The sequence below is a fragment of the Morchella sextelata genome (assembly GCF_020137385.1).
Source record: "Morchella sextelata strain SCLS chromosome Unknown scls_1, whole genome shotgun sequence".
NCBI lineage: Eukaryota > Fungi > Ascomycota > Pezizomycetes > Pezizales > Morchellaceae > Morchella > Morchella sextelata.
In genome coordinates, this window is record NW_025408616.1 from 224,449 (window position 1) to 1,200,320 (window position 975,872).

Sequence of the window (975,872 nt, forward strand, 5' to 3'; positions counted from 1 at the left end):
TCAGAAAGAAAATGCCCCAGGAAATACCTGGCTATTCCCACTCCCATGGTACAAAACACTTTGGAATTTGACATCCTCCCTCAACGTATGTGCAGTGCCGCCCGCCCTTCCTTGATTGCCTGCCAGCGCCGTCACAGGATGGAGAAACACGTAGGGTCCCTATTGTTGACCGACCTACCGTGTCCCAGGACCACCTTGCCGCTTGTTCTTCGGACTCGTAAGCTCAGCTTCCCATGCGGGACTGCGTACTTTACTTCTGCGGACGGGTAGATCTGTCATACAAAAAATCAAAACCATCTTTAAAGTTGCAGATGAATCCGCCCGCCGCCCGACCGATACGTAGGCCCCATTTCATTCATTCCGTGGAGTTTATTTACTGGCCCAATAAAAGCAACGGTGGAGACCGGCCCTGGCCGTGGTTGATAGGGTAGGATACTTCGGCCCGTATGCAAATCAAGTTGATCCCTGGCGGGGGGAGCTGTCTATCGGAAGATTTGTGGTTCGAGCGATGGCCTGCACGGACCAATGGATGGGTTTCTGTTCTTGGCTGGGGGCAGGCAGATCGAGACGGAGATCGGAGGTTTCCAGGTGGGAATTCCCTGTGCCTAGGTTGCATATGATGTAGTTTTGCTTTCATAGCATCGGGCTACACGCCGCCCGCCGCTGGAGGTCGGCCACGAGTGATAGTGTGTGATCGCTGAAAGCTGGTGTTGGTGTGTTGTCCCTGTGAGTGTAAAACTTGTTTCGTTTGGACAGGAAACATTACGCAGATGTTTTCAGGGTTGGGAGTCGGTATGAGACCCAAGCTCCCGGCTACAGGCCTACGGGAAGCATATGTGGATATAGTTACGGCACCGGGAAGACGGGCGAGCTCACAACCCTACACCGCCAGACTGCGGTTAAGTATCATACGGCAACTATATCTTTTAGTTTAACTCAACATTCGCACACGTGGAGGTCTCCCCCCGTAATGTAATGTGGCTGCAAACACCCGCGAGAGCTAGCTAGCTGAGGGGTTCTGGCTGATGGATGATACGCATATGGCTCGAAAGTCCATGAATCGTCATGACACCGATACGGGTTTGATACACTGCGCCTGAGACAGGTTGCAACACCCCGAAACGTCACTTTGCCTGCGAGTTCTGGCTGACGCGTTGTCGCCTTCAGAAAGTGGTAGGAAGCGTGCTCAAGTGTATGTATGTACATATAGCCAGCCATGTGAGTCATCATGAGTTTTCGAGACATGCAGTACGAGTGCTCTAAATATAAGCAGAGAAATCCTGTAGTTTGCAATCTCGCGGAAAATGTGTTAGTCTACGACTACATGTGCTTGTATGTCAATTTGGTTGATTAGGACACATAGTATGGATCAGCTACCATAGTATGGAATGAACAACAGTAGACTAAACCCACACGAAAGCTAAAAAGTCAAAAAGAGAGCTCGATCCCGGATTCGAACCGGGGTTGCCGGAATTTTCTTTTACATCAAAATCCGGAGTGATAACCTCTACACTAACCAAGCGTAATATTATCCATCAAACACGGGGTTTTGAAGGTCCCACAGGGAGGTTTCGCACTAGGGTATCCGTCTAAAGCTCCAGAGTAAAGAAATTTCTGATCCCGAGATGTCTTAGATTGCAGCAGGCCGTATATACATATTTAGCACGCCGTAGTTCGATTCTTTTTGGTGTGCTTCATGTCCCGTCACTCGTGCCCCGCCCCAGGTTCCAAATCCCACAATCATAGACCCAACTTTTATTATCTACCATTTCCGTGACGCGCATGAACGCAACCACAACCGCATAACATCACACTCTACCAACCCTCTGGGACCCGCCACTCCATCGGGTACTGCTTCCCCAGCCACTTACTCCAGCTTAGAGTGTTAGGTAGCAGTCGGGCGTGTTGATTATCTTTCTGCATGTACTCTACTTCTCTGGATGAGCGTATATCTCAATCGGGCTGCAGGTATAGCATAGAGTAAGTACTCTGCTAGTATATACATACGCCCACAAAGTGCAAGATACCCGCCGACGTTTGGTTGGGTGACCCTGCATGCTTGCTTTTTCCCCTCTCTTCTCAATACGTCGACTGTGGTTATGGCTGTCTCTAAGCGCTCGCTCGGTGCAGTGCAGTGCAGCGCAGTGCAGAGAGCAGACGGGGGGGGGGGCAAAGTATGGTGTTGCGGTGGGTCGCTGGAAGTAGGGTTAGGGGGAGCGGGGGGGATGATCTGCGTGAGGGTAGGTGGTGGCGGGTGCGCAGGGAGATGCGCGCGCGATCGGGGAGGGCTTTGAGCTTATCGCTGGGTGGTATGAGTCGAGGAGGGGCAGCATACTAATAACATGTGTTCTGAAAAATAGTTTCGTTCCCCCCGCGGCTGAGGGGATCGCTCAAATTGAAACATCACTTTGTGCATGTTATGCAGCTGTATTTTTGATATGAATTAACTCTTTTTTTTTTTGGAATAATAGTAATAATTGGAATAATAATATTTTTTGTCCACCCATAGCTACAGTCGGTGTTCTGATATTTGGTGATATTTGCATAACTACTGCGTGCTCTACGTGCTTGCCCAGCCAGCCAGTCTGGATGTTCATGGACGGGTTGGTATGCTGTTCCGGCCTGCATCGTTAGCCAGTTTGATATCATTGACTAGTATCTTGTTATGAGAGAAATAGACCGCATCTACCCCGCCTCCCCCCACGATATAGGTCTAGAGATATGAGACCTTTAGCTACTTTATCATGCAAATTCCCTAACGACCATAACATGATAAGAGCAGAGAACGACCAAGCATCTTATTAGCTTGATCCTAATATACCATGTCTAAATAATGAAGCTAGGGCCGGGGTTGCATCGGACTAGCTACTGTTAATACATATTATGTACAAACGATCACAAGGCTGATGTTCAGGAGAAACTACAATAGCAGCAGGGAGAAAACACTCTCCGGGAAACTGACGCGGGTTGTCCAAGAGTTACGACACAGGGTCGGCCAAGGATCTACATGTAGGCATAAAAATTATTCGACCAGCAGCTGTCCGCGCCTGTAAAGACATTCCTCAAATTTTCAATCTGACTTTAAGCAAACCTCACAGCCCGATGCGGATTTGGAAGCTAAATGTTGAAGGCGCAGGTACCTATATGGGCGAGGACTACGCACATTGAAATATGTACCATTAGACTTCTAGAGGCGGGGTTTATCGTGCTGTAGACTTTTGAGTACATGTACACATAAAATTTGAGAAATTTCATTCGCTTTTTCTGTTGCTCCCGCTTGAATTTCACCTTTTTCGATGTGGAAGGAGGTGGGGAATCTTTATCTGTTTTATTGCGTATAAGCGCTGGGCTGATTGAATCCTGTTCCACATTTGTTGTTGAAACGTATGGCTCCCGAGCCTAGGATCAAACGTTTAGTTGTCACTATAAATCGCCGTATGTCACTATGGTGTCAAGAGTAGACGGTGGAAACAATGGAATAGTTCAGTGTATTAAGAGTTATATGGGTATATGAGGTCACTTATTTGTACTGTAGTCAAGCATATAAGAAATACAAGCAACATATCTTTCCTATCAATCTATCCAGTCAAGAAAGCAGCCAACACCCACCTATATTTCTAACATTTGTGATTCGGCGGTTGGCCGAGTGATAATCTATGACACGACAGGTTTTTTTTTTTAACACACGACAGGGGTGTAAGTTTACATAGGCAGCTTAAGCTTACAAGGTAAGAAAGAGATGATAACATGATTGATAGTCGGCACTAATCAAGGCAGGAGTTTCTCCGTATATGTAGAATAGACAGTTTTAAGGTTGAGAAATGGTAGTTCCGTCTATTGAGGTACTTACCTTTCCAAAAGGAGTTGTTTTTTTACGTACAAAAAGATCTAACTAGACTCTGTACGTCTATCAACAGACTTGACACATTTGGTACTCTCGAAAAGAGAAAGGAGGTAAGAGAAAACGGCCCCTGCATTTGAATCCAAAGAGAAATGATTGGTTATTGAGGGTATTGCGTGTAATGATCAGGGGAAGAGATGAGGCGTCACGAGAGGGAAATGATACGAGATAGAGGATGCGGGATGCAGAGAAGACGAAAATTGTATCAATAGGAAGACGGGTACATGACGAAACTTAGAATTTCAGGAGGAGGGGAAGAAAAGAGCAATGTTAGAGGTTTCGATCGTCCAACATCCTCTACTTCTTGCGACCATAACTGGCCCATGGGCTTTCTTCCTCCGGCACATTATTCTCGGGTTGACCCCATTGTGGAGCCTTAGAAACCTTTGCCCATCCGTTCTTCCTAGTGGCTGGCTGCTGTGATGAATAACCGGAGCGCGAGGCAGTAGATGAGGCTCTACTCGAGCCCCCAATGGGCCTCGTTCTATCCATAGTTTCCCATTGATCATCGTCGTCTTCGACAGGAGGAGCACGACTGGCGCCGGAGTTAGAGGGCTGGTTAGCACGGGGATTAAACACAACCGGAGCACGCTGTGCGGCGCCGGGACGTGCCGGAAGGTTGTATCCCTGCTGTCTGGGAGGACCACCATGATGGGATGTAGTAGAAGATGAGACATCTCCAAATTCATCTTCATCGTCCTCACCGGTAGCTGATGCCCAATCATTCTTCTTATTCTGAGATATATAAGGCCTGACCTTGTTGACATTCGACCTTGACGCGCCAACATCCCACTAAGAAATTGTTAGCAAAGAAAACCAACCATGGAAAGTACAAGACGTAGATTCAAACACATACATCGTACTCTTCTTCTTCTTCCTCATCGTCGCTGCTGCTTGAATCAGTGGCATCATCAGGACGAAGATCGGGCTCGATTTTAATATCAGTGTCGACACAATTGATGCACCTGGCGTTATCTGGGTTCTTTCGCTGGTTTTTGGCGAACTCATGCAAACCCTTCACTTTGTCGCAAACATAGCATTTGAGCTCGCAAGTTTGGTTCGCGGTGCACAGGGTGCAAGCGACATGCACTGAATCCACATCTTTCTTGGCTGGCTGGAATCAGCACCAAAGTCTACTTTGAAGCAATTACAGTTGAGCTATGGTGCTCGGTGGCTTGTACTTACTTGTTCGACTGCCCCTCTTGTACGAACTGAACTTGAGGAGCTGGCGGTTAGAGAACTCATCCTTACTCTTCGTTTTTTTACAGATCGCACACCTAATCTGCGAAGGTGCCCCACCATCCCTATCAGGTGTATGAGTTAGCAGCTGTATCCATGTCTCCTAAATAGTGAACCAGAAAACGCAGCGAAAATAAAATTTGATGAAAACAAACCTGTTCGCGCCAGCAGCCGCTCCCGGTTTCTTGTCAGAAGTGCTCCATCTCGCACCTTTGGGCGCAGATGGTATACCTCTACCGGCCATGCCTGGGGTTCCTGTTGTAGGAGCTAAAAGGTCAGTCTCAATTGATGAATTGCAAAAGACAATGCGCAGAAAAGATACTTTTGGATTTGACGAGCTATCTGCCAATTGGTGAAATCGGCAAGGTCCTGTTGATGGTGATGAGGGAGCTTTTTGTGATGAGGAAGGGAGAGGGAGCTGTAGTGGGGTGGAGGAGTAGTGGGGTGTGGATAGTGGGATAGTGGATGCCTGAATTGCAGGGGTTACGTGAAGACGTGTTGCTGTTGCTGCTGTTGCGGTTGCACGGCTCACGTGAAACAGAACTCAACCAGTTAGCTCGTCGAGCGGTCAATGATCGTTGTACAGTCAGTCAATTGAATAATCTGCGTTTCCTTTGAGAGTCCTCGTCCAGGACCTCACTCTATGTGTTATTCTTAATTACTAGCAGTTTATCATGAAGAGAAATCAAGTGAAATTTGGTCGCAAAACCCACCACGGAACTTTTCACATACATACATACATACATTAAATTCAAATTACATTTATTAAGATTCGTATGACACATCTCGATCTCAACATAAATACATAACTATTAACATGGCCCGTGAGATTACACAGAAACTCCGCTTTATAAACGCACGACCGCAAACAACCCAATAATCATCAATCCAAACACCACCGGGACTCTTACGCCAGACCCACCATTCCCAGCAATTACCTGAGCCACTGTGCTCGTAGGCACCGTTGACCGTGTGGTTGACGCCCTCGTGGAAGTAGTTGACCCCTCAGTAGAAAAAGGAGTCTCCTCTGAGAAGATAAAATCACCTGTCTCAGTCGGTGTCGGAGCTGCGAACGAAGTCGTCGACGAAGTACGTCTCACTCTACTAGATGTAGATGCCTGCACAGTGCTTTCACCAAGCCCACCACCTCCGCCTCCGCCATTTCTGATGCAGCTCTCCCGTACAGCGTCGCATGCGTATCCTGAAGGGCAGCACCCGCCGGCACACTCCGTCTCCCCACGATCACAATCTTTCTGGCAGTAGTTCTCGCCTGACACACATGTAGTCCCGTTCGGACAGCACCCAGACAGATCTGCACAAGGAAAGTACCCCGACCTCGAACATGATCCACTACCACTGCTACCGCCACTGCTACCACCGCTGCTACCGCCACTACTGCCACCACTACCTTTCTCCAAACATCCATACCGGCTCGTGCTACTCTGGTAGTAGCAAGTCGAGGTAGCAGTAGGACAGCATCCATCCCCACCGTTAATGGGCCCACAATCAGTATGCCCAGCGGGACAATATTGCAATGATCCCGAGCAGAGCTGGCCAGTAGGACAACACCAATTCTGCACGCCATCCGACTCGCAGTCATAGCCAGCGGGACAGCAGGAGAAAGTATTGGCGCACATGTACGTACCGGCCGTGGCACATGTTTGTCGTTTGTGCATTGCGGCGGCGGGAACTCGGTCGGCAAAGGCGGTGAATTTACCATCGGAAGGAGCTGGGGACCCCATGGAGCCCATTGGGAGGACCCCTTTGGGGACAGGGGAGATACCGAGATTGGAGGGTTCTTGTTCTGCGCATACTGAGGTTGCGAGAGAAAGCAGGGCAAGAATGGGGGCGTGATATTTCATGATTGAAGGTACGTATGTGGCCAGGAGACGGATGACTGCACAATGGTCTGAAAGATGAAATGGAGGGGGGACGATATATATACTGACATACCTACTGAATTCAGATTTCAACCCACACCCCCAACTCCGTCCTACCAAAAGCAAAGAAATAAGTCCATTACCAACACAAATCGCCAGTCAATGCCAAGGCCGACCCTCGTATCGTGTTAATTGCAATTCATCCTTTGTACAACGTCGATAGTTCTTGGTTAGGTAACTCTGCAGCTTCGGCGGTGACACCGGCTGTACTCCTACACATCAACTATGTATGCATTCGTCCAAGGATCCAGCCACTGAGAAGTTTTAATGATAAGTGCCTACATGCCTACATGAGCTGTGTAAGTTCACAGTGTTACACATACATTAGGATCCGTCGGCATGGCCGCAAACATGGAGTTTTTTATGTTCAACTCCTCACGCTACATATCAGTCATTTGGTTTCGGAACTCTCTGGGCTTCCCAGATAGTGCGAAGATATTTGCAGAAGCGTAGCTATCGTTTACCTTAAGACTGATCTATGAAAGCTTGTTAATTGCCTAGTGAGTCACGTCAAGGAACTCGAGCCTTTTCGTATTTTTCCCTGTCAATAGAAAACCTCGACTAATATTACCTAAAATGGAATAACTAGACCAGACAGTTTAAGCTTAACCGCAGATCATCCAATGAACTCATATGATCTCGTATGTTACACGAGTATTACACAGAGCCTTAAGGCAGAGAAAGGGGCTGAATCGATTGGACAGAAACCAGTGGAGTGCGCCCGTCGTTAAGTTAGCTTTAGGGTTTCTGGGTCGGGGTATCATAGATATGGAAAGAGTACCGGGGGTTATGGGTTAGTCTGAAGAACCCTTTTTTGGCGTATGATTGGTTGAAGCTGCAGAAAGTGATACTTGGCGCCAGAAAAAGTACTTGAATAGGCTGCCCCCCATCTTTTGCAACGCAACCTCCGAGACCGCAATTTGAGTGCTGTTTGCACCCAGCTTCATCAGAAAACACTCCCCACAAGGGCTTATGAGCTCAAAATATTGTCTAGGGGAAGCTGGGAGCCAGCGCTATTCTGCAGTTATTTTTTTGTATTTTTAGCAAAATATTTAGATTTTTGAGTGAATATATATGAAAGTTCTTCAGACTTTTTTCCCCCCATACAAATTTGGTGCGCTAAGGCCGGTGTGATTGATGATAATTGGTTGCTCTCTATAAAATCCCTGCATGTTCAACCAACGAAGCAGAGTTCTTCAGACTAAAGGTGAACACCCGGTACAGCGATTCACAGGCATTTGGCGAATACACCCATTTGACGAACAGGGGTCACGGCCAATAAGAATCAGGATATCTTAGTCAAACTCGCAGTTTGACTGGTTGCTGGCTGGTTGCTACATACAAATTCGCCAAATGGGTGTATTCGCCAAATGCCTGTGAATCGCTGTAGGCATGGGCGTGGACACTAGAGTACCTACTCTAGTGTGGTGACTCCACCAGCATCTGGTAAACCCGTTGTGATAAACGTTTAAAACACCACTGGCTAATATATTTAGACATATCATCTCGTAATTTTGGTTGTCATTAGGCCCTTTAGCTACATGAAAGATCGACCGAGAACGAGAGATGGAGGGCGGGGCATTACATAGGCTATCAAAAACCAACAGCACTCAACAGCACGTGCAGTTAACGGTATGTGGTACGGGAGAAACGTTACACAGGGCGCAATCTTCTTCAGCCCCAGCCTTCCGGAGCCCTATGTACGATACTCGGCTCCATCCTAGAAGTGCAATTATAGCCAGCCGAGACGTGACATGTCATGAGAGAGGGCTGTTTTGTGCATTAAACTGCACCTTTGCGGCTGAAAGTGGCATAATATTTTGTGCACTCGCGTGGTAGCGGTGGCAGCGAGCGTTTTTGCGGAGACTTGCTACATCTGGAGCAGGTGAGAGCGATCATTAATAAAGCTTGATAGACAAGAAGTTCTTATTAGCGACACATTAGAGAGTTTAAGCCATCCGAGTTTTGGCAACAACAAAAAAGATCGTCGGACAAAAAAGATCAGCGGTCCAGGGTCAAAGGAGAAACTAACCTAGGGCTGGTAATTTCTGCTGTTGATACTGCTGTATCGAGCACTAGTAAGAGCCTCAAGACTACTAGTTTGGGGGTGAGCTACGAAGGTTGATCTTTTTTGCTTGTTCTTGCTAGAAATCTTTGGTGGCTTAAACTCTCTAATATTATTTGAAGGAGTGGGTCGATGAGCACTAGCAAGGACTGCGCCGCAGACTTGTAATTTCAAGTATCTCCTAAGGAGGTCTAGTTTCGCCTCTATCTATCTTACCGCCAAAACTCGAAAAAAATTGGCTATCTCCCGCTAGGGATTATTGCTCGAGTGATTGGTTGAATGGCATCGATCTGCATCAGAAGTTTCCCATACAAGTAATTTTGATCTCTGGAAGCAGCCAATTTTTCGAGTTATGGCGGTATTATCGCCAACACCAATACGAGTCATGCAGTCATGAGGATAAAACTATTCGCCCTGACTGGAGATCGCTCCCACTAAGTCTTCTTGGATCCGCGGATCTTCTGGCTGTCTATTCTTGTTCATCTAAGAGACTAACAGGATGTCCCGAGACTTACCTTAGGTCTCGAGATTATTAAGGCTGCGATATAATGAGACAATGAGACAAGATATACTCGCCAAAAAATAAAGTCTGTGGATGAACTAAGTACCGTTGCAACGCAACCATTAGGCCAGGTACTTAATTCATCCACAGACTTTATTTTTTGGCGAGTAGAGATACAGGTTCAAAATAGTCTCGTTTTGTCTTATGTGCATCATTAGAACTTGGGTTTGGGAAAGAGGGTGGTGTTCAGGAAGGAAAGCTATTAATGGGGGATCAAAAGAAGCTGAGAGTGCTCTTTATCTAATGACCCAAATTTGGGTAAATTCCCCAAGACTAGATAATGATGTTTCGACAGATTATCATTTCACCCCGAATTTGGCCAAAGCAGTGCCACTGCATCTCGTACTTCGGGGAAGTGGTACCCAAACAAAAAGAATTCAAGTCAAAGAAAAACGATGTTTTCTTCACCAAATATCGCTGTTCGATGGGTTCCTGTTACGTCAAAATGACAGTCACCGTTATATATCGAGCCCTTTGATCATAACACGTGCGCTTGGAGTTTTATTCTAGCCCTCTGGCCTCGGCAAACATATAGATAGACTGATATATACCTGTTAAAAAGCCTGGATTAACGTGCATATACAGTATTCAGCTTTGAATCAAGTAAACTGCGCGCACGTCCGGATCAGGCTGTAGTTTGGGTCGTTTACTTGTTGTAGTCTTCTTTACTGATATTTCCTATGTGTAGGCCAGTCTGTTAGCCTAGTCTTTAGCTATAATTATACTTATTGGTTATGGTATATGCCTGCGAAATAAAATATATATCCGTGACCGCAGAGCGAGCCTGAAATCGTGGCCACAAACATACTAAGGTTCGATGATACCTGGTATACCAGGGGAAAATTTCTTTTGTTTGAGGTGCCGGCCACGGTGCATATAGGACAAAAATGATGTTGTGTCCTGGAAAACATCGTTTCTGTTGGCCTAATCGCTTGCTTATCTGCCATTTTGGTGGATATTGTTTATATAAACGGGACTCATACCTTCTTTCCCAGCTGTGGTTCTTCTCCATTGGAGAATCAGACGATTGTATACATGTAGTTAATCTTATCCCGATTTGTGGTTGCCCTGGCCAGTTTCGATTCAGGCTGAACACAATTAATGAATTATTAATTAATTATCCTGGTTTGGTATTGATGCCCAACTCGCTCAAGAAGAGATTCAGAACTCAACGATATGTGAACTTGAACTTTCAGGCACACAGAAATCGCATGACCAGCAAAGACGCGAGATATCCTGGCGTTTACGGTATCAGTTTGGCACTCTACGCGCCTACCGAGTGATATTCAGTGATACTCACAGACCATCACTCGGTATCCACAATAGTGTGAAACGTTACACAGACTCTTCCATGGCTGCATATGCAGGCAGGCAAGATGTCCCGCCCGTATCTCCACTCCATGATGCCTCATCTCCCCCACCAAATACATAGACCGCGCCATGTCCACCCCGCCGCCTCCTCTGGAGCTTAAGGAAGCTGAAGGTGAGAGTTACCACCCAAGAAACCCCCAGGAGGAGACCAGGCCGCAAGTCAGGGAGCTGAAAAGTCCAGATAAAACCCACGAGGAGACCGCAGAGGCCAAGGCGGACGAAGTTCCAGAACTAGAAACAGCGAAAGAGTCAAGCCAGACTACCTCCGGCGCAAATGATGAAGATGAGGTACTTACCCCGCTGACGTTGCTTCCTCCGAGCTAATACCCCTATAGACAGTCAAGAAGTCTAGTCGTGTATCCCGCACACGTATAAAAGACCTCGAGGCTGCGCTCACAGCTCTCTACAAGGAGCGCCGTGATATGTTCACAGACATCGACCTCTACAAGCGCGACATCGTAGGCTTCAAGAAAGACATCTCGCGCCGCGACGCCCAGATCCTAGAGCTACAGCAGCACACCGCAACACCGTCACTTGAGCTCGACAGTCTTCGTGCCGCGAATGCCCGCATCGCTGAGGAGCTACGTGTGCACAAAACCGCTGCAAACGCCGTTATTGCTGCGCGCGATGCCGAGATTGCACGGTTAGAAGAGGTGGTGGGCGGGTTGAAGATGTGCATTAGTACTAGCACGCGAGTTGAAGAGGCAGTCGGGGATGAAGTATTTAGAGATGCGTGGGGGAGGATCGGGTATGATGTCGTTAACTGGTGCTTGACTAACGGAGCCGTGAAGGGGGGACGGGTAGATGTAGGATCTTTGGACGCGGAAGTGAGAGTAGTGTTGGAAAGGGCGGTACCCGGGCATGACGGACTGGTAGGTGATGGGAGGAGGGTGCATGTAGTACAGGCAGTGATGGCAGATGTCTTAGTGAGGGAAGTGTTTAAGGGCTGGTTTTTAGGACTGGAGGAGGACCGAGATGTGGCTTTGAAGGGATTGGAGGGGATGTTTGCCGACACAGGTACTTAGCTTAATACCCTCAGATATGTGTTTGAGCTGACTCTAATATGTACAGCTTTACCAGCATCTTTAAACTCTTGGCGCGCCTCGACGCTCACCCTCCTCCGCACACACCTCCTCGCCACACCCGCTGTCCTCACTGAGCTCTCGACTCGTATCACCAACGCTCTCCTAACATATACCACACCCCTTCTCCCGATGCCGCCCAGTGCATCCCGCGAAAAATCACTCACAGCGATCGTGGATGCCACGATCCGTATCGCAACACTGATGCGATGCCAGCGCGCACGCTTCCAAATACAGGACATACCTGTTGGCGTCAAGTGGGATGCGGAGACTATGGAAGACCTGACGGGAGAGGAGGAAGACGGAAGTGTGGTCGGGTGCGTGGCATGGCCTGGGGTGGAAAAATGTGGTGATGAGATGGGAGAGGGAAAAGAGGTCAGATGTGTAGTAAGGGCTAAGGTGGTGTGTGTTGAGCCCAGAGAGGGTGCGTAATTATCAAAGTTAGATAGGATAGATACGTGGGGTTATTGGGTGGAAGTAGATACTAGCATGGTTTTGAACATAAAGAATTGTAGTGTTGTATCAATGAGAATTTAAGTGTTCAGGAATAAGAGAAAGAAAGAAATAGGTTTGCTTATCCTGTTTAATAATGTTGAATCTTGTATTAGTATAACAATTCTCCCGAGACGTTGATAAGAGAAAAGCCAGGAGTCGATCAAGGCGTAGCTTAGAGCTTACAGGCAGAAGTACGATAAAGATCCTCGAAAGCCTGTGAGGATATATTTCGGGGCAGCTAAAGATCTGGTCGTGGGAGGGAGAAAATCTCAGCTTTCTTATCTTTGAACCTGATTCACCTCAGCCGTCTTGTGATTACTTACAGATCATGGAGCGCACGTACTCGATTTAGCCAATCGTAAAGAAAACCTTTACTGTAGCAGAGATCATTGGTCCGCCATTAACGGCCAATAATATTTCAGGTTACAAATGTGATCAAGAAGGGAAGCGATGCCTAGGCCATGGACTTTTGCTTGTTCTGTACTATTTACACTACGTGTGATGATCTTCCTGTCCGCATGGATGAGATGATATTTTTCCCATACTCCAGGTCTGGGCCTCAGCACCTACAAGAATTGACCATCACACCCAGATCAGCTTCTACTGATCGCTCTGCTCTCGCACTATTTACAGAATTCATAATTCCACACTTGGTCTCCGAGGTTTCATTCCCAGTATGATTTAACTCCCATTATTTAGTGGGCCATGGGCCAATGACGATAAAATCTAACATATGTAGGTACAGGATACCACCAGATATAGATATAATCTTTTGAACTAATTACTTGCCTATCTCCCCGGTCCGCTTTCCGACTTTAATTACATGCATATGATAATGATAGTGTCTAGCCAATTCCCCTCATTTGCAAGGGTGTGAGATGATCCCTTCCACTCCACTCCATGACTAGTCCCAGTCCACGAAATCCGTAAGCATTTTATTAATATTGAGGTGCGAGCTGTAATGCTTCCACTATGTTAGTCGTCTTTGCAGCCAGGCATTCCTTAAGACCTGAAGCCTATGATTCATCCAGCACGAAAATTGAGCTGAAGATTTCAGTATCCAGGCCGACAAAAGGTAAGAAATAATCGTGGCATGGGCCATGAATAATTCTTCTGATATGATCGACCCCCCACAGACCCCCATGATCTTCTAAAGTTCCTACGTATCGGGATCTAAGGTTAGCCGTGTAGTTTTTCGCCAAGCTCGCCTTCCTGTAGACTTTGTTCCTGAAGAGAACGCAGTATAATCCTCTAGTCCTTTCCCCGGCCCAGATGTAACCCAACCAGAGTCCAAAGAGCTGCGAGAACTACCTGAGTTTGAACCAGCAGTGGCATGAGGTAGCGGAACTGGATTTTCGTGCGCCGTTTCGGGACCACTAGTTACTCCATCAGCCGGCAGCTTTACAGCTAGCTTCCATCGATTTCCAGGATAATAGTTTTGAAATCCAGTGAATATCTCCACAACCCATTCCCTCCCCATTCTATCAAATACCCAACAATTTGACTGCCCGCAATCTAACTTACAGCCTGAAAACCGCCACGATGCGCAACTAAAAAAGTGCATAAAAGAAATAAATAAAAGAAGAAAAACTCCAAAAAGGTCCAGCCCGGTCCTGTCCAACATGAAAATAATAATAATAATAATTCAACCTCGATCGTTTCCTAAGCTAGATTCCCGCTCACTTATTTGGTATTATCATTGATTTCGCTTTCCTCTCCCTACAAATTGTCAACGCTCCGTACCCCGAAACCGGAAAAAAGGAGTACTTACACCAATGTATGAAATCCTGCCTCTGCAGCCCTCACCCTCGCCACCGCCCTACTACTCCCGCCCTCAATCTTTACCAAAGTCTTCTGATTAATCTGCACCGTACATGTATGCTTCCCTCCTCTAGCCAAACTAGGCAGATACGTGACTGTCCCTTGCCCGTCCGCCGCCACAAGCTCACCAAGCTTCTTGACTGGATGGGTAACGTCCACCCCATCTCTCACCAACCTGCGCATCGTCCTTAATATCCCCAGCCGCTCCGCAAACTCCGTCACTGGCCCAAAGTCTCCACCCGAGTCTACGAAGATTGCACCGAGAAGCGCCTCAACAATGTCAGAAAAGAACTTATCCGCCTCGAGCCCGCACAGCGCCGTCCACGGGTAATTTTTGCTCTTGTCGAGAGCCTCCTGAATAATATCTCGGAAGCCCTCTGCATCATAGCTGTGCCAGACCTTGGTCTGCGCAGACGCCATCTCCGGGTGCTGGTGGCGGACAAACTTCCATAACTGGATTTTACGGTCCTTTGGCACGAGCTCGAAAGTTGATTGGCGGCGGCCGCGGCGGGCAGACTCAACGACGGTTGCATCTCCAACATTTGTGGCGAAGCCGAGGGAGAGGAAGGCGAGGAAGTCGGCGTTGACGACCGAAGCCTTGAAGAGATGCATGTTGATGTGGGAGAGCTCATCCTCGTGGTGGAAAAGCCATGGAACCACAAGCATGTCGAGAAGGGCGTCGCCAAGGAACTCGAGACGCTGGTAGGAGATAGAGCTCATGTCGGAGGTATAGGAGGGGTGCGTGATAGCTTCGACGAGGAGCGCTTTGTGGCGGAAGGTGTAGCCTAGGAGCTTCTCAAGGTCACGGAGGTTCGAGGTGCTGGGCTGAAGCATTGCGGCGCGAGAGACCATAGAGTTGATGCGTAGAGGGAGGGGCTTGAGTTCGTTTTCGGGTACAAAAAGGTTTATACACTTCAGCGCCTTTTCGTAACTTCCTTCGAGGAAAGATGCACCGATGAGGGATTCGACAACGTCAGCGAGGATCTTGGTCGATAGCTCATTCTTGCCGCTAGGGGTTTCAACATCGTCGGCGTCTTTGAGTATTTCGGGGTTCCGGATGTAGTGCGGCGCCCATTTCATCCCCGTGAAGATCGAGGTGATGATCCACCTCGATAGTCGCTTGTCCTGCGCTGCTTTGGCTAGCCGGGCGTTTGAAACTAGCTGGTCCTTTTTCCGGGCGAGGTAGCCTTCGTGCCAAAGCGGGTGCTCATCGACAAGGTTGACGCTGGTGAGGAATTTAAGCACTGAATCACCGAGGAACTCAAATCTTTGGTAGTCAATTGCCTCACGGGCAGCAGATGCGCATATTGAGGTGACAATGAGAGAAATATCATGGATACCAACCGGTGCTAGTAGCGTCCGCTGTAGATCCGCCGCAATAAGGTGTATCTCAATCCGGCGAATGATGCCCGGAAGAAATAGTCCCAGTTGATAAAAGCGCCATGGGACTCTCTCAAGAGTACAGTACTGTGGGAGCAGAAGTATTGTAGATTCAGAGCTGGGTTGATTTGCTTCCTCGTGAAGGAAATCTCGGCGTTTAGTGATTTTGACTGCTTCGATGATTGGCTGGTCCTTTTTTATGTGCTTTTTGCCGTATCTTTCAACAAGTGCAGGTACATCCAGGGGCGACAGATCTGTTCGCCAATTTTTGACGACAAGTCGTAAGTTACTCTGTAAAATGTCGTTAATCACAATATCACAGCTTGGACCAAATTGATTATAGCCGTCTAAAGCGTTCGTAATTCGTCCAAGATTGGAGCAGTCCCATTCGCCTGGCTGAAGAGGAACAAACAAATATGGGAATTCCATGACCCCGGGCTTCATCCTGTTTCCAAATATATAAGAAAGCAACTCAAAGGTCTGCTGTCTCCCCCACTCCACGATTCCCGGGTTCACACCGAGACAGATTGTATTCCCAACCGTGACCTTTCCGACCTCATCATTAGTCCAGAAGACCCGAATGTCAGCCACAGGAGGGCACTCGACGGACGTCAGCATATTGATTTCCACATTTTTATCTGACCTTGGCATGCGCAGACTGATAGTTGTGGAGTAAACGAGAGCATCATCATCCCACTTCATATTAGCCCAAGGGTTCATGGTAGTCTCGACTGGAACCTTAGAAGGTCTCTTCTCGACATCCTTCATGGCATCGATATCCGCATCTGTCCGCAACAGGGGCATTAAATGATCATCAACAAGTTTGAGACGATATAGGGCGATGTATGCCTCGAGCGCAGCATCCCGCTTCGCCCATTTTTCGGTAGGCCATGATAGCTTGCTCTTTGTATGACGTGCCTTTGGAGGGATACAATTGGGGAGCAAGACCTCGGCCCTGAAGAGTTGAGCTGAGGTCCTGGTTCCGTCTTCATTGCGGGGGTCTGGATCAATTTCGCATGTAAATGTTGGGTTGATGTTCATATACTGGCCCTGTGGTAAGCAGTCGCAGAAATGATAGAGATGTGTGATTGCCGATTCTAGGTTTAAACAAGCCCTAATGATGACTGTTAGTACTGGTGTTAATGATCAGCATGGAGGGTAATGATGGATATTTTTTTTGTTTCGACCCTTATATAAGTAGTGCCGGCCGGGAGCAGGAAAAACACATGACACGACAGGCCTATGCTAATTGGTGTATACTCTGCATGGATAAAGAAGGGAGGGAAAAAATACCCGGTACTCTCAATAAGAAACTTTCGTTTTGTGCCCACGCCCCGGATTCCTTTATTTTCGTCTTCCTCCGAATCTTCCTCCTGGGCCGCCGCCGTAGCCAACTCTCTGGTCTCGTCCAGATACTCTTCGATCATATCCCTTTCCCTCTTCTCAAAGTATTCCACACTCCCATCCTTATCCCCCTCCTCGAACATCAACACATAGGTACTCTTGGCCCTTCGAGCACGCCCTCGACGTTGTATAAAGCTCTTCAGGTTCTGCGGCAGCGAGAAGCACACGACAAGATGGCAAGCCGGAATATCAAGCCCTTCCTCCACTACGCTCGTAGATATTAATAGATTCACTTTTCCTGCTCTGAATAGCTCAATGACTCCAACTTGATCCTTTGGAGAAACCAGTTCGTAAATCCCCTTTCCTGTTCTTGCCGAATGCTGTGCTCCACCAACTATCGTACCGCACCGGAAGAGGTCTTTTGTGCTCCTGTGTGTCCTGATAATCTGCTGCATAAGTGTTACTTCAACTCTTTGCTCAACAAATACAAGCCCGGCAAAAGCTTCTCTATCTTCCTCGCTGTGATACTCCTCCAACAGGACCTGAATCAACTTCTCCATCTTATCTGTGAGCCCTCCCTCGACAGGCCCGACGTCTCTGGGCACTGCGACATTTCTTAGAACCGATTTTAGATATGTTTTCTCGTCGCCATTCCACTCTATCAATGTTCCCTCTCCGTCAATTTCCTCGGCGCCTCGCAGGGTCCTTGATAATGCTTCTTTGATGTACCATTCCGTGGCCCATACTCCGTATTCTTTCCGGATGTGAGACGCTTTGGTGACAAGCCCTTTCATTTGAGTTTGACAGTAGGTACCCCTACTCGATATCAAGCTCTGAATCTTACGCTCATTAGGGACAGGTGATTGGCGTAGAGAATCAATATACGGATCCTTCTCAATATCCATCCTCATATACGCATTTTTGAGAGACTCAAACGCCAAAGAGGTTCCTTGAGAAATTATTACCGGTGAAGGATTTGAGGATGGTACTGATAGTCGATGCGGGCTTATTGATGTAGCTGCCGGTGGTGTTGACGATCGTGAACGTGAAGGTGACTCGCGTCGAGAGGAAGGCGTGTAAACCTCTCCGGTTCTAGGGTCGATCACCTCGTAGGTATCTGATTTAACAGAAACGGCATCTGGTGAAGGTGGTCTTCCGGGTATAAGGACCTCCCCTGTTCTTGGGTCTATAATCTCGAACTCCTGTTCCTGTTCCTGTTCCTGTTCCTTCGCAAAAGGCTCGCCTGTTCTTGGATCTATGCTTTCGAACTGACCCTCAGGTATCTCAGTATCTACTCCGTTTGAAGGTCCGTCCGTCTCATGGGTATCCTCATCAGAGTAGTAAATGCTATCCCCGCTGCAGCTATCACCATCACAACCTTGATGTATATTACTTATTGCCTGTTCAAGCGCTTTCATATTAAAAGTATCATTTGTGCTCCCGTTAGAGTAGTCCGAGTCAATATCCAAGACTTTTTCCGTACTAGGGAAGGAAATATCCTCTGGTAATCTGGCTAATGGTGTGAAGGATTGAAATTGTGAAGAGCTGTATATAACTCTTTTGAGCTGTGGCGGGTAAACATGTTTGAGAAGTTCGATTCGGTTTATTACTGGCGTCCGAGCAATTGCGTTTAGATTTGCTTCAATTAATCTATGGAGACAGTTCAGTATGCGGAGAGAAAGCATTAACATGGGCTAATTAATATATACCGAAGTTGATCGGGCCTTGCTCTTACCACAGGACTTGCCGTAAGTCCAAGAATGGCGGGAACATATAACGACTTTTTGAGCCGTTCATGGTAGAAATCCTGCATGATTCGGTTTGCTGGGTGAGAGCTAACGCAATGATGTGCTGCGAGGGGATATACATTAGTAAATTCCAAGGCAACTATATATCATACTCCCTTATTTCATGAAGTTTCCTCGTAAATCCACTCCTTTTGAGGCCGATTTAACGATATTTGGGCTACAAACCTTCGTCAAAAATTAGCAACCCGATTTTTTCGAGCTTCACGAAACCATGGGTCAAGGCATCCAGCAGCACCTACCCGTTAACTATCAGTACCCGGGTCCGTATTACTTCTTGTCTAGTAAAGTGATATTTGTTCTTTATTAGGGATATATTGGTGAGTATATACTTACCTGATGAGTACTGATAATCACTGCGCTTTGTTCACTATTTAACCCTAGAACGCCATCCCAAATCTCTTGGTCGCTCCATTTATCCACTTTATCGTTCCCACTCAAAAATTCTATTTTCACAGGTGGTAACGAGCCTTTCAGAACATCATGTTGTTGTGTTCCTAGCGCGACGTTTGGTACCAGAAACCAACACAGCTAAAACATATTAGCACACGATTTCAGGCTTGATACATGTATATAGGGTTATTATCTTGCTATACCTTTCCGTTTCCTTTCTCTAACTCCGCCTTAATTCGAAGCACAGCGCTGTAGAAAAAACCATTTAGTCAAAATCAATTCTCCTAAATAATTTTATACAGAAGTCAAGGACTTTATGGTATTGCGGGGAATGTTGAAAGGAAACAATTCTGCTCGTTACATATGCGTCTTTCCAGATCCGGTATCCATCTGCATCATGTTAGTACCCTAGATAAATCTGGGACCTTTTATACTCCGTACCGCGACAATGATATTCCTTCTCAAGCTCTCTTGAAACATTTCCATCTGGTAGCCTCTCGTCTGCTCTAGACTACTCACCAAATCGGCTCCTCGTCCAACCCCATCGGCACTCCCATCTCTGAAAGCGCCGAGGTCGCCATTCTCACTTGCCATGTAAAACTTGGTATTTGGTGTGAAGCACGGGGGTGATATAGACCTTCGATTACGAGGAAACGAATATTGCGTTGATGATATCAATGAAAGCACGGAGAAGTCGTTCTTTTTATCCCTAACTAGGAATGACCACGTGCGGGGTAACACATGCCTAATGCGACGCGGAATTCTAGAAAACCACCCCATTTAGTGAATACAACTCTTGTGAATGCCATTCACCTGGATTCGAATTCAGGCATCCACGATCAATCTTTCAGGCAACCCACTGGAAAACTATCGGGAGAGAAAATTCTCATTTTGCGTGAAGATTGTGTCACCTTGGATGCCTGACTCACGAAGCGAGATCACCATTCGACTATTACGGCACCCACTTTCGCCTACAAAAGTTAGCGGTTAACTATCCATTTACATAAAGACAGGAAGATTTCATAATCCATATTACAGACTTACCTTTATCTAATATCTTTGAGTAGGAGACATCGAACCAATCACCATTCTCCCACGTAGGGTATATGTGTGTTTCTGCGAGTAGATATCGAAGCCAATTTATTCAGTAACTAATTGATAGCTCGCAAGTCTCTAATAATTAGTTTCAATGTGCGAATTGGTATAATTATATACATTATTAGAGACAGACTACATGCAGTTAGCTGCCATGGGTCAAACCTAGAAAAAGTGCATAAGCTGCTAGTTAGTACAGCCCATAGCCAGGCCACACCAATAATTTATCATTTGAATGCTGCCAGATTTGATTATATATGCATATTATATGAGATATGCAAATCAATGCGTTTTATCACATCCATAGATCTGATATCCAGAGACAGAACGCTTGATACCCAGGATTTATTGAAGCCGCAAGTTCGTTTTAAAATAAAGGCATCGGCACAGAGTAGAATATTCTCAAAAAGGTCTTGAATTTAGGGTCATGATTACTATGCGCATGCACACATGCGAGTAAACAGTGATTATCGTGCTGCAGAGCCAGATGAAAACGCCGTATTCAATTTGTATTTGGGAAACTAATTTACACCTGCCGTTGATAGGATCAAGATTCCTAGGTGCATTGAATACATATTACCAGAGACGCGGAGTTAAAAACTTTAAAGAATTATGAAGTATATGTGCACTTTTATTCCTGGTCTGCCTCGGGCTGGTAAAATAATTCTTGTGCAAAGGATGTTCCTTGAAGTATTGGAATGGTAGAATAAATGCCCCGATTTTTCGATCCAAACAACTTAGGTTCCCTATCATAAAAGGCTGCAAATGATTGAAGGATTTTTCTGTTCAGCGGATAAACTTAAGCGCGTGATGATCGAAGTAGGTACTCTAGATGCATATTTACGCTAAAGCAAGGGCCTTTTTGAGTCGGGGCCCGTCGGGTCTTTAACGTTTATTATATTGTTCTACCTCAAGCTCTGTTTTTACTCACCGTGTGCATTTAGCCAGTAACGTAGCGCATTGGTGCTCATAACTTCTTATAACTCATAGTATTTTAACCTCTTGAGTGTTGAATGGCGATCCCCGCAGTTTGAAATTCATAGCACTTGTCTCGACCCATTCGTCTTGGGATTCCCGAGACTCACCTACCTATCTTATGATGGCGGCGTTGTCAGTGTCGTCGGCGACGCGGCGACAAAGACGGATGAATTCGAGTGGTAAACAGCCTGATTACCCCATTAAAGGTACGAAGTCTTATTCCCTATTTAGGTATCGCGCCTTCGCTTTTATATACGTCGGTGGCTTTGAATAAAGCTTCACCATCTCATATTTCTGTCAACAATACAGCATTTCACTTCTCCACTGTATCTAACGGTCCACGCTTTAAACCGATGAAGCGGTAGTCCAATGATTAGTTTGTAACTACATCTCCGGCACCGGCAGGTTGGGAGTAAATGGGCCTCGTGATATTAATTTTTCTGAACACTTTTTTTATTTGTTCCAAGCACTTCTGTAGGTATCATAAAAGTGATTATGAGGATCCCATGTTGATTTGTCCGCTCGCCCCTTGCTTCATGTATATCCTAACATATTATTCCCATTAAATATTGCAATATAGTTTATTTTTACTGTTTCCCACCGGAAAACCGTTCGATCGAGCTGGTGGAGTTACCTTGTAGGTACATAACCTGTAATAGCGATTGATTGACAAAAAAACATGCGTCAAGTTCCAATACCCCGCAGATTGAAGTTGATCGGCAGGTGTAAGGTATTCGAATCTCACTACATATGTGTAAGTTCTTCGCAACTACTAGGCAATTAACTAATCAAGCTTACTAGCAGGCTAGCTAGTAAGCGTTCCTAGTTGTGCGGAGAAACTCCGGGGAGGCAGGGTCGAGGTTTCTCCACAGGTCGTTAGGGATTCCAACGCCAGTTGTTGGCCCCAGCAGGGAGCACAGCTAAATCTATTGCGGATACGGTGATGTCTCCGGTGCATTCGGTCCTAAATCGGACGGCGCCGAAAATTTGAAACGGTCGGGGGATCCTCGGCTGTATTTTGAAATTCTTGGCTAGGCGTCGTTAATTGTGAGGCTTGGAGATTAAGCCTTTGAACACAGGGCACGATAAGGTATTTCGCGCAACGCTCACCTTTCTCTCTCTGCCTTGAGCAGTTTCACTTAATACGAAGTGGTGCTGCTCACTATAATATCACCGAATCATATACGTCATTCGTTAAATGCCGATATGTGCAGACATGAAAAAAAAAAAACTACCTTGTCAAGTTGTGTGTCTCCGGGTTAGTAAAAGCAAGCAACCTTAACAAGTGACTATCATGGTTAGTGGGCACATACAAGCATTGCCACGGCTCAACACTAATGCGGGTATTCCCAAAGTCTTGTTTGTCGTCGACCCATATGTGATGATTTGACCGTGGAAACGCAGGCTAGCTCCTGGCAGAGGAATGTGACGAGCTACCCCTATTAGCTGGCATGATCAATAAAACTGCGAGTTCAGAGAAGAGATAGAGATATATTAATTACATGTACTCAAGGCATATCGAGGTTTTTGGAGACGAGGCCTTGGTAGGGTTGCTGTCTGCAAGGGAGAGGCCAGGAAAAAGAAAAAACAAGGAATGGCGCCCGCATGGTCTCCGGGAGGCGTTTGCAGCGCAGATCCCTCCCGAGACTTGCATCCACATCCACATTGAGAAATAATTGTTAGTTACACTTAGCCTTGGCGTTAATATGGGATTGCCATGGGGCGCGCAAGGCTAAACCAAACCACCATTGTTTTTTGGTATCTGGACTTGTGTTGTCTGACGTATTATAAACGGTTGTAGGTGCTAGATGAAGAGTATTTACTGGAATAGGAAGCCATATGTAATGGCGGGATGTCGGAAAAACAGGCAGAAGTTGGGGGTGAAGCAACAGCATGTGGGGGAATGGAGGGCGGATCGCGGATATTGTCGTTCCTCGCAAGAAATCGAGGTGAATACCTGTTAGTAGGCGCAGGGCTCATTAGATTTTAAGCTGGAAAGGGAGATTCAAGTGTAGCTCAATGGTTAGTCAGTTACTGGGCTGTCCATAATGCACCTGTCCTGTGCTACTGTCGAATAACCGAAAACGAACGGGCGTTATTTAATAATGCGGGGTGTTCAGAGGCTCTGGGTTACATAGTAAGGAACGGAAGGGGCACGGAGAAGTATTTAGTCCCTGTTGTCCCCCGCGTTTTTGTGGAGAAGTATTTCATCATTCTGAAAATCACTACACTTTTCTTTACACTCTAGCTCTTGCTTTTCCTTCCATCCATCTGAGTGATATTTTTTTGAACTCAGGATGGCTATCACTACCGTGCCAACGGGCTCAAGCACCGAGAAGCCTGTTTCCATCCACGAGAATGAACACGAAACCCTTGAATATTCACAGGCAATTCATAAGGTCAACTCACGCCTGGCACATCCTTTGGCTGGCTACTCTCATGAACGCTTGATTGAGATGGGAGCGACCTATGCTCGCAACCATGGGATGGAAGAATACCAGGAAGAATTCAGCAAAGGAGCCATGCTAGCTCAAGACCCAGGAGCATTTGAGACAATCCCACTCTTGACGGACGAGGACAGAAACATGTTGAGGCGTGAAGTCACACACAAATGGAGTCATCCAAAAGAGCTTTACCACATGGTTATCATGTGTTCTCTTGCTGCTGCTACGCAGGGAATGGGTATGTTGCCAGCCTCAACAATATCGTTAGTTTCGTAGTAATACTAATATACCATTGATCATAGATGAGACTGTCATCAACGGCGCAAATCTCTTCTTCTTACCACAATTTGGAATTGAGGACCGTGAATGGATTGCTGGTCTTGTCAACTCGGCACCTTACCTGTGTTGCTTTACCATTGGTTGTTGGTTGACGCATCCGCTGAATAAAACGTTTGGCCGTCGGCACACAATTTTCATCACCTGTCTCGTATCCTTCTTGACTTGTCTTTGGCAAGGGTTTACAAACTCATGGCAACACCTCTTCGTGGCTCGTTTCTTTCTGGGATTTGGTATTGGCCCGAAGAGTTCCACTGTTCCGGTTTATGCTGCTGAATGCTCCCCCCCCGGGATTCGTGGTGCTTTGGTCATGATGTGGCAAATGTAAGACATTCGTTCGGCATCTTTCCTTGCGGACATTCACTAACGGAATCAATTATTATAGGTGGACTGCTTTCGGTATCATGGTTGGTTACATTGCTGATGTTGCTTTTTACAAAGTTCCTGACCCACCTCATGTAAGTAATTCTTCAAGGAAATTGCAAGTGTATATCAAAACTGATGTTCTGGTCATCACAGATTACGGGCTTAAACTGGCGCCTTATGTTGGCTTCAGCGTGTGTTCCCCCATTGCTTGTTTGCGCACAGGTTTACTTCTGTGTAAGTCAACTCCTTGGCCTATCAATTTATAGCGTAATTTCTAACACCCAATAATAGCCTGAGTCTCCACGTTATGAAATGATGAAGGGCAACCACCAAAGAGCGTTCAACTCTCTCGCCCGTCTGCGTTGGACCAAGGTTCAAGCTGCTCGTGATCTATTCTACATGCACACTCTCCTCGAAATTGAGAAGGAATTGGAACATACCAAGAAGAACAAAGTTGTGGAAATGTTCACCATCGGCCGCAACAGGAGAGCTATGATTGGTTCCGAAATCGTCATGTTCATGCAACAGGTAGTTCCAAACGATCATAAGATAGCTACCCCGATGCTAACTTGTTTCCCAATAGTTCTGTGGAGTTAATGTCATCGCCTACTATTCTTCAGTTATTTTTGTTAATTCCGGCTTCTCGCACATATCTGCTCTCCTTGCATCAATGGGTTTTGGAATAATCAACTTTTTGTTTGCTATTCCAGCGGTCTACACCATTGATACCTTTGGCCGTCGCAACCTCCTTCTTACAACATTCCCATTCATGGCTCTGTTCCTTCTATTCACGGGCTTTTCATTCTGGATTGAGGATCAGACTGCTAGAGTTGGCTGTGTCGCCCTCGGAATCTATCTTTTTGGGATTGTTTACTCCCCTGGAGAAGGTCCGGTCCCGTTCACTTACTCCGCCGAAGCCTACCCGCTTTATATCAGAGATCTCGGCATGTCCCTCGCAACTGCAACAACTTGGGGATTCAACTGGGTACTGTCTATGACATGGTTACCACTCGTTCGAGCTTTCAAACCACAGGGTGCCTTTGGATACTATGCAGCCTGGAACATGATCGGTTTTCTTTTAGTTCTCTTTTTCTTACCTGAAACAAAGGGCCGAACATTAGAAGAGCTGGATCGCGTATTCGAAGTCCCCACACACGTTCACGCAAAATGGGGTCTTGCACAAGTCCCTTACTTTATCAAGCGTTACATCTTCCGCCAGGATGTCCCCGCACCGATATTGTTGGATTTATCCGATACTCCTCACCACGCAGATAGCCACGGTGGCGATTACAAAGAGGCCACTGAGAAGGTTTAGATTAGATGGGTCGGTTTTTTTTTCCCTAATGATATCACGATTTGGAATTTCTTTTCCTTTTTGTAAATTTGTCTGTAATTCTTTTTATTATGTGAAATGATATTCAGATAATAGCAAGAAGAGATTACGATTACAAGTCTACAATATAATAAAAAAGCAATAAATGAATTAACAAATGTTAATCGTGGTATTGCGGCGGTAGATCATGGATGTTAACAATTGCATTATTGAAGGTTTTAATATGTAGTTTGGCTGTACTTTTTGTATTAGAGGTAGTTTGGCCTCTAAACTGTAACTATAAAGACAGAGCCTTCACTCTCCTTGTTTCTAATCATCAGTTCATATAATACCTTCTCTGGGTTCTCGGTTCTTCACCTTTCTTCACAAAAATCATCCCTGAAAACAACAAGTCTACATATAGTATAATGTGAACACATGCGAGTGACCTAACATGACGCCAATTGATGACCTAAGCTTTGCCAGGATCACTATCACGGCCTTGATCCGAAATTCTCCACTAAATAATCGTATCTACATGCTATGTTATTGTAACAACGCACATGTGTACAGCCGCATTCGAAAAGTTTTGGCGCCTCCGGGCTAAACTCACGAGGCAGTCCTTTCTACTTTGCAATTCTCATATTCGAGACCGTTATCAGAGAGAGCCGCAATGTCTCTATTGCGGTCATACTTGTCAATAAGTTGAGTATACGCGAGTGCCATGGTTGTTGGTGGGCTACAATTCATGAACGACTCAATATAGTAGGGTGCCAGTACTTTTCGAATGCGGCTGTACATGCCCCCCCCCCAAATAGGGATACCCTACACCGTGCTTTATATTTGGATATCTATGTGCAACAGGTACATACATGTAGACATATTATATTCGATTCGCGGGTTTTGGTTGATTGGTGTATTTGAATACCGGGTTCCCAATAGAGATCCAGAGTTTATATTCCATGTGGAATAAACATAATTACCGATAATCTGCTGGATTAGAGGAGTTTTGCTGGGAAGTATGCACTATCGCTGACTCTCGCAAACAAGCTAGATTGAGTTGGGGGTGTGATAAAATAAAAATGATGTTTTGCTACAAGTCCAAACTACATGATCTCATTTTAATCCACTAAAGTATAGTGTAATGAGTGACATCAATAATATCGACAAAAATACGCTCTAGTGTGGATGGTGGTTGAAACAGACCAATAAGAACATTTGTTTACATTGTTTAGCCGCCAGATAGTTCGAATTATGTTGTCCGTAACATAGTGCAATTTATAATTTGAGCTATAGAGGGTGACAGCTGGAAAGGTGCATACTCTGGTTTCAACATTTTTGCCACAGAAATTACGTCCCACTATATATTCCTAAAACTACCTAACAACCCATCTTTTTGGTGTTCAAACGAGAGTACCTTTCCAGCTGTCACCCACCATATCTCCTTATTTTATTCTAACCCGTTACAAAAGTGAGGTTATGCCTGCTATGGACCGTTGCTGTGGAAACAAATACAAATTAATTATAATGCGAGCTTCGTAGCAAAACTCCTCCTATAGATAAGTAATTATACAATTCCTACCAAGAAGTCTTCGTGGTTGATGGTTAATCACACACCCCTCGAGGCTGCCGGTTGTGAGGAGTGTGTCTCTATCCTAATTTTAAACGTCCCAATTAACTCTCAATGTCTTCCCAAGAGTACGTAATTCCCCAATAAGTTGCGTAGAATCAAAGGGGAACATAAAATTGGAGAACTGTCCAGGTGCTGTGGAACCTTTCGTGGGAGAATAGAAAGTTGTCAGAAATTGCGGGGCTAGCAGTACTACAGCGGACATAACACAAAGTGGTGGCGCGCACGGCCGCGGCGGAAACTTATTCTCGCGGGAAGTACTACATGTAATATCTAGAGTTATTTATCCATATATATTTCCTTAGGTGTACACATAACGAATCATTTCCTGAGACTACTACGTTAGGATTAAAGCCAAAGCGATGCTAGATCGCCCCCGATAGTAGTTGAAATTTTCATGGGTGTTTTTACTCAGGCACTCATGATATTAAATTAATATATTTTCTTCGGTATTGCGTGATTTCTAGTTCAATATGATGGTACTAATCTTAGGCTAGGGGTTTTGTAGTGGGAATCATAACTTATCACTCGCTAATACGATCTCATCTGTTAAGGGATGGCATAAGCTTTCGAGCCTAGGAGAATATGGGTGTCGATCTGGTAGGAGGGTCCGGTGGGGCAACGCAACGAAAAGGAGCCTCACCAGTCCACTACCACACCCTGCAGCCTCTACTTGATGGGACAAATGGACGAAAAATCAATTCTGGGCCCTCACCAAGGCTATCTGAGCTTTAGGAAGATTTGAAGTTTATCGGTGTATCGAATACCATATATGGTTGCCACTAGTGTAGTGCATGTCATTAGTAAATGATCATCTGGATATATAAGGCTCCTCTATTCTAGTACTCGATTAAGAGAGTCTCTCTTTATCTTTATTTTCACACCCCCGTACCTATCAGTCCTATGAATCATGTGCAAGTCAATTCTGTTAAATTACGGAGATTCCGAAGTTGCGAGAATTTCCAGCGTTATATGGGTATGCAAATACATATAAGTACTACTAGTCAGTACTCACCTATTAATTAAGTCCTGAGAATTCTTGGTAGCAACGACCTCACAGAATTTCTCAGGACTTAATTAACGCGCGAGTATATCGTACTGTTATCAACCAGAATCCTTATTTCTACGTACATTCCCGCTCCTATATTCAACGTCATTCAAGATAGGTCTATACATACGGATTAATATCCGTATACAGATTTACCATGAATTAATAGTAAGTCGATTTTATAGTACTAACTATATATATAGTACATTACGGTGACATAAATCATCGCATTCGCGCCAATGCAATGAAGCAACTAAGTATCTGATATCACAGTGATAGATAGATATACATATAAGTAGCTTGAATTTAAAAATAGATAGCTATGTGACAATTATTGAAGGAGTTATACCTATGGCTTCGAATTGGAGTAGTGGGTTTGCCATACACAGGCTGATGATGCTCGCCCATTATTCATTATTTGCAATTTTTGATGTTTGCAGTCTATTGTCAGTTAAGTGATAATTCTAAGATCGCGAGAACTTACACTACATGTAGTTGTTGCGGTTGTGTGTGGTAGGCCAGGGGGGGGCTAACAATAGTGTCTCGAATTGGACTAGTGGGACTACAATTGCCGAGTGAGATTCCGTGAAGGTATCAACTAATTTTTAGAAAATAAGGTTTAAATGGAAGTGTTATTTTCGGCTAGGCCTAGCTTTTATTTTTGACAATACATGTATGTATAGCTGCTGTTAGTATGACATGAGACACATGTGTCAAGATGGCGGTAAACACGCTAGCGAGGTACTATTTCCCCTTATTTTCTGTACGTTTCCCTGATATATAACGGACACCATTTATACCATTATTAGATATGCCTAGCTCACTAATAACCTCCACAATATTACAGTATGGCTTCTCAGAAAAATTTGGAGTGTCCGAGTCTCTTCAATCATAGAACGTACTACACAGATTTATCAAATTCTCAACGCTTAAGCACTCATACTAATAACTAAGTGGCCATATTTGATTTACTTCTTCAGCGATTCTGTGTGTCCCACACTGATCACTAGGGATTTTGGAACTAAGACGGCGGCCCCAAGCTGGATTATTTGGATAAATGCTTGAAAATATCACTAAGAATTGATTTTGATAATACTATATCTCTATACAGCGGTTGGGCACGCAGTAATTGCACAGGTATTCTCTTCCCAAAAGATGGACCACAGATGTTTTTGGCATAAAACTTCGATTCTAATAATACAAGCAACACACACAAAGTCTCCCACAGATTCCCATCAAAGAATTAAATTAAAAAGGGCTCAAACTCACCATCATTTCGAAAATACACCAAACCCCCTCCCCCAACAACAGTTCTCAATAGTGCATGCAAAAGCTCCGTCCGCCCCCAACCCTCTTCGTCCAGACCCTCTCCTTCAGCGACAACAATCCAAACACCCCCTCAAATAAACAACAATAAAACAGGCGCTCGATCTGCCAAAGGAAGAGATTTTATTCAACGCTCGAGCTTCGGTCACATGTAGCGCGCAAATACAATCTTGCCCGGCCGGAGCAAGAGATTCGCGTCAAACAAAACACGGTCGAAACGATCAGAGGCGAAACAATGCTGCGATTCAGTTGTGATCAAGCTGGCTCGATTTCCGTATTTTTTTTGTGGGTGGTCCAAAAAGGCGCTAATGGGAGTTTCGCAGACGTGAGTAGATCAGTGGATGGTGAAACTCGCTGCTCAGATGGAATAGCCGATGGCTTACTATTATCAGCAACTCAAGCTTAGTAAAGGATCAATGGAGAGGTGGCTTACTTGATGAGATCAAAGCAGTAAAGCAGTAAACAAGTCAGATGGTTCAAAGTGTCGTCTCCGACGCGCTCCAGTCGAGTCATTAACGATGGTGTTATAGCATAACAATTTTAATTGCCCTTAACCAGAATCAGCAAAAGGTCATCTCCCCTTCTCCTCTCAAACCATGGAGACTTTGTGTGGTTAGACTACGGGCTACGGAAAATCTGGAAAGGTGAGAATTCGACGTTTATATCTCCTACTCTCTTTGCCAAGAATTCACGACGTCATGACACTAGTTACTGTAGGTACACACATTCCCAGCACTGATCCCTGACAAGCTGACGTAGAGCGACAAGCAAGGGTAGGAGAGCTAAAAATCAAGTCTTGATGGAAACACCAAAATAACTTCAGAGCTACAGCCTCCGGTAGAATTATTGCGGAAATGTGGCGTTGGAGAATCGCTCTGTTCTCGGCGTGATCGTTGTCCCTGTTTTCCACAATAATTCTACCGGAGGCTGTAAAGTAGACCCTATCTGCATGACGTTCTTGTTCAGGGAGTCTCACGAAGATGACTTCATCGCATCCAAAGGAGGTCGGCCAACAGCAGCATCGGAATTGAACCGGATTTTCGCTGTCAAAATGAAGGAAACCAACCTTAGATTTGGCATCCAAGAGATAGATCGATCTCGCTGACACGGGATTCAGCTTGGCGTAGGGTCTGGCGATGAATTTCCTGATTGGTACATATATTGCGATTTTCAGGGTAGCTTTCGCTGAACGTCGAGCGATAAAGGCCCTTTCTTCCGTTGGGTTCCGGCAGGCGAGAGTACGAGGGCCATTCTTGCTAGAAAAACATCGGCCTAGAATGATGACACCGCGGCCGGCTAAAGTAAAGAGACAATCAATTTGTTTAATACCGCGCGCCGTCCATACTGGTGCCAATTCATAGGCTCGGGTCGGGTCTTAAGTTACCTATCATACTAGAGGGCCGAGCTCAGCTGATACGGCACCGGCCGGACTGCCTCTCAGCAGTAGTTCTAATAATGTGTGTTACATACCAGGCACCACATACCGATAGGAGCACAGGAAAAAAGAATTATGGTTACCCCGCCAGGAACGTACCCCACTTAGAGGAGCAGTTTGCTCACACAAGAGAACATTTGATGATAGATTTGGTCCATGAACCATCAAGTAATATTTATTTTACTTTTGCATTCTCCAAAAACCTTTGGGCATGCAAGCTACCAAAAAAACTTCCCAAAACATAAAAGATATCGCACAGAAATATTTATACCAGAAACCCAATAAAAACTCCCATTTTGTCCCTTTCCCTTAGTCGAAAACAATGGCCGCCTTGATCGCACTCTTGTTTTTCATCGCCTCCAAGCACTCGCCCCATTGCTCGAGTCTGTAGGTCTTGTTTACAATGCCCTCAACCTTGACCTTTCCAGTGTCGAGGTATCCGATGGTGGCGGGGAACATGTAGGTCTCAGAGAAGGATCCAATGATAGTGATTTCGTCACCAAAGATCTTGCTCGGGGGCCATGAGACGCGGGCAGAGTCACTGTAGACACCGTAAACGACGAGCTTTCCACCACGGCGGACGTAGTGAATAGCATCCTCAAGAATCTTGGGGGAACCAGTGGCCTCAACGACAATGTCGAATCCGTACGGGTTGTCCTTCTTGATCTGCTCAAACTGGGCCTCTGGGTTTGATCGCGAAAGCTCAACGTAGACATCGGCAGCGTCCAACTTCTTGGCCAAGTCCATCTTCAGACCCTCTGGGGCAGCAACGACGACGTGGGAAGCACCGTTGTGGCGGAGGAGCTGTGCAAGACAGAGACCGGTGGGACCAGCACCGAACATAAGGACTGATGAACCGAACTTTGGTGCGATCTTCTCAAGACCGTGGGCAGCACATGAGGCCGGCTCAAGGAGGGTGGCATCAACGTCAGAGAGGTTGTGGATCTTGAAGACCTTTCCGGCAGGGTATGCGCAGTACTCAGCGAAACCACCGTCCACTTGGTTCAAGTTAGTATGAAGACAGAAGCGTATTGTTTAAATGAGTTACTTACTGGTCACACCGTGAGCCTCAAACTTCTCGCAAAGCAACAGCTGTCCACGGCGGCAGTAGAAGCACTCGTTGCAAAGCTCGGAGTTATCTGCGCAGACACGCTCGCCAACCTCGAATCCCTTGACATCCTTTCCAATAGCAGCAACGACACCGACAGTCTCGTGGCCTTGAAAATTAATGTTAGATAAATGATCGATTGAGTCGTTTAACAATTGCTGTTGATGTATAGCTTACCAGGAATGAGTGGGAACTGCGGGGGGCGAGCACGTCAGCGACTGATCAAATAACCACAGAGGTGTCTGCAGGGGGCGGCTATCCAGAAAGGTGTGCACCAGTTCTGGCAGCGTATATAATTGGGGTTCTCCCAGGTAACCGACATAGAAAGGGTATGATAATTACCTTCGCAATGAATTCTCCTTCGTGAATGTGCAAGTCCTACAATCAATCAGTTTTGCTTCTTCCGAATCTAATCCTTATCACCACTACGTACGGTTCCGCAAACACCACAGGCCTTGACTTTGATCTATGTTTACATTAGTTGGAGCCCTTGATTTTAATACTAGTGAGCTAAGAGACTTACCAAGACATCGTTATCACGAACAACCGGTAGAGGAACCTCGACAACGGCATACGACAAAGGTTTGTCGTAGCTAATAAAGTATGGTATCAGCTACTATACTCCGCTCATAGAAGAATTATCTATCAACGATAAGGACTTACCGGAGAGCCTTCATGGTCTGTGGGAGTCCTGACATCTTGAACTGAGTTTGGGCTTGGTTTTTCTCAAGAGAAAGAGAGATAGGTAGAGTCTTTTGATTGAGAATGGGGGATGGTGATATTGAAAGGAAGGCTCAATGACCGCGGGGAGGGTGGGACTTTATAGGTTATGTGAGAAATCAGTCAAGAACTTTTATACCCACCAACTCTCCCATCCCTTACTAACAATTAAAGACCAAACAAGGTCACAGCTTCATCATCATTAGATCCGGTGTGGTTGCTCTACTTCCTCAGGGAACCCCCATTCACCGTCTTTCGGTCGCCCCCCCCCCCCCCTTTTCCCCAGTCAGCCTCTCCAGTTTAATGCGTTGAATTCAATTCGGACGCTAATTGACGCTGTTGCGTTGTCCTAGCCTCGATAGCTTGCTGCTTGCCCGCATCCTTCCTCGTCCTTCTCACCCGCGGGGGACATGAGGCAAGCCAGCCGTTCGAGTTGACCCCACTAACCCCACCAAGCGATCGACTAACCCCTCTTTCGTACAACCCTTACCTCCTCGCCGCGCCGCACCCACCATCCCTGTTCACCCGGGATAACCAGCGGCTTCCGTGAATATCCCCGTTTTTGCCTGACGCGATAAGTTCTGCGAACTTCCAGTACGTACCATACTGCGCTTGTCCCGAAACCCCTAGTCAATTCAGTTCTACAAGGAAACTCGTATATCAGAATAAACAACACATAAAAACCAAGAACCGGCCGGAGTTCGGAAAATCTATCTTACCTAGCTGGTTGTGTTTACCATCTCCAATTCCCGCAGCTGTCGGCACATTTCCTGCCGGGAAAACTAGATGTAGGCAGGTGTTCTTGTACGGTCTCTATAAACCAACTTTCATGGATTTGAGCTGAGGAATATCCCTCAATCATGCGATAATCTGTATAAACTGAGTTGTTACCGCCCTTTGTGCAATGCTAAGCACAGCTATTTCAAACAAAGGTAATATACGTAAAACGAAAAAAGGGAACGGGTATCTTTCTTTACGAAAAACTGAGATATTATATGATTTCTAGTTAGGCTACATTGGCATGCTTGGTATCTCCTAAGAAATGTGGGTTGATTTACTTAGATATTCACCCGTGCATGCACGAGATATTCCAGGTTGCACCTACTAGTACTCTTGGCCGTTTTAACCAAGGTGCAACTTGATTGTGATCAGCTATCAATGGCCCATAGATAGGCACTGGTAGCGGCATTAACGGCAGCTATCGAAGCTTGAGACGAACTGTACGCGTACTCAGAAGTCGTCCAATACTTTCAAAACAGTTGAAACATTTGCCTTCTACATATACCCCGAGAGCTTCATTGAAACCCCACAAGGCCCCTTATCAGAATCAGAGAGATGACCCGTCAGCCTTGCACATTTCGCAGGGTTAAAGTACTCTGCATACTCTCCACTAGGTAGCCTGCATTGCATACATACACGCTGCTGCTGCTGCACTTCAATAAGTGATGAGTGAAGTGAGGTGGGGTAAATTATTTAGATGATGCACACAAAGAATGCGTGTAGGGCTTAGCTTCTTTTCTTTTTCAAGACTAGACTATAGCTAGCAAATACAGCGTATCTGGGGAAGGGTAGTTTAAGTAACAGCGAATAGAAACATCCTACGTAGAACCAGAAACCGGAATTCCCTCCGGGTGGAAAGGACTGTAACCCGGTGCGCCGCTCCATGCCGGTCAATGGGGTGGATGGGATGCTTCAGTAGAACTCTACTGGCGGCCGGTGTTACTAATTCGTTTTTTTCTTGATGGGTTTATTGGTGATGTCTACCAACTCACGTGATTGGCCATAACTGATCTTAACAATGTCATCTTAAAGGGAGTACCAGTAGGATAATCACCACCATATAGCTACTAAATAATATAACTTCAGTAATTTACTATTCCTTTATATACACCTATGATATAGCATTTGTATGAATATCAGAAGCTCTTATAACCTACGTTTCATAATAGGAAGGAAGTCGAACCAGATTTTAAAGTCTTTCCTTATATACAAAACTATCAAGGCCATACCTACATGTACATATACATTAGTAAGAAAGTAGCCCGTACCACGACGTCCAGTCTGGGACCTGGGACCTGGGCCCTGCATCCAAGCCCTAGAACCAAGGGCCGGGAACGCCCCCTCTCCATGGATCGGATATCAACAAATCACTCGCAGCTGGAGTGCCAGCGAACCTCCAACCTCTCACAAAGCGGCAGAAAAGGGAACGCAAGCTACTATAAGTTAAAGAAAGCCCTCTCCTTCCTGATCCCGACCCTAATTGCCAAGCGGTGTATCTCCCGCTGCCAGGAAACAATAAAATACACAAACCACAATATGATAATTGATCCCATCACCTGCCATTGCCAATATTCAGAAGTATGCAATATACATGATATAGAAAAGAGTAATGAAAGTGATAAAAGGAAATCCTCAGATCGAGTAAAACCCCTGCTGCTACTTCTAATATTAAGGGCAAATCTTGTCATCATTATTGAAATTCGGACAAGAATTGCCTCTAACTATTCCTACGCCAGAGTTTGACAGTCCACCACCCCTACCAAGTTCCCCTGTACCCCACCTCGCATGCATATCAATTGTGCCAGCCGGCCAGTTCATCGATCATTATCGTCTGTATGCTAAAGGTGCATAAGCTGATTGCGCACATGTATCCCACCCCGCTTTCCATAATTTGGTTAGTGGTATGACGACGATGATCCCCAATCATCTTCATACCCACATCCGAAATCCGAACCCGGTTGTTGTTGCACTAGCTGTTTGACCCTTTGGCCCAGTTCATAAAAAGTTCAAGCCCACACACACGCACACACGCACGCACATCTCATCATCCATCTCATCTGCCATTAAAGGCCACCTCGGACTCCACACATCGAAAGAGAACAATAAAAAAAAGAAAGAAAGGAAGAAAACACCAATGTCCGCCATTCCGAAATCCCAAGCACATAATCATTTCAGTCCAAAGCCTTCGCTTTCTGTGACGGCACGCCAAAGCATGCTCTCAAGCTTCTCCCTCCGTTTATATCTCCAGAGGCAAATCTGGTTAAAACAAGTCCTAGCCACAGGGAATCTATTGCAATCTTGCCCTAGACAGCCCACTTTGATAATCAAGCTCGTTGCTCCCATTGCTGGTATTCTGTCACTGCCAGTGATAAAGTGCAGTAGCATCCTCTGTTCCTTTGGTGAGATTCTCTCAAAGAAGCTCCAGAACCATCTGACTACAGGATCATTATCTGCTGGCGTCGCGTTTCCCCAGCCATCATATACGGCAACGGCCTTCATCGCAGAGACATCGAGCGCCTCATCAGAGCCTCGTATAAGGAGCTCAATCTCCTCTGGTCGGAAAAGAGATAATGCATTACCCCCGCAAACCGTGTAAAATCCACGCTTGAAAGGTTCGAATTGCCTCGCTACAGAGGTATCCAGGATCCATCTCAGATAGAGATCGACAAACTCTTTCCGATTTGCATTGGTAACTGGTCTATTCTCCCCGCCAGGGCAAAGAGGTGTAACGATCACTTCGCCGTATCGCTCAGACTCTGCAACAAAATCCCGGCAGAAGGTTGCCTCGACATCACCCTCGAACTCCAGCAGCTTACCCAACCCGCTTGCCAAAGCCGGTCGGAAGACTGCCAGGTCTTCCAAAGTCTGAACTAAAGGAGGTCGAACAGAGGAGGTTGCCAGTTGGTGCTTGTTTGTCAGGTGCAGAAGCTTCTTAAAGACGTATGGCGGCAAAGCAACGTCCAATATTGTGGAATTATAGATTGCAAGTCCCAAGAGCATACCAACCAGATAATACTCCTCAGAGGATTCCAAAGAGTGTGGGTTGAAATAACAGTACTCAGAGTCCTCGTCGTAGATAAACATACCTGGCCACTTTGAGTGTCTCGCGCCGGGAGAATGTTAGAGAATGGCATTGACTTACCGTAGTTAGGATCGAAAACATCCCGGGCAACCATCAAGAACCACTCTTTCTTTAATCCACCCGCATCTACACCGTCCTCCCCAATAAATTCAATTCTTAACCCTTTCTTGATATCATCTATGCCACCTGCACCCTCACTTATTCCTCTCAAACTATCTTCAACCAAGCACTCTCTCCGGACCTTCAATACGAGATATTGATTTACTGCTCTTCTGGTAGATATACTATTGAAAAACGCCTGCCGAGCTTGAACTTCCATTTGTCGCTTGGCGTCGTGCTCAAGGATCTGTATCTTGGATCCCATAGACAACAAAAACGAGTACTGACAAAAGCAAAACTTTGAAGAACGTGACTCCCAGACATCGAAATCAGCTATCAAGTCGTGGTAATCAAGAAGCATGTTGTAGAACTCGCTAGTAAGAATAATTTGGCCTCTCCGTCTCGCTTCACGCCTTGCCATGACTGCAGAATTCATGTTTTCTTCGTCATCTTTGATGTTCTGGACCATGCCACGACGGCCAGCAGTGTTATTATTTGCCGAGAAAAATAATGCCATGACTTTTGCTGCTGACTTTATCTGCCAATCGTCGTTATATGGCAACTGCTTGATTCTTTGTCCCATCATTCCGGTTGCCTGTTGTGTTTTTTTTCTCGCGGGCTGTCTCGTGAGTCGGTAAGTGATGAAGCTTCCTACTAACTCCACTAATCGCCGAAACTGAACCTCCGGCATTCGGGTGAACCATGAGACAAGATAGTGATGGATTGTATTATCAAGGTTTCCGATCAATCCCATGATACGTTTAATAATTCCGGAATGATGACCAGGACCACCTGAATTGCCACTCCGGTTGGACGAAGTGGAAGCTTGCCTTTTTAGCTTGGCCGGCGAAAGAGCGGGTTCCTCCTTACTATTTAGGGGGGATCTTAGATCTGAGGAAGAAGACATACCATGGACCTTGGAGACCGGACGAGAAGACTCCGGATATAAAAGAGGGTTTGCTAAGATTATAAGTAGAAACCTAACATCTTCAGGCTTCTTCAATGGCCTTCCGGGCCGTTTCAAAAGACTTTCTGTAGCTTTCAACAGGGATCTGCCAATGTGAGCCCTAGCATCTTCCATATCTTTTCTAAGCTCGCTATCCCAGCTCCTAGAGTCGGTTTTTTCATCTCTGTAATCCGCACCAACATTTATTACCATGTCGTAAAGCTCATCCACACTTTCCCAATCAATTCCAGGACTTCTCACGGTGGTCTTGGTTTCGGGTACGCTTTTTGTCTTTTCTTTTTCTTTTTTACTGGAATTTAACTCTTTACCTAGGAATCTACCTCGTTGCAATAAAATTGTTTCTTTCTCTCCAATTTTATTCGTAACAGGTATATCGATCTCCTTTGACGATTTCGCTGGGGATTTAGACCTTCTAGGTGAGGTAGATCTGATATCTTGAGCCTTTGGCTCCAGGCCTTCGCTGCGCCTTTTCAGAAAGCTCGCATTTAGACAGTCACAACTTCCAAAGGTGGTGGTCAAATAATTCTCTAATGGTCTAAACGATTTCTTCACAAGTTCCTCGTGAGGAGTGCTTTCTGGATTTTGCCGACTCCCGGTTTCAGGTCTATCGGCGCCATTTGACCCTGGAGACAGTGAACCCTTCCCCATGGGTACATGCATTGAGCGACGGTCCCTAGGTGGAGGTGTAGTTGTAGAAGAAAAACTCTCTGAAAGACTTAGTATAGGTAGCGAAGGCCTCCGCGGCGGCGCCGCATCCGAAAGGTCTCTATGTGCTGGAAATGCCATCATTGCAGCCGCTGTGTTAGGTGAGAATTTAGAAAAGGCCGGAGGTGTCTGCACTGGGCCCCCCGGTCCGCCAGATTCATCCGATGACCTCCCCGGAATCGGAATCGGCGGAGGAGGTGGTGGGTGCTCCGGCATATTGTGTAGCCATTCTCTTTGCTCCAGAAATCCTTTTATACAGAAATTTATGATTGATCTCGTTCTCTCGGCAGAGATTGGCGGTATACCTGCAGCAGTATTATCAGCCTCAAAAGTTCAACACTTCCTTTGCCTTGATGTATCACACCCTTGGTACACTGCTCAGCCGGAGCGAGGTCGTTGATAGTTGTGCATGTCGTGCATCGAAAAACCGACAAATGAGTTGGCCACCGAACGCAGGAATCGCAACATGAGCACCGACCCGTTGTCTAAAATGCACCGAGCATCCTTGTAAGCACGAAGTGCACATCCAAGCAGAATTACGACTGTGTACGTAGTGTAACTTGTAGAGCCGCAAAAAACACCAAAGGTAAACACGTACAAAATTTGTCTGCAAGTTTCCTCCATTTCCCGCCATTCCAGAAACCATGTCTGTAGGAACTGTTGAGTGTCTCCTATTATTCCCGCTATGCACAGTGTGCCCGCCATCTCTTTCTAAAGATCCCAACATATCTCCTTCGTTTGCTCTACTGATATGGTGTCTCCCAGGCTCTAGATGTGCGCCAGGCGGGTTAGAGTTTCCGGAAGGTATGTAATGTGACTGTGACCTCCCGTGAGATCTGGAGGTGGATGGTCGGGACGGAGGTTGTTCGGGAACCGAAAGCTGGTCCTGGTTATGGGGAGGAGGGAGTAGACGAGATGGCCAGGACGGCATTTTATCGGAACTGAGGAAAGACACTCCTTTTGAACGATCGTTTCGTCGACAGAACCTGGGGGAGGGGTTACGGGAATGAGGCCAAATCTAGAGGCGAGGGTCCTAGCAGTGAAAAATGGAAGGCAGGAAAAAGTGACACCAAAGGAAATCTGCTCGTGACCGCAAACCTCCAGATGATGCACGGAATTGAGAAAGAATATCTGGGAGGGTGTGTGAGACTGGTTGAGCGAATGGGCACAGCAAAGTACTACAAAAACGCTGGGCTAGTTGTCGTACGTTACCTTCCTTACACGCAGTATTAATAAATACCAGAGTAGTCTACACAGTTGGAAATTTCTAGTCCACGAACGTCATCCCGCGCCGTTGTATCTACTTCACCTGCCTTATTGCACTTTATAAATTATCACTCTATGTAAATAGACAGAGGGATATTCGGACTCTTATGCGGACCTCGTGCAAAGATATTCTACATGCCAGGTACCTGTGTACCGCGCTAACTGTTCTCAGCAGAGCCCAGCCTAGTCTGGTTATCTTCATCCAATAAATACGTCTAAGTCAAGTGGAAAAAACTGTATCGGGTGGTTGTGGTGAGCTCCAAGAGCTCCAAGCTCCCTGTGCCCTGCTCCGCGTATTTCCGGCCCCCACTGCATCCCCGCTTAACCCCCTGAAAAAGGCGCGTAAATAGAAACGCACAAATCATGATCTACAGGGTTTTCTCCAGATTCTGTAGTGGTATGTCCATACAAAGTAGGTACTCTGCAACCTCGTACCGAGTCTACAAAAGAACTCAAGTTCATCTCCATGATATTAATCCAGCTATGACGGCGGTAATAATTGCAATCTTATATGATAAAAAATATTTGCTTCCCTCTGGCTCATTCCAGTAGTCAGCCTATCAGAAGACACAAATTGATCGGCCCAGTAAACTCATAATTACAGTGAAAAATTAAACTTGGTTATTTGTTTTACAGTCGTACAAATTCTAGAAAGATACTAACCACGAGTTAGACAGCATCCAATCAGAGGCTCATGATACCTTTCCCTTTTCCATACCACTACTCGTAGTTTTTTGGCGTTTCCGGACGCAACTGCTATTGCATGCCATACAAAAGATAGCCTTGGCGAGTTTTTTCTGTGTATGCAATAGCAGTTGCGTCCGGAAACGCCAAAAAACTACGAGTACATGTAGTATGTACCGCGGGTACATGTATGCACTATTACATACCCTTCACTTCAGGGAAAGAACTTCAACCCTGCAAGAATTCAAGGGCCCAAAACATGCCCAGAGTGTATGTACATACGTACGCAAACATTTAAAGGGGAAGCCTTGGAACAGTAGCCATACCCACCAAACAGCCTCGCACATTGCCTGACCAGCGATTCGAAACAGCATATAGGTACTTGAATATTTACTTCTTCGTTTCTCATCTCCTCGGGAAATTATTCACCGCAGATCGAAAAACAAAAGCATCAACATGCCCAAACTCACCGAGAATTGTGGCGATCGATGTTTGGCCATAGTACTAAAACTGTTTCTGTGGTGCAAAAGTCGAGAAAAAATGCTTTTACTGTAAGACCCATAATTACAGTGGAAACCATACCCAAATCGGACATTATCGTCATTAACGCTTCTAAGAAATTAGTAGGCCTAGCTGAGCCGGATTGAGAAGATGTGGTTGCATCAATAATGGTGGAGGAAATACGCCAAGCATATCGTCATAAGCAATCACTCGCCAATCGCTCTGCAGCCATGGACTTTTGATATTTCGTGCCCACGCGTCCGCTGATAAAAGAAGTAAGAAGCGACCAAATCAAATTCAAAAGACTGGCCACAGAAGCGCATAAAAAAGGCCTCACATTAAACTCCACTAGAGCGTAACTACATGTACTAACTCTCCTAGTTTCCGGCCATGAACCCGAAAAGATCTGAGAAACCACAGCACAGCACACCACCACTGTCATGACTAAAAGCTATAATAAGTGCGTAACAAAAGAATAAACATTCTAAAGACCATCATACAAAGAAATCGTCCAAGACATACCAATACGAGCGTGAGTGCATTCATGTTATGGATATCAATGCATTGCTCACCACTCGTACCAAAGAAAAACATAAAAAAAGAACATGAAGAAGCCGTTTACAGAATTAGCTAACGTACACTACTTACCTCTACAGCTCTCACTCTGATATGAGGGATTGTTACTTTGGATGCCGTGCTAGACATGCAGGCGAAACCCTAACCAAAGTTCTCCCCGAGAAGTAAATGAGGCCAAACAATCGTAGGTAAAAGAAAAGGAAAGAGCTACACGTGAAGCAAAAAGGGTGGATATAGAAAAGAAAGAAGAAGAAAACGGAAAGGTAAAAAGGCAGATGTCCCAAGCCAACTCCACTGTAATGATGACAGTACAAAGTGCACGCTCACAATACACAAGACAAAACATGATACGAAAAACTAGCAGGCCTCTCTGCACAACTTCCCTCCCCTCAATAGGCTATACACAGAAATGAACCCATAAAGTAATCCCACCAAAATAAAGCGAAAAAAAAAAAGATGAAAGAATTGAATTATACCTTTTTGGTTGTCTATCGGTTCCCCAAAATGACAAAGGAAATTACTGCGAAAAAGCGCGAAATAGTGAGATGGCTAGAATCAAGCACTGCAGCCATCAACTAGCGTGTTTTGGGGCCAGCCATAACCAGTAGCAGCCCAATTCGTCAAGTTGGGGTTCATATAGGCGTCGATGTGGTCTTCGATGTACTGAGTGGTTGGATATCCTGGGGGATCGCATGTAACGGAGCAGTCCTCGCAGTCTTCATCTTGCCAAACACGAATCCTATTGCTGAAGTTAGTATTTCCAATAAAAACAGCCTTATGCTTTGAAGGATTCTAAAACTAACCAATCAATCCTCATCTTTGCTGGCAAAAGTTTCGCAAGCTCTGCCCAGTTGATATATGCAAATGTGCTACTCATACCGACGTTTACAATAATCGTCATAGGTTCCTGTGGGATAGGTCTTTGCCCAATATTTCCGTTGGGGCCCGTGGCCCCGGCTAACATTTCCCATGTCTTAACCTCGCCAATATTCCATACAATCTTTCCATCATTACCAGGTTCATACTCAAATCCGTAAGTCTGGTATTGTTTTCCGTCGTACCAGTCGTTGTTCAAAGTTGAGTATCCAGAAATAGCCTCCTGATAGTATCCTCCTCGGTATGAGTTCATGACCGTGATATCCGGGTTGTAAACGGCAATCTGTTCGTAATCAGGCTGATACCAAATATCGAAAGGTGCGACCTGTGCAGATTGAGATACAGCCCCGACGATATTTCCATCAGTATCGATTACTGAAACTGTAGCCTCGAGAATATCGAGTTCGGGTGATGATCGAGCCTTTCCTGCATTGGGGTGGTCCTCCCCGCTGCATGTGCAGCCAGGAAGCTTCATTCCGGGAAGCCAGCTGAGACCGTCGGGACTTGACTGATTTGCAGTGATTCCGGCATCACATTCATCGTGGTATGAATACGGCCACATGCCTTCGGTGGTTGAAAGATACCCCGGGCGACCTAAATTACCCATGGTCCAAAAACCCGGCCACAACCCAGAAACGTTCCCAGCACCGGGCAATGAGATACTCGCTAGTTAAATGTTAGAAAAGTTAAACCCCATTATTAGATGTGGGGTCCATCTCACCTTCGATAATCCCGCCCTTGAAGCACAGCTTGTTCCAACTTTGAAGCATTCCTGATCTGAAGTCCAAATCATGGTTCCTGAATGCAGCAAACTCTATTTCAAGAACACCATCTTTTGTAGTCAATGCATCAGGATCATACCATTCCGAATCTTGGGTTGCTGCGCTGTAAAGAAAAAAGCCGTTAGCCGAGATAAGGTACCAAAATAAATCTCGTATTCGATTGCTTACTAGTGGATGTCAACCCCTTCCCTGTGTAACAGTTAGCATCAAAAAAGTAAGCACAGTGAATTAAAATGCACTCACCAGTATGGGTCATCATTTGGATAAAACGTCCTTCCATCCTGATTAAATTCGTCTGAAAACTGTATTTCGCGATTTATCTCAGCAACCACGAACTCGAACTCATTAGGTTATTAGTTATCGGGATTTTACTGACCACTAGTCTAAAGGTTTTTCCATCCGCCGAAGTCTTTGTTAATGCGCTGTCTGGAGTATCAGGATCGATCAACGAATGCCTAACATTCTGTAGAAGCGCAATAGGGCCAACGTCAAGGCAAAGAGGCCCTTCGCAAAGGCTCTTTGTAATCTTGACAGCATCGCGAACAAAAGTCCTGCAAACGAAGTTCACCACTTAGCAACCGCCAACTGATTGTAAGAGGGAATCAATTGGCACGTACAGGACGGGATATCCAATAAATAATACGAGGACGCCCAACACGATCAATCCCAATCCTCCAACATTCACTAAGCCACGCTTTGTGAAAATATCGCATTCTCTCATATCGTCCAACTCTGTGGGATCATGCAAAGCATCGTCATCCTCCTTATCTATCGGAAACAGCAGCAGACCAGCTGATGGTGTTATATTGTACTTTTCACTGATGGTCTGCGAGTTAAGCGCATCACCAATATCAGGAGAGGCGGTTCCTGAATTATCGTCAAATGGCGACACGAATGGGCCATATCGATCTGTACTCCAACTGGATCTCCGTGACGATGTTGGACTATCCTGATATGGGGTAAACTGTCCAGGCCTTCGTTGCGGCGGAATTAATAGTTCTGAGGATTCTATCGGAGTGTCACCCTGGTAGAATGGACTCTGACTTCGCGATACCGTGGGCGAGGGAGCCTGGGGGGTCAGATTTCGACTGACAACACTGGCACGTCGCGCAGGAGCGCCATTCAGCAGGTCCTGTGAGCCGGAATTCAGCGTTAACGTAGGTGGTGGGGAAGGACGCGCCGACATTATTGTCGGATTATTGCTGGCAACTTGTTCTCGACTTTAAGGTTGTGCTTTACTTGCTTCCCAGTAGAAAAGAGCTTATTCGGAATAAGAATTAGGTTAGGGGGAAAATTAGTGCAGTAACCAGAAGCCAAGTCGTGGTGTGTGTTGTTGTTGTTGACAGGTGCTATGCGTCTAGTGTATCCCTTCTATGTCGTCCTCCTTATTCCTGTCTGTTAAGGAGCCACAGGATGATTCTATCTATGCAAGATAGAAACCGAGCAAGTTGCGAAGAGTAACGAGAGAATAAAGGGGAACACGTTCGTGAGAAGGGGTGGACGTATTTCGTCAGAGCGGAAAAACTCGATGCAACTGTTTTGATCCGGACGGGAAGTAACAGGGAGGATTTCAAGAATCTCTAACGTTGACTACCTATCCTGGTCAAAGCAGGACTATGTCGAGAAACGAGTGGATCTCAATTGTCCCCGAGAAGGAAAGAATGAAGGACAGCGGGATGCCGATCTCAGAGCGGATCCAAATTTGAACAGCAGCGGAAAAATGTGGCTACTGTCTCTCTTTTTGAGCGGCTTGGGGGGGGGGGGGGGGGGGGGTGAATTGGAGGAATAATATTACAGCGCACGGCACACACAGACAAAAGGTGGGAGGAAGAGGAGGAGGAAAGATTGTGTGTATGTACCTATGGGGATGGGCGTTTAACAAAGTGAAAGACAGGGGCAGTAAAAATGAATGACGAAAGGCTAGATTCGGAGATTCAAGCGATTGACTTCAAAGAGACGAAGAATAGTAATTCAAACATCTAGTACCGCGTAGGGAAGAGTGTTTAGGAGGAAGAAGAACGTCCCTGAAGTGAAGAATCGCAAAGTTGAGTTGAAAGTTGCCCTTCACGCAAGGGGCAACCAGGGGCAACATAGAAACCATCAAGCCTGCCGTGATATGATTAGCGGGATCACAACGCCATCAAGGCGGCGGCATCAAGGCAGGCAGGTGAAAAATCCCGGCGAGCCTATCAGGCAGCGGAACAAAGCCCGCTTGTAGATGCGCCCAATCGCAACAGGGGGTTCTCCAAACATATTCACAAGCTGCGAGATCTCACAAGCTTCGGGAATTCTCCCTCGAATTCTCCCCAGGAGTAAGCTTCTATTTGAAATTTTTAGAGTAAAGCAGCTAAAAATGCCTAAAGTAGCTTCAGACTTAACTAATTAATGCTACACAGAGACAAGCATAGATATTATCTAAAGGGTCCGTGAAAAAAGCCTCTCTCCTTCGCAACATCCATCCATCCATTCATCCATGAGCGTCCTGGGGTCTGGAGAGCCTGGAGTAAAACTATCATTTCTCTGGACCTGGGGTGTAGATTACTGCTATATTGAGCAGGTTGAAGTCTCAGGTTAAATGTTATGATGTCTATTACTTTACCTTGCTAGTCCTGATCGGGTGGTAAACGAGACCTTCCCGCCATGCTCCGCGTAAGCATCTTTACAAAAGTAGTAACAGATTCGCGATCCTATCTGCTTTTACCGAAGATGGAGAGAAGAGAGCCTCAAGATAAAGCAAGAAAAGCGAAGAAGGTCCCATTCCCCCTATGATAAGTAGAGCTATTATTATTGATAGGTGCGGCGGTACCTGCCGCGCCGCCCTACAGCACAGCACAGCAGGGCCTTCACTCTCAACCGCCTGGCTGACTCTGGTGGTGCTTGTTGCTTGGCCCTGACTGGGCTGGCTGGGTTTTCTATCAACGGACAACAGCTGAAGTCTCTTAGGGACAGCTAACTAGAACCTTCGCTGTCTAAGTAGGTATTACCTATCTACGATGTACTTACCTGTCCTACAAGCTGAAGGCATGGGAAAGTCGGAAATCGCGATCTGTTGTCTCGTATGTGAGTTGAAACGTCAAACAACTGCACTTTCCGCTCTCGAAACCTGCTAAAGTTGCATACTGGTATTGTTGTAGTATAGTCTACAGAACCCTGGGTCTTTCCCCGGTCTGGCATCTCAACCCCCTTGCCACTTTCGAACCTTCTCAAGATTCGATGGAAAGTACCTTGACACCCACAACTTTCCCTTCACCGCTGTCCACGCCGACAACAAAATATTCGACTCTGCTTCCAGCACCTTCAACACGATAAACCTTAACCGCGGCACCGCTAGAGGCCTTGGTGACAGCTTCAATGACATCCTGGTACTCTCCGTGGGCGTCCCACTTGTTCGGTTCCAGTAGTTTAATCTCTCGGCCGCTCTGGACTCCGATCAAATCCCCGAACTCGTCTAGTTTGCAGCGGAGGAGACAGGTGTCAGTGAAGATCAAGACACTTGAAGATCAAAGACATACGCAACCAAAGAGAATTGGTGGGCCGGAGAAGTCTCCAGAAATAAACCCATCGGAGAATCAGAAGAAGAAAAAAATGAAATAAGAGGCGGGCCAAAAGCGGTTTAAAAATAAAAATAAAAAAATTTACAAAAAAATACAGATAAGGGTAAAAAAAAAAAGTGGTTCACAGACCTTCAGTAGGAAGCGTTCCCTTGTCCCAAGCAAACGAAACTCCCTCGAAAGGCTCGTCCGCATCAGAGATGTAGAATCTTTCTCCAAGCGCTCGAACCGCCGGGTGCACCTCCGACTGCGCTGTCGACGCTGTAGTGGTGGTTGCCTGCTTAGACGAATCCTCCTCATATGATTGTGAGTAATCCTTCTGCGACTTCTTCAAGAACGCAGTGTAATCCGCGTCAGACGACATTATTATTCTGGAAGATGAAAATGCCCTTATGCTTCTGTATCCCACAGGTTTTGTCCTCCATGGAGTCAGTTGAAGAGCCTTTGGCACAAAAGGAACAGCGAGCGGTCTGCTGATCGTCCCCAAGATTCCACGTGGATTCTTGAGAACGCTCGGCGGGGTAAATGTTATTTTACAGAACAGCATGTCGTCATGTGCCGACGACCACAATGAACGACAAAAGATGTGAAAGTGTAAGAAAAAGAAAAGGGAAACCCGAGATCAGGAAATTTCAGGGCAGTCGAAAAAGTAGGAGCGAGGCAGACCTATATTACAGCAGCAGATATAGGCAGCCAGCAGGCGGTAGTTAGTCAGACAGTAGATGGCTAGGCCAACCGCAAGACAATGTTCTAAATCTCCGCGGCGCAAGTAAGATGAGGGTGTAGACTCGTAGAGTACGCGTTCGTATCCTTAGGATCGAAACTTGAGAGGTAGGTAGTGAAGCTATCAAACTAAGGGTTCAGGCCTGCGCGAAGAGAAAGAGGTTCGTTTGAGAATTGTTGAAGTAAAAAGTACCGATAGGTAGAGGTGCAATGATGCAGCAGCAAGGACTTCAGGGCAGGCAAGCATCCCCCGCTTGTTGCGGTTCGGTTCTCAAGATTCGCTTTCATTCGATCCCAATCCGTAGCCCTGTGAAGTGACGCAATTGAACATCAAGATCCAGTTCCCTGAAAAAACAACCACAACCAATCTGGAGGTATTTAAAGCTCAAGTCCCAATCATAGCAATTTCAAATAATGCGGCCAGCAAAATTCACCCCTCGAAACATGTCACCTGATATAAGGATTCGTTTAAGCGCTACTAACTAACCTAACTATGAATCCTACATGTATAATTCCCAAAATGGTTATTAGTACATGTAAGGTACTGGACTGTATCATGCCATTGCTCCAAAGGTTCGAAAAGCCTTCAACGACGCCGTGTCGTTCAGGTACTGGAAGTTGCCGCAAGGGTTGGTGTAGTTGGGTATCTGTAATCGACACGCAAAAGAACATGCCTTAGCTGGTACGATTTCTCATTCCCCTCATCTAACCACACCGGCGGATCAATTGGTGAATCTAGTACCCCCTGTTTTACGGACCACGATTAATCCTCCTTTGCCTCAGTATATACTCATGTAGTAGTGAAAAGAGACATGTAGTATGTAGGAGGGAATTGTTAGAGAAATATGTAGGGACTGTAAATAATTCCGCGATGATCTACTCGGTTGTTTACCTCTCTCATGCCCTGATTGGTTGATTGGTAAGGGGAGAGATTCTTTCTACTAGGGTTGAAGAATAGTCCGGGCTACTACACGATCCAGATCACACACCACCTTCAAACCCCCACACTACTAGGAGATCATTGTTGCGGGGGATATTCTCCCTTGTAGTATAGTGGTCTCTTCTCTTCGCACGTTCACAGCACCTTCACCACACGATCCGTCAGTGTTCTGAGGGAGTAGAGTGTGAGGATTGTTTGCGATGCGCAATTGTCTACATATGTAGACAGACTCTCCCCTTCTCTTTGTTCAGCTCAAACTCACAACCGCCACCACCATCTTCTTCCTCCTCGGAACATTCACATCACATCATCTCATTCTTCTATTGCAATTCGCAAAAAAACAAAACTCACCGCTTCTCCCTTCTTATTCATACAATAAAAAGAAAAACCAAAATGTCGAGCACCGTCTCTGACGCCGACAGCAGGGCCGCCGACTACGAGACAGTCGAGCGCCGCTACAACATTGCTGTTAATCTCGAGTCCTGGGAGCTTCTGGCGATGCACTCGATTGCTAGCGACGAGGTTTGTCAATTCGTCCGCTCGTCTTTACTATCCTTACAGTTCTTGTGAATCAAGACAGGGGATGAAAAAAAAAAAAAAAAAGAGTTGGAGTCAGCATTGCATATGCTGGGGTGGTCAAACATAAAGTGGCTTTGAGGATATAAAAAAAGAAACAGAAAACTGATCAAAACGAAATGCAAAAATTCATTGTTTTTAATCAATAGAGCATCCCTCGTGTCCGTCTTCGCATGTTGAAGTCCCTCGCTGGTTTAGTCGGAACCGATACTCCTCCGGCGTCGCCGTCGTCCTCTACTTCTCGCCGTGCGCCACAGTGACTGTACGACGATAAAAGAGAGACAAAGTTCCAGAAAAACGAAAGAAAGGTGGCAAGGGAAGTTTCACGGATAACGGCAGCTTCTTGTTCTGGGGAGCTTTGATGCGAGTGTAGGGAATGTGCCAGGTAGGCGGGATATGTTCTGAATGGTGCGACTTGGGATTTGCTTTTTCTGTTAAGCCAAGGTTTGAAACTGGGATTGGTGGAACTTGAGTAGAAATCATTATCATTATAACCTGAGCTGGACTTTAAAGCTGTGATTTTACCTAGAGGATCAATTCGCAATCTCCTGATTTTCTACGAGATTTTGACGAGGAATGCGTACAAAGAAAAGTTCAATGTGGTTAAAGAAGAATGTGATATAACTGTGTGTATATAGCATTGTGCTTGGGTTTATGCGTAATTGCGGATCTCTGTGCGCGTGAGGACAAATTGTTCTTCTTCGTAGGAGACCTCCCGAGTCTCTCAACGGATAACCGCCTTGAATTGCCATTCCTATCGTACCCTTCTGATCGATCCTAACAAAAACCCAACCCATTTCTCCCCGATCCCACGATACGTCTCCAATCCCGAATAATAGAAGCGTCGTAAATACGTTACAAAGGACGTGCAAAAAACAAATGAAAAGACCACCTTAGTAACCTATACAAGACCGCCGGTTCACTAGAAATGCAACAAATAAAAACCATAACAAATCAGAAACTACAAGCCCAATGTGGCAGTTATTGCAGGGGCTCCGAAGAACTACTCAAGCGGTTTAGATGTAAATAAACATCGGTGCCATATCTGAAAATTGAAATATATTAGTATCAATTCCTTCTTACAGGCTGAAGAAATGGCTCACCCTTCCATGCTTATCAACTTTAAGTCTCCTCCAAAGTATCGAGCGTACAGTCGTGATATCGGAAGTCCGTAGCCAAACCCAGCCATAGGAGCCTTGAAGTCGCTCTTATTGAAGTCGGGGTCGATTGGCGGTGTTGACTCAACGGTGGTGTACATGTATGTCCATACCAAGGGTATAGCACTCCGTGGTATCCCGCCACCTTCGTCAGAAATCTTTATAGTGATATCCTACACCGACGTTAACAACAATGTGAAACCTAAATGCGGATGAAACGACATCTGAACTAGCCCCGGCAATTGAATAGGGCAGGACGGCAATTAGAAATCGTGGGGTATTTACCTCTTTACCCTCTGCTACGATCAACTTTACCGGCGGGAACTCCTCGGAATCACTTCCATGTGTCTCCACCACAGCTCGTAGGGAGTTCTTTAAAGTCTCGAAGAGCATGTGACTCAAGTGACCTGGCACATACATAAAGTTCAGATCAGGCTTGCATACTAGTTGCACTTTCGGGGCGTCGAATAGGCCGTAGTAATCTTCGCACACAAATCTCGCATTTTCAATGGCTTCTTGAGCCAAGTCCCGGACGTTTGTCTTTGTGCAGATTATTCCCACGTAGTCTTCCTGTTCAGGAGCCGAGTTCAGGGCCACATGTTGACCAATAAGCATACGGATACCAATCCGGGACATGTAAAACCGGTCCAAGAAGGATTGGATCGAGTTATCGATTTGCATTCTTTGCCTCTTGCGCTTATACTCGTTAATTCCCATTGCTACCAAAGATCATCGCGATCAGTCAGTTTCATAATTCACCAAGGCGGCCAATAAAAACGAGTTGGGAAGTTCTACCCATTGTAGTGACAACGGGGTCATGACGATGTTTAATGTTTTGGAGGGTCTTTGTAAAGCGTCTGTTGTAGTCCACAATTTCTGGGGGCCACCGCACATCGTCGTCTACAGTTGCATAATACCGCCTGCATAATGTGATATTAGAAAAAAAAAATCTAATGCACTGAATTCAGAACCAACCTCTGGGCTTTTCTTCCATTCCGGATACCATTCCCATTACCGTTTGTCGGCTGCCATGGCGAGCTTCTATATGTTCCCGGCTCGATGTCTGGGTTTTCTATAACCTCCAATGGAATCGGTGGAACACCATTATCCCGCGAACCTTTTATTAATTTATCCCTTATATCCTTTGATAAACTTGGCTTTTGTAAAGTGGTAATTTCCTAATAATTTAATATGAGGTGATTAGTCAAGCCACCACCACCACCACCACCACCACCACCAATTAGGCAAATCATAGATGAGTCACCAACCTCAAACGACTGCATGTACCAATTCGCGACTCTTCGGATAGAAGGCATATCACTTAGACCATCCGGCAGTTGATTCAACTCTTTTACTCGATGTGCCAATCGAATTGGCAGCTCTTCGCTGAGAAATTGGGAAGCCCGAAATAAGGTCCCTGCTCGGTGTCCTGTCAACCGGCAGATTCATTGGCACAACTTCTACTTTTTTTACGTCGTTCAGGACTGAATAACCCACCTGGTGAAGGATTTCGCCCAAACTGGACCATTTGCCGTAAGCTCACACCGGTTGCTGGGAATTGGCTGTAGTGGGTGATGGTCTCCATCAACGATTGCGTTGGTTTCCACATTGCGGCACTCGCACACCGCCGGCGGTGGTGATACTGGGGGAAATATTCAAGAGCTACTAAGGTCTGTAAATGGAAGTTGATAACGGAGCTCTGATAGCTATGCTAGATAGATGGAAAGCAAGCAATTGATGCGAGGAATGAGGGGCTGTCGTTTGTTGCAACGGGAAGGAAGCAGAAAAGTAGGAAGTGGGAGGACTTGAGTAAATGACGAACGGGGGAGTACGAGCAAGTAAGTAAGTGACTGGAGTTCATGTGAGAAACCAGTTCGCGTAAGCCTAGTGTGAGAAGGTTGTGGGGTAGCAGCAAGCGCACGTGCGGATGATCCGAGAACAGCCCGCACGTCTCAGTTCTTTGTCGGCACTCACCTTTTTTTTTTCACCCCTGCCTACCCTGAGAATTGCCTCACAGCCGAGGGGCAGCGTGACTTTTACCGGCAACGTTCCTCGGAAAATCTCGTAGTAGTGCGACGGAGGAACGGAGGATTCAGGGACAGGAACTGCGTATAAAACGGAACATTTTGATAGATATGAATTATCCTTCAGTTGACCTTTTTTTTCCTTCACATTCGGTCCTTCGGGCTATTAAAGTCCTTTACTGTATGTACATACGCTGACTCCGTCGTGATATGGCTCTGGGGGGTTTCAAATCCATTCTGGAGGGGTAAATCTCACCAGCAAAAGATGTGTGAATATCATTTGCATGCGGGATGATGGTGAAATCTGTACTACAAACCTAACCCCAAGGATCAAAAGCAAAACGACCCTTCTCGGGTAGTGCAACCGGACTGTAATTGCGGTAAGTTCCTAGAATCACCAATAGAACATCACCAGCTTGAGCCCGCGGCAATGTTATTTGGACTGGGCTGTCATCATCTGAGGTTTGCTCTGCCTTATTCGCCTGGTCCGTGCACCGGTCATCCCATGTTTCCCTGGATGGCGACGGGTAGCAGGCCCACCTAAATTCCTTTTTCTCTTTTTGCTCACGTGCCATCGACTTATCAACCGCGTGGGAACAGCTTTTTGTCAATAGAGCATCGTAACAGCTTGTATTTGTACCTAGGTGATTTCCCTCAATCAGTGGTCAATTCCCGCACCTAGATGGAGCAGAGCAAGGAACCTATCATCCTACATTTCGTGAGTACTCATACTACTACATAGATAATACCTTCCTCTCGCCTCATGTCATACTATTGTTTACTTTACTTTGGTCTGAGACCCTAACATCCCGCATACATACACCCCCCCTAGGACTTCGATTGTTTTTACGCGTCAGTCGTCGAGAATGAAAACCCCGCCCTGAAGACTGTCCCTCTAGGAATTCAGCAAAAGAATATCGTATGTTGGCAGTTCCAGTTCTTCAGAGATCATCCCTGTTGTCGTGCCATCTGTGCATCGGGCAGAAGGGTTTCATAAATACGATATTACTGAGCTGAGAGTGGAAAAAAAGCTGGCCACCTGTAACTATGTTGCCAGGGCTCAAGGCGTCAAGAAGCTACAGCTCATTACTGCCGCAAAAAAGCAATGCAAAAATCTGGTAATTGTTAATGGAGAGGATTTGACGAGGTTAGCCGCTGCAAGCCGCTCTTGGTTATCGATAACTAATAGTTACAACGTCAACTTGTCTTACCCAGGTTTCGTATCGTTTCCAAAAATATATGGCTTTTCGTGAGGGAGTTTGTCTGGCACAATCTTACGGAGCGCCTAGGTCTTGACGAGGTATTTTTTTTTTTCTTCAAACCTACAGAAAAACAATTATCTGGTTGTGTTTTGGTTTGGACTAAGAGTGGGCAAAAACAAAAACAAAAACAAAAAATAGATTTTTATTGACGCAACGGAAATGATTGATTTCAATATGTCACAATCAAAATACCAACCCGGTTCAAAGGACCCCTCATTCTTCCGCCTTTCTCGTAACGATCCCTCTGCGGGTTTTCCGTTCGTCTGGGACGTGCTACCTGGTTACACATACCCGCCCGCCGCATCATCCGGACCCCACTCGCTACTCCACCAGCGCCTCTTTCTCGCTTCACATCTAGCATGCTTCATAAGAACCCAGATCCTCACAAATTTCGACCACACCTGTTCCGCAGGCATTTCCACCACCAAGCTCACAGCCAAACTCGCAGGCAGCGTTAACAAACCCGATGCACAAACTCTCCTTTTGCCCGGCTTCGAAGCAGCGTTTTTAGCCGGACACGAGATTGGAAAAGTCCCAGGAGTTGGGTTCAAAAGTGCGCAGAAGATCAGAGACAAGGTTCTGGGAAGAACCACTAAAGACGACGAGATTGAATTCACAGAGATATCAGAAAAGGTTACAGTAGGTACCGTAATATCTGTAATAACCACACCCGCACAGCTAGAGCCGCTCACAGGCGGTAACGGGCAAAAAATATGGCGACTACTCCACGGGATTGACCCTTCCAGGGTTGCCGCAGCACCAATAGTCCCAACTCAGATCAGTATCGAGGATACCTTCCGCCCCGGAAAGATCACGTGCCTCAACCAACTAACCCCCGTGCTGCACCAGCTAACACTGAAGCTCCTCCAACGTATGCATGCCGATCTGATCGGCCCTGGCGGTGAGAAATGGCTTGCGCACCCGAAGAATTTTAGACTCTCCATCCGATTCCATACGAGGAACAGGGACTTTACGAGGATGAGCAGGAGCGGGCGAATGCCGGGATATGTGTTTTCGTTGTCGACACCATTGGATGTGGTAGCGGAGAGGCTGGTGAAGGAGGTGGTTGTGGGGTTGTTTAGAGGGTTGTGCGCGGAGAGGAAGTGGGAGTTGCAGCTGGTTAATGTGGCGGCGGTTAATATGGCGGATGGGGGTGGAGGGGTCGATATTAGGGATATGTTCAGCACGCTCAGGCCAAGGAACGAAACCTGGGAGAATAAGGAGGAGCCCACTGAATATCTGGATGGGATAGTGAACAACAGTCAACAGTACAACAGCCCACCGGAGAACGAGCCAGAACCAATAAAGGAAGTCGAAGAGGACGAAGACGAGGGAGGGGAGCAGGAGGGGGAGGAGGGGGAGGAGGTGGTGGAGCTCGAATGGGGTGACGGCCTTTCCGACTCCTCGGTCGAGTACGGCGGTATCGGGTCCCGGGGTTTCTCACACAACGACCCGTGCCCCAGCTGCGGCGAGCGGTTCCCAGTCTTTGCGCTCGAGGCCCATCGGCGGTTTCATCAAAGTGAGACTGAGATTGGGAGTCTGGATTAATTGGGCTTCTAGAAATACTGTATTTTTTTTTATTACTTCTCGTTGCATTGAGATTTGTTTTTGCAGATCCCTCATTGAGGCGGCTGTACTTTAAAAGTAAAATAAATAAAAAAAAAAAAGTAGATCGTGCCTTATTGTTATTATATGTATATGTTAGTTATTTATTATAGATTAACCCTAATTTCATTCTGGTGCCGTTTCAAGTACCATCTTCACATGTATGTACCTACAGGCCAGTTGCATCTAACTACCGAGTATAGTCGGAGTGGAGGAGACACATGCATTGTGTGCCATGGTACTGGCAAGGTATATCAACACATTTAGCCTGTACTGTTTTTCATAAATAAAAAATCTCTGTTATGGCCTGGGATGCATTTAACCACCAGATATTGTTTGGCAGGTGCTACTGGATGTGGTAATGTGGTATTTACTATGGGGCTAGTGCCTATAGATGTAAGATAGAGTAGTAGAACCAGAGCCCTTCTAGAACGATTCCCGAAAGCGGGTGATCCCTGGACCCTGTTCTTAATTATTAGGGTGGACCCGGGCCCGGGCCCGCAGGGTTCTCGGTGGATTAGTTATGTAAATAGTTAGGGTTAACAATTTGATTCTTGTAAAGTGGTTGTGGCGATCATTGGTACCATCCACTCACTAGCTCCGCTGAAAAGTCAGTTTTCCATATGGGGTTTAAAAAAAAAGTAGACTATCGATCATTGACATAGACATTGAAAATCCGAGATCAATTTTTTGGGAGTATCTATATACATTTACATAGCCTATTATACACGCCCACTCACTCACGCCTCACCACCACCACCAGGACCCTTCCTCTTCTCCGCCTTCTTCTTCTTCTTCTTATCCCCCTTCTTGCTCTCCCTCTGCCTCACCACCTTCTTCGGCCCCGCACCCACCTTCCGCGCCGCCTTCTCGCGCATCATGTATGCGCCCATCGTATTCCTCTGCCCCACGCCCTCGCCGTTGGGCGTAAACACCTCGACGGCCACCTTAAGCACGCCCTCCTCCTCGCGCCGCTTCCGCACCTGCGCAACGAGCTCGATCCAGCCGAGGCCGGAGAGGAGGATGTCGGTGGACAGAATGCGGTAGGGGAGCGCAGCGAGGGCCTCCGGGGAGCGCGAGTCGAGGTGCAGGTCGCGCGCGCCGGTCACATCGTTGGAGAGCGGGTAGACGCCGGCGGACTTGATATGTGGGGGGAGGACGGCGGGGGGGAGATTTTCGTCGTCGGTGGTGTCGGGGTCTTCGGTGGAGATGGAGGTGGGGATGCCGTCTTCGGAGCGGTATTCTTCGTCGAGGGCTGCTTCTTCGATGTCGTCTGTTTTCTCGGTGGTTTCTCCCGAAAGGCTGTCGTCGACGGCCTGGGTATCAATGACCGGTTCCGCCGGATCCGCGGCCATCCCATCCACGGTGTCCGAGGTCCTCGTAGTCCCCTCAACCATAATCTCGTCCAAAACAGGCTTCTGGTACAGCTTCAGCCCCTTCCTCCCCTCCGGATCGCGCTCACCCAATATCCTGATCGCCTTCTGCGTCGACGTGAGGTGCACCGGCAGACTGAGGAACGGATACGCCAGCACCACCAACTCGTCGTCTCCCTCGATCCTGGGCGTCACCATGATCACGCCCGCAATCACCAGGCTCTGTCCGGGCTTGATGGTGATCTGGTGCGGCTTGATGTAGCTCTCCATGTGGAAGAGCTTCTGCTTGTCCTGGCGGATGTACGGGAGGAGCCCCGTGGGGCCGTATCCGACCCATCGTGCGAGTCCGGGGAGGTCGATCAGCTCGCTGGTGGTGTTTCGGCCGGCCGTCTTGTAGACGATACGGATGGGGGCCGCTGTGGTGCCGGGGATGTGTGAGATTGTGGGGGCGATGTGCGAAGACTCTGAGGCTGGGGGTCCTGCAGGTTCCTTCCCCTTCTTCTTCTTCTTCTTCGGGGCAGGCGGGGCGTCGGGATCGTTCTCAAGCCCTTCTGCACCTGCGGCGGTGGCGGGGGGCAGGATATCGAACTCCCCGGCCTCCTCCATGCTGCCCATGACGGCTCTACCGGCCTCCGGCCACACCTCCTTCACCAGCCTTGATTTACCCACATTGACCGCACCAACGACCCATATCCCGCCCTCACGGTGCTTCGCATCACTCTTGATGTCTCCAACCCCCCACCCGCGCTTCGACGACACCGCCCAGAACTTCTCGTTTTCGCCGCCATGTCGGCCCTCCACCCGCTCGCCCTCCGGCAGCGCATCCTTCACCGTCTTCTTCATCCACGTCATCAGGCTCGACACCTGCGGCCACGTCCGCAGCAGCAGGTCCACCCGCGTCACCACATACGATATCGTCAGCTCCTTGGTCACGCTCCGTGGCAGATTGCTCCACAGGTGGTTGCGCAGGTCCGGCTGCAGCGACATGGGCAGGTCTGCCGCGTCAACGAGGTGGTAGATGTGGTTGCGGCGGTGCTTCGATGCCGCCAGCAGGCCCGTCAGCGTCTCGAGCGTCGGGTACGAGGGCAGAGGCGGCGCCGTGCTGTGGTGCTGCATCATGTGGCATCGTGCGCAGCGGGGGATTCTCGGGGGCGGCGGCGGCGGGGGGAGCGTGTCGAGGATGGGTGGGGTCTGGTGGAGGTCGGCGTTTGTGGAGTCGAGGGCTGCGGCGAGGCGGTCGAGGGCGGCGCGGTAGATTTCTTCTTCGCGGTGCTTGCGCTGGGTTTTGATTTTGGGACTGGTGAAGCGCTCGGATTTGGGGCGGCGGGGGTGGTAGTAGCCCGGGAGGTTGGGGGCTGTTTGTTGCGAGGGGGCGCCGCAGCCGGGACAGAATGGCGGTGGGACGAAGGGGGGAGGGTCAGTGGGACTGGTAGCAGTAGCAGTGCTAGGAGGAGAAGGAGCGGATTCTTCTGCTGCGACAGTACTGGTAGCAGTAGATTCTTCCGTGGTGGGTATAGTGACGGTAGCAGGATCACCGGTAGCAGTATTAATAGCTGTAATTGTCGGCGGTAAGTTCTCGGGGGTGATATCTGACTTCTCAGGCGCAATGTGGAGGTTCTCGGGGGTGGTGTCTGAGTTCCCAGTCTCGATATCGATATCCAACTTCTCAGAGTTTCCGTGAGCGACATCCGAGCTCCCAACACCGACTGCAGCACTCAATGCAGAATCATCAGTAGACGTAGAATCACCAGTAGACGCAGCAGCAGCAGCACTGCCATTGGCAGCATCGCCAGCATCAGGAGCAGTCCTATCGGTAGTAAGTAGCCGTCGCCGCCCACTCAAACACAGCATCGGTGTCCGTGGCGGCGGCCTGACCAGCAGCGGGAGCAGCAGCTGCCTCGGCCGACTGCATCTGAGTGCTATGCGCGTAACTGCAAACATTGCAATTGTGCTTTGTGGGGGGGAGGGGAATCCAAGCAATTTCTTCACTCGCTCGCGAGATCTTTTTTTTTCTTGTTTATAGTGGGGTTATGAGGTAATACGGGGAATATTTTTTCCATGACCGGGGGAGTGCGACATGGTGGGATGGAGAGCGGCTAACCAGATGGAGCACACCCACAACGGGCCTTGGCTGGGGTCAATGATCGGCGTGATGCTGGCGTGGGCATATTCTGGTTCGTGCTTTATGAAGAACGATCTGTAATTATTGGATAGCATCTTGTAAGCTGAGTAGAGTGTCTTTAAGGATTTGGGCTGGGATTGTACCAAATGTAAATTCAAATCCATAAGATCCCCAATTAACCCCACAGAAGAGCAGCCATTGTTAATCCTCGATATCAAATTTCCAGTATCATGGCCCCATATATCCCGAGGTTTATGTTTAGCTACCCGTTCATCCACATCCGAAAGAGCTATTAGAACCAGTCCTAAACGGTTCAGCTCAGTTGCACAACTGTAAACGATCTTCTATACACATCAATCATAAATACTGATCTGAGCGCTCCCTATAAGTGGTGAAGTAAAGACAGATTTGGTATCGGGGCACCGCGGAATTCAGACCGTCATTATAGAGGGTTTCCTGATACTACTTCGGATAGCATCAACCCGAGTAAGAGGGGCGTTTATCTCAAAACGAGATTATTTTTCCTCAAGCACACATCTAATATCTCACCTTGAGCCCCACAACCCGTTTACAACAGGGTCCGATACCTGGATTCGGCGCCTGGCGTCTGTGGTTGGCGGAATGGCTCGCTGTGGTTGTGATAAATGACAGACTGAGTGCCATAACTCTAGATACTATTTATGCATGCTCAACGTGGAACGAACAGTCCAAAAAGACAATGGCATGCGAGAATACCAGTGGTGCGAGAACTCTTGAGGGACCGCCGCTGTTGAACTATTGGTCATTAGCTCATCATAAGTCGGGACCGAGCGGTTTGGTGGAAAGGGGGCTCACATGAGTGTGCGGTCAAGTCTTCTTGTTTGTCTTCATCTTTCTTATCTTCTCTTGCAACTCAATTGAGATGCAACGTACTGTCGCCCTGTCTTTCATCAACGACTAGTTTTTGTTTTTAAAGATGCGGGTAAATTGGAGGCCTATATCATCACACGTTTTGGAGCTAATAGACTTTGGTCCTACGTGAATCACGGAAGCTCAGATCATGCATGGAAGTGAAACCAGCTCGAATGATAGTGTTGTATTATGATGGTGATCAGAATAGAAGAAGAAAGCAAGCAAGACACAAAAGAAATAGCCGAAGACACAGACTAGCTAATGTGGACATAGTGTTTCGTTCTCACCCTCTGTTCTGAAGCCCCCCCAAAAACCAAAAAAAAAAAAAAAAAGAATTGATGATGTCGTCGGTTGGGATTCGAACCCAAGATCTCCTCACAGCACTAACACCTACTAGCTGAGTTTTGGCGTGTTAACCACTACACTACCAGACGATTGGTTTACAGGCGTTATGTATCGAATTTAAACCCACCTGGCCGCTATTTACTAACCCATATGAGGTAGCCAGAAACGGGCCGCGTCAGTCTAGCTGTACGTGCCGCTACCGTAGTATGTACGCGTACATGTAGCAAGCAGGCTCGTTGTATCCAACTGGCCTTCATATGGCAAGCAGCCAGACGGCCGATGCAGGCATTTACATGGTGCTTTCCATGTCCAACCTGTGATAACCATTGCAAGGTGTTTGCTCGTTCTTCGACTGTTCCCACACTCCCTACTAGCCTATATGAGTGAGTGGATGAAGTGCACGTATAGGAAAACGTCTCTGTCACGTAAAGGGTTTTTCACTGCCTGGCTTTATACGTTGCAACATATAAGCTAGTACTTCTCATCTCCCATATGCATGCATCGACGGCAGCTAATCATATGAATTGAATTCTAGGGGCAGTTTACACATGGAGAATAAAAGCTCACCAGGTAGCCAAAGCAAGGCTAGCCAGATCCTGAAGAAGGAGAGGTACGAAGCGTTTGGGAACTGATATGTGTTGAATATCGTATCTATGGGGTACTCCTCTCTGAGCAGCGCTATCGCTGTATAGATCTAATGACTAGTGGCTGGAGTATGCTAGATAATAGCCAGCTTCCGGTATCTATTAAGATGGGTATACGTATTTTTGGGTGGTGGTGGTGGTGGCTGTTGCCCAAAAAGTTTGTATCAGTCCTTTTGGGGGGGGGGGTTTGGTTGCTATGCCAAAAAGCTCCACGGCTTGTATGCCCAAAACCCAAAACCCAAAACCCCCTGCCGAACAACCCCGTTGCTATGCCAAACCGCCGACGTGTAGACGAGGGGCGTAAGAACAAATTGAAGGGCTTGGTTCGTGGCATAGTTGATCTAGCCTTGAGAAGTGTTTGGGCCCCAAGGTAGCAGTTGGTAACAGGGCAACTCGCTGGCTGGCTTTGTTGTGTGTGGCAGCTATATTCGACACTCACTTGGTCAATGGCAAGCGGAATCGACACTATACCGCAGTTTGAACGGAGTAACTCGAAAATGTTGTTGCAGATATGAGCTCCCCCGACAAGCCCTGTGTCGCGTTGGGCTACATGGCATTGCCTCGAATTCAGTAACGATAGACACTGCTGCAGTCCGCGCTTCCCATTCCACATGGATCTCCCCTCCAGCGACAAACCCCCGAGTCACAGCCTCTCACTCACCCGCGCCCCGCCCACTCACCGCGCATCACTCGCATCCTTCCCGCGCAAACCCTGGCCCCTAGCGGCTCTTGGCATGTCCCATCTCGTCAACAAGCTTCCCTTCTTCTTTCCTTCCTTCTTTCCTTCCTTCCTTCCTTCCATCCACACGGTCGATCCCCACAACCTTTCCGCGAATCCTCACAACTTCTCCCTCTCCCTCTCCCTCTCCCTTTCCCTCCCCCCCTCTCTCCCCTTCCCTTCCCTTCTCCTCCCTTCCCTTCCCTTCTCCTCCCTTCCCTTCCCTTCCCTTCCCTTCCCTTCCCTTCCCCTCCCTCTTCCACAGACACACCACAGAGAGAGACAATGTCACGGCCCACGCCACGCGGTTACCCACAGGACTACATCGTCCGCATCCGCTACCAGAACACGCTCCCGCCGCCGCAATGCCCGCCCAAGCTGCTCGACATCCCAAACAGCGCGGCCGCGCAGTTCACCGACACGTCGTTTGCGAGCAAGCTGGCGCGCACCGAGTCGCTGTGCGTGGACGTGGACTCGGAGCTGGGCATGCCGCTGGACATGGTGCATGTGCCGCGGGTGTTTGATGGCGATGACGCCGGTACTGCTCTCTCTCCCTCCCCACTTCATCTGTGTGGTCTCTCCCTATTTCTGGTAGTAGCTGATTGACCCTCTCCATGGCATGCAGCAATCCGCCCGCTCGACCCCACCCCCGCCGTCGACCCCCGCGACCGCCTGCTCCTCCGCTCCGCTTCCTCCCTCGGCCAGACAGCACTCACAAAGACCGGCTCCGCGTCCGCAATCTCCTTCCTGCGCCGCACCGAGTACATCTCCGCCGAGCAGTCGCGCTCCACCTTCAAGGGCAGCGGCTCCACCACCTCCGACCGCATGCTGCAAGCCTCGCGCGCGAAACGCACCGCCACAAAAGACCAAGACAACGACCCGCTGCGCATCCTGCAGGCCATCCTGAAGGGCTTCGACGTCGCGAACCCGGAGACCGCGGGCCAGGGCACAATCGGGCTCAAGAACCTCGCGGCCGGCGACAAAGCGGCTGCCAACGCGGAGCGCAACTGGAAGGAGCTGCGACACCCAAACAAGCCGCAGCTGCGCGCCGTCGAGACGTTCCCGCTGCTGCCGGACTTCAACGCCACGAGCGACAGCGGCGGGTACATGCTGTTCAAGTTCTCTGCGAACCCGGTTGTGGCGGGGGCGCGGCGCGATGCGCGGCTGGACGTGGGGCTGCTGAAGCCGCATGAGAAGCCCGTGGACGAGGAGGGGAACGTGGATGCCGTGGGGCAGGACGTGTTTGACTACTACCTGCCTGCGAGCAGCGGCGTGGCCGGCGGGATAAAGCGCAAGTTCGCCGCGTACAAGGATGATCCGACGAGCGGCGACGAGGCCGTGGAGGATGAGGACGAGTTCAGATACGAGTATGTGCGCTCGTATGAGACGAAGTCGCATAAGCAGCACTCGGACGAGCTGGAGGAGGCGGCGCTGATCTTCCATGCGGGGGATGAGGAGAAGGCGCGCGGGGCGTACTTTTATCCCGTGTTGACGAGGTATGTGTTGAGGCCTAAGAGGAAGAGTCGCTTTCCGCCGGGGATGCCGATGAGGCATGAGGATGTGGAGGAGGAGGAGGAGGCCGAGAAGCCGCCGGAGGTCATGAATGTGAAGGTGAGGAGCCTCAATGGCGAGGAGAGGAGGAGGAGGGATGAGCAGAAGGCCAGGATGGACAATCCGAAGGCGGCGGTGGAGGAGTGAGTGGACTTGGGGGGAGGGGGATTGGGGGATGGACCTTTTTTTTTTTTTTTTTGCTTTTTTGTTTTATTGTGGCCTGTATGTGGGTCTGGAAACCGCTTTTTTATATTTATTATTATTGAAGAAAAGTCACTTGGCTTGGTTAATTAAGCTTGTTATATTAGAAAAACTGATCACGAAACACTGAACTGAAAGAGAAAGAGAGAAAATAAAATTGGATAATTAATGTGTTTAGGAGAGCCAGAGCAGATGGTTGGGCGTTGTGTTTCTGGTTTCTATTTATATATATCCCGCTGACGTGACTACATGTATTCTGCTTTGTTCAGCTTAAAGGGAGAGATGGGAGAGCTAGAGATGTTTGTATGATTGAAGTAAATCAAGTTGGATTATCATGAGCCGGCTCTTTGATGCAAATCAGTCCTCTGCTAGAGTGACATTAGAGCGTATTTGCCAACCGTCAATTTCAAGAATTTACAAATTGTGGGGCCCCGAAATGGCAACCGGGGCTGTTAATTTTGAATTTCGGTGGGGCGGCGTGCTGTGAGATATACCAGGAGGATCACAAGCACCCAGTTTTGTTACTACCGAAGCTAGTATCATGGGGTATGAATTTTCAGTTCCAACAGCGTATTTCACAGGTGGCGTGATGGATTGTCTGGTTTTCGGGGTTTATTCTGTCACACCGTTAACCAGATCGATTTTGGTCACTGAGGGGAACTGTCAGTTTTACCTCCCGAAACTGTCAAGTTTGAAGTGTCAATAGTTGAAATTGACGGTTGGCAAATACGCTCTATTGTGCTTGCAATTGATCCTGTGGCTAGAACACAGTATCAAGCGCCGGTGCACGTAAGGTTATAGCTACATGTATATAGCTAACTGCTTTCTCCAATCTTTAGGCTGTGATGGGGGCTATGGCGTTCTCAAGCCTCAATTGATTGAACCCTGATTGCCAAGAGACCATATATACCTAGATCGAGGATCTAAGGCTCGGAGGTTCTGGTTGTGATGTCACGGTGAGCATGGGGGCAACCGCAACTCGTGAGAATTCGAATTCGATATCTATCTCTGCATTTGACACGTTGGTATAAAATTAAGGCTGGTTTTATTCCAAGTTATTCAAATTGGTGGGTTTGGGTTGCAATGGGAGTCAAATATCACCGACCCCTCCGCCCATGCAAGTCGATCGAGTTTGGGGCGAGTCCCTCTGCGACGTAAATGGTCGGTCTCTTGTGAACCTCTTAACTACCTATCCCTTCCGCTGTTTTCAGGTACTGTGGGGTGGGGGGGGGGGGGGGGGGTCGTTGTGGAGACAGCGTTTATAGCTGCTCCATTAAAATTAAAAGTGGATCCGATGAATGTGGGGACAGACGGAGGGAAGGGATCCTTTAGACTATAGCTAGTGTTAGATTTATAAAACGTCAAAATATCTTGTTAATACAGTACTACCTACGACACGGACAGTGTCTGCGAATGAAAACGGCAGTGGAATCACTACCCGGTATTACAAGAAGAATACCGTATTCTTACTACATTGACTTGCTAGCGTATTGAGGATTCGAAGTCGTGATAGCTGGGCCTATTATTAGGTACGATATGGAACCTCGAACCAGGTTGGATCGAACGGCCTCGTGTCCATCACTATTCTGATTCCTAACAATCCAAGGTTTAATTACGGGTGATCTTTGGATGGGTGTTGTGGCTGGACAGTCGGAGGCGGCGAATATAACAAGGTGAAATAACGATTCTATAGAGCCTCCCACTGCAGGCTTGATGGTGGGGGGAGAAGATACTTGTCGGACTATGGCAACAGTCAGGAACACCCAATGAAATAAAATAACTTCCGGCTCGAAGATCTCAATTCACCGAGCCCCAAGAATGTGGGCGCTCAACACCACGTGCATATTGACCTGTTGTCAAAATCATAATCTGTCACTCGACATCGTAGGCACAGAAAACGTCAGACCTCGGAGTCTAGGAGCAGAGGAGCATATATATGGTTGTCACTATGTGGTCATCTAGAATTCAGATGATTCTATTAATGTCTGACACGCCAAGAGCTATACGCATGGCTATATATAAGACCTCATTAATTATATAATGGTTGAGAGCAACCAAGTTTCGTTCACCTTTCATGATATACAACAAATTCTGTTCTATATTATTGTCTCCTAAACATCGAGAAACCGTCTTTAACCTTGCCTCATACGTGTCATTTTGACCATTCCTCGACCTCTTACGAGCCCCTCCTCTCATATTCGATACAACTCACCGACACCGAGTCGAACTCAGACATCCACTGAATCCTCGAGATGAAGCACCCAGAACATGACGTCTCCGTATCAATATCAACCAAGGAGTTCACCTGCCCCGAGTTCAATGTCAAAGTCAGAAACAGTGCAGTACACTGCATAATCCCCGGCTACCCAACCAAACGCTGGTTCGTCACCCTCAAACTCGCCCCCATCTGCGAATCCGAGGAAAAATGCACGCATTACCTCGTGATCCTACCAAACAATGAGTCGCAAGTAGTTGCCAGGCCCAAATGGTGGCCTGCTTTTGTAACATTTTTTGATCACGGCCCACCTGTGGGCGAGGACAGCTACCTCCACTTGGATAGTACCCCGAGATTTTTTTGTCCACCTCCGGGCGCGGATACAATTCTACCCATACATTGGATGATACAGCTGAGGATCTTCAGAGCGACGATGGTGTATTATCCGCGTCCAGCAGCAGAAAGGCCGCTATCTGGGGCTAGAACCATCATGGCTTGGAGGTACGGCAAGATTACAAGGCGCACGTATAGCATCGACTACTCCAACGAGATTTTGTATAGGTTTGAGTATCGTTGCCCTGCTTCGATACGGGACTGCCCGGCGTGGAACGATATCCCTATGTGGTTCGAGGAGGGAAACGATGAGTGGGGAAGGGACAGCTCAGCTAATCAGGCCCCTCACCACGAATCCGAAAAGCAACAAGTTGTGGATATATCGTATCAAATGGACGAAGAAGTTGATCCTCCACCTGCATATTATCGAGGACCCAGACCAAAGAATCCTCCACGGAGTGATCTTCGGATCAGAGATCTATACCATAACCTTGAAAAAAACCATATTGCGTGGAGGAAAGTGAGAAGCCCTTTGGCTGGTCCCGCTGACAAGAGGTGCTCCACGGATCTGAGAGGGCGGGCGACGCGGCCCATGGTGAGTCCAAGGTTGCGCGCGCGCGGGACGCACATTTTACCCACAGGGTGGGAAATACGATATACCGATACTTACAGGATATATTTTGTGAATCATAACAATAGGTATACTACATGGCAAGATCCCCGTATACCAACACCAAAGGTACTCGAGCCAATTTTCGAGGACGATACCTTAACGACGGGATTTCCTGCTTTCAACAACCCTCAACGGAGGCTTAAGTCATTAGAAAGCAGCAGCCTGGCGAGGGTACAACGCAGACTTCGCACAGCGCTAGCATATCTGGAAGCCGATATCCAAACTTGTTGGATGGAGGATCGGGGAGTCATGGTCGGTGGTCGCCTGGATGCCTATTTCGACCATTGGTTTCCGGATCCTCACGAGTTCGTAGAACGAGTCGCCCCCAGCCCCTACGAGGAGGCCTCGACCCCCCTCTATCGTCTTATAAGAAGACATAATATAACCGTGGAAACGCTGAACTTCTTCCTGAGGGGAGAGAAGGATATCAGTCGGGTACGCCCCCACAAACGCCCCCGGTTTGGATGTATACCCAAATTCTTCCTCCGAGCATTGCCTGATATTTTGTCGCTAGGCGGACATGTTTGGCAAAGAACGTTGGCTCGATATCCCTGGACTACCTCCTTCGCCCGTGTGTGAGTACTTGACAGACCCGGAGCTATTTTATACACATAGCATGCTAGAATTTCACGAGATGAATGAAAGGGATAGATTTAGAACCCTCCCTCGTGTTCTTACGACCGAAGAGGCGGAGGAACTCGAAAAATACAGGTACCGTGTTCTGAGTTGTTGTTGCTTTGCTCGATACTGGAAAAGAGTGGATTTTAATATAAGAGTCTGAGATCCAAAAGGATGTGGCAGTTTCTTATGAGAAAGAGGGTAGCTATCTACTAGACTAATCCCCATCCAACTCTCTAGGAAAGCCGTACGATGCTCTCTTGAGAACCCTGTATCATGTCTATTGATCCTGTCTTGGAAGGACGGTGATGCGAAGAGCAAGGGAAAGGGGCACAGTTTGTAAGGTTATGAACATATTTTTTTATTGTATTGTCTGGGGGGGAGGGCCAGGAGTTGGTTTTTTGTATGGTAACTGGCGCTTGATATTTTAGGAGTATGAGCAAATCATAGGGTTCATCAGTCAGTCTATCAGCACATGAACACCTTTCGCAATGAATATCGGGACCGATCTCGTTATTGATCGTCCAATAAAGATCAATCAATCAAGATTGTTACATTGAATCAGCCGAGTGATATTTGGTGCTTGAATAACACTGGCCGGGTTTACAGGGTTACTCGAGAACCAAGCGAACCGTAGTACCATATAGGAAAAAGAATGGGAAAGTGAGTAAGACAATTAAAGACTGGTTTGATCTGAGGTATCCGACTATACAAAATAACGAAGGGGCAAAACACATCCCAAAACTAAGCAGACAACCTCATGCGCGCCAAAGAGCAAAAAATATAATTGAGTGGTGTCTGTATTCCAATCCGCCTCTAAAAAAAAAGAAAAAAGTACTAAATAATATACAAGAAACGAAGATATGTACTGTAAAGCCATTTATAATCGGGAGCGCCAGCTCCGTTCCCTTCTAACCATCCCTTTTATACAAGCACCTACTAGTATGTACGGTTACTCCCCAGCCCAACTCTACCCCATCTACAACCCCTCCGCCTTCACAACGTTCGGCTTAACCGGGAGCTTCAACCCCTTCGCACCGGCACTCAACATCTCAATCCTCTTACTCGCCACCCTCGCCGCATATCTCGGCAGCCAGACCCGACTTCCAAGCACAATCGTTCCCGTCAGCAGCGCCAAACTACCCGCCTGATGCGTCGCCGCCAAGTGCGTTGGCACCATATGTATGAGTGTCGTGATGCCCAGAAGCACCTGAAGGATCGCCAGATGGAGCACTCCCATGGTGCCGACCTTTGCGCGCTTTGTCAGCGCAGCCGCAACCTTGGGGTTGTAGCGGCTGTAGGCGAACAGCGCGACGATCAGCGAGAAGGTGGTCATGGCGAGAACACGGTGGTCGAACTGCACGGTCGTGGGGTTCTCAAGCATATTGCGCCACCAGAGGTCGGTCTGGTCGGGAGTGTGGGAGTAGAAGGGGTCGAACATCTCCTTAGTTGGCGGCATGAAACCGGTTCCCATCTTCGGGAACTCGTTGTAGATGAGTCCCGCATCTAGGCCGGCGACAAGACCTCCAGACATGGCGGTAAGGAAGACCATGGCCATGACGACGGCGACGCTGCCGCGGAATATGCGCAGGTTGGGATTTGCAAGTGCTTTGTACTCGGCGAGTGCGGCCTTGGGGTCTGGGTTCAGGAGGCGGTTTTCACGGAGGACGGAGAGACCGTTCCAGAGCATGGCAGCGTATACAGCGAACGCGGCGCCCAAGTGTGCGGTGAGACGGTACTGGCTGACGCGTGGGTGGGAGCCAGGTTTCTGGAAGAGGTCGTCTTGGATACCGCTCTTAACCATCCACCAGCCAATGAAGCCTTGGAAGCCGATGAGAGCGGAGATTCCGGCGATGCGCGCTGCCATGCGTGCGGAGACGCGGCGGCGGGCAACAAAGTAGAGACCAGGGAGGACGAAGGAGAGACCGATGAAACGGCCAAGGAGGCGGTGTGACCATTCCATGTAGTAGATGAATTTGTATTCATCAAGGGTCATGTTGGGATTTAAGATACGGTACTCGGGCGAGTTGCGATATTTCGAGAAGTTTTCTTCCCAGTCCGCCGCTGTCAGCGGGGGAAGAGTGCCGGTGACCGGCTTCCATTCTGTAATTGAAAGACTATGCGCCGAATATGAGAGATAGTTTCTTTGAAAATGTATGGGCGATGTGTGACGGAGGTGACATACCCGGACTCAGTAAGACGAGTCAAACCGCCAAGAACCACAATACCAAAAACCAAACCCGCAGATCCAATGAGCCAGTAACCAGCTGCCTTACTGCTCGTCTCCGGGAAGAAAGAGCGTCTTTTCACATGGGCGGCGTCCTTGATCGCCTGCTTGCCCGCCGCAAATCCATCTGCAAGCCCGCCCAATGGCGACTCGGCCACCTTCGTACCTGCGCCCGCCGTCTCAAGGATCGGATTCTTGGAAGTAAAGGTGAACTGCCTACGAGCAAGCAGAGTTGGGGCTTTAGGGAATTTCCTAGTGAAAAACGCGCCGTTTGAGAAGCATCTCTGCGAGAGGTGTTGCTTAGGAATACATTGTCGACCAAAGGTTGAACCGGCTAGCCGCAGCCCTGCGAACGCAGCAGACATTGTTTAGAGTGATTTGGAGACTAGATGACCACAGTTATTGAGTAACAGATGTTGTATTTTTCTGTCAGTCTCTTGAACCAGATGTCTGATGTTTTGTGAATGGGTTGAGAGGTGCGCGCGGGGGAGTTTTGGGCGGCGAAGTGGGGCGACGTTGAGACGTGAAATCGCGTGATGAGCTGTGCATGGAGTGGTACGAGAATAACGGCTACCCGACACAATCTTCCGTCTAGAATTGTGGAGATTTGGAAGCACAATTGTACAAACGGCTATCGGTTCAACATCATTGGAGGACTTGAAGCTGCTGAATCGCAACTGATCCGTCGATGGATGCCTTCTCCCTTTCTGCAGAGTCGGTGGTCGTTCCGGATGCTGCCAAGAATACATACGTCCCAGACTTGTAAATTTTCAGGATGTATTTATGTAGGTATCTGGAGGGTTTGTAGTCTACACTCTTTAAGAGTACTTCGTAGGAGTTGGAGAAGTTGAGCATCCTCACCAAGAGCCAATCAACTAAGGTATGCAAATTCTAGGCCAGTTCCGGTGCTGCCGGGAGTGGCCGTTCGTTGATAAATTCCAGAGCCGAGGTTCGCTCGTCAGCGCACTGGGCCTATACCCCATTGGGATACGACATAGAGGACCTTCTACTTCTTCATTGATCTTCAAGTCTCGTTTAACCTCAATGGCCCCCAATGACTTCTAAAAGTCGAAGGTCATGAATAACCTCACAGTTTGGTCCTGTATTGTTTTTGGGCAAAAGACATTCATCGGCGTGTGGATGAATATGTCTCCAGCTTGTACTCGCGGTGCCTACATGCCCTCCTTGTCGATGAGATTACAATTAGCAGAAGATTCCTGCACCCAGGACTCCAAGATAAACGCTGCACGTTGTTTCTGACTTGTCCCAAGATGCAAAGTCCCCGAATCAATTAGCACACGACTACGGAATTATAGGGTCGATGGTGTGCAATGTTCAGTTCGAATTCCCCTACGCGGTGCCTAAATTACCATAGATCCAGACTTTCAAAGCCCCGTTTGCAGTACCCAACACCTTCCTGAGACAGGTCGAGCAGCAAGGTGTTGGGAACAAACTTGAGAGATAGAGGCAAAATTGCAGGGCTTCTAGGATGCTTGTGAAAATCTTAGGTGATGGAAATCGTTAGCGATACAGGTCAAAGATTAGTATCGACTCGAAAAACATCAGTGAAATGACCTTGAATCCATAAAGCTCGTTGAATTGGATTTATAGAAAAATACCAAGGTTCACTTGGTGATGCCAATATCTTGTCCTTGACTTGGCTTGACTCAAGCTTTCACCAAGACGCGGCTTGATGTCGCCTAGGCGAGCTAAAGAAGCTTATTTTGGGGGCCGTTGTTGACATCAGTGTTCCCGACCGAATATTAGTAAATTAACTATAAATGACATGTATATGCTTCTCATGACTCACTCGCTTCTTCTTCTCGCCGTAGATAATGCCCCAGATGGAATGGTAGAAGCACTTTTCAGCTTACTCAAATACAACATTGTTTGACTTCAAACGACGTCGATACCAAGCTTCTCTAAGTCGCGGAAGAACGGCATAAGCTGTCAGCAACCGTCCATTTACTACTCCACAGGCTCGATAAGTCCGGCCCTTTATCTTCTTGGCTTTGGAGTAGAAATAAATCCGCGTTCAACACCTGCCAATGTTGACGACTGACCCCTCACCTCGGATCAGGACGGTTTTCCGCGGGCGTTAACTATAAGAGGGCTCCTTGTTAATCCAAGTGTATGGATAACAGCAGCGGCATCACGCGAAACAACACGGGAACGTGGTACATACATACCTATGTATAACCTAAATACGGACCAAACCTTTTGAAATGAAATCCGGTGCCAAAAGAATGCAAAGGGATTATCAAATTACGATCCCCTTTGCTCTGGTTGGACCATTTCTGGGCCACATTGCACAATTTTTTCCCGGGAAGGCCTTCAAATCGTATCCCTTTGAAATAGCTTGATTTACGCCTCCCACAAGGATGCCTATCATCATGTGCTAGGCGGCTACACCACAGATATCGCCGCTGATACGATTAAAACACAAAATCCCAGAGGAGAGGGCAGAGCACTGTTTAGGCAGGCGGTCCGGCCAATTGTATCTTTTAGCAGGTGTTCTCGAGGGGCCTGCCTCTTAAAGTATTCTGGGCGAAGACAACGATCTTTCGTTTTAATTGAAAGAAACCGCTGGACAAATCACAGAGGATTATCTGTTTTGTCTGAGCTGTTGCTGCTGCTGCTTTTGTTATTATTTTGTGATACATACCCTGAAGATCGATGGTAGGCCCTGATAGCTGTAGCGCCGTTATGACCTTCGACAGAAACGGAATGTGCTATGCTATGTGGGCTCGGAGGAAATACTATGATAGAATACTTGCCTATATCTGAGTATAAAGAGGCCGGCTAAGGATCCGTTTCAGTGGGCCATCTCTTGTATTGCAAGGTGAACTTCGAAAGCCAGCTTAATCCCACACCATAAGTGACCAAGACGAGCGGTTTCAATCATGAGTGGTCTTGCCATTGACGATGCCGTTGTTGGCGAGAAGCACAACCCAGCTTTGGCGGAGACGATTCCTGAGAAGCATGAGAGCGAAGTCCCAACTTATACTAAGGAAGCAGAGACAACGGCGGAGGAAGATGACGATTACCCAACTGCCGAGGAGCTGGACTCGTTACAGAGGATTCCTGACAAGGTCCCATGGAAGGCTTTCCCAGTTGTATTCGTGGAGCTTTGCGAACGATTCTCCTACTATGGCACGACTGTTGTCTGTAAGTCATACTAGTAGCCCGACAGACTTTTAGCAGGATTTTTGTAAAACTAATGCACCAGTTGTAATGAATTACAGTTACGAATTTCATCCAGCAGCCGCTTCCACCTGGATCTAGAACCGGTGCTGGCCATGGGGGCCAGTCCGGAGCTCTTGATCTTGGACAAAGAGCCTCAACTGGTCTCGGTACTTGTAAGTGTTATTTGTTATGATCAATCGCGAAATACATTCACGACAAAATTTACTGATTTTATTTAGTCAACCAATTTTGGGTTTACTTGATGCCGCTTGTTGGTGCCTACGTAGCAGATACCTACTGGGGTCGCTACAAGACCATTTGTGTCGCCATTGGAATCACACTTATCGGCCATATTCTCCTCATCGTTTCAGCCCTTCCCGATGTTATCGAAAACCCCAAGGGATCGGTTGGATGTTTTTCAATCGCAATCATCATCATGGGTCTCGGAACCGGTGCTTTCAAGGCTAATATCTCTCCACTTGTCGCTGAGCAATACACTCAAACCAGGATGAGAGTAACGACTCTGCCGTCTGGAGAAAGAGTGATTCTAGACCCCGCACTCACCACTAACAAAATCTACAACTGGTTCTATCTCATGATCAACGTTGGTGCGCTCGTTGGACAGATTTCGATGGTTTACGCCGAGAAATATGTTGGGTTCTGGCTTTCATACACTCTCCCAACTGTCGTGTTCATGTTCTGCCCGCTCGTCATGTTTTGGGGAAGAAATAAGTACGTTACGCATCCGCCAGCTGGAAGCGTTCTTTCTAAGGCAATGCGCATTTGGTTTTTCGGAATGAAGGGGAGGTGGTCAATCAACCCCTTTATCGTATACAAAAACATGAACGATGGAAGCTTCTGGGAGAGGGTTAAGCCAAGCAACTTTACTCCTGAGTCCAAGCCGAGCTGGATGACCTTTGATGACTTGTGGGTTGATGAGGTCAGGAGAGGGTTCAAGGCATGCACTGTATTTTTGTATTTCCCACTTTACTGTGAGTTAAACTACTTAATAGTCTAAAAGTAATTATATCTAAATACTGACATTTCACTACCAATCAGGGCTCACATACAATCAGATTAACAACAACCTAACTTCTCAGGCCGCTGTTATGAACACTCATGGTCTGCCTAACGACATCATGTCCAATCTCGACCCCTTCGCGCTTATCATCCTTATTCCACTATTCGATCTGGTGATTTATCCGGCACTCCGAAAAGCTGGGATCAGGTTCACTCCTATTAAGAGGATTACCGCTGGTTTCCTGACAGGTTCCATGGCGATGATCTGGGCTGCTGTCATTCAGGCTTATCTCTACAAGCATAGTGATTGTGGAAGCCATGCTGCAGAATGCAAAACTACGGTTAATATAAATGTGTGGGCACAGACTGGATCATATATTCTCATTGCCATTTCTGAAATCTTTGCCAGTATTACTGGCTTGGAGTATGCGTTCACCAAAGCACCAAGGAACATGAGGAGTTTGGTTATGTCATGCTTTTTGGTTATGACTGCTATTGCTGCTGCTATTGGTGAAGCATTCATTACAGTTTCAGAGGACCCGTTGCTTGTCTGGTAAGTTTCTTCTTTGTTCCATGCCTCCCATTGCCAGAACAACACCTAACATCATACAGGAACTATGGCTCAATGGCTGTTATTGCTTTCATCTCTATGCTCGTATTCTGGATTCAGTTCAGAAATCTCGATAAACAGGAGGATGAGCTCAACAAACTCCCGGAAGGTCATCACGTTGGTGGAGCAAGGGACACTGAAGAACATGCGATACCCCAGGCGGCATCCCAGGACGCATCTTAGATGAACCCATATTTATCTTTATCCATTGTACTACTTTTTTTTGTAGCGGTTGATGAATTTATTTATTCATAACGATTGTAAATATTTAATGGCCTAGAAGCAAATAATCAAACTGATTTATTCTGAGTGCCAATATGAAGATCAATAGCAGGTTCCAGTCGATACTTTGCATTCATCTGTCCATATTACAGGATAGTCAGGCGCCGCGTGAGACATGGGGTGGCGCCGAATCCAAGCCTTGAACAGGCAGTATCTGCGTTCCTGCAGTTGTTATCAAGCTCAGCTTGAGAGTTTCAGTTTAAGATACCCGGCCGGCACTAGATCCGTGCCATGATTACATGTATTGACCGGAGGTTGTTTACTAACCAATCAAGTCTTGCTAGGATTAGCGTTGAAGGATGTACTCTATTAAGGATGCATGATGCAGATATTCTGATTAGATCAAGATAAGATCAATTAATAACCTTCATGCCCTGCTATTACGTCACTGTCAATGATCAATTGTATGAGATCGAAAACTATCACTGTCTAATATGTTTTCCTCTAAAGATATATCGATCTTATGAATTTATATCGCTTATACTATATTGCATATTTTCCTCTATGCATCTACAACACCACCGCCAAAGCCCACAGGTCTCCTTCCCCCACTCTCTGGAACGACAGCCATGGCCTTATAGATCCTGCCCATTCCACTCACACCTCTATCTACCAATCTCTTGTATCCACTTTCCAAAAGCCTCTTTGTCTCATCATCCCCCTTCATAGCCCCCGTAAGAGCTTCCATTCTCTCCTTCATACCCATCATGCCCAAGAATGTACCCTGTTCTATAGGCCCATGCACCTCTACATCGGGGCTAGCATCCAGCGCCCTCTCAGCCAATGCCATAAAGTCCACATCAGCAGACAGATCAACCTCTCCGGGGTTGATAAACGGAGATACAGTCCTGTGCGCTCTGATCCCCCTAAGTGAATTCACGGGGATGGTGGACTCCGTGCCATAATCTATAACCAGTGCTGCCCCACTCTTTGAGTCTCCAATACGGGTAGAGATGGATTCCATTATTGTTAGTGATTCGGGCGAGATTTCGATCGTGGAGTTGACATGCTTCTTGAGGGCCTTGTAACGGGGGGAGAGCTCTGGGAGGATGGCCGAGTGTGGTGTCTGGGATTTGGCCGTTGTGAGAGCAAACTCGGGAACTGGTTCGAGGGATTGGGAACGTGGGGTGTGTAGGGTGACATGGGTTGTGCGCGGGGGGAGGTGGTGGACGAGGAGTTCGCGCCAGCCCCCGGTTGTCGAGGTGAATGCGTGGATGGGAAGCGCATCGAAGAATTCGTGGGCTAGTATGAAGGGAGTTGTCAAAGTAGGGGGAGTCGCGGTGGTTTTAGTTGGGACGAAGCTGAGGTCTTCATACCAGACTATAGGGATGGCGTATTTGCTCATGCAGCGCTCGCCCTTTCCGATAGATTCGAAAGACGTGGCTTCGCCGCAGAGGAGCTTCCGCTGGGTCTCACGAAGAGACGCAGATGCCTCGATAAGGTATATCTCACTCACTGCATCACGGAGGGGTTTGAATAAGTTCAATGTCTACAGTCACTTATTCAGTCAACTCATCGTTCCCACCCTCGGGGGTGAGTGAAAGTAGGTAGGGCCACATACACGAAGAACATCATCCATCAACGTGCCTCTCCCTGGACCTAGTTCCACTATCTGCACACCGTCCTTTTTCTTTCCCTGGGCCATCCACTCGGCGACAATCCAGATCCCAATCATTTCACCAAACATCTGGGATATCTCTGGGCTCGTGATGAAGTCTCCGCGTCGGCCAAACGGATCACGGCCTTCGGTACGGGTGGTTGTGTAGTAGCCGCCTTCGGGGTTCGTAAGACATTGCCGCATGTATACTGCGAGGGAGATTGGGCCATTAGCCTTGATAGCGTCAGCGAGGTGCTTCGCAAGTGGGGTTGAGTAAGTTGTTGAAGTCGAAGAATGTCGGACACGAGCGCAACGTCGCGATGGAGCCAGGGTCTGTCGCAAGGGATTTGGGAACACCCACAGCTGTGAGCGAAGGCTAGGTCGCATGGTTGTTCGAAATAATTATTGCTGTGGAGGTAGATAGGCCGTGGTGGGAGGAGTTGTGACGTATGATAGCACATGAAGCAGAGCCCCTCCATTGTTTATGGTAGCCGCATTACACTACTCTATGTAGTTACTGGATACCACCCATGCAGACCGTGACATTTTCTTTTTTCACTCACCAAGTAACCATTGGTAAGATACATCTAGCTGCTTTTAGAACCCACAACTACCCTATGTATGAAGCTTCGAACTCTCGATAAATCCTCCACGCTGCATGCATGACTGCCAACACTGCGTGGCCGCTGTGGAACGCATAATTATATAAACGCACTTCGTATATGGCTTTCGACTTCAGGACTTGCCCCCGAAACAAAACATGCCTACTCAGATTTATAGGTGCAACGGCTACTCTTCTTGGGTTTTCAATGCTGCCTGTCCCTTGCCCCTTCCCCCCTCTCATGCGGGTACAGAAAATCTACAGCAGAGATTGATTCAAATCAAATGATTGACACTATCAGCTATATCTGTGCTAGGTATGAGACGGGGAAGGGGAAAGGGGCGGCGTTTATCGACGGACTAAGAGATAGGCGTAGGTATTGGTATAGCTCCGTTCGAGGTGTTTCTTGTATGCCGATGCTTTCGGATCTTTCTCACGCAGACCACCTGATTGAAACGGCATCTGACCTCGTTATCCAGTTCTCACGGACTATTCCTTTTTTTTATGGTGTAGCGTGTTTTTATCAACTGGTGGACTAAATCAACGTGCTCACGCGCGCAGAAACCATCCAATCCATGGGTTCATCTTATCGGTCACATTATCCAATCTCTTCCACGACAAAACTGAGTGTTAAACGCCTTCCCTAGCCACCCGAACACCCCCCTCACCCGAAAAGTCAACTTCAAAAGAGAGAATCTTCGTTGCAACCGGTTCTGTACCAATCATACTCAACTATTCGGGTGAGGGGGGTGTTCGGATGGATGGCTAGGGAAGGCGTCGATATATAAGTAGTAATCACACAGTGTAAACGGGTTTACTGTGGGTCCATCTATATTGCCAGCAATACATACATCTCTATAGATGAGCTGGTAGAAAAGGCTTCGGATTCGCAGAGGTTCGTCTCATACCTCGTGAGACATGTGTTTAGCAATTGAATGAGTTCATGAGCTATCACTCGCCTCCACCCATCGCCTTCCCCCTCTTTTTTTTTTTTTTTTTTTTAATTCATATCGCTTATCCCTTAAGCTATTAGTATGATACTGGCCTATGGAGCGGTAAATGTGTCAAAAGTAATTTTACCAACAGTAGTAAATTATTTACCACCGGTGGTATAAGCACTGAATTTCAGTCATTGTATCTGCACGCTATCCTACATTAGTACATTTCCACCGGTATAAACACTGAGTTTCGGTCTTTATGCTGCGCTATACTAAATAAGTAAATGTTCAATCATTAATGCCAAAACTTATGAAAATTTCCCACCGGTGGTGAAATACCGCCACCGATGGTGAGATTCCCCACCGGTGGACAATTTTCATATATATTGGCATTATATGGCCCCTTTTGGCCAAAAGGTCTGTGCTTTTATCATAAAAATTAGCATTATAGGGTATCCATACTGGTATTATTTTCACCACCGGTGGTAAAATAATTTACTACCGTTGGTAAAATTACTTTTGACACATTTACCGCCCCATACTGGCCCCCCAAAATCGGGGCCAATTTCCTTGCAAGGGCATGGCTCATGCTAGCAGATTTCATTATCTCTCTTGTCAATCAATTGATCTTACACCTGAATTCTAGCCTCTATACCTATGTAGATTATAGGGTGTCAGTAATGTTGCCAGGTTAAGGTATGACAGTCGAGTCATCCCGTATTGACAGTTGTGTCATCCCGCATTGACAAGCGGATGAGTATATACCAGTCCAATACTCTGGATCTAGATATTTCTCTCCCCTCCAAATCACATATGTGCCTCATTTTAAGCGATTTGGGGGGATGTCAATTATATTTAAATGTAGATAGAAGTACGCTAGCAAAGAGGCTTGATATATCGATGCACATGACAGCTGTTCTGCTAGTACTAGTTGAATTTGGCATTACAAAGATATGACCGACGTTAAAATACGTGGCAGTTCCCATGTTTTCAACACTTCAAGAGTTGGCGATAGGCAATCTTGAATAGTGGAAACCATAGTTGTACTGGACGCCTGATAGCGTGCAGCCGTTAGAATTAGTGAATCAAGGTATCCTAATAGCTAGCCAGCACAATTACTAAGCTGGTACCCTAAAATTACTTCACTACAATGTATCCATGTATATGCACCAAGACTTTTAACGAGGAGGAAAAAAAAATCGGCAATAGGAGCGGAGGTGGCCATGGGTTGATATGAATTGATAGTATCAAACTGAAATAGGGTAAGTGAACCTGTCTACATGACATGTAGTCTATCTACTATATCGCCCCGGTTGCTTGATTGATCATGATTGGTTGTAATAGAACGTACAAAATCCAATATTGTGCAAGCCATGTAGTATACAATTGCAACTGACACCGGGCATATGTTTAATGAATAGGATGTATCGATGCCCGGATGGATGAGATATATATATATGTGCTGTGGTGTATAATATCATGACGGGGGGGTGTTTTTGATATTCAGAGCTAGGTGTTTAGGGCGCGTTTGGCAACGGCCTAAACGGAGTTAAAAAGTCCAAAAACTCCGTTAAAACTGAAAATCTCGTTATGAGAAAAGTTGATGTGTTTGGCATGCCACTTTTAAGTGCAGTTTTGATGATTTTAACGGAGTTTTGAAAACGTAGGTCTGACTTGCTTTTCCATGAAAATACATGCGTTAAACCCACCAAACGGTATCCATGTTTGGCAAACCAAAACTCCGTTGAAGGATTTCTCAGTTTGCCGGTTGCTAACGGGATTGTTGCTTAACGCAGTTTCTAAACTTTACTTCCTCCAAACGGGCCCTTAATTGCAGTTACTTATAGTACATGTGATGCATTGGTGATGTAATAAAGTCTAGTCCTAAGAATGCGGTGATAATTTGTCCTGGTGCTAAGAAATAACCAAGATCACCATGGCTGGTGTTATATATAGGGCTCATGATAATTCATCGGTATTAAATATGCCTAAACATGTTATGTATTGCCACTAGGTAATTATCTCATCTGCCTGTACTATACTAGTACTGAACTTGATCCGTATAAATGTATATTAGGAGAAAATGAGGCTATATTGTTTATCATAATCTACAAGACCTACGACCGTTAAGTAGTTACGGTATATAATCTCTTAAAAGAAAAACAAATGAACTCGGGGAAAGTACGGAAACTAAAGACCTTGAAGCACTAAAAGCTTTGAAGATTGCAATTGGCGCCGGATGGAATAATGCTTCTTGTAACTGATCTCGACTTGAAATCCCAAATAACACTACGAACCCTAGATTCCGAGCTCGATCCAAGATAACCAAAATTTGAAATGAGCAAGAGAGATCTCGAGAATCCATACCCGGACTTAACTACGCTGAGACATGTAATAAACTTCACCGTAAGACATCAAAGTGCTCGATCTCAGGGGCTTTCTCCCGCACAAAATCCACGCCTACTTGAGATATGGCGGACTTGTGGGACTGGGCTTAAAATGTACACTCAACTATAAAAGTTAGCATTTGATAATACAATCGAAAGAGATAAAGAGACTGAAGGGAGCCAACGGATTTAAGCTAACCTCTCTCTTCTCATGATTCTCTTGTTATTTGCTGGGCAGTGAGGCTGCGTACCCACTATAGTTGCTTGGATACATGGGAGGATGGGGACGCTGAGAAATAAATTGAATAGTGACGTTCGTATGCGTGTTGGGCGCTCCGCTAATCCTCATGTCATTTGAGGTCCCTGTGATTCTGAATGAATCTTCGGCATGCGCATCAGATTCTACATCCTTGTGATTTTTCTAATGAATACAGAGTGATTAGTCTTAGCCCGGTAATTTCCAGATGAAATTTGCTGATAATCCACTCACGGCGACCTTTCCTTTCCTCCAAACCTTCCAGCCTTTGAACAAAGCAAGAACGCCAGCAACAGCCGAAACTACCGCAGCTGCCAACCCGGCAGTATTCATCCCGCTCGGGCTTCCGCTTGAAAAATTCGGAGATTCGGATGTCATAGTGATGGTGTTTCTGTAGGCAAAGCGGTAGCTGCTAAGTTTTATTGTGATTATCTGAAGAATTGTTTAAGGATGTGCAGAGCTGGCCGCTGGGTATCGGGTATTTAAAGATAAAACCGTTGCTAGAATTGACAAAAGACTGACTAGCTTTCACGAGAAACGAAATATGGCAAGTCTACTATCATCATTACTCGTGGCAGTTGTCGACAAGTGCTGAAAACCAGTGTTCTAACCTTGATATATGATGCGGTGATGCTTTCATGCAGGAGTTGAAGGAATCTGTGGAACATGTAGTTATTTTTTCTAGAATATGTCACCCACGGTTTTGACAGGAGCACCATTGCATCCATCCATAACTAACCCGTTCAGTACTGCAGTACGTACCAAGAGTACAGCCCGGCCTCGGTGGTAAGAACAATATTTGTAACTACATGCAGCACAATATATCTATGCTCCTTCCTATCCGACCATAAAAACCGGTGCTTTCGGCTTCAGAGAGGGCTGGCTCATTTTAGGCTCAAGTTTCATATGTGTGCTTGGTCCCCGGAATTCTTCTCGACATGCGCCATGTCATTGGGAGCGTTCCTAGAAACTCATTATAATACGAGCCACTATTCAGGCTCTGTTGGGCGTTTGGCGTCCGCCCATAGACTCTCTCTCCAATGTCTGCCACATTTATACGGAGCTAGTCTATTTAATCCAATGCAGCTTCGAGGAATTCTAGAACACTCAGGATTATTTTACATACATGTACATGTGCATGGCTACCATAACGCGATCTTCGAACATAATTAGCTAAAATTATTTTAAAAAATACTCACTCAGGGTGGGGAGAAAGCTGGGGAGAAAAGAGGGGGGGGGGGGGGTATTGCTACCGTAAACCATATATTGGACTAATAGGTACGTTTGAACCAGCTGATTTTAAGCTACGATCAATTAAAAGTCTAGTGGGTGTATAGAAATATTATGCAGGTGATGTTTAGTAATATGTGTTCTTAGTTGACGGTTTACCGTACGTTGTACTGAGTGTAGATCTATATATGATCTTGATATACGATGTAAATATCCTAATCTTGGTTGTGTTCGATGGATTCATGGATTTACGAGACTCGAATCCGATTGTACAATTGTATAAATTGTAGTAGCTGTATACCTGTTACATATTTTGTTTTCTGCGTTTATAATTAGCTAATTATATTTAGGTCAGACTCGGGTGTTGGTACCAATACATAGAGCATCGATCTTCGGTACTCACGATCCAAATTGTTTATATGCAGTCTGTTTCTTAAGATCGAAGCTTGAAGGTTTTAGGCAGGATGAATAAAATTCCTTGAACTCAGTCGTAGGCTTAAGAGATTTCGACTCTACGTACTAATTAGAAGTCAAAGAGTGACGACGTTGATTGTGTAACGATCGATTAATTTCACAATGTGCAATCACGTGCATTCGTTCATCGGTGTACATATATCTGCCGCCCGAGCCCTGGATGTCGAAGATTCGATTTGGCAGGCAGGCAGTCTGTAGAGTATGTAGGTACGTACTTCACATCCGATTAGGGAGTACTGAGGACCGTTAGCATGCCTAAGAAGCCCTAGAGCGACTCAAGCCGCAATTATATAAGCTGCAAGAAAACTTAATTTCGCTCATTATCAACCGCGACGTACGCCATGGCTAATTGACTAGTAATCGATTCATTCCACATTTTCACATAGTCACTAGATATGGCCGATTAATACACCGTTTCCTACGGAGAGTGAGCTCTTACAGTAAAAATGTGTGTGACCAATTAAGTGGTAGCTGGCTGCTATCTTTAAGATCATCTGAGCTCATTGCACCGAATCGCCGGCACCGGCTTCATTTATTAGTTATGCGCACACGCGAAGGCATCAAATGCGAAATGAACAGCAATACTGAGCCCTTGGGGGATCCAAACACGCGGGCGAGGACTGGGATATGATTCAACAGATATTGTCAGCAGGTATCTAATCAAGTTTGGATTGATTTCGATACGTACATAACATACTATCGAATGATATCCGTTTCGAATTCGAGCTTACGTTTTGGGGGTAGTTAGGGGCATGACAGTTGGGAAAGTTCTCTTATCCAAATTTTGCGGCACTATGTATATATATCAATATTTACACATAGTGGTTTTCGTCAAAAAACTAAAGCCTACGTGTCTTGCGCAATTGCGGGCGTATTCAACATCCTGTATACCGTAGCACCGGTATCACAGCTCGTCCGTACTCCAAATCATGAATCCAACCTCAAAACATCATGCACTTTATATGTACTTATAATCGATCGCAATCATTGTTCTTTAACCTTCAGTACATACATGTAGGTACCATCAATACATAATTATAGTGCATCTGTATACTAAAATACATGCAAACCACTAGTTGTGCGTACGTGTTAACGTTAGCTACATGTAAGTTGACCTAAAGTTGAATGCATGTATCAAATTACAAACTTCTAAAACCCACTTTGGGTAGCCGGAACAATATGAGTACGTGGCGGAATGTTGCCGTGTAGGTACATGTATATATATATCTAATAGACTATATCATTCAGACTTGAATCTGAATTAATGAAGGACTTCTCCCGTAGGTAAAACAGGTAGAGAATGACCATATACATATGTATTATATCGATCTTGAGGCGCTAAGTTAGTAGGGTACTAGTAGAGTACTCTACATAAGCAATGTACTAATATTGCTTAAGTACTCATATCTGTACTTTTTGAATTACGTATATACCTGCTGCAGGGTTAAAATTTATTTTATCGAATGACCGGTGCAAGGGGAGTTCTACTCGGTGGCATTGAGATTGTTATTCTGCCTGGTCCTATTTGAATGCCCAGGGGAAGTCTGTCACAACCTTAAGCTAGTCTAGCTTAAAATTTGTCTATTATCAAACGTAACCGGACGGTACAAAGGATCTACTGATCGGATCGAAATTCGAAACCGGGTTCTAACAAATCTTCTCGCGTCTCTAGAGTAAACTTCCGATGGAAAACGTTGACTGGCACGTGCCCGTAGTGATAAAGTTAGAGAAAGTGCACTTTCTAAAGTGGCGCCTAGCTAGGCCTGCGCAACCTAGACCTACTGCAACACCAAGATTTATACTATTGCAGACCTTTCTAGCCTTAGATACATGTACATATTAATTGAAAAAGAAAGAAAACCCTCTTTTTAAATCTTGCGCCGAAAACGAAGCCTCTGAAATTTCATTAAGATCTGTCTGAGGAGAACTTAGGGCCCGTTTGGCAGTTTTCGTGGTTATGAAACTCCGTTATGCAACGACTCCGTTAGATGGGTGCAAACAGAGATTTTTGAAAACGGAGTTTTGGTTTCCCAAACAGCAGTGTAGTTTGGTTGTCAAGATGGATATTTATTTGGTGGGTTTTTGAGCGTTGCAACGAAAACGGAGCTGAAAAGTAGGTAGTACCTACTTTTCAAAAACTCCCTAACGGAGGTTCAAAATTGGCATGCCAAACACAAACTTTTCTTGCAAAACGCAGTTATGAAAAAAATGAAACGGAGTTTTCCCGTTGCCATACAAATTTGCCCACAAAACTCCGTTTGGGCCTGCTCCCAAACGAGCCCTTAAGCTTGGGTACATGTGAGTATTAATCAATGTTTGGTTGATCCAGACTTGTTCATGATATTACACACTAGGCAAAAGCGCATCGACCCCTTTTACCTTAGCTGGTTCGCCCATATTGACCTGGAAATGGCTGCAATGTCAGATAGAAGAAGGCTGCAAATTTAAATGCAGTTGTATCTTCAACCAATGTAGGCAGTTAACCACGTACCAGCTGTCACACAATTACAATTACCCCCCGAAAGATTGGTATTGGATTCTAATCGATTAAAATTTATTCATCACCGGCACCGTGCCCGTGTCATACATGAATGACCACGATCTATGAATGACGCGGACAAATAAAGGGTTTGGTTGTAGTTATCTGTTTAACCAAGAGCTGCGGCCGTAGATATGGTTATCTTGTTAGAACACAAATACACGACTCATGAATTGGTGGCATAACCATGCATATGAGCAAGATTAAGTCGGCGGTCGATCTGACTGTTGTCCCGATCTATCTTCATAGTCAGGTCATAACGGTTTACGGGTCAAAGATAAGGACACTGCTCTACGCATCCTCCTAGTACTCTACCAGCTAGTGGTCAAGATAGATGATAGGATTCTGAAATATATATGGTACCTTGCGTGAATTACACTCAACTGAAGAAAACAAGCCCACGTGGCCACACATGCGTGCAATTGGATTATTGACCATATATCCGTAGATAGTAGCTGAGGTGTAATAAGCAGAGCTGTCAAGGATCGACTGGGCAGCATTACATGTAGGCAGTCGTGTTTTCCTAGTGTTTTTGGACTGGACTGCTATCGCATCCCATGCAAAACGCGCCGAGTCCATGATTTTGTATGGTGTTCAATAACGGTCCAGTTTACAAACAAGATGTAGTTATGCGTGGGTATGCTTCACTGATTAGTTGATCTAACGTTACACACACATGTATGTTTGTAGGTGTAACCATGATTGATTTGAGCCTTCGCTGGTGATGATGAAATGTATACCGCAGTAATTTGTCTCAGCGGACGATTACACAGACGTCGAAGTTGCCTTTTACAGCGCATATGAGGGAAGATGAGGGGGGCGTTTTCAAGACAAATGACCAGATCAAAGAATTTCAACGTCAATGTGAGCGTCTGCTGAGACGAATTACTGCGGTAGATCAAAAAAGACAATTGGATTTTCGAATGTTTGAATGTGAGGCTTGTATATATGATTCGTGGCGTGATGAAGTCTATACATGTATGTTATGCAGTCATATACTCCGGCCTCAGCCGCAAGGTATTCATGATGACTTTATAAAAGATTTAAAACCAGACACATGGTATAGACACCAAGTATACGCAAGCTTAGTTATGTCCTATAACTGGTAACGGCTCGTACAGTTCCTCCAAATACTTGACCTCCTCCTCATCTAACAACTTCGAACCCGCCTCTAATCCTTCTAAAACCCTCTCCACACTCCCCATCCCTATAATCGGCGCTGTGACCTTTCCATTGATCCACGCCAACGCTACCGTAGCCATGCTCCACCCTCTCTTCTTTGCAATTTCTTCAACCCGCCCTATGATCTTTGCATCCGTCTCTGTTGCCCCTATCATGTACAGTCCATTTAAAGCCGATTTCGATCTATTCTCTTCCATCCCACCCCGTAAACTCTTACCCCCGGTTCCAGCGGGTCGTGCAAGATGGCCGCGAGCGAGGGGTGACCAGGGGATGAGACCAACCCCGGTGGCTTTGCAGTAGGGTATCATTTCTCGCTCTTCTTCACGGTAGAGGAGACTGTAGTGGTTTTGCATGGAGATGAATTTAGTCCACTTGTTGATGACGGCAATATGTTGGTATTCGCTGAATTGCCACGTCCACATGGAGGATGCACCAATATAGCGGACTCTGATGGGCTGTTAGTAGATCGAATCAGAGGGAGAGTAGGAGGAACTTACTTGCCGCTTTTCACGAGGTCGTGGAGAGCTTCCATGGTTTCTTCAAAGGGCGTGTTGCTATCACAACGGTGGATCTAGAGGAGATCGATGTAATCTGTTTCAAGACGCTTTAATGACGCATCTACGGCAGAGAAGATAGCTTTTCGAGAGAGCCCTAGATGTTTATAATTAGTTTTGGACGTTATTGATCTTTGGATTAACGAATATGACATACCTTGCTGATTTACATATTCCTTCGTGTACGCAATGTTTGGAATCTTGAGCATATCCGTCATGCTAGTACCAGGGTCTATAAAACAATTACCATTATATCAGTTCTACTCTAATTTGCATTGACAGTACAAAGGTGCTGTTGGGGCTGAGGCTTTGTCTTCAGAGGACAGTCATTTTGATGATAATGATCTCCATTAAGACATGAACCCGTACTATAGTATAGGACAGTCCTATGGCAAGGATTCAATATATTAGAAAATCTTCCAATTACCTCCTACTGTTCCATTGCACTTAGTCATAATGACCAATCTCTCTCGTGGGATTTTATAGTTCCTAATAGCCTTCGCAATGATCCTCTCCGAGTCACCATAACCGTAAACATTCGCCGTGTCCCAGCTGTTGATGCCATTATCGTATGCGGCTTTCAGAATTGGAAGAGCTTCATCCTCGCCCAGGATCCATGGTCCCAACCAGTTGGAGTTGCCAAAAGACATAGCACCGAGGACAGGGTTCGAGATCTTCAGCCCAGAATTGCCAAGGCGTGTGTAAGTAACAGTTGGTTTTGCGTCGGAGGCCATCTTCACGAATAGCAATATAAGGTTTTTTTTAGGTGACAATTTATGTGAAATGCTTTGAGATGAACTCTTCAGTTAATTGGGGAGCTCGAAAGCTTTGAGATTATATACGCAATCCCTCGGAGAAGAATGGTCCCGTCCGAGTGCCGTCGATCCGTTGGGTCAGTAGATACGGAGAAAAGTTATCCGTAAAGTCCATCTTAGTTCCGAAAAGATTCCTGTCCTCGGTGTTCCGTTGCAATCGGTGTTCCGTTGCAATCGATGTCGTTGTACTTGGAAGCTAGATACATTCTAATCCATGATGTCCGTATGCAGTGTAGTTGTTGCACATCATGTATGATGTACTCAACAGGGGTATCCTAATCGCTCAAAGAGGCTAGTATCAAAAAGATTGAACTAAGAGCGATAATCAACTAAATAATTAAGCATTGGCTCAATTGATCAATTAAATCAATCAAATATCCAATCAATTGCATGCAATTGGATATGGTTGACGAGTGAGATATTGTGAATAACTTGCTTATACTTCGGAAAATGCCGACCTACGTGTGGGGGTAAAAATTGTGGCTTAATGGATTCTTAATGCTTCAACGGCCGGCTGATTAGTACAATAAATCAACTTCTGCAGTCGACGTCTCAAGAGGACATCCCAGATTTGGCCTCGTGTCCATCCCCACCTACCCTACGTCTCATACCGTCCCAGGTCAACCTCCTAGTTGATGTGAACCGCATATATATGCGCATGTCTATATGCAATGGGACTTGTACGACAGGCGAAAGCTGAAGTTACCACGGTCGATCGAGAAAGGATCACACGATTGGATACCCCACTGCTCTAAAGCAGTACATTGAGGTAAGTCCTACAGCTCGAGATCTTCCCTTGCATGTCCAATACATCATTGTTCCCCACACACAACACAAGCCTACTCGATTACATATAGGTGCAGTCATATTATCCATTACGGCCGTTGGGATCTTTATTGGCGTCTTCAGCTTACCAGGATTCACCCGGCTCCAGATACCCTTGCCATGCGAAAGAGACCACAGTCCAGACTCACTCAAAATATCATACTGGTCACAGCACTCTATCCGAATAGAGGTTATAGGATGATATTAACGACTGACCTATATAGAAAATCCACCTATACCCCCTGTGCATACGAAGAGTGGTTATTACTCGCAACCGACAACAAAGAGAGCTTCCCCGGTATTGTGGAGTTACCTTGATTGGCGAACGGTTAGTTTACGTCTAAAAAGTTTCCGAATGGTTACATATAAGCATCTACCTATTTTTTTGTGCTCTAACCCTCCTGGGTATCATCTAGAGTACATAAAATAATAGGTTGCACACGAGAACTCGCATTATAGACCATTCAGAGATCGTTCCGAACGGATGACACTCCACAAGAGGGAAAAAGGATGGAGTATTCTGTTCGGCGAAGTAGGAATCTTCCGGATAAGGCTTGACTCGGTAGGTCTTCGATGATCAAGCACCACCCTCCAATGATCCAGGGTTCCCTCGGACAATTTAGTTGGGCTAAACCAACAAAACACTACAAGCTTGCATCTGATTAGGCTAGAATAAATTTTTCCAGGTCACTAATATCATAGGCTACATGATATAAGCCCTACTTTTACCAAATATATACTTTTTTATTATAAACACTCGGGTCCGAACTAAAAGAAATAACTCTGAAAGCTGTACTATCTGGTTAAACAAATATAAAACTACCGAGAACCGCCGACCCCCATTCCTCTCGTTATAATCTACCTCCTGAATTTATAATCAACACCATATATTACCATCACCCCTCCTCTTAGTCCTCCTCCTCCTCTTCAACGAGTACCACTCTTGGTCCTACAAACATCCCTCTCCCTTCCACCCACCACGCAACCGTTGATACAATAACAACACCCAAAAATACTACCGGTGACCAATTTACATCCTCCCACGTCTTTGGTACATTTGGCGGCAGCATAAACAGCGCCGTCACTCCGGCCGCAAACGCCAAACCGACCCCATTCACCGCCCAACCTACCCATCCGGTCATCTTGAAGCCCTCTTTGGTCCCAACCAACCTCGTCCTACCGGTAAACACATTGATTGCTACAGGAAAACCGTAGGAAAGACTAAGAGCAATCACACTAGCGGACAGAAATGCATTCAGGGTGTCTGTGGAGATTAGATACAACCCACCCATGAGCAGTACTGGAACCGCGGTGAGGAGAAGCGCATTAACCGGAACGTGGAGCTTAGGATGTATTATCGAGAAGGTCGAAGAACAGGGAAGACCTCGATCTCGTGAGAATGCATAGAGCATACGGGACGAGGTAGTCATGATCGTGGTTGTACCAAAAAGAAGGCAGACCAACGGGAAGCTACATAACCTATTAGAAGCAGAAGGTATAGGAGAGTAGTAACACATACATCAAGAGACATATAGAAACGGTTTTACTCCCAGTTGAGTGGTAGAATATCGCTAAGATAGGCCTGTGGGATGTGGTTAGCTCATTATGGTCATGGAATCTCACTCGGAGAATCTTACCCGCACGGCGCACTAATAACCTCCTCGATAGACCCCATACAGAACAATAGTACCAGAAGGAATCCAAATCCCGTTACCATACCGATAAGGACAGCATAGATCATGATTTTAGGGCCCTCACGCGAGGCGTGTGGGATCTCTTCAATCATATGCGCGACAGCATCATATCCTGTTAGCGCCAACGAGCCTTGAAGGAGCCCTAGGGACCAGGCTATGCCATTAGGCCAGCCGGTGTGATTGACAAATTTGGTGAAGACAAAGCTGGGGCTTTGATATCCGGTCCCTGCGGAGGCAAATAACAGCGTAGCAGAGATTATGGTGACCCCCGAGACGGACCAGATGACTACAAGACTGGTAAGTAAACAGAGTTTCGAGCTAAGGGAGGGGAGGTAAGTAGGTACATGCAAATCTGCTGAATATCGGCAGCACACGGTTCCCAAAGACATTTATCGCGAAAGCTGTGACCGTGAAGGCAACATACACGGACAGCATCTGCCCTGGGGTAGCTACATATTCCTATCGATCCATATATCAGCATCCGCATATGTATCCCCTACCATTAACTACCAAGTACTAAAGATTATTACTACTAACTGCCACCCTACTAATATCAATATCAACACTAACCGGGTCCAACAAACTCGCTATGCCTACAACCATCTGGCTCGCTAAGCTCCCACCTGTCGCGACCAAAAACACCCAGCCAGAACAATTAATCCAGCCACACATCCAGCTCAGCAGCGGCATCCATTCTGGAGGTGATACGACTGCAACCCAATGATATTGCCCCTGTCACGAAAAAATTTAAAAATCAAAGTTAAACTTCTCCCTGTAAGCTTTCCCATGTGTAAGGGAATGGACTTACACCAGCACTGCATCGCACCACATCACATGTCAGCCAACTTCAACTACACCACACCACGCACAACCTAACCCAACAAAAAACTAACTCACGTAGGATACTCAGCTAAAAACTCGGCTAGCGATGCTGCTAGGCACAGATTACAAACCCCGGACACAACAAGACCCCACACGACAGCCGAAGGCCCACCGGACGGGAGCGCGATTGAGAGCGAGGCCGAGAGCGCAGTCCACGAGTTAAGGATCGCGAATGCGAGACCGAGCATTGACAGCTTTGTGTGATTCCGCTCCAGCGCCGGTTTGTGGAGTAGGGGCGCGTCTTCGGCGGTCGCGGGCGACCGCGAGAAGAAGGAAGATAGCATGGTAGGTGGTGTATTGTGTGTTGTAGTCAACTAGAGTATGTGGTATGGTGGTGTATGAGAGCGCGTAGTTGGCTATCTGCACGTACTTATCGTTGGGCTATCTAGCTAGCTGCCGTTGACATCTACGTAGTAGCCGGTGCATCTAAAGAAAGAACTTGTGAAATGGTGTTGATTATTTAGATTTCCCCAAGCGGTTACCTCTAACAAGTGTCTTTACATTTAACCAATTCGATTTTGGCAAGTATTATTTGCACCGTTGATATCCATCCTATTTTGAAACAGGCGACACGGTCATTGGTCAGGCCTTGACACACATCACTGCATGGTTGGCCTCCTACCACTTCCAGAATCGCATTCCAGCGATGAGGCTATCACGATGTTGATTCCTCAGGGAAGGCAAGCAATACAGCTGCCGTAGTTTAATTAGAGTTTGGCCTATCACGGATTTTCCCGAACAATGTGATATGGCGGAATAACAATTTTCCGCGGCACGATAATGATATGTAGCATGTAACTACAGTACTTACCCCACAGTAGATGATATCACAGCTAGCTGTCCCCCCCAGCCCAGGACACAGCTTAACTTCACTTCATATCTCAGGATAGCATAGGAGAACTCACCTCCACCAAACTCGACAACCCCCAAACCCTCCATAGTATTCGAAATAAACACAGACACATTCATTACAATGGCCTCAATCTCCTCTCGAATCTCCATCCGCTGGGTAAACCCCTCCCCCCACCCCTAGCTCCCTCTCCCTACAGCCAAATCAAAAAATCTAACCTCTATCTATACCTTCCCTCCTAGCCCAACACCAAACCCCACGAACACACAAACACCCTCGTCCTCACAACCCCCAAACGCTTCTTCGTCGACCTCCGCGTCATGCGCCAGGCCCCCCAGAACCTCTACTGGGGCTTCGCCGGCATCTCGCACAAGTCCGAAAGCGGCGACGTCGGCCGCTGGGTGCACACCGTCGACTCGCGCTACGACGACGTTGTCGAAGACTCTGGCACGTTCACGCAGCTGGCCAACGGCGACTGGCTGGAGCGCGGGACAATGCTCGACTTTGACACGGGCCTCGTCGGCGACTATGAGGAGGTTTGGCGCGACACCGAGCCGGAGCCGAGGGCGGCGGCGGTGCTGGTGCTCGGCGAGCATGCGCAGAGGAGGGTTGGGCCCGAGAGCGATGCGTCGGCGAGGGGCTGTGTGGTGAGGTTGGGGAGGTGGTGTCAGGGGGTGATGAAGGTGGATGGGAAGGTGACGGCGGAGAGGTGGGTGTTGGGCGTCGGGGAGACGGAGTGGTCGAGGGTGTGGAAGTGTGGGGAGGGGGTGATGCCGTGTATGGTTGCGTGTGTGGAGCAGCGGGCTGAAGAGGTGCAGGGCAGGAGAGTGGCGAATACGAATGGAGCGTCGCAGATTGAGGTTAGGACGGAGATTCGTGAGGGGGACGAGATCGAGTTGGCGGATTATAAGTGGAGGGTTGTTGAGAAGGCGACTTGGTAGATCGTTTGTTGAGGGGCTGTGCAGATTTGTAACTTGCTGACCTGGACTTCCTTCTTCTTTTTCTTTTTTAGCTTTGAATGATTGGCTACTAACTGAAGAGAATAGCTTGTGGGATATATACCCTTCGAGTGACAATAGATGAACTTTGCTAGACGCATATTCGAGTTCTTATCGTAGAGACACTAATTCGCAATAGTGAAGAAGCTCAAAAGCTAAAATGAGATATATAGGCTAGCCATTAAGGTGGGTAACTCGATCGACTCAGGATTTCCCATGGCTTCAATATGTCCTTCCCACTAGTACCCTAAATTATATCTTTGTGTGCACGCATGTACCTACGTTAAATCGTCCTAGAAACACCTCTATATCAACAACAGATGCGGAGGGTGGTTAGAGCCAGTGGTTGTAATAGCTATCCTGTGTTGCCCTAGCCCTGATTGACCACCAATCCCCCAATCCCAATCCCCTGCACCGAGTGATAATGGATGACCTCTACTTATCGCGGCCACGAGTTAGGGCAATCCACCAACTCGAGTGATAAAACATGACCTACACCGCATTATCAAAGCCCATATCGTAGTCGCAATCCGGGGTGCAGATAATTAAGGTTGGAATATAAATTACTAGGTATCGGGGCGGGGTAGTTTGGCTGAGTGTCTAGCTTTGTTATGTCCAGCTTATATGCATGCTCCTCTGTTGTATATATGTGTGGTTCTTGATTGGCATTCTCGCTCTGCCGATGATCCACTGCCCTTATTTATGGGTGTGGTGTGGTTTGTAGGTAGGTATAGGCTAGATTGAGTACAGTGGAGTGGGATGAGGTGGCCATATATAGGGCAGGGAAATGATTGCGATGGAACAGCTAGTCTGGACGGGCCAAGATCACAGCCAAAGCAGAAATCACAACAAGATTCTCTGAAGCCCTCCCCGCTACTCCCCTCCTCCTAGATAACAGAACCTGCACATAACCAAACCGTTACCAGGAAGCAACAAAGGGCCCAGTGCTCGAGTAGGAGCCAATCCGGCTTGCATGCGCAGGGGTGGGTGACTTTACGGTGAGCGTTGCAGTAGGCTAGCTATATCGATTCCGCTAATTTCGGATCTACACGGTGGAGGAATACAATATATGCACTTGTCTACCTACCTATGATCTATCTACGCACATGTAGTAGATATGCAAAGATATCTTACTTGCCCAATGACATGGCCATTGACATTTCTGGAACCAACGCTATTGGTCTGGTGTGACGTAGCCATGGGTGACAATATCTGTTGATAACCTGCCCCTCAAACCTCCAGTCAGTGAACACCTGCAAACGTTCTCCATCACCAGCCATCACTCGACTCTTACCAAACCGCCAAGCCACGCGCAAGCCATGTCACACAGACGGAGGTTACACAGCCAGGGGCCCAACCACCGCACACCCCTAACCCCTAACCCACACACCACCGCACCGCAGCTCTTGCTCTCGATCCACAGCTCACAGCCCACACTCGCCCCCCCCCCCCAACCAGCAGACCCGCAATTCCACACACAATGTCCACAATGTCCACAAAACCCAAATCCCGCTGGGAATCCTCCGACCCCGCCGACCCCGCCGACGACGCCGACGCCGCCACCCGCCGCGCCGAAAAAGAGGCCCGTCGCGCCGCAAAGGCCGCAAAGGCCGCTGCCAAAGCCGCCTCAGCAAGCACCTCCACACCCACTACCACCGCCACCGCCACCGCCACATCCCCGCCCACGAAACGGCGGCGCATCGACGAGGACGAGGCGGCAGCAGCAGACCCGAACGCGCCATTGAAGCTGCTGCGGTACGCGGCGCCGGAGCTGGCGCCGTGCGCGCACGTCGACAAGTATGAGGCGCTCAACAGGATCGAGGAGGGGAGCTATGGGGTTGTGACGCGGGCAAAGGACCGGGCGACCGGGGAGGTGGTGGCGCTGAAGCGGCTGAAGCTGGAGAGGGAGACGGATGGGTTTCCGATTACGAGCCTGCGGGAGATTACGACGTTGCTGGCGAGTCGGCATCCGAATGTGGTGAATATTAGGGAGATTGTGATGGGGGATACGTTGAAGGAGTGAGTCTCTTCTCCCTCTCTCTCTCTCTTCTTCTTCTCTACTCTGCGATATCTTGAATGCCTCTTTTAGAGAGGTTCTAGGATGGTAGATGAGACTGACAAACACCCCCCCCCCGGCGGATAGCGTCTTCATAGTCATGGACTTCATCGAACACGACCTCAAGATCCTGAGCGAAGACATGCAAGAGCCCTTCCTGCAGTCCGAAGTCAAAACGCTCCTGCACCAGCTCGTCTCCGCCACCGCGCACATGCACTCGCAGTGGATCGTGCACCGCGACCTCAAGACCTCCAACCTGCTGATGAACAACCGCGGCCAGCTCAAGATCGCCGACTTTGGGCTCGCGCGCCACCTCGGTGAGCCGCTCACGCAGCTGGTGGTCACGCTGTGGTACCGCGCGCCCGAGCTGCTGCTGGGCGCCGTCACGTATGGCGCCGAGGTCGATATGTGGAGTATTGGGTGCATCTTTGGCGAGCTGCTGCTGAAGGAGCCGTTGCTGCAGGGGAAGAATGAAGTGGATCAGTTGGCGAAGGTGCGTATTTTCCCCTCCCGCTCAACCTCAACTAGGGGGGGTGGGAGATCTATGAACGGTACTGACATGGAGAGATAAGATATTCGACCTCTGCGGCATCCCCACGGAAGAAACATGGCCCACCTTCCGCAAGCTCCCCAACGCCAAGGCCCTCAACCTGCCCAAAAAACCCGGCTTCACGGGCCCCCGGCTGCGCACGAAGTTCCCGCTGCTGACCGCGGCCGGCGTCGACCTGCTCTCGCGGCTGCTGACGCTCGACCCCGCGCAGCGCATCAGTGCCGAGGACGTGCTGAAGCACCCCTACTTCAAGGAGGACCCGAAGCCGAAGAGCGCCGAGATGTTCCCGACGTTCCCGAGTAAGGCGGGACAGGAGAAGAGGAGGAGGCATATGAGCCCCAGTGCCCCCGTGAGGGGGGAGGCGCCGGCGCTGGTGGGCGATTTGGGCGGCTTGTTTGGCGGACGGGATGAGGAGGAGGTGGGGGCGGGGTTTGTGTTGAGGATGGGGAGGTAGTCGCGTTGGGGAGGAGGGTTGAGTGGGTGGTTGTGGGTTTTATATCAACTAAAAGTGTTTCGAGCCGTGTTTGTACGTTGCAGATACAGGTGGTATTGGTACTAGGACGCGGGAGATGGAGGTCTGTTTACGTGTAGACGTGGACCTCGGAAAGTGTATTCAAGAAATAATGATAATCGGTTTATGCCTGTGTTTGTGGCCTCTCGCAGGGCGAGCGGGTCTTTAATATACACTGATTCTCAAGAACTAAATCACTGTCTGTGCTCTATCTGGCGGGGGGGCGCTGGTTGGGTGAGTTGGTGCATGCCCGGGTGAGCTTGATTTATATGTGGGCGGTGACACTATACGAGTGATGGTTCGTGATCCCGAGGCCGGTCCGTTCCGTTATTGCTAACTTATTCGGCGGTTACATGATTCCTGGGGTTTTGTGCTGGCTCATGCGAGCTATACCATCGGTCAAACACCACTGGCTTGTAGTAATGGCCAATGATCTAGTCAGATTATGATGGGACCCGATGACTCTTCTTCCGCCCTCGAGGCTGAAGGGCTCGAGAGTGGTGTTGATGAGAGGGAGGTTGTGACGTTCTGCGGCTAGATAGATAAATATAACCCGACTCAACGCACCGTCCGCGGCTTATCATTTCCAAAGTTACCCGCTCAACTGCGACAAGAGATGGCTAGAAGCCTCTACAACGTTTTTTTACCCCGCTTCCCTTGTTTCTTCCGCACTACACTCCACCGTTTTGCCACAGGCCCGCTGCCATTAGAACGACGAGCTCTCTCTCTCTCTCCCCAGGTCCGCCCCCGATGCCGCGAGGGGATAACATACTTAGCAGCAAGACTTAACTTACAGGGAGCGAGGCTCGCCAGCTGCATCACGGCTTCGCCGGTAAATATAAAGGCGATTTATTATCACGCCGAGATCGAAGGCCACCGCTATTACTCGTCATATATGCCAAAGGACGTGGCTGAGATGTTACATCTGTTGATAGAAACAGATTGTGACATGGACACTTGTTCCACCACTGGAAGAGACCCCTCGATATGGACAAGCACACGGCCCATGCCCAGAGTAGCGGCTCATCCTTAAAAGTGCAGCACAATTCCGAGACCAGCAAGATGCAGCGATAGCCGCGCTAGAAACATCAAGCTTGAACTTACGGCAGAAGAAGCCCTCAGGACCCAGGCTAACTTACTCCCGGTCATAGTAGCTTACAGCTCAGACTTCCGTGCCGGGTTCTTTCACCACGTTGACCTATCTCGCGGGAAGCTCTAATGTGGCTTTTTTTTTTTTTTTGCCCATTTCTGGAATGTCCGGTGCCGCTGCGGAGAGGCGTGGACTTGAGCTCGTCAGCCTTTCTTACAGAAGGTAGTTGGAATATGTTCAGAGCCAGCACAGCCCACTGACCAAGGAAGACACGGTCCGGGTATTATTTGCAGAGTCTAGAAATAGGCATACCAGATCGATGCAGCAGTACTACAGACACGGGATAAAGATTCCCCGAAACCGAGAGAACTTTGGTCATGATATATATATCAGCCTAATGCATCAATAACCGTGCCAAAGGTGCATAGCCGCGCATATCATCAACTGTCAAGGGATTTCTCTGTTGATGTTGCTGGATACTGTTTTTTTAACGGAAAGTAATACCTTCAGAAGCTCTTCGCAGAAGATGTTGCGAACTTGGCAGAACAAGAGGGGGATAAGTCTGCGAACTAAACATACAGATCCAGGAATAGTTTTGTGTGCTCTTTCCGCTGTACGTTGATAGAAACGGAGTGAATATAGTCACGGGCTGTCACTCGAGATGTCGAGTGATATTTCATGATTGTCTGCTTAGGCCCTTTCTATGCTAGGTAGTGTGGCTTATGAGACCGAGCCTTGTCATGAGATAGACAATAGCTTTACCTAAGCGTCTGACCTGGAGAGGGGGATCTACTAATTTACCCTATTAGCTTTCCGGAGTCAAAGTATTAAGACGATCGAGGGCTGGCCGAACAGCCTATTGCAGCCAGCTTATGGTATCGTACAGATATACTCATGAATTAAGGGATATAGGTGTCCCAAAACCATGATGCTAGCACCTCTCTGGCAAGACAAAAGATCACAGCAAAATTGGGCAAGATATTAACAAAAACAATAGAGACTATTGAATCTAGTCATCTTTTGGCCTTTAAAAGAGTCAGCACTGTCCCGACGGCATATGATGCTTAATTCCTGTCGGAATGCGTGTTTGGCGATTATCTTAGACAGCGCCTCCAGAAACGAGTCCAAACTCAAAATTCTGTTTGGTATAAGGAGCCGACGGTGATTCTACGCGTAAGGCTCTCATGGTCATGAGTCGGCCATGAAAGTATTGTGAGCTCGCGCTCTCAAAAAGGCGGCCCCACGAATGTGGTCCGTTATTTGTGAGGCTACACTTGCCGCTGCCAACGCGCCGTGGGAAACCTATAAGCGCGAAGTAGTAGTCGAAAAACAATAAAGGGAGGCGGAAGTCTATAAGGAATTTCACGCGGCAAACAGCTTCTCTTGAGAGAGTTTCCACGGTGTTGAGCTTATATAACGTCGACATTCTTAGTTTGAAAAACGACCTGAAGTGTACAGATATTGTTGTGATAACAACACATACGAATTCTGGGTATAAAACCACCCCGCAAGCCAAATATAAAAGTTATTAACTGCGCAGGTAATACGTCTCACGATCACTGGTTTACACATACTAATCCTACCAGGCCCTTTGCTATAGCGTTTGGTGACTACATGTATGGCCTATATGTACGTAGGTAGGAGGCTGACCGGGTGGGTTGAAAGATCCGCAGGATTAGCTAATCAGAGGGGGACATGGCCGCACTAGTTGTCGGGTAATGATAAATTTGCGCAGGAATCTAACAATATTTAGGCGTTTACTTTAACGTGTAGACGAACATTTAATTGCATGAATAAAGTTGAACAATATATACGATCTCTAGATTTGTCAACACGGCGGGCCCCAGGATGGTATTCAACAGCAGTCTGTTTCACAGACATCAGAACTTTATGAGTACACCATTCGTCATCAGCACCCCAAGCGCTAGGCCAAAGTAGGTCGAATTTATTAGAAATGGTCCTATTATATAAATCCGCTTATACGCATAAGGACATAACCACCATCCGAGTCATACTACAATTAAAACTACAGCTCGATGACCTAACAACCTGTTGGCTTTAGCCATATGGGGTGTCAACTTTAAGAAAATTTGCACATGGAAGAGCATTGTTACAACGACTAGCGGGATTTTATCGTGAGAAGATACCTACATCATGTATTACTGTAATACGCATATCATGTACGATCGCGTATTCGTAGGCCTCCCCGTTGACCTCATTGCACAGACTCAGGTATATATATCCTGGTTTCCCCCAAAAGCTTTTTTCCTCCTTCTCGCCCAGGTTTCTATTTTATAACCCACAACATATCCCACTCGACGCACAAATACCCATCTACCTCGTCTTCCTGAATATACCAAAAAACTCTGAAAATGAAGCTTCCAACATTTTTATCCGTCTTTTTTTATTTGGCACTTTTACTGTCAATCGCAGAAGCGGCCCCCATTTTTGGTCTTTGGGGTAGCGAACCTGTACTAGATGTTTATGACAATGGAGTTGAGCATGCTACGTTCACTCTTGCCGGTATTTCCACTTTTCCAGCATTTTTTCCTTTTTTTTTTTCTTTTCATGTACGTCTGCTAACCAAGATACACTAGATGCGCCAAAATCGGAGCAGAATACCGGCTCTTTGTTGTCTCGATTCCCGATTTTCGACACGCTCCTCCCGTGGGGAATTACCAAAACAGAGACCGACGACATGATGAGCATTTATACTGCGCTTTCCGAACCTGGTAAGTTCTTTCCCCTTTTGCTCGGTTATATCTCCATGATATGAGAAAGTTTACTCACATGAATGTTTCGTTCGACAGAAAAGGAAATATTCGTCAATACTGTTCATGAGCAAGTCGAGAAGTCAGGCGGGAAGGCTAAGTTTAGTTGGAAAAGTTTCTTCAAGCGCTTCTGGAGTTGGGCAAGTGGGCTGTTCAGCTCGTGGGGTAAGAAAAAAGATAAGGTTGTTTGATATACTTTCTTCGAGTGAAAGGTGTATAAAATGAATTTTTAAGATCATACATGTACTTCTTGTAACTTTCCCTATATCGTACATCATGATCACTTGGTTATAGAGGAGGTCTGTCGACCACCAAGCGCCCGTTAGAGGTTTCTTTCTCACAGAACCTCTGGGTGGTCATATGAGGATCATGACTATAGGTAATGTTGTAATTTCACAGCGTTTGTGAACACGACCGCTATTACATACAGACAAAAAAAACCGTCAAGACAACTTTTTTATATGGCATGCAATAGTGGTCGTGTCCACAAACGCTGTGAAATTACGAGTAGCAATCGATATGAACCCGGCCTACTTTGCTTCATTACTAATCCTTTTTTAGTAAGCTGGAAGTAACCCAAAGAAAGTATGAGTAATTCCGTTCAGCAGACCAAATCTGTTCACAACGAAATTTGTATTCCAGACACCAGCTGGACTTATATCTAGGTCGTCAATCACTCTTCGTGGTGGTAACACCGGGCCAACCCCTAGTCTATAAATGTACAAATAGCGTAGACATTTTGTAGAACATGTCCTGATTCGGACACAAAACGTAAATAAATAATTTTTCCGGTCTGTACCGTTATATGCATAACCTACTAAGTGCAACGAGCCAATCGATAAGCCTCGGCTGTTTTACATCCGTAACATTCTCTGCCCCGCACCTCAGCAGTTATCATCACGCTTGGTCGATAAGGAGGATAAGCACGAGCACAACCGGCGGCACAACATCACGACAGCCTCCTCAAGCTGGCCGGAAACCCTGGGCCACCTGAATACGTGGAAACTTTCACCGTTAGCATCAGCCTCTGCCCACCATGTCTGTACGAGGTATTTGAATTCATTTATCTACTTATCACTCTCTTTTGCGCACTTTGGCAGTCTCCCGCATTTATACCCCCATTCATATCCTTTGTTTTCTCGTAGTCGTTGTTATTGTTATTGTTGCCTGCACTTGATTCCCCCGCCATTATGATCGCTGCTCACAGAATGTTGTTCACCCCAGTTCCCGACCAACAATCTGCTTCGGCTACCTCCTCTATAAGATCCGCTTCCCCGGACCGACCTTCGCTGCGCGGCGCCCGTTCGTTCTCTCGTCTCGAACCGTCGACAACTAATCCTCTCTCCCGGCTCGGAGGTGAACTCACAATCCCCGAGATATCAAAAACAGTTTCCGAGACTCCGTCTCCCATCGAAGAACATGACGAAGAAGATCCCGGGAAAGAGCCGTCATCCACCAGCTTTCCTGAAGGATTTGACGAGCTCCCCATTGAACTACTTAGTTTGACGGACCGGTTTGCACCTCTTATCGTTTTCTGGGAAATAGGTTTTAGGTCTAATAGAACATCAGCTTTATCGAGTCTTTGTCTGCCAAAGTCCACCCCAACCCATTGTCAGTAGCCCAACTTATAGAGCTATTTCAGCAATTTTACATCAGTGCATTCCAGCAAGTCGATACCCATGTTTCGCACTCCTACTTGTCACTTGCGTCCAAGAAACCCCGGTCTTCTCCATCATCGTCGAAAAACCCGACGCAAATGTTGTCAAGGGAGGAAATAGCCCAGAAGAAACGTGACAGGAAGATGCTTGATATTAAGCGGTTAGCCCTGGAAGAAGCCGTCGAGAAGCGGATTACGGAAGGTGTCTATGATCGCTTGTGGAGGCATAAAAGCACGGATGACGAAGCCAGGGATGAGAGTTTGAGAAGCAAGATGGCAGCTCTGAATGTAGTTGGTGTGAAGCTGGGGCACCTGGGAGTTGAGTTGGAAGGGGTGCAGGGTGATATTGAGGAGGAGCTCCGGCCAGCGGTAGAGGCACTAGTAGCGATGAATGATCCGAAAAATCCTGTAGGGAAGCTGCAATCACTGAAGCAGGCACACAAAGCGATCGTTGGTATGATAAAATATTTCTATACTTTTAGTAAGGTTTACTGACTGAAAATATTCAGACTGGTTGTCAACGCACAATTCATCTTCTTCCGCGGATTTCATACTTCCCACTCTCATTTACACGCTCATAATATCACCCCCTACACAAAGCTTCAATATTATCTCAAACCTCTTCTTTATCCAACGTTTTCGGGCCAAGAAAGCGATCGATGGGGAGGCTGCCTATTGTCTAACAAACCTTGAAGCTGCAATCTCATTCCTTGAGACTGTCGACCTGGCCACTCTTAAAGTAGAAGACCCAGACGAAGGCCGTCCAAGAAGCAGGAGCAGAAGTCCTCTTCCGAAAGAAGAGTCTGAAGCAGGAACGCCTGAAATCCCTTGGGCACCAGTTGGCGATCCTTTAGGCAATCTCACTGATAAACTCGCGGCAGCTCATGCTAATGCTGACGCTGCAGCCGCTGAGAATGCGAACAAACCGCATGTGAAGGTCATTGGGGCAAACCCATCTGCATCATCATCTACATTGTCACTCCAGCCTCCTTCTGCTGCTAATGCGGCCAATGTGGGCGGGATGCCAAGGAGACTTTCATACCTCACTCCAATCGACATTGCTTCTGGTGCTATTTCTACTGCGGATCAGGGGATTCGTGGTATTGGTAGCACATTAGAAAGTAGCTATAAGTTTCTTTTCGGGAAGATGGAGAAGCGCGGAGAGGAGCTCCCTAAAACACTTGAGGATGCTCGCAAACTAGTGGACTCCCCAATCATCGGATCCTTTGACGATGAAAAGTTTGCGGAGAACGATGGAGGTTTAAAACGAGTGGCAAGTGAGGCCAGCATCAAAAGCACCCAGAGCCATAAGACCGAAAAGGAGACCACATTCGGTACACCCCCGAGATCGTCAACGACGCCTGCAGCAGTGGCGGCAGAGAAGCTGGGAAATCTAGGAACCTCATTAGGTCGCTTCGCGGTACGAGGATTCACAAGAAGTACCACGCCCGCTGCATCAGCAACAACCTTGTCACAGACGGATGTTCTCACGGGAGCTGCAAAAGGGCTGGGTATTGTAGGTGCGGCGGATAAGGGACATACCCATAAAAGAGACGACAGCGCGCCTGTTGTGGATCTACTATCTGTATGTTGCCCCCCAATCTTCGATCAGTGCCTTGAGAAAATGCTAACATCGATTACTAGACATTCCCCGATCTTGCGAATTCCTTACCCAAAGTCAAAATGGGAGTTCCACCAATCGCGAGGTTTCTTGATGTCGAAGATCCTGGGGAGCTACGAATCTCCGAAGTGGGCGAGTTGCTGAAGGATTATAAGCGGCTAGTTGAAGAGCTCCGAGTGAGGGGTGCGTTGGACTAGCTTCCGCGTGGGCTAGTAATTAAATATTGGTTTCTGTCAGTACGTTAGGGAATGGCGTTTATACGTATAGTTATGCATCTTTTTTCGTGTCTTTTTTTTTGCCGAGCCCTAGAGGAGTTTTTTTTTGGGTTTCCTTTTAAATTTTCTTTCCTTTTCTCCCTTGCTTCCTTTAGCCTTAAAGACGGTAGTTAGTGTGTATTCTTTATGCGATCAAAATGATTCCTTCTTACATTTTATTTCTATGGTTTTTTTGCAAATATATTATGATGGAGAAGAGAGGTGGTCAAGATTTTGCTGCACGTGTAAACTATATAGGTGGCGGTCTCGATACAAAGTTGACGGCCGAATGGATACCATATCGCCAATGCGATCGATGGCGCATCCAGCCTATACCGTGGCGGAATATTCGGAACGCGGATACCAAGGACCTACTAGCCATGTATCGAGTGATAACTTGTGATTCAGTCTGCCCCCGACTCCTTGATCCTGTGATCCTTGAGTACATAACTTCGCTCCCTATCTACACTCGGTCCTTACATCTCGACGCCCCCAATCCAAGCCCTGTTGCGGCGGTATCACCTATCCTCGTATCATAGCTATAGGTTGACCGTGTAGCCAATTTGGGCATCTACTATACTATAAAAGAATATGGTCTGAAAAAGTTTCGCTAAGCCGGCCTAATTTCCTACATCCGGCCCTGACCATGTGGGAGACTAATTGGCCAAATAATGAGCGAGAAGCTAAGATAGTTCGATCTGCGATTGTAGGCCGGCCAGAAAGAGCTCGGATCGATATCACACATACCCCACTAAGGCCCTCAGGCCCCTCAAAAAAAAAAAAAAAAAGTAATGCTGTGTGACCATACGCCCCTCACGGGCTATAGGCCCTAATTCGCGGAAGGATCTGAGATCAACTATCCCGGTATATCGGACTCTACTCCCCGTTACATGCCGTACACCCCAGAGCATTACTCCCACCCCCGGAGTTGAGCCCATGACATGACCCCCGGACGGTCATGGTGGCTCAACCCACACGGTGTAGCAAGACGAGGCGTCTATCACTAGACTACTTCGCCCACACAACTGTCAAAGGCCGGGAAGTAATATTTAAGGGAGTGAGGGCAGAGCGGGCTAGGGAACACCTAACCCTGCAATAACAATCTACCACGAAAACACTGGCCACCCTCTTGTAGGTGATAAAACCTCATTTTAAGCCTCCCATATCAACAAATGGTACTTGTAGGGTTTCCGACTGCTTAGTATTCTGATGCGTGGTGCGTGCAAAACCACCCACCCCTGTAGTAAAAATTTACCAAGCCACGAGTGATCTCTCATGACCAAGCCCTTCCAAATCATCCTTCTCATCATCCCACCACCTCACCTCACCTCACCTCATCTCACTTCACTTCACCACACCGCACCACCATGAACAATAGCGAAAGATAATATAGAGAGTCTCAAACTCGCCAAGATGATATTTTAGCTATAAACAAAAAACTAAAACCCCTTTTCCACCCCAAAATATACACTTTTTTTTATATAACTATAAACAACTAGTTACCTTCCCCTACCACCACCACCACTCCCACCACTATTTGGTTGCTCTTAACTTATCCAGAGTAGACATCCGGGCCAGGAGGAGTGTAGCTGGTGAGGGGGGGGTAGTAGATGTTGAGGGTGATCCCGGGGTCGGAGCCAACGTACGCACCCGGGAAGGACACGCCCGCAGGGGTCGCACTCCCGCCACCGGTGACATTAATCTGCACGCAAGACCTATCCAGAAAATTAGTCTCTCTAGCTCCCAACTCTCCACAAACAAACTAAACCTAGCCAAGCGGAGTAAACCTACATATAAAACTGCGCCCCCGGATACGTGCTCGCCACATGCAATCCAATCGTCTCTCCCCTGAGTAGGTACTGTCCACTCTCGATACTCGCGGGAATGGTGAACTCCAATAGTCCTCCTGCTGCGTTCACGTCTGCAGACGCCCAGTGGTAGTCACTGCCCTCCAAGCCGGCCTGGTAGATCTTGAACCATGACAGGCCCGTGATTTTCGTTGTCTTAGCGTCGTCGACTTTGGCGAGGTAGGCGAGCTCGGGGCCCGGGTGAGCACCGGTGTCCCATGTTACGGTTACGTTGGAGCCCGCGACGACGTCGAGGACTGAGGCGGCAGGAGTGGCACCGTCGACGTTGCAGATCTGGTTAGAAGGATGGTTAGTACGGTGTTTAATTGGTAATGACTGAATGGGTGGGTAGATGGACTTACGATATCGTCTGAGGTGACATCTGTGACGGGGCTATTATTGGGGGGGAGGCGGACGCAGCCAGTATCACCGTTGAGGGCGGTGAGGCGCACATGGGCCTGGACGGAGCCCGCGAGGAGTGCGGCAGAGGCGAGAAGTTGGAGAATTTGCATTTTGCGGATTGAAAATAGTATGTAGATGTGAATGAATGTATTGAATATAGTATAGTAGCTCTTTGAATGAATGAATGAAAGTAAGAAGTGGAAGCTGAGCTGTTTGATGAGTCCAACGAACGAGAGCTCGAGGCAGGCTTATATACAAAACCTCCCTCCAGAAGAAAGTTTGCTTTGGCCTTGTAAAGCTAGCTTGATAAATTAATATCAAAACTCAACTCCGCTAAACTAACAGCCGACCTGTACCCTGGGGCCCGGGGGCGGGGAACGAGGGGAGAGAATTCATATTGATGATTGATTGATTGAGTGTTTCTCCGAAAGTCGAACAGGGAACAAAAGAAACCCTTGAGTGCTGTCGTAAGCTTCTTAATCTATCAGATGTATGTAATCTATACCGGGGAAACTTAAGAATAAACCATTAGTGCACTGGTTCAACACACAAACCCTCAGGCGCCAAACCCCATGTCATGAAGGCTTCTTCTTCATTAGATATGCATATATGGAACAAGGTAAGGCAAGGGAGGGTGTAGACGTTAGTACCGCTACAACGGTAGGGCGTTTCTACAGACGCCCAAGCGGAGAACAGCGGTGGAAGCAGCTCTCGAGCCCCAGCTAGCCCAGCACGTACCTTTGTCTCAGGAAGCCCTTCCCGTCGGACCCAAACGTCGGTAGATCCGGGTCGGAGATATAGCCCTGCATTCCGACCTTCAATGGACTATCAATCATACACTACTACTAGCTCCCTCAGAGCGGTGACTACTCGGGGCAGGTAAGCATTATTATTTGGAATTTAGTTTTGAGAATTGTATTATATGATTATTATCACAAGCGTAGAAGGAACATGCAAGCTCATTTTATAGTGAACAAAAAGACTATGATAAACACGTATCTATCAGATAATTAACTCGTTGTCTTGACACAGTAGTAATAACAAGTAGAAAAGAAGGACCTTTGATGGTAACGAATAGCTACTACTCTCCTTTTCTTTCCTCCACCCCCTCCCCCCTGGCCTATCCTGACAGCAGACGGCATGGAATGTAGCACATATAAGCTTCTACACAGCTCCACCCCTGGACAGACCTCTGCTCTACTTACCTGAAGCGCGCTAATGGGGAGGTCCGTGATGGGCAGGATTAGCCTGATATGGCCTGGACCGATGATCTGCAACAAATAAACGTTATTAGGGCAGAGAGAAAGCGTTAACGTTGTGAACAAGCTTCATTCAACTTCCGGTCTTGCTTTGCTCAGGTGTTTTGCGATGTATGTGCCGTCGGAGGAGCTGCGGAGAGAGCCGTCGGCAGACACAGACAGACACAGACAGACAGCCGGACAGACAGGCATGCAATACACTCTATGGAGATGAGCACCACGTCGTTCTCCGTTTTCTTTCATTTCGAAGGCTTGTTTCGCCCGGATTCTTTTCCTTGGTAGTGCCTGCAGGAGACGGATATTAAAAACGTGGAAAGTACTGAGGAGAGGGAGGGATGGGAACGTCATGTACGACTCCGGATATCGGATGTGTATATTGGGACCTACAACTATTGGATTTGATTTTTATAGCTGTAGAGACATTCTACGATAAACCATAGAGCGCTATTTACAGCCAAACAAAAAGATTTAACACGCATAGGAGCCACTCCCCCGAGTGACATACCGTGATTCGCTCCATCAAGGCCTTGGCTGACAACCAATATGCATTTACTGCTATATACATGTTAAAGCGAAAAACAAAAGCTACAAGTACAACATCAGGTGACAAAAGACGATGGAAAGAAAAGAAAATATAATAAACTTGGGATCCATGGTCTCGCGGGCTCAATTCAGGCTCAATACACCCATTCCCCTGAATGCCGAGACAGCCATGCGGCCAGAACTTCCGTTACTATTAGATTGCATCAGTAAGTTCGGCGATATATGAGAAACGTACCTGCTATATGTGCTACATCAACACGCATCCCGCCGCGCTAGCAACCGTAATCGCGGGCGCTGCCTTTACTAGCCCTTGACCAAGACTTCGCCCAACGCTCGCCGCCGTTCGCGGTTGTTTCTTCAGCGCATATTGCAGCGATCCATACTCAGTGATGGCCCTGTTCCAATGCGCCGGCACCTGAAAGTGAGTACTGCCATCACTATACTCAATCCACCAGCAATCTATTTGTACTGTTGAGAGCCTGACATTCTACGCAATATAAACCGGTCAATACTTCTCTCGCTCGCCAGGAGAAAAAAAGAATAGACAGACCACAGCACTGACGCTCTCGTCTACCTCCTGAAGTGCCGCCAAGAGTCCGGGATCTATCCCTTCTGACCAGATCCATCCTTTGCTTTCCAATATCCAGGAGTTATCCTTCCCCATTGCCAAGAACCCAATGTCCGAGTATTCAGTAAGCAACCCTTGACTACTCAGCTCCGTGATCTGATTGATCAACCCCAGGGGCAGATTGTTGTAATGAATGCTCTGGTTCAACACCTGTTCCTCTCCCTCCCCCTCTCCAGCCCAACAATAAGTACTCCAATATGTCTGCAATTGACCAAACTCAAGTCGATCAATCGTCGGTCCAGTGTTATCGTCGCATTTTAGATACTTCCAAAGACCAGGCGCGGTTACTGTGATAAATAGATATGAGCTTTGGAAGGCGCTCCAATATTCGATATAGTCACTCTCCATACATACCTATTGAAATTTCACCGTTTTCATTGGCATACTGAACCCAGTAAAGGCCGTTAGGACCAAGCGCGTAGGCCTCTACGGCTTCTGCCATGCCTTCTAAAGTTACCAGCTCTAGTAACGACGGAGGTAAGTTGTTCCTAGTACAGAGAAGCGCTACAGTTAGACATTACAGAATCACCGGTAGAGAGACAAGACCCGGTTAAACATACCAACAGAAGCCTTTCTTGGAGCGCATGAGATAATTTGGCTTCCCTCTGAAGGAGCCGATATCGAAGTCGAACGACGTTGACATCTTTGGACGGTAGTAATCTAATAGTTAGGTAGGCGGTCTAAGATGGAAGATCTCTTGGAATCTAGGGAATGATGATCAGGGAGGTTTGAAGCCGACGCTGGCTGAATAAATAACACTGGATGCCGAATAAGGCAGAGTCGCGAATTATGTCCCAATGAAGTTGTATGTGTACAACCTTTGTGTCACGATCGGCTTTTGTGGCGGTGATCCGTCAGTTGACTTGGATACCGGCACTGGAATTATAGGTACACATGTACTCGCGGCGAGAATAAGTTTCCGCCAAATTTGTACGTGAAAATGCGGTTGCAACACAAAAGTGGTGGCGGAAACTTATTTAAGGTGCCAAACAAACTCATGGTAGGCCACGGAAGCTATGAACACATTGCAAACTAATTGGCATAGATATATAGTATGTGAAGTGGATGTATGAAACCTTCCAACTGAGAGTAAAATCGGTATAAATTGCGTAGGTACGGACCAACCGAATATGAAGAAGGAAAGAAAGGTGATATTATCAAGCGAGACAAGTGTGTTTTATAGAGCTAATATGTAGGTACATGTAATTGATAAGTGACTAGCGTGTTCTCGGATCATCTTGATACGTTTTCCTACCCGGAGCTTTATATGTCATACGTGTTGTTGTCTCCATTTCCCAAAAACCGACTTGCTGGTTTGTTGACTCCTTGGCATATCGTCGCTGGTTTGGACAACGTTTTCAGCCCACTCCTCATATCATCTGAATCCTCTCTATCATCAGAAAGGCTCTCTCTTTGCCGAGTCGATATAGTAGGCTTTGTCTGGATAGGGGACGACTGGAATCACTCACGAGAGGAGTCGAATCATAAACAATCACTCACCCGCTTGGAACTTTCGGTCGATGCCGAGCCTGTCCGAGTGATGGAAAATGATCCAATACATTCCACATTTATCCTCAAATTCTTCTATACCGTTACATAATGCAAGTGACCCCCCAGCCTACATATACACATACTAACGGTTTTTTGGGGGGAGATACGAGCCGCCCCAAAACAGTCCTCGAGGATTGTGGGATAAAGCTGGGCAACTGCAGCTCTGAGAAGCTCAGTACATCTATGCAAGTAGTCCCCTTATGGTGTACCGAAAGATACATATATCTAGGCTTAGAAGAGCTGATTATTGAAGAAAAGTTGGTGTCGAATCATAAAACGGTTAATACTAAATTACGAAATTTCTAGGACTTAACATACCTCGATTGTGGGCTACAAGGCGACATTTTTGTATAAATATCCTACGTGTATGTACTCGTTGTGTGACTAATTAGAATGCGGTCAGCCCCATTTGATTCTGACAACTAACTTGAACAATTGACCAAGCCCATATCCTCGAAGACAGTCCACGCGAGCATATATAGAATCAAACGGAACAGCTTTGATCAGGTTCTGTGGGGCTTGACCAACATGTCGAATCAAAACTCTCGTTCGAAGGCCTTGGGTACAAGCAGCAAAACGGGAGAGGATAGATGCGTGAGGAGATCAGGTTGCTCGCACTTTATTTTTTTTTTTATATATCTCCCGGAGATGTAAAAATGAGATCTCCCCTCTGCGGAGATGTTACAATTGGAGGGCTTGAAAAAAAAAGCTCGCCCTACGGCACTTGAGATTTTGGCACGTAACTAATCAGGCAGTCCACTGTGGGAGCCTGGAAAGATGACGATGCCGCAACTTTGTGCCAAAGATAACTCTATCCACATATTCAATTGGGTTGCATAGAGTTTGAGATGTTATATCCTGGTTGGGCGTTGGAAGTTGTAGTGCGATGCGCATTGGGACCATCACCTGGGCGTAAGAACCGCCTTGAAATCTTGGTACACCTTGACCAATCAATCAGCTATGTACGTACTACAGCCAAAGGGACGACAAGAGGATCCATAAATATCAGGATTCAGGATAACTGCCGAATTAAAGTTATAGTGGCTCGGTGATACCAAAACCAAGTGCGTAAATTGCTGGTTTATCTTCAGACAGGGCCCTGTCTTGAGTTCGGTGTTGAGCACTCGTCTATCATTTCCAATGTCTCTGTCCACCAATCAATTGCAAGGGACAAATGGGCCAAGCCAGAAGCCCCCCAGTCCAGGAGCCAAGAAACCGGGCAACTCTACTATTCAAAGCCCTATCGGAGCCCAATTGCCTTTTCAGCACACTTATCTATTGGCAAAACACTCTTTACAGTACTCTTCTCCGAGCCTCCGTTACACATATGTTTGAATGGTTACCTACTCTTACTCTTACTACTACTAGTAGAGTAGAGTAACTACGATTATTAAGGTAGCAGAGGGGGGGGGGGGGGGGTTGTGGATATAGGGCGTGTAATTGAACCAGTCGGTCATACTCCGGGCTAATTAGCCCACCTACTATCCTCTTGAGGGAACCCCGCCTTCTTGGCCCTCTATGTATCCCCCCATAGACTTTCCTCGTGAATCTCATCATATCCAGGGTAAAGCCAGCCTGGTCTTTTCGGCAATGCTTGTTCGACCCTCCAATTCTGGTTGTTGTTGCAAAGGGGAAAAAATGAGACGATGCTCTCCCCAACAATCCAGATAACGTTAGCAACGGCGATACCTGCTACGACCGCGGCATCCCAAAGCTACGGAATCAGGCGGCTGCGGCCATGGGCCGATGGATAGGCTCACTTGTGTCGTAACGAAGAACAAAGTGTCAGTTCTGACAAAACTGGCCAGAAATTCAGGTTAGATCTTGGCATTAAATAGATCATCCTGAAGTGGGGGCGTCTTTGTCCTCCCAACGGCTTTCTTAGGTCAGACAACCAATAAGGCCAGATAGATAGACGCCTGTGCATAAACGACTTGATAACCACCTTTCCAAAGAATCGAGAGAGGGAGAAATCGTATGTAGCCTTGAAATCCGGTTGATATTGTTGCTGCTACATACCGCAGTACTTCCTCACTACCTACCTGCGATCAATCGCGGGGGAGGGGAGTTTGCAGCTGGAAGGTCGATACGCCGCACGCGTCACTGGCCACGTGCCTGGCTCATTCGTACGATGCATGGTCTTATGTCTGGTCTGTAAAACTGTCTCGACTCTCGAGTGGTACTACTACTCGGCAGGTCTTAAAGGGAAAACAACGTCGTTAAGTACCTTGTCCAAGGTATCTAATATGTCACGACCTTCCAAGATTGCTCTTGCGGCGCAGGCAGATTAGCGGTGGGATGTATCTATCCCATCTAACGGTACCTATCACCCCGTAAAGTATGTAGGCTTAGGTCGCTAGGATGTACTCAGAATAGCTACCCGTGACGTAAAAGCAAGCTCAAGTGCAAATCTGCAGATTATCATCCCAGCTACTGTGTCCCATCTGGCTTTCCGCTTTAGCTCAACAAATTTTTTTGTTTCAAAGGGTAATCGATACATAGATAAGGAAATCACATTACCAGTCATCCCCAGCGTGGGATAACAAAGCCTGCTGATTTGATGGTGTAGGAGGCAGTCTAACTGTCGGAGAGATTCCGATCCTTCGATTCATTAACCAACAGCCACCCTCTGTACTCCCCAACCGAACCTGGAACAAACAAAAATTTCCGACCTGGCTGGGCATTTATGTTTGACAATTTGAATGCGGGTACATATAACAAACTTGGTGGGGTTGGTGCATTTCCAAATTGCGGGGTGGGTGTGTGTGCATGACGGCCGCTCTGGAAATCAGACTGCTTGGTGCGTTGATCGTTCACTTTCTTTTTACTCTATGATGCCCATTGTTTACCCTAGGGACCCCGCATTTCTTTACTTTTTTCCCCTTTACTGAAATGATAGGGTAGATAGAATTAAAATATGTAGGTACGCGGGTCTCCCACCCAGCGCCGCAACATCTCGATTTCAGATTAAAGCTTGGCACAGTCGTGGGTGCGGTTTCCTGAAATCGATGAGGCGAACGAACTGATAACCAGCTAGACCACAAGTAGATAGAGAGGGAAAGGAATTGAAACGCAGGGTGAGCTCACTCGCAGCGTAGCTACTCCGGGTAAACACCCGAGAGGTTCGAGATAAGGCCTGGCATTACTGCTTTAGTGGCTTACGAAACTTGAACTCTAAACCTCCATGAAGTTTGAACTGCCCAAGCCCTCTTTCTTTTCCTGTTGGCGCGATGGGATCATGGGAGGGTGTGGGTTCATCTTTTTACTTACATACTAATCTGCTCTAGATAGCTAGCTGGACTTGCCGTTATTTCGATCTACACCAGGTGGGTAGGTACAGACATACCTACTTAATGTACCTACTCCACCAGTCCCGGGGAGCGAGTGGTTGATAGTGACAGGAATCTTGGGCGTAATAAAATATAGAGATCCAAACCAGATATATTGGGCCCTCTCCCGCCCCTCCCTCACTAAGAAAAGCACAAAAAGAAGGATAAGAAGAAGGAAGATTTGCCCGCCTTCTTGCTGCTCATCGATTGACCTTTTTCAATTAATATATATACACTCAATATCTACCCTAGATATATATAAAACACCCAGCACTTAGCTGTACCTTCTGAGATATCATTCCCTCCCAATGGCCGACCAACACCCCACCACCCTCCTCACGATCCTCACTAACCAGCTCCTCCTCCTCTCGACGGCGCCCTACCTTTCAGTGCACGACATCCACTCCCTAACGCTCACCTCCCGCGCCCTCTACAACTCAATCACCTCCTCCCCCAGCGTCCACCGCTACCTCGACCTCTCCGCACGCCCCATCACCCGCTCCCATAAACACCCCAAGCTCCCCCGCCTCCTCGCAACAACTCCGCACCACCGCATCCTCCATGCAACACGAACCCTCGTCCTCGACAACACCCCAATCACAGACACTGATCTCCGCACCCTCATCGCTCCCCAGGGCCGCCCAAGCTCAATCCAGCTCCTCAGCCTCCGCGGCTGCGAAAACATCAACGGCCACAGTCTCATAGCCCTCCTCACCTCCCTCGTCACCTCATACTCGGCGAGTGAATTGAGCCTAAAGGGCGTCTACTGGTTCACCTCACCCACCTTCTCCTCATCCACCGGCCGCATCGTGCGGAACAACCGCCTGCGGCTCACCCGCGAGTGGGTGCCAGTCCTACAAGCGTGCGCCGGGCGCATCACATTCGACACCGTCGTCTGCGACGGCCACAGGCATTCCGGCGAACACGCGGCGCCCGCGCAGCTTGCGAACATTCGGCTAGGCGGCAGCGGCAGCGGGTGTGGAGGGTGCGGAGCGGTCCCGGCGCGGAGTAAGGCGCTTGTTGCGCCGGCGCCGCGGTTTGGTGGGTTTGAGGCGGCGTGCAGAGGCGCGGAGGGGGTGCTGCAGTGCGAGGGGTGCGTGAAGGAGCGGTGGTGCGAGTGCTGCGGGGTGTGGTGGTGTGAGGCGTGTGCAGAGACGGAGAAGAAGAAGAAGGTGGAGAGGACGTGCTTTGAGTGCGGGAGTCAGTGCGCGGAGTGCACGACGAAGCATAGCAGGGTATGCTTGTCGTGCAAGGGCGGGTATTGCATCACACAGTATGTTCTCCCCCGCCTACTTTCTCTTACAAAATGATCATTGGCACTGTACTGACCGCAAACACAGCAATGACGGTGCCGAAGAGTCCTACTGCGAATGGTGCGTCGCCGCAAACGTCCCCCGCCGCGGGTCCGCATCAAGCTCAAGCTCAAGCTCAAACGCATTCCTGACCTCGCCGGCAAAAGCATACTACCTCTCTCTCGGGCCCGCACAGCACAGCACGGCAAAGCCGAGGACCGTCTCGTCGGGGACGCCGTTCAGAGCGGCTACGAATGTACCAGTTGGCGGGCGCCAGTTCCAGAAGGAGATTGCGGCAACGACTAGAAGGGTGGGCATGCTTTAGTTACTCAGAACGCGGCCCTTTTTTAAGTTTCTGTGAAAAGTTTGTGGCGGCTTTTAATTGCGGCTTTTATTTATTTATTTATTTATTTATTTTGGTATTGTCTTATTTTTATGGGATGGTGTTCGGGTCGGGTTTGGTTAATCAATTGATTGATACGCGGGATTGATTGTGTGTGGGGCGTATATTTTGTTGTGTTCGTCATTTCATTCTGGGTGTTTCTGTTTCTCGGTTTTCGTGGTCATCACATCACTCCTCTCTCGTTTTTACTTTCCCGTGGAGTTACTAGTTATTATTCTGTGTATATAGAACCTCTCTCCCGCTCTGCAAATAAAACCAGTAATTAAGGAAAGCTGCTGTACACAGTACTAGCTACATATAGCCGGCAGTAAACTTCAAGGCAGCTTACTCTCACTTAGGCTACATGACGATGTTCAGTAATCGCTGTTTAATTTGACGCTTTTGGTAGTTGTTCGAGAGGTAACAGGTAGGGGTTTAAATAAAGACAAGACACCGGCGGCGACGACCAACCTTCTAATCGATAATTCTGGCACTGGTCTGTCTGAGACTGCACACCTCCAAAGACAAGCAAAGAGGGCATTGAACGCGCCAAACCCTCCCTCTCCTCCCATCATCATCATCATCATCATCATCATCACCACCCCGTCAGCGCCCAGCTACACAGCTGCCCAGCCCGCCCAGCTCTGCTCCCAAGCATCGTCCCTCGCCCCCCACCAGTGAACCACCACCACAACCACTACCCCAGATCTTGGCACCCCACCACCACCGCCAATCCACACGCACCATGATCCCCCTCCCCCTCCTCTTCCCCCTCCTAACGCTCCTCCTGCTCCTCCTCCCCGCCCTCGCCTCCGCCGCCGCCGGCACAACCTCCACCTCCAATTCGCTCTTCTGCAAATGCACGTGCCTCACAAACTCAACGCTCATCCCCATCCCGTCATGCACCGACTGCAACCGCTCCTTCTGTCGCGACTACAACCTCCCGTTCTGTAAGGGCGTCGAGGACGATGATGTTGTTACTACTTGTTTCCGTATGTTGCTCTCTTTCCCGCTGTTGCGCGGACGGAGACTGGATGGCTGACTGACTGGGCGGGTGGATGGCAGAACGCGACTCAGCGAAAGACCAGGCCGTGGTCGTGATCTTCATCGTGGCGACGGTCGGGCTGCTGGTGTATGCGCTTGTGCGCCCGTGGGTCGCGCGATGGGTCGAGGTTAGTTTCACCCCCCCCCCCCCCCCCGGGCCCCCCAAAGGCCTCTCTCTCTGGTTTCCGGTGGTTTCGGCGTTGACTGACGGCGGCGGCGGTTGGATGGGGATGCATAGGCGGCGAGACAGCGGCGAATGTACATGCCGTTACAGGGCGAATAGACGCCGCGCGACCGACGACGACGATATGGCCGCCGGGGTACGGGTGCACGGCTGTGATGTATGGGTGGTAATTCATGGAGCGCGTCCCCCCACCCGCGCGAATTACGGCTCTTTCCTTTTTTTTTTTTTTTTTTTTTTTTGCTTGTGCTGCGGCTGTTTTGGGGGTTATGTGTGTTGTATATCGAGCCTACCACCTACCCGCCCGCCCGCCCTATCTAGTCGCCCGGCGGGGTCGGGGGTGGAAGGGTGTAGGGGGGGTTGTAATGTACAGACGTCGCTTTCCTTTCCTTTTCATGTCCCATGCTCAATGCCCCATTTCCATCTTTCTACATAACCATCTTCCTGCCAATGTATGTAGGAATCTATTTCTCCCTCAATCAGCCAGCGCGCGATGGGGCCAGCTACCTACCTACCTACCTACCTACCTAGCTAGCTAGCTAGGCAGATGACTGGTTCTGTAGTTACATGTCGTTACCTGAGTACTTCCCGTGGTGGTATATCTCCATTATATTGACGTTTAGGAATCGTAGGCACGTGGGCGAACTACATACCCGTTTTTGTGCACAAGGATGAGAGGACGAGTGACTGTTTATGAAGAAGCCAAAAGGCTCCTTTTAAATTTTGCTCTGCCCAGCTAGATTAGCTATCTCAATTACATAAGATAGAAGGTGCGATAGCCATGGTAATGCTAACAGGTAGCTATGCAGTCAACTCCAGCAATATCTATATCTATTAGCCAGCCAGCCATGCAGCTAGCTCCCGAAACCCCCAGTCGGTGCTATAACACAGTGTATACCGGCCGGCCCTTCAAGTAGAAACGAATGTTATTCCAGACGCGGTTATATAAGAGACTGAACTAAGAGAATCGTATTGTATAATTGGACGAGAACAGAAGGAACAGGTAACTAGTGGATAAAGACGTGCGATAGCTACATGTAGTTAAACACGTATTACCAAGACAGCCAAACTCATTGTCTTGACACAGTACAAATCACAGATAGCAAATAAACACTCGATAGGAACTACATGGTACATAGTACAGTGGAAATGATAGCTCTCGCCAGTAATTAGCTATGTAGCTAGATGTAGTGAGCTAGCTAGCTAGGCTTGGTAGCTACATGTCCTAGTGGGCCTTGGCAATTAACACACGTACACGACTGTGCAATAAGGAGTATCACTCGTCCTCCAAATTAATCCACATCATGTCATTTACTTTGTATGAATATGAACTAATTGCAAACCGCATTATTTCCCATACCCGTAATACAGATTTGCTTTTTTCTCTCCAAGGCTGAACCAGAGATGGTGATCACCCGCCCGGCCGCGGCCGCATACAGTTCTGATGCAGAACCTACGTAAGTGCTAACGTAACTTGTTATCTGGCTACGTCCTAAAGAGCTTCTACATAAAGTGCGATAAGAGCCCATGATGGCTCTGTTGATTCGATTTAGTTTCTTCTTGGCTCCTCTGTTGTTTGTATATACATATGAAAAGCACAACCCTTCTCATTCGAGGGCTCATTATATTATCGGTAAAGAGGATACGTACAGTACCCATACATGTACATATCGATAGTCAGTATACGTATGCACCGCCTGTAATATATTCCAGTACATACGTGCATATATAGAAGGCCTGAAAATATCGACCAAAAAGGCTACCGACATACTCTAGATGAAAGATCAATGATAAAAAGTCCATTAAAAGTTGGATGCCTGAAAACATGCAGGAAGGCTCCAGTCGAGTCGACAACCATCTGCCTGATAGCGGGGAATGAAAACACAAGCTGTTACCATTCCAACAATAAATTAGTTTGTACTTAACCCACTGTGTTCCTTCCTTCCCCAGATCACACATCCAGAGTTCCTCCATATATCGGATTCAACATGTCGTGGTTCAGGCGTGCGAGCGCGAGTTCTTCCAACGCCCGAGCAACTCCCCCGCCCCCTCCTCCGAAGCCGCCTGCAGACCCGCACAAGCTGGATACTCTTAACCAATCCTTCGCCTCGATCTCCGCAGTGACCGCACCAACCCTGCGCATAGGCCGCATCGATAAAACCCTTGCTCTAGCCACCACCCTCCTCTCAGACCAGACAATCAGCACAAACCAGCGCCTTCTCGTTAATATCACCGCCTCCAAAGTTGCCCGATTTGCAGTCACAACAATAATCTCCGATTCCGGCATATTCACGCAGCAATGGCATCTCCAACAGTACCTCCAACGCTGTATCGACGCCGACGAAGCCGTCTACACCCCCAACGGGTCTCCAAAATCCTCTCCTAAGACCACACAACTCCGCTCTGCTGCTGCTGCGCGGGATATTGTGGACTTGTTCCATACAAATTGGGAAAAGACGCGGAGCATGCGATGGGACATATGGCTTGAGCGTGCTACCGGGCGAACGTCATTGCGCCAGTTCTCCGTCTTTCGTAAGCCACGCCATGAGGTATACTGCTCCCTGGCCTCGCGGTATCATCACGATGCGCTGCGCGCGAGCGAGAGCGGCGACTTCAAGGGTGCGCTGTCGATACTTGCTGAGGGCGATGGCGCATGCCGGATGGCACTGGAGCTCGAGGAGGCCATGAATGCGGACCGGCAGGCGCATACAGCTGAAGAAGATATTTTCGAAGAAGCCGCGGATATCACTGCTAGTTATGAGATACTGGTATCGACTTGTACGGCGACCCGAGCGTTAGAATCCGGACATGGACGTTTTGCCGCAGCGGTGGCAGATAGTGCGGAAAAACTTATGGATTATGCATTACTCGCACTAGACGATTATCGACATGCGCTATCGTGCGCAACGAGTAAGGATATTGAGCTGGAGGCAGAGTCGGTCTACTATGTGGCCAAGACCTATCAAATTCTACTCAAAAACGAGACGAAAGCTCATGAACTTTATCTCCGCGCTATATCACTCGTTACAACGCTCTCCCCGAAATTACCTGGTGGTACATGGTTCACGGAGGCTAAAAAGGCGGTCGAGGCCCGCCGAACAAAGTTGAAGGCGCAAGAGGATAGTGAATGGCATACGAGACGCGGACCGATTTATGAAAAGGTGAAGGACAAGGTGGAAGAAATCCACAAAAAGAGCGATGAAGATGCTAGGCAACTAGTCGAGTGGCTCATGAAAACATATCCACCAAAGACGGAAGGCGATGCACCGGATTTGACGAAAAGTAAGGCGGACCTGCCAGATAAGAGAGCAGTTCTTGAGGCGGTGAGGAGATACCACCCGGATAAAAATATGGCGTTTGGAGACGAGTGGCATGTACTCGCAGAGGAGATAACAAAGTGCTTGAATAATTGTTTTGGGAGGCTGAAGTCTCTTTAGTTAGCATGGTTTTGTGTGTCAAGATTCTATATTGTGCAGTGAATTAGCGAGTGGTTTTAGTTATTCTGATTTTATTGATACACACCCTTATACTCACTTATGAGTGATGTACACTAGTACTACTGGTGTCGATGATAATGCCGTCGAATCAAGTTTCATACCACTAAAGGCATATTGCACATAGGTAACACGTGAAACCAGAAAATTACCAAAGCCTATCAACATTCTAAGATCTGCAGAGGGCGGTGGTAATGGTTGTGTTAGAGGTGGACGAGATCGAGAGAGTTGAAATAGTTTCTCAAAAAGCCAGCTTGACTAGTTATGACCAGCTTGGCATTTGCATCCTTTGGAGGCACGGTTAAACATAGTCTCGTACCCATCCCCTACTTAGCAGCAAGCTACTCTCGCCACTAGAAAGATAAAAGCAGGCAGGTTAGGGACGAGCCTAAGTTAAACACAACATACCCCCCTCGCATGTCCGTTAAGGCTTATATAACCATTCCGGTCACCTGAAATCACTCACCGTCGCATGTGCCAAGAATTGTTTACTCAACCAACTCACCAACATCAATATAAGGTTTTTTTTTGGCTTGCTACTATTCTTTTAGACCTTTTTTCTTTCCCTTGGTGGTGGTGATTGGCTATATCATGGTTGACATAATTACTATAAATCAATAGCACTAGCTCTACATGTAGATGATATTGAAATTTCTGAAGTGCCGGAAATGAAAATTTCCATAATTAGCTCAGTAACAGTCTACTATAACACCGTATCAAACCTGAATAAAACAGCAGTAGTAGTGCAGTAAACATCACAGTTCAACTGCATCTCCATTCAATATTGTCCCACTGTAGACATATAGACTATATATTCCTCTCCTTTTCATCCCTCTTTTATTCTCTCCTCGTCAAACGTTCTCTTCACATCAAAAAAGCGATTTCAACCTTGGCCCACACTCCTTATGTCCTACGAAATTCACATACCACGTTCTGGATAATATAACCTCGAAACCTTCAAATCACCCCTCCTTATCATATAGACTTTCTTGACCTCAATATCTCCATCAAATAAGCACCCTACTTATCAGCAACATCATAACATTCACTACTTTTTGCGAAATCCTCACCAAAATCGGAGTTCATCTCTAGGAAGGACACCATCTGTATTTATTCGACTAGTAAGAAGATGCGTCTAATATACGCATCCATTCTTGATACCCATGGGCATATTCTTTTGGAGATATATATGCCTCAAAACAACCAGAGCTCGACAGCATCGCCCACAACTAGTTAGAAATCCTAACTTTAACAATTACCGAATCTTTTAACAAGGCATCGGCCTCTTAAATCGCCGCCGCTGATGAATGGGGATATTGGTGAATGGCATGGGGCTACTATCCATGCGGCCACTCGTGCTGGCGACGTGGGTATATTCCGAAATATAATAAATAGAGGAGCCAACGTTAATATGTATGCTGGCGCATATTATAATGGTGGCACTACTATGCATATTTCAGCGCGGTATGGTCATGTAGATATAATTGAATATCACATATCATTAAGCCGAAAGGTGCATACTGGAGAAGGACAGCAAGGGCCGTATGCCAATTGACGTAACCCATAATGCAAGGATATACATCCACTTGGAGCACCTGGGAAGTTCATAGACGTCTGGAGCCCTTTATGAACGCTAGAGGTAATTCACCTAACTTATTTTGGTTACCGCTTAGGGAGTTTATACTGACTATCGTGATATAGATTGGCACTTAGCCAATCCGCGTTCGGGTTACCCGAAAGACGAAGAAATGATATTATGGACACTAATTGGATAGAATCAATTTATTGTGACAGTGGTGTCGAGGGCCTGCCTGACGTTGGGAGGGTGAGTCAGGCCATGGTTTTTGTCGATTTTCAAGTCCATTTATCCTCTTATGTGTAGACGTTTCCAATCGATAATTTTTGTCCCGGGAAAACCGCAAGACCCTTCACTGTTCCTCTTTTCCTTGTAGGTTCGTAGCTTATGTGTTCAGATATGAGAATTTCTTTTGGCTTTGTGGCCGCTTCGAAAGGCGGAATGAAAGCCAAACTTGAAGTCATGAAGCAGTGATGTAAGGAGATTCTCTGGTTCTTCTATAGACGTTTTGAGTGTGATTGAATGGTCATAGATCCTTTGAGTTAGATACTGAGTGGCTCGTTCATCCACAGATCTTCATTAGTGTAATTCCAACCCCGTACTGGCAGTGAACAAGCTCCAACCGAGGTCCTTGTGCTGAGGGTGTCGCCGCCGGCAAAGTAAGTTAAGAGAGAATTAACAAAATTCCGCCCCCTCCCTGACATTAAAACTTGTATGAGGTGGAGTAGCAATCGCCAGACGAAGGAATAGATGAAGTTGCAGCCACATGCACATCTCAGCCTGGTACCGGGTCACAGAAACGACATTGGGAACGCCTTGTCAGAAGGGTTAGGTGATACATAGTATGTCTTTCCCCTTCTTTAACTGTTCTGGGGCCATGGTAATTCGTATCGGATATGGGTGTCGATCTAGATCTGGTGAAACAATCCGTACAGCCAAATCCTTGTTCCGAAGAAACACACAATCGATAAATCCCAAATCTTCCTAAAGTTCAGAGAACCTTAGAAAGTATCCAGAATGACCTTGCGACTGTTTGTCCCATCAATTGGAGGCTATGCAGTGGGTGGTTGTTTCTCGTAGGCTCTACATACATACATACATGGAGCTAATGCATATACCAAGCGCGTCTGCGCGTACAGCGCTCCACGTAAACGCCAACCGCGGCCCAATCAACGCGCCATCACGTGTTTCATCCCTGCACAATTAACACCACACCAGTAACACAACCACCAGCCGTCAAAACCAATTGGGAGGATCAAGAAGATCAAACCTCCGTTCATTCACTCAGGCTTATGTACATACGTTCTTGGAAGGAGGAGAAAAAAACCAAAAACCAAAAAAAAAAATACAGGAACAGCCTCCCACCCGCCAAACTCTCCGAAATCCCTTCTAGATCTTTCATGCGCAGCTAGTGCCACATCTGGAGAGCATCTGCTAGTGTTCAGTTCCTAACTCACCTTCATCGTGACGTCGTCGGTTGAATACAAAATCCAAACATAACATTTTTTGCTCTACTAGCTCCTATGTTTTGCACACGACCACAACAATATATGTTCGCCAACGGGGGTAATATCAACACGGGGCCCTTTCTTCAGGCCTCCCCCTCGCCAGTTCAAACAACTCTCAAGCGACGCCGCCGTTCAGGGTCCAACGCAGAAGATCCCTCGCACGCAGAAAGCCAACCGCAGATTCCTACAGCCGATGCTAGGTCTACTATCAAGGTATGAAAGAGAGAGAAGGCGGGTGGAGCTAAAGATATTGACTACATGCTACAGAGACCACGACGAGATCTACAGCCTGCATTCCAGCTCTCCTTTGTTGCCCCACAGAACTCACAAAACTCCTACAATACATACCAGCCGTCCCCACCCATCGGCGACAGTGAGAGCGACTCTTCAACCGATAGATTCGCGGTGCACTTTGGCGATGAAGATGTCGTGATGGATGGGCAGCATGAGCAGCAAAAACAGCAAAACGCAATGCCAAGCGTGGTTACAAGCCCGCCGACGGAGGTGATGGGACGGCTGGAGGTGAGTGGAGATGTTGATATGGACCAGACAGTTACAAAGAAGAAGGCGACTGGGTTCAGAATGGGATTTAGAGGGGATTGTGAGAAGTGCAGGCTAAGAGTTCCGGGACATTATAGTCATTACTGATGATTTTTTTCTTCTAATTTATTTTTGCCATTTCTTGCTTACTTCGTCTACGGCCATGAGGTTTGTTTTTCTGGAATAGGGGAGGTTTGCGGCTATTATTAGACTGCTGTTTTTCTCCTCTTTACTACAGTGCTGCATTTTTACCACTCGTTTTTATTCCTCTTTTTCTCATTCTTTCTTTACCCCCGGTACACTATCGCTGCATTATACCCCGGAGTCTTTGGAACTGGATTTTATTAACAATTAATGCTTGTAATTGTAGAATTACGTATAGTTAGTAATTGTGTAATTACTAGCCACAGCAAGACCAGCTGAAGCATTATTATTATTACTCTTATTATTACTATTGATATTACTATTACCATTTGTTCCTTGGCCGCGGTGGCTGTTCTGTTTTGTTGTGCTTCTCGTGTGAATATCTTCCGGCTAAAGATTTACCCGCAACCACCCTCCAGCGAGGCCACCCCCCAGCGAGGCCACCACCGACAGTACCCGACATCCGGCACTTACCCCACGGCCGCCACCGCAAGCAGGCGAGAATCCTCTCTCTCTTGTCTCCCGTCCCCGCAATTTGCAGCAGGGCTCTCACCGACAATGCGATGCCATATAAGAGTCCCTGGGTCCCTGAGAAAGGAGGAGGGTGTCCTGGCCGTTGGAACAAGAGACAGAAGCAGAGGAAGGAAGCACTGGCAGCTCGCAATCACTTCATCCATCTAATATCACTCACCTAATCATCGCCTAATATCACCCCGCAAAAATGGCACTCTTCCAGAAAGGTCTCAAGAATATCCTGAAGAAGTCTGCCAACGATGTCGTTTTCGTGTCAGCCCTTCGCACGCCCGTCACACGAGCACACAAGGGAGGCTTCAAAGACACGCATCCCGAAGAACTCCTTGCCCACGTTAGTCTCAATGCCTCCTTGGTCTCGCTCTATATTCATAACTGACATTCTCATCCACAGGTCCTGAAATCTACCCTCGACCGCACCAAGATCGACCCCCGCCTCATTGAGGATGTCACTATCGGTTCCGTCCTCCAGGAGCTCGGCGGTGCTAAAGCCGGTCGCATGTCAATGATCCACGCTGGCTATCCATACACTACAACATTTAACACTGTAAACCGGCAATGCTCGTCAGGCCTCCAAGCCATCACAAACACTGCCTATGCCATCCAAGCCGGCGCCATCAACATCGGTATCGGTGGAGGTATGGAGAGCATGACCCGGAACTACGGATCTCGGGCCATCCCTGTAGACCTTTCCCCCGAGCTCCGTGACAGCCCCAACCAGGACGCAAAGGATTGTATCATGCCTATGGGTATCACTGCCGAGAACGTGAGTGCGCGATACGGCGTGAATAGGGGCGATATGGACGCATTTGCGGCGGAGAGTCACAAGAAGGCGAGCGCTGCGCAGGCAGCGGGGAAGTTTGATGGGGAGATTGTGCCAATGGTGACGAGGTGGATTGATGCCACTGATCCGGCGAACCCGGTTACGACACAGAAGATGGTGTCGCAGGATGATGGTATCAGACACAACGCGAGTCTGGAGATGATGGCGAAGTTGAAGCCAGCGTTCAAGGCAGATGGGATGAGCACGGCAGGGAACTCATCACAAGTGTCAGATGGAGCGGCAGTGGCGCTGATGATGAGGAGAGATATGGCTGAGAGGTTGGGATACGAGGTTATCGGGAAGTTCGTAGCGACAAAGACTGCCGGATGCAAGCCCGATGAGATGGGCATTGGACCAGCCGTGGCAATCCCAAAGTTGTTGGAGGAGACGGGTGTCAGTGTAGATGAGGTCGATGTGTGGGAGCTCAATGAAGGTTTGTTAAATTTCTCTCTAATTGCCGGTGGTTTATACAGCATACTGATTAAATTGTTAGCATTCGCATCACAAGCATTGTACTGTATCAGGAAGCTCAGTCTTGATATGGCAAAGGTAAACCCTAACGGAGGAGCCATTGCGCTAGGACACCCATTGGGTGCTACTGGTGCTAGACAGCTCGCAACACTGCTGCCCGAGTTGAGAAGAAGTGGAAAAGATGTTGGTGTTATCAGTATGTGCATTGGAACTGGTCAAGGTTTGGCCAGTTTGATCGTCAGGGAATAGACAGCGTACTTCTGGGGATTTTCTTTATTTTTCGGTTTCTTACGGGTCTGGATTTTTTGTAAAAATATTTTAGAAGCGAATGGGTACGGTAATGAAGTTTCATGTTTGCCTTGATTGTGGTTGTGTTGCGTGGTGGGGAAAAATCGTAATATTATGTAGTTCAAGTAGCTGAGCTCAATCACTTAAAACTTGAAGCATCAAATTTCATGTTTTTAGTCTCATGCCCAGCCCCCACAATGATCAGCAAACAGGATAGTGTTAGAAACCATTCCTATTCCACGTTCGGGTGATATGCTGTGATGGAGCTGCATAAGCTTATCGAGTGATCCTGCACCGCAATCATTGACCTGACTACGATACCCAACCTCATGATACCCAGTACGTACCTGTACTCACCTGCACACACCCTATGATTCTTCACGAGTCGCATCAGTGCTACCATCCCTCTTTATTCTTTGCGCTTTAACTCCTCGGATTACTGATAGACAAGACGGGCACCCCATCCATATATCTATGTTAAACCAAATTGATCTGTTTCACAACGATGATATGATCATCCCTTCTCCACCACGATCCTACCGCGCAATGGAGATTTATCTATTTCTTCCATACATCCATGAAGTGCACGCACTCACATAACATACATATACACAAACATGTAGATAATATATGCGTACATCAAAGGGAAAGGTTGAATTCGAAGGGGAAATGCTTGCACTGTACGTGCCCTAGATAATTTCACGGATGTGTAGTTCAATCGCCCTAAAAACTAAGTTCTATATCTGGCATGTAGAGAACTGCATCTGTTTGTCAAATACCCAACCGCCCGGTCATCCGCCACGGTGTGCCGATTTCTCACCTCGGCCATGTCGAAAGAAAAAAAAGGATCCAGACCCAAACAACAGGTAAGTGATTATGCTACTTACGTAAGCGCAACCTTAAACTTCGTCAGTGGAACACCAACTGGGAGCATTACGAGTGTGGGAGAGGAGAAATATGGCTGTTGTGATAGGTAGATGAGATGCATTTAGAGTACTCTGGAGTACGTGCTTCTTTTCCCAGGGTTGGGCAGGAGTTCCAAGGATTTCAAAATTGCCGTTTCGCTACTAGCTACATGCAGTTTTATATTGCGAGAATGCTAGGAACACCGGCCGCAGACATGAGAGGAGCCGACAATTATTTATTACACATGTAAAAAAGCAACGTGGAGAGAATTAAGAGACGAATGGTGTTAATATGCTTTTGATCAGGGTGCAGCCCTTGAATGCAGTGGTGGTAAGAGGGGAAATATGGAGTACTTGACTCATGCCCCTCCTTCTTCTCATCCTCTTAAGTTCTTCCCCATCTCCTCCTCTTCCTCTTCACTCTTCCTCATCTGTCCATTGAACATTCGCATTAACCTTGTGGAATTTTTAAAGCTTGCGATTTGCTTGTGGTGAGTGGCTCCTGCATACAAAAGGCTCGGGTTGCGGCTGCTCGGGCTCGGCGAGGGGTCCTGGTTGGGTTTTGAACTAACATTTTTTTTTCCTTTGATGCGATAGATACCCACTCTATTAAACTCTCTTCGCCCCGCTTTTTTCAAGCAATTCCTTTCGCCATTGTAATTGATTCGCCAATAAACACCACAGCGCCAGCAGCTATGACTCCCTCGGTTGACGAAGTTGAAGATTCCCGCGGTAAGTCACCTTCTCAAGCTATGCAGCTGCTATTTCCACTCAAAACATTGTCGCCTACTATAAAATAACTGCAACCACCGAGATTGGTACAATTGAGCAACCGTAGCTAATAGAAAACCACAATAGTCATTGGACAGGATCCTCTGATTCCTCCCAGTCTTCTCCAGCACGAAATTCCTGCAGTAGGAGCTCCCATCCTCACTCTTGATGAAAGAAATATTAGTATGACTCACACACCATCATGTAGACCGCTGCCTCCAAAGCTGCCGTTCTCCAAGGCCGTAAGGACTCCATTGCTGTCATCACCGGCCAGACCGACAAACTCCTCGTCATTGTCGGACCCTGCTCCATCCACGACCCTGAAACCGCCCTCGAGTACGCAGGCCGTCTCAAGGCTGTCTCAGAAAAACTTCAAGATGACTTGGTCATCGTCATGAGAGCCTACCTTGAGAAGCCCCGTACAACCGTCGGCTGGAAGGGTCTCATCAACGACCCGGACATTGACGAGAGCTTCCAGATCAACAAGGGTTTGAGAGTGAGCCGACAATTGTTCGTTGATCTTACCTCAATGGGAATGCCTATTGCCTCCGAGATGCTGGACACTGTTTCCCCCCAGTTCCTCGCTGATCTGCTGTCACTTGCTGCCATTGGTGCAAGGACCACCGAGTCCCAGCTCCACAGAGAGTTGGCTAGTGGTGTCTCCTTCCCCGTCGGATTCAAGAACGGTACTGACGGGAGCTTGACGGTCGCCATTGATGCTGTGTTGTCTGCGAGCCATCCTCACCACTTCATGGGTGTGACGAAGCAAGGTCTTGCTGCAATCACCAGGACTACCGGAAACGAGCACGGTTTCGTCATCCTGCGTGGAGGTGCGAAGGGCCCTAACTACAAGGCAGATGATGTCAAGGCCACAAAGGAGGCTTTGAAGAAGAAGGGCCAGAGGGAGATCATGATGATCGACTGCTCCCACGGGAACAGCTCCAAGAACCACAGGGTAAATCACACCTAAAACATCATGTCTATGCTTTAATACTAACAGTATTTACTCAGAATCAACCTCTTGTCGCTGCCGACATCGCCGCTCAGATCCGCGCCGGAGAAGACGGTATTGTTGGTGTCATGATTGAGTCCAACATCAACGAGGGCCGCCAGGATGTTCCTTCTGCTGAGCAAGGAGGTGTCAGTGCGCTCAAGAAGGGTGTCTCAATCACTGATGCCTGTGTGGATTGGCCATCTACCGTTGAAATGCTCGAGGGGCTTGCTGAGGCTGTGAGGGCAAGGAGAACCGGCAGAGATAGCAGTGCGGGAACCAAGAGAAAGGCTGAAGAGTAAACGGTTGCAATGGGTTTAGGGTTTCCTTTTATTACGGTTGAGAGAAAGAAAAAAAAGGTGCGGTCTGTATTTTGATATCAATAAAAAAAACTGTTTCATTTTCCCCGTGGTTTTTTGCAAAGTATCCGAGAGTATATAATGTCCTTGTTGTTGCCAATAATATCTAGGAAAGAAGACCTATTAGCAATTTGATATGCTATAGTCAGATAAGTTGATATATGTATGGTGTGAAAGAAATTTAGCATATGGTGTGCCGTATGTAGGATTACAAATTATAGGTGAGTGAGAGCCCATGAGGCATCGCCCACCGGGTCTAAATCCCAGACCCTACATGCCTACTTCATGTAATGCGAGCAGGCGCGCATAACTATGTTTTGCATTGTAATCCTCGCCCTAGTTAGCAACCAACCGGCCAATATCATGCATGGTGGTGGTACAGCTAATGCAAGTCTTTTAATCACATCCAAAGGGTTTGACACCCGAAGCCCTAAAGTGTTCGATTTACCTCAGCTTTAAAATTTACGCATATTTGACTCGAGAAGATGATCTTATGACGCTATATCAAAGAAAAGAGAGAACATTGTGCATGGCCAACGAAGATACGGGCAGAACCACAACCATGAGCCCACTTTCACAGTCTGTAATCATTCCCATACCAATACTTGAGCCACCGGCACCCGTACCCGCACCTGTGCCTGCACATGAGCATAGAAACGGTACTACCGGCAATTTCCGAAATAATAGTGGATATAGTGCAGCTCTTTATACTGGACATTAGCGCGAGGTGGACACGAAGCCATAGACCGATTGTTGCTTGAGGAAGATGCCAGAACCTCACTAAAATTGATACACAGCTCCACAGATAGCAGCAAGGCACGACACTACTCCTTATTACTTACTATGCAAACAGAGAAATAGGCGGCGTGGGAAGGGTAGAGACTGAGAGCTGAGAGTTTCCTTATGTATCTCACGCTTCATGTTTCTTCTCCTCGACTATTCTCCGATATTTACTGCTTGGTTAGACTAGAACCTGATAAATATCATACCCAAATTGTAAAGTAAAGCTGATTTTACTCCGACCCATACATACGCAACAACATCCATATTTGATATGACAGACCTCTGCCGACTGAGCACCAAAAGCATCTAGCAGCTACCAAATATGTCCCGTCTATATCTCACTATACTGAGGCGCCCTTCAGGCTCTATAGCTACAAAATAAACAGCACACCTCTAAAGTAACCGAGTGATATTTTATGACGGCACATATCTCTTGACTCAAGCTTAACAAATTCGAGTAGGTCAAATCCTTTAAATTCCAAGCCATTTTTGTAGATGCATCCGTAAAAAGTCATATAATTCTGTTAAGTTAGATGGACTCCCTCATTGTGTCGTATCTCTCCCTAGACAGTAATTTTTGCTAAGGAATCTGATCTATTTATGGTAAGATCTGACCCATTAAGCTCTTCGTTAGGACCTTATAGAGTCTGACTCAATACTACAACTTACAACCCTGGATATATGTAGTGTTAAAACCAACCGGAAAGTTAATCAAATTTGGATGGGGGGACTAGAAGCGGCCCGGATCCAGCGCCGCCGATAAAGTCACTACTGCTCCTCCTACAAAAGGATCATGGGGTAACACACCACCTGGTATAGATAATAGATACGTCGGAAAAATAAATCGTAAAGAAACGAAGGATATGGGAAGCGGTGGTACGATCTACACTAGCTACACCGTGGTGTTGTGGCATTGTGTGGCATTGTGTGGTATTTTGTGACCACGATTTAACTTTGAATTCTGCTCAATAATATCATGATGTACTACTAGATGTGCTGTGTTGGGACCACATAGTGTGAAATATGAGAACAGCTTCATTATTGTTTTCATCAGATATGGGTTCCGTAAGTGATCATGAGCGAGTGATCACCTATGACGCACGGTAAGTTCTTGCACAGCCACACATTAAAAATCAGAACAGAGCCTGGGTATATGTACAGAATTTTCTGGGTCAATATATCCTGCATGGTTATTTCTTTAGTTTGTAAACCAGCTAGTGCGGTTTGGTTTTATTCGCCTTTAAACCGAGCTCGCCATTACCTAGAGAAAACTTATACAACTATGCTCCGTTACTGATCATACAGAGTACCGATACGTTCAAGGAGAGTATGAATACGTATACTAACTACGTTTAACAGAGTATAGTTATCGTATCACGTTCGGTCACAGGTTGTGATTTGGGTTGCCGGGTTCAGTGATTCGGCGTATCATCATCAGCCACTGATTGTGATTCGGACTGACCGTCTAAGGCACAGCCAATTTATTCACAGCCAAATTTGTTGCCAATGACCGATTTTCCAGTTTCACGGTGCCAGATTAAAATGTAGGTACTTATGTATCTATGTAGATCATTAATCATTCTCTACGGTAGTAACACCGGGCTATGTCATTTTGTATGGAAATGTCTCGTACCTTCTTTTTAAGCCTCATTCCGTAAGCCACCTCTTCAACTCCCCACTACTAAAGAAGCGGCGTCCCTTGCCTACCTCAACTTCTCATCTAAGTAAATAGCTACATGCCTCCTGATATTTCCGATGGTAGCTCCTACTCCATCCCTCAACTGGTCCAGCCAGCTATCGGTAACAGCCTCTACAGACACCCCGGTCTCACTAACAGGCGATAAAATCCTACTACCACAGTCTGCCCTCGAACAGCTTCTCGCCGCATCAGCATCTGCACCGCAGCCCCCGCCAGCCGTTGTAGATCTTGAATCATGGGATACACCGCAGGAGCCACAACAGCGAAATCAACAGCTGCCCCATCCGTTAATATTTAGGCTTTATAATCCTGCAAATAACCGCTTCTCGCATGCGGTACCACGGGAGTTCTCAGCGGCCGAGGGGGAGGTCGGAATATCCCCATTTCTAAGAGAGGCGCTAGGTCTTGAGGAGAAACACGAGGAGGCGTTACGAGAAGGCGAGACGGGGAGCACGAGGGAGAAAGCAAAGATCACTATTGTTTCAAAATCTTTGCCCAAAGGAACGCACGTACGGCTTAGACCTCTAGAAGCTGGTTACGATGACGAAGACTGGAAGGCGCTTTTAGAGCGGCATCTGAGGATGCATTTTACAACCTTGACGGTAGGTGAGATTTTGTCAGTTGCTGGAAGGACAAACAGCCGGGGGAAGGGGGACCGCGGAGAGTTTAGATTCTTGATCGACAAACTAGAACCTGAGGAGGCGGTCTGCATCGTCGATACTGGTAAGTCTTTGCCTGTGGTTGATTGCTTCAGACTTTAAATCGGCCCTCTGACATCTAAGTAGATCTGGAGGTCGACATCGAACCTTTATCAGAAGAGCAAGCAAGAGAAACATTGAAACAGCGAATAGCACGTAAGACAGGCGGGGCTAGCACAGGCGGGGTAGTCAAAATCGACGAGCCTGTTCAAGGCCAAGTTTTACCAGGAGGCTACCATTTCTATGAGCTCAAGGAGTGGAAGCGGGATCTGCCTCTCATAATAGATGTCGATGGAGTGGAAGACGGTGATGAAGTAGATATCTTTGTTTCAACGTCGAAGCAGCATCGCAAACCCCACGATGACGAACATGTATGGGGAGATTTTGGGAGCTCGTATCCAAAACGCATAAAAATTGCTCCCACAAATATTGAGCTCGTTGATCTAACTACACTATCTTTCGGCATCCATGGTTACAGAACCCTTGATGCGGGCGATGACGAGGAATCAGAAGATGAATCCACAAGACCATATGTTCTCAGAATCACACAGCTCGGGTCCTCCGAGGATATGGAAACTGACACACCCACAAATGATGGACTCCCCCCAGGACCAGATTACAAAAAATGCAACAACTGCACTCAGTGGATACCCGCACGCACCTTTATGCTACACGAAAACTTTTGCCTACGCAACAATCACGTTTGCAAAAAGTGCAACCAAGTTTTTAAACGCGGCACTGAATCGCAGCATTGGCACTGCCCGCAATGCAGCGCACATGGGATTAATGCCCCCTCAGCATTGGAAAAACACGCATCAATCTTTCATCACCCACGGCACTGTACTTCATGTCCTTATGAAGCTGCAAATCTTCCCGACCTTGCTGTTCACAGAACCACGACTTGCCCCGGTAAAATAATCCTTTGCAAATTCTGCCATCTTCTCGTCCCTCAGGATGGAGAAGGCGATGGGTCACAACCAAATGCAGAGATAATCATGACGGGACTCTCGAAACACGAACTGGAATGCGGATCACGAACAACCGAGTGCCATCTCTGTTCAAGAATCATAAAACTGCGTGATATGGAAAATCACCTCAAAAACCACGACCTCCAGCGTTTATCAAAAAGTCTTCCAAGGGTCTGTAGAAATCCCAACTGTGCGCGCACACCTAAAAATGCAAGGAACGACCTCGGACTTTGCGGGTTCTGTTTCGGCCCCCTTTATGCACAAGGGTATGACCCAACAGGCTCGCAGCTAAAGCGTCGTGTCGAGCGGAAGCTTCTCCAACAGCTACTCTCTGGTTGTGGGAAGTCCTGGTGTCAGAACGATATGTGTAAGACAGGCCTTGAGAACAGTGGGGTGAAGCCGGATGGGGTTATGAGCACTGCGAAAGCGTTCCCAATCATTAGACCCATCACGGATAAACTTCTGGATACAAGTGTCCCATTGAGTTTGTGTGTAGATGAAACCACGAAGAAAAGGAGGGAAATGGCCGAGTGGATGAGCGCGGAAAGCGCATTGCATGAGGGCGGGGGTTATGATTTAGCCTTTACTATTGCTGCGGTAGAGGAGGCAGCAGGTGATAGGGATGGCGCCTGGAAGTGGCTGGAGAGAGAAGGGGTTAGAAGCGGTGAGAGAAGAGAATAGATTTCAGTAATTTTTTCAAACCTCTTTTTATTTCATAAACATTTCCTATTGGCGTGAGTGGTGTCTGGGATGTAGAGCGGAATTACGGCAAAGTAATATTAGAAGAGACTGGTCTGTCCGGTGTAAACTTATGGCATAAACTGCATCGTTGGAAAATTTACTTTGAAATAGTATGTTTTGATGTGCGGTCAATGATTTGTTTGCCGATCTGTCATCCATCCGTCTTTAGACATATTCATAACGTATCACTCGTGAAACATACATGTCATTAAACTCTTACATGTATCCTTGATAACTTTCAGCGGATATATATCTTGTCCCAGTCTTATTCGTTTCTGTAGACGTTGTCTTGTATTTAATTTGAAGGTCTCAATATGCTGGGTTTGCTCGGCTAGCCTTAATTCCTGTCTTTCGAACATTTGTTTTCTTCAGAGGGCTTTTCTGTAAGCCGCACCCGAGTCAGATCTTAAGACTGTCTTGTCATTTTTTGCTTTTGGCCAGATCGACTAATATATCAGATATTTTATCTATACGCACATTCTCCCCTACAATAACAAAACCAAAGATTTTATAGTCAAGCTCATCAATATCCTCTTGGATCTAGTCTCATATTAGATTTAGCTCAGATTGCCTAGCTTTTGACTAACCTGGAAGTATGTATTTCTCATTAACCCAACTAGTGATTACGGTGTATACCCAAGAGGGCTTCTTAAAATTGATGCAAGGAGTCTAAAATCCGTAAAAAAGAAAATATTTGACGCTGTTGAAGTCAGATATGTAGGTAGTAGGTATGAAGACTGTCTCATAGGCTCATGCGACTGAGTTGGGCGCGTGCTTTGATGACCACATCTACATACAGCGCACTATTTTGATCGGCAGGTACATACGCCGAGACGTCAAAACAAGCGTGCATAGCGCAACGTGGCGCTGGTGTCATTTTTACCCGCAGCCTTAGCTTTGTGGGCATGGACAGGCACAATAATACTTGAAATCAACATCATGGTGAGAACGATCTACAACGTAACTTACGATACAACCTCCTCCTCCTCCTCCTCCTCCTCACACCTACTGAAACAGATTCAAATACTAACTCGAAAAAGGTATAAAACTATCCGTAACAAAAGCTATGGAGGTTGATGACAACTTTGAAAGCATCAAGAAACAGACTCAAAGGAGAGACCTGACCTGAAGTGAGGGGAATGCTAGAATACGATGAATTCCGCCAACAAACAAACAAAAAAATCCAAATCCAAAGCCAGTCCAGATGAATACAAAGGAATATGAAATAAAAAGGGAAAGAAAATGAATACCCGCTATCACTGGCGCCCGTGAAAAATACGCCTGTCGTTTCTCGTTGGTTTCTCAAGTATCATTGTACTATCGTCCGTAGACCTCTGCTTCCTCTCTCCGCCTCCCGTGTTCCGTATCTCTTCTTAAGCCCCTTCCTTCTTTTATATACGCTCCGAAATGCGCTTCATATATACTTGAGTGTAAGAAAATATAGGCCGAAACCGAAATAGGGCGTAATCGCTTTCGTCAATTGTCTAATAAAGTACTCAGACCACATACTTGTGGAGTTTCCTCTCCGGATTCGTCAGTTAATCGTTTTCGCATTCCTCATTACACATGATGTTGATTGTAGTCCATTAAGCTTCGGTTGCTCTCTCAGTAACATTCTTCCCATTTGCCCTCAAATCATGGGCAACATCTTCGACGTGTTCAGCAGTCTCGGCGTCTTCTTTACCCTCTCTCTCCTCGTCCCTCGACACCCCTACAAATTCGCCCTGTCCATCGACGTCAACCCTCCCTCCTTCTTCCTCGACAATCATCTCCGCCAAACTGCGAAAGTTGAACATTGTCTCTGTTCCACTCCCCGCATTCTCGGAGGTCATCCCTTCATCGTCGCTCCCCGGGAGGCTCCTAAAGCTACTTGTGTCGCTAGCTCCGGATCCGGATCCTGACCCCCCACTTGTAAGTTGCGGGCGAGAGTTGGTAGTTACTGCTGAAGAAGATGAAGCGCCGGCAGCGCTGGCCTGCGGATATAAAGATCGGTCGACACTTTTACCCTTACCTTCGACACTACCACTGCTACTGGCGAGAGAAATATTTGACCCATTTCTAGTAGAAATGCTAGGGGCGGCAAGACGTTTTTTCTGCTCTTCCAGTTCGACTTTCCGCTTCCGTTCTTCCTCCTCCGCAAGAGAAAGACGGATAGCCTCCATCAACATCATTTCCTCCAGATCGATCACACGACTTCTTCGCTCATTGAACAAGCTGCTATCACGATGGGCACTTGAGGGCCCTAATGTGGATCCATCTCGGAAATTTCCCGAGCCTGTTAATCTTTCCGTGAAGCTTGTCAGACTAGTTAATCCCCCGGCACCATGGTGGCCATCTCTAGGAGTGCCAGTTCCACTTTGAGCCGGCGAAGGGGTATCACTTTCTGCGCCCGGATTGTTATTACCTCCACCATCACGCACCGCTCTTCGGATCAATCGCCGCGATGAGAACCCACCGCTGGTACTGCTTGAGCTGGCTGGTGGATTGTGAGGGCCCATAAGATATGCTGCTGTATGTAAAGCAGTTGCTGCTGCTGCTCGTCTAGCAGCATGAGAGCGTGCTGTGGCAAGCTTTTGGGACCAGTCGGGTCGGATGCGGTCAGTTGTGACAACTTCAGGGTTATTTACACCCAATGCCAAGCGTCGCTTTCCTGTGGGTGTAATTGGACTTGACGGAAAAGATGGTGGCGTCCCCGAACAATGACCCGGTAGAGACGAAGAGGATCCATCAGCGAACCCAAAATTCATTGGAGATGGTATTTGGTTTTGAGATTGAGAATTGGCAAACATCAAACCCCGCCTAAATGGCGGTGGGGTATATATAACACCGAACTCGGGCTCTACGCAGAAGGGACAAGTTGCCGGTTCGGAAATGAGTTGATCTGCCGTACCTGTTAAAGCGTTTTCATCAGACGCGGTTGGCTGATCCCCTTCATGGTGTTCTGGATGGTGGGGATCTGGTCGCTTGATTTGGACAAAACATTCTGAGCAAATGTCCTGGTCGCAACACCTTGTTTTATTTAAATATGGCGGGTAATATAAAAAGCAAATTGGACATTCTGTTGCATTTTTGTAGAGCACGGCCTCTATAGGGCGACCATCGACAGTTCTAGAAGGCTCGTTAATCTCAGCAGGACCAGTTGTATTTGCCAATGTAGGATTGCGCGGGGCCGATATTGATAAAGTTTTGGCCCTGGCCCTGGAGGAGAACCCAAATGATGATGGCGTGGAGGTAGCAGACCTGTTGGAGCCTTCAGAGGTGTAGGATTGCGAACGCGAACGAGAAGCTATGGGGACGGTCAGGTTGTTTGCCGAATCCGAGGGGCCGGGAGTCCTACTGGGAGATCGAGATTTTGTCTCGGTGTGTATTTGTGCATCCGGTGAAGGAATGGGCAATCCTTTGACAGCAGCAACAAGCTGTGCGTCGGTCCAGTCAGGCTCGTGGTCATCGAGCCCTTTGAAGAAAGGTGCCAGCCGTCGCTCGATCTACACCAAAACGAAAAGGTCGCATTAGTAACCTGATCGCCGCATATTGAGGCTCATGTGTTAAAGATGGAAGTAAGTACCATTAAATGTCGAACAATCTTATCCTTGAAGTCCTCAACACCGGTATAAACTCCCTGCGTGACCAGGAAACCCCCTAGCAAGATCCGATAAGGTCAGCCGCCACTTTGTTGTCCCCCGCGTCCTTAAATCTAGCTGTCAAAACACCAGATGTGGAGTACTCACCATCTACGCTTTCCTCCCTGAGACTCCTCTCACGTTCTTTCAGTCGTTCCTTTTCTCGCTCTATCTTCCTCTGCTCTCTTGCCTCCTTCTCGGCCTCTCTATCCCGCTCCCTTGTCTCTCTACTTGTCAGGCCTAGTCCGAACAGTGAACTCTCTAGATTATGCCTTGACCTCCCCCTGCTTGAATAGCTCTCGCTGCTTCCCGCGCCCCCACTAGAGAGCAGAGTGCCCGAAAGGCGACCGGAAGACGATGGCCCACCATTGTTACCACCACCGTTCCTTCGCGAGGAAAGGGCTGTAGACGAGAGATGATGGTGGCCTCCGTGCGGGGGCGTCATCGAGCGTTCCTTTGTGGAAGTGTTCCCCATAGTTCACCAAGTGCAGTATAGTTGTGGTAGACTGAGAGACTTGGTGGAACTTCACACTCGTTATTCGGTCGGGATGTGAATGGGATGTGTAGGTAATGGGGGTAATAGAGTTGTTGTTCCTGGGTTAAGGGTGCGTGCTGCTTCTGTTGTTGTGGCTGATTTGAGAGTTTGGTGGGAGGCGGCTGGAGCGTGTGAACAAGGTGTCTCAGAAGATGGCTGGGTGAGGAGGGGGAGGGGGAATCGGGGATTCCTACTTTCAAATGCCTCAAGGAATGATCTCATCAAAACACCCACTACAAAACTGAAAGATAGAGGAAAACCGACCGCGGCCAAGATGACAAGCGTCAGGGTAGGGTCAGGGTAAAGATAACTCCGCGCCGAACTACCCCCTCCCCGGACCTCGTGGGGTGGAAGCTTGTACTTAGAGCAGAGGCGGCGAAACGCCTGTCAAAAAAATGAAATAAAAACACCAAGAAGTAAAAGACCAGGGACCGGTTCGAACCACCAGTGCCAACGTTCCTGGGGGGCGGCCAACGTGGACGATGTAGTCTAACTGGATACATACAGTATTGTACATTAACTACATGTATCTATTTACTCTTGGTCTACACTAAAGTTTCAACTTCCGGGAAATAATGATGCTCATCGCGCGTGGGTGTCTTTCTTCTACGATTTTTCCCTCCCACGCTCGTGGGCTGGAAACGGGCCATACTTTTGGATTGCATAACATGGATTAGCCCCATTGGATCGTAGATAAAGATAAATGAAATTAATCCCGAGGGGTGAAGCACGTTTGTATGTACCTACATGCGCTTAATAAATTTATTCGTGATGAAACGTACCATTGAGCAACATCTACTTGCTACCGAACTTTCGTGCTGTGCGCAGTTGAACAACACATGGATCACATGCCACTAATAATTTACAGACTTTTCACTGTGGCATATCTACAGACTTTCCCACACTCCCCATGTCGAAGTGTTCATACTAGGAAAGGGCCAATCAATGTACTATAACATATTAAACGATATCTCTTGTCATAATAAGGTAATATAACCGGAATGCAACGGGCTCTAAGTTATGCGTTTACTGAGCGTTGAGGGCTTAAAATCAAAAATGAGTTAACCTTGTGCTTTCTTGAGTCATGGCTTATCACTCGGTGATCCAGACCGATAGTTATCGATGGCTGTGTAAATAGGTCATTCAATATCACCATGAGGTAGGTTAGGTAAAATTTCATGTGTTCAAAGCAATTGATAGTGCTTATATATTCATTCCATCGCTAACCTCAGAAGAACGTATAACTGTTACTATTTAAGGGTCCGTTTGGATTGTCATAGCTTAAGGGCTGCATACAATTAATGAATTAAACAAAAAAAAAAAAAAAGGGGGGGCCCGTTTGGCAAACTGAGAAATTTACACGAATACCGTTTAGTGGTTTAGGTGCAATGCAAGTGATTTGGAAAAGCAGCCCAGAGCTACTTTTTCAAAACTCCGTTAAAACCATCAAGACTACACTGAAAAGTGGGATGCCAAACATCAACTTTTCTCCTAATGACGTTTTCAATTTTAACGGATTTTTACCCCTGTTAACCTTTGTTTAAGCCGTTCCCAAACGCACCCTAATAATGTTACTCCTTGAGCAGAAAGCTATTATCGTGACAATTACAGGTCTGGCGCATTCAAGATATCAATTGCAAATCTTCACAGCTTTATTTGGGTCTGAATGAGAATTGCACAGAAGATAAAGTCGCCTAAGTGCGTATCAAAGCATGATATAAACTCAGAATTCGATACAAAGAAAAAGAAATTACAAAAAGAGATAAAAAGGAAAAACATTCATCGACTCCCATCCTTTACAATCCATCCATGCTCCTTTCACCTGGCTTACTAGCCTTCAACTCAGCCTGCTTGTCCAATGGCCCCTCTGGGTTCGAGCTCAACCCGTGCTCCTTCGTTTGTTCGCTCTTGTTCTTCGAGAAGTCTTTCGACGGGGCGGCCTGCGCCTTTCCTTCGGCTGGGGGATCGTTCAACTGTCTTCCAGACTGCGACTCGGGGGGAGGTGACTGACGGCCTTCGCGGGATGACATTTTGTTTTAGAGTGTGGTTTTATGGAGGAGGCTGAAGTAGGGTATTTAGTTTTTGTTTGTGTGTTTTGGAGGAGGATTGTGTTATGTGGTTTGGAAAAACGGTAGAGATGGGTGGTTTTGGTATTTTATATACCGTTGAGTTGCAGGTCGCTGGTGCGTAGCTATGACGTCATCTATACGCAACTGGTTTCCTGACACTACAGGTACTTTTTCAGGGTCCGGGATACACCGATAGGGCTTAGAGATTTTCATAAAACAGCACAGAACTGGGACGAGGCAGGCAGGGGAAACATGACGTGAGATCAACGATGAGACCGGCGAACAAAACGGCGATACCGGCAGGTGAAACTGTTGCACTTTCAACGACAATTGAACTGACTTGCGATGAGAATTATGGCCCGTGAGGATTCGGTCTACTGTCCTGACAGGTATTAAGCTCTATTACCTATTATGACAATCTACACATGAATGCGAATCGCAGCGATAATACTAATGATTGGGAACTCAAAAGTTACAATTTTGTAAACACTGCTTCGGCTCCCTGACATCAAATTGAAATTCTTAAAAACATATAAAATGGTTCATAAGTTGAAAAGCAAACCCACCCCAACAACCAGAAAGCAAGAAAGAAGAAAGAAACCCTACTCCAAAGAAAATCTCATAGAAAAAGAGAAAAAAAGAGAAATGCTATTATAATTTGCAAAGACCCATCTTACAAATCCTTCGCGGTATTCCCGATATCGATAGCGGCCTCACTGAACTGCACTTGTGCACTCTTAGCATCCTTTTTCACTCCCTTCATGTCACAGCCCGCGCAAGCGCACTTCCCGGGTTCGCAAGAGCAAACACCCTCGTTCCCTCCACAAGCGCAGGTAGTCTTCTCAGGGCCAACGAACGGGTTTCCATCAGCGGTTGCACCAAGTTCCGCGGAACGCCTGTTCTCGCTCTTCCTCAGCTCTGCAAGTCTCCTAGCCTCGTTGTGGATATCAAGCAATGACTTTTCACCAGTTGAATAGAACGAACGGATCTTCTGCCCTGTTGGTGTACCGAGAGCCTTCTCAAAATAAGTTGTAAGGGTGTTCTTTGCGCCAAGGGCACGGTCGGTGACATGGTATTGGGAATCCATGCTCCTAGCTGTGGTGGATGCATGGGTAGTGTTATCGATTGTGCTGAGTGCTTTGTTTAAGTACCCGGTGAAGGTAGCCGAGATTCCATGCTTGGTGTCCAGTTCAATACCCTTCTGAAGTGCGGTATCACCAACTACGTACCCATGGCTCAGGTACTCTGCCAGGATTGCTGTGCGGGGCTTGTCTTCTTGCCTTAGCTGCTCCTCGGTGGTGCCGAAACTTGGTGCGTCTGCGTCGCCACTTGCAACATGCCCACCCGCAATCTCATCGAGAGAGTGTGTAGTCTCGACTTTTACAGGGTTGGGACCGAGCTTGGTGCCGTCGAGGAGGAGGGCGGTTTTTGCGGCGCTTTCACGCTCGTAGGTTACAGTTGCGGACTGGGTCGAGTTCGCGTCTGCGGAGGTAGGAGTGATGCTTAGAGAAGTGATTTTGCCACAGAAGGAGAAAAAGTCACGAATCTCCTTTTCAGGAGTCGTTGAGGCAATGTTGGAAACGTGAACAGTTTGAGCGTGAGCCATTATTGCAGTTGTGAGAGTGGTGGCGTTGATGGTAGTGGTATAGAGTCGTAGTTGAAGAAGCTGAGCTTAAGGTGATTTGTTATCGGTAAATTTTCAATTGCAAATGTATGATGATGATCGAAAGAAAGGGGTAGATTTACGCTGCGAGACTTGATGGTTTTATATCAAAAGCTCATTATGAAGGGCGGGGTAGTACGTCATACGAGTAATTGTGGCGGGATGGGTTGGCGGGGTGTTCCGGCATGTTCCAGCCACATTGGGAACAGGGCCCTTTCACATGCAATGGCCATACCGCACTTGGTTGAAAACGTCACTACATGTACTACATGTAGTACATAAAGCACTGCTCAGCCACAGAACGCGTAGTTTTCCTGGCACGTCAAAGAACGTTGCGTGTTGGAGGAATCTTGCTTTGGGGGAAGGGGGGAGGTTGCATGATGACGACTGTAAATTTAGTACTCATCAAGATGGATGATTACTGCTGCGGCGCAGATGCCCACGTACTCACCCGCCCCAGGAATAATGTCAGTCCCCAACTGCAAAAAACATGTAGCTGCGTGTAATTATCACCTCAGAGTTACATGTACTTAGGTCACCAAGACTGCTGAGGGAGTTGCTCGTCAAGTTCGTCGAGTGATGCTTTGTGATTAAAACCCTTCACCGATACATCATACCACGCCGGCTACGCTAGAAGCTACGCCCCTACTAACAAGCAAAATCCATAAGGCGTGTTAAATATCAAGAGTTCTTAAAAGGGCTTCAGTCGTAGCTACCAGAATGTATGCAGCTGATCGAGTGATAGATTGTGTTTCGACGTTTAAAGCTTTATAGCTTCAGATTTCACGGAGGTTGGAGCTTCGGGTGAGACTTTCGTCACCTTGTTTACGAATTAATATTTAAAATCCATATCTTACCCATCAAATACTCGTGCATTCGCAACTATAGTTCGAATCTAAAGGTATTGTTCTCACACATGCCCTGCTGTTGCGAAAAGCCATCCACAAGTTCTTTCCAATCTCACAATGGGACCCAGAAATGAGGAAGAGAGAGCAACAAAAAAAAGACCCCTGGAATTTTGAACAAGAGAAAAAAAAGGTAAAGAAAATATAAAAAAGAAATACTACAAAATGCACAACGCACCCATTTTCCCCAATTTTTTTTTCTCGCAAAATATGCTGCACATAGGTTGAAGAAAAAAAAAGAACATTGTTTTTATTTTGGTTCCATAACAGCATCATCCCCACAGCCCCCCGGCCATGTAAGACTTTATGTTTATTTCTTCTTGGCCGCGTTCTCATCCTCCTTAGCCTTAGCCCTCTTCTCCCTCTTACCAAGGTTCCTGGCGTCAGCACGAGCGACACGGAGCTCCCTGAACGCATTGCGGGACTTCTCAGCATCGGTGATGACGCGCTCAGCGACGGCGTGACGGCCGGGGGTGTTGTCGATAGGGAAGATAGAGGCAACACGGGCGAGCTGCTTAACCTCGGCGGTGGCCTCAGCAGAGGCCTCACCAGGCTGAACCTTCTTGGCGTTACGGGGCCACAAGATCAGCTTAGACTTGTACTCGCTGAGGCGGGCAACGTTGGCCTGGAGGGACTCGACGCTGGTGTTGCGGCGGCGGTAGTCGACTGGGATACCGATGGAGAGAGCGAGCTTGCGGGGGACCTTGGCCTCCTGTTGGGTACGTCAGCTACTGTCCCTTTTCCGTCACGAAACTTGATATCCCAGCTCTCTCTCTTTAGTGGCCATTATCCCCCACCCACTCTTCCTTGTATCCAAGTAGCCTCCGATGGGCTCTTCATTTCCGTTTCCCCAATTGATCCCCCTCTCTTTTATCGCTCCCAAGATCCCCAAAATTCCAATATCCAGAGTGAATATCTCACCTTCAGCTCCTCCAAAGTGAACCCCCTACCGGCACGGACACGACGGTTGTACTTGATGGTTGGGCATCTGACGACAGGCCTCAGGAGATCGATGGGCCTGGGAGCCATAGCAGCGATCTTGGTGAGACGAGCATTTCTACGGCGGAGCTTGCGGCCTGGCTATATTTCCCCCAAAACAAAAACCCGTCAGCTTCCCGCGCATTGATTTCCCCTTCTTCAGCACTCGCAAGCCGTCGAGATGACTAGAAATGAATGATTCGGAGGGGGGTCGGTTCGATAGATATCATTTACTGACCTGGTCGAAGTGGGTCCGCACGCGACGCTGCCAGTCCTTGCGGAAATGGTTGTTGGGGATTTGCTATAAACCTTCAATCAGCATCGATGATTCCTCCAGGTGGGCCCCGCATGGGGGGGTAAATTTTTTCGAAATAGCGGGGGTATACCTGATTGTGCTTAATGGCCATTGCTACTGTCGATGGAACTCAATGATGTTAGTTATCGTCGGTCGTCGGGTTGGGCGGTTGTTTGGACTGGCGCTGCTGGGTGAATTATTTTTTTGGTGACTCTCTAGGCTAGCTGCGTGTTGGGTGTGTGCGGGACTGCCGGGAGTGGGGCCAGGGTTTGCCCTAGCTGGTTGGTTACCCGCTTTTTTGCGTTCAAACCTCTCTCTTGAAACATGGATTCACGACGTCGACCCTGCGGGTTTATGATTTAACGATCGTCTTATTTTAGGCCAAATTACTGGATCCCCATAGCCAGAAAGATCTTTCTTTTAACGGGATTCAATATCGGGATCTTAAAGATTTTGGTCTCTGCCAAGATGGCGATTCCAATTCTCTGGGCCATGGATTACATAACAGCAGCTCAATGAACTTGAAGTGCTCCATTTTATTTGCCAATGATGAACCCCCTTTTCTTCGAGTTTTATTTCAACAATCTCCTATACTGCACCTCAACACTATAAATGCTTGCACAATCCCTGTTTCTGGGCATTGCCACAGCGTCAACTGGTGTCTATAGAATACCTGAACGAGAACTTGGGAGAGAGTACTCTAGCTAAGTACTCACTGGGTGACATCACCTACATACATGTCCGCAGGTTTATGATGTTATCCCGAGTATTTGTTAGTGGTTGAACTCAACTGCGTACTTAGGTACAATTGTAGTTTCAAGTATTCAAAAACGACTAGAGATTTGAAAGTGATAAAAGGCATTTAGTAGGCTTAGACCTCGAATTACACATACATAGACAATAACTTTGAAACAGGGACATGTACATAGAGTATGTACAATCAGGGTACAGAAGTTTTGGTAACGTTTGGTTGCCGTTGCAACACAAAATTTGTATGGGAACACCATACAAAATCAGAAACACTCAAATAATGACTTTAAAAATTAGATTGCACACGCCTGAAGAATGGACTCAAAATTCTAGAATTCTCTGGACTCCGTCGTGAGATAATTTCAACTGCCCTTGAAGAGTTGGAATTTTTTTGATGAGGTTGGGTGGTTGTTTCGGGTAGCTAAACATGGCTACTTTGGCTGTAAAAAGGGTATATTACCAAAACTTCTGTCCTAGTCTATACATACATGTACTGTAGCTTTGAAGTTTAGAAACAGCAGGGCTTGGCAGGTCAATGATCGATCTTCAAACTTTTATCTTTCCAGTAATCTCGATATAATCAGGAAGAACGTCATTGTGCTCCGATAAAGTAAAAAGATTAAACCCAACCTACACTTCTATGTCGAGCAACATAGATAGATGTAAGGTAATTAGCAAGGACTTGTATCTAGAGGACTCGTGGGTTATCTGTTGCAGATATCGAATCTTCCTATAGGGGTGTGCGCGCTCGGGGCTGGAAATTGGTACCCTTATAGAGCGTGTATCTTTATAATAAAGGCTAATTTGCACTTAAAAAGGCCCAACAAGGATCGAGAAGTCGCACGGTATCCTTATAGAGCGCTTGTTCTTAGAGCAGGTACTCTTATTGGGAGATTCGAATATATACACCCATCCTAATATCCTATCACTCCAAGAGTTGAAGCGAGGGGCTCCAGTCCGGCCAAAAGTTGATGGTCATCTGTAGGGAAAATTCCGGCTAATTAGGTCTCTTATTTACACAAGAAAAAAGAAGAAAAAGTACAAGTATGTACAATACGGTGACATAAATCACCAAAAAACGCCAAAATAGCACTTTTCAAATAACCCCAGAGCCAATCATTTTAAGATATAATGTACCAATCGGTCAAATACTTACAACTTAGCGATCAGGAGATTCACATGCACGGTGCGCCTGACAGCCCCCCCCCCCCCCCCCCCCCAACAAAAAAAAAAAAAAAAAAAAAAAAAAAAAAAAAAAAAAACCACTGCAGTATTGACGGTAGAACATTTTGTTCGGTTGTTCGAGTTTGTAATAGAGTTTGTTACAGCTCGTTCTACAATACCCGAATATTCGGCCTAAGATTGCGATAGTAGAAATTGGCTATTCAAACGTCGAATCAATGCGGCCCCCGTATGTAGCTCTTGTTAGGTATTATACTAGGCCTTCCAATCGCTCGGCAATCTTTGACCGTCTTCGAGGCCCTGTCGCTAGTACTGATGCAACTCAGCCAATCCGTCGACGCTTCGCTACCGGCGAATCCTCTTCGAATTCCAAATCATCGCAGAGTAGAACGGTCATATCAAAATCTCCAAATTCTGCTGCCGTTTCCCCATCGTTCGTTTTGGGATTTGCATCCGCTCCTTCATCTAAGAGTAGTATGAGAATTTGGGGGTGTCCAAATGTTGCTGCTAGATGTAAAGCCGTTTCCCCATCGTTCGTTTTGGAATTCACATCCGCTCCTCTGTCTAAGAGTTTTTCGATCACTCCGAGGTATCCTGATTTTGCTGCTAGATGTAAAGCCGTTTCCCCATCGTTCGTTTTGGAATTTGCATCCGCTCCTCTGCCTAAGAGTAGTGTGAGAATTTCGGGGTGTCCAAATCTTGCTGCTTGATGTAAAGCCGTTTCCCCATCGTTCATTTTGGAATTTGCATCCGCTCCTCTGTCTAAGAGTAGTGTGATTATTTCGGGGTGTTCAAATGTTGCTGCTAGATGTAAAGCCGTTTTGCCATTGTTCGTTTTGGAATTCACATCCGCTCCTCTGTCTAAGAGTTTTTCGATCACTCCGAGGTGTCCAAATCTTGCTGCTGGATGTAAAACCGTTTCCCCATCGTTCATTTTGGAATTGACATCCGCTCCTCTGCCTAAGAGTAGTGTGATTATTTCGGGGTGTCTACCTATTGCTGCTAGATGTAAAGCCGTTTCGTCATAGTTCGTTTTGGAATTGACATCCGCTCCTCTGTCTAAGAGTAGTGTGATTATTTCGGGGTGTCCAAATGTTGCTGCTAGATGTAAAGCCTTTTTCCCATTGTTCGTTTTGGAATTCACATCCGCTCCTCTGTCTAAGAGTTTTTCGATCACTCCGAGGTATCCTGATTTTGCTGCTAGATGTAAAGCCGTTTCCCCATCGTTCGTTTTGGAATTGACATCCGCTCCTCTGTCTAAGAGTAGTGTGATTATTTCGGGGTGTCCAAATGTTGCTGCTAGATGTAAAGCCGTTTTGCCATCGTTCGTTTTGGAATTTGCATCCGCTCCTCTGCCTAAGAGTAGTGTGATTATTTCGGGGTGTCCACATATTGCTGCTAGATGTAAAGCCGTTTCGTCATAGTTCGTTTTGGAATTGACATTTACCCCCCAATCCAAGAGTACCACGACCACTGCTAGGTATCCTGATTTTGCTGCTGAAAGAAAAGCTTCTTGTCGAAAAACCGTGGCGTTAACGTCATCTGGGTATGCACTTAAAAGTAGATCAACAATGGTCCGATATCCGCATCTGATAGCCTCATGTAATGTATAGGCCGAGATGTTTGTTAAACCTAACACACTCATGTCGACGTTTTGACGCACTCTGCACTGCGTCACAAACTTGCCTATGACTAACCAACTTAATTCTTGTCCCAGTCCATGGAATTGATCTTTTAGAATATTAGAAATATTCACTTGGTACAGGCTTCTTCGCATGCCATAAAACCATGTACTTATCGATAGTAAGGCCTGCGAAGCTGTAATCCTTGAAGCGGGGTTGGCGACTAATAAGCTTTTCAGGAAGTTTATTCCAATATCATCCACACCAGCTTCTTCAAGAGCTTCCACCGGGAAACCGGCTTTCCCTTCGCAGAAACGCATAACGACTACAAGGTCGACCTCTGGAGCGGGAATGGTGAAATTGGCGTCCAGTATCGTACACAAGCTAGCGCTATCATCCGTATCCTCTGACTTCCACAGAAATGGTGGTTCTGAGGTCAAGATCTCGTATATTACGCAACCCAGAGACCAGATATCCAAGGCATTGGTGTAACGATTCCGGCACGGGAAGCCGATCCCATGTAGTTCTGGAGCCATATAACCTGAGGTACCACACCTAGTTCGTAGACTCGTATCTAATGTGGATTTTGATGACCCAAAATCGGCAAGCTTGACTTGGATGGGTGAACGACGGCCGATAAGAATGTTCTAAAACCGAGTTAGTATGTACATGAAGGATAATTCTAATATGAAGTACAAACTTTTGGTTTTAGATCACGGTGGCAGATGTTATTCTCATGCAAGATTGCCAGCCCTTTTAGTAGTTGAGTGGCAATTTCCTTCACCTCTGACCGTGCTTTCAACCGGGAACCTTTGAGATATTGCCCCAAATCTCCATCCTCATGATATTCCATCATAAGAAAAACAAAATCAGCTTCCTCGTACCAGCCGAGGAATTTAACGAACAAATCCCGATGCTGTCGAGTTTTTATTAAACCCCCAGCAACTTGGAGACTGGCAAGGAGAAACTACTTACACTGCATACTTTTATCAAAGCATTAAGCTCTCGGGCATAGGGGAAATTCCGACTCTTTTCAAGGTAAATCTTCTTCACAGCCCTCAACTCTCCTGTAGAACGTTTCTTTTCAAGCCAAACACTGCCAAAACCTCCCTCTCCAATCTTCCCCACCCTCAACCAAGCCTCTACACCGTGCCTCCCTAAGGTCGTACTGTACAGGTCGTTCCTGTCTGTTGAATATAAATAAGTATCTAGTTTGTAAGTGTTGATAACCGTGATATCGGCCACCGATTTTGTCGCCTGCATATCTATACGTAGATAGCTATCTCCAGCAATCCCGGGGCCTGATTGATTTCGCCTAAAGACATGTGGGGATTTTGAGGGGATATCCGATTCTTAAATCGAACAAGGCTGTATCATATATCGCGTGGTTTGAGTGATGTGTACGTATTTGTATGACACGTAGGTATCCTTGCGACCGACCAGCCAGTTATCTTTGCATACATGCGCCTCGAATCATCAGCCGCCTCAGCTGAATTGATTCTGTAGCCGCACAACCAACTATCGCCAGATTTCACCAGCATGTAGTTAATATTCTCGTGCTCCGGAGCTGTGTACATACCAACACACTCTGGTGTAGGTGCTATACTACTCTAATACCGCTATGCATGCCTTAATTGCTGAGGCAGGTAATACCAGGCACAGGATTGGCACATGGGGGTCGAAATTACAATCTTTAATCATCCGGATCCGTTACTCTAATTAATAGAAAAGGTCAGCTAACAATCTATGTATCCTCTTTTCTCGTCAAGTCATTCGAAACAAACCTAGCTAACCTTTATATAATTCTCTTTATAAGGATACAATCGTCCCTCACCCGGCTCGATGACGAATGGGCGACTTTCAGGCTGATAGTCAGCCGAGGTAAAGGGTCGGTGCACTGTCTTTTGTTGTCTTCAATTGGTCCATTCGCCATCGAACCAGGTTCGCCGTTGTCCCGGAAACGACTGTACCTATACAAATTTCTCTCCGGGTATTTAGGATATGTAGATATCCTAATAGCCCTTGCAATTGCCATATAAGACAGCCCCTCATATATATCTATATTAGACCTCCTAGCTATAGCTAGGCCTATTAATACGATTTTCAAACCCCAAAACCAGACAACCACGACGTTAGTTCCCCAAACCCCATTATCTTGCACTACATAGGACGGATTCTAACCTTCCATTATGCACGGTATTTGGTTTGACTTATGGGGAAGAGGCGGCCTGATCATCACATCTATTATCATATCAACGAGACGTAGATCTGCAAACTATATTCCTATTATATTGTAGTCATCCAAATCGTCAACCTCTCCTTCGTTGCGGAGAGGCGGGGAGCGGGTGGGGGGAAGCGGGGAGCAAAATAAAAGCGGCCCACTTCTTTTATAACCAGGGCAGAAATTAGTCTTATATACAATTTGAGCGAGGGAGCCACAAAAAAGCGAAAGAGAGAAAAAATATACAAAAAAAAAAGCAGCCATCCATGAATTTATTTCCATGCATAATTCCCCGCCCCCCAGCAAGTCCTGTACACGACCGAACGCCCCCCCTCGCCCCATCCCGCTCTCTCTCTTTCACACACACACACACAAAGATGGGTGCACTCACTCGCCCACTTCATTCCACCAAATGCAATTGCAATTGCACTCCCTCATTTCCACCACCCCGTGATGCTACTCAACATGCCCGTGCTCCCCCCCTGCGCCTTGCCCCCCTTCACAAGATCATCAGCACCCGGTCTATCCAGCATCTCATCTCTCGGCACACCACCACCACCAACCCTCTGAGAGGCAGCACCCACAGGGGTTCCCACCGCCGTCACAACCGGCCCCCCCGCCGCCGCCGTGGCAGCAGCAATCTCGCGCCCATCCACGGCGACGGCCTCCTTCTCGGGCGGCGTGAGCCCGCTCAGCGCCCATTCCTTCAGCCGTGTGGTGACGGGCTTGCCCTTGCGGACCTCGTGGGCGAGGTCGACTTCGTGGCGGGCGGTGGCCTCGTCGGTGCCGGAGGCGACGGCGGCGAGGATTTGGGACTCTTTTTGCGTTTCTTGGAGGTGGCGTTGCTCTTCGGCCTAGGGGGGGAAGGGTTGAGAAAAGGTTAGAATTGCTCCGGGGAAGCGGGAGAGAAGGTGGGGGGGGGGGGGAAGCGGGAGAGAAGGCGGGGAAAGCTAGAGAGAAGGCGGGGGAGAAAGGGGGGGGGAGGTACATATGCCCGCTTCTTCCTCCTCGCAAACATCACCATGTCCGTAAACGCAAAGATCGTGATACCACCGCAAAGCACTACCCTCACCAATTAGCATCTTCTTCTCATCCCACTCACTCCCCCCCACCCATTCACACCCCCATCCACATCCACTCTACTGGGGACAAAAAATAGCAATGCACCTGTAGCTCCAATAAGCCCAATGGCAACAACCTTGTGAGCCCTGTCGGCCCAGATGCGGCCGCGGTCCACGATGCGGTCAAACGTGCCGACCTGGTCCATCTTTGCCCTGTTAGCGGCCTCGCGGAGGCGGGCCACGCGCTGCTGGGGCGTCTCCCCGCCGCTGGCGCTGCCGCTGCTGGGGGGTGCGCGGGTGAAGGCGTGGGGTCCGGTCGCGGTGAAGCGGGTGGCATCTGCCACGGAGCGCGGGGGTGCCATTGCGAGTTGTGGGTTTTTTTTTTTTTTGAAATTGAGCTTTTTATTTATTTATTTTTGGTGGTAGTCTGTAATCTATCGAGTTGGAGGTGTTTTTGAGGGGAAAGGTTGTTTTGTTTCGTCCCGATGGATGGAGGGGAGGAGGAGCGGTGGTGATAACTTTTTTTGGTGGGGTGAGTGGGCGATGTTGGAAATCTGACGTGACCTCTGCGTGACGCTAGTGGCGGGTGCGGGCTAGCGTGCTTGGTTGTTCGGGGCGTCGGGTGCAAGCGATAAGCGATAGGCGAGGGCGAGGGCGAGGGCGAGGGCGAGGGCGAGGGCGAGGGCAAGGGCGAGGATGGTGAAGTTGTTTGGCATTCACTCCTTTCTTAATGCGCAGACAGCCAGAGAGACACCCAGGATGAGCGGTGGATAGCAAGCAGAAGCAGTACTCCAGCAGTGCCAGGCAGGTAACTGCAGTGACAGTGTAGTTCTACCTCTCTCACCACAATTACAATCCAGTACTCTCTCCCAGTTCACCTCCACTGTTAAGCCACTCTTGCACGCTCCTTAAGCCTTCACACCTGAATCCCCCCATTCCCCCCATCCCCCTGTCCCCCAGTAGCCAATACCCCCCTCCCTCGCCCCCTTCCCTCCCCCGTCCCACACATACCATGAACGTGAACGCCGACGTAACCCGTCTCCTCAGCATCCTCGCCCAGACCAGCACTACTCACCTCCCCCCACCAGCACCACCAGCACCACCAGCACCACCAGCGCCTCACTCCAGGCCCCAATTCCCGCCAGCAGTAGACCCGCGGCTCCATGGCTCGCTTTACCAGCAGCCCCCAGCGCCTATACCAGTGACGCCGGCGACAGTGACAGTGGTGGACCCGAAGAATATCACGGACTGGCCGGCGGCGCTCAAGTATGTCATGAACACCATCTACAGGAACGAGGAGATCATGGCGCAGGTCAAGAAGGTGCGTATGTTCTACGAGTATTTGGAGGTGTTACGAGGGGCGCGCGAGTGAACGCAATGGCTTATGAGGAGGGGTGGGGGGGTGTTTGTAGATGAAGAAGCACCAGCACGACCATGAGAAGCAGTGGTGAGTGGGTTTTACACCTGGAGAGTTGGGGAGGGGATTGTATGTATGTTTTGGCTGACAGACTTACGGGGCTGGACAGGTGGGTCGCGCGAGAGGAACTCGTCAGGAAACATGAGGCCAGAGTAGAGAGTAACAAGAAGATCGCCGAACTACTGTAAGCCCTCCCTCCCTCCCTCCCTCCCTCCCATCCCAGAGTTTTGCAGTTTAAAGTACCAGCCAGCAGACAGCACTGACACCGCGGCCAGGAAAAAACTCGGTACAATGCCCACCACCACCAGCAATCTCCCCGTAAGCATCCTCACACACACATCAAATCACGAATTCTCACCCCGTCCAGCTAATTAACTAATACCTCTGCATATATACAGACCCCCGAGAGCGAGAAGGAAGAGCTCCGGGTGTTCGACCAGAAGGTGTATACCCGCAGCGAGGAGATGGTCAAGCACATGACCTCCGAGTTTGCCGCGATGGGCATCCCGTTCTTCTGCCGCGCGAGCCTGCCGGAGAAGGAGGACGCGGAGCTGCAGGCGCTGAGGAAGCGCGTTGTGGAGCTGCTGGAGGACCTCTGCGAAGGCGAGTAACCTACATACACGTGATGGGCTAAAGGGATTGGAGCAATTGGCGCACAGTGTAGGAGGGAAAATGTACGGAAATGATATCTGGGGGGAGAAGATGGAATTCTGCACTCTGTAATATAGAAATGGCAATCCTGGGTCTTGCAGTTGTTGCAAAAAAAAACCGTCCCTTTCCTTCTTTCCTCCCTTCCTTTGCCCCTGCCTGCCGCAGTCCCATGTTCCCCATCGGACCTAAACCGCAACAGGCATCAAGAGCCTCAAAAAACTTCCTCCCCAGCAACCAGCAACCAGCAACCAGCCAAACCACCCCACCAACCCAACCACCACACTCCCTCCGCCCAAACCACCACCACCACCACCACCACCACCACCACCACCACCACACCCACCCCCCCATCCACACAGAACATGTACCGCGCAGCAGCACCACGGCTAGCAGCAGCCCTCCGCGGCGCCCGCGCCGTGCCCGCAACACGCTTCTACGCCACCAAGGGCGCCGCCCCCCCTCCCCCGCCAAAACTCTCCTTCACCGAGCGCCTCCGCAACAAACTCTGGCGGCCTGGCGCGGCGCCCCAGCCCCAAGAGGCCGACGAGCAGCTCGCTGCCCCCGCTACCCCAGCCGTCCAGAAGCCCTCCGACATCCCCGGCTACGTCGAAGCGCTCGATGCCCGTGGTCTCGCTGTCGTCGGGTTGGACCCGGCGCTGGAGGAGTGGGATGTGCCTGTGTATGTCTCCCCTACCCCCCCAATTGCAATTGCTTCCCCCTGTGTGCTCATGTGGACTATTACCGCAGCTTCATCACAAACACAAAATTCACCTCCCCCTCTGCACTCGTGCGCGCCGTCCACCGCGCCGTCGTGGAAGTGCACACCCCCCTCCTCAACGGCCTCCCCGCGTCCGCCTTCAGCACGCCCTACACGGGCCCCGAGCAGCTGACCCCCAGCGTCCGCATCCAGGTGTCCGCCCGCGGCGACGCCGTGTTCGACTTCCGCTCGCCGGAGGTCGAGCAGGGCATCCTCTCTGCCCAGGGACAGGACGGCGAGATCAGGGCGTACAGCGAGGAGGAGGTGTATCCCGCGGAGCAGCAGCAGCAGCAGCAGCCAGAGGAGTGGGTGGCGGAGGGGCTGGAGAGGAGGGGGTGGGCGGCGCTGAGAGTGAAGGAGGAGGTGCGGTTTGCGCTGGTGAAGAGGGTGGCGCAGCTTACGGGGGTGAGGGTGCTGGATGCGGATGTGAGCGCGGTGAAGACGGTGGCGGAGTTGCGTATGTTGCTTGTTTCCCTTTCGTTTTGTGCTGGGGGTGGTTTTGTGGAGTGGGGAGTGGGGCTAATGTGATGATGATGGGGGTGTGGTAGTTGAGCATCTTGAGACAAAGCCGAAGCCGAAGAAGCTCTTTGAGATCATCGCCGAGACGCCCCTGCCAGAGCTCCCGAACGTGAAGGTCTATGAGACGAGGGTGAGGCCGTGGGATAAGGAGAGGATGATTGGTAGGGAGAGGCCGTTCGAGAAGGTGGTGGAGTTCAAGTACCCCTTTGAGGCGCGTGATAGGAAGTAAGTAGCAGCAGCAGCAATAGTTTTAGAAGTTGTTGACTGTGGTGACCCCGGGACTGTAAATAAAAATTGGCCTTTTTTTTTTTTATCACTTTACGTTTCGATGTTTGATATTTTGTGGGCGGTAGGTATAGATAAACTTGCTGTAGAAACTATCATTGCCCCTACTATTTATGTTGTGGAGATGGACACTCAGGTACTAGGCCTGAATGGGGTGTGTGTTTCTGGGCACCGAGTGATTGTGCATGAACGTGGCCCAAAACCTTGGCTTGGGTGTCAATCATAATCCTACCGAATCCAGCTCCGGTTCTATTTCTAGCTCTGATATTCTACTCCTCTACTACATGTACCTATCCCCACGCAAGATGCTTCAAAAATAAAGTCTATATGTATATAAAAACCAAGTCTCTATCCCACCCTTCAAAGCCTCGCCAAAGTCCCATCCGTCTTAACCCTAATCAAATGGTCCCTCGATATCTCCTTCACGCTCTTACACCCGGCCAGGCCCATGCACAGCCTAAACTCCTCATACAGCAACTTGAGCGCCAGCTCCACCCCGGCTTGTCCATCATACTACATCACACCACCACCCATGTTAGTCTCTCCGCGCCCAACAGATAAGGTAAAAAAAAAAAAAAAAAAAAAAGAGAGAAAAAAACGGAGAGAGACAGAAAACATACCGCCAACCCCCACAACGGGATCCTTCCAATCCAGCAGCAATCCGCCCCCAGTGCTAGTGCCTTGAAGATATCCGTGCCCCTCCTGATGCCGCCGTCGATATGGACGGGGATCCTACCCGCGGCGGCGGCAACGCACTCGGGCAGTGCGTCGAGAGTGGATGTGACGCCATCGAGTTGTCGGCCTGGTCGCAGTTACATGTTAGGCACCATACTAAATATACCTAGCTAGCTAGCTAGAATTAAAGTTACTCACCTCCATGGTTCGAGATTATGATTCCGTCGACGCCGTGCTGGACCGCGAGTAGCGTGTCTTCGGCTGTCAGGATACCTTTGACCCAGATTTCGAGCTTGGTGATGCTGCGGAGCCATTGGATGTCGGTTTCCCAGTTGAGGGATGCATCTACACGTAGGTTAGGGACTATCACTTTACCAGTCTTCTTATGGGGGCGGGTGGGAGGTATTTACCGGTGACGTTGCCCTGGGGGACGATAGAATCCACTCCTGCCCCCGCTGCCGGCGGCTTGCCTTTATCCCCGTCGTGCGCCTTCGTCTCAGTCTCGGAATAGACAGCCACGTCGCCCGGGTTCTCGAAGTTCAGCAGCTGCAGGTGCGGCGGCAGCTTAAAGCGGTTCCGGACCTCGTTGATGCGGCGGCCGAGGTATGGCGTGTCGACTATATGTTATGCCCGGCACTGCATGAATATCACCCGGCACCGGCCACAAAGAGTGATTTATACATACCGGTAAGGAACACCGCCTTGAATCCAGCACCTAACCAAAAATCAGCTCTCCATATTTCTACACAGGCGGGGAAAATTAAAGAAGGAAAGAAGGAAACGCACGTTCCGCCCTCCGCACCAGCGCCTCGCTCGTCTTCCGGTTCTGGAACACATACAACTGTATCGCATAGTCGACGGCGCCCGCGCCCTGTGCCACTACGTCCTCCATCGACGAGGTCGAGAAGCTACTCAAGCCCACCGCAACGCCGGCGTTTGCGGCGGCCCGCGAGATGCCGACTTCGCCGGATGGGTGGGCGAGCTTTGCCATTGCGGCGGGCGCAATGCAGAGCGGAAATGAAATCTATATATATTCATAAGTACGCAATAATTTTTAATTGTGTGTAGGTATTGGAGCCGAAGAACTAGTGGAGGCGGTTTTTTTTTTTTATATATATATACGCACTTTCTTGCCCCATAGTTGCGTGGAGGTATCGATTCGGCTGACGTCCTTGAGCACGCGGGGACGCAGCCTGTAGCGGTCGAAGGCGGCGAGGTTGTCGCGGAGACTGTAGCTATTTGTTAGCTACTTGCATATATCGGCAGCCACCCTAGATATTTCAGTCTGCTGGAAGAGCTACTAACGTTATCTCGCGATCTGAGCCCGAGTTATAGTACTCGCGGGTCATCTTGTCCATCTTCTCCATTGCAGCAGCCTCCAGCTCTGCAATTGAGAGCACCTCGAGATTCGACATTTTGGTAGTGGTAGTATCGATATCGCTGTTCCTGTTTTCCCCAGCACCGGGCTATCTTCGGTTAAGTAGAGTTGCAAAATAGATGCTTGATAGATACGTGGAGCTGTGATAGATATCTACCCGCGGCCGGGAATATTGGCTGGCTTGGCAGGCAACCGCAACTGCCTGCATTGCACTAGCTACGGGTTCATGGGGAATCACTCGGGGATCGGCGGTGGGACTTTCAAGGCATCGGCCGAGGGTGCCGAGGAGCAGCCTTGTTCACACCTGCTCGGTGATATCTACACTATATGCCCCCGGTAAACGTAAGCAAGTTAATATCTATGCATGAAACACAACAAGGTGTGGAATTAAACAAAAAAAAGAAAAAGAAAAAAAACAAGCTGTGTAATCATGGTTGATCACTCGTTTCGCGAATTGCCAAGGGTGCGCAGAGACGGGGCGGGACTCTGGCTTGGGGCTTTGGGGCTTGCTGGTACAAGTGCAGTACTTAGAAGTGCGGAAGGACTAAAGAACTGTACTTACCTCCTGTTCGCAAAGAACCTTTCGTGCAAGTACTCTCTCCACATACATACACGCCTGTCTAAATATTAATACCACACCACATGTGCAGTCCACGGGGCCGAGCTGATAGAATCTTAAACATCAAAGTCCAGGCATCCATAGGAAAAGAAAAGGGGAAAGAAGAAAAATCCTCCACGTGAACATTGAAATTTACCACCTGCCCTAAATACTAATCAAATCTCCTAGATCGGTCATCAATTGTTACACAGAGAAACAAATACCCCACTCAACGGAAGTCACGATGAACAATGTGTAAGTCAGCCTTGTCATAAAACAGTAAGTTGAGTTCTCAATGTGTACCTACGGATATCTCGAGGGGTTGATTCAGCTCAGAATACATCCCACGTGCGCACCCCAACTCTGGGGGTATGAAGTCATATGTCGGAACCTACCATTGGAAAATCATGTCCTATATGGATTGGCCCTTACATCTGGATCTCATCATTCCATACATGTATGCAGTTGGCCCATTCAGGAACCGCCTCGGCCAGCATAACAGGGTAGTACGGGCCAGTATTCAACAAAAATATATGTAGATAGAGCATGAGTATCAACATGCGTACCTAAACGCATGCCTCATGCTAGCTATACATTTGATACCGAGAAGCCTCATATATCGAAACTGCCATCATGGATATGTACGGTATGTACTTTGGAGAAGAACATTTTACAGTAGGTACCAGGTATACGTACATGTGTGTAGATCCAAGGGCCCGGTCTGGTACCTATCTACCGGATAATCGACGGCCTCTCCAAGATACAATCCTTGCCAAGCTGCTGTCACCACGTGATGTGACACATCACAAAGTTGAAAAACAATGAACTGAGCGACCCAATTGTAACGCCACCAACTTCTCTTCTCACAGGTTGACGGCACCTTTAGCCGCCTTCTCAATCTGCAGTCCTTTTTATGTAATTGTCTACCGGGGTGTAAGGACTTCGGAGATTATCTACGAATCAGACAAGTCATGAGTGATTCGCTGCCATAGCCGAACTCTCCAAAAAGTAATTGGAACAAGGAAATTTGCTGTGAGTACTTTCGTATTCGCGTCTTTGGGTACATGTAGCCAAGTAATTGTAGTCCTGATGAAAATTATGTCTATCGATTGGACGGGTTCCCGATGGGTCTTTAAGTTATATATCAATATGTAAGAAGATGCCCAATAGATAGATTAAACTCGCAACAAATATTTCCCAAAGGGTTGCTTCGTGTACTACCGGACCATTCAAACCCAACCGCGGAATCTTCATAGCAGAAGCAGACGTATTTAATATTTCAGGAGCAGCTACAGTCGCAACTCGATATGCCGGGTTGCCAGGGTTCTAAGGATTTCGTACGGAATAGCAAAAAATCCGGGATAGCAAATTGATTTTGCAGTAGAAAAATAATATTCTCAGAGGATCTCGTACGAGACAACAAGGGATTCGGTGCATTGAGTTCCGGCATATCGAGTTGCGACTGTATGCGTCTTGTCAAGACTCTCGGCCATTAAACCCCGACATAATGATAGTTAATATTGGACGGTCCTCCTGGTGGTTAACGTCCAGACAGACCACTTATTACTCTTAACCGCCGACCCTAATATTGATTATTAAATACATGTATGTACCTATATCTCACATCAGTTACGAGATCGAATTAGAACTCAGTTGTACACGGTGTTGACTAGACGATTCCAAGCCGTGATACTCAACAAATCAGGACCACAGGTTCATTGGAATCATGATGGTGGTGGTGATGATGATGATGATGTATTAGGACTCCGGCACTTTCTAGATATCATCACTCAACCCATCTGATGTGCTGGGGCCATTGTATTTACATACGGGTACGTCGAGTGTAGGCATCCGGTCCCGCTAGGATTTGGCCACTGATACCCATCCTTATCCACATCGACATCAGTGGCACTTGCGCACAGAGTATCCCCCGAAGATCGTACTCTAGATAGGTACCAGACCATTGGTTACGCAGCATTCAGTCGTATCAAAGATAACCTATATATGACAGAGGCTCGGGATATAAAATGACACAAGTGATACTCCAGATAGGAAGCCCTTGAGAATCGAATATCCTTTGTAGAATTACCTGGGATCGAGCACTCGCACACGGGGTGGAACCGACACTGGCCGTCAGCTGGTCAACTTTTCAGTGTAATCATCAAGCTTCGATATAATCGCACTAGCTCAAGCTAGGCTAAAGATTTTCCATTTGGCAGGGGGTAGATCTTGGCGCGCTATTCAACGCGAAAAACTCGCAGCCTTTGACACGAAACACAAAGTCCAGCCCCCTGATGAGTCGTGAAGAAAGGGCACAAGTAGCTCAGCGGTCTCTGAAAATCTCACATGTGCAGGGAGGCGAGGAAGCGATAAGCCTCTGTGGTACATGTACCTACTCCGTATCGAGGAGGAGGCGGGGTTTGTTGTAGAGCGGGCAGATCCAGAACGTAAAAGAAGCACAATCGACGCATCCCCGAACGGGAAATTTCGATAGTCCAGATGGGGTAGATGAAAAATAATTAGTTGGGATACTAATGTAGATCTGAGTGTGGCAAGGAAAATGTGGAGTGCTTGTGACGAAGCCCAGAGTCCGTATCGCTTCCTATCTACCAACGACCCCGCACAAAATGCTCAAGGGTAGTGTGAGTGAGGTGGACAAAGACACCACCATTTGAGCTAGTCGGGGGGGGGTAAGAGGCCATAAATAGGACCCAATTTCCCTTGAACTTTCCTTCACCAGCAACGACAAACACTTACTACCCACCATTCCATACAAAACTATTTTCCAACTTTAACCCACAAACCTTCAAACCCATAAACACAATGTCTGGCTGTGGATGCGCTTCAACTGGTGCCTGCGGATGCGGCGAGAGCTGCACTTGTGATGGATGCCCTGTAAGTTTCTTGCAAGGCTTCTCAATGAATACCAAAGCTGACCATTTCATAGCTCAAGTAAATCACCGCAGTGATACCCGGACGAATCCATACATTCCATCCCTTCCAAAGACGACAACGAGAGATAGTCGGACAAACATCGGAGGAGAAGTGAGGTATTGATATTGTTTCGGGTGCACCAGTCCTGAGGATGGATAGATTGAGCGAGAGATTGAGGGTCGGTATGCTAGCTTAGCGTTCGGTCTTCATATCGGGTTTAAGATATTCAGGCAGGCTGAATTGGGGAGGCTTTTTTGTTTCTTTGTTAGGAGTTGAATTATGCTATTCCTTTTTGATTCGCAATATTTTTTATCGCTCCTTTGATGTCTCTCGGAAACATTGTATGATTTATTTTCCTGTTCATTCGTGTATTCATTCTCGCGAGATGTTGTCTTGTTCGGTCAACCGTTACTAGACACATTGGACCGTTGAGCCAAAAATAAAAACCCACCGTCTTCCCCACTTGCAAGAGAACAACGGAGAGCCAGCCCTTGAAGAAAATGGTCTGGTCAGAGACTAAGATAGGGCGTGTATACTAGTAATGCTTAGTTCTGACGAAAGAAGCATACTCTAAGACGACGAAAAAGCTGCCTATTAGCTAGCTAGCGCACAGTAGCGAGTGCTTCTTTCTGTGATACTACTGGGTATGTAGTGTAGGGGTAATTGTCCCCAGAGAGCTGCAGTAAATGCTAATGCTGTGTTGGTGGCACACATACATCCATCCACTGACAGAGTATGCTCATCTGAACTAGAACCTAGAAAGTACTGTCCCTATTGCAATGATCAGTATATGTTGATATCGATAACATTCTATATTTCTAATCAAATAAAGGGTAAACATATTTACCTGTAAACAATTCACCAAGTAAGTACGCATGTAGCTGAACTGAGAACCACGAGATTCTTAACCCCGATAAAGGAAGCAGCGATAAAGGAAGCAGCGATAAAGGAAGCAGCGATAAAGGAAGCAGCCCCAAAGGCTTTCAGTAACGGCGATTTTGAAAACGACTGCTCCAGGTACCAGACTCATCAAAGATATCGAGTAGGTAGGTAGGGCCTCTGGGATATATATATATATTATACCGCTGTACATCCATTGCCCATCCCGAGGTAGAATTAATAAGTCGACCGGTCAAGTGGGCCGTTCGACAAAATTCAGCAGCTAGCCCATGGTGTTTTATACGTCGATTCTAGTTCTACCCCGCATACGCAGACGTGGTGAGCATTACTTTTTATACAGTCGTTGGTCTGAGTGGGCGAGTACCTTGGTGGATACCGACCCCGGGCGTATGTGCCCCTTGCAAGCAGAGCCTCGATCGGATCACACCATTTGTGTGCAGGGTGATCAAATTATATTGGAATCCTCAGACAACGTGGGCTAATTGGCATGATTGACCTGGATGAAGTGATGAAGTGGGGAGGCCGTCGAGCTCGGTCACAGCAAGAGTAGAGTTTCTTTGGACTAGTCTGGTTACCCACTAGACCGTTAATTCCCGAGCAGGAATAGTGCCGTTATTTATTTAAGCCACAATCATGCTAGTGTTCTATATTTAAGAAGGAAGATATAGAGGAAGAAGAGAAGTCGCAGATTGTGTTTGCATATATATCAACTCTAAACATACGTGTCTTCACCCCGTGAGGAATGGCCAGAACGCACAATGGTTGATAAACCTTTTATCGTACGTATGTGCCACGATGGTATTAACTAGTGCACTGCTACATGCAGGCCAGCTTTGCAATTGGCCTCAAAGGACAGAATTCGAACGCCGCATCATTATGAGACTAAGCACAGGGAAGTTTACCTTACTCATGATAGTAAGACCCTCGAGCTCCGTCATGACGAAAGCTTCAAATTGGTTGGTCTATATTATCCAACTCCCATCTACAGATCAGCAGGTAGGGCAAATACTTATTTATCCATATGGTGGTAGAGAATTAATTAAAGTATAGCTAATAAGGTTAGGAATGCTAAAAGAAAATCGGATAGGTAAGGGCACAAATTACAACTTTGTGCTCATAACTTTCCTTGCGGCTTTCCTCATGATCACACCTCTGCAAGGCCACTCCAAACCAAATGTAGGAGACCGTCCCATAAGGTGGTTGATAGTGGATGATTCGGGAGGAAAAGAAGACAATGGGAGCGCGCAGGACAAAGAGTTGTTGTTTGTAGAATAAACTGGGTAGTACCGGCACTGTTACTTTCCCAAAGTTATAAAGAGTCGATCCCTACTGTAGTTTAGAGTCGATAGAGAATTATCAGTTATCGATATCCTACACCAAAGCACCATTCTGCAATAAGAACATCTGCAAACGAGGCCTCCTCTATCTACAAGGCTGCTGGGAGTGAGACTAGCTATAAGTTAATATCCTACACCCTCTCCCCGGCCACGCACAGCTAACACCTTGGTTGACTCCAAGCACACAGTCACAACCCAAGCTGATCTAGATAACTTTAAGCTCGTACCTACAACGTTACCCGTGTGTTAGGATATCTAAGATTAAGGCTTGAGCCACGGACGGGTCTTTTAGAAAAGAAGAATAAGCCGTCGAGTCTCAATGCCGGGGACGTGGGTTCAACCAGAGATAGGGCTGCACTGCAGTCGATCGACTTCCGGAGGCACTTGTCCGATATTCTCTACCAATGACTACTAGCTACCTTTGTAGTCTTATAGTCGGATCTTGCTAGTTATAGTTATCAGGATATTGAGATATATCCTAATATCCAGAGAACGGATATCCCACGGGTGGAATGGGGCACTATAATATCAAAACATGCTACCGAAAAGTAGAGTTGGGACCAGCTGGTCACCACGTCGATTCGTTTATTACAGGCCATAGACGGTATACCATCTCCATGGCAAGGCTCGGCTGTATCTTTCATTTTCAAGGTTTGCTATGTCTTGGGGAAGGGAGAAGAAGAAGCTCTGCTGGGTACGTTTGGACTATGGCTTGATCATGTATTATCACTCGTCAATCAACGTTCGTCACATATGTGTACACAGTTAGACTAAATTTATCTGCTGCGATAACTACATGTACTTAACTTGTAAATGTGTTATAATCATCTGTATCAGTCCATGGGCCCAATTAAGTGACCATGTAATCGATGACTACTATCGAAACGATAGATGTGAGAGTGAAGGTGAGAGTGAAGGTGGCAATCCACCTTGTGTGAACTACACATAACCCAAATTCTTTGCGCCCTTGCTAGTACATGTATCGAGTCTTATATATACTTACAGTGATGTGTATAATAGAGCTGTTTAAGAGTGTCGTGGCGAAGACGACGTGGTATCAGCATGGCGCTAAGGGAAAGCTGGTAGAGCATGTAAGGAGATTTCCTCCGAGTCTTCTAGTAGAATCATCATCAAAGATACTTCTGCCGAAAATACTCCTACAGTATATACGCCGGAACAATTGCTTCTGGGACGTTACTCCGGGTCCCAGGTGGGATTCATCTTTGCTACAACGCGGTACTTGGGAGGGCGCTGGATTCCAATTTAGATGGCTCATAGACTATCACTCGGACTGGTTTCAGTAAGTCAACAAAATTTTTTTTTTAATTCATTAATTGTTCGGTAAGTCAACTAATTGGGTCTACTTTATGATTGATTGATCATGGTTGATTGGTTAAGTTGGGCCTGCTTTCTAAAACAGCACTCGAGCTCACGATGCAGCCGTCTATACCTACGATTCCACACACAGGTCTACAGCCATTTATCCCCCTATATATCTATCTATCTCGCCGCCTCTGCCAGCGCATCTGCCAGCGCCACCCCGCACTCCACCGCCATCCCCACGTTCTCCGCCCACTCCCACGGCTTCCCCACACCCCCCGGCAAGCTATTAAAATACTCCCACCCCATCACGCCCCCAAAGCCCGGAAACAACTCCACCAGCTCCATCAGCACGGTCTGCAGCGTCTCCATGCCCACCCACCCCGCGCCATTGCACCCATTCGTCACAATCCCCGCCACCACCTTCTCGGGCGGCCAGCCCCTCCTCACCACCGCCTCATACCCGCGCGTATCCTCCAGCGACCCCCACCCGCAGTAGAACTGCGTATTATACCAGCTCACGCTGGCCCCGCGCGCCGCCTCCAGCGCCTCATACGAGAAGCCGCTGATGTTCCCGCCGCCCTGCAGCGCGGCGGCGACCGGCGCCAGCGTGATGATGAAGTCCGCGCCGAAATCGGCCTTGAGGCGGTCGATCAGGCGCACGATGCCCGTCAGCGACATGGGCTCCTCGACGTCGAGGTCGATGCCGTGGGGCGCATAGATCTCGATCAGCTCCTTCAGCGGGGCGTAGTATGCCTCGAATGTGGCGGCGTCGGGGGTGTCGAGGCGCGCGAACGTGCCCTGGGCGGCGCCGCCGAGCATGAACATGACCTTGATGCCCTCGTCCTTGAGGATTATGACCTCGTCCCAGAGGGGGTCGAAGGACGGGTGCGAGAAGGGGTGGTCGTTGAGCGTGATCTCGCCGGGGAGGGCGTTGAGGTGCACGGCGGCGAGGATGAGGTGTGTTATGCGGCGGGTGGGGGTCTTGAGCAGCGGGAGGAGCGAGACGTAGGTCTTGCCGTCGATGTAGTGCGTCTGGTGGTAGAGGATTATGCGGGGGTCTGGGCGGGCGTCGAGGCGCGCGGGGGGGAGCACGGGGGCCATTCGGCGGGTGAGCAGCTTGGAGCGGGAGCGGGAGGGGGAGGGGAAGGGGAGGAGATAGCGGAGGTGGCGGGTGTGGTAGATGAGGAGCTGGCGGAGACGCTGGTAGAGGCGGTGGGCTTGGGCGCGAGTTGTGGGCAGGCGGCGGAGGAGGCGGAGCATGGGGTGGGGGGACGGGTTTGGGGGGAAGGTGAGGTGAGGGGGATGGCGCAAGTGCATGTGCAGTTATTGCTCGGCATCGCTAACGATTGGGCTAGGCATGTATATATGTATATAACTCATCAAAAGGTTGTTCTCTAGACAGATGTATTTGTAGGAAGCCTTTGATCAATCACGAACAGGAGAGGTCTCTCTGTGGAATGCGTCTACGTGTGTTGTCCGTGGTAGCCAGCTCGCCAGTCGATAAGCTCTGTCCACTTCTCCGCAGTAAATATCATCGCGAAGTGACCATGGAGACTGGAAACAGCCCAATCACGTATTTGTGTAGATATGCCATTCGCTTCACATAAATACATGTACGTACTCATATCTGCACTGGTAGTGTACAGCTGTGGCTTTTCCGGTGCCGATTAGTAGATTCTGTGATTCTGTTATGTACCTACACATTTACCTACCTACCCTTCTATCATTGACAGCGGGCCACAGCACACGAGTACCGCCTGACTAGTCTGCATCGGGCACTCACTGCGCATGCGTACTCCCCCTTTCTGCCGCTTGGCCTGCGGTGGGATTTGGCTAGAGCAGAGCAGTGCGCAAGTACCCGAGACAGCAGACAGACAGACAGACAGACAGACAGACAGCGACCCCTTACGTTCTTCTGTGCCTGGCAGCCAGGTGCCTGTTTGTACCTGCCTGTAGGGTATTTTATACTCCCTTACTCGACAGTCTCTGCCATCGTCGCGGAGCAGACACAAGATCACTCTCTCTCTCTCTCTTTCTCTCCACAGCGTCCCCCCGATGACATCATGCGGCTCTCGCCCGGGTGCTGACTCAGGCAGGCATGTCTCGCAGCTAGCATGTGACCGCGCCCAACCCAACCGGCTTCCTTCTTCTTCTTCAACCCCAGGCGTTCACATGCAAATCGCTGGTAGTTACCGTGCAAACGATGATGTCTGTCTGTCTGTCTGCACATATGTGTACTTTTCTTTTCCACAACGCATCCGTCCGCCCACGCACGCGGGGGGAGGTTTGTAAAAGAAAGCATGAGAGTGGGAGAGCGAGAAGAGAATGGGGGAATGGGGAAGGGTGAAGGGGGAAGAGAGGAGGGGAGTGTTTTTACTTAATAACTACATGTACATGTACTTTTTTTACTCTGTCCTTTTTTCTTTCTTTCTCTCTCTTTCTCCTTTGCTCTGATCACACGCTTCTTGTTGGGTTAATACACCCTCTCTCTCTGCCCATTCATTTCTCTTGCACACCGGAGTACCGGGGCAGTCAAGGGCACATTCTCTTATCCACTTCTCTCCTTTTATACATAGCCGGGGGGAGAGAGCTCAGGATACACTTTCCCTTCTGTTGTAGTCCGTTAGACGTCTATCTCCTGTCTGTCTGTCTGTCTGTCTGTCTGTCTGTCTCTCTACATCTTATCTCTTGACTATCTGCATACAAAGATCTATCTAAGGCCTCCTGTCGTCATCTCCCTGCTGCTGCTGCTGGTGCTGCCGCTATCTGCTGCTCCTGCTTCTTCCGAGGCCGTAAATAACCTGATCGATTGCCTGATTGCCTGCCTGCTTGCTTGCTCCAGTCTGCTGGGAAGCCTGCAACTCTCGAACGTGGATTGCATGGCAGCCCTTGGTACGTTCAACGGCGTCCCCCCCTCAACCCAGCCACACCGGGTCGTTCGTCATCTTCTCTTCCCCTCCCATATCTCCACTCTACTGCTAGAATTCTACTGCTGTCTATCCTATCTTCCTGGCCCCCAATATATCGAATATACATCCCAGTGTCTGCTCCAGTCTCTAAACGTTCTCTCACAGATACGCCCTGGACGTTCTACATGTCCGACGAGCCCACCCACGACGCCAATGGCAATGGCACCACGGCCAGCCACCACTCGGACTACAACATCCAACCCGCCGACCCCAACCCTCCCACCATCGCCTCCTTCGCTCCCATCTCCTCCTCCCCCGCCTCCCGCTCCCGCTTCCAGGTGCACCAGAAGTCGCCCCTCCTCGCCTCCACGCCCCCGCAGATCACCCGCGCCCTCTCACAGAGCTACCCCTACATCAAGGCCGCCAACTACGTCCTCGGCCTGCTAACATGGACCACGCCGGACCCGTGGGAGTCGTTCCTCGTCGTCGCCGCCTTCTGGGCCGCCGCCCTCTACGGCGACGTCGTGCTCCGGTTCGCGGGCAACGTGTTCATCGTGGTGGTGCTCATCCTGGGCATGTTTCTGCGGCGGTACCACGACGAGCCGACGAGCACGACGCTGGACGAGATCCTCGAGACGCTCAACACGCTCACGACACGCATGAACATCTTCTTTGAGCCGTTCCTGCAGCTGACGCGGTGGCTGTCGACCACAAAGACGGCCACCACGGCCACAACCCGCCCGGCGCTCACAACGCTGTTTGTCCGTATCCTGCTCACCACGCCGCTGTGGCTGGCGCTCAGCGTGTACCCCACGCACATCATCACCGCCCGCCGCATTGTCCTGCTGGTGGGGACGCTGATCCTCTCATGGCACTCGCGCCCCGCAAAGGTGTCCCGCACCGTGCTCTGGCGCTCGCAGCTCATCCGCAAGGTGTGCAGCCGCCTCACGGGGCTATCACTCATGCCGCCGCCCGTCCTCCCCACACTGCCCCCACGCCACGTCCCCTCCACCGAGCTCAAACACACGCCCAGCACGCAGAAATCCCACCCCTCCGCCACCTCACCCGCCACGCGCATCGCCGCCGCCCCGCGCGGAAACCCCGACAACATCCACCCGGAGGTGTCCACGCCGCTGACGGCCTCCACGACCGGCGCGTCGCCGGGCGTCAAGTTCACGTTCGCCATCTACGAGAACCAGCGGCGGTGGCTCGGGGTCGGCTGGACGGCGAGCCTGTTTGCCTATGAGCGTGCTCCGTTCACCGACGAGCATCTGCAGCCGGCGCCGGCGCCGGCGGAGTTTGTGCTGCCGGTGACGGGGCGCGGGAGCGGTGTGCGGTGGCGGTGGGTTGAGGGGGAGGACTGGCGGGTGGAGGGGGCGAATGGTGGGAGAGGCGGCGGGGGGAAGAAGCAGGAGGTGAAGGATAAGGTGGGGTTGAGTGGGGAGAGTGGCGAGGGGTGGGTGTATTATGATAATAAGGTATGTGGAATTCACCCTACAGCTATCATATGGGACAGATGGAGATGGAGATAGAGATGGACTAACCATGGTGTGATATAGTGGCGAGACGGCCGCAGAGGCGTCGACGGATGGGGCAAATACACGCGCCGCCGCAAGTGGTACCGCAACGCGGAGCTCGTCGAGGATCTTGAGGATGCTGCTGCGGCGGAGCTGCCGGCCGCCGAGGTCAAGGTGAAGCCGGAGGTGGTGGTGACGGACGAGGAGGGCGAGGTTGTGGAAAGGTAGTTTGGGAGTTTTGGCGTGTCCTTTTTTTTTCTTTTTGTGTGTGTGTGTGTGTGTGTGTGCTTTTTGTGTTTTTATGTGATATAATAGGCTTTGGTAGGAATTAAAATTGTTCTGGTTCTGGTTCTGGTTCTGTTTTTAAGGCGTGTGGTTTGGTTCGTGGTCGGAGGGCATGGTATGTAGTTTGGATTTTTTTCTGGAGGGTGTGGTTTCGTGGAGGGAGTTAGTAGGTGGTAGAGTAGGATTGCGCACGTAAAATGGCTCGGCGCGGCGTGGCGGTTTGGTAGACGACCAATCACCGCGAGTGCAAGTGTAGGCCAGAGTATGATGTGATGTGCAATGCCATGCCGCGATGTTGTTGGGTGGAGGGTGAGTGAGGGTCGAGTGATAATTTGTGATTGGGGTTTTTTTTTTTTTTCGTTCACTGGAAAAGTTGCGTTCTGGGGGCGTGGTGGATTTCATGTTTGCCTCCTGGCTGCGTGTGGGTGTGCATGTGGTTTAGGCTTGTTTTGGGGGGGAGGGAGAGGTTTGTATAGTTGTGCTACTTTGGTTTGGGTCGTAAGTTTAGAATCTAATAGTGTCTATTTTTCTATTCGAATTGGTGCATGCTGTTCCGGATCCTATATATGAACTGGAAGCCAGGTACTAGCTAGCTAGCTACTATATATGATAAAGCTCTAGAGAGCTAGAAGGCTAGAAAGGAGCCTTGATTCTATACATAGCTACTTGTATATAGTATAAATCAAGTGATGACCCTCACCCCCACCACCAGACCCCCCCGCCCTATTCTTCCCCCCACCAAACCCCCCCCCCAAAAGTAAGAACACCCATGCATCACCCACCCAGGAGGAAAACATCCCGCCCATCACGGCCACTCAGAGCGGAAGACACAGCTCTAGATCTCGAGTTCCCAGATGTAACCATATATACACAACTGCGTGCCCGCAGCGGTGCTGGGTAGGTGGTATGGTTCAGCGCTATTCGATAGTATAGTATAGTATAGTAGCTAGCAGTACTGTACTGTACTGTACTGCCTCCTATTGCAGCGTGGGGGCGGGGGGGGTGATGTGGATTGTACGTGTTTATATAGAGATAGTGTTGGCGGTATATATAGTATAGTGTGTGTGTGTGTGTGTGTGTGTGTATGTGTGTGTTTCATTCAACGACGAGTTAGGAGTGGAAACGTATGTAACTGTGATTTATAATCTAATTTAGCTGAGTATAGATATGCCGGCGCTGAGTGTAGCCAATGGTGGTCTCTTGTAAAAAACTACATGTACATAGCTAAAATTGGAATTGGTTACTTGTAACTTAGCCAACCCAGCTTATATATATAGGCAGAAGGATTCGATCTGTGTAGATTGCGTAGTAGTGGCATGGGGTGCATGGCTTGGTCTCCACCTAGATCGATCTACGTAGAAGTGCGCATATTGTGATTGCTACAACTTCTGCTACTAGGAGAGCACTTGTAAGACCAGCGGTTTTTTTCTACGTACAAATATGATCGATCGGTCCGGCTTCGAGCTTCACATACAGTGAAAATACAAGCCGGCACCCAACCATTAATTACAAGGCGTCGCGTCGCCGGAGGCCAAGGAAGAGAGGATGAGGATGGGGGGGATTTCCAGGTAGATACTTCAAACTTGATTAACAAAGTCACGGCCTGCGCTGCATAAGAGTGTTCCTGTTTGTAGTTATTGATCATTGACGCCTAGCTAGGCCCCCTAGCCTAGCTTAACCATATTGGCTTGGGATCGACAGCTCGACCGAGCCCCCCCCCCCCCCGGCCCGCGCGGTTGTAGAGGCAATGCTCTGTAGTTAATTAATTAGTTACAGCTTGGTAGTGATACGTACGTACGTACGTACTGCTGCATGTGTTCTGGATGAGATTTGGTAGGTTTGCAGTACTGTCAATCCTATAGCTATGTACTACATGTAGGGGGGGGGGGGGGGGGAAGGAAAAGGAAAAGGAAAAGGAAAAGCAAAAGCAAAAGCAAAAGCAATCCCCGCGCGCTCTATGGTACCAAGTATAACAACTACCTACATAGTGGAAGTTGTAGATATATAGATCTGGCATATATACGTGAAGCTTAGAAATTAGTGGTCTATAGCTAGCTACTTGGCGCTCCTCGTATAATCCAGGTGTACCCACCCCTGTCCTAGTGGGCGGAGGTGAGTGATATCTCATGATTAGGTAAATTTGAACATGTTGCCGCCGGTTTTTTTTTTTTTTTTTTTTTTTTTTTGTTTAATTCATTAATTATGTTAGCGCCAGTGGAAGTATATGTTTGTTTTTATGTACGGACGGCAGCTGGTCATGGTGGGAAAGGTTGCACGAACATGAAGTATAAGGTAAATTTGGGGCCCGTTCTCTTGCCCTCGAGGGAAAAAAAAAAAAAAAAAAAAAAAAAAAAAAAAAACATCACGATATTACAAACACTCTCGATTACTCACGCCAATGATGGTCAACACAGCGTATTTTTTTTTCTAATATTGCGGTGTGTGTGTTCAGCAAACAGAGAATATAGCACCTTTTTTTTTTTTACTTGGAGTAAGATGGTCGCAACACAATATTGATTACAGCCATTTTGTGTTGGCTTGTAATGCCATAATTTTCTGATGGGGATAGTAACATATTACGTCCTAGGCAGATTTGTCAAAATTGCTTCTGGTGGTTGATATCACGATATTTGGTCGCAACCGAATTCAATAGGCCCTTGGTACTAAGCTGTCATTAGCTGCAAGATGCCTCTGGTCGCTCGATCCGCGATAAGCATATACTTATCCTAATTATGCAATTAATGAATTAAACAAAATCCTAATTGAAGGTCGAGTGATATCCCATGATTAACTCAACAATCTGTCCTCCAACTAACTATGGGTTAGGGTTTCTATCGCGCCTTGGCGCGAGCCGTTCAATTATCAATTCCGGATAGTACAAAACATAGGCGAGTGGCCGAGTGGACAAAACACTTCGGCTCCTCGTCAGGCTAGACACCGCGTGTTTGGGCTCCGGGCAAAGGTCCTGGGTTCAAATCGGGGGTGGGAGTAGTACCCGCTGGGTGCAGTACTTTTTTGCAGAAAAATTAGAAAGAATATTTTGTTCATGTGGATTACATTAATCGTGATGAAATTTCGCCCAATTTTTTTTTTTTTTTTTTTTTTTTTTTTTTGAGGGCTCACAGATGGGATACGCTCCGATGTCTATCCACGTTACCGAGAGCCACACCCGGGTTAGGACCATCCTTATAGGCTGGATATCCTTACTAATATACATTTATAGCGATACTTTACTGTAATAGAGTTAATAAAATAGAGAGACCTCCTCCAAACCTTCTGCAGTTTAATTTCGTTATAGGGTATGAGAATGTGACAAATACGAATCAGTTAGTATATATTTTGATATGACATACGAAAGCGAGTGATAGTTTATGATTACGCATCATGTGTCCACATATATTTAGTAATGCCGCTCAGTTTTTCAGTCACATGTAGGCCAAAGAATGCGTGGTTGAGGGTAGATACCAGTATGCTCTTTGCCACTCTCTAGACATATTCCTACGTGACGGAGGGTGGCTAGTACATTGGCCAAACCCTAGCCCCATCACGCTACCTGATGATCGATCACGCTCTAGACTTGAAGTCTATATTTATTATTTCCAGACTGACCTACTAAACCCCTGCTCCCGAGCCCGGATGATTCTCGGAGCCTAATGAATTCATCAATTATCAATCAATCAAATATACTGATCCTCAAATCATAGACAGGCCTTAACCCTGCCTTTTTAAGGAAAAACATAAGATTATCTCAGATCAATTGTAGCAAAATACCCCGTGTAGCTACGTATACCTATCCTACCATTGAGAAAGAAAAAATACCGCCGGGACCAGGCCATATACGAGGCCTAGGGGATTCCAATTGACGGCATCCCCTATACATAGCAAGATCGCGATTGTAGTGCTGTACACATGTGATAGAATCACGTCACCACCTCTGCCGTTTTTTCTCAAAATACCCCATACATTCCTGTGAGCACTTAGTGCTTATGACTTATGATTAAGGGGTAGATATACGTACACGACGCCCTGCAGATGAAACTTAAACCCAACGCACATGTTCATCCTGCGATCATGATCAGAGAGAGGAGGGATTCTGAAACTTCGTGTATGTGTGTCACAATCATTGAATACTCACTACCCCGAGAAAATGTGATTTTCAAATTCATCTGAAACATGTCAAGACTGCGTGTACATTCGCGAAAGGCCTATCTAGCTAGACATACAATGTGAGATGATGAAGTCGAGTCATATCTGGATACCTCCTCGATCACCTCGACTGGCCTTGTAATCATGCGTATAGACTCAAAGGATTTACTCAAAAGTCCGGCCCGTAATTCCATCCATTAAGACCAGACAAATTGACAAATTTCATCGTGAAGATACTGACTCTTCCATCTATCATATAAACTACTCCACTATGTAACACCCTCTCTGCCTCGCCATAAATATTTCACCGGAATTAATCAGAATCCTCAACAGCTAATCGGAGTTAAGTCTGGAACACGCAATTATCAAATTCTGTCGTTCACTGGGGGCCCGGACGAGGAACTTGTTTTATGCGTCACCTACTAGTCATGTAGCATGTATGATGTATGTATTCACCAAGGAAGGATTAGACGACAACAGCCAAAAAAAAAAAAAAAAAAAAAAAAACGAGAAAAAATAAGGAAGGAAAGAAATACCGCCCTCATCTTCGAACGGTTGTTTACAAATACATGTATTCTCTAAACCATTACTACACGCCCAATAGGCCTTAGGATGAGGTGATATACAATGATACTGTCTCCAACTTCAGTTCGTATGGACTAGCTCGGACTCTTATATCTATCCAATGAGAGGTGTTGGCAGAATGTTTCAGGGCCCGCGGGCCGGCAATGGTAGACCGGATGTCTTCGAGTGCTCTAGCGAGAGCGGCCATATCTCGTTCCGCATACATCTTTAGACAGAAGCGACTCCCATAAGCACGGCAGTGGCTGAAAGTAAGCCTTACATAACTCTCGGGAAACAGCGGGAATATACAGCCACGATAAGAGATCGACTGGACGCACGTTGCCCAGGCATCTCTGGATCTTGGGATCATGCGCGATTGCTTTATAAATTTACTGGTTAGACACACACATGTGAATAACATCTTTTATACAGGAAGGTATATCAGGAATTAGTTATCCACTTATGTCTCAGATGAACGTGGCCAATGGCTTTGCTGCACCGCCGATAGATTCACACACACCATCATCCTTCATTGGTAATTATATATAGTTTCATTCTCAACAGTGAATATTGCAGATCCAGGTTGAGAATCGCCGAAACGGCCGGCAGATGCATCGAGTCCGGTAAGACCGAATAGATTTCCACCAGTAACATGCAGCCCTACTGATCTACAACCATAAAGCAAGCTTAATGCCACCACCTGGACCAGGAAACAAGCCTAAGGCTTATCTAAATCCACCACTGAGGTTTGATTCTAAAGTTATTGCAGTGCATGCAACGAATCCCCGTCCTGGCATCCCTGAATAATGCCATCCAAATGCTCCACGACAACAGCACCCCACAGATGCTTATTCTTGTACCCCGCCATATCCTCTGGATAAGCCTCGATCTGGGCTTTGAGTACCCTTGCAACATCCCTATCTTTAGTGATGCTTTCTACTGGAGTAATATACGTTCGAATCCCAAATAATAGGGCCTGGGTCCGTGGTAGCCGTTTCAAGGTCTGCCTCTCAACTCGAAGGTAGATATTACCAATAGTAAGTTTTTCCGAGCTCTCAGCCCCAACGCTGTGGGTCCTGAAAAGTTCATACGATATATCCAGGTTGTGATTAAATCGCTGGATTGGCGAGGTAACCTTCAGCTTCGAGAAGAACCGGTCCATGGATTTTGCGATCCTAGGTTCGTATTGTGGGACATTCCCAGCGTGAATGCGATATAAGCTATGACCAATGCGCTCCGCCAGTCGCCAGCCCGCTACATATACACATCATTGATTTGTTAGCTAATGAAAGTGCTGCTTATTTTAAGATTAAGTAATGTAAGCAAAGCATCAATCAATACTCACAAGGAAAACACACTGCACCAGCCCGCAGATGATACTCATCTCCGCCCTCTGGGTCCTTTTGCATAATGACCCAGTCCTCGGTACTCAACAACCCCATCACTTCTAACGGGTGCGTCTTCTCCTTCCACACCTTGGATTCCCTCCGTAGATCCCAGTCCTCACCGGTGACAAGATTAACGATTCCGCGCTCCGTCTTCTCGAACATCCCTGGATATCGCCGGGGCAAAAAATCCACCAGCATCTCTAGCGATTCGTAAGATGCGTCCTCCGAACCCGGTAGTGACTGTATAGTCTCCGAACGCTCTAGAGAAAATAAATGTCGTTTATAAGCCAAGCGATCGAGGTAGGTTCTGTCGAGCTCGATCCAGTTCTCGGCAGACAAAGGCTTAAGTCCTTTACCGCGTGGTCAGTGGATTCGCATGCATGCGTAGAAATTCACCATACCCATGCTTAGGAAATAGGGCCCTTCTTTGAAGGGCCTGTACGGGACCTCCTCCGTCTCGGCCCAGTTAGAGCCCATGGCATGTGGTTTGATCATGGAAAAATCCCAGCCCGTAGGCTCCGCTACAGAATCATTAAGGATCTTTTATTAAGATAGCTATCTGAGAGTATATAGTTAATATTGGCTGACCTACTCTTAATACATTCTCTGGTCGGTAACTTTTTTCCTAGTATCGTGTAGAAGAAAATGACGTATATCGATGCGGCTATGAGAAGCACCCAATATATCCAGATATCAAAAGTATAAGAGACCACTCTGATGGCACCGAGTAGGCTTTCAGAAATAGAGATAGCGGACATCTCTGATCAACGTTCCCGGTGTGGGGTAGCGGTCCATGTAGTTATGATGTGTAGCAGTGTAGCATTACAGTCAGGAACAACAAGGGTCGACGTTAGCGCTTCATAGTCAGCAGAGCACAACTACAATTATCCAACTCGATTTGCGGCTCTTTATTATTAGGAAGCTTAAGTGCCTGCGCCGAGAAATTTAGGGCCGAGAAATGTATCTACATACACCCATACAAGGTCAAACCCGGGGAGGGATTAGAATGTCATAATACTTGCTCTGCCCTACATGTATTTGTATCAACATTATAGTCTCAGGACGAGCAAGTTCTAGCGAATAGGCTCAGTTACAAAGGGTTTCAGGTACGGCATATATACTACATCGATTACATACCATATCCTAGTCGATCCACTGAATTCAATATGTGTACCTTAATTTGATTGATTATGTCACGTAATATAGGGACGCCCTGACAAAAGCCACCTGGCCAGGGGCTCATTGGGGGGGAATGATTCCGAGAAATGCACACGGTGTAACAGTCAACCCGACCTTTGATGCTTCTAGAAGCATGACGCCCGCCGCCACCATCTAGTTACTCGAGAGCGACGGAATCACATGGCTGCAACTTATTTTTCATTCTTTTGACATGGATAACTAATATAACAGTTGCTTTTTTTTTTTCTCTGTCTCATTTCCTTTGAGTAACACTCTGAATCCCAGCGAACTTGTGAGCGGTTATTTTTTAAAAAATTTAATTCATTCATAATTGAACTGGTAATTAAGTTATCGAATTTAAGAAAATAAAGCAAAAAACTCCTAGTCATGATACAGCCGTTGTCCATACAATCACTCCCATAAGTAACCCCCTTTTATCTATTCCGTTCCCTGCCCATGCCCATAAAGAAAACTAACTTTTAAAAAACCTTCCCATAGCCCGATAAATACCCTAAATAATAAGAAAGAAAGAGAAAAATGTACAGGACAGAATGTAATTCAAGGGGAAGGGAATAAATAATAAATAATAAATAATAAATAATAGAGTTAAGAAAATGAGAAGCCAGTAAATGGCAGTAAAACGACCAGGGGGGCCGAGAACCAAAGAAAGTAATGTGTAATGTAAAATGCACTGAAGGGAAAGCATAATCCGTTGACCGATTAAGGCATGTTTGGCGGGAGTGAATAAGCTCTGCTTGGTGGTCTGACATCGTTGTATGGGACCGCTGGTACCGGTGGCTGTTCAAAGGCTTGACCTTCCACGTCTACCATACTGGCAACTGCCGTGGCAGGCCTGGACTTTTTGATGATGAACGATAACTGCGGCAATAGTCCCCTCTTGGGACATTGAGTTTCGGTGATGAGCTCGTCTACATCTTCACGAAGCAAGTTCATTTCGTTGACCAGCTGTTGAGAAAGAGCGTCAGTAATGGGCCTTGAAACGATGATCTCTATAGATATGAAGGGACTTACATCTGAAAGTCTTCCTAAATCGGAGAAATTCCTCTTGATAACAACTTCTTCCGCTACAATCTTAGCCGAGAGGAACGTCTGATATTCGCTGAGAACAGAGGATGATAGAGATTGGTTTCGAGGCATGAATAGTCTAGCACTAAGCGTGTGAGATATCACGAGCAGATCGTTGCAGAGCGATGCCAACAGCTTCAGTCTCAACCCTTCACAGGTCCCAGACCTAGCCATGACCGGTATCCCATCATTCTCGCCGATAACTAGGATCATTACATCTTCCACCTTTTCAAGGATCCTTTCAAATCTTTCGTATGGCCAGTGTCCAGAAAGCGAGACTTCGTAAACAGTGGCTGGCAATAGCAACTTGGCAAAATTGACTCTACTGGAAGCTTTCTTCGCCATATCGTCGAACTTTTCTTGTAGACTTGGATATTGCGAGCTAGCCTCGATGGCAAATAAGAGATGGTGTAGCCAGTCAAGAGAATGCGAAATGCCTTTCACCAGGTGGCTTCTGGACTTGAAGGGGAACAGCATAAGATGCACCGCCATGGCAACTACGACACCTACAGGAAGTGTCAAAATTCTCCTCGCAAATGCAGCAGAGACATTTCCGTGATCGGGGAAGACAGTTGCGACACCGAGTATAATGTTGTATGCCAGTGCAAATACTGTTCCTGCTTTCATGTATTTGGGATTTGTAACGAGACATCCAACTATCAAACCAATGATTGGGGTGAGACAGATCGAGCTGTAATAATGTCCAAGTCCAATCGACATGACGGCCCAAGCCGAAAATCCACCCATCAAAGCACCAAGGAGTTTCATGCCAGCTGTCCTAAAAGTCATTCCTCGTGTGGTTTCCATGGCCACCATGGCGGAAATAAGGGCCCATTGAACCCTCAAGTCCTCGTACCAAATGTACCATCTTTGAATGAAAGCGGGGAGAGATAGAAGACCCATGACGACAGCGAACTTGATTCCGTATTTTATATGGCGAGAGTTCCTTAACGAGCTCAAAAGATCAGAAAGAAAGATGCCAAAGCGATCCAATCGAGTTGTTGCTTCACGAAGCATCAAATCCTCGTCCTCATCCGGGTCTATGGCATCTCGACTAGCCTCTTCCCCTTCCTCGTTGGCGGAATCTTCTGTTTCTACTTAAAGTTAGTGATCCTGATAGAAGAAGCTAAGGCAGGAGGAATGTTTGTGAATCTTACCTCGATAGATTTTACGAGGAAGCCAGAGGGTTAGTCTCTGTTTCTTGATACCTTCAACAATCACAGCGATATCCGTTACAATGTCAAACATTTCCAACAGAATGGTATTAACTTGATCTCGATAAGCTGCTTCTTCGAGCTCTCTTGTGCTTGATACCGAGCGTTGGCCAGATTCGGCGTCCCATCTTTCCGGGATCTCATTAATTTTAGCCCAGTACTTTTCATGATCAATCACGGAGGCGACTTCATGTCCTCGAAACATCTCTTCAATCCTTTGAGCCATCGAGTCGAAGATTTCCGATGTGCTAACAAAAGTATCATCAACTGTTTCTTTTGCAGCAGACATGTTTTCTCCTCTTGTGACCACTGTCACGGAAGAAGTGCGTGTTGAATGAATGATTGCAGGTGGAAAGAGATCTTCAAAGCGGCGTCTGAGGTTCGGATAGAGTCGGTTTCTCCTTCGCATGGCGGAGTTAAATATCCGTGCTGCAGACACCAGCTTGGCCAAGGCCACATCAAAAGGAACGAATTCTGACGATGGAATCCTCGAAACAGAGATTTCATAACCAGCCTCTCGTAGAGAAGCATGGATCTTTGAATGTGCGTTCTTGAGTGAAGTGATATCGATCTCTTGACCCGAGTCTTGCCTCAAAGCCCACCGGACTGACTCCATCATACTCTGTGCTGTCTTTACTCCACCGATCATATCATCTCGAAGGATAGAGGAATGATCTTCAGGCCAAAAAACGAAACCGACGACCATAGACACACAGGCTCCGAATACCATGACGTAGAAGAAATTCCGGAAAGTTTGTCCGAAGGTGTTGACGCCTCTAATGATAGCAAACATGTTGACAACCATGCCTAGAACTGTACCAAGATAGAGACGAGGGAACTTGGAGCGGATGTATCCGCAAAACGATGAAATTAAAATGAAGGATAGCCATAAAAACACTCGGCGGCCGAAAACAATGTTCTCATCATCGTCGTCCTGGATTAGTGCGGCAAGAAAGAGAACTAAGTTTGAATACGCAAGGGCTATTAGGACGCCTATTAGTCCGATAGCTGTAGCTACAAGCTGCCCTCCAATAGTCTTGACGGGAAACATGTAAATAGCCTGTATATTTAAAATCACCGGTTAGCATGTCTGATAAAAAGAAGAGATGGCACTTGGTATGTACTCACAACTGTCCCTAGCAAAAATGGGTTTGCCCCGTGGAAATTTGAGAATATGGGAGGTAACGTAAAAGCCACGGCCATAGTCAAGGACAAGGAAATCTTAAGAATACGTTTGTTGCGTTTTGGGGAAGCCACAAGACCCCAGAAGAGTGCTTGGAGCACATTGATGATGCCCCAAGCATGCTCTCTGAGTTGTGCTCCTTTGGATAATGGTGTATCGGTCATACTAAAATTTCAAAAACTGTTGTTAGTGATCTGTATGAAATGATAGTCGCAATATGCAGATTATATCAATCATTTACAACTCCAAAAGCTTACCGTATGTTAGATACCGAACGTGTAGAAAATGAATACCGCTATTGGCCCCAGTATGGCCTGTCGGGTGTATCTGCTGAAGCTAAAGGAAAATACTGAGGTTAATGATAATTATTAGTATCCGATGATGATGGCAGAGAATATTTGTTCACTTTTGGGGCGGCGAGGTTATGATATATGTACCGCAAGGGGGGGGGGGGGGGGGGAGAGAGAGTTTCCCTGCTTTTTAGGCATGTCTCACGGGGAAAAGAGTCAAAGAGTTACTGGCTTATGCTGGTAAGGAAATGTTTCTATCAATTTCTCTTGGTAGGGATTGATCAAGCATGTAGCGGCAGAATAATGCTGTAAGTGATATCACGGTCCTCCTGTCTCAGTCACTGGGGGAAAAAATTTGCGGCTCCTGGCGAGTTGGGATTCGGGAACTGGAACAACGATAATATCTTTCCGTTCTCAACCTATCATGATCATGCGAAAGAGTTATACCAAGACCCTATTGAATATGTGGTATATCCCTACGACGATCATACATGCCGGCAATTTTGTTTGCCTGTTGGGGGCGAGAAATATGGGCGTATTATTTTTATTTTGTATGAGCATACATACAGCCATACAGTGTCGTTATAGAAATTCTAGAAAGTAGGCGCATAGTAAGTGCTGAGTATGTTGAGGCTTTGATTTTGAATTTCCTTAGGGAGTAAAAGGAGATGGAAGTGGCGGAGTCCCAGCTTACATGACCTACGGGTTTAGCAGCCACGCGAACGCATCGGGCTCATTATCTGTAAACATTGGTACCGGAACAATCTGCTATTCGCTGAACCCTGGGCCAGATGGCTGGGATGGACCGAATCTGGCGTATCCCAGACGACGCTAGGACTTACGCGACGTACCCCCCTGTAGTCCCGACAAACCAAATCCTATGTAACACAGCTGCATATCCCTACACCCTGTACAGCTGCGAGGACCTAATCTCTCGCACCGAGTAAACTTGCAATTGGCGAAGTTTGATATAGCGGAACTTGATGATCTGGGGTGTGTGGAGGGCATGCGTGCGTCCTCTTGCTCATCCCTTTGATTGCTAGGTATGCACAGGTATGTATATACCCCAGTTAACTATTCGCAACTAGATCCATCCACAGACGTTCTGTGAGATATTACACGAACGATATTAACGTTTGTTTGTCACGGCGGATCACGCACACATACAGCACATGGTATATACCAACTTGCCTATCTACCTCCTACCATGCCCGCCTCCAGGTGGTAGTTACACCACAAAAGCAATACTATTTGAGTAGAATCTCAACGACGACATGGCACCTCGACCCCACGGACTTCTCAGACAGCCTTTTGCAACTACGTGGTTGATAATGGGGCACGTGTCAGACCTGTAAACATCTTCAGGAATGGTGCACATCCCATCCCATACGCCGTGACTGGCTGGGCTACAGATAAGTGCAAGTGCAAGCGTAGCTTCCCTAAACATGTGTATATGTGTATGTGGCTAATCGCAAATACAGCTATGAAATTCATCCGATCCCCACGAGTCCTGGAAACCCATTTTGGGTTTCAGTGACGGTTATCAAAGCATTTATCATTCTCAATTGGAGTTATCTTACTCTAGTGCGTGACGTGGAGTAGACAAGATAACCTGTAAAGGGATCCAAATTACTTCGACCATACTGAGATAGGGACTTATCCGACGCCACACCCGTTGGAAAACAACGGGCCGCCGGACGGAAAGGGTTGGATTAGGGCCAAGAAGAGCTTGGCGGGTGTTGTACTTCCACTTGATAACCCATATTTGTCTCATTGAGCCGAATGTTCGTGCCAAATAATTACTTTTTCAATTCAAATGGTAATTTACGATATCCACGTTTGAATTATCAAGCAGATTTGACAACGTGAAGTGCTTCTCAACAGATGCAAATGAGATTATGGGGTACTCCAGTCTGAGGCAAGTTGATACCCGAGTTCCACTATTCACGACGAATATCATGGGAGAGACACTGTTTTGCCTATTTAAACTTTCAGGACGGCTATGTTATCTTTCCGGGAAAGACTGCTCCCTATAATTCAATTGTTGGGTTGATAATGCTTATAAGGCTGATCATCGTTTATCTTTACTACCATTTATAGTAGTCGAGGCAGTGATGGGTTTGCAGGACTTGGCGTTGCGTGATGCCGGAAAATTATTTTCCCGTTGGTTCGTTCAAAAGCCACAGCTGGAGATAGGTACATGCATAGCAGAGGCCTACTGAGTACTGAGTGTATCTTTTTGTTATAATCTCAGCCAAGACTTGGGATACTTTAGATGCACAAAGCTTACTACCCTGAACAGACCGGATATTGAGCGGACAAATTGGTGATTGCGGTAAGCTTAAGAAGAGCCTAGAAACCCCCGTAAAGGCCATTACTAAATAGCGCCAAGTTTCCAACCTATGGAGATAGTTCCCTTGAAACTCTGGGCACTGGATTACTTGCCGGGTCTCCGAGACGATCTGCAGGCATGGGTTTGTGTGGACGACAAAGCGAATCCTTGCACGTGATCGGCATGATTCTGGTGATTATTGAGAAATATGTACTCAAATGTTTCCTATTGTTGAAGCTGAAGGAATCTTCACTTCGGCACGGAAGTCTTCTCTTGAATCAGCCTGGTGCAAATACCCTATGACGCGTGGTCCTCCCCCCCCCCCCCCACGCCTCTCTCGTGCATGCCTCACCCTCGAGACATGACCTTCCAGGTTTCAGATCGCTGTAAAATGGCTCTGGGCACGTGCTCTGACGAGTCTTTTTCCCAATTCCATTTCAATAGTCTAGACTTCGAAGCCGTTCGGAATTCTACACGAGGGGAATGCACAGTCTTGCATTTAGAAGGAGATACCTGCCTATCTTTGATTATTGTGGGATGAAATATCTACATGTGTGTAGATGCTTATATATCATTATAACAGATAAGGTTTATCTCCAGAGATATAACGCACATTGCCGACTTTTAATATAAACTCAATCCGGGTACCCTCACACATAGCCGGTGTACATGCGGTTTACGCAGCCTTACTTGTGTTCTTCCTTGTACCCACAAAGCTGAGTAACTACCCCATATATTTTACACCTTGCTCGTTCGCGATCGGTTGTTTCTTATTTCCCGAGCGAGTGAACACTAATTTGCCGAATAGGGATACCCCAGCGTTACGCGCGAGAGAAGGATCAAGGGGACGCCGTATATGTACGTATGTATATGCATCTACGCGTACGGAGTTTTTCCTTAACTTGAATAATCCTGGTATTCCTAGGATTATGCACGATACAGGTAGTTGGACTCTTGAGCGCCGAAATCGAGAGATTCTTCCCGACCATGAATTGTCTTGTTTTATTTTTGTTGACGTATGCATTGATTAATCGTCATGATCTACGGTTTAATGCCAATGACTGGTTTTCATGTTAGTAACCGAGGATATATAATGCTAGTCTGCAGCTAGACAGCGTCCTGGATATTGCGAATCTCGGAGGCAAACGGGATCGTAGAGAGAAAGGGAAAAGAATTAAGTTGGGGGGGGGGGGGGGGGGATAATAGAAGGCCAGTTACACGAGAAACCCACAGGAAGCACAGAGTATGACCAGCTGAACTTACAGTTTAGCTTTTGGGGCAAATTTTCCGTCCTAGCTTTTGAGTTTAATACAGCATTTCATGTCACCAATATGCATTACAGATATACCGTAACGAATCAAGAGGAGCATAAATGACCCAGGCTTAGCAAAGCCAAGGGTTTTCTCTCTTTGAAGGGAATAATAACTTCATAGCTCAGACTATAATTGTACTCTGTAACAATACTTTCCCCGCACAAATCAGTCTCACCGGTCCAGGGTAGTTGCCGTTCTCAAGGGAAAGCGCAGTTATCGTGTTTCCCGAGATTTCGATCTGGATGTTCGTTATTCCCGGGGGGGCGTCAAGTCGTTACGATCATATCCTGGGTGAGCGTTAAGAAACGAGAATCAAACCCCAGGTTCGAGAAAAAAGATTCCGAAAAGCGGCTGTTAGACTTTCATGGGTGAGTTTAGAACTTGATATCTCAAAAACTAAAAACTAATCAAGCTATGATACTAGCGGAGTGAAGACCGGCAGGGGGCTGTGCAGCAGCTAGAAGCTTAGGTTTCATGTTAAGGGTAGATATCGGCATAGTTGCAGTGGAGATCATTAGGCCCTATTCAAACCTACACAGGTTTTGAAATCTGCTCCCACCAGTTATACTTTTCGGCATTGAAAACTCGCTGAATTCGCTAAAGGTAGAATAATGCTTGTTTTATCTCGGCTTGCACTTACATCAAAATGACTTGAGATTCCGCGATGAGCACTAATTATTTTTGAATTAGATATCGATATATCACTAAACAGCTAGCTGCGTCATGATATATGATTCACATATTTTCTTGATGATCAGAAAAAGGGAAAACATAGCTTCGTCTCTACACCTGTGCGGGGTATGATAAACTGCGTCCGCTGACTAGGAATCATCAAGCTGACCATGGTTCATGGGTTCTTAGCTCAAACTATAGTGTTTGACAAATTTGATTTTTCCTCTATGAAATTATCTGCACCAAAACTCACTCGGGATAATGATTAGGCCCGGGTGAAGTTTATTCATGATCCCTAGTGCTTACGCGTACCTGCTAAGTCTTTTTTATTCTCTCGTGAGTCAATTCATAGAAGACTTTCGAGCCGATAAACGTATAACACTCAAGAGCCCAGTACCGAGAAACTCGGCCTCACAAGTTTCCCCGGTTTTATTATACTTTCCCCATTATTTCTCTGTTTCGACTCCAAGACAACACTAGTCCAACACCCGCTTTTTGGAATACACACACACCGCATCCTCCACTTCAATGTCACCACCCCGAATTTTCGGTTGAAGCTCCCAATCAAACGAGTGACATCCCATGATTGTTTGCTGATGTTCGTTTTCCATTTCGGCAAACTAGCCCTAATTACGGGGGCGCGGCGCGCGGTTGTCGCCCGACCGACGGCCGGCAACGGGCACTAAGAAGAATGGGGTGAGACAACACAACAAACGAAACCCCCGGCCGGCAACATCCGGAGGGAGCTGTCCGTGGCAGAATTTAAGCACGGAGATCGCAGGTTTCCCTCCCACCCCCATTCCGTGATCGCCGAATGAGGAGTACTTTACGTGATCTCCCCTTTCTTTCTTTTGTTCTATGGCCTCCTCCTCTTCTTTCGAGTGTTTTTTTCCCTTTGATGGCCCATGGGCGGTACACATTTCTAATTCTAATTCTAATCCTAATTCCAATTCTAATTCTAATTGCTGTATCTAGGCAGTGTGCCTGCGTATGCCGTCGGTTTGCGTATCTGCATCAGCTAGCTAGGGGAACTTGCACTGACATTGAAATTCGGTTGTGCGGGGCAGAGTAGCTATTCGTTATGTTCGCCAGTTTCCTTAGGCAGGGTCGGTGATGTTGAAGATTTAACCACGGCAAGCATAGGTTTCAGGGGATCAGGCTGAGGGGAGAGCCCAGTTCCAAAGCCCGTGAGCTCCTTCTACAGCCAGTTTGGAATTGTGGGGGGGAGGATCGGGATGGGGTGTGGAAGAAGAAAGAAGAAGTAAGAGGTTGGGAGAGACGGTCTGAGCTCACTCCAGGTCGACATATGTAGGCAAGAAGAGCATGTAAGTACTCTGCCAACTCTACCTGATCAGTAACCCAGAACCTCTCTATGAACTTAACATACATAAGCAGTCAAGTCATATGATTCCCCATTATTCATTCTGTCCGCCCACCACCGCCCACCCTCGGAACCTCGGAGGCTACCGTCGGCCCATGAGTGATGTACCCCGAGCCCAGGTGGTAATGCCAGGTACTCTACATACAAGCGGTGTGGGGCGGGGCGTCGAAGCGATCGAGTGCGATGCGGTGCAGCGGGCCCTTTTGTCTCTCAGTCTCTGTCTGTCTCGCCCTGGCTCGCTCCGTCACGTCTGTCTGTCTGTAAATCCACCCTCTCCTTCGCTCCGTCACTCCTCTGCGCTGCGGGGACGGACACTGCTGTGATGTATGATGCACCCCACGAATGCACGAATGCACGCATCCAAGTGGGAACCAACCAGAATATATATATATACTGCACTCACCACCAGGAGAGGGAGGCGAATCAAAAACAAAAGGAAAAAACCCCGATCAATCGGGGGGGAGGGAGGATAAAAATCGGCGTTCCTTCTCCTAACTCGCGAGACCTCAGGTCGCAGAGGAAAAGAAAAACCTCCGAGATTTCATGTCATGTGGCTACTTTCTGTAGCTAGGCAGGCAGACTAGTGCTGTTCTGGTGTACCGGCAGGTACATGATACACGACACACCAATGGGCTGCAAGGGTAACAATCGGTCCACAAGCTAAGCACGCAGGCAGTTACTCTAGTTATACGAGCGAGAGTCAGGTCAAGTCCACAATTGCACTACGGGGGGGTGGTGATGAGGAATTGATGTTGTTTCTTCTGTCTGTGTGAAATGTGTAGAGTAGACGATGTCAATTAAGTCTGTCACGGCCACTAACTCTAGCCCACCATTCCATACCCATCATCCATACCATCATACCAGACCATACCATAACGAGGGACGATTACTCTATGTATGTACGAGGAGATGCTTCCTGGAGTACTGGCAAGCGAGCGAGCGAGGGCTAGGCTAGGCTCCCCCCCGGCAGCTGACGGCTGATAATTGAGCGGCATCGGACGGAGGCTTGCCATGTCTAGCTGGCCACTCGTAAACTGCGCGCTTTTGAAACCCGACGACGGCGGGGTTCGTGCCGGTAGACATAGGTACCGCCGTAACATACGTGTGGTGTTGCGCCATGGAGTCCATTGTTCTTTCGTTCTTCCTTTCCCCCCGCCGGCTGTCAGCTTTCAGCTAAGTATTTTGCAAGTTCAATTTGGTTCAATTATTTAGACAATTCAGTTGAGTTCAATTAAAAGACTATTCACAAACTCGAGTCTCAAATCGCAAAACAAACACAATCAAATAGGCGCAAACAAAAAGATAATTGTAACAGTAATTTTTTTGATTGGAATATAACTATATTCGTGAATTGCATAACAGCAGAAAAATAAGGACTCCTTTTTTCTTTTTACCGAATAAAATGAGAGAAAAATTGAACACGCGAAAAATAAAAAGTGAAAAATAACCCATACCCCTCCCACCGAACCCTCACAACACTATCAGAAAGAGAGAAAAAAACCCATCAACTACTAAACATCTTCTCAAAAGAAGTATCATAGACCCTTGTGCACCAAACCCATCAATCTTATAAAAAAACAATGTAAAAAAAAGGCGATAAAACATATAACGTTAGAAATGGGGCGTGAAAATATAAAGTAAGGACATGAATGTTAAAAAGCCGCGCAAAAAATCAGAAACAAATGAGAATGTAAATAGGTGTTACCGAAAGGGCTGTGGCAGACGGAACATACGAACGTAAACAACTGAATCGCAAAAAGAATAGACAAAACGGTAAGAGGAGAGAGCGGATCGAATCTATTTCTTTCCGCCCTTCTTCTTTCCGCCCTTGCTCAGACGCTCCTTCTTGGAGAGCTTCTTCTTCTTCTTCTGCACCTGGGTGTTCTTTGGCTTGACGGCCTCAACAACCTCCAGTGTCTGCTCGGCCTCCTGGACTTCTACTGGTGCCTCCTCGACAGGTACTGGGACCTCCTCGATGACAACAATTGACTTCTCGACAGGTGTAGGCTCAACGATCTCCTGGATTGCGATGACCTCCTCGACCTTCTCGACAACCGGGGCGGCGATGATCTCCTCAATGGTGGGGATCTCCTCGGCCTTCTCGGCGACGATGACAGCTGGGAGCTCGGGGACGGCGATCTCGACTTCTCGGACTTCGATCTCGACGGGTGCGGCGGGAACAAACAGCTCGGTCTTCTCGGCGACCTCCATGACAAGCTCGGGAACCTCAGTCTTGACGACCTCAGGTACAACAAGCTCGATGGTGGCCTTCTCCTCGACAGCCTCGACAGCCTCAACCTCCTCGACGGCGGCCTCAATCTCCTCGACGGCCTCAACCTCGACAACGGTCTCCATCTTGTCCAAGCTCTCGACCTTGAGCTCACCGCCCCACTCGCCGTCGTTACCGCCGGCACTGCTGATTGGGCTGAGAGGTGGGCTGCGCTCGTAGTCGTAGTCGCCCTCCTCGGAGTGGCTCTCAGAGTCGGAGCTGTTGCTGGCGGAGGTCTCCTCGGTCATTCCCATGGCCTCGGACTGCTGGGCCCAGGCGCGGATGTTCTTCTGGAGGCGGGGGTCGCGGATCTCGCGGATGCTGTACTTCTGGCTGATTCCCATGGGTGGGCAAGAAACAGGTCTCTCGGGGGCCTCGAAGGTGATGGTCTCGGTCTCAGATTCGGTGGTAGGCGACATGATCTCCTCGGTATTTGACTCATTGTCGGAGGCATCATCTACAGAGTTGGAGGCGGCGTTGGAGTCACAGTACGATGAGTTCAAAGATTCGACAGAGGGGCAAGAGCAGAGCTGCTTGACGGGCATTGGCTCGGCGAACTCGGCAGGGGCAGTGCAGGATTCGATAGCAATTGGCTCGGCGACGGCGGCAACCTCCTCGACGGGGTATGTCTGGGTCATGAAGCGGGGGAGCATGGCGGCATTGAATGGAGTGTGGACAATTTCGATCTGGAGGAGGCAATTATTAGCATTACCGTTTTGGGTTGCAATAGTAGGGATTATTAGCTGCATTATGATGCTTACCTTCTCGACAGCGGCAACGGATTCGACTTCAGCAACCTCGACAGCGGCAACGATCTCCTCCTCCTCGACGGGGGCGGCGGCGACAATGACCTCTTCCTCAACCGGGAGCTCGATCTCGACAACTTCGGGTTCGGCGACAGCGACCTCTTCGACAACCATTTCGATTTCGGCAGGCTCAGGGATGGAAGCCTCTACGACTTCCTCTGGCTCGGAAACAGCGATCTCGGCAACAGCAGCAACGACGGGTTCGGGAACAGAGACGGCCTCGACAACCTCCTCGACGGGGGCAGCGACTTCCTCAACTGGGGCAGCGACTTCAACGACCTCTTCGACGGGGGCGGCGACTTCAATGACTTCCTCGACTGGGGCAGCAGCGACTTCGACAACCTCTTCGACCTCGGCAGCGACCTCTTCGACGATCTCGGGCTCGGCAACAGTGACGGTCTCGACAACGGGCTCGGCGACAACGGCAATCTCTTCGATAATCTCTTTCTCGATGACGGGAGCAGCGACAATAACCTCGGGTTCGGTGACAGTGACGGTTTCGGTGACGGGTGCATCAACTTCCTCAATGACCTTGGACGATTCGACAACAGGGGCAGCCTCGAAAACCTCTGGCTCTGGCATGGCAAACATGGCGAAGGTGGGGAAAATGGCGAGCTGAGTGGACATTGGGATACATTCTTCCTGTTCGGTGACGGCGAGGACTTCCTTCTCTGGGATTGAGACCTGTTCGACAACCTCTTCTTCGGTGGACTTGATTTCAGGAACTGAGACGACTTCGAGGACTTCCTTCTCTGGGATTGAGACCTCTTCGACTACAGGGGCAACGATGGCAGCAACGACTTCCTCAGGAACGGCAGCCTCGACGACGGGAACTGAAACAAGGACGGGGGCGGCGATGGCCTCGGCCACGACCTCCTCAACAACTTCGGGCACGACGACGGTCTCGACCACGGGCTCAACGACTGAAACCTCCTCAACAATCTCTGCTGTGGGGGCAACGATAAGCTCAGGGACGGGGGCGGCCACGATAGTCTCCACAGCAACCACGGCCTCTTCGACCTTGGGCTCTGCAACAACAATGGGAGCTGCAACAACTGGTTCGACCACCTGGGTAGGGACCTGTTCGACAGCCTTGGGTGCTTCGACCACTGGGGCTTCAGCTACAACAGCTACAACTGGTGCAGCTGGCTCGACGGCAGCGACATCCTTCGATGGCGCCGGCGCGGGTGCCGCGGCGGCGGCGGCTGCGGACGATGAGGGTTCTGAAGAGAATTTCTTTTGGACTACATCAACAACCTTTCCTTTCGTCTTCAAAACAAAAAGGGGACAGCAGTTAGTTTTCCTGAAGGGTTGTTGTTGGTATTGGGGCTGGGGAGTAAAACCTGTGAAACTTGTGCATCCTGCTGCTGAATGACTTTTGACTTTTTGAAAGAGCCTACCTTCTTCAGGCCCATGGCCATCCGGGTGAACATGCTAAAGGAACCCATGATTGATGCTAAAACTGAAAACTGAGGAGCCTGTGTGAATATATATATATACGAGTTAGCGCACTGGCCGTCACACACTCCTATAATGGTTTGAAATATGGCCACATAATAGCAACCCAACAATAACATACCAACGGGAATAAGATAATACAGCAGATCAGAAATGAGACAAAGTACGCTAGTGGTGCAGACAGGTAGGAATTCGGCGTGGTCGAGGCAGTGATCAAGGGCTGCAGTAGTGCCTTCCAAGACATAAGACTAAGAACAAAGACTACTACTAAAAGAATGGCTCGGATGAGTGCCTTAAAGAGTAATGATGCTGATGATGATATTGTGAAGAGAGTGGAAACGAGCTGGTAGTTATGAATCTTTATACCATCTGGCTGCTCAGTTACAAGACTTTTCATTATTGAAGAGGTGTGGTAGGTAGAGATCGAGTGTTGAATTCTTGGATATCGTGTATAATTTTTTTTTCCCTCTTACTGTTTCTCCGTTTTCCTTAGAGGCTTTTTTTTTTTGCTTTCCGTTCTGATCTTTCTTTTCTCTCACCCTCGGCGTATATGCAGAGTATTCTTTAAGCAGTTATGCATATTCCGAATGCATGACATGGGTGTTTATATCAGAAGGAAGAGAAGGAAGGAAAAAGGAAGAGGTAGGTACTCTAGTCAAGGTCAAACACCTCAGATCGAAGCTCGTAGGTCAAGACGATTGAGCCCATGATGTGTTGACACGCAATTGCATGATGGGGGGGGTTGCGCTTACAAGTTTACCAGGCAGGGGTTTCTAAAGATGTGAGCGAGTGAGAAAGAGCCGTATGCTGGGGTAAGGGGGGAGTGTGGTATCCATAATAGACAGAGACCCAGAGTCAGTCGCCGCTAATGCGTCTAAACATATGGTCGTGCCTGGTTGGCGGGGCCACCGGAATTACTATGGACCGCCTGTCATCAGTCGATCGATTTGTCCAACGATCAGCCATCCTTCCTACTGCTTTCTCTCTACTGCCGCTCTATCACTATTGCTCAGTTTGCCTTCTAGGCTGCCTCTTCCTTGATTTGTCTGGCCAGCGGCAGCAGAAGCAGAAGCAGAAGCAGAAGCAGCATGAGGAGATGCTGCTGCTGCTTGCTGCTGGCTGCTGCAAGAATTGCTGCTGCGGCGGCGGCCGCCAGATGGGATTTTTTCCCCTTACTGTTCCAGAGTTTCCTGAAACCGGAGAGCAGAAGGCGCTGTGAGGCCTATATTTGGAGGTAGAACCAAAAAAAGGGGAACACAGTCGAAATAGCTACACTGAAAACACACATGCGGAAGCCAGAAGCAAACTAAACGCCCAAAAGGAAAACGGTAAACACACATACGCATAGGGAGAAGCTAGAGTGGGTAGCTAGAGAACTACTCGCGACCTGTACATAGAGAAGAGCAGAGTAGTGGTACCTTAGACCTACATAGTCAGTAGAGCGCGACAAAGAGGGAAAAAAACAACGAAAACGAAAAAAAAAAAAAAAATTGAGCAGAGCCCCAGCTTAGTTAGACCAGAGAGATCACGTTAGTAGAGTACATTACGAGCCTGTTTTGCCTGCTTGCTGCTGCATCCTCCAACACATGTACCTACACCCGAATAGAGGGCCAGCGATGCCCTGCAGCGACACACAAGCGCGCACCAGGGCTCAACGAATCTCCGATTCAACGGGATCACTCGACCAATCTTCACCCGATCGAAAAATTAAACTGTGACTTTTGTGCTCTCTTGCTTAGAGCCTCTGTCGGTATGTACTCCAGAGAAACTTGTCACTCTTTAGCTTAGATAGCAGGTACGAGCGACAGGAGGTGAGCACTCGCTGAGCAGTGACCATACGGTAGCCAGTTACTCTTTTTTCTTGGGGTAGCAGTAGTAGCAGTAGTAGCAGTATAGAGAGAGAACAGAATAGTGCAACTGGTACGAGTGGTACCTCGTTACGCCTAGCCTTCAACCTTCTCCTTAGTCGGCCTACACTCCCCTACCGTACTGTTGAGTTCCCCAGGGCAGAGCCAGCCTTGTGTGTGTTTTGTCTAGGCTTGTCTTCCCTCGGCTGCACCCCGTCTGTCAAATCCTCCATTCGCCCACTCGCCCACTCATTTTCTACTTTCGCGGCCCTTTCGAACAGCGCAACATGGAATTGTGTCTCTTTTCATGGATTGAGCATCCATCATGTGCATCCCGGAGTGCAATGGGCTTTTTCGATCTAACTCAATCCAACCCACTCCAACCCACTGACCCCATCACTTCCGCATGGCAATTCCTTCTTCCTTCCTACTCTGTAGCTGTATGCCTGTAACTATGCCTCCCTCCCCCTGCCCATCCCCCAGACCAGACAGACCCTTACCCACACGACACCCCCCTCCAGTTCTCGCGTCCCCTAGTGTACCCCTACACTACCTACGTAGGTACCCCGGTAGGTTGACGTCTGTTCATCGAACTTTCTACATGCTCAATAGTTCTCGTACCGTACCACCCACCACCCACCATCACAACCAAAACCCAACCCACCAGCACGTAAGTAGGTACAACCCCAGAATTTCACCTCTGGCACCGGTCTGTAGATTTCATGCCCAACCGTTCACCACCCAGGGAACCGACCTCAAACTATTGGAATCGCACCCACTGCCCGCACAATGGCGCAAGCCATCAAGATTCAAGATCAATCTCTAGATCAAGAAGCTAGCAGTAGAAGCAACGTCTACCGTAGATTCACACCTTGGTAAAACCATCGTAGGATGAAGCAAGCTACCCTTCGGTCCGTACCTAACCTTTCTACCCCAGATCAGCAGAGATTCATCAAATAATTCACGATGCTTTTCTTTTTCCCGCTCACCACACACCCACCCAAATTGTTCCCCACTTGGTGATGGCCTACATATCTAAAGTGCTACTGTAGAGTACAGTCCTATATCCAAAGGGATGAGCCGGACCGGACTGAACTGAACTGACTCGGTACTTAATTTCAATTCGGGTCAAGTCTCAGAGTTGCAGTGTGCATGTCAGAAATTTGTACTCCCTCTCCCTTCTCTGTCCTCCGTCGTATGTAGAAAGAAACCTTCAGGCTTCGGCGTCCTCCACTGGCACTCTCATCACCCCCACACTGTGATAGGCTGGGCGTTTCTAGATTAGTCTAGATAGGAGTAGATACTCAGGAGAACGTTAACGGGCGCGGGCCCGTTTTTTGTTTTTTGGCATAACCCTTTATTATTTTTTTTATTTTATTATTTCTTTTTTCTAGTTGTCCCTTTTTTTTTTTCTAGCTGGATATATCTACTTGCGCCTACATTAGTATACAGCTGGACTGATACTCCGGGGTAAATTTCATCATCGTCTTCGTCATCAGCGAGCAGGGAGAGACGTGCCCTTCAATCAGATCTTCGTTGAAATTTGCCGCGTTCAATTGTAAAAAACACTAGACTACACATGCTGCGCTTCTCGAAACGGATGACGCCCGCTTCAAAGGAGACTGGGGGGGGTACCGGTGGCGAAGGATAGATTCGAAGGGGAAAGAAAAGAAAGGATTGCCAGTTCCAAATCTGATGCACGCATTGGATTGGATCCGTTTCTACGAGGGCCATGGTACATTACTCTACCTACTTTCTCTAGTGGTTGAATTGCAACTGATTTGGCTTGACTGCATGATAGGTAGGGCGATATCCGCGCCTACGATGAGCAGCAATCGGATTTTGTTTAAATCTAGTGGTGTATGGGATCGAGATGAGTATTCTGCTGCTGACGTTCATGCTTTTCACAAAAGTTTTGAGTTATATATGTGTTAGCATGCCTAAAACTACAAGTAAAAGAAAAAATAAAGAAAAATGAAAAATGAAAAATAGATTTCCACCAAAAAAAGAAGTAATAATGGATGACGTGACATGATATGACCTAGACTCTCTGTTCCTGTGCTGTCGTTCGTCCCTGGCCAACCAACGGATGCAACCCCAACCCACCAACTCCACAAACCAACTAAACAACGAAACCAACCAACGCAACCCGAAACAAACATGAGATACGTCGGAAATGACATTTACCCAGCGCCGCAGCAGCAGCAAGGCTGATTGTTTCCCGAAGGGCCTTCTCATACTTTCAAAGCAAACAAACATCTACAATTACAGTACCCAATCGCTCGTTCATGTGCATCTGCGAGCGAAAAAAAGTTTCCATGCAGCGCAGCGCAGCAGTTTAGTTTTTTTTTTGGGGGGGGGTCAACCAACCTTTTTCCATTCCACTAACCACCAAACCCCCGTCCGTCCGTCCATTGGAGAAGAGCGACTTGGGCGACCAATCAACGCAAAAGTGAAACATGCAGCAGGCTGCAGAGAGAGATTCTCGGGGAATTGATTGGAGACGTGGAAGGTGTGAGGTGTGGGATATATCGGTAATCGCTAAACAGCACGAATGACGGGAAGCAGTCGAGATGTGGATGCGGTGATTGGTTCCAGATCTCGACCACACATCTCGCACACTCGAAACAAAACAAAAAAAATAAAAAAGCGAAAACGAAATTTTTTTCACAAACGTTGTGTTACGAGGGGCAAGGGGGGAATTGGACGTTCTGGCCTGAGGGCGGCAGATAAGGCTTGGAAGTCTAGAGTGTCAATCTACAGCATGGTTACTAAATACAAATTAAACCTTCTTTTTTTTCATTTTTTAGATCGTTGAATTTCTTTCTTTTTTGATCTGTTACTGCTTGCCTCGGAGTACTAGTGACGTTCAAGATTGAATCGTAGGATCGCAACACAACCTCCACCTCTCTCCACCTTTCAACGTTACCATCATCACCATCAATCACAACACCACCACCACCATAATGGCCACTACTACTACTACCGGCACCGCATACATCGTTCTGCGTCCTGCCAACTGCGGAGTAATTGTGGGGTCGGGTGCTCCAATGACCCCGCTACCGGCGTACATCAGATACGAACCTATAACACCCAGTCATCTCAGGCAATGATATGCCTACTGTACATATGTACAGTGCCTCTGGGAGTAGCGGTGTGTGCGCCATATGAGATACGCGCGATCGCAAATGGACTTTTTCCTGATGTTTCTTATATCCTCACGATCACTGCAAGCAAGTGTCAGACGTTGGTCCGTGCCTGGAGCTGCCCAAGTGACTTATTTTTTTTAAACTACATACCCGGAAAGTAGAGTAGGGTCAGGGGTTTGCCTACGAGCTAACGCTAAACACATCTCTGGCCGCTCTGATATTATCTATACAGACACTCTATCGTCGATAACGGGAACCAGTCCGGCTGTGCAGCTAACAGTTGGAACTTGGGGGGAGTACAGAGCACGATCCACCGTGGAGAGGAGAGACAGCAGCTATGTATGATGTCCGGTACGCAGCGCAGGAGAGCTCAAGCGGTAATGCGGGGAGAATACCTACATCTACATGATACAGCAGTAGCTTCATATCTCAGCTCATGACTCTTGTTACTTGAATGACCTGCATGACTTGCTAGGGGAAGGGAGGGACCCTCCGATATTTTAACGATCTTTCAGTTCAGACCGATCTCGAAGCTTTTTTTGCAGCTAGGACCTCTCCCCGGTTTGTTTGGTCGCAGCGGATAAACAAAGTAGGGGGAATGGGGGATCATGGGTGGGTGGATCTTGGTTTACGGAGATATTTTTAACAGATACACACATAGGCCTTACGTCTCTCTCACGTACCACACACCCACACCCACTACTTGGCTAGGGTAGGGGTTTTGGAGGCGTGTGCCCTTTCTCCGGTATGTATCATGTACCGAATCTTCAGATCTGATAGAGTACATGCCTACGGTGCATCATCAGCTAGGTTTAGGTATGCTGATAATAATTTGGTGTGGGCCCCGCAAACTCAGCCCGAGAACGTGGATCGGAACAAATTCTTTGGGTACAGACAGATGGTGTGGTGTGGTGTGGTGTAACTTAGCCGTACCGTGCATATTAGAGAATCTAGCGAACACTTTTCTTCCGGAGCGTCATGTTTGGATATGTTTTTGCCGTTCGATAGATGATGGCCGACGCCCATTGCATGACTCCTCTGATCTCCAGACATTATTACTGCGATGAGGCCAGATATGCAGCCCTGGAAAACTGGTAAAACGAACATTACCCCAAAGATATGCCAAAGATATCCCCAAACAAGGTACTTATACCATCTTGTTATTTTTCCAACAACACCCTCTTTGTCTCTTTAAATTTCCTGATGGGCATTTTTGTTTTTCCCGTGCGCGCGCGCGATGTCTTGCCCGCAATGATCATTAACTTAGCGGATGAAACGATGAAACAAAAAATGACTATATAAATATCTCAGATGCGAAAAAAACAGGCACAATCGCCATAACCTCGGGCCCTTCTCACACACCCCTCAGGTCCAATAGCTCTTCACCATCCAGATGAGTAACTAAGACGTGCGTTGTTCGTTGTGCTTTGCTTGCGACGACGTTGAGATGTCCCGCAACAGCATGAGATCGAATTCACTGGCATATACCCGTCCATCGATCTGAAATCGCGGGCTGCCAGGCCCAAATCAAGATATGTAGCCTATGCCTTGCCTTTGCCTTTGCCTTGCCTTGCTTTCTCCCTATGAGAAAATTAAAAAAGCGAGGATGTTTTGGTCAAGTGCAAATTAAGATCCGGCTACAAACGGTATTCGTGTAGCCGAAATCGAAGATTGTTTGTAATTGCAATTGTGTCCTTTGCGAAAAACAGTGTCACATCGATACGAACAACACATAGCCCGTCAGTCCGGTGAGCAGTGATCATAGCTGAAAACCTGGGAAACGGCCCCCGGCCCTATGAAGATGCAAACAAAATCTCACCTACCGCCGGCTTTGATCAAGATGTCGATGTCTGCGATAACATTCAGGTACGGATCGTAGCCTGTACCAACGGGTTCAGTAATTCTTCCCTAGATGTGGATCAGGGCCCCACCATCACGACCACCACCCCTCCCCCCCACCATCACCGCTTATCACTATCACTCAGTAGCCCAGAGAGGAAGTGTATCGTGAGGCCTTAATCGTGAGATCGCAAGATGGGAGACATGAGAGAAATGTATTTTCCCATAGTAGAGAGACAATGACTAGACGGGTAAAATGGTGGTTTCCGGCTCCAAGCCAGGCAGGTTGGTGGAGGTTGTTATCTGCTAAGGCCGGGTATTTGGTTTTTTGCTAGAGAGGAGAAGGAGACTGTCGATCCCCCGCCATCGATGACTAGGGCTCGGGAGGGATGTTTGCCCTACGCAACCCCTTCAAACAAAAATTAGTAACTTACCGGGTTTGCCGCCGACGTTTGTATAAGATGTGGCGGGCTTAGTACGGTGAAATTATTACCTTTTGTCCCGAAATAGGTTTCTGGCAGGCAAGAGTCGTAACAACAATCGCTTAAAACGCCTAGTGCCGATCGTCTGTGGCGGAGATTACCACAGCCTCTTGGCCCGCCACATCTTAATTTAACGACGTCGTCTGTAGATACATAGATATTTGGCCGTTGAGAATTATTTCTCCCTGATAGACCCTGAAGAACGATTTTCGGGCAAAGGAAGAGTACAGGAATATCGTGGCATCCCGACGTCGTTGACAGCTGGAACATTGTAAAACGGTATCTGGCAGAAAGACAGATGTGCACTTGATCTCGCGGTTGGTTGCTGGAAGTGCAAAAACCCCGAGTTTTCCTACAAACCCTACATATGAAGATCACATGCCGGGTTTGCTTGAGCCGTATTTTAGCTTCCTTACTATCTTGCCTTGCGCACTCGTATTTGAGGGAATACTAATCAAAGGAAGAAGAACGAGTTTCATATCACCAGCTATCACTCGTTTTGATAAGGTATGAGAACAACACGCATACAGTTCATATTTTTAGCCATCCATTGTAGCTCGCTCGCCCATTAACCTATCAGGAACCAGTGCCATATGTACCTGCCTCAGTGGGGCGCCTTACGTCTAGCAGAAACAAACATAAGCCTTACGGGGCTGTACCATCTCATGGGCCTTGTCCATCTCTTTGTTCATCGGATCCTCGGGAAGAACAGATGTCCCAGATGTCTCAAGGTGTACTTAGATGTCTTGTACTATTGGCTGAGCAGACGTTCTTCGCTATCGTGAAATGCAGCCGAGTTTTCCGCAGCTGGGACAGAGGGGAAGTGTGATATCATGACAGTCTCAATGCCTGAAGGTGTGAGTTAATACCATGAGCCATAATGGTGGCTTACGAAATATACATGGTTGTTATGATAGGTGTTTAGCCTTTGAGTAGAGGCGACGAATCAGAGATCGGGTTTTATGCGGCAGTCTGAGTGATAGTTCATGAACGAGAACAAGATATCACATTCTCTCGAAATAAACAAAAGTCAAGAAAAAAAAACCACTCGGGTGAGTGAAATAAAAAAGATTTCCCGATTGGAGATTACTGGTGGTCATGAGTACTGATGTGGGCTATAACACATCATATATGATGGCTGAAACAAGGCTTGATGCGCACCGATGCGCAGTTTATACTTGTAAAGCAGTCCATATGGTGATGACACCAACGACACACCCGTCAGGGTAATTCAACTCTTTGACCTATATTTTATTATGTGGTTTAGGTTTTGGGTCTTGAACCTCCAACCACAACTGAGTGCGCGATTTAGGCGCATGTAATTAGCCGCCCGGAAAATACCCATTAAGACCGAGTGATATCTCATGGTGTTTGCGCACTTTCAAGTGAAAACGCCAAGAGATCAGTGTTGCAATGGGTAGGGTTTAGTGTATGCACTGAGGCCATAGCGTCTTATGTTTTTGGTGACAATCATAGCACACCGATTTTTAAATTCAGCATCACGAGGACTATGGACGGCCATCAAACCGCAAAGAAAGAAAACCATATTAGGAAACCTAAGGGCTTGATTAGATGCTTATATCCCTCAATCCTGCGATACCAGATAATTATCATATCTACAGCCACTCATCAAAAGTGTTCGTGATTTAGTTTTAATGTCAATGCGCAGTGTGGCGCACCCGTAACGTTGATGTTATTAATTAATGTTGAGATTTAAAACAACGAAAAATATATAATATAGTTCGTGACTATATATAAAAGAAGATAGGTCATTGATCTTATTCTTCATTGATTCCGGGCGCCATTGATCACTGGGAAAGTCTTCTCTTGGGGTTTTTTTGATGGTCCGCCACGGTTACCTATGGAGAAATGCCTCACTCCGAAATCGGAATCACGAACACTTTTGCAGCGTGGCTGTACATACATATAACCTGTTTGCTTGGCCGTCAACTCCGTACATAAGTACAAGTATACGCTACAGACTTTGCGTATATAGCGTGCTCGATATATATACGTTAATAACTTGCTAGCTCTTTGAAATTAACATTCTTAAAAATACTTGATTACTTTATAAATAGATTTTGAATGTAGATATATGACTACACAGCTAATTCATATCGAGTGATAGTGTATGACGTATGTATTCATGGTCGATCACTCGACTATGAGAAAAAGGAAAGAAATGCCACCAGTGAAGCACTGTTTGTCCATAAGAAGTCATTAAAATTAACTGTCTTCTGTGAAGGTCACACGACTCACAGATGTTACTTTTGATTTTGGAATTTCATAGATTATCGATCTTTGATCTCTTACCAAGATGACCTTAGGAATTTTTTTGTGTTAAGTAAGGTTATCTATGGGGGCTTGTGGACTGACCGGGTGTATTAATTGTGTGTACACACACGGAATGATCTAGAACATTCGTCATAGATCATCACTCGTTTGCAAAGGAGATTTCCCGTTATTAGATACGCTAGACTGGTTACGTATAGAATACATGTGGTTGTAACCTTAGCTCAAATTGCAAATTTCATTGATCGAGTGAGGGGTTGTGAGTATAAATAACTGGAACGTACATGAGTTTAAACAGACTGACGTTGGTTTAGTAACGTTAGCTAGCCCCGGCATTGATCGATTAGCTAGCCCCGGCAAAAAGGACTACCCTAGGTCAGATTCGAACTGACGGCTTTCGCATAGCATACAGATTAAACTATTTTGTATAAGAACGACACGCTAACCACTGCGTCACAAGGGTTAGTACATGTATTAATGGACCCTGAATATCCCCACATACCTAAGAGCTCGTTGTGTAACCATCGGGCGCCGGGGGGTTTTATATGAAAAATCAAGCGTGTATTTAAAGTAGCGTTGAGCCATGTATTAAAAAAGACAAGGGTACTAATTTTAAATACTAAATACATGTATTTAAGTGTATCGCTCTTACAGGAATCTTTAAATCGGAATGTCGCACTTAAAATGCAAATATAGCTAGTCCCATCCCACACTTGCAAGTGAGTGTAAGTAATCGATGTCGCAAGGTGTTATGTCGATTGAATTGTCCACATCCTCTAGATGCTCCATGGCCACATACTCCACATGCTCCATCGCCACATGCTTCACATGCTTCACATGATCCCCTGGCTCCCCTAGCCTCTCAAAACCATCACATTTCCCAGAAGTTGCCAAATCCTCCACCACCACCACAAAGTCCCCGACCTCACGGATACTCGCAGTACCACCACACTTGATTAAAAACCCGATGATCTTAATCAAGACGCCCCGTCTGGCACTGAAATCCATTTCACTATCAAGCACACGCCAAGTACAGTCCTCTTCATCGGCACCCAAAATATCCCAGGCCACGTCTACTGGCGTGCGCCCCGAACCGTCCCGAACATTCACATCCATCCCTCTTTTCAACAGGCTTTTGAAGTACTTAACTGGCATAAGCCAAACGACCGCAACGTGAAGTAGCGTCTCCCCAAAAATGTTCCCATCAAGATCTCCGGCAACCCAATCGATATTCGTACTATCCAAGAAGACAGCAACCTTTTCACGTCTAGATTTAGTTTGAGAGCCCAAACCTGGCTCATACCCGGAGGTAAGGTACGACGGTGTCACAGATGTGTCGGCCCCGTATTCAATCAATACCCGTATTACTTTGGCTGGTACATATTCATTGTCGAATGCCAGTTGGAGTGGCCATTCGCCGGCCAGGTTATCAGCTTCAATACACAGTCCCTTTGATAACGCAAACTTGGTCATTCTAACAGAATCAGAAGAAAAAATAGCCATATGAAGAAGGTTGTTTCTCCCGGCCCATAGATGATCTGGGTCAATTTCCTCGAGCGGAGTGTGAAAGAACAAAGCATTAGCTTCTGCTCGAATCACCGCCCACCGACCCCCCCGGTTCCAGTCAATGGAGTACGAGTCCGTTTCACAAGAACCGTATATAAATTCATTAACAGTTCTTGAGGTCGCAAGCTTTGTACTAGTTCCTAGCCTGATGAATCTCTCCACTCGGCGTTCATCAGTGGCTTGGAGAGCGCTGGAGAGCGCTGAGTGTGCTACCGCGTGTAGAATCAGGCCGTATTGGTCGTATGTGTGCACCATTCCCGGAGGGAGGCAGGATCCTAGAGCCTCTTCCGTTTTGATGGCCATCATAAGGTTCGGCCCGACAGTTAGGATGAGTTCCAGGGTTTCGTCATCGAGCTTCTCGCCGGTAAGACAAAAGTACCAGTAGGTTTTTTCATTTTGTTGTATTCTGAACATCTTTTCCTCGGCATATGACGGATGGGGTTGGTTGAGAAGGAGTATTTGCCCTATTGCCTTCTCGTTTTCGAAAAGCCAGCGAATCATCTTAACATCTCGTTTTGCTGCAGCTTCAAACATGGCAGATATCATGTAGCTAGTGTCATGTAAGAGGTGTTCGTCACGAATCAGCTTGTTGAGAGGGGCACCGAACTCTCGGGGATTAGCATCTCTAAGTGATCTGAGACCATTTATATAGAGGTTTCCAGCGATCTGACAAACGATTTCGTTGGGTAGGGATGAAATAATGTCTTTTCTTATGGGAGGGGCCGCTCTAGAAGCAATTTCTTGTGATGTTCGCTCCATCGTGTTCTGAATAGCATTGATGTAGTTTATGATGAGGTGAGTTGAACTTATAAATCCGGCTTGCGATTGGGGAGGATGCATATGGGTGATGTCCATGGTTCGGTACTGAATGGCTTATTTGGATGTGAGATTTTGGGGGACCGTTAGAGGTTGATGAGTTGTTTATGTAGTGTGTGGATGTAGAACTGTTTGTTGGTGCAATACAGTTGCGGATTTTTAGAGCTGAGGAGCTGATACTTAGCGAAGCGATACCTCGGTGCAATATTCTTAATTTTCTATCCAACCTGTATGCAGTCTAGCCAGATCCATCTACGACATTGAATGGAAATGCTTGAAAACAGTTACTTCAAGGTAACGTATTCATGCTGACGTAGCAGAACATAAACCTACGGAGGTCTTGAAAACTTTACAGTGCCACTAGTCGTTTACATGGCGTAAATGTCTGCAAATGTCAACTCATATAACCCTATTCAAGTTGTTTTACATATATTATCAAGCTTCAGAACCACAACAGCGAGCGTCGATCTTACATAGCCAGGTGTATGCATATATGTAATTCAATTCTATAAAGATCTGTGGCGTGTGACTTATGCAGGGGAGATATGGCTAAAAAGAAAAATTACAAAACAAAACCACTAAGTCAATGCTTCCAATGCAGTCCATGACAGCCAGAATTCTGAACTTATCGCCACTTTCGTTTGGTTGGCGGTAGGGGATATAGGACGTTCTACAAGCATACATGTATACGCTAAGCGAGGTGTTTCGTAAAGAAATGTTGCCCTGTAATTTTTTTTGTAATTTCACAGAAGTGAAAAAATCTAATATTTAGGTCACCACGCCACTATCGATCCGTGGCTGGCTGTTGACAAATACAAAATTATGGGGCGCAGTAATTATAGGAGAGCAAGCTGTAAAGTTTACGCACTACGTATCGCGACTCGCACTGTGGGTGGATCCACTAGGCCATACATGTAGATATCGATGAGACTCAGCTAGCTAATATTAGAGCTAGACCCAAGTTACGCCAATGTGACACGACGGCGGAGTTGCCAGCGGAAAACTGTTTCCCAGTCACAGACGACAACACCATTACAAATAACCGAAGGTTGACCTAAGTAACTTGGAGATAGTAAATCAAGCACAACATGCTAAAACTGATTACATATAGTACCCTAACCGGAATCTCAACATACCTAGATGGACGAGTGATATATGATGATTAGAGGTCACTGACCTTACTTTTTTTTTTTTTTTAATTCATTAATTTCACTGACCGTACTGATTCCTTGAGTTTCCCAAAATTCTGCTGCAAAAAATCAAAAGCTTTCAAGTCGTTATGAAGCTTAAACCTTAAAATATTAAAAAGTAGTACGAAGTACCGTTAAAGTACATACATATAATCCGCTCCTTCATGACATATCACTCGTTGTCATACACTATGTAAGTAGGCGAATATTTCAATCCCTTTTGTTCTTTTGAGCAGCGACTTATCAATTTTACTTTACAGTAAATGAAGAAGACACGCCATGGATGATATTTTTGAAAGCAGCTGTAGTTATCTCAAGGGGGCGTGAGGTGCGATATTCCGCAGGGCACAGTATGCAGTAATTGTACGTACGAAGTGGTGGTATGACTCCGCGACCGCACACGGTCGCAAATCTTCTCCACCTCGTTCAGCTTTGGGCCCCCCCCGGGGGGGGGGGGCTTGGCGCCCTGGACGGTGGCGAGTCACAATAAAGTCATACAAAATCGGTGTGCTGCCAATCGACTTAACAGCTCGAACTCCATCCTCTCCGCAGCCTTCGGGCCCTCCATGATCTCTCCCATCATGTCCGAACCAGGTGGAAAGTCGTGCTCGAAAATAGGCTCTTCAGCTCCCTTCATATTTGTCAACACTGCCTGCCTGAAATGCCAATGCAAAAGTTGATCAGCTGGGCGACACGGATCCTCAAGAAGTTGCTGATCGAGATGCCTTCCTGCCACACCAAGTCCATCACCGTCAAAGCTGGCAATCATGTAGTTGTCCTGAAACAGTCATCAGCCGACGCGCTGCACTTCATAGAAATAAGGCATTCATACATCAGGATTAATCGACAGAGCGTTTTCCGGCTGAACAGTGATCCAGCGGCCGTGGTTCTGTTCCACCCGGTACCCTTCATATGCCAAAGGAAAGATGTGAGCAGCTTGAAAACCCCGATAGTCACCCCACTGAGCTCTATGTGCTCTGCGTCCTGAAATAACACATCGTCGGTCTCGTTCACGGACAGCATCACGAAACACTGCAACATGAGTTCCGCTATTCACTGAGATCGTACGAAGCAAAGGAATTTCATTGCTAATAGAAATAGAGCCTGTATAAAGTTAACTGCTTGACCTGTAGCCAATAGAAACCTCGTACCTGTAGTGATAATATAGTAATTACCAGCTTGCAGAGCCTGTTCATCTCTTTGAACATCCGTACCATTCTCACGCTGTAGATGATAGTTGCCGTCAAAAAACAAGAAGACCTCTAGCATCGCGTACAAGTTCGCATTTGTGATATCGTTGCTGCGAATGAAGCCTCCGAGAACAGTAATTGGGTCGTTAGCATCGTAGATGTGGATATCGCGTCCAAGTGCGCGATTAGCAGCCATGAGTCGTCGGTATCCCGTAAACCGTCGAGACAATGCTGACACCCCTTTGTAAATGCCAAGAGGGGGCTAGAGCCAATAGGTTCTGTGGCTTTCGGTCTCACATTAGGGGTGTCAGTATCGACGGTTTATGGGATACTGGCCGGAAGCGACTTAGGGCCCGTTTGGAGGAAGTAAAGTTTAGAAATCCTTAAACGGAGTTTGGTTTGCCAAACATGGATACCGTTTGGTGGGTTTAGCGCATGTATTTTGGTGAGGATGTGCGTTGCAACATGGAAAAGCAAGTCAGACCTAATTTTTCAAAACTCCGTTAAAATCATCAAAACTGCACTTAAAAGTAGCATGCTACTCGAGCGTTCATTAAATGGTCGGATATCGTTGCAACCAAATCCCTACTAAGAATTCCGACCATTTAATAAACGCATGAGTAAACACATCAACTTTTCTCATAACGGGATTTTCAGTTTTAACGGAGTTTTTGGACTTTTTAACTCCGTTTAGGCGCGCCCTTACCCGTGCCGCCAAGCGCCGCCCATTGCGGGGTCGCTGCTTTAAAGCACAGAAGGCACAATGTCGCTCTGGGCCGGTGGGCTTGGCGTTATGGTAAGCTTGAGCTTACCAGGTGGAGAATACTGTAAAAAGTGTACTCATGCGTTCATTAAATGGTCGGAATTCTTAGTAGGGATTTGGTTGCAACGATATCCGACTATTTAATTAACGCCCGAGTATAGCCGTATTCGAAAAGTACTGGTACCCTACTATATTGAGTCGTTCATGAATTTTAGCCCACCAACAACCATGGCACTCGCGCATACTCAACTTATTGACAGGTATGACCGCAATAGAGACATTGCAGCTCTCTCTGACAACGGTCTCGAATATGAGAATTGCAAAGCAGAAAGGATTGCCTCGTGAGTTTGGCCCGGCCGGAGGTGCCAAAACTTTTCGAATGCGGCTGTACATGCATTTTTGCGGCTGCCAGGAGGGGGGAATCATACCCCGTTCTAACCATAATTAAACGGCACGTTCTCGTAATTCACGGACGACACATGCTCAGGCTCTGATAGCAGAAAGCGCAAGCTCGAATTATCTCTGATAAGTAATAATAATTAGGAAAACAGAAGAGACGAGAATAGACTACAGGAAACTAGCTACTTCCAACACAGTTGCTTTTAGTGACCTGTCCTGACCTGAGGTCACCACGTAGTTACACAACCACCTAGCCTGCGCCACAACGTTACACGACGCGCTGACTAACGTCCCTCGCCGGACGCTCGCATGAGTTAATTATGGCGGGATCTGCTTGAGGAACTTCAGAAACTATCGTCAGAGTAATTGTATGGCTGTCGTCCTGCACGTTTTTGTGACGGAGATGGAGAAAAAGACCGATAGAAGGCCCAAGCCTTTCTATTTGAGCGACCTCATGTCCAAGGCCGGGTAACCCAGCACAGGGAAAATACAGAAACAGCCGCCTGTACTTGCCTTGTGGGGAAATTTTGTGCCAACAGGCGCGGAGGCCTTTAAAAAGGACGTGAAGAAGGTAGAGATTAAGTTCTTTGAAACAGTGCATTTTGCCTTGAAGATGCATCTGAAGGAAATTCCGTTGGCTATAGTAGAATTTTTGGGGAACAATGTATAGAATCTTATCTTTAGGCCTCTCAGTCCAAACAAAGTAGTTAGGCGTAATATAATTCTTTTTGAAAAATACCCATTCAAGCGCCCGATGATTGGATCGAGCAAGAAATATAAAAATACAGAAAAAAATGCACCAAAAGAGATATAACATGACAATGGTCAAGGTATACCTTACTCCACTTACATCTCTTCAGTCCACTCCCGCGCCCCTAGAACCGACCCCGGTTCTATAATTGCTACAGCTCACTCTTATAATCCCTCTTCTCAATCCCAATATCATCAATAATTTTCCCCGCTGTATCCAGCGGAGCCTCCACATGACCTTCGAGCTCTAGCCACGCCGCAGTGAACGCAGTGGTAAGAGATGCCCAATCCTTAACGGTCTGCATGTCCAAATGTTTGCCATCATCATTCATGGTGTGCCACACATTCGGAAATGGAATTGGGATAACGTGGAAAATCTCCACACCACGCGCTTGGAACGGGATGTGATCGTCCAATATCGTGTGCCAGTCGGCACTCGCAGGTTTCATAGGTGGGTCATAGAACCATTTTCCAGGAGAAGCTCCATGTGAGAGAAAAAGGTTGGATTCGCGCATGCGAGTTTCAAGATCGGACATAAGATTGTATGCCCAATGAGTGGTTCTGAAGTAAGATGGGACTCTAGGGTTTTGAGAGCCGAGAAGATCGAGGAGAAGGAAGAGGTCAACGTTAGAAATCTCGTTATGGCGGCTGGACAGCGCAGGATGGTGCGAAGCTTCCCAGGTCTCTGCTAAACTCCTGTTTGCCAGATATATTAGTACATGTTACCGGATTTGCTGTCGGGCCAAAACACACCTAGCTCCATAAAGCGAATCATCGTCCGACCAGTTATGAAAGGCTTCCTCTCCATCTAGAAATAATAACATAATTCCCTTCCTAGCAATGTCGTCTTCATCATCGAGACCGTCCCCTGTTTCCCCATTCGCTTCAAGATCTGCCCACTTCCTAGTCAGAGCTGCATCAATGCTTTGTGCTATGTGTAGAAGCAAAGCGCACGGGACCGCTGAGTCTGTCGCGCCAATAAAGTCCTTCGGCGTCAATTTCGAGTCGTAATGAGCGACAATAACTAGCCGACCAACATCGCCCGGCTGTGCCCATGGGGGATCACGTGTTGCCATAAAGTTGACAAAGGGAACCTCTTTTCCATTTGAGGTAGGCGTTACGGAGGAGGAGTTCTGAGTGGCAAGAGTCCATGATGGAAGCTCTGAGGTGAAAAAGCTATGGAAATGATTAAGGACTTTGAGTGATCCCTCAGTACCGGGGACGCGAGGGATTAAGATCGGAGAGAGGAGCTTTCCCGTGTTAATATCAAAATCTGCATCTGAGGGGTTTGGCAGGAAGTTTAAAGTGTTATCTGATAGATCCTTCCATGCTGAGGCGAGAGAAGCTATGGTGAGCAATATGAAGGGTGAAATCATGATCATGATGGGCCCCAAATGTCGCAACCGGAGTCGCGGACCGGAGTGTAAAGAATAAATATCGTGGAGTCTTAGTGTCCTTAGCTGGTATTCGGTTGTCTAAGTCTAGGTGCTTACACGAGAGACCGTTGGTTGGTAGGTGTCCTGAGTAAAGCAGGGGCCATTTGCCGATCCACGATACGCGGTTAGGCCCAGGGACACAACGATAATAAACTTACGGCTGCATGATTAGACCCTGATCAACATCCATGGTCCAGGACAGTGTGATCCTTCAAGATTGAATTCTGAGTCTCATCATTTTTCCATTCCAATGCCATCCCGAAACTGATTCCCGTATAGTGCAGTCTGAAGCTCTCGAGCTCACTTGTATAAGGAAATTAACTGGAGTACATACATTAGTCAATGAGAAGAGAGATCTGACTGACTGGTATTCTATTGGGTTAACAGGACACTTCGATTTCGTTGGAAACTTACTTTACGTATTCAGAACTTAGATCACAACGACGGCCGCGGCCTTTCAATTTCCCAGAAATCATCTTTAATCGATTTCACTCCTGCAAAGTTAATGGCTGCATATAATAATCAAATACATAAAAGGCTATCAATAATGATCCTAAGCCTAGTCCTGAACCTAGCTATGAGCTCCACAGGGCAATGCCACCCCATCACCCTAGCCACAATTCATGAATAAGCAACTGCTAGCCAGCTTGCTGGCGGTAGTGGCCTATCAAGATTGAGGTCATGTAGGGTGGAATTGGATTGTTTGATTACTGAGAAGGATACCGTAAGGCATCATCAAAGAGCATTTTGAGAAAGTATAGGATCTAAAGATGAAACCACCCCCTTTGAGGACACTAATACATGTAGTATTAAAGATCAATGGGGTTGTAAGTTGAAATGTATTAAATGCAGAACTTGGCGCATAAGTATCCTATTGAACATCCTCCCTTTTATTTTATTACTATTTAGAATTGCCTCCTACTTTGTAACAATAGTGATGACATCCTCGTCAGCAACGACATGCCCCAGCCCTACTCTCTGTGGGACATGTCTTGCACTTGCGCCCCAAACAAGAGCATACTTGAAGCTCTCCTTCAATGTCCTATGCACCTGGTCGCAGACATCCTCGACGGTAGAATCCTGCCTCACAATGAGGGCCTCGGTAAAATCGGGGTCTACACCCTTGCGTTTGGTGTATATCCGCATCAGGTTCAGCTCCTTCCAGGCACGTTCAACAACGTCGCTGATACCAAGATCAAGCTCGCAGGACATGACGACGGTATGGTCTTCGTGAGCGAGTTGATCGAGGAATTCCATGCTGATACAGTCGATCTTGTTGTACACATAAAGGCTAAGGAAATTAATATTGGTATTTTGGAGGGTTTTAGTGGTATTACCATTTAATGTATTTTCGATTGGCCTCCATGATCACATCAATAAAGTCGTCAACAGTGGCTTTTATGCGTTAGTGGTTTTTAATATATCAGCCAGTGGTTGGTGGATGTACGTACCATCTTCATCTCTAACTAAGACCTCGCAATTGAGCATTTTATAATCCCTCAGGATATTGTAAATCATCTGTCCTTTCATGAGCAAGACTTCCCTTCTAGCGCATAAGATTCCACTCTCACCTTCTCATCCAAATTCTTTGGTGTGCTCATGAAATTAATCTTCATACCTCCAGCTTTCTTTTGCTTCAGGTAGATATTTGGTCTTTGCCTGTTAAGCCTAATACCCACCGCCTCCAGTTCGGCCTCTAACAGGGCCCTTTGCTCTGCCTTCTTCGTCGCATCCAAGACCATCATGATCAAGTCGCTCGTCTTCGCCGCCGAGATAACTTGTCGCCCTCTACCCTTGCCTTCGGAGGCCCCCTCAATGATACCCGGTAAATCCAGAATCTGGATCTCTGCACCCCCGTATTCCAAAACTCCCGGGATAGCCGTAAGGGTCGTAAAAGAGTATGCCGCAACTTCAGATTTCGTCTTCGTGATCTTCGACAGAAGGGTTGACTTTCCGACGGAAGGGAATCCAACGAGCGCAATACGTGCATCTAAACCCTCGTATATGGTAAGTTACAACTCTATCTGCACATAAAGATAAATAATACGGTAAACAGACCTCCGCTCTTAGAAACGTCGAAACCCGTTCCCGCTCCCGCACCAGCTCCGGGAGCAGGTTCGAGAAGTTGCGCACGTAGACGCGCAAGCTTTCCCTTGAGGAGACCGAGATGGTATTCGGTGGCTTTGTTTTTTCTGCAAGCGAGAAAGTGCGGGTCGTTAGCCTACCCTTTCGCAGTTTTACGATTATCGAAGTATGCAATGGTGTGTCTTAATTACTGAGTCCGCCGCATCTCCTCCTCAATTTCTTTAATCTTTTCGCTGACACCCATTGTGAATTTAAGCTCGTGGTATTATTCGGAAAGGGTGTTTCTGGGTTTTCTGGGTTTCCTGGGCCTATGGAGTGATATAGGTTTGGCGTTTGCGAATAGCAAAGTTGAGGCTCGGAATTGGTTGTTAGATTGTTAGATGCAGCGCGGGGTTGACCGTTGGAGAGTGGCCCGTGCAACTGAGGTCAGGTTCTTGATCTTGGCGATTCATGACCTCCAGCGACCGCCGAGTCAGATTCCATGATTATATATTATGAAGTAGCTCTAGTCCCGAGTCAGACTCTATAATGCTCGTGGAGAAACATCATCCCCTGGCCTAATCTCAAGCGAACCTAGTTCAATGGTGAATGCGCAGTTTACGTCAAAACTAGAAGAACCGCACTAACCCATCTGTAAAGAGTGTTTTTTCCATAGTTGGATTATATACAATTAACGTTACTAGGGGCTGGCCCGGTGTTACTACCGCGAAGAGTGATTAACGATCTAGATATACTGGTAACAGTGATGGATCCATAACTTTAGATTGTAGATTTATAGATCATAGTTCACGTTCCTTGATTTATAGTTGTCCCTGCCGAAAACTGACTATGATCATCTATTCTTTAATCGACTTTTTATCTACCACATAACCCTAGGTCTCTTAATACGAAAGTCAGGTATAGAGCCGGCAAACCAAAAAACCCTTTCCTCGTAATAGGATGCGATCTAACTTCTTTTGTAGTAAATATTATAATTCCAAGACTTGTTAAAATCTGATGCATGTAGTTGCAATATACAGGTTCGATGAGGGTTATATTACGTAGATTAATTGCCCAATCATCCTACATGTACGTAGTTACACCTATCAAGATGTGCTTCCTTACTGTAAGTAAAAATGTGATCCGGATGCGCTGGAGAAATATTTCATAATGGAAAGCATTCACCACACATATATATAGGCATGAGCAAAATATCCGGCTCGATAATCGAGAGTGTCAACCAAATAAAGGGGATATCCACGTGAATAGTGGAAGATGTAGAGACAAAGAAAGCCTGGGTTCGTGGCGTTGGAGCAATTGCAGAACGAAAAGGCAGTAAAGAAATGTATGACGGCTGGTCATCATACGAACAGGGACATGATCCATCAAATCATTTGATGTATATCCGACTAGTTTCTCTTGCGGAACATTTCTTCCTAATTACTATATTTATGTTCCCAAGTTAAAATATCTGAAGTGGATAAAAAGATATCCACAATCCTAAAGGTGGCTCCCTAGCTAGCACATGAATAGGAACACGATGTGTGTGTTCACGGTCTGACGAGCCCCAGTTCAATCGTATATTCCGCTCTGCATGGTCCCTAAACTTCTAGATTGATAGCCTTGCCGAATTTCGCATATAGCTTCACCTTTAATTCCCCCATGATTTCATCGTTCCTCTCAATTTTTTCCTCTAGAGCCTTGATCTCCTCAATGATATCCTGTGCCGACTTCTCGAGTAGCTGCTGAACGTCCTCGAGTGGGAGGTGTAGGAATGAATCGCCGATTTTGTAGCTATTTGGTTGACATTAGTATCACACGATAAAACCGGAAATCATAAAGGTAGATAGCCTACGTACGGTATCATATCATCTTCATCGGCAAGTTCAAGCTCACTGGTCACGTCGTCGATATATTCCTTCTCTTGCTATACGCAACCACACCCATTAGACACAGGGACACAAACCGAATAGCACATGGCAGGGAAGGAACTTACATTCTTCTTCTCAAGCTCCTCCTTCAATATTCCTTGTTTCTGGTGGAGAGTGGAGAACTTGTTGATGTTGTTTTGATCCTCCCGGGTCACGACTGTGTCCGTCTGGGCCTCATCTTCTCGGGAAAGCTGGCGGAGCGCGGTCATCAGCTTGGAGCGAGAAGACACGAGGTAGAGTGGGAGGGATAAGTACCATGCGTCGATCCATCGTGGCTTTATGGGGTGTTGGAGAGCGGAAATTGGGGGGGGGGGGGGTAGATGAGGCTCTTTGGTGGGGTTGTTGGTGTTAGTTGATTGGCGCGCACGGACCATCATGATTCAAAATGCTAGACTAGCGGGAGAGCTACATGACATGTACGTACATGTAGTCACCCGTTATCACTCGCTTCAAACTTCTAAAGCGACATCAGAAATGATAATCCAGGAATCGACTGTCAACTCTATTAATATCATCATTTACCTTGGGGAGAAAAATGAATACATGTGTGGATTTTGTCTAGAATCACATGTTAACGCAGATAGCGGTACGTCTCGATCTCATGTTCTCAGAACCAAGACAAATATACATCTAGTAGCTAGCAAGTGAAGGATATCTAAATCGTTACCAAGTGTTCCCCGATTCATGACTGGATGCGGCGTTCGATGCTTGAAACATCCATTTCTGAAAACGTTCTCTAGAGTTTAAATCTGATCTGCAAATTTTATCGGATGTTTTGGTATTTCTGGCTGTTGATGAACTCAGAAGGCCTAATCCAACAGGTTGCCATATTCAAATACTCCATCTCTGCGGGGATCCGTTCGTCCGATCTGGAAAGAAGCTCTGTAGTGCTTAATACAGCGCACTCAATAGTATACGTATAGTAGTTAATTGTACCTACATATAGTACGTACAAGTATACGTATAGTCTGTTGGAAAGTACCTGCAAGTATGTGTAACCGGCTAATCTTTACATGTATATCTGAAAATCAGGCCAGGATAACTTGAGACATTCTCAATGTCTGTTATCAGTTTTGACGACAGTGTCATACTTGAAATTTCTAATCACTTTCATATACGTCTCCCCAAGTGGAGCACTGTATAAAGGTCTTCCTTAATTCCAACGGCGAAAGCATCATTGACTTACTTCTTACGGACCACGACACGTGTCATTCACAGAGATTGTATGACGACGCCTAGGACTAGGAAGACGCAGTTCTCGTATCCTTACGCACACCCACATTCACAAATCCTAGTAACCGGCATTGACGCCTTGTAGACATGCTCGCTCTTTTTGACAGCCACATTTATATAATTGGGGTGGGGTGGCTTTTAGACCGTGACTCCTACCTCCGGAAGACATGCATGTACCTGTTTAAGTACATGTATGTACATGTAGTCAAGGTACTCCGGAGTGAGTGATACCTAGTGATGCGTGATGCGTGTTGTCACCACAAAAACCAATACATGAAAATACGAATGCCAAGTTTTCTTTCAACAGGATATGCCTACATGTATCTAACTGTAGTAACCTGGCTTCAGTCTTACCAGTCAGTAACAGTTCGGTTCTCCAAACAAATCACATGCTTTAAACAGAATTTCGGATTGCCTTGGGTCCGGAAGCTCGCACACCCCACTTCTTCGGAATGTTGTGTTTCCGTTTCTTCCGGCCGAGTAAGAAAAAACACATGACGCAGCGTCTGCAAGAGGATGTTAACTAATTCCACTCCACTTCCATGAGTCCACGGAGAAGTCCTTAACATTCCGATTCCGTAACTTTCCATGCTCAACAGCAAATATTCCTATGGAAAGGGATGAAGTTTATCAGAGTGGATATCTTGAGTAACAGGAGTCCTCTATTCCTTCCGACTCTAGATACATATAAAACGTAATTTTCTTGGCCGATTACCGTTAAGTCCCTAATCTTCGCATCCCACAAGAAAATTAAAGTGTATAATAATTGCCTCGATCCATTATTATGAGAGGTCGGCAATTTCTAATGTTATACTCTAAGCATTAAACTGAAAATCATATAGACAGAGAAGAAAAACAAGTACGGAAACAATTACAAAAAGCCGTGTTCGTCATTAGTAAAAAAACCACAAAAAAGCAGACGCCACAATTGCCGTCGCATGATGTCCATTACTCCAACCCTGTGCTTGACATGTCACCCGGGTGCAGGTACGCCCGAATCCCATTGAATTCTCTACTGATTTTTGAAACGCACTTTTCTACTCCTCCTTCAAAGGAGCGGGGCCACCATACATCAACTCCGTTCCGAAGACTTTGTCCCAAATCTTTGAAGTGACACCAAATCCCTTCTGGTAGTCGGCAAAGTGATGTTGGAGATGGTACTTTTTCAGTTCCTTGTAGTATGATGGGAGGCTGGGAGTGTATGTTAGCTATAGTTGTAATTATGGTATTTCCGTATGTAGACATTTACTTACGATTTGTGGTGCAAAAAGTAATGGGTCAGGTCGTAACAAACATATCCGAAGATACCACCACAGAAAACACTAACGGCCACGTTCCAGTCCCAGTAGAACACAAAGTGCGCCAAATGCCAAAATGGTGTCGCGAGTACAACAAACAATGTTGGAGGCATAACAAGACGAAGTTTGTCCATCGGAAGAAAATGATGAACTCCATGAAGCAGGAAATGAATTGTAATGCATACACGGTTATCTGGCATTTTCCTGTATGGGGAAAACCATCGTTAGTAGAGTGTTCGGTAAAGTTGGAGTTGCAAAGATTACAAGAGAAAACATACTCGTCCAAGTGAAACAGGCATCGATGTAGCACATATTCGATCAATGTCCACAGTGCAAGACCAACCGAAAAAAACGCAGCCTGGACACCATAATTTGGCAATCCCTTGTGCGCCTCAAATACTCCATAACATATACAAGGTAACCAAACCATCGGCACAACCCACCACGGAGTTTTGCTGAGTGGTTCTAACACATTTCCGAAGATAGGCGCTGACTCTCCACCTTTGTAATGACGTGGTCTATGCACCTGCTGGAGGTAAAATTCTTTAGAAAACCCACTAGACCATACTTGCATCAGCAGCGGCCGATTTAAGTCGAGGAATTTATGCTTTTTATAATCAGCAGAAATGTCGGTTGGTATTGAGAGTTCCTCTTCGCTGGACATGCCAGTTAAGGGACTTGGTGATCCAGCCCTTGGTGTTGCGCCTCTGAGAGGAGTGCCAGGGGGCGATGGGGGCATTCTGTTTATCTCTGTTGGGAGGAGACCAATAAGGTAATCATCCAATATTTCGTAGGCGGCTTCTGAATGAGTGTGGGAAACTTCGTCCGCCAGGATCGCCGCGATATCTTTGCCCGCATAACTACAATCGCAATTGTCAGTTGGGATGGACAGATTCAAAGGGGTTCTGTTGGCGAAGCCTTGTTGAGGTAGACCTACTCAATAATCAAGTCTTCACCACCTGGATGGTCGCTTAAGAATGGGGTAATGTCGTAGACCCTGTTTCCAATTGTAACGTAGCATGACTTTGAGGATTTGTGTTTCTCAAGCTCGGCGATCGAGATAACGGGAAGACTTGAGTAGGACATGGTTGGGGGAAAGTTCGGGGGTGGCGGACGACAGATAGATAGAGGGAAAGGGAAAGCTTAGAAGAGGGCTATGGTGGAGATAAAGTATTTATCGCAGCCAGCATCAACAGAGAAAGGGGTGGGTTAGGGGGAGGATTATGAAATTTGCTGTGGCGTGACCGAGCACCATAAAGCAGCTGATTCAGCCACACCACTCTCCGGATTCCCCCACAGACACGGTAAATTACAAGTATGATTCTCAACCGAAATCTCCCTTCACTGTGCTGGTTCTAATATATCGCCTGGTATATTGAGCAACAAATTGACGTGGAATTTCAATGTTAACGTATTGATAACATGTTCGGCAATGTATCCTGAGCATGAGGCTTTCCCATTCTACTTGTATTGTTCACCGGTCAGCCTCAACATTGTAAATTTCGGTATACTCCGTTAGATTTGGCAACGTTTCAAGAAGGAGGCCGTTGCCGCGGAAAGATCTTTGCTTCTTCTTTTGCTTCTGCTTTTTTTCCCCGTGCACACTACAGTAAATTATGTTCTCTCTATCTACGGTGTTCCGATCCCGACCTAACGAGAGAATATTGAAATTCCCCATGGAATTGAACTGAATGGAATAGTCCAATATCTAAGGCCACTGATCTGGTGAGATTAACTTGGCATGCCTAAACTTGGTGAGACTGGATAACTACTCTACTCTACATGTGTGTAGCAGGTACATGTACATGTAGGTACTCGAGCTCACACACAGTAATGAGCATAGACTGCAGAAGCTGTGGCCTAAGCCCACTTGTCCAATTTCGGCACAAGGAACTCGGATGTCTACAAATACCAATATTAATGTTTCCTATTGTACCCCTGCAGCTAAAATCGTATGTACCCCCCCAAAAGCCTTCCTTAAAAACATGTGCTTAGATACACCCTCACTACACGTACATCCCTTAGTACTTATTGACCATGTCCACTAAGCTGATGGGCATATGTAGCTTGGGCGGATCAAGAAACTACATGTAAATCACAAATAGATGGGTTGCTGACTATATGTATGTAGAGTATATGCACTTTCTAGGAGCTTGCCTGGAGACGATGTATACATGCACCTAGAGTCATGTAGTTGTTTATATCTACCCTAGGACTATACGTAATACGTAAGTACATGACTAGCCTACCCCACGTTAAAATCTATTTCTTCAGCCGTGTGTCTAAGTTGTATCAAAGAAAATGAGTGGAGAAATTTAACTTCACCGGAAACGATCTCATTAGGTATGTTTATCGCGAGTGCTGGCTTGTGATCTTTGTGAATATACTTGATCAAATCTGATAAGATTGTGGTTGCCTCCTGTAACTCCCTCGTTGCCATAGCAAACAAATGCGTCTTCCACATACATACAACAATTGTGTAAGGAACGACGCTGAACCTCGAGTGTCCACACGATTCAAACAGGAGTAAATTTTGGTCGATATTTTTGGAACCAGGAATCAATGGGTATTACAGGGTATGCCATAGCAATTCTTATGCATCCTCCGAAAGAAAAGTCGCATACTGATACCCCAAAACAACAGACTTTATAGCGAACTCGGACCTGGAGAACGCATTTCATTGGCAAAAGTCGCTTCAGACCACTTCGAAGCTACGGGTAGACGTTTACGGCTTGCGGTTGATGCGTCAATCTGGTCCTTTCAAGTTCAGTCTGGAAAAGGTACATTTGTTTTCGGCATGCAATGCATCTCCCCGAAAAAGCGTAAAAACTGACATAAGAGCAACCAATAAGGCGGAACAAACCCAGCTCTTAGAACACTTTACTACCGCCTCCTTCGCCTCTACCAACTGAACATAACACCTCTTTTTGTGTTCGATGGTCGCAAACGTCCCGTTTTCAAACGGAACCACAAGACAAATACACAAGTGATACCGTCCTTGCAGAAAAATACCAAATCATACTTAAAGCTATTTGGATTCCCATACCATGACGCCCCGGGAGAAGCAGAAGCAGAATGTGCACTCCTACAACGACATGGCGTTGTTGACGCCGTTATGAGCGAAGATGTGGATACTTTGATGTTTGGTTGTGGAATTACCTTCCGAAACTGGTCAGGCGAGGGAAAGGCGGGTAAGTCGACACCCACACATATCACGGTGTATAATAGTGAAACTGTCCAGTTGGAGAGCGGTCTCACGCCGAAGGGAATGATACTGGTCGCACTGATGAGCGGTGGGGATTATATACCTGAAGGCGTACCAAAATGTGGAATCAGGACCGCAGTGGAGGCCGCAAAGGCAGGGTTCGGGGAGGCGCTTTGCAACCTCGAAGTAGATGACGAAGATGGCTTCAGAGAATGGAGAGAGCGGTTATCATTCGAACTCGAGACGAATAAAAGTGGATGGTTCCGGAGGAAGAATAAAGTGATCAAAATTCCGGAGGATTTTCCGGATAAGATGGTGTTAGGTTATTACACGAATCCTGCGGTTTCAAGCGAGGAAGCTGTGGAGAAGCTAAGAAGAAAAATCGCATGGGACGGGAATGTGGATTTATTTCGACTGCGGGAGTCAGTCAGATATGCATTTGAGTGGAAAGGCAAAGGTGGTGCTGCTGCGTTTGTCAGGACGCTTGCACCAGCAATACTGTCCAGGAGACTTGCTGATGGGGAGGACGGAGCCGAGCTTAACACTATTGTAAAAGGCTTTCATGGAAAGCGGGAGCATTCTTCAACTGGTGGACTGAAGGAATTACGAATCTCTTTCATCCCAGGGGAAGTCATTAAAATCGACATGGATGCAGAAGAGGAAGATGAAGTATCAGAGCAGGAGGAAGACGAAGATCCAGATGAGGACGGTGTGAGAAAGCGAAAAGATTACGATATTTTCGCCACAGAGAGAGTATGGATTCAGGAGCTATTTATTCGGCAAAGTCTCGGTGAACGGATTGAAGAATGGGAAACGCCTAAGATTTCTAATCCAAAAGCACCTAAGAAAGCTCCGACAAAGACCAAAGCTAAACCCAAGGAGGGGACTGCATCAGGATCTATTCTGAAATATATGAGTATTTCAAAACCCAACGACATGGAAAAGTCCAGAGGAAAAAAGCCGGAAATTAGAATCTGCGAGGATTTGGATGCTCTTACATTCGCTGAATCACAAAGGTCTTGTGATGCGTCTGAACCAGAGGAACCCTTTGCTGAACGCAGGCGTAGTCGTTCAATCACTCGGAAATATGTTGTCGAAGGGCTGGGGCTGAGGGAAACGGCTGAGAGTTCTAGGCCTAAAGCTTCAAAGCTCCAAAAGAAGCCTACAAAATGCCAGCGAGAGGAGAGTTCTGAGGGATCTGATGGAGATCACTCAAATCTCCGAAGGACTTACAGTACGCCTTCCGCCCTTGAAGATGCACAACTACCTCTAGATCACCACTCTTCTATACACATACTTGAGGAGTCATTACCGGAGCCTTTGTATGATTTGCTTTGTCCGTCCCGTTCTTATTCACCACCATCATTGGGACCTCGAACCCGCCCAACATACGAGACAATAACGATTGAATCGTCACCAGCTCCTGCTCCTGACATTGATGATTTATGTACCAATAATTCACCACCCAATACACCCACTAAGAGATATAGATCATCTGGTATCACAGAGGCCCCACCGCGATCAAGCACACAAACTCAAGAATATGAAACGCCCGAAATAAGGACGCCTTCGCCAGATAGATTTCCTAACATAGAATTATCTCCGCCACATACACCAACGGCTGCGTTTGGACGTCTCCAGGTAGTGGACTTAGTTGGAGATGATGAATATGATGTCGGCGAGAAAAGCATAGACAGTACTCTCGATTTTTCGCCGTCCGCCCATTTAAGCCCAAATATCACTACAAAGCGGAAAGGAAGGAAAGTGAAAACGAAAGATCCCGAGCAGCAGTCACCAGAAATGCTCAAAGAGAAGAAGAAATACATCCTCACTTCCCCCGTTCCATTTCCGATTCCTGTCGCACGTCGTCATCGCCCTACCTCACCTTTGAGGAGGGTTTTTTCCGCTTCTGATACGGCAGGTATCGTCACTTCTCCTATAGAGACGGTGGATGACCCCCCAGTGGAAGTTCAAGATGAGATCGTAGATCATGCTAGCTTTTATCCTCCTTCTAAAGAAGTAACAACGCGAACTGGGGCGGATATTGTAAACAGGAACTCGGATATCGTCACAGGTACTGGTATTTCCATAGAAATAACGCAAGATATTCAAGTGGAAATATCAGATGACGAGTTGGACATCACCACCGCCCCCATTGCTCATAAGAAGACAACGCAAGATCAAGCCAGACGAAGCGTGGCAAGCAAAATAACATGCAGCGAAGTTGCTACTGCGTCCGCAAAGTTGGAAAAGGGGCCCATCGCGGCTAATGGCAAGACTACGAAAAGGATTGCATTGAGAGAAAGTCTGGATGGTCATTGGGAGTTCATCGAAGATGATTGGAGCATCCGTGAAGGAAAGACGCTGTGGAGGGATGTGGACGTTGTAGACCTGACGGGTGATGATTAAACTCATATTCTTATAGGCTATTTAGAGGTAGTTGGGAGTTTTGCTTTGTTTACGCTGTTTTTTTCCCCCTTTCTTTTTTCCTTTATTTTGGCAGGGTATTGTGGGATTAAATCCCTAGGTAACGTTCTGTCTTTCCCGAGGATTGATCGAGAAATCGGAAAGTGTATCAAAAGAAAACCCCCTCTCGTCTACATGTAGTCTTGAGAGATATTTTCCATGTCCTTCCACTACTGGTTGTATCCTAAAGAGGGACAAATGTATATTATGTATACATTACCGTCGAAATGGGGAAAAAAATAAGCCTCCAGTAACGATTTACTACAATCAAGGCTTAATTAAATAAGCGTTTTTTGGTAGATTTAGCATTATTTGGATTTAAAGCTCTATTTTTTCTAAGGGTCTGCCTAAAATAAGACTTGTATAAGCCCCATTTTACCTATATGCATTAAATTTAGATGATTATTATAAACCCTTATACCAGATCTCTCTTATTCATCAAACATGGTTTTTTTGTGAATAAGGCTTATATAACGCTTAAAATTCGAATTTTACTAGCATTTTATCGGCTATCTAGCCTCTATATGAGTTCCAGCACTGGAATTTCAGTTCTCCCATGGCTCAGTGGGTAGTATGAGGTATATGCTACCTGCAAGGCTCTGGGTTCAACTCCCCCTTTTTCTTTTTTCCACTATCATGGGCATAACTATTATTATCAAATAATCGTTTTTGTAGCTAATAATTATCCAATCCAAGAGCTTATTAAGCAATTATACAGGAAATAAGCGTTATCCATCAATAACGATTAAATAACAATTATATAACGATTATTTGGGCCTTTACTAACGCTTATTTCCCCCCCCATTTCGACGTTAAAGTATACACTGTAAAGAGTAAGCCATGTTCCATCATGATAATTATAGTTCACCAATCGAGTTTGCATATAGGATGTATTTCAGCGGTAGGTAATAAGTGATGGAACGGGCTGAGACAGTGATACCTGTTTTGGGTAAGACGCTAGATACCAATATACGGTGTTTACAGGTATAACCGTATCTCAGGGCGTTCCATCACTTATTACCCACCGCTGTATATTAGAATCTACCATAGTAGAACATCGATTCTACTTTAATAAATGCTTTATCTAACTCGCTCTATCTCTACGATATTTCTAGCAATAGTCTACCACTGTGAGATTGATTTATGATAGGTTTTGTGCAGCCCCATACCTACATTGGACTCCATGCGAACTCCAGCTTTTACAGGACTTGACCCCATTTATAAAGACCGAAAGTGAGATTAATGGTATCTATAATTCGGTAATCTAAATCTATGCTATAAATCTTAACGCTGAATAGATGATATGCCGAGAATCGGGTCCCGATAAAATTGATACTTCGAGTATTTTGTGCTAAAAAGCTCTCAATTAATTTCCGTGTTTATGATGATATTGAGGAAGCTGTGCCCACAGCGATTGTAATATTAACTATTACAATCACCCCCCACATCACAAACAATCTCTATTTAACCTTCTTGACCTCCTCACTGTCATTTATCCTCTCCCCCTCCCCTTCCTTCTCCTTCTCCAGTGCCTCCGCTTTTTTTATCGCCTCGACCTCTTTGATAAACCACGTAATCGCCGCCCATAGGCCCCCGCAGATGAGGCTCAAAAATACGAAATGTCCGCTTTCCGTGGCCACAAGAAGGGCAAGTAATACTACTTGAAGTAGTGCAAAGGATATATGGGTTGCGATGACAAGGGACTTATTGGTGCCGGGCTCAAATACGGAAAGCCATATATCTGAGAAGAAGCTAGCCATTACCGTTGTTATGGGTATTGATTGTTGTGAGTGAGTCGTTGAAGGTGTAAAGGGTTTAGGATAGTATTCTACTATGGAGAGCTAGATTCTACCAATTCGAGTGAATGCGAAGGTTTAGGGGAACAGATTTGGTTAGGATCGAGTTTGAGGATATCTGTCAAAGCCGGGTAATCGGAGTAGAATACTGCAGTTCAACGCCACACTAATATTATGTAATTAACGGTGCACGGTGCACGTGGGGAAAGCCTCCACACAAAAACTTCCCCTCTAGATCACCCACTAGGTAGTAGATAAGCTGATATGATAGGGTTCATCAAAGAAGACCTAGACGGATGTAAAGTAATATAAATTTTATAATTTGAACCACATGAGTCATAAACGTGCCAATACGCATCGGGATATATCTGCATATTACTAACGTTATATACAGAGAAACCTATCATAATTCCACCCTCTCGAAATTCTATCCCTACCAAACTTCCAGCGGTTGGAGGGAACGATACCTGTAGTTTGCTAACAAAGGCCTCTCTCTAAATTCCAGCGGAATTCGACCACCACGGGGGTGGAATTGTAATTATGATAGATTTTGCTGTATACATATCTAATAAGTATATAGATATACCGATATGCAATGTGTTATTTAAAGGTTTTGATTGGCCAGGTTTGAGGGGTTTTCTTTTTCTCTATCAAATATGTTTGTCAGTAAGTAGATATTCTATCAAATATGTTGGAGTTAGTAGATATTCTATCAAATATGTTTGAGTCAGCCAGTAGATATTAGTTCCAACATACCTTGAGTCAACCAAATAGTATATCAGATATGTGCACAGGGCATCTTGGGGTTTCAGTGATCTTAAGCGTTGGTAAACTGATATTGTTTAAGCCATAACAGCTCCTACTCCGGCCAAAGGCCGGAAAATGCTTGTATTGGCTATAGCTATAGGGCTGGCCTTAATAATACAACGGTATGTGTACCAGCACTTTTTCGGTTCACTATTAGATAGTACTAGTCTCTCGTATGGCTCGCGAAACAGATTGGGACCGTGTAGCGATTGGCTGAGCCTTTGCCTTTTGTAAGTAACTACTACAAACGTACTAGGCCAGTTCAAGTGATGGCCGGGGCCATACTACATCAAGATTTATTGTGTTAGCAATAGACATATATGCATCGTGTAGTTACATAATATACTAGGTTTGTTGATCTATGCTTATGTATATGCTAATTGAGTAGAGGGTCTGATTCATGCCTATTAGTAAGACTCATTGGATATTTAATCTTGACAGTCTTAACTGGGCATACCCGTGATAGTGATGGATTAGCTAGTTGACCAGAGAATGTAGATAATAAGTTCCCAATACTAGAGCTCTATTCCTTGTCAATTTTATTTTCGGCGCTTTCCTCCTCTTTCATTCTCCCTTGCCAAAACCCCTTCCCATAGCTTACGCACAGCTCAACACCTTTCTTGATATCCTTACTACCGACCCACAATGCCATCCTCAACTCCCCGTTCTCACCGCCACCAACCCGCCTGGTCTCAAATACCACATTTGGCCTTTCAAAACCTGGCACACCTCGATAGTCATTAACCATTCTTGCCTCATTTCCCACATTTTGGGCATCTACACCAACACCTAACTCCCGGTCAAGACAGAGATCATAATCAGACTTTTCGTTTGTGTCCGTTGAATCGTGGACATAGCCTAGGTAGTCGAGGATGAATGATTTTGCGGGCAGATTCGAAGCAGCAAAGAGACCAAATTGGCCATTGGCCGGGTGTGTAGGAGCATCGATCTTCTTGATTTTGACAAGTGGACTGGGCCGTGATATTGAAGTAGGTGATGTGGGGGAGAGGCTCAATTGTGAGATCGTTGATGCAGGTAAGGATCTTGATAGTTTTGGGCGATAGAGATATAATATTTCAGAGGGCCAGTTTGAGGGCACTTTTGAGGGGGAAACGGATCGGCGTTGATCCTGTTTCTGTTGTTTTGCAGATTTCTGGGGCCTTGGCTTTTGACTAGAGCCTTTAGGTGGCATTTTCGGGTCTGATATTGATTTTGCGTGGAGGTATCACGGTAATGTATCCTTGGTTTTTTTTTTTTTTTTTTTTTGGTTAGGTCCTAGTTCTGTCTTCAAAGAATCGGAACGGTCCAACACACTGCGTGACGGTGACGGTGGTTCACGAGGTATAAACTCTTGGCTATAGCTGAGATCGGAAGGCAGTCAGTCCAATGAAAGCATGTACCTGTAATAATATCTGTCCATATCTTCACAACTTACGATCGCCGACCGCAACCTCGATAAGGGTGGTACGTGCACGTCGAGATGAGGTTGAGTTTAGTTCATGCGCCACAGTACAAGTGCGCAAAGGCACAACGCGACGCTGAAAACCCAAAGGAACCTGATAGGAGGATTTGGCGCCACATTGTCCATGTATGTATGTAGTGACAAGAATCAAAAAGGTTGATTCATTAGTTAGATGTATGTTGATATGTCGATCGCTACTGTAGAATGCTACATAGTATTCCTCCCCTTTATCTTCCTTACAAGTCTCTAATTTCAAATAATATAATTTAAAGCTAGATCCAGTTGCTGTCGACGCAAGAAAAAAACATTACACACGCTGAACCACACCCTTGACACAACAAGTTACAACCCCTTGCAGTCCATTTCACTAGCCGGACAGCAGCCTGAGAGCAAGCCACAGTTGTTACCAAGTAGGAACGATTCTCACACCCACAAACCTATGCCACCAACCCCGCCGCCGACTATTGAAAGCAACACTGAGCAACATCAACAGGAGCAGCGGTTGCCCGACGTGAACTACCCCGACGCCCGCAATCTTCAACCGCTGCCCGACTCGCCCACATACCCGACAACGACGACTCAGCCACAGAAGAAAAACGACGACGTAGAAAACCCGCGCTTCAACTTCCCCTTGCCGCCACGCGCCAGGGCGACGGACACGCAACAGACGCTGGATACCCGCCAGAAAATAGACTGCAAGGCAGCGCTCGTCGACAACAACGACGAAAACAACCAAGAGCCTCTCAAGAAGGCTCCCATCTCCATCACCTTGTCTCCACAACCACATTCACTGCCACCCCAAATATCAGCAGCCTCTACTAGTGCTGCTGCTGTCGCCATCGTTAATACTGCCACAGCCGTCACCGAGCCTTCCGCAAAGATACTGCCACTATCAGAACAACCTAGTGAAGTTGTAGAGCCGCCGCTCGAAGTCGGCGAGTGCAAGGCCGACGAACCAGAGTACGATCTTGACCTACTAAAAAGCACAGTTTATAGACGTAGTGGAGTAACTGCCGCTCGCGGGCCCCTCATACATCGAGGAATTGGGATTGTCAAGAGAGATCGAACCGCGCTGCCGGGAGTAAAAGGAGAAAGTAGTCGGGCCGGCATTGCTGCTACTTCTGCTACCCCCGGTAGTGGAAGACTGAAGGAGGACGAATTGGCGGGAAGATACGGTGCGTTATCCTGGTTGCTACCCTGCTACCTAGCTGCCCCTCCTTGCCCCATCTATCCATACATATACATGTATCCTACCCCCCCTTCACCGTCCCCCACATCTCTATACCCCCCCCCCCCCCCCTTTTTTTTTTTTCTTCGCGTGTGGTTATGAGCTTTCCCGCTAGGCTTTCGCCATATCAAGGCTGACATGTATCGCCCGTGTGTGCTTATCTTAATCTGGCTGTAGCCCAACCCCGTTCCCATCCTCTCTCCTCCCAGAACCCCCCGACTTCTTCTAACGCTCCACCGCCGCCGGCCTCTCCCATACATTCTCACTCACAACACTCCTCGGATCAGTCGGCCTCCGAAGAGGAGGAAGAGCACTCCGAAGAGGAAGAAGAAGAGGAGGAAGAAGAAGACGATATGGAGGATGAAGAGTCTTGGATCAGCGGCTTTTGCAACATGGTTGGACACGAATATTTTGCTGAAGTCAGCGAAGAGTTCATCGAAGATGATTTCAATCTGACAGGACTCGGTGCTATGGTCCCTATGTGAGTTGTTCTCTATATGCATATCTCCGTGTAAAAGATCCTCCCGAAGACTCGTCTTTACTAGATCTACCCACTACATCGTTTGCCCCGACTAGTTGTTTTCATCCATTGCCTGCATCCATCCCCTTTCCCCATGAATTAAGCTAAGCTCCTGCTGCTACAGGTATAAGGAAGCTCTTGAAATGATTCTTGATGTGGAGCCTGAAGACGACTCTGACTCCGCTGCATCGGCATCTGAGTCACTGTCCGAACAGCCTGGCGCTCAGCCCACCTACCGTCGTCGCGCCGGTCATATGCGAGTCGCCTCGGATGTCTCCATGATCGAAAACTCTGCAGAACTTCTCTATGGCCTCATTCACCAAAGATTCATCACCTCGCGACAAGGTATCCAGGTCATGTACGAAAAATACCTTTCAAACCATTTCGGCTTCTGTCAGCGAGTATTCTGCAATAATGCGCGTGTCCTTCCTTGTGGATATTCCGACACTCCCGGCGTGGAAACAGTAAAGCTTTTCTGTCCGTCCTGCTGTGATATCTATGTACCACCTAATTCGCGTTTCCAAACTGTTGATGGGGCATACTTTGGCACAACATTCGCATCGCTTTTTCTAATGACCTTCCCGGAACTTGATGTATCTGGCAACGGTCGCAAGGAAATAATATCAGGCTCGTCCCTCAACTCTGTAGGTGGCAGAAAAGGCACAAGCAGTGCCAATGCCCCATTAATTAACGGGGTATTGGCATCGAACCTCGCGCCAGGTCTTGGGAAGGGCAAGCAGTATGAGATGCGAATATACGGTTTCCGGGTTTCGGAACGTGCGAGAAGCGGTCCCAGGATGGGATGGTTGCGAGCCAAACCCGAACAAATGGCCGACCTCGATGAAACCACCCGGCATGCAGAGACTACGGTAGACGCAGGATATAGCAGTGATGGTGAAGGGCCGGAAGAAAGCGATGGCGATGAGGGAAGCGTGGGCGAAGACGATATCAATGCTGTTGGTGGATGACCGACTCCGGGTAGGAAAGAAGGGGGCGCAAGCCCAAAGGGTAGAGGTGGTGCGAGATGAACGAGGAAGGAACTAAAGATATCAAGGGCGATTGCAATAGTTTGCGTGGCATTTGGATTACGCCCAGGAGACAGAGGGGAGGCATCGGATGTAGCGCATCATTCTATTCTTCTTATTTGATCCTCCTCTTTTCTCTTTCCCCTGTACTTGTTTCTTTTGTGGCTTTGTTGCGATGGTTTTAGCGTATGATGATCAACTAGAAGCGTACGCGCAGATTTATTCATCATGAGGGCTGGTAAAGAGAAGGTGAGGGTGAGCTGAGGGATAAAATGCAAAACTTCAGTAAAAAATCAATAGTGTTGATATAACGAGGTACTTAGTTAGTGTTAGAGATATGACTTTTCTTTGATCTATGTTTTTTCTTGCTTCTAATTCGGGTTGATGTATATACACTATATCTGGTTTGGTGGCTAAGTATCATTCAACATATCCATATTGTTTCTATTTTTCGGCGGTCAATATCTATCGTAATGATATAGAGTGTTCATCTGGCTTCACAATCCACAATGGTAAAGGTTTTACTGGCGCTTGGCAATATGCTAGGTAGTACTCAGCGCACATGGTAAGAGCACGTAGAAGAATCGGCAAGGGACATTTCCTCGATATCTTAGTCCAAAGGGACAAATCCAAGGGACTGGGGCTGGTACATTTACTACATTAAACTTGTCCTTATCGATATACATGTAGTCACGTTACGCCTAACGTACAAACGAGTGAGATATAATGACTTCAATGATTCAAAAAAGAGACTTGGTTTTTGAGCTGTCATCGATTTTAATTTTCTTGGAAGCGGGATTTAGCATGGTGTATCCTAAAATACCTAAATAGGTGTGTCGTATTTACCCAGATACCTGCAGAAAGCTTTTAGCGATGGGATAATGCTGATCCCAAGACTTGACAGGGAACGGATATCTAGGCGGTTGCCATAGGATGTAGGAGGTACATGTATGTCACTCCAAATCGGAAGTTAAGACACCACTCATATTCTCACGATACGGAGAATGAAGCGGATAAAAAACCAGTACCTGATAACAGCGCGCATACGATGATGATTTTGCTAAATCAAACATGATCTTGTAGTTTGATTAAGGGGTGTCCCGGTTTTCATTCACACTTTGATTTTGCCCTCTTTAATGTAAAGAAATATGCACCAGAATTTTTTTAATCATTCACTGTGTTTTTCGTTCGTTGGCAGGAATGTTTCCTGCTGTTTTTGATTTCATCGATACGAGATGACCTCCAATATTAGAAATTCGAGATCATTATATCCACTTAAGTACATATACATGTAGTTCAAGATAAGCAGCAGCGACCATATCTTGGCATTATATTTTACAGGTTTGACCACGATGACGCTCGGACCACATAAAAACCACTGGTTCGTGGGTACACGTGCTAAGAAAAAAAAAGTTATCTGTCTAGGAAACCCCTCCATAAAAAGAACCCCAATAAAATACAATAAAAAAATTCAACTTCTCAAAATATAACCTCGCAGTTTACCTCTTTGATCCAAAATGGATACAAATTCCAGATCTTCAATCCTCGACGACCCTGATTTGCTTGCTTCACAGTCACTTATCCACAAGGCTGCAGCAGCTCTCGCTCGAAATGATCTTCTCGTCGCTCGAAAAATCTATACCGAGGTCCTCTCGCACACTCCTTATAATATCCTCGCCTATGTAGATCGTTCGCAGGTACATCTTAAGCTTGGTTATCCCGACCTTGCTGCTGGTGATGCGTATCGAGCTCTACTACTCGGCGATGCTATTCGAGAAACGGTGCAAGATAGATCGATAATATCACGGAAAGAGAATGGCGAATATGACGACGAGGAAGACGATAGTGAGTGGGGAATAGGCGAGCAGGCATTCGTTACAACATATTCTCATATTCGCCTTTTATCCGAGCGGGTTCTTCCCGAAGACCAAATTAAGAAGCTTCTGAAGACCTCCGTGGACGGAATGGAGGCTACAGCTTTGTTCACTCTGGCTCGGGCATTGAAAGAGGCAAGATGTTTTATGGATGCTCTGACATATTGTAAAATGGGACTCGAACGATATCCAGATGCCGCAGCTTTGCCCGCACCAATCAATTTCCAAGCCGAAACAGATGAAATTCATCAAACGATGGAGCAAAAGAAGACAGAAGATCCTAGATTCAAACTCAATCCAGACATACTCTTTAGGCACGGCGGCTGCAGGAGGGAAGTCTACCCTTGGAACCACCACGAGCCTGACAGGTACGCCCCGGAGACAGTGGCATCGTTAAATAAAACAATGGCCGAGTGCTCCGATAAGGTGGAAATCAGGGTTGTGGACCTACCTATTTTACAAAAGAGGCAGGACCCTCTGAACAAATTAGAGCTATCGGACAAAGTGTCAGGTTCAGAGAAGCAACTCGGTGTCTATGCGAAAGAAGATATCTATATTGGAGAAACATTCTTCAGGGAAATGTCGCCTTTGACTGTGCTTTCGGATCCGGAGTATTCGAGGCTGTGCGAGTTTTGCGCGGCAGACCTTGGAGACACATATGAAACATGTGAAGACTGCTGGGAGGGCGATGAAGAAAGTGGAATCATGTGGTGTTCAGAAAAATGCAAAGAGAACGCAATGGAGAAGTGAATAAAGCTTATTCCTGAAGTTTCCAAGCTCTTTGAAATACTAACTTTAAGTTCCAAGATATCATCCTGCCCTTTGCGGTAGAGATTTCGGCTGGGTTTACCGTTCCATCAATGCTAGTATCTCCACAAGCTCTGCACACTCGCTTCTGTTGCTAAAAACTTATGCAACTGCGATAACATTGGATACACATCCTCTCGAGCTGCCCGAGGTTAAATATCTTTACGGTGTTAACCGTGTTGGAACCTTTCCAGACTACAAACCAACTGCCCTCGAGCAGCAAGCTCTCCCATTCAACTTCACGAACCAGGTCACTCGTCCAATTCAAATGCTAATGGAGATGGATGTGGACATTTTTCAGCCAAATGCAGTTGACTTTTTTGATCTATGGGTGATTCAGACCCTATGGGCAAAGTTTATCGGTGTTGCGAGTGCAAGGGTACACAAAAGGACGGGGAGGACCGAGATTGCCGCGGTTCGTCACTCGAGACGTTTTTTCTTCCCCTAGAAGTTGAAGGTGCTGATACGTTTTTATATATAGGTCCACATGCTTTACTCAATGTTCAATCATTCATGCGAACCTAATATCAGTTGGGAGTGCGGTGGTGAAGTGAATTTCACTGGGTTCTCCCGCGCACTTGGGAGAGAGGCAGAGCTCAACACACAGGTCGTGGCTGTGAAAAAGGGAGAAGAATGTTTTAGTCATTACTGCGATATTAGTCTGGACTATCGGGAGCGACAGGAACATGCTTGGGGCCCCCTAGGTGGTAGATGCAGCTGTACACGATGTACTAGAGAGGAAGAGGAGGAAGCGAAAGGGCTAGCGAAAATCTCAGAGCTCTCGATCGCAGGTAAATAAGGCGGATTAGATTTGAGGATAAAAAGTCACTTCCAGTGATCTTTACATATTAGATCGCGCAAAACCATGTGTAAGTAACCTGAACACGTACCCCTGTCCGCCCATAGATACTTATAGAAATAAACTTGATGATTCGGGGACCACAACCCCCTCTTGGGCATCCTCATGTACTCTCACTCGATGTGATTGACCATTTTAAACAATGTCTCGAGTATTGTCAATCCACAATAATGCCTACAGTCTTAATGATAAGTTTGGATTGTAAGCTGATACGCACTTATTCAAAGGTGCAATGGATACTGGAAGGAAATTTGATAAATGTGGACAATTTTACACGCTATAGAGACCCATCCCAACCCAGATTGTATCTGCATCCCTTGTCCTAACACCGAAAAAAAAAATTGAGACAAAAAGGAGGAAAATATTATTTCACACCCGGAGAAAAGCTTCATGTATATTTCGGTTCTTTGGGCGGAAAAAAAATTATCCATGCAAGCAATCCCAGTAAGGTACACCCGCCCCACAAACCGAGCATAAGATTTTATTTATTTTTACCCCGTTTTGATATCCCAGAAGAAAAGAAAAAGGATCACCGCTTACGCCTGTATCCGAAAATTAAACCGTTAGCACTCCGCTCATTCACCAAAATCGAAATCCCCACCCCCAAAACCGTTTTCACCCTCCACCCGAATATTCCCCTTATTCTCCAAAGATGATCCCGTTTATTCCCCTTCAAATTCCCTTCTTCCAAACAATCTCTTAGAGTTGACCCACCTTGATAGCGTACTTCCTCTTAGGGAAGTGCAGAGCCTTCTTGCCCTCCTTGACAGTCTTGAGTCTAGACTCGTGCTTGGTCAACCGCCTCCTGATAGCGCGGGTCTTCTTGGTGCGGAGGTCGAGAGGCAGGTACTTCTTGCCCTTGTAGAAGATGCGGAGCTGCTGGCGCTGAGTGGCATTGATGACAGTCAGGACACGGGCAACAGACTTGCGGACATCGTGGCTGTAAACCCATATATATTAGTTTACTCATGTTCCCCCATGTTCCCCTTTCCTAGTCGAATATCGGAGCTGCTTGTTGGAGGGGGTATGTACATCTTGGTGAGCTTGGAAGAAGCACCACTGGTGATTTTCTGGACACGGAGGTTGGAAAGTTCCAGCTTCAGCTCGTCGAGCTGCTTCTCCAAGTCGGGCTTGGACTTCTTCCAGAGGGTTCCTGTCTTGACACCGGGCTAAATTGCAAGGGAAAAATAAAGTTCCATTAGTACTTTTTGTTCATCCATCGAACTCCACCCTCCAAATATGCAGAATTGATCCATCGAAATGACCATCGGGAAAAGGGAGAGAGGTTCGGCGTACCATCTTGATTAGATTTTGCGGGTTCGTGGGGTCGGTGGTATTTTGGCGTCGGGATTTGTCGAGTCGTGAATTTGCGATGTCGGCGTATCCTGCGTGTTGCTATGGTGGAGTGGAATTTGGTATTGCAGAATTTGTGGGCAGCAGTCTTGTGGCCTTGGCGATTCTGCGGGGCTATTACCCTTATCTTATCGCATGAACAACCATCCTTGGGGGACGTCTTTCAAAACCTACGTTCCAGGCTCAATAATCCACTTTTGACGTTACAGCATCCTACTATTTACAGCGAGTCTACGGTACAGTAAAAAGGGATGACCCTGATTCGCTGTCGCTCATTGAAGGGAATTTAGCTAATTTTGGAGACCCAAGAGACCGAAACAAGATGTTTTTGTCTTCCTTTTGCCGAGACCTCAAAAAAGCCCTTGACATCTTCAATCATACCTTCCTTCTTTTTTTTCTTTTCTTTTTTTTTTGGGGGGGGGGTGGGGGCTTCCTCAATCTTTGAGATCAGATGTAACGAGTGATTTTCCATGATGATCCTTGTATCCGTGCTTAGGTCATTTGGTTATCGGATTTGGACAAAAGCTCAGGCTGAATTGAATCAATGTTTCTCGCCCCTTATAAACCACCTGTGAGAAAACTTCGCTCTTGGTTTCGGTTCGGCGAAAGGCACTTTAGATACGCCTCCGGCTTTACCAGTCAAAAACTACTCTATTGAAGCTAATAGATCGAACATGTAATCAAACCTTTTTAACTTTATGATCAGATTGCTTCATGGCTTTCAATATGGAATTTCTTAAACTACACACGTTGTCAACTCCAGATTGTGGCAAATTGCTATGACAGATGACAGTAATAATTTTATTAGATATATATTCCTCTACTCCCCCCCCCCCCCCCCCCCCCAAGGAGAGATATCAAATACATCTTTACCAACCATCTTTAACGATTTTATACGTGGAACTCTCGGCCGAGGTAGCTGCTCTTTGAAGACATATTTGTGAGCTTGGCGATATGTTTTTAAGATCATGAATTTGAGGATGCGATGTAGGCTATTGATATGGAATGAATGGTAACTGAATATGGGGTTTTGTTTTTGTTGTCAATTCGTTTATTGTATGAATAATAAGCGGTAATGTTAGATAGGCTTGTGCACTGACGTACTGTTACACAGGTTCACGTTGTCCGCCGAAGTTCTACAAACGACAATTCATTTGGACCTTTTCAGCAAATACATCCCAAACAATACATGTATTTACATTAGTAGAGGATCCATATGCATATTTCTCCTCCGTGTTTGCATACAGCGTACCAAATATGCATATCTGTATATGCTTTTTAAGGATACCCTCAATCATGAAGGCAGATTGATATAATTAACTGCGTAATGATAGACCACTTGACCATGTCAAATACCGATTTATTTCTCCCAATTGTAGTTATAGGGCCCGAGGATGTTATCGTGGTGGATGGTCGTTGTTCCTATCACTTACTCCCCCCACAATCACTTCCATAACACTCAAAATATTCAAGATCCTGATTTTCACAATTCCAACATTCCTCACCGGGGTCATGTTCACAATCGACGAACGGGTTTTCGTCATCTTCACCTCCGTAATCATCGCCATAACACTCAAAATATTCAAGACTCTGATGTTCACAATTCCAACAGTCCTCACCGGGGCCATGTTCACAATCATTAAATGGGTCCTCGACATAATGACAATTTTTCAGACACTCTTCATCGTATCCACAATCTAAATCATCCTCATCAAAGCCATGATTTGCACATGTAGGCATCTGGTCCTTCATACCCTTGTAGTCACCGGAGTTCCCGTCGGTTTTTTGATCCACAGAACCTCTACATTCCTGATCAATCCCTTGATCCTCATGTTTTCCAAAAGCTTCAACGCAACTCCCTCGGTCTTCGTTAATCTCACGACTAACAGAGTTAGTAACACCTGAATTGACTTGTCGCGTTTCACGGGCTTTCTGACGTTCATAGTTCTCGGGGCGGCACTGATTGTGATGTATAGGCCGCTTTTCATCGCTGGTTTCACAGTACTTTCTGTGTTCACAATCCTCCGGGTCAATGGTCTTTTCATGGTGGGTTTGTATTTTTGCATTCGGGATGACATTCGCTGAAAAAAAGAAAAAACAGCTAATTGTCAACTTGCTTCTTGAACTTTAAACGTTGTTTATGTCCTTACCTCTGTTAAACTCAGTAGAAATCACCGTTAATCCATGATAACATCGTAGATTTGAAGGTGTACTCGAGCCGTCTTGATCTTTCACAATGCCGGAATCCGATTTGTTAAAATAGAGGGTAGACACTTGAATGGCTGTATTGGAGGCGATAGTAGAGCCTTTGTTGAACTCAACCTTAGAACGAGCATAATTGACGACTGAGTTTGAGACTGAATTTTTTTCTTTCGAGGACATTTTGGGTTATAGTATGTAGCTGATTAAAGGTCCAAGTGCTCAAGCACAGGTCTTAAGATCTTAGTAAGATCAGACTGGAGTTAGCACCAAGATTCCTGAAGCGTAGAAACACATGTCTTAACAAACTGTTGGGTGCGCTTGTCAACTCAGTTCAACTGATATCTGGCGCCAGGACTGACCTCATTGTTGGGAACTTTAAGATTATAGCTCGCTCATTCTAGAGACGTAGTCTATATTCCCCGGTGAAACTTGCTCTCAGTTGGTATTAGCCATGCACCAAGTACTCATCGGTTTACGGTACATGCAGCTCTTGACACTCATGTCGGGTCCTTTTATCTCAAACGTGTACGGTGCAGAGCACATGTACTTTCTGACTTTTCCCAAATCATTTCGTGTTGGGTCTACTAGTACATGTAACCAAAACTTACACTTTAAACATGTGATAGTACATGGTTCATGTTCTCGCCCAGACACGGGTCGTCTGGGGCGTCCCGCGCTCCAATGTGGGTAAGTTTCTCGATTAGGTTGTTTTCACAAGCTGACCCCACGCTTAAGCACCCCAGAATATCGAGTCTCAGTCAGAATGGGATGAAATGCGCTGGAATGATCATATAGTATCACTCGCCGTGGTAACGGCACGAGTCAACACATATAATGATGCATGTGAACGGAAATGGTTTGCACATGTTCGACCGCAAGCAGGCACTCACTTCCCTTACAGAGCATCGCTAACGCGAAGTGCTTGATGAAGAGTGGATCATGGACCTTACATGCAGGTAGATCTATCCCATGACCTGGTAGAAATTGAAAATTCCGGGACTTCCTATTTCAGCAGGCCCTCTCAGTGGCAAAGTCACTGCTCCACACTGGTAGCGTGTGGATTAGTGTTAATAGTGCGTGGAGCAGTGACTTTGCCACTCGCTGAAATAGGAAGTCCCGGAATTTTAAATTTCTACCAGGCCATGGGGTAGAGGGACTCATGATCATATATTGTCACTCGGATTAACGTTCTCCCCCATACCAATGTATCGTTCTCTTAATCAACTTTTTCAAGTTTGATTACTTGTTGGAACGGATGTGGCACCAAGATTCTCCCGTGATGTGCGCTTACCTGAATTATCTTAGCCTTCGTGTTGTTCCAACTTTTGAGGACCTTGCCTAATGAATTAATCAACTTCTTAGGCCTGCTCAAATAAAGTGCGGGTGTCTAACTGATAAGATATCGCTAAACCAGTGGCGTATCCCATCCGGGATTGGTAAAGGATGATCAATCGGAATTTTTCAAACTAATTGCGTTATTAACGCAGGGTTTGTCGGTACCTTGTCTTTGCGCGGCCGTTATTTCCTTACGTCCGTACCGTCACGTAGTGTTCGTAGAAGGGTCTCGGGGAGCAGACTGCGGTGAAGGTGAGAAGGATAGTGAAGCTCAGGCCAAAGACATGTGAAAATAAGACAGCCACAAGCCCGATTGCAGTAGAGTACCAATCGTTGAAGTGTTGAAAGGATTCTTTTGGGACACGCGCAGTGCGCATACTATAGCATTAGGCTTTTATACGGGAATGACGACGCCCAGATTCAATTCTGTCGTCTTACATACTTCTCACTTTTGCCTTCTGGCGGGGTAAACAAGGCATATCACCTGCTGATTAGTCCCGAAACGCTCGTTACAGGCTTTCTTTAGGCCCAGAAATTTGGACAACTACATTATCATGCATGGGTAGCTATCCCAGGAAAAAACATGCAATGCAAACTTAGCTGGATAGATGGGAAAATAGTTCGGAGACATCTGTAGGTAAAGTCTTATAAGTACACAGCAGCTCCCACGTCGATGATTGACCTACTCAACCCCGCGACCTTCAGTCTAACATCAGTTCGAAAGATGGCCTCCACAGGTGTCAAGCAGGACGTCTCGTCAAATGTCTACAAACGTTCGGATGCTGAGAAACCTCCAGTGGATTCGCTTTCTTCAAGTGGAGCCAGGACTTCTGCAGATGACGGCGAGGCTGGCTCGTTGCCTCCAAGCTACGACCATACTCACCGGAAACTGAAACCCAGACACATTCAATTGATCGGTATTGGTGGCACAATCGGGACCGCACTTTATGTCAATATTGGAAGAGGGTTGATGCAGGGAGGACCTGCCAGTTTGTTTATTGCTTTCTCATTATGGTATGATACTTAATCTCTAATTGAATTAACCCCAATGGCTGAGAGCTCGAGAGAAATTCCATGCCGAGAAACACACTAAAGTGTAATCTGAAACATGGAATACTTAGTACCAAGAGCTCTGTTACAGGAGGAAGTTGAAGCCTAGGCGTTGAGATACTCATATTTGTGTAAAAACTTAGGTGTACCGTCATTTTGGCAATCAACAATAGTATGGCAGAGATGGTGACCTACCTCCCCGTATCTTCACCATTCATCCGATTCGCAGGTCGTTACGTTGATGATGCTCTTGGCTTTGCCGCCGGATACAACTTCTTCATCTTTGAAGCAGCTCTCGTACCTTTCGAAATTGTTGCCTGTAATGTCATTTTACACTATTGGACCGATAAGATTCATGTAGGTATTGTGATTGCTATAATTATCGCATGCTACGCGTAAGTTATTATGTGTTGTGTCCCTTCCCCACCTTGTTCATAACTAATGCTTTGTTTTAGACTTGTGAATCTGACTGCCGTAAAATGGTATGGGGAGAGTGAATTTTGGATGGCTCTGGGAAAGGTTATCTTGATCGTTGGCTTAATCTGCTTCACCTTTGTCACAATGTTAGGGGGAAACCCACAAGGTGATAGGTATGGATTTAGATATTGGAAAGATCCGGTAACCATCCATCCATCTCCACCGCTCATATTTTCGTGCTAGTACAATTAAGAGCTAATATATATATATCACAGGGCCCATTTGCAGAATCCACCAAAACAGGCGATGTTGGAAAGTTTATCGGGTTCATTGCGTGTCTTATTCAAGCTAGTTTTACTATTGCAGGGCCAGACTATGTCAGTATGGCAGCTGGAGAGGCAGAAAACCCACGAAGGGTCCTACCACGGGCATTCAATGCCGTCTTTTACCGTCTCACTACATTTTTTGTTTTGGGATCTCTTTGCGTGGGAATTGTCGTTCCCCACAACGACCCAACAATGGCGGCCGCCTTCTCTGAGGGACGGCCGGGTGCCGCTGCATCTCCTTATGTCGTTGCTATGGATAGGATGGGAATCCCATATCTGCCTCATATTGTGAATGCTTTGATTTTCACATCAGCGTTATCGGCTGGTAATTCATACGTCTACTGTGCAAGCAGAAGTTTATATGGTCTTGGTCAGTGCCTCTTCATATCTCTACTGAGACAAGCAATATCTAACAGCATATATGTACATCTAGCCCTTGAAGGCAAAGCTCCGAAAATATTAGCCAAGTGCACCAAGGGCGGTATCCCCCTGTACTCGATCGCCGTAGTCCTTGCAATAGCGCTTCTTTCATTCCTCCAAGTCTCCAACAACGCAGCAGTGGTTTTGCAGTGGTTCATCAACCTGGTTTGTCTCCCCCTCCACCTCCGCCACGTAAAGCTTGATGTTTCTAAACCCTTCTTAGGTGACAGCCTCACAATTGATAAACTTCTCGGTGATCACCTTCACCTACATCAAATTCAGGAAAGCTCTTGCCGCACAAGGAATCTCACGGGACACCCTACCACACAAGGGTTTTTGGCAGCCAGCTACGGCATGGTATGCCTTTACGGCCACGTCCATCATGTGCTTTGTCGGTGGCTACAGCGTCTTTGTACCCGGGAACTGGGATGTTCCTACGTTCCTTTTCTCGTGAGCCCTCTCATCCCATTCCCACCCCCCCAGAGTAAAAAAAGAGAAAGAAAAAGAAAAAAAAAGGCTAACTTCAAGGCCGGGCAAAATAGATACCTCATGATCTTCCTCTTCCCGGTCCTATTCGTCTTATGGAAGTTTATCCACAAAACCAAGTGGCGAGCACCGGAAGAGGTTGATCTTTTCTCCGACAAGGCCGATATCGATGAATACGAACGCCAATTCGTTCCTGCTCCCCCCAGGTATGCCGTTATCCGCCCCTTGATATTATCGTCGGAACCTTTCTTTATGCTGATACGACACGTTCCACAGAAATGCGTTCATGAAATACTGGGATAAAACATTCTCTTGATTTTGGGGGGGGGGGGGGGGGGCGTTTAATGACGGTGTTTGATTATTATCTCTTTATTTGTGTTTTGATCGACGGAGTTTTTTCACCGGATGAGATTGATTCGGAGTCTATAAAAGTTTTTTTATTCTTATATATAGGTAATATCTATTTGTTTCAAAGAATTTTTTTTTTTTGTACTATAGATAATTATAGCTACCAGATGCCATACCCCCCTTACAAACAAGCAGGACTGTAAGAAGAGTGAATTGTGCATGATTCACCGTGATTTACCAGCTATGTCTTATCCGACCTTTTTTTTTTTTTCCTTTTTCTAAACATTTGCGGCAGACCCTACGTACTACGGCTACATAGAGTACCCTGGCCCAGGTGTGGTTGAACAACCAACCAACTCGCAAGGTCAAAAACCTCAACAAAAGTTGCAACGCTCCTAGTGATCGGCAGCTTAGAAGGGTTCTCCACACTCCCACAAATAACGGCGTCTGTTCTCAAGATTTTCTTTTATTCTTCCTCGAAGATAGGTGATCACGTCTAGCCGCCCTCATTCCAATTCTCCCAACTAGAACAAAATGTCCCCTTTGAAAACAAAAAAAAAAAAAAAAAAAAAAAAGAACTCCACTATCAATTTTAGTTGCAGATTAACTACCAGATACCGATCCACTCCCTGCGCAGGCCTCCCTACTTCATCACAATGATTTCATGCTCAGTGCCATGCGCATCCACGGAAAAAAAAAAGAAAAAAAAAAAAGGAAAAAAACAGAATTCTTGTAACCCCAAAAAGGAAAATACAAAAAAAAAAAAAAAATCTCTCGCATAATGTTTTCATTTCAATCTAAAACCAGTCTTACATTAGCTACCATATTTTTTCATATATATGTAGAACGCCGCCGCAGGAAGGGGGTTGAAATGGAGGAGAATAATAATAATAATAAGAAGCCAATTACAAACCTTTAGCCATACAGCCCCATTTCCTCCTCACTTTTTGCCCCTTTATGCATTGTCCTTTTTTTCCCTCCCCTAGAAGCCTCCTGTAGATGGGGCTTTTTTTTTTTTCATATAAAGAAAACGAAAGAAATGTCAATTTGTCGCAAGCGTGTTTATGATAAGAGGTCGGAGACATTCATTGGCATCTCATCGATTTGTGTACCTGGAGACAGTGTTAGCGGTTAAAGCCATTGGGGGCGAAAGGGGGAGTGGGGTAGGCCTACTGTAATAAAGTTCGATATCGCGGAGGATCCTGACGTCCTCGCTGGTAACGAAGTTGATAGCGACACTACATTCTGTTAGCAACTCCACTACATAAACAACCCTAACCCGCAGGGGAAAAAAAAAGCAACATACCCCTTGCGCCCAAATCTACCACTTCGGCCAATCCTGTGAATGTAGTTCTCACGGTTATTTGGCAAATCGTAGTTGATGACCAGCGAGACCTGCTGGACATCGATACCTCTCGCCCAGACATCTGTCGAGATAAGTACCCTGCTGTTTCCGGTCCTAAACTCCTCCATGATGCTATCACGCTCCTTCTGCAGCATCTCCCCATGCATGCTTGAGACCGTGAAGTTGGCCTCCCTCATCTTATCCGCCAACCAATCGACCTTCTTCCTGGTGTTGCAGAAGATGACGGCCTGGGTGATAGTCAGAGTGTCGTACAGATCACACAGAGTGTCAAACTTCCAGTCCTCCTTGTCAACAGCAATGAAGTACTGCTTCAAGCCGTCGAGGGTCAGCTCGTCACGCTTGACAAGGATGTGCACGGGGTCCGTCATGAACTTCCGCGTCATATCAAGAACGTCGTACGGCAGGGTGGCCGACACAACGACAACCTGCGTGCTCGGGGGAAGATAGCGGTATACGTCATAGATCTGCTCGCGGAAACCCATGTTGAGGAGCTCGTCGGCCTCGTCGAGAACGAGCATCTTGATATGGCGCGTGCGAAGACACTTGCGGCGGATCATGTCTGCGACTCGCCCGGGAGTGCCAGATACGACGTGTGGGCCGCGCTCGAGCGCTTGGATGTCCATCCCGATGCTAGTTCCGCCTATGCAGGCGTGGCATTGCGCGTTCATGTATTCTCCAAGAGCCATGATGACGGATTGGATCTGGGTTGCAAGTTCGCGGGTGGGGGAAAGAACGAGCGCTATTCCGATCAGTCAGTAGGGGGGAACAATGTTTATGCACTGCCAAGACTGGGGTGACGAACCTTGTGCCTCGAGCACGGCGGTGTCGATGACCTGGAGGATGGAAATGGAGAACGTAGCGGTTTTACCGGTACCGGATTGTGCCTGCGCGATCGTATCACGACCTTTGCAGATCTGGACGATGGCACGCGATTGCACAGCGGAAGGGGATTCATAACCGTATGCATAGATTCCACGAAGAAGGGCCTCTGTGCACCAATGTCAGCACGGAGAAGCACACACTGTACGAGAAAGAAGCCGTACCCTTCAGTTGCATAGACTCGACTGGAGATCGGATGTGTTAGTATTCATGAATTGGAGTTGGAAAGGCAAGGTTCAGGGCACATACAGGTAGGCGCGCTGTTTGAATTGTTAGCACAAGCAGGACACGCGCAGTGGCGAGCAGGCAGTAGGTAGGGGAATTACACAGTGATCTCCGTAGAGGTCGTGAACTCGAGCCTGGTAGCATCCTCCTTCCTGTTGTTGTTTCTAGCTTCAGCCATGGTTTGCAATGATTGAAGGGATTGTATTGGTGGTGGTTGTTGTAGTAGTAGTAGAAGTTGTAGTTAAGATTGCAAGGTCGGGTGTTGAAGATGGTTACAATGAGGATTCGTGACAGAACGAGAAAGGCTGAAGTGAGAATCACGAGACAGGCAGGGTAATTGATACACTAGCTTAGGGTGGCTCATGCCGAGAGTTACGCATATGCTCAGTATCGCTGGGCATAGCCTTGTTAGTTCCCCTCCCCCGCCATGGTGCTCTGTGTGGACTACTTCCTCTCCCGTGTGACTCCTCTATCGAATCCCCATCCACATCTCTCTGCTGCTGCTATTCACCCAGTACACCTCCAACCAACGCAGCTACACCCAGCCCCCCAACCTCATCTTCTACCTCACTCGCCTCTGCCATCACAGACCCGCACGCACATACGTACATATAATCAACTGCTACAATTACCTACAAGCTAGCTACACTATTGCACGGTCCAACAGCTACAATACTATCAACAACATGAATCCCTTCTACTCTACCTTATCCACTCTCCGAGAGTATCTCTCAACCCCCTCCAACGCCTCAACGTTCACCAAGACCGGCCAGGTCACCCCCGAAGAGTTCGTCGCCGCCGGCGACTACCTCGTCTACAAGTTCCCCACCTGGTCCTGGGCCCCAGCGGACGCAGCCAAACGTGTCACGCATCTCCCCGACGATAAACAGTATCTCGTTCTCCGCAACGCGCCCTGTCACAGCCGTGTCGACGACAGCTTCTCATCGTGGAACCCGGGCGAAGCAAAGGACGGAGAGGACGAGTGGGAGGATAACGCACCTACATTCGCTACCACCACTGATCCTAACGGGGAAGCTCCCGAGGTGGCAAAAGTAAAGACGGTAGACGAGGCCGGGGAGGAGGAAGAGGAGGAGGACGAAGACGACATCCCCGATGAAGAGGAGGATGATGATGAGGCAATCATCAAAGAGGCCCCGAAGGCTAGAGCAGGAGGCAGAGGTGTTAAGGCGTGAGTACACCATCTGTTTGTTTATGCCCCCCCCCCGTTAAGGAGCTCCCTTGGAGCTGTATAGCCGAGGGAAAGAGCTCTAGATAGCTAGCTCTAGCTATCTGAGACATGCCTACCCCCCACTTTCAAGCTATGATAGCTTAGTTAACCCCCACCCTCCTATAGACCTCTCCGCACGTACAACCTGTACATTACCTACTCCGTCTACTACCGCGTCCCACGCTTTTACCTCTCCGGCTATGACGGTTCCACCCGCATGCCCCTCAACCCCCCTACCGTCATGTTCGAAGACATCGCGCCCGACTATCGCGAGAAGACCGTGACGATCGAGGAGTTCCCGCCCATGGATGGCAGTGTGCAGATGGCGAGCGTGCATCCATGCCGTCATGCTGAGGTCATGAAGCGCATCTTTGAAAGCATGGCCCGAAGACGCGAACGCGAAGAGTGGGAGGAGGTTCCTGCAGCGGGCGAGACCGAGGAGCAGGAGAGCGCTGATGATGGAGGCCTCAGGGTGGACCAGTACTTGGTGGTCTTTGTGAAGGTGATTGCTGGAGTTGTGCCCGGGGTTGAATTGGACTATACGATGGGTATCTAGAGAATCTAGATAGAGTTTCTCTCATGTTTTCATCCTTTCCTCTTCATTTTTTCCCTGTCTTTTTTGTCTTCCTGGTTGGTTTGGTGTAGTCGGTGTACAACTGCTTTTCTCTGGTGATGGAGACTCTTCTTCTTCTTCCTCTTCCCTTTCTAGGCTTCTCATGGGGTTTCTTCATTGTTCCCTTTTACTATTCGTACTCCTATTACTATTCTTGCTTGAGTTTATGTACTTCATATTGTGCCCCCCCCCCCCCCCAAGGTGATCTCTGTCTGCGTGTTTCTCTTAAACTTTTCTCACATAGCGAGGCTTTCTTCTCCGTTATAATCTTTCTCCTACATCTCTCTGCTTTTGTACTTCTTTCTTGTTGTATTGGTAGCTGCTGGACGTAGAGGATATATGTGCTTTGTTCGCATACCTGCATCCGAGTGATAGAGGCCTGATGTACAAACCAGACAGAGCACCTGCTGCTCCAGCCAGTGCCAGCCAGCCAGCCTTCTTCCTTCCTTCCCTCCTTCCTCGTGACATGCCATCATCGTCAGCATAGGGCAGGGTTGCCGTGATCCCTGACTCCGTATCAGCGGCTCAACAACCATTTGCCTTGCCTTGCCTTGCCGCCAAACTGCTGCAGGGCGAGATCAATCACCCCAAACCCCTCCACACCACACCACCCCACACCCCACCACCAAACCCGCCCCAAAATGTCATTACCACGCGCCCTCCTCCTGCGGCACCACCCCCTCCGCCCCCGCCCACCCGCGCACCTACTACTGCAGCGCCGCCGCCACCTCGCAACCGCCCCGCCGCCGCCGCCACCGCCACCGCCAAGCAAGAAGAAGACCGACAATGAAGAAGAGCCCTTCACAGAGCTCGACTCGAGCCTCGCGGGGGGGGGCAAGGAGCGCGACGCCGCGCCCCCGCGCCTCGCCCGCCCCATCGGCCTCGACCACCCGCCGCGCCCCGACGAGAACACGGGCATCGACACGCGCACGTGGGCCGAGCGCCGCGACGACTTCCGCAATTGGGATAAGCACCTTGAGAAGCGGGCCAAGATGTTTCTCTTCCCCCCCCCCTCTCTGCCCTCCCCCCCTCTCTGCCCTCCCCCCCTCTCTGCCCTCCCCCCCCCCCAGATGGCTAACAGGAGAAATTGCGGAGCACAGGACAAAGCAGATCTTCAAGCCCTACTTCCGCGACTTCTCGCGCCTCTCCGCAACGCACAAGGGCAAGTCCTTCACCGCGCCGCCCCTCCTCTTCCGCGCCGACAAGGCCCTCTTCTTCCCCAACCTCGTCGGCCGCACGCTGCAGCACCCCAGCGACCCGCTGCAGAGCACCACCGAAGTGCTGGAAGGGCATGTCAGCGTCGTGAGCGTGTTCAGCAGCGCGTGGGCCGAGGCGCAGGTGCGCACCTTCACCGCGGGCCTCGAGGAGGGGCCGGTGCAGAGGGTGGATGTCAATGTGGAGACGAACCCGCTGAAGGCGTGGCTGGTGAGGGTGTTTGTGCCCAGGATCCGCGCGGGCGTGGGGGAGGGGGCGTGGGGGAGGTATTTTTTGGTGCAGAGGGGGCTGGAGGAGGAGGTGCGGGAGAGGATGGCGTATGTGAATGAGAAGGTGGGGTATGTGTATCTTGTGGACTGGGACTGCCGGATCCGGTGGGCGGGGTCCGGGAGGGCGGGGGAGGAGGAGAGGGCGGCGTTGCGGAGGGGGGTGGCCAAGTTGGGGGAGGATTGGAGGCGGTTGGAGGGGGAGAGGGAGGCGGCGAGGGTGGAGAGGGAGAGGAGGGAGGGGGAGAAGAGGAGGGTGCAGGAGGAGATGGATGAGATCTGAGGGGAAAAGAGGGGGGGGGGGGGTGTGTGTGCGTGTTCTGTAGATAATTAGTAGCTGTTTTAGACGTAAATATCATTTCGAGGTTTCCGCTCATGTTTGTTCTGTACGAATATTTGATATTTTCGTATTATGAGACATCTAGAGCACGCGTGTGGCCCAACAAAGAGAAATAAGACCCGCAGCTGATGCCGAGATCTGAGCTAATCAGGCGAGTGAGTTTTGGTGAGGGATCTTATCTTTTTCACTCTGGCCGCCGAAGGATCATTGACACCACGATACGGTAACAAAAAGCAATCATCATATAGATGCTTTTACTAGTAGTTTTTGCAACTTTCATCATCGCCCGTGCAATGCTTGTATGGGGGGGGGAATAAAAGTTTCAATAAACTAAAAGCCTCTATTGATCTTTATTGATCTTTCCTAAATGTGCGTGCCCACCTCATAATAAGACCTCGCCGGTGCTACAAGGTCCATAACTGGGGGGGAATCCTGTGTTGTAGATATGCAGTTATTATAGTTAAATGATAGCTGTCTGGCGGTCCGTGAATGATAGTCTCCTCTAGAACACACCTGCAAGTGATTAGGATATTGATTCCTACGGCTCCAAGTCATGTACACAGTAGCAAAAACAACAGTAATAGCAACAGCAAAACAAGCGCCAGTGCAAGAAAAAAAAAAAGGAAACCCAGACAGAAAGGAAAAGGAAATACACTTGCAAGCAACTCAAAGCAGATTCAAACAAAGTCCCTAAGTAACCCCCGCGGGGGGGGGGGAGGGAAGACTACACAATCCAATCCAATCCGCCAACGCAAAAGCTCGCACCCAACGAAAAGCAAAAACACCCGCCAAACAGCACCACACTACCGAAACCACAACACGCCCAAAAAGCACACCGTGATCAGCGCCGCCAAGATGACACTATCCCTCTTCTTCCTCGTATTAATCTTGGCCACAATCGTATTAATCCCCGGCACCTTACTCGCGCTATTCGCAATGCGCCTATTGATATTCTGCAGCATCTGGCGCTGGCCCATAAAGTCCTCATTGACCGCATACGCCTGGCTGAGCACGCCGTCGGCCACACTGTGGCTGCGGTCGATTCGCTCTCTCTCATCCAGCATGTAGTCGGCCTCGGAGCGGCCCTCCTCGATGCGGCTCGCCGAGCGGAAGGCCGAGATGTCGTCGCGCACGGTAGAGAGCAGGTTTGCGCGGCCGCGGGCCTCGGCGATGGTGGCCTTGAGGCGGGCGTGCTCGCGGCGGTGGTCGGCGAGCGTGCTGCGGTGCAGCGAGAGGTTCTGCAGCTTGGTGGCGCTGGAGGTGAGGGCGGACTCGGAGTCGAGGAGGCGCGAGAGCGAGGCGACGGTGGTGTCGCGCTGTGGCGGGTTAGTGGGGGGTGCGGGGTGCAGGGGAGGTGGGTGGGTGGTGGTTGGGGGTGTGCATTACCTTGGACAGGATGTCCTGGAGCTTGCGCTCGGTTTGGAGCTCTTCTTCGGTGGGCTTTGCGGGCGGGGAGGAGGCGAAGGCGGAGTATGTGTGGAAGAGGCTCTCGGTCTGCGCGGGGGGGGGGGGGGGGGGGGTTAGCGGGGGAGGTTCGGGGCTTGCTCGGGGAGGTTCCTTCCTACCTGTGACTCTAGGGAGCGGGCTTGCTGCCGGAGCTGGGCCCAGCTGCTTGCGGTGGGGACGGCCATGGCGAGAGTGAGCGTGGGTGAGCGAGCGAGCGAGTGAGTGAGTGAGTGAGTGAGGGGGGAGATATATCGGGGGGAGATGGATCGTGAGAGCAGAGGTTCTGGGTATCGTGAGGGTTGGTGTTTGAGCGTTGCGTGAAGCCTTACCCGTTGCGCGGCCTGGAAATGGAAATGGTGGGCTGCGTGTGTACATACCTGTGGCGGTGTGGCGGTGCGGATGGGGCGGGTTAGGGTTGGCTTATCGATAGCGGGACAGGGACAGGAACAGGAACTTGGAAGTGCTTGTATTGGAGGGAGAGGTCTTTTCTGGGGGGCCTCGCCATGGATACATGGATACACATGCAAGTCCTTAGCCGCAGAAAGTGCATGAAGCCATTCAATGATATGCTCTATCGATGATCATTCGGCCATGACCATTATCTCTGGCAAGATACAAACCCGAGTGATATACCATGCCGCACCATCCTGACCCTCTTGCAAGCACATAGGTGGATCCAGCCATGATGCGTGTAGGATGAACATTCAGGTCGACGCACGCACAGTACACACGTATTCGTTGCCCCAGGTCAAAGGCACCAAAAGAAATGCAAGTGCGGGGGGTTGCGATGGCCTGGTGGGAAGGAGTCAGTCTAAGCCTGCTCGTATACCACGTGCACTCGTTCACTTCGACATTACGAAAGTCATTCAACATGGGGCCGTCGCCCGAACCCCCCCCCCCCCCCGGTATCGATAAATATATGCATATGTATATCGACAAAGCAGTGCCCATATCGGAGGGCACGTAAGTCTTTTGTTACGCAGAATGACTGCACATTTTTTTTAAAAGACCCTTCTGGTGGTTCCGACCACTCTTATGTCTGTTGGGGGAGGGGCATCTTAGGTCACTGCCATATAGGTATTCATATATTACCGCTAACAATTTGAAGAGTGACCACAATATATACATAATCCAAATGATACGTCGAATGGCCTGTGCAAACCAAACCAGCAGTCGTCTTGAAAGTAGAATCCCACGGGTTCGTGCAGCGGGCTAGCTCTAGTTTGAAAGCGCTATCACCAGTCTTGCGCACAATCACCCGTTCACTCACCATCACTCGACCCCCTCTTCCATCACCAACACCACCAAAGAAAGAAGAACAACCCACCAAAGCCCATCAAACCTCCTACATCCCAAGACCACCGCCCAACACAAACCACGATGCCCCTCCTCACCACCCTCCTCACCACCCTCTCCGCAACCCTCCTCACCCTCCTCTTCCTCCTCCTCCTCCCACACCTCGCGACCCTCCTCCCCCCGTCCACCCTCCTCACCATCCTCCACGCCGCCTGCCTCCTCCTGGCGGCCGCCCTCGCCGCCCTCCTGCTCCGCACGCTGCTCCTCATCCCCGTCAACGCCGTCCACGCAACGTCCCACTGGTGGTACTTCCGCAACGTCTACTTCCCGCGGTACCGCGGGCGGGCGCTGGCCGCGGCGGCGCTGGGCGGGTGGGTGCTGTTTGCGATGGCGGGGATGGAGTGGGATTTGTTCTTGGTGGTGGCTGCGCATTGGGGTGCGTTGGTGGCGGCGTGTGTTAGTGCGGAGGAGATGAAGGCGGGGGGCGAGTGGGTGGTGGCGCATTGGGGGGTGTGTGTGGGGGTGCTGGGGGTGGTGGGGTTGGTGGTGGTGTTTTAGGGGGACTATGGAGGGGGATTGGGTGATAGAGGAGGGGGTTAAAAGCAATGGAGAGAGGATAGTCATAGAGGTGGTTTGGTTCTGTTGCGTTTGTTGATCATGTCTAACTAGCATACATACATAGACTCTCAGTCTCTAGCGATAGAGGCGGTAATGATTATGGACCGTGTGCTTTTCTGGAGTTCTTATGATACTCTAGCTGATGACGTGCTTTTGCAGAGAGTGACTCTTTAGTACTGTGAATATCACTAGATAGGTAATAATAGACGTACGCACAGTATCATTCTTTAAAATCTTCAACGTATAAGCTCCGATATCGACGGCGGTTAATTGGTACCGGTGCTGGTGGGAGAGAGTTTAGCAAACCCATCCATCTGTTTATTTAAATTGACCAAAACGCATCATGATATAACTGAGGGGCCAGTATATCACGGATGGAGTAGGATTCCGCACCAAACTGGCATCAAGGTTCGTCACCTCAGCAGCCAATCACAGTATATCACTCGCTGGCCCAACCTGTGAGTGTGAGAGTTTGTGATCATGAAATCTACATACCTCCGGATAGACTTTTGCCTGCTTTGATCATAATCTTCCCCGCATTCTGAAACCCCCCCCAATCCAAGCGTTCCAGATATATTGTTCTCCCCGACATGAAATGCCTACCACACCCATGAAACTGTCAAAGAGGGACGCCTCCCCCAGCCAATCACGCCTTACCTTCCCGATTGGCCGATCACGAGACCTATGATATCCTGCTATGATCTCATGAGTGCTCTTCATCTCACAAGCCCTCCTCCGAGTTGCTTGATTACTCTCGATCGGAAAAGCGACAAAAAAAAAAAAAAAAAAGATCGAAACACAACCCCCCCCCATGCAACTCGCACCTTCTCCTCTCCGCCCTCCGCTGCGCGGCTACACAGCGACAATTGCTCCGGACCTTCCGGACCGCATGCAGTAGAATACATTGCCACCACCACCGGCTCCGCTGTTTTGCTGCTCCCACACACTCAGAATCTTACTGAGTGCAATTGTTGGGAAGAGGAGCAAGAGAGAAAAAAAAAAAAAAAAAAGAGGCGCCCAATTCTATTATCCACACTCTTCTGGCTCACGGCAGACCCTGCATCTCAGCTATATTTTCTATATTTAGCCCCCCCCCCGCTCCTACTCCCTCCACAAAAGGCAGGGTTAGGGTCGGTCTCCACAATCCCGGCCCGCGTAGGCTGGGGACCGCTTCGCAACACGTACATTTCAAAGGGCAGCTGCCCTTTGCTTTGCTCGGATGCCCCTGAAGACCGGACTGAATCTTTCCCATCCAGAATCAAGTTTTCCACATACATCATTTTACCGACCGAGCCATACCATACATAATACCAACAAGCTTCCCTTCCCCCCCAAAAAAAACTAAAACCTACAAAAAAAAAAAAGAAAGAAAGAACGAAACGAACAAATATAACCCAACAACAGCAGATTAGAATTTATACATCTTAATAATGTCTATCCAGGACCGCACCACGGAGTTCCACGCCCTGACAACGTCGGCGAGCAAGAAGCTGAGTAGGAATAATCCGAGCTCTGCGCATGCGCGGTTACTCAGCAACGGCAAGGGAGAGGAGAAACCACGGCGGCAGGGAGGAAGAGGGGAGTTTGCGAGGAGGGCCATGGATATTGGGAGGGCGATTACAGACACCATGGGGAAGTTGGAGAGGTTGGCGATGTGTATGTTTTATTCCCCCCCCACGTTGCTGTTCCTGTTGTTTCAATCATAATGTTTTTTTTTTTTTTTTTTTGGCGGTTGTGGTGATGATGCCGGAAATAAACGAGGCTATTGCAGAATTGAAGAACGACCTAGACTGACATGCAAAAACAGTGGCCAAACGCAAAGCCCTCTTCGACGATAAGCCCGTAGAGATCGCCGAACTCACCTATGTCATCAAGCAAGACCTCTCGTCCATCAACGCCCAAATCTCCTCCCTGCAAGCCCTCACCCGCTCAAAGTCCATAAACGGCAAATCCGAAGAAGGCGAGCACTCCAAGAACGTCGTCGTCATGCTCCAGGGCAAGCTCGCCGACGTCTCGGTCGGCTTCAAGGAGGTGCTCGAAGTGCGCACCAAGAACATCCAAGCCTCGCGCCACCGCACCGACCAGTTCGTCTCGAACGTGCGCTCCAACTCCGCAGATCGTAGGAACACCCCCCGAACCCCTGCTTCTGCCCCCCTCCCGTCCTCCTCGTCCAGTATGGGCTTCTCGTCTTCATCCGCTTATCATCCTGCCACAGCAAACAACATGCCGTCCTACCACTCGCCGCTCTACGCCACGCCCTCGAGCACGCCGCGGCCGGCGACGCAGCCCGACCTGCTCTCGCTCGACCCGACGCCGGCCGCGGCGTCCGCGATGAATGCGCAGCAGCTGGCGCTCATGGAGGAGGGGTCCGCGGCGAATTCGTACATCTCGGCGAGGTCGGAGGCGATCGAGGCGATTGAGAAGACGATCACGGAGCTGGGCGGTATCTTTAGTCAGTTGGCGCAGATGGTGGGCGAGCAGAGCGAGATGATCCAGAGGATTGACCATGAGACGGAGGATGTGGTGGCCAACGTGGAGGGTGGGCAGCGGGAGCTGTTGAAATACTGGGCGAGGGTTAGTAGTAATCGGTGGTTGGTGGTTAAGATGTTTGGGGGTATGTTTCTTTCTTTTTTCTTTTCTTTCTGTGCCGCTAGGTCTGGGTCTGGTGTCTGGGGCTCGGGTGAGCTAGATAGCTGGCTGGTTTGATCCCTCCCGCCCACCCACCCCCACATTAATGGTTTTTTTGGTAATGATAGTTGCTGACACAAATACGTATTTTTAGTTTTGATGATATTCTTCCTCTTATGGGTCTTGATAAGCTAGGTCTTTCAAGCCCAAAATGTTAATTTCTTGATCCTTTATTTGTTTATTTTTATTCTCGGAGCATTTACCTCTTCGTATTAACACAACCTCTTCATTTTTTTCTCTTTTTTTCTGGACTGTTTACATAAATTCTTCTTTACTCATCTTTTTTTTTTTTATTATTCACTTCATTCTTATGCTTCTTCTTCTTTCTCTTGCGTTGACTAAAACGATGCCGGTTTCTTCCTCTTTTTATTGCTTGTTTTAATATAAACCATTGTACTGGTTTTTCTGTTTCTGTTTCGGCGTTTTCTAGAAAAGAAAAAAACTAGGGTTTCTTTTTTTTGTGTTTTTTTTTGTATGTCTATGTCCTTCCTTTTATGGTCATGTACTAAGGATATGGTATGAGATGTGGGTTGCATGCAGCTGGCTCTGTCTGTCTGTCTTGGGAAGATCTGATCGGATCTGTTATGCATGTGGGATGCGGTTAATGATGGGAGGGCGGGGCGGTAGGAGTAAAATAATCTATCATAGTTATACTTATATTTATGGTCTTGTTCCTGGCTAGATAGATAGGTGTGCTCGTTTGGTATCGCTATGTGTAGTATATGGCGGGGTTGGGGTGTCTTGTACATACGCTCGTCTTTTTCAACCCTTTCCGGATGGACGGAGAGCTTATATGAGCTAGGTTTATCCAGCTAGCTGCATAGTATCCGTATATGCCCGGCGGGGGGTAAATGACGGAGACGCTGATCTAGTCGATGGTGGACCACCGCCCCCTGCGCTTCACGCCTGTCTAGCTGTGGCGGAATCGATCAAGCTAGCCGCCGATATATGCCGCTCATAGTCCACGTTATGGTTCTTTGGCTAGCTAGCCAGCTAGGTGCATGTCCCACGCTGGAAGTTGGTATTTGGGCGCCCCTCGCCGCCTTCAAGAGCTGTGGTGGTGGTGGTGGTGGTGGGAGTGTGGTGGGATGTGATGTTGGTATTTAATGCTGAAAGCAGCTCCAGCTATATAGGAGAAGTAGACTTTGGGGCTGTTTGCTGGCCAGGTCAATTCACCTGGCTGCGAAGAGCTGGCCGCCGGCTACTAAGGAGAGGTTTAATTAATCAAACCACCTATAGATGATGACGGATGAGCAGGGGCGAGTGTTGCTTTTTATATATATATATATAGATTCTGAGCTTACTGATGTTGTATGGTTGTGTTACACCGTCGCGAGTTATGTACTGTATGGAGAAGCCTGATCGATGGATACATGTATGCATACAGCGAAAGCTTGCTATAACGGTACGCTCGGGACCGGAATTTGGTACCGTTAGAGAGAGATTACCCTTATATAAGAGGTGATTGGTGCTGAAATCCGGGCAAAAAAGGACCGAGAAGTGCTACCGTTATCATAGAGAGATTACCCTTGTAGAAGGTACCGTTATAGCAAGCCTTCGCTGTATCTTGGTTTTCCTGAATTAACGGTCTGTCCCGAATGGCTAGCTCTTGGTAAAATACTAAACAAGCGGGATACCTCTGATTTCACGTTCCCTAAATTGACGGCCCGGCCCGGCCCGTTGAGGAACGTTGAGTTGACTGAATTCCTGAATGGACTAGAGCACACACACATACCCTGCAGGCATAGAGCTTGGGTTTAGCTCTTCGATACTTTCAGGCTTGTGAAATGTAGGCATATACTCATGGTTCAGGATCTTGGTCGGGTGATGGAAATAGGGAGGGACCTCAATTGATCGGCTGGATCGATCATAGGATATCACTCGCGATGAGGTTGTCGTCCCGTTTTCTTAATATTAGTCGATTCTCATTAGTTTTTAAAAAGATTTCGCCGTAGATTAAGACTTTGAAGAGATGAATATGAATATTGACTCTTTAGATAGTTATCGCTAGCTATATATTTTTGTAATATTAACACTAAAGTAATATTCTGGGCGAGCCGCGCGCGCGGGTACGTATATATATATACCGTTGCAGTCATTTCGAAATAGATTCACCATTATCCCTTCCTCTGCAGTTGATTCCAGACAGTGTGGCGTGTGGGGTTCTTGTGGCTCTCTGTGGAAGACAGTATTTTTTTTGGCCATTGTGAAGTTCTTCCGGCCGCCGAGAACCCGGGGCGGATCCGGACTCTTTTCGGTGTTTTGTTCTCTGTTAGTTTTTGCACTACACTTGGGTGAATGGCGGGAAGGTTAAAGGAGCTCGACCCGTCGCTTGTAGGCGCGGAAGCGCCAAGTTAAAGTGAAGTTCTTGGCTACAGTGTGCGGGTCCCTAGTCTATTATATCATATCGTTATATAGTGATTCATTCATGATCACTAATCACAGCAATGGCACTATCGTGACCACACATACATATAGTTATAATCTCCATATCTAAACATGTTCTTACAGATAAATAAGTAATGTTTGATTGTAAATACGCTCACCTAGGCTCAATTAGGGCACCAGTGTAAAAGACCGCGGTTTATTCTTCGCGAGTGATATTTTGTGATCCACACAAGTCGAGGTCATCTCGTAATCCTTCCTATCCTTCATCACAACTCTTACAAAGCAGAAAACAAACCGAGTCCTCTCACCAGTGGCATAGCTCACCAGTTAAGGGACCCGATTTGATGTCTTAGATTCGAAGATCGACCTCGACCTCCGGTGCGATACACGTATGCAATATTTCAAGGTCTGGTCATGATCAGCTGAAGTGCTACTACGATGCACCAATGGTTGGTATATATATGTGGTCAAGTCAAATTGCTAGAGCGTGACTCTTCTCTCTCTGTGTTGTTTTACCCCGAGTATATAGAGGTTTAAGATTCATAATATAACTATACATCTTATTTCAAGCCCATCTGAAGTTCTCTTTGATGTCTATGCAGCCTCAAAAAGCCATACATGATCGATATCGCTGGTAGAAGTACAGCAGTTACCAACATCAGCACATCTCTGAGGCTCCTTTTTATATGGTTAAGAAGTATCCTAGGTAACGACAATCACTGCTAGTAACGAACCCTGCCATTATTTCGAAGTCCTGCTTTCACAGAGAATTCCAAAGAGATCTAGAGTGAACATGAGAATGTCTGTAATTATCCTTTAAGCTGTCGCGATACTGCCCACAAAAAAAAAAAGCAAATTTGGTGTGGCTTTACTAACAGATCTCGTTATCTCTCTTATCAAATAATAGATCTCTCATACAAATGTAATTCCTCTGTTATAGGGGGGTCGGCATCGACAGCTTAAGGGATAATTATGTGCCAGTGTCATGATCATATTTGATGATTATGAGTTGCAACCCTCCCAGAACGCAGAAACATCAGCACCATGGTATCAAGCTACTATAAATCTTAAGGATTCGCTAACGAGTCCCCACCTGGGAGCCAGAGGGGTTGAACGCTCTCAGCTCCGGTACAGAGTCGGTGAGTACCGCAAAACCTCGAGAAATTCGCTAGCTCCGTCCAGGGATTATCTCTCGAGTGATTGGTTGGATGGCATCGGTCTACATCAGATGTTAGTAATTTTGATCTCTCGGAGCTAGCGAATCACTGAACCATCCAATCCACGTTCACAGTTATTGCTTTAGTACTATTGACTTCTCAGTTTACGCTAGCCTGAGAGATATCGCCGGCTCAATACCACTGGCGATGTGAGAAGTGATGGATACCAGTATACCCCGCTCCCTTGAGCACACTTTCTGTCATCACGTCGGTCACACCGCTCTGTTAATCGGTGCCGAGCACTACAGATTCTCTCTGTTAGTCAAGTGAGCCAAGATAGTTCCCCCTAGATTCCTCTCTCCACACCTCCCTCGCAGTCTTACACAGAGAACAGCTAGTAAGCTATACACCGTCACCAAGTTATAAGGGAAAAGAGAGGAAGTACTGTAGAATAGATATCAATCAATGGCCTGGGGAGTTGATAAAATATCTTCAACACAAGCTTAAGTGTTTGAAGTGAGTAGCTTCGAGCCAGAGATTTTCATGATGATTTAGGAGTTCGAGGAACTAGCTATAGAGCTGATTGTGCGACGTTGGACTTGTTCTATTTGTGACTAAAGCTCATGGCTAACGTATAAAATTGGCGGTATTGTAGTTACGCGTACGTTAAATTGACTTCTTAGAGGACCAGAGGAAATAGGAAGGGAGGTATTTACTTACATGAAGTTACGTAGAATACCTAGCGTGACCATGTATCACCAGGACCGGCCATATATCGTGAGGCATATTGTGTTTATCCTCAACTCTAAGATTATGGTGCATCCTGAGATTCAAGGGTCCCGGGAATTCCCTGATCACGCTCATCATGCATCCCATAGTTTTTCCGATACTTGCATGTGTTTTTGGTAATTTCAGCTGGTCTGTAATAAATTCACTTGTTACTGCAAACTCAGAATCCCAATCCCATGACCTCAAATCCTGTATTATTTGCACTTCCATAATCGCCTTGCTTTACTGCGTGCATTGGTATGGTGTCATTCCACGAAATCGCTGGTCACACTCCACATGCCCTTGACAACACAAACCACTGAAAACTAAATTAGTCGCTTGCGTAAGAACCTTTGACAGCGGTATCCGGTAAGCTGTTTTATGTGAAGGATGGTTCTCCGAGATGGATATACCACTTAAGTTCAGTTTAGCCAAGGTACATACTTTTTTGATGAGAATCTAAGCTTCCTTGGCTCTGCCATAGCCCCGCTGTGTTCAGTATGCTCGTCTCCTATTGTTACGTATGTCCTTATCAATCAAATCACAAGCACTATTGCTTACGTATGTCTCCTCATAATTGATGTCATTGATCGTCAAAAAGCCTTAAGTCCGGGCCGGATTTGGTATCTGAATAGGAGCCACAGATAGATATGTATTGGAGATAGAGAGGGTCGACGAGGCTGTGGAGGTGCTCGGACAGAAGTATAAAGACATATACCACGATTGGTAAAAAAAATTGGAAAATAATGTGTAGAGTATACTGTTGCTCTGCCAAGCGTTATATTTTCATATTTCGGCGTGGGGGCTTGTACAATTGTGGAAGCAAGAGAAAATACCTCTCGCCGCGAATAAGAATAAAGACCAATAAGAGGGTCTTCCGAAAAACTTGCAGGCACGATTATTGAGGGAGTAGCCACAGCGCTAGGTTCGGTATTGTATCATTTGCTTTGTGGCTGTATACAATTGCTCAGATATTGCTTAGATATTGCTGTAGGCTTTTATATATTCAAGGAGTTCAAGTTAATTCCTTGCCAAAACCAAAGTAATTTGAGCCTATGAGTACTCCAAGGTAATGATATATATTTGGATTTCGCATTTTCCTAATGATGTTTAAGGATAAAATAATCCCCAGTATAAACATATAGTTCCTATATTTGATTGTATATTGGGATATAATTGCCATACTATAATAATGGCCTTTATATTTGATGAGCAATCTCGTTTGACAAATTCTCCGATAGACTTGACTAATTGAAAATGATTGAACCCTCAGGTTCACACTTGAGTAAATTTCTTTGTTTTTGAAGTGCATGTGATTGCACACACAGTGTTTCTAGAAATCCACTTACAAGTTAAGTAGATGACGTCTCCCTACGATGCACATAGATGCGCGCGAGTAACTCCCTAAAAAGAGAAAGGAAAAAACAATATCATCCAGCGATCATCCAACGGCTGCAGTCAAAGAAGGCATAAGAAAGCATTCGAATCAGAATTGTGAATTTCAACAGGGTATAGAATAGCGATAGGTTTCTGGTTCTATATTAGCATGTACATGTACATACATATTTAAAGAATTGAGTAAACTTATTGGCCAAGGCCATGCTTTCCTTCCTTTTTTGCATTGCTTTTAGCGCCCTTAAAGTTCTCAGATTCAAATATTTATATGATCATGGCTATGCTAATATCAGTGATGTCTTCTGGTTCGCTCCTCTACTGAGTCGGGAATCTCAACGTACGTACCGAAATCGAGGATCTCTATTTCTAGAAATCCTGATTTGATCGTCTAAAATACGTACATACATGTAGATCATAAAGTTTCCTCTTGGGAGCATTTATTGTCGAATGTCGGCCGAACCTTAAGTGCGTACGCGTGTGGGGGTATGGTTGATCCCATGCTGCATGCCACAGGGAGGAGTGATGTCTCATGATGCGGACATAACTCGGCCGAAAAAAAATAATACCAGAAGGCTGTAAGGTACGCATGGAGAGTCTTGTCTTGGAATGGACGCGTTATTGTTGGGAACTTTATGTCTTTAGGTGAAAATTTGCGATCTTGTTTCAGGTACGTTGGAGATTCTGCGAGCCTATCCGCTTCGACCCGGGTGATATGCGCAGTATGTGGGCATATCTATCACACAACTGACCGCTATGCGCAAGAAATTCCTAATGACTTTTTAAATGTTTATTTGATCGTTTATGTCATTCTAGAGATTGACTACGATCATCAAGTTAGCTTTGTAGGTACATAGTCTCTGGTGAAGTTTATGACAGAAGTACCTGCGTTACCATTTGAATCAATTTGGAATGGAATATCCAAATATCGAACCGGACTTAGAGTTGGCCATGACAGAGACGTGTAAAGTCCGAAACATTTTTGATTGGCTGGGCACATGTTGCAAATCTCTCACAGTTTCTCAAATCCACAAGAGGATGGTGCCATTGTGAGCTTTCTAATAACCTTCGCAACTGAATAAAATATTCGTGCCCGGATTGAGCACACTGCCTTTGCCACGTTAGGGATTATTGTTACTTTTTGCCCCCCAACTAACTATGTAGAGACAAGCCTGGTTGCAACGTGTACATATGCCTTTATCGGCTCCGCGTGTGTCTAGACCTTTGAGGGGGCACGGCGGCTCAGAGGTACATCTATGAAACCCGCAATACCCCATATTCGAGCCAGAACAGCGAAATAGTATGTTTCTGAACTCCCGCTGGTAGATAGACATGCCTGCATTTGTAAAAATGGACAGAATAAGGATGTTAACGACCGTAGTGCATTGGGGTCTGTCCCAAAGCTTAACCAAAGTACATGCAGAGGACATTTTCGTCTCCAGTGAACTCTCAAACATAGCCGCCTTCAAGCAATTTGACGTTGCAAAGACTACTTTGGTCACTTGCCGCCAAGTTTGCCCAAGAGGGCATTGCTCAAGATTTGCCTACCACGGCGGACATATCGCATGTAGACGGGTTTCTTCAACAATGGAGTGGCGATCCTATCCGGAAGAAATGCACATACGCGTGCGCTTTGCAGGCTGCGGTCTTCCCCCATCTGCTAGGTGGCCGCACGGCTTGCTGATTTTATGATGATGGGCGTTAGGCGGTGGCCCGCAGTGGTGCCAGACCGATCTTTTACAAGACCTTTTTTGTGAGACTTTTCATGCTGAAGCTAGTGGCGCTTGATGGAATTGGTGTATAAAACCAACATCTCTCTCATGAGCTGTGGTCCTTTTAAAGTTTGCAGTTGCAAGCAGCTCTCCCAAAGCTACATAAGTTACCTAGTTACCCCTGAGCGCTAACCACGCTCAGCTCTCTCAGCATCGAACCATTGTATCACAACTATCACACACGACCCCGCTATCTTCCATAAATCGCGGCACAGTAACCAAAAATCTTTTCATCTTGCTCTTTGAATCCTCAAACATCATATGGCCATGCCTTCATATCAATTGCTTCCGGACGATGTCCTCTTCCTGATCCTCGAGGCTGATTGCAACATCAACGGAAAGTCTACATTGTCCAAATGGCGGCTCGTCAACAGCATCTACAGCAGGTTTGCCTCGGGACTTCTTTTCAAGACGCAATCCATCACCTTCGGATGTAATATAAATAGCAAAAACACGCTTTCAAAATCAGTTGAATCCCTGCGCTTCCTAGACGCGAATCCAGGAATTACACAAATGATTAGGAAATTGACTTTGAGGGGATTTATCTCAACTGGAGACGACTTTACTGAAGTGTAAGTTTAAGGTCAACCAGTAGATGGGGTTCGATTAAGTTCTGACATGTTTAGACCCGCTCTTCTGAGAAGTGTTCTTAGTAAGATGGAAAGGCTTGACTATCTCAATTGGGATCTGACTGTGGAAGGATCTCGGCTCACGAGCGAGAATTGCGTCCAAGAAGAAGTACAGGCACACACGCGACTACAACCTGAAGGTTTCTGGCTATCTCGGCCTAAGACCATCGTTGAGCTTTACAAAAACGTGGCCGCGCTCCCAAATCTCAAGAGGCTATGTTTGAATATGCCATGGTGGGAAGCTGCGATCCTTAAGCCTCTGAATACAAAGGCCGAGGTACATTTGCAAGCACCAGGTGCTGGGATCTATGAATGGGAACCAGAAACTGTGATAAGGAAGGATAATGTTTTCGGCCCATTAGCATCTTTGGATATCACTATTCAAGAGTATAATGGCAACAGCTATGTCCACGCACTTCTTGAGAAATCTCAGAACACCCTTAGACACTTGGCTTTCCGTTCGACTAATGGTCTCGATTACCCCGAAAAGTATGAAAACTTGACTTTTCCGAAACTCGACACCTTAGTTTGGGAGGTCTACAACCCAAACACATTCGACAGAAAAAATACGGGTTTAAATAGTTCGTCCCAGAACTCCCTATCAACTTTTCGCAATGGCAAGAGGTTTCTTGGCGCATTTCTCGAACGTCACCCCGGAATCCGATCTGTTAAAATTGTTTTCAAGCATTCCCTGTTTCCTGGAAACGTTCTTGAATGTGCTGCCATCAATTCTTGTGCGAGACCGTTTATTGATGCCTTAAAACAATTGCCCAAACTCGAGTTTCTTCAGTTTGTTGGGCTTCCAGTATCGTGGGAATTTGCGATATCAATTGCGAAACAGCACCCCCAGCTTCAAGGTCTCTGGCTACCAATAATGTTAGAGTCGCTCGAAGAACCCTTTTTGTACACGCCTTCGACACAAAAGGCAAGACCTTACGTGAACGAATTACGGGAATTGATTTCTTTCACACCACAACTTAAGCTCCTCTGTTTGAATACGAAGAAAACATGGCAATTCGAACTTTCAGATGCAGTTTCAACGGTAGCAAAAAGCTCGGGAACATTGGACGTAGCTATCGTTACTTGGGCTAGCCAAACAAAGTCATGGTATAGATTTGATTCTAATCTAGTTTGGGGCGACCGGATATCCAAACGGTTAGCGCAGTATTCTGCATCTATGCCGGTGTCGAATCTTCAATTCTGGCCACGACTCCCGAGGCCGAGTGGCGAGTGGCTTGATAACCCAGATTGGAATTATTCGGAGGAATTTATGAGTGGCTTGAGAGATGGTAAGTGCTATCGTATTTTCGGGAAAGATTTTTTGGGGGGTCAATCAGTATCTGACTATTTTTTTTTTCTTCCACAGATGCTATTGGAAATTCTATTTTCGATATTTCAAGGACATATCAGGAAAATCGGTTTCTTTCAATAACTCAAATTTGAGCGCGAGGGCATTTCGTTTCCAACTATTCTCGGTATTAGAGTTTCCTCTTCTAAAGCCCTACACATACATACATAGACACCATGCCGTGCCTGGCTCGAAATATTTCCTTCCACAATTTCTTGGTTATTTCTTTATCAATCATTTTACCCCCTCCATTTCTTTTGTCTTTATTTGAATTAAATATGTATATTATGAGTATGTTCAAAATGTTATATAGCTATAATATGTGTACATGTATGTACCAAGAAGTTTATTTCAGAACTAGAACATTGCTCTTGCGCTCATTGTGTAATATGTTTGCATAAACCAAAGCGAAAACTTACATGCTATTTGTATCATACGGGTGATTACATGAAGTACATGTAGCTTTACTAAACAGTACTCATGGTGAAGCAGTACTGTCGTGCTACCACCATCACTTAATTATTCATCCACAGGGGTCTCTTGAAACACATGTATATGTGGTCACAAGGCAAACATTCTCCTTGACTGCCATGGACGGCAAGTTATTGATCTTCTCCGTGTATCCCTGCTTTATGAAAACCCTAGAACCCACCAACACATACATTTTCATTGCCTCTCAAATACCCAAGTAGTAGAGTACTAAAATTTTGCATACATATATGTATCTCAATGAGGAAGGATGTTCCTCGCCGGTATGATGACTACCGGTATGTATCTCAATTGGTCACTAATCACACCACGACCCCTAGTTAGGACTGAAGTTCATATAATTACGGAATAAAACCTATAAGAATTAAGTGGTATTAAGGGGGCACAATTATTGTTTCTTCAAGACTACATAGATATGTGATTACCATCCTCCCATTTTCAACTTGGCAGTTACTATGATGTATATAGTTGAAATTGACAGTCGAGTACGCGTATAAGTGCCCTTAATTATAAAACCCCAACGAGACGGAGCAATATATTTACGTCACTCCATCCTATTCTAGCACTTACAAGGTGGTTAACCGATTCATGGGTCCACGATGCGCCGACAGTGTTAATCGGTGGGCGGCTACGAAGGCACCGGCGTTAATACAATCCTGGCCAACTTGGCCGGCCATCAGCGTGATCAACTGCTACCACAGCTAAAGAATACTACCAAGTAGCCCCCCGTCGGTTCAAAAAACAATATTCCAAATGCTAGGAGCTCCGATGCCCTGGCCTTCTGTGCCTGGCTGGCTGTTGCAAAAGTAGCTCAGCGGGATCATCTACTGTCTCGACTACCATAATATTGTAGATGTTCAAGGAAAGTAGGTTGGGGATCTCAGCCTGGAACTGTGGCACATTTGAAACTTCCGACCGAGCCCATTAATGTGGGAGACTTTTCGGCTACTTTCCGGTGAATTCTTTTTCAAACGATATGCGTCTTAAGATTGTGCACTCCCTTCCAAATGATATCCAGTTGTACGGTCAATGCATTACCTCTAAGCCGTTGGGTATCCCTTGCACAACTCTTGACGCTTTGAAGTTCTATATGGTCATGTTGGTTTTTAAGTGCATATCCATATTCTAGATCTAAGAAGAATACATGTTGCACGGAACCTAAACAGGGGAACCAACCACCACCAAAGAGTGCCCTATCTAAGAATTTGTTAAAAGATACTACCAATTGTCTAAGAGAACCCCTGATACAGATACTGCCGAGATTAGTTAACCACGTGTGGTTTATATATTACCGGCCGTTACAATGTCTATGCCGTGTGCATAGCATTTCCTACGTATACGCGTACAAGGATTATATGGTTTAAAGAATTTACCGGTCAACTCACCTCTGCGCCCCCGAACTATGGATTTGAATTCTATTGGGTTATCTACTCGACTAGGAGCGTACTAATTACTGAAGTGGGTACTCGGGGCAGGCAAGAAGAACCTGAAGATTACTTTTTATGGTAACGACCTCTGATTCGCGGCTGGCGAAAAGCTACACCAAATTGAGCCCCTACTTGCAGCTTGCATTTTCAGGTTCTTATTGCCTGCCCCGAGTAGGAGCATGCATATGTCTAGAGGCACTCTTTCCATAAAACATTGTGGTAGATCGTTGGTAGCAATTAGCCTGCGATCTCCCATGATTGACACATGCAACAATATTAATCATACTCTTACAAATGGTGTTACTGGGACAGGTTGTTCTTAGGACGGATTATTCAAATTAAAGAACGTACTGCTGTGGGTGATCCTATTCGATCACATGATATCACTCGGAGAGGTTCACCAGAATCATGCTTACCCGCAAAAATGCCACGATAGAAACTTTAGCATAAACATTGCAACTTTTTGAGAGACAACTCTTTTATGGCAGCCCAAGTCAATTTTGGGCCGGTCATGTCGGTCATTCATTATCACTCGAAATAGCCCACCAGAAATCTGCCCCTGTTTTACTATTTATATGCACCTATCGTTTACCGGGTATTCGTGCATGGTCCCCTAAGGAGTGGTGGAACCTTATACATATTTGCCACCTGATCACGTAACTCATTGGTAACGACTTCCATTAACCTTCCTGTGCTGCGCCGCTCTCGACTGGTGTTAAATCCTGCCTTATCAGGCCACTGGAATCTGCAGCCAAGGAAGACGATTGTGGGGTTGGATCAGTATGTTTTAATTAGCGAGGAGAAACAGGCGTGTGTGGGATGCTATTCGGCATATCTAATATCCTTAATATTCATGGTAATTGAGACTCGATCGAACTAAGAGGAGGATACTGAACCCCTCGAATGTTCCAGGTTCCAAAGTCTGTTATGGGGTCGGGCACCAATGTCCCACTGTGATAAGATAAATTGACTTGCGATATCGATGGGTATTGCCATTGCTCTATTGACTAGGTGAAGAATGAAAAAGCAACATATAGCAGTACGTTTTCTGCCAAACATTCACCACTAAGCATGCATTACAAAAGTGTAGAAGCTGGGAGTCCCCGAAACTAACATACAAGGCAATATTATGAACAAATTGGTTTCACATACCACTTGGGGTGTTTCACAAATTAGGTTCTCTGTCCATATGGATCTTACCAACGCACATCTCCAATTAAGAACCTGACCTCCTGAATCACTACAAGTCACTCGGTTTATGAGTCGAACCAAAATCGGAGCTTGCCCGATACCTACACAAGCCCTGTTGATCCATATCATCTCTGTAACAGGATTCCAAGGCTTCCTATGTAGGGCACACACGTACGTATGAACTATGTTAACATATGTATAATGCATAACTACAGGCATATTAATATCGTGAATTATTAAAACCGCGCGTAGATCAAAAATCGGATCCGATGTCCAGGTCTGGGGGAATCGAAATTTCCCAGCGAAAATCGCCTTCTCTGTACACCAATTATCTGGGATTTGGTCGGGATGATTATTCGCCGGGACACCCAGTAGAGTAATCAGTAACGCGAGGGCATGTGCAACAGATATGGTGTGCACGGGGAATGGGTAGGTTATGGCGATAGCCGTTTGTGGTGGTATATATGTGGGAGTCGATAATTGATACAGCACAAGCACTGGCCTTGGATGCAATTCCCGTGACTTGAAATTGATATTGCACCATATCGGCCACGACCAATCAACCGCGCACGGTATCTGCGACACACGCATCCCATCCCCACATTTCGTGCGCCATAGATAAAACATCAGCTGTAGATCCGAGCATGTGCCAGGGACTCGGATATGTGGCACCCTTTTTTTTTTTTTTTTTCTTTCTCGCACGCTGGATGTGCGCATCTGGCTCAGAAGCTCAAACAAACCCGTACTTGATGTTATGATCGATGTTAGGCGGCCACATCAACGAAACAAACTTTGTTCTTGTAGCCTTAATTAATCCCTCGGCAGCAACATCATAGATAGGTAATTGCAATGGGAGTATGTGTGTGTAGGTATGTACGGGCTGGCAGTCGAAAGTGGGTTCTGTACACTTCGATTGATTCTGCACTAACTCACTCTCAGCTATGTTATGTAGGTACATACATCGTTACGGAGGGAGGGAGCGGAGGGGGATGGATGTGCACAAACAAACCGTAAATGCCAAAAAGCCGGGAAGGACGCATAAATATCAACATCTAATCCTCTTAGAGTGTCGTTGATTGAAATCCATCCCGTTGGGCCTGTCCTGTCTGGCGGATCCTCGGCAACAGCAACGTTTGACAAATTGCTGTTGGATCTCGGATGGAAAAAATTCCCCTTCTTGAGTAACTTGTAATCATCTCGGTAGACTGGTTATGTAGTGCAAATAACTACATAGATCCTTCGCAAACTCGGTCGTATCGGTCGTGTGTGCGTGCGTACTCTATTCTAGTTGGAGCTAGCTAGAAGTCAGAGGCCGGTATTCTCGGATGTGTGTTTGTCAGTATGTAGACATGGGGAGGGTCCAGTGAATACGGTATATACGAAGGGCCTACATACATGCACACCCCATTTGCAAGCTCCCCTATGAGTCATTACCACTCACACCCCCCCCAACAGCCGCAATGATTGGGTGCACGTGGATGGTGCCCGGCGATTGGTGTAAACCCAACACGCGACTCTGATTTGAGTAACGAAACGAACCCATCCTGCATTGCGTTCTGCAGCCAGCGACGAATTGGGTGGTTACGTATATATGGATGTATGCAGGTAGGAGAGTATCGAGGGGGATGTCTAAGCCTCAATCACTTTACTGTTCTGAAAAGAGTAGAGTACCTACATCACGTAGGTATGTATGTATGTACTGGGTTCGTTGCGGCTCCCCGATAGGGCTGAGAAATTTAAGTGATGAAGTGATCTCTTTTTTCATTACTTACTCTGGGGATCCAGGGGGATAGGCCAGGTGGTTCGTTTGTGCTGCTGGGATGGGATGGAGCTCGAGGGGAGGATCGTGGTTGTGGTGCTACTCGACATACATGTGTGTACCTAATTAACATGATGCCTAGGGCTACCTACACCATGCGCACTGAGCTCTGCTGCAGATCTGTTAAAGAAGAGAGGGAAAGTGCAGGGCAGGCTATACATATGTTCTCTGCTGGACTCCGAAGCACAACTCAAGGTAATTCTGTGGAACCGAGCAGCCCCCTTCCACGAGATTCAATTCCAAATATACACACATCATGTCTGAATCAGTATAACGTACGTATCTACCTGCTAGCTACTTTCAGTCTCGTATGTGGAGAGCCTCTGGTGATCCTAATCTCATGAGCTCATGGTTTCTCCGCCCGATTAGTTATACTCTATTCGATATTCCAGATCTCTCTCTCCACATATCTGTGCCTATGGCGGGTGATCCGGAAAAACGTTACTTCACTCTACTATATGGATAACGTGGAGGTCGACAAGGAGGCTCTATCTACATACATATTTGGATATTTAGCCTGGTTGGGGTGTGTATATATATTGAAATCCAAAACGGGGCAATGTTTCCGCTACAACTATATGGTTCCATGAAATCTGGGGTTTGGCATCTGTGATCAAAAGATCAAACCCGCCAGTTGCCCATATGGGGGTGGGAGGGTATATCGATATCATATCAAATGCCCAATTATCATAACAAGCGAGCATAAAGAGCATATGGGATGGTATCGATATCCCAGCCGGGCCCATGTGTGATCCGACGACATCCGGATATCCACTTCCACCAAAGAAAAAATGAAATAAACCCAATTAGTTCAAAAAAGAAAAGAAATGATATACGTATCCCCAAATCCCATATTTGTCCATCGAAAAAATAATATAAAAAAATAAATAAGGGATGAAACGAAAACCCACCTCCCCGTGCCATCGTATCGTATCGTACGTATCGGGACCGGCCGTTCCCACCAGTTGCTTTAACTAACCAGCTCTCTGTACCACTGAACCAGGTATCACACAGTTACACTGGGGAGGGGGAAACGGAACATATCACAACACTTGCACATCCACATCCATCACCCCCCTCCCCACAATAGGCCCAAGGCAACGAAATTTTTGTTTTTTGTTTTCCAAATATAGCTTTCAAATTTCCCTTCTTTGTAAAAAGGTTTTCGCATTTTCTCCACACCTGAAATATTGTGGGTACTGATCTGATCTGCTTCTACCGTACATGCCCGCCTGCCTAGCTAGCTCCGAGCTAAGTTGAGTACATGGATAGCTACAATGTAGCTTCCAGCATCCCCCTCCCCCGCGCGTCCGAAAAAAAAGACAGAAGACGAAGAAACCATAAAGGAAGCATAAAAAAAGAAATTAACCATCATGATACAAAAAAAAGAGATGAGGTAGAGAATGATAAAAAGATCCCCAAAAAATACTCCAGTAAATAAAAATAAAAGCACACAACTCCCATCGCTGTAAAGTCGTAGTCTACCGCCATTCATACATGTCGATCATCCTTCGTTCGAGCTGGTATACAGTATCCCATCTCTCTAATGCTACCCCCACCCCCCCAAATCCCCCCCACTAGTGCCCCAAACCCAACCGACCCACAAGGAAACAAAAAAGAAAGATGAAACAAAAAGAATTCGTACTCCCCGTCCTGTATAGCGCTGCGTAATCAAAGAAAGACAAAACACCATAAAACAATAAAAATTAAGGAAAAACACCGACACCCCCTTGATAAGGAAATATTCTATAGATAAAGTTGAGTAGTAGTAAAACATGACAAAAGAAATGGCGATGATGCTAATGATATGGTTACAAATGCTCCTGCTTGATCATGAGCGGCGGCGAATTTGAGGCATGTGAGTGCGCAGGACTTGAGTGGTCATCGTAGTAGTACTGGGTAGAGAAGAATGATGGATCTGGAGATTCTGAAACATTTGTTAGCTAAAATTCATGAGCAATCGAAAACCGGAGATATGATGCTTACCAGCAAGACCCGCGTAACTGAGCGAAAACGGGCTCATGGTCGTCTCGTCAAAGCACATTGAGCTTGACTTGGGAGTCATGTAGTCGCTGAGGTAGGTGGACGGGATCTTTGTCGACGGCAACGGAAGATATGACTGATCCGCGTTGCAAGTTGAATCCACGACCGAGGACATCGCAGGGGGTGATGAGTATGAAGAGTAGATGTACTGGCTATTTGATGAGTGGTAGTCCAGTGATGATTCACTCGACATGCCAGCTGCAGAAGGGTAGTAAGGCACCGGCGACGAAGATGAGTACGAATTTGAATTGTTGCTGCTGGCGGCACTCCTGTACTGAGTTGGGTATGCGGAGGAGGAAGAGGTAGTATACGAGCTCAAGGGCGGAAGGTAGACGCCTCTGTGATCGTGCTCGCTGTTGTCCATAAGACCTGTAAGTGGAGGAGACGACACCAGCGCCTGCTCAGCTGAGGACTCGCGGGTTGAGCGGCCATCTGTGTCTTCACCGTTGGGCGAGAGGGAGCGAGAAGCAGCTCTGCGCTCAAGGTCTTCGAGACGGCGCTTCAACTTCTTGCGGTAGTTGCGCTGAGCAATGCGGTTCTGTATCCGTCTGCGCTCAGCAAGATCTGAGATCTTTGTCCAGTCCTCATCCGGGTTTGTGCTTCCTCTGAACTCGGTCGTTGAGCTGGATGATACTCTTGAGGTCTGTCTGGCGGCGGTGGGGTACTGACTTGTGTCGACTGGTGCCATCGAGGACATTATGGGAGTGGAGTACGTATAGTGGTGGGCTTGATGGTTCATAGTGGGTGGTGAAATATGGGATTCTGAGATGCTGTTGTAGAAAGGCGTGATGATGAGATCTGTAGAAGTTGTTTCCCGACTATTGTCTATTGAAGAAACTTATGTGAGATTCGAGTTAAATGTTGGCGTCCTTATTCCTTTGACTTATATATCTCTCGGGGGCGACTCTGAGTGATATGGGATGATGCTGAGGGGATGAGTAGATGCTATGCTGCTAGTTGTAGTAGTAGTAAAGCTTGGACGGGAGGAATAATGAGATATAGCCAGACCAGAATGTGAGAAGGCCACAACTTAAGTACTCACGATTGCGATTTACCACACCTAGTCTAGCAAGTATGTAGCACACCCCTCCACACACCCCATCCACTCACACCCCCCATCCAATCCAATCCACACCTCTCGCTCTCCCCTTCTGCAGTCCAGCCTTACTCTCCCGATAGAACAAGCACAGAACATTCTTTGCGGATAGGAATTCCTCAATTTTGCCAAAGCACCGGGGTGGTGACACAGCCATGCACGTCGCCACATTTGGGCATCGACTGGCCAACCCTTGCTCCTGCTCCTGACCAAGCACCTTACATCCATTGTTTTTTAATTCATTTTTAGACCTTGGTTGGGGGGGGTGGTGGGGCGCCTTCCATTGGCTGAGGCTGCTGTGTTTATTTCGCTGCAGGCCACTGGAACTAGTCGCCGTAAGGCCAGGCGGGGGTGGCATCCCATTTCTGGAGCCTGGCGGAGTTAAACGGCTGCCATGTACGTTATGTTATGTAGGGATTGTTTGACCTTGGATGAGGAGGAAAATAGTAAACGTAGGAGGCTTTTACAGCCACACGCACGTAGGGCCGCCGGCCAGAGTATCTGATGTTGCTCGACAGGCCTACTCTACATACAGTAAGTGCTTGGGTATCTTACATAGAGTACTCCCTCACTTGCATTATTATTGACAGTTGGTACTATAATGACCGTGCACGGCCGTTACATAACTCGAAAAGGGACTTGCACATCTGCCCTATAATTCACAAAGCGTGAGTCGCGCTTGGATGACGATGGGCCCTGATTATTCATGGAGAAGGCGATCGGATTATCTCTGTAACTACCTGGTAGGTAGTTTACACCCCTAGTAGCCTTTCCGATACGGACTTAAGTTGAATTCAGCTAATAGCAGGAGCTGGATAAACACATTTCCTTTACGCGCGATTAATTGAGCGCAGAATTCATGAACCCACCTTTGCCCTACGGCTCTTAACTCCGTGATGGTGATGTCCATCACATTCATCATGGCAATCGTTAGGGGAAAGCGCTCCCGAAATAAACAATTGGTTTTACCTATTTTAAATTTCTACATCTGCATCTAGTCGTAGGGCAGATTCGAACAGAATTGCACACGAGAAGCAGTTATATGCCCAAGTGTAGAAAAAAAAAGTTTCTCCAGCATGGCCGCCCCTCCGTAAATAATTTTTAGGTTATGTGTCTGTATGTAGGTTAGGTTAGGTAGGGTCCTTTCTTTACTTAGACCCGAATTTGGTTTGGGTTAAGCATTGGATGAATTTGGATCCGATCAAGCGATGGTCTGGCGTTGCTGCTACGACTCGCACGAGTACTAGCAGCGATAAGAATAGTAACAGCCACCAGGCAACTTTGAGCGAGAGCGAGTGCGCCTCCCCCATGTCAAGCATGCATCGCCTGGGCAACACTTTCCACAACCACAACCACAACCACAACGTTGCAACCACAAGCACCATCACCACAAATACTACTGCTACAAAGAGGTGGAGAGAGTTGCCGGTTGCATTTGCATTGTCGATTAGTTGTATGCCCTATCATTTTAGGAAATATCAAACGAGGGTCCGAAAAATGCCTTGCAATAGAGTACCTACTTCCTATTATGTAGGTACGGTCTAGAGTCAGGGGATTGGGGGGTTGGAGGGGCTCGTTAATGATCCACGGCGGCTCAAATGGTGTAGCACGAGGAACCGGCGGAGAAACAGTTCATCGCAAGCATTAGGGAAACGCAAGAAGTGAATGTGGCACATGGAACGGGAACGCGATATTGACTTTGGAAAGCTGTTCTTTGTGTACCTATCTTCTCTCCTGGTAGAATTGGGCTCCCTCGCTCGTATGTCACTCTGTGTTGTTGATTCTGTGCTGCTCAATGTCTGTCTACTCAACTCACCATTAGACTTTGATACGTCTGCGTGGCCACGATGGTTTCTGTTTGACCACGCTGTATTTCCCCGTGTACCGTGTGTATCTCGAATTCGATCCTCCATCCCACAGGCGCCAGAGATCCAGAAGAGCCCTCCAATCCCGACGTCATTGCAAGCGATCTCGATTGCGGCGCAAACAATCTAGTTAATGCACCTACACACACCACACTCACTGCTTTACGCAAGAGAACCCATTGTCACGGCGAGCACCATCCTTGCCGGTCCTGAGGAATGACTGTTCTCCGATTTATCCAGCAACAGCAGCATTGCATAGGGCACAGCAGTTTGGTTGGAGTAACCAATTGACCAACCATGCGCCAGCCAACCAGCATCACCGCAACCACCGCTACCACCACACTCGGGCTATCAGCCTTATGTAGCGGGAAACATCCCCTGTCAAAATAAAGATATCACCCTTCAACCCAAATCGGAAGTGTAAGCACACTCGATCCATGGTGGCCCTTTGCCGAAAGGGCGGGGAAAAAAAGAGAAGTGAATTGTTTCTGCCCCTCCCGGAACCCCCGAGGGGGAGGGGGAGAGGGAGGAAGGGTCCTCTTTCATCAGAGCTACCCTACACATACCACTCCACTAGGCGAAGCGAGTTAGAGTACCCTGCGTGCTTGAATCTCAATGGAATTGATCGCCCACAGATATCATATATTCAAACTCAAAGGGAAGTTCCCAAGAGAGCAAGCTAACCTTTACAGCAGCCCTATCCTCGCATTTATTGCGTGCATGAGACCTCGAACTCGTATGGGGGGGAAACATTTCCACGATAGTCAAGCTTGAGCTGCTTGCTGGGGGGGAACAATCAGTTGGGCAGCACTCTAGTCTACAGTGTCAGGAATGGAATGCAATTAAAAAACTCCTGCACAAATAGATCGTGCCAGCATTCTTTTCCTCGCCCATAACTCTTTTCTTGACGGCAGTTTTTCGCTTTTGATCCCTAATCAGGTCGATAATGGAAATTGCCTTATTTTCTTTCGAACCTACTTTCCTACTCTAGCTTCATTCATTCTCTCTCGCTACGCCGAACCGGTACCGGTGGATATATGTAGCACCCTCAAACTAGATTCTGGCTACCCTGATGATTTATTGCGGACCGATCCGGCACAGCCTAATGAAAGAGGCACCATAGCATCGTGTGTTTCACGGAGGAATGCGACAACAACGTGCGTGTGGTACGGCGGGGGGAGGGGGAGAGTGGTGATCAAGCTCTCTCTCAAAAGAGCCGCCACGGAGGAGGCTCCGTATATCAATGCAGAAGATGCTCAAGGGTCTATCGCGCCGCATCTCTACATCTCCATGCCATGTTCCGGCCTACTCTACTTTCAGAGTGTACTTACATCCTGAGGCTCGCTTTACCAACAGTAACCACCCCAGAGTGGCTAGCGCGGACATGATTGAGACATCGTAAGGCAGTTGTGTGATGACAAAGAGGGCTGTACCTTTATATTTGTGCCCGTTTCGGGATAGCTGGTAGTACTAGCTGCCCCGAAATATCTTCATGTTCCTCTTCAGGGTTGGACCTGGCCCTGCATTTCCGGATGAACGTCACGAGGGAGTGGGATCGTTGACCGATATGATACCGTCTGTGCGCCCCATTGACGACGGTACTGTATCCGGGGGCGAAAGGAGATTAAGTTGTAGAGGCTTGTTTGGAGAACCTTCAGAGATTATTACGGTACGAGTGCTATTTTTTGCACTTGGGTTGTCGCTAACATTAAGTTCGTCCCGTATCTCCATGTAGCTAGAGAGATATCTACAGCCCTCGCTAAGGCCACACGCAAGGCTCGGTCGGTAGGGCATAAACTCTACAGCGTTGAAAGCTTATGCAGAGGAACCAGTATTCCCTCTTTCTTTGGTTACTACTCTACGGTAGTTATTGTTGCGGTCAATTACTCTACTCTACTCTACTCTACTCTACTCTACTCTACGTTTGCATTGGCAATTGATCACTACTACACACCCGCACGCGAGATTGGAGAGGGGAAAAAAACAGACGAGACATTATAATTATATATGTTATAGGAAACACGAACACTGCTCCTAAGTCAAGGAACAGGGATAATATGAGTGATGGGTTGTGATGCGAGTACGGTCGGGTAACGAAGGAACAAGCATAGAAAGGTACCGAGGGGTGTGGGGGCACCGGGTGCAACCACACTAGTATTAGGCTGTTGTGAGGGCACGCTTACTATTGGGTGTCTCACCCGGAACGGAATAGAAGCGGGGCATATGGCTGCAGGCCATTCTACTTAGGGAAGTAGCTCTAGGACAATAACATGATACAGCTCGGTTACTGGCAATTGCGGGGTTTATGGTTACGTGTCGGAATTAGAATGGAGGAACGGAACTATGCGGGGGCGCTTTTCTACTGGGGTTATCTTCGGGTTGATTATCTTATTCTATTATCGTTATCTCTTTAGTATTAGAAAGCGGGCCTTGGCATAGGTTCCAATATGTATAAATAGGGAGGGTTCTGCCTCGTCTTAGTGGCATCATCAGTCACTCAGCGAGCGGAATCCGGTTTACAATATTACAAGTTTAAAAGCTACAGAACTATCGCTTAGCATTGGCATTTCCCCAAACACTATATTGTACCTTATCCACTACGCTATTATTTTATCGATCGCATATTATCAACGTCCCGATAAGACAACTACTTGCTTAGACCAATACTTGAGAGTATTTTGTTTGTGGCGGATAGTCACCGTGCGCTCAAGTAAAAGAATAAGAAAGTAGTCTATTAGAAGGACTCTTTGATACCGTATGCATCCCCGAGTAGCGACAACAGCTATCAACAACTTTACTTGCACCACCTCTTTTGTCGTTCGCAGAGGCAGTGCTGAACACCTCTATTGCGGATACCTTGAGTACGCCGGGTTTTTTGCCGAAGCAGGTACTACTTGCACGTTCGAAGAACACGACCCGGAGATCCTCAACTATCCCGAACTCTTCCCCATCAAAGTCACCCTCCGTCAGCAATCCTACGGATTAGCTCACTCCGTCCCTTGGTTCGTCGCTCAACCCTGGTGCAGAAGGCAGCCACAGCTCAGAATCGAGCAACTTAGCGATGTCAAGGGGTCATCAGCAACAAATGGAGGAAGACTACAACATGGAGAGCTCGATCACCGTGAGAGATCGAGGTATAGTCGAGACCCAGGCGAGACAGCGCCACAGGAGGGATCTGGACATGCCGATCAGCGACCTCTTCAGATCGACTCAGCCGGCCGCATCCTATGGCCAACCCCGCTCCCGCAGGCAAGGGAACTACCGAGATTATTCCCCGTACAAAACGCCAATCAGGGAACGATCTTCTATTCCGAGGCCCTCGGTCCCCAGGGAAACGGACGAAGACGAGGATACGGATATGGACATAGAGGAACGCCGGATCGAGCACCCCTTTGGAGAAATCATCGGGCAAGAAATCGAACGGAGAGGAGCCCCAGTGGTTCAGCAACTGAGTCGCGGACTTGGAGACCTCACTGTGAGCGTCCAAGACCTGCCCGCAATCAGGGAAATTACTCGGCAGCACGCGGCGCAGCTTACCCGGCAGCACGAAGAACAGACCAAACTCATCCGCGAATTACAGATGAAGTTCAACCAGGACCAAGAAGAACGGGAGCGCCGAGAAGGGTATATCCTCGCGCAAGTGCGGGCAGAGACAGCCGCAACCACTACGAACCTCGGCCAAGTCTTGGAGCAGATCGTCACCACTACTAGGGCCCATCAACAGCGGCAGGAAGAGCAGGCCCAGCACATAACCATGCTGGCTGACTGGATTCAAAGACTGCCGAAAGATGGTCCAGCCCAAGTCCCAGAAGGCGTAGCAGCCACACTAGCACAATTGGAAAGGACCATGCAGCAGCAGGTCTCCTTGGTAGATGGGTTCTCTGGAACAAAGACGGCCTTAGAAGAAATGGTGGAGCAGATGAAGGAAACAGCCCGTAAAGCGGCTGCGGAAAAACCACTGGCCCCAGAAACAGGTGGCGGCGGATCAGGCCCACCTCCCCAACCACCTCCCCAACAACCAGTCGTCCCTCCAGCTGGCTCCGAATCCAGTGAAGGCCTCGAAGACCAAAGCCAACAAGGGAAGCAAGGAGGTCAAGGAGCACAAGGGGGAGGTAACGGGAATGGCAATAAGGGAGGTAACGCCCCGGAAGCACCCGGATCATCCCCATCGGATTCCTCAGACTCGGAAGGCGAACGCCGCAAGCGGCTGGAACGGAAAAAACGAAGACAGGAAAGGAGGCGCCAACGAGAGCAAGAACTTTCGTACCCCCCTCGCGCCACCGTAGGCGATGCACCCAAAAAGGCCAACATTCCCTTCTCTGGAAGAGCCGATCAAGACGTAAGACTCTGGATCGACCAGATGGAGATTCTAATCAGTCTCCAGAAAAAGGTCCAATGGGATGACGGCACCAAGATTATGTGGGCATCCCTCGAGTTTACCGGTAGTGCGGCGAACTTTTGGCGGAACTTTACGGAGAGGTTGGCTGTGGATAGAAGCATCGGAACCTGGGAACGGTTCAAACAGGAACTTCGCACCCAATATGGCAATCGTACGAGTCAGGAACAGGCTAAGCAGAAGATGGACAAGCTCCGTCAAACTGGCCCAATCGACGACTACATTAACGAGATGCAGAACCTGGAATGGGATGCACGAGTTGGACCAGTTGTCATGAGGTCCATGATCCTAACAGGAATAAACTCCTCGCTGGAACAGAGGCTCTCTAACGCGATTGAGGAGCCTGAAGATTTCGTGGACTGGTTAGCCTGGGTACGAAAAGTTGGACGTAAGGACCACGAGGTGAAGGCTCGGAAGGAAATCCTGCGAGGTAAAGACACTGTGAAACCTCGCGAGGAGAAAACGGAACGGCGGAAATCGCGCAACAACGCAAATCCCCGGAAAACTTTTCCCGCATCAGCCAACAACTCCAAGACCTCGGATGACTTAGGTGTTACCAAGGAAGAGAAGGAGAAATGGCAAAAGGAAGGAAAGTGTTTCCGTTGTGGTAGAGATAACCACTTCGTAAAGGATTGCGTGGCGACGAGCAAGGTCAGGTTAACGAACCTGAAGAGAAAAGAATATCCTTCCGGGAGAAAGGACCACGGAAGGGAGGGTGATAAGAAACGAAAGTTGGGGCCACAAAATGAGGTATTTAGGGCAAGGATTACGAATTTGGAGGACTAAATTGATTGGGTATTTCTATTTATGCGGTGTTTTATTCTATGTTGTATTACGGCTTTTCTATTCTGTTTTGGAAGGAAGACTTTTCGAAGGGATCGGGTTATGTTATGTTCTATCGGTTTTGTTATTTTGCGCAATCTAAATTCTCTCTACACACATTTCGAGAAGCGGGGTCACATTCCGAAAACGCCTGGTGCATAAGTGTTGTACTATGATTTGATCAACGCTCGAATTTTCTATATAAACTCCCTCGCCCCGCGCTCGGAACAAGAACTATCAACATCAACCCACTCATACCCAAGAACAATCTACCTTACCCTACACTTTCAAAACATACGAACATGTCTTCATACAATCAAGAAACCCGCCTTGAGATTGAGATCTCTTGGAACCACCCCGCAACTAGTACCCAACATGCAGAAACAGTCAACGCACTCCTAGACAGCGGAACAGAGGACTGGGTTATGTCCTGGAACTGTGTCCACCGTCTCAAGATCCCAACTCAACCTCGACCCAAGCCCCTCATCATCAGACAGGCTGACGGTACCCCTATGCCTAACTCCGGCACTTACATCACCCAATCTCTTACCCTCCGTGTCGGCAACCATCTAGACAGAGACATCGTCTGTGAGGTTGGCTCATTCGCAGGAGAAGACCTCGTCATACCACATCGATGGCTCAAGGAGCATCAACCTACCATACATTGGGGACAGAACAAGGTCACCTTCGACAACATCAATTGTCAAGTGAAGGGATGCTTCAGGACCATGTATGATATATACGAAGAAGACCCAGAAGAGCTAGTCATCAGGCTGTTGAGGTCGTCACCCGAGACACAGATGATGATCGAGCAACACCCCTTCTGGGCAAGGGCATTGGTAGGCGAGACTCTCGCTAGTGCTATACCGATGGAGTACCAGGACTTCGTCGACGTCTTCTCTAAGGAGGGAGCAGATCGACTACCTGATCACTCTGAATGGGATCACACCATTCCCCTTATGGAAGGAAAGCAGCCCCCATGGGGACCGATCTATGCGCTCTCCCCAGTGGAACAAAAGGCACTCCGAGAGTACTTGGACGAAATGCTAGCCTCTGGCAAAATAGTCCCCTCCACCAGTCCGGCAGCAGCACCGATCCTGTTCGTGAAGAAAGCCAATGGAAAACTGAGGTTATGCGTAGACTTTCGTGGCTTAAATGCTATCACGGTCAAGAATCGCTACCCCCTTCCACTCATGACAGAGTTGGCCGATTCGACGAAAGGAGCAGAGTTCTTCACTAAGATCGACCTGAAAAATGGCTATAACTTGATTAGGATTGCTGCTGGCGAGGAATGGAAAACAGCTTTCAGAACGAAGTACGGCCACTTTGAATATAGGGTAATGCCCTTCGGTTTAACCAACGCACCGGCGTCGTTCCAGGTCATGGTCAATACCATATTCAAGGATCTTTTAGATCAAGGCGTAGTAGTCTACTTGGATGATATTCTAATATATTCAAAGACTAAGGAAGAGCATACGACTCTTGTGAGGAAGATATTGGGGCGACTGCAACAAAACCATCTATACGGGAACCTCGAGAAAACGGAATGGTACAAACAGGAGGTAGAATTCTTGGGATTTGTACTATCAGGGAAAGGGAACCAGGTTTCGCCTAAGAAGGTGAAGGCAATCACGGAATGGTTACCACCCACTAAGGTCAAGGAACTCCAATGTTTCCTCGGATTCGCCAACTTCCTACGACGGTTCATCCACAGGTACTCCGAAGTTTGCCGACCAATGACCGATCTCCTGAAGAAAGGTTCCGTATGGCGATGGAGCAGTGAACAGCAAAGTGCTTTCGACGAACTCAAGGAGAGATTTACGTCTGCCCCAATACTACGACACTATGACGAACACCGTGAAGCGATCATAGAAACTGACGCGAGTGACTGGGCAGAGGCCGCGGTACTCTCTCAGGTGTTCGAGGACGGTATTCTACACCCGGTAGCTTACCACTCTCGCAAGTTCAACGAGGCAGAGGTAAACTACGAGATCTATGACAAGGAGATGCTCGCTATAGTTTCTGCCCTCTTGACTTGGAGACATTGGCTGGAAGGAACGGACATTCCTATCCAGATACATTCGGATCATCAGAACCTACAGTACTTCACAACGACCAAGAAGTTGTCAAGAAGACAAGCCAGGTGGGCCGAAAAGATAGCACCTTTTCGCTTCAGGATTCATTACCGACCAGGCGAAAAGAATGGCAAGCCAGATGCACTCACAAGGCGCCCAGAGTTCGCTATGGAAGGGGGAGTAATGCGTGAACAACCCGTAAAACAGTTGCTCAGCGCAGAACAATTTGTCAGAAAATCACGGACCAGTGTAGAAACTGGCCCTGAAATCATTGGCAACCCCGAAGAAGGATGGATTCCGTTGGATCAGTGGTACGACATACCAGGTACTGAGCTGCCTCAGCCACTACAAGACTGGTATGAACAGGACAGACAATGGGTTCGGAGAGTGTTCCTGGATGAACCTCTCCCTGATGCAAACCTTGAAGTCTTCGGGACAGAGGAAGCTGATGCCGTAATAACGGAGCTTGCCACTGAGTGGACCCCGGGATCGAATGAGGCCACCCACGATGGTCGTTGGGTAGTGCCAGGATACGCGGTCAGACAAGTCATCGAGGATCATCATGACAGACCCGTAGCAGGGCATCTAGGAAGGGATAAAACCCTTGAGTTGATCGATAGGAACTACTGGTGGCCAGGAATGTCCACGGATGTAGCCAACTTCGTCAAGACTTGCGACGTGTGCCAGAGAGCCAAGCAACGTCGGAGACACTTGTCACTCCCTCAACCCCTAGAGTTAGCCACCACACCTTGGACTGATATCTCAATGGATTTCGTAGTAGAAATGCCAAAGGAGAAATCAGGATTCCGTAACGTATTGGTGGTCGTGGACCGTTTTACGAAAATGGCTCACTTCATTCCAATGACGGGAATCAACGCGGAACAGACCGCTAACGCCTTTGTCAAGGACATTTGGCGCTTTCACGGACTTCCTAGGAGCATTGTCTCTGACAGAGGAACCCAGTTCGTGTCGGCATTCTGGGCTGCGATCACAGAACGACTAGGGATTCGTAGGAGACTCTCGACCTCGTTCCACCCACAGACGGATGGACAAACAGAAAAGACCAACCAGCACCTCGAATCCTACATCCGGGCCTATACCGCAGGAACAGGGAAGAAATGGAAGGACCTACTACCGATCTGCGAGTACGCATATAACAATGCAAAGCACTCGTCAACTGGACAGTCACCGTTCTATTGCAACTATGGTTTCCACCCACGAACAGACTGGCCAACGGACGCGAAAATCGGACAGCTGGATGATAAGGGAAACACCTACCTGGAAGACCTTCTCCTAGCCCACGAGTCAGCGAGAGACACGCTGCAAAAGACTTTTGACAGGATGGCGTCAAGGCCAGGGCCAGCAGTTCAGCGGTTCACAATCGGTCAAAAGGTCTTGCTGGATACTCGGAACCTCGGTGGTTACAATAAATGGTCGGACAAGTTTACAGGCCCCTTCGAGGTTGCCGCGGCTGTAGGAAATAGGGCTTATAGATTGAATCTTCCGGCAGAATGGAAGGTTCATGACGTATTCCACGAGATGTTGCTGAGACCTTATCGAGAGGACCCCAACCCGGGCAGGCAGCAGAATACACGAAAACGACTAGCAACACCCGACCCTCAAGAGGCACTCTTAGATGAGAACTTCAAACCGGTCACCAACACTCGGCCCCATACGCGGAGCCAAGGGCCCGTCACCAACTCGAGACGACCTCTGAAACGACAGCGGACTAGGGAAGACTAGCTCGATACCTTTCCTACTCTATGACTTTTCCCAAAGGGTTTTTATCATAGAGAGGTTTTAACGGTCGAGGGCGACGTCTAGGAAGGGGGAGTAGTGTTATAGGAAACACGAACACTGCTCCTAAGTCAAGGAACAGGGATAATATGAGTGATGGGTTGTGATGCGAGTACGGTCGGGTAACGAAGGAACAAGCATAGAAAGGTACCGAGGGGTGTGGGGGCACCGGGTGCAACCACACTAGTATTAGGCTGTTGTGAGGGCACGCTTACTATTGGGTGTCTCACCCGGAACGGAATAGAAGCGGGGCATATGGCTGCAGGCCATTCTACTTAGGGAAGTAGCTCTAGGACAATAACATGATACAGCTCGGTTACTGGCAATTGCGGGGTTTATGGTTACGTGTCGGAATTAGAATGGAGGAACGGAACTATGCGGGGGCGCTTTTCTACTGGGGTTATCTTCGGGTTGATTATCTTATTCTATTATCGTTATCTCTTTAGTATTAGAAAGCGGGCCTTGGCATAGGTTCCAATATGTATAAATAGGGAGGGTTCTGCCTCGTCTTAGTGGCATCATCAGTCACTCAGCGAGCGGAATCCGGTTTACAATATTACAAGTTTAAAAGCTACAGAACTATCGCTTAGCATTGGCATTTCCCCAAACAATATATTACCAGGTGTTTGAATTGAGGCTCTGGCTTCCCCACGAGGCTCCGGCCCATGAGTTTGAGGCTCAATTAAGGGGGGGGACCCAAATACTTTAATGCATTGATGGGGAGATCTCTCGAGCGAGACATATCCAACCATTCGTGTCGCACAGCACAACTGCGTTGACTAATTATAGTACCCAGAGTAGAGCACTCTACCTAACCAACTCTACTCTGCGATATATGCAGGTAAATATAGCCAGGGTTAGGTAGAATGTGTGTGGCCTGTTCCTGTTTGGGTGCTATCTCCGTGCAGGACTCTGGGGCCCAGGGAATCTCAACAGAGATCGTGGCTATGTCGAAATACCCACGATGGAGATGTATGTTTGGGAGAGTAGGGACATACATTCCTTTCAGCCCTAACTCTAATAGCCCCTCGACGTCCCTTGGCCCGGGGGCATGTAGGTTAGTACCTGCATGCGGCTGCTAGAGCCGCCGGCCGCCGCCGTCGGCGTACTCTCGAGTACCTAGCCCAGTGGAGGTGGTGAACCGGCGGTACGGCGTACCTTACTCTACCCTACCTTGGCTCCCTAGGGTGCGATAGATTATGAGACAGAGACAGAGACAGAGACAGGAAGGAAGATAGACGGTGGCTTGATGGCTGAGCTGTAATCCACGGATCCAACAACTAGCGTCATTTACAATTACTCTATGTACCTTGGACAGCGACAGTGACAGCGACAGCGACAGACAGTGACAGGCCGTCTGGATAGCCACATCCACAACCGCATCGTGAGTCTTGCATTAGGGGCGTAACACTCTGGCTTCTACCTACAGCCTCCGGTAGAATTATTGCGGAAAGGTGGCGTTGGAGAATCGCTCTGTTCTCGGCGTGATCGTTGTCTCTGTTTTCCACAATAATTCTACCGGAGGCTGTACTCTACTCTGGCTCCCACTCTATCCAGATAGCCACAGTTGCAGTCTCAAGTGTAGAGTAGAAATGCGCTCCCACTGGCTACAAAAAACCGCGCAGATGCGCCTGCAGGGACCTGCACTAACGGGTGCCCATTTCTACACCTTGCACACGAGTGGGGGGTCACCTGCACCCTGTGTTCTTTCTAGAAGCTCGCCGCATGCGTGCTAGTGCTGCAGATGACGAAATGGTACAGGAGGGATTTTTGTTGATGACTCTGCGGCTGTGGGGAGGGGGGTGTAGGGTGGTAGGGCAGGGAAGGAGGGATAGGAATAGGGATAGCAACAGCCTTATGACCAAGCTGCAGGATTCGGATAGGGCTGCAGTGGGTTGGGTTCGGGGTGGTCCGGTGAGACTTGGCTTGGTGGTAGAGGTGGTAGAGGTGCTGGGGTGGTTCGCCATGGGAGTAGAGTAAGTAGTGTCGGAGAGGAGCGATAGCGAGTGAGAGGGCTGGGGGGAGGGTGAGGGGTTACGATAGTGGGATAGGGATAAGGATAGGGATAGGGATTCTGTTGCTTTAGGTGTTTTAGTGAGAGGGGGATTTACAGTAACAGCCTATCATCAAGCGTATCAGTGAGTTTGTTGTATCATGAAGTTTACTTTTTACTCTACATTGTTTAATTATGGCATGGCATTCATACACGACACCGCACGACTTTTGGCAGATTGCCCAAGTACTCTACTCTGTAACCACCTCGTGGCCCGCCACGCCTGCCCGCCGGCCACGGACATGCTTGACTGCCAGCACAACAGCCAGCTAACAGACGCCGACCAGGGCTTAATCGAAAACAAAAACACTCGGGCCCACTGTTGGATCATGCCATGCCATCCAATCCAATCCGGGAAGGGAAGGGAAGAAAGAGGGAGGGTAGGAAGGGTACATTCCCTTCCCCTGTACAATTTGTTACATGCCAATATAGTCTCGTACCCATCCCCTACTTAGCAGCAAGCTGCTCAGTAATGCCCTGGAAGCATGGAAGTAGACGGGTTGGGGACGAGCCTAATGCCAATATTACTCCAGACATTAAGGTTACGCCCCGGTCGATTCCCTCAGCCAGTAGGACCCTAGGGAGGAGCCGACAGATAGCATAGGGCTGAAGGCACTGTACCAAAACAGGCAAGGTTCGCACCGGTAGGGTAGAGTACCGTGCACGTATCGAATGATTCTACGTGTAAGGTACATGTATGTATGTAGGGTAGGTACATCAAGAGTAGGGGGACAATCGAGCTAGGGTAGGGGAATGTTCCGGAAGCCAGGTTCTTCCTGGGATACTGTAGGGCTGGCTGACTGGTACATGGTCGGATTGGGTTGGGTTGGGTTGGGTTGGGTTGAGAGTGGTGGCTGGGTATGGGGGTTTGATCTGGTCCTACGTGGAGGAGAGGAGGTAAGGTACTTGCTGGATATCCGATCCTATGGTGTGTGCAGGTACGTGGAGATGGTATTACATGTACCTTAGTACTATACTCTACTATATCTAGTTAGCTAGAGTAGACTGATAGTAGTATTGGTACTGGAGGGTAAAATTACTGTAGGTGATTGGATGGCTTTGTACATCGTCACTTACTACAACACTACACTGCTTCATACTACAGTAGATGGTTTGGCATGGCCCGTACATACATGTACATGTACGTATGCTTAGCTTGCCCTCTAGTATCATGTCAAAGTATGTATCTATTCTGCCTCGAGCTAGCTCCTACTCTGCCTTTCCGTTACTCTAGATCAAGATCTAGATCATCATCTGTCTATCTGCATACATAAATTGCTTTTTTGAACTACGTACGAGTAAATTGAGACAATATCACGAGAAACCTAACTTTTTTTCCGAGAGAGAATTAGAAAACAAGACTTGATTCATATTGTACGCACCAATTGGACACTGCAGTGGCGGTGGGTAATTCACGCAATTACTCTTATACTCTAGGCTGCTGCTAGCTGAGGATCCCATCATGTCGGTGGTGTTTTTCATGAATCAATTTGATAGACATGTATGTACGTACAGGATAGATTTCATGGAATTCAAGACACGAAATGACTCTACAAGTGCAATTGTAACTTGGAAAAAAACTAAAAAAAGCCACCACCAAAACTCGATCATCACTATTACTGCCACGTACCAGCACTTGTTTAAACTTCACGAGCTCCAGAGATGATGGTCATGATCGTGATATGATACGTATGGAGAACAATATCGATATCGAATATCCAATTGGCCATGACGGAAAAAGCCACCACCGGAAATCTGTCAGAATGATCCTGGAAATCATGAGTGTAATACTTCCAGGAATCAGATCTCGTGCCCGAAACTCTACGTAAACGAGCCAAAGAATTCGAAAAAAAAACAAAAAAAGCGAAACAGAAACAAGGCCCAGCCCAGAGACTGAGAGATCTTAGTAGTCCCGTTAAGCCTCTGTCTCTCTCTCTATCTACCATCTCCCTGTGTCTCTAGTGCATGCTCTCCATCTCCCGGGTTTAATTTTCTTCGTCTAGTGCTCTCTACAGATAATCCCGAGACCGCAGCCATAAGCCCAAACAAGCCACCGAATCCCCCCCCCCCCCCCGGGCCCAAAACCATGATCACTGACACCACCCCCCGGCACCTGACGTATGGCAAATCAATCACGATACGATACGATAAGATACGATACGATACCGCCCGCTGCCATGCCACCCACTGTAAGACCCGTGCGGAATCGGATCTCACCGACTTCCCCCCGCAATCTACTCTACGGTTGCGGCGGTGGTCTATTGGCAGCGGTGCCGGTAGGTTGAGATGGATGACACGTGCATACATACATTTACATTTACTGCACCGTACCGGCCGCCGTTGGCGAAACGAAAAACGAAACGAGCAGATCTACCCTATCGGCCGGATCGGGCTGCTCTACTCGTATGTTCTGTTTTTACTTGCTACGGTGCCGACCTACCTATCTCGATTCCAACTGCCCGCGCGCGCGCCGCCATCCCACATGCCGAGTGAGTGAGTGAGTGAGTGAGTGAGTGAGCTTTCCGACTAGAGGACAGGCTTCCGAGATGGATGGATCGGGTTGGGACGCTGGTTACAATAGGTGAATTATTAAGCTCCCCACCATCCACGCCTTGTCTGCGCTCTGCGAGCCCGCATCCTCTCTCTCCCCTCACCCCAGTAACCTCTCTCTCTCTTCTCCATGTAGTAACCTACACACTCTACCGTCTACCGTGGAGTGGTGTGTGAGCCTTGGCCAGAGCACCCTACATGACATACAACACCCACGCCCCTGCCCGTGCATGCATGTGTGCGGTAGGGCTGAACTACAGTGCGGACTAACTAGGCCCAAAGTGGGAGGGAGAGAGAGAGAGAGAGAGAAGGCACTTCAGCCCTGGAAGTAACCCGGTGCATACATGTGTGTATGCATGGGGGCGGGCTGACATATTCTATCGAGCGCTTGAGTGCTTGAGTGCTCTTGTCTAGAGCAGTACTCTAGAGAGAGTGGATAGAGTGAAGCAAGCAAGTGGCGTATTGTAGGTAGGAAAAACAAGATGCAGGGAACTCAGCTGAGCGTCATCGGCATAGGGCTGAAGATTAATCGCTGGACACCGTACTGCCGTTTATCTGCTCGGTTAGCTAGCAAACTACATAGCATTCTCGGAGACCGATATGGTGCCTGCTGGTTGGCTGGCTGGCTAGCTGCTTGGCTTGGGTTGGGTTGGCTGGCTGGCTAGCTGCTTGGCTTGGGTTGGCGGTGCTGCCTTGAGTAGCTACTCTTGGGGGAAGGAAGGGTTGTGGGTGGTGATATCAGAGATCTGGTGAGGGACTGGATCGTGACGGGATGGACATGGTTCGTGGGGTTGGGGTTTCTGTGCTTCTACATCTTGACACTCGAGAGGAACAGGATCGGGGGGGGGCTAGATGTGAGGCGAGGCGGGGTGACTAACTACTGTATCTTTACTGCAGTCGCAGTGTCTTGGATTTGAGTAGCTATCGAGAATGGAATGGATTTCATCGTTATTGCTATCGTGATCATGATCAATTCTGCCTTTAGTCCGCAGCATCAATCATTCTCCGCGAGATCTCAATAAAACAAACAACCAGTAGAGCAGAGTAGAATAAACCAAAACCCAACCACCGACCCTCTACCTAGATGCCCATCGATCCCATCCCATCCCATTACCCACCTACCTACGTTTTTTCAGCTACACCTCAGCCGTACCTCCGAGACAAGCAAAAACCGGAAATGAAACATTCTAGTTCTAGCCCCATATATGCAAACTACTTGTTTCTACCTAACCCACCTACATCTAATTACTAGCTTGTTGAATTCTGAAAATGATGCAGATACGGTTATGTAAACCAAAGCACTAGCTCGCTGCTTGACCGGACTGGCTCTTGATCGGTGTATCACTGGCTCTTTCGGCGCACACACTACCTAGCCTCCCTAGGCCCCCCTCGAATTCCTGCTAGTTAGCAGGAATCCCCGTTAGATTACGTCCTATAATTACATCTCCTCACCTATGACATTTGCGAGAACAGAAAAGAGAAAAAAAAAAAATCCGGTGACCGGTATTGGAAACTATCTTTTTTGTTCGGCGTGGCAGCTGAATTATCTATTTATGTTTCAAGTAGTTAGTTGTGATTCCAATGTTGGGAATTGCAAAACGGAAGTATTGCCGGTGAGCTGAACGTGAGCGTTTCGGCCGATTGTATGGTACCTGCTAGCTAGGTAGGAGGTGGGGGAGAGGTCGGGGGGGGGGCTTGTAGTTAGTTGTAGGTAGCAGGATGGGGAGTGTAGATGGCCGGTACATAGTGGGATATGATATGTTACAGGTGTATATCTGTATTCTGGTATAAGGAGATTATATTGTACTACTAGGGGGGACCACGGTAGTTACTTGGGTTGGCTGGATGATCGTGACCCGGTACTTAATCTTTGCATATATGTGGCTTGATATTGCGATCCGATCGTCGACGTTAATGTGGATATTGGCTTTTGTTCTCGGTATATCTGATTGCTGGATTGATTGGATAGTTGGGCTCAGCATATTGAGGGCCTGTGGGTTTATCACTCGCTGTGTATGTGCGCTAGGTAGTTATTTGCCCCGTTATCAATTGGCCAATTAGGTGGTGGTGGAGACAGCACTTCTAGCTAGCCAGAGCTAGCTGAGATGTTTAATTAGCAATAGACTGGCAGCCAGTAGTTGATTGAGGAATTGGTTCTTTCTTTGAATCCAAGTGTTTCTTGTCTGAAACATAGTCTTTGATAGATGCTTGATCTGGCGATATCCGGCTGGGGGTAGCTGGGGTTTGATATCTGTGTCTTTGACTGGATCCGAGTATTAAGTGTGGTACGGTGGTAGTGTCGATATCGTTACCCGTCAAGTGCTGCCAAGCTAGCTTGATAGAAACCGAAGCTTGGCCCGTAAGTGTGGGGTCGCGATTGATCAACTGAACGGGCCAAGCACTACGTACTGGTAGAGAAGCTTATTTAGTTTTTCGGGCTCTATGTTGTCGGCCGCTGGTGCGGTTGTTCAAGTGTAACACCCCTCCATCGTAATATAGTGCCCGAGCTAATTAATTAAGCGTTGCCTTAGGCGCACATATGGCTTTTTGTGATAATTGAAGAGTATAATTTCTTCTGATTCCTTTTTTTTATTTTATTGTTATCTCTGGGTCGGTGGTTTCCTGAATTATCCTTGAGGTGAAACATGCAATGCACAATGACGGGTCATTGATGGTATTTTTGATACTTCGAGAGGAGTTGCCTCCGATGCTTATGGTGCCCGTGCGTATGTGATCACGGATTATCACTCGATTTATATCAGTGCTAATGATGTACATGTAGCTACATGTATATATCTTATCTTATCTTCAACCCAACCAATACTCAAACTGCCTCATGGAAAAAGAGCCCTTTGAAACGCCGTTGTGGAGTATGTAGTAGACAGAATTGATACCTGGACCCTAGACTTTGCAAATTTGCCTTCTTGTGAGTATTAGATTTATGGTTTTATCAACTCGAGTACACGTACGTGTGTCCTAAAGAGACATGTTGCCGGACCACAGCATGTTGAAAGGTTGCATCGAAGGTTATCTTCCTTCGAGGAAACTGAGCCTTTGAACAAACTAACACAGCATTGAGGGGATGACTGCTGGAGAACATCGTTCCGTGAATTCACCTATTGACTTCATCATCGTCTAACCTCAGCGCCTTACCTGCTGCCAGAGATTCCTTCATCTTCATCGCTGGGGTGATCATTCACAAGGCTGGCTGCATCTTTGGCCAGTTTTCCAGCTCGAGGTCAGGATTTCTTTAGAAACCTGGATCGTTGCGGTGTTGTGCTGCGAATGATATCTCGTGATTGAGGCTCCGAAGCGACACTCACAACCCCCCACCGCCGTGCCACCCCCGCCAAACGCACCTCGCGACGTTCAAATCCGCAATTGATCACCACCATGATCTCACGACTTCCCCGACAACTGCGGAAACCCCCAAGGGTCTTCTGCCCATCCTCCTCTTTTATCAGAATCACGAGCGGGCGTCGGTGTTTCTCCTCCGAGACCAGCACCAGTACCAGCACCACCCCAACCCCCGCCGACGCAGCCTCCTCGCAACCCCCGCCGACAGCGCCCAAGCAGACGCCCCCCCTCCGCCTTATCCGCGACGCCGCCGACTACCACACCGCAAACTGCATCAACAGGAACTACGCCGGCCTCTCCGCAAACCCCGCGCGCATCGTCGCCCTCCACTCCGAACTCACCGCGCTCGAAAACAGCGCCCGCTCCGCCCGCGAGGAGAAGAATGCCGTCCTCTCCAGCATCAAATCGTACGCCAAAAAGCACCACGCCCCGCCCCCGGCGGATCTCCACGCCTCTGCAAAACATCTCAAGGCCCACATCGCGACCCTGACCGAGTCCGAATCGCGGCTGGAAGAGGAACTGCGCTCCCTAGCACTCGCCCTGCCCAACCGCACCCACGTCGAGACCCCCGTCGGCGCCGAACCGCGCCTCCTGGGCTACATCAACGAGGGCCTTGCCAAAACCACTGACTGGGCGTCCAAAAAGTCCCACACCGACATTGGCGAAGAGTTGGGCCTCCTCGACTTTGCCTCCGCCTCCACCGTCAGCGGGTGGGGATGGTACTACCTCCTCGACGACCTCGTCCTCCTCGAGCAGGCACTCATCAACTACGCGCTCACCACCGCGCGCACGTCCGGCTGGCGCCTCGTCTCACCGCCCAGCATCGTATACTTGCACATCGCCTCCGCCGCGGGCTTCCGGCCTCGCGACGCGAACGGCGAGCAGCAGGTGTACGCCCTCGAGACGGCCGACGGCAAGATCCCGCATTCGCTCGCAGGCACCGCCGAGATCCCACTGGCGGGGTTGGGCGCGGGCCGGGTATTTGAGGCCGCCGAACTCCCGCTAAAGGTCGTGGGCGCAGGGCGCGCGTACCGTGCGGAGGCGGGCGCCCGGGGCGTGGAGAGTAAGGGCCTATACCGCGTTCACGAGTTCACAAAGGTGGAGCTGTTCGCATGGACGCCTGCCGACGATGCGGCGGTTAACGACCAGGGCGGCAATGTCGTCCCCGCCCCGGACTCAGCAGCGGAGCGGGTGTTTACGGAGATGCTGGAGTTCCAGAAGAACCTCATTTCGAGCCTAGGTCTCTATGCGCGGGTGCTCGAGATGCCGACCAAGGACCTGGGCGCGAGTGCGTGTCGCAAGATCGATATCGAGGTGTACATGCCCTCGCGGTCGGGCAAGGATCCGTGGGGCGAGGTGTCGAGTTTGAGTAACTGCACGGACTATCAGGCGCGCAGATTAGATACCCGGGTCAAGGACTCCAGTGGAGGAAGAGGGTTTGTGTGGACGCTGAATGGGACGGCGGTGGCGGTGCCGAGGATGCTGATTGCGTTGTTGGAGTATGGGTATGAGGAGGGGGTGGGGGTGAGGGTGCCGGAGGTGTTGCAGCCGTTTATGGGGGGCGTGGACGTTATTAGGCGGCGGTAGTGGGGGCGCGGGGAGGTTGTATATAGGATATTTTTTTATAGACGGTTGTTAGACTTGGAAAGTGTTTGAATGTGCTGTTGTGATGTAGGGAAATGATTGACTTGCGGGGTTCTCGTAAGTGGCATGGGAGGTGAGGAGAGTGGGATCACAGCTGGATAGATAGCTAGCTGTCCATAATACAACCCGGACCGTCTCATCTCTCTCTGGATCTAAAACATCCCGGGCAGTAAGAAACACAGAAACACCACAGAAAGATCGTGAACGTACCGTTCCTACCCCATCACCGTATAACCCCCCTAGTTCTCCCACACAAACCAAGCTAGGCGGCACATCGAGCTAAACCAATCGAGTGACCGCATGTGACCGATCCCGCGACTGATTTCATGGATGATCACTCGATCGCTCGATTTTGGTTTCTCATTCCTAGGAGAAAGTGGAGTAGTAGTAGCTATAGGTGGTGTCGCGGTATACGTCGTGGCGGCGGTTTTGGTTCTAATAGTGTTGTGACGGGTGGGACTGGACCATGGAGTGATGGCGGGGTTGAAGTGGTAGGTGGGACTGGTGACTGGATGTGTTTCCTTGGTTATTCAGGGGGCTACATCTAGATAAGTAAAGGTTCGTTCTCGCCCAGAGAGTATAGTAGTATAGTGGAGGAGGTGGGGAGGGGGGTGTCTAAACCACTTAGCTAGATGGCCTAGGGACATATGCCTATAGACCCCATCCACCCCTTCTCACGCGGCCAAGTATTGCGGTGTACGCTTTTATATGAGAGGCAGGCAGGTAACCTAGTTGTCAACCGTACTCCTGTCTAAGTGATCGAGACGTGGTTGGTGTGATGAGTACACCCCGACACCCCTACCGGCGTGCTCCCAGCCTGCCTATCTAGGGAATACGCAGGTTCGAGTGATAAATTGTGGTTAACATTATGCCCTCAACCCAACACATTTTATCCGGGACTACGGCATTTCCAGTCCGGTCCTACTGGTACGTTCTCTGTGAGGGCTGAATGTAGGCATGGATAGAGGCGGGCGCGAGGGGAGAATAAATAGATGTTGCTAGCCGCTGCCGAGATGGGGCGAGTGATGGCTTGTGATTGACAAATCCCCGACTCCTGCTGGCCTAGGTGGGGGACGAGGAGTGATGGTTACCCATGTGTTAGATCTTTGAATTCCTGAAGATCGTACGTTGGTCTGTATGAGGATTATACCATTTATCTCCCCGGGCCCCTCCAAGCTGGACACAGCCCCTTCCATGCACAGCCGGCTGGTTTCTCTTCACCCCTCCCAGACAAATCCCTATAGAGACCACTTCACTTGCGGACTCTTCCTAAATCAGAAGGCGTCTTCAGGTATACCTCTCGAGACTACATGTAAATTAAAAAGAGTACCCGGCCCTTACTCGAACAACACTCACTTACCCACCAGAAATCCTCACCCGCTGTCCATGTTGCGTCCCGCAGCAGCAATGCCAATAAATTTAGTATAGCACCATCACTCAGTCCAAGGCACTACTCAAAGCGCCCTGTTTTACTCGGAAACCTGGCCTACTACAAGCAAGAGACACCTCTAGTCAGCTGGCTTGTCTCTTCACCTTGGGCGTCGCGTAACATGGAAACCAAGATGAGATGACTCTTACCAGGCGTACCCTAGCCGAATAGGGAGGCGGGAGGGGGTAAAGGGAATATAGATAGGTAAGAATCATTTTGGCGCGTACGAGTACTGTTACTACTGTAAAGTACAGTAGTAAACGCTTCCTCGGATTGAGGGTCTGCATACCCGGCTCTATTAGACTTTGACTGGCTTTATCTATAGCTTATCAGCCCCGATGATGATGAGGGACGTAGGGTCATTTCTAGCTAGCCCTAGGCTGAGATAAGGTACCACGAGGAGTTGTGAGTTTGACTCTATTTGCGTCGAACTTAATAAGTGGTTTTGAGAGGGTTCGGCTTCATGAGTGGCTCCAAGTAAGGCTTAATCTTACCGCATCATTGCATTAAAAGAAAAATAATTAGAAAAATGGGGATGGTAATTAGGGAGCGGATGGGGGTGTAGATCTGTATAGCGAATTAAGGTGAAATGGAATTGATTGATTGACAAGAGGAGTGGTCCCTCTTTCCTATATATAGTTAGCTAGTGCACCCTTGCCCCCTTCTTAGAGTTCCGTTGTCTACAGGGCACTGTAGTAGTTGGTTACATGTCCTTAACAGACCCTAACCCTTGTGTGTACATATATATACATGTATGTACATGTCTACTAGTAGTGGCCCACCTCGCGACCGCGAGGTCTCTCCCACCGCCATGCAGTATTTCCCACCTCCAGTACACGTACTTGCTCACCCATAGTAGTTGGCCAGCTCCAGTAGTTAATTACTGTTCCCTTATCCATCTATAGTAGTTTCCCATAGCCAGCGCCTCCCATATCGACGTTGGCCAGCTCCCGCTGTTGACCATAGCCAGCTCTCAGTCACTCATTGCCAGCTCCCGCAAATGTCCACCTTCTCCATAATGATCCAGTTCCTTCAGTTAATAATAAGGTACCAATTCCAATACCGCCCACAATTAATTCCACCTCCAATGCCATCCTGTTAATGAGTTCGGCATGCCAGTGTCCCGGTTTTTGGTGGGTGGTCTGGTTGCCATGGGGGTTAGGGTTTCCAGCTCTCGACCAATCATATTCCAAAGCGTTTAGAAAAACCATAATCCAGTACATAATAGACTTGAGCTACAGGAGGGGTAATGATCGTTTTGTCAACGACTACCAACGACGTCTAATCTAGGTGGACAAGCCAACACTGGAGCCGCAACAGACTGAAATATCAAGGCAAGTGAAAAAGAAAGTGCATCGGCCACTTCCATAAACTTATAATTTAAGCGCTTAAAGCCGATATGACTGCCATGAACTCCAACTCGAGGGTAGTTAGTGACAAGGGCGATGTTGCTCGACTAGTCCTAATGCCATGGAGTCTGACTCAAGACGGTACTCATGGCTATTTAAGAATCTCTGATTTTGTTTTTTTACACCCCACACAAGAAGCCCCCAAATAATACCCCCCATCACAAACAATCACCCGGAACGTCGTGAAGGAGGGGTAAATTAAACTAACGTTCGTTCAGCTGGTGCAAAATTCCAAATATAGCATAGGTAGCATAGCGAATTACGGTAGGTGCTTAGTAGTTGGGTGGCGGTGGCGCCCGCCAGTAGTGGGGTTTTTCTTTCAAATCGGGTTAGTGATCAATGATTTCTGCGACAAGTCAGCCCAACCCAACCACATGAAAGAAAAATATATATACATACATGTACATATATACCCTTCCTCCTTCCCACTCGCACAGCTGAAATTCAGTTATCGCAACCGTGCTATGATGGGGCTGACGACGTGCCCGGCCATGGACTGGTCAGCATCATGATATGGTCCAACAACAACCACAGCTGGGGAAAGGTGGTAGCGAAAAACAATTATACCGCTCTTCTGCCGGCCAGTGAAACTCCTCTCGAGCTCTCCCTAGGCCTGATGGTGGTGGTGGTGATGGTTAGTTGTCTGGCTTCACACCTCGTCGTCGGATTTCATGAAATAGCCCCCCCACTTGAATGATCTGGCCACGCGAGACTTGGCCGTATATACCGATAATGATATGCCTCTACTTTTGGATCTACTCAACGATCTTCTCCTCTATCTCTCTGAGGCAATGGCCGGCTCATATCACATATCACTTCTTTGTTCATACATACATACGTACGCGGCTTGGGCAACATCTCACATCCAGGGCCGATATTATCCCGTGCGGTGATCTACATGTGAAATGCGTGAATACAGAACTTTGGGGCTATCAATATACAACTTGGGCAATGTTTATCACTTGCTAGTTCTCGGCAATCCTATCGTCGGATACCAGGTGGACGACTACATGGAGTCCATCTCCCCTCTATCTGCGTCAATTGTTGATAAAGCTAGTAAGAATATTGGTCCATACAACACATGATTGCCTATGGAAAAGCAAAGAACGTACGTATACATGTAAGTATCGCTAACGTCACCTCTTCTCGTGATTTATTTGGCTCAGGGTGCTCAAACAGGAATCGATTCACTCAACCCCCATAAAATAAAAGCCGCGCATTCTCTTAAAAATATTTACAACGAAAAGATCGTGATAAAACATATGTATGTTTGAGTGCCTGTTACCCCCTCCTCCACTAATTCAAATCTTTACAGAAGCAAAACAAAACAAAGAAAAAGAAACAACAAGACTCGTTGTATACAATACTCAAAATACACTATAGTCGGCTCTCTTTATAGGGTTTGATTGGGACCGGAGAATCGCATCTTTACAAAGAGGGGGATCTTGCAATAAAGGGAAGGAAACCGGGACCAACAAATATCGCCCTTCTGATGGTTAATCCCCTTTGGGGAAAAATCCTCAATATAGAGAGGCCGACTATAAGATTACTCCCCTCTATCGTATAAGAAATGCCTATGACTAGGTCCTCCCATATATACCTCGAAATTTGGATCAAAAGTCAACATCTGCTGATACACATCCCAATCAATTTGATGCGGCATCGGTGATTGTTGATCTGGAAGGGATCCCTGTGGATTTTCCTCAACAGCAGTCGGTAAACCTGCGCCTCCCATGCCCGGGTCCACGAATATCAGCCCGGAATGCGTCTGGTGATGTTCCTGTGATTGTGATTGTGGAAGTTGATGTGGAAGTGGATGTGGAAGTGGATGTGGTAGTGGAGGAGGCTGGGTTACAGGTTGGCTTGAGTGCAGCAGTTGCTGGTATGTCGGGACGAGAGAGATATTGGTGGTCGGTATCCAGCGGGGTGTGTTACCTTGGAGGGTATGGTATCCGCCGTATACAGCGTTATTGTATTGTGGAGTCGCGATGGCGCTGCTGGATTCAACGTTATCCCACGGACCTTTTGGTGTTGATACACCATGAATCTCTTCAGCTTTTTCGTCGATGGTATCTTCGCTTGCTTCCGGGATTGGATGGGGAAGCTCCCCCGTGACTCCAGTCTGATAACCGAACATTTTTGCGAAATTTTGGAATAATTCCAGTAATTTCTGACCCAGAGAGTGGCTTCTTGCAGCACTCTTCAATGCTCTTGCACAAACGCCTACTTCATCAGCGGTAACATCAAGTAGAGAGCGATCATTGCAGTAATGACCAAGAAGCAGAACTGTCGCTGCACGGAACGTATGAATAAGGACGAGCTCATCGGTGCGGAGACCAAAAATACGATCAAACTCGGGGTTTTTGATCACTCGAGATAATATATGAGCTGTAATTTTGGCAACCTGAATTGACTGAGCGAGACAGAAAGTCCGGAACTCACGAAGAAGGGAGGGGGTGCCGGTAAAGTCGGTAAAATAGCGGTAAAGAATGATACGTGAGTGTTGAAGATGGAATAATGCTGTTAAAATTTAGCCATTGGTTTCTATATTCGTGGGACATCATGACGGGACTTATACGTCTTACTGCGGGAAGGTCGAGAACATCTGATCTTCTCAAATCTGTCATTTCCGATGGAAAAACCTCCCACGCCTTCTTCAACATTTCATCTATGTTCTGCAAATGTTTGACATCCTCCTCGCCACCATTTTGCTTCAATTCAATATTCAACAAATTTTCACTGGCCTTAGCGATATAGATCGTTGCTTTAAACACCTGCAAGGATGTTTCTGTTTCTTCGTCGTTGAAATCGTCTTGACGATCTATCATATTGGTTACTCCAGGGGATCTTGATGAGCCTTGATCGTCTTGGCCGCCTTGAGTGCCTTGGTTATCGTTCTCTTGGTTATTATCCCCTCTCTTGCTACCAGGAAGTCCCGGAAGACCGACATCGATATGTTGATCGAGAAATATTACGGGTCGGCCAAGTTTCATCGAAATCTTCCGGTCTTGGATATATGCAACCCAGAAAAGACGAGTTCGACATTCAATTTCAACGTCATTATAGAGCCCGGATGGAGTACGGCGGTAAATGCCAATATCCTGACACACACGAGCCATGGCACCTGTTATCATCCAGCAAGGGGATGGAAGAAAGGCTTTATCGAGGTAGAAAGCCATGAGTAAGAGATCTGTTGTTTAAATACCTGTTAGGAGATTTTCAGGATGGCCAGTATAGTAGAAAAAAGAAAGAAAGAAAGAAAGAAAAGAGGGGGGGGGGGGGATACATATGGCGTCGTCGATGGTGTAATCGGGATTGTTCAGATTCGAATATTTTCGTCCAAACTCAAAGAACATCCATCCGTTCCTACCATCTACCATTAGCTGACAATATAGGTAACATATCATTACCATGAAACCTACATACCTTTCCTGCACATGTGCCCAATCTCCACCCTCCGGCTCGTCTAGCTCTCCAGGTTCGATAAATTGATTTGCTACCGCTAGCAACATCATAATTACACAAAAAACACTTCTCACCGCCTCGTTATCCCCATCCCATATGGGAAGTTTCCATGCCCGCTCAATCTTTTTTTCCAAAGCTGGCCAATAAAATATCGGCGTGTAATTCTGCACCGTTGTCCGAAATACTTCAAACATCTGCTTTGCCAATTTAAGTGGAGGAAGTAGGGCTCGTAAGTCGAAGGGAAGATATTTATCCGGTACCGACGGGTTTGGTATCCGTGTATTCGGATTTGGGGATGGCGGCCCCCCTGTATTCATCGTGGGATTTGACGCCGGAGGCGGCCTGTAACCAAGACGAGAAAGATAGTCATTATAGGAGTGCAAAAAGCTCGGACATGAGCTCGGACCGAAGATATGATGATCCCACGAAGTTCCATCATTTTGATACAACTCGTGTCTGCTTTGATCCTTGCGTGCCCCACCATAACCTCCTGGTTCGCCATATGCATCGTTCTTCGGAGAGCTGCGGGATGGTTGGCGTTCGTGGCTTGATGTAGAGCCTCTGAAACGTGGGCTGGTGATACTAAATTCGGAGTTTATAGGTGAATGCGGAGGCTTCTCTGTAGATCCGGTCTCGCTACCAGAGAGGGCAATGTGTTGAAGTTTATTCTCGGCTTCGGCGAGTTTGCGAGTCAGCTCTTGGACCGTGCTTTCTAGAGCTCTTACACGCCTGGAAATCGGTTGAGGAAGATTGTCAACAACTATTTATCCAAAAGTTACACAAAAAAGGTACAGACCTCGCAGGTCCAGCCCGCCTTCGATCCTCACCCCCCGAGAATTTACAGACCAAGCTGGCAGATACGCACGCAGAACACGGACCATGATCAGGAGTATCACACTACAGAATACATCACATATCAGAATACGGCTCAACACTATTTTCACAAGCAAAAAGTTATCTTACCTTCGTTTTTCGAGCTCGACAAGCATCACAGGCTCTACTCCTCCTTCTTCTCTGAAATGGTCTTCTTGACCCAGCTGGCCTTCCGGTTGCTTGGACCTCTGGCAATAATGTAAGAGAATCGTCTCCTTCGAGCGGTATTAAGCTCGCGGTACCAGGACTAATTGCCGGCGGTGGTGAGGCGACGGTGCTATGTTCTGAGTGATCTGAGCCAGGAGGTTCCTGTTTAAGTTCTGGATCAATCTCCATGATGCCTACTAGGATCAGTCCCCGCAGATATTACTCAGTGGGGTAACGGTATTTCACTAAGAGAATTCGAATAGAGTGTATGGAAATACGAAAAGGCAGAAGAAGAAGCAAAATGCTGGAGAGAAGGCCGAGAGCTAGGATTATGAACGGTAGACGGAAGGTTAGGAGGGGTCTATCGATCTGTACAACTGTATAACTGTACAACTGTCCTCTGATTGTTGGTGTTGTTAAGATTAAGTTCCTGGCTACCTATTCTTTGCGGGGTTATTTTGTCCGCCTTCCACACGTGTCGAGAAAAGAAAATAGCTGGTTATCGTGGTTTTTGCTGCTTTGCTAAGTAAGAGCCACAGTGAAGCATGCCCGACGTCATTGCAGTGTGGCGGGAACACCATCATGACGCACATCATTGCCTAGTTGGACCCACCGAAGTTGAAACCCAAATTCTCAACCTCAAACTCAGAACTGCTAGGGGGAAAAGCTTATGCAAAAACCAAAAACGAACTCATGCACATAAATACCCTGAAGAGTGATCTCCAGCACTTGAGGTAATCCGGACACGCTTGCCAAGCGTAGAAGAGAGCGACGTCAATCTAATAATCCTTGCTGAATATGTTTAAATACTGCCATATGATATCATTGCTGTGGCGTAACGTCTAGTCATATTGTCCAAGATTCGATCAAAGGTGTAATTGGGGATCTGTTATTCAGTTTAGATTTGCTGTAAGTTTTTTGGTGCATGTTTCGTTGAGAACTTAAGAGGTCAATTAAGAATCCGAGTGGAAAAGAATGGAGGGGAGGAGAGGAGAGGAGAAGAGGAAGAGGAGGTAAGTGAGGGGAAACCGGTCGCAACGCTGGCAACATTTTTTTTTCCTCTGGAGAGAGAGCAAATATGTAATAATTATCTAAGTACTCAATTGGAGCTGCGCTATATATAGTTCCTTCTGGTTCAATGACGAATAGTTATATGCGCACTTATTGGCCTGGTCAAAAACTAGATCTGTTGAAGGGCCTTATATTTTTAAGTATACAAATTGCATGCAAGTGTCGGGAAAGAGTCTGTTTAATTTTCAATAGTGGGATTATGTGTCCTTAGGTCATCTCCAATAATAAACAAGTAGATAAAACAAGCAGAACTGATCAGATCATGGCTATCAGTTATATATACATTGTACATGTAGTTACAAGGAAACTTTTTGATAAGGATAAATCGCAGTAGACAAAGAATAACCAAACAAGGAAAGTTCCTAATTCCATACGGATGAGACAGCACGATCGATCCTACACTTATGTACCCGATTGGTTTGCAATTGGTCATTCGCCATTGACCCAGGCCGTTCGTCTTTAACCCTACCATTGGCAATATTAATTCCCTGAACAAAGTAGGTACAGTCACTTCTGGGGTCATGATGAAGCTAGTTCGATAGCGAATAATGAATTGCCAACCAGATGCGCGTCAACCAGCAAGAAGACGAGGCTTATACGATTTTTGCACCATGACCGTGTATATGTGTATATGTATGCATGTCTCTCTGGTTTAACTGATTAATTTACACTAGACAGACTTCTAGGTTTTCAAATGTTACTCACGCTTGTGATACCAATTCAGTTCGAGCACACCTATCCACCCACTCACTTTTCGCTGAAAACCAGCCCTCGCCCTAGGTTTGTCTCCTAACCGCCACGAGGTTCAAGAGCTCCGGAGCCGTACCCAAAACTTTGATGCAGTTTTCTCGGCGAACATTGTAATACCAAAAATGGTGTTTATTATAAACACGCCTATCATGCTATGTTATCAATATATACCAACCATCTCATGTTGTGAGAATATAGAGATCATACCTGCTCATAATCAACATTGTACTGTGGTAAGTTTCAGAGATATCTATATCAGGCCTATAGCTATGCATGTATAGATAGGCCAGATCACTCCTAGGAAGAGGAAGATACTACCACCACGAGTCGTAGTCGAAATTGTTCACCAACAAAGGTAACTGAACCGCGATTCTGCCGGTATTTCATCAGATTCTGGGAAGTTTAGATTCTGCAACTGAAGCGATAACCATACGATTCTGAAACTTATCATCAGCCAAAGGCCACTACTTCTCTAACTCTATAAAGATATCAGTTTCAACACTCATCTACAACTGTTTCCGCAGCTCCATTCATACTTGTCTCTATAATCTTAACAAACTCATCTTGTTGTGCATTCGACCATTCCTGATACAGTCTCATCTGCTCCTCTCCGCTGTGAACATTTGAAATGACGGCTACAGTACCAGGGCGGATAAAGAGCCAATAAACTAAAAGACAGGATGAAAGTGTAGTGAAAAATGATGATAGAGAAGTGGGTCGTTGCTGGATATATGATTTTGGCGACCAGGGCGATGGTTTTGAGGGCTACATATGCCTGTATGAGCGGTGAGGCCTCGAGCTGTGTATTAGTATAAATCTTGTGAGGTACTGTCCCTCCTCAATGCTGCGATTTGATGGTATCTGATAAAATATAAGAGGTATTTGTAAGTGTATTTTCTTCAAGTTCTTAGATGCGCCTTTATAATTATAGATGGTATCTCCGTACTCTAGATCGGTGTTTTTCAAGTGCGCCCAATTACTTTCGAGCGCCCCCACACAACCCCGGGCACTGCATACTCCAATAGAGTGTTTTGAAAAGAAGATGCGGATCATTAAGAAAAAAGGGAAAGACGTACATGTTTTGAAAGGCGTTGAAAAGGGAAATGCTAGACTTCCCTTTCAGGATAAGAAGTGGCGTGCGCACGTGGGATCTTCAAGATTAAAGTTTGCTAGCGTTCCCGAGCCACGAACCGATCTACAGATTCGCAAGGTACGTAGCCTTACTGGGAGGTAATACATGTAGCTTTTGCTGAGTACATGCATGGGTGACAAATGACTCTACACACCACTACATGTACATACATGTATGCACATTAATGCTAGTGTATGTACTTGAAGTATCATGCTATATCACTCGAGTTATAATATTTGAGAGAGCTAAAACGCTCTGGTTCAGAGCTACCTTTCCTCTTCTCTATCCACCCAGACATGTCTTTGTCGGACTTTGATCTACAAGTACTAGGATAAAAGACAACATAAGATCAGCCTTTAGGCAAGATAAGGTACGTACTCCCGGATCCCCCGGAGATCGATTGAATCTATCTTATACGTACGAAAGCTCTTGAATACAGGGAGAGATCGGCCAATCGTTATGAGATACTTAAGTAATTCGCTTCGCCTCTAGCGCTTTCCAGACAGACTTGTCCCTCAATTAACTTTACTACAGATAAGACGGAAGACCGATATCCTCCCCTTGGAACGAGACTGTACGGCATCGAATAAAAGCTTATCGAGGAAACTCAGGTGCATTTATAATTACATGCATAACAAATATTACATGCAGTCAAGAAAACAAAAAGTGGTAGTGGAAACATAATCTCAAAGATTAATATTGCTTGTTTCGAAAAGAAAAAGAAGAAAAAACCCAACTGACATCAAACCCAGCCTCCAAATCTTATACGCTTGTCGACAATGCGTACATGTACGGATCAAGCTACGACGAAATGGTAGTAGCTAAGTAGGGCACGCATACTTCAAATCTACACCCGTGCCCAATATATCAACATCTCCCCAGAGTCACCCGTCTAAACAAGAACAAATTTCACTTACCACATTCCATTGTACAGATACAGCTTTTCCCATAAGGACAATTTCTAATACAATCGTTCGTACATCCACAATGGCACTCGTATCTCGGATCTAAACAGATTCTCAATACTCGAGTTTCTTGAGTACGGATAGAAATACTCACCGCATTCGTAGGTGCAATTGTTGCAATACCCTCCTTCTTTTGCACACTTGATAAGACAGTCGTTAAAACACCCGCACGAAGGAAGATATATGCCATCTCGTGAAACAAGCCCACTGGCACCAGTGATATCCACGGGTGTCCCGACGCAGAGGCCGATGAACATAGCAACGAGAAATAGGGTCAATGTCTTGAAATACATCTTTGGAGTACGGATAACTTAAAGTCGGCAAGAAAATAAGCTCTTGTTGGGAGAGTATTCGATCTGGGGAGTTTGAGTAGCACGCGATTTTCTACACTCTTTATAGTACGACTCTCATTATTAATAGTTATATTGGCACCTTTCGGTAGCTATAGTAAACATCACACGGTAGTCTTTATCGAAAAAACGATACGAACTCATCATACTAAAATTAACCGGAATACGAAGCATCTTCGTATTCCTGAAGCTCTTGGAATGTCTTGGAGTTGGGAAACCTTTTACTACACCGGCATGTGTGGCCTCCCAAGAAACATCTTATACACCGCTTCAGTTGAAGCCTCGTTTCTGGATAAATAATTGGTGGCTTTATTTATCAGTTAATGCGATCGTCGCACGTGTACTACAGCTTGGCCACCGGCAGTTATTCCTTCCAATCACAGCAGGAGTAGGAGCCCAGCCTTACACAACTATAGCCACGCTCTTTTCGTATTTAGTTAAATATTAAACAATCAGATAAGTACTATTGGATGACACATCAACAATTGTGGTCGATCGAATTCCAAGGCTAACTAGACTCAAGATTTTACCTCTACTCTATTTCAGTGCCCCAGTGACATCAACATGCTGCCAAAGTATTTTTGGCATCGACTGCTGAGACATGTTCAGTACTCTAAATAACTATCACGAGGGTAATGAAGGTCACTGCATAGCATAAGGTATATATGCACTCTAAAGCACCAGCAAAGCTACATACGCTATGTAGGTGAGGAACTCATTGATTAGGAAATCAGGCTAGAATTATTCCCTGTAACCAACCCGCACACCCTAGGGCCCCCACCTATAAGGCCTCACTTATTACTTTACTCTGCTTCATCAAAGGTCACATAAGGTCCACTTTGTGGGGAATTATCTTCCCGAGGCAGGGTCGGGTACGGGTACTCTAAGTACATACCTACTCTTATGCATATGTTATGTAGGTACTATAAAGGTACTTAAACCTGGTCGCACGATACATACATGTATGTATGTACGTACCTAGCTCGCATAACTGCTTCGTCCCCGCGCGGTAAAGTACGTGACATCAACGCTAGCGCAGTTTGTCACGCATGTACATACAGTCCCAACCATCAATTTAGAGTTTTGAGGGATATTTGAGTCCGCTGGAGGGTGTGTGTTAATTGTGGGGCGACGTCGGGGAAACACGAGGAGGGAAAGGGGCGGGGTTGTGCAACGACCGCGGATGTGGATGATGGAGAGTAGAGGGTTTTCTGCAAGGGGGTGAGATGAGGCTGTGGGGGACATCTGTTGCAACAACTCATGTTCAAAGTTGAAAGTTGCCGATGGACAGTTGGTTCCACGAGAAGCTATTCCAATTGCCAATTAAACTCGACTACATATGGGTACATTATACGTATACCTGTAGAGTAGTACTTAAGCATGAATTACCCCTGAACTATGGTGTGCGGTGAACCGCCGGTGATCATCAGTCCATCGTTTAATATGAAAAAGCTCTCATAAGGCTTCATGCAGTGATGCAGTATCCATTAATGCCAGTGCAGCTAGCATCAACGTCTCGGGGAGCACCGTTTACTTTAGTTCTTGATCTACATACGTATTTTACACTGGTTACTCCACATTGTATTACTCTATTCTATAAATTTTTAAATTAGCAGCAATATATTTATGATCTCGTGAGTGAGTGACGAGGGAAAGGTGATGATCTCCATGGTTCAATTACAGTCAACAAGGGGCTGGTTATCTAGCTATATGTAGGTAAGTATATAAATTAATTGCGACATAGCCCGTTGCGGGTCACCATAACCCCACGTGTGGGGAAATAGTGTGGAGAAAAAAGACCTGGGTCAGGAATTAGGAGCGTAGACCCGACCGGTCAACTTGTGGAACGATGGAGTATTGGGCGAGTGATTTTCCGTGATTGAATACAAGTAATCACCCCATCCCCACAAATTTATCCGACTCATTTAAGTCCAACAAATAAGTGTAACCGTTCAATCTTTCATCTGTAACTAGGATAATGAATGAATACATGCAATATATGATTATGCCTGTATAAGGGTTCACAACATATATATTTGATCTACAATGAGACCGCGTGCGGCAGTGTAAATGAAATAGTACAAAAAAGGGATTATTCATTACTAAAAACCGGCTGAACGACTTCCGAACCACATTTATTTGATTCTCTATTCCAAATATTAAGATTCGAGGGATCTAGGAATCAAAGGAACAGGTTACACGATCCGGGGGCTTTTCGGCGCTACTTCTAGTATCGGAGAGTTAAGTTGTGAATTTAGAGGTTGAGACAGTTTCAAGAGCGTTGCCGTTTACCGAGTCTACTGTCGACTACTGGTAGAGATATACGTATACATAATACTTAAATAATTATACATGTATATGTACGTACATACCTGCCACCTCTGGTTTGGCACTGATTTGATGCTAATAAGGTGCCTGGACCTTGAAGCTATACGAAGGGGTATAAATAATAATTATATGAGACCGCAAAAGACCGAGGTGTGTAAGAAGTAATCATCGGCGGTCGCCGATAGCTAGAGGCCCTCCCTTGACCCCTGGCACCTACATAATATCACAACATTCAGGAAACAATGCACAAAAAAACCGGTTAAAAATTCAGGGGTGAGGGGGTCCCAGATCCCCCTGATATGCCACCACGCGCATCAGCTATTTGTAAACCTGGATAGAGGATCTGTTCGACTACCTAGATCTGTATGGACACGGATGCAGTGAGTTTATTCTACATGATTACATCTGAAAATGATATTATATGCGCACATTATTTTCTCTGGTCGGAAAATACTGGAGCTTTCAGGGTTAATGCATGCATATATACACATCAATTACCTTACTCAGCACTAGTAGCTAAGGCCCAGGATCGAACAGACGGTTGGATTTGCTAACGATCAGTAAGGCTGACATGCTTAGGAGCACGGTACTCCGAGGAGATGCAATGATAGTAGATACGGGATTTCATACATGTAGTCAAGGAGTAGGCCGAGTATGGTAAACTTAAGCTTTTCAAATCTTCTAGGCACAGCTGCGGTAGCGACCGACTGATACGCCCACTCTATACCTAACGATACGCGTACATATAGAGCGATTACCCCTAGATCATGTTCTTAAATTAGTTAGTCTTTAGAGTACAAGGTCATCTCTCCGGTGAACATATATAATATAATATTGGCAGCAAAGCAGTACTTAGGAGAAGTTACATAAATACACACCGCTTATGGGTACGTAACTTCCAGCATGTGTAGTGGCAGAATGGCGCGTCAAGGGAATGCTGCCAACATGAGACAGTCAGTAGGGTTGAAGGTGCATCACCATCCATCCTTCCATCCGAGGTCCATTAATGGTGTTAATCATCCCCTTTTTCATTACCTTGGGCATGATACTGCTTTGCTCTACAAAACATGATCGTCTTTAGAACTATAAGGTTAGTCACATATAGGCACGTTGCTCATCGATCATCCGGTAAGAAGCTCATCCTTTGTCTCTAGTTAGTATGTGCTAGCTGACCCATCCAATAAAGGCCGATTCGAGAAACATGACTTAAACAGTGGCAGGCAAACCCTCGGTGCAGGACCTCCTGTCTGACCCAGATCTGAAGAGAAGGTCACTGGTCTCACCCAGTGAAGTGAGTGATCACTGATGATTCACCCACCCACCTACCAACGTACCGGTATGTGCATCTCACATGCAGCTCCACAAAACGCCATGTTCCGAGCCATTGTTTCAACCTGAACCCTAGCACCGCCATGAGCTTAGCGACTGTCTCGCGTCCGGCACCCGACCCTAATCTACCCGGTTTCGAACGTTCTTGTCTCTGAAAAAACAACCGCGTGTCAGTTCCGGGGCCCATCTATTGCCCTGTAAGGCCATACAGTTGCCAACCACCACCACAGTTAAGCGACCCATAATAATAAGAGCGTCTATTATACCTACCTCTTTGCTGTTTAGGAGGGGATGTACTCGCAGCAGGTAACAAGTACCCGAAAATGCACGTCCTAATCTGCAATTTCCATTGGAGTAGAAGTCAAAAATACACCAAAAACTTGCAGCTGCATATTCGGGTACTTCATGCCTGTCGCGAGTATTGGGGAATGGAGGGGTCCTGACCCGGAATCCTCCCTGGGATCACATTTTGTCTGTTAACCAGATCCTCGATCATGGTGGTCACATTACCACTGCAAACGGACGAGTGATAGCCTATGACAAGTTGCATGCCATGCCCCGGGATTTTTTTTCGGTTTTCGGCCGGCACAAGTCCGGTAGTCCGGACTTGAAGTTCCCGCACCGCAACGCGCGACGCAACGGTCTTCTGTCCGTTCATCCCCTCAATTTCCGTTTCGGCTTATCTAGCCTGCCAATTGCGTGTGGTACCGATAGCGGTAATACGGAAAGCCCTATGCTATGTACTAAGTACTGTAAAGTGCCGCCCACTTGGGACCGGATTCGCGGAAAATCCTCATATGCCGCCTACTCGTTGCACACGGACTTCAGACCGCCCGCGGCCGACCGTGGCCGTGGGCGTGCATACATAATCGTCGCGTGTTCGATATATTTTTTTTTTTTACTACTAGATGGAATTACCTTCTGTATAGAGTAGCCAGTCATCAAATCAACCTGAGTCCCTGCAACAGAGAGGGCGATGATCACTGAATTTATGATGGGTACATGTATATTAAATATCGGTATATAGACGGAGGGCGTTGTGACCGGGTAGTTAGTGATATGGTAGTTGCGTGTTCGCCGCCGATAACTATCTCGATTGTCTTTTCTTTTCCTCTAGCAGCTGTTTGAATATGAGCTGATATCCACCTCCGCAAAACAAAATACAGTTCGGCTGAGAACCGATGTCTCATGTACTTTGTATGCTGAGGCGCCGAGAATGTCACCCCATTATTATCGTTGCCTGGACTGTGTCTCCGAGGCCCTGTCTAGCCATAATTGGATATCAAATATTTTATATACATATATGTAATCACCGTAGTAATGGTGGTAATATAGATAAATGGCGGATGTTATTGCATATGACTGTTATCAAACAATCAAACTGCCACGCATCTCTACAAAAATGCAGGAGTAAACCAGTTGAAACAGAAAATCAGAGATGTATCTTTTCATCCCCGTAATACTTACACTCGTGGATCAGTGCCTTCCTTAAACCTCACCGGTCACTAGGATTTCCTTGGGTGTGCGTGTCATTCCCAATAGATAGTTAGTCACAAGTATTCCCAAGTTGGTAGTACAATATAAATCTAGATTCTACTACTCTCTGGCGTAACGTCAGCCATTAGAGCTCCTGTGCCTACATAGCCGTCTCAAACTGATTGATGCTAATTATGGCGAAGAAGATCTAGAATTGAGGGGTGCGTACGCGTTTTAGGTACATTGGGAGTGCTGAGTAAATAAGTTTGGCCTAACAGGTTGTACGATCATCAACTGTAAATACCGGGGAGAAAGTTTCAACTAAGAGACATGAGGCGGTTCTTTTTGGTGTAGATATTCAGAGGACAATGATAGCTTGGCCAGGAAATTGGGAAAGGAGCTTGACTACATGTGATTAGTACATACACAACAAAATGTTTAGTAGGGAGTTCTGTCTTTTATTATTCTTCATAGAGGCCAAAGCTTATTGCTGGATCCAGTTTTACTGGTCACTGAGCTTGTACTACATGTATTTACCACCAAACATGCTCCAAGCCTACGTATGGTCTACTTACTTGACACCACTTATGTATGTCATTCTTAATAAACCTTGACCCTGGCGACGTCCAAGGTCCCTGAGGCCCAACTCCACGAGTCTCGGCGTGGGTCAGTTTCGGTCGGGTCGGCTCAGCCCGGAAGAGGGAGCATAAGCTTTTTATCTCCGTCTGTGTGACATCCTTAACTTTACTCCCTCACAGAACCTGACGGGATACTGAGTCACCGTGCTGAAGAACTAAACCAAAAAGAGAAGATACAGCAGTCAAGGTTATGCTCATATCGTTTTTCTCATTATTAGCCCAAGCCCCCACATCCCTTGTCCGTCAACAGTGCTCAGATTTAGACTCTTGAGTAAACTTGCAGGGTATGCAGTCTAGTTTGCATTCAGGACCCGGGCGTCTGTTATCAATTTGTGACCTAATTTCACTGAGTTCGGCGGTGCTTAGTGCTCCGCTGCCTGCGATTGTAGGTATCCTAGTATCTGTGTAAAAAAAAAAAAATGCGGGACAGGCGAGGTCTCTCGGAGCATGTTGTGGGAGGGATAGCCGGAAAAAAAAGTGAAACCTAGGTCTCCTGTCTCCTGTGGATGCTGAAACCATGATAACCCTCCCCCCGCGTGCTCGTTCCTGGCTAGGTCGTAGAGTTGAACTGCTCAAGGCGTAGATCTGTCAGTCTCTCGTATCGTAGGTAGTATGTACTCTATGAACTGTAGATGCATAGAGTGTCACGTATTGTACTCAGTTAGGGGCCATCCAGCTGCAGGTATCTAGAGAGGTTGAGTTGGGGGATTCATCGCTCCAATAACCATTTTTCTCTCTCCAGGCCGAGACGTGCGCAATATTTCAATTCCCGGGTTGAAGTAGAGTATGTATGTACCGAGGGCGTTTTTCTGGTTACCTACATGTAACGATAATCTTCATCGCGAGTATCGTCAATTGGGCGTCTAAAGCGGTCAATTTTTTTTTCCCCCCTTCCTTTCGGTTTGGCGATGATGTCATACGCGACAGGTACGTGTTGTGATTTTGTGGGTGAAACCAACCCCAACCACGCGAGAAGTGCCCCCATAACTTACCCGTAACTAGCCTGTCTGCATACACTACGCCAGAGTAGTTAGAGTACCATGAGTGACTGCCTGTGTGAGTCCCTCCCTGTGCTGCACATAATAGGGTCCATGACCCTTTTGGTGATTTTTTTTTCTTTCTTTTTTTAGTTCTGACCGGCCCGAAATCTTTTTGGTTGGTTTCGGGACTTGTTTCATCGGCAAAGAAAGCAGAAAGGAAAGATGAGAAAATCTAGTTCTCAAACTAGAATATGGTTCGCTACTGTTGACGTCTAGAAGTAACGTCCTTAACATGCAGCCTTACATTCTCTCCACCCTCAGTCTCCGACTACGACTGAAGTTTTGTTTTTCTATCGTGAACACCACCGACTGGACAACTTTCATCATTTCATCTTTGTTCCAATGCACCGGCGACTAATTGAGAGAAGTGGATCACCGCTAAAACACTCTTCCGGTAGCAATGGTACACCCATTACGTCTTTATGGTCAGCATTTAGCACCTCGGCTACACAGCTCTTCAAGACATGTTCCATGTCCTACTCACTGATCTACTCTAGTACTACCTATGTAACTGGGGGGTTATTAATCTCAGTGACATTCTGGTTGATGCTCTGGGCCCCTTGCTGCTGCTGCTGTTATTACACGGATTCATAATATCTTGCGAATGGCTCGCTCGAGATTGCGAGAAGCTGACTGATTGATGGGTGGTAGTTACGATTGAGTTACATACGTTGTAGCGAGTGGTAAGCGGTCAGCCACCACCGTACGACATTGAAATGTTTTCTTTTTCTCGGTGAAACCATTCCCCTGGATGACAGGCTTGAACAGCTGCGAGTCTCCCCGACAGTCGAGTGATCATACGTGACTGACCCTCGAGACAGATCAATCAAACCTCTCTCTAAATCTGGATTAGACACCCCAGGTCTTCTGTGTGAAACTTGCTCTAGTCGTAGATCATAAAGACCAAACCAAAACCCGACGCGCGGTCAATTGGAGTGCACGTGCGTCGTTGCAAGGAACAAGCAATGGAGCCAGGTTAGGGGGGCCGTGGGAAGAAAAGAGAGCCTGGGGGAAACAGACAGATAGACAAATATGCAGACTAACAACAAGATTCACATATCTTCAAGGGAAATTGAGCTCTGAATCTCTCACTCTCTTAATCATGACACCCGTTTCGGCCCGAGGGTTTACGCGATAAGCAAGTTGATATCATTTTCGGCCTTCCACGCGAGTATTCTATCTGCCGGTGGTGATGGTGTCGATGTTGACGATGCTAGGTCAATTGGCGAACGCGCCATTGGCGATGATATCTTCGTCCTCTGCTCATCACCCTCTAGTTCTTCATCTTGCTGACGTATCTCAAGCTAGGTTCTTTCCTTACTACTCTACTCAGGCACACGATATTGGAAGAAGAAAAGAAAGAAGTCAAAACTCGGGATTCAGTAGGGTTGCTGCAGCTGTCTCGGTACATTCAATCCAATCTGAAGAAGCCTTTTCCTCAGTTGTCCATTCTGAAATCATCATATGCGATACCTTCAAATGCTTGGGCAGAAATCCCAGCTAGGGTGGCCCCTTGTACTCACGAATCTGCCCTCCCCCCCTCGTGTAGATATGTCCTCTTTCTGATTGGGAAGGGAGGCGAAAGCCACACATACAGGGTGGCGTTGATTATCGGTTTTCTGACGGTTTTTGGAGTAGGCCTTTACCCGTTCATCTTCTAAAGGCCGCCGAGATCAATCTAAGGTTCTCGGGCTTATGAGGCTAGTAAGAGCTTCTCTCTGGATGGTATTTCGGCTGCAGATGTAGAAACTGCATACGATCATTAATCTCAATGTGGAATGTCATCAGTCATGTCACTGACTATGTACGTAAAGTAGACACCTGTCGATGTGGTTCAGCGGGGTACTTTTCTATCGGGCTGGCTGGCGCGGGCAAATTTCTGACACCTAATTTCTATTCTAAATACTAGTAAAGACATCGCTACTGCTAGGCCATCTCTGAAAGGAACCCAGGTGTCGTACTTCGGGGGGCATGCAGGAAATGATACAGGTCTCATGCCGATTCGATTCCGTACGGCAGGTTCCAGTGGATGCCCCACGCCGTTCCCAATTCTACTCTTGACCCGACTAGCTGTCCCGAGAGTTTAGGTAGAGTATATGTGGTACCTAGAGCACACTATTCTCATTGCTCAGCTTCCAATAAGTTGGGCCGGTTCTTAACCGCCACTGCCGTTGTTGAACTGCTCTCCAAATTAATAGAGTTTTTCGGTGGGGGCCGCCGGGGTGCTTCTGGAAAGGAAAAAAAGAGAGAGAGGGATTCCGAAAACAAAGTGACCCGGTTGGCTCACCGCCTGAACGAATGCAATTTACCGTTTCACATCTCATCGAAACTTGGAACCCAGACTCCATTCATCCACGACAGCCCAATCTACGAAAGGGAAAGGAAAGGAAAGGGAAGGGAAGGGAAGCTTAGGGTGTGCGGGCACAACGTCATGCGTCAATGCCGTCAACGCAAGAAAATCTTTTAGTGTCCGTTCCTTCTCGGTTGCGGCAACCGTTTTGATCAGGGATTCCAGATAGAGACTAACGTTTCGAGGGTCCTGGGAGAGCTAGGGAAAAGGGTAAAGAAGGTAAAAAAAAAAAAAAAAATTTCCTCCTCACCCGCCTGCGCTACGAACAGCTCACAGAAAGAAAAAGACAGCGGCTGCTGCTGGAGTGCATGTCATCACTCTACCCACATATCACTAACTGAGTTTCAATGGTTATCTTTACCGTCATATGTATAAGATCTTTGATCTATCATCAGAGCATAGAGTACCTACATATTATAACCGATCTAATCGCAACTCTCCCCCCTGGAACCCCTCATTATTTTTAGTTACTGTTTCCCATTCGTACGGTAGAACCGGTACTATCAAGGAAAGAGGGGGTGTCCTCATGATCACATCTACATAATACTATGCCTACATAGTGCAGAGAGGGAGGGATTGCTTGTTTGCCTGTGCTGCTATCATCACCACAGGGAGGAGGGGGTGGTACATGATGCCTCTAGGAAGGAAAAAGAAAGAGTCGAAAGTTGCCGTTACATTTCAGTTGAGAACGGACTCACACTAACCAAATAACCGACTAACTGGGTGATCGGAATAGGTAAAAGTACCCTATTACCGTCGCATTTAGAACAAACAGCCTCGGCTTCCGAGATGACTGGTCCATGGGCTGGTATGGTACTCTTACTGCTGCTCGTCTGCGCGCAGCTCTTCTCCAGGCATTATCCTCAAGCATTCCCTTCACCAATGGTTATAGGTTTCAGATGTTTACTCTATATACTACTCAATCTCATTCATCGTGTTATAAAACATGGAGGTGAGGTGACTATTAACCCACGGACGACGAAGAATACGTTTCTCTCAGGCACAGCTAGCGAGATCTAGCATATAGCAATAAACTAATATGTTTGAAACATACATATAATTATAATTATATCTATATATTCTGCACATATATGCTATGCTGCCTGGACAGGAATGGACAGGGAGGTTTGAATCGTGGACGCCGGACCGGCGTTATAGTATCGAATCATCATGAATCTTTATTCAAGATACAGTGCTACTACTCTATATGATAATTATGCGGTGTAGAGTTAACCCGAGCTGGCCCAGGTAAGCAAGGATTCTATTCTACAGGTATTCAGATTGTTATATACGCAGAAGCAGAAATGCCGTCCTACAGCAGCAGAAGCATAGCTGCGGATAACAAAACCTTAAAGATGCCAAGAAATTATGAGGAAAAAAGGCCACCAAAGTGCCGATGAAGGGAAGAGAAGGGCGCAGTACTGCAATCTAGCAGCAGAAGCATCCAGCTGTGGTTCCCACGTTTCCATAATTCTACTGCTGCTGCAACCCGTTCCAATATATATCAGTTCGGGAGACGTCCCCAATTCTGATTGCGCATCTCTCATTATGTAGAGTATCTTATGCTCACTGCCATGGCCATGCAACCTAACAGATCGCCGGAAATGCAACAGATCTTGATTTAAAAAACGTTTCTTCCCCTTCCAATGCCCGGTAACTGCTGCACAGGTGGGGTGGCGTGCCCAGGCCTTTTCAGAACGCACGTGCGTTGAGCTCTTCAAAGGCTTAAAGGTTTATGTTTAGTAGACTATGGCCAAGGCAATTCATGTAACCACAGCTCGCCAATGTTCACTGAATCGCCCATTCATGATCGATGTATGATTATCAATCTCCATTTCCAGTTTCTTGGCTGTAACCCCTACTCTAGATAGCATGTCAATATCAATCAATCATATCACCTGAGATATAGGAATACTTTTGCCGGCCGAATGGAACTCACAATGGGTAGTACAATACAGCATTTACATGCCCAGCTTCTGTTGCAAGCTGTGCTCTAGAGTAAATGATAGCTCATCTGCAGGCGGAAAACTGGGTATCCCTACTATAGCAACCTAGCAAGTACCCAGAAGCACCAGTGTACCGAAAAGCAAAGCTGATCGAGGTGGAAATACCTATATATGGGGGTATATCTCTACTACACCTACCTAGCTAGGCTCACGATTTATCCGCGCCATCATCATCATCTGTAACTGACAGAAGGAGCCCAGCTGGTGGAATTGACTTCATATGTCATGTAATCACAGCTCGCCTTGTACAGCCTCGTTCGACCCCCATATAATAATATATATATTTCAAGCACAGCAAACAAACGTTGTCCCGGCTAATTAACACAATCTGGAAGGACAACTAAGTATGTAGCTACAGCTAGTTTTACGTAGATGTGCGCACGAGTAGGAATGTTTCTCTTTTTATCCCCCATTTCGTTTTTAATTTTTAATTTTTTTTTAAATTATTGAATGGCTATTTTGGAAACAGATGTCAAACAAGAGGTTATGAACATCATTCCACTGGCCCCCCTTGCAAAGAGGTCCTCGCGATCTTGCACCACCCGCTGATTATCTTGCCTAATATTCGTGTAAACACGTTTGTTGCAAGGGTCTGCCTGCGTGAGACTTTGAGGCTCCCCAGTGCGAGGCTGGAGAGGTAAAAGCAAGCAACAGCTCAAGGCAGGCATAAGTATGTCACGTACAACGTCCGGGTATAATCTATGGGGTTCGGTGAAGCTTTGCATCATGTATACCAGGTACATGGCTGAGAACCCTAACCTCCCTTCTTAAAAGCAAAGAATATCGAACTAGAGTTATTCCGTGGTTACTTCATCTTTATAAACCACACACCACACACGCGCACAGGCGCCGGTAATCCTCCAAAACTCCTTCCATCCGAGCGAGACATTCCTAGGCAAAGAAATAGCGGACAGGGATCGACCTGCAGGCAAGGTAGGTTGAGTAAGTCATCGTGCTTTCTTTGCGCAGCAGCTCAGTGTCTTGACTTTAGATCTCAGGAATAAATAAAACAAAACATAAAAAGTGCAAAAAGTCAAATCCCGGAACCCTCGGATCCTCCTTAACGAAACTTCGCCTCCAAGGTATCGTATATACAGCGAATTGTTACTATAGATAACTCTTTCATCCCAAAATGTCTTGAATCCCGTAATAAATCCCAGCAACTCCGATATGCAAAGTAAAAAGACAGAAAAACAGAAATACTGAAAAATAGAAAGGCAAAAAAGACAGAAAACTAAGGAAACCAATCACCTCAGCGCAGCACAAGCCTCTGCCACCGCCGCCGTCCTCGTAATACAAAAAATGAACTCAAGAACTTCTATTTACATGAACATCATTACTAGCTGCTAGCTCCCATATAGATCACCACTCCCCCTTTCCGCTGCTGCGCGCTGATATGATGCAATTCTCCGTGAAGATGAAGGCTAAAAACTCCCAATTGTTGCGCTACTTCCGTCTATGATCGGGAGCGTAATATGGAGGGCCACCTAAGGTGATATCTTGGCCGTGGGGGTTTTCGGGAGTAGACACAGCTCAGACAGAAGTTGTGGCCGCAGTCGCAGGTCGTGCAGTGGCTATTTCGGCCACACTGGCAACAGGTCCAAATCATTTTATATTGGGTTTTGTTATTTGATTTTCGTCTGGTTAAAGGTAAGGTGGTTTGTATAGTAGGAAGGCTTGTATTTAGATCTGCGGTGCGTCGCTGTGGGTAGGTACTGTAATAATGTACTGTACTATCGAGAATGGTTAGTATGATGATTTGTAAGAATGCGATAAAGTACCCTCCCCCCCGCTATGGAAACCTACTGTAGGTGGGTAAAACGCGACAAGATCTGGTATCGAGCTTCAATTGCAATGTTGCGCCCTTCGCAGACAGACTATCTTTCAATGACCACGCAAAACTCTGGCGCTCGAAGCTTCCTTTATAAAGAAACAGAAGACGTTGAAAAACGTAAGGAGGAAGCCGATGAGGTCTTAAAATTCGAAAAGGCAGGAGGGACTATTGCCACTTTGCCACAGAAAGTTTTGCTTGAATTGGAGCTGACTATGTTCGACTCCGGGAGAGTGTCCAGTTCAGTTTTCAGTTCAATAAGCTGAGTGGTAATATCCGAGGTTTTGAGTACTTTTTAAATGGATGATGGGATAAGCAATACTAAGCTGAAGCCCTTTTCTCTTGACGGCACCGAACCCGGTGCTTATATAGTTACTTCATCGACATTTTTCACAATGGAGTAGCTTCGGATTTTGGGGGGGGGGGGGGGTGTTCATTGGAAGAAGGGGGGGGTGTAGTGGAACAGGGAAACCCTTGTCATCACGCTTCAATAGCTGCTTTTCCGTCGCGATGTTCGAGAAAGGAGGGGGAAGTGACAGGCCTTTCCAGTGCGTTTTTTTGGCGCTTGTTGGGGGGGGGGGGGGGGTGAGTGCAGGTTACAGGGACCTCCGCCGGAGAAAAGTATACATAAGTGATCGTACCCTCCTGGACCCTCCCTCCATGCTTTTTTACGAATGGAATCCGCATTTTTTTTCCCACAAGTCGGACGTCGCTAGCCGTCAAACCACACCATGAGCAGACTATTCCCTCTTTGAATTTTTTGTGGGTAGGGAATGGGTTGACCATGTGCTGGGTCACAAGATTTTAATATTGGTACTCGAGTATTGACATCGGTGTAACTTTGGTAGCGGGGTATCCTTGAATGTGTAGAGTGGTTTGGATTGTAGAGGGCCGAATTATTAGTGCCTGAGAAGGGGGTGACAGGCGTGGCAGTGGATGCCAACCTCCTTTCGTTGCTTGCTTGCTTTCTGCTTGCTTGCTTCGTTGAATGAAAGTTGATTGCTGTGACCAAGTAAGCACACTCCACCTAGGCTCCCATCACAACAACCACAACCAAACCGCAACCACAACCACAACAAAATCATAACAATATTAACAATCACCCCCCCCCCCCCCCCCCCTTTCCCTCACACCCCCAGATCTCCGCGATCCATGCAGGTCCAACTGCCCTCTTAGCTGAAGCGGGCAGAAGTACCCAAGTAAAGTAGGTCGAGTATCATGTACCTACCGCCTAGGTCGATTTACAAACCCTGGAGTCAAAGCCGGATTGCACAATTGATTTCCTTTACATGAGTTGCTTTGCATACACATACATAAGGATATACCTACTTTGTGTATGTGCACACATACAGTGACATCCTCTAGCTACGTAGAGTAGCTCCTAGCTCTACTCCACATCTACTCTACATAAATCAATCAATCAGTCAATCAACCAATCTATCTGTCAATCAATACCACACACCTTATCACGACTGTCAAATCATCCGATGAGGATTGACGTTACTCGCACTGTACTCCGATTGGGCAAGGGCACACATGTTGTCCGACTGCATAGGCCGTTCAATACCGCAATATCGGTACGCTTAAGACGATATATTGCCAGGGATATTCTTATAATATTCTCGGCGGTATGACTGCCTCGGCGGGATTAAAAATTCGACGAAAGGATGGGATGTACATAATGTATGTACATGTATCTAGGTGCTGTGTACTACGGTACCACGATGCAGCTCCACTTAATTTTTTTTTCTCCCGCTCTCCGAGGTCGGTGCATACAGGCGGTGTAGATACCGAGTGGCAACAAAACCAAAGGAATTGAGGTGCAAGGATATTTTTTTTGTTGGTTACTTATTACGTCGGTTTGCAGGAAGTTCATCGATTACTGCTGCTGCTGCTGGCCCCTAGCTAGCTGAGATAATGTGACTTTCTAGAGTACTTCGCACGTGCTCACCCCGCATTGGAGAACACACTGTCCTCTGTGCACAGTTCTAGAAACTTTCCCTTGTGGTTGTTACACAAAAAGCTGTTTGCCTAGCTGCCTTGGCTTCCCCCCACCCTTGATGATGGGTTCTAGAAGACTGTTTTCGCCCCCCGAATGTCTCTCTTTTTGCTTCGGCCGGCCATCGACATTCGTCGTGAAGATTAATTACCCTCATTCTAAAGGGGCTGGCAGGGAGAGGAGATGTTTGGTTGCAAGCTGGTTGTGTGCCTAGCAAGGGCAGTACCAAAGGGAGGGGAGATCTCATTCTAGCAAACATAATTGGTGCACATGTTCGGTCAATGTCACTCATTGGTTATCAGAAACACGAAGCCTACATACTCTACATACAACTTGGATGAGCTCTACCAATCATCATATCTACCAACATACCTACTGTATGTACATAGGTGAAGATGCGAATCAATTAATAGTATCCATCTCGCCGGGCCCGGATACCGAGCTGTCAGAACGGTCCATGTAACCAAAGACAGGATAGCTCACTCTTACGTCCTTCCTTTTAGAGATGATATTATCGTAGGGCGATGCTTGGATCTCTTTTTCGATTATCAATCGCCTAACCCGTTTCCCAGAAACCTGACTTTAAGGCAGGATGTGCTCCCGAGGCAGCGATTAGAGTAGGATACAAATGCCATATATATGGTTCCGTACCAAGAGATTGGGCGTTTTAGGAAGCCGTTACATACATGACGACAGATAATGTGCTTCAAACGACATGAGATTTCTAAGGCATAAGTTGTGACGATTATCGAGACACACATATCATCGTCCAGAAATAGCAACCGTCACAAATACCAGGTTCATGAGCTATCTACTACTGCTGCACAGTGAGCATACATACATAATGACTGCCTTCCCAAGAAATTGCATATTTTGCCACGGTGTCGCAGCTTGTCATGGCTTCAGGGACTGGTCCTATTACAGGCCAGAGAGCCGCCTTGTTGTGAACAACAAAATACCTCTTCTACCTGCAGTAGTAGGTACATGAGTTGAGAGAAAGCCTATCGGTTACAACCAGATCAAATATCTATCGATGGTACGCGTACAGTCCAAAACTAGTCAAAAAAGGGCTCTCTTGACTGAAGGCAATCAAAGGCCCCATGCGGTGACCGTATCTCAATTGGTGATCTTATTTGGATTTTGGGCACTCTCGGGCATAATCCTCACACACATATACCTATATACGTATACTATAGGCCACATCTCTCACATTTTGAATATGATGAGAATTCAAAAAAGTCGATTTAGTTTGATCACGCGTCATCACGGATTTAGGATAAAGTTGTCGGGGATTTAGACGTCTTGAGAACATTCCTGTTGTACCCACGGACGTAGATTTGCGCCTTTCTCGCATAATGAAATAAATGCTTGGTTCGACTAACGTCCCTGAATGGTGTAGGCAATACTCGGCTAGTAGCGTCAATTCACACCTGCATACTTATTTATCTAGGGCCTATGTCAAAGAAGGATACTTGTTGACTTGTTGATCTACGTTGAATTTATATAAGCCGACTGGTTGGGTTGGTCTGTCTCGTATTGACAATTAAGAGGCTGGATCCAATTGGTGGCATTTCACGCCATTGCCAGTGAAAGTCGAGTGAGGTTTCATGATCCGCGTCCGAACCCGCCGTTAATAATCCAGATGGCCGTTCAAAGACAACACGGCTTTAGAGCTATTGGAGGCGATCGTTGTTAGAAAACGGAAAATTTGGTTATACAGAAACCATCTAGGTGTACGTACGTACTGTTTAGTGCGATTTATTTAGTGATTAGCACGAGACAATTGTACAAGCTATCTCGAGACCAGGTCTCGGGACTTGGGACAAGGCAATTCAAGATCAACACTCAATGTCTCGGGGTAAGTCTGGGGACCCAGGGTGTGCCAGCAACCGTCATATTTTTGAATTATTCACCAGAAGAATGAGGTGTTTTGACTGATTTCTTCATGTTAGTTCTCCCTAATCGCTTGTTATTCCTACGCAAGGTCTAGGGCCAAAGCAACGCCTCTAAAGAAATTGGTAAAAACCTCGCGCAAAGTACTGGCAGGATTGACCTCCAGCCAATTCTAATTCTAATCTTTCTAAGTTCTAGATTGTGGTTGTCGGGACGAGACAAGACTTGTTTAAGTCTCATTTCCTTTGGTCCGTGTCCATCACTACATGTAGATTTATGGCTATTTTGTTCATCAAAACGCGGCTTTGGAAAATCACAATAGATGATAGTTCCCGTCCCTGGGAATGAATTTGAAGCTGCTATCACCTACGCTACATCGGTATTAGCGGTGAGTAATTCAGCTGAACAAGCCTTCTTCCAGACTTGAAGTGCAGGACCCTGGCTAAGCTCTCGTCTCATTTATAATTGGGCCAATCCGCATATAACTGGCTGAAGAACTCTCAAAAACAGGAAATCTTAGGATCACCATAAGAAGGCCCGTGGATGCATATGCACCCCAGACACATTTTCATGGCGGACCGGGTCGGCATGCTACCAAAATTCTAGCCCTTCGTGCGGCCTTTTGCACGTATGCAGGCCCAGTCCGTTCTCAAAGCGTCAGAATTCTACGAGTATAACACGAGGACGATCTCAATTAATCCGAACCGCTAGATGTGCCAACATGTTAACAGGGCTCAAAATGCCGGTTTTTGATACCGCACCATGTCTAAAGTGGAACTCTCAATGCCGAACCGTTCCCGATATATTTTCTAGTCACATTACTAACCCACCATGCCATAGTGGCCATATTGTGTGATAGCTCACGCACTCCATGTATGTGGTATATTGCTCGCAATACCTTTGTATGTACTTGTGTGTAGATTGATTGACGTGTGTAACGAGCAAAAACAGTTACTGGTCCTTCTTATCGGCCCACCACCTACCCTTTTACTTCCTGACCCCCACTATCCGAGCTTTCCGCTTGATATTCCGGCGCGGATCCATGCAGAAATAAATCTATTGTCGTCTGTAGCTTCTTATCCGAGTATGCCGGTTTCTTCTGGTCTTCCTCCATACTTCACTTCATATGGGTACAGCATCGGACGGAAAGCTCGCTGATTATTCAGAATATCTTGAGATGTCACTGGGTCTTATGATAACACAAATAAGTCAGGACCCTAAAACCCGACGGACGACATAACTAAAGCTTACAAATAACTCCTAACCCTAAGTAGCGTGTTAACCTGGTTGGTCATTCCCATCAATTGGTTGGGTCCCAATGATCACCCTCCGTGTTAGGCGTAACCCTAGCCCGTTCGGTCTAATTGCGCCTGTCTCAGAAGAAAGCTTGGTGACCGGAAGTTGTTTTGTGTGTAGCCATAGGAGACTTGATATGTTCGGACACCAACTCCGAAGTACAATGCTGTATGCCTTTCGGCGCTTTCACTGGGGTAACCCTGCGGTCCCTATTAACCCTCATCTATGTATGTAGGATATTCACAATTCCCCGACGCCCGTCCGACCGTAATGTAATTGTATTCCTAGGATGGGAGCATGTGATTCGAGGAAAGCGCCTGTCTGAGTGACCAACATCTCCTTCTGTCCAATTGGGGGAATACGAAATGAGCGTTTCGGAAGGTTGACTGCATAGGGGCTTTATCTCGAGGTCTGACAAGAGTTAATACATCTCTCACCACTTCAGACAGACCATCTGAAGTAGCTGGCCGTCATTCAGAGTGGCGAGACCTCAGAGAGATACCCGGCCAGGGCCTAGAGTCAACAGCATATCATCAACAAAAGAGGACGTGCAATTCCTCGCTCTTCTGCCACGTTTTGAAGCTCGGATGATAGATCCTTAGTGCGGATGAGCTATATATAAAACCATTCTAGAATGTCAGCCTTGTTTCATCCGAAGCCGTTGCGTGATGTTGGTGAAATCACGTGAAGCGCAGGAATGTGGTTAAGTGTCACGTGTGGGGGCTGGGAATGAAGACTACATGAAGTACCAAGAGTTTGAGCCTTATAGAAGATATTATCATGACTGGATGGTTTGAAAAATGCACTGAGTCATCAGTAATTTGGAGTCGACCGTACTATCCCGGCACTGGAAGCACTGACAAGTATATAACTATGGACACTGTGTTATCAAGTTCATAGGTTCTGCATGCTCCATGAGTATGGAGAAAGCCTCCGGAGAGACTCCGATGAAGAAGAGTTAATATCCTATAGTAAGCTTCCCCGGATAAATCTATCTTCCGAATATATATATATATATATTGCTAGGCTAACCGATTTCAAGGTAGATCAGTGACAAGCGTCTATGTTGACCAGCCTGAATCATAGAGAAAGATTCGCATACATTCTCAAGAACATGTTGGCCATAATGTTCAATCACGTCAAGCTTGGTTCAAAAACGTTTTAAGTCTGCGGGAAAGGCTTGTAGCACTTTACGGATGACCGGACCAGAAACTATTACGTAAATGATTTGTTCCGAGTGATATCCTATGATTGAAGCTGGTGAGGTGGGTTGCTGGCCGGATACCTGATCCAAGAGGAATGGTGGGTTTTGTACCGATTATATCCGGTTTAACCCTCACGGCCTAGTTATCGATCGGTTAAGAGGGAATGAGATGTTTTCCACATGAATACTTCGGCCCCATGGAGCTCTAAAGTTTCAAACGTCTTCTTCACTTCCCCGCCTCTAATATCTCGCTTGAGAGGGCGTGCCCCGCATCCAGATAAGGTGAAGAGCTAGATTATATATTATATCAGTGATAGACACGAACTACACGGAGGTCTCGAGGCTTTGCCCCTAGACAGGGTATATACAAAGAAAGACGAGACGGTTTATCACCGACAACGGCAAGTCTTGAAACGGAAGCTAGTTAAGTGTATCTGGCCGGTCTCGAAAATGTCTAGATATCCTGCACGGACCACCAACCAGCTGCAAGAGCGTTGAGGGGAACGCGGGGATATATTACTCCACGGAGATATATATTGGACCACCTTCCACTACTGACAAGGCTAGAGATTGTGCCAGTCGTGTCTTCTCTGGACTGGGGGGTACGGTTGCTAAGTGACGGGTTAGGGTAACCATAATCGGAGCGCACTTTTGCCTGTAAGCTTAAGTGCTGTACCCATACCCTGCGATACTGCAGGCTGTCAAGCGCCTTGCTTGAGCTGCTAAGCACTTTGGGACGAAAATATATACCAGTAAGGCAGGTTGTCTTGAGATAAATTTCGTGACTGATGGGAGCTGTTTACCACTACCGTTAATTCTCGAATAATCCACTATCCCCGTATTTGTATGTGGTAAGTCCGGACCAAGGCGAATTGGCGTATCAAACTTCATGGATTCATGTAGATATACACTTTTTCTGGCCCGGAATTAAGATTTAACGAAGCGGAGATAGTGGATTTCTCGAGAATTAACGGTAGGTTGCAGGGTCAAGGGAGCTTGCACTAGTTACTCGCGAGCGGAGGGTTGTCGAGTTGCTTGACACGTTTGTTATAGCTAGGCCACTCCAGCTGTATGCGATATGTTCGTGATCGAAATCTGGGAAGTGCATGTCGAGAGGTATGCAGTTTGACATTCCATAATAGTTAATTAAGAGTCGTAGATAGTTCTTGGTCAGAGGTCACCAGATTTAACTCAAAACACCTCAAAATAGCCATTTTCAACATTAATTTTTAAGGGATTAACTTGAAGTCTTTTATAATAGATTTATAGTAGGGCGAATCATTCTCTAAGCCCGTCCTGTAAATATACTAATTTTTCACTAGCTGTAGCAGTTTTTGTACTGGTACAATCCTGAAATCTCTGCCAAGACCTCGAATTTGTATGTGGCTTGGCATATTTTCCAAATTGCTCTCGTTCTGAGCCATGTGGGTCCTTCAATACATGTAACTGCCGCATATGGGTTGTGTCAACTCGTTCCCCACAGATCATACCTACTCTATCGGTTACCCGCGCGGTTGGGAGGCGCATATATGTACAGTAGACTCTCGCTATAAGGATACGGTCGGGACCAAGAATATGTATCCTTATAGCGAGAGTCTACTGTAGTAGCCAAACAAACTCAAGAGTGGCGTTGCGAGATACATGGGGAAGAGGGGAGAGAGGGGGGGGGGGGGGGGGGAAGAGCAGCTGGATTTAACTAACGTGGGGGGAGAACGAGTGTGGGGCTCAATTCTTTGCGGTAGCTTTCACCCCACAGTCTCTATCCCTGACTGCGGTACACATAAGTACGGCCACTCTTCAAAAATGTTTAAAGAATGCCCTACACAAATAGTTAATATTAATGACTTCATGACAGGGTTTCATTGACCATGGACTATTGGTACTGCTACCTATCTAGTTGATCAATTGAGTTAGTTGGCCATCTGTGCTCATCGACACCACGATCAATGCAGAGCGAAGCTATTATGGAGATGATCTAGCTAGGGAACAGTGTCATCCAGACAGGTGGTTGAATGCCCATCGGATTTTTCCAAGCTAGCGTAGAAACTGGAGCTTAAGCAAAATTACCAAAACAGTCACGTAGGAGATATAACCAATCGCACCTTATTGATTTAGAAAGAAACTTCCCCTTATTGGGTGGCCATTATGTCTCCTGTTACAACACTAAGAATTTTGTAGGGCGATTGTTGGAGAGATTTGTAATGTTCAATCGGAGCTATGTGTTAGTTTTCCACACGTTTTTAAATGCGGTAAAATAGTGGCTCCGAGATTCACATTCTGGCTTTATGTCCTGAAATAATAGTTGTCTGTTAGGGTATTCCGCATAGTTGGTTATTTTACGTACGAGTACAAATTCGCTCTCGAGGACGAGACATATTTAGCATCATGGAGCATCACTCGCACATCAATAAACCACTACTTGCTTATAGTATTTAAAATTTAGAATTGAGCTATCTCTACTGTAGAGGGCGATGCTCTTTAATTGTACTCAAAACTAAGGCGGCGTTCTGGGCCTTTTTCGTAAAATCAAATCAAAATTCCATTGGTATAACTAACAAAGAAAGATATAAAAAAAAAAAAACACCAGTCGAGTGACACGCCATGAACAAAATGCATCGTAAAGGTTTGAAAAAAGAAAAAAAAAATACAAAGTACATGATGATACAAAGACTAGCACATACAACACCCCTTCCTGATATCAATACACGCCTGACTATCCATACAAACACTCCTCATAGGCACCTCTCCACCCCATGCCCTCATCTTCTAGGGCCACAGCCATCCTCTCGACGCCCTCCTCCCGTCTCCTGATTCCCTTCGCCAGATCGCGCCAGAACCACCTTGCCTCCTTGTCCTCAACAAGTGTGAACGCATCACCCTCTTTCCCGGCTCTCGCAGTACGGCCGACTCGGTGTACGTATGCGCGGGTACTGGAGGGGATGTCGTAGTTCACGACGTTGTCCACATGGGGCAGATCCAGACCACGAGCTATGAGGTCGGAACAGATGAGACTATTGAAACTGTTAGCTAATGTGCAATAGATGGCAATGGATAGATTGAAGAGCTTACATTTGAACTTCGTCTTTCTTGAAGGAGCGAAGAACCTTCTCACGCCGCTTCTTCTCCATTTCTCCAGTGACTAGACCGGTAGTCCACCCAACCTCTTTTGAAATCCCGATCTTCTCAGCAACTGTATCGATGAGCTTCGTCAGTCTTGCAGCACCCTCGTTACTCTTTACGAACACGATGGTACCCCTCTTGATGTTGCGGTTGCGGAGGAGATACATCAGGTAGAGGGGCTTGTACTCCTTGTTGACGATCGGTATCGCGTATTCCCTCAACTCCATCGGAACTGAGAACACCTCCTCAGGGATGTTTTCGTCGTCCTCGTTCTCATCATTCTTCGCCGCGCCGTCCGCGCCAACAGGCTTCTCAACAACAACCATCGCCGGTCTCCTCAGCTTCAGCCCTGCAAGCTTACCCGCATCCTTCGTCATCGTCGCACTCAAAACGACCTTCCTCACCTCAATCTGCTGTGCCCGAACATTGATACCCAGGTCCTCCAGAACGTCCTCCAACCCGTTTTCCCAGTCCTGATCCTTCGCCGCGGTCTCGATAGAGCCCACAACTACGTCAACCCATTCCTGGAAACTCTGTGCGAGTAGGCGATCCGCTTCATCAATGACAAGCCACTTGACCCACTTCAGACAAAACCCGGGAGTATTTTTAATATGCTCTACCAGGCGTCCGGGGGTCGTGATGAGGATGTCAATCTTACTGCCAGTGTCGGGATCGATCAGGAGGGCCTGCTCGGCCGCGAGTGCCTTCGACCCAATTCCGGTCCCGACCTTGAGGCCAGTACCGGAAGTTAGGGAGACGGCGGTCGAGAAGACTTGGGAGACGAGTTCTCTGGTTGGGACTACCACCACTGCTCGGAGGCGGGTGACAACACGGGTAGAGAGCGATTGTACAATTGGGAGGATATAGGAGAGGGTTTTTCCGGACCCCGTGGCGGCGGAGATACAGACGTCGCCGGCTTTAGGGTCCAGGAGCAGCGGGACTACTGCAGACTGCACGGCGAATGCGTTGGGCAGGTTTAAGGTCTCGAGGCGTGTAAGGAGCTTGGGTGATATGCCAGTCATGCCATTGAAGGGAACTGTAGTTGCCGGCGTGACAACAATTGGGGCAGCGAGCCATGGGGGGAGTGAAGAGGCAAGAATAGACAGGCGTTTGGGGTCTTTGGTGGGCGCGGGTTGAGGGAGAGGTTCGAGGCCCTTTGCTTCTATCGCTTCTTCTTCAACCTCGGGGGCGGCGGGTGTGAGTGTAGCTTTGGTTTTGACTTTAACAAGCTTTTGGAGAATTGACTTGTGTTTTGATAGACCGGAAGCGTCCTCTTCAGCCTCGCCGGATGCTATTTTGGACCTTTTCTCTTTTTTTGAGTGCTTCTTGTCCTTCTTTTCCGGTTTCGGTTCTTCGTCGTTGGCAGCTGGCGGTGGTACATCTTCCGTGGTAGTGACAGTAGTAATAGTGGTGGTGATTGCATTAGTATTATCATTATTATCATTATCGACGTCCTCTGTGGTCGTATCCGCCTTTGATTTCTTTGATTTCTTGTCCTTTTTCCCTTTCTTCGAGGGAGTCTGCTCAGCATCCTCCTTCGCTTTCTCCTCCGTTTCTATACCAACGTCTGATCGCCGCTGCTTTCTCTTCTCCCGTTTCTCCTCTTTCTTCTTTCTCTTCTCTTCTTCGGCAGTGAGTTCGGCCCCGGCGTCCTTCATGTCGATATCCTCATCGTTTCTTTTTCGTTTCTTTAGTTTCGCGATTATGCTGGCCACCTCTGCATCATTCGTACTCATCATTGCTGTTATATTTTCTGTTGTTTTATGTGGTGAATATTTGTAATTTGGATATATCGCCGATGTAGGGTAGTGGTAGTAGTAGTAGTGAAATTGATAGTAAATATTAAAAAGAACGTATCGTATCGAGCAAAGAGAAAAAAAGTCAACGAATCGCAAATGCCAAGCAATTGAGGCTCCTAGCGGGCCATGCCAAGCTTTTGGGCTACACGGAATATGATCCCACGTTTCTGGTTGGGCGACGAGTGGGACGAGTAGGCCGAGACAGCGCGGGCAGGCAGTATCGATAAGGGGCGAGAGAAGGTAATGCTGGACATGAGGAGGTAGAAGAGAGTTCCAGTAGGGAGGGAGGCAAGGATGCGGAGAGAACGGAAAATGAGCATTTTGTCTATGGTGGGGGGTTTATTAAAGGTTATAGATTTGAGTATTTGGTTATTTGAATGCTTAATTAGAGGTTGCAATTGCTGTTGCTATTGTTTGCTTATTGGTCGTACCGGGATACAGCGAGTGTGAATATATCGAATAGCCACAGAGCACAGAGGAAGAGAGCTTGAGAAGTGAATAGTGAATGGAATTGGTCCTCCCCCAACGTCCTCTCGAGCTCTCTTTAAAAAGAAGCCCTTCCCCACTCGCTAGCTATCCTCCATTTCAGGGGGAACGTGCGTGTGGTCGAGAGAGCTGTCATTCCACCGCTTAACTCGCTTTACTCATACCGAATCAGTATTACCGCCAGGGTTAGGGTTCTCAACAATTTCTGTAACGAGGAAAGAGAATGCGAAGGTGTCATTCCCAGATGTCCTTAGCGCGGTCTCAATTCTACACGTGAGGCGTAAGCTCTTGCTCGAGCCAGCTTGCTACATGTCGAGGAGTGTAAACGAACCCAACGCACCTTTTTTATTTCTAAAAGGAATAATACTCAACCAACTCACCCAACAATTCGAATAACCCCGGTAGACCTCATAAGATGCGTTTCACACCTGGTGCCACTATGGCCTCACGCCTTTATTCGATCTACGGCGCTTTTAGTCTGTTCTCGTCGGTAGCTTTCGCGGCTTCGTTGACGGGGTCACGGTTGCTGGTGGTCTTGGAGGACACGGAACAGAAAGAGAGCTACTCACAATTTTTTGGGGATCTAGAAGGTTTGTTTATTTGTGATGCTGGAGATACAATTGAGTTCTGTGCGCTGACATTTCTGTGTTCGTCCCCGTAGCGAGAGGTTATGAACTGAAGTTTGAGTCGCCAAAGACTGAGGGCTTGTCTTTGTTCACCCATGGGGAACGGGAATATGACAATCTGATCCTTTTCCCGCCGAAATCAAAGGGTATGAAAATTCATAGCCATCCTCTAACGTTTGTCGCAAATTTCTAATAAGGTCTCCAGGCTATGGACCAGCACTTACACCACAACTGCTCCTGCAGTTCGCAAATCAGGAAGGAAACATCTTGATCCTCACATCACCTAAAGGCATACCCGAGCAAACCCGCGAATTCGCGCGAGAGCTTGAAATAAACCTTCCTCCGAAGGACTACCTCGTCGTGGACCACTTCTCACACGACACGCTGTCAACAGAGAAGCATGATATGGTAATCGTGAAGCGCCCAGAGGTGTCCACATTTACACAAAACTACTTCTCCCCCTCCTCTTCATCCACAGAAGACATAATTGCCTACCGCGGGGTTGGACACACCCTTGGAAATGGACCACTGCTCAACCCGATTCTGACGGCGGGGAGGACAAGCTATGCGTATGACACGATTGATGATGCTGTATATGCTGAGGACCCATGGAGCGCTGGCAGCCAATTGCACCTTGTCTCGGCTCTGCAGGCGAGGAACAATGCCCGCATTACGATTTCTGGAAGCGCCGAGATCTTCTCGGATGTCTTCTATGGTCTCAATGTCAAACCGCCCGGCAGTGCCAAGAAAGTCAAGGTTGCGAACCGTGCGTTTGGAAGGGATGTCACTGCATGGACATTCAAGGAGACTGGTGTTGTCAAGGTTGTTGGCATCAAGCACTACCTTACCAACGAGACCGACGCGCAGATCAACCCCCGTCTTTACAGGATCAAGAACGATGTCGTATGTACCCCCGTTTGTCCTAAGTAATATAGCTCCTCCATATACTAACCCCCGCTAGACTTTCGAGATTGAGCTTGCTGAGTACAAGTCTGACCACTGGGCGCCCTTCACTGTCCCTGCCGATGACGCCCTCCAACTCGAATTCACCATGCTAGACCCCTACCACCGCATCTCACTCACTCCCTCAGTCTTTTCTCCCAACTCAACTACATACTCCACCAGCTTCAGGATCCCCGACCAGCACGGAGTGTTCGCCTTCCGTGTCAACTACAAGCGCCCCTTCCTCAGCAATGTTGATGAGAAATACACCGTCACCGTGAGACACTTTGCGCACGACGAGTACACCCGCAGTTGGGACATCTCGGGCGCGTGGGTATGGATGGCGGGTATCGCGGTTACAGTTGTTGGTTGGGTAGCGTTCTGTGCGTTGTGGCTGTGGAGCGCGCCCGCGACAGAGGTAAAGAAGGGGAAGAAAAGTCAGTAGTTTTTGATATCCAAGGTTTATGGGTGATTAGACTTTTTTTTCTTTATAACTTTAGTTTTCAATTCATATTTTTTTTCTTTTTTTTGTGTCTGGCTTTTGTGGGATTTGTATTTTTACAAAAGAATGTGTTTTGGTCGTAAAGAGAAACAAACAGCATGCCATGATCGCGATTACATATTTGTAGCAAGTTGGCGCCAAAAGGGTACGGAGTGAGAATGAAGTAAAATATATCCAAAACCGGATATCACGGCAAAAAAGACCACTCCATCCATACATACCAAACTGTCCTCTCCCTCTTCCTCCACCACCCCAGATGTCAATGATCATCCACGCACACACTATAATCCTCACAAACTATCACTCGCACTAACCCACCCCCAACACGGCTTAGCGTCTCCCCATCCGACCCGTGCACCAAGACCAGTGCTAGTGAGACATGTCCGATGACTTGTACTCTCCCACCGCATCCTAACCCGATGCCATCAAAATTCCCCTACTTTTAGAAAGAAGGCCCGCGCTCGGCCGGAGGAGGGAGGGAGGGAGCATCGTGATCATCTCTATCTCAACAAATCGATGCAATGACAGCGAGGGGTGCGTGATGGTCATGATGTGTTGTATGTGGGGGGGGGGGGGGGGGGAGAGTTCATGGGGTGTCACTCGTCGCGCGGGTAGGGTAGGTTGAGCCCGATAGCAGAGTGTGATGGCGTAGAGTAGGTAATCTACGTGATACTGTAGGCACATATTTGCTTCTTTGACTCGCTATGGAGAGCCTGGTCGGGCTGGGGAGTATGTAGGTACTCTACGCTAGAATACTCTAGACTTCATGACTTTAGAGTAGATTGATAGAGACGCACCTAGAGTGAGGACCTACTCTACTATCGATGTAAGGGGGGGGGGGGGGGGTGGATGAACGGTATGAAGTTGATTAAGTGCGGTACTCTACACACGTGCTACATCACGCGCGAGCGGGCGGTTACATACATACATGTACGCGTAGAGTCCTTCTAGTGCACGCTCGGGACTTGATGATCATCCAACCCGAGCGTCGGGAACGACTCGTACATGCAAACGGCAGTAGGTACTCCCAAGAAACAATCCACGGGTAAACATTATCTTCCCGATACTCTAAAATTCGTATGCATGACATTACTACTACATATTAAGACTAAACAACATCTCTACTCTACCCACCTTGTATAATTCTAGAACTAGACACTAACACTAACTACATATTCATAAGTAGAGCTCGATCGAGTACATCCGCCGCCTCCCTCCCAATGGTGAGGTGTGGTTATAGGAATTACAGACATGACGTGAAAAATATTGAGGGGGGTCTGGGTCTGATTTTTCTGGTCAACAGTTCGCTCGCTCGCTGTGTAAAAAGGAAAAAAAGAAAAAAGAAAAAAAAAAAGGAAATGTGAGCTCGAGCAGGTACATGTCGTCCCTCCGCCAGGGGAATCGTCCCAAAATTTCAAAAGAAAAAAAAAATACAGTTATGGAGGATGCATGTTGATAGAGCAGACCGAGGGGGGAAAGGCCTACATAATAAACAAATCATAGTGAACGAAACGCAGAATAGAAAAAATATAAAACGTGAGATACATCGTTAAAAGCTATTAAAGGATACATAAATTGCTAGAGAGGTTAAGTAAATAAGATGGCTGTTTGTAGGTTGGTGGTGGTGGGAATATTGTAACAACGAAAAAACAATCGAAAAAATATATAGAAATACAAAAAAGACCCAAAAGTACTATCCCGCTTTCCCGCAAAAACACAGAACACAAACAAAACAAAAAAAAAAAACACAGAACACTAATACGAAAAATAATCCATTCATTTAGTCCACTCACGAGCTATAACCCGCGCAATTACTCTGGTCCATATCTGCTTCTCTCCGTCCCGCCGCCCTCCTCCCTCCCCGCCAGCGACTTCTTCCACTCCCTCCACTCCGTCGCAATCTCATCCAACACCCCGCCCATCACCATCGCACTAGCCATCAATCCATGCCCCTCATTCGGCAACACCCGCACCTCACACACCTTCATCGTCTTACCCAGCCACCTCACGTTCTCAACAGGCACCCTCGTATCCTTCGTCCCATGATGAATCACGACATCACGTGTGATATCCACATATCTGAAACCCACAGGCCTGCTGCGCTCAAGACACACCAGCAGATCTACAGCCGGGTTTGCATTGCGTGTTGACAGTGTCCAGATGGCATGTGTCAGACGCTCATCGTACGACATCTGCCGCTCCTTCTCAGCAACGGACGCAAGCGCGGCAGCAAAGGCGTCCATTTCTGGCGCCTTCTCTGCAGCTTCACCGGTGGGCTCGCCGCCTTCTTTAGTTGCATCGGCTGAGGACGAACTTCCAGATGGCGAATCGTTTTCTCCCTTTGCGGCTGCCGCCGCCGCCATGGCAGCGGCAGCCTTCTCTTTAGCTTCCTGCGAGGAAGAACGGGAAGACTTCTTTCTGCCCTTGCCGCCTCCTGTCCTTGGGAGGGATGTTGTGAGGGACGAGGAGGTCGCAGACATGAAGGACGAGTTTGCGGCTTTCAGTATCGGCGTGGGAAGTGCGCGGAGAATCCGCTGTGATGTTGGCACTGAGCCAACCTTCTCGCCTTTCTCCATGCCTGAATACACAACACCCTCCATCTGGGAGGGCGGGATCCATGGCGCAAGGAGGTGAATCCTCCCACGGATATGGCTAGGCATCCTCAGCGCTGTCGCGAGCGCATAGATAGCACCTGCAGAGTGCGCAAGGATGGAAAACTTTGAGATTTTGAGATGCTGGCAGATGTACAAGACATCGTCGGGCCAGTTGAGAACTGTCCGCTCCGTCTCATCTATGGGCTCTGATTCACCGACGCCCGGCCTGTCAGGCGTGATAAGGCGGAGACCGAGTGTTAGTGCGAGCTCGTCATAGAAGGCAGTAACGTAACGGGTTAGGCCCATTCCAACGCACACAAAGACCGCAAACCCAGCGGGATCACCAACTTCAGAGAAGGAGATGATACGACCGGTGTTGGGCATGCGGATCTTTTGGGACAGGCGCTCAGAACACAGGTATGCATCCACAGCATCATCAACCGAATCTGCAGACGATGGGCGCTGTTCGGGCGTGCTTTGGAACGACGCACGTGGGGGCGAGGCTTGCAAGTGTGCACCGCGTGGAGCTGGGTCCGATTTACGTTTGTTTTTGCTTGGAGATCGGTTTGGTGCTGGGGCGCGGAGACTGTCAGATCGCAAGGGGTAAAGATTTTGCTTCGAGTTACGTTTAGCCTTCTCCTTCTCGGGCCGAGCCTTCGGAAGTTCGGGAGCTGGTGCGGCTTCGTCGTTTTCATCATCTTCGTACGGGCAGCCACCGGCTTCAAACAAAGGAGAGCCAAGAGGAGACGGGGCGTGCATAGGAGCGAGGCCTGCAATCAACGACGGCGGATAACTGCGAGAAGTGTGAGGAGATCCTTTCCCATAGCTGCTTGATCGTTGGGGTATATGCCTTGAAATATCCTCAGCCACATTCTTTCCCTTCCCAGCCGTGTCAATTCCTCCCGTCGGACTCAAAATCCCGGCCGCACTCATCCTCAATTCACCTTCACTCTCACGGTCCCTCTCCATGGCCTTCTCCATCTTGATCTTCTCCTTTGAAGAAACGTAGCCCAATCTACCACAGTCCTTCTTTGAGCTCTTGCTGCTCTCCCGCGAGCTCTTCCGCTCATGGAGAGACTTCCCTGGCCCAACCACACCCCCGTTCATATAATTCCTGACATAGTTCGGGATGTCAACGCCTCCTTTACCAACCGATATTCCCGAATAAGAACTCCTCCCTGAGTCGATCGAGCCATTCGTGTGCACCGAGAGCCCGCTAGGCGGTTTCGCCGTCCTCACCACAGGCGCCAAAGCGGCGTCATCCGGATGCAGAAATGCATGTTCTCTCCCCGCGCCCACCGTATAGTCATACCCCGGGTGCTCCCTCCTATGCGAGGTGGGCTGGCTCGGCGGAGCCAGATTCCCGTAGAGCGCGGGATTCTCGAGGGGCCCAGGCGAGAGCTTGCTGAGCGAGTCGACGAGATTCGTGATCACCTCCGGCGAGCTGGCGGACGAGATTGAGCGGTGACGGGAGTGGACGGATTTCCGTCGGGGCTTGTCGCGGTTGTGGCGAGGGGTCGTGCTGGTGGGTTGATGGGAGTGCCGGTGTTGGGGAGTTGCGGTTGCAGGATCCCGTGGGGGCGGAGGCAGCGGCGGTAGCGGAGGGAGGGAGGATGTCATGGTTCCGGGGAATTCTCTTTTCTTTTTTTTTCTCTTGCCTTTTCTGCTTGTCTCTGGCTGTGTCTTTGAGGATGTAAGGGGATGGAAAAAGAGAGAACAAAGAATAGGGCAATAGAAGGGGGAAAGGAAAGTCTTTAGTTAATTTAGTAGGTCACCGTTCCATATAATAATAATAAATAATATGTTTGTGGCTGGTTCGTAATCCTGGGATGACCGCAAAGGCTGGCTGATTGATTGAATCTGGAATGCTCCGAAACCCGAACCAAAGGGATATATTAAAAAACCGACTCCCAGAAATACGCTAATTAATGGGTCGATCTCTGGCTCCTTATAAACAATTCGAAACTCCCTCACTTTCTCTCTCTCTCCGCGTATCCGCCCTTGAACTCGATCCTCGCACGAGTTGTTGTTTGGTGATGGTTGTTTGGAAAAAAACCCCCTGAGGCAATCTGATCCCAGCTTTTTTTTTTTTTCTTTGGCCCAAACAAAACAAGCTCGTCGCACAGGCAACTCAAGCGAGAACGAGGACCGCCGATCCGATTCGGTCGGTTGTCAAGCAAGCAAGCAGACAAAGGGTCACACTGCAGATTCTGGGGGGAGGGGGGGCGAGACGCAAGGGACGATTGAGGCGGTGGTGGTGGTGGTGGGTGGTGGGTGGGCCAACACTGAACACTGAACACTGAATGGACGAACGTTCTGAGGCAGAGCAATGTATGTATGTATGTGTGTAGTAGTGTGTGGGGTTGAAAATATGGGACGGAGGAAAAGCAGCAGCCAGGGAAAGAGGGGGGGGGGGGGAAAACTGTACAGAGGAAAAGGGTCCAAGAGAACTGGCCAATCGAGTACCGGGGCCTTTCTCCTTGAACTGGAAAGGGGGGGGGGGGATTTTCGTCCCTTTCTCTCTCTCTCTCCTGAGAACAGAACCCTGGATTCCTGGACGATAATTGCGATAGACGACCGAACGACCGAACGACCACGACCGACCGACCGACCACTGCTACCTCTCTCCGGCCCTCCACCACTATGAGCACTGTGAGACGGGATGGGATGAAAGAGCAGCAGCAGTCTGGCACTGGTAATGAGCTTCCCGTCCGTCCATGGGGTTGGGTGTGAGAGAGCACGGACGAAACGGGGGGGTAAAATAACCAGTCGGGTTTCAACCACTCAGATGCCGAGATGGGCCCAGTAGGAATCACAATGAAATCTGTAATCAGATGCCCAATGCCTTGAGGATCCTCCGTAGTGGAAAGAAAAAAAGAAGGTGGCCTACATGAAGAGCATGTGCACATCAATGCAAGGTAATATAGCACTTGCTTTCTCGGTAGCTCGGGAACCTCTATTGATGTTGTTGGTGTTGGTGTTTTGTTGTTTGGACAAGTTTCAATCGGATAAGAACGGATCAGATAAGTGATATACGACGGTCCGGTTTGATCGAAAGAACGCACTGCAAAATGTCGACAGAGTGTTTTAAATGGTGAAATGATAGAGAAAATTCACAATTAGAACTAACAAGTAAAAAGAACTAACAAGCAGAAAGAACTAACAAGTTGACCCCCCTAGAGCAACTTTTAAGAAATAACCTTGCAAGTTATAATTAAAGAAGATAAATACGAATAGACTACAAATAAATACGAATATACTACGAAATAAAGTTAAAGCATCTAGTCATTTACCAAAAAACCAGAAATGCACAGACAGCCCATTCCACCCGGGTGATACAACATGATCCTACACCATTCACACACTCTACCAAACAACTGCAACCATCACACCCAATCACTCGTGCCCGGACCGTCCCGTATATACGTTACCAACACTTGACACGGACAGCTCGACAATAAGCTCTCTCTCCAACCTTCAACGGCCCTACACACTTCTCCCGGCCGAATAGTAATTATTCGAGAACTAATCTGACAGGTAAAACACCCACGGTACGGTACGGTACGGTGCGGTTATATGTAGCTAGAGTACATACATGATAACTACTAATACACCACACCATACCATACCAGTTTCTTTCTTTTACCGTTGTCGCTGTTCCACCCTTCACCTCCAAGACAGTTGCAAAAAAAAAAAAAAAAAAAAAGAAACGTTCAAAGCCACCACCACCACGAACACACGTGCACACCCGTCCGGGGGGGGGGGGGATCTGCCCGCGTGTGTGCCTCACCCATTATGCAAACATCGCACCATTCTTGGCTTGTAGGTAGCCCTTCTGGAAGCCTGCCTAGCTACAAAAGAAAAGAAAAAGAAAAAAAACAAAAAAAACAACAACGGGATATATGTACGTGAATAAATAAGAATAACCTCATGCGTACATCGAAGGCATCTGTGTATCCGCTGGGGGGTTTTTTTTTGATGAGGTTGGTCTAGAAGTACATGTAATCAATGCGGTTTTTTTTGCACGGCCGTACTCTACTCTACTGTCTCTCAGCTAGGCCTAGGCCTGATGGGGATGGCAGTTAAAATTGAAGGTAAACGATGTCCCGGGGTTGGGGGGGGGGGAGTTTCTACTCTGGTATCGAGTCACCTACGTTTTCGACAAAACCCATACTGGATAAAATTCCAAGCTATATAATTAGACAAAAAAAAAAACCAAATGAAGCCTCTCAATTTAGATATTCCTACAAAGAACCCTGAATGCAAATCCAACCCCCAAACCCAGCCCAAACCCAGACAGACCAAACACTAGTATACCAATGCTAAGATTCCAACTCCACCAATGCTAATACCTATACCTACCTACCTACCTACCTACAAAGCAAAACTACCAAAAAAAAAAATACAAAAAAAAAATACGAAAAAAAAAAAAAAAACCTATTCCTTAACCTTAAGAATCGCAATAGACCTAACCCTCTTCCCCGCCATCCTCCTGATCGTGTCATGCAGCGTGCCCTCCGCCTCCAACGCATACACATCATCGCTGCCCCCAATGCTCTTCCCCGAGATCATGACATTCGGCACCGTCCTGCGCCCCGTCTGCTTCCCGAGGGCCGCCTGGATCTCGGCGCCGTGCTCGTGCTGGTCGAGCTCCACCACGAGCGGGGCGGGGACGATGTTGTACTTCTCGAGCAGGAGGATCTTGGCGCGCTTCGAGTATGGGCAGTAGGACTTTGAGAAGATCACAACTATATATATATATAACAAAACCCCCACCGTCAGCAACCACTCACTCACCCCCTTCAAAAAAAAAAAAAAAAAAAAACAACCATGGGTGGGGGGAATAAAACATACTGGGCGCCCTTTTCAAATACTCCGCAATCTCCACCAACGGATCATACTCCACCTCCGTCTCCTCCTCCTTCGCCTTCGCCGCCCCGTTCTTCGCCTTCCTGCTCTCCTCGACCTTCTTCGGCGAGTCCGGCCTCGGCCCCGCCTTCTCCGCCGCCGCCTTCTTCGCCGCGTCCTCGGCCTCCTTCAGCCGCTCCGCGACGCCCGCCGAGTCGGACAGGTCCTGGCTGTGGTCCACGGGGGGCACCAGGGACTCGTGCTGCTGCTGTGCCAGGCGCTCTTGGTCGGAGATGTCGACGAGGGCTTTGAGGTAGCGGGATTGGCTGTCGGGGTAGCTGGTTGACTGTAGGGGGAGGTCAGTGGGGAGTCCAAGACGAAGGGGGGGGGGGGGGGGGAGGACGGACTCGCAGGTATAGGATTATGAGGATGGTGGTTATGGCTGCTACGGCGAAGAGCTTGACACGGCGGGAGGAGGGCATTGTGCTGTGTCTTGCTGTGTGTCTAAGGTAGTAGGTAGTAGTGTTTCTTGGTGGAGCTATGGCTTTTTTTTTATTTGCTCTGACGCTCTGCTCTGCTCTGCTAGCTGTGGGTTAAGCGTTTAAGCGTTTTCTGTTGAGCGGAAAAGTCTTGGGGGTTGGGCCCGGATGTTTAAGCTTGTCTAAGGAAGGAAAAGGGATGAGGATCAGGATGAGGATGAGGATGAGGATGCAGAGGATGAGCAGCAGGAGGAGGAGGAGGAGGAGGAGAGGACCAGAGAGAAACTTGGTTGAGCTGCACCGGTAGCTAGGACCACCACGCTCGCTCGCTCGCTCTCAACGGAATTGGGGTTGTGCAAGATTAGCGTTTCCCAATGCGTACCGAGCACTTCCACTTCTGCAAAGAAGGAGCGAATGAAACGGCCCCGTGCGTGCGGGCGACGGGCGGAAGCTCTCCCTTGCTGACGGACGGCTATCGTGCCGGTCACAGCTGTTCTGTGCATGAAGGGGACGGGCATTCATTCATTCTGCACTCGTTATTGTAGATGCATGTATGTATGTTCAGCCGTGGCATCTCTACTTCAATTGCCCAATTCCAGCTGCGAGATGTCTGCATCTGCGAGATATCTGCATCTGCCCTCCAATCCACAGCAGACTTCAAAGTGACTGATCGGCCCGTCCCGTTACATCATCGCCACCGATGCATCTCCATCCGCTGCACGTGATGCGGCTCCCTCTCACCCTTGAAGCAATTCCCCACACCTCATCCCCTCGGGCTGCAGCTCCCATCTAGCTCACAGCTCCACAGCTCCAACACACACTACATCCACCATGACCTCCCTCTCCTTCCTCCTCCCCTTCGCCCACTGGCCCGCCGCCGCCGCCGCCGCCAACCCCCTCGTGCCCCCCGCCTCCACCATCACCACCGCCAAGTTCCTCCCCCACCACCTCCTCCTCGGCCTCTCCTGCGGCGAGCTCCTCCTCCTCTCCACCCCCCCCGACAGCACCACACCCACCCCAACCCCAACCCCAACCCCCCACGCCCGCCTCAGCGGCCACCGCTCCCCCATCCTCGCGCTCGCCACGCTCACCGCGACCACCGAGTGCGGCCGCGAGACCCTCCTCTTAAGCCTCGACCTCTCCGGGCGCATCCGCAAATGGTCGCTCAGCGACGGGCGCTGCCTGCTCTCCGCCCCGTCCACCGTCTCCGCCACGCCCAAGGGCCTCAAGGTCATCGAGCGCCACGCCGCCGACGGCGGTGCGGCGGCGGCGCAGGACGCGGTGGTCCTCGTGTACGGATGCAGCACCGAGATCGCGGTGCTGAACGCCGAGACGCTGCAGCGCGTTCTGCTGTGGGCTGGAAACGTCGACTGGCCGCTGCCGGCGGTGGCGCCGGCGGTGGCGGCGGCGGGCGGCCGCGAGATACTGGCGTGGATGCCGGAGGGCCGCGTGCAGGGGTGGGTGCTGCAGAAGCGGGTGTCGGCGGACGGGCGCGCGGCGGTGGGCGTGGAGAAGGAGCATCAGCGGCTGTTTGGCACCGACGCGCGGGAGGAGTGGGGCGCGGTGGTGGGGTTTGAGAGGGCGGCCGAGAGGGACTATGTCCTTGTGCAGCGGAGGGGTGTGAGGGTGTATGCGGCGGATGGCGCCTATTCGTTTGTGCTCAGGAAATCGGTCGAGATGGAGGCTGGGGATATTGCGGGGTATGAGGTGTTTGAGAAGAGGGGGCTGGTGTTTGTGTGGACGCACAATGGCAATGGATGCGTTATCCAGCGCGGGGAAGAGGGGCTGTGGGGTCTTTCTGGTACATTTACTCGCCCGGAATCAGTGCCGGAGGATGAGAAGTCCGCGGTCATGGCCTTCACGGAAAGGAATGGGAGTTGGGTTGTGGCTGCGTTCTCGCAATCAACTCCAGAAAAGAGACAAGGTGGTTTAGCTGTCGGGGTGTTTTCTCTTAAAGACGGTGGAAGTGATATCAAATGGAGCGATAATACAGAAGGTGTGCTCATTCTAATCTCTAATAAAACACCATTATTAAAAATGTCGTCTGCCGTGATGTTAATACCATATCTCTCAATAACCAGTCCTGTTTCCGCCACCTCCACCAGAGGATGGAGCACCGCTATGCACAAGCTACGCCATCTTCGCAAACATGATGGTCTTCGCCCACGGCTCCACGCTCCAGCTCCACACCCTCTCCACCTTCCTCCTCTCCTACGACAGCCCCACCAAACAAGTCTCCATCCCCACCACCTCCCGCATCTGCCTCCTCAAGCGCGTGAAAATCGGCGAATACGTCGCGACCGGCCGCAACGCCGGCGTCCAAGGCGGCAAGGAATACCTCGTCGTCGGCAGCACCGCCGGCGAGCTCTTCATCGTCGAATCGCCCTCCTTCCAATCCACCAAGCGCCTCCCGCTCTCCGCGACGCCCATCGCGTCCGCAAACCTGCTGCCCACAAACCTCGGGAAGCGGCTGCGGTCGACGCTGTTTGTGTCGTCGGCGGACGGCACGGCCTCCATCGTGGATGTGGAGCGCGCTAGGATCATGGCCACGTTCCCGTCCCATCACTATCTCCACCTCACGTCCTTTGCCACAAAGGCCTCGCAGAACATCATCCTCCTCACGTATGAGGACTCTGCGCGGCGGGAGTGGGACCTCGGGGAGGAGGAAGGGGGCGTGCTGAAGCCGCCGCCGTCGAGTCGGGGGAGCGACAGGAACGGAGGCGTGTATTCGGCAGACCTGGCAGACGAGGGGTGGCACGATGTAAAAGTGGGGACCTTTGAGGTCGAGGAGGTCGAAGAAGGCGAGGAGGAAAACGAGGGCCCTATCGGCGATGCGGCAATGAAGGCCTGTCTGCGGTTCTGCGAAGAGGGGCTGCCGACCATGGTGGTTGATGTCAAGAGTGTGCTTGACACTCTGAAGGCATCTGTGGATGTGGCGAAGCAAAGGAGTAGGCGCCACGAGAGGGTGGTTGTCGGGAATAATCCAGCGCTGATAGCCGCGAAGTCACTCCTCACAGCGCTGATCCCGGGAGGCATCGAGGAGCTTCTCGGATGGGGGAAGCAGGACGACTACGAGTGGCGGACATCGGTTTCGGGGTACTTCTTCAAGAGGAAAACCCCAGCGGTGCTGGGGCAGATTGGTGCAGGGAAGCATATATCTTTGCTGTCGCCCGAGGCATTTACGCGCAGTGAGGATACGGTCTGGGGGATCGGGAACACCGTTACGAGTATCGTGTTGCTGGCCGCGCTGTCGCTTGTGGGCGGGCTGTTGGAGGCGGCGGGGAAGGAGGAGTTCTTTGAGACGGTGATTGAGAGGACGATGGAGAACCTGAACCAGGGCACGGCGAGGAAGGCGCCGGCACTCGGGGTTTTTGCAAAGTATTGGATGGACCGCAATCGTATGTCGTCCCTTGACGTGGAGAGATATATATATATATATACTATTTTGCTGATATTTGCATCATGAGACAGTACTCGTTAGGAAGACGGCGAGGACTCTCATGCGGATCTGCATGCAGCGCTTGACACACGAACAGAGGGATGACGCTGTTACGTATTGGTCAAGATTCCGTAAGTCGCCTTGATCCAACTGAAGTTGTCGTGAGCTAATAATGGCATTCAGTACCTGTTTTGGTCCCGCCAGAGTTGTTTTCCTCGAAAGATGTTGTGAGGAGTGTTGTGATCTTGGGCAAACTGACAGCCGATTACCCAGACAAGATTGAAGCGAGGTGAGTGGAAATGATCGCCACGACAGGAATATTCTCCTGACCACAGAACAGCGTCAAGAAGAATGTTGCGCTTTCGGTGGAGCTGTTACTTGGTGACAGCAATCCCCATTTCCAGGACACTGCGATTGAGCTAGTTGGCGATGGCTGGTCTGTCTTTCAATCGCTCTTTGACCCTGCTGAAGTTAGTATCTCCATAATTCTACTCACATCCAGTGAAGCAAACTAACAAACCACCCCAGGTAATCCACATCCTGATCCGCATCTCCTCCACCGACCCCGACACCTTCCCCGAGTCCCGCCGCAAAACCCTCCACGACTGCATCCTCTCCATCGCGCGCTCCAACTCGCCCCTCCTCGGCTCCGGCCTCGCAAACAACATCGCCCACGGCACCCCCTCCCCCTCCCACTCAACAGCCGCAACAATGTCCACCGCCGTCACCATCTGCGTCGCCGCAATGCGCATCGTCATCGTCGTCATCCGCGCAGACGCAGTCCTCTTCCGCGACATCCTGAACCTCATCGTCGCCGCCGTCGTCAAGATCCTCGACCCCAGCTCCCCGCTGCGCGAAAAGGTGCTCCCGACGGTCACAGAGCTCGTCAACGAGATGGTCGAGGCCTACCCCACCATCACGTTCCACCGTCCCACGCAGCGCCTGGCGCTCAGTGTGTCGCCCGGCGTCATACTCATCTTCGATCTCAAGTCGGCGACGGAGATGAATGTGCTGCAGGGCCACACCAACCTGGCGAATTTCCTGGCGTTTAGTGTTGACGGGCGGTATCTGGCGGCGGTGGACCTGGACGAGAATGTGGTGCTGGTGTGGAGGTTTGTGTCGGGGCTGCTCAGCTTTATCGGCGGGAGCGATGGCCCGCCGGGGGTGCTGATGCCGAGGAGGAAGGAGCCGTTGAGGAATACGAGGAGGGTGAGTGTGGTGGATGTGGAGTGGACGGGGGAGAAGAGTGTGAAGGTTACTGCGGGGACGGAGGTGACGGTGGTGGCGAACGTGGAGGGGAAGGGAGAGGGGGGGTGGGGCATTTTGTAGGTAGGTTAAGTAATTATATAGTGGTGAGATGTTGAGCGATGTTCTGGAGGTTAATATCCATGAAGAATCAAACAGAATCGTACGTAGATGGTGAAAGTTTAGAGTGATTTCCTTGTTTTCGGAGATGATCTTTTGAAGTAATAGAGAACCGAGATGATGATTAGAGACAAGGAAGGCTCTCTCTTTATATGCACAGCTTAGAGAACAAAATAGCTCGAAGGCAAAAGTAGAGATAGCTTGGGGCCACGTCCAGACTACAGAATGAAACGTTGTCATTGACAATGTAATCGTTAACACAACCGCAGCGACTGCCACAAAATGCTGCCCATCGCCAACCATTTGGGTAGATAAGAGTGCGTATACATAAGTAGTCTAAAGCCAGCAGTAATATTGTTGTTATAATCAAGAATTACATGTAGTCGCTCCACGTAATAAAGACTTATATACCCCAACGTGGACGTGGACACTGCTTTCTCTATGGTTGGGATCCAACAACCACAACGAGTGATACCCCATGACCGCGCCATGCTCCACACCACCGAGTGACCCAACCACCAACCCACCTTAGCCTTCCCAAAACCCTCCACTACCAGGCCCCTAACTTCCCACACGGTGAATATAAATACTTACCCAACCTAAACCCCCAACCACCCATTTCCCCTCCAATGCTCCATCTTCGTATTTTTATGGAATGAAATTAGATCTACTTGTACTTATAAAAAGATCTACGAAATAAAAAAAATGAAAAGACATCTACATCTATCTACTATCTCCTATACTATAAAAGAATATGGTCTGAAAAAGTTTTGCTAAACCCTAATCCTACATCCGACCCTGACCATGGGGGAGAATGGGGGAGACCAAATGATGAGCGAGAAGCTAAGGTAACCGACCGCTCAAGCTGCAATCACAGGGCCATAATTCCAGCCAGTGCGGTTCACGAGAAGTCGACACTCGAGGCGAGGTTTGGGGGTGTCTTCGTTGACCTCTGTCCTTGCCTGTCCTCCAATTGCAAGTCCGGTAGAGCAAAAAGTGATATTCCCTAAAACCAAAGGTATATTTAATTCACGATCTCATCCAATTGTGGCATATCAAGTGTGTATTATAGCCCAGAATTGCCCTTGGAAGTCCTCGAAGCAAGGATAGGTATTGTCCTCGAGGTTCCTTCATGTGCTTTTGGACCGCTTTCCTTGTGTGTCACCGAGGACATGTCCTCGCAAGGACGCTCGTCTCGTGGACCACACTGTTCCCAGCCCAGAAGTGTGCCAGGAGACTAGGGGACTCGAGGAATGGGGTCGTGCTGCTGAGGGGGGGGGGGGGGGCATATATATACTAGATAGTCGAAGTCGTTATTTTATATGTACTTTAGACAGACGAAAGTTGTGCAATTATGGTAACGGTCTATACTAGTGCCAGTTCACCTTTTTTCTACAATTGATCCAATGCACATACCTTTCACTTCCTCAAACCAGAGTCACATTGAGCACTATAGAAAAACATGAATAACTAATCATTGACATCATAACTACTACTACCATACAAAAAAAACCAAAGCCCCTCCCCCCTCCCTCTACCCGCTATCAAGGCCTGCTATACCTCGCCTCCGCCGTATAATCCTTATTCGGCCCCTCCACCCTATACCTGATCCAGAACCGCTCCAGGTCCGGCGCCCCCGGCCTAAATACAAACCTGTAACTCGGCCAGTACCAATCCTTGACACACAGATGCTCGCTCTTTGCCTTCCAGCCGCCGGGCATATCGACCTCACTACCCCCACTGTTCCCACCCGCAGCCCCAGCCTCGGCACTCGTAGTATCGGCACCAGCAGGCAGAAACTCGAGAGCGTGGAAGAAATAATCCACGTCGCCGCTGCCATCCGTCTTGACGAACCACACAGTGATGGTGTCCTCCTGGGGATGGTAGCGGTAGATGTAGCTTCGCGCACCCGTCATGGTGAAGCCCGTGTCGGTGAGGAAGGTGCCTGTCTCGCTGTAGAGATACTCGACGCACTCGCCGCCGGGTGTTTTTTGAGGCGCGGTGTGTGAGAGGTTTGTCGTGGTGCATGCGGGGCCAGTGGCGGTGGTGTGCTGGACGAGGGAGGTGAAGGTGGCTTCGCGCGGGTGGAAGTTGGCGGTGCCAGTAAAGACGCCGCTGGGGAAGGTGGTGTTTCGGGAGGTGATGCGGCGAGAGAGGGACCAGCGGCCCTGCAGACCGCGGAAAACGGCAGCGGCGGTGAACTTGGTGGTGGGCGTGGGGGGGAGGAGGGATTGGAGGTCGGAGAGCGCTTTTATGGATTCGTCGTGGCTGTCGGCGGGGGCGAAGTGGGCGGGGATCATTGTGTTGGGGAAGAAGGAAGTTTGGGAGGGCGCGGAGGGGATGTTTAGGCGCTCGCGGATGCCGTTGACGACGCCGATGTAGTCGCCGGCGGCCCATTGCGGGCGGAAAGTGGTTTCGGCGGTGTCGGTACGTTTTGTGCGCACGGCGGCGAGATCGGTGATGGCCGTGGTCATGTCCTCGGTGCTGGGCCAGGGGGCCTGCCCGGAGAAGAGGGCAGCGAGCCAGCGGCCTTGCAGCTCCATGATGCCGAAGTAGGGCCCCTTATACATTCCGACAAAGCCGGCGGTCTGTTGGAAGACCGGGTGGAGACAGAGGTTGTAGAGGAGGAGGGGCGCAAAGTTTGGGTCTTCGGGGATGGGCGTCGAGGAGGAGGTCAGGGCGGTGTAGATATCCTCGGGCAGCATATTCTTGAGAGTGGAGGCGGGATGGTAGCCGGTCGCTAGTATCACAGTGTCTGCGTCTGTGATCTCTGTCTCGCTGTAGTCCTCGCCCTGCTCCAGCCTGACTGTGTTTCCATCCATGGCCGCCACACGCCCAAGGACGGTCTTGATGGCCCCCTCGCGCACAAAGCTGCTGTACGAGTCCGAGATGGCGACCCATGGCATCTGGTCCATATACTTCTCCGATACCTGCATCTCGGGGGACAGCTCCGCCTGGTCGTGCCCTACAAACCCTTTCATTTTCTCACTCATTGCCCTTGTGATCTCCTCCATCGACTTTGGCGGTTTTCCCACCTCCGCAAGCCGCGAATTGAAGTCATACATCAGGAGGTCCAGGGGAAGGAAGCGCGGCGCCGTCGGATCCTCCTCGTTCGGGACCGCAAAGAACTTTGCCAGGTTCCAGAACGGACGTGAGAAGAGGTGCACGATTTCCGGCTTTTCCGACCCCTCGACTGGTTGCGAGGAGAGCTGCAGCGCAATATCTGCGGCGGCTTCAATGCCGGTCATTGACCCGCCGACGACGACAATCTTCTTCTTGCCCTTTGTGTTCAGCTTTGAAAAGTCTGCAGAATGGACGACCTCGCCTTTGAAGCTCGAGAGGCCGGGGATGGGTGGGACATAGGGCGCCGAGAAGAAGCCGGAGCATATGGCCAGGAAGTCGAACTTCTCTGCGCCATCTTCCTCTTTTACCTTGCCCCCCCACTCGACTCTCCAGCTGCCATCATCCTCTTTTGTGATCTTCGTGACGGGACAGGACAGCCTCAGCGCCGACTCGGGGATGTACTTTTCGCGGTAGCGCTGCAGGTACTTGCCCATCTCCATCACGGGCGGGAACATGGACGCCGTCTCTGGCCAGGCAAGGTCCGAGAAGGAGCATGTGTACCGCGAGTGGTTCAATGTCAGCCCCGGATCGAGCGCAAGGATGTCCGCCGTGCTGGAGGAGGACCAGAGCCCGCCGATGGTGGGCTTGGCTTCGAACAGCGTAGGCGTGATGTTGCGGGCTAGCATAGAGCGCGCGGTGCTGAGGCCTGATGGGCCGGCGCCTGAAGAGGGAGAGACATTAGTTTACAGGCCCCATAGACTAGTGATCTGATACTCGGGGTACTGGAATGCGGGTGCATACCTATGATGGCGACGGTTTTACGGGTGTCTGCCATAACGCCGGTGTATAGATTTCGATACCGAGAATAAGGGCTAGAACAAGAAGCCGAGATTGCGATAAGCCTACGAGTGGGAATGCGGAATAGCAGTGACCGCAGAATCGTGACTTCAGCTCCAATTTATGAGTCTGATTTGTGTGATATGAGCTCCAGTTTCCCCGGCCCGGCGATGTCAGCAACAGCGGGGCTTTGGAGGGAGAGGAGGGGTCTCGGATGTTTCGGAGATGTCAGTCATCTTTGAATGCAACAGCAGATAAGACGGCAGGAAGGAATACGAGTTCTCGGAGATGTTTTGCAGTGATAGGGCCTCTGCTTGAAACATGAATCTGCCGGATGTCAGTAATAAGCAATACCAGTTGACCATCGACGTTGTTGCTATGGGGTTAGGGTTTGTGAGCGGTGCAGGGTTGTCTCGGGCACGAGATATCACTCGCCTGGGTGACCGGGGCCGAGACGTGTGGAGGCCCCGAGTAAAGATTGGCTGGATGGGAAGCAGGACTGAGACATGGAGAAGGAAGAGAGGAATGAAGGTGATCGAAGGCTGGTTGATGTACAACATGTATCCAAGCAAATAAACGTGGTCTTTGGATAAGCTTCCACCTCCTAGATGCCACATATCCTGTGGGCGAAACAACTCGTGGCGACAAAGGCAGACACTAAAAGTTCAAGTACAGATATATAGCTGAGAATTTCATATGAGGGTAATACTGGCAATGGATATTACAAGACTTCCCTGCACAATCTACAATATAGACTAATTAATCGCTCAAGATGTTCCCCAAAACCATTGAAACCTGGTTGGCGGGAGGTAACTCGAATCATTAAAGCTGATACTTAATGGAGATATGTAATCAAGACCTTTTGATCTTCCTGCTGACGGATGTGCGACCATCTATGAGTCAATGGAAAAGTGTAGGCGAATGATTTACTATGACTGGCTACGGGATGCATATATATGACTACATGTAGACTATGCATCCATAGTGGGGGCAAACAAGGTCAAAATCCCCGGCCTTCGGAGAAGAAAAACTCCCCTGCCCGTCCATCAGGGAAGGATGCCTACTTGGGGTGAGCATGAGACATGGATCCATGGCAGGAATGAAGAGAAGAGGGGAGGCAGCTATACGTACATCTACACACAAACTACCAAAAACCTCCGCACATACATGCAACAAATATTGCAACTGCCCAACTATTTTGTTTAACCTTGGCATCTGCCAATTTTGTCCTTATCTGCGAGTGGCCAAAAATCTACACGTCTTAGCAAACCCTGCTCGCTATCAATTCCCAGGTTTCCCCCATCTCTTGTAAACTCCATAGTGCTGTTTCCGGGCTAACTAGTCACCTACCTGGCCAGCTGGGACTACTACCCACGCTCTACTAGACCGTAAATCAGCTCGACAGAACAACTGACGCCCTATCATCTGGGGTCGAGCAGGTTCATGTACAGATTCTATTAGTAGTAGCTAGTTAACGGATGGGGTGGGACATAAAATTAAACATGCACGCTGCGTAGTTTCTGCTAAACTCCCCAACTGCTGCCACTGCCAGATAGGTTACAGGGTGCTGAATAGATGTTGATAGTGATGGCGGAGTATGTTTCGGTTTGTCTTGCATGTTAGTAAGAGTAGTGGTGGCAGTATGTAGTGTGTAGTATGTAGCGTGGTAATGATAGTTTATTCATGTTTTCCATCTATAGCTCTATAAATGTGCCTATTCCTTTTTTTATCGGCTTTGAAGGATGTATGTGAAGGTATATATACCGGTCTGCCATAGACAAAAAAAGATGGAAAAAACCAGCAAAGAGAAAAAGAGAATCACGCAAACCGAACGACCTTCGTCCCTGCGGCCCCCGAGGCCCCCGAGTCATTACCATCCCCAGTATCCTCCTCCCCCTCCTCCGGGACCCAATCCCTCCCCGGATTCCCCATAAACCCATACCTCTTCCTCTTGGGCGGCTCCTCCGCGCCCGGCGTCCTCTTCCTCTTTGGCGTAGACGTAGCCCTAGACCTCCTCTCCCTCTTCACCTGCGCCACCGCCGGATCGCCCGGAAGCCCCTCAACCTTGTCATACACGCCGCCATGCTTGCCGTGCCCAAACAGCGGCTCGGAGTCCTCCAACATACACGCAGGACGCTTCTCCTCCCCCGCCGTGATCGGCAGGAACTCCCAGTCCCTGATAATCTCGCACATGGCCTCGTCGTCCACCAGCGTCTTTGCATCGCCTCTCTCGCGCTCCGACATCTCCCTTCGGCGCGCCAACACGGCCTCTTCGACCGTACCCTTCAGGTACAGCGTCTCGACGTGTACCTCTCTCGTCTGCCCGATTCGGTGCGCGCGCTTCACGGCCTGCCGCTCGACGTCGCCGCGCCAGACCGGGTTGACAAAGTAGACGCGCGAGGCGGCGCAGACATTGAGGCCATGCGCAGCCTGGCGCAGGTCCATGATGAGGACGCGGTACTTTTGCGATTCCTGGAAGGTGCGGAGGTGGAGTGACTTTAGGGTGGGGCTGAGGCCAGTGGAGTAGGCGAGGGTTTCGATGCCGAGGAGCTCGAGCGCCTGGGTGAGGTACCAGGCGGTGTCCTGGTCTTCGTAGAAGACGAGAGTTTTCTCGGTGGTGTGGTGCTTGCGGATTTCAGTGACGAGGTAGGTTAGCTTTTTGGAGGCCGTGCCGACAATATGCGGTTTTGAGAGGGCGGGCATGGTGGAGAGGTCGGGGAAGCGTGGGCGGGTTGGCGGGGGGGTTTTGGGGGTGGCGGTGTGGTGGGGGTCGTTGCCTGGTTGGGGGTGGTGCTTGCTATCGCGGGTGTTGTGGAAGGCCCGGCCGAGTGCTTTGAGCTTGAGTATTAGGGCGTCGTATTCGAGCCAGCTATGGGCGTTGAGGGACTTTTGGAGATTCTGGATTTGGGCGCCGCTAATTTCGTGGAGGCCGTTCCTGGGGGTGGCGCCGGGGATGAGTCCCCATTGCTCGGCGAGCTGGTTGGGAAAGTCGGAGAGGAAGTAGACTATTCACGGTTAATTAGCTGATAAGATGTGGGTTTTGATACAGGATCTTACCCATCTCGTGGTAGGTGGTGATATTTCTCCATGTTGGATCGTTGAGAGCTGTTTCTCCGGCGGCGATGGACTTCTCGAGCAGTGTCTTGTCTTCGGGTGTGCAGTTCTTGGTCTTTCGATACTTCCTACTGGTCTTGACATACGATCCAATGTCCTCAGGAGAGTATCCGGACCAATAGAACCCAGCTCTCTTCAGAAGGTTATCAGTCAGTTTCCTTAGGTTAGCCTTGTTGTCTTTGTGGAACATATAGTCCTTATCTGACCTCTCACTGGTTACCGCATTGACTGCCAACGCTCCAATAAACAGGTTCATAGAGATCTTGTCAAAGTAACTAGGCTCCAAAGCCACATCCTTCTGGTACAAGGGCGGAAGTTCTACAGAGAACGTTATATCCTTAGCCGTGTGGCGGATGAAGAACTTCTCGAGCATGGACTTCATCCGTGTGGGATTCATGTACCGCTTCCACTGGGATAAAGTCCACGGCTCCTGCTTGAGGAAGTCGCACACCATCTTCCCAACCCTTTCCAGCTGTGCGGCTTCATTGATCTTGATCTCCTTCCTATCCTCAAGAAGCTTATCCATATAGGCCTCCTGGTCCTCTACGCTGTCCATCGCCGTCCCAGTCATAATACCGACAAGCTCGCTGGTTGGTGTTCCTGTCACGATCCACCGGCGCTCTACGGGAAGCTTATCGGCAACCAGGACACTATTTGTCTTTGAGCCTGATGCCATGGAATGACCTTCGTCGACAATAAGCCTCTTCCAGTGGATCGACATGAGCGGGGACTTATAAACATCTTCTTTTCTGAAGCAGGAACAGTTCGGGGTCCGCGTTGCTCCCACGTATGGGCACGTACAGATGAGTGGCTTCCCACCCGATTCCCTGCGGCCTCTTTGATCGAGTCCTTCCCGCGCTTCTTTATCGAACCTGCTTCTCGAGAAGATGACGACATCGTATTTCAGCAGCTCCTGAATAGTTGGTATCAGATCCTTGGAATTCCCGCACGTGAGAACCTTGAGAGCATCCTTTTCTAAGTGCTTCTCTATCTCGCCCTGCCACTGTTCAACAAGGTTCTGGGGACACACGATAATGGTCCCAGACCCGAGGTAGATCTTTTCTTTGAGCGCGGGGTCAGCGTCGTAGCGGCTGCTGCGGGACCGCATGGGTGGCTGTATTTCGTAGTAGCCATGGCTGTCCAGGATTGCCCTTTCGCAGTTATCGGGCAGCTGGTCGGTGCCTGAGTATTGCTTCCATGGGATGGCGTTGCGCCAGATGGATGCAATGCACATATCCATTAAGCTGCCCACAGCGGGGCGGACTTGTGGAGGTTGTTCATATTCTTCGGGGGTGAAGCTGACCTGGGTTTTTGTAGCAAGGATAAGGGCTAAACACACGAGGGTTTTACTAGATGACAGTTAGCAAGTTACTCAACATTTAAATTTACTGTTAGTATTGGTACGCCACAAAACTCGAATGGTTGAAGCCAGTTGAGACATTGATGCCGACACCGCCAGTAAATATCAGACGGGGCTTCCGTTTCTGCAACGGTACGGAGCTTTAAAGGGCCCGACAAATTAGGAAGGGTCGACGGACCGCAGGGCATTATAGGAATTCGTCCAAGATTTTAGTATCGAGATTACGTTTTTTCCTACCCCGAAGCCCGCCGTGGTTACCAGAGCTCCATACCGTCACCCGCGGTCACCCAGTAATCCGCAGTCACCGACGGTCACTCGTAATTACCCGAAGCCCTTGAACTATCGGGGCGAGCGTACAGCCAATTGGGGTCAACGACGATTAGGGGTTTGTCTAACCAAAATGGCTTGCTAGTTGTTCCAGCCCTAATTTATATTAACGTATTGGCTAAAATCCATCGTTTCGTCATTGACCGTCAATTGACTGTAGCCGGCTATGAGCAATGCACTAGGAGGGGCCGTTGCGAACACTGGCACGCCGCCGCTGCGGCGAATGGAGAGGATAGATGAGGTCACGGTGCTGAGCTAGAAACGAGAGTAATATTGAAAGACAAACCGTACCCAGTGCCCATTTCCTCAGCCAAAATACCACCCTTCACATCCTCAAAATACCTTGGGTCCTGGAAGAGCTCTGTAGTCTCAAAGTCGTGAAAATAGACACCTCCATCGGGTCCATGTACATTTGTCAACCTAGGGTCCATTGTTTGCTCTGGTGCCAGCTCCTTTTGCATCATCATTGCTACAGTCCTCTTCTGATGCCTATATAGGGTGGTCTTTATCTCTGGCAAATCTGTGGTAAGGACGTCATTAATCAACTCCTAATGCTGATGTCAGTGCGGAGCATAAAAGCCAGACGGGAAGGATTACCTTTGTGTTTTCATCCTTGATCCAGAAACTTTCCGAATCTGGTGCAGGTGACTTCAATTTGTTGAACATGTAGAACAGACTAGCGGTCCCCTCGTTCTCTGGTACATCTTGTCTTTCGCAGTCTGGACTTTCGCTCATTTCCCATTTCTGCTTTGAATCATCTGTCGCTGAAACAACGACTTTCAAACATTTCCGCAGGGTTGTGTCTTCCCGTTTGATATAAGTCCTGCCAACATCATCTGGGAGAACGTAGATCCTAAGCCTGGCACTTGATTGTGAGTTAGGAATCATCTGGTAGGTGCATCTCAACCACCCAGCTTCGACAAGTACAACCATCTTGGCCTGTATCGACTGCTTGGGGAATTGGTAAGACCGTCCCGGAGTTTCAAGCCAGAACCAGCCATCCGGCGCCTCCATGCCCACAGCAGCCCTGCGTGGCATGGGCATGTCGATAGTTCCAACGCCACAGAAGTTACCGAGGTCATTAAGGAGCTCTATCGTTGCCAGGAATTGTTGGCTTCTTGCAGTGCTTGCATTGCGTTTGCGCTTGCGTGGTGTTGGTGAGGACTCGCTAGGGTTGTTCTGCGCTTCCGGCGGGTCGTTAGTACTTTTAGGACTTGGGCTTTTGCGGGTGTGGGCGCTTACAGTAAGGGATCTGTTGTGGCGAGGTGTAGCTATTGATATGGTGGTTGTTGGAGAAGACATCGTTCCTGCTGCAGCAACTGCTCAAGTGTTCGAATGTCCGTCGCGAGAACTGGAGTTCGCGTTGGAATAAAGTACTCTACGCGTGTAATAAGTGTGAGGATCCACGATCCCTGCAGGAGTGGCGCTTAGTTTAGCGGCTCGTCACCATGCATCCTTATCGGAATACATACATCTCGGTGTTGGTACCTGGGTACTTCATGTCGCTGTTATTCAAATTTATGGCCGATCTATGTACTCATACTGTGCAGCAGCAGCAGCAGCAGCAGCAGCAGCAGCAGGAACCATAACGAGCACGATCAGGCCTAGGGACCCCAGCAGGGCTGAGGTTCTACGATGTCTGGTAGCCCATTAGTTAGTGGCTGCATAAAGTACAACTGCCCTCTGAACTGTATATTGTTCAATACAGCAGATAAGATTCCGTGTGAAATTCAGATTAGGGTCACCAAAACTCGTTCGTTATAGTAGGTGTGTTTTTTTTTTAAGCATTCGGTGTGCATTCGGTGTGCATTCGGTATAGTGGTGGGCGACTGTAAGGGACAGTAGGGCATTCGGGGTTTATTATTCACAGTTTACGGCGAGAGGGGTATGTATATGTGGATAAATGGAGTTCTAAATAATCTACAATCCACAGCTAGGAAAAAGCACTACATGGAAGAAAAACAATGCAATAATTCGGGCCATTTCCCACAAAGACATCAAGAAACACCATTGACTACGATAGGGAATCACATATTAACCCAACAAAAGAACTTTTAATTGTATTTGAAATTTGCCCAGCGCCCCTAGTTTCCTAAGATTTATTTTATTTTTATCTATTTCTTGTGGATGAGCTTCTGGTAGAAGCTGAGCTCCTCGCCCTCCAAGATGTATCCATCGACACGTCCGCTCTGTCCCGGTCGGGATGAGACACAGGCGAGGATACGACCAGCGGCGAACTGAGCCTCAAGGGGACCCTCGACCTTGGCGGTGGCCTGGCGAGCGGCAATCTTGCGCTGGACAGACCTGGACTTGGGCTTCTCCTCCTTTGCCTCCTCAGTGGCAGCGGCAGCGGCCTTGGCTCCACGTCTCTTTCCGAGGGGCTGGCCGTAGTGGGCCTCGTACCTGGTAAATGTTAGAAAATGAAAACTGTCTTTGAATAAGGTTGAAATTACCATTGACGGAAAGGAGCGGCATCGATCTGGACGATGGCGGACTTGGTCAAAGTGTTGGTACGAACCAACTCGTTGTTGGAAGGGTGGAAAGCGACAGCAATGACACGGGTCTTCTTGCTGATACCCTCAGAACCCCACGAGAAGTTTCCAGAGTCCAAACGGAGAGCACGGAACTTGCGGTTTCCTCCACGGGTGCGGACAATGTGGATACCTATACTTTGCCTTAGCATATATGTTCTCCGAGGGATAACCCCACATCCTTTGACGGTGGATGTATAGCGCCCAGAGCTTCTTTATAAGAGAAAGCAATGGGGCCTCCTTCTATCTCGGCGCCCGGATAGGACTGCTAGAGTCCTATCGAGACAGCCTGAGATGTTGAACAGAAGGGTTTACCGTGGAAGTCATGGAGACTACTCACGCTTAGTGTTTCCGATACGGGTGTTGGCAGGCTGGCGGCCGAGCTCGAAAGCACGCTTCTTGCGGTAGGTGGCACGCTTGGCACCAGTAGCGGAGCGCTTGTGGCGGGAGTCACGAGAAATACCCATTTTTGCTGGTGTTTAAGAAACTGTGATAGAGATTGAATGTCAGTCAAAAATCCACATAAAAGGCTCAAAAACTATCTCCCAGGATATTGGCTGGAAAAGAGGATCACAAGAGGATGCTAAGGTGTATCGAGGTCCTTGAATCCCCCGAATCTAGGAATTTTCAATTCACCAAATCCCCGTGATTCAATCAACCCCCCGAAACCCCCACCAGCAGCATCCCCCCATCGCATCCAATTTCTATTCCAAATCCAAGGATAGCAACGCAGCAAAAGGGAATCGGCAAAATACCTAACGGCGTGGTTTAGTCTAGAGTCGTGTCTTTGGGCGTTGGGCGTAGATTTGTCGAAGATTTTGAATGTTGTTGTTACCAAAATAGGGTCTATGGATCATGGTTGTGTGTGCGCTAGTGTCTTGCCAAGGCGTTGTGACTGTTATTTTGCTGAGTGAGATTCTATGACGCAACGTTTAGGTGAGGACTGAAAAATTCCCGATGTATGGCCATAGTCAGTGACTTTATTCTCCACCTGTCAAAAAATAAGAGCGGGCGGGTACTTCAGTAATATCTACAACAGTACGAGAAAAGACTCTTTAAATGAAGGGTGCTGATTGGCTTAAATCTGAAGCTTAACACTGCATCTAGGCATAAAACGGAATGTTATAGCGTCGGAATAATGATACATGTAGTAATACTAGCATACCTACTATAGATAGATATATGTTCCTTTTGATCGAAAGTGACATACTGTCTCGTACGTACCTTTGGCGCGTTTCTAATAGCAGATTTGCAAGATAAAGAAGATTGAAAACCCGATAGGTTCGAGCCGGGAGCAACTTTAATAATCATATAATCCTTCTGCCGGGAGAGTATTGTACTTTTGCTCGACTGGTCGTACCGTTCTCGGGACTTATCCTGAAGCCACCCGCAAACAGGTTAAGGTACAATTTCCTCCCAATGGGAAATAGAGGGCACTGCTAAAACATAAAAGAACATAAGCCCTGTATAACACGGCCCCGAAGTGTAGGATCCAGAGATCCAACCCACACCACCTCTCCCCAGATTTATTGACATAATGCTACCAAGAACCTCCCCCTCATAATCGATTCTATCTCCTATTATGAAATCGACAGGAAACTGACGCTACTACACAGTGTTTTGCCCCTAATGATCGCTCACCAAGGGGGTAGAAGCTATTCGTGCAGTCACAGAACCTGTGTAACATTCGGAACGATGTTTTCTACAATACATACATATAACTCGAGTAACTGCGAAATATTTTATGAGTTTATCAGCTGTATATAGCTATCGCGAGCTTGGAAAGACAGAGCTCCGTTTCTTAGTAGCTATATTGGCTACTACCGTTCGCTGTAGCTTCTTGAAATGTCCAATTTTGGGTGCTGAAAGGTTGACCTTTAGTAATTTAATTACTTCATACAGTTTAACTCGCTATGATATAAAGAGATATAATACAGTTCTAGATTCCAAACGGAAGATTCTCACAACTCCAATCCTACAGAATTAGCTTCAGGCACAGCAGATTGTATATCCGCTTCTCGCACCTGAGTATTATTACCAGAATCCACTTCTAGATTCCTTCCTATTTGGTATCCGTTGCTTCTTCGCCTTCTGGAGATGTAGCGCTCTTAGGCACTCCTATTTGGCCTTCCATCCCCGAATCCTCTTTCGTACCTTCCTTAACCTCTCCACTGAGATCCTCTAGGCCCATTACAAGCTCCTCTTTCACGAGCTCTTTCAGTACCCCCTCTTTGGCATCCAATTCCTCAATAAGATTATCGCCCATATTTCCTGCAACTATTTTCTCCAAAACGTCTAGATTCACCTCGCCTGTCTCTCCTAGCACCTCTAATTTCCCCCCTGCATCTGCCGCGATACTAGCATCTATTTCCCACCCTTGCGGATGGCCTTCTTGCGATGTTACATATATCGTCGGGTACTCCTCCACTATCCGTCCTCTTAGACAGTCCTTCAGCGCAGCCAAAGGGTTCAGCTGTATCAGTGTAGGCTTGTTGGCGGGTGTTCCAACTTTGCGGAGGTAGAAACGCGTTTTGGCCATTTCCGGCTTTGGCTTTTTGCGGGATTCGGCATTATTTGGATGGAAAAATGCATGGAAGAGTATCGAGGTTTCAGTAATTCTGCAAGAGAGGTCCGTTAATATGAAGAAGCAAAGTAAAGGTGTGGTGGGAGGATCAGGTACCGGTCGTCTAGGATCCTCCTATTCCCCTCATCACAAATAATCCACTCAACTGTCCAGCCCAGCACCCTCTGTTTCTTCGTCCTATCCCATCCGCCTGTCAGCACCCAAACCTTGCAGAAATGGCGACATAGGCGCATACTTGACAACATCTGTCTTATTCTCTCTCGCCCTCTTTAGACCTCTCGGAGCGCTCTTAAACACAACTCCGCTCTTCTCTATAAAAGCTTGTCTATTCTGCAGATTCTGCAGTTTCTGTTTATTCACTTTCTCCTCCTCCTCCGCGCCACCATCAGCGCGCAAAACAGCCTTCTCGACGCCAGTGAGGAAATTGAAGTCCCGGTTCAGCGCAGAGGGGGTCGTAAGAGCGGAACGTTTGAGATATGCGGTCGGATCACGGGTGCCGCTACATTGCTTGAATGTTTTATGGCGCTTTGAACATGTGAGGGAACAGGTGCGCGCGTCGCAGGCAGGGCATCGATATTTGGGCGGCGCGGCGTTGCAGAAGGGACAGAGCTCCGAGAGCAGAGTTGTATCTGTTGTTGGCGTGATTGGAGCCGGAGATGGTTGTGAGGTGGACATCGTATCGTGAAGGATATTTTTTTGAGGTCAAGGGTTGGTAAGAATCGGGTTAAAGTAGGAAGGCCGCTTATTTGCGGCGATATCACTAGTAACATATGTAAAGGGCTAGCGGGAGCTTAATGAGAGAGCTGCGCAACCGCAGAGGCAACAGCTAATCCCCCATTCCTACATCCATTCCACTTCATGTCGTTAACCACTTTAAATCGGCCTTGTATCTGGACATAATCGCCCTCTCTCTGATACTTTACTGCTACATCTCTAATATCTACATTGTGCCCTAGAAAGTAACTCAGTAGTGCCACTGGTCGTGCAAATAAGCTTTACGGCGACAAGCAGCTCCGGGCCCTCTCCATGGATCCACTGTCTAAGACCTTCACAGCATCCTACCAATGCAGAAGAATCACGCCACTGGGATAAAGGTTTTGCTGGAACGGTATGTGTTTATCTAGTAAAAGGAAAGAAAAAGAAAAAGAAAATCCAAAGGTAGTAGTGCATCATGGATGCTGCACTAGAATAGAGGGGGAATTCTCGTACAGCGGGGTGCATTAACAGCATCGCAGGTTGAGCAGAGTCTGAGCAGTGTAGCCTTCAGCACTGTGCTTCATTGCCGTTTTCTGCTGTATCACAAGTCAATGATCACTCCAGCTGGTATTCCGGTGGTGAACGGCTAAGTTCATCCCATCTTGCGTCTTTTCTGCCATCGATGTCGAATTCGATTTTCAGTAGACAATAAAAGAACGGCTGGGCCCTCGGCTTCTCCTCACATTCTTTCCCCACTTTCTTTTCCCTCGTCAAGTCCGTCGCTTCTTTGATCCCGTTTATTCTTCTTTGCACAGCATATACAAATCAACTCTTTCGAGCATTACATAAACATCTCATCCACTCACAACCATGGCCACACGCACGCCCACCACACCTAAACATTCATACAATGACTCGTTTTAAAAAAAAACGTTTGGTCAATTCATGACGTTAACATAAGAGAAAATTCCATGCAGTAATGGATGGATACGATAAGATACCTAGGAGAATAACGGAAAAAAGAAAAGGGAATGACAAGGAAAAACGAGTGGAAAAAAAAGAATAGGAGGGAAAAAAAAACAATCAATACAGCCACCACATAAACTCCAAGGCATCAATCACATCTCACTTTTGCCCAACAAAAAAAATAAACAGAAAAAGAAAGGAAAGAAAAGAAATTTATCGATCCACAGGGAAAACTAAGCAGTCCCAACACCATCCTTGCACTCGCCCGTACTTGTAACGGCGGCCGATGAGTACTTGGCTGCAAAAAGCACACTTGGATCATCCTCGCCAGGCGCGTTATTTTTCTCAACAATCAGGCTCTTGAGCCACCTGTTTTCCATTTCGAGGCGGTTAATACGCTGCTCTAGGAGGGAGCACTTGTCGGTCATCTCCTTCGCAGTACGCTCGAGTGCCTGCTCCCGTTGCTTCTTCTTGACCCGGAACCTTGCTGATGCTGCAGTGTTGCGGCGACGCTTATCTTCGTCAGCCGCAAGTCGGGAGGCTTCCTCCAAGCTATCTGGCTCGCTCGAGGCTTTTCGCTTTGCGGGCCGGGGTGTGGAGGGTGTTGGGGAGGAGGTAGAAGTGTATGGGGTGCCGGCGTTGGAGGCGGCAGAGTGGGGATTGGGCGGGGCGGTCTCAGCGACAGCGGGAGTGGGGATTGACAGGGGAATGGCGGGCTGCATCTGCTGGTGCTGCAATGGTTCCACTCCGCCTCCGGTGGTGAGACCTTGGAAATCAAAGTTGTCAAAATCTGCTAAATTTGTCGGAACTGGCAATCAGCTTTCATGAACAATATTGACTAATAATTTCCCTGGATAAAACATAGCAGAAGGGTATTTCGCCAGTTTCCAATGAATTTCAATATCTATTGGCACTAGGTGCCGCTAGACATGACAAAGGTGGGGTGAAATGACAGCCTTCCGCGGGGTTTCTCGTGCAACGACAACAATAGCAACAACTTGGAACAACCCCATCCTACGAACTTGACATGAACTCTACATACCATAGAAGTCCATATCCACTGTCTTTAGTCCCATATCTCCTCCAACAGCTGTATTCGCTGCAACATCCCGGTTCTCCTTTTTGGGATCAATGTCGAGGTCGTCACTGGGTTGGCCCATGTCAAAGTCAAAGAACTTGGCCTCGGTGTACTGCGCAAGATCATTGGGGTCAAAGTCGTCAAAGCTGTTCTCGTCTCGCCGGACGACATTTAGATAGTCAAAAATATGGCGCCCGCCTGGAGTGTAGCTACTCGACATTGTTCGTCTCCTTTGTGGTCGTCTTCGTTCCAGGTCACTGAACTGTATTGTACTGGACAGGTAGGTAGTTGACGGTTGACTGACGTTGATTTGATCAAAGCTGGGTAGAAAATGGGTGAGCGCTGAGTAATGAATGGTTGGAAGGGGACGTGTGCGCATCCCAATTCTTCCTGGTGCAACATACCTGTAGAGTACGTTCGGCTTAACTTACTGACCGCTGTGCGGAGATAAAAAAAAGACGCGGATGAACTTCGGAGCGGCAGGCAGGCAGACACTAAAGCAGGCAAAGGGGGCAGAGGCAGACAGCCCTAACGGCCCCAACGAATGAACCAACCAACTATGTACCTAATCAGCCAAAATAGTCTTTCTTTTTGCTCTTTTGAGAATTATAGAAGTTCAAGGCAGTGGAATCCTGGAATCCTGGAAATCTAGGAGACGAAAACGACTACTAGGTGATAAGAAGGAGAAACAAAGAAACCCGAACGTTAAACCATGGGGAGTTCCTCTGATTTCTTTGTCTCCCTCTCTCAACACCCTGCGCCCCCACAAAAGACAAAAAAACTGACTGACACAACACTGAACCACGTTCCACGGTAACGCGGAAGCGGGAATAGTCCGAATTGTGATCAAATGGGGAATAGTGTGGGGTACGGCCATTGGATTTGTCAAGTCATACCTAGGCCTGCCCCTCCACACCATCCCTCCCTCGCTCTTTCTTGCCGTCCTGCATAAGAATCTCCACGATGAGATGGATTGATTTCTAGGGTTTGTAAACTCGGCCATCGAGTGGTACCGTCGTACCGAAGTAATCAATCAAATCAATCGGTATTTTGAAAATAGAGTACAGGAACGTAATTTATCCGGTATACCGATTTCATCCGGGTAACAAATGCGGAGGGAAGTAGCAGGAGGTTATGCAGGTACTAAAGAAACTCATGGATTCGGGAGGTTTTCCCGAAAACCACATTATAAATCAACTGGAGGGTCAATGATCGGATTATCGTTCGATGTTCGGCAAATCAGTTGTTGACCAGAAAATGACGCTGGGTGGTGGTACCTATGTGGAGGATAATCGTTACATACCAGGCTTTTGCTGGGTACATGCCTGCTTGTGCGATATCACTACCACCATAACAAGGCTTGTTTGAAATGTGCATTCACATGATGTTGTGATTTTGGGAATCTTTCGGTTCTATCTTTCGCCCATTATTTTAATACCAACAGCTCCCCATTGGTCGGAATGATTCTGCGGCGGAAAATAGACTCTAACGAAGATAGAATACAGTCAGCCTGAAAACTTGTTTCTATGTACATAGCCTCTGGTCTGTGGGATGGAGTGTTAAGCTTAGATACCAGGCCGGCAGTCACCGGGTTGAAATCTTGGTATGAAGATCTCCACGGCCCATAGCGAATCGAAGGGATTCAAGTTATCGGATATGTCTCTAGTGACTGTGGTTGTCTCCTAGCGAACAATCAGCGATAAATATGTAATACTGACATTGGGAAGGACAGAGAAGTTTACACTGAACATACCGAACCGTTTGGAGCCTAAAAATAAGTTCATCATATTGATAGATATGGAAATTTGGATAAACACACTCTTGACGTATTTGACGAAACTATCCTGTGTACAATCCCTATTGTGTACGTAAGCGTAAAATATCCCCCACCCTTGCGAGTGATCACTAATGATTCTCAACAACTCAAAGCTCCTGTCCCGTTGCATCCAGCACCACGTTCAGCTAATTGTTTTTTCATCTGACTGGCCACGGGCCCCTATCCTTATCGACACCAATCCTCTGATCAGTATCAACACAATATCATAGTTGACCTGTCAACAATTACATCTCACCACCCGATCCGCATAGTTCCGTTCTCACGTGTCCCACGCAATTCTGGACTGCAAACCTTTGTTTGCCAGAAATCGAAGCATGATAATTGCAAATAGGGCTTTTTATCTAGGGCTTAACAAGACCACACCTCGCTCGCCTCCTATGATGGGATTCACCGTTCCTTATTTTGAGGATTGGGAAATTCTGTCCCCGCAAAGACAGTTTTTGTAATAACCCCGGTTCTCTCATAAGAAACTACTTACCCCACACCTGAAGAACCACGAGAAATTTCGGGGTTGTACAGTATCAGAATGCAAGCCAATAACCGCATGTTACATACAAGATGTTGGCAATATATGCAGGCCCAGTCCTGTCAGAAAACGCTCCGCGATCACGAGTATCCTTCTTCGGCTGCATAATCTTTGAAACAGTTGATCTTACCACAAAAAGAACTGAAACAGACTCAACTGTGGGGTATGATACCAAAAGAGCCACAAGAGAGCTGGAACCTTTTGTGCTGCAATCGCCGTCACGACATAAGCAAGTCCAGTACACGTCAAAGGCTTTCCTTTCTTGCAGTAAATGTTTTTTCCTGCACATAAAGGCTTCCGGTGTCATAGAAGGGCTGTGCCACCTATCGTTGGAGCTTTGCTTTCACAAATGGTACCCTAGTCAAGGTGATCTATCGGTCACTTGTTCCTTTTGGAAAGCTCGTATAACTCAGCCGGTTGATCACTCAGGGGCCCAAAACAAACCGCCTACTCCCAAGTTTCAACAACACCGCCAGCACTGGCTGATCAGGGCGCTAGAGGCGAGAAAGAGGACTTTCAATGGGCATAATAATTTCATAGAACCATCTTACCTCACACCCCCTTGAGAAGTGATGCCTCTCAGATAGTACTACTACCCTTATAAGCCCATAATTGTCTTCGCTCTATCCAAGCAGTGCAGAAAATGAATTGCCATAAAGACTCATGACTTGTCTTCTATAAACAAGCAAATCGTCAAACGATGATCGTTTCTTGGAAAAGGGTAGAGATTTAGTAGACAGTAAGTTCATCAATACAATTTTAGGCTATACCATTCAACCAGTTTCTATTCATGGTAAAGGTTTATACCGTTATTTCTCGAGTAATCCACTATCTCCGCTTAGTTAAATGTTAATTACGGGCTAGAAAAAGCGTGTAGGTATCTGCACGAGCACGTGAAATTTGATGCTGCCAATTCGCCCAGGTCCGGACTTACCACATACAAATACGGAAATAGTGGATTTCTCGAGATATAACGGTAGTGCATTGGGAAGCTTCTGTCTTATCTCAGATGGCTGTGGTTCGATAATATAATACTCGCATTGTATATTACTGGATTGAAACCGCCATGGTTATTAGCAGCTAGGCATAATTCAGTGACGCGAGTCTCTATTCGGGGAAGGCCGAAGTACCGGTCGATACAGATTTTGTCTCTGGGCTTTTTTTTTTCAGTAGTTGACGTCTAGCACGCGCACCCATTGGTGAATCAATTTCAACCAAAAACCTGCATTGTCCGGTAATATTTACCTGCCCCGAGTATCGTCGCACAACTCGGCTAAAAATGGTTTTCGGTCTGTTGGAACTCTCCTAACTGGGAAGTTGAGACGCTCCCAGCAATGTGGAACGGAGTATATATCAAGGATGTCCGCTTGCTGTACCCGCAAGCAATCTATCTTTAAGTCACAAGAGGCAAGAGCATAAACATTTACCGCCTCACCAGAATATCAAGCTTTACACTACATATTACAAGCAAATATAAACGAAAGTACGGTAAATGACCCAGATGAATAACCGGGGTAACTCAATGCAGGTTCTTTATATGACCGAGTGACATATGATGATTCGTATATGACTAGTTATTTGATTGATTGTCATTACGTACATGCAGCTCGAAGGATATGAGAAGATTCGTAGAAGACTACATGTACATGTAGCCAAGAGATAATCCCCAGGAAATTTTCGAATGAACAATCTGATATAAGGGGGCCATAGCGCTATAGTACGGTGTTCGCGATTCACTATATGACACCAAACTCAACGCTGATATCAATGCTCCACAACGTTAACTTCGCAGAATTATAATAATACTGAAGAAGAAATTCCAAATCAAAGGATTTAGGGATTGGAAAGACAAAACAATAACTCCATTTAGCCCTGTGGCCATTTATTCACTGCCGTGAAATCAAAAACCCTTTGGAAGTGGCAATATAACGCGTACGCCTGATGGAAGTTGAGCCTACAGTGACCAGCGTCATAGGGGTACTCTACACGGTCATCTTGCTATTGATGAAGGGAAATACGAGTTATATAACCGCCCCGACAGCTGCATCTCTCTAAATTGTAAATCCGAAAAATATAGATCGATTACTTGAAAGTTAGTACTATGAGCGATTTAAACGACAAAATATCCCTTTAACCGTAGTTCATCAACCCAAGTCGTATAGCGCATGCATCAAAAAAATGAAGTTGGTTGAGGCCAAGATAAAGGTTCTACACGGGTTGGTCTAAAGTCTCTTTCAGGATGTCGATGAGTAACATCTCACAGTAGTACTAGTGTAGTCCACAATCGTGCTTCTCCACCTCAAAAGGTGTACCCCGAGGTAGTACCCTCTTCGAGGAAGGGAAAGCTTGATACACTATGCATAAACTCCTGCTATATGAAATTACTATGCAGAATTTTCTTGTGCTCCCTCCCACCCGAAATCTGAATATATACCTATATGTAATTGATATTTTTAAATTGGATATTGGACCTAAAAAACGAAACGAGACCTTAATTATGAGCGCTGAGCTCTCTCTAGTGATGGGCACGAGACAAGTTGTCTCGAGACTTTTTGCAAGACGAGACGAGACGAGACCAGGTCCGGAGGTCTCGAGATAAGTCTCGAGACTTTTTTGACCTTTTCCCCTCACCTAAATAAATGCCCTAGCCCTAGCTCAAAAATTGGATGAAGAAAACAAAGAAAACCTTGACCTTTATTTGCATTAATTAGCATATTTTCAGTGCTTTCCCAGCCCTGTAGTCATATGACGAAAAGTCTCGAGACTTTGACGAGACTAAGCCATATTTGTCTCGAGATTTTCATGATCAGTCGCAAGAATTAATACAAGACGAGACGAGACTTGGGGAAGTCTCGTCTCGTCTCGTCTCGTGCCATCACTAGCTCTCTCCAAGGTTCTCATTTAGATATTGACAAATCGTTGCAACTCCCTTTGGTTATGGCCTGTCTGCATGTCCATTTAAATTAACGATAGAGATGCTTCCTGATAACTATGAGGATTAAGAAGTCCATAATAGTATAATCACTAGATGACGTACGCAGTAGGGCTTGGGAGCGGGCAATAGTGTACATATATATGCCAACACTCTTCCCCATACACGGTCCCAGGAGGGAAGATGGAAGGAGAGACAGAGTCAAATTTGTTAAAGCGAAATAGTAACTTTCTTACTTTTCTTTTCTTTTTCATTTTATTTTGTAAGTGGTAGTGGATGTAAGGTAGTTCTGGGGTAGTTCGATATCGTCATAGACTATGGTCTGCATACGATTAATGAATTAAACAAAAAAAAAAAAAAAAAAAACACTCTTCCCCCATAGTAAGATTCCGAGTGATAACGTATGACGAATACAAAGTTCCGTTTCTTTTTTTAGTGAAGTAACGATAATTATAACTTGGGGTTATTTTTTTTGGGAACAGATATTTCTTAATCTATCAATACTAACTTTCCTATCATGGAAGAATTAATTTATATCCCTTTGGGGGTTAACAGCGCCCTAACTTTGGCAGACTTACAGTCGATCATAGACGTAACATAAACATTCACTATGTTAACTGTGTTTCGGCATGTAGATTATGTACTTCCTTAATGGGTGTTTTGCCACAAATACATGTAGTCACAGGAAGCCACAGGTTCTGAATACAGATGAAGGGATAAACCCTAACCCTAGCTCTGGCCTTGATTATTACATGTAATTGAATGGAGTCTAACGATGAGCTAATGGAGGGAGAGGAGAGGGGGACTAAATAATGAACAAGTGTTAAGCTACGATTGTAGGACCAGAGCTCTGATCGATATCACACCTAACCCACGAGGGGAGCCCAATAAGCCCCGAGAAAAAATGTGAAAATAAATCCGCAAAAGTCATACTGGGGTATATATTTTTCACGGCGGTTAATCCCGATATATCTACTATAATATAAAAGAATGTCAGGTAAAACTTTCGTGAAACCCTAACCCTACACCTGGCGCCCTCACCATTGAATGGAATGCAGCAGGTATCAATCGCATGGCTAAAAAAACGATAATATGTGGTAGTCTCGGAGCTGATGGGAAGGTCTGCTGGCGTAGAGTAAGGGCCCGGGTACCTGTACTCGGCGTGGGCTATAAGAGATCAATCACGGGTGCTAGAAGGAATTTAAATTTAGTGATGGGGGTGAGCCTGAGACTTCTCAGGAAACCAGTGAGACTTTTGGTCTCGAGAATTGAGAGAAAAGTCTCGAGACATCTCGAGACAGCGTGAATTAGCATAAGCGAGGTAATACTAGTATATTTAAGGAAATAAGTGGGTCATTCTGATGGGAACACTCTCATAAAATCGTCTGTTATAATCCAATAAATTGTCAGAAAAGGAAGAGAATCCAGCAGAATGTTGACCTCAAGTATCAACCCTTTTCATATAAATTTTCATAGTATCTACAACTAGACCTGCCTGTTGTTCTTTCCACTCGAGTTTTTATAGCAGCGTATATTCGGTACCAGACTGGATTAATGTGGTTGCAACGTTCTCATGAACCCATGAGAACGGGCTCATTATTGCTGAGAATTACCAGACTTGGCGAGTCCGGTCTCGAGCAGTCTCACCCCCGTCACTATTTAAATTCTAGAATACACACATACAAGGCCTTTGGAACGGGACAAATACATGTATAAGTGACCTGGGGGCTCCCCTAGTTGTATATATAACACAGCTACACTCCCACCCCCGGGATTGAGCCTATGACCTATAAATGATCATGGGGAGTCAACCCACTCGGTGTTCCTCCATGACGAGGCGTTTACTCCTCGACCACGCTCGCCCACACAATTTCAGTGGCTCGGAAATAATACTTAAGGGGCTGAGGATAAGGGTAAAGCAAGCTAGCTTATAGGTGATAGGACATCTAACCCTGTCATGACAATCTACATCATGGCCTACCAGCCTCTTGTTATTTGATAAGATAACAGGATCTGTTGATCAAGCCATACTCTTAACGCTAACTTTGGGGGTCAGGAGTATGATGATAGAATATGGCTCGAGACACCTTGGGGCGTGGGTGTGTCAACTTCGGAAAATGGATTTTTCGTATTGGAGACCTTATTATTTGTAAAGTTGGCACACTCGTACCCTAATATGTCCCAGCTATAAGGGGCGATACGCGCCGGTGTGGCTTGCTTGCTCAATACCGTCTTGCTTAATTAGCGCCGAATTAATAATATCCAAGAGCATTCAAGATACACGCTCGACATGATTGTTGCAACTTGTGCCGGTTATGGTTATACGAGTTAGACGTCTATAGTTTTTGTATCTACGGGCTTCTGTTACATATCCCTAAACGTGGTAGTGTACCTAGGATACGGTTGTAAGTTTCTGTTCTGGTTATTTACTAATCATAGATTATCACTCGAATGCGAACGTACTCTGAGTCACACAAAACATGTCATCATGAAGCTCGAACTTGATGTCTTGAGCCTTAAGCGTCAAGAGGGAAAGAACATTTTTTTTATGCCTCATGGCCCTTAAAGTTGTAACTAAATGATGCTAGCGCTCACCGGGAAAGCTCCCGCTTGATGATCCTCACATGCACTACGAGTCACCAACAGCTCCCAAACCAACAAGTCCAGACCAACTCTGGCTATTCCATAAGTCTGCACTCCCGCGGATGGAAAGACAAAGTCTAATACCCCCCAGAGCTCCTAGTACGACGGTACGGATACTCTGTCTGTAACATGTACTTTATGCAATTAATACAAAAACCTTGTAGACATAAAATACTCTAAGGCATCCCCGGCTCCGAAGATCCGATAAACCCCCATTCCCAACTTGGGTTGTACATACTTAATTGTACGGTTATACTGCTTAGTTAATCTGTCCGCCAGTCAACGATTAGTATCGAGTAGAGCAGAAAACCCCAGAAGCGACAGAGCTTACCATCGCACTCATGCACTGCATCATGTACAATGCATTCTTTCCCCTGGACCCAGCCAGGAAGTACAATACCAGCTCAGTCAACAGGCACCTACTTCCTTGCAAGCAACAGCTTACCCACTCCCCGGTCCATAGGGGTTAAGCACTTACCCTTACTATTGCTACGTACAACAGGACAGGGCTGTCGGTGCCCACCAGTCCATTTCAATTCGGAGAAATAGCAGCAACGAACCGGTAAGTACGGAGCCCCTCGGTGAGACATGTTAAAGTCGCACCGACCGATGGCGGGGTAGGTAGAGCCCAGATCGCCGAGCCATGAAACGGTGGAACCTATTGGGCTGCAGCCTCGTATTTACTTTTCCGGGATGTTTTCAGTCTTTGAATGGACGACACGACGAAGTTTGATGAGTGGAGTGAACTACTGCCCAGTAATAAGGCAAATGCGACGGATGAATAGCCATGGATTTGCCTGGGGCCCATGGTCCGGTTATGACTAAAGAAAACACAAACAATCGTGAGTGTCGATAGATCGGGGAGACGGGTCCAGAGAGCGTCATATTAGTGCTCGCGTGCCTTTTTGTTTGTAATAGATTGATTGATAAGGATAGAGCTGAGAACCAAGTTCGTTCTGAAGTGAAAATATTTCACCAGTACCAAAGGCGACGGAAAATACCATGCAGCCCACGCCTCGCCAACAAAACCCAATGAAGCTGAAAACTCATTCTCCTCTAATCATCCCTATCATATCAAGAAAGATCGTACTCATCGTTTGCTAACAGGATTATGTTTACAATTTGTTACCGTGTTGAAGGTCTTTATATTTCTTCTCACTACTCACACAAACTCAACACTAGTGAAACATGTTTTCCATCCGCCCACACACCTGGTTCCCATTTTCCACCAAGTTGAATCGAACGCCCGAAAATGCATAGAACCATGTTTATGGATTCCGCCCCGAAAATGTATAAGAAAACCAAAGCCCAAGTTTGTTGAAACGGTAGGCAGCAAAGAAGTGTCAGATAAATGAGCACTTTTGATAGGTTATACACCTAAATAGCCAAAACAAAAATATAAACCCAAACAAATGAAACCACTCCCAACTTTTTCTCCCCAGTCATATATATACTGGGTTTCTTTCTAATGGGTAGTGTTAAATAACCCAAGAAACCCTTGGAAAATGTGAAAATCGCAAGCTTCTAATAAAGCACTCTGGTCATTATTTTGGCTGTGGAAGAGGTTAGCTATGCATCCGAAGTAACTCTATTATAGTCCTAGATATAAGGCACTTACAGCTCAAGCTCTCCAAGTTCTCGTACAAGCTCTTGATGTCACCAGCGTTGACGTCACTGATATCAGCCATCAAGTACGCAACATCACCGCGACTGTCCGACATTTGTTTATCCACGTTGTGATCTCCGAGAATTGAATTGACCTGTCGCAAAACACCGGGCCTGTTGCTGTGGATGAAGATAACACGAACATGGTTCTCCTCAGCCAGGGTGAGCCCACGCAAGCTGACTTCGGGCATGTTTACAGCTCCTGAAGAACGTTATTTTAGTAAAGCATATAAAATGAAAGGTAGGACCGCGTGCTTACCAATTGTGCTTCCATCATTGATGTAGCGGACCAATGCCTCACCAACCTCAACACCAATTGCACTCTGGGCCTCCTCGGTTGAACCACCGATGTGGGGAGAAAGAATAAGGTTCTTGAGTGATCTCAAGTCGTCACCCCAAGTGTTAAGGGTTGAGTTAAAGTAGTCTCCGTTTGCTGCTGGCTCTGAAGGGTAGACATCAAGAGCGGCACCAGCGAGGTGTCCAGAACGCATAGCCTCACTACACGAATTCTTAGTAAATTATTACACAAATATCCTAGTGAAGGGCTTACATCAAAGCGGGAATGTCAACAACACTACCACGGCTGGCATTGATCAGGTAGCTTCCATTCTTCATGTATGATAGCTGTTCGGCGCCGATCAAGTTCTTGGTTTCCGGAAGCTCCGGGACATGGAGGGTGACAAAATCGGCTTGGTTGAGAAGGTCCTTAAGAGTAGGGACTTGCTTGGCTGATCCGAGAGCCATGAGAGGGACAACGTCGTAGTAGATAACCTTCATTCCCATAGCCTCGCTCAAAACTGAGAGCTGAGATCCAATATGGCCGTACCCGATTATACCTTTGTCAAGTCAGTTTCGCGCACATATTGGTATTAACTGTGCAAGAATTATTAAGGTATAACGTACCGAGAGTTTTTCCACGAATCTCCCAGCACTTGTTGCTGACCTTGTTCCATGTACCCTTGTGCATCTCATTAGAGCGGTCTCCGAGCTGTCTAGCCAAAACAATGATTTCGGCGATGACGAGCTCGGCGACACTTCTAGAGTTACTAAAGGGAGAGTTGAAAACAGTAACTCCATGCTTTGCAGCAAACTCGAGATCGACCTGGTTGGTCCCGATGCAGAAGCATCCAATGACAAGAAGGTTCTTTGCCTCACGCAAGACCTTCTCCGAGAGCTTGGTTTTTGAGCGAATACCAATTACGTGAACATCACTACGACAGAAGGTTAGCGACAGGGTCTATGTTTTTCCGGTTATCGATAAGGGTTGCGGGGTGACACAAAAAGTGACCAGGGTCATGACGGAATCCAAGGACAAAGCAGAAAAAAAATTTATGAGGTGGGGGGAGAGAACAATAACTAACCGGATCTTCTCAATGAGCTCGTCCTCAGGCAACGAAGCCTTGTGGAACTCGACCTGGTAGCCTTGAGACTCAAGAATCTCCCTAGCAGCAACGTTGACGTTCTCGAGGAGGAGGATCTTGATGTCTTGGGTGTTGAAAGGTTTCAATTGCTTTGCCGAGGGACGAGAGGTCATACGGGACATGTAAGATCCAGAGGGAGAGTGAAAAGTTGAATTTGGGGATGCTGAGAGACTCAGAGCGTTGGAAAGGGTGTAGTGTAGGCCATTGACCTCAATTTCACGAGCGTCAGACATCTTTGTGTTTGATTCGTTTCTTTCGGTACTGCTAAAGGAACGGATAGGTATGTTCTTCTGGTTGATGTGTTGTGGTTGAAGATCGAAGGCTTTCAGTTGACTGTGGTCGTTTTCTTCTGGAGGAGTGGGAGGAAGTTGTCTAATGACTGAAGAGTCATGCTTGGAGCCGTTGCCGCTTGAAAACCCTGTCGCAGGGGGACTACTATGCTTTTCTTTTACGTCGACAGAACGAAACCCCTGGAACAATGACCTGATTCTGCCCGACATTGATATTGGTGCCGGCGGTTTGGCTTCTTTTCTGGCTGATTTGTCTTCTTCTTTAATATTCACTGAAGACAGGTATGTACTAATCTTATAGATATGATATGATATAGAAAGTAGGTGACTCGAAATATTATGAGGACTCGAGACAGGAATTGGCCTTCTTTATATCTACTTTGAAAAAACATCTAAGAAAAGGTATCCGGGAACACCTATGTATTAGCATTGAAATATCGGATGGATCAAGCTCGCTCGATTGAAAAAGTTAACTTCCAGGCACAGGTGGTGGGTGATGCTGTGGGACAGGGTCTGTATGTAGGTGCATGCTTCCCCCACGAAAGAACGAAAGAAGAAAAAAGTACCTTACGGCTGCGTGCTACCGGATCCCGAAGCGGCCGAGTGGACTTTCCGTCACTGGAGCTCGGTACTTTTCAGACAATCAAGAGCTCTAGATCTTTCAGCATCTGATTACTTAGCATGAAAGATATGAAAACTGGTTGGATTTCTCCATGGCAGCATTCTGAGCGGAGAGCCCTGGTCGAACCCATCTACATTGAAAAACACACGTGTGATTTTATATTGCGATACCTGGTATTCAAACGAAAACACCAGGTATAGAGGAATAAAATCTAGCTAAAGATAAGTACAAAGTACTGAAGACTTTAGAAAGTTCCTCAGACACGTATTGTTGAAATCGGCCCTTGAGGCCATTGTACGATCCAGCTATCATTATGTACCTACAACAGCCTGGCACATGGTTTCAAGTATTTTGAATTTACGTGCCTCAAAAAGAGGGGTTTTCGGACGATGTGTCTCAATGCTTGAGAGACGCCAACCCTTATAGAATAGTATCTCTGATCGATTGAGACAAAGTTCGTACCCGCAGCAGGTAACAAGTACCCGAAAATGAAAGCCCTAATCTGCAATTGCCATTGGAGTAGAAGTCAAAAATACACCAAAACCTTGCAGCTGCATTTTCGGGTACTTCAGGCCTGTTGCGAGTAGTACACAAACCGGAATATCAATGCATGGGGTCTCTTTTGGCATCTCCAGATGCTGTACCCCAGACCCAGGTTTGAAATTCCACCGGTACCAGTTATATCTGGGCAGTTGGGCCATTGAAAGGTTTTGATTTGTCCGTTGAGTTACGATTTGTAAGATCTGGTATGTGGGCGCGTTTTGAACCTAAGTTTTGGATGCCCATTACTCTACCATAGTTCGCTGAAGCGAAGCTTGGGATACCAAGATTTGAGCATGTAAAGCACTCTATGTAGGTACCTACATACCATGGAGTACTCTACGCATTCTTCACTTTTGCCCAGCTGCGGATGAAAGTGGGCGCGTCTCCAAGGACATGATTTTGAGTTTCTTGGTTTCCTTGCAGCTACTATTCTGCCCAATTAACGGACGAACTGTGTCTTTTGGACTAATTCGGTGTATTGCACTGTTTTGCACCTGTCCATACCCGTTTTATGTAGGTAATATGTATGAATTTTATTAGTCAACTACTCTTTAGATCCGGTTTATTGAGGCTTTTTATCTCAGCTGAGTTGAGACGGGCTAGCAATGTGTTAGAGATGATCTTTTCCAACAAGTGGAGTGCTCATTGCATACGAACTTAAGGATATGCCGTCTCTCTCGGCGCGCTGCTGGCTGCCGTTACTATGATAGCGCATATTCGGCGAACTTGGTGGCCGAGAAGATTTGCTTCGGTGAGAATTGCCCACTACTCTCTACCTGGGTACCTGGGGAGGTATGTTATTCATCTACCCCAGCGAATGGATTCTAGGAATGCGTGATCAGATAAGGAAATGGCGACATTGGAGATTAGATCATGTCAAGTAGTAGGGAGACTAACTTGACCTGTCTCAGGGCAGCTCGTAAAACAGCACGAAGCAAGCGAACGAGATGCATGCGTTGAACGTAAGCAGTTAGCGCTCTTGTCACTTCATCTGCCAGTTTTCAGATATTAGTTTCCGCGCGAATGGCGTTTTGCCAGATAATCGAATTGTCGTAGAGTATCTGATGGTATGTAGCTTGCTCTATTGGGGTCAAATCAATAAGGTACCGGCCTGTAAGACAGATATATGTAGGCGCCAAAAAAAAAAAACCGCTCAAGTTATTTCCTGGCACAGCTGACTCATAAAGAATTGCTTGCTGGCTTCTATCTAGAGCCACGAGTGATAGTGCATGACCACTACGCACTAGGAGCTTGATCTATCTACTCTATTCGAAAAAAGTGAGAACATGAGGACTTTGTCGATCTCATATGACCAAACGAGTGATAATTCATGTATGCTGATGTAAATTCCAGCCCGAAATCGAAACCCAAGAACGAATCGCTTCCCGATCTCAAACCTTAACGGGCATGGCTTTTTATATAATTGCAGGCTTACATACATATTATGTAGTCTACAAATTGAATATTACACCCACCCGAACCAACTAATTCTCGATTGCATCCTTCTCCTCCAACCGTCTTCTGATATCGGTACTACTCATCTTCACGCCTTCTGCATCAGTATCAATAAGATCTACAGAGAAAATCTCTAGCTCCTTGAATCCAGCCTCAAGCCTTTTAGTGTTTACAGCCTCTCCTCCTTGAGAACTCTCAGCAGACACTACAAGTGCAGAGATGTCCTCATTAGTCGTGGTAGGTCCATAAGGATCGTCAATCTCGACTGTCTCTACAACAAGGGCACCGGCAAATAGTGTAGTGAAAGCGCGAAGTGCATTCTCTGGTTCGGGTGTCATCAAAGAGGTAGTATTGGATTTTATTTCGTCAGGAGAGGCGAAATCGAGGATCCCACGAAGGAACTGAAGTGTCTGATGGGTTCGTGTGGACCATGGGGTAAGATATTTGCTGTGTTTCTTATTTTTGAGCATATTAGCTCCAGTTATACCGATTATTAGACGCGGCGACGGTGCATGAGGAGAGAGAATGAAGGCGGTCATTGTCAAGAGGAGCTTATGTCCTGGATGAAGGTGGTCGAATGTTCCGCCAACTTTACTACTGCATTAGTGATTGTCACCAAGAAAGCGGATAACCGTGGACAAACCTGCTACAATTGAGTGCTCTTCTCCATCTTCTGGTTCTTTTTCGCTTGATGCTTCCTTCTCCTCAGAGTTCTCCGGAATCTCGCCAAGATCGCAACGGAGAACGACAGTATCGGTTCCGACCTGATCACGATAGTACTCCAAAAAGTTATTCGCAATCACCTCACCTTCCCCTTCGCCATCCTCTTCGCCCTCCGTTGGTGGGGGTGATGCGATAACGATATTCTTCCACTCCCTTCCCGAATCTGCAAGTTTGCGTAAACTCACGATTGGGCCATTAAAAATGCCAGTTGGAATCTTCTTCTCATCTTCGAAGCTCAAGCCAGTGTTGCTCAAGAACACGATCCTGACATCAACGAGGTCCTCCCTTCCTTCTTTGACAGCCGCGGAGTATGCTGATGAGTATAATCTTGCAAGAAGCCTCTGAGTTTTTGTGAATACTTTCCGTCGAGAAATGGTGGCGGGAGAAGATAGAAAAGGTACATGGATTGCTACGTCTAGAATCGAATATACTTCAGAAGGAGTCTGCTGGAAAGCGGCGGCAAGAGAAGGAGCATATAGGCTCTTCAAACAAGCAAATGTGGCGTTTTCCGGGGGGGCAGGTAGAAGCAAGAGTGATTTCTCAACAATCTCTTCTGAATCCTGCTCTTCTTCATCTTTCTCGTCTATATTATTTTCGATTCCTGCCAGTTCGCTTTTCTCATCCTCCAACAAATGGATATCCATTTCTAGCTCAAATTCATCCTCGTCTTCATCTTCCCCGTTTCTGAGCTCTCCTTCTTCTTCATCTTCATCAGATTCAGATTCGTCACTATCTGGATAATCTTCATCACCATCATCTTCCTCGAGTTCCCCGCCCAACTCTTGCCGACGGCCTTGCTCTCCCGTCCCGCGGTCGAACTCGTCGAGCTCTTCTTCCTCAAAATCCGCTTCGTCATCAGTTGATTTTAAACCTTCTGCCTCTGGTGGAAGAGTTAGGTTATCTTTAGGGATTAAATGGTAACGATCAGAGACCGTTTTAAAAAACTATTTAATCGCCCTACAATTAGAAGGGAAGCACCAGCTTTTAGATAAGTGTAACCCACGAGATATAAACCAAACTCATTCTCCACGTCCCAAAATACACTCCTATGCTGAAACCATGCATGCGCAAATATTCTATAGAGCCTCCTAAAGATGCTGCCCAAATGCTTGATGCTTCCTGCGCCTAAATTCAACCTACTAGGGAAATATTTTTGAGTGCATAACATAGTGGCCGCTTGGTCAAGGGTATGCGTAGAGTAATCAATGGCGCAACATGACTTAGGCGGGTCGTGCACCGCGCACAGATACTGCCATTCGCTTGCGCGCATCTCTGGGCACGAAGAAGCAGTGCAATTGTCATTTAGTAACGCAACAAGTAAAACATTGAGATCCCTGGTCAATCGGCGCGTAAGCTCATAGCACCACAGCGACTCCTCAGCGCCCTCCGGTGGTGTAGCGAGTGCTTCACATGCCTCGCGTGACAGCGGGATGGTGGTGTCTGAGTCCGGCGGTGATGTGATTGATGACAGAAGCGCGGCAAGGTGCTCCTGAAGCTGGAATGGAGAGTCAAGTTCATTGAATGGCACGAGCGGCGGACCAATCGCAATGTTTTTGGACTTGGTGCCAGGGCGAATACGGCGCGGGGCTATCAACGAGTTTGTAGTCGCGGCTGCGGTACCAGATTTTGAGTTTGTGGTGGAGGTGGCGGGGATTTGAACCTCAGGGAATGGTGGGGGAGACGGTAGACGTGGAGAGGTCGAAGATGGTCGAGATTTCTCTGGGGCAGACGAAGCCATCTTCAGCGATTTTGATGGTCCAAATGACATTCGATGGGATTATAGTGAGTGAGTTCTAGAAAGGAATGTGAGGGCTTTGTTTGTAAGAGACGTGCGATAAGGACGAAAAGAACGTACAGAGATGTAGTACTATTGGCAGGTTGATAGGATGCGCGTGGGGAAGGGGAGGGGAGAGAATGGGAGGATAGGTAGAGCATGTACCTCAACAAAGCATAGATAGTCCGAATATCTACCTGCCCCTTAAGCTTATCAGTGTGGAGCGAGAGCCTCAGGGGTCTCGGGGTCTAGCAATTCTGGCTTCTTGACAAGTATGCCCTCGACTCGTAGTATCTCCCGAGGTTTGGTGTTGTTTGGACCAATCGCAATCGTAGATGTGCTACATATAATTGGGTAGCCCTAACCCTAGATAGGAGATGAAATACCTCCTGTACCACCTACCGCAGCATGTATCTACAAGTATGTACGAGAAGGGAAAGATAAGATGTAAGTCTTGAACTCCATACTGTGCCTATGTTGCCATTGATCACACCAAATTGTGCATTGTTACCATGATATTTGACCAACCCTGTTCTTTTCTAAATCATAGAATACACTCTGGAGGTCTTCACGAACTTTCGAGAGAGGAAGTGAAATGAGCAAACACAAATCATCCCATCTTCTAAGACATATATGAAATATTATCGTGACCATCAATTACCACAATGTTACTACCTCTAAGCGGCAGTAGGATTGGGTGTACCCCTAACCTCCACAGTTGTGGACTTTCCTTCCTCCTTTTTCTTTTGCTCATGTTGTTTCGCTGCCTTCTTTCCCTTCTTCTTCTCTTTCTTTGCATCCGCATCAGCTAGCTTCTCCTGCTTACCCCCATATCTAGACTTCCAAGCCTCTTCCTGTTTCTCCTCGATTCTGGAAAACAAGTAGACTGCCTTTCCTATGACATGACCAGGAAGCAAATCTCCAGCTTCCCACGTATCGGGAATAGCACGGAGCGGAGCATTGAGCTGATTGATGATCGACAAAGTAGTGGCAGGCATATAAGGGTATATAACTGCTGAAATGAGATAAATCAGGTTCAATCCGAACCCTACAACTGCAGCAGCCTTTTCGGGGAAGTTGGCGAAAAGACTGTTGTCTAGTTTGTTGTCCTGGAGGAAACGATTGCCTTCGCCAGAGATTGCCATGGCCTTTTCAAGCCCAGCTCTCAAATGCACGCCCTCGAGGTCTTCAATATAACCTTTCAGGAGGGCGTTGACAGATTCTTTATATTGATCGAAGGCTGGGTCATTAATGCCTTTGGTGTAATCGGGAACCACACCAGAATATTTTGCGTTAACAAACTTGATCAAACGGTTGACAAAGTTTCCCAGGTTAGCAAGCAACTCGGAATTGTTCTTTGTGGCAAAATCCTTCCAGACGAATTGAGTATCACCCGTCTCGGGGCGAGAAGAGAGAAGATAATAGCGCCAAACCTATAAAGTGTTAGCTGGACAATCCATATATACGCAACCCAAGAAACAAGCATACACTTGGTGGCACCCCGGTGTCCTGTGCGTTGTTACCAAACACACCCACACCTCTACTCTTGGAGAATTTCCCACCCTCATACTGGAGGTACTCAGTGGTACTGATATGGTGCAACATGGTCCAATCGCCATTCTTGGTTCCTAGCTGACTCCCAGGGAAAACAACAGTATGGAAAGGAACATTGTCTTTGCCCATAAACTGATATAGCTTCACATTATCCGCATCTTTCCACCATCTCTTCCACTCTTTTGTGTATTCCGCAGTGATTGAGACATATCCGATACATGCGTCAAACCACACGTACATGACTTTGTCCTCAAAGCCTGACAAAGGCACCGGAGTTCCCCATTTCAGATCGCGGGTAATGCAACGTTTTGTAAGCCCCTGCTTAAGCCAAGATTCTGTAATAATCCGGCCATTCTTGGACCACTGCCCCTCTTCGGCTGCCTTTTTTGACCATGCCTCAATCTCTGGCTGAAGTTTCTCAAGGTCGATGAAGATATGGGTTGAGTCTCGGGGGATTGGACTGGTACCATCAAGCTTACATCTCGGCTTGATAAGTTCGAAAGGATCCAGCAGCTGTCCACATGTATCACACTGGTCTCCTCTAGCGTCCTCATAACCGCACTTAGGGCAAATACCCTCCACGAAACGGTCCGCCAAGAATCCCTGATGCTTTTCGCAAAAGAGCTGAGTCATAGACTCCTCAACCAAAAAGCCGCTCTTGTGGAGGTCCATAAAGATCTCCTGTGCAATCTCAGTTTGAGAGTTGGTAGTCGTTCGGCCAAAGTAGTCAAATCCGATATCAAACCATTTGTAAATCTCGGCGTGAAGTGCATTGTATTTGTCACATAATTCCTTAGGGGTGCAGCCTTCCTCGAGAGCCTTGGTTTCGGTCGCAGTTCCATACTCATCTGTTCCGCAAATATAAAGAGTATTATAATTGCGAGCCTTGGCATATCTGCAGCTTGTTAGCTCTATTCAAAATTATGGCGTTTGATTATTACCTTGAGAAGACATCCGCACTAAGAACACTCCCAATGATGTTTCCAAGATGCGGTACATTATTGACATATGGCAGCGCTGATGTGATAAGTACGTTCCTCTGGCCAGGTACCGGAAGTCTACTGAAGTATTAGAACCACAAATTGAGTATACCCCCAAGGAAAACCTTACATAGCTTCACCCGGACTAGCAACCTTCATTTGCACACCCTCTTTTATCAATTTAACGAATACCCTTTCTGCCTTTTCCTCTATTCCCGGAGCCCCTTTGCTGATGGTCACGGGCTTGTCGGCAGTGTTTGCTGCTGCTAGTTCAATCCCAGCTTTTGCCCATGAGCTTCCAATTACTTTGACAAACCAGGCTGAGAGAACCGAATCTTTAGTTAGAGTTGCCGTTGCCACCAGGTCATAAAGTGTGGAGAAAAGGATGATTTCAGCTGGGCTGGGCGCTGTGGTGCCGTCCTTTGAACAAAATCAGCTATCAATTTGTGCTATGTCCCGAGTTCTATCTTACCTGGCCAAATTTGGCGCTTGAAATAATGCTCTCCGCTACATCCAGATTCAGCTGCTGTCTGGACTCTTCGAACTCAATCAACGCATAGTCCTTTAGCGCTTCTTCGCCAGATTTTGGCCATGGGTTTAATCCAATAGCGGAAAAGTAGCGGACAATAGCATTTGCTTCAATCAAGACTTTGTTGTCTTTGGGAGATTCGACACTGACACTTGTCTGACCTGCGGCTAGATCCCAATAAAAATCAGTATTGTCTGTATAAGAATTACACGCGGGATAACAAACCCTTGGAGTATTGAACAGGAACGCCGTAAGCTGCAGCCGCAATACAAACTTTCAAAGCTTGAACGAAGGAAGCGGACCCCCCGGGGGCGGGGACTGGAATGTTGACTTTCAGTGTAGGTGTCGCCATTTTGGCGGATAGGTAACTTCTTTTCTAACGCGCTTCACCCCGCATTTGTTAACAAAGTACAAAGTATGATGCAAGAAGCCATGATCCCCAATCACCACTAGCCGGCAAGTAATACAGTAGGATAATTACGTTTAGAGATAATGTTTGGTCTATGCTGCGGTATTAAATATTTGTCACAAATATTCCACCAGTACGAACGTTGAGGGTATGCGGAAGGAGAGCCAGTTAAGTGGGGGGTGACGGTGAGTCAAGAAGGTGAGGTTTGCGAGATTCTTATCTTATCAGGCGGGGATTCGTGACCTGCGATTGTTTACCAAGGGTTCCCTGCCAAACACAAGCAAACTTATCTTCATCTCTTTATCCATGATATGAATTATTATTTAAGCAGTTAAATAAGCCTTAGAAAAGAAAGTTTTTCTAAAACCTTAACAAGAAGTTTTGACTACAAACTCATAGGTGCTTTGGTGGCCTACTTGGGTTCTTGCACCTCAGTTGCTACCGCCCTACAAACCACGTAACGGCTTTGCTACAGACACACCAACCCCACGAGTCCCTTGCAGAATAAAATGGCAGACATTTTCGATTCATTACTGAGTTTAGAGGAGGAGTATGCATATCTCTCTGTTTAAACACTCTAAACATCCAGACGACTAAAACTTATATAGCTTCTATCAAGAAGGATATGCTCTTGGGGTGAAGGATGGAGAACAGGCAGGGAAAATTGAGGGCCGTGCCTTTGGACTGCAGAAGGGCTTTGAGAAATTCCTGGAGCTAGGAAGACTTCAAGGTCGTTGTTCGGTCTGGAAAGCTAGGATAACACCTCAATATACTGCTCCGCCCGCCACTGTGGATTATACAGGGAAGCCAAATGATATTCATATAACAAACTTGCGCGTACAAAAGCAAACCGAGTCACTGGCTGTCATTCTGACAAACCCGCCATTCAAGAATGACGAAGAATCGGTTGAAGAGGTCGACGAGACACTGAAACGAGGTAGGAACAAGGCAAAGGTTCTATCCAACATGCTAGGGGAGAAGGATGAAAATGGAAGCATGAAGGTTGTCGTGGATGATGAGAGCATTGAAGATGCTGGGAGAGGTGCCCGAGGCGCAGGAAAGATCTAACCACTGTACCTTAGATCTACATATAATTCTAGCCTGCAAACTCTAGAATACGAAGGATATATGTACACATCTTGGGGCCAGGTCAGTGACTAGAAATATCTACAAGCTCTCCTAGAGTAAGGGGTTTCGGTACGATGTGGACGAGCCATTGGTTACAAATCCGAGGTGCATAAGTAGTCGATTATGATATTCGGATATAGTTCTCAATCCTGAAGCTGTTGCCCTGAAAATGATATCTAACCGTTACACAGCAACAAAGCTATTGTCTTATTGCCAGCAATATTGGATCTAATACATAGGTAGCACGTGAACCCAAATAGAACTCTCTCTTCACAGGCCCGGCAGCTCGCTCATCTCCTTACATCCAACCCTTCCGAAGTCCACTATCCATATCGCAGAGTCTTAAGTCTACAAACCATCGAATATATTATTTTGGCTTCGCAGAGATCGATAGTCATCTCACCCGTCGAAAAAATTATTCCTTTTATATTTTTACCATTCAAAATGGTACGTTTTCTTGCGCCCCCGCACATAATTATACAATGAAGCCACAAGCGCGAGCAGTTCAACTAATGTAATAATACTGAATTTCCACAGCTCGGAAAGTTAGCACACTACGGCTTCGATGCCATTCTCTTCTCTGCATTTCTTGCGGGTGTCAAGCGTTCTACTGGACTTACGTACTACACCCTTCTTTCATCCTTCCATCTCCTTGGAATCAACCCACAAAAAATTTATCTGGCCTTATCGCCAAAGTTCCTCATTTGAATGGAAGTTAGTGAGCTGAAACTGACCCTAGTCCCAGTCTCCAAACAGAGAAGATAGAATCCAAGGACGTTCGTTCGGCTCTTGAAAAGTACCTTGGCATCGGGGAGTGGATGATGGACCAAAGCATCGCTGTTATGGGCAGTAGCTCTTACTTCGAGCGGAAGCGGTAATCGAACGTATCACCAAAGGTTTCTCCTGGTTATAATAGGGCCTGCGTTTGGGTAGAAATCAGCTGTGGGGTAAATTCAGGCATCATGCTAAGCGGGGTTGGGCCATGAAGCAATGAGCATCTGTATTACTTTTGAGTTCTTTGGGTGCATGGACGAATGGATGAATGGATGGATGAATGGATGGATGGAATACGATCTTTCCCCTTTTTCTCTATTTCTTATGCCGGGTATTGGTTTAGGAGTTTTATTTTATTTTTTTGGGACCATCATCGATTTTGTATTCTTTGTAGGCACTCTTCCCTATAGCTTCCATGGAAGGTTATAAATACGGATCCTTTTCTTTCATCTTCAGCTAGTAGATAGTGGAGTCCATCTTCAGTGGCAAACTGCTTACGATATTTATCCGGAGACGAAACATAAGCTCAATTCAGAATTCTTTTAAAATACAACCAGCCAACGCCCAAGGGAGAGATTTATGTCCAGCACCAAGTAAAATGGGGGTAAAGGAAGTTATAGATAAAAATATTAAGATGTGCAAGTCGATCAAGCAACATCTGCAGAAGAAAAGAAGTCGGGCAGGAAAAGGGAATCCATTTAAAGAATAAAATAAAAAAGAAGCATGGTAGATCGCCAACATTCTACCGATAGAATTCTGGCCTTCTAGTATTGACGCCATATTCGCCGACTGCACTACCAAGGTCTTCCATGGTCAATACAGTTCTACCTGCACTCCCGCCACTACCACCACCGCCTCCGAAACCCGGTCTTGCAATGGGCCTGAAGGAGCCACCACCACCTGTACCGCCGCCCGCACCTCCAGCGCCTCCCCCAGCGCCTACATTCAGGGCGCCGATACCAGGAACACCACTAGCATTTGATGAGTTTTGACGTATGCGTGAGTACTGGTACGCATCAGTGGCGATATCAGCGATAAATTTTTGAGTTGCGAGGGCAAGGAGACGCTTGAGCCGTGGGTCGGCAGTGGAGAGGCCAGAAAGCGACAGATAGTAGTCTGTTACCGCGTCTGGGATCTACAAGTATCAAAAAAGTGTTAGCTATCACGTGCAGTAATAAGCCTTTTATATGATCGCAAACTGTCAAGCTTCAAGTAAAGGGCAAAAAGATATCTTAAATAGAGCTCTCACGATTGGCGCATATTCCTCCATCATCCCTAAGAACTCGCGGAGGTTCCTATCTTTTCTTGCTGCAACGGGAGCTGGAGCTGGGATTCTATCACCCGCACCCGCCAGGGGATCTTGCTGCGTCGCGTTTGTCGCGTTTTCCATATCAACGTCTACATCTGGGAGTGTGTTCTCAGGTGTGTTTTCGGTTTTGATAGCTGGCTGCGAAGGATCGGATGGGTTTGTCATCGTTGCTGATAGAGTTTTGAAAGTGGTTCTGGAGAGCGGTTGTCTAAGTTGATGTGATGAATGTTTTAGAACGTATGCATGGAGTTAGGGGGCGGATGTTGCCGAAGCAGAGCCGCCAGTCAAAAGCAGGTGTAGAACCAAAATCTATCCCCTAACCCTATGAATGAAGAGGATGTATCATGTATTCTCACTCGTTGCTCAAATGCTGATAAGGTCCAATCTATACATGTATGTACTAGACAAAGGATTTTGTTTGTTTTCTACCTTTTTTTTTTTGGAAGCACTCAATTTAATTCTCTCTAGGTATATACAATGATTAATTCTATTTCACATTTTTCGCTCTGGTAATTTTCTCAGCTGCACTCTACCACTTTCATCTATGAAGTGCTCGTATCCACTCTTATCAAGAACTTCGCTGGGCACTGTCTGAACAGCATCAAGCTCTTCAACAATCTTCTGGTTCTGGGGATTTCCCTCCAGCATATTTCTAATGCATAATATCGCGTGTTCTCGAATATCTTTGATCATTAGCAAATGCTTCAAAAATGGAGGTTGGATATGACTTACAAGGATTATCATCGTCAATCATGCATTGATTCAGAATGGGCTGCAGTCCCTCTTTCTCTCTAACGAGATTCTGCACCGCTTTATTTTTCCACGCAAATCCACTCAAGAGGAGAACCAGGTAGCGTTTGATGTGTGGCCACGTAAAATCTTCTGGCTCAGCCAGCCCTCTCTCGTCATCCCGCCCGTCATCATCATCTTCCTCATCGTCAAGATCTATCGGGAGCCGCTCTTCGTCTTCCTCTCCATCGCCTTCATTTTCTGGGTGAACATCGAATGGTCTCTCGACCATGTAAGATTTGCTGACTTTAGTGGTGGAATCTTCTACGATTTCTTTTACAGTAGCGGGAGTTGGCAAAGTCGGCGGGGGGGGCGCCTTCGAAGCGACCCAGCGTGGAATTGCACTGTCAAGTTCTCCCAGAAATTCCACTAGATCCGCTACCAGTCCCTTATCACCAGCTAGCAGAACTTTCTTGGCCTCCTCGTCTTCAGAAAACAGGACGAGTAACTCCAGAAATTGATAAACCCCCTCATATATCCTGTCTAAATCCCAAAGGCTGTATTCAAAGCTTTCCTTCTTTTGCTGGCCCTTGCGAATAGCTCCTTGTAACTTTATTATCTTGATCGTGGGAGGGAGGACCTGCTTTCGAAAAACTCCAACGAAAAATGCGGGTATAGAGTTCTCAATCGGTGGTGCAACCTCGTGTTGTTCGGTCGACCCACCGACAGATGAGGGGGTCGGAGGGGAGTAAAAGCTAAATGGATCTAGAGGGGAAGGCTGCGGGTCCGAGCTTGACGTACCCACTATTGGAGCCGAAGGGCGATAGACTGAAACCAACAGCTTCAGTAGTACGGATTGAGCAGGTGTGACTATGTCCTTTTCACTATTAGGCGTAGATTAGTAACGATGATCTATTCTGAGAATATAGCATTGAACATACTCCCTAAAGCATTCATAAGCGTAGGGTACCAGACCGTTGATCAAAATAGCTTCAATCACCTGAGACCTGTAGGATATTCTAGTTAATATTTGGGGTCTACTTTCGATTTCTGAATCCTCTCACATCATTCTATAACAAAAGTCATCCTCATCAACTTCCCATGCCCCTAGGAAGATCAAAACTTCTCGTAAGAGGTTCCTCCCGTAACCCTGAGCAAGCATCAACTTGCATCTCACTGCCTGCATTGCCTGATCTGTACCCTCAAACGCAACCACGCCACTTTGCAAAATCATTGGCAAGGGCTCAATCTCATCGGGTTGTAACAATCTCGGTATCTCGGTCATAAAACCAGGCTTATAATACTTTGCATTAAACCCAGCTGACAAAGAATTGCATTTTGCTACGGTTTCATTGTGGCTGCCTCCAGAGTTTCCAGTTGTACTGCCAACTAAACCAACACCCGAACCTGATGAAGGCGGAGGCTTGCTGGAACCCTTGGGTTTTTTACTGGTTGTGCTCTTTGTAGTTGTAGATGCAGTTGGAGTGGCTGAGGATGGGGTGCCAAACATGTGTAACCAAACGTGAAGTTTGCGGGTTTCGTTTTGGGTCATGAGGTTGTTGAGGAATTGTAGTGCAGTTATAAGGACCTTCTTATCTAATGGATCGGGCATCGGTGTTAGCGTAACTTAAAAACATCATTCAGTGAAATCGGGGGCAGTTATCTCCACGTACACCCGGATTTAATCTGCATCTCCTTTTCATGGGCCGGCTTTTCGAGATTAGGTGAGATGGGTTTGCCAGCTTTCTCTATGCATATATCCAGCAACCTTCGAATCTCCGCCTCAAACCCTTCTTCTCTATATTCGTTTTCAGCGTCAGCATCACAATCCAGTTTGCCAGCAATTTGTGAGACGGGGCATTACGCTGAGAGATCTTGAGCCTTTTCCTTGGCAGCCAAAAGGTTTCTACCCAGTATAGCTAAATCCCATACCTTAGGCAGTAGATGATGCTTGTTGGCTATAAGTTGGTCATTTCCAGATTTTAGAGTTTCTGTTAATGTTCTCCATACTCGAGGATTGTATCCCAAAGTTTCTCTGTGAAAACAATGGGTTAATGAACTATTTGCGTAGTTTACGTGCCTGGTGCAGGCGATTCAAGTTGATTGACATAAAAAACATACCTAGCCTCCCTACTTCGCTGTGATTGCTTGACTATGTTTTTCAGTTCAGAGTCACCTAATGATTCCTTTTGTGGCAAGATTACGCCAGGGTGAGTGAAGCTGGCTTGGGTTCCGAATAACACCGTCAAGAGGAGTTCTGGTAGCAGAGACATATGGGGTTAAGAAGATATATTTTAAGCGTAGTAGATATGTCGTTATGATGTTATCGGGCCCTGGGCGGGTAGTGTATGTATGGGCAGGCAGTTGAGGTGGGGTGGACAGGATTTTACCAGTGTGACTGGAGATGCCATCCCACCAAAAGTGTGACGCAACGGCTGCTGCAGGTCAACGAGGTTCGGCACCCACCGGCACCTCGCTAAACATGCTGTTTATGGTTAACCCGATGATCACCTCATGCATCATGCAGCCAGAGATCAATCGAAATACAAGTCGCTTTGCGTAGAACGCTGTACTCATGCGGTTTTGCTTCCTTCTTTTGCAATTTACTAACCAGGAAAACACTACAATTTCATGTAGTGTTTGCTCCGTGGATTGCTCAAGCACTATCCTAATTGAGACTCCAGTGTCCAGTTCCCTTTGAATCTGCTAGCTACTGGAGTAGGTAGGAGCCCGTTCACTAGCCATCCTGCTCTCCACACACACATTATTTCTCCCTTACTATCCCCAGCTACTCTGAGTCCTTCGTCGACTCTTTATTTCTCACAAGCATCGTCAACTATCTCAAGAACATATTGTCGGGGCTCTGCGAAATTCAAGTAAAGATACGGCATCCTGCCGTACTATTGGATACATTAGCAGATTTGATTGGCTGCTGCCATTTTCGAGAATACAGAGACTTGAACTACATGTAGTAAAGGATTAAACAAAAAGTATGCCAAAGGACCCAGTCGGAATGACCACACACATATTTTTAGTAATTATGGGCTCAGTCAAATCTATTTGATAAGTGGGTCGAGATCCTAAAGCAAAGATGAATATTGCACATGAACGAAAACACTTACATACTGTATGGCAGGATACTGCAGGACCTTGGCCTCTGGTGGGTCTTGTTAATCATATCTGCAAGTGTTACGTATTATCATAAGTGGCTGAGATAAGCAGGGACAATACCTCTGCTTATTTCTGCTGCTTGGCATAGCACTGGGTCTAGCAGAAGAAAGAAAAGGGCTCTATGGATATATAAACACCGGTACCCCTATCTGAGATGGGGAACGGAGTAAAATGCTCTTTGGAAACAAGGGCTAATAAGGGAACTTCCCATGATGAGGAGGAACTAGGAAGAGGAGAAGGTGGGTGTGGGAGGAAAGGGTGTGTTCGCTTTGCTGCTGGCCGAAGAGGGCAAACGAATAAATGATATATGTAGTTATGATGATTACGGAAGGAGAAGGAAGGATATCAAGGTTAGTTGGGAAATGCGGTGTTAAAGCTGTCCCTTGTAAAGTATTCTGAGCTTTTGGCCTGTAATACCGTATTTACATGTGCATGTAGAGTCAAATGCACGGAAACCCTTGTTCACTAGATACATGTAACGAGTACATGTAGGTAGATAGGACCCTCGTAATGTGGTTCTTGTGATATTCTCTCTATTTCCTAACCTTCTCGCCCCATCTACTGTAGAAGTACGCCTCCATGTAGTCTTGTTTCTAGGCAGACAAATTTAAAAATTCATAGTCTAGGCGCGAGACTAAAATCTACCTATTAAAACTCTCAGTTTTCAAGCCTCCGGTCCAAGGCAGAGCTAGGTACATATATCATTAAACCGCATGGGGCTTAATCATGCAATCTCACTCGTATGCCAAGCAGCATGTCATGTTGTTTATGCGTCTAATGGTATTATATTCGCTTATGAACCACATGTATACTCGTAATTTCATGGCGTTTGTGAACACAACTGGGTTGCATACCTGCAAAATCCTGCATGAGGCTCCAGATTTTGGTGTATGCAGACCCAGCTATGTTCACAAACGCTATGAAATTACGAGTAGAAGGAGTATAATAAGGAACCCAAATATACTTCTTATCTATAAAATCCATATATACTGGACGCCAGAAACTTCCACCATGACTCACAAAGTACTCTAGATGCCGCCTTATAAGGTACAAACTGATCAAAAAAGAAGTACTAATATCCTCCTAGACTCTGAAGCCACAAATAGGCATATTAACTCGTGTATCGCATCTAACATATAAGTTAAACTCTCTTAACTCTATGTGCTCCAGGTCGGGGCACTTTGTGTTACCGTTAACAGGTTACTTAAGGTGTTAAAATAGTATGAGCCATCAGTTCGCGCTAATTTAGTGTTACATAAGTTGTGCCAAGATCGCGTGTGAGATGCGCGACGACTTACCCTGACGTTTCTGTCAAGAAACCAGACTTACCCTGACGTTTCCGTCAAGAAACCATATAGCTCTCAGGCTTGAACGGTTCTCTGTCTTTTCCCCTTTCTTTCTCTTTTTATTTTCTCAACACCTTGATTTCTCGTGGGCCAGCTTCTATACTTAATTTGATTGGCTGCGCAGCTAAAATCCATAGAATCACGAGAAAATTGGCACCAGCCTTAATTCCTCCCTTTGACAAGAAGTTCAATTTGCGCACCAGTCTAGGCAACAGAAAAAAAAAAAAAACATGGCTCTGGGCGATTTCATTGATCGCGAGGCGCAGCTAGATGATGAGGAGGACGAAGAACTAGACGACGAGCTCGCTGGCGAAAGTGGCGAGCACAGGAAATCAGGGTTAAATGGGAAGCAGAAGCGGCAAGATCCCGAAGACAGCAGTGAAGAAGAGGATGATGATGATGACGAAGAGGCCGCCAAAGTATGTCTCTAATAGTTCAGGTGAAATGCGGGAATTACTAACGTGATCGGACAGATTGCGCAAGGCTTCATTGTTGACGATGAGGACGATGAGGAAGAAGAGCAAGATGATGGGTCCAAAGTAATGGTCAAAGGGCGGAAGAAGAAAAGGCCGAGGTCCCAACGCGAAGATGATGAGGAAGAGGGCCTGGACGAAGATGATCTGGACCTAGTCATGGAGAACACTGGCTTTGAGGTCCATAGAGAGGTTTGTTCACTACCCTCAGAAAAATCTAAGGTTGATCTGACCCATCCTAGAGCGAATACAAGCGCCTCAAACGAGGTCGCACAGATGGCCGTCGTAGGCAGCAATCACGCGATCTCAACGATATTTTCTCTGATGAGGAAGACCTCGATGCCCCTGGGGAACCCGATGACGATGATGAAGGCCTCAGTAACATGCGTGCTCGCGGAGGCGATCGGGGGGATGCTCGTGGACTCGTTGACGAATTCGCGGATTTCATCGAGGAAGACTCCGGAGACGAGGGACGTCAGGGAGGAAGTGACGATGACATGCAGATGGCCGGACAAAGGAGTAGGGGTGGGGATCGAGGCAGAGTCAGCTATGCACCCGAGCACCTGAACCTCCGCGAAGGCGCAATATCAGATATGCAGGATATATTTGGACGAGGAGACGAGTACGACTTTGCACTTATCACCGAGGAGGACCAGGAGGAAGAGGGCGAGGATAAAGTGAAGGATTTGGAGCTGAAGGACGTCTTTGAGCCTAGCGAATTGGCCGAACGTATGCTTACGGATGAAGACAATGAGATACGTTTGAATGATGTACCAGAAAGATACCAGATCGCCCGCAAGCCATACACCCATCTTCGGATTGGTCGTGATGAAATTGACGAGGAAGGAGATTGGATTTCAAAGTTCTTGATTCCTAAGAAGAGGCTAACATCACATCTTGTGGAGGCATTGGTGAAGGCTATCAAGAAAATCCTAGAGTTCTTTATTCTTGAAGATATGGAGGTCCCTTTTGTCTTTCAGCACCGGAAAGACTACTTAATCCACGCAGAGAAAGTACCCAAACGCCAGTATAATGATAATGAAGCACAGTATGAGATTGTAGCCGAAAGGCTTATATCTCAGGATGATCTTTGGGAGATCCTTGAGCTCGATCTTAAGTTCCGGGCTTATTTTGACAAACGTCAGGCTTTCATGCGCACCTATGACCAGCTTAAGCATCACGCCAACGTCGAGGATAGAGAGGCTGAAGAAGGTATAAGATACGCCGAAACAAGCGATCAACTCCAGGACATGCACGATTATATACATTTCCGCTATCATTCACAGCTCAAAGACATCGCTTTAAACGGTGTAGAAGGTCGTGGAAGTCATTTCCGAAGACCCGGAAATGCCAAGACGATGTTTGAACGAATTCGCAACGGTAAAGTCTACGGACTAGTTAGGGCCTTTGGTATATCCGCATCACAGTTTTCAGTCAATGTGCAATTGGACCAGAAGCGTGAGTTTGCAGAGGATCCATTGGACTATCCGCATACCATGTCAGACGAGTACATCGAAATTCCAGAATTTGCATCTGGCGAGTCGGCGCTACAGGCCGCAAAGTTTATGCTTGCGGAGGAGATGTTCACCAATCCAAGCTTAAGAAAGGCATTGAGGGAGAGGTGGTTCACAAGGAGTTTGATACATGTCAACGTTACAGAAAAGGGTGTAAAGAAGATTGACGAGCAACATCAATACTACGTATGTAATCTCCCCGTGTTTGTTATATCGTTACTAGTATGAGCTTGAAACTGATACAAAATAGGAATTCAAATACCTTCGCAATCAGACAATGCAGGCCATCGCAGCGCAGCCAGGAATGTATCTCCGTATGATGAAGGCTGAAAGTGATGGGTTGGTAGAGATCAATATCGAGCTGCAGAATGAGGAGGGTTACACTCGCAGGCTTTACGATTATATCACGTCTGAAAATGTTAGTGATATTGCTGATGCCTGGAACAAAGAGCGCAAAGACGTCGTTGATCTCGCGATGGCAAAGTTCAGAGTCATGTTCCAAAAGAACGTGAAGGATGAATTGAGAACTGCCTGTGAGGACGCTGTGGCATCTGAGTGTCGTAGGAATTATTCAAAGGTAAACTTTTTTCTTCATTTTGCATTTAGAGACTTTACTTACTATTTGATATCAGAAACTCGACCAAGCACCCTACAAACCTAAAGCTCTGAAATTGGGCGAGATCCCGCGGGTTTTCGCCCTTTCAAACGGTCAGGGAGAGCGGGGTAGAGATGCTCTTGTTGGTATCTTCAGAGACGAAGACGGCCGAGTCCTCGAAAGCGTTAAATACTCGGATCTTAAAGATGAGAAATCTCGACAAGAGCTAGTCGACGTTCTGCAGCGGAGGAAGCCAGATGTTATAGGTGTAAGCGGCTTCAGCGTTCAAACACACAAGCTCGTCGAGGACCTCCGGCAGCTTGTTGAGCAGAATGAAATCGTGGTTACTGGAGAAGAGGATGAAAAAATCCCGATCGAGGTGGTCTACGTCAATGATGAGGTTGCGCGTTTATATCATAATAGTGAGAGGGCTATGGTGGACCATCCCGACCTTCCCCCGCTTGCCCGCTATTGTGTTGCGTTGGCTAGATATGTGCAAAATCCTTTGTTGGAATATGCTGGATTGGGAAAAGATATTGTGTCAATTGTGTTTCACACTGCCCAGCAGCTTCTACCCGAGGATAAATTGCAGAGATCATTAGACTCTGCCATTGTGGATATGGTGAACCTTGTGGGAGTTGATATTAACGAAGCTGCAAGTAAGCCTTACGTTGCAACATTAGTTCCCTATGTCTGTGGTCTTGGTCCTAGGAAGGCCACCAGTGTTTTGAAAACAATTCAAGCCAATGTAAGCTTCCTTTATGCTAATATCGTTGAACTAAGGTCGCTAATTATATTTAGGGAGGGAGAGTTTCAAGCCGTATTGAGCTTTTGGGTGACAATGAAAAAGGGCTGGGCACGGTCGTTGGTCCAAGGGTGTTTGTGAATTGTGCTAGTTTCCTCATAATTCCTCACGATCCCTCAGACCGAAACTCGGATTACCTCGACAATACTCGAGTCCACCCTGAGGATTATGATTTAGGGCGAAAGATGGCCGCAGATGCTCTTGACATTGATGAAGAGGATGTCGCTGCTATGGTAGTTGACGGTGGCCCTGGTGCTGTTATCAACGAACTTATCAACGGCCAGGAAGACAAGGTCAATGAGTTGAGTTTGGAAGACTATGCGGAGGAACTGGAGCGTAACTTCAACCAGAAGAAGCGTGCCACGCTTGAAACTATCCGTGCCGAACTTCAGCACGCATACGAGGAACTCCGAAATAGGTTTAACAAGCTTAGCACCGAAGAAATCTTTACTATGCTTACAGGTGAAACCCGGGAGACTCTGGATGAAGGGATGGTCGTGCCCGTCAATATTAGGCGTGTCACAGACAGATTTATTGCTGCTCGTCTTGACTGCGGGATCGAGGGCAACGTTTCTATCGATGAAATGCACAATGGAACATCACACTTTACCCCCAGCAGCATGTACTCTATCGGACAGACAGTCCAGGCCAGAATTGAGAACATCAACACAAGGACATTCTACGCCGAGCTTTCACTGCGGGAGGACAAAGTGCGGAACCCAAAACGCAAGAATCCGGACGTACCTCAAGAGGAATGGGACGATGCCCGAGAGGAACGAGACAAGGCCCGCCTAGCCGTTACCAACCAGGAACAGACCCGTAGCGCAAGGGTCATCAAACATCCACTTTTCAAGCCATTCAATAGCAGACAAGCCGAGGAGTTCCTTGCAGGCCAGAGCCGAGGAGACGCTGTCATCCGACCTTCCTCTAACGGTCCTGATCACATTGCTGTCACGTGGAAAGTCAGCGATAACATCTACCAACACATCGATGTGCTGGAGCTTGACAAGGAGAATGAGTTCACTGTCGGAAGGACATTGAGGGTCGGTGGAAGGTTCTCGTATAGTGATTTGGACGAGCTGATCGTCAACCACATCAAGGCCATGGCCCGAAAGGTCGACGAGTTGACACACAACAGCAAGTTCATATCAGGAACCAAGGCTGACTGTGGTATGTTGATGTCCATTCTCCCCTACCTAGTGCTTCCCTGATTCTAACAACCCCGCAGAGAAATGGCTGGAGAAGTACTGCGAAGCCAACCCGAAGCGGTCAACATATGGCTTTTGCTTTGACACAAAGCACCCCGGTTACTTCCTCCTCATGTTCAAGGCCGGTGCTGCGTCGCCGGTGGGGAGCTGGCCGGTGAAGATTATCCCGTCCGCTTTCCAGCTGAGAGATACACCGTTCCCGGATATGATGACTTTGTGCAATGTATGTTATTCCTCCTTCCTATCTACCTTTGCTGCTCTTTGCTTACTAACAGTAACCATAGGGTTTCAAAACTATGTTCATGCATTCGCAGAAATCACGTGCTAGGATGTAAATTATTATAATGGTTTGTGGTAAGTAGCAGTTCGAGACAATCGAGGATGAACCGCCGGGTTTGGGGGGGTAGCCAAGAATCTAAAAGCCAAAAAGAAAAAAACTATATCGTGTTTTTTATCTTCTACATTTTTTTAACCTTCCTCTTTTTTCTACTCTTTTCTTTTTTTTTTTGAAATTAGATCTTGATGGCGATGGCAGGCGGCTGGGATTGTGATTGATCATGATTGATGCAATGTTTTTTTTTTTCTATCTTTTTTTTCCCCATCGTTTTCTATTCCCACTTTTTTCTTTTCTTTTTCTTATATATTTTCTTTTCTTCTTTCTTCAGTTACAGGGCACGACTAGGCTAGGGTTTAAAAATAATGAACGCACCAAGAGAGGACAAAAGAATGCATGTGCGAGTTTATTGGGCTACATACATACCTGTTCTACTTGCTCTACCTTCTTTAGTGCACCTTTGACAGGGAACTATGATTGGGTCACCCACACATCATGATCGCTCACTCACCCAAAACTCGCTCATCATGGTCACTCACTCACTCACTCACTCGCTCACAAAATTCACTCGCTGCCCAGTAAGGAAGATAGAAATGTCATGTTTTACCAACCGAGTGATATTTTATGAATTTACTACTAACAACCACCATTTACCACCCCCCCCCCCCCAAAGACCCCCAAGGTACCGGTTCCAACCCGCGAAAAGGAGAAAAAATACCAACAGAAGAGAAAAGTAAAAAAAAAAAAAACCAGCCAAGGAAATTAGAAGGCGAAAAGGTTGTCTACAAGATCATTGATACGAGACAAAAAAAGAGACACATGGTATAGAGTCTATGGCATCCGTCTAGTGGATGTTCTTGATCCTGTTGTGGGTGACGGCGATCTGGTCGTCGACGCGGTCGCTCTGTTTATTGTGTTAGCAAGCTGTACCAGCAAACCAGTGAGCAAGGAGCTATGTTTATATACCTTCTTTATGATCTTATCAATCTGCGCATTCTGCCTATCCACCTCCTGGCTCGTGGCCATCGCCAGATTCCTCAAGCGTCCCGTGACGGAGCCCAGCGCGTCCAGATTGTTCTCAATCTCCCTCTCCTTCTCATCATCGCTCTCGTCGCCCTCAAACTGATACTTGCTCCTCTCCGCCAGGCTCATCTTGCCCGGCATCTTCCCTGGCCCCCCCGCGCCACTGCCTCCCAGCGCCTTGCCCACATGGTTGCGGCTCTCAAACCCAAACTGCCTCGTCTTGTCCCTCTCCTCGCGGTCGCTCTGGTGGCGCTCCAAGATGCGCCGCTCCTCCTCCTGCGCGCGCTTCGTCGAGTTGAACGGGTTGGACACGTGCACGGCAAACATGCTCCCGTTGAGCGTCTTGAGCTCGCGCGCCTTCTGCTCGGCGATGCGGTTGTGGCTCGCCGCAACGTCGAGGTTCTTCTCGGTGTTGTGCAGCCGCTCGCCCTGCGCGCCGAGGCGGCCCAGCGTGGTGCGCCCCGTCTCCTCGGCCTGCGCGGCCACGCGGAGCGCGTTGCGCGTCGACGCGACAGACTCCTGCTTCGTGAAGCGGATCTGCTGCTTGACGGCGTTGACGTCCTCTTCTTCTTCTTCCTCGGCGGTCAGCTGGCGGGCGGAGTTGTAGCTGTCGCCGCCGGTGGTCTGGCCATAGCTGCTGCTGCTGCCGTAGCCGCCGCTGCTGGAGCTGCCGCCGTAGCCACCGGAGCTGCTGCTGCCGTAGGCGCCCTTCTCGTTTGCGGAGGGGCCGCCGGCGGGGGCAGAGCCGTATGGTGGGGGCTGGTGCTGCTGCTGGCGCTGCTGCGCGCCGCCAAAGAGCTGGTCGCGGTTGGAGTCGAAGGTGCTGGTGGAATCGGAGCGGCCGTAGCCCCCGTAGCCGCCTGGTTGCTGCTGCTGCTGCTGCTGCTGTGGGGGGGCGCCGTAGCCGCCGTAGCCTCCGGAGGAGGAGGAGGGGGCCGGCGAGGGGGCGCCGTAGGGGTTTTGTTTACCGCTGGTTGTGGAGGGGGCCGCGGAGGGGGCGGGGGAGGCCTTGCGGCCGCCGAAGAGGGCGGCGCGGTTGGCGTCGTCGGTGCCGGTGGTGTCTTTGGATTTTTTGGAGAAGAGGCCCATTGTGCTTGTGGTTTTGGGTGTAGATGTAGATGCAAAGGGGGGTATAGATGCAGATGCTGTGGATGGGTGTAGATGGAGATGTAGAGGAGAAGGAGAGGCAGTCTGGGGGAGTGGGGATGTCTGCAATTAAAGGGAACAGCTCTGGCGATGTTCAGGAGGGGCTGAGACGGGAGCTGAACTGCTGTGTATGCGTGGCGTCGCGGCTGAGTGGAGCGAGGTCTCCCTAGAATAGAATAGACGTCGATTAGGTAAGGATCGATTCCACCCGCAGCATTGCTGATGCCTCCGCCGACCTGCCGAACGGAGAGAGAGAGCGAGAGAGATGAAGCAGTAGAAGTAATAGGAGTACGATGATGACGGTAGAATGGGTATCAGTTGCTGGTATTGTAGCTATTTACTTGGTCAAGCTCTAGCAATAACGCTTCCTGCCAATTACCGAAAAGAAAAAACCCACCATCTTGATCATTGATCCTCGATCCTCGAAACAGCATCCCGTGCCAAACAAGAAAAAGCGCTCGCAATTCATTCATTCATTCGTCCGTTCCATTCCCCAATTCCCTCATTCACCTATTTAAGCCATACTCCTCTTAAAACAAAAAAAATAGTGAAAACGAAAAAAAAAGCTAAAAAATAGCAATAATATTACACCACCTCCCCCACCTCCCATCCCCCCCCCCCCCCGGGCACTCCACTCACCCCGTCATAACCAGCCCGCCCCCCTGATCCTTCTCATTACTCGCCGTACTCAACCGCGCACACAACCCCAGCAGCACGACCGTCTCCGTCGCCGCATAGTAGTTCAGCGCATCCAGCAAAATCTTCAGATGCCGCGAGAAGTTCTCCTCATACTTGGCCAGGTTGTCGCTGAGCTTGTCGAGGCGCGCCGGGTCCAGCTTCACGTCGTCGAAGCTGCCCCGCCGCGCCGACGGGCCGGCGAGGGATGGGTCGGCGCCGACGAGCGCCTTCGAGAGGCTCGAGGTGTAGGAGGCGAACATGGTGCAGGTCATCATTAGCTTTGCGTGGATCTGGGGCGCCGTTAGTTAGAGCTCCAAAGACAGAAGTGAAGCATGAGGAAACAGAGAAGAGGGAAACATACCTTCAGCAGCTTCGAGTTCGTCAACATGCACTCCTTCAAGCACGTATCCAAAAAGTCGACATGATCCTGCATCAACTCATCCACCGTCCGCACCTCCCCCAACCTCCTCATCAGCCCATTCCAATTCGGCTCCACCACCTCACTAGTACAAAAATACATGAGCTGCTGCACAAACACCAGCATGCGCGCCCTCAGCGTCCACGCGCGGCGCTTCCACATCTCAATCTGCGGGAAGCGCGACCGCTGCTTCCACGTGTACTGCGTATTGTGGTCCTGCCACGCCTGTCCCAGCAGCGTCTCGAGATGGCGCAGACTGAGCAGGTAGCGGAACAGCAGCTGGTAGCGCAGCACCGTCTTGCGCGAGATGACGAGCGACAGCGGGAACGGCACGCTGTAGTCGAGCTCGAGGGCGTTGAAGCCGATGATCTGGTCGACGGCGGAGGCGGCGGCGGGCGCCTTGTGTGTTTCCTCGAAGGTGGTGACGCCCTCGTCGATGCCGCTCACGGAGACGACGCGCATCAGCCACTTTGTGAGGCCCACTTCGTTCATCTGCACCTTGACGTCCTCCTTGAAGGGGTCTGAGGCGGCGATGGAGCCCGGCTGCCGCAGCGTGAGGTCGAGGAGGGACTGCAGCTTGCCGACGTTGACCTTCTTTGCGGGCTTCTGCAGCTCCGTGGCGCCCAGCTCGAGGAAGTACGAGAAGAAGTCCGAGCGGTCGAGGAAGAAGTAGTGCTTCAGACTGCGGAGCCGCGCCGGGAGGGCGTGCGTGGTGAGCAGCAGGTTCAGCAGCGACTCGTTGGCGTGCGCATAGGCGCTGTTGACGTTGTCCAGGAAGCGGATGTCGTCAAAGCTCTTTGGCACGTCCGCCACCTGCTTGCTGACGTCCACGCCGCCGCACTCCCGCACGACGTTCAGATACTTCCCCGCCAGGAGCACCTTCTCCTTCACGGCCTCCAGCTGCGGCGGCACGTCGCCGTCGCGCACCGTGTACCGCTTCTCCCAGTACTCGTCCGTGTAGTCCTCCTCGAGGCGCTCCCGGCGGATACTCTTCTGCTCCTTGACCAGGAACTCCGAGTGCGGGTCGCGGATCATGCCGTGGTGCAGCCACTCGTTCAGCATGGCCATATACGGCCTCGACGCCTCGCGCAGCAGCATGCTGAGGAGCGACCGCGCCGCGGGGTCACCCGCCATGCTGGCGAGCCGGTGTGTCAGCAGACCCAGGACCGAGCCACCCTTGCATATCTTTACGCCGGGGACGCCGCTGGTGCCAACGATGTCGCCGCCCTCGCGCAGGCTCTCGAGGATGTTCTCGACGTCGTCGTAGTCGTCGACCGAGTCGTCCATGTCGTCCTCCAGCATCAAGTTGCGCCGCAGCATCTCCCGTGCTAGCGAGTACAGCTGGTACATCATGTGGCACGTCGGCAGCGTGTGCAGGTGCAATATATGTAGCGTGAAGCTGGGGCTCGTCTGGAACTGGTGCTCGAGCTGCGCAACGAGGACGAGATAGTCGCGGAGGAGCTTTCGGATGGCCGCGCAGAGGGCGTGGTTGACGGCGCCGAACTCTTCGCGGCTCTGCACCTCGACGAAGGCCTCGACGGCGCCGTAGTGCGTCGCCATTTTGAGCATTGTTGTGGAGAGGTCGCGGAGCGAGGGGTCGAGGCCGGGGAGGATGCGGAATTGGGGGCCGTCGAGGCGCGCGCTTTCGAGGTGGGGGTTGTAGTCTTCGCGGAAGCGGATGTATTGGCCTTCGTAGCCCTAGGAGGGGGTTAGTATGTGATGTATTGTAGATACGGGGGTGTAGAACATGCCATAAAGACGAAGAGGAGGTCCTCGAGGATTGAGGCTTCTTGGAGCTCGAGGGTCATTGATTCGAGGGGTGGGGGGCGCTTTGTAGCTGGCATTGAGGAGGCTAGAGGGGGTATTGAGATTCGGGAGGCCAGAGGGGCGGTGGTTGGGGGTATCAGGCTTGCTTCGGGGTTCCATGGGACTGAGGTCAATAAGTTGTTAGCAAACTAGGCCAATGATCAAAGCGTTGGAGGTTCGTCGGAGGTGAGATTGTAGAGGCTCTCATAGGTTTCTTTGAACAAGTTCCAGGCATATAGCTTCCGCAGCAAGTGCCGTGATCCAAAACTCCCCCTGACTCCAAAAAACCTCTACCTCCCCCCACCCCCCCCCCCCCCCCCCAAAGACCTCCCTCCCACAACAATCAAAAGAAGTACTCCTACCATTCGGCGTCCCCCTCCCACTCCCCACACTCCCCACCGAGATCCCCGTGCTCGTCCTCGACGTATCCCTCCCCGGCGACTTTGCGCGCCGCCCCGTCGTCGTCGTCTCCGTGATATGGATCCTCTCCGTCGTGCGCTTATCCACGCCCCTCGTTGCGGGCCGCCGTGCGGGCGGCGGCGAGTTTGGGTCGCGCCCTCCTCCTGCGCGGACGCGGGAGGTGGGGTCGCGGCTGGTGCGGCGGTTGGGGTCAGGCGCGGCGGTGAAGCTTCGGGAGGTCATTGTGGTGGTGATGGTGGTGGTGGTGGTGGTGGTGTGGAGGGGGGTTGGTGGGGGGGATGGGGTGAGTGACGGAGACGCGAATTTAGTGGTGGGTGGTGGGTGCCCCTGCGTGCCGGTGACAACGATTAGCTGCCCCGCGTGGTGCTAGTGTTTGAGCCTCAGGGACGACAGGGCTGGAGATGGAGGAACAATGTTTGTGGGTATGGAAGCTCTTGGGGTTTGGATGGTGAAGCAGGTGAGGAGCTGGAGTGTTGTTAGTTTTGAGAGTAGATAAGGAGAATGCCGTTATTTGTTGTCCACTCGTTTGTCCTCAGTCTGTCAGGTGTTTTCTGGTTTGCAGGGCAAATAAAGAATTCGTAAAGATCATGGGTCTCAATACCAAAGCAAGAACCAACCCGAGGTCCAATCTGATGGGGCGATGTTATCAATCCCAATAAAAGATTGTGTGCCTACACGCAATCATAGACTGTCACTCGCCAGCTTTACCAGTTTAGTTTGACGCTAAGAACAATGTGGCCAGAGTCTTTAAAATAGGAAGTGATGCCTGATAATTGTGAAGAGTTTTACACTCTCAATCGCTCATGCACTTGTGCTCATTCCTTCTATGCAAGATTCAAAGAAAAAACAGTTTTGGACAGAATCCCACAGCAAATGGAGGGGTCAATTCTGATACCTACTTTGATGACTCAGCACAGACCAGTATCAATGCCAAGATTTACACCCGTTACGGATAATCCTCACCGCATTAGGCAGTTCTGCCCCTCCTACTGACTTGTCTGGGCAGCCCGCCTCGTTGATGCCCGCGTCGCCCTTACTCGTGAACCTTGACAAACAGCTCCACCAACAGCTCTTCACCCCCTCCATTTGCTAATCTCCCCCCATCGACACCCCACCCTATCCATCTCCATCTGCATCAATACTGCCAAAATGTTTATTGCACGGTCAGAATACGGTTTGTTTCACCCGCCCCGGCGCTTTGCTTGATTCATCCCCGGCAATGAAATGCTAACTAACCATCACTACTAGATCGCGGTATCAAGTTCGTAATCAACCGAGCATATCTCCATCTTGCACTGCAATTTAACTGACGGATACACAGCACCTTCTCCCCAGAAGGACGTCTTTTCCAGGTCGAATACTCCCTTGAAGCAATCAAGCTCGGCTCTACCGCTATCGGGGTACATAACCCCCCCCCCCCCCCCACAAATCACTACCTGCAACTACACCTATACTAATCACCGCCGCCTCCGGAACCACAGGTAGCCACTGGATATGGTGTAATAATCGGTGTGGAGAAGCGAGTAACATCGCCGCTGCTCGAGGCCTCGTCCGTCGAGAAGATTGTCGAGATCGACCGACACATCGGCTGCGCCATGTCCGGGCTGCAAGCCGACGCCCGATCCATGATCGAGCATGCCCGTGTCGAGTCACAGAACCACTTTTTCCACTACAACGAGCCCCTACGTGTCGAGAGCTGTACGCAGGCCATCTGTGATCTGGCACTCAGGTTTGGAGAGGGCGCAGACGGCGAGGAGAGTATCATGTCAAGACCCTTCGGTGTTGCGTTGTTGATCGCGGGATACGATGAAGATGGCCCACAGCTGTAAGTTTCGCTTGTTTGGCTTCTGTGGGGTTGTGGGGTAGGACTAATGGGTGTGGGGGAGATAAGGTATCATGCCGAGCCGTCAGGTACCTTTTATAGGTATGATGCGAAGGCCATTGGCTCGGGTAGCGAGGGTGCCCAAGCTGAGCTTCAGAACGAATACCATAAGGTAATCATTAACCTTCGCCAAGTTTGTGGAAATTATGGTAGCTGACAAGAATTTGTAGTCATTGACACTTGAGGAAGCCGAGACAATGGTCCTCAAGACTCTGAAGCAGGTGATGGAGGAGAAGCTCGACTCCAAGAATGTCCAGCTGGCCTCCGTCACCAAGGAGAAGGGTTTCAGAATCTACACGGACGACGAGATGGCCGAGGTTGTGCTGAGATTGGGAAATGCTTAGAGAACGGTGGGAAATATCTGTCTTTCGTGGAGCGGCTCATGTTGCATACAGTAAATACTACTTTATTGAAACAACAATTGGTAGGTAACTGCACGGTGACCAGCCGAAGAATAGAAGAAAGCTTGATGCAAATCTGTGCATTAGCGTTTTCACCACCCTCTTTGTTTTGCCCTTCAGGGTCCAGTCATCAGATGCGTGAATATGTGTACTAAACGTTGGAATACTCCATCACGTTCCAGTGGCTTTCAAGAGCAATGTTGGTATCAATCAGTACATGTATCAGTGAGTGGTGGCAGTGATGCCATAAACCAGGTGGGTGCACCGCATGCCACCACTCCACTGGTATTAACCTTTATACTATCTGTCATTGGCTGTTTGCTATTGATAAACACGTATATAAGTTGCACGTGCTACCCACCGCCATGGTCAACTGATATTTCCAATATCTGCACCTTAGTTTAATGCATCCCATGTTTCATGAGCAATTTGTTTCAACCTCCTTCAAATATATGCCCATCCATACAATTACTTATTTCAATATCAAACTACCAGAATTCAATTCTTAGCCAACATCTCACAACCAATTCCTACTTCCACTTCTTCAACATCCTCTAAGCTTTTTTCTCCTTCCAATTCATACCACAACCTGCTCGTCCTCCTCGATCCAAAATCAGAACCTAGCTAGTATCTCATTAAATCATGGGCACCATAATCCCCATAAACCTCCCCCCCATAGAGGTCGAATACCCCACAAACGGCCAATGGACAATCTACGGCCGCAGCGGGCCCAACATCTACGCCCAGCCCCACTTCATCACATATCCCCTCTTCGTGTCCATATTCATACAGGGCGACATCCTCGTTCACATTGGAATCGACGCCATCCCAGACGGCTTCATCCGCAACTCCCTCCACACCAAATCCAAATACTACCGGCGGCTCCTCAAGCTGCTCACAAACATCTCACAGGATAAGGACTACCCGTTCGAGCAGGAATACAGAACTATCCCCTTCAACGACTCCCACATCGGCATCCGGTGGTCGAGGGAGGAGGACGGCAATGGTAAGGGCGTGGAGTCTGATATATACTGGGGGTCCAAATTCGAGGACAGCACCCGCTCTGTAGTGGTTTTGAGGAACCTGTGGGGGTTTGGCAGGGAGGACTGCAGGAAGGAGCTGGAGACGGGAATTGGCATGCCGGCTGTGATACCGTTGACGAAGCTCCAGGTCAGGGCGTGGCTCCATGATACCGTTGTTCTGGTGTCGATAAATGGGCATGACGATAGCACGCTGTATGCGTTCAAGACGAACCAGTCCCCGCAGGGTTTGTATCAGGAGCTGCATACGCTCCTCAGTATGCCGCCACACCCAAATATCCTTGAGCGCCCTTGTTACCTTATCACTAAGCAGACAGCACACTCAGTCCAGCATCCGCTGGATCCAGCGTCATTGTACTGTCTTGAGCCTACAGAGCCTGTGATTGGCTTTCTAACACCATATTACTCGGGGGGCAGCCTGAAGAACTATGTCAAAAACTACGAGATCACGCTGAAGCAGAAGGCTAGGTGGGCGCTGCAGCTAACGTCTGCCCTGCTGCATATATATGAGTACAGTGGTGGCAGCGACGGGAAATGTGGCAGATACAGCGCACTCAAAATGGACAACATTGTTCTGGACGCCGCGGGGAATCTGAGGCTGATTGACTTTGAGTTGGCGGGGACGTGGGTCCAATACACGCCTATCGAGGTCATGATGGTCCGGGGAAAAGGGAGGATTTCACGATTCATGAGTGGGTCAAGCGACTCTGGGACAACCCCAGGGCTGGGCGAGAAGTGCAGAGTGTGTAGCCCGCACCCGTGCTCTGTCGCTAAAGACATGACGGGGCAAGAGAGGCACGCAGCTCATCAAAAGGTGCTCGACTATAAGCTCTCGCGGACAAGCATAATCAGCCCGTCAAAGCCGAACTCAGACGCCCAGTACACAGGGCCGTCAGACCACAAGAAGATCCCGTTCTGGGGAGACGCTTCGGACGCGGAGTGTAGTGCGGCAATGGCCTGGATGCTGGGCTGCTGCCTGTGGTGCATCTTTGAGGATGTGCCGTGCCTGTCGGGCATGGGAAATGACTGGTTCCCCGTTGGGAATACGTTGTGGAAGAAGGCGAGGCAGAGTGTTCCGGTGGCGGTGCTGAAGATTGTGAGGAAGGCGTTGCAGACAAAGGCGGATAGACCGACTTTGCGTGAGATATATGAGGTGATGAAGAGTTGGGAGGGCGCGCTGATTCTGAAACAGGTTGAGAATGAAGAATAAAGGGGAGATACTTCCGGTGGGAAGGGCGAAGGAGGTCAAATTGACCTGGCCTGACATCGCAATCAGATGGTTGACGCAAGAACTGTCAAGGCCGATGATAGACTAATATCACACACTGTTGTTTAATCCATTATACATAGATATCCTAATTATAATAACGTGAATAAATTCTCTGGTTAGTAAGAGAGTATGATGGCTTTGAGAATAGTATTATAGTTGATTAGCTTGATTTGCGGTGGAATCACTGGCCTAGCGTTGGGTATGTAGCTGATGTGTGTTCATGGATTATCACTCGACCAAAAAGACATCGACACAGACGCGGCCGGGGCCCATGTACTTATATATGCCCGCTATACACAACCAATATTTTTGCAGAGCGGACCATGTACCACTGGGACTAACACCAGCCACGTGCATCCTTGCAAAGAGTGTGAGATATAGGATTTACATCGAGATACAAATACAATTTTAATGGGCTTGTGATTGGATGTAGTACATTGACCCAAGGAATAGCTACCCAGTACTGTATACGCCCAGGATACTGGTGTAAGTAATTTCTAACTCGATCGACATCATGTGTCTACATACATGTACGTACGCTACTATACTATCTTCTAGAAGATTTGTCGGGGGATGAATTAGTATGGAGGTATAAGTGATTGGACGGCCTGAAACACAGTGACGCCTGGTCTTCCACCAATATACGGTGATTTCGTGTATAATTAATCTGTCCTGTCTGATTGTACGGGGTGGATAGGAAATCGAGTGATGTTCCATGATACTACAAATAGTACCCCCAAACCTTCATATAATCCACCATGGTCTACAAAGTAGGTGGGGTCCGTCATTTTAGGTATTTTGTCGACCTTTCAATATCTATACTGGAAAATTACGAGAGATCAAATGGTCCGGGCCGGATTTAAAACTCTTCCGGCTTGGTCCACTGAAAGGTCTACATGCTTTAGGGAAAAAATATTGGGAGATTCATTAAGTTCTAGTATGAATCGATAGATTCTTCCGATTATCGCCCTATAAAAAACGCTGATGCTTCATAAAGTTCATAAAATGGTGACACTCAAAAGAAACGCTGCTAAAAACAAAGTAGAAAATGTGAACTATGAATTCCCCCAATTATGCAATTGCCGCTCGCATCATCCTATTACCATTAATAATAGCAGTTGTGCCAATGAGGATTTGTCGTCGATCTACATAAATAGTTAGTATAAAGACAAAGTTTGGGTATGTAGCGTAAGTGAGCAACGCACCTTCTTCACGCTTGGCAATAAACCTCAACGCTGCAATCTCCGTAAAAGTGCAGCCCCCAACGAAGAAAACGACGGTAACCTTCTTCTCGGCCTGTCCGTTTAATATATTCCTCGCCCTAACGGCTTTATCTTCTCCCCTCTGAAACTCGTCGAATGTTTTTCCCTTGATGCTCTTGAGAACGTCTTCAAATCCTTTCCAACCCGCCGCGCCAGTATTTACACCCCCATTTGCCCCTTTTGCAGTGGCGGTCATGAGCGGCTTTTGAATGATACATTGGATTAATCGGATGCTCAATGGTGCATAACCAGAGTAGACATATGATATGTCGTCGGGGTTATGCTCGTTCACTTCGTCCACAATCAACTTCAACGTCTTTCGAAGATTTGTGTAGTTCGTTCTTACAACGCCTGATGCGGCAAGTGTTGTACGAGACTGGAGAAGTTGGAGCTTCTCGAGTGCGTCGAGGGTCAATACATGGTTATATCCGTATGCATGAAGAATCTCTCTTTTGAAATTTTCAAGATCCTTTGGCTTCAGCCCTTGGCTAATAAGGGATTCGATACACAGAAGGCGCAAAATGGCTTCTACTGGGGCATTCCGTGAAATTAATTCTTCTATGGCGTCATGTTGACTAGACGGGTCGACGCCCGCTGCAAGGTCTATAATCAATCAAGGTTAGAGCTCTACTATAAAGCATTTTTAATGATATATCATCTCCAATGTCCTAGAACTGGTTGGAGTAGGGACATAAATAATCGAGAGAGCTTACTTTGCTGAACTTCGAGAATCTTATTAAAGATGTCGGAGCGGGTATGCTTCATTATTTCCTCGGCTAGACCCGTATGCAACCTTAGTGATTGGTGCTCTTGTTGTAGGCCGCCAAGTTTGCTCACAAAATCACGAATCTCTGAGACTGTTTTTGCTTGATGACGACCTTCATAGTCGTCGTTTAGCCTTCTAGCTACCTTATTAAGTAAATTCCCCACAATTGCAAAATTAGTGTCCCGTAAGTTCTCAAACAGTTTATCCTCCGAGCTTAAAAGAACTGGTCTCTTCTGTTTGGAAGATGATGCAGGAGCTGCAGCAGATGACGACGATGAAGATGTGGCAGCGCCTTGCTGCTGCTGCGGAGGCCCTACAAGGGCGGCATCCAACTCTATCTTTGCTGTTTATTCCGTTAACAACCAATCTTGCCTCTCAAGGACGAGGGAGGGTCGGTTTACAATTGTGGATCCCGATTGTCTCGTCAATCAATCCTTCATAAGTGAGCTGCGTTAATAGTGGGGTCACCATGTCTGACTCCCTGTCCACCACTATCAATTCCCCAAGTATGCTGCTTGGGGTTAGGGCAAAAAGATTGGTATCAGACGCATCCTCTTCGCCTCGCATACGAATTAAGGCGTCTGCTAGGCGTTTTGCGCAGTCACCTTTCCCTATTATGCGTGGGAATAGCCCGTACCGACGTTGAATGCCCATCAGTGCACGGGCCGAGTAAAATATGGACGTATAATCCTTGCGCTATAAAATCGTAAGAATAGCTGATAGGGAAAGTATTGCACCATTTGAGATGACACGGAATTATGAGAACATACAAGGTACAGTTCTTCAAAGGAATCCTCAAGCTCCAAAGAAAGGAGATCGGGCTCCAATGCGAGAAAATGAAGAGGGAATTCGCCAAGTGTTACATCGCCTAGTACACCCTCATCCTCAAGAATCTTTTCGCATACAAGTGTCCGTCGGGGAACGAATAGGACATTATACTCGAATTCTTGACCAGGGATTTTGGCATTTTTTTTGACGTGAGCTATGAAGTACAAAATGTCAGCTTATCTAGCCTTCTGCTACTGATGGTGATGAAATTTCCCAACTGCAACATTTTATGCTATTGAGAAAGCTGGAGTTATGTCTATATTGGGCGCAAGACTGGCTGTGTGGAGTAGACATAAAGCTCCGCACAGCCTACTTTTGGCCCGTGGAAAAAGTCTATGGGACTCCATAATGAAATTGGTAAGAAGCCCTACACACCTGCTATCGCATATGCATTCTTGACTGTGCACCGTACTAGAAACACTATGTTCTTTTGTGTAGCTTCGATCACGCCGTCATCAATCCAGAATATTTTGTCGACACCATGTTCCTAAAACGATATCCCATTACTATCACAAATACCTTTTACAGGCGATGAAAAGATTGATTAAGCGCACTTGAAGGGCCGAAAACTTTAGAAAGAGACCGAGAGGGCCGCTGAGCGACTTGTCGAGAACCAGAACCTTTTTCCCACGCACCTAGGGCGACTATTAGCGACAGGAAGTGAGAGACAAGTCATTAACTTACGCCCAAAAGAAGGTCTAAAAGATCCTTCTGAGCCGCAGCTTTGATGTGACCCGTATCGACAGTGCCAGAGGTGGGAACCATTATCGCGAATAGTCCGTCGTTGTTGACAACGCCTGGGGAGGTTGTCCGGGACATGTAGGTTACGTGAGAAATATCTTATCTAATCTCAGACACTTACCAATCTAGGATAAGTATGTATCTACATGCAACCACCCTGAGCTAGAGTACTAGATACATGTAGGTACATGTAGTTGCCAGTAAGCTGGCCAGGCCCCAGGTACACATGTACTTCTAATTTCTAAACGAATCATACTCGATCATCAGAGCTAAATCATGCTAGAAAGTACCAAGTCAGACTCCATGAAGTACAATCTAAGTCAGTGAAGTGCCGAATCAGAATCGATGAAGTAGTGTTGAATTACTGGTGATGTCGACAATTCTGTGGGTCATTTCACCTCTTATTCCGAAGGGTATGCGTTGAATATTGACACCAATACCTTATAGCTCAAGCTCAGCTAGAGTATGTCAATGTACTGTGGAGTACTTGGTTAAACTGTTTACTTACAGTATATACATAGACAGGATGAGGAGGGACTTAGTTTACTGCAGCTGCTACGTCATAGTAGGTTTGTATCTCAGCGCTTGAATTTCAGCTGCTGTCGATCTCGATGTTAGCACCTGTCCCTTATTTTTGATTTAACTATTAACGATGCCGGCTGGAATTTCGGTCACGTGTAGGTTAAATAATGCGTAGGTGAGAGTAGAAACTGGCATGCCTTTGCCACTCTCTAGATGTATCCCCACGTGACCGAAATTCCAGTCGGCATTGCTAGTACACTTCACAAAGATTAAGATCCCCGAAATATTTGTATGCATGTGGTACATATAACACTCTGACCGGCCTCATTTGCTTATGCTCATCAATCATCATTGAAACCTCTTAGGTCTTGATAATATTAAAATATATTTTAATATATACCTACTTAAAGTGTTACATATTACGGTACTGTATGTCCTACTCCAGGAATTAGTTACACAGCTGTGCAGCACGATGACTCAACTATGACTAAGAATCTACTGCATATAACTTAAGGACACCAACAACAGCTACAACACTTCAAGCCTACAATCATAGCAAAAATGTCCGGCAATCTCGACGGAACACCAGTGGATTCCCGGGGAAAAGATAGCCCTGTTGAGGACTATCTAAATGATAAATTCCAGACATTGAGCGATTTGGAAAACCTCGACGCCCTGCTCACAATAGTTCAGACACAGCAGTCGCAGCTCCGTGACCAGGTACGCCATCGCAATCAAAGGTCATTACTCGACTAATAAAGAATGTGCACAGCTTCAAGAAGCAGAAACAAGAGCTGATAAAGCTCGGAATGCTGCTAAAGAACATTCACAAAACGTCCTGATACAGGCGCAGCTATTCCGACAAGAGCAGGAAGACATTGACCGCCGTTTAAGAGCCACTACTTCATCGGAAACTGCACAGGATGCCGCACGCGAATTTGAAACTAGCATGGAGAAACTCCGAAGATTAGATGTCGCAAAGGGATATATTGCATTGATCATTGAGGTTAATAAACTATCCGAGGAGGCGCGAAAGCTTATTCAAAAGGACCCTAAATCTGCTCTGGTTCCGTACAATAAGTTGCAGCATTTAGCAAAATCACTAAAGATTCGTCATGAGGCATCAGAAAGTGCCGCAGTTCACTTAGTTGATTTTGTTGAAAAAACCACGAGCACTCTTTGGGATGAGATGAAGGACAAGCTTGCTGGGGAGTTTCAAAACGTACTCGGGAAAATGGGCTGGCCAGCACCGAAAGTAGATTTAAATAAATTCCCGGAGTTTCAAAAAGGCTTTGACAAACTGTTGGTTTTACAGGAACCGTACGTTACTAACCTGCTCTATAACATCTGCGTAAACTAACCGGTTTGCAGCGAAATTCAATCTGGATTGAAAGATAAGCCATTGCTACCTCTTGAAGTTCTGGTAAAACCATTGGAGCTTAGGTTTAGATATCACTTTGAGGGTGACAAACAAACAAACCGTGTGGATAAGGTTAGTTTTATCTCCTTTGGTCAATATCCCTTGGAATTTTAGCAAATATTGAAAGATTCATTTATAGCCGGAATGGTTCCTTTCGCAATTGATTACCCTAATTACAACTTATAATCCGTTTCTTTGCTCATACATACAACCGATTCTGTCGTCTTCTGAAAATCCACACGTTTCCTCTCGAGACGCTGTAAATGAATTCATTACCGCGCTCCTACCGGTACTTCGACGCAAAATTCACAATCTACTTCCTCAAATTCTGGATCAAGCCCAGCTCTTGAGTCATTTTATCCATGAAATGATTAAATTCGATGCTGTACTTAGGGACGAATTCTCGTACGTCCCTTATGGGGAAAATGGATGGAAAGGCGTGACACACGAGGTACTGACGGTAGAGAATGGGTTTGCTGGATGGATAAAAGTGGAGAAAGAGTGTAAGTTCTAATAATGTCTTAGGGATGGATCGGCGTAGTGTGCTTACTCGGTGGATAGTTGCTTTATCGAGATATCATAACATTCTCAAGGCCGAGGATGCCTGGGTTATTGATTACGATAGTGCAGGCCCGAATGACGCAAAACCAACGAAATCCGCACTCCGATTGAAAGATCTTTTAGAGACAATCACAGGTATTTCATTTTCATCGATACCAGATCTTATATATATCGTGTATAATCTAATGTACCATACTTAGATCGATACCGCCCCTTGACCTCTTTCAACCAGCGTCTCAGTTTTTTGATGAATATTCAAATATCTATCCTAGACCAATATCTCAACCGTCTCCAGTCAAGTATCGATGCCTTTAGTATACTTTCGTCATCAATCGCAAGGGCTGTTCAAGGGACTAGCAAAGAGGAGGTGCAATCCCTCTCCGGCATTGGTGGTCTGGAAAGGTTGTGCAAAGTTTACGGGAGTGCGACATTCCTTGAGGATTGTACACGGGATTGGGACGAGGACCCTGTATGCTCAAATATCCTTGCATTAACTCATAGAGTTACTTAATAGCTAATGTTCTTTCTAGTTTTTCCTGGAACTCTGGGAGGAGTTGCAGACCCGCGCCCAGAAATCGCAACAAAGCAATTCGAATAAATCTTTGACAGGTACTATGAATGTAGAAGAGATTGCCAACGTTACTAGTAATGCAGTCGTTTCTGGGGACGACGATGGCGCGTTATTTGATAATATCGCCGAAGCATACAAGAGCCTTAGGACTAGAGCAGAAGAGATGATTGTGGAATTATTGTTGGGAAGTATTAAGGAAGAATTGAAATCTTATTCAAGAATGTCAGCTCCCTGTCCCATATTTCTGCAAGATATTTGCTCACCCTTCTGATATAGAACACTTTGGTCATCTATTGATATGGATCGGGGCGACTCTACAATTTCCCCTGAAATCGTTCCTGCCGTAGCAACACTCAACTCCTTCCTTGACTTCCTGGCAAAAACTGTTGCTGCTGCAGTTTTCAGGAGAGTTTTTCGCAAGCTCGGTGCTGGAATTCAGAACTGGATGTGGGACTATGTTATCACGAGAAATCAATTCTCTTCCGCAGGGGGAAGCCAGTTCTCCAGCGACATTAACGAAATATGGAAAACTTGCTCTAGATATGTAGAGGAGCCGACGGCATCAATGAGGAAGTTGAAAGATTCCTGTGTTTTGCTCACACTTCCAACTTCTCCGGCTGAAGGAAGCCTTGGGCTTAAGGAGGTGGCCGGGTCCGTTTTCCAGGGCGGTGACAAAGCCAGAGATACCTTAGGGAGGTTAGGGTTGGCGAACCTATCGGCCAATGATGCGAGAACTGTGTTGCAAAGGAGAGTAGAGGCTTTTGCTTAGGATACGGTAATTTCTTGCTGAAAGGCTTCCATTGGAAAATAAATATTTTAAACTTCTTCAATTGCAGATTTCATATAGAACCGAGAGCGATCGGCTATCGATAGTGCATGTACCCACTTTTATTTAGCTATAATCGAGTGACAGACTATGAACTTGTTGGTCATAGGTTTAGGCCAAATCTGATATCTTTGTTGCCACATGCTCTTGCCTTAGGCATATTGGAGGACTTTTGAAGTTTGAGCCTCCCTGATAGCACTAGAAGTATTTAATCAAGGAGCGGTGTCGTCTTGCGAATTGCAATTGTTCTTCTGTGACCCTAACCTTAGCTTTCCTTAGCGTGCCTCTTGGCACCGAACAAGGCAGCTTGTCAAACTACAAACTCAACCCCCCCCCAGAAAAAAAAAATAAAAAAAATAAACTTCAACTCTCAACCAGGAAGGGCCAAAATGACCACCAAGAACATGTCACACAAAAACTCGGGCTTAATTGAACCTGATGACGGCGAGGACGATGCTCTAATCAACAAGCTCCTGAATGGAGAAGGCGAGGTCCCAGAAGATTTCAGTTTTGGCGACACTGTCGGCAAGGTGGACGACGCTGTAGACTACGAAGACATATCAGACGATGACCTCCTTCCAGAAGAAGAACCTTCTAACGCATTTGATACTACTTTGAACTCTACCCCGTCGAGTGACAATGATTTGTTCGGCATGGTGGAGGAGGGTGTTGTGGACGAGGAGGATATGGTGGACGAAGACAAGGAAGGCATTGAGGATTGTCAAGCAGAGCTTGACTTCGACGACCTATTCGGAGATTCAGAGCTTGTAGATGAATCAGCACTATCCACTACTAAGACTCTTAACATCAATTCACCCGCGGATGGGCTTCACGATTGCGAAGATTCGATCATGGCGGATGCAGATATGGACGAAGAAATGCTTGGATTTTTTTCTGACGGTAACTCTTCAAGCGAGGGTTCCGAAGTGGAAATATCAACCCAGCCCCGTCAAGAAGACCTTGTTAAACAATACTTCCCGGACTTTGAGCCTCATAAAATTCTGTCTTTTAACTCACTATTCAGGCCCAAATATACTACTTTGTCGGTCCCCTCTTTCAATCCGCCAAGGGTATGCGTGCCAACAAAGGTAAATTTAGAGATGGCTCCAGATGGGCAGGCACATTTTATAAAATCGATAGCTCTGGTGGACTCTGGGCCGAGAGGGAGTAAAAGAATTGTCACTATCCATCAAGAACCTGAAGAGGCGGATGTAGAGGAAGAAAGCACAGCGGATGGACCGCAGAATCCAGTATTTGATAGGGATCTTATACTTGCCTGCGATGACTGGGAAAGCAAATTGGATGCCATGATGACTACGCCTCCGCCGTCTCCAAATTTGAAGAGGCCCAGCAATGATGAAGTGGAAGATAGCGAATCCGGAAGTTGTGACTCTCATCAGCCTAAGGTTTGTCAATTGGTAAAGCCACTTATAATAAGCTGCCTCAGCTAAGATGCCAATTTTCGCAGCGCTTGATGAAAAGTTTAAAAAATAATTTTATCGATAATCTCCCGGACTCATGGCTCGACGAGAATGCCATTTTTGAGGGGAATCTTACCTCAATTTGTGCCAAAGTTACTCTTGATCTTAATGACCCTCGCCTTTTAGTTGATATTTACCAACCTAATGATACTTCTCATGCTCGTCGTATTGGGGGTGAATTTAGGCGTCGTGTCAAAAAAGATTTCACACAAAAATACAACATTAGTAACGACGAGGCCTACGATCTACTGAACAAAATTACCCAAAGACGGGTCCGGAGTACTTTAGGGCAGCTGGAGATTGAACATAGTCTGCCAGCCTTGAAGTTTCAGACCCCATTTGTGAGTTATTTCTTCCTATCTCAATTATTTCTACCACTGAACATAAATTTAGTACAAAGAGAAACTTTCGTTAGCGGAGCAAAGGGCATATCATCGTCCTACGTTTGCTTTTGACACCAACCAAGAGTATCGGTTTGAGCGGCTTGAACACCGTAAACGGAAGACTTATCATAGGCTTCCAGCAACGGTCTCCCTCTCAACTGCCAAGGATCTTTCTCTTCAAGACGATCTTCCCTTTGTCTTGTTGGAATATTCAGAGGAGCACCCCACTGTTTTATCAAACTTCGGCATGGGTAGTAGGATTATAAATTACTACCGCCGAGTTAGTACTCAAGATGTTGCACGCCCCAAGCGTGACATTGGAGAAACTCAAGTGTTACTTTCTGAAGATAAATCGCCATTTTGGAACTTTGGCACTGTAGATCCAGGGGAGGTGGTTCCTACACTTTATAATGGAATGTTCCGTGCACCTATCTTCCAACAATCTGTGAAACCGACAGATTTTTTGGTTGTCAGAAATACAAACGAAAACCGAGTCCATCACTTTCTGAGGACTATTCCACGTATTTTTGCTGTTGGTCAGCTCCTACCTGTCACGGAAATCCCAAGCCCTCATTCTAGGAAAGTCACCACAACCGTAAAGAATAGGCTTCGGATGATATGCTATCGTATCCTAAAGCACAAACGCAAAGACTCTAAATATATGAGTCCAAAGGACCTTGCCAAGCATTACCCTGAAGGCAATGAAATGCAGAATCGTCAAAAGTTGAAAGATGTATTGGAACGGATTGGTGGAGGTTTTTGGGCTATGAAGCCTGATGAACACTTTCCAACCGAGGAATCAATTAGGAGCCTGATCAAACCAGAAGATTTATGCTTATTGGAGGCGATGCAAGTTGGGATGAGAAATATAGCAGATACGGGATACTCAAAAATCTTCGATGATGAAATTGTGGAAGACGGGAGAGTCAAACAACAACTGGAGCCATGGGATCTATCAAAAAACTTTCTCGAAGCGACTCAAGGAAAGGCCATGTTGGAACTTTACGGGGAAGGTGATCCGACAGGTCGTGGTGAAGCATTCAGTTTTGTTAAGACAAGCATGAAAGGTGGGTTTAAAGCAGTTGGGAAAAGTATCGAGGAGAACATGGACCAGCGTCTTAAAGAGTTGGGAGGTCATAAGTATAATGTGGCCCGTCAGGAGAGAGAGTATGCAGACGCCATACATCGAATTTGGCAAGCCCAAAAGCGTAGTCTCAGCTGCACTGAACCACCAGAATTGGAGAGTGAAGATGCACAAAGAGATGACGAGTATGACATGCAAACGCCTGACGAGGGTAAAATATCGACTGCAGGAGATGAAACTGCTAGTCAATTTACTAGAGCCAGCACGATCAACCAGGGCAACAAGATTTTGAAGATTAAGAGGACTACCATTAACAACAAGGGTGAAAAGGAAACTACCGTAGTGACCATCACGGACCCTCAGGTTATCAAACAATACGTTCGAAGGCGGAGAGAGCTTGATGCAGAGAAAACGAAGTACGCAGAACCAAAAATTAAAGATACCAGGCTTACTAACAATTTGCAGTATTGCAGAAATCGTCCGCACTGGCATCAAGGAACAGGATGAGATCAACAAAAGAAGGTTTGTCCCAAGTTTATACATATTCCTTTAATCTAGAACGTGTTTATAAACAATCGTTGTAGATTGCTTGAAGAACTAGCTCGCCTCCAGTTAAATAAAGAGCGCCGTGAACTTCGAGAGCGTCAGGCTATGCGCGGGGTGCGTGGTGCAACTCCTAAATCCCGCCAGGAATCTGGGGATGGAACACCAAAATCAACCTCAGGAAAAGCAACAACCAACAGAAAATGCGCCAATTGCGGGCAAGCAGGACATATACGTAAGGATCCTTATCCTTTATCTCTCACGATCAGATGTATTTTTGACTTACGCACTCTCATAGGTACAAATACGAGGGTCTGTCCAAAATTGAACGGGACTTGGGAAAAAATGGGAATGAGTCCACCCCGAGTAAAGCGTCAGCGTTCTGAGTCTGAATGATTACCCATGAGCTCTAAAAGATTATGGATGTGTGATGAGTTAAGAGTGGTGCAGTTACAGCCTTTAGTTTTCCGTAAACACGCACTCTACTTGTACTATTAGGCATTTTTTTGGTATTTTACATACTAGAATTCTCCTAGAGTCACTCTCAATGAATTATTCGAGAATATGCAGCAACTGCAGTCCTGTGTAATCAATCATTTCCGGTGTGCGTCATAACTGCTGGAAAAAAACGCGCTAAATCAGCCAAGATATCTTGGCGCGTAGAGCGCGTTTCTCCATCACGTCGCCCCGTCCGCTCCAGCTATAGCTTTAAGTGACTTTATTCCCAAGTTTGTTCTAATTAAAACCTTGAGTTCTCGCCAGATTAACCCACGCCGTTCCTTCACTACATCTAACCTAGTTTCTATCCCAAATATCAAATAAAGGGATCCGATTTCGAAATACATACTTTTAACCTCCCCGCCACCGACCGACGATGAAGCTAGGCGAACAGCATAAAAATCTCGGTCTTCCCTCTGAAGAGCCCAAAATATCATCATATACAGCTATAGAAATTGCTACGCTTCAGGCCAAGCTTGACCAGCAGCTTGGACCAGAATTTGTGTCTTCAAGGCCAGGCCCAGGCGGGAGAAAACTTTATTATCTCCAGGCAGATAAATGTATCAGTCTTGCAAACCAAGTCTTTGGCTTTAACGGATGGTCCTCTTCAGTTAGAAGTGTTGAAGTTGACTTTGTACACCACCCTACGATAACTTCTTACACCATAGTAGAAGGTTTGCTGATATCCGTTGCATAGTTGGACGAAGGCAAGGACGGAAAATGGAGTGTTGGAGTATCAGTTGTCGTACGGGTGACATTGAAGGATGGGACTTACCATGAGGTACTACTACTATATTACTCGACCAGACAGCGGCTATAAATAGGCCACGAAGAGATCAAACTAATACTTACTAGGATATTGGATACGGTCAAATGGAAAATGGCAAAAAGGCACAGATATTTGATAAGGCTAAAAAGGAGGGGGCCACGGATGCTCTCAAACGAACACTCCGCAGTTTTGGGAATGTTCTCGGAAACTGTTTGCACGATAAGGATTATCTAGCGAAGGTTAATAGGATGAAAGTACCAGCCGTATGTCGGACTTGTAACCGCTCATCAGTTGTCGAATTTACTAATCCTGGGTTTAGCCACGCTTTGATGAGAGAAAATTACATAGGCACAGTGAATTCATGCCTCAGGTCAAAAAAGAATCATTAGTGGATTTAGGAAATTTAAATAACGACCCAATGATCTCATCCCCAAGTGAGGAAAGACAAGGTCCGTAAATTTATTTCCGAAACCCGACATATTAGCTTACTCCATCTAGGATCACCAGAAGCAGAAGCATATGATGAATATGGAGGTTTGTACTCCTATTCGATAATGGAAGGTGACATTTGGTTATAACAATCATATTTAAATTTTTAGGGGATGAATTTGAAGAATTGGGAATATTTGGGAGCGGCGGTGATCTTGATCTCATGGCTGATGATGCAGCCTTGGACTTTGAGTTAGTGGTATCGAATATCGTTTTGGTCTCACTCTGTTAATTATGATTTAGTGACGGCGGCAGCATTAAGGATCAAAGCCCCATCAACGCTATAACTGGCGGCCAAAAATCTGCCACCAATTATAGAAATCCAATCCCACAAACCAATCGCCAAACTATACAAACACCACAACCGCAGCGTGCCCAGCAGGTAAGTAATAGCACTACAAATCAACCACAACGACCTCAAGCGCTTCGACAACCTCAATTCCAACAACAGCATCAAATGCATCCCCCAGCTAACCAGTACCAGCCCATGCAGCGGCCTCAATCCAATGCACCTCAAGTACCCCGTGCGCCCACTCCCCAAAGTGGTTTTAACGTGTCGCCAACACCAATACGAGCGCAGCCACAAGCAAACAACAATACTAATTTTAAGAATATCCAGCAAGGCATTAACCAGAGAGGCCAGCCACCCCAACCACCGCAGCAACAGCAGCCACAACAGCATAGTCCATCGGTACCAACTCTCGCGGCTCCTCAGTTAAATGGTGGACCAGAAACCCCAAAGAATCCATCCCAGAATCAACCGGTTGGGTTCTTCAGTGGAAGAGCTGTCATAGACGCTGACGGAGAAAATAAACTGATTCCCGATCAAGCATTGGCGTTCAACCCCCATCACCAAACATCAATCCCTCGTTCGCTTGGCATCGACCATTCCAAGTCCTCGCCTATCGCTAGAAAAGGATTGACCGGGCCACAGGGACCTGCAGGAGGAGCGTATGTTCGTCCAAATTTTGAGAATCCGAGTCTCAATACGAACAGACAGATTGGAATGCCCCCACAAGCTCGAGGGTCAGGGTCTTTTCGGCAGCCAGGCCCATCAGCAGGAGTAAAAAGGCCCGCAGACGTGACAGATGCAGGGTTAGTGACTCAGTATCTCCTGGAATTTTTATTTGGTTTCTAACATGTGTAGCAATGACTTTAGACCCACACTTGGAGATGCTGCAGGGACAAATTTGAATAAGCAAACAACGAACTTTGGAAATGATGTAAAACGACAAGCTAGAATGAGCTGAATAGGACCAGAACAGTAAACTTTCCTTCGAAGATGGTTTTCTAAACTCTTTCAAAACATACATAGGCTAGCCAGATGTACTGTGCAGAGTAACGGGCTTATTAATGAAGTTTTAAGGAGTTTTGTTTTTTATTGTATCTTTATAAATGGGAACTGGGGCTATATATTATATTACATCTCTTATCTCCAAACATTCAGAATATCTTTCATGTGCAAACAAAGCTTGTTTCTGAAGTCTGCTACAATCTGAAGAGCGCTGGGATCAACTGGAACTATACAACAACCTGGAAGAATCCAAATCTCAGATACTGTTCCGGTAAATGGGAATTTCAGGAACCGGAAAGGCCAGGCCTGTTCAAAAAAAAAAATGTTTTGTCAGGATTTTGATGAGGTCCGGGAATGGTCATAAATGAAACGCCTTAGAAGAATCATTGGGTCTCCGTATGCCAGAACTGACTTTCAAGATACGGGATCGTGATCGATGGCTCGTAGCTTTATATTACCAATGCAGGGTTAACCAGAAACCGCTTATACCAATTACAAACCTGTGAGGAATGTGCGGCTACATCAACCTGGTGTTCCTCTTGACTGTTGAGGCCCCGGTTAAAGAAGTACTAGAGGAGCATGTGTGTGAGTGGAGAGAGTGGAAAGTGGGCGAGGTGCTCTGACGCTAGCGTTATTACGCAACTCTGGTGCCTAAGCTGGCGGCCATAAATAACCCTAACCACACCATAACCGAGTGACTGCTCATGATTATAAGTTTTCACAGCAGCTGGCCCTGGGCTTGTCATAGCCCATCTTTCCACATTAGTTATCCCAGCTTCGTCTGTCAAAGGTGCTGCCCACCTAAAGTTGGTGCCAAGAGCGTGCGATCTTGGCTCACAGATCTCATCGAAAATTGGCACATTTGTTTCTGCTGCTCAGGGCTTGTTTATATTGATCGGGTGTTTTCTAAACTGCCTAGATTATATCTTAGCTGGTTATAGCATTACTTATCAAGAACTACTAGAAAGTTGGCAAATATCGAAACGGATGATCGCATATCAGCACCTGCATAATCCCAAACTCCAGTGAAAGCCTCCAAATAAATGCACCTACCAGCCCACCGCGAGGCCGAACCCAAATTCCTCATTGTTCCGCCAAAACTGCTGCACGCAGCTGTCTCCAGAGACCATCAAATTCCATATCATAATCCAGAAGGCGGTCCCGCATTTCCTCAATACATGCCTCTATATCCAGAAGCATGAAACATATACTCTGGTACCTCACAATATCATCGGGCTCATGTGCATGTCTAGTCCCCATCAGTGCTTCGAAGCGGATCTTTCGCGCGAGAATATCTGAGTATAGTACTTCAAGGTAAGTAATGAGCTCGTTGCGTTCCGAGATGAAATCTTCAAGAAAGCAGATTTGAGACTGTAGTTGAATGATTATATCATTCAGGGTGGTGTTTAAGGATGTCATGCCGGCTTATAATTATTTGAATTGGGAGTGTTGGCGAAGTTAAGTTATTGGGAGTGGTTTTATAAGTTGTGGATTGAGAGAAACGCATGGGAATTTATTGATAATAAAAATTTTCATGTTGCTAGATAAACCATTTGATATTTTGAAATATCTTGGATTCGTATCTGTTATAGAAACAAGAAATCTTGAATGATTGAGTCATGAGTTATCAATCGAGCTTGTGGTTGGTTCTACCTTAACCTGGAAGACGGACTATGCTTCGAGGTGAACAGTTTCATAAATCAATGGGATTTTGTGCTGCAATTTGTTAGAACAGGATCGAACAGGGCAGGGCTGGAGGAAATCTACTATCTACTATACTATAAAATAATATGATCTGAAAAAGTTCCAAGGACCAAATAATGGCGAGGAGCTAAGATATTTCAAGCTACGATCACGAGACCAGAGATCTGATTGGTATTACAGCTAACCCATGAGGAGGGAGGGTCCAATAAGCTCTAAAAAAATGTCGATAAATTCGCGGGAGTCATGCTAAGGTGTATATGCAATAAATCGGAGATGAACGCCGTGAAAAATATACAACACAGCTACACTCCCACCCCCGGGATTGAACGCGTACCCATGACCTACAGATGATCATGGGGACTCAACCTACTCGGTGTTCCTCCATGACGAGGCGTCTACTTCTAGACCACACTCGCCCACACAAGTTTCAGTAGCCCAGAAGTAATACCTAAGGAGGGCGAGGGTAAAGTGTGCTTATATCTAGGGAAACCCAACCCTGCCATGACAATCTACATCATGGCCCACCAACCTCTTGTCCTACTTGTATACTTACAAGTATGGAAGGGGAAACACAAATGCACATTTTCCTACATGTACGCACGTACGTTCCAGAGTTTGCTCATGAAGGGATATGCGTGGCCGGCTGCAGCTAGCAGCCTGTTGAAAGAATCAATGGATATAGTGAACCCTCACAAAGGAAGGCCTGAAGTTACTAGATCAATCAAGTTGCGTCCAACAAACGAGCTCTCAGCACACTCTCTACAAGAAGGGGTACATACATGTAGTCAGCATAATTTCAGTAGGCTTAGTGACAACTTTACTGCTTCATGCATTCTAATTCAGTACTTCACTGCCACTGCTTCATCAATTCTGGTTCGCTACTTCATAGAATCTGACTTAGTACTTTCTAGAGCCTGATTTCAAGCACTAATCATGGATTATGATTCGGTTGGAAAGTAGTACTACATAGACATTCAGGGCCTGGCCAGCTTAACGGCAACTAGTATTATAGAGAAAGGTAGGCTACATTCGTACCAACGTTTACTAGCCCATGGGATATCTGCAGATCATATATAGCGTCATGCCCTAAAGACTCCCATACAATTAAGTTTCTCCGACATTCTACCACAGCCGCAAGGCCGTGCTATCATAACGCATAAGGCTCATGTTAACCGAAAGTATTACGTGAAGACAAGTCTTTATGCACCCCAGAACCCCAGAACCTCAGAGACCCAGGGTTTAGACTTGGGTTAAGAATGACGACTTTGACGTCTGAGCTGCCATCGAATGATCCTTGCTGTGCTGTTTCTCGCGATATTTCCTTCCTAACTACCTAGGCCGAGACAGACTTGCGAGTGCTTTTTCATGACGACATGAGGCGGTCTGTGCATCCCGAAGACCCTCCCTCCCCGTGATCGCCCATGCTGCGCTAGATCCGATGATCATCTCAGGATCCTAACCCCCTTAACCCGAATTTAGAGGCTCTTCTTAACCAGCAACTCGGCAAATAGGGGAGGAACATCTAGAGTGACTTCTACCTATCGTCCACTCGATAGTAAAACCAGACGCCGGAGCCCCCCACGCACATATCAGGTTATCCACGGTAGAGTAGAAGGAAGAACCACGGCCTAGCAACTCGGAACAAATTCGCCTAGGACTGCTTGTTCATGCGCGAAGGCCCGTCGATATTTGACAACGAAGCAAAGCAAGTCGGAGAATCTCTTCGTTGGTTAGCAGGGGATGTCATGTACTGTTTCGTACCTTTATAGTCTAGATTTGCCTGGTTCTGCTCCACTTGAGTGCTTGAATCCCTTCCGCCTAACCCAAAGAAAATACACGAGCTGCTATTGATGCCTACTTAGGCACCTTGTCTCGTGATAGCAGTGAAGACTAATACCGGAGAGTCAAGGCGCGATTGACGAGTGTGTGGGGTTTCTGCCTCTTCTCGGACACTCGGAGTTGGAGCGATCCAGGGCCGAAGGTCGAAATGCTTTAGAAGCCGTTTTTTTCTTAGCCCAGGAACAAACAGCTTCCCGCGCATTTTTGCTACTAAGACATGGGAACGGGCTTAGGCTTCAGGCACACTCCGCCTGGGCTTTCTGGCAACCCACACACCTTTATGCGAATTCAGGAACCATTTTGGAATTGACAGGGCTGGCAGTCCTGTTGTCGACACACCTTACCCCTTTTAGATCTCCGTCCACGTTTGTAGAGCCGAAGTTTGTTTGCGGGCTTTGGGGTGGTGTGGCTGGCAGGAGACAACCCCCGGTTCACCAGTCAGCTTCGACCTATCACAGCTCACGAATCAAGGAACAGAAACACCCACCCTGTACCTGTGCAGTGTGCAGTGTCACACACCCATACGGGGGAACGAAAAAACCGATCTTCTGTTCCGGTAGTATGGTTCTCTTTCAGTGAAATGAAATCGAGAGAGAGATTGGTATCATATTGCTTACACCGCCTCAGAAAAGAAGAAACCCCCCTCTCAGATGCAGGCAGTATCTTGCTCTGATTGCACTGCATGATTTCTACTCTAGAGTACCTGCTACACACCACTCCACTCAAGCATAAACACTACACTCTAAATTCCTTCTTGCATGTGTCTTCAACCTATCAAAGAGATCATCCTTAGGATAGGTGTATCTAAACCTCTTTCGTCAGTCTTGAGAGACTTTCAATTGAACGGCTTCTTCCCACCCCCCGTCTCCTGTTTACCTTATCTTCCTCCTTCCCGTCCCCTACATAATCCCTAATGTACTGTTCTTGAAGGCAAAGAAGAAAATTCACTACTTTACATTCTATCTATTCCTTGCCCGGTACAGCGGTTAATCAATCTTCTGTTTCTACATACTACTACTACTGCACCCGGGACGTCACATTTTTAACAAAGAAAAGAAAACCGATCTTTACATCTAGCCACCCACACACGTACACGTCTCCTGCATCCTTGGAAGAACGCGATCTTCCACTTTGTTCACAACCTACATTAGAGATGTCATACTCCGACTCTGAAGATGAACAGTCTCTCGAGTCCCTCACTCAGAACCTCGCCCGCCAAAAGTACCAGTCCGCCGCCCTAAACGATCCGGAGGCTACAAAGTGTTGTTGCGGCCGCGAGGACTGCTCTTTCACCAGGCGTGCCCAAGCCATGCTTGCCTCATTGGAGCAGGATGTCCAGACTGCCGCTACATTGGGTCAGGTATGTTATTTTCACAGGTAGAACCCTCCTTGCCTCTTGGGCGCGAACCTAATCGGCGGGGTGCGGAATAGGCTCTGTTGCGACGACACGAGAGCTCCATGGCAGAGGCTCAACGAGAACGCGAGAAGATGAACCAAGAGATACGCAACATGGAGATAAAGGTCAATGATCTTGAGGACGAGAACTCACGCACTACGGACGAGAACAAGTTTCTGCTCAGCAATTTGGAGGATGTGAACATTAGCATGTGCCTGAGCGAGAGCCGGGTTCAGGAGCTCCAGGAAGAACTCGACGCTATGCATGTGAGTGACTATGTACAAGTACTTTTGCACGTTTTCGTAAATTGTTGAGTATGGGAGGTTGGGTAATCGTTGCTCACACGTTAAACAGGAGGAACTCACACGGATTTCTGCTACGGCTGCGCGAACCGAGGTTTTGGAGGCACAGTTGGCTGTTCTGGAGAGCGAGCAGGAGGAACTCAGGAATACAGTCACCACCACGAGGGCCGAGGAACGGGCCGCTGTGGCACGGTGGAAGAAGGCACAGCGCACATTGGAGGAACTGGAGCAGCAGGTGGAAAGGATAGAGATGGAGAATAGGATGGAGAAGGTTAGATCCAAGAACCTGCTCGAAAGGTTGGATCAAAAGAGAATCGTGGATCCAAAGACCGGGGTTTCTACATTGACAGCACTCGCGGATCGAACACAACTCAGTCGATTCATGAAGGAGATCCTGGCGGAGAATGGACACCTCCAGGTCGGGATCACGGAGTTGAGGGATATGTTGCTGGCATCACAGGAGGAGGTGAACAGATTAAGGGAACAGCTACAAGAGATAAACATGCACAAGGTAGAGATGGGCCCATCCCCGCTGAGCCAGGAGCTAGGTAGAAGCCCTTCCATGCAGACGATCGTTCACCACCACCATTACCACCCACCCCCGTCAACTGGAGGCAAGGGCGTCTCTAAACCCACGGTCCGGCGCGCGAAGAAGCGGAGAAGTCATGCCAGCGGGGAGCACTTCCTTCCTCTGGATGTAAACGGAGCCAGCCCACCCTCAACGTTTAGTCAAAGAGGATCAAAGAGGTGGTCATTGGGGTCGCGGGCTACTACTTCGTCGGTATTAACATCCCCAGCATCGGAATTCCGCGAGTCCTCAATCTTCGACCACAACTTCAACGGTCCTGAATCATCGCGTCCTTCGAGCGCAGACTCCAATTACCAAGCAGCTCTTATTCCGGGACACAAGAAGCAAGCCTCGTCGTCGTCCTCAAAATACGCCCGCAGAAGCGACAGTTCATTCGGAATACCGCCGTTTTCGATCCTCCATACTACCGAGGAAGTCCCGTCGGACCATGACTACTCTGCGCCTTCATCTCCAATCATCCCCGCGACGAAACTACGACGTGCGGCTTCTCACGAGTCGATGCTATCCATCATGGATCTCAACCTAACCACGACATCATTCGCTGTCTCGCCAGCAATTTCATCAGGAAACTCGGAGACCTCCCAAGGAAAGCGCACCCCTTCGTTCGCGGCATCTGTTACTCCAAACCCGGCGCAAGCATTTGTCACACGAGGAATGGTAACTCGTACACCCAGTACCGGAAACACCTCCTCGGCATATAGCCGTCTCCTCGGACTACAAGAAGGCACTATCGCCGGATCTAGCCCGCCTGCAAATCCAAAAGCTACTCTTTCGCGAAAGAACTCTGCGAAAACCAGCCTGGGAGCAAGTTGGTTCTGGCGCTGGGGAGGCGGTGGTGGGGCTGCTGTAGCCCCGACCCCAGCAATGGACGCAGCGCAGAAAGATACAGTTACGGCTACCGCAAATGAGGCTGCGACAACATCAGCTAGCTCCGACTCTGGGCTTACGAGTTCTGGTGGGAGCGTTCGCATTGGTGGCAAGACGGTTATTAGCAAGCCAAGTGTGTTGACGGGATACGTGGATGAGGATTTGTTGAGAGATAGCCTGGGAGAGGTGCAACAGATGCTCTCGATGTAGCGGACTTTTATTTTTTTATTTTTTTAGTTGGGGTACGATGGCGATGGCTCTGATTGGTTTGTTTTTGTGTAGCCGTGATCTGGGGTTTTTTTTTGGAATGGGAAGTGACATATAAAGCATACTAACATACTACAGCGATTTGTGTTATAATTTGGGGATTTCTTTTGTTAATTTGGGGGCAGGCGCTTTTTTCTTCTCTTTCTCTCCTTGTTTTTTTTTTTCTTTTTTGTCTTTTGTTTTGCCATCTCGTTTATTTCTTTTGTTTTGTTTTGGGAACATGGGAGTGGGAGTCTGGAAAGTTGGATCATTTCACCAGTACGTTATTAAAAAACTATGCTATTATACTATACTTTTTTTTTTTTTTTTTTTTTTTTACTTTTTACTCGGCCCTACGCGTTCGTCGTTATCTCAATTCCACCTTCGGCATATCTACACCAAACGTCATCGACTCTGTTTCATCTCCTTTCGTATTGTTTTTTTTTTTTTTTTTTCCTTTTCGTTTGTTCGCGCGTCGCAGTGGTGTGTGTGAAGTGAAGGGCAGCCCGCCCGGTTTCCAAGTAGAGCAGAGGCTGCATGTATGTAAAGTAGACTGGGTAAGTATGTAGGCAGAGTATCTGATCAGATACATCGGGGGGAAGATGTCATCGAGAGGGGTTCCAGCTGTTTCGTGCTCGATTCGGGGCGGCGCTAGATCTTGCAAGTTACATGTATTTATTGCTCTTGCTGCAGCCGGGACGGATGCCTACATGATACCTACCCTACTCTACCTCATACATGCCTACAATATGCATTACCAGATCGCAATAGATTAATAATTTCAACCACAATTGCGACCCCGCAAAGTTGACAAACGGCAGAAAAGAAAAAGAGGCTTCGGTTAAGCAGAGGCACGATAACGCATGCGGTAGCCCGATACGGCGTGGGGTGAGTGAGTGGTGGTGGAGGGGTAGATGCCAGGCAATGGGGGTAGGAGGGGCCCGGGGAGAGGGAGATGTTTCTCAGATTTGGGGGAGAAACAAACTAGAAGGGCTGCATGTGCAAACGGGGTTGTAGAGAGAGAGTGGGGGGGGGGGGGGGGGGGTGTCTGTGTGTAGGTACCGGTATGTTGTGTGGGTGTAGAGTAGGCAAGGCTGTAGCCACGGCTGCCAGACATGTGCTTCGAGTGATATCTCATGGCCCGTAGTTCACCCCGCTGCTTGTGCAGCTGGACAGCGAGATTCCAGAGCAGCGCCCATCCCTCCTAGCTCCTGCGGAGTTTCTACAACATACTATTACGCTCTCCTCTAGGGCCCTCTAGCTGGGGTGGGTAGAGTAGCACGGCCAGTTGGCAGTTTACTATTTATTAATTTTATTTTTATCATGGGGGGTCTGTCTGTCTCTCTTCACTCACTCACCCAACTGGCTGCAGTGATGGCGCGTGGATCGAGTAGCTTGCCGCAAAGCGATCATTGGCTTCCCCCGTTCCCCAGGCGCCACCCAACTCGCTCCAGAGAGGATCAGCACCGCCACGACAACAAACGCGACTTGCCTGACTGACTGACTGACGAGCTAGCTAGCTAGCACGGATATCAACGACGAACGAAACAACCAACCAACCACCCCCCTGATCCCATGGACGGTGATGATGAGGACGCCACCAATGTCTCTGACCAACAGCAAGAAGAAGAAGAAGAAGCCGTGGAGGACGAAGAAGAAGAAGTAGAGGAGGAGGAAGAGGAGGAATGCACTCTTCGACCGCCGCCACGCCGCGCCTTCGCCGACGGGAAGGCCGTGCGCAGGCTCTACCGCGAGCTTGGCTGCGGCGACCTTTTCGCCGATCCGACCATCACGCGCAGTAGCAATTGCGGCGACCGTAGTGGTGCTGCGGCGCCCGGTAGGAGCGAGCTTGTGTACTGGGCGGGCCCGGGGAAGGCGCTGAAGCTGGTCCGCATTGCGTCTCTGGTGGGCCAGAGGAAACTGCGGAAATACATTGTAAGGGGAACCTATATCTATACCTATACCACCAGTAGTACTAGTAGTTGTTGTAGCTCTAGTGTATTTAGCTTGTTATGTTATTGGAATATAGCTCTGATATATATTTACACAACTCGTAGATCCTCGGCGAGAAGCCCACCTTCCCGCACCACCTCGTGACTATCCGCCGCACCCCCGAGAGCAACATCCTCACCCCCCGTGCCTCCGCCGAGGACGAAGACGAGCCCGAAGACCCCGCCCCAGGCTCACTAACATACTGGGTGCTCGACGCCGCCGCCAGCACCATCATGCCCTCGCACTCCGTCGACTACACCCCGTCCACAGCCCGCCTGTCAGACTACTACATCAGCTCCTCCTGCACAGCATGGGACATTGACCGCGACCTAATTGCCCAGCTCCTCGTCTGGGAATACTCCGTCGCCGACCCCTCGTCCCCCTCCGACCTCGCCGACCCCGCAACCACCTACCAGAAGCTCGAGTTCCGCTACGGCGCCCAGACCTGCCTCGTCGACCACTTCTGCGGCCACAGCAGCAGCCGCGACCCACAAGTCTGCTTCGCGGGCCTCCCCGGCGACCAGCAGGGCGTCGCCGTGCGCGCCCTCTTTCCACAGACCCTCTTCTTCTACGAGCCGTTCGGCGGCACGCCGACCCTCCCCGCCGCTGCCACGGCCCCGTCGTGGAGCACGGCGCCAGAGACGCCGCCGCACGACCCGGCGTACCGGCAGCTGTATCAGCCGCGGGTGACAATCGTGTCGCTGGCAGACATTGCGGCGCGCCATCTCAAGGCCGTGTTGAAGGGCGGGACGCCCGAGTTCTCGCGCTGCCATAGTACGTTTCTGGGTGTGCGGCGGCCGGTGCGGTTTGCGGCGGGGGAGCGCCAGAGGCTGGCGAGGGTGTGTACGGTTGCGTTTGGCGCGGCGGAGAAGAGGTCGAGGATGTATCATCTGTTTGTGGTGGAGCTGGACCCGGCGGTGAGGGGGCAGAGGGTGAGGGCGGCGAAGGCGCTGGGTGGGGGCGCGGTGTTTGCGTGGGAGGGGATGGGAGCGTGGACGGATGAGGAGCTGTTTGGGAGGGCGGTGGAGAGGGTGTTGGGGAGGGGTGGGGGCGGCGGCGGGGACCATGTGTGTGGGGGGGAGTGTGAGGAGTGGTGTGGGGGTGCGGTGAGGGTGCTGACGAGGTTCTGTAGGGGCGGGCCGGTGAGGGTGGTGAAGATGGTGGAGACGGGGCTGGCCTTGGCTGGGTGGGGAGTCATTGGTCGACGTTGGGAGTGAGTCGGGCCTTTGTATATATTTAGTAAAGTAGCATCTATTAATGAGCTTATGGTTTAGGGCACTTGATAAGGTGAGAAGTACGGGCTTTCTTGCTTACCTCACACCACTATACATTAGTATCCATTGCATTAGCTAGTAGAATTCAAACCATGAATATAGACATTAACCTTTGATCGTTCTTGTGGGCCTCTCACTTGGAAAAATAGCCGTGGGGTTGGTGATATATTATAAGCTGCCCGAATTTAATCCCTATAGGCAAGGTAAACTTGAAAACCCAGTAATCTACCACGACGGCCTGGGGAACTATCTTCAACCAGTACTCTGACATGGCTGGTATTTGTGTAGCTTTCAAGACCACCGCTTCGCCCAGGCATATATATAGCCATAGATAAAAGGGGTATTTATGCAGGGCAGCAGTTTATGTTGACAGAGGAGCAGAATGGTGGATAGAACCTCCGCCGCCGTCTCAACGTCTAATTCTCCCACCTCCCAGATCACCGAGTGACAAACTATGATGGAATAATCATGAGGTATCACTCGATGTGGCTATGCTTTTTGGTGGAGCTGCGCCCCTTCCTTTTGTGGAGTTTTAGGCGCGGGAAAAGAATGAAGTCTTAATTTAAGGGCTCGAGGGGGAGCCACTTCGCTGTAGGGGTGTTACTTGGGTTTGGTTGGTGCTGGTCCATGGACCACGCACATAGCCTCCCCGTACATGCGGAATTAAACAGACCGTCCGGGCCGGTATTTGGGTGTTATAGATATAATCCTTCATATTAGTTTCTGGCGTCGAAGGAACTATTCCCCGGTGAGCTTCCGTAGCAGTGTATTATGGGCTCACTTGTTGGCGGCGCTGGCGATATAGTGAGGCGAAGCTTAACCATTCCCCGCAGGGGACATGGAGGGGATGTGGCTATCATCTACATAGTCAGTAATGCTATGCTATTTGTGAGTGAGATGTGTCTAAAGAACGGAAGAGAGTGGTACGTACAAATCTGCCGGGTATTTTATTTATGGGAGAGGATAAAGGGGTGTGTAAACATGTTCGGTGCTCCCCACGATGTGATTTTTCCAGTGGTCACTGGAGGAATCTACATCCCCCTTGTATGTATGAAAATCTGAATACAATCATGTATGTACTGAGGATTATAACTCCGTTTTGACCTTAATTAAAGAGCGGGTTATAGCGGAGCGGCCTTGGTTCAAAACCAATGTATGTATGTTGGTAAATTCCAAATCCTGTCACTGGTTCGTGCAGTTCGAAGGCTAGGGATGATGATGAGGGGCTAGATATTGTGGTAGTGACGATATCAATTCAATTACCAGCTTGTCCTTTTACTTACTCGATACCCACAAATATGCGCTTACCAGGCCCGGTAAGCGCCGGATCTTATGATGTTACACGAGCAACCCTCAACCCCTCATTTACAAGTTAGCTATCTAGGACGCCAGTATATTATACAGAGACCACGAAAACTCATTCGAAAATCTCGCCCAACGGGCAACGTTTTCAGCTAAACAAATGGCTGAGCTTGTGGGCCTAGTATCCGGCATCTTCGCGCTTATTCAAATTGCAACCCAGGTGTCCGCATGGACCCACGAATATGTCGGCAAAGTTAACAAGGCTCCAGAAGACATAGTGAAGCTCAGTCAAGAACTTGAATCGCTTAACCAGGTTCTTCTTGATTTGCATAACATTGCAAAAGAAGATCCAGAATCAGTTGTGCTACGGGGTCTGAGGAGCCAGATTCGAGATTGCACTACGGTCTTGGAGAGGTTCCAACAGAGTCTGAAAACTCCTCCTAGCACAACACGGTTCAAGTGGCGAAAGAGGCTGTTTAGATATAATTGGCCTTTGAAGGAGCAGGATAATTTAGAATATATATCACTGATAGAGAGGCGTAAATCTGGATTCATGATCACGTTGGAAGTCTATCAGCTGTGAGTAGACGTACTCTAAGGAATTGACTTCGTTTTACTATATACTAACTCAAGGGAAGGTCTCGTTCAAAGGCTATAGAGAGGCGTGTAAATGAAGTTGATGGGGGTGTAAAAGAGATAATTACTCGTCAGAGTGGTAAGAATCATGACAAATGCTTTCTAGCACTTGATCACCCGTACGCGTAATTATCTGCTAATGCATGTAATGGAATATTTAGAAGAGGAGCGTGACAGGATACTGGAGTGGTTATATGCGGGAGCCTTTGATACGAAGCATAGAGAAATTAGTAATAGAAGACAGAAGAACACTGCCCAGTGGATCATAGTATCTCCTGAGGTTACGAGTTGGATGAATAATCCCTCGGGTTCAAGACTGCTTTGGGGCTATGGTATTCGTAAGTTCCGGCTTTTTTGGTGCTATTATCTTTATAATAATATACTAAACGTGTATTCTTTCTAGCCGGTGTAGGAAAAACCTTCCTGAGGTACGATACAATCCCGTACAATTGATCGCGGAATTAGGGCCTGTTCAGCAACAGGCCAAAACGGAGTTTATAGGGTGAAAACTCTGTTTGAATAACCTTTTTCTAGGATTTCACTCTTGGAGATTCCCTTTTGCCTTGTTGCTAAACACTCCCTTAAACAACTTACGTGATCTTTGAGAGCTAACTTTATATAAGTTCTATGATGATAGATTATCTTCAGGAATATTCATCGGAAACAGGGTGCGGATTAGCCTACATCTACTTTAACTATAAAGAACACTTGGAACAAAAGCCGGCAGCTATACTTGCCAGCATAATCAAACAACTTTCGTCTCAACTATTGAACTTGCCCAAAGTAGTTCAAGACCTGTACGGAAGGCTGGCACCACTTAAGCGACGCCCTTCATTTCGCGACCTTGAGAGTATTTTGGTTGCCATTTCCAAGTTATTTCCCCAAACCTACATTGTATGTGACGCCCTCGACGAGTGTCCACAAAGTCAACGAAGGGAGCTCCTACCCTTCTTTCTCCGGATCGGGCTGCAGAAAATTAACCTTTTCCTGACAAGTCGGGATTATCCGGAAGACATACAATGTTTCTTCGAAAATTCAGCGAAAGTAAGGCTGTCGGCAAGGGACGATGATATTACTAGTTACATTGAGCAAAAGATTGAGGAGAATCCCCGAGCTAAACGCCTTGTAAACGAGGGCAAGTGCAAAGACTTGATCATCTCTGGTATCAAAAGATGCGCTAATAAAATGTAAGGCAACTTCCTCATCCTAGAGAAAGTCTCTGGCATAATTAAAATTCTAATAAGAAGAGCCTAGGTTTTTACTTGTACACTTCCAGATCGAACACCTCTGCCAACAGACTACCGTCAAAGAGATCATTAAGGAGCTTGAAACTTTTGAAAGCTCGTCGAGTGAACTCTACCCTATGGACCCTACTTATGACAGAGCAATGGAGATTGTTCAGCAGCAAGCCCCGAGCTGTAAAAGGCTGGCATTTAAAATATTTTCATGGCTTTACGGAGGCATGAGACCACTCAAGGCTCGGGAGCTACAACATGCAGTATCTATAGAACAAGGTTGCACAATTTTCGATGATACAAACATACCTGATCGAAAGACACTACTTGATGTTTGTGCTAGCTTGGTTACAATCAATGAGGAGGACGATACCATCAGATTCGTTCATCGAACCGTAGCCGAGTACCTTTTAAGGACCAACGCCCTCTCCACAGACCTTCGTGTTCAACTCGCCATTGCCTGCGCAACTTACCTCTCTCTCGACGTGTTCTCCCGGGGTTTTGCAACATCATCAATTTCGTTAAATTTCAGGCACATTTCATATCCTTTTCTAAAATATGCTGCGAGATGTTTGAGACTTCACCTTGATAGTTGTGATCAACTCTCGACTATTCAGGCATTACTTACATTAGTAAGTAATCCAGGAAATCTATCCTCATATCTCCAGGCCTTGCGCTGGGGGTATAAACCCGGGCTATTATTTCTGGAGACCCCTCTGCACGTAGCAATTACCTGGAATCACTTCCCTTTACTCCAAACTTTGTTGGATAATATCAACTACTATACGAATATCAATGCTCGAGATAGTAACTCGAGAACACCACTATATTACGCCTTGTATGGTGAAAGAGAGGATGCCGTTCGATTTTTGCTTGATCGGGGCGCAGACACGTTGACTCAAGATAAGAAGGGTCGGACAGCCCTTCACGTGGCTGCCAAGAAAGGGCCCAATTCAATTGTTAAGATGTTACTTGACAGTGGCAGTGATATATCAGCCAAAGACGTATATGGGTGGACAGCACTTCACATAGCAGCCAATAACGGGAACACTTTAATAGTGGATATGTTATTGAGCAGAGGAGCTAGTGTTGCATCTATAAGTAACGATGGATTTACAGCTCTACACTGCGATTGCGTAAAAAGTGGGGGCGAAATGATTGTTCAAATCAACAATGGTGCTGAAATATTGGCTGTAGACAATGATGGAAATACATTATTACACTGGGCAATAATTGGGGGTGTTTCCCGTGAACGGCTAAGACTAGTGATGGACTGTGGGGTTGATATAAATGCCAGGGACAAAAACGGATGGACGGCATTGCACCGAGCAGTATACAACTGTAATTACGCTGTCGTCGTTGAGTTGATTCAAGGAGGAGTCGATATCTCAGTTGCGGACAACGAAGGACTGACAGCCTTCCATTATTCAGTAATGCTTGGGTATGATAAAATCTCCAGTCTCCTGGAAGACTCTGGTGCCAGTCTAGATAGGGTATCCAGGTTGTTGGGCCAGGGATCTGACCAGAATGAAGATGTGTATCTTTTGCGGCTGAGCAGTATACCACTTCTATCTAATTTATGATTCTTGTTGTAAAATTTCGCGATTTTCATTCTTTTGGCACTTTCATTTTAGTTTCTCTCTTTCATTCATATGCCACATTTTGCTCTTTTTTTGTTTTAAAGTTTTAAATATAGTACAAGTCTATGGTATATAAACGCAATGCGGCCTCTCCCATAGTTTCAAGCAATCGTCATTAAAGGCAAAGCCCTGAATCTCTTTTTTGGCACGCTTCAATATGCCACACGTGATACAAACCATCAAAGAACAAAAAGAGAGCTGCACGTACGAACAAAATCCTAAGCTTTAAGGCCTTCTGACGACGACGACGGAGAAGACTATAGTATTTATACATATGTACAAGTGGTTTCCGGCCTTCGGCCGGTACTACATGTATATCAATCAGTCCAATATACAGGCAAGCCGCTTGCGGCTTATTTTCTCTATTTACCTGTCGGTCGGGGCTCTCAGGCCGCTGCGCAGCCCTCGACCCCTCCTGACAGGCAAAGTCCATCACTATATCTACTCTAGTCGATATGCGCCTTTTCTGATATCCTCTATATATCAGTGGACAGGTCAGACAAATTCTCTAGTTCAAGCTGTAAGTATATCCCTTTAGCAGCCACCAAGCCGCTAAAATCGGACTGCTGATCGGTTCCCAGAACCAGTAGAAAACCTATTAACAATCTAACACCACTCAGCACAATACCCTATGTTCATATCCATCACAACATGTTTCAAATGAAACAAAACCTCTCTCAATGAGCCAATCAGAAGCTTTTAAATGCACATGCATATGCAGGTTATAATTATATACTTATTAGATTAGATGTAAGAATCGATCTCCAACCGTGGGTTTCGGGCCAATTGCTCAAATTGGGCGCCTTGCGTTGCCAACTATCCTTACAGTTACATCACAAAGTATCACTCGCGAGCAAATTCTGCCGGTTAGCTACAATTTGATGGTGTGCGTGGGAGGAAATATGCGTCAAGAGTGGCGTTTTCATTCATTTTCGTCATACAGGCCGGCGTACAAATGGCGAGCATAGAGGATAAACTAACAAAGACATATTTCGTCCAATGTATTAGACACGATTTACATGACAACAAAAAAGACATTCGTTCAAAGTGCCCATATATATGCACAGGGTTAAATAAACCATATCTAGACCGATTTCCACGATATCGTCAATGCCGTCGAATGTGCACTCGTGCTTGACGTATAAACCGTTGCCTGTGTCGATCCGCTCGGAACACTGGCCACATAGAATGCCGTGCTCCCACTCGAAGCCAGTAGACCGTCGCTCGCCTTCAATCAAAAAGTCAGTAAGTTCACAATTAAAGAAGCTCGGAATGAATGTTAACATACGGTAAAGACAGTAGCAGTATTTCCCGAGGCGCAACTCAATGCTCCACTCACGATAGCGCATGCTCCCTTACTTGACGATAGAGTAAATCCTGATCCTGAAGCCGCTGCTGTAAAGGTCGCGCAAGTACCAGTCGTGTACCATGTCCCGGCACTGATGATACATCCCTTTGTAGCCCCGCCAGTTATGGCGTTGAGATACCCGCTGCCAGAGAAGACGCCTGTGCCTGTTGGCACTGCGGCGGATGATGTTTTTGTTGCAGAGGTTGTTGGAGAGGTTGTGGCGCCGCTCTTGGGGAGATATTTCACGCCTGAAGTGGCACAGGTGGATTTGGTGCCATCTGTAGGGGACCTTTAGTATGTGCTGTGACTGAAAGAATTGGGATAGGGAGCACATACCTGGCTCCGTGGCAATGAACTCGCCAGTGGAGACACTGCCTTTAACGTTGAAGTGGTACCAGACTTCGTTGAGAGCGCCGTTGGAGCAGCCTAGTGTCACTGTGTGGCCTGTTGCGGCCTTGAGGGCGGCCTGAATTTCGGCGGAGGTGTAGGTCTTCGAGGTAGAAGGAGTAATCCCGGCTGCTGCAAGCGTCTAGAGATCCCATATGTCAGTCATATCTCTTGATCCAACTCCCTCCGCCAAATCTAGAAAAACAAACCTTATAAGTATCTAACCCTTTAAAGAGCTGTACCGTAACCTCGAAAAAGTCGAGAAGTTCTTCCTTAGCTGTATACCCTGTATAACAGCTTGGATTGAGCGTGTTGATGCAAGTCCCGTGTTTACTCCACTCATGTTCCCAGAAGGACTCGTCGTTGCCGTTATAGTCTTTCCAGTAGGTCTGCATATAGCTCAGCAGCGAAGTCTGGCCTGCCGCAGTAAGGATGCCAGCTATGTCGGTGTAGGCTCGACTGCTGTCACAGTTTGCGTCATATGTTCCATCGCATTTGTCGGGCCTGGTTAATCGGTTGGTTGCACGTTGGTTAGTTAAGGGCAGTTGCAGGAATAAACCGTCTATATATCATTGACTTACCAAAGGCCGTGAATAGTCCAAGAGTCAACCGGACCTAGCTTATTATTTTAGCTATCAACTGCGCAAAATAGCAGTCAAACCGGGGGGGATCACTAACCAGTCACCGGATCCGTGTCCCAAAACTGCGTCAGTAGTAACTGTCCACCTGGAGAATTAAAACAACATGAATCCGCAACTGCGGTGGTGTTTTTGCAGCTTATTTGGGTGTTTGTGCAACTCAATGGAGTTCCTGCATTGACACCAAGAGCGACTAACACCGAGCCAAGAGCAACTTTTGCAAATCGTGAGAAAGACATTTAGGGCGAGTATGGAATTGTCACACTTTTGTAATGGGCGGTGCGGGCAAGCGCATTTTGTAGTAAAATTATTGCACTTGCAATTGAGAGCCCGGAGGTGCAGCTGCGTAGCTCATCTCCACATAATTACTCCATTGGCCGTGGGACTAGGATGAGGTTCAATACACCCTACCAACCCTACGTGGAGATGGTGGGAGTGTTCGCACCATTGGATACGAACGATAAAAAAATTGCATTGAATAATTTATTACGAAACGGGAAGGCACACTGGGTTGCCCTATCATTCGGATGCCTCCTAGGGTGGCAACTGATCTCAACCTCCTCTTGTTTCGGCGGGGGAAATTTCCTCGAAGGATGATGATCATCGTGAAGAAACGCAGGAACATGGTCGATAAGCTTTTCTCCCTGCTCGGCATCGGCGCCGATAATGGCCATGTGAAGTTGAGGAATCCTGCCATTGGTTGGGATGGAATGTTAGGGACCTACCAAATCTGGAGTTGTTACTGTTACCATGCCGCATGCGGTCCACGCCGAGCGTTTAATAGTGGAGAATCTGATATATCGAGAGGAAACAAATATAAGGCTTTGATTTCTGTTGGACTTATAGTGTTCGCAAGCTTATCAAGGTAGGTAGCTATACGACCCTGCATCTACCGCGGAAACAGGTAAGCATTCATGAATAGTGTTGTCGGGCACCCTATCCAGCATTACTCCCATCATAAACGTTAGATTTTCTAAAATATCTGAATATGGTCGGGGCCGGCCGAGAAAGGACTTATGATAGGATGGAAGTGAGTATCAGACCTTGGAGGAATATTATCCACGTAATAAAGATTCTATCAGGTACTTAGTATCATATATGTACAATGTCCTAGGATCCTATCAATTGCTAAGGTTGTATTAGAGTTCTAGAGTGATCATTTCAGCCTCACTAGTTAACAGTCCATCGCCCCATTGAAATAGTTGGCTTACTAGTGGACGCCACAACATGTATTAGATCAGCTCAACGGCTACAACTCTAAAGTGCAGTTTGCTCTAACGGGACTTCCCGCTCGTTTCAGCCTTGGATCACAACCATGACCATTCACCTCAATCAATTTAGTGGGGTAATCCAGCTTCCACAATTGGCGGGACCGACGCCCCGAACGTCAATTGGGAGACATATCTCTGTCCTGAACTTCTCGAGAAATTGGCGGCGTGGATTTTTAGTGAGGTTGGACCTTGCACGTACGTGCTGAGTGGTGAATACTATATTTGATGCTCTCAGTGGTGAAATCTTATCATTGCGCCCACCTGGAGTCCCCGTGAGATATCTGCAGTACGTCTGGCAGAGTAGACGTAGCGAATACCCCCCTCGACTGTTCCAGATCCGATAACGTACCAGGTTCACAACGGCGCGGTAATATCCAGTGATTAGGTGAGACTTCTAGACCCAAAAGACCACCAATGGTGGCTTCATAGGCAAAGAGGCTGAAGAACTCATGGCCAGACTTGTTAATGCTATGTATTAGCAGTGCTCCCCGCGAATATGGGCCTTGATCTTGTCTCGTTTCGCTCATCTCGAGAAGACTTGAGACGTCGAGTGAGTAACTGTGAGCCAAGCCCAGCAGGATGTTTGCAGGGTGGGGTTTTCCAGGTGCTGCTTGTTCCCGTTATTCAAATCCACTATTCTATCTACTATACTATAATCTACTATACTATAAAAGAATATGGTCTGAAAAGGTTTCGCTAAACCCTAATCCTACATCCAACCCTAACCATGGAGGGAGGAGAGAAGGGAGACCAAATAATGAGCGAGAAGCGAAGATAATTGTTCAAGTTGCGGTTACGGGCCAGAGATCTGACCGATATCACACTTAACCTACCAGGGGGCCAGTAATCTCCAGAAAAATGTCAATAATTTACAAAAAGTCTTGCTGAGGTGTATACTTTTCACGGCGGTTAATCCCGATATATTGCATATACACCCCAGTATAGACTCCCACCCCCGGGATTGGACCCATGACCTACTAATGGTCATGGGGACTCAACCCACTCGGTGTCCTCCGTTGATGAGGCGTCTACCATTAGACCACGCTCCCCCACACAATTGTCAGTGGCCCGGAGGTAATATTTAAAGGGTCAAAGGTAAGAGGAACTAGGAAACCTTACCCTGCCATGACAATCTATCACGACGTACATCATGGCCCACTACATACTTAGCTGGTCACCTTTTATTTTTTTTGAGCTCTCCGATGACTGGTACCGATACTAGTGTTAGATATGGCGTGGAATAATATAGAAATGTACGTATGAGGCATACATAGCTTGTAGTTGGGGGTCGCCCAGGAGCTGGCTATGTCGTTAGGGGCCTGGCAATGAATACATATAATTTTGGGTCGGAAATTGACGGCCTATGTGTATAAAGGATACCCGCTTTCCAGGGTATTCTACACTTTTGTTCTTTGTTAAATGATATTTTATGAGTACAATGTGTTTAAAGGCGCTGACTACACTAGCATTAGAAGCTCTGCTATAAATGTAGTTGTACACATATATAGAACCACTTAATACGCAAGTTCTTACTTCTCGCACTCGTTCTTGTTCCTACAACAGAAGGACCAAAGACGGGAGTGGAATTGCTACTTCATTTAGTTGGACTATTCATGCACTAAGGATATCGAATTAACCCTTTCCTTTCTAGTGCTGCTTTGGCATAACATTCCCCGCCTACTTGTAACCCCGTACTGCTATTGTGGTGATTCCATCCTACTCAATACTGTCTACGTACTCACTAATACTATAATTATAGAGAAGTTGAAGAAGAGAAAGAAGTATATTTTGTTTTGTTCTAGGGCGTTAGGTAGGAATCTTCTCAACTTATAGACTACTTACTCGTGTATCGATTTAGGAGGCCAAAGAACCAACTAGAACGCATCATCCCACTCCTCCTCAGTTATACCAAACTCCTCCATGCCCATCGATATCTCAAGCATTTTTCCCGTTTCTCCGTCTGTCAAAGTTGTTGCGGGGCGCATAAAATTTGAGGTGCTAGTGTTGGGGGTAATTGCGATGTTGGTTATTTCTTTGACTTGGATTTCTTCTTGAACGTGCGGATTCTTTTCAACCGTCATCTGCTTGGGCCCTTTCGCACTAAGTAGCATCAATCTATCCGTGAGACTGATGTTTCCGCTCAGCTCATGTCGAATGTTTCCCTGTATACGTTCGATATCACCGATTCTCTTCATAAGACCCTCCTGTTCAAGGACGGGGCCCTCGGCCTGGTACTTTGCTTTAGGTTTCTGCTTACGTTCCTCATAAGCAGGCTTTTCTCTGAGCACCATCTCATTGATTTCCTTGCGCGTCTTTCTCCCAGCATCAACCTCATTAGCGGCCTTCTCCCCTGCAATCACTAGCGCTGCACACTTCTTATCAATGAGTACTTGGTGCTTTTTTTTCAACTCTTCTTGGAGGGGATTCTGCTTAAGTTCCTTTTCTCTGAGCCCTTGGATACTGTTTGTTGTAAGTTCTGTCTTAAGTAGTCCTCCCTCCTTGCGTGTGGCCTCCCCGAGCTCTTTCTTTGATTCGCTTTTTCCAAGGCTTTCCAGTATTTGTTTATTAAGCAATGCGTCGTTTTGCTTCTCCTTGATAAGCTCCTGAAGTTTCTTAGACTCATTTCTCTTCACCCTGAGCTCCTTCTCCTTAAGCTCCTTCTGCCTGAGCTCCTTCCCCTTGAGCTCCTCTTGCTTGAGCTCCTCATCCTTCTGCCTGAGTTCCTTCTGCCTGAGCTCCTTCTGCCTGAGCTCCTTCTGCATGAACTCTTTCTCCTTCTGCCTGAGCTCCTCCTGCCTAAGCTCGTTCTTCTTGAGCTCCTGCTCCTTCTGCCTGAGTTCGTTCTCCCAGAGTTCCTTCTTCTTGAGCTCCTCTTCCTGTTCGGGTTTCTTTCTTTTGAACTCGATCACCTTCTTGTCGTCCACAGGACCAGAAGAAAATCCTGGCATTTCATGCATGACAGGAGCATATTTGCTATCTCCAAGCGTGGTGGCAGAATGAGCGAGCGGCCTATCTCCAGTGATGTTATAGTTACCGGGGACAAACTCTCTATCACCAAGCAACCCGGGACCTCTAACATTCGGAGTCTGCTCTGGTGGGGCGATAACGGATAGTGGTCTATCACCAAGCAATCCGGGACCTCTAGTATTCGGAGTCCATTCTGGTAGAGAAATATCAGATTGAGGCCCACCTCTCCTGGAAGTCTGAGATCTTGTGTTGGAAGGTCTGTTCCCTGCGAGGTTTTGAGCCACACCAGGGAGCTCAGTAGTAAGACTGGTCTTGGGAGATGTTGCATATGTCACTTGGAGAGGCCTCTGGGTTCCCGGAGTCTTTGCGTTCTTGAGATCTTTCATTGCAGCGGTAGCGTTCTCTACGGTCTCGTAGTAGGCAAGGGCGTAGGCTTCTGTTTGGTTGTGGTTGAGAAGAATCTTCACACGTATCAAGCCTGGCTGTGAGTCGAGAAGGTTGTAAACTTCAGAGAAATACTTGTTTAAGCCGGCAGAATTGGTATCGGAAAGGAGACTGCCAACGTAGAGGACTTTATTTGGTGGTGGTGGAGGAGGAGGACGAGGTGGAGAAAGAGGTAGAAGATGAAAGGGAGGATGAGGTGGAGGCATCTCTGGAATGGTTACGGTGATGATATTTATGCGTATCTTAATGGATTTTGACGGATTTTAGAGGTAATTTGTCTTTTTTGAAATATAACAGGAAGAAGGAAGAAGGAGATGAATTCTTTGGCTGGGCGGACGGGACGGACGGGAAATACCGCATGAATGTATCCACCGCGGCGGCTCCATGGTTTAGCGTAGAATGGAGCTAAGTTAGGGCTTTCTATAGAAGAAAATATTACAATCCCTTAGCTTCTCACTTGAGTACATGTAGGTGATATGTACCTATATTTACATCTAGAACCAAACGTAATGCTCAATTGCTCTTTTAAGTGGCTGCCTAGTTGCATGAAGCAGGACAAACCACATGCTGGGCTATCGAGTGATACTTCATGCTTGTTAGCTATGATCTATTAAATCTAAATAACAAGATCCAATACGTACAAACAGTGATTGTTTGGATTAAAGAAAATGAATCAAGAAACACAAAGGATATTGTGTCCCGTGATGGTATTGTGCTGTAGCTGCACGTTGATGCAGGATGGAGTGCATATCACATGTAGTAGTACTCTACATAGATATAGCAACTCGTTACTTGTATCCTGCAAAAGTGTTAGTGGTGTGTATATAGATCTCAAGCTCCAAGTCACGCTCACTGTATAGCCGCGGATCCACAACCTGTGTTCGCAACAACCAAGAGGAAAGGAATTGCACTGTTCTAAAACCAAATGCACCACGAGTGCTCTTATGAATACAAGGAGCAGTTATTCTCTATACTGCTCCCTTGAGGTAAGTATGCCTGTCAGGGTATGCGTATCCCCGGCTCACTCGTGACAGTACGGGAGTTTATTGAGATACCGTTGAGCAAAGCCTAAAACTCCAAGAATATGAATCTATGTAAAGTACACAAGAAGAGATATATGAGAAACCAAAGCTATCTGAATAAGGATTTCAGAAGTTAATTAAACTTTAGCTACTGCATTGCAACTCGAAACTATAACACCAGGTATTTTACTGTGACGCTTTTTGCCAAGCCAGGACTTCCGCTGGTGACATAGATCATCTGTAAGTTGTAAGCTGCCTCCCATTTCATGTCCCCCATCAGGGGCTTCCCAGATTGTGCCTGCTCGTCTGAAATTTCTAGTACTCGTTGATAATACGGAATTGCCAGGTGGGTGAGGCCTAGATGTATAGCGTGAGTAAAATAAGTGATGAATTGGTAGAAAAAACTAGCTTACCGATATGGTGGAAAGCTCTGCCGATATTGTATTCGGCCTCTTGTCGCTCCTCCCAATTCGTGTTATCCTCCCTTGCCTTTCCTTGCTGTGCGGGTTCTGAATCAATCTCCATTGCATCCACATCTCCTGCTAGTTCTCCTTCAATATGATCTGGCCCCTTCGCTTTTTCTTCGCTTTTTCTCTTCCCATCAGTCCTCATATCATAGTACTCAAAGAGAAAGGTCATGCCCTGTAATGCTTGCATATGTCGGTTTTCACTCTGCCTCTGCATACTCCTGTGCAGATATGCAAGCCCGATACAGAATGTAATCATCGGATTATCAGGTAGTACCGCGAATGCCCTCGTATAGTAATTCAGTGCCGATATATAACTCCTCCCTGAGGCAAGAATATGACCGTAAAGCATGAGCAATCCCACGTCTACATCCTCAGGGACATACTTATTTCCATCATCATCTACGGCCGTTAGCGTTGCCGCACCAACTCTAATCTTCCCCGTGATCGCCTGGTCCATGGCTTTTATTTGACGGAGGAGGTATTTTTGGTTGGCATTATTGTGGAAAACTTCCAGGCCATTCTTGGAGGCAGTGATAGAGGCAGTAAAGAGGGAGTAGGTTTCTGTCGTGAACTGAAAGCTTGTCATGAACCAACGGCAAATGGTGGAACAGGACTCTGAGTCGCCAACCAAGATGGCACAGGACAGCCAGGTTATCCATATTGTGAAGGTCCGACGCTTGTCTTGGAAGAAGACATTCGCTTCTTTTGCAGCGTTGCAGACGTCGTATGCGTCCTGGAAATTGTCGTATTTGGCAAGGTAGATGGCGTATTGCATGAAGATATATAGCCAAGTGTCAAAATCTAGTCCTCGGAATTTTGTTAAATGCTCAGTCGTGATTTCATCGTCCTGGAAAGCTTTATTATTATTAGGATTAGTATCACAGTTCGTCCTTGAAAATATAAAGAGCGTTATGCATACTCAATGTCTCCTGCAAACGACTCTGCATCTTTTCAATCCGTTTAGCTTGGCCCTGTGCCATCGCTCTTCGTTGTGCAGTTGTCATAAAGCCCTTGAACTTAAGATTCCGATCTTGCGGGTATAACGCTCTCGTATTCCTAAAGTCATCTACTAAATCACCTGCCGTATCAAGCCAGTCCTTGATGGCAAGTTGGTCCTCGGCCTCTGCGGCCGGTCTCAGAAATTCTAATTTTTTAAACTTCACCGTCGTCTGCTCTGTCTTCTTTGCGTCCATCTCCGCCCTCTCCGCCTCTGTTAGCATCCCAGCCTTCTTTCTTTTCGCTCTCTCTCTGACAGGCTGGTTTGGAAAGAAAGCCATGGCCGTGTTATTCTCATTGGCCGCCTCACTTCCCTCCGCTCCAGAAAGTACCACACCACTAGCTAAAGCCTCCTTGCGGGCTTTTTCTGCAGCGTCTCTTTCTCGCCGGATTCGGATGATTTCGTTGACAAGCTCAAGGGCTTCGGCTTTGCGATTGGTCACTTCATAAATTCCAGCTAGCTGCATCATGGCAGCCTCGTCAGTGGGGTAGGCCTCGAGAATTGTCATATAGGCGTCTTCCGAATCTTCAATGTTGTCGATGCCCCGGTAACACTCAGCCATATTAAACCATAACTTGCGGTCGAGATACTCAGCGGCCTCGACGACTACGCTGTAGTAGCCTATTGCATCCTCGTATGCTCGGCATTCATAGAGGGCGTCGCCAACCTCTTGGAATAAATCATTGTAGTTTGAATTGGCGGTCTTTTGTAGGTATTGGAAGTGGGACTATATTGAGTACCCTTGTTAGAAAAGTCACATTTACTATACTTGAGAAGTGAAAAATGGAGCAATGTGAATTCATCTTGAAATTCACATACAATAGCTTCGTCTTTATTTCCCATCCGTAACCTGCACAGCCCTAGTTTAACTCGCAACTCCAGCGGGAGCGAATAGCTTTCCTTCGGGAACCTGTCCGCTTCAAATTCTCTCACCAAACATCTCCGGGGTCTATCTTCCTCATCCCATTCCCTATCATCTCCGTTAATTTGATCCCAGTATTTTTCTTCTGCTCGCCCATACAACCATCTCCCCAAGCTCTTGATTGTCTGAATAGCAACGGCCCATTCTTTTTCCATGCAGTAAAGCTCGGCAAATATATTGAGTTCACTCCATCCAAACGCCATATCCGCGTTCCCTGTGCTCTTAAAAAACTCTACACTCCTGTTGTAAAAATCAATGGCCTCCGGAATTCTTCCGAGTTCGATATACAATCCGGCGAGCTCCTTTAATATTCCCATATCATTCGGTAAGAGTCTATTCAGCATAACAAACCCTTCCGCTGCCTTTGTAAGCTGTCCCGAATCTTTCAGCAGCAATGAACGATCGTAGATCGCATCAATATTATCCGGGTTTGCTCTGATCGCCCTATTATAGCAGTAGATCGCCTGGTCCCTGTAGCTCTGTTTATCAGGTCCGTATTGGTCTAAACTCATCTTAGCACACATGAGCCAGAGCTCCCAGTCCTTAGGCCGAGCATGCGCCGCAGTCAGCCAGGCCAGAAGACACTTATTCTTATCGCCCTTCTCGCTGAAAATTTCACCAAGGATCTTCCACGCCGCATATACGCCAGGCTCGATCTGGATGATTTGCTTCACGGCCTTGAGCGCTTCGTCGAGTTTGCCGAAGGCATAAGCTTGGTTAGCCTGGCCAAGAAGGGAACGGACTTCGAAGGAGTAATTTTCGTCGCCGACTGCGCGGCGACCTCCATTGGGGCGCCGACGTCGGAAGCCATGAGCGGCTTTCAGGTCCTGATGGAAGTCTTCCATCTCGTTATTGAAGAGGTCCATAGAGAGGTCCTCTTCCGACTCATCTTCGGTAGGCTCATCTTCTTCACCGTCTGAGAGGGCTGGATCGATGGGGATATCATCTCGGCCACCCCGTTCGCTGCCGGAGTAGTCGGGATCGTCTTCATCGTCTTCGCCGAAGAAACCGTCGCTAGACGCAGGGTTAGTACAGCTTATGCGAGCAGCGGCTACAGAAATTGAAGAGGGAACATACAATTCACCCCCGTCCTCCTCAAATTCCTCTAATTGGTAGTCGTCTTCCTCCCCTTCACCATCCTCGCTCCAGCGGCCTCCTATCAGCGATTTCCGAGGTATATGCGCCATGTTATTGCTGTATTCTGTATCAAGAGCTGCCTTCCTTGTTATCGCATGTGCATGTGGGGGGCATTTAACATTCTCAGCCTCATGTCTTGGCTTCCGTTTAATCGATCATTACCCTACCCTGCAGCGAAATCTTGGCAACGCACACCAAATTTTCTCTTCGACCAAAACTAATTCTGTTCAACCAACCGCACGCAACTTTAACATCTTACATATCAATCACCGAAGATGTCTTCTGACGAGATTGTCTGGCAGGTTATCAACCAGCAGTTCTGCGCCTTCAAGCTAAAGTAAGCTTCCTCTTCAACCCTGAGATATTTGGATCCTCTGTATACTGATATTACCGTAGAACTACGAAAGGTCAGAACTTCTGCAGAAACGAGTACAATGTCCGTACTCCCACCACCCCTCATATCCCGCTTCCTTCTAACTAACCTTCGCAGGTAACTGGGCTCTGTAATCGTCAATCCTGTCCCCTCGCCAACTCGCGATACGCCACAATCCGCAGCGACAATGGCGTTCTCTACCTCTACATGAAGACCATCGAGCGGGCGCACATGCCGTCAAAACTGTGGGAACGGATCAAGCTCTCCCAGAACTATGCAACTGCCCTCACACAGATCGACGAGCGTTTAATTTACTGGCCCAAATTTCTACTACATAAATGCAAGCAGCGTCTCACTCGATTGACCCAAGTGGCAATCACCTCTCGGCGCCTGGCGAAGGAAGAAGAGCGTATGGGCGAGAAGCTTGTTGGTGTGAAACCAAAGATCGTTAGACGTGAGGCTACTAGAGAAAGGAAGGCGCTCGCGGCGGCGAAGCTTGAAAAGGCCATTGAGAAGGAGCTGGTGGAGAGGCTGAGAAGTGGTGCATATGGCGACAAACCCCTTAATGTCGAGGAGAACATCTGGAAGAAGGTCCTCCGAGGACTTGAGAGGGAAGGAGCAGCAGAGAGAGATGTGGATCATGATGACGAGGACGAGGAGGAGGAGGATGAAGAAGAGCTCGAAGAGGAGGAGGAGGGTCTTGACGAGGTCGAGTATGTTTCGGGAGATGAGGACCTGGAAGAAGAGGAGCTCGGTGATCTAGAGGACTGGCTTGACGGGAGCGGTGCCAGTGACTTTGAAGAAGACGACGAGGACGACGAGACCGATAGTGAGGACGATGATAGTGAGGATGAGGAGCCAGAAGACAAGAAGAAAGCTCCTCTACCAACTACAAAGAAAGCACCCGCACCCATCAAGAGGAAAAGAGGACCAACTCCTCAAAACCCAAGGAAACGTAAGCTCCACTTTATTACCTTACCTACTCCTACTCTGGTCAAGCTAACATATTATAAAGGCGGTGCTCATATCGAAATCGAATACGAGAACACACTCCCTCAAGAACGCGAACTGGCTCTCTAAACCTAAACCTCCAACATCAGATTTCAACCTAAAAGTTACAGCGCGTGGGTGGGCAAGCATTCTTATCAATCAGTCACATGGATCCGGGGCTTTTCTGTACTGTTCACTTTCCTTTTTTTTCTACTGTAAATTAAATAATGAACATAAAAGCGAGATTTTTTTGCCAGTACTCTTGTGCGTGGGAATTTAAATGCATGCAATTTGGTGTTGAAGGTCCGCCGCGGCTTGCCGCTTGGGTTAATAGCCGGTTGGAAGAAAAAGACATCCGTATATAAACCACATTCAACCATCAATCTCCCGCATACAGAGATTTAAAAGTAACAAATTGACTGTATTTCATGCGTGTAGTATAGACGTTAGTGGTATGGAATTATAGTGAATTGAATGGGCAGTGAACTACATGTATGTACACGTAGTTATGCCCTCGAAAGATCAGAGCCAGTCTGAGTACGAGCTACAGGTATACAGAGGACGGGAGATTGTACTACTTAGTATAGATGTATTCAGCCCATCTTTAATCTCTCACGTTTAGGAAATTGTGCCACCTGCATGGTGTTTTCCACTTAACACAACCCGGACTTTGGCACATCCTCGTGCATGGCTTGCTACTCGTCAACCTGGCCGATGAATTAATCTCGCCGACCTAGCTGTAGCCGGGCAAGACCTATTCTCGTTTTCTTTACTAGAAGCAATTGATTCCCGGGACTAGATTCTACATGCACATATTATTGATTTTGGTTGATGGAGCCGGGGCCAGTAGATCCCGAGCCATGCCAAGACCGAGTGATGGTATGTGATGTGACGGCGATTCAAACTCCCGACTTTTATCTCTTGAAAACAAGTATCAAAATAATTGAGGAGTTTTATATTATAGCTGCATGTACTTACTTACTTAAAATTCAAAATACAGTGTTAATTTAAGTGCCAAGTATTCATAAAGGTTGGCACCCCGAATCCCGATTTCCGCTACAAGACTGCACATAAAAACGGTTCCTCAAAGTGACCGCACACTACTCCCCAAACAGTTTCAGTATTCTAACAGAAAGAAAACGGTTTAAAGCACAGTGAATCTGTTTATCCCCTTCTGCTTGGTGTTGCTTTCAATATTGAAGCTAGCTCCGTGATCTAACCAAATGTGCAGTGGAGCCGCAGCGTCTAGCAACCAAAAAAAAAACAATCAAAAAAGCTACAAACCCTGCAGTAAACATGATTCAGTGGTGTAGGGGTATCACGGGCGCTTGCCATCTCACGATGATTGCGCCCGACCCGGGTTCGATTCCCGGCTGATTCAGAATCAATAGTCCCTGATGGGTAACTTCCAAATTTTTCCATTTTTACTTTTTATCCTGACGATAAAATTCTCGAGCTGTTCGGGTGAGATACTTGTACGGTAGGCACGTGAGCGAGAGTGAGCCTCAGAGTGTTGATGGTATTATCATGCATGGCGCTTTTTAAAAGATGCCTTGATAAATTAGGTTCTGATGCAGAGCCCAATCCAGGCCTAAAAACGGGCTTCGGTACATCCGAAGTCCCAAGTCTTGCTAATAATTAGATTTCCTGGCACAACGTAGATACATACGTTGTACTCGAGGTTGCAGTTATCAAAAGTAGTCACATTCTTATCCCCACAATATCGTGAACTTGATACTCACCCAGCTGCAGCCACATATATACGGAAGCCGATCGGGTCATTGCACAGGTTTCCGTACGTATACACAGCCAAATCACTGAACTAGAACCTCATAACTGACCAGGTCAAATAAAGGGTCTTGGTGAGAAAGGGTCCAGATTGGCTTCTAGATTAATGGGGGTTATGGCGTGTGGTTACGAACCTTCATGACTTTGCAATTGACATGTCCCGATGTTGGGCTATAGGCGAGTGCACTTCTGCATTATATCTAGCTGCTTTCGGAGCCTGGGAGTACTCTTAAGCTCTTTCTTTTGCGCCAGCACTGTAGTCAGTACAATAGCCCAGTTGACCGGCCGCTTGGACCTGGTGAAAGTAAAAAGAAAGCAGTCCATTCAAATTTAGAGAACATATCTGCAACAATTCTTTTTTGGCTTTTTTTTTTTCTTTTTGAAGTGTCGACCTCAATAACCATAGAATAGTCCAATTGATCCTGTTATTACGCTAACCTCAACAAAAGGTTACCCGCCAGAGAGGTAGAACAGAAATGATTCAATTTACAGGTCTTTCACAATCATCGAGGATCACTCACACACCTCGGCGTCACAATAAATCACTCATTGCCCTTTTCAACCATACTTGCTTGTGAAGAAGTACCTAGCCCAGCTTAAATATATGCTTATATTTATTTACAAAGGCCACACTCTGCCTGTAGCTAGTATTGGTTTTATTATTCATACTTACCCAGTCTCACTGTTGCTGTTTACACCACAAAAACAGCAGATATATAGGAGACCAAGGTACTCTCGTCAACAACCTATTTTCCCGAGAAAGCGGGCAATTGCCAGTACTGTTTATGCTGTTTTCTTAGTTCGAGTGTCAGTTCTGCACCCACGATAGAGTACAAGTAGGCTGTTCACGCAAGTACCCCCAACCACACGTAGAGAACCCTCATCATAAGCCATCACTCGCCATATAAAAGCGGATATTTTCACGGGGGCGCCATTTCACTGCGGAGGGGAGAGTGTTTAAGCGATTAGGGCTTTCGGGCAGTTCCCCTAGCAGAAGTACGATATCGCTCCCACCCAACTGAGCCGTGCTTCCCACTCACCTTCTCTTTACTCAACCCACAATTTCCATCCATCCATCTATCGGTCACTCCTCCGTGACATCCATCCTCCATCCATCCAAGAACCATCAAGACAATTCCCAAACCCCTACAAGCCCACCTAGCAACAATGGCCTCCTCCTCCGCCCTCCAACAACTTTCTCCCCCCCTCCCCATTCCCGCCTCCCCTCCACCCCGAGTGCGTCGTCGTTTCAAGACACTCATCCCCGCCATCTTCACCCACAACAAGCCGACCGAGGAGGCCGATGCACTCCTCGTCTCCATCGTTCGGGACATGTTCATGAAGTCACCGTTCGTCGATCCGTCTATCAAGGCGACCATCCTCGAAGTGATCCTCGGCCGCATCATTGTCCCCAACGTCCCCTACACCGCCGAGAGCATCGTCTTCCAGGGCGTTCAGCCGGGTGGAGACATGATCATTCCCCTGACGTTTGAGAGGAAGGAGCGGCTGGTGGCCATGTTCATCGATACGTATATGCAGGCCATGACCTATCTGGGTGAGCTGAAGAACGACACTGCCGTCGGTACGTATCATACCATATATACCCGCTCTTCCTTCCTCTGCTTTCCTCTGATTCCCTCTGCTAACAGTCATGCGTTATCCCAGTCACGGCCGTCCACCCAACCATGCTCACCCCGCGCCCCACCTGCGAGATCACCCACGCCCAGGGCCCCCTCCAGGACCCGCAGCCCGTTCCCATCCTCCCCATGCTCTCGACTAGCGCCGGCAGCAAGGCCTTCTGGCGCTTCCTTGCGCTCATCTGGCCGCACAGCGTTGTGGACATCATCCAAGCGCACTGCGCCGACGAGGCCACGCTGGGCAACAGCATCGTCATGTCCGCCGAGTGCCGCCGTGCCTGGGACGCCATGGAGTTCTACCTCCTCCCGCTGTCGGGCACATATGATAGGCTCAGGGTGAGCTTCCACTGGAACGGCACCAAGCGCAGCCTCAGAAACTACAAGAGTAAGCCACAGGTTGATATCGACCTCGGCGGAGGGCTGGTGTATGAGCAGATGAAGGAAGGAAAGATTATCACTCTCAAGGCGGGCACTGATGATGATCCGCTGCCCGATCCGGGGTTGGTCTATGTCAGGGCAGTGCTGACCAAGATGGCGATTGGGATGGAGGTGACCGCTGCGCAGCGCTTGTTGTTTGATGTTGGGCTCGCGGACTGCGGGTGTGAAGATGATGGGGAGGGGGAAGCGGCCGTGGAGATGGATCATAGGGGCTGCTGGGTGGGGAGGGATAATTGGTTTGATGACAGGTTTCGCGGCACCGGGATCTTTCCGAATATCTGGGAAGACTTTTCGGGGCTGGGCGTTGGCTCTATTCAGGAGCAGCAGGAGCAGCAGGCTTCCGAGAAGAAGTAATTGGAGCATTTGGAGGTATGTGTTGTGTTTGGTCGAGGAGTCTCTGAATAGCTGTCGTTGCTGACCTGTCGATAGTTGTGCAGGCCGGTGGTCCATTGACAGTGTTACAAACCAACAACCACCAACCATAAAAAATGAGAGATACCCAAAAACCTAGCGGCAATAACAATACTAACCTAACATGTATGCAAGAGGATTGAACTGTCAATCTGTTTCCTTTTCCGCTGAGATCGTTAAGGATAGATAGTATTAGATAGTAAATGTTATACTTGGCCGCTTTCTTGAATAAAGTTCTTTTTTTACCGCGAGTATTTACTTTTATTAATCCTTTCCGCGCAATAATTCGAATCCCACAAAACACCCACAAAAGAAAAAGAAAGGTATATATACATACACAGCAAATTAGCTCAATCGAACCCTAGAAGAAATAGTGAAAAAAGAAAAAAAAAAAAAAAAAGAACTGCCATCCAAACAGCGAGCTAGAAACGTTTCCCACAGAGTGTGTATGGGTATAATAATAATAATGGTACACGATGCTAGACATTAGTAGACCCGCCTCAAAAGTTGAGCCAGTCCTCAAAATACACGCAATTGCTCGCACTGACCGGCCCGCCCTCCCTGCAAAGCGAGAAAACCGGGCACCTCCCACAAGGACTCTCTGTAAACCCATTAATACTCTCGGGCTTCCTGACCGCTCTATATGCCGTCCCGCCCACAACCCTCTCAATCTTGCCATCATATACCAACACATCAAGCAGATTCCTGATATCAGCCTCTGCCAGATCTACCTCTGTGAGGTTGCTGCTCTTGACCCAGCGGTAGATCTCGTTCTGCGAGGGATAACCAGTGTAACCCGGTGGGAAAGAGGCGATGCTGCTGCCGCGCACAATCCGCGGGAAAGACTTGGAGGTGATGAACTTTGTGATTGCCGTCAGGAGCTCGTTGATAAACTCGTTATCGAGCTCGGCATCGGTGAACCAGGGCCCACCGGTCACGTCGATGGACGGCGTGAGCTCATAGAGCATGTAGATTTTACGGGCCGGGTACTAGTGGGGGGACGGGTGTCAGCCAGTGAGATTGCAGGTGGGCGGGACGTAGGTGTTATAGGTGGATGGGGAATATGCTATCTGTCTATGCAACATACTTAAGTGGAGAAATTGAAAGAGAAACTCGTTTCGAGTTCCAAGACACGTAGTCTTGCGTTTCAATGGCAGCTCATAGCATAATGGTAGCGGTGGCAGTGGGTGGTGCTTGCTCAAGTCAAGTTCCAGGGAAGGTTAGAGCGCGCACTCAGAAGCTTACCTTTACAGACTTGATCGCCTTCACAAAGCGCTTTCCCTCAAGGCCCTTGAGAGCTTTGTTCATGGTGGTTGTGTGCATGTTCGTCTTTGCCTTGAGTGTCTTGGTCCAGATGCCCTCTCTGGCCGCTTCCTGGATATATCCGTACAAAATCTCCTCATCGCCCGACATGTTCTTGACCCTACACCGCGCCACCACCACCGTCAGCGACGGAGTAACTCAAGAGATCCACCAGGAAGGAACTTACTTGTCCGCATAGTCCCTCGCCGCTGCCTTGAACAGCGTCTGGTTGCCCTGCGTCATGGCGCTGAGGGAGCGGGTGCGCAGGAGCTCATTGAGCACACGCTGCGTCACCTCAAGATTGCTCTTTCCCGGGACCATCTCCTGGAGTTGCGAGATGGAGAAGAGAAAGCCAGTGGGCGCTTGGAGACATTGTTCGTAGACGGAAGCGGCGAGCGTGTCGATAGTGCTCTGGGGGACTTGAGCGGCCATTGCTGAGGTTGTGATTTTTGGAATTAGAGAATGAGTGGAGAGTTTTTGCGGACGGTGTAGGGGTGACTCGGGCTTTTGAGGTTTCCTGTGACGCAGAGAGAAAGAACTGAAACGCCGAGTCTGCAAAATGTTCAACAGGCAGGGTAACCCATTTGCATGTGACAGGGGCCCGATAACGATAAGGCTTCCCTGTCCAGATTCTCCTAGGTGCAGTAGGACCAATGATAGATACGGATATTCGTTAGTATATAGGTGCCTTGTCCTGCTCTAATATTTTTATCTTTATATTATTGATTGTAGCTACTTAAAATGGTTTGAGGGAGTGTGAAAACGTAGCTGGAATTCCGAAAATGGGTGAGGAGTGTGGGGTGAGCAACGATAACCAGAGAAGGGCTTGTCGACTTAAATGAGCCAAAGGGAAAGAAGAGGGTAAGAGCGAAGAAAGAGAAGAAATACAGGAGAGATTGTAAGCTGGAGGACACGGAAGCAGTCGTGTTAGCTCCACAAGCGGTATTCCGCAAAGTCATTGACTGACCTAAGCCCTTTTTTCTGCGTGCCCGTCTATTGCGACGAGTGATCATCTATGATTCAACGCAACACCGACATAACAGGTACATAACAAAATGATGTATTACCTGACAGACCTTGTGTTAAAACTATTTTTCCGACGACACTCCCCTCCCAGATCAGCTCCGACATACGACTTTCCTTTTCCGCCGGAAAAGAATCGCTTTTCCGGTGAAGCTTTTATCTCAACATGGAGCACCCATGGCCGTTAAACACAGTGTGTGGGTAGAGTCATCAATACACCGATGGATTAGTAGGCTTATAGGATCTGGGGAATAACTATATAATATGCAAGTTACAGTACTCAATTGATTCTTCTCGTGACCCACGGTTGGTTAGGATTTCTTTCTCTGCAGATAGTTTTTTTTTATAGATATTACATATTGTAGACTCACTTTGCCCTCACTCCCTTAAGTATTACTTCCCGGCCTTTGACAGTTGTGTGGGCGAGCGTAGTCTAGTGGTAGACGGCCTCGTCTTGCTACACCGGGTGGGTTGAGTCCCCATGACCATCAGTGGGTCATGGGTTCAACTCCGGGGGTGGGAGTGATACTGTGCGGTACATATCATGTAACGAGGAGTGGAGTCCGATATACCGGAAGTTGATCTCAGATCCTTTCGCGAACTAGGACCCATGGCCCGTGAGCGTGAGGGGTGTATGGCTAGAGTATCACTTTTTGTGTATTTCTTTTTTTTTTTTTGAGGGGCCTGAGGGCCTTTCTTAGTGGGGTATGTATGTGTGATATCGATCAGGGCTCTCTCTGGCCGGCCTACAATCGCAGATTGAACTACATGTATCTTAGCTTCTCACTCAATCTTTGGCCAATTAGCCTTCCCAATGGTCAGGGCCGGATGTAGGATTAGGCCGGTTCAGCGAAACTTTTTCAGACCATATTCTTTTATAGTATAATAGATATATGGCTTTGCAGCTCCGCGAATCTACTCAAGTGACTAAAAAGAATGAAGACCTCCGTAGTTGATGGATGCTGCGCTGCAAGTGATACTTGAGCTTAGCGGTGTGCCGAGATGAAGCAGGACCCCTAACCCTTTGATTTAACACATTCATCAACGACTTTATGATATGATACACTTCGAATTGATTCTATTCCCCGTAGAGACTGTAGCGTTTACCTGGTGCCGAACTGGGGATTGGTTGCTCAGACAGACGTAGCAACTACATGTAGCTCGAGGTTCAGTCGCTTGTGGCACTGTAGTATAACACGATAGAACTCCGCAGGTAACAAGTTGCGGATCATGAAAGATAATTTACTCTTTTTTTGGGGGGGAGGGGAATTTAAGGGCAGCTGGTTATCCCAAGGCCAGAGATTATGATTAAGCATAAAAGCTGATGTCAACATTCACCTGCTCTACATCTCACAAGCATTAAGCCCATACTCCAAATCCGTGCATTAAAATCATTACCTACACCAAAAACGTCCAACTACTCGGAAACACAAACTCCTCCTCAAAGATCCTCCGCACCTGCTCTAATACAAACCTCTCCACCTTGCCCACATTCTTCAACACCTGCTTCCCCCTCCCCTTCTCCCCAATCTCGCTCTCCACCTTGATCTCCTTCAACAGACTCCCACTGCCCCCGCCCCCTGCCCCGCCCTCGCCACCGCCTCGCTCCTCATCCAGAAAACAGAAATGCGCCCGCCGCCTGATATACGCCAGACACGCCAACCCGTCGAACCGACACCCCGTCACAACAAGCCGTACCGGCAGCGCCGCAAACGCGCTCACCGGATACTCCAGCAGCAGCTCTGCCGTTAGCTCCAGTCTCACATCACCCGCATATCGCACGCGCGATATAATCTGCGTGTCCTCATCCCGCGGCTCACGTAGCCTCGGCATTATCGACGGCGCCGAGGACCTTTGCAGCGGCGAGTCAGACGCAGCTGCCTGCGGCAGCGGCGGCGGCGTGGTCGGGTCGCGCTCGTGGTCGGCCGAGTCGGCGGTGGACGGCGGCGAGGGGACAGAGCCCGTCGATGCTGCTGTTGAAGCGCGCGCGGGAATGACCGAAGGCGGGGGCGAGACGAACGCAGAGAGTGTGGGGGTGCTGGTGCCGCCCGCGGTAGTGAACCCCGTCGACAGTGCGGAGTGGAAGTAGTGAAGATTTGAGTTGCTGCCCGCGCGGTTAAACAGCGGCGTCGATACGCCCGTCACACCCACGCGCCCAGGGAAGGTGTCTGGGATGCCCGGGGAGAAGGCGCCGCGGAAGCCCGCGATTGCGCCGGGCCCGCTGGCGCGGCCGCCGTCGAGCGAGTATGGCGGCGGCTGGACGCTCGGTGTGCTGGGGGCGCTGCCAGAGTCGTCGTTGCGCCGCTCCCGGCGGCGGCGCTCGCGTTCGAGCTTGAGGGAGTAGGCGGCGTCGTCTTCCGGGTCCGAGTCGGTCTCGGCGTAGTCGTCCTCGTCCTCCTCGTAGAACTCGGGGTAGGGGTCGCAGATCTCCTTGATCTCGATGTCGGGCGGGATTGTGCCGAAGGTGAAGGAGTGCACGTGGACGGACTTGATGAATTTGGGGAAGGGGATGGTCTGGAACTTTGTGTGGACGAAGTCGCGGACTCGTTCGGCGTAGCGGGCGCCGTCGGGGCCGGAGGTGAGGGTTTCCCAGTTGAGGTCTATGGACATTGTGTGCGGTGGCTGGAGGGAGGTGAGTGGGGGTACTCTCTCTGTATCGATTGGATCTCTCTCTCTCTCTCTCTCTCTCTCTCTGGCTTGACGGGAAAGGAACTGGGTGTTTGCGGGTATCTCTCTGCTTGCTTGAAGTGTCTATGCCGTGGAGGAGGTGAGTATCTCTCTCTCTCTCTCTCTCTCTTCTGCCCGGGGGGGTGGTTGTCTGTCTGGAAGCGTCGATTCTTCTTTCTCCAACACCTGCTTGGTGGGATGTGGGATGTGAGCTGTCAGTGTGTGTCTGTCTGTATCTGTGAGTCTGTGAGTGCCGATTGCCTGTGTCTGCGTCTGCGTCTTTCCGCGCTGTGCTGTGTTGCGCTGTCTCCAATCCCGGGCAGACGTCTCTCCTCTCTTAGCGTCTGTCGGTTTGAGCGTCATGCGGTTGTGTTTGCAATGCTTGGCCACGCATGCTAGCCGCCGATCGCATGTGCAACCCGCGCGGGTGCTGGTGTGGTGTGGTGTAGTAATACATGTAGTTGCCTTGGTCAATTGCGCAGTGGCCGGGGAGTTGACTCTCTCCCGTATGCTCTACTACATTGCATGTGTGATGCTTTTCTACCACTTGGATTCTGATGATTGATCAATGGATATTCTAAAAAGGACAAGAGTTTACCAAGACGACATTACAAGCATTCGCTGCGCTCTCTCTCTCCAAGTTACAAGCTAGTCAAAACAACAACCACCCCCACACCACATCAGCCCAAGAAAGGTCTACAGAACCACAAACCACCCAGTCCCCTCCACCCCTCTACCCCTCTACCCTACACCCCCTACACCACCTCCTCCACAAACATATCCCTCATCAGCGCGTCCTCACAGCTGTCCAGGTCCGGCGGCTTCATCCCATACGTCCCCTCATACACAAAGATGCTCAAATTATTAAAGAACGGCCTCAATATCTCCGTCTTTACATCCGCGCCGTTCCTCTCAAACTCCCTGACCCTCTCCCCCGTCAGCCACGGCCTCCTCCTGTTCCCCACCGCCGTATCGCTCTGCAGCGACAACGACGGCAGCTCGTTCGCCACCTGGTCCACGAGCGCGGCGGGCACCCAGCCGCTGGGGCGGTACACGGCCTCGATGGTGTCCGTGACAAAGAGCCATTCGTGGAGCTGGAACTCGTCGGGCGCGATGACGAGCAGCGTGTCGAGGAGCTTACAGGCCTGCAGGATTGTAGCGTCGGTGTAGGTGCCGTTGTTTTCGTCGTCGGGGAAGAGAGCGGAGAGGGCGGACTGCAGCTCGGTGTTGATGAGGGGCCAGAAGGAGGCGAGGTGCACGGGGGAGGTTCGGAGCGCGAGCGCGCGGAAGACCATGTATACCTCGCCCCTTGTTACCGATGACGGCGAGGTGACCGCGGTGGCGGAGAGGAGCTCGACGAGCTTCTCTTCGAGCTCTTTGAGGTTGATGACGAATGTGTCTTTTTCGGCGGCGAGAATGAGGAATGCGATGCGCCGGAGGTTCAGCTGCGTCTTTTTGTCGGCCTCTTGGCGGGCTGATGTGGCGCCTACTCCGAATAGTACGCCTGCGGTTGTGGGCGGGGTGATTCTTCCTAGTAGATCAACCATGCGTTCACGGTCACTGAGGAGATATTGCCTCACAAGAGGCACCCATCCTTCCTTCACTAGTGGTATCGACGAGGAGAAGAATTTTGCATCTAGCAGGGCATCAGAAAGCTCCTTCTTCCAGGCCTTCTGATTGTTTTGTAACCGCGTAAGTTGATACAAAAGATCCAATATCCCAGGGGATATATTCTGGGGAAATGCTTTTGACCTGAAGGTCGGCCCAATCACGCTTGTGGATATTGTGACCGACGCGGCGACAACCCGGTCATGCTCAACCAATACCTTGCGAAGCTCAGGAACGATCGTTGCTAGGATTGCCACGATATCATCCGGAGAAGCTCTTCCTCGACCAATCTTTTCGCTGTTGCCCTCATTGTCGACTTGTTTCTCCCCAGTGGAACCTGCAACAGGTGCTGGGGCTTCCAAGAGATTCTGCCCCATTGGTCGTGCAGTAAATGCAGCAGTCAAGAGTCGCAGAAACAAGTCCTAATTCAAATCGAAATCAGAAGAGCTTTTATGCAGGGGAAGGGGAGCACAGATGGGGGACCACATACTCCTAATTCCTTTCTCATTCTTTTCTGTTCTCCGAAATTCGTGTTGTCAACCTTCTCTCCCAATATCGCGGTAAAGCTCAGCAGACTCGGCAAGGTCTGCCTGTGGGGAAATGGGTTTGTCAGGACATCCCTCAAAAAGACCATGCAATCCGCCCAGATCTCGTCCATCGCATCATCCTCTAAACTTCGAGCGTACTCCACTAAAAATACAACCACCTCTAAATCGCTAAGTTCGGCAGTCAATGTAGACTTTCTATTCGGATCTAAAGCTCCTGGATTCGTCCTCGAGTAAATTGCGTTGAATATTGCTGGAATCGTATGTTTAGGCCTCGAGCCATCAAGAACATTAATAAGCTTGAAGATGCTCGCCATCTTCTTATTTCCAGTGTCAATTCCCACGGAATCCTTTGCGGGCCACAGCTCAATCAACGTTTCCAGACACTCCAGTGTTTCCGCTGCAAAAAGATGCTCCAAAATCCTTCTGGCACGGCCTCTCATTCGGACACTAGTGTATAACCAACTCTCCCTGCTCCCAGAGTCAAGCATTGCTTCGCTCTCTCCAGCACCAGAGTTGGCATCGCCCCAGCTCCAAATGGCGTAACAGCTCTTGACAGTGTCCTGGAAACATAAGAGCACAGTAAGGCGGTTGTTTGCAGCCGCGCTCCTGTTCTGCGGGCTTTCCACAGCGAAAACACCGCTAACCATGTTTCCGAAGAATCCACCCGTTGTCTGTGCATCAGGGCTTTTTGGACCCGCAACTTTGATCTCTTCTGTAAGAAGCTTATCATGAGCTGCTGCCAGAATCTGCTCTAGGCCATTGAGTAACGCCACTAAAGTTCCCTCGGGGCTCCTCGCCTTGGATGCTACACCACGATGCTCCGCTTCCTTGAACACTTGTTTGAGCGCCTCAAAGGTTTGCCTGATTTGCTCGCACAGACACTCCACCAGTGGTATTAGAATCTGAAATATTACATTCTCCAGCAATGGTAAACACTCAGTCAAGAAGTTAATCCAGCTATCCAGCACTGGCCTACCACTTGGGCTTGAAAATCCACCCACGAGACACCTAACTAGTTGCTGTGGGGGTTTGGCCTGAGGTGGTGGAGGATTTGCTTTTTCTGGGTCCTGTATAGACGTGACTGAACGGCCTCCCTTAATACTTCCGGAGTGCATCTTCAACTGGCCTAATTGACTCGTTGGCCGCATAAGAGATAGCTTCAAGGCCGCAAACAGAACATCAAGTAAAGAAACCTGTACAAAGGTGTCCTTGGTTTCTATTGCAGATATCAATCGAGCAGTAAGCATGTTCTCCAGCTCCAATTCTGCAAGTGGTTTTGCATAAACGCTAAGAAGTAAGCGGTGAAGCACTTTTAACGCCGTTCGGTGGAGCCGAGAGACACTTTGATTGCCATCTCTGTCATTCGCGTCACCATCAATAGCCCTAATTGCAACCTTCACAAAAAATGTTTGTAGAGGCATGTCTTCCTCTCCGTAACCATCTAACCAAGACATTAGATCTTAAGAATACGAAATAAGAAGATGAAAGTGGCTTGCTCACTTTCCGCCAAGGTTCTTAACCGTGTTTCATCGGTACCAATAGCTGATTCGGTTGCCAACGCTGCCATAACGCTAGGTGTCGAATATTGTAGAACATTTGATAAAGTTTGAAAATAGTATGTAGCCACTTCGAGATCGTGATTTTCACTGTAAACATGCCTCTTGAGCGGTGCGCCGTTCGCATCTCGTTGCCCGGGGTCTTTCAAGAAATCCAGTCCGAGAAGCTTCGAAACAAAAACGCTGAATAACCTGCCGTCCCAGAACTTCGTAAGTGACCGCAGTCCCCCCCCCCCCCCCCCAAAGATGATATTCAAATGATATACCTGTTTAGACTTCCTAAATTCTGTAGCCATCCCCTGGCAAACACAGCCATTTCCAAGCCGTCATCTACTAGTGAGTCCAGGAACAAAAATAGTGGTCTAGTCAAAACCATCTCAGGCCCACCCCCGCCTGTGTAGCCCATGCTATGTGTCCACAAAACCCCAAACTTCCGACCCTGCTCAGCGCTCCTGAAAGAATAAATACCCCCAACATCCCCTTCAGTCATAACGGTTGCAACAGCAGCTTCAATTCTTCTATCCCCAAGAACGTTCTGAAGATTCCACAGGGCCTTTACAGCTTCTACATGAAACTTTGGTGTATCTGGTGAAAGATAATCCCAGATATTTTTCACGATCGGTAGAATTAATGAGTCGATTGTCTGCGGTGAGAGATAACCCTTAACATACATAGCAGCTACCACATTAGCAATCCCCTGAAGGGCTGCAAAGGAAATGCCTTCTGAAGAAAGAGTTTTCAAGAAAGACTCGATGAAATGGGAGGATTCGTGTGATTCTGGAAACTTGGGCGTTTTCTGGATGACGTTGACTAAGAGCTGGCAGCGGACACCGACATCGGGTTCGTCCAAGGCAGTTTCTACGGCTATGGCCGTCTCCCGTAATATTAGCCGTCCAATTGTTTTCATAGAAAACGGTGGAGTAGATTCTGAATTGTTGTTTGTTTGTCCTTTTCTGTAGAACTTTTGGATTTTCTTCCGTATTTCCTCAATCTCTGTATCTTCATCTGATATCTCATCAGAGACTGTACTCTTAAAAGCTCGTTCAGGAATCAGCTGCCACAGCTCCTCTGTGATCTGAAATCCTCTTGCTTTCAGTCCTCTCCTTCCCGTGGCACTTGCCCTCAATTCAACTAGAACAGCCAATACTAGCAAAGGAGCGTGCACCAATACCATCTCTTCTTCGCTAACATTGAACGTTCTTATGACAAAACTTACACTCTCCAGCATTTCCTCTCCATCGCCTCCATTCTCAACAGAAAATGCCGATACGACTTTCTCTAGGATCTGCTCCCAAATAAGCGAAGCCTCGACTCCATCGAAAAACATCCTCGCACTCCTCAGAACCTCGACATAAACCTCCTTGCTGGGTGCAGATTTTTCATACTGCCGGACACTTTCGACAACTGGTAAGAAGAGCTTCGGAACTACCAAAGAACCAACCTCCCACCTGTCCATCAGCGACAGACATATCCTGTAAGGCTTTGCGCGTTCTGCCGCGCTAGTATCTTCCGCACAATCCAACATCTTGATCAATCCTCCAACAAGTGAATTGAGGCCATATTTATGTAAATAACCTTTGTCTCTTTGGTCCTGGCCGTCTGGCCCCAGAAACCACGCCCAAAGTCTTCGATTCAGGCCCATGTCCTTCCTTAACACTACTCCGGCTGCTAAAGTCACCAGTAACTCGAGATCAGGCTTGCTCACCCTCTCTTGGAGAATCCTACAAGAAAGAGGCAAAGATCCAACCAGCAAATCAAGGAATCCACGTTGAACTAATAGCTGCTCGTCACCTAATCCAGCACAGAATGCTCGTACCAGGAGGCCTGGCTCGGGGTTTACCAAAGCCTCTGCCTCACTACCTTTACCATCGTCCAAAGCTATGTCATGAGTGTCTTCCGGAGCTTCCATTTTCTTTGCCTCGTCTAGTGTCGGGAGTCTTCTACCCAAAAATGCTAACGCTCCCTGGCGCCTTCCTGGGCTAGTAATAGTAGCCAATAAAAAACACTGCCAAAAATAGGCATCATCCCCAACCCCATTCCTGATTCCATCCATTAAAGCCAGAGTTCTATCAAAGTATTCACCTCCTTCCTCATCTATTCCTGGAAGTAATGATAAAATAAGGCTCTTGAGCGCCGGACGTAATGAGGTGGAAAGTGGCAGGTAAAACCTTTCCAAAAGGGTGAGATAATGAGGCTTGAGAGTCAAAGATGCATAAGAAAGTACTGGTGTTAATCCAGGCGTCCATAAAGACAAATCTTGCGCCAATCCTTCGCGCCCGATCATGTTGAAGATGTACGAATAGACCTCGATTGTTTTTTGGTGAACTCCAGATGGTAATTGAGGGTTAAGACATTGAGCAAGTCGCTTTGCGATAAGATTCTTTGAGGGTATGAGTGGCAGCGAAGGATATGATTGTAACGCCTGTTATTTTCATCTATATTGTCAGTTTCCGGTTTTCAGAAACAAATGAATTTAATATATGTCTTCTGGAGGTAACCTTTAGTAGCCGCCCTAAAAATGATATGTAATCTGCCCATTCTTGTAAAGTATAGCTCTCAAATAACGAAAGTGCACGGTCGATATTTGCAGAATACCGTTTGTATTTCGGATCTTTCTTGGTAATATCTGTACCGAATTGGGCTTATTAGCTGTATACCTGTATTGCTAGCACTTATTTGCTAGAATACTAACCATCATCGTTCCGGAGCCGTGATCGTGGCTGTGGCGAAGAGCGGCCGGAGCTCAAGGGGGACGGTATTCGAGATCCGGGTTCAAGAGACATGGGGAAGCTTCAAGAGTATGCACCTAAGTATTCTGGTAGCTTCACCGACTTCAAGCGCATTACACGTGTGTATGACGTGTAGTCGTACAGGGTAACCAGAGATGTAGAGTTACCCTGCATTGCATAATATTATTGATCTTAATAAACGGAGAGAGAATATCATACAGCCGAGATGTTGATAGCAAATTGAATACGTATATTTTAAGATGACATCATGTTCGAAATCATATGGGTATCTAGGATTACATATAGTATCAGCTTGATACCTATCCTCAAATGAAGTTTTTTAGTCTACAATCCAGCTTGTAGAGGTCTCGAGTGAGAATTCATGAACAAGCCAAATTTCGAGAAGAAAAAAATGGCATGCACCCCTAAATTATCCAAACCTACAAAGATTCCAGACAAAAGTTTCGGTTGGTTGCTAACTCTGCAGATCATGGTACCAGGCTTTGGTTTGATTCAAGTATAGAATCGAACAAGTCCATCAAAGAATCCGGAATCCACAATTGCCGTTGTAAGCTCGAGATATCTTAGCGAGAAAAAGCTTTGAAGTGGGGAGCGAAGTAGGTGTGTCGCACTAGCGCCAAGACAACAAGAAAGAAGTGTGTACACAAATAATGCATCAACGCCTAGCAAGATTACTTTTGCCCTCTCCATCGAGCTGCACGTAAGACCCAAAGCTACCGAAATTTCACTAAACTATGGGAATCAGCCATATTATTCCATTCTACTTTTTATATAAAACAAAAGCCATTTAAAATCCACTAGCACCAGGCGCCTATACATAAATATATTAGTTAGGTTTATATCAAGGGAAGGTGGGGAATATCTCGCCTTCTCATCCTTTTTCAAGCTTAGAAGCATCTCCCGAAACCTTGACTTGTCGCTCTTTCCAGAACGGGCACCCTTTTCAGTCAAATCGACCAGCTTAGCAATTCTTTCCCAAGCGGTACCACCGGAAGTCATATTTTCACGGGAGTCCAAGAATTCCTGTGCTTCTTTGCTATTCATCGGACGAACAGTCAGTCTATGGCCAAGGAAAAAAAGTATATATTCTAGCATGGCACTTGACAAACCGGGTCTGCTCGATAGCTTTGTCGCGCTTGGAATTATAGTTCTCGTAGAAATCATCTACAGCGCCCTGGGCTTTCTCTATGGTTTCACGCTTGCGGGCCTCTGACTGCTCATCGCGGCGCTGGATCTCAAGAGTTTGGCGTTCGCGCCATTGTCTAAGTTTCGCTCGATTTAAATCAGTCGTTTTGTTCATCAAAGTAACGCAAGAGAGAGGAATAACCTAATGACTTCGGGTTCTTCTTCTGTCTCCATGGTCATCCCGGAATATGTGTTATGGCCAGGAAGGTACGGTTCGGATGTTCCAGTAATGACACCTCCGGGCCCAATCATCTTTATGAAAACTATCATTAGCTCATATGTGCCAAACAGCATAACAGAAGACTATGGGTCGCACCTCGTTATTATCGAATGTTGCCATGTCCGGAAAGTTCCTTGTAAACTGATTCGCAGGATCGGCTTCTCCACCACCAAGCAAATTGTCATCATCAGCAGTAGCGAAGTTTCTGGCTTCATCTCCTAGGAGTTTATTTTCGCGGCTAATGAAATCATCAGCGTCGTCGCCGAGACCCAGATCTATAGGGGTGGCTCCGGGCTGGCCAACAGGGGTTTCGTCGAAGTCTTCAAGGGCAGGGAAGTGAGACATATTTTAAGGATCCTGTGGGTGATGTCGAAAGTTTGGGTTGGGAAGGGGTATTGTGTTGAACGTAGGTGAATTGATGAAGTGAATGATTGTTTCCTAGGAGCTATCGTGTCGTTGGGTGGTGAGCACATGTAAGCTACCCGGTGTGGCGGTGGCTGCTGACAAAGACTACGTGGCTTGAACAATGATTAACTAGCATGTATCTCCTTCTGGATCGACTCGTTGATAGATCTTGAACCTCACTGATCCCATCCTCTCCAAACACGCAGCTACGTAATATCAACAACCACAACAGTATTCAAACGTGTGCGATTCGCTCTTGAACGCGCTTTACAGCTTTCTTTTCCAAGTTCTCACCCAGCGATACCTTTATTGGCCTCGGTGAATCAACATGTCCGAGTATGCAACCCCTGCCGACAGATGGGTGGGCCCATTGAGGTGCTTTTATTATAACTACTCTGACTTTCGTGCGCAGACAACCGAAACAGTACGGAGTTACGCCGCCCATCACTGTGGCTGGACCTACAGACAAAGAGATCGAGCGCAACCAGACACTTATCGAAGAACTTAAAAAGCAGGACAGTTTCGAGAGCCAAGAAGAGAGCGCGAAAAGGTACGTTAAAAGCGCGCCTGCCAGCCCGAGATTTACGTCTAGCTAAACACAAATATAGAACGCAAGTTTTGGTTGCACTTCAGTCATTAACCGAAAATTTTGTGAGGAAAGTATGCGTCGGGAAGGGCATGCCGGAGCATATCGTGAAGAATTCTGGTGGAAAGATTTTTACTTATGGGAGTTACCGTTTGGGGGTATATGGGCCAGGTAACTCCTTTCAAGTTCCGGGGTTATTCTTTTATACACATTTTGAATGTCATTAATCCTGTTGCTTTAATACAGGATCTGATATTGACACACTTCTTGTTACGCCTGCCCATATCAGCCGACATGACTTCTTCACCACTCTGCCGCCTATGCTGCAGGAGCTGAATCCGCCGCCAGAAGACCTCTCAATAGTCCCCGATGCCTATGTCCCCATCATCAAATTCGAACTCCAGGGGATCTCAATAGATCTAATTTTTGCCCGCCTGCCAAACATCAATTCAGTACCGCGGGATATGGTTTTGAATGACAAGGAGCTCCTGAGAGGATGTGACGAAGTTAATTTGCGCTGTCTGAACGGATGCAGAGTTACCGATGAAATTCTTGCTTTGGTGCCTAAAACAGGAGTGTTTAAAATGGCTTTAAGAGCTATTAAGCTGTGGGCGAAAAGTGAGATTCTTCCTTTACCATAAAAAGAATACATCTAATTATGTACAGGACGTGCCATCTATGGCAATGTGATTGGCTTCCCCGGGGGTGTTGCTTGGGCAATGTTGGTCGCCAGAATCTGTCAGCTTTATCCGATGGCCGTCAGCTCAGTCATTATAAGTAAATTCTTCAAGATCATGGGCAGCTGGACCTGGCCGCAACCTGTTCTTTTGAAAGGTATTGAAGATGGACCTTTGAATGTGCGAGTATGGAATCCAAAGGTATGCCTATCTCTTCTCTAGAAAAGTGCGCAGTCTTTAAGTAGTGTGCTACTAGATCTACGCTTCAGACCGTAGTCATCTGATGCCTATCATTACACCTGCGTATCCTAGCATGTGCGCGACACATAATATCACTAAATCCACTAAAACGATCATAATACGCGAGATGGCCAGGGCAAATGAAGTCGTAAATAGGATCATGGTAGGTACTGCTAGCTGGGACAGCCTATTCGAACGTCATAGTTTTTTCACCAATGGCTATCGTTACTATTTGAGCGTCATCGCCTCGGCTAAGGGCAAAGAGCAACTGCTAGGATGGTATGATACAACTAAAAGTCTTTCTAAAAACACGAATTAATCTTAGGCAGGTCCGGACTTGTGGAATCCAAACTACGTCATCTTGTGATGAAACTTGAACAGATTGAAACAATCAAACTTGCCCATCCATTCAATAGAGGATTTGACAAAGTTCACTTCTGTGCCACTGAAGAGGAAGCAATTAGTGTTGCTCACGGAGAAATCCGGAGCGTGGGAATCCATGATGGTGTAAAGACGGCCGAGACTGACCTCAAGGACCAAAATGGGGATAGCGAGTCAAAGGAAGAAGACGATTCAAAAGTAAAGGTCTACACAACTACTTACTACATCGGCCTAGAAATCAACAGTGGTAAGTCTATATTTATAGAAATTACTATTTGCAGGGGGCAGTACTCATTTCTTGCAGAAATTTCTAAGCAGATCGATATCTCTTGGGCTAGTCAGGAATTTTACGACATGTGCAAGAGCTCGGAGCACTACAATGTTGAGGAACAGAGTATCAGTATTGCCTTGACACGCAAGTAAGTGCACAACTATCTTCTTGTGTAATAATATTAAATATTTGATGACCGATGCTAATTAAATTCACTGTGTAGCTATGAGTTGCCTGATGATGTCTTCCAAGCTGGAGATACGAAACCCGTGAAGCAAACTAAAAAGAAGATGATGAAGAAGAAAGTCAACACTGTGGCTAATGGCAACGGAAAGAAAAGAAATGCCGACGAGGTACGTATGAACCGGCTAAAATATTGTGTTTGCTTTTGCCTTTCCGCGAGAAAGGGGAGGAGAAAGAAAAGAAAATATCACGGGGGTAGAAAGGCGTCGGCTTTGAGCTTAGCGAAGGCGGTCATATTAAAATGAGGCTCTACGGGACAAAAGCTACCGAAGCTACGAAATCCTTGTCAGAATCCAAAGACTATTACGCTGAAAATATCGCGCAAGAACTCCTCCCCTAACGCGGATGAAATGACAAATGGCGGCACTGGTTTTATGATAGGATTTGCTAAGCTTCTTCGCCGCATATCTAGGAATCGATTGGCCACGACGGAAAAAGGCAACAATTACAGCACCAGCAAACTGTCGTACAAGCTTAATGCTTGTTGGTTAATATCGTGCGAGATTCCTCACCCCGTCGTTCTTTTGATTTTCCTTTTTTCAATACCCACATTTCTCACATCCTTTCACATTCTTGGGGGGCTGTATTGTATTGCCTTTGCACGGTACTTCTAAAGGCGGTTTTGCATGGTTGGGATTTCCTGCATGGTGGCTTAGTTTGCCCACGACAATGCCGCTCGTGGACATATAGGTTCTGATTATTCGGCATTGCTGTTCAGTGACACATTAGGCTGTGGATATCCTCGATAACCATATCATTTTCTTTCATTTCCCCTCTTATACCTTTATTCTGTTTCCCGGGATCACTACTTGGTGTTTGGACAGTTCCATCATCATCAACGGCACACCACCCAAACTTCTACCAATACAGGTGCTGTTTTGAGTCATGCAATATAACCTTCCTTTGGATTCATCGTAGATTCTGGAACGTTTCTCAAAACAAAATCGTTTTTGGTTGGAGCAGTGCACAATTATTGATGCCTGCGATCTTGGATTTTCCATTCCTCGCGATCGGGTTTCCATCGCTCTTTCGAATCCTGGTAAGGCAGCTAACAAGATCATAACTTCACCATTCCTATCAAAAAAAATTCACATGAGCAACACCAGCTACAAAATCTTGAACTTTTCATTGTTTTTTCTTTCTTTTTATTTTTTTATTTTTGAGAAATACCCTTCGTTTTCAACTCGCCACTTCTCATACCACGGGGAGAGTGCAGGCAATACACCCAAGAGCATCCAAGAGGGCAGCATTTCTAAACTCCACGACCTCTGGGCATTGATTGCTGGAAGGATATACCATGCTTTTATATAGGCGGAGGGTCAATTGGAAGCAACTAACAGTCTCCCATGACATTATTGGGGGGAGATGGGTGGGAGTGTTGCTTGCAATCACTCTATATTTAGTCGTACTTCATTGTTTGTCAGACGCGTTGTATTATCCAGTTTTTGTGCTGGAACTTTTTTTCTCTTTCTTTCTCTTTGTTGTATGACTTTAATCACAACTTTTTTTTCGTTTTCTGTTTGGGTGTCTGGTGAAAGAAGTCATCACTTTATAATTACCGGGAACACTATGGGGATTATGTTTTGCTTTTGACATACTCTAGACAACATGCTGTAAATTAGCACCATTAGTCTAGTATTATAGCATGAGGTAGAAGCATTCGAGAACGTCACATCCTACCACTTGCACAAAGTAGATGCTACGTCCAGGAACACGATGCCATGCGAAAGGCAAAAGAGTGTTGCCAGATTAGACCCCTCTAGCTGCAGATTAGGCACCCAGGATTTGGCCCAATAGTTGGATATCAAATCTTTTCTCCGCTGAAGGGTTTATGATTAAGCACCAAACTGAAATCCTCTCAAGGGCATTTCATCTAGAGAATTTAAAAATCCCACCGGAATAACTTTTTTATCACTACTCTCATCGGTATTTGTCAAAGATGCGGAGAGGCTTTGTTAGATGGCCACAGGCGCTTGTCTGTCATGGAAATTTGAAAATCTGTCACGAAAGGCCACCGGAGTTGTGAAAAGCGGAATTAGGCCCCTCGGAATAATTCCCGGGCCCATCCCACGTGTGCATGGAATCTTGTTGGGATTTGCTTTTTATTCCGCGTGGGGCTTTCGAGCATTTATCCGGTTCATGAAAGATCACTCGATTCAAATAATATAATTTTATAGGTTAAATACAATGTTTCAAAGTATTTTTGTACATACTTTGATAGAAATTAATTTCTTTAATACCGGACTGGTTGAATTCACTCAACTAGGGTATAGGGTTGACATCCTTGCCTAGTTTAAACGCGGGTAGCGTAAACTCCCCTCAATTCGAATTTTACCGGTAGTGGGGCTTGTTCCCATTTGTACCGCACCAGATTCCGCAACCCCTCTGTTTTATCTTGCCCGACGCATCTCATTCTGCTCGACCTCAGCGGATACCTTTGATATACTTTTGAGATACCCAGCTTATACCCATTTTTTTTCACGATGTCTTACGGAGAGCTCGACAATCTTTGCATCAACACGATTCGTGTTTTGTCTGTAAGTTGATACTTTATTGTAATTGTTTTACCCCACCTTAGCCCTCTAATACAATGTTTATACTGTGTTTGGCTTGAAACAAACTCCATGAACAAAACTTCTCAAGTAGAAAAATCAACGACCAATTCCAGGATACTAATAATTACGTTTGAATAGGCCGATGCTGTTGCAAACGCAAACTCAGGGCACCCTGGTGCTCCTATGGGAATGGCACCGGTTTCTCATGTTCTTTTCAATAGGTTCATGAGATTCAACCCTAAGAACCCTGACTGGATTAACAGAGACCGATTTGTCCTTTCGTAAGTTCTCCTTGTACACAGTTCCTCCGATGTTTTACGCGGTTACTGGTTCCTTTTATTTATTTTTATTATTTTGTGTGGTTCTTTTTGAGTTCTCTTAAGGTACTTAATGGTGCTGACTTAATATATGCAATAAAGAAACGGTCACGGGTGCATGCTCCAGTACTCATTGTTGCACTTATTCGGATATGCCCTTTCTTTGGACGATTTGAAGCAGTTCCGTCAAGTTGGATCCAAGACCCCCGGTCACCCCGAAGCTGTAAGATATCCTTCGGGTAACTCAAAAGGTTGAAAACAATTAGTAATGTCAATAGGCCGATACCCCCGGTATTGAAGTTACCACTGGTCCTCTTGGTCAAGGTTTCGCCAATGCTGTAGGTCTTGCCATCGCCCAGGCACACACTGCTGCTATCTACAACAAGCCTGGGTATGACTTGATTGACAACTACACATACATGTTCTTCGGAGACGGATGTCTCATGGAGGGTATTGCTGCTGAGGCTGCCTCTACCGCCGGTCACCTGCAGTTGGGTAACTTGATTGGTATCTATGATGATAACCATATCTCTATTGTACGGGGCTTCTCCCGATTAAAAGAAAACTTATAGATCTTACTAAAAATTCGTTTAGGATGGTAACACCAACTGTGCATTCACTGAGGATGTCTTGAAGCGATTCGAGTCATACGGTTGGCACTGTATCCATGTCACTGACGGTGACAATGACCTTGCCGCAATCGATGCCGCTATTGCTGAGGCGAAGACTGTCAAGGACAAGCCCACAATTATCAAGCTTACTACCACTATTGGTTATGGATCTAAGCTCCAGGGAACTCACGAGGTCCATGGATCTCCCCTCAAAGCCGATGATATCAAGAGCATCAAGGAGAAGTTTGGATTTGACCCCGAAAAGAAGTTTGATGTTCCATCAACAGTGTACGAGCACTATGGCGAGACCGCCGCAAAGGGTGCCGCTGCTGAGGAGGAGTGGAACCAACTTTTTGCTAAGTACCAGAAGGAGTACCCAGAGGAGGGTAAGGATCTTGCTAGGCGATTGGCTGGTAAACTTCCTGAAGGATGGGAGAAGGCCCTACCTACGTATATGTCCCGCTCTTGTGAAAGCCCAAGCCTATGATTCTAACTTTACATTAGATACAAATCTACTGACCCTGCCATTGCTTCTCGCAAACTCTCTGAGACTATCCTTCAGAAACTCTACCCTATCATTCCTGAGTTGGTCGGTGGTTCCGCAGATTTGACTGGCTCAAACCTGACTCGTGCCAAAGAGGCTGTTGACTTCCAACCTCCCTCTACTGGTCTCGGTGACTGGTCTGGACGCTACATCCGCTATGGTGTCCGTGAGCACGGTATGGCTGCTATTATGAACGGTCTTGCCGCTTATGGAACCATTATTCCTTACGGTGGAACCTTCTTGAACTTTGTTTCCTACGCCGCTGGTGCTTTAAGGCTGTCTGCCCTGTCTCACCACCGTGTCATCTACGTCTCAACCCATGACTCGTAAGTTCAATTGAATCTCTTACCGCTGGGTTTGAAGCTAATAAGGTCATAGCATCGGACTTGGAGAAGATGGTCCCACTCACCAGCCTATCGAGACTCTTGCCCATTTCCGTGCCCTACCTAACTGCATGGTCTGGCGCCCAGCTGATGGTAACGAGACCTCGGCCGCTTATTACATTGCTTTGACCTCGAAGCACACCCCCTCCGTTATCGCTTTGTCCAGGCAGAACCTTCCTCAGCTTGAAAACTCCACCATTGAGCGTGCCATCAAGGGAGGGTACGTCGCTGTCGAGTCCGAGGGTGCCCAGGTTACTTTGATCTCTACTGGTTCTGAGGTTGGTATCTGTATCGACGCTGTCAAGTACTTGAAGGAGAAACACAATGTTGTCGCCCGTGTTGTCTCCCTTCCTTGTTGGGAGGTTTTCGATGCCCAGTCAAAGGAGTACAAGCTTTCCGTCCTTCCCGATGGAATCCCTATCTTGTCTGTTGAAGTGATGACCACTCTTGTAAGAATTCTTCATACCTCCTGGTGGGATATCAATTAACACGTAAAACAGGGATGGGAGAAGTACTCTCACGAGCAGTTCGGTCTCAACCGCTTCGGTGCTTCCGGACCTTACAAGGACGTGTACGCTAAATTCGAATTCACTCCCGAGGGAATCTCCAAGCGTGCTATTGCAACCATCGAATTCTGGAAGGAGGTCACCCCCATCAGGAGCCCTATCAACAGGGCTTTTGCTCAACTTATCTAAGGGCAGGAAGGGAGTTTAGGGGTTCTCGATTTGGAAAAAAAATTGACATGTAAAACATAAAAAATAGTTTCTTAGTTTCATTTTTAAACTTTATTCATATAACCAGGGTAGATCTCTGTCTAGAAAAAAACTTTTCAAGTCCTACGTAGTTGGCGTTTACATAGGATCGGTCTTGAGTGGCCAACATCATTGATTATCACTCGTGAAGGTTCATGACGCTAAGGCTCTAGTTAAACCAATCGGAGATTTCTGATAAAACTTTAAGGACCTCATCGAAGTAGCGTCAAATGCAGATAAACAAATTTGAATCTTTGAGAAGGATATGTACCTAAGTAGAGTATATGTAATTTCTTTTTTAGACTACATGCATGTTCTGTCCTGTCGCAGAAAAATTCGAATAGCGGGGTGAAGTATCAGCCTCAGATGGCGGTCACCGCCACTACATCGACTGCATATCCTGAATGAGGCTAAACCCCACCACTATGCCAAGATTTCGTGTAGAGCCTCAATAAATTTTGTTCATCTGACACCTCCGAAATACAAACCAACGAGGTCCAAACATCAGTAACGGAGCGTTGCTACGATGTCGTCGAGCAAGCCAAAAGCGTCGGGCTCGAAGAAGGGCGGGACTCAGTCAAAGAGAAATCATTCGGTATGTTCTTAGTGTCCTAGCTAATCAGAAGTTTACTGACTGCTTCGCGCAAAAGTTCCAATCATTCACGCAAAAAATTGCGAATTTGTAAAACCACACCTCAAAGTCAATCCAATCGGTTCAATTGGAGAAATAACTGATAATTTGCTTCTTCTTAGAAAAATCGATCCCGTTCGACGAATACGCCGCCATGTTGATGACGAAGAAACGGAAAAGTCCTTCTTCCACAGCTCTCTAGAATCATGGGTAGATCGCAATTTCTCATCCACTTTCACCGAGTTCTCCCGAGAGGCCGTCCCACTCTCCGAATCACTTCCACATATTCTACATTATAAGGACGAGTTGTTCGAGCTGCTTGTCAAATATATCGATCGCAGAGACGTCCTGGCACTCGAACCGCTCTTAAGCCTGCTCTCTCAATTCGCACACGACCTGGGCGCAACATTCGAGCCTTATTTTGCGCGCTCTGTCACGTTATTGGGCAGCCTAGTTGCGAAGCACGCGGATGTATCTACTATTGAATGGACCTTTAACTGTCTCGCTTACTTGCTCAAGTATCTGTCGAGGCTACTAGTACCGGATCTGAGGCCGCTATTTGACATTCTTGCGCCACTTCTAGGAAGGGAGCAACAGAAGACCTTTATCACGAGGTTTGCAGCAGAGGCACTGAGTTTCCTGCTTAGGAAGGCGAAAGAAGAGCCGTTGCGATTGATCATCCGACATGTATTTGAGGATCTGATTAAGTGTGGTGGAAATCATGGAGCGAAGGGTTACAGACAAGGTCTCATGAATATGTTTCAAGAGTCTTGTATAGTATGTTAATCCTCGCCACTTTATTTTGGATAGTTCTCGGTTTCTAATGAGTTTCTAGAGTGTGGATCGAACACTCCATTCGAAAGGGCCGCAAATACTCCGAACAATGCTCGATATCTCGTTGGAGCTCTCAGACACATCTGGACCTTGCTTCAGTGTTTGCGAAGGCGTGTTAATCTCATTGATGCATCATACCACTCCAGAGACTTTCCAACCCGCACTGACCGTTGTTTACGAATTTCTCGCCGAATTACTCGATGCGGATTCGGTAACTCCTAAAAGGGTTAGAATGGCGGCCACATTGTTATATACAGTAGTTACAGTGAGGAAGGGTTGTAGGATAATGGACTGGCAAAAGACTGCTATAGCCGCTGCCTATATTTTAGAGGTTGGAACTTCATTGGAAGAGGAGGAGCAAGCAGAAGAATTGAGGGAAGCTGTATGGGAGGCGCTGAAGGCTTCTGCCATGATCTTACAGCAAGCTGATTTAGAGATTGTAATATCGAGATGCGGAAAAGTCGTAGATAAGGCGAGGGACTTTCAGAAGGGGATTCTATTCTTGCCGTTTTGCGGCTTTTTCTCCGCTATGGGTTCAGAACGGTTCAAGATTTTCTTATTACCATATTTCCAAAGGTAATGCCATCCATTCCTTTGCTTAGTGCATACCAGGCACTGATGAGTTTGTACTAGATTTATTTTATCGCAATGGAATTCTCACTCCTCTGCCCTCTCCCTCCTAATTCCTAGACTCTCAACAACAGGTTCCCTCACACCCTCTAAAGACCAAGAGGTTTCTGCTCCTGATATCCTCGGACCAAAATCGCCCCTCACAATAGCAGCCCAAACTGCGATCCGGAACTTCGACAATGCCATTGAATCATCAGATATTCTTGACAGTAAGAGCCCAGAAGTAATTAACATGTGGAAATATCTGGATGTGCTTCTGTCACTCCCACATACCATACCGGCAGACTTAATCGAGAGCCTTGGACTTCTTCTACAAAAGATTCTTCCTATGGAAAGAAGTGTTACACTTACCCCGTTGATCGGAAAGGCACTGAGCATATATTCTCGCGGCAAGGGAACAAAGACAAAATCACTTGTGGAAAATACTTGTAAAGCCTTCCCGAAGCTGGGTGATAACATGACTTTTCTACAAGGAGTTGTCGATTTTGCATTGGTATCCACTTTCAAAGAATTTATTGACGAGGAATATATCAAGGAAATGGTGACAAAGTTGATAACTAATCTTCTACTACCTAGCCATGAGGTTCGCACATCTTCATTGCGTTGTCTAGAGATACTTTATGCGTACAAGAATCCTACATCTCAAGTGTCGGAGATTATAAACACAGCAAAGTTAATTGAGGACACACCTCTCGCAATAAACAATGCCCGCACCATCTCAATGTACATCCGCCGGCTCGGGATTGAATATCCATCTGTTCCAAAGGATTCGTGGGCGAGGAGAATCGTACCCTACTATTGTTTTGGGCTTCTCACACTTCATTTCGCGCCCGCGTGGGATGACTCGGCGCTTGTTTTGGCAAAGGTTGCTGAGATTGAAGAGGAACTTGTAGCGCAGTTGGCGTTTTCGTGGCTTTCTTTGAAGAGCGAAGGGGAGGATACGAAGCCAGAGGCTCATGTGGCATCAAATCCATGGACAAGCTATGAGTGTAGTAACATGAGAGTAGTGGAGGAGGATTCTAAGAGATGTATGACTGAAAATATAGATGCTAGTATTATACTTGCTTCTGCGTTTGAAAAAGTAAGATTTATTCAGTGTTATTTTTGATTATTGTTAAACTAACTGTGGACAGGAACTTCATATGGCCCCTCTGTCTGCAGTTACAGCTCGAACTCAGGCTCTGAAGGTTCTCTGCGAAATTCCTAGAATCGCCGAAAAGAGGGGCCGACAGCTAGTTCCGATGTTCTTGGAATGGACACGAATGGATGACGAAGACGTAGCAGAGGAAGAGGAAGTCCCGGGAGAGAAACTTTCAATGAAATGGTCGCGGAAAGACCGAGCTGCTATGCTTAAACTTTTCGCCAAATTCGTCAACCCACGTTCCCTCTTCAAATCCGAGCTAGTGTATTCCGCACTCCTCAATCTTCTGGCCTCCGGTGATGTAACGTCTCAAACATTAGCGCTAAAATGTGTATTCACATGGAAAATTCCCGCAATCCGCGCGTATGAAGACAATCTCAACAACCTGCTGGATGATACCCACTTCAGAGAGGAGGTGACAAAGTTTGTGCAGGTAGAAGAGGAGGAGTCAATGATTCAGACCAATCACCGTAAAGAACTAATGCCAGTGCTACTTCGGATCCTCTACGGCCGTAGTTTGTCGCGCAAAAACGCATCAAGCGGCAAGAAAGGAATGGTGAGTAAACGAACAGTGGTTTTGGCATCTCTTGCAAACTTTCAACCACAGGAGAGGGATATGTATATCGATATCGCGCTCGGTGAGTTGGCAGAGGCCAAATTCGTTGATAAGTCGGACCCAGAGCGATATGCTCTTCGGCCAGATGCAATTGGATCGGTTCATGTCTCAACAAGGAAACAAGTTGGTTTTGTGAGGATGGTGGAAGATATGATGAAACAACTTGGATCTACGATGTTCGATTACATACCGAAAGTTATGGACGCACTGCTATATTGTCTGGTTTCTGCGGCAAATAATGTTGGTAAAGCTACAGTTGAGCAGCCTACTTACGAAGATTCGGTATCACTTAAAGTTTCGAAGGCGATTCGGCAAGGGGGATTCAAATCCTTGATCGCATTATTCACAAACTGCCCAAATTTTAGATGGACACCCTACATACCAGCAATCTTCCAAGAGCTTGTGGAGCCAAGGCTTGAAAACCTTCCAGTGGAGACATCACAGGGTCTATCCGGGCTACTACAGCTCTTATTTACTTGGACAAAAGCAAGAAGCACTGTGCTATTTCTTTCAGATTATAATAACCAAGTTCTTCCAAAGATTGCTCAATGTTTAGCGAGTAAGCAGGTTAAGGATGAGGTTGTTCTATTTATTCTCAACCTTGTGAGAAATATTATCGCATTTGTAAAACCGGAGGAGGATATGGAGGTGGAGGACAATTCACAGGCGGTCAAGGAGCGGCTAATTCGACCGAATGTGGATCTTTTTATCGTCAACACGGGGGAGATTCTACACAAAAGCCCAGGCAAAGAGGTTCTCGAACAAGCTGTCGAAACGATCGCTGCGATTGCACCATATGTTTCTGGCGATACCGAAACTACTCATTTGGTCGATATATCGGTATTCATGTTGGATCAACCCTCACGCAGAGTCAGTCCAAAGGCAAAGAGTGAAATTTTGAAGATTCTTGTCCACTTTCTACCCCTCTGTGTGATGGAGAAGAGCGACGATCTATTTGAGCGAACATTCCGCAGCATATCCTCTCTTTTTGGCTTTTTCAAAGATAGGGAAGGTCGGGAGAACCTCGCTAGAGTCTTGAACGTATTTGCAGAAAGGGATGGCGAAATGATTGAAATCGCAAGACTATCTCAACAGCTAAACTCATGGTCGGAGGAGCGAATGAATGAACCTGATTTCGAACAACGTTTGGAGGCTTATGCGAAAATTAATGAGGAACGGTACAAGGTGTTTACACCAAGACAATGGATGCCGTTATTATTTAACATGTTATTCTTCATTAAGGACAACGAGGAGTTAGTCATTCGGACAAATGCTTCGTACGCTTTGAGAAGATTTGTTGAGAGCGTCGGGACTAAATTCGGTACACCTGATGAAGAGGCGTATTTGATGACATTGTCTGGTACGGTCATGCCTGCATTAAGAGCGGGGACTCGGGAGAAATCTGAACTGGTCAGGACCGAGTTTGTCGGTGTCATGGCTCACATCGTCAAGGAGTGCGGTTCTTGGGAGGAGGTCAGCGATATGAAGCCACTACTTTTTGGTGAGGACGAGGAAGCCAGCTTTTTCAATAATATTCTTCACATCCAACAACATAGACGGTTGAGAGCACTCCGGCGACTAGCAGCAGCGGCAGAGAAAGAGCACATCCAAAGTTCTAATATTGCACATTTCTTTTTGCCTCTCATCGAACATTTTATATTTGATATGGCCGAGGACGGACATAATCTAGCTAGCGAGGCTGTTATCACAGTCGGTGCACTCGTTCAGCAGCTTTCATGGTCACAGTATAGGGCTGTCTTCAGGAGGTATACTGGATATTTGAAAACCAAGGTTGAATTAGAAAAGATTGTTGTTCGTTTGATCGGTGTAATTGTCGAATCGCTTTCAAAGACTTGGGAGACAGCGCCAACAAACCCGAGCAAGTCTGAAACGACAGAGTCTGCTACAGCCACCGATGGAGACGGAGATGTTTCGATGGGGGTGACTAGTCTTGGTCAACTTGCTGAAAGTTTGCCGGAACAAGACATATTAGCCAAAGACATCTCGAACGGGTTCCTTCCAACTCTGAACGACTATCTACACAAAAAGGACGAGTCGACAGTCAGTTTGCGTGTTCCTATAGCCGTTTCAATCGTCAAACTTCTTAAGGTCATGCCAGAGGATATGCTTAAGCTTCGACTTCCCGCAGTTCTGACGGATGTTTCTCATATTCTACGAAGCAGGGCTCAAGACTCGCGAGATATGACTCGAAGGACATTGACTGAGATCACAACGCTTCTGGGATCTCAATACTTTGGTTTTGTCATTAAAGAACTCCGTGGAGCACTTTTGCGTGGTTACCAGCTTCACGTCTTGTCGTACACGGTTCACTCAATATTAGTATCTGTAGTACCTAGCTATGCCCCCGGTGATTTGGACTACTGTGTTTCGCAGATCGTCGACGTCGCCATGGACGATATTTTTGGTGTCACGGGAATGGAGAAGGACGCTGAAGGTTATATCAGTAAGATGAAGGAGGTTAAGAGCAGCAAGAGTTATGATTCTATGGATCTTCTGGCCTCTACGACTACGTTACCTCATCTTGGAAAACTCATCAAACCAATCCAGTCGCTACTTCAGGAGAAGATGAATTTGAAAATGGCCAAGAAAATTGATGAATTATTGAGGAGGATAGGAGTTGGGCTCCTAAGGAATGAAGCTGTCAAATCACAGGAGCTCTTGGTTTTCTGTTACCAAGTCATCCAGGAAGCCCACAAGGCTGCATCGGTTGCCCCAGCAGAGAAGAAAATGGATAGTACGACACTAAGATATATAGTTAACCTCAAAGCTCCTTCAAAGGCGGCATCCGGGGTTACTACTTCATCTCATACGTATAAGCTTATGCGATTCTCACTTGATATCTTGCGAACAGTTTTACACAAGTACGAGGATCTGAAAACACCCGAGCTTTTAGCTGGCTTTATCCCCATCATAGGTGATGCATTGCTTTCAAAGCAAGAAGAGATCCAAGTATCAGCTCTGCGACTTCTAACAACCATCATTCGGGTTCCTTTACCTGCAATTGACGATGGTGCCCCCGTTTTTGTGCAGCAAGCATTATCGTTTGTCAAGAATTCCCCCTCGACAAATTCGGAAATTGCACAAGCAAGTCTAAAGCTTTTGGCAGCAATACTGCGAGAACGGCGCAGCTTCAAAGTCAAGGAAACAACCATCGCGTATCTTCTCACCCGTGTCAAGCCTGACTTGGAGGAGCCAGATCGTCAGGGCGTAACCTTCAATTTTCTCAAAGCTGTTCTATCTCGTAAGATAGTTATCACGGAGGTGTACGAGGTGCTTGACAATGTAACGGCAATCATGGTGACAAATCAGACTAGAACTGTCAGAGATCTGGCAAGAGGAGTTTACTTCCAATTTCTTATGGAATATCCACAAGGCAAGGAGCGTTTGAATAAGCAATTGGCATTCTTGTTGAAAAATTTGGACTATGTTCACCAATCCGGAAGGCAGTCAGTCCTAGAGGCCGCCAATCTACTTATCACTAAAATCGGAGATAATCTTATTCAAGATGTCATCGCAACGTTTTTCGTCCCGTTGGTCATGGTTTTGATCAATGACGATTCTACTGAATGCCGCGAGATGGCGGGTGCCATTATCAAGAAAATATTTGAAAGGGCGGACAAGGAACGCCTACAAACATTTGTTGGTCTGATTCGAGGCTGGCTAGAACAAGACGAGAAAACGTTACTTGTTAGGGTGGCACTCCAGGTCTATGGGCTGTATTTTGAAGTTTACGAAACAAAGGGTCAGAAGGAAGTCGTTTTTGTAACCGAGAGACTTCAAGTTCTACTAAAAGGTGCTTGCGACGAAGAGTCCGAGACCGCTACAGAGTGGGAATTGGTCTACTTCGGTCTCCAAACCTGGGCCAAGATTGTACAGCATTTTCCTGAAACCAGCTTTTCGGGGGCGAACGCTACCATGTGGAGGACAATCCGAGATTGCCTGGTGTTTCCCCATGCTTGGGTTAAGCTTTCCGCGGCGCGTCTCATGGGTCTTCTTTTGGCCGAGTATGCCAAATCTTCTGAATCACTAGCAAACATACCACTTGAAAACGGCCGCGGATTGTCGATGAACGGTGTTGATATGGTCAATATTGCGCGAGCGACGTCGTCGCAACTAAACAACGCCGAATTATCAGATGAGCTTGGGTTACAGGTCGTCAAAAATCTTCTCTTCATGGGGAGATGTTTCTATGCTAATAAAATGGCTGCTATCGATGTGGATGTGGAGGAAGACAATGAGCTTAATACTGCGCTTTTGTGGATAATTGGGAGGATTTCGGGCATTATCCGAAGTGAACGAAACGTCAAGAAGGTAAGATTCACAGCCCTTCGCATTTTCAAGATTGCTAAATATCATCAAGGGACAAATCCTGGGCAAAAAGTACGGGTTACAGTGGATGGCAGCTATGGTCCAAATTATTACAGGCGAGGATTTGGTCCCGTTGTCAAACAAGTTGATCGTACCTCTGTACAGTCTGGTAGACTCTCCCGAGAACTATATTATGAAAGGTATGACTTATTCTTTTTAGATCTATACTCCTAAATCTAACTTGAGATACAGATTTAAAAGATATCGCCCAGGAGATCCTGAGTATGATGCAGACTAAGATGGGCCCCACTGCGTATGGAAAAGCCTACAATGTAGTTCGTACCGAGGTCAAAGAGAGACGACTTGAGAGGAAGTCGAAGAGAACAATTCAGGTAATGAGAGAACCTATTAAATCAAATATTTATTATATGTACTAACCTCACCCTAGATGGTTACCGACCCCGAAAAGGCAGCCAAAGATAAGATCAGGAAAAATGAGAAGAAACGAATCGCGAGAAAAGAGAAGGGTGCTGTTCACAGAGAACAGAGGAAGGGAAGACTTGGATAGGGTAACTTATTTGATTTCTTTTTGTACAGCCTCGGATGATCGGTTCTGTGTAATTAGTTGTTTCTTTGGCGTTAATTTCTTGCACAAAAGTTTTTCGGGGACTGGATTACGGCAGAGTGAAAGGATTTATTTATCATGTAAATTACTATATTTAGCACATAAACGGTAAATACGTTTTCTTGGATTCAGATGGGTCCGACTGAACAGTGTATGTATGTACACAACAATCTTTGATACGGATGCCTAAGGAGGAATGTTATTCATGATTATTATAAAGAATATTTGGTCTTTCGTTTAAATCACTAGCTAGCCAGTCATTGAATTTTTTTGAGATGTGTTTTACATCTAAGGTTAACCTATCGTTAATTACATGTAGTGAAATATAAACTCGTCAACTACATAATCCGTTATTATAACTTCAAGTTCCTATCCACGCAATTTTTTGTAGTTGGTTATTACCCATACAATTAAATACCAGCATAACACGGTTGCGGTGTCGGCCTGTGATTGCAAATAAAAACGTTAACACGAGTGATTCATTATGACTCACTCTTTAAATTGTCTCTCTCGCTTTGAACCTGGGACCGAAGATATGTGGTCACGGTATGGTGCAACAAGTAATAAACCTACACCATGGAAAAGCGCCAAGAAGAGAAGAAACTCAAGAATAAGGGGAATTGTGAATGGCTAGATTCGGAGTAAAGTTATGTGCAATTCCATTGCAACCGAACCTTTAACCGTGGCCGTTGTGGTACCTCACCTGTATAAAATCAAGGTTGCTGGCGGTGTGGCTTTATCACTTGTTGTACCATAAAATCTATTAATTGATTGAATCAAAGGAGTTAGTCCCGTGCCCAACCTGTGTTGAAACGAGACTACCAAGGAGTGCATAGAAGTTATCTCGAGTACGGTTCCAATACCATTCCTCTTTTCTGGTAAAGGTCGAAGTGTAAGGGTTCCGCTGCCGATGCTAAAAACAATTTTCGGCAAGCTCACCACCTCCAATTGCAATTTGTTGCAATAATATCTGGGCGAAAAGTTCCTCATGGCCCACCCCCGCTAGAAACTGTCTAAGTTACCATTTTCTGACTTCTGCTCATGCATCTGCTTGAAGTCAATACTTGAGTTGAAAGTGATCACAAAGTACTTCAACAATACTTCTGAATTGCTTACAAAATGATATTTCCACTTTGTTTTACTGTTACTTTCTCTTACCGATCCTTATTTGTCCTTTATATTTTTGAAAGGGATCTTGGCATTTTTTCCTACGTTGAGCAGCCAACTCCAATATTATTCCCCCTGACCGTAATATTCAACCGCTCAATGACCTAAGACTGGGGAGAAAGGCGAATAATAGATATTGATACATAAAAAAACGCGCTAATCTATCTTTTTGTATGACGTGACGCGCAATAGCGGTCGTGTTCGGAACCTTTCTACCTATATAGGGTGGTGACACAAAAGATCATGGCCGGGTAATTGACAAGGAGCACCTGGCCATTGCTCGAGCACCTCTATGCAGTATCACCAAAGCTCTAGAGCTTCGTACAACGAGTTGTCCCAACTGACCAGAACAGCCCAACCTAAGCTCCCACATAACTCAACCTAGGCCGCGTATCTAATTGGGCATCGCAATTGCTTGATATGGACAGTCAAGGTCAACGGCCGCGTCAGGTCGGTGGTGCTAGCAACAACTATGGCGGGTACGATTACGGTGAGAGGGGAGGGTACGGTGAAAGAGATAGATGGAGAAACGACCGTGAAGCAGAAAGATCCGGAGGATATGCTGGCTATGGAGGGAGCGATTATGGTCGCCAGCCCCCGCCAAGATCACAACAAAGAGAGCTCGCACCCAGTGGTATGGAACAGAGCTATCGCAGTCGTAGTCGAAGTCGCGAAAGGGACCCATCATCTCGGGGCGCACCGAGACAGAATGGCGTAAAAACCTACGGGCCAGGCTCTAGGAAGCTTGAGGGTGAGAAGCTATTAAATAGACTTTTTATTCTTTTCTTATTTGGGGCTAGGAATGCTGAGATTAGTTCTGGGTCAGATATTTTGAACGTCATCGAGAAAGATTGGGATTTCATGACCCTTGATAGCTGCGTTCCCGTGAAAGTGGCGTTACAGTTGATGGATACCAGCTCACTAGGCCGGGCACACCAGTATGATGCTTTTCGACAAACAAATTCCGAACTTCAATATGCCTTGCAAGCAATTGTAAACGGTGGGGCTACATGATACATAATTCCACTATAGAAAACGTATTCTAAATTAAATGTTAGATCATCACCAGGGTTTCAATAGTTCAATTGGGACTTTTCACAGCATAATGAGGAGTATCACCACATCTCAAGGCAAAGTAAGAACTCTTAGAGAGTCTCTAATCCAAGCAAAGTCCGACCTTTCGACTTCAAAGCCTGAAGTGAAGCATATGGTCGATACCTCACAAAAATATGATACCATGTTGAGAACACTATCTTTAATGTTCGTTTCTCTTCTCATCGCATAGTCCAATGAATTCATAATAAACACTAACCTTTTTCTATAGAGAGCAGGTCAATGGCGTTCCAGAGAGGCTAGAAGCAAGAATATCTGAAAAGAGATTTCTTACTGCCGTTGAAGTGTTGTCAGATGCCCTCAAGGTCATAAACCAACCAGAAATGATGGAGATTGGCGCTCTGTCAGACCTAAGAATATACTTGGGCAGCCAAGAATCGGTAAAATATAAATCCTCATAATCAATTTGAAAATCCCCTAACATGGATCAGTCTTTGGCCGATATTTTGATTGAAGAGTTACACAATCATTTGTATCTAAAATCCCCCTATTGTGTGGACCGATGGAAACCGTATTCTCCACATCAAAAAGATTGTAAGGTTACTTATAAGTATGCTTTGGTATCTACTAACATAGCCTAGTATCCGGCGAAGACGCCCCTGGGGCCAATGACAATAGATTTTCTATGCCAGGTCTGGCACCAACACCTTAATTATATCTGGACTTTATTTACTGATAATCAGAAGCACTTCTAGTTAAAAATGGAAAGAGGCCATTTCACCAGTTTCTCGATTCGAGCGACTTCACTCAGCCTGTGAGTCTAAATTGCGCTTTTGCCGGTCCTCGCTGACGTTTTTAGATGGTCGAAGATGCGAACACGAATAAAAACCCCGAAGCTGATAGCATATACTATATCCGTCTTCTCCTGGAAGCGATCAACAATCTTGGACATCTCTCGAATGCTGTTGGAACAGTCAACCAACGTCTGCCAGTCGAGCTTTTTAAGCTCGTGGATAGGACAAATAACGAAGTGGACCAACGGCATCCAAGTTCTCTGACAGGTGTAGCCCGGGCAGCTGGTTCATTTGGTAAAACCATGGACCTTGGTCTGAATGAGAATGACGTCCGAGTTACGGTAATACACGACCTGCTTTGGACTTTGTACTCGAAGTTTGCTGCAGTTATGGAGGGACATAGAGTGATATACGATGTCGTCAAGGGTATCAGCAAAAGGGATGGCTCGGAAGACGCAGCTACTCTAACAAATGGGTTTATGGAAGTCTGGCAACTAATACAGAGCGAAGTATTTCCCCATTCTCTTCTTTTACAAGAGTTGTATGCTAATGATTATAGATGCGTTCTCTGCTTCACGACTACCTTACTATGACAGACAGCCGAAGCGTAGCAAGCGCACCTTTGGGTCACCAGAACATTAATAATGTCATTACTTCGAGGGCACCTCGAGATAAAAATAAGGTTATAGATCTCCCCTTCGTCACAACCGCAATCGACTAACGTGAAACTAGATGTTGTTTAAATTGGCCAACACAGATAGCACCTCTTTACTGATGAAAGTTGATCATGATGACCTCGAGTCTATATTGAAAGCCTCTGTTCCCGGGCTTGTGTCTGAGTCTCTTCGACCGGCAACTACATCAACTGATGTGCATACATCGTCTGATGGTGCCGCAACCGGTCACAAGCTTCTTATTGAGCCAAGTGTGTTTAACATGGGTTTCCTTCTTCCGCCGTCGCTCGCCTTCCTCAACCGAATCAAAGAAATTGTTCCAGCTGGGTAATTCATATACTTCATATATAGTCGTATATATGCTAACATTCTATCAGATCGGGTATTGTCCTGAGCACCTTGACTTCCTTTTTAGATGATTTTTTGGTCAATGTGTTTCACCCATCATTAGAAGACACTATTCGCGATCTTTTTAACCAGACAACTAGCGATTTGGATGCATTTCATCAAGATCCACAATGGGCGGCGGTTGCAAAAAAACCGGTCATGAAGGGAGCTATATCTTTCTTCGGCTTGATTACTGCGTTGTGCAAAATGCTTGATACTATACCACCTGATCAAGCTTTTGGGCAACTGACAATCGATTTGTTGAAATCATACTATGACAAGTGCTTTGATTGGTACAAAGGTTTGTATTTGGTGGTTTACGGATGTTTAAAGGAGTGGATTACTAAGTTTACGGATAGAACTTGTTTCAAGACACCGAGCTGCTTCTGGGAATGCAGGTGGTCCTGTGTTAGAGACCAAGAAAAGTGCCGAGTGGGCAAAGCACGAAACTACTCGCTCAGCGATGCTTGAAGTTTGGACCAGTATCAAAGATGAAGAGGCTTTAAAAAAGGTTTGTGATTCTTCAAGGATCGAGGCTTCGACAAGTCTAACAACTCGCAATGTAGGAAATAGATATAGAGCTCAAAGAGCAAGGAAACAACCCAATTACCTCTCCGGATCTGATCACTGATCGAAAAGTCATCAACTCTCTATGTATTCTATATTCAAGCATGGTATGTGATCCTCAAACGTGAAATAACCCATAAATTCTGCTAACAATCGATTTCAGAAATGGCTTGCCAGTAATGTGGTGCAGCTTCGACATGTTGAAGATGCTCCAAGTTTTTCTAGAAACGATGGCAGTTCAGCTGGGGTTTGTAGTCAACTTGGGTGAACCTCTGAAAATTGAAGATTGACATGATTTTAGCGTCCGAGGCGAAGGTGGACTTTGATCGAGTCGGCCAAATCGCAAGATGACGATGCAAGAGCTGTATACCTCCCAATGACAACGGAAACAGTCAGGTATATTGCTCGATAAAACCGTTTTTACTTCACAGGCTAATGAAATTGCAGTGGCTTTGACAAAGTCGTAAACGACTTCCAAGAATTGGCGAATACAATTCTATTTACGTTACGTGCAGAGGCACGATGCCACGTATTGCATTATCTCCATCTATGCCTGACTGAGGGCAATTATTGCCTTGACAGCACTATAAACACCCCAGACTCCAACGTTATTTCCCTCAATGTTGACCTAGTATGGTTTGACGAAGATATATCAAATCTCCTCAGGGAGAAAGAGACAAAGTAAGCTCTAAGCAACCCCGTTACTAGCCAAGGTGTCAAGGTGTTAACGTCCTCGCTTCAGGTTTCTCACAAGAGGTCTTGGAGCACTCATGGACCATATTCTTGTTGCCAACGCGAATCAAATCAAAATCATCAACAATGCTGGTGCCCAACGGATGCAGCTCAACATATTAGTTCTACAGCAGAACTTAAAGAACATTGAAATAGGTGTGAAGCTTGACCGATCGACTCGGTTCTACGCGCTCTACACTGCAGGTATGCAAAACCTCATCGCAACAGCAAAGGAAGGTAAGCTCGATTTTAGCTACGACGATCTCAAGGTTCTCGTTGAACTTTACTTTTCCGAGGCAATGAGCAACCGCCGCGAATCCTCGTCGGCACTGCAGGCCCGTCGCTCGTTGAACGAGAACTTATTGGCGCTGTCGGAGATTATGTGGACTTTGTAAAATCAGGTGATATCTAGAGCAGCGTGTGTAGCCTTATTTTGTTAATTTATCTTGAGGATAGATATAGTTGTGGAAAATGGTCGAGATGAGGGATGAGTAATAGTGCGACTTGAAAATATTAATATAGCCTTTGTCGTATGCTCTTCTGCTTTCGTTTACCCTTTACATAAACAAAAATATACCGTGAAAAGAAGTGAGTCTCGGGAGTGAGTCAGGAGGTAAGTATATGCAGTATAGGTAGTGTGGTCCACGAGGACGAGCGTCCTTGTGTCCTTGCCTCGAGAACATGTCCTCGATGACATACAAGGACAATGGTCTAAAAAGACAAGGAGTCTCGAGGACACTACCTGTCCTTGCCTCGAGGACCCCCTAGGACAATTCTTGGCATATTATGCACTTATATAATCTGCCCAATTAAGATGGGGTCAATTGCTCAAGGATAAAATATGCTTTTTAATTGAATTATATACAGCTTATTACTCTCCCGGAACCATCCTCGATGTTCCTCGAGGCACCTCGCTCGAGGACAACGGTGTTGTTGGACATCGAGGTCAGGTCAACGAGGACGAGGCACCTCGAGGACACTCTCAGACCTCGCTTCGAGCGTCCTTGTGGGCCATACTGAGTACAGGCCATAGACACACTGAAGTTTACAAGTCGGTATACAAATGTTCTATTCGGATGTCACTTTCTGGCCTGAAGTATCTGCTAGTGTTAAGTTTCAAAGATACGGAGGAGGTACGTCCGGTGAGCCAACAAATAGTATTTATTACGCCAGAAGATAGCTCGATCGACCCGCTATACCTCCATCGGAAATATTTCTTTCACAGAAAAGATTTCGTGTTAACTATAGTATTTAATTGTACTCAAAATCTCTAATGTTTATAGAGATCTCACGGCGCGCTAGTTAATTACAGCCCCCTTTGATGAACATATGTATACATGTATGTAGCGACATGTAGTAGGAACTACGACCCTAGACCGACCTATATCAATTCAATTTCACATGTATGTACGTTACAATACTAATCCCATCCCATGTCAACTTCTATTGTTGTGCAACTCCTTCGCCGCTATATCACCAGACATCACCAGCCATCACTCGCCTGTGTCACCTTCGATATTCAATTCTATCAATTCTATTGAAGACTCGGAGTCCTAATCCTTCAAAAGAATGCTCTCCTCCCGTCCCCGTCTTCTCTGATGTTTCAGCACATTGTCAATCATTCCGTTTCGCCAATCGTTCTTGCAGAATTTATTCTTTACGTTTACCACTGTCGCTAATCATTTTAAACAATAAAACGAGAACAATTAAAACGAAAAAAATCAAAACGAAAAAAATCAAAAGAATTTTTTTCAGACCAATTAAACCTAAAAGGCTCTTCTATGGCAACATCACCCTCCGACGGCTCATTGTCAATGACCGCTTCCGCATCTTCTACAGGCTCACATTCCGATGCAGAAATGCTCTCACCAACGCCGTCAACACCCATGACCCCTCAATCGATTCTGGACGCCGAAGAACAATCAAGGACATACTTCCCTCCACCTCCGGCCAATCTCAACAACCGCCGTAAACCCTACCCCTGCAACGTCCCTAACTGCTCACGCTCATACATGACGCTCCGCAATCTCCAATTTCATCATAACTACCATCCCAGCAGCTTTCTCTGCCGCTTCTCTGGCTGTGAAGGTGCATTCGTCTCTCTAATAGATCGCACAGTTCATGAAATTGACTATCATGGAAAAACAAAACAGTTGCAATGCTACTTGTGTTCCTATAATTCTTTGTCTAGAGATGCCATAAGAGGACATATCAAAAGACAGCACCCGGAAGTAGATCCGCAAGTCGCAATGTCATGGATTGTGCATGGAGAGGGTCCGGCAGGAGACGATGGTGCGCATCGGCGGATGGTAGGGATGACCAAGGATAAGTCATTATGGCTGGTGTGTCCTCTGTGTGGGATGCGGACGGAGAGGGAGGCGAACATGTATCAGCATTTGTGGAGGAACCATAAAGACGAGAAGAAGCCAAGGATGCCGCTGTTGGAAGAGATTAAGAATGAGCGGGAGGAGAGAGTCAAAAAGGCAGAGAGAGAAGCGGGTATAATCAAAAAGGGACTCGAGGAGGATGAAGGTAAGGTTAAGGTAAAGATCGAAGAACAGGAGGAGGAGGAGGGTATTATGGATTTAGATTGATTCGTTTTTCTTTCCTTTCAGGCCTCTATATATTCTGGGAGCTATTATTACTCATTTGTTTCCCATTGATTCATGTACTAGTCACTGCTTTTGGCGAGGGTTTTCTATTTTTATTCCTTCATTTCCGGTTCTCCCCTCTGCTTTTCTTGTGGTATTGGACGATCACATTTGTATGGCGTTTTTCATATTATCCCCATTATCCTGGTACTTCTTTCCTGATTTTTCTTCTCTATATATGATACATTATGGTTGTTTGTCTCATACTGCATGTACTGTTTTCATGGCGGTTTCCTTTTTATAAGGATGCATGATACTCCCCATATAGTTATACTTGTATTTACTTATCTCTAACGATGCAATACGGTATTATATTTTTATCAAAGCATTTTAAAACTTTGGACATTCTGTTTTGACCTAATTTTATTCAAGACGTTGAGAGTCGGTATGAATTAAACAAAAAAAAAACGTGATGGTTTTGGTGGGAAATAACCGAGTGACGCGCCGTGATTCACATACTGAGTAGTTACATGTAGTTACCTTACAAATCATAGGTCATGTATTTAAACTACATGTAGAGCTCAACTTAACACTCGCATCTCACAATTTCGACTTTACCTTTATGGTTGGTACGTGGTAATAATTGCACTCGTCTCGGGCCGGCGCACCCCCACGCTAGTGGTTGGGGTGAATGTCACATCTAACAGCCGCTAGTAATCAAAAAAAATAGGTATATAAAGAACTCTCTTGACTGTTACCACCCTCCTTTCATCAACAAACTGTGAGTTGGTATTGTGTCGATTATATACATATACTTTTAGTAATCATCAAGTATACGAGTGATATATCATGATCATAATAACTGACATCGTATTATAATTAGTGCGCCTATAGATTAACTTCCGAGAACATTAAGCTTATCTATCATGCATGAATAATTCTAGGTCTTGGGGCCTGTCCATCAACCCCACCCGTCTATCTGGTTCCGAGATTTCTACTACCTCTAATCCTACATGTACAGATTGTGGTAGAATTAATGCGAAAGTGGGTTTTCCGTGACCCGATAGTCCCATTGGCCCTCAAAGGAATTTTTGCAGTGAGCACGGGCCAAGAAACCCATCCTTTTAGTTCTGACTTTCGCAATAATTCTACCGGACACTGTACTATGATTTATGATCTAAACTGCCTCAGGTATTTAGCGCTCCCATATTTGGTTTAGCTGTGGACGATCTCTGGACTTATCAACAGAATGCTTACCCACTCCTATCGATTTCACCAGCACCTATATTTTTATTCTCAAGGCCGGAACATCTTCCTACATGGCAAATTATCTTCATTCTACCTAATAGCGAGACAAGTGACGGATTGCGAAGAAGGTAGGTGCCCTGGGATAATATCTCTGAGATCCCCACTTGTTGTCCGAATATTGAATATTACGTTTCGAACAGGTCGTGCGCGAATGCTCCAAGTCTCTTGGTATGCGGGTATGTGGCGTTGTGTTAACCGGGATATTGGTATCAACACTACTTGTTTCTGTTCTGTGAGCGGCTTCCTTCGGATAGAAATAATATTATTGGTATTACTAGAACCCTCAAGAGTTAATGGTGCTAAAGGCCATCAGGTGCACGCACGAGGTTCTCCATAATTATGTAACCAATGAGTCCAACTTTTAGGTAAACTCACTAGAAAGATGTTTCCGAGGTCATTGGATATCTCAAACCAGCTATCGTCAAAATTATCAGGCCTACAAGGGATAGTATTTGCATTATTGAAATACCGATCTATCTGGTGAGACCATAAACATCATTATTACCGCTTCGTTTGGATCAAATCTGCAGCTGCTACCTAGAATGTGTATGTTCCATCGGTCGAAGGAGGAGATCAACACTCCAGGACGAATAGAAATACAACCCGCCTTCCAATAACAGGCTAGCGCCTACATCTCTCGAATTAGAGATATCGAGAGGAACCAATTAGAAAAGATCGATCACATCAAGTGGTTGAGCGCCAGCCAGTGGTATTTGTTGCCCGGTGATCAGCCGCAACGCCGACCCCCGCAAACCTTATGCTTTAGCTTCCCCTACGGAGTTCTGCTATTCTTCTTAGCAACGATATCGGCGTTATTTACGCCGGAGAAGTATCTACTTTAGAAGGAACTCTCCGATATGCGTGACAGCAATACACTAACAATGTCCGGGAGGCGACCAACCAGGCCCCGACGTTTAAGTTCTACTAAAGGTACAGCACAACGCTTTAGAAAGGAAGGAGGTAAAAAGGTAGTGAGATGGATCTTTTTCTAGTTCCTATCTGCATCAGCTTAGAACCGCTTGTCTGCTTGAGATTGATTGGAGCACGCGCACACTACTTTCAATTTTCCTATCAAGGTTGCATAACCTTTGACTTGGCGTGTATACAGCTGCCTGTATAACGATAGGTTTCCTAGAACTCCACTGAAGTTTCAAATCACATCAAAGGAGAATTCAGCTCCACTACCATCTAGCCAGTGGCAATAGATAATACTCACAATGCCAATTCTCGGGGCGGTAGGAAACAATGGTACAGTATTAGTTGCACGCTGATGTGACTGCATCGGAAATATAGCGATTAGCTGGTGGGTAATGAAAGCACTAATCGGGTAGGATAAATTTAAAGCTCTTGTCTTGTGTGGCCTTCGACCTAAATTCAGCCGTTGGAACGGGTATAGATCCATCAAGGACTGAGACCCGCTGCCATCTCGAAACAAGAAGGAAATAAAGTAGTGAAAGATCGGCAGGAAAAAGAACCAATCAGCTAGTACCTATATGGCTTTCCTTATCATTTGTATGGAATAATGAGGAAATATATAAACTCCCGTAGCTTTATAAAAGACAGCGCACCCCATCGCTTGGGATTTATGTGCTGTCTCTGATATTGTCTCCCAACTGCCTTCGGAAGCCAGGAAGTTACAATGTCAGTAAGCAAGGTCGAGAATGCCCTCGAGAAGACGAACGTCTTCGATAGTGCACAGGGAACGTGAGTTTACAGTTCACCAAACAATATCAATTAATGCTTTATAGACCCTAACATTTGAATTGAATAGTGAGCACGCATCAGCTGTAGTTGGTGCACCAGAGCGTGCAGGAACTACAGAGCTTCCTTTATACCCCAGGAAGTCTCTCGATGTTGAGGAAAAAGGATCCTTCGCTGAAGATGGTGAGGAGCCTACCGAGGAAGAGCTTTTCCGTCTCCGTCATGTGGGCGACAAGATTCCTATGAGCGCATGGTTGGTCGCTGTCGTGGAACTGGCAGAGCGCTTTACGTATTACGGTATCACAGGACCTTTTCAGAACTATATTCAAAATGAGAGAGGTGGCCTTAGACCGGGTGCTCTGGATATGGGGCAGTCTTCCGCTACCGCTTTGCAGTACTTCTTCCAGTTTTGTAAGTTAATATTCTACCAGATTGGGCTATACTGGTTCGGGGGATGATACAATACTGATTGATCAACTACAACAGGGTGCTATGTTACACCTATTTTTGGCGCTATTGTTGCTGATGCCTGGCTGGGACGTTACAATGCCATCGTTCTCTTTGCGCTGATATACATTGGTGGTCTTATCATTCTATTTACCACATCACTCCCTGATTCTCTCGATAATGGCGCTGGACTCGGCGGTCTTATTGCTGCCATGATTGTTCTTGGTCTCGGTACTGGCGGTATCAAGAGTAATGTTTCGCCGCTAATCGCTGAGCAATATACAAAGACCAAGCCAGTTCTTAAGACTCTTAAGACTGGCGAAAGAGTTATTGTTGACCCAGCTGTTACGATCCAAAGCTTGTACAATATCTTCTACTGGTGTATCAACGTGGGATCGCTATCTTCAATTGCTACAGTATGGCTTGAACTGAAGGTCGACTTTTGGGTATGTTCAAACCTGACTTCAATAGTGATAAACCCGCCTAACAGAAAGTGACAGGCTGCCTACCTTCTCCCATTCTGTTTCTTCTTTGTCGGTCTCTTCACCCTCGTTATCGGTCGTAAGTATTACGTTATCCGCCCACCAAAGGGTTCAGTCCTCCTCGATGCCATCAAAGCACTCACCTTGGCCGCCAAATCTGGCTTCAATATGGATGCCGCCATCCCCGTTCACGGTGAACAGTTCGTCAGTGAGCTCAAGCGTGCTCTTGTGGCATGCAGAGTCTTCTGCTTCTACCCCGTCTACTGGCTTCTGTATGGCCAAATGAACTCCAACTTTGTCTCCATGGCCGGAACAATGGAAACACACGGAATCCCAAATGATCTCCTCTTCAACCTGAACCCAATTTCTATCATCTTGTTTATCCCATTGATGGAAAAAGGCATCTATCCTCTTCTCAGAAAATTGAAGATTCCATTCAAGCCAATCACCCGTATCGCATTCGGCTTCTTCCTCGTCTCAGCGGCCATGGCCTATGCCGCAGGAGTCCAGAGGATGATCTACAATGCTGGTCCTTGCTACGACGGCCCTCTTGAGTGCGCCGCTAGTGAAGATGGTACCATCCCTAACAAAGTGCACGTCGCGATTCAAACACCCGCCTATGTCCTCATTGGTTTCTCTGAGATCTTTGCATCTATCACTGGCCTCGAGTACGCCTTCACTAAAGCACCCCCATCGATGAAATCCCTCGTCATGGCACTCTTTCTTCTACAAAATGCATTCGGATCAGCAATCGGTATTGCGATCTCTCCGACGTCGAAGAACCCAAGAATGGTCATCTTTTATGCCTGCTTGGCAGGAGTTACATGTTTAGCGGGAACGGCTTTTTGGTTTACATTCAGAGGCCTTAATAAGACAGAGGAGGAGATGAATATGTTAGATGCGAACAATACAGAGTTTAAGCCGAAGCCGGCGGCAGAGGTGGAGACGGCTATCTCGAAGAGGAAGAAGAAAACACAGATTTAGGTGGTTTATATGAATTCATGAATTGACCTGTGCTATTGTTGATGTTGATGTTTTTGTCGATATTAGCAGATGAGCTTTGGAGTCATTTTTTTTTTTTTTTGTTGATATGGTTAACTCAAGTGTAATGAACATATATTTTTACAACAATTGTCTGGGTATTGAGACCAAATACTCTATTGTGCTGTGGTGTATCAAGGTAAAGTTCAGCCATATCCCATGAGTTGCACCAATACTGCCAGCTGGGTTCCTCACGTTCGAGATCCTAAGCCCCAAAACCCGAGCAGTAGACTAGATATTTACATACCCTATCCCCGAGTTTAGGTAAAAGACCCTCTCCCGCAAACTTCAAACATCAGCCTATAAAGGATTTCAGTTGTAGGCACCACTTGCAGTCGCTACTCTTCGCCATCAACGTACCCAAGGCCCAAGGCAGATAACACTCTCCCAAGAGCCCCGCATCAATGGCATCACACTTTCCGGCGCGACCCGCTCGGAGGTTTAGGAACTCCCCGAAAGTTAATCCCGCTAGATAGCAAAAGCTTGTCTCCTGCCACTCTTAGTGTCTTCCGGTGGCGCTTCCGATACCAAGGTGCCGAGCCACTTGGCGTCACCGCCGAGACATGGATGATCACTCGCATACATGAGAGCGCGCACGCTTGTGCTCCTATCACCTACCGAGTTGGAAACTGTCAAGATCCAGTATCCAGGGTTTATGGTTAATGGTATGTGGTCATGACGGTAGGGAACAGGTGGTTGCGTGACAATTAACAATTAATATCTGTGACAGTCGAGGTTATTATATCTATATCTATCAATCTACATATAGTATTTACTTAATTTGGTAGGGTACATGTATCTATTAAAACGACCGCACTAGTATAGAACGGTTTTTTCCCCCGTAACTCTCATGCCATCTAGTAACGCGGAATCTCCACATCATCAAGTGTTTGACTGGCCAAACTTCGTTTTGAAAAATCTTGTTTTTTTAAAAGTTGCGCAAATCTTGATTGCAAGAGGTCAAATCATGGTCCTGGACTGACTGTGGTTTCTGAAAACTTTGTAAATGTGAGTATGCCTTTGGTTTTGATCTTGCTGTATGTCAAATCATCTGGGATTGTGATTTAAGCAAGTTATAAGAACAAAATTCCCTAATATCATTTTACCCCAAAAACTAGGGCTCTGTTTTAGTTAAACCCGCAAACTACAGCTTCGAGAGATTACAATCCACGCCCTCCAAGCTATTTGAACCTAACCAAATTCTAAATGTCACCAAAAGAGCTCGGCAGATGTTCTGACCCCGCTATGAACGTACCCTATTCACGAACCGTCGTGGATAGTACACCTCATCTGTTCTTGAGGCAGATTCCTGGTCTCAAGCTACAACAAAGGGTTTTTTCGTGAATGGGGTACGTCACCCACGACCTTGCATGGTTTGGTCAGGAAATACCATGGGGTGGTTTGCTTTTCGGTCTGAATTTTCCCTGTGAACTGGCACTCTAGAAGATAGGAGTAACTATTTTAGGTGCGACAGTTTGCAGTCATACACTTTAAATGGTAGCTCTAGACTCGATAATAAATTTCTCAAAGTATGCCTATTTGAATTCAACTCGAAATTCATACTAATAAACGTCTCGTCCCTTGTTTCCACCATCCAATCTCTCCAATGTCAGATACACTGAACCGCACCATCCCATATGTGTGAGGAAGGTATTTCCCGCAGAACCCGTCCTCACAAACCCAGACCTTTCCAACAACGTCAAAGCTGGCTGGTTTCTAGGGTCTACATCTGCATTTATAAACTTTAGCTCCGGTCGAACTTTCCACATATGATCTATATACACCTTCATTGCTTCAGATGCAAAGCCTTGCCCCCAAAGTGACGGGTGGAGCATAAAGCCGATGAAATCATCAATCAATGTTATTCGACCGATAAACTTCGGTGGAGAGGTGAATTTAAGGAGAATGAAGAAGTGGTAATGAGAATCAAGGGACGAGCGTATGAAGGTTTGGGTCTGCTCAAGCTTTGTATATGGTTCGCAGTACCTGCGTTAATACTTAGTACAAGGTCAATTGTTACTGAGGGAATATGCTAAGTTACCAATACTTCATGACTGCATCTTTCGACATAATCTCATGAAGACCTTCTACGTCGGATTCTTCAATAGGCCGGAGTAGTAGTCTTGGTGTTTCGAGGTTGTAGACTGGGGATTTCCCGTCTTGGGCTGAGCGATCATCATAATGAATGAACTCTTTTCCTGTGCCCGTGCACGTAGTAACCGGTCCGTTGGCGGATATGACGGATTCGCGAATGGACTTGAGGTATTCGCGAATGGACTTCTAGGCTCATACATCTGTGGCTGGACCAGTCTATTCGCGAATGGCCTGGGAATACTGTGGTTTTAGTAGGACAAATAGTTCATCACTCACAGCTAATAATGATTTATATCAATCCTGAATGATCTCTACAACCATCAGAAACCTCTGAAAAAACCATCGACCCTAAAGACCAAACCTAAAAAAATAATTAGCATCTTCATGATCTTTAGCGAGCTTAAGACCTCAATATTAACAATTGACGCCTGATATGTGGTATCCTGTGGTCTCTATCAGCTTCAGTGACCTCTACAACCACTTATTAGGGCCCTATGAGCTCTAGTAGAGTCCAGATTATTCTCGAGTTAATTTAAAGACCCAATTCCATTACCCTTTATCCAGTCCATTCGCCAATGGACCGGACCGGTCCCCGATGTATGGAGCAAGCAGTCCATTGGCGAATCCAGGGTATTTGCGAGTCGCCCGGAACAGATCAGCTAAAACGGCAAGAATCAGACTGTCTCACTGCATGAACGAGACCCTAAACATCTACTCATCTATAAATAAAGATTTCTAAGGGTATTAAGTTACTCTAAATTACAAGCCCATGACGCAGTGTCCCCTTAAAACTCCCCAAGAACTCATTACCATTAACCTCCAGATTTCATAAGTATACCACATTAACACTTCCCAATCGTCCAAAAATTTCTCCCGTTCCATCTAAGATATTTTACACAAACCACTAGTGAGAAGGCTCAACACAGAAATTTACACCTCACAATGAACTGTTCCCTCTGGCTCTTCCCCTGGTAACCTGAATTGGTTCGTCCCCATCCACAGTATTAAAGAAGCTCACACCACACTCCTTTCTCCTACCGAGAAGATACCATATTGAACTTCCCCAGCATGTCAAAACTCCCACCCAGCTCCATGTGGGAAGATTAGGAGGCATAAACAGTGTTTGCAGCGCTGTACGTGGGTAGGTTGATACTACCATTGTTAAAGGTGTTGTTGCCTGCTCTGTATTAGCCATTCGTCCCACACAAGATTTCATTATTGAAGAGATCGATACCTTCACAAGCAAAAAGCCACCTACAAAGGTGCCCCATGCACCAATACCACTAAACACAACCAATAGCCAAAACCACGGAACATCTAAAATATAGCAATTCCTGCTAATATCGCCCCAATCTCCAGACAGGAAAACCCACGGCAAAACCACAAGGATACTGATAAAATTTGTGTAGTGCAGCAGTTTCCACGCTGTCCTGGTTTCATCTTTTCCTTCGGTTTCGACACCTACGCCCAAAAGGTCGTCGTTGCCGGAAGGTTTGAGGAGTGATTTGTAGGTTTTTGATAGAAGAACTGGGTAAGCAGCTACGAAGATAGTGGAGAATATACCGGCAAGAAAGCCTTCGATTGCAAAGCGGGTGCCGGGGCGGAGACACGCCATAGCAAGTGAGAGTGTCATGGTTATACATGATGAGAGGGTGGTGACAGAAAGACCTTGGTTTCTGAGGAAACATGCAGTGAACATGAGGACAAAAATGAGCGATGGGACGCGGGAGATGTGGTAGATTGACGGGTGGGTATAGCTGTATTATACATATGTCCATTAATCCTACGAAGGTCTCTGCAAAGATCTATTGGGGGTAATTGGTGAGGTAGCTTACGCAAATGATATATTGCTCAACACAACCTTAAGACTATGGACCACAGCGAGCGGAATAACTTTCTTGGCCTCTACCCATTTAAACTCGAACACCCCGCCTTCGCGATCACTGCAGGTCACCCGGCGCGCAAAATCGCGTAGTCCGCCTCCAGAAGCTCGGCGCTTTCCTTTTGATGGAGTAGAAGTGGGCGCGATTATGTGTGCGAGACCGAGGGAGTTAAGGGAGCGAGAGAAGGACCGCGTAATAGATGCGCTGAAGTAGAGGAATATTTGTGTGAAGACTAGTTGGAAAAGGGTAGTTGTAATTGGGTAGACAAATTTATAGACACCAACTGCGGTTGTGAGTTAGATTTAGAATAATTGTAGGGCTGTGCAGATTCCAGAAGCTTACTTAGTAAGGTAAAATTATTCACAACTGATAACCCAAAGCCCGCAGCGCTGTAAAATACCACCAAGAACCCGATGTATACCATCCATCCTCTCTGTGTGTTCCATAACCACCTTCCCAGCTTCCCATCTCTCATCCAACTCCTCCATCCCGTTTCTTTTGCCCTACCTTCGCTCCCCATACCAATCCTCCACACCCTACTACTCCCATCGCCTAGCTTATCTAAATCATCACTCCTTGTAGGAGGATACGGGCTTGGTGTCCTACTCAATAGGCCACGGCTCTCATTCATTGGTAGCAATGGGATCAGGTTTGAATTGTGCTCGTTCCATGGCGGAGATTCAGATCTCGCCCTCGAAGGGCCGCCTCGGTCGGCCTCGTCGCCTGATTCATCAACGAGAAGGTTTGGTTGCCCTTGCTGAGAGCCGACAGAGCTTCCACCGCTGCTTCGGTTGCGCTCTCGGGAGTGACTAGGTGAAGTGGGTGATGGGGAGAGTATTTCGTGGGGTTTTCGGAATGCGGAAAATCGCGATGACGAGGAGGATTGTGTCCGATACATTTCCGAAGTAATCACGAGAGTTTGGGCGCGTGATTGTGCAATTTTAGGCACTCCGACTTGAGGGAATGGTTACTTTAGTGGTTTTGATAGAGCTCAGGAGACGGATTTTGGATTCGTAATGTGAACCCTGGATGCCAAGAAGAAGCAATATGCCAGAAAACGGCGTTATATATCGAGGAATAACTCTTAGAAAACTACTTACTACCTTTGCCATTGTGAATAAATGTACCTAACATGTATGTAATGACGAGCGATTTTCCTAACAAAGAATTATCTATCCACATCTCACTTGAAGAAAGCTGTGCAAGAAGATGCAGATTAGTCATGCTTTGTCGAAACGTGTGGCTTGGCCAAACGGATTACATATGCATACACACTTCCAAGATTAGTATTTAGTCATGGATTATCACTCGATTCATACTGGTTCAAAAATTTGTTGTTATTCTTAATTCATTTGTGCTTTAGAAGTCAATGTGTAAAAAGTATACGAAGAAATTGTTCTGGATATCATTCCATCAAGATCGCCGTCAATAGATCCCCTTGCAAACAGCAACGATGCTCTCCACATCAGAGGCATCTACATGTACGTACATGTCCGCAACAGTATACATATCATGGGTTAAAGGTATAGATTTCAGCGTGTCCTGATGAATCTGCTATATCTACTAATTGATAAGCACGATTTCTTTTCGTTTTACTATATTACCGGTCTCGTAGCCTGCCAGACATGCACTAAATAGAAACCGCTATAGCCGTGTACATATAGCTACTTCTGTTATAGCGCTTGTAATGCCGTGTCGAGATTCGAGTAACCATCCCATTGTGATCTAAAGAGCCTTTAAAATCAGCTAGTTTCCTGTACTTGAGTAGTAGCATAGCCTATAGGCACAAAAAAACGATAGTTACGATAAGGTCTATGAACTTGACGATCACTCTAAATGACCTTTTACTTTGGCTACCGGGTAAAAGTAGTATCAGTAACGAGTGATACATTGTGCTTGTTTTGTTCTTCAGAAGATTAAGAATCCTTGGCGGCTCATCAGTCAAGCTTTGAGGTACGTCACTTCACACCTCTAATTTAGTTACCTTCTCACCTCTCATCTCTGATACCCCTCCATCTCCAACCTTCTCATCTCCCTCCATCTTCTCGTTTTCTTCCTCTCCCATCCCGCCTTTCGCTATATTCCCTTCCTTCCCGTTTCCATCGCTTTCCTGTACGCCCGTTTTTTGTCCACTCGTTCATCTTTACCAACATTCCTTAATTTCCATCTTTCCCTTTGTAAAAGTAAGCTGTCGCACCCACAGCAAATTTTATTCCTCTTCAAATGGAGGGCCTTTACAAACCATCCACTACAAGTAAAGCATTACCAGCAGCCCCTACCGGTAACAACTTGACTGCTGGTCCAGGAGAACTTAATGCATTCTCATCTGTTTCCCAGTCATCGGTATCTGGAATTCTCGGTGTCGAAAGAATTGGTTCTTCGCAAGTCCCTGGTTTCCAGACTGGTCGACGCTCTACAAATAATCACACAGATCGCAGCCCTATGAGCCAGGCTTGTGAAAGCAGTGTTGTACCTGGATGTCATCCTGTAAAATACATCAACAAAGGAGAAATGTTCACTGAGCATTCTTTGTGTCCTGATCCACCTGGGCACGCAAGGTACGTCCCTTCTTGACAGTGCTTATATTGATAATTCAGTCTCTAATCAAGGTCTTCACTATATAGCCACAGTCTCAATGGCAAAGACAAATCATTTGTGGGAGTCATTTCTGCAATCAACGCCTTAAACCTCAGCATGAATACATCTCGTCTCACCAGCATCGATCTTGCCTCCTCTCTCGAAACATACGCTGCTGTAATCCACTCCCGAACGAACTCTTCAACTCAAGCCGAGATGAATGAGGCCTGTGCCAATTGCTTCGATCATGCTGCCGTTTTCTGGATGGAGTGGGCAGCTATCCAAGCAAAAATCCAAGTTTCCCTGATTGAGGACCTATATAAACTCAAAGTTCTTGCTTCTTCCATCGAGAATGGGTCTAGTTCCACGGTGGATGCTATCGATGTGGATAGTATCAGAGCAGTTGCTGTGAAACTAACGAAGACGAGCCACGAGAGCTTCAAAGAAGCGTATGAAAAGGGTGCTGGTTGGTCTAGTGTTGGTGGACTTGACTATTGGACCAAGAAACTTCCCGAGCCAGTTATTAAAGAAGCGCCTACTATCAATACTCATTCGGAGAGTATCAATCGGACCCCCACAGCTTTCGGTACTGCGAAAGTATTTGCTGAAACTAAGATAGATAGGCAGTTTGCTTTGAGTAAAGAATCCCATAATGAGCATTTGGAAAACAAGCGCTCCAATGAGAGTTTCAATACCCAACAACTCGGCGCTAGAACAAATAGCTCTGATACTCTTTGTTCCTTGGGGGATAACGAGTGTCAACCGGGCTTCTGCGAGGAGACGGGCATTTTTGAAATCGATACAGATGGAGTAGTCCGTCGTAAAAATGAACGCTGCGTTCATTCCTTTAAGTATCCAAATGGAAGGGCGAATAGAGACGCTTTGTCGTCTGTTACCAATGGAAGGCCAGTCCTTTCTAGAAGCTCAGAGATTATTAATCTTGATACCATCTATTCCAATGCTATCAAGAAATCCAACAATAATCTTCAAGCTGCGGCAGATCTTAAAACTACCCCGGAAGAAACCGACTCTGAGGATGAGGACCCCTTAAATAAAGAAAACTGCAGAGACACGGCAGAGGACCGGGATAGCTCCAACAACCAAAAAAAGAGCAGGATCGAACAGGATAACGACGATTCTCATATGCGCGATGAGAGCCCGCAGGATAAGGGAAAGTGTGTCCAAGAAAATACTGTCGACATGGAAACAAGCTATTGGGACAATCTTCCATCCGCCTACCTGTATCGCCCTCTCTCGTATGCCATCACTGAGGAAGGCTCCACCATCACGACTCCACCTAAAGGACAAATGTCCCCGGCAGCTACAGTTGGACATGAAACGCCACTTAGAAGCGGAATTCCGGCGGCAGCAGTCAAAAGGCCTGGTAACATCCGCCGGAAAGGAAAGTTCCAAAAACAGGATGGATCAATTCTAATGTTATCTAAGCGGGAAGCTGATGATTCGTCTTCTGATGATGATACGGCTAAGGAGAGTTCATCTAATACTCAGAGTAACGGAGTAAGCCTTAGTGAGGAACCCAGAAAAAAGCCTACCAATACCACCAATGGAGGGCAAAACTTGATTCCCCCAAAACTCCAGCATATTGAAATTCCATTTTTTGATAGAGGTACTTCCGAAATTATGATTTAACCTCTCTCTAGGTCTGATAACTAAGTACTAATAACTTCGGGACAGGTCCTACTGCCGTAGCTCAGCCATTGGAACCTAACTATAACTACCCGGACCAATATCCTAGCCGTGGATACTTCTCAGAAGATTTTTCCCCCCAACAAAAGGAGGATTTGACTCTTGAAGCAACTAAGAGTCTTCCGGCGGACAATGGTAATCAGAATACACCGGGTTGGGCCAACCGATTCAAGAAGATTCTGAAATTTCCCCGTGGCAGCAGCGACCAAACATCGTTATTGTCGCCTACAAGTCTTAAAAGGCAGTTGAGCCCGGACCCCGAGAACCCAATGTTCCCAAATGCAAAACAGAAGAAGCCAAATGTTTAAGTTAGAAAGGGTCCGGTTTGAGCGATACATCATTATCAACAATCACTTTTACCAGGAAATTTATTCTTTACATTTGTTCTGTTAGTGTAATCATAATCCTCATCAATTTGTATCTATCAGAATTGAATTTTAGGTCCTGGTGAACTATAATAGAAAGGAACTCTTGTGCATCCGGGCAAAGGAACTTTAAAAACTGAGAGATGATAGATATGGAATCATATTTAGCCTTAAAGATTGAGGAAGAAAGTACCCAAGGATATATAAATACATGTAGGTAACATAAATATACATAACTACATGTATCATCCACGAATGGCTAGTAAATTATCACAACTTTAGCTCAAATAGAAAAGACTTTCAAGAAAAGCGATTATGAGATTGAATATTAATATTCTGGAAAACATGACAGGCATGTATACAATCTGTCATTGTATACAGTCTGTCATTTGTGTGAAGTGTTTGATAATCTCGTACACAATGTATTTCTCATTCTATTGAATCAAACAATAAATTTATTATACCAATTACAACCTAACGTTATAACTCCACAAAATAGACTTCATTAAGTGGAATTCGTAGTAATATAGTCATTATAGTAACATCATGATCGATCATAGATGATCACTCGTTGATCACTCAGAACATAAGCCGAAATTGAGCTGTCAAGCGCAGGCAGATTGGCTCCTTGGCTATTTCAGCTAGACATAGTCGTATGATTTCTCTTCCAACTCTCTTGGATTCCATTATGTACAAGCTATGTGACAAAATAGAACACAAATCTTCAGACCCTTAACCAGCTAATATATAGCAGATTTAGATAGCTACGACATCAACCCAGAACCTATAGTTTATCGATCAGAATTGTTAGCAGCAGATACAAGTGCATACATAGATCAAAGTAGTCAGAAGGCAAGGACGTTCTATACCTGGTATCATCAGTCAAATACGCCGAGTTACTGTTGATCTGGCTCTGTGTCCATAAGACAGCTGTCTTGTAGAGATTTATATCACTGGTGTACGGGCTGTTCAACCCCGTTTGGCCGTTTCTATGCCCACCGGCCCATTTATCCCACCCATAGTAGTTCTGTGCATTCTTTCGTGTGGTCACGTCGAGTGCAAGGTTGGAGTTGAGGGCGGCACCGTTATTGTATTGCGATGCGGTCTGCCCACTGAAGGTGGACGAGGTAGAGCGGATCATGTACCAGTTCTGTTCCCGCTATTAGCTTTAGACAGGATATTGGACGAGTATATTATACCTGCTTGAAAATACCGAAGTTGGCAGCATCACCGGATTTATTGTCGCCGTAGGCATAGTTGGTATTCATGCCTTCCGTCTCCATCATAGCAATTGCGAGGTCCAAACTGGTTCCTCCGGCAGCAATGACAGCTTTTTTGCGAGTTCCAAGGCCACTGACGGTGTAGACTCCGCATCCACCCCCAGAGTTGCTAGGACAGGTGACGGTCTGGCGTTCTTCGACTTTGGCCTCTGCCTCTGGGGTTGGTGCAGCGAGGGAGAGCAGCGGGAGGAGAGCGGCGAGAAGAGTGGTGCTGAACTTCATTTTGACTATGTGATTTGAGTACTGGGCTGTGGGTGGTGATGAGCCATTATAGGGGAGTTAAAGAGCTTTTATAAAGCTTTTGAGATATAAGGTTAAGTTAATTGTCGGAGGTTTGTTTAGACGACTACAAGGCAGATTCGTAGATATATTCTCATAGCTTAGTATCGGATTCCGTGCCTTCGTTCCTAGCGGCCCGTTGATTTCCTGCAGAGAAACGAGATTATGAGCCGAGTAAAGATAAAAACTACAAGTAAACGCAATCAATAGGGGAATTCGTGCCACATAAAACGACCAGCTAGATGCAGAAAGCCCCTTTCAGTAGACGCACTACTATTTTTCAGGAAGCTCTCTTTCATCACGACGCAAATAGGAAGTAGCTATCAAGGTCTACCTAGCTGGTTCCTGATCAACATGGCTAAAGTGGATGCACACCGGAAGATATCCTTCCCAGTCACCTAATCTATCGCACGTGGAGTTAACCTTTACGGACAAAAGGAACGGGGAAATTTTTTATATGAGTGCAGAGAACATCGTTCTATCAAGGGTTCCCCATGTTATTTAATAGAGTTTTCGGAGAATTGTGGGGTATGCGGAGATGTAGTTGGTTTTGAGCTGTGGAGTGGCAAGGTGAGCGGGCCGGTGGATCCAGTTTGTGACACTTGAACATAGGTTTTTTGTACTTTAGATGTACTTGCTTACCAGCATATAGACCAGAAAATGCGAGTGCAAAAGCCAAGGATTATTACTATGGAGTGAAATAACCCGTATTTTGAGCTTTCGTATCGATCTCCTAGTTCAGCAAGCTGTAGCATGCCCCGAATGTCGGAGACAGAGGGGTCGCCTGTGAAATTGTACAAAGTTGCCTATCTAAGTTTAGTTCGCTATGAGTGATGATTATTCAGCGAGCCAGATTCATTTTTGTGAGCCTAGGAGCTTTGTCCGGTATCTATGTCATAGTCACTGGTATACTACTCGTAATTTTTTGGCGTTTCCGGACTGGACTGGGTCTGCATACCACCAAAATATGGTTATGCACGATTTTCGCCCATATGCAGACCCAGTTCAGTCCGGAAACGTCAAAAAATTACGAGTAGTATGTCACTCCTTGGCATATATTTCTTATATAAGACCTCTCTATTGAACTGTAGCCAACCAAACGACGAACCTGGGGGAAAGAGGGGGAGGGGGGCCGTAAGGCCCCCATTAATTGGCTACTTGAAAGGTCAGAATTCTATTCGCATAAGAAATATATTCATATATAGGCAGTGTAATAACTCTCGCAAGGTGGTTCCATGTACCGGGTGTGCACGTTAAATACCGAGACGCCTTGAAGGATTGGTTGATTTTGTATGGGAACCGCCCATGGTAACCAAAAGCAGCCAAAATTTATATGGTGGAAAAAAATACCGAGATGTTTTATCTATCTTCACTTAAAAATTCAAATATTTTCCTAAAAATACAAAAAAATAACCACTGAATAGCCCTTGCTCACAGGTTCATCTGAGTACTGATTCGAAGTTATCAAAGAAGTTTTGGTGAAGTTCGAAAAGAACAGGAGTAGAAAAGAACAGGAGTAGAAAAGAACAGGAGTAGAAAAGAACAGGAGTAGAAAAGAACAGGAGTAGAAAAGAGGTTGAGGAGGTTGCGTTGCAAAAGCTGCGGGGCAGACTGTCCAAATACCTGCTTGGCTGCCAAGTGTCATTTTAATTATATCAGCCCAATCAGATTCCTTTACAAACCCTCACTTTTTAAAATTCCCCAAAAAGGGGTTCTCAGTACTTACCCTCATCCAGTATATACGCACATGTAGTTGCCTGCCTGGTGGATACACTGCTGGCCACATATAGGGTAGGTATGATATATAACCACTGGCAGCGTGTTTTCATAGGTCCACTCAGGCATTAGAAACAATTGTTGGGTTTGAGACATGCATCCTACCTGCCATATTTACGGTTATTTTGTTCCTGGTACCTGGCCGTTATACAGACACATAGTACCATGGTACCACTGTATCCGATACTCACATACTTTATGTATGTGCTTGGCATTTCGGCCTACCTGCCGGGCTTATCCCCGGAGAAAGGTGTGACCATCTTTAATTGGCCCGAGAAGTTACCCCACCTGATAAACTACATGTATGCGCTACTCAAGTACATACATACAGGAACATACTACTCGCAAAAAAATAAAGTCTGTGGATGAATTAAGTACCTGGCCTAATGGTTGCGTTGCAACGGTACTTAATTCATCCACAGACTTTATTTTTTGGCGAGTAGTAGAACATGTTCCATGATCATTGATTTATTAGGTTTCAAAGCCGACAACCAGATATTAACCCGATAAGGTTACAAAAGTCTGATAACGATAACAAGCGATAACTACCCGCTACCAAAACCCCGCTATCGAGGTAGTTCTGAAGTAGACTTACTATCAGCTAAATCAACCAAAACCTCCTCTCTATCAATACCATAGTTCCAAAGCTCATCCAAAATGTCTGCCATCTCTTCGTTGCCAATAATAGATCTCACACCCTTTCTCACTCCCACTTCAACTCTCTCTGAAAAACAAGAGATTGCGAAAGCACTCTATACTGCCTGTCATGACGTCGGTTTCTTCTACCTTACAGGCCATGGAGTTCCAGAAGAACTACAAAATGAAGTATTGGAAGCAGCCCGTGAGTTTTTTATGACCGCCACTCAGGAGGAGAAGCAGGCTCTTGAGAGAAAGGAGATAGATGAGGGAGGCGATGGTGCAAGAGGCTGGCAGAAGCTGGGCGAGAATATCACTATGGGATCAGGGGTAACTTTCTCAGAAGATATCTGCTTCGAGAGATACTAACGTCTTCACCAGGATTGGCACGAAGTACGCTCTAATCCCTCCTTTTTCTCCTCCTCACAACTACCGGCTGATTAACCCCAATACTAACCAACTAGGCCCTTGACTACTACCACCCACCTCTCTCGGACACCCCTTCTGGCCCCCCCTACGATATTGTCCAGGGTCCAAACCCCTGGCCGGAAAAACCTTCACATTTCCGTTCCCTCTACGAGACCTATATCGCGGGTCTTCACACTGTTGGGCACGCCCTTCTCCGCGCCATGTCGCTCGCCCTATCCTCCACTGAGGACCTCTTCACCCCGCACCTTACCTCGCCATTCTGGTGTCTCCGCGCCATCGGATACCCTCCGCTACCTGCCACTTCTCCGGGTATCAGCTGCGGCGCACATACAGACTACGGGTGTACAACCTTCCTGTTAGCTGACGAGACGCGGGGCGCACTGGAGGTCCGGGATAAGCAAGACGGATGGATAGGCGTAGACCCGTTTAAGGGTGCATACGTGGTTAATATCGGGGACATGTTGGAGATATGGACAAACGGACTATGGAAGAGTACGGTGCACAGGGTTGTGCATAGAGGAACAGGATTTAGGGTCAGCGTTCCGTTCTTCTTTGAGCCGGATTGGAATGCGAGGTGGGTTTTCCCGGATACGATGTTTTGGTTTCTTTAAGCGGGAGGATGGACTGATAGGCGTTGTAGAGTGGAGCCATTGCAGTGTTGTCTGGAGAAAACGGGGGGAGTGAGGAAGTATGAGGCCAAGGTTTATGGTGAGCACTTGGCGGAGAGGGTAAGGGGGAACTTTTACCAAGGTGGACCAGGGAAGGTTTTGAAGGACTAGGTTAGTAGTGAACTTTCCTTTCATTTACCGCTGTTTCTGTTTCAAGGGTGCTTAACTATGATAGAAAAGGACTCAAAACATTGATGCACGGTTTAAACTAGGAATTGGTGCTGAATAAGGAAGTACTGTACGTATTCTGTAATTTTTATTCCTCAGCTTGTAGTTTCTACATGGCCTCGTTCCCGGACTGGTGCCACCCCAAAGTGTGTGAACGGGGTTAGGTTTTCCACTTTTCGGTGGAAAGCTGGCCTTCACATCTAGACGTTAATACAACACAGGCCTTTGTTTACTTCTCACCTCGAGACCATAATTGAATAGGAATACCGACATTATACTGCAACAAGAAACTCCGTACAGTGTATAATTACCAATTGAAGCCCCAAAACCCCTCATAATTCGGAACCACTATCACGTAATCTGAACGGTTTGCAGCTACAGGCATAATAAAATACAAACACTACTAAGTCATATTATTTCGAAAGATTCTCGTAAGGGGAAATACTTTTACATACTCTAGTACATCGATCTTACAGTGACTCCCCTTTACCAGATGTCATAGTTTTCAATATCAAATACTATATAAACAATTCTTCTGCATGTCCTTCCCAGCCTCTGATTGAATATTACTGTTATATCATGTCCATTCTTCCATACCATGGCCCGAGTAAGATTTGAACATGCTACCTAATTTTACACAAGAACTTAAGTTAAGCATCATGCGTAGAGAAATCTCACAAGGACCGCATATATTATAACCAACCATCCACTATTTCATTTTTTCGCACCGCGATGTAGCGCCCTCTATGGCCCAAATCAGTAAAATAGAGGGGTGTAGTTTCCCAACAACCATCACCACCACCATCACACACCCCCCCTCCCGAAATAATCAATAATCATAGAATATCACTCGATTACCTTCGACACTAACGGTTGAAAGAGTCCATTCACTACCAAAAGCTATTTAGCTAGACACCCGTATCTTCTGCTTCCCTAACAATTAACTCGAGTTCTCCACACACACATAGCCAACCTGTTCTGATACCATCGCATGCAACGCTCATTCTCCAAAAAGCCATCAATCTATCCATCCTATTTCCTGTAGCCACCCAATTAAAAGAGACCGGCCAGGTGATACTTACAACGCCTTTAACCCGGATTACGGTCTACGTACAACTTCAACAAGCTTAATGTGATCAGAAAGACCAGCCTACTCTCTTTAACGGCCGCACGACAAGTCCTTGGGTCCAGAGAAAACAAATAGCCTGTAACATTTGGCACGCTTATAATAACCCCCAGAGATTAAGCCATAATTCCTCCTCACGCTATCTATCTCCAGACTAGCGAGTGATTATCTGTGATTCAAACCACAGGAATTGTAGCATGTAGCTGAGTGAGAACGAACAATGATCATGACAGCAAAGTTATCATCTCACAACCAATCTCCATACAGAAAGTCCAGAAAAGATGTAAATCAATTCTCTATGTGCAACATCTCTACTCTACTCTACTGATGCAAGTAATGTAGAAGAAACCCCCCCGCCCCGAGCAACACCACAACGAAAATAAACGCCTTCTTCCATAACTCATGCAATCCCAATAGTGTTAAAAAAAAGTACAGTGATTAAAATAGAAACATGATACATAACGACGTTTGTCTAGTCATAAAAAACAAAAGTCCATTCATTACTCCCGTGCTTGCCAAGAAGCTCCCACGTGACCCCATAATGCCAAGAATGGTGGCAAATAGCTTGAGTAGAGTAGGTAAACCCAGGTTCTCAAGTCCATTTCTCCATCAACTTGGCCCTGGTGGTCCACATTCTCAACCGCTTTCCATAGATGTAGAGCGGGATGGTGAACAGCAGGCAGGCCATATGGATTCCACCGAGCGCCAAGAAGACGGTCTTTGAACCATCTGCCTCGAGCCACCGGTTAAAGAAAAGGGAAAAGACAAGTCCGTGGAAAACGTCTGTTTCACGATTATTAGTAACTACACATTTCGTTCAAAGTGGGTGAGGGGGCGCTTACTCTTTGAGAAATTAAGGGTGACAAGTGCTTCACCGGCGTATTGGCGGTAGGAGTCAACGCAGAAGGTAATCGCAGTTGTGGATCCAAGAGAACACCCAAACGAGATCAAACCGAAAAAGAAAGTCGGGACCATCCAGTTATCGCGCTCCTGTGCAGACCAACCGAATCTAAGCAAGCTATTAGTATATTTCAACATGGCAGGATATTCAAAGGAGTACACACCCCATAAGTCCAATCGCAGTAGCAATCGCGACAGGGATTCCCATTACCAGCCTAAACTCTGGTTCATAAACTCCTCCGTTTGCCCTACTCATGGCTCTAACAATGATATCAGATACCTTTCCAGCAACTGCTGTTCCAATGATACCACCAATGAACGGCGACAAATACACCAAACCCGTCGCGAGACGAGAAAAGTTGTACGGATGCTCCTGGTAGATGTGTGCAACAGTCTCTGAGAGCACGATCAACCATCCCACAGAGAGCGAGTAAACGACAGTCGACCAGAGAACCGCAGGGTACGCAAAAAGAATGATAGGGCGAATAGCAACCTTCAACCAATTTTCATGACGGAGAACACCGCTGTAAACCGTCAATGATTGAACGAAGGTCTTGGGGGTGACAGATTCCGCGGTTTCAATGTTTGCGTTTGAGGGTAGCGGTTGTGCGGCAGCCTTGAGGACATATGCGTCGAGCGATGCGCGCGAGGTCTTTCCGCCATCCAACTTGTACACTTCCTTTAGTGGTAAAACCTCGTCGATCTCATCTTTGGGCTTCTCCGGCGTAACGAAATGAGCATGCTTCATTTCAGCCTTTTGCTCTTGCTCAACACCTTCGATTGCGTCACTGGTGATCGGTGGCCTTGCGATGCCATCTGGAGGTGGGACGTCTACTGAAGTTCGTCGAGACCTGGACTTTTCCTTCTTCTTGCTTGAACCGGAATGCGAAAATATGCTAGATGAAGCCCGGCGCAGGAAGGAGGGTGACTTTCCACGAGGGGTACGGACCCAAAAGGTCTCCGGGACGAAGAGGAACAAGAGACCCAAATTAAACCCGACAACAATAGCGACAATCCTATATAAGACCAAAATCAGCTTTCCGCCTGGCCTCCTACTATCCATAAAATTGAAGACTCACCAGAACACCCATCTCCACGACATCGTCTCAATGATCGCCGCACTGACCAAAGGAACCAAATTCTTCCCACCAAGCAAAAGCAGCGTGTAGATACCGATACGGTACGCTCTCTCGTGCAAGAAGAAGATCTCCGCAATCGTAGCGCTAGGAAGCGACTCGCATGGCGAAACACCAATGCCCATCAGGATTCTCCCCGCGACCAACGACCCGTACGATTTCGACGCAGCGCACCATACCGAAGACGCAAGAAAAATAAGAACTCCGAGTAGATATACGGGCCGTTTGCCGAAAATAATAGCTGTGGGTGAAGATATCAAGGCACCAATACCAAGTCCCATCATGAAAAGGCCTGGCACGAACCATTAGCTTGGCTGCTACCCATATGTACCGGGATTGGCGTTGTAACACTGATCTCGTACAACCTCCCTAACAAGTTTCCGCGCGCGATGTCACGAAGCAGCATCGCGAACCACGACTCGTAAAAACAGATGAAGGAAGAGAGAGAAAAAAAATTAAGGCTCACCAGTCGTCAACGCAACATCCGGAATCGAGACGTCGAATGTCTTCGCAACATCATTAAACCCGGCCGCCAGAACCGGCGTCTGGCCACCACCAACAAGGCAGTGCCATCCCAAACAAAGCAGCGCGACATCTCTTCGCCAGCTGGCCCAGTTTAGCGGATCATCAGGGTGATCATCCGGCTGGGGATTAAGAATAATAGTTCCGTCCGGAGTGCGCTTCTGTTCCTCGCGGGGGAGCTCATCGAGACCAAGAGGCTCCTGTGTCGTGGACGTGAGCAGCAGAACGGTGCCTGTGAGATCGATAATAGAGCTGCATTAGCAAAATGGAGTCCATGGATATCTCCAAACCGAGGAAGAGAAGGGGGGGAGAATATCGTCAACGCACCTGGAACCTCTGTTGTCTCCGGATCCTCCAAGATACCTAACGACCAATTTTTCACCATCTTGGAATATTGGTAGAGGGTAGATTCGGGGGATGAGATTCTAGGGAAAGGACAGGTAGAAGACTATCCGGACCTCTTTCCTGGGAATGTTCAGGGTAGACAGAGACCGGAAGCAGGGCCTGTTATATACTTTATGTAGGAAGAAGTTATGTACCGACGTATTAGAGCAAAGGGTATATAAAAGAATATATTACATATCGCACGACCGCCCCCCGTGGATCCAGCAGTGGATATGATATGATAGGATGCGGAGGATGTTGAAGAAGGAAAGGGTCGCCTCCCCCGGGCATGGGTCATTTGAGGGGTTCTGTCCCTTGAACCCATGGAGCTAGTGTGATTTTCGGTTTTTGATGTTGATGTCCAGATAAGAATGAGCCGTGATGTCATGCCGAGCGCCCGCTAGTGAATTTGCCTGTAACCGCTCCCCGGTCCAGCAGCACGTGTGGTGCAAAGGGTCCGGTCCCTCTCAGATCATGTCTGGCTGACCCGGTCCTAGCTAGAAAAGCTCTACAGCGCCTTCTGCGTCAATGGCGAGTGCGCACTTGTTGGCCAATCAGAGGAAACCCGCACTGGCCCATTAGCAAGTCAGAAAGAGGTGCGTTTTTAATAGTGGGATTATTTACATGCCAAAAATAAACCAGCAGAAAAACTAACAAGCAGAACAAGAGCTTCTAGAGAAAGAAACAACCATACAGGATAAAGAATTAAAGCAGAACAGGCAAAAGAACAAATACCTAATACGGATAGTATCTAGCCGTTCTGCACCCAGTAAAGAAAAAACAGATGGTGATTTCCATCCGGATGAGACAGCATAGCATGATCTTGCGCTGCACCCTAGCTGCTCATTCGCCATTACCCCAAGAACCACTGTACCCACCCTCCACTAGCAGTGCTACTCTTCTTTGCTTCTTCCCCCACCTCAGTCTTGGCCCTTGCAGCTCACGCCGTCGAAAAGTGAAAGTCTAGTTCAAAACAGGGCCTGCCTGAAAGTTTAGGTTGGTAGGACCCGCCAGGACAGCAGATTACATATGAGATACTGTAACTACACTCAACCCACCCCCGGGGGTCCAATGCAGATGCGGCTTTCTACATTTTGTACGGAGCAGCCCGCGCGTGTGTGCGGTAAATGGGACCCCTCTCTTCTGCTTCTTCGATCTTTCAGGACGGATCTGGAAATCTGGGTTAAATATTTGAGATCACCTATCATGGAGAGTAGAGTAGACAGTAACCTATCTATTCACACTTATAAACGAGAGCTACAGACGGAAGGTATTATTGCACTCTAGTAGCTAGCTTGGGCCCAATTAACTAACTATGCGTCCTGCAAAACATCGAATCAGATCAGATCAGTGAAGGAAATAAAGAAAGAAAAGCAGCTAGAGTCAATATCTGGAGGGCCCACAAACCAACCCCCGTTTTTATCCGGCGGTAAAAGGGTCCAACAACTATTTTAGCAGCGATAAAGTATATCTCCCTCTCTCTCTCACAAGGGAGCGGAGACAAAAGCGGGCATGCAACGTACCCCCCACACAACAATAACAAAGAACATATATATTCCTATTCCAGCGCAGAGTAGTACCGACAGCTTCAGTACCCTTTGCAACCACAGCCAGCGCTCATGCTCATGTAGCAAGCAAGCAGGCAAGCAAGATAGATGAGCGGGGCATCTACCCAGGTAGCGCGCCACCTCCGCACCCTTTGCTCCTACATACATACGCGTTTTGCAGATCATCATGGTCCAACGTGACACGCCTCCCCGGCTACTGTGTGAGGGGAGTTATGCCAGTATGGGTATGGGTAGAGGGGTAGGGGGCTAAAATATAATACCCGATCACTCATATCGTTCACTTATTTAGTTAGATGAACCTTATCAGATTTCGCGCTCCTCACTCAGGGTCTGGCGCTGCAACGAGCACATATGTCTTGAGATTTAAACGGAGGGTGAGATAGAGTAGGTAAATGGGAGTAGGATAGGTTTAACTTCTCCTGCTTTGAAACTCTGTATCATGGAGGTCTCCGTCGGTGATCGGGGGATCGGGTATTTCCCATCCGCTGGCTACCAGCTGGCTACCATAACCAACTGTCTGTACGGTTTTCAAAATGTGGTGGAGAGAGGGAGGTCAAGTGCAAGCGTAGATTGATGGGCAACCCTTTTTTTTTCTACTGCAGGTGATCCAGCACTACGACAGCTACAGTGCTTGAAACCACCAGAAACGGGTAAAACATTCCTGGTTCTTTAATTCACACTCTACGTCTCTCCTCCGGCCTCTGCCATGTAGGTATGGGTGTGGATCGAGCCGGTGGTATAGATCAACACTACCGCACGTGTAAAGTAGGTAGACTTGAGGTGAGTAAACTACCCCCGCATCTAACTGCGGTATCTCAACGTGCCGTTGGGGGGTTGAGCACATGAACAAGACATGAAAAAAATAAATAGCACGTTGTATCTCCAGTGCACGTTCTTAGCTTACGCTCCCAAGATTTTTTTTGGAAGATTTTTTTTCCTTATTTAATTTTTATTCGTTCAGGAAGCAGTGGCTTCAACGTACCTCCAGTACATACATGTATGAGAGGTGCTCCTTCACACCCCCCACGGGCTGGATTCATTTGGTGGTAAAGCTTCCTCATGGTCGAGTGAAAATCCATGACGTGTAATACGCACAGTAGATGGTGGGTGCAAAAAACCGCTTTTTTTATCTTCCTGCGCCTGCTTGATCAACAACTTGTTCACTCAACAACTTGTTCACTCAACGGCCGTTCAGTCAACCCTCCCTCTCACATCAGCTCAGTCAGTCAGTCAGCGCCAAATAAATAACCAATACCCGCAAGAGCAGAGCGCGCTCACATCAAATCACATCACATTACATCACATTATTAGATCCGTCTGTCCGTCTGTCTGACTGACCTGGATAAGAAAAAGGTGCGCCTCACCCGGACCGGCCATAAAGTTGAAACATCGAAATTCCACTGCCGCGAAGAACACCATCTTTTTTTTTTCTCTCTCTCGGCGAGCGGGCGGGCGCCGTACCGTACTCTGTGCAATGTAGGTACAGCATGGGTTAGGTTTCTCAAACAGCCGAAGCAAGCAATCACAACCGGGTTTCTCCCCTCACCCCCGCCCCTCGTAGCGAAAGGCCAAACCCTGCATGAGCATGGGTTACCGTTGGGGCTCTGCTTGCGCACCTGGTGGGGCAGACGAAGGAAGAGAGAGAGAGATGATGCACGGCCCTTAATCTTCGTCGATAGAGTGCGCGAGTGGAGCCCTGTTTTGCCCTGTGAAGGAACCCCGGAATCTTTGTCCCATCACATAGAGTAGGTACATACAGGCGTTCTCTCTACATAGATCGATTGATTTTATCGGCGCCGATTTCGAGTGATATAGTAGGCATGCCGCACGTAGCCCGCTAGCTAGCTACTCTGCCGGACAGCTTGTAGAGATGTAGAGTACGTATGTAGGCAGGGAATATGGGAAAAGTAACCTGGCATAAGTTGATATATCCACCACCACCACCACCGCCGCAGAATAGATGTTCACACGTCAATCATAGAGCTGGACATGCGTAGAGTACCCTGTAACCGCTCTAACGTTAGAGAGCAGCTGTGCGTGTAGATCATCCTCCCGTGCTCAATGTAATATCTTGGATGGAGTCTCTTGGTATCCCCTATTTTTGGGCGCTGGTTCGTTAGACTGGGCGTGTTTTGAATATGTGGGGGGGGGTTGGTTTGTGGTTTGGGTTGGGTTGGGACCTGCTTGTGGGTTTGGGGGGTTACACTGATCTGAGAGGTTCATGAACGGCTCGTGGGGGCGGAATGGTGACTTTCTTTCTTTCTTTGAGATGGTTTTGGAATTTGCGGGGGGACGGGGTTGTAGGTTCTGGAGCAGACTGTACAGACTCGTAGGGTGGAGGAGTACGTGAAGACTCTCAGGAATGATTCCGAATGAAGAGGCTGGAGAACCAGGTTCACTTGGCAATACAGGAACTCAATACACCGGATCCCTTGCTGTCCCGTACGAGATCCTCTGAGATTATTTTTCCTACTGCAAAATCAATTTGCTATCCCGGATTTTTTGCTATCCCGTACGAAATCTTTAGAATCTTGGCAATCCGGCATATCGAGTTGCAACTGTATTAAATTTTCCCATCCAGCCGTGACACCGGCGATATCTGTGATACATAGAATACTGCCTGCTTCTGTATCGAGTGCGCGCATATGACTCTACCCGTTGAAACTCAATTCTCAATATGCCGCTCTTCGATTCAACACGATATCTCCGCGGACTCCTCATTCCGTGGAGACCAAAATGCCCTCTCGCCCTCTCATCTCCTCATCTCCTTTTCTCCTTTCTCTTTTCCTTTCCCTTTCATTCCTTCTTCACTCCCGACAATATCAACACACGATGCTTCCCACCGAAATAAGCTTCCTCCCCGCGCATGCCCAAGCCCAAGCCTCGGCACACAGCGCACCTTCTTTTGGATTGGATTGGAGCCTGGCTGGGCGCCAAGCTCGGGAAGTGAAGAGTGGGGCGCCGCCGCCGCGCTCGAGCACAGCAGCAACAGGACACTTGGAAGCCTGACTCTACTCTACTCTAGGGCGATATGCAGCTTGGCTTAAATTCATGGCTGGCGATGATGAGTGTGGGGTTACAGTACTCTACCCAGGAACCTAGGAACGCCATGTTCCGCCACCAAAAGAGAAAGACGGTCTCAATTTGCTGCTCTACCTGTGGAGACGGGGAAGCGACTAAAGTGAGCGAGCGGGTTTGGGAAAGCCTCGATGAGCTTATTTGATTGAAAATGCGGGGGGCGGCTTGGAAAGGGGGGCGCGCTGGGCGCGGACGGGACGAGAAACCGCAGATGTTGGAGCTTGGAACCTCTCAGACTTGGGCTTGGTTGACATTTCGATATTTGTAGAACCGCCCACCACTACCAGTGCCAGTGGTCGCGGATCTGGTCTTGCGCTCCTATCAAATCAGAGGGCCTTGCTGCTGGTAGCAAGCTACTCTAGCTGCCAAGTGTGAAGCACCGCGGCGCTAGAGTATGGAACAGAGCCATTACTAACGCCGAGATATTTTCGCTGTTATGCGTTACTCTATCGATTCTCAAATTGGTCTCGGCATTCCTCACTCACAACTAGACTCTAGAGAGATGCGGCTCTTCACTTGCGGGGTTCCCGGGCGTGATTGTTACTGTGGGGTTTTCATAGGTTGGGGTAGCCCCGCATGCCATGGGTTGGGGCCCGGAAAGCTTGTCGGCGGTTTTACAGGTTACGTACATGGTGGTGGTTGCGGGTGTGGTGAAGGGGCGTTGTCGCCCGCCGCTCATGTGCATTGGATACACGTAACGAGTAGATCCACTGCTAGTTACTAGAGGCATCTCATGACCTGCCAGTACTACTCGGGAGGCCAATTCAGGTTTTGGGGATTCCTTCGGTGGAACTAAAATAGTTTTTCACAGACAGAGGAAGGGGGGGAGGAGGAGGGCAGTGATGCCTCGAGTTACGATATTTGAGCTATATAGAGTGCACGCGCTGTATTTCCTAGTAGGAGGATATACGAGGTGCTATTCCTTCCTATTGCTGCATGGTGTTGGGGCTATTGCAGTCACGGATTATCACTCAGTTCGATAAAGCCCCTGTGAAATTCGTGTTTTTTTGAAAATCATGATATATCCGCTCCTCTATGAAAATAGGAATCGTGAAACAGGGAACGAGGGTTCGATTCTGTAGCTATCAGGTGAGGTACTTTATATAGCTCTGTTTGTTTAAGTACCTCTGAGCCGAAGAAACACTACATGACCAGTTTGACTCCGGTACACCCACCGTGGGCGTAACTAGTATCGGGGGCAAATGTATGAAGTGCAACTATCAGGAGTAAGCGAGTAACCACCCACCCAGAAGACCTGCGGGCAAATTCGACGCGCATATATATCTCCACGGCCTATTAAAGAACAAGGGCCTCCTTGATTCCCAAGAGGCTCCGGAAGTGGACGCTGGCTCTTTGTTGGTCTTCGGAGTCCTGACGCACCGCGCCGCGACTGGAGTAGCTCCGGTGTTTGTGATTTTTAGTGAGGAAGATTGGAATGTGGGTTTTGCATCTGCCAGATCTGCGCTGGGCTCGGGAGATTATGACTGGTCGACCGTTATATTACTAGTCACGTCATGAGGTATCACTCGACGGGATCATGCGGCGCAGTAGTACATGTACTGATTCGGTTGATTGATTGATTACTTCATTAATTGTATGACATGTACAAGTTGGGAAATGCATCAGTAAATGCATCACACAGTCTAGTTCGATGCATTTCCCAATCTCGTAGAGGCATCATACCACCGTACCTGTGGTTGTAATAAGTCACTATTTCTTACATTCATAAGCTACGATGGGTTTCATTTGTAACAGGTTACTACATGTAGCTTACTATTTGTCATTATTTCTTATTTCTTTTCTTTTCTTAATTATGTGAGAGGTGGAGGAAGTGATTGGGAAGTTCTGGGGCAGTGTGATATTGTCATAGACTACGGTCTGCATACAATTAATGAATTAAAAAAAAAAAAAAAACTACCTGTGGTTGTTGCTGTAACAACCGTACATAGGGGAGGAAGTTCTGTTTTTATGGGTGGTACAAACTATGGCTGATAGATCTTTAAGTACTGGCCGCGTGTATCGATCGATAAGTATTCGCCACATAGTACTTTTCTACACATATGCTGTCGTTCCTATTATTACCTTTCCACTTTATAGCTATAAGCATCATTAACTAAAGAAATCAGCGAGTGTACCTTACTAGAGTACAGATAATCAAGAGAACGTAGTGGAGAAGAAGGAGACTCCAACGAGGAAAGAGGGGGGGGGGGGGGGGGGGTTTATACTCTTTCTAAGTGCGCTGGATGAACGTATATTGAATCCTTATTCCTTCACTTTTTCCGTGTTGTCCTTATGTGTTTAGCTATGTGCTGTCGGCTGATACGGAGAAACTCGTATGTGTTAATGTTATTTCGATGTCTTGGACGAAAGTTGTCCTTACATAGCAGATACTGGGAAGCTTGACGCCGGTGAAGACCCCGCCGACAGACTCTATTATAGCTAGCTTTGGAAATTCATTATGAATGTATCGAAGTTTTCTGTGTTGGACATCAGATCTTACGTGGGACAGTCTTCGTGGGAGATGCATTAAACGTTGTATCATGGGGCCGGAAATGAATCTTTGAATCAAATCCGCCCGGCGAAAATTAATCACAAGTGCGCATGATGACTTTTCTGATGCAACTTAAATCAATCAATCAAGTACTCATGATCACAGGATGTCACTCGATGGGTAGTGCTGGGATGGGAAGAATATCGCGAATATGCTTATATAACCCAGCTGGCCAGGCCTGTAGGTCTATATCTAGTCCAATATATAGTAGCATCCAAGTTCAAATTAAATATCGAATTCTGATAGAACTGACGCATGAGGCAAAACATGCAGCTCATGATTGATCAACAACGTCTATTTTTAGTATACTTAGCTAATGCAGTCCACTTGCCTGCGCCTCCTTTGGAGCCCCAAAGGATAATAAGATAACCTCGGATCATGATCAAAGTAAACATAACAATATCTGCACTCGCTTGCACAGTTGTGTAATTCTATCCGCACAGATCGATAGATACGGCTCGGCTCGTCCGGGTCAATATGCAATAAAATGCCAAGAATTGCTAAGCCACATGCTGACCACACTCACGCCACAGCCAAACAATGTCCTTCTAACAATACTTTCTTCTCGAGTAGATGATAGAGAAGGGCTTTACTCGGAGCAGGACGGATTTGGAAATATGCAGGCTATATGCAGAATTACCAGTCCTGTCCGATCTAATCTTCAAGCACCATACTCGGTTTCCCTGTCGAACGAGCTCTTTATATAATCCAGTTTAATTACATGCAAATATTAATATCCATTGGCTGCAGAATTGGTGGCCAGTTTCTGCATGGTGTAAGACCCCAATGTTCGGTACGTAGGGAACTCTCTCGATATGCAAGGTGACTGAGTAATGTGATTGCACTGCCCCAGGTTATCTAAAGTTGAGGCGAGAGTCTAAGAATTAAACGTACTATAGATATAGCTAGATATAGATCTTACGGGTATAAAACCATACATTACCTCTTTTAACTTTACATTCACAGTATTTACGCGTAAGTAGGTAATTTTATTGAAATATAAATATAAAAGAACCCCCATATGCGGAGAGCTCATGGGCAGAAGATATACACACTTTGAAAATAAATACCAAGTTATTGATCGAGAGGATGTGATAGGATTAGATGCAAACAAAGAAACTCATGGGTGGGTAGTATATATCGTTGATTCCAGCAAGCCTGGTAAACTCAGACAGAATATCGGCGGTATAGGACATAAAGTTCTGATCGAACCGAATCACAAGCGGTCACTCGCTCGAACAGCTACGTTTATTTTGCCAGTGACTCAAAACCTAATAAAACAGGAGCTTGTTACATGAGACGCGGCACTAATTACATCTTTATTTCTAACCTAGAGAGGCTTATAGACTTTACTGGTTAATAACCATGTTAGTATAGTAGTATTGCCACCCGGACCAAGATATGAAAGTATAGCGCATATATATACCCCTAGATACTGTGGGTTGTATTGTATGTGTAGGAAGTGACCTACATACTGGATACTATAGGGAGGGTTGTGATTAACGATATTGATGATTCTTGATCAAGGAGGTGTAAGGAAGAAGAAAAAGCCGCCTCTGCACTCTTATGCATATCTGGCTATCAATAACCCCTGCGAGGAAGTTTTCCAGTGCTGCTCGTTGACTATAATAACCTCATGTAATCTCCTGAGGGATTTATTAAATCAGTGCATAAGACAAGGCACCCTCTAGAGGACTATAATGAGCTTCTGTACGCACGTCAAGTGTTTGCTTACGACGATCAATCATGATCAAAGAGAGTTACATTACTAGTCATCCCAGTCATTATCCATGTTCATTCCCCTCCGTGATTTCGAAATTTTCACACCTCTGTTGCAATGATATTACAGGGTATCGCCGACGTTGTTCATTCTAGCTAAGTCGTGGAGGATGTGCACACGCGTGGCCTGTATCGTGCCTATAGATGCTGGGCTAGGTTAGCTACTACGTATGCTGCGCCTTATTTTGTTCGCTGTTTCAACTTGGTTCATCATGTTCTGACGGTTATTACATTTGCTTCGGGATATATATGTGTGTTGGAACAAAACAAATGTGCAGCAGTGGTTTATCTCAACAGTTGAGTAACTTAATATCTCCGTCGGGATAACTCCTTTAAGTGTTTTAGTGCTGGGTTGTGCGTATCCGATTTGTTCCGGATGAATAAGCGAATTATTTCACATGAGATGCTTGTATAAGAGTGACATAGCCTGTATATAAGGCCTAGTAATATTCCACATGGCCATTTGTAGTTCGTCATCTGAAGCCTTTCGAGGCGTTTTGCCAATATGATACTTGTCGAGTTGTCGACATTAGGTGCCATGACCTTTACTATAACACCTTCAGACCTACATCTCTACCCGGGATTCGGTATGAAACACCACACCAATGAGCAATGAATTATGTGCTTTTTCGACGACCCTTTAAATCCTTTGATCAGGCCCTATGAAGTAATTGGCGTAATTTCTGATAGAAATATCACAGGTTTCAGCCAGCCGCATGTACGTATTCAGTTCCTTATCCAAAACTATATGTACTAGCAGATACATTGCAAACCATGTTTTCGGCGTTTGCTGGTCTTCTTGTGCAGATAGTAGGTCCAGGTGAACCCAGAGACCTTGCACAGGCATGTGTTCTAACAGGCCTGTGCCGTTGTCGCTATATTTATCACTTCAGGCATAGCATACATGTAGTTTCGATTGTCACGCTTATTGGCGAGAGCCACAGCGCCCGTTACTGTGTTTACCGCGCGGTACATGTATGTGATCAAGATAGTCCAATAGACTCTTTTGCAGCATGTTCACCTGAAGAACGTATATAGACGTAGTTCGAAGTAGATACATGTAATGATTCAAAAGGAAACATATACAGTTGGCCAGCTGAGCACAGCCTGTTGATCCCAAAATTCCAACGACTACATGTACCTTATGGGAGGAGCCTAAATACGTTTTGAATAGTAAATATTATAAACATAAATTATAAAAAGCGTATGATTGATTCAACTTTACTTTTCTATAGATCTAGCTATACATACTCAACCTCACGTTGTGTTATTGGGTATTTCAGATAATTCAATTCAAATTTTAGAGCCATAGGCCTGCAGGACCAGCGGAACTTGTTTCTGCAGACTTCACCTGGGCCCGGCACCTTGGGAATTAAAGTTCTGACACCGTTGAATTATGGCATTGCGGTGTAGGGCCCGAGATCGAGACTTTCTGATAGGGACCACTAATTCCGCCCACAGACACGCATATGTGAATTAGTCTTTAGAGACTAGCCTACAGTGCATGTACGCTCATCCTAGTATATTTTCTTGTGGGTTCATTTGACAACCCCGATGAGACACTTTGCGTGCAAACAAGATCGATCTTATATACCTCGTGACCGATAACTTAATGCGGTTGAGCCGTTGTTCGTTTGGTGTATGGCCGTACTTAATGTACGTACTAACTCACTTCAGTACATACATAAGTACATGTCAAAAAAAAAGCCGAACTTCATATACATGCCGAAAATTGCAGACGGATGATGCCATAGGGACAGCTGTAGGTCACCGATGACTCAAAACTGTTGGTACATACTGTTCGCTGGCTGTAAGTGATCACTTCACTTGTGTTTACACGACACCTTGCATACATGTACACAAGGTAGCATGGTCTTGCTTTTCAAGAAGGGCATATATATATATAGAATATCGATCTAGTGAGGTCTTATCTGAAGCTACATACATGTAAGCGTATATGATCATATATTCGAGTTATTGCCTTCGACTTCGATACAACGTACAGCAGCAGTTATATACTTTTTTTACTAAGCAACTATAACCCATAACTTAATAGTTTATACGTATTGCGGCTTTCCGATGATCATTGTGCAGTACCCTCTTTATAGCTATGTACCTTCATAAACCTACATGTACTCTAGGTACCTACCTGATAAGCACAGCCCCAACCCAGAAACGTCAGAATGATCAATACCTGATCTGTGCTTCAATTAGCAATACTAATAATACATGTACGTACGGTTTTCAAGGAAGTAAATAAATATTGATAACAAGGTAAACCGCAAGGCACCAGTGGTAATACTGAGACCACGATTTTTTTTTTTTTGAAACGTATGAGCACGTGCATTATATGGATAAAACCAAATACAAAATCAAACGCGGATTGTGTGTTAATTGGGTTAATTAAGGACAAAACCACTATAGTAAACGTGGTAATAGATACTAGTACTATCTCTTGGGTTCCCTCTTCATTGACGGACCCGCCCTCTACGCACTCACGAGGTGTTCAGTTACCCACCCTTACCGTCTGCCTTTAGAGAGGATGTGCGGTTGATGGCATACCATAGTCATTACAGTTGGGGTTGCAAGAAGCATGTTTTCTTTGGTTATTCTTTTCTTTTGTGTTATCCGGAACTTTTTTTCTTTTTTTCTTAGGCGGGGGGTTCCTTAGTCATCAACCTTGTAAGAGGAGTGCGGTTGGTAGCATACCATAGTTACTATAACTGGGGGACCTGGCATTGGGGATGGGTCTTTATGCCATAGTCTATGACTGCATGCAGTAATTGTACCTAGAAACAATTTATATGATTTAAAAAAAAAAAAAAAAAGATACTAGTACTATCTTCAGTTCCATGGGCCTGTGTGCAGTACTGCTTATGTAAAGCATTATCATTAGGGAAAACCCCACCGCTTCTGGAGTACAATATAAAGGAATAACCATTAGGCCCGCACGGATGCTAAGTTTGCTTTTCTGCGGAGGGAATGTCAGGATTTCTTTTCAGTTATTGCTTCATGTTTATATCTTCCCTTTGTTTACTTTCTTTAGGCGGTAAGGTTGGGGAGGGGTGTTGTTCACGCCATAGCCTAGGCTCCATGCGATATTCTTGTACCCAGAAATAAATGAATATAAAAAAAAAAAAAAAAGGCCCGCACGGATGCAAATGTCGCCAGTTTTTGCCAATCCTAGATCAACCTGCGCCAAGTGCAGATATTCAACCCCTGAAGTGCTGAGTCATCAGGATCCAAGTACAGTCGCACCTCGTTATGTCGTTAGCTTATTCTGGGAGCCAAACCCCTACGAGATAGCAAATATACGAGACAGCAAATAGTTTTTGGTGGAGAAGGGCAGTACCTGTCCCGCAAATCCGTACGAGACAGCAAGAGATCCGAGATATCGAATTACGAGATAGCGAGATGCGACTGTATTATGAAGCTGGAACTTTGCTCGGGATAAAGTATTGTGTGTATCGACCATTTTCTGGAACAGCGAGATGCGGGGAATTCTCCCATTTATATTCCCATTATGCTCTAAGTGGATTTGTTTTCTGCATAAATTTGATTCAGTTTGCATGAATTTGCGATGCTGCAGCCGATCCTCTAAGCCTCAGTGGAAGGCCGGCTCAATTGTCACACCAACCTTAACCGCCGTCCGGTGAGAGGTGCGTATGTGACATAACTATGTTCAACCACTAGATACCTCTTTCTACCTCTTCCAAAGTAGATACTTTCCCCCTGATTAGAGGATATTCACGTCTTCAAATAAACAGTATCATTGAGAAATAGTAATGAATTCCACACGCCTTAAATTCTTATACAACGAACGAATGAAACCAAGCCCTGTACCGGATTCTAAGAGTTTTAAGCCTGCCGTTATAAACAAAAGAAATAAATAAAAACCAAAACACCCCAAATGAGTCCTGCCTGGATCCTTTATATGCAACCCCGTATGATAAAAGAAATAAAAGAAATAAAAGAAATAAACAATAAAAAGCAACCAGTAACTGTAGTACAAAGGAAAGATCTAATACCGAGCCGGTGTGCTCGCCCGTATGAGTTTTCTATCATCCCACCGTCCCCACCTTCCTAACATGTTCTCGTTTCGTTCGTTAAATATGTATGAAAGTATCGTGCCGCTATTTGGAGATTTCAAATAACCATGACCTTTGAAGTATAGAGGAAATCAAGGCTACTTTCATTGCTCTCCCGGTAGAGAGAGAGCACATTCTCGACGCGCAAAGCATGATCTGGGCTTCTCAGGCCTCGTCCGATTCTTTCCATTGACTCCAGCATTGACTGGCGGTCCTCGCAGTTTCCGATCAATGCAACTGTCTGCTCCCGGCTCCAGTCCAAAGAAAAGGGAGTCAGACCCTTGCTGATGGCGGAAAAGTGAGCAGCCAAGGATTCAGCCAGAATGTTATTCTTCTCAATCAATCTCTGAGGAGAAGAAGGGTGACGCCAGGCATAGCCGTCATCCATGTGGAAAACCCAGTAGTAGAGCCTCCATGAATCGCGTTCAAGGGCATTCATCAAAACCACCAGAGTCAAGAAGATCCTAAGCCAGTCCTCTCTCTTCCTTCCAAAAATCCGCTTCTGAAGCTCACAGAGGATTTGCTTCTCCAATTGCCAGATTCGGCGCTCGATAAGGTGGTCAAGCTGGTTTGCAAGTACCCTTGGCATAGGTGTTTGGCCTGCCAATGGTGTAGTGAGTGAGGAAATTGGTGAGATTCCAAGCGAGTCGGATGATGGGTGCAAAGTAGCTCCCTGAATGAGCAACTGAGTTGCAGTCCATAGTTGTAAAGCATCTCTAAGGAGGAAGTTCTCCTCACTCTTAGAGTACTTCAAAGCCGACTGGAAGATCTCAGCTAGGATGGGATTGCCCTGGAATGAGTTCTCAACGTAGTACCATGTGTGGTCGTCAATGTACTTCTCCAAGATGTCAGTGTTGATTCCCCTCTTCATTGCGTATGAAGTAGTCTCCACAGACTGCCAACCGGTAACATCGTCTTTGTACCAATAGACGAGCTGACCAGGATAAGCTGGAATGAATTCGTAAACACTAAGGCTGAGTGTTACTCCAAGAGATTTCTCGTGGGATACTGTAACAGTCCGTGCGGGTGAGTTGGCCCAGCGAAGGACATGGTGCATCATAGTTCGGGAGTATGCATCAACAAGCCCTAAAAACAGAGTTGTTAGCCAAGTACATGTGATTATATAGCCAAGTACTACTTACATTTTGAAAAGACATCCAAGTCGACAAAGTGTACTCGCACACAAAGAGCACCAGCCCCAAGCTTTTCGCATCTGGGACATGGGTTTCCCTCTCCACACTTCATCTTCAAGCCCCAGCAACGAGTGCAGGCACCCATCTTCCTCAATTGGTGAACTTCACGCCTTTCATCAGGGCCGAGCTTTCTCCTGCTCTTTCTCCTCTTTGGGGCAGCGAATGTTGCCACAAGATGGGAGTAAGACGGGTTGCTTGTCGGTGCACTTGCAGAGCCAGGTCCAAGCTCTGGCGAAAAGCCAGGAGTTGGGCTGGATCTTGTCGAGTTTGCACGTGATCGAGATGTGAATTGGGGTGAGTAGTCTGAGAGAGCGGGAGTGCTGCCACGATCGTACTCCGAAGAGCTTGAGTCATATTCAGAGAAAGGTGAGAATCGTACTCTCATTGGCCTCTCATAATCTTGAGTATCGTCATAGCTCTGGAAAAAGGCTTCTTCTGAACGATTTATACCTTCAAATTCTCCATTGTTAGCTTTTATTCGCACTATAAGACAAGTCAAAGGCAGGCTAGTTACCAGCAGATGAGAAAATGTTCTCATCAGATCCTAGGCTGCTCAATATTGGCTGCCCGATAATTGAGGTGGAATTTGATCCTGAGTATAGCGAGCTTGCATCGCTTCCTGCAATATATTGAATTTCTGCTGGGTGTGAAGAGTAGGCGGTCCCATCTGCATAAGTCTCTGGGAAAAGTTGGAAGAGCCATGGGTTAAGCTCGGCATCGGTGGGCTGCTGGGGAATGGGAGAAGGTGAGTGTGAGTAAGTTCTTGGGGTAACAATCTCAAGTGCGTCAATATCCTCCCCAACGCTTTCATATGAAGACGACCGAGAAGATGATAATGTGAAAGGCGAACTATGACGATCCCCGTTCATCTTGGATGACCGGATAGCCCAATTATTGTCCATTGTAGATGATTGTTGGAATTTGTCGTTGATTTGTGAATGCAACATATGGTTTGAGTGTTCTGGATGTAGAGTTGTGATGCGAATGTAGCTGATGATTTTTTTGATAATGACCGAAGACGACAGGCCCATCTTTATATTTCTCTGGATGAATTGCTTTTTAATGCAGAGCCCGCTCCTCAAACAAGCATGTATTACTGCCTGCCTCCCTCCCAAAACAGTGCGCTGGGTTGGGTTTCTCGAGAGCAAGCGTGGGTCCCCCGCCGCTCACGTGGCGCAATCAATAAAGCGCGTTGGGAGAGAGCATGTATCACTAAGAATAAAAAATGAAACACCTCCCAGGGTCCCAAATGGGGGCGGGCCCACAGCAGGTCCAAGGTCAAGTGTACTGCCGACCCCAACAGTAAGCATTTACCCCATGTCTTGATGACTGGGTCAAGTTCTGGTGCACTAGGTACCACAGCACAACCACCACAACAGTATTAGCTTCCGGTCCCTCCATCCCAGATTGATCAACCATATTACCCCCTCCGTTTCTTTTCAGAAGCTGCACGCCCAGGAGAAACCTAGAGTATAAGGCTGACGCCACCCTATGCCGTTTCCGTTGGTGTATTGACTAACTTCACGATACTATACCACTTCTGTGGGCCCTCAAGGAGCTTTCTCGTCGGTGCCTGAAGAGTACATGCAGATATGCCTAAGTATCTGCCCAGATAGTAAGTACTTACTAAATCATATCATTCTCAGCACATTCGTGACAAATGTAGCTTTATCTCACCCATATAGTATACTTTGGAGTACAATCAGGGCGTTAACTAATGGCTTTTCCACAATAAGAAGCCTGCAGGCTTTAATTTTGAGTACCGCTCTCTTCTTTTTTCGTTTAACTCTTCTTTTTTGTTTCGAAAATATCTATGTATACTTTATGTGCATCTGCATCTATGTGGTGTCGAGGCTATAGTTCGGAAAATATTATCTTTAATTAAACCTCTGAAGAAAGTTCATGATCGTGGATAATCGTTGACTAATACCCCAATGCTTTCTGTCACAGCTGGATCCAATCATATACTCAGCTGTGGTTATTCGATTCCTCATGGGGCGTATGGAACTTCTCCATGCAGCCTAATCCCATTCTGTTATATTTTAAATTTTAAATATTCAAGGAATCTCTGAGGGTGTCATGAGATTTCCACATGGCGAAGCCCATTCATGCTAACCAAATATTGGTCTTTCCCAGTGTGGGGTAGTAATAGCAGTCGAGACCTAAGCCCCACGGCGACTAGAACCAAGATATAGAAATTCAGCGGCACAGACCACTCTACGCCAGAGGCGAGTGGGGATTTCGGGATATCTAGTACTAGTATCAGCACGACCGGACCGGTGTTGAAGCGGCCCAATCCACACCGAAAGCCCTCTGTTCGGTTAGTGACAGACCGGCAAGTCGTGGTCTTTATCGATATCGATTAAGCACAGCTGTGCATGGCAATACCGCGTTTTCCCTGATCTGCGTCAGACTTGGGAATCGCATTCTTCTCGCACACCCCACCATCGAACCCTGGTACCACTACTTGTGCCTCTCGGCGAAGCAATATTCATCCTAACATTTTCAAAAAATAGATACCTTCGAGATCGCGGAGCCCCCGGCAGGGTGCATCGTACCCACATGGCACAATTAAATGGAATGATGACTGGGATGTGTGCACAGGATCCAAAGAGCTTGGTACATGTATGTATGATAGTTCTAGCGAGAATCTCAATGAGTTTGATCTGCACCCCTCCCCCACCACACCCATAGCAGCTGCCCAGGTTTGTTATCCACTTGGTTTTGCTTCCCGCATTTGGCCGGCATAAATAGACTACATGTGCTCTGTACAATAATATGCAGAACGTCATATGCATGTTTGCATGCAATGATGGGCTATGGGAGTACATAACAGGATTAGTTTAAGGGGGTGGATGGTGTTTGAGAGTGAGTGAGAAAGGCTTGAGGTAAGCACTCTCCATAGATCAGGGCAACCTTATTTAGCTCATTGGTAACTCCAGGTCTCATAGAACCTGGATTTTAAATATATCCTGGACTGCGTTTCTAGTACAGCTTTGTTTACACCAGATGATGGTGATGATATACCCAATAGAGTCTACAGTGAGAGGGTTCTCGCATGATAGCACAGTACCGGTCTCTAGCACTAAATATCGAGTATATACTTATAGATATTTTGTGACTTGACTACAATCAAGCTTGATTAGTGTTTTAGTTTTCTTCATGTAGGAAGATATAGATATTCTCATATTTAGAATGTCATGATCTTTGTGGCAGCGCAAAGAGGGGTCAAGTATCGATGGGTACACAGTTTCAAAGAAACACTTGCAAGTTGATTAATTAGCAGCGATCAGCTTTATTGCACCTTACCGAGTAAATCATAGTCTATCGTGATGTGCGGTGCAGATAAATCGTGTTTCCCACTCTTAATCGCAGCGATACGAAAGCAACAGCGTTTCAAAAGGTTCCTTCCTCTTTTCGAATAACGTCTTTCCCTCTACTTCCGCAAAGATAAAGGTAGTGCAAGGATACTTAGTCAGTTTAGCTTGCCGGCCCTCAACCCTCCGCCACGACGAAAATATCTTTTTCACCTGCATGGTTGCGGCGCAAACGGGAACCCCCCCCCCCCCATCATAGACCAAACTACCCTGTTGGTTGAGATGGGAAATGACACAAGAAGACCTTGTGTAATAACCGACGATACCCCGGGACTGGTACGTTCTTGCAAATCCTTCTTTATTCCTTCCTTCCTTCTTCGCTGCATTGCTGAACCGCATGAGTGAATTCTTCTATCGATTGGTTCGGATTGTACGGGGTTGGACGTTTCAGATTGTCCACCGAAAGCGATGTTCGCAGTAGGACGAACCATGATGTACAGCGACAGGTAATAAGTGATGGAACGCCCTGAGATATAGTTATACCTGCAAACACCGTATGTTGGTGGCGTTTTACCCAAAACAGGTATCACTGTGTCTCAGCGTGTTCCATCACTTTTTACCTACCGCTGTACCTATTTAGCTACCCCAGCAGGTACCAACGTCCTCCCCATCTCCCCCACAGATACGGTCAAGCGAACGGAAATAGCCTGCTGTTCTGCCTCGATTAACTTGCTCTGTTGTGAAGACAAAAATATCGTGGAGCTAGCTAGACGACAGGTTTGATTCCTTAATTGTTAGATCACTAATCCAGATCAAGGTGGTCTTGGATGAATGAGACAACTTCAACCAAGTCATGCCTAATGTGAATACCTGTATGCATTTGAAGGCAAAATATGCAGATGACGATAATGATATTTTCGGACCGACGTGATTTTAAAGGTCTTCCTACAGCACTACTACATGTAGCTACATCATATCCACGATGACGCTAGCTAGCCGAAGAAAGCGGAACGTCGTTCGACTAGTGGCTCTGGTTTCATGCCCAGTGTTGATTCATAGCAACTCCGAACGGTCCAAGTAATTACATGTAGCTACATAAGCCTCAAGCCTCGCAGTAAGCCACCAGAATTCCCCAACGTCCAAGTGCGATTCTCACCAATAGATATGTGCACTTTATCGCCTCTTCTACCAGTAGGAATCGTCGTGTAGAGTAGCTAGGGAGTTGCACGTTCGGCACTCCCGTCCCGAGAGCTTTACATTCCATTAGCTCCGGCCGTCCGCCGAAAACGCCATTTTGTGGCGGTTTCTTGACCGCGAATTCTGCTCTACGCTGTAGGTGCAAGGTGCATAGCGATGTAGGTACCCGTTTTAGGTCCTTCCTTAGACGAATGTTAGAATCGTGATGGGATTCTTTTTATAGTAACAAGCACAACGGCCCAGCCATCCCTCCCTCGCTCGCTCAATATATCGGGGACTTGGCCATGGGGGTAGCTACGTAGAGATTCCCACCTAACCCACCCTCTCCAAGTTATCGCCCGTTGTATCTTCACCACAGCCTCCTCCTCCTCTTTCCCCACGTTTAACCTAAAATCACGGACGATTGGGCAAATCCAGCCTGAGTAATATATAATGCCTGGACAGTTATCGGAGCCGAGGCAAGGTAGACTCGGACACATCTCGGTGGATTTTAACCTTCCGTCTAGCGAGCGAATCATGTCGCCGAGCCCGGTCGAACCTTTGTCCGCCTGGCCCGTGCGAACCACCATATGCGAACTCACGTATATATATATTTGTAGCTTGATAATACTGAGATTAATTCTGCCCTATGGCGGTGTGGGTGGGCTTGTGATATCACCTGGCCAGATTCTCGGAGATCAGATCTGACTTCATTGCGCCTCGCCGTTTTAGGTGACATCGCAGACCCTGGATGTATGTAGTTTCTGGCTTTGCTTTTGTTATTTCCTAAGCTTTCAACCGTGGGAATACTGGTTACACATGGCATCGACAGGAAATGGAGAACTATGTTATTATTAGGTCCATTAAGCATGTACATGTAGTTACATCTATATCTAACCGCAGGGACCTACAGGTACAAGCGTCTGTTCGTGCAGCACAAACTATTTAACGTCCCGCCTACAAAGCTTAAGTCGAGGGCCGGCACGGCCGGGAACTTGATATCCACTGACTGGTCTGAAACTGAGTCAGGAACCCGATATCCTGATTCTACTCGATCATCCCCAAAGACGATTTGCTTTGAAATCCGTCTGAGCTCGCAGGTAATATTCCGTGTAGCCAGTTAATAATCGGATCGTTCTTTACCGACGCCCCCAAGTAAGCACTTCTGGTAGCCCAGCTAGTCACTGTACCTATCGTAGTGTAATACTGCTTACTTAATCAACATTCTGAAAAGGCCATTAATTCCGCACACTCCTCCGAGATTAAGTACACTCTTCCTGGCTGGCCATATGAGTTCGCAATCTGCGTACACTATAGGGTATAGCTGTGACCTTACCTTTGACCCTAATCTCATTCCATCTAATATCGATCATGAATCATATATCCACCACACCACCATCACTGTCTTATCATCATCACCATACCCACCACATTTCCAGCTTCCAACTTCCCACATAACGCAGCTACACGCAAGTAGCAGAGTTTAATTACTGAATGATACCTCCATAGGGCTGAAGTGACGCAAAAGGGGAAAAGATACCCCTGAAATCGCCAAACTGTGCCGCAGATCTACATGCCCTACATGCACCCCAATGCGTAGTAGCATGTCTGCCCTATGAGCAGGTATGTGTACCTGATGTGGATTTGTTTCTTCTTGCCGTTTGCCATTCCAGGGATGAATGATGTACGGCTTTTGATTGAAACAAGCGACTCACAAGACTCCTTCTCCTCCTGCGCAAAATACAGGGTGAGATGAGGTACATGTATCTATCGTGAGGTTCCCAGTCGTGATACGATCTCGCTCCCTTTGGCGCCGGCAAGACCTTGCCTTGCCTCATCTGATGGATGGTCTGTGATAAAAACGCCTTGTGTAAATAAAGATCGGCAGAGAAGAATGAATGGGCGCGCGCACGTGCACGTTGTATAACATATACCCCAGATGCCTGATGATTCGCGAGTCTTCATTCCGCGGATGGAGTTGACCTGATTGGTTACCAGTTCGCCAAATTCATTTTACGGAGGAATGCAGGCACATGTAGTAGTTCCACGATATTGAAACGGCCTCTCGATTGCAGTACTGTGCTCTAGGGAACACGTATTTTTGGAATCCACGAGCTCAGCCAAACAAATACATATTCACATTTACCAAGATCTATCTGTACGCATACAACCAAGATTGATCCCGTTCAACTGTTACACTCATTAATGGAAGTGTGGGGCGATTATGCGCCCTATACACACTACGCTAACGTTGTTAATTTTCTCTGGTAAATTATAAACAGGATTAGAGTACATATGAAAAGCAATTATATAAGTATATACAGATCCATGTGTGTACTTACTCTTAAATATAAGAGGTTTTCATGTAGGTTCATCTCGAGTCAGAATTGCTTTTATCTTTGACACGTCGTATGGATTTTTCACATTTCCGGGGAAAGGAGCAGGAAGGGACTGAACCCATTATTACTGATAATAAGCTCATACTACATTCTCTGTACCACTAAGGTCACGAAATAACGGAGTCACAGTCCACATATATAGGCATAGCAATGATGGCTGAAATAACTTCCTGACGGACCTTCCGATGTGTTAATGCTGCACTGGACTACTGCGTTAAATTCAAAATACAGAAACCATTTGGAAACTTTAACTCAGCTCATCATGATCTTCGGTAGTTCCTGACGGATCGCGGAGCATCACTCATAAGGTAAATTCGGCGATACAGAAGGTTGAGATAGTCGAACTGAGCATTCAGATTCTACAAAGATTGCCACTTTCACTGCACAGGGCAACTATTCGCGCCTAAACCCTGTGGGTTGCATATATACACCTCCCTAGAAGAGATAGGGCTGACTCTCATTTATTTTTCATGCGTTCTTCGCCTCCATTCGTGGAACATACTGTACCACAAGTTCGTTATACTCAGCGTCATCCGTGAAAATGGTATTGGTATCATCGTGGGTCCTTCCAGCGCTCGGGAGAACAGTCCCAAATTGCCAGCTAAATGATGTTAACAATGTGACGCATATGATCATGATATGATGTAAGATAGGTAGGAACACATACTACATGTCACCAGCAATTGCGTTTGCGAGAACAATATCATGCCAGGTGCGGATGACGGTCAAACGCTGACCACTTGAGCGTGGAACGCCATATTCCTCGAAAACCATGGGCTCTAAATTTGGTTTTGGTTAGTGCTGTATTATGCATTTATGAGTGGGAAACACGAAGGAAGGTAACATACTCCCTACAGATGTTGCGACAGCAGCATGGTCTTTGATCCATTGATCACCCCATGCATAAGTCTTGCTCCAAGAACTAACATAGAGATGGAAAGTTCCGTAGTCGACATTAGCCAACCTGAGGTAAGCTTCATTATCAACCTAAATAAACCAATTAGGTCAGATGCATACAACCTTTACTGATCTGATTCTGAATTTGAAAGGTATTTTACCCCTTCTCCACCGCCATACTCCCATTCAGAGTTTCCTGCACGATTGAAGAAGCCTTCATCACCAACAGAAACCATGTGGGTCGGGTCAAGTGACTTGATATATGTGGACATCTCGTTTACCCAATTCGTAAGTGTTGCGGCGTTACAAGATGAACTCGCCGTAAGAGTCCCTTTACAGCGAAGCTTTGGTTATAATTATGATTAGCTAAAAATGAGCAAGCAAAATCCTTAACATCAGGATATATATACCTCATTCGTTAATTGCCAAGCAAATATTGCAGGTTCACTCGAACTGTATCTTGTAACCACAGCTTTAACATAATTCTTATAGGCAGCCTTGATGTTCGCATTTGTGTAGAAGTCATCATGTAGGCCTCCAGATCCCAACATTGATTGGACATATCTGTCCATACCGCCGTAATCTTGCCTACACATATCAAAATTAGCTCGTCCCTTAATAAACCCAATTTAATTCAATTGTCTTCTACCAGTTGTTGACGAGCGGAATCACAAGGCGAATGTTTCGAGCTCTTGCTGCAGCAACGATGTAGTCAAGTCTTTGGAGTCCATTGGCTCCAGTATTGATTGTAGGAGTGCTGCCGCTCCAGACCTAGAGAACTCAGTGATTGGCTTCAATCCTTTCCAGAAGCGCAAAAGAAACCTACCTGAAATGCCGTTTGAGTACCAGAGCTACTGGTGAGGTCTGCAAATCCCCATATACGAAGAACATCCATTCCAGAAGCCTTAAAATCATCAAGAGCCTTATCAACATCTACTGTACTCGCAAGCATAGGAAGCCAGTATGCATTTGCTATCGGGTTGTTACTGCCATGTTCTTTCCTTAGAGAACTCAAACTTACATCCAACGAAATAAAACTTCTTTCCGTTCAGCATGAATGTTGTCCCAGATCTCGTCACTACACCAGAAGCAGTGGGTGAAGAACCCCCTTGGGAAGTTGTGGTTACTGGAACTGTAGTAGTGGTAACTCGCGTGGTAGTTGTTACTGGAGCTGCGGTAGTTGTTGCGGTGCCAGGAACGCATTGATAGTAGTCTGAATATATAAGAGCCCATTCGTATATCAATGGCAGATTTAGATATTTCACTTACAGTCACTATATTTGATGCAGGTGGATCCGCTTGCACATGTTGTTGATCCTGTATAAGTTACCCCACCGCCTGGGAGATGAAGTATCATGATCAGCTATTTCGGTTCAAATATTAATATCAACAAATAGGAGAATTAAAAAACGTACATTGTCCATAAACCGGAACCTGTGCCAACACAGGAGATAGCACGGCACTCAAGACTGTAACAAGTGCTAAATACTTCATATCTGCTGCTTTATGATCGAATGCCTATCGAGATCACATCAAAAGTTCCATTGGCAGCCAGTATTTATAAGTACAAGATGTACCTACATGTATTCACCCATAACAACATCAAGCTAGAGACAATAATGCCCAGCAATGCCAGGAGACATTTCCCCTCATCTAAAGCCACATATTCGGGACTGTACACTCTCCTCCGAAAAATCAATTAAAAATCTTCAGTTCCCCAATTAACATTGTCGGAATCGATCTCCGCCATCAGACGATATCCAAGCCCCTGGGTAAAGTCTATCTTGAATTCGGACAAAACCGCCGTTGCACGCGGAGATTTTACGTGCATAGTAGTCTATTTTCTCCGCACATTCGCTTAATGTGTGGGTTCTCAATCTTGTGGCTTTATTGGTGGTAGCACGGCACCGGAGATTTCGGATTTGGAAGCGGTTGATGGTCCCACGAGATGGCTTGGCTGTGGGGTTAGTTGTCTGATATTGGCAGGAACAATTAAGATGCCTCGGCCTTACTAGGTATATATCAGGTTCTAGAGCTTTCTCTTTCAATATGCTCAATTCAACTCGCCTTAAGAGTCTGCTTGGCCCTGCAAGGCATTTAGCATTTGGAGTTGATAGTACTACCTATTTCTAGAGTTTATCGTTGGAGCCTGTATTTAGCCGGGATGTTCATTTCCGTATGCGATATTCTAAATAATGATCAGTCGTTGCACAAGGAATATCTGCAGCTGCAGTATGTATCCACTGTTGCTCGGGCAGTATATACATATAGTCCTTTGATCTGGGCGAACGGCGAGCCTGACCAATAACAAATGCGCATTTATTGCCCTAGAATAACCGCACCAGCCCATCAATGGGTATAAAGTATACGTTGCAAATGTCAGGAACAGTGTGATTTCAATAGTGTGATTAGTGTAATTACATGTCATGTATTTATAACTTGTCCTTGGGCTATCCCACTATTATATAATAAAAACAAACAAGTACGTAGAAAAAACTAACAAGCATACGTACACATCATGACTCCTATTAGGGAAATTTTCTAGCTCTTTTGCGTATGCATTAAGTAAGGAAGATCTAGAACGAAAACGCGTAATATTCTATCCGGATGAGACAGCATGATCTTGGCTGATTTGGTCATTCGTCATTGACCCAGAAAATATTTTACTGTAGTTTTTGACTCTGGGCGTGCACATGTCGCAGAAGGGCGCGCGATGGTTGTATCTGTAGGATACTTGTTCCATAATATATGCAGATATGATGATGGTCCTATACATGTAGTTAAGTACATGTAACTAGCTCCGCGATGTCTTTCCCGAAGTTTGTTTACATGGGGTTGATATTTCTTCTCGACGCGTCGTTGTTTAATTCCCGTTCTTGTAATACCTGCATGTACACCGAGCGGTACTTTATTAAGGTTTGAATGGAGTAAGGGAAATGACGTTCAGGCCAGAGTGAGATCCTATGATTCGTCCACATATTCTAACAATGGACTTACATAAATTACATACGCCCCTAGTGGTTTGACCACACCTACTTATGTAAGTACACGCATGCCTGGTCATCGTGAGTAATCGATTCTATTCCAATAGATCAGCTCGGCACCCCACAGAGTAAAGACCCTTTCCAGCCAGAAGTCTTGTGCGCATAATACAAGTCTTGGCAAAAGTGAATCAATCAACTCGACATGTGGTAGAGTCTTATATCTACATTTTTCATCATACATTCAAAGTGCTCCCCAACATCAAATTTAATTATTAGCGGTTTATTCCTATCTGTATTTTAGAGTAGGCGCATGGGAACAGAAGCTGGGAACTTGAAGGCATCTCCAACTCACACCTCAGTTCCAACACATGTTGGAACTGTTTATGCAAACATATCCAACTACAAGCATCCCGTGATATGTATCAACCAAAGGCTCAAGATATCGCTTGGTGTTCTCATTGGGTCATGTTTTTAGGTTGCTGTTGGTAACGTAAATACGGCTGCGGTGCCGGCCACTATCTTAGGTTTCAGCCTTCCAGCATATCAGCACACGGGCCGCTTCCTGGCTGTAGCTATCCGTAAGTTCGACTTCTCTGTATGTTCCTAAATATAAGCATTCGGTCACACATGCGGTGCAAAATTCGAGCACACACGGTCGCCGCACGTCCCGATGATACATCTCACCTGTAGCAGCAGCATAGCCACGAGAGTTTCATCAACCGATTTAGCGAGACGACCTTATGTAACGTTTGAGTGACAGGTTCCTTGTATTGATCAGCACCGGAATTACATAATTCGCCTAGGTCCAAGGTACACTAGCAGAAATTAGAATCTCATTTCAGCTGTGCAACTACATGTAACTTAAGCTTTATAAGCGATTGATATAGCATGACAATGACAAAATATACTAAAGCTACGCACATATATATAAGCAACCAAGTAGTCCGATCCAGCCTTCCGACCCGTTAGGACAACTCCGGCATCAGATAGTGTCCTAAGATACGCAATTAACTCACATGTAGTATAGTTGGGCATTCATACTTCTACGTATATGCGTACTCAAATCCACAGTTCTAAGAACTTTACTGTCGTTCACGGGGTATTGACGGGCACTGGGTGTTGACGGACAAGTGCGAAAACTGGGCTTAGCTGCCTCTCTTTTGGCTTATCCGTCAACAACCAGTGTCCGTCAATACCCCGTAAACGACAGCACTTTACTCTAATCAAGTACACGTGTGACGTCACACACAATACCGATTCCGACCCTATATACCATGCCTTCGGCACAGCAATACATGCGTACTAGGTACCTGTTGTAGATGTGCGCCTGTAGGGTACTATACTACATGGTACCTTTTTGAAGTTGTTCATGTGAGTCTCTGTCCCATACCACGGCCGTAATGTGGTAAGTGTGGGGCGTAGGTGGCTTGACGCACGAGGACGATAGTAAGCCTGCATGTAGGGGTACATATGCGTGAGTGTTAGGGTAAGCCGGGTACGGGTGAATCGTGAATTCGCTAAGAAAAATACCAGGTCCTGCTACATTTTATCATAGCCAATAATATCATCTTTAAGGTTTCCGAAATCATAAGTTTGTTATTCGGGATTACATAGTAGGCAAACCCCATCAACGTACATGTAATTGAATCTTACGTACATGTATCTACATTCAGGTACCTGGTTAAAAACAACGCCGCTTGCCCGTCATCGCACGTGATACGTTGTTCAGCGGTTCAGTAAACCTTCACGTGACCTCTGGCATACTGCCTGCGAAACCAAACCTAGCCAAGATCTGGAAGTAAGACGGGGTTAAGTAGGTACCGCAATAGTCGTAAATAAAAGGCCTTGTCGCCTTACATATAGATCGATATAGCCGTGCATAATCGGATAAAGCCTTGCTAGTATTTTATAGTTTATCGGCGCCCATTGCGAAGAAGCCGCCGGCCCCCCACCAAAGTCACCCAGAAGGCCACAATGACTGTGATCGTGACGTCTTATGAGTATTCAAACAATTGTAATCTCACTAGGGCCTCTATACATCCAGCGCTGCCTGATTGTGTGTAAGACCCGGATACGGAAACTCAATGGTGCATGCATGACTTTGTAAATTAAAAGTAGGCGTAGGGCAGTAGAGTTTTGACTTGAATTTCACGTTCCCGGAGAATCGGTTGCACCTAGGCGTGGCTCATTGGGGCACAAAATGTCGTCTAGTTGTGTTCCACCTAGGTGCTCACGGGCAAACAATGTGGGGCAAGCAAAACCTGTGACCCATACGAAGCACATATTGTGCCCTTCATCAAACAAAACTTCCATGGATCTATCTCAGCTGAGATCAATATCTCAATCTTTGTTTAAGCCTAGTCTTACATACCAGTACTATACAAGAGGTAATTGTTTGGAACCTTCTCTCCGCCCTGTTACGCCCAGATAGCTGCCCGCATGGATTCTCTGCGCCTCTCTTGTTCTGTATATCTTTAGGTCAGAGAATAGTAGGACAAGAATCCTTCCTTTGGTGTGCGGATGAGATATTCAGCTCTCAGCTCCGGAATCTTGCCTGCAAGGTTCTCGAGTGATAACCTGTGATTCGGACATAACTACCCACCGCCAAGCAGCCGATCGATTAAGATATGATCCAATCAAATTCGATCCAAGGACACAAGCCTTTTCTTTTGGTCGGTTTATTACTTCATCTGCCAACAACCCAGGATCAACAATCAATCAATGACCCATAAACGACCGTGTTGCATTGCAAGGATCCAGAGTCTCGGGCCTCTCGTCTGCCTTACGTATCCAACTCCAAAATTTGATACTGCTACTCTACGTACGTCATCGTCATCAATGCAACAACATCACAGCTTTAGCCTCTAGCTATGAACACGCGTACGAGTAAAGGAGTAGGAAGAGAGAAAGACCACAAACCTGCCCAAACATCACAAATGAAGTGGCAATACACCGCACAGACTCTTGTCGATATGAACAACCAACTTGTCAAACCTCCGGCTTCTATTGATTTCCACTAGCCAATATTTGAAGCCTCCCTTTCATCAACACACACACCGTCTTTCAGGCTCTCATTCATCACCAAATTAAAGGGTTTGCGCCCAAGCGTCTTCAATCACATTCGAAGCCTCTTTGGAAGCTCTGCGGTGATCAACAAACACACCAACATAGATTCTACTGACATCACAGCTCCCGCCAGTCTTTACGACATGAAAAGAAAGCCTGTGGGTATGGTAGAAGGTATATGATAAAGAGATACTACGTCCCTGCATAGCAAAGATTCAGTCCGCAGCAGCAGGAAGGAATCCATATAGTTGAGCCGATATAAATAGCTATATATCAGCTTCACCATCTTCCCAATTCACTCTATTTCAAAACCTCATGACGGTCATAATGAATGACGCTTCTACGGGCGCGAGTTCGAAGCATAAGCGGGCACATGGCGACGAGGAGGAGCCCGAGCCAGGGGATTCCGGCAGTACTGATGCTAGTGGCCAAAGTGGGAGTGATGATGGGTCTGAGTTCCCTTTGGTATATCCCTTAGCCCATGGATAGATTGGTTTGGCAAAATTCTTATACATACATACCTTAGACAAAGGGAAAGCCCAACACACGTGCAAAAGGGAAAAGACAGAAAATTTCTACTGCTGCTGCTGCTGCTGCAGGTGCTGAGGTAAAGGCCAACTTGGCCTAGCAATTCTTACAACCTCTCGTTACTTACCACAACTGTGTATCCAGGAACCAACAACCCCTAGCACGAAAAGCAAGCGTGCCCCTCCTAGTAAGATTACTTCGCCAGAAAAGTCTTCTCCAGCTGTAGGTGTCAAGAAGGGTGCCATCTCGTTTATGACGAGGAAGGAGGCCGAGATGGTGTTTGATATGGCGATCGAAAGTGCGAACTGGGGGCTTATTATGGAAAAATTGAATAGTAACAAGTCTGGATCGAAGGTATCTTGTTCGGGGAATTTGAAGAGACATGTTCTAACCGTCTTGAAGAAACAAGCTCTGAGTGGTTATAATTAATAGCGAAGGACTTTTCACACTTATGAATGTTAGTTAAAGACAGAATTAATATCAATATCAGGTTACTACCTCTTGATTAAGCAAAAGCGCAGGTCATCCCCGATACTTACCTTCCTGTAACTGTAAATCCTCACACCACCAACCTCCTAGGTTAGATAAAAATATAATTTAATCAAATTTTGACATAATACACAATCCCTTTGTGGTGTAGTTGGTATCACACCCGGCTGTAATAGCTTGCTTACCGGTTGGTCACCAGTTCGACTCTGGTCGAAGGGACTCATTTTTTCATGGATACATAACTTACCTTACCGTATTCGTATTGTCCATTCCTTTTGCCAAACATCAGAGTAATAGTTTAGCTTTCGGCACGAGTCAATTTCAAGTGCAGACACATACATGCACGTAGGGGTGGTTACATACTTCTCATGATATTTACATATAACCGTATCTTAATTTTAATTAACTCCCGTTTACCAACCACAATTACGTATTAAGATCCCCTTGATATCATGTAGCTATATGCATTATTAAGATGAAACCCCCCAGTTTAGAATTGCAATTACCAGGTTATGCTCTGTAATCTCATTTTGGATAATATATATCGATATCGATATTCCCCCTCGAATCTCGGAACCAGCGGAATTCAATCAAGTAGACATATAAGAAGTATGCAATTGGATTGGATTGGATTGAACTGCAACTGGACCCATGGCCATACGCGTGCTGAACTGAACGCCCATAACTGAAATAAAGAAAGTAAAGAAAAAAAGGCTTAAGAAAGAGCAAAATGCAGCATTAAAAAACGATATCATGATCATGAACGTTGGGGGAGGGGAGGGAAATAAAGGCATAAAGACAATCGAAAAAAAATACCCACCGCACTGAAAGTAAATAAAAAGAAGACATCATTCACAAAAAAAGGGGGGATAACATTAATACATGTATGTAGTATAATAGAAAAAAGTCAATAGCTACATATATCCAAACTATGGTGTGCATGTGAACCCCAAGTTCCCTTGTGGTTTCTGACATTCATCCCTTAAGTTCCCATACATCCACATCACAGACCTCCCCATCAATAATCGCGTAGTCAAATAGAATAATAGCCTGCCCCCATGAAGAAAGGAAAAGAAAAGAAAAATCAGAACAACATAAACCCCCAAAGCTATTATTTTGGTCGTTGAAGAGATGATATAGTAATCATATACCGAGAATCGAAAGAACAAGAAAAAAAATGAAATGTTGCACAAAGAAGAAGGATAAAAACAGAAGAAAAAGAAGTGAATAGCTGAATCTGCCATTACCAGATTCAGAACTAAAGAAGGGGAAAGTTGACGTCGTTGGTGGACGAAGTCTTATACCCTAACCAACACAAGTAAAAAAAAAAAAAATGGTGTACACAGACCATGAAAATACGCCCTACCAAAAGAACAGCAAGAACCTAGAGTAGACAGAAAAGAAAGAAAACAACATGCGCGGTACCAGACCATCCTCCTGTCTGCTTAATTCCGACAACATCAATACTCATCAATCCTCTCAACCTGGATATCTCTCAGGGAGTAGATAAAAACATAAAGAACCCACACAAAAAAGATATCAACTGGCCCCTTCTCTCCGCGATATGTACTAAAATTAGCCCTCAAAATCATCTCCCCATACCTGCCCCACCTCGGAACCTTCCGCCTCGACCAGTTGGCAGTTCAAAGTCGGGATTTCCTCCAAGTAATTGACTAGACGTCGGTCCTCGTCGCCCTTGGTTCATTCCTCCTGGCATTGGCGGCTGCTGACCTGGTCCTGGCACCCAGTTAGGATTTGGAGGCCTCTGACTGATACTTGTGAAATTGCTGGTTGTACTCATTGCGGGACTTCTCTGGCCATCCTGAAGGTCCTCTAACGCACGTAACGGCATCTGTTGCTGTTGTTGCTGCTGCTGTTGCTGCTGTTGCGGTATCTGTATTCTGTACGGTATAGGTCCAGGCATACCGCCGGGCATAGGCGCATGCGGGTGCGGGGGCTGCGAAAGTGCGACGTGGGTAGCATCGAATACTGGTGCCACATCCTCGTAGTAACTTTCAGACGGACGAGGGGCGGCATTATTTCCACGGCGGGCAGGAGATGCGTCGGCGGGGGTAGGAAGTTCAGCTGGGGGCGGCGTGCGAGATTGAGGCGGCGGAGTACCAGAGCTCTGTCCATTCCATACTGCACGTGGGGGTACATATCTATGAGTTGTTAATAAAGGGGAAGGGAAATAGCAAGTTAAAATGTTAAAGGGGGTGTTACTCATTGTCGTACGGCTGTTTAGTATCATTTACAACAGCCAGCCTGGGCGGAGTGGGCTCCCGCTGCATATCTGCGGCCAACTCGGCAGGTTGCACGCGCCTATCATCATCACGATATTCCTCGCTGGTCGCTGGTGCTGCTGCTGCAACTCCCACTGCCGTGCCTCCTGCTGCTGCAGGAAGCGTCTGCTCAAACTCCCGTCTTTCGTCTACGTGTGGCTGCTCCGCAGGGAAATCATATTCGCGGCTTTCTCTTTGTTGATGTTGTGGCGGGGGTTGCTGTTGCATCGGTCTCCTCTGTCCCTGGCCACCACCCATCATCATGCCGTTTGGCCCCATTCCTCCTTGCGGTCCCATCCCATTATGATGTCCCATTCCTGGTCCCATTCCTGGTCCCGGTCCCATTCCCAGCCCCATTCCGTACTGTCCACCACCTCCATATGGCCCGCCGTTCTGCGGCGGCGGCCCACGGGGTCCAAATTGGTTCGGCCCGGGACCTCTTCTCGGAGGAGGCCCTAGCCCTGTACCTGGGTTGAACATTCCTGGTCCATTCTGAGGGGGAGGTCCTCTATATCCGCCTTGAGGAGGTCCACCATTATAGCCATCTCCATTATATCCAGGTGCCGGGCTACCATATCCTCTAGGTGGGGGAGCGCCGTACGGTCCCGGATTACCATTATTCGCCGATTGCATTGGTTGATTCGGGTATTGTCCCCTTACTTGTCCCGGTGGATTGGGCCTCGAGAGTGGCCCCGCACCTCTCGGCGGCGGCCCATACCCCTCACTCCTATCGCTGGGCGCACGACGTAACGAAGGCTGGTTAAACGAACTCGCGCCACCCATCACTCTTTCTTCGGGCGCTGACGGTGACATGGCTCGCGATCTAGGATTCAATGGGATACGCTCTCCCTCCGGCTCCCCGTGCACAGGCTTATCAACTTCGAAAGTAGCGAATTCCGGCATTTTATCGCCAATGTTGCTCTCTGGAATCGGGGGAACTGCCGCGACCTGCGGCTGGTTTGCATAAAATTCCGTACCATTCGTAGGCGGAGCCTCTGCGATTCTCTTGCGACGGGCGACCTTTTGCACAAGCGTTCGGCGCATACCGCAGGTTATAATTCCTGCTATGGCATTGAGAACAGTCGCCCCAAGCACGACCCAACCACCCCATTGAACGTGCGGTAGGAAAATTAAGATATCAACTAGGAAGGCAAGAAGTGAGAGTACAAATGTTGGTAGCGAAAGTATCAAAATAGCAAGCAAGTATCGCGGAGAATGCGCGGGACCATTGAGGTGCGAAAGCACCGAGAGAATTAATAATATTAGAGTAAATAGTGCCGCAATGGGGTGCACAATCAGCAAGTGTGTCAGTGAATTGCGGGCATTGGACTGGAGGGAAAAGTCGGCATTCGAAAGTTCACCAGATGCTGTGAGGTTTTAGGTTAGCAATTTTCCTGATGACTGATGGATGCATGGACAGGACGAGGGGAGGAGGGCGAGCTGCAAGACACGGCAATGATCGCATGGGACCAATTAACATCGCGTCCACATAATGCAAGACTAGCAGCGGTCACAATAACACCGAACCAGCCCCATCTACCCTCTCGCGAGACCTCCACCCCTGCCCCATTCTCCATAATCCCCACGACCGATGGTAAAGACATACCTGTGTTGTAACCAATTGCATAGCCACTACATTGACCCGACGTACAAAAGCCGAAGACGCCGAACGTAACGTCGTTATAGGCGGCGAGGTGGATTCCAGGAATTATCGGAGTACTCAGAACACTCAGCAGCAAGAGAGCAAATGCGGCCAGCAGGATGATGCTGAGCGGGGTTGCGGGTCGCATTCGCATATTGACGGTTGGAGAGAAAAGAACCGAGTCTCCGGGAGTGGGAAGACGGGGCTCTGGAAGGGATTAAGGGGAAACGAGTGAAGGAGAGAGCGTGAAAAGACAAAATAAGTCTTCGAAGGAGGGAAGGGGAAGCGTGGGTGTTTGTGGTCTGTGGAGAGGTGTGGGAGGGCCCTTTGGGGGGGGGGATAGTGGACTAGAGTAGAGCAGGCACCTCTAAACACACAGATAGGCACAGACTGAGAAACAGGATCAGGCCAAATGTGGCTGAGCAAAGAAAAATTAAGTAAAAAAAGAGTGATGGGCGTTTCTGTAGGACCAAAGAGTGTGGTTGAACTTGACAAGGTCTGCTGCTGTCGACCTGAAATGCAATGCAATGGCACCAAATGAGTGGAAGCTGAATGTGACAACGTCTCTTTTCTGGCTGCGGTCGGCAGCCTTTGGAGGTTGAGTGAACCACAGACAGAGGAGGTTCAATCAATAGGCCGGCTGCTCAAGCGATTGATTCGAGTCAATGAACGTGAAAATAGAGAGTGTGTGAGTGAGTGAAGGAGGAGAGGAGTGGCGAGTTGCCGTGCCTCGAAGGTGTCGTGATGGGACGAGGACGCGCAGATGTCACTTGAAGTGAGTGTGTATATATTTGCAACGGCAGCGAAGTATCAAAAGGGAAGGAAGGCGGCGGCTGCGTCTCTAGGTGGGGGGCTTTCCAGAAGCTTGTCTTAGTTGAAGATGGTAATATGCAGACGAAGGAGAGAGCTTATCCTCTCTGTCTGGATAAGTACATGTACCTACGCAAAGTATGTTTGCAAATGATGTCTGACGACGGCGGTATGTGATGATGGGATAGGCTGGTATTTTGGTTCCTCCTTCCTAGAGTACACGCTGGATAACTTTACATGGAGATACCTAGCAGATAGGGAAGATAATGATGTGTCTGTGTTTCTGTGCGCCCTCTTGCAATTGATGAGGTTTAAGACGAAGAAGAAGAAGAAGAAGAAATATTCTATGATCTATTCATTGCTGTCTGTGTTAGTGTATGTGTCTCCCTAAACACTGAGCTGTCCTAAAGCGACCAACTCTATCCCTCGAAATTCCCCAAGAGACGATCGAAATGTCAAATCCCAATTCCCCATCCATGTTTCCATCGTGTTAGCCGCCCAGCACCTTCACCAATCCGCCCAAACCTTCGAGTCTTCTACAATCATAACCCACAATCCCACTCCCTCCCCCTCTCCAAAACTCTACTGTACTCTCTTTTCTTACCCGATGGTGTAAAGCACTTTCCACACACCGCCCTGATGTTGCACCATGTTTAAGCGACCCCCCCCCCCCCCCCCCATTCCACCATCTGGAGGAGGAGGAGGCCCACCACATACAACATGCATGAAGTACCCCAATTTCCGACGCAATAGGCAGAACGGGAAAAGAGAGCTAATCCGGTGTACTCTATCTAGAGTACACTCCCCACAATCCCTCATGCCTCTGGAGAGACCCACACGGTTCTACTCTTCTGGCCGAGTTATGGTGTTGTCAGCTGTCGTGGCATTTAAATGCTCGGTTTCTGTTTTCTTGCGTGGTCGTGGTGGGCGTGAAGAAAAAGTGACCCTGAGACATGGCCTTCCATGTTGGGTTCCAAGTTCCAACTAGGAAGGGAAAGTGTTTGTCCAGTGTTTTGTGTCAGCATGGTTCTTTTCCTCCAAAGTGGTATTTAAGATGTAGGTACGGCTGAATTGGACCTCCCCTCCCCTCGCTCCCCGGTCCCTTTTCACGTGGAGGGGTTAAAACTCCCCCCCCTAATTCAATTCTACGCGAGCTAGGCTCCGTACATAAAGTTATTACTTTACCCCAGGGTATATAAGTGCTTTAGGTACTCTACTTTAAAGTGTTAACTCAGCGGCATACACGAGGCGCACTTTTAAACTTTCACTTCTTGCAATCTCAGTGTGGCTAGACAGAGTGACAGTTGTATGTGAAAACCTGGTTGGAGGAGGAGCGAAAGCAAAGAAAAAGAGAGGGCTCCGAAATAGAACAAAACTCAGGTTTTAGACGCTCAAACAAAAAGCAAAACCAAAACAAAACCCTACATATCATAGCTATACCACCCGATCACTCCGACAAGAACCCAAAGTTATGTTACCCACCATGCCGAATTCACCAATCTCCGAATTCCCTTTCCCTCGCTCTCCCTCACTCTCCTCCTCCTGTTCTTCTTATCAGAGTGAGATGCCCACACACGCGTTCACAAACCGTCCCCAGCGCTCGGGGTCATTGAAATAAAGTCGAGAACGCTCTACTCTAAGCGTATGTCTAGCTTCCCGACCACTCTACCTAGACTACTCGGCGTGTCCCGCGCTCGCTTGGCGACTAAGCCGCGGCGAACGGGCGTGGTTCAGACTGCAGTGACATCCGATAAGATAGATCTAGTTGTGGATACGATCGAGTGAGACCCGATGATTGTCTGATCGGGTCGGGCGGGAGGGTTTGTGGTCTTGCCGGAGTCGTTGGGCGTGGAGCTGCCAACCGTGGGAATGTTCGAGGCCGTGGATAGGGGGTTATATATCTATTGCGCCGAGTTTCTTCCTCTTTGGAAAAAGAGCGTGTACCTGCTCTACCTTGCGCCATGGATTAGGTAGTTACTCTGCCAGTGTGTATGTGCCTGAGATCTGCTCACTTTGAGTTAATCTACTCTGCTCCGCTCTACGGCCGTGGCAACGGCATGCGCCATGCTATGGATTAGAGCCAATTCGGCTGGGGGGTAATCATACTGTGCTCTGGAAGTCACCGCGGAACATAACTCAGGGGTTTTTGAGAAACACCAGAGTCTTAGGAACTCTACTCGGGGGGCACGTGAGTTGCTCGTGTGGCAGTGTCCAGTGTGGCGTTGTAGAATAGTTATTATTTTCGAGTGATCCTCCATGGCCCACATGCACCAACCACCAAGGACCCAAAAAGACGCGGCCTAGTAAACTTACTAAACCCTACTAAACTGCCCGAACCCCGCAGCCTCACTCACTTGCATCTTCTCCCCCAGGCCCTTCCTCGCGGTCACATCATCACCCCCGTGACCGCTGCAGGTCAACTGTCATATGACGTCACTGCTTCCCCTCCCCACCTCCCCACCTCACCATCCACATCACCATCCACATCACCATCCACATCCACCCCCCCCCCCCCCCCCCCCCAAAACCCCCCCCGGGGCCAGATCTTGATTCTGTTCTTTCTCGCACAACACCGAGCAGGCAGATAGACGCTCGGACAGACAGGAATAGCTTACTTGCTCTGCTCGACTGAGGTCATCACTTGGCGGGGTCTCCCGAAGGATCGGTTTTTGACAGGGAAAAAACCGGGATATGTGGTTGGTGATGGGAGATCACAGCGCGCTGACTGGCAGCCAGGATTCACGCTCTGGTGATGGTCAATACCTTCCTTGATGGGTTTGGGGTCGCGTATTGAAGATCGTGAAAAACATAAAAATAGACTACACCGTGCAATAAAGTAGAGCACATACTTTTTTGACGACCGGCGATGGGAATAGGGAGGTGAGCGGGAAGATTGAGTGAGTTGTAGTTGTAGTAGTTGTTGTTGTGGTGGTTAGCATGTATGTCATAGGCGTGTAACTTGATGTTCTGCTCGCTGGCATGGCTTTCCTCAACGCTGTGGGCCCTGAACTTAAGTTTTATGTATTGTACAACATCGACACAGCTCTCCCTCTCTGAGTGTACATATTACCAGGGTATCAATCAGTACCGGGTTAACAAAGTCAATACTAAGCCCTCAGCACACATTTTCTCACCAGTTGCGAAACGATTCTGTGTACTTTGGACATTAATGACTTGTTTGGCTTGAGTAAAGGTCTACTACCGACAGCTCCCTAGGGCACCACCGGCCGGGCCCCGGTTCCACGAATGTACCCTTGCCGGCACCACTCGCCTCCCTGCCAGCGGCCCGCCCCTACATACATATATCCATGACGATCACGAAACTCCACCACACCCTCCCTCGCTGCAGGATGGATAAACCTAACCCTCTGCTGCGTATGCGGGGTGTAAATTCTGCTGCGGTCGGTATCTGATGGGGGTAGGCGAGCGCTTATGTTTATGACAGCCGTTTAGACTATATATAACCTGCACCAATCTTCTGGCGGCGTGCTAATTCAGACTGTGGCAAGGCATCCCAAGTAATTTCCATCGATAGTCGATAGATAGCCGGTCACACAAGACGTCAAAACTGCCTCTTTGAGTTCAAGACAAAACCGCCAAAGACGGCAATCTCAACGTCTTGTGTGTGACGGGGCAGTCTGTATGTTGGGGTTATTGTTTTCGGGATGATCTTTAAATTTGGAGCAATAGAAATAGAGATAAGCGAGAACATAGAGTGTATTGTATGAACTGATGATTAGAAACAAGGAAGAGGGCGAGAAGGCTCACTCTTCAATATACATGTAGGTAGAGTTTAGAGAACAGTCACACAAGACGTCGAAGTTGGACTATGAGGGAAGAAGACAAATGACCAGATAGGGGACTTGCTAGTCTCGTACCAATCCCCTACTTAGCAGCAAGCTGCTCTCGTGGAAGCAGGGGGGTTGGGGACGAGCCTAGGGAATTCCAACGTACTGTGACCGTCCGCTGAATACCATCGAACCCTTACCACCACTAATTACTACATGCACAAATCGACCGCCCACGTCAACAATGATAGTATCAACTTCTGACAAGTATATCACGGGCAAAGACCGTTAACGTTAAGTACTGCATGATCATGATATAACATTGCAGCAGAGTAAACTACAAGTACTACTGGAATCCGGACTACTAAATACTACCTAAGGCGATGAAGAAGAAGTACGCCGTTTGCCTAAATACTCGCCCTGATTGGCGGTTGTTGCTAATAGGGACTAGAAAAAAAAAAGGGAGGAAGGAGGAGCAGGAAAGGGGGGGGGGGGGGGGGGGGTTATTAAAATTAAAGAGATTTTTTTTTTGGTCGGGGAAAAACTGATCATGACGTCGCTATGTACTTTGGTGTATACTTTTGCTACACACTACTTGCGCTGGTCATCACTTGTCACTCTTCTCCTCCCCGCCTCAACCTCCACCACCACCCCACAACCACCACCGCCTTCTCCTTCTCCTCCTCCTCCAATTTCAAACATCTTGATATCCCTAAAGATCCCCCCCTCCCAACCCTCCACGCGCGAGGCACACGTCTGTTATCGCCGCCTATCCTCCCCGCGCCCTACGTAATGTGAGAGTGAAGTCTAAAACAAAAAAACAAAACACAAAGACAGAGATATGAAAAAATAGCCAAACTCCAAAATATTTTTTTCAGCCTCAATTCGATTTCAATTCGGTTTTCAATTCCCCCGTTGCTCAAATTCCGCTGCCCCATCTCTCGTTTGCTGATTAGGTTCACGGAATGCCGGCGCCATTGGGTACCCCACATCACCAGATGGCACGGGGGCCCAGTGGTTCGCGTAACAGGGCGGAAGCGATATGTTTCTGACTCCCTGTGACTCTCTCCTGCGTTGGCGCCTCTCCTGTAATATCTCGGTAGGGTCGGGCTGATTTCTCACGTTTATACCATCCATTTGAGTGGAGTTGGTAAACATCATGCCCGAGGGGCCCGGGAGAGGCTGGAGGTGATTTGCGAGGAGATCCTGATTTGCAGAATGATCCTGGTTCGGCGGGAAGCTCTGCTGATTGTCGGCCGCCGAATCAGTAAAGTGGGGCACGTCCTGCATTGCCGTCACATCATCATAGTGCGTGTGGATGGGGATGTTGGAGAACGGGAAGGGTTCGCCTAGGATACCGCGGAAAAGGTCGGTGAACTCCTCGGCACTGGTTCCTGGTCTAGTCTCCTCGGCCTGGTTTCCATTGTGTGTTGCCAATGGCTGGTCCTGTTGCTGGGAGTAATCCGAGCTGGAATTGCCACCGTTGCCACCGTTGCCGCTGTTCGTATTGTTGTTGATGTTTCCAGCCTTTATTCCACCAGGGACGTCCCGGTTCTCCGGGAAATCTGTTGGTACGTCCGAGACGTCACCGCCAATCTTGGAAGCAGATATTACCAGCAGCTTTGTGAGGACTTTCCAAGACCTTTCGGCAGCCAAGCTGTCTTCTGCCATGGCCCTCAACCACCTCAATAATTTTTTGGCATCTTTTAACAAGCCGTCAGCTTGCTGCGGGTTGTGTTCAACCCGCATAGCCATTTCCACCATCAAAATTGTACCTGCAGAGACAAGATAATGGAGCAGACACCACCAAGGCGAGCTGCTTATTAGGCCAACGGGATTTGGCTCGTCCGGCAAAAGCGCCACCGTCTCACGAGCAGCCTCGATACACGTTGCTGCTGCAGACCGATTAAACCCACGTGAACGATTGGATTCATTTGGTATACGATAATAGTTCAATCTGCATAGGCATGGGCGATTGATGATAATTCGAATGTAATGGTACTGGAACGCAAGATTCATTCTCTGTTACCAGCGTCAGTGAAGCTTGAATGATATCTCTGGCACGCAAAAAACACAATACCTGTCTGTAGTAAAGTTGATCTCGTTGTCTTTTGCCGAAATCCAACAAGTTTGGGAGGTCAGCACGCCATTTCATAACCTTCAACTCCATCGCGGAGATGGTTCCCTGAATGTCACTCCAGCTTCGAGATCTGGTGGCAGGGCTGTAAAGGTTCGACAATACTTCAGCAGTTATTTGGTTGAGTTTTGTATGCTCAACAAAATAGGTTGAGGGATATGTGCCAGAGCTAAGAAAACTGATAGAAGTACGTGAAGAACCTGCTGTGGCCTGTTTTGACGTTGTTGAAGAAGGAGATGGCGCAGAAGAGATGTTAGAGGCGGGGACAGAGGGTCCTGGGGGCTGAGGTGTGGGAGGCGAATTGCGAAAAATGAAAGGGCTGGAAACGGCAGAAGGTTTTGCGGACGGTGGTTGCGAGTTAGGACTGGCGGTTTCGGAGTACTTTCTCAAGGCTATACCAAACCCATCCTCCATGGGATATTGTTCTTCATCAACAGGGCGAGGCATTGGTACACTGCAATCCCGCTCATGAATACAAGACGGTCGACCGGTCATAATACAAAGTAGATACTCTAGGGAATATAGCGAGTACCACATTCGCACGCGCATCTCCTTCTCTGCCTCATCAAGTTCAGGAACGTCGTTGCGAAGATTAAGACCGAGAGTCTGCGAGTAGCGAATAGCAAGCCCGACAACGTTCCATGCACTGGCAATTAGGATAAAATGATTAGCGATGGGTTAGCGAACTGGAGGGGGCAGCACGTAGTTAAGGTATATTTTTATTTAAAGGTTTCTAAGATATGTCTCTAAGACACATCAAGAACCACACGGGAGACATGGCATGCTCGGTAATCCAAAAAAAGACGAGGAGGTAGAATACCGATTAGTCTGGTTACTAGCAATAAGATAAATGCCAGCTAATCCCACAACTTGAACCTGCTGTAAATCAGGTACCTCAAGGATGCTTCCTTCATCAAGGCTCAAAACTCTACCCCTAGAGAAATATTTAAGGTGCTCGATCTCAGATTCCTCCTTCCAATCAGCATTGGTAAGACGCCCATACAATGAGCCAATCGCAAACATTAAATTAAGCATTGCCAACCATCGCTTTGAGCTCGCCGGGGGGAAGAAAGACTGAAAAAAAGCGTCGTATTGCGCCATAAAAAGCTTTTTTAGTACGATAGGGAACGTGGGATAAACTGTGGAGAAAAATGCATTCAAAAGCTCATCAGCAGTTTCTTTAGGAGGAAGATAGAACGGATTGATTTGTCCCCCAGCTATCGAAACAGACAAATCGTCTAGGTGATAGGTAGGCGTTTCGAATTGGTATTCATCGTCATTCCTAGTGGCAAGAGCACTGGATTCTACGTTGTAATTTTTAGTCGATGTCTCTGAATGTGATTTCTGAGAACCAGTTCCCGGCATGGGAGCCATACGTGGCGGTTCTGCCGAAGCTTCACGAGCAAGTTGTTGAGCTACTCTTTGGATCCAGGCAACTTCACTATTTTTCCCCATGTACCCCGTCGGGTATGCGCTGTCGCTCCGATTGGGCTCTTCTCGAATATGGTCTACAGAGCCAGTTGAGCCGACCCCGGCCGTGACAAGAGATTCGCCGTCCCGGTGCTTTTGATGGGCTGAATGGTATTCTAGGCCAATATCACGTGGCTGTAAGGGCAGAGGTTGTAAGTTCTGTGCAGGCAATAGGGCACGCCCAGAAAACTCGACTTGACTGACCCCTTGCAAAGCCTTTTGGATAGCCAATTGGCCAGCGCTGTCAACGTGACACTTCAATTGCTCAAGCACTGACTCGTACAGTTCCACCTTCGATTTCAACGAGATCATCTCACTAGGTTCAAGGTTAGCTGTATAGCCTAGTAGTTCAGATCAAGCAGTACTTTTTAGCTTTATCGCGCTTTCCGTCAGCATAGTAACAGCTGAGTTTGAAGTCCTGGCAATGTTTGCATACGGGTCTATTTCAAAAATTAGGTCAATTAGTATTATACCACTAGGGGAGAATTATCAAAAAAATTCTGGTTCAAAGCCCCATCCTTCGACTGTTTTCAACCGTGGAGAGCTCGTTTGACCGCGCCCGAGATATTCCGTAGCCTAAATTCCAGCTCTCTCGACTCCCTCATACTCCCAATATCTCTTGAGGTTGAAAACATCCGAACAATGAGACTCGAAACCCGTTATGAAATAGGTAGGCACTAGAAAATTTCCCACACCTTTCACCACTACACTACTCAACTCAATGCGCACGAATGTCGCAGGCAAGCAATTAGCATGATACTGTATTTTTATTTCAGAAGAAAAGAGAGATCGTACGTTGTGGGGGCGGGATAAAATAAGGTTTCTCGGCACGAACCTTTGTTTTTCTCTGTCTGCAAGGCTCACATGCGTGTGGAACTCTGTGCCTATCCCCACCGCTACCAGCCGTTGAACCGCCGCTACCATCGTCTCTGGTTGCACTTGGTCGCAAGCGTGGAATAGGGACCTTCCCTTGCTGTTGTTGCGGAGACTGTGCGAGTTCCGCTGCTGAGGACGAGGCTGAAGAGCTCTTGCGAGCTGCACCACGAGCGGATGTACCAGTACGGGGATCCACCATTGGTCGAACTGTACGGGATGTAGAATGGGTAGGTATGTAAGTACTCTAAGCTCTATGGTTTCGGATGGGTACAAGGATGAGGAGTGAGATCTCAGATCGGATGGGAATTGAGGTGTGTGGGAGGGTCCGTTGAAAGATGGGATAGGATGGCTAGGAATTACGAATTCGGGAAAAGTTGTACAATCCGGGACGAGAGAGGGAAGGCGACACTCCTTCGCTGTGCTAGAAAGTGTAAAGTGTGTATTGCAAGATATTGAAAAACTTGGTATAAGGTCTAAGAGAAAGCCTCATAATGACGAAAAACAGTTTCCAGAGCAGCAGGAGGGGAATTTCGTCGGATGGCCAGCTTTAAACCATCCAGCGGTTCCAGTCTCAATAACATATCTAGGAGGGGAGGAGTCAGTGGGGCTTTTCTCCCTTTCCCTTCTCGGCGGCCGGGTCAAGGTCTTGACAGGCCCTTTTGTCCAAGAAATATCTGGGCCGTTCCAAGTTACCGTAGAACTTTCTCCGATCCTGGCATCAGGTCGAAAAGTTCTTGATCGCGCAACCTGCTTCTGTGGCTGGTGGGATAGCCCAGGATGGACAGGGACAGCCTTGCCCCGTCGCTCTTTCCAGTTTTATGTTGGAGCGTGCTTAAAATGACGTCACCTGGCTTCAGCCGTGCTGTCGGTGATCGCGAGTGGATTTGTCCTTATGATAGGTCACTCTACGTAGGGATAAGGACCCTGACGATGCAGTCGACCCTGACTGTGATACTCCATAACTTTGATGTGTTTGGTCAATCCCACAGATTAGGTTGATGGAGTCGGCTTACTATCCCTTCATCTGTTTCACCGGTGGTGTAATCCTATGAGATTCACCACATACCGTACCTGCCGTCAAAACCGTTTATCAACACGCCGGTCTCTTCGGTCTCTTCGGCAAGTTGTAGGGCAGCAAGAGATGAAGGGACCTCGGTGGCGAAGTCACTTTTCCTCAATGGTTATGTGTGGCTTAGTAATAAGAATATGTGGCTTAGTGACTTTGCCATCACTGATTAGGAGGTCTCGCAATATGCAGGTTTTACCAGGGCCGCGTGATCCTACGCAGGATCATTAGCAAAGGGTTCTTAGGGCTGGGGGTTGGGGGGGTGTAGGAAGGCTTAAGCAGGATGACCCGGTTATTGACCAATTAGCGAGGAACCCGCTCGACGTACATACCGAGACAGGGCCATAAGGCGGTAAATTTAACCAGGGTTTGAAATATCGACTTTGGAGATGGCAAAGGGATGTAGGCTGCTTGGTTTACATAAACATTTCTGAGAACCTGATTGGTACTGAGCTGATCTATTCTACAGCGAGAGGTAGAATTATTGTAGAAACAGGGGTCTAAAAACAGGGTTTCTATGGCTGGGCAAGCCAATAGAACTCCTCCTATACTTCTACAATAATCTTACCGCAAGCTGTAGTTTCGATAAAACCAAGGCGAGTCGATGGGAGCACGGTTGCATGTGATTATTTAACCATAGAGCATGTATACTCATATTTTTCTGATGTTTGTAAAAGGAACCACTATTGCATACCATACAGATACGCACCCAGTCCGCAATTTTACAAACGTCAGGAAGTATGGCCGTGACTGCCGTCGAGGGTGTACTACTAATTTCATGACGTTTCCGAACACGACTGCTATTGCATTCCATATAAAAAAGCGTCAAGCCCTCCTTTTTGTATGGTATGCAATATCGGTCGTGTTTGGACACTTTGCGCTGGGAGGTCCAGAGTCTTTTTTGACGGGTTTGGCACTAAGTTGCCAAGAAAGAATAGGTCCAGCTCATCATGTGGGGCTGAGGGTCTAAGCTTCTAACTACTGCTGAATGACCAAATGGGGGTCTTTTTTTATACAGATTGCTTTGTTATAAAATTCAGGTGCAAATTGACCTTTTATAAAACTCCCAGAAATTTAGCGATGGTATTGATGGAGGAATAAATCCATGTTCTATGGGGTTGCATTTTCGCTCTCATCAAAAACTGATCAGTGGCAAACAGCATCTGGCTCCATTTTTGACTCTCGGTGACTAGCGAAAATCCAACAATGCCAAGCTCCAGGAGGTCCGGAGTGGCTGTCAGCCACCATTGACACGTCTAGCCCTTAAGCCATCAGGCCGGATCCCAATCGTGTTACTCAAATTGCAAACCCAATACGGAAGTCGTGATATAAAAAACCTCATCATGAACACTTCTCTGCGATGTTTACATATATCACGACTTCCGTATTGGGTTTGAGTAACACGATTGGGATCCGGCCCGGCTGCTTAAGCATAGCTATCAAGACTCAAGAGTCAATGTTGGCTGATAAACCCGACATACTGGAGTAGGATCAATGGTGGAAACGAGATGGCCAATCGACACCCAGGACACTTCTATAATAAGTGTCTTCGCAAATTAAAGGTAGGCTATCACTTATCCTAGACTGTGTGATGGTACTTTTTATGTTCTACTACAATTGGGTTGCTATCGCCACTTTATGGATCTCTATCACCACTCTAGGCCTCGCTGTCAAGTGTTGTGACCTGTGTCAACCTCTAATTCAGGAGTACTGATTTCCTACTTGGGCCGATCTACGGACCTAAACTTGTGAAAACTTAGGGACAGGGTAGGGATAACTATATAGGTATATCGAATATGTTCGGCCGAAAATGAAGTATAGATGTGCACAAGGTCTCACTCGCAAGTTGCTCGGCAAAATTACTCGAAACAGTACTGAGAATCACATGCAAACTCGTCTGGAGGTTCATTTTGTAGATATCATATCCATGCGTAATTGGTAAGAGTTGTGTGTCATTAGCAATAAACTTAAGAAAGGCTCCTGCTAAGCTTGTCGATCACTTCAGTCTACTCGACTCAAATCACACCAAGGCTAATAATATACACTCGATCGGGCCGCCTTGCAGATTTCTTACAGGGATGTGCAATTTCTTTGCCACCCAAGAGTCCCACGAAGCAGCGGCACCTAATTCAGTAATAATCTAATCAGGCCCGAGTAGGGTTCCGAATAAGCGCCATAGCGTTGAACAAAGTTTGTTCACATATACATATAATATCGTACCATCATGATATCAATCAATAAAGCTACATGTCACCTCGTGCGAGGTAGGCTGAATTCCAATTGGTAGAGAGCAACATCTAATTATGAGTCGAAAAAAGAAACGGTTTATAATTAGCGTATCTGTCTGAGGCTCTTCCACTTAAAGTATTGCCACTCTCAAGCTAGACCCGGACAACCAATAGAGAGTCGAGCCATAGCTAGGCAAGATAATCCTCCAAATGCCACATATTATGAGTAAATAATTTTACTGGAAGTGCAAATATTTCAAATCAATGTAGTTAATCTAACTGGCTGATGTTCATGATTGTGCAGGGTACATGTACATTATGATCAGATCACTGATGTCGACATAACCTGTAGCTGTGAATTTCTTGCACGATTATGATCATATTAAGGTATTTACTACACCCATAAATGAAGTGGTACAATCACTATATGTACCGGGTGTGCACGTTAAATACCGAGACGCCTTGAAGGATTGGTTGATTTTGTATTGGAACCGCCCATGGTAACCAAAAGCAGCCAATGAATTTTGGCCTTGGCCTCAAAATTTATATGGTGGAAAAAAATACCGAGACGTTTTATCTATCTTCACTTAAAAATTCAAATATTTTCCTAAAAATACAAAAAAATAACCACTGAATAGCCCTTGCTTACAGGTTCACCTGAGTACTGATTCGAAGTTATCAAAGAAGTTTTGGTGAAGTTCGAAAAGAACATGAGTAGAAAAGAGGTTGAGGAGGTTGCGTTGCAAAAGCTGCGGGGTAGACTGTCCAAATACCTGCTTGGCTGCCAAGTGTCATTTTAATTATATCAGCCCAATCAGATTCCTTTACAAACCCTCACTTTTTAAAATTCCCCAAAAAGGGGTTCTCAGTACTTACCCTCAACCCCCGGTACTATGCATGTGATAGTTGATCACTAGCCGGTTAATAAGGTACATACACTGTTGTTTGATTAATTGGCCGTTAGAAACTTCAACTTGTGGGTTGTTATTATATATTCGGGAGTGAAGAAGCATATGAAAATTTTTATGAGGCAATTGCTACCAAGAATCCTCAGGACTTAATAGTGAAGTTTCCTATAGCTACCCTGGAATATATATACGTATATACCAAGATTATAGATATAATGTTGTGGTTCACCTAGGGGTGAATACCACCTCGATGTCACCTATCAATAATGTGAATCCATCAAAAGAATTATTATAAAGCTATTATAATCTATCAGCTACGTACTTTGTATATGGAGCTGTAAAAGTTCATTTGGAATAGTTTTAATACCTTTTCAACGCTGTTTCCTTCTGCAGAACTAACGTTGAACTTGTGTAGGATTTTCGCGGTTACCATTCTTAGCTCCAAAAGAGCAAGGGATTTACCAACACAACCAAATGCGCCTGTTGTAGATGGTCATAATATTAGTCATATGCTATGAAGGTTCTTATATGCTCCCTACTTACCAACCGAAAACGGAATAAAGGCTGTCTTTTGCTTCATAATGATTTCCTTATCTAACTCGTACCACCTCTCCGGCATAAATTTGTGAGGCTCTGGAAATGACCTCTCATCTGGATTTTGGGGGAGGAGGGCTGTTAGTTCTGCCAAATGGTACGCTCCTAGTCGGATAGGTATGACATGCCTGATTGAGCCGTATATGTTGGATATCGACAGTTTACTCCGCCTGGAATATAGGTACCATTTATCGTAACTCCTCCTTCAGTTGTGACCCTTTGCGCGCCACTGGGGACTGCAGGGTTCAGACGAAGGCCTTCGTTGATCACTGCATCCAAATATCTTGTTGCAGCCGAGTTTCCATTTAATATTACCTCTGGGACGTCTGAACCTTTGTCGTCCGAGCCTTTGTCGGTGCCATATTGAGCATTGTATATGGCATCAATCTCATGTTGTAGCTTTTGAAGAGTATGTGGGTTGTTGGCAAGCTGGGTAAAGATGTTGATAAATGTGTTGGCCGTGGTATCGCTATTGTTGTCACGCTTAGTGCTGATATTCATAGCTATATAGGTCTATATCTAGTAGAGTTGGATTCTACCTTCCAGCTACAGAGGCCAGTTGTGCCTCGGCGATTAGATCGATATGATGTTCTCCAACATTCTGAGGCTCCGCTTCTAACAAGAAATGAAAGATGTCCGGCTTTTCTGGTGTGAACTGCGCTAAGCCGTTAGATTGGTGCTACATGTACCTATGAGGTCGGGCAATCAACAGCACTTACCTGCTTTCTTTTCTCAACCATATGTCCACACCACCTCTCGAAATTGCCGAATTCGCCGGATAACCCAGGTAGCCATTGCAGCAGGAGCATGAACCAAGGAACATTACTAACACTACCTACAACTCTGGAAAAGCCATGCATTGTTTTTATGAACATGTCTGATCCATTTAGTCCCTCTGTCTCAAGCATGCCAAATGGTTTTCCAAATGCCAAGTCTCCCATAACGTCAAAGGTAAGGAACATGAAGAGATTGCTAATATTCATAGGTGTTCCTTCGCTCTTGGAGATGTTTGAAATGAGCTGATCAGAGTATTTTGCGATTCGGGGAACGTAGTTTTGCAACGCTTGGGTTGAAATATTGGTTGAGCACCTTGGAGAGTGCAATGGCGAGGGTTTATATCTTTACCTTTAACAGTAAAAGCCCTGTCCCAGATCTTTCTGCGTATTGCGTGGGTTTTCTTGTCTCGTACTGCGTGAAGACTGATTTTGGCGTTACCCGAGTACCAGATTCCTTTATTTGCCTTTCCCAACATAGGAATTATATCCGGATCAATAATGGAGAGGTCATTGGGGCCTATACCGCGCAAAACGACTTATAATAAGTACTCGAGCGCTATTAGGTCTAATATCGATTCAACACCAGGATGGCAACAAGCAAGGATAGACTGAGATTTTAACACACCGATTCTGAGAACGTCTCCATAAAGCCTGTGCAACTCCTGGGAGTATTGATGGAATCTAAGCCCTGTCCTCCATTGCTGATAAACGACCCACTAATTACTCGTTTTTGCCCAAAAAGGGCCTGGCATATTTCGTAAAGGGTGAAGCCAAATCCTATAGATCAAGATGCTGGCTGCCAATCCAAGAAGGAAAGACCAATATATAGTGCTCATAAGTAATAATGAGATTGTAAAGGATCGTTTGCAATAGGAGTAAAAAATAAAGAAAAGAGCAACCGGAGATACAAACACCGAGCAGAAGAATCTACGAAACCATGAGTCCAGTTCGGGACGACTAAAGAAGACAAAGGGGGAGGCGGCTGCAAGAGCTATTGAGAGGGTCGAGAATTGTGATAAGGGGAGATTAATCGTCTCTTCTAGTAAGTTGTCCATTCTTGAGATAGAACTCCAAGTCTTTTTGAATATCTGTGTTGCTGATATGTTAAAACGAGGCTACTGACTACTATGTACGGACGAGTAGATGATTATGTATACGAACACGCTTCTTTTATAATTGCGTTGACCACACAAATAATATAATAAGAGTACGGGTATGCGCGATCATGCGTGTTATCGTCCAACTATCCGCTATTATACCATTCCATTCGGGTTCTTGCATTATATATTTCCGCATTCAGCCAAGAGCCGGGATATACTGCAGAAGCATTTAGTCTTTGAAACCTCTTAAAGTTGAGTACTCTCTCCCCCAATTAGAAAGTTATGCAGGTTTGAAAGACCTAGCTTCGCAAAGCAACCTATTTCTGAGTGTCCCCATAAAAACTGATTCTCAATCGGAGACTAATTACAAATACCCAAGGGAATCTTTGAGTTCAAATCAATCTCAGCTGTACCCTTATGCATATGAATGTCATACCAGGGTATTGCCCAATGGACTTCCAGGTTTACATTAACTCGGAACCTTTATTCTTATAATATGTGTTGTTTATCAGTGACTAACTAGCTACATAGCTGCGAGAATAACCCCCGCTAATTTTTAGTATCAAAGAGGTATTAAAAACCGAAAGTGGTGGCGGAACCTTATCCTCGCAGAAACTATATCTTGAAGTGTGACTCCTCAAACTCAAATTTCAATACATACAATTACGAGAGGAGACTTAGATAATAGTCCCATAATGTGAAGTAACGGGTTTAGGTTACTTTCAGCGATGGTGAGATAACCATCCTATCGCAACCCAACGAGTCGGTCAGGTTCTTCAGGTTAGCTGATATATATAAGCCTTGAAGTGTATCGCACATGGAGCTGGAGCCGAGAATCCCAAAGCTTATACTTTGGTTCAAGGGATGTATCGATATTCAACAAGATGGAAGTGGCGTACGCACACGATAATTATGCGGGATGTTGTTGCTACTGGTACTACCACTTAAAAGAACTACTGTACCGGTTAGTGAGGTTGAGACAACCCGAATCAGTCTGAGACTTTTTATATTGGTACATGGGCTAATCCAGCAAGAATATATTGGTACAAATTCTTATCCTATCTGACACTTATTTGGTAAAGTTATTATGGGCTCGCTTTCTAGAATTCTTCTCCTGACGAGTGATGATTTGAGAGGGTTTTTTCGAGGTTCTTACAATTCCCTAGCTAGTACTTTGATACAGGCCAGCAACGTTTCTGAAAGTTCCATCATATCATTGGTACAAGGTCATGAAATTAATACCTTACAAAGGCCGAAATTTTTCGAACAAAACGTCTCTTCTGACTGCTGGCGTCTCAACCACACTGACCGGTACAGTTTGTCATAATCAGCATATCAATAGGCCTGCTTGGTAAGGAAATAGATAAGTTACCATCTACCTATCCCAATATCATATCGACTATTAAAGTCATAGTAGCCGTTTGAGGTTATGTAATCAATGGATGTACCAAGCTAGCACTAACAACATGGTGTGTATTCACAACTTATCACTCGCCAATGCCCTGAGACCAGGATGCAATCTCGGCCGGGAAGACAAGAACCACGGCCTACCTATGTCTTTAACTGTCAGTTAGATGGCAAGCATGCAACATAAATCTGGGTACTACAGTAGAGAAATCGCTACGAAAGTCCTACGGAGATTCCTGGTCGAAGGTTGATAACATAGGTACCGGCCAAGCATCTAGCTTTACCAGTAATAGTTAGTCGCGATTTAACAGTATCCTGTTTTTCAGGATCTTGGACTGGTTGCTATCTACATACTCTACTGGGCCACAAATTAAGGCAAACCTAATAACCCTGACTCGGCGGAGGTCCTCCTGCCTTCTCCCGAGAGGTCACGGTTTTTGACCCTCAGACTCGTCGTGGATTTTAGCATGACCACTGTACTTGTTGATCCGGGCCTTTCCACAAAGCTTAGCTATATGTAATTTGTCACAACCACTTATCTATAAGGAAGGGGGAAAGGGCCGGGGATAAACCGGAAATTCCGGGTATCTTCTCTGTATTCAAGAGTTTGTAGCTCACAAAATTCACAGACTAACTGGAAGCGACGGTAGAATTTACTCTATCGAGTATGCCCAAATCAATAGTCGTTAGCTTTTTATTGATAACGATGCTGTTTCCGCGCTAATAGGCCGTGTGATTCGTAGGAATAGACGAAAAGATAAGCTTTAAAGCTGATGAGAAGATTGAGAAGTCCTTTGCTTGTGGCTTGCCATGTCCGGACTCCGGACTCCGGAGACTGAGTTTTCTATCAAGGCTATCATACACTAACATGGCTTAGCTTATATTAAGGGACGCCGATGCTTAGGTAAGTAAAGTCTCCGGAATCACAAGTCGTCAATCGGGCGTTCTTGGCGGTCGAATGGAGTAGGAGAATTCTGCAATATATCTCGTAATCGTATATACATACGACGATAATTCATAAAGCTACATATTTTTCTTCCAGAGTTCTAATGGTGAACAGTTCGGCTGTTGAACAAGTACATGTATATACGTCCACTCTGTTGGCTACCAGCTGGGCGAACCTCCGGCTGGTCAACATAATAGAGTAGTTCCCAACTCTTTTTTGGCGCATCTCGTTGCTAACATTCAGTCATTAATTGCTGGCTAAAGAACCGCTAGGATCATGAATTATCATTCGGGTACTGCACTGATGTTTCCGTGGTTTGTTAAATTATTAACACCCGTGTTTCTGAATTCCGTGTGCGTTGATTTGCAGTGCCCGCTTGGCCGTTGCGACACGCTAGATTTCGAAAGTCGGTATTTAACTAAATGTCCTGATCTGGCTGGCCCAGCATCAGACTCCATGGTTTTCATTTTCAGCCTGTAGCAGATAGCGTATCAGGATACCATACTATAGCCAGAGGCCATACAGAGATCTGTCCCAGACAGATGGACCGTGGCAGATGCTATCACAATATAAAGAAACTATTTATAATATTGCATCTAGTCCGAGAAATAATTTATTTGATAGGTATGAATGCACACTTCCTACACACTTTCCAGCGACGCTAATCTAGATTCGGACCCTCTATCGGTGAACTAAAAACGGCCCGTAAGAACGAAGGAAAGAGAAACGCCCAATGAAACAATGCATTTTGATAAACTAGGAAAACCTACAAACACCCAGCCAATATATAAACATACCCAAATAAAAAGGGGAAAAAAAAAGGAATCAAAAGATGTGCTAGAATTTACTAAAAAGAGAAAGAAAAAAAATGAATAAAAATATGTGCTAAACTTTACAACTATGGGATAAAAGCCCAAAGAATCATAACCCCTAACAACAACCACATTGACGGAAGGTTGGCACTCAAGCGCATACCCAACGCACAAACATAGTTTCGTTCTTCCCAATATGCACAATCATGCGTAGCATCTGGAGTTGCCGTCGCTCCATTCCCGTCAATAGCTGCGTCGACGGTTCCCAAAGTAGTTGAAGTAGTGGTGTCAGTAGTAGTGGTGTTATTAGTGCCGGTACCGGTGCCTGTGCTGGTGGTGTTTCCTGTACCGTTTAAAGTGGCGACTCCATCGTCGGTTCCGACCACTATATCTACTACTCCACATGAGTCGCCCTCCGGAGGAGCTGGGTCCACACCAGCCCCGTATGTGATGTCCGTTCCCGGAGACGGGAAATCAACGTCTTTGTTCGGTACAGTAACACATCCCTTGCCAATATTGGCTACAAATATGGATGGCAGTGTGGCACGTGGGTGTAGAGACCCTTTAGGGGATCTCTTTTTGCTGTGACCTCTTTCTATTGTAACAACTGCGCAATCCATGTACATCTCACGGTTGCCTACATTGTTGAACCAGCTCCTAGGCAGAATATCAGTAAAGATGATACCGGAATTATGTGGAGCCTATATTCATACCACGATAGAAGAGCATCACCAATTGGAGTATCATCAGGTATGGTGAAACCGAATATCTGATGGCTCAAAGGATCTGCTCTGACACAGTCGCCAATGTAGGATTTAATGACCCCGAAGGAACCTCCCTTATCATGACTTAATGCAATCTGGCACGACCCCCCTCCGTGTGTTGAATTCCCTGTTAATCTGTTTAACAGTAAGCAGAGATACATAGAGCATTGTATTATTCAATTAGTGGTTTGAGTTTACCTTATATTGTAAGTTCCCCCAGCGGCATAGGTCATCACAGAACGGCCATCAGGAGTCCCCATATCCACATGGTGCCCTTTACAAGGAAAGTCTGTATCTCCTGCTCCAAGCGGGGAAGAGTATGTGTAGTCTTGGGCTTGAACTCTATAGGGGTTGTCTTTATAGCGGAGCGGTGGTGGGTCGAACATGGTCATATGTGCTACCGCGCCCACAACAAAGAGCAGGCTTAGAAGGATATACGAGGGAGTCATTTCGTCTATAGTTATAAACAGTCTTCGCTCTGGTAATTGTTCGGTTCTGTGCACAATGGACTTAATTATTGCATACGGCTATCCTTTATTATTTATACTATATTCGGGTGGGTACTTGCAGAGTTATTCGGAGATCGAAGGCTAAGCGTTTACGTTTTTCAACTGCAAGCCATTGACCCAAATTGTATCTCCACGTATTCGCGCTGCCAGCCCCGGGCCGCAGACGCCAAAACAGTCTTCATGTGCCTCTAGGAGGACTCTACTAAGGCGTTAAACGGCATGCGAATCAGATATGAACAAGCCGGGGTAAGAGTAAATGTGTAAATGCACCTATAATATGGTGGTGTCACTGGTGTGCCGCGAGCTCGGGACGTGCCGGAGACAACAGGTGTAGTTAGGAGACGAAAATATACCGATAGCGAACTCCCGGACAACGCAAATCTGTAAGGTCAGGTACAGCTGAATCTGTTATTTTTTTTTATTGAACAACTTTATCTAGTTCCTCCGTAGAATAGTTAGAATAACTATCTCTCATTCGATGATCATATGCATGATGCGTGTAAATATATTGGGATAGTTATAGATATTCGAATAATCTATGTATGTAAGTCCTTAGGCCGTTGAAAGTAAAAGGGCAGTCCGAGCCACCACTACAGTTTGAAAAAGTGAATACCAACAGCTGGTAAGTATTAGTACGGTAATATTAGAGGTCCAAGTTCAGCAACCATTATCCACTTAAGACATCACTCTGGTCTTGTTTTTGACCAGATTTGCCCTCACCCGCCTCTCGTTAATAATGTTTCGAGGTCGATTTATCAAGAACATAATGTTGCTAGGGCTACATATGAGCGTGTTTATTTGAATCTATCGTGATTTACATAGATATGATCTGGCAAGTTACCAACCAGCACCATGAAATAGTTAAACTGCCTGGCTGTTGTATTTATAATATCCAACTGATATAGTGCTGGTGAAAATTTATAAAAAAGTTCTACACACAGTAGACGATTTGCTTATTCTTCATACGCTTCATCCATTGAACCAATGAATCATGCTATTAGGATGTTTGAGCCCGAAGGGCTGGAGGCTGAGTATATCAATATGCATGAGAGTTGCCTTACTTAGTGATTTTATTTTCGTCAAGCTCGATGCATTCCGCTGCGGCCGCTCACTTCTTTTCTTTTTCTTTTCTGGAGCAGAATCTCCCTTTCTATTGCGAACTATTTTGTGGATGTATGCGAAGCTCCCTTCCGCACATATGGATATACCGCCAAAACTCGAGAAATTGGCTATGCATGCAAGATCAAAATTACTACTAATGGACACTTCTGAGGGTGATCAATAGCGTTCAACCAATCGTTAAAGAGATAATCCCTGGCCGGAGATAGCCAATTTATCGAGTTTTGGCGGTATATGGCAATGATGAAAGAAATATATTCCAGATCATGAGAACTGGAGCGCTATGACCATGAACGGCCGACCCCTCTCTTTGGGGTAAATACATGCAATCATAAGAGCTTTTAAAAGCTGATTGAGCCCAGTAGTTGCCCTAGGATCTGTAACAGACTGATCGTCCTTGATTGGCTTCGGAGGGTGAAATAATTGGCTCGGCAACCCAAGTAAGCTGCATGCTTAAAATTGCCCTAGGCTTCGAATGATTTGAAAGTGTAGATTTCACACTGCTCAAACGTAATCCGATATCGTATTATCGTAATTGACGGAATTAATGGGGCAGAGGAAAATTAAGTCCAGGCCTGGAGGAGGTTGAAACCTGTTTAAATACCATCATTATCACACATGTTTCGACATTGAAGAATGTCCGTACCTCACCTACTCGTATTCATCTTCACTCGGATTTTCAAAGGTGCTTGAAGAGCTGAAGTAAGATACTCAATTGATCAAAAGGAAGGACGGTCGATTATGTGTGGAGAGGGGACTATGTTGATCGATGGAATGGTCCTCCGACTGTTTTCAAGTTAATGTCCGATAATGATTAGCAAGGTGTCTTCTTGGATTGACAGTGCTCTTCAAAATACTCACTGGCTTTGAACTTTAGTGCCCACCCACTTAGGTTGTGTACTTAGATCCGTTTATCTTTGGTTCATCGACCAAGTTTACCAAGGCGTGCGCACAGTTCGAAGGCTAAACATCCGGAAAAGTTTGACACGATCAGTGTCATATCATATCAAATAACCGTCGTTCAGAATGTAATCGGCCCGGAACAGGAATTCGTCCGGTGTTTTCCGTTTGCAACTGTACCGTACCGGGTATCAACGAGTGCTGGACGTCATAATGCACCCTGTTTCACGCATATGAATAGCTTAAACATGCATAGATAGGGAGTGTATATAGTGTCTGTGATGTATCTTGGTCGCCGTGTTCTAATATGGGCGCGGCGTACCTGCATCTATCGATATGCTGTACTCCAGCGTGGCGAGATGAGTGCTGATTTTAGCTCGGATTAAGGGACGGCTAAATATCTCCACATGTATGAATTACCTGTAAGAAATGTACAATACATCTCCATGTATGTTGTAGATACCACAGGCCAGGTAAGAGCTGAAAGAGCTTATACATGTACATGTATGATCACGAGCGCGAGCAGCAGTATACTACACTCGTTGCCAGCTTTAAATTTGATGGCACTACGTGTAATCACTCTACGCGTGTACGTGTACAAGTAATCCGTCGACCATGTACGTATAGATTGCGTCTAGAAGCATTGCGATATCCAGCTGAAGGAATAAATTCCCCGAAAGACAAATGTTTCTTGAGACTGACACTGAAGGCCGTCAGGTTTCGTCACGATCCTAGAAACATATCCGCAGTTAGAAATTCTCGGTAAACACATACCTTGCGTTTTATTTTACATCAGAGCCCGGTGAATATGTATTCGGTAAAATAGTCTAATCTACACTGACTGAAAAGTAACAAACTCGATTCCTAGTAGTACCACATACTGACTAGTGGTCTCTCAGCTGTTTAACTACCGGATATATATTTTAACGCCACCCGCTGCTCCACCATTCTCGAACCCGGAAATTTAGGGTCTCTACCTGTCTCCAACTATGATTTACTCTACATCCAACACACATCATATTGAAGAAGTTCTAAACAAGATGATAGTGGCGCTTACAAGCTGTAGTCGAAACAACACCCAGTTACAACTCGACATGGCGTTACAATTCCTGCAACATACAATACCGTACATATACAAAATCTACCAAAATGGATAAGTTCCATGGACGAAAAGGGCGTTATGCCAGGTTAGGTTAACCCTTGTCTCAATTATTACTACAGATAAAAAGGAGGTGGTTTTAGTAAACCAAAGGTACGTGATAATTTACTGTTGTACAATACAACGGATTAGAAGAATTCAATCATGTCATTTTAACTATCTGCCGAATAGATCTAGGCCTTTTAGTCCTTGAGTATATTTCACAGCTTCCGTGAATGCCGTCTTGCCATAACCGACAGGTAGCGAGACTTCATGAAGAAGTAGCAATACTAGCGTCCAAAAAGTGCGAACTGCCGATATGGTGTATAGGGCCCGAAATTTTGCCTTTGGTATATGGTGTCTCAGGATGCTCCAACTCTTCATTCGAAGCTTCGGTTGCGGAGTTCACAAACGGTCACTCGAAGTTGGCAGTGGCTTGCTCCACTCCGAACCTCGACCGACTTAGGGATCCGGAGTTGAGACAGAAGAATGAGTGAGTGGGGACAGATATACTAATATCTCTGATCTCACGCCCCTCGCAAGACAGAAACTGCATTCCTGGAAACGAGAGACAACACTGAAATGATTATTTCAACGGATTGTCTCGATTGACGGCGAATCTAGTACGAAAATGACTTTTCAAGCCTCGTGTACGTTCTTGATCGGGGGGGTGGCACATCTGACCAATGCTTGAGTGATTTACCACACCCCGGGCGATGTTCTCGAGTCAGGTAGGATCGAGGATGATTTATTGTTCACTTCAGGTGCTGAGCCATAGAGCCCATCTGTATGTTGAGAGAGAACTTAACGTGACATTATGTAGGGCCTTGCGGGTGGGGGTCACACCTATGCTGGCCTGGACCACGGAGCGTTCGAGACCCCCACGAGATCAATTTATGCACCGAAAACATCAGTTACATACATATACTCTACACAGTAAAACAAATCCATCCCTGGTATAACCCATTGCAACCGATCCCTTGCATGCGCATTGGTAGTCCTGTTTCCTCGGCCAGCGCTCGAAGTCCATCTTTAAATTCTCTCAACAAACAATCGATCACTCTTCATTCCAGGCCGTGGAAATAAAGATATACTAGATTCAATATTGATGAAGTAATAAAGGTTATTTCTGGCGCTGTGTAGTATTCGCTTGGACGTTATCTTCGTGGCGGTTGCGCAATCCACAAAAATTTGCGGCTTATATTTGCTTGTTTGGCGCTGTTTGGCGCATTAACAACAGCGGGTGGCCCGGGCTGAATGCTAGGATTGTCTTCAAATATAGCAATCGAGAAATTATGTGAGATCTTGTGAAGCAAATGCAGGAAGGATTACTCCAGCATTGTAGATCTAGGACTTGGAACATTTGAGAGTAGGTACATACATGGAAGAATCAACTGATGGTTATATGCACTATCCAAAATTAAATCGTAATTTCATAGCGTTTCCGAACACGACCAATATTGCATGGCATACAAAAAGGTAAGTATTTGGCGCTTTTTTGTATGGTATGCAATAGTAGTCGCGTTCGGAAACGTCAGGAATTTACGAGTAGTTCTAGATAGATACCTGCGTGTACCTACAATAAGAACCTGAAATGCAAGCTGCAAGCAGGGGCTTTATTTGGTGTAGCTTTTCGCTAGTCGCGAATCATAGCCGGCCATTATACCATTAAAAGACATTTTCAGGTTCTTCCTGCCTGTCCGGGTACATAGGAAGCAAATAAACAATATCAGTAAGTTGAGCGTTTTCACAAATAGCTTCGCTAGGCAAGACTTAACTTTAAGAGCAATTCTCACTAAGGCTCACTCCTCTATAACAAGTGCTGCGAGCCGACATGATCGTATGAGGAGCTTGCAATCCGAGATCCAAGATATTTCGTTTATTCAGGACATGAGTGTAAGTGAGCGAAATATTTATTTGACGAGTCATCTATGAGTACATGTATGTATGTACTAACCGCTTCGGACATCCACAACTGGAGTTGGAATAAGCGCGTCAGGTGCAAACAAGACGTCTTGTTCAAAATTCAGTGCACCCCGCAAAAGTGAGTCTGCGAAGAAAACACTCCGGGGGGTCTTGCATCGACAAAAATGACAGGAGACTACTGATCTGGTTCAATATAGATCAGTCGCCGTCTAGAGTCGAGCATTTCGCTTCTTGGATCTCCTTGCGTCGATTCTCAGTTTAACCCGAACTTCAACATGCTGTTTACGTTTCGGCATGTATCCGGTATACGTACCTGATGCCCATTCCTTCCTGGGAATTAACTATAGTCGTTCACCGTCACTTGCACTTGACGAATACTGCTACCAATAGAAATCAAAATAACCTAGCTTAGATAGAGATCTTGCACCTTGACTGTTTCTTGCCATAACTAATGTACCCCTGTTCGTGAACTAGCAGTAGAGTACGGTGAACAACTGTACCCCACACATCCAGCATATGCAAGAGCGTATCGGGATACATAGACTTGCGATGAACCATGGCCATAGTGGCGGAAGCCAATATCATCAAAGAGGCCCACCCACACGATAGGTGGGAGAGCTGCATGCCAAATGGATCGGAGATCCTTGCATACTCCGGGGAGATAAACAAGATGGATGTGAGATGTGAGAAAGGTGGACATTACAAAAAGCTATAAAGTTAAACCCTCACCTTTCTCTTGACAAAAACATCTTCAACTCACACTTCCCAGAAGCAAAGCTCCCGCACACACATCTATCTTCATTAAATCTTTTCTCTCCTCCAATTTCGTCTTATATCTTTGAAATGGCTACTGAATATCAACAATACTCAAACTTTCCCGGAGATTTCGAGAATGACCTGGACGCCCTTTCTGCATCGATATACGATGATGATCTGATACCAATCCTTGACAGGGAGGATAATAGCGATCTTTCCCACTATGAATCCAGCAGATGCAGCTCTTTGTCGGGTCCATCATCAGAATGGATATGCCCCTTGAGAGATAACTTCCCTTCGTGCAACCAGTTGTTTGGCAATGTTGCCTACCAGATTCCTCGCGCGCCCCCTCCAACACCTCTCGTGGCATCACCTTCTATCTTACCTATGTTATATAACGAGGAAAATGGAGAGATCCCAGTATTTGAACTCAGTACTAGCCTCAAAGAGCTTGGTGTATGTGCTGCAATGGGAAGTGCCCAAACATGGTGGAGTATGGAAAACGTGGAAGACACCAAGTTCTCCAATCTGGAAGATACGCCCAAGGTTAGTTCTTTTATTTCCTTCTTTTGAATATACTCATTACTTAAATAATTTAGAAAATTCTTGAGCCATGGTCACCTACATGCTCATTTTGCGAAGCACCTAGCTACCCACACCAAGCATTCTGTAATAACCAAGCACCATGTTCCCCGAGAGATATGACTGTCGAAACTCAGCTATACCAGTTCCCCCCACTTAATTCTTATGGCCATTCGCATTGTTCCCCCCCAACACCACCTCCTTCGGCATGCTCCAACAGGACCTCACTTGATAACGATCAAGAGGAGATTGACCTATACTCCTTTTTACGACAGCCCTACTCGATGGTCGAGATAGATTATCAATTACAGTTATTGTCTATAAAACAGCAAGCCGAACATATCAAACAGGAACCATCCGATTTTATGCCAAGTTCGGCAAAACGGGGGAGCCGATTGAGAAAGGCATCTCTTAGTTCCATCGAGAAAGCTGGAACGCTAAAAAGAAAGATATCAGATGTATTCAAAAGGTCCACCAGTCGCTAAACGATTCCGTCCTTTTCATTGGTAAACTAATGTGTTAATGTCCGTATCTTATGTTTTCTCAATGTCTTTTTAATTTATTGCGTACACGGGTGTTTTTGTTTGGGTTGATTTAGGTAGTTTTTGTGGGCGGTAATGTGTCCGATAGGGTTTTTTCTTTCCATTCTTTCTTCTTTCCTTAAATTCTTTTTTTTTTTTTTCACGAGCCTGGCGTTCGTAAGCTGTAAATTGTCAGTTTTCTATTTCGCACATACCTCTTCAGATTTGATCTTCGGTCAAAACCAAGATAAATTTTGATTATGTCCTTTCTGATTTTTTTTCTCTCTCTTGAGCTCCTGCGAGCCACACATCTTGTTTGTTGTCTTACTTTTCGGTAGTAGGTGCTAAGTTCGCTACCAAATAATGATAATAAGCTTATTTTCCCAGGTTTTTTCCAAACTGAAACATATACCTAGCAGGTGTGGTGGGGGTGGCTCGTGCAGGTATGTATGTATGTATGTATGAAGCGCGTCCGTGTGTGTGTTTACATGTAGTGATTGATGTCTAGGCACACAAAGCTTAGCTTAGATCTTGAGTACTGTAGATCAATTAATTGGGACTGAACGGTGATCTGTAAGGGCAAATATCATTCATTCCGTGCTTGCAGTCAGATTTCGGGAGTTAAGAGCAAGAAAGAAAAATCACTCGGTAACTAATGGATGAATCTAGACCCTCCTGAATTAACTAGACTCTTCTCATCATATGTACCCCTTGCTCGGAGATTTTCTCATCTAACGGTGAGGCCCACAGAGTTTCAAACGAAAGCGTTCTCTGATGCAAATCCGGAGAATTTGACAAAACCGTATGTTATATCTCGATCGATATTACACGTAATATGCAGGTTAAAAATTCTTACGGGTGGATCTGGAGCCAGTGTAGAAGGATGAATGTCGATTTTTGCTATTATGAGCTGAATGTTACCAGGATAGATGAGGATGTGTGCTGCATCGTTAGTTCTACGTGTATGTTATGTGTGTATATGCTCTGTGAATATGCGCTGGTATCCGCACTCGAGTAATGCTGTACGCCCTAGACTGCTGCTACGTACATTCAGTAGAATAAGCTTTTCTCACAATCAGCGATAAATTCCCCCCTAAACTAAGTTGTTTATTTACCGATTATTGATTTTCTTTCCTCGGAAGAAGTGATGCTTTATTCCATGGGGAATTCCAGTTTAGATCGTAAGATACGTGTGCAAACATCAACTAAATCATGTATCTCATGCTCAATATAAGCAAGTACCCGTTAATCATGCATAATAGCTTAGAGTACTCATATCAGCCTTATCATCTCCGGGAAAGAAGCAAAAACGCATTATCTGGATACACGTACACGTGAAAAGCGGAGGTGAGGGGGGTTTTCTTTAGTGTTGATAAGAGTGTAGTTTGTAAGTTATAAGAACCTCGAGGCTTCCTTCAACTCCTTAGCCTGAAGATAGACGGCCGAGCCTCTGTCAAAATCTCATCGTGTTCAATCCACGCTCTCACACGCTCTCCCGTGATATCGATCTTCAAGCCCATGCAGGGAAAGGAAAGCGAATAATCTCATATTCCAGTCATATTCAAACAGACACGATCCCTCCTCGCTAAACATCAGAAATAATGTGTTATTTCACACTCTCCATATATACCTGTGGCGATTCCTATATCAACAAATCCACGGCGTGTAGGAATGGCCCCAAATGCACGGTATTCGAAGTTGTATCTCATCAGCGATGCGGGTACGACTGTTTCGCCTGTCGACGGTCGCCGAAAAGAAGAAAGCTACCCGCTATGGCAAGAGGGATCTTCGCACCTAGCTGAAGGATATAGTTTGGGCTGTGATGGCGCACTAAGAGATGCTCCGGTGTTGAGGGAATGAATTTATGGTCATCCTTGGGTGGTTTTATTTGGACTATCATCTGTCTGTAATCTGTTTTTTATGATATCTTTTTCTCTCGAGTGGTTTGGATCCTCTGTTTTGCTGTTATGTACTTCCCATTGCACAGAAGTCGGTTTCTTTGCGATTCGTATTAGGGTTGTTTTTCGTACGAACTATGTTTTATAGCTTTAGCGGGGCAGGCATTGCAAAAGCTAGAATTACCATCTCAAATACCACACAAGACTTTCCCGAAAACGTTCACCCTAGAAAAGAGAGCTAGGTATTTATGTGCTGAAGACACGTACCAAATTCAGTAGCCTTTCCAGTGCCCCTAGGTATCCCGATGACAGTAGGTGAGACCACTCGGTATCACGAACTTCCCGAGGTTTTAAGCTTCAAGCGATTCGCCCCCCCCAAACCCCCCGCGCACGCATAATAGACCTGGTAAATCAGTAGAGGGACGCGGCTATGGCAAGAGTTCGGCATACAGTTCTTCGAAATCTAGTTAATCGTCATAAGACTGTTACTTACCGGACCAATTGGTATACGCCCAAATCGCTAAGGGCACTGGGTACTTTGAATTAAAAATCCGGTGAAACGAATTGAGAAAGTTTTTCAAGGGATTGTTGGCTTTATTTAGCACCCGGTTGTTCATGATAGCTAGGGCCGTTGTGTGCTTCCCTGGATACTGGTATTAAGGCGAATTGCAGGGCTATATGGTACCGATACCATGTTCGTTGCATATGTAGTTGCTTGAAATCATTTGGCAGTAGTTCGCCCTAGTGATTTTATGTCTCCAAGGGATCTTCCAATTATCATGAGCATATAGTAATAGGTGAAGGCATGCAAACAGAATTTAGTCATTCTATTCAACGGACAGCATGTTTTTGCAGTTCATCTGGCCCAAGAATAAATCCTTTTGAATGAGAATGGAAGGATTCGAATGTTTTTTTCTCACGACCTGCGTTCATGGTTATATCCTTTAGATAAAAATTTGTTCTCGTTTTCGTTTGCGCGGTAGTAGAGCTTGAGAGATCGTTGGATGCTATGAATCAAAGCTCGGGCCATGGAGCATCAGTCCCTGCATTTCGGTGGCACAACCTGATGCCAAGATTTATGTGCGGCTTGGCCCAGCTAACCAACTTACAGCTGTGACATTTGAGCACAATCAACGACGTCAGAATCTCCATAATATTTGTTCTCGCCGTTTCAGCGTTCCCAACAGCGAATACAAACCAGATGTCTACCGTATCCTCAGCCCGCCTTCTGCAGTCTACATTTGCAGGCTCCGGGAGAAAAATCTTCGCTTCCCGGGGACCTATGTCATTGCAATGTCTCACACCTCCTAGATTAAGAGCCATACCTCGCCAGCCAGCAACACCAGCGGGATTCCACTCTTCTGCTGTTAGAAGATTTAAAACGGTCGAGGAGGCTAAATCTCGTTATCGCAGTGGGGTAAGCTCCCTTTCCTATTCCCATTTCTGTTCAATACCTCATTGCCGCCACACAGCTGACTGATCAATGCTTTACATAGCCTTTCTCATGGAAAGCCGGGCTTCTTTTTCTCCTTTCTGGTGTCGGATTGACATTCTATTTCCGCACAGAGAAGGAGAGAATGGAACGTAAGAGAATAGCAGAAATGTCAAAAGGAGTTGGGAAGCCAAAGGTTGGAGGCCCATTAAATTTGGTCGACCACGAAGGGAAAGAGAGGAAGGATGAGGACTGGAGGGGAAAGTTTATGTTGGTGCGTTGCTAGTCAAATATTTAGCTGAACCTGGTCGGGTTGAGTGGAACTCCTTATGGAAGACTGGCTAATATAGAGGCTCGTAGGTCTACTTTGGCTTCACACGTTGCCCAGATATATGTCCCGAGGAATTGGATAAAATGGCAGAAATGATCGATTGTAAGTTGGATTTCTTGAGTCTATTATCCATTGAACCAAGGTTCTCCCTTGGGATAAACCATTTATCACCGAAATCTTCATTTGTTACCTATTGGCGTTTGTTGCGAGCGACCTGCCCAATTGATGATATTGATCAACCTCTTTTGAAAATTAAAAAATCTTACCTGAACATCTGATGCGCCCGGTTGCCGGTATAACACTTGCAATTTCAATTACAGTTGCTCCTGATTATCCCGGGGATCGCCTTAATTATCATTTTGGAGTTTATAGCCCTTGTTTTCTTCTATTTCCCTAGCTCTTGAGTTCAAATTCAAAAGTTTGAAATGATGTGCAAGTTTTTTTTTTTTTTTAGTTTTTTCTCTCATTTTAAGTTTTATTCTTCCATATATTCCATCCCCGGGGAACATACTATCTTAATCTTGTTAGGCTGTTACTAACTATATTTATGGCAGTGGTTAAAAAGAGCAAAGGGAACGTTATGACACCAATTTTTATTACTTGCGATCCTGCTCGAGATACTCCCCCAGTGGTGAGTGCGAACAATTTATTTAGAACTACACCTTCAAATGATAATAGCTGCTATCATCATTGATTGATTACTGATGAGTGGATTTGATAGATGAAGGAATACCTGGCCGAATTCCACCCTGATATCGTTGGACTGACAGGTAATTATTACTCGTCAATGCAGTCAGTTGGTCCCTAAGGTCTATCGCTTGATTGCGGGAGTCCTAGGGAAACTGTTTTCGCCGGTTCTAACCGCATCAAAACTCTACCAGGGACATACGACCAAATCAAGCAAACCTGCAAATCATATCGTGTATATTTTTCCACGCCACCTGATATCAAACCAGGCCAAGATTATCTTGTAGACCACTCTATCTACTTTTATCTTATGGGTATGTTTCCAGCCCCTTGAGCTTTCGTCAACCCGTTTTGCGAATGCAATGCAGACACCCCACATCTTTATTTCGAGATGTTCATGGGTATTCCGAAGCATCGAGCTTCGCGAAACTCTCAAATCTATGATCAATTATTATGATCGTATTGCGATTTTTTTCTCATTATCAATTTTAATAACCCCCGCCACTTTCATCACATGGAGAACCAAAATGGAGCGCTTCATAATCTGGCCGCGATGCCGAGGCAGGAGGATCGCACTAGTGATCACATATCCAAGGATATTTTACTAGCTTCCTCTTATCTCTACCCGATCGCTTGTTCTGCCTTTCAATCAATACCTGAGAGAGAGGCAAAGCTGACGTAACGGGGTTGACCCTTTTTCTCTCTCTTCTGGAGGGAGAATCTGAGTGAGCCCATCATTATCTAGATCCTGAAGGAGATTTCGTCGAGGCGCTAGGAAGACAGCATACACCCGAGCAAGCCGCGAAGCTTATCTCCAAACACATCGGGGACTGGGAGGGCCCGTTGAAAAAGTAAGAGTCGATGTCGGAGGCGACCGAAGGAAGTTTTCCCTGTAGGCCCGATGGACGGAAGGTGTGACAGGTGTATATTCTGGGTATAGATCGTTAAGCTTTAATAACCGCGTGTGAGAGGTTGTATGTGATGCCTATCCACTTAGCTACATGGCTTGGCTGTGGGGCACATATCATGTTGCGTGGGAGGTGTTTTGGTTTCTTCCGAAGGATTGGCTGATTATCCAGTGGTATATAAAAAAATATAGACGTAAATATTTTGGTGATGGCAAAATTATATTTCTACCTAGATGGATACGTTGGGGTTGTCTCCATGGTGGTGATATTGTTGCTTCCTTTCCTCTGAGACTGGGACCGAACGGCAGTGATGATGAAATCTCCCAAAAATACATCCAGCTACCGGCATGCCAAAAGAACACGCAGGGACAAGGACAAGGTAGAGCGGGAACCATCCAGTCGAAGTGAGCATAAGATTTCGAACCTATTGAATTGCGCGTGCGAGTGCGGGGGTGCGCGGAACAGTAGGAAAACTGCTCGCTTGTATGCGGTCAGAAGCTTGGTTTAGCCACAATGTTGTACAGCCGCCCAGTGGATCCATCATAACGTATGTGTAGATTAACGAATCTCACTAATATCCGTACCTGCCCTTCCCGTGCGGCAATCGTCGGGGTCGAGTAGTAACAGCCCACCTTCCAATTCGGGAGCCCCGCAATAACGGATACTCGGTCGTGATTCGAGGATTACTTCGATGATCTACCCACTGCAGGGGGCCACCTCATAACTGAGATTGATTGGATCGTTGTATTATTATGTGCTTGCACCAGGACCTACTGGGAAGTTCAAACGAGAGTGATAAACAGGAGCCATAGGATTCACAACGTACCTACTTTACACCAGGCCTCCTGGCACATGTTGCGAGAGACAGTGCTGGGTCTAGGAAAGGACAGCATCGGGTAATTGGCTACTTACTGCTTACTGACTTCACTACGTCTCCACTTGAGCTTCCAATTAAAGGCAGATGGATGCCAAAAGGGGAACATGTCCGATGGTGGGGACGGAGTGGTATTGAAACAGAAGATCTTTTTTGTTAATTGCACGCATTCTCTCCCTCTCATTCTTTCTCTCTGGTGGGCCGGTTTGAGGATTAATGATTTGAAGCCACAGGATTACTTCCATTTGTTCAGTGATTACTTCCATTAACATGATGATTATGATGGTTCGCCTGTGGGACACTTGGGAGCTCCTGACGGTTTTTCGTGCTGAAGCCGCTCAAGCTACCTGGTACCTGCTGCATCTATACACGCACGCACACGAGATAATGTGGCATCAGGATGGCTGCAAGGGGTGGAAGTGCTGCTATCTACGTTTCAACACTTTCTATAGCCATTGCTTGTCAGCCAACTAGCAAGGGTTGCTTGTGATATCGGTGGGTTCAGCTTTTCCTCTCTGTGTGGGGAAGGACATTAGATTTTGGGGAGGCGAAGATAGCAGTTTGAAATGGTCTAGTGCGTTAACCAATGGCTATTCAAATGTAGTATTGATAACATACAGCTACCATATCGTAACACACACACCTGATCACGATAAAGTGGAAGTAGTACCTAGGTGATGGTTGCGCGGGGGGGAAGAGCACAAACCCGCTCTGTAGATATAAGAGGCTCGCATCCTCCGCTCCCCTTCTTTCGATATCCCGTCCCTCGATTCAGAAAAAATCGAGTCCCCGGTCAGAAAACAATGGCGACCACTAGCAGCAGCCCCGAGATCACTGGGGGGGTCGAAGAGTACCCTCGGCCCTCTCAGCATGACCCCAGCTCTTACGAAGAAAAGGTCGATATCAAAGATGATACCGAAAGTATAGCTGACGAACATGGGGACGAAGTCGAGACCGACCCTTTTGTCCCATTCCCAGTTGACCCAAACGCACCAGTCGAACCCCGTGATAGGATATTAACTGTGCGCGCGGTTGTGGTTGGGTGCATCTTAGGCGGTTTAGTCAATGCTTCGAATGTGTATCTCGGTACGTCATCTCTTCATACTTATAAATAGAAAACGAAAAACGAAAGAAAAGAAAACTGATGGTAAAAAAGGTTTGAAAACTGGATGGACATTCGGAGCGAACCTCTTCGGCGCTATTTTTGGATTCGCAATCTTGACTTTTTTTAGCAAGACTTTTGGGGAGAACTTTCCCATTCTCGGGGGCTCCTTTGGACCCAAAGAGAACTCGATTGTTCAAACATCTGCCACGGCTGCTGGAGGCCTGGGCGGAATCTTCATCTCTGCTATTCCGGCTCTGTATCAGTTGAATCTGCTACACGACCCTGTGAAGGACTTTCCCAGACTGTTGACTTTTACTATTGTGTCGGCGTATTATGGGCTGTTCTTCGCTACACCACGTAGGTTATCCTCCTAAACTAGTATTCACTATATTTATGGATGCTTAACATTCCAATAGTACGCAAGTTCTTCATCATCTACGTCGCCCGCGAGCTCAAGCTCATCTTCCCTACGGCGACTGCAACGGCCATGACCATCGCTTCTATGCACTCCATAACCGGCCAGGGCGGAATCAATGCAAAGGCCAAAACCCGCGCCCTCGCAATCACTTTTGCCGTCTGTATCTGCTTCCGCGTAGCTGCCGCTTACATTCCTGGGATACTGTGGGATTGGCACTTCTTCAGCTGGTTCCATGTATGGTCTGGATACAACAGTGTAGCCCTTGCGGTCGAGAATTGGGGCTGGCTTTACGAATTCACGCCTGCGTTTATTGGTAGTGGCATGCTTGTTGGGTTGAATCCTGCAATCTCATTTTTCGCGGGGTCTGTACTTGCTTGGGGTGAGTGAAAGCTGATATCAATGATTGATGTGCATGTTTCGCTAACCAACTGTTTAAGGTATCATTGGCCCCGGCCTTGTTCACAACGGTCTCGCGTCCGGCGTTGCCTGGTATGGCCCCACAGACCCCGAGTATGGTAAATGGAAAGACCTTGTCAGCTTCTACTCTTTCAACCTCGAGGACCCCATCCACAACCCATCACCCAGATACTGGCTTCTGTGGCCTGGTGTTCTCGTCATGATTGCCTCATCGTTTGCCGAACTCGGTGTTCAGTACAAGCTCATCTGGTTTGCGCTCAAGAGTGCCTGGAAGGGTATTGCTATGGCCATGAACAGTGGCGTTCAAAAGATGGGAAAGACCTCCACATTCTTGGAGAGACAGAGCCACATCAAGGCGGAACATGTCATCAAGGACTCTGCACCAGAGGAGGACCAAGTTCAGCTGTGGCAGTGGGGACCAGGCCTTATACTCATCATTATCGCAACCTGTATCATCCTTGGACTTCAGTACCATCTCGATGTCGGGATGTCAATCCTGGCAGTCCTCCTCGGGTTTATCTTTGCGTTCCTGGCAATCCAGTGCACCGGTGTTACCGACACCACACCGCTCACCACGGCAGCAAAGGCAACACAACTCATCATGGGCGGTGCCACATCCGGCGCCGGCTTCCCCAGAGAGACCGCGCAGCGCATGAACCTCATCGGCGGAGCTATCGCATCGGGTGCTGCCTCGCAGTCCACTGACCTTGTGGTTGACTTTCGCGTTGGTTTCCTTCTGGGCACACCCCCGAAGCTTCAGTGGTATGCACAGGCGATCGGGAGTATCGTCGCCATGTTTATGTCTCCTGGCATGTTTATTCTCTTTATGAAGGCCTACCCTTGCGTTCTGGATCTCAATGCCGAGCGGTGCTCCTTCTCGGCGCCGAGTGTGTCTGCATGGCGTGCCGTCACCGTTGCAGTGACGGATCCCCAGATCCCGATTCCGCTGTCATCGGGTATCTTTTCGATCCTGCTTGCAGTCCTTTCGATCATAGTCGTCCTTCTACGGCACAACTACCTGGTCGGACACCGCGAGAGATACAGGGTGTACGTGCCGAACTTTATGGCGATGGGGCTGGCGTTTGTGCTGCCCGCGACACAGTACTCGACGGCCATGCTGACGGGCGCGACGGTGGCTTACTTCTGGGCAAAGAAGAATGCCGTCAGCTTTGATCTGCTGTGCTATGCGATCGCGGCGGGGATGATTGCGGGTGAAGGGTTGGGGGGCGTGATTAATGCCGTCACCGAGATTGCGGGCGTGGGGCCATCGATCTATGGGCTTTCGGTTGGATGTCCTGGCGATTCCTTCTGCGGGTGATTTTAATTTTCTTTGTATCTCTACATGCTATAGTTGGGTTTATGATTATGATTGTGTGTGGGGGGAGTGGTTAATGATATGAAGTGTTGTAATTGCAATTGTGGAGATTTACGTGGATTGGAAATGATATTATATGCATGAAATTGTGAGACGAGTGCCGAGCCAGCACTCAAGGCCCCCACCCAAGACCTGTTTAGCGATCATTGATATTATTAGAAGTGAGTGAGTGGATCACAACACCTGGCCGGCCCTTTGGTAGGAGCCCCTTGCTGCAAACAACGCAGATCTCGCTACGGTGGAGATTGCATCCAGAGTACTCTACATCCACAGGTTGAAATCCAACCCCTAAGATTATGATCAGCGCTGTAATCCTCTCCTGGTTTGGTTTGTGGGGTGTGGCTGGGCAGGTGGAGGACAAGCAAGTGGGTAGGGCTAGAGTCAGGCCATGTCGTTTCAATCTGTCGAGCTGTTGTGGTGGATCGCCCTTTGCCAGGAACTGGTGGAGCTGGCTTGCGTTTGACTCCTATGTGCTAGATCAGATCGATCACCAGGAAATAACTACACCGACCACTTGTGAAATCTTCAGAACTATATTTAATGCCAAGCCCATACAAGGAAGCCGATAGCTGATCGCTGAGCTGAGCTCGATCTACTACTAGTACTTTGCTATTTATCCACGCTCATATTGGGACTTCTAGTGAAGACTAAGACGTGAACACAGACAATTAGCAGCCAGTAGCGGGGGATGGCTCTCTTCGTCTCTCTAATTTACTGTACCGGGTGCACTGCTCGACAGAACTTGCTGCTTTCATGTGGCTCACCAAATTATGTAAATACAAAATCCAAGAGGTGTGTCAGCGGTGCAGATTGACCACCAAAGGTTACCCAAAAGGCCGTCGAGTCCATCATCATCACCACGCAAACGGTGTGATGAATCAACTGTGAGGCGCGGGAGCAAGCGAAGGCATGGCGGTTGGGCAATGATTAGTTGTACCTGTTTTGGTAAATGCCTTATCGATAAGCGATGACGATTGCAGTGAGACCTGCAACTTCGACTTCACTCGACATCGACAATATCACAAACAGCCCAATCACCACCAGATAGGAGGAGCCGGTATTCTCACGACATTAGGAGGACCCCCCCCCCCCCCATAGACAGCACTACAGGATATCCCCCGAAGCATACCCGCCCAGCATGCTCCTCTTCCGCGGCCGCCCTCCACCGCCCACCCGCCGCCTCCTCACCGCTGCCCGCAGCACCGCCAGCACCCCTCGAGTCACCGGCTTCGTCCCGCCCAGTCCAGAGTCGCTCGGAAAGCCGCGCATTCCCCGGAAATCCTCTCCCCGGCTGCGCAAGTACGCCCGCCGCCTCGCCTACACGACGGCGCTGGGGACGACGCTCTACCTCGCGGACCGCTTCCTCAACTACTCGACCTTCACGCGCAACTTCCGCACGCTCGGCACATGCACGCTCATCGCGCTGGACTACAAGATCAACTTCGCGCCGTCAAAGTCGTCGCGGCAGCTGTCGCGCCTGCACGAGCGCTCGGCGGACCGCCTACTAGACCTGTGCCTAACAAACGGCGGGCTATACCAGAAGATGGGGCAGGCGATCGCCATGCAGAGCGCCGTACTGCCGCCCGTCTTCCAGGCCAAGTTTTCGCAGTTCTTTGACGAGACGCCGCAGGCGGGGTGGAAGGAGGTGGAGAAGGTGCTGAGGGAGGAGTATGGGCATCTGCCCGAGGTGAGGCACGGCACGGGCGAGCTGGTGGACCGCATCTTTATGCCTGGGACGTGGGAGAGGAAGGCGATTGGGAGTGCGAGTGTTGCGCAGGTCCACAGGGCAAGGCTGAAGACGGGCGAGTGGGTGGCCGTCAAGGTGCAGAAGCCGTGGATCGAGAGACAGGTTGGGCTGGATCTGTGGATGTTTGAGTGAGTACGAGTGCCCGCTCTCGTTCCTCTTTTCATATATATTTGCATATATGTCTGAATATATCTCTGTCTCTGTCTATAGATATATTACACACCGACAGCCCCCGTTCTCTCCCATTCCCCTCAAGAGCTCCCCCCCCCCCCCCAATTTCCCTTCTCCAATATATCCACTGACACCCCCCCCCCCCCCAGATCAGTCTCCTACTTCTTCTCCGAGAAGCTCTTTGCCCTCCCGCTCTCCTACTTTGCGCCTTACATCTCTGCCCGCCTTTTCCAAGAAACAGACTTCATCAACGAGGCCAACAACGCCACTCTCATGCGCGACTTTGTCCTCTCCGAGCCCAGCCTGCGCAACAAGGTGCACATCCCGCTCGTCTACCCGCACCTCAGCACACGCCGCATCCTCGTCACCGAATGGATCGACGGCGTCCCCGTCTCCGCCCGCCCGCTCCTCACCGGCCCCTACCGCAGCCCCGCCTGGCTCGGCCACACGCCCACCACCCCCTACAACCAAGTCCTCTCCGAAGGGCCGCTCAAAAAGTACCGCCCGCCCCCCGCCGGCACCCCCCAGACCGTCTACGGCCTCGGGCTCCGCGAGCGCGACATCATGCAGATCATGGTCGACCTCTTCTGCGCGCAAATGTTCATGTTCGGCTCCCTCCACTGCGACCCGCACCCCGGCAACATCCTCATCCGCCGCACGCCCGCCGGCCGCCCGGAGCTCGTCCTCCTCGACCACGGCCTCTACATCTCCACCACGCCCGAGTTCCGCCGCCAGTACGCCGAGTTCTGGCGCGCGCTCATGACGTTCGATAACGGCACCATCCAGCGCGTCGCGAGCCAGTGGGGCATTGCCAATGCGGACCTGTTTGCGAGCGCTACCCTGCTGCGCCCGTATACCGGCGGCAGCAACGACATCGCCGACATTGTCGGCGAGGAGGGCTCCCATGAGCGTGGCGGCTCGGCGTTTGCGGCGCATGTCAAGATGCGCGAGAAGATGGGCGCGTTCCTGGAGGACCAGGAGAAGATGCCGAAGGAGCTGATCTTCATTGGGAGGAATATGAGGATCGTGCAGGCGAATAACCAGTTCAGTCCCCCTCCCCCTCCCCCTCTATACCCCATAAATAAAACTACTAACAAACAATAGGGCCCTCGGCTCCCCCGTCAACCGCATCAAAATAATCGCCCTCTGGGCCTCGCGCTCACTCACCCGCTTCCCCGCTGCCACGGGCGGCGACGGCTTCTTTAAGGGCTGGCTGCGCCACCTGGTGTTCAAGGTTGTGGTGCTGGGACTCGACATCGTGTTCTGGTATGGGCGTGTTCGGCAGGCGCTGCTGGGCGGCGTGGGCTTCGAGGAGAGGCTCGAGGAGCGCATGAGGAGGGTTGCGATGGAGGAGCTGGGCGTCGAGTTGAATCATGGGGTGTTTGAAGGGTAGAGAGGAAAGGAAAAGAGGGGGAGGGGGGGGGGTTGTAGGTAGTTAACTTTTGTAGATTATATGGTATTTTTTGCTCTCCTCTTCTTCGTTTTTTTTTGCTTGCTGTTCTTGGTGTGTAGAAGGTTGTGTCTAGAGGGGGGGATTTGTGGGCCGAGTGATGGCTTGTGATGGGGGTATATGCATTATATATATTAGCAAACTAGACGAGTGATGGGCTGAGATCCAACGCATGTGGTTACTTCGGGGTGTCTGGCTCAATGCAGGGTGTAAGCTAGCAGTATAAAACATCTAGACCAATGGCCTTCAAGTACAGTACAGCCGCAATATTGCAGTGACTTATGATTACTATTCAACAGCCTAGGGCCCGCGGATACTGCCAATTATCACTCGACTTAGTATCTACATATTGACTTTCACTTGACAGCCATTTCTTCAGGCACCGCTAGCTAGAGAAATACAGAAGGATATTGTATAGCACCTGCACAAGCACAAGCAGGTAGTTCTAGAACTACAGGCTAAACGAAGAGGTCTACTGCTTACATGTTAATTACAATGGAAGTCGCTCGCGCGCCTAGCGGTAGGGATGTATGGCGAATATTATGGATGAAGGGTTAGGAGTTATGCTTCATCTTGGCACAGTGCACCGCTAAGCTCAAGTACCACTTCCAGCGCAGCATCCACCATGGCCTGGGCGAGTGGTCTATGTAGTGGTAGTAGTTGGACTGCTTGTCAGGTTAGACACTGAGCGGTTGTGTTTACCCAGTACAGGTCCTGGGTTCAAACCAGGGGTACGGTGGGGGTAGTAGCGCTCTCTAGCAATAACTAAGTCGCTGCCAGTATAACCTTCTGTTCTTTTGTTCCTTTTTTTCTATAATTAGACAGTTAGCTAGATATTCATCTGCTCTAGAGTTCCGACGTTAATTTTTTTTTTTTTTTTTTTTTTTTTTTTTGGTTTCTATGCACGTGATGCTCTGCTTTTTGAATCTGCATCCCAGGATCGAGAGGAATGAAGGAACCTGAACGCTTGCAATCGGTGGTTATGTAGAGATACTACATGTACGCAAGTCTGTCTGGCCTTCACTTAAATACAGGATACAGTATCATACAAAGACCTACTAGTTTTGGAAACAGGTTTTAACTTTTCTGCCCCGTTTCCCGCAAAGCGGGGCTTGGTGTGGGTTGCACTCGGTATATTTATAAACTACTTCATCATACAATTAATGAATTAAACAAAAAAAACAAGGGGGGAAAAAATACTTCATGAGTTATCACTCGCAGGTGATTCCATGGTTTCATCCTCATGACTCATATCCATATTCAATTCCCATCCTTCTCTCGCATCACGCCACCTCTTAATTATACTTGCAGTCAAGTTCCTCTGGAAGTAGACAATGCGTAGGGACCACCACCGGCCTTCCGGGGGTTATCTACGGGGTGTTGCATGGGGGAGAAGAGAGACCGAAAAGGCTTGGGGTGTGGCTGGTAAGAAGAAGAAGCAGTAAGTGACGGTATCTATGGAGATCTTTAAGAAGTACCGCTATATCTATGCAAATGTAGCTAAATTCCCAAGGAAAAGTAAGACACCAAAAACCAAACCCAACTCTAAAATTACCAATAAACACAAACTCCAAACCCAACACCCTCAAAAAAAGACAGAGAAAAAAAACCATGCACCCGTACACCATTCCCCAGAATCAAGCAGACAACGCCTCTTCCAACTTCCTACACAGCTCCCTCAGCACCCACTCCGCCTCCGTCAACCCACTCATCAGCGGTCCCTCATCCCCCAGCCAGCACCACCCCTCATTCTCCCACTTGAGCTCCAGCAGCTCCAAGAACTCGATCCACTCATCAAACGTGTATCTCTTTGGCGGCTCACACCCCACGTGTCCGGAGATCTCCCGGATCTGCGCCGCGACCCTCTTATACACCTGTTTCGGCGAACACGGGATCGCGTCGCGCACCTGCTCGATGGCGTTGTCGGTCTCCTCACGCTTCTCGGAGAGGGTCTGGTGCTTGGCGTCGGGGAGGACGGTTTTCTGCCCGATCCAGAGGGTGCCTTCGCGGACGGCGCGGACGACGGTGTCGCTCATGTTGGAGATGAGGATGGTCATTGTGGGGACGGCGATGACGGACCAGATGACGAAGAAGGGCTTGCCGGAGTTGGATTGCGGGTAGTAGTCGCCGTAGCCGATTGTGAGGAGGGAGGTGTAGGAGAAGTATAACGAGTCGAAGTATGACCATTGTTGAGTACGCTGATTTATGTTTTTATTGTCAGCCATATCAGGTTACCAGAAGCTGGGGGGGGGGGGGGGGGATCAATATGATATATAACAGGGTCCGGCCCATACCTCTGAGAATGTAAAAACCATGGCTCCACCCAGCCATACCAGCAAAAACGCCATCGACGACGTTACCAGCGCCATCCACTTCCCCTTCGACTCTGCGGCTTTCTCAATCTTCCGCATAATCTCGAATTCTTCCTTGATCAGCTCGTTTGCAGATCGGGTATTATTATCCCTCTTGTTCGCCTCGAGCTCCTTCAGCCACTTCTGTCGCTGCTTCTGAATCGCCCTGCGGTTCATGTTTATCTTTGCACGCTCCAGCACCATACCCCTAACGCTGCTAACTACGAGACCCAGCACAATAATGCCGCCCACGGCATACGGGATCAGTAGGATCTTTGCGGCGGTGTGTTGCAGCGGGTAGTCTGATCCCAGGCCGACCGTGAGTAGTGTGTAATCTGCCCAGTATATTGTGTCGGCGTACTCCCAGCCCTCGATCTTTGAGAACACCAGCGCGCCGAGGCCGACGTAGAACATCAGGGAGGTAGTCTGTAGCATTAAAGTGCGCTGCGGGATTGTGAGCACTCTGAATGACGGGGGGTAGCGCCTCTTTACGGTGCTGTTGAAGTAATTGGTGAAGAGGAGGGTCGCAATGATGAAGTACAGTACGGCGGCCATGATGCCGTAGTAGTAGGATTGGGAGAAGGCGAAGGATTTACGGGCGTCTTCTTGGAGGAGTTTGGGTGCAGCTATTACTAGACTGATCAGGAGTATTGAGGAGATATACCTGGATGATATTGGTTTAGTACCAAACTAATGACTACTAACTTGGACGGATATTAAGAGGTTTTTTTTCTCTTGTAGCTGCTTACCAGAGGGTTATAGTAAAAGGCAATGATACCCGGTACCGTATTCTCTGCGCAAAAGTCATAAGAATAAAGATGTTTGCAATCACAGCCATAACCAATGATACCGCATTTATCCCGATGAGCCTAGTTTGAGGACCAATTATTAGCCAACTGACCCGATTGAGCGATAAAAATAGTACCGGCGGGGGCGGGCATCGACTACATGTACTAACCAAGCCGGATCCGCTACTCGGTCACCGTGTATCTCCGACGCCCCGGGGGGAACATAAACCCTCCAGGCCTGCACCAGTGCACAAACGGACGCCAAATTAGCCAACGGGCCAAACGCACCCGCAACCAGTGGGAAAACAGTGGACGTGATCCACCAATTGCAAAGATCTAGACTGTACAGAACAGAGAACAACTGTCAGCCCCGCACAGCAAAACCAAAAAGAAAAAAAAGCAGCACATATGATGCTCAATTGTGGTTGTACAAACCCCCCGTCCTCCAACATCCCCTCTTCAAATTGTTCCGCCCTGTCGGCCTCTTTATCCCGGGAGCTACCGCGATTAGACTTGTTGAGCTTGTGTCCACTGTTGCGGTGACGCTGCTGCTGTTGTTGCTGGCGCCGCCCTTGAGTGTGGTTCTCGTGATATTTCCGGGCTACGTCGCATGCGTTCTCTTGAATCTGGTCATCGAGGCCTGGGTCGTTCATGTCGATGGTACGGCCGATTATATATGAGTATGTAGGACTGAACAAAGAGGGCACGACTCCAGAACACAGCAGGAAACTTATATCGATCAAGAGACTTTCTGCTGGTCCCAGGACAGGAGACCTTCAAGGCCCCCACTCCCTTTTGTATAATTAGGCACCGACAATAGCTACTTGTAGATACATGATAGACCGATCCCCCCCATCCAGTCAACGTCATGAGATTCGAGGTTCGGTTGCCAATGCCCAGGTAGGCGGGCATCGGTACATGGCATTGAGGAATTGTGACAGGTCCGGGGTAAAAAGCTTGGTTTTCCCTGATTGCTTGGCCGGATTAGCTACACTGGATACATATAGCCACATGCCTGTAAAGTGACGTCAATGATTGGCCCGCAACCAGAGCCGCATGCAGACCCTGTCACCTGTTTATTATTTGATTGCAATGGAAACCTTGCCCCGGGAAGCATCGAATAACGTATGTACCTACGAGAGATGCGCACGAGTATTGGGTGAGTATTGATGATCCGGCACACTGAGTGATCCGTTGTGCTTAGAGGGCTGAGTGATCCTCGGTGATCCAAATTCTCACGGATGCTTTCCACGAATATTAATGTTCCCCAAAGACCTACTTTAAATTAACAGCACTACCTGCACTGCTTTCTGCTTACTGAACCTTCTCGCACCTAATTCCAACCCCCAGCCTTATCCTAACTACCCCACCACCGCATCCACCTCCACCTCCACCCTAATCTCCTGCCTGACAAATCCCGCACCCGCAATCATTGTCGCCGCCCACTCGCCCGCACCAAACACCTCCTTCATACCCCTTCCCACCTCATCGCACTCGTCCATACTCGCGACAAACATGCGAACCCTCACCACATCCTCCTTCGTCCCGCCGAGCGCCTCAACAGCCTTGAGCGACTCCCGAAACGCAACAACCGTCTGCCGGTACGCATCGCCTGGGTACTGGACCGCCCCGGCAGAGTCGGGCATGATGGAGGTTGTGCCGGAGACGAAGATGAAGGGTCCTTTGCGGACGGCGCGGGAGTAGCCGAAGAGGCTTTCGTAGGGGTTGGGGGTTTTGTAAGAGGCTTTGGTCATGGGGGAGGGGTTCATTTTGTGTGTATCTGTGGATTACTCTTCTAACAAGCGGGTACGGGACGAAGGTAATAAAGATATGGCCTGAAACCTTTGCGATTGGGAGGGTGAGTCAATCGGGCACCAAAGAAACCTGGGTCGGGCATCAACTTAGAGGAGGGTAACATGTATTTTCCGGGATGAGGAAGGTCCCGGAAATATCTCGGTTGAAGGCAGCTTCCACACATCAGAAACTCCGCTAGACTGTCCCAGGCATTGTGGTTGGTTATATAGAATCTATACAAACCATGAAGCCGCTTTAAAATCATTTGGCGAACGATGAGGACTAGACTAGCAAAGATCCAGAGATTCAGTAATTTTGCTTATTAGAAATTTCCCGTCCCGTTTGTTACCAACCGGCCGGAATCCTTTTTGAGAGGAATTGGTCGCCGTATTAACTCAAGAAAATCCCGATGCCGGTGCAGATGACCACCCAAGGAAGCACACGGGATATTTCTTTCCTTTGGAGGGGCTTGAAACTAAACTATAGCTGTTGTAGTATGTTTAGATATTCACTATCATTATACATACTGGAAGGTCCCGGTATGGATTATTATCGTTGTATTCCGTTTAATGTCTAGGTTCAGTATCGTTAGGCCAATCGGCATCCTCCATCCGCGAAACTTCTTCATTTTATATTAGCAGATACGAAGAATTCAGGACCATCGCGGCCGATCATATCTAGAGGAACTTGGAATCTTTCGTGTACGTGATCCCTTTTGAACGTATAAAATGCTTAATTGAATAAACTTTGATGAAATAGTCTATTGTATTGGAATTGATATAGATCCAGCCGAACCTATTGTGCCAAATGGGAAAGACTCTGAACTTGAAGGTTGTTAGGCTAGAATTCTTTGAGGAATCTGCGCATGCACCAGTGAAAAAATAGGCACACAAGGCCGACTTACTCCAATGTATAATGTATCCAAAAAGTTGGCTTTTTAACAATATCAACTCCTGAAGCAATACGTTATAAGAGCCATTTTTCGAGTGTAAAGTACAAACATCACGCTTGAGGTCCGAATACCCTTCGGTGAGGGAATTATCCTAGAATAGATGCCGAGTCTCCGGGTAGTTAATCTAGTATTGTGGAAATAACCAGGTTTGTGCTCCCAGCCATTATATACTAGCATTACAGGATCTGATCTAGTCCGGCAAATCCGGAATGGAAAAAAAACCACGCTCATAAGCTTTTTATGTACCATCAGGCAAGATTGTTGTTTCCAATGTTTGAACTCTCAAAATCACAAACGATCACTCGTTGTGTTGTGAACGTACGCCGCGCCGCAGCATGTAGAGTACCTACGTGGGCCCACCGAATATACTTGCAGGCGCCAGAGCGGCATTATTACCCGTAGACCAGACCCGACAAATGCACCAGTTTGATACATATGCCTCTTCGGGTATACGGCCACGGGTGGACTTATATCGTCCCATTATGGAAGAAGCAGTCATTGTGCACGTGCTTTGAGACATCAAGGTCCGGGATATATACACTCAAATTGGTGACTTTACCGAGTTGCCTGGTTCCATATCCAACACCAGAAACAGACAGCCACAGGCAGTACTTTGAACACAGCAGCGCCATCTCCAACCAGTAATAATCTTCGATGAAAGAGGAGGCGGGGTGCATGGTCGATCAGTAACCGCCGATACCTCAGTTGCGTAGGTACTTTGTACCTCCGAAAAACAGTGGCCGATAACGGGCTCGATTATCGGAGTACAGCTTGATTGAGCGGGAGCGATGCGGCCGATCGATGTGGTGAAAGAGTGCTCGGAATCTGAAATAAATTGTTGGTGAAATAGCAGCAGAGCAAACACTCTAGTATGTAGCCTGCATACTGATATAGTAACTAGCATGCCTGATGACAACTGTGGCCCGGCTGGCGGGGTTGGTGCGAGCAGTTCATCTCGCCGTGCCCTAGCATAACACAGGTCATCTTCAACTGCCTAACCATATTCTATCTTCCGTACGTGTCCAACTCAGGCTGTTTAGGACCTAAAAATGTTCTGGCGTTCTTGGTGGTTATTGCAATTACTGATGGATTGGAATTGAGCAAACATTAACGGGTAGGTGAAAGGGGTTAATGCTTACCGTCAATGCATCAGACGAACAAACAGAGGCCATGTATGTAGCACCAAAAATCAATTGGATCATTCCCAAGAAAATTTGAGAGGTTGGAAGTTTTGTGCATGCATAAAACGTGGTACAGTCAACTTTCTGTCACGCCAAATCTGAGATAGGCCGTTTCCTATTGACGGTTACACTAGAACTTATGGCATAACTGAGTGCAACTTAGCCCTCGCAGGTCAGCAGTGAGGTGACCCATTTCCAGGGTCAGTTTTTTGGAACAAATATGCCCAAGATTTCCATAGCTTTGTAGCAGACTGAGCCTTAGTGTATATGCCTCCATTATACACAGTTATAGTACGTACTTGTGGTCGTGGTACCGGGTCTGAAACGTTAATTCCCGAGTAAATAAGAAAATGTTCCATCAAGATAGTTTGGTATCATCGAGTTTTTTTGAATCGGTGATCCCGGTCAAAGTTAAGGCTGTACTTTTAAGCAGGTGATCAGATCTCTATGGGGTTTTGCAACACATTGATACATGTAGTGTGGAATGTGGGGGCTTAACAATCTTGATGGTGGCGCTAGTTGAGATTTGGGAATTATTAGCGCCTCGTATTAACAGCAACGAAAAAGGGGCAAATGGCGCATCGAAGAGACAGGACAGCCCTCGCTTGGCAAGTTCCTTCTCTTCAGACTCTTTTTTCAAACTCACAGGTATGATGCTCTTGACACATCATTCGGCCCAAAAGAATCAGCCGTAATCTACCAGTCTTACACGTAGGAACAAGCTCTGGGGATAAATAACGTGGGGGATTGGCTGCAGATGGCAGCTGACATGAATGAAGAGATTTGTTTACACATACCTGCATGAGTCGATATAAGCCACAGTCGTTACAAGTGCGTGAACCCTTGCTACCTATTTCGCCCTGGGAGGTTTGATTGCTTCTTCAGTTCTGAATCCCAACCTAGGAGTGAGTGCCCAAGACATTGAAGTCGTTGCCAAGGACAAATTTCTTTTGACTGATCGATTCGACTTTCGCAATAGGTATCTGCTTGTCGTCTCAGTTGACGGTGGAAGCCGTCGCTTTACATAGAAGTTAGGGCTGATGATGGCCTAACGATTACCGAGTGATAGTTCAAGATATATAGGTATGATTTATGTGCCTATATGTACTCTAAGTATAATGCATACCGAGGAGAAACAGAGAGATGAACACATTTTAAGGTGCTGCGGAAGCGACGGCACAGGAGAAGTACATGTATGTACTCTAAATATAATAATCATTAGGCGCACCGTAGTCAATTCCCAGTTCGCCATGCGAATTAAACATGACAAGACGCGCGTCGTATATCACAGAGTATCACTCGTTGACATTTTCATTCGTAGCGGGAGTACAGTGTCGTAAGCCTACCTGTAGTCAACCTTCCTGGCTAAATACGTAGTCATCTATACACACAAACATATATAAAGCAATATTCGTTGAGATATTAGAGACATACATGTACTTTACATGTCTATATATTTTTACAGTTGATATAGTACCACCACATCTTTCCCTCAAATATTCTCACGTCGGATGGGCATTTGCAGTGGGAATCGGATGGGCAACAATGGATACATGTGCTTATATCCAATACCTTTGATATCGGAAAGCGGTAATATGTACTATGAGAGAGAGAAATGAACGCTGATGTGGTAGCTTGTTTAGGCGATACCCTTCATAGAGGAGAGAAACTGTACTGAACAAATGCTATATGGTATCCTGCTTTGTATAGTGCGTCTCGGCCATCTTTAAGGCCTATTTTTTATCGCCAGTCTTCCGTCTCTGAAGCATTTCTTGATGCTTTCGGATAACAGCGGGAACTATCAGACTTTCAATCTCAACCTCCTCTGAGTCTTGGCCTGCGTCTGGTGTACGGATCCACTCAACGCCCTCTCGGTCTACAAAGACGACCTCGCGTTTTCGTGTAGAGAGGAGATTTCCAATAACAAGGTGGTGGGAGTAACGCTCAAGACTTTGTCTGCATTTTGAGAGGAGCATTTGGGGATCGGTTTCCAGCTGTTTTTATAAAATCAGTATGTTAATCTTTATAAAGATTTACTTCTCTTCAAAGAGGGGGCGGACCTTAAAAGAGACAATCATTGCCTGTGGAGCCCATTGTTCCACTAATCTTTTCAGAAACTTTGGCACAGGATCCAGATCAACGATTAATTTCTTTCCACCACCACCACCAACCCCAGAACCGTCACTGCCTAATGAAGGTATATCTCCACTTTGAATTTTATGTTCCGCCATCCTGCTGGGAGGTACGAAGAAGTCCGACACAGCAGCTGCAAGGTAGAACAATGCCTCATTTCCCAAGCATTGCATCTCACATGCCAATGCCTTCAATGTAAAAAGATAACTCGTCACGGTCGTGAACGGCAGTAGAAGAAGTAGGTTCTTTTTTTTGGCTTCCTGGTACTTCCTCAGCACAGATAACATTTCCTGCCGGTACTTGGCCTTCACGACTACATCTGGGGTTGCTGCCTGCTCGGCTTTCCCGCCATCCTCTTCGTCCTCACCGATGCGCCCCCATTCGGATAAGAAATCGAGGAAACAGTTTGTCGAATGGGAATAATGTCTAGAGAACGGAAGGAGCGAGAATTGTCGGTGTAGGAAGATCACGGCATAGCCGTGGGAGAGGAAATACTCGGCTGAAGTAGCTCCTCGTGTTCCGGCCGAAAAGTTATCGATGAAGCGTACTGTCTGGTTCTCTAGTGGCACTGTAGTCCCGCCTGAAGTGAGAAGAACGACAGGTCGCTTTGCATCATGATGCTGCTTGACAAAGGCATTTGCAAGCGCCGTATGTTCGGCTAGAGTACTCGGTGGTAGATTGGTCTCGAAGTAGTGAGTTTCTGAGAGCTCGGGGGTTATATCCATCCTAGCGGAATATCTGATAAACGGTAAGATAGGGAGAACGTTGATAAATTTGTCGATATAGAGGAGCTAATGCCAATAGTTGGGCAGCTATTCAAATCGGATTTGGACAAGAGTTGAATTCAAGAATAATTGCATCTGATTCACAAGCTAACAAAAGGACAATTGCATAGGGCGTCGTTATTTTGAGTTCTGTCCCAATGTTCTAGAAAGGAGGGTATGCGGGGTTTCGACCCACGCAAAATTCCCCACTACACAACGTGACTTGAGCCTCGGCACATGGTAGTACTGACATACCACTAACAAGCAACTTCTTACACATGGATACAATTACTTTGTCCACATACGGGTAAGACCTCAACTGTCTCTCGGTGTATCAAGACGACCTCAATGGGGCAAGTATGTATGTACACTGTACCTACATGTTCTACAGTACGAGTCTAGGGTGGGATTCTAAACTGAGAGCAGGTGCTGGCAGAGTTGCACAATTCCGTGTACGGGCCTCGCCTAATGGAGACACTGTGACGTTGCTTCAAGATCTCCAGCATGTTTAGTCTTTTTCTTTTCGCACCATAGGCAAGGCGTGGGGCCTAGAAATACCCTTGCATTTGCATTATTGCAATAAGAGCAACCCAAGACTGGCTCGGAATACGAGGTTGGACGATGGAAAATTAACGATCAATCCGTTGTGATTACAGTTATAGTTACTACATGTAACCACCTACCAACCTACACGTAGAGCAGACAAATTCCATACATCGAGTGCCGTATCCGGCTATCCATAACCCTGCCAGATTGACGGATAGTTAAAAATGGATTCAAAGATTCTAGGAACGTAAACTTCTCTTAGCGTCACATAGTTGCCTTCCGGTCCCCGATAGTTGAAGCACAAGGACAAACCGTGGAAGCGATCTTGTTTTAGCAGGTATTATTTGATAGGGAAAACACTTACAGAAGCCTCTCTCTTTTTTATTACCCCTTTTGCTGATGCGGGTAGACCTCAAGCATGTAGATGATTGACAATGTCGTCTGCAGACGCGTGAATTGGGATTTCCCCTGTGCCGGGAGATGTCAGGAATGGTAGGTAACAGCATCGCGATACCCACATATAATTGCTGATGCTACTAAGGTGTTGGGACAGAGCAGAGGTTACATAGAGTAGAGTATTCCGTAGATGAAAGTGTACATATGGATCTCCCTAAGAAAAGGCATAGCCACGATGAGTACATACAGTAGAGTAGCACTTCTTTAATTCACTTATATAATTAACCAGGACTCCACATAAAGTGCTCTATGTAGGTCGGTACTCTAGGTAGGGACTCATGACGATAACAAGCGCAAGCCGTGCCGGCTGCACGGTACCTTACGTGACGAGGAACCAACAACAAACGTTCCTGGGAGGACCAAAAAGGGTAAGTAAGGGTTTCAGCTCAACTGCACAACCGAAAGGACTCAAAGCTTAGCCCACACCACGACTAGCGGTGAGATGCCCGAAAAAACCTAGTAAGTGCCATATTCGGTCGGTTTGGATGAAGGCTGGCTGAGGCATGCAGCTGCCAGTTGTAAAGAAAACCTGCAGGGTTGAAAAAGAAGAAGGGTCCGAGGGAAATTCCGGTACTGCCGTTCGTGATCCGGGATTCGATTCAAAGTGCAGCCATGCACTTGAGTACTCAACCACGAATATGCCTACATGTAGCACTCTTGAAGATACAGCCATGATCATAAAGGAAGTTTCTTTTCGATGCCCAGACATAACAGGCACTGCCTTACTGCCCACCATCATGGTAACGGCTCGGGATAGGCGGCAAGGTTTTGTGGCTGCTCATTGTCTGATATCCCATTCCATTTTCAATTTAACATCGCTAGAATCTGTGGGGTTAGAGTTGATCAAACCCCTGACAAGACGAAGGTGAAAATTGTGATTGGGTGTGAGACACGACGTGATTGGCAGGGCCAGGGGTACAGGTCCAATAGGACAGCAGAAGTGAACTCTAAATAAAGATTCACTTTAGACTGGCGCTGTTTTCACGAGACAGATTTCTTCTTATTCTTCTTCGTCTTCTTTAATCCTAGCCTATCGCAGTTCCCCCTGCCGAATCTCCCCCTGCCCCTCCAGCATCATTCATGCCACAGCTGTATCCCGCAGTTACCCAGTCACTTACAGCTTGCATAACCCGTTCTGCTGTGAGCTTAATTGCAATTGTTTGTCAGATCAGGGCCATGCTAGTAGCAGTTACATGTGTTCTGTTCTTTGGTGCCTTGTGACGCTACACTTTACTTCTTAGTAGTTTCTTGGTCTCTTGGTAAATTGTTGCCGCTTCTCCCTTTATTGCGGATAGTCTATTCCCAAGCCGCGTTTCCTAACTCTTTTATAACCCCTTCCTCCTTCCACCTCTTCCTCTCTTTCCCCACCACCATCCCCCTCATTCTCTAATCATCATCTCGAACTTCCATCTAACGAAGGGGTTCTTGATATTCACTCGCTTTCAGTTTGTCCCCAGCTTATCACACTCGCTATTTCCAACCGTAATCTCTATTTTAAAGCTCTCACTGTCTAAGGTAGGAGATCTTTCCATTTCGATGTCTCTGCTCGGAGCAACATGACCCTTCCACCTACATTGCATGCTTAAAACATGGCATATGCATCGAGATTGTCTCAATTCTCGGTGAAAACGCATCATTGGATGGTTTTTGCTGCCAGCACTACCTACTATTTATTCCTTCATTTCCCCTTCTATACTCTTGCCTCCTCATCTCCTCTTTAGAAGACTACTAACTTTTCTCCCGCTGCTCAGCCTCTATCTACTGAGCACACTAATTCACAATGAAGAATTTCCTCATTCTCTCGGGTCTCTTGGCCCAGGGAGTTCTTGGGAATATCCATTTCCATAGAGAACCTACTGTCTGTGGAGATGCGTGCCCTCGTGGTGAGGTTTGCACTCCTGATGAGCCTTAGTAAGTCATATTCCATTTTATTTAAATAAAAATCCCCTTCTTTATTTTTATAATTATTCCAATCGAACACTTTGATAAACACTGTTTATTGGCTGTGGGATCTTTAACATTGGGCTATAATATGACTATATCTGCAAACATTTACTAACAACGAACTTACAGCTGCGTACGCGATGCACACTACCTTTTTGCTCGTATGCCCAACCCAATTCCGGCTCCTGGTGATTTCTCTACCACCGGTCAATGTGGGCCTGCCAATGGTGGTCTGATTTGCGACCCGGCGGCCACCTCTTATACTGGAACATGCTGCTCTGTAAGACTCTCACTTATCCTATCAAAACTATAAACTTACAATATTTGATATTAGCAATATGGATGGTGTGGAAATACGCCTGCTCACTGTGGAACTGGTTGTACATCTGGTTGCACTGGAACTGGTACTACTACTACTACCACCCCCCCGGCCGCCACATCTGCTGCAGCTGCCCCAAGAGCCGATGGTCGTTGCGGAACAGAGTTCGCTGGTGCAACTTGCGCGGGATCTGCTTTTGGGACATGCTGTAGTCAATACGGGTATGTTTGCATCGAAATTGCATTATAATCATGAACATTAACTAACAATCACACAGATACTGCGGTGCCACTGATGGTCACTGCTTGCCTGCTAATGGGTGCCAATCTGGGTGCACAGGAACCCCTCCAGTCTCTTCTACTCCCCCCGCCACTTCATCTGCGCCTGCCACTGCTCCCAGAGCCGATGGTCGTTGCGGAACCGAGTTCGCTGGTGCAACTTGCGCGGGATCTACCTTTGGAACATGCTGTAGTCAATACGGGTATGTTTACATCGAAATTGCATTATGATCGTTAACATTAACTAACAACCACACAGATACTGCGGTACCACTGATGGTCACTGCTTGCCTGCTAATGGGTGCCAATCTGGGTGCACAGGAACTACCCCTGTCACTCCTGTTGAAACCAGCACCACTACTGGAGAGCCTGTCCTAGGATCTCCTACCCCATCTGCTGTTCCTGTCGGACCTCCTAGCACTGATGGTACTTGCGGTCATAGCAACACCCCCGCATATACCTGCACTGGCTTCGCCCTGGGAGAGTGCTGTTCTATGTACGGTTTCTGCGGTAACACTGATACTCACTGTGGTGACGGATGTCAATCAGACTCCTCTATTGGAACAGACGGAACTCAAAAGTGCAAGAATGGAGGATCAACACCTGCCCCCGGCCCAGCTCCCGCTCCTATCACAAACGGTGGTGCTTTCGCTGTCGTGGGACAGTCTGGTGTTCCGGTCATGCACGCCGGTCTTATGCCTAATGGTCGTGTTATCTTCTTGGACAAGGTCGAGAACTACACCCAGCTAAAGCTACCAAACGGCCAATACGCATACTCCTCCGAGTATGACCCCCAAACTAATACTGTTGTCCCCTTGTCTTACCAGACCAACGCCTTCTGCGCTGGAGGTATCTTCCTTGCAAACGGTGACTTTGTTTCTCTTGGTGGCAATGGTCCTTTGGATTTCATCGACCCTACTGTCACGGATGGATTTGATGCTATTCGCTACATCAGCCGTTCTTCTTCCGATGCTAGCCTTAATGGCCAGAGCTGGAGGGAACCCGGTAACAAGTTGGCTAGCAAGCGTTGGTATGCATCTGCTCAGATCTTGGCTGATGGCAAGATCTTTGTTGCATCTGGAAGTTTGAATGGACTCGACCCTACTGTCCCTGCCAACAACAACCCTACCTATGAGATCCTCAGTGCCACTGGTATCTCCGAAGGGAACAATATTGACATGGAGATTTTGGTCAAGAACCAGCCTTACTATATGTATCCTTTCATGCATCTCCTTAAGGATGGTCAACTTTTTGTCTTCACTTCCAAATCCTCAGATATTTTCAACATTGGCACCAATGCCATCACCAAAGTTATGCCTGATCTTCCCGGCGATTACCGAACTTACCCCAATACTGGTGGGAGTGTTCTGTTACCTCTCTCAAGTGCCAACAACTGGGACTCAAAGGTTATGATCTGTGGTGGTGGAGCTTACCAGGATATCACTGCTCCCACTGAAGCCAGTTGTGGTGTGATCGCTCCTGAAGCTGCTAACCCTACCTGGGAAATGGATGCTATGCCAGCTGGCCGTGTCATGGTGGAGGGTGTTCTGCTTCCTGACGGAACTGTTCTTTGGGTCAACGGCGCCAACCGTGGTGCCCAGGGATTCGAGCTTGCTACTGATCCTACTTTCCCTGCTCTTCTTTACGATCCTACCAAGGCTTTGGGCGCTCGTTGGACCCAGCTCGCATCTAGCACCATCCCGAGATTGTACCACTCCGTTGCCCTCTTGTTGCTTGATGGAACTGTCATGATTACTGGAAGCAACCCTCACGAGATGCCAATCCTAGCCACCTCCGCAACCACCCCATACATCACTGGTAAGTTGCCTTATTGAACTAAAATCGGCAACCGAAGTATTTGCTAATTCTTTCTCCACAGATTTCCGTGTCGAGAAGTTCACTCCTCCCTACCTCCAGGGTGGAAACGCAGCTCTCCGTCCTACCGCGATGGTGCTTAGCTCCAAGTCCCTCCCTGCAAACGGATCCAGCTTTACTATCAAATTCAATGTTCCCGTCACTGCTAAGGCCGTCAAAGTCTCACTTTACTATGGTGGTTTCGTTACACACAGTGTCCACATGGGCCACCGGATGCTGTTCCTTGACAACACTGGTTTCGTTGCTGGCACCGCTGCGCAAACTATCACCGTCACCATGCCACCAAACAAGAACACCTGCCCACCAGGTCCTTATGTTGTTTACGTGGTTGCTGATGGTATCCCATCTGTCGGCCAGTTCGTCACGGTCGTCTAAAGAAATAATTCTCTTATAGTAAAGGACTTTAAATACTAATTCTCTTTGTTGCATCTGGTCGGGGGCTTTCCTTTTCTGTCATGAGCTTTCTACAATTCCCTTACATTTGTGTGTCCGCCAAATTCTGTTTGTTCACTGTCGGTTCGCCGTGCTCTGTTCTTTTTTCTGCAATACCGCATACTGTTTTCACAAAATTCACTATGGCGGTTATGGACATGGTTACGTCTCTAGAATCTTAGTGTGGATGGCTTGGTGGGTTTCGTAGGCATAGAAGAGGGATAATGGAAATCGATTGGCTTTCAAGAAAACCAGACTGGGCTTCTTTTTTCTTTTTTTTTTGCTTGATGATGTGTATGTGGATCATTACAATAACAATAAAAGTAATCATAAAGCTGAATTTGTTGCTACCTCTACATTATGAGTCCCATTATTGATCAAATCTTAAAATACATCCCTACTTTTCTGTGCCAGGTGCCTGGGAGTGGGAGATGTCGATGTGCAATTGGCGCCTATCTTAGGGCGCCTATTGTGCTGTCAGGGTTAGGGTAATATACACAACCATGCACTCCAACAGAAGGCCCGAGGTCCATCAGCAGATCTACCAAACCATATTTCGACGAATCGTTCATGGAATACACCGAGATCCGCAATATCCAGGGCAGGGAATTTACATTCAGCTTCATGCAAGTGAACAAGGGATCACAAAAGAAGCGATGTGTGAGGGGATTTCTTATACCAATTAGGTGAAACGCGAATTTACACTGGGCATCTTGATGCATGAGGAGTAGGTAGGTACTTTTAGTTTTGATAAAATTCTCGCGGGTGTTGATAATTTCTGTACCCATAGTCCAGTGGAGCCCCCCCGGGGGGGGGTGCTGATGCGAAGATTAAGGGCAACATCTACATATGTACTCTCAGCCTAGAATAGTCAGTCACCAGACCTATTGGGCCAAGAACGTTAATACGAGCTGCGTCCCAGGTTCGGAAAGGCAAAAGAGGTACATACACATACATACATACATACTTACTCCATCTTGCCTTCCTTTTTGCTTTTTTGTTGCCATCACGCACTCAGTGCACACATCCTCTGCTCAACTCTACCTGAGTGCATAGGTACCCGATTCACATTAGACGCCAGCAAGGGTGGAAGGTGGGTGAGATGAGAGGTGGGAAGTTCAGGGTCCTGACTGGGTTTTTTTTCTTGTCTAAACATCACTTTTTTTTGTTTTCGCTTAGATGCCTGGATCTGATGCTGTAGTTGCACTTTTCCCCTGTCAGCAATTAACTGCATTCCAGCGCTCAGATACAATGCTATGTGCACATCTGGTAAACCAAGAGCCTTGGAGGCTCTTGGTGATTCTTGGAGGCTCTTGGTGATTCTTGGGGTATTGGCATGTAACAAAAATTACGGGATGATAGGTTAGATCCAAGCTTGGCAAAATGTGTCGAGTGATTGGACATGAGTTATCAATGCGTGCGCTTTTTCCCACTTCCGGATCCCGACGTCTTACCGTCCCATACTATGCTGCTGCTGCGGCCTTGTCAACACAACCACAATTGTAACCCTAATGACCTCTTCCATGAAAACCCCCCCCATCTACTTCTGCTTTTTCCGGGATTTTTCTGTCTAGACTGTTCCATCGGACTCTTGTGAATTGAAATAAAAAGAGAGACTCTTTCTCCTGTTCTCGAGAACTAAGACAGGATCTAAAACATGGAAAACCCGCACGTTCTGATCTGATGATCATAGTAAGGCAGAATTATTGCTCGGGATTCAATTTCAAGGAAGTTACAGTGAGGTTGTGTACTCAAAGTAACCTCCTTCGTACTCCCGATAGAGCTCAAGCATCAATGCTGCTGCACGTTACTCTATCAACTGTCCACATGGTTGATCGGATGTGTCAAAGGGTTAAATTACCGGGAAAACAAATAAATAAAAAAAGCCACAAAAAATTGCGCTAAAACATGGCTTTTGCACTGGCATATTTTGCAGTGTTTGAAAGATTGCGTAAGGGAAGGGAAGGGTAAGTTGAGTTTAGGGAAGGGAAGGTCATGAAGGTCGAACCAAGGAAAAAAAGTTTCCGTAGGTTGCACAGAAAAAAGCGAAATTGAATCTCTGGGCTTCCTGGGCGTGATCCAGTGGAATGATGCTGAGACCGTTGTTGAATGTGTTGCCGTGTTACCAAGAAAAAAAGTGGCTGAGAAAAAGGATGGATTGACCCACGTCACTACCGATTGGGCAAAACGTTCGTCTGCCCCTTCCTTCCCTCCCCCTCACCCCACCTCTGATATCCTATCAGAGTCCGTGTAAAACGAAACTAACTGTCTATGGGAAACCTTTGGGGCTTATTTGTTTTTTGTTTCTGAAGCGAATTACGCTCACTTAGCGTGGCGTGGCGCGCTCACTCAGGTACGAAAAAGAGAGAGATAGAGAGAGGAAAGCGAGAAAGAACGCCACTGTTTGAGATTCCAAAAGCAGGATGGCGAAAAAAAAAAAAGATCACAAAAGGAAAGAAAGCGACAATTATTGCAGTTATGTGTTCCTGATCACCGAGGAAATCTGCGAGTAGGTGGAGACTTTTGATACAACTTATCTTATTTCACCCGCACATGCTCACATAGATATCGATCAACAATCAATAAACGCCAGAGACACTATTATTAAGAGCTCCACTCACATAGACATGATATGATCTGAAAAGAAACACTGGCTGACGCGTACGTTGGTTTCTTGGAACCAAGCCTCCTTGTCAGGCTGCAGTTGCCTTAATCGATAAAGAGATAAGAGCCCAGCTTCTTGGATTCTTGGAAATACATAAAGTGGAAATGAACGATTGCATAGGTTACTCTACCCCTCAGTGGGCCCTCACCCACTACCCCCTCTTCGTGCATAAAACTTTCTGCAAGCCTGTGTTCCTGCATTTTTTTGAGACTCGAGGGAATATCTCACCTGTAAGGGGCGCCATCTCATCAGTGCAAGTGGCGGAAGCAGGAGATGGCGAAAGCAGGGGCGAAGGGGCAAAGCGATGAGGCAAAGGGGACGAAGAGAAACACTTGAAAATATCGAGTGATGCTACATGAAAAACGACCCTAACCCTAATGGGAACAATCAAAAAAGCTTGTCTCCCCCTGAACAAACTCTATTTTGACTTCACTGGTTTTAATTCTCTCGAGCTCGATCTATTATTGGGGCTTGGGGTGTGTCTAGCTAGTTCCCGAAGCCCACGGCCACGAGATCAGCGGGTATTGATTGATCTTCCGATCGGTACGGGGCAAGAATTCGGGACAAGAATTCGGGATGGGTTCCGACGGGGAGAATAATTTTACAAACCAAACTAGTAGAATTCTCTAGAGTGTTTCGTTCGGGAGAGCTTTGCCAGTCGTGGTATATGGAGGTTTAGCTTCACGGGGAGTGCCTTGAGAGAGGCCTTGGGAATTCTTGGGAATTCTTGGGGGTCGTTGGGAGGCCTTGGGAGCGTGACATGGGCGAGTGATAATATTTGGTAGTCACGTTTTTGTGACCTTCATAACTTCTCATCGGGTTGGGTCACAAGGCACGTGGTTGATTGGACTAAGGATTATTCGGACACCACTCAGAAAAGGTTTGCAAATTGGACTCCGGCACATTGAGTGTCTACAACGTGAATTGTCGTTGCCCACCAAAGGACACGAGAACTGTAGTAGGTAGCTTTAGAATAAAGCTCACCTTGCCGCCAGGAGCTCTGTGTCTGTAGAAAAATGACCCTCACGAATAATAACGTTGTCTCCCCACCTATTTTCCGCTTTCTTTTATCACTGGAACTCATTTTATATAAACTATGCGAGTCTTTAATAGCAACCTTCGTTGTACGGAAGTCCTTTTCCCTAGAATTAATGATCTTTCCTACATGAAGTTGACTCTCGATAGCAAGACATGATTACTGTAACATATATTGAAGGCAATTGTCCTTCTTTATATCCAAATAATATCATTCCGCTCTCCCGCAACCATCACTACCCTTAATAACCCCACCACAAACCTCCTCAGATCAATACTGCTGCCCCAAACCCCTCACAAATTTCTCAAAATCCTCCGCCATCTCACCCACTTCAAACCCAGAATCAGCAAATAATCACAGATACCCCCACACAGCCACTGTACTACCAAACGAATGATCAATCAATGAGGAGAAGTACTACTACTTACACTCAACCTCCGTAAACCCATTCAAAAAGTCCTCCGCCGCCACCTGCAGCAGGACCAGCGCATCAATATCCCACACGTACCCCGTCGTCGCCACAATCTCCGCCATGAGATCATGGGCCATGCTTCTTGGGGAGAAGTCCTGTGGTAGTGGCTGTGCAGCAGCAGCAGCAGTGAGAGCCACAGAGACCGTCACTGCTGTGACGGCGGGAGAAGACAGGCGGGGCGGGGGAGGGGGAGGGGCTCTGATGGCGAGGGGTATGTGCTTGCGGGCCCCGCCTCCTGATCCGCCGCTGCTGCTGGACTCATCGGTGCTGCTGCTGGTGGTGGGCTTTGTTTCTTGCTCTGTCATTGTGGAAGAAAAGGTGTGCGTCGTGATCTGCTGGATCAAATCCGTACTCTGGGCGGGCTATTCCTGCTATATCTATACTCGGAATGCACGAGCAAATACGTTCGTGCGTACCTACCCACCCTCTTTCTCTTCCCGGCGATACCTACAACAAACATACCACAAACACCACAACAACAGAACATACATGTAAGTACCATTACCAGCACTATCACCATCTCACACCCGTTCGCCAACATACACACGTATCCCAACATCACCCACTACATGTGATGTTCCAATTCGGATCATGTACGGTCACTCGCACCCACAAATCCAATCCGGCACCGCCATATCATTGTTGGATCCCATGACGTAGCTTACGTAGCGGTGTATCTAGAACCGTGCACGTGTGCAAAACGCCTTATTGTCAATATTCAGCCGAGGTTCCGACGCTGTTACGACGTGTTCGAAACGATACCTCAGAGCAGAGCTCGGATCCGCATATAACTATAATCGATCATATAACTATATTGGAACTGAGCTCGAGATCAAACTACAATATTGGAACTGATTAGATCATAGATGCGATTTTGAGTTCGGTACTTGATGTTGTTTGTTTGCGAAACGGGGGCTAGTGCCTGGCTGGTTGGTGGTGATGTTGGTGGGGTTAGTTTTAGGGGGTGGGGAGCACTAGCTATGGTGCATGCGAGAGGGGGAAGAGGGAAACTTTGACAACCCTATACACACCTCTTCAGCCAATTCTTCCATTGGCCCCGGGAATCAAACATTGAAGAGCCCCAGCTTGAACTATACGGACGCCAGAGCTAATGAGATATTATGTTGAATAGGGTTAACAACGTCGCCCCCCATGCCTTCTCGCACTGAGTGTCAATGATTAATAGCACGTCATAGTAGAACCAGATTTTATGTGCAAACAAGTGGCACAACTTACAACCGCAATAAAAAGAAAGGGCATGATTGGTAAAAACCATTCCCTAATATGGATCTCGAGGAGGACCAGGTTTGAGAGTCGGTCAATTTACTTACTTTTGTCACTAATTGGCTCAATTAAATGAGGGGAACGTTTGTAAATGACCACAAAAGACAAAGACAAGCAAGACTCTAATTGACACCCAGCCAACCACAGGGCAACAATGCCACCCCCTACTATACTGTACTATACTGTACTCAAAAAAAAAGAGAAAAAAGAAAAAAAAGATACAAAAAAGAGATAAAAGAAACCCCCCTATTTGCATACCCCTCCCCATCGACACCACCAGCTACTGTACAAAAAAAGCTATTACCCCCTCCCTTCAATCCATGCCCTTATACCGCTCCAACGCCCTCTCCTTCGTCTTCTTCACAAACTCACTATAGCTGCCCCCCCCCTTCGCAACCTCCTCCACATCCCCCACCCTCGCCCCCTTCATCCCCAGCCCCGCCCCCTGCGTATACATCTCCGCAACCACATGCTCCGTGCGGCCCTCCCCGCTCGCGCCAAGCCCCTGCCCACTCGTCCACCCCATCTTGCCCAGCAAGGCCGCACCCTTACTCTGCGCCACCGCAACCTCCGCCTCCGCCGCTGGCGGCTGCGGCGACTCCTTCTTCGCTGCCGCCGGCGCCGTGCTCTTGCCAAACACCTGTCTGCGCTCCTTGGCGCGGTCGCGGTACTCCGGCGTGGCCGAGGCGCCCGCGGCCGCGGCAGCGGTGATGCCCGCCTTGGCGAGCTTCTTGAGCGCCGCCTCGCGCAGCGCGGGGTCCTTGAGGTTCGAGGCGTGCAGCGTGCTGACACGCTCGTGCTCGTGCACCTTTTCGGGCGTCTTGAAGACGCGCGAGCAGAGGAGGCAGGCGAGCTTGTTCATGTCTGCGAAGGACTCGCGCGGCGTGTCGTCGGCGGCCGGCTCTGTGGTTGTGCGGCGCTTTTTGGGGGCCGAGCCGCCGGCGGAGGAGGTCTTGTCGTCGTCGCCGGAGGTGGAGCCTGTGGTGGATTCTGCGGTGCTTGTTGTGTTTGCGGCGCCGCCGCCTGTGGTGTCGGGCTTGATGCCGTGGAGCTCCGAGTGGCGGTTTTGCCAGAATTGGAGGTGGGCGGGGGTGGCCTTTTTGGAGGTTGAGGCGGCGGAGATGCCGGGTGCTGCGGTGGAGGCGGCGGCGTCTTTGTCGGCTTTGCGTTTTTTGGTCTTGGCCTTGTCGTCTGTGGTGTCTTTTGTGCCCTTTGTCGCCTTCTTGGAGTCTGCTGTGGCGGCCTCATCGGCGGCGGTGGGCTCCTGCTCGGGCTTCGAGACTATGAATTCCGATACATAGCCATCATCGTCCCAATACGCCAGTCTCAGCCCGCCGCCCACATTCGCCGTCATGGGCAGGAACGTGAACCGCTCGACGCCCCTCGACGCATTATACACGGGCACAAACACGCCCGGGTGTATATACGACGCCGTGACGGGGCGACTACTGATTGTGAACTTCTCCGTCTTGTTGTACGCGGCCAGCGCAGCCTGGGCATCCAGCGCCGTCGCGAATTCGACAAACCCGTATCGCCAGCTCTCGTCCGTTTTGCGGTCGCGGACAAGGAGAACCCGTTTAACGGATGACTCCTTTGCGCCGATTGGCCCAGTCCGAGAGGGCTCGGGGGTAGCTCCGGGCGGGACGGTGAGCTTGAGGGCGCCCTTGGCGAGGAGCTCTTCGGTGACGGAGGGTTCGAGGCCGCGGAAGAGGAGGAATTGGGAGGGTGGGGAGGTGGCCATGTCACGTTCTCCATCATTGGTGAAGTGCGTTGGGGTTGGGTGGGTTAAGGTGCCAGTCAAGGTGACTTCTGCTTGCAATTTAGATATCTGTGGGCGCCAGTAATGATTACTCGGACCTAACTACGAACCTGAGCGTGGGGTCTGGCAGCGGAAGCATTCTTGGCGTCTGGGAAAGTTCAGTAGAAGGCACTGTTTGGTAGATAGTTGTTAGAAAAGGTCGACATATGGGCTAAGGTCTTGAGAATGATGGAATACTCACAACTCTGCATTTCCACTCCTCCTCGCCGTCATCTCTTCTCCTACCTCTCCTGCTGTCCTCATTGTCCCGTTCCTTAGAAAATGCCACCTTGCACCTGTCCGCGCCAGGCCCAAGGTTCAGCTTGTTTGGATAGTACTGCTGCAAGAAGGCGCGCGCATCCGGTACCGAGTAGAAATGGACAAAGGCAAACTGCCTTGAATTGCCTATATTTCGCGAACAAAGGCGAGTGCCGAGCCACTTAGAAACACAAACATTCCCAACCAACAACCACCCCCACAAACAAATTCTCAGAATGAGAAAGAAAGAGAACGAAAGAAGGAGACTTACCGGTCTTGCGATCCCGAATAATCGTGACTTTCTCCACGTTCTCAACTTGCAATCCATCTTGAAGACCTCTCATAATCTACAGGCGCCATAACAGACCCCCCAGGTCAAACTTTCAGCAAAAGTCCACTAAAAAAAATTGAAAGTGTGTGTGTGTGGCAAAATGGGCATGGTGAAAAAAAACGAGGCAAGATATAAAAAACAACGAAATGACAAAACAGAGGGAGAAAACCCCCAGCCATTGTAGTTCTTTATATATTTGCTCATAATAGTAATAGTGGTGGTAATGATGATGGTGATGATGAATAGTAGTCGTTCCAAGGGGGAGGGTTAACAACGTAATCCTCATCCACATCCGCTCCCAGTCCCTCAATGATCACATCCCGACTCGCCGGTCCTCCAAGCCACTCCCTGTCGCCCCTGCTGCGGCTGCGGTCCCGGGGAGCATCGCGGTCGTAGTACCCCCCGCCTCCTCCGCCGCCGCCGCTGTTTCCTCCTCTCCCGCTCGTTCGGTCGTGCGAGTCGGATCGTGAGCGGTAGGACGAGGACGGCCCGTGGTAGGCACGGGGGGCCTTTGGTGCGTCGCGGGGCGGCGAGCGGCCCCTTGCGGGCGAGTAGGAGGAGCGTCGGGAGCGGTGGTAGTCCCGGTCCCGGTCCCGGTCCCGGTCCCTATTGTTGTCGCGGACGTCTACAGGGGCACCTCTGTAAGTATTGTTATTGCTGTTGTTATTATTGGTGTTGTGGTTGTAGTAGGGGTCCTCGTCTCTGTGGGGAGACTGGGGACGCTGGTAGTAGACCATCGTGCGTGCTACTGCTGCTTGTTATTTCAGCTGACTGCTTTTTCTGCGTTTCCGCTGGCTGCTGTATGTACTTTTCTGTAGATGCTGGAGATGTTTGATATTGCTGTTTGTGGTTGTGGTTGTGTGCAGAGTTGTGGGTGTGTGGTGGTGGTGGTGGTGGTGGTGGTGGTGGTGGTGGTGGTGGTGGATGAGTTGAGATGAGAATGAGATGCCGCGCAGAAGAAGGGTTCGAAGCATGCAAGGGAACAAACAGGCAAGACAGGAACAGCCAGAAGAAGAAGATCATCCAAACACTGCGCTTACTAATGCCGCCCCCCAAGACAGAGACACTCCAACATATCACACGCCATGGACAGTCTACAAGGAACATGAACGGTGAACCCCATTGAATATTACTGCCCGTCCTGATATCGACAAGATACTCGCTCGCCGACACAGAGCTCTGGTCAGCTGCCCTTCCCCCCTCCTCCTCCTCCTCCTCCTCCTCCTCCTCCTCCTCCTCCTCCTCCTCCTCCTCCTTCCTGCACATACCCAGGGAGCCCCTTGCTCCCTGCCTTATTCCTGATCGTGATCAACAAATCGCACAGACATGAGACGATAGAGTGCATATACCCCAGAGTTATCGCGCAGAGCACTCTACTCTACTTTGTACTCCCCGAGCACAGAGTCTCGATCCGTAGAGTTGGAGTGCGGAGTAAAAAGTAGAGCAGCCCCATCATGGACGCCTGATTGTAAGAAAAATGGGGGGCGTGATAAATACATGTAATCATCGCTCCATGTGTCTCTGATGGCCATAATATGCGCAGCTTCAATACTCCAAGGATTTTGCACTGTTGAGAAGTATGCAGTCTTGCATGAAATGGCCGACAAACTAAATAAAACCTAAGTTGAAACTGCGAGTTTTTGGAAATATCGACCAGAATTACAAGTAACTACATAACTATAAAAAGTCAGCAAGCTTAAGTACCAATCCAAATCCAAACCAATAGCATTAACGCAATATTGACTTTACCTTGTAATACGCAGCCATAAACGTCCTGACCATAATAACCAACCCAGCACGCTGCGCAGAGTGGATTATAGACTCGATACCACAAACCTTTCCTTCCACACTGAACCAAATACCATTCACTCAAATTCAAAGCCAACCACCAGTCCGCGATCATCCAGCTCAGCCGCAAGCCCACCCCTCACTTCCAGTACTTCACGGATCGAGCCAACGGTTTCAGGAAGAGGCCCCAATTCAGGTGTTGACTCACGGTAGGAGGTGTACTGTGTTACAGAGTGAACTGAGCGTAAGTAAGTAAAATAAGTAAGTAAATCATGTGAAAGCTACTAGTATACTAGTACCTAGGGCGATGATTAAGCGTCTTCATAAGGCATCACTCGGTGGTGTGGTGACGCTCCACACATGATCACAGAATGTGTTGTTCCTGATTGAGAGATTGGTGCAGAGAGAGACAAACTTCAGGATAATGGGCTTATATCACAACCCCTTCTGAGATCTTCTTGACGCAAACCGCTACCTAATCTATAACCACTCGCCCCTCTTCTCTCCTGTTCTGTTGGGGGTCATGACACAACACAGAGCGGTATAATCTAAAGGCTCTCAATCTCTGGCTGTGCTCTTAATTGAGATATGTGGTCCCAGCCACCAAACACCCTCCTCCTCTCCCCAGCGGCCAGGCAATACCCATCTCCACCATCTCCACCTCCCCATTATCCCCCCAGCTACTAGCGATCGATCCATATATCCATATATATCCGCTCCACGCTAGAAAAACCACCAATTAACGAGTCGATAGATATTCCCACTGTCCCAGCAAAGAAAGTTTAAGAAACCCCCAATTATCCGCCCAAGAACTATAGCACCCATCTGAATCCATGCACACCAGCTACACAACTTAGCTTCTAGAGTAGCAACCTACATGTACATTTCCAGGCACACACACAGACAGCTCCCTATTGCTTTCAGCAATCAATCAATCACGGAATCTCACTCACCGCTTGACCCAAACACAGACAACAATGACGTACATGCATCTACATACCCGGCAAGAGTTTTTATCCTTGTCGTAGTTTCCGGAATAAAGGGACGCACCCAACCTTGTTTTTTGCGTGGCATGGCGGGTGGCAGCGGGCGGGTTTGCGGATAGAGCAATCCACTCGATCTTGCAGGAACATTATCTCCCATATCGCCTACATGTAGGTGCTCTAGCTATGTAGACAGTCCCATCGGATTCAGATTTAGTGCAAAGGATGCGAGTTGCCAAGATGTATGATAAAAATCTAATTTCTACAAATTACAGTGTATTGCGAGTTCTGGGGTTGAAGGGTCTTGGGATCTAGATTCTATTCGCGGAAACTACATCTAAGTACGATCTGAACCAGCAGTTGAATTCCCTTCTATGGCACTAGTCAAAATTTACAGACTCTACACTAATTGGACATATTCACGTGTATTCGAGACTTATTGATTCATTCAGCAAACCGAGCGTTTTTATTTGTCCGGTGTATTGACCGGATTTACAGAAGAAAATAGAAAAGAAAAACAACGAAAACTAGATTGCCAGCCTTTCTATTCTTCTGATCCACTTAACTGCCCTGAGTACCCAGTGAAAAAATTTAGTGCTGGCCAGAGGCAGCGATGGTGATGGTGCCGGAGGTACGGCCAGAGTTGTCGAGAGACTTGGACTCCATCTTGCGGACAATATCCTTGGAGGTCTCGTCGGCAACCTCACCGAAAACGGTGTGCTTTCCATCAAGATGAGGGGTCTTGACGAAGGTGATGAAGAACTGGGAGCCTATTTTTCTGTTAGATTTGTAACTGTAGACGTTTTATGAGTGAAAAAATACCGTTGGTGTTGGGTCCGGCGTTGGCCATAGAGAGAAGGTAGGGGCGGTCGTGCTTCTTGATAAAGTTCTCATCGGCGAACTTCTCACCGTAGATGGACTTTCCACCGGTGCCCTGTTGATAAAAATGTTAGTTTCCCATAAGTGCATCAAAGTCTCGCAACAATTGCATTACTACTTACGTTACCGCGGGTGAAGTCACCACCCTGGGCCATGAAGTTGCTGATTACACGGTGGAACTTGGATCCAGAGTAACCGTATCCCTTCTCACCAGTGCAAAGAGCACGGAAGTTCTCAGCGGTTCTGGGGACAACATCGTCGAAGAGGTTGAAGTTGATACGACCCCAGTTCTCGGCTAATATGAAAGTCAGTCGATGAATATCTTTGATGCAAGTGACACAAAGAAAAGTACGATGTGATGGATTTTTGGATGGGTGATATTGGCGTGAAAATGATAGAAACACACAATTCGATGGGGGGAAAACATACTCTGACCCGAAGGAGTCGTGTACGCAATGTCGAAATAAACGGGGACAACCATTGCTTTATTTGTTGATGAAAAAAATCTGGTGGATTTGTGGAGGGAAGAGTTGATGAGGAGTTTTGTTGATGATTGTGTTCGGAGGATGGAGGAGGAGGAGAAGGAGGAAGCGGGGCGAAGAAGAGGGGTAAAATAGGAACGGAGGGGCGAACAGGCAGCCATGTTGCACTTAGAATGAGAGGTTGGGTGATGGGTGAGTAGGAGGGAGCAAGCGGCGTGGAAAGAAACAAATCGACTGCAAAGCCTGGCGGGGATGTCTGCGCACTTCACTTCTGTTAAGTGACCGCCGTGGCCTGGCCCTTGACCGTTCTAAGCTAGCTTCATGTGTCGTCATGAATACGGCCCAAGAGGTAACTCGCTTTGACCCGTGAGCGAGCCTCAAAACTTTCGAACGGCTTCCATCGAACTTGCAACGTTTTTTATGCACTTGTTTTTGTTTCCCTGGTTTAGACATGTTTGAGACTCCTCTCGTCTTTTCCTTCGCACCATCACGACCCGTTTCAAGCAGTGCCGTTGTACGTACAGGATTGTTTTGTGTACAAGTGTTTTGTGGGGAGATCTCAGACCCTGTTTATACCCTTCAACTGTAGTTTCAGGACCGCTCGAGATAACGCTTATCAACGGTGATGACCAGCCTTAACACTCAAGTGTCATCCCTGGCATAGGCCAATTATATACAGAATCTGATATCGCCTGTCGGCTGTGCAGGCATGTATTGGTCCCCAGAGTCGATTTGATGCCAGGACCCCCATAAGCACATACCGGCATCTGTAGAGTGCGTACATGCATCTACACACATCTAAAATGCCTGATCATTGGGGTGTCTATATTACAATATTTTATTATGTACAGGATTCTCTCCCATCCAGAGAGCAGCACCCGTGGATGTTGTATGTGGTTGGAAAGTTACAGACATCAGTAGGGCCAACCTTTTTTGACCTTAAAACGCTCTCATCAGTGAGAGAAATACTACTCTAAGCAGCCATACATATTGAGTCAGAAGAGATAGCCGGATGCGTACTCTAAACCGAGAGGGGGTGCGCTGCATGCGATAGAATCCGGACATCTCTTGGTAAAGAGGTGTATGTATCTTTAGTATGTATTGTAGATCACTGTGGGAATACTTGGATATAGTATGTAGTTACTAGTCGATAGAAAACAATTATATCGTAGCTTAGAGCTTTACTACTGCTGCTACGGATTCTCTGCACAGGCATTGAGTCTTATTTACACGGACCCTCACGGGAGCTTACTTTATTGCGACATATGCATGATCTGAAGACGCAACCTCCTACAATCGATAGAGCAGAGCAGAGTGCTTTAGATACTGCGAAGCACAAGTTCCAGTTCCAGAGGATGTGCAAAAAAAAAAAAAAAAAAAACGCTGAGATGCAAACAGAAGTTACAGAGCACAGCAACAAGCTATTCGAAAGCCACTTACAGCAAGGGACCCTCATGTTGAGAGAGCAGTCTTGGCATGCAATCCCCCCAACGAGCTGCAACCTAATTGGCCAACCCCAGGCTTTTCTATTCCTCCCTCTGCTGCTCACCCACTCTTTCCTTCCTCCATCCTCCACGATACCTCCCTCTCATTTTTCATCGCCAATTTCTGTTCTAGAACAAAACAGAAACCCACAACCTTAAATCCTTCCGTTAAACAACTTCAATCTTTACCCTCTACCTCACCCCATCAAAAAAATGTCTAGCAACATCACCGACCAGTCTGCTGCCGCCCAGGGCAACGAAACTATCGACAAGGGAAAGGGCAAGGCCGTCCAACAGGTCACCGCCGAGGAGACTGAAGCTGAGACTTCTGACGATGACGAAATTGAAATGGGGGGGGTTTGTTCTCCCACCTGCCCTACTTTTAATCCGCCTTGCCTTTGCCCCCGCCCCATAGTAATTGAGGATCTTTTCCAATGCTAACACATTCTTCTTTTTTAGGCTGGTACGAATCCCCCAATTACAATCTTTAACGATAGCTACCCCAAGGGAACTGGATGCTAACCTTGAGGTCCCCACAGAGGAAGAGGACGACGACGACGACCTCGCCGAGATCGACAGCAGCAACATCATCCAAGGTGGTCGTCGCACCCGCGGAAAGCAGATTGACTTCGTCGCTGCCGCGAAGGCACAGCCCGTTGCCGACGAGGACGACGAAGACGACGAGGACTTTGCCGCTCCGGAGGATGCCGACAAAGATGTCGACATGCAGTAGGGCTCTTTAGCTGGCCAGGGAAGGAGGAAAAAGGGAAACATTTGAAAAGGAAACTAAATGGGAAACATGTCTTGTTTTTTTTTCCTTCCGTCTTTTTTGTTTTCTTCAGGCCATGTGAAAGGGTATCTTTTAAAGCTGTCTCGGGTTTTTTTTCTTTCACTATCTCTCTTTTTTAATGGAAAGGCGTCCAATTGCATTTTTACATTTTGGATTCTCTTTTATTTTCAAGTACATATTAGCCATTACAAAATTCACGGCAAAGGTGTCTGTCGAAATGTTTTGGTTGCTGCCATTCGGCAAGCAATGAGTGGTCCCTAGCAACCGTTGCTACGCCGGTATGGGGGGAGGGCATTTGAAATCTTCAAGGCATGTACTCTATGTCGAGAGAGAGTACAGCAATCTAGTAGTATGTAACTGCTACCAGCCTATCATGTTATAAAAAATGAAAGCCTATACCGTGCAGATATAGATATGTTCCGGACTTTGAGCATCATAACTTGCAATCCATCGGCTTGTAACCTCGTATTAGTAAGACCTTTTAATGCTTCTACGTACATCTTTGGGAGAACTAAAGACTTTAACAATTGAGCTTGGCTTAACACATACCAAGGACTCGCGAAGCAAGCATAAAAACCAGACAACAGGTAGATGTACCGAGAACCTTAGATTATCACCAATGCCTCTCTTTTCTGCTTCTACGCCCCACCTTCCGCTACCAAATATCAATACTGAGGGTTAGGGTTCTTACCATTAGTTACCACTTACCCAATCCGTCATGCGGCTCAAAAAACTGCACACAGAGCGCCAAGTCCAACGACCCCCCAAAAAAAAAACAGAGCCCAAGAAATCCTCAAACGTCTAGAGAAGCTGGACTAAACAAAACAAATCAATTGAACTCTACCAAGATGCCCCCACCACCCAGCAAGCGAAGCAGCAAGGGCGAGGACAGCGTCGGCGCCCTGCGCACCATCACCTCGCTGCTCAGCACCTCCGATACCGCTGTGCTCCCCACACACATACCCACGATAGTGTCGCTACTATATTCGTCGTCCGTGCTGGAATCATGCCACGCCCTCGCAAATGCGCAGCAGAAGAAAAAGTCCTCAGAAGACGCGGGTGTCCTGCTGCACAAGTACAAGACTCGGATCTCGGCGCTGCTGCAGAGCAAGACGGCGCAGTCACGGTGGTGCGGTGCTGCGCTGGTGAAGGCGAGTGTTGAGAGCAGCTGGGAGTGTTTGGCGGGGCATGGGAGTGTTTGGATAAGGCTTTTGGTGCCGTTGTTGGCTGTTAGTACTGGCTCTCCCAGCTGTTTGTGGTGGTGGGGGACAATGATTGCTGACGCAGGTTTTGTTGTAGAGGCCGGAGCCAACAGCGACCCACAGAGTGATCATTGCGACGCTTGCGCGGGTGTTTACGGCGTTGACGGAGAATAAGCCGACGCTGGTGCGCGAGATTGTGGTTCCCAATCTTCCGGCGACGATTGGGCATCTTCTCGCTGCCACGGAGTCCGAGAATGAGCTTCTTGCGGTGGTGTTGGAGGCGCTGCGGGATATCCTTCAGGCGCACCCTGTGACGTTCAGGCCGTTTGCGCAGAAGACTTATACGCTTGTGCTAAACGTGCTCTCGTCTGCGAACTCTGCTTGTTCGGTCGAGGAGAGACTGGCAAGGGAGATATTTGCGCTGCTGCATCTGTGTGCGTCGGGGTCCTCTTCACGTGGAATCACCAATAACACTGATGGCTCGAGCTCATCCGGCGGGAATAACAAGGCCACCGCTGTGGCAGACGAATGGACCAGAGGCTTCAGGGCCGTAATCGAGGACACGCACCTAACACTCAACACGCTCTTTCGCTGCGTGATCGAGGACAGCGACTATGGCAGCCAGCGCAGCGACGGTAAAAAAGAGCTCACCTCCGAAGCCCACGGCACCTCAACTCTCGGCCTATCAGACTGGAAAGGCTTAACGGACGGCGTGGAGCGAGTCAGTGTTCTCCTGCGGCAATTGCAGTCATTCTTCACGCTTCCGTCCACCGCACAGGTCTCGATACCAATTGGACAGCTCATAGACCTTACCACCCGCATCTTCAGCATTGCCCCGTCGTCCGCCCAGATCAACCAGGCCGTGGAGCGCTCAGAGCGAGAATTTGTGTTTGCACGCCTCCCGGAGCTGCAGCGGGGCGCATTGAACCTGCTATCAACAGTCCTTGCCCGCCTCGGCAGTCTGTTTATCCCCTTTGCTCTCATGCTCATCGACCAGATTGCCCACGTCTTCGCCGAACAGGGCTGGAACTCCGAGGTCAAGATGGCAATCTACACTCTCCTCAACACCCTCCTCGAGACCTTCGGCAGCGGCCTTCCCAAGCCCAGCGTCCACGCCATCCACACCATCCTTTCCAGCACCTGCGACGAGCTCCTCCCCCCCGCATCTCCCGCCGCAGCCCCCACAACCACAACCACCACCGCACCCCCCAAAGGCGGCATCGGAAAACCCAAGAACAGCACTTCAAACGGAACAGCAGGGCAGAACTTCCACGCCGATGCGTTCCTCTCGGTCCTCCCTACAGGCGGGAGGTTTGTGCATTCGGGTCTTGTGGCAGCGGCGGAGACGCTGCTTGCGACGGCGCTGGCGAGGCTGCCGACGGCGTGTGTGCGCTCGGAGCTAAGGACGAAGATGGATCGGACGGCGGTGCTGACGGGGAATACGGAGGCTATGCTTGCTAGTGTTTTGTTCCCGCCGCTGGGGGCGAGGAGGGGGGGTGCTGTGCTGCCGCATTTGGTGGGCGCGGGGAGTAAGAAGGCGCTGGTTATTGAGGGGGTTGTGAGGCCGAGACTGCCGGTGATTTGGACGGGGAAGAGAAAAGCTGGAGAGGAAGAAGACGACGAGATGGAAATTGCAGAGGAGCAACCGGAGGATGATGATGAGGAAGACAGCGAGGAAGAAAACGAGGAGGAGAGCGTCGGCCCACTTGCTTCCTATAGCAAAAAGCCCTATCCCGTAGAAATGGAGACCACATCAGACGAATCCCCGTTTAAACGCCAGAAAACGGAGGCCATGAACTCCACAATGCAGGAAACCATCGCAGCAAGAAAACCATCACTGCTGGATGATATGATACTAGCCCAGGCCGCCGCCTTAGCCCAATCATCCGCTGCCGCTGCAGCTCCAGCGCCCGAACCACTACTACAAGCGTCAGCACCGCAATCCAGCATCACAGCGGTTTCCTCTTCCTTCGTATCAACCACTGTAGTATCTGGTGAGACGCATGTCGAGACGACACAGCAGCAGAAGAAGACTACGACAACCACGGTAGAGAAATCAAGGGACTTTACCGAAGGCGGTGAAAGTGACGACGATATGGTGATCCCAGAGATTGTCATGGGCGGTGACAGTAGTGAGGACGAAGACGACGACGAGGAGTAGTCGTATATAAAAGTTAGACGCTGGGAAAATAGGAGGAAGGAAAGAAGGAAATACCCCCTCCCGGATCTTGTATAATAGTTGTAGATAGTTACGTACATGACTTTGTTTGTTTGCTGGGCCTTGGAGATAAAATAATGGCCCTTCGATCGTCCACGTAGTAGTACTGTTGGCACGGTTAGCGTTTCTCGTCATTCAGAGATCCCGGGGTGTCTAGCTAGCCATCTTCTCTGAAGAGAGCGCCCACTCACTTCCGTGGTTGATATCCAATACTTGTCGTGGCCAGTGTCCTGGTTCTTCACGCACAGCCCACTTATAAACCCCACCTACATACTCTCATCGGATTTCTTCCTAGATCAGATTATATAAGATAGTATCTATTAAACCACTAGAGAGAAAGATCGTAAGGGCTATGTAAATATAGGATTCAAGATACTCAGAAAACCGCGCAAGTGAGTCATGAGCAATCACTCGCGCCCTAGCATTGAGCCAAGGCCTCCGAGGATGTCACCGATGGAAGGGTAATGAGTACTGTAAGGCAGTGTGTGTTCCGATGGCTGGAGCAGAACCAAACTACTGGATGAGAGACGAGACGATGATATTGATAGGACTGCTAGAGTTTCTATCTTTATACGACATGATTCATGAGGACAGGTTGTCACGCCACCTATTCCTCGCCATAAGTCCACAGTTGTAGCATACGTAGGTTACAGTCACGTATCCTGTAATCCCGGAAGTGGACAATGGTAGGATACGTAGAGGTCTTATGAACTGTATATTTACATGTAATACCTGTAGTCGGTTGAGTCGCTTTCGAATTTACAGACCTTTTCAATTCCTTGCTTTCCTTTTCTTCGTAGAGATAGCAGGAGGAATCAAGAAGCAGACTGAATATCTACTCCGGGGCTGGAAAAGCCCGCGATTAAAAGAGCCCCATAGAGACGCAGTACAAAGTACAAGAAATAAAAAAAAAAGCGTCGATTCCAAACCCCCAACTCTAGAGAGCACAAAAACAAAAACCTCGTGCCCCAAGATAATTATTTTATCTTGCCGAGGAGGTGAGCCGAACAGGGGTCTCCCCCCTTAAACAAACCTGGTACCGTACCCCAATACCGCTAGGCCATGGGAGGTTGTTTGTTCCCAACTGCAGCAACTAAATGAACCAAACTTTAAACTTTGGGGCGGGCTTGGCACTCCCACACACCCACACCTTGACCTCGCCGTCAGAAAGCTAGATAGTTTACAGGTGTCACCCATTGACACCCTGCTATGTGTGAACACCATTGTTAGGCATACAAATCTGGTCATCTCCACCGACGACCAACCTTAACAAACCACTCACCTCCACCAACAATGGTGATGTACGCAACCCCCACACACGCTAGATACTAACGTGTCAGATCCGCTCTCCACAAAAGCCACCTCGAAGCTTTCTATGATAAAGGTGGGGTAGCTCGCGGTACGTCGGCCCTCCACAACTTCTCCCATAAAGTGAGTATCCAGGACATTTCGAGGCGCTCGGAGTATCTTTACTATTTAGGGGTTAGATATATTCCATGCTCTCTTGGTCCACTCGAATATGTGGCATATGTGGTAGAGAGACATCAGGCTCACCATCGGAGGGGGATTACATGTTTTCACACCCTGCCCATACACGGGGAGTCTTGAATCCAGGATGCCATTCATGGGGGTAGAAACGATCATAACGCCTCCCCCTCTGCCTGAGCGAACCTGAGTAGGAGGGGCTCAAGACTATCGATGCGCTGCTTTTATTAAGATACTACCCTTAACAGAATTTCTGTGGGTAGTAATATACAGCTGCTTCCCAACCTGGAAGCGTATATTACTGCCCGATACAAAAATCACTATGGGGTAGTAAGGTGCGTAACCTATCGGTTTTTCTGGGGCGGAAACTGAGGGGCATCCAGGCAAGAGGGGGGGTCTTTCTGGGAAAAAGCCCAGGCCAACGATCACAAAGAAAATCCGTAAGAGCCAGCTGGTTGGTTAGTTCCGTTACTCTCCACCATAGCATCGAATCATGTGGCATCACTCGCCATATCGAGTGATACCTGATGAAGCCAAGCTTAGCTCCACCTTGGCATTGCTCGAACATCAAAGGGTGCACTGAACCCCTTCTTACAAAGTGAGCTATTATTAGCCTACGGACTTGGCACAGAATGTGGGGACGTATGAGAAGTCAATAGGCAGTAGGCAGTTGTGGTAATCAGCCTTTGTGGCTGGTTGAAAAGAACCCCGTAGACTTCAAGTAAGCTAAACATCCGAGCCCCGTGGTACATTAGAATTGGGTTGGAATTGGGGTTGGAATTGGAATTCGCAGCAAGACAAGATTTCTGGCTTAGTATACCACCCTTTCCCGGATCACAGGTGGTGGTGGTGGAGGAGCGAATGTTTCACCAGCATGGAACAACTTGTGGCTTTGGTTGGGAGCGGGAAGAAAGAGATGTGTTATTATCTTGGTGTTGGTTACGGCGTTTCTATTTGGGTCTCCGTCCTTTACCCGGAAACGGCCATTTTCGATTCCACTTAAGACATTCTTTGGAAGATGTTTTTGCTCGCTGTTTCCAAAACAACTCAAGTATACCGGCAATGATACCGGCCATGACAAATGTGATGCCTTAATTGCACTACCTCACCAAGTCAAAGTATTAAAAACGAGGTTGAGATTCTTTGAATTAGCTAGCTAGGCGGGACTGTACTTTGAATTATTCTTTTAAAAAAAAAAAAACGAGAACAATCATGAACAAACAACGAGACAAGGAAAAGAAAAATAATAAGATAGGGAATAAGATCCGGCATATATCCTGCTGTTAAGCTGATATAACTAATATATATGCCATGCTCACACACACATTAAGGGAGACCTCCTCCGCCCCCATGATCTAAGCACTACCTCCCCCGCTGCTTCTATCGCATCTATCAAGGTGTCAATATTCCGAGATTCCCGATTTGTAGACATTGATTAAACATACCCGCAGGTAATATCGTTCTCCTCTTTCCCCCAGACATTCAACCCCCCCTTTTGTAAAATAAACTGTGTATGTATGCGCATGCTGTAATTATTCCGGCCACCCCCTATACCGAAATTTCAAGCAAATGATGTAAAAAAAATATAGAAAGAAAATGAAAACGAGCAAATCAAGAAAAACGAAGACACTGATTGGAGGCTGAATGCCATACTCTCTCACCAGGTAAAAGAATCCCCAACACCTTAACCTTTCTAACTTTGATCGAAACCCAGTCTTTTTTTCTCTTCCGTGTTTCCGTGTAAAAAAACCCCACCGAACCATACCCCGAAACCACCGGCATCTCCAATCTACACCCCATACCGCAATTCCGTGATGTAATGAGTACTTTCTTCCCCAACCAGGCGCGTGCACAGCAAACGAGCACCAACAAAAGGGAAAAAAAAAGAAATCATGAACTTTTGCTTTATCGACGATGACTTAAAGAAATGAAAATGAAAATGGTGTAGACTTAGTATAAAATAAAAGAGAGTTTAAAAATTCCAAATCCAGTTTCCCGCCAGAATCCCACCCCGTTTATTTTTCAAGCAAGAACAATAAAAGAACGCCAATTCTCGTATTCCCGATCTTTATATCTTCCCCCTCATGAACAAAGTCCCTCCCAAACCCGATTATATCAAGGAACCTTGCGGGTACGGAGAACTATGACAAACTAAAAACTCCCAAAGTCCAGATAATGGCAAGAAATACTCCAAATAATAGAGGGGGGAAAAAACGAGAGAAAAGATTTGTAAAAGGGTCCAAAATCGAAAGTAAAAAGGCACCAACTCCCTGTAAAACGAATGGATATAGTAGAATAAATACCAGAGTAGTAAAATATAGTCGGAGGTAATCACACCTCTCTAGTGAGAATTAAGGGAAAGTCCCTGCAGGTTCATCCATGAATTGTCTGAATTTCCATTCGGAGCATGGCTATCGACATTTCCTCCCAAATGGGCTTGGCTGTGATGAATTCCACTACCATTCATGAAAGATTGGCTGTGATTATAGCCGTTTAATTGTTGTTGCGGGAGGTGACTAAAATCCTGATGCGCCGCGACAGCACCATGTGGGGAATGGCGGGGGGGGAACCCCGATGCTGTCATTTGCAACATGGGATTTTGACCTGGCGCTGACATTTGCTGGAGCAAAGCCTGTTGGTGTCCACGCGAATGAACTCCCATCATGGCTCCATTGGCTCCTACTGGTGGGCCATACCCAGGATAACCTTGGTTGAACTGGGAATGATGAATCATTTGTTGCGGCTGTTCTGAAGGATCGATAGGTCCAAGAGCGCCAGAAGCGCCAAGTCCAGATCCTGGTGGATGGAGGCCAGTGGGATGAGCGAATGAAGCAGGGTTCATCGCTGACATCCAGATACGTGTTTTATAAACTTTGAAAAGATCTGTGACCAAGGAGTTGAAATTGATATATGAATCGGCAAAATAGTAAAATGTGAGTTTCTTCCAGTCCCTGGTTGAGCCCATGTGGTCAGTACAGAAATAAGGAGATTGTTTGGGGGGGCATACATTTGAAATTCTGCATCCAAGATCTCCATAGGTAATCTATGTTCTAAAACCTTCTGCTGGCAAACCCTCTTTGCTTTTGCCTCGTTGGCCTCTTTGTCCCTCAATGTTTGAATCTCGTGAACCTGGGCTAACCGCTTGATCATCTTGGGCTTCAGCTCTGTGGGAGCGCCTTCCTGACCTTGCATCGGACCGTGAGCACCAGGCATAGCACCAGTGTTTCCACTGTTAGCAAACGGAGCGGTGCCTCCATTGACACTGTTATGCATATTCCCTGTGCCATTTTGCGTAGCGCCAGGAGCTGTCGGCCTTCTTGTAGCAAACATCATAAGCCAATTATATTGCTCCTTTGCATGATGCTCTTTCATATCCTTAGCTTGCTGCCAGGTGATATTTTCTGCAACCACAGTACCAAGATCAGTGCCTCTATCAGCCTCGACTATCACTAAATCGCCATTCCGGACACGCAATCCGGTTCCTTCCTGGACGTAAAAAACATCCCCACGCTGCGCCTTGAAGGTCACGAAGTACAGCAGCTGTTGACTTCTTGGTTGTTGAGCATGGTGGGGAGGCATGGCCATCATTCCGCGGTGAGAGACTGTCGAAGGAGGTGAAGGGATACGTGCCGGGGCTTGGTACGCCTGTAGATGATGTAAGTGGTGTTGATTGGGGGGTGTTGCCGGTGAGGGTCCCATCCCGCCCACCTTGGGAAAATTTTGGCGCTGACGAAGACGATTTTCTTCGTTCATATAGAATTCTTTCCCAGAAGCATCAGAGATTGGTGCATCAGTCAACGAGAGATAACCGCCACTTCGATTATTAACCCCGAGAAGGCCATTCTCCCCATACCGCGGTGGGCTGTTGGCTCTTTTCCCAAGTAGATCACTCGCCATACCAAATTCCAATCCGTCACCCATTGGAAGTCGCCCAGCAAATGAGTGCCTTCTACTTTGACTTCCGGATTCCGGACCTCCGAAAGGCCCGCTGGGGCTCTGCCAGTGTTGCCTCCTAAGGCTTTCAAGCCGTTGGTTTTCAGCATATATACTTAGTGATCTCGGAGGTGCCTCGCTGAAACGCCGCTGCTCGGAGTAGTGATGATAATCTAGCTCATCGTCATCTGCAAGAGCTGAATCAAATTCCTCATGAGTAAGCCCTTTTTCATCTCTATTACCTCCCAAACCTGACGACATACCGCCACCGAACCCTGCAGCTAGTGAAATGTTGGCGGTTGAGGCTGAACGATTTCTAAGTCTCATTGACTCGTACCTCGCCTTCATTTGAAGAGCTTGTTGAGTTGCATTGACCCCATTGGAATGTAGATAACCGCCTGCTCCATTCGATGACCCGCCTGGACGGCCAGGATCATTTTCGTCATCGTCTTCGGTCTCAAATACACTACGGAGAGGAGTGGATTCCCCAGGGTATTGCTCTCCAGAGAGTAAGCTAGGTCTGGATGGCCTGTGGTGAAGACCAGGGGCAGCATGTGGCCTAGGGCCGCCTACTGGCGGAGATAACCTTGAACGTTCATCCAATTCCCGTGGCTGTTGTCCAACAGAAAATGACATTGATCTGTAATTACGAAGCTGCGGCTGTAGTGGAATTGGGATTGGGAAATCCCCAGAGCTTGGTGGTACCATACTGGTCGGGCTTGGTAGAGCCTCACTACCAACGAACAAAGGACTATGTGATGATAGCGCAGCAACAGAGGAACGTCTGACATCAAGTGGTCCCGGGGGGCTCTTCCTAGACGGCTCTGAATTCCAGATTGAATTCCAAATAGGCGCCAATGATTGATTAGCTCCCTGAAGTCCAGCAGCCCAGGCGGCGGTATCCCCAGCTGGTGCCGCAGGATGTGAACTTGTAGGGGACAAGGGGCCGCCTCCAGCGACGGAATAAGTCCTATGTCGGTTTTGGAATTCAGCGGCATAAGACGGGCGTCTCGACGAAAGTGCGGAGATGGCGCTGTTTTTGTGCTGTGAAAAGTAAGAATGCTGGTTTTGTTCGGCCTCCTCGTCAGAAGAAACCAACGCGTCCGAATCAGGAGATGCACGACGTAATCGAGATTCATCGAGCACCATTAGTGACCCTGAGCCTCCCAAGGGGTTGAAGTTCGACCCTGAGGTTATCGGTTGGCCACCACTCATCCCAGCAGCTGAAGTATGATCAAGAGAAGTCCGAGGAGAATCAATCGAAGAGATATCACTCAAACGTGGAGTGTTAGTTGAAGGTACGTCAGACATATCGTCGCGAGCTTGCTGAACTTCGAAATCACTGCTCCTGGAACTCGAGCGGTACGTGGTGGGATTATTTGTAAAATAGCAGTTGAAGGAGGGATCCTTCGGGGCAGGGCTCGATATGCCGGTTGTGATGTGATCTTCGTTGGATTCTTGGAGCGAACGAATGAAAGGTGGGGTGCTATAACCAATCTGGTCCTCTAAATGGAAAAGCGGACGATTCTATTAAAACAGAGGGCAAAACACGCGTGAGTAGAGAGAGACCTGAAACGTATTCAAGACAAGCAAGAATAGATGGGACTTACTTTCTGCATGCGGCCCTGCTGGTGGTGAAACGGGGCAAATTCGAGGAGATCGCCACAGAAGCACAGAAACACGAAGAGAAGGGGAGGAACACTACAACTATAAACGAACTGGCTGTACGCAAATATGTAGATTAAACCGAACAGGAAAGGAGACTATCGTGAAAAGCGGTCGGTCTTGTCGCTTTTGTCGCTCTTGGCTATCGAACGAGATAAACTTTCTGGGGCAGCCGAGTCAGCTGAGGTACACCAAGGATGGAAAAGGGCGCGCCTAGCTGCCTCAATGCTCACCAAGTCAAAACGGGGAATAGGGAAAACGCCAAAACTATGATGGTCGGACTCGTTTACAGGCTCCCCGTGTGAATTATAAGTGTATGTGCGTGTATTGTGAGGAAAGGGAGCTGTCAAGCCATCGTGGGCATCAGCACAAGCTTGGAGAACGCAGTGGACCTCTGCAAAGAACAAAAAGAAGAGAAGGGGATCTGGGGATTCGGAGGAGGGCCCTGGATGAGGCTCACCTGTCCGGGGTTCTGCGTAAATGACAGACGTGTCTTATAAGCGAGGGGGGAGAGTAATGATATCAAGGGTAGGTACGTAAAGAATAGATTTACACAGGCTGTGGGGAGGCTAATGACGATTGGGACGTCAGAGATTCAAGGACGGGGGTTCGCCGTTGAACCTGTGCCCTACCTTTATCTATAGGTTCTCTTTATTTTATTTTTATTTTGTGGGAACAATTGAGCCAGGGGAATGTAGAGAGATTTTAGAGTGTGACTTCGCTGTTTGTTGGTTCGCTAATCGGTAGCCATCATAAGACGCCAGCCAACAACTAGTAGGGGGTAGTTTGAATGAAAACAAGGAACAAGTGGGAACAATTCTGTGATCGAGAGAAATAATGGATATTCAAAGGATGAGTACGTGAATGGCTTCTCTTAAATCCGAATGCACGTTGAAGAGGGTCAACAATTGTAGTGAATCGAAAATTACGGCAGTGACGGTTTTTGGGAAATGTGGCAGATGGATATATAATATAAGTAATGCTGATGGTTGAGACGGCAATGGTTACAGGGCTGGTTGATAGAAGAAATAGTAGTAGTGGCAACGGGACGATAAGGAGATCAAAGGCAAAGTGAAAGATGACGGTGGCTCTTATAATACTAACGGCGGTGATGATGATTATTATGCTGACGAGGAGGCAGCTGCGCAGGGGAAGCGGCGTAGAGTAGCTCGGGGAAGAGAGAGATGAGAGGGAGGAGGGGGGGAAGCTAGGGCAGTAGCAAGAACCTTAGCGGACGATCAAATCGAGGGTCGGGCTAGCAACAAGGGTGCGACTAAGAGTGTGGAAGCAATAACTGAGTAGCATGATTGGTGGTGGGGAAGGACAGGTTGCTATCATAGCTAGAGGTATGTAGCTACTATCGTGAGCTCCCCAGGATGTCTTCTGCTCTTCGTCGTCATTCTACAAAGTAAGCATGTACCTCACTTCTTCTTTCCTTCCTTCTTTCCTCCTCCTTATTGCTTTCTCTTACTACATCTACACCCTCCTCCTCTCCTCTTCAAATTTCAACGCCAGATATCCCTCCCGGGAAGCTCACTGGAGCTGTGTTGTGCAATACCTTATTGATCGACGCACGTTAGCAGCCAAGTCACCCCCCTAGAGAACTTTGTACAGCGTCTACCGGTAGGAGCTCACTTTAACTATCACGATATGAGGTTTATATGCTCTCCCACGCAGCTGTCCGTGACCGGCATGACGCAATGGGTTGGAATGGCACCTATTCAATCTTCTCACCGCTTGCCGATTGCTAATGGTGGAACTTTGCTACGTTATGAAAGCTCTTTTCTACAAGGAGTTTACTGCCCTGGATCCCTTAGTTTTATCTATCTCTCCTCATCTCTAAAATCTATGCAAGAAAAGGTACCATGACAGCTTCAGCCCCAATGGCCGCCCGCACAGATCATGCAGACTTGGATTTACTTTTTCCCATATGAGGTTGCGCACTTTCAACACCGCCAGAAAAATCCCAAGCGAAGGGAACTCTGGGGGCGGCTGCAGGACAATAAATGAAAGCGTCCTTTATTACCGGCGGGCACATTTCTCCCTCGTCGCAAGAAGTGAAGTGCGCCGTTGGATCAGGCCTTCAGGCATGGATGAAGGTCAGGTGGCCAGTATCAACCTGCGTAACAACCCCACAATACACTAACCTGAAAAAAGCATTCTAGGTCCATATTCGGTTAGTATTAGAATCCGTGACCAATGGTAGTCAACAGGCTTGGCCAAACAGCTATCATGAGCGGACGACATCCACCAGGTGAAAACGGTCTCGCCATCTTTTCCACATGTGTCATCTACAGCTATGGTCGCCTCTGTAGATACCGTTCAGTGCCCGTGAAAAGTGTAAACAGTTCTCCTGAGAATTTGACCTCGGAGCCAGACATGCAATGCAGCTCGACGATAATTAAAGAACATGGAAGCAAGATAATAAACACGGCATTCACTGCTCTCAAAACCCTACGCCGCGGACCTTAACAAGAAAGTACATACTGCAGCCAAAAAACACTTACATACAATAAAGTTGAAAATTATGTAAAACAAAAAGTCTCTGAAGGGAAACTGGTGTCCGCCGATAATTACGACCTAATATTTAGCGAGAAGCAGTGAGTGGCAACAAAGTAAGGCTACTTAATAAGCTCAAAGAATATCTATCCCAAGCCAGATCAAGGTTGGCGCCTGGCACACGCGAAATGAAATCAACTTGCCGAAATGCGGGGTTGGACATTGCACGGAAGCGGGTATTGCCGACGCTTCCGTTTCTCTCTTTCTATCTTCAGTCTGCCAAAGTTTGAGAAGAATCTCCTCGGGAGTGGCAAGGTATTTGAACATGGGCGCAATCTGTTCAGCTTTCTTGACGGAACCACAGAAGAAGCGAGAATTCCTCCCGCACTCAGGCCCCAAATTGACAAGATCAAGGCCCGTTACTATTTTCTCTTCGGTGCGATAAAATCGATCTGCCACTGAAATCCGATCACGATTCATGGATATCAAACATCGCCATACAACAGGGGAAATGGGATGAACTAGATATAGCAGTACATACCTACCTTATTGGGCTCCCATTGTTCCCCGTGGAGTTGGCCCTAAAAATTCTCAAATTCCTTGCATTTACTTGGTCACTCGAGGCTGCGACCTCAGCCGTGTGCCGCCACAATCGCTGGAGGACAATAAAAACCGGGCCATCTATCATTGACATTCTGTAACGATCGTGAAAAAAGGTCCTTTGCTCCAATATATCACCGCCCAATGATATATCCTATTGACTTGACGGTTCACGGGATAAAATAAACACGCAAAGTGGCTATTTGATTTTTGTACTTCGTGTACATCTGTATATGTATATACGCAGTGAAGGAAAAAAAAAAGGTAAACACATAAGAACCGATTGTTTCAACAATCTCTGCTGCAAAGACGAGCCGGAGGATTCGTCAGCTGCGCCCATGTGGTAGGATAAATGTACAGTACCAAGTACACCACTACATGTAGTCACGCCACTGCAGTTGACCTCATGAGTTCAATGGCTCACTGTTGTTATCCGTTTTAACATGCGATTACTATGCTGCAAAATACCGGTAAACAGGCATCTGCAAGTTTGACAGTTCGCTTATTGCAGCCAGCCTTGATCTCTTAAGTACATGACTCGTTCCTAGAGAAAGAACCAGAAAATGCAGTTATTTAGGGCAAGGATAATTTGCATGGAGTGGCGGTGATCTCTCAAACAAATCATCACTAGTGGTAAACGAGCAGTATGGAAGGTAGACGATCGTGTTTCAAGCTACAATTGAATTATCGGGGGTTTTTATTGGTCGCCGATGATACGAATGACGTCTGCAGTTCCGGAAGCATTCGAGAATTACGCTCGTGTTAGGGCTAGGGTTTGTACTTGAAACCGATTTGGTCATCGAAGATACATGTAGGATCTCAAAGGTATGCTCCTTAGACGCAAAATCTATTACCCTTTATTCCTAATGGCTCTAAATATTATATGAACTTTCCCAACTAAAATCTAAAAATCGCTCAATTAGGAATTTTGCGATTTTTCATGATAATTTGATCATTTCCAGTCATGATCATCTTGCGGGAGATTGAATCAACACATCACCGGGGGTGAATACGATTTCCATCCGAAAAGCCGGAATCGAGCAAGACGTTGAAATAGAGTGTGGCTGTACCGACATTCCATGCTAGGGAGTAGGTATTCAAGTACCAAGAAAAAAAGAAATATACTGAGGTTGAGTCTTCCGATCGCAATGTGTTTTCTATGAAGTCACCTCAGTTATTTATTCTCGCCCTTCAAATCAACACGTGAGCATTAGAAGCCTATAGACAGGTAATAACGGTAAACCAAAGGAATCCTTTGCAGACCACGGGGTTCTACCTGGTAATCATTGGTAGGTTTTCTTGTAACATCACACATTCAATACCAGGGAACCAAGCAATCGTAAAACCAGCGGATCCAGGATATCGGAATATCCACCACTGTTGTGTCCCAGTTCACCATGACTGAAATTCGAAACTTATCAGTTTGTAATAGGTTATGTAGAGTATGTACCAGGAAGGTATTCGCTAGACACGTGGTTTCGACATACTGCTCTATTCATAGCGTTTCCGAACACGACCAATATTGCATGACATACAAAGAGGTGGATTTGGCGCTTTTTTTATGGCATGCAATAGCAGTCGTGTTCGGAAACGTCATGAAATTAGTAGTACATGATTTAAATGGAGGATACCACAAATCGTCAATACGGTCAATCATGTCGCACATAATTACCTCTTCTTTAGCGATCTTAACTTTCAATGGCTTACTATCAATGACCAACCAAATTACTGCGGAAGATTCACCACGTGATTGAGTCTCACAACCATCAGGGGGCGCCATGAGTTTTGCTGTGAGGCTACAGAACGTTGATCGTCGTTATCCCCGCGAAGCTTCTCCGTCAACACCACACCACTTACTTAAAATATGGGCTGCTCACTATCCACAAGATATTGTGATACCAAATGTCAGCTGCAGGCTGGTTCGCCCGGCATAACACTCTAAGTGATCGTCTCCACGCCTCGATTGGTTCGCTTGGAATCTGACTACGTATTAGGAAGTGGGTGCGCGTATTAGGTGTAGAAAAACGAAACATAATAATCAAGAATCTTAGCTCGAAGAGTTGAGTGCAGGACTTGTATTGACTGATGCTATTATGGCACTAAACAAAGAAAAAGAAAACTACAGTGCGTTCACAAAGTATTGGATTGGTACGTACAACGTCCACTTAGTTACTTCTCTTAGTTCTCTATCAATTATATTAATTAAACTGAGTATCTCTTCAAGCGGATAAGGCCCAGGGAGCCCCGGTCAATAGGTAGCCTCTCTCAGAACTCGTCTATACCTAATATTCAGCATATACTACCAGTCTTTTTTGAGTACTTCCTACATACTTCAAGTGCACAAGATTAAAATAAACGTGCTCGTGTTAATGATATCAGTATTTTTATTCTCGATGAGAGGGTCCGTGCCCCATATAAAAATGCACGACGTCCGTTTTGAAACATTTATGTGAGATTCACACCGTCGGCGACAATTCAATCTCAATCAATGCCCCGGCCAAGTCTAGTTCTGATCCGTTCGGACTTATCGGATATCCTCCCCATCTCCACGGTCATATTTTCGAAACCCCAAGCCGATTGATAAGTGGGACTAAAATCCGAAAGCCCGCGTATCTACATAAGCCACAGGAGTATTAAATTTCAGGATCTTAGGAATGTCTTTTTCATTTAATGGCTCGCCGGTGGTTGGATGAGATGTCCGGAGGCCGAAAGAAAGAAAAAAAGATATCAGGGCTCAGGATATCGTGCTCTTACGCGGCCCTTGATCAACACGGGAGACCGTCACTGCTCCCCAAAATTCAAGAATGGTGACAGTTTAATTAGTGCTTGGTGATATGCACAAAGCTCCTTGAGGTCAAGAAGCCGGAGTTGTTCTAACAAGCGGATCTTTCCCAGAAAGATGATCACCGCGATATTCCTCCAAGAGAGGTACTGCAAGGCGAAATAAGGCTGAATACATACTCTACTCATGTCAAGATCGGCGTTGTCAACATAAAGCACTGCACGTTTCGCCCACTCGACTTTATTTGAAGGGTGCTAGAGGTGATACTCGGGGCAGGCAATAAGAACCCGAAAATGCAAGCTGCAAGCAGGGGCTCAATTTGGTGTAGCTTTTCGCCAGCCGCGAATCAGAGGTCGTTACCATAAAAAGTCATTTTCAGGTTCTTCATGCCTGCCCCGAGTACCTACCTAGAGTACAGGTACCCTACATGCATGTATGTACCTCTTGCCATGTGGAGCTCTATTTTATTGATCTAAAGAGATGTATGCACAGCATAGGGTACAGTGCTGTACTCGGGTAGGTATGTGGTACATGGCACGCATAAGCATCAGCACTTTAAGTTAGGGTTAGGCTTTATGCATTGTTTAATTCATTACGTTTAATTTCTTATGTGATCAATCACATGGCATTAACTTCATGCTATTAAATGCAGCTAAGAGTTGAAAAAGAGAAAGGTTTCCAAGACCAGTTTTCCGGGGCATAAGATGGGCCACTATCCAAACCTCAAACTAGCCACAATACTTTACTCTAGGGCGTAACTCCAAACCTTTAGACCTTTTGGTACGGATCACCCCAACCCACGAGCCATCCCGGCAAATGCATGGTGGTGGTGAGTACAGATTAATCGCGGTTAATATTTTCCCCGCATATGCAGGAATAATGGATTTGTAGAGCAGAGCAAGTACTCAAAGGTAGCTTTTGCAAGTTCCCTTTGTTGAGGGCTTCGGTGTCTTACCCATAATCACCCTAGCCTTTGGAATATCTGAAACATTAAGGACCTCGAGAGGGGTGTCCCCATCATCTAGTAGAGTCTTCTAGAGCACCGCCTCCGGGCTCATAACTCCCCAGGTGAATATCGACGTAGGTACCACAATCTGCGGTACTACCTTGGGAGTCGAGATTTGGTTTTCCCCACAGAACACCAAACTACACCAAATCTACTACCGAGGGATTTCTTCAATTGGTCAATCCTCTGAACCAAGTCAGCCCTGGTCATTTCAAATTGTTTAGCTACTGTACTCGAGAGTAGATTATGTACTCTAGTAATACTGTATCACCCGCAGCTTGCCCCTCAAACTGATCCGTATTCGTGTACATACATAGAGTACACCCTTACCCTACATACAGCGTGTGGTAAAGTTATTGTAGAAGTATGGGAGGGGTCCTATTGGCCGATTCAGCCACTTAAACCCTGTTTTTAGATCCCTGTTTCTACAATAATTCTCCCTCTCGCTGTACACACGATGGATAATTCAAAGGTCTCGGAATCAGGTGTCCCCTGCAGTAGTAGGTCGAGTAGGTATGATCAGCGGAGTGAGTAAATATTTTTCTCGCCATCCTATCCTGCTAGCAGTCACTACGGCAACAGCTGCCACTCTCCAGCCGGGGTTTCAAAAAGGATGACAAGCGGGTTAAAGAGTGTTAACCACGGTACCTAGTTGGTTAAACTGGAATTGGTTAGTTTCTTCCCTCTTTTCGTTGCTTTTTCCGCTTTCCCGCTCCGGTATAGTGTTTACCATGGCTTTGGAGACGAACATGTTGTGAACGAACTTCGTCGCGCCGATCAGGATCTTATTGGCCTGCCCCTTCTGCATCTACGATCCTCTCCAGCCGTGATCACTGATCACAGGATTCAACAGTCGCATTGTCAACTCGAATACCCCCGTGGCCAGATACTGGCAGGAAGGGGTGAAAATAAGCCTTCCTGAGTTTCATCGACGAACGTGGTCCCATCTCGTATGATTCAACGCCAGATCACCACGTGCCTAATAGGGCCTTTTGCTCCGACGTGAAGAAGGTGAGAAAGAAAGAAAGCAATAAAACACTGAGCAGAAACATCGATCGCCGGCACCGTCGGCAGCTTTTCACTTTTCAAATCCTTTCTCGTGGGGCGGGCGCTGCGGCGGGTAGGCACTTCTTACCTTAGGTAGAGCACCCACGTATCATGTATCGGGGCTTGCAGTGGCAAAGCTCAGGTACCAAGCTGGTACTTAAGTTCTTACCTGGATCGAGAGGGTGCAGGGGGCGTTTCCGTTTTGTTTTTGTTTTTCCTGTGCTTCTATGTACCTCTTTGCTTTTTTTGTCTTTGTCTCTGTCTCTTTCTAAAACTGAACCACGATGGAGCTAAGCTAGCAGAGCTAGCTAGCTGACTCTGTCGATTCCTCAAAAAGGCCATTCTTTGCGTTGTTGCTGGTGAATGAGCTGTTCTTTTTTTTTCTTCACCTTCGTTCTGTAGATATTTTGGCCGAGTGATCAGCTGGGGGTTGTTGTTGCTACCTGCAAGTATGGTAGAGTAGAGTAGAACAAGATACAGAACACGACTACTTCATACCGGACGGGACACGGTGCTCCGGTATCTCTGCTAGGTTTTTTTATGAGGGGGTAGGTAGAGTACTCTACACCTGTTTTTTTTTTTTTGTTTTTTTTTTTGGTAATACCCATCTGAGAGAGATATCGGAATCTCCAAACGGACTGGAGAATGAATGAAACGTGGTGGAAGGGAAAAAAGAGATTGTCGTTTGATGGATCTGCAAGCAAGCTTAAGCTAAGCAACGGCGTGATTTCGGTCGGGCTCGCCACTCTCTCCTCCCTCCCCCACACATGGAGAGTCCAGAACCGCGCGGCCCACACGGTGATCAAAACGTCAAGATGGGGCGGATCGATGGGGATGGATGGGGAGGACTAGTTGATCCGGTTCGGCAGGCAGTCGAGTGGTTGCTGAGCTAGCTTGCTGGTGGTCTGCTTGCAAGTTGTGAAAGGCCGCCGGCGACGACAACGATACTGTTACGGCCCTAGAAAATCCTCGGATCCGTTTTATCTCTCTTGATTTTTCCCTCCTCCTCCGCTCCGTTCCGCTCTCTCTCACTTCTTAACGGGAAGGTCCGTGCCTAGGTTCGTTGATTAAGATAATAGAGCCATGTACTATACGCATATGACTTAGCCTGTGTGCACTGTTTTTTACTCCAAGGCATAATCTATGTGAGACACATACCATCCATAACTTACAGGTACCCTACATGGAACCTCAAAGCCCAGGTGCAGCCTTCTTCTTCTTCTCCACACCCCCCCCTCCAAATACCTATCATACAAACATCCCTGGAAGGTTTTCTCTAATTTCAATATGCAGAAGAGGCCCCTCAGAACGTGGCCCAGCTTCAAAAACGCAGGTTTCTCCAATCCCAGATAACTGTTGAGGGTTGAGCGGTTTCTTCTCTCACTCGTGGCTGGTGATAGATAATGATGATAATGATAATTAAAGCAATCCCAAACAACCTGAACTTCCCCTTCCCAAGCAGGGCAGCAAGAGGCAGGGAGGGCATGGCATGGCAGGGCGCATCCGTCCTTGGCATGCTTGATCGATTGCGAACGAACAACCCCAAATAAACGAGGCTTCGAATCAAACGGCCGCCCCGTTCGCTGATGATGCTCCACAGGGATTAAAAGGTCCTAGAGCAGCGTAACCGATTGATTCTCTTATCTAATAAACATGGCCACAACACAAGCCACACATCACAATGGCGTAGCCCTTTGCTTCTTTTGAATCTTTTCGTACTAGTGGGTGATCTCATCCTGACGTCGTTTCGTTCTTCTTTTGCGCAAGAAACGAATAATCAGATCCCTTCGACTTGACCACCACACAACGGTGTTCCAGTGAGCCCGGCTGACACGAGACACAAATAAAATCTGCCTTCAAAGAAAAAAATCTCCCGGGATACCGATTACACAGCGCCCTGGTTGAGTGGATGATGGCCCGCCATGGGGGGGTGAGGCATTCTTCTTTATTTGTAGCTGTATGTCGCAGCCTTCTTGATCCGCAGATTTAGAGTTTCACAGCAGCCCTGATTGGATGCAAACAATTACCTTGAACCTCGAGTTACAACTTACATGCTGGGGTGGGTACCTATTAAAGGTGTCTTTTCAACCGCATCAGACTTCCGCGTCAGCACGGTAGGGAAGAGCACACCCATTTTTCTTTTGTGTCCTTGACTTGATAGGATGTAAGTACCTACATGTGAGTACATACTCCAAGCACACCTACCTACACACCTTTCGGGGGGCACAGACCGGTATGTACGACGTTCCTGTGCACCGGAAGACCGTCTTTCAAAGAAAAGACAGTAGCAATAGCAATTGGAGATGTCCTCTTTTCGATGTTTTTTGTTTTTAACTTTATTTATTTTTTTTATTTTTTTGCGGGGTTTCTGTTGCTGTCCAGATCTTTCTCCCCCCATCCCCTACCTAGAAAAGGGAATCACCACCCCTGAACTGATCCAGAGGCAGTATCTCGATTCTCACGACCCGTACTACTGACGCGAATACCGCAAAATCTGGTCACGCCGGAACCCCTCGTCCTTTTCTCGATGGTGAAAAGACTCTACGTGTTGCCTTCTTGCCTACCTGTACTGCCTGCCAGTGCTTGCTGCTGCTCCTGCTCATGCTGCGGTTCAAGCTGTGTGTCTAGGGTGAGTGGGTGTGTGCGGCATCTGGGCTTCTGTATGGTGTGCTGGGTTCAAGACTGGGTTTGTGGAAAAGTATCTTGAAATTTTTTTTGTCTACGGTGACTTTCCGTAAAACGCCCCCTTTTAGCAGCAACGCCAATCGGGAGGCAACATCCGACCCCCCCTGTCAACACGGTTACCTTTGCTGCCCCTGATTGGCTTCCCCGCCATCTTCACGACAGGAGGCAAGAAGGGAACTGAGATGGATTGCGGAGGAAGAAGGGAGAGGGGTGGTGGTAGAGGTTAGAGCAGTTCGAGGTTAGAACGAAAGGGCACAGGACGGACAGAGCAGCGATAAATGGAGTAACACGATGTGTGAGTATATTTTTTTGCGGAGAAGCGGGTTATGTAAGTAGGGCACAGTAGTACTACTCTAGCTCGCTCTAGTGTGTTGTTAAAAACCGGGGGCACGACATGAGTGCTCAGGCCAAGTCGAGTTAACAAATGGGCGTAAAGCGGTTGCGGTAGAGTTAGTTAAGAAGAGCAACTACAAAGTGTAAAGAGTAAGGGGCCATAGCGCGTCTAGTGGATCCCAGAATTGCGGATGCAGACTTGGCATTTGCGTGTCGATGATATCAGCTGTAGGTTAGATGCGAACCTGTTCACATCACCAAGCTATGGTGGTGATACCAGCTTAGCTACCTACGTAGTGGGGCCACCAGCAGTGTCATGTACCTAGTCGATGGATGATACTCTAGAGCTTGAGCATGAGGTTGAACTGCTGTTGAGGTGAGGAAATGTAGGGGTTCACATGGTAGGGTAAAGGGATACAGGAAGCAGCCAGCACCAGAGGCTAGGTTATGCCTGCTTTATACTCTTCTGAGTTACGCTGTTACTTCCGCCTCCACACCTAGAGTCTTGACGTCTCCGTTTCTTTCCTTTCCCTATATAAGACAGGAGATTCTTCCCCATAGAGAATTTCCCGTCCTGTAGAATATAAACTCCATTAGGTGTTCCCACATCAACGTTTGTTTAAATTCAAAACCCAAACCCAATCTCAAGATTCTCAACACGGGCAGCACAACAACTCCCCCAAACTATATTCCGATTCCGGTCCTCAGGAAATCACTCGATATACCCCCTCCGCCAAATACAACATCATCATCTTGCATCCTTTTCCCAAACAAACTTCTCAAAGTTCATTATCCCTCGTCTCTTAAGGACAATATACTCAACAATCAGTAGCTCTGCAATCGTCATTTGAAACAAAAAAACCATATCCACAATGATGGAGACTGCCACTTTACCCATTCATTCAACCTCACCTTCAGCCATGTCGAACAAGGCCGGAAGCCGTGATCCTCGTACACCCCGGTTTCACGTGGATGCATTTCACTCACCATTCGAGCTTTCTTCCCACCACGGGCATCGCTCAAACGGATCAGCATCACCACGATCCTCCTCGTACACCGTGCAAGAGGAAACCGTAGTATCTTCAACAGCCATGCCCATTTCATTCAACGCATTGAGAGAGTCGGCACACACTCTCAACATGAGAATCGGCAGGGCATCTGCAGGTGGAGTTTCACCAGGACTTTCACCAGGGCAAACACCAAGTTCCCATTCATCAAGCATCTTCCGCACTTCTTCCGTTGCGTCGGACCGTCACCCCTCATTAACCATCCGCCGGGCTCCCAGTGGTGCCTCGTTGTCAAAGGAAATCGAGGGTCTCCATCTCGACGAGTACTCCCTTCCTAAGGAATTAGGCCGACGTCATCACCGCCGTAGAAGAACCGGTTCTCTGGATGATTCCCCTCCATTGCTTGAGGTCATGGCAGATGATATGATGTTTCCAGCTACCTTTGACGATATCCCACACTGTGATGAAGCTCACTGTGCCAACCACCATCATCGACAACGCTCCGGGTCCATTGTTTCAATCAAGTGTGATAAGAGCGACGATGACGACAGCGGATCAATCCACGGCATGGAAAACATCGAGGGGGAGATCGAAACGTTAATTCCCATGGCCCCCATGGCACCCTTAATGCTAGTGCCGCTTATCGACCGCACAGTTGAGATGGCGGAACTGATCGACCATCGTGCAAACAAGAGATGGGTCAACCAGGTCAAACATGCGCTCGGTGACGACAAATTCAAGAACCAGTGCCTTCCTCTTTGGACACAAACCAGCCGGAATAAGTTGCCGGATATTGCGTGGCTCAAGAGGTCAAAAGATCTGCTCATTACCAAATCCTGCGGTGGCAACAACGATACCAGGCTATGGAGCGAGTTCTGCGATATGGTTGGGTGGTCGGAGGAGAGTATTGAGCTGGAGGATAACCACATGAGGCGACCTCCATCAGTGAGTCCTAGACGCCATGGGTCGCAGGACGGAAGTACGAGCCCGCAAATGAACTGTATCGTTGAGGAGGAGGACTAGGAAGATCCTTTACTCTAAACCGTCTCTATTATTCTATTTTTATTTCTTCTACGCTAGTCGTTCTAGGAGATTTTACTGGACCAAATATTTTTCTTTCCTTAAGGGTGGTTCATTTTTCTTCTTTCAACCTCATCTCCACTGTACCAATACTTTCTTCTTTCTTATCTGGAGTTATTGTTTTTCTTTACTTTTTTGTCTACAAACCAACCCCTACGATATATGTATCTGGGACAATGGCTTAGCGGGGTGATGGTGCGGTTCTGATTAATTTCGATAGTCTTTTCTCTTTCGTTCCCCGTATATTTTCTTCTCACCAGGTTTGCCGGTGCCTTTCGCCAGGACTGAGTTCTTTGGCTTGTCATTATAAATTTTATTGATGTTCTCGGGCTACTTTTTCTGCTTCTTTTTACATTGTATCAGTAGTTATGTCAACCATGTGAATGAATTAATGAACAAACAAAACGAGAACCATGTCTTTCAAAGAAGGGAAAAAAATCCCGAGAGATCCTTCCCAGGGCGCTAACTAAAGCACCCCCCATAGAGACCAAAAGACCATGAAGATCAGTGCATTCAGTTATCTGTCATTTCCCCACCCTCCTACTCCATAAGCTGAATGATCACCCTCAACGTTACTGGCACTGCTCTACATGCACATGTTGAGAAGTAGATTTGCCATGCCTTACTTCTGTATGCAAGCATGCGGTGTGTGCGACGGTCGATCATGCAAGCAAGCATGCTCCACCATACCTAATTGTAACTTATCTGCACTCAGCCAGACAGAGCTAGGGAACAGGAGGAAACAAACTTTGTTTTAGAAACGAATTCATGTTTATGCAAATGCCCCTCCCTCCCTCAGTGTCTTTCTCCGGAAACCTTGGCAGGCAGACAGACCCAGCTATTACCGCTTTACTTGTGAGCTCGTTTTATGTTATTTTTACTTTTGTTGAAAAAATGGTTTGCCCGCGGAGGGAGATAGGCTGCACATGTGGAGATAAGTGAGAGAACAGAGATGATATCGAATTCTTGGCCTCCCCGAGCTCGGGCCGGAAGAATTATACATATGCCCGGCCTCCGCCGCTGTTGCTGGCTACCCTCCGGCATCTCTCTATATGTACTTATGTACCTTCACCCAACAATACAGCTTTGTGACGGGGATTCCGTAACTCAAAGTTAAAGTTATGTACCATGACTGGAGCCGGACTCCAATTTCCGCCCCAGTACATGGAACGATAAGGGCGAGCTAGGCAAGTAAAACGGCCTTTCCTCAAGATCGCTTCATGAAATGATCTAACATGGTTCTTGTGGTCTGGGGCTTTTTTTTTTCCATGGGTAGGTAGAGATGGTGGTGGTCGTAGTGGTGGAGGCGGAGGGCTAAACACACCATCCATCCATCCCTCAGGCTGAAGGTGCGGTGCTGCAGGTTCCTGGTCGTGTCATTAGATACCGGCTTGTACGGCGGGAATGGGTGGTGGATCGTTTCTATTTCTGGGGCGGATGCTGCAGCCTGGGCATGGCATGGGAGTCATGCCAAGGGTCGGGTTTAATTGTTCTCTTCTGTCATATAAGTGAATACGCGCATTCTAGCTAGCTAGCATGTAATTAGGTAGCTAGCTGTGCAAAGATTAGATTCTGGTAATGATACCGACGGGTTGCAGTTTAGTTGCGGGTTGCATATTGGTTGGCCATTCTATGTCCAGATATCTGGATAGCTCGTTTAGCTCTATGGTCCGAATATTAATGTATATACCGGTAGGTATATATTCCGCCTTGTGTGGATTTGAATACGGACTAAATTGCCGGGGGCAGTCAAAACACTGCCATTTAGCCATCATGTCTCAGAGATGTGCAAATGATATTTTGGAAACATCAGCTTCGGCATATTAGTATCAGTAGGGATACTTATTTATGAGAGAGAGATGGTTCATGTGGCATACTTTATGCTACATAATCGATGACTGCTTCGTAAGTTAGCTGTGTATCAATATCTGAATATAGTGCTGACCAAATTGATACAAGCTTTTTTTGATGCCTGAGTTACAGGCCAGGTGCCTTATGTGATTAGAATGTATCTATAAGGAATCTGACTGGGGGAAATAAGAAAGCTTACTATCGGTACCGTCTTGTCGAAACACCTAAGTTGGTTGCGTCACAAGGTATCACTCTTCGGTGCTGGGAGTCGGCACACCCCCCCCCGGGCCTATGATTGATTGATTGATAATTCATTAATTGTATCTCCGGGCCTATGAAAAATATCATGGAAACTCCTTCCAACAATTCAGGTCCTCCGTTCTCCACAGCAACTTAAAACTTCCCTCTGATTTTCGTTAACCCTAACACCTTCATCAAACCTCTTACCTTCTCAAAAAGCAGGAGAGGGACACTCTTTTTAGTCTTCACAATAGAAGGCAGATGATTGGAACACATACATACAGTCTATGCCATGGCCACTTGTTATAATATGCTCCCATAAATCTCTGAGATAGGTATTTTGCAGCGAAAAGCTCATAGACATTCCTTCGTGCATTCGAATATTTTTTCCATAATCTGATACCACTATTCGATCCATCCGGTGATGCTATCTGAGTCCAGGCTTGTTTGTAATCAAAGAGAGGAGACTGTATGCGGGGTGCTCAAGCTTTTTTGTGATTTGCCTATTAGCCTTTGCCAGCAGCTGGGGCTTGGCTAATGGATTGTGAATCCGACCTGAGTGCAATATATTATTCTTATTGGAAAGTGTGAGTTGAATTTATTCTCCTTATCTTCGTAGTTCTGGGACTACAAGTAGATCTCTCTCATATCTTCGCAGACTGCAATTCATCAGTTTGAAATTTCCATGTACTAGCTGACATCGCTCACAAGCTGCTTACCTACCACACTACTCATCCTCCACAATTGCACAGTTGCATCTCTAGATGATTTCTATCACCTTGAATCCTTGCAGAGCAGGACTACTACTATTCGACCAGCGAGAAAGATGTTCAAATGGATTGATGGGAAGAAAGATGCAGCAGAAACAAACCTTGGAAAGAAAGAAGGAAAGATGGATGGAAAGTCGGACACAAAACTCAGTACAGTGGAGAGGTGGCTCTATATCAGCCACAAATGTTTAAAAGTACGCGCGTTGGCCTCTTAATGTTCATTTGGGTTCTGATAGAAGAGCAGAGAACAGTTGGTCCTGTCACGTGTAGCCGTGACCCTATCTGCCTTGACAGGAATACCCTGTGGTACTAGTTTATCGTCTCTACTTCTTCGTGGTCAATAAAGCCGTCGGACAGCCCCACCCCATCTACCCCTTTACCCCCACACTAATACATACATATATGCACACCCGTCTCAGTTTACATCAAGAGAGACATCAGGCTCTATTGAAGAATATCAGTAAAGTCATCTGGAGGGAAGCACAGAATCGGACTTACAAGCTAGGCCGCCACCGCACAAAAGATACAGGTCCAGCCCCAGCCCCAGCACATCACAAGTCGTAGAAGATGGACCGCAGAACCATCAGGGTATAAGCACCCTATTCTATCAGGCATTTGATATCGACAACCCGCTACTATGCGACCTTTAAGATCGATATGGAGACAAAGGTCAGACCCACGCGAGTCCCCGCGCAGATAGAGGCGGTGAAGTGGGACTTCAGTGCACTCCCTGGAAAGATTGGAAGCGGCAACGTTATCTATTGGTTAAAATGATACAGCAAACAAAATATCCATGAGAGAAATATTTCAAGCACCCTACAGAAAGAATCAAATCAACACAAGATCGTGGAAATGGAAACCAAGGGAGATTTGGATTATTTTTGCCCCGGTTCGAATGGGGTGTCTACTTTCCTCCCATTTCCTAATGTCGTTGGCTCTAGTCCAACTGTTAACGCAGTCTAAGCAATTTTCTAGGCTAGACTAGTCCAATAATTAATTGACTAAATATCGCATGATTGATTCTAGCTATTCTAGCGATGAATAGATCAAATTGCATAGCGTCACTTCAAGTTTCTAGGATTCGTTTTTGGATACAATCATGGCCCATGCTTTGGACACCCCGTTATACTACGCTGCTGATGATCACGCAATAATACCAATACCAATTATAGTCCTCGAGAGTAGCCGTTAGTCATGCCCTCAAGTGAGGAAGTTTGGTGGGGAAGGCCTCTAGTTGCGATTAATCTACTGCATAAACGGTTATCAAGTCTTGGGCTTTGCCAGTTTCCTAAGCTTGAGCTGGGTTCATTGATCATGGATAGATGAGCGATACATAAAAAAGCTCAAGCCACGAATCCACTTGTCAATTCATAGATGTACCGATCCACTCATGAATACTCGTGGACATGCCATATTCATTATTCAATCCAAAGATGTTTAAGAGAACGGGAAATTCGGGGTTTATTGACATTCATGAAAAATCACTCGGCCTCGCCGATATCACTCCCCTCCTCCGGAGTGGCTCGCTTTCTCGGTAATTGATAAAGGTACTTAGATCTAAATAGATGAAGTAAAAAGCAGCTATATAGAGGGAGTGGTGCCAAGTAAACGAGGGCGCCTGCTCGGTATCCCAGGCGCATTTTCGATATAAGGGGAATCCAAGAAGCTGAATTACCGAATAAGCGAGCTCAGACGGAGAAAAGGAACAGGAGGAATTGCACGGGGCCGTCAACAATATATCCGTGCTCACTGGAGAGAACACCGAACTCTTACTAGTCGGTCTCTACACCGCGGCACTGGGGGCGTTTGGTCGGACTTGTGACCTCCGCAGCGGAGATTCCTGCCCGTCGCGGATGCGAACAACGCGCTTATAATTACGCTTGGCAGCATTTTCCGCGGCCAAATTAGCGGAGAGTCCGGGTAATGTTATTTTTTCTAGCAAAAAGCCATGCTCATGTCAGATTGGTGTGATCAACCGAGATGTGTCAGATCCAGAGCGCTCGGACGCGGCGTTGAGGTTCTAGAAACCAACTTGATGTTGGACTTTTGCCGCGTTTGAGTTGGCTTCTAGAATGGGGATAGCAATTAAGCTTTGATGCTCACCGTTAGTTTCTTTCGGCCGGAGGAGGTTTACAGGCGGGCTGCCGGTGACGTGGGAAAAACAAGGAAACAAGGCATTTTCTGTTGAAATAACTAAGTATTGTTTCCTAATATAGAGGTACCAACTCCCTAGATAAGGGGTAGCCCATGGGAAAGGCTAGAGTACCTTTGCGGATCTTTCGGGAGACTGACAAATACCCAGGGATTAGGTCTAGCCACTAGCTAGTAGCCTCATGAAACGTTTTCTAGCGAGGAAGTCCTAGCTCCAGGCGAGTGATAGATTATGATTCCTCTCCAACCTCTCTCCTTACCTAGCTAGGTATCAATAATATTATGTAAGTTGACTCCCTCCGAGCCCATGGCCTGCTTTGCCTGCCAATAAGCGCGCAGTGGGGGTTCGAGGGCCGGTGAAGAAGATGTGAGGGAGTGAGTGGGGGAGGCACAGAATCAACAAGTCATTTCCGCATTGAGAACAATACCATCCGTCTCGGATGGCTGCGTAAGCCGACGGCACGAGTGAGATTATGTGAAAGAAACCCTCTCCCACCGCGTATAATATATGGCGACATCGTGTCACATCTATCCATACCAAAAAAACGATCCCCTCCCTTCCCCCTTTGCTGGGCCTAAGGACGCAAGGGTCCTAACCTTAATCCCCCCCCCCCCACTCAGGTAATTATATAAATATAATATAAACGAGCCTATTCATTGCTAATATAACAGGCAATAGACAAGGCAAGGGCAAGGTAACAAAAGCGTCCAGACCGGCCGCCTACGGCAGTTAGCTAGAGAAAGATCGAGATCATTAGCTTGGATGTACATACTTAGTAGCTCGGTGGGGTTGTCTATTCGAGTAGTTTCGAGCTTGACTACTCAAGAGCCAGTACGTTATCACTGAGACAAAGGGGGCCTAGAACTCGAGAACAAGGCTTGGCTTGGCCCGCCAGCAAACAAAACAGAGTAGAAGAATTGTTTATTTGTGGGCGCATCTAGGCCTTGCTGAATCCCAAGGTGGATACTAGCGCGCGGGTGGGGCTTCTCAACGTCCGGTGCACGTGGAGGGAGTGGAGTACGTGCAGTATTTATTTGCACTTTGGGCTTGGTCTGGCTAGTTGTTCGAAAAAACGAAATATTGCTTGTTACGATGAAAAGATGGCACCAAGTGATTGGTCATGACTTTGAATCCCATGTTCAGGGTCTAACTGAGATAATAGTAAAGATATGGTATAGTTCTGTTCAACATAGGAAATCCTAATGACCTAATTACGCCAGGTAAAGTACTTTCCCACATGAGGGGAAGGGGGGATAAGTATATACAGTAGAAATTATGAAAAATGCATCACAAAAGAAAAAGAACGCCGTAGAGGCACAATGCAAGCGGTCATGACATCTCCTCGTCCTCATCTTCCTCCTTTACCTCCTCGCCCATCCCATACACTGCCTCTCCAACCCTCAAATCCCACGCAGCGTCCGCACCACCCATATCCTCCAGCATGCTCTTCAGCAAATCCGTAACCTGCGCCCCACATTGTCCCTTCTGTTCCGCGGTCATGAAAAACCTCGATATCTCGGACGGCCTTGGCACCTCATCCCTACACCTCTCCCACATCGCATTCCAGCCCTTCAATAGCCCGCGCCTCGTGTCCGCCTCGCAGCCAACTGCGTCCTCGCACAGGCTGGAGTGTGGGTATGCTAACGTTCCAAATAGGCTCTCACCAGATCGCAGCGCCTCTACGCGTTCCACGTAGGCGCTCCAGCAGTTTGCGAAGGCATGGCGGACGGCGGGCGGGAGGAGGCGCTCATATTCGGGGTTTGACTGGTAGCGGGGGAGGTCATGGAGGATTGTTGTGAGGGCTTCGGAGTGGAGGGAGCGGGTTGCGGGGGTTGTTGGAGTGGTAAGTGCCTGCAGAGGGTGGAAAAGGGAGAGGGTGTGTAGATATGACTTGCAATGCGCAAGCAGGGAGGGAATGGTGTAGGTTGTGCTTAGATGGAGGAAGGTGGGGAGGTTTCTAGGAGTGAGACGGGGGAGGTTTCTATATATTTTTTTAGTATATGAATTTATATAAATAAAGCAAACATCAGATATTTAGATATAGGAACTTACCCGCACGAATAAACACAGTAAAACAGTAGCTCTACCGTCTTGACTCTATCATCAAGTGAAACCAGATACAGAATATCCTGCACCGGTTTCGATTTTGATTTCTGGCCCGGCTCACAGCCTTTCTTTGCTGTCCCAAGGTACTTCCACAAAGTCGATAATCGCCCTTTAGAGAGTGCCTTCTGCATTACAGCACTGTACTGCGACAGTAGGTGAGAGTGTACGCGGTAGGATCTGTCGCGGCAGCTTATTATTGTGTCGCCGTCCGAGAAGTAGAATACCCGCGATGGGTGCATTGGTATCGATTTTGAGGAATTTCGCATCTTTCTTTTCTTCTCGGTTTGGGTCTGAGTTGCTGTTGTGGTTGTTATGGTAGTTGTATATGTTGTTGTAATGGTAGCGGCCATTTTAGTTGATTATGTATTCGGATATGTAGCTCGGTAGATATCTCTTTCTGACCGAAGGGTTTGTGGATGTTTTGATTGCTTGTTAAGAGATAGAAAGAGGTAGACTAATAAATGCTAGTAAATTTGGATGACCGAGACTAGTGGTAGGTGATAGGGTTTAATAAAGAGATATCGATGGATAGTGTTTAACTTTAGGTGGTATAAAGAGATGGTAGTAAGCTTAAGTACTTATTTAGGGAGCGACTTTGACAACAACAATAGTAGCAGAAGAGAAATGCGAATGTAAGGAATGAGCAAACACTCTACCGGGTACCACTGCAAAGTTTATAAGCATCCTCCCTGTGAGAGTGGGGGGGAGGGGGCAGTGAGGGGCTAAGGTCTCGAATACCTGGTTTCTTTGTAAAAGTGAACGGAAAAGCAAAAAAAAAATAAAAAAATAAAAAATATAGTTAGATGTAACAGCGTCACAATGCGCATTAGGATAAAAAGTAGACATATGCAAACCACCTAGGTATGTGGTATGTGGCGTCAACTGAGATACGGATGCTACAGAGATGATCCAGAGCAAACTTACGGCGATGAGAGCCGAGAGGAAAGGGCGCTCGGGCCAGGGGGAAGACTGGGTAATTCACCCTTCATCTCAGCTTTGTATGTAGCTCCCAAAATAGGAAACCGACCTGTATCAGGTCGAGTTCGATCCAAAGATTTACTAGAGGTGACGTTGAGCAGTTGCGTGTAAGCCTGACAGGGGCAAAGATTAGAACTTTCCAGCCTCCAGGATACTGGTAAAAGGAAATGTTTTACAATCTGAACCACTGGACCTCTCTGTCTTGGAAGTGCTAGGTAGGTTGAACGCAACGACCGCTGCAACGCTTCAAAAATTTCAGAGAGGGGCCCAGGGGTCCAGGCCAAGGGTCGAGAAGCAGAAAGCCTAGCTCTGGTGGTCCGTGGGGAAAGGGTTTGCATTGACGTGGGAAAAACCGGAGGGGAAAAATAAACGAGAGTCTGGAAGCGAACTTCAGCAGAATCTGGCGAGTATTGAAATTTTCATTTCTGATGGTATTTTCTTTTGGGCCTCGCATTACTAGAGTAACTATTGGTTTTGTGACATCTGTATGGACAGGTTCAAATAATACTCTACATACCCAGCTAGGTAACTAGATCAGTTGGCGGAGAAATGATTTGAAAACGGCGATATCCAGGAATCCAGCCCCTCGTGGGCGGTGATGGGTAGGGCTCTAGATCGGTCCGAAGAGGAGGACTTTTTTCTTTCTTTGAGCCTTGTTACACATACCGCACTATCCACTGTCAAGCCGCATCGTGAGACAAACCTCCCCGCAAGAGTCGCATACACCGTATTCCGGGGGAGGGGTTTAAAAGCCTGGGCCCGAGTCTGGAGCGCGATCCCCAGCCAGTCCGAGTTCCATGTAGCCTTCTCTTCAACGGTATTACACTCTGCTATCGCGATAAACGCCATTGATCTGGGTTAAGCGATCCACGAAATGCGATGGGACTTTATTTTTTTCCTCCATGCCTCTCCATTGCTTTTTATTCCACACGAGGATCTCGGGCCGTCAAGAGCGCCCCTCGCCCCCTCTTCCTCCCTTTGTTGGGAGAGGCCACCAGCCACGTTTCGTTACCAGTGGAACGGGTATGCCTTTCTCTTGGCTGGCCGTGCTGCTTTGGGTAGAGTATTTGAGTAAAGCAGGTAAGGGCGTGAATTTACTGGCTTTCATCATTGGATGAGCGATAATAATTTGTTGCTGTTGTGTTGAGGTGGATAAGTATGGCGAGGCTACAAATAACCATTACAAACAAAGCGCTTCGCTCTGTACCTATCATGAAACGACGTCGAGGGGCAGAGATGAGGCCACGTTACTGCTCGAGTCAAGATCTTCTTGCTCGAGTCACTAGTTATGTAGGTAAGTATGTACGTGGTACAAATTCAGCTGAGCCAAGCTGTTGAAAGCCAGTCCGTAGCCAAATAATTGAAGGTGACAATAGTAACGTAATGTTGGTTAGAGTGTGTGCGTCGACAACGAGTGAGGTTGAGTTTTTCTCCCCCACGCCCATTATGATAACCACAACCAGATACATCCTACCTCATGTGTCAGTCAGTCACCACCGATCCAAGCAAACTTTGGATCGTGGCTTTCTCGCAGAACACTAAGAAAACGTCATTCCAGCCAATTAAGGTTATAGACCTAGACCGTGCATCGAGGGACAGGCCTAGGCTCTTTATCACCATGTCATCCTTGATTACTGTGCTGTCTTGGAGAATCTGATAACCACTTTTTACATTTCTATCGTCTATCGGGGCCAATCGCTTCTCTGACCGACATTGAAATTTGGTATGTAGGTACATGTAGGTATGTATTTACGTATCAATAACGTCGAGGACGCTCTATCTTGTCTGATCTCTTCCTTCATTCCTCAATGCCTGTCTGCCTTGGTATGATATTAATACAACATTTGCCTTAATCTGGCTGTATACTAATGACAATCCAGCCTAGGGAGTTCTCACAAGTAACTACAACGTATCGATTTATCTTGCCCGGAAAGTTCGAGACGACGATATTCATAATATTAGCGATTAATTTCTACATTTCAACGGCTCTGTACAAATATAAGTAACCAACCATGATCATCGGACAACCACCACTCCTTAATTTTCCTCGATAAGTGTTCGGCGCAAAGACCCCCTCCTCTTCCCGGGGAGGTAGAGCAAGAGCTGTTCCCTCTTTAGAATACCTATCCTCTACATACTTCTCGACCCGAGGGAAGAAGAAAATAAAATACAACTCCTCGATCCTTAACTTCCCTTATTAAACAAACAAGCAACACCGGGAAGGGGCCGGGACCATGTACCATCACAACTTGACTTGCAAGAGAATGGAAGTAACTATCCTTTCTTGTCTTGCTCTGCCCTATGCAACTGCCGGCAGCACCTGTCTAAAGTTGCTAGTATCACTCCCGGAACTGCTGCGTTCACGCGTAAATTTTCTCCTGGAAGTCTTCACCGGTCCTCAGGAGGAATATTGGGAGGGGAAAGGGGGACCACAACGAATCACCAGATATCACGCACAAACCTCATGACCCAAAAAGTGCATGGTCACCTGTTAACAACCTAAGAGCCTCCCTCATATCTTGTCCTTCCCACTACCATTTTGTTCAAAGTCTTCGAAGTCACGTTTCATGCTCTACACAGATAATAAATAGCAACCATATCCCCCCCCCCCCCCTTTAGAGCACACTCTAGCTTGCCGGAAAATCACGAGCTAGAGTTTCTGTTCCAAATGCGTATCTATGCAGCGCAGTACAAAGTAAGGCATCGAGTCACAATAGTCTCCTCTTCGGCGAGAGCTTGAGAACGAACCAGATGCTGAGGATATCTAGCTGAAAAGGAACAACAACAACCGGGAGTGTCCCTGTGTAGCCATAAATAAACAAGAATTGGACCCCTCGCTTAATCCGCAGATCTCGGATGGCGTGTTGATAGGGGACGGGCGGACCCTGCAGTACAATAACCAGCTAGGGGACGTTATTTGCCTACCTACTCCACCTCTATGAAAACTAGATGTACCTAGGCATCTATAGTGTACATATTTCTGCATGAGCCGCTGAGTGCAAGGTGCCGAGGATATCGGGTATCTCAGCGGTCATGTATGCATTTGTGTACCATTATGTAGAACGTACCTCCATTGTATTGTACGTACTTGCACATGGACTAAGGGTAATTTCGGTCTGACAAACCGGGCGGAGCGTTCGTGGGAGAAGGGATGTTCTCCCCGGAGTACGCGAATTTATCGGTAATTCGGTATGTCTGCTGGCGCCTCATCTGCAGCACACCGGGAATGCCGAAACCTAGCATCCTAGCAACGGGCGATATCGAGTGACAAACTATGATTCAACATGTGTTTTTCTTTCTCCACCTTGAAATCAACAAACTTCTCAAAGCCTTTGTGGAAGGATTGATTGTACACCCCACTTTCGCAAAGTACCTCGGTTTTTTATTCCAACAGACAACGTGTAGCATTGGCTGTTTTACTTTGATACTCGATATATGTTGCGAGTGAGAAGACATGTTCGAAAATCAGCAGTTACCAACGGCCTCCAAATATGGTCCCGATAGATTAATAGCTCGAGCTGTATCTATAGATCACTTGCAAAGCTAAATCGATCGTTCCAGACCCGCCCTTGTCCAGGAATCTAGGCCTCTTTCATCGCCATGGATTCGGGCCGTTTGGCAACCGTGGGGCCGGAAAAGCGGGATTGAGAAGAGAGAGGGTTGGGGAGTGTACTGCAAGGGTGTGAAGGATCCCAATGATCTGCATTGCTGCCGACATCATCATGCCTGTTTATCCACATGGTGTCTCTCGCCGTTCTTTGTTGTCTTAGGGGACGAGTAGTAAGGTTGCCATGTGGGATATAGAGTAGATGAGTGGAAGATAGAGTTATGACCTTGGGCTTGACACTTGGATGAATTCGACATCGAGAACAAGAACGTGTGAAGACCGTTGCCAAGCCGGGATAGCTACATCGGGCCCGCTTATTGTTTTTTGTGGGGGATTGGTCGTCGGTATGATGGCCAACAGTGCTAGTAGTGACTGGAGTACTAGTCGCGAAAAAATATGAGTGATAGGAATTCGTGAGTTGATTTAGCTCGTTTATTAGCTGCCATGGCCTGGGGCGAGAAGAGATATGCAGTCGTTATATCTGAAAAGATTTTGGTTCGGTATGGCACTTAAAGGGGAGGGGGGTGAGGAGAGAGAAAGGGGGACGAACGAAACCCCAAACATCCTGTGATATCTCCTATTTGGGTTTCACGAGGCCTCTTGAGCTTCAACCATTCGTGAATGAGTGAGTGAACAAAACGATTGCAGTAATATCCGACCAGACCCGCGGTCGTCCGCTTTGCGCTGCCTTTGTCCAATCCCACACTTACTTGCTTTGCCTCGCCCGTCCATCCCATTTGCCTGCCACGTCCGCGCTCCCGTCACAGCTACATGTATGTGGGATGATAACTGCCGTGACCATATTCCTGCTCCACCTCTCTCTCCATCGTCTTCCTCCTCGGGTGGTTTCCTTGCACCCGCTTTACCTGCTGCTGCTCTGCTCTCCAACACCTGCTCTCCAACGCACGCGAGAGTTGGTGTTTACCTATTCCTCCTCCCTTCCCGGTCCTCCATTCCGGCCTTTCCCTAACACCTCCCCTAAAAATCGCCAGGGAATAAGGAGACTAGAGCCAAGCAACCGAGTAACCGCGAAAATAATATCTTTGGGCCTGTGTCTAGTGTGATCACACCTCTTCGTCTCGTTCATTCATAGTTTTGGCTTCCCCTCCCCGGAAGCTTGGGGCGACAAAAAAAATCCTGTTTCTTATTTCTCTCTTTCTCTCGTTCTCTCTTCCTCGAGTGGGGGCTCCATCATACATACATACATACATAACATACATACTTCATACATACATTCGTACATACATTCGTTTATCCATTCAGTCATTCATTCAAACAGACAGCTACACAAGTGACAGCCATCAAAATCAAGGCCGCTGCTGCAGACAGACAGACCAGACAGAGCAAGAGAAAGGAAGATCAGAGAGATCGAGGGGGCAGAGGAGAGATTGTGTATCCACGGGACGCAAAGAGAGATTGAGCAGCAACAGTCGTGGACAGAACAGAGGTGGACAAACTGAGAAAAAGCTGAGCAGTTAAACTCCCCTGGATCAAGACACGGCAACCTCTTGGTCGACGACCCGCTGTGACAGATATCGCATATCGCTGTACCGATTCGCACGATTGACTGAGAGGAAAAAAGGTTTCTGCGTCTTGGGGTTAGGAGGGAAAGCGGAAACTGATATATATATAAATATATCTCAGGGTAGAGGTATATATACCTATATATATACATATACATAGGACGCCGAAGATTACAACTCGACGCCCATCTCTTCCTTTTTTTTTTTTTTAATTTATAATTTATCTGAGCAGCACCAGCATCAGTGAGCAGCTGAGGTTGTTGATCAAGCGACCGCCTTGCATCACGGTACTCTGTTTTCGCGGTCCTCAGTAAACTTTCACTGCCGGAGAGTTCCTAGAATACATACCTACGAGGGTCCGAATCATCTAGGGGCACCAAAGAAGTCCCCATCCCCCCTACCTAACTATATACTACCTACTCTACCTAAACCCCCCCCCCCCCCCCCCAAAACTCTTATTACGGCCGCAAGATCTCCCGATCCATTATTATTCACACATCACATCAAACCACACACGTACCTACCTACTTCTGTACTTATAGTAGTCGTACCGTCTACTACATACTTTACCTGTCCGCTTCCCCGCCAGTGCCCACTAAGCCTCCGTGATCCTCCAAGGGTCCACCCCTGGTTCCCACCCGCCCTCCATCAAAAACGGAATTGGGTTGTTATTTGCGACAGAACTTAGTTAGCAGCACAAGCAGTTGAAAAACAATATCCCAAGATGATTACGGCCGCAGGTGCCGGTGCTTCCTTCGTCGCCGTTCCTTCAAAGAGACTGAAGCCAAAAACTCCCAGATCGCCTCGAAACACCACAGTGAGTTCTGCCCCAGGTTCTCGATCCAATAGCCAGCAATCTCGAATACGATCTCCATCGTCTCCTCCACATCCACAAGAAGCAGCAGCCCCTAGCACCCTCGGCACAACTCCCAGTTTCCAGTCTTTCCTGTTCTCCTCCAGAAGCTCTCAGTCACCCTCTTCCGAGCCTGCCGTACCAATCCCCCACCATCATCTACCTATCTACGAAGAATCCGACAACTCAAGGAGCTTCTTGGAAGAGGATTTCTTTGGACTGCACCCGCTTGCGGCGCAAACAATCGAGGATCAGGATCACGAACCCCCCTCACCAAAGTCATTTTACAGCGCGGACACTACTAGCACAACAAGCACAACAAGCACCACCAAAGCCGGAGGTCGATCTTCCGAAGATTCCACAGTGTTTATCACACACCTTCAGCATCCACCTCCCCGCAAGACTGCCCGAAAACTACAGCGGCCGAGACCGAGCAGTCCCCCGTCAGCTTCCTCGCAGACCAGTCTCTCGTTTATATCTCCCGGTACCTCTCCGACCGGGTTAGGAATCAGCCCCTTCGCAAATTACACAGGCGGTCATCTATCTGGTCATTCCATAACTGGCTCACAATCGCAATATGGTGAGAATTATACAGGTCTAAAAGATTTTGAAAATGTGCGTGCTTTTTTCTCTATCGTTGACGTCAGCATGCCTATATTTATGTGTCGGAGGTCCTATATCCTCGTTAATGCATGATCACCGGAAAGCTGACATTCTCCTATCCTTTGAATCTTTTCTTGTGCAATGTAGATGTCATCAAACAATTCCACACGCGACATCTGTATCGCCGTTGTAGGGGCACGGGGCGTAGGAAAAAGTACCTTCATTCAAAAAGCCTATGACCTGAAATCTCCATCTACCAAGGATATGGTATCTTGCAAGTTTATGACCGTTGAGCGGTCGCAGTGTAATGTCATACTGGTCGAGCTAGATTGGGCGAAACTCGATTTCGGGTCTCAGCCGTTGGTTTGGCCGCGGGTGGGTTTTCTGAATTTCTGCCGGCTGCCCTATGGGGCCGAATCGCATAATCATTGGGAGGTTCCTTTTCGCTGATGGTAAAACTAGATGGCGGCAGATGGCCAGAGACTACCATTCGTTGACGGCGTACTTATTCTATACGACGTGACCAACCAGGAAAGTATTTCAAAACTGTCCGAATCTCTCGGTGAGTGAAGGCCTCCAGCTGTCATCCGCCTGACCTACTGCCCTTTCTTACTCTTGCGGATCCCCACTTCATTTCCCTCTCGACTTTCTATCATAGGTATTGTTTCCTCGCTGATCATGGTTTTGAATAAATTAGATGCTCTCGCAAGGGCTCTTCTCCCGGCCCTGGTGGTCTCGTGCAAATGCGACGCACCGCAGCGCCAGCTTAACCCCAGCAATATCGAGAATTTGGGAGCAGTTGGCGGATATGAGACAATGCAAACTTCGATTGCTTCACCTGATTCCCAAAAGAAATGCTTGAATGTAATCTTGAACATGATCGTCAAGAAAAATGGTTTGTGCGCTCCTTTCTATTTTTTTGGTTTTTGCGGTTCATCAAGACATTATTTTGCGGCTTTGTTGCTTTGGTTTCGCCGGTCTTTACTGTTGCCCTTTTGTGGTTACGGTAAAATTGGATACCGATCCCCTCCAAAGCCCAATAAGGATAATCGGCGTCTGCAGGATGTGTTTATGTTTTTGTTGATGTTTCGGTTGCGAGTACCACTTTCCCTATCAGATACAGTACTGTATCTATTTTCCGTCACCTCGCTCCTGCCAGAATGCAAGTGCGGGAAAAAGGATAGAGTACCGTGCTGGGACCGTCAATCATATCTCTCCTGTCGCTTGACTGGGATGATGATGATTTTGTCTTTTGTACTTGACAGCCGCAACTTTGCGTTCTTTTCATTCCATTCACAGTGCCAGCACACCCTCTTGTCTTCAGGATTCATAGATTTGTCAAAGACCAGAGAACAAGTATACTTGTTTATGGGCTTTGCAAACTTCACGATTTCCATCCTATCTATCCTTCCACCCATCTCGTTTTTGACTTTGACAGCGTATATATTGAGTGACATTTCTTATTATCTGCCAAATGCTAATAATTTGGTCTGCGGCTCCAGAGAAGAGTGCGCGACATTTGAATGGTCGGCGACGTGCGAATTCGTCTGCGACGAACAATAGTCGAACGACATCTCCGAGGCCATCAACCGGTCGGAGCGGACATAGTCGCGCAAGCTCCGAATTCTCGACAACATACCTAAAGGACGGCTCAGAGAGCTCATCACATGGACATTCAAGATTGACGAGGTCGCCAATCAACCCTGCGCTGGGAACGCTAGCACTCAATAGTTCAACTTCTTTATCTAGCGGGCAGCTTTTTGATACAAGACCTCAGAGGGTTTCCGGTGGGGCGACGCCACAAATAACACTTTCTTCAACTGGAGCGCCATATCTGGAGGTTGTATCGGATAGTCCGTTCAGCATGACACAACAGAATCTTGGAACGCAAAGTCTGCGTTCCAACTCTATGTCTTATCAAGATTCAGATCGGGCTCGAGGTTCATCATTCCTAGATATGGACGACGAAGATACGGTCAAGGATCCGGATGATATACCGCTACTTGATCGTGAAAGTGGGGTGGATGAGTTTGATGATGGGGACAAACCGGCACAGAGCAGGGGTTACACATGGGACGAGCTGGTTGATAGGTTACTCCGGCAAACAATGTCTCGGGGCGATCAGGACTTCGCAAAGATCTTTTTGTGCTTTTTTCGAAAATTCGCACCTCCGCGAGACCTTCTCAATTCGATATTGGACCGATTTGATCAGGCTAATTCCGATCCGATAGCTTTGCATCGGATTTCGGCCCAGCTGCGGTACTGCACCATTTTATGTCAATGGGTCACGTCGCACCCGGGAGATTTTGCACACCCAAAAACACGGCAGAGGTTGATGAGTTTCTTGAATGTGATTATGGGGAACAGGGGCTTGGCGTTGTTGGCAACTGAGATGAGGAAGACGCTAGCGCAAGGACATGAGGATGATGATAGTATATGGGCGATTTCAGACTCTGACACCGAGAGGCGAGATAGTCTGAGGAGTTTCTTGACAACCCATTCAGTATCACAAGATAGTGTAACAACCACAGACGGGTACAGCGGTATCCGCGCTGCCTCAGATGGAGCGCTCAATGTCCCTACAGAAGCAGACTTCAACAGAAGAAGAGCATCCGAAGTTCCCACAATGTCGACAGTCAACACAGCCTCGTCACAATCGTTGCTGCGGGGAGAAGGGTTTATCTCATCGATGACACCTTGGAACTCACAATATGATTTATTCATGGGAATACCGGACGAAGATATCGCATATGAATTGACAAGGATGGACTGGCAGGAGTTCTCAAAAATCAAGCCAAGAGACCTAGTGCGTCATGTCAGCATCCCAGCAGATCAGAAAGACAAGTATCCGAGCTTGAGACATGTCAATCAGTTGATCAGCCACTTCAACCACGTTGCGTACTGGGTGGCTAGTGTAATACTCGAAAAGCCAAAACCGAAACACAGGGCAAAAGCTCTGGAGAAATTCATGTCCGTCGCTTGGGTAAGTAAACGTGTCAACATATTACATATTTCAGTACAGAGAACTGATCGCGCCGCAGTCACTTAGGCACATGAATAACTACAATGCTCTTGGGGCTGTTATAGCTGGCATAAATGGCACTGCGGTTCATCGGCTAAGTATCACGAGGGATCTCGTGAACCAGCAGGCGGGTAGGAATTTCATGAGGCTGGAGCTATTGATGGGGACGCATATGAGCCATGCTAAATATCGACTGGCATGGGAAAACACTTCAACACAGCGGGTTCCATTCCTTCCGCTGCATAGAAGAGACTTGGTATCTGCAGAGGAGGGAAATAGAACATTTCTCCAGGATGGGGAAAAGATAAACTGGAATAAGTTCCAGGTCATGGGAGACGTCTTGATGATCATTGATAAGAGCCAAGCAACTCCTTATCATGACTTAGTCAGGAACCAGTTGGTGGAGAAACTGATTAGGGATGCTGTGTCGAGTATGAATGATGATGTATGTTTCTCGGGTTTATGTACCTGCGCCTTCATTTGCATGTAACCGGAATTCAAGAACTAACACTCTCCAGGGGCTTTATGAAAGGAGTCTCCAGCTCGAGAATAAAGGAGCCAAGGAGAAAATTAGGGGAAGATTTTGGCCGTGAATCGTGCTACGGAACAGGTTAAAAGATAACCGATATGTTAAAAAGTGAGCGAAGGTACTTCGTCATGATCATCACTCTCATACTTGAGTCGCATACCCTAACTCGGAGGTTTGGCAGTTTTTATTGTTTTCGACCTGCTTTCCGGATTTACGGCGTTTTTTGACTGATCATTTTGAATTATTTTGGGAAATGTTTGGGTTTTTATTTTCTTTTCTTTTATGCTCGCTAACGAATCACGGCATATTCACTTATTTTGTTTGTATTTTGAGGGCGAGCGTTCATGACTGAATTTTGTTTCAGGGAGGTCTTGAGTTTTCATGTCATTATTCTGCATACGGGGCATTTCTTGTTAGCTTCTTCTTAACCGCCTTATCCTTCTTACTTTATGCCTTCCCCCGCGATTTTCTAAGTCTTGATAGCAACGGCGTTTGGGGGATGCATTCTTTTTTGGTTTCTATTTTTTGGATGCATGGTTTGGTCGAGCGTTACCTAGCGATTGACGGAGGAGATAAGACTTCTGCTCACAAAACAAAGAAACCATCTTTCCCCAAGGCCTAGACCTCCTTCGCCATTCTTGGGCTGACACAAAAACAGTGGAATATTTTCGCACAATAGTTGTATTCTGTCAACCCCATGAAGTTAGGCGATTTTGACTCCTGCTATCACGTCTTATCACTCGCTAGATAATCGAGTGATATATAATGAAGCTGAACACGTATTTCCTGGCATTTCCTGAAGACAAAGGGTATTAGAATGTGACCACTATACGTAGATATAAAGTGCTGTATTTATCTCACTGTTTGACAATGCTACCTCTACAGTAAAGGGCCTGACTACATGTAGGTATTGGGTTAAATAATTAAAAGAGTTCTCCATAGCACGAACCACACTCTTGGCACCGACATGAAGTGACCGCCAGACGAAGGGTTTCTAAATGTCTTCCTAAAGCCGTTTCGGTTGGAATTTATAGTAAGAATACTATGATAGATATAAATACGATCTGATTATCCCATCGTCCCGTCAGTGAAATGCTGACCCCCCAGAAGCAAATTTTGTGTGGCTTTCCTATCAAATAATAGCTCTCCCCATACAAATTTAATTCCTCTATTATAGGGGTGTCGGCTTTAACGGACCATGGGATAGCATAGAGTGGGCGGGCCTGGGCATGATAGCACATAGCGAGCAGTCCAGGTTTTACCGGCATGCGTAGAATAGTACCTGGCCATCGGGCCGAATAGTATTATCATCTGGAGCACTGATGAATACTACTGCTCAAGGTCCAACATAAGGACGCACCCAAACCCGATATTTCTACCGAGTGATACGTTATGATCAGAATAGATTGAGCTCATCGACATGAGCTCTCGCAATGCGAGGAGCTATGACTCTAGACAATCAGTGATGATGATTGGCCCCGCCTGTATGGTCAATGCCAGTGTCGATATCAGTAGAGGTACCGATTAACACCTATGTACAGATGGAAATAGAGGTTATTAACATGGCACTCTCCTACTGGGTCGATTGAATTTGGGAAAATAGCCATCCACTCTCCTCCCCGCCTGTCAAGCCAGATATAAACCACGGACTTACATACTTTTGAACCATCGTGTCTCCATTTTCATCACCAAATTCCGGCATTGCAAAGAAAATAAAAACACCAACACTCAGTCTACTTTACAATGAAAAGAAAAAAAAAAAAGGGAAAAGGAAAGCTTCCATTCATACTCATCAACCCCCCCCCCCCCCCCTCCCTTTCTCCCTTACACACAACACATGCTCTCATAGCCAAGGTCAAAGGATTCTCTCCTCATTGAAAATTTCTCGGTATGTGAGTAGATGATCAGACAGCCAACCCTTATTAATAATAGAACACAAAGAAAAGCACAGCATCAAACAACCTGATAGTAGAAAAAAGATGAACCAGATCGAAATAAAAGGAAGAAAACCAAAACCGCAAGTATAAAAAATACACACCACTGCACTTTTTTCAATGCATATATCCGTTTAAAACCTGTACTTGTCTTTCTTCCTCTTCGCGTTCTCCTCATCTCTCTTCTGCCTCTTCCTACTCTCTGCTGCGATCATGTCACTCAAGTCCTCCTGGAACCCTTGACTTTCCCTTCTTTGGGCTTCCTGCTGCGCTTCGTATTGTGCCTTTACAGCTTCACTGCTCAGGCCGTCCGAGTTTTCAAGCTCGCTAGGATCCAATGTTACCTCAATGTCACCAGGTTTCTTGCGCTGTACGTGTTGATTAGTAAATGGCCTTAAAATAGCTGGGGGCGGAGAAACAAACCTTTCGGTCTTCTTGTCCTAGCACGGGTAGATCTGTGCGAGTCGCCTTTGAGATATCATAAGCGCGCTCCCCTCCGAAGAAACCCTTGGCACGGATGTTTTGTTCAGGCAGCACAGTGTAAAGACTCTTCTGAACCGTGTCTTCCTCTGTCTCTGTTCCGTCCCTCCTCTTCCGCAGCTCAAACCCACCATCAACAGGCTCGAATTCGCTGGGTACGGCTGAGACCATCCCGGAGGGTGTATCCATTCCACTCGGGGTTGTGAGACCCTCTGTAAATTCCTCATCACCCTCTTCCTCCTCTTCATCATCCTCTTCCTCCTCTGAAGAGGAGCCATCTTCCTCTGGTACCAACTCGCCCCACAATGTCTTCTCTACAGGTTCACCTGTTTGCGTGGGCGCTTGTGCCTGCAGGACACCAAACACATCTCCATAGAGTGGACGGTTGTATTCGTCCGTGGGCGGTTTTCCATAACCACCTGGGTGGAAACCCCACTGTGCGCCTGCTGGGATCGGGGCGTTCAGACCTGGAATCTTCAAGCTCGGATAGCTAGGCGGGGGTCCAAACCGCTGCATGTTAATAAGCCATGGTGGCGGAGCGCCTGGGGGTATGTTCAGTGCCTCCTTCAGTTCCTCACTTAGTTCGCCGGGCCGTCTATCCTTGAGATTGGTCTCGTATTCCTTCCCTTCGTAATAAATCTCCCCATACATCGTCAATGGTGGTTTCGTCTGGAATCTAAAGAACGCATCATGAAGCTTCTGGTAGTCGATATCTAATTTTCCCATCTTTGGCTGAACACGTTCCCGAATCTTAGATTTTAATGTTTGAGCTTCTTCCTTTTCCTTCACTGAGTCTCGCATCTCCATGATACCTGTGTCCCTAATAAACTTCGGTAATTCAAAGGGGGGTTTCTCCATTCCTCGCTTTGACGAAAGATATTCGCGTTTGAGTGACCAGTGATTAGGTACGGGTACGCAATTGCGGTACGATTTAAGATGAACGAGGAGGCGGGGGTCTTGGGCCGAGGTATCGGTCCATTCCACTGTTTCGGGACGTTTAACGAGTGCCTGGGAGCATGTGTCAGTACTGTTTGAATTCTGCCCCCTTCCCTTTTCTTATTCTCGTTGACTCAAAACATGTGATGTAAATGCTGAATTCGCCACCAAAAACGCTGGATCTTGCTTCCGCTTGCTTTATGGATATCTGCAGCATCCCCGACTCGTCAAGCAGAGATATCACGGTGCGTTACACAGACAGAGCTCTTCCTAGCCAAAGCCAGAGAGGGTTTCATGACTTTGGGGGAGGGTGGAGTTTAAGAGTCTGCGCATCTTCCGAGATATGTAGAGGGTAGAAACGGGAGGATAAGACAACGCACCTTGAGCTCGGCAACACTGAGCTTGTCTCTGGCCTTTCGCGCCTTTTTCGAGAGCTTCGGAACATCAGGATTCTCTTCAGGTTCGTCAGGTATCATGTCGTCTTCAAGGCCCATGATCTCGCCTTTGTCCTCAATCGCTTTGGCATCCTATAATTTGGATTAGTTTAGAGATAGATATCAGTTATGCGTGAGAAGGGCACAAACATCGACAGCGTTAAATTTCTGGAGAATCCTTTGGTACTCGGCGAAGTTCGGGTCGCTCTCGTCTAATTCCAAATCGCTGCTCTTGAAGTCAGGAGTGCTCTCCGGGACAAGATTAAGCCGCACATTCGAAGAGACTGCAACCGATTCCTGAACGGCCATTAGCCAATTATAATTAAAGCAAAGCAAAGCAAAAGAAAGTAAACTCTCGAAAAAAGAGTCGCAAAGAACACCTCATTGGTTTATACATACAGATTCACTCTCAGATTCTGTGACTACACTCCCTTCCCGCTCCTGTGCCTTCCTTTGCTTCTTCTTCTCGCGTCGGAGCTGGTTCTTCCCCTTCTTTACAGCCTTACCCGTACTGGTTGTGGTTATGGGGGTGTTGCTAATCGCGGTAGGCTTTTCTGTGCCATTGACAACCACGGCGGTTTTCGCGTCAGACGGAATCGCTTGAGGGGGGGGAACTGGTTCCATAGCGGCGACCATGTCGGGCTATCTTACTCCAGAAAAGAGTCACGGGGCGATATTATTGGAAAAGTGGCGATTGTTTGAATGAGTGACAGGCGGTAGTGGTGTGCTTGATTGACTTAGCTGGGCCGGAATATTGTTGAAGGAGGTGGGTGGGTTTCGCGACGTATTATTCATGGGGTGTGGAGAGAATGATGTTGCAGGGGGGGTTACCCGGCCAGCTCACCTAACTAAAGTATAATCATGTATATCTAGGCTTAATCTGGGTTAGGTTATGGGATGTTTCGAGTTCGAGATTGGAGCTCTTCTCCTATTAACGACACGTCTCTTTCTCTATTCTTGTACCTACACGCTCTCTCAGCCCTCACCCTCCACCAGCATCCACAGACTCTCACACTCCTTTCGCTATTTACTTCACGCTATTTATTTATATTATAACTTTGACTCTCATTCTTAACAGTCTCCTGCAATGGCCCCAATACCAAAAGACAAATATTCCGTCATTCTCCCCACTTATAATGAGCGCAAGAACCTCCCCGTCATAACCTGGCTCTTGGAAAAGACATTTACAGAACAGTAATACTCCACCCCACCTAACACAAAAGCACGGACATTAATATCTACTCCTCACCTACAGCAAGCTCGACTGGGAACTCATTATTGTTGACGATGGCTCCCCCGACGGAACCCAAGAGGTCGCGAAACAACTTATCACTGCTTACGGCCCCAACCGCATCGTCCTCAAACCGCGCGCCGGAAAGCTCGGTCTCGGAACTGCGTATGTTCACGGGCTTCAGTTTGTGACTGGGAATTTTGTTATCATCATGGACGCCGATTTCTCCCATCATGTAATGCCCCCTTTTTCGAGACTCCGGTAATGCATGTAGTAACCCTTACTAATATGGCGCGCGCAACACAGCCGAAGTTCATCGCAGAATTCATTGCGAAGCAAAAAACAAAGAATTATGACATCGTAACCGGGACGCGCTACGCGGGTGATGGTGGCGTCTACGGTTGGGACTTCAAGCGCAAGCTGGTTTCGCGGGGTGCGAACCTGTTGGCGTCTGTAGTACTACGACCCAATGTCAGCGATCTCACTGGAAGCTTCAGGTTGTATAAGAAGCATGTTCTGGAGAAGGTCATCCAAACCACGGAGAGTAAGGGATACACGTTTCAAATGGAAATGATGGTCCGGTAAGTTCAAATCTACCCCCGCTTATAGCCTCGAAGGCAGTGAGTATTTGCTAATGAGTGGTGCGTTTAGTGCGAGAGCGCTTGGGTACTCGGTTGCGGAGGTACCGATTAGCTTCGTAGATCGTATTTACGGAGATAGTAAGTTGGGCGGTGATGAGATTGTCGAATATGCGAAGGGTGTATTCAACCTATGGCTTAAGGTATAAATTTGACTTGGAAATGGAGTGACGGACGTAGTGTGTAAAATGATCTGATATTGTATGCCGTAATCATGTTTTTGCTGAGAATTTCCATCATTTCCATGTGTGTATTTTATGCCATTAACGAATACGGCGAGTCCCAGGTTAACTATGGCCTTTCCTTAGTGTCGCCGGGGGTTGATGGGCTTGTGCATGAAACTGGGGCGAAAAGAAAAATCATGCAATTTCTAGGCTTCAAAAGTGCTATCAAGAGCGTGCACATGTACCTACAAGAGATCTCCTTATCTTCCGGTCATTTCATCTCGTACCCAGATCCTGACCTTTCTATGTATACCTGGCCACGGTAGAACCCCAGACGGGGCCACTTTATGAGGCCGTACCCGGAGCGTCATTTTGAGGTCTAACACCGAGTGATTTTTCATGAAGTGTTTCACATGATGTCACCAATTCGGGATTAATTATACTCTCTAAGTTTCCTGTCTACGTATACCAAGTAACTAATTATATCTCCCTTGTGAGGTGTCGATTGCAATAGTTACTCTTGAAACCATAGTTTTAGTTTAGTAAAATCCAGAAAGCCGATTAATTATCTGGAGATCAAAAGCATCTAACAGAAACAACGGAGCTGAGGGCCCCCAAGCCCCGTTATAATCACAACCCTGTCTTGAGAAAACAATTATGTTTGGCGTGCATATAAAACAACGTTGAGGGTCTCTAACAGCGAGATAGAACGTATATATAAAAGCCTAATTAAAAAAGGGGGAGGTGTTGAAACCATATAGTTTTCAGCCCCAAGGCCCCAGCCCCGAGAACTGTTTTGGCCTCAAATGTTACCAAACGGGCCAGGCAACTCTGGCTTACTCTTCTCTCCGTTTACAATACACTAACGGAGGTAGAGCAGAGCGGGTTTTGTAATATGGGCCCACTCCCAAATGGGCCTTTAAATTTATAAAGTTACCATCTTACTAAAAGCAGGCCTAGGGGCTGTGGAGCAATTGGCGAGATATAACAGAAAGTGTATACATGTATTATTATATCTAGCGTAGCTATCTGCCTGGAATTTTGGTATGATCCGCAGGCGCCTCGAGTACTCTAGAGTAGAGAAGGAATAGGTGCATTAGGTTGTCTCTGCTCCACAAGGGACCTGTCTTTGACTACCCCTAATTATATTAACTATATATGTCTCGGGGTTCTCACGATGTACTTACGTACCCGCATGCAACTTTTGCTTCTAATTCGTACATATTCTCAAGAATTCATGCAAAATTAAGCTCTATCGAAAAACCTCGAGTTCACTTGAGATGAGTGGGATTTTATTTTATTTTATTATTTAGTTTATTAATTGCGATGAGTAGGATGTAATGTATCGACTTGAACACACCTTGTATGATGTATGCATCTAAATGTCTCCAGGCATATAAACTGAGATGAGGTATGAGGAACCGGTCTCTGCCTTGTGAAACATATTAATATTATTTTTGTCATTCACCCTGGCCCACTGCACCCGAGTGCTTTTATTCTAGAATATTATGATCGCATAAATCTCTTTATTCTACAATGCTAACAGACTACATGTATTTAGTCTTCATTTTGAACCAATTAACCAAAGTAAATTACAAAGCAGTTAATGGTAGGGATCGCTCGTGGCCTCGTCGGTACAGATCATGAGTGGGCACAACCCACGAGTGATAGCTTATGAACATGGCACCGCCACATACCTGCCACATTTTTGAACGCCACACCAAAACCTTCAATCCCACTTCTTTGGAATAATCCTCATATCCCCCACCAAAAAAAAGCCCATCCGCGCACGAGCAACAAACCCATCGCAATGTCAACCACCGCCCTCCGACCACTCCTCCGAGTCCCCACCTCAACTCCCTTCCAAGCACTCCGCCTTCTCCCCACACAATCCCGCAATGCTCGTCTCCTTCAACGCCCCAAGCGCCCCCACCTCCTCGACCAGATCGTGATACTCTCCGACGGATCATCATACAAGCAGCTGACCACCAGTCCCAAGGGTGTCATCCGTACGACAAAAGATGTACGCAATCACCCGATCTGGAATGCGAGTGATGCGCTGTTGGCGGGACTGGAAGAGGATGAGGCAGGAAAGTTGAAGGCTTTCAGGTTGAGGTATGGGCGTGGATTCGATATCGACGAGGAGGGAACCGAGGAGGACGATAATTTGATGGATCTGTTTTCGTCAATTACGGAGGAGCCGCCGAAACCAGCGCAGGTGGCCGCGGCACCGAAGGGAAAGGGCAAGAAGGGGAAGAAATAAGGACTTCGATTTGAAGGCTCTAGGGATGACATGTGTATATTGGCTGGGCTGTGTATAAACCACTGGGTCATTGTGGTGTTTTAAATTTGTGGTGTTTTAAATTTCTGGCGCATTCATCACCTGTATAAACAAAAGAAGACGGTTTCCATACTGAAGCTGGATCAGTTAATTGGACTACATATTCTGAATTTCCTTACACCCTATCATTGGCCTGAAGTATCATATTCTGTAGACAAGGGTCCTTGATCATTGAAGCTTGAAGAATCCGAGTAAATATGGAGTGATATTACTACCAACGGCCGCCAATTGATACGGTCTCTATAGAGTAAAATGGAATGAAAACGCGAAGTGATAGGAGATCTAGAGACCACTTAGTATAAGTACATATAGGTATATATGAAGCTCTGGCGTGCCATGTTACAGCTCTTTTAACGTATAGAGTACATGCGCCTTAGGTTATTCCCGCTACTTCAGTTTATGCTTAATAATAATCCTGAGACTTGGACTTTTCAGTACTATGAGCAGTGTAACTGAATTAAGTACATCACGTACTTGTATGTGCCTCTACTGGGTTATAAAACCCAGTATGGCTCGTGCTTGCTTTGATATTGGTTGTTTTCTTTCTAAATGCCAGTAAATTTTTTCTTGAATTGTGATCGTCAACACGACCGGGCTCCAAACGATTAGGCTCTAGAATCCACAGGTATCATTCCCGGGCAAAATTCTAACTCCTATGTATATATATTCATTGCATAATCTAACTACCAAGCTATTGTACAATGTAGATATGTATTCGTGATAGGGCAATTGAGCGCCTGAAATCGGCCAACTGATTTAATGCCCTAAAATGCAGCAATAAAAATAAAAAGAAAAGAAAAAAGAAGGGATCAAAAGGCGCCTAAACTATGCCTTGGTCTCACCCCTCAAAAATGCATTCCCCCAGAACCTGACACCCTCAATTCCTACATCTCTGCACAACACTCCTTTCTCTTCCGCCATTTCCAACTCCTCACTCGCAACCCCGACACTCCACCCAAACCTCTCAGCTGCCTCACTGGCTGTGACACCTCTTCCCCATTTGCTCTCGGCATCAACATTGATCCATTCCATAATGCGTCTGATTGTTTCTGCATCAGTGCTTCTGGCCTCCTGCACAACCAACAGTCCACTTTTAAACCTCCTCAATCGCACTGGCAACTTCAATTTTTCAAATAGCTGTGCGGCCTTTTCCAGATCCGTAGGAGATATCAGATCGATCCCTCTGGCACGGTTGTAAACTGCCCATAAGTCTACAAGCGTGATAACGCCGCCCTCTTTCTTCAAGATGCTCCTTTTATCATCGGCTAGGAATTCGGCAACCTGGCGGGCGAGTTCTGATAGGTACAGGTCTGAATCTCCACTTCCACCAGCACCGAGCATATCCCTAGTGACTAATCCCAGCGCCTGCGTCGAATTCGCAAGGGCGGCCTTGGCCTCCCCGTTCGCAAATGTGGGCGTAGAGGCTAACCTCACAGCAAAGCTCTCCGCAAGTGCGACCATCTCTTTTGCGCGTCCCATGAGCGCCTCCAGATCCTCGAATGCGTCTTCAATAACGACCTGGTTCTTCTTTCGTATATTCATACCCTGTCTCTCAAGTCCCGCAATGCCGACTACTCGTTCCATCCCACCGTTTGTGCCCGTGCTTGTCGTCGTACGGCCACTGGCATCGTTTCCTATATGGCCGCTACCCGGTGTTGGCACTGGTGGAGCATTTTGGAGCAGCCATTTCCGCTGCACGAGCGCACCTTTAAGTTTTTCGTGGAATGTTCTGTCGCCACCGGCTCGGAAGGAAAACTTAACGAGCTCAACAGTCTCGCCTACGAGGCCGCCGCGATGTGCAGATGATATGGGCGCAGGGGAGTCGACACGCGGGATATCATTAGGCAGGTTTGGGGAGACGAGACGTTCACCACAGATCTCGCAGAACGGGAGAGACGGATGGTTTAGGAATGTGCAGCGAGGGCACGCGAATGTTGCTTCGTCTTGTGGCGCCGCTGCTGACGTTAGGGTCGTGTCGGAGTATGTACTTGGCTCTCCACCGGGGGCGGAAGAGGGATATAGTGTGGATAGTGATGAGAGCGGTGTCGGAGACCGTGGTGGCTGCTGGAACGAGTTATCAAGTACTGCGGCGGGGGGGCGTATACCGCATGCTAAACAAGGCGGAATAGCTCCAGGAGCCGTGACTGCTGGTGTGTAGTTGGATGGTACCGGGTTTGAGAACGAGCATATAGGGCAGATCCAAATACCAGTAGACACTGGCAGAGGAGATGTAGGCCTTATGAGAGGCGTCCCATTTCTAGGAGTAGATGAAGCGGAGGGACCTCCAGGAGAGCCAGACGAGATGGTGGGTTTTAGATGTAATGTGATCTTTGGAGAAGACTTGAGGAAGCCTGCCTGTTGGAAAATATCAATATATATATTGAAACAGTTACCAATGGAGATGACAGACGTAGAACTCGATCCGATCAACATCTTTCAGGTCTACCGCGACCGAATATTTACGTGGGTCGTCATTATCAACATAACAAGCGCGGTGCGAGGTGAGATATGTGCAGCCATTCTGGTAGTTCGGTATCTTGTATTTACTGCCACTGTATGAGCTATCTACGTCATAACTATTCGGGGAAGCAAAGAGAAGCACAGTGATACCCTTCATAGAGACCGACTGCGTTTTGTACAAACAGCAGCGTCTCATCTGGTAGTAAGAGAGGGCGCAAAGCTGCAGTAAGATCTATTTGTGAGAGCATGGGGCGTTGAGAAGGAGGATTGTAGTTGCTGAACGGCGAATGGTGAAAGGTTCTTGGGGTAAACCCCGCGTTCTAGTTGAGGTTATCTGACATGTAGGTACACACCTAGTACTTCTGCCCCACGCACAGTGACGCAGGTCATCTTGGGTGAAACACTGAGTGTAGGTATTGTAGTTAGCGATGGTATTTGCTGTTCGATTGTCTCAATTAGTAATACAGAAAAACAACATGCTTCATCAAGACGATTTTATAGAGGTGGTTGGATATCTTGGCTGCATAACCTCCGTTCCCAACTCCCCTTTTAGAGTGCTCTAAAGTAAGTAGAAAACAAAGACCCTTAGAATCCCCCAGGGGAAAAACTGAAGCGCATGCGTATGTATACCGGTTACGGTATGCTATACCTGATACAAAGAAAGAAAGAAATGGGGGTGTATGATACTTAGGGCCCGTTTGGGAGCCGTTTAAAACAGAGTTATGGGGGCTTAAAACTCCGTTCTGGCGGAAACTCCGTTCTGAGAAAACAGGTTGTGTTTGGCGACCCATTTTGCGGGTCCAGAAAACAACGTTAACTCCATGAAAACGGAGGTTTTCAATAAGCAGCTAGGACCTACTTTTTTGCTTAAAACTCCGTTTCGAAATTTCTCCGTATCCCACCCACTAACGGAGAATGATTGAAACGTTGTTTTCTACTGAGGCCATCTCCCAAACGGGCCCTTAGTATAAATACTTACACGTACATAAGTACTATTTAGGTGCAATACTTAGATAACTTGCCGGATTATAGGTATATATATACCATATGTACGGTTATCAACGAGTAGAGTAGATTGAGTAGCCGGCCGCGCGGGCTAACTAGCAACTCGTAGAGCACTTTCTTCCAATTAACCCAGAGTAAAGTCCACAAGAAAGGCATTCTTGGTCCCAGGGTTCAAGGGTTTTTTATTTTTTATAGAGTCTAGGATAGGCGGGGGAGTGGTTCAAAACAAATGCATGTAGTGCTCGAGGCCGGCATGATCGATCTGACACTAGGTATTAATTCCACCGAGGTTATGAAGGATGCTAGGAAATCGCAGTTGATATCGATAATTAAAAAACAATCAGACGTAGATATGGCTAAATTCCGGGCTTACCCGAAATCCCAGACCATGCACTGGAGTAAGTACTTGAGTGCTATCATGTAGGTACTCCTCATGCCACATTTCTACAACCACCCCCATTGAAGGTCGCACTCTAGTCTCCTCGTTATGGGCGCCAAGGGTTTAGATATGTCAAGCACCAAAACAAGGAAAAAGATAATGTTAAGCTTATTGATCAAATAAACTTAAGGTATATCATGAGCTTCTATCATGAGCTCATGAATACTTAATATGGAGGACCCCCGCTGATACATAGCTATGTAGATAATTACATAAAGTTCACAAATATTAGCTATTATTACCACATAAAATTGCAAATCCTTCCCCCATAGTTCATAGAGAAGGCTAATAAGAGATGACCACCAAACCGCTAGCTCCCGAAGTAAGCTCCCGCACCCCATAGTACGTCCTATACCTACATGTACATATGCTTTGATATGACATACTTGTCATCAAACTAAACAGGTAAGTCAGAGCTTTGATGGATACGCACATTTTTCTTCATCGAAGTATGGCAAGCAGCGCCGTCAGGCGGCAACTAATCGACCTAATTGGACAGAGCAGGATGAGTGCGCCTCTAAACCCTCATATTCAGTTTTTAGGCCTTTACTAGAGAAGGCAGGAAATGCCTGCAATGAGACCAACGGGCATCTTGAGAAGGTAAGAACCAGAGATCATGATTCTTCGATGAAAGCTTCGAGGCCAGGTAGAAAATTTGGGGCTGTACTTGTTTTGTGTGTGTTTTTCTACTGCCGCAATTATTGTAAAATATATATTCGTCCCTGTTTGTCTTTAAATAACGTCCCTCATGCCACACCTAACTATGAACCATGATCTGCTTCTGCAAATATGGTGTTTTTTCTTTTCTTTGAAATGTACATATTATGATATGTACCGTTTGAATACGAATTCTGTTTAGTAGTTTTGAACTACCCATCAACATCGGCAGATATTGGCACATTCTTTAAAAGCCTTTTAATTCCCTTTTCGGTCCTTTTAACAGCGCTTCCCCAATTCATTTCTGAGGCATCTTCCCCTCTTCCCTCTTCATCGTGGTCTGTATCTTTAGATATCGCCTCTGCAAGTTTCAACAGGGCTTCTTGTTGGGCATCACGCAAAGCGGTGATAGATAGGTCTCCGTCTTGCTCCCATCCTTCCCCTATGACGAGGTCTTGGTCAGCCACTGTGATAAGTATATCCTGGAGTGACCGAGTAGATGAAATGAGGTTTTTCGGAAGACTTGTAGTTGATATCTGAGAAGCGAGAAGTTGTTGGCGATCTTGAGCTAGGTTGGATGACGGCCCCGTTAAAAGCTCAGAGAAAGAAGAGTCCAGAGCCTTTTCTAGAAGCATAGCAAGGTTTTCGGAGAAACCAATAGCATCATTCTTACTAGAAACCGGTCATTCATTACTGAAATTATGGAGATTTAGAAGGATAACTAACATCACGAGTCTTTGCTGCTGTAGAAGCTTTATGGTGGTTTCTTCCTTATTTTTTGCCTTCTTTTTGAACTTGAGAGCGCTGTTGTCGGATTTAGTCTTCTTATGCTTCTTTATTTCTTTCACTGCAATCCTTAGTAAATAGAATACTTGGTTAATGACAGCAAGTAGGAATCTTTCCAACGTTTTCTTTCGAATAGCATCATTTCTCTTAATCATGCACAGTGACTGTCAGCATGAGTGTGATGAATTAATGTAGCCCAACGTCAGGATACTGTACTGTTGAGAACGACTATCTTCATAATCATCGTCTTCCTCATCCTCTACTTCTCTTCCGTGATCATCATCCACATCTGCTTCGATTTCCTCCTCCTCTATTTAGGTATCAGCTTCATTCAGAATCTATTGCCTTATTTGCGCTTTCCTGGGAACTAACCAACAGTGGTCGATTTAGACTTTGGTTTTTTTGCTTTGGGTTTGTCCGTTTCTTGCGCATGCTCTCTGTCTTTATTGTTTTATCATCTATCAGAAAATATCTACCATATTCTCACCACGAATTGGCGGTAACGTACCTAGGCGTTTCCGTTTTACAGGACCACGAATAGCCATAACCGGTGGAAGTATGTAGTTGTGTTGAGAATGAGCTGCGAGACGTTGAAATTGCCTTTAATGGCGTAAGCTACAGCCTGGATTAGTCAATTGACCCACTACATACTTATAGGGCACCTTTTCCTAGCGTCTCGCTGATCCCGACACTGCGAAATTGATTACGGCGGGTTGGGGATCAGATCATTGATTTCGAGGCTCTGCGGGCCGTACAGTGACGTCTATGCTTGGCAGGCAAGATATATTGAGAGAATTCGAAGTCCAGATACATGTATCTACATGTATGTATTACATGTATGTATTACATGTATGTATTACATGTATAATTCGAACCTGATAAACTGTTTGCTGAAGGAATATGCCTTCCCATTAAGGATGGAATTTATCTCCGCAAGTCTCTGTTTAATACCCCAGTAAATATCAAGGATTAAAGAGAATTTATCTAAGTACATATTTACATAGTCGGTACTTAAGGTGATATACATGTATATATATCGATACTGTATCTATATGTATGTGCATTTACTCACAGGGAGCTATATATGAATACGGAATGTGTACCCTCCGCCGATTCAACCGCGTCATGAGAAGTGAAGTCCCCTAGCGAGTGAATTCTAGCTATGGGATTGCTTTTGCGCGTGTCAATACAAGTACATATTGTAGCTACATGTATCAAGTTCGATTCGTCATGATTTCTGAGTACCGCACCACTTATTTCTACCCGATTATATCGGGGTCTGGATCCGGCCTTAGTAATTTCTGCGTGCCGTGAGCTCTTTGGTGGTTCTTTGTAAAAAGGTGAAGGTACGTACCGAGCTTGAATACCGTTCGAGTGATAATTTATGATTAGTGAACTTTGATATTAATGATAGACTTGATTCATGCCCCTTTGGAAATGCCATCACAACTCTCGAGCCTCGATGAAAACCGATTTTAACGTGGATCATTAATTTCCAAAATTAGCAGGGTTTGGATAAAGGCCAACGTTTGCCCTGCATTGAGAAAAAATCTACCATGTGTGTGCTGTAGAGTAACGTACACGCGATAAGTCGATAAGTCGATAAGTTAGGCTTGATCACATATTTTGCCAACAACTATGAATGCCTAGCCCAACAGTGATCAAAGCTTTGGTTGGGTCTTCCAAGAGCCAGTCCGGTGGGAAACGAGAGGTGGTAATAGTGAGTAGAAGAGACATCACGAATCATATGATGCTAAATTATTACTGGCAGGACTGCCTTAGACAGCACAGACATGGTCATTTGCTGTTTTCGAAAAGAAAAAGATTCGAGATGAAGCACATCTTACCATTTTGGATGTTCCAGAAATTCTTAGCTAGGGATCCTGGGTCAGCATAGAGTACTTGACGACACGGCAAGTTGTGGATAGACATGTAAGTACATTTCTGGAGAACAGCCCCCACACCTACGGGTGAAAACAAAAGACCTTCCCAGTGTGTCATTGGATGGTAATTAACCAATTTAGTTGAATAATCCAGGGAAACGGATTATCTCGTGATAGAGAAGTGTTTATATTGCTGGATTTTGGAGGCACATATTTTCCTTCTATATTTTTTTCGTCGAAAAGGATTGTATCTACAGTATCCTAGGGCATCGATCGAATGTCAACCCTGCGAGAAATGACGCAACTGTCACAATTGTGTGCGCTAATGACCCTTGCATATGTGCACGGTGGCGTACGACGTGCGGAGAACAGCCAAACAACACAGCAGCATAGAAATGGCAGTATGTAGTTTTCGAGTAAGAAGATTATCGCCAGAATATACCGAGATATTCGGCAAAAGATATCAACGAGCCATTACGAGTTCCAAAGATCGCGGCGAAGCAGGGGAACCGAATAGGTACATAGGGTGCCCTGATGTAGAGTACCTACATGTACGCACCGGACCGGGCCAAGAAGTAGGTGGTCTCTCGCTGACGTCTTGCGCTTATCTCCATTTAAACTCTAAAGCCACAAGAGCGCATGGGCTAGGCTTTTTCTTGTCAAGTCGGCCTTTCGATCTCGTTCTCGACCTCTCTAGATCTAAACAAGCAAAGCAAAGCAAAGCAAAGCAAAGCAAGAAAAGCACGCGCCCACGTCGTTGTGCTTCCTCCCCGCTCCTCTCCCTTCTTGCCCCCCTCACAACCCTCCCCTCGCCCGCTTATCCCCCGTTGTTCCCGTGCTCGCTTTGAGTTAGAAAGGCCGCTAGCTACTACCATCTCTGCCGAGTTCTGAATCAACTTACAGTACCCTGAGCTACTCTAAGTCTGTGGCACCCAGCTCACAGAAATACTCGAAAGTTCCGACAAACCCGATAGTAAAGGTACAATTCCTGAATTGCTCCTATTGTACATAAGAATATTTTGTTTTATTTTTTGCGAGTACTGCCGTTTGTTTGACGCTTAGACGTTGTTCAGACTATCTCTACTCTACCATACCATACTTACAGAGAGAGAGAAAGAGAGAGACCCGCGAGAGAGAGAGAGAGAGAGAGAGAGAGAAAGAGAGAAGGACCTACACCGGTCCAAGAGCCCCACCTTTCTCACCCCTCTTCTGAACGCCTCTTGCAACACAACCCCTCCTCACCCCACTGCATCCCTCATCTCTTGCTCTCACTCTCTTCATCGTGTCCGCCGGGAAGAAGTAGCAAGCTCCTGAGAAATTCGACACACATAAACCGAGTACCACGTTGTCTCTATTTTCTTTTTCCATCATTTACCCCCTATCCTCTGGTTCCCCTTCCTCTTTCATTTACGGAAAAAGAAAACCAAAAACCAAGTCTCTCGTCAATAAAAGCGTCCGTCTACCAGAGTAGCGTGCTTTTTTTTTGCCAAGGTAGCCCCACCCGGACCACAATCACTTTATTTGACGGTGGCTTCTATTGCTCACCCGCCCCAGCAGAGTGTGACATCTCTCCATCCCATCCAAGCAGCACTCCGTTCCAGGGGTCCCCTAATTCGAGAAACTCTCTTCACGTTGGAATCTTCTTTCCTCTGATACATTCTGCATCAACCGCTATAGCGTGACAACAACATCTTTACATCTACATATTCCAATCTTTTGTTTCCGGAGGTAAACTCGAGATGCCTCCAATCGAAGTTAAAGAGAACAATGCCGTGGTTGAGGACAGAGAAAGGGAGAGGGATAGGGTAAGCATCCCGAGCCGCCATTGTAACTTGAAAGGGTGGGGTACTGATTACAGCAAAGCCGCCCACAAACACCGTTAGCATCAAGCAGGAGGAGGAGGAGCTTGTGGTGGATATCTCTGATATCCCCGAGGAGATAATCGATAGAGCCACATTCGATCAGATTCTAGAAATGGATGATGATGATGAACGCGATTTTAGTAAGACGATTGTGTTCGGGTTTTTTGAACAAGCCGAGGATACATTTAAGCAGATGGAGAACTTTGTGTACGTTTACCACAATTCCTTGTGGCAATTATATTCACACATATATTAACACTGCGACGTACGTTGTACACCTCAGCAAGCAGAAGGATCTTCAACAGTTGTCTTCCCTCGGCCATTTCTTGAAAGGCTCCTCGGCAACCTTGGGCCTCACAAAAGTGAAAGATTCATGCGAAAAGATACAACACTTCGGAGTCAAGAAGGACGAGGATGGCACACATGACATACCGGACGAGACGAAATGTCTGGAAAAGATCAAAAAAACTCTAGATGAGATGAAGGAAGACTACAGGCAAGCGGAAAAGTACCTTCTCAAGTTCTATGACGATGAGCCCTGAAATTTAGATTTCATGGCCCTCTGTTATTATTTTCCCTTTGTTTTTTTGGGTGAGGTTTTTTCTGGCTTCAAGTTCTGTTTTTTTCAAAAGGTCCTGTTCATTTCGTACAAGCACGCACTTGGGGAAGGACAAAAAAATGGAAATTGAGTTTGTAGTAGTTCTCTCTCAACCCGGAACAAGCTTTGCATGGCTTGTAAAGAAAGATGAGAGACTGCATGGCTTTGTTTGAACCCAATACTGTTTCTTCTTCCTGGGGTGTTGTTCATACTCCCACCTTTATATATCTTTCTTTTCCTTTGTTCTTTTTACTCGAGCATGTGTTGCTTTCTAAATCTGGTGTTTTTGGTGGTTTTATATGAATCCTCATCATGTTATTGCGGAGCTGGTCTTCTTATTTTTCCCTTGGTTTGGTGAAGTGCCTTGGAGAACCTTGCCCTTTTGTCCCCTCTTCTACATACTATATATTTATGATTGCATGCGTGAAAGCGGCACTTCGGGCTACTTGTGGTCATCCATTTGATGAAATACCCCCTGAAGACATCAGGTATCAACAACCACCCCTTAATAAGTCAATTCAAGCACCGTATATGCGGAATCGGGTTTGCACATTACACTTTATTATACCCAGAGATTTGAATCTTCACAAAGTCTATCGCATATACAGATTTTCAAGACCAGAAACTCTGCAAGTGTGGCTTGATCAATCAATGAGCCCTTTTGTGATGCAATACGATAACACGCGATAAGGCTGCCACGATCCCTCCTTGGCTGATGTAATTGCGCATGATCCCGTGTGAGTGGGACGGGATATTTTGATTCGCAGCACTAGGTGGGGTTCCCGACTGTTTGTTCTACTTTGGCTGTCGGGAACCTTTCTGACGTCGTGACAACTAGCCGGTACCGCGGTGGGAACAGTGAAATTTCAGATTTTATTTATTTTTCCACTCTATAGCGGAAAAGGGGGGGGGGGGGGGGGGGTTGCTGTCGCTGATAATAAAGGTACATGATCCATATCTACATGTATATACTTGGACTGATTATTTAACTCGGGTTCAACGAGGTATAAAACAATTGTGGTCTAATATCTCGTCTTGTCCACAATGACAACAGAGTTGACGTTTACTTTTTCCTGACCTGCGAAGGGGAGTATGCATGTTTTATGAGTTGAGGGATGTCTAGAAATCTTCGATGGCCAAGGAGAAGTAAAAATCCACGTGCCAGTAGATGGGCATGAGAAATCTCTGATTTGCTTTGTTGCCGAGGGTCGTACAATCCTATTGTTGGCTAGCTGGTTGTAGTGAAATACCATATGCTAATTCTCTCTCTGAGGGTTGGAAGTTCCAGTGTTAGTAGAAGGGATTTGCTCTACCTTTTTTAGGCTTCCTGAGATTGGATACAGCGAGAGGTAGAACCACCGCAGAAACAGGGGTCTAAAAACAGGGTTTCTATGGCTGGGAAAGCCAATAGGACTCCTCCCATACTTCTACAATAATCTTACCGCAAGCTGTATAAGGCTGTGAATGAGGCGACAGCTGTACTTTAGAGTGCCTATGACATCTATGGCTGTCTCGGCCTGCAGTCTGCGGACACAGTCACGAGTACTCTAGAATAGTAGATGGAGAATTACGGCGAGCCGCATCGAGATGCAGTGACGGGTGTGTGCATAGTCCGCAGAGTACATGTGCTCCACTGCATTATGTATTTTTGAATAGGAGATGTGATTATATTAGACAGAGATGTGGAGTACCTACCTACCACAGGCCAATGATATGTGTTTAGTCTGAAAATTTGGGCTGGCAAGAACTCGAGACCACTTCAGGAGGAGAGAGATTCCTACGTGCCTGTCGCAAATCAGTTGGCGCAGCTATACACTAGGGGCAGGGACACGACAACTAAAGACGGCCGTAAAAATAAGGATTGAAGATCTGACCATATATGGGGACAAGCGGAGGCGGCGGCGGTCTCCGATGTGAAGCTGGTAACACCGTGACCAAATCACCAGTAGCCTTCCCTCCGAATTCCGACTATCCAGGGAAGGGGGGAGCCGAACGATTGAAGGAAGTGTTTCTTTTTCGCCCCTAGATTAACGGTGATCACCGCTGTCTGCGGCACCAATGTCAAGTAAGCCGAGTTCTTGTATGGGCGAATGAATAAGTATGTACAGCGCCTACCAAGAAGTCTTCGTGATAGGTAGTCGATTAGTAAGCACGGGCATGGGCGCGCCCCCATAAATTGATGTTCCTCGATGAGGAAGGAGCTGTAGACGGACCACGATCCCAGCCATGCCCCCTCGAGTTCACCCGCTCTTTAACCCTGCCGATGTCACTCCCAGAAAAGCCCTCCCCCCCAGTAAACAGCCTAGAACAACTAGAAGACAACTAGGTCGATATGAGAAGGGAATGATCATTGCCCTTTATCATACGATGCAGAACATTTCTCAAGTTGCCAATATTATGAGGAGGCCATGGAAGAGGTGTGTCTTTGATGGTCTGGGGTTGTTTTTGGGGTCGTAAGAAGGGGACATTCACACCACTTATTGTCAACTCAGTCAACAAACAAGTCTACCTACAGATGCTACAATACCTCCTCCTACCTGTCTTGATTCGAGTCAGCAACACAATAGGTGATGCTAGATTTATGCAAGATAATGCACCTATACACAAGGCAAAAATTGTTACCGAGTGGTTTGAGGAAAATAATATAGAGGTTGAGGTGCACTCATCTTATTCACCTGATTTGAACCCAATTGAGCATGTCTGGGTAGAGCTCAAGAAAAGGCTTCAAATTCAATACCCTCAGATAAAAGACACACCTGGAGGACCTGATAAAGTAAGAGAAAGACTGGCTGAAGTCCTGCCCTTGGTTTGGGACACAATACCTGAGGAGTTCTTTGAGAAGTTATGGAGGTCTATGCCTGACAGAGTGGCGGCAGTTATTGAAGCAAGAGAGTGGTATACAAAGTACTAAAATGTATTTAATTCTATATATTCTCTTATCTCTCTACACTCAAATGTGGTCGTCCTCGAAATCGCCGACACCGACGCTTGAGGACCACGATGCTGCGCTGCCTCGACGCTGGTGCGCGACGACCGCAACGGCTCGCTTACTAATCAATCACGAAGACTTCTTGGTAGGCGCTGTACATACATAACCTTCGGGGTAATAGGGCACGCTGGTAATTATGTACTCTAGACACTACTTCATGGATTCTGATTCGGCACTTCATCTGATTCGTCACGTAATCATGGAGTATGACTCGGTTAGATGGAATTGTATATTGTCCCATTAGCTGTACATGTACTACACAACAGCCAACAGGAACATCGGGGCCTGGACAGGTTGCTGACTACATGTAGTATTCCAAGCCAACCGCTTCCTCCCGGAGCGGTAATCCCCGGATACGTAGAAGGAAGGTGGATTGCTATGGTATCCCTATCAGAACGAGAAAGTCAAAATATTGATCTCGACTTGTACAATTGTATGAAGTTAGACGAGGCGGAATACTAAGGCAAGGCCGGAGTTGATAAGATATCTATAGATCGGCTGCAGAGGATTAAGGTACAGAATGTCTCATTATATGATTTAGCGTGTCTCTTCTACCCTCCTTCAGCAAAGGCTGTCCATGTTAACGTTTCTGTTCGTTGCCATAACTTAGTGCGGGGTACTAATCTCGCTATCGATAAGCGTTGGGGCTCTTAACCCTGATCATCATTACCGGCCGCTAGACACGTGCACTACTACAGGGTCACCGATAGCCGGCCGACCTGTACCTACCTACACTCGCCACTTCAGAGCATATATACTGAACAAAACCCGAGTTTTTATTTCAAGAGTGCCTGCATCCCTATTCATAATGGCACCGGGACTTTTAAACACTCCAGCTCCAGCTCTTCCAGGGAGTGAGCTTGCATCACTTGCTGCTGTTACCTCTAACTGGGACGATTCTGTCCAATTTTACCTGAATGGCACGAAAGTAGTGATCGATTCCATTGATCCGGAGATTACTTTGCTTGAATACCTTCGAGGTATTGGTCTTACTGGTACGAAGCTTGGATGTGCCGAGGGGGGCTGTGGAGCTTGTACAGTTGTAAGTACTGAAAGAGCTTAGGAAGTAGGGTTTTAGCTAATAATTTGAAGGTCGTATCGCAATATAATCCAACCACGAATAAAATTTACCATGCTTCTGTGAACGCCTGTCTTGCGCCTTTGGTTAGCGTGGATGGAAAGCACGTTATCACGGTGGAGGGGATTGGTGACAGCACAAAACCACACCCGATCCAGGAGCGCATTGCAAAGTTTCATGGTTCACAATGTGGTTTCTGTACACCGGGAATTGTTATGGTATTAAATTCTATATCGCTGCCCACTTAAGAATAACTTCTAACACCAGATTTTAGAGTCTCTACGCACTCGTCCGGAACAATCCAGAACCTACAGCTCATGATGTTGAAGAAGCCTTCGATGGAAATCTCTGCCGATGCACTGGATATCGACCAATTCTTGACGCAGCTCAAACTTTCAGCGTAGAAGCTGGGTGCTCAGAAGCATCAAAAAAACAGAACTCAGCTCCGGGTGGTTGCTGTATGCAGGGTACAGACGGGACACTCCCAGCTGGGTGCTGTAAGAACAAATCAGCAGCTGGGCTTGAGGATGTCCCAGTAAAAAGATTTACGCCACCGGGTCTCATCGAGTACAAGCCTGATACAGAACTTATTTTCCCACCGGCTTTGAGGAAACATAAATTCAAAGCCTTGGCTTTTGGCAACAAGCGTAAGAGATGGCTTAGGCCAGTTACTTTAGAGCAGCTTCTTGAAATCAAACATGCTCTACCGTCTGCAAAGGTTATTGGTGGATCCACAGAAACTCAGATTGAAATTAAGTTCAAGGCCATTCAGTACACTGTTTCTGTCTATGTCGGCGATATTCCAGATCTCCGACATTTCTCATTCGAGGATGATCATCTTCATATTGGTGCAAACATCACATTGACAGACCTTGAGGGCGTGCTCAAACAAGCTATTGAGAAATATGGCCCTTCGAATTCTCAACCATTCAACGCTATGCTGAAGCAGCTGGAGTACTTTGCTGGTCGCCAAATCAGGAATGTGGGGACTCCTGCTGGTAACCTTGCTACCGCTTCACCCATATCGGATCTTAATCCTGTATTCGTTGCTACGAGAAGTACTCTAATAGCTCAGTCTCAGGAGGATGGCGAGATGGAGCTGCCAATGTCTGAGTTTTTTAAGGCATATCGAACCACAGCTTTACCGGCAAATGCGGTACTCAAGAGTATTCGGGTACCCATCGCAAGCGAGAAAGGCGAATTTATTAGGGCTTATAAGCAGGCAAAGCGGAAAGATGACGATATAGCGATTGTCAACGCTGCTCTTCGAGTTTCTCTCAGTGACGACAATGTCGTGGAATCTGTGAATCTAGTATATGGCGGCATGGCACCAACGACGATCGAAGCTAAGAAGGCAATGTCTTATCTAGTCGGAAAAACATGGGGCGAGAAGGAGGTCTTGGAAGGGACAATGAATGCTCTTGAGCAAGACTTCAATTTGAGGTTTGGAGTACCGGGTGGAATGGCAGTTTATAGAAAATCATTGGCGCTTGGATTCTTTTACAGGTTCTGGCATGAAACTGTTGGCATTCTGACTGGTGATGTTGAAGAGGAATTAGTACACGAGATTACCAGAAATATCTCTTCCGGAGAGAGGGATCAGGATAGTACTCTTGCGTACGAGCAAAGGGTGCTTGGGAAGGGTGTGCCTCATGTAGCCGCAATGAAGCAGGTTACTGGAGAAGCACAGTACACGGATGATATGCCAAGGCACACCAACGAATTATACGGATGTTTGGTTCTTAGCACAAAAGCACACGCAAAGATTTTAAGCGTCGATAGCGAATCAGCATTCGATATTCCTGGTGTACGCGCGTGGGTAGATCATCGGGATCTGGAAAGTCCAGAGTTGAATTGGTGGGGTGCTCCCATGTGTGATGAAGTGTTCTTCGCCGTTGATGAGGTTCACACACATGGACAGCCTATTGGGATGATCCTAGCGGATTCCCAACAGCAAGCTTCTCTTGCTGCAAGATCTGTTAAGGTGGAATATGAAGACCTCCCAGCAATCCTTACAATTGAGGAAGCCATTGAGAAGGAAAGTTTCTTCGAACACTATAGGTACATTAAACAAGGAGATCCTATCGAAGAAGCGATGAAGACGGCGGATCATGTATTTACGGGGGTGGTGAGGATGGGTGGCCAGGAGCATTTCTATCTCGAGACAAATGCATGTCTCGTGGTACCCAAGTTGGAAGATGGCGAGATTGAGATTTATAGTAGTACTCAAAACCCTACAGAAATGTATGTCATATCTGCACTCTCTAATGGCTCAAATTTGTGGTCCTCAATATTAACATCATCTTATAGTCAGACATATGTCGCTCAAGTTACCGGTGTTCCGGCAAATCGCGTTGTTGCAAAGGTGAAGCGTCTTGGTGGTGGTTTTGGTGGCAAGGAAACAAGATCAGTTCAACTTGCAGCAATATGTGCTATTGCAGCGAAGAAGACCAAACGGGCAGTCCGATGCATGTTGAATCGGGATGAGGATATGATGACTTCCGGACAACGACATCCATTCATGGCACGCTGGAAGGTTGGCGTCAACAATGATGGAAAACTTGTGGCCCTTGATGCCGATGTTTTCTGTAATGCCGGATGGTCACAGGATCTTTCCGGAGCCGTGTGTGACAGGTCATTATCACACATCGATAATTGTTACAAAATCCCAAGTGTAGATGTCCGAGGAAGGTTATGTAAAACAAACACGATGTCGAATACCGCTTTCAGAGGCTTCGGTGGCCCTCAAGGGATGTTTATCGCTGAATCCTATATGGAAGAGATTTCAGACAAGCTGGGAATTCCAGTACACAAACTTAGAGTAAGATATCCAACTCTATTTGGTGGTTTAGGATCACTCTAACATACCTCCAGGAACTCAACATGTATAAAGAAGGGCAAACTACACATTATAACCAAGAATTGAAGGATTGGCATGTTCCAATGATTCTTGATTCTCTCAAGACAGAGGCAGATTTCGAGAGACGTCGTCAGGATGTCGATGAGTTCAACAAAACCCATAAATGGAAGAAGAGGGGATTATCCTTGATACCTACTAAGTTTGGTATATCTTTTACGGCAATATTCCTTAACCAAGCTGGTGCCCTAGTTCATATCTATCACGATGGTTCAATTCTCGTTGCTCACGGAGGTACTGAAATGGGGCAGGGTCTCCATACGAAAATGGTCATGGTTGCAGCGGAGGCACTAGGTGTTCCTATGGATGCTGTTTTCATCTCAGAAACATCAACAAATACTGTGGCAAACACATCAGCTACGGCGGCATCAGCATCTAGTGACCTGAATGGTTATGCTGTTTACAATGCTTGCCAACAACTCAACGAACGTCTTAAGCCCTATCGTGAGAAACTTGGAGCAGACGCAACCATGAAGGATCTTGCACACGCAGCGTACTTTGACCGGGTTAATTTGAGTGCAAATGGTTTCTACAAAACACCAGATATTGGATATGTCTGGGGCCCAAATACTGGTCAAATGTATTTCTATTACACACAAGGCGCAGCGCTCGCAGAGGTGGAAATCGATACACTGACAGGAGACTGGACATGTCTAAGAGCGGATATCAAGATGGATATCGGAAGGAGTATCAATCCTGCCATTGATTATGGTCAGATCGAGGGGGCCTTTGTGCAGGGACAAGGGCTTTTCACAACAGAGGAATCATTGTGGATGAATAATGGGCAACTGGCAACTAGGGGGCCTGGAAATTACAAGATTCCTGGATTTAGAGATATCCCACAAGTCTTCAATGTTAGCATGTTGAAGGACGTTGAGTGGAAGCATTTACAAACCATTCAAAGGAGCAAGGTAAGCCTCAGTACCCAAATCCCAATGCTTCGCCTTCTAACCAACAAATATAGGGTGTCGGTGAACCGCCCTTGTTCATGGGTAGCTCAGTGTTCTTTGCGATCAGAGATGCTCTCAAGGCAGCTAGAGCTGATCACGGGTGCACGGAGGTTTTGAATTTGATTTCACCAGCCACGCCTGAACGGATAAGACTTTCGTGTGCGGATGATATTATCAAGAGGAGCTATGTCAAGCCCGAAGAAGGCGAGAAGGGTTTCTTTGTTAGTATCTAAGCTGTTTTATTTATTGAGATTTGGTTGTTTCGTGTATGGGTCTAACTACTTGTACCGGGAGCTCTTTTCTTTATATACATATATATATGTAATATTGCACTTTTTTGCTTCACTTATGATTTTGTTGAGCCAACTCGAGCATATAAAGATAACCATGTACCTTTCATAAGAGTAGCCAGTAGTCACCTTGTAATGGTACGGATCCATACTTTACTGGTCATTTTATATGACGCGCAAACATCAAACGCTTGAAAATTCACACCACACTGAAATATATGCCTTTGGAGGATGTTAGGGTTAGGGTTACATGCAGCAAGATGCCAACTCTCCGTTGGTTTATAGCCCTTGCTTCATCTAAGATGATAATATACCTAAAAGAATACTAATCTAAAAATCATCTACAGTGGTAGCTTCCTTATGAAAGGACTAACTAACGATATTTCGTACCCTTATTACTTCGGTCGTCATTTTTTGATTCATAGGGCCTACAGGGTTGGGATTCAAATAAGAAAGAGATATGCTCAATATCAGACTGCGAATGCGAAGTCTATGTTTCCCTTTTCTGTGAAGACTTGTCTGGGAATTGGTATATAAATATCACCGAGCGGAATCCAAACATGTTTTATCACTCGCTCTCAATCGGGTGTGTCTTGGCAATAAACTAAGGGCAAAGATTCCTACATGTTGATTTTGGTTATTGATATCCATGAAGACAGCCCCCCCCCCCCCCTTTTTTTTTTTTTTTTTGTTTAATTCATTGATTTCCGTGAAGACTGCTGGATAGACTTGCCTGTTTGCGATTATTCTCAGATAGACTGGAAAATACGTATTTTCGCGCATGGCTGGCCATTGTGCCTAGGCCAGTGGTTCATGATGGGCACGAGACACGGAAAAAGAAAGAGATCAAACAAAAGTGTATTCCAAGCTTGTCTTATAAGTTACTAAAGAAGGGACCATCGTCGTCCTTGTTCTCTTGCGAACTACATGCACACAATCTATCCTACAACGGCAACGGCGGTGCCCCACCATAGCCACCCTACAAACTGCTGAATTAAATTCCCCTTTCCAAAACAAAACAAAACAAAAAAGAAAAAAACGTCGATGGGAGAAAGAGAAAAAAGTAAAGCTAGAGAAATGATGAAAGATAAGAGAAATACCGCGATCCGTACGACACATGAGTTCATTTACTTCCAGGCTTTTGTTTAAATGACGATCGAGAGTTCGTGCCTTAACAGGTGATCTTCATCCAGATTTGGGTAGAAGGGCACTAAGCAGTCTGCGCTCTGGACATACGCATTGTTATACAGTCTCCAATAAGGTGTCCTCACTTTTCTTGCAGGATGGAACAATCCCGCCCAGACGTAGTTCATAACCAACCCAGGTCCGATTGCCATCCTGATTGCGTCGATGGCCTCGATTATCCTGTCGATAACATGAGGTGATGTTTCGAACATATTTGGGTAAAGTAAGTTTAGCAGATGCATCATAGCATCCTCACAACCAAGGCCAACGACACCAAGTGCAACGTGTTTGACGACCGACGCAGCAGTCTGCCTGTGCACTTGGTCACGGTCGATAAGTGCATCTTCAAGAAGAGGAGTAACGGCGTAGACATAATCTTTCGCCATTTCGCCGATGTACTCAAAGAGGAAAGAAAGTGATTTTAAAACACCATTCTGGACGTTGAGCTCAGGGACACGATATTCGTTCATAAGGGCAGGGAGTACAGTGAAAGGCGCACAGGTTTCTGCGACGATACCAATGGCGACTGCTGTACAAACTCGAGATTGACGTTCTTGAACCCTCAGATTGTTGAGCAGGGTGGCCAGGACATCTTGGGGACCAATGGCTTTGGCGATAAACCCTAAAAATCATTGCATAAGATCGGTGCATATGAAAGAGTGTGGGGGAATAAAAACCTACCGAATGTGTTGTTCGCTGCTCGTCTGATCCCCTTCTTATGCGCCTTCAACATATCCAACAATTCGAAACAAATTCTCATCCATTCTCTCGCACTTACGAACTCGGCACCTCGATCCGCAATTCTACCTACCAGATCAATGGTATTCTCCTGCACTTTTTCGTGTCTGTTTCGAAGAATAGGGGTCAATCGAGGAAGGAGATCCTTAATTGGCGGTTGCATGCTATTGATACCAACGACAGTGACAATAGACCTGAGTGCGCCTAGAATGGAACCCAAAACTTCAGGATATTCCTCCCCAAGGTACTCGTAAAGTACGACACCTAGTTTACCCATCAAAGCATCTTCTCCGCATTGTTTCTAATTGCTTAAGGTTAGCTGATATTCTACGTCAAAAAAAATAGTGGGGGTTGACATACCATAACGACAGCAATTCTCGAAATCAGATCTGCACTTTGTTGTCTGACAGCTGAACTCTTGTTGTTCAATCTCCATAGGATTGTACTGACAATCTGCGGAAGGTACGGCTTACACCGCGTACCCAGAGCATTGACAACCGTTCCAAATCCGTTAAGCATAACGATATCCTCCATAGTCTGTTCCTGGAACGCAAACAATACACCATCTACCAGTCTTTCCTCTAGACGCTCACCAATATCCGCTGCTCCCAGAGAGGCAATGACCTTCTCAACACTTTCCAGGGTCATTTTACGGTATGGCTCGCTTTCATCCTTAAGGTGGTCAACGATCCGCTCTATAATCTCTCCACACCCGACTTTTTGGGCTAGATCAACTGTTGTCTCTACCACTTGACGATAATTCCGTTTATCAAGGGCCATCCTTCGTACCCAGAATGCCTTGAAAAATTCAGGGAGTACGTTCTCCTTCAGGTATGCCGCAGTCACACCCTCAGTTCCCGCACACTGGCTGACAACCTTCAAAACAACCTTTTTCATCTCCTCATCAGGGCTCTGGAACTCTCGTAGAAGGATCTCCATTACTTCAGATGTGTAGTAGTTTGCGTACTCCTCGTCCATAAGGGGTATGATGTATCCAACCGCCTTCAAGAAGCCAGCCAAACCCTTTCCACGCTGCTTCTTCGCACCGGTCCACAGAGGATTAAGAATGGTATCGAAACTCTCAATACCGTATGGACTAGCTGCTTCTGCCAATGCTGCAATGGCCAGACTGGTTACAGTTCGAACCTTGGCCTGCTCGTCTTCCAAGTTCGGGCCAATACACTCTACCAAGCCCTTCAAATGAGGCAGGATAGCACAACCCATGAGGATAGGAATCTGCTGCACAATTTTAACACCGGTATGCCTCGCTTGCCAACTTTTCTTACTGCGACAGACCGCCCTTAAGAACGGCAATAATGCGGGTATACCAAGCGCTGATGCAACGACGGCGAACGCTCTCGCAGTGGTGTTTCGCACATATTCATCGACGTGATCGATATCAGGTCGCATAGTAGAAATCATGTGCGCTAGACCGGCAGCCTTCGACAAATTGCTGATAATCTCGCGACCTTCAACACGCGCATAGTAATCCTGATCAATCAGAAGTGGCTCTATGACGACCAGAATTTTATGCACATACGGCCTGACAAGATCATCGAGCTTGTAAAGGATACGATCAATGACCTTCACCAATAAATGACGTTCCTGGTCCTCGAGCGTCTTCTCCATAAGCAGAGGCAGAATTTGGTTAAACAGCGGACCTGCGCCAAATTGGCGGGCATTATCAGTGAGTTGACGTAATGCTGTCTTTCGCATGGGAGGTGTTCCATTCTTGACCTTGAGAAGAAGACGCATGATCTTCCTCTCCTTCAGCTCCTCAACAGTCATCGCATTCTCGTCACCACCGTCAACAAGCTTCCCAAAGTAGGCCATATCCTCTGGCTTGAAGAATTGAAGATCGCCGACCCCCGGAATATCCGCAGGCATCTGCTTCCCGAGGATCCTGGCATTCTCAGGTTCCTGCATCATGAAGCCACCGATGCCTGTAGAGTTCATTGGTGCCGGCGTGGACATAAGCTTCCTTGCTGGTGTACGGATCGGAGCGTATCCCGGCGGGGGTTCAAGAATTTTATAACCTTCGCTAGGCAACATCTCGTCGAGCTCTTCATCCGATAGAGGCGCATTCCTGTCTCCATGTCCAAAAGTAAGAGGCATGTGAGGAACAGGGGTAGCAGAAACAGATGGGTGCATGGGAGTCACAAGTCCCTGATTTCCAACAGGTGTAGCAGCAGTAAGAGATGGAGCTTGATCCCATCGAGAGCGCTTTACCACTGGTGTTGCATCTGGGGCAGCTGCAATGTCCCATCTGCTTGCTCGTGGCTTCTTGGAATCTTCTTCCTTGATCGCCACGGCACCTTCGTCGCCTGCTACATCCCATCGCTTCTTCTACAAAGTTGTTAGCAAAATTTAAAGGTTAAGCTTGGATAATAGTACGTACCCTCTTCCTTGTACCATCAGTTGCAGAGCTCTCTCTGTCCGATTCTTCTTTTAGGCTTGCTTTGTACTCGACACCTTCCATCCGGTCAGCTCCGTTTCCCTCTTTTTTCATTGATTCCTCTATTTTCCGCCTAACTCTTTCCTCCTCCCTTTCAATTTCTTTCTCCTGCATGACCTCTCTATAGCTTCGACCCTCGCCATCTTCCTTGAACGCGTCTTTTCGTGTTGGCGTCAACTGTCTTTGAAACCTTCGCTTCTGGTAGTCGGTCTCTCTGTCGGCAATCTGGGCGCCCTTTGCCTTTGAAGTCATGAGATCGGTGTCGTCATCACCGGCGCCGGCAAACTCATTCAATAGCTCTTTAGAGGCTGTATACTGGCCAACCAACCTGCGTGTGCCGTCACCGCCAGCCATATCCACATCATCATCATCTTCTTCATTTACGGGAATGGAAGTGTTGTATCCAGCGAACTTGTCACCACCAGCGCGGTCGTAAAGGGTCGTATCGAATGTGTCTGTCAAAGATTGTTTTGAAGATTCACGCTGTGAGGTAGGATCAAAAGTTTTTGAACCAGGCTTTCCGGCCTTTGCCGCGTTGCGCTCCGCCTGGAGGCGGCGAATCTCTTCAAAATCCGCTGGCAAAGGGGAATCCGATTAGCAATAGCGCGTTAAAGGAGAATAGGGACGACCTACAGTCAGCCATGGTAGAATTTTCGAGTAAAGAATTAAAAAGTGAAAGAATGGTAGAGTGAGATTGATTAAGAGCCTTTCATATGTCGATATCGCTGGTTACTCGATGGAAGGCGTGGAGGAGAGAACTGGTACCCTAAGTTCAACCAGCAAGCACAACTAATGTTCGTGTCGAAATGTCGCCTCCCGATTGAGTCTGTTACCCGGACGTCTAGGGTTGCGTCAACTGTATACATACATACATGTACGTAGTTTAAAATCGTCGGTGATCGCGCATTGACATCCACACAGCTTGAGTTTAGACACAACAGTGCGATCGATAATTGATATTAACAAGATGAAATTCTTAGAAGTGAGTAAGAACTACATACACTACAGTATTAGAGGCTTTCTGCCGGAGTTTTATGACAGTCGTCTAACCTCGATATAACACCAACGACCTCCCACATCTCCCATAATGATCGTGAAACAAATAATTGGGCATTAGGCCATATCTACAACATAGGCCTCTTTCCCTCTCCATTTGTAGACAGAATTTTTGAATCCGCTCGTCGATGATAATATTCTCACTCGGATATATAATTATCCAATCGTTCCCCTTTCGGCCAATGTCGGCACTGAGCACTCTCCAAGCGCCAAGAACAATCTTCAAACATCCTGACCTCGGGGGGGGGGGGGGGGATACCTCAGCAACCACATAGTAGTAGGTCTCAGTAAAACACCCGTCCCCGCCATCCCGTCCCCATCTCCCCTCATAATAAACACTCCAAGATGTTCGCCTTGAAGCGCCTCTCGACTATCGGTGCCCGCGGCTACTCTACCTCAGGGTATGCCTCCACCGCAAAGAACCTCCTTATCAATGCCGACACCAAAGTCATTTTCCAGGGTCCGTGTCTCAATTTTTTATATTTTTTTGTTCGGGTTACTCTGATTCTAACATGTTTATATAGGGTTCACCGGGAAACAGGGAACGTAAGTTTCATCGTAGTGGGTGGTAGAAAAACTACGTATATTGATATATGGGCATAGTTTCCATGCCCGACAAGCTATCGAGTATGGCACAAATGTCGTCGGTGGTATCAATCCCAAGAAGGCCGGGAGCACACACTTGGATCGTCCAGTGTTTGGCTCTGTGAACGACGCAGTTAAACAAGTTGGAGGCGAGTAAAATTCGAAATCTAAGCAACTGTATGTGGTGCGAATGTGGGGCTAAAATGATGAGTACTTTGCTTTACAGCGGATGCCAGGTACTACCTCACCCCAAAACCACAAAGGGGGAAATCTTAACAATCTTATGAGAGCATACGGGCATGGTTGGAGAGAGTGGGCAAAGTTTCAGGTGCGGGTAGCTGATATTGAATGAACTACGCAGTGCCATTTTCGTCCCACCTTCTGTTGCCGCTGCATCCATCGAGGAGGCCATCGCAGCTGAGATCGGTCTCGTCGTCTGTATTACTGAGGGAATTCCCCAGCACGATATGGTTCGTGTTGTGGACATTCTCAAGACCCAGAACAAGACCCGATTGGTCGGGCCCAACTGTCCTGGTATTATTGTAAGTGTTCGTGGAATTCAATGTACAGAACTATTCAGCTAATCTTCAAAACAGTCACCCGGACAATGTAAAATTGGCATTATGCCTGGCTTTATCCACAAGCGTGGAAGAATTGGAATCGTCTCCCGTTCTGGTACCCTCACCTATGAGGCTGTCAACCAGACCACTCAAGTTGGGCTCGGCCAAAGCCTTGTCATTGGTATTGGAGGAGACCCATTCTCTGGGACTTCCTTCATTGATGCTCTCTCCGTGTTTTTGAATGACGAGGGAACTGATGGTAGAACCCCTCGAAATTTCATTTTTGAATGCAAACTGGGCTAATAGTACACGTAGGTATCATCATGATTGGTGAAATTGGTGGTTCTGCAGAGGAAGATGCGGCTGAATACATCACCACCAACAACCCTAAGAACAAGCCAATTGTGTCTTTCATTGCTGGTATTACTGCGCCCCCAGGAAGGCGTATGGGTCACGCTGGTGCCATCGTTAGTGGTGGAAAGGGTGGTGCCGAGTCCAAGATCTCTGCGCTCGAGAACGCCGGCGCTATTGTTGAGAGGAGTCCCGCAAGGCTTGGAAAAGCTCTGTATGATCAATTCGTAAAGCGCGACCTTTTGTGATCCGTAGTCTAAGGTGCTTTTATGAGGGATATAGAGGAGATGTAGCCAATTTCCTTTTCTATCGTTTTTTTGTTTCATTTTCTAGCTTTTCTGCTTTACTCCCTTCTTGTAGTTATTCTCGGGAAATATATACCATGCACGACTTGTTTTGGGGGGAGGATATTCAAGGGATCATATTGAACCTCTGGATGGTAAGATGGATTACTAAGATTACCGGGGCTTAAATATAATTCGAAGGCTTTTAGCTAGCGAGCTTGATTTGTTCATAGTATTGGAGACCCACGGACGGCCATGCAGTCTTCTTTATTGCAGTTTATTACAGGCAAGAATGAGATATAAGAGCTCCCCGCAACCTTAGCTTATCAAACCTTAAAGCTCGAGCTCTGTTATGCCATCAGCCCTTATGACCTTAACCAGCAATCCCTTGTAATCTATCGGCAATCTCTTGACCAGCTAGATAATCCGACCATTAGTTAGTTTATTTCTATAAAGATACTATCACCAGATAGATGATTAATGGGTGCAGTTAACCAACCTCTTCGTGACACATTCTCAACAGCTTCTGTCCTTCCTCGAGCGTAATGTTCGGATTGTGGTGCTTGTCAAGAATGGAAAGACAGTAGTACTGTGCATATCCATGCGCTGAATAGGGTGTGCGTGCTGACGCCGCCAAGTAATCCAGCCAGTAAAGATGAGGCTCGTTGGTGTTTGTGTCAAAGCCGCCGATAAGAAGGTTCACGTAGTAAGGTTTCTATCCGAACGCAAGTCAGTTACTAGTAGGGAAATAACCAGGCAGTAGGAGGGGTCTTGGATATAACAGTGTTTCGGGGTAGATGTAAAGAAGTGATAGAGAGCTCATACCCTACTCCTTAGACTCTTCGCCAACTCTCTCCGAACAAAGCTTGCGACGGCACTCGGCGAAAGCTGCCATTTCGAGTTATTCCTCATTCCATATAGCTGAACGTTCGCCTGGATATATTCCGCAAACTGGACTATCATATTCTCCCCGCATCAGCTTACTTCTTTGTGGCCCGGATCACCACGGTACAGAAGATGAATCTAGCGGGCGGAGGGGTAAAAGGTGGGGCTAACCAGTATCCCCGGCTTCTCCAGAAAACGCCATCAATGTATGCGGGTTTAAAGTGCGGGTCTTGTCGTCTTCCTCTTTTAGGACGGTTACGCCGCGCATGGCGGCTTTGGACGCCGCAATGAGGACGAAGTCTTGCCCGGTAATGCCTAGAAGTACTTCCCTATGAACATGCAAAGCCGACGATGTCAGTCAATTAACCCAATAACATTAGATGTAGGATGAGCACGAACATGATTACAAGATGGAGTTTGGAGATAAACGGTGATGGGGGATGATTCTGATGATAGTGGTGGTTGTGTGGTGGGGAGCTTGTGCGTTGAAGTGAAGTTACCTACGTTTGTAGAGCTTCGGTCGATCATGCTCCATGTTGTCTTGGCACCTCACGTTTGCCCCACTTACAGAATGCGGAAATACCCAGTAATTCTAAAATAGCTCAAGGATCAAACCAATTCTGGATTATTGAGACCCAAATCGCCCCCTCCCGAGAATATTCTCCTTGTAGTGAGACCCATCGCGGCTTCGATTGCTATGATTCGCCGAGTGACAGTCTATGATCTTAGCTTCCAGACTAAAAATATTATTTGACTCGGGGGTGATGACAGTGCAAGAAACCTCGATACAATACTAGTACTCTTTTGCAGTTTGATATCTCCCACGTAAATTTAATATACATGTAGTCATTCCGGATATTTTTGAATCTTATTACTGTTACAGGCTGTTACATTCATGCAATTTTTATCCTTCCCGCCGTAGCCACCTGTGTATAAAAACTATTTGCCCAATTACCCAGCTCTACCCATTTAGTCCCAATACTTGATAACATTGTCCAGCCCCGCACTTGCCACCTTACTGGTCTCTTGTGGATGCCACTGTGCTGCCACGACTGGTCCATCACTAGCCTGAAATTTATGGTACATTTTACAAGTCTTCCAATCCCAGAAGCACAGAAACCCACCAGAATCACCACTCATCAGGAACTGGCCGTCAGGAGAAATGTCTACGTCGATGGCATAACCGGCGTTGTTGTGACCACGGAATACCTTCTTTCGGTTTTGACGGAATTTATCTGTTGCAGCATAAACAACAACTTGGTTGTCGCCGGACTGATAGGCAACGTATTTTCCGGTAGGATGTAACGATGCACGAACCATCGAGTACATATATGGCTCTGCAATGAACTTGATGGGTACCGGAATGCCATATTCCCAAGCACGAAGGGATTTATCGTCAGATGTGGTGATGAAACGGCGATTCTCGTCAACAAAGGTAATGGTGTTGACAGGCCCGAGATGGTGATCGTATTCTTGGGCAACCTCTTCTGTGCGTGTATCAAATTGAATGATCTTTTTGTCGCTCATACCTGCCAGGAACTCATGGTGCAGGCTAGGCTCCGGGTTAAATCGGATAACATGTGGAATCTTGCCGGTAGTGTATCGATGGATACATTTCCCGGTTTCGGTATCCCAGAGCTTCATGTAGCGATCATAGGATGCAGTGAGGAATTGAGTACCATCGTTGTTGAAAGTTATGTCTGTGACCGCCTTTGAGTGACCATTATAGGTACGAAGTAACTCACGATCATGATAAACATCCCAAATCTGCAGAAAGGTAATTAGTATGATGCAAGCAGCGATTACCCTTATGAAAAGAACTACATACCTTGACCTTTGCGTCACTACTACTAGATAGCAAGAGGTGACCTGCGCCTGGAAAGAACCTGAGGGCTGTGATAGGCTTTGTGTGCCCTACCCAAGTATGCACCAATTTCTTAGGTATGTAATTTGTCCAGCTTCCAGGCTCCTTCCCTAGATCCACATCCAGATCCTGCGGTACATGCATATAAGTCCTTCCTTGATAATCGTACTGTTGTGAGCCATGGAACTCTGTAGTCTCCTTTCCTACTCCACCAGTATTCACGTCCAAATATTCCTTTCCAGCCTTATCAATAATTGGATTCGATGCTGGCGCCACGTATTCTTCCTCTCCTTCCTCCTCCTCCTCCCCCTCTGATTCTGAAAGTGTTGTTGGCGGCATATTATATTTTGCCCATGGTCCCACATATGCGTTCTCTCCATCAATAACTGAAGGGTCCCCCTTTCCTGTTCGTTTCTTCTTTATCGCGTTTGTCTCCTCTCTTGAAGGCCTGAGTTGAACCACATCCTTCCCGCCGTGCAGCACGACACTATCCTGATTACCAACAAAGGTGTTACCGTTTGCCGATAATGAAGGATCCTGTGCATATCCTAAAGAAATAAAGGTCCGCTGTTGTGTCCGGAAAGTTGATTCAGAGATCGCAGACTCCTCTGCGTAGCCTGTGAGTACGTTCTTTCGTTTCCTAGAGGCGCTATCGGCGGACATGAATGGGTTCGATGGCCCAACGATGGGCGCAGAAAGCTGTTCATAAGTCATGTTCGTCGTAATTTGTTTATCAGTCTGCTTTATAAGGGATTGGCGAAGCTGCATAGGGTCCTGTGAGGGTATTAGCTAGCTGAAATCGAGAATATGGAAAACTACTAAGAGTGTTGACTCAACCTCTAAAGAGACATCAGGAGCGGCTACAACTCTCGTGGCAGAGGTAAATTGAGGAATACCGGCGGATGTAGAAGAGCCTGCCCCTTCGTCATCGCTGGAAGCATAGTCAACAAGCGACATTGACATCGCGAGAAAGATCTAGAGTTGTTTATGGTGTCGCGTCAAAATGAAGGTGTTGGGCTGTTGTCTGTGATAGTTTGGATGTGGCAAGTAGAGAGTAGCTAGGGGTTAGGGTTAGTTAGTACCAAGCTCAGGTCATTGCATGCATGATGATGCACAAACCTAATGTAGTCACAAGTACCGCATCAATTCGCCTCAACGGACGGTCACAGTACGTTGGAATTCCCCTCATTCTCGCTGTAAAAGGTAACTTCGACGCCTTGCGTGACAGTCCGCTGAGACGAATTACTGCGGTACCGGTATTTACGTACTATACATGTAGGTACAGCCACTACCAAGAAGTCTTCGTGATGGCGCACACCACGCCCACCAAAAAAAGGTACAAAGCGACACACCAAAACACAAATATCTTTGAATAACTTCACAACCACAACAGATATTAAAATTCTGTTTGAGATGAGAGCAGGTATAGCCCTCAAGAGGCTCTACGTTTAAGCAAAAATTAACGGCTGCTATTGGTGTCGAGTTATTTAAATTTTGGTGTATTGCCTTTAGGATTGGGTGCACCTTACGTAGATAGTCACTTTGGACATGGTATAGGTTCACAATCACAGAATCTATTACTTTTGATTAGATAGAAAGTCTCTTGGATACTATATCTGCTCCTGTACCAAACATAATTTTAATATCTTTTGTGGTTGTGAAGTTATTCAAAGATATTTGTGTTTTGGTGTGTCACTTTGTACCCTTTTTTTGGTGGGCGTGGTGTGCGCCATCACGAAGACTTCTTGGTGGTGACTGTACATTCATGACTCAAGCTTAAACAGTCTTGAATTTCAGCATCAAACCTGATCTTATTAATGACTTGAACAATGAATTTACTCTACAGGCTATTGAACGTTTTAAAACAACGGTTTGCCTCCTATCATAGTCATACAGTACACCGTCGGACAGAAATGCTCAGGCCCCAAAACATCTTTACACCTCCCTGACTACTTTATCAACGGCAGTCGCAAAGTATTCAACATTGTGAGTATTTAGCCCAGCCTACCAACCGAAGAAATGTAAGTAGGTGCATAAAATAGCACTAGGATTACATAAGAACATACCATTGAAATCCTTCCATTCTTGGTAAGATAAATGTGAGATTCTTCTCTAAGCTTCAAAACTTGCTTCTCATTCAAGCCAGTGCTAAAAGAAGAAAGTAACCAGGTCAATATCAGAAACCAAAGAATATGTATGGTGTACGAGCTTGGTGGAAATCTTACAATGAAAACATCCCAATCTGTTTCAAGATGTGAGACCAGTCGCCCGGCGTGCCTAGTTCAACCAATTTGTCGTGTAGAGCAGTCCTCATGCTCTTGATCCTCCCACTCATCTCGGACAAATTCTCACACCACTCGGCGAACAACTTCTCATCGTTTAAGACTAGGTTTGCAATCCTTGCGCCATATGCAGGGGGGTTACTGATTTCACTCCTCTGGAGAATTGCTAACTGACTCGCAATCCTTTTGATTCCATCCTGCGCATTTGGTGATGGTGGCGAAACGAAATGGAAGCATCCAGCACGTTCGCCATAAAGACCAAGGTTCTTTGCGAAAGATTGGGCCACACAAAGCTCAAACCCTTCCTCCACAAAGTAACGGATAGCCCAGGCATCATTATCAAGATCCCCAGAAGCGAAGCCTTGGTAAGCACAATCGAAGAAGGGGAAATGTTTCTTTTGCCGTATTACCTCAGCAATCCTTTTCCATTGCTCTTTTGTGGGGTCTACACCAGTAGGGTTGTGGGCGCAAGCATGAAGAAGAACAACCGAGCCCTCCGGGGATGATTCCAAACTGCTGCATAGACCGTCGAAGTCAAGCCCTTTGGTAGAAGGGTGAAAATACGGATATGTTGTTGATGCCAGACCGACATTAGAGAAAATTTGGGGGTGATTGGCCCAGGTAGGGTTGGAGATGAGGACCTTTTGGTCTTGGGGGCGAGGAAAGAATTTGGCAAGGAAAAGGGCACCAAGGTGAACTGCACCTGTACCGGAAATGGTTTGCACAGAGGTTACCTAAGTCAAAACTTAGTATTTAGAATTTAACCGTAAAAATAGTTTAAACCAAGTTTTCTTTCTCTACTGAAGAAAAAGGAAAGAAAAAAACATACACGATTCTCTACGATAGCAGGACTATCAGAGCCAAGGATCAAACGTGCTGCAGCGGAGGTGAAGGTTGGGAGTCCAGCAATAGGAAGATATTCGTGGTTTAGGTTCGGATCATTTGCTAAAATGGACTCTGCCTATATAGGACCTCTGTCAACAATTATTCCGAAAAGGCATAAACAGCCAAAGATGAAGAGGAACAAACCTTCTTGACAACTGGTAAAATCCATGGCTTCGCATTATCATCTCTGTAAGCCCCAACACCCAAATCCACCTTTCTATCGAATGTATCCGCTTTGTAAGCGGCCATGAGTCCAAAAAGTGGATCAGTAGGTGCCAAAGGCACCGCATCGAAAGAAGAAGCCATCGGGGTCGGGGGTGGAGCAGAGATGTGAGCGGTGATAGAGGCCAAACGGTCTTTAGATGAAGAAGAATGTGATGACATTGAAGAGGGGGTGGTAAGGTGTAGATAGCTGAAGCAAGATAAGTACAATACCCTAAGTGTAGCGAGTCACTGTGCCGTGCTTTACGTACTCAGTTCTATCTTAGCTTACTGCAGGATTTGGCGGCGTGGGACGAGGGGTTGAAGATAACTTGCTAGGAAGAAGCTAAAGAAGGCGGGGGAGTGAGCTTTGATATTCAGGCTCTTTATTAGCGTAACCTCATGCGTGATTATAATCTTCCGGGCCGAGGAATTGACCTGTGTCTAAGCCCTCTGAAGGAAGGAAGGTTTCATCAGCATGTGTGGAAACAGCCGCTCCCGCAGAAGACCCTGGTCTCTCATCGCAACGGTCTCTAGTTCCAGAAACCCCCAATAGTATATTTTGACCCACCAAGCTCACGGTCTTCTGGAACTCGTCAGATGTTTTTCCATGCATGCGAATGAGTCGTCCTTGTGACACTTCGCTCACGAGGAGCCTGCTCAACATGAGTATGGTCCTGAAACTTCACTACCCTCCCCCTGCATACCAAGAAGTCTGACTGCTATTCTATGTACACATGTGAAGAGCTACATGTAGGTACATGAGTATGGATTAGGCACTATGTATTCCATAAGTACTGTTTTAATATCCTTACGGATTACCAGACGTAATTTTCTCAATTGTTCATGCGTGTAGGTACTCTTCCATACTCTGCCGGTGGTGCCTTAACTGATTTTAACTGATTTTCGCTACTTAGGACCAGGTTTACACATCTGTATGTGCGCGCCGTGTCGCACCACCCGAATAAGTATCTTTCAGATGCCCTTTTTAACGAATTCCAGCCACTCCCCGAACCCTGGATCTAATAGGTAGTTCGAATATGTACCTACATGTACTCGCGTTTCCGGGCTGGACTGGGTCTGCATACCACCAAAATATGGTTCTTATGCACGATTTTCGCCCATATGCAGACCCAGTTCAGTCCGGAAACGCCAAAAAATTGCGAGTAGTTAGTGGTGCAAGCCGGGCTTTCCCCACATAAATCTTATCTGATTGCGAGGTTATTAGGCTAATGTACATGTAAATTCAGGGACAAAACTTTCTCTGGAGCACTGCCGTTACACATGACTACGGTACCTGTATGTTCAAGAAACGGTATTTATATCTTTATCTATTGAGCTTTTTAACCGAACGTCACGCCAGAATTACGCACCAAAAATACCCGGCTAAGAAGGTTCGACGTTTTTTTCTTCTCTCTTTTTTTGAGCAGCCGTAGAACGCGCAGTGCTCGACTGGGGACACAATAGCTATGGCCTGCATATCAACAATCTTCGATTGACTCTTTGAAACTTAAAATCTTCGGTCATTTATGCACAACACAGGGCGGTGAAAATTTGTGTTCATTCTTCCCACAGAATTGACTCCGAGTGCCCAGGATTTTTAATTAACTACATGTACACACTTAAGTACAAAATCCCTAGTTTTCAATAACTCTCAAGTCATATTCAATTCTTAACTCTTAGTAGGCATTCTCGAGCCATTGCCTCACTCAAATCCGAGGTGATCTTAGACAAAATGTGCCCCGGTCCTCGGTATGGTGGATTTGGCTGAGGGATGATACATACTCTTATAGAGTATGGACTTGTCACAGCGGACCGGAGTACAGGGTAAACCACACGTATTGAATACTTGTGTTCCACAAGAGCGCGTACCTACATTCGCTACATATGTACGATTATAGATTATGCGTGAGGTTCCACAACCCCTTGCCCCGAAGCTTCAAATAGTCTCGGTCTAGAGGAGCTCACGGGGGAACGGCCAATCCGGGTTACGAATTATGTCCAAACATGATGACTTGGATGACACGGACTTAAGGAAGTCGAGCTGGGTGTACGGTTACGAATGTTCGCCGCCTCCGCGCGTTTTCGGGTGGTGGAGCATCCTACAAGGGTATTTTCTCGTACGACCGAATTCCTTGTGCTACGTCGAGTCATGTTTCTGTCTGGAAGTAGGGCTGAGTATGAACTTGAAGATCAAACTTAGGGCACCAATAAGGTTACTCAAAATACTACACGTACGTTCATGCAATCATAGGGCTGTGGGGCACCTAGTCTGGATAGAGCATCAGAGCATAAAATTTGAATTCGTGGCTTGAGAGGACTTCTCATCGCCTGAAGGGATGAAGTTGTCAAAAGGTCACAAATAATGCTTGTGTAACTACAGGTTGTTCATAGGACACTGTCAATGATCATTCCGCATATATCTACATAACTAGGTCTGTTTTCTAGATCCTAACTTATAGATTCTCCCTAAGGCTTTACACGATAAAACCAGAAATAGGTTTGATTATACCCAGGAAGACTTACTGATTGTATTGCTCACGAGGACGCTTTTTCTGACAGTATTCTCTGGGAGTACTATAGATACCGCAATAGTTGACCTTAGTTAAGTTCCAAAAGTACGATAAGCTCCTCATACAAATTACACCATCGCCCTATTCAGTAATAGTAACGCTAACAGCAATATTAAAAACATTTGCTATCATATATTCACTAGGGTTTAACGGGCACTGGTGTGATATATAGTCAAAGAGACAAGAGAGACAGCTAAGCTCAATTGTCTTTGCTTTTATTAGCGCCCGATGCGAACCACCCTATCCATCGATAGACCGTTAATGACAGTACTAACAGACATATTAGCAAACATTCATGATAGTGAATTAAAAGTTTGATCAATTTGGCTTATGCCAAGTATAGTCAAATCTACCGATAAGAGTACATACCTATTAGAACTATAATCGCCTTATAATGATATGCATTCTCAGTCTTTATTAGGCTTACGCATTCTCCCTAAATATAATGCACATACTTTATAAAGGTACCACTTACATCCCCGAGAGTACCCTTAGGGAGATTTGGCTGTAACCAGAAACAAAGTGCGGAGTATCTAAACTCAAAATATTGTTCGTTGGAGAACTTCCCGTAGGGCGATAGAAAGGACTCTATCGATTCTATTACTTCTATCGCCCGATAGAAAGATGGTAGAGAGGTGCCCACTTCCCGCAGGATAGAGAAAATCGAGATTTTTATTCAACTAGCAACTACTATTTGGTCAGGACGAGGATGAGGCGAGCTATGGAACCGAAAAATACATGTAGGATAGAACGTCTTCTATTGCCTACCGGAAGTCCTCTGTTACCAGACAAGAAGACTACTTAAATTGCAGATCCACAATGCCGTGGCCATGTGGCTCACCAAACCAAAACCTGCGGAGAGCAATGAAGCTGGTACTGATACTAGTTCCAATTTGGTATTATCAAGGCAGATTTGAGATTTGATATTTTGGGCAGCCTTAAAAGGCCGTAGGTAACTTTGTATATATAACCCAGCGACGGAAGCCCCTATATATAGCTATCCATAAACGTTCGTGGATAGGATATCCCATTCAGGAGCAAAGGTTTATACCGGATATGGGTGAAAAGATCGACTGTAGAGTACCCAGCGCAGTAGTGTATAATTACTATACTCTTGGTAGAGAAGCAGGCAAGTGCAGTGGTCTCTACAATTAAGTATTTGCTCATATTTGAACAGCGAGGTAGATAATTTGGTTAGAATACATATACCGGTCTAGTTATTCCAATCCTTTAGGAATTTCCCTTTTCTGGATTTGCGGGGGTGCGTCGTTAACTCTCAATATCCCTTCCTAAGTATGAATATTGGTTTTCTAACGAAGCAAGTTAAAACACTAACAGTAAGGCACTCAATACACAGTGATATCTCGATAGGCCAGGTACAGTACTTTGCCGTTAATTGAGGGTTGGGTGGATCATATTTATTTTGGCACCGACGATAAAGATATCTTCTCGCTAGAGCGAGAGATTTCGATGGTTAGAAGGATAAATAGCCCATGTAGGCCCGCTATTTAGTTGGTCTGGCCCGTAATACATATTCGGTCCATGGATCCAGTCCATAGCGTAATGAACGGCCGGCCTTACAAACTTATATGTTGATTCCCACTTTCGATATGTATTTCGCTTCAAATAACTCGTTTTTTTATCTTCTGTCCCTAAGGAATTCTTACTATCTTTAATATATGTATAGGCCAGATTTGGTAGTAAAGTTTCTCTAAAAAAAATATGGCCCTCGATACATCGTTCCACCAATATCATCAGTACCTAGTCTATAGCCTAGTTCAGTCCGCCCCTGCCGTATTGGTCTGGTCCGGTTCTAGTTCGTTGGAACTTCTGCTGGAACTTAAAGTTCTCACTACTAACATTACAATGTCCAGTTAATTCTAGCATGATCAGGAAACAAAGGCAAAAACATCCCGCAAACACACACCCTTCTGTTGCCCGCCTTGAACCTCAAGGCTACATGTATGTACTGAGATTATAACTGTTGCGTGATTTGTATTTGGCTGACTTTCATCAATTTTTGACTTAGCAGTTCGCTCGGCCTTCCAGCTCGAGAAGTCTCGTAGATCACCTCAGCTAATACTACCAGCCTTTCCCTCTCACTTAAGGATAATGTGGGTTATATTTTGCTTTTATACCTTCTGCCTAATTAAGCTTCCAAACTTTGGGGTTTGGGGGGATAAGCCACCTTACCACTGGTGCTAACTAATCAATCCCTGGAAACGCTGATATATATATATATAAAACTATGGTACGTAAAGTAGATACTACCTTTTCACAAAGATAATTGGGCGGGCAAAGCTAATCCCAGCCCTAAAACTGACAAATTAATGGCACCGGGATGGGGATGATTGGATCGCCAGTGCATAAAACGTTTCGTGCATAGGGCTGGTTGCTAATTCCAGCAGCCAAGATTTGAGTTGTGCGTGGATAGTTAAACGTCGTAGGTACATGTAGTACATGGTTCTGAGTCGCCGGCCCAAAACCGAACGTCTTCAGGGACGGTCAAGAAGATACCTGCCAAGACTTTTGATATTAGGCTCCTCCTCCTTCAAAGATTGATAATTAGTAATAGCGGGGAGGGTCAATGACCTTTACAGCTTAGCTACATGTACGGCTCAAAAGCACGCGTTATCAAATGCATAGAAGACCACGCCACATCGATCTATTCTTTTACCTTCCAAGAGCAGAGCATATCAAGTAATAAATATTGAAGTCTGTGATAACTCAAGCAGCTATAGTACACACAACATAACTATAGACACACATACCTAATTGCGACGCTCCTTCATTTCTGCGCATACGCAAGGTGACAAAAGTGAAGCTCCAAACTCCGGTAACCTGATTGGCGCCGATCATACAAGTAGAATTTGGAGCCAGCTCTGTCTGCGCAAAGGGCCTAATAACTTGATTGAGCCTGTGGATGAAAGATAGTGTGTGTGTTTATCGCTAAAATACCACTTAAGCTTTAGCTATGGATAAACATCAATCGAGTGCTCCTTCGTGATACGAGAAAGCACCAAGCCAGGGAAGCACCACAGAGAGTATTTTCAGGGCACAAGATCCAGACTTCTTGGTAAAATGAACCGGACCGAGATGCATCTGGTTCTTTATTTTGCCTGCCAAAAATACTTGGTATTGCACGTACATACATGTAGTTGAAGTATCCCCCGCCTCTTAGTACTCACTCTAGATCATGAGTACCTCAATATCAAAATTTCACCACCGGCTTTCTCGGCGGCAAGTAAAATAGATACCCAATAACAATTAAATATAGTTGGCTAAATTACATGAAGTTTTCCGGAGTCACACTCAAATTGTATGCACAGATACCTTGTATCCTGAAATACTTTTACCAGAGCGGAATGCTGCAGTTGCAAGAAGCTTTTCGTTGGACCAAGGAACCGTTGACGCACGGACCGTGGATCATTGAAGCGCCTCTATCCCTGTGCGATAGCGAATTTTAAATGTTGATGCGGCTGAAAGCAGCAACGGCTAAAAAGAAACTAAGTAATGACGTCGAAGCTGGGCACCCGGCTTATCACCGTAAAGATCTGGATTCTGTGGCTGCCGGCGGGCTTTTCTTTCTTTGGAGAGCTCTGAATTGTAGAGTGGGGAGCAGTGCGATAGGGGTTTGTAGAGTAGGCTGTAGTCTGTGTGCATAGGTACATGTAGAGTACATGTAGGTACATACATGTAGTTATTTATGCGGATATAACTCTGATATAACTACATGATGTTTCCCCTCATCCTTTGATAATGGGATAAAATAGATACCAATCCGCATGCTGTTTTTTGATATGAAAATACCGGTATCGTCCCGGTCCTTGCCGTTTCCATGTGTATGCCTTCCTAGCGAGCAATGAGGAGCGCCTGGAGATGCAGTTCCTGGAATGGTGACGGCGTGAATCCCCGCTACCCCCCGTTCTCCTAGATACACAGGAAGTTGCCTGTTGGCGGCGGCGCGGTTTCTGCCATTAGTTGGGCCAAAGGTAGAGCTGGAACTTGGCTGCATTTACAGTGCAGGGAAGCTAAAGAAGTACCTTCCCGGAAGTGGGACTGGTTTGTTTCGTGGTCCACCTTCGTTACGTCGTTTGCTGCATGGGTTCCTAATATCACTGGCTGAGCTGTTATGCTTGCCCCACCGAACCCCTCTTCATCTTCGCCCGCCTCCTCCCTTTATCATCCTCTCCATCTCTGCTATCATCGTATCTCATCAGTGATTCTCATCAAATTTTTCAGTAGCATACTTTGAAGATGGTGAAGCACGGAGCTCATTCATACCTTTGTGCGGAGGAACGACGATTGAAAGAAGACAGAGATAGAACAAAGTATTGGAAGAAGTGGGGACCGTATCTCAGCGAGTAAGTCAAACTCAAGATGAAGAAGGGATAATGAACAACTCTGGTTAACCTAGGTACAGGCGTCAATGGGGGACAGTTCGTGAGGATTACTCGTAAGTTTGCTATAATCCAACTTTCAGAACAATTGTTCAAATTACAGTTCAATTGGAATTAAACGCTAATCGAATAATTCGTTGCCATTTATTAGTGAGAATGGTGATGCATGGACCCGTATGTTTTCAAACTCATTTTTTTTTATCATTTCACTTGTTCTTCACATGGTATCTCTTTACTGATGATATTGATTTGCCACTCATTCCAGACTTTCCTCATGACCATGCAAGATCACGCACCTACCGTTGGGGTGAGGATGGTATTGCTGGTGTGTCCGATTCACATGGTCTTCAAAACATCTCTTTTGTCTTCTGGAACGAACAGGAGTATGAAATTCCCTCTTTCTCTCTCACACATTTTTCGGAGACAGTTTTCTGAATGATTGAACAGTGATTTCTTGAAGGAACGCTTGTTTGGTCTCTCGAACCCCCAGGGAAACCATGGAGAGTCCCTCAAAGAGGCCCATTTTCATCTTGACAACACGCCCACTCACTCGTACATGAAATATCTTTACAAGTACCCCCAGCGGAAGTTCCCTTACAAGACCCTTGTCGAGGAGAATGCAAAGCGCAGTAGGGATGTTCCGGAATACACACTCCTCGACACAAATATCTTCAAGTATGAGTTCCTCTAAATCTTGCTGATCTAAGCAAAGATATTTTTTTTCTAAGCATCGTATTTCTAGGGATGATCGTTACTGGGATATTATCATCGAAACCGCCAAAGACACTGAAGATGAGGAGGAACTCCTTTTCCGTATCACTGCCTGGAATCGCGGTCCAGAACCTGCACCCCTTCATATCATCCCTCATATGTGGTTCCGTAACACTTGGTCATGGGGTCATGAAACACCAGACAAAAAGCCCGAGATCTCCCAGAAGTCTCCTTTTCTCGCAGAGTCAAAGCATTGGTCTTTGGGGCCTAGGTACATGCAGCTTTCGCCATCTCCTGGTGTTGCCGCGGAATCCGATGATGTGATACCACAACTTCTATTCACGGAGAACGATACCAATTTCGAGGTCTTGTACGGCGGAGAGAATGAGCAACCATATGTGAAGGATGCCTTCCACCGTTACATTGTAGACGAGGAGAAAGAGGCAGTTAACCCAGCACAGAAGGGAACAAAGGCAGCAGCGTGGTACGCTTTCGAAGAAGGAGATGGTATTGCGCCTGGGGCTTGTGCAGTAGTCCGATTCAAGTTTACCAAAAACCCCAACAAAGGTAATGGCGATAACGTTGCTCCTGACGCCGAGATTGATGAAGCCGGAATCGACGAAGAAGAGTTTGATGATATGATTGAGCGTCGTCGGTCAGAGGCCGATGAGTTTTACTGGCGTATCTCGCCTCTTCCCATGGCGGATGATCTCAGGAACATTCAGCGTCAAGCATTGAGTGGTATGTTATGGACAAAGCAGTTTTATCACTTTATTTGGGACCAATGGGCGAATGGCGACCCTGCACAGCCGCCACCACCTCCAGGAAGAAAGGGGATTAGAAATCAACAGTGGAGACACATGCATCTGGATGATATCCTTAGTATGCCAGATTGTTGGGAGTATCCCTTTTTTGCGGCGTGGGATACAGCGTTCCACACAATTCCGTTGGCGATGGTTGATCCAGATTTTGCAAAAAAGCAATTGGATGTGATGACCAGAGAATGGTACATGCATCCTAACGGACAGGTAGGTTTCCACAACCAAGTATTGATGGATTTTTTTTTTTTTTTTTTTTTTTTTTTATGGAAGTTAACACCATGGCATTTCGGAATAGATTCCAGCTTATGAGTGGAACTTTGGGGATGTCAATCCTCCAGTTCATGCCTGGGCCGTGTTCAGAACATTCAAAATGGAGAGAAAACTATATGGCAGAGAGGACCTTGACTTCTTGGAGCGCGTCTTCCAGAAACTCTTGCTCAACTTCACATGGTAAGTTGACCCAATGATGTTCTTTTAACGAGTGATTTCTTATGATTCTGTTTGTTAGGTGGGTCAACCGCAAGGACTTTGACGGCAAGAACGTTTTCGAGGGTGGTTTCTTGGGACTTGACAACATTGGAATCTTCAACCGTTCTGAGCCGTTGCCTACAGGAGGTGTTTTGGAACAGGCCGATTCCACTGGATGGATGGCGTTCTATTCGCTGAACATGTTGAACATCGCCCTCGAGCTCGCCAAACATCGGCGTATCTACGAAGACATTGCAAGCAAGTTTTTCGAACATTTCATCTTCATCAGTGATGCGATGACATACAAGGGCGACGGAGAAGGTGGCGAGTCAAGTCTGTGGAACGAAGAAGACGGGTACGCATAACTTTTATTTTTTTTTACTGCTCTTAATTGAATCTGCTTGCTAACCAAAAAAAAATTTAGATTCTATTATGATGCAATTTCGTGGGGAGGACCTTGGTCCCAGCAGATGCCTGTCAAGTCTCTCGTCGGACTTATCCCGCTGTATGCCGTTCTCACGCTTGAGCCGGAGTTGATGAACAAATTCCCCAGCTTCAAGAAGCGGGTGGATTGGTTCGTTCAAAACAGGAACGATGTTGCTGAGCGAAACATTGCAAGTATGTCCAAGAGAGGACAGGGAGACCGAATGCTGCTGTCCCTCGTAAGCAAGGACAGGCTAGTCAGAATCTTGGAAAAGATGCTGGACGAAGATGAGTTTTTGAGTGACTACGGTATCAGATCGTGAGTTGCCATTCTGAATAAATTTCCGCTTGGGGGGGGGGATACACTTGCTAATCATATCGGGATGAAAGACTATCGAAATACCACAAGGACAAGCCGTATTCCATGAACGTGAACGGACAGGAGTTCAAGGTGGACTATGTCCCAGGTGATTCAAACAGCTCGTTGTTTGGTGGAAACAGTAACTGGCGAGGAGTAAGCCATTTCTTATACGATCCCCTGTGTGATCCATTGCCGCTAACCTAACCCGTACAAACTTAGCCCATTTGGCTCTGCGTCAATTTCTTGCTCATCGAATCTCTTCTAAGATTCTACATGTTCTACGGCGATGAGTTTAAGGTTGAGTGTCCCACGGGCTCTGGTGAATACATGCACCTTGGGCACGTGGCCGAGGAAATCCAGCATCGTCTGCAACACATCTTTGCGCAGGGCGAGGATGGGCGCCGGGCATGCAACGCCGGTAACGATCTCCTCGACTACAACCCGCACTGGCGTGACAACCTGTGGTTCCACGAGTTCTTCCACGCAGACGATGGCCGTGGTTTGGGAGCGTCCCACCAGACGGGTTGGACAGGGTTGGTTGCAAAGCTGATCCACGACTCTGGCATCAACTGCCGTGTACCCCAAACCCCGCGCACACCCGGCACTGCCGCAAACCACTACTTTGACGATATATTCTCCAGAGTCAACAAGCCGAAGCCCTACATGGGCCGGCGCCAGTCAACGAGGAGTATCGACGCCAGGAGTGACTGGGGTGGCGACGAAGACGAGGAGGAGAGGTTGGCGAGGGAGAGGGACGACGAGGAGGTGCTGGGCTATGTCAACCAACAGCTGCAGAGAGTCAAGAGCAATGTGTCCGTGTTTGGCGTGGAGGACGACGAGTTGGAGACGACATGGCGTTGATTGTAGATAGAAGTCAAGGGTCAAGGCGGCGGCCGGCGGCCGGCGGGGGGGGGGTATATCTTGTGTTTTGGTTTTTGTCTTTTTTTTTTTTTTTTTATCGGTGGACGCTTTGTAGGATTTTGAAAGCATATGACTCTATACTCTCTATATACATGTGTAGCAACGAATGATAAGAGGATCAAAGTAAGGCAAGAGAAGAGGAGTGACCAAAGTAGCATTTACCGGACGGGTGATCATTGGCCCTTGCCAGCACCGTGCAACGACTGCGTCTACGTGTGATAAATAGGAACTATCAATCATTGATCAATCAGCCAAGCTACGTATAATACAAAGTATCAATCGTCCCGGCCTGCGTATAATACGAACTATCAATCAATTGCAATCGACCCGCGTAGAACAACAGTGCCCACCCACGCTGAACAAAACCAAGCATCAGCAACACCGCAACTCTCGACCTATATTCTTTTTCCTAGCTACAAGCTGCAAGCTGCAAGCCACAGAAGCACTCTACAAACCCCCCTCTTCCTCCCCCAGCCCAACCCAACCCAACCCAACCCAACCCCATCTACACAGTCTATACATACACACATCTACACATCTACACCGCCGTCAAAGCCCTAATCTCCTCCAACGCATCCACAAAATCCTCCCACTCAACCCTCTCCCCCGCCACCCTACGCACCCACACCTCGGCGCCCCCGGGCGCCCTCAGCCCCCTCTCCACAACCGCCACATAGTACACACACGCCGCCGCAACCGCCCTAGCCGGGAAAAAATTACAAACCCGATACCTCGTCATGGCCTGCGCGACCTTGACCCACACGGCGCGGCCCAGCGCCGTATCCTTCCAGTCGACGACGCGGCACTCGAGGCGCTCCTCCTCGGCCGCCGGCGCGTCGGACAGCGTGAGCGCGCGCTCCAGCAGGCGCGGGAGATACTCGTAGGGGAGGGGCAGGCGCAGCTCGAAGCGGAGGACGCGCAGCAGCAGGAGCTCGGCGGTGACGAGCGTGGAGCGCAGCGCGTCGTAGAGCGGCGAGGGGAAGGTGAGTGGGGGGCTGGTGGGGTGCTGGAGGGTGTAGGCGGGGATGAGGAATTCGCGCAGGCGCCGCGGCGACTCGGTGGCCTTTGTGGCGAGGGAGAGGGAGGCGAGGGAGAGGGTCTGGTGGGCGGTGGCCGGGGCGGGGCGGGTACCCGGGGGGCCGGGGGCGTTAGCTTGGTTCTTCTTGTCTTGGAGTTGTATGGTTATGGAGGGGGAGGGGGAGAGACGTGTTCGTCGAGGAGGTCAGAGACGGGCTGCCGGGCGTCGGTGTCTGCGCCGGCGCTGTCTGGCGAGGGCGAGCTGTCGGCGGCAGCAGAGTCGGTGTCGGCGCACCAGCGCTTGTAGCGGTGGATGTACACGTAGGCCATTGTCAGCGTCTCGCTGGACAGCCGCAGCGTGTCGGCCATGAGCGTCAGGAACGTGGCCGGGTCGTCTGAGGGCAGCAGCAGCGGCGCGGCGGGGGCGGCGGGGGCGGCGGACGAGGGCTTGCCGAGCGGGAGCGGGCGCGAGGTGGAGCGGTGCGGTGAGGGCATTGTTTGTATATCGAGAGTTATGGGTGTGCGGAGGGAATCGCAGCGTGGGTTAATGCCAATGTCAACCGTTGTGAATTGGCTGCGCGAGAGAGAGAGCTGCCGCCAAGAAGGTGAGGCTGAGCTGGGGCAACGACACGGGAGACAGAGCTACACCAACACTTGACTATCTGCAACTATCTGCAACTATCTGCAACTATCTGCAACTATCTACAACCCCACAACCCACAGCCCACAGCCCACAGCCCACAACTGCCTATCTACCGCACACAATGGCCGAACCCCGCCTCAAAGCCACAATCTTCGTCGGTATGCCTCACGTCCCCCCCCCTTCCTCCCCAATCTCATCTTCAAACCACAGCATACTACAATCCCCCCACTGTCCCCCCCCACTAACAGCCCCCCCCCCCCCCCCCCAGGCGGCCTCGACCCAACCATCACCGCCCCCCTCCTGCACGCCGCCTTCCTCCCCTTCGGCACCATCGCCTCGGTGCAACTCCCGCGCGACGACCGCAGCACCGACCCGCACCGCGGCTTCGGCTACGTCGAGTACGAGGACGCGGCCGACGCCGCCGCCGCAATCGACAACATGGACCAGGCGCAGCTGGCGGGCCGCGTGCTCAATGTCGCCCAGGCGAAGCCGCAGAAGGAGGGCGTGGTGCTGGGGAGTAAGGTTGCTGTTTGGGAGCAGGTATGTTCTTTCTGTTTTTGTGAGAGGGGATGGGAGGGGGGGTGGTGGTGGCTAATGGACGTGTGGTGGGCAGGAGAGCTGGCTGGAGAAGCATGAGGTGAGTGAGGAGGATAGGGCGGCGGCGCAGGGCGCGAAGGAGGAGGCCATGATGGGCGAGAGGGGGGGCGATCCGATGCAGGGGCTGGAGGGGCTGGATGTTGCGGGGCCGAAACCGCAGTAGTGGGGACTTTTATAGTCTGGGGTTTCTTTTCTTGTTCTTTTTCTTTTTTTAGGAATTATATTCTTTTTTTCTAGCTGGCGTTATGGAGCATGTATAGCAGAGGAAGCGCTTCTAGTTACGGAAAGTAGGAGAGGAGAGGAGAGCACGATTGATAGTAGTGGTGGTGGTGGTGGTGGTGGGCGGTGGGGGATAACGAAAACAAGGCACCAATATCACACACAATCAACACACTCGCAATCACATAATAATCACACAGTACACCCTACAGGCAGACATCCAAGCAGTGATATCTCACGCATTGCATACCAACTACCTACAAAACCTTCCCCGCCCCCGCCCCAGCTATGTACTCCATTCCCCCGTTCTCCCGGCTATACTGCCACCGGCCCACACTTGTAATGCACTTAGTGGCCGGCCCTTGGGGAGCGCGACAGACGCAGCTGCTTGTCGACCCACAGCTTGCGGCCCATGGAGAAGAATGCCACTGCCGATACGTCAGTAGAGTACTTGTGTAGTAGAGTAGATGTATAGGATCCGGGTTGGGGGAGGGGAGAGAGAGAGAGAGAGTGGGGGAGGGGGAGACTCACTTCCGACACCGGCACTGCGCATATGGGAAAGTACGGGTTAGCTACCATCCTTACCACACTCTTATCAATCGGGGGTTGGAAAAGAAAAGGGGGGGGGGGGGGGGGAGTACCCGATAACGACACCTGTGAAACAATCATCAGCCAACAGACAAGATAAGATTGGGAAGAGGGGGGGAGGATCATACCGAGAGGAATCAATTCTGGGGGCACCTTCTTGAGCTGTCTCAGCCTCTGAGAGATGGTGTGCGCTGGTGGTGGGAAAATATGTCAGTCTCTCTATCCCGTTCCGCTATTTCTATTTCTGTTTCCATTTTTCCGGCTCCCTCTCTTCTTCTTCCTCCTCGCCCCTCTCTTGGACAGGACGGGCGAGAGGGCAAACAGAGGGATGACCGGGCGGAGGAACGGGCGGAGGAGAAAAAACACAATGCTCGGATGATGCTCGTACCACTTTGTTCCTGCTTCTACAGTTGCAACCCTTCCCGTCAGTATTCATTCCCTCATCCACTCGTCTATTCCTCCATCCATTCACTCCTTCCTTCCTTCACCGGGGGGCACATACTGGCATAGGCATTGCGAACGATTCGTGTTGAAAGATTGAGGGGAGATTGGTTTGTTGTGTGGTTGTTTGGTGGGGGGTGTGTTCAAGGTCGTCGTTGTGCGCGAGCGATCGGATGAGATGTTTCAGAGGCTAATTGATTCGCTGCTTTAACGCGCGGCCGTGCACAGTTGGGTGGGTCTTGTGTGGCAGGGTGGTTAAAGCGGCGTGGGAGGTTTCCGGGTAACGAGGCTAATATGACGACACCCCGCGCGCCCGGCCGCGGTCATGGCAGTGTCGGCGGGTGCCATTTTGGGGAGAGGATGAGATGCGGTGATGGAATTATTATTTTGTTTATTAGATGGCTTGTTATGGGATAGTATTGGATTGATTAATTTATTATTTTTATTTAATTAATACTCCACCCGGAACTCCTTCACAACCCATCACTCGTCCCCATCACGGCCTCTCAACAACCACAAAAGTCGCCCACCCGCCGGCCACAACCTCCACCACCCTCCCCTCGCTCTCCCCCAGCACATCAATCTCCCTCCACTCCTCGCAGAACTCTACCCCTTCCCCTCCCCCCAGCTGCCCACTCCCCGCCCTGCCCACACCCCACACCCTCCCCCCCTCCGTCAGCACCACAACATGCCCCATCCCCACGCCCACCCCCACCACATCCACCCCGCCCCCAACATCCCCCACGCCAACCTCCTCCTCCCCCCGCAGATCCCCAATCACGCCCTCGTCCCCCGCGCGCCCGCCCCACAGATACACATCTTGCTCCGCGCTCAGCGCCGCGCCGACCCACCCGCCCGCGGCGACCTCCGCAATCGCGATGCCGTCGAGGGCGTCAACCAGCCCGGGGGCGTCTGGTGGCGTGAGTGCCGTGTCGCGCGCGAGGAGGCTGCCGTGCCGCGGGTCGCCGGCGGTGTAGATGCGCCCCGAGGCGCCGAGGAGCGTGAATGCTGTTGCGGTGGCGGCGATGGCGGTGATGCGGTCGTCTGTGGGGAATGGGTGGGTGGCAGTCGGGGGGTGGCAGGTGAGGAGGGAGGCGAGGGTTGGGTGGGCGTGGATTACTATTGCTATAAGCAATTGGACTTGTGTATATGTGTTTTAAAGGATGTATACCGGTGCCGTCAGATGTGCTGAGGACCTCCCCGTTGCCGGCAATGGCAATGATATCTACTTTTTCGGCCAGGGTGTGGCACTCCCACTCCCCGGAGGGTGCAGGCACGTAGGCCGTTGTCTGGTCGCCCCCGTCCCCGCCCCCCAAGATGACCTTGAGGCCTAGCCCGTCGCCGAAGGCTCTATATGGCGGTTTGCAGGAGTGCGGGAGCGGCTGTAGAGAGCCGGCGCCTCTGTGGTGGAGCTTGTTGTCGAGCTCGACTAGGTATCTACATGTCAGACTCTAGCGTGTCTAGCATGGTGTAGGAGGGAGAGAGAAGGGCAAAGGCATACGGAGCGTTTCAGACCATCCAGCGAAGAGCACCTTTGCGGAGGTCTCGGCGCGCGCTATGACGGTGGGGGTGAAGATGTCGGCGGGGATTGCGGCGTCGTCTTCGCGGGGGAGGAGCTGGCCGTGGGCGTTGAAGCCGCAGGCGAGGATGTCGAAGGGCATGGTTTGGGGGTTGTTCTGGGGGGGGGGGGGGGGGGGGGGGGGTTGTTTGTAAAGAGTGAGAAAGCTAGAGCTGGAGATCTAGAGATAGCTATCGCAAAGATGGAGAACGCATGGTGAGGGAATGGGACTCAGCTATGTACAGTGCCGGAGTGTGGATTGTACGGGCGGGGGAATGTATGGAGCTGCATACAGAGGCAGTTCAATTGCAATTATAATGGCAATCGTAATCGTGTTGCAATGGACTGTAGGTGGGAGTATAATTTTCAGTTGAGTTGACGGGACTTGGCAGTCGTAGAGCCGCGGTTTCAAGGTAGGGATTATGAGATATCGATATCGATATCGAGCTGTGAAGAAGTATTAATTGATTACTATCGACATTGAACTACAAAGTTCTAGTTATTAATTCTGGTTATAGACTAGAACCCACAACTTTATCTGCAATTCAAGAATTGGGTTCCAGCACCAGGTCTCACTCGGCCGCCGCACCGATTGAGAGCTACTGTTGGAATTATTGGGTGCGAGTCTGGCCAGGGGCAATCCTACACACTTTTCATGGGATGGTCATGTCTGTCGGAGGGCAGTCATGTCTCATGAAGTCAGTATAAGCTCATTGGCGTATATGTCAACATGTAGTCATATTTTGGGTCTTCTTGGCATAACGTTTTGTATAAAATGGTCCCCCGTACTAGATTTTCGTCAACAATGTCAATCAACTATTCTTTTATTCTTAACAGGCGCATAGCTGCTGACCAATGATGGATGGCCGGATTGGGTGTGGAGTGGTAATGATGGTCAATTGGGTTATATACAGGACTGTGTAGTCGAGTTCTAATGTTTTAGATTTGGTTGTTTGGGACTTCAATTGTTAGCTGATCATCTTGAGGATATACTAAAGAGAACAACCAAAACACTAACAAAGAAAAGATTTATTTATTTAGTATTAAGGCGCCTAAAGCAGCACATGCACGCTATCACTAAGAAATCCCTATCTAAAAAGTCCCACCCCCACTACAACTCCTTCTTCCTCCTCCCCACCGGCTCCCTCCTCACCGCCCCCTTCCCCAGCAACGCCTCCAACACCACAACCACAAGATACACCACCCCCACCAGCGCCCTCATCACCCTCTCCACCAGCCCCCTCCCCTGCGGCCTCACCCCCTTCACACACCTCGCATCCCTCACCTCAAACGGCACCTCCGCGCCCAGACTCCCCACCGCCGCCCTCAACCCCGACGTGAACCCGTCCTCATGGAACCCATACCCCGTCCACGCGCCCGCAAACGTGATCCCGCGCTTCCCCTGTATCTCGGGGAGGCGCCGCTGCGCCGCCACGGCCTCGGGCGTGTACAGCGGGTGCTCGTACTCATACACGCCCTGGACGGTGGCAGGGTCGGGCGGCGAGAGCGGGTTGAGCGTCACGAGGACGTCGCCGAAGCGCTGCGGCGGGATGTATTGCAGGATGTTCATGTTGTAGGTGAGCGAGACCTGGGCGACGTTGGCGGACGTGGGCGTCGAGGCGGTGATGTAGTTCCAGGCGGCCCAGGCGGACTTGCGGACGGGGAGGAGCTGTGTGGTGGTGGTGGAGTGTTATTAGCTATGTGGTATATGGGTGCAGGGCATCAAGGGTTTTGTAGTGTAATGGATAGCACACGGGATTTTGATTCCCGTAATCTGGGTTCGATCCCCAGCAAGACCTTGAATTCTTCATGCCGTCCACCCGCTCTCTCTTTCTCTCCTCCTCCACCAGAGGGAAACAGGGAATTGGGGAATGGATATTTTTTTTTCAATTCTGCAGAACAGTCCACATACCTTTCTATCGCCATGCAGCACGGCCGTGTTCGTGCTCGTGCGGAACTCGCGCAGGATCTCCCGCTCGCTCTCCGTCGCGCCGTCGCCAAGCAGCCGTAGCGCCTGGTCGCCGTGCGTGGCGACAATCACGTGGTCGTACTCGTACTCAAACTCGACGCTGCCGCGCTTCGCCGACACGAGCACCGTCTCGCGCCCGTCCTCGCCGACGCTGCCGCTGCCCCGCACCGCCGTGACGGGCATGCACATGTGCACCTGGTGCGCCGGCACCGCCCTCGTCACCGCCTCGACATAGTTCTTTGCGCCGCCCTTGACGGTGAGCCACTGCGGGCGCGACGACACGATGTTCAGCAGGTTATGATTCCACCTTCACCAATACCAATTGTTAGCCCACTTCACACCCTCCAGAGCAGGGGTGGGGGGGGGGGAGGGGGACGGGGGAGAGCATACATGAACCTCACCAGCGTCACCGCCGGGAACTCGAGCACACATTTATCGGGGCTGGTGCTCCACACGGCGGCCGTCATGGGGATGAGGTAGTCGTTCCTGAACGCATCCGAGTATCCCTCACGGTCCAGGTATGCGCCGAGGGTCTCTTCTTCCGAGTCCTCGGAGGAGAGGAGGTCGAGCGCAAAGGTGTTGAAGCGGATGATGTCGAACAGCATGCGCCACATGGACGGGCGGAAGAGGTTGGCGCGCTGCGCAAAGAGCGAGGACAGGCTGCTGCCGGACCACTCGAAGGCGCCCTGGTCGCGGGTTACGCTGAATGTCATTTGTGTCGGGATGGTGGGGATGCGCAGGTGGCTGAGGAAGGAGATGAAGTTCGCTGTGCGGGTGGGGGGTGGGGTTAGTTTTATTTTGGTATTGGCATATATGGAGCTATGGAGCTATGGAGCTATGACAGGTGGGGTATACGGTAAGTGGCAGCATTCAGCACAATGAAGCCCGTGTCGACGGCAATGACCTCGGAGCCGTGCTTGTAGTTGACGGTGTGCGTGTGCCCGCCGAGATAGTCGGCGGCCTCGAAGAGGTGCACCTCGTGCGTGCGCTTGCTGGGGTCGTGTGTGAGGGCCCACAGCGCGGCGAGGCCGGAGACGCCGCTGCCGATGATGGCGACTTTGGGGAGGACGGGCTGCGGTTCGGGCGTGGGGGGGCCGGAGTCCATGGCTGGCTTTAATTATGAGTAGATATATGTGAGGTTGGGTTATGGGAAGAAGAAGTACTAGAAGCCAGAAGGAACGGAGGGAAGAGAGAAGATAGAAGACAGACAGACAGTCAGTCAGTCAGTCAGTCAGTCAGTCAGTCAGTCAGTAGAAATGAACAAAAAAAAAATAAAGCTGCGAAGGGGTGGGTGGGGTCCGTCTATAAAAACAACCTCCGAAGGGCGGGGGGGAATGGCAGGATGGATGGATGGATGGACCCGGAATGGATTATGAATTATATTAAGCTAGCTATGCGTAGGCATCTAGAGTACATCTGCTCCAATGCACTCTGCTCCAAGAAGGCTCATCTGCTACACTACTCTACAGTCAGGCTTGCATTCCCTCTCTCCCCCTTCCTTGATCATGAGTTGAAATTCCCCGTTCTGGAGGGGCGCCCGCGCATTTCTCACGATGGCAGGAATGAATGGTGATCTCACAGATCGCGGGTCCCTAGCTAGCTCTCGCTCCAGGGTCCGCACGGGCCACCCTGCAGGTACGACATTGTTTTTGTGTTTTTGTTTTTTTTCTGGAGAACAATGGGAGAGAGCATTCCTCACCAGCAACAGCAATACAGACAAACAGTTACAGAGATGTGTGAATGTGTGTGAAGGGTGTGTGTGTATGTCCCGTAATGCAAAATGCAAACTCTCTATCTATCCGTCCGTACCTGTATGTAGCTGTAGGCACACACACACACACAAAAAAAAAGGTGTTTTAGGCTATGTACCATGAGCCCCATACGTAAATCCTAAGCATGCTCCATGTATGTAGCTGCCAGTTCATAGGTCCTGTCTGTCTGTCTGGTCTGCTAGAGTACATACGTCTGCGCTGGAATTAAAAACCAGGGATGTATTCTCGCGGTGCATCACCCGCTCCTCCTCCACATGCTGAGATGGAACGTTGAGGAAGCGGAAGCAGAACAAGTCAGATAACGCTGACCTCGGGATTCCCTCACACCCCAGCTTCAACGCACCCCCTAGGCCTTCCTAATTGTTTTTTTTCCTTGTGAAATAGCATCATTGTGGACACTGTTCAGAAGTAATGCGCAGGATAATTAGATGCGAGTTACACGACCCGAGGGATATTCCCGTCTCCCGGTTCTTGGATCCTGACAGACAGGCGGACTGGTAGAGTGGTAGAGTAATGGTAGAGGGAGTAGTAATCACTCACTCAACCAGCACACCAGCTAAGGCCTGTCCGGACAACCCAATAATCTGAATTACCGGCCAAATTGTCAATTTTTGGATTATTGTAATAATCTATGGTATGCTGTTGACTTCGTGCAATTGAACAATCGAACTTCCTAAGCTCCTGATTATCCCAATAGGTACATAATCCATCAAGAAAATAACCACCTTCGGGGGCAATTATTCCCATACAACACAGGTGTCCTGACACCATGTGAATCTTTGTTGTCCGAGCATGTAGATTCTTAGATTATGAGCATTGGGGTTAAATATTATTTTTGCCATCTGATAATCCAATCTGTCCAGTAACCCGAACAAATAATCCACAGCTGTCCGAGTAAGACTTCAATTGCATCATTCACAATCATTCACACAACCACTCAACACCCACTCTCAATCATTCACACTCAATCACTCACACTATAATTCGCCCCACAACCCATAAGACGCGGCCCAAAAAAAAATTAAAAATTCATAATTATTTCATTTTACTCATAAAAATACCAACTTTAAAGCCCTGCCCTCCACATCCTCTCCTCCCTCCTCCCAAAACCCCAAACTTCCGGCCCCAACCTCCCCTTCCATCCATCAGCCACAGAAAAATAGGCCACCACCACTCCCCCTCCTCCTCTTCCTCCCTCTTAATTTCATATCCCATCGTGTCAACCCATCCCCGCGCCTTGGCGGTTTTAGATCTCTCTATTTACACCCTTTTAAAACCTCGAGAAAAAAAGAAAGAAAAAAAGAATACTAGACAAAAAGTAATAAAAAAAACTCCCCTACCAAAAGAAAAAAAAGAAAAGAAATGGGTAAATAACGATGCAAATTGATATCATTCAAAGCGACGCAAAAAAGAAAGAAAAAAAACATCCACCGGCCCACCCGGACCAAACCCACCATGTCATCACCTCTGAAAACTTTCCTCTAAAATCCGAGATTTCTTTATATCGGGTTCCTATAAAAGTATGGTGAAAGGTAAAAAAAAAAAAAAAAGAGAAAAAAGGGAAGGGAAAAGGAGAAAGGAAGGGAAATGGGAAATGGGAAAATGGAAGGTAAAAAAATGGGAGAGAGATTCCAGAAGATGCAAGTAATAGGGACCACATATCAAATTGCGCCAATCATATATCGCATCGTAGAAATAAGCGATCAAGAAGAGTGAGAAAAAAGAACAAGTAGACCCCACTAAGAGCATGCAATGTATCATACAAAAAACGTTTGACTGCCCTACCCAAAGACTTCGAGAGAAGAAAAGAAAAAAAAAAGGAAATGAAACTCCCCAAATCCATCAAATCCCTCCCTTCCCTTCCTTCATCAAAACTCGTTTTTTTTTCACGCAAGACACAGACAATGGTTTTCATAAGAGGCGAGCAGGTGGAAACTAAAACAAGGGGAGAAAAAAAGTAATTTGCCAAAGTAAAGATACAAGAAACGAAGAAAAAGGGGTAAAGTAAGGGAAATGGTCATTGAACTAAAACAGCCACCAACGTGCCAACTATACTCCCCCATGAATTTGGTTTGGAGAAGTACCGGGCGATAACTAGATTAATTAGGTATCCGTCTGTGGTAGGTATAAAGCGCTGCACCAACGAGGTAGGGTGTAATCTTGATGTCTAAATCTCCGCCTTCTGAAAAGATGGATGATTTAATTACGGTGTTGGAGTAGGAGTTGAGGAGACGTGATACTTCGTGTGACGACGATGGCATGAACGGATACGATGAATGTGAACTTCAATATTTCGGGGAACAGGATATGAAGGCACCGCCCTTTTACAGCAGTATTTTCCAGAGACATAAAATGCCTATTCTTCTTCGCTTTCTGACCCCGAGCTCTCGTCGTCATCACTGGATTCACTATCCGCATTTTCAGGAGCAGCTACGGAATTTGTTAGCGATCTCTACTACTCAACATGTCAATGATCACATTAGTAACTAACCTTGAGCAGAAGAGGGCAAAGGCGTTGGGTTGTCGAAATCATGAAGTCTGGCTGTGAGGTCCTTGATCTTGGCCTCCTGTTCACTCGCAGACATCGGCTTGTTCTTCCGTGGCTTTGAGGGCGCCTTAGTCTTGGCCTTCGATTCCTGGGCTGGACGAGGCGGCGGTGGTGGCGGGACGTATTTGGCTTCAAGAGCTGGTGTATACTTTGATACATATACATAGAGCTTGTACAAAGTTTGAGGGTCTAGCTCATCTATATCTAGCTCGATTTCGTCATTTTGACCCTGAAATTGCTGTATATTAGCATATGTCAAAGAAGAGTGCACGCTCATACTTTCATACCTTGTCAATCTCGGGCATATTCTGCCTAATCATGTTGAGCGCATATGCCATCTTACCAGATGGCAAGAAATTGATCCTTTCGGATAGCTCCGTCTTTTGCTCCAAGGTGATGTAAGGCACATCCTTCTTACTACCAGATCTCTTGGCCTTCTTTGCTGGTGGTGCTGGAGCGGCGGCTGTGGAGTTCTTTCTGGAAGGTCCAGCTTTGCCTTTCTTGGAATTTGATGAAACAGGTGGTGTTTTCTTGTTTTGTCGTTTGAGAGAAGAAATTTGATCCTTCATCATTTCGAGTTGCTGCTCCAAAGCCTTAAGATCGGGCTGGTTAGGCTCCTCCTCCTCGCTCATCTCATCCTCATCGTGATCTTCAGGTGGTGGTGAGGCGGAAGCGGGAGAATGGCTACCCGGGTTATCCCTGACATACTTGGCTCTATCGGACCATTTTTCGTCAAATATACCCTCCAGACGTTTACCCATCTGATGCACAGCTTGATTCGGAGGATTAAACTTGTAGCAATTCCTGAACATCAAGCGCAAATCCGCCTCGAAATCATTCCCAGTCTCATACTGATTCGTCTTAAGTTTGGACTGAATAGTACCAAGATCCATGGGCTTCTTGATGATTTTGAAGTACTCGGGGATATTAAGAGCCACGGGGTCCACTGGTGAATAAAATGGGAACGCGTATGGTTCATGGATTTTCTTGTGTAGCTCTTTAATAACCATATCGCAGAATTTCAGTTCGGAAGCATTCTTCTTGCGTCTTGGTTTTACATCTGAATACGGCAAATCCTTGGGGGCCGGAGGGTGAATTTCCCTCTTTGGCCTGCCATCGCCAGCTGTTGAGTCACGACGAATTTGCGGAATTCCAGACGGCTGGAGACCAAAGGTAGGGGAGGCAGCTATAGGCGATTGCGCAACTGTTTTTGCCTCCTTCTTAACTTGTGACGATTTAGGAGCTTTCGCAGCGGATGGCCGCGACGATCCACCCTTCTTCTTACTCGGCTTTGGCGCGCTCTTCTCCACAACTTCAGGTGCATTCGCTGCTGGAAACCCTTTCATATGCTTCTCCCAAGAAGCCTGCATGCTCTTCGACATGTCGGTAACAGGGTGTTCATTACTGTTGAATAGGACACAGTTTGAAAGAATCAGATTGAAATCGTCCACGATTGCTCGCGGAGTCTTATACTCGTTATTTTGGAGCTTCTTCTCCATCGTTTGGAGATCCATAGGGTTTGTGACGATCTCGTAGTATGTAGGCACATTAAGTCTCTCGGCATCAACTGGCATTGTGAAAGGGCGGGCATCCTTGGTCCGTCTAAGGCTTCGAATAACACCTAATACAAACTTGATCTGTGATGGTGTGATTGGGTCGGTGGTATGGTATGGCGGCGCCTCGACTGAGGATGAGTTGTCCATCTCTTCCGTTTTCGCCCGCTTCAATGGAGGTCCCACGTTGTCGTCATCCTCCCTCTCTCTTGATGTCTTTACTGAAGGCGCATCAGTCATCGCATGGTCGGCTGTTGATACATGACTTGACGACTTCGACCTGTCACTAGGGGCCCCATTTGTCCGTTCGGCAAATTTTGTATCCTTCCGCACATCTTCTACAATGGCCTTGTCGCGTATTTTTTGTCCCTCTTCTACGTTAGTCTGCCCATTCCCATGAAATGACATTGATGGTGCGCCGCCTGCTGGCGAAGTTATATGTAAATCAGAAAGTTCCTGGGAGCTATCTGTTTGGTGTAGTGGAGGAGTTGGAATTGGTGGCGATGGGGGTGCGTTTATTTTTTTCGCTGTACTATTGCCATTCACTAACGGGTCGCGATCATCATTGGCGATAGGTTCATCTTTCGGCGAAGATGGGGCAAATTCTGGTATAGAAGAGGATGTAGTAGATTGCTTGACCGTTCTAAAGTAGCGGAAGGATAATGTAAATACAATGTTTTCAGAAACATGAAAATGAAAGACAACGGAGATAAACGAAAAGGATACAAGAGGAATTTCCACCAAAACACCACATCTCAAAGCCACATTACCATCACCCGAGACGCATCTCGAGGAGATACGCGGCGAGATATGATGCCGGAGGGGCATGTAGGGGAGGGGCAGGGGAGAAGCGACAAACAGCAGACAGGAACAGGGCAAACTCACCCATTAACATCCAAGTCCATCGCCATCGTCCCCTGTGAGACAGCATTGTCCGCCTCCGCCAAGGCGGGAGCAACCGTCTCAGACTTTGGGTCGTGTGGATGGGTGCTAGATGACAGCTGTGGACTCATCACTGCCATAGAAAACCCAAATGAACCAAGCACCTTGTTGAAGTGAGAGGGAAAGTAAATTCACCTTGACACCCACCAAAGGCGACGACTTATGGGATGGCGGAGCGCGATAAAAAAAAAATCCAGAGGTTGATGGAATTATTGAAGTAACGGGTGATAATTAGCGATGATGGATGGGTTACCTATTAAGGGTTGAAGAAGTAAGCGGGGATGATAGATGGGGTAAGGCTCGAGGCGGTGGTGGTGGGTGGTGGGTGGTGAGTGGTGGTGGTGAATAGGGTGTGGAGTAGTGCCGATGGTTGAAGAAGTGATGGGTTAACAGGACACTGATGAATAGCGTGTTGGAGTGGTCCACAGGATGATGTGTGGGTACAAGCGTGGATGGTTGATAGTGTGGCTTCGTTGGCAGCAACGGTGGAGGAGCCTCAAATCAAAGCGTTGTACAATTAAAGGTTTGGGGCAGGAAAGCCTGCACACGAGTAGTAAGCACCACACACACACACTGGAAGTGGGGAGGAGGCAACCACGCGTATGGCCTTGTGTAGAAGTGGAGAGAACGGGCGGAAAAGAAAAAAAAAGAGGGGTAGGGTAGTAGGGATATTATACTGGTGGGGGAGGAGGAAGGCGAAGCAAATGGTTGGGTAGGTTACCAATGTAATTGTGTGGTGGTGCGTTGACAACAACGGAGGAGAGAGAAAGAGAAGAGAGGAAGAGGGATCTGGCAGGGTAAGTGTGCTTTAAAGCTTGAGCGTATTTTAATGACTCAGCCTTTCGCTTTTTTTGCTAGCCCGTCGCGCCACGCGCTATCCGATTTGGAATAGATTGTGGGCAACAAAAATGAAAAAAAATGTTGTAAAAAAACAAGGAGTCAGCGGAGATTAGATAATAAATCGATTTTGTTCTCTGTGATTGTTCCTTAGAAAAAGTTATTTTATATTTTTATATTTTTTGAGCCGCTTCCAATGCCTGCGGGCGCGTGGTGTCGGGTTTCGTGTTGCGATGGGGAGATAAGATGCAAAACTTCAGGAGGCCGCAAAATGGACAACAAAGTGTGAGAAGAGACTGCGTGGGAAAGTGCTTCCTTTTGTATTCGGCCCCACTGGCTGAGACGAGCAGACGATTAGGAGCGCCAAGGATATCTTGCATTTAAACCCTAGCCCCGCCGGGAAGGAGTTTGTACCAGGGGGTAGCTATTGGTCGATTCCACTCACTCCTGCAGATAACTACCCCATCATCACCACCCTCCCCTTTTTGGCTTTCCCCCCCCCAACAACAAACTGCACTTATGTTAGAACACACAAGAGAATGAACTGCTGATAGTATGGAGCTGTCTGGTCAGTATGGTAGCATCATCCACGTATAAGCGGACAACGAGTAATCAAGACGCGCAACTCATCTCCAGTTAGCCAGGAACCAGTACCATCATGCGCCACCGCCACTAGTAAAGTCCATACAGAAAACACAGAAATGTAACACGCGCTGCTGATCAAATCGTTAGAAACGAAAGAAACGATATCAAAAAGTTATCGAGTATTTTGTGTATTTGAGTGCACGCTTCTCCGTAGTGTCTTCCGGTGGGTGTGTTTGCGATGATGCTCTGCTGCCGTAGCAGCCGCGACCGTGCGTTGATTCGTCTGCACACCGTGTCTGGACATTCAAGCCTGCCTGTAGCTCAACAAAGCAACGAAAATGGATATTGGAGCATTCTCGGTGTAAGCTGGACGTTGGAAGTTGTAGTATCGGTGCTGCTGCTGTTGTTGGCCTCATGTCCAAAATAACACGTAAATTCCGACCGAACGATATGACCGAAGAGTGGTTGTCGTTCCATCAAAGACCAGAATAGAGGGGAGGGGAAGTCGCAATAAACCAGGCAACTGCCCACCTCCGATTCCGGAAGAAACCAACATCTGACAAGCAGGCCCAGACAGATCAGATCTTAACAAGAGAGACGGGCGGGTTGGACTCCAACTCCATGGAGCCTGGGGGCTTGGGGCGAAAGGAGACGGTTCGACCACCATGAACGATGGAGAAGGGGGGGCTAGAAAAAGAGCACAAGAGTGGGATTTCAGAGATCCTGGTTTCGTGAGGGCGTAATAGCGTAATCCTTGTTGGCCCGTGATCCCCTGTGCCCGCAAATGGTGAACACAACATACCCGCTGGGCGGAATATTTCAAGCAGCAACAAGAAACCAATCCGTTGCCGACCATCAAAAATGAAAATGAGAATTCACTCATGTGTGATCACTCGGTACCTTGTCATCATCATATGGTATCACTCAATTTCAATACGGGAACTTCAACTCCGCGACTCCTTCGAGATGAGAGTGGCTGGAAGTAGTGCTCATTTCATGCTTCCCAACGGAAAATTTACCCTTGTTACACTGAAAATGTGACCATTTCGCTTCCTTTGGCAGGTATTCTACTTTGGAATGATGCTTTGCGGCGTGTTGAAAATTTGACTGTCCAGGACGGCACATTATTCACCCGTTGAAATTTTGTGGTTACCTCGAGTCTTCCAAGCCACGGGCCATATTAATTACGAACTCCCGGATGGGTGTTGATAGCAATGCAAGGTGTCTTCAAAGTTTTCATTTCGACTCTTTTACCGGCGGCGGAGAAATAGAGAAATTTACATTGGGATTTCGGTTGGAGCCGAAACCGTATCACCATGGGAGAACGGATTTCTGTTTTTCTCGGTACCGGTACCGAAAATAAGCACAGGATGATGGGTCTCAAGTGGCTATAAATTATAAACCTCTGTTAATTATCCATGGACAAATTGCAAAGGAAAGAAGAAGGGAAAAGAAACCCCGATCAAAAGCACGAACATATAGGTAAGGACTTTGTTCCCCGCATATCAGGCTCGGTTGTGAGAGATCTACTTTGAAATACTCATAGTCAAAGTAGAGATACTGGTCGTTTTTAAGCATTAACTCCCCTCCCCGCATATGCTTACGGCGACCTGCAGTGCTGTGCTTATGAAGAGTAGGTACTCTAGGTACCCTGCCCTAAAGTACTCTACTAGTATTACATGTAGGTATGAACCTATCACATGTGGCTAGAATATGAGGATCTCCAGTATCCAAATACTATGTTGCGATCATCGGATTGGTAGAGTGCTCTGCCTACAAACGTCTGCGCCTTCACCCCCCTTCTGTCAAAGAAGGTATGTATTTGCCAGAAAGCTCCCCGCCTCTTCCCAGTGGCCCGGTACGAATGATGATATAGTGTTTCATGCAAGGTCACCGATGCCATGGGTCTACGTCGTTTCCGCTGCAGTTAGAAAAAACCCTAGCCCTTGGACATACATGTATCATATCATACATGTAGTTGGGTTATGGGCGGGGGTGTCATACGATAGCCTATTTCCCTTTCTCCCGGGCCGGGCCTCCGTTTAGGGCCGTTTGCATGTTTAAAGCGTAGTACCGACTTCGTTGAGATATGGTTGGGCAATTGAGCCCCAAAAGACAAACACAGTCTCTCGTAGATTCTGGCTAGAAAAATCATTACTCACTCACACTCTGGGAGTTGCACTATGTACATGGTAGTGCAACTCCCGCCAAGAAATCATATGTGCACTTTTTACGCAAGCTGAAATTCCTGAGCAGCTACAGGCCACGTGTATGCACAATAGGGCCAAACAAACGCCGAAAAAAGATCTCCTCGAGAACCAGTTAACAAGTCACTCATTTTTTTTTTGATGCCCGATGCAAAATATTGGTGCGATCTCGGCGTTACGTCGGCCACAGTCGATGGTCGTCGATGGTGCCATGGGAGGCAGTGGCAGAGGCAGAGGCAGGCAGAGGCAAACTTAGAAATGAACCCCGACCAACCAACAATTATCAAAACACCCAACCACCCCAAAGGTAAGTCAGACTCATCTGAGATCTAGATACCAATTTGCCTTACCACCACCCACATATCTGTCTTTTGGAGCCGAGACTTTTTTTCCTGTGGTGTGATGAACCCCCCCGTATAACTCTATGAACCTGAGAGGCTTAAGGCACAAAACCAAGACGGATACTCGCATTTGGGTCAGGCAGTAGTACTAGAGTAAGTTAACGAGTGGGTGTCCGATGAGCGCTGCGGATAGATATTCGTACATTTCCAGTACGATAACGGCTGAACTTCCGACTGGGTTTGTGTAAAATCTCCTAAGCCTTGTTCGACTTTATTTATTTTTTTGCCATTTCCAATCTAATTATGAGTGAATATTTAGTTTGTTGATCAGTGGGTTTGAGTGATCCCGTGATGGTAATGTAGAAGATGTGGTTGGGTTAAGCTCTCTTGGCGATCAAATAGATGACTGAGGGGCTCTTTGCCGAAGTTTGGGGTAATTCCAATATGTTCTGCCATGTATCATTGGATGAGTTGGAACTTTTTCTAAATATTGATTCGAACCAAAGTGAGGTCATGTACGTACGGACAGCTTCTTCCGGCCACATGTACCTTACTCGACTCAAGCTTAAGTCTCACACAGTCGCTCATGACTGAATTGTGTATGTAGTTGGTTTTTCCGGTCAGAAGCAGTTCATGTGAGTTTTTCCGTCGCCTTAATCGCCGTTATTAATAATTGCATGAGTGTTATAACTAGTGGCCTTTCATCCGTGAGTCAAGAGACGTGTTTTCGAGTGATATGTTGTGAAGTTAGGCCGCCAGATATTGCGGGCGGCAGGTTGACGTTGGCGATACTTGTAATAGAAATTGCGGGGATCAAAGCTCCATTCTGCGCTGCAAGAGCCGCTGGCCAGCCAGGCTGTCCATTTTTATGCGAGTCATAGTGACGAGTCGTAAAGTTAGTGAGGACCCATCCCCTGTCTGGCCAGTTTTCCATGCATGGGCCCCAGTCTATAAACGCGCCCTTCTGCTCCAGCTCTTGGTCTGTGGAGACTTTTGCCGGCCCACATTATTTGCCACTGGGCTAAAACACCTGAGCTGTGTTGATCTTGGGCTACATGAGCAGTGGAGATCACCGCTCTCGAGTGATGGATTGTGACCATGCAATAGTGGTGGAAGTCCTGTGTGCGCGCGCGGTGGTATGTGTTTACACCTACAGAACTGAAATTGGACCACACACCCGAGTAATAATGCCCACTGCATGCGTACTTTGCAGCATTGCACTCTACCATGGCTATGGCACCATGATAGATAACATGAAGATCTGTTACCGCGCCGCCTATCGCGAGGAAGCCTCTCCTAGTAGACAGACTCTTACTACTTTTGGTTGCCCTGTACGACGACAACAGCCGCATCCCGCACTCTTAGTTTACCACATGCGGCGACGTTTTTTTCCTTGAGAAAGGTGGCTTCCAGAAGACAGGCACCTGTTTCATGAAACGGGACGGGAAACCCCTGGCAAGGAAAACTGCCGATCGTTGCCCGACTTGGACCTCAACCTCTGCACGGTTCGTTCAAAAGCTCTTTGGATGTTCTGAACATCGTAATTGATCGAATTGCGACGGCTGGGCCTAGGGGGCAAGATTCTCGCTTTCTAGAAATAGAAGCAATTGAAGGAAGAAGTCTGTGCCGCGTCATCAAGCCTCATGTTTCCAGGGACAGGGACAATCCAGGAGGGAGGGAGGGAGGATAGGGATAAGATGGAATGGGATGAGATCGATCTCTCCTGCTGTGTGATGACTTCTGGATCTCTCTCACCCTTTTCTCCTTTGTTTGATCTATCCAGCATCGCGTTCCACTAGAAGTTGTTTTTTCAACTTCGATTCCTGTCTTTTATAGCTATAGCTAAGCTTTATAAACAGCTAATTGCATTCCTTTATTTTTAAACCATGAAACTTCACGCTCGTTTGATCACTTTGCTCGTTTCCTTCATTTTGTTTATTAGTGTGATATGTTTCCACCAGGCCCTCAAGATCAGGTATCGGAAAGGTAAGCAAGCTTTCATCCAAAGGCGGAATAAACCAGAGGCCTAGCCAATGTTTGCCGAGTTTCCGTTGCTAATGTTTGTTACTACCCAGCGTTTGGACTTTTACCCTCACGTCTGGTGATCTTCGGCGACGAATGGAGTGGTATCCTACCACCAGAAACGCTTCGTAAACGAGACAAGACACCCGCCCCCGCGCATGTCTGGACCGAGCTCCTCTGCTCGCACATACACGCCGATTGTAGCTCTTTTGCCCCAGCAAACACACAGGAGATCACCCGGATACAAAAAGGAGAATATGGAGCGGCAGTGGATAATCTTATATTCGACCAAAACTCGACTGTGCCGGATCTCCGGACACAAGTAGCAGCCTGGATTGAGGCTGAGCAGAAAGCTATAACCGACGGAAAGAGCCAGGAGCGTTCGAGTCTGTTTTCGGTGTTTTTCGGTGTCAACGATGTGTGGAAGTACTCAAGTTACAGCAGGGCAGATGGGGTTGCGGCCGTGGATGCAAGCTTGGACTCCATGTTTGAGCAGCTAGGGGTCATGGGTGCCAATTGGCCGGATCCAATCCAGGTGCTGATGCCCTATGTTTTGGACATGTTAGTGCCCCTATCTCACCCGTGGTTCAGATATCAAGCTTTTTCTTGGCATGAAGCTAATCCATCGAGTGATGTTATAGAACTATGCTCCCGGGCTGGAAAAGGTTTAGGGAGAGGAAGGACTTCAGGCAGGAGCAACTGAAGAACGCAATTTTCCTAACTAGGAAATGGAATCACGGTCTCGACCTGAGGGCCAAGAACTGGAAGAAGGGTAGAGTCCTTCTTTGGGATATGAACAAGTGGTTTCTCGATGCCATCAGGAATGAGGCGAAGGATGGGTGGTTCGAGGTTAAGGAGGGTTGTGCAAAGAACAAGAAGGATATCTGTGATCGACCGGACGAGTTTCTCATGTGGTAAGTCCTTGCTAACATTAGTTTTAGAAAGTGCACTCTAACAAAATTTAGGGACGACATACATCTCGGGCCACGCGCTCATGAGAAATTAGCTCAAGCCGTTGTGCAATACCTTTTGTAAATGCATCTGGGAAAGACATTCGGATGTTTATAATACCCTTTGGGTGGGTTTGGTTTAAAATAGACTTTGCATATTGGTAGGATCATATCGATATGGTTAATGTCGATGTTTTTGTTTCTTTTCTCCGATAAATTGTACATAGAGTTTTGGCGTTATAGGTTGTGATTTTTTGTTTTCGTAGGCAGTATTTCGAGGTTTGCATAGAGATCAACCATACTGCCTTGTATTTAATATCTAGATTGATAATATTAATACTTTGCAGACCGACACAGTTCCGAAATTGCTGCAACTGTCTGTACTCTCATCTACATGAGATCGTATATCATGTAGCATGATATTGTGCATGTGGTCTGCAATATGGTGCATGTACTTTATGGTTTGCTTTTAATTAATGTTACCGGCGGAATAGCTTGCCCAGTAAAAAGCAACCCGTTAAAGAAATGAGATACATAGAACGAGAGTAGTATCCAAGTTACACTCTCTGCACATGGCATTATTAATTGCATGTAGTGTTTAGGTAACAGCAGAGGGTGCAGCGTCTGAAGACGATTTCCCCTGCCTCAGAGCCCGTCTTCTGAAACTCTCCATGTTCAGATTCTGCTTCGTAGCTTCTGTTAAAGAAGAAGGTTGTGTCACTTTCCTTCGTGGGAGAGGATCATCCGGGGTTAGAGCGCCAAGCGTATTTTTTTTATCGCCCTGCAAAGGCAAGGAACCTTCGAGGTCAGAACAATTGGGAACGCAACAATTCATTCTTTACGAGCCCTTCCTCTTTTTCTCGGTAGCAATTCAAGGAAGCTGCAGAACAAGCCAATTCAACTGAACACACGGCCATTATTCTCATTTAGCCCCGCCGCCCCGCCATCGTCTTCCTTCCCTCCTGTTCACCCGACACCGTGGTGTCTGCTTGGCCTTTATCGGTCGTCCTTTTTTTTCCCGCCAGCGATCCGGCATCGTTGTTGCTTCGTCGACGCGGGCCGCGCGACCTCTCGCGGTACCATCCGTTCGCGCGCCACTGCGAGAAGTGCTGTGCGTGAGTGAGTGAGAGAGTGTGCGTGGGTGAGAGAGCTCTAGAGTCTAGAGTTGCAAGAAGTGTGAAGGCCTAGTAGGAGAGGCGGTGAAAGATAAGATAGAAACAGAGAAAGAGAGAAACGGATAATCAGGCGGACAAAACAGAACAGAACAAGACAGGACAGACAGAGCCTTTTTTCCCATCGTGTCGGAAAAAAGGCGGGTACTGCAGCAACAATATTAATTATAAATCTTGCTCTGAATAGCTCGCCAAAAAAGCGAAACGAAGCTAAAGCGTTCTGACAAAGGGGAGAAAAAAAAAAGAAAAAAAGAAAGAACATTTTAAAAAGGTTCCAACTAACCCGTGATATTTTTTTTTAAATTTTTTTTTTCTTTCCCTTATCTTACCTCATACGGCGTATTTTGGAACGAATAGAACGTCTTTCTTCTTTTGTTTTCGCTGGGCGGAATCAAAGAGGAACATCTTTTCCTTTCCAAGAAGTCAGTCCCTTACAGTTCCACGAAATACAAAAGCAGTAACGACCTTCTACTACTCTTGGTTACTTCCTCTAAATAGAGGGTCTATATCGATAATTCTACCAAGAATGGCAGAGCCAGCTACAACAGCTGCAGAAGCGGAAGCTGGGGTCCTGCGAAGCTTATTAGAAGAAGGCGAGGATCCTCCGGGTACTGGTGATACAGTGGACATATCAATCATGGCCAAAGACGTCCCGGTCACTTCTTCTGCTCCTACTTCTACTGTTAACGTTGCTGTGGTCCCAATCGATGTCGAGCTTAACAGCCTGGTTGCTCAGCAGCATGCCGCAGCTCACCAGGCGCGGGCAGCAGCTGCGCTGGAGCAAGCTGATGCTGCTGAAGAGAGACAAAATCAAGACCAGCAGCAACAGCAGCAACAGCAACAGCAACAGCAGAACCAGCAGCAACAGCAGTATCACCAAGATCCTACATCACCACAGCTTCAGCAGCAGCAACAAATGACGCTGGCTTCGAATTCTCCCCCACCTGCTACTCCTGCACAGGATTCACCACGACAGCCAGCTGCATCTGCTCCACAGACAGCACCTATCGTAATACCTTCTTCGACAACAGATATGGAAGACGAGACGTCATTGACACCCGGCTCCCCCGACTTGACGTTGTCATCCGTGCCACCCAGCATGAGTATTTGTCTATGTCAGCAGCCCGCTCGCATACCAAGACCTCGAAACGGTAGGACACCCTTGGACATTGTTTCTATCTCATTACATGGCATTGTTTCTTTGTCTTTCTTTTCTCTCTTTCTTTATAAGCTACAGAGGGAGTGTTGGGATCACCGGGTTGGCTGTGGACCACACATTGTAACGAAGCTAACATGCAATCCTTCCGTATCGAAAAGCTTTCATCTTGTATCGACAGCACAACCAGGCGGCCGTCGTTGCCCATCACCCTGGAAAGCCGAACCCTGAAATATCAAAGATAATCGGAGAGATGTGGCGCACAAGCCCACAGGATGTCAGAAACATATGGCAGAAGCACGCGGATGTTTGTTTGAACACTTAATACCCACCTGCTATAAAAGCGGGCATTTGAGATATTGAATGTAGAATTCCTTGGCGCTGACGACTTTCTGGCGCGCCCGAAATAGGATGAAAAAAAACAACATCTTCTTCGATATCCCGATTATCGATACCAGCCTCGGAGAAACGGTAAAAAGAATGCCGCGGCTGCAGCTGCAGCCTTTTCATCTGCAGGCACGGGTGGTGCGTTGTCACCGTCGATTGAAACCACCATATGCTCGTTCTGCGGCGGCCGCACAGGAACTCTTTCTACACCACAGACTCCCGGTACCCCTTCTTCTGCGGTCCCCAAAACCCCGAGATTGCCGCCACCGCCACATATCTCCAGGCCACCCTCTGCCGCACCTCCGCCGGCGAAGAAGAGACGGACAGGGAGCTCTGAGGATCCTATTCCTCAGGCCAGCCCTGAGGCAGGCTCATCTAGTGGTGTAGGGGTCGTTGACCAGGCTGGCGTAGAAGCGCTTCTGCAGCTTGGCCACCTCCAAAACGAGGACGAGTCAAATGCTGTGGTTGTTACAGAGCTTCAGACGCCGGTCAAGAAGCGGAAACTGAATGAAGGCTCCCCAATGACTGGAATGATGGGGCCAGGTTCACTACAGCAGGGTTTCTATACTCACCTCTCACAGTCTGCGCACGATCCAAATATTGACCCATTCCTCCGGCAAAACGGACTCGAAAGCGAGTCGCCTACAACAGCCACAAGCTTGGATCACGAGAGTAATCTGGCCGCCACCTCGCATTACCATCAGTTGCCCAATTTTACGACTCAGCTACCGGACGCATACGTGATTAAGTCTATCCCCATCCTCGAGAAGATCAACGCATTCAGCAAAATCTGTAAACCTCTCCCTTCCATGTCTGGGCCAGGCTTTCCCCGCCTGCCCATAGTCGCAATCGAAGGTGAAGACGTTGAAACAGTGACCGAACTCTTCCATGCCCTTGCAAAGGACATTCGGAAATCCGAGCCGATACATGTGATTGACGAACCAGAGCTATTCACGCCTACAGTGGCAGAGGAGACAGCTGACATAGAAGGACTTCTCATCCCCACTGGCCTTGACTCCTCTAGCACCGCCTCTCTGGTCCCTGTAAGCAGCACCAAGGACAAAGACCGGCACGACGACGACGATGATGCCGCGCGATACCTCTCTCACGTTGCTTCATGGCGGCGGCGCTGCGCCGAAATCAAGAAGGCCGTGACCTCTCCCCCGGGAGGCGACGGCGCCGCCCCCGTGACGATGAACTTTGGGGAGGATTCGGCCGTGGATGCACCGAGCGTGGTGCTGGTCAATCGCTATATGGTTTCGCGCAGCGACGTTGCTGCGGCCAGGTTGGCGGCCGACGGGCTGACGCCATTGCAGCATTGGCAGTGGTGCGCGACAGTATGGAGAGGGTGCGTAGGCCCAGACATGACCATCTATGTCAATCCTGTACCTGAGGGCGGTGTTCGGAGCGAGGAGGCAGTCGAAGTGCGGGATAGCGGGCGGATTGTGTTTGTGCGCAAAGAGGAGGGGGTTCGAAAGGAGTGGGATGAAAAAATCGTGAGGAGACTAGGGTTCGAGGTGGGGGAAGTAGTTAGAAGCCTGAGGGGATTCGGTGCGTGAGATTGCTGCTGCTGGGAAATATATCTGGGGAGCTTTTTTTTTCTCTCGTTTCTTTTTTTCTCTTGAATGGCCGGTTCTGGTTTGGGTTTCCTTTATGTTGAGTAGTGTTAGTTGGGAAGAATTTCCTTGTTTTGTGTTCCTATTTCCTCACACACACCTCCCCCATCTTGGCTTTGTTTTGAGCCTATCACCATTCTTTGTCTAAGTATTTCTCTCTCACCTCAGATCTCAGACCTCACCCTCCCCTCCCCCCACCACTCCTATCCTATCCCCCCATCTTGTAAGTAAGCTACAAGTACGTATGTACCACTACTACACCACATCATCTTATACATCTCCTTGGCGAACCTACTCTATGTTTCCTCATATTTATCCATTATTCTATCTATCTTAGTGGGAGGCTAGCTCTTTTTTTCTTTTTGTCATTGATAGCTTTTTTTCCTTCTTGGTCGAGTTGGCTTAGCGATTTATTATTGTTATTGGCACTGGTTTCTTTTTTTCTTTTTTTCTTTTTTTTTATTATATTATTTTTATCTCTTACCCCTTATCTTGATTGAAAAGAAAGAAAGAAAGAAGGGAAAGGAATGGATCGGACCGCATATAAAGGTGAGGAAGGGGAGGGAAAACAATGTGAAAAAGTTTTTATATGAAGAGGCATTATATTCGAGACGGGATATACCGAGTGAGAGTTCTGTACGGAACCGAGTGATGACCCATGCCGTGCTCCTAGTCCACTAGTCCCCAAGCCCACAAGCCGATAATCGCATTGTCTCATCACACTCAACCCAACGAGCCGAGATTACCTTTGCCAGGGATTTGTATTTCATGTGTCAGCCCAATCAGCGAGCCCAGCCAGCAAGAAGTATTATAGAGGCACAGTGAAGAATGCGCAGTGTGGGGTAGAGGAGGTAGGAATTGAGATGTAACAACCGAGAGCGGGATTTCGGGCTGTTGTCCGTTCGTTGTGTTTGAATTCTGGGTTGGGTTGGGTTGGGTTGGGTTGGGTGGGAATAAGGTTTTGAAAATGGAACTCTCAACTGTTTAGAAAAGCTTCAATTGGGCGAACCACTTATTCTACTAGAGTTCCTACAGTATCTAATCTAATTACTCTACTACTACATGTAGTTATATGTCATAATTGCACCTCGGATCTTTATTCTACCCCCACACATTCACATTAGACTACACCCAATATCCATATCCCGGCCAACCCGAGTCACATCCGGGCTTACCCCATGTCCCATGGCTCAACTGCAGCCTCGGGAGTCGGGGTGTTCTATCTCCCCAGCGCAGTGATCGGATGTGTCAGCCACTCGGCGAATTGCTCTGCGTATGCTGAGTCAGTGTGGTCGCGCTGCTGACATTCGATTACTCTGCGCTGAGCGAGGGAAGAGCTTGCTCGGGCTTGGGAGCGGTGTTGGGCTACTTGGTCGGATGGGTACCTGGCTACATGTAGTTGTAGACGTTTCTTCTTCTCTTCTCTTGACTTCTTCTCTCGACTTCTCTTTCTCTTCTCTTGCTTCTCTCCTTGCTTCGACAACTACATACATCTCTGCTCTGCTCTGCTCTGCTCTGCGGTTGTTCTGTATTCCTATCCTATCTTATATACTTCGGCATTTGCGGAGATACTTAATAATACTCTATATCTTTACTACAACCCCCATTGCTACTGCTACTACCCGCTACTATTCACAACTATTCTCTACCACTTACTGCAGTAACTGTCTCACAACCCACCTACCACCACCAAAGCCAATCTATTCCCACCCACAGCTCCCCCCCAATTACCTCACCCACTCGCAATATAATGTCGTCTCTCCCCCCACCTCCCACTAGTAACGACCTCCTCCTCTCCCCCACACTCGACACGCCCCCGCTCCCCGCCCTCTACTCCCCAGGTCCCGCCTCGGGCTACTTCCCCATGTCGCGGTCCGAGTCGCTCCTGACCGAAGACGGCACGGCCTCTGTCCCGCCCTCGTGTCTGTCGCCCGCCTTCACGCCGCCGACGACAACCCCGGGGACGCCGGTGTTGGGCGCGGCGAAGGGCGTGCCGATCGAGGAGGGGGCGACGGCAACGAGGCACCCAAAGCTGTTGAAGGAGCTGCCGGAGGTGAATTGTATTGTGAGGGCGAGAATTCCAACGTACGTATTTGCTTTTGCTTGCGAGTTATTCCCATGATATTATTATTATATGGAGATATAGAGATTCTATATAGAACTACATTTTTCAGTCTCAATTTTTATCTAACGAACCATAAATCAAACAGCACAACTGGCACTGAGATCTTCCTGCACCTCTACCAGAACAGCATCGACAACAAAGAGCACCTCGCCATCGTATTCGGAAACACCATCCGCTCAACATCGCTCGATGCCCCGCGCCCCGGCGAGTCCGAAATGGACCGTATGATCCGCGGCGCCTACACAGGCCGCCTCTTCCCCGGCCGCACCTCCAGCCGCTACGACGACTCGCCCGCCGTCTCGCGCCCCGCAAGCGCTGCCTCAAACCACCACCCCAAATCAACTCCGCTCACCACCGCAGCTAGAAACAGCGCCCCGCTTGTCCGCATCCACTCGGAATGCTACACGGGCGAGACGGCGTGGTCGGCGCGCTGCGACTGTGGCGAACAGCTCGACGAGGCCGCGCGCCTCATGGCCCTCGACCCTGCCGGCGGCGTCGTCGTCTACCTGCGCCAGGAGGGCCGCGGCATCGGCCTCGGCGAGAAGCTCAAGGCGTACAATCTGCAGGACCTAGGTAACGACACTGTACAGGCGAACCTGATACTGCGGCACCCGGCGGATGCGCGCAGCTATGGGCTTGCGACGGCGATCCTGAAGGACCTGGGGCTGCGCGATATCAGACTGCTGACCAACAATCCGGACAAGATTGCGGCGGTGGAGGGACCCGGTAGGGAGTGTAAGGTGGTGGAGAGAGTGCCTATGATTCCATTGGCGTGGAAGAACATGAAGGGCGGTGTGACGGGGAAGGAGGTGGGGGAGTATTTGAGGACAAAGGTATGTTTGAGCTTCAATTTGCTTCAATTGGGTGTGAATCGTGAGTGCTGATGGATTGTGGTGTAGATTACGCAGATGGGACATCTGTTGTCGATGCCTGCCGGCACCGAGTGATGTCTTGTGCTCATCCTTTTCTTTTTTCATCCGTTCCCATTTCCCCGTCTTTAATTTATTACTGTTTTGGGGGACCATGACTTATACCCCGAGCGAGTCGGTCGTTTAGCCCCCACCCCCTAGCATTATCATTGATTATCGTTGTTGGCCCTCTGACAACATTTTGGGAAAGTCTTCCTTAGAGGCTAGAACGAATGATGGACCTTTTTTTTCCCTCTTCTTTCTTAGTTTCTCTCTTCTCTCTTCATACTTCTCTCTTCTATATTTTTTTAAATTTCCGTGTATATGCTGGTTCGTCCCCCCTTCCTCACACCCAACATGTATGTGATGGAGGATTTTTACATACTGTATCTTTCCTTTCTGTGTTTTCCCTTTTGGAAAGAAATTTTTTTTTTGAAAAAAGAAACTGGCGTTTTTGTGTGGTGCTTTATTTTTCTTTTCTTATTTCCTTTCTTTTTTGTGGTTTTTTGTTTACCCCCTCACCTGTTAAATTTTGGTGGAACCGCTGGTGGGAGAGGAGGGGAAGGGGAGGGGAGGGGATGGGTGATATTTGGCGAGGAGGGATCTAGATCAAAAGAACCTAAAATGCGAATTGTTTATCACATCCAGTCGCCTGTCCTGTGCAATAAATTGTCGGCGATACTATCATTTCCCCTCGTGAGATGTTGCGCGTGCAGCCAGCCAACAGGAGGGGTCGGATGGGGATGAGGGAGGGGCACAACGACGACGACCACTTTGCAGAGCCGCACTAGCAAAGAAAAAAAAGTTTGAACCCCTCCTCGCTCTGGGTCTGCCCCACCACCACCACCACGAGCGAGTACTAAAATCCACCCCACCCCGTTTCTTTCTGTCTCTTCTTCTCGACAAACCTTCAGCAGTTTGTTCATAGCCTATAATTCTATATACTCTTTTTCCAACCCTCCCAAAAAGACAATGCCTGAAGAAGTCCAGAATGTTGGATCTGGGCCCGAAGTGGTATGTATAAAAAAAATCTTTGGCTGTTTTAAAGTTTGTGGTGGTAGTTCCTTATCTATATATAACTAACTTGCCCCTCCCCCGCCAACCAGGTCGCCGAATTGTTCGATACCGTTCTGGTATAACAAACCTTTCTCCCAACTCTCCAGCCGCCTATAGAACTAGACTTACAATGTGTTTTTCTTCTTTCTCGTTGTTTTTTGGGCAATAGGTTCTCGATTTCGGGTTTGTTATCCTTATCGCTCCCGCCAAATAGGCGCCGTTTTTGAAATAAGGGTTCTAATGGAGAGGGAAATAGTTCTCAGTACTCCCACTTGATCACCCGTCGTCTGCGTGAGCTCAATGTCTACGCCGAGATGCTCCCATGCACCCAGAAGCTCAGCCAGCTGTCATGGAAGCCCAAGGGTGTCATCCTTTCCGGCGGACCCTACTCTGTCTACGACGCTGATGCGCCCCACGTCGACCCTGCCGTTTTCGAGCTGGATGTATGTTTTCCATATACTCACTCCATCCAAGCTTCCCCCCCCGGTATCAAATTGCGGGGGCGCTAATGTCAATCATAGGTTCCCGTCCTCGGCGTCTGCTACGGCCTCCAAGAGATCGCCTGGAACCACGGCAAGAACGTCTCCGCCGGCGAGCGCAAAGAGTACGGCCACGCCGTGCTGAGCGTGACCCGCCACACCGACGCCGCCCCGCACGTCGACGTGCTCTTCTCCGACCTCGACACCTCGCTCGAGGTGTGGATGTCGCACGGCGACAAGCTTGCGTCGCTGCCGCCCAACTTTGTCACTGTTGCCACTACCGCCAATGCGCCGTTCGCCGGTATCGCGCACAAGGACAAGAAGCTCTACGGGATCCAGTTCCACCCCGAGGTCACGCACACGGCGAAGGGGAAGGCCATCATTGAGAACTTTGCCGTCAAGCTGTGCCAGTGCCGCCAGAACTGGACGATGGAGAAGTTCGTCGACACGGAGATTGAGAGGATCAGGGCTGTTGTGGGCCCCACTGGGCAGGTTATTGGTGCCGTCTCCGGCGGTGTCGACTCTACGGTTGCGGCCAAGCTCATGAACGAGGCTATTGGTGACCGCTTCCACGCTATTCTCGTCGACAATGGTGTCATGAGGTTGAACGAGTGCCAGATTGTGCACGAGACCTTGACCAAGGGATTGAACATCAACTTGACCGTTGTTGATGCGAGCGAGGAGTTTTTGGGCAAGCTGAAGGGTGTTACTGACCCGGAGGTTAAGAGGAAGATCATTGGAAACACCTTCATTGAGGTCTTCCAGAGGGAGGCGGAGAGAGTTGTCAGGGAGAGCGGTGGAGCGGTGGACTTCTTGCTGCAGGGAACTTTGTACCCTGATGTCATTGAGAGTATCTCATTCAAGGGACCCAGTGCCACCATCAAGACTCACCACGTAAGGAATTACAATTCCTGAATAAAGAAAGGGAATATACAAAAGCTGACAAAACCCCCACAGAATGTTGGAGGTCTCCTCGAGAACATGAAGCTCAAGCTCATCGAGCCCCTCCGCGAGCTCTTCAAGGACGAAGTCCGCGTCCTCGGAACCAACCTCGGAATCCCAGAGGACCTTGTCTGGCGCCACCCCTTCCCCGGCCCCGGCATCGCCATCCGTGTCATCGGCGAGGTCACCCCCGAGCAGGTTGCCATTGCCAGGAAGGCGGACCACATTTTCATCGAGGAGATCAAGGCCGCTGGCCTGTACCGCGAGATCTCACAGGCGTACGCTGCGTTGTTGCCCGTCAAGGCTGTCGGTGTCATGGGTGACAAGAGAGTGCACGACCAGGTTATTGCGCTGAGGGCTGTCCAGACTACAGACTACATGACTGCGGACTGGTACGACTTTGATGGGAAGTTCATGAGGAAGGTGGCTGGAAGGATCGTGAACGAGGTTGATGGCGTCTGCAGAGTTCTTTACGATGGTGAGTTTTCCGAGTCCTGATTTTTTTTTATGGTGTCTGCTTGGAGTAGCGGTGCTGATATGATTTTGTGATGTAGTTACCCAGAAGCCACCAGGCACCATCGAGTTCCAGTAGATGCAACTGGGACTGTGTGAATTTAGATAGTGATTTCCTTGGTTTTTTTCCTTCCCTTTTCTTCCTATGTTTGCTTCTTTGTTTGTTTCTGGGTGGAATGCAGGGCATATTCGTTGCTTCTTTTATTTGGTTTGTAGAGATAGAATTGATACTAAATCCTGACCATTCTATGGCGTTCACTTGTGCGATTGCGCGTGTATGAGTATTTCCAGGGATGGTATGATCAGAATGTGCTAATAGGCCTACTAGCAATTCCGGAAATTTATTGCTCACGTGACCATCCACTCTCACAAACCCCTAGGGTTTACACCAATACTGTGGTCACATAAGCAATAAAATATTCGGCGTTGCTAGCTAGTGTCCATTGAAGCCTCTAGTTAAAGAAGAAGCAACTAGAACTAGAAGTTCTACTCTTGGAAGAATAATGACAAAACTAAAAGGCTATAGGGTGTAGAAAATACATGTTGTAGGCATCTAGCCTTCCTTGGCAAGATTTCCCTTAAGTTACTTTGCCTCCTTCTGGTTGCAACAAGCAACTCGATGTCCGCAACCAAAACAGCATAAAAATAGTTCATTTACAAAAAAACCCCGGGGAGGACCTCCCTTACTTCCACCTGCGCGTACAGCCAAAACCAATCAAAATCTAATTGTCCTTCAATCGCAGATCCCTCAAGGGCACCCTCCCCCTAGTACCAGAGGTGGGCCCAAACGAACGGGTGGTGTATGTTACCAGCCTGGTGATAAACTCCAGCACGCGGTTCCAGAAGGCCTCGAAAGGACCATCCTCCACTGGTGGCAGCGCCGGCTCCTCGTAGATAATAAATAAGGGGGCGGCACTTTGTGTAATGCGGGCATAATAAATTGTTTCAGAGACCTGACGTTGCGGCTCGCACCAGTCCCGCGGCCGGGCAGAGGATCTGAGCAGCTGCGGCCATGGATAGCTCGCAGTCGAGGGGAGATAATAGCTGTTGGGTAGGATGTTTACGCTGTTGCTTGAGCGTAGTTGCATGAGTCGGTTTTGCATTTTGAGTAGTAAGTAATTTGGTGATGTCTAGGTTGATCTTTGGTGGGATCTTCTGATGGAGGGCTGGAGAGGAGGCTTGTGAAGCCTATATATAGGGTACGGCTTGCGAGATGAGATCGAAGTTTCGTAATGGCTTTGAGGATATCAGTTGAGAGATTGCTCCGTGGCAGAGATTCGGTGCTAATAGTTGTAGATAAATATAGACGTGACGCTAGAATAGCCGAAGATTAATCGTGTTCAAACTACAAATGATGACACGAGTTGACATCGATGTTTACTATGTCTTTTTTTTTTGCGCTATAACCACGAACTGGGAGTGCTGTTTATATGGATCTGAGGAATCATGCTCATCTTATCCTCCGGAGGATCTGCTTAGATTTATAGAGCTTCCAATTCTAAAATCACCACTTTACATGGTCTTAGAACCATAGGTATCAATAAATGGCTTCTAAATCAAATCTTGATAGTTTGGTATTTGAACACAAGCGTGGATTGTCTCTAACACTGGACGCATATTAGATCGAGTGATAATATATGAAGAGAAATACCAGTGCTGGACGTTCAAAGCGTCAATGAGTAAGCTGGAGTTTTTGTACAAACAATTTATGTACAACAGCAGCATTAGTAAATATGTATTGATTTACCTAAATTATGGTCTTGTAGATTTGTTAAGTGGCTATATACATGTATGTATATGTACATGTAGTTTTAACTCTCGCTCCAGCTTGGCACAATATTCCGCACTCCGAATCGGTACTCTACATGTAGTTTTGGATTCAATTTATTGTGTTATTCATTTCTGTATGTGGCCTAACTGGTTTTATAGTAAATCGGTACGTCTTCACGAATTTATATCTAAAGATTTTAGAGTATTCTAGATACAAAATACACCACGAGCTTGCCAGATCCACTCTATTAGAATAGATAAACAGCAGTATGAGGTATCTAAGGCTTCTTTCCAAAGCATGCAATATGACCATCAGAAGTTGACACATATACACGACCGTTGCCGAATGCAGGACGCTGAAACTTTGCGCTTTTGATTCCAGTGGGTAAGTTTATTCTTTGCAGCACTCCGTCTATTTCACATTCAGCTTCTGTTGGTGTTATAATGGCAGAGAGATGCAGTGTCAACTTACTGACTGGAATAGCGCGGTATGCATTGAGATCACCATCGCGAGTTGTAAACCACAATATGCCTGTCCCTGCAGCCCCATCGAAACTGGTTACAGTTGGAATACCTGTGCCAATATGACTGGCAGTATTGTCTGACCGAGCTACATCCGTAAGTGTGCCTGAATTCAAATTAGTCTATGCATGTTTAGCACACTCGATCAATTGGAACATTACCTTCCGGATTAAATTTATAAACACATATTGCGCTCGCCTGTGGAAGTATTATTAGTTATTGTGGTTTTAGTGATCAGTAATAGGTTCTTACTGTCCCCGCAGCAGAGATTATCTTTGCATATATATACCCCCCTCCTTGGACCCCAGGTAAGGGATATGAAGCGACGGTGCCATATAAACTTCCAGGGGAGGACCCTATCGGTGGCATCACGATCGTTTGAACCACAGCATCGGTTCCTCCATTTCCGTTCTTGAACCCTCCCATATTGTTCATGTTAAGAACATACACTGAATACATCCGTATTAGTTTTATTACTTATATAGTCGGCGGTTTGTTTACTTTTTCCAGTTTTTCCTCCCACAATGCCGATAATGGGAGCAGTAGCAGCCGAAAAAGATGCTGGGTCTAAAATTGTCACCCCGCCAGCGCCTATATCTCTCATATCTGGGTCTATATTGACATAATCATATGGGCCTAGTTATAATGTTAAAATCCTTTCTTTCATATGTTCGTGTTATTTCGTTACTCACGGAAGAAGTCTTGGGGAGTAAGTTTTCCCGTCGTCAGATCAACTTTAATGTTGACAACAGAACCTTCCAAGATTTTAGGCGGTGTAGATCCCGCTACCGCAGAGGAGTAACTGCCAAGCACTGTTGTTTTTCAGAATAGTTAGTCAAAAAGCCATGTAACTATATAGGAAGATCTAATAACATTTGCCATTTCCTGTAGCTACAAAGAATCGATCTGCTCCATCACTTGCAAAAGAACGACCGGACTGCCAGATTCCTGCCTCTCCCTATATTCATAATGTTAATCTCTTGAACGAGTCACTGGGTTTGCAGCCAAGACTGACCCCACCACCAAGCCAGGTTCCATCCTGAGCAATAGAGTCTGGTCCCGATATCGTGGTCCAGATTGCATTTATCTTCGGTGTTCCAGTGTCAACACCAACTATATATCCCGTAAAGTTGTATTGCTCGCAGACACCACCGAAGGCTGCATATACTGTGTTCCCTTTAATGATGAGGGAAGTTCCTATGAGACGTTAGAAGGTTCTAGATTATAACCTTTTAAGTGGAACCCTTACGCTGGAGATGGGTACCACCATGAAAGTATTTATCCGGTGCCTGAAGAAACCTATCAGCTTTACAATCAGAAAGGGAGATTGAAGTAAATGACATTATCTGCAGGATTGCCATCAAGCATCACTGGGTATCCAGGACGATCCGCTAAAGTTATCGCATCAACTGCATACAGGAAGTACCTGATATAGTATCAGTTCACGTTGCTAGCTGCCTCTCAAACAATCAGGTATAAGCGTATCACATACGCTCCGTTGAAGACGCCTTTAACAGTATCTTTGTACCCTTTCGCACAGAAATACATAGTATTCGTCGGGCGATTTATTATCGGAGTCCCTGTTATACCCACTGTGCCACGGATATCTGTGCATGGCAGGTCCGCAACATCGAAAGGATCTTCGAATCAAAAACAAAATGTCAACATGGAGCGGATAACGATTTGATTAGAACAGAATGTGGAATCAACCTCGAACTTGGCGCTTGGTTATGATCGCCCCGGTAGCCCCATTAAGAACATATACCCAGTTTGTCTCAGAAGCAGCAATGATGACCTGGGAGCCCCCAGCAGGAGTGTATACAAGGGGTTTCGCTAGGAACTAGTAATTCTTAGATGAAAATATGGGTCGAGAATATTCTGGGTTTGGGCTTACCTGCTCAGTGACCCCAGAGCCTGGCACCGATCCACCTGTTAAAGTGGTCCATAGTAATCCTACGACGAATCAGTGGTGTTTTTTTCTTTTAAAGTTGATTTTGCATATACCAAAATTTGTTGAATCAACCACTAAAGGGTCTATTTTGTGGTTTGGGAGGTATCCACTCTGAAGATCATCTGCACCGCCCATAATGTCAATATTGGTGAGAGGAGATACGGATGGGGAGAGAGATTGACCTGCATCTCGAATTGAATCTGTCGCTTCCTGTGAGTGAACAAGAACAAATAGCGTAGCTATTGTAGATAATAAAAGTATAAAGAATAGCATCTTAGGAAAAAGAGGAGACTGTGTTATATTTGTTGCTTACGTCCACGTACTGATTGTAGGCTCTACGTACTAGATCTCTAGGTGGAATTCTTAACGATATTTAAACCGTCAAGAACAGATGAAATATTGAGTCTATATTGAGTCAACTATAACAACAGGCTGCTCCCAAGCCCTTTAATCCAGGTTTAAAAATTATTACAAATGCAGGTACGTCAAAGACTAAGCTTTCCTTCCGAGTTTTCCACTCAACTTTCTCCCGTGTTTATAGAAGAAATATATGATATGAAATCCGGCTGGCTACACATGTATGAAAAAGACCAAAGGTTTGTGTTTCCGATTGCATCGAGTCTGACACCTTGGATGATGAGGGCGAAGCCCACAGCGGGTGAAAACGGGATCACCCATATGGCCATAAGATGAAATATGTGATTACAGTTAAGTATCATCTTATCCGAACATTTTATGTTTTGTTTAGAAACGTACGGGAATCGCCAATCAAGGAACATACTATATATATTTGATTTCAGATCGGAAGACAATATTATACCCGGAGACATCAAAAGTCACTCGATGCCTGTAGTATATTCTTGGCATACATGTATCTACATCATGTAGATGCGTGCGGGTAGCTAGGCGAAAAGAACTAGAGGGTGCTATTTCTAATTACTATGGTATTATCTGGTGGACAAACGTCTAGGTGCTAATAATTCTCTGTATTAAGATCAATTTCAATCTTCGCATGCAATTGCAAGGTATGGTGATACTCGAGCTGCTCGTGAGAGGGGTACAAATTACTAGTACGTCGCTGGGATCCGGGAACGTATGCCGGTGGTCCAATATGGTCGATATATCGTCACACAAGCTACCAAGTTTCGTGTCATGAGCGCCATCAGACCATTTCACTCAGGGGGCACAGTTCCAAAGGTGTGGGGAGCAACATAATTCTTATTTGAGCACGGCAACTACCCACTGGACTGTACAGACTCAAAGTTCTTCACAGAACATGCATAAGTTAGCCTTCGAAGCAATTGACATATACATAGCCGAATATTTAGATATTCTCATTGGCATAATGGCAATGGCAATGCTAATTTTAGTGTAGTCCATAAGCCAGCGCGAGATGTAGACAAACGCAGCTTAAGTTGCTCGAGCCCTCTTAAGAGGCCCGACTCATGGACTACATTATTTAAATATCATTATTCCATTCATTATATAGTTTACACGAAACACTTAGTAGGAATCTTAATTACCCCACCCTCCCATAGGCCTACTGGGCTGATCAATAACGGGCGAGCTTGGTATCCAGCCTTGTGCACTAGTGAAATTACATTGCATACATCATGTATAGAGTCCTGAGTTTGCTCCATCGTCGATCGAATTCTGATTTGGCCATCTAAGGATTATTTCGTAGTTGTATATATACTTTGTGCTCAATAATTATCAATTGCAATTCATGGACCTAATTAGAACATCTCGAAATTATTTGAGTTACCATCCAAATGAACGTTAACCCAGAGACATTTCTAGTTTGTAGTACGTGTAGATAGTGGCATAGCTATGTAATTAACGGTAAGGGATCAGGACATTTCTCGCAGAAAATAGTTACACTGAAACCTCTGTTGATGTGATTGATTCCTTAGCAGGTCACGTCAGAGCACGCATGTAAGTCCAGCTCGCAAAGATAGTTTTACGGATTTGAGGTTGGTTAGTTCTGGTAGTATAAACCTTTACCTGATATGGTATCGATATGGGCCCTTTGGGTATGGGACTCTCTAGGAAATATCCGAATATACACACCAAATAAATAGTATAATGCCCGGGATATAATTAGTGATGGGCACGGGACGAGACGAGCGTGATATGGGCATGGTCTCGTGTTGTTTCATTCCGTAACTTATAGGTATTGTGAAGTCCCGGGATCTCGCAAAGGTTTGACAAAGTCTCGAGGTCCCGGGACTTAAGGCGAGAATACTCTAGGCTCACTAGTGGCCCGCTTCCCACACCTCTCATGATATCTCATGTAATAGGTATACCAGAACGACTCCTAGTATATAGTGAGAAAATGCTGATAGTTTGGCTGATTGACCGATGTATTTACATGGAAAAAGGAAGTCAATAAAGCTTCATTTTAACCTTATGCCACCCTCAGTAACCTCTTTCGGGCCTCTTTATCGACTCCGCAAAATATTTGCATGTTACCAGGGTCCCGGGATTATCTCGAGACATCTCGTCCTATGCCTATCAATAGATATAATTGGTAGTATATTACTAAATCGATCCCTCTACTTCGTTCCTCTCCTCTCGAAGGTATTTCCCCAGGATGTAGTAGCTCGGCTCTCTCATCTCTCCGCTCCGAGTCATCTTCGCAAGAGGTGATATCTTATCAACCTCATAACTATTCAAGAGCACCAACAACATCAGCTCCGCTTTTTCACACCTCCATTAAACTTTTAAAACTTACCCATTGCGGTGATAGAACCGCTTTGCACCCACGTTCTCAGAGAAACACGTTAACATAGCTTTCGGCATCCCAACCGCCCTTCCATAATCCTCTGCAATATTCATCAGAAATTTTCCTAGTCCCTGGTTTTGGCTGCTTTGGGCAAGTTGAAGCTCATAGATGTATATCACATGCTCTTTTACTTCTTCCGTGATCATGAACGAGAGAAATCCAACTATTTTACTGGGATCTTCCTCGTCTTCCCAAGAGTCTTGGTTTCCGTCTTCCTCCAACTCATTGTCTTCTTCCTGCTCCTGCTCATGTTCTTCGTCATGGTTCTCATTTGGCATTGCCGCATCCTTGGTGCGTAAGAGTAGGTACCGGATTGCAGGATGCCTCATTTCATTCTTCTTCTTAACCGAAGACCAACCCATACTACTCCTCTTGTACCTAACAAATCACGTTAATAACAATCGTTATCGGCTCTAAAAAGGAGATATTCATACACATCTTGCAGGTTATCTCTCACAAGCTCAAAGCATCTTGTGAATGCAACATCGGACAAAGATGATGATGTCTCCAATGTCACAGAATGCGTTTCATTACTTAATGGTATAGACGGGAGGTATCGAGCTCGCAATGTAAGGAGGGGAAGCTTGTTATGCGATTCTAATTCTGATGGTGACATTTTCGTATGAATGTTTGAGTGTGCTTGAGACGTGGTGGCTTCTGTTTTGTTGCTGCTGCCAAGTCTTGCCAAGTCTTTTGTTTGTTGAACGTCATTCAGAATACGAGGTGTTCTTTGTTGAACAAGTGCTTGTCCAAAGCACAGGATATGGAAATGTATGAATGAGAGCGGATGCAAAGAGAAAAAATTGGTATATCGCTCGAATATTTCGACTAGCCGTGACTATGTTCGGGGTGCGAGTGAGATGTTAATGAAGTAATCAATCAATCAATCAAGCGAGTGAGATGTTATGTCTGGTTTTCTGGCCATGGAAATTCGGAATATGGAGATGAATGCGATCCATGTTGAATGGGCCGATGATGTAGAACTTGCTGTCACGACTTGAGGTGTCGCTTGCCAGATCCAGCGCAAAGTAATCACAGAAACGTGTAGATAATCGCTTGTGTTGATGAATTGATCTATCATGAATTGAAGATATTTATTAGAGGGATAACGCTCCTTACATTCATGTAGCTAATATAATATAGCCTCAATCTACATGTAGTAAAATATCTTTAATGATAACTAGCATCTAGCCTAGCTAACCGTAAGATATAGACATTCGACTGTACCAAAACCTCATGCTCAATGTAGTATATACTGCATAGATACAGTTCTAGCTCTCTCACGCACGATAGGCACGCAAACGACTCGCGATCGATGACCCAGGAGTTTGCAAGTATAGAGGGCAGAGGAAATCATAGACCGAGAAACTCCGGGATCAATACCGCGCGTAGATTTGGTGAGTATCGGCGGGCTAGTTATTTTGTGTAAATCCGGAGCGAGAATGGGTTGCATGAATCAATTCGGAGTAGCAGGTAAGCCATACTAGAGGTATTTTCTTGGCACGAGTGATCTTCTGTGATTCTCGGAGCTATGCTCCTTCATAGTGCTGTGAAACGCCGAGGCCTGATCAAACACAGTTCAAGGGGTCCGATAGTAGAGAATAGGGAAAGTGGGGATCGAGAGAAGATAAAAAAATTGATAGTGGTGTACGTGTGGCGGGCGATCTATATATCCTAGGTTGTCAATCACACTCACTTTCAATGATCCATGGTACTAGCGTGGTCCACGAGAATATGCAAGCTTCATTTTGTCATTACCTAAATGAGATGTCCTCGACGATATGAAAGAACAGTGGTCTAAAATACAAGGAGCCTTGAGCTAGGATGATCTAGCTAGAACCTCTACTCGAGCGTCCTCGTGGACCGCAGTGTCAATTGGATACGAAGGATGTAACTAGCCTGAATCCGCCTAGATAGAAACATAAACAGTACTGTAGTAAGGACCCACCAACATTCAAGCTTACGTACATGTACTACTAGCCAACCATCCTTGGCGCACAAATATCATTTCTAGCCACCAACACACATGGGCGAGTGGTCTAACGGTTAACCCTCGCCAAAGAACACCGCGAGGTTTAGCCCTGCTTTCGATCACAGAAGGCCAGGGTTCGACCCAGGGGTGGGAGTAGTGCCAGTTCGTCCCGGAACCGCACAGTACTTTTTGTTCTTTTTTTGTGCATGAAAGAAGAGATACTATAACCACCCAAAACGTACCGCTTGGGGTCTTTTTTTATTTTGATAATAGTGCGCAATACCCCCCAGTATAAAACCGCAGTTGAATTTGACATTCCGTGGCATTTGGGGGTGGCATTTTGGGTGAGCCCGTTGCCACGCAGAGGTCAGGGTCAGGGTTTCCGCTCTCGACCAATCAGAGGCCTCGAACCTGTGAAAGAATTAAGGGTAGTACCGGGTGTTGAGGGTAAGTGATCGGAATCTGATAAGTGAATGATTCTGATCACTTTTCGCTACACCCTAGTACATATAAAAGAATATGGTCTGAAAAAGTTTCGCTAAACCGGCCTAATTATAATCCTACATCCGGTCCTGACCATGGGGGAGACTAATTGGCCAAATAATGAGCGAGAAGCTAAGATAGTTCAATCTGCGATTGTAGGCCGGCCAGAGAGAGCTCTGATTGATATCACACATACCCCACTAAGGAAGGCCCTCAGGCCCCTCAAAAAAAAAAAATACGCAAAAGGTGATACTCTGGCCATACACTCCTCACGGGCTATGGGTCCTAATTCGCGAAAGGGTCTAAGGTCAACTCCCGGTATATCGGACTCCACTCCCCGTTACATGATATGCACCTCACAGTATCACTCCCATGACTCACTGATGGTCATGGGGACTCAACCCACTCGGTGTAGCAAGACGAGGCGTCTACCACTAGACTACGCTCGCCCACAGAACTGTCAAAGGCCGGGAAGTAATACTTAAGGGAGTGAGGGCAAAGTGAGCTAGCTATGGGGACACCTAACCCTGCAATCACAATCTAATACCACGAACCCACTGGCCACCCTCTTGTGAATATATATGTGCTTTTATCAACACCAACCACTCCACGCTTGTGCGGAGCATCCCGATCTCTTGCAGAAGCGACATTCACAATATCTACGAGAAGAAAACTTTCTACTAATCTATACTTATACAAAACATGGATACGACACCGCTACTTCCAGGCTCCCGATCACCAACGCCGATTAAAGTTGTAGACGATATAGCTGGCTTCTTGATACAGGACCCAGAAAGAAGCTTTGCTGAAGTCGACCATCCTGATGTTGGATTCGGATCTGGGGGGTTAGATATAGACCGGGGAGATACGGTAGTGAAGCTTTCTGTTACTGGAAACCCCTTCCATGCTAGTTCCGATGTCGGTTTTCAATTCGGAAGAAGGATGCGAATAGAAGATCCGCAGGATCAGAAAGACGTGCTGGGACTCGGGGCAGGAGTGGTGGGAATTTCTCCTAGTAGAACTATCTTACATTGCAATCCCAACATTGAATATGAATCTGAAGAAGCGATGAAGGATGCAGGATCTCACACGCCAGCGCCCAGAGAACTACGAACACGGGCTCATTTGGAGCTCACACCGAGGCCTGAAACCACGAATGATACTATAACACTCATGAACATTAGAGGAACCAGGGATCCGCAGAGAACTGGAGGCGGCATTGGTGAAGCTGTCTTGCAGGGAGGTTTCCCTAGGGCTGCTCCGGAGTTTGGTACTCAGCTTTCGAGCATGTTTGGTACTTCCGGCGGCTTACCCATAGGTGGGCAGGCAGGTAATCATGCACGTTCAGAAACTTTTAAAAGAAAGCCAGAGATGCATGACTATAGGCCCCACTGGCAGACAGAAGACGAAGACGACGAGCAAGTCGACAATGACAATTGTAAAGAGGATGAGAAAGAGGAGGAGAGCAGGGATACCTTGATATTTCAAAAGAAAAATCATAAACTCGAGGTAACGTCTAAGATTTTGTTGTGGTATAATTGTAATACATAGATATGGGCTAACTAAAGGGTTTATAGAAGAAGAACTCAAATTCTGTAACAAAGCAAGTAGGCAGTTCCACTAAGGTATCCAAACAACGAAGCCGTCATAAGACAAATAAACCTTTGCCAGTGACGGAAATCACCCCAGTCAAGTTAGGGAACAAAACACCTCTACCGCAAGCACCCCGCTTAGAGAGGCTCAAGATTAGCCTTGGTGAAGAGATTACAGACTGCAAAGACTACTTAGAGGGCTGTTTAGTTTACGACGACGTTGGGAGGAAGTTTATGGGATATAAACTGGATCCATTCTAAGCCCGCGTATGGGCCCGGATATTGGTAGTAGCTGGTTGCTTAATCGTATCGCATGATTGTATTTTCAAACTAAATCTCCAAATCCGTCCACCTGTGGGATCGATAGTTAAACTCATCTAGAGATGTGATTGACTAGTCACTAGCTGACGTAAAACAAAATGGCTAAACATAATCTTGTTAAAGCGAGTCTTCGACAAAGATAGTAAATATTACACATATTTCTCTTAAATGACTCAATCGGAAGCTTCTAATCGTGGAGAGAATTTGAAAGGCTTCTGACCCAAAAATCACGATGGCGCATGTCACTCTGCTTGGACTGAGCTGTAGCTGATAGTATTCGCGGCTGGCAACGATAGCTGTCCTTTTCGGCAAACTATCTACTCTGAATATCATTCACTTCTAAGAATCTGCTCTAACTTTCATTAGGCTTGAGATGCCTTCCAAAAGACTGTTGTACCCCATTATCAAAACGGCTTACTAGACAGCTAATCAATAGTACATGTAGATATAAAGTATCAGCAAAGAATTATATGGCAGCAATATCCGCCGCCGTCCACTTTAAGAAATTAAAGACCTGCTGAATACAATTAATGAATTAAACTAAAAAACAAAACAAAAAAAATGACCTGCTGAATTTAAGCCACATATGTTCCCGAGTGATATTTCATGATACCCTACATTTTACAATCATATGATATCACTCGCTGAGTCTTTTTCTCTTGTTAGATTACCTCTTTTTTTTTAATTCATTAATTTGTTAGATTACCTCATACTCGGTGTTGGTAAATGAAATCAGTAGAAGTCGAGATATTCTAAAGGCTTCTCAGATGAGTACGGGTCATGATGTAGATGGACGAGGAGAGTCGTGGTTTTTAGTATTTTTCGGCCTTGATCATGAGGTTTGTGTCCCTTCAGGATTTGATTGATTGATTAGGTCAATAGATATTTGTCCCTTCAGGAGGGATTGTATAAATATATAGAACTGATTGTGATGGATGGCCAATGTGTCGTATTAATTCGTGGGAGATTAAGAGAAAGAATCCTAGTTGTCTACTTTGATCTCGTTATAAGAAACATGGCTTGCTGGTTTTTTGAAGTATGTGAGTCTTCACAATTGGGTGGATAAGCCATTGCTAGAATGAGAATTTGGAGTCGAGCTTTGGTGGCTATGTGTGCTGGTGAGAGTTGGCTCGATGTTGAACTAGTTAATTCATAAATAGTCTGGTTGCCAGGGTGAAGTAGTTTTGAGGTAGGGTACCCTATATCCTCGGACAGTGATGAAGAGTTTATCTGAGGAACGATGGAAGTGATGGATTACTGGGCTTCAAGCTACCTGATTAAGGGTAGAGCACTAAGAGACGGGACAGAGACAGAGAGGTCTCCTAAAAGAAGGAAGAAATAAGAGAAAAAGAGAAGGAAACGGCGAGGAAGAAGATAAGTTGATACGATCTGATCACTAGATCCAATCCCACTAGATTTACACTACGTAAAAACATCATGTCAGTAACAACACTCTACTTCCCAGCGAGCCTAAACGGCAGTAGAGCTTTGAGCTTCTTCCCCCATCTTTTGGGGCTTCAACTTCACGGGAAATCACTCGACCGCATCATCCATAACCGTATCTATTCCTATCGCCAAAAGTGGTATACAAACAACTGGATGAACGATATAGCTGACGAAAGGTGAACAGGAAGAAGAGGAGAAGAACGACGCCTAAATTTAAACTGTAGCAGCAAATCAATCACTCATGCACGTATCATTCTCCTTTTAATCTCGGCTTAGTTCTTGTTCTCTACCCTCGCTGTGCTCTGGCGCGCAGTATTTCTAAGGCGTGCACTCTCCGCACTTTGCACCATAATCCTCGCCCTCACAAACTTTCCTGCGTTCATCGCTTTGAACCTCTGAATTTGCAGCCTCGCATCCTCATTCCATATCTTAAGGATTTTGAGCTCATTATTCATGAGTTCATTATTTTTACTCGCCTCCTTGACCTTGGCCTCCAGTTCGGACATCGAGCAGTCTATACAAATCTTAGTTGAGATCAATAACATTTATAATATAACTGGAGATACGTACGCTCATCACCCAAGCTCTCAATCCCAGGCAAATCCATCACCTTCTTCACCAGTACAGCCTTAATCTTTGTACCTAACGCTGTGCGAAAGGCGTTATGGTGCAATCTGTTCCAGACACCCATGCGCAGCTCGCGAGCAAAGTCAAAGCATTCGGAACGATCGATTTCCCATTTGAGGGTTCCGGGGACGTCGTGCATATCGATGAGCTTGGGTACGATGAAGACCCTGAGATTGGTTACTGTGGCGGGTGGGAACTCTTTAGTTTTTTTTTTTTTGGAGAAATATCAAGGAAGGGAGACAAACGAAGGTAGGTGTGGATAATCTTTTGGGTTTGAAAAATGGCTATTTTGCTGGCCATTTTGTATGGTTAGTTGGTCTGGTGGAGGCGTTGGTAGACGTTAGGTTAAATTTGAGATTCTTGGGGTTTTAATTCCTTTCTTTTACAGAGAGAGGTTTGGAGATGGTTGGGGAAAAGTCAAGAAATGATGCTGTCTAAAAGGTTTGGCTAGGAATCTGGGGTGCTCGGCCGTGTAGCTAAGTCCCTCATTCAATCGGGAGCCCCCTTCCCGATTAACCACACAATCCTGCACAAAAATATAAAACTTCCCACCCACCATCTTGAACTCCTCTAACCCAGAATCAACCAAGCTTAGATATCATTCTCATCTACAATGGACGTCAAGGTGGATGAGATCGAAATGGAAGTCAAAATGGCTGATATCCCCCAAACCGGTGACCATACTCCAGAGTCAACCTTCAAAACCCCAAAGGAGAAAGCTCAAGATTCTAGAGATACCAATAACACACCCCCAGAACTACCAGCCAGTGTCGTCCTGCTAGAAGACGTACCAACTGCTCTTGATGTACCGGATTACACCTCTGATACTACTATCATGGACGAAAACATGTACGACAGCGACAGCACCATCACAGACCCCGACATGGCCGACTACCTCCTTGCTATACAGGACCATGACAATCCTGATATACAGGACACTGATAATCCTGATATGCAGAACGCTATTGACAATCCTGCCATGCAGAATGCTGTCCTTTCTGCTGTTCGAAACACTGTCAATTCTACCATTCAGAACACTGTCAATCATGCCATGCAGAACACCATCCATCCTGCCATGCAGAACACCGGCGTCAATCTTGCCATGCGGAACATTGTCAATTTTGCCATTCAGAATGCTATCAATCCTACCTTCAATCCTGCCATCCAGAACACCATCCGTCCTATCGTACAGAATACCATCAACTCTACTATACAGGACGCTGTCAACCCTGCTACCGCATTCGGTGCTCTCGTGGAGCCTCCCGAGCCATACGAGTCTGCGCTCCCCGATGCCGGCGAATCTGATAATGACACAACGATGTCTGAAGCCGCTGAAGAAGCCGACCAGCTCCGATCTTCACCTTGTAGTACTGAAATTTCAAATAGAATCAGAGTTCATAACCCTATGAGCATCAGTTGGATCGTGCACCCAAGAAATACTGAGCCTAATCAATCGTCGTCGGCAATCATTGACCCTGCACCCGGCCTCAGAAACGCCGCGGACCCCTCAATTGCCGGCTCGCGCGCGCAGTCCAGACCCGCCGAGCTCCCAATTGTCCAGTCGCTGATTCAAGCCTACATCCGTACATAAATCCTCTCATCCTCTCTTCTCTCACTTACTAATCTACTCGCTCGCCCAGTTAAAACATTCCATATTTTCCTCCCACTCGACTATATCACCACCGAGGACCTTCCTGGCGCCTACAGCTGGAACGCACGGCCCTTCAAGACATTTGCCTTCTTCCGCGAGCGCAGCAGCAGCACATGGTCACCGGAGGAGCTGTCGCTGTTCACCCGCGCCCTTGGAAAGAGCGTGTGTGCGCTATGGGACCCATGGGTGGAGCTGCCGGAGAGCGTGAGTATGATTGAGTTGTATAATAACTTTCTGATGCCTAGGTATGAGTTAGAGATGAGTCAGGCAAGTTTGAGGGAGAAGAAATCGTTTCCTGTGAGTGCTTAATCTCATATTCCGAAAGATGGCGGAGTGGAAGTGCTGAATATGGTAAACAGAGATGGTATTTCATGCACACCGGCGAGGAATGGTGTGCCGCTATTCGTCCCCATGTTCAAGTCATTCAAAGAATCCCCGGTTTACAGCTCCCCGCTGCCACTGAATGCAATTAATTTCACCCCTCCCCTCCTCTTTTCCACGCATAACTAACACACTACAGTGACTAAAGCGCACAAATTTGTGCAGCTCAAAGAGATGACCATGGCACTAGATGACGCGAGCGAGGAGATGTGGGCCGATTCCTGGGACCGGCTGACTCTGAAGCGCAAGCTGGACTTCTATCTCACGGGGCTGGAGGGTGTCGATATTGCTGCGTTGAGGGCACAGTATACGGCGGAGGAGCGGTTAGCTGAGTGGGAGGCCCAGAGATCTAGAGAGGAAAATTGATCTATAGGGGGTCGTCGGGCTAGATCTGTCTTGGGATTTCTGGCTTTGTACGAGTGATGTGTGGTTGCTCGTTTTCGTACTTTGGATCCGGCCAGATTTTCGTTGATCGTATTGTGTATATACAAGTATATATACAACCCAAGACGAATGGTAAAATGACAAAGCTTATTGTTTGGGTTTTGTGTGCTCTAAAATCCTCAGAAAATACACGCTGATACGGAGTATAGCCAAGGAATTCGATTATAGGGCGAGTACGATTATATTTACCTATAGAACATTATACAAAATAAGACAGATAAAGATCAGGAACCGGTGCCCATGGGTTAATGAAGAGCGTGACAGTATAAGGTATATGTATATAGTAAAGAGGGGGGGGGGGGTTTACTATAAAGCTTAAAACAAATAAAGACTTTATAGTTACAATGATATTCGCTATAGTACCGCACTAGCTATCTCCAGCCACATGCTACATTTATTCTAACCCAGGATAGATATCTAATATTATTTCAATTCCTCATTAGGCCAAGTACCGTTTAACTAAACATCCAAATTCGGCCACTAAACAATTTGTTAGGTCCTTAAAAATACAAAGTTAGAAAAATGCACTTAAGGAACTCTTTCAAAAAGAAATCATAGTTTACCGATCGCGGGAGGACTCGAACCCCCAATCTCTGGTGATAGACAAAGCCGAAAACCAGCGCCTTAACCATTAGGCCACGCAACCATAAAGGAAGTTACTGTAAAAACACTTTAGTTTAGTTTAAAATTATACCCTGTCATCATGGCTTGGTAAGGCGTTGATAGATTTGCTTGGACAGCCCAATGTGGATATCTTTGTGTCTCCTAGAACATGAGAACTTGTAGGAGCTGATTTGCTTATGCGGACAATAATTTCGGTATTCTGGGTCCGGCATCAGTTTGGGTTGTTTAATTGGCTGTTAGAAGAGTTGAGGACTTGGCAAAAGTCACCAGGAGGTTGGTTGGTTTCTTGATCGAACTACTGTGGGTATAGTTGAATTTGTTGTAATCGCTGAGGTCGTGATAAAAATCCGAAAGATTTTAGGTACGATGTGAGGTGCTATTAATAAGGTCAATAGATTCTGAGGTAGGTGCATCACAGCTCATGTGCACACTGTACACTTCGTTATATAGGATACCACCTCGGCGTCCAGAGCTCTTCATACGTGGAATTACGTGGTTTAGATGACACCGGAAGAAGAATGAGTCGGAAGTAACGTATGCACATATACATTCGGCCCAGTGATTAATTAAGAGGAGAGAATTAGTTTGATTGTTCAGGATATTGATGTAGGCGTTCAATGCCGTCGAGGGGATTGATGTATGCAAGCCAGGTACAGCAAATGGAATAGAAATAGCCAATGATTGCTCTTGACGAGAGGGATAATTGGTCCCCAGTGGTTGGTGGTTTCAACTCTTTTAGGTGGGTTTCTCCTACCAGAGAGCTTCTACGTTTTTCTAGATTCTAGAAACGCGAATGAAAAAGTTTATTATAAACGTAGTAGAATTTCCAGAGATAAGTGAACAACTTACATGTGCTGCTACCGGGATTCTGCCTGAGCCTGCCGGCACAATGTTTTAAATCAGAATTTCAGAGTTTTATTGCTTTTGTACTACACCACTCCCGAGTGCAAGAGGACTTCATGATCAGGGTACACGTAGATAAGGAGTCAGTCACGTATGTACAGAAGTATCGGCACATACACTGCAAGAGGAGCGTGGGATGAGATCAGGAGAAGCAGGATTATAGGGAGTTACCTCTCATGGTTCTGAATCATCAAGGAGAACGTGGCGTTCCGAATCACGAAGAATCACTTGATCGATTGCTTGCATTGATAGATTGATTTTCACGGAGCGGAATATCACATGTGCCGAATTATGAAGTATCACCGTGTACTAACACGAGTCCTGGCATCAGCACAGTTGCATTCACAAGTTCTGCAAAAGTATATAATTTTCCTATATTCTCTTTCATTCTTAGATCCCTATTAAGTATTTATTACCCTTTATTGCAGTTATCGTTTCTCGCTCTCATGCTCATATCCCCAGAGGTGAAAATAAATAAGACCAACGAATAGAACCAACGAATAGAAGGAAAGCTTCGTGAAGATTCAACCCCCACCCTAGTCCTATTTGGCAAACGTTCTACTGATAGCTAGGCACATTCCCAACTATACTGGTACTAGCCAAACTTGAGGATAGAATAAGCGCTGGAATGAATAGTAAAGATGTCTTTCCTGCAAAGCACCATAAATTAATTGATAAGGAAAAAAAAGAGATCTGTGAGTAAAGGCCACTCTCTTAGACCAACTTTAGGCCGGCGAGTAGTATTTTTCGACGCACGAAGGAATAAGAATGTCGGGACCCTCCTCATTATTCTGAAAAGCTCACTTAGAAAACTTCGCAAATAAAAGAAAATTAGATATCCATTTTACTGGTCAGATAAATCCACGCCTAGGTACCTGCTGTTCAACTAGGATTCAAAGTTGACGGGGTTGCGGGGGCATGATATGTTGGGATTCGGACTTTATAATTACCTACATGTAGTTAATGGCGGTAATCCAGTACAAGGTAGCTTTACTATCTCCCTCATTCAGTTTTCTTTGAAACATACTGTATGACCAATTTCTTTTTCGGGTCCGTATGTATGATGTGTTATCTGTTGTGTAAATATTCTAGGCAAATGTATTACCTACAAGATCACTTGGCGGTGTATGCCAAGGCTCACATTGTAGAGGACTTCTGTTTTGGGCTACACATGTATGCTTGACGCACGCCAAGTAATAGGTAGATCACACTTTACTCTTTGTGTAAGCATATCCTATCACCAGTGTCGTATTTCTACCTTACCATGCATGCAGTCTTAAGGTCTACTACCTACCACCCACAACCACCATTTTCATCTCCCGAGCTCTCTGTCCATTACATGAAGCTCTACCTTCTGTGAGCCACAACAACCGTAGCAATCCAGCTCTCTCCAATCATGGCAGAAGCAAATAACAATCAGTTCAGCGATGATCTAGAATACACATATAACTTCTATCCACCACCCCCACCTCTTCCCCCACCTCTATTCTTATCCTATCCGCCTCGCTCAAATACCCCGCTAGATATCCCTCGCGAATACCGCCCTGAGTTTCCTGTGCTACGGGATTTGTCGGATGACGAATTACTAAATTTAACCGACCTCGTCCTCTTCGAACGGCAACGGCAACATGTCGAAACTCTGAGAGAGAAGGTCCGATATGTGGACCGACTAACGGCCTTTCTGGAGCGTGAGGGAAAGTTCGGCGTGGGTGATATTTTCACAGAAGAGCTTGGAATTGACGATACGGAGGAGAAGAAGGGAGCTGGGCAAGGGGCTTCTAAAGAGGGTAGCTATAAAGGAAAAGGCAAGGCAAAAGAGGTCGAGGAACCGGAGCTCGGAAATCGAAGTTCTCCCAGTCATTCTTTATTATACAACTACTCTTCTGATCTCCCTCCACCACTCCCGTCGTCATATGGTGTATTCCCTACCCCACCACCTTCAATAGTTTCCTTCTATCAGCCTTTATACACACCGCATCAGGCTGGTGGTGCCAGGTACTCCCTGCAAGCCTTAAATGACCCAGCACATCAGATTTGTGGACCTTTATCTGCGTATAAACCGTCTTCAAAGAACCCAAAAGGGAAAGGAAAAGAGAAAACGAACGGAAATAGCAAACGCAAAAACAAAAGTTCAGATCCAGAAATCGAGAAGCGATGGGTGTCTTATTGCCAAAGCCGATTCAGGTACCAATGGGAGATGGCACAAGCAGACTCAGAGATCATGGTTTTGGAGGCTGCCGTCGAAGCTGTTCTTCAACGGAGGAAAGGCGAGATAACCGGTGGAGGGGGACTACGCCGTGAGACTTTGTCCGAGGTCAACCGTTTACGAAATTTACGTATGGGGAAGGCCAAGAAGGATGGGTCCTTACATGCAAGGGCTACCCCAGAAGCCTCTGGAAAAGGGATTGAGGGACCAATTATGAAACTTCCCACAGAGCTCCTTCACCAGATATTTTCTTACTTTCGTCCTCACCACTTGGCATCCTCACATGCTCTCGTTTGCCGTCGTTGGAATTACATTGCTACGCCTATAATATACAGGAAAATTCCTTTTGGGGATTATATGGAAGACTACTGGGTCGAGGTTGGGCGTCGAAAGAGGTTATGGAAGAAAAAACAAGAGAAAAAAGTAAAAAGCCTCGGCACAGAAAAGCCTTACGAGATACCCAGGATTTATGATCCTTTATATAACCATGGCCATAGGGTTGCTCGGACCCCAAGTGCTGCATGGACAATGAGATATGGGCATGGCTTGAGACATGACTGTCACTCGGAACAGGATGAAGATGATGATTCCGGGTATAATGATGAGGAGGACTTTTATCCCGATGGAAAACAAGGAGGCACGTTTCCTATTGGTGGGCCAGCGCTGGTTGTCATGCCTTGGAGCATGGGTATTATTAGAGCTATTAGGTATTTATATCTTCTTTGATGGCTGAAATAGAATTTCTGACGAACAATCTATATCATAGTAACCCGCACCTTGCAAAACATGTTCGGCAAATAGATTACCAAGCCTCTTCCTACACATCATTCCCCAACCATAATGAAGCCGGAAAGGTCTTCTCTGATCTTACAGACACACGCCCTATGCTAGATCAACGCTTCAGGACTCTCGAAAAACTCGTTCAGCTTGTGAGAAAGGCTGTTAGGCAATGCACACGTGTTGAAGTTCTCAAACTCAATTCAGGGGACGAGAGAATTTCAAATGCCTTGCTTGGACTTCTTAAATGGAGCCCTAAACTCGAGAGTTTGAATATTATCAACACTAATTTACGACTGCTACAGTTTTCTCGTGGATCTGGGAAATGTCAGGAGGGATTAATCTCAAGAGGTGACGGGAAAGGAAAGGGCAGAGAAAGGCCTAGAGATGTGGAGGGATTAACTGTTGATGAAGGACTAAACCTTCGACAGTATCTGCTTGACTCACAGAATCTTTCTGAACCGCAGCGGGGTGGGTTGAGGATTAAAGTAAAAGCGAAGGGGCCCCCAGGAGACGATTTTTACCTACCATCTCTCAAACGGATCCTTTTCTTCAGATGTGGGTATCATCCCCAGCCTCAGAAAGACATAGTAGGGATGGAACCTCCTGTCAGAATACCGCCTCCAAGACCCACAGATAGGGTGCAGGCTAGTAGAGATCGCGAGCGAAGGAGAAGGAGAAGATTCAGGTTCAGAGCAAAAATAGCTCGGGGTGAAAAGAGAGCTTTGGAAAAAGTGGTCTTGTTCCTCCAACGTTGCAATAACCTGGAGGAGTTGAAGGTAAAGGGATGCCAATTTCTCCCAGAAGCCCTAGTCGATTCTGCACTTGTTTGGGAGATCACCGGGGACGAAAATGAATCCGTTCAGGAGTACCCGTTGACTCTAAACAAACTTTCAACTATCACCATCCGCTCCTGTGGGACATATCTTCACGACCGCACACCTGAGATCTGGCTCTCTTCACCTCCATTCGAAAGGTTTTTCCTACGGCACAAGGCGATCAAACATCTGGGCTGGAATGGCTGGATTCTGAATCGTCATCTTCCGCTGGAGGACTCTGTGTTTTCTCGGGTTGCGACACATCTTGGTCGCACGGTAACCTCCCTGAGCATTGCACACGGATACGACGAGGAGGTCTCAAGAACAGCACCAGACAGTTTGCATCGTGTACGTCTTAGTCTAAAACGATTTAACTTGCTCTTAAGACATTTGAGGCAACTTGAAACGCTTGAATGGAGAATGTTCCATCTTCCTGTGGGCAAAATGATGATGGGGATCCGCAACTTGCGTCGTTGCCCAAAGATGAAAAATCTTCGCATCGAAGGCGTCATAGGCGTCATTTCACAGGACGAGGCGCGTGAACTTGTTGCATGTATTCCACTTTTAGAGAAACTACGCATCAGATGGCGTCCAAGACCGGTTGGATATCGCAGAGGCAGGGCGGCGCCGGGAATGGGACCACTTCCACCAATATGGGGTGATGAGGTGCTTATGGAATACGAATCGTCACCCTCTCCGCCTCAGATACCACCGTCGCCTGATGTTCTCAATTATGCAGTCCCCCCTCCACCTCCTCCAGCACTTATGGATAGTGATTTCGAAGACGATGATTGGGGTGGTGAGTTGAGGCGAGAGCCTGAATGGGTCGCTGCAGAAGAAGTCGCGCGGATATTTGCAGATGCAAAACACCTCAGGGAATTATATGTTAACATCCTTATCTCAATGCCTGTGTCGATGGAAAAACATATTGCCTCTATGGACCTTCGTATAGCAGATGAAATCCTGCGACCTACTAGAAACGATTCCTCTGGGGGACCGACCATAGCATATCAGTTGCGCAAGAGCTGGCTCGAAAAGATTCGGGAGACAGCTGTTGCATTTGCAAGGAACTCTCCAAGCTCAGTGAGAAAGATAGGACTAGGCTACTTCGTCGGTGTTCAAGGTCTCAACTCGGTCGTCAGTTTGGATAGAAACCCTGATGGCAAAGTAGTTGGGTGGTCTGCAGACCTGAAGGGTGGGAGAAAGGTTGGCGAGATGTGGAGAGAAGGAGTTGATGCAGGCCTTGCAAGTAGTGGGGATTCATGGATGGATGGTGCATTTAAAGAGGTAGAAGAAAAGGATTGGTCGGAGACTAGGAACTGGACAAAGTCCAGGGTACCTACGAGACCTTTCAGGAGATAAAAAAAATATCGATATAACTAGGGATTGGGGGTTATCAGGTTTTCTACAAGATTACAAAATAGACATCCGAGATAGAATAGCGCGGAAATCATCTGGGTGGAATTTCGCTTTCATGATTGTTTTTTCTTCTTAGGGAAACGGGTCACGATTGAATGACGCTGTATGGCTTTTCATGTCTTTTTCCGAGTTTCTAGGTATGGCTTCTCATGTCTTTTTTTCGAGTTCGAGGTTTTCCTTATCTCAACTTGTAAAGTAATGGTTACGTGTTCGGGTCTGTTCATTTAGTTTCCTACATCATGTCTCTCTATTGCGGGTTATCTATTAGTCTTTGAATTGCCTGATGTTGGCTGCTGTGGAATTTCGGCTACTCTTGGTGAGTCGGTGGGGAAAGAACTTTTACCTAAACAATTGTAGTTGCATCTAGCTGAATAAGATGTAGGGCAGTAACTGTGTGATGCTAAAATCTCACTTGTATGAGACAATTAACCCAAGAAACGAATAGAGTTTGTGCGTACTCTGAGTACGACTACATATTATACGATGGTTCAAAAATAGCGGAGCTGCCTCTCTGAACCGATAGTACTCCTGACAGATTGTTTTAACATTTCATAATGCAAGTAGATACTCCGTTTCCCTGCTTAGCGAGATCCCTACTGAGCGAGATTCGCATATAAATATTCCTTGGCTGTAGACTTGGCGGCTAGTGTTTAGGTCGTAGAGGACCCCAAGTCTTGGATAGTAGGGATCTCGCTGAGCAGGGAAACGGAGTAAAAGTTCGAGTAAGGACAGGTATAGAATCAATACGTTGACAGGTAGCCTTTTTGGCATAGGACACCGTAGTTTAAAGGGAAGGAACGAGCAGGTAAGAATATTAGATCTCACCCACTTTTTGACTTCAGTTGCAGTTTCTAAACTTGTTTAGTCATAATGTTATTCCAGATCAAAATGCGCGACAAAAGGTGATACAAATGGGTAAAAGTGTAGAATGCTCTGCGACCCATTACGGAGAATTCATCCCCGGGGCGTCTCCCATCAAATATCTGCTTTAGCATCAGGCAACTAAGAATTAATGACCAGAGAAATACGACACAATTCAGCGAATCATATCATATCACTCGATAATCGGCAGAGGACAGTATCTGTAACTGCCTCGCCCGGTTTTACAGCCTATCGAATTACATGACAATTTTAAATTCCATTACCAGGCTACGAAATATTTTTGCTCGATAAGACTTTCAGAGCTTCATACATGTAACTTATGATTGGTCAAACCAGCGGGTTCTTGAGGATCAGCGACGTTAGCCAAGGCCTTGAACGAAAGTTTACCCACTCAAGAAGCAAATTCTAGTACTACGCATCGATCATCGACAACTCAGTTCTTGGCTTTCCAAGGTAACTCATGAGCTCAGTGATTGCATAAGGAGGATCCAGGAAGTATTACCACCTCAATTTCAGAATTCCCAAATTTCTAGGCGTTTGTTACGAAGGATCGACAAAGTTATATCGATTACTAGACATATGCATATGCATATTTTCAAGACCACTGCCGGCGGAGAAAGGATCCGATTATACGTGTGTACTCTATGTAGGTACATGCGTGCGTACTTTTTGTACTCAGAGTAGATCAGGTATGTATGTATCCAGGTTTTGGAGAGCCCTAGCTAACCGAGGGAATTAACCGACCCAGATGGAAGGTCCCCTACCTACTACGTACAGTCGCACCTCGTTATGTCGTTAGCTTATTCTGGGAGCCAAACCCCTACGAGATAGCAAATATACGAGACAGCAAATAGTTTTTGGTGGAGAAGGGCAGTACCTGTCCCGCAAATCCGTACGAGACAGCAAGAGATCCGAGATATCGAATTACGAGATAGCGAGGTGCGACTGTAGTTGTTATTATATTAGCCAAGATCACCTGTAGCGTTTGTAGGTAAGTACTGGATGATCCATCTAGATATAGGCTGGGATCTTGATTAGAACCAACAGAAATTTAGTGCACCTAACGCTGTGCGATTGGTTCATGATTTCCCCGGCCAACCAGAATCGAGTTAGCTGCCGGTACGAAGATGACGGACGATCTCTCACAATGCAAACCAGAATCATAACTTCATGTATTAAGCACCAGGGAAGAAAGAGGGAAAAAAAAAGTGCTCCCCTACATATCACTATCTGGCGCCGTGTGGGTCAGATAATATAGGGGTGGTCCCCCTCATATCCTTGCTGTGAAACCCAATATTACTCTACGTTCAAACCCCGCTAATTTCAAAGCGCTGGAAAGGGCCCCTTAGTTGAGATTCAGTTGATGTATCGACCCAAAATTTCTAGATATATCATTACCGCAATTAATAACTCTTACTCAGAAGTACTGGGGTATGCCTGCTACGGGTAACTACAGGTCACAATCAGTCACTCGAGCTTGGTATACATATTATCGATCGTATTTACATGCATGTGCACGTGTGTATTATTCAAATGAACACCTTTCTTCGGAGTAGAAAAGAGCTACACATATGAACGTGTATATTCTAAATGATTGCATGACCAAAGCTCCTAATAGAGACTTGGGGTAGGCAATCCCCCGGTCTCGCCGTTAGGATCTACAAAAGATGCAACTTAGATTCCTATACTTATACTTGCATCTTAAGTTGGACCCTTTTTGCCTAGTGCATTACGACCACTAATGATGACAGGTTGCAATATATTCGTCGGTGAGATGCGGTGTAAGGATATTTTGACATGATTGAGAATAGACTAACTGATTAATAGTAGAGCTTTCTTTTATAAGTTAGCGAGTAATAGAGATTGCTATGCTTGAAGAAATTGGTACTACTGGCCTGTCAAAGTACCATTAATCTAGAGTGCATATGTACACAATACCACATACACATGTAAGTGATCTAGACTATGAACTTGAAAGTCACTTCTTTTGGTGATGACTGCCTCCACAAGCTAGTATTTAAATTTGACTGAGTGGCATTCTAGCTTGAATCTACTGCCGCACATTCCCGTAACTAGCGCCAGGGGCACTTTCTGCAAATCTTCACATGAAAACCTATATTATTATGTAGTTATAATCCATATCTAGTATCATTGTAGTGAATCATCTCACATCCATTCGCAGGATATAATACTTGCTTACCAGCTTACCAGCAAAAGAACCAGAAAATGCAAGTGACGGAAACAGGGATTATTTGTATGAGAGAACGGCGCCACTCCATACAAATTATCCTTGCCCTGAACAACTGCATTTTCTGGTTCTTTTGCTGGTAAGCAAGTACAGAACGTAATCTCTTAGTTTTAGACAACTAGCCGCGAAGTTTAGAATTTCTACCGACAAATAGAAACTCGTAGAGTTGAGTAATCACGTTGGTTAGGCTAACGCCAAATACTTTCTTAGGTACTTTTCCTAATGTAACTAGGTATAGATCCTAAACAAACTTATTATATTGATCAATGGTATTCACAAGGATATCTATGATCCGGACGCCGAAGACACCGGAGTTTTCCCGTTGCCGACTAAGCCGCAAACAAGAAGGCGGATAAACAAATTTGAAATAATCCGGCTAATAGTTTTCACGGGTAGGCAAAAGGAGGGTTTGGATAGCTGTCTTTCTCGGATAATTTCCAAAATTCAACGGCATAAAACTGCATCATTGCTGCTGTACGTTTAAGTTAGGGTGATGTGTACAGATGGGCAGAAGAGTCGATTATTCCGATTACTATCGTTCACTCTACTCCCGAACCAAACACAAAACGTATGGATGCTTTCTGGAGCTAGGAGGAAAACATAAGAATACAAAAAGGGTAAATACAAAAGTAGGCCGTACGCTAACTACACGTGTGATATATATCTAAGACAGTACGTAAATATATTAATATTCACAATTGGTGAGGAGGCGCAGTGTATGGCCGCTGAAGTGTCAAATCTCTATTCAAAGCTGGTGTTGAAGACGGACGACGACGATTAGAACCGGTGCCATCCCCCGCGTTGTGCCTTTGTTCTCCGTCTCGAGTACCTTGATTATTAGAAATTAAACATCAGTAGTTTCTCCAATATACCTTGCATGCCTGTGATAAGCAACATACAGCTTTGACTCAAATCATCTTCATCGTTTTTACTCCGAAATCTATTGAAATCTGTCGATAAGTGCCAAAACCGTAAGGTTCTGTTGTTCCACCTCGATTCTCCTGGATGTCGTGGTGATGATTGGCTTGCTGCTTCGCGCTCCAACATTGCCCATGCCATGTAACCTTGCTGTTTACAGTTAGCGTGGCAACCTCTAAGTTCAATAAATGGGTATTTCACTTACACCTAAAGGTTCTGGAAGAGAGTTCGGATCATGCGCATAATATACCCCATTCACTAACTAGCTATCTATCAGTCCAGCTTCCTTTTAATATCCGATTAAGAGAAACCCACTGTACGGGGGTGTTCCGGGAGCGATCGTGATTGTTCTGATACTGAGCCGTGTGCTGGATTTGTATTATCGGGACTTTGGACGCCAACGTTTCTTGGTTGATATCTTATGTCATTATTTCGTTGGCATGAATCAACATCTGCGTGTGATGATAATATGTAGCTATTAGACGTATCGGTGGTAGTGGTTGTTGTTTGAGCACTGAACGACTCTGTCGCGGACTGTGAAGCAGGGCCGCTTTCTGCAGCTGTAGTATCCGCAACAGGATCTCCACCTCTAGAAGGACTTTTTCGTTGGGGTCGTTTCTTCGACCGCCTTCCCCAGCCTATATATACTGCAACCATCAGCTCCTACTCTCTCTCACATATGCAGGAATGACTTCTGAGATATAGATTAATTAGGAATTAAATAAGCAGTGAGGGGAAACCGATTGCGGCCGCTCTTGTCAAGAAGTAAAGAAGATATTGCTACTACCGGTCATAGATTAACAGAAGCCTTCAGAGAAAGCATATGTACCCAAAAAGTTTGGATGATTTCGGACAGAGCACCAAGCAAACGAATGTCTACCGGAGATGTTGATGAAGAGATTTGTGTATTGGAGTTATGTGAAGAGAGGGTACGCAGGGCCTTGCTTCCTAGTTTTAAAAGGTTGGGGCTATTGAACATAATTATGAAAGTCCCACCCACCTTCATCCGAGCGGGCAGGCTAGCTGCATGTCTTAGCAACAGGGATAGAAACTCCGGTGGTGATATGCAATGTGAGCAGCAACGGACCTCTTCTGTGGAGTAATAGAGAGGTTGGTGGGGTCTGACAGGAACGTTATTGAGAGGCGAACTAATGCAGCTGACTATTTCTGGTCGATATTCAACAGCCCGGGCTGGGGGGCCGACTGGCCGGATCGACCAAGTAGGTATACGAACATTCACTTGCGGAGAATAAATGTACCTACGGCATTTGAGATAAATGTTTCTTTTGGTTTTCGTAGTAAGTCAGCTATTCATACACTATTCGTGAGTTTACGCAAACCCACTGTACGGGTTCAGGGTCCATGTACATAACTCAATGAACGTTGTTTTTGTTGCACATATCTTTAATCTAATTGCGACCCATACGTTCGTTTAGGGGACGGAAAGCCAATTGAAAAATCAAACTGGTTTATGCAGTTGAATGGCCAATTGTATAGATTAAAAACAAGGCGTCCTCTGTAAGATGTAAGGAGACATGCAAGAGTGCTTTTTGAGTGGGAATTGCAGCTCACGTTATTTGACTGGCGCGAGTTCCTGCAGCATAACCGAGTGCGCACTGCTGGTAAGATATTCTATTCACACCCTGTTACGTATGTGGGGAAAGTTGTGGACAGGTTGATGGTGCATGTTTTATATGTACATGTAGGTACTCTGGAATATTCAACATAAGGTAATGCCGTGCCCCAGGGCTCCCCAGGTAAAAGGAATGTGAGACTGACACAGACGCAGCGGAACGTTTCTCGCTTAAACCAAGTTCCCGGACCGCTCAATGCTACTAGATGGCCGGGCGGATAAAGACACTTACTAGTCCCCATGTCTAGCTTGACGGGGCGATAGTAGAAAAAAGTCAACTTGAGGGACGCTCAAGGACGCCACTTCTATGAGAAGCCATTTTCTGGACAGCCTTGTAAAGTTGCAGACAGGCTGCATGCAATCGTAGTGGTTTGAAAGACGCCTTCGAGTGTACAGTTACCACTGGCTGGGTATTGTAGGCCATTGTGCGTTCTGATGGCCGGAACAAGCCAACTCAGAATATGCACAAGATGATAACGATGATGTATTGGATACAAGGTGGAACCTAGATCTCTACTCTATACAATGAGCAGCGTGTTCTCCAGCCACTTGTCCACAATAAATGTATGTGTCTTCATTTTGACCCGGTTTTCAGCTCTGTCTTCTGGTACACGTAAGCCATACCAAACCTACATATACAGGTAGTCTGGTAGTGCTATATGTACGTACCCAGACAAGCAGGTGTCTGTATCTACATGTAGAGTACGAACATAGGATACTTGTAGGTACAGCAAGTACATGTACTTCCATTCCTATCCTAAATATGTACATGCATGTATGTACACTCGTACTCGTAAATTCATAGCGTTTGTGAACACAACTGGGTTGCATACCGGCCAAATCCTGCATGAGGCTCCAGATTTTGGTATATGCAGACCCAGCTATGTTCACAAACGCTATGAAATTACGAGTAGATTTGCAAGTAGTTCAAACCACTGTCCTCAAATCAACTGTGCTTCCGAGACATAAGTAAGTACTCAACCAAATATGATGATGCGGAGACTATAGCTACTTTGTATTTAACCTAGTAAATTGCGTGAGAACCAGGATGTCGGAACTTGAATTTGTGATACCCATTCTTCAGCGCCGGGAGATTTTCTCGGAGGACGCCTACAAATGGTGGATAAGAGCGGATCTGTGGGGTCTCCAGGAATCCCGAAAGAGCGTCACCAAAATAGATGTACCTAGCCCTTCCTGCAAATCTTCCTGCAAAGATATCACACGCAAGTAGGATGCTGAGTCGCTTCACGCGGCAGTTGACCCCAGCTCGTGTCTCTACAAATATATTTATGTGGTTGATAGCCGCAACAACCCCCGCTTTACCCTAGGCCTGCATGCCATGGGTACACTTCATGTCCAGAAAGCTTGAACAAACGTTGTCGTGAGTTCCTGGGGGTTTATTGCAAGAGTGGTCAAACATGTGCTGAAGCAGTTCCCCAAAGATATTGATCAATTGAGCCTGAAGTACATGCACGTGCTCGTGCTCGATCCAATGAGATTATTCGAACACAGAGATCCATATATTTTGTGATACACGACAATACAAGATCACTCAGTAAGATATATCTACAAGACTATGATGATTACTAGCATCTACATACATTTGGTGATACATGATCTTCCTAGATACTTAGGGTTATCATAGGGTACATGTAAATACACCAAGACTCGAACGAGTGATATTACATGAGTATAGGCCATAGACTGGGACTCTTCCCGCCCCGGCCCAGAACAAGTATTGAAGACATTAACTGATTTGTTCTTTCCTCCCCAAAGCTTTTACGATTGGGTAGAATTGAAGGGTATATTGCAAATAAGTATATACACCATGCATCCGCGGGTGAAATCCTGTTCGTGGAAATATCTTCCAAGCCAACGCTGACCGTTTGACATTTTTTTACAAACAAAAGCAAAAAAAGGGTTAGCCACGTTTCTTCTCCCGGAAATTTTATCTCCTAGCTACCAAGATCCTAGATCACGCCTTAATAGCTTGATTCGAAATCTGATAAACCTATTAGGAGGATAATTACGACTGAGTGCTACACATGAAACGCCAGCTAGAATCACTGAAGATGATAAAATAAAAGAATGACTAGCTAATTGGATCTTAGCTATAGGATCCACAAAAGATTTGTCCAATATTCTCTTTCCACATGTTTTGAGCTATGCGGCCTTCCAAATTCTCGTCGTAGGCCCAAATATAATATCTTTCCTAGTTATATATAATAGGCCTGCAGGTATGCATAGGTGACTGCAGAGATCATAGCGTGTCTTCTCGAACTTAGATGGCAGATAAAGCCGGCCTTAAACTCCCCGGATCCAGACGGATATAACTCAGGCCTGTGAGCCGCGCTCCAATAAAACCATGTTTTAGATAGACGTGCATAGCTGTTTTAAACTAAGCCCACAATAGCATCGTCGCCGTCAAGTATTTGGAATATTGGAAAAGAAATATTTCGTGCCTTGCAATGGGGGTTATCCCTACGTGGCAAGGCATCAGATATCAGCACGAGATGAATCAACAGAGTAGTTTCGACGTTAATGGCTGCACTTCTTAGAATTGCGGATATATTATCCTCACGATAAGTTTGGTCATAGATTAAGGAGTTGTTCCTTCATGCTATCAGGCCAACTTAGTTAGGGAAGCTAGCACAAGATCTTTTTTGCTCAATCGCCGTTGATATTTGTACAACGTTAGACAGCATGAGAAATTAAAACAAACAGTAGTTAAATATTCCTGTGAAGGGTTAAAATTCTAATGAGGTTTCAGTTATAAGGCGGCATGCACTATCGATCGCCGTTTGGTAAACCCATCAAATAGAAATGGCGCATTTAACCGACTGATCGCCCACATCAGTCTTCAATCACATGACTTTTTTCTTTTTTTCCTTTTCAATCTCATGTTTCAGCATTACTATTCGTTCTCAATGTATACAATCGAGAAAGTAATCATTGGCATTATGAGTAAGATAAGAACATGTAATTGTGGATATCAATGCCATGCTATTGGCTACCCGGTCAATCCGCAATCAGTTCAAACTAGGTAGGGGTAACTCATGATCATTAAGAGGCAATTTTCTTTTTGAAGACAGGCAATTTCGTGGCTAATTAAATCTCAATGAATACTACGGGGCTCAGTACTACGTACTGGTGCTACTGGTTTATTACTCTAACGAAGAGTTATCTTTACTTAAGAGCCTGTGTAAAGGCACACGTACCAAGTAGATACTATATGTAGTTATATTAAGAGTGTTTATAATGGTTGTCTAAACTCCACGGGATTTATCTATACTCTCTTCGCAGGGGCTTAATGATCCACTATTCGTAGCAAGTTAGACAGTGAATTGGCCGATTTATAGTAACAAATCGGAGATTATAAGATACTGTATATCCCAGAAAACATCGTCATCATATGGTAAGTGAATTTCTTGTCAGCTCAGACACGCTCAGGGCACCCTGTGACAGTTTCGGCACCCGTAATCACTAACTGTCACTCGATCATCGTGCATACACAAGGTCAATTGAATGGCAACGTACCCTGTAAACCATATTAGCGCCCATGTCCAAGCTTCTTTGTATTCGTTCAGTCATGAAAGCATCTTATAGAGAATTATGCACATGCTATGGCCGTTACAACTTGTAACCTGCAAAACTGACCAGCCTTGTTACAATAAATAAATAAAGATGAACTCGAAAGAATCTGAAGAAAATCAAGAACATCGAGAGAGAAACGCTCACCAGCATCATTATACAAACTTTAAAAGTGCAAGCAAACAAAGGTGGAAAAAGTGAAATAAACCCTCGCCATGTCCAGAAACAGTACTTTTGATATCCAGCAACCTGCCACCCAAATAATACGCCATCATTTTAACATCAAGGATTAAAGAGAAATAAAAGAAAAAGATCCAGAAACTGAAGCATAATGCAGAAGAAGAAACATTTTAGCTAAACACAAGCGGGGATATACAACAATATAAGACCAAAAGCATGAGATAAGGAGATACATGTATCTACCAATCAACTCTCCCAGCATCGAGTCTTCACTAAGACATACATACATGAATTAAAATTGGTAGGAAATGAAAGAAAGAAATACCTTCGAGAGACAGCTTTGAAAAAAGCATAAGAGAGAAATTTTCGCATTCATGAAGAATCTTCAAGATCATGTGAGAGTAAGCTTTTTAAAATCCAAACGGGTCTCCAACCGCCTCAAACCTTTGCAGTGGAGTCGCCAACTTTCCACAATACTCTCCCCCCAGCTGCCGCACCCACACCTTTCTTTCGGCGGGTTATTTCAAGCCCGTTCCCACCATGACCAAACGTACGTAGGACGCTTTCCTCCCAGTGCAAATCCTCGTGATCAGGGCTCTTATCACTTAGAAGTGCTGGTGACATAGATAAATCGGATGTATGACCGTCGGCAGTCCCAAGGTCGCTACAAATACTAAGCCTCCGGTCTCTTTCAACCTTGAAACTGTACTTGCGTCGCCTCTCTCTTTCGTGCACGACCGCCTTTGCAATGTCATATTTTTCGAACCCCTTCCAATCATTGACCCTAACACCAAAACCATCGTGCTCCAGTATAATTCTCAGCAAGCCAAATGGCACGCTCAGCAAAATGGTGGAATAAGCTTGTCGAATTTCGGCTGGCCCACTAAATCCTCTATTTAAAGGAGAGATCGGGGTATTGACCCCGGTTGAAGAGCGGTTAGGCGCTTCAGAAAAGCGTAAGAGATATTTGCTTGCGGGTGCCCTAGGATCAAACTTGAATGGCTGCGGCAAATTTTTAACTAGAAACGCGACAGCTTCATCGAGCATATTCTTTGCAAAAACGCCATATCCTGTACTTGGTTCGTTGATACCGTTGGCGAGTGCCTTGGCTTCAGCTTCTTCATTCGCATGGAGCGCAAAATCTAGAAGCCTTTCAAGAGCGCCTCCTTCTAAACGCATTCCCCATCTCCTGATTCCCCATACCCCTCTCTCTACGATTTCATCGATTCCTAGTAAGGTGCCAGTAGCCAGCAATGCAATACTTCTGTCCAACATTTGTACCTCTTCGCTTTTGCTGCTTTGCATGATGTTTCCAAGAGATATCGATTTGGTTGAGTTATTGGTCTCTTGGTGAATACTTCCCTCAGAGGGATTGACGCTTTCAGGAGTAGAACCTTTTCTGAAATTATCCGCCTTCTCGGTGCTTTCTCTGGTCCATTCTAGCGTTCTATGTTTCGAATGACTAGGATCCAAATACGCATCAAGTTCCCAATCTGCAGCCCCATATAACCACCGTAATGAAAGCAAGAAGCTATCGCGGTTGATGTATTTGTCGCTTGTTTTCAATGAAAGAGTAATCTTTCGGCTCGATGTGATTTTCGCCTTCCGCCCCATTTCCGTTTGATCAGCCCACATGCCAGAGTCCCTTGAATCTTTCAAGGCCTGTTCATCTTTATTATTGACCTGATCTTCAATCAGACGGGCCAATTTTGTTGACCTTCCCAAGATAAAAGAGTGTGCGTTAAATTCTTCGGCGTTCCAATCATACTCTCCTCCAGTTTGATTCACCGATAGTTTCACATCAGACAACCTGTCACATAAATAGTACTCCAACGAATATGACTGCAATCTATGAGCTGCGGCAGTCCCCTTATCAGGCACCTCGAAATTAGATTTATGAGGGCGTCCCATTGAAGGGTCGAAACTGTTCGGCTGCCTGTTTTGGTTCCCATCTGAGTGCATTATGCCATGACGACCCATATTAAAACCAGGATTAGATATTTCAGCAGGCATAATCATGTTTCCAGTTGGCATCCCGTTGTACTGCTGATCGTTGTCGGGTGGAAAGAATGAAATGTTGCGAAGAAGCGGGTTACTCTCAATTATGCTAGTTTGCCTTGTTTTGTTTTCCTGTGATGCAATTAAGGCATTTTCGAAAGCCCGGTCTTCTTGAGGATGATGCTCATTTGAGGAATTATTGAAGTGGACTAAATGTTCATGAGGTGGAGGGGAGAAAACAGACATGTGGTGCTGGTGCTGCATGTCCATGTGTACTGGAAATGGATGGGTTGGGGTAAACGGAGTTTGGGGATTTGTGCTACCGCCCTTCTCGGAAGTTTGACTTGAACTGTCGAATGTACCATGTGGTCGGAAAGGAGGTGGTGGTGCAAACATTGTACCTGTGTTTGGAGGGGTCATGCTGCTGTGAAATTGGTAGAGATCTTGAGGGCCACGTGGAATGAAGCCCTGGTGGTGAAAAGGCATGTGGTGGGGATGGGGATGGTGCGGCGGGAGTGGATGTGGGAGAGCGTAGGGTGGGTATCCATCAGAGAGTGGGCCATTCTGAATTGGTGTTTCATTGCCGTTTGTAGTGTTTAAATTTCTATTAAGGTGGAAACCATTCTCTTGAATGTTCTCATAGAAAGCTGGGTGAGGGAATGATAGGAAATTAGGTTGGGAAACCATCTCCGGTCTCATTGTGTTAGAATAAGCATGATCAGCACGAGTCTTCAGAGTTTCCAACTCATTGCTGTCTTGTGATTGCAACTCCATTTTGGCTTGCTGGGATGAAGGAATCTGGTCTCCCGACTGAATTCCAGTTTCTTTCGAATCCGTACTATAGTTTATCAAGGAAGGAATCTGATCGACAAAGGGTCGAGTCATTGCTTCAGCGGGAGGAGTGATAGGAGCAACAGGAGGCTGATGGCGATGGACAGGAGAGGTCGCCACTTTGGATTTTGAAGCAGGTGCGAGTTCGGTCATCACCGGTTCGCGGCGTGCGGCGGGGGGAGACTCAGCCTTTGTCATTGTAGTGGATGAGTATGTCCTCTTTGCCACGTGGGAGTATGAAAAATTCCCAGAGCCTGTAGTTTCTTTACCCCCAGTAAGCACAATAGGCCCGGTGTCCCTGGGAAGAGGTTTTCCAGGAATTCCGGGCTTAGGCGGGAGGCTGGAATGTCCTTGGAGCCCGCTCCCACGTCCAATCCCTTGGGCAACGAATTTCCTCACTTGCTTCTGATGATGTGCCATCGGAAGGGCCGGTAAGATTGAGATTACGGAACGAATCTGGGTCGGAGGAGGACGCGGAGGTAGTGAAGATGGTGATGAATTTAGAGGAGAAGAGGATGGAAGCTGTGACTTCGGGGGAGTAGGAGGAAGTTTATCCATGTCGTTAGATTGGAGGTGTATTCGTTTGTTCCTTCTGTATAGCCGATGGGCAAAGAGTTAGTAAACAGCAGAGAAGTGAAGCTGCTTGGAAGGATCATAATTACAATGTATCGGGGAGTTTTATCGTAGATATCTTAGTTTTGTGAGGTTGTATGTTGATAAAATGGTCAGAAAAAAAGTGCGTCAGCTAGATCAAGCTTGACCTAGGATAGGTGTATACTATTAAGCTGGGCTGGGTGAAGTAGAGTAAAAGGATAGTTGTTAACTTGTACGCAGAGGATAGATGGTGACAACCCGCGGAGGGGTGGCTAAGGAGGGGTTAGCAGCAGCTCTGTTTGGACGTTGCGCTGTGAGCCTGAAGTTGTGCAAAAAAAAAAAAAACTCTTACATCATTTTTCAGGCAGGATATAGGGAAATAAGACAAATACCAATAACACCAACATTATATAAAGACATCGAATTCCGCTCTTCGACTTTATTTACAGACCTCCTAAACGACTTTATTTTCAGATTCTTTCTTTTTACTTACTGCTGACGTGTGCGATAAGTAACTGAGTTGGGATAAGAGCAGAGCCTCATCCATCATCTGGCCCAGCTATCCAGGAACAAGGATCTAGCGCAGGGACCAACTCTACCCCTCGATCTTTATCGAAACCTCCCACCTTCACCATCAATAAGCCTTCTCATCCACATGGCAAACCTCCGGATCATACGAACCTAGTCTCAGGATTTTGATCAGATTACCCGCGGCACAATTCACGTGCAGGTCACTTGCACTACCACTGCCCTTCACAATTTTCAGATACCACAACCCTAACCCTATCTTCTACGCCAATGCGGTTTGTCATGGCCTTTTCCAACCGGCAGGTACATACATGTATGCACTCTCGAAAGAAATCATATAGGTATACCCTTTGGCACTTTCCAAATATAAATGACTTTGGAAAGGCCCAAAGTTCAATTGTTTTCTGATCGGGTTAGAACCTAGAGCGCGTACAGTAACGCATTCCTGAGCCTAGAGAAGTTTGGGTTATGCATTCATCGAGAAGAGACTAACTAAGAGAAGCCCTGCGGCAATTATTAATCTACAAACAGTCATATTTGGGAGTTCTTCAAGAAACGTTTAAAAACCAGCACTGAACCAGTATATTTACTCTTTCATCTGAAGAGTTTCCCAAACCCCCCAGTTCTCAGTGTGAAATTTAAATTGAGCAGCCATGATCACTCGGAAGACAATGCGTCATAGGTAACTCCGTGGTCCATCTCAGGTGTCAATACCTCATCGGGCGAACTACATGTATTTTTGTGTTCGGGTAGCATACTCTAGCACCTACGCTTTCCCGGATTAACTGCATTAATATTAACGGCCCTTAGACATCAGAATTCATTCTATGATTACAAGTCAATGATTCATCAATGCAGCGTCAATCGCGGTCATGAATAACGACTCCAAGAAGCCATTCACTCTGTCTCGAGGCTAAGTACCTATTTCAAAGCTATCATCCTCTAGCCCTGTTTCTGGACTGCTCAATTTTTTGATAGAAGGACTTATTTCAGCACCAAAGGCTTTTGTTCGCCGGAGGGGATTTGGATCTGGCTATGCACACAAAACGTCTAGTTCGGCAATGCGTTTTTCATACTATTTTGTCACATGAAGCCTTGGATCATTCTACTGATGTCTCAAAGCTATGGGAGATCTAGGGTATATGAAATTGAGGCCCCATATATACGACATTCACTCTGTTTTTTCGAGCCCGAGAAGTTACAGCTGAAAACCTCATATACTCTGGATAACCACATAAACAGCGGCGCAAATTAGTCAGATATCATACCTTCAACCCCGAAGAGATACATGTAGTTCTAAAGGGGGGCCTAATTTCGTCTAAACATGCCTGTAACAGTAAGTTTCTATTGTCAACCCCCGATTTGCACTCGCCATTATGGCCTTTAGCTCTCCCTGGAGTCTAAGCCGGTCTACATACATGTATTCACGGATCTCTTATGCAGCTTCTTACATATAGCCTTAAAGCAAAGTGCAAGTAAGACCTATATGGGATGCACTTTACCTAAACGAGGTTCTAAGAGATTTAAATATGATCTAATATAATAGCAGACTGGATACATACAGCACGCGATCGCTACGGACCACAAAAGCAACACCATTATTACAACGTGTAACTTACTTGAAACAAGATCCTACCTGAGATTAAATGCTGGAGCCTTGAGGCGAGCCATCCTGAAAGGATCTGCCCCCACCTAGAAATCTTACCCCGGTGGAAAACACGTGGGTCGCCTGACCGAGTGATATCCAGTGATTACACACACCAAAAAGTGAGACAGGGGCACAGAACTCAAACTAAAATGATTTCGCACATCTGTCTCGCTTACACAAAGGGTGAAAAAGAAACTGCTTACACGTACATGGAGTAATGATCAGCTAGTGTGCATTACTACTTCCAGGGAGTAAAAAATCACAAGAATATACATTAATGTTGTCGGTAAATTCAAGGACATATAACTATGCTACTAGATAATCGAGTACCACGTTTCACAACTGTGAATGCCTAATTAAAGCTATATCCATAGAAAGAATACCATGGTATGTACTCCCTAATACTTTGATAATAATTTGGATCGCGTGTTCAGGCGTGATGTTGTAATGGATATCTATGTTTGTTCATTAGACGGATATTAAATGCTAAAACTCTTCTCACCACTACTTTACATGAAATTTAAGTCATTAATCATAAGCCTATCTACCCAAGGCTTAATCAATTGAGACCCGAAGACATATATGGGGCTCTTCGTCGCTGGATTACCCTCCGAAAGTGTGTGTACTAAAACATGATCATGCATAGGTAAAGATCACTTTGATGATAACCAGTAGAGCAATCCGGATAGAGCTCGTGGGACCTCATATCTCTAGTCAAATTCTATAACCACAGATCGATCGAGGCATGCACTATCGTATATACACTCCAGTGCTCAATTTCCCAAAGCCATTCCTACATTTTCACCACCGTTGTTTCTACTACTGCCTATATTAGCATATCTCTCTAGTATACGGGATCCAATGTCAATCTCACATTCGAGCTTCCTCTCTTCCTCCTAGGAATCGTTCCGGGATCCAGTTGCTTGTTGTGAACCAGCCTGTGGTGTTGTGTCATGTTATCTTTCCTAGCAAATCCCTTTTGACCCTTCCGTGAGCATCCTGGATATGGGCAGTCATATTGCGGTTTTCCGTGTGCGTCCCGGTAGTGTCGTTGTAGTTTGTGCAAATGGGTAAATAGTTTATTGCATCCGGGTTTGAGGCACGGGTGTTGTACTTGATCGTCTGGATTTGATATTGATCTATGCGAGGTTAGCCAGATATGCGCTGGAGTATGATAATTAAATTTAAAGGCGACGACTTGCATTCCTGGACTACTTGGTTCTGAGGTCTCGAACTCGGGTGATGCCATCGCCTCATATTGGGAATTGCAATCGAGAAAATTCTCATCTTTGTGCAAAAATTCCCCTTCTTGTCGCACAGAAAGTATCTGCTGTTCTGAAGGTCCGGGACCATAGTATGAATTTTGAAAAATAAAAGTACTATTCTCAGCACGAAGCCTTGGATCAATCAAATTTTGGTCCGTCATTTGTAGTAGGAGCTGCTAATGCGATAGTTTGATGGCAGTATGCAGAAAACCTCTCGGGACGGCGGGACAGTCAGCGCTGTGAAGAGCTGATATATCAATTTCTAAGGTTTCCCTGTCTATGTCATGCGCACACGCACAAGTAAGTCATAATACACGTATCCTTTGAGGTCGCAATTGGTGGACTTACCTAGCTAGATAGTAGAGTTACACGTTGATTGTGGCGTTCAAACAAGTTAGGTGCTTAAGATTATAATCGAGGAAATTCAAACGAGAGTGACGAAGCTTTGAGGCTTGATGTTCGAAATCAAAGCAATGCGGTGGGATCTCTGGAGCTTAAACGTAAACTCGTGGGGAAGGACAGAGCTATGAATCCCCCAACATACTGCATACATCATGTAGGCTTACTCAGGGGGTGTCACTTAAGGCTTCGGAGGTGCTGCTATGATCCCCACTTCTTCACACATACTGTATCGGTTCATTTCCATGCATGGGGCTCCGCGAGTCATGCATGATGCACCCAAGATATCGGATCAGCCTTTGAGCTTCTTAGCCACAGTCCCACGTTAGTTAATACAGAAGAATAGAACACTGCCCTTACTTCTAGGAACCACAGCAATCTCTTTGGAAACCGTTTCTGTTTGGAGAAAATATTGCAGATCAGTCAGATTATGGGGTCACGGTTTTACGGCAAGTGCGGGTTTTTCCTTCGGCGACTAGGGGTTGGGGCCGATAGGTAGTACATGGTCGGTGGAGGCTTTGGTATCTTGGCCGTTTATTACCAGATTCATGTAAATTACACAGAACGGTATGATAATAAGCACTTGTACGCCTAGAGTACTTGAAGATGCGATTTCATACTATAGGGCTCTGTCTTGCAGTCGCGGAAGACCGTTAGAACGACATGTGCACACGTGGGACAAAAATAACACACACACACCAACACAAAAAGGTTTAAGGTTGTGAGGCTCCCTCCTACCGATTGGATACACAGAGTGGATAAAATATATATATGTCAAGCTAGAGTGGAGTCTTCCGAATCCCAGTTTAGCCAACCTTGCTTACCCTGCGAAGTCGGTGTCTAATACCTGTTTAGTATCCCTATATGTTCATACATGTACACCTCTTTAGAGGAAATATGGGTATAGCTGATCATAAAATCAACGTTACAACCTCCGCCGCTGCGTACTTTACGCGTGCAGCCTGACGTTTAAATTTGACAGTCACATTGAGGTGTCCCTAGCTACTGACTAAGGGCATAATTACTAGAGTATAACATATACTTGTGGGTAAATGTAGTTTTTGACGAATTTACTTACGTTCAACGTAGCCATGATATTACGGGACCTTGAGGCTCAATAATTAGACTCAACTTAGACGTTGTGCAAGAATAGGCAAGGCGAGAAACCAATTTTCGCCCCCTTTCAGGGCTTCCAGAGACGATTCTACATATTCATAATTAGAGCAAAATTTCCTGATTATAGTAGAGTGTTCAAATCATCGAGCGCGCCGATAGTATGCCACGCACATGTCTACTTGATGTCATCGACGCGACTTCCGGTACCTCTTTTGATAGCTTAAGCCTTGCGCTGCAGCCAACTGATCTCTCGATAGGTCCCATAAGTATATTACTACGCGCACGCATTATATTTCATGTTAGCACATACACCCCCTATGTACTATTCGACCTTGAACTAGTTCAAGTTGTCAAAACTGCATTCAATATCTCCTAGGCCTGGTTAGTGGGTGTTCATACATGTATGTGTAAAACAATTTTCCTTGCAGCGCTAGCTGCATGATTGATACATGTATCTACCAAATACATGTATTTGGGAGAGTTAGCCTGACAACAGCCGAGCTGGGAAGGGTGAATCGCAACTCATCTCACCATCGAGTGATATCACATGACCGAACCGATCTATACGCCTCACGAGTCGATCTTGTCCTATTATGGTCTGTGCGACTACATACATGTGCCGGCAAAAATTATGCCCGGGCTACCTCCACATTATCCCTTGCCAATAAAAATTAAACGATGTGCTACATCCCGGAAGACTTGCAGCTAGACATGCACAAAGGTTTGCTAGTGCTAAGGCAAAACAGTTTGTCGTTTGACCATTGATTTATCGAATACTTGTTCGGAGAGCTCGCAGAGCTAGAGCTGACAATCGTGTTCTTAGAATTTAGCTCCACGGCCCACAAAACCATATAGCTATTCTACTTCCGAGTGTTAAACCACCACGAATGGTCATGATTCGCAATGTGAGGCTTGTCTAAGACAGCGGTTTTACTACTGAAGCGAAGCCCATCGCCAACATACATGTATGTGCCCATAAGGGGCCTGCAGAGTAGAGTAAGGGTAATAATGCATAACCAGCACAAAAGACTTCATATATATATAAAGTCAGCCCAGTCAATAATTATAGATGCCCGTCTAGTGAGTTTTCCACAGATTTCTCGTTCCCGAAGCAGACCAAGAACCCATCAGAATGGACTTTTCCTTCCAAGACCAGGTGAGGGTAAGTTTATTTTGCCCATCGGTTTATCAGTGATTCCATTCCTCTGGAAATCAACATTTCCTCGTCAACTGGAAGTTTTCACTCCTTATGGGTCTAGTGTGTTTCAAAACTTTTGTGGAACCCAAATATAATACAAGGCCATATATGTCGTAAACGTGGGATTTATTCCAACTCAGTGGCTTAGATGGAGGGGCCATAGGGCTCCGAGAGCTTTCTTGATTGTGATGCCAAGTTAAAAACTGCGGTGCATATACTAGGTTGAGTATCTTGCTCTCCTGTAAACACGTGTGTCTACAGGTCAACCCGGATAGATCTGATTAATTTTATGTACCCTTATAATTAGATCAATCCTCTTTGAGATATACATAAACCCCAATTAAATCCCGGGGTTGTGGTCGAGTAATCAAACTGAACTCATTTGGTTATATTAATTCTTCAAATAACTTATTGGTTTATGCTGATATCAACAAGAACTGAACATTCTGATTCCAAGTGTGAGCGACACTTGGAATCTGGATATATCACCCTCACTGGTTGCATTAATATCCAATTCTACCATTTTAGAAGTGTCATAATGACCACTTGATATCTAGTTTACGTGGGGAGCCGGCCCACATGGACATCGGTTGCTTTAGCCTTGCATAAATGAATTTATGCATTATGTAGCTTCATCATGTTGTCACAATCACGAGTGATTTACCGGGTCGATGTCATCCTTGATAGAGGTTCCCGTGTCTTTCATGTAGTATAACTACGTGAGGTTAAGTTCACGATTGAGTTTAGACGACAGAAAAGTGCTTTAGATTGTTCTCCATGAAACCTCTATGCTGTTAAGTCGTGCATATCGCGTAGAGTATGAACTTGACGCTGATTGTTTCTGGTAGGCGAGTGTCCTTAACTATTCATCCTGTTAGGTTAAATCTCAAATGGCTATTCACCAGAGTGCAGAAATATGTACATACCTGCAATTCTGTTTGTGGATTTCGAGAAGCTAGATGAAGATAATGGAAACCACCATCATGCAAGCTTAAATGGGTGTGGTTTTGTTATGCTATCGATACCTCATTTTCAGTCTTAGATCCCTCCATAGTCCTACAAGATAGGGAATGATTCTCAATGTGAGGAGCGGCAAAATCGACTCGTTTGGAGGTGTTGACAGAACTAAAGTCCAGTTAAAGAAGCCTCAGTGCAGTGCCGAAATCCGTGTTAACTGCATACTAGAATGTTGAAGTGCCCAGATGGTAAACCAAGTTACATGCAGAGCGTCAAGGTGCGGACATAACGTGAGTTCAAACAAAGCTTTAACTACATGTCCTCAGAGTAGCCCCCAAATCTTTGCACGTGTCCAGTTAAATAAGCTTTCGCACCGAAAGTGATTAGAAGAGGGTAAGGTGTGACGTCACAACAAAAACATACATTCTAAAGTCCAGAACACAAATTCGTACAGATGCTCAAAGACTTTCACACTCAAGAAACATACGTACATGAATTAGATAACTTCCCTATATTGATCAACTAGGATCAAGGACGGAACAAGTTTTACGAAGTTTCAGCCAATCGAGTGGCTAGAAATCAGTCTTGAGAACTCCAGCATGGAGCCTTTCGTTGGCTAACAGTATCTGTTCGTTAATTGTTGGTCCTGTTCCCGTTGACCCCTAATTGACCGTGGATTGACATGTGCGTTTAAGAAACATCGAGATTTCGAATCATCTATTCACTACGAGAATATGGTACGACATCACCGGGAGCGGCTCTACTCTAGTGAGAATTACAAACTTTTCTGGGAGTATGTAGTCGAAACTCTCCGAAGCTGTTTTCTTTCAACCAACAAAATGCAGAAGCACTCACACCCATAAAAGGAAGGGTCTCGGATTGAAAAAAAATCCACTTTCGAAAGCGCCAACAAGGATATATCAAGGGTACCTTTTGACCATACACGGTCTTTGGTTCACCGATCCTTCTGCCGGACTCCTGGCCTGTAAAGGGAAATGGTTCCACGGCCCCCACCCCAGTCATGTGATAATGGGGGCCAATTTGAACGTCCTTTGGTGTAGGTCACGTGGGTTGTTATTTTGGCCCCCAAATTCATGCTCAATAAGCTTTCCAACCGAACTGTTCTGGTAAAAGCCGTTCCGGCGAGAACAAGGCATACATATGTTGTCTAATCCCTGCATGAGATCTGAACCATTCGCCCGGCGTCTCTGACAGTGGGTTATGTGCTCATAAGCGTGGCTGTGCGTATCTGCCAAGAATCGTTAACGGGGTATTTAAGGTCTTGCACCTGACATTTTTAATCATAGACAATCACTCGCTTGGTGGCACCCACAAAAATCATTAACATAAGGCAACTAGATATGTATGCATGTGCCATTATATGGAAATATATGTCTTTATTACACGGCCTTCTTGTTATATCCTATCGCCTATCTTCTATCGCCGAAACCCATCATCTCACCCGAAAATATCAGACAAACATACCAACAAGCGTACCAGACAATCTACATTTCATCATGATCGATCATCTCATTAAGCGCAAGACAATTCTCATTAAGAGATATTGGTCATTAAAATTAAGGTTATTTTTCAGATGTAAGCTGCTAACTTTCACTCACAGATTCGTACTCTCTAGTGGAATCATCCGAGCAAGAACCGGGAAAATAACAAATTTGGTATGATCCGCGAGGCCATTTGAGGCGCTTCTCTGCCTTGTGGGGGTACTACCGGGCATAGAGGGTATCACCTTAAGTCATTTGACGACCATTATGCATTTATCTACAGGAGTATTTTGTAAATTATATTCTCACCTGGAACATACTCATCAGGAAGGCCCTCAATGAGTATAACTAACAATAATAAACATCAAACATACTTTCTTTTAATTTGGCCTGGTATTAATCCTAATCTTGGACCTGGTTTGTGGCTGCCATAGCCCGACCCCAAAACTCAGTCAGTAATTATAAAGATAGGCAATCTGTTAATCGAGCTAAGCTAGGAGATACAGTGTCCGGCAAGATTGTTGTGAAAGTGAGGCGTTCAAAATCAAGAAATATCTACCAGAGAGCCTTGACTGGTTACCCTTGTTTTCACACCTTCTTGCCTAGCTAGGCATTGCACAAATAATCGCCCATATGCATGACAATGGTCAGTCCCTACTTACGATGCCGGGAACCGATGATTAATAGTTTTTCTTCTGCTACAAAAGCATCAAGATCTCCCACCAAAATCGAGTCACCTGATACCCAGTTCTCGGCATCGCAAGTAGGTACTACGGGTTTTGAAGATGCAGGTACGCAGTGGTCAGCATTTGTTTCCCTCAAAACTAACGCTACAACTCGAAATATTCAAAGGTGATTGAATGGCTGTGCAGTCCTTGTTGCTATTTTCCCGTCTTATGTGTTTACATGCGCCGCTTGGCCAATTTGTTCTACTCCACCCACCTAATCTATACATATGTAGCTCGGATTAATTGGTGCTCCAGTTAGTAGAGTGTGTGATCAATGAATATCTGGCATTGGCCTCCAATTGACCACATATACAAAGTCTCGCCGTTATAGCTCCGTCCCGCAATGGGTTACTCGATGGATTACCAATATACACGCACCTACCAAGATCTTGAGATTTTTCCCATGGCCCGTTTGGCCTAGCCTAGCTGGTCTGGGTTTGTGTATAATTAGATGCCCTGGACCCGTGCTCTCGTATATGTACATGTATCTATCAATTCGTGGTTAGTTGCGTATTGTTAACAGGTTGATATAACCGGGCGCGTATTAAGAGTGAAGAAAAAAGGGCCACTAACTCTATATATACAGAGGTACATGTAGCCTCGAATTCTAGAAGCACAAGAATTGATGATTCGGCTACGCAAAATCTGTGGCTCCTGCAGCAGAAATATGACCGAATCGTGACTCGCTATGGACAGAATCTTGGGAGCCATAGCACTCTATCCTAGTGCTCTCCCTGGCTTACACCAATCACCCCCATACCTCACATCGATTGTTCCTACTCCATAGATTCACGCCAATGGCTTTGTCTTAGTAGGTAGAGCTAATCACTGGGCACCATCTTGCAATATAGTTAGTTAATCAGTAATCAAAATTGAGAGAGGAAGATCTAAAGGTTAGTTGCGGGTACTAAGTTCTTACGACCGCCTCAAACGTCACCTAAACACCGTTTTGATGGTCAATGATAAAAGAAACCCGCACTAGCTAGCCTCTTGTCTCATCCACATCCCCTCCTCTCGAGACGACCACTACAATAACAACAACTTAACCATACAACCTCATCAAGTCTTATTTCCTCATCACCCGATATATCTCCCCGTACGTCTTCCCCAAAGATCTTCTAGCTGGTCGCAACCATCATCCTTCCCTGTACCTACCACACGGCTCGTCCCCGGCTTCACCGTCGCTACCCCAATATTTCTCTTCCCTGATCTAGTATCGTCTCCCGTTAGCCTACTAACCACTCTCCAGGAATTCTTTATTCTTCCAGTGGGAAAAGCTCGCACGCCCTAAGCTGGCGCTTTTACTAGCGAACTTACCGATTACTACTAACTTAATGATTGATGATGAACAGCTAGTGGTGCCCCGATGAGGTTGATCAAGGTTGCATAAAGACATAAAGTACATACATCAATGTATTCTGTTCTACCCATCTATTTGGTCCCGAAGTTGTTGGCTATATACAATTCTCTATTCTGCTAGACTTCATTCGGCGCAGCATACCGGAAAAAAAGAGCTCATAGTGGGCCTATCGTACTACATGGAGCTATTCGAGGTATGGCGTGTATAGCCCAGCTCTGTAGTACTTGTCCTATTGAATTAACGGTGCGGAGGCTAATCAGACGGATGCAGTAGAAAAAAAATGATGGAGAGGACTCTTATCTTTCACTTTATACATGAAGGACTTTTTGGATGCGGTGTAGCCAAACAGAAGAGCCTAAGACAAATGCCCTATGCCAGACGCGATCACATACTATGGGGGCCAAGGCCACTGTCATTACTTTCATCCAGCCCTAGAACTCACCACGAATGATGACCTGCTTAATTACCACACCGTACCGATAACAATCGAATTCGGAACTCACACTCAAATAAGAATTTATAAAAGCTTCTCATTATGCTAGTACCAATTCTCGCAGGCACCATTGCACTTGCACAAATTAAACAGAGACAGAAGAGAAGCCCAGCATATCAAACTAAAAAGCCCGGATCTCCAACATCTATCATGGACATGCACAAAAAACAGAAACAGCAAGCGCTGATCCGAAAATCCCAAGGTCCTAGGACCTATAATAACAGCAGAAAAAAAAAAAAGAAAAAAAAAAGAAAAAAAAAGAAAAAAAAAGCGAATTAAGGTAGCAGCTAAACCCAATAGCCTACTCAACCGGGTCAGACCATCCCATCATGAAATCAGCAATTATTTGAAGTAAAAGCACTAGAGAAAAAAAACACCCACAATTAGTCTCAACAAACCACACATCCACATTCACAGACCGAACTTTTCGTCTTTCTCTTCCTGGGGCGGCGGTAACTCACAACTCCATTTGGCGACTGGAATGCAACCCAGACGGCGCCATCGAGCGCACCAGTACCTGGTGGTGGTGGCGGAACATGAAAAGGGATCATCTTCGCAACTGGCGGGGCTGGCGGGGCAGCAGCCTTCACGAAGAAGATATTTGGCGATGGCGCAGCCACAGGAGCTGGGGGTGCTGGGGGTGCTGGGGGGGCCGCAGGAGGCGCGTTCGGGTTAGGGGCATTGATGAAGAAAACTCCTGGGAGACCCGAAGGCTTTGGCTCCTCCTTTTTAGCAACCGGAGCAACTGTATTAGGTGGAGGCCCAGTGCCTGCAGAGTTATAACCCCATTGTGGCTTTTTACCCCTTGAGGGAGCTGGAGCTGGAGCTGGAGCAGCGATAGCAGGTGGTTGGGTAACAGGGAAGAAGACGGTAGGCATAGTGAGCTGTTTGGTGAAGGTTGCTTGGTAAAGGTTTATTGGTGAAAGTTAGGTGGGAAGGGTGGGGTATAAGTAGTTGGAAGAGTCTGAGTAGAGTATCGGAAGAGTGTTGGAATTGAGTATAGAGAAGGGAGAAAAGGTAAGCTGAGGCCTTCTTTGGTTCTTATAAACACCTCTATTGCGACAGTCATAGATACTATGAGGATGGTATGGGACACTTTAACCTTTGTATTAGAGGGATGTCGGACTTCTCGTGATTGGGCTAAACGTCAGGCGTTGAGGTCGAAGAGCGAATACACAGATAGTATGCCATGGAAGAGCTACCACAGCCCATTCAAACTGTTGCACAGGCGCTGGGTCATGAAGCTTAAGCTTTTGTGTAATTAAAAAACCATAGAATAGTAAATGGCCCCTTTAGGATGGCATGTTATACCACATGCTCTGTAACATAGAACTGGGATTTCAATTACGTAGAAATGGTAAAAGCCAAAGTTCTAAGTCATATGTCCCGGAATGTTTTACAAAAATACCAAGAAGTATTTCCTAGTACTTAGATGACGCTAAGACTGCATACGATTAATGAGTTGAAAAAAAAAAAGGATGACGCTAAGACACATTCGTCCAAAAGTGCGAGTGATCGCGCATGATACGTCAACGATCATGCATGCATTTTGTCAGACCTTGAGGACACGTTTTTTCGCATCGCGAAATTATCTATTCATCACGGGTGTATAAACAATATTGCTCTCTTATATCCTCACGGCAATACCAAACCCCCATACATACAACAAGAGAGGCGCAAACAGCGCAGGATACCGCATCAAGGCGGGTTGTGGATCAAACATTTGGATACACAGCCTTGCCATCCAATGTTTGCCGAAAGTCAAAACAAGATCGTGAGCGAACATTATCCATTCATTTTTCTTGGCTTGTCGTCATCAAATCTTAAAGTCCAATTTACATAACATCAAGTGGTATTAACTCTATTAAGAGTGTGTGCATTTACACATTAAACGCCTCTATATAGCTAAAAAGCTGTTGAAATGCCCAAAAACCCTGCTGGACCTTTAGATCTTTCCGATCATCAACTGTCCAATAATTCCCTTCCCGGTGAGGTAGATAGTCTTCCAAATGTTCGCAAAGTCCAGAGTAGACGTGAAGGTGTCCAAGAATCCAAATGGCAGCATAGACGGGATCCAACCTATCCATACACATACACAGTTAGTCTCTCTTCCGCCAAGATCGGGGGGTCTGCGAATACTATTACTAACCTTGCGCAAGCTCCAATGCCCAGCCTTTGAGGATGTACTGCCCAGCGTCACCACGGGGAAGATGGTTCTGCATGCCGGGGGAGTAGACAGTCGGCTCAATCTCACCGGGCTTCACGAACTGCTGCTCTCCTGACAAGATGGTGAAGTAGTCGTGCGCGAGGTGCACCCCCGAATGACCCTCAGTTCCCAATGGTGTGCCAAAGATGATCAGGTACTCTGTGATTGACGCATGGAGGATGATCATAGCGCCCATTGCACCACCAGCATTGCTACCGGAAAAGTCAAAAACCATGGTCATGGGGAAACGGAGCTGGGACACTAGAAAGACTTACTTGAAGAACCACTCCTCCTTGCTGAGCTTGTTGACGTACTTGTCACCGTACTCTCCGCGCAGCCCCTCCACAAGGTCCTCAAGCAGCAGTGTTGTGTTGCCGCCCGGGCCTCCGTACTTTGCGATTGAGTTCTGGGATAGCTCCTGAAGCTTGACGGGGTCGAAGATGTAGAACTTCGAGATCATCGCATCCAGTGTCCTGAACGCAAAGAACATGAGCGGGAGGAAGGCAATGATGAAACGCATCGTGACGGCCGTTATTGCGGGTATGTGGTTAATTGATTAGTTTTGCCAAATGGCGAGCGGGCGGATGGGGGTCGAAAAGAGAAGAGAAGGGTACTGGGCGGACCCTTAAGAAGATGGTGAAGAAAGGGGCCCTGCCCACAAATTTTGGTTGGGATGCGCCAAGGCGCTTTATTGAGCTGGACCCTGGACGCGTTGGGTAAGTAACGTGTCGCTGTGTCGCTCGGGAGATGCCATCCGGAGAAGCTAGTAAGTCGCTGTTGACCGCGATTTGTTTAGTCAGGCTTGGGGCCAATGACCGTTTGGAGCTCTTTCGGGGGCGGTGAGAGAGCCTTGGGAAACAAAATTACTAAACTACATATATCCATTGGAGAAAACGAGTGTCACAAAGCTTAAGGCAAGGTAGATATTTACAATGGTTACCTCGTTGATAGTACTAGTCTACGCCGGCTAGAGATTAATGCAGTTATCATTGACATCACCTAACCTCAATAGTCTCCAGCTCAAGACGTTCGACCCGGAACCAACTCATGTTCCGTAAACTATGGCCAGATGCTCGAAACCAATGACAGAAAGTAATCGAGGGTTTGGCACAAAATCGAACTGTACAGTTTCCGAGTCTAGGTCTATCTTTTCTAGCCTACAGCTAGTAGTACTAACGAGAAATCTCGAGCCGTTTAGGGTGGGCGTTCAACTTCATCAGAACTTAAATTATAAAGACCTTAACACTAGAGTAAACATCCCATTGTATGCACGACGTGCCTCCGAATCCAAGGCAGCCTAAAGGCGCACCACAGAGAGGCCGCGGGCCCTCAATTAGTCCCGGGATTATTCCTACGTCCTTTCGCTTAAAACTATAGAATATAATGAGAGTCGTGGGTGGTTCATCATTTAAGGAGTTTATTCTAATTAGCTAAGTCCCAAGTTTTTGCACGATACATCAGGCTTAAGTGCTACTAAAAAAAACCCTTAAGATCTCAATTCTTCATTAGTATCGGTAGAAATGTAAAAGACTGCCTCAATTATCACTCCCCCCCGGCGTTCAATACTAAGTTACTGTTGCTGTAGCTGCGCAGTTGAAAGAGGCCTAACATTGTATTCCCATTTCGTTTACAAGAGACTCGACTGAATGCGAGCGTGCATTTAAATACAAGTACTCATTTGAGTATTATTCATAGCTAGCTACGGCTCATGATCAGCGTCGAACAGAAAATAAAATCTGACAGTTTAAAAGACCCCTCCATGTGTATGCTCCATTATCACCGGTACCACAAAGTCCGCAAAAAGAAACACGCATTGCATAAAAATAAAACGCCCACAATATATGCTCCATTATCCCGCCCAATTTGACAAATAGAAAATCCACTTGAAAAGAGAAAAGAGTGTGCACATCCACATGTGCTGTATGTCCCCACAATTAAGAAGTAGTAGACCCTAACGTATCCGAGAAAAGAAGTCTTTGTATCAAGCGAAAAAGAAAAATGAGAGAAATGGAAAGAAACTGAAGGCAGCCATTGAAAAACATATCCCTATCAACATTGGGGAACCACTAAAAGTTGAATAACAGGCCTGTCCCTAGGCCTGTGGAGAGGAAAGAAAAGAGGTGACGTAACCACTGATAGATAGGTACCTGTGAGATAGAAGATTGAATTAGAAGCTATCAATATATTTCTGGAGGAAAGGGGGGGGACTTACTACAGAGGCACATTCCCAGTAAAGAAAGACGAAGAAACCCCGTTCCCAAAGCAGCATCTCGACCCAGATAAACTCTTGTATCTCAATCACGCCGAATTGAAAGGAATCACTTCCTTTTGACATTTCTTGAGAAAAGCGTCCATACCAACTCCTGACTTGCTACAAGCGATATATTGCTTCCGAATCTCCGCCAAGTGAAGCGCTAGGCGCTCCTCGTTATCGGAATATCTGGGGTTGAACGAATAATGTCTGTTGATCTTGGCTAACAGCAACGGGTTCTTGACCTCGGATTCAACGAGTGTCTCCTTCATCCCCTCCACTGCGTTGGTCATGTTTGCCCCGACAGCCCCTGGCCAAATGCTGAGATCGCACGACTCTCCAAATCCTCCCTTATAAACTTCATCCAACCCCATGACCTGTAGGATTAGGCATAAATTTGCCCGAATCGCTAGCTCGAGTTCGGGACGCTCCGCAAATTCCTGGATAGTGTCGAAACTGAATTCATACGACCATAAAAAAGCCCGATAGAAGTCGTCCATCGGTAAAGTACCGTCACAATCGTACCTTGGGACGGTTCCCTTATTTCGGTGCGTATATTTGGTTGCAGCGAAGTAGACTACTGAAAGACGCCTGCAAATAGCAGCTTTGATTGTCTTTCTGCAACTTTCGTAATATCGCAAGTTACGCATGAGTAGTTTCGCATCGCTGGGGGTGAATACTAGCTTCGTCCCTAGATCGTGCTTGATTGCATCCCTATGGGAAAGGATGTTTTCTCCTGCTCGCTGGTAGACAAGAATCTTCTTGATATATTGCCAAGAGGGGATATCAACGATATTGATGGTGATTTGGGTCAAGATTGACGACTCGTAACTTTTGAACAGATGATATAAATTTTTTGAGGTCAAGGCCAAATTGGCCAGGTCAGAGTAATTAGGGAGTATAAGGAAGATGTGAATTAGAATATCCCCCGGGAGGGTCTTGAATTGAGTGGAATTAGGCATGATAGGGTTTTATTTGAGGTTTGATTGTTGGACGGTTGGATGGTTGGACGGTTGGATGATTGGATGATTGGATGATTGTTGGTGATATTTTATGGTAGGAAGTTACAGGTCTCTAGAGAAGTAAAGGTTCAACTTCTGTGTGCCGCTAAATGTGGGAGACAGTGTGCCGGTGGGCAATAGCCCTAATCAAACATTTAACCAGTCACAGGTATATGAATTGGACAGGTAACGAGCCCCTTTTCCCAGGCTATCCGGAATGTCTATTTCAGTATGGTGTGGTTGTAGGATATACGGCTCGGGACTGTAACTTACGCGTCAACTTTCTATGAAATTTGGTGCAGGCAGCTGAATATCATCTTGTGAATTACGAAGCCTCTCCATACATATATTTTAGTCTAATCAGGAAAGATTAGATACGTAAATATACAAAGTATCTCTATTTTAAAGAAGCCAGTTGAATCTTATCATTTCTTAAGTTCACAAATTCCACATAAAAAAATAAATTCATCAGATTTGTATACACTTAAAGATAGAGCATAAGACTAAAAATTGCATGTACATGTATCATTAGCAATTAGAATCAATGCGGGTTACTTGGAACAAAGCTAGACAGAGGTGGTGTGAACTCGGTGTCAAAAATGTATAAAACGTTTCGAAGTAGTCGGGCATCTACATGTAGGTAACAAAGGAGACTGTTTGTGTACTTTTTCATGCAGCATATGGTCAGTATACGTGACCTAGGTCTGAAAATAATAGCAGTCCCATAATCTGTGCTATTAGAAGCGCTGGGAGGCTATATATAGCAATTTTATACAGGCGTACATGCACTTCATTTAAATCTTATATTTCGATCCACCATGAACTTACCTGAGGCCGCACTGCCTGACAACTGGGTAGCAGTTTCAAAGTTATAACAAATTAAAATTAAATACAAGTAGCGTATAGAACTCATGGTGAGAGAAGGCTCAAGTCTTTTCCAAAGTACAGCCTTAAGCTTGATAACTATATTGATTGAATAAAGTGTTATAAAGTGACTGACTGTAAACAGCCATACATGGGCATACATTGAGAATCAAACACTGGAACGGGCAGAGAACGCTCGGGGTCCTGGTTAGAGGCTGCGCCACTCAACTCACGCGGCTCGTCTCTTGGATTCTCCATACTCCACCATATATGTAATTCTTAAGTAAACAGAGTCCATACATGTAAGCATATGTCTCTAGGTCGAGTGACATTTCATGATTCATATTCACACCAGTCCTCTCCCAATCTGCGATGTTAGGCATGGGCACTAGGGCCGGGAATTAATAGTACAACAAAATCCTTAATTTTTCTATCGCATGACCAGGCCGGGCAATGGAAGAAAAGAGAACGAGGAGAGGGACGAGGACGAGGACGAGGATAAAGGACATGTAGCTTTTTCTGCCAAATTCATTTTTCATTTTCTTTATTGTGTCCTAGAATCTTAGACACTCGGGCCCCTGGCCTCGACTACGCATAGACACGTGTAGCTTCAGGTTCAGTAGATGCGAAACCCAAGTTGTATTTGTCAAGGTAGGCACAACATGTTAAATACCTGCAGACATGTAGCGCGCGAGGCTTCTTGGCGTTCGAGTGATGTTCTATGATGCCATTACCCGCATGCTAGATGTAGTAATGCGACCGCTGTAAAGCGCTCGGAGTAAGATAAAGTCTTGTATAGGTGCTTCAATATTGATGCTTCCTGCAAAAGGGGTTGGTATTGACGAGGGTCAGAGTTGCGCCAGTGGGGTACTTAGGTTTGCCAAGGCTAAATCGAAATGTTTGCGTGGAATGGCCTTGTTGGCAACACCTGGCCATAAAATTTGCGTGAGAACTGATTTATCCCTGATCCCTGATACCGATTAATCCTTCTCTGCTATATCGTGCCAGAGGCAGTTGGTTTACTCATCTCTACGCCGCAACAGAACCTTACCCACGCGGGAAGCTTGGTAGGTGTAGAGAATAGACATGGAAGGAATATGGAATAAAGGAAAGCTGGGATGAAGGATGCAGTATTTGTACAGCTGTTACTTACCAGGAATAACGTATTTTGACACATCTATAGGGCTGGTCTTCAAAGCCAGGCAAACGTGCCAGCTCACCCCCACGGATAATTCGCCGGCCACGCCCTGTTATACATTATTTGAACCTATTTCTCCCTTACCCCCACCGATCTCCACAAAAAGGCATCATTATCTCCCCCTCCATTGCCTTCCCAGGACCCAGTGTACAGCATCCCGTTAGAATACCGTGGCTATAGCTTGGCAGTTTTGACAGCTCCTATTTTGAATAACCCTTATTGGTCAAATCAATACGTACATGGTATCCCTGATATACTGGTAGACTACGTTGGCTTCAAACTCGATGATGTTGAAAGTGCCCCCGCCCCCCCCCCCCCCCCCCAGTTGATTAACTAACGTTCACGATTCTCTTCGGGATAGATAAATTATCACTGCCATCACCGATGCAGCATGACTTTTTGTTCATGAAACACTGGTGGCATTACCAACGTGTCGTAAAATTGCAATAACTGTGCCTTTTCTGTTTATTCATCCTACAACTCATTCACCGCACATCCAAATGATCGAGCGACGAGAATCATTCGTGGCGAAAATCATGCTTGATTACATATCCATCTAGGTGCCTTCCGTATCCAATAAATACAAATCTCAAACTTTCCACGAAGAAGGCTTGAATAGAACCTGATTTAGCAACATCAAGCTCAAAATGTTTGAGCTTTCTTCGTGACTTGTTCTAGACATGCTCAATGATATGCAGTTTGGTCTCAGAATGAACGTGGATTGACTTGGTAATGATCGCATTACGATCAACAAGACCATATGATCTACTCCAAGGATAGACGACTCGAACACGGCCCACAACTCTACTCGATATCCGAGAGTTGTTCCTCATAAGAATTGGGACCACCAAGACCGAGCCGTCTTGGCACTTTCTGAGACTTCTGGTCTCGGCGCCGAATGAGGTTTCGTGAGACAGCATAGGTTATCCCTCGGAAACTGGATGAGCGAGCCGAGCCCTGGCCGATAGAGGTGCTTTGCGTATATGGACTACTTATCATTTCGTTTTCGCTGTCTCATAAAAGTCTCTCTAAGAATCGCTATTGGTGATATGTTTTTCAAAAAGCGAGACTGCAGCTGTCCTTGAGACGTCTCACTTTATCACTAATCCCTCGGGCCTGATAAGTTAACGCCGTGAGTGCATTAACATTGCCGGAATTCCATGGTTAATAATTAGCTTATATTCAAACATGGACTCACCGTCTAATAAATACATGAAGCAACAATTGTGGAACCACATTCGAGTGATAGCTTATGATTGAATGCAACCTAACTCGATGACGCATAGGTACAATAAAGTGCACCAATAGCAGCCCAGCTAGCGCCCCTGTTGAACAAGCAACCGGAAATATTAAGGCCAGTGATTTCACGTTACACAAACATGATCAAATCAAGGGAGCCTTCAATCCCATCAGTAGGTACCTGTATACTAGTTAACACCCCGCAACAATTCGATTCGAAACAAGAAACGCTATTATGTTTGAGACCAAAATTATAACCAAAAGGGGTAATTTCTAGATTGCGCAATGCAATAGAAGTTTCACGTACGCTGTGGCGACACTCACTAAGCTTCGAATGCATACCATATCAAACCTATTAGTGCAATTTCAAAAAAGCTATGATCACAGTCTATATTTGCAAAGATGGAGTCGATCCCTCCCCCCTGCAGCGGGAAGAGACAAACAATGTTCCGAAACAAAGGGGGATTGTGGGGGGCGATGGTTTGTATGGTCGCTCTATTCAAAGTGTTATTTTTTTATTCCCGCCCACCACCCACCAATTGTAAGGACCGGAGAATTCTCGAAGATAAGTCAATCGGGATCTTAAGTATGCAGTAGTCATAATAAGCATTTAAATTTTCCTTAGGATTGCATTTTGCGTCAGCTGATTGTCTCATACCCGTCAATTCAGCTTCCTCGGATTTGCCGTAGCCATCGAGACCAGGCCACCACCGAGCTCTAGATCCCGCGATGAGAAATTTTGTTTTAATTCGAAAACAATCCTTAATAATCGCCATCATGACTAGTACAGGATGCGCGTGTGTCCATTTTATATTAGTAAATCAGTACACACCCGGCCCGACAGTTCATGGATCCTGGAGCGAGCGATCTTTACAGACTACTCTCTCTTTTCTCCAGAGTCTTGGCGGAATTCATAAGGAACGTTTCATATAGATAAAATTCCCTTCCGTTAATCGCGATTGTGTATCTTATCAGCTACATTACATACTATGCATGTACGACCACGGTTAGTCGGGCGTTAGGTACTTGGTTAGCGGTTAGACGGCAGGTACTTGCGATCATATAGGTACATACATGCATCATATATATATGGGCATGTAGCTACAGTGCGCTATACTTATTCGATTGAGGTCTGCTACGATGTAGTAATGTGTAAATACTAATGGCTCTGGGGAAATTGGAAAGGCCATTCACTTACGTGGAGACAGAAAAACACTAAGATATTCCTACAGCGATTTATTAGGGGAGTGAATGTTGTTTCATCCGATATTGGTCCCATCAACCCTTACAGATGTAGATTCCTTGAGTCTGCTGCAATTCTTCATAGAAACAGGCCGGTAGACCCCGCGATGTGCAAGGGAAAACGATTTTAGAAGCTAAAGCCCAAAGAAAACATAATGATCCATATGGCCTTCTGATACGGTCACGAGGGTTATTTTTTCCTCTTCATTTTAATTTTCGAAATCTCCGGGTCCTAGGCTGGGTGAACTATTGTCAACGCGGGAAATTCGCCCGGATCGGGGTTCTTTTGTGCGCCGAAATGCCATTTTTTGGCAACGGGAATGTGGTTAATAGATTTATGCTATGTGCACAAATAGGTGGCATGTCCCGCAACGCATGCTTTCTTGTTCGTGAATGGGATCGTGAGATTCTCTACGCGCTCCCTTTACTGGAAAGGGGGGCACAGTAGGCAATTATCGGCCTTCGAGAAATGCTGTGGAACCGATCTTTGAGAAGGTAGTACTACTACCCTATATATTTCGTAGTACAGTGTGTACCTACAGATTTACATACCTAGATACCTAGATATGCTACTGCAATGAAGAATCCTGGTTGACAGTTTCGGCTTGAAGCTGATTTAGTAAGGATAAAAGACGTTGTCAAGATCAAGGCGTTCCTGAACTGAACAGAACCGGGCTGTCTTGGCGCAAAGCCCCTTGCAGGAAACGCTGCCAAGCATCTCATCGTACCTTGCATGAAAGTGGCCCATCCCTGTAGCCTCCAATTAAACCTCAAAGAGGAAATTGAAGGGGTTCGCCTGCTTGATCGATGCTCTTGTCTCCGCTCGTATTTTGGTAAGGTGCTGATGGGGAGTTTCTTCAGCTCTGGTTGGGTTTTATCTTGGGGGCGAGGCCATGCTATGTATGGGGACAATTGGTGCTTAAACTGTTCGTTTCAAAGAGCTTGCGGCGCGGGATGACATCGAATCTTTTTAGAGATGTGGATAACCTGCGCTCAGACGTTAAGCCTCTGATAGAATACTTCGAGATCACGAGGGTTTCAACAGCTCACAATACGGCCAGTAAGAACATGTTCTTCGGCAAGTGAAGTGATTAGATACTGTGCCTTATCTTCTTGAAGGTTTCTCCTTTCCCTTCTTCCTCTTCCTTTCCCCATTCGACATAACCCTGTTCACTTCACTAGCTTTGGGTTCATGGGTCGGGAGGGGCGGGGCGAAGGTGTGACATGCATGTGTACTAGAATTTCGCTTTTAGATAAAAAAAAATAAAATAAAGAAACTCCTTCTCTTTCTTACAAGAAGCTGGTCCTTGAGTACGGCGTTGATAACCCGGTAAGATAATTGTTGAAAGGAGACGAACGGTTATGCGTTGTTTGGGGGCCCAGCTGTGCACATGAACATAAGCACAGGGTTGGACGTTGCTGTTGAACCATCCTAGACAACATCGTGAATTGGTTGGCTCCTTGGGAGCGATGGATCACCATGTTGCCACCAGCTGCGAATCAGCATGAGCTGCAGACCAATTGATGCCATAACGTTGCTCATCGTTATCTCCCCAGCTTTGGTCGATTGTTTGCCTATTCGCAAGTACCTAAGTGTCGTCAGCGACTTGGATCTTGCGTACCATGAGATCTGAAGCGCTCAGGCAGAGAAAGAAGGCGTCTGGGGGAGGAGAGTTCAAGTTAGAACTGGACTCAATTACTCCTCACTCACGGGCATCTCGGTTGTTCAGTGGAGCGGGCCGGGGGTAGATGAAACGAGACCAGATTATTCCCCGGGATTAGATCCTAGGTGGGAGGTTTATACCCATTGGCCGAAATGGGGAATGCCCCTCTAGTCCTTGCGGCAAATCTTTCAATTTCCCAATCTTATGGAACTTTCGTGGGTGGTCATGGTGGTTTTTGCACTCGCAGGCTGCTAGCTGGCTGGCTGGTTCGTGTTGTGCTTTTTCGGTTCCAAGCATCTAATTTGTCGATAGCTTTTAGTTAGACAGAGGAACAAGAGAGAGAGTACCGAATCTAATACTACTTCAGTTTCCTGACTGATCATAGCTTCCGCAGTTGGAACTTGGGTCAACCCTTTTCACATTCTTTCTCTTTTTCTCTTCGCTTCTCTCTCTTCCCTTTATCCCTTTCTTTTGTGACCTCCTCCCTAATATCGGTCATTTGCCCCGCCGTCGCGCTAAGTACTAGTAGCGTTGTCAAGACGATTGACGCTGACTTGACTGTCTGTCTGGACTACCGCTAGTTGCTACTTCACCTACCTACACCTACATACCTGGTGGTGAATCGCGCACAAACTTACACCTGACGGTCCTTCGTTGAAGCTTCCAACTACTGATTGCTGTACTCTCTTACACACAGTCTTATACACTCACTCGTTTCATCCGTCGTCCACTCATTTACATCATCTCTTCATTTCAACCCCCTTTGCCTTCACTCTTCTTCCTTTCTTCTGTTCACTCCAGAATTCACTGTCGGCCTGGATTTACCCATTCTTCTCGACTTTGACTATTTGAACTCGCCTAGTAGCGGGGTCATTTCTATTCCATTTTACTCTTCTTGCTTGCAATTGTGCCCCTGTCGATCATTCGGGTGACTACATTTGCTTCAGGTACTCTTACTTTCCTGAACATTTTCGCTTCTCTTCTTGTGCATCCTGTGAGTTTTCGAGGTCAGGCACCACCAGCAGGACGGACGGAAGTTGTCAAGGTTAGTATAGTACATTAACTTTCCTTAACCCCGGTTTGGTTTCTTTTTTTTTTGCTTCTTCTTCTATACCCTTCGCGTTTCAGATGTAGAGCTACCTGGGTTCTACTCTGTTGGACCCTTTCTCGTACAGGAATTGCTATGCGCGCACACACACGCATTCATGTACTGATTACAGGGAGATCTTAGATAATCTACTTGTTTATTTTTTTTTCTGCTTCTCGCGAACAATTCGGCCGATTCTCCTTTCCGTTCAGCGGTCTAGTTGCTCCCTTTAATCGTTGGAAGAATAATAAGAATAATACATATCTTAAGTACTGAGGTAAGGGAATCTCCGCGACAAGGGGAAACAACTCTTTTACACTCTCTATTACTAAACAAGCACGTTCTCACTAATTCCTCTCAACAATCAGCGAAATTAGGGCAAATAGGTACTTGATATTTTTCGTTGCTTACCGCTCGTTCTCATCACGAGTTCTCACAATCTTTAGTTATACTCACTTGAATAATTTCGTTAAACCATACACCAAAGACACCCTTACTCACCATCTTCTGTTTTCGTATCACTAGCTCACCACTAAATATAAACCTACAACAATAATGCATCGTCTTCGTAAAGGAAAGAAGAAGGAAGATGAAGAGGGTGTCCCTCCAGTTCCTCAGCCAACTCCCACTACAAGTCACAATCCTTTCAAGTGGGGGAGAACCCCAGAGCCTCCTCCAAAACCTCAGCTTGACCTTGAACATGCGCTGCCTGCTTCGGATGACTTTCGGACTTCCTTATTGATGCCGAACTTAGCACAGCGTTTCAGTATCTTACAACAGGAAATGGCCGCTGCTGCTGCGGCAGCAGCAGCTAATGGAGGAGTGAACCCCAATGCACCGATTGGGACCGCAAGTGATGGAATGGACGGCTTTGTCTTTACAAATCCACCGCAATTCACACCCATGGGTGAAATCACCGAAACATCATCCATCGCCGAGGCAACGTCAGCTCAGCAGAATCGTTTAACTACAAAGTCGGAAGAATCTGTAGGTTCAGATGAGTCCGGTGGCATCATGAATCGTTCCAGAGGTGGAGAGGGAAATGTCCTCTTTGGAGGAAGGCAGAAAGTGTATCGGGTACCAAATGCCTATACTAGTGGGAAGGACTCTATGGATGATTCAAATCCAGGGTCCTCTATGGGCGGAAGATCTGTTGGAAGCCACGACGTTCCGGAGGGATTTGGAATGCCGAAGCATAGAAGAGAGCAGCACGAATCAGAGGAGGCCAATGGAGGTGATGATTATAACAAAAACAGAAACACAAGCTCCTCTACGGGCTCCGCTCCTACCACCATTACTCGTTCTTCGACTGCTGCGACATCTGTATCATCCAATAGGAGCCCATCTGGGACCACTCAAGCTTCAGCATCGGCCTCCCCCCCTCCTGTGGCTCCTGTTGCGACCAAACCTCGTAAAGCGCTATATGAACAAGCCTTGGACCAACAGTTACAGGACCAGCAAACGACAGCAGTTGGAAGGCTAGAGAGGTTGGCTTCCCTGCGAAAGGCAGCTGTTAGCCCGCCTCCAGCGAACAGCTACCAGGGAAGCTTCAGTCCCCCAGGGCTTTTCCAGCAGTCAAATACCTCGCCCTCGTCGCCAACATCCCCAAAACAAACCCCTCAGTGGTCCGTCAATGTCAAGAGGAGCCCGGATTCCCCGATGTCTACACCAGAGGAGGATGAGGATGAACAAGATAATGAAGAAACTGTAAAACAGGGGCAAAAACTTGGGCAATCACTGTCACCGCACATGGCACAGTTCAACTTTGGGTTAGAACCCAGGTCGCAATCACCAATTAGCCCTCCGGTATCTGCCAGTGCAATTCAATTTCCTACACAGGGACCTTTCAGTCCTGGAATTCTCTCGAGAGACCAACCGCAAAGAAATCCGAGCTCTGATAAGCTGAACTTACAAATCAGGGCTCCTTCGCCAATGAGTGATAGCAACGACCAGTATGGACAGAAAGGTTCAAAAACATTTTTGTCTATGCGGAGCTCGGCGAGTGATTCGAGTTATGACGATCAAGAGGAGAGTGACAGGGCAGATGGTAAGACCAGTCCTATTTCTCGAAATTCTTTGGACAATATTGCGCCTCTACACCCGCGTAAGAACTTTGGAGCACATCCAACGGATTCCGAATATGTAGAAGTAGAGCCGCCATCTCCAGTGTCTCCAGTTTCCCCCATCTCGCCAATTTTTAGCACAAGGATTTCAGATGACTTCATGCGTCCCAGCCAACCGCTCCGCAATCCAGCAATCTCGCCCACTTCGCCCAAATTTTCGGCCGATGTGCAGCCATCATCTGAGGATGACTCGCCAACCCTTCCACCGGGTCAAGGTCTTAGTATGCTCGTTCGCCAGCATCTTCGTACGGATTCTGGTCATTCTTCGGTATATGCAGGGTCTACATACACACGCATGTCACGTGTTTCAAACTATGGCCCGGGGGCGGCAGCAGCTAAGAACTCCAAAGAACCCGATGCACCAAGGCCTAGTGCTACTTCTGGGAGTAGTGGGGGGGACCTTTGGGAGTTTGATGATTGGGATGGTGGTTACTTTGGAGAAGATGATGGCCCGCGCATGAGGGGGTCGAGCCCATCGACTATCAGTGACAACCCACCAACGCCTGCAGTCCCGCAAAAAGACTCAGCCAGGACAAGGTCTGATGAAAGAAGAGATGACGAAGACTTAGCCAGAGAAAGAGAGAGGTCTAGAGGGAGGGCAGATAGTAGGACGAGTGAGAGGGATAGGGCTATGAGCAGAGCGAGTGAACGGGATAGGGATAGTCCTGCGGGAGAGGATGACAACGATAAGGATTGGGAGCAGCAGTTGGCTTTTAGACGCCAAATAATTCAGCAGAACCTTAGAAATCACGAAAAGGTCAACAGCCAACATGAGCTGGATTTCCCGCCTGACATGAAAGCTCAACAAGGGAAAAATGGCGGATCTGGCGGTGGATTTGGTGTCCTCAGATCGAAGGGTTCCAATGGGATAATCTCCAAGAACGATCCTTCGAGAAGTGGTCGTGATTCCCCTGGCCCTGGGATGCGAAAGGAGGGAAGTCGGAGCAGGATGAATAGCAGTGAGACCGAGAGAAGAACCGAAGAGGAAAGACGGCTCAGGGAAACTGTCAGAGGACCAAAGAACATTCCTCCCGGGGGGTATCCGACGCAACAACATCCACCACACTCTCACCATCATATTCCTCCTCCTAACCCTGCACGTTTGAACACAAACTTGCAAAACGAGAACCGCCCCAAGCCACGATCGCCCGTGGGTCTCCCGCACCCCCTCCATTCACCTATTATTACCCCCAGACCCAGGCAAAGGTCAACCCGTGACCAAAGGAACGATGCACACAGTAACGGTGAGCAGAATACTAGGAGAGGGCAGCCGATGGGATGGAGAGATGACGGAGAGGGTTATGCTCAGCCAAGGTCGGCGCCTGGTACTCAACCCGGTAGCCCGGTCTCGCAAAGGGATGGTCATCATGGTATACGTAAACAACCTAGTATGCCACGGATGGGCGGTCCAGATATGCATAGACCAGGCCAAGGGCAAAACAGAGACCAGGAACCGAGACGCCATGGAGGTCCACCACCTGGACCTGGAATGAACAATGGCCACATGAACCATGGACCAATGGGTAACGGTTTACAGAAAAAGCAGTCCTTTGACAGGGACGGGCAGCCACATGGATCTGAGTTCAGACGGCCCAGGGGAAACAGCAATGCTTCATCGGGACCAACAATGAGACAAAGGAGGGGAACTTTTGATAATACACCTCTACCACCATTAAACACATCAGCACTCTCGCCTCCTACCCAACACCTTCAAGCATCATCTACACCAAACTCTGCGATAACTATGGATCATTCGCCTGCGTTTTCCCAGGCGACCCAGACTCCAAGTAGTAGTGCCAACACTACTCCGGCATCTGCTATCTCATCAAAGTCTCCTCCGGCTGCTCTAATCCAAAGCATTGCAAACTCCAACGCTGGATTTGCCCCGGCCAAGAAGCGGGTTGTCGATAAGAGTAAAATTGGTGATCCCAAACTCATCTCTTCAACATCCAACATCCCTACTGTTGATCTTCCAACCCAGACTAGCCCTGCTTTGGGTAGTGCGAAGGAAAAGGACGGCCGTAAAAGGCGCATGACTGAGACCAGAAGCATATTCTCAGGCTTTGGCAGGAACAAGTCTTCCGAGGAAGTTCCTGCGCTACCAACAGGGAGCCCTATGATGCCGCGTCACCACACTGATGATGAGGTTGAGCGTTCTTCCTTCACTGATGACCCGCCACCAAAGGCAAAGAAGACTGGAGGCAAGCTCCGAAAGTCTACTAGCGATGGTGGGGCACTCAGTGCGCGTGCCAGGAAGGAAGCTTTGGCGAGAAGTCCAACTGTCCCCAAGCTTCCCAAGGGTATGGAGGCCTCTGGTGGCGCACCTGCAGGCATGATTTAGGCTTAGGTGGTTTCTTTTTTAAACTTTTTTGAGGAGGTTTCTTCATGAGTTGATGTTGGTTTGGTGCATATTGATAATGGGCTTTTCTTAAAGTTGCATATGACTGTCATGTGAATTCTTGTTCGAGTTTTTTTGTTTCTTCTTCTCTTTCTCTTTTTCAGTGCTAAACTTTCTTACCATATTCACTACACCCCCCCCCCCCCCCCTTCTTCCATTTTCCACTGTAATATTTGAAACAGAGTATCCCCTTAAATCTTTTCCCTTTTCCTCGATTTTTTTATCTTTCATTGCAAGCATTATAGTCATCTGCTTAAATACCCTCCTGATATTTCGAGATCACCGTCGTCGTCTGATTTTCTTTTGTATTTTTTTCTTTTTTCCTTTTTTTTTTTACTCGGGGAGTCGAGTCACATTGTTTTATCTGGTGGGTTTTGGAACAGGGGTTCAAGATTCCAACGGGCCTTATTGCATTCCTTTTTTCCCCTTCTCATTCACTTTTTATCGTGTGGATTTCTTTGTGGATTTTATGTTTAGTGGTTAAATTCTAAACCTAAGTACTAAGTGTTTTCTTCTATTTCTTCTCCTTCTTCGTTATCTCTAAATACCCTAGCTACTACTTAGTATTCGTACTGAAATACCTACATCATAACTACAATGTATCTCTCTGGTGCAACAGTGTTTGTAAATTGTAGTACACTATCACTATTGCGGTTCATCACATATCTCTACGTAGTGCTACAATATATATCAAGTGCTAGATTGGGGAGAACAAACACCAAAGGCTTCCACCACTTGCAATTATAGGGAACATGAGAAACTCATGCGGGGAAGTAGCTAGCCGTCCAAGATGAAGTGCGTGGTGTTTGCCTGACACTGTTTGCAACAGTTGGTGTTATAGTACATGAGCCTGATGTTCGAGACGATCCTAGGGCACGCAAAGGCTAGGAGTGTGTCTGCCCTACTAGTAGTAATTTTGTGCCCGCTCGCCCCCTACTAGTATTATGTCCACCTCCACCAGCCACGTAATAAGCAGTTCAACACCATGATATGGTATTCGACCATCACTATGTCTAATCACCACCGTCGTGATAATCAGCTACGAGGAAAGTTGTCACACGAACCACAGGCAGGACTAGGACTGTACATGTGATAGATCCGGGGGAGAAAATCACAATTGATTGAACTACTGATGAAATGAATTGTGGTGATGATAAATTCCGTGATGCTTCATGATACATTAAACTCTGAGTATCTTTTTCTATGTGTACATCCAAATCTTGCATGTATATACATTTAAAAAAGCGGTAATGGAAAAATTGAACACCTAAGCTATGCGGTAGTAGTGCGGTATTTGAAAGGAATACCAGAGCATTACCAGCCCGCCAACCTAAATACCCCGCTAATGCTACTGCTTATCCCAGAATACGCCGCAAATGCTATTGCTTATAAGAATACTACAAAATATCCACTTAAATGCCGCAGTCTCACAGCACAAAAAACACCCCGTTTTTTTGGTACTGTATACATCCCACGGACTGCTAACGGGCTACTAACGATGTATCAGCCCAAGCCTCGGTAAAATATCCTGTCTACAAGTATTAATGTACATCCCGTCGTTAGTAAAACTTGCGGGTCACCAAGTACTCACCTTTTCAGTGCGAAGTCAACTCCCGATCCCTATTCTTTCTTGACTGAGTCTTCGCCACCAGTCTTCCGGCAACGCTCAATGCGTCCCACCCACTCCTGCAAAGGCTTTTTATCGCCGTCGATGGCTCTCATGGTACAAAAAGAGGTTACAATAATCATCGACCGAATGGCTTGCATCTCGCCTCTGAAGCCCTGAATGTCTGTTTCGATGTCCGCAATATCTTTTTTGAGTTCGTCAATCTTGAAGTCGGTCTTGTTGAGAGCATGATCCCTGCGTACCTCCCAGGTTACAGCACCCGAACCAAGGATAGCGGCAACGAGAGTAAACGGTGGTCCTCCATAACGGAGAATCAGTTCTAATAGCAACAAAGTGTTTTGTAAGCAAACCTTCATAACGATAAGACGATAACGTACTTTGAAAACTCATAGCGTCTGTCTGTAGCGATGTTGTCCGAGCAAGTGTGGATACTATCGTGATAGTTGATCGTTGGTGGTTGAGGTCGTCTTTATATAACCCTTCGTTCGTTTTGACCATAAACGCTATTGGGGGTGTTTAACTTGTTCCAGTGACTTTTATCTTTAGCATACCTAATCCACACTCCGCGAACCTCTTTAGGCTCGAAGTCACAGTTTGTGACCTCTTTTCAACACATCTTTCCACTCCTAGAGGATATCCACGCCCTGTAGCAGTTAGTATTTTGAATATCAACTTGGCTATTCTATGTCAATCGCGGGCACGAACGAAGGATATATCCACTGGTGAGCTAAGCCGGGTAGTGGAACATTAATCTGTTCTTTGTGAAATACGCTAGCCTGGTGTCAGGCGTTGGTGTCAAGGGTTAGGGGTTCCAGCATGGCTTTAACGTAGAATCCTGAACGGTGTCAGGAATTCCCCTAACATAAAGTGATTTTACAGCGTAAATCTTAGGCTGGTGTCTGGTAAAGGCACCTGTCCCTCGAGTGATAATACATGATTAACACATAATAGTGAAATCTCAAGAAGTGTTGGGAGGTTCTAGAAAAACCTACAATACTCTTCTAATGATACTTAGCTGGAGCCGGTGAGCTGTCAGAAATTTGGGAATAGTCGTTTAGAATGAGATTCTACATGTATATAAAACTCATGGTTGCGGGTGGGGAGGTATTCTTAATTCTGTGTTCTCTACTCTATGACTACCAATCCTTGGCGCTCAAGAGCAACCTCTCGTGGAAGGCTCAGTCACATAAGACGACTCGCCTCAAGGTGAACACCACCCCCCACATACATACATACACCCACACATACACAAGAGCCAAAGCATCCCAAGATAAGTAACTTCTTACTGCCAGAATATATATTCAAAGACACCCTATTAAGAACGACCAGACATAGTGAGCTTCTGCCTCCAGTCACTGTGGTCTACTAATACGTACATGACACCCCCCAAACCAACCCTCCAACCCTCCAACCCCCAAACCCCCCGCGCTCCCAGCAAAAACACCGTCCGATAACACAATGATAAAAAAAAAAAAAAAAAAAAAAACTCCGATAGTAACTTTGATAACCATCATAACGATTTTGCTTTTTTGGAAAAACCCGGAAAAGAAAAGGGAAAAAAAAGAGAGGTGACTATACTAAACGATTGAGAATGAAAGAAAGAAAGGAAAAAAGGGGTATGTATGCAATTGGAGAGAGAGGAGACGCTGAACGAGAGAAGAGAAGAGAGAGAAGGGGAAGGACTGAATACAGCCCCCAATGAACGCCGCTGGCGCACTAGCAACGATGGTAATAAAAGAAAACGAAGGGAGGTGAGATACTAATACTTTTAAAGGGAAGAAAAGAAAGAAAACAAAACAACATATACATAAAAAAAAAAATCACGGAACGCCAAACCCTTTCCCATTCTCCAGCGCCAGTTTCAACTTCTCCTTCAGCTTCTTGCGGCCACTATACTCTGGCAACAACAGTCTGCCGAAACAAGTCAAGCTAGTTGGGACCCTCTGAAAAGAATCGTCAGCTTGCTTATCCACAATAGGGGAAAGGGAAGAAACTTACATCAGTATCCGGCCCGTTCCGTTGGATGTAGAACATGATACTTCCGATCCCATTAACGGGGACCCTATCACTCGCTGTGACAAACTCCAGCAGTTGCCGCTTCTTGACACTATTGAAGCCCTTAACGATGCTCCAGAAGTCGCGGATAGTCTTATGTTCAGGCCCGTAGCCGTCGTCGTATCGTGCGGTCTTCTCGAGCTCCTCGATATCGATCTCTTGGGTGCCCTCGACTAGACTCTGTAATGACGCAGGAGTAAAGAGCTATAGTAGACACATTAGCACACTTGACAAGATGTGAAAAGATAGGATATGGCAACATACACCCAACGCTTTGGGATCAAGCACAGCAAAGAAACCCTTCTCGAAAGCCTGGTACTGGCGGCGGATTGACCGGTCGGTGAGCCATGATATGTAATCCTTTACATACTGCTCCCGATTGCTATTCGCCACCAGCTCCGCTTCCTCTTCGAATTCGTGCCAGCTCTCGGTGAATCTAGCTGATCCTTCCGGCATGTCTCTAGCCTTGGAGTCGTCGGAGCTGATCTCCCCGCCCAAGTACCCTTCTCCTTCTTTCTCATGGGCCGTATCGTCTGCCGCGGCGGCGGCTTCTGCAGATGCCTCTGCCCTGGATGATGCCTCCGCTTTTGCTTTCGCCAGCTCTTCATCCTTGGCTCTGGATTCTTCTTGCACCGACTCGGCCGTGAGCTCCACAAACGACAACTCGGCGCCGGCTCTCGATGGCTCCCCCACCTGATCTGCAACCTCTGCCTCGCCCGCGCCCACTCTCTCCGATTCACCCGCGTCCGCATCTGCATCCGCGCCCAAGCTCTGCCGCCTCGCCTCCGCCTCCTCTACATCCTCCCACGCGCCACTCCCACTCCCCTCCCCCGGCCACTCCCTGAAAGTAACCTCATACCCCCTCTGCCTCACCGGACTCTCCGCCCTATTCAGCACATCCAGCACCTCGTTCAGCCCGCCCAGCCACGGATCCCTCTCCGGCTCCGCCGGCAGCCAGTTCTGCAGCTCCAGCAGCCCCTCGATCGCGTCCGCTTCGGGCTTCTTCTCCTCCTTCTTCTCCTTCTTCTTCTGCTTGCTCGAGGCGGGCGGCCGCGCAATCTTGTCTTCGAGGAACTCGAGACCCGTTTCTTTGGCTTTCAGCATGTTGACGTTCTTGACGGCGCCGAAGGCTTCGTAGGAGAAGTCGTAGGTCCGCAGGAATACGTCGCCGACGTCGCCTTGGTCCCAGTCGAGGAGCTCCTGGAGGCCGCTGGCGAGGCTGGGCCAGCCGTCTTTGATGTCGTCCAGTGAGGTCGCCTCCATCCCCAGGAGCTTCTTGTACAGTATCCTCGGGAACGTGACTGGCAGTGTGACGCCGTTATAGACCGCTAACCCAACCAGGAGTCCCAGTAGCTCAAACTTGTGCACTGGTTCCACGGGACACACGCTAAACCAGCTCATCCTGCTCCTCTCGTCCGTTGTAAACATGCCATAATCCGGCCTCAGGGCCTCCCTCATCGAGATGATGAAGAACTCCTGCTGCACACCGCCGTGGTCGACTCCCTCCTCGCCGCTGTTCGAGAAGCGCACCTTGAGCGGCCGTTGCAGCTCTCGGAGCTCGCGCCGGAATATCTGGTTCAGGGCGTCCTCGAGGACGGTTTCGCGGTTCACCTCGACGAGGAGATACATGTTTAGTGCGATACGCATCTTGCGCATGAGGTTTTGGATCTCGCGGTTGGGGTTTAGGATGGTGTTTCCGACGGACATCTGGTGCGTCAGGCGCACCATCGTCATGGACTTGTCGAATGCCTTGGACATGTGGTAGAGGTTTACGGCGCGGAAGTAGGTGACGATTGCGTGTGGGGGGAAGATGAAGGGGTATTCGAGGAAATGTACGATCTTTGGGTCGGGGGTGGCATTGAACCATTCCACGGGCATGTCCTTAGCATCATAGCGGTCCGATAGAACTGGGGTATAGAAGTATTCCGGTTCTAGCCCGTAGGATTTGTGGTCCTCGTCTTAATTGCCATGTACAGTCAGTATCGTAAATACATGAGCAAAGCTGGGGAATTGTAACTTACGGAGGATCTTTAGCAGCACCAAAGACGACGCTACTACACTTCCCCGTTTCGCGGTTTCCTGTCCATCCCATGCTTTCAGCAACACAGCTCGGCACCATTCCAGCGTACACACGCTCAAGCTCCAGCCGCCTTTCCCTCTATTCGAAAGCTTTGCCAACTCCTCGCCGAACTCATGTGACAAAACCTCCTGCCTCTGTTTCTCCTGTGCCGCTCCACATCTCTTGAGGTATCCCTTTATCCAGTCCGCAACATGATCACCATCATACGAGACCCTATACGCAACCGCCCTCACCACCCTGCGCATCAACCTCTCCGCCATCTCATTCTCGAACCCTATCTCACTCACAACTCCAGCTTCACTAACTCTCCCGCTCCCTCGTAGCTTTCTCGTAGCCTCCCATTCCTCGGGGGTGCTCTCGGGCAGCATAGCCGCAAGGACATGCAGCGCCAGCAATATCAGCCGCGCCGCATCTCTATCCTTCAGCACCTTGGGGTGAAACACGGCCTCCAGCCCCATCCACATGCTCCGCAGGATCATGATTTCCCACTCTGGATTCGTCACGAGCGTTCGCAAAGACCGGTCAACCGTCGCTAGGTCCAGGTAATCCTCCTCCGCTTCTGACTCTGCAGTGCTTGTGAATGATTTCAGCAATGCCTCCGGCGTACTGAAGACGTAGAACAAGCTCTGCTTGGCAAAGTTGCACACATCTGCTCTGGTTGTGGCATTGTCGCTGCTGTACATGTTCACCAGGGCAGTACATATCTCGAGATCCAGCCGTGACAGCGATTGCGGCGGCGTAACGAGCTCGCTCGCGGGGGTCTGGGAGGATATCTGCACATGCTTCTCCCCCCGTGTTGGCGTGACCTGTGGGGTCTGGGGGAGGAAGAGCCTCTGCTTATGACTGTGATGACCAATCGGCGGTGGCACCGCGGGGGAGGTCTTCCCTCGGGCACCCGCAAGAGAATGCTTCGCTTTGGCAGCGCCGGGGTGCGTGGGTGTCACTACGTCTATCAGCGCTTTCTGCACGGGGTTGGATGCGCGCCGCTTCTGGGCAGGAGGCTGCTGTAGGATCTCTTGATGTTTATGCTGCGACACGGGCTCAGAATCACGATGCAGCCGGCCCGTGTCTATGAGCTCCATTGGGCTTGAGTGGAACTTGTATCTCGGCGGCTGCTCATGGGGCGACGGCGGCGCCGACCCATTCCCGGGGGTGCTGTTTAGATCAGACAGCCTCGGCGGGCCCCCCGTAGTAGCCGGGAGCGCGCCCTCCGAAGAAAACCTCAGCGCCGACGTAATCGGGGGAAGCCCGATCCATTCTACCATTTTTAAAGACATCGTGTTAAACAGCTGCTGCGGGAACGACTTTGGATCCTTCAGGCCCTTATCCGTCACCGTCTCCGCCTCGCCCTCGCCGTGCCTCCTCTTCTCCCTACTGCCGCCGTTGCCACCGCCGGGCGAGCCCGAAACCGTAGTCATGTCCTTGTTCTCCTTCTCCGCCTCGTCGTCGTCGTGGATCTCCTCGCGGAAGCTGCTGTCGCGCGAGGTCCCGCTCTTGGCCTCCTTGGCCTCGGCGGCGTGCAGCGACATCACGGGCACCACCGGCTTCCCGGGACACAGCGCTTTGAACGGGTCGTCCTGCGTCGCGAGGTGGCAGGCGATGATCCGTGCCGACAGCACCGTGAGCTTCCGCGAGGCGTTCGTGCTCCGCGAGAGCGTCTTGCGGAACGTGTAGCAGGTCGCCGTGTCGCAGCGCTCCCGCTGGCACCCGTACAGGAGCTGGTTCATATATCTGGTAATGATCCCCGCTGATTAATGCACACATTCTCCTCCCCGAACAAAGCTTGGTTTTGGGGGAGTGGGGGGAATCGGGGAGGGGGAACTGCAGAAAGGGAAAGGAAAAAGAAAATAAAGAAGCGCATGACATACCGCTTCACAAGGCCCTGGAAGCCTCTCCGCCGCTCCGCATCAACAACTGGCTCGATCTTGTCTGGTGCCCGGACGTAGATTGTGTTTGCCACGATGACCTCTGGTGCGTTCGCGGGCAGCACTGCGTACTCGAACGAGTGGAGGCGCAACGTCGCTGCTCGCCCCTCCTCGGGTTCCTTGTGCGCCATGATGGCGAGCTTTTCTTCTTGTTGGGAATGGGTGCTTGTATGTGATGTACTCGGGGGGCGTTGAATGGGGAAAACGGTGATATGTTCTGAGAGAGCTGTGGAGGTGAGTTGTTTGGGCGAGGGAAGCTGGGACGCAGGGATGGATGGATTGACGAACTGCAGGAACGAACGGGGATGATGCAGCAGCGTCTGAGCAGGAGTGAGTGGGTGATGATGATGATGATGATGATCGCAGGTTGTGAGTTGTTGCTCCTCCAGAGCTCTGAGGCGGCTCTTTGCTTGGTTTGGAAATTATGACTGCGTGTGGGAATCGATCTGTCTGTCTGTCTGTCTGTATGTGGGAATATCTGTGAGTAGCTGGGTTGGGGTTAAAACGGTGCCATACAAATCAAGATCCAGGCAGGCTGTGTGTCACTTTGGCGAAGTTTGGCACTGTGGATAGTTATGAAACTCTTAAGATATTGTTCTGGCATAGACACCAAGCGTACTTGGTCTAACGGTTATGATTTTCGCTTCCCAAGCGGGAGAACGGGGTTCGACTCCCCGAGTACGCATTACATTTTTCTCTTTTTGCATGTCTCTGTTCCTACCTGGGACACCCGTTTTGTTACACGGGGGAAGAACATGGCCAAACACAGAGGCCCAGCATCACACTTGGTATTGACAAAGTGCACTGAGGCGCCAGGCGGGGTACTCTACCTACCTTCGTACGCGGCAGCGGTAAACACTCCGCATGTTTCAAAACCAAGTACGTATTTACCAAGGTACATACTCCATCTCTGCCCTACTAGAGATAGAATACAGCTGGAATACCTACCTCATCACTCAGCCCTCTACCCCGCAATGCCATGCCCTACCATAACAGCAGAGTAAGACAAGACAACAGACCCATGGCCATGGCATGTCATCGCAATCCACAACCACGTAGTTCCCCCAGTGGAAAGCCTCGCTGTCAATTGGTGTCTCACGCCAATGTGCACCGAGTGAGATCTGGTGAGTTTCTTGGCGGGAGCTGTTCGGAGTGGGTAAAGTGGGTATTTCTGCGGAGAGGAGGGAATATCCTAAGGGTCGGATCGGGGGTAGCTGGAGGTAAAAGGCCATGGCCGAACGCTTGCCGTGCAGCAACATCCACAAGCGGGCCCACAACCACTTCCCGCACCAGCCCAACCCTCGGCGCCTGGCTCTGGGCCGAGGAGTGTGCCCATGGTGCTGTCCACGAGTTCAGTGACAGCTCATGGCTCGGCGGTGTGCACATGTGTTTGGCCATTGTTTGCCCCCCGGCCCGCGCGCCAATGGGACAGCAACAACAGGGACAGGAACAACAGCGGCAGGAACAACAGCGACAGGCACAGGAGAAGCAGCAGCCGCTGCTGTGCCACCCCCCGCTAAGATAAGATAAAGGCTACTATACAACCATCAAGGCGATTGCGCTGGCTTGGGGGGGAGCGTTGGTATAGTGGGTTGGATGGAGAATTGTCATTGGCGGCTGCCATGACTCCTCGGGTCGTGGTGGGTATGTTTGGAGCGTTGGACACGCATAGAGAGAGGCCTCTGGGTGTGCGTGTGTTGGAGCAGTGATACCCTGCCCGATATAATATATATAGTTTAGGTATTGGATATCCCCGTAGAATGGAGTACAGCATCCATCTCATCCATCACCGTTCATCACCGTTAGAGTGCAGTAGATGAGTCTTGCAAGCCCATCCCTAGCACTAGTCCCTCCTACCTGCCCAAAAAAAAAGGACAAGCAGTAGAATAAACCAGCGGACGGGTATGCACCACCGGCACCGCACCGGCTACCCACGTTACATGCGGCCATCGTAGAGTATGTAGCTAGAGTACTACCTACATGAAATAGCTCCACCGCGGTCCCACAGCAACGGTAATTGAGATGCACCGCACAGCGTGCTACCCACTCTAAAATCACCCTAGAGTAGCAAATGGAGCTTCAACGGGCATCTTGCCTGCAAACACGAAAGCTTCTTCTTCTTCTTCTTCTGTAGCTAGAGTAGTAGACTTCCCGGTTGGCATGCTATGCTGGCTGGCAAGGTTCCTTTGTTCCGATCGATGCGCTGTCGGGCGTGACTCTTTTCCTTATCTGGCTTGCCCTTGCCCTTGCCAGGTGAAATACAGTCGAGCACATGGAGGGTAAAGACAGTAAGGTAGGTACATGTAGGTATATTAGGTGAGCGTGAATAGGTACGAGAGGGGGGCAGGCTGGTTGGCTGGATGGATGGCTGGTGCGAGGCGGGGTTCAACAGAAATGGAAACCCCATCCTACCCTCTGCGATGTACCTACTCGACTATGACCATCCTCTAAATACTCCTTCCACCTCCTCCTCCTCTGCCTGCCTCGAGGGTAAGTAGTAGTACAGTAAGTGCAGAGGAGCTCCACCTACAGACTATACTGCTTACGCACCCAACCACAGCACGCGGGGTTTCCAGTCTTAGTCTTTGGAGTGAAGGGTAAATTGTGAGCAGCGAATAGCTGCACAGAGAGGCCGAGTTACGTATCATATGTTTTACCAAACTGGCCGGCTCGCCTTTTCCTCTGCCTACTCAACCCCCCCATTGCCCATTGACCATTGACCATTGACCATTGACGACACACGCGGCTCAGTCGGAGAGATCGAGAGCGAGGGAAACTTCCATGATCATGATAGAGCAATTCCAAGGCTTGCACAATTTTTTTTTCCTTTCTTTCCGAGCCCTACCTGCAGAGCTCGATGGGCACCGCGTTTCTACCCCGTAGCCTACCTACCTATGTACATGTACTTGGAATCGATGCTCTCCTCTCCCCTACCTCTACCCTCAGTCCCTTAGACAGTGAGCACTTCTACACTTCCCATGCAGCACGCTCCAAGCAGAAGTGAACTTCCAATGACGTCACACCTCCAATACCACGGCTGCTATTCAAACAGCACCTTTGCTCCTGCTTCTGCCTGCCCCAGAAAAAACAAATTCCCTGAGTATCTAGCGAGGAACGAGAGGGGTTGCCCACTCTCGAGACTCCCACCAATCGAGTGATCACGAATGATCATTGGCTCCCCCCCCCCCAACCTCCCTCTCCCCCGCCCAGACCCCTGATTCACCAGCACCACCCACCCCGCACCGCCTCAGCCTTTAGCCACAGCGCGTCAACCTCCCCCAACGGCGCGGAGCCAATGGGCGCCCGCCAGCATACAGCGCGACCCAGGGTGGGGTGAGTGCGAGAGGACAGGATGGGACTGCATGCAGACGTCGTCCATCAGGGACGCTCGCTCGCCTTCATGCAGAGCCTAGCGAGAGAGGGAAATAGACGAGCGAGCCAGACAGGACAGGACAGGACAGGACAGGACAGGACAGGACAGGGCAGAACGGACGGGGCAGACGGGGACTGACAGCGTGTACGTCTGGTCTCTGGGGGGGGGGGCGGGGGGTTGGGCGTTGGGTGTTTTAACCTCCCCCTCTCGCTGTCGTTCTTCTTCTCTTCTCTTCTTTCTTTCTTTCTTTCTATTTACCTTGCCTGTCTGTCGTCTGCCTGTCTGTCTATCACGGTCCGGGTCTAGGTTCGCTCTGCTCTGGATATTATTTTTATTCTTTCCATCTTTTCTACTCAAGCGCTCAACTACTTCGTCTTCTTGCTAGCCAGCTGCCCTCCAAAGATTACATCTCCATCGATTCTCTGTTGACCAGAAGGATAGAAACACTCATACTCCAGTCGCATCACATCCTTTGCTGTCACTTCACTCCTCGTACCCATTCTCCACCTTCCCTATTCCACCCACATCTCCATCCCTATCACTTTCCATATCCTGGTTCCTGGATCCCATCCACTTGCATAGCACATCTTATATAGCTACAACCCCCAACCCAACCACCCGCAACACCTGAGTGAGACACCAGAAATAAAAAAAAAACACACACAAATGGCCGACGCATTGAATCTCCAGAACGCCCTCAGCGTAGCGCGAAACATCCCCGCCCTCACAGGCACCGTGACGGTCGTGGACGACGCCGGAAAGGTCGTGACCACTGTACGTATTTACCCATTCCGTCCGATCTCTTCTCCCTTCCCTCCCCCCCCCCCCCCTCTTATAAACCCGCAAAAACCAAAAACCAAAAATATAGGAAAAACTAACACATCTCGCAAAAAAAAAAGTCCAAAAACATCTTCTCCGCCTTCAAGTCCGCCCGCGAAGCCTACAAAGCCCGCAAAGCCGAGATCGCCTCCGAGCGCCACGGCGAAGCCACGCAACGCCGCCTCGAGGCCCGCCGCCCGGAGCCCCCGCGCCGCGAACACCGCTCCCACAGACAGATCACCGCCTCCTCCACCGACGACCCCACCACCACTACCGCCGCCGGCGGCGACGACAGCCAGCGCAAAAAGGACAAGAAGCGCTCCAAGTCCCGCAAGCACCGCGGCGACGACGACGCCGGCGAGGGCTCCTCCCGCCGCGGCAGTGGAGCGATGGTCCGCCGGGGCTCGGCAGACACGATGCAGACGGAGACGACGCTGGTGACGCCCGGCGCGCACGCGCAGCAGATGGCGATGCTGCACCATAACGCGTCGCTGCTGACGCTTGCGCCGGCGGCGATGTTTGTTGGCGGCGACCCGCTCGCCGAGTCGCTGCACGGGCTGCTGATGACGCTGCAGAGCACCATCGACGAGATGTCGTGCCTGACCGCCGGCATCGGCGAGTTCATCAGCGAGCTGCAAAAAGTCCCCGACACGCTCGCCGTCGTCGGGCTGACGCTCGCAGAGATCTCCGCGCTCGTGGCCAAGATCTCGCCGGCGGCGATCATGGGCATGAAGAGCGCGTTCCCCATCATTTTCGGCCTGCTCAGCTCGCCGCAGTTTGCGGTTGTGGCGGGCGTGGGCATGGCGGCGACGGTGGTGGTTCTGGGCGGGCTGCGGATCGTGGCGAATATGGCGGGCGTGGGCGAGAAGGATGAGGAGGAGGAGGAGGAGCGGGACCTGGATCTGGAGTTTGGCGTCACGCAGCTGCCGGACGATATCGAGGAACCGGAGCCGCCGAGGCGGGCAGCGACGGAGCCTGTGCCTGTGAGGGCTATCATGCCGGCGCCGGTGCAGGCCGAGGGCCCGTTTGGCGCGCATGGTGTGGGGGGTGCAGCGGCGGACGAGCGCGAGATGAGGAAGCGGATGAAGAGGCGCGAGAGCGAGAGTGCGGCGGTGAAGGTGGGCAGGGCGGAGAAGCCGCTGAAGGCGGTGTCGCCGGAGAAGGAGCGGGAGAGGGAGAGGGAGAGGGAGAGGGACCGCTCACATAGGGACCGCCCGAGACTGGAGCGCGGGGAGAGCAGCCGCAGACATGAGAGGTCGGATAAAGATAGGAGTGAGCGCCGCGAGAAACGGGATAAGAGTGAGAGGCACGAGAGGAGCGACCGCAGCGATCGGAGTGGTGGGAGCGGCGGACACGAGAGGAGTGATAGACACGACCGACACGAACGCAGCGAGAGAAGTGAAAGGGGAGAGAGGAGCGAGAGGAGTGATAGGGATAAGAAGAAGGAGAAGAAGGAGAAAGAGCTGCCGCCACTACCGCCCGCGGCCGCACCGACGTCAAAGTTCTCCTTGATCCGGCGAGCGACGGCGCCAGCGGCACCAATGGAGCAGCAGCAGCAGCAGCAGAGGCCGGCGGCGCCGAAGCGGACGCCGACGGGGCTGAGTGCGTTTTCATTGGGGTCGTCGAAGGCGTCGTCGGCGTCGGCGTCGGCGGTGGCGGCGGAGGAGAGGCCCGCGCCACCGAAGCGGACGCCGACGGGACTGGGTGCGTTTTCATTGGGGTCGTCGAAGGCGTCGTCGTCGGCGTCGGCGTCGGCGGTGGCAGCAGAGGAGAGGGAGAAGGTCAAGCCGAAGAAGAAGATGTTGGCGTTCTTTGATGGGCGGTCGTAGGTTAGGTTGTTTGTGATGGGTTAATGTGGGATGTGGGATGAGCGATGTTTTTTTTTTGATTGTTGTTTATACACTACTTACTACTTACTGGCGTTTTTTATTTTTTATATTTTTTTTTATTTTATATACTTGTGTTTGTGCTTTGGTGGTGGTGGTGGTGGTGCGTTCTTTAATACCTGGGTAGCTAGCTAGCTAGCTAGTCTAGAGATGGAGGTGGAGTAGCTGCAATTGTCTCTTTGAGTTTTGAACGCTCACTTTTTTTTTTTCCTCTCTGATTTCACTCGTATTTGGATTTCTCTTATGGTGTTTGCGTGCTGTGCTGTGATTGTCGCATGTAGCTCGAGTAGAGTAGCTGCAGTACCTAGAAGAGAATGAGTGAGGTTGGGACCTACATATTCATACTTGCTTTTTTTTATCCACCAAGATTTTCACACTCGTGCCTTTTTGCCTTTGCTTTTTTTTTTTGTTCTCGCGATAAAGAATACTATGCGGGCAGTATGTAAAGTTTGCTCAATTGGCGAACTGGTACCTACCTACGTGACGTGTATGGCAGGTTAGGTTCGATACAGAGAGTAGAGTACATACGCCGCTCCGCGCGCTCAGTTCCCATATCCTTGATACACATATCATATTCCTTTTTTGCTAGCTCCCACACGCATGCGGGATAAAAAAGCAAAAAAAAACGCACACCCACACACGCCCATCGAGATTGAGAGTTTGCTTTGCTTTCTACCGGCTGGAGCCACGTTCCCGTGGGCTGTGATTGGGGGATGGGATGGGATGGATGGGGTGTGCTGCTTTGGGAACGAGGTTTAGGTTTAGGTTTGGTTTGGTTTGGTTGTGATGCTGGCCAGCTGGGGGGTGCTTCATGGGGTGTCACTCGGCGTCAGCTTTCAGTTGTGGATTCGGTACGGGACGAGTGATTGATTGATTGTTAGAGTTAGTGAGCTAGTTGGCGAGTTGGTTATCTATGTACCCCGTGAATGAGATATCGGTACCCAGAATAGCACACCCCCCCCATATCCAGCAGCTCACATATGTATCCGCCCGGCACCCCACCACCATCCGAGTCATACTTCCGCACAGACCCCCCGCGCAGCCAACGCCAACACCAGAAGCGCGTACATGCCCCTCAACGCATCGCACCTCCGCCCTCACGCGAAACCCGGGGGCCTGGGTTGCAGGTTCAAGCTTTGCGGGGCGGGCCAGGCACATCTTGAAGGGCTGACCCGGAGGTGGTGGGTTGCCATGAGGGTGCGAGTGAGGGGTTGTGAGCTTAGCGAACTTGGATGGGGGGTTGTGTGTTTGCTGGTGTTGGTGGGTAGCTGAGTGCGTGTAGTTGGTAAGAGGATAGAGTGGAGGGTTAATGGGGAGGCAGAGGGTAGAGGGGGCCGGAGGAAGAGGGAGGGGGTTATAAAGCGCTGCTGGGGGTGTTCGAGAGAGAGAAAGAGAGAGGGTTCTTCTTCTGTCTGGATACCTGCTTGGTTAGCTGATTGCCCACGACTTTGAGTGCAACATAATAATACGATACCTACTACAATCCAACCAGCCCGCCAGTACCCACCCGCAACCCACAGAACCCCACAGAACCCTACAAACACTGCCCTCATAACCACCTCAATGTCCCAAGCATCCTCCGTACCTCTCTACACCCCCCCACGACCGTTCAAGAGCGAGCCCAGCCCAGACCCAATCCCACCGTACCGCAGCATGACCGTGCCCCAGAACAACAACCACGCCCCAGTACAGATGCTCGTTGAGAACCGTGAGCGCTCTGCCCCGGCCGCGAGGCATAGAGATGAGGAGTTGGCGGTGGTGGCAGCAGTTGGAGAGGCGAAGGTGCCGCCGGTGAGTGAGGGAAAGTTGGTGAATGGTAATAGTGTCGGTACCGTGGCAGTAGGGACGGGGGATGAAGAGCTCTATTCGGCCCCGGCGAATCCGGGTGTTACGGTGAGAGGTATGTTAATTAGTTTGTTTGCTATACTGCCCATAGGCCTTTCCCAGCCGTTCGTAGTCTTCTGCAGAAATAGTAGAAGCAGTATTGGTATTAGTAGTAATAGGAGTGGTGGCGGTGGTTTCCCTGTAATATTACACATTAACATCCATTCTAACCCCCCAAAAAACAGAAACCCGAAACCCCACACTTGAAGCCGAAGATACACCCATGGCCGAAACGTCCGAAACGTCCGCCGATAGCGGTCTTGCCGTCCTTGGCGGCGGTATGCGTAGAATGGTGGATCTTGTGAACCGGCTGCGGGCATCGGGGATTGAGGATCTTGGGCTACCGTTGCCGCGTATTGCGGTGGTGGGGAACCAGAGTGCGGGAAAGAGTAGTCTGATTGAGGCTATTAGCGGGGTAAGTTTTTGTTTTCGTTTGTTTGTGCGGATAGGGAGGAACATCAAGATGGGACGGAGGCTAATGTACGTGAGAGGAATAGATTAAAGTGCCGAGATATACGGGGACTTGTACTAGGGTATGTACTAATCTTATATGTTTGTACCTATGGTTCTGGGGATTATGGTTGCGCTTTTGGCACACCACAACTCAAAACCACCAATATAACACCCCCTACCTACTCATAAAGCTAACCACACCCTATAGTGCCCCCTCGAAATCAACCTTTCTGAATCCAGCCACCCTCGCGATAGCTGGCACTGCCATATCTCGCTGCGCTTCAAGAAGCGCTACGACCCCGACACCGTCTCCAAGAACACCTCTACGGGCCGCAGCTCCTCGCCCTGGGTCGAGCAAAAGGCCGAACAAGTGGCCTTCCTCGACATTGTCGACAAGTCGCAGGTCGAGCGCGCGCTCGTCGCCGCACAGCAGGCTGTCCTGAACCCAAGTCGCAACTGGCGCGAGTATGCGCGTGAGATGGTGCCCGTTGCAGCGGGAGGTGCTGCTGGGCTGAAGTCGAGGATTGGCGGCGGTGGAGCACGGGGGAGGAGGGGTCAGGGGAAGGGGAGTAAGGATGGAGAGGATGGGTTTGAGGTCAAGTTTAGTCCGAACGTGGTTTGTATGGATGTGAGTAATTCAATTAATTGATTGCAGTGGTGTATACTGACTGAGGCGGTGAAAAGATCACTGCACCGGACTTGCCGAACCTGGCGTTTATTGATCTGCCGGGTCTTATCCAAACCACAGAATCGGTAGGGTTGATCATTGGCTCTTTGTTACTATTTCTTACTATTCCAGTTAGTGGGATTGCTAATAATGGGGTAATGATCGGTTTTGCAGGAAAGTGAAAATTACCTGATCGACTTGGTAACCGGCTTGGCAAAGGAGTACATCAACCAGCCGGATTGCCTGATCCTGCTAGCGCTAACAATGAAAGGTTTGACTGCCCTGTTTCATGAGATATCACTCGCATGCTAACAACGACCGGTGCAGACGATGCCGTTAACCAGTCTGCAGCCCGCATTGCCCACGAGTTTGGCGAAGAAAGAACTATTGGTAAGTACCAGATAAAACCTAGATACCCACTCGGAAGATACGTGTAGCATGTATCTAACAAACAAACCTTATCACCCATCATTACAGGCGCTTTGACCAAGCCAGATACCGTTGGCCCCGGAGAATACGACCAATGGGTCAACATCCTCCGCGGAAACTCCCACCGCTTGAAGCACGGCTACTTTGTTACAAAGCAGCCTAACCAGGAACAGCTCAACCAGAGCATCGACCACGCCCAAGCCCGCGCGCAGGAAGCAGAGTTCTTTGCGAGAAGCGAGCCTTGGGCAACAGACCTTCAAGACCTCCAGCACCGCTTCGGCACCCAGGCACTGCAGAGCTACCTTGCCAAGGAGCTCGGCGAGCTGATCAAGAAACGGTACATATAATCTAGCGATTCTCCCTTCCCCCTTCCCTCCTTTGTGGTTTAAGTTTGCGTGCTGACCGACACGAAGGCTCCCGGACGTAATCAAACTGATCAAAGAGCAGCACGCTGAGGTTAAAGAGAAGCTTGTTGCGCTGCCACCTCCACCAACCGACAACCAGCTCTTCCTCGTCTACAACCTCATCCATGGCTTCAACACCTCGCTCAACAAGCACCTCCTCGGCGACAAGGACAACAACGAGTTCCCACACGCGCTGCGCCAAAACACAGACCAGTTCATCCGCTCACTCGGCAGTGTGCGTCCCACGCTAAAAGTCTTTGAGACGTTCAAGGAGGAGAATGACATTGTGCGCCTGCTGGAAACACCCAGGAAGGAGAAGGATAGGAGCCATAATAATCACCTACAGCAGTCGGCGAGACGTGCCCAGGGGGGGAACGGAGCGGACCCGTTTGAGCGTGAGAGGGAGGGGTCGCCATCCTTGAGGAAGGGGAGGAAGAATCAGCAGGGCCCGGAGGTGCATACCCTCTCAAGTGGCGATGAGGGGACTGTTGCTCATGTCAAGAAGCGAAAGGTAACTAACGAGGCTACGGTCCCCATGACGCCTAAGAAACTCAAGAGGGTAGATGAACGTAAGTTTAAACTCCCTATATGATTTAGTCATTGGCATGTTGGTGGGTGAACGGGCTCCCCAGAATCTCGACTTAATGGCTTTTTGATATCACAGAACACAAATACAACCTCCCTCAAATCCGGCACATTATTGACTCTACCGCCACCGCCCAAATTCCCGGCCAAGTCGACCCCAAAGCCATCGAGAATCTCATCAAAGAGACAATCTACCTCTGGCGCCCCATCCTCGAGAAGTTCATCTCCGACTCGGCCCAACTCCTCAACCGCCGCATCCACAACTGCTTCGTCGAGAACTTCGAGACCTATAAGAAGAGCCCCATCTTTGTTGAGGTCTACACAATCCTCCAGAACCAGCTCAAAGAGTCGTACGAGCGCCTTAACGAGGCCGGCGCCCGCCTGTGGAACTTGGAGGTCAACCAGATCTGCACTCTCAACGACGAGGACTACAAGAAGCACATTGCCAACCACTCCCGCATCCTCAAGGAGCGGCGCAAGCGCAACCTGCTAGAGCAGAACGAGCATCGTGAGCAGCAGCTGCAGGCCGAGAATACGGGAGGAACGTCGCGGAAGCGGAAGCTTGGTGGGGGCGGTATTAATGGCGGGGGCGGGATGGCGATGGGTTCGGACGATAATTCGATGGATGATCCGTATAGTAAGGAGATTGATGTGCTGGCCGAGGTCAGGGCGTACTCGGAGGTCGCCCAGAAGAGGTTCATTGATAACGTCTACATGACGGTTAGATTTGAGATTGCAACGGTGTTTTTAAAGGCGGTACCGGTGGCACTGGATCGCGATTTAGGGCTGCAGAGGCCGGATTGTATGTGCATATATAATCCCTCTATTCCTATCCTATCATATCCAATCGGTATGTTTGGGGTTGTTTTGCTTGGTTTTTTGTGGCTAACATTCACCGCGGTGACCGCAGCGAGCCAAATTTGCGCGGCGCTCCTAGTGGAGGACCCCCAGAAGGAGAAGGAGCGGGCCATTTTGCTACAGAGGAGCGAGCAGCTATCGAGGGCGATGGAGGAGCTATGTCGCATCACGAATTGAAACCTTTTTATTTAGCCTTTTTATTTTATTTTATCCAGCTTGGTTAGTATAAGTGTTGTTGATGTTGATTCCTCTCTTTTTCCTCTTTCCTTTGCGTTATATGTTGTGTTTGCTTGCGCTCGATCATAAATTACTATGCACTCTAGTAAGAGACATCCGGAGAGAAGGGGAGAGGTATAGTTATTTATGTAGAACCTTCATGTGCCACTATCTGCTCTGAGCCCCAAGTTTTCTTTTCTTTTACCAGCAAAGGCTTTTTTTCAATGAACGAAGATTTCTTTCTTTCTTTTTTTATCTCCAACCATCTGTGACACTCTAGGGAGCCCAATCAGCCTCCCGAGTTTACCCCAAAGAAACCCCATCGTGAATAATAATTCGAGTTTAATAGCTAGGGACCGATATGTAGTTGTGTAGGTACAGTCCGTATCCTCGCCCAGTCTGCCTTGTGTTTGATAGTTATTGAATGGTGTTTATATAATAATTCTGGCTGTCTAAGGTGCGGTTAGGCACGTGCACGCATCAGCTTGCAGATGACGCATTCGCTGCTGTTGAAAGTATGACGAGGATTAAAGCTTCAATTTTTATCGATGCCTAGAGCTAATATAAGCTATCTTATAAAGGTCAGATAGGACAGCGGGTTCTTTACTATTCGACACCGTGACCTTACTGCCTTGAACAACACATCCAATAACTGCACGTGCTCATGTTCTGGTCACGAGTGATTTCATATGATCGGCCATTCTAACAGTTATGAACGAGTTACATATTTATAAACATACAATAATAATATTAACTGACCATCTCATGGTCCACTTTACATATCCAAGTATAATTAACGACCGTGAGATCTTCATCTAGCATTAAAGCGCCCTCGGCCAGATGGCATCCCTAAAGTTGCTACTCCACCCCAAATCATAGATATTATCAATTTCCCTAAGTCCTTGGACACGGCGCCATATTATGCCCCTTGGTATATCCCCCCTATTTGTGGGGTCAATACGGTAGAATAGCTGTGTCGTGACTCGTGGCCAGTCACGACACATCTCGTCTGCATCGAGCTCTGTTATATCATCATCTTCCTCGGGGTCGGCGAGTAAGATGTCGCCGTTTTTTATGTCATCGCGCCAGTCAGACCACTTGATCGTCTCATTAGTGGTTGTGCCAGCCCAGATTAGGTACCTAAGCTTATTAGTTACTGCCAGAATTTGATTTCGAGGGAAGTGAATATTACAGGTGGTAAATTGTGAATGCAAATGATAGTACGCCGGTCAACATGCAAAGAAGGAATACAGCGCCAATGTATATTTCTTCAACTATGGCAACGCCAAAGAGATGGAGGTAAACAGACCATGAGAGAGTTTCGATGGCGATTTGGGATGGTATTAGGGCCCGGACGATGAAGGACTGGATTATGCTGAATGAGAGGTATAAACCATAACTCAGAAGGATATTTGTTGCGGCGAGGAATGCGAGGAAGTGGCGCGTGTTGAGCTGTCCTACGCAGTTATTTATCCAGACCTAGGTAATTTTTGCATTAGTAGCTGCACTCAGTGTATGTAGTATCTGTAGATAGAACTCACACAATGATGGTCATGCTTTGCTATGCAGTGCTTGCCTAATCCGCTCAAAATTGATATTAGCCTCTTAATAATGTGATACGTATGGACTCTTTGACCTACAGATAGAACAATGTTTAGATCGTGCCGGCTTTGCTAACTGACAAGTTCGGCATATGTTTCCAGGTCTGAAGTTAAGGTGGTCGTATGGATAGCATTGCAAGGACCGTTGGTGATTCTCCGGGGTAATAAAGCCTGGATCCGAAGTAGCAGCAAGATACATAGTTATATATGGAAGTGTTGCCACTATTGGGATGCACATTCTTTTTTCACGCATAAGTACACGTAAGTCCATGAACTACTTTATACAAGGAGCGTGGGTGTAGAGGAGGCAACCATAACACACCTATGAATCGATGATAGATGCTTCCAGCCATCTTTGGTGAACATGTATATCCCACCGGTTACAAGCGTCAAGTAAAAAGCCTAATTTTATATTGTCAGTGCTGATCTCTAGAACATTAGTGAAATTTTGACCCACCATAATGATTGGATGTTTCTCATTCATAAGATAGTTCCCGGTTCCCATAAGGGCGGGACCAAGGCGACCGCAGGTTACCGCCCTGTCGAGAACGAAAAAGCATCTCGGAATAGTTTTCCATAGGAACCGGTGCGCAAACCCTATTGGCGTATTTCTTTAAAAAAAAATAAAAAAATCATATATTAATAACCAAAGTACGGGTTGATATTGGAGGGGAGAGAAATTAATCAGGCCCAGGAATGAAAAAGAAAGAATTAACTGGGAGCCTAATAGGAACCGAAATTCCAAGAATTATAAGAGCTGGCGAAGGGAGGATTAAAGTCACCTTAATCCCGGGACATGCCCGAATAGCGCAATAAATACCAGAAGTGATATCCCAAGAACCACAACTGCGACGTCCCGAACTGTGCCCATCTCTTTACGACCCCAGGTCTCTTGCTGGCTGGCAGATGAGCTTGTTGATTGAATGCTTCCTCCTTCTGTTCTTACTCTCTCAGTCGGATTTAGACAAAGAAGATGCCCTAGAGAGTTGTTGTCACCGAACAGCTCGAGCCCTTGTAACGCCGCCGGAAGCTCAGAGAGTACTACAGTACAGTATGTGCGTCTTGCGAAGGAAATGAAAGTTTAAAGAGCAGAATATGTATCAAGTGCCGAGAGATTCCGGGACCTTAATTGTGGGTGCCTTCCTCGCCGCGTTACCAGCTTACCATTTACATACTGCCGCGGGTCAACCTGTGGCTTCCCAAGCAGCACCAGCCGTGCGAATTCTTAAGCGTGCGCCGGAGCTTATGTATCCTGACGTCGCTTGTCTCTTTGTTCAGCCTCAGCCTTCCCCAACTGAATGCTTGGTTCAGGGGATGCCTGTCAAAAACCTAACGTAAATTGCTCCGTTGGAACTTTGAGGCTCCGCCCTAACACGTCGTCTCGAGGGTCGCGTCATCTTACTTTACAACACGCGTCTTATCACTTCTACCATTTCAAACAATCTTATCAACAGAAGTGAGGCTGCAAACCGCATCTCGTATGGCGGCGATCATACAGGAAGGTCAGATGTCTGCCCCTACCCAGGGCGGGCTCTTTCAAGGGAAGAGTTTCTGGTTGTCGGCGAGAGTTCCCATGCGCAAAAGATTTACCGAACAGATCAAAGTCTAATCCCCTACCATAACCACTGTGTAATGAACACCCATTGACTTGATGTAGGTGAATGGTGGAAATGTTGTCCTCAGTGAAAAGGATGCCGACATACTTATCGTGGACCACTTGAGGGACCATACAGGCGACACGGCGTACGGCTTCCTTTTATAATCGTTAGATAATGCTGTCAAATTTGGCACATTCACTCATTTTTTGCGTATAGGTTCTCGTACAAATTTATTGAGAAATCTATAGAAAATAAAAAATTGGAAGACCTGGACGATCACATAGTTGTGCCCGTGGGAAAGAAAAAGACATCGAAGGCCAGTGGCCTCAAAGGGTATGTCGAGCATGACACCGAGATAGACTTCTGCTGCCAAAAACTAATATCTTGGTATATAGCCGCAACACTTTTACCCAAGAGGATGACAATATTCTCTTCGAAAAACTGGCATCCGTTGATTCGGGCTATAATGGCAATAAAATCTATCAGGAACTCCACAAGAAAGTAAGGTGTCTTATCCAAGTATTTGTTGATTCTTATTCACATCATCTCCCTAGTATCCGCACCATACAATGCACAGCTGGCGAGGCCGCTGGGTTGACCATTTTTCTAAACTCAAAGATTCTCAATCAAGATTGGAAAAATTAAAAGAGATAAGGGATCAAATGGAAGACGAAGAGGAATCGGATCAACTAGATCTGACAGAAAGTCACGAAGAGCCAGAAGTGATTCCAGCTAAAAATGGTTTGGAAACATTTACCAAAGAGGACGAGGCTATCTTACAGAAAATGGCGGTTGAACTATTAGCAAGTTCTGGTGGCGCGATCTATGAGAAACTGAGTAGACGAGTAGGTAATCTTGATTGCTGCAATGCCGACCTGTGCTAACTTTTAATTTGAAGAACCCACGACATACCCCCGAAGAGTGGTCCACCTATTTCAACAAGATAATGCTTCCTAGAATCGCTCACAAGAATACAAAGAAAACGTCAGACGAGTCCTCATCTAACGGTCACCATGATGAGTCTGAAGATGAGGAGCAGCCCATATCTCTTATTAGTGAGGGGAAGGCCATGTCAAGGTCTGTTCGGAACATTGAAGAGGCGCTTGAATCAACCCCAAGCTCTCTTAATCTAAAGGGCAAAAAGTTACAACCCCCCGTAAACACCAAATCACCGCTACGCACTATGAGTGTGAGGGAATCACCAAGATACTGGAGTAAGGAGGGAAATAAACCATTGGCAGATCTTCAACCTCACAAGAATGCAACTAATTCTTCAACTGAGCAAATGATATCCACCACGAAGGATAGTTCAAAAGCCGTTGATGAAACAATAGCCACAGATATCCCAGAAAACCTGCTACAGCAGAAACAGCGAAAAAAAGACGAACCCAATAAGGGCAAAACTTCTGAAATCACTCCTCTATCTCATGATAAGGTCCAGTCTGACATTCTGCAAAATATCCAAAAACGAAAACGTGAAAAGGAAGCCCCTGCACCGGGGCAGAGAAAAAGGAAAAGAAATTTCCACGATGTGATCGAATCTACGCCTGAGGCCGAACCAACCATACAATCTCGTGTGCTCTCTCCAGAACTTGGTCAAAGTTCCCAGAAGAGTTCCCCGCCTGTTGTCAAGAAAAGGGGAGACAAGAAGTACGGTGAAATGAGCACACAGGCGTTATATGATCAGTTGGATAGGGGGGAGTTACTCGCAGATATGGAATTCCCTGAGTTGGAGCTTCCTAGCACACCTACTTCTAGTCCTGCAGTACCACCACCGCCGCCCCCGAAAGAACAGGCTACCCCACCATCTAAACCCTTGCCGAAAACCCCTGCATCTGCATGGGAATCTTCGCCTACTTCCCCTAAAGATGACGACTCCAGTAGCATAATAGAAATGAGTGTATTTCTTGACTATTGTCAGGAGAAATATAGGACATCGGAAAAAAAGGTTATTGATGCAATTGAGAGAACTAACGGGGTTAGAGCGCTGGTAGAGGTGATATTGGGATGTGATGCCACGGGGCAAGCGCCGCCTGATCTTCCAGGAATATGGACCCGAGAGCAAGATCAAATTCTCCTGGGAGCAGATAGTAAGGTGATAAAGGAGTTGGCGGAAACTAAAGGGGAAGAGCAGATGCTTAAGAGGATGGAGTTTTTGAATATGTGGAATAGGGCTTGATTCATTTCAATGATAATGTAACAACATTGCTTCGAAATTCTTTGGGTTTAGCTCTCGTTTTTCTTGTTTCACTTTTACTTTGCGCTTTTGGCAAGCACAAACGATGAGTTTTCCCACTCCTCTTACCCTAACCTTTAGGTACATGTAGCTACATATGTATCCTTCGATGTTCCAATTGTAACAGATAGACCTATGATGAGTTAATATCATTAGATAGAGTTCATGCGTCAAAAGAATCGTTATTAGCCGCAGTTATGAGAAGCATTTTTAAGCGGGGAAAGTTGTCAAATTGATGAGACTTGTCCTGGCAAAATTAAAAAATCAAAAAAAAGTGGCGCAAAATCATACCCTTAGGGCAGGCACCTTTTATCGAGGCCTAACATATGTAGGCCGAGAACTCACCCATTCCTCTGTTTTCAAGATCGTCCAGAGTTCTCGTTATAAAGTCTCGGCGTCTCGGCGTCTCGGAAAATCTTCTGAGTGGCTAGCAAGTTATACATCACTCCGGAGATAGGCGTCCGAGTGATTTTGTGTGACCGAAGGCAACACCTACAGTGTATTTTTCTTTCTTTGAACCCGACACCAATAGGGCTCGAAAACAACAAATCCTTTGTGCAGTAGCGCAGATCAACGGGTGAGTTGTGACAATCATGCAACAAATCGAAAAGTCCTTCGGTGGCACAAGGAGGCGCAGGTGGCTCACCGGCAGGTAGGTGAGAGGCAGAACTTCTAAGTTGGGAATCTCGGAATTTCAGGGAGGATTTCGGTGAGGCGGTTTAGTGTTTGATGTTTAGTATATTTGAGGGAGACGCCGGTGAGATAAGTTGAGAGCTATGGTGATGGATGAGGTTTTCAGAACTTGAGTATCTACAAGCTCGAGAGCTATGATAGCTTGATGCTTCACGATCCACTAGCTGGAAGAGAGTAAAGCTGATTATGGCTGACTCGTTCGGAGGTGATAAGTATGAGGTGGAAGCAGGGCGTAGGCATGCGCTCAATATCCGAGGTGAAGCCGTTACTTTACCGTACATGTGCAGTCTGTACTGTACCCTAGGGTAGGGAAGGTAGAGGTGAGGTTAGGTTTAGCTAGGGACGGTTGCGGGAGGCCAAGACCCACACTGCAAAACCATTGGCGCAGCCTCGTCTGGTGTTACACAACCTTCTATACTTAGCGCGGCTCGTCGACGTGGATCGATCCAGGGCTGAACATAACTAGGAACGGCTGCGCTTTGAGGCCCCACCTCCCCTCCATATCTACCGTACCTACAAAGCCCAGTCGAAACTGAATCATAGTTGGTATATATCATAGCAGCTCCCACATTCCCCCCACTTACTTTATACTTCTTACCATTTGCCCTACTTGATTTCCTTACCTCTCTTCAGCTGCTTCTTCATCTACCAGTTGCTTAACCCAAAAATACACCTTTAAACAATGGCTTTCAAGAAGAACCCTTCCCCTTGGTCAAAGGGCCCGTTCTTCGGGCTCCGTGCTCTCCAGTTCATATTCGCTACTATCGTGAGTGCAATCGCAAGCTACTTCAACTACACCCTCGATGCCGATGGTTACGAGATCCCGTGGGTGTTTCTTATTGTTGAGGTGGTTGTAAGTATTAAACAACACCAGCGCAACTCACCACTGCTACAATCGCTAACCTACATGCAGTCAGCATTAACATACCTCAACATCTTTGCTTCCAGCATTATCATGTGCTGCAACAAGCTCAGTCCCCTTTTCATGATGGTCGCCGACGCAATCTTGGTCTTCATGTGGGTCTTTACATTTGCCATGTTGTCACGGGCAATGGGAAGAACCACAACTGAGACTTGCGATATCGCAAACTGGGGGAGTGATGCTGGTATCGTAATTTGCCACATGTACAAGTGCTTGTTTGCTTTCGTATTCCTCTCATGGTAAATTCACCCCTCTATTCTCTTTCTACTTTTTGGGTCCCTCTGCTAACGGGGTTTGGGATGAAAAAGGGTAATGCACGTCGCATCCACCGTCTTGGCTTCCACTGTCCGCCGAAAGGTCAACACCCACGCATACGAGCCTGCTGCCAACCCTGGAAACTTTACAGCGAGCAAGTCAGGCTCATACAACCCTGGCGCTGAGTCGGTTAGAGATGTGGATACCTCATACAGTGCACCCAAGTACAACGCTGGCAAGCAGGGGTCGTATGCTTAGGTAGAACGTGGGTGTGGGTAGTCGGGATTTATGATATATTGGACAAGGTTCTTTTGTGTGTTACTTTGAAGGAGTTTTGTGTTTGTGGGTTTTTACTTGGTCATTTTTAACTTTCTTTCTCAAACTACGGTTTCCATACCCGGATTCTTTTTTTCTTTGCTATTTTTTCTCTCTCTCAAATCGCAATCTGCAAAACAATTTTACAGTTGCGTATCCTTAGCTAGCTAGGGAGGTGTCAAACAAACAAAAAACTGGTAATTCTCGAAAACAGCAGATCTCATCGGGGGAAGAAAAAAGGGAAAACCGGTTTCGGAATATTCGTGAGCATGGTGCTTGATCTATGTCTTATATGTACAGCCGAAACCGAAACTATCATATTAGTCATCCAACCCAGTCAGATCGTGTCTTTGGATATACGATGAGTTCGAGTAATATCTGTTTTGTAGATGATGAAACGGTGAAGCTTGTTGTCTGGAGACTCTTTACCGGATTCGAAGGCAGTGCAGGTGTAAAGAAACCATTACCGGGTACTTGGAGCACTACATGTATCTAATTGATTTGGCTTGGCTTGGCTCCGGTATCACCTAAGCTGTTACTTAAATTCTGCCAACACGAGACACGGCAAACTTCGTACGCAAGCCATAGAGTTGAGACATGATAGGTTGGGCGTAAAGGATAGGGTTAAGTATTCTAATTCGCCATTCCATTGGATCTCCGACATGAGAGCCTGGCTCGTATGTAAGTCTAGTAGAGACAGTGTCGAGTCTAATATCTAGTTGCTGGCGATATCGATAGAACTCCATGTACAGCGGTACGTACTGCCAGTCTTGGTTTGTATTTTGTCTATTTTGAACGATGAACATCTTCCGGACTCTACTCCCCTTGGGGTGATAAAGAAAATATAATTTTTGTTTTTAGGAACGTGATTACAGGTAGTTGCGGACTAGGTGCTACATGCCGAGAACTGAGTGATTGTTTATGATTCAAGATCTTTCATGATCCAGTCGCTGGGGACGAGCACTATTATGTGGTCAGTTGTTCTGAGGCACGATATCTCATTGTTTAGTACACTAGCCTAGATCTTTTTAACACAACTCTCTTGAATCCTATCCCAGAGCTCATTCGTTCAACCATTCTCCTATTCCCCTCAAAGCTCCCAATCCTATAATTCCATGATTGCTAGTACATATAGTCTCAGCTTAGATGATTGGACCAAAATTTTAAGTTTGAGAAATTTCCTCATGAACTACTTGTAGTTGTCGATCCCATAATCTAACCAGAGGATTGTAATTTAGGCTCCGTTTGGATGACCCGGTTTATTGGGTTTATTGGCAACTTCTGTATAAAGAAAAATAAACTGGGGGTTTGGAAAACCGCAATAAACGGAATCTGAACTTCTATGGATTGCAATAAACCCGAAAAAAAATAATCAGCTCCGGAGGTGAATCTTGAAAAATAAACTGGAGTGAGTGGCTCACATGCCGCAACACAACGCGCTCACCCTCATATCCCTAACTTCGATATTTTGAAGCTTCTCACAATATTACCCTCTTTTATGACAAGCGACTTGAATATAAAAAGTCAAAAAAAATTTGTCAATATTTTTGCGCTAGGCAATTATAGGTACAGTGTCTTTTATTTTAAACTGACAATCAAACAGGTTGGTTTATTGTCACTTTCCATGGATTCGGTTTATTCTCAGTTTATTGAAATTTTCTATAGAAGTGAAAAAATAGAAAAATAAACCGGGGTGCATCCAAACGGAGCCTAAGATTGTTAGAATTGTATCTTGAGGGCCTGATTCCCTATGTAGAATTATCTCCATAACACCCGGTATTGTAATGCTCTTATCATCTATTTGTTTGATTAGAAATCGGTTTTTCTCTGTCCTTTTTGATATTAATTGCTATGGGATATAGTCACTTCCAAAAGTTCTATGTTCGCATTTATGTAGTATTTCATTTCACCACTCTACCAAGATTCAAGGGCATACTAGAAAAGTTTAGAATTCAAACCCTCGAGACTGCTCGAAATAAGGTAAAACCCAGATTGGTACATACCTATTGTTCATATTGATAGAGTCAGGTATGGCGGAGAGGTTGGTAGATATTATGGTCTGATAATCCGAGTGTATGAGCGGGGGTGACTATTGTATCAGATCATGTTCTCCCTCTAGCATCATATACTATCACTCGAAATTAAGCCTCGGGACTTGGCGAAAAGTATTGAGGTTGTCCATGTCAAATCTCAGGGGCCCAGCAAAAAAATGCTCTAGCCAGGTGAGAGAAGATGGTGTATTGGTCTAATTCTTTCCACTTGGATGCCTACGATAGTAAAGTGAAGGACATAAGAATCAGGGCCAGATTAATAGAGTTCATGAGTTAAGAGAGTGAAGAGGGTTTTGATGTGAATAGGTAGACTAGTTAGCGGAGCTAAGTACAATGAAAATCGATTAACCATTTGTGACCGTGGGATGAGGCCTATAGTTATAATTATAGAGAAAAGGCGATAGGGTTGAACGATATGCAATATTAAGAAGAGCAAGGTAAGACCTTAGATGTAAAGGAAAGGACGAGAGTTGCTTTACCGTGTTTTATTAGATAACATGATAACCTGGCCATGCGGGTGGTTAGTTACTGCGTCAGAGGGGGAGAGAGAAACGGGGGTGGTTCGGGGTCTGATATGATCATCATTCCTTCTTCGGTTCAAGATTTACTAGTCATGGAGAGGAGAAGTAAGCGAGTGAAGGTGGGAGAGACTGAAATGTGAAAGGGGCGAATGAGGGAAAGAAAGCGAACCACGGGAAGGAAGCGAATGGAGGGAGGAAAGCGAACGAAGCTAAAAAAAACAAAGCGCCTCTTAAGCTCTTGGTTGTAAATATGAGTGATGGCCTGTGAATTGCTAATTGAGCCTAATAATGTCTTGGCGCCGCTTTCCTATCTCAACCACTGGACTACATCATACATGTGCTTTACGATCCCCAGATCTTCTAGATGACAAAGCGTTTAATACCAATGATGTGATAACAGCTCAGTGGTCATAAGACATTGCGTTGAATTTCAAATTAACACTGTAACGCGCGGCCTGTGCCTCTTGTTTATTATTCTAAGCGGGGATTGAGGTACATGTAGTTACGAGGCCTTTAAGTTTTTAATTCTCGAGTCTAGCGGAATATGAATAGAGGTTGTACCGAAACTATCGAATGATATCCAGCACAAGAAAGTCCCTTCCGGACCGCCGAATACGTGCCAAAATCTCACTTGAATACTACATGTATATAGCGTTCAATTAAAGTTATGCTTTGTAAGTCGTACCACTATCATGCGATTCTCGGTTTCTATAGTTTCTGTAGATTAAGAGATGTAATTTACTTCGGCGATGGGTCAAAATACCACCGAGTCGGTTAGGTTTTGTGTACTACAGGGGTGGGGGCTGATTCTGGCGATAGTTGATGCTGCTGCAATAGAAGCTTTGCTTGTGTAGTGCCACCTGGGACGCTACTTGCTGCGGGTAGGAGATGGGAGCGAGACTAAACACACCGCAATCTACCGCTAGGCCTAGCTGGTACATCCCCACCCCCACAATATGCGCTAGATGCCGCAATTTCTAGCATGCGTGGTGAGAATACCATTTCCAGCTACTAGTGTGAACTTCTAGCAACGACACTCCTCCAACTTCTGCACCCCTCGCGAGTCCCTTCAAAACTTGCCTTAGATCTATCAGTGCACCACTAAGAGATTGTTTTTTTCTTTTCATTCAGTGGATATTCTTGTTTCTGGCACTTAATCTTTTTTCACTCCGGCTCCAATGGATAGCAAGATGGGCCAAGAGTTACTTGGAGTCATACTCGGGGCTGACTTCAGCTTTTCTCGACGTCGAAAGCAGCTTTCTGGGTGTTTGCCGAATATAGTATGCGGTACATATGCGTGATTCGGACCCCACGTACCCCAGTTGCAAGGACCCCACGAAGTTCTTTAATATCCACAACCCCAGATTCCCCAAAGCTAGAAACCTGGGGGGCATGAGTACACGATTATTGATCAATATCAACGTTATCGAAAGGATTGTACTACTTTCCAACCTGGGGTGCTTGATATGATTACGGTATTTGGCTACGTGGCTCGGTACTACCATTGATCCTTCTCTTGGGTCGGTTAGAGATACCGTCATATATCATAATCCCGATAGAAGACTCTGCTATCGAGAGTGACCCGTTAAGAGTCATACATAGCGCGATGTTAATATTGTACATGGTGAAGCTCGCGAGTGATACCCTGTGATTCACGCTACATATCAAACCTTGTAATGTGCTAACTCGTATTTTGTCAGTAACCTTGGGGGTTTCTTTAATATCGAGAACAATATTTGTCTAATGAAAGAAATGGTTATGCAGGCTAGCATGCTACTGATTCGACTGCAATTACCACCTTAGGAAGGCAGGAAAACGTCGTTATTTTCTACGGCCTACTACACTAGCCTACGCATGCGTGGGGGATTGTATGTAGCTTCTTTGACTTTGATTTTAATTTATGCGTGTGCAGGCTAAACTCACGATAAAGCTTGAGATGCTTAACCCAGCACAAATCCCTTGGCTCAAGATCTTGGCAGCATATCTGTTTCGGATATAATCAAGAGCTACTTGCAGTAGTGATGGACAGTGGCGAGGGATAAGGAAGGAAATGTAAAGGTTCCGGCGATGAAATACTTATTCCGGTCTCAGATCACGAGCATGGAGCGAAACGAGCTGGATTTTTTGTGAGCCAGTCCACATACATACATCATTTACCTCATTGCACATACGCATAAACAATCGGCCTTAGCTGCAAGGAGAAATATCAGGTCACATATATATATATACGGACGTTCTATCCGCGATCCCAGGTTCCAAGGACGGCATTTGGAATTCCCAGTCAGCGCATATTTGGCTTACTCAGTAAATAATGGTGGAATTTGTACATGGGCCTCGTATGCAAGATGTCTTTTATTATCAGATTACTCTCGATAGACATGGTTGAAGTGATGGTCGGGTATGTTAGATAGTCCCAGAAACCGGTATGAGTGTGGGGTGGAAAAACAGTACTTCGACATGTGCGGGGATCCGCGGCAGTCTGAGCCTCAAGGCCGTCGTAACACAGGAGTTTCTGAAGCCAAGGTAATGTCGTTCAATGTTGTCGGATCTTGATATTCAGATTCCGCCAGCTAAAGTTTGTTCCGGGAAAACCTCATGATCTCAATTAGTACCTGCATTCAGTACCAGGAACGTTAACGGCTCGGTAGTAACCGGCCGGATATGTACCCCGTACTGCCTACTAACTACACAAGACGTCACTCCATACCAAGACTTAAAGTTGAGCTCTTTGACAGACTTACCTCGTATAAGTTATTCTACGCCTCTAAAGTACAAACAATTATATGAACCATCCATACAATTCCCCGGTCCGGGTTCCGCGCTTCAGAAATTTGGTTTTTGTTGTTGAAGAAAGTCTTGGAACCGATGATATCTACTTTATTTATACACCACAAGTCACAAGTGCAAGTGCAGATTCAAAAATTAGGGTCTGTTAACAGGGGTCGGGGTAGTGTTCAAAGATCCTATTGGTTTTCCATGCAGAGTTTCTAATACGGCACCCTTGTTCCTGTATTGATTCGTGCAACTGGAACACAAGCTGACGAGAAAAGGAACCAAGCTAATAAAGTATCTAGGTACGTACCACTTGAATGCATGCCACCTGGTTCCTAAAAGAGGGAAGGATCAACAATGTAATTCATCAGCTTATGCTGTTTTGGAGATGATCAGTTGTGGCAGCTTTGGTACCTATCATATCAATTATCACCTCCGTTGGCGGTGTATCAAAGGTTTAAAAGGAGTAATTTCCCTCACCTCATGCAAGAATTATCTCTTCACTATCCAGCTCTTGCTTCTTGAGAATTGTCTGTCAATCATTTTGAGTTCAACTTCAACGAAATATAACTCAAATCATGGTTTTCCGTATCAGAGATATCGTCACCATCCTGGGACTTGCGAATCTTGTCCTATCAGCACCAGCTGATTCACTGCAGAGAAGGCAGTCAACGATCGTTGACTGCCTCGAAGCAGCCTCAGTCCCTGTGATCTCTGACTCATCTCCTAACTACGCTGGCGAAGTCATTCCCTATAACCTCCGTACACCATTCTTCCCCATTGCTGCCGCTGTGCCCGAAACCGTTGATCAGGTGTCATCTGCTGTGATTTGCGCAAATCAATTTGGTTTGAAAGTTGCTGCTAGGTCTGGAGGACACTCCTATGCTGGTTTTGGGCTTGGTGGTCAAAATGGGTCTTTGATGGTCGATATGAAGATGTTTAAATATGTCGAGCTCGACCCAGTGACCCAGATTGCTACTATTGGTGCTGGAACTCGTCTCGGCGATGTTTCGTACAGCCTGTATAACCTAGGGGGGCGCGCGTTACCTCACGGCCTATGTCCAGGGTAAGTACAAATAACCAGATATCTTTGAATCGTCCGTTGATTACTAATTTTGTAATTGTAGTGTTGGTATCTCTGGACATGCGCTTCATGGAGGTTATGGATTTGCTTCTCGCATGTGGGGAACAACTTTGGATACGATTCTTGAGATGGAAGTCGTCCTTGCTGATGGATCGATTGTCACCACCTCAAGGACTCAGAACGAGGACCTATTCTGGGTATGTCAAGAGCAAGCCTTCACACTCACATATACCAAAGAAAAGGAGATGAATCTTTCTTATCAACTCACAAAACTCGGTTACAATGATGTCTGTGAGCGATTAGGTGTATAAGTAAGCTAACACAGAGGTCTAGGCTCTCCGTGGTGCCGGTTCTTCCTTTGGTATTGTGACAAAATTTAAGCTCCAAACGCTCGAAGCACCTGCCAATGGTGTTAGGTTTATCTACTCATTTGGTACACCCACCACTGGTTCAAATATCTCGTATCACGTCCAAATTTTCCGGGCTCTGCAAGAATATGCTCAAACTACCGCCCCCAAGGAACTTGCCTTGAGATTATGGACCCTGACCGATGTCTTCGAAATCACCGGTGTTTACTGGGGCACCAGGGCAGACTTCGACACAGTTATTGCACCGCTTGTTGCGAGCTGGCCCGCTCAGACTACTGTGGTGATTGAGGAAGACAATTGGCTTGACACGTTGGTTGCAGTAGCAAACGGAGCTACTCTTCCTCAGCCACTCAATTATACTCAGCACGACACTTTCGTAAGATCCCCCCCCCCGGAAGATAGCTAGTAGGGGTTCTCTCGATCTATCGTATAATTGCCTAACAACTTCGCGATGCAGTTTGCGAAAAGTATTGTTGCGCCGGAGCTATTGACTTCTAATGCTTTGACTTCATTTTTCAACTACCAGCAGAATGGCAGGAATGCCCCAGTAGTAAGTGACCTATATCTATATCATCCACTAGGGGGTAGTAAAAATACTAATATTTCCTACTATCAAGCCCTGGTGGGTTATTGCAGATCTCTACGGAGGTGTTCATTCAAACATATCCTCGTTCTCTCTTGATTCCGCATCATACGCTGTACGGAATTCGCTGTTCACCTTCCAGCTTTACGCGACTACTACGATTCCTCCATTTCCAGCCAACGGTATCACATTCATGGACGGCCTGGCAAACTCACTCATCCAAGCACAACCCGAGACTACTTTCACGGCTTATCCCAACTATATTGACCCTACTTTGAGCGCAAGTGATGCTCATAGATTGTACTATGGATCCCAGTACCAGAGACTGCTCAACATTAAGAGGAGTGTTGATCCTATGATGAGATTCTGGAATCCTCAGGCTATTGGTGTGTGATGTGTAAATCATTAGTACATAAGAATTTGTCTTTGTATTTTCTGTTGAAAAATTTAGCGTATATATATATGAATATATTCCAACGAATAAACACAAAATAAAGAAGAAGAAGAAGAACAGAGCCAGATATGTATTTGACCTGGTACCATAAAAGAAAAAAATTTGATTAGAACATGTGGATCTATCGTGGCTGAGAGGTTTCTGTTTGTACCCGTCCGCATGCAGTAATGTACCTGAGATTTGTGGTAGACCCTTGCATCAAGTTGGGTTTTGTAGCAACAAGTATATAATATGATCACCATGAACTCCTGTAGTTGGTTCACCTTGAACCAGCATGGGGCTGCATAATATAATGTAGATAGATCGAAATCCTGAACATGTCGTGATGTACGGGTAGATACACAATTACACAAGAGGCTTCTTGGCCCGATCGTGTTTAAACAAGGCTGCTTATGCGCACTCGATCGACCTGATAACTAGATCCATGTAGATAATAGAGAGGTATATATAACAAATGAGGTGCCCTCTAGTATGTACATACTCTATGCGGACAATTGGTGATAGCTTGGCGTGGTTATTTCCCTCAATAGAGGGAAATTCGAGAAGGCTGCACAGGTACGCATTATGTGGGCTCAAACGGTCAATTTACATAGATTATGGGTTGTTAGAGTGAGCGAAACATGCATGTAGTTCCAGGCTAGTTGTTTTTCCCCCCATGTATCCAAGCTATGCCACTTGTACTAGAATCAAGTGAACACCAGGAAATTATCATCAACTTTTAGTAAAAAGGGTTAACTCTCCGTAAAAATGATTAGTTATCAAGCATGATCTTCAGGAGCTTAAATGCAGGGAAGAGCTCGCTTTCTGGGGATGATCATCGAGTCGGAGATTATGCCTAGTCTTCTTCCTCTTCATCATAAAATTTCTCAGGTCTTTCCAGAAATAATCACGCCCCCGTAGTAAGAATACAGCTTTGCACCTTATCCCATCCGTGATTTCCCGGCGCGGTCGGTACTATGCAGCGTCTGTATTTCACTTTCAGTGATCAACCTGGAGCTTAAGGTTCTGACAGTCGATCGTCATGAGGATTTTCAGGTCCAGCTCATTTATGTGTTTATACCCCTCAATAACTTCGTTTGCGAATCTAAAACTGCGGCTATTGAGGTTGTAGGTGAGATGATCATATTCAATCTAACTCGAGAGAATATTTTCCGCCGACGACAAGGATTGAGCTTCTTCCGGCGGGTTTCGCGGTAGAGGTCGTCTTAATCCCACATTTGATTGCTGTATTGGTAGCACAGCTACGATATATCTAGATTCTTGAATAGCTGTGAATATTGCACCCTAGGTGTGGTGGAGGTGAGCTAATTGCCTTCGAGCCCTGTGCATAACTTGGCGGTCATGATATCAGCTGTTCCAGCGAGAAGGTGTATCATCCGCGACGAAAACCGCGAGGGCTTTACCTACTTCGGGGCTGGCGACCTGATGCTCTCGAAATTTCGGAACTGTTGTCGGAGGATTCCGGTCATAGGAATGATGTGGGGGTTGTAGTGCTCTGGGAGGAGTGAAGGAGTAGAAGGAGGAGGAAGATGGAGGAGAAGCATGGGCAAACAAAGATGTCCCTAGCTCGCAATTCCGTACCCATGTCTTTCTCTTTATTGTGTGTTGCTACGAAAATCATGTCGGAAGTCGGGAACAAATTGCAAGTGAACGCGGGTTATGGGAGAAGGTTTCCGGGATTGCGGTTCATCTTTCCGGGTGCGCGTTTTCTCGCTGGAACAGCATGAGACGGTTTTCAAGGTGCTGGAAGATATTTCCAGGCACTGAAAAATCGGCCATCAAAATGGTCTCTGGTAATCTATTCGATAATCCTCCTCCTTATTTTGGCCTGTCTTCAAGCCCCCCTAATTCTCTACGCGTCCCTTATGCTCATGCCATAATAACGCGAGTCCCACCACTTTTCTTCTCTCCTCTCGCCCGGGTCCATATCCAGTGACAAATGTACATAGAGAACCTCAGCTGTCCTGTTGGTCTCACTTCGATGGTGGCCTTGAATGAGGGCATGAGTTTCGGATATTGAAAAGATCGAGTGCCATAGTAAAGAATGCGAACATGGTGGAAAATGCGTCCGTCTAGGGCGCAAGGCGATACCAAAGATAATGAGATGATGGTCCACCGAGTAGCTGTCTATAAAATAAGTTTTCTTTGCTTAAATAACCAAAAGGAAACCTTTACCTTCGTCGGATGAAAAACAAAGCCGTTGTTTCTGAAAGGAAAAGGCCAGGCTGGAAGTACACTTTTCGCACTAGTGGGTTATCGACTTTTACCCCCCTTTCTTTTAGTTCCTTCGACTCCAGAGTAAGAAAATAGTAGGTAGGAAACAGGACATCTCAAGAATATAAAGCAAGTTTCTATAGACTCATCAAGCATAGTTAATTTATGGTAGGTCTTAACGTACGGGGATATTGGGAAAATTTATAAGCGGGTGTCAGTTGGACTGGATCCAGGCCCAACGCATTTATAAAGATTGATAGCAGGGAATGATACTCGAAATCGAGACAGCCCCGAGTTTCACGACGATTGCACTTGGATTTGTAATTAAATAAATTTACAATTCAATTATCACAAATTATACTACTTGCCTATTTTCAATACATGCTCATGAAGGGAAGAGATCACAGCAGAGAGACGATAAAAACCCTAACCCTTATATCTTGCCATTCCTCGAAAGGTTGACCTCATGCTGATCGAGTGACATATGATGATTCTTGCTCAAAGGTACTTCCATGACGGCATTCAAGGGTAACAGAGGTACCTCTGCATGTATCCAATCTTATGGTTATTTCCAGTGAGCCGTAAAAGCACATCTCTCGGAATTCTACAGGGGGGACAGTGGTGGCGGTGGCGGTGGCCTAGATCTAACTCACTACTGGCCTTTCAATCCCGCCCACGTTCATCAAGAATACCCTTCGAATCCAATAATGCCCCGGTAAAGAATAATCTTATCGTCATTCTCGGGACTATGCAGACTTTGAAACCCTGAATCAATGCTCTGAACGAATAGAGAGTCACATGGCATTAGGCGAAGAAGCGGCTTGGCATTTCTTCCACTGGCCGGTTTCCCCTCAATCCTCTCTGCTTCCGCTGACCAGATGATGTGACAGGATCATGATTGATGTCGTTCAAATTCTGATTGACCTGTAGTGATATACCATCTGCTGCTGGTGTGATTTTGAACTGTCTCTAGGGCAAGTGTGACAACAGCGGCACATGTTCAGCCGTTCCGAAAAGGCCATGGAGAGGGTTTACAGACACTTGAACGAAGGGCGGTTGATGAGGGAACGAAAGGTGTGCTGCGGCCGCAGTCATATATAATAGAGGTAGTACACAGCTCTGGTGCAGGAGAAAGAAGAAATCATCAGCTCTACCTGTCACGAATAACAACGAAAACGCAGACGAAGTGAATGGAATGTACAGAAATGCTTCACATAGTCCCACAACTTTCGGGGTACTTGAGGGGCATTGATTGGCAAGGATTTATCCTCGATTTTAAGTATCATAGAAACTCTATATTCGTCTATATGCATGTACTAAGTCTTCTATAGATTTCCCTCGGATTAAAGCACGCATGGCGCAACATAATCCATGAGCCAGTTAAACAGGTTAAAATGGCCATAGATAGTAAGATAATGTTGATTATTGTCCTTAACTCATCTAACTTCCTTTGGCAAATCATATACTAACTTATCCTTAAATGCTATTTCTTCTTACTGCTTAAATTATAATGCCACACTGCTCAGGGGGAGCACATCTACGTGTAATTACTAAGCTTACATGATTTAGTTTATATTTCAGCATGGACCAATGCAGAAAAGTCATTACCTGCTCTTAGGAGATCACCTAACCGCTGACGAATGTCACACATGTTGAAACTAGGTGTAAAAGAGCTAAGCTAGAAACAGACAGAAAATTAACATTGTGGGCATTGTAAGGGGCGGTTTTAATTGGTCTGAATCAAATAATTAATATATCGGTATGTACATCGGAAGGCTTCCTTTTTGGGGTCAGTTTCTATGATAACATGTACCACAGGGACCAAAACTTCAGCGGGGTTAATTGAAAGGGATTATCTAATAACCTAGCAGTCGACTGAGGGCTGAGATTTTCACTCTCGATAAATACCTCTATTCCTTATGATCAAACAGAAGTGCTGTCTGCATAAGAGGACGAAGGATCATCTTTACGACACTTACAAAGATCTAAAAAGCCTCGAGCCCAATCAATAATCATGATCTTTAGCTTCTAAGCATCAAAAATCTTCCCTCAACATTCAATAAACCACAACAACTAGCTAGTTGAGCACAACGCTGCTTACAATAATGCTAGTTGTTGCATGTTAGATAACTTCACAACTCATCACTCGTGTCGGGAAATTCGCTAATCCTCGTGACCAATGATCCAACTACTATAGGATATCACGAGAAGTTGCAATTGTCGCACATGACTGATAAACGAGAGATAATCATTCTCCTCCTTCTTCTGGATTAGAGTTTTCAGATTACTTGAGCAATCCTCCGGATCTGCCGGAACAATTGGCCACCTCGGGCTACCTCGGTCCTGGAGAAAGAAAAGACCTAAGAGGAGTGCAAACTCAATAACACCATCCATGCTGCGCCAGCCGTCTTAAACACACTTTATTGAAGCTCAACAGCCACGGTGCGCACGCCCGCCGGTAATAACTGATAAGAGCGGGAGCATAACATGGGTCGAAAGCATGCGTGGCGAAAAACAGCTCATCCAAAGCACGGCAGTTCTTTCCATGATGACCCGAAGATTAGGTCGAAATGGAGAATGACCTTCATGCTTGCAATTAAAACACACAGCTCGCCATAATGCAGCTTTTTCCGAGGGATCCACAGAACAATTATGCTTGCATGTCGGTGTATCCTGTCAAAGACCTTGATCCAGTCAACGAGGCAAGCCGTGTTTATGAGGGACTCCGGCGCAAACAACAGTATTACCAAAGTTACCATCCTTTCGAAAACTGTCTATCCTATAGCTATTCGTGGCCCTGAAGACACTTCTCCCACTCCCAATACAGTCACGCCTACTAGAAAATCCCAATACCGGTCTACAAACAATAGTCTGCCCGTATCCCGAGATTTCCGCCTTAATTCTTTAATTTCGCCAGTCTGCACATGTGGTATGAAGTGTTGATGTTCTCCAAGCCGGATGTATGCATCGGTGTTGAGAGGATGATAAACATTTTAAAGTTCATCTGAACTTCTATCTTGAGTTTACTGTTTTCAGATGAAGAGGCTTGTATACGGATTCCAGGGATCAGACTGTATGATTAGGCTTTTGAATTCTGACATTGCCGGATTTTTACTGGTCATTGGCCCCTAACTACCCTCTCAAATGAGGGTTTGCCTCCTATTTCTTAGACTCTCAACGTTCCACTATCACCTATTGAATTCGCTTGAATGCAGTTACACTACGTTCCCCTCTGTTTGTATTGCAGTGTCGAATTTTACAAGAAATCCTCTCATGCCGCGATCCGTGAACGAAGTGTACCACTTACCGTCCACCAGCTGCATTATTGGTATGAAATTCTCTCGTCCCTACCATTTTCAGATGTCAAAGTTAACAAAATTAACTCTGATTTTTCAAGAAATCCAATCTCACCAATTTCAGGCTGAATATCAAGAAAACACACAAATAAATCATTTCCCCTGGACCTGGGATAACAATGAAAGGGCCGAATATAATAAGGTTCTTTCACTTTTGCATTAAGTTGCCGGTGTCAACGTTCGGTTAATTTGGTATACAACAAGAGCAGTAGAGCTGCTGTATGTTATTTCTGCCTTCTCGTGGTATCTCTCCTGTAGTGTCAATTTCCGTCAACCCGTTTTCTAACTCACGGTTATACGCGAATTGAGGCTCTTTTTATGCGGTTATCAATCCGAACTCAGTAAGCAAAAATAGCATGAGGTATAAGCTGATTCGACGTCTACGTATACCCCGTGTTGTGTGAGTCCCCTGTTGAATCACATACATGTGCATACAGCGCAAACCAGTACTTGAACTCCTAGTCCAACTTGTCACTAATTCCCATTTTCTCATTTTGCCTCCCACAACTAAACTATTGCCTGCTGGATTCTCATTCTCGTCTATCTCTGTACCGTCTCTTTCTTCTAATCCTAAATCCGTCAGAATTAAGCTCGGCGATAGAGATAGTTCACTTGCCAACTGTCGGAAACCGAATGTTCTATAAAAATCTTCCCGGATGATTGATCCAAGCAAACTGAAAGACACGACCCAAATGATACTTCGCTTCGGCAGTCAAACTGCAAAGACATCTTTGCTTATGAGACGTTGATGTGCTCTCGAACGCCATCCGTCCCTTCCTGCAGAACGAGCGTACTGGACCCCACTGCCACCAGATTATAGTATTGGAAGAAAAAGTACTCGTCTAATATTTCAGTATTATCAGGCCACGGGAGGTATTAGCTGTGAATTTGTTCTTCCTTCTCTTGATGTCGACGGGACCAACCAATTTCTAGGCCGTTCTGGAGACGACATATCATTTTTTTCTATTTTTGTTCGACACAATTACAATAGTTTGGCTCAATCAGTTTTACGAATGTCTTGGGACTAGTGTCGTGTTCATTCACGCTCATAGTATGGTAAAAGCTATCAAATGGTCAAACGCTAATTCTATTGAGAGCTACGCTCTAGGCATGGCCGTGTATATAAACTCTTTATATTCTTCTTTCCAGATCGACTTATCTCCTCCTCGTCCAGCTTACAGTCCGGATCCCACTGCCACAATACAGACACGATTTTCCTAACGTGCCTAATCGATCTCTCCAGTTTTCCCTCGTTACTACTATATCAACCAGTCTAGACCTCAGGGAATTTGCTGTAATCACCGAACCTTACCGACGGGATATCTTCTCACTTAGTGCTTCGAAATACGAAAGAAAAGACACGTCAAAAGTTTTTACTCCACACGAACACTTGGACCCTTTCAAAAATGCCTACCGAAAAATCCCAGAATCCCTGCTCCGCCGAAGATTTCACCCAAATCACTGTGGCTACTGCTAAGTGCGACGTATGCAACAAAAGAGATAAGAAGACCATGAAGAGATGCAACACCTGCTCCTTCCAGCTATGTGGAAGTTGTTCCCTCAAGTCAGGGAATGACGGCTGCCATACCGGACAGTAGCCAATCTCACTATGACACCCCGAACCTTTACCAAACCGATATCGTACGTTTTAGAAGAGAAGAACTTTTTAAACGCGGGGTAGCATCTTTTCTCTGAAAACATTGTGTGGGAGGCTGGGGGAGGAGGGTTGAATCTGTCGTGGTATGGACGGGCCTGTACGGATATCATCCTCTTGTGTTTTGTGTATGACTGTCTGTGACTGCACTACCGAGGAAAAAAAACATGGGATCTTCTTTCTCTATTTCTTTCTTTCTTTCTTCTATTCTTCCCTCATACATCATTATCTCATATTATTTGTAACTACTTTCATGTCGGTCTCTCTTTTGTCTGAACACTTAAGTACTTGCATTTCTTTGATAAGAATTGTACCTGTAGTCATATGTATGACTTTCTGAAAATTAATCAAAATGATCATTTATGGGAATTGAGGTCACCTAGAGTTTAAACCAAATATTGCATAATCTATTGATACTTGCTACAATTAGGGTTATAGTACCAGCCAAAATTGGACGAACGTATTGTATGCCACTTCTTTTTTAAAAAAGTAGTCACTGTGAGACATATGTAGTAGCTTCCCATTTACATATGGCTAGCGTGAAAGATGAATAGAAAACTTCTGTATAAATATTTGCGTCTTTGTTTCACCCACTGTCGTATTAGTACATGCATATATGTATAGTGTTGATGTTTCTGTTTGCCATTTCTCCATGAGGCAAAGTATAGCCTAGCATCGATATTGATCTTTATGCATTTATAGATGCATAAAGAGGGCTTTAGAAACAAACGCCCAAACTCTTTCCAGGTTTACGGTTTTTACTGTCTTTCCGGTCGGGTGATTTAGTCTCTTCCTATCTCCTTTAAGGAAGCTGTTTCGGCCAATCAAGGAGCTTATTATCCCAGGTTTCGATTTGAACAGCACTTTGGGCTAGCCTGTAACCATATATATAGCCGTCCCGCAATGATAAACCAATGATATCTGCCGCTCTTTAGTGAGTGCTTTCACCAATAAATTATCCACTCAGTTCACGTGTCAGCCATTTAGATTGATGTTACACCCCGAGTTCTTATGAGTGTTACTGGTGGTTTTAAGAATTAAAGTGGCGTATGATGGATGGATAGGGTTTTGGGTTGAAAGACAAATACAAATTTGCCTTCTTGTCGCCAAAGTCTAGGCCTGCGTGAAACGAATGATATATGTGCATCAATATTTCTTTCCCAGAAAATGGAAAACGATAGGCGCTAAGTATTAAAGTAGATCACAGGACTGGTGCTCAGTAACTTTGTGGGGGATTTTTGACCCAGAGCGCTGGGAGGTGCTCGGGTCTTCCTTCTGCTGTAATCACTCTGTGGCCGTAGAATCATGTATTCATACAGCATGTTGTGGTTAATAGGTGTTTGTGCTATCATTTACCAAAACTCATTCATCAAAACTATATCATGGATTCGTTGACTTAGTATAGCTATAGTACCAACAAATCATAGTCAATCACTCGTTAGTATAAAACATAGCGGAGCAAAACCTGTAGGGTATATAACTACATGTATACTTGTATTCTCTAGAATCCTAGCATATTAGGGAATAGTTCTTGCTGGGAAATGGAATCGGGATTGTATACGTACCTAGCCACCTCCCCATATATGAATTCTCTACTATATATACTAGGAGTGTTTGGGAGTACCATATATGCTGTATATACCACGCCGTGCACAGATTATCCCTCTTTATGACTCTAATCAGCGGGGAGTTTCAATTTCTGGTTCAATGTTCCAAAGTCTTTTTGTTTGGCGAACTTAGCGCACAATCTCATCTCATCACACTTTAGACTAGGTGTCGTCGCCCGGTCGATAACACAGGTATGCACACATAAGGTTTGGTCGATTTACAGCGTGGCACAGGTTTTTCACGATATAGCCCATGCTCCGCTGATGGTGTACATGTACGTGCGCTCGGGAAAGGTTTGAGCTGACACAGCTCATGGGTAACCTTCTCCGAACGACAGCTAGTCAGTGCCTGCTCCAAAGTTGAACCCAGTAAGTTTGGGAAGGCGAGCTCGACCCCGAGGACAGCGACCGACCTATAATCACATATTCGGCTTTCCAGGCTACAGCGCTCTCCAAAGAGACCGGGCGAAGACAACTGCGTGATAACTCGAGCCTTGTGCACAATTGGTCAACCTTAAGCTGGCTATCTGGGTTCAACTCGCTGCTCAGCCTTACCTGGAAACTCCTCTCGGCGTCGCCAAACATCCAAAGGTCTTAAGATTAAATCACGTGGAAGTTGTACCATGGCAGCATCATGTATTGTATAATGGCTTGTAAGGAGGACACGGTGATGTCTTTGCTGACACTCAACGAGCGCCACTGGATATGCTAGGATAGAAGTGTTGGATTATGCTGATGTTGATAATATCAACAGTAAACCTACCAGAAGGTTTATCGCCTGCCTAGTTTCCCACACTTTATTGACATAAAGTGTTAGTTGGTCTCAATGTCACGTCACTCCCGAAAGGTGTCAAGTGAACCCTTGGCCTAAACCCAACCATGGGGTTCTCTCGCGCACGCACATTGTAATTGCACAAAGTTTGGTAACATATCCCACCGATCTCTCATCGAAATTCAGGCCTAGGTACAGAGTAAGGTTTTACATATAGCCGTTTTGGACAAACGAATTTTGTCGACTATGGATATCCATCACTGCCTACCAACCTTCGGCCGGTTTCGATGAATATATCTATGCAGTGCAGTTTGATGATACTAACCCAAGGCATGTTTGTGTTGTGATATTCGTTTCTTGTGCTTCATTAACAAGTAATAATAGACTATCTCTACTCTGCAGATCTGACTAAGTACTATTTCTGGATCACTCGGCATCACTCGCTCATGGTTACATGTACCCCTTGGTCTCCTGATGTAGCAAACACACCATATGCACCTAACCAGGTTTACCGCCACGACCTACTACTCCAATGTATATGGCTCTCAACAACAACTGCAAAATTGCCCTACATATCACTGGGTACCACCCTCCACTGAGGAAGGTAGAGAAGAAACCAATCCTATCACATCATTGATACAAAGAGGGAAATCGTGTTAATCATTGTCCCCCAGATTAATAATTACAACTACTTCCAGGATAATAGAGTAAAAAATTCAGTCGACTGCGTGTATAGATGTGATACCCCCCTCAAAAACTTGATATGAACTCCCACCAAAACAAAAGAGCAAAACAAAGATAAAAAAAAAACGTAGAGAATATTCAAAAGAAAGTGCATAGCTATATAAATGTGTGCGCCAACCCAAAAACACAAAAACAAAAACAAAGAAACTCCACGCAGTAAAATAAAATAAAAAAGAAAGAAAGAGAAAAAAGGAATGATGTATGAGTAACGCCCCCTCCCCCACGACTTCAAGGAAAAAAATGCCAGTTTAACCAACTACCCAACCTGCCTATACAAGAAAGAAAATAACCCCCCACACCAACAGATATATATATAACCTTGAACTTAAGACTCGATAAGGCGGCCTATCCTACCATCATCGGTCTCTAGTCCCAATAGTATCCATAATAACTTCCCAAGCTCCAAGTCGAAAACCGCATACTCCTCTCGGTGGAAAACCTCATCAGATTCCGATCCTTCTCAGCCTCAACCGCCGAGTATGCTGGTGGTGGGGGTGACCCATTCATCGTATCCCGTGATATGGATGAACCGGCCACCCCAAGTTCCTATAATGGAAGATCCTCGAACCCAGATCTTATGGGTGTATACACCCTTGGCTTATAAGGCTGATGGGTTTGTAATCCAAGGTTTAGAGGCTCTGGAGGACCTCTGGTCATTGCTATTGGCAAGGGTGTCAATGGTGGCGGAGGCGAATCTGGGATTGAATGCATCGTATGACGATTGACGACTTGGAGGGGCCCTCGAAGAGGGGGAGGGGGGTTTTTGAGTTTAATTGTCGGCATCATCGGGATTGGCGGTGGTGGTGAAGATCGCCCATGATGAGCACCGCGCGAGGAGAGACCTCGTCTCAAGCGTGTAGACGGACCACGGTTCAATGTGCGCGAAGAAAGGAGACGCTGAAGACGGGGATAGTTAAATAGTTGCGACGCCCGACGGTCACCGAAAGAGGAACTGGATGATGACCGGGAATGCCGGGTAGATGGCGAATCGAAGGCCGATCGTCGGTCTCGGAAAGATTTGCCATAGTAATCTGCTTTCTTCTTATCACTGCGGACACGGGCCCATACAGCTGCGATGACGATAATTATTATAAGACCCCCAACACCAGCACTGGCTGCCCCAAAGATCAAACCCAGGTCAGGAACAGCTGTAAGATCTTTATCACTATTTAAGAGGGAAGACGTTGAAGCTGTCGATTGAGATGCTGAAGTAATGGCAGCGGGGTCTTCGCCCCCTGCGACGCCTTTTGCCTCTTTTGCATTGCTTATCCCAGTGGGAGTTTCCGAAAAGACTGAGGTGGGCGTAGTAGTATCTTTGCCTGGCAAGGTTGTTGAGGTCTCTGCAGCTGGCTGGGATGTTGCAGTCGTAGTTTCTGGCGACTTTGAAGTTGAGCTTGTAACTGGAGCAGGTACAGACATATCAAATGGAGGACTGTATTCGTATGTCCCCGTCAAATCATCTATTATTTGAATACCATATTTATCACCCACGGGCATTTTTGAAGAATCCTCGTAGTCGCTTGGGACGGTCCATGTGTAAGATCCCGAATTCGGAGCAGCCACTTCTCAATGTTAACCTAGATCCACAAAGAACGCGTAATTTCCAATTTTATATCGAGGTATCAACTACGAACCGACAATAGCGCCAAGATCTGAGAGGTTATCTGGAGGACCCTTGAGGATATGTAGTGTGATGGTTCCCGACGTTGTAGGCTATAAGTCGAAGGTGGGGTACACAAGTCAATTGACTGATCTTACAACCTTAAAAAGCGAAATCAACTTACATACCTTCCATGTTATCGTGACTGGGTTTCCTGCATCAACTAAATCTCCGAGGAGTGGATATGTAATGGGATTTTGTCCATTTGTTTCAACACCGTCTGCTGCAGCAAGGATAGAAAAGGCAGAAAACACAGCTACCCAGAGGTAAAAAGATGAAAGACTAAGCTGCATGCTCAGTTCAGCTGATTATAAAAATACCAATACACGAACAGGGAATAATGAAATTTCAGGACTGGAATGAAAAAAAAGGAGAGACTCGGAAAACTATCGTGATGGATGCATGCGTCGTCGTCTTCGTCGACGGCGGGGCCTGCTCAGAAACGATTGAACGTTCACACACACACGTGTGACTGAGAAACAGACGTGTTGGTTGAGATATGGGGAACAGAAACATGAAAGGAAGATCTCGAGTCCGGAGAAATACCCCAACCTGCTCACATCCCCCCCATTTCGGAGAGCTATGTATCCACTTTTTGGCCCTATTCCACATTGGAGGTCAATTTACTGATGCACTTATTACAGCCCGTTCCGCAGCGGGCGCGTAAGGTCCAACCACGAGAATCCAGGTCGAGTGATAAGCGAATCAAAGCTCTAACTAGGAAATATCTTCAATTTGCAAGTGCCAATCCCCTAACCTTCAACGTCCGCCCCTTGAATCTGCAGGTGGGACCGTGCGTTCAATCGCCTCGGCAAGCCCCGTTTAGTGTAACCCGAGACATTATTCAAGCTTCCACAAATGTTCCATGCAAGATTTCAATGCTTCTGTCATGCCTGCAGAGGGTAAACAAATACTCAGAAACGACGTACGAAAAACGAGATCACAGAAATGTTGGAAAATGAGAAAGTCTGACGAACAAATCCTGCATACGATGTTTTTAGGTGCGATGGATAGTTGTTGATCGTGACTACATTCTTGCCCATTTTTTTTTAGAATGAAGTTTTGCAATTATGGTAAACGAATACAAAAGTCAAATTTCCAAGTTTCTAAGGAAAACTCGTGCAAATGTAAAGACAAAGAAGGATTTGGTTTGCTAACAGAATTTCCTAGTTTGCTAATCCCAAATTCCAAACAAAAATAACGGGAAAAGAGATAAAACAACAGGAAACAAGTGGGAAATGGAAAGTCCAAAGAAAGTCTACATGCGTGACAAACCTGCAAATGCCAGACGGAAAGTCGCAAAGGAAATGCACCGAGGCTTAGTCATACATCCTATTAATAGGATATTGACTTATCAGTTATTAGTCCGACCGTGCCTCCGCTTCTCCCACGGCGAATCTGTACAGGACTCGAAAGTGCATAAACGACGAAACGTGATCGTGTCACTTGCCAGTGTGCTCTCAAACTCTCTCTCGACGAAAGCTCGAATCGAAAGAGATATGTCTTGTTTGAAGGTCAGTTGATCCCGATATTCACGTTCTGCCCTGCATCCTTCCTCCTCCTCCTCCTCCCCCTCCCCCTCCACCACCCCCTCTTCTCCGTCTGCCGTTGTTTCTCCTCCCTGAATGCTCCACGGTATCTTTCTCGGGATCTCCTAAGCGCATTTTCCCTAGCCTAACCAAAACATCTTCCTTCTCTGCAGATTCCACATATCTCAAATTGGATTCACGACGCCCTCCAGGAGCTGATTTTTTGTTGTTAAAATTTTGTTGTTGTGTTGATGCTGGGTGTTGTGGTGGCTGTGACGATGGCCTTGCTTGCTGTGTAGGCGGTTTTGGTGAAAGGGCCTTTTGAAAACCAGTTGGAAGGATACGGTTTGAAGGAACACCGTCGAAGAAAAATCGTTCCGTACCATCCAACTCATAGCGAAGCCGCTCCCGAGATTCCATCCCCCTATATTGAACTTGTCTGTGGATCCAGTCCGGGTCGAGACCAAGCTCATAGAGCTGAATTTGAAACGCAATAACCTAAAAACACGTAAGCGCTGAAGACACAAACAAGCCATGTAAAGATCCGAACGTTCACTTTGTGCAGCAGCAGCAGCAGCATTTACTTACATCTACATCGCTTGGATCCAACTTGTCTTTCGAACAATCGCAATCTACCTTCCCGTCACCATGACAAGATCGGCAAGGACCCGGTCTGCGAAAGACTTCGCGTCCATACTTTTTGCAAACATAGTTATAACCCTCCTCCTCACGTAGATCCACCTGCTTCGCAAAACACTGAGGTGCCAAAGTCGCAACGGAATCCATGCTTGCTGTTTGTTGAAACGCGACCGGTGGGAAGTATAGTGGGAACATCTAATTGTCGTATTTGGTTTTAGTTTGGTTGAATGTCCCCTTTATAGCTGCAACTGGGGATTATGAGCATATTGATGAATGATGTATCAGATGTGAACTCGTGAATCGCGATGCGGGGTAGATGCAAGATTGAAATGAAGGTCGGGGGAAAGAGATTGGAAGTGATGGAGTGGTTTGCCCGGCTCTGCTTACCTCACTTGGGGGGGTGGTATGGCGGAAAAAACCCGGTACCGCGACCAGTACACGTGCCAATCACGGGGACGATACACGACTTTTTCTTTTGTCACAGGATCGCACTCGCTGGAACTTCTTGTCATGCATCTATGTGCCTACAGTACTGCAGTTCAGGTATTTAACAGAAATACTTGCTATACAAAGATCTAGAACCAGTGGCGAATTGCAAGTCAGCGGAGTTGTTTCTGTGTGGACCTTATAATTCGATGATGATAATGGGTATATCATAATATATGACTACAACCACATATTATAATTATACTAACTCCTTATATAGAAACACTTGAGTTTCTGAGTCCGCGGCTGTGCCATGCATGTGTGTCATCTATTTCTCGTTAGCCTCCTCTTCATAATCATCTTCACATAAATAATTACCCTCATCTTCAACATCCTGTTATGATCACCGTCGACTTAAATTTTTTGATCAGCGGCAATACATCGGTCTCGAATTCTGCTGAGGCCGGAAAAGGCCACACGTCCCTTTTTTTTTATGTGATATATATTGAGGTCAAGGCATATATATCGACTCCATTACTTCAAAGAGATGGAAAACCAATTTCATTTCAAACTTGCTACACACGTGTACGTAATAACATCTACTACAGTTATTTCCAGGTCATTAATTACAGCACTGCCCTAATAATGAATGGTCTATTGTAATTGAGATAGTGCACTGTACTGTTCCCGTCTTTGCAGTCCTAGGATCGGTCAATTGTCCCTATTCTCCATTGAGTCAGGAACGACTAAGGCTATCACCGCCAGCAAATCATTCCTGGGAAGTCATCTACTTTTAATTGGAAAGGTGGATGAAGATTCAAGTTTAGGTTTTTCATATAAAAATACTCGCAATACCAGCCCCAAAACCTCTATTTTATAATGAAGTATCAAAAACATGGAATAAATACAAAATACCATGCATTAATAAACGATAGTAAACCTCGCCGCCTTAACCACTTAACTTTACACGCATGTTGAGCGTACTCCTACTGAACAAATCTACCACCCCTCAACTATGCTGACCTTTAGCGGAATGCCACCACTAGGTTTGGCTGTAATGCCACCCTTGACAACAATTTCTCTCCCTTCCTCTGCTTCTACGAAGGCAAATTTGCCTATTCATCTCAAAATTAGCATTATATTAAAGAAGAGAGTGGAAAATGGGACATACCAATCATCGCTGCTAACAGACACTTAAACTCCAACTTTGCAAAAACGTTTCCAATACAACCTCTCGGTCCAGCAAGAAATGTCAAAAATGCATAATTGCTCTCACCCTGCCCTTCATTCCACCTATCAGGCCTAAACTGGTCCGCATCTTCACCCCATAGCTCTTTACTCCGGTTGATTGCGTATGGCACAAGAACGATATGAGCTCCCTTGGGAATGAACTGGTCACCGAGCGTTGTGTCTTCGGCTGCATGTCGCGCGGTCAACCTGACTGGCGGATAAATCCGCAAAACTTCAGAGGTTACATTGCGTAAATATTTCAAGGACTCAATCTGCTCATAGGAGACTTTCTCTGGTATTCCATGAGGGTAGGCATCACGTATCTCCTCGCGGAGACGATTCTGTATGTGAATATTCTCCTTAAGAGAGAGAACATAAAGTGCCCAGGTCATTGAAGTAGCGGTAGTTTCATGCCCTGCTGCAAGGAAGGTCATCATTTGATCCCTCATAATCTCGACACCGTCGGGCCCATCGTATTGACCGCTCTTCAACATGACTGAAAGGATATCTCTGTCCGTGACAGCCTTCTTTTCTGCGATCTCCAGCTTTTTGGCATCGATGATTTCAAGGGAAACGCGCTTGACCACCTCTGAAGCTTCCTTTATTTCTTGAGTTCGTTTAATAGGGAGAAGCTTGAGGAACCAGTTTGGAAAGACGAGACGGGCGATATGCATAGCTAGTGCGACAGAAGACGTTTTAAAGATTGTGTTATATGCCTGCGAAAGTTCAGAACCACTCTCAGACGTTGCATCCCCATTCTTGACGGATGCAAGAGCATTAAACTTATACCCAAATCCGGCAAGACCGATGATATCGAGGGTTGCAAGGGAGAACCAATGTGACATGTCGATCACCGGGGTTTCTACAGACGCAGATACAATTTCGCTGATTTTCTCCGTGAGGTCGAGGGAAACATCCCAGAACGTTGGGACTAGGTTTTTGATCTGAGAGTGCGAAAATGCTGGTAACAGAACCTTTCGTTGATGTCTGTGCTCATCGCCCTCACTAAAGAGGATCCCCTGCAATCCTAGGATTCGACCGATACTGTTACGCATAAAGTCTGGTTTGATGAAACTGTAACTCTTCTGATGAAGCGCTTCACTCAGGGTTTTTGCCGAAGTAGGCACGATTCGTTCCCCGTTGAAAAGTCCTCGGTACCGAATCAGACCATTGTTGTTGTGAAGCTCCTCCATCCATTTTAACTGCGGCACTCCACTCGTGTTGCGGTGGATATCAAGGAAGTGACCAAGAAGCCAGTTAGCACCTTTTGGAGTAGGTATGTGCCTGAGTGGTGAGAGCATCAGTGGAAATATAACTGCATCGTAGGCAAAAAGTCCGGTGAGAAGGAGTGTGGATATTCCCAAAAATGTCCAGGTTAAAGATGGGAAATGAACTGGATCATGTCGAGCTAGCAGCAATGATGCAACCGCAGCAGAGGCAAGAATAAGCTTCTTAGACATGATGGGGTTTCCGTGGGGTGCGATATCCTGTGATAAATAATGGAGGTGAAAAATAAATAATGGAGACTGAGGGAGATAGGTATAAGTATTTAGGAATGTTCGGAGTATATGAAAGAATGCTAATAAAAAGATCCATGACGATCAACGTCCACAGCGAAGCTTATATAGATGGCAAGATTGAGACGTGAGGGGGGTGTTCGACTGCATCCAGATGAAATCGAGAGCCCCAAATAAGAATTAGATTTGAGACTGCCAAGTGTCTTAGCGCTTCTCGATAGCAGGCCGAGTACCGGCACGAAATGATTAGAAACACCCTGGGGGTATCAAGTTGCATATGCGTTGCTGAATCGGTTGCCCAAGCCCATGCATTGAATCTCAAGGTTATGATTGGGCGTCTAGTTACTAGTCCCAGGAAGTACGCGTTCGAAGTGTTTCTAAGGATCCCTTGGTATCTGTAGACTGTCCCTACAACCTTAACTTTCCGAAGTCATGGTAGCTAGGGCTTTCAGGTATGAATCATTGCGTATCACTTGGGAGGATAGTGTCACCGATCACCGGCCGCAACAACCTTCACTCCGCCGGCCAAACATTTCATCCCGTAGCTTACCCGGCGGTCAATCATTACCCCGCAACAACAACAACAACCACGGCGCAACGTACGTCAAAAGACACGAGTTCAAAGATTCTAACTTGTTTACTAAATGTAGTTGATCATGATGTGACACGAGTCTCCCCGATGATAAAAATCATACGCCGTTGATTCTTGGCCGATAGCTGGGCCCGTAGGGATAGTGAACGTAATAGCTCTCGTATAGGGGGGATTTGGATGCTTTGGATGCAGGAAGATATTAGTTAATAGATCTAGCTACCGAGTAATCTTTTTAATGGTGGAAATTGCATGTCTCTGAGGTATGCCAACTAGAGTACAAGGGAGGGAGGAAAGGTATTAATAGGGGTGTGCCCGGGGAGCAGGGTGGTACGTTCATGAAAACCAGCGTGATGGCTCATGCTTAGGATATTGGTACATATGATTATCTTGTCGCGGCTATGCTTGGGTAAATTTATATAGTTCTATGCTATATAGAGATGTATATGGTTTTCCGGAAGATTTTAACCTATTTGAATCTAGGTATATAATCGGCGGTAGGATCTCATTGTGTGCCATGCGTGGGGGGGTAATTTAAAGACCAGCATGTCCCACTCTGCTCTATGAATTACTGATGTAGTACATATTATAGGTGACAGCGGAGCCGAGTGAGAAGTCATGTTCTAGAATCCTTTATGCGTTGCATGCAGTGATAAAATCTACCTATATGTGCCCATAGGTTAGGATCCTATATCTCCGTAGGGAGGCTAGCCATGCATATGCATTATCCTGCAGTTATCCAGTTATGTATTTTCTTCACCATTTACTAATATTCCTGTAAATTTACGCTTAGTTATTTAATTTTATGTACTTACTATCTGCTCTTAATAATGAGCAAATCGGATATATACGTATATAATACTCTGCTCAGCCGCGTGGCCATTGTGAACTCTTTGAAATTTGACAGTGGTCTGTTACTTTAGCCGCCCTTGTGTATTTGGAATTCACAATTACTTTCGTCTGATAATAGTTAAACTTCATTTGGATTTCATACATGGATATCGTCATAAAATAGGTTTCGTGTACCCATAAATAAAAGTAATCACGCAATTAAGAACTCTAGACCTCACCAAGTCTAACTGCATGCATACACCTGCTTTTTTTTCGAAGTCTTGGCACTATAATTTATTTACCTACCCCAGATGCTAGAGTTTTATTGAGTCTTCGGACGTTGACATTAATCAACGATATCAATATTGAACAACTTGACAGTAACCATAATCACGACCGTATGTAGAGTAAGCATGTTTGATTATGTAAATACTCCAGCATGTCTCAGTAGCAACTTTAGCTACATAGCCGGCCGATCAGTCGAATATACTCTATTAAGGGTATTTAAGCTTTTAGATGTGTCTTAGGGAGTTTTTAAGCAGTGCCAGTGACGTTGAAAGTGGTTAGAATACCATTTCCGGGTTGTTTTTAAATTTGCTACCACATGATTGCTCGAGAAGCTAACCATATGTAGCCTATTTTTCGACAATGACGTAGAGGAACTAGTGTGTAGGATGAAACATCAATAGCTTTCAAAGCTATCACCACTCCTACTAGGGGGTCAGGTTCTTTATCAGAGCTTGAAGGGAGCAAAAGGCCAGTCAGTACTTGAATTCAATACCACTACTTCATCGATTCTGGTTCCTAGGGTCTGGCTTGATACTTTCAGAGCCTGATTTGGCACTAATCATGGAGTATGATTCGGTTAGAAAGCAGTATTATCGCAATAGCAGGGACACTCAGGGCCTCTTAATGGCAACTGTGTAATAGAAAAAGAATGTTGCTAACTTTTACTTGAATTGACGAGACGATACCACCCCCGCACTAGCCTCATACAGCAGCCTATCGCAACAGACGCAAGGTGCCACGAGGACAAGCACCCTGCAGAGAAGCTAGCAACCGCCCCTCTAACTGAACCCAAACTCACTGACTGCTTCCTCCCTCCTCCCCCAAACCACACACCACCACTACCGCCCCATCTCCCCCCTTTCACCAAGTGTATCCCTATATAATTATATTACATAGAAAAAACGACAATATTTTATTGAAATGTCTAACAAAGCTCTTATCCTTGTTGGTGCCCTTCCTGCTCTGCAATTGTCTTGTGTGGAACACCTGGGCTGACATTCGTTTTCCCCGCTAAAAAAAGGTTGGAGGTCCGTCTAGAGGCACTCGGTTCAGGCCTCTATCCTTAGACTTACCAAAGGTATTACTTCTCCAATTGCCTCGCTTCCAAAGTTGATATGAAGCTTATCCCACTCGTCTGTGTGTAGCCCCTCTTCGAGATCGCCGGGCACCCATTGATCTGGCACCCTCTCACTGCCGTCGCCAAGGTCCCATCGATCAAGGAGGTCTACCTTATCGGGTACTATGAGGAGTCCGTTTTCGCACCTTATATCCGCGAGTGGTCCACCGAGTTCCCGGACCTAACTATCAAGTACCTACGTGAGTACACTGCTCTGGGTACGGCCGGTGGTCTGTACCATTTCAGAGATGCCATTATGAAGGGGAACCCAAGCAGGTTGTTCGTCTTGAACGCCGATGTTTGCTGTACCTTCCCCTTGACAGAAATGTTGGAGGTATTTGAAGAGAAGGAGGCTGAGGCTGTTCTTCTGGGAACAAAGGTTGGCGACGACGCGGCGAGGAACTTTGGTTGTACGTTTCAACCCCTACTCTTTGACAACTAAAAATATGGAGAAAACAGTCTGATACAAATTAGGCATTGTGTCCGATCCTAAGACGTCTCAAGTTCGTCACTATGTGGAAAAGCCAGAATCTCACATTTCCAACATGATCAATTGTGGAGTTTACCTTTTCTCCTCATCAATTTTCTCTTTGATTCGTACCGCAATGGAAAACAAGGCTATCCGTCTTGCCTCAGATCCCACCCTCGACCCCTCAGATGGCGATTCCTCGTCTGTTCTTCGTCTTGAGCAAGATATCCTTGGACCTCTCTCCGATTCGCGCCGTTTCTTCCTCTACGAGACGCGTGGCTTCTGGCGCCAAATCAAAACTGCAGGTTCTGCTGTACCCGCCAATGCACTTTACCTTCAGAAGGCGTTTCAGGCCCGCTCCCCAGAAATTGCGGTGCCGTCAGCTTCCATTGTCGCCCCGGTGTTCATTCACCCGACTGCTCAAGTTGACCCAACTGCCAAGCTCGGGCCTAACGTGTCGATCGGTCCGCGTGCAATTATTGGTGCTGGGGCAAGAATTAAGGAGAGCATCGTTTTGGAGGATGCCGAGATCAAACACGACGCCTGTGTGTTATACTCTATCATCGGTTGGCAAAGCAAGGTCGGCGCCTGGGCCCGTATCGAAGGAACCCCCATGAGCGTTGCCGAGCACTCAACTACTGTCATCAAGAATGGTGTCAAGGTGCAGAGCGTCAGCATTTTGAGCAGAGATTGTAAGGTTGGAGACGAAGTTAGAGTTTGGAACTGCATTTGTCTGCCAGACAAAGAGCTCAAGAGAGTAAGCAACTCTATTCTATCTTTAAGGACCTGTTTTTATACTAATAACCTATTAGGATGTATCGAATGAGGTTATCATGTAAATGACCATGTGGGTATGTCAATGAGTGAATGGAAATGGGGGCAATTTTTTCCAAAAGCTATTTCTTGTATCTTTCTATACCCGCGCTGCCGTCGATGATTTATCTATGTTTTTAACTAGTAGATTGAGGGGGCATTTTGGGTTTTTTTGTCATTTCTTTTCTTTCTTTTATGATTACTTTTTTTTTGAACAGATGATTATCTGAGTAACGCACCTATCGATAACATCACTGTTAGACGAGGGGTTTGAATTTGGACTAGAGTGTACCATGGTTGTGGGGACTTTCTGAGACATTTGTGTGAGACAAACCAACTCCAACCCAGGCTTACTTGGTATGCGTAGCTACCATTTCCCGGAGCTAGCAGCGTCTAACGCGGCCTCGTGACTTCCTTAAACATTTGTATTGACCCTTCGTCTGGCGATGCTGCCCCTTAATGAAGGGCCAGAGTTTGCAAGTCTCATAACCTGAGCCATTATCTTGGGACCGGTATTAGGTGAGTATTATTTTTTCACCAGACGAAGGAGCAATTCTAGTGACTAAATACTTTTAGCCGCCTAAACGCGGTAATCGAAGTAAACATTAGTATAGTACTAGGACAGAAGTTTTGGTAATATACCCTTTTTACAGCCAAAGTAGCCATGTTTAGCTACCCGAAACAACCACCCAACCTCATCAAAAAAATTCCAACTCTTCAAGGGCAGTTGGGAATTATCTCATGACGGAGTTCAGAGAATTCTAGAATTTTGAGTCCATTCTTCAGGTGTGTGCAATCTAATTTTTAAAGTCATGATTTTAGTGTTTCTGATTTTGTATGGTGTTCCCATACAAATTTTGTGTTGCAACCAAAAGTTACCAAAAGTTACCAAAACTTCTGTACCCCGACTGTATGTCTCACCACGCTTGATGCGTCGATATATGTAGACCTCCCAAATACTTAAATCACCAGGCCATATAATATTGATATCCAGAGCACCAGCTTAACTACACTGGTGCGATAGGCAATTTCTCCTGATACATTATCTTAATGGGGTTTTGACAGCTCGGCCCTTCGAGAACTAGGGTTCGGCTCCTGGTCTTCTAGTTGCTGGTCAATGATCGCAAAACACGATGTTGTTTCTGCCTATTAGAGGAGCTTATAGGTTGAGGGTAAGCCATAAAGATGAGGTATCGGGTGCTTGAAATGACGGTAGATGTAGCGAGCTGTTATTAGCGATAGATGAAGACAGTGTATAAAGACAACTAGCTTAGATGAGGCAAGGAACATAGAGCTAGGACCTGTGCCTATAAATAGGGAGGGAGGGCCGAGACTTGGATAGAAATCAGTAATTATAACTACATACTCTATTGTGCCTACAGTAGACCTAATCTCTCCTTCTGTGGCTCGTCGATGTTTTACTCAAAACTATGCTCGCTCAATAATAAGGCTAGCTCTGCAGTTGGGATGATGGGCCACATTAATTGGAATCTGAGGGGGCACTTGCATGGAGTTCGGCTTCAATTTGAAGATGTTTATTGAATTGGTGGATCTTAATCCCCACGGGCAGGGGGGGAAGGGGGATCTTCAAGTACTGAAAGCTTCTAATATTTCTATGTACAGTGTATACGTCCTTGGTGGGAGGCTATTTACAAATACTTCAACGCGGGAAAACATTTATCTACATTATTGCGCATGTGCATGGCATTTTCATACATCTACGCTCATCACGAGGTGATATTAGCACAAATCTACCAACAATGACTGCAGTTTTTCTGCCACATAAGGAATACACAGTCTAAGATATAGCAAAGAGAGTACCAGTTTATATTCTGGATGTACCCTCACCCAAATGTTCTTTGTCCTGCACGTGACCGATACACTGCGCGGCATCGCTAGTACTCTCATCTGGCCGTCTCTACTACATTCTCTCAGATATACAGAGCAACTTATAGTCTGGTCTGTCGGCCTAGGCGGTGGTATATCTCCTGCGTCCTATCCTCGGAAGTATGCGCAGCTGCGTAGCGATATGTACAGGTTCATGGACTATCACTCGACCCACCTCAGTACCCACCCGCAACACGAGCTACCGCGCTCTAGTACACGGACTCATCCCAAGCCCTCATGCAGGTACTCTCCATCTCCTCACCAAATTAAATCCACAATCCCAAACCAATCCACACCGATACTCCACTCCCGTACTCAAACCAACACCCTCCTGGCGAACCTCCCATACCGCCAGTGCCCCGTCCACACCCGCCAAGCCTCGGTAATAAATTAAGGTGGTCTGACCTCACCACCAGCCCAAGCCAACCCAACCCGGGCAGCATCATCACTCGACCTTTCTTCAAAAAATCCCGAAAACCTCCAATTCTTCCACCAAACGCCCCTCCAGCCTCGTGAAATAGCAAAAAACAGCAATAATGAACACTGTAAGCCCCTCCCAAAAATCCTTCTTTCAAACTCCAATAAAAATCCCGCTAATCACTTTTCTAGGTCAAATCATTCTGGTAATTAACCTCACTCCTCCACCACCAACCACCACTCCCAATTCACCCCCCCAGAAACAAACACAAAAACTAACAACTAAAACCCACAGGGTCGGCTGGGGCTCCCTCATCGTCGCCGGCGGCGGCGCCTACTACTTTGCAAAGCAGCAAATCAACGCCGACCGCCGCGAGAAGCACCTCCGCCGTCTGCAGCAGCAGCAATGTATTCCCCCTCCTCCCCCTACACTCCCTCTCTTCCGTACATGCTAACACTGGCTATAGACAATGACAACAGCTACCTCGAGCACGACAACGCAGGCTCGCCAGCGCGCGAGACGGCCGGCGATCCGGCGGCGACGAGGCATGAGCCGCAGACGGAGGAGCAGGCCCTGAGCGAGAAGGGCAAGTATGAGGCCAGGATCACGTATCAGAGTAGGAGGGGGGATCGGTTTAGCTAGCTTATTTGTGGGGGGGTGTGGCAGTGGGGTATAGACTGTGGGTGGGGTGTGGCGGGGGTGTATATAGCTAGTTTGCAGTAGCGGGCTTTTCGTTTTCTTTGTTTCGTTCTTTTTTTTTTTTTGTCTTAGAATTGGATTGTAGGTGTTTTTTTTATTATTTTATTGGCTTTGCTCTCTCTCCGCTCAATTGGGCCTAGGTGTCGGTGTCTGTGTGGATGTGAAGATGGTATATGTAGATATATAGAAAAAAAGAAAAAACGCCGTGGAATTAACAAAAACTACATATAGCTAAATGTACCTACAATTTAATCTCCAAACAAAAAAAACCAAATATCACAAATTCATGAAACCATTAAAAAAACCTTCCATTGGTACACAAAAGAACAAACTCCAAGAAAAAACCAGCCCCCAGTTAAAAACCATTTTTTTTGTTGTTGGTTGTAATTCTCGTTGCATTCACCGGCAGCAATGATACAGACTCAATTCTTCCCTCCGGTCCACGCCACTGATATCCCTTCATTCCAGTTAGTATATCGATAGAGTAGACTATAGTACTAATGATAATCAATGGTTGTGGCTATAATACCCTTGGATGCTCGACCGCCTTCTCGCTGCTGGTACTGCGAATGGGAGTGTAAATCCGGCCTGGGATCCAATGCCATCATTATTAGCCTAGGCACTGAGGGCGTTTGTATCCACAAGAAGCAAAGAGAGGGTGCTTACAACTATGTACCCATACACGCCAATGACCCTCGGTCTTGACGATGCCGATCTCGGCCTTAGGCTAGAGCTGGAAAAGGATCGGAGCTGGATCTTGGGGTGGATCATATTTGCCGACGGTTGAAGTATTGGATATCGGCGGGAGAGGGTGGGGGGTATTAAAATTGGATTACTAGTGCTTTGGAGGAGTAGGTAGTGTTTAATAAACCAAAAAAAAGACAAATTGTAAACGCCGGAAACGACAAGCAACTTATAACCACGCTTTTCTCCAATTCAACTCTTAAACGTGGCCACAAGTGGACTCATATAAGGTAGACAGATAAGGCTGCTGTACTCTACTGTGTCTATACAGAAGTGTGCCCTACTTTGCGGGCAATCTAATTGACATGCTATTTACCCCCCCCCCGCCCCTTCACCCCCAGGCGCTCCAGTTCAGCCAGCTGAATCCGCACCTTCCTCACATATAGTGGTGATGTGGGTTTGTACACGCGTACCACCCCGACCCTTGTCCATAACACACACGGCGGAAGAAGCAGGGCAATAGTGATAAGGTTAACACCCACCGGCGTGGTATGTAGCAAAGTGAAAAAAAAAAAAAGAAGGGAAAAAGAAGGGCTTCGGTAATGCGCGCAAAATGCACCGATCGGCTGATGTTACCGGGCAGCCTTAATTTGTGGACTGATCTGTTTGCGCCGGCCGTTGCCAAGGATATATATGGGCCCCGGGGAGGGAGGGAGGGGGGGGTTGCGAGTGATCGGCTGTGACCGCTAGTCAGACACCCAGCCAGGTACCTACATGTACTGTACCGTAGAAAAAGCGTGTATCTGCACGAGCACGTGGAATTTGATGCTGCCAATTCGCCCAGGTCCGGACTTACCACATACAAATACGGAGATGGTGGATTTCTCGAGAGTTAACGGTATGACATGATGAGCGCTCGAGCGGATATAGGCTTAGGAGTAGGGAATACCCGCGGCATAATATGTGTGTATTTTGTGGGGGGATACTCTTGAATCCGGGTTCGTACGAAAGCTTCGCCCTTGCCCGGGAATGGCCGCTGTGCATATGTTGTGGGCTGTTGTGGGGTGGGATAAGCTTAAAAGTGGAGTGATGGAGTCGGGAACAGCAGATTGTTTGGAGACGAGCTGAATCAAGGCTTTAAGGGTCTTTCTTGCCTAGGGTCGGTTCTGTAGCGAGGAGTGTCAGCTGTCAGCTGTCAGCTGTCAGCGGCATCTGCAGGGCATGAGTATTTAAATGCGAGGCCAAGATAAGCTGGCTTTGCAATTGCCTCAAATCCGCCAAACTGACCCCACTCGGATCAGACTTGGGCTTCTTCAGTTCGAGAAGGTGCCATCGATGCTGTTGCTTCCAGACACAGTAGGTGCATTCGGCACTCAGCACCCGGGTGGAAACATGCGACAAAGGCTTAAATAGAAGGCATCCAACTCGAAAATCTTATCGGCGGGATGTGGTTGTGTTCTTGATGGAGGAATATATAGGAGAGTATTCGCTATGCTCCTGATATATATATCTAGGCTCCAAGAACACCTACTAGTATGCATGAAGCTATATCAACTGTGTTCTGGGCACTTATGGCACCGTTCGTTAAAGACAGCTAGAGGCGACCCTGGCCGGCTAGTGCGGGAAGTCTTCACACGCTCGGTTTCAGAAGTAACTCCTACTTTACATGATTGGTGTTGTAAACATACAATTGCAATTAAGCATCTTGTTTATAAAGATGCCTCCGATTGATCTCGCAGAAAGGATGATGAATTCTTTGAACATGAAGAAGAGAGCATAATATTAATGGCTTCAATACCATGCATGTGATGTCGGCTCTCGGATTTGTACAAGCTTTTATGTACTTGCGGCGATTTCCCCTTGTGCCACCGCAACATATTGGAGGCATTAATTATAAGGCCCCGCCAGCTAGAAATGAGGGATAAAGCTTATCTGGTATTTAGTGCTTCTTTTTTATCTCTTTTTGGCATTCAGGCCGGGACACACGACATTAATTGCAGCTCTGCATAGCAATCCAGGACGCCCAGCTCAGGAGTCATTTTCAGAATTCTGCTTCACATCACAGCCCCGTCAGAACTTCTCACTCGTCCGCAGCTTGAGTCACCGCTGGAAATGATTGATATTCCGCACGCCCGCGAGCCTCAAAGGCTTGGCGCCAAGACACGTCCCAGTTCAAGAGCTCTGAACCTTCACAACCATCAACTATTCACACTCTCCCCCCTCCACCACCCGCCTCCCACCTCTCAATAAACCACCACCGCTGTCACAATGCCTCCCAAGCGTAAAGGTGCCATTGCCGGATTTGCAGGTAGTTGATCTCTTGCTTTCTGGCCCTGACCAAATAGCAGCTAGTTAACACACACCCCCAGGGCCCTCTGCCGCCACCGCAAGCTCAAAACGCACCAAGCCCGCCGCCCCCGTCGACGATGACAGCTCCGACGACTATTCCACGGACTCTGCCAGCGAGATTGAAGACCTTGCCCCTCCCGAGGGTGCCGTGCGGACGAAGAAAGCGCTCGACAGTGCGTCTCCTACTCCCCCACAGTCCTTCCTTCTTCCCCGTGCCTGTCTGTAGCTAACCACACAGCACCACCACAGAGGCCACCGTCAGCGCCGTCGTGAACCGCTTCACGCTCGACTCCCCCGTCGTGACGGCCGCACCCGCGGTCCGCACCCGCGACTCGGTCTCCCACCTCTTCAACAAGCACGACTTCGCCTACCTGCACATGAAGCCCGACCACGCCTCGCGCCCGCTCTGGATCAACCCCGAGAACGGCATCATCGTGCTCGAGTCCTTCTCACCGCTGGCCGCAAAAGCGCAGGACTTCCTCACGACCATCGCCGAGCCCATGAGCCGGCCGACGTTCCTGCACGAGTACAAGCTCACGCCGCACTCGCTGTACGCCGCCGTCTCGGTCGGGCTGGACCCCCGCGACATCATCTCCGTCATCGACCGGTTCAGCAAGATCCCGGTCCCGGAGAAGATCATCCAGTTCATCACCAACTGCACGGGCTCGTACGGGAAGGTGAAGCTGGTGCTGAAGGACAACCGCTACTTTGTCGAGTCGAATGATCCGGCGATGCTGCAGCGGCTGCTGCAGGACCCGATCATTGGGCCCGCGCGCATCCAGGGCGGCGACGCCGGCTCGGGCGTCATCAAGGAGTCTGCGCCGAAGATGGGCGCGCTGGTTATTCCCGGGACCAAGAACGCGGCGGGGACCGCGCAGCTGGGCGGCGCTGCGGCGGCCGCTGAGAAGGCGGCGGCGACGGCGGCCGCGGAGGATGTGTTTGCGTCTGTGACGGGGCTGGGGGATAACGACCAGGACGACGAGGACGAGGACGAGGACGCGGTGCACAGCTTTGAGATCCCGTCGGGCGAGGTGGAGAAGGTGCAGAAGCAGTGTCTGGACCTGGGCTACCCCGTACTCGAGGAGTACGACTTCCGCAACGACCGCAAGAACTCCAACCTCGACATCGACCTCAAGCCGCAGGCGCAGATCCGGTCCTACCAGGAGAAGTCGCTCTCCAAGATGTTTGGCAACGGGCGCGCCAAGAGCGGCATCATCGTGCTCCCGTGCGGCGCCGGCAAGACGCTCGTCGGCATCACGGCCGCCTGCACCATCAAGAAGTCGGTCGTGGTGCTGGCCACCTCGTCCATGAGCGTGGTGCAATGGCGCCAGGAGTTCATCAAGTGGTCCAACATCAACCCCGAGCAGATTGCAATCTTCACCTCCGACAACAAGGACAAGTTCCGCGGCGACGCCGGCATCATCGTCAGCACCTACTCCATGGTCACCAACGGCCGCAACCGCTCGCACGACTCAAAGAAGATGATGGACTTCCTGCAGTCGCGCGAGTGGGGGCTGCTCATCCTCGACGAGGTGCACGTCGTGCCCGCCTCCATCTTCCGCCAGGTCGTCACCTCCATCGCCACGCACTCCAAGCTCGGCCTCACCGCCACCCTCCTGCGTGAGGACGACAAGATCACCGATCTCAACTTCCTCATCGGCCCCAAGCTCTACGAGGCCAACTGGATGGAGCTCGCGGACCAGGGCCACATCGCCAAGGTGCAGTGCGCCGAGGTCTGGTGCCCCATGACGCCCGAGTTCTACAGCGAATACCTGCGCGAGCCGGACCAGCGCAAGAAGGTGCTGCACTACATCATGAACCCGCGCAAGTTCCAGGCCGCCCAGTTCCTAATCGACTACCACGAGAAGCGCGGCGACAAGATCATCGTCTTCTCCGACAACGTCTACGCGCTCAAAGCCTACGCCCTGAAGCTGCAGAAGGCCTTCATCTACGGCGAAACCCCGCAATCCGAGCGCCTCAAGATCCTCGAGAACTTCCAGCTCAACGACAAGGTCAACACAATCTTCCTCTCCAAGATCGGCGACACCTCGCTCGACCTCCCCGAGGCAACATGCCTCATCCAGATCTCGTCGCACTACGGCTCGCGCCGGCAGGAGGCGCAGCGGCTGGGACGCATCCTGCGGGCGAAGCGCAGAAACGACGAGGGCTTCAACGCGTTCTTCTACTCGCTCGTCAGCAAGGACACGCAGGAGATGTTCTACTCGTCGAAGCGCCAGGCGTTCCTCGTGGACCAGGGGTACGCGTTCAAGGTCATCACGCACTTGAGCGGGATCGAGAATCTGCCCGGGTTGGCGTACTCGACGCTGGCGGAGCGGAAGGAGCTGCTGGCGGAGGTGATGCTGCAGAATAGTGATGCGGGGCAGGAGGAGGGGGATGACTTTGATGGCGCGAAGAATCTGTCGTATAATGCGAACATGAAGCGGCGCGGCGCGAAGTATAAGCGCAGTATGGGGCGGCTGGCAGGCGTGTCTGGGGGTGATGGGATGGCGTATGTCGAGTATAATAAGAAGATGCAGATGCCGAAGCAGAGCCATAGCTTTTTCAAGAAGATGCAGAGGGAGAACGAGAAGAAGAAGAAGGAGCAGAGGGATTTGCTGAAATAGAGGGTGTTTTCTTTTTTTGTTTCTTTTCTTTGATGGTTGTTATTTGACTTTGACTTTTTTTACTTGGGATGGGGGGGGGGGGGGGGGGTTTGGTTTCGTCTTTTTTTTTATATCAGTTTTTTATATCATGATTGTGCGCTGGGCTTTTAGTTGGTTGGGCGGATGCTCTTAGACGCGCGGGTTTAATACATTTCGACGTTGTTGGAGGTGGGGGGAGGAGAGCTTAAATTGTATGACTATGACTGGAACGAAGGAATTACAAAAGGACTAACACGTAGTTAGTAGAACGCAGTACTAGCTGCTAGTAGAATATAAACTTTATTACTACAGGCTTTTATATAATCTGCAGAAGTGTCACTTGTGGGGGTTTGGGATGTACATGTATATCCTAGACACCTAAACCTGTGCCCTTCAGTAACAGAAGCTTCAGTCCTGTAGTATTTGGTATCCCAGTCCAGTTAAATTTGTTCTTCCTGAGATTCTGTAGTACCAACATGAACATACACTACCCGAATACTAGGCGGCGGTCACACAAGACGTTGAAATTCCCTTATTTAGTGATTTGTCTTGACCACACACCCTCCCGCCTACTGACACTAATTTCAAAACGCAATTCGGCACCTTGTATGACCGGCCATCTAGTCTATTCGAGTTACTTGCAGTACAAATGTAGCTAGCTAGTAAGTACGTAACTATTGAAAGAAAAAAAACCCGCGATTCAATCATTGATATCATCAATTCTTCTTCCCCCCCACCTCCTCAAACTCCTTCATCTCCGTATTACCCAACGGATGCTCCGTCCTCCTCTCATGCGACTCCTTGGTCTCTACCAGTGTCGCATTGTCGCCCTCCTCGTCCTTGAACGTGTACGAGCGGAACTCGGTATTGCTCCATCCCGTACCGGGGAACGATCCGTCGCCGGCCCAGTCCTCGGTCAGGTAGTGCAGGAACTACTCAGCCCATTTTATTAGAAAAAGCTAGAGGGAGGGAAAAGAGGAATGGGAAGGCAGGACTTACAGCGCCGTGTAGAACAGCAACGACATGGCTCGTATCCAGAGATTTCAAGTAGTTCCTCGCCTCCTTCGCCCGCGCCCTCAAAGGTTCCGGCTCCGGCGCCCACTTGCCTTTCTACACCCCCACCCGCACCCACATCAGCACCACACACCACTACACCACGCCCTTAGACAGAGAAACCACACAACATACCTTCGAATCCCAATCATCCCCCAACCTACTAAAATCCAAGCCTTTAAATGCCTCCTCCTTCTCCAACACCTCCCTCGGACTCCCGGTGTCACACGGCAGCGCCGAGGCCTCTTGAAATTCGGGCACCACCTCAATCTTGACTCCGCTCTGCACCTGCGGCGCAAACCCGATCAGCGTGGTCTGCAGCGTGCGCTTGAGCGGCGAGGACACCAGCAGCGTGACTGGGGGCTCGGCTGGAAATCGCGACGGGAGGGATTGGCATTGGGATTCGCCTAGGGGCGTGAGGTAGGTGTCGTGGAGGTGGTGCTGGAAGTCGACGTTGTGGGCGGCTTGGCCGTGGCGGACGAGGGTGACGAGGGTGGGGGCCACTGGCGGGGGGAATTTATTGTAATTAGTAGGCGAGGAGGAGTGAACGGGGTAGATATTACTTACTGGTGAAATGAAGTAGATTTATTTTATTCGGGGCTGTGGGGGATCGTGGAATTGGGATGGTGGTTTTGGCTGTTAAGTACTTCATCAGAAGCCAGCTACGGTTGATAGCTACCCCACCAGGTGTCTGAAAGCCTGCAATGACTCCTTCAGGCGGGCCACTGTTCTCCGAAGTGGTGCATTCCGTCATTGGCAGGGATCAACAATAGTAAACGCCTGGCACTAGTAGTCTACATACTAACTAGTATGCACTGCTCAAAGAATGGGTTATCAAGAGCAAACGGTAATACAGCCAAATCCTTATTCCGAAGAACCACACAACCGATAAGCTCCAAATTTTCCTAAAGCTCAGAGAACCTTGGCAAGAGCCCAGAATTAATTTTTCGGTCATTGGTTCCATCAATTGGAGCCTGTAGAGTGCGGTATCGAACTGATGAGGCCTTGTTGCGTTGCCACACAGGTACCTTTTGCTAGATCGACACCCATATTACATGTATACAGTACATGCTGGTTCTCAATCACGGTGGCTCATACACAATATTTACGAATCGCAGTTCTCCCAAAGGAAATTGAAACCTCTGTAAAGGTCAAAAAATAATATTGACAGCTATGGCATCGATAGCTGTTGTGTTAAAACTACTCATAAGAAACAATACAGATTTGGTGACACAGGTCTTGGATATCCCTGGTTTGAACGTGTATACCCGGAGCGCATTGACATGCTGCCACTGCTTTCTAATATATCATGACAGTATTATCGTATCGTCCGTATTGCAGACTTCATCCTCTATAGCTACACCTGCACAACTTTCATCGTCTGCATGGTCTGTAGAGCCCGAGTCCGTTTCCTCGTCTGTATGGTCTGTAGAGCCTAAGTACCTTTTCTTCTCCACAGGTCTAGACCTGCCGAAGACGCGCGTTACAGTCCCTCCTACTATTCGTCGAGGCTTCAGTGGAACATCCTTAATTAAAGTTGTCCGATTAGCATAAAACTAGCTCATAGTGTGATCAGATAACATGTTTATCTATACCGTTATGACCTCAAACTCCTTAAGCATACTGGACTCTCTAACGTGTGGCACGCCGCTCAGATCTAGATCAATAAAAACACCGCATCTGTAAACCGCACCATAGGTATCATCTGGAATGTTTTCAATCTGATCCACTCTGTATTCGCTGTATTTGAACGTTTTCGCGAGATCGGCCTTTTTTACGGTAACACGTTCGAATCTGAAGTTCTTGCTAATCACCATTTCCGCAATGGTCTGTAGAGTGGTTAAATCTTCTTTGGTGACATCGACAGCGATATATCGCCCATTCACCGTTTTACTATGGGCAATATCATGGTAAAACTGTCCATATTCATCAATCTTCCACCCGAAAAGAAGACAGTTAAATCTGAGCTCCAAAATCTGGCCAAGAAGATGCATTGAGGAGTGTGCTATCACCTCTTTTCCTAAATGATTTATTGGATATTGATAAGCCGGCGTCGAGTTTTAGTTTCTGAAAACGGGATCAAACCTTCACGAGTACTTGAAGACACAAAGCACAGAGTGCAGGACTTCACTAGAACCCTATTGCAATCCCAAAGCTTGCCATCGACAGTCACGCAAGCAGTATCATTCAATAATTCTTCACCACCAATAAACCGCGCTATTTGAGTCGGTCTTGTCACCCAAGACTTCTCGTTAAATGATCTCCCGTACTGGGGTAACCAGACAACGATATTTCCACGTGTCATCTCTGCAAAGTAATACATCAGCCGAGTCTGTGATTAATCACACAGATATACGGATTCTTACCGCGGATTCTATCCTGGAACTCAGCGTAATAATTCACAAAATCGGCCATTCTGTCGACGGCGAAGGCCGGTAAATCCCATTTACCGATCTAGAGAGCAACTTTGTCAGCATTGCTTGAGCGTTTAATTCCAGTAGCACCTTATACCAAGTTCATGGCGCCATGTAGCTCTATTTTGCAATCAATCATCAATGTGATGGATAGAAATCTATAATCGGGGTTACGGGGAGAGGAGATATGAGTATGAGTTACATTTGTCATAACATCGTCGAGAGGAAGGACGTTAGGCTCCACCCCATCGACTAGCGGATCGGCGTTTGCTGCAACCTTTTCATTATGTTCGCGGGAATCTTTCTCAAGAAGCTTTTGAAGTCTTTTAACAGTTGTTGGATCAAACGAGAAGGGATTCTGCCGCGGCATGATTTGAGTTAAATAGTTCTAGTGGTTTTGAAATTTACCTAGAGCAAGACTCTAAATCGTGATCGAAGTTGCAATTGAGGAATATGAGCTTAGTTTGCAACAAGCTACATGTATATTGCCACTTGTCAGTTAAGCCATTATTCAAGTAGGCCAGATTAATTAATGAATTAAAAAAAAAAGCAGGCCAGATTGTATCGAGTGATGGTTTGTGACTCCAAGTAGTAACCGAGGGTAAAGGCCATGTGTGTCACACTGGGTCTTATATTTTTACATACATAAATTCCGTACGACTAGTCTGTAACTCCAGATCAGGTCTTAGTCCCCAGATATATTGCCAAGCTAGCGTAAAAACTGAACGTTAGCCAAAAAGGTCTCTCTGAAATTTGGTCAACCGTCAACCTCCACTAACATCTACAGCGAAAGAAAATTCATCACACCAATCCTCATACGCATCAGGGCGCTCTGAATGCCACGAAAGGACCGCCTGCCTGGGCATCCCACATCTCCGCCCCCGCGGCACTCGGATTCATCAATACCATGGCAAAACGAGGACAAGAAGTGTCTGACATCATCCTACTACAACCTTCCGGCTGTGAGCCTTCTCAGGCCTCAAAATAACATGACATGAGCCTTATTGCACTCAGCGACAATTGATGGCATTCTCTAGGCCTAGGTCTAACTACATGCTTCCACTACGACGGCAGCGAGATAGTCTTGATAGTCAGTCGACTATTTGTCTACGGGCATCTCTTTCTCCTTTACTTATATTGAGCATGATTCTTCAAATTATCCTTGGTAATCAAGGAGGGGAAGAACAAGAGGAGTTGATGCCTTTCTGCATCTTCAGCTCATCTAGTTTCATGACTTCGAAGTCAATATAGATCAAAACGGCACCTATGTTGTATGCGAGCAGGAAAGGTGCCTGTATGGTCGATATAGGTCGATAGCTGCCTTAAGAGACAGCGTAACTATAGGCTCTCAGATTCAAAGTTCTCTCTTGGACGGCACACAATTCACCAAAAGATTCGTCAATCTCACGGAATCCACCTGACGGACAGAGTGGGAGAAATGCGGTGCCTACCCGTTTGTAGAGCGCCGTCTTGGAGACGCTCATATTAAATAACTCAACTCATTCACAGAACCTATTACATTGAATAATCAGAGCTATGGCCTGTTGGATATCCTGAGTCTATTCGTCGAAACCAAAATTCGTCAAATAGACCCGGGCATGTTCGAGTTCTGTACGAGTGATAATCAGTGATGCGACTGAAACCTTGTTGGTTATTTTTTTACTCTGTTCTCGGAATAGGGTGATCAAAGCCTGGTCTGCGGCTTCATTACCCAGTCACCAAACACCATTAATATATCACATAGCTGCCAACTAAGCTACCTGGGTCGAAAAAAACGTATAGATATTCGATGGAAATCTATCTTGTCATTAAGGGAGAAAAAAAGTATATACACTATCCATCACATAAGGGGACAGTTTCTCGAAATATGAAAAAAATAATGAAAGAGATAATTAATCGGCCGTCTCAACACTATAATCTACAAGTCGTCTCAAAGCCTGCTCTAAAACAGACAAATTCAGTTGCGCACACCTAGTATCCATAACCCCGCTATCAGCTACGTCTCTCAGATATTCCTCCTAATAAAATCCTCTGGCCTCGTTGTTGCACTCCTTGCTGGCGGTTGAAACCGACCATATTCATTCGCACCTTGCATCCCAATATCTGGTCTTGCCGTTGCACTCCTCTGTGGCTGTTGGAATTCCCTAGCGACTGGAGGTGTCGTGGTACTTCGTACCTGTATGGGATCTTCTCTACCAGAAAAGTGACTTGATGGTAGTTCATCAAAGTTCTGACCAGGAGCATTTCTAGCAGCTGATGAAGGAGTGTTTGCAACAGCTGAGGCAGGAGTATATGTTGGTCGTTTGTACCCACCAGCGTTTACTGGGCTGGGAGTTTGGGTATCTAATCGAGGTAATTGAGGACGCGATTGCGCTTGCTGCTGGTAACTTTGCTGCTGGTAACTTTGCTCCTGCTGTTGTTGCTGTTGTTGCTGTTGTTGCTGTTGTTGGCGATTTGGTGGGAAATATTCGTATGTATATGGCTGTGGGTCTGGAGGCAGTTGCAATGGGTTTTGCTGTGTTGTAGGAGTCTGTTGGCGTGTTGGGTAGTATTCCTGAGGCGACTGTACCATTTCGATTGGAGATTCACTATAGTATTGCGGTTGCTCTCTCGGAAGTGCGATTGGGAACCTATTCTGCGCTGAATGCTGCTGCTGCTCTCTGGACATCACTGCAATCGGGAATCTCCCTTGTCCTGGTGCATAACCTGATCTACCTGATCCCGATCTACTTGGCGGTGGTCTCTGTGGATATTGCCCACCCTGTCCCTGGTACCGGGCTTGCCCAGACATGGATGATCCATCGGAATATCCATCTTGCATTTGTTGCCTGTTTAATCTATCTGCAACAAATGGGCCTCTTCCACTCTGCGATGACGGCGAGTGGTAGTCCTGAGTTTGGAAGCCTGGCCCGTTTCTTTGAGCTGGGGTTCTTCTCCCCTCACTCCTACCACTGCTGCTTCCAGCATATGCCGGCGCAGGAGTTCTACTGCCAACGATGCTTCCAGCATATGTTGGCGCAGGAGTTCTGCTGCCCTCGCTTCTTCCCCCGCCGTTGCCCGCGTATCCGTATGTAGAAGGAGGGGCAGGCATAGGCGGTGGAGAACCCCATTGTCGTTGAACCTGCTGCTGCCTTTCCGCGTACTCTGTACTCTCGTTACTTCCTCTTCGAAATCCCTGTCCCCCGTATCCCATACCTGCTTGTGACGAAATCAATGGAGCAGATGCTTCGTAGGATGAACCAGACATCATCGTCTGGCTTCTGCCCATCGGACGGCCAGAGCTAGCGACAGAAGACGAAGTCTGCACACGCTGCAGCGGCTTCGGCGTCCCTCCTCTACTCTCCATATCTGCAATACTAGGCAGCGTTGGTTGCCGAGATGGCTGCTGCATCCTCGCTCCTGCTGAGATATTCGAACTAATTATTGAAGATGCATATGATGGCTTTTCCATCATTGCCGCAGCTGGAATCGTCGGCGCACGTAGCATCCCAGCTTGAGATTTCTCCTTATTCTCCTTCTGGATCCCTTTCTTGTGGTTTGCAAGAACAATCTCACCCATTCGCTTATCAATACGTTCTTTGCAGTATTTTCGGAGCGAGTCGCCGTTCATAACGTGCCAAAGAAACGTGATGAAGAGAATGCATGCAATGAGGAGCTGTAGAACTGCAAAAATCCAGAGAATTGTAGTGAAGGCCATCGAACATAGGACCACGACTTGAATCTTATTTTCGCTCCAGAGATGGTCGATGTTTTCGAAAAATTTGGAGATTGCTGAGAGAGTCTCGGTCTCTTTCTCTGGAAGGAGATCTGCAGAGACGACAGAGACGAGAGTGAATGTATTTATGACGACTCTGGGGCCTTCAGCAAAGACAACCCCCACCCAACCTGCAATATTGTGATTAGCATAGTCGATTGTGCTGGGTAACAATTCCTCCATACCTTTGAAGGAAAAGTAGGTAAACAGAGCAACATAGTCTGCTTTTCCTCTTTGCTCCGTCAATCGAGCAAATACAAGGAATCTTTTCCAGCCAGAATCATCGCCTCCCTTTCCACCCCAGACGCTGTTCCAACGCAGCGCGATAACATTCATGTAAGCATCTGCCACACCGCCTCTTCTGATGACCTTGATCGCAAAAAACCAGTCGTAAATAATTAGAAGGTAGGAGATAAGTATACAAATGGCGAAGACGATTTTTGCTGTCTCAAAAGGAATGACTGGTTGGATTTGACTAGACCATCTGTTATACACGAGGAGAGTAATGGCCGTATAACTATTGTTTCTCAGAATTTAGAAAAGAGAGGTATATATAAAATACGAAGAGACACACTCACGTATCAGCGGCCACACATGCGAGCGAGATCAAGATACTCAAATAAATCCAGATGTAAGCTGTGACGTTGACAAACGACTTATCCTGGAAATCTTTAAGGTTCTTTAGTTGTCGAAATTTTGGTTAGCTCCCAATGCGGCGCAAGCGAAACATTGACTTAGGAGGAGGACGCAATGCGTTGCAAAAGTAAAGCGGAAAACGCACGATGTATTCAAACTTATGCTCTGGTGCCAATTCAGTCTTCCTCTTCTTATATCCCGAAAGCCACCCCATCGCTCAGAAAACAAAAGAAAGCCACAAAAGAAATGCTTAGTCAAAAGATTGTTGAAAGTAATCGAAATTCCCCAGCAGGCCTCCTGTGCCTGAGTGTTGCTTTCGAGGGTGCCAGATCCAGCCGGCTTGGTTATGTGTGAAGTCGTGCTGCACCCGGCAGATATCGTGACGGCAGCGAAATATCAACAGAATGATGAAGAAAGGAATGGGGGAAGAAGTGCTTTTTGCAAGAATCCGCTAGAGTATATTTTGGGATACTCGGACGTTTTCGCGCTCATCTGGATAACTTGTGGTTTCAAGACCCGCTGAGGAGTAAACGAGAGGATGACGACTCTTTGAGGAAATGTGCAGCTACAAAGTAAATACCGTGCGCGACAGGAGCCAAGTACTGGGAGGGGGTGACAGCCAATTGAACGAGATGCTGAGGCAGGCTGAAGGCCTGTAGGGGTCACTGGGGTAGACACCTGTTGATCAAACAGCAGTGTGCTTCACCTTCCAACCACGATATTAGTGGGTCACTCAAATTTGAATGTAATTTATAGTAGATGGAGGGAACGATGCCTCTCTATTTAGATTGGTTCCCAGTTTGATTGGTCTAAAGAGAACCCCTGGGATGTGGCCATTCCTTATTCCTCATGGTGAACTGGAAGCCTTGAAGAATCACCTGAAAACAATTGAATCATTGAAAAAGCAAACATAACCTGATCTTGGTACACGAAGGAGGAAAGAGACAATCTGAGGCAAACTAGAAGCAGGGCTTAACATTCCCACGCTCTCCTCGTTGCACGTCGCACGGCCTATCGCCAATGCTCGGTACCTTGCAGCCGTTGATTCAGAATGATTAGGGCTAATCTTGTTTGGGTGATAGTTTTACCAGGGAGGCGCTGGCCAGGGCGGTTATTGGGAGACCCCTGAACCGCTGTTGCCATTCCCTAACTGACCCTAAGGTCCCTAACCAACTCAGCTAATCCTAGCTGTTGCCCTTAACTTAAGCATGTGGCGGTTCACTTCACGGGCCCGAGGCTCTCTCGGTGGCTTCGGTGCGTGGCTAAAGTAAAAGGTTACTTGCAGATCATGCCAAGCATCTCGCCGTTGTCAGCCGACGATAGGCGAGCTGAAATCCGGGGAAAGGTCACGAACTCGATCCAAGAAGCTGCAAGAGCCATAAACCCCAACTCTTAACATCCCCTGAATTCCAGCACTATACCCCCAAAGCATCCCGGCATTTGCTTGTAATTCATCATGATGAGATCAGTAGTTCCTTTAAGATTTCTGCGTCCTGCATTTAGAGCTACAGTTCCATTTTCTACCTCGTCTAGACGCAATCATGCTCAGGGAAATCTCGAGAAACGGAAGCTAAATATTCCAATTGATTTTGCAGAATCTTCTTAGTATGAGCCTAAGCTTCTCTCTAGTTTTTATTCCTATTTAACATATCATCTGTAGTCTTGCACTCAATTCGAAAGCTGCTTTCTCCAATCCCGAGCTTCCATCTACACTAAGCACAACTTCTAAAACGAAGCGTATGAACCTGTTCCAAGCAATAAACGATGCTCTTGCAACCATCCTAGAAACCGATGAGAAAGCCTGTATATTCGGTGAGGACGTAGCTTTCGGCGGTGTATTCCGATGCACCATGGGCCTCTCCGAGCGTTTTGGCGGCGAGAGAGTCTTCAACACACCTCTGACCGAGCAAGGAATTATCGGTTTTGCTGTTGGCATGGCCACACAAGGTCATACTGCTCTTCCAGAAATCCAATTTGCCGATTACCTGTTCCCCAGTTTCGACCAGCTACACAACGAAGCTTCTAAGCTCCGGTACCGCAGCGGCGGAGCGGAATCTTTCAATAGCGGTCACTTTGTCGTTCGCATGCCTACAGGTGCGGTTGGGCATGGCGCACTTTATCACTCTCAGTCCCCAGAAGGGTTTTTCATGGGAACACAAGGTCTTAAAGTAGTCATCCCACGCGGCCCGATACAAGCCAAGGGACTCCTGATAGCAGCTGCTCGTGGTCCTGATCCAGTTGTTTTTATGGAGCCGAAGATCCTCTACCGTGCCGCAGTCGAAGAGGTGCCAGTTGGAGAATACGAGCTTCCAATTGGCAAGGCCGAGATTGTCCAGAAGGGCAGTCAGATTACACTCATTTCATGGGGAACTATGATGTATGTGTGCGAACTTGCCGCAAAAGCCGCGAAGGAAAGGTTGGGGGTTAGCGTAGAGGTCATCGATCTAAGGACCATCAGGCCTTGGGACAAGCAGACTATCAAGGAGAGTGTTGATAAGACGGGCAGGTGCATTGTTGTTCATGAGGCGAGTAGGACTGGGGGTGTAGGGGAGAGTATAGCATCAGAGGTACAAGAGAGAAGTTTCTTGAGGCTAGAGGCTCCAGTTCAAAGAGTCACTGGGTGGGATGTGCACATGCCCCTAGTTTTCGAGAATTTCATGGTTCCTGATGTCGCAAGTGAGTTTCCCTTTCGAAAGACCTGTGAGATAGTTTACTGACAATGTGTTTCAAAAGGGGTTTTCGACAGCATCAAGAAGACGATGGAGTATTAGCTACACTTATAGACATGTGTGATGTATTTATGAGCGAGCGATTTGCATTGGCATATAAAATGATACCATCTGTGAAATATGCTTTGTTTTACATGATCTGTTTACGAGCGCGCATAGAATTTCTTTTCCACCTTTAACAATATCTACCTACGTCTTGATGTATGCTTGCTATTTCGTGTAGACGCTTTAGCTTTCTGCCCTGAAATATGTCCTAGATAATGAAAACGAAACGTTCGAGTGAAAGAGACGAGTGACAATTTGTGATCTGTCATGACCAGGTTGATGACGTCCGTCTCGCGAACGGATGGCTCCCTTCGTGATTCTCCAATTGGAACAGTGGATTTTCGGCAATGAGAACTGTCTATTCGTGAATAGACAATGGGCCGACCTAATTGGCATAACTAACATTAGTTAGAACCAAGTGTTACCGAATTGTCGATGTTCTTGAATGGAATACAGTATCAATACAATACCAATAATCAGATGAGGAATCCTCCTTCGAAAGTTAGATAAATCCGCAATGCAGTGGAATTGTTTTTAGTGATCGTTGAGCCCAGTCAGTGCGTATTTCCTACTAGTGTTTGCTTCGAGGCTCGTCCACGGCGTGAGTAAAAACGAATAGCTTCACTCCCCGACCGGTCGCAATATCAGGATCGATAAAAGGAAAAAATATGAAGTTGTTTCGACATCGGCAGGATTTGAACCTACGCTCGCGAACGAAACAGATTTCTAATCTGTCGCCTTAACCACTCGGCCACGATGTCATGTTTAAGCTGCAGTTACATGTTTTACAAAAAACATATAGTCACACCGAATCACTCATATGAGTGATAGGCCATGAACAACAAAGGTCCAATAATCGGGGCTTCTTTCTGACGCTTGTAGAAACTACTCTATGGCCTAGTCTTCGCAGCCGAGGTTTAATGAAGGGATACAAGGTTTAGATAAACCTTCCTTGGAGATCGATCAAGGATCTACACCAATTACCCTGGCTTCATTACACTACCGTACATATCCCGGCCAGTATGGGTTTATATGCGGAGGTCGAGTGAATCCGGCTGGACTATCCAGAAGGCAGTCTTTCCCCGCTCCATGTGGTATGATGCATGACACCGCAGAAAATATGAACATACTTGTAACCATCTTCAAGTGCTTATCTACACTCTGCAATGCATGGTGTGCGCCAATATATCTGTTTCTTGGGGAAACCGTTACGTATCCCCATGGCCGGAAGAGCTGTCTTTTGTTCCCCGGGTGAGCCGACTAGATGGTGGTAACAAGGCCTTGTGGATGGTGGTAGAGCTCTTGCGTTCATACACGGGCTCTTTCGTTTGAGGTAAACAAATTTTTCGGTCCCTCCAGGCTTGCTAGGGTGGTCTAATGCCGACTTGATTTGCCGGGAAAGTTGTGAGAGGTTTAGGTTACCCGGCCTATATAGAGCTTAGCGAGTGATAACTTATGATCTATGAATATTTTCATGTGGATTTCGTTGAGCTGGGTGTTCAGCTAAGTTTATCCGCTGGCAGTTGGGTAGGAGTATCCTGTAGGTGTATGGATATACCGAGTATGTAACGTGCGATTTAAATGTGATTAGCTGAGTTCAGAAGCTTTTTTCTTGAATTCAGATATGTATTGATTTTCAATGTTTGGATCATGGAGGAAGCTGACCAAACGCTCTGCCATTTTCTACCATATCTACAAGGAAGCTAGAAGGATTGGGGTTAGAGGAACTAATCCCATAAGGAATGATAAATTTAAAGCTCATTTGTATTATGGGTTTTTATCATGTACCCACGGTGTCGGAAAATGATGCACATTTGGTGATATCTCAATTAACGATGAGAGAATTAATCTTCACATAAGTCTATCTTGAGGTCAATTCAAGTGTGCAGATTCTTTTCTTAATGGGGGGATAAAAAAAAGGGGTCAGTCATGAATATCTGAGTTCTTTACATGTTTAGCTATCTAATAGCAACTTCTTACCTGGAAAGCTTGGTTATTTTACATTAAAATACCACCAAATATATTCTTAGACACTGCAGAGACACCCCGCACCCGAAATTGGAATTTATGGAGCGTGTTGCATTGTGATATTTTGGGTAATTGGGCGTTGTCAGGCCAAAATATACATCACTTTCCAACACCCTGGGTGCAACTTATGTAGATATTTACTCCCTGGTAAGAAAACACGATACATCTTTGGGTACGGACTGCAATAATCTCAATATTATCTCGACTCTCACACACTCCTAATCTTTGTATAATAGATAATTCAATCCCCAGCATCCACGGCTAATCTAACTACATGTACGCTATTACTCCCATCCGCATAAATCTCATTACCATCTCTTCAAAACCCAAGAAAGAAAGAAAAGAACAAGAAAAAGCCACTAAAAAGTCCACAAACACTTGTACGTGAGCAGCCTCGCCCCTAGCATATCATATTCATTCTGCCTAATCCAACTATCATTTGTGCCCCTCAACTTCCCAAACACGCTTGCCCCCTTCCACACAATCACCTGCGGATCTAGCTCTCTCGGCGGCACTCCAATAATAATCTGATAATCCTTACTGGGCTTCAGCGCCCTCACCTTCTCTTCAAGCATGTGATTGAAGCCCGAGACCAGACCACCGCCGCCAACCACCATAATCCCGGACAAGAAGTCACGAATCTTCTTCTCCTCGCCCTTAGCGGCATGCGCGATCGACTCAACAATAGCGCGGTCGAGCGGCATCACCGGGACGATCTTGTCGCGCTCCTCAGCGAGCTCGAGGGCCGAGCGGCCACTGCCGTTGTTGGGGGCGCCGACGGAACCGCCGCCGCCGCTGTTGAAGATGAGCATGCCGGGTTGGAGAGGTGTTACGGAGCCGGCGGCGTTGGGCGTACCTTCGGGGACGGGGGAGCCGGCGGCGGAGGAGCGGGGGGTGTCAGTGGTGTTGAGGTGCATGCCGAATGTGCTGGGGAAGCCGGGTTGAGCTGGGCGTGCGGGAGTTGTGAGGGAGGGATTGAAGGAGGGTTCGGGGGTGGGGGGGCGTGGGGCGAGCGATTGGAAGAGTTGGAATTGGGCTGTTGAGCCTGGGTCGTTGGGGTGGCCGTCATAGAGGTCGTATGAGCGCTCCCAGAGAGAACGGCGGCCGCGGAGCTTTTCGGAGTGGTCGAGGAGTGTGGGATTGTAGTGGGTCTAGTAAGATATTAGTAGTGGTCTAGTTAGATGTAAGTGAGACATACCAGTGGAGCTAGCATAACTTCATCGTATGTCTTGAACGAATATTTTTTAGTATCGTTGTCGGGCGTTCGCAAATGGAAGTCATGCGCCTGCACGCTGATATCCGAGTCATTGAGCGTGGAGTATTTTATTTTCAGCTCCTCAGCCAAAAGATAATCATATCGATGCCATAGATTTATCTCTTGGTACGGGAAGTTGTTCGATAACATCATCTGCAGCAATGCTTCTGTTACGTCCTGACCACCATATTTCAGGTTCAATCGTGATTCTTGCACGCACATCCCTTCTTCAACACAGCAGATTGAGGTTTTCTGCGCGCCAATATCCACGATACAGGCTTGTGAGTAGCCAGCGCCAAAAGAGGCGGCCAATGATTCCTAGTGCATATTAGTCACTATTAACCCTAACCCTTGAGACGAGTGATAATACCTGTATGATGCAAACTTGCGAGAACCAGAATTCCTTCAACAGCAAATCTAGCATTTCCGTGACATAATTCTTTTCATACAGATCCGGAACTACCAGTACGCAAGAATACGTCTTGAGATCTTTCTTTTCGAGCTTGAGCTCTTTCATGATCGCATCTTCAATAATTGTAGATACATCTTCGAGGACCCGTCTTTTGGACTTGTAATCGCGCTCATTGAAAGTTCCGTACCTGATTGGCCAGAATAACCTGTACCGAGGGTTTGAATTGTCTGGAATCCTCAGAGCTTCATGGCCGACAAAATATTCACTCTTTTTGGTCATCTCCGTCCAGTCAACACGGTATGGATCGTTATGCTCTTTGATTATTTCCGGGGGAGTACGACGATTGTACGAAAGAACGAGATCTCTAGAGTTTGGTAGAATACGGCGTTTATTATGTCGCATGCGGACTTTAAGCTCATTCGACATCTTATTAAACTCCGTTTCAAACTACTCCCGTCAGCAACCGAATCCCATCCGTTCATTCGCAAATAACCAGCACAAACCTCTTCTCCAAACATTGCATCGTCCGATTCGACCTCGTCTCCATCATCGTCCACAACCTTCGTCCTCTTGGGGCTCCTCTCTTCCTCCTCATACTCCGCCTTATTTGCGCGCCTCGCAATTACATTCGGCAAGCTCTTCGGCAACGCATCGTTCGCCAGGCCAATCCTTAGGTTCTGCGATCCTGGGTGGATCACAATGACCTTACTCCCGAGCGTAGCCTCCTCCTGCTCCTCCGCGGCCACATTGGCAGCTGCATCGTCGACAACAGCTTGGCTGTCGATATCCATCGCATTCGGGTCTACGGCAGCCGCAGCCGCAGCTTGTCGCTCCTTCTCAGCCAGCAATGCCTGCGCGCGGACAGCCTCCTCTTGCTGCTGGCGGAATACCATGATCTGGTCATCGCGCTTGAGATATTCACTAGTTTTTTTTGCTGCTGTGTTAGCGGGATAGGGTGGGCAGGCGGGGGAGAACGGACGTGTAGTAGTTCTTCTGGTTGATCATGGGGGTCATGGGCCATGAGTGGGTTCGGAGGTTATTGTCAGTCCGCTCGAGACCTTGCATGCGCCGTTAGAAACATCCTGCAGCTTCGTGATAATAAAACGTACCCTCCTCGCGCATGAGCGCCCTTCCCGACTTCTTTGGCGGTGGCATCTTTGGTTTTGCGGGCTGCAGCAGTGGGGCCATGGACGATGTTGCAGCTGCTATTGGGACATTGATGTCCATTGAAGGCGATGGAGCCCTCGACATTCTTCTTCGTCTATATCGTGGTTATGGGGGTATTCAATGGGTGGTGTATGGGGGCCCAACGTCAGTGGTAGGCGGAGTTGGGGTTGTTTGTTGTTTGGGAGATTTGGGGGAGCAATTCCCGAATCCCTTCTCGGCACAGCAAGTAAGAGCGAGTGGCTCTCGCGTTGTGTTGCTTTTGCTTGGCGGGAGGCTCATTTCTCGGTTCGGGCGGGGCTTAGTAAGGGGGAGTTTTACACGTTTCTCCTAAGCAAGCTGGCAGCTCTGCATCCCCGGGGGTTTGTTGCACTCTTTTTTTTCTCCTGACCGTCCAGCACGAGCCAAATAGAATTTCTACAGACATACAAACCAGAGCAGTACCCTCCTCGTACTGTTTGCATACTACATATTCGCTTCCTAAAGCTATACTCTACATACAAACCACCTAAAAGTTACTCACAGCCTTTCATCTCATTCACGCGCCATCATGGGAGCTTTCCAGAGCATGTTTTCGCGGTTATGGTCGAAGAAGGAGGTCCGGATATTGATATTGGGACTTGTGTGTAGCTCCACCAAGGAATACTGGGAGTACTTTTTGCTAACGGGCGGTCTCAGGACAACGCTGGAAAAACTACATTACTCTACCGGCTGAAGGTATGGCGATCGGAGTGGGGGGAGGAGGGGAGCTTCATCTAACAGGGTGCTGCCAGATTGGTGAAGTGGTGACTACGGTCCCTACAATCGGTTTCAACGTCGAGAGCGTCACATACAAAAACCTGAATTTCAATGTCTGGGTATGTTTGCTATATCCGCATATCCCGTTCAGCCATGTCCTGACAAAGCTAACAAATACCACAGGATCTTGGTACGAGACGGGCTCATTCCACCAGTAATCATGAAGATACAACGTGAGAACTAACACCCCCTCTTCATAGGTGGCCAAACCTCGATTCGACCCTACTGGCGCTGCTACTACGCCAACACGGCGGCTGTCGTCTTCGTCGTTGACGCCACAGACCACACCCGTCTTGAGACCGCCGCCGAGGAGCTAGCAGCAATGCTTAACGAGGACGAGCTGCGCGACGCAAGTCTGCTCGTGTTTGCAAACAAGCAGGATCAGCCCGGCGTCCTGGGTGCAGCCGAGATCAGTGAGGCGTTGAAGCTTCCAAGCTTGAAGGAGAGGAATTGGAGCATTTTTGGGTGTAGTGCTGTTACGGGTGATGGTAAGCAAGACTTTTTTTTGTTATCTGAAATGTGTTTGGCGCGCGCGGGGTTGTGGTGGAGATGGAGGGGCTTGCTGTGGTGATATATTGGCGAAGAAGAAGACAGACAAGCTTCATGCTACTTAAGAGTGAGATTTGCTGACGCGTCCTCCCGGGATTATTACAGGTGTGAACGACGGCATGGATTGGCTTGTGGTGCGTTTATCCCCCCCCCCCCCCTTGCTCTGGCACTCTGAGATCGTGCAGACTCGCTGACATTGTTATTGTTTGTTGTTGTAGACTACCGTCCAAGAGAACCAATAAACGCACCATCACCAGTTTTAGAAAACGGAAACGTATATAGTAACAAGACATATCCCCCCCTATTTCAATGTTGAGAGGGTTTGGTTGTTTAGTTAGAGTGCTGGACGGGTGGGTTGTTTCATGATATGGGCGACTGTTTGATTAATTGCTGGTTGCGTGTTTTTTTCTCTTTTTTTTTTTTTTTTTTATTTTCTCTTCATGCTGTTTTCTTTATTGAGGTAGCTTGTTTGTGTATCAATCCTTCGGGAGAAAGATGCTGGATGGGTGTAATGTCGTGTGGTGTAGGTCTTCTACTACTTATAGATATGTGATGTGCGGTAATGAATACCATTTTATTGATGAGGAAATCTACTAAGCATTGTTCTTGTACCCCTAAATCAATTTACGGTCCAACAATTCGCGTCTGGGTTTGAAGAGGCACTTGGATTACTAGTACTGATTCTCCTAATTAAATCAAGATATATGCCCAAAGATACGAACCCATCAGTAATCCCCATCCCAGCCGTTTGTGACACCTTTCTGGCCCCCATCCTTCTTTACCCATCACTACCGGCCTACTTTATCTACCCGATATACTCCCGGCAGCGCGGATCCAAGTGCGGGGAGCAGCCGCTCACCCCCATATAAAGCTTCATGCATGCAGTGTAAACACATTTAGAGTATCTGCCGTGGCAGATATCGATGTAGAGCACGTACGTACTCAACCTCCAAGTTTAGCCGCAGGGGAACATTGGCGCCTTGCAGGTCGGTGGTTTTTCGACCGAGGGCTTGAGAATTCGAGGTTTCTGCTGTGGAATTTGGAATTCTCCTGTTTCCCGAGAATCAACCAACTAATGTAGTCATGGTCCTGGACCCTCTTGCTGATATAAGTAGGTATCTAATCATGTTCTATAAATCATTGCCTTTGTAATCCCGCCGCTGAGCCAAGGATGAACTCGGAATCCGGCTAGGTGGGAGGAGCCTCAGGTAGCGAAGTGGAGGGGAGGAAAGGGTGGGGTGTCCATCATCTCACGCGTCATACCCGTGCAACCCTTCAATCAGTCCCTGCTTAGTGTTTGCTGGAGGTCTGGAACATCCATCATCCATCCTCCCTCGATGCCCTGAGCAAAACAAGTGCAAAACACAGGGTTCTAATTCTTACAAAAACCTTACACTCACAGATACCGGCTACATCCGTAAGCATTTCCATTGTATGTTGACAAAGACAAAGAAGAGAGAAGCCTCATGAACAGAAAGCGGCGGCGGGCGGCGACCGCTACCGCTCGTGGCCGCCCGATGTTTCTGCCACTATGTTGAATTGGGACTAGCGGAATGTGGGGGAAGAAACGTCTCCACATGGCACTTTACCGGTTCTAGCCTGGTCTTGGGTGGCACAGGGGCATGATATCATCAATGGAAAAATCCCCATTGGCCGGACTAGCCGTAAAGCAGGAAGGACAGGACGGGGGAGGATAGGTACACGATAATACATGTTGTACGGACTGCAGAGTACTTTACATCCCCTCCCACCCGTGATATTGGGCGGAATTCGGGTGGTTGATGGATCACGGAGCTTGGCTAAGCTTCGATGACTGAGTCGGAGTTGATTCCGGCGTCTTCGAGAGGTAAGTAGTGAGTAGTGCGTAGCTGGTGTTCTCAGCGTGTTAATTCTAGACTCGCCATCTCCTGTAAGCTGTTGAGGAGTGTTATGTGATGCATGTACCTCGACTGAGGGCGGTCTGTGTCTCTGGCCCTTGGCATGCAGCTGTCCGAAGCTTCCCCCCAAACCCCAACGGTATATATACGCCCCTACTTACCCACAACCTCAGCTCCATTACTTCTCAACGTAATTCTATACTTTATACAAACTAGATATTGAATTATCTTCTTTATACTAATACCAACCTCTGATAACAATCCAGCAGCAATGGGCCACTACAAGGACGAGGATTTCAAAGATTGTCCAGTCTACACAACCAGCAATGGATGCCCTGTCATGAACCCGCAGGCGTCACAACGTGTTGGCGAGAACGGACCTCTATTGCTTCAGGACTTCCACTTGATCGATCTATTAGCCCACTTTGATCGTGAACGAATTCCAGAAAGGTATGTCTTCAGCCAGCTATCTTTGTATATTCCCTCCCAAAGCTCAGCCCACTGACATTGTTCCCACAGAGTCGTCCACGCCAAAGGAGCCGGCGCCTATGGCGAGTTCGAAGTGACAGATGATATCACGGACCTTACTTCAGCAGATATGTTCAACAAAGTCGGCAAGAAGACCAAAGCTCTTGCTCGCTTCTCCACCGTCGGTGGCGAGAAGGGTTCTGCGGACTCTGCGCGTGATCCTCGTGGCTTCTCTGTAAAGTTCTATACGGAAGAGGGAAATTACGACTGGGTGTTTAACAACACGCCAATCTTCTTCCTACGGGACCCTGCGAAGTTCCCTGTCTTCATTCATACACAGAAGCGGCACCCACAGACCAATCTGAAGGATGCGAGTATGTTCTGGGATTATCTCTCAAACAACCAGGAGTCGATCCATCAGGTTATGCACTTGTTCTCGGACCGTGGAACGCCGTACTCTTACAGACATATGAACGGATACTCGGGGCATACCTACAAGTTCACGAAGCCGGACGGGACTTACCACTACGTCCAGATCCATCTCAAGAGCGACCAGGGGAATAAGACCTTTACAAACGACCAGGCGAACGAGATGGCTTCTGCCAACCCTGATCACCACACGCAGGACCTTTTCGAGGCAATTGCAAACGGCGACTTCCCATCATGGACCGTCTACGTCCAAGTCATGACCCCCGAGCAGGCCGAGAAGTTCAAGTACAGCATCTTTGATCTGACCAAGACCTGGTCACAACGCGAGTACCCACTCCGCCGCTTCGGAAAGTTCACCCTGAACCGCAATCCTGAGAACTACTTCGCCGAGATTGAGCAAGCTGCCTTCTCACCCTCCCACCTGGTGCCCGGCGTCGAGCCATCCGCAGACCCTGTGCTCCAGTCCCGCCTATTCTCATACCCCGACACCCACCGCCACCGTCTCGGGGTCAACTACCAGCAGATCCCCGCCAACCGCCCGCTGCACGCCTTCAACCCGTTCCAGCGTGATGGCCTAATGGCAATTGAGAACTACGGCGCGAACCCGAACTACCAGTCATCATTCCGGCCAATCACCTACGCAAAGGTAGTCCCCCATGAGGCGCACGAGAAGTGGGTAGGCACTGCGACAAACTTTGCCTTCCGTGTCAACGACGGTGATTATGAGCAGGCGAACGACCTGTGGAACGTCCTTGGCCGTACAGAGGGGGCGCAGAAAAACTTCGTCCACAACGTGTCCGTGCATCTGTGTGCGGCACGGAAGGAGGTTAGGGAGAAGACGTATGGCATGTTCGATAAGGTGAACAAGGACCTAGGCGAGAAAATTAGAACAGCGACGGAGATGAATGTGCCGGATGCTGGCAAGGTCGAGAGTGTGAGTGCGAGGTTGTAGGTGGTTAGTTTTTTTGTCTCGTTTTTTCGGTTTGTGTTTTTTGCTAGTTTAGGGTGTCTTTTTATGGGTGTTATGTATTGTTACGACGTTATGTTTGCGGTTGCTTGTAGGGATGGTTTTGATATCTGAATGGAATATGTCGTTAAACCTATAATATTTTTTTTTTTTGAAAATTTGATTTTGTGATAAAACTTGAGTATCAGATGGCCCAAGACCCTTTATGCTGAAAAGACCTCTCGCCTCGGCGTTGAAATGCCAATAGTCAGCTATCCAGCTCAACGAAATTGACCGCTCCCACTACCCATAAGTCCATTAAGGGTTGATGGTTATCTACGGTTTTTGTTTACTTAGAAAGCTCAGCTTCTGCCCTACAACTTTCTGATATCGATACATTGTATCTGGTATCTCCAGCGGGTATCAGAGCTTGAAGTGCTGGCCCAGGTAGAGAGACTCAACAACACGATACTTGTAAAGGTGTTAACAGCAATAGGGCGGGCCTACATTTAAAAGAGTTAGAAATGATGCATGGGAGACATATTTTTGGTATAAAAGTCCATTTCTTACTATCTAATAGTTTATAAACTCGGGCACGACAAGTGTTGATCAGATTGTCAAAGGTTTTGCAGCTTCCTATATCTGTCTTACTTACACCCACAATTTTGTACACAAGTGTCTGATATGACTAGAGTACAGAAGCAGCTGAGCCTATTAAAAGTAAGTTTTGTGTGATTAACCTATTAAACCTGTGAGGTTACTTCATACTAGTGCCTGCTGCACCGATTCGTTCCGGTTACACGCCCATACAAAAGCCCGTTTTAACAAAAGCAATGGAGGATAACTTGCCTTTTGTGATGCCTATCCTATCACAACTCGTTTTACCAGATGGATTTATGGAAAGGATCATGTAGGTACGAAAGTAGCTTACATACCTATTCCAGGGGCCAGGAATTGTGTAGGTACCCGCACTGGACACTTACTGTGCAACTTCTATTGGCCCTATCAGTGAATAATACACCCACGCGTTAGAGTTGTATTTTCGGGTACTCGCAATTTCACAGCGTTTCCGGACGCAACTGCTATTGCATACACAGAAAAAACCCGCCAAGGCTATCTTTTGTATGGCATGCAATAGTGGTCGCGTCCGGAAACGTCAAAAAACTACGAGTACTTGTTGCCTGTCTCTGTACTAGCACCTACAACACCTACTTGTGTCTTCGCCAAGAACCCCAACCGTTCTTATGTAATTCGCCAAGGCGAGCCTTATGAGGAATCGATCACTGGACCACGTCTTTAGAAGGTCGCCCCCCGAGCATCTGTTCTTAAGCTTCTTCTCCTCCTGACATCTTTCCTCTTTGTTGTTCAACTTATCAACTCTGATAGGATGCCGTCGCTTTCTAACGAACCCGCACGCTCTCATTCGTCTGCTGGCCGGATCACAGCCGGCCTTTTGTTATCGTTCCTAGCACTATCTCCGTTATCTGCTGTACTAGCAGCGTCTCCAGATCCGTTACGGGCTACACATATTACTGACAATATATTGGGTCCTGGACCGTTTATCGGCGGGGGCCCTGGAGACGGTGGAGTAATTAGGGGGGGAGGGGCTCATACCTTTGTGAGTTTCCCCGAGTTTCCCAGAGCTCTATCGCGTAGCTTAAAGCTCCTGAAAGCTTAATACTTACAGTAATCGTAGACTCTGCGCCACATTCTACACCACGGTGCTGAATTGTATGGTTTCTTACAAGCTTCTTTCTCCGGAAATCTCTAACGCGTGCATATCTAGATATCCCTATCAGCTTCGCAGGCTCGATATTCATGAAGATACCCTGGTTGCTACCGAGGAAGATCCCCAGCTCAGGCCGCCCCCAAGATTACAAGCAACCTCGCGGTCCCGTAAAATAACACGACTTGCGGATCGCTCTAAAGATACTATCGAGAATTATCTATGGGCACAGCGTGCCCATGTCCCGACTACCTTTTCTGCCGATGCTTGGACAAGCGAGGAAATCCCACAGCCCAATATAACCGATAAAGCCACGGTCCTGAGCTTGGCACGTATCGCACAAGCCGCGTACGTTGAAGTTGAAGGCGGCGATGGTTGGATGGATGTTGGAAACCAGTATAACGTTACAGGCGACTTTGGTTGGGAGGGCGATGGTTTAAGGGGGCACATTTTCTCTGATGAAACTAATTCAACAATCATCATCGGACTCAAAGGTACAAGTCCTGCCGTATTCGATGGTCCGGAGACCACTACAAATGACAAGATAAACGATAATCTCTTATTCTCGTGCTGCTGCGCAAGAGTCTCAAGATGGTGGAAGACGGTCTGTGACTGCTTCTCTGGCACGGCCTACACTTGTGATAATATATGTCTGAAGGACTCCGTCACGGCAGAGAACCGGTACTACCGTGCTTCTCTTAACTTGTACTACAACGTGACGCAGATGTACCCCAACGCAAACGTCTGGCTTGTTGGTCATTCTCTCGGCGGTGCTGTTTCATCTCTTTTAGGTCAGACGTACGGGCTCCCAGTTGTAACTTTTGAAGCCCCCGGTGAAGCTTTGGCTGCCCAGCGTATAGGCCTTCCCAAGCCACCTGGCGATCCCAAGGGGCTAAACGGAATGTCAGTATTTCATTTTGGCATTACAGCAGACCCAATCTTTATGGGAGTTTGTAATGGTCCAACTTCTGGTTGCTCTATCGGAGGATATGCCTTGGAAACAAGATGCCACGCCGGATTTGAGTGTGTGTATGATGTTGTGTCCGACTTAGGCTGGAGGGTAGGTTTAGGATACCACAGGATTCAAAGTGTCATTAAGGATGTCATCGAGGTTTACGAGACGGTTCCTGAATGTATCTTTGATGACGGCTGTGTCGACTGCTTCAACTGGAAATACGTCGAAGGAAATGATACCCAACCTACCACCACACGTACGACAAGTGTACCTACAAGTACCAGTACAACTACATGCACATCACCTGGATGGTGGGGGTGCCTAGATCCAACAACAACTATCACGACGACTACTAGTCCACCAACTATTACTACTACTACCACTACAACAAAGCCAACCACCACTTGCACTCGTTATGGCTGGTTTGGAAATTGTCTCGATCCCTCACCAACGACAGCGACAAGCACATCCACTGCTTTCATCACTATCACAACCACTTCAACATCAGTCACCACTGCCACTGAAACTTGCTCCCACTATGGCTTTTTCGGAAAATGTCTAGATTCCACTACATCAAGTGCAGCCAGCGCTACACCTATAGTTACACCCCCAGTGGAGACATGCAAAAAATATAATTTCTTCGGAAAATGTGCTGATCCGGTTGAAACCGACACGCCTACTAAGACTACTAAGACCATGGACCTACCACTACCAACTCAGAGTGGCAAGAATGAGGAAGCTCAAAGCTGTATTAAGAGGGCGCTTGGTGGATTTGGATGGTGTGTCCAGTGGAGTTCTGCGAACTCTGAGGCGGAGCTCTGAGAAGTCACTGCTTTACTAGGCCCAGGTATCCACTTTATGCGTTTTGATTGATTATGAATTGGCGGTGTTTTTATTCTTTTCGGCAAGGATGTTTTTTCCGCTTTGGTATTATTATTCTATATATTTTAGTGCATATCACGGGTCTGTGGGTTTGAGGTTATCTTTTTTATGGCAGGAAGCATAGCCATCTCTATGTCTCCATTGAAGGCGGAGCATAGTTTAGATGATACTAGTCATTGTACTGGTTGTGAGCTTTTATTTGTTTTGGAGCACGGTCATTTCTGTTGGGTTATATATCCGGCCAGTCGTTTCGTCGATGGTTGATTATGCGGCACGTCATTGGGTTGTATTTGGGATGCTTTTGATTGATGAAATTGGCAGTTTTGACAGTGGGCGGTATATGATATGAAGTTTGAGTATTTGTGTATTTAAATCGATTCGAAATAGTATGCATTTGTTTTTAGATGCCTTTTTATCCCGACCTTCGATGAGTAAGTAGTATGCAATACCTTGTTGTATAATTGCTTAAAGTATCCATTTAAAAGGGTGTATGCTCGATTTCTGCTTGGTTCATGAGCACTTTTTATGGTGTAGTGGTTCAGTAGAGTAAACCGATGCAAAGCTAAGTTTATATAATGGGAAAATTGATCCGGATCGAACCCCGAATCACCGCGTAAGTTTTTTATCATGAATGCCCTGCATGATATGTATGTAGATCATAGTAGCCTTTTTCCCTTTCCCCCTCTATCAACGAGGATCTCCCTGTCCAGTTGGTGTTACCACTCGTACTCGGAGAGTAAAATATTCGACCTAGCACGGCCGGCTTCTCCCGTCAGTAATACAATATATGTACATGTAATTATAGCGGTGACGGAACTATACAGGCCTAGGGCACGAACACATAGGTTTTACAAGGTTTTATTGATTCGTTTCTTTTTTCTTTCTTGATAGCTAGCCGCACTGACATAAATACTAATTCCTTGCCAGTGCAGATTGTGTTGTACTTTCGTTTTTTGGACGCTCTCTTAAGAGGTTAATTGGTGATAGACGTGCACGTGGATCCGGAGGGGGTCCGCGGAGATACGTTTTAGTGGGGTTAGATGCTAGAGTACATGCTGATCCCCTAATTAAGGGACTACTTTAGACGACCAGATCAAAGGAAGGCTTCCATTAATTACAAAGCTTTCGAATCTCGTTTGACCGTTACTTTTTCTGTTATAGCTAGGAGATACATGTTGCGGGCAATACTACTTATTATAATTAGTAAATTTTGTATAGTCTGAAAACGTATGCGTATCAGTTTGTCCTATTACATACATTATACTAGATGACATCCTCATGTGGATAACATTCTGGAGGTGATCGAATCTGAAGCTTTTGAGAATAGGTTATTAGACTCTATAGTAAAGGACATCAAAAGAGCAGAATATCTTGCTATTTGGAGGGGGAGAAAGACTTAAAACCTTGTATCTACATAGCTATATCTTTAAGGTTTTATGGTGTTGTTTTGATTATTTGATCACAAAGTGTGAAGCTCGCAAGTGGAAGAAAGGTGGATAAGTTTGGTAGAGACATCTGAAAGCCTACAGACGCTGAAAAATACCTACGAAATATCATCTAATTACTTAATTACATTATTTACACTCTTTTCTATACATCCTTGACAACAATACTCCAATATCGGTCTTCACGCGTCCTGCGCGTGAGAGGACCTCTATGCACCGACTAATGACAGACAGACCTACTCCCAACCCATACTCCGCCCAGAAGTCAACATTATATATATACGATATTCCCCCAAATAAATTTTACACAGCACGGAATAACAACCACTCTATAATACCCATATTCGCTCAAAACAGAACTCCATATCTTTTCTCCAATATTCAATCCAGCTCAAAGATCTCACGCTCTGCATTCTCTACACCAAGCCATCCAAGACAGATGTTCTTACACATGTCACGCGGAGAAAAATAAATAGTGTAATTCGTAGTCGTAGTCTTTGTAGTCGTAGTCGTGGTCGTAGTCGTGCTATTCACACCCATTGCATAAAAGGGAGAAGTTTGACCTGGGTGAGCACTACCAAGACCGTGCTCTATCCAATAAACGCGTTTACATTTCTATGGATGATGTTAGTTCTGTACAAAGAGGAACTGGTCAAAGAAAGAAGCCCTCTTCTTTCAAAATACCATATCACCTCATAAGGAATCTAATTTGTAGTGAATGAATTGTAGTACTTACGTCCCTCTTCCCCTTCCTCCACATTTTCCAGCCCTCAAACAGGGCGAGGACGCCAGCGACGGCAGATATGATCGCGACAACTAATCCGATGATGCTCAACAAATGGTCCGGTGGTGGATGTCCTTGGTTCGGGGGCCCTCCATGTGGATGTATATGTGGTAGTGGCATAGAACCCGTATTTTTTTTTTACTACAATCGAAGGAGGAGCTCGAGCGTGACCGTGAAAACTGGTTGATCTGTAATACCGCAATACGATATTGGAATCGAAGATGTAGTTCCATTGAATCTGGGTGGACGGTGGTATTTATCTGGAGTATGTGGTATTTCCGTCTATTGAGAAGGGGGAAATATGACAAGAAAAATCTGAAAATACTTGGGGAACAATAGCAGAGCAGGTTCGTTACTGAGCACTAGCACTGGCAATAGATGTCAACAGGGATCTGCCATATGTGCGAATGATTTTATATGATCTGTGGCTTATACTCCACGGTGAGGCCGGCGCCGTGTACTACGTATGTAGTTAGGTACACTGATAATATTATTTACTTAAACAAAGCCTTGTGATAACCTTTCCCAGTCAAGGAGAGAAAAGGTAAATCTCTGTCTAGGAGTCTGGTAGGAAAGAAAGAATACCAGGCCTATCCTTACATAAATACGCTAGTTAGTACTACTCCTATACTACAAAAAAGAAATTACGCCGCAACCCCAGTAATATAGTAACCATCCCGTGCATCCTAGAGCCTCCGAAAAAGGATCACAAAACTTGTGTAGTCTCTTGGGAGGACGTACGTACACCTACCCACTAGGACGGGGCTTGCCGGACCGCTGACAGGCGCTCCAGGGGGGGTGAGGGCTGATTACTGGTAAACAAGGATAGACCCGGCCCAGAATGTTTCTGTGTACCTGCGAAGCAAGAATATATGTCTAACTACATGTACCCCGTTCAATGTATATATCGTTGGGTATTAGGCGAATACCTAAAGTTACTGCACCCCAGGATAGTCTCATCCTGGACAAAGGCTATGCCAAATATTCGTCTATCTTCACCCAGTACGTCTCTGGAGACTCTGGAGACTTTTGTCTAGCTGCAGCTGTCTATCAACAACCACGGCGTAAATAAGCCATTGCAGTGGTCGATCGAGGCGATAGCAACCAGGACCCTGTAGAGGTAAACATCGTCCCCTTCCAGATCCTTCGGACTATTGTGTGATCTAGCCTGCATATATGATATGTGTAGGGCCTAATGAGTACTTTATAAGAGCTAAAGTCGACAAGTGAATTGATCAGAGCGGCCGCGGCCGGAGAGGCCGGTCTACCCACTATATGAGACTCTATATAATTACAAGCACGACACATATTTAGCACATATACTTGTACGAATCAGACGACTGAGACTGAACCTTTTAATGGATGTCACTACCAAATGCGCGTATCGATTGGCGAGAACGATATGTGCATTAATCGGTAGTTATTGTATATCTACCCCGAGTCGCCCCGACAAGCGCAAAAGCCCTAACCCCATAGTTTTCCTCTGCTATGGGGCTAATTACAAGCATACGGTATGCATGTAATTTAGTGGAAACTAGGTTTTGTCTGACAACCACTTGGATGGAAATTCCCCGGTTGCCACAAGGGTCAATTGGAGAAAAGATAGCCAGATGTGCTTCTAGAAACGCGCATGGCTGGAAGGTCATATGTACTCGGGGCAGGTAAAAAGTACCGGACAATGCAGGTTTTTGGTTCACCAATGGGTGCGCGTGCTAGGCGTGAACTACTGCAAAAAAAAAGCCCAGAGACAAAACTTGCATTGTCCGGTACTTTTTGCCTGCCCCGAGTACCTAAACCTAAATCCACATCAATTAAGTGCCAAAACCCGAAAACCAAAACCTGGAATGATATCTGCTTCGATGGTTAGACTCCAAGATACCCACCTTTCTACTGATCGATCTTTAATTGTGTTCCACTCATGCAAAGCCAATACTGAACCGTTGTTAGGGTTTCAGACCTGTTGCATACGCAAGGTTGGCTATCAATTGCGCACAACGTGTCAATGACTACCGCAAAGACAAGGGGACGTGAGCGGGGTTCGTGCTCTTGACCTATATATGGGCACCGACGAACCAAGAGCCATTGGTATGAGTAAACTGGATTGTGGCTTGTCTTATCTCTTCAGCGATTATTATCATTAGTACAAACATGAATCTACTTACCTAATGTGTAACCAGATAGAATCTATTTTCGCTAGCAAAAAAAGAGTCAGAGCCCCTTGTTCTAGAACTGCTACGCCTCGAAAACATGCAACTAAATATCTTTTAAGGCTGCCTATTAACGCCCCAAAACTAGGAATGTCTTTTTAGTATCCTGTTATAACCTTGGCGCACGCTTAAGGCAAATAATATCTAGACCCCATTCATAAATGGTCACTCGTAAAAAGAAGTAATTCGAGTGAGAGTTCATGATCCTGCTTCACACGCACCTATTTTCATCTAAGGTGCCCAATCAGAGTATTATAAATTGATTGTAAACAGGGAAATAGCTTCATTTATCAACCTCGTTAAGCCTAGGAATTTTACCGAGTGCAGTGATGGCGGGTCGGAGCTCCGACGTCTCTAACACGAGACCACTCGAAGCGAGTATAGACAAATGGTTCGAGGTTCTCTGCTTTTTAAGGGGTGTGCCTTACTCTGGTCGAGCGAGGAGAGGAGATGCCTCGTGATTTTCGGGTCAATCCAGATAAATGCGGACTATTTATATCTAGGAACGTTTCGATGATATCAAAGTACTTATGCTCGGCACTCTAAAACTTAGCAGCAGTACAATAACCGTCTTACGCACAGCGATTTGTGTTGTTCTTCTCCTAATATAGGGGTCACGTAGTTGGTAATCTAGTAATAATTCTGGGGTTCTTGTAATATACGTTTTTTAGATGTTGATACCAATTGGTTAGTTAAGGCTCGAGCAGGAGGACTCGGCTCAAACATACATACCTGTCTCGTACATCCATGCCTTGACTTCGAATTCCTCGAGCGGCTATAGGCTACAATGTCTCGTGAACCATACTAGGTCACCGTCGCCGTCACCGTCACCGTCACAGCGCCATTGCCGCTACAGCCGTAACCCGTGCGGATTACCAATCGATAAATATTGAAAACACCGCCCAGGATATTAAGTAGACATTGGAAGCCTTGCATAGGAGATTCTTTGCAGTGGGAAAACATTGGATCCGAATAATTTCGCATTGGACAGGATAGCTAGGATCCTATCTACCGCGTTCCGACACATCCAGTTGCGACTTTATAAACTAGTTTGACAAGCGAGATAGTAGTTAGGAATTTTAAGGACGATTTCTAGAGCCAATCAAACAGAATCGTTTGAGATATCCCGTCCAGTTCTCTCGGTCGACTCGCAATGTATTTCGTAAACTCACTCAAACCTCTTGCCTTGAACTCGGGATCAGATTCCTTTTGGATTTGATGTCGCTTCGAGAATTAGTTGACTATATAGTGTTAATGGCATTGTTCTAGGCCATATTGGAAGATCGGCCATATTGGAAGATCAGCCATGATAGAAGATTCTGCCGCGGCGAGGTAATCTTTCGTGCCATGGCAAGAGGAATTGATTTACCAGAGCAAAATATGTAACTAAAGATCGATATTAGCCATAGACATGCACTATTTTAGGGAATAATAATCAGTCGTTCCTGAGATAATTGTGAACGGGTCAAATGAGGAATAGGTCGATAAAAGCTGACAACAGATACAAGAGCGGACCAACTTCTTTGTCTTGACTAAGAATGGTTTTCAACTCTATTCAGGTAGGGTTAAAGGCTACCTTTCCCCACTCAATGAGTCTGAGCCAGGTTCGGCATTGTCCTAGGAACAACTATATTTATTCTCCTTGCTAATAATTTATCAGTTCTTGAGATCTTGCAAATAGTTGGTACACTGGCCCGCTCGGTCACGGTGGATGATGATCATTGCATTCACTCCATATCCGGTATACCAAGCTCCCCTTCCGCCGTTCCATCATGGCCGATCTTCCAATACAGCCTAGAATAGCGCTCACTAACACTATGTGGTAACAAACCAATTAGCAAAAAGAGAAAAAAAAAACTTATCACTGAACTACCGAAGGCCGGTGCTCTGTTCTAAGTCGTATCCGGGTTAGTCTCGTACCCAGGGGCTGTGTACGAGCTTGTATTCGCCAATAACAGGTAGGGATTTGAAGGAACACCGCCTTGTGCCACGATCGTTGGCAGCCTTGGCTCACAATCACTCACTCGACGGTTTTAGCTTGCCTTGTGAGGTTTTTTTGGCGGGGTTCTATTATATCCTTGATCATTATGACAAAATATTGGAAAAACATAACCTATATATACCCCAAAAAGGTGCCAAGGAAATGTTCTAGGCCCTCCCAAGTAACCACGGAAGATGGTCCTTGGCAAATATAAAATCCGCCCATGCAATATATAAACTTAATCCGGAGATTTCTCCCGAAAGTTTAAAATGAACACCTTGTTGATGGTGGCTTCCGAGCCCCGGAGTTATATGGTTATCACTATGTGGTCATAGTAGGAGATTTGGTGCAGGCTATGCCAAGAGTTATATGGGTATATAAGGTCCGCCTATTGTACTATAGTATTCATAAAGACATACAAGTCTCGTACACTTCACTTTACCTTCACAGTTTCCACCCATAACCAACATTCCTTTCTGGCGAGTGTGCCATGACTAAGCCCAGCCGGCCCTCTTTCCCACCAGACGAACGGGGATGTCAGGACTTTGCGCAGCAGCAACTCATTTTTGCGAGGATTCTTCGTTCTGTAGTTTTGCTTGTACAACTGTACCCAGGCAGTGGACTGTTTTTAAAGGGCTCAATAGTTGGGTGAAGGGGAGACTGCAATGAGAGTTTGAAGCCATAGCCGGAGAGGCCCCAAACATAAAACTCGGGGTTCTGTTGGCAGCAGAATCATCTCGCTAGGGAGCATAAGTGGTTTTGAAAGCCGATCCTCTGCGCATTGGTCTCCCCAGTTCCAGATGGTGTAAATGTAGTCGTGATTCCTTGCGGCAGGTAGGACTTCTGTAAGTAGACAGATTTCGAAATTTTCCACCTGCGAAGGACTTTTAGTAGTCGATAGGTAAAGGTCTCATTTAACGTTGTTAGATGCTCTGCTCTTTGTATTCACAGAATGATTTTTCTCGACGAACTGATGCAAACGTGAATAGCTTGCGCTACGAAACGAGGTAATTCAATGATGAGGGTGAGGGTGAGGGTGAGGATGATTACAAGAAGAAGTGGGAATCTTTACTACGGTTTGTCTCTGTCGGCCACGCACTCCCTCCCTTGATCCCGCTTGTCCTAATTTGTCAACCTGTCTAGGGGACATGCATCACAACGCAGGATCCGACGTGGGGAATCGATGAGATGCTCTCTAGGTTGCTGAGGAAGCAAACGACTTCTGACTACCTGTATAGTCAATAAACATGACAGGCACGATGTCAATTAACGGACCTAGATCAACCATACTATTACCCACAATCATCATTACATAAGTCCATCGTCACCCAGGGAGGAAAGAGATAAAAGAAAGAAAACAGAAAAATGATTGGGGCCGGAAACTTAAAACTAGCTCTGGGAAATCACCATTCGAGGGGTAATGATTTTTGAGCCAGGCCTAGGCTGGCGCATGTTCTTCCATACGCGACGTACGAACGGTCATTTCCGATTTTTTCCGATACTTTAAAACTCAATTACGTATTCTAACATATTTATCCCATGACTAAAGATTCAGTACGTACCAAAAATCTTCAAGTTCTTTTTCAAAGGAGGACAAAAGCAGTTCAGTTGAAATTTTTCCTAATAGGCCTAATTCGTAAGAACTAGCACATGTTCCAACCATTTTCAGAAACCTCACGATGAACGCCTATAACAGATCTAGAAAAGACGGCGGTTAAACGAAAGTTTCGTAAATGGAAGAGTTAATTTATATCGGCCCCGAGCTCGCACATGCAGGATAAAGAATTAACCGTAACTATCCTTCACCAATCTAACTTCGAGATTCTGATCATAATGTATTGCCGTGTGCTCTTACTGGGCCTTATATATATGGGATGAAGAGATAAAGAAACCTTTAAAGGGAACGTCCAATTATATTAACAAACGACCTTCCAACGCGCTCTGTACTTACGGAAGGGATGCCCAGTGTCCAGTAGGGCAGCTATAAAAGAGGAACTATAGAACCAGTTGATTACATTATAGGATATATGTGAACTGTGAACTGTGAACTAGACCCCCACAGTCTCGTAGATCTATAGATCCTATATATGCGCGGTGTCCTCTATTGAGACCCAGAGCATCGATGTTTTCTCCAGGCTTAAGATTCATTCCAATCCCGATATATAGATAACTGACAGTAGAAGCTGGGTAACCTACATGTAGCTACATGTAGCTATATGACGGTCATCTCTCTCCATATATTGTGGTAACAAGTCAGTAGAGCGAGTCGACCCGACCCTCGTTTTTAAAATTTTAGGTTGAAGTATATGTAGTTATATCGCTTGTTTGTACATGATGGAATTTATATAATTATTTCCTGCGACCTGTATATATATATAGAAAAGACTGACGTAAAAGCGGCTAGTGCGCGTAGTTTGCTTTCTTAATTCAATAACTATGACCATTCAATGGCATAGTTACCCATGCATGACCGAGCTAGCTTGGGAGCTCAACCATATTTCCTAATTTCTTATGTCAACACATGACATAAATGTTTTTGAATTTTAAGTATCGTAGGACACCGCTCCTCCACAACTCCTACTCATTTTCATCCCATAACGTCAAAACTTCAATAATCTATTGAGCTTACACAACTACACCCATTCACAGTCATATTCTCATTTCATCTACCCATTGAGATAGCACCACCACCATCACCGCCCATTCTCACTTTCATATTCACACCACACAATACAAGTACCCAGCAACGAAACTAAATCCCTTGTGTTTACAACTTTCAAGATCACCACCACCACCAACCTAGGCATTCAAGACTCAGCTCCAAATTTTCAACTACACTCCGCTTCCATCCAGCCCCCCAATCCCGACTCAAATTTTCTTACCTTCGCTCCAAACACAAACTCCCTCAAATCTCAAAATGCCTCGCGTCAAAGCCCCCAAACCCCCTCGCAGGTACAAGTACGCGATCCAGAGAGCCAATGGCGCTCCTCCTCTCCCTGCCTTAAGCAATGTCGACAGTCCCGTCTCAAAATCCCACAGTCCAGTTCCCGCCCCTCGAAGACTCACCCCGGAAACGAAAGTGCAGCCAGCAGCGCCTCGGTTCGGATTCTCGTCTCTCATGTCCGGGATTGAGAAAAACCCCGATACCAAAATGGCTTCGAAAAAACCAAAAGTCGGTCTCTCGAGCTCTAGCAACAGCACCAAGGCGACAAAATCTCCGTCCACCAGACCAGCGAAAGATGCTACCGCAAAAATCATAAAGAGAAAGCCTGTAGTCAAGACCAGGCCTGTAGTCGAGACCAAGCCTGTAGTCGAGACCAAGCCTGTAGTCGAGACCAACAAGTTGGCCAAAACTACCACCAGCAAAAGGAAGGCCAACGATATCAGCCGAGACGACTCATCCACCACAACCACGAAAGAGAAACCTGTCAAGACCCTTACCAAGGGCACCAACAAGCGAAACCTCAGTCCAGAGGTCGTACATGTACACGATAACCCCACACCACCGCCATCAAAGAAGGCGCGCACTCAAGCTGAGAGCCCGGTCCGCGAAACCTCCGTCCCAAAGCTCAATACCCAACCCATCGAACACCGTCCAAAGTCTTCAATTCCCCTACGCACGTCCGCCGGCACAAAACGTACAGCTATGCTGTCTCCTCCTCGCTCTTCAACCGAGCCACAACTGGCGATGACACCAAATATACATAAATCTTCCTCCGGAACTCCCGAACATAAGGCGCCACTGCCGGCGGCAACATCAAAAATAAACATATCCTCCAAAGCTCTCGAGCATAAGGCGGCACTGACTTACCGGGAGTCGTTTTTGGGACCTCTCGCTATGCGTTATGGAGCGAGTATGCGCGATGAGATGGGACCGAAGTGGGCGATAGCACTTGAAGGGAAAACGGAGAGCCGTTATTGGGAAATTATGTCCGGAGTGTAGTTCCCTACTAAATAGGTATGATTTTTACTCATCTCGCTGGTTTGAGTTTTGGCTAACATAACAACTTAGGAGTGTTTTGAGTAGCGTATATCTTTTATAGCTACAGGTGCCAGCATTTGGGGATATTTTCTAATAAATATTTCTTCTTTTCCTTCGTTTCTTTTATATTTTGTTTTAATATTTGCATCTCTTCTCTTTTTGTTAATTTTTGCTTGGTGCAATATCTTCGAGTGATAGCTCATGACGTGATTCTCGAGTGAGCAGTTGTGAGTCATGCACTGTCTTGCAGATGTACAGCGTAGATGTACAGTGTAGTTATATACTAGAGTGTATATATAAAATTAAACCATCAGATGAGGTCTTTTTAATCTCTAACTTATTCCTACTTGAGTGGATATCGATGTCTTTATTGGATTCAGGTGCCGTGAGCACTCACACCCAACATCGAGTTCTCATGAAACTTTTTGAGATCTATTATAATCAGCCTTTCTGTCTTAAGTCTCTTTTATTGGTTGTTCTTATCATATTTGGCCATGGGGGTACCGGACGGTCATTTGTGGCTGAGAGCGCTGCGTGCACAGGAATTGGGTGCCGAGTGATCATCCATGACCTAATTTCTCCCAGATCACCATCCCGTCGCTACTACTACGATAATCCTGATTCGGGTACCCACCTTAATCTCTATTCAAACTTACTCTTCTGATCATACCCTTTCGTTGCAGTACATATATACTCAGGCTGGTGACTCATGACGCCGAAATCTACTTCCTGCAAGAATATGTTTCCGCTACCACTTTTGTGTTCTTAACCCGTTTTTATTCTAAGAATCGGCCGGAACCTATTCTTAAAACAAGTGCATGTTATAATAATAAGCTACATGTATTTAATAGACACTCCCTGGTGGTAGAGGTGTTTGAATACCACTCCTAAATGAATGCCACAGCTAGCGGGCAAGACTTTTTGAATCTCCCTATCCGGAAGGCCACCACTGTCATAAATGTGCCGGTAATTAGTACCAGACACAATTCATGATTCGGTGACTTGCCCTACACCTCACGAGTAGGAAGCTTGCAGGTCGGAGGTCGAAGAATCGAAGGTTGTAAGGTCAGAGCTCGAGGGTCGCAGTCGTTAGCGCTCTAGTAGTGCAATAAAGCACTCTTTAAACCCTACCAATCACTGGCGTAAAGCTGTAGCCGCGGTACTCAGAACATCTTGCCTGCTGTGGCATTCATTTTAGTGTGGCATCCTAGATACATACAAAAAAAAATCCGTGGCATTTTAGTCATTTACCGGAAGAAAAAAAGAACAAAAGATTTTACAAAAGATACTGCAACGACTTATTGATCAGTGAGCGTTACTATCCCCACCCCTGGTTTGAACCCAGGACCTTTGGTATCCTGGGTAAACACTCGGTGTCTAACCCGACGAGCAGTCTAACCACTAGACCACTCGCCCATGGTGGATGCTGCGCTGGAAATGATACTTGAGCTTGGCAGTGTGCCAAGATGAAGCAGAACCCCTAACCCTTCGATGATAATGCTCGGCCATCCATAATTTTCATTTTGTGGAGCACACCTACCGAAAAGTGTGTCGTTTTAGACCATTTCCGTTATTTATATTTATCGACCTAAAAATCCTAGTTCATGATATTCCCACTTACTATCAGTACCTACTGACACTACCGCTACTATGCCCGATTTGTTGCCGGCACCAGGTGGGAACAATCGATCTATTACAGCCTGGCCGGTTGGCTGCATGCATTTCTAAGATCCAGTTTACGTACAGTTAACATGTAGCTAGAACTCAAGAAAGAAATCGACCCACGAGGTCCCTACCCCGTTTACAATCCCCTTGATCTTTTGCGTATGGCGAACCTCTTTAACTATACACTAACATTGTGAAGATACTTCGTACTCAGATCTTCAGGCAATTGCGCAAGCGGAGAAGCCATGTTGACGAAGTAGCTGCGTATATTATACTCTCAGCTGGCGGATATGGAAAGGGTATAAACCCCCCCCCCCTTTCTCCTTTTCAGATTTCTCCTCTCTCTCTTATACATCTCTGAAAGCTGGGTAGATGATTAACTCCTCCTCCATCATCAGCGCAGCATTCCTTACAATATACAGTCACGTGCTCGGCGCCAATCCCCTACAAGTAATTTGCTGCTCGCCGTAGTACCAACCAGCAGGAAATAGGAACGAGCTTACGCGCTATATAGTACGCGAGACATTGCGAAGGTTTACCCCAGAAACAAAGATAGAAAGTATGTTCGACTCAGCGTCAAGTGTATGGAGGGTCTTATAGTATAGCCAACCTTCTAGAACAATGGCCACCCGGTCTAGTTGGCCCACTCGAGATTCAGCTTACCCCTACCCCATATATTTGAGGTCTGTGTGCGGAACGTCGCACGACGGATCGGAGGCACCCTAGAACGGAGAGAAGGAATTCGGTAGAGTTTGTGATTCTAAACATGGAACATGTCTGAAACAGCTGACTTCTTCACTGTTTCAGATCAGGACCTACCGATCACGTATATTTTGCGGAGTGACTGTGATCCTGCCAAACCACCCGGATGTTGCTCTTTTTTTGTTTTTATTCTTCGTGATGCAATATTATTTTCTTCGAGCGGCTTGAGGAGGGAATCGGTGTGGATCCTGCTTTTTAAGGCTATCTTCCCATGGGATATTATTGCCTAGCGACTTATGCGAGTAAGTGACCATTTCTCATTATCGCCGCGGTCGTTGGGTGATATCTATGCCGTATTTATATCGGGCGATTCCTGCTTATAAGTTAAAGGTCTTAGAAATTACTTAGGTAGTCAGCTACCTCATGCGAAAATGTGGTTTATATTGAATAGTTTTTCTATCCTCTTGATTCGAGCTCGGGAAACAAAATGCCCCATAAAAATAAGTTTTGTCTCGCCGAGATAGCCGCCCTATCCAGACATTATTATTTCAAGTCGCTTAGCGCCTCGTATGTACACGGCCGTCGATTCGCCGTGTTGTCCCAAAACCGTTCTCCGAGCGAGAAACCATGACGCTGGGCTAGGGTTTCCCCCACCTGTAACCCCTCCAAAAACGTCATAGCCTCTCGATCTCTCCCTGACCCAAATCGCCCAAATGTTGCCCAATATCAAAGCTGTCGCGAAGACCCAGAAGAAAACCTCTCGTAGACCCCATATCGCAGTGCGCGTGCAAGACCACGATTCCATTCCATCGTAAGCCTGTAGTTGTTCTCGGTTGGTGAGCGCTCGAGCGCGGGGTGCCTAGTAGCGGGGCATTCTGCATGCGCAACCCAATTTACACCTTGTCGGCTCGATAGATCTTGCAAGACCACCATCCTCAACTCGCCTTCAACCAAGAACAGAGAACCCACCCACCCCCCGTCACAAACAGAAAAGATATTGCAATGGAAGGCGCCGAGCCACCGACTCTCCCCCCGCAGATGTTCACGACATCTGCGCAGCTGCTTGATCTCACCGATAGTGCGCACTCACTCCACGCCCACCCAGAAACAATAGCACTAGGCGACTAACATGTGCGGCAACAGAGAAACTACTGGTTGCGCTCCGCGATGGGAGGAAGCTAATTGGTGTCCTGCGATCGTGGGATCAGGTATGTTCCCCCAGCGCTCTCTCTCTACTAGTTGGTAGAAGGCCGGTTTGCTAAGTGCGCGGTGGTGGGCGGATTGGTTGCTGTAGTACGGTTGGTTACAAATTCAATTTTACACTTGATGGGTTTTGGGATGCATTGAACGGGGGCTGACCTCTTTTTCCTGGAATGCGCAGCAAACTTGGTGCTTCAGAGCACAGTTGAGCGTCTCTATGTGAACGATTCGTACTGCGACATCCCGCGCGGGGTGTTTATCGTGCGCGGCGAGAACGTGCTGTTGCTTGGGGAAATTGTAGCCCTCCCCCCCTCTCGCCTCCTTTTTATAATAGATATGTATGGTTTTCTGACAAGTGCATGCAGGACCTTGATCGCGAGGACGATATACCATTCCGGCAGGCGTCGGTCGAGGAGGTGTTTGCGGGGCAGAGACAGGCCGATGTGGAGAAGAAGCACAGGGACAAGGTGCACAGGAAGAAGCTGCGCGCATTGGGGTTTGAGGATGAAGGTGAGGTGCTAGTTTAGCACAGGGGACTATTAAAGCGAGGAAAGGTGGGAGGCGTAGAAGAACAGAAGAGAAGAGAAGAGAAGAGGGTGCCCTTGTTATATTAAACCCAAGGCCTAACCTCCGGGGAAAGCGATAAAAACGAATAGCAAAAAAACAAAATGTTTATGTCTCTAATGGATTGGATTGGAGTTTTGTTCGGGGGTTGGTCCGTTTTGATTTATATGAAAAAGGGAAAATTGCAATTGTGATAGCTATGGCTGGCCGGTTGTATTCATGAAAACCGTTCTACATAGGACCTGATTTGATAGTCTACAAAAGAAAGAACACATCCAAAATTCAAAAAGCAGGCTATTTCGTAGCTAATGCTTCCTTACGTTTTACTTCGTCTAGGATAACATCCACGGCCCAGGGCAGGATCTTACTCATGTGCATATCGACCTCTGGCGGCGATACGATGTTCTTTGCCTTCATTACCTCGGGGTCTAGGGTACCTGATACGTCTCCGTCAATGAAAAGATGCTTGTGAGCTTTCACCTGCATTTTCAGATATGTTAGATACTGCCCTCTCTGGATGACTAGGTGCTAGCAATGTTGATGGATAGGACCTTGAGTACTGTCGATATCGACATTGCTAGTACTAGTAGAGCTGTGATATAGAAGGGGTAACAAACGTAGTTTGGCCACACGATCTTGTCGAAATAACCTGGCGGGTCTTCCCAGAAACCTGCCACATTCCCAGTCAACGATGTTAACACCAATAAAGAATTCTCACAAGTATTGATACTACCTTCAATAGTGACATATCCAGTCCTAGCCTCTCTCCTCTGCTTTGCCTACACATAGTAGTATTACTTCAGTACCCCCCGCAACACGCAAAGCATATTCTAGTACAGCCAGCCATGATCACACATACCTTATCATACGGCGCCCTCAAAAACATTCCCAAATCCAACCTCCCCAGCACCTCCTCATCATGAAACAACAAAAACCCATCCACCACCGCCAACCTCACACGCCCCCCTCCCATCCCCGCCGCCTTTACCCTCGCCACACACTCCCCCACCACCCCATCCCCCACCCCACTCTCACCAACAGAGTTCTGATCCTCCTTACTCACCAGGTCCGCCGGTAGCTCGCCATGCTCCCGTACATACCCCAGCGCCTTCTTGAGCCCCACGAAATCGATGCTCTCGATACAGTCGTAGTCCACGTCGCCGTCGACGACGGGGAGGTCGCCCTCGGAGACGAAGAAGTCGTCTTGGTGCAAAATGAAGCTGTCGGGGAAGACGCGGCGGAGGAGGCGTGACAGCGTCGTTTTGCCGCTGTTGGAGAGGCCCGATAGACCGAGGAGCAGGGGAGGTGGCGGCGGGATGGCGGCCATAGTGTAGGGCGCGGGGGAGGGGGAGGGGTCGAGGGGATGAGTTGGGGGGGGGGATGCTTGGCGGGGTAGGTACTTGACAAGGCTGAGGTGTTTGATAGACGATTATTGATTACTATGCTACTATGATACAGTAATACAGTGAATACTTATATCTGCAGAAGGTTCAACCTTCCGCAGTAGGTGAGAATATGAGGATATAATATATATATATTCTCAGTTAGGATTTGAGACGATTTATTCGACCAAATGACATGACCCCGAGGTCATCGATCTAACCCGACGTCTAGCCCTAGGCTAATAAATCCATCATTCTCAACGACAGCGGCAACCATAAACTCTGTGGGTCACGCTGCCCACGTTTTTATTATTATTTTGTTTCTTTCCTCATGTGGATGCCAAGGCTAGATAAGCTTTTAAAGCAACACGGGTGATGCCGTGCGAATACCTGGTAATAATTGGCTATTTGCGGCATTTAATATTTATAGCTGCAATGGCGTTCTGGTTACCAGGGACTCATAAATGGGGAAAATATTTTGTTTGCATGACTTGTGGCTGCTGACTTTCTTGCTGGACCTGCATTAAGCTGTAACACGTTGGTTGATCATTGACCATCTACCATCGTGTGCATACACCTGCAGTATTGACATGCAATTGTACTCTAAGCAGTGAATACATGTAATCAAGGCAAATTTATGCGATGTTACTTTACGTCTCCCATTCATTCGTCAAGCAAGCTTTCTGTTTGATGAAGTTACTGCAAATCATAAAAGAAATTCAGAATTGCTCTTAGCAACAATATAGCTAGCTTCGGCCAAAGGCCGGACGCAACGAGTGTATCTATAAACAGGCACTATGTACTTTCAGTCTGAGGTTACTCCCGGATATCGACCTCCAGACAGCTATAACCCGCCTCTAATGCCCCCGAAGTGACCTTTCAGATAGAGACACCATTCTGTGTAGCAATTGTGAACCCAACAGCTGCAGGGCCAAACAGACTTGGCCCAACAAACTGCACTATCTTCATAAACAACCACATACCCACCAGGCCCATGATCCCCAGAAACACACAAAAGATGATCAACACCTTTGCGTTTCTCTTTTCCGACGATCCCCTCATCTCCTTCCACTTCAGATCCATGGCCTCGATGCTCCCTGCCTCTGTCTTTGTTGTCAATTGCGGGACAAACTGGAACTCAAAGTTTGTTAAGCCCCCCAGACCGTCGTTGCTGACGAGGATCTTGAGCATGATGCGCTTTGTTGTCTCAATCTTGCGTTTATCGAATCCGGGAAATATACGGGACGAATAGCCGATATAGCAGGCGAATATACATTGTGCGAAAACTAGCACCTTGCTGAAAAAGGGTGCCTGCGGGAGGCCAAGCTCGTCACACAGCTCGTTTCCGTTGAGCCATCTGGCTGTGGCGACTAAGAAGTCGGCAGATGGATACGAGGGCGGTGTGTTGGCAATTGAAGCAATGATATTTTGGGATAGGATCCTCGAAGTTTCTGATGGCTTGATGTCGTGGACGAGAATATATTCCGTGTAAGCCCTTGCTAGTTCAGGGGTTGCAAAGACGCTGTTGATTGAGTTAGTGACATATGCAAGCTCGTTTCGGTGTGCGGGGGAGTTTTACTCTGTAGGGCAGCCAACATAATATGCAACCAATCTCCAAAAAGCCATATAGTCTGCAACCCTACTCGCCAAAGATAATCAATAAAACCCTACAATATTGATAATCCATATCTTAAGGGAAAAACTCACTCTCGTCTCGTTGGAAAAATTCCTTGTTTAGGTAACGAAATCATCAAGATTGTCGCACTAAACGACAATATCGTTGCGATTGAATCGAAATCATTGATTGGCATCCCAAATTCTTCAAGATCATAATACTCCGGATTCTTCTCCCGGAGCTTTAATATCCTTCCACGAACCGCAGAGTGAAGAAGTCGGACTTTGATAGAGGACATGTGACCGTCCCCTCCGGGCTTTATCGATTCGAGGGACCTGGTGCACTATCATTTCCATCCCAATGTTAGAAACCAAACTAGTCATGACGTAGATCCCGTGCTACAGGGGTTTTCGTCCAATCTACCCTACCTGTAAAATATGTCTTGATAGAGTATCAGCAAATAATACATCAACGGCCCAGCACGCACAACACTGGTAGGCTAAACGAGAAACAAAGGGAATAACGTACTGCGTAGTCTCAAACATCCTTCGTTTCGCAACCGATTTAGAGAAGCCACCTGTACGGGCCAGCACCTCTGCAATCTTATGGGCGCCCTGCAATGCGATTTGTCAGTCCTGCATGACAGCCGTTGGGACGCAGTACCCTATCACGAAACAGAAAAACAGAACAAGGAAGATTGAACATACCATCCCTCCTAGAAGACTCGAATATGTCAATCCAGCCACTATAGCTATTGCATATCGATAATATACCTACACCACCACCACCACCACCTCACCACTATCAGCAAACCAATCCCTCTAGCTCTCCCCACCGTTTTTACCTCCACGCCACCAACATCCCACTAATTCCCCTCCCTTCAGAAAACAGACAAACTCACGTCTTGACCCCTTTGTATCTGCTCCCAATCGACCCATTCCGGTATCGTATTAACCTCTGTCCACAACTGGCCCAACACGTCATCGTTCTGATGCTCCTCCTTCAATGTAGTGTATAGATCCCTCTCTCCCTTGACGGCAACCAACCTGGCCAGTGACTCGTCTGCAAGTTTATCCCAACGGCTCCGCAGGGCCGCTGCTTCCTCATGGCTCGGGTGAAGGGGTGACCATTTGACTTTGTGGCCAAAATTCTCGTAGTACACTGGTTTCTCACCGCTGCTGCTGCTGAAGCTAGCTGCGATTTTGTGGATCCAGCTCATAGCTTCTTCTTTTATGTGTGTGTGAGAGTGAGAGGGAGAGGAACGTTTTATTCTAGGGATATCGTTTTTTCCTTTCCTTCTCTTCAGATGGGAACGGTTTTTTTCTTGTCTCTTGTCACTTGAGGAGGGTGGGGGGACCTTAGGGGATAAAAGGAAATAGGTATGCTGGCACGACGGTGAGGAAATGGTATTTGTTCGTTGCCGTCTAAATAAAACATGTGATTCATCTTATCAAGCTACCGCGTGCAGTAATTACCTACCGACTACTAGTATCGGCGCTTGTCGCCAGCAACGAGCTGGCCGGCTTGCGCGTATGAAGGGCACTTATGTGTGCCTCACACGGGTGAAGAGGGCAGCATTGAGTGTCCTCTCGGCAATCTTCGTTGAACCCGGAATCACCTTTTCCGATAGCGGGGTGCAGTTCAGTCGCAGTCAACCAGCCAGTCGTTGCGTCATGTCATGAACTAGAACCTAATAATACAATAATACACTTGGCCGGTCGGTTCTAGACCACCGAATCACTTTCCATGATTTCACACTTGAACGTATCATATGAGAGAAGAGGCACTTGGTATGTATATAATCCCGTCTGCACACCCTATAAATAGTAGGTAATCCGATTCTCACACAGGAAAGAGTAGGCAAAAACTACACATCCAAATCCCCCCCACTCACGAATGTCACTTGTAGTAGTAGCGTGCATTCCTCTCCAATCGCATAATCCCCCCTCCCTCCCCCCCCAATTCCCAAATTTTCAGACAACAAAACTCCACCCTCCCATGGTCACCCCACCCCCAGATATTGTAAAACTTTACACTTTGTACACCTGCCTCCCACCCCTATATAGAAATCCCATTGACTGAAGTCTTCGAAGAAAAGAAAAAAACAAAGGGAAAAAAATCTGTTCCGGAAAGTAAATAATCCTGTAAAAAAAGAAAAGCCCCGCCCCAGACCAAAAAAAGCAACCCAGAAGCTAGGAGAATTGAAATAAGGTAAAAAAGAAGCCCTGCCCATGCAAAAGACGCAAAGAAACTAGTGTACATTAAAACCCTAAGAAACGATTTAAAACGAAGGTATCTCCAAAGTGAATCAAGAAAAAGTGAGAGAAAGTAAAAGTCAAAAAACCAACCCAACGAACTGCAAAACAAAAAATAAAAGAAACAAAGTTGAAGCACACGGAACACCCCGTTTAAGAATAACATAGAAGAACCCAACCGAATAAAGACTGACCAGATACAAAACGCATGACAAATGAAATCGAGCTGAGGGTATTGGGATTAATTATTATCTCTTAGCCTTCTCCTGAGGTCTCTACCATCTTCTTTTTCCTTTCTCGCGTAAGTGGGGTTTTCGTTTCAAGCCTTTCGCTTACAATTGAAACTAAGCGCTCTGAATATGTATCCAGTAGTTGTGTCATCAGATCTCGTCCTGCCACATCTTGCGGCCCAAGGCTGCGGTTGGATGCATTTGATCGACCGCGGTTGCTCTTCCCCTCCCTATCTCCAGTCGCCCCCAATTCCTTTACAGTCAATCCTAACTCCCTCTGTAATTCCTTCAGCACCTCTGGGTTCACGCCCTCTTTGGCACCCGCGTCGATTTTCTTCCGGAAGCTTCTTAGACTTCGCGAAAGACTCTCGGCAAGCCCATTCATATTTCCTGCGCCGCCAGTGCCGAGAATTGGCGTATCAACACTTCCCACACTATGTCCCCGTACCCGTGTTCTTGTAGTAGAGCTTCCTCTACGTAGAGGGGTTGGGGCAGTTGGGGCCTTTTTCGTTGTAGTTGGGCTTGGTGTTCGATTTCTAATTTTTCGGCCTTCCCGTAGACTGGCTGGAGGGGAGATGCTTTTTCGCCCGACGCTTGTTCGTTTAGTGACATCTGCGCCGAAGAGCGGAGTTGACGGAGATGCTGAATCATCTGAAGTCGTTGAAGGTGTCGGTGTCGCGGATGATGCTGTTGAGACTGTGCCTGGTAATACAGCTGGTAGTGTAGGCACTCCTTTGGCACTTGTTGTCCGGTTCATCCCGTATGCTGAGGTCTTCCGCCTGAGTGTCCGCGGAGGAGATGTGTTGCCAGTGTGAGATGACGCGGGCCTACTAGATTGTGCTGAACCACCAGGCTTTGGGGCGAAGTCCATCAGCTCAGTCCTGCTCAATACACGTCGAAGTGGTGGTCTGGTTGCAGTCATTTCCTTCTTTTGAGAGGTAATATTTGCGGTTCCATCTGTATCTACAACAGTTGCTGGTTCGGGCTCAGAATTCTTTGGTGTAAATCCCCAGATCATTATGGTCCCATCTGACCCTGTACTTATGACAATTGTTTGCCCCGTCTCCTCCCCCTTCTGCGGTTCTCGTTCCAGCAAAACCACATCGCTGACTCCTTCAGTATGTCCCCACTCCTTGTCAATCAGATTTCCCGACAAATCATAGAGCCTTATGCTCTTATCCGTTGTTGAAATTCCTGCAAGGATTCTAGCCCGTGGAAACCCTTTATCCTTGCTGACCGTAACAGAATCCATCACCACAGCATCGCCCGACTCATCTGTCGCCTTGAAACTGCCAAACCCTTTCCCGGTATTCAAATCGAATTTCTGAATCTGTCTATCCATAGTCGAGACAATAAGTGTTGAATCTGAAAGTGGCGTCATGTGTACTGGCGATGCTTTTGTTGTAAGAGTCCTGACGGGCACATATGCCATAGTAATCGAACCATTAATAGCCTCTCGGCGACAAAGTTCTCTAATGACGATTGTTCTGTCCGCTGAGCAAGTCAAAAGTTTGTTTCCACTGTCCAATAGTAAAACTCTATTCACGCTGGCCGTGTGATCATCCAATGTCTGTGTCAATGTCCATCCCTCTGCATCCTTGTGAAAGACTTGTGCTGTTCGGTCTCTCGAACAGCTGGTGATAGTATCTCCACATATCGCAATGTCCATAATTTCACCGGCATGCGCTTTAACGGCATACAGGCAATCCTGGTGTTTACCGTCAATTACACTAGTCGAAACGTCAGCCCAGGGTACAAAAAAAATGTCCGGGGCCTTATAAAATACCGTAGAACACCATATTTATCACCAGTAACAAACATGCCGCCATCCTCTGAAACCCTAACAACTTTAAGTTCATTTGCTACGTCATCTTCACTCTCCATAGGTTGTTCAAGCTCAACCTGAAATTCTCCTCTAGTCACACCATCCAGATTCCAGAACAATACAGTACCTCCAGACGACCACGTGAAGAAAAGAGCGTCGGAAAAGCAATTCAGTGGAAGGAGTCGAACACCGAGGCAGGGATCGTGGTGAGCCGGCAATTCGCGAACGAGAGTATTCGGGACAGGAACGCCATCTACAGTAGACATGTTGATCATTTTAAGTGATTTGTTAGAATCTAAGGTAAATAAATGACCAAGCATGCTCGCCATGGCGAGTACGTGTGCGGGTCGAGATCCAAAAGGAAGGACCGGAGAACTAGAACGTGACGATGATGGCGATTCTGGTGGTGTCGAAGGTACAATCTCCTTCAAAACAAGAGCCCTGAAAATAATCAGTGTGCGTCCCTTGAACTCGGCTGGAGCGCTACGGACCGAATGCTCCCATGTCTGCCTGCCACCCATGCGAACTTTGAATCCGCATCCACGGTGATCGAACTGACACCAAACTCGGCGCTTGCGACCCTAGTGAATCTAAGCCCACTCTCGTCGAGCAAACAGATATCCCCCTTCTCCGTGCAAACTAAGGCTTTGTCGTCCGATATACCGACAACGCAGCTCATGGTCGAATCCGACATACTACCCAAAAGCGCATTTCGGCCATGCAGGACCTTTGGTCCTGGGTTAACGGGCTTTTGCTTTCTGGCTGTCAGCCTCAGTTGTTTGCGACTGATGGACAGAGATTTTCTCACATCTTCTTCAGTTCTCCAGATTTTGACATGTCTTGTTCCCACACTATCCAATTGTTAATAATCGTCTCGAAGCCGCTCGGGGTGTATGGATTACGGACGTAACAAGACTTTTTCCCATCCATGCGATCTGCCGTACAAAGCTTGTACATTTGTTAGTCGCGTGAAGGCGTACCAATCCGCTCCTGTTTGTGTTTAATGACCAGACGTAGACGAATCCGCTACAGATCCCCCACCAATTAGCTTAGGCCAGATCTTCTTCTTCGGACTGCAATTGCGATTGCTTACTCGTTCATGGTGCCTATGCTAGCTAAGTATCGTGAGCATGCACTGAAAGCCACGTCGCGCACTCCAAAGGTGTGTTCGGACATGGCCGCAGCAGGGATATCACTAGGTACATCCTTGGACATTGAAAAGATCAAAATCCTTGGGTTGTAACCAGTCTGCCGAGATAGATTTTTAAACTTTAGCATGGATAATCACTCGGTGACAACGAAGATCGGTGGTGCATACCTCTCCAACCGCAAGCCATTTCCCATCGGGACTAAACGATAAGCAGGTTGCAGCTTTTATTCGCTCACGAGCTGACCACGTCTTTGAGCTTGGTGAATCATCCTGGGCGAATGGTGATGCAGAGTTAGTATATTGGTAGCCGACTCCAGACTCTCGCAGCGACGCTGCTGTCCTATTTCTGGTCTCCTGGATGTAGCTAGTTGGTGTAGAAGGTGCAAATGAGGCTCCGGTAGAAGCAAGAGTAGGGGCGTTAGGTCGAGCCCTAAAGAACCGTTGGGTGATCTGAAAGTCGTCATCAAGGTGAACGACCACAGCAGCGGCACCCGCAGTGTAGGCAAAGGATCGTGATGGGGGATGGCTGTCGAACGCAGTGGTAGAACAGCCTATCACTCTTCTCAAAGAGAGACCGCAATCGGAGAATGGTGAGGCGGATGAGGCTGAAGAAGAATTCTGTCGGGATTTGCTTTGTGAACGATTGTTTGGGCGTGATGAAAGGAATACAGGGGAATTGTTGTTTGGGGTCGCAGTAGGAGTGAGTTTGAGGTTAGGAATACCTCCAGAGTTCTTGGAAATAGGAGTGAAGAAGCCTGACATTCTGTCCCTCATCACTATGAAGTCCCGAGACGTCAATGGAAGGGGACCAGATGAAGGTCGAAGTGAAGGGGAGGTAGGACTGAGGACAAGAAATTGGGCCGACGAAGTTGGAAAGGCCTAACTCTGCATCTGGAAGGGAAACCAAACAGTCTTGTATGAATGTCGACTGTCATGCACGACGCACAATAGAGTGAAGATGGACAACAATTCTAAATAGAATTGGGGGGGTGGAGGGAGGTTTGTGGGTTAGATACGTGGGAAATGGCTAGGGTCTAGTGTGATCGATGATGATGCAAAGTCTCTTTCAGTATGTCCGTCTCTCCGTCTCTGGGATTCTGGGCCAATCCCTCTTCTAAATTCTTCTGTCTCTCTCTTCGCACGTTTTTTCCGTCTCTCTTTTTCACTCTCACGCCGATAGACAACGTGTAGTTGAACTTAAGTAACCTCTCCGGGGTAGAATAAGAGCAGTCAGAGCAGTCCTGCAGCAGCACGAGACTGGTGAGCTAGAGTACCCTTAGCGGCTATTCGGTGGTTTGATCCCGGGTGATCTTCCTTTTTTTTTCTGGTTCTTCCTTCCCTTCCCTTTCTAAGAAAAATAAAAGTGAGGGGAAGCTGTATGAGGATGTATGAGGTACGTGTATGATGTTCAGTGATGTAGACCTGCGTCGATAAAAGACGTGTAAATGTTTTGTAGGCCCGGTCCGCTAGTACTCGATTGCAGCAGAAACCGGCAGCCCGGTGGAGGTTGACAGGGAGTTCGACGAAACAGAGTGCAGGAAAGGGAAAAAAAGAGCGGATAGAGTGAGTTAACGCATACAAAGGGACCAAAAAAGCAGCAGTAGCAGCAGCACACACAGACACAGACAGGAAGGACAGGCAGTAGAGGCAGAGGCAGGCAAGCAACAGACAAGCAGCAAACCAAAGGTACAGTAAGTAACCAAGCAAAGAGAAATCAGCAGCCCTCGAGCGGCGTGTGCGCAAGAAGGGGAAGGGTCAAAAAAGCAACAATCCAGAATTCTTGACCTTAAGCAGTTTTCGGGGTGAGGCGTCCGTGCTCGCTAACTTCTTCCGGTATCGTGGAATGGTTGCTTGGCTTCGGGTCCCTCCTTCGCTTGGATCTGGTTGGCTCACCTTCTCTTAACTGCACAGGGGTCACCTTGACCCAGCAATAACAGCGAATCCGAAAACCTGGCTGCCAGCTGCCTCCGTCACGCAGATGCGGCCGATCGAACAACCTCAGTGACCAAAATATCTCGTCCAAACTTACTGTCTCTACTGTACCTGACTGAATTGGTGAGCATGTAGATATATTTACATCTGCTCGACCTTGAAGCCGCCAGACTCGGTTCTAGACTAGGAACATCGGGGATCTTTACACGCGGGATTGATCCAGTAAACGCTCTTCCTCCTTCTCAATCCCTCCGTTTGGCGCGGCTCTGGGATGTTAATCCGGGGTGTTATTGGCATCTCTTGGCAATCAAATTCCCCCCCAAATCACCTGTGCACCCAGAAATGAGATTGCGATCCGATTAAACAGGAGCCAAACAGAAACCAACTGTAACATCACAAATCCATGACTACATGTTATGCTCCAGAGGAGGATAAAGCACCTGGGAAGAGAAATACATCAGATTTCTGCGCATGCATATAAATCGACTACTACTCTAGCTACTCTACATGGAGTCATCGACATTGATTACCTACCATCACTGTAGGTACAGCTCATGAGAAGAGCTCCATCTTCCCATCTAAAAAACACGAGGGGGCACATATGTGCATAAGTAGAGTGTATTTTACTTTACCTAGATATCTGCAACCCACCTGAAAAAGTTTATTTATCCGGGTCCCCGCGATCGACTGATGATTACACCTTCAGTTCACTAACATACCGATTCATCTCGCCAGATTTTGCAGTGGGTGATCCCGCGGACGGCGGAAAAGAGATAATAAAAGCAATAAGGCTGAGAAACAGGACCACGGTTCCAGGTGGTGTTGCCTAGGAGAACCATGCAAGTAGCGGGCGGGCAAGCAAACAGGCATAATCTACGATAAACGAGCCCGATTGGTAAGATCCAAATTACCCTCCAAGATGACGAGTCGGTTATTCTGTCAAATGCCCTTGCGTTACCCATCGAGCGAGTACATTTCCCCGTAATCTGTAAAATCGATATCGATCGAAGTTTGAAAGGAAGAGGAAGTGGAAAAATGTTTCCTGCGTCTGTGATCGCAGCCTATTTCAAAAGGACAAAATGTTTATATCGCATAGGTCTTCAAACAAATAAGTACATGTTGGACCGAAACTGGCGAGATACAGGAGAAGAGGGGAGCTGACAATTAGCCCTTGTACTCTATCCGGATTTGGCCACGAGCCGTAGGAAGTTGGATATGGAAGTTGGATATCGGGGCTGATAATGAGAGCCTCCCTATGGCCGACAATGCCGAATCAATTGAGTTATTCGGCACAGATTCCGACTTAAGATTCATACGAATGACACCGGGAAGACACCCGGTGGGTGAGCGGGGGAAAACATAACATTCATCTTATTCAAGATAAGCCCTTACCTGTTTTAATCAGTAACACCACATCCGTAAGCTACAAGAGGAGAAGCCCTTTTCACTAAAATACGCTTCATTTCCCAGCGCTTCTTTTTGTCTGTGGCACCACCGAGCCACAACCACCACCACCAACTTGATAGCAACGCCTCAGCTATTCTGGCGCGCGGTTATTTATCATTGACATCTGCTTTATTTAGTCATTCACTACGTCCTACTCAAGTGCCGAAAAACTCACTGCGCGCCCAGGGGCTCCAAAAAAAGGCAAGTCACAATTACTTTAAAAGCTACTTAGGTTGGTCAATGTTGTTTATTTTATCAACAATAGGTCTAGCCCCTGAAGATCTTGACAGCGAATAGTGGGTGATCATCGTAGATTAGGGTACGGATGGAGTTCATCGCTTCGCTTCGGTGCGCTTCATTTGGACTGGAATGAGAATGCTTAAGAATTCTAGAATGGGTATTTAACATGTTGTTGGGGAGCTACGTCCTACATAACTGTTATGAGATGCTTAACGATGAGGTCCCTACATCATGTCGTTGAGGAACTAGCATTGAGGACACCTATCTATCGGTCTGTGGTGACAGATACATAAACAAACAAGTTTACCAGAGTCCCACCGATCGCACAGAATCTCAGACAGAGATTGTATCACCGAGATACTCGGAATCAGCAATACGGCATGCACAGAAAAACGAAATAAAACACAAATTAAATGAAAATGCACATATGAAGTTACCGGAATTTTATTGGGAGGTCGGTCGGTAGCCCTTGGTCATTAGCATAATGCCATTTTCACTAATAATGCATACTGAATCAACTGGCTGCAAGGCAACAATAAGTCTTACCCCTCACGTTCACCGTTGATGCAATTGCACCTAGACTTAGAAACAATAACATCGATTAGTTAAAGACTCATGGAATCAATTTTGGGGAACAATACACTACAAAATATACTATCACCTCGGATTAAGCAATCGAATTGGATTATTTTTCAATCCTTTATTTTAGGAAGGTTTATCAGCGCAAACTCAGCCTCCACGATTGAAACACGTATAACTCAGATCTGAACTCAATACATCCACTTCTCGGCGTATCAAGTCTGTTCGTCGATAACTATAATATTATACACTCTCTTTTCCGAGTTTCGAGCATATTGTTGCTTCTACGACCCAGCTTTTCCATTCCCTCCGTTTCACAATTGGACTTTTGGCACTGGGACCTTTCATGAGAAATTTAGAAACTCAATCAGAACATCTGCGAATAGGACAAAGAAATCTCTAAATCACAGCAGCAATATCTTTTATTGTGCTAGCTACAAGGACCTAGGCTTAAAACATGAAATCATGTGGAAATCATGAATTCTCACTCGGTTCGATTTCAAATCGAACCGGCAAAACTAATGAATCACAATATTCAATAACATCTACGAAGTCAACTGCACATCGCAAAGTCTTTGATACTTCTCGTCACAATCGACACATCGATAAACACCACTTTGGACACAACTTCTTTTCCAGCAAATTTTTTGCTTCCTCTCACCTTCAATTGTGAACGTCAAGCCAAGGACAGGTGCCTCGTCATAATTTAGCTCGATATCAGCTCCAGTGTATTCGAGAACCATGTCTCCAATGCCATATACGTGGGGAATTTCTGTCTCCAAGAGCGGTACAACGTCGCATGGTTTATTTTCCAGTCTGCGCCTTTTATTAGGTTGGTTATGAGGGCGAATGTAGGATGGAATATTGAAGTTGTTCATGTTGACTAATAATTGTGGCTTTTGGTGAGACGAGTGATAGCGCGAGTAAGCGACTGGTGAGTGGTGGTGAGTTGATGGGTAGTAGTGATGAGAGAAAGGATGATGGCGATGGATACTTTTATAATCATTGAAAAGTATTCATGTTTCACTATTCGGAGGATGATGGCTTTGAAAGTGAAGATGATCGCGACGGGAAGCACAGTTTCTTCAAACTGCGTTTAAAAGAAGTTAGAAACATGAATATTTTGGGTTTTTTTTTGTCACGTGTTGGCGCATACGGGATATCCACAAATGGAACCAACTTGAATAACGGTAAGTAGTGGGTTTATTTACATGCATGGTCTCGAGCTCCTGAGTTGCGCTGGCTGCTAGCAACAGCAGTTGTATCTGGCGGAATTAGTCAAGGTTGAGAACTTGTGATATGATCTCAGCTCGGGAATTATCTTAAAGGCGTTCAATATTGAGCAAATTACAAACAATTAGTAGTACATTCTGGACCTGCACTATCTACCTGCGGGTTTGTATCCGACCCATGTACTAAAGATTAGGCCCGGGATCAATGGTGGGATCCTAGCTACTAATCATGATCGACTATGCATGACTATGTAGTCCTTCCAAGGATAGAAGCGTTCAGAAATTGAAAGAGGATTATCCCAGAGTGACGTATAAACTTGAAGTTTTAAGGAAAATAGCTGAGATGAACTGCCTTGGTATTTAAAGCCCCTCTCCGGGATGCCAAATTAAACAGATGCAGAAGTATGAGTAGTTAACCATATGTTTTGACAAAATATTGATCATCGATTATCGGAAAGATGGATATATGTAGTAGATTCTTCTTTGTTGCTCTTGAAAAACAGAGACGGGGCTTATCTGTGAATTCTATAAACATCAATATCACGTTCATCCTGCTGATCGTTCAATGAAAAGTTTTGAACTAGAAATGGGTCGTCACACAAGTACTTGCGGTACCGATTCACGAGTGATATCTCATGACGGCAAATGAACTCGATCTCCTCCAGTGAACACAAACAACTCAACTGTACAAGTACATGTAGTACTCTAAAACTTCCAAGAGAGCAACTCTAGTATTTCAACTCAACGGATAATTGCTGATTATGGGTAGTAAGGCAACCCACCAGGAGAGGACTCATGTATTTATATAAAGAACTCAGTACACATATCAAACCCCATTTAAGTGCTTTTAAAAAATTACGTTTGTACGTGCCATAAAACACATGTACATGTAGTTCCCTCAACCAAGGCACAATTGATTGATTCAACTCGCCCGTACACTCGTCTGTAGGCGTACCAAAAAGCAGGTTAACTGATCCGAAAGTATGTGAATAACCAAACCTCTCTCTTTACAAAACCCACCCCACAAATAAACCTAGGACTTTACACTAAGATAACCTCTATCACTTGACGACGCCCATAACCCGTCCTCTTCTTTTTTTTTTTTTTAGTAAATATCACATCGCACAAACGAAGGAGAAAAAATTAACCGAGATAAAACATAGGGGTATCGATATATCTACAAGAAAGGCCTAATCTCGGCTTCAATTCGCCAAAGCCTGAGGAGAAGAAAAAAAAAAAAAAGGATTAAAACAAAAGGAAAAAGAGCAAAAAAACTCCCCGCTGAAACAAGAAATTAGGCTAGGCAAGCACCATCTTTCCACAGTTACCCATATATTCACACCGTCAAGTCTCCGCTATCTTCCATTAAATTCCCATTATGAATTTTGAGTTGAGCTTCCCTCCCCGCCGTTATCAGCCTCCTGGGGCTTACTAGCTGCCGCATGTAGTCTCTGGTCCAGGGCCTTCAACGCCAAAGCTCTTCTTCTGTCCGCTTCAGCTCTTGCGCTACCTGGGACTGGCACCCCACTCGTGCTACCACTCCTTGAATGCCCTCCGTGACCACCGCCAAACAAAGTTTCCAGCCTTGCATCACCACGTGCCTCTGCCCTAGTATTGCCCGCTGAAATATCTGCCGCAGAAAATGGCGTGCAAACCCTGATTGTGACTAGAAGATTGTATACGACCTCTGAGACAATTGCAATAGGCCGACTTAATGGGTCCGGGAAGAAGTAAGCAATCGCAAAGGTCTCACTTGCATCTCCCTTAAGGCTAGGCGCCTGGTTGCTCCCCAGATCCGGGAATGAGCGCTTATAAAAGCGCAGATAGCACCATCCCGCGCCAAACCCTAACCAAGCAAGTATCGCGGCCACGTCCGTCCCAAACAGTGGTCCCGATAGTGTGTTGACAAGGAGAAACAGCGCTGGAAAGTGTTTCACCCGAATTTTGATGATGCCGCGAAACACGTCAACCGTGTGTTCGGGGACTAGCTGTTTGAACGCCACCAAAAACCCTGCTTGCAATGCTACCCCGCCACAGATGGTGACAAAGCTGGCAGATGGATCCCCAGTAATAGCGAATGTGATGAGGTATATAACGAACGCTAGGAAATTTGGTATGATTCCCACAACGAGAATAAATTTCCCGTACTCAGAGCTACCCCATGCGCGCTCAAGGTATTTCCCGCCGTAGAAAAGAGTTGTGAGTGTGATGATAAGAGTAAAGATATTTGATTCAATGAATGCCGCTGTTAAAAAGGTCCACGGGAAAGGGAGAGATTCTGCGGGGACCACCGTAAGGTAGGGTATGGTGAAGTACTCCTCGGGTATTTCACCCTCAGATGCTGGTAAGTCCGGGGAAGTTGTTGAGTCGGGGGTTTGACGTGAGAGAAAGTCCCTGTACCGGAGTGTTGCTGTAATGATGGATAATGATATCGTGAGGAGAAGAGATACCCGTGTCAGGGGGGGGATGTTGACTCGAGGGGGCATTGCAAGAGCAGTAACGGGAAGGCAAACCAGGGCGGGTGATAATTAGTGATGAGCTAACAGAAGGGATTTTGATGATGAAGAATTGTGAGGGGAGGTGACGTGACGTTAGATAGGTTGACGGAACTGGCTGGCTGCTTAGGTACTCCACGTTTCCCTAAGATAAAAAAACAAAACGGGAGGGTAACGCGCGAGACAAGGAAGTGGCGCAAAGACCAACCGTTAAAGTGGCTTAAGAGCAGCAGGCAGCCACAGATCGAAGTTTCAATGTGATGCGATATGCAGCCGAAAGGGAAAGGTTTGAGATGGTGACCAGGCTAGCGAATTGCCTTCCGCTGCTAGGCCCAAAAGGGATGACGCATTGAAGATGGGATTCTGGTGGATGTTCGAGTCTCACTCAGGGTGCCATGCCATGCCACCATCATGCTGCTTACTGCAACGGTTCCAGGTGGTGATCTTCTGTGGCCCTTGTTGCGTAACTCGATATAGCTATCCTCAGCTACCTACCTAGGAGGATGAGGAGAAGAGGGGGGGAGGGGGGCACAATGTAGTCTCTCCTGAATTGAAGAAGTCGTCTTGAATATTCGAATTCGATCCCATCCCTTGAAAAAAGACCCTATCTGCCCTAGATAAAGTAGCCAAGACAACATAAGCAACGTGCAACCGAAAACACGCAACGATCAAGAAAGCCTCCAGAGTCTGAAAGAGCCTACCCCCGGTCAACCAGAATGCCCCTGGTCCCCGGATCTCTCTCTTTCTTTCTGCTGTCCAACATCAAACCGCTAAAGGTGGCTGTTTAACACCTCATTCGGCCTGTCTGAGCATCCCATCCATCCACACCATAACGCACCCACACGGACGGAGGCCCACCCCCCCCCCCCCCCCAGTCACTCTTCAATTTCCAGCAGACCCGAACCAGTCCCAGCCCAGTCAGTAGCCAGTCAATCTCCATCTTTGAATTTATCTTGCTCAGTCGCGACTCGGCCAACCATCAACTGGGGACCTGTCAATCTCGAATCGATCAGTCAATCAATTGTAATCTTCAAATCTCCGAGTCTCCAAGTCCTCCTCTTCCCCAAACATACACATTTGCCCATACTTGTCCATCCATACATAGGAACTTCTCCATACCTCTCTTTACATTACTACATACTACGTACACACACGATACCTAGACCGTGTTGTTCGTCTCTTTCCCTCTCTTAAACTCCAGTCTTCTTTCTTCTCGAGGTCAAGGGAGACACAGTTCATGTAATCAACCATTCCTCACCATTCATCTTTCCGTGTCCACCCATCCGCCTCCCCCAGACAGCCCATTGCCTGGCCGCTTTTCGCTGCATACACGCGCACATCCTGTATCCTGTGCCTCTCGGCATCACTTAGAGCCACGCACCCGTCGTGCTTGCCTACCCACATCCTGCCTGGCTGCTTACTTACCTACTTCCTTCTCCGTTCTATTGATTGATTGATATTATTCCCCCAAAGAAATCTCGAAAGTGTAGGGAAGAAAGAAAGAAAATAAAGAAGGAAGAACAAAAGAAAAAGGCCCACAACCCTTCTCTCGCTTCCCCAGCGCCCATCCGCGGCTGCGCTTGTCCAAGTTGGCCTGCCCTGGTCTCTCCACCATCCATCAATCAGTCTACATACCCTCTCATTCATCCACTCACTCCCACTCCAGCAATCTGCAATAACTGTTCGTCTCGTGCTTTCTTTTGTGTCTTTTCCCCAATCTATAATCTCTCTCTCTCTTCTCTTTCAGACCCTATCTTCAATTCTTTCTCTCAGTCACCCATCCTTTTTGATTCCAACCCTTTCCGTCTCACGTATCCATTCACTCAACCAACTCTTCCCTAGCCTTCAACTTGGTAGACCCCCCAATCCCAGATTCTCCCTTCAACCATCACAACCCCATCACAACCCCATCTCTATCCACCTAACCCTGTTTTTTTGATTCGCTGTTATCAACTAACCGTCAATACTGCTAGCCCCCGTCGCGTGCGTCTTTGTGAGCACCTATGTCAAGCTCACTGACGTCTGAAAAAGTGAATTACCTCGTCTGGAGGTGAGTTTCTGATTCTCGAGAATATATACACCTATCCTACATTACATGCATACATCACACGCACTATCACCCCCACCCCCTTCAATATTTCTTCACCCCATCCATCAGTCCCCACTCTCATCAATAAACCCCTTCAGTCCGAGCTTCATAGGGACTCGAAAGTAATTATAGAAGTAAACCCGCTTACACTTATATCTGATACTTAGGTACCTTCAAGAGTCAGGTTTGTGCGCCCTTCCCTGATTTCCATATTCTTCGACTGGATCCCTCATTTTTTTTTGACTTTCATCTCTTTTACTCCTGTACCTCCATTGCTTAAACTATCCGTGCGACAGGGTTCCGGGAATCGGCCTGCAAATTTCAGGTTGAGAGTAAGGTGGACAGAAAAAATGGCTTTGGAGGGATGAAGACTGGCTCATTGATATACCTGATCCAGAGAGGTCTTCAGTACGTTGAGTGCGCCGCGCTCGTCAATAAGGCACGTTCACTTCGTTAGCGTTCGGGAGGCTGGTGCTATGTCTCGCGATTTCGATGGTTGCAGGATACGTCGCTGACTAAGGGTATCCAACCACAACAGGATGGTGGGTTGAGAAAAAAGTCTGCCGAGCCTTTCTGTTTCTTCCCAAACATCAATTCTGCGGTCGATGTGGAGGACGAAGGTGTTGGGGAGGAAAATGTCCACGCTCAAGAAGACGATGATGATCCAATGGAAGGATCAAATTCTCCAACTTCCGCCACAACCACTCAGACGACGAGTTCAAGAAAGCATGGGCGGGATGATGTGATAAACGGAAACGGCGTAACAGGCCACAAGCGAAGGAAAAAGGTGTTACCAGGAGCAGATGGCGATACGCCAATGACAGACGGTTTTCCGGAAACACCTGTACCTGTCGAACTCAACAGCATCGGTACCCAGATGGAGGAAGAGGTTGTTGAATTGACAGCGGCAGATACAATACTGCTCGGACAAGAAGATAAAAGCGTGTTAACATGCGCATGGAATCCAGTACATTCGACGGTACTTGTTACAGCAAGTCCAGACTCGATCGCGCGGATATGGAATGTGCCGCTCGAGGCAGCACAATCGTCCATGATTCAAAATAAGATTATATCACACGAACCGTTGGTTCAGAAAAAGGCGACTTTAAATGACCCGACGGTTTCAAGACACGGAGATGTAACGGCATTGCGTTGGAGTCCACAGGGGGATCTGCTGGCCACAGGCTCTTTCGACGGACAAACAAGAATATGGACAACTGATGGATTCTTACGCTTCTCGCACTCACTGCACAAATACCCGGTTACCAATCTAAAATGGAACAAATCGGCAAATACATTGCTTTCATTGTCGTGTGATGGGAAAATCATCGCGTGGGATGCTGTTACAGGAGACCTTCGAAAAAGCTATGAGTTGGCGAATATGGAAACAGCGGGTGATATGGACTGGGTGGAAGATAACCAGTTCGTCGCATGTGGCGACAAAGGAGGCGTTTTCAAATACGACTTGAACACCGAAGAATCTTTTGCGTATTCAGGACACGAAGGAGAAGTGAACTGTATAAGCTGGGATGAAGTATCAGACCGGTTTGCCACCGGAGGAGCGGTGGATAATACTGTTATGGTTAGCACAGTTCTCTAGAATTGAAACCTCACGCGCTAGTACTAACAATGTGTCTAGATTTGGGACAAAACCACGGAAGCTTGTGAGGCTAAGCTGACAGGACATATCAAATCGGTCGTTTCCCTCGTTTGGCAACCCATAACAACTAACTCGCCTCCTACATGCCGCATCCTCGCTTCTGCGTCCGATGATCGCACTATTCGCATATGGAACACAATCTCAAGGACACTGATCCATGAGCTACAATGCCATATTGATCCTATAGAAAGCATTTCCTTCTCACCAGATGGTTCACGGTTAGCATCGAGTGCAAACGGAAGGTTGGTTGTATGGAAGACAGAGACGGGTACAATGACGCACGTGTACGATGGAACGAAGGTTAGGAGGAAGAACGGGAAGGTGTCATCAGGAGATGACGAAGGGATCAATCAGATCAGCTGGGACGAGGGAGGAGTTAGGGTTGCGGTAGGAGGTGGAGAGCTGAAGGTGAGTTATATGCACTAAGTGTCGGTAAGTGAGGATTGCTGATAAGTGTGTAGTGCTCGGTGATACGTCTAAAGCCATCACCTTGACATGGAAGATCCCGAGAGGGGGGTACAGATATCCGTTTCGCCACACTGTCTCTGTAGTTCGGAAAGACTTGGGACTCCAACAAGACTAGAAAGGTTGTAGATGAGGTAGGCATGTCGCATGCGTTGCTAATGAAATATTTTGGATGCAGAAGCGACGTGGTGGGGATACTGGAGTTCCTTTTTCTTTATCTTATCGCCATATGGAGTTTTATTACGGTGTTTGTGTTTTTTTTTTTTTGTTGTATTCTTTGATGGACGTATGTTTTTGATATTGGTCTGCGTGTCTGGATTCCAAATGATACGGAACATGCTGAAAGGCCTACGACAGAAAAGGACCACAGCATTTGGTTGGAGAAACATATTTAGACCGACAAACTAACCGACTCTTCCAGCTAACCAGGAGACAATTTCTTTTCTAACTATTTATTATCCTTTTTACTGTTTGATTGCACTGCTTGTATACTAGTAAAGTACTCTTACCATTTTGACTTGTTGGGGTATCCCCTTTTTCTTTCATCTTTTTCATCTGGCGTGGTGGTTTATCTTGGAAAAAATGCGGATGTCCCTTTGTTTCGTTTCATCTCATTTATATATTATATACATGTATGATTGTGTTGCAAATTGGAGGAAGTTAGCTGGATGTGCATGCGGGGTTCGGGGGTGTTGGGTGTTGGGTGTTGGGTAAGGGGGTGCGATGGTGATGATCTTTTTCTATTTCTTGCTTCTTCTTGGCCGTCAGTTTGCAGGACTTTTTGATGGAAAGCTTTTTCTTCCCCGTGGGGTGGAGATAGGAAATTATTTCCTTTGCGTGTTTTATTGGCATTTTGGAATTTGGTTTGATAAACAAAAGATAGCATGGTTCTCTTTTTCTTCTTTTTTTCTTCTTTTTTTAGTGTTTCTATACTCATTTCCCCTTCCCTCCTTCGATACCTACACGCATAGTTACATATACTATGTTGGTCTCTTTTGTTGTCTTTTGCTGGTCTGGCCTGATCTAGTCTTTTGCTGGCCCCTTTGAGATTGCTGCTACTGTTGTTACTATTACATTTTGGTACTATAAATTCTATGGGTTGATATTCTATTAGGTGATCGGCATCAATTGCTTGATACTCATTACTGCATCCTGACTAGTTTTCTTCCACACTCAGGGGCAACTACGCATGCACTGTAGATAGCCGTTTGTCTCTATTATTACTGGTGCACCGAGTTACGATTCATGACCCTATCATAGAGAAGCCGACCGAGTGAGAGTGCATTATCATCATACGGTCAATGGCGAGTGAGAAAACATGTGTGAGAAATCATGATTACATCCTTTTATTTTCCTTAACCTCGACCACAACTCCGGCCCTAACGTACATCCTCTCCTACGCCCCCCATCTGGCATGGTCCGCCAGCGGAGTATGTATACAATAGAATACAGACATGCGTGATCCCTCGATAGGATGATAACCAAAAGCAAAAACAAGTGCTTGTGCATGCGAAGATAGAGAAGGGTATGGTGGAAGGGTATGAGCATGAAAGAAGACTACTACAAAGATTATTCCAATTCGAAAACCAGTCTATAACGCAACAGTCAAAAAAGAACAGAAGAAAAAAGAATTTAAAACAACACCACACCTCCGCGAAGAAAGAAAGAAAGGGTTAGTAAAGATACAGAAAGAAAGAAAATAAACCACCCGTCAAAAAGAAGTCAATCAATTGCTGCTGTTCAGGAAGTTAGATTCTACTCGTCCAAGACTGCCCTTTTGGCAATCCATTTCTTCCACTCCTTCTCGCAGTTGCGCCCATATGCCTCGCAGTTGCCAAGGTTGAGGATAAAATCGCCGTCCTCGTATGCGCCTTCATCGCTGCTGCCAGTGCCGGGGAAGCTGTTCATGATGTTTTGTGGGACCAGTGCAAGCTTCGTGAGGATTGTGGGGTGCCATTGGACGATATGCTCCTATAAAACACCACTATTAGTTTTCTCCAATTGAACGCCTCTTTCTAGGGGTGAACACTAACCAATGCATGCCTCTCCGCCTTCTGGAACCCATACAGCCTGAAAATCGGATCAAACCAGGCGTCGAGCAGATAACTTGCCCACTGCCCCCTCTTGACTACCATCGCGCTCGGATCCAGCCCCTCTTTATCCTGCGTCAGCACAAACTGGATTCGCTCTGCAGGTACGTGGCGGTATGTCTTGATGACGCTGTCGGGCGGGACGATGGGTACATCGCGGCGCATGAGCTTTGCGAGGCGCTCGGGAGCCATGATATGGGATTCGATGGAGAGCGTGGGGTTCATGATGATGCTATTGGAGTCAAGGAAGAAGAAGGTGCTTGTGTAGGGGAAGGTGGACATGGCGTGGCGGAGAGCGGGGATGCGGGACCAGCCGCTGGGGACAGGCCCGATGGGATAGTCGCTGGTAGACTTGACAAAGAGACCGTAGCCTGTTGGTGTTAGCTGTGCCGAGTGATGCATTGTGAGTAGAGGGTATGTGTATACCATGGGCTTCAGCATATGTACGGCGGTTCTCGATCACTCGCTCTATGTGCTCCCCCGAGTGGTGTTTCCGGTCCACCAGTAGAACTAGCACAGTGTCTGGCGCATCCGACGGCCGTGACGGACCAGAGCTTCGTCCAAAGCACAGGATCAGGATTACCACGAGCGCGATGAGTGCGTATATAGGTCTTCGTCGGGAGAAGTATGCGCGTGGGACAGACGATGCTGCGAGGAAGGGGGAGGAACGGTGGTTCCGAGTTGGGAGCGCGAAGTGCATGCTTGTATAATTATTTCCGCCGAGAGAAAGCGAGAAAACGAGTGTAGGGTGCTGTGATCTGGAACGGGTCTGAATACCAGGGACTGATTGTTGCTGATGTTGGTGTTGCTGTGAGGTTGAGGTTGTAGAAGTTGTGGGGGTGGGGGGGTGCTAATTCATGATGTGGTTGGAGGGGAGAGCGTGCAAGAGCTGAAGTGGAGTGTGGATGAGGTTGAATTTGACAGGTCTCCTGAATCTTGGAAGGCTCGGCTTGATCTGCGCGCAGCAGCTCTCAGTTATTCTGAAAACGGAAAGGCTTGATTCGTATGTTCTTTAGGGACCAATTCCTTTCTCTCTGTGTTCTATGTATGTACCTGGGTTATTGCCTGCTTGCGGAGAGTCGAATTGAACTGAATTTGAGAGAGAGAGAACAATTAATAATCTGGCGATATCCCTCCCCCATGGCGTGTAGTACGTATGTGTGCAGTTCCTAAATATAGAGCACGTCATTGGCAATCTCTCGGATTCCCATTATGTGCGAGAGAATCCTGTGTTCCCAAATACCCTGGCCTTGGGTCAGGTCGGTCGGTCTTCGGTCTTTCGGAAAATATTCTTCCCCCCGATAACTGGACCACTAGAGTCAAGTACTGTTACTAGCCCATTCGATTGTCTGATAACGGAGTCAGAAACAAAACATCCCCCCGACACGAAACATGGTCAAATACCCTACTCACACCTCACCCACAACCAACTTAGGAGCTCTCACCTGCAACCAAAAAGCAACACCATACTGACCTGTCACCAACCAACCATTCACATCCAACTAGTCAGCTCCATCTTGAATCTTCTGCACGAGAACGGCAGATCTACTCCATCTTAGTCTAGCCATCTCAAAAGTAGATCTTCCAACCGGAGCCAGACGCTCTGCAAGGATTTGATAACCACACACACAATCACAATCCCATGTTGGCTATGAGGGATCCCACCTCCACACCCCCCACGGGCCACGAACAGCACCGTGCGCGTCCTTGGCCAAACAGAATACACTCACGAGCGTAGGCACACATGGACCCTTCTCCCTACGTCCTATCAAACTTTAATGTGTCCATCTACAACCTAGACCCTTGTGCATGGGAAGGAGGCGGGGTGTATCAAAGTGTGAAACGGTGAATACGAGCCGGGAGGGCCCGGATGTTTGATGGAGATAGGAATCATGGCAATCAAGGCAAGGAATTGTTTTGGAGTTATGTTTGGGCGGTGAACGGATAATTCGGTGAAGGGCCGGGGTGGCTAGCTCATGGACAAGGACTTTGTGATGGTGTTTGCCATGCCTGCTGGGTGAGGAGAGGGGACAATACCGTATCGGACACTTATGACTGTCTTATCTGGATGAACCGACTCACCGACTATGTGCTGGAAAAAAAGATGCCAAAAGTCAGTGAACATGCGACTGCTCAAGAGCTTTCCTGGAGCTGTGGGGTTTATCCTATGAAAAATAGGCCCAAGCTATAGAGTAAAAATCTCACAGGGGAAATGATTTGAGCCAAAAAATTTGATGGACAATTAGACTTCATAGAAGTTAATCTAGTATAGAAATTTTCCACCACACACCAGCTCAACTGGATTCATTATCAACATTCCCGGCAGTGGACAATGCACTCTTCGGGCATACACCTAACCCGAATAAAACCGCGGCCACCCACTAGCTTTACCGACGCCGGCCCGAGGCCATAGACCACTGAAAAAATTGAAATACGGCAGCAGGTTACCGACATCCTCACCACCAGTTACAAAACACTGTTCATAAAAAAGTAATAAAAAAATACAGGTGGAAATGTTTCCCAGCAGCTTTTTATAAGTTCTAAAACGCTGCTAGGTCTGGAGGAATAATATGAAATATGTAGCAAGAGAAGGAATTAATGGACAGAGGAAGGGAAATAAGAAGGCAATGAACGTATAAAGTAGCAAGGGAAACTGTGGGAATAGGGCCCAGGTAAGTGCGTGGATATGTATAGGATATATACATGAGGGGGTTTGTTTAGGCCGTTAATGATCGTTCTACATGATTTCGACAACTACTCATCAACTAATTGGGTGCCTCTAGTGAGAACCACTAACAAGGCAATATTCTAAATTCACAACCAATTAGCATCCCTGTTATCTTATAGTTCCCATTGGCTATGCAGCTTACCTCTAAATCATGAATACTCATTCGGTCCGGACGACCTATTGATCTCCTGCTGGACATCCGCCAATAGAGCATATATGGTAATACTCTCCATATCATATTCTTTATCACTCCTCTTCCTTCTTTCCGGGGTCGCAGGCGGTGTCACCATCCCTTTTTCTAGCGGCGAGCACCCACAACTCCCGACACACAGCGCAGCCGCCATATGTTCCAGTAGCTTCTCCTTCACCAGCGCCTTCCTTTCTTCAGCCTATCCACGCGTTAGTATATGCTTATACTTACATCCACACACCAGATAGAAGAAAATAATACCTTTTCTAGCTTGTTCTCCCAGTCCTCAATTGCTACATCCAACTCCGCCAACGCCTCCTCTTGCCTCAGCAGACACTCCCTCCTCACCCCCTCACCCGCTGCACTTCTCAAATATCCCAACATCCTCTTCTGCAGCGCCTTTCTTCCGCTCCGCAGGCTCCGATGTGTCTCTCTTAAATACTGACACCGCGTCTCCAGCCCACCCAGCTCACGACTAAGCACTTCCACATCTCGAGCCCCCAGCACTCCAAATGCCCCGCACCGCTGTCGTGCTGCAAGCTGTAGCGCTTGTAGCTGGCTATACGTATAATGCGTGGGAGCCTTCGCTGGCCGCACCCCTTGAGGCAAGGGCCCAGAGAAACTACTTTTCTTGCCGCGGTGCCTTGTGGTTGTGAGTGTGGGTGCCGAGTCCGCACGCGGACGAGTGAGCGGCGGTGAGAGTGGACGCTCCATGTATTTCACGACCGCGCGGACATCTGCGGGCCGCTCACGTTCGAAGGTCACTGTCTTCTCGATGACGGGCTTTTCTCGATCGAGGAAAGCTGGCGATCTCTGCAGCGCTGCTTTTGGTGGTACTGCTGGTGGTTGTAGCAGCGGTGAAGGAGAGTCGTAGTACTCCTGAAGCTTGTTGCTGATGTTTTTTGAGGCGAGGTTGACACCGGGCCAGGGTGTATCTGGCCAAGTTGTGTCAGGGAGGCAGAAGGGTGATATAGGCCGCTCTGTGGGCGAGACGGAAGTCGAGGTCGAGGCTAAGGGAGGCGTAGAAAAGGGTTGGGAGGCATTGCGCCAGCTGGGTGCCAGCGCGGGGCGACCGGGGATGGTAGGGGAGTCCATACAATTCTCTTGGACGGTAGTTAGGGTGTCGAGATCAGAGGAGCTGCTGCCTTTGCGGCGGGAGACGAAGACGCCTTTGGCACGGGTAAGCGTGGAGGTTTTTGGGGTGTCGGGGGAGCTCGGTGGGGAGGCGGCAACGGGGATTACAGTGGTATCAAGAGAAAGCTGCTTGGTGGGTGAGGCGTTGCGGGATGTGTAGAGATTAACGAGGCTTTCCAATGATGTTTTAGGGAGGGGGGCAGAGGATTTCTTGTGTTTCTGGAGTAAAGGTCAGTGATGGTTTCCTTATATCTTGGAACAGAAGATTTTGAGTGCGCAGGTTGGGCAGAAAATGAACAAGTCATTGGTACTGGATTTTTGGTCCATATGCCTCGATTCCCCCTGCCCGACTTGCGCACATAAACCCCACTAATTAAGAAGAACTTACTGGAGCCTTTGAAGTAACTGCGCAGGCGGCAACGTGCTTCGGTGGCACTGGTGGTGGAACATCGATGCTGCCGCCGCGCGCCGGGAATGGGAATAAACTCATTATTATTTGAGTATTTTCAGGAATTAGATATGTGACGATTTTGAACTCCAAACTCCAGAGAAGGCCGAAATGAAAGAAGAAAAAGAAGAAATAAAATAAGAGCGCTAGGAATCACAGTAATCGAAAAATATATCTTTCGATACGTTGAGGCCAGCCTCTAACTATTTGTGAGTCTTTTTCTTCTATCCTTTTCTTTCTAATAATTATTCCTTCTGATAATCCTTAGCGAGTAATCGTTCAGTGAAAGACGGATGGACGTTGGAAGATGACAACTGATCCGGAGGTTCTTACAGATATATACTATTCATTAGGTTTGGATTCTCCGTCTAGCTAGTCCGGGTTCCCAGTCCCCTAAATCCCTTCCTCGGAGGATTGCTAGTGCCCTACCATGTGGGAGGCAGACACACCCCTGTGACTGCATGTTTCGAGCAATTTCAGGTCTGTACACAAGCACCCGTCCCCTATTGGGGGATATCACAGTCAACTATGAGCGGAAGCGAATTATTATTTTGGTGGTTGCTGCACCAACTACCGCTGGAACATCACAGAGCTTAGCACGGGTCGGAGATCACTGGATCAATCGTATAACGCCGTTATTTTTTTTACTTTTTATTCTAAGGTCACTCCGGCGCAACAACAACTGTAGAATAGGTACATAGGCAGGAGCAGACATGACAGACAGGCACAATGATCCTTGCCCTGGCTGTGGAAATGCTTAGCTGCACGAGACAGCATCTTCCTTGTCTACTGTTTGCCTGCAGTTGCGGGGTGGGCGAATCGAAACCTTTTTCGAGGAAGGTAGGCATGCAGGAAGGAGCATTAGGACGTGCAAGCTCTGTGTGATCAATTTACATCTTGCATCGTTCTAGAGCTATCTCTTTTTTTGCGTGTGTGCGCCCAGGGCAAGAAGGGACAATAGGCAGTGCACAATCCAACTTTGTTTTCTAACCGGTGGGTCACTGGCATTAGAAACTTTAGGCCAAGCATCAATTTTGGTCAAAATTGATGGTTGCAGGGATTATTTTGCTGGGTGGCGAATAGCATTTTTCAAAATTGATCGTTGGCCTAAAGTTTCTATTCTAGATATCACTGGATGGGTAGGGTAGGGTTGAGCGACAAAACATGGGGTGAAACATGCTGCTGCTTCTTACCTAACCTAACCCCATTCCTGCCAAAACGGCTGGGCATCCTTGGGCCAACCTCCTGGTGATGGATATTTAGAAAACCTATGTATTATTTACCTCAACCGGGCTGGCCCGGGGATTACGCCATAGTTTATACTGCATGCGACCATTCTGTACCTAGAAACTAGAAATGAAATGACTTCACACACACACACACACACGGGCTGGCCCGGGGAATAGTAGCGACTCCGGGCCTCGTTACATAGCAATAGGTAGAGTACATACTCGAGACCATTGAAGGATAGATATCATGAAATTGCTTATATAGATACATGCCTATCTACCTATTTACCTTGTGGGGAACGAAGGGTTCATACTTTCTGATAGGTACCTATACGTGCCCACTGTTGCGTCAGAATCATTCGATGGATGTGAATGATTCGCAGTACATGCTTCGCACGCAATATGATACCCAGCTTGGCCGGCAGCTTGATCTGGTAACTAAACCATAAAGTTTATTTCCGCAGAACATGGGCACTGTCCCACGGTTAGGGAAATGTATTGGAAACCAAAAACTTGTTACAAAGTGGTTACCGGGCGATAGGGAGATGAGACAGAGTCGGCTAAGCAATAGCATCGAGGGATGAGGTATAGGAGCTCGAGTAAAATATCCAAAATCAAGCTCACGGATAGTGCATTTTTTAATTCCTTCTGCAACGACTCTCCGCCTTGTCTGGTTCTCGCTTGGGATGCGAGGGAAGTGTGCATTTGCTGCTGTCAGGTCTCGCGTATACATACAGTACTTTACCGTGAGAAAGGAAGAGAAAGAAAAAGAGGGTGTACGGTGGAATAATAGAGCAATCAATAATAAGGCCAAAGGCGCTCCCTACCGAAACGCTTTGGCTAGCAGGAGTGGGTGCAGGTAAGGTACGGGACTGGTCTATACAAGGCGGGGCACGCTATATCATCCCGACGGGTGTAACACTATTAAAAGGAGATGGATGAGGGTTGTTGATTCCCTGTTCTTGTCCTGCCCTCATGCATGAGAGACTCTTTGTGTGAATTGGGGGTGGTGTTCGAGGTACCTACATGGCCTAGGAGCTACTCTATCATGGCCTTGTATTGTGTACCTACCTGCCCAAGACCAAAGGAGCGATTGGGACATTTTCAACTACCTAGCTGGGTACAAAGTAGTTGCATAATAAAGTGCATATTACAAGTATCCCCCCCGCAGCAATTGTTATATCTAATGGGTGACCGTATAATTAGGGTTATCGCAACTAATTGCCTGTTCGCCTTGGCAAAGAAACAATGTCTTACACATGGATGGGGGTTACAGATCAATGATTAGCCAATAGATAACCAGAAGAGACTTGTGGCTGCCGCGGCCTCATTTCGCTACAGGGCAAGTAGGGAACCTGGTAAATTTCTCGCCGTGGTGGCGGTACGGTAGGCATATGTAGGCTGATAAGCAACCTCCACTCTGAGTCCCTCCTTTTACTTGCTTTTGCTATGCTTCCCTTTCCTCTATCGAGGCTTAGTTTCCCCCACTTTTATTTTATTTTATTTTATTTTTTTTTCTCCGAGCGGACATTGTTCGTTTGTTTGGGTAGGTTGTCCGACTTTACATTCTCTCGATGCCGGACGTTATCCGGCCTGTTTCCTGCTGTGTGTGGGGGGTATGTACGGCGGGTTGGCCGTGGAGACTCATGGGAGATGCATTGGTCGGCGCGGCTTACAAGGAAACTTTTCCCGCGCTGTAAACCCGGCAGCGTGGAAGCTTGTCTTGACACTTTTGACAAGTGAAAATCCATGCAAACGGTAAAACATTGGATTGTTTTCTGTTGTTTGAAAGGCTAGACTAAGGGACGTCTGTGGCAAGAATATGTGGAGAAAGGGGGGAGGGGGGTAAAGGTAATGATAAACTATCATTGCAGTAAAAAGAATACGAGATGGAAAGAAGGAAGCTGAGATCGACACCGTTGTGGCTTAATGGATCCATAATTCTCCGTACTGGCCAGTCCCGCAAGATATATATCAGAATTAATAAATCTATAGTTATTTATGAAAACCGCGCGCTGATGCCCCGGAATCAAGACTATCCTGGTACCACATGGCAGATGATGGCCGACGACAGGGGAACTGTGATGGAAACAGGTTTACCGGCATGAGATATATCGTCTTTTTTCCTCTGCTAAAGGCAAAGGTGCTAGTATCGCACATCACTTTATCCGAGTGAGTATCTGTGTCTGAGAGGATATACTCCCTAAAGACTAGCTGGGGCCGATGATCATGGATGCCGTATATACCATGTTCAGGCACATTGCAGATCACCGTTGGAACTTGTTTTGTTTGGGGATGGCGGTGAGAAAACAAGATCAATATATCTGGGAATAGTATTGATCATGAGATTCATTACCTTAGCAGAATCAGGGTTCTGGGGGGGAGGGCTTTGCAAATTTGGGTGGAACTTCTGGAATTGGATGTGACGGGGGTGGGATATGGTGGGGGCTTAAGGAAATATCGATGGGAGAGGTTGATATATCTTGATGTATCTACCTTGCTTTGGGATTGATATTGGGCCTGGGCTGTACCCAAAGGACACTGTTTCGCTGCTGGAACGAGATTGACAAGCGAATGCAAGTAATCAAAAAAAAACGCTCGTCTAGCGGCATGCGAAGGAGATCGTGATGAGATGTGAAGGCCTCACAAGACAAGTTTGATGCGGGTATACCGAGGCAGTACAGTTACATGTATTTCGGGGATACAGACTAACTACATACTACCAGCGCGCAGGAACAATCTACAACCATGAGACTTAACCCTCACAATCCTCACAAATATGAGATGAAAAGTGGTGTACAAGTATACTGTACTACGACAAGCAGATCTGGCCAGCTGCCGCTCCTAGAGTTGGATCTACTCTTTCTGGCGTGTTCAGAAACCAGACCTTACAGATACAACGAGCAGGGAGGCCGTATTAGGATACTTTACGGCTTCTTGGACCAAGAACGGAAACAGCATCGGTCCCTATCTCCTCAATTGAGAACTTCAACCGACTTGATCTCTCGATTTTACGTGACTATGCACGTTGACATGAATCGAAACGATGTGATTCGGGCTGCAGTGCATATATTTTTTTGATACTCGCGCTCGGGACATGTGCGTACTTAACAATATACAGATTATCAACCTTGCTCGGAGTTGGCCAGTATGTATGAGAGTTTTCCGGGAATTCCATGCAGGGGACGGGGGGAGTGTCGCATGTACCTCTTTGGTCATAAATGTCCGAAGGCTTGATTAATGAGCCGGTAAAAATTCTATATAGCTATTTATACCCCATACGACCCAGCCGGCGATTTTATAGGAAAACTTGGTCGGTTTCATGTCATGCCATTGCAAACATTTCTCCGTTATCGAGCATATCTCATACCCCGGTCCGGCTCTGTCCGGCCGGAAAGTAGAGCGCGATCATGGCTGATCACTCATGGGTAATATTTATTAAGCAGCTTTGTGGACTTGGCCAATCACAGGATTGTGCTGGCTTGGCACATAACCCTTTCTGATCATTTCATGCATGAGCACATGTTCTCGGTTGGATAATAAACAGTTGCGGACATGGGGGTGGGGATACCATAGAAAACGGAGAATGCCGGCGGCGAAAGGAAAGTACTCTACATAGTAGAATACCATGATTATGGTAGTGTAGTACACAACGTGCATATGAAGGCCAATTATCCATTTCCAAGCTGCATTAAAACCTAAAAGTCCTTCGGAGTCCGGCATTCAAACAGAGCATTATGATGTTTGTGATGTATGGAGGTAGCGATATCAAATTTAACCATAACTCGATCCACTCACATAGCGACTGAGCTGGTGAATGAGCAAGCGTAGGTACAATCGAATTCTCGTATGTACTCACTTCAATAATGAAGTCACGCGCCCCAGTTTGAGTAATCAGGGGGCGGTTAATTCAAACAAGGTGATTGTGCTTATAGCCTGTCTATAATGTCTGGTTTATTCCCGGCATAGCTTTTAAAAGAGGGTGGTAAGTAAATATGCATAAACTGGCCGTTTAAAGGTCTAATAGATTCAACTGGTGCTTGTTAAGTCCGGGTGATTGATAGGGTTCCCTGGAATTTATGGATGACGTGGTTTATTTCCACGATTTCTAAAGGCGGGGAAATATCTGATGCCAATGACATGCAAGATTTGTGTATGATTGATTGCCAGAAAACTTCTAAACATAATACTACTGAAATGTCAGCCCTTGAGTATTTCAGAATTTCTGTCCAAAACTGGTCCTTGTTTCTAGTGACTAATCAATCTTAAAGGTAGCATTACTGTAATGATTTCATATCTTTACCTCCGTAAAATAACTTGTTGTATATGCAGTACATGTAGTACGTACCCACATACTGAACCGATTGTATGAACCATCGGGCTCCCCGCACTGCAGCCAATTCTTCACTTGGCGCTCTACGAGATAAATGTGTACTAAACCCAAGACAGATATTTTAAGATTGACTCCGCATGCCAGTTCTATTGGTATCTAGCGGGTTCTGTTTCTACAGCCTCTTATCTGTAACTATTAACAGTCAGTACCATTTATTATTGCTAAGGATGTTAATACAAGATATACAAGCCTCATGTTTAACTCGCCCTTCCACGGCAGATGGAGATACTCCAATTGCTAACTACACCCGGGAGTGTATACAGGTTTGAAAATGCTGCGATCTAGGCTTGTAGTAATTTCTGAGAGTGGGTTTGCTTTCCGAGCTGACACAATTGATTGGTGGTATTACGGTGCACCGGTGCTACCAAGGTTGAAGAGCTGAATATGTGACAGCGGCAGTCATTTATTTCATCTCATCTTTTCTTGAGACTGGGTTAAATTAGAGTGGACTCTACAGTGCGTAAGCAATGGGACAATCGGGAGAGAACCCGAATAGACGGTAGGTGGGGTTTCTTGTGGGGTAGAAAGGTGGAGATGGTGGTGGAGATCGTGGTAAAGATGGTGGTGGAGCGGTGAGTATTTAATCTGGAAAACCTTGGCTCCGTCTCTCGTGGGTTGATTTCTGAGACATACAGACCTTGGTAGTTTGTAGTGCCGTGTGATATATGTTGTTGACACCTGCGGTAAATGTGGATGCCTTGCATGCATAGTTTCGACACCTTGTGTTTACCTTGCTGATTTCATTAATATTGGGAACCTGATATTGGGGCCTTTGGCATCAACTCTGAGAATCAATGTCCGAATAATGTTTAGAAATTCTTCTATACTGCCGAAGGTGTGTTGCATGTTATAGGTATGATAGTTTCTTTATAATCCCGTACCACCAACCGGTATATTGAAAATAGATATAGCTATAAACTCATATGACTTTATTTATATGATTGGGTTAGCTTGCAATATATGCTGTAGTAGATATAACCTATATAATCTATGATCGAAAACCATCTTCTGTGTATATATATGCAGTGGCAATATATTAATAACCTTTATATCATTGAAAATGAAGATCAATAGGACCTCTTCTTTTAGACTAGCAATGGCATGCAAACCTGATATTGATTTTCAGGATAGAAAATTCTGGAGGATTAAAAAAAGTGTTGCCATTATATGCTTGACCTCATTATGTTTGAAACATAGATAGCGCAGGGCTAATAATGATCTAGCCTTGATATTGACCCCGTCCCCGGGAATTATATACTTGCCACCGAATTGACAGGTAGGGATCGAATTGAATAGTAGTAGTAATTGCCGTGTGAATCGTGATGAATTAGTGATATATCAGAAAGAGATAAGGTTATATGTGGAATGGATATTTGATTTTGTTCATACGCATATGAAGTATTAGACTAGAGCTCCTTCATTCGTGCTACTAGAATCCCGACTATTCCAATGAAACCATCAGTAGTGCTACCATTTTGCCACTTTCCTGCCCCTCGCCACTGCCGTTTCAGGTGAGCAAATCTGATAGCCAGTTCTTTTGTCTTGTTTCAGGTCAATCTCATGTGACTGGTCTATGAAACCGTTGATTGTGGAATTGTACCAAGTTTTGGATGCTATTTTTATATATACAGAGCACGTCTTATGGCTCTGCTAACCAGTATTGAGGGGCTTGTACAGATGTAGATGTAGGATGAGTGGCACTGTAGCTCAGAACTAAGGCTGGCTTCCAAGGGGACCGTGAAATATCTATTGAGATTCGAACATTGTAAGTTGTTGAGGCAATCCAAAACGAAATATGGAAGTCGCAAAATTTTCTCAAGTTCTTATTTGAAAATTCGAAATCTGTGCAGTGGCTATACTGAATTAGCAGCTTTCGGTAACGTATTTCACCTAGAAGCCGACCTTCACCTAGCAACCGATCAAAAAGCAATTATACTCCTACCCGATAATAAAAATTTATTTTCTAGATCTAAGTCTCCTAACAGAATCCCCCGGCTTTGGACTATTACTACTATTATTTACAACATATATTTTCATTTTCCGGGCATTTTTCTTACCACTTTGGGTTGTGATATTTGTAGGGGTGCACCTATCCGCTTCCAGCTCTTCCCACTCGCACTCTGAGCCTTCAGGGTCTTGAGTCACAGGTTCAGCCGGTTCCTCAATTGGAAGCTGTCTCTTTGGACGGCCTCTAACCTTGGTGAGTTTCCTGCCGAGATTTGCGGGCTCGGCGCAGTCTGTCTCGGTGCTCTTTGATGTCCTCTCCGCTGCCTTCAACTCTTTTGCTATAGCTCTCGCAGCGGTGAGCTTTTGCTTTTCCTCCCATTGATTGCGCAGACGTACAACCTCATCTGTAGTAACTATGAGGGCTTTGGAGAGAACAGCTCTACTTTGTACCCTTGAGGAGTCGGAATTTGCTTTTTCTTTCTTCCTCAAATATGCTAACTCCTGCCGTAGGACAACTACCTCTGCTGATGATTCTTCAGCGGCAAGGCCCAGTTTCTCAACCATAATTTGCGCCAGCTTTCTACTAGGTGTTGCATTGCCTACTAAAGCAATGGTGCGCTTGGTGTGGATTGAAATGCCTTTTCCATGGCGGGGTGTACCATCAGCAAAAAATGAAGTCTCGTCTTGTGACGCCTGGGCGCCCCAGACGACCTAGACGCTCCAGACGACACAAAGCGATTTCTTACCTGCATACCGACACCTGGGTGCCCTGCGACGAGAGCCCTGCGTCTCTTGGGCAACCGACGACGTCGCGAAGGCTAAAGACGAAAACCTTCTCCCATCCCTCAAAGACGTCGTCACGACGTCTAAAGACGAGCTCGTCTTCTGGACATAGGAGGTAGCCCCTCTACCATTATGCTCGCATCTTGGTCTATGGAAGTCGTCCTACGCCCTCGTCACCTCGCCTTTAGTCTAATTACCTACGTAATATTGGCCGACTTATGTCCTCAACCTGCCTATCTCGACCACTACATATCGTCTTTCCGCTCGCACTCTCTGTCTCTTGACAGTTTATATCGTCCTTTTTCACTAATCTGCGCCTTCCGACAGCTATCCCGTCTTTTGGTTCACACTCTTCGTCCTTTCATTCGCATATCTCGTCTTACGGCAACTATATCTCGTCTTTTGGTCTAAACTCTTCGTCTTTCCGTCCCTTGATTCTACGTTTGAATTTTCTTTAGGTGATACTGTCTATTGATTCATTGTCTTTTGACGCCCCTCGCTCTAGCTAGTTCGTCTATTGGGGTGAGAGCTATCTGACCCTTTGTACTTTGCTCCTGCGCAGTCTCCCTCTCCGTCTTCTGACCACTTCTCCCGAGCGCTCTTCTCCACCGTGCGTCATACTGACATCTCTCTCTACGTCGTTTTCAATATTTACATTAATCCCGGTAATTGTTCCAATAGTCCCATCTATCTGGCTTTCTGCATCGACTACGTAGTCCCCGACTGTAGGTGGAGTGACATTGCCCTCCTCCCCGTCGTCATCGTCAAACGGCGGGTCGCCTGCCTCGTCGGACCCCATATCGTCGTCGTCAGTCTCCGTACTGAGCTTGGATCGGAGACCCTCCAAAAAGCTGCCTACTCCAGGGTCAATAATTGCCTCCCTGCTCTCCTTAGCGGTAATTCTGCAGCAGTTTGTCCTCTTAATCCGTTTCAATATCTCGTGTCGAATCCCCTTCAGTACTAGATTTGACGTCTCATCGTCGGGGAAGGACCTCTTCCATGTGCGCATGTGCCTTTCGAAAATTACTAGCACCACCGTCAATAATGATACCCGTCGATAACCTGACCAGATGAAAGACGGGGTGCTCACCGCCGCAATAGTCCTTATTGAAGACACCATTCTTCCAGTTGCTGCCTCCAATTACTTGGACTCTCAGCGCATGGTAAAGTACAGTAGAAACCAGGCAGATAAAAGACGGGTTGATACAACTCTCAAATTCCGGATGGTTGACGGCAATCCCACGATTGGTCTTATAGTAGGCGTAGACGATAAAACGCGGTATTTGAGGTGCGGCGAAATGCCATTGCGCGGGCTAAAGACGTTAGTACCAAATCTGTGCCCCTGGATGAACAGTGGATATACCTCGTAATGAGTGGGATCACAATTGAAACGGTCATCTGTCAGGAGGTAATCGACACGGGCTTTTGCTTGCTCGCCGGTCATGCCGGCTAGGCCGTAATATAACGCGATTACCGCCTTTGCCTTCTCCATCATGTGTGAACGAGTCCGTTGATGATAAAACCTCACCTGCCCGGACACGCCGGTCGACAACTCCGCTGGAAAGTCGGTTCCCGCCCTGGCAAAATCCCATGAATTTCTGTCCATGGACGCCAATTCCAATACCGAGGGCATGTAACGGCAGCTACGTATTTCGGCTAGGTGATGAACTGGGATGAGGGAAGGAGGTATCGTGTAGTGGAATTAGGATTTGTAATGGGGATTTCTGTTATGTTCTTTGGGTTTCTGTTACGCGAAGGTATTAGTCATCGTTGGATTATGGATGGATATATAAGGGGGTGTTGTCTCGTGCTTTTGTCTGTTTTCCTTCTTCTCTTTCTTCCTTACGCAACCTCTGTATTTTATTCCACGAATACTATTCTTTGTTCGCACTACGTCATAGGGCTCCAACCGGTTTATCATACCAGGTAGAGCCACCCATAGTCCATAGTCAAAGTATACCTTTACGTCTACGTCCACGTCTACGTCACTACCTAGGTTGTATTCCTTGGCACCACAGTCTATCGCCTATAGTCCCCGTGATACGTAGGTTGCGTCCTCTATCGCCAACCAATACAACACCATAGCCTACAATGTCGGAACATGTCCATGTCGATTATCAACAACTCAACGATAACCTCCAAAGATTTTTTGAAGCGCATCCACAGGTCGATCATGTTGTCGGAGCTGAAGCTTATGCGCTTCTTCAACAGTGTCAAAATGGTCTTATTCAATATGCAACGGATTTACAGGAGATAGAAGCGGAGGCTGAGAGGGCAAGAAGGATATTTGAACGAGATCTTACTGCTGCCCGAGCTCAACAAACTGCTGTTGAGGTTGTGGCCCCTGACGAAGAACCTATTGGAAACAACGCTCCACCTGTACCTCCAGCGCCACCAGTTACAGGTACCACCTATCGGTCGGAGAAACTCCCAGATCCCGATGTGTTTAGGGGGGATCGTGATCGAGAAAGACTACACTTATTCAAGCAACAAATGAAAATTAAGTTACTGGGAAATATCGATCGCTATCCTACACTACAGTCTAAGTTATCGTACGCGTTCAGCAGATTGGAAGGTGCTGCTGCCAATCAGTTTTTACAGTACATGGGAGAAGAAGGTATTGCCTTACCTTCTATGACACGGTTTTATGAGATTCTGGATACAGCTTTTGGAGACCCCGATCGAATGCGTACAGCTAGAAGAAATCTTCGGAACATCAGACAACGCACTCGAACCTTTGCCGATTATTTTGCTGAGTTTCAACGGTATGCTGCTGAGTCGGGTATGGATGAAGTCTCTCGGATTGAGGCTTTGATGGAAGGAATTAATGGGGAACTGGACGAATCGATGATACACCATGAGACTCCTGCAACGGTAGATGGTTGTGCAACACTCTTGCAACGGTTGGATAACCGACGACGGGCGGCGGAAGCTAAGCGAGGTAGTAAAAAACCTTGGACTACTACTGCGACCCCGGCTCCGCGTCCTCCACCAACAAATCCTGTTCCTGCTCCCCGTCCTGCTGCCCCTGCTGCCAACCCACCTGCCATTGAGAATCACCCCTCGTTCCGTCCTGGAGGTGATGTACCCATGGACCTGTCTGGAGGACGTCGTCGCCCTACCCCTGCCGAAAGAAACGCCCGATTAGCTGAGGGCCGATGTTTCTATTGCGGAGGTGTTGGGCATATGGTTAGAAATTGCCCCCAAGCGAGGGCAACTGGAAATCAACCAAGGAGGCCTGTGATGAGAGGAGCGGCGTTGACAGTGGAAGAAAACGATGGAAGCGATAATGAGTCGGCAAAAGATTTGTCCCTGCACTAAGTGGCTTAGCCCAGGGACCGTTTAAGGATTTTTTTAGGATGTGTATTTCTGGTTTTTCGGTATCAGAGGAGGAAATGGATGGAAATCAACTTGTAGTAACTTGTTCGATTTCACAGAATAAAAATTCGTTTATACCTACCTACGCCCTTATTGATACCGGAGCATCAGGATATGCTTTTATTGATGAATCCTTTGCACGCCACAACAATCTTACAATGACCCCCCTTAAAATACCTCGCCATGTAGACGTTATAGACGGAAGGCCTATTAAGTCAGGAAAAATTACCCATATTGTCGATGTCTCGCTAGACATTCATGGTCATCGGGAAACGGCGCCATGTTTTGTAACGAAGTTAGGACACTATCCGATTGTGATGGGGATACCTTGGATGCGACGACATGATGTTACGATTCGACCAAAAGAAAATCTACTTGTTTTTGACTCTCGAAGCTGTTGTCAACACTGTTCACTCAGTGGAACTGCAGTTATTGTTCATGGTATCTCGATCCCCTTACCAGAACACCATACAGTCATCGTTTCAGCAACTGAGAAATCCACTATCGATATCGAACAATTAGTACCGAAAGAATTTCACCATCGTCTTCACATGTTCAAAGAATATGATGCTTCAATTCTCCCACCACATCGACCATCCCATGACATCGAGATAGTATTAGAGGAAGGCAAACGACCACCATATGGACCTATATATGGATTATCTCAAATTGAGTTAAAAGCACTACGAGAATATCTTGATGAAAATTTACCCAAAGGATTTATTCGAGCCAGTGAATCACCAGCGGGAGCACCCATACTGTTTGTGAAGAAAAGCGATGGAACCCTTCGACTTTGTGTTGACTATCGAGGCCTAAATGCGATTACAATCAAAAATCGATATCCATTACCATTGTTGAAAGAAACCCTGGCTAAGTTGTCAAGAGCACAATACTATACTAAGTTGGATTTACGATGGGGATATAATCAAATCAGAATAGCGGAGGGAGATGAATGGAAAACAGCATTCCGGACTCGATATGGACATTTCGAATATACAGTAATGCCGTTTGGATTAGCTAATGCCCCTGCCACATTTCAGCATTGGATCAATGATATTCTACGTCCCTACCTCGATCAATTCGTAACAGCATACTTAGACGATATCCTTATCTATTCCGAGACCCTATCAGAACATAAAGAACATATTCAGAAGGTTCTAAAGGTACTTGATGAAAATCATGTTCACCTTAAACCTGAAAAATGTGAATTTATGGTTCAGGAAACAAAATATCTTGGTTTAATCCTTACTCCAAATGGGAATAGAATGGATCCAAAGAAAGTTATCGATGTTTTGGAATGGACTACACCGACAAACCTTCGTGATGTTCAAGTATTCCTAGGATTTGCAAATTTCTACCGACGGTTTATTTTGGGATATTCGAAAATTGTTGCCCCGCTTACAGCCTTGACAAAGAAGAATGTTAAATTTGAATGGACGGATGAAAGGGAGGAAGCATTTCAGACTTTGAAAAAGATGTTTACAACGGCACCGATACTCGCTCATTTCAATCCAGATCGAAAAATTGTGATAGAAACTGATGCATCCGACTATGTTTCAGCAGGAATCCTATCTCAACGTGACAACGAAGGAATCCTACATCCAGTTGCTTTCTTTTCCAAGAAACACTCTCCCGCAGAATGCAACTACGAAATCTATGACAAAGAACTTTTAGCAATTATACGATGTTTTGAAGAATGGCGACATCATCTGGAGGGAGCTCAATTTCCAATTGAAGTTCTTAGCGACCATCGGAATCTTGAGTATTTTATGACAACAAAATTGTTAAATCGTCGACAAGCCCGTTGGTCCGAATTTCTTTCACGCTTCGATTTCGTTATACAATTTCGGCCAGGAAAACAAGGAACAAAACCAGATGCATTGACTAGGAGGTCAGGTGACCTACCTAAAGAGGGGGATGAACGGTTAACGCATCAGAGTCAAGTGATTCTGAAGCGAAAAAATTTGGATACCAAGCTAAGTTTGTTCGCGGGTTCTTTGTCAAATGAATCCGCTGAAGGAGCGTCCACTGTAGAGGAGTTATTTTCAAAAGCTTACCAAGTGGATAGTTTCCCAAACAAGGTCCTCAATATGCTTCGGAATGGCACACGCCACTCAAACAAAATCTCACTTGCCGAATGTATGGAAGATAACAACGGTCGGCTGCTTTATCGAGGCATGCTATATGTACCAGACGACGATGACCTTCGACTAAGGCTTTTAAAAGAATATCATGACAAACCATCTGCAGGACATCCGGGTAGAGCGAAGACTCTGGAGCTCCTAAGTCGAGAATATTACTGGCCACAGATGCGGAAGTTTGTCGATCAGTATATTAGGAATTGCAATGTGTGCACCCGTAGCAAGGCATCACACAATGCACCTTATGGAGTACTTCGCCCCATGCCAATTCCCGATGGACCCTGGACAGATGTCTCGATGGACTTTGTGACTGATCTTCCTGAGAGTGATGGGTATAATGCGATTTTGGTCGTGGTGGATAGACTAACCAAAATGCGGCATCTGATACCAACGACAAAGGAGGCGGACTCACAGGAAGTAGCAAGGCTATATATTGATAACGTCTGGAAGCTACATGGATTACCCGACACTATGGTATCCGATCGAGGAACACAGTTCGTCGCGGAATTCTGGAGGTCCCTTTGTGATCGATTGGAAATCTCGCCAAAGTTCTCTACTGCATTCCACCCCCAAACAGATGGACAGACAGAAAGAATTAATGCCATAATGGAACAATACCTCCGAAGCTATGTTTCCTATCAACAAGATGACTGGGTCCGATGGCTACCGATGGCTGAATTTGCAACTAACAACCACGTTTCCGAAACAACAAAAGTTTCCCCCTTTTATGCTAATTCGGGAAGGAATCCTAGGATAACATTTGGGCCTTTGGAACATGGTCGAACGACGGCGGAGGATCAAGCGAACCGTATTGCAAGGGAAATGAAGGATGTGGTGGACTTCCTAAGAGAAGAAATGTTCCGGGCGCAAAGGATACAAGAAGAATCAGCCAATAGGAATCGAACTCCAGCTCCTCGATATTATTTAGGAGATAAGGTTTTTCTATCGACCCGTCATATTCTAACAAAGCGACCCTCTAAGAAATTCGATTGGAAACGTATTGGACCTTATAGCGTTAAACGAATCGTTAATCCCTATGCTTACGAGTTGGAACTTCCCCGGTCGATGAAAATTCATCCAGTATTTCATGTTTCGTTATTGTCACCTGAAGCAAATGATCCTTTACCAGGACAACAACGATTACCACCACCTCCGGTTGAAATCGAAGGGGAGGAAGAATGGGAAGTCGAAGATATTTTGGATTCGAGGAAACGAAGAGGAAGATTTGAATATTTGGTACGATATATGGGATATGACGAAGCCTCCTGGCAACCGCTATCGGACCTTGAACATTCACCTGAAATTATTAGACGATTCCATGAGCGTTATCCAGAGAAGCCTAAGCCTACCAGGAGGTAGGCCTTAGAGGGGGGCGTGGTCTGTAACGGCAGCTACGTATTTCGGCTAGGTGATGAACTGGGATGAGGGAAGGAGGTATCGTGTAGTGGAATTAGGATTTGTAATGGGGATTTCTGTTATGTTCTTTGGGTTTCTGTTACGCGAAGGTATTAGTCATCGTTGGATTATGGATGGATATATAAGGGGGTGTTGTCTCGTGCTTTTGTCTGTTTTCCTTCTTCTCTTTCTTCCTTACGCAACCTCTGTATTTTATTCCACGAATACTATTCTTTGTTCGCACTACGTCATAGGGCTCCAACCGGTTTATCATACCAGGTAGAGCCACCCATAGTCCATAGTCAAAGTATACCTTTACGTCTACGTCCACGTCTACGTCACTACCTAGGTTGTATTCCTTGGCACCACAGTCTATCGCCTATAGTCCCCGTGATAGGGCATCGGGTTTTTGAATAGTGTCTCTTTGGTGAGATGCCACCCAGCTTTTTCGATTAGAGTCCTCAGCTCAATGTTGAATTGCCCTAAGCTACGATGTCGGAGAGCTCTGGTTTTGTTGGGATCGGTAGGGTCTACCGGCGCTAGTAGATTTTGTGACGACGACTCTCCAGAATACCCACCGCCGCTGCCACTAGCATAATCTGTACTCCTGACGACTTCGGAAGGGGCTCTTATCGACGCCGGTCTAGAAAGCTCAGAAATTTGACGACGGGCTTCGGGGCGGGTCCCCCCCGACGATGTTCTAATAGACTCAGAAGCTTGATGACCGGAGTGAGTATGTGTCTGACTAGTTAAGGCGTTTCGACGGGTAGGAGACCTATTACTACGCCCGGGGGAGGCATAAAAAGTGTCATACGGCTGGTTCGCGTCAGATTGTCTATTTCGTGCGGCCGACGGTAACGTATCCCTCGACGAGGATTGCTGAAATTGAGACTCCTGGGGTGGTAGGCTTGAGAGTGGCGGGCTCGTAGGTTGTCGGGCATTGACTCTCCCGTCTTTTGTCAAATACATCTCACCATGAAGCTGTAAATCAATCTGTGAAGCTCTTTGTGATAGGTCCCCGTATCCTGAGACATCGTCTTCAGACTCCGTTTCTTGTCCTCGCGCCTGTGACGATCTCGTAGGCAATCGTCTGGCTGAGTCATGTGGAAAGGTGCTTGGAATCTCCTGTGAAGATCGTACATGTCTTTGGGTGGTCGGTCGTCTGTCCCTGCTAAACGACCTGGTGTTCCGACGGGAGGAAGTTTCTCTGTAGGTGTTTTGCGAGGGACGGGAGGAGTTAGACAAATGAAACTGACTCTCTCGCTGAGGCATTGTCAAGGATGTCTTTGTCGGTAGGATGGGCAGTGCAAAGTACCAACTTTATAAGAGAGTTTTGGGAAGGGGGAGTGGGGAGATGACTCGGAGGGCAACTTCTGCCGTGATGTCATTGATCCGTACACGGACCAATAGCTAGAGGCAAACGACGCTAGGAGATATGTTCCGCGATTTGTTCCGAGCTCCTGGAATCCAAGGGTTAGCCTAAATAAGTCCACCATAATACAGATTCACGCCGTTCCACTAAATCGTGTGCGGGTAGTCGAGGGCGGTCAAGTCAAAACCCTCTCAAGTCCGAGTCTGGCGTCCCCAGCAAGCTCGTCTTCTAGAAGCTCGTCTCCTGGAAGGGTGACTGGCAGGCAGCGGTCATTCCGACCGATAGTTTCATTCCCGCATCACCCTGTCCGGGCTCGACTGCTTGGTAGAAGCTCGTCTCCTGGAAGAGTGACTGGCAGGCAGCGGTCATTCCGACCGATAGTTTCATTCCCGCATCACTCTGTCCGGGCTCGACTGCTTAATGGCGTGGGTATACAGCTTTTCGAACGGAGTCGTCCCATCCCCCCGACGCAATACCCTTGGTATTTCGTGATCCGTCGGTTTCAGTCGCGTGACTAACGCTGGCGTCCCAGCAAGCTCGTCTTCTAGAAGCTCGTCTGCAAGGGTGACTGGCAGGCAGCGGTCATTCCGACCGATAGTTTCATTCCCGCATCACCCTGTCCGGGCTCGACTGCTTAATGGCATGGGTATACAGCTTTTCGAACGGAGTCGTCCCATCCCCCCGACGCAATACCCTTGGTATTTCGTTATCCCAGCAAGTTCGCCTTCCCGGAGGGTGGGCAATGGCAGGAGACGAAAAAGGCTTCGATCCCGCACTCTTCCTGTCCGGGCTTTACTGCTTTTTGGAATGGGTATTATACAGCTAATCAAACAGTCCACGCGACTAGAGTCATATGGGCTAAACGAGCAACAAAGATTGTTTACTCGCCTTCTGGTCAGATTACTGAGGTCTGATTCGAAACGTACACCGACCGATAGATATAGGCCAATGACGCGAAGACAAACGACGGACATTCAGTCGCCATGCTAGTAGAAAACCTAAAATCCAAGGGTTAGCCTCAACTCCACCATAATACAGATTCACGCCGTTTCACTAAATCGTATGCGGGTAGTCGAGGGCGGTCAAGTCAAAACCCTCTCAAGTCCGAGTTGGCGTCCCCAGCAAGCTCGCGTTCCCGGAGGGTGGGCAATGGCAGGAGACGAAAAAGGCTTCGATCCCGCACTCTTCCTGTCCGGGCTTTACTGCTTTTTGGAATGGGTATTATACAGCTAATCAAACAGTCCACGCGACTAGAGTCATATGGGCTAAACGAGCAACAAAGATTGTTTACTCGCCTTCTGGTCAGATTACTGAGGTCTGATTCGAAACGTACACCGACCGATAGATATAGGCCAATGACGCGAAGACAAACGACGGACATTCAGTCGCCATGCTAGTAGAAAACCTAAAATCCAAGGGTTAGCCTCAACTCCACCATAATACAGATTCACGCCGTTTCACTAAATCGTATGCGGGTAGTCGAGGGCGGTCAAGTCAAAACCCTCTCAAGTCCGAGTTGGCGTCCCCAGCAAGCTCGCGTTCCCGGAGGGTGGGCAATGGCAGGAGACGAAAAAGGCTTCGATCCCGCACCCTTCCTGTCCGGGCTTTACTGCTATTTGTGTTCCGTCGATCCAGTCCGTTTACTAGAGTCGTCATAGGCCAAGCGAGCAACAGAGATTGTGTACTCGCCTTCAGATTGGATAGAGGAGAGGAGATGAGGTCGGACGCGACTTGGATTGTCAGATGACTAAGCACTTGCTTGGCGTCAGCTACGTCTTTTTGCTCAACATACTCATCACTGTATTGTATTCGGTCGAGTGACGCTCCTAATAACAGTATACTACTAATGATCAGACGAATCTATAACGACCCCAACCAGCATCGAAAGACCTAACTCACCTCACATGCTGCGCGAAAAGACCCTAACAGATATCACTAACCCTAAACCAAAAGGACCCCCGTCAAATAACCCGAAAGAGATAAGACTAACCCCCAAAAGACCCAATAAAGATAAGACTAACCCCAAAAGACCCAAAATAGATAAGACTAACCCCCAAAAGATCCAATAAAGATAAGACTAACCCCAAAAGACCAAAATAGATAAGACTAATCCCAAAAGATGACCAGGACAACTGTCAAACCACCCAAAACAGATAGACCAAACATATCGCAACAACCGCCAAAGAGGCTAAAAAATAACGCGATAAAAGATAGGCCGACAAAAAGACGAGAACCACAACCGTCAAAAGCTAAAGGTTGCGACTAGGGTCAGAAAACTCACGAGCAGGTGACTGGAGCGTGCAACCTACTATCAACCAGTGCTACTCGAAACGAAGTTTCTTTCGAGTCGCAGGACGAGAGACGGAAGTCCAGCCCTTCGCAGGGATGTCGGGGAGGTTGATGATAGTGGGGGGAGGGGAGATTTGGGGGTGGGGGGACTGGGGAAGACGGGGAATTGTTTGGAGCTTAGCCACTTCAATCGAACTGGTCGGTGCATCGGTAAGGTAACCCACTTCCATATCGATTGACTCGTCCCCGCGCCCGCCAGGAGGAATACCCCCATCAGGGCCACCATCAACGTAACTACCTTCCCCGGCAGGCTCTTCGCCGGGCATCTCATCTTGCGTAGTTCTTTCAGACTCCGGAGCGCTGTCAGCTTGTGAACCAGTGGCCCGGCTTTCGTACTCTGGTATTAAGTCCCCTTGCTCTTCCTCCTGCTCACTCTCATAGGACGGGCTCTCAGCAGGCTCATCGAACAGATGGTGTCTAACGTATTGACCGCATTAGCCGCATTAGGAGAAACTATACTACTGGTACGGAATTTAGTCCAACTTACGCTCTCGACCTTTTCCCTCCTCGCTCGGCAGCAGTAGTCTGAGCAGGTGTTTTGGCCGGGGTCTTCGGGCCGGGTGTCTTTGATGGCGGCGTCTTGGCCGGCGTCTTGGGCCCGGGTGTCTTTGATGGCGGCGTCTTGGCCGGCGTCTTGGGCCCGGGTGTCTTTGATGGCGGCGTCTTGGCCGGCGTCTTGAGCCCGGGTGTCTTTGTTTTCTTTCTCCTTGGGGCCTCCTCCTCCTCTTCTTCCTCCTCTTCTTCCTCGTCCTCCTCCTCTTCTTCTTCCTCGTCGTCAACGTCATCGTCCTCCTCGCGCTCTTCGTCGTCGTCGTCGCCATCATCGTCGTCTTTCTGGGCCGCCTTGCTCGAGCTACCCCCTGCCTTGCCTTTCGGGCCCGCCTTGCTCGAGCTGCCCCCTGCTTTACCTTTCGGACCCGCCTTGCTCGAGCTGCCCTCTCCGGCGTTCTCTCCTCTGGGCTTTTTACGGGAACTCGACCCTCCACCTTCACCCTCGCCTTCGTTGTCGTCGTCGGCGTCGTCGTCGGTGTCGTCGTCAGCGTCGTCGTCAGCGTCGTCGTCGTCGTCGTCGTCGCTCACCTCCACAATCTCACTTCTCTTCCTCTTTGTCGGTTTCCCCCAACGAGTTCCTGTCTCCTCGGCCTTGATGCCCGACGCTCTCCGGTCAATCCGCAACTGATTGTCTATCAGCACCTCCCAGTCAACGTGAAAGTAGGGGAATGACAGCGGCGGTGGAGTCTGCCTGGCATTTTTATCGCGCTCATTATAAACCACCAATAGTCTCAGTCGCGGTGCAACTTTACAAGCATTGAGCCATACTCTGACATCTTTGTCCGACTGTAGGAAGATGACCTGTTCAGGTAACGGCCGGTAAACACGATATTGACCCGACGCGGTCTTGGAAAACTCCTCGTCGAGGACAAGAGACCCGACCAAATGGCGTATCGCGGGGTGTGGCAAGTCAGAAGCACCGCCGCGGGTTTCAGGGTCTAGTTGTACCCCCCTGACCATCCTCACGACCTCCGATAGATACGGACCGGGAAGTGAACTAAACGTCAGGTAGGGATGCCCACCAAAGGTTCTTGGAGTCCAATTAGGCATTTCCCAAGGCTTCTGACGTAGTCCCAACTTCGCCCCTCCGAGTCGCTCAAAGCGGTATTTGGAGGGGAAATAATGCGAAATGCCGATAGGCCGATCAGTAAGATATGGTGCCCTGTCGACCTTCCGGGTCTTCGCCGAGAAGGGCTCGTCGGCTTCCTCGGATGTCTCTTCGTCGTCCCTCTCATCTCCGACGTCTGCCTTGTCCCTCGGCTTCTCCGCTTCGTCTTCCGACGAGGCAAATTCGTCAATGTCAGGGTAGACCTCGTCCTCGTCGTCGGGCAGAGGCCCCTGGGCCTGCTTGCTCCTCTTTGTCGAACTGCGAGTTGGCGCCGTCTCGCGCTGCTTGCCCTTGCCTTTTGTGTCGGTCGCCTTCCCCTTGGTCTCCTTCTTCTTCGCTGCTTTCGCCTTCGCTGACTTCGCCGCACGCTCCTTCTCTTTGAGTGCCTCAGAGAACTTCTCTCTATCCTCAGCAGACTTACGTTTGGCAAGATCTTGGAGTGTACTGCTCACACAGACTTTGATCAAGGCCCCTTGTAAGGTGCAATCTTCCTCCGGCTGTTGAAGCAGGCGTCTGAATTTATTCCAGGGCGGATAACTGAGCAGGAGTCTCACGGCCTCGTCCCATTGCTCGTCTGTTGCCATAGTTCTGCTGGCAATCGCATTCTCGACAAAGTAGTCGTGCACAGCTTCGAACATGTTCCTCCATTGGGCCGGCGTAATGCCGAGCAAGGACTTAACTTCGGCGCCAGTAAATTTGCTCTTTTTCGCATACCCCTGGCGGGCGTCAGAGGGCGAGAGATATAGGACTTGATAGAAATCTTACCTCTGCTATGCACGCTGCTCTGCTAATCGACAAAACCCAGGGGCCCTCCTTATCGGCCCATTCCATTCTTTTCTTCGGAGATGACCTTCCCGCTTGGGCTAATGCCGACTTGTTCTTACCCGACCGAGTTCCCACCATTGTAGTCAGTTGCGTTAGGAAGGTGGTCAAAAGACGGTTGACCGTTGGTGGATGCCTTCAGGAGGATAGACTCCGGGGAAACAACGGGGTATTTAGACCCTTATATAGAACAAAGACTGTGCGAATTACCATCGTGAGGCTGTGCTGGAATCGGCAACTCGTAACGCCTAACCATATACACAAGGCAGGGGACGACAAACAAAGGCTCATCGTCGCCGGATTAGGTTAATGAATGAACCAACACGAGTGTTTTGACGGAGGTTTGCAACTGTTGGTGGTGAGGTCAGACGATGTTGTGATGAATGATGTCAGGTCGCATGTGCTTGGCAAAGCTTGGCTCGCGGCTGACGACCCCGGGGAAACGATCGTCGGTCTGTGCTACAGTGGTCATTTTGCTCAGTCAGAATTCCAGCAGTATAAACCCACTCGATACCAGTGCCAGTGAACGCGAGAATGAGGCATACGACGAAGCAAAAGACGCGCACGACAAGCCAAAAGACCATCACGACTGATCAAGAAAGCGGATGTCATCCACACCTTGCCCCCTGTGCCCAAGGTATTACCGTCGCGCGGGACATCTTGCAAGACATATTTACCGGCATCATGGCGGTGACGATGCGCCTGAGGACGAGCGTTTAGAAGACGAAACTACGCTGCCAGACGCCGGGCCTGGTACGCTTACTCTGGTAATTGATGGCTCGGACGATTCTACAGACTCAGAAGCCGACTCTGAGGTGGAATCCGACTTTGACCCTGACTCCGACGACGATGGCCCTGCGGCGATCGCCCCCCCGATCTCAGAGCAAGCTGACGATAATCAAAGGGCCACAGCATACCTACCCAACAGTGGACAAAGACTAGGGCGGATCCAGGGCTATCGGGACTATATGGAAGAGAATTGGAAGCCCTGGGCACCGTTCAAAGACGAGGCGGAATGGAGATTGGCTCGTTTCTTTATCGAGCACAAGCTGGCCACCTCTACATCAATTGACGCCTACTTCAATGAGGGGTTGCACAAGACGACAAAGAACGAGCGTTCCTTTCAGTCCGCTTATACTTTCCAGAACCAGCTCGACAAAATGACGGGCTCCCCACCTAACTTTCAATACGGGACCGTCGGGGACGGCTTTGGAAGAACGACCGACTTATATTACAGGAATCCGGTCGAATGCGCGAGGTATCTCTTGGGTCAACGTTGCTACAAGTCGAGCATGGTTTATCGGCCGGAGAGGGTTTACGACGCGGACGGATATCAACTCTTTCCCGAGATGCATACAGCGGACTGGTGGTGGAATATGCAGGAAAGACTTCCTACCGGGGCCACGATTGTCCCGATTATCTGCAGCTCCGACGTCACGCATCTGACAAACTTCTCCGGAGACAAGAAGACCTGGCCGATATATATGACGATAGGCAATATACCGGGAAAAGTACGATCCAAGCCGTCGACCAAGGCGCATTTGCTACTCGCACTATTGCCAATACCTCCTAAAATAATTGGCGACGCGAAGTCAAAGGGGAGACTCCGGTCCTGGGCGGCGGAGACGCTGAGGAGAGTCATGTCAGTTATACTGCAGCCTCTGCTGCACTTTGACCAAAGGCTCGGCGTCTTAATGGGCTGCTCAGACGGGTACGAGAGACGTTGTTGGCCGATTCTGACGGCATGGCTTTCGGACCACATGGAGAGCTGCAATATTCTGAATACCAAGTTCAACTTGTGCCCCAAGTGCGAGATACCCGTCAATAGACTGGGCGAATACGAAGCCGAACCGCTCAAGACCTACCCTCATGATCAGGACGAATACAAGAGAATGTATCGTCAGTACAGGGCGCTGAAGGTACTGGAGAATCCGACGAGAGACGAAAGGCGGGAGCTGAAGACCCTGACCAAGTGGTTCGATTCTCGTGGTTTACGACCTCTGTACAACCCTTTCTGGAATCTCCCCTTCGTCCAAGCCTACGACCTCCATAAGCCAGACATGCTGCACGTGGTATACTTGGGAATCCTGAAACATCTTATGGAGTGGCTGGAAGACTTCCTGAAGGAACATGGTCGTTTGGATGAATTCAACGCCATATGGACGCGTATGCCACCTTACCCTGGATTTACCCCACCGACGAAGCCTTATCAAGCAGTCAGTCAATGGCAAGGGAAGGAGATGCGTAATTTTCAGAAAATAATCTTACCAGCCCTGGCGTCTGCCCTCAGGAATCCGTCATCTGCCCAGGCAGAGCCATTCAAGAAAGCCTTTCAATGCGTCCGGGCATTGGTCGACTGGGCACTAGTCGCCCAGCATCGTTCTCATAACGAGCTGACGATAGAAATGTTGGATAATTACCTAAAGGCTTTCTATAGGACGAAGGATATCTTCAGGAAATATCGCGCGACTAGAGAGACTGACAGACTTGTGGCGGAACGACGGAGGGAATTGCGCGGGGAATACGACGTCGAGTTAGCAGGCCTAAACGACTCTTTAGGCCAAAGACGAAGGGTTATCGCAGACCAAAGGCTAAATCTCCAGGCGGAAACCGACGAGATCTTGCGAGCAGAATCCCACTTCAACTTCCCCAAGATACACCTCATGGGCCATTTCGCAGAGCACATTCGTCAATACGGCAATATTCCGGACTATTCGACGGAGTCTTGCGAGTCAGCCCACAGGGATCAGATCAAAATACCGTATCGTCGGAGCAATCGCGTCGATCCCGCAATGCAGATACTTCGGACGTTTAACCGTGATTATACGTTTTCCATTTGCGAATTAAATCTTCTACAAATTGCCCGGGACGGTTTTTTCGACCACTGAGCTTGTCGGCAATCTCGACGTCTTAGAGCCACGTCTGAGGAGGAGGATGCAAGCTGCAAGACGGGATCTTAGAGACCCTCAGTACGACCCGGCGTTTCAAGCGCAGGATATCGCGCCATTGGTCTATTTACCAAGCGACACCAGGGTGGAGAAGAGGTGGGTCAAATGCCCGGTCAAATTAACAAATGTCGGTAGTGTAGATATCGCAGGTGCTACAAAGAGACTGGGGTATTACATCCGGCGGTATTTCAGGAGGGAGCTATGTCTTGGATACGAAGATATGCCCGAAGACATCAATAGCTGGCGGGTAAACACATTCAAACAGCTCAACGTACCCGTCCTTTTGCACGGCGAGGGCGACGAGAGTACAATTCACACACTTCGTACGATGGGAACGTCGGGTTACAGACGGGGAAACGCGCGCAACGACTGGGTCTGGTTTCGTCAAAAGCCAGCTGACCTGGAGGCTTTGCAGGGTTTATGCCCAGCAAGGCTGCTTGCGGTCTTTAAGCTCAGGGACCCAAGACGAAGGAGGGCCAGACTTCTGGCTGCGATACAACCATTGAAGCCGGACTTCAATGGATGTAACGGGGACTATGGGCGTAGGAACTATGAAGCCAAGGAATACAACCGAGGCAAAGACGTGGACGTAGGAGGTTCGTGGACTATGGACTATGGGGCCGAAGGGTACACCTAAGGCAAGAACGGGGACTGTGGACTATGGATGGTTGTACCTGGTCTAGTATACCGGGTAAACCCTATGACGTAGTGCGAACCAAATAGTGTTCGTAACTGTAAAGTACAGAGGTTGCATAAAGAGAAAAGAAGAAGAGAAAGAAACAAAGAATCACAAGACAACGCCCCCCTTATATATCCATACCCAATCCTAATGCTGACTCATACCCTCACATAACAGAAACAGAAAGAACATAATAGAAACCCACTGTACAAATCCCAACCACATTATATAACCCTTCCTCTTCGTACCCCAACACCTCGCATAACCAAACCACATGGCTGCCGTTACAGACCACTCCCCCCTCTAAGGCCTACCTCCTGGTAGGCTTAGGCTTCCGTGGGTAACGTTCATGGAATCGTTTAATAATATCGGGCGAATGTTCGACGTCCGACAATGGTTGCCAAGAAGCTTCATTATATCCGACATATTTTACTAAATATTCGAATCTCCCTCGGCGCTCCCTCGAATCCAAAATATCTTCAACCTCCCACTCCTCCTGTCCTTCGATTTCAACTGGGGGTGGAGGTAGTTGTTCCTGACCGGGCAAGGGATCATCGACTGCGGGCGACAATAACGAAAAGTGGAATACCGGATGTATTTTCATCGAACGAGGAAGTTCTAATTCATAGGCATAGGGATTGACAATTCGTTTCACAACATACGGTCCAATACGTTTCCAATCGAGTTTCTTCGATGGTCGTTTGGTGAGAACATGGTTGGTCGATAAGAAAACTTTATCCACCACACGATAGTGAGGTGCTGGAGTCCGATGTATATTGGCGGACTCTTCTTGAATCCTTTGCGTTCGAAATAATTCATCCTTTAGAAAATCTAATATGTCCTTCATTTCCCTTGCAATACTATTGGCCTGATCCTCCGCTGTCGTCCTACCATATTCCAAAGTACCAAAAGACATTCTTGGATTCCTCCCTAAGTTGGCGTAAAATGGAGAGATTCTCGTCGTTTCCGAAGCATGGTTATTCGTTGCAAACTCGGCCATTGGTAACCATCGAACCCAGTCGTCCTGTTGATAAGAAACATAACTTCGAAGGTATTGTTCCATCACAGCATTAATTCTTTCCGTGTAACGGCAACTATGGATTTCGGTTAGGTGATGAATTGGAACGGGAAGGGGAGGTATTGCGTAGTCGGATTAGGATTTGTAATTGGAGTTTCTGTTATGTTCTTTTAGTTTCTGTTACGCGAAGGTATTAGTCATCGTTGGACTATGGTTGGATATATAAGGAGGCGTTGTCTTGTGTCTTTATATGTTTTCTCTGTTTCCTTCTTTCTTTACGCAACCTCTGTATTTATTCCACGAATACTACTTTTGTTCTACGCTACGTCATAGGGCTCATCTTGGATCTCAAATCAGGATTGAACCGCCTCATAGTCCATAGTTACGAACATCTTCTACTACGTTCTTGCTTCGGTTGTATTCCTTGGCACTATAGTCCATCGTTCATAAACCCACGTTATACGTAGGTTGCGTCCCCTCTCGCCAACCAATACAACACTATAGTTTACGATGTCGGGACACGCTACTATTGATTATCAACAGCTCAGCAACAGCCTCCGAACCTTTTTTCAAGAACATCCACAGGTCAATGATGTTATCGGAGCCGAAGCCTATGCACTTCTCCAACAGTGTCAACATGGTCTTGCTCAGTATGCAACGGATTTACAAGAGATAGAAGCGGAGGCTGAAAGGGCGAGAAGAATGTTTGAACGAGATCTTGCTGCTGCCCGAGCCCAACAAACTGCTGTCCAAGCTGTTGCCCCTGAGGGAGCACCTGTCGGAGACAATGCTCCACCTGCACCCCCAGTACCACTCACTACAGATACTACCTATCGGTCAGAAAAGCTTCCGGATCCTGAGGTGTTCAGGGGGAATCGTGATCGAGAAAGACTACACCTATTCAAGCAACAAATGAAAATCAAGCTATTGGGAAATGCCGATCGCTACCCCACCCTACAGTCGAAATTATCCTATGCATTCAGTAGATTGGAAGGCGTTGCTGCCAATCAGTTCTTACAGTATGTCGGGGAAGGAGAGATTACCTTGCCCTCTATGATACGATTTTATGAGATATTGGACACTGCTTTTGGGGACCCCGATCGGATGCGTACGGCTAGGAAGAACCTTCGGAACATCCACCAACGAAATCGAACGTTCGCCGACTATTTCGCTGAGTTTCAACGGTATGCTGCTGAGTCGGGTATGGACGAAGCCTCTCGGATCGAGGCTTTGATGGAAGGTATTAATGGGGAACTCGATGAATCAATGATACACCATGACACTCCTGCGACGGTAGATGCCTGTGCGACACTCTTACAACGGTTGGATAATCGTCGTCGTGCGGCGGAGGCTAAACGAGGAAATAAAAAGCCTTGGAGTGTTACTACTACCCCGGCTCCTCGTCCCCCACCAGTAAATCCTGTTCCTGCTCCCTGTGCTGCCGCCCCAGCCGCTAATGTACCTGCTACGGAAAGTCATCCCTCGTCCCGTCCGGGAGGTGATGTACCAATGGATCTGTCTGGAGGACGTCGTCGCCCCTCTCCTGCCGAAAGAAATGCCTGCTACGGAAAGTCATCCCTCGTCCCGTCCGGGAGGTGATGTACCAATGGATCTGTCTGGAGGACGTCGTCGCCCCTCTCCTGCCGAAAGAAATGCCCGCTTAGTTGAGGGCCGATGTTTCTATTGCGGAGGTGTTGGGCATATGGTTAGGGATTGCCCCCAAGCGAGGGCAAGTGGAAATCAACCAAGAAGACCTGTGATGAGGGGAGCAGCATTGACGGTGGAGGAAAATGATGGAAGTGATAATGAGTCGGCAAAAGATTTGTCCCTGCACTAAGTGGCTTAGCACAGGGACCGTTTAGGGATTTTTCTAGGATGTGTATTTCTGGTTTTTCGGTATCAGAGGAGGAAATGGATGGAAATCAACTTGTAGTAACTTGTTCGATTTCACAAAATAAAAATTCTTTCATCCCCACCTACGCTCTTATTGATACCGGAGCATCAGGATACGCTTTCATTGATGAATCTTTTGTACGCCACAATAATCTTACAATGACCCCCCTCAAAATACCTCGCCATGTGGACGTTATAGACGGAAGACATATTAAATCAGGGAAAATTACCCATATTGTCGATGTCTCGCTGGACATTCATGGTCATAGAGAGACTGCGCCATGTTTTGTAACAAAGTTAGGACATTATCCGATTGTGATGGGGATACCTTGGATGCGACGTCATGACGTTACGATTCGACCAAAGGAAAACCTACTTATTTTTGATTCTCGAAGCTGTTGTCAACACTGTTCACTTGATGGGACTACAGTTATTGTTCATGGCATCTCGATTCCTTTACCGGAACACCATACAGTTATCGTTTCAGCAACCGAGAAATCTACCATTGACATTAAACAACTAGTACCAAAGGAATTTTACCGTCATCTCCATATGTTCGAAGAATATGACGCTTCAATTCTTCCACCACATCGACCATCCCATGATATCGAAATAGTATTAGAAGAAGGCAAACGACCACCATATGGACCTATATATGGGTTGTCTCAAATCGAGTTGAAAGCACTACGGGAATATCTTGACGAAAATTTACCTAAAGGATTTATTCGGGCTAGTGAGTCACCAGCGGGAGCACCTATATTGTTTGTAAAGAAAGACGATGGAACCCTTCGACTTTGTGTTGATTATCGAGGTCTAAATGCAATTACAATCAAGAATCGATACCCACTACCATTGTTAAAGGAAACTCTAGCCAAGTTGTCAAGAGCACAATACTATACTAAGTTGGATTTACGCTGGGGATATAATCAAATCAGAATAGCGAAAGGGGACGAACGGAAGACGGCATTCCGGACTCGATATGGACATTTTGAATATACAGTAATGCCGTTTGGATTAGCTAACGCCCCTGCTACCTTTCAACATTGGATCAATGATATCTTACGTCCCTACCTCGATCAATTCGTAACGGCATATTTAGACGATATCCTTATCTACTCCGAGACTCTATTAGAACATAAAGAACATATTCAAAAGGTTCTAAAGGTACTTGATGAGAATCATGTTCACCTTAAACCTGAAAAATGTGAATTTATGGTTCAAGAGACGAAATATCTTGGTTTGATTCTTACCCCGAATGGGAATAGAATGGACCCAAGGAAAGTTATCGATGTTTTGGAATGGTCTACACCGATGAATCTCCATGATGTTCAAGTATTTCTAGGATTTGCAAATTTCTATCGACGATTCATTCTAGGATATTCGAAAATTGTTGCTCCACTTACAGCCTTGACCAAGAAAAACGTTAAATTTGAATGGACGGATGATAGGGAGGAAGCATTTCAAACTTTGAAAAAGATGTTTACCACGGCACCGACACTAGTTCATTTTAATCCGGACTGAAAGATTGTGATAGAAACCGATGCGTCTGATTATGTTTCAGCAGGAATCCTATCTCAACGAGACGACGAAGGAATCCTACATCCAGTTGCTTTCTTCTCTAAGAAACATTCTCCTGCAGAGTGCAACTATGAAATCTATGATAAAGAACTTTTAGCAATCATACGATGCTTTGAAGAATGGCGACATCACCTGGAGGGAGCTCAATTCCCAATCGAAGTTTTTAGCGACCATCGAAATCTTGAATATTTTATGACAACAGAATTGTTAAATCGCCGACAAGCGCGGTGGTCCGAATTCCTTTCACGCTTCGATTTCGTTATACAATTTCGGCCAGGAAAACAAGGAGCGAAACCAGATGCATTGACTAGAAGGTCAGGTGACCTACCTAAAGAGGGGGATGAACGGTTGATGCATCAGAGTCAGGTGATTTTGAAGCGAAAAAATTTAGATATCAAGCTAAGTTTGTTCGCGGGTTCTTTGTCAAATGAATCCGCTGAAGGAGCGTTTACTGTAGAGGAGTTATTTTCAAAAGCTTACCAAGTTGATAGTTTCCCAAACAAGATCCTCGCTATGCTTCGGAACGGCATTCGCCATTCGAATAAAATTTCACTTGCCGAATGTACGGAAGATAACAACGGTCGGCTACTTTATCGAGGCGCGCTATATGTACCAGACGACAATGACCTTCGACTAAGGCTTTTAAAAGAACATCATGATAAACCATCCGCAGGACATCCGGGTAGGGCAAAGATATTGGGACTTCTAAACCGAGAATATTATTGGCCACAAATGCGAAAGGATGTCGACCAGTACGTTAGGAATTGCAATGTATGTACTCGTAGTAAGGCACCACGCAACGCACCTTATGGAGTACTCCGTCCTATGCCGATACCTGAGGGACCGTGGATGGATATATCGATGGATTTTGTTACCGATCTTCTTGAAAGCGATGGATACAATGCAATCTTGGTTGTGGTGGATAGATTAACTAAAATGCGACATTTAATACCAACGATTAAAGAGGCAAATTCAAAGGAAGTAGCAAGGCTATATATTGATAATGTTTGGAAGCTACATGGATTACCTGATACTATTGTATCTGATCGAGGGACACAGTTCGTTGCGGAGCTTTGGAAATCGCTTTGTGATCGGTTGGAAATATCACCGAAATTCTCTACCGCATTTCATCCTCAGACAGATGGACAGACGGAAAGAATTAACGCCGTAATGGAACAATACCTCCGAAGCTATGTATCTTATCAACAGGATGATTGGGCTCGATTGTTACCAATGGCCGAATTCGCGACAAACAACCATACTTCGGAAACAACAAAAGTCTCTCCTTTTTATGCTAATTCGGGAAGAAATCCAAGGATGACTTTCGGTCCTTTGGAACATGGTCGAACGACAGCGGAAGACCAAGCTAATAGCATTGCACGGGAAATGAAAGAGATAGTGGGATTCCTAAAAGACGAGATGTTCCGAGCACAAAGAATACAAGAAGAAGCCGCCAATGCGAACCGAACTCCAGCCCCTCGCTACAATTTGGGAGATAAAGTTTTCCTATCGACACTCCATATTCTAACGAAGTGACCTTCCAAGAAGTTCGATTGGAAACGTATCGGACCCTATAACATTAAGCGGATTGTTAACCCCTATGCTTACGAATTGGAACTTCCTCGATCGATGAAAATACATCCAGTATTTCATGTCTCATTATTGTCTCCTGAAGCAGGTAATCCTCTACCTGGACAACAACAGTCGCCACCACCTCCGGTTGAGATCGAAGGAGAGGAAGAATGGGAAGTTGAAGATATTTTGAATTCAAGGGAACGAAGAGGAAGGTTTGAGTACTTGGTACGATATACAGGATATGATGAAGCCTCCTGGCAACCATTATCAGACCTTAAACATTCACCTAATATTGTCAAACGATTCCACGAGCGTTATCCAGAGAAACCTAAGCCTACCAGGAGGTAGGCCTTAGAGAGGGGCGTGGTCTGTAACGGCAACTATGGATTTCGGTTAGGTGATGAATTGGAACGGGAAGGGGAGGTATTGCGTAGTCGGATTAGGATTTGTAATTGGAGTTTCTGTTATGTTCTTTTAGTTTCTGTTACGCGAAGGTATTAGTCATCGTTGGACTATGGTTGGATATATAAGGAGGCGTTGTCTTGTGTCTTTATATGTTTTCTCTCTTTCCTTCTTTCTTTACGCAACCTCTGTATTCTACTTGCTCGCTAAGGCTCGCAAAACTTTCTGACAATTAATCTCGCTTCAAAAACACTTTATTTTACTCCTCTCGGTTTACCCTGGTATACCATACCAGGCTGAGCCACTTTGTCCCCGATCGTATGGTCGCGTTTTGTTGTTCCAAGCGAAAGAAACACCACGAAAACTGGCTTCTAGCGAAAAATTCACCAGCCTTGACCTCCCGAAAGGAAGGAAAAGAAACTTATCCGAAACATCTCTCTACGCCGCCAGAAGAACTGGACACTCAGTTATGTCGCAGCAAGCTTCGCTCCAGTCCTTTTTCACCCAGTCTTCCCAGCAAGGGACAGCCCCCTCGCAGATCAGGAACACTCAGGTTCCCGACCCAACCCCATCCGGAGCTCAGGAACAGGAATTCTCCTCGACCTTTGCAACAGAATCCGACTACAACGACCCCTACCAACCGAGAGTCGACTACCTCTACCCGAGCATTGTCCCCCAGGATACTCACACCCAGACGGACCTGAACTATATTACCTGGGCCATCAGACATGCCACCAGCCGAATCTGCCCACCCACCGACAGGATTGAAATCCTCGAAGAGCAAACAACCACACTCCGGAGAACAGTGGATACACTGAGGCACCAAATCGAGGCGCAGACAACTATGATCACCAGTATGCACTCGGCGATCCATCTTCTCCTCAACAAACAACCACAATCGCAGCAACCGCAACAACCACAACAAAACCAACAACAGCAACAACAACAACAACAGCGAAAACAACAACCGCAGGGACAGAGAATACCCCCTCCAGCGGTCCCTCAAACAATTCCCCAAGCAGCGCCTCAGGCAGCCCCTCAGGCCCCCCCACCCGCACCCCCCCAACAAGCCCCACCCCGTGGATGGAAAGCAGGCACCTGGGCCGCTGTGGCCTCGGCACCCGGTCCTGCTCAAGGAAGTTTCCAGGTTGTTGAGAGAAGAAAGAAGTCCGCAAAGCCAAAAGCGGACCCCCTCTTCAAGCCCGAATATACCAAAATCAACAGAGAAATCATTGTTGAAACCACTGCCCCATCCGACGTCAACCCCTCCGAGATCAGGACCCTAGTTAATGCAAGAATTCAGGACGAATCCTGCCACTTCATCTCAGCAAGGAGAACACCCAAGGATAATTTTATCCTGGAAACTAAGTTTGTCACCCCAGCAACAAAGGCAATGGAATACGCCAAAGAAATTGAGGAGGCTCTCCTCACCCTACAAGTACCAGTCGCCATCATCCGGGCAAATTCCAAATGGTCAAAGTTCCTCATTCACGGAATCCCCACAACGATCGGAGAAGGCGCCGAGGCAGGACAACTGGTAGCATCCGAAATTAGAAGCAACTATGGAGAGAACTTCCAACTTGCCCAGATTCCCCGCTGGATCTCCAGAGCAGAGACACGAATGGAGAAAACCCACTCATCAATGGTTATTGCGCTCCCAGGACAAGTTACAATGGAAACATTAGGAGTTAAGTTCCTATCCCTCTTTAACCGAAGCTGCCACATTGAGGCCTTCCTCCCAACCTTCCCAGACACCCAGTGCGCAAAGTGCCTCGAATACGGTCATCGCCAGGAGAAATGCAAAAACAATGGGAGATGCGGTCATTGTGCCGGAGATCACCTCACCAGCTTCCACCCATGCAATCAATGCCAGGGAGGATACAGATGCACCCACACCCCAATCAGATGCCTGAACTGTAAAGGAATCCATAAGGCCTCCGACCCAGCATGCCCCGAGAGAGTCAAACGCCGATTCCTCAATAAAGGAAAGGAAAACGCCCCACCCGCCCAAGACCCACCGGCCGCACCCGTTCAAGAGTTGCTTCCGATAGTTCAAGTACCAGCCACTGCCCCAGTCGGAGCCACACCCGTTCCCGAAGACGACCAACCCATGACAAATAATGCTTAGGCCTCGAACCACCGCGCTCGCACACCAACTCAATTGTGCACGGAGCGAACTCATTACCAAGGCGGCGGTAGAAGAAGCGGAAACAGACTCTAACATTTATTTCCTATTACTACAAGAACCATGGACCTCAGCAGAGGGATACCCACCAGAATCAAATCTCTTTTATATTTTTACGGCCAGCAACACCAATACAAAATGTGCAACATACGTCCGCAAACATGCCAATCTCAAACCAAAACACCATTACACACACGATAATTTTATAGTATCGATCACGGTAGAAATCCAAACCAAAAAAACCCAAATCCTAAACATATACTCCCCGGGCCGAAGCGGCCCCTTCGCGCAAATAGCAAGTACAATCCAAACCCTTGATAACTGTCTAGTAATGGGAGACTTCAACTGCCACCATCAAATGTGGTACGGAGTAAATTCACAGGAATACAGAAACAACATTCGAGCAGACCGCGTCAATGGCGCACGGCTAAAACGATGGATAACCCGACAGAAACTGACCCTCCTGAACGAACCAGGCGTCTTTACGCACTTCCCCAGAGACAGAGGGAAAAGGCCCACAACCATCGACCTGGCATTTGTAAAAGGCCCAATACTCGACCACAACCTACGATGGAGTACTGAACCCTACGGAGCGGGCTCAGACCACGGAAGAACCTCCGTCCACTTACACCTGGAAAAACCACCTTTCGTGCCAAGACGAATGTGGCGACAAACAGACTGGAAGCTATTGGAGAACCATATGTCAAACATCTCCATCCCTGCAGAGGCATGGGAAACCAAGGAACACACGGAACAAACTGTCGATTTCTTCCTAGAACTGGTCAGGTCAACAGTCAGCATAGTAACACCACTCTCGAAGGAGGGGGTAAGAGCCAACTCCTGGTGGTCAGATGAGATGAAACAGATGAAGGCAAGGGTAAACGCAGCAGAAAGGAAGGCGAGAAATACAAGGAAACCCAACCACGTGGAGGAACACCGGAAGGCTTGCAGAGAGTGGACAGTCATGATCCGGAAAGCTAAAGCGGACCAGCGGGAAAAGACGATGAATGAGGCGAAAGGTAGTGAAGTCTGGAGAGTCCTAAGCGTAGGAAAGAGACGAGACACAATCATACCAACTATACAAGGTGAAGAAACGTTTGCGGGGAAGTGTCAAGCTCTAAGAGCCCAACTTTTCCCCTCGAAACGGACGTCCCCCGACCATCCCCCCTTGAACATTAGACCCCCCTCTTTTGACCTTAGCGACACCTTCGACATAGTCACCCCCGAAGAACTTAACAAAGCAATCGACTCCTGCCCAGCGCACTCGGCGACCGGCCCGGATGGCATCCCTTATACCTTCATTAAAGCTATAGTCAAAGCAAACACAACTCTAATCCAAGACATGTTCTCCGCTATGCTCCGGCACGGTGTACATCCAGCGGAATGGAAAATAGCTAAGTGTATCCCGATCCCGAAACCCGGTAAAGCAAATTATCATGAAGCAAAAGCCTACCGGCCCATTTCCCTTCTACAATGTTTCAGCAAAATCCTGGAGAAGATAGTGGCCCAGAGACTCTGCACCGCTGGAGAAATCCTAGGCATACTCTCAGCAAACCAATTCGGAGGAAGACCAACCATCTCGGCAATCGATGCCCTCCTGAGAACCTTGACACCAATACAACAAAACCTACTACTAAAAAATAGCACCGGAATCGCCCGGCGAGATAGACCAGCGATCCTAACCAACGACATCCAAGGAGCATTTAATTGTGTCGACCACCTACTCCTCGCGGAAATCATGCACCAACAAAAATTCCCCATCTATCTGACAGAATGGTGCAAGGAATTCAACACCGGCAGAAAACTACAGTTCCAATTCAACCACGAGCTAGAGGAACCACAGCCCTATGATTCTGGAGTACCGCAAGGTAGCCCCATATCTCCGGTACTATTCATGATCTATGCCGGAGTAATTCTGGACCCAACTAGCAGCCCAAAAGAGATGGACACAACTTACATCGATGACGATGCGTTGGTGCAAATATCCAAAACACCAGGCTTTACAATTAAGAGAATGGAGGAACGAATGAGAGAAAGACTAATTAAAGCTGAGCCACTCCAAATCAAATACGACCCGGATAAATCCGATCTGATCTTCTTCCGGCCCACCACATCATCCACACAACAACCACGACTTCCAGTCAAAGTTAACAACACCGATATATACCCCAAGGAGAGGCTGAAATATGTAGGAGTCTGGATAGATCCAACCCTCTCCTTCCGGCCCCATATCGAAGCAGCAATCGCAAAAGGCCTAAAAGCCCTCCACCAAATCCGAAACACCGCCCGCCTGCCAGGGACAACAGTTAAGACAGTTCATCATCTAATAACACAGGGCTTCCTTCCAAGCCTGCTCTACGGATCTGAGGCCTGGTGGACTGGCGCAGACCACATTATTAGATCACTAGAACCACTATACAACGAAGCTGCCCGGATTATCACGGGCCTACCTCGATGGACCAAGAGAGCTAAACTCCTCCGAGAAGCAGGACTACCCCCCCTAGAATACCTCCTAACATATCGCTCAAGAAAGTACGGAACCAGAATACTCTGCACCGAGGCAACCCACCCCAACAATGAATCCCTAATTGAGCTCCTCCCATACAGAGAAGCAAATATCAAAGGGACAGGTCTACACCGAATCGCTTCCCTCCTACTCCCATATCAAACCCCCGGAAATGCGAGAGACAAGTGGAACCAAAACAAACTACTACGCGACCACCTGTTGGAAGAATGGAATACACAACCAATACCGGACTACCATCACCGGGGGGAGTTCCGCCCCCCTTCCAAGATTGCGAAACTCACCCTAACGGAGGCGAAAAAAGTTTTTCGAATCCGGTGCCAAACTACCCGAATCGATAAACACGCGGTATATACAGACCCCGAACCATGCCAGTGTGGTATGGAAAACTCAGCGAAACACACACTCATGGAATGCCCAGCGTGGGCTCGAATCCGTGCCCCCCTGATAGAAAAGATCCCCGGAGCGATGACCTGGGAAAACTGGATGTTTACAAACTTGAAAACGGACCTTATCTTACAATTTGCAAAAAACTCTCAACTCTCGAAGTGGTACGAGTCGGCGGAAGCGGAGGTGGACCTAGAAGAGGGGATGGAAGGAAATGATTAGGGACGGGATTAGGAAAGGGCGGTTTCCTTTTACCTTTTTAACTTTGGTTTTACTTTGTTTTGATGGATCCAGCGCCCGAGTTCGCTGAGATATGTTATTTCTCCTTATCGTTGGGTTGTTTCTGGTCGAATGTCGTTCTGGAATTTCCTTATTTCTTGTTGATGATCGTTCGTGTTCGCTTTTGTTCTTGGTTGTTTGTTCGTGTTTGTTGTTTTTCTTTCCTTTCGTTCTTCTGTTTGGTTTGTGTTTTAGGCGGTCGGGTCGGTGTGCGATAAGTCTTGTACTTCAAAGCAATATAAGTTTCTTCTTCTTCTTCTGTATTCTACTTGCTCGCTAAGGCTCGCAAAACTTTCTGACAATTAATCTCGCTTCAAAAACACTTTATTTTACTCCTCTCGGTTTACCCTGGTATACCATACCAGGCTGAGCCACTTTGTCCCCGATCGTATGGTCGCGTTTTGTTGTTCCAAGCGAAAGAAACACCACGAAAACTGGCTTCTAGCGAAAAATTCACCAGCCTTGACCTCCCGAAAGGAAGGAAAAGAAACTTATCCGAAACATCTCTCTACGCCGCCAGAAGAACTGGACACTCAGTTATGTCGCAGCAAGCTTCGCTCCAGTCCTTTTTCACCCAGTCTTCCCAGCAAGGGACAGCCCCCCCGCAGATCAGGAACACTCAGGTTCCCGACCCAACCCCATCCGGAGCTCAGGAACAGGAATTCTCCTCGACCTTTGCAACAGAATCCGACTACAACGACCCCTACCAACCGAGAGTTGACTACCTCTACCCGAGCATCGTCCCCCAGGACACTCACACCCAGACGGACCTGAACTATATTACCTGGGCCATCAGACATGCCACCAGCCGGATCTGCCCACCCTCCGACAGGATTGAAATCCTCGAAGAGCAAACGACTACACTCCGGAGAACAGTGGACACATTGAAACATCAAATCGAGGCGCAGACAAACATGATCACCAATATGCACTCGGCGATCCACGCGCTCCTCAACAAACAACCACAACCGCAGCAACCGCAGCAACCGCAACAACAGCAACAACAGCAACAACAGCGAAAACCACAACAACCGCAAGGACAGAGAATGCCCCCTCCAGCGGTCCCACAAACAGTTCCCCAAGCAGCGCCACAGGCAGCTCCTCATGCCCCCCCACCCGCACCCCCCCAACAAGCCCCACCTCGTGGATGGAAGGCAGGCACCTGAGCCGCCGTGGCCTCGGCACCCGGTCCTGCCCAAGGAAACTTCCAGGTCATCGAGAGGAAAAAGAAGTCCGCAAAGCCAAAAGCGGACCCCCTCTTCAAACCAGAGTACACCAAAATCAACAGGGAGATCATTGTTGAAACTACTGCCCCATCCGACGTTAACCCCTCCGAGATCAGGACCCTCGTCAATGCAAGAATCCAAGACGAGTCCTGCCATTTTATCTCAGCAAGAAGAACACCCAAGGACAACTTCATCCTGGAAACAAAATTTGTCACCCCTACAACAAAGGCAATGGAATATGCCAAAGAAATTGAGGAGGCCCTCCTCACCCTACAGGTACCGGTTGCTGTCATCCGCGCAAACTCTAAATGGTCAAAGTTTCTCCTCCATGGAATCCCCACAACGGTCGGGGAGGGTATTGAGGCGGGACAATTGGTAGCATCAGAAATCAGAAGCAACTACGGAGAGAACTTCCAACTTGCCCAGGTTCCCCGCTGGATCTCCAGGGCAGAAACTCGAATGGAGAAAACCCACTCATCAATGGTCATCGCGCTCCCAGGACAAATTACAATGGAAACACTAGGAGTCAAATTCCTATCTCTTTTCAACCGAAGCTGCCATATCGAGGCCTTCCTCCCCACCTTCCCGGATACCCAGTGTGCGAAGTGCCTCGAATACGGCCACCGCCAGGAGAAATGTAAGAACAATGGGAAATGCGGCCACTGCGCCGGAGATCACCTCACCAGTTTCCACCCATGTAATCAATGCCAGGGAGGATATAGATGCACCCACACCCCAATCAGATGTCTGAACTGTAAAGGAATCCATAAGGCCTCCGACCCGGCATGCCCTGAAAGAGTCAAACGCCGATTCCTCAACAAAGGAAAGGAAAACGCCCCACCCGCCCAAGACCCACCGGCCGCACCCGTCCAAGAGTTGCTTCCAATAGCTCAAATACCAGCTACCGCCCCGGTCGGAGCCACACCCATTCCCGAAGACGACCAACACATGACAAATAATGCCTAGGCCCCGAACCACCGCGCTCGCACACCAACTCAACTGTGCACGGAGCGAACTTATTACCAAGGCGGCGGTAGAAGAAGCGGAAACAGACTCTAGCATTTATTTTTTATTATTACAAGAACCATGGACCTCAGCAGAAGGATACCCACCAGAATCAAACCTCTTTTATATTTTCACAGCCAGCAACACCAATACAAAGTGTGCAACATACGTCCGCAAGCATGCCAACCTCAAACCAAAACACCACTATACACACGATAATTTCATAATATCGATTACGGTAGAAATCCAGAACAAGAAAACCCAAATCCTAAACATATACTCCCCAGGCCGAAGCGGCCCCTTCGCCCAAGTAGCAAGTACAATCCAAACCCTTGACAATTGCCTAGTAATGGGAGACTTCAATTGCCACCACCAAATGTGGTACGGAGTAAATTCACATGAATACAGAAACAATATTCGAGCAGACCGCGTCAATGGTGTACGGCTAAAACGATGGATAACCCGACAGAAACTGACCCTCCTGAACGAACCAGGCGTCTTCACGCATTTCCCCAGAGACAGAGGGAAAAGGCCCACAATCATCGATCTCACATTTGTAAAAGGACCAACACTCGACCACAACCTACGATGGAGCACCGAACCCTATGGAGCAGGCTCAGATCACGGGAGAACCTCTGTTCACTTACACTTGGAGAAACCACCTTTTATACCTAGACGAATGTGGCGACAAACAGACTGGAAGCTATTGGAGAACCACATGTCAAACATTTCCATCCCTGCAGAGGCATGGGAAACTAAGGAACATACGGAACAAACTGTCGACTTCTTCCTAGAACTGGTCAGGTCAACAGTCAACATAGTAACACCACTCTCGAAGGAGGGGGTAAGAGCCAACTCCTGGTGGTCAGATGAAATGAAACAAATGAAGGCAAGGGTAAACGCAGCAGAAAGGAAAGCGAGAAACACAAGGAAACCCAATCACGTGGAGGAACACCGGAAGGTTTGCAGAGAATGGACAGTCATGATCCGGAAAGCAAAAGCGGACCAGCGGGAAAAGACGATGAACGAGGCGAAAGGTAGTGAAGTCTGGAGAATCCTAAACGCAGGAAGGAGAAGAGACACAATCATACCAACCATACAAGGTGAAGAAACGTTTGCGGGGAAGTGTCAAGCTCTAAGAGCCCAACTTTTCCCCTCGAAACGGACGTCCCCCGACCATCCCCCCCTAAACATTAGACTCCCCTCTTTTGACCTTAGCAACACCTTCGACATAGTCACCCCCGAAGAACTTAATAAAGCAATCGACTCCTGTCCAGCGCACTCGGCGACCGGCCCGGATGGCATCCCGTATACCTTTATTAAAGCAATAGTCAAAGCAAATACAACTCTAATCCAAGACATGTTCTCCGCCATGCTCCGGCACGGTGTACACCCAGCGGAATGGAAAATAGCTAAGTGTATCCCGATCCCGAAACCCGGTAAAGCAAACTATCATGAAGCAAAAGCCTACCGGCCTATTTCCCTTCTACAATGCTTCAGCAAAATCCTGGAAAAGATAGTGGCCCAAAGACTTTGCACCGCTGGAGAAATCCTAGGTACACTCTCAGCGAACCAATTTGGAGGAAGACCAACTATCTCGGCAATCGACGCCCTCCTGAAGACCTTAACACCAATACAACAAAACCTACTTCTGAAAAACAGTACCGGAATCGGCCGGCGAGACAGACCAGCGATCCTAACCAACGACATCCAAGGAGCATTCAATTGTGTCGACCACCTACTCCTCGCGGAAATCATGCACCAACAAAAATTCCCTACCTATCTGACAGAATGGTGCAAGGAATTCAACACCGGCAGAAAACTACAGTTCCAATTTAACCACGAGCTAGAGGAACCACAGCCCTATGATTCGGGAGTGCCGCAAGGAAGCCCCATGTCCCCGGTACTATTTATGATCTATGCTGGAGTAATCCTGGACCCAACAAGCAGCCCGAAAGAGATGGACACCACATACATCGATGACGAGGCGCTGGTGCAAATATCCAAAACACCAGGCTTCACAATCAAGAGAATGGAGGAACGAATGAGAGAGAGACTAATAAAAGCCGAGCCACTCCAAATTAAATACGACCCGGATAAATCCGACCTGATCTTCTTCCGGCCCACCACTTCATCTACACGACAACCACGACTTCCAGTCAAAATCAACAACACCGCTATATACCCCAAAGAGAGGCTGAAATATGTAGGAGTCTGGATAGATCCGACCCTCTCTTTCCGGCCCCATATCGAAGCAGCGATCGCAAAAGGCCTGAAAGCCCTCCACCAAATCCGAAACACTGCCCGCCTGCCAGGTATCACAGTCAAGACAGTTCACTATCTAATAACACAAGGCTTCCTTCCAAGCCTGCTCTACGGATCCGAGGCTTGGTGGACTGGCGCAGACCACATTATTAGATCCCTCGAACCACTATACAATGAAGCTGCCCGGATCATTACAGGCCTACCTCGATGGACCAAGAGAGCTAAACTCCTTCGAGAAGCAGGCCTACCCCCTCTAGAACATCTCCTCACTTACCGCTCAAGGAAGTACGGAACCAGAATACTCTGCACCGATGCAACCCACCCCAACAACGAATCCCTGATCGAGCTCCTCCCATACAGAGAAGCAAATATCAAAGGGACAGGCCTACACCGAATCGCCTCCCTCCTACTCCCATATCAAACTCCCGGAAATGCGAGAGATAAGTGGAATCAAAATAAACTACTACGCGACCACCTGTTGGAAGAATGGAATACACAACCAATACCGAACTACCATCACCGGGGGGAATTCCGCCCCCCTCTCAAGATTGCAAAACTCACCCTTACGGAAGCAAAAAAAGTTTTTCGAATCCGGTGTCAAACTACCCGAATCGACAAACACGCAGTATATACAGATCCCGAACCATGCCAGTGTGGCATGGAAAACTCAGCAAAACATATACTTATGGAATGTCCAGTGTGGGCTCGAATTCGCGCCCCTCTGATAGAGAAGATCCCCGGAGCGATGACCTGGGAAAACTGGATGTTTATAAATTTGAGAACGGATCTCATCCTACAATTTGCGAAAAACTCTCAACTCTCGAAATGGTACGAGTCGGCGGAGGCGGAGGCGGACCTGGAAGAGGGTATGGAAGAAAATGATTAGGGACGGGATTAGGAAGGGCAGTTTTCTTTTACCTTTAAATTTCGGTTTTATTTTTCTGTTTTGATGGATCCAGCGCTCGAGTCCGCTGAGATATGTTATTTTTCCTCGTCGTTGGGTTTTCTGGTTGAGTGTTGTTCTGGAATTTCCCTGTTATCGTTTGTGTTTGTTTGTGTTTGCTTTGTTCTTGTTTTTGTTCGTTTGTGTTTGCGTTTGATGTTCTTTCTTTCTTTTGGTCGGTTTGTGTTTTAGGCGGTCGGGTCGGCGTGCGATAAGTCTTGTACTTCAAAGCAATATAAGTTTCTTCTTCTTCTTCTGTATTTATTCCACGAATACTACTTTTGTTCTACGCTACGTCATAGGGCTCATCTTGGATCTCAGATCAGGATTGAACCGCCTCATAGTACATAGTTACGAACATCTTCTACTACGTTCTTGCCTCGGTTGTATTCCTTGGCACTATAGTCCATCGTTCATAGACCCACGTTATATTCCGTTTGTCCATCCGTCTGGGGGTGAAACGCTGTAGAGAACTTTGGCGATATTTCCAAACGATCGCAAAGGGACCTCCAGAATTCCGCAACAAATTGTGTTCCTCGATCAGATACCATAGTTTCAGGGAGTCCATGTAATTTCCAAACATTATCGATATACAACCTCACTACTCCTTTTGAATCCGCCTCTTTAGTTGTAGGGATCAGATGTCGCATCTTGGTTAGTCGATCCACTACCACCAATATCGCATTATATCCATCGCTTTCTGGAAGGTCAGTAACGAAATCCATTGATACGTCCCTCCATGGTCCATCGGGTATTGGCATAGGTCGAAGTACCCCATAAGGTGCATTGCGTGGTGCCTTGCTACGGGCACACACATTGCAATTCCTAACGTACTGGTCGACATATTTTCGCATCTGTGGCCAGTAGTACTCTCAATTCAGGAGTTCCAAAGTCTTCGCTCTGCCTGGATGGCCTGCCGATGGTTTATCATGATGTTCCTTTAGGAGTCTTGGCCGAAGATCGTTGTCATCCGGTACATAAAGTGCACCACGATAAAGTAGCCGACCGTTATTGTCTTCCGTACATTCGGCAAGCGAAATCTTATTCGAGTAACGGACGCTATTCCGAAGCATTACAAGGACTTTGTTCGGGAAACTGTCAACTTGATAAGCATTTGAAAACAACTCTTCTACAGTGGACATTCCTTCAGCGGATTCATTTGAAAAAGAACCCGCGAACAAACTTAGCTTTGCATCTAAATTTTTTCGCTTCAACACCACTTGACTCTGATGGGTCAACCGTTCATCCCCTTCTTTAGGCAGGTCACCCGACCTCCTAGTCAATGCATCTGGTTTCGCCCCTTGTTTTCCTGGTCTAAATTGAATAACGAAATCAAAACGTGAAAGAAATTCCGACCAACGGGCTTGTCGACGGTTTAATAACTTTGTTGACATGAAATATTCGAGGTTCCGATGGTCGCTAAGAACTTCAATTGGGAATTGTGCCCCCTCTAAATGATGTCGCCATTCCTCAAAACATCGTACGATTGCCAGGAGTTCTTTGTCATAGATCTCATAGTTACATTCCGCAGGGGAATGTTTCTTAGAGAAGAAAGCGACTGGATGTAGAATTCCTTCGTCGTCACGTTGGGACAGGATTCCAGCAGAAACATAGTCGGATGCATCGGTTTCTACGACGATTTTCCGATCCGGATCAAAGTGCATTAGTATGGGTGCCGTTGTGAATATTTTTTTTAATGTCTGGAATGCTTCCTCCCTTTCATCCGTCCATTCGAATTTGACATTTTTCTTGGTCAGAGCTGTAAGCGGAGCAACAATTTTTGAATATCTCAAAATAAACCGTCGATAGAAATTTGCAAATCCCAAAAATACCTGAACATCATGGAGATTCCTTGGTGTGGACCATTCTAATATGTCAACAACTTTCTTCGGATCCATCCTATTCCCATCCGGAGTGAGAATAATGCCGAGATATTTCGTTTCCTGGACCATAAATTCACATTTTTCAGGTTTAAGGTGAATATGATTCTCATCAAGTACCTTCAAAACCTTCTGGACGTGATCCTTATGTTCTGACAAAGTTTCCGAATAAATTAGGATATCATCCAAATAAGCCGTAACAAATTGATCGAGATAAGGCCGTAGGATATCATTAATCCAATGTTGAAAGATGGCGGGGGCGTTGGCTAATCCGAACGGCATTACTGTATACTCGAAATGTCCATATCGAGTTCTAAATGCCGTTTTCCATTCGTCTCCCTCCGCTACCCTGATCTGATTGTATCCCCAACGTAGATCCAACTTGGTATAGTACTGTGCCTTCGAAAGTTTAGCCAAAGTTTCCTTTAACAGTGGTAACGGATACCGATTTTTAACCGTGATCGCATTGAGGCCTCGGTAATCTACACATAGCCGGAGAGTCCCATCACTTTTCTTTACGAATAGTATAGGTGCTCGCGCCGGTGATTCACTGGCCCGAATAAATCCTTTGGGTAAGTTCTCATCAAGATATTCCCGTAATGCTTTCAATTCAGTCTGCGACAGGCTATAGATAGGTCCATACGGTGGTAGTTTACCCTCTTCCAAAATTATTTCAATATCATGGGAGGGTCGGTGAGGTGGAAGGACTGAAGCATCGTATTCTTTAAACATATGAAGGCGATGGTGGAATTCCTTTGGTACGAGTTGCTTGACGTCGGTGGTGAACTTATCAGCTACTGAGCTGACAACTGTATGAAATTCTGGTAAGGGGATCGATATGCCATGGACAGTAACCGCCGTTCCACTGAGTGAACAGTGTTGACAGCAGTTCCGAGAGTTAAAAACGAGTAGATTTTCCTTTGATCGAATGGTAACATCATGTTGCCGCATCCAAGGCATTCCCATCACAATCGGATAGTGAATTAGATGGGTAACGAAAAACAAAGCAGTTTCCTGATGGCCATGGATATCTAACGAGAGGCGAGCAACATGGGTAATTTTTCCTGATTTGACTGGCCTACCATCGATTACCTCGAGTAGGCGTGATGTTTTCAGGGGTTCCAAGGAGAGTCCATGCTTTTTCACAAAACTTTGATCGATAAACGCATAACCTGATGCTCCCGTATCGATGAGAGCATAGGTGGGAATGAAGGAGTCGGGATTCTGGGAGACAGAACAGGTAACAACAAGAGAGTCTTCGGACATCTTATCCTCAGACACAGCAGCAGCAGGGAGAACAGAAACAGGTGGCGGGGCTGGTCCCTTTGGTTTTCCATTTTTTACCAAAGGGGCTGACCTTTTAACGCCGACTTTGGGGACCCATTTTCAAGTGGCCTTTCTCGCCAATTGTTAATGGAACGGGGATCTTTGGCACGAGGAGCCAGGTAACGAGGCTTGGAGACATGGTGAGATTTAACTGTAGCGGTGAAAACGGAGATACGAGAACGAAGGTCAGCAATAATGGCATTGGCTTGGGCCTCCCAGGCCTTTGCAACAGAGGTGATGTGAAGAACTTCATCTTCAGCATCAGCGAGGTTCTCGTCAGCGATAGCGAGACTTTCCTGATGTAGTGCCAGGCGATACCGAAGCTCCTCCTCTTCAGCCTTAGACTCCTCAAGCTCGCCCTTGAGAGCAACGATAATTTCATCGCGGCCCCGGATAGTCTCGGTAGACTCTTCCTGGCATTCAGACAAGGTTTGCAATAGATCGGCAGCCTTTTCGTCAGCTGCTTCGAGTTCCTTGGTGAGGCCGATAATGACCTCTTCTTGGGCCGTATCAATAACGGGTTCGGGGACTTCGGAAGGATTGATGAAAGCCTCCAAACATTCAGCAATGAGATTATGGGCTTCGGTAAGTTCATCACCGAAATCTATATCCGTTGGGAGAGGACCATATGTGGTCAAAAATTCTGAAAGACGCTGCAACAACGTATCTTGAGTGGTGTCGGACATGGTCGCGACCAGAGCTAAGCGAGGCGGTGTTGTATTGGTTGGCTGTAGAGGATGCAACCTAAGTGTAACGGGGACTATGGGCGTAGGAACTATGAAGCCAAGGAATACAACCGAGGCGAAGACGTGGACGTAGGAGGTTCGTGGACTATGGACTATGGGGCCGAAGGGTACACCTAAAGCAAGAACGGGGACTGTGGACTATGGATGGTTGTACCTGGTCTAGTATACCGGGTAAACCCTATGACGTAGTGCGAACCAAATAGTGTTCGTAACTGTAAAGTACAGAGGTTGCATAAAGAGAAAAGAAGAAGAGAAAGAAACAAAGAATCACAAGACAACGCCCCCCTTATATATCCATACCCAATCCTAATGCTGACTCATACCCTCACATAACAGAAACAGAAAGAACATAATAGAAACCCACTGTACAAATCCCAACCACATTATATAACTCTTCCTCTTCGTACCCCAACACCTCGCATAACCAAACCACATGGCTGCCGTTACAATGGAAACCCCAACGTCGACCACGGGCTAATAAGGGTATCACGCTGCTCAAGCTCTCCTGACGATATATGGGTAGTAAACATAAAAAGCATTTTGGGCGCCGCTCATTTGGTGCCTGAGACGACGTCATCTACGAACAATAGATGGTTTATCAATAGTACGATCGATCTATCGGCATACGGATCAATTTACTGAAGTAAGACGGGACGTTGGACTGAGTTTTTTATAATGATACTGACGACATGAACACCAGACAAGAGACTTTAGACAGGTGGACTTCTGACGATAGGTTTTGGGCAGGGGGGATTATGACGAACGGGGAAGACAAACGGGAATTAGGCGGGAGTCCTTAGACATGTTAAACAGTGGATATTCGACGCACTAGATTGTATTGTACATATCAGGTGGAAGGTATTAGACGGGCCCGGGGGTCATTGGAGTTTGTATTTTAGACGAAGTGATTATTGGACTTGGATTTTGGACAGAATTATGTCCGAGTCAAATGACGAGGATTTCCCAATTGAGCCATCTTCGTCTTTTGACGGGTAGTGAAGACGGGGACATTTGGCATAAGACGAGCGTAGGATAGATTGATTCAAAAGACGAGCTAATGAGGTCGCACGACCGGTTTCGTAATTGGAGCTCTAAATGGACAACGTTTTGTGGTCGAATGACGGGCGGCCAAAAATAGCGGGACATACGACGAGATCCCAGAGCCAAAAGACGAGGTCTTGGGGGCAAAAGACGAATTTGGGCATCTGGGTGCCGGAATTCGTCTTGGGGAAACCCATTTTTTGCTGATGACGGGGACCCAATGCTTGCTCTTTCTTGATGTTTAGGGCCTTGACCTTTTCAATGCACGGTTCAAGTACCTGGCGGGGATTGAGGGGATATATTCCAGTAGCTTTGAACGCGTTGAGGATGTTTTTGGGTGTATGTGTAAAGGTACGGGCCTGCATCAATAATCTATATATCGGATATTAGTGAAAATTAATAGATAAAAAGAAGAATTTCAGCTCACGGGAAGAATGTCCCCTTATGAATTCCAGTATTTCCGTTTTGGGTCCAGTCGTCTAAAGCATTTGTATAATGGCATTGTAGAGGACCAAATAGTCCAACATCTAAAGGCTGTAGTATGTGTGTGGAGTGTGCGGGAAGACAGAGGGGTATAATATCGTTGTCAAGACAATAGGAAAAGAATTCTCAAGTGCAGTGCGAAACATGTCCATCAAGTATCAATAACTGCGTACGACCATTCGCTCTGTTATAAAAAATTAGTAATTTAACACACGTGAATGAGGAGAGTAATAAATGGATTGTTACCGTTGAGCTGAGTTAGGACCAAAGTTTTGTGTCAAATACTCTAAACCAATAATATTATTGGTCCACCCTTTCTTTGAATAACTAAAATATGCCTTTTCGTCTGCGTTTACCAAACCGTGCCAACCTTGATACTGTGCTTCTCCTTTATATATTATAAATAGCGGATGTAACGGCAGCCATGTGGTTTGGTTATGTGAGGTGTTGGGGTACGAAGAGGAAGGGTTATATAGTGTGGTTGCGATTTGTACAGTGGGTTTCTATTATGTTCTTTCTGTTTCTGTTATGTGAGGGTATGAGTCAGCATTAGGATTGGGTATGGATATATAAGGGGGGCGTTGTCTTGTGATTCTTTGTTTCTTTCTCTTTTCTTTTCTCTTTATGCAACCTCTGTACTTTACAGTTACGAATATTATTTGGTTCGCGCTAAGTCATAGGGTTTACCCGGTATACTAGACCAGGTACAACCATCCATAGTCCACAGTCCCCGTTCTTGCCTTAGGTGTATCCTTTGGCCCCATAGTCCATAGTCCACGAACCTCCTACGTCCACGTCTTCGCCTCGGTTGTATTCCTTGGCTTGATAGTTCCCACGCCCATAGTCCCCGTTACACTTAGGTTGCGTCGTCTACAGCCAACCAATACAACACCGCCTCGCTTAGCTCTGGTCACGACCATGTCCGACACCACTCAAGATACGTTGTTGCAGCGTCTTTCAGAATTTTTGACCACATATGGTCCTCTCCCAACGGATATAGACTTCGGTGATGAATTTACCGAAGCCCATAATCTCATTGCTGAATGTTTGGAGGCTTTCACCAAGCCTTCCGAAATCCCTGAACCCGTTATTGACACGGCCCAAGAAGAGTTCATTATCGGCCTCACCAAGGAACTCGAAGCAGCTGACGAAAAGGCTGCCGATCTATTGCAAACCTTGTCTGAATGCCAGGAAGAGTCTACCGAGACTATTCGGGGCCGCGATGAAATTATCGTTGCTCTCAAGGGCGAGCTTGAGGAGTCTGAGGCTGAAGAGGAGGAGCTTCGGTATCACCTGGCACTACATCAGGAAAGTCTCGCCATCGCTGACGAGAACCTCGCTGATGCTGAAGATGAGGTTCTTCACATCACTTCTGTAGCAAAGGCCTGGGAGGCCCAACCCAATGCCATCATTACTGACCTTCGTTCTCGTATCTCCGTTTCCACCGCTACAGTTAAATCTCGCCATGTCTCCAAGCCTCGTTACCTGGCTCCTCGCGCCAAAGATCCCCGTTCCATTAGCAATTGGCGAGAAAGGCCACTTGAAAATGGGTCCCCAAAGCCGGCGTTAAAAGGTCAGCCCCTTTGGTAAAAAATGGCAAACCAAAGGGGCCAGCCCCGCCACCTGTTTCTGTTCTCCCTGCTGCTGCTGTGTCTGAGGATAAGATGTCCGAAGACTCTCTTGTTGTTACCTGTTCCGTCTCCCAGAATCCCGACTCCTTCATTCCCACCTATGCTCTCATCGATATGGGAGCATCAGGTTATGCGTTCATCAATCAAGGTTTTGTGAAAAAGCATGGACTCTCCTTGGAACCCCTGAAAACATCACGCCTACTCGAGGTAATCGATGGTAGGCCAGTCAAATCAGGAAAAATTACCCATGTTGCTCGCCTCTCGTTAGATATCCATGGCCATCAGGAAACTGCTTTGTTTTTCGTTACCCATCTAATTCACTATCCGATTGTGATGGGAATGCCTTGGATGCGGCAACATGATGTTACCATTCGATCAAAGGAAAATCTACTCGTTTTTAACTCTCGGAACTGCTGTCAACACTGTTCACTCAGTGGAACGGCGGTTACTGTCCATGGCATATCGATCCCCTTACCAGAATTTCATACAGTTGTCAGCTCAGTAGCTGATAAGTTCACCACCGACGTCAAGCAACTCGTACCAAAGGAATTCCACCATCGCCTTCATATGTTTAAAGAATACGATGCTTCAGTCCTTCCACCTCACCGACCCTCCCATGATATTGAAATAATTTTGGAAGAGGGTAAACTACCACCGTATGGACCTATCTATAGCCTGTCGCAGACTGAATTGAAAGCATTACGGGAATATCTTGATGAGAACTTACCCAAAGGATTTATTCGGGCCAGTGAATCACCGGCGCGAGCACCTATACTATTCGTAAAGAAAAGTGATGGGACTCTCCGGCTATGTGTAGATTACCGAGGCCTCAATGCGATCACGGTTAAAAATCGGTATCCGTTACCACTGTTAAAGGAAACTTTGGCTAAACTTTCGAAGGCACAGTACTATACCAAGTTGGATCTACGTTGGGGATACAATCAGATCAGGGTAGCGGAGGGAGACGAATGGAAAACGGCATTTAGAACTCGATATGGACATTTCGAGTATACAGTAATGCCGTTCGGATTAGCCAACGCCCCCGCCATCTTTCAACATTGGATTAATGATATCCTACGGCCTTATCTCGATCAATTTGTTACGGCTTATTTGGA

At 47.0% G+C, this 975,872-nt stretch overlaps 246 protein-coding genes across 246 annotated transcripts; 113 read left to right on the plus strand and 133 right to left on the minus strand.

The window, feature by feature from the left end:
* Positions 1 to 4,198: 4,198 nt before the first annotated feature.
* Positions 4,199 to 5,384, minus strand: H6S33_000052 (uncharacterized protein; the record flags this gene model as incomplete). The annotated part of the gene is made up of 4 exons (XM_044831906.1): positions 4,199 to 4,693; positions 4,758 to 5,011; positions 5,087 to 5,205; positions 5,296 to 5,384. The coding sequence occupies 4 exons, from the start codon at positions 5,382 to 5,384 to the stop codon at positions 4,199 to 4,201; spliced, it is 957 nt and encodes a 318-aa protein (XP_044699611.1).
* Positions 5,385 to 5,988: 604 nt separating this feature from the next.
* On the minus strand, positions 5,989 to 7,002 carry H6S33_000053 (uncharacterized protein; the record flags this gene model as incomplete). Its single annotated transcript, XM_044831917.1, has 1 exon — positions 5,989 to 7,002. The coding sequence occupies one exon, from the start codon at positions 7,000 to 7,002 to the stop codon at positions 5,989 to 5,991; it is 1,014 nt and encodes a 337-aa protein (XP_044699612.1).
* Positions 7,003 to 11,147: 4,145 nt separating this feature from the next.
* On the plus strand, positions 11,148 to 12,592 carry H6S33_000054 (uncharacterized protein; the record flags this gene model as incomplete). The annotated part of the gene is made up of 4 exons (XM_044831928.1): positions 11,148 to 11,190; positions 11,260 to 11,366; positions 11,414 to 12,095; positions 12,150 to 12,592. The coding sequence occupies 4 exons, from the start codon at positions 11,148 to 11,150 to the stop codon at positions 12,590 to 12,592; spliced, it is 1,275 nt and encodes a 424-aa protein (XP_044699613.1).
* Positions 12,593 to 14,422: 1,830 nt separating this feature from the next.
* On the minus strand, positions 14,423 to 19,992 carry H6S33_000055 (uncharacterized protein; the record flags this gene model as incomplete). The annotated part of the gene is made up of 8 exons (XM_044831939.1): positions 14,423 to 16,970; positions 17,150 to 18,850; positions 18,910 to 19,051; positions 19,174 to 19,243; positions 19,342 to 19,536; positions 19,602 to 19,647; positions 19,760 to 19,788; positions 19,840 to 19,992. 8 exons carry the CDS (start codon positions 19,990 to 19,992, stop codon positions 14,423 to 14,425), a joined length of 4,884 nt encoding a protein of 1,627 aa, XP_044699614.1.
* A 2,405-nt stretch (positions 19,993 to 22,397) lies between these two features.
* H6S33_000056 (uncharacterized protein) lies at positions 22,398 to 23,220 on the minus strand (the record flags this gene model as incomplete). Its single annotated transcript, XM_044831950.1, has 6 exons — positions 22,398 to 22,502; positions 22,582 to 22,633; positions 22,688 to 22,706; positions 22,785 to 22,910; positions 22,974 to 23,118; positions 23,215 to 23,220. 6 exons carry the CDS (start codon positions 23,218 to 23,220, stop codon positions 22,398 to 22,400), a joined length of 453 nt encoding a protein of 150 aa, XP_044699615.1.
* Positions 23,221 to 23,768: 548 nt separating this feature from the next.
* Positions 23,769 to 25,932, plus strand: H6S33_000057 (uncharacterized protein; the record flags this gene model as incomplete). The annotated part of the gene is made up of 6 exons (XM_044831961.1): positions 23,769 to 24,153; positions 24,218 to 24,575; positions 24,637 to 24,709; positions 24,771 to 24,851; positions 24,909 to 25,145; positions 25,201 to 25,932. 6 exons carry the CDS (start codon positions 23,769 to 23,771, stop codon positions 25,930 to 25,932), a joined length of 1,866 nt encoding a protein of 621 aa, XP_044699616.1.
* Positions 25,933 to 31,677: 5,745 nt separating this feature from the next.
* On the minus strand, positions 31,678 to 33,174 carry H6S33_000058 (uncharacterized protein; the record flags this gene model as incomplete). The annotated part of the gene is made up of 7 exons (XM_044831972.1): positions 31,678 to 32,366; positions 32,421 to 32,585; positions 32,654 to 32,669; positions 32,819 to 32,854; positions 32,910 to 32,942; positions 33,000 to 33,069; positions 33,140 to 33,174. The coding sequence occupies 7 exons, from the start codon at positions 33,172 to 33,174 to the stop codon at positions 31,678 to 31,680; spliced, it is 1,044 nt and encodes a 347-aa protein (XP_044699617.1).
* Positions 33,175 to 36,142: 2,968 nt separating this feature from the next.
* Positions 36,143 to 39,045, minus strand: H6S33_000059 (uncharacterized protein; the record flags this gene model as incomplete). Its single annotated transcript, XM_044831983.1, has 2 exons — positions 36,143 to 37,062; positions 37,119 to 39,045. 2 exons carry the CDS (start codon positions 39,043 to 39,045, stop codon positions 36,143 to 36,145), a joined length of 2,847 nt encoding a protein of 948 aa, XP_044699618.1.
* Positions 39,046 to 42,411: 3,366 nt separating this feature from the next.
* Positions 42,412 to 44,700, minus strand: H6S33_000060 (uncharacterized protein; the record flags this gene model as incomplete). The annotated part of the gene is made up of 7 exons (XM_044831995.1): positions 42,412 to 42,595; positions 42,660 to 43,398; positions 43,454 to 43,617; positions 43,683 to 43,703; positions 43,758 to 43,816; positions 43,891 to 44,065; positions 44,132 to 44,700. The coding sequence occupies 7 exons, from the start codon at positions 44,698 to 44,700 to the stop codon at positions 42,412 to 42,414; spliced, it is 1,911 nt and encodes a 636-aa protein (XP_044699619.1).
* A 2,017-nt stretch (positions 44,701 to 46,717) lies between these two features.
* H6S33_000061 (uncharacterized protein) lies at positions 46,718 to 47,429 on the minus strand (the record flags this gene model as incomplete). The annotated part of the gene is made up of 2 exons (XM_044832006.1): positions 46,718 to 46,962; positions 47,198 to 47,429. 2 exons carry the CDS (start codon positions 47,427 to 47,429, stop codon positions 46,718 to 46,720), a joined length of 477 nt encoding a protein of 158 aa, XP_044699620.1.
* Positions 47,430 to 49,121: 1,692 nt separating this feature from the next.
* On the plus strand, positions 49,122 to 49,564 carry H6S33_000062 (uncharacterized protein; the record flags this gene model as incomplete). The annotated part of the gene is made up of 2 exons (XM_044832017.1): positions 49,122 to 49,250; positions 49,454 to 49,564. 2 exons carry the CDS (start codon positions 49,122 to 49,124, stop codon positions 49,562 to 49,564), a joined length of 240 nt encoding a protein of 79 aa, XP_044699621.1.
* A 721-nt stretch (positions 49,565 to 50,285) lies between these two features.
* Positions 50,286 to 52,070, minus strand: H6S33_000063 (uncharacterized protein; the record flags this gene model as incomplete). Its single annotated transcript, XM_044832028.1, has 7 exons — positions 50,286 to 50,349; positions 50,408 to 50,634; positions 50,747 to 51,180; positions 51,257 to 51,381; positions 51,437 to 51,639; positions 51,730 to 51,878; positions 51,959 to 52,070. The coding sequence occupies 7 exons, from the start codon at positions 52,068 to 52,070 to the stop codon at positions 50,286 to 50,288; spliced, it is 1,314 nt and encodes a 437-aa protein (XP_044699622.1).
* A 1,851-nt stretch (positions 52,071 to 53,921) lies between these two features.
* H6S33_000064 (uncharacterized protein) lies at positions 53,922 to 55,295 on the plus strand (the record flags this gene model as incomplete). The annotated part of the gene is made up of 1 exon (XM_044832039.1): positions 53,922 to 55,295. One exon carries the CDS (start codon positions 53,922 to 53,924, stop codon positions 55,293 to 55,295), a length of 1,374 nt encoding a protein of 457 aa, XP_044699623.1.
* Positions 55,296 to 56,092: 797 nt separating this feature from the next.
* On the minus strand, positions 56,093 to 58,666 carry H6S33_000065 (uncharacterized protein; the record flags this gene model as incomplete). The annotated part of the gene is made up of 1 exon (XM_044832050.1): positions 56,093 to 58,666. The coding sequence occupies one exon, from the start codon at positions 58,664 to 58,666 to the stop codon at positions 56,093 to 56,095; it is 2,574 nt and encodes an 857-aa protein (XP_044699624.1).
* A 3,064-nt stretch (positions 58,667 to 61,730) lies between these two features.
* On the plus strand, positions 61,731 to 63,143 carry H6S33_000066 (uncharacterized protein; the record flags this gene model as incomplete). The annotated part of the gene is made up of 2 exons (XM_044832061.1): positions 61,731 to 61,983; positions 62,071 to 63,143. The coding sequence occupies 2 exons, from the start codon at positions 61,731 to 61,733 to the stop codon at positions 63,141 to 63,143; spliced, it is 1,326 nt and encodes a 441-aa protein (XP_044699625.1).
* A 2,306-nt stretch (positions 63,144 to 65,449) lies between these two features.
* H6S33_000067 (uncharacterized protein) lies at positions 65,450 to 67,379 on the plus strand (the record flags this gene model as incomplete). Its single annotated transcript, XM_044832072.1, has 7 exons — positions 65,450 to 65,913; positions 65,974 to 66,340; positions 66,445 to 66,484; positions 66,563 to 66,670; positions 66,732 to 66,853; positions 66,933 to 67,129; positions 67,277 to 67,379. 7 exons carry the CDS (start codon positions 65,450 to 65,452, stop codon positions 67,377 to 67,379), a joined length of 1,401 nt encoding a protein of 466 aa, XP_044699626.1.
* Positions 67,380 to 68,015: 636 nt separating this feature from the next.
* Positions 68,016 to 69,628, minus strand: H6S33_000068 (uncharacterized protein; the record flags this gene model as incomplete). The annotated part of the gene is made up of 2 exons (XM_044832083.1): positions 68,016 to 69,153; positions 69,222 to 69,628. 2 exons carry the CDS (start codon positions 69,626 to 69,628, stop codon positions 68,016 to 68,018), a joined length of 1,545 nt encoding a protein of 514 aa, XP_044699627.1.
* Positions 69,629 to 72,166: 2,538 nt separating this feature from the next.
* Positions 72,167 to 74,262, plus strand: H6S33_000069 (uncharacterized protein; the record flags this gene model as incomplete). The annotated part of the gene is made up of 5 exons (XM_044832094.1): positions 72,167 to 72,431; positions 72,509 to 72,622; positions 72,689 to 73,441; positions 73,509 to 74,022; positions 74,082 to 74,262. The coding sequence occupies 5 exons, from the start codon at positions 72,167 to 72,169 to the stop codon at positions 74,260 to 74,262; spliced, it is 1,827 nt and encodes a 608-aa protein (XP_044699628.1).
* A 601-nt stretch (positions 74,263 to 74,863) lies between these two features.
* H6S33_000070 (uncharacterized protein) lies at positions 74,864 to 76,345 on the minus strand (the record flags this gene model as incomplete). Its single annotated transcript, XM_044832106.1, has 2 exons — positions 74,864 to 75,850; positions 75,923 to 76,345. The coding sequence occupies 2 exons, from the start codon at positions 76,343 to 76,345 to the stop codon at positions 74,864 to 74,866; spliced, it is 1,410 nt and encodes a 469-aa protein (XP_044699629.1).
* Positions 76,346 to 80,004: 3,659 nt separating this feature from the next.
* Positions 80,005 to 80,518, minus strand: H6S33_000071 (uncharacterized protein; the record flags this gene model as incomplete). The annotated part of the gene is made up of 4 exons (XM_044832117.1): positions 80,005 to 80,008; positions 80,084 to 80,089; positions 80,136 to 80,305; positions 80,375 to 80,518. 4 exons carry the CDS (start codon positions 80,516 to 80,518, stop codon positions 80,005 to 80,007), a joined length of 324 nt encoding a protein of 107 aa, XP_044699630.1.
* A 4,950-nt stretch (positions 80,519 to 85,468) lies between these two features.
* H6S33_000072 (uncharacterized protein) lies at positions 85,469 to 86,097 on the minus strand (the record flags this gene model as incomplete). The annotated part of the gene is made up of 2 exons (XM_044832128.1): positions 85,469 to 86,012; positions 86,063 to 86,097. 2 exons carry the CDS (start codon positions 86,095 to 86,097, stop codon positions 85,469 to 85,471), a joined length of 579 nt encoding a protein of 192 aa, XP_044699631.1.
* A 39-nt stretch (positions 86,098 to 86,136) lies between these two features.
* Positions 86,137 to 86,853, minus strand: H6S33_000073 (uncharacterized protein; the record flags this gene model as incomplete). The annotated part of the gene is made up of 3 exons (XM_044832139.1): positions 86,137 to 86,216; positions 86,277 to 86,351; positions 86,547 to 86,853. The coding sequence occupies 3 exons, from the start codon at positions 86,851 to 86,853 to the stop codon at positions 86,137 to 86,139; spliced, it is 462 nt and encodes a 153-aa protein (XP_044699632.1).
* Positions 86,854 to 88,667: 1,814 nt separating this feature from the next.
* Positions 88,668 to 90,619, minus strand: H6S33_000074 (uncharacterized protein; the record flags this gene model as incomplete). The annotated part of the gene is made up of 7 exons (XM_044832150.1): positions 88,668 to 89,229; positions 89,279 to 89,341; positions 89,397 to 89,739; positions 89,798 to 89,912; positions 89,991 to 90,185; positions 90,262 to 90,268; positions 90,351 to 90,619. The coding sequence occupies 7 exons, from the start codon at positions 90,617 to 90,619 to the stop codon at positions 88,668 to 88,670; spliced, it is 1,554 nt and encodes a 517-aa protein (XP_044699633.1).
* Positions 90,620 to 91,308: 689 nt separating this feature from the next.
* H6S33_000075 (uncharacterized protein) lies at positions 91,309 to 92,126 on the plus strand (the record flags this gene model as incomplete). The annotated part of the gene is made up of 2 exons (XM_044832161.1): positions 91,309 to 91,344; positions 91,428 to 92,126. The coding sequence occupies 2 exons, from the start codon at positions 91,309 to 91,311 to the stop codon at positions 92,124 to 92,126; spliced, it is 735 nt and encodes a 244-aa protein (XP_044699634.1).
* A 1,546-nt stretch (positions 92,127 to 93,672) lies between these two features.
* H6S33_000076 (uncharacterized protein) lies at positions 93,673 to 95,243 on the plus strand (the record flags this gene model as incomplete). Its single annotated transcript, XM_044832172.1, has 3 exons — positions 93,673 to 94,202; positions 94,327 to 94,732; positions 94,812 to 95,243. The coding sequence occupies 3 exons, from the start codon at positions 93,673 to 93,675 to the stop codon at positions 95,241 to 95,243; spliced, it is 1,368 nt and encodes a 455-aa protein (XP_044699635.1).
* Positions 95,244 to 98,762: 3,519 nt separating this feature from the next.
* On the plus strand, positions 98,763 to 99,352 carry H6S33_000077 (uncharacterized protein; the record flags this gene model as incomplete). Its single annotated transcript, XM_044832183.1, has 3 exons — positions 98,763 to 98,913; positions 98,988 to 99,122; positions 99,201 to 99,352. The coding sequence occupies 3 exons, from the start codon at positions 98,763 to 98,765 to the stop codon at positions 99,350 to 99,352; spliced, it is 438 nt and encodes a 145-aa protein (XP_044699636.1).
* A 1,017-nt stretch (positions 99,353 to 100,369) lies between these two features.
* H6S33_000078 (uncharacterized protein) lies at positions 100,370 to 102,636 on the plus strand (the record flags this gene model as incomplete). Its single annotated transcript, XM_044832194.1, has 4 exons — positions 100,370 to 100,674; positions 100,731 to 101,272; positions 101,328 to 102,403; positions 102,463 to 102,636. 4 exons carry the CDS (start codon positions 100,370 to 100,372, stop codon positions 102,634 to 102,636), a joined length of 2,097 nt encoding a protein of 698 aa, XP_044699637.1.
* Positions 102,637 to 104,245: 1,609 nt separating this feature from the next.
* On the minus strand, positions 104,246 to 105,052 carry H6S33_000079 (uncharacterized protein; the record flags this gene model as incomplete). The annotated part of the gene is made up of 3 exons (XM_044832205.1): positions 104,246 to 104,408; positions 104,485 to 104,834; positions 104,903 to 105,052. The coding sequence occupies 3 exons, from the start codon at positions 105,050 to 105,052 to the stop codon at positions 104,246 to 104,248; spliced, it is 663 nt and encodes a 220-aa protein (XP_044699638.1).
* A 1,815-nt stretch (positions 105,053 to 106,867) lies between these two features.
* Positions 106,868 to 108,015, minus strand: H6S33_000080 (uncharacterized protein; the record flags this gene model as incomplete). The annotated part of the gene is made up of 5 exons (XM_044832217.1): positions 106,868 to 106,934; positions 106,996 to 107,231; positions 107,295 to 107,659; positions 107,727 to 107,860; positions 107,933 to 108,015. The coding sequence occupies 5 exons, from the start codon at positions 108,013 to 108,015 to the stop codon at positions 106,868 to 106,870; spliced, it is 885 nt and encodes a 294-aa protein (XP_044699639.1).
* A 4,545-nt stretch (positions 108,016 to 112,560) lies between these two features.
* Positions 112,561 to 113,869, plus strand: H6S33_000081 (uncharacterized protein; the record flags this gene model as incomplete). Its single annotated transcript, XM_044832228.1, has 2 exons — positions 112,561 to 113,525; positions 113,593 to 113,869. The coding sequence occupies 2 exons, from the start codon at positions 112,561 to 112,563 to the stop codon at positions 113,867 to 113,869; spliced, it is 1,242 nt and encodes a 413-aa protein (XP_044699640.1).
* An 802-nt stretch (positions 113,870 to 114,671) lies between these two features.
* H6S33_000082 (uncharacterized protein) lies at positions 114,672 to 115,253 on the plus strand (the record flags this gene model as incomplete). The annotated part of the gene is made up of 3 exons (XM_044832239.1): positions 114,672 to 114,918; positions 114,992 to 115,098; positions 115,209 to 115,253. 3 exons carry the CDS (start codon positions 114,672 to 114,674, stop codon positions 115,251 to 115,253), a joined length of 399 nt encoding a protein of 132 aa, XP_044699641.1.
* Positions 115,254 to 117,139: 1,886 nt separating this feature from the next.
* H6S33_000083 (uncharacterized protein) lies at positions 117,140 to 118,588 on the plus strand (the record flags this gene model as incomplete). Its single annotated transcript, XM_044832250.1, has 1 exon — positions 117,140 to 118,588. One exon carries the CDS (start codon positions 117,140 to 117,142, stop codon positions 118,586 to 118,588), a length of 1,449 nt encoding a protein of 482 aa, XP_044699642.1.
* Positions 118,589 to 121,771: 3,183 nt separating this feature from the next.
* H6S33_000084 (uncharacterized protein) lies at positions 121,772 to 122,377 on the plus strand (the record flags this gene model as incomplete). Its single annotated transcript, XM_044832261.1, has 2 exons — positions 121,772 to 121,942; positions 121,997 to 122,377. The coding sequence occupies 2 exons, from the start codon at positions 121,772 to 121,774 to the stop codon at positions 122,375 to 122,377; spliced, it is 552 nt and encodes a 183-aa protein (XP_044699643.1).
* Positions 122,378 to 123,134: 757 nt separating this feature from the next.
* Positions 123,135 to 124,487, plus strand: H6S33_000085 (uncharacterized protein; the record flags this gene model as incomplete). Its single annotated transcript, XM_044832272.1, has 3 exons — positions 123,135 to 123,278; positions 123,339 to 124,200; positions 124,261 to 124,487. The coding sequence occupies 3 exons, from the start codon at positions 123,135 to 123,137 to the stop codon at positions 124,485 to 124,487; spliced, it is 1,233 nt and encodes a 410-aa protein (XP_044699644.1).
* Positions 124,488 to 126,126: 1,639 nt separating this feature from the next.
* On the plus strand, positions 126,127 to 127,495 carry H6S33_000086 (uncharacterized protein; the record flags this gene model as incomplete). Its single annotated transcript, XM_044832283.1, has 4 exons — positions 126,127 to 126,163; positions 126,290 to 126,345; positions 126,411 to 127,157; positions 127,214 to 127,495. 4 exons carry the CDS (start codon positions 126,127 to 126,129, stop codon positions 127,493 to 127,495), a joined length of 1,122 nt encoding a protein of 373 aa, XP_044699645.1.
* Positions 127,496 to 130,090: 2,595 nt separating this feature from the next.
* On the plus strand, positions 130,091 to 132,381 carry H6S33_000087 (uncharacterized protein; the record flags this gene model as incomplete). The annotated part of the gene is made up of 2 exons (XM_044832294.1): positions 130,091 to 130,757; positions 130,820 to 132,381. 2 exons carry the CDS (start codon positions 130,091 to 130,093, stop codon positions 132,379 to 132,381), a joined length of 2,229 nt encoding a protein of 742 aa, XP_044699646.1.
* A 1,646-nt stretch (positions 132,382 to 134,027) lies between these two features.
* On the minus strand, positions 134,028 to 136,536 carry H6S33_000088 (uncharacterized protein; the record flags this gene model as incomplete). The annotated part of the gene is made up of 6 exons (XM_044832305.1): positions 134,028 to 134,824; positions 134,897 to 135,549; positions 135,682 to 135,727; positions 135,779 to 135,926; positions 136,007 to 136,080; positions 136,170 to 136,536. 6 exons carry the CDS (start codon positions 136,534 to 136,536, stop codon positions 134,028 to 134,030), a joined length of 2,085 nt encoding a protein of 694 aa, XP_044699647.1.
* Positions 136,537 to 138,392: 1,856 nt separating this feature from the next.
* On the minus strand, positions 138,393 to 138,626 carry H6S33_000089 (uncharacterized protein; the record flags this gene model as incomplete). Its single annotated transcript, XM_044832316.1, has 1 exon — positions 138,393 to 138,626. The coding sequence occupies one exon, from the start codon at positions 138,624 to 138,626 to the stop codon at positions 138,393 to 138,395; it is 234 nt and encodes a 77-aa protein (XP_044699648.1).
* A 712-nt stretch (positions 138,627 to 139,338) lies between these two features.
* Positions 139,339 to 140,271, minus strand: H6S33_000090 (uncharacterized protein; the record flags this gene model as incomplete). The annotated part of the gene is made up of 2 exons (XM_044832328.1): positions 139,339 to 139,561; positions 139,625 to 140,271. The coding sequence occupies 2 exons, from the start codon at positions 140,269 to 140,271 to the stop codon at positions 139,339 to 139,341; spliced, it is 870 nt and encodes a 289-aa protein (XP_044699649.1).
* A 1,272-nt stretch (positions 140,272 to 141,543) lies between these two features.
* On the minus strand, positions 141,544 to 142,618 carry H6S33_000091 (uncharacterized protein; the record flags this gene model as incomplete). The annotated part of the gene is made up of 4 exons (XM_044832339.1): positions 141,544 to 141,945; positions 142,155 to 142,313; positions 142,450 to 142,512; positions 142,598 to 142,618. The coding sequence occupies 4 exons, from the start codon at positions 142,616 to 142,618 to the stop codon at positions 141,544 to 141,546; spliced, it is 645 nt and encodes a 214-aa protein (XP_044699650.1).
* Positions 142,619 to 144,760: 2,142 nt separating this feature from the next.
* Positions 144,761 to 147,323, minus strand: H6S33_000092 (uncharacterized protein; the record flags this gene model as incomplete). Its single annotated transcript, XM_044832350.1, has 4 exons — positions 144,761 to 146,169; positions 146,233 to 146,707; positions 146,761 to 146,976; positions 147,036 to 147,323. The coding sequence occupies 4 exons, from the start codon at positions 147,321 to 147,323 to the stop codon at positions 144,761 to 144,763; spliced, it is 2,388 nt and encodes a 795-aa protein (XP_044699651.1).
* A 1,392-nt stretch (positions 147,324 to 148,715) lies between these two features.
* H6S33_000093 (uncharacterized protein) lies at positions 148,716 to 149,704 on the minus strand (the record flags this gene model as incomplete). Its single annotated transcript, XM_044832361.1, has 3 exons — positions 148,716 to 149,135; positions 149,270 to 149,343; positions 149,449 to 149,704. The coding sequence occupies 3 exons, from the start codon at positions 149,702 to 149,704 to the stop codon at positions 148,716 to 148,718; spliced, it is 750 nt and encodes a 249-aa protein (XP_044699652.1).
* A 650-nt stretch (positions 149,705 to 150,354) lies between these two features.
* H6S33_000094 (uncharacterized protein) lies at positions 150,355 to 151,370 on the plus strand (the record flags this gene model as incomplete). The annotated part of the gene is made up of 5 exons (XM_044832372.1): positions 150,355 to 150,663; positions 150,755 to 150,789; positions 150,869 to 150,943; positions 151,035 to 151,077; positions 151,158 to 151,370. The coding sequence occupies 5 exons, from the start codon at positions 150,355 to 150,357 to the stop codon at positions 151,368 to 151,370; spliced, it is 675 nt and encodes a 224-aa protein (XP_044699653.1).
* A 402-nt stretch (positions 151,371 to 151,772) lies between these two features.
* Positions 151,773 to 152,915, plus strand: H6S33_000095 (uncharacterized protein; the record flags this gene model as incomplete). Its single annotated transcript, XM_044832383.1, has 3 exons — positions 151,773 to 152,089; positions 152,158 to 152,624; positions 152,716 to 152,915. The coding sequence occupies 3 exons, from the start codon at positions 151,773 to 151,775 to the stop codon at positions 152,913 to 152,915; spliced, it is 984 nt and encodes a 327-aa protein (XP_044699654.1).
* A 416-nt stretch (positions 152,916 to 153,331) lies between these two features.
* On the minus strand, positions 153,332 to 155,061 carry H6S33_000096 (uncharacterized protein; the record flags this gene model as incomplete). Its single annotated transcript, XM_044832394.1, has 8 exons — positions 153,332 to 153,484; positions 153,592 to 153,773; positions 153,845 to 153,991; positions 154,057 to 154,263; positions 154,332 to 154,361; positions 154,433 to 154,670; positions 154,773 to 154,875; positions 154,952 to 155,061. The coding sequence occupies 8 exons, from the start codon at positions 155,059 to 155,061 to the stop codon at positions 153,332 to 153,334; spliced, it is 1,170 nt and encodes a 389-aa protein (XP_044699655.1).
* A 7,232-nt stretch (positions 155,062 to 162,293) lies between these two features.
* H6S33_000097 (uncharacterized protein) lies at positions 162,294 to 163,376 on the minus strand (the record flags this gene model as incomplete). Its single annotated transcript, XM_044832405.1, has 1 exon — positions 162,294 to 163,376. The coding sequence occupies one exon, from the start codon at positions 163,374 to 163,376 to the stop codon at positions 162,294 to 162,296; it is 1,083 nt and encodes a 360-aa protein (XP_044699656.1).
* A 1,834-nt stretch (positions 163,377 to 165,210) lies between these two features.
* On the plus strand, positions 165,211 to 166,770 carry H6S33_000098 (uncharacterized protein; the record flags this gene model as incomplete). Its single annotated transcript, XM_044832416.1, has 2 exons — positions 165,211 to 166,503; positions 166,585 to 166,770. 2 exons carry the CDS (start codon positions 165,211 to 165,213, stop codon positions 166,768 to 166,770), a joined length of 1,479 nt encoding a protein of 492 aa, XP_044699657.1.
* A 5,527-nt stretch (positions 166,771 to 172,297) lies between these two features.
* On the minus strand, positions 172,298 to 173,402 carry H6S33_000099 (uncharacterized protein; the record flags this gene model as incomplete). Its single annotated transcript, XM_044832427.1, has 3 exons — positions 172,298 to 172,791; positions 172,883 to 173,275; positions 173,327 to 173,402. 3 exons carry the CDS (start codon positions 173,400 to 173,402, stop codon positions 172,298 to 172,300), a joined length of 963 nt encoding a protein of 320 aa, XP_044699658.1.
* Positions 173,403 to 174,824: 1,422 nt separating this feature from the next.
* H6S33_000100 (uncharacterized protein) lies at positions 174,825 to 177,751 on the minus strand (the record flags this gene model as incomplete). Its single annotated transcript, XM_044831441.1, has 4 exons — positions 174,825 to 175,070; positions 175,137 to 176,284; positions 176,348 to 177,464; positions 177,533 to 177,751. The coding sequence occupies 4 exons, from the start codon at positions 177,749 to 177,751 to the stop codon at positions 174,825 to 174,827; spliced, it is 2,730 nt and encodes a 909-aa protein (XP_044699659.1).
* A 1,908-nt stretch (positions 177,752 to 179,659) lies between these two features.
* Positions 179,660 to 181,983, plus strand: H6S33_000101 (uncharacterized protein; the record flags this gene model as incomplete). Its single annotated transcript, XM_044831442.1, has 11 exons — positions 179,660 to 179,696; positions 179,762 to 179,795; positions 179,978 to 179,995; positions 180,074 to 180,099; positions 180,193 to 180,212; positions 180,270 to 180,351; positions 180,870 to 180,929; positions 181,018 to 181,071; positions 181,135 to 181,281; positions 181,692 to 181,890; positions 181,947 to 181,983. 11 exons carry the CDS (start codon positions 179,660 to 179,662, stop codon positions 181,981 to 181,983), a joined length of 714 nt encoding a protein of 237 aa, XP_044699660.1.
* A 3,389-nt stretch (positions 181,984 to 185,372) lies between these two features.
* On the minus strand, positions 185,373 to 188,505 carry H6S33_000102 (uncharacterized protein; the record flags this gene model as incomplete). Its single annotated transcript, XM_044831443.1, has 5 exons — positions 185,373 to 186,530; positions 186,606 to 187,919; positions 187,994 to 188,128; positions 188,230 to 188,375; positions 188,475 to 188,505. The coding sequence occupies 5 exons, from the start codon at positions 188,503 to 188,505 to the stop codon at positions 185,373 to 185,375; spliced, it is 2,784 nt and encodes a 927-aa protein (XP_044699661.1).
* Positions 188,506 to 189,027: 522 nt separating this feature from the next.
* On the plus strand, positions 189,028 to 189,327 carry H6S33_000103 (uncharacterized protein; the record flags this gene model as incomplete). Its single annotated transcript, XM_044831444.1, has 1 exon — positions 189,028 to 189,327. The coding sequence occupies one exon, from the start codon at positions 189,028 to 189,030 to the stop codon at positions 189,325 to 189,327; it is 300 nt and encodes a 99-aa protein (XP_044699662.1).
* A 9,086-nt stretch (positions 189,328 to 198,413) lies between these two features.
* H6S33_000104 (uncharacterized protein) lies at positions 198,414 to 200,138 on the minus strand (the record flags this gene model as incomplete). Its single annotated transcript, XM_044831445.1, has 1 exon — positions 198,414 to 200,138. The coding sequence occupies one exon, from the start codon at positions 200,136 to 200,138 to the stop codon at positions 198,414 to 198,416; it is 1,725 nt and encodes a 574-aa protein (XP_044699663.1).
* A 1,632-nt stretch (positions 200,139 to 201,770) lies between these two features.
* H6S33_000105 (uncharacterized protein) lies at positions 201,771 to 202,675 on the minus strand (the record flags this gene model as incomplete). Its single annotated transcript, XM_044831446.1, has 3 exons — positions 201,771 to 202,067; positions 202,122 to 202,393; positions 202,441 to 202,675. 3 exons carry the CDS (start codon positions 202,673 to 202,675, stop codon positions 201,771 to 201,773), a joined length of 804 nt encoding a protein of 267 aa, XP_044699664.1.
* A 1,868-nt stretch (positions 202,676 to 204,543) lies between these two features.
* H6S33_000106 (uncharacterized protein) lies at positions 204,544 to 205,773 on the minus strand (the record flags this gene model as incomplete). Its single annotated transcript, XM_044831447.1, has 2 exons — positions 204,544 to 205,087; positions 205,145 to 205,773. The coding sequence occupies 2 exons, from the start codon at positions 205,771 to 205,773 to the stop codon at positions 204,544 to 204,546; spliced, it is 1,173 nt and encodes a 390-aa protein (XP_044699665.1).
* Positions 205,774 to 206,745: 972 nt separating this feature from the next.
* H6S33_000107 (uncharacterized protein) lies at positions 206,746 to 208,156 on the minus strand (the record flags this gene model as incomplete). Its single annotated transcript, XM_044831448.1, has 6 exons — positions 206,746 to 207,118; positions 207,165 to 207,222; positions 207,279 to 207,345; positions 207,399 to 207,817; positions 207,886 to 208,019; positions 208,104 to 208,156. The coding sequence occupies 6 exons, from the start codon at positions 208,154 to 208,156 to the stop codon at positions 206,746 to 206,748; spliced, it is 1,104 nt and encodes a 367-aa protein (XP_044699666.1).
* Positions 208,157 to 209,492: 1,336 nt separating this feature from the next.
* On the minus strand, positions 209,493 to 210,092 carry H6S33_000108 (uncharacterized protein; the record flags this gene model as incomplete). Its single annotated transcript, XM_044831449.1, has 4 exons — positions 209,493 to 209,685; positions 209,751 to 209,818; positions 209,888 to 210,013; positions 210,078 to 210,092. The coding sequence occupies 4 exons, from the start codon at positions 210,090 to 210,092 to the stop codon at positions 209,493 to 209,495; spliced, it is 402 nt and encodes a 133-aa protein (XP_044699667.1).
* Positions 210,093 to 212,092: 2,000 nt separating this feature from the next.
* H6S33_000109 (uncharacterized protein) lies at positions 212,093 to 213,439 on the minus strand (the record flags this gene model as incomplete). The annotated part of the gene is made up of 4 exons (XM_044831450.1): positions 212,093 to 212,246; positions 212,309 to 212,557; positions 212,632 to 213,213; positions 213,291 to 213,439. The coding sequence occupies 4 exons, from the start codon at positions 213,437 to 213,439 to the stop codon at positions 212,093 to 212,095; spliced, it is 1,134 nt and encodes a 377-aa protein (XP_044699668.1).
* Positions 213,440 to 214,915: 1,476 nt separating this feature from the next.
* H6S33_000110 (uncharacterized protein) lies at positions 214,916 to 217,967 on the plus strand (the record flags this gene model as incomplete). Its single annotated transcript, XM_044831452.1, has 5 exons — positions 214,916 to 214,929; positions 214,997 to 215,133; positions 215,206 to 215,544; positions 215,595 to 215,646; positions 215,690 to 217,967. The coding sequence occupies 5 exons, from the start codon at positions 214,916 to 214,918 to the stop codon at positions 217,965 to 217,967; spliced, it is 2,820 nt and encodes a 939-aa protein (XP_044699669.1).
* Positions 217,968 to 219,484: 1,517 nt separating this feature from the next.
* Positions 219,485 to 219,784, minus strand: H6S33_000111 (uncharacterized protein; the record flags this gene model as incomplete). Its single annotated transcript, XM_044831453.1, has 1 exon — positions 219,485 to 219,784. One exon carries the CDS (start codon positions 219,782 to 219,784, stop codon positions 219,485 to 219,487), a length of 300 nt encoding a protein of 99 aa, XP_044699670.1.
* A 1,366-nt stretch (positions 219,785 to 221,150) lies between these two features.
* H6S33_000112 (uncharacterized protein) lies at positions 221,151 to 221,819 on the minus strand (the record flags this gene model as incomplete). The annotated part of the gene is made up of 1 exon (XM_044831454.1): positions 221,151 to 221,819. One exon carries the CDS (start codon positions 221,817 to 221,819, stop codon positions 221,151 to 221,153), a length of 669 nt encoding a protein of 222 aa, XP_044699671.1.
* Positions 221,820 to 222,528: 709 nt separating this feature from the next.
* Positions 222,529 to 224,805, plus strand: H6S33_000113 (uncharacterized protein; the record flags this gene model as incomplete). The annotated part of the gene is made up of 3 exons (XM_044831455.1): positions 222,529 to 223,264; positions 223,495 to 223,798; positions 223,962 to 224,805. The coding sequence occupies 3 exons, from the start codon at positions 222,529 to 222,531 to the stop codon at positions 224,803 to 224,805; spliced, it is 1,884 nt and encodes a 627-aa protein (XP_044699672.1).
* A 1,574-nt stretch (positions 224,806 to 226,379) lies between these two features.
* Positions 226,380 to 228,342, plus strand: H6S33_000114 (uncharacterized protein; the record flags this gene model as incomplete). Its single annotated transcript, XM_044831456.1, has 4 exons — positions 226,380 to 227,104; positions 227,174 to 227,482; positions 227,544 to 227,958; positions 228,025 to 228,342. The coding sequence occupies 4 exons, from the start codon at positions 226,380 to 226,382 to the stop codon at positions 228,340 to 228,342; spliced, it is 1,767 nt and encodes a 588-aa protein (XP_044699673.1).
* Positions 228,343 to 228,938: 596 nt separating this feature from the next.
* Positions 228,939 to 229,701, minus strand: H6S33_000115 (uncharacterized protein; the record flags this gene model as incomplete). The annotated part of the gene is made up of 4 exons (XM_044831457.1): positions 228,939 to 228,944; positions 229,117 to 229,342; positions 229,435 to 229,571; positions 229,699 to 229,701. The coding sequence occupies 4 exons, from the start codon at positions 229,699 to 229,701 to the stop codon at positions 228,939 to 228,941; spliced, it is 372 nt and encodes a 123-aa protein (XP_044699674.1).
* Positions 229,702 to 231,180: 1,479 nt separating this feature from the next.
* On the minus strand, positions 231,181 to 232,137 carry H6S33_000116 (uncharacterized protein; the record flags this gene model as incomplete). Its single annotated transcript, XM_044831458.1, has 4 exons — positions 231,181 to 231,345; positions 231,510 to 231,637; positions 231,693 to 231,836; positions 231,906 to 232,137. The coding sequence occupies 4 exons, from the start codon at positions 232,135 to 232,137 to the stop codon at positions 231,181 to 231,183; spliced, it is 669 nt and encodes a 222-aa protein (XP_044699675.1).
* Positions 232,138 to 233,846: 1,709 nt separating this feature from the next.
* Positions 233,847 to 236,307, plus strand: H6S33_000117 (uncharacterized protein; the record flags this gene model as incomplete). The annotated part of the gene is made up of 10 exons (XM_044831459.1): positions 233,847 to 233,854; positions 233,913 to 233,925; positions 234,017 to 234,306; positions 234,486 to 234,737; positions 234,798 to 234,960; positions 235,035 to 235,455; positions 235,519 to 235,670; positions 235,729 to 235,955; positions 236,048 to 236,197; positions 236,268 to 236,307. 10 exons carry the CDS (start codon positions 233,847 to 233,849, stop codon positions 236,305 to 236,307), a joined length of 1,716 nt encoding a protein of 571 aa, XP_044699676.1.
* Positions 236,308 to 237,401: 1,094 nt separating this feature from the next.
* H6S33_000118 (uncharacterized protein) lies at positions 237,402 to 238,987 on the minus strand (the record flags this gene model as incomplete). The annotated part of the gene is made up of 7 exons (XM_044831460.1): positions 237,402 to 237,451; positions 237,513 to 237,577; positions 237,646 to 238,444; positions 238,508 to 238,693; positions 238,749 to 238,769; positions 238,834 to 238,844; positions 238,911 to 238,987. The coding sequence occupies 7 exons, from the start codon at positions 238,985 to 238,987 to the stop codon at positions 237,402 to 237,404; spliced, it is 1,209 nt and encodes a 402-aa protein (XP_044699677.1).
* A 508-nt stretch (positions 238,988 to 239,495) lies between these two features.
* H6S33_000119 (uncharacterized protein) lies at positions 239,496 to 240,593 on the plus strand (the record flags this gene model as incomplete). Its single annotated transcript, XM_044831461.1, has 2 exons — positions 239,496 to 239,998; positions 240,164 to 240,593. The coding sequence occupies 2 exons, from the start codon at positions 239,496 to 239,498 to the stop codon at positions 240,591 to 240,593; spliced, it is 933 nt and encodes a 310-aa protein (XP_044699678.1).
* A 698-nt stretch (positions 240,594 to 241,291) lies between these two features.
* Positions 241,292 to 242,414, plus strand: H6S33_000120 (uncharacterized protein; the record flags this gene model as incomplete). Its single annotated transcript, XM_044831463.1, has 2 exons — positions 241,292 to 241,644; positions 241,751 to 242,414. The coding sequence occupies 2 exons, from the start codon at positions 241,292 to 241,294 to the stop codon at positions 242,412 to 242,414; spliced, it is 1,017 nt and encodes a 338-aa protein (XP_044699679.1).
* Positions 242,415 to 243,274: 860 nt separating this feature from the next.
* H6S33_000121 (uncharacterized protein) lies at positions 243,275 to 244,102 on the minus strand (the record flags this gene model as incomplete). The annotated part of the gene is made up of 3 exons (XM_044831464.1): positions 243,275 to 243,787; positions 243,858 to 243,965; positions 244,037 to 244,102. The coding sequence occupies 3 exons, from the start codon at positions 244,100 to 244,102 to the stop codon at positions 243,275 to 243,277; spliced, it is 687 nt and encodes a 228-aa protein (XP_044699680.1).
* Positions 244,103 to 245,297: 1,195 nt separating this feature from the next.
* On the plus strand, positions 245,298 to 245,771 carry H6S33_000122 (uncharacterized protein; the record flags this gene model as incomplete). Its single annotated transcript, XM_044831465.1, has 1 exon — positions 245,298 to 245,771. One exon carries the CDS (start codon positions 245,298 to 245,300, stop codon positions 245,769 to 245,771), a length of 474 nt encoding a protein of 157 aa, XP_044699681.1.
* A 1,490-nt stretch (positions 245,772 to 247,261) lies between these two features.
* H6S33_000123 (uncharacterized protein) lies at positions 247,262 to 248,619 on the plus strand (the record flags this gene model as incomplete). The annotated part of the gene is made up of 3 exons (XM_044831466.1): positions 247,262 to 247,487; positions 247,639 to 248,405; positions 248,614 to 248,619. The coding sequence occupies 3 exons, from the start codon at positions 247,262 to 247,264 to the stop codon at positions 248,617 to 248,619; spliced, it is 999 nt and encodes a 332-aa protein (XP_044699682.1).
* A 7,644-nt stretch (positions 248,620 to 256,263) lies between these two features.
* Positions 256,264 to 258,068, plus strand: H6S33_000124 (uncharacterized protein; the record flags this gene model as incomplete). Its single annotated transcript, XM_044831467.1, has 3 exons — positions 256,264 to 256,568; positions 256,623 to 257,914; positions 257,992 to 258,068. The coding sequence occupies 3 exons, from the start codon at positions 256,264 to 256,266 to the stop codon at positions 258,066 to 258,068; spliced, it is 1,674 nt and encodes a 557-aa protein (XP_044699683.1).
* A 6,642-nt stretch (positions 258,069 to 264,710) lies between these two features.
* H6S33_000125 (uncharacterized protein) lies at positions 264,711 to 265,681 on the minus strand (the record flags this gene model as incomplete). The annotated part of the gene is made up of 2 exons (XM_044831468.1): positions 264,711 to 264,826; positions 264,886 to 265,681. 2 exons carry the CDS (start codon positions 265,679 to 265,681, stop codon positions 264,711 to 264,713), a joined length of 912 nt encoding a protein of 303 aa, XP_044699684.1.
* Positions 265,682 to 270,964: 5,283 nt separating this feature from the next.
* H6S33_000126 (uncharacterized protein) lies at positions 270,965 to 273,085 on the plus strand (the record flags this gene model as incomplete). Its single annotated transcript, XM_044831469.1, has 1 exon — positions 270,965 to 273,085. The coding sequence occupies one exon, from the start codon at positions 270,965 to 270,967 to the stop codon at positions 273,083 to 273,085; it is 2,121 nt and encodes a 706-aa protein (XP_044699685.1).
* A 338-nt stretch (positions 273,086 to 273,423) lies between these two features.
* Positions 273,424 to 276,939, plus strand: H6S33_000127 (uncharacterized protein; the record flags this gene model as incomplete). Its single annotated transcript, XM_044831470.1, has 1 exon — positions 273,424 to 276,939. One exon carries the CDS (start codon positions 273,424 to 273,426, stop codon positions 276,937 to 276,939), a length of 3,516 nt encoding a protein of 1,171 aa, XP_044699686.1.
* A 7,481-nt stretch (positions 276,940 to 284,420) lies between these two features.
* H6S33_000128 (uncharacterized protein) lies at positions 284,421 to 284,792 on the minus strand (the record flags this gene model as incomplete). The annotated part of the gene is made up of 3 exons (XM_044831471.1): positions 284,421 to 284,502; positions 284,566 to 284,631; positions 284,713 to 284,792. 3 exons carry the CDS (start codon positions 284,790 to 284,792, stop codon positions 284,421 to 284,423), a joined length of 228 nt encoding a protein of 75 aa, XP_044699687.1.
* A 197-nt stretch (positions 284,793 to 284,989) lies between these two features.
* H6S33_000129 (uncharacterized protein) lies at positions 284,990 to 286,540 on the plus strand (the record flags this gene model as incomplete). The annotated part of the gene is made up of 1 exon (XM_044831472.1): positions 284,990 to 286,540. One exon carries the CDS (start codon positions 284,990 to 284,992, stop codon positions 286,538 to 286,540), a length of 1,551 nt encoding a protein of 516 aa, XP_044699688.1.
* A 4,441-nt stretch (positions 286,541 to 290,981) lies between these two features.
* Positions 290,982 to 294,109, minus strand: H6S33_000130 (uncharacterized protein; the record flags this gene model as incomplete). The annotated part of the gene is made up of 7 exons (XM_044831474.1): positions 290,982 to 291,955; positions 292,014 to 292,559; positions 292,722 to 292,801; positions 292,862 to 293,629; positions 293,693 to 293,797; positions 293,864 to 293,961; positions 294,011 to 294,109. 7 exons carry the CDS (start codon positions 294,107 to 294,109, stop codon positions 290,982 to 290,984), a joined length of 2,670 nt encoding a protein of 889 aa, XP_044699689.1.
* Positions 294,110 to 311,209: 17,100 nt separating this feature from the next.
* Positions 311,210 to 311,452, plus strand: H6S33_000131 (uncharacterized protein; the record flags this gene model as incomplete). Its single annotated transcript, XM_044831475.1, has 1 exon — positions 311,210 to 311,452. One exon carries the CDS (start codon positions 311,210 to 311,212, stop codon positions 311,450 to 311,452), a length of 243 nt encoding a protein of 80 aa, XP_044699690.1.
* Positions 311,453 to 315,033: 3,581 nt separating this feature from the next.
* On the plus strand, positions 315,034 to 316,360 carry H6S33_000132 (uncharacterized protein; the record flags this gene model as incomplete). The annotated part of the gene is made up of 9 exons (XM_044831476.1): positions 315,034 to 315,043; positions 315,138 to 315,153; positions 315,198 to 315,203; positions 315,271 to 315,326; positions 315,408 to 315,466; positions 315,919 to 315,951; positions 316,030 to 316,162; positions 316,215 to 316,286; positions 316,353 to 316,360. The coding sequence occupies 9 exons, from the start codon at positions 315,034 to 315,036 to the stop codon at positions 316,358 to 316,360; spliced, it is 393 nt and encodes a 130-aa protein (XP_044699691.1).
* A 3,931-nt stretch (positions 316,361 to 320,291) lies between these two features.
* H6S33_000133 (uncharacterized protein) lies at positions 320,292 to 322,437 on the minus strand (the record flags this gene model as incomplete). The annotated part of the gene is made up of 2 exons (XM_044831477.1): positions 320,292 to 320,589; positions 320,648 to 322,437. The coding sequence occupies 2 exons, from the start codon at positions 322,435 to 322,437 to the stop codon at positions 320,292 to 320,294; spliced, it is 2,088 nt and encodes a 695-aa protein (XP_044699692.1).
* A 176-nt stretch (positions 322,438 to 322,613) lies between these two features.
* On the minus strand, positions 322,614 to 322,817 carry H6S33_000134 (uncharacterized protein; the record flags this gene model as incomplete). Its single annotated transcript, XM_044831478.1, has 1 exon — positions 322,614 to 322,817. The coding sequence occupies one exon, from the start codon at positions 322,815 to 322,817 to the stop codon at positions 322,614 to 322,616; it is 204 nt and encodes a 67-aa protein (XP_044699693.1).
* Positions 322,818 to 323,422: 605 nt separating this feature from the next.
* On the plus strand, positions 323,423 to 324,996 carry H6S33_000135 (uncharacterized protein; the record flags this gene model as incomplete). Its single annotated transcript, XM_044831479.1, has 4 exons — positions 323,423 to 323,573; positions 323,645 to 323,755; positions 323,815 to 324,512; positions 324,571 to 324,996. The coding sequence occupies 4 exons, from the start codon at positions 323,423 to 323,425 to the stop codon at positions 324,994 to 324,996; spliced, it is 1,386 nt and encodes a 461-aa protein (XP_044699694.1).
* A 1,868-nt stretch (positions 324,997 to 326,864) lies between these two features.
* Positions 326,865 to 329,267, minus strand: H6S33_000136 (uncharacterized protein; the record flags this gene model as incomplete). The annotated part of the gene is made up of 3 exons (XM_044831480.1): positions 326,865 to 328,219; positions 328,274 to 328,440; positions 328,498 to 329,267. The coding sequence occupies 3 exons, from the start codon at positions 329,265 to 329,267 to the stop codon at positions 326,865 to 326,867; spliced, it is 2,292 nt and encodes a 763-aa protein (XP_044699695.1).
* Positions 329,268 to 332,084: 2,817 nt separating this feature from the next.
* Positions 332,085 to 332,977, minus strand: H6S33_000137 (uncharacterized protein; the record flags this gene model as incomplete). The annotated part of the gene is made up of 3 exons (XM_044831481.1): positions 332,085 to 332,395; positions 332,502 to 332,841; positions 332,903 to 332,977. The coding sequence occupies 3 exons, from the start codon at positions 332,975 to 332,977 to the stop codon at positions 332,085 to 332,087; spliced, it is 726 nt and encodes a 241-aa protein (XP_044699696.1).
* Positions 332,978 to 333,805: 828 nt separating this feature from the next.
* On the plus strand, positions 333,806 to 337,742 carry H6S33_000138 (uncharacterized protein; the record flags this gene model as incomplete). The annotated part of the gene is made up of 6 exons (XM_044831482.1): positions 333,806 to 334,970; positions 335,056 to 336,372; positions 336,446 to 336,544; positions 336,597 to 336,702; positions 336,754 to 336,883; positions 336,942 to 337,742. The coding sequence occupies 6 exons, from the start codon at positions 333,806 to 333,808 to the stop codon at positions 337,740 to 337,742; spliced, it is 3,618 nt and encodes a 1,205-aa protein (XP_044699697.1).
* A 1,580-nt stretch (positions 337,743 to 339,322) lies between these two features.
* Positions 339,323 to 341,676, minus strand: H6S33_000139 (uncharacterized protein; the record flags this gene model as incomplete). Its single annotated transcript, XM_044831483.1, has 2 exons — positions 339,323 to 341,562; positions 341,643 to 341,676. 2 exons carry the CDS (start codon positions 341,674 to 341,676, stop codon positions 339,323 to 339,325), a joined length of 2,274 nt encoding a protein of 757 aa, XP_044699698.1.
* Positions 341,677 to 343,496: 1,820 nt separating this feature from the next.
* H6S33_000140 (uncharacterized protein) lies at positions 343,497 to 347,781 on the minus strand (the record flags this gene model as incomplete). The annotated part of the gene is made up of 5 exons (XM_044831485.1): positions 343,497 to 344,683; positions 344,736 to 346,141; positions 346,771 to 347,027; positions 347,077 to 347,658; positions 347,722 to 347,781. 5 exons carry the CDS (start codon positions 347,779 to 347,781, stop codon positions 343,497 to 343,499), a joined length of 3,492 nt encoding a protein of 1,163 aa, XP_044699699.1.
* An 812-nt stretch (positions 347,782 to 348,593) lies between these two features.
* H6S33_000141 (uncharacterized protein) lies at positions 348,594 to 349,477 on the minus strand (the record flags this gene model as incomplete). The annotated part of the gene is made up of 3 exons (XM_044831486.1): positions 348,594 to 348,882; positions 348,933 to 349,143; positions 349,351 to 349,477. 3 exons carry the CDS (start codon positions 349,475 to 349,477, stop codon positions 348,594 to 348,596), a joined length of 627 nt encoding a protein of 208 aa, XP_044699700.1.
* Positions 349,478 to 351,072: 1,595 nt separating this feature from the next.
* On the minus strand, positions 351,073 to 352,269 carry H6S33_000142 (uncharacterized protein; the record flags this gene model as incomplete). The annotated part of the gene is made up of 3 exons (XM_044831487.1): positions 351,073 to 351,628; positions 351,691 to 351,771; positions 351,830 to 352,269. The coding sequence occupies 3 exons, from the start codon at positions 352,267 to 352,269 to the stop codon at positions 351,073 to 351,075; spliced, it is 1,077 nt and encodes a 358-aa protein (XP_044699701.1).
* A 1,220-nt stretch (positions 352,270 to 353,489) lies between these two features.
* On the minus strand, positions 353,490 to 354,554 carry H6S33_000143 (uncharacterized protein; the record flags this gene model as incomplete). Its single annotated transcript, XM_044831488.1, has 2 exons — positions 353,490 to 354,049; positions 354,299 to 354,554. 2 exons carry the CDS (start codon positions 354,552 to 354,554, stop codon positions 353,490 to 353,492), a joined length of 816 nt encoding a protein of 271 aa, XP_044699702.1.
* Positions 354,555 to 363,796: 9,242 nt separating this feature from the next.
* H6S33_000144 (uncharacterized protein) lies at positions 363,797 to 365,858 on the minus strand (the record flags this gene model as incomplete). The annotated part of the gene is made up of 6 exons (XM_044831489.1): positions 363,797 to 363,825; positions 363,891 to 364,139; positions 364,197 to 364,435; positions 364,488 to 364,773; positions 364,841 to 365,148; positions 365,299 to 365,858. 6 exons carry the CDS (start codon positions 365,856 to 365,858, stop codon positions 363,797 to 363,799), a joined length of 1,671 nt encoding a protein of 556 aa, XP_044699703.1.
* Positions 365,859 to 368,297: 2,439 nt separating this feature from the next.
* Positions 368,298 to 370,759, minus strand: H6S33_000145 (uncharacterized protein; the record flags this gene model as incomplete). The annotated part of the gene is made up of 3 exons (XM_044831490.1): positions 368,298 to 368,857; positions 368,912 to 369,935; positions 369,995 to 370,759. 3 exons carry the CDS (start codon positions 370,757 to 370,759, stop codon positions 368,298 to 368,300), a joined length of 2,349 nt encoding a protein of 782 aa, XP_044699704.1.
* Positions 370,760 to 371,442: 683 nt separating this feature from the next.
* On the minus strand, positions 371,443 to 374,180 carry H6S33_000146 (uncharacterized protein; the record flags this gene model as incomplete). The annotated part of the gene is made up of 6 exons (XM_044831491.1): positions 371,443 to 372,198; positions 372,254 to 373,214; positions 373,261 to 373,377; positions 373,430 to 373,719; positions 373,772 to 373,995; positions 374,054 to 374,180. The coding sequence occupies 6 exons, from the start codon at positions 374,178 to 374,180 to the stop codon at positions 371,443 to 371,445; spliced, it is 2,475 nt and encodes an 824-aa protein (XP_044699705.1).
* A 566-nt stretch (positions 374,181 to 374,746) lies between these two features.
* On the plus strand, positions 374,747 to 375,305 carry H6S33_000147 (uncharacterized protein; the record flags this gene model as incomplete). The annotated part of the gene is made up of 2 exons (XM_044831492.1): positions 374,747 to 374,787; positions 374,846 to 375,305. The coding sequence occupies 2 exons, from the start codon at positions 374,747 to 374,749 to the stop codon at positions 375,303 to 375,305; spliced, it is 501 nt and encodes a 166-aa protein (XP_044699706.1).
* A 504-nt stretch (positions 375,306 to 375,809) lies between these two features.
* H6S33_000148 (uncharacterized protein) lies at positions 375,810 to 376,243 on the plus strand (the record flags this gene model as incomplete). Its single annotated transcript, XM_044831493.1, has 3 exons — positions 375,810 to 375,812; positions 375,903 to 375,985; positions 376,111 to 376,243. 3 exons carry the CDS (start codon positions 375,810 to 375,812, stop codon positions 376,241 to 376,243), a joined length of 219 nt encoding a protein of 72 aa, XP_044699707.1.
* A 638-nt stretch (positions 376,244 to 376,881) lies between these two features.
* Positions 376,882 to 377,613, minus strand: H6S33_000149 (uncharacterized protein; the record flags this gene model as incomplete). Its single annotated transcript, XM_044831494.1, has 2 exons — positions 376,882 to 377,274; positions 377,389 to 377,613. The coding sequence occupies 2 exons, from the start codon at positions 377,611 to 377,613 to the stop codon at positions 376,882 to 376,884; spliced, it is 618 nt and encodes a 205-aa protein (XP_044699708.1).
* Positions 377,614 to 377,940: 327 nt separating this feature from the next.
* Positions 377,941 to 380,450, minus strand: H6S33_000150 (uncharacterized protein; the record flags this gene model as incomplete). Its single annotated transcript, XM_044831496.1, has 7 exons — positions 377,941 to 378,131; positions 378,181 to 379,061; positions 379,119 to 379,184; positions 379,242 to 379,773; positions 379,851 to 379,975; positions 380,042 to 380,212; positions 380,299 to 380,450. The coding sequence occupies 7 exons, from the start codon at positions 380,448 to 380,450 to the stop codon at positions 377,941 to 377,943; spliced, it is 2,118 nt and encodes a 705-aa protein (XP_044699709.1).
* A 2,474-nt stretch (positions 380,451 to 382,924) lies between these two features.
* Positions 382,925 to 387,624, plus strand: H6S33_000151 (uncharacterized protein; the record flags this gene model as incomplete). The annotated part of the gene is made up of 8 exons (XM_044831497.1): positions 382,925 to 383,113; positions 383,168 to 383,359; positions 383,410 to 384,867; positions 384,932 to 385,258; positions 385,314 to 386,024; positions 386,078 to 387,251; positions 387,310 to 387,512; positions 387,574 to 387,624. 8 exons carry the CDS (start codon positions 382,925 to 382,927, stop codon positions 387,622 to 387,624), a joined length of 4,305 nt encoding a protein of 1,434 aa, XP_044699710.1.
* An 843-nt stretch (positions 387,625 to 388,467) lies between these two features.
* On the minus strand, positions 388,468 to 389,735 carry H6S33_000152 (uncharacterized protein; the record flags this gene model as incomplete). Its single annotated transcript, XM_044831498.1, has 2 exons — positions 388,468 to 388,527; positions 388,590 to 389,735. The coding sequence occupies 2 exons, from the start codon at positions 389,733 to 389,735 to the stop codon at positions 388,468 to 388,470; spliced, it is 1,206 nt and encodes a 401-aa protein (XP_044699711.1).
* A 692-nt stretch (positions 389,736 to 390,427) lies between these two features.
* H6S33_000153 (uncharacterized protein) lies at positions 390,428 to 393,336 on the minus strand (the record flags this gene model as incomplete). The annotated part of the gene is made up of 4 exons (XM_044831499.1): positions 390,428 to 390,760; positions 390,832 to 392,586; positions 392,640 to 392,818; positions 393,057 to 393,336. The coding sequence occupies 4 exons, from the start codon at positions 393,334 to 393,336 to the stop codon at positions 390,428 to 390,430; spliced, it is 2,547 nt and encodes an 848-aa protein (XP_044699712.1).
* Positions 393,337 to 394,263: 927 nt separating this feature from the next.
* Positions 394,264 to 395,340, plus strand: H6S33_000154 (uncharacterized protein; the record flags this gene model as incomplete). Its single annotated transcript, XM_044831500.1, has 6 exons — positions 394,264 to 394,288; positions 394,363 to 394,375; positions 394,436 to 394,514; positions 394,596 to 394,939; positions 395,006 to 395,108; positions 395,167 to 395,340. The coding sequence occupies 6 exons, from the start codon at positions 394,264 to 394,266 to the stop codon at positions 395,338 to 395,340; spliced, it is 738 nt and encodes a 245-aa protein (XP_044699713.1).
* Positions 395,341 to 396,039: 699 nt separating this feature from the next.
* On the plus strand, positions 396,040 to 397,647 carry H6S33_000155 (uncharacterized protein; the record flags this gene model as incomplete). Its single annotated transcript, XM_044831501.1, has 1 exon — positions 396,040 to 397,647. One exon carries the CDS (start codon positions 396,040 to 396,042, stop codon positions 397,645 to 397,647), a length of 1,608 nt encoding a protein of 535 aa, XP_044699714.1.
* Positions 397,648 to 398,778: 1,131 nt separating this feature from the next.
* On the minus strand, positions 398,779 to 401,328 carry H6S33_000156 (uncharacterized protein; the record flags this gene model as incomplete). The annotated part of the gene is made up of 8 exons (XM_044831502.1): positions 398,779 to 398,852; positions 398,913 to 399,572; positions 399,683 to 400,078; positions 400,137 to 400,431; positions 400,506 to 400,717; positions 400,939 to 401,050; positions 401,118 to 401,198; positions 401,248 to 401,328. 8 exons carry the CDS (start codon positions 401,326 to 401,328, stop codon positions 398,779 to 398,781), a joined length of 1,911 nt encoding a protein of 636 aa, XP_044699715.1.
* Positions 401,329 to 402,387: 1,059 nt separating this feature from the next.
* H6S33_000157 (uncharacterized protein) lies at positions 402,388 to 405,147 on the plus strand (the record flags this gene model as incomplete). Its single annotated transcript, XM_044831503.1, has 8 exons — positions 402,388 to 402,546; positions 402,599 to 403,146; positions 403,198 to 403,318; positions 403,386 to 403,749; positions 403,808 to 403,942; positions 404,008 to 404,276; positions 404,338 to 404,600; positions 404,655 to 405,147. The coding sequence occupies 8 exons, from the start codon at positions 402,388 to 402,390 to the stop codon at positions 405,145 to 405,147; spliced, it is 2,352 nt and encodes a 783-aa protein (XP_044699716.1).
* Positions 405,148 to 405,593: 446 nt separating this feature from the next.
* H6S33_000158 (uncharacterized protein) lies at positions 405,594 to 409,091 on the plus strand (the record flags this gene model as incomplete). Its single annotated transcript, XM_044831504.1, has 6 exons — positions 405,594 to 406,610; positions 406,673 to 407,026; positions 407,079 to 408,568; positions 408,618 to 408,674; positions 408,737 to 408,930; positions 408,994 to 409,091. 6 exons carry the CDS (start codon positions 405,594 to 405,596, stop codon positions 409,089 to 409,091), a joined length of 3,210 nt encoding a protein of 1,069 aa, XP_044699717.1.
* Positions 409,092 to 409,569: 478 nt separating this feature from the next.
* Positions 409,570 to 411,701, plus strand: H6S33_000159 (uncharacterized protein; the record flags this gene model as incomplete). The annotated part of the gene is made up of 9 exons (XM_044831505.1): positions 409,570 to 409,827; positions 409,891 to 409,974; positions 410,049 to 410,225; positions 410,282 to 410,411; positions 410,461 to 410,496; positions 410,562 to 410,643; positions 410,695 to 410,833; positions 410,936 to 411,546; positions 411,599 to 411,701. 9 exons carry the CDS (start codon positions 409,570 to 409,572, stop codon positions 411,699 to 411,701), a joined length of 1,620 nt encoding a protein of 539 aa, XP_044699718.1.
* Positions 411,702 to 412,828: 1,127 nt separating this feature from the next.
* H6S33_000160 (uncharacterized protein) lies at positions 412,829 to 413,164 on the minus strand (the record flags this gene model as incomplete). Its single annotated transcript, XM_044831507.1, has 1 exon — positions 412,829 to 413,164. The coding sequence occupies one exon, from the start codon at positions 413,162 to 413,164 to the stop codon at positions 412,829 to 412,831; it is 336 nt and encodes a 111-aa protein (XP_044699719.1).
* Positions 413,165 to 416,441: 3,277 nt separating this feature from the next.
* On the plus strand, positions 416,442 to 418,652 carry H6S33_000161 (uncharacterized protein; the record flags this gene model as incomplete). The annotated part of the gene is made up of 3 exons (XM_044831508.1): positions 416,442 to 416,648; positions 416,720 to 416,950; positions 417,039 to 418,652. 3 exons carry the CDS (start codon positions 416,442 to 416,444, stop codon positions 418,650 to 418,652), a joined length of 2,052 nt encoding a protein of 683 aa, XP_044699720.1.
* A 1,611-nt stretch (positions 418,653 to 420,263) lies between these two features.
* On the plus strand, positions 420,264 to 421,897 carry H6S33_000162 (uncharacterized protein; the record flags this gene model as incomplete). The annotated part of the gene is made up of 2 exons (XM_044831509.1): positions 420,264 to 420,623; positions 420,746 to 421,897. The coding sequence occupies 2 exons, from the start codon at positions 420,264 to 420,266 to the stop codon at positions 421,895 to 421,897; spliced, it is 1,512 nt and encodes a 503-aa protein (XP_044699721.1).
* A 1,519-nt stretch (positions 421,898 to 423,416) lies between these two features.
* H6S33_000163 (uncharacterized protein) lies at positions 423,417 to 426,710 on the plus strand (the record flags this gene model as incomplete). Its single annotated transcript, XM_044831510.1, has 6 exons — positions 423,417 to 423,835; positions 423,895 to 423,971; positions 424,054 to 424,230; positions 424,296 to 424,320; positions 424,516 to 425,079; positions 425,147 to 426,710. The coding sequence occupies 6 exons, from the start codon at positions 423,417 to 423,419 to the stop codon at positions 426,708 to 426,710; spliced, it is 2,826 nt and encodes a 941-aa protein (XP_044699722.1).
* Positions 426,711 to 427,851: 1,141 nt separating this feature from the next.
* H6S33_000164 (uncharacterized protein) lies at positions 427,852 to 429,379 on the minus strand (the record flags this gene model as incomplete). Its single annotated transcript, XM_044831511.1, has 6 exons — positions 427,852 to 427,995; positions 428,056 to 428,393; positions 428,452 to 428,644; positions 428,712 to 429,006; positions 429,084 to 429,117; positions 429,181 to 429,379. 6 exons carry the CDS (start codon positions 429,377 to 429,379, stop codon positions 427,852 to 427,854), a joined length of 1,203 nt encoding a protein of 400 aa, XP_044699723.1.
* Positions 429,380 to 432,285: 2,906 nt separating this feature from the next.
* H6S33_000165 (uncharacterized protein) lies at positions 432,286 to 434,028 on the minus strand (the record flags this gene model as incomplete). Its single annotated transcript, XM_044831512.1, has 1 exon — positions 432,286 to 434,028. One exon carries the CDS (start codon positions 434,026 to 434,028, stop codon positions 432,286 to 432,288), a length of 1,743 nt encoding a protein of 580 aa, XP_044699724.1.
* A 985-nt stretch (positions 434,029 to 435,013) lies between these two features.
* Positions 435,014 to 438,420, minus strand: H6S33_000166 (uncharacterized protein; the record flags this gene model as incomplete). Its single annotated transcript, XM_044831513.1, has 5 exons — positions 435,014 to 435,201; positions 435,258 to 436,169; positions 436,234 to 437,038; positions 437,131 to 438,247; positions 438,311 to 438,420. The coding sequence occupies 5 exons, from the start codon at positions 438,418 to 438,420 to the stop codon at positions 435,014 to 435,016; spliced, it is 3,132 nt and encodes a 1,043-aa protein (XP_044699725.1).
* Positions 438,421 to 438,645: 225 nt separating this feature from the next.
* Positions 438,646 to 439,823, plus strand: H6S33_000167 (uncharacterized protein; the record flags this gene model as incomplete). Its single annotated transcript, XM_044831514.1, has 4 exons — positions 438,646 to 438,707; positions 438,767 to 438,806; positions 438,861 to 439,698; positions 439,759 to 439,823. The coding sequence occupies 4 exons, from the start codon at positions 438,646 to 438,648 to the stop codon at positions 439,821 to 439,823; spliced, it is 1,005 nt and encodes a 334-aa protein (XP_044699726.1).
* A 2,865-nt stretch (positions 439,824 to 442,688) lies between these two features.
* H6S33_000168 (uncharacterized protein) lies at positions 442,689 to 443,950 on the plus strand (the record flags this gene model as incomplete). The annotated part of the gene is made up of 2 exons (XM_044831515.1): positions 442,689 to 443,103; positions 443,187 to 443,950. 2 exons carry the CDS (start codon positions 442,689 to 442,691, stop codon positions 443,948 to 443,950), a joined length of 1,179 nt encoding a protein of 392 aa, XP_044699727.1.
* Positions 443,951 to 444,507: 557 nt separating this feature from the next.
* H6S33_000169 (uncharacterized protein) lies at positions 444,508 to 445,741 on the minus strand (the record flags this gene model as incomplete). Its single annotated transcript, XM_044831516.1, has 3 exons — positions 444,508 to 444,996; positions 445,253 to 445,430; positions 445,497 to 445,741. The coding sequence occupies 3 exons, from the start codon at positions 445,739 to 445,741 to the stop codon at positions 444,508 to 444,510; spliced, it is 912 nt and encodes a 303-aa protein (XP_044699728.1).
* A 1,989-nt stretch (positions 445,742 to 447,730) lies between these two features.
* H6S33_000170 (uncharacterized protein) lies at positions 447,731 to 448,942 on the minus strand (the record flags this gene model as incomplete). Its single annotated transcript, XM_044831518.1, has 1 exon — positions 447,731 to 448,942. The coding sequence occupies one exon, from the start codon at positions 448,940 to 448,942 to the stop codon at positions 447,731 to 447,733; it is 1,212 nt and encodes a 403-aa protein (XP_044699729.1).
* An 812-nt stretch (positions 448,943 to 449,754) lies between these two features.
* On the minus strand, positions 449,755 to 455,494 carry H6S33_000171 (uncharacterized protein; the record flags this gene model as incomplete). The annotated part of the gene is made up of 6 exons (XM_044831519.1): positions 449,755 to 451,029; positions 451,098 to 452,596; positions 452,656 to 452,903; positions 452,978 to 455,133; positions 455,210 to 455,337; positions 455,404 to 455,494. The coding sequence occupies 6 exons, from the start codon at positions 455,492 to 455,494 to the stop codon at positions 449,755 to 449,757; spliced, it is 5,397 nt and encodes a 1,798-aa protein (XP_044699730.1).
* Positions 455,495 to 456,248: 754 nt separating this feature from the next.
* Positions 456,249 to 457,211, minus strand: H6S33_000172 (uncharacterized protein; the record flags this gene model as incomplete). The annotated part of the gene is made up of 5 exons (XM_044831520.1): positions 456,249 to 456,272; positions 456,329 to 456,497; positions 456,571 to 456,723; positions 456,789 to 456,898; positions 456,963 to 457,211. The coding sequence occupies 5 exons, from the start codon at positions 457,209 to 457,211 to the stop codon at positions 456,249 to 456,251; spliced, it is 705 nt and encodes a 234-aa protein (XP_044699731.1).
* Positions 457,212 to 457,599: 388 nt separating this feature from the next.
* On the plus strand, positions 457,600 to 460,009 carry H6S33_000173 (uncharacterized protein; the record flags this gene model as incomplete). Its single annotated transcript, XM_044831521.1, has 10 exons — positions 457,600 to 457,607; positions 457,684 to 457,821; positions 457,880 to 458,028; positions 458,104 to 458,475; positions 458,524 to 458,735; positions 458,791 to 459,053; positions 459,104 to 459,402; positions 459,460 to 459,574; positions 459,650 to 459,779; positions 459,869 to 460,009. The coding sequence occupies 10 exons, from the start codon at positions 457,600 to 457,602 to the stop codon at positions 460,007 to 460,009; spliced, it is 1,827 nt and encodes a 608-aa protein (XP_044699732.1).
* A 2,143-nt stretch (positions 460,010 to 462,152) lies between these two features.
* Positions 462,153 to 464,774, plus strand: H6S33_000174 (uncharacterized protein; the record flags this gene model as incomplete). The annotated part of the gene is made up of 8 exons (XM_044831522.1): positions 462,153 to 462,206; positions 462,363 to 462,505; positions 462,644 to 462,764; positions 462,820 to 463,077; positions 463,136 to 463,602; positions 463,657 to 464,022; positions 464,075 to 464,528; positions 464,580 to 464,774. 8 exons carry the CDS (start codon positions 462,153 to 462,155, stop codon positions 464,772 to 464,774), a joined length of 2,058 nt encoding a protein of 685 aa, XP_044699733.1.
* Positions 464,775 to 465,357: 583 nt separating this feature from the next.
* H6S33_000175 (uncharacterized protein) lies at positions 465,358 to 473,580 on the plus strand (the record flags this gene model as incomplete). The annotated part of the gene is made up of 9 exons (XM_044831523.1): positions 465,358 to 465,426; positions 465,482 to 465,513; positions 465,585 to 466,239; positions 466,298 to 466,872; positions 466,930 to 468,007; positions 468,060 to 473,015; positions 473,065 to 473,212; positions 473,265 to 473,404; positions 473,461 to 473,580. 9 exons carry the CDS (start codon positions 465,358 to 465,360, stop codon positions 473,578 to 473,580), a joined length of 7,773 nt encoding a protein of 2,590 aa, XP_044699734.1.
* Positions 473,581 to 475,224: 1,644 nt separating this feature from the next.
* H6S33_000176 (uncharacterized protein) lies at positions 475,225 to 479,406 on the plus strand (the record flags this gene model as incomplete). The annotated part of the gene is made up of 17 exons (XM_044831524.1): positions 475,225 to 475,555; positions 475,631 to 475,804; positions 475,863 to 476,064; positions 476,129 to 476,297; positions 476,349 to 476,451; positions 476,499 to 476,549; positions 476,604 to 476,671; positions 476,717 to 477,160; positions 477,211 to 477,333; positions 477,384 to 477,652; positions 477,703 to 478,013; positions 478,072 to 478,223; positions 478,279 to 478,386; positions 478,443 to 478,526; positions 478,581 to 478,675; positions 478,727 to 478,960; positions 479,022 to 479,406. 17 exons carry the CDS (start codon positions 475,225 to 475,227, stop codon positions 479,404 to 479,406), a joined length of 3,303 nt encoding a protein of 1,100 aa, XP_044699735.1.
* A 1,386-nt stretch (positions 479,407 to 480,792) lies between these two features.
* Positions 480,793 to 481,605, plus strand: H6S33_000177 (uncharacterized protein; the record flags this gene model as incomplete). The annotated part of the gene is made up of 3 exons (XM_044831525.1): positions 480,793 to 480,979; positions 481,068 to 481,099; positions 481,165 to 481,605. The coding sequence occupies 3 exons, from the start codon at positions 480,793 to 480,795 to the stop codon at positions 481,603 to 481,605; spliced, it is 660 nt and encodes a 219-aa protein (XP_044699736.1).
* A 1,246-nt stretch (positions 481,606 to 482,851) lies between these two features.
* H6S33_000178 (uncharacterized protein) lies at positions 482,852 to 483,247 on the plus strand (the record flags this gene model as incomplete). Its single annotated transcript, XM_044831526.1, has 3 exons — positions 482,852 to 482,978; positions 483,051 to 483,142; positions 483,224 to 483,247. The coding sequence occupies 3 exons, from the start codon at positions 482,852 to 482,854 to the stop codon at positions 483,245 to 483,247; spliced, it is 243 nt and encodes an 80-aa protein (XP_044699737.1).
* Positions 483,248 to 484,549: 1,302 nt separating this feature from the next.
* H6S33_000179 (uncharacterized protein) lies at positions 484,550 to 486,524 on the plus strand (the record flags this gene model as incomplete). The annotated part of the gene is made up of 4 exons (XM_044831527.1): positions 484,550 to 484,614; positions 484,682 to 485,022; positions 485,098 to 485,504; positions 485,559 to 486,524. The coding sequence occupies 4 exons, from the start codon at positions 484,550 to 484,552 to the stop codon at positions 486,522 to 486,524; spliced, it is 1,779 nt and encodes a 592-aa protein (XP_044699738.1).
* A 1,780-nt stretch (positions 486,525 to 488,304) lies between these two features.
* Positions 488,305 to 491,456, minus strand: H6S33_000180 (uncharacterized protein; the record flags this gene model as incomplete). Its single annotated transcript, XM_044831529.1, has 6 exons — positions 488,305 to 488,310; positions 488,366 to 488,567; positions 488,623 to 488,861; positions 489,934 to 490,432; positions 490,511 to 490,841; positions 490,901 to 491,456. The coding sequence occupies 6 exons, from the start codon at positions 491,454 to 491,456 to the stop codon at positions 488,305 to 488,307; spliced, it is 1,833 nt and encodes a 610-aa protein (XP_044699739.1).
* Positions 491,457 to 492,781: 1,325 nt separating this feature from the next.
* H6S33_000181 (uncharacterized protein) lies at positions 492,782 to 495,150 on the plus strand (the record flags this gene model as incomplete). Its single annotated transcript, XM_044831530.1, has 3 exons — positions 492,782 to 493,116; positions 493,183 to 494,762; positions 494,831 to 495,150. 3 exons carry the CDS (start codon positions 492,782 to 492,784, stop codon positions 495,148 to 495,150), a joined length of 2,235 nt encoding a protein of 744 aa, XP_044699740.1.
* An 813-nt stretch (positions 495,151 to 495,963) lies between these two features.
* On the minus strand, positions 495,964 to 496,709 carry H6S33_000182 (uncharacterized protein; the record flags this gene model as incomplete). The annotated part of the gene is made up of 3 exons (XM_044831531.1): positions 495,964 to 495,991; positions 496,077 to 496,357; positions 496,407 to 496,709. The coding sequence occupies 3 exons, from the start codon at positions 496,707 to 496,709 to the stop codon at positions 495,964 to 495,966; spliced, it is 612 nt and encodes a 203-aa protein (XP_044699741.1).
* A 2,490-nt stretch (positions 496,710 to 499,199) lies between these two features.
* H6S33_000183 (uncharacterized protein) lies at positions 499,200 to 500,386 on the plus strand (the record flags this gene model as incomplete). Its single annotated transcript, XM_044831532.1, has 5 exons — positions 499,200 to 499,367; positions 499,422 to 499,508; positions 499,560 to 499,571; positions 499,643 to 500,181; positions 500,248 to 500,386. The coding sequence occupies 5 exons, from the start codon at positions 499,200 to 499,202 to the stop codon at positions 500,384 to 500,386; spliced, it is 945 nt and encodes a 314-aa protein (XP_044699742.1).
* Positions 500,387 to 502,161: 1,775 nt separating this feature from the next.
* H6S33_000184 (uncharacterized protein) lies at positions 502,162 to 504,512 on the minus strand (the record flags this gene model as incomplete). Its single annotated transcript, XM_044831533.1, has 6 exons — positions 502,162 to 502,352; positions 502,412 to 502,578; positions 502,634 to 503,485; positions 503,549 to 503,897; positions 504,072 to 504,359; positions 504,455 to 504,512. The coding sequence occupies 6 exons, from the start codon at positions 504,510 to 504,512 to the stop codon at positions 502,162 to 502,164; spliced, it is 1,905 nt and encodes a 634-aa protein (XP_044699743.1).
* Positions 504,513 to 508,911: 4,399 nt separating this feature from the next.
* H6S33_000185 (uncharacterized protein) lies at positions 508,912 to 509,088 on the plus strand (the record flags this gene model as incomplete). Its single annotated transcript, XM_044831534.1, has 1 exon — positions 508,912 to 509,088. The coding sequence occupies one exon, from the start codon at positions 508,912 to 508,914 to the stop codon at positions 509,086 to 509,088; it is 177 nt and encodes a 58-aa protein (XP_044699744.1).
* Positions 509,089 to 517,633: 8,545 nt separating this feature from the next.
* On the minus strand, positions 517,634 to 519,670 carry H6S33_000186 (uncharacterized protein; the record flags this gene model as incomplete). Its single annotated transcript, XM_044831535.1, has 3 exons — positions 517,634 to 518,661; positions 518,718 to 519,218; positions 519,283 to 519,670. 3 exons carry the CDS (start codon positions 519,668 to 519,670, stop codon positions 517,634 to 517,636), a joined length of 1,917 nt encoding a protein of 638 aa, XP_044699745.1.
* A 6,458-nt stretch (positions 519,671 to 526,128) lies between these two features.
* H6S33_000187 (uncharacterized protein) lies at positions 526,129 to 528,051 on the minus strand (the record flags this gene model as incomplete). Its single annotated transcript, XM_044831536.1, has 10 exons — positions 526,129 to 526,261; positions 526,331 to 526,439; positions 526,509 to 526,647; positions 526,719 to 526,901; positions 526,968 to 527,145; positions 527,207 to 527,328; positions 527,384 to 527,529; positions 527,579 to 527,770; positions 527,827 to 527,895; positions 527,973 to 528,051. 10 exons carry the CDS (start codon positions 528,049 to 528,051, stop codon positions 526,129 to 526,131), a joined length of 1,350 nt encoding a protein of 449 aa, XP_044699746.1.
* A 4,883-nt stretch (positions 528,052 to 532,934) lies between these two features.
* H6S33_000188 (uncharacterized protein) lies at positions 532,935 to 533,564 on the plus strand (the record flags this gene model as incomplete). Its single annotated transcript, XM_044831537.1, has 3 exons — positions 532,935 to 533,072; positions 533,134 to 533,214; positions 533,280 to 533,564. The coding sequence occupies 3 exons, from the start codon at positions 532,935 to 532,937 to the stop codon at positions 533,562 to 533,564; spliced, it is 504 nt and encodes a 167-aa protein (XP_044699747.1).
* Positions 533,565 to 535,212: 1,648 nt separating this feature from the next.
* On the minus strand, positions 535,213 to 537,702 carry H6S33_000189 (uncharacterized protein; the record flags this gene model as incomplete). The annotated part of the gene is made up of 3 exons (XM_044831538.1): positions 535,213 to 535,786; positions 535,848 to 537,273; positions 537,513 to 537,702. 3 exons carry the CDS (start codon positions 537,700 to 537,702, stop codon positions 535,213 to 535,215), a joined length of 2,190 nt encoding a protein of 729 aa, XP_044699748.1.
* Positions 537,703 to 543,049: 5,347 nt separating this feature from the next.
* H6S33_000190 (uncharacterized protein) lies at positions 543,050 to 546,828 on the minus strand (the record flags this gene model as incomplete). Its single annotated transcript, XM_044831540.1, has 7 exons — positions 543,050 to 544,168; positions 544,227 to 544,929; positions 545,104 to 545,888; positions 545,958 to 546,069; positions 546,119 to 546,193; positions 546,449 to 546,462; positions 546,589 to 546,828. 7 exons carry the CDS (start codon positions 546,826 to 546,828, stop codon positions 543,050 to 543,052), a joined length of 3,048 nt encoding a protein of 1,015 aa, XP_044699749.1.
* A 4,228-nt stretch (positions 546,829 to 551,056) lies between these two features.
* On the minus strand, positions 551,057 to 552,387 carry H6S33_000191 (uncharacterized protein; the record flags this gene model as incomplete). Its single annotated transcript, XM_044831541.1, has 6 exons — positions 551,057 to 551,128; positions 551,199 to 551,311; positions 551,375 to 551,512; positions 551,611 to 551,894; positions 551,965 to 552,080; positions 552,145 to 552,387. The coding sequence occupies 6 exons, from the start codon at positions 552,385 to 552,387 to the stop codon at positions 551,057 to 551,059; spliced, it is 966 nt and encodes a 321-aa protein (XP_044699750.1).
* A 1,642-nt stretch (positions 552,388 to 554,029) lies between these two features.
* On the plus strand, positions 554,030 to 556,051 carry H6S33_000192 (uncharacterized protein; the record flags this gene model as incomplete). Its single annotated transcript, XM_044831542.1, has 11 exons — positions 554,030 to 554,032; positions 554,109 to 554,196; positions 554,253 to 554,265; positions 554,336 to 554,377; positions 555,255 to 555,292; positions 555,359 to 555,373; positions 555,458 to 555,547; positions 555,597 to 555,612; positions 555,769 to 555,852; positions 555,927 to 555,968; positions 556,024 to 556,051. 11 exons carry the CDS (start codon positions 554,030 to 554,032, stop codon positions 556,049 to 556,051), a joined length of 459 nt encoding a protein of 152 aa, XP_044699751.1.
* A 501-nt stretch (positions 556,052 to 556,552) lies between these two features.
* H6S33_000193 (uncharacterized protein) lies at positions 556,553 to 557,679 on the minus strand (the record flags this gene model as incomplete). Its single annotated transcript, XM_044831543.1, has 3 exons — positions 556,553 to 557,123; positions 557,180 to 557,365; positions 557,429 to 557,679. The coding sequence occupies 3 exons, from the start codon at positions 557,677 to 557,679 to the stop codon at positions 556,553 to 556,555; spliced, it is 1,008 nt and encodes a 335-aa protein (XP_044699752.1).
* A 5,986-nt stretch (positions 557,680 to 563,665) lies between these two features.
* Positions 563,666 to 564,645, plus strand: H6S33_000194 (uncharacterized protein; the record flags this gene model as incomplete). Its single annotated transcript, XM_044831544.1, has 2 exons — positions 563,666 to 564,124; positions 564,178 to 564,645. 2 exons carry the CDS (start codon positions 563,666 to 563,668, stop codon positions 564,643 to 564,645), a joined length of 927 nt encoding a protein of 308 aa, XP_044699753.1.
* Positions 564,646 to 565,005: 360 nt separating this feature from the next.
* Positions 565,006 to 567,196, minus strand: H6S33_000195 (uncharacterized protein; the record flags this gene model as incomplete). The annotated part of the gene is made up of 13 exons (XM_044831545.1): positions 565,006 to 565,034; positions 565,094 to 565,185; positions 565,247 to 565,281; positions 565,538 to 565,623; positions 565,730 to 565,744; positions 565,797 to 565,831; positions 565,924 to 565,943; positions 566,014 to 566,042; positions 566,312 to 566,416; positions 566,655 to 566,714; positions 566,847 to 566,872; positions 566,961 to 566,982; positions 567,073 to 567,196. 13 exons carry the CDS (start codon positions 567,194 to 567,196, stop codon positions 565,006 to 565,008), a joined length of 678 nt encoding a protein of 225 aa, XP_044699754.1.
* Positions 567,197 to 567,780: 584 nt separating this feature from the next.
* Positions 567,781 to 569,150, plus strand: H6S33_000196 (uncharacterized protein; the record flags this gene model as incomplete). The annotated part of the gene is made up of 5 exons (XM_044831546.1): positions 567,781 to 567,996; positions 568,076 to 568,285; positions 568,372 to 568,444; positions 568,897 to 568,973; positions 569,064 to 569,150. The coding sequence occupies 5 exons, from the start codon at positions 567,781 to 567,783 to the stop codon at positions 569,148 to 569,150; spliced, it is 663 nt and encodes a 220-aa protein (XP_044699755.1).
* A 2,464-nt stretch (positions 569,151 to 571,614) lies between these two features.
* H6S33_000197 (uncharacterized protein) lies at positions 571,615 to 574,069 on the plus strand (the record flags this gene model as incomplete). The annotated part of the gene is made up of 4 exons (XM_044831547.1): positions 571,615 to 571,897; positions 571,968 to 572,273; positions 572,333 to 572,713; positions 572,772 to 574,069. 4 exons carry the CDS (start codon positions 571,615 to 571,617, stop codon positions 574,067 to 574,069), a joined length of 2,268 nt encoding a protein of 755 aa, XP_044699756.1.
* Positions 574,070 to 575,264: 1,195 nt separating this feature from the next.
* H6S33_000198 (uncharacterized protein) lies at positions 575,265 to 577,437 on the plus strand (the record flags this gene model as incomplete). Its single annotated transcript, XM_044831548.1, has 3 exons — positions 575,265 to 576,001; positions 576,194 to 577,087; positions 577,149 to 577,437. The coding sequence occupies 3 exons, from the start codon at positions 575,265 to 575,267 to the stop codon at positions 577,435 to 577,437; spliced, it is 1,920 nt and encodes a 639-aa protein (XP_044699757.1).
* A 1,694-nt stretch (positions 577,438 to 579,131) lies between these two features.
* Positions 579,132 to 581,286, minus strand: H6S33_000199 (uncharacterized protein; the record flags this gene model as incomplete). Its single annotated transcript, XM_044831549.1, has 5 exons — positions 579,132 to 579,692; positions 579,789 to 580,509; positions 580,595 to 580,714; positions 580,804 to 580,974; positions 581,069 to 581,286. 5 exons carry the CDS (start codon positions 581,284 to 581,286, stop codon positions 579,132 to 579,134), a joined length of 1,791 nt encoding a protein of 596 aa, XP_044699758.1.
* A 708-nt stretch (positions 581,287 to 581,994) lies between these two features.
* On the minus strand, positions 581,995 to 582,402 carry H6S33_000200 (uncharacterized protein; the record flags this gene model as incomplete). Its single annotated transcript, XM_044831552.1, has 1 exon — positions 581,995 to 582,402. One exon carries the CDS (start codon positions 582,400 to 582,402, stop codon positions 581,995 to 581,997), a length of 408 nt encoding a protein of 135 aa, XP_044699759.1.
* Positions 582,403 to 586,293: 3,891 nt separating this feature from the next.
* H6S33_000201 (uncharacterized protein) lies at positions 586,294 to 587,418 on the minus strand (the record flags this gene model as incomplete). Its single annotated transcript, XM_044831553.1, has 2 exons — positions 586,294 to 586,554; positions 586,621 to 587,418. 2 exons carry the CDS (start codon positions 587,416 to 587,418, stop codon positions 586,294 to 586,296), a joined length of 1,059 nt encoding a protein of 352 aa, XP_044699760.1.
* A 2,821-nt stretch (positions 587,419 to 590,239) lies between these two features.
* On the plus strand, positions 590,240 to 593,250 carry H6S33_000202 (uncharacterized protein; the record flags this gene model as incomplete). Its single annotated transcript, XM_044831554.1, has 6 exons — positions 590,240 to 590,370; positions 590,533 to 590,683; positions 590,738 to 590,943; positions 591,000 to 591,203; positions 591,260 to 592,818; positions 592,880 to 593,250. 6 exons carry the CDS (start codon positions 590,240 to 590,242, stop codon positions 593,248 to 593,250), a joined length of 2,622 nt encoding a protein of 873 aa, XP_044699761.1.
* A 4,028-nt stretch (positions 593,251 to 597,278) lies between these two features.
* Positions 597,279 to 597,785, minus strand: H6S33_000203 (uncharacterized protein; the record flags this gene model as incomplete). The annotated part of the gene is made up of 2 exons (XM_044831555.1): positions 597,279 to 597,337; positions 597,437 to 597,785. The coding sequence occupies 2 exons, from the start codon at positions 597,783 to 597,785 to the stop codon at positions 597,279 to 597,281; spliced, it is 408 nt and encodes a 135-aa protein (XP_044699762.1).
* Positions 597,786 to 599,077: 1,292 nt separating this feature from the next.
* Positions 599,078 to 601,888, minus strand: H6S33_000204 (uncharacterized protein; the record flags this gene model as incomplete). Its single annotated transcript, XM_044831556.1, has 5 exons — positions 599,078 to 600,573; positions 600,634 to 600,694; positions 600,765 to 600,967; positions 601,092 to 601,167; positions 601,427 to 601,888. The coding sequence occupies 5 exons, from the start codon at positions 601,886 to 601,888 to the stop codon at positions 599,078 to 599,080; spliced, it is 2,298 nt and encodes a 765-aa protein (XP_044699763.1).
* A 282-nt stretch (positions 601,889 to 602,170) lies between these two features.
* On the minus strand, positions 602,171 to 602,417 carry H6S33_000205 (uncharacterized protein; the record flags this gene model as incomplete). Its single annotated transcript, XM_044831557.1, has 2 exons — positions 602,171 to 602,190; positions 602,285 to 602,417. 2 exons carry the CDS (start codon positions 602,415 to 602,417, stop codon positions 602,171 to 602,173), a joined length of 153 nt encoding a protein of 50 aa, XP_044699764.1.
* Positions 602,418 to 604,513: 2,096 nt separating this feature from the next.
* H6S33_000206 (uncharacterized protein) lies at positions 604,514 to 605,444 on the minus strand (the record flags this gene model as incomplete). Its single annotated transcript, XM_044831558.1, has 4 exons — positions 604,514 to 604,692; positions 604,745 to 604,856; positions 604,924 to 605,096; positions 605,231 to 605,444. 4 exons carry the CDS (start codon positions 605,442 to 605,444, stop codon positions 604,514 to 604,516), a joined length of 678 nt encoding a protein of 225 aa, XP_044699765.1.
* A 1,536-nt stretch (positions 605,445 to 606,980) lies between these two features.
* H6S33_000207 (uncharacterized protein) lies at positions 606,981 to 607,500 on the plus strand (the record flags this gene model as incomplete). The annotated part of the gene is made up of 2 exons (XM_044831559.1): positions 606,981 to 607,124; positions 607,309 to 607,500. 2 exons carry the CDS (start codon positions 606,981 to 606,983, stop codon positions 607,498 to 607,500), a joined length of 336 nt encoding a protein of 111 aa, XP_044699766.1.
* Positions 607,501 to 608,405: 905 nt separating this feature from the next.
* On the plus strand, positions 608,406 to 610,920 carry H6S33_000208 (uncharacterized protein; the record flags this gene model as incomplete). The annotated part of the gene is made up of 2 exons (XM_044831560.1): positions 608,406 to 608,786; positions 608,857 to 610,920. 2 exons carry the CDS (start codon positions 608,406 to 608,408, stop codon positions 610,918 to 610,920), a joined length of 2,445 nt encoding a protein of 814 aa, XP_044699767.1.
* Positions 610,921 to 614,803: 3,883 nt separating this feature from the next.
* Positions 614,804 to 617,706, minus strand: H6S33_000209 (uncharacterized protein; the record flags this gene model as incomplete). Its single annotated transcript, XM_044831561.1, has 3 exons — positions 614,804 to 615,413; positions 615,470 to 616,592; positions 616,659 to 617,706. The coding sequence occupies 3 exons, from the start codon at positions 617,704 to 617,706 to the stop codon at positions 614,804 to 614,806; spliced, it is 2,781 nt and encodes a 926-aa protein (XP_044699768.1).
* Positions 617,707 to 620,694: 2,988 nt separating this feature from the next.
* Positions 620,695 to 621,039, minus strand: H6S33_000210 (uncharacterized protein; the record flags this gene model as incomplete). The annotated part of the gene is made up of 1 exon (XM_044831563.1): positions 620,695 to 621,039. The coding sequence occupies one exon, from the start codon at positions 621,037 to 621,039 to the stop codon at positions 620,695 to 620,697; it is 345 nt and encodes a 114-aa protein (XP_044699769.1).
* Positions 621,040 to 629,932: 8,893 nt separating this feature from the next.
* Positions 629,933 to 631,042, plus strand: H6S33_000211 (uncharacterized protein; the record flags this gene model as incomplete). The annotated part of the gene is made up of 1 exon (XM_044831564.1): positions 629,933 to 631,042. One exon carries the CDS (start codon positions 629,933 to 629,935, stop codon positions 631,040 to 631,042), a length of 1,110 nt encoding a protein of 369 aa, XP_044699770.1.
* Positions 631,043 to 637,441: 6,399 nt separating this feature from the next.
* H6S33_000212 (uncharacterized protein) lies at positions 637,442 to 638,568 on the minus strand (the record flags this gene model as incomplete). Its single annotated transcript, XM_044831565.1, has 2 exons — positions 637,442 to 638,093; positions 638,165 to 638,568. 2 exons carry the CDS (start codon positions 638,566 to 638,568, stop codon positions 637,442 to 637,444), a joined length of 1,056 nt encoding a protein of 351 aa, XP_044699771.1.
* A 6,482-nt stretch (positions 638,569 to 645,050) lies between these two features.
* H6S33_000213 (uncharacterized protein) lies at positions 645,051 to 649,397 on the plus strand (the record flags this gene model as incomplete). The annotated part of the gene is made up of 7 exons (XM_044831566.1): positions 645,051 to 645,794; positions 645,930 to 646,145; positions 646,245 to 646,344; positions 646,480 to 646,677; positions 647,285 to 648,765; positions 648,824 to 649,249; positions 649,323 to 649,397. 7 exons carry the CDS (start codon positions 645,051 to 645,053, stop codon positions 649,395 to 649,397), a joined length of 3,240 nt encoding a protein of 1,079 aa, XP_044699772.1.
* Positions 649,398 to 651,401: 2,004 nt separating this feature from the next.
* On the minus strand, positions 651,402 to 653,753 carry H6S33_000214 (uncharacterized protein; the record flags this gene model as incomplete). Its single annotated transcript, XM_044831567.1, has 5 exons — positions 651,402 to 651,635; positions 651,691 to 652,755; positions 653,064 to 653,210; positions 653,268 to 653,414; positions 653,517 to 653,753. The coding sequence occupies 5 exons, from the start codon at positions 653,751 to 653,753 to the stop codon at positions 651,402 to 651,404; spliced, it is 1,830 nt and encodes a 609-aa protein (XP_044699773.1).
* A 451-nt stretch (positions 653,754 to 654,204) lies between these two features.
* H6S33_000215 (uncharacterized protein) lies at positions 654,205 to 655,135 on the plus strand (the record flags this gene model as incomplete). The annotated part of the gene is made up of 4 exons (XM_044831568.1): positions 654,205 to 654,311; positions 654,373 to 654,583; positions 654,655 to 654,929; positions 655,000 to 655,135. The coding sequence occupies 4 exons, from the start codon at positions 654,205 to 654,207 to the stop codon at positions 655,133 to 655,135; spliced, it is 729 nt and encodes a 242-aa protein (XP_044699774.1).
* Positions 655,136 to 656,960: 1,825 nt separating this feature from the next.
* Positions 656,961 to 657,413, plus strand: H6S33_000216 (uncharacterized protein; the record flags this gene model as incomplete). The annotated part of the gene is made up of 1 exon (XM_044831569.1): positions 656,961 to 657,413. The coding sequence occupies one exon, from the start codon at positions 656,961 to 656,963 to the stop codon at positions 657,411 to 657,413; it is 453 nt and encodes a 150-aa protein (XP_044699775.1).
* Positions 657,414 to 658,316: 903 nt separating this feature from the next.
* H6S33_000217 (uncharacterized protein) lies at positions 658,317 to 660,341 on the minus strand (the record flags this gene model as incomplete). Its single annotated transcript, XM_044831570.1, has 4 exons — positions 658,317 to 659,846; positions 659,902 to 660,037; positions 660,102 to 660,271; positions 660,327 to 660,341. The coding sequence occupies 4 exons, from the start codon at positions 660,339 to 660,341 to the stop codon at positions 658,317 to 658,319; spliced, it is 1,851 nt and encodes a 616-aa protein (XP_044699776.1).
* Positions 660,342 to 662,264: 1,923 nt separating this feature from the next.
* H6S33_000218 (uncharacterized protein) lies at positions 662,265 to 663,383 on the minus strand (the record flags this gene model as incomplete). The annotated part of the gene is made up of 5 exons (XM_044831571.1): positions 662,265 to 662,724; positions 662,779 to 662,899; positions 663,050 to 663,148; positions 663,211 to 663,279; positions 663,347 to 663,383. 5 exons carry the CDS (start codon positions 663,381 to 663,383, stop codon positions 662,265 to 662,267), a joined length of 786 nt encoding a protein of 261 aa, XP_044699777.1.
* Positions 663,384 to 666,460: 3,077 nt separating this feature from the next.
* Positions 666,461 to 667,125, plus strand: H6S33_000219 (uncharacterized protein; the record flags this gene model as incomplete). Its single annotated transcript, XM_044831572.1, has 3 exons — positions 666,461 to 666,526; positions 666,585 to 666,790; positions 666,867 to 667,125. 3 exons carry the CDS (start codon positions 666,461 to 666,463, stop codon positions 667,123 to 667,125), a joined length of 531 nt encoding a protein of 176 aa, XP_044699778.1.
* A 2,282-nt stretch (positions 667,126 to 669,407) lies between these two features.
* On the plus strand, positions 669,408 to 670,092 carry H6S33_000220 (uncharacterized protein; the record flags this gene model as incomplete). Its single annotated transcript, XM_044831574.1, has 3 exons — positions 669,408 to 669,598; positions 669,674 to 669,732; positions 669,890 to 670,092. The coding sequence occupies 3 exons, from the start codon at positions 669,408 to 669,410 to the stop codon at positions 670,090 to 670,092; spliced, it is 453 nt and encodes a 150-aa protein (XP_044699779.1).
* Positions 670,093 to 670,978: 886 nt separating this feature from the next.
* On the plus strand, positions 670,979 to 675,348 carry H6S33_000221 (uncharacterized protein; the record flags this gene model as incomplete). The annotated part of the gene is made up of 6 exons (XM_044831575.1): positions 670,979 to 671,212; positions 671,263 to 671,466; positions 671,523 to 673,492; positions 673,559 to 674,069; positions 674,123 to 675,076; positions 675,130 to 675,348. 6 exons carry the CDS (start codon positions 670,979 to 670,981, stop codon positions 675,346 to 675,348), a joined length of 4,092 nt encoding a protein of 1,363 aa, XP_044699780.1.
* A 1,202-nt stretch (positions 675,349 to 676,550) lies between these two features.
* On the minus strand, positions 676,551 to 680,426 carry H6S33_000222 (uncharacterized protein; the record flags this gene model as incomplete). The annotated part of the gene is made up of 5 exons (XM_044831576.1): positions 676,551 to 677,212; positions 677,272 to 677,629; positions 677,689 to 679,674; positions 679,727 to 680,358; positions 680,417 to 680,426. 5 exons carry the CDS (start codon positions 680,424 to 680,426, stop codon positions 676,551 to 676,553), a joined length of 3,648 nt encoding a protein of 1,215 aa, XP_044699781.1.
* A 758-nt stretch (positions 680,427 to 681,184) lies between these two features.
* H6S33_000223 (uncharacterized protein) lies at positions 681,185 to 682,583 on the plus strand (the record flags this gene model as incomplete). The annotated part of the gene is made up of 6 exons (XM_044831577.1): positions 681,185 to 681,299; positions 681,364 to 681,385; positions 681,443 to 681,577; positions 681,786 to 681,966; positions 682,021 to 682,243; positions 682,300 to 682,583. The coding sequence occupies 6 exons, from the start codon at positions 681,185 to 681,187 to the stop codon at positions 682,581 to 682,583; spliced, it is 960 nt and encodes a 319-aa protein (XP_044699782.1).
* A 369-nt stretch (positions 682,584 to 682,952) lies between these two features.
* H6S33_000224 (uncharacterized protein) lies at positions 682,953 to 684,039 on the minus strand (the record flags this gene model as incomplete). Its single annotated transcript, XM_044831578.1, has 5 exons — positions 682,953 to 683,036; positions 683,119 to 683,334; positions 683,445 to 683,575; positions 683,676 to 683,833; positions 684,005 to 684,039. The coding sequence occupies 5 exons, from the start codon at positions 684,037 to 684,039 to the stop codon at positions 682,953 to 682,955; spliced, it is 624 nt and encodes a 207-aa protein (XP_044699783.1).
* Positions 684,040 to 684,473: 434 nt separating this feature from the next.
* On the minus strand, positions 684,474 to 686,331 carry H6S33_000225 (uncharacterized protein; the record flags this gene model as incomplete). The annotated part of the gene is made up of 3 exons (XM_044831579.1): positions 684,474 to 685,271; positions 685,333 to 686,142; positions 686,206 to 686,331. 3 exons carry the CDS (start codon positions 686,329 to 686,331, stop codon positions 684,474 to 684,476), a joined length of 1,734 nt encoding a protein of 577 aa, XP_044699784.1.
* Positions 686,332 to 687,303: 972 nt separating this feature from the next.
* H6S33_000226 (uncharacterized protein) lies at positions 687,304 to 688,919 on the minus strand (the record flags this gene model as incomplete). Its single annotated transcript, XM_044831580.1, has 5 exons — positions 687,304 to 687,372; positions 687,435 to 687,516; positions 687,594 to 688,384; positions 688,480 to 688,611; positions 688,680 to 688,919. The coding sequence occupies 5 exons, from the start codon at positions 688,917 to 688,919 to the stop codon at positions 687,304 to 687,306; spliced, it is 1,314 nt and encodes a 437-aa protein (XP_044699785.1).
* Positions 688,920 to 689,138: 219 nt separating this feature from the next.
* H6S33_000227 (uncharacterized protein) lies at positions 689,139 to 690,126 on the plus strand (the record flags this gene model as incomplete). Its single annotated transcript, XM_044831581.1, has 8 exons — positions 689,139 to 689,265; positions 689,337 to 689,405; positions 689,482 to 689,493; positions 689,562 to 689,592; positions 689,654 to 689,671; positions 689,739 to 689,765; positions 689,987 to 690,035; positions 690,100 to 690,126. 8 exons carry the CDS (start codon positions 689,139 to 689,141, stop codon positions 690,124 to 690,126), a joined length of 360 nt encoding a protein of 119 aa, XP_044699786.1.
* Positions 690,127 to 690,348: 222 nt separating this feature from the next.
* On the plus strand, positions 690,349 to 691,345 carry H6S33_000228 (uncharacterized protein; the record flags this gene model as incomplete). The annotated part of the gene is made up of 7 exons (XM_044831582.1): positions 690,349 to 690,362; positions 690,423 to 690,488; positions 690,772 to 690,856; positions 690,929 to 690,970; positions 691,120 to 691,136; positions 691,211 to 691,236; positions 691,320 to 691,345. The coding sequence occupies 7 exons, from the start codon at positions 690,349 to 690,351 to the stop codon at positions 691,343 to 691,345; spliced, it is 276 nt and encodes a 91-aa protein (XP_044699787.1).
* Positions 691,346 to 695,566: 4,221 nt separating this feature from the next.
* H6S33_000229 (uncharacterized protein) lies at positions 695,567 to 699,354 on the plus strand (the record flags this gene model as incomplete). Its single annotated transcript, XM_044831583.1, has 11 exons — positions 695,567 to 695,673; positions 695,733 to 695,765; positions 695,861 to 695,883; positions 695,975 to 696,092; positions 696,157 to 696,384; positions 696,452 to 697,448; positions 697,537 to 697,691; positions 697,750 to 698,064; positions 698,134 to 698,451; positions 698,523 to 698,646; positions 698,713 to 699,354. 11 exons carry the CDS (start codon positions 695,567 to 695,569, stop codon positions 699,352 to 699,354), a joined length of 3,060 nt encoding a protein of 1,019 aa, XP_044699788.1.
* Positions 699,355 to 699,952: 598 nt separating this feature from the next.
* Positions 699,953 to 700,926, minus strand: H6S33_000230 (uncharacterized protein; the record flags this gene model as incomplete). Its single annotated transcript, XM_044831585.1, has 2 exons — positions 699,953 to 700,573; positions 700,621 to 700,926. The coding sequence occupies 2 exons, from the start codon at positions 700,924 to 700,926 to the stop codon at positions 699,953 to 699,955; spliced, it is 927 nt and encodes a 308-aa protein (XP_044699789.1).
* Positions 700,927 to 701,195: 269 nt separating this feature from the next.
* On the plus strand, positions 701,196 to 701,834 carry H6S33_000231 (uncharacterized protein; the record flags this gene model as incomplete). Its single annotated transcript, XM_044831586.1, has 3 exons — positions 701,196 to 701,232; positions 701,343 to 701,614; positions 701,688 to 701,834. The coding sequence occupies 3 exons, from the start codon at positions 701,196 to 701,198 to the stop codon at positions 701,832 to 701,834; spliced, it is 456 nt and encodes a 151-aa protein (XP_044699790.1).
* A 1,581-nt stretch (positions 701,835 to 703,415) lies between these two features.
* Positions 703,416 to 704,580, minus strand: H6S33_000232 (uncharacterized protein; the record flags this gene model as incomplete). Its single annotated transcript, XM_044831587.1, has 3 exons — positions 703,416 to 704,038; positions 704,091 to 704,348; positions 704,421 to 704,580. 3 exons carry the CDS (start codon positions 704,578 to 704,580, stop codon positions 703,416 to 703,418), a joined length of 1,041 nt encoding a protein of 346 aa, XP_044699791.1.
* Positions 704,581 to 705,588: 1,008 nt separating this feature from the next.
* H6S33_000233 (uncharacterized protein) lies at positions 705,589 to 707,551 on the minus strand (the record flags this gene model as incomplete). Its single annotated transcript, XM_044831588.1, has 4 exons — positions 705,589 to 706,146; positions 706,390 to 706,753; positions 706,837 to 707,212; positions 707,302 to 707,551. 4 exons carry the CDS (start codon positions 707,549 to 707,551, stop codon positions 705,589 to 705,591), a joined length of 1,548 nt encoding a protein of 515 aa, XP_044699792.1.
* Positions 707,552 to 710,574: 3,023 nt separating this feature from the next.
* H6S33_000234 (uncharacterized protein) lies at positions 710,575 to 713,341 on the minus strand (the record flags this gene model as incomplete). The annotated part of the gene is made up of 4 exons (XM_044831589.1): positions 710,575 to 710,648; positions 710,710 to 710,995; positions 711,054 to 712,962; positions 713,205 to 713,341. The coding sequence occupies 4 exons, from the start codon at positions 713,339 to 713,341 to the stop codon at positions 710,575 to 710,577; spliced, it is 2,406 nt and encodes an 801-aa protein (XP_044699793.1).
* Positions 713,342 to 719,117: 5,776 nt separating this feature from the next.
* Positions 719,118 to 720,288, plus strand: H6S33_000235 (uncharacterized protein; the record flags this gene model as incomplete). Its single annotated transcript, XM_044831590.1, has 4 exons — positions 719,118 to 719,217; positions 719,307 to 719,814; positions 719,895 to 720,167; positions 720,219 to 720,288. The coding sequence occupies 4 exons, from the start codon at positions 719,118 to 719,120 to the stop codon at positions 720,286 to 720,288; spliced, it is 951 nt and encodes a 316-aa protein (XP_044699794.1).
* Positions 720,289 to 721,901: 1,613 nt separating this feature from the next.
* H6S33_000236 (uncharacterized protein) lies at positions 721,902 to 724,477 on the plus strand (the record flags this gene model as incomplete). Its single annotated transcript, XM_044831591.1, has 3 exons — positions 721,902 to 722,526; positions 722,693 to 722,838; positions 722,942 to 724,477. 3 exons carry the CDS (start codon positions 721,902 to 721,904, stop codon positions 724,475 to 724,477), a joined length of 2,307 nt encoding a protein of 768 aa, XP_044699795.1.
* Positions 724,478 to 726,284: 1,807 nt separating this feature from the next.
* Positions 726,285 to 727,606, plus strand: H6S33_000237 (uncharacterized protein; the record flags this gene model as incomplete). The annotated part of the gene is made up of 3 exons (XM_044831592.1): positions 726,285 to 726,619; positions 726,745 to 727,492; positions 727,559 to 727,606. The coding sequence occupies 3 exons, from the start codon at positions 726,285 to 726,287 to the stop codon at positions 727,604 to 727,606; spliced, it is 1,131 nt and encodes a 376-aa protein (XP_044699796.1).
* A 933-nt stretch (positions 727,607 to 728,539) lies between these two features.
* On the plus strand, positions 728,540 to 730,636 carry H6S33_000238 (uncharacterized protein; the record flags this gene model as incomplete). Its single annotated transcript, XM_044831593.1, has 5 exons — positions 728,540 to 728,581; positions 728,887 to 729,066; positions 729,145 to 729,996; positions 730,060 to 730,522; positions 730,599 to 730,636. 5 exons carry the CDS (start codon positions 728,540 to 728,542, stop codon positions 730,634 to 730,636), a joined length of 1,575 nt encoding a protein of 524 aa, XP_044699797.1.
* A 643-nt stretch (positions 730,637 to 731,279) lies between these two features.
* Positions 731,280 to 731,660, minus strand: H6S33_000239 (uncharacterized protein; the record flags this gene model as incomplete). The annotated part of the gene is made up of 1 exon (XM_044831594.1): positions 731,280 to 731,660. The coding sequence occupies one exon, from the start codon at positions 731,658 to 731,660 to the stop codon at positions 731,280 to 731,282; it is 381 nt and encodes a 126-aa protein (XP_044699798.1).
* Positions 731,661 to 732,605: 945 nt separating this feature from the next.
* H6S33_000240 (uncharacterized protein) lies at positions 732,606 to 734,935 on the minus strand (the record flags this gene model as incomplete). The annotated part of the gene is made up of 14 exons (XM_044831596.1): positions 732,606 to 732,739; positions 732,800 to 732,955; positions 733,011 to 733,047; positions 733,102 to 733,298; positions 733,351 to 733,485; positions 733,542 to 733,661; positions 733,723 to 733,807; positions 733,865 to 734,046; positions 734,099 to 734,138; positions 734,191 to 734,275; positions 734,342 to 734,489; positions 734,560 to 734,689; positions 734,744 to 734,802; positions 734,854 to 734,935. The coding sequence occupies 14 exons, from the start codon at positions 734,933 to 734,935 to the stop codon at positions 732,606 to 732,608; spliced, it is 1,590 nt and encodes a 529-aa protein (XP_044699799.1).
* A 2,406-nt stretch (positions 734,936 to 737,341) lies between these two features.
* On the minus strand, positions 737,342 to 738,201 carry H6S33_000241 (uncharacterized protein; the record flags this gene model as incomplete). The annotated part of the gene is made up of 3 exons (XM_044831597.1): positions 737,342 to 737,468; positions 737,535 to 737,963; positions 738,020 to 738,201. 3 exons carry the CDS (start codon positions 738,199 to 738,201, stop codon positions 737,342 to 737,344), a joined length of 738 nt encoding a protein of 245 aa, XP_044699800.1.
* Positions 738,202 to 740,742: 2,541 nt separating this feature from the next.
* Positions 740,743 to 741,893, plus strand: H6S33_000242 (uncharacterized protein; the record flags this gene model as incomplete). Its single annotated transcript, XM_044831598.1, has 5 exons — positions 740,743 to 741,039; positions 741,115 to 741,305; positions 741,359 to 741,370; positions 741,426 to 741,549; positions 741,618 to 741,893. The coding sequence occupies 5 exons, from the start codon at positions 740,743 to 740,745 to the stop codon at positions 741,891 to 741,893; spliced, it is 900 nt and encodes a 299-aa protein (XP_044699801.1).
* A 1,778-nt stretch (positions 741,894 to 743,671) lies between these two features.
* Positions 743,672 to 744,326, minus strand: H6S33_000243 (uncharacterized protein; the record flags this gene model as incomplete). The annotated part of the gene is made up of 3 exons (XM_044831599.1): positions 743,672 to 743,913; positions 743,970 to 744,206; positions 744,272 to 744,326. 3 exons carry the CDS (start codon positions 744,324 to 744,326, stop codon positions 743,672 to 743,674), a joined length of 534 nt encoding a protein of 177 aa, XP_044699802.1.
* Positions 744,327 to 744,639: 313 nt separating this feature from the next.
* H6S33_000244 (uncharacterized protein) lies at positions 744,640 to 746,424 on the plus strand (the record flags this gene model as incomplete). The annotated part of the gene is made up of 4 exons (XM_044831600.1): positions 744,640 to 745,609; positions 745,667 to 745,974; positions 746,037 to 746,115; positions 746,198 to 746,424. The coding sequence occupies 4 exons, from the start codon at positions 744,640 to 744,642 to the stop codon at positions 746,422 to 746,424; spliced, it is 1,584 nt and encodes a 527-aa protein (XP_044699803.1).
* A 3,001-nt stretch (positions 746,425 to 749,425) lies between these two features.
* Positions 749,426 to 753,192, plus strand: H6S33_000245 (uncharacterized protein; the record flags this gene model as incomplete). Its single annotated transcript, XM_044831601.1, has 2 exons — positions 749,426 to 750,942; positions 751,002 to 753,192. 2 exons carry the CDS (start codon positions 749,426 to 749,428, stop codon positions 753,190 to 753,192), a joined length of 3,708 nt encoding a protein of 1,235 aa, XP_044699804.1.
* Positions 753,193 to 753,532: 340 nt separating this feature from the next.
* Positions 753,533 to 755,961, plus strand: H6S33_000246 (uncharacterized protein; the record flags this gene model as incomplete). The annotated part of the gene is made up of 13 exons (XM_044831602.1): positions 753,533 to 753,565; positions 753,632 to 753,663; positions 754,040 to 754,054; positions 754,115 to 754,216; positions 754,811 to 754,820; positions 754,880 to 754,902; positions 755,103 to 755,122; positions 755,187 to 755,250; positions 755,312 to 755,371; positions 755,461 to 755,496; positions 755,553 to 755,562; positions 755,883 to 755,900; positions 755,959 to 755,961. 13 exons carry the CDS (start codon positions 753,533 to 753,535, stop codon positions 755,959 to 755,961), a joined length of 426 nt encoding a protein of 141 aa, XP_044699805.1.
* Positions 755,962 to 757,071: 1,110 nt separating this feature from the next.
* Positions 757,072 to 758,091, minus strand: H6S33_000247 (uncharacterized protein; the record flags this gene model as incomplete). The annotated part of the gene is made up of 5 exons (XM_044831603.1): positions 757,072 to 757,208; positions 757,279 to 757,447; positions 757,503 to 757,559; positions 757,613 to 757,944; positions 758,085 to 758,091. 5 exons carry the CDS (start codon positions 758,089 to 758,091, stop codon positions 757,072 to 757,074), a joined length of 702 nt encoding a protein of 233 aa, XP_044699806.1.
* A 5,048-nt stretch (positions 758,092 to 763,139) lies between these two features.
* On the minus strand, positions 763,140 to 765,950 carry H6S33_000248 (uncharacterized protein; the record flags this gene model as incomplete). Its single annotated transcript, XM_044831604.1, has 1 exon — positions 763,140 to 765,950. The coding sequence occupies one exon, from the start codon at positions 765,948 to 765,950 to the stop codon at positions 763,140 to 763,142; it is 2,811 nt and encodes a 936-aa protein (XP_044699807.1).
* Positions 765,951 to 769,502: 3,552 nt separating this feature from the next.
* H6S33_000249 (uncharacterized protein) lies at positions 769,503 to 769,726 on the minus strand (the record flags this gene model as incomplete). The annotated part of the gene is made up of 1 exon (XM_044831605.1): positions 769,503 to 769,726. A coding segment is annotated over one exon (224 nt), but the record flags the coding sequence as incomplete, so codon positions are not given.
* Positions 769,727 to 773,969: 4,243 nt separating this feature from the next.
* On the plus strand, positions 773,970 to 774,580 carry H6S33_000250 (uncharacterized protein; the record flags this gene model as incomplete). The annotated part of the gene is made up of 5 exons (XM_044831607.1): positions 773,970 to 774,028; positions 774,102 to 774,233; positions 774,297 to 774,362; positions 774,451 to 774,476; positions 774,543 to 774,580. 5 exons carry the CDS (start codon positions 773,970 to 773,972, stop codon positions 774,578 to 774,580), a joined length of 321 nt encoding a protein of 106 aa, XP_044699809.1.
* A 3,127-nt stretch (positions 774,581 to 777,707) lies between these two features.
* H6S33_000251 (uncharacterized protein) lies at positions 777,708 to 778,196 on the minus strand (the record flags this gene model as incomplete). Its single annotated transcript, XM_044831608.1, has 1 exon — positions 777,708 to 778,196. The coding sequence occupies one exon, from the start codon at positions 778,194 to 778,196 to the stop codon at positions 777,708 to 777,710; it is 489 nt and encodes a 162-aa protein (XP_044699810.1).
* Positions 778,197 to 779,263: 1,067 nt separating this feature from the next.
* On the minus strand, positions 779,264 to 780,044 carry H6S33_000252 (uncharacterized protein; the record flags this gene model as incomplete). The annotated part of the gene is made up of 3 exons (XM_044831609.1): positions 779,264 to 779,397; positions 779,468 to 779,736; positions 779,800 to 780,044. 3 exons carry the CDS (start codon positions 780,042 to 780,044, stop codon positions 779,264 to 779,266), a joined length of 648 nt encoding a protein of 215 aa, XP_044699811.1.
* A 1,778-nt stretch (positions 780,045 to 781,822) lies between these two features.
* H6S33_000253 (uncharacterized protein) lies at positions 781,823 to 782,737 on the minus strand (the record flags this gene model as incomplete). Its single annotated transcript, XM_044831610.1, has 1 exon — positions 781,823 to 782,737. The coding sequence occupies one exon, from the start codon at positions 782,735 to 782,737 to the stop codon at positions 781,823 to 781,825; it is 915 nt and encodes a 304-aa protein (XP_044699812.1).
* A 7,888-nt stretch (positions 782,738 to 790,625) lies between these two features.
* On the plus strand, positions 790,626 to 794,534 carry H6S33_000254 (uncharacterized protein; the record flags this gene model as incomplete). The annotated part of the gene is made up of 1 exon (XM_044831611.1): positions 790,626 to 794,534. One exon carries the CDS (start codon positions 790,626 to 790,628, stop codon positions 794,532 to 794,534), a length of 3,909 nt encoding a protein of 1,302 aa, XP_044699813.1.
* A 1,677-nt stretch (positions 794,535 to 796,211) lies between these two features.
* On the minus strand, positions 796,212 to 796,574 carry H6S33_000255 (uncharacterized protein; the record flags this gene model as incomplete). The annotated part of the gene is made up of 1 exon (XM_044831612.1): positions 796,212 to 796,574. One exon carries the CDS (start codon positions 796,572 to 796,574, stop codon positions 796,212 to 796,214), a length of 363 nt encoding a protein of 120 aa, XP_044699814.1.
* Positions 796,575 to 798,038: 1,464 nt separating this feature from the next.
* H6S33_000256 (uncharacterized protein) lies at positions 798,039 to 802,409 on the minus strand (the record flags this gene model as incomplete). Its single annotated transcript, XM_044831613.1, has 5 exons — positions 798,039 to 798,161; positions 798,217 to 798,477; positions 798,538 to 800,231; positions 800,295 to 802,084; positions 802,222 to 802,409. The coding sequence occupies 5 exons, from the start codon at positions 802,407 to 802,409 to the stop codon at positions 798,039 to 798,041; spliced, it is 4,056 nt and encodes a 1,351-aa protein (XP_044699815.1).
* Positions 802,410 to 806,317: 3,908 nt separating this feature from the next.
* Positions 806,318 to 808,299, plus strand: H6S33_000257 (uncharacterized protein; the record flags this gene model as incomplete). Its single annotated transcript, XM_044831614.1, has 2 exons — positions 806,318 to 806,425; positions 806,551 to 808,299. 2 exons carry the CDS (start codon positions 806,318 to 806,320, stop codon positions 808,297 to 808,299), a joined length of 1,857 nt encoding a protein of 618 aa, XP_044699816.1.
* Positions 808,300 to 809,919: 1,620 nt separating this feature from the next.
* H6S33_000258 (uncharacterized protein) lies at positions 809,920 to 813,813 on the plus strand (the record flags this gene model as incomplete). Its single annotated transcript, XM_044831615.1, has 11 exons — positions 809,920 to 810,256; positions 810,426 to 810,655; positions 810,738 to 810,773; positions 810,902 to 811,321; positions 811,378 to 811,446; positions 811,535 to 811,631; positions 811,688 to 811,750; positions 811,838 to 812,126; positions 812,203 to 812,762; positions 812,858 to 813,580; positions 813,689 to 813,813. The coding sequence occupies 11 exons, from the start codon at positions 809,920 to 809,922 to the stop codon at positions 813,811 to 813,813; spliced, it is 2,949 nt and encodes a 982-aa protein (XP_044699817.1).
* An 860-nt stretch (positions 813,814 to 814,673) lies between these two features.
* H6S33_000259 (uncharacterized protein) lies at positions 814,674 to 815,407 on the minus strand (the record flags this gene model as incomplete). Its single annotated transcript, XM_044831616.1, has 3 exons — positions 814,674 to 814,992; positions 815,045 to 815,331; positions 815,396 to 815,407. 3 exons carry the CDS (start codon positions 815,405 to 815,407, stop codon positions 814,674 to 814,676), a joined length of 618 nt encoding a protein of 205 aa, XP_044699818.1.
* Positions 815,408 to 816,933: 1,526 nt separating this feature from the next.
* Positions 816,934 to 819,230, plus strand: H6S33_000260 (uncharacterized protein; the record flags this gene model as incomplete). The annotated part of the gene is made up of 6 exons (XM_044831618.1): positions 816,934 to 817,056; positions 817,111 to 817,196; positions 817,268 to 817,384; positions 817,447 to 817,552; positions 817,606 to 817,896; positions 817,950 to 819,230. 6 exons carry the CDS (start codon positions 816,934 to 816,936, stop codon positions 819,228 to 819,230), a joined length of 2,004 nt encoding a protein of 667 aa, XP_044699819.1.
* A 1,432-nt stretch (positions 819,231 to 820,662) lies between these two features.
* Positions 820,663 to 821,415, plus strand: H6S33_000261 (uncharacterized protein; the record flags this gene model as incomplete). Its single annotated transcript, XM_044831619.1, has 3 exons — positions 820,663 to 820,833; positions 820,894 to 821,141; positions 821,211 to 821,415. The coding sequence occupies 3 exons, from the start codon at positions 820,663 to 820,665 to the stop codon at positions 821,413 to 821,415; spliced, it is 624 nt and encodes a 207-aa protein (XP_044699820.1).
* Positions 821,416 to 827,394: 5,979 nt separating this feature from the next.
* Positions 827,395 to 829,245, plus strand: H6S33_000262 (uncharacterized protein; the record flags this gene model as incomplete). The annotated part of the gene is made up of 5 exons (XM_044831620.1): positions 827,395 to 827,882; positions 827,944 to 828,097; positions 828,234 to 828,644; positions 828,726 to 828,818; positions 828,886 to 829,245. The coding sequence occupies 5 exons, from the start codon at positions 827,395 to 827,397 to the stop codon at positions 829,243 to 829,245; spliced, it is 1,506 nt and encodes a 501-aa protein (XP_044699821.1).
* Positions 829,246 to 840,198: 10,953 nt separating this feature from the next.
* Positions 840,199 to 841,605, minus strand: H6S33_000263 (uncharacterized protein; the record flags this gene model as incomplete). The annotated part of the gene is made up of 3 exons (XM_044831621.1): positions 840,199 to 841,214; positions 841,287 to 841,365; positions 841,441 to 841,605. 3 exons carry the CDS (start codon positions 841,603 to 841,605, stop codon positions 840,199 to 840,201), a joined length of 1,260 nt encoding a protein of 419 aa, XP_044699822.1.
* A 1,239-nt stretch (positions 841,606 to 842,844) lies between these two features.
* On the minus strand, positions 842,845 to 843,261 carry H6S33_000264 (uncharacterized protein; the record flags this gene model as incomplete). The annotated part of the gene is made up of 1 exon (XM_044831622.1): positions 842,845 to 843,261. One exon carries the CDS (start codon positions 843,259 to 843,261, stop codon positions 842,845 to 842,847), a length of 417 nt encoding a protein of 138 aa, XP_044699823.1.
* Positions 843,262 to 843,310: 49 nt separating this feature from the next.
* On the minus strand, positions 843,311 to 843,675 carry H6S33_000265 (uncharacterized protein; the record flags this gene model as incomplete). Its single annotated transcript, XM_044831623.1, has 3 exons — positions 843,311 to 843,339; positions 843,430 to 843,473; positions 843,539 to 843,675. 3 exons carry the CDS (start codon positions 843,673 to 843,675, stop codon positions 843,311 to 843,313), a joined length of 210 nt encoding a protein of 69 aa, XP_044699824.1.
* A 1,230-nt stretch (positions 843,676 to 844,905) lies between these two features.
* H6S33_000266 (uncharacterized protein) lies at positions 844,906 to 846,596 on the minus strand (the record flags this gene model as incomplete). Its single annotated transcript, XM_044831624.1, has 2 exons — positions 844,906 to 845,021; positions 845,078 to 846,596. The coding sequence occupies 2 exons, from the start codon at positions 846,594 to 846,596 to the stop codon at positions 844,906 to 844,908; spliced, it is 1,635 nt and encodes a 544-aa protein (XP_044699825.1).
* A 2,686-nt stretch (positions 846,597 to 849,282) lies between these two features.
* On the plus strand, positions 849,283 to 850,786 carry H6S33_000267 (uncharacterized protein; the record flags this gene model as incomplete). The annotated part of the gene is made up of 5 exons (XM_044831625.1): positions 849,283 to 849,306; positions 849,383 to 849,439; positions 849,507 to 849,888; positions 849,953 to 850,704; positions 850,760 to 850,786. 5 exons carry the CDS (start codon positions 849,283 to 849,285, stop codon positions 850,784 to 850,786), a joined length of 1,242 nt encoding a protein of 413 aa, XP_044699826.1.
* Positions 850,787 to 853,183: 2,397 nt separating this feature from the next.
* H6S33_000268 (uncharacterized protein) lies at positions 853,184 to 853,707 on the plus strand (the record flags this gene model as incomplete). The annotated part of the gene is made up of 4 exons (XM_044831626.1): positions 853,184 to 853,192; positions 853,257 to 853,270; positions 853,360 to 853,472; positions 853,532 to 853,707. 4 exons carry the CDS (start codon positions 853,184 to 853,186, stop codon positions 853,705 to 853,707), a joined length of 312 nt encoding a protein of 103 aa, XP_044699827.1.
* A 3,009-nt stretch (positions 853,708 to 856,716) lies between these two features.
* Positions 856,717 to 859,421, plus strand: H6S33_000269 (uncharacterized protein; the record flags this gene model as incomplete). The annotated part of the gene is made up of 3 exons (XM_044831627.1): positions 856,717 to 856,756; positions 856,818 to 856,970; positions 857,047 to 859,421. The coding sequence occupies 3 exons, from the start codon at positions 856,717 to 856,719 to the stop codon at positions 859,419 to 859,421; spliced, it is 2,568 nt and encodes an 855-aa protein (XP_044699828.1).
* A 734-nt stretch (positions 859,422 to 860,155) lies between these two features.
* H6S33_000270 (uncharacterized protein) lies at positions 860,156 to 861,246 on the minus strand (the record flags this gene model as incomplete). The annotated part of the gene is made up of 4 exons (XM_044831629.1): positions 860,156 to 860,371; positions 860,439 to 860,549; positions 860,628 to 860,995; positions 861,060 to 861,246. The coding sequence occupies 4 exons, from the start codon at positions 861,244 to 861,246 to the stop codon at positions 860,156 to 860,158; spliced, it is 882 nt and encodes a 293-aa protein (XP_044699829.1).
* Positions 861,247 to 861,799: 553 nt separating this feature from the next.
* Positions 861,800 to 863,276, minus strand: H6S33_000271 (uncharacterized protein; the record flags this gene model as incomplete). The annotated part of the gene is made up of 5 exons (XM_044831630.1): positions 861,800 to 862,018; positions 862,088 to 862,512; positions 862,578 to 862,799; positions 862,859 to 862,946; positions 863,109 to 863,276. The coding sequence occupies 5 exons, from the start codon at positions 863,274 to 863,276 to the stop codon at positions 861,800 to 861,802; spliced, it is 1,122 nt and encodes a 373-aa protein (XP_044699830.1).
* A 1,635-nt stretch (positions 863,277 to 864,911) lies between these two features.
* Positions 864,912 to 867,510, minus strand: H6S33_000272 (uncharacterized protein; the record flags this gene model as incomplete). The annotated part of the gene is made up of 5 exons (XM_044831631.1): positions 864,912 to 866,050; positions 866,102 to 866,791; positions 866,846 to 867,177; positions 867,239 to 867,339; positions 867,442 to 867,510. The coding sequence occupies 5 exons, from the start codon at positions 867,508 to 867,510 to the stop codon at positions 864,912 to 864,914; spliced, it is 2,331 nt and encodes a 776-aa protein (XP_044699831.1).
* A 1,242-nt stretch (positions 867,511 to 868,752) lies between these two features.
* On the plus strand, positions 868,753 to 870,067 carry H6S33_000273 (uncharacterized protein; the record flags this gene model as incomplete). Its single annotated transcript, XM_044831632.1, has 3 exons — positions 868,753 to 868,901; positions 868,957 to 869,972; positions 870,030 to 870,067. 3 exons carry the CDS (start codon positions 868,753 to 868,755, stop codon positions 870,065 to 870,067), a joined length of 1,203 nt encoding a protein of 400 aa, XP_044699832.1.
* Positions 870,068 to 872,457: 2,390 nt separating this feature from the next.
* Positions 872,458 to 875,016, minus strand: H6S33_000274 (uncharacterized protein; the record flags this gene model as incomplete). Its single annotated transcript, XM_044831633.1, has 6 exons — positions 872,458 to 873,249; positions 873,297 to 873,671; positions 873,724 to 874,212; positions 874,269 to 874,686; positions 874,745 to 874,823; positions 874,875 to 875,016. The coding sequence occupies 6 exons, from the start codon at positions 875,014 to 875,016 to the stop codon at positions 872,458 to 872,460; spliced, it is 2,295 nt and encodes a 764-aa protein (XP_044699833.1).
* Positions 875,017 to 875,479: 463 nt separating this feature from the next.
* On the plus strand, positions 875,480 to 876,518 carry H6S33_000275 (uncharacterized protein; the record flags this gene model as incomplete). The annotated part of the gene is made up of 7 exons (XM_044831634.1): positions 875,480 to 875,551; positions 875,608 to 875,646; positions 875,703 to 875,786; positions 875,851 to 875,857; positions 875,928 to 876,215; positions 876,382 to 876,410; positions 876,495 to 876,518. The coding sequence occupies 7 exons, from the start codon at positions 875,480 to 875,482 to the stop codon at positions 876,516 to 876,518; spliced, it is 543 nt and encodes a 180-aa protein (XP_044699834.1).
* Positions 876,519 to 878,424: 1,906 nt separating this feature from the next.
* H6S33_000276 (uncharacterized protein) lies at positions 878,425 to 880,002 on the plus strand (the record flags this gene model as incomplete). The annotated part of the gene is made up of 2 exons (XM_044831635.1): positions 878,425 to 878,603; positions 878,673 to 880,002. The coding sequence occupies 2 exons, from the start codon at positions 878,425 to 878,427 to the stop codon at positions 880,000 to 880,002; spliced, it is 1,509 nt and encodes a 502-aa protein (XP_044699835.1).
* Positions 880,003 to 881,383: 1,381 nt separating this feature from the next.
* Positions 881,384 to 883,499, plus strand: H6S33_000277 (uncharacterized protein; the record flags this gene model as incomplete). The annotated part of the gene is made up of 3 exons (XM_044831636.1): positions 881,384 to 881,614; positions 881,693 to 881,727; positions 881,783 to 883,499. 3 exons carry the CDS (start codon positions 881,384 to 881,386, stop codon positions 883,497 to 883,499), a joined length of 1,983 nt encoding a protein of 660 aa, XP_044699836.1.
* Positions 883,500 to 885,385: 1,886 nt separating this feature from the next.
* On the minus strand, positions 885,386 to 885,908 carry H6S33_000278 (uncharacterized protein; the record flags this gene model as incomplete). The annotated part of the gene is made up of 2 exons (XM_044831637.1): positions 885,386 to 885,619; positions 885,741 to 885,908. The coding sequence occupies 2 exons, from the start codon at positions 885,906 to 885,908 to the stop codon at positions 885,386 to 885,388; spliced, it is 402 nt and encodes a 133-aa protein (XP_044699837.1).
* Positions 885,909 to 890,994: 5,086 nt separating this feature from the next.
* H6S33_000279 (uncharacterized protein) lies at positions 890,995 to 891,694 on the plus strand (the record flags this gene model as incomplete). Its single annotated transcript, XM_044831638.1, has 6 exons — positions 890,995 to 891,052; positions 891,120 to 891,148; positions 891,215 to 891,237; positions 891,413 to 891,445; positions 891,526 to 891,530; positions 891,624 to 891,694. The coding sequence occupies 6 exons, from the start codon at positions 890,995 to 890,997 to the stop codon at positions 891,692 to 891,694; spliced, it is 219 nt and encodes a 72-aa protein (XP_044699838.1).
* A 1,199-nt stretch (positions 891,695 to 892,893) lies between these two features.
* On the plus strand, positions 892,894 to 893,919 carry H6S33_000280 (uncharacterized protein; the record flags this gene model as incomplete). The annotated part of the gene is made up of 1 exon (XM_044831640.1): positions 892,894 to 893,919. The coding sequence occupies one exon, from the start codon at positions 892,894 to 892,896 to the stop codon at positions 893,917 to 893,919; it is 1,026 nt and encodes a 341-aa protein (XP_044699839.1).
* A 1,689-nt stretch (positions 893,920 to 895,608) lies between these two features.
* On the plus strand, positions 895,609 to 896,349 carry H6S33_000281 (uncharacterized protein; the record flags this gene model as incomplete). Its single annotated transcript, XM_044831641.1, has 6 exons — positions 895,609 to 895,665; positions 895,720 to 895,746; positions 895,823 to 895,922; positions 896,022 to 896,073; positions 896,138 to 896,182; positions 896,241 to 896,349. The coding sequence occupies 6 exons, from the start codon at positions 895,609 to 895,611 to the stop codon at positions 896,347 to 896,349; spliced, it is 390 nt and encodes a 129-aa protein (XP_044699840.1).
* A 978-nt stretch (positions 896,350 to 897,327) lies between these two features.
* Positions 897,328 to 898,052, plus strand: H6S33_000282 (uncharacterized protein; the record flags this gene model as incomplete). The annotated part of the gene is made up of 4 exons (XM_044831642.1): positions 897,328 to 897,403; positions 897,469 to 897,533; positions 897,724 to 897,822; positions 897,891 to 898,052. The coding sequence occupies 4 exons, from the start codon at positions 897,328 to 897,330 to the stop codon at positions 898,050 to 898,052; spliced, it is 402 nt and encodes a 133-aa protein (XP_044699841.1).
* Positions 898,053 to 898,383: 331 nt separating this feature from the next.
* On the minus strand, positions 898,384 to 899,416 carry H6S33_000283 (uncharacterized protein; the record flags this gene model as incomplete). The annotated part of the gene is made up of 3 exons (XM_044831643.1): positions 898,384 to 898,569; positions 898,707 to 898,868; positions 898,949 to 899,416. The coding sequence occupies 3 exons, from the start codon at positions 899,414 to 899,416 to the stop codon at positions 898,384 to 898,386; spliced, it is 816 nt and encodes a 271-aa protein (XP_044699842.1).
* Positions 899,417 to 900,350: 934 nt separating this feature from the next.
* On the minus strand, positions 900,351 to 902,305 carry H6S33_000284 (uncharacterized protein; the record flags this gene model as incomplete). Its single annotated transcript, XM_044831644.1, has 7 exons — positions 900,351 to 900,993; positions 901,051 to 901,110; positions 901,179 to 901,429; positions 901,515 to 901,527; positions 901,615 to 901,700; positions 901,794 to 901,859; positions 901,988 to 902,305. The coding sequence occupies 7 exons, from the start codon at positions 902,303 to 902,305 to the stop codon at positions 900,351 to 900,353; spliced, it is 1,437 nt and encodes a 478-aa protein (XP_044699843.1).
* Positions 902,306 to 903,596: 1,291 nt separating this feature from the next.
* Positions 903,597 to 907,320, minus strand: H6S33_000285 (uncharacterized protein; the record flags this gene model as incomplete). Its single annotated transcript, XM_044831645.1, has 7 exons — positions 903,597 to 905,301; positions 905,358 to 905,837; positions 905,888 to 906,150; positions 906,205 to 906,247; positions 906,303 to 906,422; positions 906,490 to 906,644; positions 906,715 to 907,320. 7 exons carry the CDS (start codon positions 907,318 to 907,320, stop codon positions 903,597 to 903,599), a joined length of 3,372 nt encoding a protein of 1,123 aa, XP_044699844.1.
* Positions 907,321 to 911,288: 3,968 nt separating this feature from the next.
* Positions 911,289 to 911,621, minus strand: H6S33_000286 (uncharacterized protein; the record flags this gene model as incomplete). The annotated part of the gene is made up of 1 exon (XM_044831646.1): positions 911,289 to 911,621. The coding sequence occupies one exon, from the start codon at positions 911,619 to 911,621 to the stop codon at positions 911,289 to 911,291; it is 333 nt and encodes a 110-aa protein (XP_044699845.1).
* A 1,730-nt stretch (positions 911,622 to 913,351) lies between these two features.
* On the minus strand, positions 913,352 to 914,461 carry H6S33_000287 (uncharacterized protein; the record flags this gene model as incomplete). The annotated part of the gene is made up of 1 exon (XM_044831647.1): positions 913,352 to 914,461. The coding sequence occupies one exon, from the start codon at positions 914,459 to 914,461 to the stop codon at positions 913,352 to 913,354; it is 1,110 nt and encodes a 369-aa protein (XP_044699846.1).
* A 2,462-nt stretch (positions 914,462 to 916,923) lies between these two features.
* H6S33_000288 (uncharacterized protein) lies at positions 916,924 to 918,713 on the plus strand (the record flags this gene model as incomplete). Its single annotated transcript, XM_044831648.1, has 4 exons — positions 916,924 to 916,998; positions 917,062 to 918,141; positions 918,199 to 918,627; positions 918,681 to 918,713. The coding sequence occupies 4 exons, from the start codon at positions 916,924 to 916,926 to the stop codon at positions 918,711 to 918,713; spliced, it is 1,617 nt and encodes a 538-aa protein (XP_044699847.1).
* A 1,726-nt stretch (positions 918,714 to 920,439) lies between these two features.
* Positions 920,440 to 921,474, minus strand: H6S33_000289 (uncharacterized protein; the record flags this gene model as incomplete). The annotated part of the gene is made up of 3 exons (XM_044831649.1): positions 920,440 to 920,655; positions 920,718 to 921,145; positions 921,201 to 921,474. The coding sequence occupies 3 exons, from the start codon at positions 921,472 to 921,474 to the stop codon at positions 920,440 to 920,442; spliced, it is 918 nt and encodes a 305-aa protein (XP_044699848.1).
* Positions 921,475 to 923,651: 2,177 nt separating this feature from the next.
* On the minus strand, positions 923,652 to 925,316 carry H6S33_000290 (uncharacterized protein; the record flags this gene model as incomplete). The annotated part of the gene is made up of 3 exons (XM_044831651.1): positions 923,652 to 923,891; positions 923,954 to 925,045; positions 925,215 to 925,316. 3 exons carry the CDS (start codon positions 925,314 to 925,316, stop codon positions 923,652 to 923,654), a joined length of 1,434 nt encoding a protein of 477 aa, XP_044699849.1.
* A 7,536-nt stretch (positions 925,317 to 932,852) lies between these two features.
* Positions 932,853 to 935,232, minus strand: H6S33_000291 (uncharacterized protein; the record flags this gene model as incomplete). The annotated part of the gene is made up of 5 exons (XM_044831652.1): positions 932,853 to 933,481; positions 933,590 to 933,788; positions 934,165 to 934,652; positions 934,717 to 934,939; positions 934,990 to 935,232. The coding sequence occupies 5 exons, from the start codon at positions 935,230 to 935,232 to the stop codon at positions 932,853 to 932,855; spliced, it is 1,782 nt and encodes a 593-aa protein (XP_044699850.1).
* A 485-nt stretch (positions 935,233 to 935,717) lies between these two features.
* On the plus strand, positions 935,718 to 936,947 carry H6S33_000292 (uncharacterized protein; the record flags this gene model as incomplete). Its single annotated transcript, XM_044831653.1, has 1 exon — positions 935,718 to 936,947. One exon carries the CDS (start codon positions 935,718 to 935,720, stop codon positions 936,945 to 936,947), a length of 1,230 nt encoding a protein of 409 aa, XP_044699851.1.
* A 74-nt stretch (positions 936,948 to 937,021) lies between these two features.
* H6S33_000293 (uncharacterized protein) lies at positions 937,022 to 940,504 on the plus strand (the record flags this gene model as incomplete). Its single annotated transcript, XM_044831654.1, has 1 exon — positions 937,022 to 940,504. The coding sequence occupies one exon, from the start codon at positions 937,022 to 937,024 to the stop codon at positions 940,502 to 940,504; it is 3,483 nt and encodes a 1,160-aa protein (XP_044699852.1).
* A 408-nt stretch (positions 940,505 to 940,912) lies between these two features.
* H6S33_000294 (uncharacterized protein) lies at positions 940,913 to 941,812 on the minus strand (the record flags this gene model as incomplete). The annotated part of the gene is made up of 1 exon (XM_044831655.1): positions 940,913 to 941,812. The coding sequence occupies one exon, from the start codon at positions 941,810 to 941,812 to the stop codon at positions 940,913 to 940,915; it is 900 nt and encodes a 299-aa protein (XP_044699853.1).
* A 2,421-nt stretch (positions 941,813 to 944,233) lies between these two features.
* Positions 944,234 to 946,637, minus strand: H6S33_000295 (uncharacterized protein; the record flags this gene model as incomplete). The annotated part of the gene is made up of 2 exons (XM_044831656.1): positions 944,234 to 944,678; positions 944,749 to 946,637. Coding segments are annotated over 2 exons (2,334 nt in total), but the record flags the coding sequence as incomplete, so codon positions are not given.
* Positions 946,638 to 954,805: 8,168 nt separating this feature from the next.
* H6S33_000296 (uncharacterized protein) lies at positions 954,806 to 956,782 on the plus strand (the record flags this gene model as incomplete). Its single annotated transcript, XM_044831657.1, has 2 exons — positions 954,806 to 956,359; positions 956,405 to 956,782. Coding segments are annotated over 2 exons (1,932 nt in total), but the record flags the coding sequence as incomplete, so codon positions are not given.
* An 11,281-nt stretch (positions 956,783 to 968,063) lies between these two features.
* Positions 968,064 to 968,411, minus strand: H6S33_000297 (uncharacterized protein; the record flags this gene model as incomplete). Its single annotated transcript, XM_044831658.1, has 1 exon — positions 968,064 to 968,411. One exon carries the CDS (start codon positions 968,409 to 968,411, stop codon positions 968,064 to 968,066), a length of 348 nt encoding a protein of 115 aa, XP_044699856.1.
* Between the last annotated feature and the right edge of the window lie 7,461 nt (positions 968,412 to 975,872).